The sequence below is a fragment of the Mustela erminea genome, chromosome 14, assembly GCF_009829155.1.
Source record: "Mustela erminea isolate mMusErm1 chromosome 14, mMusErm1.Pri, whole genome shotgun sequence".
NCBI lineage: Eukaryota > Metazoa > Chordata > Mammalia > Carnivora > Mustelidae > Mustela > Mustela erminea.
The window spans coordinates 62,356,905-63,510,337 of record NC_045627.1 but is presented as its reverse complement, the minus strand read 5'-3'; the positions used below and the strand labels follow the sequence as shown (position 1 = coordinate 63,510,337).

At 40.6% G+C, this 1,153,433-nt stretch overlaps 7 protein-coding genes, 3 long non-coding RNA genes, 1 other non-coding gene and 2 pseudogenes across 31 annotated transcripts; 7 read left to right on the top strand and 6 right to left on the bottom strand.

Annotated features, from left to right (window-relative positions):
- Positions 1-8,913: 8,913 nt before the first annotated feature.
- On the bottom strand, positions 8,914-18,110 carry LOC116573159. The gene is made up of 3 exons (XR_004278624.1): positions 18,032-18,110; positions 14,862-14,956; positions 8,914-9,824 (listed from the first exon to the last, which is right to left on the bottom strand). It is a non-coding gene; the product is annotated as an uncharacterized LOC116573159 (long non-coding RNA).
- Positions 18,111-27,473: 9,363 nt separating this feature from the next.
- Positions 27,474-57,808, top strand: GOT1 (glutamic-oxaloacetic transaminase 1). Its single transcript, XM_032312969.1, has 9 exons — positions 27,474-27,720; positions 36,639-36,820; positions 44,601-44,724; positions 45,174-45,286; positions 45,519-45,623; positions 47,335-47,485; positions 47,566-47,731; positions 48,399-48,541; positions 57,232-57,808. Exons 1-9 carry the CDS (start codon positions 27,603-27,605, stop codon positions 57,369-57,371), a joined length of 1,242 nt encoding a protein of 413 aa, XP_032168860.1. The 5' UTR covers positions 27,474-27,602; the 3' UTR covers positions 57,372-57,808.
- A 1,758-nt stretch (positions 57,809-59,566) lies between these two features.
- Positions 59,567-118,819, bottom strand: CNNM1 (cyclin and CBS domain divalent metal cation transport mediator 1). Of its 3 annotated transcripts, XM_032313276.1 has the most exons (13): positions 117,996-118,814; positions 116,903-117,317; positions 94,141-94,284; positions 91,099-91,239; positions 87,991-88,160; positions 86,236-86,335; positions 85,797-85,844; positions 82,606-82,668; positions 73,403-73,566; positions 64,902-65,085; positions 64,608-64,757; positions 62,941-63,042; positions 59,567-61,955 (listed from the first exon to the last, which is right to left on the bottom strand). In XM_032313276.1, exons 1-13 carry the CDS (start codon positions 118,467-118,469, stop codon positions 61,876-61,878), a joined length of 2,235 nt encoding a protein of 744 aa, XP_032169167.1. In that variant the 5' UTR covers positions 118,470-118,814; the 3' UTR covers positions 59,567-61,875. The 3 variants fall into 3 exon arrangements, with proteins under 3 accessions (XP_032169167.1, XP_032169165.1, XP_032169166.1); XM_032313274.1 differs by having other exon boundaries at positions 116,903-118,819; XM_032313275.1 differs by lacking the exon at positions 82,606-82,668 and having other exon boundaries at positions 116,903-118,818.
- Positions 118,820-208,740: 89,921 nt separating this feature from the next.
- Positions 208,741-868,873, top strand: HPSE2 (heparanase 2 (inactive)). Its single transcript, XM_032313019.1, has 12 exons — positions 208,741-209,160; positions 212,122-212,279; positions 262,225-262,386; positions 612,653-612,826; positions 631,362-631,533; positions 649,965-650,012; positions 705,625-705,718; positions 721,476-721,582; positions 726,742-726,856; positions 838,516-838,661; positions 845,956-846,102; positions 866,367-868,873. The coding sequence occupies exons 1-12, from the start codon at positions 208,871-208,873 to the stop codon at positions 866,530-866,532; spliced, it is 1,779 nt and encodes a 592-aa protein (XP_032168910.1). The 5' UTR covers positions 208,741-208,870; the 3' UTR covers positions 866,533-868,873.
- On the top strand, positions 316,285-316,976 carry LOC116573570 (annotated as a pseudogene).
- On the top strand, positions 592,832-593,390 carry LOC116573164 (annotated as a pseudogene).
- Positions 670,972-696,607, bottom strand: LOC116573166. Its single transcript, XR_004278630.1, has 3 exons — positions 696,308-696,607; positions 690,616-690,723; positions 670,972-671,071 (listed from the first exon to the last, which is right to left on the bottom strand). It is a non-coding gene; the product is annotated as an uncharacterized LOC116573166 (long non-coding RNA).
- Positions 709,487-709,590, bottom strand: LOC116573853. The gene has a single exon (XR_004279040.1). It is a non-coding gene; the product is annotated as a U6 spliceosomal RNA (small nuclear RNA).
- LOC116573165 lies at positions 729,131-753,717 on the bottom strand. The gene is made up of 4 exons (XR_004278629.1): positions 753,518-753,717; positions 745,687-745,790; positions 729,421-729,656; positions 729,131-729,311 (listed from the first exon to the last, which is right to left on the bottom strand). It is a non-coding gene; the product is annotated as an uncharacterized LOC116573165 (long non-coding RNA).
- Positions 868,874-878,391: 9,518 nt separating the features above from the next.
- Positions 878,392-902,926, top strand: HPS1 (HPS1 biogenesis of lysosomal organelles complex 3 subunit 1). Of its 8 annotated transcripts, none has more exons than XM_032312562.1 (20): positions 878,392-878,476; positions 879,983-880,094; positions 881,466-881,573; positions 886,469-886,606; positions 886,816-886,958; positions 887,231-887,339; positions 889,482-889,642; positions 890,104-890,206; positions 890,785-890,883; positions 890,991-891,060; positions 892,898-892,953; positions 894,209-894,376; positions 894,472-894,651; positions 895,662-895,723; positions 896,179-896,313; positions 896,392-896,457; positions 897,537-897,681; positions 899,755-899,868; positions 901,638-901,720; positions 902,219-902,926. In XM_032312562.1, the coding sequence occupies exons 3-20, from the start codon at positions 881,466-881,468 to the stop codon at positions 902,379-902,381; spliced, it is 2,103 nt and encodes a 700-aa protein (XP_032168453.1). In that variant the 5' UTR covers positions 878,392-878,476; positions 879,983-880,094; the 3' UTR covers positions 902,382-902,926. The 8 variants fall into 8 exon arrangements, with proteins under 8 accessions (XP_032168453.1, XP_032168456.1, XP_032168457.1 ...); XM_032312565.1 differs by having other exon boundaries at positions 878,408-878,476; positions 879,992-880,094; XM_032312566.1 differs by lacking the exon at positions 878,392-878,476 and adding an exon at positions 878,483-878,716 and having other exon boundaries at positions 879,992-880,094.
- Positions 902,927-903,028: 102 nt separating this feature from the next.
- PYROXD2 (pyridine nucleotide-disulphide oxidoreductase domain 2) lies at positions 903,029-934,985 on the top strand. 2 transcript variants are annotated; one of them, XM_032312572.1, is made up of 16 exons: positions 903,029-904,910; positions 909,155-909,174; positions 911,463-911,556; positions 911,640-911,713; positions 917,048-917,203; positions 919,421-919,574; positions 921,330-921,391; positions 921,488-921,585; positions 923,604-923,745; positions 924,156-924,290; positions 925,591-925,663; positions 925,917-926,073; positions 928,174-928,328; positions 929,015-929,121; positions 930,871-930,991; positions 931,650-934,985. In XM_032312572.1, exons 1-16 carry the CDS (start codon positions 904,784-904,786, stop codon positions 931,718-931,720), a joined length of 1,746 nt encoding a protein of 581 aa, XP_032168463.1. In that variant the 5' UTR covers positions 903,029-904,783; the 3' UTR covers positions 931,721-934,985. The 2 variants fall into 2 exon arrangements, with proteins under 2 accessions (XP_032168463.1, XP_032168462.1); XM_032312571.1 differs by lacking the exon at positions 903,029-904,910 and adding an exon at positions 904,945-906,383.
- Positions 934,986-1,033,702: 98,717 nt separating this feature from the next.
- LOXL4 (lysyl oxidase like 4) lies at positions 1,033,703-1,053,101 on the top strand. Of its 4 annotated transcripts, none has more exons than XM_032312077.1 (15): positions 1,033,742-1,033,899; positions 1,037,665-1,037,968; positions 1,038,517-1,038,695; positions 1,039,593-1,039,798; positions 1,041,170-1,041,208; positions 1,041,354-1,041,540; positions 1,042,399-1,042,585; positions 1,042,767-1,042,921; positions 1,043,596-1,043,763; positions 1,045,017-1,045,179; positions 1,047,236-1,047,479; positions 1,048,570-1,048,685; positions 1,049,359-1,049,495; positions 1,049,795-1,049,906; positions 1,052,056-1,053,101. In XM_032312077.1, exons 2-15 carry the CDS (start codon positions 1,037,695-1,037,697, stop codon positions 1,052,121-1,052,123), a joined length of 2,235 nt encoding a protein of 744 aa, XP_032167968.1. In that variant the 5' UTR covers positions 1,033,742-1,033,899; positions 1,037,665-1,037,694; the 3' UTR covers positions 1,052,124-1,053,101. The 4 variants fall into 4 exon arrangements, with proteins under 4 accessions (XP_032167971.1, XP_032167968.1, XP_032167969.1 ...); XM_032312078.1 differs by having other exon boundaries at positions 1,033,742-1,033,928; XM_032312079.1 differs by having other exon boundaries at positions 1,033,743-1,033,899; positions 1,042,402-1,042,585.
- Positions 1,053,102-1,055,854: 2,753 nt separating this feature from the next.
- Positions 1,055,855-1,148,604, bottom strand: R3HCC1L (R3H domain and coiled-coil containing 1 like). 8 transcript variants are annotated; one of them, XM_032312068.1, is made up of 8 exons: positions 1,148,506-1,148,604; positions 1,130,794-1,130,902; positions 1,089,447-1,091,254; positions 1,075,996-1,076,171; positions 1,071,088-1,071,158; positions 1,070,115-1,070,210; positions 1,069,484-1,069,624; positions 1,055,855-1,056,636 (listed from the first exon to the last, which is right to left on the bottom strand). In XM_032312068.1, the coding sequence occupies exons 3-8, from the start codon at positions 1,091,238-1,091,240 to the stop codon at positions 1,056,569-1,056,571; spliced, it is 2,346 nt and encodes a 781-aa protein (XP_032167959.1). In that variant the 5' UTR covers positions 1,091,241-1,091,254; positions 1,130,794-1,130,902; positions 1,148,506-1,148,604; the 3' UTR covers positions 1,055,855-1,056,568. The 8 variants fall into 8 exon arrangements, with proteins under 8 accessions (XP_032167959.1, XP_032167960.1, XP_032167964.1 ...); XM_032312069.1 differs by lacking the exon at positions 1,148,506-1,148,604 and adding an exon at positions 1,148,179-1,148,498; XM_032312073.1 differs by lacking the exons at positions 1,130,794-1,130,902; positions 1,148,506-1,148,604 and adding an exon at positions 1,148,179-1,148,498.
- Between the last annotated feature and the right edge of the window lie 4,829 nt (positions 1,148,605-1,153,433).

The following is a 1,153,433-nucleotide window of genomic DNA, read 5'->3' as shown; positions in this document are numbered from 1 at the left end:
TTCAGCAAAAGCCAAATTGTACCACTTATTGGGCTGTAGCATGAATGATGTATTTCCCCCTAGGTGCTTGCTCAAGGGGCACCTCCCCTGCCAGGCCCTTTATGAACATAATTGCACCGGGTTGCCCAACCTCCCTGAAAGGTGGGGGGATCGTCTCCGTTATACACAGGGGCCCAGAGAGCTTAGGTAACTGAATCAAATCTCACACGTGGTGTCTTTGGCTCCAAAGCTTTGGAATGTCTTTCTTTCTCTACTGCCTGCACCCTGTCTTTTCCTTCTACTCCAAGGCATTAGCTATCTTATTTCCGACCCCCTGGAGCACTGACTACCTTCTGTGGGGACTGGGAAGCCTGCCCATGAGAGCTGGCAGTGGGATCCCCTGCAGTAAGAGAGGAATCATCACAGTTTTCTGACTCACCTCCCCTGGATCCCCTCTCTCGCTGCCCAGTTCCCGGCACCCTTCCCTCCCCGTGCCCAGCTCTCCAGCAGCCACCACCACATCTAACCCAAAGGACACTTCCGTCCTCACCTTGAGACAGCCTGGGTAGAGACAGATCCCCTTCCTCCCTCTTTTGAGGAGAAACAAGAACATTTGTCAAAAGTAAAGTAAAACACAAAAGTTTACTGTGAATTTAAGATGAAACCAAACCAAATTGCAATCAGGACAGACAAAACCATCAAAGTAGATGTCCTGACTGTAGGGGGACCTTTTTCATGATGTGATGGAGTTCTTCCAGAGTGGCTCAGGGTTGATCCGGCTGTAGTTCTATGCCCGATATGCACTCCCAGATCTCCTCAAGGGGAAGGTAGCCAAATTCGGACTCATTCATCCTTCCTGGGCCAACAGTAGGTCCAGGGGCCAAATGGACCATTGCTCCTAGAGCCAGAACCTTCACATCTCTCCAGCATTCAAGTGACATGATACTTGGAACCTATTGTCCTCTTTGGGTGGGGTGGGGGGGTGATGGTAAAGGAAACTAAAATACTGAGCGCTGGGGCGCCTGGGTGGCTCAGTGGTTAAATCCTCTGCCTTCGGCTCGGGTCATGATCTCAGGGTCCTGGGATCGAGCCCCGCATTGGGCTCTCTGCTCAGCGGGGAACCTGCTTCCTCCCCTCTCTCTGCCTGCATCTCTGCCTTCTTGTGATCTCTGCCTGTCAAATAAATAAATAAAATAAAATCTTTTTAAATAAATAAATAAATAAATAAAACAAAATAAAATACTGAGCGCTGGTGTGAGAGCAGCACAGCGTGAGGGCATGCCTGCAGACAGGGTGTTGTAAGGAAGAATTAAGAGCGTGTTCAGGTTCCAGCAGCATCCACCACTGGCGGTAAGATGTCATGCTGGGCAAATCATTCCACCGCTCCACATCCCATTTCCCTCTTATATTGGGTAGCAGGGAGGACTGACGAGGTAAATACACACAGCACTCAGTAACATCCCCAAACGGTCACTGTTATCCATGACCTTGTGCTCTAGGTGTCAGGGCCCCTATTACACCGATGAGGCAGCCTTTAAACGCAGGTCTGGGTGGTCAGGGGCCCCCTTCTTTCCATTTCCTCATCACAGTGGCCGTCATATATGTATTTGTTCTCATCTTGTCTTGCACTGTGACAAAGCGGCACATTCGTGGAGGCCATGATAGCCCTAAATAAACAAGTGTTTGAACTGAATGCATGAATGCCCGCGTTAGTGAAAGGAGAGGAAATGATTTGAATTTGAGAGACAGGAAAAGCATTTATACCAGCAGCTAATAGATTAATTCATTTAGACAGCAGTTGGTTAATATTTACTGAGTATTTATAGGATACCAGGCCCTGTGATTATAGGTTGTACCATTTTGGATGCCTGGAGGAAGTGGGGAAGGCAGGGTGGGGGGGGGGGTTGGAGGAATGGGAAAGTTGATCTTACAAAATGAAAGTCTAAACTATAATATTTAATATTACATTCTTGTTTTCAGACCATTGTAATCCTCAAACTGGGCTAAGAAAGTATTATTAGAGGACATAAAACTAATAATGTGACTTGTAATCACTGTATTAATAGTTGTTATTCCCCAAATCCTGGTTATATGAATGCTTTGTGGGTGATCTCTCAACGCTAGTGATTTCAAATTTGAAATGAGCAGAGAGCCCAGGTGAAGGTTTTTTTTTTTTTTAATTTACTTTTTTAAAATTAATTTTAAAATTTTTTAATAAACATGTAATGTATTTTTATCCCCAGGGGTACAGGTCTGTGAATTGCCAGGTTTACACACTTCACAGCACTCACCATAGCACATACCCTCCCCAATGTCCATAACCCCACCACCCTCTCCCGACCCCCCTCCCCCCAGCAACCCTCAGCCTGTTTTGTGAGATTGAGTCTTTTATGGTTGGTGAAGGTTTTTATTGGACTTTGCTATGGGCAGAAAGTACTTGTTTCTTTCTTTGTCTTTTTTTTTTTTTAAAGACATTTTATTTATTTATGTATTTGACAGAGAGAGAGATCACAAGTAGGCAGAGAGACAGGCAGAGAGAGAGGAGGAAGCAGGCTCCCACTGAGCAGAGAGACTGATGCAGGACTCAATTCCAGGACCCTGCGATCATGACCTGAGCCAAAGGCAGAGGTTTAACCCACTAAGCCACCCAGGTGTCCCCAGAAAGTACTTGTAAAGAAGACACCATGCCTTGGATTGGAGGACAACATTCTCAAGAACAGGCCTTCATGTCTTGAAGGAGGTTTGTGTTCCTTGAGTCATTAATTTAATTTATGAAGAGGACAGGCAACCAGTAGGAGCCCCAAAGGTCAGAGGTACGTGCAGTTAGTTGAGGGTAATATCACCTTTGCCGGGAAGGCTTGATGTAGTTGGGGTTGTGGATGGATTGGTGGGGGGGGTGGCGAGAGGGAGGAACCTGGACCAAGGATCCCTCAGTGTGGGCATCTGCGGGTTCAGACAGGTAAAAACACAGACAGGTTAAAGCAGGTTGGATCACAGGTGAACAGTGAGAAAGGGCTCATGGGAGTGGCTCTCAAGCGTGAATCCTCGAAATGAGTGTTGAAATAGGAGTGAGATACATCTGGGGACCTCACTCCTCTTGCAGTCAATCTTGAGTCACTCAAAGGATCTTGGTGGATGCAGAAAGGGGACTCTTGAAGGCGGTCTAGTAAAGTGCCTCCAAGCACAGTTCGAATCCCAGTCTGTCACAGGTTGTCACAGGTGAATCATTTAATCTTCAGGCTTCCACTTCCTCATGCATAAAGTGGGGATGACAACAGCACCTGCCTCACTGGGTTGTCCTGAAAATGAAATACCGTGATGACTGTCGCCAGCTCAGCACCACACCCAGCACCTTGGTGCTCCAGACCGGGCAGTGATGAGCACTATGGAACTATGGAACTGTCTATGGAGCACTATGGAACTGTCAAGACTTAGGGCTACCACTTCTGGCTTGGGAGCCCCTCGAGGGCAGGTTCTATGGTTTTATTGTTAAGTACTCGTTAAGTTACTTAATTCTACATTGTTATTGTTGTTAATAAAATAAATTACCTGTTTGGAAACATGGCTTCCGCTTCTAGGGGTGTCTAATAACTGATAACAAGCAATCTTTCTGGAATCCACTCTTTCAGCTTTTTTCTCCCAGAAGAAAAGTGATAGCTGAGCAATAGCTGTACAGTTCAGCGGTCATGTGAGTTGTCCCTGCCCCCAGGCTTCTCCTCACTTATTCCCTGAACCCCGGAGCCCGACAAAGGCAACAGCATCAATAGAAAGAAGAAAGAAATATGAAAGCAAAAAATGGAGAATTTTTGACTCAGAGGGTTGGAAGGCATTAAAGGTTCTCCTGACCAACCCCGCTACCCCTGAGTCAGTGAGGATGGTAACTGATGTCAAGAAGGGAACAGGAGGGCGCCTGGGTGGCTCGGTGGGTTAAAGCTCTACCTTCAGCTCAGGTCATGATCCCAGGGTCCTGGGATCGAGCCCCGCATCGGGCTCTCTGCTCACTGGAGAGCCTGCTTCCCCATCTCTCTCTCTGCCTGCCTCTCTGCCTGCTTGTGATCTTCGTCTGTCAAACAAATAAATAATGAAATCTTAAAAAAAAAAAAAAAAAAAAAGAAGGGAGCAGGAGAGAGGTGAAAGGAGGGAGGAAGGGAGCCTTCCAGAGACAGGCAGGGTTAAGGCTCTTAGGTGGCTCCTCAGAAGCTTTGCCTTCTTACCGTGCTGACAGCGGACCAGTGTTGTGTTGCACAGGCTGAGATCCTTGGCAGCAGACAGGCCATCTCTTCTCCCGATCCTGAGGTTCCTGGTTAAGAATTTCTTTCGCACAGACAGTGAGTGTCTCCTCTGTATACTCTCACTAGATAAACTTGGTTAAATTATAATAGACTTCTTTATTTCTTTTTACCCCAATCACTCTATTCTGCTTAGATTTCTTAGTACCTGACGCATCTTACCATCTTTCTTTGCAACCCTCTTCCTTATGAAATGTCTCTCTACAACTCTTTTTTTCCGAGCACAGACTTTTTGTTTTTTTTAATGTCCCTTCACTTCCTTATTTTCTCTCCCTTTGCCTCTTCAACTCTCTATCTCCTGCCCTTTTGCCCTTCTGTTCTGGTTATTTATTTACTTTTCTGTCTTACCCGCTATTCATCTTGCTCTAACGCCACAGACGAGTTTCCACTCAACTTCAGCCCCAAGACAAGGCCATCTCTTCATAGAGAGAAAGAGCTAGGAAAAATCCAGAGCTCTGGGTTTGTCCCTTCTCTTACTGTGTGGCTCTGTTATTCCCTTAGTGCTTTCAATTTTCAGTTTCAGCATTGACAAGAGAGAATGAACTACAGTTTTGCTTGGTACCGTGTTCCATGAATCATGCCAGGCCGGTGCTATGCCATTGATATTATCCTCATATGGGACGAGGTATTCTGGTTGAAACCCAATCTCAGCTACTTTATAGCCCACAAGCATTGGGAAACTTTGTAATTCTTGGTTGACTTTGCTTTGGAATTATAGAGGCTTTGGCAGAGAGCTTCTTCAAAGTCAGTGTAGTTCACTGCATCACCTGATTTCTGCATCCCTGAATCCAGGGAAGGGGACACCCACTAGTTTCCAAGGCAGCCTGGGTCGCTTTGAGGGCCAAGTAAGAAAGCTGAATTTTCAAAGAAAACATGCTCATGTTTGGTCATGGTGGTGGTTTGCTTAGCAAACTATCCCTCCATGACTGACAATTAGTCTTCATTCTCAGTAGCCACAGGTCACTCCCCTCCAATCAGTTCTTTGCAAGAGAAAGGGCTTTAAAGTTATCAGAGTACAGGGCTGTTTGCCTTTTTGAAATTTACAGATGGGGGAGATAAAAATGTGTTTGTAGCACTTGGATTCATTCTCATCGGCCACATCATCAGGCATAGTAGTAACAGCTAACACTTCTATACACTTGCTACGTGCCTGGCATTATTCTAAGCATTTTGTATACATGAAATCAAAAAAATTTGATTTCTCTAAATAACTTCTCCTCTTTGCTTTCCTAAAAGGGTCTAGAATGTAATGGCACATCAATGAGAGAAGGCATCTCAATGTCATCTGCTCCAAGCCCCAACTTTACAGGTACATCCCAGAGAGGGTAAGTGTTTTACTGAAGGTCACACAGCTATTAGTGGCAGAAAGGGATCTTAAAGGTCTTAATAACAACAAGCTCACCATTCAGATCCAGGATCAAGTAAGGTATTTTATGAACCTGAGATTCTTTTGTTAAAACACTGCCTCATTTTGCTTTCCATATGGTGAGGACTCTGCCATAAGGTGCTCAAATCACCTATTTTTCCTGCCTTCTTATCGTTTACAATATACCCCTCTTTGAATTCCTTTTCAGCCCTTGTAGCATCTCTCCTTTCATTTCCCAGTCTACTTTAGAAGTTTTCTAACGTAGCCAAGTGAGTTTCTCCCCAAGTAAGAGTGAGATTTCTGGCTGGGAAACCAAACAATCATTTTGACCTCACTGCCATTGGCTTCTACCAGAACAACTGACAAACACAGCTCACTTGAACTATTCACGATCTGCTGGATCTTTTTCCTCGGATGGCTTAAGGTGAAGGATACAAGCAGCAGTGAAGAGGAGAGGAGACCTTTGGGTAGAAAAGGAGATGGATAAGTGTCTTAGCTGGCTGCATGTCGAACGGACACCTCTCTGGCAGGAGAAAAGTAAGCTGGATCCCTGGCTATCTGTTTCCATGGAAATCCATCTAAATTTTGCTTCTGGGATAGCCCAGGAGCACAATATGGAAACTCCTGTCCGGTTCTGGTTGTGAACATTTCTTCCCAAAAGCCTCTGCCCATGTCCCATCCACATTTGGAATGAGGTCTGGCAGCATTCATAGACAGGAAAGATTTTGTGCTCTCAGGACACGGGAATATTCTATGCTAGCAGCTGCTCGCTCTTTCTTTCTCTTTTTAAAATGAGTTTGGTGCATCAGCGTGTGGACACATAGAACAATTTAAAATTATAGTTGCCTTCAAATAATGACCGCTTTATAAACGGTATGGACAGGGACAGATGAACCAAATTCAACTTATCACTAATGCTAAGGCTATTCCCAAACTATTTGATTGTACAGAATTATTGCTCAAAATGTTTATTGGGTTTGAGTTTCATTTATTTTTTAATATAGATATAATTATAGTTGTATTTGTTGGGAAAAAGTACTGAAGACAGATTGGTTGATTTTTAATTAGGTTTTGGGCAAAAGTGTGTTTTCCTAAATTGTCTGCACTTTTCTCCCCTTCCTAACTAGAAAGATGGGGTTTGTATGGATTTTAGGGTCACACTCATCAGGGCCTGAATCTTCATCATCCCCCTTGTAACTGTGGAAGCTCATGCATGTGACTTAACACTCCTTCCATGTAACAGCACTTCTCTCACACACCAATGTGAGGTTCAAACAAGATATTTGGAAAGCACGTAGCGTAAGTTTGCATAGTGCTGAGTATATAGACGCTCAGTAAATGTTAGTTTCCTTCTATCCCTCTGTGTGTGTGTGTGTGTCTGTGTGTGTGTGTGTGTGTGTGTACTTGGAATGAAGAGGAGGAACTAAGTTGATGAACATAAATTGGAAGACCACTCTAGGAATAAGTGATTCGTAAACAATCAAACTATCAAAATAAATCAAACACAAAGCAGAAAGGAACAGAGGTGAGAAGTGGAAAGAACATTTAGAAAAATGCCATCAACGGGAATGGACTAAGCACTTGTTACTGATGCGTTTAGATCCTCAACCAGGTGACCAACATGCAGGGTTCTTGTCCTCAAAGAGCATTCACTACTTTTGGGGAGATTTATTCGTTTGTAAAAGATAATAAAAATGCAAAAGAGTTGTTCCTCTTGGTGTTGAGAGGAGAGAGCAATCTGTCTACGGAGACCAGAGAGTTCAGTGGTGCTGAATGAGATGAGATGCAGATGAGAAAGCCTTAACATGACCAGCCATTTGAGTCTGATGACAAAGGCTTGGGAATGGCTTAACCAGTGAGACTGTTGAGTTGTTGTCTTTTTTTTTTTTTTTAAATAGCGGTGGTGAAAAATGATCTTGATATTCTTCAGAACAACAGAGAATCCCAAAACAAACCTAAATGGGGCCCGGTAGTCTCATTGTATTTATGCTAGGGGGAATGGGGTGGGTGGACAAGCTGAAGCCATCCCTCGCATACTCCTGGTTTCCTTATTCCGCCTGAGAGACACCCATACCCTTTGTTGAGTTACTTATCCGGATCCTCCTTAAGCTCCCTTTCTTTCTTTTCCCAGCAGATCCCGGGAGAGATGGCCTTTCAACCCCGCGCGTCTCTGCTAAATGCCTTTTGGATCCCAGCGGTGGAGCCCACTGGATGGTTGGACTAACAGAGACTTCCTGAGGCCTCTTAGGGCTGGCAAAAAAGAATTCTAGCCAAATCGTTCAGGTTAGAAGAAAAATGACTGCTGCCCCCCAAAGGGATTCCCATGACCGAGCACAGCAACCAACCCAAAAGGGTTAATGCTCCCCCCCTTCTCCGCCCCCGCCCCCCGACCCCCAACTTGCTGCCAGAGATCAGCTAATCTGATAATTACAGCAACAAACACAGTTTAGACAAACAAGACCTGACCCTGAGGGTTTGGAATGAAAACATTTACTCTCTCCCTCCCCAGAGAGACGGTGCCTGGAGCAGACACACAGAGACACTAGGAAAATACCCGTGTACAGCCGCGGCAGGGTGAAAACATCTGTGCTCCTGAGCTGCTGGAGGCGATAGCATTCGTGGGGAGGGGGTGGGGCGGGGGAGGCAGGGGAGCGGGCAGCGGTGCGGCGGGTGGGGCGGGGGAGGCAGGGGAGCGGGCAGCGGTGCGGCGGGAGGGGTGCGGCGGGAGGGTGTGCGAGCCGGGAGCAGATGGAACGTGTACCCTTAACTGGAGAGGGAAGCCAGTAGGAACTGATTTTTACAGCAGAGGCGGAGTGCCGGAGAGGCGCGTAGGAGACTCGGGGATGCAGAGTTCCAGCGAAAAACCTGCAGGGTGACTAAGTGGGGAGAAGCATCCTACACACAAAGCGGGATCTCTTGGCCAGAGCGGGAGCGGAAGGATAGTCAAAGCAGCCCGCCCAGCAGGGAGGGAGGAGCTCATCCTTTTCTCACACCCCGCCCCCCAGTTTGGCTTCCAAAGGGACCAAAATGCCCCTTCCCCTCCCTGCCTGCTTCAAAACAGGTCAAGCTACTCCCCCCACCAACTTTTACTTCTAAAATGCTTCTTCCTAGAAGAAACCCTTTGTGGGTTGCGTCCACTGGAGAGTCTGACACGGTTTGCTTTAACCTGGAGGGAGGTCTAGCAGTTATTCCCTCCCAGGCCCACACTCGCCCCCCGCCCCACCGTTTTGTGTCCCGTATCTGCAGTCATAGGGCCGCACATCTTTCTTTCTTACACTTGGCTGGTGGTGTGTCCTCTGGTAGACACCCCCCGCCCCTTAGAGCTCTTGAAATTACCTCCAGGCATCCCAGACCTTGGGGGATTGCAGATCACACATATGAATTACACCCAGCTAAGAGGAATACTGATTGATGATAGGATCAAGGTTTAAAATGAATTCCATAAGGTGAAAGATAGTCTAAAATCAATAAGATAGGATGTACCACGAATGTGAGGCACTGCATTTAGGTCCAATAATCAATGGTGCGAGTATGAGACAGAAAAGATCTATAGAACAACAGCTATGGGTGAACGACAATAGCAAGATACTTTTTAGTAGATAACTGGTTCAATATGAGGCGATGAACCTATCTGCTTAAAGGTGAAGGTGATCGTTGAAGGTAGTCATAAAAGTCTTGTGATCCCATTAACATTTTACTGTGTTCTTAACAAGAACTGAACAGATCTTTTTTTCTTTTTTAAGCATAGCTGTTGGCTGACCAAGCACAGTGCAGAACAATTTTGTTTAGTTTGTGCTTTAGTTTAATTTCAGATTCAAGTCCCATGTTGCACTCTATACAGAGTCGTCCTTGGCAGTTGTCAGTGGTGCCTATACCCTGTTCAGCTAGGTTCACCTGCCCCGTGGTTTGAATCCCATGCAGGCCTACTTAGGTGCCCCATCTGCTGGTCTGTTGGAGAGTCCCCCACTCCTCAAGGACACACACTTCTTCCCAGACAGGGCGATCTTCCCACAGTTCCTCGCACACCCCAGGGTCATGTGCTCATTCATTCGTCAGTTCTTGTACCCATGGGCCTTCCGCCATGTGTCAGGCACTGCTGCAGGAACCAGGGATCCAGGAGTGAGCAAGGCATGGTCCTTGCCCTCGTCAAGCTAAGGTTCTCACGTGGGTCGGCAAATCCTAAACAAAAACTAAAAAAAGGGTCAGATTAAAAAAAAAAAGTATGAACTGTTACCAGGTACTTGAAAAGCCTTCCACCTTCTGCCTAGACTTCTCTGAATGTCATCTCCTGCCTCCTATCCCAGCTCGAGAGCTTTCCCCTTGAAGGCAGAGAACTCTGCCAGCTCTGTCTTCCCTGAACTCTGTCACCCAGGCACTCCTAACACATAATCACATAATTAACACTCAGCTGCACTCTAATTGTTTCCTCGGTTAATTTTGCTTCCCAACACACTGTAGAAGACGTAAATCTCTTGGAAGTTGTAGGCTATGCCTTCACTTTAAATACAGTCAGTCCAACTCTGTCTGGGGTGCTCTTTGAAAGGAAATGAAAAGCGCAGTTCAAACCTAAGGAGATTTTGAAGCTGATTCCCAGATAACAAGTGAACTCTTTCCCGTGTCTTCAAACTCCTCTACAATAAGAATGTAAAGTTAGGACAATAGTTTGTTTATTTGCTGAACCTACCTCCTCCAGTGTCCTAGACTCTGTAAGGAGATCTTTAAAGCAGCAAACATAACTTACACTGAGTAGGAGTCTGATTAGAAGGAACAGCAGGAGAGAAGCATCCACCAAGCTCAAAAAGGGAGGAAATGTAAGGACAAACAATGGCAAATTCAGAAAAATGATCGGTCCAAAGTTGAGGCCAAACAACATTCTTTTAGGGGCCCTCATGCTCTGTAGAGTAAGAGCAGGCCAAAAAATCCCCAGAAAGAATACAAATAGCCATCAGTGGAGAACTGGTTAAAAAAAGAACGGCACCTTCACGTGTGGGGGGGTCTACGGAGAGATAATGTGATCCTTTCCATTTAAGAACTCTGTATATGTGTAGAAGAATGCACATAGAGATACATATTGAATTGTTAACAGTGGTATTTCTGGGAATGGGGTTATAGGCAATGGAGTGGAAGAGACAGGCAGGCAGGAGAATGTGAGAATTTATTTTCACTCTATAACTTCTGAACTGTTGTATATTCTGCACTTAATTTTATATATATACACATATATATATGTATTGCTTTAATAAAATAATAAATAGTTAACTAAAGCAGCCAGAGTTTTCGTTAATCTGCCTTTTGGAGAAGACACACATGTGGTCAGGAACAAGATTATTACTAATGTTTGGTTTGTGCCTTGGAGAATTCCAGATGCCTGAATGTTTCCTGGATTTGTACAAGTGCGTTGGTGCCACACAGGCAGACCTCTGAAGAGAAATCCTAAGCCTTTGCCCATGGGCTATACATGGCTATGCCCTAGGAGACATTCTTCGGTAGAACGAAGGGATATCCAAGCCAAAGATATGGTGGGGCACACCAGGAAAGAGACGAGGAGGCAGTGAGAAGCCTGTTTCATGAGTTTGCTTCCTTAACTCAATTCAAGGATCCAGGAAACCAATTTCTTTTTTTTTTTTTTTTTTTAAAGATTTTATTTATTTATTTGACAGAGAGAGAGATCACAAGTAGGCAGAGAGGCAGGCAGAGAGAGAGGAGGAAGCAGGCTCCCTGCAGAGCAGAGAGCCCGATGTGGGACTCGATCCCAGGACCTGAGATCATGACCTGAGCCGAAGGCAGCGGCTTAACCCACTGAGCCACCCAGGCGCCCAGGAAACCAATTTCTTGACAAGTTTTTGTTTATTTGTTTATTTGTTTTTAGCTTTGTTTGGTAGAAATGAGCTACTGGAAAAATATGTATAAATAAAAATTTTTTATATCAACCATAATTTTAGGTAGAAAAGGAAAACAATATTTAAGAGATATAACGGTCAAGACCACGGCTTTGGAAAGATAGAGACATTTTGAATTCTGAGTTTGCTACTTCCTAGCTTTGTGGTCTTGGGGAAATTGAGTCACATCTCATTGTTTTCCTCTTGCACAACCTGAATCTCTTCTGGGGGCTCCTCCTCTTTCCAGCCCAGAAGGCTGGTGATCCCAAGGTCTCTGGCTTCTCCCTTCCCTGGGTGTTATGATCTCCCTGTGATTCACAAGTCAACGGTTGAGGCCAAATCACTCCCCTCAGCTCCATGCTCCTACGGACACGTTTAAACGGATCCCTATTTTCCCCCACGCTGACATCCTTTAACACTTCAAAATCTGGTTCAGATTGGTCTCTCCAATTTCACTGTTCACAGATGCCCTCGTCCCTCCCTACTCCCATCGTATCAATCACTTTCATATCCTTGACGCACTGCATCATGGACTCAACACCAGGCCTGTCGCAGCCGCTCTCTTCAGCCCTGACTCTCCCTTCACCTTCTCTTTTCTTGGCCAGTTCATCATACTCATCCTCTAGATGTTCAGTCATGCCTCGCTTTTCGTGAGAAACCTTCCTTACTCCTTCCTCCTCCAGGACTAGGCTGTGTGTCTTATCCCCTGACCCGTGATTTCCTGGTACTGCGCTCCTCCCACTGCAATGAATAACTTGTTTACCCATTTGGATCGTTCAGCAGATCATGGACACTGTGAAAGCAAGCGCCGTATTCGTCTTGTTTGTCACTGTGTACTTAGAACATAACCCCCAATACTGGCACTTACTAGCCTTATGATGGATATGTTGACTAAAACACTATTATGATTAACATGAGCAAGGTGATAAAATGGTTAAGAATTGGTCTCTGGATTCAAATACAGCCTTACTGCTTCACAGCTGTGCAATGTCTGACAAGTAAATTAACTTGCTTGTGCCTCAGTGTCCTTTTCTGTTACTCTATCTAATATGCTTAAGTGAAATGATAGACAAATGAAATAATCTTTTTCATTGCAAGGCAAATGGTCAATAAATGCTAGTTGTTTTAACATTTCAGCTTTTATTTACTCATTTACGTAATCTCTACACCCAGTGTGGGGCTGGAACTCATGACTTTGAGATCAAGACTCCCATGCTCTTCTGAGGCCGCCAGGTGCCCCATTATTTTAACATTCAAAAAATGCTTAGAGGAGTACCTGGCACATAGTAAGAAATGAATAAATATTAGTTTTTATCACTATATTTTTGTCATGATAAAAATCTTTTGGATTTTTTGAGTTTGGATTTTTGAGTATAGATTTTCTTAAACCACAGCATATTGGTACTTAGCAAGTCATATAGTCTAGTAGCTATTTTCCTCTAGGAAAGTATTTGAATACTTGGGTGGAAAATTATTAGGGACATTAAAAGAGCAAAGAAGGAGAACCAATTGTTTTCAGTGTTAATGATGTTTTAGATTTCCGGGCACAAGAGTGGAGTTTAGTTGGTTGAGTGGCCAATTCTTGGTCTTGGCTCAGGTCACCATTTCAGGATCCTGGGACAGAGCCCTGAATTTTCTGGGCTCTGCACTTAGCAGGGAGTCTGCTTTGGGATTCTCTCTCTCCTTCTGCCCCTTCACCCTCTGCCTAAAATAAGTAAATAGGTATGCCTGGATGGCTCAATTGTTAAGCATCTGCTCGGGTCATGGTCCCAAGGTCCTGGGATCAAGCCTCGCATTGAGCCCCACATCGGGCTCCCTGCTGGGCGGAAAGCCTACATCTCCCTCTCTCACTCTCCTCGCTTGTGTTCCCTCTCTTGTTATTTCTCTGTCAAATAAATAAATAAAATATTTTTTAAAATAATAAATCTTTTTAAAAATTAATGTTTTAGATTTCAATTTTTGCAGTGCCATGGCTGGAATTTTATGATGCTTTTCTTAGAGATGAAAAGAAAGCTCTGGAGTAAATCTACATCACTTGGTAGCTTGTTAAACTACCACTTCATCCAGCTCCATCCTGAGGGTGGTTCTGAGATGGGGCCCGGGTCTGTGGACTTTAACCAAGCTGCCCTGTGTCATTCCGATGCACAGTGGTGTTCAAAAAACCCATGATCTAATAAAAATCAGTTGGTTCAAATCAGCTACTAGGACCATGTGGCAGTGGGGGGTTCAGCAGCTCTTTGTTGAGTGTTGCCTTCTACTGGAGGCTCTGAATGATGGGTCTTGGAGATGCCTCTCTGCTGGGAGTGGCCTCTGGGGACTCTTGGTACCTGCAGGAGAAGCCTAGAGACAGTTGGCTCCACTTCCAATGGAAAGAGCTGCTGACACTTGTTGGCCAAGAGGTGTGCCATTATGAGCCCTGGCTGGAGGTGCTGGCACAGTAGCAGCAGTGTTTCTCAAAGTGGGGTCCCGGGATCACCTTCATCCAGACTCCCCTAGAGAGTTTGTAAAATGCAGATTCCTTGGACCCACCCCCCCACCTTTTGAGTCAGAATCTGCATTTTAAACGAACTTCAGAGCCCTTTCTGAGGTGAATTTACTGTCGGAGAGCCCGCAGCATGTTTTCTCACCACAGTCTGAAGCACAGCGGCATTTGGTTTCTTCACACCCACCCCCTGGTAATTTGGCAAGGTTAGAGTTCCAGACACTCTGCTCAGAATTGCAGACTGACTTCTCAGATCTCAGACGGTCCCCAGCTCTCAAAGACCACGTGGAGGGTATAACCCGGGAAAAGACTTTCGTAAATCAAAGCGTAGCTGCCTTGGAGCCCTGAGATGTTACGCACTTTTCTGGGGACTAGAAGGGGCATTTGGATTCCAGGAACTGTCTGGTTACAATAATTTTCTTTCCAGAGAAGTCTAAGTCGGGGTAGGTGGGTCTTGCTGGGATCCTTCCCCCAGGGCTCGTTAGGGCACACTCAGCTCAGATGAGGGAGAAGTTTTGTAGGTGACATTGACTCTCCCAGTCTGTCAGACACAGAGTAATCGGTGGGGACTTGGTTGCCGCAGGGGATGTTCTTGCCTTGTTTTCCCCATCAAACTCTGTCAGATTCTGGGACTTGAAGTAATGAAAGGGGGCTCGGGAGAGAGACAGTTTCTAAGGAGCTGTCAGCAGGGCCCCACTCAGGGCTGGAAGCTTGCTCTTTGTCAGGCGGCCTCCACGCCGACTTTATCCCAATGCTATTAGTGTAAAATCCTCCTGTTTCTCTGAGAGAGCGAGAAGTGGCTTGGGGCCGAGAGGGACAGATTCGTAAGCAATTTCTCTCATTACACACTTCCAGGGCTTACTCACCATTTCAAAGAGGAAGAGCTGTCCCAGCCGGCTTGGAGACTCTTCCCGAGACAGGACGCACAGCCCTCCTACTACCGCCCGCTCTTCCCGATGACCTAAAATGGAGGAGGCCTGGCTCCTAGCAAGGCTGAGCTGTAGGCGGCCTTCTGTCCTTCATGATTTCTAGGGCCGGACAAGGGAGAAGTTACAGAATGTTAATATAGAGATCCTTCTAGAAGTGGGATCCGCTTGCCTGGAGGGGTTCTTAACTCAAGGAACTAGAGCGGTCCTCAGAGTCAGTGTCAAGTAGAACATCGGATGGGATGAGATCTTGAGGGGTCTGAACGACATAATTCCAGTCATCTCAGAGTTGAGAAGTGACAGGTCAAATACCAGAAATGCTCTATGTCCCAGCCGTGTTTGTGTTGTGTGGGTATTATAGATCTGTTTTCTTTTTGTCAGCCACTGTACTATTTATTGTACAATTATATTCAAGATTATAATATTAAAATAATAATTAGTTTAAATAGTCGATTATCCAGGATTACAGATGGTATGACAGCCAGCAGCCCTGGAATGTATTTTGAGTACTTACACAAGGAGCACATGAATACATTCTTGTAAAATATTTAGAAGTTTACAGAGTGGTAAGTCCCCTAACCACCCATTCTTATTCCGAGAGGTAACCACTGTCGGCAGATGGGTAAGTATCCTTCAGTGATCTTTCTAAACAGTGACATATCCATGTATGTATATATATGCACACTTGTTTTTTCCCATGAATGAGATCATTTATCACACATTGTTAGGTAACTTTTAAAAATTTTCATAATATGTATCTTGGAGATATTCTCATGGCAGGAGGTATGTCTTCCTCATTCACTTTAACATTAGCACGGTATTGTATTATTGTATTATACGGATGCGTCCTGCTTACGTGATCATTTGCTAATTGATGGACATTAAAATCATTTCCCATACGTTTGTTCTTACAAATAATGCTGCAGGGGTGCCTGGGTGGCTCAGTGGGTTAAAGCCTCTGCCTTCGGTTCAGGTCATAATCCCAGGGTCCTGGGATCAAGCCTCGAATCGGGCTCTCTGCTCAGCAGAGAACCTGCTTCCTCCCTCTCTCTCTGTCTGCCTCTCTGCCTACTTGTGATCTCTGTCTGTCAAATAAATAAATGAAATCTTTAAAAAAAAAAAAGAATAATGCTGCAACAAGGCTCTGTGCACATACATCTTTGCACACATATTCTTGTAGAATGAATTCCTAAAAACCATTGCAGTTGCTACTTCTATGTTTATTACATAGGTCTAACTCTCTTCATCTCTTATTATTTCTGTCAAGGATTCTGAACCCTAGCAGTACCTTGGATTTACCTGGGGAACCTTTAAAAAGTGTATTTGTCCAAGCTGTACCACAGACCCACTGAATCAGATTATCTTTGAGAGTAGGGCTCAGGCTTTGGATTTTCAGGAAAAAACATCTGAAAATTCTCATGTGCAGCAAGGATCATTGATCTATACATTACACAAAACAGAACAGAACGCTGGGGTATTTTAAGATACTGCAACAAATTTTTATAGGAACAGAGTCCATCTAATGATCAGGAGTAATCTTTGTTTCCTCTTAAAACAGGTTTAATAAATCAGCTTGTCTAGGTGAAAATAAATAGTGTTAAATTTGATGTTTAATAGTTACATAGCATTTTTATCTCTTGAAAGTGTCTTTTGTTTTGCTTTTTGAAATCTCAGAGCCTCTTTAATTCAAAGCTGTGAACAAGGTGGGCTGGGCAGGAATGACCTTGTCCCTTTTACATTCTTGGAAGCTAATAGGGATCAAATGATGCTTCTCAATTTTAATGTGCTTAGAAAAAAATCTGGGGATCTTTTCTATATGCAGATCCTGCCTTAGTAGGTCTGGGGTGGGGACAGAGATTTTGCGTTTCTAACAAGCACCTACATGACACCGAAGCCGCCAGTCCACACACTTGTCCAAGGACCACACTCTCTGATTAATAAACATGTAGGTAAATGGTAATGAGCTAAATACAATGAGGAACCAATCCAGCAGCAAACATGGGGTGTCATCAGACTGACAAGCGAAGGGAGAGGGAATACAGGTGGGGAAGGATGGAGGGCAAAGAAACCTGTCTTTTGCATCAGCTAAGCCAGGAAGCCCTCATCCTAGAATTCCATGCCCTAAACAGGGGCATGTTCATGTATCATTTAATGAAACCAATTCATTCTTCAAATTAAAAAATACATCTTACTAATGGAAATTAGGTTTTTAAAAAGTGACCTTTTTTGTTTTTGTCTTTTGGAACAAAAGAGCCAGAAGCAATAATGACGTAATAAAGGTATTATTTTTAATGGGTCATTTTCTCTTCAATATATTAGCTGTCAAATGGATTCTATAAATTGAAGATTAATATGTGCGAGCTGCAGGATCTAAGAGGTGCTGCTGAGATGGGAAGTAGAAGAGGAATGGTATCTATGCTGGAGGAAACATTCTGAGAGGGAAAGAACTGACCTCAACTAGATTCATTTCCCATTTCATATACTCTCATGTGCCTTTTCCACAAAGGTATGTCGCCCTTCTCATGGCTGTGATGTTCATAATTTCATGTATGCAGTGTTCTTGTTATCTGTTTTGCCCATCAGATTAGAGAAGCCATGAGGACGAGGATTGTTTTTGTTCACGTTATCCTTAACACCCAGTGCTATGCCTGGCAAATAGTAGATGATCAATAAATATTAATTAAATGAATTGAATATATGAATGAGTAAATCATGAAAAACAGTGGTATGATGTTATGAGATGAAGTTAAATTAGATTAAAACTAAAACAAACAAAAATCTCTCCAGAAGTGTACAAAGCCTAGGGGCGCCTGGGTGACTCAGTTGTTTAAGCCTCTGCCTTCAGCACAGGTTATGATCTCAAGGTCCTGGAATCGAGCCCCGCATCAGGCTCTCTGCTCATTGGGGAGCCTGCTTCTCCCTCTCTCTCACCTGCCTCTCTGCCTACTTGTGATTTCTCTCTCTGTCAAATAAATGAATAAAATCTTAAAAAAAAAATAAAGTCTGCAAAGCCTAGTACAGAAGTATTCCTAATTGGAAAGAAGAGATCCAATTGGAAAGGAGAGCCAATGCGTTAGTCACGTGGAAGATTGCAGCTCACACCTCCTTACCCCTTTCAATAATTTGATCTTGTTATATAATTGTTCTCTGTAAGCCTTTATGCCTCTTCCATTTCTACAGCAAGGTGTCTATGCTCAGAACTTTAAACTGTTGTATGGAAATTCTGTGACATCAGAAAGCAAATATAGTGACTTCATCACCAGGAACAAGGCCCGCCCATGGTCTTTTCAAACACAATTCATGAACTCGTAATACGTTTTATAATTTTATTTTATTTTATTTTATTTATTTGATAGAGATCACAAGTAGGCAGAGAGGCAGGCAGAGAGAGAGGGAGAAGTAGGCTCCCCGCTCAGCAGAGAGCCCGATGTGGCACTCGATCTCAGGACTCTGAGATCATGACCTGAGCCGAAGGCAGAGGTTTTAACCCACTGAGCCACCCAGGCGCCCCAAACTCATAATACGTTTTAAATGTTTTTAAAATATGCTCTCCTTCAAAGGGAAGTTGCAAGATTAACTTTCAGGTATGATTTGATATAAAATATTCTGAGCTCCCTAGATGAAAAACACAATATAATTTCTAAAAGCAGTGACATTCATTTTTTCATTGGATAAATTTTTCTCACATGACCAGTAAATATGGCACAGTGGGGCAGGGACCTGAAGCTAGACTTTCTGTGTTCATATTCCCACCGTTGTCCAGCGGTGCCATCTTGGGGGAATCGCTCAATTGCTTTTTGCTTCAATTGCCTCATCTTTTAAGTGGGATGATAAGACCAGCTACTTCAGCTTCTTGTCATTTGAATGAGTTAGTGTTTGTAAAGCACTTGAAACAGTACCTGGCATATGGGAAGCACTATATACATAGTTTTAAATAAACAAACTCTTATAATGTGCCAGGCAATTATTAAGCACCAACAGGCCTCCAGGAAGGCAGTGAACTCTTATCTCCCAAACACTTGTTATATATCAACACTAATCCTTAGGCAGTTTTGCATCAAGTCTTAGGACAACCCTAATGGAAGTGTCATTGTCATTCATTCATTCATTCATTCAGCCAGTATTTATTGTCTACTAGGTGCCGGGAACTGTTTTCTTTAGGTCCTGGGATACAGAGTCTGGGATTTATATTTTTAAAAATCACTATTTTATTAATATGTGATTTTTGATAGTTCTCTCGATTTCCAGATTAACTCTAAACTATAGCACACAACATTGCTCTTTAGTGAAAGTAGTTCCTCATAACTTCTGAAGTTTTAAATGGTAATATCTGTAGTGCTTTGGACAATGATTTTTCTTCCTGTTCTAATTATCATTGTTAGAGACTATCTTAATTTTGTATCCTTGTGAAATCTCTTTCAAATCTGTTATGTTTTGATTAAGAACTTGATTTTTTTTTACACTATAAAATGACACATTTGTTGGAAATTCTGTCATTTAGTATTTTTTTTTTAAATATTTATTTATTGGACAGAGAGAGAGAGCAGGAGAGGGAACAGAAGCAGGGGAAGTGGGAGAGGGAGAAGCAGGCTTCCTGCCAAGCAGGGAGCCAGATGCGGGGCTTGATCCCAGGTCCCTGGGATGGTGATCTGAGCTGAAGGCAGATGCTTAATGACGGAACCAGCCAGGCACCCCTAGTATTTTTCTATTAAAGCAATGCTGCAATGCACAGCTGTTTACCTCTGTACCTGTCTATCTTGTCAAACATGTATAAACTTCATTCAGATAGATTCCTAGAGGAGAACTTGCTTGGTAAAATGATATGTCCATTTTAATTTTGAGTGATATTGTCAAAATGCAGTGTAAGAAAGCATTTCATCTGTCAACACCCTCACCAATAGCACACAAGAGTGCCTTTTCTCCTGCATTCTCAATGACATCATTTACCAATATTTTTAGTTTTTATCAGTCTAATGAACAAAAATGGATGAATTGGTGGGGTTTCAATTTAGTAATAAGGATGATTTTTTGGTATGTTTATTGGCCATTTGTATTTATTCTGTCTTGATTGATTCTTTATATCCTTAATTCATTTTTCTATCAATACAAGGAAGCACTGAGCATATAACAGGTGTGATACGCATGGTAAACATATTCCAGACAATTTTTCCAAGTCATCATATTTCTATTTATGGTATCTATTGCCATACAAAGGCAATTTTTATCTTTATGGCTTCTGAAATTATGTCATGATGGAGAAAGTGTCTTCTACCCTAATATCATTTTTAAAAACCTCCTTTATTTTCCATAGTTTGTTCATAGCTTAAAATGTTTATACCTTCAATTCACCTAAAGTTTATTTTTGTTTTCACTTGGTGGAAAAGAGAAAACCAAACTTTTTACCACAAATGAATTTGACATGATAATCAGTAGTAACTTTAGATGAAACTCTGTGCTGAGAAGATGCAGTTTCTAAAACCACATACTGAGAGTTCAATATTGTCGCACTGTCCTGGGAGAGCCCTAACAGCACATAGACCGATAGCCAAAGCAGAGTCTTTTTGGAGGACCTTTTCCCAGTCCTCCCCATACCAGCTAAATTAAAGTGTTACTATGATACCATTAATGATTTAAAATAGCACTTTATTTTCAGTCATTACCAAAAGTCACATATTCTGAAAAACCAAATAGTTGGCAAGTGTTGCTATTGTAATGTAATAGTTTCTTTTATACAAATGCTTAATTACATGTTAGATGTGAATGACTTGTGAACACATTTTTACAGGAGCATTTTACAGAGGCACTCCCTTTCTGGCGTATGATCCCAAATTTGTAGAAAATGACTTATCTGTGGATTAGAGAGAGACTAAGGCAGAATCTCAATGAGGGCAGGAAGGATTTAAAAGAGTGGGAGTCTTGATAAGCTTGTTCCGTACATCTCTAGCCACAGAGGGACAGTCCTGTAATTTTTTTCCCTTTTTTTTGCCCAATCAATAGAGAAGCACTTGGGACATCATGAGATGTGGAAGACAGTTATTAAGAATAACTAAATTGAAATAGAAATAACTATGATGAGAAAGTTCTAGAGATCTGTTGCTCCACAATACGCATATAGTTAACACTACTGTATACACACTTTAAGATGGTCAAGATGGTAAATTTTACATTATGTGTGTATGTGTGTTTACTACGATTCAATACAAAGTTAATTCTGCATTGTTGTGGTTTTTGCTTTTAATCAAGCAGCACATATTTGAGTACTTATTAGGTACCAAATATATTCTCATAGAGGATACCAGGAAGTACCGTTGATGCTTTCAGTTCTCAAGGAACTCACAAGCAGTCTAGTTGGAGGAAAAACTTAAGTACCCGTGAAAACGAACCAACTCAGGTAATATAATGTCACCACAGGCGGGGGAAAAGACACACCATCTTATTTATAGAAAAGGCAGGAATCTCTTTGGGCTACAGTGACAGAAATATTCATTAGCTACTTCAATGGCGTTCAAAGCATTTTAATGGTTCCTAAATTGACCCTTTTGCTAGATCTCAGAGGCATTATCTCTGTTTAACAGATGAGGAAACAGAGACTCAGAGGTTATAATTTTTCCAAGTTCACACAGAGAGCTGGGAACTAGACTCTGTCTTCCAGCTCTTTCTCCTGGTAGAACTGATTTGAATAAGCACTGAAGATTTGCTGCCAAGGAAGTTTTGAGGGTTAGAGCAGAACCCAAATGTGCTAGGGATACTATGGTTATGTATTTGCTAAAGTTAAGATTATTCTCTTCTCTCTGTCATTTTGCCAAGGAGCATCAAGTAACTTTTAGTACAAAATAACAGATTAATTTTTTCTTGTTACTACTGGGCAGAGAAATTCCCATCACAGTGCAATAAAATGAGGACTAGTACATGAGCCTTCGGTTTTACTGCTATATACACACAGTCCTTTAGCCAACTATGGTCCCATGAAAGACATTCCTTACCATCATGTCTGACATCATTCTTTAAGATCATAATACAAGTGGTATAGTTGAGATAGGTCTGATCTGACCCAGGTCTGATAGAGAGGAAATCTAACACAGACAGCCAAATAAAATCTGCGAATCCTGATTTAAAATTAGTTATCTTGGCTAAGACCATAGGAATTACACACATTTTAAAAACCACATCCTGCTAGTTCAGTAGATTGACTTCTACCCAGAAAGTGCAGGAGAATTAGGTCCGTTCATACAATAATCCTATCTGATTGCCCAGGGTCAAGCTACTGTTTATCTTTGCTAGACAGAACCCATATCCTGAGCATATTCTGTGTTTTTCACCATTTACTTCAAGGCAATACAGGCTCTGACGTTCTTTCTACCTAATCACCTAAACAATAAGAAAAAGACTCTAATAGTTTCTTTTTCTAAAGCATTAGGTAAAAGTAAACACAGACACCGTGGTCAAGAGTGTCTTTTATTTTTCTTAGGAGCGCTCATTTTGCAAAAGAAGGGCAGTGCTGCCCTCTACTGCTGGATGTTGAAATTTAGCGATACACTCCTTTATCCTCAAGAGCTATGTGGAATGGATTAGGATAATACCCCACTGAGTTAGACTATCCTTTTAGGAGTTGTTTGGCAAACCCATTGGATGTGTTCCCTTCATTATCTCTTCACCTACCTTCATCTTGCATCAAAGCATAGGACGTTAGGACATACCCAACAAAAAAGGGATATCTCATCTTGGGGTGGGAGGCACAGAGGAAAGCTTAACACCTTGCTCTAGAAGTAAGAGGCTGCATTTGTGATGCATTTAGGGAGAAACAGGGCAAGGAGAGGAACTTTTCTTATGACTTAAGGTCTGCAGACTTCCTATTCTTCTGTTACTTGAAGTTTGTTTTTTGCTAAAGTTATCCATTTCCTTTGTGTTTTCTGACAGGAGGCAACAGTCACCTTGAAATGTTGAGAGTAGTGGAATAGCATTTCTAAAACACCTTGCACTCGTCAGAAAGAGATAATATAGAAATACAAGAACTTATTATTAAGATTTTTTATATTTTAATTAAGTATTAATTGTGTTGTTACCTTTAAATCGCTTTGAAATTTTACAGATCTCTACAAAGACTTTTTGGAGGACTCTAAATATTTAAGAACTTGTGTTCTCTGCTTTCTTTTTCATCTTTAAAAAATTCCAGAGTATATGCTTGCAAGAGGCCAGGACAGAGAGATTTTGGAGTTCGCCTAACTAATACCTTATAGCTATCCAGGGACCAAAGTGTAATCTCTATAGTAATCATCATCATCAACAACATCATCAAAATAAAATAATAGCAATAGTTTCTACAACTGTGTTAAAAGTATATGTGTCAACACTAGGCAAAAATCTTTTTGTCCCAATTTTAGAAGCTTATTCCAAGTTTTAAGACTAGTAAGAGGACTAGTTGACTAGTAATCAAACTAGAATTTGATTGTATGTGCAAAGCAGATGCATTGTTTTACTAGGCAGCTGTCTTTCAATGAACAAACGAAACAAATCTCAAAGGCAAGTGCTTGTAAACAACATCTGTGATGATGATAATGATGATGATGGTGACTGAGAACATATTGAGTACTTAGTAAGTGTCCTGTAAAATTCAAAGTGTTTTCCATTAAATCACTTAATTCTGAGGCACTTGGGTGTGAGTGTCTGACTCTTTTTTTTTTTTTTTAAGCTTTTACTTATTTATTTGACAGAGAGACACAGTGAGAGAGGGAACACAAGCAGGAGGAGTGGGAAAGGGAGAAGCAGGCTTCCTGCTAAGCAAGGAGTGTGATGCGGAACTTGATCCCAGGACACTGGGATCATGAACTGAGCCGAAGGCAGATGCTTAACCAACTGAGTCACACAGGCACCTGTGGTGTCCGATTCTTGATTTTGGCTTGGGTCATGATGTCAGAGTTGTGAGATAGAGCCCCGCATCAGACTCCACACTCAGTGGGGAGTCTGCTTCTCTCCCTCTCTCTCTGCACCTCACCCTGATCACGCTTGCTCTCTCTCTCAAGTAAATAAATAAGTCTTTAAAGTACATCATTTTATCCTCACAGCAACCCCATGAAGTAGAATTGTTATTATCCCCACATTATAGATGAGGGGAGGAAACTGAGGCATGCAGAGGAAACTAGTTCTAGAGGCCATGCTTTTAAACACAAGAAGCTGTACTGCTTCTTAAGTACCAACACTCTACAGCACAATTTCTTTTAAAGATTTTATTTTTTTAAGCAGGCTCCATGCGTGGAGTCCAACATGGGGCTTGAGATCAAGACCCTGAGATCAAGACCTGAGCTGAGGTCAAGAGTCAGATGCTTAACCAACCGAGCCACCCAGGTGCCCCTTTAAAGATTTTATTCTTAAGGAATCTCTGTATCCACTATGGGCTTGAACTCAAAAACCCTGAGATCAAGAGTTACATGTTCCACTGACTGAGCTAGCCAGGTGCACCAGCACAGGAGTTTCTAAATGGTGCCCTGGAACTGAATTATGGCCAGCAAGTAGATAAAACCATCAACAGTTGTCATCCAATTGATATCTTTGTTGTACAAAGGTCTCAGCAGCTTTAAAAAAAAGTTCTGCCCATGTGGGTGCCCGGTTCAGGAACTAAGATTAGCTGCTGTGTACTTCAGGCTTCATTGCACATACCCTTCTATGGGTTAGGAAGGACCAACAGACCCTCACTTGGTCCCATCCACGTGTGCAGGTGGGGAGAAGAGTCCTACATACAGCAGGAAGGAGCAAAGTGAGAGAAGAGAAGCGAAAGGAGATGATAGATCCACTAAGGCATGCCCAGGAAACAAGCCAGTTAATTTGAAGGATGAGGTTGATAAGCGATCACCTTCCTCAGCAAGAGTAAATGCCACACAGCGGAGAACACCACCGCCTTAGGGGCTCTATGCTTATCTTATTGGCCACTACTCAGCCTTACAGTGATTCTGAACAGACTGCAGGTTTGGCTTCTAAAGAAATACTTATTCAGCACACAAGTCAGCTTTTGAATAATATCCTACCCTTAGTGACAGCATACACCTAAATAACTATTCTGAGGCACTTTGCCCTTCAGGGCATCAGGGGCAAAACTGAATACAATAAGCAGGTTTGGGTTTGGTTAGAGGTCTGTGCAGTGTCCATGGCCCATCTGGCTTGGACTGCCTCTTATGCTTGGGGCAGCGCTGCTCAGCTCCGAACACTTCTGATTTCCCGGCAAGTATATTCTACAAGAATTCATTCCAGATGAAGCTGTTGCTGTGTGGGTTTCCAGTTCCTCCCTCCCAATTCTTTTGAAGAAAAAGGGAAAGAAAAAAAGCCAGGAGGGGGTTGGTAGGGAGGATGCTATGACGGTCATAGCAAATCATGAGGCAAGGAGAATACTAGTCTTCCTTTCCTTTGACTCTACTGCTCTCTTCCTGGACACTCACTTTGCCTGGTTGCCTACTACTTGTCTGGGCAATGTTTGCCTCTGAAGAGTCTTTTGCTTGTTCTATCCATTCAGCAGGGAGGCAGCATTGCTCAATTCCAAGCCAAAGTGTTAAAATTAGCAATGGCCTGGAAAGCATTTTGTTTATTTCAAGATTGGCATTTTGTGTAGAGGGATGGGGTGCAGGACTCAAGAGAGAGGGAACTGAATGTAATCTCCAAGAACCTAATATTACCAGGGAAAATGTTTGAGACTTGGATTCCCACATGGTATGTACTTGCCCTCCCCGCTACACCCAGTTAACTGTTTGCCCCTTTCTAAAATTTAGAACAGATATTATGAAGACATGAAGAAAAACTACAGATGTCACTTTCTTTGCCCCTATCTCCTTGACTTGGTTATGGAGCTGCTTAGATTGTCAATAAATATTTATTTGGACTTAGCTAAGTTCATCATGTTTAGGTAACCACGGATTGTTTTTCCTGCAGGAATGACGTAAGAAATGACCATGATATTGTTGGCCAACGCTGTGAAGATCATCCTTCTCAAACTCTGGGAAGGCTGGGCTGTAGAACGCCCCTCTCAGCAGTTGCCCTTTGCCTCTGCTTTTAGAACTACTAACAGTTCATTGTCATTTCACCTTCAGTGTTGAACTTGCAATCTTAGAGGAAAGCAGTATTAATGAAACACCCTGAGCAGTTAGCTTTGAAAGCAGAGGCAAAGCTCCTGGAAAAAAGCAGGTGATAACAAAGGTTGGCAGGTGCTGTCCAAAGTCTTTTTGGCTTGTATTGGTTACTATGAATGGAAAATTCATTTTGAGATTTGTTGTATTATCAATACCCCAGAGGCTGGGGTATTGTTTTCTCCTGAAACACCAAGAGAATGGATTTGTCCTTCCACCATTTATTGCTTACTAAGTGCAAAACACTAGGGAATACTTACATAGGGTAGGATCTCTAGCCAAAAGAAGGTTACCATCTACAAGGGGTGTGGCAGATGGGCAATGACACAACAGCTAACTTACATTTAGGGGGTGCTTACTATATGCAACTAAACACTCTGTTTGTATCAACTCATATAATCCCCACAACAGCCCTAAGGAAAATACTAGTATCTCCCCTTTACAGAGCAGGAACAGAGAGGTTAAGTCACTTCCCTACACCTGCCTGTCAGTAAATGACAGAGCCAGAATCTAAAGCTAGGTGTTCTGGGTGCAGAGCTAGGTTCTTAACTAGGGCATTTTCTGAAATGGTAATATTGCCAACAAGGTACAGAAGCACAGGAAAAGAGAGGCGTATTTTGACCAGAGCAGGGGTTAAGGAGAGTCTTTATGAAGGAAGCATTTATTTACTCGGGATCTTGAAGGTCGCCCGGTGGAGAGAGGAGCTGGGGAGGAAGGAACAGCCAGACCTAAAAGAAGAGGCAGTTTGGGTACCAGCCAGATGATGACAGCAAGATCTGGTTGAGTGCATGCGGGGGAGCAAAGCTGGAGAGGGACACCTTGCCCAAATCCTGAAGGTCCTTGAGGACCAGGACCCTCTTTGTAAAGAAAGGTCACTCCCCCACTTTTAGTAGGATGTCCCCTGCCTCAAACCCAGGCAGGCGGCCCACCCATATTTCTTTCGGGGAGCGGGCAAGGATGGTCAAGGTCGCCGCGCGCGCTCCGGAGCTGCACGTTCAGGCCAAGGACTTTTCGTCCCCAGCGCGCAGACGCCGGGGATCTGGCTGCCAGCCGGGGTCAGGAAGGCGCTCACTGCCCGGCCCGGCCCCGAGAACGCCTGCTCCTAGGTGCCGGAAGGCCGATCCTCCAGAATTCCGTCCAGCCACTTTCCTCCTCGCTGGGCCCTCGAAGGTCAGGGAAGCCACCTCCCGCTCCCCGTACCGCTCGGCTCCTCCCGCCAGCCCCGGAGGCCCGGGAAGAACGCCCTCAGCCATAGGAGTCCGCTCTGCCAATCAACCCTAGTCCGGGTCCCCCTCTCGCCCAGTGCATTGGTTGCATCATGACTGGCCTCCGATAAGATTCTCTGCTTGGATTGGCTAAGAGCGTCCCCTCCCTCCTGCCCTTTCTGCGTCAGAAGCTCCCGATTGGTTAGCTGCGTTGCCAAGTTCCAGACGCAGCTAGACAATTGGAGGCCGCGGGCCCGCCCCTGCCGGCTAGGTGAAGGTGAGAGTCTCCTCCAGTCACCGGGTCTAGACCGGACCGAGTGGCTCCAGACTACGGGTGAAAGCTCTCGCCTGTCTCAAGCTCTCCTGCCATGGCGCCTCCGTCCGTGTTCGCCGAGGTTCCGCAGGCCCAGCCGGTCCTGGTCTTTAAGCTCACTGCGGACTTCCGGGAGGATCCGGATCCCCGCAAGGTCAACCTGGGAGTGGGAGGTAAAGATGCAGCGAGTAGGAGCAACTTGGGCAGTGGAGCGGACCTAACCTGGGTGGTGGGTGCGGTGGGAAAGGCCGAGGCCTGGCTTGATGCTGGCTGGAGAGGTGGCAAGAATCACAGGGCTGTTTTTCAACCTGCCCATTTTACAGAGGGGCATGTGGAGTCCTTGGAAAAAGGAAATGTGTCCAAGGTCCACAGTACAGGTCTAACAGCCAGGACACAAGCCCAGTGTTACTGATTCCCCGTTCTGTGTTCTTTATATTACTATATCCGTTCAGCTGTTAATAAATGGGGAGGCCCAAGATAAGGGGAGAGAGGAAGCTAGGAATTCTGATAGGCTTAATGTCCTGGTTGCTGGAGAACGAATGAAGGAGAACTCTGAGCCTTAGGAGACTCTGGTCTGGGTTAGTAAATATTGGAGTGACTACCAGGTAGGTCACAATCAGCACTTTACCCAAGCCTTGCAGGGAGAAAGCCTGAGGCGTGCTTTTGGTGCAAGGATATCAACATCAAGGTGTGATACAATAGAAATCTAAAGTGCTTCTGAGACAGGTTAATGCAGTCTGGGAGGACCTGGGAGTCTCATTCTGGTCCTCGCAGATGTGGTAGGAATGGTTAGAGATGGTAGGAAGGAGTGAAAAGAGTGGAAAGGAAGTAGAAGCTCGCTTTCGCCCATTTTTGTCTTCAGTTCTTGCTTGGACAGTTGAGAGCGTGGGCCACAGTTTCCCCTTCTGCAAGAGAAGGGTTTAGATTGGAGTACCTCAGAATAACTCTAACCTTCGGTGAATTTGTCATTTCTTATCACTCTCATTTAAATGTTTGAAGCTCCAAACACACTTGATTACACACAAAGATCAGCCAGATGGAAGAAAATATGATGTTCATGCTAAGGAACAGATTGAGAGTAAAAGGACCAGAAATTTTGGAAAGAGAAAATCGAACTATTTTGTAGTGGATGGTGGTGAGAAGGAGCTTCAGAATCAGGCTTCCTGCAGTGACTGTACATAGGACCTGTTAAAAACAAGTCTTCACTAAGGAGTATGGGAAAGAGGTGAGAAAAAAGCCATTAAAAAGTATGGTTTGTTTAGGCTAGGTAATGGGTACATTGGCACCCACTATATTATTCTTGTGACTTTTGTGTATGTTTGAAATTTTCTACAATAAAGCATTTTTTAAAAAGAAATACCATATAGTTTCAGCCACGGAGAGTAAGTGATGTTTTTACTGAGTAGGAGAAGTATTGAAAGTTTGCCTTGAGTTGAACTGCAGTCGGGTACCATTCAAGCTCTTAATTTAAATCCGATTTATAACCTCCAAGTACTTAATTAGGGCCAGGTATATAATATGATGTTGACTTAAATACATCTTCTAAAAATGTTCAGTTTTGGGGGGGAGGGGGTCTCAGTTATTCAGTTACTCAGTTAAATGATCTTACAGGGTTTTTGTGAGACTCAAATAATGTCTGGCAAATAAGTACGGGTTATGTAAGAGTTGTTTTGGCATTTCTTTGGGTAGGTTGCACAGAAGATGTTGAAAAAAAATTTTCAGCTTAAGAACTGGAAAATGAAATCATTTCTGACATTGGTTCAGAAATAAACTGCTGGGTGCAGAGAAGTAGCGCCTGGTCAGCCCAGGTCAGAAATGATTGGCCCAGAAGTAGAGTTTGCAGTTCAGGTGGTCATCTTACCTGTGACGGTGCCTTTGTCCTATTTCCCAGGAACCCAGGAACGGCCTCTCCTTACCAGGAACAAATAATGTGTGCCTTTAATCTTATTTAATGCGTACAGGGTCTTTGGAGGGTTTTTGCAGCCAAAAGGAAGCTGAAGCCCAGTTGGATGAAGCAGTTTGCCCCAGGTCAAACTGGGCTGTTGGTGGTGAAACTGCCCTCTCCTCTATTTGGGGTCCTTCAGGTGGTCCAGAGGCTGCCAGTGCACTGTAGTGGGAAGAGTCGGGAGATCTCAGTATAGGCCATCCCTGCAGTCCAGAAGCGTGACCTTGGGAGGGCTGTATAACGTCCTGGAACTCTGTTAAATGAGGAGCAGAGATGGAATGCCTCTATCTCTAAAATTCTACTTAAAGATTCACTAGCACATTACATGTAGGATAATGATGTTGGCCTCATTAGTTGGCTGAGGATTAAATGAGTAATTATGTGTGAAATGTGATACATAAGTGAAAAATGATAAAAATACTATTTTTCTTTTTATGATCTCTCTTTTGGTGGATGGCAGGTGCTCAGATAAGGAAGGGTCTAATTAGAGTAGAATGAGAGGTCTCCTTCCAGCGTTTGTATGTTCTAGCTCTCGTTAATACAAATCTCCAAGTATATCCTTTGTGAAGGAAATGTAATTAATTAATCACTGACTTTGGAGAAGATACTCCCCACCCCATCCCCTTAAGATAAAACCCAGGGGAGATTATCCAGCTCTTGTTCTAGTGCTGTTGGATGTGTTTAAAATAAGCTGCAACGATAATTTCACTACCTAGTTTCTACTTGCTGAGTTTCTCCGGAGATACTCTTGCTGGCACTGGTTCCCTAATTTCCTTCCAGGTAAAGCAGAGCGTCACATTTAAGTACAATGTGCCCTGAGCTGGCCATTTTGGTGCTTCTCAGGGTTTGAGACCCGTGGCTTCAAGGGCAGGGGGAACATGGGTACAGCCTGATGCTGCCTGAACCAAGACATTGCTTCATAGACTCCAGCCTGTTTATTACGGGAATTGAGCTTCCTTTAGTTCCAAATAACCTGCTCTTATTTTAATATTTGTTGTATTTTTAAATGGGGATTTCTAGCATCTTCACATAAAATTGTCGGATATAAGTGCTATATCAGGTGTTTCTGAATACTCCCCGGCCCTTGTCCCAGGACTCTAGTTGGAAAAAAGGGCCTTAAGAGGCATATATATGTGCAGGGACTCTTGGGGAGGGGGGTGAGGGAAGTGGAGATGTTCAGAGGAGAGGAGGGGGATGGTTTGATCATTTAATTCTCTGCATTCCTCCTTTCTTCTGGAAAGCAGCACTCCTGAACTCTCCTGAAACCTGTGTGATAAAGAGTCCTCTGTCACACAGGCCTCTGGGGTCTGCTTGCTTCAGGCTTTCTCTTGCTCTTAGAAAAAACCACATGGATCCATGAACTTAAAAATAATATGACAGCCTAGCTCTTATAATCCACTTGATCTTCGGCAAATTATTCAACTCTTCTGACCTCAGTTTCCAGATCATAGTATCTATATTGTGAGTCATTACAAGAATTAACCGGGGGTTAGAAGAAAAAGTAAAGTGCTTATTAGCACAGTGCCTCGTAGGTACTAAGTATTCAGTAAGTCCTTGTTATTACGATGGCTCAGGTACTGTTGACGTCTGTAATTAGGGAATCTTTCTTTCCATCCTGCACTGCTTTCCTGAATGCCAGACCCGTACTCGGTACAGTTTGCTAAACACATCCTATAAATGCAGCGTGTTCAGAAAACTCATTTCCACCTTCCCCTCAGTCTTTTCTTTTTCTGCTTACGTGTTATATCTAGTGGGACCCGGTCTCCATCCACCGCCACCCCGCCCCCACATCACCACCAGCCTTTATCCAGACTAGACAGACTTTTGAGTCATTTGTCATCTTTTCCCTGTTCCCACATCAGTTTATTTTGGTCATTAGGTTCTGTATTTTCTAACTCATAAATCTATTTTGAGTGTCTCGTCTTTTCTTTATCCTTGTTGCCACTACCTGAATCAGAGACTTCATTACTGTCTCTGAATGCCTGCAGTACCCGCCTGACTTCAGGATCCATCCCTGTTCCCCTTTGCAGTTTATTTTCTGTCGTGTCACTCAGATGATCCTGTTAAAATGGACCACTATCCACATTGCTCTCTTGAGTGCTTTCAGTGCTTTCCCCATTGAAACTACGTTCCTTAGATGAGGATGTCCTCCAAGACTCTGACCCATATTCCTCCATGGGTCCTATGTCTGAGCCGTGAAGATGCAGATCCTCAGAAGCCTCCTGTCTCCAAGCCTCTTGGACCTTCAGACAGGCGTTCCCTCAGTCTGGTGAAGGGAAGCAAAACGTAACACCACCCCCCAAATAGGCTCTAAGCTGGTTATTTATTTATTTAAGATTTTATTTGTTTATTTGATAGGCGGAGCTACAGGCAGAGGGGGAGGGAGAAGCAAGCTCAGTGCTAAGCTGGAAGCCCAACTTGGGGCTCTATGATCCTGACCTGAGCTGAAGGCAGCTGCTTAACTGAGCCCCCAGGCACTTCCTAAGCTGTTTTTTTTAAGCTGGTTATTTTTAAGAAACTGTAAATACAGGAGAAGTTCTGAAAACCAAGTAGAAGTTGCCCTTTTTATAAGAAACATTTACATTTATAAGGGAAATATCCATTTGTAAGAATGTCTTTCTCAGGTGACTCTAAATCTGGAGGAACTATCAGTGGAGAGGCTGGGGCCTAAATCTGCATCTTGACCTTTCTCTTGTTTCCTGTGCCTCTCAGGTCATCTTGCAGAGCTGACTCCCCACCCCCAACATCTGTTGTCTTTAGCTGAAGATGGTGTTTAAGGTAATGGCTTTGGCCACTGTGCGGAGTTAGTTCAGTTGTCCTGTGTCTCTCCCGTGTATACAGGTGGCAGAGGTTATTAAACTTTTGTTTTTCTCCTGTTAATCTGTTATGGCAGTCTAATTATTAGACCAGCCAAAGAAACTAGAAGGGCAGAAGGGAAAACTCCGCTTCCATGCTGGAATGCTCCTCGACTACTTTTTAAACTCCTACTCACTCCTCACCCTTCATTCTCTGTAAAGTCTTCCCTGACTCAGTTACAAGAGAATTAAGGGCTGTGTATGCTGTGTTTCCTCCAGGGCAGACAGTATCTTATTCTGCCTTGCCCATTTCTGCGTAGCTACTTGTAGCCAATGTCTCCTTCTTGGTAGATTCAGTAAGTCCTTGTTGAATGAATGAGTGAATGAAAACATGAATGAGAAACTCCCGGGTCTGACAGACAGGAATGAAAATCCACTGGGAGAGGAGGAATCATAGTTGTTAATAATGCTTGACCTCATTGCTCTAGTCACCAAGAGCCTTCTGCTGTTTGCTTCATCAGGGCAGTTAGGCAACTGCCTTACTGTAAATACTGAACCTGGAACTGAACCCGGGAGAAACTGGACAGTGGAGGAGGCAGGGGAGGTATAAGTTGGCCAAGTTCTCCTTTGTCACAATATATACAAAATGACTCCTTGCATCTAGCCTTAGGGCAAGATTTTTTAGAGTAGTACAGAGTAGACAGTATGGGTAAGAATGGTGGTTCTGGGACTTTGTCTTTCCTATTTATAATACATGGTTTACAAATGACTTATCATAAATACAATACATATGGCATAATTATGCAATACACATAATCTCCAAACACAGATGTGAAGTGTGACAGAACTGGTTTTTCTATGAACACCCACATTGTACATGTAAATAGTATCCCCTCTGTGTGGTTTAGTTAAAGATACGTTTGCCCTTGCTGCAAGTTGCATTTCCAGAAATCAGATTCACTTTCAAAGGACAAAGATTTGGCACTATTGAGGATATTCAAAATAATGAGACATCATGTCTAAAAATAATTCCAAAAGAAGAATTCCAAGAATATTATGAACAATGGTAGCATTGTGATCACAGAGAAATCTTCAGGGACAACTCTTACTTGGAAGTGGTTATTTTGGCATCACTTTAAAAGACCACACCAGGGGCGCCTGTGTGGCTCAGTCGGTTGAACGGCAGCTTTTGACTCAGATTATGATCTTCAGCTCAGGTCATCATCCCAGGGTCCTGGGATCGTGCCCTGCATTAGCAGGGAGCCTGCTTCCCACCCACCCCCCTCCCTCTGCCGCTACCCCCTGCTCTTGCACACATGTGTTCTTTCTCGCTCTCAATCAAGTAAATAAACAAAATCTTAAAAAAAAAAAAAAAAGACTAAATCCCACCTGATACAATAGGCTTATGACTTGTTTGGAAGGAATTTGGTAGTTGGTAGGCCAGGGTGTAGCTGTGTGAGTGTTGCGGCAGTGTTGTGAGTCACAGCCTCCTACCTAGAGACCGTTGATTGGTTAGTGGCTGTGTCCTCTGCTCCTCGATCTACATTCTTATTACTAGTTTGAGGTGCTTATCAGATTCATAGATGACACATCCCTAGAGGGTAGAGTTCACTGATAGAAAAAAGACCTGAGGGCACGTGGGTGGCTCAGTTGGTTAAGCCGCTGCCTTCCGCATCGAGCTCCCAGCTCCATGAGGAATCTGCTTCTCCCTCTGACCTTCTCCCCTCTCATGCTTTCTCTCTCTCTCTCTCTCTCAAATAAATAAATAAAATCTTTAAAGAAAGACCCCAAGTCAAAATGATCTTATAAAGTCTTTATTTGTTGTATGACTTTTGACTGTAATTTTACATCTAGAAACTTTATTTTAAGGGAACATACATGAATATATGTGAAGATACAAGAACATTTTTCACAGTGTTTATAATATCAAATAATCAGAAGCAATGCAAATAGTTAATAAATTTTGCATGAAAAGGAATGTTGTCTAGCCACTAAAACTGTGTTGTAAATGGATCATAAATATGAACAATGGGGGTGCCTGAGTGGCTCAGTGGGTTAAGCCTCCAACTCCTGATCTCAGCTCATGTCTTGATCTCAGGCTCATGAGTTCAGGTCCTGTGTTGGGGTCAGGGCTGAGCATGGAGCCTACTTAAATAAATATGTATGAGAACAAATAAGTAAATAAGACAGATGACCAGCTGAATTCATGATAAGAGAAATGTCAATTAAAACTACCCTGAGTTACCATTTGCATCCTCATACTGGCAAAAATTTACTCTGGATGATGGTAGGAGTGTTAACTGATAAAATCCCTGTGGAGGCCAATTTGGATATATGTCAGAACTACAAATTTTTACACATACTTCTTAGCCTACAGTTCCATTTTCAACCCTGCATTTTATGGATATATTTACATGAAGATGACATATGTATGAGGTTGTTCACTGAAGCATTGTTATGTAATAGCCAGAGATTGGAAACAGCTCACATGTCCATCAACAAGAGACTGGCAAAACAAATTATGGTACATTCATCAGTTACGCAGCTGTAGAAAAAGAATGAAAGAGGGCACCTGGGTGGCTCAGTTGGTTAAGCATGTGACTCTTGATCTCAGTTCAGGTCATGAGCTCAGGGTAGTAAGCTCAAGCCCGAAGGGGGTTCTGCTCAGCCTGGCATCTGCTTGAGATTCTCTCTTCCTCTGTATCCTCCCCCTGCTCCCTTGCGCTCACTTGTGCTCTCTTTCTCTTTCTCAAAATAAATACATCTTCAAAAAAAAAGAATCAAGGGCACTCTGTACACAGATAGAAAAAGATGTTTAGAGAAAGAAAGGGATAGAACAGTGTATAGTATATGTTACCTTTTATGTAAGAAAGGGGGACATAACAGGCTGTATTTGCTTATGTATGCTTAAGGAAATTCTGGAAAGATGCAAAAAAGAAATGAAGAACATTTATTGGAGGGGAGGATTTGGAACGAGATAGATGGAGGCTTAGGATGGAGTGGGGATGTGAATATATCTGTTAAAAGAATAGTTAACGACAATGAAAAATAACTTGTATTTAGTAAGTGGAAAAAAGCGTGTTGAAAATTTTATATATAGTATGATGCAGATTTTATAAAAGAATATGCTCCTGTAAAAGCTCAGAAGGTTGTACACTAAGATGTTCATACTCTGTCTCCCAGTGCTGAGATTACATATTAATCATAATGTTTATCATTTGCTCTCTGGGCTTTTTAAAATTTCCTACAGTCAGCATACGTTGTTCTGTAAACAATCTCAACCACCCTAAAAAGTGGTTTTTAAAAAGAAGTCAGGGGTTCGTATTGGGCAGAAATCAACAAGATAAAATAATCAGAATTACTCCAAATTTTTCGGTTTCAAAATCACTTGAAAAAGTGTGGGTCTCTTGGAGAACTAAACATTCCAGCAGAGTCAGGTGACCCCTGTGAGGAATCGGCTCAGATCATTGGCTTGGGTGCAAGCCACAGCCGCTGCCCTCTAAAGCTGTAATCTTGAGATAATCATACGGTACAAGAGGGGAAAAAAAAATCAGTGATAAGATAACAGGACTAGAAATACTTTGAGATAACAGGACTAGAAATACTTTCAGTGTTGAGGTGCTTAGAAATTTGCTATAGGCAGGATTAAATGTTATGAAATAGATACATTTAGATCAGTAAAAGTGTGGAATATGAAGTAAGAGGAATAGTCAAATGGTCAGGCATGGCAGAGAGAGGACAAAGATGTGTGCAGACATCACATAGGTTGTCCGGGGATTGTGTAACCATCTGCTGGAATCTTCAGCCCTGGGGCCTCTGCTCACGATTTGTTCCACTATTCTAGGACAAGAGGAGGAGGTAGGCCTTCTGCCACCTCCTTTCCACATTTTATGTTTGAAGTTGCAGCAGTCATACGAAGTAGCACCTAGCACTTTCCCAGAATTCTCTTGGGAGATTTCTTGGGAGAAGGAAGAAGATTCTGGACTCATGGCTTTACAGATCTCAATGTACTACTAGGACAATCAACAGAGCAACTGTTAGGTGGTCGTGAGTGTGCAGAGTGCTGTCTCGTGCACTCTCCGTCCATCAGGCTCTGTGATGTCCCAGTGATACTTCAGCATTCTGTCTTTTTGAGGTCATGTATTTAAGAGCTTGAGTATCTGTAAGGGTGGCACCATGGCTGTCTTGCCTGCCCTAGCGCCTCACCCAGTGCTTGGCCCAAAGCAGATGGACAGTCAGGAAATGAACTTGATTTTCATTTCGCTCTCTGTTGTTTGATGGTCCCAGCGCCTGCTTTTCCTTGAATGAAGCCTGCCTCCTCCCTCTTAAGCGACTCTTCGCTGTGTTCCAGCTTACCGCACAGATGACTGCCAGCCCTGGGTTTTGCCAGTCGTGAGGAAGGTGGAGCAGAAGCTCGCTAATGACAGCAGTCTGAACCATGAGTACCTGCCCATCCTCGGCCTCACTGAGTTCCGGACCTGTGCTTCCCGCCTGGCCCTCGGGGATAACAGCCCAGCTATCCAGGAGAAGCGGGTGAGTTTTGGGAAAAGATGGACAGTTGGCCCTTGAACAGTGTGGGGGTTGGGGTGCCGACTCTGTCGAAAATCCTTAAATCACTATTGACTCTCCCAAAACTGACCTGCCGATAGGCTACTGGCCGCCTATGGATAACCAGAACACACAACACGTGTTTCGTATGTGTTCTTAAAATAAAGTGAGAGAAGAGAAAATGTTATTAAGAAAACCGTAAGGAGGGCGCCTGGGTGGCTCAGTGGGTTAAGCCGCTGCCTTCGGCTCAGGTCGTGATCTCAGGGTCCTGGGATCGAGTCCCGCATTGGGCTCTCTGCTCAGCGGGGAGCCTGCTTCCTCCTCTCTCTCTCTCTCTCTGCCTGCCTCTCTGCCTACTTGTGATCTCTCTCTGTCAAATAAATAAATTAAAAAAAAAAAAAGAAAAGAAAACCGTAAGGAAGGGAAAATATATTTTCAATACTGTACTGGGTTCGTTGGGGGGGGAAAGTCCAGGTGTATGTGGACCTGCACAATTTAAGCCTGTGTCATTCAGGGCCAACTATATTTTCTTTAGAAACTGCAAAGGTGAGACAAGAGTTTGGTTTAAAGTCTGTTGAAGTGTCCGTGAACAGGGGTTTAAGTAGTGTGAACTGGGTAGCGCATGTGGTAGGGCCGGATGGCAAACCCAGTGCAGAGCCTGATCTGGGGCTTGATCTTCTGACTCTTGAGATCATGACCTGAGCTGAATTCAGGAGTCCGATGCTTAACTGACTGAGGCACCCAGGTGCCCCCACACCCTGACATTTTATGCAGAATTCTGTGTGTATGTGTTTTTCTGGGGAGAAGGGGATTCAGAAGCCAGGGATAGTGGTAGGGATAGAATTGGGATGTGGACTGAACTTTGGGTAATGAGGCCAGGACTCTGGTTCCCAATTCTGGGAATTAGTGTAGAATAGTATCCCCTGGGGAATTTTACATACACATGTACGGATGGGTACATGTGCCCTTTCACTCGCTGTTCTACTTGTTCGTTTTTTGTTTTTGTTCTTGTTTTTAAGATTTTATTTATTTGACAGAAAGAGTGCAGGCAGAAGCAAGGAAAGCAGTGGGCAGAGGGAGAGGAAGAAGCAGGCTCCCTGCTGAGCAGAGTCTGATGTGGGGCTTGATCCCAGAACCCTGGGATCATGACCTGAGCCAAAGGCAGATGCTTAACCCACTGAGCCACCCGGGCACCCCGCTCCCTGCCCTTTCCCTCCCTGCCCTTGGAGATCCAGTTCCCCCTTCCTCCCCCCAGTTCCCTTCCCTGCAAGGGTGTAGTTTTAAAAGCTCCCCATGTGACTCCAAAGTGCAGCCAGGGTTGGGAACCACAAACACAGAGGGAGGAAAAGAAGAGGTATTTTTTTGGAGTAGAGGGAATTTGGGGTCAGGAGGTAAGTGGGTCTAGGCAGAAGAGAGACCTACCTGATTGGAGCTAGGAGCATGTCCAGGCCGATATTGGCACGTTGGACAGGGGAAACCACCTGAAGGTTTGAGCAGAGGAGTTAACCAGTCAAAATGTTCAAAGAAGATAAAGCTGGCAGCCGGGTCGGCAGGGGATGGGCTTGGGATGTTACCATAGCCCAGGTGGTATTGTGCAGTTTAAGGCAGCTGCCCTTACTGCTCCTCTGGGCCAGTGTCGTAGCGAAGCCTTTGTGATGGAAGGGACCACATCTTGGAATCATCTGATTTATTCTCCACATGCTGTTACCCAGATACCTTGTTTAAGCAGGGGAGAAATGCAGGGCACACAGGCCCAGGGTTCTGTCAGGAGGCCGGGAGGTTCTGAGTGAAAGTTCTGGAACTGGGGTTGTGATTAGATAATTAATGAGTTTCGCTGAAGGAGGGGTTATGATTAGACAAGTGATACGAGTTTCACTGAAGGAGAGTCCTGATGAAGTTTGAGAGTGGAGGACTTAGGCAGCTAGGGTTATCTTGAGAGACACTGAGGATAGATTCGGTGGAATTCATTGTTGATGAAGAAAGAAAGTTTCTGTGTTGGGGACCTTCCTCTAAAACTGTATGTTTCTTACACACTTAGTAACCTTATGACACTTCTTAGAACACTAAACGTCTTGGACAGGTGCTTATTCCTCTGCCCTGTGCTCCCATTCTGGTCATTTACATGGCCTTCCCTCTTAGTCGGCTTCCTCCTATGCTGTGTATTTAATCAGAAAACAAATTTAGATGGCAGTCTGTAAATACTTGAAGGCTTTTTTGGGGGAGGGGTGTGGGGGGATAGTTTAGGATGTTGTCTTGGCATCTGCATCACCCTAGGTCCTGGCTGGTTCTGAGCTCTTGAGTTCTTCCTTTTCGCCTCAGACATCCTCACCATTCCCAAGCTGCTGTCCTGGTTCAGCCCACCATCCTCTAGTTAGGATTCTTGTGATAGCCTCTTGCCTCTAGTCTCCTCCCCATTCTATTAGATTCTGCACAGTGCAGGGGCACCTGGGTGGCTCAGTCAGTTAGGTGTCTGTCTCAGGTCATGATTCCAGGGTCCTGGGATGGAGTTGCATCAGGATCCCTGCTCAGCGGGACATCTGCTTCTCCCCCTTTCTCTCAAATAAAAAAAAAAATCTTAAAAGATTCTGCACAGTGCAACTAGGAAGATCTTTCATAGCAAAGAAAGCTGATAATCATGTCACCTGCACCTGATCCCACATATGCACACATGGTAGCACCTCCACTATCTACAGAGCAAATCTAGACTTTGAGCTGGGTGTGTGTTACAATTTGTAGCCAGCTTTCATCCTGTCCTGCAGTGACTCTCAATCCCCAATGTCCCGCCCCGCCCCCCCCCCCCAGGTTCCTGACATTCCAGGAGACTATGTTGTACGGGACCTGGCCAAGGGTCACTTCCATGCTGAATCCTTAGCTCTCTCTGGTGAAGCCGAGTTATCACAGGACTTTGTTCACAGCTTAGGAATAACTGTACTTACTGTGCTCATTACCATGATGTATAATTTTATGTCTGTCTCCCACAAGATCATGACTTCCCTCAGGGCAGGGATGATGGCTTACCTAATTATCTCCTGTATCTTCAGCACTTAGCTCCTAGCCTGGCATATCAGAGATTCTCAGATGTTTGAATTCAGTCAGTCAGTCAATCAGCAGGTGAGTGCTTACCACTAAAGGTAGGCTAGGCACTGTTCTAGAAGCTGGAGCACAGCAGTGACCAAAAGACCCAGAATCTTCTGCCCTTGCTTACAGTTTTGTGAGGAGAAGCCAACTGTAAATGTAATAGATAAGGTCATGGTAGAGTAGATTAAAAGAATATAAATGCTGTGAAAATAGAGTAGAAGAGGCGTATCAGTAGAAGAGGCTGAGTGTGGGAATTGGGGTAGATAGGGTTTTTACTAGGGTGGTCATGATGGAAATAGAAAAGACGTTTCAGCTAAAACTTTTTTTAAAAGATTGATTTATTTGGGGGAGAGAACAAGTACAGAGGGGAGGGGCAGAGGGAAAAGGAGGTAGAGAGAGTCTTTTTTTTAAAAAAAAAATTATTTATTTATTTATTTAATTGATTTATTTGACAGAGATCACAAGTAGGCAGAGCGGCAGGTGGGGGTGGGGGGGAAGCAGGCTCCCTGATGAGCAGAGAGCCCGTGGGGGCCGGATCCCAGGACCCTGAGGTCATGACCTGAGCCAAAGGCAGAGGCTTAACCCACTGAGTGACCCAAGTGCCCCAGAGGCAGAGAGAGTCTTAAGCAGACTCTGTGCTGAGCGTGGAGCCCAATGTGGGGCTTGGCTCATGACCCTGAGATCATGATTGGACGCTTACCGACTGTGCCACCCCGGTGTCCCTCAGCCAAAACTTGAAGGAGGTGCAGCGTAGATGAATGAACAGACCAGAAAACAATCTATAATCATGTTTTCCCTTAGATTTGTCTTCTCTAGATTTAACTTTACCAGGTTCATGAACCATTTTGAAAGAGACCTGGCTCTTACTCCTTTCTATTTTCAGACCTTAGGATCCAGACCATATGTCATTTTTCACGTCGTGCGTTGTAGTATTTCAGCTTCGGAAATTCCTGAGTCGCCATTCGCAGGAGGGCTTGTGGGCTATGTGATGCCATCCCAGGTCCTCACTTTGACTGTCACCTCTGGGAGGCTTAGGGCTTTTGTTGTGGCTCATCCTTTCAATGCTTTGCCCATGTTAGCACCCTGTGCCAGAGACTGTGTGAACTCCTAGCCGTACCCAGGTTCATGCGCCATGGTCTTGGCCATAAGCAGCTTCTGGTCTGCTCTCCTGCTTCTCACAGTGAAGTTCTCACATTGGCAAACTGTGGTCTTGGACAATTGTTAATCGGGTCCAGCAGGAATTTCTTCCTGGCCATGTAGCTAAAGTGGGAGTGTAGACTACCTCTGGCATCACGCACACTGTGTTACTGGATTTTTCTGGTTCTGGACACTTACCCAGGGCTAATTGCCTGGCTCCTTTGGAACTTCGCACTTGATTCCTTCATCCCAAATGCAGGCCTTACTTGGGCTATAGAACAGTTTGCCAAAATTCAGGTCACAGAATGACCAGATTGATACATTATTGGTTCACCCCAAATATTTCTCTTTTCATTGCTGATACAATTTGTGTTTCACTGAAGCCATGCTGTCTGTGTTCAGCATATTTTTAGGGAATGATAATTTCTTGAGAATTTGATGTCCAGGGACATACACGTCATAAATGTTAAGGATTAGGTCAGTGTTCCTGAAGTGGGTTTATTTCTTCTAAACATGTTCTCAGTCTAGTCCGTTGACCTTCTGACTTCTTCTGGTCAATGACTTTGCATTTTGAAGTGGGAGAGAAAGGAAATAAAAGATTATACCTGGGAATGTTTGCACTAATGTCTGCATACACCTGTCACGTATCCATGATAACTGAAAACCAGGTTCAAGGGGAGCCTTGCTCATTTGTATAAAAATATCAACATTCCAGAATTGCTTAGGTGTCTGAAATGTGAAATCATGAATAAAGTTGACATTCAACTTAGATGGTGACAAATCCATGAAAAATAAATGCGCATAAGGCTTAACATCACCTTGGTGTAGTGATTTGTATGAAGAATCCAGATAGATGACATGTGGAGGCAAGACCTGGAAAGTAGGGGTGCTTGGATGGCTCAGCTGAGCATCTGCCTTCAGCTCAGGTCATGATCTCGGGGTCCTGGGATCAAGCTCCATGTGGGGCTCCTGGCTCCGCGGGGAGTCTGCTTCTCCCTCTTCCTCTGCATATGCACGCTCTCTCTCTAATAAATAAATAAAATCTTTTTAAAAAAATCTGGAAAGTAATGGGAGAGCCAGAAGGAGAGGCACGCTGGTGTGCCTAGCCTGCCGGGCACTGGCCATTCGCAGCCAGTCCGCTGTCTTGGCTCACCTACAGCGTGCGACCCTGCACAGCTCCTCCTTCCCCTGAGTACCCACTTGGCTTCTGTTTCATGCTGCAGCAGTGTTCTTCACAGACATCAGACCTCTGAATACAAATAGAACGGGGGAGGAGTAACAAATGGTGGTAATTGGTAGCACTGCCTCATTCCTGGCTTAAAGAGGATTTCTGCCAAGGATTCACTGTTCATCATGAAGCTGACTTACTCATCACAGCTGAATGAATTCCTCCTGTTATTTTCAGGAAGTTCCATTATCTCCTGTTTGACTAAGCATCAAAATCAGGAATAGCTACGCTTTTAATCTGTTACGAAGATCATTTGGGTTTTCTCTACCTGGCGGCCTGACACTTTTTTTTCCCAAGTAGGCTTTATGCTCAGTGTGGCGCACAGGTCAGGACTTGAACTCAACCACCCTGAAATCAAAATCTGAGCTGAGATCAAGAGTCACTTGCGTAACTGACTGAGCTGCCCAGATGCCCAGCATGATACATTTTATACTATATTTCTTAATAATGGACTCATGGGCTGACTGACACTTGAGGAAGGGGGTATTTTTTAGTGTACTGTTGGATTCGTGCTGTTCATTAATGTTTGGAAATTGAGTATCAGTATTCCTGAATGAGCTCAGTCTCCCCTTTTTCCACTTTTTCCCCCTTTGTTATCTTTTAGCATCACTGTTTTGTTTTTTAAAAATTTTAGAAGTTTTTCTTCTTGGTCTAGGAAGGTTTTTTTAAGACCATTCTTATTGTAGAAAATTTCTAATATTTACAAAAGTAGGTAGTGAAGTGTGATGAACAAACTGGTTGAATCCGTCACCCAGCTTCAACAGTGACCACCCCCACTGCCCAACCTGTGCCAAAGGCAAATTACTTTATAGCAAATCCCAGACAGCTAAATACATTTTAGAATTTATTTTAAAATTTGGTAAATACTGCATGAATATATTTTCCTTAATTTAAAAAACAACTTCTAGAGTAGGCCAGAGTCCCCTCACCCTCCACCCCCTTGTAGGACCCTCCCTGAAGGTTGCCACTGTTGCTGGGTTGGTGTGCCCTTCCTTTTATTTAGATAGACTTTCTCAGATGATCCTTTTCTTTTTGTCCTTAGTCCTTTAGATGTATTGAGCAGTGTAGGCCATTTCTCTGCCGAAAGAGGCCAAAGCCTGCTGAGAATTGCGAGAGGGCAGGCTGGGAGGCGTGTAGGCGGAGCAGCGTAACCAGGGCGGGTGACTGGGACTGAAGCAAGATGGCCGCCTGCATTCATTTCCAGCTCTGCGGCTCCCGGGTTTTCTGCCACTCCTAGCCTTTTGCAGACCACTTCTCTGAATTGATTTTCTTGTGTGTGAGTTGGGGGATTAGGACTTACTTTGGAAAGTTGTATAAGAGTCAAATGTGTGAAGGTCTTCGGTAAATGGGAATTCCTAGGATCCTATCATTGCCCATGTGAGGTCATTTTGAGATGCTTGGAAGTTAAGGAAGGAAATCCTCACAGGTCACCTTTGTTAGGACATATTTCTCTGGGCTTTGTAGCAGTGAGTATTAAAGATTGAGGTCACTGGCAAACCAAAGACAGTATTTCACAGGCTCCTGCTGGAGGCATAAATTCTGATCTTGGGTTAGGTGCTGCTGAAGGGATGGGTTTGCCTTCCAGATGGACAAACTCGAATGTGGCCTGGGTGTGTCCTCAACCTGTGTTCAGTTGGGAAGCTCTCCCCAGAGTTAGATTCCCAGACTTCCCGGATTAAAGAACTCGACTTAGTGCTCAGGGGATGCTTACTGAGCAAAGTGTTCACTTCTCATCAGCTCAGTGTCCTTGTTTGTATGCATGGGCAAATCATAGCATCTCTGTGTGTAGTTGTGAGCTTTTCCATAAGAGAATGTTTAAAGGGCTTAGCTTGGGGGCACCTGGGTGGCTTAGTAGGTTAAGCCTCTGCCTTCAGCTCAGGTCATGATCACAGGGTCCTGGGATCAAGCCCTGCATCTCCCTCTCTCTCTGCTTGCTTGTGATCTCTGTCAAGTAAATAAATAAAATCTTTTAAAAATAAATAAATAAGGGTGCCTGGGTGGCTCAGTGGGTTAAGCCTCTGCCTTCGGCTCAGGTCATGATCTCAGGGTCCTGGGATTGAGCCCCGCATCGGACTCTATGCTCAGCCGGGAGCCTGCTTCCTCCTCCTCTCTCTGCCTGCCTCTCTGCCTACTTGTGACCTCTCTCTGTCGAATAAATAAATAAAATCTTTTCTAAAAAAGAAAGAAAGAAAGAAAAAATAAATAAATAAAGGGCTTAGCACAGAGCGGGCACAGAGTCAGTGCTCATTACCACAGTTCTCCTGATAAACATCTGACTTGGCCACTAACCAGCCAGTGACCCTGCTGCTGCTTCTCTTTCAGGTTGGAGGTGTGCAGTCTCTAGGGGGGACAGGGGCACTCCGAATTGGAGCCGAGTTCTTAGCCCGATGGTACAATGGAACCAACAACAAGGACACGCCTGTCTATGTGTCCTCACCAACCTGGGGTGAGTCCTTGAGCTACAGAGAGAGGAGAGACAGAGGAGTGGGGGGAATGACCCTCGTGACTCTCACTGTTGATGCAGAAATGTAACCCAGCCCCTGAATCCGCTGACATTTGGGAACGTCTGGAGCAGTGGATTATGGCAATATGCTCCGGGCCAGGTTAGGAATCCTTGTTCTCAAGACTCATGTTTTAGCCCGTGTTGAAACTTCCCTGAGAAGGCAGAAAGTGTGGAAATAGGATGTCCCACCATGGTAGGATGGAAGTTTAGCATGACTGACTGGTTGAACTTGTTCTTGGTGGTTACAGTCATTCTTTTAAGTCTTTGTTGCTCACCTCGTTTTAACCCAGTGAATGCTGAGCCTATGAGGGCCCCAGCAGCTGATGTGTGTCCCTTCCAGTTAGGGCTCTGTGTGTGTCAGGTCGTTTAACGTTTCACTCTTTTGCTTACAGAGAATCATAACGGTGTGTTTTCTGCTGCTGGATTTAAAGACATTCGGTCCTATCACTATTGGGATGCAGCGAAGAGAGGACTCGATCTCCAAGGTTTCCTGAATGATCTGGAGGTGGGCAATTAAGATGAAAAGTAAACAGAACCCCATGGTGTCAGGAGGAGCAGGGAAAGGTCTTTGGATTAGTCCGTAAGGGAAAGTCTGAAACGGCCCTACTCAAAACAAAATGGTGGTTTCTGAGTTAGCACATGAGGAAGAAATATGCTGCCCCTTGCCCTGTGTGTCACTGACGCTGACCCTGGGTGTTCTGCTAGCGTCGGAGCTGACGTAGCTTCCTTCCCCTCAGAGCGCCCCCGAGTTCTCCATCTTTGTCCTCCATGCCTGTGCTCACAACCCAACTGGGACTGACCCAACTCCGGAGCAGTGGAAGCAGATCGCATCCGTCATGAAGGTAACTGCACTTTCCGAGCATCTCTTGAGAAATTGTATTATTTTTTTTAATGTATTCAAAAGCAATACCTGTGTACAGAAGAGTTTGGAAAATGGAGAAAAGCCCATAGAAGAAAAGGATTAACTGAAAGCTACTATTTTGGTGTATAGAATATTGTTTTTTTGTTTTCTTTTTAAATAGTTACACATGTAAATACATTTCTTCCACAAAGATGGCATCATTTTATCTGTTTGTAACATACTTTGTCTTTCATTGGCATTCCTTCACATGTCATTTTAAGTTCTGTAGCACAGTTCCCCTGCATGGCTGTGTCATATTAATGATTGATTAAATCAGTCGATGGACATTGAGATCTCAGCTTTCTTGTTCTTCTGAACAATTATATATAGGACTCCCTTTTATAATTTCTTTGGGATAACTTTCTAGGTTGGGATTTCTAGCTCAGAGTGCGTGTATTCTTCTTTAACATGTTTAAAGAATACTCACTGAGAAACTGTTACGTGCCAGGAACCAAGTAGGGTACAAGAGTGAGAAGAGTGGAGATGGTCCCTGCCCTCAGAGAGCATCCAGCCTGTCTGAGGAGACAGCCAAGTACTGTGGCTGTGTTGAAGGGGTCACGTGGAGGAACGTAGCACAGACTTCAGGAGTGGGTGCGTGTGTGCACGTGTGTGCACGTGTGTGCAGTAGTGGCAGAAGCTGTCACGTTGAAACTTTAAGGATGAGGACAGGTGGGGGTTGGCAGGAATGGAGTGTTCCCTGCAGAGAGAGGAGTGTGATCAGTGCCCAAGGCAGAAGTCACGGCCCATTTAAGGAATTGGAAGTAATTCTCAGTATAGCCTCGAGTTCTACGGTGAGTGAGTGAGAGGTAAATGGGAGCCAGATCCTGTGCTGAGGCATTGGACTTCATTTGGAGGGCATGGGGAGCCACTGAAAAACTTTGATGCCATCAGAACTTTGTGGTCTTCAGGCTACGTAGCAGGGAGTGGATCAGAGGGAGGCAAGATTAGACAGGCCCAGAGAGCAGTGAGGAGGCTGGTGCCACGATCCGCATGGGAGCTGACTGGGAGCTGAGTGTGGGCGGTGGCAGGGGTAGACCTGAAAGGAGTCTCGGGCTCTGGGGAAATGGGTTGATAGGAACTGGGATGTGGTTGGCTGTAGCCGGATGCGAAGGCTACCAGAGGAGGAGTGAAGGACACACCCTGGCCCCTGGCTTGGACAGTTGGGGGTGTAGAAGTGGTGTCCACTCAGAGCACGAGCCCAGTATGAGGGCAAGCTCAATTGTGGGGAGTCCCATGAGGAGGTCGGAGGGGATGAGAGTAGGGACTCTGAGGTCTCCTTTGTCTTGAGTGCCTGCTAGACTAGCCCCGAATCGTTGGGGAGTTCTGGGGAGACCCAGCTGACCGAGCTTACCACACCAGGAATTCAGAGGGAAGACCCGGCCAACACAGGACACTACCTCCATGTCTCACTAATAAGTCCAGTTGGCAGAGCGGCATTGTGATGCCCTAGGACAACGATAATTGTTAGATTTGTTGGTGTTAAGCTGAACAGAGAAACAGATGTAAAGTGGTGGCTGAATGCAAAAAGGGAGAGTGAGAAGAAATGGGTAGTGTTAGGGATTCTGTGCGGGCACCAGCTGGGGAAGGAAGGCTGGTGTCTGAGGTTGGTTCCAGAAGGATCTCCTGCCCTGACTCGCTTTCCTTCCTCGCAGCGCCGGTTTCTTTTCCCCTTCTTTGACTCAGCCTATCAGGGCTTTGCATCTGGAGACCTAGAGAAAGATGCCTGGGCCGTTCGCTATTTCGTGTCTGAAGGATTTGAGCTCTTCTGCGCTCAGTCCTTCTCCAAGAACTTCGGGCTCTACAGTGAGTGCTCTCCTGAGTTTCAGCCTTGCCCCACCCCACCTGCCTTGGTGCCCCGAGCTGACTCTCCTCCCTCCCTTTAGATGAGCGAGTGGGCAATCTGACCGTGGTTGCAAAAGATCCTGATAGCATCCTGCGGGTCCTTTCCCAGATGGAGAAGATTGTGCGAATTACTTGGTCCAACCCCCCTGCTCAGGGCGCACGGATTGTGGCCTGTACCCTCTCTAATCCTGAGCTCTTTAAGGAATGGTAAGGGGCGCAGAGCCTGATGGGTGAGGTTTGGGAATGGAGAACAGAACATTTAACTCTCCCTTTGATTTTGGCAGAGGCAGGACAATTATTGAGTTTTAGGTACTTCTGTAAAATGAAGCTGGCACCTACTCCCACAGCTGAGCCCCAGAGGAGGAAGCATTGAGGAATGGGGCGTTTCCCCCGCCCTCCCAGTACTATGCTTCCTCCCCTGACTGTTGGGAAACAAACGAAGGAATTCCTGATAGAACAGGTGACCTAGCTGCAAATCAGTGGGACAGTCTGGGGACTCTTCATCCTTATTTGATTTGCATATATTTTGCCTCATTTTGAAACAGTAACTTTTATATAGTAACTAAATCTACAGTCTGCTTCATTATCCCCGTCTGGGTCAGTGCTTAGGTGAATTCTGGGTTAAAACATGAGTGGTATTGCCAGTAGACCCAAGACGAGCACTAAATTCCATCAGAAGCTCACTTCTTCCTTCTGCCTGGTAAGTGTCTCTCTGGCCTGCTTGTCCACCCATCCGGGCACCTACATACTACCATGGGCAGGTTGTGATCTCATTTTCAGTGTATAGATTACATTACATTTCTTAAATCTATATGCTTCCGTGAGCCATCTGTCTGCCCTATCTGGATTGATACTTATATTGCTGTCCCCTCAGGACAGGTAATGTGAAGACAATGGCTGACCGGATTCTGACCATGAGATCTGAACTCAGGGCACGCTTAGAAGCCCTCAAGACGCCTGGAACCTGGAACCACATCACTGAACAAATTGGAATGTTCAGCTTCACTGGCTTGAACCGTAAGTGTCCCCCAACCACCTCAAATGCTCGCTCTTGGACACAGCCCTTCTCTCTGTGCTCTTGGGTTTGACTCCTTTAGCTGTCACCTCTTTGGTCGGCCATAAACTTGGGCCAGAACAAGTTTGGTTTTCTTTTTTTTTACTTTCTTTCCTTTTTTTTTTTTTTTTTCAAGTTCAGTTTTGTTTGTTTGTTTGTTTGTTAGTTAGTTTGTTTTTTATTTTTTAGGCAGAGTGAGCACAGGCAGGCAGAGTGGCAGGCAGAGGCAGAGGCAGAGGCAGAAGCAGGCTTTCCGCTGAGCAAGGAGCCCGATGTGGGACTCGATTCCAGGACGCTGGGATCATGACCTGAGCTGAAGGCAGCCGCTCAACCAACTGAGCCACCCAGGCGTCCCTCAAGTTCAGTTTTCTTAGTGAAAACCTGCTGACCCATAATGAGGATATTTTCGTTTTTGTGGGCTGGGAAGTAACAGGATTTGTAGCCAGGAGCCTTGCTTCATGAAAGGTCTCTCATAAATAAATGCTCGGGTGCCTTTTGGCTTTTCCTTAATCCTAAGTATAATTATTATAGCTGCTTATTCAGGGACCTAATTTCTTAACAGGTCTTTCCTAGTCTCTAAGCATTGCCATGAAAGAAGAGGTTACAGAGTATCTATTTCATAAATAAGAACTTAGATTGGTAGTTGGAATTGAGAACCCTTTGAAAGTCTATGTGTGATCTTGGTCAGCCATCAGTGGGGCATATTAGCAATCAGATGTCCTTCTGATGACAGGATTCATTCACTTAATAAGTAATTCCTGAGCACCTACTGGCCAAGCCACAGGTCACCTGGTGCTGATGTGGCCATTCTCCTGGGTGTGGAGCTTGTGTCCATGTGGTTCTAGGGACAGTTTGTGCCTGGCATGGGTAAGTCAGTGGAACATGAGAGGTGCTGGGTAGCACAGGCAACCCTGGTTTACTGGAAGGAAGGAAATACAAGAAAGGTGGCGGCAACTGCGTATAACTAGACCCCTAGGAAGACTTTGGGGTAAAATGAGGCTTCCCGAAAAGTAAAGGGATGGCTCAGTTAGCCATAGGTGTACTTGGGATTCTGGAATAGGGCATTAGTTCACTTAAGTAAAATCATCCTTTATCATTTTTAAGACTATTAAGTATAATGGAAATGGTATTTAGGAGTAATACTCTCAAAGCTCACAAGGTGGGGATGTCTCCCTATAAAATACCCATATTATCCACTCTCAGAGTAGGAAGTTAGTTTTATTATGAATTAAAAAATGGTGAGAACAGACCTGTGCCTATAACACATAAGTGACATTTTTAGCACCTGGCGCTATTTATCCTTTTTAAAAACGTGTGTTTTGTTTTGTTTGGTTTTTCCCTCCCAACATTTTATGAGGAAGAATTTTAAAATAGAACAGTTGCAGGGATTGTACCTACCATCTTGGTTGTACCGTGCTCCTACTGTGGTGCTCCCTGATGGCACTCTGTCCTTCAGAACGGGTTGGCAGCATGTCGTCTGTGTTCTGCTCTGGCAGATCTGTGAAGCCCCTAAAATGATATTTGAAAAATTACGTATGTGTGTATTGGCCTTTTTCTAGGGAGAGAGTCTATAAATTTAGCTTCTGAACTGTGATGCTCCGTCCCCTGATCAAAGGAGAGAAGTTTCATTTTCATTAAAAAAAAAGACAGGGCTGGGAATCCTGGCTGGCTCAGTGGTGGAGCATGTAACTCTGGGTCTCGAGGTTGTGAGTTTGAACCCTACACTGGGTGTAGAGATTACTTAACAATAAAAAAAAATTTTTTTTAAAGATTTTATTTATTTACTTGACAGACACCGCCAGAGCGGGAACACAAGCAGGTGGAAGGGGAGAAGGAGAAGCAGGCTTCCTGCCGAGCAGGAGCCGGATGTGATAAGGGGCTCGATCCCAGGACCCTGGGATCATGACCTGAGCCGAAGGCAGATGCCTAAGGACTGAGCCATCCAGTGCCCCTTAGCAATAAAATCTTAAAAACAAAGACACAAAAAACAAGGTTGGAGCTCTGGATCCACTTCTGCCAGTGGGCGTCCGGCTTTACAAATAGTGGTGGCTCTGATGGTGTGTGAGGTTGGGCCTTGTGTCCTTGCCTGACTGTAGTTCACACACCTCCGTGCTGTCCAGGGTGACTTCTGAAGATGACCTTGCTTTGGTAGCACTGGGTACAGGGTCCAGATTTTACGTTTTCCATACAAAGGCAGCTTAGCCTCATGGCTAAGAGCTCAGACTTAGGAGTTAACACTGCCTGCCTTGAAAGCCGAGACTTGCTGACTAGCTGTCTGACATTGAGAAGCTCTTCTAACTTCCCTCTGCATAACTGAATTAATATGAAGTGTAGAATACTGCCTGGCACATAGTGTTTACTTCTGATTATTTTTTTTATTAAATTATTTAAAAATAAATTAGTTGCCCAACATACAATACACCATTAGTTTCATATTTGGTGTTCAGTAGTTCATCAGTTGCGTATAACCCAGTGCTTATCACATCATGTGCCCTCCTTAGTGCCCATCACCCAGTTACCCTGTTCTCCTCAACCTCCCCTCCAGCAACCCTCAGTTTGTTTCCCATAGTTAAGAGACTCTTCATGGTTTGTCTCCCTCTGATGACTTCCCATTCAGTTTTCCCTTCCTTCCCCTATGATTCTCTGTACTGTTCCTTACATTCCACAAAGGAATGAAACGATACAATTGTCTTTCTCTGATTGACTTATTCACTCAACATACCCTCCATTTCCATCCATGTCAAGGTAAATGGTAAGTATTCATCCCTTCTGATGGCTGATTAGTACTCCATTGTATCTATAAACCAAATCTTCTTTAGCTATTCGTCTGTCCATGGACATCTTGGCTCTTTTTGTAGTTTGGCTATTGTGGACATTGCTGCCATCAACATTGGGGTGTGGGTGCCCCTTCAGATCACTACATTTGTATTTTGGGTTAAATACCTAGTAGTGCAATTGCTGGGTGGGTAGCTCTGTTTTTAACTTCTTGGCAAGCCTCTGTCTGTTTTCCAGAAGGACTGTACCAGCATTCCCACTAACCGTGTAGAAGGTTCCTTTCTTGTTTCCTGTCTTGTTAATTTTAGCCATTCCAACTGGTCTGGGGTGGTATCTCACTGTGGTTTTGATGTGTAATTCCCTGATGCTGAGTGATGTTGATCATTTTTTCATGTGTTTGTTGGCCATTTGAATGTTTTCTTTGGAGAAATGTATGTTCCTGTCTTCTGCCCATTTCTTGATTGGATTATTTGTTCTTTGGGTGTTGAGTTTGATAAGTTCTTTGTAGATTTTGGATACTAGCTCTTTATCTGATATGTCATTTGCAAATAGCTTCCCCCATTCTTTGGGTTATCTTTTGGTTGTTTCCTTTGTTGTGCAAAAGCTTTTTACCTTGATGAAGTCCCAGTAGTACATTTTTGCTTTGTTTCCCTTGCTTTTGGAGACCTGACTAGCAAGAAGTTGCTGTGGCCGAGGTTGAAGAGATTGCTGCCTGTGTTTTCCCCTAGGATTTTGATGGATTCCTTTCTCACATACAGGTCTTTCATCCATTTTGATTCTATTTTTGTGTGTGGTATAAGGAAATGGCTCCATTTTATTCTTCTGCATGGGGCTGTCCAATTTTCCCAACACCATTTGTTGAAGAGGCTGTATTTTCCACAGGACAGTCTTTCCTGCTTTGTTGAAAATTAGTTGACCATAGAGTTGGGGGTCCATTTCTGGGCTCTTTGTTCTGTTCCATTGATCTATGTGTCTGTTTTGTGCCAGTACCATACTGTCTTGATGATGACAGCTTTGTAATAGAGCTTGAAGTCTGGCATTTTGATGCCACTAGCTTTGGGTTTTTTTTTTTTTTTCCCAACATTCCTTTGGCTATTTGGGGTCTTTTCTGGTTTCATACAAATTTTAGGATTATTTGTTCCAGCTCTGTGAAGAATGTCGATGGTATTTGGTAGGGATTGCACTGAACATGCAGATTGGGTAGCATAGACATTTTAACAATATTTATTCTTCTAATCTGTGATCATGGAATATTTTTCCATTTCTTTGTGTCTTCCTTGGTTTCTTTCATAAGTGTTCTGCAGTTTTTAGAATACAGATCTTTTACCTCTTTGGTTAGGTTTATTCCGAGGTCTCTGATGGTTTTTGGTGCAGTTGTTAATGGGATCGATTCCTTAATTTCTCTTTTTTCTGTCTCACTGGTAGTGTATAGCAATGCAACTGACTTTTGTACATTGATTTTATATCCTGCCACTTCACCGAACGCCTGTATGAGTTCTAGCAATTTTGGGGTGGAGTCTTTTGGGTTTTCCACATAAAGTATGTCATCTGCAAAGAGTGAGAGTTTGATTTATTCTTTGCCATTTTGAATGCCTTTTATTTCTTTTTGTTGTCTGATTGCTGAGGCTAGGACTTCTAGTACTATGTTGAAAAACAGTGGTAAGAGTGGGCATCCCTGTAGTGTTCCTGACTTCAGGGGAAAAGCTATCAGTTTTTCCCCCTTGAGAATGATACTCACCCTGGGCTTTTGGTCTATCACTTTTATGATACTGAGGTATGTTCCCTCTATACCTACACTGTGGAGAGTTTTAATCAAGAAAGGATACTGTATTTTGTCAAAGGCATTTTCTCCATCAATTGAGAGAGTCTCATGGTTCTTGTCCTTTCTTTCATTAATATGATACACCATATTGATTGATTTGCAAATGTTGAACCATCCTTGCAGCCCAGGAATAAATGTTACTTGCTTGTGGTGAGTAATCCTTTTAATGTACAGTTGGAGCCTACTGGCAAGTATCTTGGTGAGAGTTTTGGCATCCATATTCATCAGGGATATTGGTCTGTAATTCTCCTTTTTGTTGGGCATCTTTGTTTGGTTTCAAGGTAATGCTGGGCTCAGAGAATGATTTGGAAGTTTGCCTTCCCTTTCCATTTTCTGAAACAGCTCCAGAAGAATAGGTATTAGTTCTTTAAATGTTTGGAAGGGAGGGGTGCCTGGGTGGCTCAATTGTTAAGCATGTGCTTTTGGCTCAGGTCATGGTCCCAGGGTCCTGGGATCAAGCCCCACATTGGGCTCCCTGCTCTTTTTTTTTTTTTTTTTTTTTTTAAGACAGAGAGCGCGAGTGAGCACAGGCAGACAGAGCGGCAGGCAGAGGCAGAGGGAGAAGCAGTCTCCTGCCAAGCTAGGAGCCCAATGTGGGACTTGATCCCAGGACACTGGGATCATGACCTGAGCCGAAGGCAGCTGCTTAACCAACTGAGCCACCCAGGCGTCCCTGGGCTCCCTGCTCTCCCTCCCCCACTCCTCCTACTTGTGCTCTCTCTCTCTTGCTGTGTCTCTCTGTTAAATAAATAAATAAAATCTTGAATGAATGAATGAATGAATGTTTGATAGAATTACCTGGGGAAGCTGTGTGAACCTGGACTCATTTGTTGGGAGATTTTTGATTACTGCTTCAACTGCCTTGCTGGTTATGGGTCTGTTCAGGTTTTCTGTTTTTTCAGTTTTGGTAGTTTATATGTTTCCAGGAAAGCATCTATTTCTTCCATATTGCCTAATTTGTTGGCAGACAGTTGCTCCTAATATGTTGTTAACATTGTTGGTATTTCCTTCATGTTGGTCGTGATCTCTCCTCTTTCAGTCATGATTTTATTAGTTTGGGTTCTCTCTCTCTCTCTCCTTTTTTGATACTCTGGATAGGGGTTTATTAGTCTTACTAATTCTTTCAGAGAACCAACTCCTAGATTTATTGATCTGTTCTGCTCTTCTTTTGGTTTCTGTTTCATTGATTTCTGCTGTAATCTGTATTATTTAAGCTTTATTTGCTGTCCTTTCTCCAGCTCCTTTAGGTGTATGGTTAGCTTGTGTATTTGAGATTTTTTTTTTTTGGAGAAAGGCTTATATGGCTATATACTCCTTCTTAGAACCGCCTTTGCTATATCTCAAAGGTTTTGAAAGGTTGTGTTTCATTTTCATTTGTTTCCATAAGTTTTTAAAATTCCAATTTCCTAGTTAACCCCTTCATTCTTTAGTCAGATACTCTTCAATCCCAAATGTTTGAATTCCTTCCAATTTGCCTCTTGTGACGGATTTCAAGTTTTAAAGCACTGTGGTCTGAAAATATGCAGGGAACAATCCCAGTTTGTAAGTACTGGTTGAGACCTGATTTGTGACCCAGTATGTGAACTATCCTGGAGAATGTTCCATATGTACTCAGGAAGAATATGTATTCTTTTGCTTTAAGATGGAATGCTCTTATGTGTGAAGTCCATCTGGTCCAGTGGGTCACTCAAAGCCATTGTTTCCTTAATGATCTGTTCAGATGAACTGTCCATTGCTGTGAGTGAAGTGTAGAAGTCCCCTACTGTTACTGTATTATTAGCAGTGTGTTTCTTTAATTTAGTTATTAATTGGTTTATATAATTGGCTGTTCCCAAGTTAGGATCATAAATATTTATGATTGTTAGATCTTCTTGTTGGATAGACTTTTTAAGTGATATAATGTCCCTCTTTATCCCTTACTACAGTCTTGGGTTTAAAACCTAATTTAGGTCCAGTATGAAAATTGCTACCAGCTTTCTTTTGCTGTCCATTGGCATAATAAATGGTTCTCCGCCCCCTCACTTTCAATCTGGTTTCCCAAGCACTGGAATGGCTCAGGCACCCCTTCTTTCTTTGACCCCCAGGGATCCTGAGACTACACTGTCTCACCTAGGATTCTGCCCCTCTTGGTTACCTGAGCATCTTTCAGGCAGGGATGTCTCTCACTGGAGCAGATTTCTAAAAGTTCTGATTTTGGGCTCTGGGGCTCTATCACTCCCAGTAGCTGGCTTTTGGAGGCTCCCTCCCTTGCTGTTTATCTTCCCATAAATGCCTTCTGATTGACTTTACACCTCCCACCTTTGCAAAAAGTGGTCACCTTTCTATTTGTAGAATTCCAGCAATTCTCTTCTTACATCTCAGGTTGAATTCATAGGTGTTCAGAATGATCTAGCTAAATTCAAGGGACCAGATGAAACAAGGACTGGTACTCTTTGACCATCTTGCTTCTCTCTGCTCCTCTGATTACTAGGATTTTATTACCATATGAGTTTGGGCAGCTGTAACAAAATACTATGGGCTGGGTGGCTTCAACAACAGACATTTCTTTCTCTTTTTTTTTTTTTTAATTTAAATTTTTTAAAGATACTATCTATTTATTTGACACAGAGAGAGAGATCACAAGTAGGCAGTGAGGCATGCAGAGGGGGAGAAGGAAGCAGGCCCTCTGCTGAGCAGAGAGCTCGATGCACGGCTTGATCCCAGGACCCTGGGATCATGACCTGAGCCAAAGGCAGAGGCTTAACCCACTGAGCCACCCAGGTGCCCCAACAACAGGCCTTTCTTTCTCAGGGTTCTAGAGGCCGGGCAGTCTGAGATGGGAGTCCGGCATGGTCAGTTCTGGTGGGGGCTCTCTTCTGGTTTCCAGCTGGCTGCCTTCTTGCTGTGTCCTCCCATGCTGGGGGTAAGGGAAAGGGAGAGAGAGCACATGCACAACACACACCAGCTCTCTAGTCTCTTATGAGGGCCCTCCTGCCAACACAGGGACTCTCCTCTCCAGGCATCACCTGGATCTCATTACCTGCCAGAGGCCCCAGCTCCTGATGGCATCGCATTAGAGGTCAGGGTTTCAATCCAGAGTTTTGAAGGGACACAAACCTCCAGTCCATGACAGTGGCCCATTCCTTCAAATCAGTGGTGCTAATTGTGTTAATTATTTAGGCAAAAATCAGATAAAATTTGTCTCACAGCTTTGCAGTAAAACAAAAATCTCTAGAGATTGTGGCATAAGAGAAGAATAGGCAGCCCCTTCCTGTTTCCTGCATGAGCATTTCTGCAGACACGTGGGATAGCTCTTCTGTGTGTGAGTGAGGGACCTGAGAAGTGTCAGGTCACAGGGGCCTTGGCAGTGTCTCAGCCTGCAGGTTCATGGCACCTAGCGCTTACCCATTACCTCTAGCGTGGGGCCTTAGACAATGTACTGTGACACGCAGACGTCGAAGAGAGTTTGCTGCTCTGTTTTGGGGAAGAAGCAAGCCTCCTTCCTTCCAGGGATTAAGGAAGAACTGAAGGAAGCCCTTCAAACCAGTTTTTCGTATCAGTGGAATGTTCTTAAGTCTGAGGGTTGTTTCAGAAGATGTCTCGGTGAAGGTAACATGCAACCTTCCATTGGGAGGTAGTCCCAGATTAAAGTTTCCCATCAGGAGGAGCCATATTAAACTTTCTGGGGATTAGAAGTATGAATCAATTGAGCATGCTTCCCTATGTTTTGGGGTTGGATAAAAATAGTTCCTTTTGGGGCACCTGGGTGGCTCAGTGGGTTAAAGCCTCTGCCTTTGGCTCAGGTCATGATCTCAGGGTCCTGGGATCGAGGCCTGCATTGGGCTCTCTGCTCAGTGCGGAGCCTGCTCTCTATGCCTGCCTCTGTGCCTACTTGTGATCTCTCTCTCTGTCAAATAAATAAATAAAATCCTTTTTTTTTTTTTTTTAAATTCCTTTTATTTTGCTTCTTTGTGTTGGGGGAAAGGAGGAAAAAGGCGAATGTCACGGAATCTCCGAACCTCTATTGCTGAGAGGATGCCTCCTACTCTAAATCATATTTCTTTTGGTTTTCAACAGCCAAGCAGGTTGAATATCTGGTCAACGAAAAGCACATCTACCTGCTGCCAAGTGGTCGGATCAACATGTGTGGCTTAACCACGAAAAATCTAGATTATGTGGCTACCTCCATCCATGAAGCGGTCACCAAAATCCACTGAAGAAGCAGCACCCGAACCAGCACCACCAAAGCGGCCCTCTGTCCCGTGTGTTCCCTGCCTGCGCCAGCCTCGCTCTGTGTGTTGTGGATAAGAGACTCTGGAGGACTGGAACCGGCTCTGGTGAGGTGGCCTCTGGTTAAGGCGGCCCCGCACAGGGCAACATCCCTTGTCAAGGAATGGGGGCCTGGGATCAGAGCCTCTTGGGAGGCCAGAGTAAATCAGGTTTTTATTTAAGAAGAATAAAAAGGTACTTTGATCATGAGAGGTAGTTATCTTGTTCCCTCACTAGAAGCCAGAATGTTACCTCTGTCGCTCCTGTGCTTCTGTGTATTGCTTGACTCTGCACAAAATCCTGCCCCAAAGATCAAGTTGTCTGAAGAGCCAACTGTGATTGTGAGTGTTGGCTGTGTCATTAAAACTTGTCATCTCCACCCAGAGTGTCTGTCTCCTGCTCTTCCTCTGTGGCTGTGTTGTCCTTAGCCTTAAGCTTTAGCTCTCTGGGGCGAGCAAGGTAAGAGGTAGCTTTACATCTCTCTATCTCTCACAGACACACACACACACACACACACTGAAACAGAAGTTTTACACAACAGTATTTACCCTAGCTGTGAGCAGTGTGTCCTGATAGTTTCTGTCCTATTGGGTTCTGTTTCACTGAAGAAATGAAAGTTGAATTGAGACCCATGGAATTGATTTTGTGATCCACTCATGGGTTGCAAGCCATAGTCTAAAGAGAATGCTCTAGAGGAGTTTGCTAGTTGCTTAAGAAAAAACTAGGAGGGGACAGTACCTTCAAAGGGGCAAAAGAAGTCTGAGACTGTAAAGCGGGTGTAGCCCTCCCCAGCGCAGACCTACCCCACAAAGTCTTGGTTCTTAGTATTTCATTTCTCTTGTTAGGGAGAATTTAATTTTTTCTCTTGGAGGAAGACTTCGATGAAAAAAAAAAATGGTTAAAAGCACTTCTTTAAACCAAAATGTCCCTACCAAAGTGCTAAAATACTTAAAAAAAAAAGCCCCAATCAAGGGTAATTGGGTCCTCCTTCTATCCAGACACATAGGCTGGTGTTCCCCCTTAGTGTTCTAGTCCCCTCCGTGCTCACGTGAAAAAAGCGTTTTGCGTTGGGTTTGCAGAGAGCTGGGCTTCGGGAGTTGTCCGGATTTCTTCACCACGGTCGGTGTTCAGGGGGCCTCATACAGGTGCGCACCGCGCACTCCGGGAGGCAAGACTGTTCCTTCCGTGATTCGTCTCCTCAGATGGAGGGGTGCTCCCGCCACCAGACTCTGCTACTTGCCGTGTAACCTTAATCACTTAGAGCCTGTTTCACTTAATCACTCAGAGCCTGTTTCAGAATCTAAACTTTGCAGGGTGGTTTTGAGACAGAAACAAGCAAATGTGTACCTAGCACAGTACTCAGGCACAGAAAGCCCTCACCAAAACAACTGCTGCTGGGTAGCAAACTCAGGAGGCTCCTGGGAGGAATCAGTAGTTGTCCATAGGCCACCCATTGACCTTGATCTTGGTAGGGGTTTGAGAAACCCCTGATAGGTATCAAATTCCAGCCTGCCTTCCACAAAGATACTACTAGATGCCCAAACACACCTCACCTGCCTAGTTCTCGCCTCCCGCTGGTATTGGTTGGCTTAACATTGACCCATATGCCTGACCCACTCCCTGTGACTTTTCCAGCCTTTGGCTGGAAATTAAAGGAGTTGTGGAACTTTGGTTCCTCTCCAGTGGGTCTGGGGAAGCGAGGCAGTGTGCCCAGCACGTTGCTTTAGGGGCTGGCCCCCGAGACCTTGAACTTGGAAGGTGCCCAGTCCAGTTCCTTTCCCATCACGTGGATTCAACAAATGCCAGCCCTTCTCGTTACTTTTTGTCCTCATTCACACTCTGGCTGCTCATTTGAGTTTTTCTTTTTAGTGCTGGCATTTGCTGCAGTAAAACGTTACCCATCTGGGGCCCAGAGTAGAATGCAAGGACTTTCCTGTAACTTGAACCGCAGCTTCACACCTGTCCTTGAGAACCGCACCTCCTCAGCAGGTGGGCCTCAGCTGAGATGATATCCCTGTGCTCCACTGGACCTTCATCAAATGTGAAACCACATCAGAACTGAGCTCTTCCAAGGGCGAGAAAAACATTCCAGGAAAAGCATTTTCATTTTATTTAAAAATTATTTACAATTTATTAAGCCTTCATAAATGCTTTATTTTAAAATCCTCTTTTTTTTTTTTAAACTTTTTTTTAACCTGAAGAAAATCTTGGGGAATGGAGCAGGGAATGGGGGGGAGGAGTGGTGACAGGCTCCTTTGGGAATTTGCAAAGGATGGATGTAATGCAGCAGCAGTGGCCTGAGCCCCGTGGCCTGAGGGGTCATGAAGATTAGCCAGGCAGGCCCTGTCCGGCCAGTGGCCAGCCGGGCCAGAAGACTGCATGATGACAGTTCTTGTTGGAAACTCACTGTTGGCCAGTTTGGGTCTCAGGTGCCCAGCATGGAGGGGCTGACGCTTGGCCTATTCCTATTAGGTAGGAGCAGGTGTTGGGGATGGGTGGCAGCTATGGGGTTCTCTAGGGGTCATGCACTGCTGAGCCTCAGGGAGAGTCGGGCACGGGGGGGAGAAGTCAATCATCCATTGCAGGAAAGGGCATCTCCAGCTGGAAAGTCCTTCCACGTGCTGTGGCCCTCCCATCTGCAGCACCTGCTCTGGTTGGTGGGGAAGAGGGGACAAAATTACATGGGGGCATGGTGACGGTACCCTGGGGTGTGCCAAGGCTTTCCAAAGACCTTCACTTCTTGGCAGGTGCTAACTTTCCCCATTGGTTCGATAAACACTGGAGAAGACGGCTTGTCTCTCAAAGTCTGTCTCGGACTAGCCCCTATTCACTTCACTCTGCATTGCAGAAACTTTGGCCTGAAAGTTTCACTAGTTAAAAGAGTGGTTTTTAACCCTTTGTGGGTCTCAGACCTTTGAGAATCTCCTGACAGCTTTAGCCCTCTGGACAAAACAGGTAAGAACACATAACACTAAACTCTGACAGTTAAATTAGGGGTTTCACAGACCCTCTGAAGTCCAATAATGGACCCACCTGGGGTGACCCCCAAATTAAGAACCCCTGAGTTAAAGGTGCCTTTGGGTTAGCATTTTCTTTTGAGATGCAAATAACCCAGAGGAATTATCAGTCTCCCCCCCCCACCCTTGTGATTACTGATTGAATGGGTATGGGGGTGTGACATTAAAGGTTTTGGGGGAAGGCAAGGTAAGCCTGGGAAAGATTTGAGAATGGTTTGGAGATTGAGCAGGCAGAATGGGATCACTGGATCCCTGATAGAGGGAACTCAAGAGATGGGAGACAGGTGTCCCAAAGACAACCTTCACTTACTCCCACATAACTCCTGAAGGTTTGTCGGGGGTGTGGTTAGTGAGCTGAATTTTAGTATTGAAGTAGGTATGGCGTCATTCTGCCATCTGGTGGTCATACTTGGAATTGCATCTGCTCTGACATCCGGGTGAAAAAGATCTACTAAGTTCTTAGAATAAAGTACCCTTAGCTGACCTGCTGGGGTGGAGGAGTAAGGGGTGGGGTGGAGTGGAGGGAGCGGATGAAACAGAAGAGCAATTCTCCAGTGTTCCCATGCAATGCACACTGAAGTCCCATGAGAGTTTGCATCCTTCTTGGCTGACCTGGGCACTCTTTGGTTTGTCATGGCTAAACTTGCTTCAACAGCTTAGAATTTTTCTACGTAAGTTTCTGTTTGTTTGTTTGCTTTGATTTCAACTTAAAACCTGAAGTTCCATCTCTGGCTCCCAGTCCGGTCTCTGTTCTCTGCTCCTCCTCTTCCAGAGCAGATTTATGACTGGATGGAGAACTGCTAATTGGGAGCCAAAAAGATAACGTCCCTGGGAAAAAACAGTGACTTGAGGTTCCATCTCGCGGTCTTTCCATTCCAGCCGAGACACACTTCCCTGGCTGCTAGAACCCTTATCTAACAGGAAACTGGTCACCGACAGTTTTCTGTTCTGTACCATCCCATGCCAACATAGCTGGGTCCCACTGCATTAAAGTCCTGGAGGAAATCTCGGGGCATCTCCTGCACTGACTTTCACACCTGCTTCTCCACTGTCTCCGTGCCCGTCCACCGGTGGCACCTTCTGAGCTGAGCGAAGCATGAAATATGGCATCAGGGGATCCCAAAGAACAAAAAAGGAGTCAGGGGTCCCAGAGTGGAATTGTCAGCTTGGGGTCATTTCTCCTCCAGTCCCGGAAAAGACCATTTCTAGTATGTTCCACCGGAGGCCATCTCCATCCGTCATGGCCACAGCAAGGTTTTGAGTCAAAGTGGAGGCAACAAGGGGGAATCTGCCAAGCTGACAGCGAGGGGTGAGGAGGTGGTAAGGAAAGCTGAATGCTCTGTCACCTGTGGGAGGCCTCGGGAGACGCAGAAGATGGGAGGGTGGGTTCTCCCTCAATGCTGAATCTCACATTCCCAGCAAACACTCGGCACCGTCATGTGATCAGAGGCATTAAATTGGAGTTCTCCTCAGAGGCTCGCTCTCCATCGGGTGACCTCTTTCGTTTTCGACCACCTGGAAAACAATTTGCAAGGGTCACCTTCTGGCCGGGAAGAGGCAGAAATGCAGACAAAGCCCTTGACAGTTTGGCAGGAAGTAATCTGCATGGAATCCCGGTGCAGGTATCAGCATAGGTACATCTGGAAGAATTAAGGCAACACTTTTCTCCCTAGATAACACCTCCAAAAAGCCAGGCTAGTATCAGTGGAATGGAGATTCTCCCCCAGAGGTTTGAGTGAAGCCCATGTAATGCCTCAGGATCATCTCTCCATCCCCTGAAGGCCCTGGCCCAACTCACAGTCAGACACCTGAGAGAGGATTGGTCTTCCAGCCTGTGATGTTCCAGGAGCCAGGGTTTTAGTGGGTGTAGCTGGGAGCCATGCCCATGCATCTACATTCTGTAGCTTGGAAACAACCCTCCTGCAATGGGGCAGGTGGGATGATCCCATAATTGTCCTCAGGATGGAGGAGAAGTCCGTTGCCAGCTCTGTTGTTTTTAGGAAGGAGTATTTTTTACCTTGTTCTATCTGCTATCGACTTCCTTCCATGAGGGATATTGCTTTCCTTGCTACTAAGCCTCCTGGACACAAATTCTTTCTTTAAAGGATCAGACAGTACATCTTAGACGTTCTGCAGGCCACCTAGCCCCTGCTGCAACCGCTCAATGCCGCCATTATGACCATAGATAACAAATGGGTCTAGCATCCAATAAGTCTTGATTTATAGGACTCTCTGATTCACAGGCAGGAGAGGGAGGTCAGGATTTGGCCATGACCATGGCTTGCAGACCCCAGTCCTAGATGACCACCAGCTAAATGGGACACATCCCCAAACTCTCAAGGGCACAGTACTGGTCCAAGCCCAGTTATGGATTTTCATGGGTGTACTCATTAGGTTCTTGCAAGGAGTCAACGGTTCCTCCTCCAGGAGTGATGTCCTAACATGCTTTTTCTAGTGACCAGGTGGTGGGAGTCCTTCATCCGGACAAAGAGCTACTCACTCAAGGTTCTCAGCAGCTTCTTGCCCACGGTTTCCTCATAGTCACTACTGCAGGGGCTTGTCTCTGTGTCCAGGTTGATATTACAGCATTCACTGTCTGAAGCTGAGAGAAAGGAGAGAAGAAAGAACTCAGGTCTTGCCAACACCCAGGGAGCTAGGAAGGGTGACTCTGGCTAATGCTTCTTAGCAGGTAGCAGTTCAAAACCAGAGGCAAGGCCGTGGTGGCCGTGACAGGGAGGGATGCCCAGGGAGCCGTGGGCTTTTGTCAGCCAGCAAGGGGTACTTTAGGGCCACAAAAGGAACAAAGATTTCAGGAGTGAGAATCCAACTCCTGAAGGAGTTGGGGAGAGGGGAGACAAGGACAAGATGTTCTCTGTTCAGTATCTTTGCCAGACCCAAAGCATATTTGAGGACTCTGGAGGTGGGGTATCACCTTCTAATACTTGCTCACACCCGGGAGATCATGGGACTCAATAATAATTAAGCACATATCTCTAACACCTCCCACCGAACCCAGTGGGGGTTCAGGGGCACAGAATCTCAAAGCTAGGAAGAGGCCCAGGCCCTTAATGCCCATGAGGTAAGGACCTGACCTGGGAGGCAGAGTGGGGTGGTGGACACTTCTGGGGGTGCTTGCTTCAGTGCAGTGTTATAGACCAGACAAGTCCCTTCTCTGGGCCTCAGGGTCCTCACACGAGGTCCCTGTATCACACAAGGCGATGGACTAGACAAACGCCAAAGACTATCTTCTCCATTCTTTTGTCTTTGGTATAATTTCTTGCTACATGCTTTAGCCACTAAATTCAGTGTGCAAGGGAGAAAAAGAACATCCGTTCTGTATTCAGGTCTTGGAATGGTGACTCTGTATGTCCCAGATACTCTGAATTAGCCACAAGTTCAAATAGATTGGCTTACTGACCACAAAAATGGAGAGCACTTGTTGGATCACTGCCCTGGACTTGAGGGATCTCAGACTATGGACTGGAGCAGGTCTAGGAGGCCAGGTGGGGTAACTGCTGCCCTGCGGGGACGGGTTGGGGGGAGCACAGGCAGGCTGCAGGCTTGGAGAAGTAGATCTCGGCAAGGCAGGTACAAGAGGATCTCAGGACTGGTGGGTCGCTGGGAGCTCGGAGCAACACCACCGCCAAGATGGAAGTGTTCAAAGACTCAGAGGGAGGGGATAGGATCTCAGCGCTCAGGACAAGTCCTACAGATCACCTCCGGCCCAAAGCAAGGGAAGAGCCCTGTCAGTAGGAGGAACAGCTGACTTCAGTCTCCTCATGTGTAAGGCAGGTCTAATGAGAACTTCCTACTATGCCCAGAGCCTGGTACCAAGCACTGTGAGATGCCCTCTGTATTTGCTATCTCATTTATGCCCAAAGCTGCTTGATGATCTGGCCACCGTGATTTATATCTCTTAACATAAGGAAGAAACTTACCTATTAAGATCAGATCTTCCTGGGAGAATGGAGGGAGGGGCCTGAGCAGGGGCTGGAGCTCGGGGCGTGTGTGTGTGTGTGTGTGTGTGTGTGTGTGTGTGTGTTTCCCTTCCCCTGCTCCCTGTGAGAGGAGGTGGGTAATATCACATGGGGGCTGGTGTCCCTCGCCCGGCTCTCCCCGGGGCCATCCCAGAACCCGACAGTGAGGACCCTGATTTCCCTCCCTGACCTGCTGTCGTAGGAATGGCTGCAGAAGACAGTGAGAGCTGCTGTGTGCTCTGCTCCTCGAGGTCTGTCATTTCCTCCTGGGTGAAGGCCATCTCCTCCATCCTCAGATACACAACCTCGCCGGGGCTTCTCAGCACATCTGAGCGGCTGCCTGGGGAGGACAGCAAGTGTGTGACCAGTCTGCTTCGGAGAAGATCCGAGACTCCAGCTGGCCTCGGATGGCAGCTCTGGGCAGGGGTGAGGGAGGAAGGGGGGTGCTGCGCTCAGCCCGGGCCAGCCCACCCACCCGACTTACACGGTAGGCTGTTCCTGTTGCTCAGGAGGGTGATGGCAGGGTCATCCTTGGGGGTCTGGGGCGTACCCCGGGTCGTAGGGGCTTTGGTGGAGTCTCCGTCAGTGAAGGCCTCCATGTCAGGGGACTGGGGTGAGCTGTCCATGTGGCAGGCAGTGAGTGCATTCTGGTACTGCTGCCGTGTGATCTGGAGGAAAGAAGCAGAGTGGGAGGAAGCTCAAAAGGACGGGGCAGAGTCCTCTCTGGATGCGGTCAGCTTCTCCCAGCTCGGAAGCAGCTCTGCTAGGGTGCGTTGGAACCCCTGGCCTCTGTGGTCTAGTATCCATGAACTGGGTCCTTTCTCAAGCCATACCAGCCTAGAAGTTGAGGGACAATGTGTCCCCGCTCTCTTTTTTATTGGCTCTGGGCTCCTCAGTGCACCTGGAAGAACTAAACCTTCTTCTCCTGAGACTCGGGAGAGGATGGAGGGTACCCTCAATTAGCAGGGGAGCTACCCACAGACAAGTTTTAAATGCATACAATTGCCAAGGGCCCCCATCCTGAGGATCAGTTGGGGACTATGGGAAGGACATTCTGTCGCTCTGGGTCCTCCCGTCAGGAAGCTGGAGGCTGAGGCCCCAGAGCACACGGGCATTTCTGATTTGGACTTGGGCCACGGCCGGATGTGGGCTCCTGCTCCTGTGTGGGAAAAGTGCACAGCAGAGGTCTCTCAGTTGCCTCCTCAGATCACAGGAATCTTACTCGTGATGTTCCTGATGTATCGAGCCTCACCTACAAGCAGAAGCATCTAGACAGTCAGGCTTAGCCAGAGCAGAAGGGAGCTTCCAGAACTCCAGGCAGGAAAAGTATGGATCAAATGTCTTTTCTGGAATACGGAAAGGTTTATCGGTCATTCCTGTTCTCTGGGTGTATGTCTGCCTGATATCCTGGTTTCTGGTTAAAAAAAGGGGGGGGGCGCTGCTTTCTGCACCACCCAATATGGAAACGTGATGCCATTATTCAGTGAAAGGTCCCGGGTGAAAAGTGAAAATGGCCCATAGCGGTACATCCTTCCCATGTACCACAGCCCCTTCAGTGTTTTCCTTCTGTCTTCACTGCATTTAGCTAGACAACTGGCAAAACTACAAACTGTTCATAGTCCTCCTCTTTCCTTTAGGGGGCAGGATTGGGATTACATGTGGGAACAGGAAGGGTGTGGAGAGGGAATGGTTAAGATTTCCACTTGGAACAGAGGTCGCTAGAAGCTGGCAAGAGCTCTTCCGACATCGGCCCCTCGCCAACTGCTTACTCCTCAGCACCTGCTCCCAGGTCCCCCTTTCCCCACTAGCTGGAATGCGCCCCGTGTCTGGCCACCCTGGGGCCTGTGGGTGATGGTCAAACCCAAGGCCAAGAGTCAAGCCTAGACCGCTCTGTCCTCACTCGCTCTGGGTTGACTCTTCCTCACCTGGGGCTCATCTCACTTCTGCCTTCCTCCTTTCTTTGCTGCACGGGCGGGTGCTCTGATCATTTTTATTGAATAGGTGAGTTAATTTGTCCTGCTTTATTATCCTCTGATGTTCTTCCTACACTTTCTAGATCCTATGGTCTTCCAGTTCCTCCGGGATGTTTTAAAATTTAGTGCCCATCCCGAATGTTTGACAACCATCTTCACCGAAATACCTCCACGACCGTTTAGGCAATGAGCCTTTCCTCTTCATAAAGAGAAATGTTCTATTTTCCCTCAAGTTGGGAACGCACTACTCTGTTGGACATTATCCATCTTTTCTTCTCTAACAGACTTCGGGATATCTTGCATGCAGATCAAGCAAATTCCAAGAACAACTAATCGAACTGCAAAACACCTATTAAGAATGTGTGTCTTTCTGCGATTCTTATGGGACACACACATGCAGAGATCCTAAGCTTCTAGCCACACTATTGTCCATTTAGAGGGGACAGAGTTCTCTTGATGGTTTAAAACCATGACTCTCAAACTTCAGCATCAAGATCACCTGGAGGGCTTGTTAAGGCAAGATTGCTAGGCCCCACTGCCCACGTTTCTAATGCACTTGGTCTGGGGCGGTGCCCAGGGTGGGCACTTCGAACAAGTTCCCAGGTGATGCTGACGCGGCTGCTTTAGAGACCACACTCTGAGAACCAATGACTTAAGACCTGGTTAAAATCAGACACAGTCCTTCTCAGGTTTTTGCTTTTCTCCCTTTAAAGGAGTCAAACGGATAAAGTGGCAAAGCGTTAACGGGCACTGATATTTTTCAGGTCAAAAGGATATGTTCTGTGTATTAAGGCATGTAACAACTGGGGTCTCCATTTAGCATCTAAAGTCTTCAGTAGATTCAATGGGATTGCCGACTTTTGCAGGCCCCTCTGTTAGGAAGTGAGAAGAGAAGTCAGGCTCTGAAATTTCCCCAGGAGATGTCCACTCTGAGCCTACCCTCAGTCTTAAACCTTATCTTGAGTCAATCACATAGACCATCAGGCATGTGTTAGAGATTTCACCACCAACGGCCTGTCATGCAGCCCATGCTGATGGTTCAGAGACTTGCAATGCTGCAGAGAAAGGATCAAAGTGACATGCTAATTATTCATGCCTCCTGGGACAGTGCTTCTCAACCTTGGCAGCACATTAGAACCACTTGGGAAGCTTTAAAATATCCTGAAACTCTGGCAACACCCTTAAGCAATTATATCCAAATCTCTGAGAGTGGGACGCAGACATCAGGATCACTTCAAGCTCCCCAGGTGATCCCAGTGCACACCATGGGTGAGAATCACAGCTCTGGACTCTTGGAAATGCCCCCTGTAATCAATTATTATCTTGGCTCCCCTTGATAATTGCCTTCACTGATGTTCAACTTTCCTACTGGACCCCCAGCTTGCACAGAGGCCTGAAATAAGAAACCTCCATATGAAGAACAGAAACTCTGGCAAAACTACAGATGAAGCCAATATGTATTACTTTCTGATGCCTTCCATAGTTCTATAGAAATCTGTCGGATAAGCCCTTCAAGAAATTACTGCCAGGAAAAAGCTCCTTTCTATTAAAAAAAAACAAAACACAAAACAACCCTCCTTTCTATAGATAAATGATGTACTTCCTTACATCACACGAGAATCCAAATATTCCACTAGGTTTGCCCTCTTTGCTTTTATGACGAGGAAGCTCACAGATAAACTTATTATTTACTGAGAGTAACAAATTCACACCTGCTAGCTTTTTCATCAAATTGCTTTGCAATTTTTTCTCATTTTCTTATTTAAAGCATCACTAGGTTAATTTTGGGGGGGGAAATCATATACATTGCTGGAAGTTCTATAAATATCCTACAGAATAGGACTGATACTAGGTGTTCAGATGTTGGTGGAAACCCTAGCGCTATGTTACCCATAAGAGCTTACTTTTGCAGGGAGAGGTCGGGATATGAGGACGGAACCTTCCATCCATAGAGTGTATTATGGCCTACAGAGCACTGGGATTTGTGTTATCTCCTTTGCTGTCATAGTGTGTGAGAGCGCTTGTGATCCTCAGTGTACAGATCAGAAAATGAGGTCCCGAAATGTCAAGGGATTGTCTAAAGTTGGACAGTTAGCAAACTTTCAGAATCCCAGCCAGTGCACTGTCTCCTAGGCTGTGCACTGTGCTGGTCACTCTTTGGAGCCAGGGAGATGGAAGGGGAAGTGAGACGGGGGAATTCCAGAGGGGGAAACCCCGGAATCTCATAATGGTACCCCTGCAACCTAGATACCGGGATTTAAAGGACTTTGTTCTTGCTCCCCAGGGACAACCATCTCAGCCTGGGCTCTGGTCACTGTGTGGCTGTCCCTGGCTGCACGAGGCTTCTTTCACAGTCCTTTCGGGCAGGTGTTCCAGTAACTGCTTTGGAGGCTTGGGGTCTACAGGCATCTGACGACTGAAAGGAAGATGGGTTGCCATCAAACCCAATTCTCTAACGTGCCCAGAGCCTTCCCCTAGGTGAAACTTTCTTTGGGATCTTGTAGCTTCTCCTGGCTTAAAGGACAGAACATTTTCCTAAATGAACCCTGCTAAGCTCAACAAAAGACTTGATGTTACTCTTTTTGGGTCAACAGTTCGTTTAGATTTGTCTTCTAGTTTCGTCCCAGGTTCGCCACTTTCAAGCTGGGCAACCTTGGCCAAATCATTAACCTCTCTGAGCCCAGAACAGAGGCCCAGAGATTATGAGATAACATCAGTGAACCTGTCATCCAGCTGTTAGAAATGACTGTTTTCAACACATCCACATACATCTCTCACAGGTTAACTTTATCATGGGCATACACCTCAAAGAAAGGGGTCAAACCTACCCTCTCATTATGTCTAAATGGTGGACAGCACATCATGAAGTAGGTGGGGGCCAGGGCCATGATCCCTCTGCCCCTGGAGAAGGAGTGAGTGGAGGGGCTGCCAAAGCAGGACAAGGTCTTAGGAAAGTAAATCCTTAACTAAGAAAATAAAGCAAAAGACGAAGTAGAGGAAGGAAGGAGATTCCAAGTGGGAACAATGAAAAGAGGAAGATAGAGAGAGGACGTATAGTGAGTGAGGAAAGACAGGAGGGAGGGAAAAGAAGGGGGTGTGCTCTGGTTTGACTGAGATGGATTTGGGGGTTCAGGGCTCCGATCAGCTGCTGCATTTGCTGTGGTCCCCAAGCCAGAAGCCTCTTGGGAGTGTTGCAAAGTGCTGTATTTTGTTTATTTTTGGAAAGGTTCTGTCCAGGCTGCATGTGCAGTGAGCCATACCCTTCTCTCTTGTTCTTTAGGAAAAGGGAATGTCATCCTCCGGTCAGCTGGAATCGAGGATCCAGGAACTCTAACCCTCTTTAAGCATTGTTCTGGAGTAAGACAAGGAGCTGGGCATAAAGTATTGTTTCTGCATCCCTTTCTTACAAGGTACTGAGTTCCCTGACATGGAGGTATTCACAAAGACATTAGATAACCACTAGTTGATGGTGTTAGGGGAAGATTCAGACGACCCCAGCTAGGACCCAATATCAGTGGGCAGAAGCATGGCTCTGGGGGTGAGGGTGGGGGTGGGCGGTTGCCCAGTTCAGGGGCAGGGGCAGAGATTGGGAGAGGACCCACACTGTCGGTGGATGGTTGTGTTAAAGGAAAGGCACCATACCATGGGTTACCTTCTCTCTCTGTCTCACAACTGTGTTTTCACAATGCTTCCTCTTTTTAAACTAAAAAAAAAAAAAAAAAGGTCATAAACTACTGCCCTGTCAACATGTCACCTTCAAAGAAATTGTTGACAAGGCACCACTCTAGAAAATGCGTTCAGGAAACAATCTCTCCGCAGCTGCATTTTTAGATTCAAGCGTTCTCCCGCCCAACCCCTTCAGTTCTTCTTCTTCTTCTTCTTTTTTAAAGTTTTAATTTTGCTTCAAGCATGACTTTTTGTCACTTTGGTTCTCCTGTTCAAACGTCTGAGAATGTCTTCCTCTCTGGCACGGTACTATCCAACAGAAATAGAATGGAGTCATACGGGTAGTTGACAATTTTCTTGTAGTCACATTAAAAGTAATAAAAACTAATAGGTGAAATTAATGTTAATAATGTTGCATTTAACCCAACATATTAAAAAAATTCACTTCAACATGGAATCAGCATAAAATTATGAATGGGGAACCACACATTCTTTTTTGTGTGTAAAGTCCTTGGAATCCAGCAGTATTTTATACCTACGGCTCATGGGTTTGGGCGAGCCACGTTTCATGTGCTCGGCAGCCGCCTGTGGCTGCTGGCTCCCAGGTGGGACAGCAAAGGTCCAGCAGATCAACCTGAACCTCTCTGCCCAGTTTTGAGAACATGGACTTGCGTGGCCAGTGGTGCTCCCATGGCCTGCACACAACCACGGGACTAGCTCAGCTGCTTCTTCACTGTCCCTTGAATGCACCTGCCTACTTGCCTTCCACATGCCTGTTCATCAGTGTCCCTCCTCCTATTCCTTCCTCACTCTTAAACGCCTGGTACGTTCTCCAGCAACATAGTGCTTAAAAGTAAGAGCCATACGAATTCATAATCACCTGGGTCACTACAGCTTAACCTACATTTCTTCTCCCTAGCTAGATTTTAATCTCCTCTTAAAGCAGAGGATAGGTTTATATTTCCTTAGAGTAGCCTGTAGTATCTAGAACCATTAATAATGCTAATAAATACGTATCGACTCGTTCACTGAGGAAATCAAACCACTGCTCAAAAGGCAGTGTGTTTTTATTCTCTCTTTATCACTGTAGCTACAAGCATTTCTGAGCAATTGCTTGAGTTCAAATAGTCTTCTCTTACATGTGGCCAGTTAAGAACTCATGCAGCCACTAAATTACAAAGGAAATGGAGATCTGTTTATCTTGGGAATAACCAGAAGCAAGTGTGCCCTTCTGGACACTTTGACTTTGCAGCCAACGTGTTCAGAAGTTAACCTTCAACCAGGGTGCTGTCTCTCCTATGATTTTATGACGTTCATTCTCCAAAATACCATCCTGCAATTTAGGGATTCTGCCACCAGATGGTGATGGGGCATCTTGGTCACAGTTACACAATCAAGACCGTAAGACAGCTGCCAAATAGTCTAATAATGATATTTACAAAACACAATTTTTAAAAATTCATAAGGATGCTTTGGTGCCTCCATTCATAATTCATTAACTATGATTAATCACGGCTTCAATAGCTCTCCCAGATAATCATGAGACACCCCTTTCTATCTAAGTTGGTAACTAATCTGGAAGTCAAATTATTCCTGGACTTGATAATTGTTCTGGAACTTCAGTCTGTTGGACATGAAAAACCCTTGCAAAATCTTCCTGCAGCCCCTCACAGGGGCTTGGGCTGTGAGATCACCCCCCTCGCACAGTTCTTTATGCTGTGGTTACTTGTTTATCCTCTCTGCTCCCCCTCCCCCCAGCATGGAGGCTCTAGAAAGGCAAGAACTTAAGGTCTTGTTCACCACAGTCTCCTGTCAATGCCGAGACAAGCACAGGGCAGGCCTGCGGTCAGTACTGTTGAGCACTTACTCACACTGTGACTTTCAAGTTCTTTCCCCACAAACCAAGTGACAAGGACTACAAACCAATGAGAGCTGACATAGTAAAGCTTCTCCACTCCCATTTTTTCCTACCTCCACTGCTGAGGAAGGCCTGCAATGAGAGGGCCTCCGGGGAACCACAGGCTTCAGTTTTCTTTACCTTCCTTGTCATACAGGATTTGTTAAGTGTCTCCAGTCATTATAGACCCATGGGTATTGCTGGGTTAGTTCCCAAAGTCACTTCTCCTTGGGGCTCCTTCCGCTCTGATTTCCCACAACTCTCCCTAAAGCCTAGGGATTTGAGGGCTTGGACTCTGGAGACAGAGACCCAACTCTGAAGCTTGGCTCTGCCACTCACCAGCCCTGGGGCCTCAGACTCCTCAAGCTCCAATGTCTTCATCTCTAAAATGGGAATGACAGTAGGACCTACCTCACAGGGCGGTGGTAACACTAAGTGGATCAATCAGACAAAGGAACCACAGAGCACATGCACAGAGTACCCCACAAACAGTTATCCCACCCCGCCCTCCAGGCTCAGCTCCAGCCTCTGTTAACTTTCCATCCTTAGTTTTAGCTCAGGGTGTCTGCAAGGTTCTGGAACACAGAAAACCAGCCAGCGCACACTGCTATCAAATGATCAGAGCTTGTGTTCTGAACAGAAGAAGAGGACCTCCTCCCACCTTTGTGAATGATACATCTCTCGTAATCCAGCCTGCAATTTACCAAGTGAACTCATTGGGTGTTTTGTTGGACTTGGAGAAATGGGGCTCACTCCTGATCTCCCCCGCCCAAGCATGTAATGGTTTGCAGAATGCTAGCAAACAAAACAAATCAAACAAAACCTATCAAAGCAAGCAAAGGAAGAAACTCTAGAACGTTTCTGTGCAATCCCAATCCCAATGAGAAGTATGAAGAAAGAGCTCCCTTCCTCTTTAACTACAAGGTGTAAGCATCGCTGCTTCTCTCTCCGACCTGTGCCAAGTGATGCTCTACCAGCCCCGTGACGGCTAAGGGGAGGACAGTTACACAAACGGTTAGTGGTTAACCCACATGCCAAATTGCACTGGAGCAGTAAGATGTAGAAATACACCATTGTACGTCAAACCATAGCACAATTTCTTCTAGACACTTGGTTTATTAATCACCCGCAAATTTATCTTGAAAAAACAAAGCAATCTGGTGCCAATGGCAGGGGATCCAAAGGAAACAGTTCCGCTGGCAACTTGTCTCAGGCAAGCTAACGCCTTTTTGTTCTGTGCCTCAGTTTCCCCACCCACGAAATGGGGACCAGGATATCATAAACAAATGACAAATAATGAATAGTCATGAAGCTAACTGAAAACAGGGCCCTTATAAAGCCCGGGAACGATGAGCAGCCAGCGTTCTCGGGGAGCAGGGGGCACGGGGAGGCGCATTCCAACCCGCTGGCTGGCTGGCTGGCATGGGGACGGTCCCCCGGGGGAGTTACCTTCACAAACTGCACGTCGCTCAGGATGTGCACTGAGTAGTCAGGAGTGTACAGGTTGTTGTTGCTGCCGTACAGCTGGGTGTTGCTGCCCCCAAAGTCACTGCGCTCGCGGTTTGGAGACTCGGAGCGGTTCAAGCCGCTGCAGCGAGAAGGGGACCGGTTTACTGCAGATGGTGGGGGAGAGGCCGGGGGACAAAAGGCAAGGACAGGTGGGCAGGGAGGCAAGAGAGGGGGATGGAAAGACAGAGACGAGGGGAGAGAGAGAGAGGTGTTTACTGAGGGCCGGAGGGACTTCTGGGCAACACTAACCCCAGGTGCTAGACCCAGGCCCACACTGTTCACAGCGGAGGCTCAGGGCTCGGCTCTGCTCAGGCCCCTCCAGCTCCCCATACCCTGCACCTGGGAGGAGCTGGGCAGAGGCGGTCCGCAGCCTCTCTCAGTTCGGGTCTTTGGACTAATGTCAGAGATGAGGACCATGCTGTGGGTGTGGGTATAGCTCCGCCTGAGCGAGAGACCTCTGCCAGGATCTCAACTCTGCTCACAAGCCTCGTTGTTCAGAAAGGCGAACGCCTTAGGTCTGAAGTCACAGACGACTGATCCTTGTGGTGATGAGCATGTTAGCAGGGATCACTCAGGTCTGCCCTAACACTGGCAGGACCCTGGACATGCAGAGGCCCACAAACTATATGGGTACCGATTTGAGTCACATGAAGAAACTGTTAAAATTCGCTCCATCCTTGTCCTTGACAATTATGCTGGCATAACTTGGAAGGCAAGGTCCAACTCCTTAGGATTTCTGTTAAAGCGGAAAACATGATACAGGGCTGTATGGGGACAAACAGCCCCTGACCTAGGGGCTTCCCAGTCCCCTTCCCCCGGGGTGGCTTAGAGGAGGAATTCCGGGGTTCCTCCATCTGAATTGTGGTTCAAGAGGCAGAACACAGGCTCCGGCCCCGTGAGTTCCTCACCCCACAGAAAGGGCTAGGACTGAGGAGGGCCAAAGTGGGGTCCTCTAAAGTGTGGGTCTAAGGCAGGACTCCATCTAGGCTTACACGAGAGCAGGGGATACTGGAATAATCCACAGGCATCCTAAATGTTCCGAGTCAGGGTTGGTTGGTTTGTTTTCCCATTTTCAAGAACCTTCTAGGGAAACTTCAATTAAGACCACGGCCCTTGGTTTCTAAAAGGATTATGTGAACTACCCTCCCTGGATCAATAGAAGAGAGGTTCTTCAGGTGACCCGAGCCTGATCTCAAGCACAGAATCAACGTGAGGGAGAGTGCCATCCCATGATTCCTTCCCCAGAGGGGGAGGGGCGTGCTGTGAGCTTCTCGGAACACAGACTGAGTTCAGGGGCTCCAGTGCGGAGTCTGGCTCCTCAGAAATTCCGCTCCTGTGCTTTCAGGGGAGAACCGTGGGAATTCAATCCTGTCTCAGTAGATAACGGTGCCACCAGTCAAGATAATTGATTAGCATCTATTTGGAGCGAGTCCTTGAGGGTTGATGGTGTGTTTAGCTGCAAGCTGTTACCGTTGTCTGGCAAACTACATAGTGGAAAGGGTAAAATAACAACAGGCAGCATCATTTTTCTCTTTAGAACCATAACAATCGCTACCTTGATAGGATTATAGAATTAAGGATTCTAATTCCAGTGTCCTCCTCTCCCGAAGTGCCCCTCACGTATACTCCATTACTTACGCCGGAAACCTGGGGGGGTGCCCCCAGACCCTTGCTGCTCCCCCAGCCCCATACCAGGCCTTCTCACCTCCACTGTGGACATAGGCCTGTTGGTCTCTATCTCTTTCCCCCCACCACGTCCCAATTCCCTGGACCCCTAAACTCCTTGCTTTGTCCCCAAAAGTCCCTCATGACCTGACTCCTGCTTTCCTGTCTGGTCTCATCTTGAGGACTCTCTTTCCCTCCCCTGCTTGCTCTGCTGCCCTCAATCATGCAAGTGTTCCCCCACTTCTTCAGAAGATGCCATTTCTCCTGCCCACCTCCCTCTACCTCCCCAGCTAAGACCTTGGTCATCAGGTCTCAGCCGAAGCTGAAAGCTACCCTCTCTGAAGACTTCGGCTGTCCTAAGATTTCCCTGTTTTCTTCTATCACTGTCCCTTGTTCATTCCTTCAATGTACTTTTCACAAGTTTTAATTCATTATGTGTTTGTACTTGTGACATCTACTCAATTCAATGCTAAATTCCACGAGGACAGAGGTCTTGTGTTTTCTGGTCATTGTGGTCCACTCAGTATCTAGCACTATGCCTGGCCTAGAGTAGGTGCTCAATAAAAATGTAGAGAATGAATGAATCAAAACTTAAGCATCCCTTAAAGAGTTTTAATGTAGAACCTAAATTTTGTTTAAAAAAAGATTTCAGAGCTCTCAAAGCATCCTGGATGGGAAAGCCTTGCCTTTCCAACTTAAAATCATCCTGGGGAAGCTGACTTCTCCAAGAAACTAAGGGCAAAGAGAAGGACACTCCAACATTGTGGCTGGACAGAGTCAGAGAGTGTGCAGTGAGACTCAAGGGCACCAAGAGGCCTCGGGCTTTGGTACAGTAACTTGAGGAGAAGCCACAGGGAAAACCAGGACTTTGTTTACCTAAAGCACGTGAAACTGGGGATCCTGGCCTCAGGTCTCTAGGGCCCTACTTCTCCACTGGGAGATGGAGGGCCAGACCCTCTTCCACAGTGACCAAGGACTGAAGCCAGTGACGGTGCCATGGAGAACAGAGTGAAGCACCCAGGCGACTGTAAATGGCAGCAGTACTGGGCAGAAGAACATGCGTTTCACTTCTAGTTCTGGTCCCTTGAAAACAAGCTGGTGCGTTCTTGGCTTGGCTAGACCCTTTGTGGTCTTCTGAGGTGGTGGCTGCCAAGTAAATCAATGGCACTTCCTCAGGGTAACAGCTGTGGAAAAGGGGGGCAGGCAGTTCTGCTGGAGGGTGACTTCTTTGTCATGTGAGTAGAATCTGGACCACCATAACCTGACCTGGTGGGTCTTGTCCTCAGCGCAGTTTGGAACCATCGAAGGGAGTATAAGTAGGGCCTGGGAAATAACCATCTCTCCCTGACAACCCTCCAGGGTTTTGCCTGGTGGGACATGTGCTACATATACCCCATGTGTCCTGTTCCACCTTGTCATCCCTTATATCACAATCCCAGGCATATGCCAGGAGGATGGCAGGGAGACAAGGCTCTCTTATCTACTAGACCACTTTCAGCCATAGAAGGCTCTGCCTGAATCACTTCCACACTCTGTTGGAAACAGAGGCCACAAACGCCTCCCCATCCCACCCAGAGCTTTGGTCCCCACCGGCATGCCACTCTGCTGTCATTCCCAGGACCACACGTCAAATGCAAGTGACATCACTGTCGTGCTAGGAGGAGAAGTATTGTGTTCTGTTTTTTTCAAGTAAGAACAAAGCTATTGAAGGTTTATTCAGAATCCCAAAGGATTCCCAATACGAAAAGATACAACTGTCTTATAAAGGTCGGGCCTATAAAAGCAATTTTTCAAAGGAAAAAAAAAAAAAAAAAAGCCTCACTTCACAACAAAGGAAGTCCCAGCTCGTGTGAGTGTTGTGCAACATCAATGTTTTCATGTCCCGGAGCCTGACATTCCTCAATAGGTAGGATGCTGATGACTCGGCATTTTGGTAATTGTGCACATACACTCAGAGGTTTTTGAGCAAGGGAAATGGAAATGCTTTTAATAAAAAAGGAGAAGAAATCAGTAACAGACGAGTGTCCCAGCAGCATGGCAAACGAGTTCAAGTTGTATAATTCCCCTTGGCATTTCCTAAGAGCAGAGGCCCAGGCCGGGGGGAGTGAAGTGAAGAGGAAAATGTGAAACTACAGTCAAAGAGGTCTAAGAGGGGACAGATCCAACAGTGATCAAACTGACCACAGAATTCCTCACCAGGAGGTAGGCCACGCCGCGGACATATCCCTTTGTCCCCTCTTCCTCACATCGCACCCTTAAGCTAGCCCTGGAGACTGGGTGGTGGGAAGCCGGGTTTTCTTCTCTAGACTCCGAGGTGCTGTGGAGAAGCGTGATAGACCCCTTTCCTTCAGCCTCTGCGTAGTCAGGCTGCAAGGGATATCTGTCCTAGACGGCAAGTTGGAGATACTGAGGTTGGGCGGAGAAGATCCTGGGGTACAATTGGGTGTGGGGCGGGAGAGGGGGTGGAAGAGGATTTGACACTCTAACTGGGGCTGAATGGAATCTCCTGTGCACTGATAGGCACGAGGTTCCCTGAACCTACACACAGCTCTGTGATGCTTGCCTCACTCATGACACCTGTACCTAGAGCAGAACCCATGATACAGGAGAATGCCCCACTTCCTATTTCAGTCTGGGGATTTGAAGGGAAAGTAGGGTTCAGCGGCTGCCTGCTTCTATCTTTTGGAGCATCAGTGAGGGACAAGAGGGAACAGCCCTCTCTCATCATAGTCACTGTGTCATGGGCCACCTGTGTTCTCCAAACTGGATGGGGGACCTTAATTACATAGGCCTATAAGAGTACAAACTAGGATTATTAAAATTCATCATTCTGGGGTAATATTCAACATCAGACAACCAAATGCCAAAAGCTCTCTGTCAAAGCTACAATGTGAACTCTGCAAATCAGCCCAAGTTAGGAGCCCAGATGAACTCGCTCACATTACACGGAGCTTTAATGGTTCCCAAATGTTTACGACACACAAGCCAACCCAAAGGAGTATTGCCACTTACCACATTTCACAAAGTAAAAGGATTATTTTTAGAGACTCCCTCTATATTCTGGGAGGAAACGGTCCCCATTGATCTCAAAGCACATTACAGATGTCATTTGAACACTGAAAAAGAATCACTGCTCCTGACCTCTTTCCTGCCTCTGTGCTTTTGTGGATTTGGAAGGACTGTCATGGGGAACTTGAAATCATCTCCACTGGGAAAAAAAAGGAATGAGTCTGGGGAGAGGGGATGATAACTGCAGTGGAGCTGTGAACTCTCAGTGGGTTGATCAGAAGGCTACTTTTTAAATGAAAGCACCTGCAAAGCTGGCTAATTACATCATACCCTGGAAGCAATGCAATGCACAAAACCACTCCTCTCTCCTTATTTCAAACTAAAGCTCAAATAGAAGGAAACTGCCTATGTATGGATAATGGTGGCAATCTTTGGTTCAGGGACTGATGGCCTCAATCCACAGAGACCACCATAATTCATTATCATGACTGCTTTCAAAATGCTAGTAAGTCACAGTCCTCTAGGGGGCACAAAATGCCCATGTTCAGAGGGGTAGCCAAGTCCAGGACAATAGAAGCAGGACCTAAGAAACTCAGATTCCATACATCACCCATCAAGACAAGGGCACTCCTTAATCCACATCACCTATTTTATCCGTCTCCCCATCCCTTCTCCTCTGGGAACCATCAGTTTGAGTCTGTTTCTTGGTTTGTCTCTCTTTCTTTTTTTCTTTGCTCATTTGTTCTGTTTCTAAAATGCCACGCGTCACTATATTGTATACCTGAAACTAAAAGAACGTTGTATGTTAACTATACTGGAATTTAAAACAACAAAAGAATTTTGCAATGTATACAATATATATTTATCAAATTATCACATACATCTTAAATTTACAGTTTTATATGTCAATTATGTCTCTATAAAACTGGAAACTTTGTTTTGTTTTGAGTATAGTTGACATACAGTGTTACATTGGTTTTCAGTTGTACCATTTAGTGATTTGACAAGCTACCCTCTATCCTATTACATCGCTATCAGTGTCACTGACTATTCCTTTTGCGTTGCTTTTTATTCCTGTGACTTATTCATTTCAAGTGAAAACTTTTTGTTAAAAATCAAAAAAGAATTGGAGAAATTAGAAAAAAAAATATAACAGTAAGGAAGAGAGAGATTTGGATTCCAGTCTTCATCCTTCACCTTCTCACTACACAGGTGATACTGCTGGATGGCTCAATGTTTTCAGAGGCTGTTTCCCTACTTATTGTTTTGCAATGTTAATTCCTTCCCATCTCCTGAGGTTGTTGTGGGGATCAAATGAAATGACTGGGTTCTTTTTAAACGTAAAGGCCCTATTAATTTCCAGGATTTCTCTCTCCTCTGTGTAAGATGGGGGCAAGATGTAATATAAGCAAATAATTGTATTTGGATCATAAATCAAGTATGGGGCCAGACAAAAGGAGTCCGAGTGAAAGGAGGTGGGGAGGAGAGAGTCAAAGGAGAAGGCAGGCATCCCCGTCCTTTCTTTCTTTTTTTTTTTAAATCCAAATTGGCAATGAAGAAGTCAAACTCTCTCTCTTCGCAGATGACATGATTCTTTATACGGAAAACCCAAAAGACTTCTCCCCCAAACTACTAGAACTCATACAGCAGTTGGCAGTGGCAGGATACAAAGTCAATGTACAGAAATCAGTGGCTTTCTTATACACTAACAATGAAAATATAGAAAGGGAAATTAGAGAATCGATTCCATTTACTGTAGCACCAAGAATCATAAGATACCAGGTGCCTGGGGGGCTCAGTGGGTTAAGCCGCTGCCTTTGGCTCGGGTCGTGGTCTCAGGGTCCTGGGATCAAGTCCCGAATTGGGCTCTCTGCTCAGCGGGGAGCCTGCTCCCCCCCCCCCTCTCTGCCTGCCTCTCTACTTGTGATCTCTCTCTGTAAAATAAATAAATAAAATCTTTAAAAAAAAATTCTTTAAAAAAAAAAAAAAGAAGAATCATAAGATACCTGGGAATAAACCTAACCAAAGAGGTAAAGGATCTGTACTTGAGGAACTACAGAACACTCATGAAAGAAATTGAAGAAGACACAAAAAGATGGAAGACCATTCCATGCTCTTGGATCAGAAGAATAAATGTTAAAATGTCTATACTGCCTAGAGCAATCTATACTTTTAATGCCATTCCAATCAAGATTTCACCAGTATTTTTCAAAGAGCTGGAGCAAATAATCCTAAAATTTGTATGGAATCAGAAGAGACCCCGAATTGCTAAGGAAATGTTGAAAACAAAAATAAAACTGGCGGCATCACGTTACCTGATTTCAAGCTTTACTACAAAGCTATGATCACCAAGACAGCATGGTACTAGCATAAAAACAGACACATAGACCAGTGGAACAGAGTAGAGAGCCCAGATATGGACCCTCAACTCTATGGTCAAATAATCTTTGACAAAGCAGAAAAAAATATACAGTGGAAAAAAGACAGTCTCTTCAATAAATGGTGCTGGGAAAATTGGACAGCTACACAAAGATAAACTCAAAATGGATAAAGGACCTCAACATGAGACAGGAATCAATCAGAATCCTAGAGGAGAACATAGGCAGTAACCTCTTCGATATCAGCCACAGCAACTTCTTTCAAGATATGTCTCCAAAGGCAAAGGAAACAAAAGCAAAAATGAACTTTTGGGACTTCATCAAGATCAAAAGCTCCCGCCCTTTCTTTTTTCCTGCTTTGTTCGTCACTGCTCCACTCTGCAAAGATAAAACAAGGGTGGGAAGAAGTTGGCCTGCTCTCTCAGCTTTGTGGCTCACTTATTTCTTGTTGGGTTGAAGACCCAGGCAATGGAAAATGAGGGGAAGATGGAAAGAGTTCTCTGGAGCAGCTGCCACCCACCAGGCTTGGATCAGAAGTTACAGCACCTCCTGGTGGGGGTGGGGCTGGGGGTGTCACACTGCAGGAACAAGTCACCTTCACCTTGGTCTGATGCTGGCTTACCATCAAGTTTTTCATAATAAATATCAATGAACTAGAATTAACCTTCCCTTAACTGGAGTTACAAAATTACAGAGAACTGGCTTGTCTGGTTCACTGAGGGTAATTTAAAAGGTAATGACATCCCTGCTTTGATCCTTCTGACTGAGTATCTTTTAAAAATGTAAGCCTTGCCTTTCGGCTGAAGCTTCATAGCTACTTTTCCTTCATGAAGATTCCCTGCATGTGAAGGATCTTGAAGGTCCATGATGTGGTCACTTCTCATTTTGCTGACAGGCAGGAGTAGACCAGTTAGCTGGTAGAAGGCACCAGCTTGGCACCCCACATGGACCGTGCTGGTCAGTAGTCATCATGAAAGCATGAGCTCTCACAAAGCAAGAAAGATTTTATTTCTTGGTGGAAAATCATTAAATGAGAGAGAAAACCTTGATGATATTTGAGAAAGTGATTAACTTGTCTTGTACAGATAAACATGGGAACCAGATGGTTTTTGATGGGAAAAATGTGATTTGGAAGAAACAGGAGTCAACATAAATTCTTCTGAAGCTGCAAACTTGGGGGTTTGAGGTCTCAGGACACAGCCTTTTTGAAAGTTGAGGGTCTACTGTACAGATAGCAAAACACAACTGAATTCTTGCTGGCTGAGGTCATGATGGGGTCTCAGAATCCTATTGTGGCACTAGGATAGGGAGACAGATGTGGGGTGGGGGTACAGGGAACTGGACGTGTTTTTACATTCTAACTTCAGGGAGGTTTAAGACAGAGATTCTTGGTTTGCTCATTACTTGTTTCATGAGCCTGAGAGAGCATCCTCTAGACATGGAAACAATACAAACACTTCATCAATTATTTAGACTGATTACATTCTCCTCAACCCTTGGGTTACTCTGTAGTTCTATGAGGAGCTGCCTGACCCAGTTAAAAAGAAATCCAGCAACTTTCATACAATTAACAACAGAGGATAAACCTAATGAAAAGTTGTTTTGAAATTCTTACACATATTCTTTGTATGAGTAAGGCCAGAGAGAATATGGTCACCAGAGAGCAACATTACAGGGGAAGATGAGGCTGGGTTAGTTAGTGGTCAGCTAAAGGCAGAGGCCACAGAGAATGAATGGTGGAGGGAAAATAGGTAGCAGTAAGGGGTGGTACTCTGTTGGTTCTTTCTAGTCCTCTCCTGCTGCACTCCTCATCCCTCCATTCTGCAGCGAGACAAATGATGAGGAAGAATTCACACCAGCTCTCACTCTACCATCTCTCCCCGCAGGAGCTAAATTCACAAGTGACACCACTGACTCAGCAACGCCTGGGCCTTGTGTGCCAGGGAGTGTTATCTGTGCGATGGGCTACGCCTTAGTCCTGGCAGTGCCTGTGGGAGACACTAGTTCCCTCGCAGGACAGCGACAGAGACCAATGGCCTCTTGCACACCCCACTGACTCTACGGAGACCCGACACACCCACGCATGTTTACCTGGGGAGCCCGCCAGAGAGTCCCCTCTGCTGAAGGCGAAGGTACGGGACACAGAGACGGGCACTAAAGAGTCAAGGGCCAAGGATTTGTGAGTTGCAAAAGGGAAGATAAACAGAAAAGGAGAAAGACAAAAGAGCAAAGTGTGTGAGTCAGTCTGTTCTTGAGTTTTCACAACGTCACATTTCTCTGCAAAAAGGAATCTTGCCTCTGAGAACAGGGAAATTGCAAATCCTCTCAAAGTCACCCTCCAGAAACCCAAACGTAAAACGGCCTTGGCTGAAAGTCTTTCCGGAAAGATGCGCAGTAATCTTGGAGGGGATTCGACCTTCCGATGACAAGAGCAAGAAGGGTCCCTTGCGGGGTGCGGACGTGTGTCTACAGCATTCTCCGTGAGCCCACAAATAGGCTGGGGGTCCCGCACCGCCTCGCCCCCGGCTCTCCCCCACTGCCCGCGGGCTCTGCGCGCCTGCGCCGCGGCTCCAAGCAGAGCGCATGCTCCAGCCAGCGGCGGCCGGAAGAAGCCTGCCTCAGCCTCCCAGCAGCTCTTCGGTGCTCCCAGTGCCGGGCGCCAACTGTGCATTGCCGGATCAAGCGGTGTTTCTGTCTGGGAAATCTGTCTTCCTCCCTCTTATCCAGTTGTTCAGAGTGTCCCTTCCCTGGGGACTAAATGAAGTCAGTCTGTAGAGGACAGCGCACCGAAACCGGCAACTTCTGTGGTCTTACCTGCCGTGCCAGGTGACTGTACTGAGTTTACGCGCGCCAGGTAGCGGGGGAGATTTATACCTACCTGACTGATAATCATTCGGTCTGACACCAGATGTCAAAGAATATTGGAATGGGCTCCCACTGTGAGACGTACCGGGATAAGAAACCCCACAGTCTCAAGAAGCATCCTAGAGTTTCTTGGGGTGCAAATGAAATGTATACCCCACCAAACAGGGAGGAGACAGCCTCTCCCTGCTTGCATTGCCCCGTGGGCTTGAAGAAACTCAAGCCTGGTTTCTTCAGAGTTCCCAGGCTCACTGTGATCCTCCTAGAGTCCCTGGCAATCAGATCCAAGAGAGACGAGACAGTGCTGGCTGTGTTCCCTTTACCCTGCACAGGAAAACCAGGTGACTTACTCATAATCTCAAATTCGACTTTGAGGCTAGGTCCCAGGGCTAGTGTTCTGACGAACCCCTCATCCCATTTCTCTCTCTCAAAGGCTAATAAAACTATAGGCTGGCTTCCAGGACAAGGGTAGTTGGCCAGACCCAGACCCTAAAAGAATTCACTCCCTTATGCTCTCCTTTGACTGCAGGCTGAGGTTCGCTGCTGTTGAGTGATGCTGGGCAGCTAGACCCTGGGGTGGGGGTGCACCCAGGCATAACTGTGGGATGTGGCAGCCTTGGCCCATATTTCACACTGTACTTTGCTAAGTGGGGAGCGCTTGTGGGGGATGATGGAAAATGTGTGCACACCCCTACTGGTTAATTCGATTTCTTTCTCCTTCTGAAGATTATAAAGATGTTCAGAAGTGAGGGGAGGGAAAAGTTTAATGCTCCTTTTTAGTTAACCAGTTTTGAAGGAGAGATCAGTATTACAAGTTTATGCCTGTCTCACTGATAAAATGGAAGGAGATATGGATAGAAAGAACTAGAGACAGGAAAGAAGGAAGGAAGGGAGGAAACCAGGTAACAACTTCCCAAGATTTTTAAAATAATTTTCTTTTCAAAGAAAAAAGATCATCCATATTACGTGGGCTGGGGAGTCTCATGTAGCTCTTTGTCCCCCTATCTTTTGGTCTTCTGAAAGAGCCAGAACAGGGCCAAATGTCTGGGTAACATTTAGAATCCTAGGAATTAACCCACCCTAAGCAAGCCCTTATGTGATGGATGGAAATCTCCTTTAGAGAAACAAGATTTTCCTAGTCCTATAGCTCACCCCTCTCCCATTCAGAGTTCTTATTCTAAGATGATGATGCTTCCTTCCTCAACCTTGCTTGAGATCTGTTGGCTTATATAAGTGTCATATGTACCAGGGCTTTACTTTTATTGACCTTCTGTTCATGTTGGGCCATGCCTTGGGTATGGACAGATACTTCAACTTCATTTCAGCCTTCTGCTCGGCTAAGGTATAAATTACACTGTAAACCATTCCACTGTTTCTACATGGAAATTACATTCTGGAACGTGATGGGTCTCAAATCAATTTCTTTGTGCTTTGTGAACTAGCCAGGACATGGGAATGCATCTGGGTAGTCATCCACTTGCTGGGTAATTTGGAGCAAGTCAATTCTTTAATTTCTTTGTGTTAAAATGGTATCTACCTTTCCTGTGCCAGCGATTGTGAGATCAAGCTTTAGGATCTTCTGGTAAATCCCAATAGAAAGCCCTCCGTAAAAATCTTTTTTATGATGAGAGAAAACACCCCATTTGGCATGAAAATGGCCACCGCAGTAAACATGAACAGCTGAAAGCAACGCAAAATTCAGACCCGTGAACCAAAAAGAAATCTAGAGAAATAATTTGTTCTGGATCACGCTTACATCCCAATAAACACCATCCCTTCTAAGCGCAAGTACAATATCCCCACACAGGAAACAGCAAGAAGGTAGAGCACAGAAGGGGCAGAACAAACCAGCCATGAGCCCTGTGGCAACCGCCAGCACTAGCATGCACAGCCAACTGGCAGCCAGCTCTCCACCAGCTGAGACGTGTAACGAGGAAAGAGAAGCAGGTAAGCAACATACCATGGCAGCCTGGGACCCACATCCTAAGACCTTGTGGGCATTTCCTACGGTACGGTAATGTAATACAGTAATGACAGACCTATGTCAGGTAAAGTAAAGGCCAGTGGGTGATGCAGAGAAGTAAAGGCTGAACCTGCATCAGAGCACCCAATCACCAGCCTGCATTTCCCAGCAGGTGACAATAAATGGGGTCCCCTCCCCTCACCACTTCCCTCCCTGCCATTTGTCCCTTGCACACAAGCAGAGAAGCAGCAGGAAACATTCCAAACACAGAAACGAGGCACCTGTGGTCTGTAGGTACCTGGCAGGAGGCAGTGTTCCTGGCAGAACATTACAAAGAGGTTGCCAACATTTGGGTTAGCCCCAGCCCAGCCTCAAAGTGCTCGGTCCAGGTCCCCAGAGTGGGCTGAGACAAGACTACGATGGGGACAGGTGGGAGAGAGGTTTGAGAGATACATACGAAAGACTGAGGATCCAGCCAGGCTTCCAACCTTCCGCACATCGTTATCTAAGGACAGAAGGATGCAGTTGAGAACGCACACCTCCTTAAGGGAATGCCCCCTCCTCCACCACACCCGCAGCACCAATGAACTCTGCAAAAACCAGGCAATCAAATGGAAGTGTAAAAAGCAAAATAAACTTGTCTTTTCATACAGAAAAATACCACTATCCACTCCTGACACTTGATAACACTGCAGTTTACCACGGACTTCCATGAAGAGACTCTCCGATTAAGAAAGGACTCTGACACCCATTTTACGGAGGAGGAAACTAAAGTCTAGGGAGTTAAATGGCTTGTATAGAGAGTCCCTAAGAGGAGTCAGGACTTGAACCCAGATGTTCTCTTCCACCATATCCCACTGCTTCCCCAAGAAGCTCTGGCTTAGGGACTGGAATACCTGAGCAAGCAGTGGTCATGATGGCTGGGACTCCATAGTAGGTGAAAGCTCCGTTCTCGAAGCGAAGGCCTTCCTTGCCAACCTCCACTTCCACTTTACCCTGGGGAAAGAAGGAAGTGTGCAAGGGCGTGTGTGAGCACTTCCAGTGCTATTATTGACTACAACTCCAAGCACTTTTGTATGGTAACAAACAGGTGGACTTAAGTTCTTATCATAGGGAAATGTGAAGTCTGTCTAGATCCATTTCAAAAATAGAACCTTTGACTTCAGCAGTATGTTAGTTGCTTCGTTCATAGAGGAGTGTCCTGTCCTGGCTAACCAACTCTCTTTGCATGCTCTGATGGCCCTTCCGTGATGAATGTCCTGGCCCCAGCTAGCCCCTGGCCCCATAAACTGTCCCACTGGTTGAGAGAAAATCTGATTCTGTGCAGAGCTTGTGTATTTCATTACCGGGAATAATGATTGCTAATGGCTAGCATGTAGCGTGTATCTGCGGGCCTGGTACTGTGTTCTGTGCACTGCAAGGATTCTCACTCACTCAGTCCTACCACCCTATGGGGCCCATACTGCTTTTTTCCCCAGCTTCTAGGTGAATCAATTTGAGGCTCAGAGGGTCACATACCTTGGTAAAGGTTAGTTAGAACGCGGCAACACTGGCATTTTAAAGCCAGATCTTTCCCATTGCTGAACCTACACTCTTGCCACTACCTTTCAGTCCCTCCGACTTTTATTTGAAAATGGCTACATTTACATGAAGCATAAGCATATAACTCATAAGGTTATATGAGTTCATGACGTTATATAAACAATGGAATAGGACTCTTGTTGATTTTCAGCAGTGAAGACTGTGACTCCATTTTGGAGAAAGGAAAGGAGAAAGGAGGCTCTGTGTTAGGATGGGTGTGAGGCATTACAGGGTCAGAGCAGACAGGCTGTAGGTGGACAGTAAGCACAAAGAGGCCACTTCTAAGGTCACTGAGCTTAATTAAGATTTTAAGGCAATCACTGTATTTAGGGTTTGTAAAATTCTGTTGAGAAGTGATGGGTAATAGTGACAGAGCTAATGGTAGAGCCGGGCCAGGGAGCCAGCAGCATCACAAGCTAGAACCACATGTCACGTGTATTTACAACAGTTCTATCCAGGCATCCAGGGTGGAAGGCACTGGGACTTATGTGAGCACCGGGAAGATGCTACACCTCTTTCATTCAGTCATCTGTTCCCTCCCTGGTCTCTTAAGGAGGAGAAGATTCGAGTGACTGCAAAGGCTGAATTGTGGCAGTGAGAGTAGATGTGTTCCACGCACTCCCAGAGCAAGGAGCGGGTGGGAGTCACCAGATATGGTGAGACGCCAGCATGACAGACACGAGACAGGCCTGCAGGTTGTGAGGCATGGACCGTCGCATTCCTGGGCAAGTCTGAGCAGATAAGGGGGCTTTGGGATTCTGCAGGATGACAGTTTTGGAAGTGTAGTCTCAGAACCCCTCTGTTGGAAAAGTCCCCCACCCCACCATAAACACTGCTGACCGGTCAGACTAACTGCCATCAAGATCCCAAGATCCCACCACTCTCGGGACAGTGGCCAGTCACACCTGGCCCTTCTGCGGGTCAAGGACAAATGCCCACCCCACCTAGCCCTGCCCCGAGGTAGCACGCTGAGGCTTCCAACCTGGCTGAGAAGGCCCAGCCCTTCCTCTCTGTCCAGCCTGGAGATGCCCTCGTCCCACCCTTGGAGGATCTCTAACTCTCCCACTCACCTGCAGAAGCAGCACGAAGTAGTCCACGGGGCGGTTGCGCTGGTAGAGGTAGTGTTCTGGGGCTTTCTTGTTTTTCTCATCAAACTTCAGCTCCTGGATCACATTGGGGTGTTTGAGGAGCCGGAGCAGGATCTTCTCCGAAAGGTACAGAGATTTAAAGGGCTCCACTTCTAGGGGAGATAGGGAGGCACGACGGATTAGCAGCCATGGGAGTCGGATGGGCAAACCAGGCACGTGTCTATAGCCCCCTCCATTCATGCTCTGGGGCACCGAGCCAGCAGGGCTCTAATGAGTCTCAGGTGGAGTGGGGGGTTGTGCACCTCAGCTTCTCCCCATGCCCTCTGGGGATATGTGTCCCTGTGCTGGCACCCTGGAGAAGACAGGTCACCATTTTGGAAATGTCACTTTTGCTATTAATTTTCTTCTTGATGTTATTTAAAGTTGAGTGTGGCCTAAAAAAGAAGGCAGTTTTGCCACGTGCAACAACATGGATGAACCTGGAGAGCATTATGCTAAATGAAGTGAGCCAGACACGTAAGGACAAATATGTATGATACCACCTCTATGATGAGTCTAAAATAGTCACGCTGTGGGCGCCTCAGTGGCTCAGACGGTGGGTATCTGACTCTTTATTTTGGCTCAGGTCATGATCTCAGGGTTGTGAGACTGAACTCCTCATTGGGCTCTACAATGGGCCTGGAGCCTCCTTAAGATTCTTTCCCTCTCCTTCTGCCCCTCCCCACCTTGTGCGCACTCTCTCTCAAAAAAAATTTTTTTTTTTTAAGATTTATCTATTTATTTATTTATTTGACACAGAGAGAAAGAGCACAAGCAGGGCATCACCAGGCAGAGGGAGAAGCAGGATCCCCGCTGAGCAGGGAGCCCAATGCGGGACTCAATCCCAGGACCCCGGGATCATGACCTGAGACGTTCAACCAACTGAGCCACCCAGGCGTCCCTCTCTCAAAAAAAAAAATTTAAAAGTATGAAACAAGTCAGTCAAACTCAGAGAGGCAGAGAGTAGCACCCCAGTTAGGCAGGGCTAGTGGGAGGGGGACATGGGCGAGGTACTGGTCAAAGGGGGCAAAATTTCAGTTATGCAGGATGAGTGAGTCCTGGAGATCTCCTGCATAGCTTAGTGCCTGTAATTAGCAACAGTGTACTGTATATGCAAAATTTTGCTAAGATGGTAGATCTTCTGTTAACAGAGGAAAAACAGTAATAAAGAAAGAGGGTGGGAGGAAACTTAGAGGTGATGGATATGCTTATGGCAGCTTAGCTCCAAACTCCTCAAGTCATATATGATAAATACGTACCGCTTTTCATATGTCAATCTTACCTCAATGAAATGGCTCATGAAGAAAAAAAGCAATGGTAAGAGGAGCACGGATAAGCAAGGCATGTGAACAACAAAGGCTTTATTGCTATCATCAAATGAAACACAGAGAATTTAATCTTATTGGTATGACATGTATCTGTTAAATAAAATGAAATTCCAAGTTAATACAGAGTTAATTACTTAAGTGATACATTCCCCAAAATGTGAAGCCTTGTGGTATCACATTTTCATATTAACAGATATTATTATGTTATATTATTATGTTATGTCATGTTATGAACAGACACAGCTGTTTTGCTGTGACAGGCAGCCAGTAGTTAAATCTGTAATTAGGACTAGAAAACATGTTGAAAACTATTTTCAAGAAGCTCCAATTTAGGGGTGCCTAGGTGGCTCAGTGGGTTAAAGCCTCGGCCTTCGGCTCAGGTCATGATCTCAGGGTCCTGGGATTGAGCCCCGCATCGGGATCTCTGCTCAGCGGGAAGCCTGCTTCCCCCTCTCTTTGCCTGCCTCTCTGCCTACTTGTGATCTCTGTCTGTCAAATAAATAAATAAAATCTTAGAAAAAAAAAGAAACTCCAATTTAAAATTTTCTACTTCTTAGCACCTTGAATAGTCCTAGCACTCCTAACACACTCAATAAATAGATGTTGGACTAACTGACAATTGAACTTAGTCATGGGTGTTACTGTTCCAAGTCAGCACCTTAATTGGGCCTGGGTGAGAAGACGAGAAGGTTCAAAGACAAATAGTACCTTCTTTATAAGAAGGGGAAGTTTGTATTTGGATCTTCATTTTTTTTTCCCCCCCTAAAGATTCCAAGATTCACAATTGACTTCTGTATTTTAAGAACGTGTATAGCTGGGGTGCCTGGGTGGCTCAGTGGGTAAGCCTCTGCCTTTGGCTCAGGTCATGATCTCAGGGTCCTGGCACTGAGCCCCACATCAGGCTCTCTGCTCTGCAGGGAGCCTGCTTCCCCTTCTCTCTCTGCCTGCCTCTCTGCCTACTTGTGATCTCTCTCTCTGTCAAATAAATAACTGAAAAATCTTAAATAAGAAAAGAAAAGTCACTTTTTGGGGCACCTGGGTGGCTCAGTGGGTAAAAGCCTCTGCCTTCGGCTCAGGTCATGATCCCAGGGTTCTGGGATCGAGCCCCACATTGGCCTTTGCTCATTGGGGAGCCTGTTTCCCCCTCTCTTTGCCTGCCTTTCTGCCTACTTATGATCTGTCTCTCTCTGTCAAGTAAATAAATAAAATCTTAAAAAAAGAACAAAAACAAAAAACAACTTGTATAGCTCACAAGCCTATCTGGTCCAGGGAGGGTACCAACCCCAGGCCTCCTTGCTGGGTAGGACAAGGCCTTTCCTTCCTCAGTAAATCCTTGGGGGATTATGTTATGTCATGTTATGAACAGCTCTAACAAGATGGAGCTCGGCCTCAGGCTCCTGCCAGAAGGCAAGGGGAGGACGGGAAGAGAGCAGCAGTGGTTTCTTTAGCTCTTTCCTTGAGTAGAAGAGAGGAAAGCAGAGCTGAGTTGTACTCACTTCAGTCCTAGAAGATCAGGCCTGGGGCTGAATAGGACAGTATGTGGCCTCCTGGGGCCCAATCTACAGCATCCCCTCTCCCTGGAGCAGTGGTTCTCCATCTCTGCTGTGCACTGGAATTAGGTTGCGAGGTACTAATGTGATTGGTGTGTGGGTTTCACCTTCCAGATTCTGCTTTCCTTGTCTGGGGAGGAGACGCAGACAGGGGATGGGGGGCAGAGTCATACCTGTGGCCATGAAGCGGTGTGTGGCCAGCAGAAGCTGGGGAGAGATCTTCACCCTCATCTCCGAGTCAGAAAGCTTGAATAGGGAGAAGTCGTGCCGCTTCCTCTCCCTGTGTGGAACCCTCTGCTTTTTCCGGTTGTCAGCTACAGGGTCACAAATTGGAGATACCAGAATCAGTCTTCCCACAGTCATATGGGAGATAGATTCTTTGGGATCCCATGGATTTCTGCGACATGTCGTGAGGTGACCTCACGACTTCTCTTTCCCAGGGAGCAGAAGGATGCTACTAAGGGGTAGAAGGTGGGAGATGCTGCCAGGTCTCAGGGCTATTTACACTGAGGTGGTGTGGAATGGAAGAGGGGAAAGGCTAGCCTGGTGCCCCTGAGGGCAGGTTTCTGGTGGTGGCTCCCCTCCTTACCAGCTGTGAGACCTCTCTGGGCATCAGAGTGTGTGCTCATTTTCATCTACACAATGAGGTTCATAAGTAGCGATAAATGCTTGTCCCCTGTGGTTATTCTGAGACTCCGAGCAGAACCACCTGTGAAGGGCCTACAAAATGGCATTCGTGCATGAGGGACTAGCTTTCTCAGCATCAGGGGAGCTGGCGGAGCCCAGGAGGTTTCCGCCTCTTGCCCTTCTCCTGTCCCCAGAGCTGGGTTCACCAGGTCTCTTCCTGCTGATTTAAACCACACCCTGGGCAGTATCTGAGGCATGTCACCCAAGGAACCTGGGTGGTCACCTCCTCTTCCACTCACAATTCTCCTGCTTCAACCCTAGCCTTGCCCCAGGCAGAGGACTGGGGAAAAAATCTAGGGAAGAAGAAAGGAATGGGCACAGCCTGTAACTTACAAAGTCGGGTTCTCTAGGCGGGGGCCCTCAGGCAGAACCTAGGGGAACTTTAGATGGCCTGAGATACTGATGAAGAAAATCTGCCCTTTCCAATTTAACTTTTTCTCCCTTCTTTTTTTAAAGCTTGTTCTAAAAAAAATACTTTCTTATGGGTAGAGGGAATGTTTTCCTTGGTCGGGTGTCTTTTGCTTTCCCTTAGTTTTGAATAAGATTTTGAAACATCTTGCCTACTTCACAGTGATAAGGGGAGCAGAGAAAGGATTTGGGTTTTCTCCAGACTTGGCCTGGAGACAAACAGGGCTGGGGGGAATTTCAGTGCAGACTGAGTGGACACAGTGGACACTGAGGGGAATGAATCCTAGGAACAAGGAACTGGGCCCCTAGAATCTGGCTCCCTGGTAGTCTCCTTCTCGTTTTGGAGCTTACCTCAGCCCCACTGTTTGGGTTTCCCTCTAGAAGACAGAAGGTGCCCTTCTATGGTACTGAGGTCTTATGGGTCTGTCTTGGACTCTGAGCTGCTGCTTTAACACCCCTTTTGCTCAGGTAGCAACAGTGGCAAGAGGCAGACCCAGCTGTCCTGTGGGTCAGGGTCAAGTGAGAAGAAACACCGTATTCCTGGCTCCTTGGCCTTCTCACAGCTCTTACGGAATCGGAATCATACCAGCAGCTTATTTATAAGGGCAGGAAAGCCCTAATCCTCTCCTTCAGAAAGAGGATTGCTCAGCAAGAGAGCAGCAGATACTTGTGTGGGATCAATTCTTTTGCTCTCACTGGTGAGCAGCCCTCTGCTTTATAGGACATGTTTGCCTAAATATCCCCTCTCCCTCCTCTACCAGAATGCCACTTAACATTTAATCATTGGAGAACCATTCCTCATTTCCCTCTTCATTCCTATTATTTTAATGGGAATTAAGGTGGTTAAATGCTGGAGGGGGAGCACATTTATTTATTTATTTATTTATTTTAAATTTTTTCAGTATTCCAAGATTCATTGAGAGCATGCTTATTTAGACTACCATCACGACTATCAGCCATGACCAGTGTGGTAGTGTGACTGCCTTCCCCAACAGACCTACTGAGATAGATGGGAATTCTAAATCAGAGCGTGGGCAGAGTTGGGGTGAAGGAAGTGGGGGTGGGGTGTAGAGGTTAACCCCTGTTTGAAGAAATTGGGCCTGGCCAGGATATCAGAGCAATACCAGATACTGTGACACTCTTACTGTATTTTGTCAGGGCCTGATCCATCTTTGGGGTTTGATCTCTTCTAAAGAGATGGCAGTCTTTCTGCATCACTCACTGCCTTCCAGCATTCAAGTTCTTTGTACTGGGAACTGGCTTCTGAATGGCTGCTTCTAGCAAACTAAGGACAGGGGTCTTGATGGAATGAGTTATCTGAGGTAGGGAAAAGGGACTGCTGTCTCAAGAAGTGAAATTCAGAGGAGGAAACACTTCCTGGCCTAGGGACTCCCATAGATTTAGATAACACTCTCCTCCCACAGACAAAGCAAGCCTTTGTAATGTTTGCAAGCAAAGCTTTGATAAGGCTCAGTAACTGAAAGCAGTCCCTGTCTGCGTAGAGTCCATATTGTTCTTGAGAGGGGGTGTGGCAGGAGGGCAGGGGTAGGAAGGGAGAATGAGAAACCCAGCTAGAGGGCTGGAAAAGTGTGAGGGAGAAGAGTAGCGTCAAAGAAGGAGGTATTTAAGGCTTTGGCTTAGGTTGTGTGTGGGCAGTCTCACGTCGGTCCCTGCGGCGCTGGTGCTGTGGTGTGGGCCGACTGTGAGGGCAACCCCAGGGACAGCTGGGGTCTGCGTTTAGATGGATGAAGAGACAAAACCAAAACAAACCAACACGGGTTGGGGGGAGCGAGGGAAACAAGGGCAGAGTGGCCACCTGAGGCACATTTACTCTCTTTTACTTCCTTTTCCATCCTAAGGCCAGGAGGTCTCCTTTTCACTCTTTGGCTTGGTTCCCACAGGTTCCCTCCTGACAAACATTTAGCTAGCAGGTTCTCAGTGACTCAGAGTGACTCAAGCCAGGGTATCTCGCCGTGCCAGCACCTAACATTTGGGGGCTGACTCAGTAATGCATCGGCTTGTCCCAACATCCTTTCACACAGTATGTCAAACTAAGCCAGCTCTGAGAATCTCAGAAGAAATGGGATGACCTTGGACAGGAGCCAAGGCCATGGACTTACTGTAGAGGTCAGTTTCATCCAGGATCTCCGACTTAATGATCTCCTCTATGATGTCCTCCAGGGTGACAATTCCCATCACCTCATAGAAGGGGTCTCCTTCTCCCTCATTGTTCACCCGCTGGACAATGGCCAGGTGAGATTTTCCTAGAGAACAAACCAAGTTCCAGTCAAGGATCTGGAATATTTTTAGAAATCTTTCCTTATGAGAAAATTATACAAAGTTGCTCTGTGGCTAATCTTGGGACTGAATTCATCTGAGGACCTACTTAATATATGAAGTTTGTGTATAAGCTCCTACAAATGCAAATCTTATGCTTTTTTAAAAATATATTTTATTTACTTATTTGAGAGCAAGAGAGAACATGAGCAATCAGAATGAGGGGCAGAGGGAGAAGGAGAAGCAGACTCCCTGTTGAGCAGGGAGCTGGGCATGGGGCTCTATCCCAGGACCCTGGGATCATGACTTGAGCCAAAGGCAGATGCTTAACCAACTGAGCCACCCAGGCACATCCAAACCTTATACTTTTATATTTCTTTCTTTTCTAGAGAGATTAATTACCTAATAAACACAAAGCCAGTTAACTTTTTTCTTTTAGCTTTTACATATTAACAAGTACATCTAAGCTGAAGGAGGATGAATAATTTTTTTTTTAATTTGACAGAGAGGTCACAAGTAGGCAGAGAGGCAGGCAGAGGGGAAGGGGGAAGTAGGCTCCCTGCTGAGCAGAGAGCCCAATGTGGGGCTCAATCCCAGGACCCTGAGATCATGACCTGAACCGAAGGCAGAGGCTTAACCCACTGAGCCACCCAGGTGCCCCAAGGATGAATAATTTAATTGAAAGAATGAGAATTTGGAATCAAAAGAAGTAGGTTAGCAGTCTTTTTTCCTCCTCCAAATTTCCCCCTAACTATCCCAGTTACTCTCTGTGCAAATGACCCTAGGCAAATCGTTTAACCTCTATTGAGTCTCTGTTTTCTCATCTAGAATTAGGGAATAATACCAGTATGGTGATCTTATAATTGGCCCCCAATTCTTTGATACACCTCCTACCGAAAGGTGTGGTTTATATCTCCTTCCCTTGAGTCTGGGCGGACCTGTGACTGCTTTAACCAACAGAGGCCAGGGATGCGTCTGCATGGATGCTTCTGAGGCTAGGTCACAAAAGGCATGCGGCTTCTGCTAGAGAAATGCTCCAAGAAGTCTGAGGCCACCGTGATGGAGAGGCACATGCAAGTCTAAGTGCTTAGGTGACAGTTCCAGCCAAGCCTGGCCTTCCAGTCATCCCACCACACTGCCAGACAGGTGAGTGGGAGAAGCTGTGTTGGCAGCAGATCTGCAACCTCAGCTGATCCAGCCCCACCCACTGGAGGCCTCCCCAGCTGCTTCAGCCTTCTCCGGCTGCAGGCACAGATGCTGCCAAGCAGAGATAAGCAAGTCCTGCTGGACCTCATCCAAATTCCTGACTCAAAGAATCCGTGAGCATCATAGAATGGTTGTCGCTTTATGCTTGTAAGTTTTAGGGTGGTTTGTGAGCAGTAATGGCAACTAGGATAACCAATAGCCATAGTCACTGTGGGGCTCAGATGACCTAGAGAGTGCATGAATGTGCTTTGTAAACTACCATGGTCACAGGCAGGCGGGAATCTTTATTGTTCAACAACTGAATAATAACAGTTAATGTGTACTGAACTCTCATTGTGAGTCAGGCACTGTTTGGAGGGCTTTGTGTGTACCAACTCATCTAATCCTTCTAACAACCTGAGACAAGTACTATTATTATCCCCATTTTATAGATGAAAGGACTGAGGCACAAATGAGTTAGGTAACATGCCTAAAGTTACATAGGCTGGAAGTGGCACAGCTGGATTGCAAACCCAGATTACTGGACTCAGTCCTAAAGTGGGGACTGAGTCTTACTGAACAGTCCTGCATTCCTGCTTCACCTTCATTTGTTTCTATCTGCTGATGAACACATTTCCTGTTCCTATTTCTAAAATGCAAATATGGGTTGTTCTTTTCCTTGGGTGAGAGACATTAAAGGGGAAAAATCTAGGGTACTGACTTAGAAGTTATTCTTGCCTGAAAAAAAAGGGTGGGGGGGAAGGAAGTTCATGCTTTATCAGTGTTACCCATTATAAGCTTGGCCATTGCTAAAAAATATCAGAGTAAAAAGGAGTAGTCAGCTTGCTGGAGGTATAATTAACCATTAAAATTATACACGTGAACCTCTGTATCAGATACTTCAAATCAGAGGATAGGTACCTATCAGGAATTTTAATTGGAAAGATGGGATTTGTCTCATTCAAGAATGGTCTCTCATTTCTTTTCCACCTTCATTCTGTCCTTTGACTATCTCCTGACTGGTCTGATCATTCCACTGGCCTGCTCAAAAACCCTCAAAGTGTCCATAGTATGCATTGAATCAAATCAAGACTCGTGGATTTGGTATTATCAAGACAGCAAAATGCCCCGCTCCATCCCCTACTCATTCAATACGCCAGGTGCGCCATGTTACCTTCACCTCCCCGACCTTGTCCATGTGTACTTTCTAAGGTTTTGTGCCCTCCAGTCCCTCCCACTCCATCTCCACTCCAAGTTCCAGCTCAGGGGCCAGATCCTCAAGAAAGTCCTACCAGATTTGCCTCATTCTGAATCTGAACCAATTTCTCCTTGCCTGTGTTTCAAAACCCACGGTAACTCCATTAGAGCATTTGTCCCAATCTGCTGCTTCTCTAACTAGCAGTGTGTGTGTCATCTACTGGACAATGTTTCTTCCTTAGGCCATAAGCTCCTTCAGGATATACACTAAGATAGGGTACCCTCCATATAACAGGAGGCCAAATACGTGCCTGATGAACTGAACTAAAATGAACAAACATTCATAGTTGATACAATAGATGATATTAAAACCAGACATTAAAACCTTCATTTTTTGATAAAATACAATGTATTTAAGTTAGAATTTAAACTCTACATCAGTGGTTCTAAAATTATCCTTCTTTGGAACAACTGCAACTGTATTTTGTAGCTTAAATTAGATTATGTTAATTGTTAGAATGTGTTCAATTTAAAGGGTTTTTCCTCAACACATTGTTCTAAAACTTATGGCACCTGTTCTCACTTTCCTGCTAACATGTGCTAACAGATGACAAAAGACTAGTATAGCAGAACTCTTGGAAAAGTGATTTCTTAAAATTATTTTCTGTAATTGGATAATTTCTATAGTGTGCAGCTCGGAATATATATAATAGAGCCATATTTCTGCCACTAAGAGATTAGTTCATGTAATGGGATTAAATAAATGAACATTTTATGATGCTTCACAGAGGGCCTTTACCCTCTGTGTGAAAATCAACCATTGGTCTATACTTCATAAGGTCAGTTTGAGGATGTCCACTCTGTGAGCACAAGGGAATAGAGATGTTAAGTCCTAATTGTATAATATTCAAGACAATACACTTACATAATCTATTAGAAATATTTTATAATTCACAATCAGCCTTTCTGATCTCCTCAAATGCCTACAGAGATCTATCAGACAAATGAAGGAATTTGTTCTTTATTGGGTACAGACTGAAATAGGAATCGGAAATCGCATAACACCAGAAACCAGCTGTGCCCATGACACACAGACCTGAGGTCCATCTTCTCTCAAAAAGGTTGCCCTTTAAGAGACCCATCTCCCTGTACCCCTCTAGGCCTCCGAAGGGTTGGGGTTGGCTCCCAGTGAAGCCAGTCTTGAGACATGGACAATATAGTCACTCCTTCCCATCACAACACTTTGTACAGATCTCTCTTTGTCATTTATAACAACAATAATAGCCATTATTATTATTATTATTATTATTATTATTATTATCAGCAGCAGCAGCATCACAGCTACAATTTGCTATATCTTCTCCAGGAGCCAGACATAATTTCACCACACTATTGTGATTTCCCCTTCTATAATGGCAAGCTCTCTGAGAGGCAATAGCTATGTTCTACTTAACCTCCGTTTCCCCAGAATCTAAGCATAGCACATGGCCCAGAGTAAGAGCTCCATATCTAGTGGGTGACAAATGGATATCCATATGCAAAGGAATGAAGCTGGATGCCTACCTTGCACTGTACACAAAAGTTAACTCAAAATGGATCAAATGCCTAAATATATGAGTGAAAACTATAAAACTCTTAGAAGAAAATCTTAGGAGTAAATCTTTATGACCTTGGAGTAGAAATTTTTTTTATATTTTCTATATTTATATTTTTTATATTTTATATATTATATTTATAAGACACCACAAGCACAAGCAACCAAGAAAAAAATAGATCAACTGGACTTTAGAATTAACGTATTTAACGGACTACCAGCAAATCCTATATCTGATAGGGAGCTTGTATCAAGAATATATAGGGACGCCTGGGTGGCTCAGTTGGTTGGACGACTGCCTTCGGCTCAGGTCATGATCCCGGAGTCCCGGGATCGAGTCCCGCATCAGGCTCCCAGCTCCATGGGGAGTCTGCTTCGCTCTCTGACCTTCTCCTCGCTCATGCTCTCTCTCACTGTTTCTCTCTCAAATAAATAAATAAAATCTTTAAAAAAAAAAAAGAATATATAAAGAAAATTTACAACTCATAAAAACACAACTAAATTAAAAAGTGGGCAAAAAATGGAACTAGACAGTTATTGAGGAAGATATACAAGTGGCCAATAAGCACACGAAGAGATGCTTAGCATCTTCATCATTAGGGAAATGCAAATCAGAACCCTAAGGAGATATCATGTCACACCCACCAGAATAGCAATAATAAAAAAGTTAGTAACAAACGTTGATAGGGATGTGGATAAACTGGAACCCTTAGACATTGTTGGTGGGATTATAAAATGAGTTACCTGCTTTGGAAAAGTTTGGTGGTTTCTCAAAATATTAAACGTAATTTATCATATGATTCAGCAATTCTACCGAATCCATATATGGGTGTGTACCCATACTTCGGTAAACACCCATGCAAACTGAAAGCATATGTCCTCCCTAAAATGTGTACAGAAAGGTTCATATTAGTTTTTTTTTTTAGGTTCATATTATTCTTAATAGCTAAACCGTCAAAACAATCCAAAAGGGCATCAACTGATGAAAGGATGAATAATATGTGGCATATTATCTGGATAGATAATATGGATACTTATCCATATTATCTGTCATATCTGGATAGACAATGCAATATTATCTGCCTATAAAAAGGGAACGAAGTAGGGGTACATGCTACAACATAGACAAACTTTGAAAACATTATACTGAATGAAAGAAGCTAGACCCAAGAAGATACACCTTGTATGATTCCATTTACATGAAATGTCCAGAATAGGCTCATCTATACAGAAAGAAAGTAGATTAGTGATTGCCAGGAGCTAGGGAAAGAAGGGGATGGGGGAAAACTGTGGGGTTTCTTTTGGAGTGATGAAATGTTCTAGAATTGGATAGTGATGGTTGCCCAATTGATGGCCCACTGAATTGTATACCTTAAAAGGGTGAATTTTATGGTATTTGAATTTTATCTCAATAAAGTTGTTATTAAAGCCAATTGGGGGGAAAAAAAAAAAGAACCGGTGCTTGAATGAACAGGAAGTCAGTGGGTGAGTAAAAATAGGACTGGTTTCATAAAAAGAGAATAGGTTGAAATACAAGAGCAACACCAGTTTGGACACAGGTGGTGATGCCGATCAAATGCTAGTTTAGAGCACTTGTCATTTTGTGCTCTAGGATGTGGCAGAGACCAAAGCAGACAGAGGCGAGGCCATCAGGAGAATAGGAACAGGCGAGAGGGCACCATCTTGTCAATTTCTGTGGTGGTGGAGAAGGCAAGCAGGGATGAGGGTTTGTCACAGCTGGGTTGAAAGAATCTAAGAACAAAGATCTCTTTAAGACATAATGAGGCAAGAGGTAATGTTTTACATAGAAAACTTGTGAATGCTACTGCTTTATGAGGTACTATATCCCTGGACCACACTACTGTGGCACTGAACACCAACAGATGGGAAATTTGGGAGCTGAGCTGAACGATCCAGACACAGGGGATTTTATGGCAATGTACTTTCTAAAAGTTAAGGCTACACTTGTCTCTGTTGTAAAGAGTATATTTTATTCTGGGTTTACTGGTGTTCTACTTTTGAACTGGTAACTATAGACACTCCGTCCTCTGACTTGAATCCCTGCCATGTTCCTGGTGTCCAGTCTCAGCAGAAGCCCCAACTCTATCCTGATGGTTTGACTTGCCAATATGCCTTTTCTGGCATCTAGCAACTGTGAGCTCCTTAAGCCTTGGTTTGCTTCCCTCCAGCCTCGACTAATTTCTCTCAGCCTCTGATTTAGTCTCTAACTTTAATGCTGTCCACACCCTACTGAGACACAAAGTAGAGAAGACATTCCTATGGCCAGAGTCCTGCTTGGACCACAGCATTAGGATGATTTTTATTGGAACTCAGTCCTCAATGGGGTCAGTCACATCTATCTGGGATTAAGTCATATTATAGCCCTCCATTAAACATAAGACCCTCCAAGTCCAATCCCTTGGAATGCATTTCACTAGTTCAATGGTTGACAACACTGGAGGTATGGTAGGATCATCTGAGAAGCTTTGATGTTCTAAAGACGGTATCCCAGTGCGCCTGGGTGGCTCAGTGGGTTAAAGCCTCTGCCTTCGGCTCGGGTCATGGTCTCAGGGTCCTGGGATCGAGCCCCGCATTGGCTCTCTGCTTGGTGGGGAGCCTGCTTCCTCCTCTCTCTCTGCCTGCCTCTCTGACTACTTGTGATCTCTATCAAATAAATAAATAAAATCTTAAAAAAAAAATAAAGACTGGATCCCACACCCAGAGATCCTGATGTCAGCCATTTGGGGTGGGGCCATGGCCTCAATAGTTTAGAACATACCCCAGGGGATGCTAATACTCAGCCTAGGCTGAGAACTACTACTTGGTTTATAGTCATGGTTCTCAAAGTGTGCTCCCTGGACCAGCAGCATCAGCAGCACTAGAGAACTTAGTTAGAAATGCTAATTCTCAGGGCCCACCCCACCCCTAGTAAATCAGAATCTCAGGGGTTGTGCCCAGTGATCTGTGATTTTAAGAAGCTTAACAGCTAGTTTAGATGCAGGCTAAAGTGTGAAAACCACTGGTTTATGGGTAGTCTCTGGCACTCTGGTTGTCGGATGACTTACTAATGAGGAAGAAAAACAAGCACTGAGATGTCTAGTTAAAATCCTGGTTTAAGTTGCCAGATGCTAAATACTTAAGACAGAAAAGAACCTCCTGGAACAAAGGGTAGCTGCAGTAGCAAGCTGATGTGTGTGCTCTCTCATATGTGGTGGTGGTTATGGCATTTGGTTTGACACTAGGCAGAGAGTGAGTGTTGACTGTTTAACGCTGTGCTTGAAAAGGGGTTTCTTACAGCTTTTGTACCAATCACCTCTGAGACAAGCTTGAGGTACTGCACTATCGGTTAGATTCTTGGTATGTCTCACTCAGAGCAATAAAAATTCCCCACTACTGAAAATCAAACCAGTCACTTCTCTTGTCCCCAAAATCCAAAGGATGGCTCTAGTACTAGTTTCTGGAAGTAGCCTATCTCATCACCACAGGCATCAACACACCCAAACTGCACGGCACATTTCTTAGAAGGACAACTAGGTTTTCAAGCATTGCTTTTAAAGCAATGGTTCTCAACTGGGTTGATTCACTACCCCCCCACCCCCCAGGGGACATTTGACAATGCCTGGAGACAAATTTGGGTTTTCACACTTGGGGTGGGGAATGCTACTGCAATCTAATGGGATACATTAGAGCATCAGTAAGTAAGTCAGTAAGAGGTGGCAATACCACAACTATATTTTAGTGTTGGAAGAAGTGGAAATATTCCCTAAGGGTTTTTAATAAATATAGCATCTAGATGGTTTAGGCATATCACAGAGAAGACCTCCTAAGGCCTCTGTTAGCATATGCCTTGAAAAAAAAAAGAGAGCAAATAATTGATTTGCTTCCTTTCTCTTTCAAAAATAGCTACAGCACTTTGCTAAGGTAACTGTTCCCAAGATAAAATTTAGAAGCCAAGACAAAAGCATAATTGCTTGGAAACAGAGAACTAAGGAAAGCAGAAATCATTTTATGGTTTTATGGGTTTTGCCTCTCTTATGACCTTCATCTTGTAAAATACATTGACATTTGCTATCTTTTTATTCTCCCTGGTGTCCCTGCAACATCTCTTATTCATTTAGTAGGCAGCACTGAGTGCCTCTTCTTTCTTACTTTGGTCTTGGGAACCCTCTACCCCAGAGTGTCTGAACTCCTGTGTGTTTCTGGGAGCAGCAGCACTGAACCTCACCTGGGCACTTGTTCAAAATGCCGGTTCTCAGGTACCACCTCTGACACACAGAATCAGGACTTGGTGGGGAGGTGCGGCCCACACAGCTGTTTCAGTGATATCCCAGGTGACTCTTACGCACACTGAAGTTTGAGAAGCACTACTTCTGACACCTGCTACTCCCCGTGGAGCCCACGGACGAAGACTTGGCATTACTGGGAGGCTCGTGAGAGCCGTGGCAGCTCAGCCCCATCCCTGCCATCTGAGTCAGAATCTGCCTGTCCTCAGGATTTCTTATGCACATCTGGGTCTGAGAAGAACTGGTCAGGACCCTGGCTTTCTTCCCACCCTTATGACTGACATGTTTCTGTTTCCACTGTGGATTCCTTCAACCTCACCTAAAGGTAAATACATCTCAAAGACTCTAGCTCAGATTCTCAACCCTGGCTGCAAGTGGGAGTCACCTGGGGGAGCTTTAAAACCTGTTGATTACCTGTATGCCACTTGCAGAAGTTCTGATCTAACTGGCCTGGGGTACAGTCCAGGCACTGGGATGTTTAAAGCTTCCTCAGGTGACTCTACTGCACAGTTAAGAGCCTCTCCTCCAGTCCTTAATCCTCTGCTCCCCTTTTCTTGATTACAGATCCCAGCAGAGCCCATCATTTTAAATATCACCCCTACCTTGCCCCTGAGGACTAAATTTATATGCCAGCATCAGTGTCTAGTTTGACCTCCCATCCTGTTGTTGTTGTTGTTGTTTTAATAGATTTTATTTATTTATTTGAAAGACAGAGAGGCAGCAAGGAGGGGATACAAGTAGGAGGAGTGGGAAAGGAGAAGCAGGCTCCCTGTTGAGCAGGGAGCCTGATGTGGTGCTCAAGCCAGATCATGACCTGAGCCGAAGACAGACGCTTAACGACGGAGCCACCCAGGCACTCGTCTCCCATCCTGTTTTAAACTTTTTGCCTGAGTAGTCTCCTTGCCTTGTCAAAATCACTTATCACAATAGGATCACATGATTTTCAAGGGCCACTATTCTTGTTCTTCTTGCCTCTTCACTATAGTAAGTGGCACTATCAACCTTCTAGTTACCCAGGGTCATCACTCAGGAATTAACTTTTTACTTTCTTTTCCTTTGTTCCTACTAGGAAACAAAATCCCCACATGCTTGCAATTCCTCCTTTCTTCCTTCATTTCACCAACAAGTATTTATTAAGTGCCTACTATGTACCAAGCACTGTTCTAGAAATTCAGCAATAAACACAACAGACAAAATCATTTTCCTTCTGTAGCTTACATTCTAGTAACTTGGGGTGAGAGATAATAAGCCAGATAAATATGTAAAATCTGCATCATAGTTCTAAGAGGAAAAGGCAATGAGGAAGTGTGTGAGTGTTACAATTTTAGGTAAGGGAAGGCAGGAGTGAACACCCCGAGAAGGTAGGTTTTGAGTAAAGATCTGAAGGCAGTGGGGTGGGGAGCCCTGTGGGTATCTCAGGGACAACTTTTGCAATAGAACAAGAAGCAAAGGTCCTTAGTATTATTGGTGTGCTTAAAGAATAGCAAGGATGCCAGAAGGGTGGCTGCTGGGTGTGGGAGAGGATAGTAGTAAGAGTCCAGATCAGGGAAGTAAGAGGTGGTTGGTGCATGTGTGAAAAAGCCTGGAAGGCCTTTATTAGGTAGGACTTGGTTCTTTGAGCGAGATGAAGCCATTGTACAGTTTCTTGTGTGCATGTCCGTGTGTGTGTATGTTTGGTTTTTTGACAGAAAAGTGATGTGATCTGACTTATGTTTTAAAAGACTCTTTCTGGCTGTTGTCTTAAGAATGGATACAAAGTGGGCAGAGGTGGAAGGAAGCACAGAGACCTCATATGAAGCTCTGGCAGTCATTTAAGCGAGGATGGATGGTGGCTTGGGTGGGAGGTAGCCGGGGAAGTGGTGAGATGTAAGCAGGCTCTCTAGACCTGTTGAAAGCAGAGCCTACATGAGGGATTGGATGTGGAGCAAGAGCAAAAGAGAAGTTTGGGCCCAAGTAGCAACAAGAATGAAACTGCAATTTACAGAGTTTGGAAATACTACATGAGGAGTCAGTTTGGCACCCACAGCAGAAGGTCAGTTTTGGACAGTTGAAGTTTGGGATGCCTTTCAGACCTCCAAGTGGAATGTCAAGTACAAGCTGGGAATATAAGTCCAGAGTTGATTATAACTTTGGGAGAATGAATAAAATAATCATGGGGGCGAGACTAGACAAAGAGATCCATTTTCTGAGCCCTGGGGTGTTCCAAAATTTAGAGGTCATAGAACATTCATGCAACAAATACTTGAGCATCTGATATGGGTAGGCCCTGCTCCAAGTGCTTGAGGATGTATCAGTGAATATGATATAGGAGGAACCAGTAGAGGAGCCTGAGAAGGAATGTCTAGAAGGTAATGAAATCTCAGAGGTTTTCTCCATTCCAGTTGCAAGTGCACAGTCCTTAATTTCCATGTCCTCATCACATCTTGGGCAATTGCGCTAATATCCTAACCAGTCCTCCTTTTGGTCTCTCCAGCTCCAATCCATTCTATCCACCGAAACCAGACTGATTGTCCCCAAACAGCATTCATGAGCTTATTCCCCACTTCAGTAACATGTACCAGTTATCAGGAAGGATCATTTCTGAAGTCTTCTCACTATCATTAAAGACCTCCATGGTTTTTTTTTTTTCGGTATATACCTTGCCTTCTTTCCCACTACTCTACCAAAATGGATTGTGCTTATTCTCCAAACAATAATTGGCCCAAGGATACTCAATTAATAAATGGTAGAGCCCATATTTGAACTCAGGGAACTGAATAGGACCCACCCACCTGGGGTTTGGGGTAAGCTTCAAGACAACTAAATGAGACTGGATCCTTGAGCTTCAGGCTTCTCAGACTCAGAGCTGGTCTTAGAGGCAGCCCAGGCTAGTTTGTCTAGTTTGTCTCTCTTTAGGTTCAGGCTAAACATAACCACGATCCTCAGCTTAAAAAAATCACTGTGATGACCCAGAGTGATCTGGCTAAGCTTTGACTGATGGTGATTTTTGCAGGCCATGAACCAACCTCAGACACGAGGAAAGACACTGAAAGGCAAATAGGCCTTGCCTAAGTTGTCTAAAGATCATACGGTTCTGGGCCAGTCCAGAGGCTCTGGCCAAGCTAGGCTAGTCCCAGGGAGGAGAGAGATGTGGCACTCAGGGGCTCTACTTAAGTAAGCCAGACTCTGGAGGTGACCTTAAAACCCATCCTTTTGACAGTTCTCATTCTGGTAAAGACAGCCGACAGCTACTCCAGCATTCTCCCCATTTCTGATCTGAACCAAGCTGACTGTGAGCCCAGGTCAACATTCACCCCATTTTCCAGTTTTTGTCCTAGGAGTAACTGCCATATCTATTGGTGCACACATTAACCTCTAGTATTCATCATTTCTCTGCCAAATGGGGATTGTTACTACTCAGAAATGAATGAGAAAATGGAGACTCAGAAATAGTCACTGTCCAAAGTAAATAGCTCTCACTTCTGTTCATTATGTCCAGTCACATTTACATGGGGTAGATCCGAGAATGCATCTGTTATACTAAATGATTAACTAGATACAATAGGTGTCATTAGATCAGTAAGGTAGGAGGCAAATGGTGGAGTGTCCTGAATGTGGTATAGTATACAGGCATTGTTAGCCTTTGTAGTAAACTTAAAATATAGTATCATTATTCCCACTTGGGGAAGGGAGATGAGCCTCAGTCAGAGTGGTAGAATCACCCACCCTACTACACAATGAGTAAACAAAGAAGCTGGGATCTGAGTCCACGTGTCCAGGACTTGGTCTGTGACTCCATGGCCTGAGGCAGCAAGTCATAGATGTGGCTCCTGATTCTGCCTCAGTCACTAACATTGAGCAGGACATTCAGGTCTCCAGATTGCAGGTGCCTCATATATGATAAGGGAAAAAATACTACCGACTTCACATGCATGGTGGTACAAAATGGGTTAACTGTTTGGGGAAGTTCTTTGCAAATGTAAAGATTAACTATAAGGGATTATCATTGCTATTTTTATTATTTGTCTTTTCTGGGCCTCAGTTTCCTCCACCTTAAAATTAAAAGATGGGACCAGGCGACCTCCAAGGAGCCTTTTCTGGCAAAATTCTCTACTTTGGGAGTGTGGGGGGGTGCAGAGGGAGAGAGAGAGAATCTTAAGCAGGCTCCACACCTGAGATCACGACCTGAGCAGAAGTCAAGAGTCAGACACTTAACAAACTGAGCCACCCAGGCACCCCTAAAATTCTCTACTTTTAGAGGTCTAAACACTTCTGGGCTACATTAAAACAGTTTGGTTTTATAGGATGATTCTTGGTAATGATACACCAGAATTTTAACAGGGCTAACAGTTATAGCCTCTTGTGCTTACGAAGGGTTGTGAACTCCTAATGTTTATTTCTTAGTATTGAAGAATTCTGTTGGAATAAGATGAGAAAAAGATGCCACGACACATGCTAGATTTATTTTTTATATATACAATCAAATCAAATTACTTTGTATCAAATGAGGAAGAGAAACACAAAAATGTTACCCTACTTACCAGTCCTGTAGCCACCACCTTGATTTGGGAAGACAAAACAGTCGTTTTCTCTATTAAAAAAAAGGCTCGGGGTGCCTGGGTGGCTCAGTGGGTTAAAGCTTCTGCCTTCGGCTCAGGTCATGATCCCAAGGTCCTGAGATGGAGCCCCGCATCGGGCGTCACTGCTCAGCGGGGAGCCTGCTTCCCTCTCTCTCTCTCTGCCTGCCTCTCTGCCTACTTGTAATCTCTCTCTGTCAAATAAATAAAATCTTTTTAAAAAAGGCTCTACTTTGTAGTATAATTACCTTGTTCTACTTCACCCCAAAAAAGAATAATCAATACACTCCTCATAAAAAAATTTCTTGAGCCACTAAAAGGCAGTTATTGAAAAGCCAACTGTGTCACCCAGAACACCATGGTAACCAGTTATCACCAGGGCATGAAAAAATAGTTGTTAATCACTAGGAACTGAGCTGGTTGGCAATTTGGCTTGCTAAGCAACACTGCAAAAATAGCAGAGTAACGACCCATTATCTGGAGATCTGAATTTGCACAGCTCTAAATCTGGTCCCAGAAGGAACTACCCCAGGTCCGTACACCCAGCCCATGCCCTAGGCTCCCCGTCAAATTCTAATTAATCATTTATTCACCAAATATTTATTGAAGCTTATTGTGTACCAGACACACAATTTCCAACATGCATATTTACTTGATTTCTCAGTTCAGCAGAGGCTGTGAAAGACACACAGAAAAGAGTGGTTTTGTGATGAGTGAGGTGGGGGGAGAGGCTTGCTTGAGGCCAACTCAGAACTAGCAACTGATAGCCAGAGGACAGAAAAAGATAAAGTAGACAACAAATGGCTTGATAACACAGCATAAAATAACTACATTCTCATGACCACCCTCCTGCGTCATCAAGAAAAAGATTAAGTTATATTTAGGATCCTTTCCTAAGGAAGGCAGGAATGGGCATAAAACGTTTTAGAAATATCACCACCAAAAATGGTTAAAATATATAGCTTTGGCCTTTGGAGAGAACAGAAATTATGTTTGACAAATATCTTATTCTGCCTAGTTCCCTATTTTGCTGGAAGAAAAGCAGCATGAAGATCTTTGCCTTGCCAGCATTCAAGTGTGGCTGGCGTCGGCTTCCTTTCTGCCTTTATTCTTCTCATTCAGTTTCCTTTCATAATTCCTTGTCAGAATCCTTCTCCTCTCACTTCCTCCGAGAAGTTTTCCCAGATCCTTCTAGGGAATTTCTCCCTTGGGCCTTCCCCACAGATGTCTGGATGCACTTGCCTGTCTACCAGGCTGCTCAGAGCCCTTTCCATCAAGGCCCTAACTGCTTTCATGCTCCCGGAGGGCAGGCTCTTTTCCATATTTGTATCTGCATCCATCTCCTAGAGCCCTAGTAGCTACGAAAGTTCCTGAACTCAGCTGCCCACACAATCACTAGGCATAGAGGGAAGGTCAGCTGTCCTAGATGGCACTTTCCCTACTGGATGTAAAATGGCCCAGGAACCCACATGACACCCACACTGGCCCCCTTTCCTAAAAGCTTTGCATGTCTGCTCCCTTCCCCTGGAAAGCTCTTCTTCTGGGAAACTCCTTCTTGCTACCCTTTAAGATTCAGCTCAAATATCACTTGGGGAGGAGGAGGAATCTATCCTTACCCACAAGACCAAGTCAGGGCCCCTCTTATATGCTCTCATGGCTCCCTCTACCTTTTCTTCAAATCACTTGTTACCATTTATAATTATTTATTGGTCAGTTAACGAACTGAGCCACACAGGCACCCCTGGCAAGCACCAGGGTGGCAAGAGGCCTGACACAGAATAATGTCATTTAGAAGGAAGGGACGAAGGGAAGGAAGGAGGAAGAGAGGGAGGGAGGGAAGGATGGATGGAGAGGGGAGAGGGAGGAGGGAGAAAGAAAGGAAAGAAGAATGAATTGAGAAGAATCCCAGTTTGGAAAGGAACAGACAGCAGAAAATAAAGAGAACTGGAAGAGATGTTATGGAAGGTCTAGGGACCCCTAAACTGGGCCTAGATGTTAACCAGTTTAAGAAAGTATTAGGATCAAAAAAAAAAAAAAAAAAGAAAGAAAGAAAGTATTAGGATCATCCACAGATACCACCCCCTGCCTTGATACCCAAATGCTTCAAGGGGTCCAGAAACACAACCAAATGTATCTGATTGTTAAAAAATGTAATTGAGGTGAGCTACCATATTCTTCAAATAAGAGAGGACTCACCAAGGATGATAAAACGAGGCAATGCAATTTAACTGCAGCCTGTGGGATTTAGATTAGATAAAAAGTCTGACAATGAAGGCTGTTATGTCCTGAAAAGATAACCAAATCTAAAAATGAAAGCGTGAATTAGATTCTGTCAGGTTTTTCAGTTCCCCTTCCAGCTCAGATTCTATCGTTACCTCGTATTTCTTTTGCTAGACTGAGAAAAAGAAAATTATTTCAGAACAGTATTACAACAATCATAATAGATATGTCTAAAGAAAGAAATATAAATTGGCAATTTAATCCCTTGTATATTTAATAATTTCTACTTTTTCATGTTCATTATTATTCTGCCTCCCTGTACAGGATGGGCTATGCTTTGTTTACTGTTTAATCTAAATACTATTTAGAAGATAAAACATTCTAACGTGGACTAATTATTAGGCAGCCATATTTAACGTTTTTAAACACATCACATCTAATTAAATCAGTGAAATAGAACTTTGAGTGGAAATAATTTTTCATTTTCTTTTATGAAAGATAAAAAATGTAGCACTAATGTTTCAGCAGCTTTTTATAGAATTAAGCAACGGGATGATTATTCTTCCTGCTAAAATATCACACCAGAATTTGGAGTGATAAAGCAAAACCCTGACTTTTCAACCAGATTATTCCTCAGTGAAAATGTTACATTATGTGTCTGTGCCAGGAGCACTTATTGGCAAGCTGGATGGCTTTTAAGCTACAGATCACATGAAGTAGAACCAAAGATTGAAGAAGATACCTTTTCAGCTCCACTCTGTCTGTCTTGTTCACCACTGTATTCCCAAGGCCTAGTACAGTGCCTGGTCTAAAGCATGAGTCCAATATTTACTGAATAAACAAAGGAATCAATGAATGAACAAAGACTGAGTAGGAAAACTGCAATAAGCTATCTTATAGCCATGCTGGTCTATAGACAGAATAACCCAACATTATGTGCATGATGAGGTCTTTTGTTTAGGAAGATGGTGTTACTAACCTGGCAAAGCCAATTTATTTAACTGTTAAATATTGGAGCAATAGCACCCAGAGGCCATTGGCTTCAGACCTAAGCTTTATTCCTTCTCCCTGTTCTCTGCATAGGGTTGGTTTTTTCCTAAAAATAATCCAATAAACGGAGTAAACTGTAGAAATTAAGTTCAACAAATCTTTAGGGCTCCATTTGATAAATTAGTCTTCCCAAATTATGGGACTCACTCCCAAGGAGACTACAGTGAAAATAATTATCATCATATTAACAAAAAATCACTCTTGGGATTATAATGGGATATTTTATTAATGAAAGAAGGCAAGACCAGGGCTTTTTCTGTTTATTTTCTTTTTAAGAATTTGATTAAGGTTGTTACTATGGGTGCTATATTTTTTAATATGACAGCATATTAGGAGTTATTACTTCAGGATAGTGGGATGATTACCTTCATGTGATTTCCATTCTTTGTCTACTGTTCTATATTTTTCAGTTTTCTGTAATGAAAACTTACAATTTTTTTTAAGTTGTAATGTAGTATAGAAATGTACAAACTTCGTAAAAATTTTATAAAAGCCAAAAAACCTCAGCATAGTCACTCTCTTCTCCATGTTCTCATTGCATTTTTATATTTCTATTTATCACTCTTGTTTTAATGATTTATATACAGGTCTGTCTTATCCACATGCTCCATGCTAGAACATGACTTGTAAACTATAATGTTATTGAATTGGGGGGTAGGGGTGGAGAAAGGTGAGTCCAGCCTGTCTCCTAGCTTTTCAAAGGGGAACATTCTTCTATCAGGCTGTAGGCTTTTTGGGAGCAGAGACTGTATTTCATACATCCAACTCTTAGCACATTCCTTTCAACATGACAAGGGATAAATAATTGTTACAATAAATAGATATACCTAAAAAAGAAGAGAAACCATATATGCAACACTTTTCTTCTAACACTTAAAATTTGCCTTTGTCCTGCATGGTCCACAATGATTGGCTGAGATCATTAATGATGCATTTACTACAAATCTGTTCAGATCCTTTCTGTTAAAGTTTAACTCCTTCAGTTATTGATTTAGTCATTCAGCAACTGAAAACTTAGCAAGTTACTGAAAACTTAGCGAGGGCTCTATCCATTGTTAGGTGCTACAGCTACAAAGACAGATAAGGTAGTCTTGGCTCATGATATGGGTGAGTAGCACTAATAAGCAAAAACCAATCATGCAGCCTGTTGATTCAATAAGAGAGATATGGGACAATTACATTGGCTCAACCTGGGATTTACAGGAATAGCTTCCCAGAGGAGGTGGCCCCAGTGCTGAGTGTTAGAGGAGGAGCTGGAGTCCGGACTAATCAGGCAATGCATATTCCTGACAAAGAGTATGGCCTGAGGAAAGGGACAAAGAATAGCAATAGCAGTAGGGCCATGAAATTCAATGTTGCCCCAACTGTGGTCGGAAGTGGTGAGGGATAAGCCTGGAGGGGAGGGCAGGGAGCAGGTCAGGATGGCACAGCTTAGACTTGATCCTGCAGGCAGTCCGGGGAGTGCAGAAGGGTTTTAAGCAGGGGATGATGTCACCAGAGATTATTTTAGTGGCAAGGGAGAGGACAGATTTGAGGGACACAAAAACTGGATGAAGCGGAATTTCTTAGGAGGCATTTGCACAAGAGTAATAGGTTTGTGTTTATATTTAAGAATCTTAGCGAACATTTATTTAGCATTTATAATGATACTTACTAAATAAGCAGTATAAGACAATAGTATCTTATTATTTCAACCAACCCTATGAGTAAATACCATTATTATCCTCATTTTACAAGTAACAAAACAGACAGTTAAGTAACTGTCCCAAGGCCAGCATGTAGTTTGGACAGTCTGGCAGCAAAGCTTCTGTTCTTAATCACTATCTCATCTGTTTAATTTTAGTCTCTGCCACTGGAATGAAAGCTCTGTGCAGGCAGGGAGGACTGTTGTATGTTCTCTGCCATGCCTAAACAACAGGTACACAGTAACTATTTCTTGAATAAACTCCATGACTCACCTAAGTGAAAGAATTAGTGGACTCTATCATATATAGATTCAAGAAATATTTTAGATGCAATTTTGGCAAATTTGGGGCAGACTTTGGTGACTGTTATGGACTGAATGTCTCTCTCCCCCGTCCCAAATTCATATGTTGAAGCACTAACCCCCCCTCCCCAGTGGGGTGTCTATGGAAGTAATTTAAGTTAGATAAGATCATAAAGGTGGGGCCCTAAACCAACAGGATTGCTGTCTTTGTAAGAGGAAGAGAGACCAGAACTTGCACTCTCTATAGACATGTACTGAGAGAAACACCATATGAAGATGTAGTGAGAAGACACAAAGAGTGCTCTCATGGGAAAGCGAATCAGGTGGAACCTTGATCTTGGACTTCTGGCCTCCAGAATTGTGAGAAAATAAATGTCTGTTTACGCTGGCTAGTCCATGGTATTTTGTTATGTCAGCCCGAGCAGACTAAGGCAGTGATTAGTAGGATGAGGGTGAGGGGTGAAGGGGGGCTTTCTCACCTGGGAGACTGGAGGGGCAGTGGTACCACTGACTGGGGTAGAGAATCTGGGAAAAGGAGAGGTTGGTTATGGTCAATGGAACAACACTAATTATCCTATACTTTGGGTTCACCTTACTCAAACAAAAAATACAGTAGAAATTAGCTATTTAAAACCCTTCATTCAATAAATATTCTATTCACCCCCCTTGCATTGATGGCCACTGTGCTTGTCCTGAGAATACAAAATAATTAAGATTCATTGTCTGCCTTTAGGAGCTCACAGTCCAGTGCTCGCTTCGGCAGCACATATACTAAAATAGGAGCTCACAGTCCAGTGGGGATAAATACTCTTCCTTTTAGTAAAGCTAGCATGCTAGCTAGAAAGACCTTTTTCCTTTTCCCCATTTCTAAAGACCTGGAGCTCATAAGAAGTATAGTGGTAAAATCCCATATGGATAAGACCTTTGGAGTCACATGACCTGGATTTGAATCTGGGCCTTGAAATACTACCTAGGTGATGGTCTTAGATAGGCCAAGCAACCTTTCTGGGTCTTGGGGTCCTCATGTAACTGCAGAGTTGTTTTATGGATCAGATAAGAGAAGATAAGTAGAAATGTTTTGTAAAATACAATATACATATTAGCAATCACTGTAATTATAAAAGCTCCATTTCTAATCTATGAAAAATAGAGGTAAATCAGCCAGAGGCAGCAAGCCAGAGGTGAAAGGCTGCCTTTGAAGCCTATGGGGTGGAGGATGGAATGTGACTGGTGTAGTGGGAAAAAGAATAGGTTCTGGGGTCCTGCTGACCTAGGTCAAATCACAATTCAGTTACCAACTGTGTTGACTAAGTCAAGTAATGGAACTAAGCTTTAGTTTCTTCTTTTAGTATAAAATGGAGTTGATAATACCCACTCAGGAAGGTCATTCGGAGTACATAAAGGGCCTGGCAGGGTGCCTATCAGAGCTGTGGGCTCAATTAATGGTAATTGTTGTTCTGATTTGTCATTTTCCTCCGCCTACCTCCTAAGGGGTTTGCTTAGTTAAGTTACTTGAGATGCAAAAGAAGTGAGGGGAACAGAAGGGCTTTTATGACTTACTTTAAGGGTAAAGAAAAGTAGCTCAGCACAGCTTTCCTTTTCTAATCTATGGCGCAAACACGTGTTAAGCAAATGACCGTGTTATATGGCATGAAGCCAGAGAACACTCAACTTGATACTTATTCCTTGTATTTATTCTAAGTAAATCTACCAATCACTATTAATAAGGGTTCTCTGGAGGCAGTGCTTCTCAGACTTTAATGTACACATGAGTCACCTGGGGGCTTATTAAAGTGCAGATTTTCATTCAGTGGATTTAAAATGAGGTAGGAAATTCTTCATGTCTACCAAGGTCCGAGGTGAAGCCCATGCTGCTGGTTTTAGTAGCTCACTGTGAGTAAGGAGCAAGGCTCTGAAGAGATGTGGAAATCTCTTCGTTGGCATGGTGTGCACTGTAATTCCCAGCTTCTCTTTAGCAATCTAAGTACAAACTAACTGCTGATAGAACACTGACAAGCCTTTTTCAGACAAGATTTAGACATTCTGCCGCACAGCTCATTTCAGATCAGTACTGACTTTTTTGGGCAGCCTACTATGTGCAAGGTGCTAGGGATAAAAAGGTTACTGAGACACAATTCCTGCTTGAAGACTGTCCTTTTTCTGACATGGTACATCCTTGTAAACTGTTAACTTTCTAAGGGCACTGTTATTGCCTTGCCTATTGCCTACTCCATAGATAATAAATGGTAAATGAATGAATGAATGAATGAATGAATGAATGAATGAGTTTACAGGAGTTTCATGAAAAATGTCCTTCAGTAGCACATGACAATGATATACTATCTTAAGTGCACGCTGTCTTAACTATCATGTTTAAGGGATAGTTATGTCAAAATCAGGCTGATAAGGTGGGCCCCAATCCAACCTGACTGATGTCTTTATAAAGTAAGAAATGCTTAGAACCACGGAGATTCCAGGAATGAGCTTACACACACTGAAGGATGACCGTGGATGGATGCAGAGAGAAGGCAGCCATCTGCAAGCCAAAAAGAGAGTCCTCAGAAGAAACCAAACCTGCCCACACCTTGATCTTGGACTTCCAGATTCTAGAACTATGAGGAAATAAACTTACATTGTTTAAGCCACTCAGTTTACGGGATTTGTTATGGTAGTTTTTGCAAATTAATATATAGATTTGCACAGTTTTTATGCCCAGATCCAAGACTCCTTTCTGTAGGAGTCTTACAACATGTAAGAATAATTCTAAGAGTAGATGAATGAACCTAAGGGTACAGTGAGAATGAGTCATGCAAGGACTTGGGGGAGACAGATGAAGAGGGTGAAATAGTAGCCCAGATTGGGCTAAAACAGCTGTAATATGTACACATTTCCCTCGCCTTCTCATGATACCAACAGGAAGTCTACAGCTTTGACTGAAAATAGGTTTTCAACACCCTCTCCCTCTTCAGGCTACACTTTGATACTTAACACAATATTATCTGTCTAAAAAAATTGTGGCAGGAGGAAGACCCAAGTTTTCTCATTGTATGAAAGTCCTAAAGAGCACCTGTGATGATAAAGTAATGAGACTAAATTTTTGATAAACAAAAAGATATGTCAAGATATGCCAAATGTGCCTGGGTGGCTCAGTGGTTAAGGCCTCTGCCTTCGGCTTGGGTCGTGGTCCCAGGGTCCTGGGATCAAGCCCTGCATCGTGCTCTCTGTTCAGCAGGGAGCCTGCTTCCTCCTCTCTCTCTGCCTGCCTCTCCACCTACTTGTGATCCCTGTCTGTCAAAAAAAAAAAATCTTTAAAAAGATATGCCAAATGTGATTCCTGCTAACCACAGGGAATCTACATTTGAAGCTTGATTCTAAAATCAGGGGATTGATTTTTTTTGTTTTTTTACTAAACATGTTAACTCATATGTACAGATGAATGCCTCCTTCAAAGTGGTCATTCTAGAAGGTTCTACACGTACTCTAACCATGTCACTGTTCTCAACTCATTCCTGGAATTGTTTTCAGTGTCTGTAAGATAAGTCTTCTGCACTCAGTGACTCTTGAAGGTAGGTTTGATTTTCAAAAACGATCAAGTGTCCTTCTGGGTAACTAGGAGAACCAGTCAAACTGTGTAATCCCAAGAAGATCGATCCTAAAAAATACAGGCTGATTTTTCTTGAGTAAATTGTACTCAGCTCCAGAAGACAGTTTCTAAAGGCAAACCCCAGACAGTAGTAAACATTCTAGAGACCTGACAGAGGTGGAGTGGTGACTACTCTGAAAGAAACCCCATTCATTTGTATATGCAAATTTTCTAGCGGTTCCCTTTACCAGACTATTTGTTCTCATCCAGATCAACCCTCCCTTGTGGGACCCAGGTTCCCAGAAGTACAAGGACCTCGCTGCCTTAATCAGTTTTTTAAGCTGGGTCAATTTTTAATACAACCTGAGAATGTTAAATAAGGGAAAAGAACCACTAGAGGAGTCTGGGGCTTATCACTCTTTGTGATTCAAAGGACAGAAAGACGACCCAGAGAGAAGTTCCTGAGACATAACTTTCCGCTTCATGTAACAAAGACATTATCAGCAGCTGGAGCTGTCCAACAAGGGAGTTCGTTTGCCTGGGAGATTGTGTTTCCAGCCCTGGGAAGAGTTTAAAAGGAAGACTGCTTATTACAGGACGGTGTAGAGGATCCTCGTGTATTGGGTGGGGAGCTACCCAATGACCTCCAAGGACTATCCACAGAGTCCACCCTGCACAGTACCTGGCAATTGTTAGATCCTGAAAAATCCTGAAAGGGAATGAATGAGGAATATAGAGCGTCTTTTGAGCCAAGTGAAAGGTTAGAGGCTGGGGCTCAGTCAGCTGCAGGGAAGGTAAGGAAAAGTTAAATGAAAATAGCCACCAAGAGGTGGGGCCTTCCTTGAGTTTTTGCTATCATAAGAAATTGCTTTGCACACCTGAAACGTTACATGTTTATGAATATTTCTGAGGGGGTAAGGAGCTGAGAGAGGAGATAGACCACAGCTCACCCTTCTTAAACTCCTCCAGCACGGTGTCCAGCCGGGTATCATTGAAGACGCAGTGCAGGGGCCGGTTGTAGAAGCGAGTGACGGTGAGTAGCGGCGTGCAGTCGTCAGGGTCCACGAAGGCCAAGTCCTTGACGAACAGAATGTCTACAATGTTGTGCCGCTGATCGCCCTCGTACACGGGGATACGAGTGTAGCCGCTGCGCAGAATCTCTGAGACTGTGGCGAAGTCGAGCACCGCGTCGGAGCGCAGCATGAAGCAGTCCCCGAGGGGGGTCAGCACCTCCTCCACCACCTTGGTGCGCAGCTCCAAGGCGCCCTGGATGATGTTGAGCTCCTCCTTCACCAGGTCGCTGTAGGGGTCTGCGGCCCGTAGCGTCTCCAGCAGCTTCTCCCGCGTGTAGAATGTGCTGATCTCCTGACGCAGCGCCCAGTCCAGCAGGCGACCCAGGGGGTAGCACACGGGGAAGGCGGCAGCCATCAGGAGTCGGGTCAGGCACACGCTGTGCGAAGCGATGGCCAGCCCGTGCCGAGAACACACTGAGTAGGGGCAGATCTCGGCGCCCAGAAACACGGCGCCGGTGCAGACGAGCGCCGGCAGCCACGGGAAGTGAATCCCTGCCTCGCTGTAATAATCTTCTCCGGTGCCCCCGACACCCGGCGGCAGCGAGGCGTACAGCCAGCCGGCCAGGGCCGCGTTGGCTCCGGCTTGGCCCAGGAGCAGGGTGCAGAGCAGATGGGTCCCCCTGCTGCGCACGGCCTGCACGCGGCGCGCCTGCTCCTGCTCTGCGGCCGAGCCGCTGTTCCGCAGCACCCGTAACTCCACCGGGTCCAGCGAGAGCAGGCTCAGGCGCAGGCCGCTGAAAAGGGCAGACAGGGCGAGCAGCAGGAGCGCCCCGAGCGCCCGGAGCCACGCTGGGGGCAATAGGTCCCCCCCAGGACCGTACAACCGCGGGCGGACGCGCAGCAGGAAGCCGCCGGCGGCGCCGTGGTGGTGCCAAGCGCGTCCGTCCCAGGCGCACAGCGAGAAGAGCTTCCCGCCACCGCCCGCGCCGCCCCGCTCTGCCTCGCCCTTGCGCAGCTCCCGCACCCTCACCTGGACTAAAGCCGAACCCGCCACGCCTCCGGGGCGCAATGGCCCCAGGACTTCCACGTCCGACGCCCAGTCGCTCTGCTCCCGACAGCGCTGCGGCCCCGGGGGGCGCGTGGGGACAGCACTGGGCGCCACGCCGCTACCCCCCGGGGGCTCCTCGATGAACACGAGCCGGGGAGCCCAGTCGCCGGTGCCGTTTTCTCCCGAGGAAAGGGTGGGTGCGGGCACCGGTGCCGCGGGCGCCGAGGGCCCGGGCTGGAAATAGACGCGCAGGAGGAAGCTGGTGCCTTCCGCCGCGCGCAGGGTGCCCCCCTCCAGGGACACGCGGCCTCCAGCGGTGTCCTCGGGCCGCAGGCCCAGCAGCCAAGCGGCGGCGGCTGGGGGCTGAGGAGACAGGGAGAAGAAGAGCAGGAGCACAGCGCCTCGGCTGCAGCAGTCCCGGAGCCTGACACCCACCGCTGATGCCGCAGCCGCCATCCTGCACCCGGCGCGGATGCACGTGATACTGCAGAGAACAGAGGGAGATCTGGAGGGAGGAGGAGCCGGAGCCGGCAACCCGGCCTGGGGCAGGTCACCACGTGTGCACCCCCTGCAAGCGTGGGCTGTAGACGATGGGGATTCAGACCCAGCCCCCGCCTGGAGTCCCCGCAGGAGGCCGGAGGTGGCCACGCATCACTGCACCACGCATAACCCCCGAAACACGGGTGAATCTGAGCGGCAGCCTAAGAAAAGCTTGATTTGGAGCTCGGCCTCCTGCTCCAGCGGTAGGGAGGCACTCTGCGAACTCCTACCCGGCAGTAAATTCCCTGTCACCACGGCTTCCCCATTGGCCAGGGATATTTCCCAGCGTTTTGCCTCTCCTCCTGTCTCTTGCCTTCCCCCTTCTGGTCAAAAAATATTCCAGAGGCAGCCTCGAATCTGTAAAAACTTTGCATTTGGTCTCAACTCTGGTTGACCTTTAATGCTTTAAAATTTTAGGCATTACTTAAGTTCAACTCCTTGTTGAGATCCAAATGTCCATCAATAAGAAACTGTTAAAACAAATTGTAACACTACTATGTGATGGAATACTATGCAGCAGGAAAAAAGTGACGTGGCTCCATGTGTTTGTGATATGGAAATATCTCCAAAGTAACAGTGGGAAAATAGGGAGGGGTGCTTGGGTGGCTCAGTCAGAGCATGGGACTCAAGAGCATGGGAGTCTTGAGTTCCACTGAAGTTATGATCTCAAGGTCCTGAGATGGGGGACCGTGCTCAGCAGGGAGTCTGCTTGAGATTCTTTCCATCTCCCTCTGTCCCTAACCCCACTCGTGTTTGCCTGTCCTCTCTCTCTCTCAAATAAATGAATCTTAGGGACTGGAGGAGATTATCCTGAGTGAAATAAGTCAGGCAGAGAGAGTCAATTATATGGTTTCACTTACTTGTAGAGCATAAAGAATAATATGGAGGACATGAGAAGGAAAGGAAAAGTGAATTGGGGTAAATCGGAGGGGGAGAGGAAGCATGAGAGACTGTGGACTCAGAAAAAAAAACTGAGGGTTTGAGAGGGGACAGGGTGGAGGGATGGGTGAGCCTGGTGGTGGGTATTAAGGAGGGCACCTATTGCATGGGGCACCAGATGTGGTGCATAAACAATGAATCTTGGAACACCGAAAAAAATAAAATTAAATTAAGATGTAAAAAAATAAAATAAATGAATCTTAAAAAAAGAAAGATAGTGAAATGCAGGACAATGTGTAATATGCTAGTTTGTATTAAAATTTAAGTGTAGATGTGCATATATACACATATAAAGGATTACTATGCAGAAGATACACAAGAAATTCTAAGTGTTCACTTCTGGAGAGCAGGACTAGATTGAAAGTTTGGTTGAGAGTATATATATGCAGGAGATTGCAAAGAAAATCCAGAGATCCTCCAACTCCTCACCCCGCTTTCCCCGGGGGTTACATCTTAACTATGGTATAATACCAAAAGCAAGAAATTGGCATGGGTGTAAAGTGTGGTTATAGTTCTACCTCATTTTATCACATTGGGTAGATTTACATAACGATCACTGCAATCAAAATGCAGAATTTTTCTATCACCATAAAGCTCTGGGAGGGAGACCTTTTTTTACTGAATTCCTTGTATTGTTTGAATTTACCGTGGGCCTGTTACTTTATTTTTACTTTTATAAATTTATTTCTTAAATTTACATAGTAAAATTCACTTTTTGATGTGCTGTTCTATGAGTTTTGATGAATGCATATTCTTGTATCGCCATTAAGAATAGTGCCATTGGGGGCACTTGAGTAGCTCAGTGGGTTGAAGCCTCTGCCTTCTGCTCGGGTCATGATCCCCAGGTCCTGGGATCGAGCCCCAAGTAGGGGCTCCGCGGGGTGCCTGCTTCCTCCTCTCTCTGCCCACTTGTGATCTCTCTCTCTCTGTCAAATGAATAAATAAAATCTTAAAAAAAAAAAAAAAGAATAGTGCCATCGAGGCACCTGGGGGCTCAGTGGGTTAAAGCCTCTGCCTTTGGCTCAGGTCATGATCCTGGGGTCCTGGGATCAAGCCCTGCATGGGGCTCTCTGCTCAGCAGGGGCCTGCTCCCCTCCCCCCCACTCTGCCTGCCTCTCTACCTACTTGTGATCTCTGTCAAATAAATAAATAAAATCTTTAAAAAAAAATAGTGCCATCGCCCTTCAATATTCACTCTGAGTCTCTCTTTGCAGAACCCCTCCCCCAATCCCATCCTCTGACAACCACTGATTTGTTTTCCCCCATAGTTTCCTTTTCTAGAGTGTCATACAAGTGCAATAATACAATTAAAACCTTTTGGATCTGGCTTCCCTTACTTAGTATAACACATTTAAGAGTCAACCATGTTGTTGTGTTTAATCAGTAGTTCATTCCTTTTTGGAATTAACTGGGTAGTATTCTATTATGGCTGTATTCTATGGTAGTATTCTATTATGGGTAGTATTCTATAATGGCAGGGTAGTATTCTATTATGTGGATGCACCAAAGTTTGTTTATCCATTTACCAGTTTAAGAATATTTGAGAGATACCTTCGTTAGATTACTCCTTTCTGCTCATGACGCTGACGAGTGAGCATCCTTAGTCTCCCTCCCACCACCGTCATGCCTAAGTCAGAGTCTTCCAAAGAGTCTGGAACGCTGTGGAGGCTCTTCTTCGGAGGACTGAGCTTTGAAACAACCGATGAGAGTCTGAGGAGCCATCCTGAGCCATGGGGAATGCTTACAGGCTGTGTGGTAATGAGAGATCCAAACACCAAGGGCTTTAGAGACTTTGGGTTTGTCATGGAAGCCAATGTGGAAGAAATGGATGCAGCCATGAACTCGAAGCCACATAAGGTGGATGGAAGAGTTGTGGAACCAAACTGTCTCAAGAGAAGATTCTCAAAGGCCTGGTGCCCACTTAAGTGTGATGCTGAATAAATGTGTCTTTTTTTTTTTTTTTTTAAGAACATTGAGTTATTGCCAGTTTTTGGCAATTATGAATAAAGCAGCTATTAATGTTTGTGTGCAGATTTTTTTGTGAATATATGTTTTCATTTTTCTTGGGTAAGTTGACTATAGGTCTGTATTACTTTTTTTTAAATGTAAAAGTAACAATAACTTGACAGGCTACCTTTGGCTCCTTTGACTAACTTAAGAAATCATTGCTGTGTGTGAAATCTTATTTTCCATAGAATTAGTAAGACCCCAAAGATGTTGATTGAGAACACCTTTTGAAGGATATGGCTCAGTACAAATGGTTCTAGCTAAAAGTTACCTTGTTTTCATTACACTCTCTTATCATCCAGAGTGGAAGAAAACGCCTCCCAGTCTGGGACTAGATAGGCCTTAATAGACCACTGGTCACATTCCTACATAAGCTTCCTTTCACAGGGAGTGTGAAATAGAATAGATTGTGAAACAAAACTACCATTGCGTTAACATGCACTAGAGCCTGTCTATTATAAGCTGCCTTTTGTGAGGGCAGCTTGAGATATAGAAGGAAGATTGGATCACAAGAGGGAACATTGAAGCATGTAGGGGAAGTATGGGGGAAGGGGAGAAAAGGGGTCAAGCATGTGATCATTTCTCTTAAGCATTGGCAAAAACCACTCTCGTTTTTCTCCCTGAATTCTCTCCCAATCCTCTCCTGAATCCTCTCTCCTGTCTCCTCTCCCAACCTAACTTCCTCAACACAAAGCTACCTGCTATCCTAAGGGTTCTCCCACCTCTTTAGGGCCACAGGACTTTATTATTGTTATAACACCACTTAACAACATTATCAAGCTTTAGTATTACAAAGGAATGTCAAATTTAGTATTACACACACACATACACACTAGCGCTGTGTAGTAGATGTGATTCTACCCATTTTACAGACCATGTTAAATGACTGGGTAAAACTTCTTTGGACCCTAGATTGATGCCCCCTCACCTTGCAGTGTTGACCAGTACCAAAATAAAACCCTTCAAAAATATTAGATCAGGAATTTAAAAACTTAAATTTCTGATTATAAAATACTATATGCTCATTGCGAATAAAATTTTAAAGCAGAAAAGCATTAATAAAAATAAACTATAACCCCACCATCCAGAGATAAACAGTGTTAATATTTTGGCACATTTCCTTTTTTATTTTCTATATACAAAGATAACTGAGCAATACATAGACACATACACACACACACACATAAGCCCTCATATATTTATCTATTTTATAATTGGAATACATATTATACATACAATTCTACTCTGCTTCTGTCACTTAATATATCAAGAGCATTTTCTTTTTTTTTTAAATGAGAATAGGAATCTTTATTAGTTAACTCATTATTTAGATAACTTGCAAAAATATTTTAAGAACAAAAATGTAAACTTTTCTCAGCTTCTTGGGAGGAAGGCCATATTTAAATTTAGGCTAATATATTTAATATATGTTATTCAGGAACTATTTATTACTCTTTCCCTTTGATTAGCTTGATTCCAAGGTCATTCGGCCATTGTTCAACTACTTCTTCTTTTTTTAATTTCTTTTCAGCATAACAGAATTCATTGTTTTTGCACCACACCCAGAGTTCCATGCAATACATGCCCTCCTTAATACCCACCACCTGGCTCCTCCAACCTCCCACCCCCCGCCCCTTCAAAACCCTCAGATTGTTTTTCAGAGTCCATAGTCTCTCATGGTTCACCTCCCCTTCCAATTTCCCTCAACTCCCTTCTCTTCTCCATCTTCCTATATCCTCCATGTTATTTGTTATGCTCCACAAATAACTGAAACCATATGATACTTGACTCTCTCCGCTTGACTTATTTCACTCAGCATGATCTCTTCCAGTCCTGTCCATGTTGCTGCAAAAGTTATTCATCCTATCAGAAAGGATGAATTCGGGGCATCTGGGTGGCTCAGTGGGTTAAGTCTCTGCCTTCAGCTCAGGTCATGATCTCAGGATCCTGGGATAGAGCCCCACATCAGGCTTTTTGCTCAGCAGGGAGCCTGCTTCCCTCTCTCTCTCTGCCTGCGTCTCTGCTTACTTGTGATCTCTCTCTGTAAAATAAATAAATAAAATCTTTAAAAAAAAAAAAAAAGAAAGGATGAATACTTTCTGATGGAGGCATAATACTCCATAGTATATATGGACCACATCTTCCTTATCCATTCATCCATTGAAGGGCATCTTGGTTCTTTCCACAGTTTGGCAACCGTGGCCATTGCTGCTATAAACATTGGGGTACAGATGGCCCTTCTTTTCACTACATTTGTATCTTTGGGGTAAATACCCAGTAGTGCAATTGCAGGTTCATAGGGAAGCTCTATTTTTAATTTCTTAAGGAATCTTTACACTGTTTTCCAGAGTGGCTGCACCAACTTGCATTCCCACCAACAGTGTAAGAGGGTTCCCCTTTCTCCACATCCTCTCCAACACACGTTGCTTCCTGTCTTGCTAATTTTGGCCATTCTAATTGGTGTAAGGTGGTATCTCTATGTGGTTTTAATTTGAATCTCTCTGATGGCTAGTGATGATGAACATTTTTTCATGTGTCTGATAGCCATTTGTATGTCTTCATTGGAGAAGTGTCTGTTCATATCTTCTGCCCATTTTTTAATATGATTATCTGTTTTGTGTTTGTTGAGTTTGAGAAGTTCTTTATAGATCCTGAATATCAACCTTTTGTCTGTACTATCATTTGAAAATATCTTCTCCCATTCCGTGGGTTGCCTTCAAGAGCATTTTCTTAAATATAAAAAAATATTTTGTAAATGTAATTTTTAAAATATGGAACTATTACTATATATCTATTATATTGTGAGAAAGGGGGAACTGTAAGAAGGAAATGATTTCCAGCTGCATCAACTCTATTTTTTGCAAGTGTTAGGCTTAGAAAAGTCAATCCATTTTTCTGGGCCCATTTCCTCATCTGTGAAATGAAAGACAGTTTTAAGGTCCCTAACCTCTCATGAGTCAGTGAGTAAGGGCTAATGTACACTGGGTGAAGATAATCTAGAGAGATATACTTTTCCTTTACTGAACAGGAGGCTCTGGAAAAGTACTGTTTCCGGAGCTCTACTATAACTAAAAGGATATCTAGGGACAGGTGTAGGCAGTGTGATTCTAGAAAGGAAGAACTGCAAAAAAAATCTTCTTGGAATCTGAATTTTGATGAGATCATCAGATTTCTTATAAAATGGGCACTTCTAGTTTACAAAATGGGCAATTTCTCACTTCCTAGAGAGATAGAGAAAATGATAGTTACCTTTAATTTCAAGACCATGCTACTTCAGAATGTACATGTTAAAATGCTTTTTATTTCATTACTTGTTCATTCATTCAGTGAATTCTTGCCTGTGAACAAAGTGCCAGACAGTGCTAGATATTCTGCATGGACAGATACCATGGTTGCTGTCATGGAGCTTAGATTCTAGATGACAGACATCTAGATGACAGACATTAATTAATCACTCCTATGAAGATGATGGTCAAAGTGTCACACAAGTATATAATCTGGGCACCCATCTAGAGGGGAAAGTTTAGAAAGACTATACCCAAAAATGGAATTCAATGAAAATGGAAGAATTTATACATTGGAAGAATCTGAAAAATATATTTCATGCCTTCTATCCCTTTTTGTACATAAAAAATGATGACAATGTATTAATAATATTCTTAATAATAAACTCATTAACATTTATTGAGAGCTTACTATGTGCCAAGTATATTCTCCTTTTTAATCTTCATAATAAATAAAAACTGGGACTCAGATTGTGTAACTTTGTGAATTGTCATCAATGTGTTGAGGAGCCCAACTGGATACACAGTCTGAGTCTGGAGTTTACAGTTTACAAAGCTGGGAAAATAGTAGTAATACCAGGTAACCCTTACATAAGGCTTATGTATCAGGCATCAACTAACTCACTTAGTTCTTTTTTTTTTTAATTTTTTATTTTTTATAAACATATATTTTTATCCCCAGGGGTACAGGTCTGTGAATCACCAGGTTTACACACTTCACAGCACTCACCAAAACACATACCCTCCCCAGTGTCCATAATCCCACCCCCTTCTCCCAAACCCCCTCCCCCCACCAACCCTCAGTTTGTTTTGTGAGATTAAGAGTCACTTATGGTTTGTCTCCCTCCCAATCCCATCTTGCTTCATTTATTCTTCTCCTACCCACTTAAGATCTCCCTGATATGAGGAAGTGGTGATGTAACTCACTTAGTTCTCATAAGAACCTTTGGAAGTAGGTATTTTTATTATCATTTCCACTTTACATGAGGAAGCCAAGCTACAGACATATTAAGTACCTTGATAGACAAGATTATACAACTAGTGGCATAGGTACTGTTACTAGACTACACTATTTTACTCTACACACACTATAGCTATCTGTCCCATTCCTTTGACATTCATACATACAAATATTTGCTTGCGTTGTTTTAAATAGTTGTACTTATGTTCCTATAATTAAAATATTCTGTTTCTTTTCATTCATCATTATAGCATACTTTTCCTCAGTAAAACTGTTTATAAGCATGTTTTTCCTTTTTTCTTCCCTCCTCTCATCCTCTGTCATAATGGTGATGGTGGTTATTGTTATTTGTTGATTTTATCATTGGCCCAGAGGATTGAGTTAATCATCTTCCTCAGTTCAGGGGCTGTGAAGAATCCTCCTTCACCTCATCCTAATTCCCAATCCCATCCTCTCTCTCTTTAGGTAGCCACTCCAATATTTTGATGTATCATTAAACACATATGTATCCTTGTAAAATTGGTTTTTTTGTGTGTGTTTTATTGAGATATGATTAACATACCATAAAATTCACCCTTTTAAACCAAACAATTCAGTAGTTTTTCATATATTTACAAAGTTCTACAATCATTGTCACTACCCAATTCCAGAGTATTTTCATAACCTCTAAAAGAGATCCCATACCCATTAGCAATCACCTTCCTTCTCTTGCCCTATGTCCTACCATCTGCTGATCTCTATTTGTCTACGTAGGTGCTTTTCATTTTCATTATATGTGCTCTAGAACTTGTTGTTTTTCTTACATTGTCACTCAACACTGTGTTTGTAAAATCAGTCCATGTTGCTGAATGTGTGCCTGGTTTAATGTTCCTAAATGCTGGATGGTCTTCCACAGTGGAGAGCCACATATTTTCACCTATCCTTTGGGGGTGGACACTTAGATTACCATCAACTTTCCACTATCACACACAAAGCCACACTGAAATACTTGGCCATTCCCTACTGGACTTATGGAGGACTCCTCTTTGATGTGCCTGCTGTGGGACTGTCGGGTCACAGTGTATACATACTTACATACATATGTATGTATACCTACATACACTTAATTTCACTCAGTATGATCAGCTTATCTCCACCAGCACTGTCTATAATTTCCTGTTTTCCTATGTCTTAGCTAAAATTTAGTATTATTCACTCTCCAAATTTGGCCAGGCTAATGGGGTATGAAGTGTTATCTCGTTTTTAAAATACGAATGTCTTTGATTCTCTCCCTCTCTCTCTCTTTTTTTTTTTTTTTTTTTTTTTGGTGGGCAGCAAAGCAAGGTTTATTGAGTGATAACAAAGTGATAGTACAAAGCTCCCAAGGAGGGAGGAGTTGCCTGCTTTTGATTATTCTCAATAACTTTGAGCATCTCTTCATATATATTTGTTAGTCTTTCAGGTGTGAAATTGAGTGGAATGGGGCTAAAGTTTTGGGCTGACATTTAAAGTACACCTGCTCTTTCTTTTATAGGACGTATTTTCAACAGTGGTTTATATCTGAAAACACTAACCCATGCTTTACTCTGCTTGAAGCCCTGGACCCTACTGAGACAGAAACATGAGATGGAACTTCCCAGTAAAGCAGGGGTAAGGCAGTCTGGACTTGTTAATGTCTACAATAAACAGTTAATTGTGTGCACAGCGTTTCTGAGATACAGGCTTTTTTTTTTTGGTAGAGCAGGACCTTGTAGGACTTAGTGTATTTCTTTTTTTTTTTAATTTTTATTTATTTTTAAAAATTCTTTTCGATGTTCCAGAATTCATTGTTTATGCACCACACCCAGTGCTCCATGCAATACACGCCCTCCACAATACCCACCACCAAGCTCACCCAACCTCCCACCTCCCGTCCCTCCAAAACCCTCAGATTGTTTTTCAGAGTCCACAGTCTCTCATGGTTCGTCTCCCCCTCCAATTTCCCCCAACTCCTTTCTCCTCTCCATCTCCCCATGTCCTCTGTGTTATTTCTTATGCTCCACAAATAAGCAAAACCATATGATAATTAACTCTCTCTGCCTGACTTATTTCACTCAGCATAATCTCTTCCAGTCCCATCCATGTTGATACAAAAGTTGACTATTCATCCTTTCTGATGGAGCCGTAATACTCCCTAGTATATATGGACCACATCTTCCTTATCCATTCATCCATTGAAGGGCATCTTGGTTCTTTCCACAGTTTGGCAACCGTGGCCATTGCTGCTATAAACATTGGGGTACAGATGGCCTTTCTTTTCACTACATCCGTATTTTGGGGGTAAATACCCAGTAGTGCAATTGCAGGTTCATAGGGAAGCTCTATTTTTAATTTCTTAAGGAATCTCTACACTGTTTTCCAGAGTGGCTGCACCAACTTGCATTCCCACCAACAGTGTAAGAGGGTTCCCCTTTCTCCACATCCTCTTCAATACACAGTTTGTTTACTGTCTTGTTAATAATCGGTGTAAGGTGGTATCTCTATGTGGTTTTAATTTGAATCTCCCTGATGGCTAGTGATGATGAACATTTTTTCCTGTGTCTGTTAGCCATTTGATACAGGCATTTCTATAGTTAATAAGAAAAGCTCTTGCCTAGAGCAGGGAGGGTTTTTGGTTTTTTTCCCCTTTTTCTTTCAAAAAAGGTCAAGAGTTTTTTTTTTTTAAATGATTAATCCCAGCATCTTGGCAGTCAGTAAATCAACCCCACTTGATCACCTGACTGAAATCAGGCAACCCAATGTGGGCTACCAGACTGGGTGACAGTGAGCTGGAAGCAGAGGTAACCTCTAGGCATACAGAAAAAAATATTGAAGATGTTTTCTTTACTGAGAAGAAATGGGGAAAATGATACAGATGTGATCAGCTTGGGTACTGTTTTTCAGGATAATATGTTCTCAGAATGTAAGGGAAAAATCAATGTGATTAAGACAGTCTCTAATGTAGCAAAACATTATTTTTTTCCTTCATACAGCAATGCTTCTCTAATTTCATTATGCCTAATAATCATAAAAATCACCTGGGAAAGTTTGTTTTTGTTGAAACAGATTCTAGAAGAATACAGAAACTGGTAAACTGGTAACAGTGGTTGCCTCTCTGAAGAGAAATCGGTAGCTGGGAAATAGGAGAGAAACTTTTTCCTTTTGATATTTTAAATTTTGTACAATTAACATCGATTTCCTATTCAACATTTCAACATTACATTTCATTAACAAATGCACATTCCTATTTCCATTTTGATTCTGTGAATCAAGAATCTGCGTTTTAACAAGCATCTCTTGTGATTCCAATAGAGCTGACTGGTTGGCTCATTTTTGGAGAAACAATGATACAGAGGAGAGGTTTTTTTTTTTTTTAATTAATTAATTAATTAATTAATTTTACAGAGAGAGAGATCACAAATAGACAGAGAGGCAGGCAGAGAGAGAGAGGGAAGCAGGCTCCCTGCTGAGCAGAGAGCCCAATGTGGGACTCGATCCCAGGACGCTGAGATCATGACCTGAGCCGAAGGCAGCAGCTTAACCCACTGAGCCACCCAGGCACCCCAGAGGAGAAGTTTTTAATCTTTTTTAGATTTATGCATTCCTGTGAATTTTTAATGAAAGCTATGGGCTTTGTTCCTAGAATATTGCACATGTATACAAGGACACAATAATGTGAATATCTTGGGAGTACAGTTGTAGGGCATTCATGGGAGACTCAGTAGCCGTGTGTCCATGAGCCTCATGTTAGGGACCCCAATACGGAGGTTTTGTTTTTCTTCATGGCAAAAAGTTTTTTTTAAAAGGAGAGGTCTAGAGACTTGAGAACACTTTTAACTGTGTGTGTGTGTGTGTGTGTGTGTGTGTGTGTGTGTGTGTATGTCTGTATGTACCCGTGAGCCTCTGTATATAAGAACAAAAGGAATTTCTACTTTTGATGAAGGGTTCCTTCTCCATTTCTAGAAGTAGTTCCTAACTAATAAACGGAAGATGGATCCCTCAACAATTCCCTTCCAGCTACATCCTGTCCACAAACATGTTAATGAAATTTGCAGATGACCCCCAAAGAGGATATGCTGCAAACACCAGGAAAGCTGAAGAAATTATGTAAAACATTAGCAATATGGCAAAGAGAATGACAGTCGACTTGGAAAAATTTCAAGTAGAGGCATCTGGGGAGAAGTCATTGGAAAGAAAATTTTTCATAGGAAGGGCAACACCTGGAAAGTAGTGATGGCTATAATAGGCCCAAGGGTGATGCTAAATGGCAAATTAGATACATGTCTGTTGTATAATATTGTGAGAAAAATATGACACCGACCTCTGGTTACAAAGCAGGGAGATAATGGTTCTTTCTGTTTGGCCCTAGTGAGATAGCACCTGGTATGCTGTTTTTAGTTTTGGACACTTCATTAGTGGAAAATTGTTGGTTAACATTTGGGAATTGTTGGGAAGCAAGAAACAGGAACAATTAAAAACATTTATTTGACACGACTCAACCATTCAAAACCAATGTCACAGAGGGAAAAAGGAATAATGAAACTCTATACTTAGATTGTGTTGCTGAGAAATCAAAGAAATCAAAGATCTTTTCACTATAATTTCAGCATGGACCCACTGATTGTTAAAGCAGGGAGAGATTTTGGAGGTGAATTCCGATGATGTTTAAATTCCTGGGCTGTGCTAAAATTCTATTCTGTTAGCTGGGCAGGTTGCTCTTGGGCTTTGCATTTCATAGAGCTCTAGAAAGAGTCCTCTTAAAACATAGATCTGAGGGGCACCTGGGTGGGTCAGTAGGTTGAGCATCTGCTTTTGGCTCAGGTCATAGTCCTAGGGTTGTGGGATCCAGTCCTGCATCAGGTTCCTTGATCAGCGGGGAGCCTGCTTCCCCCTCTCCATCTGCCCCTCCCCCTGCTTGTGCTCTTTCTGTCTTTCTCTCTCTCAAATAAATAAGTAAAATCTTAAAAAAAAAAAAACCAACCCAAAACATACATCTGACACTCTCCTGATTAAAACCTTCCATTAGAATAAACCTAACATTTTAACAGGGCCCACACTACATTGTTCTGCTGAATCTGGCCTTTGCCTAAATCTTGACTTTTACCACTGTCCCCTGAGCTCCCCAGTCTTCAGCCACACTGGTCTCCTTGCTGTTTGTAGAACTCTCCAAGATCATTACAGCCTCATGGTCTTTGCATTTGTTGTTCACTCCTCCAGCTTCTTGCATTACTGATTCCTTCTCATCTTTCTTCCTTTCATAAACATGTCTTCTAAAGTCTCCATCCCCAGAGTGCCTGGGTGGCTCAGTCTGTTAAGTGTCTGCCTTCAACTCAGGTCATGATCCAGGGTTCTGGGATGGATCCCCACATGCAGCTCCCTGCTGGGAGTCTGCTTCTCCCTTCCCCAGTCGCCGTACTTGTTCTTTCTTCCTCTCTCATTGAAATAAATAAATAAAATCTTAAAAAAAAAATCAATTCTCCATCACCATAACACCATTCTGTTTATAGCACTACCACAACTTACTTACTTATTTACTTACTTACTCATTTATTATCTTTTCCCCCTATTAGGACTACCTAGTAAATACTAAGGAGAGCAATTTCTGGGTCATATGGTAAGAGTATGGTTAGCTTTTTAAGAAAACACCAAAACTGTCTTCTGAAGTGGCTATACCACTTTGCATTACCACCAGCAATGGATGAAATTTCCTGTTGCTCCACATCCTGGGTGGCTCAGTGGGTTAAGCCTCTGCTTTCGGCTCAGGTCATGATCTCAGGGTTCTGGGGTCGAGTCCTGCATCGGGCTCTCTGCTAGGCAGGGAGCCTGCTTCCTGTTCTCTCTCTGTCTGCCTCTCTGCCTACTTGTCATCTCTCTCTGTCAAATAAATAAAAATCTTTAAAAAAAAAAAAAAAAGCTCCCTTCAGCATTTCTTGTAAGGAAGGTCTAGTGGTGACAAATTCAGCTTTTGTTTGGGAAGAGATCAGTATTTATAAAACAGATATCTGGTTATATCAATCCCCTGCCTCCAATGGCTATCTATTGATCTTAGGATAAAGTAAAAATCCTTTAACATGGATTATTAAAGTCCTTTGTGAGCAGTCTTCTCTCTGCTTCATCATTTTACTTCTCAATGGTGCTAAATGGCAGAACTGAAATTTAAACCTAGATAACTGACTTCCCAGTAATAATATTCTTTTTTTTTAAGATTTTATTTATTTACCTGACAGACAGAGATCACAAGTAGGCAGAGAGGCAGGCAGAGAGAGAGGGCGAAGCAGGCTTCCTGCTGAGCAGAGCCCGATGTGGGGCTCGATCCCAGGACCCTGAGATCATGACCTGAGCTGAAGGCAGAGGCTTAACTCACTGAGCCACCCAGGTGCCCCCACGTAATAATATTCTTTTTTTTTTTTTTTTTTATTTCCAGCATAACAGTATTCATTATTTTTGCACCACACCCCGTGCTCCATGCAATCCGTGCCCTCTATAATACCCACCACCTGGTACCCCAACCTTTCACCCCCCCCTCCCTTCAAAACCCTCAGATTGTTTTTCAGAGTCCATAGTCTCTCATGGTTCACCTCCCCTTCCAATTTCCCCCAACTCCCTTCTCCACTCTAAGTCCCCATGTCCTCCATGCTATTTGTTATGCTCCACAAATAAGTGAAACCATATGATAATTGACTCTCTCTGCTTGACTTATTTCACTCAGCATAATCTCTTCCACGTAATAATATTCTTAATTGCTTACCCACATTGTGCCAGCAGCCAGCCATAATCTCTTTCATTGTCTTCTATGAACTATGCTTTTTCTTTCTTTCTTTTTTTTTTTTTAAGATTTCATTTATTTATTTGACAGAGAGAAATCACAAGTAGATGGAGAGGCAGGCAGAGAGAGAGAGGGAAGCAGGCTCTCCGCTGAGCAGAGAGCCCGATGCGGGACTCGATCCCAGGACTCTGAGATCATGACCTGAGCCGAAGGCAGCGGCTTAACCCACTGAGCCACCCAGGCGCCCCTGAACTATGCTTTTTCTTATCTTTAGGTTTTACTACATGCTCTTGCTTCTGCTTGGAATTTTCTCTGTTCACTCTCCTGACTTGGAAAACTCCTCCCTTATTTATCCTTCACATCTTAGCTTACAAGTTTCTGTATCTTACATACAGCTTTACATAATTTCCCAAGTCTGGGTCAGGAGATCCTGCTCTATATTCCTTTAAATCCCCTTTCTTCCCTTGCCATATAACTTATTTATTATATTATAGTGGCTAATTTATTTAGTTTCTTGATAGGAATTTAGGTTCTGTGATTTCAGAGACTGTGATGATCTCATGGATCATTACATCTCCAAGACCTACCCCACAGTGGGCACTGGAAACATTTTTTTGTTATATAAATGAATGTATGATTTACAATTCCTTAATAAGGTATTCTCCTATTCTGATACTTAATCGTGGGGGGTCGAAAAGGTAACTAGAGTTATTTTCCTGTTTGAATCTCTTGTGGGAGCGATTCAAAGCACATCCTAGAAAGAAATCAAAGGCAGCAGAGATGCTCAGGAGAAACACAAAGAGCTGGAGCAGGTGGACGCTGTACCTCTTCGCTCTTAGTGCTTTCTCCTCGTGGTCCTTTGTGGGTCTAACAGTATTTTGGCTGCGAGGGGTCACACCACTCCACCAGCCCACTGTGAGCCCAGAGACCGCGTATCCTTCTCAGCCAAGACCCTCCTCACTGTCGGAAATATCGCGATACCTCCTCACCAATCAGGACCTCGCGATACGATACCACAGCCGAAGCCCAGCGTGTTCACATTTGACTGGTTCCCCGGGGGTTATGGAAAGTTCAGGAATCTTCTTAGGTCTTCGAATGGTTAACGACCTTCCAACACGTGTTCTGCCTCTGGGCTTGTCTTTTGGGCCTGGAACACCGGGCTGGACCGACAGAGCTTGCGGGAGAATGGTGGCCGCCTGACTGGAGTCCCTGAGAGGAAAAATGCCCGCAAGGGGAGAATGGCCGTTGTCTCTGGGGAATCGTCGTGTGCCCTGTGGGGGCGGAGGACTGGCGATAAGCGGAAAAACTCAGACTGGCAAACGCGGGAAAGCTCTGTTTCCAGAAAAAAAGAGGGAACCAGGAGGAGATTATTTTTTTGCAGCCAGCAGGGCTGCCCACAGCCCTAGGGTTGGTGGCTAGAGGAGCCCACCGGGCCTGACGCCCCACCGGAGCCTGAGGGACCCTGGGCGGAGATTGGGGAGCAACAGGTGGTGGCCAGGAGACAGGTGAGCACTGCCTGCTTTTGAGAACTCTTAGAGGGACGAATGGAGGAAGGGGTGTCCGGAGAAAATACGGACTCCCTGTTAACTGGAGGTGAGGGGGGATGGGGACTGAGGGCGCGAGATTTGGGTTATGGCCGTAACGGGATGAGATTTATACTCACTGTTCTGGAAGACCGCGGGAAATACTGGTTGTATTTGGACTCTTAAGTTGCTGCAGTTGGGTGACTATGGAACTGAGGAGATTAGTGGGTAGGACTCCACTGAACAACCTAGTTATAAAATGTTGATATATAACATCTCTTTAGACATAACGATAACAATGGGAGTGAATATCCAAGCTTACTTGCTTAGTCTGAGTGTAGAGATTTAGATACTTAGGTTTCTTGCTTGCTCTTCTCCCTTTCCTCCTGCCTGCCCTCCTCTCTTTTTCCCCTCTTCACTTGTCACTCCTTCTCTTTCTTCCTATCCTCATCACTCCCTCTTTTCGTCCATTAAACCAGGCGTTCTTAACCCTAGAATTTTGGTGATTCGTGAACTGGGATGGAAGGAAAATCACATGTTTATTTTGCTTAACATGTAAACCAACTTTTGCATTTTCATCAACTATGAAATTGTAAACCACAGAAGTAATTAGCAGTACCTGCGACAATGTCATCAGTGGAAATCATGTAGTATTAACAGTACCTGTACCTTTGACCACAGAAATCTTAGGTGTTGACGGTCACATTGTGGATATTTAGAAATACTCCTGCTCACTACTGTGAAACTTTGAGTTATGTGATTTGCCTCCTGATCTTTTATTCAGTGTTAACATTGAAACATTTAATAGTATGTCAGTAATTTAAAACGTGTTTTGATAAGTATAGTTCAATATAATTGGTTTCCTTTTCGTATTTCTCATCCATTCCTAATCTTACTATGGTGCCTAGAAGGAAAATTAGTGCAATCTTAAGAACGTGAATGACTCAAATCATTGTACTACAAATACTTAAACAATTTAGGTGGTTTCCACTTCTTTCTACAAAACTGAAGGAGTGCCTACTGTAGTTGTTAATTGATAGATAAAAGTAATTTTTAATAAGAGATCACTGAGATTTGGCATATAACTCTAGAGGAAAGCAAAGAGTTATGTGATGTTGCTATAATAAAATGGTTATTATTTCTATTTACTTATTTATGTAAACAAACTTTCTCAGAGTTTATGTATTTTTTAAAATTATCATATAATGTATTATTTGTTTCAGGGGTACAGGTCTGTGATTCATCAGTCTTACATAATTCACAGCACTCACCATAGCACATACCTCCCCGAATGTCCATCACCTAGCCCTCCTACCCTCCTTCCCTCCAGCAGCCCTCAGTTTGTTTCCTGAGATTAAGAGTCTCCCTCTCTGGTTTCATCTCCTTTCAATTTTCCCTCCCTTCTCCTATGATCCTCTGTCTTGTTTCTCAAATTCTTCATATCAGTGAGATCATATGATAATTGTCTTTCTCTGACTGACTTTTTTCACTCAGAGCTTATATTTAAAAATAAAATTTAAAAAGGGAAGTGATTGATTTTGTACATTGACTAATACTATCAATAGATTTATAAAGTAAAAACCACATTTCATCTCAGTAAGATTTATGATGTCAAAAAATTTTCTTATGCTTAATATCTATATAAATTATGTTTATGCTATTTTGCTCATTTGGGTACTAATTGTAATGACAGTATCATTCAAAAGAAATTTTTTTTAATACTTTGATTCTTATGGTTGTGGTAAATGACACCTTGATTTTGGACTTCTGAGCCCCAGAACTTTGAGAGGATTAATTTCTGTTTTAAGCTAACCATCAAGGTTATTTTTAACCTTGTAATTTGTGACAGCAGCTACAGGAAACTAATACATAAACTTTATAGAGTATGCAAATGTTTAGTTTTAGTAGATAATGCGGAGTAGTTTTCCAGAGTGATTGTACTGATTTACACTCCCAGTAGCAATGTATGAGAGTTCTGGTTGCTCTGCATCAAGGGCTGGGTGCCAGATATGAAAGAGTCAGATAGTATATATATTAGTGTATATATTAGGCTTTATAGGACATAAGGACTTGGGGAAAATACTCAGCTCTGTCATTGTAGCACAGAAGAAGCCATAGACATCACATAAATGAAAGAGTATGGACCCTTTCCAATAGAACTTTATTTCAAAAATAGGTGGTGGGTCCTAGTTTGCTGACTCTTACTCTGTATCCTCACCAACATTTGGTATTTTCTGTTCTTTTCATTTTAGTCATTCTAGTCAATGTGTACTGATATTTCATTATGGTTTTATTTTTTTTAAGATTTTATTTATTTATTTGACAGAGATCACAAGTAGGCAGAGAAGCAGGCAGAGAGAGAGGAAGGGAAGCAGGCCCCTGCTGAGCAGAGAGCCCGATGTGGGACTCGATCCCAGGACCCTGAGATCATGACCTGAGCCGAAGGCAGCAGCTTAACTCACTGAGCCAGGTGCCCTCATTATGGTTTTAAATCACATATCCTTGATGACTGATAAAGTTGAGCATCTTTTCAGGTGTTGTCCATTTAGATGTACTCTTTTGTGAGGTGTCTTTTCAAATGTTTTGTTCATTTTTTAGTAAGATTTTATTTATTTACCTGAGAGAGAGACAGCGAGTGAGAGAGAGAGCATGAGAGGGGAGTGGGTCAGAGGGAGAAGAAGACTCACTGCTGAGCAGGAAGCCCTATGCAGGACTGGATCCCAGGACTCCAGAATCATGACCTGAGCCAAAGGTAGTTGCTTAACCAACTGAGCCACCCAGGCATCCCTCAAGTATTTTGTTCATTTTTAAAATAGCAGTTTGAGATATAATTCACATGCCATAAAACTCAACCTGTTAAAATAACAATTCAGTGGTCATTAGTATATTCACAGAATTGTGTAATAATCATCAGTACCTAATTTCACTACCTTTCATTACCCCCACACCAAAAAAACCAACCTATATCCATTAACAATTATGGTCTCCATTCCTTCTGCTCCTAGCCCCTGGCAAACACTAATCTACTTTCTGTCTCTGTGGATTTGTGTTTTCTGAACATTTCATATAGGTGGAATCATAATATGGGATCTTTTGTGTCTGGCTTCTTTTACTTACCATAATATTTTCAAAGTTCATCCAAGTTGTGACATGTATCATTACTTCATTCCTCTTTATGGCCAGATAATATTCCATTGTATTGGATAAAACACATTTTGTTTATTTGTCAGTGGTTGGGCATTTGGATTGATTTCAGTTTGTCTAGTATGAATAATGATGCTATGAACATTCATGTGCAAGTTTTTGTATGGATGTATGTTTTTAATTCTCTTGGGTATATACCTATGAATAGAATTGTTGGGTCATATGGTAACTTTATGTTTAATATTTTGAGGACTGCCAAACTGTTTCCCAAAACAGGTGAATCATTTTACAATCCTACCAAGAACATCTAAGTGTTCCAGTTTCTTCATATCCTCACCATAATTTGTTATTGTCTGTCTTTTTTCATTATAGCTGTCTTGTGGGTGTGAAGTGGTATTTCATTGGGTTTTGATTTACATTTTCTTATTGACTAATGATGTTGTGCATCTTTTCATGCTTTATTGGCCAGTTGTATGTATTCTTTGGAGAAATGTCTATTTAAATTCTCTGGCCAATTTTTAATTGAGTTGTCTATCTTTTTATTTTTGTCCAGTTTCTTTATACATTCTGGATACAAGTCCCTTATATGATACACTATTTGTAATATTTTCTCCCATTCTCTGGGTTGTCTTTCAGTTTCTTGATGGTATCCTTGAAGCACAGAGTATTTTATTTTGATGAAAACTGATTTATCTAATTTTTCTTTTGTCAGTTGGGCTTTTAGTGTCCTATCTAAGAAACCATTGCCTAATTCAAAGTTACAATGATTTCCACTCATGTTTACTGATAAGAATTTTATAGTTTCAAAACTGCTCTTACATTTAGGCATTTGACCCTTTTTGAGATGATTTTTGTTTATGGCATCAGGTAAGGGCCCAGCTTTGTTCTTTTGCATATGGATATCCAGTTGTCCCAACATTTGTTGAAAAGACTTTGACCCATTATTGAAAATCAGTAGACTATATATGTAAAGGTTTATTTTTGGACTCTTGGTTCTGTTTTGTGCCAGTATTACACTTTCTTGATTATTGTAGGTTTGCATTAAATTTTGATGTCTAGAAGCATCAGTCCTCCAACTTTATTCTTTTTCTAGGTTGTTTTGGCCACTCCAGGTGGTCACCATTGCTTGTCAAGTACTAAAAAAAAAGACAGCTGGGATTTTGATATGGGTTGTGTTGAATCTGTAGATCAGTTTTGAGAGTATTACCAACTTAATAGTATGAAGTTTTTCAATCCATGAACATTGGAATTCAATTTATTTAGGATTTCTACAGTTTCCTTCAACAGTGTTTTGTAGTTTCCAATGTACAGGTTTTATACTTCTTTTGTTAAATTTATTCCTAGGTATTTTGTTCATGTTAATGCTACTGTAGATGGAATTGTTTTCTTTATTTCATTTTTAGGGGCTCATTGTAAGTGTATAGAATTACAATTTTTTTTGCATAGATCTTTTGTCCTGCAACATTTTGGGCTTGTTTATTAATTCTAATTGTTTTTTTGGTGGATTTCTTAGTATTTTATATGTATAAGATATATTTACATATATATGTTAATGTCGTCATGAATAGAGATCATTTTACTTCTTCTATTCTGACCTGGATGCTTTTAAATTCCTTTTTTTGCTTAATTGCTCTGTTTAGGTTAAAACCTCCAGGAAAATGTTGAATAGAAAGGATAAGAGAAGCTATCTTTGTCTTGTTTCTGATTTTAGGGAGAAAGCTTTCCGACTCACCATTAACTATTATGTTAGTGGTGGGTTTCATGTATATGCCCTTTATTGTGTTGAGTGAGTCCCCTGCTATTACTAGTTTGTTGAGTGCTTTTATTATGAAAGAGTGTTGGAATTTGTCATGTTTTCTCTGTATTTACTGAGGTGGTCATGTGGTTACTGTTCTTTATTCTGTATGTGTGGTTTATTACATTGATTTTCATATGTTTTTTTTATTTATTTATTATTATTTTTTTAAAAGATTCTATTTATTTATTTATTTATTTATTTATTATTTTATTTTATTTTATTTTATTTTTAATTTCCAGCATAACAGTATTCATTATTTTTGCACCACACCCCGTGCTCCATGCAATCCGTGCCCTCTATAATACCCACCACCTGGTACCCCAACCTCCCACCCCCCGTCCCTTCAAAACCCTCAGATTGTTTTTCAGAGTCCATAGTCTCTCATGGTTCACCTCCCCTTCCAATTTCCCCCAACTCCCTTCTCCACTCTAAGTCCCCATGTCCTCCATGCTATTTGTTATGCTCCACAAATAAGTGAAACTATATGATAATTGACTCTCTCTGCTTGACTTATTTCACTCAGCATAATCTCTTCCAGTCCCGTCCATGTTGCTACAAAAGTTGGGTATTCATTTATTTGACAGAGAGAGATTACAAGTAGTCAGAGAGGCAGGCAGAGAGAGAGAGGAGGAAGCAGGCTTCCCGCTGAGCAGAGAGCCCGATGCGGGACTCGATCCCAGGACCCTGAGATCATGACCTGAGCCGAAGGCAGCGGCTTAACCCACTGAGCCACCCAGGCGCCCCAATTTTCATATGTTTTTTAAAATGTTTCTTGTTCATTTTAAAATTGGGTTTTGTTTTTTATTTGTAAGAGTACTTTCTTTTCTTGGTGTCCTTGCAATATTAATGATGTCTATTAATCAGCAAATGGTCTCACTCCTAATATAGTCTAGTTTACCATTTCTTCTTTTTGGTTAACAGTTCTGTCTTATTTAAAAATCTCTGTCTACTCCAAGATTGTGAAGATGTTTTTCCTGTGTTCTTTTTCCTGAAAGCTTTATTGTTTTACTTTTCACAATTAGGTCTGTATTCCATAAAATCAATCTGGAATTGATTTTGGGTGTTAGAAGTCAAGGTTACTTTTATTTCTATATGGATATCCAATTCACTTTTCCTGGGTGGACTATCATCTTTTTTTCTTGAATTAGGTGGCCACATATATGGGTTGTGTTTCTGGGCTCTCTATTCCGTTTTAATAGTGTTGAAACATTAAAAAAAATTTTTTTATGCATGCTGCTCAACTTTTTGATTTCATGGCTAGCTACTCTTTCTAGTTGAAAACCATTTTTCATAATTTTTAAATTACTTTTTTAAAGAGAGAGGTGTGCATACGTGTGCAAGAATGTGTACACGTGAGTACACACACGTGTGGGTTGGGGGAGGGGACAGAGGGAGAGGGAGAAAGACAATCTTAAGCGGGCTCTGCTCGATCTCACCACCCTGGGATCATGACCAGAGCCAAAATCAAGAGTTGGATGCTTAAACTACTGTGTCATCCAGGTGCCCAATTTATCATAGTTTTTTTTTTTTTAAGATTTTATTTATTTATTTGACAGACAGAGATCACAGTTAGACAGAGAGGCAGGCAGAGAGAGAGGAGGCAGGCTCCCTGCGGAGCTGAGAGCCCGATGCGGGGCTGGATCCCAGGACCCTGGGATCATGACCTGAGCTGAAGGCTGAGGCTTAACCCACTGAGCCACCCAGGCGCCCCTCTCATAGTTTTTAAAGTTAAGAAGCCATTCACATAATATAAAATCAGCCAATTTAAAGTCAACAATGTGCAACCATCATCCCTGTCTTGTTCCAAAGCATTTTTGTCACTCCCTGTACCCATGAAGCAGATATTTCCCATATTCCTTTCCCCAGCTCCTGATAATCACCACTATGCTTTCTGTCCCTATGGATTTACTCTATGGGTGCAGTCTAGATATTTTATATAAATTCAATTATAGGCCATGTTACCTTTTTGTGCCTGACTTCTTTCACATAGCATAATGTTTTCTGCTTTTATCCACATTGTAGCATGTATTGTTACATTAGTTTTTGTTTATCCTTTCATCAATGTGTTAATTCCTAGGATTTTATATTAGGCCTTCTTACTTCGTAATTCAGTCACTTTCTTTTCTTTTCCTGATTGCCTTTTCAAGATTGGATGTTCCTCAAAAAGTTAAAAATAGAACTATCTTATGACCTAGCAATTGCACTACCAGGTATTTATCCAAGGGGTACAAAAATATAGTTCAAAGGGGCACATGGACCCCAATGTTTAAGTTGCAATGTCCACAATAACTAAAATATGGAAAGATGTCCATAGACAGTTGAATGGATAAAGAAGATGTGGTATATGTACACAATGGAATATTATTCAGCTGTCAAAAAGAATGAAATCTTGTCATTTGCAGTAGTGTGGATGGAACTAGTGGGTATTATGCTAAATGAAATAAGTCAGTCAGAGAAAGACAAATACCATATGATTTCACTCATATGTGTAATTTGAGAGACAAAACATATGAACATAGGAGAAAGGAAGGAAAAATTAAATAAGATAAAAAAGGGGGGGGCACCTTTTGGGTGGCTCAGTCACTGGACGCCTGCCTTCTGCTCAAGTCATGATCCCAGGATCCTGGGATTGAGCCCTACATAGGGCTCCCTGCTCATGGAAAGCCTGCTTCTCCCTCTTCTACTACCCCTGCTTATGTTCCCTCTCCGCCGTGTCTCTCTCTGTCAAATAAGTAAATAAAACCTAAAACAAAAACAAAAACAAAAACAAAAAAAAACAGAGAGGGAGGCAAACCATAAGAGACTCTTGACTATAGGGAACAAACAGGGTTGCTGGTGGGGAGGTGGGTGGAGGGTTGGGATAACTGGGTGACAAGCATTAAGGAGGGCAATTGATGTAATGAGCGCTGGGTGTTGTATGCAACTGATGAATCACTTAATTCTACCCTTGATACTAATAATATACTATATGTTAACTACATTGAATTTATTTATATTTAAAGATTTTTATTTACTTATTTTAGAGAGCACGTAAGCAAGGGCAGGAGCAGAAGGAGAAGGGTAAGCAGGGGCAAAGAATCTCAAGCAGGCTCCACACTGAATGCATAGCCCAATGCAGGGCTTGATCATGAGCTGAAACCCAGAGTTGGACGCTTAACCAAGTGAACCATCCAGGTGCCCCACTAAATTGAATTTAAATAAAAAATTAAAAAATGATTGCCTTGGCTGTTCTTGGTTCTTTGCAATTTGTTACACATTTTAGAATCAGTTTTTCTATTACATATTTTTAAAAACTGGCTAGGATTTTATTTGGGATGTGTATGAGCCTTTTCAGGAGAGTAGAGCTAGGTTTGTAATAGGTCCAAAAATGACTTGCAAGAACCAGAAGAGGTAACTGGCTTTGGCTATTACTGTCATTAGGGATTGGGCCACAGTGAGGATTTTTATATGTTGGCTAGGGCTTGTACATTTTAAATTTCCATTTGTACCAAAGGAGGGAGTTCATGAACATGATTATCAGCTTTCTCAGATAAGGGGTTTGAAAGCTGTCAGTAGTCAGACATAAAAAATGGGAGTCAAGGGGTGCCTGGGTGGCTCAGTGGGTTAAGCCTTTGCCTTTGGCTGAGGTCATGATCCCAGGGTCCTGGGATCGAGCCCCGCATTGGGCTCTCTGCTCAGCATGGAGCCTGCTTCCCCCTCTCTCTCTGCCTGCCTCTCTGCATACTTGTGATCTCTGTCTGTTAAATAAATAAATAAAATCTTTAAAAAAATGGGAGTCAAACCTTTTTATTATAATTCAACTCTGATATTTGACAACTGAGATGTTCCATGTTTTATTGAATTGAATTTGAACTTGTCTAAGCCATGTGGCATTTTCGAGGCCTGCAGCCTGAAGCTGCTAAGGGAGTTACAGTTCAATTGAATGCCTTGTTCAAGAGACCAGTATTATGTATTTTGATAATTGAAATGTGTGTCCTGGTCACTATAAATAATGTTTGGAACACCAAAGGCAATAAGAAATGTCTTATTTCTTGTAGTGTAGCATTAGGATGTGAAGAGATATGGGTGATCTTAATGTATATTTTGGACATCAGTAAGGCATGACATTCTGAGAGTTTTTTGCCTCAAATGGGGCAACCTTGGATAAGAAATTGTTGGAGTCTATAAAAATGTGTAAAGGGGGCAGATTGTGAATAGGGCATCCAGGGCTAAGAAGACTGCCTGAAGTTTGGCCAGTTTTGCTGACCTTTGAGTTCTGTCCTTTTTCTTAGAGATGTGCCTAATGAAAAGCAGTAGTTGACCATTAAACTCCATCATGTGTGATGGTGGTACTGCTGTCTATAAAGTATATGAGTGCCCTTTGCTGTTCACTCAGATGATCCAAAGGGGCTCCCCAGGCATCTGAGAGATAAGTGGACTTCTCTGGCAATGTTGCATTTGTCAAGGGACTGATAATAAGAGAGACTACCCCCTTTGGCAAATGAGGAATGCCAGAGGGTCCAGGTTTGGTTCTAACTTAAAGGTACTGTTTCCGTTTTAGTAAGGGCGCCTCAGTGGCCATGCTGAATTTGTGGGGGCTGCTTCCATGACCCAATGCATAATGAGCAGCTGAGTGTGTAGAATAACTGGGTCAGTCTATGAGACCCTCTGTTTCCAGGAGATCCCAGTAATGAGCCAATAATTGCCTCTCTCTATTAGCATGTAGTGTGGGGTTGAGGAGAGCAGTTTCTTACATTGAAAACCCACAGACAATTCGTGGTCATCAGGGGTGATCCTGAGGTCTAAGATATATGAGAGGAGGTTGCTAAAGCATTTCTGTGGTAGGCAGAATTATGGCTCCAAAGATGTCCATGTCATGATCTCTGGAATAATTTACATGGCAAAAGGGACTTTGCATATATAATTCAGGTAAAGACTTATGATGTAGGGATATTGTCTTGGATTATCTGGTGGTGTCTAGTCTAATTATAGGAGTCCTTAAACACAGAGGACCTTTCTTGGCTGTAATGAGGAAGAGATTTAATTGTGGAAGAAGGTCAAAAAGATGCAGAATTGCTGGTTTTGAAGATATGGAATGGCTCTTCATCTCTTTAAAAAAATTATGCTATGTTAATCACCATACAATACATCATTAGTTTTTGATGTAGTGTTCCATGATTCATTGTTTATGTGTGACACCCAGTGCTCCATGCAGTATGTGCCCTCCTTAATACCCATCACTGGGCTAACTCATCCTCCACCCCCTTTCCTCTAAAACACCCAGTTTGTTTCACAGAGTCTGTAGCCTCTCAGGGTTTGTCTCCCCTTCTGATTCCACCCCTTCATTTTCCCCTTCCTTCTCCTAATGTCCTCCGTGCTATTCCTTATGGTCCACGAATAAGTGAAACCATATGATAATTGACTTTCTCTTCTTACTTCACTTAGCATAATATCCTCCAGTTCTGTCCATGTTGATGCAAAAGTTGGATATTCATCCTTTCTAATGGCTGAGGAATATTCCATCGTATATATGGACAACATCATCTTTATTCATTTGTCTGCTGAAGGGCATCTCAGCTCTTTCCACAGTTTGGCTATCGTGGACATTGCTGCTATGAACATTGGGGTGCATATGGCCCTTCTTCTCACTACATCTGTATCTTCAGGGTAAATACCCGGTAGTGCAACTGCTGGGTCATAGGGTAGCTCTACTTTTAACATTTTGTGGAACCTCCGCACTGTTTTCCAAAGTGGCTGTACCACCTTGCATTCCCACCAACAGTGTAAGAGGATTCCCCTTTCTCCACAGCTTTTCTGATATTTGTTGTGTCTTGCCTTGTCGATTTTTGTTATTCTGATTGGTGTGAGGTGGTATCTCAGTGTGGTTTTGATTTGAATTTCCCTGATGGCTAATGATGAATACTTTTTCAAGTGTCTGTTGGCCATTTGTATGTCTTCTTTGGAGAAGTGTCTTCTCATGTCTTCCGCCCATTTTTTGGACTTGATTATTTGTTTTTTGGTTGTTGAGTTTGAGAAGTTCTTTATAGACTTTAGATATCAGCCCTTTGTCTACAGTGTCATTTGCAAATATCTTCTCCCATCCCGTGGGTTGGCTCTTTGTTTTGTTGACTGTTTCCTTTGCTGTGCAGAAGCTTTTTATCTTGATGAAGTCCCAAAAGGTCATTTTCGCTGTTTTCCCTTGCCTTTGGAGATGTGTCTTGAAAGAAGTTGCTGTGACCGATGTCGAAGAGTTTACTGCCCATGTTCTCCTGCAGGACTTTGATGGATCCCTGTCTCACACTGAGGTCTTTCATCCATTCATAGTTTATCTTTGTGTATGGTGTAAATGAATGGTCGCGTTTCATTCTTCTGTATATAGCTGTCCAATTTTCCCAGCACCCTTTATTGAAGAGACTGTCTTTTCTCCATTGGATATTTTCCCCTGCTTTGTCAAAGATTAGTTGACCATAGAGCTGAGGGTCCATATTTGGGCTCTCTGTTTGTTCCATTGATCTGTTTTTGTGCCAAAACCATGCTGTGTTGGTGATCACAGCTTTGTAGTATAGCTTGGAATCAGGCATCACGATGCCCCCAGCTTTGTTTTTCTTTCTCAACATTTCCTTGGCGATTCAGAGTCTTTTCTGGTTCCATGCATTTGTTCCAGCATTTTGAAAAATGCCATTGGTATTTTGATTGGGATGGTGTTGAAATGGTGTTTAACAATGTTTATTCCTACGATCCATGAGCATGGAATGTTTTTCCACCTTTTTGTGCCTTCTTCAATTTATTTCATAAGTGTTTTGTAGTTTCTAGAGTATAGATCCTTCACCTCTTTTGGTAGGTTTATTCCAAGGTATCTTATGGGTTTTGGTGCTATTGTAAATGGAATCAATTCCCTAATTTTTCTTCCTATAGTTAATTGTTAGTGATTAGGAATGCAGCTGGTATCTGTGCTTTGATTTTGTATCCTGCCACATTAGTGAATTGCTGTATGAGTTCAAGTAATTTGGGGATGAAGACTTTTGGCTTTTCCACATAGAGTATTCATGTCATCTACGAAGAGAGAGAGTTTGATGACTTCTTTGCCAATTTGAATACTTTTTATTTCTTTTTGTTGTCTGATTACTGTTGCTGGGACTTCTAGTACTATGTTGAACAATAGTGGTGAGAGTTGGGCATCCTTGTCGTGTTCCTGATCTTAAGGGAAAGGCTCTCAGCTTTTTCCCATTGAGAATGATATTTGCTGTGGGGTTTTTATGGATGGTTTTTATGAAATTGAGGAATGTTCCCTCTATCCCTACACCATGGAGAATTTTAATTAGGAAAGGATGCTGCATTTTGTCAAAATGCTTTTTCTGCATCAGCTGAGAAGACCATGTGGTTCTTCTCTCTCCTCTTATTAATGTGTTCTATCACATTGATTGATTTGTGAATATTGAACCATCCACCTGGTCGTGATGGATAATCCTTTCAATGTACTATTGAATGCTGTTAGTTAGGATCTTGAGAATTTTGGCATCTGCATTTATCAGAAATAGTGGTCTGAAATTCTCCTTTTTGATGGGATCTTTGCCTGGTTTGGGGATCAAGGTAATGCTGGCCTCATAGAATGAGTCTGGAAGTTTTCTTTCTGCTTCTATTTTTTGAAATATTTTCAGGAGAATACGTATTATTTTTTTCTTTGAATGTTTGGCAGAATTGCCCAGGGAACCCATCAGGTCCTGGACTCTTGTTTTTTGGGAGGTTTTTGATCACTGCTTCAGTCTTGTTACTGGTTATAGGTCTATTCAGGTTGTCAGTTTCTTCCTTTTTCAGTCTTGGTAGTTTATAGGTTTCCAGGAAGGCATCCATTTCTTCCAGGTTGCTTAATTTATTGACATATAGTTGTTGATAATAATTTCTGATAATTGTTTCTATTTCCTTTGCGTTGTGATCTCTCTCTCCTTTCATAATTTTATTAATTTGAGTCTTTTTTCTTTAGGATAAGTCTGGCCAGTGATTTATCAATCTTATTAATTCTTTCAAAGAACCAGCTTCTAGATTGATCGCTCTGCTCTACTGTGTTTTGGGTTTCTACTTCCTCGATCTCTGCTCCAATCTTAATTATTTCCCTTCTCGTGTGTGGCTTCAGCTTCATTTGTTTGTTTGTTTGTTTTTCTCAAGTTCTTTAAGGTGTAAAGTTAGTTGGTGGATGCGGGATTTTTCTCTTTTTTTTGAGTGAGACTTGGATGGCTATGTATTTTCCCCATAGGATGCCTTTGCAGTATCCCATAGATTTTGAACTGATGTGTTTTCATTCTCATTGGTTTCCATGAATTGTTTAAGTTCTTCTCTGATTTCCTGATTAACACAAACATTCTTGAGCAGGATGGTCTTTAGCTTCCAGGTGTTTGGATTTTTCCCAATTTTTTCTTGTGATTGAGTTAGTTAGTTTCTTTCTTTCTTTCTTTTAAGTGTTTTTTTTTTTTTTTAAACATATAATGTATTATTTGTTTCAGGGGTACAGGTCTGTGATTCATCAGTCTTACAAATTTCACAGCACTCACCGTAGCACATACCCTCCCCAACTGAGTTCCAGTTTCAAAGCTTTGTGATCTGAGAATATGCAGGGAATAATCTCGATCTTTTGGTATCAGTTGACACCTGGTTTGTGATGTGTGCTCGAGAAGAATGAGTATTCTGTTGTTTTAGGGTGGGATGTTCTGTATATATCCATGAGGTCCATCTGGTCCAGAGTGTCTTTCAAAGCTCTTGTTTCTTTGTTGATTTTCTGCTTAGATGATCTGTCTATTCCTGAGAGTGGAGTGTTGAGGTCTCCTACTATTATCATAGTATTATCAATATGATACTTTATTTTGGTAAATGGTTGGCTTATATGGTTGGCTACTCCCATGTTGGGGGCATAGATATTTAGAATTGTTAGATCCGCTTGCTGGGTAGACACTTTAAGAATGATATAGTGTCCTTCTGTATCTCTAACTACAGTCTTTAGCTTAAAATCTAATTTGTCTGATATGAGAATTGCTACCCTGGCTTTCGTTTGCTGTCCGTTGGCATGAAAAATGGCCCTCCATCTCTTCACTTTCAGTCTGGATGTATCTTTAGGTTCAAAATGAGTCTCTTGTAGAGAGCGTATGGATGGGTCCTGTCTTTTTATCCAATCTGCAACCCTGTGCCGTTTCTTGGGAGCATTTAGGCCCTTCACCTTGAGAGCGATTATTGACAGATAAGATTTTATTGTCCTCCTGTTGCCTGTGAATCCTTGTTTCTATAGATTGGCCATGTGTATCCCTGTTCTATAATCACTCTTGGGTTCTTTCTCCTTTTATAGAACCTCCCCCCAGCCTTAATATTTCTTGCAGGGCCGGCTTAGTGGTCACATAATCTTTTAGTTTCTGCTGTTCTAGAAGTTCTTACCTCTCCACCTATTCTGAATGGCAGCCTTGCTGGATAAAGTCTTCTTGCCTGCATGTTCTTCTCATTTAGTCCCCTTAATATGTCTTGCTAGCCCTTTCTGGCTTGCCAGGTCTGTGGATAGGTCCGACATTATTCCGATGTTCCTCCCTCTGTATTTAAGGAATCTCTTCTCCCTAACTGCCCATAAAATGGTTTCCTTGGTTCTATGATTTGTGAGTTTTACTGTTACATGCCTGAGCATTGGTCTGCCCTCATTGATCTTGGGGGGTGTCCTCTCTGCCTCTAGGACACGAATGCTTCTTTAATTTCCCCAGATTAAGGAAATTCTCAGCTACGATTTGGTCAAATATATCTTCTAGTCCTCTCTCTGTCTCCACCCCCTCAGGGATCCCAATAATTCTGACATTGGAACCTTTCATGGCCTCGTTTATTTCTCTAATACTGTTTCCATGGATTTTAAGATGTTGTTCCAGACATCCTCCTGTTCCTTCCTTTCTATCAGTTTGATTTCTAGATCACTAATTCATTCTTCTGTGTCATTTACCCTACCTGTTAGAGTATGTATCTTATGTTGAATCTCATTTATAAGATTTTTCAGTTTGGTCTGCTTGTTCTCATTTCTAATATTAGACAGTCTGTGTTGCTATTAATAGTTTTCTCCAGCCTAACTATTGTCTTCATGACTGTTACCCCAATGTCTATTTCTGACATCTTGCTTATATCCATATCCATTAGGTCTGTGGGAGAGGTCATTGTCTCTGGTTCTTTCTTTGGAGTTCTCCCTCCTAGTCATTCTGTTGAGGGGTGATTGAGGGAATGTACAAAGTTGAAATTATCATCCACAATCCAGGCACGGTGCACCCTGGGAAAGTTAGGAGCAATTGGAAGCCACCACCAAGAAAACCCAGCCAAAGTGAAACCCAAGAATAATATTTATAAAGTTAATAAAATATGTAAAAATAAAAAATAAAATGGAAAAGAGGGGTCCTAAGGGTAGGGGGTGTATAATCTCTTAATGTGGTCGAGGTAGGGTGTTTCCATTCTTCCTTGGTGTATTTTGTTCTCTTTGTTACAGAACACTACTTCCCAGAGTTAAAGGGATATCAAAAGTGGTATATATATATTGTATAATATATATAACATATATAATAGTATATAATATATTATTATTGATCAGAGAAAAAAGGACTACATTGAAGGTTATATCTGTATATATATCTATATCTATATCTTTTTATATATAAAAGGAAATGAGAAAAAAAGTGTATGTGTGAAACAGTAGAAGTTAAAAAGTTACTATGGAATATGTTATAGTAAGCCTCTAGTTGAAATGCTAAGTAGGTAAAAAGAAAAAAACAGAGAAGGAACATGAGAAAGATTAAGTTGTATCTACGAAATACACAGGTCATGAGGCAACACCAGGAGTTTAATATACTATTTTCCCCCTGGTGTTGGGGTTTAGTTTTATTTTTTTTGGGGGGGGGTTTAGTTTTATGGGGACCCTCGGGTTGTCATCTTCTTGTTCTTCCAGCTTGTCTTCTGGGGGAGGGGACTGCTTCATTGTATTTCAGGAACACTGCTTAGGTGGAGTTGCCCTGTCCCCTATGAAAGGGCTGGCTCCTTTGAAACTTGTTTTTTGGGGGCTTTTGTTCTCTGGTGGCTTTTGTTCTCTGGTAGCTTTTTGTGCCTTTTCAGAGGGTCAAGGCAAAGGAAAATGTCTGCATCCAGACCTCCATCCCAGAGGAGAGAAGCCACAGTTTGCTCCTCTCTGAACCCACCAGAACACATAGTCTCCCCCTCTGTAAGTGCCACTGAAAAGCATAGCGTCCAATAGGCAGTGCATGCCCCCAGCGTTCTTCTCAGTAGCCGATTATGTCCCCACTTGTCTCTGCCACCTGTGTCTCCAAAATCGCGAGTGATCCCAGTCTGGGTTGCTGCCCCTGACGGATTTGGCCAGCCCCCCAGGTCCACAAGCACAGGTCTGGCCACCCAGATCCTGGTATTTGCCCCTTAAGCTCCTGGATTCTGTTTAGCGCTGTTATTGGGCACTTCCCTTCCCACCACCTCCACTTTGCAAGTTATGCCTGGTCCCCACGTACAGGATGCTTTTGCATTGGGATATTATTTTACTTTCAAGTGGATAGCTTCTGGTGGCTCCCCCCTCCTTCTGTTTATCCTCTGGTATCTGTGCAATCACAACTCCATCCTTTGTACCTTTTGACTGAAGATCCTCTGTACATGTGGGGATCCAGATGTATAATCTTACATTTCAGGCTGATTTTGTGGGTGTTCAGTCTGGCTTGGTAGATATCCAGCTAAAATCAGGGGACTGGTTAAAACAGGGTTCCCCACTCCTCCACAATCTTCTCTCTCTCGACAGTGAAAGGTTCTATGAACTAAGGAAGGTAGGAAGCTTCCAGAAGCTGCAAAAGACAAGTACGTTAATACTTCCCAGAGCCTCCAGAAAGGAATTGTAGCTATACCGACAGCTTGATTTTAGACTAGTGAGCATTGTGTTGGGCTTCTACTTATGGAATTGTAAGATAATAAATTTGTGTTATTTTAAGCTGTGAAGTTTATGGTAATTTGTTAGAGCAGCAGCAGAAAACTAATACACTTCTACAGTGAGCTGGCTCTGTCGTATTGGAATTTGGACAGATTCTAGAACTTTTTGTTATATGGAGCTCTTTTCAAAGTGAGCCAATTTGTGATCAATAGTGTAAGTGGGCTGAAGTAAAATTAGTTAGTGAGAAGTGTGTTGCTTCTAGAACCCCCCAAAGGCCTGAAAATACTGGGGTTGTTTAATGTTGTATTTGCTGAGAGCATAAATAGCTATTGGCAATATCAGGGAGGGAAGCATACCTGATTGTCCCTTTGTCATCTTCTATTTTATTTTTCATAAGTCCTCTAGGAGTGTATTTATTTTATTTATTTATTTATTTTTAAAAGATTTCGTTTATTTGAGAGAGAGCAAGAGAGAGCGAGCACAAGCAGGGGGTGTGGCAGAAGGAGAGGGAGAAGCAAACTCCCCATTGAGCAGGGAGTCTGATGTGGGGCTCTATCCCAGGACTGTGAGATGGTGACCTGAGCCAAAGGCAGACCCTTAACTAACTGAGCCACACAGGCACCCCTATTTCCACAGATATTAATGTTAATTCAGAACCTGTATTGTAGAAGCACAAAAGCCAGTTGGGACTCCTTTTTCTTTTTGTTGTATAATTTCTTTTTGTAAATTTTAGATTTCCATTTGGATTAAATTGTAAACTTCTGTTCTGGATTTTTGTTTCTGCCCTCTGTAACCATGTATGTTTGTGTTTCCTCAATATATTGCTGGTGTAGGGGTTCTCTCTACTATGCTTGTATTTGTAACTGTCTTTTTCAAGGGATTCTTTCTTTGTTTTTTTTTTTTTGTTGTTTGTTTGTTTGTTTTGTTTCAGAGTGTGTGCATGCGACAGAATGAGAGAGTCTTCAAGCAGACTCCCCACTGAGTGCAGAGCCTGATTGCTCCCACGACCCATGAGATCCTGACCTGAGTTGAAACCAAGAGTCAGACACTTAACTGACTGAACCACCCAGGCAGCTCATTTTTCAGGAGATTCTTAAATCTGTAATCATCAGGATTAGGGGCCTGTCCCATGGCAATGGTAGTTTGATTGGGTGTAAGGATATTGGGTGTAGGGGTGCCTGAGTGGCTCAGTGGGTTAAAGCCTTCACCTTCAGCTCAGGTCATGATCCCAGGGTCCTGGGATCCAGCCCCACATAAGGCTCTCTGCTCAGCAGGGAGCCTGTTTCCTCCCCTCTCTCTCTGCCTGCCTCTCTGCCTACTTGTGATCTCTGTCTGTCAAATAAATAAATAAAATCTTAAAAAAAAAGAAAAAAAAAAGGATATTGGTTGTAGCTCAGGTATAAATTAATTCTTTGGCTGCCCACAGGGGTCCTATGAGTGTTTTTCTCTATAAATCTGAGGACCAGGATCTTTTTTTTGAAAACAGAGGCCTAGCTGGCAGCAGCAGAAGCAGAAGTGTTAAAGACAGAGGGTGCTAATGAGCCATATGCTCTTAGAAGAGTGGACCTTAGCATGTTACCTGGTGATTACATCTTCTCATCACAAGTGATGATATTGGCTGTGTGCTACACAGGGTATCAGTTTTTTCTCTGACTGTTCTATAGAATAGTGACCAACACGTGTTTGAGATACACAACTGTTGGTTACAGGGTAAGAGTCATTTTCCTAAATCTAGTCTTAATCATGGCTTATGCTGGAATTCAGACACACAGTTCAGTGTGAGACACAGTGATAGGTCCTGGTCAAGACACATGACACAGGGGTACTTTCAGGAGGGACCCACTCCCATACTCCTGTCTCTAGATGTCAATAACTGAAACTTCCAACTTAGGTCAGTTATATCTCTAACAGAAAGTTAGTAGGTTTTGGAAAATGTAGTACAAAACAGCACAACAGAACTCTAAGTGCAGGTTCTCCAGCAGGCAGCAGCTTAAAGTGCATGCTCACTAGGGATCAGCAGAGCCAGTTAGCAAGCTAAAACAAGAGAAGAAAGACCCCTCCCCCCAATGCCAGCAGTCGGCTTAACATCTTGCTCACAGCACTAATTTTGTTATGATTGCCCTGTAGGGGGCAAGATCAATCCCAACCACCAAAAATTTCATTCTGATGTTGAGACTGATTTTATGTGCATGAACAATAAGGGTAGAAAAAGAATATTATTTACATAATGAGGCTTTCTGGAGGACAGCAGGACAGACAGGCTCCCAGGCAGGTCCAAAGTCTCAAAATCCCAGGCCGGAGAGAGCAAGGAAGAGACACTGGCTTTAGCTCTTTTAGTGGAAAGAGGGCAAGGATGGGGTGAGAGTGGTTACACATGAGTCAGGACTAGCGTGGTTTGGACATCTTGCTCGTGTCAAAGAAGGATTCCTACTACTTGCCCATAAATGGGTCAAGAAGGTAAAAGGGAGGGATAGGGCTTGAAAACTGCCCCAAACAGAGTCAAATGTTTTATTCCAGTGGATCTTTGGATCAGTTTTAGAAAATCCTTCATCATTATCTCCTCAGATATTGCTTCCTTTTTTCTCTTCCCTTTTTTGGAACTCTGCATGTGTGTTAGATCTTTTGACTGCCCCACATGTCTCTGTGCTGTATGTTTGTTCTCTTTCTCTTCACATTCTGTCTCTCTCCTCTACCATCCACCAGCAGTCTTTTTGTCTGTATTTTACATTATTTTTTAAAAATATATCAATCATTTAAAGTTCTTGTCTGCTAACTTCCAAATCTGGATCACTTATGGGTATGGGTTTTTTTTTTTTTTTTGTAAGATTTACTTATTTTAGAGATAGTATGAGCAGGGGGTGGGACAGAGAGAGAGGGAGACAAGCAGACTCCCCGCTGAGCTGAGAGGCCAATGTGGGGCTCAATCCCAGGACCCTGAGATCATGACCTGAGTTGAAACTGAGAGTTCACTGCTTAAGTGACTAAGCCACCCAGGTGCCCCACCTATGGGTCTGCTTTTATTGGTTGTTAGTCAAGTGGTTCTCTCTTTTTACGCTTAGTAATTTTTGTTTAAATGTCAAATGTTTTATATTAAAAGCATACACATACACGTGTTGCACACTCACACACGTACACACAGCCCATCAACTTTAGAGTCTTCAGAGAATAGTATCATTCACCAGAGAGGTGAAATTCAAAAGATGGAATGGAGGTCTTATCAACTTCATCCAGATACAAACTTATTTCGGTCAAGACTGGTTTGAAGTTTTAGTCAGATTTATTCTACCTTTGTTTTCTTTGTTGCTAGGGCATGGTCCTTCATTGCTTTTCATTGAGCGTATGGGTGGTCTAAGAACTTACACTCTGCTTTTTAGAAGTTTTGGCTGAGTTCAGAATTCAGCAAAATACCTTGAGGAAGAAATTGGCCTTGCGTTTGAGTTTTCTCAAATCTTCACTTTTATCACTTGTATTTGACTCTAAAACAAATGAGTAAATACAGTTTATCTGTAAGCTTTAAAGTGGACCATATTTGAGCTCTGTGTGTGTGTGTGTGTGTGTGTGTATATGTGTGTAAGTATCTTCATCTTTTATCTAAGTCAGCCTGGGTGCAGGGAAGGGTAGGGGAGTTCTGGTCCTCTCAACACTTGTTGCTGTGGGTTAGGGTTAAAAAGGAAGAAGCAGTGATAGTGTTGAATACCCAGATACAGCCTCAACTTGGCTAATGTATGGATCACTTTGCAGTTTTGGTATGGTGGAGATTATCTGAATATGTGAGAGATGTCTCTTGGGCCCTGTGGCCACTGGGCTAGAGAAATAACAGGCTCACATATGGGAAAAAAAGAAAAGAGAGGACAACTTACCTGGAGAGGAGGAAGGGTGTACCTTGATCAAGGCTAGGCAACAATACCAAATTTATTTCCAGTTTATTTTTACTTGAATAAATTTATTTCATCATCACAGTAATCATAGGACTGGTTTATATTTCCATTCTACAGATGAGTCTATGTGCCTTAAAGCAGCTGTGGTCAATTGGGTTTTTCAGCCTTTCACTTTCAAAGCCATCGTCTTTATATGCTCTATTTTGCTGCTTTATTGGTGATATCTTTTATAAATATGGCTTTGAAAACAAAGTGTATCATTGTGATTTGCTCTCTCAGAAGTATGGCTATACTTTCCAGTTGCTTCTTATTTTAAGTAGTAATTTAAATATAGTATTATAAAGAATTTGGAAAATACAGAAAGAAGGGAAAAAAATCTTTTTCCCACTATTTTTTAAAAAAATTCAACTAACAAATAGTTTCAGATTTAGAGTTCAGTGATTTATCAGTCTTATGTAACACCTAGTGGTCATTACATCCTGTGCCCTCCTTAATGTCCATTACCCAGTTACCCCATCCCTACACCCCTACTCCCTCTAACAACCCTTAGTTTGTTTCCTATGATTTAGAGTCCATTATGGTTTGTCTCCCTCTCTGATTTCATCTTGTTTTATTTTCCCCTCCCTTTTCCTATGCTCCTCTGGTTTGTTTCTTAAATTCCACATATGAGTGAAATCATATGATAATTGTCTTTCTGTGATTGGCTTATTTCGCTTAGTATAATACTTTCTAGTTCCATCCATGTCGGGGTGTGGGCCTATTCTTATTGATTTTGAGGGGCGTTCTCTGAACCTCCTGAATTTTGATGCTCGTTCCCTTTGCCATATTGGGGAAATTCTCCCCAATAATTCTCTCCAGTATACCTTCTGCTCCCCTCTCTCTTTCTTCTTCTTCTGGAATCCCAATTCTAATGTTGTTTCGTCTTATGTCATTGCAAATGACAAGATTTCATTTTCTCAATTGCTGAGTAATATTCCATATATAAACCATATCTTCTTTTTTCATTCATCTGTCAGTGGGCATCTGGGCTCTTTCCATAGTTCGGCTATTGTGGACATTGTTGCTATGTGCAGGTGCCCCTTCCTATCTTTACATTTTTATCTTTGGAATAAATGCATAGTAGTGCAGTTCCTGGGTCATAGGGTAGCTATTTTTTGAAATTTTTGAGGAAGCTTCATACTGTTTTCCAGAGTAGCTGCACCAGCGTGCATTCCCACCAACAGTGTAAGAGGGTTCCCCTTTCTCTGCATCCTCAACAACATCTATTGTTTCCTGAGTTGTTAATTTTAGCCATTTTGACTGGTGTGTGGTGGTGTCTCATTTTGTATTTCTCTGATGCTGTGTGATATTGAGTGTTTTTTCAGGTGTCTATTGACCATTTGTAGGTCTTCTTTGGAGAAATGTCTATTCAGGTCTTTTGCCCATTTCTTGATTGAATTATTCACTCTTTGGGTGTTGAGTTTGTTGAGTTCTTTCTAGATTTTGGGTACTAGCCCTTTATCTGATAAAACATTTACAAATATATTCTCTTATTCTGTTGGTTGTCTTTTGGTTTTGCCAACCATTTCCTTTGCTGTACAAAAGCCTTTTATTTTGATAAAGTCTCAATTGTTAATTTTTGCCTTTGTTCCCCTTGCCTTTGGAGACATGTCCAGCAAGAAGAAGTTTGTACAGCTGAGGTCAAAGAGGGTGCTATCTGTGTTCTCCTCTAGGATTTTGATGGTATGCTGTTTCACATGTAAGTCTTTCATCCATTTCATGACTATTTTTGTGTATTGTGTAAGGAAATGGTGCAGTTTCATTATTCTGTATGTGGCTGTCCAGTTTTCCCAATACATTTTGTTGAAGAGGCTGTCTTTTTTCCACTGGATATTCTTTCCTGCTTTGTTGAAGATTGGTTGACCATAGAGTTGAGGGTCCATTTCTGGGTTCTCTGTTATGTTCCATTGATCTATGTCTGGTGTTTTTGTTTGTTTGTTTGTTTTCTGCTTTCATACTTTCTTGATTATAGCTTTGTAATGCATCTTGAAATCTGGAATTGTGATGCCACTGGCTTTGGTTTTCTTTTTCAACATTGCTTTGGTGGGATCTTTTCTGGTTCCCTGCAAATTTTAGGATTATTTGTTCTAGCTCTGTGAAAAATGCTATGAAAAATGCTATTGGTATTTTGATAGGGATTGCTTTGGATGTATGTATTTCTCAGGTAGAATAGACATTTTAACAATATTTGATCTGATTCATAAGCATGAAATTTGTGTCTTCCTCAATTCCTTATATGAGTGTTCTATAGTTTTCAGTTTATAGTTTCCTTTGCCTTTTTGGCTAGGTTATTCCTAGGAATTTTATGGTTTTTGGTGCACTTGTAAATGGGATTGATTCCTTAATTTCTCTTTCTTCTGTCTCATTGTTAGTGTATAGAAATGCAGCTGGTATCTGTGCATTGATTTTATATCCTGCCATGTTGCTGAATTCCTATATGAGTTATAGCAATTTTGAGTTAGAGTCTTTTGGATTTTCCATGTAGAGCATCATGTCATCCATGAGTGGAAGTTTGTCTTCTTTGCTGATTCAGATGCCCTTTATTTCTTTTTGTTGTCTGATTACTGAGGCTAGGACTTCCAGAACTTGTTGAATAACAGTGGTGGTGAAAGTGGGCATCCCTATCATGTTCCTGACTTGAGGGGAAAAGCTCTCAGTTTTTCCCCATTGAGAATGGTATTCACTGTGGGCTTTTCATATATGGCTTTTATGATATTGAGGTATGTTCCCTCTATCCCTACACTGTGAAGAGTTTTAATCAAGAAAGGATGCTATACTTTGTCAACTGCCCTTTCTGCATTTATTTACAGGACGAGATAGCTCTTGTCTTTTCTTTTATTAATGTAGTATATCACATTGGTTTGCAGATGTTGTATCACCCTTGCATCCTAGGAATAAATCCCATTTGGTCATGGTGAATAATCCTTTAATGTACTGTTGGATCCTATTGGCTAATATCTTGGTGAGGCTTTTAGCATCCATGTTCTTCAGGGACCTTGGTCTGTAATTCTCTTTGGTGAGGTCTTTGTCTGGTTGGGAATCAAGGTAATGCTAGCCTCATAGAGTCTGGACGTTTTCCTTTCCTTTCTGTTTTTTGAAATAGCTTCTGAAGAGTAGGTATTACTCTGGAAAGCCATCTGGGCCTGGACTCTTGTTTGTTTGGGAGATTTTTATTGCTGCTTCAGTTTTCTTGCTGGTTATGGGTCTTCTATTTCTATGGGTTTTCTATTTCTTCTTGTTACAGTTTTGGTAGTTTATACATTTCTAAGAATGCATCCATTTCTTCCAGATGAACTAATTTGTTGGCATATAGTTGCTAATAATATATTCATATAAATGTTTATATTTCCTTTGCTATTGGTTGTGATCTCTCCTCTTTCCTTCGTGATTTTAGTTATTTGGGTCGTTTCTTTATTCTTTTTGATAACTCTGGCTGGAGGTTTATTGATCTTATTCTTTCAAAGAACCAGGTGCTAGTTTCATTGATCTGTTTTAATGTTCTTTTGGTTTCTATTCCATTGATTTCTGCTCTGATCTTTATTAATTTTCTTCTCCTGCTTCATTTGCTGTTTTTTCTCCAGCTGCCTTAGATTTAAGGTTAGCTTGTGTACTTGAGGCCTTTCTTGTTTCTTGAGAAAGGTTTGTATTGCTGTATACTTCCCTCTGCCTTTGCTGCATTCCAGAATATTTTGAACAGTTGTGTTTTCAATTTCATTTGTTTCTGTGAATTTTTAAAATTCTTCTTTTATTTCCTGGTTGACCTGTTCATTTTTCAGTAGGATGCTCTTTAGCCTCCATGTATTTGAGTTCCTTCCAAATTTCCTCTTGTGATTGAACTCAAGTTTCAAAGCATTGTAGTCTAAAAATATGCAAGGAACAATCCCAATATTTTTGTACCAGTTGAGGTGTGATTTGTGACCCAGTAGGTGATCTATCCTGGAGAATGTGTCACGTGCTCTTGAGAAGAATGTGTATTCTGTTGTTTTAGGATGGAATACTCTGAATGTATCCATGAAGTCCAGCTGGTCCACTGTGCCATTCATAGCTCTTGTTAACTTGTTGATTTTCTGCTTAGATATCTATTACTGTGAGTGGGGTGTTGAAATCCCCTACTATTATTGTATTATTATCAATATGTTTCTTTAATTGGTTTATTAATTGGTTTATATAATTAGCTGCTCTCATATTAGGGGCCATAGATATTTACAACTGTTACATCTTCTCATTGGATAGGCCCTTTAATTATGATATAGTGTTCTTTCTCATCTCTTATTATAGTCTTTGGTTTAAAAATCTAATTTGTCTGATATGAAGATTGTGACTCCAGCTTTCTTTTGATGTCCATTAGCATAATAAATTGTTCTCCATCCCCTCACTTTCAATCTGGAGGTGACTTTGGGTCTGAAATGAGTCTCTTATAGACAGTATATGGATGGATATTGCTTTTTAAAAAAATATTTTATTTATTTATTTGGTAGACAGAGATCACAATTAGGCAGAGAGGCAGGTGGGGGGGGTAGTAGCAGGCTTCCCACTGAGCAGAGAGCCTGATGCGGGTCTTGATTCCAGGACCCTGGGATCATGACCTGAGCCAAAGGCAGAGGCTTTAACCCACTGAGCCACCCACATGCCCTGGATCTTGCTTTTTTTTTTTTTTTTTTTTTGGGATAACCCTTTTTTTTTTTAATTTTTTTTATTTCCAGCATAACAGTATTCATTATTTTTGCACCACACCCCGTGCTCCATGCAATCCGTGCCCTCTATAATACCCACCACCTGGTACCCCAACCTCCCACCCCCCGTCCCTTCAAAACCCTCAGATTGTTTTTCAGAGTCCATAGTCTCTCATGGTTCACCTCCCCTTCCATTTTCCCCCAACTCCCTTCTCCACTCTAAGTCCCCATGTCCTCCATGCTATTTGTTATGCTCCACAAATAAGTGAAACCATATGATAATTGACTCTCTCTGCTTGACTTATTTCACTCAGCATATTCTCTTCCAGTCCCGTCCATGTTGCTACAAAAGTTGGGTATTCATCCTTTCTGATGGAGGCATAATACTCTATCCCCAGGGGTACAGGTCTGTGAATCACCAGGTTTACACACTTCACAGCACTCACCAAAGCACATACCCTCCCCAATGTCCATAATCCCACCCCCTTCTCCCAAACCCCCTCCCCCCAGCAACCCTCAGTTTGTTTTGTGAGATTAAAAGTCACTTATGGTTTGTCTCCCTCCCAATCCCATCTTGTTTCATTTATTCTTCTCCTACCCACTTAAGCCCCCATGTTGCATCACCACTTCCTCATATCAAAATACAATCTGATACGCTGTATCTTTTGATTGGAGCATTTAGCCTATTTACATTGAGGGTAACTTTTGAGAGATATGAATTTAGTGCCATGGTATTACCTATAAAGTCACTGTTTCTGTATATTGTCTCTTTTCCTTTCTAGTCTATATTACTTTTGGCTATGTCTTCACAAAGGATCCCCTTTAATAATTCTTGCAGGCCTGCTTTAGTGATCACGATTTCTTTTAGTTAATGTTTCTCCTGGAAGCTCTTTATCTCTCCTATTCTGAATGATAGCTGTGCCTGATAAAAGTATTATTGACTGCATATTTTTCTCATTTAGCACCCTGAATATATCGTGCCAGGCCTTTCTGGCCTTCTAGGTCTCTATGGATAGGTCTGCTTCCAGTCTAATGTTTCTACCATTGTAGGTTAAGGAGCTCCTTTCCTCAGTTGTCTTTCAGGATTTTCTGTTTATCTCTCAAATTTCCAAGCCTCACTATTATATATTGAGGTGTTGATGTGTTTTTATTGATTTTGAGGGGCATTTTCTCTATCTCTTGGACTTGAATGGCTGTTTCCTTTCTCAGATTGGGGAAGTTCTTAGCTATAATTTGGTCAAATATACCTTCTGTCCTCCCCTCCTCCTCTTCTTCTGGGACTCCAACTATTCTAATATTGCTTTGCTTTATGATATCACTTATCTCTCGAATTTTCCTGTCTTGATTCAATAGTTGTTTATATCTTTTTTCTCAGTTTCTTTATTCTTCATCCTTTGGTCTTCTGTATCACTAATTCTTTCTTGTACCTCATTTTTCCTAGAGCTTCCATTTTTTATTGTACCTCTTACACCACTTCACCCATTTTGCCCATCCCCCGTTGCCCCCCCTCCATTCTGGAAAACATCAGTTTGCATTATTTATATGCTTATTTCTGCTTTTTAAAATTTATACATTTGTTTTGTTTTTTAGATTTCAGGTATAAGTGAAATCATATGACATTAGTCTTTCTATGAATTATTTTACTTAGTATGATATCCTCTAGGTTCATCCATGTTGTTGCAAATGGTAAGATCTCATTGTTTTTTATGACTAATATTCCATTATATATGTCTGTATCTCTGTATATCTATATCACAAATTTTACCCATTCATTTATTGAGGGACACTTGGCTATTGTAACTAATGTAGTAAAAATAAAGGATCATGTAGCTTTTAGAATTAATGTTTTCATTTTTTTTGGTAAATACCGGGTAATGGAATTAACTGGTTCATGTGGTATCTTTACCTTTAGTTTTTTGAAGAACCATGATACTGTTTTTGACAGCGGTTGTACCAATTTACATTCACACCAACAGTGTATGAGGGTTCCTTTTTTCCCTCTCTACATCTTCACCAAAGCTTGTTATTTTTGTCTTTTTGATTCTAGCCATTCTGATAGGTATAAAGTGATATCTCATTGTGGTTTTGATTTGCATTTCCCTTATCATTAGTGATGTTGAACATCTTTTCATGTTGTCCATCTGTATGTCCATGTTGGAAAAATGTCTATTCAGATGCTCTGCCCTTTTTAAAAACTGGATTATTATTAATGGTATGGAGTTATTTAAGTTCTTTATGTATTTTGGATATTCACCCCTTACTGAATATATCATTTGCAAATATCTTCTTCCATTCAGTACATTGTCCACTCAATACATTGTCAATACATTGTTGATGGTTTCTTTTGTTGTGCAAACCCTTTTTATTTTGTTGTAGTCCTAATAATTTAATTTTGCTTTTGTTTCCCTTACTTGAGCATGCATGTGTAGAAAATTGTTGTGAAGGCAGATGTCCAAGAAACTATTGCCTGTGTTTTCTTCTAGGATTTTTATGGTTTCATGGCTCACATTTAGATCTTTAATCCATTTTGAGCTTATTTTTGTGTGTCATGTAAGAAAGTGGTCCAGTTTTTTCTTTTGCATGTAGCTGTCCAGTTTTTCCAGCATCATTTGTTAAAGAGACTGTCCTTTCCCCATTTATATTTTTGCCTCTTCATCATAGATTAATTGACTTTATAAGTGTGGGTTTATTTCTGGGCTCTCTATTCTGTTCAGTTGAGCTATGTGTCTGTTTTTGTGCCTGTTGACTTCCAGGTCATGATACCTCCAGCTTTATTGTTCTTTCGCAAGATTGCTTGGGCAATTCATTGTCTTTGGTGATTTTATACAAATTTTTAGCATTATTTGTTCTCACTCTGTGAAAAATGCTGTTAGTATTTTGATAGGGATTGCATTGAATCTGTAAATTGCGTTGGGTAGTATGGACATTTTAACAATATTAATTCTTCCAATCCATGAACATGGAACATTTTTACATTTGTTTGTGTCATTTTAAATCTCTTTCATTAGTGTTTTATAGTTTTCAGAGTACTGTATAGTTTTCTGCTTCTTGGGTAGGTTTATTACTATGTATTTTTCTTTTTTTTGGTGCAATTGTAAATGGAGTATTTGTGTTTTAATCCTATTTCCACCACCTTTTTGCTGTCTGACCTTGTACAACTTATTTAGGTATTTCAGTTTCTCCATTTTTAAGTTAAGAATGTAGTACCCACCTGTTGAAAGGATTAAATAAGTCAACACATGGAAAACCCTTCAGATATTGCCTACTATAGAGTAAATGTTGTTTAAGTAAAGGATACTATTACTGTTAATTTTCCACTGATAAATATTTAGTTTATTTCATTTTCTCATCTGATAAATAATGCTATCTCAGTTCATATAGATTTTGTAGGACTTTGATTACTTGCTTAAAATAGATTTCCAGGATGGAATTGCTGAGTCAAATATATTTTTTAAAGCTCTTGAAACAGTTCACCAAATTGCTTTCCAAGTGTGTTGCTAATTTATAATTTACCTTCCTCCTTGCAGTGAATTAGAATGATTATAGTTTTATTTTGTGAGTGCTCTTGGCAAAATGTTATAAATGTATGACAGCTTTTTCTTGACATTTTTTATATTACAAGATTTATCTTCAATTAGAAATATAACTACTTTGGGAATTATATATATAAATGTAAATGAAAACCCGTTTTCTTGTACATGGACTTAAGTGGAAAGCCTTGTTTTCTTTTCTTTCTTTCTTTCTTTTTTTTTTTTTTAGATTTTATTTATTTGAGAGAGTGAGAGAAACAGAGAGCACAAGAGGGGGAAGGAGCAGAGGGAGAGGGAGAAGCAGACTCCCCACTGAGCAGGGAACCCAATGCTGGATTTGATTCCAGGACCCCAGGAACATGACCCAAGCCAAAGGAAGATGCTTAACTGACTGAGCCCCCCAGTTATCCAAGCCTTGTTTTCTGAGTATAGACACAGAACAGAGAGAGTTGGTGGACATACCAAATATTTTATACCACTAGGCTCAGATTGCCTGCTAGGTCTGTCTCCATGATGGAGGTTATCATGTCAATGGGAAAATAATGGTAATAATATCAAATTGAGCACTTACTAGGTTCAAGCTGTATAGTAAGGAATTTACACCTATTGTGTCATTTAGGGCATAAAAAGCATATGCGGAAATAGTATTAGCACTGTTTACACATGAAAACTAGAGCTCTGAGGGGCTAAGTAACTTGCCCAAAGTCATCAGAATGGGGATTCAAACTATGGCAGTGTAATGCCCAGGGCCATACTCTTTTACCACTACCCCATTTTGAGTATTGAAAGAGGTTAAGGTATATTCATACTGGGTACAATTTTAAAAACATAATCCATTGATCAGACTGTACTGTTACATTGACCTGAGAGAACTATCACTAGAAAAGGCTATTCATGCCCTAAGTACATTTGCTAGGATGTGAAGACTAAGGAGGAAACCTGGAACCTCATTTGGAATTAAAAGTGTTAGTTAACTTTGTCCATCAATGGTGGACCATTCTTACTGGCATGCATTTTGGCTGATAGACTAGGAAAATCACAGGGATAGCCAGGGTTTGGACTGAGTGAGAGAGTAAGGCATTTTTACCTTTATCTGCTCATATTTTCCTCTGCTTTCTATCTCCTGGAATTGGCTATAATCTGAGCCTGAAGTTTAAAAAAATAATAATTTCTATATTATTGATTAAAATCTAATGTTCTCTTTTCTTGATCAGTTTTTATATTAGCCTTCTGTGACTGTATACTGTTTTGAAGTATTTAAAGATTAAAAAAAACTTTATCAGTGTGTATGTTTTATTTTAAAACTGGCAGCTGTAAGAAACAAAAATTGTTTTTCCCTTGAGCATGATCCTTAATTGACTCCTCCTTATCTCCACCCCTATTTTTAATAGGAAGAATAAAATGTTCCCATCCCTGTCCCTAAAACTTATTCTAGGACTGAGTAAACAGTCTCTTTAAAAATTTTTAATGCATTTTAAGTCATGGCTTACCCAAGTTTTCAAATTTTATTTTCAATGTGCATCATTCATCTGAAAAAGCACAGTTCAAGTCCCATTCCTTCAATAAAGCCTTACCTGGCTGCTCTTGCCTTGCCAGTGTTTCTCACTCCTGACTTAACATTTGCTATATAATTATGCACTGGTTTGTGAAATAGCTTATCTAGTTTGCCTTTTTTTTTCCTATTTACTTCCTATAACAGCACTATTTTATATTTGTGCACTCTCTAAATTTAATGGTGATTCTCAAATAGGTATGGTGTGTGTGTCTGAGGGGTGATGAGTTTGGAGACAGGTAGCTGCCTATCAGACTTTACAGATAAAGAGGGTCACATGCACCTTGGAAAAGCATGGAACGTCTAGCCACCTCTCCTAGCCAGTAAACTAGAGCCTACCAAGTGAACAAAGATAGAAAGGGAGAGATAAGCATGGAGAAGGAGTTCCTCCTTGACCAAGGGTTGGGGTGAGGTGGATACAGACAATACAGATGAGAAACTTCAGAGGTGTGTGAGATATTTAGGTTTAGTAAAAGAAGTTTGAGAAGTATTGCTCTAGAAGTGTACACTCCAGTAAGGTAGCATGTGTACACTTCTTGGACACTTGTGGCTTTTGAGTACTTGAAATATGGCTTGATTGAATTGAGATGTTCTGTTAACTATGGAAACATTGGATTTCAGACTTTTTATAAAAATTATGTCAAATGTAAAATATCTCACTAATTTTATGTAAATTACATGTTGAAGTGATAATAGTTAGATATATTGAGCTAGATAAAATATTATTAATTTTATCTGTTTCTTTTTGCCTTTTTTGTGTAACTGCTGGAGAATTTAAAATTACGTAAGTAGCTCATATTTGTGGTCCTCATTATAGTTCTGTTGGGCAGTACCACTCTAGGATGCAGATTATGAGTGTGCAGGAACTGCTTTTTTCATCTTTGTAATACCTAACATCTAGCACTGTGCCAGGCACCTGGTAAGTACTCCCTGAATGCTTGTTTAATCATGTCTTCCCTTCCAACTAGATTAAAACCTTCTGACAACCCACCACTGCATTTTAATGTTTTGAGTGCCTCCCCATAGGCTTAGTAGAGTGTTACACACATAGTAGGCATTTGGAACATGTTTATTAGATGAATGAATAAAATAATGTTTTCTGATGGAAATTTCCCAGATGTTTACTTCATTTCTTACTAGCCAGTTTCCAGCTGGTTTTCAGACATTTTCAGTGTGATATGTCTGGCTGCTTGCCCCTTTCCTTTTCTGTCTTTTCTCATTTCCCCTTTCCCTGTTCATCTAAGTTCTTTTTCCTGGGCATCTTTAAACCAGCATGGCATGTGGTTCTGACCGTCTTTTATTTATTCCTTCAAAAGCCATTTAGTTGGTTTCCTCTTGTTTCTAGCTTTTTGTTTGTCCTTGCAAATTTCAGTTAAAGTTCACTGAGGGAAATGGAGCTTGCCAAAGGCTGAGAGAGAAGGATCTAGCTTTTCTCTCTCTGCTCAGACACCTGCACAGGCCTTTCTCAGTGGGGCTCACTACAGTGTGATTCACTTGGCAGATTGGAACCCTCTGCAGTCTATTATATTTTACAACTAAATATCTGAATGGGAGTGAGAACAAGAGAGAAAAAAGAGAATGTGAGCCAAGTAAGAAAAAGTATACAGAGCCACAGACAGTCTGAAGATTTGGATGATGGTGCCATCCCTAGTCCTTATCATGAGTATAATTTGGGGGAAATCTCTTCTTGGAATCTCAGATCTTCATTGGAAAAAACAGGGACACAGGATGATTTCTAGGCTTCTTTCTGGAAATAACACTCAGTGATTCTCTAACCATTAACTGGAGAGAGCAGGAATGAGAATTGATGATCAGACCATTGTGAATTCAGAATGGGAACTTTGTTGGTTGACCCACCCTTTGTGACCTTGTGTGCTCTGTAATTCTAATATCAACGTTGTAAATTCTCTTGCTCTTTAATCCTACTTGTTATTTTTTCTTCTGGAAACAGAATACCCATAAGAGAGGGGTTCTGGAAGGATTTACTTTGGCCCTAATTGCTTTTGGTTTTTCACCAGTTGCTTTTCCTTTGTATTTTTTTTATTGTGTTAAAATACATATAACATAAAATTTACCATCTTAACTATTAAGTGTACTCTACAGTGGTATTAAATAAATTCACACTGTTGTGTAGCCATTACTGCCATCCTTCCCCATAACTCTTTTCATCTTGTCAATCTGAAACTCTCTACTTATTAAACGATAACACCTCATTCTCCCCTCTCCGTGCACCTGGAAATCAACATTATACCATATAGAATTTTTTCCTTTATAAGGCTCAGTAACACTCCATTGTATATCTAGACCACATTTGCTTATCCATTCATCTGTCGGTGGACACTTGGATTGCTCCCATATTTTAGCCATTGTTAATAATGCTGCTATGAATATGGGTGTACAAATATGTTTTTGAGATCCTATTTTCAGTTATTTTGGATATATACCCAGAAGTGGAATTGCTGGGTCATATGAGAATTCTGTTTTTTAGTTTTTTGATACTATTATCCATAGCTGTACCATTTGAAATTCTTACCAACATTCACAAGGGCTCAAGTTTCTCTACATGTTCACAAGCACTTGTTTGCTGTTTTTTAATATTAGTCATCCTAAAAGGTATGAGGTAGTATCTGTCTCATTGTATTTTTTATTTGTATTTCCTTTTCATATGCTTATTATCCATTTGTATATCTTCTTTGGAGAAATGACTGTTCAAGTCCTTTGTCCATTTTTGAATTGGGTTTTTTGTTGCTGCTGAGTTTCAGATATTCTCTATATATCCCGGTTATTAATCCCTTATCAGACACAGATGATTCCTCAGTTATGATAGTTTGACTTACAACTTTCAGACTTTATGACAGTGTGAAAATGATACATATTCAGGAGAAACCATACTTCAAGTTTTGAATTCTGATCTTTTTCCAGGCAGTAGTAGTGATATATGGTATGATACTCTCTCATGGTGCTGGGCATTGACAGTGAGCTGTAGCTGTCAGTTATCCATGCAATTACAAGTGTAAAAACATAACCATTCTGTACCCATATGACCATTTTGTTTTTTGCTTTCAGTATAGAATTCAATAAATTACATTAAATAGTCAACACTTAATTATAAGATAGGCTTTATGTTAGATGATTTTTCCTAACCATGGGCTAATGTAAGTGTTTTAAGCACATTTAAGGGAGGGTAGACCAAACTGTGATGTGTGGCAGGTGAGGTGTATTAAATGTATTTTTGACTCACAACATTTTTAGTTTATGATAGGCTTGCTTATCAGGACATAACCCCATTGTAAGTCAAGGAAAGTCTGTATGTGATTTGCAGTTACTTTTTCCCACTCAGTGGGTTGTCTTCTTACACTGTGGATAGTGTCTCTTGATGTACAAATTTTAAAAATTTTCACAAAGACCAATTTGTGTCTTTTTCTTTGGTTGGTTATACCTTTGGTGTCATATACAAGAAATTATTGACAAATCCAGTGTTGGGAAGCTTTCATCCTCTGTTTTCTTCTATGAGTTTTATTGTTTAAGGTCTTGCATTTATGTCCTTGATCCATTTTGAGTAAATTTTTGTATACGGTATTAGGTAAGGGTTCAGCTTCATTCTTTTGCATTTTGATGTTCAGTTTTCCCAGAACCATTCGATAAAAAGACTGTCCCTTCACTATTGAATGGTCTTGGCATTATTGTCAAAAATCATTTGACATGAGAAGGTTTATATTTGGGCTTTCTATTCTATCCTCTTAGTTTATATATCTTTCTATGCCAACACCATACTCTTATGATTACTATAGTTTTATAATAGGTTTTGAAATCAATAAATGTGACTCTTTAGGTTTGTGCTTCTTTTTCAATGTTGTTTGGTTATTTGGGGTCCTTTGAGATTCCATAAAAATTTTAGAATGAGATTGTCTAGTTTTACAAAAAAGTCATTGGTATTTTGAGAAGAATTGCATTGATTCTGTTGATCACTTTGGGTGATACTGACATTTTAACAATACTAAGTATCCCAATTCATGAACATGGGATGTGTTTCTATTTATTTATGTCTTCTTTAATTTCTCTTAGCAGTGTTTTGTAGTTTTCATTGTATAAGTATTTTATCTCTTTGTTTGGGTTAATTCCTAAGTATTTTATTCTTTTTGATGCTATTATAAATGTAATTGTTTTTATAATTTCCTTTTCAGCTTGCTCATTTATGTGTATGGAGACGCAACTAATTTTTGTGTTGACTTTGTATCATGCTAGCTTGCTAAATTCATTAATTAGTTCTAACAATTTTTTTGTGGAGTCTTTAGGATTTTCTACATATAAGATCATATCATCTGCAAGCAGATAATTTTACTTCTTCCTTTCCAATATGGATGCCTTTTCCCCCCTTGCCTAATAGTTTTGGCTAGAACTTTCAGTACTGTGTTGAATAGAAGTGGTGATGATGGGTTTCTGTGACTTGTTCCTGATCCTAGAGGAAAGCTTACAGTCTTTCAACATTGAGTATTGAATTTGCTATGGATTTTTCATATGTGGCTTTTATTATGTGGAGGCAGTTTCCTTCTGTTCTTATTTTGTTGAATGTTTATCATGAAAAGGTATTGAATTTTGTCACATGCTTCATCTGTTTCAATTGGGATAATTTCGAGGCTTTTCTCCCTTCATTTTGATCATATTATATTGATTTTCATATATTAAACCATTCTTGCATGCCAGGAATAAATCCCCACTTGGTTATAGTATGTAATCATTTTAATATGCTACCGAGTTCTGTTTGTTAGTATTTTGTTGATTTTAATATCAATATTCATAATGGGTATTGGTCTGTAGTTTTCTTGTAATGTCTGTCTGGCTTTGGTATCAGGGTTGTGCTAGCCTCAAATGAGTTAGAATGTGTTCCATCCTCTTTAATTTCTTGGAAAAGTTTGAGAATGATTGGTATTAGTTCTTTTTTTTAAATGTTTGGTAGAGTCCAGTGAAACCATCAGGTCCAGGGCTTTTTTTATTGGTACATTTTTGATTATTAATTCAGTCTCCTTATTATAGAACTATTAAGATTGTCTCTTTCTTAGTAATTTAGTCTTTGTAGGTTTTGTGTTTCTAGGAATTTGACCATTTCATCTAGGTTATCTAATTTCTTTGGCATACAGTTGTTCATAATACTCACTTATAATCCTCTTTTTTTCTGTAGAATTGTTGGGAATGTCCCCCCTTTAATTCTGATCTTCTTTTTTTCTAATCAACTTTTTGTTCCATTCATACTCTCTATTGTTTTTCTATTCTGTTTGATTTATATTGTTCCAACCTTTATAATTTCTTTCTTTCTGTTAGTTTTAGGTTTAGTTTGTTCTTCTTTTCCTACTTCCTTAAGCTGTAAAGTTAGATTGTTGATTTGAAATCTGTCTTGTTTTTTATATCTTTTTTTTAAGATTTTAATTTCAGTATAGTTAACATACAGTGTTATATTAGTTTCAGATATATAATCTGGTGGTTCAGCAATTCTGTATGTTACTCAGTGCTCATGGTAGCTTTACTCTAAATTCCCTTTACCTGTTTCATCCATTCTTCCACCTACCTCCCCTCTGGTAACAATCAGTTTGTTTGTTCTCTATATTTAAGAATCTGTTTTTTATTTTTTGATTTTTTGTTTTGTCTTGTTTTTCTTTGTTTGTTTTGTTTCTTATGTCCCACATGAGTGAAATCATAGGGTGTTTGTCTTTCTCTCACTGACTTATTTCACTTAGCATTATACTCTCCAGAGTCATCCATGCTGTTGCAGATGGCAGGATTTCATTCTTTTTTATGGCTGAGTAATATTTGTGTGTGTGTATGTGTATGCCACATTTTCTTTATCCATTTATCTATTGATGGACATTTGGGCTGCTTGCAAAATTTGGCTAATGTAAATGCTGCAATAAACATAGGTGTGCATGTTTCTTTTCAAATTAGTGTTTTCTATTCTTTGAGTAAACATCCAGTGGTGGAATTATTATCATATGGTGATTCTGTTTTTGGTTTTTTTGAGGATTCCCTATACTTTTTCCCACAGTGGCTGCACTAGTTTGCATTTCCACTGACAGTGTACAAGAGTTCCTTTTTTCCTGCATCCTTGCCAACATGTATTATTTTTTTTGTGTTTCTCATTCTAGCCATTCTGACAGGTGTGAGGTGATATGCCATAGTAGGTCTGATTTGCATTCTCCTGGTGAGTACTGATTTTGCACATATTTTCATGTGTCCTTTGGCCATCTGTATATCTTTTTTGGAGAAATATCTGTTTATGTCTTCTGTCCATTTTTAATTGGATTATTTGTTTTTTTTTGGTGTTGAGTTGTTTAAATTCCTCATACATTCTGAATATTAACCCTTTATCAGATAGTCATTTGCAAATATCTTCTCTCATTCAGTAGGTGGTCTTTTAGTTTTGTTTTTATTGTTTCCTTTGATATGCAGATGCTTTTTATTTTGATGTAGTCCCAATACTTTGTTTTTGCTTTTGTTTCCCTTACCTCAGGAGATAAATCTAAAAAAATGTTGCTGCAGCTGATGTCAGAGAAATTACTGCCTGTTCTCTCTCTCTTCGAGGATTTTTATGGTTTCAGGTTTCATATTTAGATCTCACATTCAGGTCTTACTTTAATCCATTTTGAGTTTATTTTTGTGTATGGTGTAAGTGGTCCAGTTTCATTCTTTTGCATGTAGCTGTTCAGTTTTCCCAGTATCATTTGTTGAAGAGACTTTTTCCTATTGCATATTCTTTCTTCCTTTGTTGAAGATTAATTGACCATATGTGTGGGTTTATTTCTGGGCTCTCTATTCTGTTCTGTTGATCGATGTATATATTTTTTGTGCCAGGGCTATCTTTTTTGTTTTATAGTGTAAGAATTTGTAGCTGTACATTTCTCTCATAGCACTGCTTTTACTGTATTTCCTAAGTTTGGGTATATTGTGTTTTCATTTTCATTAATTTCTAAGTATTTTCTGATTTCCCTTGTGATTTCTTCTTTGTCCCATCAGTTGTTTAATATGTATTAATGTCCAACATTTAGTGAATTTTCCATTTTTCTCTATGTTAATAGTTTCTGATATCATCTTTTTGTGGTCAGAGAAGAAACTTTGTATAACATTTATATTTTTAAACCTATTGAAACATAATTTGTGACCTAACAGGCTATCCTAGAAAATGTTCCATGTCCATGTGCATTTGGAAGAATGTGTATACTGTTGTTGGATAAAGTGTTCTGTATATATCTGTTGTTGGTTTTATACAATTTAAGTCCTCTATTTCTTTACTTCTGTCTGTTCTACCCATTATTGTGAGTGAGGTATTAAAGTCTCCAACTATCACTATAGAAATGTTTATTTCTCTCTTCAGTTCTAGTTTTTCATTGTATATTTTGATGATCTGTCATTAGATACATAGAAGCTTATAATTGTTTTATTGAACCTTTTATTAATATATAATGTATTTTTTTGTCTTTTGGAATATCTTTTGATTTAAAGTATGTTTTTTCCTAATAGTAATAGAGCTACTTCTGTTACCATTTCATTACTATTTGCATGGACTACAGTTTTCCATCCTTTTACTTTCAACCTTTTGTGTTTTTGTGTAAAAATGAGTCTGTAGGGCACCTGGCTGGCTCAGTGGGTTAAGCCGCTGCCTTCAGCTCGGGTCATGATCTCGGGGTCCTGGAATCGAGTCCTGTGTCGGGCTCTCTGCTCGGCAGGGAGCCTGCTTCCTCCTCTCTCTCTGCCTGCCTCTATGCCTACTTGTGATCTCTCTCTGTCAAATAAATAAATAAAATCTTAAAAAAAAATGAGTCTGTAATAATACCTAAGTGGATCATGTTTCTTGATCCATTTTGCCAATATCTGACTTTTAATGGAAAAGTTTAATCCATTTATATTTAAATTACCAAAAACAAAGGGCTACTTCTGCCATTTAGCTATTTTTTTTTTGCTGTGTGTCATGTATGTCTCTCATTTCTTAGTTCCTCCACAGGCCTCAAATTGTAGAGGAAATGAAATCATTTATTTAAGTGTACTTTTTGAATGCATACATGTTATATGATTCAGTTCCAAGATGAGAGAGCTAAGTTATTAAATATTTAGTAGTCTTCATTGGAAGTAGACCATTCTTTAAAAAAGGTAAAGTTATTTAAGGGTTTTTTTTTTTTAAAGATTTTATTTATTTATTTGACAGAGATCACAAGTAGGCAGAGAGGCAGGCAGAGAGATGAGGGGGAAGCAGGCTCCCCGCTGAGCAGAGAGCTCGATGTGGGGCTCCATCCCAGGACCCTGAGATCATGACCTGAGCCAAAGGCAGAGGCTTTAACCAACTGAGCCACCCAGGCACCCCTAAGGGTTCATTTTTCAACAATTTATTAGGTACTTAATATTTAAAGGTACAATGCTTGGCTCTGTAGAGAAATAAAATAAAATAATAATAATAATGGCAGCCACCATTTGTTGAACACAATGTTAAGCTATTTAAAATGGGAGTTTAATCTTTACAACAACCCTATGAGATAAAGTAGTGTTATTCTCTTATTTCCTCACTCCATCAACCAGTATTCTTGGCTCTACTTTCAAAATACATCCCATTTCAGTTTACTTCTTGGCATTTTTACTGTTATTACTTTAGTCCAGGCCCAGTAATTTATCATGTGTTCTGACCATCTATTTGCTTGCACTCTTGTCTTCCTGCAGCTGTCTCTTCACACAGCAGCCATCATGAGTTTCTTAAAAATGTATATAAGATTATGTCATTCTTCTATTAAAAACCTTTCAATGATTTTCTTTTACGTGTAGAATAAAGTCCAAATTCTTTACCATGATCTACAGGATCTTACATAGTCTCTTCTTGTTTATCAAGGAATTAAAAAGGACTTTGAAGCACTTCTGATCTAGAAAGCTGAGAAGATTTGTTCAGGGTCACACAACAATTAACGACAGAACTAGTCATGAACCCAGTTCTCTAGGACTTGTTGTGATAGGCTCTGTGGACAGCCCGTTTGCCTCCTTTTGGGTTGCTAAAAGGAGTCTCTAAAGTATATGCTGCTAAGAGGACCTCTGGGTCTTCTCTGACATCAATTTAAAAATATGTGCCAGTGTGAATTTTCATATACAGAGTATGGGATTTTTCAAGAAAGTCACGTCTGTTTTATTTACTCAGGGTAGTCCTGACAGCAATATGCAAATATAGGATTTATTTAGTCTGCCTCCTCTGGTGACTTGCTAGTCTCTGAGGTAGGAGGAAGACATTTTATGTTTCCCATGGGTTTTGTTTGTCATAGCTTGATTTCCCATAATGAAAAGAGTCCTGGGTAGCTCCATATGGGACAAAGCTGGAGGTTATTAAATGTTCCTGTCTTAGTACATTGGGCATTCATATTTACTTATGAAGTTCCTCCATGCATTGAATTTAGAACCTGTGAAAATCCATCACTCAATAATTGGTTTATTGGGTATTCTGATGAACTTTAGTATTTGAAAAAGGAAAGTTAGTCTTTTGGTTACAGGGTAGGAAATTCAAACCTAGGTTTTATTCACAATTTAAGAATCTCTTCTAGCTAAGTGCCCCCCCGCCCCCCCGCTTAGGTAAAGAATAAAAGCCTTGATTTTTTTTTTAACACTGTAATTCTTTCATCTCCGTTTTTCCAGTGCTAACAGTTTTTTTTTTTTTTTTTAGAGTGGAGGTTCTTGGCCTAAAAATCCAGCATCATTCTGACTTTCTGTATGTAATTTGCTTGTAGCATTTTTCCGAGATAACTCACTTATGTGCCATCACTTTCTGTGTTGTCAGTAAAGAATAGTGCAACCTTTTCATGAAAAAAAAAAAAGTCATTTCTTCCTTCTTCCTAATTAGTTCTGTCTTCTATTAAAAAGAACAACAGTTGCAACTCTGTTGTTCTGAAATGAGACTTCCTTTTTTCTGATGATAAATGAATATTTGGGGAATTTATATGAGTTCAGTGATTAGGAGAGAAATAATGTTTTATGCAAATTGTGATTTTGATAATGTAATCAGTTATCTCTGGCATTTTGAAATCTAAAGTGGTATTTTTCAAAGGGGAAATTCATGCCTAGAACATAGTTTCTTTTAAACATTTCACTATGAATCTTGTTCTCCATTACAGAATACCCACAAAGGTACTTTCAGGAAAGGAATAATATGAACCTTTCATTTACTTAACACCACTGGGTAATAACCACTTTTACTGACATACTTTAACTCATTTAATCCCCTAGACAACTTTATGAAGTGGTTATTTTTTTAAAAAGATTTTATTTATTTATTTGACAGAGATCACACGTAGGCAGAGAGGCAGGCAGAGAGAGAGGAAGGGAAGCAATCTCCCTGCTGAGCAGAGAGCCTGATGCGGGGCTTGATCCCAGGACGTTGGGATCATGACCTGAGCTGAAGGCAGAGGCTTTAACCCACTGAGCCACCCATGTGCCCCTGAAGTGGTTATTTTTTTAAATGATTTTATTTATTCATTTGATGGAGAGAGAGAGAGAGAGAGCACAAGCTGGTGGAGAAGCAGAGGGAGAAGCAGATTGCCCCACTGAGCAGGGAGCCTGATGCAGGGCTGAAGCCCAGGATGCTGGGATCATTACCTGAACTGAAGGCAGACGCTTAACCGACTGAGCCACCCAGGCTCCTCATCAAGTGGTTATTTTTATACTGATGTTTATTGATGAAGATATAGAAGGCAGAAAGTGCAAGAAATTTGCCCAAGATCATAGGGTTAGTACTGTAGAGCTGGGATTTAAATTTAGATTTTTTTTTGCATTCTCTGGTGGTGAATGCCAGTTGTATACTCAGTATTCATCCTTTCCTCTTTAATATAAGCAGAATCCCAATTTTATTTTGAAGCAGCAAAAGACTATTTCTCAGACTCCTTTTCAGCTTGGAGTGGCTAGGTGGAAACTGTTAAATAAAACTTCCAAACATGAGTCGGCTGGGCTCCTCTTCTCATCTTCTTGCTCCTGTCTAGACATTAGTTTATCACGTGAATTTCAGCAGTTGTTCTGTGAATATGAAGGAACAGTGAGAATGGAAATGGAAGCTACATGCCAATGCTAAGTATAGTGGAGTAGAGAAGTGGGAGTCTGAGACCCTAATGACCATAACAGCCCTGGACTGCCTACCTTCAGATGTTAACTTAATGAGAGAGGTTGAGAGCAAGAGAGAAGACACACATCTCAGAAGCAGATGAACGTAGTTCCTATTTACAATAGTCTTGAGAACCATTCTGCATTTACTGTACTAGGCCAGTACTGCTGGTCTGCCTGCTAATTTTTGAATAACCGAGTGACGAGCTTTTTAAGTTCCATATAATCCAGTATCTTACTATTTAAAGCGTAGTGGGTGGACTAGCGGCATCAGCATCACTGGTAGTGTGTAAAACTCATCTTAGACACTTCATAGACCTATCAATCAGAATCTGTATTTTAACAAGATCCCCAGGTGATTTGTATGTCTATTCAAGTTTAAAAATCACTGGTTAACTTATATTCAGTCACAAGAGGTTCTTAACTGAAAATGAATTCTACAAAGTATACATAAAGTATACTTGATTTATGCAACAGATGCATTTATGGGAAATAGTAGGCCAAAGTTTCATAAATTAAATTATATTAAATATACTGGGACAGAGGGGCAATTCCTTTTTAAATTTTTTTCTGGCTGACATCTACTATGTGCCAGTCATTGTGTTAATAAGCATTTTTCTTAAAACAGTCCTATGACTATGAACAGTCCTATGACTATTTGTAATCTTCCTTTACTTCTTCCTTCTTCTCCATCATTGCCATTTACAAGTGAGGAAACTAGAGATCAGAGAGTTCAAGTAATTAGCACACTCTCAAACATCTAGTTTATAGCAAAATGGGGATTTGAATTTAAATTTGTCAGATTCCAGAAACTGCATTCTTAAGCATTTAAAGTAATCTCATGATATAATCATTGGTAATCTCTCTCTTTTTAAATAAAATTCCCTCTAATCTTCTTCCTTACAGATTTTGATATACTAAAACAAGTTGTGTAATAAATATAAGAATATAATAATGCTCAGCTATTTATTAAACATCACTTATTATTGGCATCAACAATGTTATTTCTGCCAGACTTTTTATTTGAACTTACACCAAGTAATAATGATACTGGTAACAGAATAAAATCTGCATTTTGGAGGTTTCTAAATTTACCCGTCTTTGACTGTGTAGTTTAAAATTTTATTTCTTAAGCTACTATTTTTTTCCCTAATTACACAATAATATGTGTTCATTACAGAATGTTTTGGAAGTATAGAAAAGCATAAAGAATAATGTACAAATCACTTGTAAACCAAGATATTGCCATGTATACCTTTTAAACTTTTTTCCAGACATACATACTACTTTATACATATTCATCATCAAAGTATTATGAGGAATTTTACTGTTCCTAATTTATTAAGTTTTAGAGTTTTACATAACAGTTTTTCATAAGGTGAGGTGCATACATATTAAATTGCATTATATGATAGAAATCTTGAAGTTTCTCACAGACCTGTACCCCTGGGGCAAATAATACATTGTATGTTAATAAAAATACATACATACATACATACAAGGGAAAAAAGAAATCTTGAAGTTTCCATCTTCTTCTTAGGAATTTGAGAATTTAATATTTTATTATATTGTACAAATGGCATTTGTACTATCAAGAGTCAGCTATTTATTCCAAAAAGTACCAAGATGCACAAATGCTAAGGATTTCTGTTATTAAATGCCTTTTAACATGGAGGGCGAGGTGGTGTCTAGAGCACTCTCAGAGGTAGAAGGGCTTATAGAGATCTCACTTAATGAAGAACCAGCCCCTTTCCATTATCCTGTCTTTTCATGGTTTTATCCAGTTAGACTGAGCTTATTACCCCATAAAGCATATACTACATTTTTGTTGAACAGCTGTCCTTTGTAGATTTTTCTTACTAACTAAACTAACTAAACTAACTAAACTAAACTAACTAACTAACTAACTAACTAAACTGAGCCCAAATTTTATTTTCCTTTGCTTTCTATCTGTTGGTCTTAGCTCCACTCTCCATAGCAAAACAGAACAAAGTACTTTACCTTCTTTTTAATTTTTCTCCAAGAGGGGTACAGGTGTCCCAGGAGAATGAGATCTACACTTTTGACTTATATTTTTGTGTATTTTAATGTATATTAATTGGTATAGTGGTAAATATATGTAATTCATAAATTAATAATATATATTTGATCTCTTAAAATATGTTCAGAAAGTTTGGAGACCACTTTTCTGTCCTTTCAATAGCCTTTCAATCACTGAAGCCTCTCTTTCATAGTCCTTTTCCAGCTAAGAGGTCTCTTGGGGCCTTTCTTTCACTGACCTTCATAAAATGTTGTATATAGACTTCTACCACCTGATTTCTCTTCCCATAAGCTTTCTAGCTTATCCTTGTCCCTTCAGATATGGCCTGCCTGGGCAGAGGACTTTGTGAAGATAGACTCTAATAATACATTGCACCCTCAGTCGTTTAACTATCCTTTTATTGTTAGACATTTATTTATTTTTCTTCTTAGGTGTAGAGTTAGGGTTAGGGCCAGGGTGAGGGTTATGTGCCTGGTATCCTGCAGTTCAGAGATATGTAATACATTTAGGTTCTTCCCAACTTATAAATAATGCTTTGTGCCAATATTTGTACGTGAATTCTTAAGTACCATTCTAATTATTTTCTTGGGATGACTTCTTAATTGGAAATATTCTGTTAAAAAATAATAGTATTTTTAAAGCATTTGACATATATTGCCAAATTGCTTCCTAGAAAGATTATACCATCTTACTATTCCACTAGAAATAGATCAAAGAATTCCACTATAGCTTTGGCAAAAATTAGTTATATTCCTGGGCATTAATATTTTATTTTTCTCTGTTTAATTAGATGGACAAAATGAAATTAATTGTTTTATTTCTAATTTCTTTGATTCTTAGTGTCCTAATTGTTGTCTGTAATTATATTGCACTGAATGTTGTCTCTTCTGCACATTATTTGTTCTTAATGTTATGTATGATTTGTTAAATATACTTTTCCATTAATTTTTGGGCTAACAACAAATAAATGGAAAAGTATTTATTAAGTCATCCCATAAAAGGTAGGTTTTGTCTCTGTAGGAATAAAGAAAAAAAAATCCCAATATTTGCACGTTTGGATTGGTGCACCCATGATTTTAAAAGGCAGACCAGCAGATTATCTGAAGAGAAGTACAGAAATGTTTTACTGGTGTAAAGTCAGGATTTACTTTCTTCCAGGATCCTAGTAAAATTGTTTTTCTTTTGGTCACAGTACATGCTTCTTATTTATTTTTTTTAGAAGATTTTATTTATTTGTTTGACAGAGAGAGATCACAAGCAGGCAGAGAGGCAGGCAGAAAGAGAGAGAAGGAATCAGGCTCCCAGCTGAGCAGAGAGTCCGATGCGGGGCTCGATCCCAGGACCCTGGGATCATGACCTGGGCTGAAGGCAGCGGCTTAACCCGCTGAGCCACCCAGGCTCCCCTGCTTCTTATTTTTTAATTCAAGTTGCTCTCTAAGTCATAAGTGCATATGTGTGTGTGTCTGTGTGTGTGTGTACTAATGTGTGCCAACATGGTAGAAATGATTATTTTTATGCTATTTTTCTTCACACTCCCTGGGAAATATCTTGGTTTGAATGGAGGATAAATTTACTCCCAGCAGCTTTCCAACATGATTGCTTTAAACATGTTCCATCTAATTAGATAAAAACCTACCAGATGACAGTTACTATCCATTCTCTCCTCTTTGTCTCATGCTTTCAGAATTGACCTAATAACTTAAAGGTTATGACTTTGGCTAATATAGGACCATGACTTAATATTTCTATTCCTACAACATTATCTTAAAATAAACAATTCAGATGGTTGCTGTTATCATTTTTTGCCTTATTTTAAAGTTATAAGTACTTCCTAGTATTATAATAGGATAATATTTTTGTATTTCAGTTTTCTTTCTAGTACCCAAGTCATTTCCTGGCATCTGACTTGTTGTACTAGGATACTTCTGTTGAACTAAATGGTATCCCTGTGGCTTGAAAAGAGTGAAGTTGCCTCTCTGTGTACATGTGTGACTGTCACTGATTTAATAACCCCTGCAGAGAATAAAGCTCAATATTGTTTCTTGTCTGCTGTTACTAGTAGCAGTTATACTACTTGCCAGTTATGGGATTTTCAAGACTCTGAGCACAGATTAAAAAGAAATGGATTTTTTAAAAAAAGATTTTATTTATTTATTTGAGGGAGAGAGAGAGTGTGAGAGAGAGCATGAGAGGGGAGAAGGTCAGAGGGAGAAGCAGACTCCCCATGGAGCTGGGAGCCTGATATGGGACTTGATCCCCAGACTCCGGGATCATGACCTGAGCTGAAGGCAGTTGCTTAACCAGCTGAGCCACCCAGGTGCTCAGAAATGGATTTTTTAAAAAAAGAACTCTATAATACACAAAATAATATTATAGATATAATTTGAATGAGGCTGTGAATGTTCAGGTGAGAGCACAGGAGAAGGGAAGAAGCTAATACATTCTTTGAAAATTATACATATTAAAGGGATTACTGTGTAGTGGAAAAACCACTACACTTGTAGTGGTACATTACACTGTAAAGCTGGAAACAAAATTCTTTTTTAAAGTTACGACTAGATAATCATGCTAAGCAAGTACCCAGCTATGAGATTTTAACACTTTTTTGGTAGGTTTTTTTTATGCTAATGAAATACATTTAGTGATACACAGACTAGTTCTTGGATCATAGAACAAATAGACATTCGTAGAGAAAATATATCTGAAGCACAGCATAGTGTCTGGCTCTTTGTAGGTGCTAGTAAAGAAGCTATTATGATTATTGTTACAAGTAGTAGTAATGTTGTATATATGTGATAAGATAGTTCAAACTTAGTTTTATTCATTTTGCTTTTTTTAAATTGTGTTATGTTAGTCACCATAAGCACTTTATTAGTTTTTGATGTAATGTCCCATAATTCATTGTTTGCATGTAAGACCCAGTGCTCCATGCAATCTTTGCCCTTCTTAATACCCATCACCAGGCTCACCCATCTGCTCACCCTCCTCCCTTCTAAAATCCTCGGTTTGTTTCCTGGAGTCCATAGCCTCTCATGGTTTCTCTCCCACTTTGAAATCTTCCCCTTCCTTTTCCCCTTCCTTCTCCTGATGTCCTCCATGCTGTTCCTTATGGTCCACGAATAAGTGAAACCATATGATAATTGGCTTTCTCTTCTTACTTCACTTAGCATAATATCCTCCAGTTCTGTCCATATTGATGCAAAAGTTGGATATTCATCCTTTCTAATGGCTGAGGAATATTCCATCGTATATATGGACAACATCTTCTTTATTCATTTGTCTGCTGAAGGGCATCTCAGCTCTTTCCACAGTTTGGCTATCGTGGACATTGCTGCTATGAACATTGGGGTGCATATGGCCCTTCTTCTCACTACATCTGTATCTTCAGGGTAAATACCCGGTAGTGCAACTGCTGGGTCATAGGGTAGCTCTACTTTTAACATTTTGTGGAACCTCCGCACTGTTTTCCAAAGTGGCTGTACCACCTTGCATTCCCACCAACAGTGTAAGAGGATTCCCCTTTCTCCACAGCTTTTCTGATATTTGTTGTGTCTTGCCTTGTCGATTTTTGTTATTCTGATTGGTGTGAGGTGGTATCTCAGTGTGGTTTTGATTTGAATTTCCCTGATGGCTAATGATGAATACTTTTTCAAGTGTCTGTTGGCCATTTGTATGTCTTCTTTGGAGAAGTGTCTTCTCATGTCTTCCGCCCATTTTTTGGACTTGATTATTTGTTTTTTGGTTGTTGAGTTTGAGAAGTTCTTTATAGACTTTAGATATCAGCCCTTTGTCTACAGTGTCATTTGCAAATATCTTCTCCCATCCCGTGGGTTGGCTCTTTGTTTTGTTGACTGTTTCCTTTGCTGTGCAGAAGCTTTTTATCTTGATGAAGTCCCAAAAGGTCATTTTCGCTGTTTTCCCTTGCCTTTGGAGATGTGTCTTGAAAGAAGTTGCTGTGACCGATGTCGAAGAGTTTACTGCCCATGTTCTCCTGCAGGACTTTGATGGATCCCTGTCTCACACTGAGGTCTTTCATCCATTCATAGTTTATCTTTGTGTATGGTGTAAATGAATGGTCGCGTTTCATTCTTCTGTATATAGCTGTCCAATTTTCCCAGCACCCTTTATTGAAGAGACTGTCTTTTCTCCATTGGATATTTTCCCCTGCTTTGTCAAAGATTAGTTGACCATAGAGCTGAGGGTCCATATTTGGGCTCTCTGTTTGTTACATTGATCTGTTTTTGTGCCAAAACCATGCTGTGTTGGTGATCACAGCTTTGTAGTATAGCTTGGAATCAGGCATCACGATGCCCCCAGCTTTGTTTTTCTTTCTCAACATTTCCTTGGCGATTCAGAGTCTTTTCTGGTTCCATGCATTTGTTCCAGCATTTTGAAAAATGCCATTGGTATTTTGATTGGGATGGTGTTGAAATGGTGTTTAACAATGTTTATTCCTACGATCCATGAGCATGGAATGTTTTTCCACCTTTTTGTGCCTTCTTCAATTTATTTCATAAGTGTTTTGTAGTTTCTAGAGTATAGATCCTTCACCTCTTTTGGTAGGTTTATTCCAAGGTATCTTATGGGTTTTGGTGCTATTGTAAATGGAATCAATTCCCTAATTTTTCTTCCTATAGTTAATTGTTAGTGATTAGGAATGCAGCTGGTATCTGTGCTTTGATTTTGTATCCTGCCACATTAGTGAATTGCTGTATGAGTTCAAGTAATTTGGGGATGAAGACTTTTGGCTTTTCCACATAGAGTATTCATGTCATCTACGAAGAGAGAGAGTTTGATGACTTCTTTGCCAATTTGAATACTTTTTATTTCTTTTTGTTGTCTGATTACTGTTGCTGGGACTTCTAGTACTATGTTGAACAATAGTGGTGAGAGTTGGGCATCCTTGTCGTGTTCCTGATCTTAAGGGAAAGGCTCTCAGCTTTTTCCCATTGAGAATGATATTTGCTGTGGGGTTTTTATGGATGGTTTTTATGAAATTGAGGAATGTTCCCTCTATCCCTACACCATGGAGAATTTTAATTAGGAAAGGATGCTGCATTTTGTCAAAATGCTTTTTCTGCATCAGCTGAGAAGACCATGTGGTTCTTCTCTCTCCTCTTATTAATGTGTTCTATCACATTGATTGATTTGTGAATATTGAACCATCCACCTGGTCGTGATGGATAATCCTTTCAATGTACTATTGAATGCTGTTAGTTAGGATCTTGAGAATTTTGGCATCTGCATTTATCAGAAATAGTGGTCTGAAATTCTCCTTTTTGATAGGATCTTTGCCTGGTTTGGGGATCAAGGTAATGCTGGCCTCATAGAATGAGTCTGGAAGTTTTCTTTCTGCTTCTATTTTTTGAAATATTTTCAGGAGAATACGTATTATTTTTTTCTTTGAATGTTTGGCAGAATTGCCCAGGGAACCCATCAGGTCCTGGACTCTTGTTTTTTGGGAGGTTTTTGATCACTGCTTCAGTCTTGTTACTGGTTATAGGTCTATTCAGGTTGTCAGTTTCTTCCTTTTTCAGTCTTGGTAGTTTATAGGTTTCCAGGAAGGCATCCATTTCTTCCAGGTTGCTTAATTTATTGACATATAGTTGTTGATAATAATTTCTGATAATTGTTTCTATTTCCTTTGCGTTGTGATCTCTCTCTCCTTTCATAATTTTATTAATTTGAGTCTTTTTTCTTTAGGATAAGTCTGGCCAGTGATTTATCAATCTTATTAATTCTTTCAAAGAACCAGCTTCTAGATTGATCGCTCTGCTCTACTGTGTTTTGGGTTTCTACTTCCTCGATCTCTGCTCCAATCTTAATTATTTCCCTTCTCGTGTGTGGCTTCAGCTTCATTTGTTTGTTTGTTTGTTTTTCTCAAGTTCTTTAAGGTGTAAAGTTAGTTGGTGGATGCGGGATTTTTCTCTTTTTTTTGAGTGAGACTTGGATGGCTATGTATTTTCCCCATAGGATGCCTTTGCAGTATCCCATAGATTTTGAACTGATGTGTTTTCATTCTCATTGGTTTCCATGAATTGTTTAAGTTCTTCTCTGATTTCCTGATTAACACAAACATTCTTGAGCAGGATGGTCTTTAGCTTCCAGGTGTTTGGATTTTTCCCAATTTTTTCTTGTGATTGAGTTAGTTAGTTTCTTTCTTTCTTTCTTTTAAGTGTTTTTTTTTTTTTTTAAACATATAATGTATTATTTGTTTCAGGGGTACAGGTCTGTGATTCATCAGTCTTACAAATTTCACAGCACTCACCGTAGCACATACCCTCCCCAACTGAGTTCCAGTTTCAAAGCTTTGTGATCTGAGAATATGCAGGGAATAATCTCGATCTTTTGGTATCAGTTGACACCTGGTTTGTGATGTGTGCTCGAGAAGAATGAGTATTCTGTTGTTTTAGGGTGGGATGTTCTGTATATATCCATGAGGTCCATCTGGTCCAGAGTGTCTTTCAAAGCTCTTGTTTCTTTGTTGATTTTCTGCTTAGATGATCTGTCTATTCCTGAGAGTGGAGTGTTGAGGTCTCCTACTATTATCATAGTATTATCAATATGATACTTTATTTTGGTAAATGGTTGGCTTATATGGTTGGCTACTCCCATGTTGGGGGCATAGATATTTACAATTGTTAGATCCGCTTGCTGGGTAGACACTTTAAGAATGATATAGTGTCCTTCTGTATCTCTAACTACAGTCTTTAGCTTAAAATCTAATTTGTCTGATATGAGAATTGCTACCCTGGCTTTCGTTTGCTGTCCGTTGGCATGAAAAATGGCCCTCCATCTCTTCACTTTCAGTCTGGATGTATCTTTAGGTTCAAAATGAGTCTCTTGTAGAGAGCGTATGGATGGGTCCTGTCTTTTTATCCAATCTGCAACCCTCTGCCGTTTCTTGGGAGCATTTAGGCCCTTCACCTTGAGAGCGATTATTGACAGATAAGATTTTATTGTCCTCCTGTTGCCTGTGAATCCTTGTTTCTATAGATTGGCCATGTGTATCCCTGTTCTATAATCACTCTTGGGTTCTTTCTCCTTTTATAGAACCTCCCCCCAGCCTTAATATTTCTTGCAGGGCCGGCTTAGTGGTCACATAATCTTTTAGTTTCTGCTGTTCTAGAAGTTCTTACCTCTCCACCTATTCTGAATGGCAGCCTTGCTGGATAAAGTCTTCTTGCCTGCATGTTCTTCTCATTTAGTCCCCTTAATATGTCTTGCTAGCCCTTTCTGGCTTGCCAGGTCTGTGGATAGGTCCGACATTATTCCGATGTTCCTCCCTCTGTATTTAAGGAATCTCTTCTCCCTAACTGCCCATAAAATGGTTTCCTTGGTTCTATGATTTGTGAGTTTTACTGTTACATGCCTGAGCATTGGTCTGCCCTCATTGATCTTGGGGGGTGTCCTCTCTGCCTCTAGGACACGAATGCTTCTTTAATTTCCCCAGATTAAGGAAATTCTCAGCTACGATTTGGTCAAATATATCTTCTAGTCCTCTCTCTGTCTCCACCCCCTCAGGGATCCCAATAATTCTGACATTGGAACCTTTCATGGCCTCGTTTATTTCTCTATACTGTTTCCATGGATTTTAAGATGTTTGTTCCAGGCCTCCTCCTGATCCATCTTTTGTGTCAGTTTGTCTTCGAGATCTCTAATTTGATTTCCTGCTTCTTTTACCCTAACTATTAGAGTATCTAGATTAGATTGTATCTCATTGATAGCATTTTTACAGTTCTGCCAGATCTGCTCTAACTTCTGCCCCTAACGAATCTATGTTGTCATTAATAGTTTTCTCCAGCCTTTTGTCTTTATAACCGCTAGCCTGAAGTCTATTTCTGACATCTTCCCTAGATCCATATTGTTAGTTATGCTGGAGAGGCCTTGTCTCTGGATCTTTTCTTTGTTGGGAGTTCCTCCTTTTTGTCATTCTGTTGAGTTGTAGTTGAGGGGATGTACAGCCGAAAATATCAATGACAATCCAGGCAAGATGAACCTTGGGAAGGTTCAGAGCAATTAGAAGTCACCACAAAAAAGAAGAAGAAGAAAAAAAAAACAGCCATAATGAGCCCCAAGAGTAATTTATAAAGTCCAAAAACAAAAACAAAGAAAAAGACAAAAAACAAAAAAACCCCACCAAAGAATAAAAAGGGAGAGGTGATAGGAACGTGATTATAATCCCTTGATGTGGGCAAGAAGGGTATTTCAGTTCTTCTGGTGTGTATCTAATTATTTTTTTTAGAGAACTCAACTTTACAGAGATGCAGGAAATTAAAACAGATATTTATAAAGGTAGTATTGAATAGGATTAAAGGACTACATTGAAGCTCATATTTATATCTATAGCTATATCTATCTATATAAAGAAAAAAGTATATGAAAAAGTTTAAGTTAAAAATTTACTATGGAATATGTTGTATTAAACATCTAATTGAAATGATAAGTAGGTTTAAAAAAAAGAATAAGAATCATGAGAAAGAATTAAAAAAAGAGAAAAGTTATATCTAAGAAATATACAGGCTGTGAGGCAATACCAGGAGCTTAATATACTGTTTTCCCATGGTGTTGAGGTTATAGTTTTATGGGGACCCTGTGGTTATTGTCTTCTTGTTCTTTCAGTTTGTCTTCTGAGGAAGGGGTCTGCCGAGTTGTTTTTCTGTTAGTCCTACTTGGGCTGTGTTGTCCTGCCCCTATCATGGGGCTGGGATACCTGTTAACCAGTTTTTCTGCTTTTGTTTCTTGGAGGCTTTTGTTCTCTGGCAGCTTTTCCCACCTTTTCCAAGGGTCAGAGCAAAGTTAAGTTTCTGCTCCTAGACTTCTGCTTCAGAAAGAAGCCACAGTCTGTTGGTCACTGGAACGTCCAGAGCACACAGCCCCCCTTCCCCATAAGCCCATTTGAATCCTGCAGCCTCCCATAGGCAGTGCGCACCCCCAGTGATCCTGTCAGTGGTCCACTGAGGCCCCTGCTTGTCTCTATACCCCTGTTGCCACCAAAACTATGAGCAACCCCAGTCTGGGCGATCCTGAACCACTGTGGCTGCCGTTTCCGGGACCGTGGGCTCTAGTCCAGCCAGGTCCTCTCAGCCGAGGCAGTGGAGGCGGAGGTAGAGGCGGTGGCAGTAGCTGCCAGTCCCAGAGACTGCTGACTCAAGTCTGGGCCAGGTCTTCTCAGGAGCAGGTGGGCAGTGGCTGTGGTCGGTCCCAGGACCAACCCGCACCTGTGGCCTCCCAGTTCCAGTGATTGTTCCTTAAGCCCCTTTGTTCTGTTTGAGCACTGTGTAACAGTCCCTTCCCATCTTGCAGCCACCTGTCTCCAAGGTATGGCTGGTCCCCAAGAGCAGGGCACTTCTGCAGTGGTGTATTACTTTCCAATGGCTGGTTTCTGGTGGCTCCCGCCCCCTTCTGTTTATCCTCTGATATCTTTTTTTTTTTTTAAGATTTTATTTATTTGCCAGAGAGAGAGAGGGAGCGAGAGCGAGCACAGGCAGACAGAGAGGCAGGCAGAGATAGAGGGAGAAGCAGGCTCCCTGCCGAGCAAGGAGCCCGATGCGGGACTCGATCCCAGGACGCTGGGATCATGACCTGAGCCGAAGGCAGCTGCTTAACCAACTGAGCCACCCAGGCGTCCCTCCTCTGATATCTTTTCTGTGTAATCCCAACTCTGACTTTTATACCTCTCAACTCATGATCCTCTGCCCCCATAGAGATCCAGAAGTGTATAATCTTATATCTCAGGCTGATTTCCTGGGTGCATGTTCAGAGTGGCATGGTAGATTTCTAGCTCTATTCAGGGGACTGGTGGAAATGGAGTCTCCCACCCTTCCACCATCTTGATGGAACTTCCCTTCATTTTCCAACATTCATTTGGTACTTACTATCGACAAAGTACTATGTATGGTAAGATGAATTAGATACTATTATTTTAGATACAAACTATCATCACAAAAATTACTAATAAAACCAAATTTTTAGTATCTCGGTTTTGCTTTTTCATGTGTATGTTCATGATGCCATGTACTTTTAGTCATCATTAAGATTACCAGCATTTTATATCACAAACATACACATACATGCCCTCCTAAAATAGTGTTTTCCCTTCATTCCCAGTAGAAATGTTCTCTTATAGTCCCATGTCCTAATTATTCTGGGCTAATGAACCTGGTCAGGGCTAGAGGGGAGATGTCTTGTTCATGGGGAGAGGGGATTAAGGAGACCAGGGAGGATGCTACAGCGGGTAAAAAGGATGATTCAAAGTAAAGGGATTTATATATATCCCTGGGATGGACCCTAGGAGTGGGGGTAGTGAATGAAGATAGGGAGGGGGAAATAGTCAGTAAAATGGGTCAGGATTAAATTCAAAAGGAAGGAAAGGAGAGCACGGTCTCTGGGATCCTTTTTGGCCTAGATAGCTAAAGCAGGTAATACTTTAGTGGGGCGAAAATTATATGTTCCACTTTGTCCAGAAGAGTCCAGTTTATACCTTGGTCCTTGTGTACTTATTAGTAATAACCCCTTTGCTCTCAGAAGTGTCCCAGGTTGGATGATAAATTATGTGGTCATCCTGCCTTTAGAGGTACTAAGGTGTAGGTTTCCAAAAAGTTCTCCTTGGCTCATGGTATCTATATGACCACCTATACAGAGTACAGGATGCACTGAGGGGAAATGATAACAAAAAAAGTTCACTGGAAGTAGTAAGATAAATTTTAAAACTTTCACCTCAGCTTGTCTTGATTTTGAGGAGAAAAATTAGAAGTTGAATGCAAAAACACTCCAGTTCTTGAAGAGCCATAACACTGGCTTTTAGAAAAACTGGATTTTAGATCTAACTCTGTCACTGATTTGCTATGACTTTTCGCCTTTGGCCCTGCAAAAGCCTGTCTCTACATCTTTAAAAATGAAGGACCAAATTAAATTATTTCTAAGGTCCCTTGAAGTTCTCATATTAAATGATTTTTCAAAAAATGAGAAGTGGATTAGAAATGAGTACCCTTAAAAAAAAAAGAAAAAATTAAGAATTGAGTACCCTTGCAGAATTTTGTTCTCGTTTAAAAAGTTGTATCCATGTAAGTGCTGTTGGTGAAGTATATTTCCCAGCTGAGAGTTGTATGGTTTCACATTATGTTGCATAAAGACTTGCTCCAGTTTGCTCTGTGGATATTGAGAAAATATTATTTTTCAGACAGCTGCGGTACCATTCCTGTTAGAGGATTTCATTATCTGCATTTAGCCTCCTGAGAAGTGATCTCTGACAGAATGGGAAGCTCTGAAAACATGGAGTTTCCCCAGAGATGTTATCTCTTGCTGAGGCAGTTCTGATGTAGGAGCTGAAAGGTCCCTTTTTTCTCTGTGTCCATTGATTGATAGATTACAGTTTAGGAGCTCCAAGCTTAGTTCTTAGTTTCTGTTTCCTTGGACTTCTTGCCTCACACTATTAACAGGCATTTAGCTATTTTTTATTTATACAAATGGTATCAGAGAAGTTGTATATAATGCCCCAGATTGGTTAGTGATCTATTTGCCTTTATTTTGTACATGGGCTTGCTTCAGATGGGATCTTAGAAGTCATGTCCCTGGCATCAAAGATCATGCACCTGCACATACACTTACTGGCCAGAGGGTCATGTTAATTTTAGCCATCCTGATTGGTGTGAGGTGGAATCTCATTTTGTATTTTCCTGATGTTGAGTATTTTTTCATGTGTCTTTTGGCCTTTTGTATGCCTTTGGAGAAATGTCTGTTCATGTCTTCTACACATTTCTTGATTGGATTATTCGATTTTGGGGTATAGAGTTTGATAAGTTCTTTATAGATTTTAGATATTAGCCCTTTACCTATTAAGACATGTGCAAAGATCTTCTCCCATTCTGTCAGTTGTCTTTTAGTTTTGTCAGCTATTTCCTTTGCTGTGCAAAAGCATTTTGTCTTGATGAAGTCTAATAGTTCATTTTTGCTTTTGCTTCCCATGCCTTTGGAGACATGTCCAGCAAGAAGTTGGTGCAGCTGAGGTCAAAGAGTTTGCTGCCTGTGTTGTAGGATTTTGATGGATTCTTGTTTTGCATTTGGATCTTTCATCCAAATGGTCCAGTTTCATTCTTCTGCATGTGGCCATCCAATTTTCCCAACACCACTTGTTGAAGAGACTGTATTTTTTTCCATTGGATATTTTTTCCTGCTCTGTCGGAGATTGGTTGACCATAAACTTGAGGGTCCAGTTCTGGGTTCTCTGTTATGTTCCATTGATCTATGTGTCTTTTTTTGTGCTGGTGCCATACTATCTTGATGATTATAGCTTTCTAATACAGGTTGAAGTCTGGACTTGTGATGCCACCAACTTTGGTTTTCTTTTTCAATATTCCTTTGGTGGGATCTTTTCTGGTTCCATGCAAATTTTAGGATTACTTGTTCCAGCTCTGTGAGAAATGTTGATGGTTTTTTGATAGGGATTGCATTAAATGTGAAGATTGCTTTGGATACATAGATGTTTTAAGAATATTTGTACTTCTAATCCATGAGCATAGAATGCTTTTCCATTTCTTTGTGTTTTTCTCACTTTCTTTCATAAGGATTCCATAGTTTTTAAAGTACAGATCATTTGCCTCTTTGGTTAGGTTTATTCCTAGGTCTCTTATGGTTTTAGGTACAGCCGTAAATGGGATCGATTCCTTAATTTCTCTTTCTTCTGTCTCATCATTAGTGTATAGAAATGAACCTGACTTCTGTGCATTGATTTTATATCCTTTCATGTTGCTGAATTCCTGTATGAGTTCTAGCAATTTTTGGGTGGAGTTTTTTGGGAATTCAACATAGAGCACAAGTCATCGGTGAAGAGTGACAGTTTGATTTCTTTGCTGATTTGGATACCTTTTATTTCTGTCATCTGATTGTGGAGGCTAGGACTTCCAGTATGATGATAAACAACAGTGGTAAGAGTAGGTAGACATCCTTGTCATTCTTCTGCCATTTTCTTTAATTCTCTTTACTGTGTTTTGAAATATTAGGTTATAGTTTTTATGGGTGTGTCTTCTGCATAATTTTATTCTTTCTTTCTTTTTTTTTTTTTTTTTGCTTTTCACTCAGCAATGTTTATTTAAGAGGTTTTAGTGAGGCCTGATAACTTATTCCTTTTTAAAAAAAAACTTAAACTTTTTATTAACATATATTATTAGCCCCAGGGGTACAGGTCTGTGAATCGCCAGGTTTACACACTTCACAGCACTCACCATAGCACATACCCTCCCCAATGTCCATAACCCCACCACCCTCTGCCTACCCCTTTCCCCCTGGCAACGCTCAGTTTGTTTTGTGAGATTAAGAGTCTCTTACGGTTTGTCTCCCTCCCGATCCCATCTTGTTTCATTTATTCTTTTCCTACTCACCAAACCCCCCACGTTGCATCTCTACTTCCTCATATCAGGGAGATAATATGATAGTTGTCTTTCTCTGCTTGACTTATTTCACCAAGCATAATACCCTCTAGTTCATCCACATCATTGCAAATGGCAAGATTTCATTTATTTTGATGGCTGCATAGTATTCCATTATATATATACACCATATCTTCTTTATCCATTCATCTGTTGATGGACATCTAGGTTCTTTCCCTAGTTTGGCTATTGTGGACATTGCTACTATAAACATTCGGGTGCATGTGCCACTTCGGATCACCACATTTGTTTCCTTAGAGTAAATACCCAATTGTGAAATTGCTGGGTCATAGGGTAGCTCTATTTTTAACTTTTTGGAGAACCTCCATGCTGTTTTCCAGAGTGGTTGCACCAGCTTGCATTCCCACCAACAGTGTAGGAGGGTTCCCCTTTCTCCACATCCTCGCCAGCATCTGTCATTTCCTGACTTGTTAATTTTAGCCATTCTGGCTGGTGTGAGGTGGTATCTCATTGTGGTTTTGATTTGTGTTTCCATGATGCCGAGTGATATGGAGCACTTTTTCATGTGTCCGTTGGCCATCTGGATGTCTTCCTTAAAGAAATGTCTGATCATGTCCTCTGCCCATTTCTTGATTGGATTATTTGTTCTTTGGGTGTTGAGTTTGATAATTTCTTTATATATTTTGGATACTAGCCCTTTATCTGATATGTGGTTTGCAAATATCTTCTCCCACTCTGTCGGTTGTCTTTTGGTTTTGCTGACTGTTTCCTTTGCTGAGCAAAAGCTTTTGATCTTGATGAAGTCCCAATAGTTCATTTTTGCCCTTGTTTTCCTTACCTTTGGTGATGTTCCTAGGAAGAAATTGCTGCCGCTGAGGTTGAAGAGTTTGCTGCCTGTGTTCTTCTCAAGGATTTTGATGGATTCCTTTCTCACATGGAGGTCCTTCATCCATTTTGAGTCTATTTTTGTGTGTGGTGTAAGGAAATGGTTCAGTTTCATTTTTCTGCATGTGGTTGTCCAATTTTCCCAACACCATTTGTTGAAGAGACGGTCTTTATTCCATTGGACATTCTTTCCTGCTTTGTCGAAGATTAGTTGACCATAGAGTTGAGGGTCTGTTTCTGGGCTCTCTATTCCATTCCATTGATCTATGTGTCTGTTTTTGTGCCAGTACCATATTGTCTTGATGATGAGTTTTGTAATAGAGCTTGAAGTCTGGAATTGTGATGCCACCAACTTTGGCTTTCTTTTTAAATATTCCTCTGGCTATTCAAGGTCTTTCCTGGTTCCATATAAATTTTAGGATTGTTTTATTTCTTTGAAAAAAATGGATGGTATTTTGATAGGGATTGCATTAAATGTGTAGATTGCTTTAGGTAGCATAGACATTTTCACAATATTTGTTCTTCTAATCCAGGAGCATGGAACATTTTCCCATTTCTCTGTGTCTTCCTCAGTTTCTTTCATGAGTACTTTATAGTTTTCTGAGTATAGATTCTTTGCCTCTTTGGTTAGGTTTATTCCTAAGTATCTCATGGTTTTGGGTGCAATTGTAAATGGGATTGATTCCTTAATTTCTCTTTCTTCTGTCTTGTTGTTGGTGTAAAGAAATGCAACTGATTTTACCTCCTGATGCTTTACTGAATTCCTTTATTTGGGTTTTCCACATAAAGTATCATATCATCTGTAAAGAGTGGTAGTTTTACTTATTCTTTGACAATTTGGATGCTTTTAATTTCTTTTTGTTGTCTGATTGCTGTGGCTAGGACTTCTAGTACTATGTTGAAGAGCGGTGGTGATAATGGACATCCCTGCTGTGTTCCTGACCTTAGCGGAAAAGCTCTCAGTTTTTCTCCATTGAGAATGATATTCGCGGTGGGTTTTTCATAGATGGCTTTGATGATATTGAGGCATGTACTCTTTATCCCTACACTTTGAAGAGTTTTGATCAAGAAAGGATGCTGTACTTTGTCAAATGCTTTTTCAGCATCTATTGAGGGTATCATATGGTTCTTATTCTTTCTTTTATTAATGTATTATATCACATTGATTGATTTGCAGATGTTGCCAACCTTGTAGGCCTGGAATAAATCCCACTTGGTCTTGGTGAATAATCCTTTTAATGTACTGTTGGATCCTAGTGGCTAGTATTTTGGTGAGAGTTTTTTCACACCTCTGTTCATCAAGGATATTGGTTTGTAATTCTCTTTTTTGCTGGGGGGAGGGGGGTTGGGAGAAGGGGGGTGGGGTTATGGACATTGGGGAGGGTATGTGCTTTGGTGAGTGCTGTGAAGTGTTTTAACCTGGCGATTCACAGACCTGTACCCCTGGGGATAAAAATACATGTTTATTAAATAAATAAATAAATAAATAAATAAATAAATAAATAAAATGAGGACTCTAGTAATATTAAAAAAAAACCTATTAGTAATAATATATTCTTCTTTTTTTTTTTTTAAGTTTTCAAGGATCTTTTTTTAATTCTAAATATCCTCAGCATTTATGTTCAAAGATGGGTCTAAAACTACACTGAATTTGCTTGCATATCTTAGCATTGATCTCTGGTTGATTTATTTACTCTCTATAACCATATGTACATAGGAAGCTCATTTTAGCATTGCCCACTGTATTCAGAAAGGCACTGATGCAAAATAAAACCTCAATCAATATTTGAAGCCTTAAAAAAAAAAAAAAAAAGTCTGTGCCAATCTAGTATTTTTACCATTGTATGTTACAGACTTCTTGTCCTGAGCTGCTTTCAGGATTTTCTCTTTGTCTCTAAGACTTGTAAATTTTACAATTAGATGACAGGGTGTGGACTTACTCTTATTAATTTTGAGGGGGGTTCTCTGTGCCTCCTGAATTTTGATGTTTGTTCCCTTTGCCATATTAGGGAAATTCTCTACAATAATTCTCTCCACTATACCTTCTGCTCCCCTCTCTGTTTCCTCTTCTTCTGGAATCCTAGTTATTCTAATGTTGTTTTGTCTTAAGGTATGACTTATCTCTCGAATTATCCCCTTCTGGTCCAGTAGTTGTTTTTCTCTCTTTTGCTCAGCTTCTTTATCCTCTGTCATTTGGTCTTCTCTATCAGTAATTCTCTCTTCTGCTTCATTTATCCTAGCAGTAAGAGCCTCCATTTCTGATTGCACCTCATTAATAGCTTTTTTGATTTCAGCTTGGTTAGATTTTAGTCCTCTTTTTTTTCCAGAAAGGGCTTTTATTTCTGCAGACAGGTTTCTCTAATATCTTCCATGCCTTTTTCGAGCCCAGCTAGCATCTTGAGAATCGTCATTCTGAACTCTAGATCTGACATATTACCAATGTTCGTATCGATTAGGTCCCTGGCCTTTGGTACTGCCTCTTGTTCTTTTTTTTTGTGGTGAGTTTTTCTGCCTTGTCATTTTATCCAGATAAGAATATATGAAGGAGCAAATAAAATACTAAAAGGGTGGCAAAGACCCCAGGAAAATGTGCTTTAACCAAATCAGAAGAGACCCCAAATCGTGGGGGAAAGAAAGGGGGTAAAAATAAGTTCAGAAAAAAAAATTTAGAAAAGTGAAAAAAAAGGGAAAAAATAGAAAAAAGAAAAAAATACATATATTAGACTGGTGCATAGAACAGGGTTACCCACTTAATTTTGGGAGTATTTTGATCTCTTAGAAGAAACTACCTCCCCAAATTTTAAAGAATGAATAACATATATAAGGGTAAATATGATGAAGGGATGGATATGAGTTAAAGATGAAACAAAAATTTTTTAAAAAAATTTCTATAAAAGGAGTTGTTAAGTTGGTTGGGAGAATAAAGAAAAAGAAAGTGGAGAGAATTTGCTCAGGCTGGAGAGTAGAACAAAACCCGTGCTAGATTTAGGGTATATTCTGATCTATTAGAAGAAGTTGTATCCCACATTTTTTTAGAAGAAAAAATCCTATGTGTATATAAAAAATAAAGTCAGATACAATGAAGGATAAAATATGAGTATAATAATGAAGTTTCAAAAAAATTTTTTTTGAAAGGTATTGTTAAGATAAACTAGTTAATGTTAAAAGAAGAATGGGTAAAAGTTAAAAAATTTAGCAGAAGAAAAAAATTAAAAAATTAATTAACTTTGCAAGACTAAAGAATCATGGGGAGAAAGCCATGAATTCCAAGTTTTGCTTTCTCCTACTTTGGAATTCCACTGTTCTCCTTGGTAAGTGAACTTGGTTGGGGCTGGATTTCTTGCTGATCTTCTTGGGGAGGGGCCTTTTGAGGTGATTCTCAAGTTTCTTTGCCTGAGGCGGAATTGAATCTTCCTTACCAGGGGCCAGGCTAAGTAATCCACTTGGGTTCACTTTTGGGAGCTTTTATTCCCTGAATGCTTTCCATAGAGTTCCAGAGGATGGGAATGAAAATGGCGGCCTCCCAGTCTCTTGCCTGGAGGACCCAAGAGCTCAGGGCCCCACTCCTCAGTGCGCCCTGGAGGAAAAGCACACAATCACTCCTGTTTCCCTGGCCTCTGGCTGCACTCCGAGCTCATCCAGCCTGTGACCAAGCATCTCTGTCTCTGGCACACAGCCCCATTTCTAGTCTCCAAACCTCACAGATCCCTGCACTCTTACAGGGGGGTCATCCCGGATTTTGTGGGGTCCCCTCTCACAGAGCAGTGGTCTGAGCCATGGATCACAATTTAAGGTAACCCCAAGTTGAGAGCTCACTTCTCGGCTCCGTCTCTGTAGCTGGCTTCCCCGCTCTAATACCTGTGAGCTCTGCCACCCTCAGACACCCCTGATCCTTCTCTGATCCCACGGGACCTGAGACCACGCTGTCCCTACGTGGGATTCACCCCGGTTTAGCCTCTGGAGCGATGTCCCTCAGTGGAGTAGACTTTTAAAAGTTATGATTTTGTGGTCCATTGCTCCACTGCTTGCTGGGAGCCCCCCCCCCCCAATCTTCCTGTCGCTTTGGATTCACTTCTCTACCAGTCCTACCTTTCAGAAAGTGGTCAAATTTCTGTTTCTAGAATTGCTGCTTTTCCTCTCTTCGCTCTCTTGTCGGATTTGTAAGTGTTCAGAATGGTTTGATAAGCTATCTAGCTATTCTCCTGTTATCTGATGTCAGCTCAGCCTGCTACTTCTCTGCCATCTTGACTCCTCCAGCTTTATTATTTCTAAAGAGATTATTCAACCTCTGCTCTCTTTTTTCTTTTCTTTTTTTTTTTTTTAAAGATTTTATTTATTTATCAGAGAGAGAGAGAGGGGGAGAGAGCGAGCACAAGCAGACAGAATGGCAGGCAGAAGCAGAAGCAGGCTCCCTGCTGAGCAAGGAGCCCGATGTGGGACTCGATCCCAGGGCGCTGGGATCATGACCTGAGCCAAAGGCAGCTGCTCAACCAACTGAGCCACCCAGGCGTCCCTGTTCTCTTTTTTCTTACAATATTTTTGCATGGGGTTGATTGTGATTCTTTCTTGTTGCTCATTTTTTTTTTCAAAGATTTTATTTATTTATTTGACAGACAGAGATCACAAGTAGGCAGAGAGGCAGGCAGAGAGAGAGAGGAGGAAGCAGGCTCCCCGCTGAGCAGAGAGCCCGATGTGGGGCTCGATTCGAGGACCCTGGGATCTTGACCTGAGCCGAAGGCAGAGGCTTTAACCCACTGAGCCACCTAGGAACAACTTTGTTGATCATTTTTATGCAAAATTAGTTTTAGTGAACTTTTAGGAAGGAGAAGTAGATTAGGAGAGCTTTTCTAGCTTCACACCTGTAGGGCTCCCATATATATAATTTATATTTATATTTATATTTGTATGTAGCATTAAAAATTATACTGCTCTCTGAGATATGCTGGTTTTGCTCACTTTCTCTAATTTTATCTGAGTTTTCTGTTTCCTTTACATCAATTATCTATATTCTATACCATGTGGGTTCTTTTCTCAAATGTTTCTCCTTATTATAGGGTTTTGTTTGTGGAAGAGAATTTTGGCTGGTTGGTTTTGTGAGTTCACAGGATTTATAGTGCTTCAGGTCCTTCAGACTTCCTACAGTTGAACCCACCCACTAGTTGGATTATATAAAATCTTCCTGGTTGTTTGCTAGTGTTTTCAAATATGCCTGTTATTCTTGCCTGTAAGTATTTGTGTGTGTGTGTTAGAGAGAGAGAGGCAGAGAAAAATGAACATAAACGAAAAGTGTACATTTGAATTAGGGAATTTCTGAGGCTTCAGGAGCCATATTTTCTATGCCTACTCTCTAACCACAGTATACTAAGTAAAAGTACACATAGATTTATTTTTTACACATTAGTATACATTGTTTATCAAATTCAAAATCTATAGAGAAAATCAAGTGATCAATATTGTTGAAAGGAAAATAAAATTTGTTTTTTTCAGACTATATCCTCCATTATACAGAAGGGGGTGCCATTTAGATTGAGGAGAGAAAGCTGAGAAAAAAGTTGAAAGATAAGCTACATTGATTAAAATGTTTATTAACTCTAAATATATGGCCCTACTTATATGTTACATAGACTGATTCAGAATATCTGAGTGATTGAGAGGTTAGCCTCTGGAATGACAGACCTAGATTTGATTCCCCAAGCTGTGTCTTACTAGTTATTTCCAGAAATTTAAACTCTCTAAACCTCAATTTTCCTTCTTCAAATAAGGCTATGAGAACCTGCCTGTTAGTTTTATTGTAAAGATTAAATGAAGTAATGCATTAAAATGCTTTACACAGTTCCTAGTACTTAATAAACACTCAAAAAAGTTATTTATTATTGTTTGTCTACATGAGTAGGTAGATAGATTTCATACTTGAGATAATAAAGGACTTAAAATGACATTAGCTATATTTCCATATTGCGTCTTTATCTGACAGAAACAGTTTTTGCCTGTTTGCCTGCCTGCATGGTATTATGTGCCTGTTCTTTCTCTTTAATAGTTTTATGACTTTGTTTTGATTCCATCATGGCTTGCATAGAGTGGATATTAAACAAATATTTCATAATGGTTTTGTCTTCACAGGACAGAGTAACACATTACTTGCTTTTAGGATATCTGGTTAAAAGCTTGGGTGGGCCATGCCCAATTTTATCTTCATGAAGTTTATGCCTTTTTATCACCTGGACTTTCAGATTTCCCAGCAACTGTGGATTGTTTCTCTGACTCGTTCTGGGTGCTAGGTTTGAGATTGCTGCTTCATCTGTCATTACTCTCATAAAGATGCATAGGCAGGGGTGCCTGGGTGGTTCAGTGGGTTAAGCCTCTGCCTTTGGCTCAGGTCATGATTTCAGGGTCTTGGGATCAAGCCCCACATCGGGCTCTCTGCTCAGCAGGGAGCCTGCTTCCCCCACCCCCAACTGCCTCTCTGTCTACTTGTGATCTCCCTCTCTGTCAAATAAATAAATAAAATCTTAAAAAAAAAAAAAGATGCGTGGGCAGATGTATCTGTGGGCATTAATTTGGATGATGTTTCTGACTGATTAATTCCATATTTTACAATTGCTTATTCACCAGAAACTCTGGTGTAACAGAAACTCTGCAAATCCATATTCCTTATAGTGTTTACCCAAGTCAATTTCTGTCGTTTTTGGCTTTGGCGCATCATTTTAATTAATGCCATAGTAGTATTGCATTTTCCTTTCTCCCTTCTTTCCATGAGCTGTATGTTAAGTGCTGTGTGTTTTGCCAAAATTAGTTTTACCAAAATTTTAAAGAACTGAAAACGTTTCAGTACTTAATTGCTAAAACATAGATAAATTTATTTTTTTTTATTATTTTTTTAAAGATTTTATTTATTTATTTGACAGAGAGAAATTACAAGTACACTGAGAGGCAGGCAGAGAGAGAGAGAGAGAAGGAAGCAGGCTCCCTGCTGAGCAGAGAGCCCGATGCGGGACTCGATCCCAGGACCCTGAGATCATGACCTGAGCCGAAGGCAGCGGCTTAACCCACTGAGCCACCCAGGCGCCCAAAACATAGATAAATTTAACCAAGAGGAGTAAAGCAGCTAGTTCTGGAACCCTCTTCTGAAATAATGGAGCTCAGGTTCTATTTGCTGTCCCCCAAAGTAATGCTTCTCAGATTTTAAATCAAAATTTTAAACCCTTGGGGAACTTGTTAAAATGTAGATTCTAATTTGTTAAGTTAGAATGGAGTCTGAGATTGTGCATTTCAAACTGCTCCCACATTGTGCTGATGCTGCTGGATCTGTGGACCACACTTTGAAAAGCAAGATCTTAGAGCAGAAGTATGATCTGACCAGATGTATTGTTAAAACACATTTTGCCTTCCATTTATGTTTTTATGGAATTAATTGTATGAAATTTCTTAAAGCTGCCAAATTATTTATATTAAATATAAGTATCGAATATAAATGAGAGGAAGATCTGACATCATTGAGGATGGATTAGAAAGCATATTTAAATTAGTATTAGGGGTTTAGTTTAGTCATTAAATATTTTTGTGACATGGCTAGGCATTTTAGTTTTCATATTCCCCCACAAATTACTACAATAACTCTGTAAATTAGGTTACTATTCCCTTTTTAGATATAAAGAAATTGAGATTCAGGGAAGTTAACAACTTCTTTAAGGCTTCTTAATAAATAGTAAAGCTGAGATGGACTGAAGTCTGATCGTGAAGCTCATTCCTTTGACACTACAGTAAGCTGCCTTCCTAATAAGATTGTTTTCCTGGGAAGTGAGCTTATAGAAATGTTTAAACGTATTTGTGGACCCCTGTAAAGGAGTTTATATGTATATCTAAGATAATTTAGTTAGTTTAGCTTTGTGAGTATTTACCATAGAGTTCTGTGAAGCTTACAGTGGTGATGGGAGAGACCTGTGCGTTTGTGAGCGCATGTGTGTACATTTCCCTTAAATTAGCTGCACTCTTGTAAGGAGATATTTTACCCCTAAAACCAGGCTCCTGATCGCTAAGATTCCTTCAAGCCCAGATATCCTATAATACATGTGATAGTTTTGTTTTTGAAAATGGATTTTGAGGAAGATTGGGAATTTAAAACTTTCTACCAGCAGATGGCACTCCAGCATTTCTGCAACTGGCAACCCCTTAGCCATTACCAAAATGGAAAGACATGAGAAAATCTGGAGACAGGTTAAAAAAGAGAAAAGGAAAAAAAAAAGCCCAACTCATTAAAGTATGGTATGTTTGTCATCATTTTGATGGGAAGTTACATATGTATCGAGTAACAGACTCCCATGTATTTGTGTGTGTGTGTGTGTATACACACACACACACACACACACACACACACACACACATATGAATTAGTATTACATCATAATCCCTTACAGTGCTCCATAGCAGTTTTCACTAAACTCTAATATAGCACTTATCAAATGGATTTTTGTTAACCTGTTCGTTTTCCCAAGTATACTGTAAGGCTTCCAAGGACAAGAATATTGTTTGGATTCCAAGGATGGGGGAAGACACACTACCTAGCCTACAGTCAGCACTCAATATTTCTCCCTTTTGTTCCCTAGAAAATTGGTTAACTATTACCTTGAATGCAGGAGAATGTTTTAACATTGATCCATGTAAAGCCTTTTATTTTTTTCCTTTGAATGATTACCTTATGGGTATCAAATCTAATGTGACTGGTGTGTGTCCTTTGATATTTTTCTATCCTTGTAAAATATATTGGTTTGTTTGTGTTTATTTTGTACTAATGTTATTATTCTATACTATTCTGGGTTTTTTGTTCCTCACATATCATTCTTTTTAAAGACCATCCATGTTCTTGTATTTACATTCAGTTCATTGCTTCTATCTGCTGTCCTCCTCATTTTACCTGTCTATTCCCCTTGTAATGGACATCTAAGTTTCTCTAATTCCCATGTATTAAAATCAGTGCTTTACTGACTGTCCTCATTCAAGTCTTTTTGTGAGTCTTTTTGGAGTCACTTGGGTAATTTATGCCCATGGTGGGATTACTGGATCTAAGGGAATATATGTATGTAATTTCATTAAATATTACCAGATTCCTCTTCAGAATGTCCTCACCCATTTATACTCCCATCAGTATGCAAGAAGGTTGCATTCTCCCCACATCCACAATTAGTGTTATCCAGTATTTACATTTTGCCAATCACATGGTATAAAGGAAAAATGTTTCTTGAATGAAGGAATAATCAGTTGAAAATCTATTAAAGCTAAGAGAATATATGGTATTTACTTGCATAATTTTTCCTTCTTTGAGGATGGCCTCTCACTATCTGAACTTTCATTGTCTAAACTTAGGAACAGAATAGATTCTGATAATATTTTTGAGATATCTTTTAGTGTTTGAACTCTTGCTCCTAATTACCTGAAACCTAGGAATCAAATAGATGGAAGTAACATGGTTTCCCTTGCCATCTAAATTAGCTGTAACTAGAACCAAATAGAATCGTATAGCAATGGATCCAAGATATGCTGAGGTCCCACATCAAAATCAGTTCTCAGAATATATGTAGGTGGGGTGAGGCATAATTTTTTTTAAGAGTTTATTAATTTATTTGAGAGAGAGAGTGAGAGCTCGAAGAGGGGTAGGTGCAGAGAGACAAGCAGACTCCCTACTGAATGTGGAGTTCATCCGGGGCTCTGCCCCAGGACCCTGAGAGATCATGACCTGAGCCAAAATCAAGAGTTGCCCTCTTAATCTGACTGAGCCACCCCAGTGCCGTGAGGCATAATTATTTTTAAAAAGCTCCTAGCTGATTTTAATGTGCAACCAGGGCTGAATGTCAGTGACTCTTGATTCTCAAATTATTCTTATTTCTTCCTGAAAGGGAAAAGCATTTAAAAGTATTTAAACACAGTATCATGCTGCCTAGGCTTCAGAAAATCAAAAGAGAAATGTAATATTTAAACTTTTTTTTTTTAAGATTTTATTTATTCATTTGACAGACGGAGATCACAGGTAGGCAGAGAAGCGGGCAGAGAGAGAGGAGAAAGCAGGCTCCCCGCTGAGCAGAGAGCCCAATGTGGGGCTCGATCCCAGGACCCCCGGGATCATGACCTGAGCTGAAGGCAGAGGCTTAACCACTGAGCCACCCAGGTGCCCCAGAAATGTAATATTTAAATGTCCAGTGGAAATGAAACATACTTTCTGAAAGTCACACCACATATTGTCCTAGTGACCCAAGGGACTAGAAGAATTGAAAAATCTGGTGAGAGTTAAGGTTAATAAGGTTTAGCATAATTGATTTTGAATCAGGGAAGGACTTGGGTATGCTTATATGGCAACTCCAAAGAGCTAGGGATCTAGATGTTAGTATGGGCAGAGGTAAAATATTCCATGGTATGTACAAGTAGTCTATAGTTGATTTTGATTATTGAGAACTGAACCCATGGTGGGCTTTCTGTTTTCAATGTTTGTTTAACTCTCATTATTATGAACTAAACACATTAGGATATTTAAAAAGTGTCCAAGTCCAACTAAATACATTTGGATATTTAAAAAGGTCCCTGTTAGTCTACGAAGCAAAAGAAAGACAATCATAGTCAGTCACTCTTTGGGGGTCAACAAATAACAACTGTGTTCAAGCAAATGTTTTAGTAGGGGTTCCATATTTCAAAGTAGATACTAAAATAGATATACTGAGATAAATAAATTAAGATTTATAAAGGGGCACCTGGGTAGCTCAGTCTGTTGTGTGTCTGACTCTTGGTTTTGACTGGGTTTTGGGGTCAGGATTGTGGGGTTGTGGATCAAGGCCAAGCTGGGCTCTGCACTCAGCATGGAGTTTGCTTGTCCCTCTCCCTCTGTTCCTCCCCTAACAATCTTTTAAAAAAAAGATTTTTATATTCACCTTCTTAGAGATTATTTTTAGCATTAATTAAATACTTAGAATCATCTGACTAGGAAAGTAGTCTAGTTGTTTGAAGGTATGTATAAACAACTTATAGTTAATGAATTTATAGAATATGTGAAAGGCAATCTGAATTTATGTCCTGGGACATTATATGTAAAAAGTTCTCAGGTATTTTCATTAACAAACATATCAAGAGTAGAGTCTGATTATCAGTCAGTAGAACTGGCTTTAGCCTCAGATTCTTTAAGAAACAGCATTTTGAACCTTTCTTTTTTTAGTGGGGGGAGGGGCGGAGAGAAAGATAATCTTAAGCAAGCTTCATACCCAGCATGGAGCCCAATGCTGGGCTGGATTGCATGACTCTGAGATCACTACCTAAGCTGAAATCAGGAGTTGGACACTTAACCGACTGAGCCACCTAGGCACCCCAACATTTTGAATTTTTTGACTCTGTATTTCCTTACCTGAGTAATAAGGATAAAGCTTGTCCTGTCTATGCTATAAGGATAAAATAGAATGTATACCTGTAAGTTATTACTATACTATTTCAAAATCTTAGGTTTCAGGTTTATAAATTTCTTCCCACCTGATCTATGCAAATTATGATTATTTCTACCATGAAATCCAAGCAGTGAAAATGATAGTTGCATAGTAACTATGTGCCAAGAACTAAAGACATTACTTCATTTAATTCTGACATAATTCTCACAGTACACGTGAAGGGAAGTATAGAAGTATACTTAAACCTATTTTGTAGATGAGGAAATTGTGGCCCAGCAAGAATAAATGACTTGTTCAACAAAGGTTACATGAGCAGATAGTAAATTCTGATCTAGGTTTAATCAAAGTCTGTTGAACTCCAAAGCCCATGCAATTTGCAATAGAACATGATGCTTTTCAGGACTAATCTGAATGTACAAAAGGCAAAATGGGCCAAGATAGTAAAATGACTCTTCAATGAATGCAACTGATGACATGAATAAATATAATCTGTTTTTCTGTTACTTGGTTTTCCACCTATAGCAGTTTTGCAAATAACTATCATCCCTACCTCAAACATACTAATCAATTTTGAACTGAACTTATTAGAGTTAACTGAATTTATTATGGTTATGATCTTCCCCACATAAGTTTACTGCTCAGTGGGAACAATGGGAACAAAACCCATCCAGCTCAAGTTTTCTTATATAATGAGGTAGAACAATCATAGTTATAAATTCCTTTCCCCTTCAGCTTTCCATATGGAGAAAGTGTTGCCCTTCCTTGTTCCTCTGAGCATGACAGAGACACAGTCTTTGTTATTCCCCAGCACTATTCTTCCTTCTTCTGTCTTAGTGGAAAACTGAAGGAGGCATGCAAAACTTAACTTCCTTCCTTTTTCAGATGCTATTCACAGGCAGAAGAGCCTGCATGGCTTAACTATGTGGTGCATACTTGCTTTATTATTGCATTTATTGATCTTATATTATAGTTGAACTTTTGTTTCAACTTTATCATTGAATTCTTTATTTATAACTTAATTCTTGCCCCAGTCTTCGTTAAGGGGATGTACTTGTAGTCAGTATGGGAGAGAGAGAACAAGACATAACAAGAAACCAGTAGCACAATTGTATACTATTTTGGAATTCATAAAGCATTTTTCCCAGACATAACCTTATTTGCTTCTTAATCAAGGATATTATGTCAGTTTTACAGAATAGGCAGCTGAGACAACAGTTATAAAGTTTACCCAAGGTCATTAAGCTAGGATCTGGGAAAGTCATGACTTAAGCCCAGGTATTCTAACTCCTAGTCCAAGGTTTTTTCAACTGTACAATGACAAATTGTTAAAAGGTATGCAATATTTTAGCACTTACAGTAGAGTGTGTTGGTTAAGAACACAGACATAGGCTTTGGAGTCAGATAGCCCTAGGTTTCAATCCTTGCTGCTAGTTATTAGCAGTGTATCATGAAAAAGTGCTTAATTTCTCTGAGTCAATTTTCTTATATGTAAACTAGGTATACTAATGAATTATATCTACCTCTCAGAGTTATTTGATAAGATTAATAAGATAGCATATGTATAATTCTGAATACCATTATGGGACCACAGGATCTTAATAAATAGTAGTCATTGTGGACAAGTCCACACGCAGTAATGAGATAGCAGGTTGGCTGCTATAGCTTCATCCTTCTCAGTTCCAGTTATTGTGGCATGAATTTGTTTTCTTGCTATTTGATATCTAGATATAATTCTTCCAGAAGGGAAATAAGTATAAAAATAACTATAGCTCTCAATGTTTAATAGAAAGAGAGGTAGCATATAGAATCAGTGAATTTGTGACAGGCTATAAGTGTGAAAATGCATAGGAAAAATGGACAGAAATTACTATAGTCAAGAAGACAAGCATTAAAAAGCATGCACATCTTGCAGCATTCCTATATACTACAAAGTAGAATTTGGCCATAGAAATAGGATGTAGCATTAGTCCCAGTCATTAGTACTGGTACCTATATTGGTCACTGGCATATCTCAGTTGGTCTGAGATGAAATGATGAAAATACTATAGTGATTTTTCATGAAGCTAAATTTATTCAGTTTAAACACTTGCTTTTTGTTTTTGACATACTGTGTCAGCTTTTTTTTTTGGGGGGGGTTACTAAATTTTTTTTTTCTTTTGGGAAATAATAGTGACAAGTTGATAGTTTTTTTAAGGTGCTTGCTAGACAAAATAAGTTGTCAAATATATGTCAGCTCTTCTCTACTAATATTTATTTTGAAATCCCATAGTCTAGAAAAATAATGAGTTAATCTTCAAGATTTCTTACAGGTGTGGGAAACTAGACTCCTAGATATCAAAGGAGTTTATCTATGAAGATCATTCAGTAACATCAAGAAGAGCATTTCCAAAGAGATGCGTCTAGTACCCAATTCATATTTTATACAAAGGTCCCACTTCTTATCTTCTAGGAAATTACAATTTAAGACAGAACAGAGGTCCAGGTCATTGCCACTCAGCACATAGAAACCAGAGTAGAAACTAATCTAATATAGAGATTAATAATGAGCTACTTACAGCATATAATTTAGGATTAGATAGGAAGCAAGACAAAAGCCATGATATGGGGAGGTGAAGCTATTTGGGAAGAGTAGCCCTGCAAAGATCTTTATCCTAACTAGAAGGAAGGACCAAACAATCAGGTCATCTTGGAGTCAGCTATCTGGAACTCCTTAAATGTTACTGAATTGTTTTCTTTGCCTCGATGTCCTGAGGCTGTACATGACTACAGAATTTCAATTGCTTCACTAAAGAAGACGGTTTTCATCAGGAATTAAAAAGAAAGGTTTTGATTTTGTACTATATACTGGTTCTGTTTAAGAGAACATTAAATACTGGTTAAAGTAAGTAGGACACCAAACAATTATAGAATAGTTGGGTAAGTAAGCAAAAATCGTGGATAAAATTAATCCACAATTAATGGCAGATTCTCATTATATCCAAGTTCATCCTTAGTCCCAAGGGTAGGCATTTTTGAAAGGTACGTTAATTATAGACATCTAGGGGGCGAGTGATTTATTTCATTTATGTGTTTGTCTTCTGGTCCCATATAATGTGGCTTCTAAAAGTACATTCACTTGTAAGCCAGGGGATTTTTAGGCCCTTGGAAAATCTGACTCCTTGTTAAACATATATAATCAGTTTTAATTCTGAATACAGCAACTGAACTAATGGCTTCAGAATTTGTAAGGTAAGTATTTCCTGAAGGAGGTGACCAGGAAAATGCTAATAGCTGGGTAAACAAATGACTGAACTGAAACCTAAAGTTCACTGTGACAATAAGTCATTTTTTTTTTCACATTCTTCTTGAATGCACCAAATGATTTTATTGTATTGAGCATGATTTGATTTACGATTGATTTATTTCATAGACATTTATTGAGTGCCTGCTAAGTGCCTGGGTCTAGAGATACAAGAATAAAAAAAAAAAAAATCTTTGCTCACCAGGCTGTTACCATCTATTTCAAGGAGGTGCTCAGCACACATTTTAAAATTAAAATAATTTCTATGGGAACTTAAACCATACCACACACCCACTCACAGAAACACACATATTTTAAAGGATTTAGGTGTATGTCAGAAATGTTCAGGAACCAAAAAAAGCAGGCAGGTCTTAAGGGCCAAAACTCACATCTAATATTTCAGTATATAACATCCTGGTCTTTAAAATCATCTTAGATAATATGCCTTGGATTTTCCTTCTCTTTTGGCCTCATTTTATGCAGTCTTACTTCTAAAAGTTCTTAATGGCACCTTCCAGTCTAACCCAACCTAACCTCTGTATTTCTTGGTTGCTTAGTTTGATAGAAGCTCCTCAGAGAACTTCAGTTGGAGGTCATGCACTCCAGCCCTTTTCGGATTCCTTCATCCTGTCTGGGGGGAGAGAGGGGAGACAGGTTGCCATTTCAGTGTTTATGGCTCTGAGACTGCCATTTGCACATCCACCTTTGGGGAAAACCTTTGCTCTGCATTTTGCCTGTTTGATATCTGGAGGCTCTGGGATGCTCATGCATACCCACAGTACATAAAATAGTTATCTTCATCTGCCAAGTAGAAGCCCCATTTTGTTCCAGAAAGAAGCTGAAAGTGGGGCCACAACTTTGCTGTGGGTATAGCAAACTGGTCCGACTTCTTTTCCGGGCTTGGGTTTGGAACCCATGGCTTGGAACCCACAGCTTCGGCTGAGAGGTGGGGTGGGTCTGGCTTGGTGAGCTAGGGAGGGTGGTGCACTACACTGCTCCTAGCTGTTCCTGTGCATCTAGGGAATGTGTGCCCTCGGGCCCTGTCAGTGACTCCTGGCCAAGTTTGAAAACCCAACTGTGTTACTCTATTCCTTTCCAGCACTGTAAAGGCGCACTTCCCCGCGGGAGGGATAACCATGGTCGACCTCTAGGAAAGGCTGGAAGGGCAAGTCCGCTTCCGCAATGGAGTAGCCAAGCCATGGCTCTGGTGGGCGCAGCGTGGCCCAGACTGTCCCAGCACATACCAGATTGCTTTGACTTGGCCTAAGTTGGGGTATATTGAAGTCTCCCCAAGACACTTTTTTCTTGGCTGTAGGTAGACCGGAGCCATGTGCAGCCCGGGCCCTTTTGCTCCTACGGGTGGATAAGCCCTTTGACCAGGTCACATTGTATTCCTTCCGGCTACTGTTTCCCGTATTGAGGCTAGAGGATGCTTCTGTGTGACTGCGCAGCTAGTAGCAGAGGTCCATACTTGTGTCCATTAAGTCTCCATCCGCACTCTAATGCTTTAGCAGGAATCACAGTCTCCACCGCAGGACCCCCTCTGCAAGTTAACCACTCTTGGTTTTACTCATTCAGCGCAAAGGGAAGGGCCCAGAGCGGAAGAAATGCCTGCCACTGTCAGGAGAAACAGTCTCCCGCGGGTGCGCACTCTTTTACTCCCGCGCGTCCAGGGCTGGCGCTGAGGCTTTCCAGTCGGGATTGAAGCTAGAACCGCCCTCCCCAGAGCCTCGCTGGGAGGGAAGTAAAAAAAAAAAAAGATGTCCCGCCCCTACCCAAAACATGACAACCATACAGTTTCGATCCCTCTCTCTGCTTCCTGATCCTAGAGGGTTAAATCAGGAGGGTACAACGCCACCCCTTCCTCCTACTTCCCGCCTTCCCCCCCCCAACCCCCTCACCTTTAAAAAGTTAAAAAAATGTCTGCAGTCGAAATCTCTTAAAGGGGCGGTGCTGGTGAACGAGTACTCTTGGCACGAGTTGCTGAGAAGGCTGGCTAGGGGCGTGAGTTTGCTCCACCAGCACCAAAACACTGAAAAAAAAAAAAAAAAAGGAGAGAGAGAGAGAGAGAGAGAGAGGGAGAGGGGAAAAGGAAAGAAAAAAAAGTGTGTGTGTGGGGGGGAGGCAGACAGACACACACTTTAGATAAGGACAATTAGTCACCAGTGAGACCCTGTAGGAAGAGAGGTTTAAATCAGAGGGATTTAATGGGGGTGCTCTGTGCCTTCCCTGAAGCCATGCCCTCCAGCAACTCCCGCCCCCCTGCGTGCCTAGCCCCGGTGGCTCTCTTCTTGGCTCTGTTGGTCCATCTCTCCCTTTCCTCCCAAGTTGGAGACAGGAGACCCTTGCCTGTAGAAAGAGCTCCAGGTTTGAAGGAAAAGACTCTGATTCTACTTGATGTGAGCACCAAGAACCCAGTCAGAACAGTCAATGAAAACTTCCTCTCTCTGCAGCTGGATCCGTCCATCATTCATGATGGCTGGCTCGATTTCTTAAGGTAAGGCAGGGGCTTCCATGATCATTTTTTTTTTTAAAGTAACAACCCCCACCCCTTCCTATCCCCCATTCCAAAGGGGGAAGAAGAAGAAGAAAAAAAGCCAAGCGATCTCACAAAGAGAAGAAAAGAGGTTTTTCCTCCTCCTGGAATATTTGCTGTGAGGCTTTAGCTGGTGATTGAGAAAAGCAGTGTTTTCTATTAAGATGCACATGTTTGCAATGCAGAAGGCATTTCAGAAACTTATCAGTTATGACTGAAAAAAATGTTGTGCTTACATATATCCACAATTAGCCTCCCCGTCTCCTTCTGAAAGAGAAACAAGAGGTTCAGGGCAGTTACAAAAGCGAAGAAAAGATCTTAAGCAACAAAGACCCGAGAGGAATTGGTGTGTATATGTGTGTATGTGTGTGTGTGTGTGTGAGAGAGAGAGAGAGAGAGAGAGAGAGTGTGCGCCTATGTGTATATGTGAGTTTTCAATCGGGGATCTCACGGAAGTGGAATTTTCCACGGAAAGATCGATTTGTCAGTTCTCTCCCACTCCAAGACAGAAAACGAATTTAAGCAGAGACTTGAGTGGTGGGCAAGTTGGATTGGATTTTTGGTTTTCTTTTATATCCTCCGCTGTCCTTTCCAGACTTCAGGACTTTGTAAGACGTTTTTAATAGACTGAATGGCCCCCCAGTCCCTCCTCCTTAAATCTCCTGCGGTAACTGCATAGTTTTTCTTTAAAGAAAAAAAAATTCTCGAGAACGGAAAGGGTCCTAGAAATACTACGGGGATGTTTCGGAGGTCTGAACTTGGCACCAGCGGACCACTAAACCGGTGGTTTGTCATCATGGACTCCCCCCTTACTCAACAGCTTGATCTAATTGTGCTCACTTTCTGAGTTGTTACTGTTTAGCAGTTAGGCAACTAAGACCCCTACCCATCAGGGACAGAGTTGTAGTGTTAAAAAAAAAATAAAAAATAAATAAATAAATCGTCTGCAATGTCGAATCCAGTGTTGAGTTATTAAAAATTCTATCCAAATTGGAGCATCAGCTGTGGGCTCTTCCGAAGAGCCCTGAGCGCTCTCTCATTCCCACTTTTCCATCCAGAGGCCGCGTGTGCCCTGCGTCTTTCGTGAGTATCTTACACTCCTTGGGAAATCCATTTTGCTGCTGGCGTGCTCCCTCCCCTCAGCGCTGCGGGTCTGCCCGGGGCCTCAGCCGGATCGGCGGACGCGGCAGGTAGCAGGAGGCGCCACGTGGAGCGCTCCTTCCACGTGGAGCGAGCGTTGCGGGAGGACTGAGCGGTTGGTGGTGGTGCTGCCGCCGCAGAGGCCGTTTCGGTTCCTGGCGGTGCCTCCGCGGGAAGGCGGGAAGAGCTACGCGCGGCGGGGCTCCCTCCTCGGAAGTTCTGTCGTGCAGCAGAGCGGGTCTCTGAGCTCGTCCGCTGGTTGTGAGTGACTGGAGTTTTCCGAAATACACGCCCCACTTGCATAGCACTACTCCAGCTGCGCGGACTCCTTCGGGCTTCTTTTTCCTTCCTTCCTTTTTAAACCGTCTCGTTAAATGCATGCTGCGGAAAAGATTCTGGAAAGCGGCTTTTCGAAGAAGAGCCGTGGCGGGGCGCATTTGCATTGGTTGTACAGGCTTCCCGATGGACAGTTGTTGGAAATGCCTTATCTGTCGGCTGGTACTGGCACGGATGTCTCCTCTGTCTGCCGTGGGGCCACGCGATGCCATGACTGCGCCTGAGAACGCCGTCCTGGAGTCCTCGGGCAAACGACATTCCCGGCCACTTCTTGGGGCGGCTACCACTTTTGTCAGCAACTCTCTGAAACTGGAGTCCTCGGCTTTTTAATTTCATATCCCCCTCCTTTATAATCCTGTGTTTTCTACATTTGGATTTGGATTTTCAGAGCCTGAACCAGCAAAGTGTTAAAAATAACAGATCCAGAATTCAACAGTTGATCGTCTTAGTACTAAGAGCATCTGCACTGCCCCTTCTTTACCCCACCCTGAAGTAGTTTTTGGCTTTTAAGACAGCTTATTTATGGAAATCCTAACCTAAATAAATGTAAATGCTGCTCTGTAGCTCCTCGAATCTCCTCCAAGGAGTGGGTTCAACGTATCGGCAAACTTTACTTTTCCCAGAGCTTGTTTCCAAAGGGTCCCACGTAGGAAGGAAAAAGATGAAGTTGAACTCAGAGTAGAGAGGATGTTACCTTTCTTGAGATCACGCTGAATTACTTAAGGGACCAAAGAGACACCGCTTTTACCGTGCCAGGCAAGGAATGGGCAAGAGTTCTCAAAAAAGCAAGGATTTACCCCGGGAATCTCTTGTCCAGGGTTTGGGAGATGGATGCTGTTGTTAAAAGATAGTGTTGAAAGAAAATCAACTTTAGCATTAAGAAATAAAACAAAACACAAAACCTTCCATCTCAGGTACCTGGTCTGAGAGAAAGGAGGCAGGTTTCACCTTATCCACAGCGGTTGCAGTGCCTCTGGGGCGGAGGAAACAGATCTCGGCTTTCAGCCTAGAAGTTTGGCAAAAGTCGGAGCCCGGCAGTCCGCGCGCTGCGCGTCTCCGCCAGGAGCGCTTTTCAGGCAGCGGCAGAAGCTGGGCAACTGCGCCTTGGCCCCGTGTTCTCAGCAGAAGTGCCCCCCACCCCGCACCGCTACCCCCCGACATGCACTGTGTTAGCAAACAGACTAACCGTTTGGAAAGAAGTACCTTTGGCGAGCCGCGTAGGGTTGTCTGAGGGAGGGGGCCGCGGCCGGCTGGGCGCAGGAGGCAAAGCCCTGGGAGCCAGGCGCACGCGAGATGCCGGGGCCCACGCGGGTGGCGGGCTGGAGGGGTGGGACACAGCCCGTAGCCTCTGCCAGGTCGCTCGCGGAGAGTGGGAAGAGGGCCTCGGTCGGTATCCCGCGCCCTCTCGCCTTCCCCCAGGATCCTTTCCTCTCTTCACCTCTGCAGCTCGAAGCGTCTGGTGACCCTGGCTCGGGGACTTTCGCCCGCCTTTCTGCGCTTTGGAGGCAAAAGGACGGACTTCCTGCAGTTCCAGAATCTGAGGAACCCGGCGAAAAGCCGCGGGGGCCCCGGTCCGGATTACTATCTCAAAAACTATGAGGATGGTGAGAAACTTGCTTCCAGTCTAGCGGGGTGAGGGAAGTTTGAGGAATAGGAGCGGGCACTTGATGTGTGGGGTGAGGTGGGGGTGTTAGCAGATTTGGAGGAGAGCCTGGTGGAAGCTCCTCTGAAAAGCTAGTAGCTTTGGGCTAGGGGATGCGGGAGTTTGGGAATCCTGGCGTGATTGCGGGGGAGGGTGGTTGGTGGTCACCAGGTTGCCGGCCTTTCGCTGGGCATCTGAGCTCAGAGGCCGAGAATTGGTAGCCAGAACAATTGGCAGGCCAGTTCTGTGGGGTAGAAGATGTAGAGTGTTTCTTGAGAAAATTCAGATAGGTTCTTGGGCTACTAATAGGTCAGGGTCACGTTTCATTCCTAAAATTCTAGAAAAAAGTGTCTTTCTGTTTTTCTTATTTCTTGCTTTCCTGAGTTGAGGATAGGGGTGATACAGCTTCTTCTGAATCCCACTCTGAAGTTTTCTGGATAATCCTTTTATATTGGACCTCCTTGTTGGGAAAGCTTTGAATTTCTCCACAGTGGGTTCTCCTTCAGACTGCCTAATCTTAGAGTCGCATTTTTTTTTTTCCTGTTTTAAAATGGGTTTATAAATGCCAGCCTTCTTTCTTGCCAGGTTCAAATGAATTAAGTGTTGGAAGGGCTGTGAAAACTCCAAATCATATTCAAGTTCGAGAAGTCAATCTTTTTAGGTTCGAATAGTCTTGTTTTTACTAGGAAAAAATGAAAATGGTATTTAAAAGTTTTGTTTAGAGGGTATAATGTTAATATATATGAATTTTCTTTGTGGGTAGGGGACATATTTCTTTCAAATAGTCAAGATGGGAATTGGTGGGTCCCCAGCTACTGAGGCTGTGTAGGTTGTATAAAAGAGGCATTGGTGTCCATTCTTGGAGAGTTATCTCTGCCCTACTGTCCCTTTTCTCCTAAGTGAGCCTCAGAGCTTACAGAGCTCAAAGACAGGTTCTTAGAGCTCCCTGGATTTTGTTATATCTTGTCCTTGTAAATCAGCAAAATGAGGAAATTGTATGTATGTGTTGTATGTATGTATATTCTGGGATTTCACTGAATGGGATTTTGGAGAGATGCTGGGATTTATCCCAAGGGTGACTGGGGAAAAAAATTTTTTTTTAAGTGCTAGAGTGGAGAAAGAGAGCGAGGCTGAGTCTTCTTGAGTTTAAAGTGTGAATGGACTTACAACATTTGCCGAAGTGTATAGGAGTATAAGGCTAGGTCTTTTTAGAGGTAAATGTCATTGCAGTAAAAATGTGGGTTGCAATAGATTTTGCTGTCACTCAGCATAAAATGCAGAAAGGTTAAAGATGATCCCGAACAGCAGTTCTGATGGTAATTTGACCTAGGGCCTTAGAGCTCCCAGGGTCACTGTCAGCTCTGTGATCAGACATGCAAAGGGAGAATATTAATGGTTTTCCTAATGAAACAGCTCTTCTTCGAATCCATGTCGACTACTACTTCTTTGGCTTGTGAAAAAATGTTTAAGAGCCCCAAGAACCGCTGGGGGGAGAAGGGGAGAAAGGACCATTATAAATGACAGGAACTGGTCTTTTTCTCCCAAACTTGTACCTAGGATTATATTACCAGTTCACTGAGAACATGAGATCCACTTAAAATGAAAGATACAATTTGTTTCTCTTTGTGAAGGGAGAAAGTGGGCATCATGGGGAGATAGGAAATTGGTAGAAGGCTGTGCCCCATAAAATTTCATGGAATTAAAAAAAATTCAGAAATGGAAAAGATCTAAGAGGTCATCTTCGATCTTTCCACTACTTCAGGGGCCAGTACAGGATCATTCCATATGGAATCCTTTTCTTGTTTTGTCCAACCTGGTTTTAAATATCTCTAGGAATGTAGTTTTTACCACACTTGTGGGACAGAGTTCTGTCCCATAGGTTTTTGCCAGCATATTCTTATCTTGAATTCTCCTTTTATAAATATTCTCCAAATAGTTACAATTATTTCTTTTTTTTTTTTTTTGCATTTTTTAAATATCTATCTCAAAATAATTTGTCTTTGGTGTGAGTGACAGCTTCAAAAAAAAATAAAAGTTTTTTCATAGCTGTTTTTTATCTAGACTACCTGGATTTAATTCTTTTAAAACTTTCTTTAAAGTCTGTACTTCCAGACACTAATCTGCTTTATTGCTTTTAGCTGAACTCCTTTTGATTTATGTTTCCCTGGTAATAAGATGCTCTGAACTATATCAGTATTTAAGGCCTTAGCAGAGTTAAAGAGAGTAGGAATGCCCTGTTTTTGCCCTTTGATGCTCACATATCCTTAAATCACCCATATTGTCTTTGTTCTTGATGTTGCATTACAGAATTTAAGGCAAAAATATTTTTGGTATAGTCTGAGCAATTTTGCAAACATTATACTTCAGTTGTCACTTTTCATCCAGTGATAATTATCATCATCATCATGAACATCTTAAACATAATTAGGTCTTCTTAGTAAATGGCCCTGTAATAGGCACTTGGGCACAAGCACCTTATTAAAAACAAGATGTATTGACTTAAACATAATACAGAGTAATAGCATACATTTTGAGTAATAAGATACACTTATTGGCACATTATGAAATTGAATGCTATAGTGAAGGGAATATGGAATTTGGACTTAGAAAGCCTGTATTGTAGGCCTTGCTCCATCACTTAGGATTATGTGGTCCTGGGCTTGCTGCTTCTCTATAGCATATAGATGATGATAATACCTGCTGTGCATTGCTTCTGTGAGGCTTTTAGGAAGTAATGTGTATAAAATATTTTGTCAGTTACAAAGCACTATGTAAAGGCTAAGGATCTTACATTTATTAAGAGCAATTTCAGAAAATTTGTAACATCTTATATTTTGAAGGGATTAAGAAGTGAATAAAATTCAATGAGACAAGTTTAAACAGAAGAAAGGAGATAGAATTAGGGAATTGTCTGAGAGGTTTAAGGGAATGTAGGGAGAATTGTCTTTAAGGAATGGAGATGCAAAACATAGGGTGGCTTACTTTTTTTGTGGTAATGAGAGAAGAGACATATCTTTAGTTTTCTTATATGCTAACAATGAAATGAACCAACAGTTCTAGCTTAGGTAAAACACAATATGGTTAATTCATATTGCTACTTTGATGTGATATGTTGTTGTTCCCCCCTGAATGAATAGTGCAATTAAGAAGGCATGTGGCTTCTATTTTCCACATACTTTTTAAGCTTTAGTGCAAACTGCATTTTCTCTTAACTTTCTAAAACCACACTTTCTGTATCACTTTAGGAGAGTCTCTGGTTACTCTTTTAATACAGTTATCTATTCCACTCTACGCATTTCTATTCATATTCTACTCTAGGCAGGCATCTTGAATTTCATACAAACATGGTGATGGTGGAAGAAATAAAAATAGAATTGTTTTTCAAACCTTGGAATCTTACTGTTTGCCTTACCTTTTGTACACCATTTATTATGCACATCAAAAGCTAACTTGATATTTCTAAAATATCATATTCATCATATCACTCTTTTGCCCAGAAATTTCGATTATTTTTGGATTGCTTACAGAAAATGTCCAAGCTCCTCAACTTGGCATTCAAAGCCTTTCACATTTCAATCTTGGCTTACAATTTTGTATCCTGTGTTTTCATATACTTTTTATTACAGTCCTACTTGATTTTCACTCTTTGTAAAGCACTGTCATTATCTCAACCCCTTACCTTTGTTCAGCCACATATCTCTGCTTTGAATGCCTTTCTTCTGGCTCTGTTCAAGTCTCACCCACTACCTAATTCCTGAAGGCCCATTGCAAATGCCCCTTATTTTCTCAAGGCCTTTCTTTCCTGAGCCTATGATTCATGGTGATCTCTTCTTTCTCTGGATTGTTGTAGCTTTTACTCTTTAGGTTGTTTCCATCTGCCTTATTTTGTTTTTTAACTTTTAACACGTATGTGAAAAGTTTTCCTTTCTGTTAAATGTTTTACTTTTTAGAAAGCATATTTTCCGTAGGAAGGGACCATATCTAATTAGTGTTTATTCCAAAATGTCTAGCATTCTATAGAGCTTCAGTAAATATTTTTGGATATTTATTGGCTTAACACTGTTAAATCTCTGGGAAAATGGAGGTGACTAATGAAGAAATGAATGAATTTGTATGTGAAGATTCTATTCATTTTTTACCTTCAATGCATAGTCTTAAAGTTCATTCTTAATGCTCATTTTAATGACAGTTTTCATTATTTTAACCATGTACTCTTTATCTTATGTAATCTAAGTCATCTTGGTTTCATGCTATACGTTTAAATTTATCACCTGGTTTAAAGCCTTGCACTGGACCTATTATTAATTTTATATTGTATCTCTTTCTTCTTTGCCTTTATTTTTGCTTTTCCCTGTTAGCCTTACTTAGTTTCTATGCCTAGTTTTCTAATTCCTGATTTAATAGTGCTTTTTCACAAACTTCAGAAATTTTTTTAAATCTCTCTTATCTTGAAGATTTTCTCTTCAGAGAGCTTCTGAAATACTAAAGGATGAATGCAAGTATACTTATAAACTCTAAGGCACTCTGCAACTATTATTACTGTTCACCTTTCTTCAGGAAGTTTTCCAGTTTTAGTAGAGGTGAGGTAGTTAATTTTTCTTTCTTTCTATTTACATACCATCAGTCAAGACATAAGACATAAAAACAGCACAACCACCAAAAAACATATTTGCCTTGAACTTACTTGCATTTTGTTATCTCATTTTATTTAAAATAAAAGGTTTTATAAAGATTCTTGAAATTTTGGGGCGCCTGGGTAGCTCAGTGGGTTAAAGCCTCTGCCTTCTGCTCAGGTCATGATCCCAGGGTCTTGGGATGGAGCCCGCATCGGGACTCTTTTCAGCAGGGAACCTGCTTCCCCCCAACCCGCCTGCCTCTCTGCCTACTTGTGATCTCTGTCTGTCAAATAAATTAAAAAAAAATCGTTAATAAAAAAATAGGTTCTTGAAATTTAGTTACATTTGTAAGTATTTATTGATTACCTACCCTGTTTAGTTTCATGCTAGACAAAGAATGGCAGAATATCAAATAAATAAATGGTAGTGCTCCAAATCACCATTAGAACACAGTAATAATTGCTATAGGCAAGATCTAATCAGTGTTAAAATAAATAGGTGAGGAGTGCCTGGCTGGCTCAGTTGGTTGGGCATCCAATTCTTGGTTTCAGCTCCTGTTGTGAACTTGGGGTCCTGGGATCAAGCCCCACATGGGGCTCGGTGCTCACAGGGGAGTCTGCTTGAGGATTCTCTCTCTCCCCCATTGCTCACATTCTCTCTCTCTCTCTGAAATAAATAAATCTTAAAAAAAAATAGCTAAGACCTTAATGTAAAACGGATATTTGCATAGCCTCAAAGCATCTCTCTCATAATATTAATGAATTGTGGTGGTGGTTTCGGCTTTTGTCCACAAATTCTTTGATACTTCTCTTTCTAGGAGATAGAACTTGACTTTTGTCCTTTTAAGTGTAGGCTGCATTTAATGATTTGTTTCTAAAGAAGAGAATCTGTACAGGGGATAACACTAACCTTATAGTGGAGAAACTGACAGAACTGCCATTACAGCAAAGTGATCAAGCTTAACATGAGCAGATAAATCATGTGGATAATCATGTATTCCCTGATGTGATGTGATGAGAAGGCACATCACCTTTTTGATATTTTTTGGAAGAATCCCTGACTCTGTAATTATGAGAAAACACTAGCCAAACCAAACCGAAAGACATTCTACAGAATAACTGACCTGTGCCCTTCAAAAGACACTGTTTCTGCTGTCAATGAACCAATAGCTTAATTAGTGAGATAACATTTATACTGATAAAACTTAAGAGTAACTCAGAGACAATATAGCAGGAAGTGCTAAGCGAAACAGTTTGCCAGGTGTAACAGGAAAAGTAGGGATGGATATGGGCCAGATTTAGGTAGGAGTTAGGTTGGGCCTTGTTAAAGAGGTCGACTTTGGAAAGGTAGTGACAAGAAGAGAGGACATTTAACTCAAGGGAAAGAGCATGAGGACAAAGCCTAAATATGTGTTTAGGTAGTAAGAAAACCATCCTGGTCACATAGAAGACACATGTTAAGAATTATCTTAGTTCATGTTGGCAGAGCTATGTTTTATTTTTTAGAGGCCTATTTGTACATCTTTTTGTTAATTCAGAAATGTTTATAATTTAAAAACATAAAAAATAAAGTACGTGTTACAAATAATTATTTAGAGAGAAGTAAGGGAGGGGCAGTGGATGAGGGAGAGAGAATCCCAAGCAGACTTCTTGTGCTCAATCTCATGACCCTGAGATCATGACTTGAGCAAAAATAAAAAATCAGACACTCAACTGACTGAACCATCCAGGCATCCCATTAGAAATGATTTTAAGAAAAGCTCATGGTGCTAAAATTATGTCTAAATTGAGTTGTAAGAAGTTCTAATATGTTTTTGTTAGTTCCAAAATATGTAATTGAAGAAGGAAGTACATGTCTGAAGGAAAAAGTTATTTGGGTAAATCTAGATTACATTATAAGAATCTTGAATTTTAGCCATAGTAAATTGGTATTGTTCTGTAGGAAACTAGAGGCTGTTGTAAGTTCTCTTACTCTGTTGGAGAAGGGTAGGACATATTTTCAATATAGGCAGTGCCCCTTGCCCTCTCCCATTCTTCTTTTCAAAATTACTGCACACATTCACATAGTCTAGCTAAAGTACTTGATGAGGTTTGAGTTATGAAACATGATTGAAAGAGAATTCAAAATTTAATAATTAATTTGGTTCTTACATTATAGAGTATATAAAAGAAAGAAAAGGTTTTAGAACTTGTTTGATAAGTTTTGTTACCCTTCAGACAGAATAAAAACAGTCAGTATTTTATAATGTACATTCACTCATGAATTTACTCATTGGGCAGACATCTAGTTCCTGTTTGACACTGAGGCTGAGAATATGAATGAGGTCGAGGTATTAATGTCAAATTTCATACTACTGACTTCTTACCACTTCAGCCAAAAGCAGTTTCTGGAGATTTTCAGGCCAAGGATGAACTTTCAGTTTCATCATTTGGTATTTATCGATTTGTCTGCCTGCAACTTCAGAAGGATTTGATTTAATTTAATATTAAAGTGTGTCAGGAATCACCTAAAGTTTTATGTATGTCTTATTCTGCCTTTTGAAAACAAAAGGATGCATTTTCTGTAATGTTTAAAACTTGGTATAAGACTTGATGTTAGCTGCAGCTCATTGTATCTTGTGAATTTGAATAGGGTATCTCAAAAAGATATAGCTGTTCTGTCATTTAGTCATTGTGGCCATCTATAGAGTCCTGAAAGTGGTAAAGATCAGGAAACTCTGGGATCTGTTATGAGTAGAGGTGGCTTAATTAATTTCAGTGAATCAGAAAATCCAGCAAATAAACCTTATAATAAGGACTACATTTGTATAAATTTATCACCTGGTTCTTGGGGCCACAGACAGTTGTGTATTCCTATACAACACAATTGTTCTACTATCGCCAATACCAAATATCATTATTTCCCTTGCCAAATGAGTTTAAATTCTCTCACTTGTTCTACCAAGCCCTCCTGGTGGGATGGGTACCTCACAGAAGAAAAGAAACTTCTTTTGTGATTCCCTGGGCCTTATCAGGCCACCAGTCACATGGTCTGGGCTCCTAGAGTCAGGAGCCTCTTCTGAGAATCCTTCATCAGAATGGATTAGATGGGGGCGCCTAGGTGGCTCAGTGGGTTAAAGCCTCTGTCTTCAGCTCAGGTCATGATCCCAGGGTCCTGGAATCGAGCCCTGCATAGGGCTCTCTGCTCAGCAGAGAAGCTCTGCTTCCTCCTCTCTCTCTCTCTGCCTGCCTCTCTGCCTACTCGTGATCTCTGTCAAATAAATAAATAAAATCTTTTAAAAAAATGGATTATATGTTAAGAATCTTAGCTTCAGTGCTTCTTAGTGCCTTAATCAAGCTTTCAGTTGTCTCAGTCTGTGAGACAGTTAGATTGGGAACACTGAGGTAGGGGTGTGTATGTGTATGTGTGTGTGTGTGTGTGTGTGTGTGTGTGTGTGTGTGTGTGTGTATAAGAGAGAATATATGAGCACGAGAGAATTTGGTGTGTTTTACTTTTTGCATTTGTTTGTGGATGGTGATGTAATCAGAGTAAATACATATTTCTAGATTTGTGCCTAGTATTGTGCAAGGTATAGTTACCTTGTTGATCTCTGCTGTCCTTTGGTTTCATGATTTGATGGAGTGAAATTCAGTTCTGTCAGTTTTCTTCACTTTAGTGTAGAAAAAACAGTGTAATTTTGCACAATTTAATAACAGACTTTTTTTTAATAATAAACTTTTGATTATCAACTATATGCCAAGCTTAGTGTTAACTGTTGGGGCACCAAGAGGCATAAAGCATAAACTGCAGTCTCAAACTACTCTGGTCTTTATATTTGTAGAATTTCACAATGATCTCCAGTATTATCTTTCTACTTCAGTCAGATTAATCTTTGTTTAGTCCTTCCATTTTTTTTATATCATCCACCTTGAACATTCATCCTCCCTCTTGAATTCAAAATTTTACTTGTCCTTCAAAGCTCTGCCTGTCTCCTCTCCTACTAAACCTTCTGCTAAGCCAATCCTCATCCACCCCTCCTCATTCTCTAAATTTTTCTGAGATTCTTCTCTGAATACTCGATCTAATTTAGTCCAAGTGCCCCAGAATTTATGCTTGATTGACTTAAGTGGACATAATTTTTGTCTCTAGGAATTTACAATCAAAACAGACTGGCATTGACACACATAAAAATCCATACAGAGATCACACTGCATGGAACAGACACTTTAAATCAAGCAAAATATTTATGTTATTTAGAAACCTTAATACATGTGTTTTGCTTTTTATATGGCAAAGAATAAAGAGTAAAAAAAAATATAAGCTGCATATAGAAAAGATGGGGTATATGTCTGTATCTTTATGTTTGTATTGAGGATGTTGTATTGTTAGGGGTAAACCACTACCTTATTTTCACTTGCTCTGGAAAGGCAAAAATTCCTTGAAGGAAGGTGAGACTAGAAAGCTGGGAAAAGATAAATTGCTTAGATTTGGGGCATAATTTCTGAAATAAGAATGGATGTTTTTCTGTAGCTTAATATTAGTCATAATGTAATAATAATATTATTTAACATTATAGAGTTATAGAGCCAAATACTATTTTAAGCAATTTACATGCACTGGTACATTTAATTCTTTTATCAATTCCATGAGAAAAGTTCTGTTTTCTCCACTTGACAAATGGGGGAAAAGACACAGAGTGGTTAAGTAACCTGTCCAAGACCACCTAGCTAATGAGTTGTAGAGCAGACACTCAATGACATCAGTCATTAAGCCTGCAGACTTAAATATCTTTTCAGACACAGAAGACATGCAAAAAATAATAAGAACAAGAGAGAGTATAATCAAATGTTAAACCATGTAGAACAAGCTGTAAGGGCTATTGGAGCTGAGAGAAGGAGATTAAATGAGAGTTTGAGTAGTCAGTGTATGTGCCTAGGAGGAGGGCTCCTGACCTGGCCTTAAGAGTATATAATAATAATGCTAGTAATAGCTACTGTTTGTTGACTTCTTACTGTCTTTCCATATGTTATCTCATTTAATTCTTTTTTTAAAAAAGATTTTATTTATTTATTTGACAGAGAACACAAGTAGGCAGAGAGGCAGGCAGAGAGAGAGAGAGAGAAGCAGGCTCTGCACTGAGCAGAGAGCCTGATGCGGGGCTTGATCCCAGGACCCTGGGATCATGACCTGGGCCGAAGGCAGAGGCTTTAACCCGCTGAGCCACCCAGGCGCCCCTCTCATTTAATTCTTAATCTGATGAGAAATAATTGTGTGTGTGTGTGTGTGTGTGAAGAACCAAGACTCAGAAAAGACAGGTAACTTGCTCAAGGCCATAAAGATGGGCAGTTGGTAGAACCAGGATTAGAACTCAGTCCTGTTTTTTCTTTTTTTTTTCTTTTTTTTTTTAAAGATTTTATTTATTTATTTGACAGACAGAGATCACAAGTAGGCAGAGAGGCAGGCAGAGAGAGAGAGAGAAGGAAGCAGGCTCTCCGCGGAGCAGATAGCCCGATGCGGGGCTCGATCCCAGGACCCTGGGATCATGACCTGAGCCGAAGGCAGAGGCTTTAACCCACTGAGCCACCCAGGCGCCCCAGTCCTGTTTTTTCTTTACCGTGCTTAGGTAGAAGGATCCCATCTTTGATTTATTCATTATTTTATTTATTCATCAATTCATCTTTCTGGCACTCAAAAGCCTTATATTAAACCTGTGGAACATTAAAATGATCTGTGCCATGAGTTCAGTTCCTATGAGTTTAATGAAAGTCTTGTGGGACACTAAATAGTTGCTAAGTAAAACAACACAAGAATAATCACAGGGAGACACATGAACAACTCAAAGAGATGGTTGTCACATATGACACATTGAAGGAATAGAACAACAACTCATTTAATATGGAATAGAATTTACTAGTTTCTCTGGGAAGGAGTTATATTTGGAAGTGGATACATTGAAGAGAAAAATAGAAATGTATCAACAGTATTACTGATACAGAGGAAATGGCAGAATATAAAGCAGAAAATTAAGTATATTTCAAAAGTTGTTGGAAATTTATAAACAAATTCTTGGACAGTTTCAGAATTATCTATTTTTTATTTATAAACACAACCATGCTCAGCCTTGAGTTGTAAGCCCAGTGGAACCCTGTGAAGAGTAAAAGTAACAGATAAGGGTGAGGTTTCAAGAGTACCCTTCCTTTCTAACCTCCTTCCCTGTCTTTCTCTTTGAATTGAGATTTTTAAATTCAAGTGAAGAACACTTTTACAGCCACTTAAAATGAAGAAACCAAGGAACGTAGAGATTTATATATTCTGCACAAAGTCTCAGGGGTGATTTAAGAAACTCTGTTGTTGGGCGCCTGGGTGGCTCAGTTGGTTAAGCAACTGCCTTCGGCTCAGGTCATGGTCCCGGAGTCCTGGGATCGAGTCCCGCATCAGGCTCCCAACTCCATGGGGAGTCTGTTTCTCTCTCTGACGTTCTCGCCTCTCATGCTCTCTCTCACTGTCTCTCTCTCAAATAAATAAATAAATTCTTTAAAAAAAAAAAAAAAGAAACTATGTTGTTAAGTGGCAGAGCTATGATTGGATCCAGGACACTCTCACTCTAAAGTTGGTTATTGTCACTGTCCCTATAGCATAACAGTACTACCTGTGTTCCTTATTCTTCTACTGAGATAGCTTCAGAGGCCTTTCCACTAGGGGTTTCTATTAGTTTGAGTCTGATTTGGAAGTTTGAAAATGGGGCTATGTGAAAAGTATTACTATTTCCTTTGTGGCTGTTTCCATCTAGTTTGGTCACTTATCTCTTCATTCTGCCACCTCTCAGGGCTCTGGGTTCCATGTCTCCGTCCTCTCTCTGCCTGCTCCCTGACTAATCTTTCTGTCTACTATATGTCCAGGTAGAAACCTTCAGAGACCTCTCTTGTCTGCCTATTCAAGTTCTCACTCTCCTCTAGTTTTTCAAGGCCCTTGAGAGTCAGCTTCTCTCTTTGCCATCATTTCTAACCCTTGGGTACCCCATTCTATCATCTGTTTGCCCACTTTCTACCCATTTCTGAATTCTTCCTATGTTGCAAAGCCCTGATTACATTTTTCCTCCTTCTCTATGAATTCTTCACTATCTCAGCTCAAAGTGATTTAACTAATTCATTCCCTCATGAATTCATCCAGCCTGAATTTCTCAGGCATTTATTATCTAAAAATCACTCTTTTGCTCTTTTCATAGTCTGCCTTATCTTCTCATGTATCTTTTTGTATGTGTTCATGTAAACTTGGCTCTACCCTTAGATTATAGGTCACTGTGAGAGTAGTGTTTATATCAATTCTGTAGTTTCTACAACATCTAGTAAAATGTCTTTTGCATAGTAGCTCTTCAGCAAATACTTGTTGACTAATATTTGCCATTTATTTGGTAGCTTAATATACTAAAGGGAATAAACTTTTTTCCATTCATTGTTTCTGCCTTTTTCTTTTTTTAAAAAGATTTTATTTATTTATTTCACAGACAGAGATAGGCAGAGAGGCAGGCAGAGAGAGAAGGAAGCAGGCTCCCCGCTGAGCAGAGAGCCCGACGCTGGGCTCCATCCCAGGACCCTGGGATCATGACCCGAGCCGAAGGCAGAGGCTTTAACCCACTGAGCCACCCAGGTGCCCCTGTTTCTGCCTTTTTAAAGAAACATATAGGATATTTCTGGTGAATGCTTAACTTCTTTGTTCATATTTTTACTTTTAAAGATTTATGCTTTTATTTATCTTATTAATTACCAATATAATGCATTCTCACAAGTATAAATTCAATAATATCAAATGATCCTCATTTCCACTCTGTAATCACTCTTAATAGTCTAGCATGTATCTTTTCAGACCTTTTTATTTGTATACAGATGTATATAAACTTTTAAATATATAGCTGGAATCATATTGCTTATCTAAGTAATCTTTTAGTCAATAACTACAGTCTGTTTTTTAGTGAGTAAATAATCCATATATGGATGAGCTATAATTTAACCATTCTCTTTAATTCTTTCATCGGTACTTTTTCCCAACAACTTATGTTTACTATTTGTCCATAGTTTCTAACAAAGCAGTGCTGTGGTATTGTATTTCCTTCTCCATACTGGAACTTGATCTAAATTATTCATTTTCCCCTAATGTCTTTTTAAACACCCTTATCCATTTTAATCCTTTTAGCTATAATATATTCTTTGAGTAAATGTCAGGAAAAAAAGTCACAGTAAAACTAATTCTGTGCATCAAAGTATGGCTTCCTTTAGTGAAATAAGTCGCTTTGTGAAGTTTTGAATACAGATGGAAAGTGACACTCAAAATATTTTGAGTTTTTGTTCAAATATTATATGACTGTGTGATTTAAAAGAAACCTTAGTTGAGGATTTCCTGATTTTCTTTGAATGTCACTCATCTCATTAAAGCTGCTCTGTGAATTTGAATATTAGTCAGCCAAAGAACTGAGATTTATGAAGACCTTGCATAATGTCTTGTTGGAAACAGGTAGCCATTTTTGAAGAGCTCCCTAATCATTCGTTTGCAGGAGAAAAGTCATTATATTTTTACATTCATAATGTAAATGTAAATCATAATCATAAGGATGATAAAAACACCTCTGATCCTTACAGGGACTGTGTGTAGAATAAGTTTAAGTTTTGTCATTTCCACTTTATAAGTAAGAAAACAGACTCAGGGAAGTTGTTCAAAGTAACATGGCTTTTAAGTGACAGAGCTGGTATTAGAATTCAGCACCTCTCCCTTCACGCCTGACACTCTTAAATAAGTTATCACAGCTAAAGATAGTACTGTCACTCCACTTAGTGAGCCACATGGGTACTTGTATTCTGCCGTGGTTGGGCCACTCTGAAGCAAATTCTCTGGGGAACTAGAATGGGTCTATGGCTTTTGTGAGGAGGTGTGTTTGCGTGAAGGTATGTGGGGTTCCAGTTTAGTCCTGGATTCTTCTATCTTTTTGAACTGTTCTTCACTGACAAACTCTTGGACAGGCTATAGAATATCATTTTTGGAGATATAGCACCTGAATTCTAGACTCCCTTGAGACCAGGTCCAAATCCAGGGTAAGTTTAGAACTAGCCCAGACAATGGGACTAGGGGACTTTGAGAGCACTCTGTAGAATGTCAATATCTCCGAGGAGACTTCCAACAAAGATTTTAAAAGCCTTTTAAAGGTAGACATTCATTAGCTATCGCAGTGCACTCAATGAAAGGGAGGAAGAGTCTGTTTCATTTACCCTGAAGTGCCCCATAGTGAGTAGGCAGAAGAGCTAGAAATAGAACATGAGTTTTTTGGTGATAATAGTCACTGAGCCATGCACAATGAAAAAAAAAACTTTGTAATCACCATTGAAATAAATCTTTACATATCTCTCAGTACCTTAGTAGGTATGCTGTTTTCATCTGGGTGTTTATTTCCTTGCAATTGTTAAAAAGCAAGATTGTGAATTATTTGCCTGGCCATTGTGAATCCCTATGGAAGAGTAGACTCAGGTTAAATCCAGTGAGATATAGATTCAAAAGGAACTACAGGCTAGGCTTAGCCAAGTTAAAATCCATAGGTGAAACTAAACACGTAACCTAAAACCATTACACAAATAAATGCTGTTGTTTCATAGACCATTTGTAGAAGCAAACGAATGGCACCCCAGTCCAAAGGTCAGGATTTTCAACAACTTGCAGCAGAAAACTTACACTTATTAAATGTCTTCACTAGGGGTTTTTGTGTTACTAGATGACTGAGGTCTTTTGTTTCTTCTGTTTTCCTCATGGCAATAAAGTTGAAATTTAGCAAGCTTTCAAAATGAAATTTCTCGTAGAAGTTATAACCACAGGTTTTAAGTTTTCATCACCTAAATATGGAACAGGATGATTGAAACCTGGGGTGGGGGAGGGGAAAAGAGAGTTGAGGACACATGTGGTGTGTATCAAGAATCAGTATAAATCAGGAAGGTGTGGTAAGGGGGATTTCCTGTGTTACAGAACTGTTGAAATAGTGCTCCCCACCCTCCAACGATACATTCCAAGTGAAGGTGCTGACATTTTCTGACACCTTGCAGAGATGGTTTGCCCGTTACCTGACACACTGTAGTTTCCTTGAAGCCTCAATCAACAGTCTGCTGCTAGGAAGAACTCATCCTGGAGATAATGCATTCTTTGGTTATGTCCTTTCTTTGGTGCCTCATGAGGTTTGCCAGGTACCTGCCTGTAGGGCGGGGCCAGACTCGAACATTTGAGCCTGTTCTTTTTGAATCCTTTCTCCAGGACAATTCATTTTTCAGGTTTCCAGGTATGATGATAGTATCTACCAATTTTTGAGTATTGACACATTCTAAGCACTGGGCCAAAAGCTTTTCAAAGATGATCAGATTTTTTTCCTCACAGCCCCATGAAGCAGGTACTCTTATCTGTCCCATTTGATAGAAGCCTAGAGATGTTATTCAGTGGTTCTGAATTCTGGCTGCAGATTAGAATTAGCTAGAGGAGCTTTAAAAAATACTGGCCTCTAGACTGATTAAATCAATCCCTGGGGTGGGACTGAGGCATTGATTTTTAAAAATCTCCTCAGACGCTTGTAAAGTGCACACCATGGTAAGAACCTCTGGGTGAAGTGACTTGCCTAAGGTACCCCGCCTGGTCTGCTGTGGAGTTCAAATCTAGATAGTCTGACACTAGAGTCCGGACATAGCCAGCTCTACTGTAGTGATGCCCCAATCCTAACATGCATGCAAGTCATCTGGGGATCTACTTACAAATGAGATTCTACATTTCTAACCAACTCCTAGGTCTTGCCCATGCTGCTGGTTTGGGGACCATCCTTGGAGTAGCAAGGCTTTGCTGCTAGTTACTAATATTAGTGCCTATGGGAGCCAGAAGGGAAAGATACTCACTGAAAGGCAGCAGCAGAATGAGGAGCTGGGAAGGGCTTCTCATCCATTTTACTTTAGTGATAATGGCAGAGATCATGGGCTGATTATATAAACTTTTCAGTGTTTTCCTAGGGCTAACTAAACTGTTTCAGAATATTTCCCTGTTCTCGAGAGCCCGTGGATCTTCAAGTCTGTGACAAAACTGGTTGTTGAGGCATTTTAATCTGTTAGTAGGAATATGGGGGTGTAATTGCAAAGTTGGTCAGTTTTTAAAACTCCTTTCTCCTCTTTAAGCAGACTGAAACAGGAGTTTAGATAGATGAGAAGTTACAAGAAATCCTTGAATTATCAGTAAAATGTTCATTCAATAAACATTTACTAAGTACCTGTTATATACCAATATTGCAATATGCTCTCCCAAAGGATACAAAAATGAATGGGATATAGTTCTTCCCCTGATAGAACTTGTACTTAGTAGGAAAAATTGATGATGATGTGTAGAAATATTGATAACAGATAATGATATGTAGAAAGATAAAAGACAAATTACAGAGGAAGAAGCAGTAAACTTTACCTGAAGTACCTGGGGACAAGTTCATAGGTGTCACTAGACAAATTACTGTTGTTATTTCTGATTGTTGTAAATATTTATTAGAGTTTAGGTTATTAGACCATTGCTGAGGTTTCTTAAGTTTCTGTATTATAGAATGGTTTTATAATTTTGAGGTAAAGGATCCAGGTAATTCTCATCAATAGAATGCACAAAAATTGAGATTAAAATAATTTTTTTTCCTGGAAACAGTATCAGTAACATCATCAACCTACACTACATATTGAATTCTTCCAAGGTACTATAAGCATTGTCTCATCTAATCTTTTTATTTTCATTTAATCTTTTTAAAAATCCACTTTCATCGAGATATAATTGACATTCAATATGATTCACATAACATTTGGCTTTTAGTATATTCACAGGGTTGTGCAACCATCACCACAATCAATTTTATTTTTATTGTTATTATTTTTTTTTTACCACAATCAATTTTAAAGAACATTTTTATCACTCCAAAAGGAAACCTTGCGCTGCTTAGTTATCTCCCCCAGTTACCTCCCTTGTCCATTTGAGGCAGTCAGTAATATACTTTCTGTCTCTATGGGTTTGTCTATTCTGGATATTTCATATGAATGGAATTATACAATATGCCTTTCTTTGGGACTGATTTCTTTAACTTAGCATAGTGTTTTCAAGGTTTTTCTTTATTGTAGCTATGTTAGTACTTCGTATCTTGATATCACTGAATAATGTCCCACTGTACGGATATATCACATTTTGTTTATTCCTAAAAGAATGTTTCTTTTAGGTTTTGAGTAGAATGAAGCCTTTTTGATGGAATGCCAACTGTCTTTTTTTTTTTATATATATTTCTCACTTTCCCTTTGGTCTTACTGTTGTAGACCTTCTTCTAAAATGGTAACCTCTTAATTAGTGTCAGTGCCCTAATTTGTTTGAAAGGAAGAGAATGAACAGTTGTTGATCACCTGCATTCTGCAAGGAACTTTATGATATATCTCATTTAACCCTCACAACAACCTTACTAGGCAGATTTTTCAGATAATCATCATTTAAAGATGAGGAAACTGAGTTCAGAGAGATTAAATATCTTGTCCAAGTTTACACCTAGGTCTTGATAGAGTGAGAAATGATGATTCTGAAATCTATGTTTTTTCAACAGTATATTGGCTCGTCCCAATTCATTTTAGAATCTGGTAATATCTAGTTGATGGTCAAAATAGTAGATAGTAGTGATAGTAGATGGTCAAAAATGTGTTGAATTGCTTGTGTTGGATTCTTGTTTTTAACATACTCTTAAAATATTTAAAAGCCATAGAGGGACTAATGATCTTCTTACTATAAACTAATGATGCCTAAGGACTAACTCCACACTTCATCCTAGAGTAAACCTCTGTCCCTTGTATCTCTGCCTTTGAATGTATGGTTGTGTTTTAAAAATCGCTGTATTTTAGTGGACCTGACCATAGTATGTGCTCAATAATATTTGTTGAAAGAATAATGAATTGGTTTGGTTGTGGTGGTCTGGAATCCATTAAAATGGAAAACAAGTCTTTACTTCATGTAACTTGAGGGTAGTTGTCTTTCTAAGGGTTGTTTCTAGATCTGAATTTGCAATCAGCATTAACCAAGAGAGCCCTGGAGTCTATAGAGAATATAGAAGTCTAATGTATTTAAATATTCACAAGCAGAAGATAGAGGTCTGGAGGAGCTGCAGCTTGCATGTGAAGAAGGAGCTCTTACATCTTGAGAGTCTTGCTGTCTTAGAGCTAGCTTGTTTATTCAAAAGGAAAAAAATATGGGAAAAAACTAAAAACAGACAAAAGCTAAATAGACAACTTTTAGTAATTGGATATGAGGAGAGAATAGAATTCCTGGATTCTTTTCCCAGCCTGGCAGCTGATTTTCTCCACTACTTACAGCCCCTGGCTTTGTCCCACAGTGATCTCATTTGCTGTACTAGTTTAGAATAGGGCTGTAGTGAGGGCCTGGAAATGAGCATTGTGAAACCTTGATGACACTGGTAGGCCAGTGCGTTACCACCATGGAGACCAGTGTCATGCTCATCTAATGACAGCCTTTGTTTATTGGAAGTTGGATGACTCTGGAAATAACTGTGAGCATAGACTGAGAAGTAAATTATTTTTCCATTTAATTGATTTTTTTTTCAGTGATCCATAATTCATTGTTTATGCACCACACGCAGTTCTCCATGCAATACCTGCCCTTCCCTAATACCCACCACCGGGCCCACCCAACCTCCCAACCCCCTCCCCTCCAAAACCCCAGAAACTCTTGTTTCTGAGTCCACAGTCTCTCATGGTTTATCTTCCCCTCTGATTTTCCCCAGCTCACTTCTCCTCTCCATCTCCCAGTGTCCCCCATGTTATTCCTTATGCTCCACAAGTAAGTGAAATCATATGATAATTGACTCTGCTTGACTTATTTCACTTAGTATAATCTCTTCCAGTCCTATCCATGTTGATAAAAAGTTGGGTATTCATCCTTTTTGATGGAGGCATAATACTCCATAATGTATACAGACCACATCTTCCTTATCCATTCATCTGTTGAAGGGCATCTTTGTTCTTTCTAGTTTGGTGACTATGGCCATTGCTGCTATTAACATTGGGGTACAGATGGCCCTTCTTTTCACTACATCAGTATCTTTGAGGTAAATACCTAGTAGTGCAATAGCAGTGTCACAGGATAGCTCTATTTTTAATTTTTTAAGGAAACTCTACACTGTTTTCCAAAGTGGCTGCACCAACTTGCATTCCTACCAACAGTGTAAGAGGGTTCCTCTTTCTCCACATCCTCTTCAACACATGTTATTTACTGTCTTGTTTATTTTGGCCATTCTAACTGGTGTAAGGTGGTATCTCAATGTGGTTTTGATTTTAATCTCTGTGATGGCCAATGATGATCAACATTTTTTTCATGTGTCTGTTAGCCATTTGTATGTCTTCTTTGGAGAAGTGTCTGTTCACATCTTCTGTGCATTTTGTGATGTGATTATCTGTTTTGTGTGTGTTCAGTTTGAGGAGTTCTTTATAGATCTTGTGTATCAGCCCTTTGTCTGTAGTGTCATTTGCAAATATCTTCTCCCATTCCATGGGTTGCTTCTTTGTTTTGTTGACTGTTTCCTTTGGTGTGCAGAAACTTTTGATCTTGATGAAGTCCCCAAAATTAATTTTTGCTTTTGTTTCCTTTGCCTTTGGAGACATGTTTTGAAAGAAGTTGCTATGGCCAGTGTCAAAGAGTTTACTGCCTATGTTCTCCTGTAGGATTTTGGTAGATTCCTGCCTCATGTTGAGGTCTTTTCTCCATTTTGAGTTAATCTTTGCTTATAGTGTAAGAGAATGGTTGAGTTTCATTGTTGTATATATAGCTGTCCAATTTTCCCAGCACCACTTATTGAAGAGACTATTTTCCACTGTGTATTTTTTCCTGCTTTGTCAAATATTGTTTGACCATAGAGTTGAAGGTGTATATCTGGGCACTCTACTCTGTTCCACTGGTCCATGTGTCTGCTGTCAATGAGATCCAGTCTAATCTAAATACTCTAAAAGCTAGAGTAACTGAGGCAGAAGATAGAATTAGTGATCTAGAGGACAAACTGATAGAGAAAAAGGATCAGGAGGAGGCATGGAAGAAACAAATTAGAAGCCATGAAAACAGAATTAGGGAAATAAGTGACACCATGAGACATTCCAACGTCAGAATTACTGGGATCCATGAGGGGGTGGAGACAGAGAGAAGACTAGAAGATATAGTTGAACAGATTCTGGATGAAAATGTTCCCAATCTGGGAAATGGAACCAGTGTTTGTGTCCTAGAGGTAGAAAGAACACACCCCTGGGGCACCTGGGTGGCTCAGTGGGTTAAGCCTCTGCCTTCAGCTTGGATCATGATCTCGGGATCCTGGGATCAAGCCCCACAACGGGCTTTCTGCTCAGCGGGGAGCCTGCTTTCCCCTCTCTGTCTGCCTGCCTCTCTGCCTACTTGTGTTCTCTCTGTCAGATAAATAAATAAAATTAAAGAAAAAAAGAGACCCCCCCCAGATCAACGAATCTAGAAAGACCTCGAGGCACTTGATTGTGCAACTGACGAATCACAATTTTAGACAAGAGCTTCTGAAGACAGCTAGGGGGAAGAGATTCCTTACGTACAGAGGAAGGCCCATCATAATAACGTCAGACCTGTCCACAGAAACCTGGCAAGCTAGAAAGGGATGGCAAGACATATTCAGGTCACTAAATGAGAAGAGCGTGCAGCCAAGAATACTTTATCTAGCAAAGTTACATTCAAAATGGATGGAGAGATAAAGAGCTTCCAAGACTGGCACGGTTTAAAAGAGTGTGTGGCCACCAAGCCGGCACTAAAAGAAATATTAAGGGGGGTCTATAAAAGAAGAAAGAACCCAAGAGTGACATAGAGCAGAAATTCACAGAGACAATCTATAGAAACAAGGACTTCACAGGCAACACAATGTCAATAAAAACGTATCTTTCAGGGTACCTGGGTGGCTCAGTCATTAGGTATCTGCCTTGGGCTCAGGTCATGATCCCAGGGTCCTGGGATCAAGCCCCATAACGGGCTCCCTGCTCAGCAGGGAACCTGCTTCTCTCTCTCCCTCTGCCTGCTGTTCTCGCTGCTTGTGCTTGCTCTATCTCTGACAAATTAAATAAATAAGATTTAAAAAAATATCTTTCAATAATCACTCTTAACATGAATGGCCTAAATGCTCCCATAAAATGGCACAGGGTTTGGCTCCTGGGTGGCTCAGTGGGTTAAGCCTCTGCCTTGGGCTCAGGTCATGATCTCAGGGTCTTGGTATCGAAGCCTGCATTGGGTTCTCTGCTCAGCAGGGAGCCTGCTTCCCCCTCCTCTCTCTGCCTGCCTCTCTACTTGTGTTCTGTCTCTGTGTCAAATAAATAAATAAATAAATAAATCTTAACCCCCCTCCCCCAAAAGTCTATTAAAATACAAACAAACAAATAAAGTGGCACAGGGTTGCAGATTGGATAAAACAACAGGACCCATCCATATGTTGTCTACAAGAGACCCATTTGGAGCCTAAGGATACATCCAGACTGAAAGTGAAGAGATGGAGAAGCATCTTCCATGCCAATGGGCCTCAAACGATGGTGTAGCGATTCTCATATCAGATAAATTAGATTTTAAACTAAAGAGTGTAGTCAGAGATAAGAAGGACAGTACATCATTCTTAAAGGGTCTGTTCACCAAGAAGATATAACAATTGTAAATAATTAATCCCCCAGTACGGGAGCAGCCAAATATATAAGACAACTGTTAATGGAGATGAAGAGTCACACTGATATGAATACATTAATATAAGGGGATCTTAACATGCCACTCTCAGTAATAGATCATCCAAGCAGAAAATCAATAAAGAAACAAGAACATGAATAACACATTAGACCAGACGGACCTCATAGATATATGAGAAGTAAAATTTTTTTGGGAATGAAGAAACATAGGCTGGGTTTTGTTTTATGCATATATTGACCTTTGATTCCTTTTCTAGGGTGTTTAGTCTTAGGAGTATTTGGAAATGAAAGTATACTCTTCATCTTTTGTTTATTTGTTTCAAAAACTACTTAATGTTTGATCATTGATAAACTAAAGATAATGATCATGTGTCATTGGGCAAGTCCCATTTCCAATATACAAAAGCCATTTGGGAACAGGTTGTAAAAGGATTTCCTTGAGAGGTGAAGTTGAATTGGAGTTTAGGATCAGATTGTGGAAGACATTTCCAATATACAAAAGCCATTTGGGAACAGGTTGTAAAATGATTTCCTTGAGAGGTGAAGTTGAATTGGAGTTTAGGATCAGATTGTGGAAGACTATCTGATAGCAAACTTGAGAGTCAAGTAAAGGGTTTGGATTTTATCCTTTAGACAACAGAGAATCAAGGAAGGATTGTAACTAGGAAAATTATGTGTGATATTTTAGGGAGATTTATCTCATTGTTCCTCACAGGACAGAACAGAAGCGGTGGTAGATGCCTAGCTGCAGAGGCAGCGGTGAGAGGCTAGTGAAGATAACCAGGAATGAGATGAGAAAAGATTACATTAATGAAGCAGCAGTGGGAAAGAAAAAAATAGGGAGTCATTACAGAGGAAAAATGGACAGGACGTGGTAATTGATTTGATATGGGTAGTATCCTTTGCAATTAATTTGTGTTCCAGTTCAAACATGAAAGGGAGAGGTTTTTCTTTTTTTTTCTTTCTTTCTTTCTTGTTCTTGTTCTTGTTTTTTTTTTTTTTTTTGAGATTCACTGGGATCAAAGAATGCTATAAACTGAGGGATTACTAGTATTGGCATGAGTCAAACTTAATTTTTCATTTTTTAAAGATTTTATGTAATTGACAGAGAAATAGCAAGAGAGGGGACACAAGCAGGAGGAGTGGGAGAGGGAGAAGCAGGCTTCCCGCTGAGCAGGGAGCTGGATGGGGGACTAGATGCCTGTACCTTGGGATCATGACCTGAGCTGAAGGCAAAGGCTTAACCCACTGAGCCACCCAGGTGCCTCAATTTTTTAAAAATTAGTGAGTGCCAGGTTTTTGGCTCTGTGAGTTCAACTGGAAATAATCCCTCATTTATTTATTTATTTATTTATTTATTCATTTATTCATTTATTCATTCATTCATTCAGCCTGATTCCTCTCCCCAAAGGCAAATAAAGCCAAATTGAATAGTTGAGGATTGAGTTAAAAAAATGTTTTCCAAATAGTAGTACATGGACAAAAAACACTTACATTTCTGCCTTTCTCAGATATTTGTGAAATATCTGTGTGACAGATAAGTATGAAGCTAGTTAACATATAGGGGAATTTTTTTCCTGTAGCTAATCTGCACTGTTAAACCTGCCCTGTTGCGCTATAGTTACATGTTTTTGCTTATAAATAGGTAGCAGGTGCGTGAGTGGGTGGCCTAGTTCTTTTCCTCCTCATCCTACTGCTACTTCTCCTCCTCCTCCTCCTTCTTCTATGGCTGTTTATTACTAATGACTTTTATTAAACCCTTAATGAATCAGACATGATATCTACATCATACCTACTATTTTACTTAATTTTCATAACCATCTTATGAGGTATAGGTAACATTTTTATTATGGCATACTGAGGAAACTCAGGCTTAGAGATGTTTTACTTCACAAGATTTTACAGCTAGTAAGTGGCAGAACTAGGACAGGGATTCAGATCACTTTGACCCCAAAGCTCTATCATATCTAGTAAAATATTTCCAAGTACAGATCCAGCAGATACGTGGGGAGCATCAGTATCAAATCTAAAAATGACAATAGCAGTATTTTTGTAACTCTTAAAGAAAAATCTGATTACAGGGGCAAGGAATTATTTGTAAAATTTTTGACACCAGTTTTAGGTGCCTATTACTTAGCTACATACTGAACATGTATTAATTAAGTCAGTGATTAATAGTAATGAGTCAGTATTTGCTCAGGTAGGATTTTTTTTTAATTACGGCAAAAAACACATAACATAAAATTGACCACTTTACAACTAAAAATGCATTCAGTTAATTTGCAGGATACAAAATCAACAAAGCAGTTGTATTTCTATATACTAACAACAAACTGTCCAAAAGGAAATTAAAAAAAACCATTTATAGTAGCATTAAAGAGAATAAAATACTTAGGAATAAAGTTGACTAAAAAAGGGAAAGACTGAAAAATATAAAACATTGGTGAAAGAAATTGAAGAAGACACAAATAAGTGGGAAGACATCCTGTGTTCATGGACTGGAAGACTTACTACCCAAAGTGATCTAGAGATTGAATGTAATCCCTATCAAATCCCAATGGTACTTTGACATTTATTTCTATACTGAAATAGATAAAACAGTCCTAAACTTCATTTGGAACCACAAGAGACCCCAAATAGCCAAAATCATCTTGAGAAAGAAAAACAAAACTGGAAGCATCACACGTCCTGACTTCAAAATATATTATATTTCCTTTAGGTAGTTTAATTTGTTGACATACAGTTTTTCATTATATTCTCTCACATTTATTTGTATTTCTATGGTGCTAGTTGCTATTTTTCCCCTTTTATTTGTAATTTTGTTTATTTGAGCCCTTTATCTTTTTTCTTTTTCTTTCTCTCTCTCTCTTTTTTTTTTGATGAGTCCAGCTAGAGGTTTATCACTTTTGTTGACCTTTCCAAAGAACTAGCTTCTCATTTCATTGACTGGTTCTATTGTTTTTTTAGTTTCCATATCACTTACTTCTGCTCTAATTTTTATTATTTCCTTCCTTTTGCTGGTTTTGGGTTTTGTTTGTTGTTCTTTTTTTTTTTTTTTTAAGCTCCTTTAGGTATAAGGTTAGCTTGTTTGAGATTTTTTTTTTGCTTCTTGAGTTATACCTGTATTGCTATATGATTTCCCTCTAGAACTGCTTTTGCTGCATCCCAAAGGTTTTCTACTATTGTGTTTTCATTTTTGTTTCCCTGCACTTTTTGAGTTTTTTGACTTCTTAGTGGACTAAATAATGAGTGGTCATCATTTAGTAGCATGTTATTTCACCTCCCTGTATTTGTGGTCTTTTCAGATATTTTTCTTGTGGCTGATTTCTAGTTTTTTAATGTCGTGGTCAAAAAAGGTGCATGGAATGACTTCAGAGGAGATGGGTGCAAGGATATGTGAAATAGGTGATTGGGATTAAAGAGGGAACTTGTGATGAGCATGGGGCGATATGTGGAATTTTTGAATCACACTGTGTTGGACACCTGAAACTAATATAACACTGTATGTTAACTATACTGGAAATAAAATAAAATATACATCACAAAGCTACAGTAATTAAAACAGTATGGTACTGGCATAAAGACGGGCACCTAGACCAGTGGAACAGAGCAGAGTTCGCAGGAAAGGCCAGTCTCTTTAGCAAGTGGTACTGGGAAAACTGGGTATCCACTGGATATCCATATGCAAAAGAAAAAAATTGGATCCTTATCTTACATTATGCACAAATCAACTCAAAATGGGTTAGAGACTTAAATATATGACCTGAAACTGTGAAACTCCTAGAAGAAAACAAGGAGGATGCTTCATTACATTGGTATTGACAATGATTTCTTGGAAATGACACCAAAAGCCTAGGCAACAAAAACAAAAAAAAGACAAGAGGGACTAAATGAAACTACAAGTTTCTGCAGAGCAAAGGAGACAACAGAGTAAAGCGGCATCTTATGGAATGGGAGGAAATAAACCAATTTACAGATACTGTAAACCAAATATCTGCTAAGGGGTTAATATCCCAAATGTGTAAGAAACTACCTCAACTCAAGAGCATAAACAAACAAAAACCAAAATAAAACAAAATAACCAGATTAAAACTGGGCCAAAGACTTGAATAGATATTTTTCTACAGAAGACATACAAATGGCCAGAAGATATACAGAGGGCTGTAATTGGGTATATGAAAAGATTTTTGATGTTACTAATAATCAGGGAAATGCAAATCATAAAACCATAATGAGATATCACCTGGTACCCTTTAGAATGGCTATTATCAAAGAAACAAAAGATAACATGTTAGTGAGGCGGAAGAAAATTTAGAACTCTTGCACATGGTTGGTGGCAATGTAAAATGCTCTAGCTATTATGGAAAACAATAAGAGGTTCCTCAAAAAGTAAAAACAAATACCATATGATCCGGCAATACTACTTCTGGGTATATATATATAAAAAAATTGAAATCAGGTCTCAAAGTTACTTGCATTCCTGTGTTCATTGTGGCATCATTCACAGTAGCAAAGATAAAAAAAAAAAAAAGAAAATCCTGCTATATGTGATAACATATATGAATCTTGAGGACATTATGCTGAGTGAAACAAACCAGTGACAGAATGACGAACAGGTTTATGATCCCACTTATTTATATGAGGTATCTAAAATAGTCAAACACATAGAGCAGAATGGTGATTGCCAGGGACTAAGGGGAAGGGCACTTAGGAAGTTGCTGTTCAGTGGGTATAAAGTTTGAGTTATGCAAGATGATTAGGTTCTAGAGACCTACTGTGCAACATTGTATAACATCTGCTATAACAATACTGTATTGTACACTTAAAATTTTAAGAGGGTTGATCTCATATTGTGTTTTACCACAATAAAAAGATTTCTTATCATAACAATAGTATAAAACCTTAAAGTTATTTTATGAATATAGTAGGATTTTAAAGGGCTCTCTGTGACTATTTTTGGCATTCTAACTTAATTGTAAACTCTTTGAAAATGGAGTCCATGTCTTTTATTTCTTCCATACCTCATACTTTTAAAATAGTGAAAAACCACACAGTGTATAGTTAACACTTGATTAATGGATAGGTTTACTAATTATGAGGAGAGTAAGGATTTCAAACTGATGGAAAATGATTTTTTATATGATTATCTTTTTAAAAAGATTTTATTTTATTTATTTTAGAGAGAGCACGTGTGTGTGTGTGTGTGTGTGTGTGTGTGCGCGCGCGCTCCCGAGTGGGGAGAAGCAGAAGGGGAGGGAGAGGAGAGGGAAAGAATTCTAAGCAGACTCCATGCTGAGCATGAAGCCCCTGGGGCTTAATCTCATGACCCTGAGATCCTGACCTGAGCTGAAACCAAGAGTCGGATGCTTAACCAACTGAGCTACCCAGGCACTCCTATAGGATTATCTTGTTAAGTTATATTTAAATAATCTCTATACCCAATGTGGAGCTTGAACTCATGACCCTGAGATCAAGAGTCCCATGCTCTTCTGACTGAGCCAGCCAGGTGCTCTGGAACCTAATTTTTTTAAACATTAACTCTGTGCCCGACACTGTGCTAAATGTTTATTATAGTTTGTTTTTATCTTTTTTATTTATCAAACCCTGAGAGAAAGTTATCACTACTCCCCTTTTAATGATGAGGCATTTGAGATTCAAAAACAGTGAATTGTGTGAGGTGGTATAGTTAGTAAAATTTGAAACCAGGTCTTTATTACTGTTTTTGATTTTTTTTCTTACTCCAGCAAACTGTCTCTTCAGGTAGTAAAAATTATTGTGACCTTGGAAAAATATTACCATGTTAACCACTTCTCAATGTACAGTTCAGTAGTGTTCTGCCCAGGTAGTTCTGAGTTTATGAAAAGGATTCATCCTCTCTATCTACTTCACCTTAGGCAGATTCACATTTTACATTAGTAATTCTATATTACATTTACCTGGTATATTATTGTTTAGTAAGCACGTGGCATATAGATATCATTTAATCTTCAGACAACCATATCAGGGGGCACTCTTACTCTTTTTTAGGAAAGAAAAAATAAGACTTAGAAATTACTTGACTTGCTCAAGTTCACACAGCTATTAGGTGGGTTAGAGCTGGAACTTGAACTTGGTGCTTTGAACTCCATGTTTGGTATTCTTCCTGCTGTAACCTATTAAAGTTAGTAAGACATTCACCCAAGAGTTGGAGCAAAGGTAGTTTGCTAGTGCTGGTGAGTCAGAGATGAATAATATCATGCTTTCTTTTAAGGGGCTCTTGTATGAAAGTTGAGCACGTAATGCGTATGAAATAGAATGTTACTGTTAATCAGGAGTGTTGTGTGAATTCTGGTGTTACCAAGGAAATGTGAAAAACAAAGTCATCCTTAGCCAGAATATAAATTTTCATCTTTTCTTATATATTTATAGGATAGTATTTCTTTAACTGGAATCCAAAGGCTTTTGGAGGATTGCATGTATGTCAGTGTCTTCTCAGGTGTCCAGGAATTCTTTACTAGAATTTAAAAATGTTATGTCTCATCCTTTTTTTTTTATTATGTTCAGTTAGCCACCATATAGTATATCATTAGTTTTTGATGCAGTGTTCAATGATTCATTGTGTGTGCTTAACCAACTGAGCCACCCAGGCACTCCTATAAGATTATCTTGTTAAGTTATATTTAAGTAATCTCTATACCCAATGTGGAGCTTGAACTCATGACCCTGAGATCAAGAGTCCCATGCTCTTCTGACTGAGCCAGCCAGGTGCTCTGGAACCTAATTTTTTAAAACATTAACCCTGTGCCCGACACTGTGCTAAATGTTTATTATAGTTTGTTTTTATCTTTTATATTGTTATTGTTTATATTGTTATCTTTTTTATACGTTATAGTTGCGTATAACACCAAGTGCTCATTACAACACGTGCCCCCCTTAATCTTAATGATAGTCCAATAGATATGTAGATATGAATACATTCTAATTCATCTGGATGAATACTTCTGCCATAGGATTTTAGTATCTGTGTTCATTGGTCTTTAGGATTGTGTTGGTGTCAAGACATACTGTTTTTAATTGTCTCAGATTTGGGGGGAAAGAGGATGGGTAAACAATACATGAATAATGCAAAGAGCTCAAAATCATGTCAGGGAGGGCTCTAGGAACAAAAATTGAGTAATAGTTCCTGTAAGGAAAAGTCATGGGGGAAATGATCCATAGGAATCAAGATGATGATAATGATGATGACAATGACAAGGATGACAATACTGATTATGGTAACAGTTAATATTTTTGGGGTACTTATTATGTACCAGGTATCATATACTTTTCAGGTGTTAGCTTATTAACTTATCATAACTCTGTGAGCCAAGCATTTTTATTTCTGTATTTTTGGTATGAGGAAACTGAGGCATATCTTGTGCCATTAATCTTAGCTATAATCAGGTCATGAATGCTGATTTGGTATTTCAATAAAATGACACCATCCATCATGTTAAATTGATGGTGATAATTTAAATTTTATGAATTTTTTGGGTTTGTTTCTGTTTAATTAATAAATTTGTTTTTGGTAGTTGCTTAAGAACTATAGGTAAAAGCTAATTTTTATGTTACTAAATATTTATATAACATGATGATGAAATAACTTATTTTAATTTTGGGGTGGTCTGTGAGAATTTCTTTTTCCCCTCCTGTCTTTAAAAGGAGAGCTATACTTGAGAGACACTGCCAGGGAACATTGTAGATGTTCTACTTTTTGTTGCTTTCTGTCACAGCAGCATGTCATTCTCTGGGTGTAGAGATTGAAATACTGGACTCCCAATTTTTTGACAGTGTACTTCTTTTAATAAAAACTTTTGAGCACACCCACAAATTTTGTTTGTGAGTGTATTTATTTATAAATTATTTATACTATTAATTATAATACTAATATTGTATATCCATAAAATAGAAATTATAACAGATTAAAATGTTACATAAATGTTACCTTATTTTCTCCTCATTTCTCTGGTGTAAACATAACCATTTTGGAGATCACTGGTGTGGAAGACAGTGTTAGATTCAGAAGACTAGGTTCTGTTCCTGGCTCTGTTGCCCTGACAATTTATCATCTCTGGGTCTCTCTTCTTAGAAGTTGAACTTTATATGTTGTGTTTTCCTGTAAAAAAGTCATAATTTAGGGGCATCTGGGTGGCTCAGTGGGTTAAGCCGCTGCCTTCGGCTCAGGTCATGATCTCAGGGTCCTGGGATCGAGTCCCGCATCAGGCTCTCTGCTCAGCAGGGAGCCTGCTTCCTCCTCTCTCTCTCTCTGCCTGCCTCTCTGCCTGCTTGTGATTTCTCTCTGTCAAATAAATAAATAAAATCTTTAAAAAAAAAAAGTCATAATTTGGGACACCTGGGTGGCTCAGTCAGTTAAGTGTCTACCTTTGGCTCAGGTCATGATCCCAGGATCCTGGGATCAAGCCCCACATCTGGCTCCCTCTCCCTCTGCCAGCCACTCCTCTGGCGTTTGTTCTGTCTCTCTGTCTCTGTCAAATAAATAAATAAATAAAATCTTAAAAAAAAAAGTTGTAATTTTACTCTTTCTTATAATACAGTTAGTATACACTTGTAGGTAATAACTGGTGTACATGCTAATTGTAGAAATCAGGACATTTGAAATAGTTCTTGCCAACATTACCCACACTTTATTTGTGATGGGTTAGCTCCTTAGGTTTTTAGCAAAGGATGTCCCAGCGATCCTGAATGTCTGTGAAATATAACTTGTCAAATATATTTGTGAAACATTAGGTTAAAGCAAATTAATTTTTAAGAGCTTTTAATATACTAACATGCAGTGTGAATCTCTAAAAGATGGATAAAGTATTTCATGAGATCAGTGTTCCACAGAACATGCTTTGAGAAACTGTGGGTCTGAGTTTTTTTGTTTCTTTGTTCTTTTCTTGTCTTTCTTCTTCTTCTTCTTTTTTTTAATGAGGTAAGGTTTTTTTTTTTAAGATTTTATTTATTTATTTGACAGAGAGAGATCACAAGTAGGCAGAGAGGCAGGCAGAGAGAGAGAGAGAGAGAGGGGAGGAAGCAGGCTCCCTGCTGAGCAGAGGGCCTGATGTGGGGCTCAAGCCCAGGACCCTGGGATCATGACCTGCGCCGAAGGCAGAGGCTTAACCCACTGAGCCAGCCAGGCGCCCCTTCTTCTTTTTTTTTAATCAATGTGGTAGAGCAGTAGGGACATTGGTTTTAGAGTCAGGCAGGCCTACATATGAACTCGAGCTGTATGATCTTGGACAAGTCATTTGGTCTTGCTAGGTCTTAGTTTTTTTTATCTGTTTAACAACAGAAATAATAAAGAGCTAATTTTTTTTGATTAATTCGTTTAATCTTCACAGAAATTCTGTGAAATAGATGCTCTCATTCTCTCTACAGATGAGGCAGCCAAGGAATGAAGATGTTACACAATTTCTCCAAGGTTATTCAGCTTAGGGGTGGTGAAGTAAAAAAATCTAACTCAGGTGGTTTGATTCTAGAACCTGTAGTTTTTTATTTATTTTTTTTATTTTTTTTATTTTTTTTTTATTAGTTTTTTATTTTTTTAAAGATTTTATTTATTTATTTGATAGACAGAGATCACAAGTAGGCAGAGAAGCAGGCAGAGAGAGAGAAGAGGAAGCAGGCTCCCTGCTGAGCAGAGAGCCCGATGTGGGGCTCAATCCCAGGACCCTGGGATCATGACCTGAGCCGAAGGCAGAAGCTTTAACCCACTGAGCCACCCAGGCACCCCTAGAACCTGTAGTTTTTAATTATTACTCCATACTGCCATGTTGTGTTATTGTGGAATGAAAGGTTATATATATATGTGTCATGACATGGTGGGTTAAATGACACGATACGTAAAGTGTTAACACAGTGCCAACACTTAGTAGATACTTAACAAATGATACTTACTCTCTTCATTTAGAGGAGTCATTACGTGATTGCCTTGTGAAGTTAATCTGTGGCAGGAAAAACTCTCAACCAAATGAAGTTAGAAAAACTACACAGGGAGGTAGGCAGTAAGGGAGATTCATGTACTAGCCTAAGGCTAGTTAGGCTAGTTCTCAAAAGGTTGAAATGCTCTGCTTCCTAAGCTGGACAGAATATCTCTTGGGTCTCCTGTGACTAAGAGAAAAAAAAGAACTTCCCTTCAGGCAGTGTGGTGGATGAATTCAGAGGAGAGCAAGAGCACTCTAGGATATTTCAGGGGTCTCCTATCTCAAAAAGAACCCCTATGAGATGCACTATTCCCTTCAGAGCCACAGTCAGAGTTTATTGAGAAGATAGGGTAAACATAAACAAACAGGCAAACAAAACAACAGAGAAAAACTGTGCTGGACGTGGAATTATACTGTGCAAGTACTTCCTAACTTAAGAGTTAAGCTGCAGTCTTCATGGGGTCTGATGTCATTTTGTGTGTAGCCTCTACTATGCGAACATCAGACTTTGCAGCAGAGATCACTTTATTAGAATTTCTGCCCAATGACAAAACCACTTAAGTGAGTTCATGCTGTTAAATGAGGCCGTCTGCTCTCCTGCCATTCATGGGGTCCTTTTCTCCCCCCTTTTCTCTACTCTGACATGCAGAAAAGGAAAGATAGGTGTCTCTGCCTTTTGGGAAAATGTGGGATCTTCCATTTAAACTTGCTCTCATGTGTGTTTTGCTTTTTTGGCCTGTTTATATAAATACAAGAAGCCAGAAGCCAGTGAAAATAAAAATCATGAAGCTGTCCATGAGACATGGCAGAGGTAGCCTTGTTGAATGATAAACAAGCTCAGCTGCAGGAAGATCTGTGGTCTGATAGTCATTACTGAAAAACTCCAATTGGATGGACAGTTTGTCCAGATGACTTAATTAATTTTAAGAGCTGTCTGTCCTCTTAGAAATATACCACTCCAGATTGGCTGAAAACATGTTTACTCTGAACATTCATCAGTTTCTGGGTCAGCCACCCCACAGCTTATTTTTTTGCTTTGGTGCCAGCTGCATGTGGCAGAAAAGTTAATTAAATGTCTCTTGTTGTGTTAAAAGGGGGAAAAGTCATATGGGAGAACAGGACTCTTGCAGAGGGAACAAAGTGTTGAATTTCCAATTTTCTTCAGGATTGGGAAGCAGTGAACACAGACCAGTCCATATAAATCCATAAGGAATTTAGGGTCTTTTTCCAAGAACAGCTTCTCATCTCTATAAATGAATTTTCCATTTTGATATTCTAGGACTGTTTAAACAAACTATTTCACTAGTCTCTTTTTTTCTCTATCCTGGATTTATCCTCCCTTTCAAGTTCCGTTTGTGTGCTATCTTCCCTTACTCCCAGTCTTTCTTTTATTGCAGTGACTTTATTAAACCTTCTCTTATCTGAAGTTCTAAAGCACTAGGGAGGTAATAATTATGCTCTTTTCCAATATATTGTATAATTTGCTAGTATTTTAAGTGTGTTAGTAGTTCTCTCAATTAAGTTTAGGTAAGGAATTACCTTGTGAGTAGATAGAACAAATGACAGCCTTTGCAAATGGTTTTGTACTGAAGTTTCCTCTTCAAAAAGAAGAAGAAGAAGAAGAAGAAGAAGAAGAAGAAGTAGTTGTTGTTGTTGTTTCCTCTCCTTCCACCTCCTCCCTCGTACCTCCCTTTTTGATCTGTATTATTTAGGTAAAATTTTTCCAATTTTTAAGTGCATAATTTGATGATAAGTTTTGACAAATGTATTAATTTAACTACTTCCACAATGTCTTATACATTTCTATATCTTGATGTAGAACATGTCTGAACAAGTTTCTCCTTGCTCCTTTAGAGTCAACACCCCATTCTTCTAGGAACCACTGATCTGCTTTTTGTCACTAGAGTTTTATACTTAGACTTTTATTTAAATGAAATCATGCAGGGACGCCTTGGTTGCTCGGTGTCTGACTCTTGGTTTTGGCTCAGGTCATGATCTCAGGGTTGTGAAATGTATTGGGTGTGGATTCTCTCTCTCTCCTCCTCTACCCCTCCCTCACTCACTTACATGCTCTGTCTCTAAAATAATTAAAAAATAAATAAGTGATACCATGCAATAGATAGTCTATATTGGGCTTCTTTCACTTACTGTAACACTTTGGAGATTCATCAGTGTTGTTGCATGTGTCAGTAGTTTGTTTCTTTGTATTGGTAAGTAGTTTCCATTGAACAAATATACTATAATTTCCTTATCCATTTTACCACCTGATGGAAATTGGGTTCTTTCTAGTTTTTGGCTATTATGAATAAAACTGCTTTGAAAATTCCTATCTTTACATGAACATATGTTTTTATTTCTTTGAGATAAATGCCTGAGAATGGAATTGCTGGATTGCACGTTAAGTGTATGCTTAACCTCTTAAGAAATTGATAGTAACAGGGACGCCTGGGTGGCTCAGTTGGTTAAGCAGCTGCCTTCGGCTCAGGTCATGATCCCAGCGTCCTGGGATCGAGTCCCACATTGGGCTCCTTGCCCCGCAGGGAGCCTGCCTCTCCCTCTGACTCTGCCTGCCACTCTGCCTGTGCTCTCTCTCTCTCTGACAAATAAATAAATAAAAAAAACCAAAAAAAAAAAAAAAAGAAATTGATAGTAACATATTGAGTACTTACTACATGACAGGCAGTATGCTGTGCCTTAAAGAAAGTTTTTAATTTTGACGAAGTCCAACTCATCATGTTAAAAAACATTTTATGCTTTTGTGTTCTAGGGTTTTCAAAATACATTTTTAATTGAGCAGAACCTCCTTAATTCCCATGACCCATTAAGAGGGCAGTTGTTGTGATGAGCACTGGGTAATATATGTAAGTGATGAATCTCTAGATTCTATTCTTGAAAAACAAATGTTACACTATATGTTAATTAATTGAAGTTTAAATAAAAACTTGAAACAAACAAAAAAATAAGTGATCAGAATCTACTTTTAATTAATATTACACAGTTTTAGCCATAGTGTCAGTACCATACTTCTCCTTCCCATTCCTCATGCCATTGATATCATTTAATTTTAACATATGCTATACACAAAATTCATTACTCCTGTACTTGCTTGAATCATTCAGTTATCTCTTAGAGTAAATAAAAATAAGTAAAATATTTTGTTTTATCTTCATTTATTCCTTTTCTGACACTGTTCATTATGTTTTTACATCCAGGTTTCTGACCTATATTATATTCCTTATGCCTAAAGACTTTAACATTTCTTAAGGAAAATGTATACCAACAATCAATTTGTTTGATTGAGAAAGTATTTCTCCTTTAGTTTTCATAGTGTAGAATTTTGGGTTGCCATTTTTTTTCTTTTAACACTTTAAAGGTGTCACTAGTTCCATGCTTTCTAATGAGAAGTTTGCTGTAATTCTTATCCTTGTTCCTTTGTAGGCAGTGTGTCATTTTTCTCTGATTCCTTTCAAGATTTTATCTTTGGTTTTTAGCATTTGACTTTCATATGCCTAGGTGTGTGTCGTGTGGATGTGTGTGTGTGTGTGTGTGTATGTATGTGTGCATGCGCATGTGCATTTGTGTTTGGTTGTTGTTGGTATTTATCTTATAATTTATCTGAGTTTATTGCATCTGGCATGGTTTTGGAAAATTCTCAGCCATTATTAATTTAGCCCTATTGTCCCTTTCTTCACCTTCCAGAATTCCAGTTATGCATATATCATTTGATATTTCTCCTCTGCTCTTGGGTTCTCTAGTCTGTTTTTTGTTCTTTTTTTACTCTTTCTTTTTCCCTTTTTTGTTTTCTTTAGGTGATCCCTATTTGGTCAGGTCTCTCTTGCTTGCTTGTGTTGTTTCTCTTTTTTGAAAAAATTTTATTAACATATAATGTATTATTTGACCCAGGGATACAGGTCTGTGGATCGTCAGGCTTACATACTTCACAGCACTCACCATATCACATACCTTCCCCAATGTCCATAACCCAACTACCCTCTCCATAACCCCCTTCCCTGAGCAACCCTCAGTTTGTTTTGTGCGATTAGGAGTCTCTTATGGTATGTCTCCCTCTCGATCCCATCTTGTTTCATTTTTTTCCTTCCCTCACCCCAGACTCCCCACTCTGCATCTCACATTCCTCATATCAGGGAGATCATATGATAATTGTTTTTCTCTGACTGACTGATTTCGCTCAGCATAATATCCCCTAGTTCCAGCCACTTTGTGCAAATGGCAAGATTTCATTTCTTCTGATGTCTGCATAGTTTTCCACTGTGTATATATATATACCACATCTTCTTTATCCATTCATCTCTTGGTGGACATCTAGATTTTTTCCATAGTTTGGCTATAGTGGACATTGCTGCTGTAAACATTCAGGTGCACGTGCTCCTTCAGATCACTACATTTGTTTCTTTAGGGTAAATACCTAGTAGTGTAATTGCTGGGTCATAGGGTAGCTCTATTTTCAACTTTTTGAGGAACTTCCATGCTCTTTTCAGAGTGTCTGCACCAGCTTGCATTCCCACCAACAGTATAGGAGGGTTCCCCTTTCTCCGCATCCTCTCCAACATCTGTTGTTTCCTGACTTGTTAATTTTAGACATTCTGACTGGTGTGAGGTGGTATCTCATTGTGGTTTTGGTTTGTATTTCCGTGATGCTGAGTGATGTGGAGTACTTTTTCATGTGTCTCTTGGCATCTGGATGTCTTCTTTGCAGAAATGTCTGTTCATGTCCTCTGCCCATTTCTTGATTGGATTATTTGTTCTTTGGGTGTTGATTTTGATAAGTTATTTAAAAAAAAAGAACTTAAGATTTTTTTAAATTTATTTGATAGAGATAACGAGTAGGCAGAGAGGCAGGCAGAGTGAGAGGGTGGGGGAAGCAGGCTCCCCACTGAGGAGAGAGCCCAATGTGGGGATCAATCCCAGGACTCTGAGATCATGATCTGAGCTGAAGGTAGAGCCTCAACCCACTGAGCCACCCAGGTGCCCCTTGATAAGTTCTTTATAGATTTTGGATACTAGCCCTTTATATGATATGTCGTTTGCGATTATCTTCTCTCATTCTGTCAGTTTTCTTTTGGTTTTGCTGTTTCCTTTGCTATGCAAAAGCCTTTTATCTTGATGAAATACCAATAGTTCATTTTTACCCTTGCTTTTCTTGCCTTTGGTGATGTGTCTAGGAAGAAGTTTCTGTGGCTGAGGTCAAAAGATTGTTGCCTGTGTTCTCCTCAAGGATTTTGATGGATTCCTGTCTCACATTTATATCCTTCATCCATTTTGATTCTATTTTTCTGTGTGGTGTAAGGAAGTGGTCCAGTTTCATTCTTCTGCATGTGGCTGTCCAATTTTCCCAACACCATTTGTTGAAGAGACCGTCTTTTTTCCATCTGACATTGTTTCCTTTGTCACAGATTAGTTGACCATAGAGTTGAGTGTCTGTTTCTGGGCTCTCTATTCTGTTCCATTGATCTATGTGTCTGTTTTTGTGTCAGTACCATACAGTCTTGATGATGACATCTTTGTAATAGAGCATGAGGTCTGGAATTGTGATGCCACCAACTTCGGCTTTGTTTTTCAACATTCCTCTTGCTATTTGGGGTCTTTTCAGGTTCCATACAAATTTAAGGATTATTTGTTTTATTTCTTTGAAAAAAATGGATGGTATTTTGATAGGGATTGCATTAAATGTGTACCTAAAGCATTAGGTAGCATAGACATTTTCACAATATATGTTCTTCCAATCCATAAGCATAGAACTCTTTTTCATTTCTTTGTGTCTTCCTCAATTTCTTTCATGAGTACTTTATAGTTTTCTGAGTACAGATTCTTTGCCTCTTTGGTTAGGTTTATTCCTAGGTATCTTATGGTTTTGGGTGCAATTGTAAATGGGATTGACCCCTTAATTTCTCTTTCTTCTATCTTGTTGTTGGTGTATAGAAATGCAACTGATTTCTGTGCATTGATTTTATATCATGACACTTTATTGAATTCCTGTATTAGTTCTAGCAGTTTTAGAGTGGAGTCTTTTGGGTTTTCCACATAAAGTGTCATATCATATGCAAAGAGTGATAGTTTGACTTCTTTGGCAATTTAGATGCTTTTTATTTCTTTTTGTTGTCTGATTGCTGAGACTAGGACTTCTAGTACTATGTTGAAGAACGGTGGTGATAATGGACATCCCTGCCATGTTCGTGAACTTAGCGGAAAAGCTCTCAGTTTTTCTTCATAGAGAATGATATTCGCGGTGGGTTTTTCATAGATGGCTTTGATGATACTGAGGTATGTACTCTCTACCCCTACACTTTGCAGAATTTTGATCAGGAAAGGCAGCTGTACTTTGTCAAATGCCTTTTCAGCATCTATTGAGAGTATCATATGGTTCTTGTTCTTTCTTTTATTAATGTCTTGTATCACATTGATTGGTTTGCGGATGTTGAACCAACCCTGCAGGCCTGGAATAAATCCCACTTGGTCTTGGTGAATAATCCTTTTAATGTACTGTTGGATCCTATTGGCTAGTATTCTGGTGAGAATTTTCACATCTGTGTTCATCAAAGATATTGGTCTGTAATTCTCTTTATTGATGGGGTCTTTGTCTGGTTTTGGGATCAAGGTAATGCTGGCCTCATAAAGTGAGTTTGGAAGTTTTCCTTCCATTTCTATTTTTTGGAACAGTTTCAGGAGAATAGGAATGAATTCTTCTTTAAATGTTTTGTAGAATTCCCCTGAAAAGCCATCTGGCCCTGGGCTCTTGTTTGTTGGGAGATTTTTGATGACTGCTTCAATCTCCTTACTGGTTATGGGTCTGTTCAGGTTTTCTATTTCTTCCTGGTTCAGTTGTGGTAGTTTATACATCTCTAAGAATGCATCCATTTCTTCCAGATTGTCAAATCTGTTGGCGTATAATGGACATGAATGACAAGATATGAATTTAGTGCCATTGTATTGTTCATAATATGTTCTTATAATTGCTTGTATTTCTTTGGTGTTGGTTGTGATCTCTCCTCTTTCATTCATGATTTTATTTATTTGGGTCCTTTCTCTTTTATTTTTGATAAGTCTGGCCAGGGGTTTATCAGTCTTATTAATTCTTTCAAAGAACAAGCTCCTAGTTTCGTTGATTTGTTCTGTTGTTTTTTTTTGTTTGTTTGTTTGTTTCTATTTCATTGATTTCTGCTCTGATTTTTATGATTTCTCTTCTCCTGCTGGGTTTAGGCTTTCTTTCTTGTTCTTTCTCCAGCTCCTTTAGGTGTAGGGTTAGGTCGTGTATTTGAGACCTTTCTTGTTTCTTGAGAAAGGCTTGTACTGCTCTATATTTTTCCTCTCAGGACCACCTTTGCTGTGTCCCACAGATTTTGAAGAGTTGTGTTTTCATTATCATTTGTTTCCATGAATTTTTTCATTTCTTCTTGAATTTCCTGGTTGACCCATTCATTCCTGAGTAGGATGCTCTTTAGCCTCCAGGTATTTGGGTTCTTTCCAACTTTCCTCTTGTAATTGAGTTCTAGCTTCAGAGCATTGTGGTCTGAAAATATGCAGGGAATGAACCCAGTCTTCTGGTACTGGTTGAGACATGATTTGTGAGCCAGGATGTAATCTATTCTGGAGAATGTTCGTGTGTGCACTAGAGAAGATTGTGTATTCTGTTGCTTTGGGATGGAATGTTCTGGATATATCTGTGAAGTCCATCTGGTCCAGTGTGTCATTTAAGGCCTTTATTTCATTGTTGATCTTTTGCTTGGGTGATTTGTTCATTTCAGTGAGGGGCGTGTTAAGGTCCCCTACTATTATTGTATTATTGTTGATGTGTTTCTTTGATTTTGTTATTAATTGGTTTATATGGTTGGCTCCTCTCATGTTAGGGGCATAGATATTTAAAATGTTTAGATCTTCTTATTGGACAGACCCTTTGAGTATGATATAGTGTCCTTTCTCATCTCTTACTATAGTCCTTGGCTTAAACTCTAATTGATCTGATATAAGGATTGCCACCCCAGCTTTTTTTTTATGTCCATTAGCATGGTAAATTCTTTTCCACCTCCTCACTTTAAATCTGGAGATGTCTTTGGGTCTAAAATGAGTTTCTTGTAGACAGCATATGGGTGGGTCTTTTTTTCTTTTTATCCATTCTGATAACTTGTGTTTTTTAATTGGGGCATTTAGCCCCTTTACATTCAGGGTAACTATTGAGAGATATGAATTTAGTGCCATTGTATTGCCTGTAAGGTGACCATTATTGTATATTGTCTCTGTTACTTTCTGGTCTACTTGTTTTAGGCTCTCTCTTTGTTTAAAGGACCCCTTTCAATATTTCCTGTAGGGCTGGTTTGGTGTTTCCAAATTCTTTTAGTTTTTGTTTGTCCTGGAAGCTTTTTATCTCTCCTTCTATTTTCAGTGATAGCCTAGCTGGGTATAGTATTCTTGGCTGCACGTTTTTCTCATTTAGTGCTTTGAATATATCATGCCAGTTCTTTCTGGCCTGCCAGGTCTCTGTGAATGAGTCTGCTACCAGTCTAATATTTTACCATTGTGTGTTACAGACTTCTTGTCCCGGGCTGCTCTTTCAGGATTTTTTCTTTGTTGCTAAGACTTGTAAGTTTTACTATTAGATGACAGTGTGTGGACCTATTTTTATTGAATTTGAGAGGGTGTTCTCTGCAGCTCCTGGATTTTGATGATTGTTCCGTTTGCCATATTAGGGAAATTCTCTACAATAATTTGCTCCAATATACTTTCTGCCCCCCTTTCTCTTTCTTCTTCAGGAATCCCAATTATTTTAATATTGTTTCATCTTATGGTATCGCTTATCTCTCGAATTATCCCCTTCTGGTCCAGTAGTTGTTTGTCTCTCTTTTGCTCAGCTTCTTTATCCTCTGTCATTTGGTCTTCTATATCACTTATTCTCTCTTCTGACTCATTTATTCTAGCAGTAAGAGCCTCCATTTTTGATTGCACCTCATTAATAGCTTTTTTGATTTCATCTTGGTTAGATTTTAGTTCTTTTTTTTCTCCAGACAGGGTTTCTCTAATATCTTCCATACCTTTTTTGAGCCTGACTAGCACCTTGAGCATCGTCATTCTGAACCTGGATCTGACATATTACCGATGTCTGTATTGATTAGGTCTGTAGCCTTTGGTACTGACTCTTGTTCTTTTTTTTTTGTGGTGACTTTTTCTGCCTTGTCATTTTATCCAAATAAGAATTTATGAATGAGAGAATAAAATACTATAAGGGTGGCAAAGACCCCAGAAAAATATACACTAACCAAATCAGAAGAGACCCCCAACTGGGAGGAGAAGAATGGTGGTAAAAAGAAATTAAAAAAATATATATATGTGTATTAGACTGGTGAATAGAACAGAGCCTCCGACTTGATTTTGGGTCTTAGAAGAATCTACCTTCCAAAATTTTAAAGAAAGAAAAACTTCTATATATACAAAAATAAGAGTAAATACAATGGAGGGATGGAATATGATTGTAAAGTTAAAAATTATAAAAAAAATTCTTAAAAAGGAATTGATAAGTTTGTTGGAAAAAAAAGAGAAGAAAAAAAACGAGAGAGTGTGTTCAGGCTCGAGACTAGAACAATGTCCTGTGCTAGATTTAGGGCATATTTTGATCTATTAGAAGAAATTGTATCCCAAATTTTTTTAGGAAAAAAAAAACCTTATTTGTATACAAAAATAAGCTTAAATACGTTGAAGGGTAAAATATGACTATAATAATGAAGGTTTAAAAAGATTTTTTTTTAAGAAAGGTATTAGGAAGATAAACTAGTTAAAAAATGTTTAAAGAGGAAAGATGAAAAATTTAAAAAATTAGAATAAGAAAAAATAAAATTAATAAAATTTAATTTAACTTTTCAAGACTATAAAGGATTACAGGAAGAAAGCCATGAATTCCATGCATTGCTTTCCCCTAGCTCTGGAGTTCTGCTGTTCTCCTTGTTTGGTGAGCTTGGTCTTGGCTGGATGTTCTCTCTGATCTTCTGGTCGAGTGGCCTGTTGTAGTGATTCTCAAATGTCTTTACCTGAGGTGGATTTGCACCGCCCTTGCCAGGGGCCAGGAAATCTTCTCGGGTTCACTTGGGAGTTTTTGTCCCTAAAACGTTTTCTGTAGAGATTGGAGGACAGGAATGAAAAACATGGCCTTCCAATCTCTGGCCTGGAGGAGCTGAGAGCTCAGGGCCTCACTCCTCAGTGAGCTCTCAGAGATAAACAATCAATCACTCCTGTCTCCCTGGTCTCCGGCCCTACTCTGGCTCACCTGAGCATTTCTGTCTCTGGTGCCCCATTTGGAGTCTCCAAACCTAGCAGATTCTTGCCGTGCTGCTCTTCTAGAGGAAGAAGTTGAGTCTCCCTGGATCTGCTACTTATGGGGTCCCTGCTCAAAGAGCCCTGGCCCTACTGTGCCTTGGATCACAGTTTAAGGTAACCTCAAGCTGAGAGCTCACTCCTCCGCTCTGTCTGTGTAATCGGCTTCCCTGCTCCGGTACCTGGGAGCTCTGCCACACTCAGACATCCCCAATCTTTCTGTGACTCTGTGGAACCTGAGACCACACTGTCCCCATGAGGGCTCCACCCCCACTTAGCCACTGGAGTGATGTCCCTCAGTGGAGTAGATTTCTAAAAGTTCTGATTTTGTGCTCCACTGCTCCAGTGCTTGCAGGGAGCTGGCCCCTCCCCCCAGCAGTCTCTCTTCCTGTCACTTCAGATTCACTTCTCTGTTCGTCCTACCTTTCACAAAGTGGTCGATTTTCTGTTCCTAGAATTGCTGCTCTTCTCCTGTTTGATTTCCTGTTGAGTTTGTAGGTGTTTGGAATGGTTTCATAACAATCTAGCTGAACTCCTGCGATCTGATGTCATTTCAGTCCACTATTCCTCCATCATCTTGCCTCTTTCTTGCTTGTGTTGTTTCTGACAAAAAGTTTGCTGTCATTATATATCTATACATAATTTCATGTTGCCCCCCCATACCAAAGCATCTTTTGTTTTGTGTACTATTAAGATTTTCTCTTCAGTGTGGAAAAAGGGGAACCCTCTTACACTGTTGGTGAAAATGCAAGCTGGAATAGCCACTCTGGAAAACACTATGGAGGTTCCTCAAAAAGTTAAAAATAGAACTACCCTATGACCCAGCAGTTGCACTACTAGGAATTTATCTAAGGAATGCAAAAATACTGATTCAAATGGGCACATGCACCCCAATGTTTATAGCAGCAATGTCCGCAATAGCCAAAATATGGAAAGAGCCCAGATGTCCATCTACAGATGAATGGATAAAGAAAATGTGACATATGTACACAGTGGAATATTGTTCAGCTGGCAAAAAGAATGAAATCTTGCCATTTGTAACAGTGCGGATGGGACTAGAGGGTATTATGCTAATCGAAATAAAGCAGTCAGAGAAAGACAAATACCATATGATTTCACTTATATGTGGAATTTAGGAAAGAAAACACATGAACATAGGAGAAGAAAAGGAAAAACAAGATAAAAACAGAGAAGGAGACAATAAGAGACACTTAACAATAAGTGAAAAAACAGGGTTGCTGGAGGGATGGAGGGATGGGTAACTGAGTGATGGGCATTAAGGAGGGCAATTGATGTAATGAACACTGGGTGTTGTATGCAACTGATGTATCACTAAATTGTACCCTGGATACTAATACTACACTATATGTTAACTAACTTAACTTTAAATAAAGTCTCGGGTGAGAAAATAAAGCAAATGTAAGCAAGGATGTGGGGCAACTGAAATACTTATATGTAGACTATGGCAAGGTAAATTGGAACAATAAATTACAGAAAAGTTTGGCAGTGTCTTACAAAATTGAATATGTACCTATTGTCTGATCTAAATAATTCCACTCCTAAGTATTTATCCAAGAGAAATGAAAATACGTCTTTGCAGAAAGTTTTATCTGGGGTGCCTGGTGGCTCAGTTGTTAAGCGTCTGCTTTGGGATCAGGTTCTGATGGGATCAAGCCCTACATGGGGCTCCTTGCCTAGTGGGAAACCTTCTTCTCCCTCTCCCACTCCCCTTGCTTGTGTTCCTCTCTTGCTGTGTTTTTCTGTGTCAAATCAAATCAGTCAGTCCATCAGTCAACCTAAAAAATAAATTTTGCCCAAAAATAGTTGTATAAGATTTGTTCAAAATAGCCAAAAAATGGAAATAATTCAGATGCCCACCAACAGGAAACTATATAAACAGATTGTGGTATATTCAAGACAGAAATTCAGAAAAATAACTTGGCACCAGAAGAGAACAGCTAGAAAGGAGCCTGAGAAATATGTTCTAAACTTGATAGGGGTGGGGATTACATGAATGTCTGCTTTTGGGAAAATGAATTGAATGCTTAAGATAAGTACTAAAATGTAATATACATAGGATGACTAAAGCTAACACTGCTGTACAATATATAGGAAAGTTTTTAAGAGAGTAAGCCCTAAGAGTTCTCATCACAAAGAGAAAAATCCCCCCCCCCTTTTTTCTTTCTTTTCTTATTGTATCCATATGAGAAGGTGGAATTTAGCTGAATCTGTTGTGGTCATCATTTTATAATATATGTACATCAAACCATAATTCTGTTGCCTTTAACTTATACAGTGGTGTATGTCAACTTTTTCTTGATAAAACTTGAGAAAGGGTTTTTGTATTCCACAAAGAGAGAACAGTAAAAAAATATAAATTCCTTTTTGTAGTAATATGAGTTAGCAACTGTGAAACTATTTTCTGTGTGTTCTAGGCTTGATCAAATGAAAAAACATTGATAATGAAAAAAGATTTTCTCTTTATCTCTGGCTTATAGCAGTTTGAATATCATGTGCTTTGGTGTAGTGCTTTTCCTATTTCCTCTTCTAGAGTCTTTCTAGGTTTTAGTTTCATCTAATTTGGAAGTTTTGAACATTATTTTTTCAAGAATTTTTTCCTGTTCTATTCCCACCCTTTTTTGGCAAAAATTATTCATGTGTTACACTGCTGAGTATTGTCTGGTGGCTCAGTGATGCTCTGTTTTTTTTAGTCCTTTTTCCTTGCTGAATCTGTTTTTTTTTTTTTTTTTAAATAGTTCCTACTGCTATGTCTTCAATTCTATTAATCCTTTTTTTGCAGTGTATAAGTGGCATTAATTTAATCAAGTTTAATTTTGTTTCATTTATTACATTTTTTGTTTTCAGAAACTCAGTTTTTTTTCTCATTTTCACTCTTGAGCTTTCTCTTCTTGAACATAGAGAATATATTTTTAATAGTTTTTAATGAAATCTTTGGTTACTACTTCCATCATCTTTGTCATTTCTCTGTATGTTTATTGATTTTTCTCTGATTTATAGGTATGCCCAGGAATTTTTAATTGGAAGCCCGACATTTTCAATTTTGCATTTTTGGATGCTGGATATTCTGATACTCCTTTAAATTTTTTTTTTTTGTCTTTTTGTGTGGGAAATTTAAGTTCTATGGATCAGTTTGATTTTTTTCAAGGCTTTCTTTTAAGTTCAAAAAGAATCTTTAGTCTTTGGCTAATTTAGCTTCTCTCTTGAGGCAGAATCTTTCTTGAAGCAATACTTTATACATCCATACCCTTCTTACTTTATACCTTGTGTGTTATGAGGTCTTTTTAGTCTTGCTGGCCTGAACATGAACTGTTCTGGTCTTGTGTGAACTGTGGTGATTGTTTCACTTACTGCTTCCTTGTGGTTCTTTTCCTGGCCTTGGTAGTTTTCTCACATACTACAGGTCATCAGCCAGCAGTGTCAAGCAATCCACTGTAGTCTCTGAGCTCTTTGTGTAACTCTTTCTTCTCCTGTCCTTTGTGCTATAAACTCTAGCTGCCTGGGTCTCTCCTAACTCTGAACTTTGTCTCTTCGAGTCAGCAAGACTCTGAGTTCTGTTTGGGTTCCTCTTGCTTGTACTACAGCCTGAAAGCTCTCTTTAGGTAGTAAGGTGGTATAGCATCATACAGCTCACTTTTTTTTCCCCCTTACTCAGGGATCACTGTCCTGTATTTTCTGTTTTCCATTGTTTTGCATATCTTGGTCTTTTTAAAAAGTTATTTAAGGTAGGAGGGTTAACCCAGTTCCTATTTTTCCTTCATGACTAGATGCTGAAATTTGTGATACCATTTTAAGTTTCCCAGAATTCTGTCCCCAGATGTCTTCCTTACTGCCTTTCAGGGAGCTTATAATTTTATCACTAAATAATCACTAATTTGTATCTTTTGGTTTTTAAGTGTCCTTTTAAGATGCAAAAGTGCCCCATAACACACAGCTCACTATTACTTATGGGGTATCTGAAAGCATAGAAATGTATATGGATTTAGTCTGACATCTACCACAAGCTACATATGAACCCCTGGTTAAGTTATATAACTTGTCTGGGCCCTGTTTTATCATTTGTAAAATATAAGGGGGATGGAATGAGTGATTAGTTAGAATAGGTGATTAATTGGCCTCTGGCTGAGAGCAGAAGTAGGCCGATGTCTCACTTCTTAAGGGACTTAGATATTGTTGGAGAAACACAACAAAATTTAATATAGTAGAATATTATCTATAAATGCTATGAAAGTCCATAGGTGTTAGCCTAATTAATATATAAGGTCCTAAAGAATAAGATAAGAGTTTATGGCCAAGATGAAACTCAAGGTATATTATTGGAGGATGGGTATTTTTGGATAAGCCAAAGAGGACAAAAGTTAGAGGAATAAGATGTTCACCTTTGTTAAAATTTTTTTGTTGTCTAATAAGAGGTTAGCCTTCTGAGATTGGATCAATCAACTTCAGGATGTTATTGATGAAAGTGGAAGTGATTGTTTCTTTTCATATACCACTAGTAGATAACAACATTTAATATTTTAATAGTGGTTATAACTCTTGTGGTTGTTCTGAGATTGTTATAATATAATTTGTTAGACTTATGAGTTTTATAGGTACTTTCTAGTGTTTCTTAAACAAATCCCAGATACAATTTGTTCGCCAAATAAAATTTACTTAAGTTCCCTGTTACTGCTCATTCTCTTGACCTCTGTGTTCCCTACCTTGATTAATGGCATCACTGTCTACCTTTTCTCTTGAGGAAAACTCAAGATTTTGATTCTTTTCTGAGCCTAATCTCTTATATTCACATGGCTGTTAAAGATAGTTGTTCTTCACTCTAGAATTTTTTTCTTGCTACTGCTGTGCTACTATCATTTCATATCTTTCTCCTGAACTGTGAAGACAGATTAATAGGTCTCTCTGCTCCCCAGCTCTCATAATAGAAATATCATACTGCTATCAGAGTTATTTTCTGAATAATCTTCAGTAGTCACCTGAGTTAGACACTCTGACATCTCTTCAGAGCCTGGAAGATAAAGTTCAAATCATAAAGGCACTGATAAGTTTGCTTCCACCCTGTTTTTTCAACTTTCTTCCCACCTTACTGTACTCTAGTCTTAGTATTCTAAGTATAATATGTGGAAAAGGGAATATTTCAGACAGGAAGCAAAATTAGCGAAGGCATGGAAATATATAATCTACTTGGATTCTCCATCAGTTGACTTATCCTTTAATAAGGACTTGGCTAAGAAGTTAGCCTTCTTTAGTACTCACTCCTGACTTCATCCCCCCTCCCTGTTCATGCACATTGTAAGTGCTCACTGTATCATTTCAGAGTTATTTCTTTTCTTACTTGTTTGTATAATAGGTTGTGAGCTCCATGAGGGTAAGGACCAACATTTATTCATCTTTGCATTGCTAGTTTCCAATATAGTGTATTGAACACATTGTGGGAGTTGATGAGTTTGTTTGAATTGATGAGCAGCATACCAACTAACTTTCTCTTGAAAGCCTGGTCCTTTCCGTAACTATTCATTCAGTAGGTCCCCTGAGGCTGCCACTAGGAGGCTCCAAAGCCATCCACATGAGGAAATTTGGTTTGCTTCCAAGTTAGGCAAGGAACTGATGATGCTTGACAAATTCTTAACAAAATTTTGGACGTCTAAATCTTTGTTGTAATTTCTTTAGAATTCTGTTTAGTTTGTTTGACTTTGACATTTGTCAACCTTGTATTAAACATTGCTCTTTGAAGAACTTATAATACATCTAAATGATGATAAGCCAAGGATATAAATGTTCTAATCTGATCCAGTCTACCCATACCATGGGAAGAAGTCAACTCTCCAAGAACCTAAACTAGTTTTTTCAGGCACAGAATGAAGGTAATTGCTACTGAACTCTAATCCAGTGTGTAAATATTTCTTCTCTTCTTCATTAAAAAGCATGTATTAAATATAATTGTTGCCTCCTGTCCTTGCCTGCTTCAAAAGATTTGAGTAGATCAGATTCCAACTGAAATTGCTGTTTAGGATTATTGCTACTCAGTGGCCAAATATACGGGGCCATTGGCTCTAATTGGCATTCATGACTGCTGCTTTTGGTGCAGTAAATTCTAAACCATTCTTTAGAAGGTTGTCTCTTTAGGGGTTTCTTGAGCTTCTGAGTGGTTTTTACTGTTTCAGTGTGAGGAGGAAGAGAGTAACCCATTGGTGCAAATCTACACTGATCTCTTCATGCACTTCTGTCTTCTCTTTCCACGTCTAAATTCTGTCTATTCTTCATGGCTGAGTACTTCTATGAGAGTTTCACCAGGATGAAATATTCATTTTTTTTTCTTTTGAGTACAGGTTAACTAAATGTTAGAGTTGAAAGTACTTCAGTTCATGTAGTCCAGTCTCCTATCCAATGTGTTAATCCCACCAAGTGTGGATGAAAATGGCCCCGGGTATACTGAATAAACTAGCAAAAGTTTTGGTTTTGGCCAAGGCTGGTTGTGTAGCTATCCTTCTTCTTCTTCTGTGCTTTACTTCAAGTTGTGTGTATCACTGCTAACTGGTTGAAGGAAAAATATCCTGGTTTTCTCTTAGTGTGGTTTTGTCACTAAGGTTAAGTAGACCCTAAGGATGTCTGTCTGTAGCTCATTGGCCTGAACCATGTTACATGGTCAGCCCTTGCTTCAGGGAAAGCTGGGAAATTGTTTGTTTTCATGTTTTCATCTCTGTAGCAGAGGAAAGCAAAGGAGAAGAGATTGTGTGTAGGGTTTGGATCAGCTAGTCAACAATATCTGCCACATTCATAGGATTATTGGAAGGATTCAGTTATATAGTGTAATAAGTTTTCCTCATGTTTTCTTCTGATGGTCTTAAAAACTAGAGTGTATCCTGAATTAATTTATTCTACCTTTGTATTTGAGCCTCAGAACATCTATGAGAGTAGTTACTTGAATGTTAAATGAGTTCACTTTCTTGCCTGCAGTCTAGAAATTGGCATTAATAGGTTTAGGAATAAATACTCCATTGTTTCCAACCAGCTCCTCTGTTTTCAACCAAGATTAAGTAAGAACTATTCCCACATCTGACTAATCTTTATGTGACACACATCCTCACATCCTAACCCTCATTGTCCTGGGTTTGTATTTATAGCTGGGCTTCTCTATTAGGGCTATGTTGATGGGTTTGAAGAGTACAACAGTGTCCCATCTTTTATATCATATATCCTATTTTCTCTTTGAGCATTGCTGAAAGAACCAAATCTTTCTTATTGGTACAATCAACATGGGTATTACTTTATCCCTTCCAAAGCCATTGGTTTAATAATAATAATAATAATAATAATAATAATAATAATAATTTTTTAGCATTTTCTCTTAAAGTCCTTCAATTTGCTACATAAAACTTGAAAGTTTCTAGACTGTCATCCAGATTGCTGTTGATAAACATCAATTGTTTCAATGATAGTCAACTGAATTATATTTTAATTTATAAAAGTAAACAACTTTAGGGCATTAAAGCTCCCTGTTAATTGGAAAATATTTTAGGACAATGTTTGTTTTTGCAGGGACTGTTTTCTGGATGATACTTCTGCTTTGAGTGAAAATCATACTGAAGTATAAAAAGCAGCTTGTTACTAATGGGAAAATAATTGGAAAGGAGGTAGAACTGTAAAGTGACTCACCCTATTGCTTTCTTCAGTGCCTACAAATACTTACAGATTTTAGAGTTATTTATGAGTCAGAATGCAGCCAGAGGCACATGAAAGATAGCAGGAGAAATCCTGAGCATCTAGCTCACAGGATAACAGCCCTAATTTGGACTGAATGGGCTAGCTGGGAGGTAAATTTGAAAACAGACCACATATCCTGAATATCCACGCAGGAGCTACCACCTGTCCTACAGCAAGAGATAGATGAAATATCATAATCACTGGTGTTCAGACAAAATTGTATTATTTTTTTTCCGTGGACAATGGTAAAAGTTCAGAAAAGGCCCTAGGAAGTGCCTAAGTCCTAGAGGTGAGTTGAGAGTAGAACGGAAGAGTGAGAATCTTAAATGATTACAGTGAGGTAATAAAATGGAAACTGCCAAAGAATTTGGAAATGGTCAGAGAAACTTGCAGAATGTATCATGAAGTTGGAGGCTCTTCAGGTTTCTTTACTTACAAATCTTTTCATTCTGATGAGAGACTGATAGGTTATAAATTCTTTCATTTTGGGTGAAACAAGACTTTGATTTGTATATAGTTTTCCAGTTTTTTTGTTTTGTTTTTGCTGGCTGCATTTATTTATTTATTTATTTTTGTAGACATTGTTCGAAGTGATGTTGCCCTGGATAAACAGAAAGGCTGCAAGATTGCTCAGCACCCTGATGTTATGCTGGAGCTCCAACGGGAGAAGGCAGCTCAGATGCACCTTGTTCTTCTAAAGGAGCAATTCTCTAATACTTACAGTAATCTAATATTAACAGGTAAGGCTATTGGAGTCGTCTGGAATCTTAGAGCATTATAGATTGTTGGCTTCAATTAGTTAACAACTTGATGCCTGGGAGATATTAAAGTGGGCTGTGGATGAGCCCACATCTGTCTGTCTCCACCCACTATATCCCTTTTTAAATTGTGATGACTTTTGTCTTCCTATAAAAAATACTTCTTGTAGTTTACAGATGTATTTGGCTTAAGGTTATAGGCAACTCAGCATGTGTGTTCTCCAAAGACAGAACCAATGAAAACCTAATGAAGCCTTGTAAAAATACAACTTTTTAAATGTGTGCCAATAGATTTGAAAGAATTACTAAATTTGGTGTCAAGAAGCAGCTATTTTCCTCTTTCTGTGTATGCCCTTTCCATGAACCCAGGGAACATTAAGATGAAATGTAAAAGAGATAATGATCCACAGGCTGAGCTGAGAATGTTCTATTCCTGGTGGAGTTTGAAAATATCTGGAGAATTTATTTTCTTTTTAAGAACAAAGAGGCTATGAGACAGCCTTACTCCCTTACATCCTTGGTTCAAGGAGGGAAGTGTATTTGTGTGAGAGCTCAGAGGAGAAGCAACTTTTTGCAGGGCTGCCTGCAAACTTGGCTGGTAAAGAGCATGTGAGTTGCATGCTTTTGTCAAGTTTTGGAAAAGATTTTAACAGCGACTCTGAAGTAAAAATCATGGAGGACTCAAGATGGATTAAGAAGAGCTGTCTAAGTTACCTCCGTTTTCTTGAGGGCATGTAAGACATACCTGCGTATATTGATCTAAATAAAGTTTAACAAATCAAAAGTGTCTCTTTCCCCTTGTTTATGAATTTTTAAAAAATAAAGAGATGGAATGTCTGATAGCCTACGAACATCTCACACTTACTTTTGTAAACTCCAAGTTAGGAAAATTTTTAATTTTTTTTATAGGCTTCCTGGCATTTCACCAGGAATTGCTGAGTGGCAACCAAATTGTTGTGCTTTAGAAAAAGCTCAAGTCTCTTCCAGCTTTTCATCTTGTACCTGGTGGAAAATCCAACAGCATGAGATGAAAGCCAGATTAAATGTGGCTTTGGTGAGCAGAGAAGAGGATTATGGATTTCATAAGTATAGGCCTTGTTATTTTTGCTGTTTGATAGGTCATTAAGAGGGAAAACTCAAAAGTGATTTCTGGCCAATGCATTATTTCCCTAAGTTGGTTAGTGTTAACTGTTTAAGTTTAGATGCTTGGGAAGAACATAGATTTTTTAAATCCAAATTTCTTTATTCTATCTCAGATGTACAAATGTACATGTATTTAGTATTTTCTAATTCAGTTATTAGAAATGAAATATTTTTATCCTGTTCTTATTTTAATTTTAGGTCCTTTCTAAAGAGGTCAGACCCCATGTTCTTTAATGTGGCATAGAAAGGGCTTAAGGTAATTCTAACCTTAAACTGTGGCTCCAGAGTGTGGCTTGAAGGCGTATTATCTTTGAAAACACAAGTGTTCTATTGCGTTCAATGGAATCTTTTCTAATTCTCAGTAACATAATCCCTTTGGATGTTTATTCGCAGTTCAAACTGTTGGAATCAACATTGTCAACTTTTACCCTGACAACTTGCTTACTTTCCACTAAATAAACTTACCCCAGAGAAGAGCCTCTTTCCTGCTCTCACTTCTCCTAAGCTGCTTCAAAGAGTTCTCAGGCATTTTCCACATTTTTCACCCAAATGCGTGTACAGAGGTGGTACCTGGCTACAGACAGAGCATTTGGTATGCCCCAATTTGTTTACATGAAAGTTCAGAAGGTTTTGGTTCCAGGTGTTGGGAAGAGATGCACTCACTTCAATTTAGCACCAATGGCAAAACTATTTTAATGTCCTTTAACTAAGTCTTTGATTTTACACAGTGTGGTTTCCTAATTGTTATGAAGTTTAATCCTTGATTTCTTGTATAAATTTTGAGAACATGGTCTCCAGACAGCTAAACATAATATTTAAACATAACTAAACTAACTTTTGTAAATATTTCCCTTTTCAGTGATGAATGTATATTGGTAAGGGGGGTGAGGTTGAAGGGGCAGAGACCTCTCAAATGAAGTGACTTTCTTTACCAACATGTTCAGAACACCTACTCTAGGATTTCTGCTTGGTGATGTTCCACTTATTTTGTGTAGCTCTGGCATAATATTTGAAATGTCTGTAGTGCAAGTATTTATGTGGGACAAGATGAAGAAATTGAGCCTCCCAAAGTCTCAGAAAGAGCTCATTTTCTTCACGCTTCTGCCCTCCTCTCAACCCTTCTCTCCAATTATTTATAGAATTTCATGTATATGGGTAGCAGGGTATCATTGTTTCCTGGTCAGTTGCGGTATATTCATTATTTTAAAATTGGATAACTAAGATCATAGTATGGGAAAAAACAAAGTCAGCACAGCAGAAAATTGATAAAGTGAAATGTCAGAGAGTTAAAAGCATATTAAAAATGATGGTTGATGCCCTCCACCTCACCAGCAAGCTCTTGTTCTTAGATATTCCATCTTTGGCTGATGTTACCATCAGTGTTGAGGTGAGAGGCATGCCTTCATACTCTGCATTCCAGCCCATGAGCTCTCTTAAACAGCTACCCCTCAGACACAAACAAATGTTATTCTAGTTTTGAAGGTCTTCTGACTATTCAGTAAAGGTGAGTAACTCTGCAGTCCTTGTGACAGCCCAGTTAACAGAAACTAATAACAATTCTTTAATATGAATGTCTTATTCAAGTATTCCTCCTTATATCATAGTTTTGGAAAAGTGGATTGTATTTTTGCCTGGTATTAAGCACAATATTTTCATGTGAATGATTTACGTAGCAATGGAAATAATATTAGCCTTACCTATCTAGAGGGTTTTGAAATAAACTCCAAGGTTTTGGGAAGGTGATGGAGTAATACCAATAGAACATCAGTGATTGCATTATTTTAAAAGGTGACAAGTAACATGCTGCACTTTTTACACTGACTTAAAAAGCATGGATGTATGCTTGTCCTGTAGCTTCCGGTTTGTCCCGGAGCTTTTAAGAAAGAACAGGGATTGTTCTTCCATTTCTTTGTGTTCTCATGATTCTTAATGTAATAATGTTCTGTATATTTGTTGGGAATGTTCTGCTGTATATATGATGAATGAATTCACTTGGGATAACTTGACAGCTAGCTAATAACTTTTATAGGTTCAGATTCAGTTACTCATTTCCCCTTATCCTTGCCCCAATCCCATACTTCTTCAGGTGTAAATTCAGCTTTTGCGGTAGATTCCTATAATCAAATGAAAAAGTCAGCTTTAAAGGGCAATGTATTTTCTAGGATTTTGTTTAGAACATAAGCTTCTGGAGGGCAAGGAATGCCATATTTGTACATTATTCTTCATAGTATAGGGAGCATAGTGAATGATCTTGAAATGAGGTCAAATTTAAACAAAATTTATTTAGGCTGTCAAGTCATAGTCAGCTCTCTATAAGAGGCAGCCTCAAAGGAAACCATTATAAATGGATGATATTACATAAGATGCTTTCCAGTGAGGACTCTTCTCGTGTTAATGGTGCCACTTTTTGTTTTGTACCTCCTTTTTCAGTCTTATGTTCCAAAGTGGATTGGGATCCTGATGGTCAGCTTTACTGTGTTACTGTGCAAATGAATTGAACAAAAGAAGCTCATTCTTCCCTGTAGTGGCCCATTCTTCTAATTTTAGTTGGGCAAAGGGTTCAAATAAATGGAACAAGAACTGTTCTTTCATTTCCCATAAATCATAATGCTCAGAGGACTATTCCCAGGTCTTTTAAATTATTTGGATTACATTCTATGGATTAAATATAATATAACTTTAACTATTTCCCTATCAATGTACAATAATTAAATACATGTTGGCACACTTCTGTAGAGTAGATTTCTCAAAGTGGGATGTCTGGGTCAAAAACTTTGTATTTTTAAATTTAATAAAATCAGGTTTTTTGTGGTATAATTATAAGAAAAAATAAATTTTGACAAATGTTATATATCATAGAGTCAAATAGCCACCACCACCATCAAGATACAGATTTCCCTCATCCTAGAAGTTCTCTCATCTCCCTTCAAAATCTCCTTTCCCTCCCTCTAGTCCTTAATTGTATATGATCTGATACTTGTTTTTAAATGTCATATAAATGGAATGATGAAGTGATTGGATGTCTCATTTCTTTCACTTAGCATAATTCTTTTTGAGATTCATTCACTTGTTGCATATATTAATATTTCATTCCTTTTTATTGTTGAGTAATATTTCATGTTGTGAACATGCTACAATTTATCCATTCCTCTGTTGGTTTGTTTCTAGTTTTTGGTGATGATGAATAAAGCCACTCACTATAAACATTTGCTCTCAGCTCTTTGTGTTGACATATTTTTCCTTTTTTTTGGGTAGTATGGTACCTAGGAGTGGGGATGCTTGATTTCATGTTGTCTATTTGACTTAAATTAAGCTGTCAGATTGTTTTCCAAAGTGGCTGATACTATCTTGTATTCGAACAGTATGTGAGAGTTCTACTTCATCCACATTTTTGCCAACAGTTAGTATTGTCTGTCATTTAAATTAGCCAGTGAATATATAGTAGTATCTTATGGGTTTAATTTGCAACTTACCTTATGATTAATAGTTTTCACCATCTTTCATGTGGTTGTTTGCCATCTATATATCTTCTTTGGTAAAGTGTCTGTTTAAGTCTTTTCCCTATTAAAAAAATAATGAGTTTGTTTTCTTACTGTTGAGTTTTGAGAGTTTTGTATATATTATATATATATACATATATATAAAAATATATTTTATATATATTTTGGGCTACATGTCCTTTTTCAGATACGTGATTTGCAAATTTTTTTTTCTTTTTTTTTTTCTTTTAGAGAGGGGGAGGGACAAAGGGAGAGGGAGAAAGGGAATTTTTTGTCGGGGGAGTGGATAAGAGGGGAGGAGAGGGGAGGAAAGGAGGGAGAGAGAGAATCTTAAGCAGGCTCCATGCAGAGCCCAGTGTCAGAGCCCAGTGTCAGACTCAATCTCACAACCTTGAGATCATGACCTGGGCCAAAGTCAGAAGTTGGATGCTTAACCAACTGAGCCACCCAGACACTCCTGTCTTTTTTTTTTTCTTTTTAAAGATTTTATTTATTTATTTGAGAGAGAGGGAGACACAGATAGCAAGAGAGAGCATGATCAGGGAGGACAGGGAGAAGAAGGCTCCCCATAGATCAGGGAGCCTGTTATGAGACTCCATCCCAGGACCCAGGGATCATGACCTGAGTTGAAGGCAGATGCTTAACTGACTGAACCACCCAGTCACCCTTCCTTTTATTTTCTTAACAGTTTCTTTCAGAGAGCAGAGTCTTAATTTTGATGAAGTACAACTTTTGATTTTTTTTTTTTTTTTTGGTTTGCATTTAAAATGGTAATGCACCTTGCCAGATAATTTTCAGAAAAAATTTTGGCAATTCCTATTCCCACTAGAAGTGTATTGAGAGTAGTTATTTCCTAGCATTCTCATTAGCAATGGGTATCAGTGTTCTTTTTAATCTTTCTCAGCCAAAAAGGTGAGAAATATCTCATTGTTGGAATTTTCTGGTGATAGCCAGAGAAAGTATATTTTCAGGTACTTATTGTTGATTTGCATTTTGTTTTGTGAGTTACCTATACATATTCCCCTTTTTTTTTTTTAGATTGATGTTTATCAGTTTGTAATTCTTTGTGAATTAGGAATGTTAATCCTTTATCATATGTATTGCAAACCTTTTTTTTTTTGGCTATCATTAGTCTTTTTACTCTTTTTAATTTAGAGCTTTAATCTCTTATTATAACTGGAGTATAAGTTTATATTACTGTGATGGAAGTATATGACATTATTTTCTTCCAAGCTATGAATGCACTGTTTTTATTTTTTAAAGATTATTTATTTATTTTTCAGAGAGAGAGAGTGAGAGAGAGAGAGAGAGAGAGAGATAGATCACAAGTAGGCCAAGAAGCAGTCAGAGGCAGAGGGAGAGACAGGTTCCCTGACGAGCAAGGAGCCCGATGTGGGACTCGATCCCAGGGCGCTGGGATCATGACCTGAGCCGAAGGCAGCCGCTTAACCAACTGAGCCACCCAGGCGTCCCTGAATGCACTGTTTTTAAAATAAAACATTCTTTTAGCACTAAATTGAAGCATCATATATGTTATATATTATACTCCCACATACACATGTACCTCTTTCTGAACTGTATATTCTGTCATTTTTCTATTCTTTATTTCTGTGCCAATGCTATACTGTTTTGATATCTGGTAAAGTTTATTAACCACTCTCTCATTTTTTTCTTCAAGGTTTTCATAGCTATTCTCTTATAATTACTTTTTAAAATGAATTTTTAAATTCTTCCAGTTCAAGAATACTGATCAATGGATTCTGATTGGAATTATATTCAATTTATATCCTGATTTGGAGGGGATTAATATTTTTCTGATATTAAGTCTTCCACTTAAGAATTTGGTTACATCTCTTTACTTGTTCAGTTCTTTTTTTATGTCATTTGAAAATATTTCATAAATTTTTTTTCTGTAACTTTTTTGTTTAACTTATTCTTTATTATTTTTACCTTTGCTAATGTTGAGAGTGAATGTCTTTCTCTTCATTACTTATTTCCAGGGTAAGAAAGAAGCTGTTGATCAAAGACAAAGGTAGATTTTGGCCTCTTTTCTAAATTTTTATCAAGTATTCTCCATTTAATTTCTTAAAACCTCATGAACAATATTGAAAAATAGTGGTAATAGTTGCTTTTTACTTTGGTTAAATGACTATATTATTTCATATGCATAAACATCCGAATATTTATCCACTAAAACTAATACTTTAAAGTAAAAATACATTGTTTTCAAAATGAGAGCAACTTTTAATAAAACTAATGATTATAGTAGAGAAAAATATTTTTATTAATATCCTTTTAGACATCTCTATCCATACACACATATACATAAGTTATAAACCTATAAGAAACACATACCAGTTTATACAAACCATGTAATATAATACATGCCTGCTATTTTGTAACATTTGTTCTCTTAATATTTTGTGAACATCTTTCTATATCAAAGGATATAGACTTATATTCTTCTTAATGGCTACATTAGAAGTATGTTTTATGGATATATTGTAATTATTTAACTGATCTTTTATTGATAGACATCATGGTTGTCTTTAATTTTTCATGATTTCAGACAGTGCTATGATGAACGTCATTGCATATGTATCTTTGTACACTTCCTAGAAGTGTGAGTGTTATATCAAAGGAATGAACTTTTAAATTTTTGATACATTTGGAAGTGGACTTTTTTAAAAAAAATTGTAAATGGATTTTAGGAAGTTGATGTCAAGTTATACTTATACCAACAATGCATAAGAGAAAACAAATTTATTTTGTTTTTTTGCTAATGCCAATTATTTTCTATCTTTTAATATGTGTTAGTGTAATAGATTATAATTGATATGGCATTGTTTCTAATTGTAGTTCATTGATTGCTAATGAGGTTACCATCATTTTAATTTCTTCTATGACTTGTCCATTTCTTTAGCCAGCTTTATTGGGTTATTGGTAACTTTATTATTGAATTACAAGATCCTTTTTACATATCAGTAATGGTAATTCTTTGTCATGTATATTACAAAAAATGTATTCTTGGGCTTTTAAAATTTGTTTTTGTTGAGTACATAGTTTAGTAGTCTTTAAATTTTATTTTTCTTTTCTGTATCTTCATTCCTCTGTGCTCTCCCCTGGCAGGCTAGCAGTTTGGCTATCGTCTTATTACCCTTGGTGTTCCTAGCTCAGAGCCAGGTTTTATCATGGTTTGTAGTTCTGCTCTGTGGTGGTATTTGGGGTCTTGTACATCCAGCCTCTGGGCCACAGGGCCTGCCTGAATTCTAGGTGTTTTGCAGCCCCTCTTACTGTTTCTCCCTGACCACTCCCCATCAACTCTTGTCTTTGGGTAGCAGGTTACAGTGTTTTTTCTGTTTAGTTTTGTTTTTCCACTTAGTGAGTCGGGCTCTGGTCTTCATCTCTCCCAGGGCACTTTTTATCTGCATTGTCTCTAAGCAGTCAAACTACTATGACATCACTGTGACAGTGATAAGGTTGGCAGTTTTGGAACAGAGACAACTTTAGATATGGCAGTCAGGGAAGGCCTTTCTTAGCTGAGACTTTCCCACTGTATAATCACTCATTAGTGTGTTCTAAGCATCAGTGTCCCCATTGTTAATAGTTTAGTAGTAATATATGCATTGCTTTTCTTTTTGGAGTTACTTTTGGGAATCATCATCTCGAAGTGTGTTAAAACTAGAGAAATAGTGTTCTGATTTGTGTTTGAATAATAAGATAATGAGTGTGAAAATTCTTTATTATAAATGAATCTGCTTTATGTCTTTATTAATTAAGGAATCACAATGGTCTCTTTGTGCAGAAGTACACAAGTGGTTGGGCAGTTTTTAAATCTACCTTGTTATGTTCGTTCAACATGTGAGCCTTTGGAATCGGTCTGAATTTGACTCTAGAACAGCTGCTTACCAACTTTCTTTTAATTTAAATTTTTTATTTTTTAAATTTCTTTTCAGTGTACCAGAATTCATTGTTTATGCACCACACCCAGTGCTCCATGCAATACGTGCCCTCCATAATACCCACCATCAGGCTCACCCAGCTTCCCACCCCCCGCCCCTTCAAAACCCTTGGGTTGTTTTTCAGAGTTCATAGGCTCTCATGGTTCATCTCCCCCTCCAATTTCCCTCAACTCCCTTCTCCTCTCCATCTCCCCATGTCCTCCGTGTTTTTTCTTATGCTCCACAAATAAGTGAAACCATATGATAATTGACTCTCTCTGCTTGACTTATTTCACTCAGCATAATCTCTTCTAGTCCCGTCCATGTTGATACAGAAGTTGGGTATTCATCCTTTCTGATGGAGGCATAATACTCCATAGTATATATGGACCACATCTTCCTTATCCATTCATCCACTGAAGGGCATCTTGGTTCTTTCCACAGTTTGGTTGTTAGGGTCCGTGATCAAAGGAACAAGACTGACACAAAGCGAAAATCAAACAAAGCTTTATTTCGTGCCAAGCATCGAAAATCAAACTGACTGGTAGGGGCCATCTCTTATGAAGAGATGACGATGATGACCCCGACAAGGTCACTCCCAAGAAGGCTGCTCCGGATGAGGCCGCTCTGGATAAGGCCGCTCTAGACGAGGCCATTCCGCAGTCGAGGCCACTCTGGACAAGGCCGCTCCCAGGATGAGGCTGCTCCCTGGTCGGAGCCGCTCCCAAGAAGAGGCCACTCTGGAGAAGGCCACTCCCGACGAGGTCGCTCCCCAGACAGGGTTGCTCCCCAGACCGGGGCTGCTCCTGTGAGGCCGCTCCCTGGACAGGGCCGCTCCCAAGAAGAGGCCACTCTGGACGAAGCCGCTCCCAGGACATGGCCGCTGCTGACGAGGTCGCTCCCCGGACGGGGCCGCTCCCCAGAATGATGCCGCTCCGGCGAGGCCGCTTGCGGCAGGGCTGGGGCTCGCTGGTGGCGAGGCCTCTTGCTGTGGTGAGGCTGCTGGTGGTGAGGACGTTCGCCCTGGTGCCACTGCCTACGACTACGATGACCAGGATGACCACGACACTCTGACTCTCCTGAGGACTTCCCTAACGGCTATCCCAATGGCTATTCTAATGGCTATCCTAACAGCTATTCTAACTCCTCCTACTACTCCAACGGCTATTCTGACTCCTCCTACTACTGCCCCCACCCCAGCTTCACAGACTAACATTTATAGAGGTGGTTGAGCCCGGCCCACACACAGGTGGCCAATGGGATTTCAACTCACCACAGTAAATATATGTGTGCCCCACTGATTGGATGTCTCCATCCGGCCTGGCCCACCCTTATATCCGGGATTTGCAACTAAGTTCCTCTGGCTAACCAGGCCCTTACAGGTGACTGTGGCCATTGCCACTATAAACATTGGGATACAGATGGCCCTTCTTTTCACTACATCTGTATGTTAGGGGTAAATACCCAGTAGTGCAATTGCAGGGTCATAGGGAATCTCTATTTTTGATTTCTTAAGGAATCTACACAATGTTTTCCAAAGTGGCTGCACCAACTTGCATTCCCACCAACAGTGTAAGAGGGTTCCCCTTTCTCCACATCCTCTCCAACACATGTTGTTTACTATCTTGTTAAATTTTAAACTCAGTGACGAACAAAGCAGGAAAAAAGAAAGGGTAGGAGCTTTTGATCTTCATGAAGTCCCAAAAGTTCATTTTCGCTTTTGTTTCCTTTGCCTTTGGAGACATATCTTGAAAGAAGTTGCTGTGGCTGATATTGAAGAGGTTACTGCCTATGTTCTCCTCTAGGATTCTGATGGATTCCTGTCTCACGTTGAGGTCTTTTATCCATTTCGAGTTTATCTTTGTGTACAGTGTAAGAGAATGGTCGAGTTTCATTCTTCTACTTATAGCTGCCCAGTTTTCCCAGCACCATTTATTGAAGAGACTGTCTTTTTTCCACTGTATATTCTTTTCTGCTTTGTTCAAGATTATTTGACCATAGAGTTGAGGGTCCATATCTGGCTCTCTACTCTGTTCCACTGGTCTATGTGTCTGTTTTTATGCCAGTACCATGCTGTCTTGGTGATCACAGCTTTGTAGTAAAGCTTGAAGTCAGACAACATGATACTGCCAGTTTTGATATTCTTTTTCAGCATTTCCTTAGCAATTCGGGGTCTTTTCTGATTCCATACAAATTCTAGGATTGTTTGCTCCAGCTCTTTGAAAAATACCGGTGGAATTTTGATCGGAATGGCATTGAAAGTATAGATTGCTCTAGGAAGTATAGACATTTTAACAATATTTATTCCAATCCAAGAGCATGGAATGGTCTTCCATCTTTTTTTTTTTTTTTGACTTTTAATTGTTTTGCACACCAAGATATTTGGATTTTTTTTCCTTTTTTTAAATTTTTTAATTTTTTATAAACATATATTTTTATCCCCAGGGGTACAGGTCTGTGAATCGCCAGGTTTACACACTTCACAGCACTCACCATCTTCCATCTTTTTGTGTCTTCTTCGATTTCTTTCATGAGTGTTCTGTAGTTCCTCCAGTACAGATCCTTTACCTCTTTGGTTAGGTTTATTCCCAGGTATCTTACGGTTCTTGGTGCTATAGTAAATGGAATCGATTCTCTAATTTCTCTTTTTGTATTTTCATTGTTAGTGTATAAGAGAGCCACTGATTTCTATACATTGACTTTGTATCTTGCCACATGACTGAATTGCTGTATGAGTTCTAGTAGTTTGGGGGTGGAGTCTTTTGGGTTTTCCGTATAAAGTATCATGTCATCTGCGAAGAGAGAGAGTTTGACTACTTCATTGCCAATTTGAATACCTTTTATTTCTCTTTGCTGTCTGATTGCTGTTGCTAGGACTTCTAATGTTGAACAAGAGTGGTGAGAGTGGACATCCTTGTCGTGTTCCTGATCTCAACAGGAAGGCTGTGAGCTTTTTCCCATTGAGGATGATATTTGCTGTGGGTTTTTCATAGATAGATTTTATGAAGTTGAGGAATGTTCCCTCTATCCCTATACTTTGAAACTTTTTAATCAGGAACGGATGCTGGATTTTGTCAGATGCTTTTTTCTGCATCAGTTGAGAGGACCATGTGGTTCTACTCTCTTCTCTTATTGATTTGTTCTATCACATTGATTGATTTGCCAACTTTCTTATCTTGGGCAATTTTTTTTTTAAAGATTTTATTTATTTGCCAGAGAGAGAGAGAGAGAGAGAGGGAGAGAGAGAGCGCATGCAAGCGAGCACAGGCAGACAGAGTGGCAGCAGAGGCAGAGGGAGAAGCAGGCTCCCAGCCGAGCAAGGAGCCCGATGTGGGACTCGATCCCAGGATGCTGGGATCATGACCTGAGCCGAAGGCAGCTGCTTAACCAACTGAGCCACCCAGGCATCCCTTGGGCAAATTTTTATCCTCTCTTTAGCTTTGACTTCCTCAGGCATAAAATGATGTTTGTATCTTCCATATCTCAGGAATTATTTGAGGATTAAATGAGTTTGTGTGCATAATGCTTTAGTACAGTGCCTCATGTACAGAAAGTTTCCCGTATTTATTTTTATTATTGTGATTAATTTTCCTATACTTTCAAATGCGAATATTACTCTTGGGTAGCTCAGTTTCTTTTCTGGTACTGAAATCTGTCTGTTGGAAACTATTTTGAGCTCCGCTGTTAACTTGTGGTAACTTCATGGTAAGTCTCCCTATCACTCTGAACCTTGGATTTTTCAGTTATCTAGGATGTGTATAAGCATAGATAAAATAAAGCACAAAGAGTCACTCAGTCTCCTAGAAAAGAAAGGTCTGAAAATATGTCATATGGGAAGCATTGTTCATAATTTTTTTGTCAAGCATTTTGAATTCCTTAAAGACATGGCACTAACTAGATAAATATTACTTGGTATTAGACTTTTCCTGATTATCCTAACATGAAGCTCTGATACTGTGCAGGACAGAAATTACATGGTATTCTACATACTAGAATGAGTCTATTGCTGTTATCAACATAATGAGATGTCTCCATAAAAGTCAGTGACCATATATAAGCCCACACCCATGAAGTACAGGACTAGTTCCCCTTTCCTTTATTATTCCCTTATTATTATTATCATCATCATTATTATTATTATTATTAGATTTTATTTATTTATTTGACAGAGAGTGCACAAGCAAGGGGAGTGGTAGACAGAGGGAGAGGGAAAAGCAGGTCCTCCCACCATGCAGCAGGGAGCCTGATGTGGGGCTCAATCCCAGGACCCCAGGATTGTGAACTGAGCTGAAGGCAGATGCTTAAACAAGCATCTGAGCAACCTTAAACAACCTGAGACACCCAGGCACCCTGTTTTATGGTTTTAAGTACAAAGATACACTCACTTGCTGGTGGGTCCTTTTATGAACCTTCACATAAATGAAAAAAATGTTTTTTGCAAACTCAGTTTCTTATTATTGGATTTAACAGACATAAAATTACAGTTTAGTAAATATAAGAAAATATACAACATAAAAAGGATGTAATTATACAAACTGTACATTTTGTTGTATTGACAATTAGTATTTAAAAGGTATTCATTAAAAAGTGTCTTTAAAAGGATGTCTTTAAAAAGTGTTCATGTTCTGCTTCTCTCAAAATTAGATTTAGGAGCGTCAATTGATTTTCTCTCTCACGCTGATGCAAACTTTGTATGAATCACAGGAGGAATTTCCTTGTTTGCTGGACTATTTGTGTTAAGAGATGTGCAGAAATGATTATTTCTTGCTTTTCAGCCGTAGTCTATAAAAGATGATGTAGGGAGGAGTACTTTGAATTCATTTTAACTTTAGTTCTCTTGTTCTCTAACTATGAAAACAGTTTCTCCTACATTCCTTCAGTTAGGCTGATGGTATCACATCAAACGTAATTGAATAAAAGCAGTTTTTTGGACAATGAATTAAATGCTGACAGTTCTAGGCAGGTCTGGTTGAACTCAGTGGCATATTTTAGAGTATTTAGGTCAGTGATATCCAAGGACAAGGCAGTTGTGGGAGAGGGTGTATAAGCGCTCCAGAAGATGTGTGGATAAAACCCCATTGAGTAGAAGAGTTTGCTAATAAATTACTGTCAGATAATTATTAGTTTTATACATTTTTATTTATTCTGGAAATGGAGTGAGAATTTTCATAATTGGGAGGAACTGATAATGTATATCATCTGTTAGTTTATTTTCAGTGTATTTCAACATGTTGCAGTTCACATGTGCCCAGTTAAGTAGATTTAAAGAGATTTTTAAAAAACAAATTGGATTAAATATGGTTCTAGTAATGCCAGCACAAAGGAACAAAAAGAAAATTGCAAAGCTGATGGTCTGTCTTTTTCTTAAAGTTTTTATTTATATTCCACTTAGTTAACATACTGTATAATATTAGTGTCAGGTGTACAGTTTAGTGATTCAACACTTACATACAATCTCTGTCAGCCACATAATTTGGTGAAAATAATCTGACAAGAAGTTATCCAAAAAATTTCTGAATTATTGAGACTAATAGGAAATTGTAATTAATTGAATTTATATATTATTTTCAATAATGTGTCTTATTAAACATTTAATAATGCCGATATTATTAATACTATTTTTAAAATAGGAGGAAAAAAGGTTTTTGAATGATTATCAAAATAAAACAACTTTAATGTATTGCTTATTTAATTTTTAGCTGATTAACTAAAAGTTTCTATTTTGACCTATTTTTTGTAATGTGACTAAAATATAACTGCAGTCAGTGCACGTGTAATATATATGCATTGCATATATTATAATTATATATTTCATATATATTAATACTTGTGTATGAATGATTTATTATAAAAATGTTTTACTCATACATATTCAAAAAATTTTAGAGACTACCAGCCTAAGAAGTTCTTTGTTCCTCAAAGCAGTATATAAGAAGGTAGATGTGAGCAGAAACTTTAGGGTTAAACTGACCAGGTTTTGATCTTGTGCTGACCATGTACTAGTTGTATGGAGCTTGGGCAAACTACTTCATCTCATTCCCATTAGTGAAATAGGGAAAGTAATAATTCATATGGTTTCTGAGGTTTAGATAACTAATATTATGAAGTGGTTAATACAAAGCCGTACACTCAGTGAGAACTATGTTTTGTTATTACAATTATTATGTTGTTATTAATAAAGAGATTATCCTTCAGGGAATCTTCCATAAATAAACTCATGTCTCAGGTACTACCACAATGCAAAGTGAAAAAGAGCTAAACAGGTTTAAAAAGGGCAAGTCCTTAAGTTTCATGATTGTTGTCAGGACTAAAGTTTTTCACGCCTCTGGCGTGCGCGCGTGCGTGCACGTGTGTGTGTGTGTGTGTGTGTGTGTGTGTGTAAGGGCTGAGGCGGCTTTGAGGGAGTAGAATATTTATAGAGATCACAGGAGCATGGGCACATGAACATGCTTTGTCACCCTTTTCCCCTAGAGCAGCTCTAGTCTCTGTACAGGAGAAATGCAACCATCCTACAATTTCTTTAGTTTTTGACCTATTTCCTTTGAATATATAGCTTCAGCTGCTACAGTTTTCTTGTTCCTTTCCTTAGTATGGAGAAAACTTACAGGTCTGTAGATAAATCTTCACACATAATCTGGGTGAATGAAAGTATGGTGAGAGTAGGAAGTGATAAATTGTACTATGCAGCAGGGAAAAATAACATTTTGTTCATTTGGAATAGCCACCTGATCCTCAGGCGATTATGTTTTAAGATATATTATTGTTACAGTGATTGATGGTTAATATATTAGGGAGATACTTTTAGAGCTGAGAGACCTGGATTTTAGCTTCACCATTTGCTTCCCATGTACCCTGGGGCAAGCCTCAGCTTCCTCATTTATAAATTTGGAATCATAGTGTCTGCCTTTTGTCAATATTCATTCAACCCATATCAAAGCACCTATCATGTGTTAGTACTGTCCACTGGGGATATGTAGATAAGACTTGATTTGATACCTGCTCTCCCTGAAAGTATAGTACTTCTAATAAGGAAATAAATGCAAATAACTGTAGCTCGCTGTGATTAGGGCTGTATTAGAGGAATAAGTCTGGATTGACCTAGGGGAATCAGAGAGGTCTCCATGAAGGAAATGATGCTAATGATCTTTGAGTTTTTGCTCTTACATACAAATTCTTGTTAGCACTTATTTCAGAAGTTAAGGACTGTTTGGTAAACTGAAACGGAAAAACACAGGAGCATTTTTCTTCAAATTTGTCGGCGGCCTCTGGTGTGTTCAAATAAAAGAAAATTAGTTTACAAGTAAGTACCATATCTTTTTTTTTCTTGTACACTAGAATTAGAGATATATGTATGTACCTTCAGATGAGATTTGGAATTAGATTTGGAATTGTTGAGCAACTTGAAGGATCTCAATCTTTCTTTCTTCTTTCGGTTCTTTTTCATCTCTCTTTTGCTTAGGTGAGGTTATACATTAGGGCCTCACCTTCTGTTTTCTTCCTCCAGGTTTTAATCTACACCATGGCTTGAATTGTCACATATAGGTAGGTTCTGGTTTTATGAGATCTGCAGTTTATAGAATTTTATTTGCCCTCTTTAAGACAAAGAATACAAAATTATGAACTGAAAAGAACACACCAGTGGAAAGGCAAAAGACCTAGAATATCCAACACAGTGCTGAGGAGGAACAAAGTCAGAGGATCGACACTACCCAACTTTAAGACTTGCTGTAAAGTTGCGGTAATCAAGATAACGTGGAGCATAACAAATAGCATGGAGGACATGGGGACTTAGAGTGGAGAAGGGAGTTGGGGGAAATTGGAAGGGGAGGTGAACCATGAGAGACTATGGACTCTGAAAAACAATCTGAGGGTTTTGAAGGGACGGGGGGTGGGAGGTTGGGGTACCAGGTGGTGGGTATTATAGAGGGCACGGATTGCATGGAGCACGGGGTGTGGTGCAAAAATAATGAATACTTTTATGCTGGAAATAAAAAAAAAAAAAAGATAACGTGGTATTGGTGAATGAATAGAGAAATAGATCATGGGATGGAATAGAGAGCTTAGGAGTAGACCCACACAAATATCTGATCAGGTCTTTTTTTTTTTAAGATTTTATTTATTTGACAGAGAGAGATATAGCAATAGAGGGAACACAAGCAGCGGCATTGAGAGAGGGAGAGAAGCAGGCTTCCCACTGAGCATGAGCCCAATGCAGGGCTCCATCCTAGGACCCTGGGATCATGACCTGAGCCAAAGGCAGAGGCTTAATTGACTGGGACACCCAGGTGCCCCTAATCTAGTCTTTGACAAACTGATCTTTGACAAGAGGAAAGGTAATTCAGTGGAGTAAGGTTAGTCTTTTCAACATATTCTGATGAAACAACTAGACATCCATGTTAAAAATCTAGACAGACCCTTTATGTTTCACAGAAATTAACTTAGAATGAGTCATAGATCCAAGAGAAACATTAAACTATAAAACTTCTAGAAGATAAAATAGAAGAAAATCTAGGTGACTTTGTAGTCAGTAGCATGAGTTATGAAATGAAAAGTTAAGCTTCCTTAACATGAAGAACTTTTACTCTTCAGGAGACACTGTAAGAGAATGATCAAGTAGATCCAGAAATCCTCTGCATTCTTAAAATTTAGTTTGGGATAATAAAAAAATATTTTATGTTTGATTCATCAAAAAATTATTTTCCTTCTCTCTATACATACATTGTGGTATTTATTTCATAAGTGAATTTGTTAATCCTCTACAAACTTGTTAGAAATTTCTGTTTTATAAAAGGAAAAATGATCAATAGGGAAGATGTGAATGATGCTTTTAGGAATCTTTTTGGGTAATTTCAATAGAATTTTTGGGTTTCCTAATCCATTGATAAAAGACAGATGGATTATGCTGAGTGAAATAAGTCAAGCAGAGAGAGTCAATTATCATATGGTTTCACTTATTTGTGGAGCATAACAAATAGCATGGAGGACATGGGGAGATAGGAGAAGGGAGTTTGGGGATATTGGAAGGGGAGGTGAACCATGAGAGACTATGGACTCTGAAAAACAATCTGAGAGTTTTGAAGGGGCGGAGGGTGGGAGATCGGGGTACCAGGTGGTGGGTATTATAGAGGGCACGGATTGCATGGAGCACTGGGTGTGGTGCAAAAATAATGAATACTGTTATGCTGAAAATAAATAAAAAATAAATTAAAAAAACCCTTGAAAACATAAACAAAAAACTTACAAACAAAAAAAGACAGATGGACTAAAGATATTTTTCTTCCATCATCAGGATTTAAATAAAATGTTTATTTAATCCAGTAAAAAGGCTTTTCAATTGCCAACTTCCATATTTCCTGAAAATATTTGTGAAAATGGTACTCTATCATCATATAGATGAGTCTTCTTGATAAGTCTTATTCTTTCCAGTGCACAGAAGTCATACTTCACTTTAGAATAGGGGCGAATGCTTATTATCCTATGTTCCTAAGGCACAGAGATATACCTGTCATGGTATACCTGTCAAGGGTGGAGCTTCTGCATACACCTTGAGGAGCAGTTCCTACATTTGTTCTGTGGCTGCTTTCTTTTCTCTTTAGAGTAAACTTCGGATTGAAGAGCCAACCAAGAACTGAAAACCAATCTCCTTTTCAAGTGGGCCTATTCAAAAGAAGAGTATATGCTAAGCAGGAAACAATACAGGAAACTAATGCTAAGGAGCATGCCTTTTTCTACTAAAGCAGCTTCACAATAATAGTTTCTTAGGAGAGAAACCCCCAAATTAATGTTCTTGTGTTTTTGAATTAGATAATTCTATTTATGGTGTTTAAGAGATGTTGGTTATGACACAAACTTATTAACTAATATGGTTTTTGGAGAATAAATTGGCCTGTCTCCTTAAATATTATTTATGCTCCTGTCTCCATCACATCATTTTCTCCCAGGCCTGTATTTCTTGATTCTCCATATGAGTAGATTTGCAGAATCTGATTTTCATGGGACCTCACAAAATCAGTCTCATATTCAACAATAATGTTTACTACTTTTCTTTATTTTTCTTTTCCTTAAGATTTATTTATTTGAGAGAGAGCAAGGGAAAGCATGAGCAGGAGGGGGAAAGGGAGAAGGAGATAGAATCTCAAGCCAACTCTAAGCTGAGGGCAGAGCTCAACATGGGGCCCAGTCTCATGACCCTGAGATCATGACCTGAGCAGAAACCAAGATTTGGAGGCTTAACTGACAGAGCCCCTAGTTTTATTTCTTCCAATTTAGTTGTACCTGTGATGAGTCCTTTTTTTTTTTTTTTCCCTCCATGTGCTGGCAGTATTCAGTCCAGTTTATGGAAATTTTTTCTTCATGTCATTTTCAACTCTTTGTAGAAGAGGCTAATGGAAGAGAAGAACAGGGCCCACATTTGTTATGCAGCCAAAATACCTTCTACAATGTTTGGGGGACATTCAGTGCTACCACTATGTTCCATTTTTTTTTTTCCCCTCATAAGAAGAGACAGTAAAGAGCTAGCCCCATATAACACAAGAGCTTCCCGCTTAGCATCACCATTCCATTCTTGGAATGACACATCATGGAAATGGAACCCCATTTTTGGCTGGGAAATTATCCATTCCACCCTGTTCCAGTTGGGCACAACTCTTGTTTCCCTGGCTGAAGTCATTTCAGCATTTAATACTCTAGGCAAGAATTCCAAGAAACTCATAAAACCTAACCAGATAAAACAATTTTCTAAATTGAATATTAGTTTATAGCTGAGAGTGTTATTAAAATCAAGTCCAACCCTGCCAAATTACAGGTAAATAAACTGAGGCTACTTGTTCAAGGACACATAGTTGCCTAGAAGGGACTAAAATCTAGGCTTTGGACTCTTGAGTTCCTTGATCCTACTACCCTGCAAAATGCTATCTCTTCTGGAAATGAAATATCTTCTGTCCAAAGGAAAAAGAATTATACAGTTAAAGGTTTAATTTATGTAGTCCAAAAATTTTATTGAGGAGCCATTCTGTCTAATGCAGAGGTAGGCCTTAACAACAATGTGGAGGTGAACATATCATTATTGTAGCCCCAGATAAGTTACCTGTCTGTGGATGTGACTGACAGGCAGATCTACAACAATGCAAGGAGAGAAGTACTCTATTCTCAGATGTCAGGACCTGGAGTAACTTGGTTTGGGGAATAGGGAAGTACCTGAGTCTTGAAGGAAGAATATGAATTATAAAATGAATGAGAAGCTAGTTTAATTTTATTGAAAATGTGATACATTATTTAACCCTTTAAGGTGTACTGAGAGTTCTAAGTTTCTTAGGTGTCAGTTATGGGAGTATCCAGTGTAAGAAATCACTTCATGTTAAGAGGATTAAGCCTACAGGACAAATATAAGAGGGATTTAAAATTCTCTTTAGGTCTTGTATCTTAATTTTTGGTGGCTGGATGGTAGTTTCTAATATGGTTTCTCTTTAGGGTAATGATTAGATTTTAGGCATAGACAATGGAGAAAAACAATATTCCTTTGCCATATGCTTATATTTTTTTTTCTTATATTTTTAATAGAATTATAATTGTTTACCTAGGCAATAATATAAATTAGTCATGAAATGGTATGTAGAGAGAAATTAGAAGAAACATTTCTGAATAGAACGGGTATGCTGTGTTACTAAAGTAAACTGATCTTTTTTTTCTCTAAACAGTGTCTCCTCTTTCTCTTCTTTGGGGTTGCTGCAGATCATTTTCAGTATGACCTCTTTTTAGTTTATGCTGGTTAGTCTGAAGTTATGAAATACCTGCTTAGTACTTTCCTCCTAATCTTTCTGAACACTAAAAGCTTTTATCAGCTTCTTAGGTCCTCTTACCCCAAGGCTGTTCTCCAACCGCCTAGTTTTGTATTTCTGTATTTCTTTGTTCTTAGTTGTTTCCTGTCTTGTAGTTCATAATGACAGTATTTTCTTTTAATTCTTCAGGAGCTCTGAAGCATCTTTCAGAGAAGAAGCATGCAATGTCATCTGATTTGTTATTTATAATTTCTTCATTTAGGGAGGAATGTTATTTTATGGGAGTTAGACAAAAATTTTTATGCCCTCTTTGAGAAAGCAAAACAGATTAAGCTACTAAGAAGGTTTCCTTACAATTAGTACTGTCTTGCTTCTTTGTAGAATATTAATGTTTGCAAAAGGCTAGTGAGATACCCTCTTAAAAAGATGAGTCCAGGAGATACTTAGTGTTCATGCACCCCAGTGTTTGTAGCAGCAATGTCCACAATAGCCAAACTGGAAAGAGCAGAGATCCCCTTCCACAGACCAATGGATATAGAAGATGTGGTCTGTATATACAATGGAATATTACTCAGCCATCAGAAAGGATGAATACCCAGCTTTTACATCAACATGGATGGGACTGGAGGAGAATAAGCTGAGTGAAATAAGTCAAGTAGAGAAAGTCAATTAGCATGTGGTTTCACTTACTTGTGGAACAAAAGGAATAACATGGAAGACATTAGGAGAAAGAAAGGAAAAGTGGATTGGGAAAATTGGAGCAGGAGATGAAGCATGAGAGGCTGTGGACTCTGAAAAAAAAACTGAGGGTTTTGGAAGGGAGGGGGGTGTGGGAATGGGTGAGCCTGGTGGTGGGTATTAAGAAGGGCACGTATTGTATGGAGCACTGGGTGTGGTGCATAACCAACAAATCTTGGAACACTGAAAAAAAAATTAAGGTGTTAAAAAAAACTGATCAAACATAAAAAAAATGAGTGTGTATATGTATTTATGTTCAGTTAGCCAGTATACAATACATCATTAGTTTTTGATGTAGTGTTCAATGATTCATTAGTTGCCTATAACACCCAGTGCTCATCAGAATACTGGCCCTCCTTAATACCCATCACCAGGCTACCCCATCCCCCCACTCCCCTCCCTATGTAACCCTCAGTTGTGTTGCCCAGAGTCCAGAATCTTTTGTGATCTGGGGCAGGATGACAGAGAAGTAGGGGACCCAGTTTCAACTGGTCCCCTGAATTTAGCTGGATATCTACCAAATCATTTTGAACACCTAGGAAATCAGCTTGAGGTATACTTTTTTTAAATTTAAAGTTTATTAGTTAACATAAACAGTGCAATATTGGTTTTTGGAGTAGAATTCAGTGATTCATCACTTACATTCAACACCCAGTGTTCATCAAAAGTGCCCTCTTTAATACCTGTCGCCCACCTAGCCCATCCCCCATGCACCACCCTCCATCAACCCTCAGTTCTCTATCATTTATAGTCACTTAGAGCTTGAGGTATGTATTTTTCACTCACTTATATCTTGCACTAGAATTTAATGAGGAAGCGATAAGAGTATCAGATTTGAAAATGGAAAAGATGGAAGAAAGGCCTAGGGGGAGGAATAAGCCACCAACAATAAGTTAGAGCCAAAGATGCTTTCCACCCCTACTTCAGAGATCTGGAAATTTCATGAGGAGACAGGGACTTTTTCTATCTGCATTTTGAAAAGCAGGAGACCTGACTTTAATTTCTAGTTCCTCTACTTACTTGTGTTTTGATTTAGGACATGCCATGAACCCATTTTCTTATCTGTAAAATGGGGATAATTATTTATCCCCAGTTGCAAATACTTCACTGATCAACTCAAATCAGGATAAACTAAGAAGTGTTTAAAACCTAGACTATACAGAAGGATGAATTAGTAAGATAGAGGGGAGCATATATTAACGACATTCTTAGTTTCAGTGGGAAGGTTACTTAACAACTCTAGACCTCATTTTCTCATCTCTAAAATTGGCAACAAATTATCATCTACCCAACAGGAATTGTTGTGAGAACTAAATAAGTAAAGCACTTAGAAAAGTGCCTGACACTAAAATTAACAAGCCAGGAAACAACAGATGTTGGAGAGGATGCGGAGAAAATGTAACCCTTCTACACTGTTGGTGGGAATGCAAGCTGGTGCAGCCACTCTGGAAGAGAGCATGGAGGTTCCTCAAAAATTTGAGAATAGAGCTACCCTATAACCCAGCAATTGCACTACTGGGTATGTACCCTAAATATACAAATGTAGTGATCGGAAGAGGCACATGCACCCAAATGTTTATAGCAGCAATGTCCACAATAGCCAAACAATGGAAAGAACCTAGATACCCACCAACAGATGAATGGATAAAGAAGATGTGGTATACACATTACACCAGTTAGAATGGCCAAAATTGGAAGACAGGAAACAACATGTGTTGGAGGGGATGTGGAGAAAGGGGAACCCTCTTACACTGTTAGTGGGAATGCAGGTTGGTGCAGCCACTTTGGAGAACAGAATTTCTTGATTCCTCAAGAAATTAAAAATAGAGCTTCCCTATGAACCTGCAATTGCACTACTGGGTATTTACCCCAAAGATACAGATGTAGTGAAAAGAAGGGCCATCTGTACCCCAATGTTTATAGCAGCAATGGCCACAGTTGCCAAACTGTGGAAAGAACCAAGATGCCCTTCAGCGGACGAATGGATAAGGAAGATGTGGTCCATATACACTGTGGAGTATTATGCCTCTATCAGAAAGGATGAATACCCAACTTTTGTATCAACATGGGTAGGACTGGAAGAGATTATGCTGAGTGAAATAAGTCAAGCAGAGAGAGTCAAGTATCATATGGTTTCACTTATTTGTGGAGCATAACAAATAGCATGGAGGACAAGGGGAGATGGAGAGGAGAAGGGAGTTAGGGGAAATTGGAAGGGGAAGTGAACCATGAGAGACTATGGACGCTAAAAAACAATCTGAGGGGTTTGAAGCGGCGGGGGATGGGAGGTTGGGGGAACCAGGTAGTGGGTATTAGAGAGGGCACAGATTGCATGGAGCACTGGGTGTGGTGCAAAAAACAATGAATACTGTTACGCTGAAAAGAAATAAAAAAAAAAAAAGATGTGGGACACACACACACACACACACCCCATGGAATACTGTGCAGCCATCAAAAGAAATGAAATCTTTTCATTTGCAACGACGTGTTTGGAACTAGAGGGTATTATGTTGAGTGAAATAAGTCAGTCAGAGAAAGACAATCATCATATGATTTCCCTGATAATGAGGAATTTGAGAGGCAGAGTTGGGAGTTCAGGGGGTAGGGAAGGAAAAAAATGAAACAAGACGGGATCAGGAGGGAGACAAAACATAAAAGAATCTTAATCTTACAAAACAAATAGAGGGTTGCTGGGGGCAGAGGGGTTATAGAGAGGGTGGTTGGGCTATGGGCATTGGGGAGGGTATGTGATACGGTGAGATTTGTGAAGTGTGTAAACTTGGTGATTCACAGACTTGTACCCCTGGGGCAAATAATACATTATATATTAATTAAAATAATTAAAAGAAAAGTTCCTGACATACATTAAGATTCAATAAATTTTGGTTATAGAATAATTGTAGACAAAATAGAATGCTGGATAAAGGAACAGTTTTTTTTAAAGATTTTATTTATTTATTTGACAGAGAGAGATCACAAGTAGGCAGAGAGGCAGGCAGAGACAGAGAGAGAGGAGGAAGCAGGCTCCCTGCCGAGCAGAGAGCCCGATGCGGGGCTCAAGCCCAGGACCCTGAGATCATGACCTGAACCGAAGGCAGAGGCTTAACCCACTGAGCCACCCAGGTGCCCCTAAAGGAACAAATTTTTAAATTATATACTGTTGTATGTTCAGTGGAATGTTATGCAGCTATTAAATTGGATATTTTTATGAAAAGGAAAACTATTTATGGCATGATATTAAAAAAAAACCATCATATTACAAAACCAACTGCTCAGTGATTTCAGTTTTGTTTCGAAAAGGGATAGAGTTTTATGAAGATCTGAAGAAAATATGTAAAAAATACGGTTTATATCTGAGTGGTACATTGTGGGTGATTTTAATTTTCTTCTTTATGTTTTTTGTATGGCTCTTACTCATCTAGAAAAAAAAAATCTTCAGATTGCACCATTAAGGCAAAACCATACTGTGTTGTATACGAGAAAAGTACTTTGAAATGTGATTCAGAAAGACTGAAGATAAAAGCATGTGAAAAGAGTATTAGGATGTCCACACAACAAAAACTAGTACACAAATATTCATAACAGCATTAGTTATAATAGCCAAAAAGTAGAAACAACCCAAATATTAAAAAATGATGAGTGAATAAAGTTAGGACCGTGCTATAACATGGATCAATCTTGAAAATATTATGCTAAGCTAGTCACAATTGCCACATTATTGTGTGATTCCATTTATTTGAAAAGTCTAGAATAGTCAAATCAATAGAGACAGAAAGTAGATTAGTGGTCTTTTAGGGCTGGAGGCTTGGGAGGAAATGGGGAATGACTGATGATGAGTACAGAGTTTCTGTTTGAGGCGATGACAGTGTTCTAGAATGTGGTGATGGTTGCACAATTCTGTGTATATTCTATAAACCACTGAATTGTACAGCTTACGTGGATGAATGGTATGGTATGTGGATTAAAACTTTAAAAAAGTATAGTAGGCAAATATCAAAAAGAGTAGGAGTCAAATAGAAATATCAGTGACTATTAGGCTAAAAAGCATTAAGTAAGGCAAAGCAAACTTTACCATGCTAATAAATACAAAGTGCAACAACAACTGTAAATATCTATGTGCCAAATAACTCCAAACAATTTTCCTAAAGCAGAAATTTAATACAAGAGATTAAAGGACAAGAGATTCAAGAGAGAAAAGGAAAATAATTAGAAACACAAGTATTCACTATTTCACCTTTCAGTTCAACATAGATCAAGTAGACACCAAAAATATGTGTAAATACAGAAATGTATATGTATATAAATATACACATATACTTTTGCTTTGAAATAAGGAATATGCCATTTTTTTGAGTGCTTCATGGAACATTCTCTGCACTTGGTTGTAAAAAGAAAATCTCAATATATTCCCTGAAGAATAAGTATGTAATTATGTAGTATGTAATGCAATAAAACTATAAATTATTACAAAAACAACTGCCATGGAACCCTGCCCCAACCTGAAAAGTGAAAAAACAAAAAACAAAAAACAAAACAACCCAAGAAATAAAAACTCAAAAAAGCTCTCTTAATTCCTGAGTCAAACAGAAAATACAATCTATAAGTAAATCATTTTTTAGAGAACAATAGTAATGAAAATACAAGATGTCAGAATCTATGGGATAAGCAGTGCTCATAGGAAAATTTGGAGCCTTAAATAATTATCTCAGGAAAGAACGAAAGTCAAAGTACTAAGCACTTAACTCAGAAAATTAAAAAAAAATGAAAAAATACATCGATACACTTTGATAATAGGATGTATTTGCATAAAGAAATTCAAAAGGGAAACATAAAAGTGATGATCTAGGAATGGATGCAGGCAGGGACCTGGGATGACTAAACAGTCGAGAGGGAGACTTTATATGCCTACTTAGGATGTTTTGCTTCTTAAACTATTAGATATTCAAAAGTTTATTCAAAGTGTATTCAAAAGTTATTCAAGTATACTCAAAAGTTTAAAAAATTTTTAAAAGTCGTTACTCATTTTTTCAGGAAAATATGCAGAAACCTTAACAATTATGATAGATAGCTGAGAGAGGAATTCTTGGGAGGAGAAATGGGCTATACTTTTCAAGAAATGTCCATTTTGGAGAATGAAGTGTGTTCACATGGCCATATCTATATTATATAATTTAAGCTTCTCAGAAGTCAACAAGTCTGACTGGAACTACAAACATAATGAATCTATCTTTTTAATGCCTGCTATATCCTGGGTGTTATTCTTACAACATACATTTAGAATTAGAACACAATTAGAACATTAGGTGTTCTAATTCTTACAACAACTTAGCAAAAAGTCACGGTGATATCCACAGTTCACATCTTAAGAAACCATGGTATAGGAAAGCTAAAGGACTAGGTTGGTTTTGAATGTTTGACTCTCAAAATCCATTGGTCTCCTTTCCTCACCCGATACTGTCCCCAGACTATCACTGATCATGCTTTAAGATATTTTGAAGTTGTAGCATTTTAGAACTGTTGATGCTCAGGTTCCTCAGAATTTTCCTCTTTGAATTTTTCATTGAAAATAGTGAACTGACATTATTTCCAAGGGTCAGTGGAGGTGCTTTGGACTGAACACATTTGACCACAGCTTGCCATCTTTAGAGTAATGGATTAGCTGAGTCATGACATTTATTGACCTGCTTATTAATAATTACAATAAGAGCTACCACTTATTGAGAACTTATATAGTAGGCATTAGGTACACTTTTTGGATTTTCTAATGTTTACCATATAGTAAGTTCTGTGGGATGTTATTAGGTGTTGGGGGTTGTGGAGAAAGGTTGCATGGTTAAGCTGGTTTGGAACATACTGAGTAAAACCATTATTTCACTGAAGAATTTATCAGAGCTTTTAATATTCTGATATACATATGAATTTAAATGAGGTCGATATAGAATGTGGTTTTATTTGACCACTAACACTTTATCTCTCCTCTTCCTCCCCACTTCATATGTCTTGAGACTGGGATGATCTGAAGAATATACTTTCAAAACACTGTCTAAAAGGGTTTGTTTGGAAACCTCAGTATTCTTAGCATTTGAGCTCATGCATGTAACAAAGATGAAAGCAACTTTTGAGTTAACCTTCAAAAGGAAAGCTCAGAGAATTAAAAACTCATAGTGAATTTTGTTTTAAGTTAATGAACAAAGTAACATGTCCTTTATTGAAAGAGAATATGGTAAAGAAACCAGAAAAAAATGATATGGCAGAACAGCAACATCAAGACATTTGAATTAGGGACATAATAATGACATTCATGCCCCCATAAAAGGGTGAATTAAAAGCAGCTGGGACAGATGAATATGTTGGCAAAGCTATCAAGAAACATCACCATAGAGAATGGAGCACAAAATACCAAAAGGAACGTGTATGTGACTTTGTGTTCTTTAAAAAAAAAAAAAAGAAAAAAGAAAAGAGCAGCAAAGGAAAGAGCAACTTAGGCCAGAACACAGGAAGTAGTGGCTCTAGCTTTAAAGAACTCATTTGTAGATTGATGAAGCTGTGAGTATTCTAGAAATAATTGTGGACCAAGAGTCTGGAGTTTCTTATTCAGTTTTTGTTCTGCAGATACCAGTTAAGTGGCTCTGGACAAATAACAATGTTATTTACCCTTATTTCATAACATTCAGGTTAAATGAGGTAGTGAATGTGATTTCCTATGCTGCATAGTAGGAACTTAATAAGTTGTAGCTCTGTGTCTCTTGGAGTATATAAAAGAAGGTTGGGATACTTTAGAACTTCTATTTCATTTTCTGATTTTATGGGATTCTATTACAAGAGGCTGCCAAGAACTAATAATATAAAAAGAATATTTTTATCACTGATAGCAATGTTGCTCTGTAAATAATGTCTCTCAAGGCTTTTTACTATCACAAGGAGAAAATATAGGTTTGTTTTTTTTTTTTAAATCCCTAGTTAAGGTAAAATCCACGTGTTTGAATTGAAAGATTATCTGGACTCAGGGAGATTCCCGTGGGAGAGAGGCTACAGTGGGTTTTGCAGACTGAGGGACTAAAGCAATAGTTCTCAAATGTAAGTAACCATAAGGGTCTCCTGGGAAACTTGTTAGAAAAATGCAGATTTATAGGCCACAGCCCTAGAAGGGGAGGCAGGAAATTCCATTTTTACCAATAAGCACCTCAGATGTTTTCGATCTTTGATCACACTTTGAAAATATGGAGCTACAACCTATATAAAACCATCATCATACTAATAGAATAAAGTACAATAATGATGTACAGATGAAAGAATGGGTTTTAGAAAATATATTAATATTTTCGCATTTTTGATCACCACATAAAATTATTTGAAATATTTTTTCTTATTCTGGTCATTTGTTTATTGGTTTATGTATTTCTCATTTAAGAATGTATACTGAATCTTTAGTTAGTGTTTATAGATACTTAAATTTATGTGGAAGAAGAATATTCTGATAATGATTTACTGCTTTGAGGAAGTCTTGTTGCAGTAGAGCTTCCCCAAATGCTCGAGATTCTTCCTGAGTGAGTTCTCTCATTCATCCAAAACATACTTTCTGGGATTCAGTATGTATCAGGCACTGTTTTAATTACTACAGAATATCACATTGACCATTTTAGGAAAGAAGAAAAAAACTAAATAAATAAAACATATACTTTGTTAGGTGGTGATAACATGGTGTGGGGTAAAAGCAGAAATGGGATGGAGGTGTGCTGGGGTAGGTGTTCATTTTAAGGAAGACTTTTGAGAGATGGACTCATTGGGAAAGTGACATTTGAGGAAGGTTTAAAGTTGTTGCGGAACAAGTCATACAGGTGATAGGGGAAGAGTGTTGCAGGCTGATGGAGTATCATGGGCAAAGACACTGAGCCATGAGCTTGGCTGCTGTGTGGCCAGAGAGGTGTGAGCAAGGGGAGTGTAGTAGGGAGATCTGATTCTCTGAACAAATCTGAGAATTAATGAGAAGGGAGGTCTGGGAAGGAAGGGGTAGGAGGGGACAGACAATTAAGGTCTTGTGAATTTTTCAAGTTAGAATAACCATTCTATGAATGAAACAAGATGAGTTCGGGAGGGAGACAAACTGTAAGAGACTCTTAATCTCACAAAACAAACTGAGAGTTGCTGGGGGGAGAGGGTTAAGAAGAGGGTGGTTGGGTTATGGACATTGGGGAGGGTATGTGCTATGGTGAGTGCTGTGAAGTGTGTAAACCTGGCGATTCACAGACCTGTACTCCTGGGGCTAATACATTATATGTTAATAATAAAAACAAAAGAATAACCATTCTAAAATAATCAGAAGGCATTATAGCATTCTGAGATTGGTTTTAATAATCTGCTTAAGAATTGTCACAATAAGGGGCACCTGGGTGGCTCAATTGTTAAGTATCTGCTTTCTGCTCAGGTCTTGATCCCAGGGTCCTGCATCTGGCTCCTGCTTTGCGGGAAGCCTGCTTTTCTCCCTCTCCCACTCTCCCTGCTTGTGTTCCCTCTCTTTCTGTGTGTCTGGCTGTCAAATAAATAAATAAAATCTTAAGAAAAAAAAAAAGAATTGCCATAGAAGACCATGACTGTGATAAAATTATTTTGGAGATCAGGGAAATTATCATATTCCTCTTTCAAAATCTGTGCCTACAAAGTAAGCATTTAATAAATATTTTGTTGAGCTGCATTTTTGAAATGAATTGTCAGAAATGGGGTTTGGGATTGAAATCTCCACATGAAGAATTTTTAGAAGAAATTATTTGCAAGTTGATTTTGGTGATAAATGACAAAGTTCTGTCAAATTTTGTTAATTAGTTCTTGATGCGAACTCCTGGTTCTTGGATATCTGAGTTAATTCAAGACCTACACAATCACAGAAAACATTCCTTTGAGATAAAGGATTTCTATGGGGAAAAAAAAAAGTTATGTTTTTCCCTTAGTAACTTCTAAAACAAATACGGTGTGTATATTTTCAGTTTTTAAATTGTGCATTGCACCCATTCTACAAAATAATGTTTGTTATCACTGAGGATTTTAAGCAAATTGTAAAGAATTCAGAGCTTAATTCTGAGTTTCTAAATCTTATTGAACTTGATGGATGGGTTGGTAGAGGCATCTAGATAACTACTAAATTTGCAGTTTGGGCAGAGTTCAGATAATGGACTGCAGGTATTGCCTGAAGCTAATGGAAAGCCATTGGATTATATTAATGAGAGCTTCATTCTTAGATTAGGGGTTTAAAAGGATTATTCTGCCGCCTGTGTGAAAAATGGATTGTGTTCAAGATAGGGGAATGGGAGACTGTTGTTACTGGGGGAAAAAATGAACAGGGCTAAAGATAGCGGCGCTGAAGAAGGGGGAGATTTAAGAGTTACTAAGGAGATAGAATTGAAAGGTCTTGGTGACTAACTGTGTATGTGTGGTTTTGTGTGTGTATGGACTAGGTAGGGTGGAGATCAGGCAAGGGAGAGTGACAAATATGGGATGAGTCTCAGGTTTCCATGTGGTTCCAGATTGCCACTTTACCAGTTTGTCCTTATTTGTATGCAATTTCGTAAATGTCCTGGAATTATTAGGTTTATAGTTTTTCACACAACAAATAAAAAATACCAAATAGCAAATAAAACAAATAAAAACAAATAAATAAAAACAATAAAAATTATTTAATTACTAAAGACAGATTGTTTTGGAATTGAATGCAGCTTTCATTCTAATATTCTTTTTTTTTTTTTATATTTTTTTTTATTTATTTGACACACAGAGAGAAATCACAAGTAGGCAGAGAGGCAGGCAGAGAGAGGGGAGAAAGCAGGTTCCCTGCGGAGCAGAGAGCCTGACGTGGGGCTCGATCCCAGGACCCTGGGATCATGACCTGAGCTGAAGGCAGAGGCTTTAACCCACTGAGCCACCCAGGTGCCCCCATTCTAATATTCTTAATAGTGGTTTTAAAAATGATTAGCCTTGGGGTGCCTGGGTGGCTCGGAGGGTTAAGCCTCTGCCTTCAGTTCAGGTCATGGTCTCAGGGTCCTGGGATCAAGCCCTGCATGAGGCTTTCTGCTCAGTAGCGAGTCTGCTTCCCCTGCCTCTCTCTGCCTACTTGTGATCTCTCTGTGTCAAATAAATAAAGATAATCTTAAAAAAAAAATAAAAATGATTAGTTTTAATTGGAATCTCAGTTTTATTTTCTCTTTAAATAGGAAATGGATCTGGAAATGAAAAACCTTGCTCTGGGCTGGTCATCAGGGCAATAACAGACCATGGAACAAAGAGGACTTAACAGCTAGTTCTTTCCTTAGGTCAGAAGGTCACAATTGATCCATCCTGGCTGTGAAGTTCTTCTTTTGTTCACAGCGTTCATGCACTTCTTCTGGTATTGTGTGCACATTTAAGAGAATGGGAGCCAAAATCAAACCAATCTTAACAAAGAGAAATTTCAGCAGTCACATTTGGCATATGTAGAGGACCATGGTCCGCCCTCAAATGCACACCCAGAATTTCCATTGACATCAATACTACTGCTCACTTGTATCCAAGGGCAGGATCTGGCCCTTAGAAATTAAATTAAATATATCCCTGTGTGGGATACCAGAAAGTATCACAGATCTGCTGAGAGGGACAAAGTACTAACCAAGAAAGTGAAGTTTTTCTTTGGTAATGTCAACACTAATGGATGAAGATGGCCCAGGGATAAAAATATGGGCTCTGCCCATTACTGTTTAAATTTACCAACATTTATGATGGGCAAATGTGTTTTCAAGAGTACACATGATTTTTCAAACAAGACATGGCTCTTGTTTTCATCCTTTGCTTGTTAATATGCTTTTAAATGCAGTGAAAATAAAATACTAAGCCCTAATATTCCAAAATCATTCTCATTCTATAATTTTAGACTTGCAATAATACAGAGAAAACCAGACATTCTCCAAACTAGTAGTACATTTCATCCATAGGTGGATACATTTTTCTCAATGAAGATATCTAGAGTTTGAGAATTGCTAGGAGTCTTTTGGACTCAACAAATGGGAAAATGATTATCTGCTTGATCTTATCTGGGGATTGGATGGAGTTGAACTCTTATCAATCCTGAGAAGGAGAGAAATGGTTCTTTTTTTGCATAGCAGTAAATAGAAATGAGTCTTCATTTTGAGACTTTGTCACATTTGTTCTTTGAATGAAAGATGAGATTAAGATAATTTGTTTCCATAAGAAATCCAATTCATATATATATTATATATATATGTCATCAATTAAAACACTTCAGATGAAAGTATTATTTCTTATGTATTATTGTATGTGGATTGTTTAATGCTGATTAGTAATGCTTCCTTTTTTTTAAACCTTCAATTTAGTTAAAGAAACATTGATTGTGTAGCTTCTTTAGGCTAGTCTGAGGGCTGACACTCTGGGCTGAAAACTCAGTCTCAGCTATCCAGGTGTACTTAGCATCTATTGATAGGAACAGTCATACCACACTGCGCACAGAAGACCAAGAGTGTGTGAGTTCTTTTTTTTTTTTTTTTTTTTTTTAAGAGTTTGTAAGTTCTTGAAACAAACATAGAACCAAGATTCTGGGAGAGAAGAAACTGGGAGGGGTAAAGTTCAACTTGCCTGATGTTTTGGAAGGGCCTCAAGTTGCTCTGATCATTTCTGGTGTACTTTGAAAATGATGGTGGTTTTGCCTGGTGACAGAGGTGTGGAAGGGATAACGAGAACAGTATTCCAGATGGAGGGATAAACCTGAAAAAGGAATTAGATGAGTGCTTGATAAGATACTGAGGACGAGTGAGATGTCTGGTGTGGTTAGAACATAGAATGCCTGAATAGTAGTGGAGATAAAAAAAGTTGGGACCAAACTTTGGCCTTTGAATGCCAAACTAAGAAATTTGGATTTTGCTCTGAAAGCACTTCACATTTTATACTGTTCTTGTCCAATCTCAGCTCATATCAGGATAAAATTCCACTCATTTCTCTTTATAAAAATAGTTTCACAGATATTATCTCTAAGCCTCTTAGATGCACATTGTTTTTATGTTTTCACTTTCTTTCAATGCTTTTAATAAATATAATTTTCTATCTTTCTTATGCAGGAAAGTTTTAATATTGAACAAATAGATTTATGAACCAGGATGATGGATATCCTAGAAGGGATTCAAAGTGGAAAATGGTAATATGAAAATCTTTGGGTAGGAAAAAGACACACAGGAAGAAAAAACAATTTTAAGCTTTTATCTTTTCACTGTAGTTTTCTGTTGCTTGGAGATGAGGTAGGTTACTATGTGCAGGCATGCAACTAGCCCTAGCCTATCCTGCTGTTCTGCTGGCAAGCTATCTGGGGTCTCTGTGTTAGCCCTAGAGCACAGACTTGGACAAATTCCCTCATATCACTGGGCTTCGTGTTCCTTCTTTTGAAAATAGGAGTTGATCTAAATAAACTCTAGGTTCCTTCCTCTTCTGTAATGCAATATTGGTCCTTTGTGGCTGAACCTAGCAAGAGAAACCTCCTGTTGGATTTTTCTTTGCGGCTGCTGGGCAGTGCTGAGGTGCACTAGCATATATTCTGGATACACTCACAGATTCTTGTAACTGGCTGGCTCTGCACACCAAGTGAAGGGTAGTGGAGGGGATGAGAATAAAAGGTGCTAGAGGTAGAACAGTTGGTGTTCAAGGTATACTTCCAGCTGGAAGTGTGAAGGATATAGACCAGGAGACGGACAATTACAAAATAAGAAAAACTGATCTTTTTCACTGCTGAGGCTCTTACTTTCTATATACCTTCTGTGTGTTAGGCAGTATTGACTGAGGGGCCAGTTGATTCACTGACTTGTTTTTGCAGGTTCTACTCTGTTAACTTCTTCAGGTACAATCACACTGTCTTGCTGGCAACTAAAGGCTGCATTTATAAGAGGTGCTATCTCTGCTTTTTCCAGGTTTTCTTACGTTTGTTTTTGTTTCTGCTTTTTAGAATATTATCCATTAAGGGATACAATTCAAATCATTGGCTTTCTTCAAATCAGTTTCAAACCAGTGGAGCCAACCTGCCTAGCAAAATGGTTCCCCAGGGAGGCTCAGTGCTGGCTTGTTTGCAGAAATATCTAACTTTAAAAATAACTCTCTGAACTCTTAATCTCACAAAACAAACTGAGGGTTGCTGGGGGGAGGGGCTTTGGGAGAAGGGGGTGGGATTATGGACATTGGGGAGGGTATGTGCTTTGGTGAGTGCTGTGAAGTGTGTAAACCTGGTGATTCACAGACCTGTACCCCTGGGGATAAAAATATATGTTTATAAAAAATAAAAAATTAAAAAAAAAATAACTCTCTGAGTATAAGGGGAAACCCATGCCCTGAGAACATTTGGATCCTTCTGTGAGGACTTTTGACTTACCTGGAAGCTAATGTGTACCAAATGGTTTCTTAGTGAAATGGACCAATATATATTTGCTAGAAAAAAGGCCATTTTACATCTTAATTTCTTCAAGCATTTTCTTTAGGGGGAAAAAAGCCTGAAATTGTCATTGCCCTTAGTTCTCTGGAATTAAAAATATGGACTTCAGTGCCCTTAAATGCACTGGTTACCAAGAAAAGCAAATGTTTCTCTGTGGCATTCTGTTGACATTCTGGGAACATTATTCTGCCTAGCATTTATTTCAGGATGGGGAGGAATGGAGTTTTATGGTCCTCTCTGTAAAGGGCACAAGCCAAACAAATCTCAGACTTTCTGACCTGGCTGTGAACAGCAGACTTTTTCCAATAGCTATGCCTCCTGTTTCTGATCGAAAATGGGGTAACTAACTAGGCCTGAAATGACTCTTGGGAGAAAATCTTGAGCAGTTGCTTAAAAAAAGGCTTTGTGCATTCCCATAGTTTGATAGGCCTTTAGTTCAGACTTGCAAAAGAACAGCGCCTTCTCATTCATAGGCATTTTGAGCCTTTTGCAAAATTATCATGTCTTTGCCATTTGCTCTTTTTCATTCAGGACATTTTCTTTTCCATTATTGACACCAAAAGCTCATTTGTTGGAGGGAAGAAGTCCCTCTCAACAAACACCTGTTTCTAAGAAAAAATAAGTGACAAGATAGTTGAGAAGGGCTGGAGGAGTTTTCACTGTTCTCTGGTGCACCAAGAAATAGTGATGTGTGGACTAAAGAAGAAAAGACATTTGTTAGTGTTCTTTGTAACCTGGGTCTGTCTTTGCAGTCTTCTCCCTTTGTCTTATACTGGATGAAACTACATTGTCCATCCTATATGAGTCCTTTGTAAGTTTCTCTTCTAGGTTTATTTAAAACCAAGACTTCTGATCTGTTCTCCTTGGTTCCTTTATCCTTCAAGCTTAAACAGGCAATCTGGGGTATCATGTATCATAATAGAATCATCTATCATAACAGAAATAAATAGGTGAAAAACCCAAAGCCCACTGTAAATTGTGAAATGCTATTTAAATGTAACATCTTATAAAAAATGAAATGGAGGGTTAAAATTTTTTTCTAGACCTTTTATGTGATTTACTTTAGGTACTTGGAAATGCCCTATATGTCACAGTTGATTCTGATTGAAAAATCTGTAGAATAGTGGCCTTGAAGTTTTCTAGTTCACACTTTACTTTGGGCAGAAATCCACTTAAATGATCTTAGAAAGATGAATACTCTTTTCATCAATCTGTAGAGTTGAAGAATTGATATCTCTTTTGGCAGACTTTGTCAGTGTTTCACATCCCTTGAGATGAATTTTGATTTGCAATTATTATAGCAGGATCTCCTGCTATAATTAAAGGCTGTTCCTTTTGTTCCATTACAATGGAAACAGAACAGCCATTCACCATTATTAATGTAATATTCCTTTAAATTCTTTAAATTCTTTTTTTTTTTTTTTTTAAAGATTTTATTTATTTATTTGACAGAGAGATCACAAGTCGGCGGAGAGTCAGGCAGAGAGAGAAAGAGAGAAGCAGGCTCCCGCTGAGCAAAGAGCCCGACGCGGGGCTCGATCCCAGGACACTGAGATCATGACCTGAGCCGAAGGCAGCGGCTTAATCCACTGAGCCACCCAGGCGCCCCTAAATTCTTTAAATTCTTGAGGGCTCAGTTTCCCTGGATGAAATTTATCTGGTTTCTTTAGATTTTTCTATATATTGATTATTTTAAAAAACTTTATTTTTCCAAACATCTTCTCAATTTTTTAACTTTTGTTTTAGTTGTAGAGCCCCAAAGTAGAGACCTCTAATTAAAGGCATGTTTATTGCTGAAAGATGACTTTGTTGTTGTCTTCTTTTTATGTGTTTCTGTAGGTAGCACTCACATATTAGTTTTTTTTTCTACCAAATGTTATAGCATAGTTTTTGACATTCAGATATTTTTGTATTTTGCTTGTTAAGGCCTTTGCTTAGAACCTGGGTAAATATGAACTTTGAGGTTCCTAGGAAATAGGGTGGAAGTAATGGCATACCAGTCATGTTTATTCTCCCTGTGAATTTGTTTTTTCATTCATTCAACAAATGATACGTATCTAGCATGAGCCCAGTACTAGAAATTCAGCTGTAAACAAATAAGACAAAGTCCCTGCCCTTATGGCACCAACATTCTGGTCGAGAATTTCTCACCCACCCTAACTTTTTCATTTGAAGTGTATACATGGCCTGAAAATGTAGCCGAGACTGGATATGTAAGGTGGGTGATAGCAACTTACGTGCTTAGATATAGCACAGAGTATAGCACCGAATAGCTATGAATTCCTGAGGAAGCAATATGAGCTGACTGCAATATTCAGGAGCTTACCTGAAATGTTCAGCCTTAGCAAAGACATTGAACAGGCTGTGTAGAAACTCATTTAAGTTTGCAAGTGATAGGGCCTGTCATTGTCTCTAGTCATCTGAAGGGCTGTGGAAGAAGGATTGAGCATGGCTTGTAAGGTCCAGAGTTTCATGAAATACGACTGGTATAGTTTGAAAAGAGAAACATGTTTTAATTCACTGTATGGAAGGGCTCTGCAATAAAGCTGTCTCAAAATTCATTGGTAGCTTTAGAAAGTTGTGTCATTATCATCACCATCATTATTTTTCCTAGTAGAGTAGTAATTTAGTAGCTACTTATTGAATAACTAGTATGTCCAGATAGTGTACTTTGAAGGCTATAAAAGCATTGTTTTTAACCTTCAAACCATCCTGTGAAGTCTCATTATTCCTGTTCCACAGATAAGGAACCTGATACTTAAGAGACTTTGTGGGTTCTCCATTTTGACAGATGGTGGTGTATAGAGATTAAAGCAGCACATGGGAGGAGGTGGACCATTATTCATCTTTCTATTGCATAATGTGAGTTTTAAATGGGAATATAAGAGCATTTAACTTGTATGCAAGAACCACAGAAATTACATGGTTTGTATTTTGTAACTCACATATGCATATGTATTTTAATCTTAGCATAACAGTGGAAATGCTGTGCAGTCCATCTCAACAGTTTTTACTTCCCTCTTTGATAATGTACACATTCTATCGACATTCCGTACTTTTGCCTTACTGATCAATAAGGAAGAATCAAAAGGAAAAGAACTATGGGTTGTTTTGTCTTTTCCCTTAACTTTTCATGTAATCATTTGCATTGTAGGTAGTTGGTTAATACAAGGAAAGAACATGAGTAAGAGGATATGATAGACTTCCGTGGTTGTTCTAGTTTCTTAGAATGCCCACAGCTTTTTTTTTTTTTTTAATTCAAAGCAAGTTCTAGTTTAAATGAAAAGTGTGATTTCTGCAGGCTATTAGTGCCTCTGCTTACTCAAGCATAGGTGTAAAATATACTTATCCTGGACTCAATTTAAGTCTCCCTGAACTTACACATAGTGTAGATCTGTGAAAAGTCTGTGCTTGTAGAGCATGATGGAGAATATATGTGAAAGGGTTGGTGGGGTGGGGAGGGATGTGATGGGGACATACATTTTGTGTCTATCACCTTTAATTATGCATGTATGCTGCATTGTTCCATGGACTTGACTTACAAAATATAAGGTCAAAGATACAATCATTCTGAATTTAAGAGGGTGACTTTTAAACTAAGCTCAGGGCTTTTATCAGCACAGGACTTTCGGTATAAGATAAGTATTCTATAGAGGCTGTGTAGTGAGCATCACAAAAGCTATATGCTAATGGGACAGCGAGGAACTGTGGCAGACATGCATATTGTGTGCATCTCTTCTGCTCACACTCATGTTGCATTGGACTTCACTTATAAAACACAAATTCAAAGATAAAATTATTAAGAATTTTAAGATGGCAACAACAGAGATCCAACCAAGGCTAAGGCCCTTCTGAGTGTGGTCCCTGTGTGACTGTATAGGTTGTATGCCTGTGGAGTTGGTCCTGGCTTCTTCCCTCACAGTTTTGATGCCTGGGATGGGATGACTCAAAAGTTGGGCTAAACTGGGTCTCTTGACTAGAGCACCTACATGTGGCCTCTTTATATGAATTGGGTTTCTGCCAGTGTGGTGGTTGGGTACCAAGCTGTGGAGTCCTTAGAGGGACCTTCCAGAGAACAAATATTCCAAAAGAACCAGGTGGAAATGGTTTGACTTTTAATGACTTAATCTTGGATATCACATAGTATCACTTCTACTATACTCTGTTGGTAGAAGCAGTCAAAAGACTACTCTGATTTAAGGGGAGGGAACATAGACCCCACTTGCTGATGGAAAGAGTATCAAAAAATTTGAGACCATGTTTTAAGAACACTTTACTTTATTTTTATTTATTTTTATTTTTTATTTAAATTCAATTTAGTTACATATAGTATGTTATTAGTTTCAGGGGAGGATTTAGTGATTTATCGGTTGCATATAACACCCAGTACTCATTACATCAAGTGCCCTCCTTAATGCCTACCACCCAGTTACCCTATCCCCTCACCTAGCTCCCCTCCAGCAAAACAAGCTACTTTGGTGATAAAGGTGCTCACCTGTTTTCATACTCTTCTTTTTCTCTCCTCTCCATTCTCCCATCTAGTACTTTCTCTCTCATCTTTTTTTTTTTTCCTTTCCTTTCCTCATCCTCTTCCTTCTCCTTTTAAAATTCTCATTGCACCACACTTTTTCTCATTGTTGAGTAGGAAAAAAAATTTAGAGTGTTGGAGAAACATGAAAGTGAGTGAGAAACTAAGAGAAAGGGAGAGAGAATGTCTGATTAGCCTGTCTTTCTATTTAACTGTGTGAATTTATGGAAATGCTTCAAAATTCCAGACACCTAGATTATCTCTATTCACTCCATCTCAGCTCTACCTTAATTTCAAGAAAGATCTGTGATTATACACATTCCCATTTCTTTCTATTTATTTCTCATCTATTTGTCTTTGAATATGAGCACTTCTGCTGGTCCTGGTCTCATAGTCTCTGTGCTTTGTTTACCTGTCAATTCTGCTGCATTTCTTGACTCCTAGAATTCAAGCAACATAGTTTCAAATATTCCATAATCAGCATTATATAAAAGAGATAGAAACTTATTCCAAGTAAACTGAAGCAAGATGTGGCTGCAAGAGGAATTTTGGCCTATAAATGTGAAAAAAAACTCATTGTATATTCTAAGAGAATGCATTTGGCAAGAGCATAGACTTCAGTGGAAACTGATAGAGCTGGTTTGTATAAAGCATCTTTAACCCATCTGCCACTTGAATGATGGCTTCTGACTCAGTCTCCTTATTTCAAAGGATACCAGTTGAGTATTGCCTTAAATCTCAAACAGCACTCATAAAACAACACTTTGATTTGCTAAGTGGAACTAAATCAGAAACATGTAGACTTGGAATCACTCAGATTTACAAAATGATTGAGCAGTGTCAGGATAATGCCAAGTAAAACAATGTCATGAATTCTGAACAATATTTTCACATATATCTAAAAGTGCTTGGTTCCAGGCTTTCCATAGTCAATCTCAAAGATACCCTGACCCTGATGGAATCCATGGTTTTAAGAAGGATTTGTCCTGAAAGCCATTACTTCCCAAATGCCATAGACCTCGTTATATTGTTTACTAGAAAAGTAAAACGCAACAAAACATTTTATAAATATTTTATAAGTATTGTTTTTTTTGGCCAAGATAGTACAAACTAGTGTATTTTAAAACCGTATCCCACAAAGAACAATAGGCTAACAACTTAAAACCCCAATGAAATCATTTTATGGTAAGAAATTATCTTCCTTTTCCTTTATTTAGATAATTACAGTGTTGTGTCCATATCATTTTGTATTCCACTTTTCCCCTGGATTATAACAGTGTGAAGAACATGGGCTTTGTAGCCAGTCAGATCTGGCTTTGAATCTAGGCTTTATCATGTATAGTCTCAATGGGCTTGGTCAAGCTGTTTTTCTACTTTGGTGTTCAATTTGTTTATTCATGAAATGAGAATGACAACTGACACACTGATATAACTTGGGTTCCACATGACTAGTCTCTTTGTAGTATCTTTTTTTAAAAAATTATTTTTATTAACATGTAATGTATTGTTTGCCCCAGAGGTACAAGGTCTGTGAATCATCAGCCTTACACATTTCACAACACTCACCATAGCCCATACCCTCCCTAATGTCCATAACCCAACCACCCTATCCCTACCTCCCACTTTGTAGTATCTTAATTCAGAGCAATAGCATTTAGCAGAAAAATGTAACTGAACATAATTAAGATATATAATCTTTATGAGAAATTTATAAAACAAAAAATTTAATGGTTTTGTTTAATTGGCATACAATAAACTGCACATATTTAAAGCATAAAATGTAATCAGTTTGAAATCATCACCACAATCAAAATAATGAACACATCTATATACCCCAAAAGTTTCCTCATGCCCTTTTATAATACTCAGGCTTTCTGTTTCACTCAGGCTTCCCCATCCCTAGGCTACCATTGACCTGTTTTCTGTTATTATACATCAGATTGCACTTTAAAAGTTTTTTATATAAATAGAATCATACAGTATGTGCTGTTTTTTGTTGACTTCTTTCAGCATAATATTTTTGAGATTCATCCATGTTACTGCACTTATCAATAATTCATTCTATTTTATTGTTGAATAATTTTTGTATCAATATGCCACAATTTGGTTATCCATTTTCTGTTGATGGACATCTTTTTTTTCTTTCAGTTTTTAACTATCATAAATGTAACCACTAATTATATTCTTGTGCAAGTCTTTCTATATGGATATATGCATTTATTTCTCTGGAAAAGGTGTGTTTAACTTTTTAAGAAATACCAAACCATTTTTTAAAAAAGATTTTATTTATTTATTTGACACAGAAAGAGAGAGATCACAAGTAGGTAGAGAGGCAGGCAGAGAGGGGGGCGGGAAGCAGACTCCCTGCTGAGCACAGAGCCTGATGCAGGGCTCTATCCCAGGGCTCTGAGATCATGACCTGAGCCGAAGGCAAAGGCTTAACCCACTGAGCCACCCAGGCGCCCCCCCAAACCATTTTTTAATAACGCTTGTAATCATTTTACTTTCCAGTACTATTGAATGGAAGTTTTAGTAGCTTCACATCCTTGGTATGATCAGTCTTTGTATTTTAGCCATTCTGATCAAAAGACAGCAGTATCTAATTGTGGTTTTAGTTTTATTTCCCTAATGAAAAATGATGTTAGCATCATGTCCTGTGGTTATTTGTCATCAATATATCGTCTTTGGAGAAGTGTATTTTAAAAAAATTTACCCATTTAAAAAATTGCATTTTTTATTTGTAATTGAGCTTTGAGAGTTCTTCATATATTCCCAATAAAAGTCCTTTATTAGATACATGATTTACAGATCTTTTCTTCTGGTTCTGTGGCTTGTCTTTTCATTCCCTGTATTTGTGCTATATAGATAAAACTGTGGTGTGCATACAATTTGGTACATAAGAAGAAAGAAGAGAGGGAAGAAAAAGTTTTTGTTTTTTTTTTTAAACTGGAAATCACTTTTTTTCCATAGATGTAGTAACTTCAAATATGAGATAACACCTAAACCAATAAGGTTGTCTAAAAACTATAAAGTGATTTGAGAACTGAGAGGCCTGACCTTAATGACTTGATCCTATAAGCCAAAATATACCAGTTACTAACTTCTTCCGGCAGAAATGGGGGAGGGGAGACGTTCTTTTATAGGTTTTTTTTTCTTTTTTTTTAAGGTAGCTATTCTCAATTTCTTCATGAGATCGTCTTACATTTTAAAGGACTTTTGAGATCCAGGTTGGTTCTAGAGCTTTCTTAACATGTTCTTGGATAACATTTCCAGCTTCCTCGCTCACCTTAAGAATCCATCTGGAACCCAAAGGTGTCGGAATTAACTGAGTTCTGTGATCCTGGGTTTTGTTCAGACCCAGTTTAGAAAACACTCTCAGGAGAATACTGACCTCATATTATGAGTTGGAAAGTATTCCTTCTCCATTTTCTGGAGGAGTCTATGAAGGATTGGTATTATTTCTTCCTAAATGCTTAATAGAGTTCACCATTAAAGCCATCTGGATCTGTCTTTTCTTTGAGCAGAGATTTTAAATTATAAATTTAGTGTCTTTACTCATTATGGGTTTATTCAAATTTTCTATTTCTTCCATAGTCAATTTTGGTTATTTGTGCCTTTCTAGGAGTTTGTTCATCTAAGATATCTGATACATTGACATAAAACTGTTCATAATACTACCTTACAATATTTTATGTGTTCTTATACATTCCTAATTTTCGTGATTTGTCTTCTTTTTTTTTTGGTAGTGGGTCTTGCTAAAATTTGAAAAACTTTGTTTTTATTTTTCATTTTCTGAGAAGCATATTTTTGGTTTCATTTATTTTTTACTTTTGCCTTTTTAACTTCTACTTAATTGATTTACAACCTACTATTTATTATTTCCTTTCCTTTCTTTGCTGTGGGTTGAATTTACTCTTCATTTTCTACGTTCTTAAGGTGGAAGTTCGGGTTATTGATTTGAGATATTTTTCTAGCAGAGGCATTTAAAGTTGTAAATTCCCCTCTAAATATTGCTTAGCTGAAAATGGATAAATTTATTGCTGGCTATTTTTTATTTCAGAAGTTTTTAATCTTGATTTGGCAGAGACTATCCAGATATTTGTTCTGTTTGGACATTGGGGTTGAATATTTACTGCCCTGCCAAAACTATAGTCTTTAGGAGCATATACACTGTTCCTGGGAATTTTGTTTTGTTCTAAACATTTGTCCTTTAGAGAAAGTCTTACAAAACCATTTCCCCAGCTGTCTGCCTGTATCTGTTCACTTTGTACTCTGCATTTCTGGTTTTCTGTGACTTATTTCCTTAGTTTTGTTGTTTTCCATACCCATATGAAGCTGAAGAGAGGTGAGGATGCCAGGGATCTAGTGTTCCAAATGATGAAAAGAACTGGAAGTTAGAATGTTTGAATTTTGTTCCCCCTTCACTACTCATCAGATTCAGACATATATTTTGGATAAATGGGGTGATGTGATTTCAGGAAGGCATTCTTCATGCCTTCATTCTTCCCACACACCTTTGTTTAGTTGATGCTCATTTACTCTTCACTCCTTGGCTTGCTTATTTCTTCTAGAATTCTCTGCTCCTTTGCACTTGGTTAGACCTTCCCTCTCAAAACATTGTGTCTCATAGTAAACCATACTTTAGTATAACTACTTGTTTATCTGTTATCTGTGTTTTCTGAGGATAGGGCCCATCAATCTGGCTCACATTATATACAGTAACTGGAAGTATTGGGTACTCATGTGGAATTTAAAAAATCAATTTCTTAAATTTAGCAGTTATAGCTTTATTCCTTTGTATGTTATTTAAAAGTAACATATAATTACTATTATTATTTGTTTCAGGGGTTGCAGGTCTGTGATTGATCAGTCTTACACAATTCTCAGCACTCACCATAGCACATATCTGCCCCAATGTCTATCACATGGCCACCCCATCCTTCCCACCTCCCTCCACTCCAGGAACCCTCAGTTTGTTTCCTGAGATTGGGAGTCTCTTATGGCTTGTCTCCCTTTGTGTGTTTTTTACTCATCAATTTGCTTTTCAGATCCTTTTCTGAAATCAGGCATTGTTAGGAGGGTCCTTGGGATAACCTGAGGCAGTACTGAAGGAGAATTGGACAGAAGGGGCACATTAAAGCTCCACTTGCCTCTGAGCTTAACACGGTTTACTGGAATTCTTGTTTTTTTTTTGATGAACTTGTAATATTTTTATGTTATCTTGCATGATGAAATGGAAAGCATGTGTGTTTAATTTGCTTATATCTCACAAAATTAAGCTTGTCATTTTGTTGTACCTGGGAGAAATATGTTCAGATTTAAAATGATTTAATAAACTGAGAAAAAGGAAAGATATAAAAAGAAGGAAATTTTAGTTTGCAGTGATTACTTTAGAAAACAACTAGATCAGATATGGTGTCATGTTCTAAGAATAATGTAATGTCTGTACTATGCTTTAAGTGTGAGAATAGTAAAGAAGGGTAAGACTTGCTAAAGTTTACAAGGAACTTTTCTCTAATCATACTCTGTTTTTTGAAGATTTTATTTATTTATTTATTTGAAAGAAAGAGAGAGAGAGCACCTGAGCAGGGGGAGGGGTAGACAGAGAGGGAGAAACAGACCCTCCACTCAGCAGGGATCCTGATCCCAGGACTTGATCTAGCAGGACTTGATCCCAGGACTTGATCCTAGAATTCGATCCCAGGACCCTGGGATCATGACCTGAGGTGAGATGCTTAAACAACTTAGCCACTCAGGTGTCCCTCTAATCATACTTTTTCTAAAGAGAGCTATAATTCTATATTTTAAACCTAAAATTACTACATTTTATGTATATGGAAGGCTTGACACAACTTTTTTTCTTGACTTAAAATAATTTTAAGTAAGAAATTCTGGTAATAAATAATAACACTTTACATTTGTATGTCACCTTAAGTTTCTTTTGGTTGATAAGGTATAATTTAAGAAAAATAGTACCTGTACTTGCTTTATGATCTGCAGAACATTTTCTTTAAAAATTATGAAAAGTTCATTCAATTGGAGGAAATTATACAACATACTGTGTATATATTTAGTATGTCATAAATATAAAATATAAGGTCCCTTCTTCCCATGTTTTCCAATTCCGCTTCCCTGGAATTAATACCATTAATAATTGCATAAACTTCCAGACTTTTTTTTCTGTTCACATATAAATATATATGTATGTATATATATAACATTTATAGCAGCAGTATGTTAAAAAACAAAATTCAGCTGAGTAAATTTGAAGATCTAATTGGTTTTTATTAAATGATTCAAAAATTGGGCAGCATCCCATCCAGCAGGTAGAGGGGATGCACAAAATGAAAGATTTTTATAGGAAGGAGGGTGGGGCAAAGAAATTATTAGCAAATGAAAAGGATTGTTTCAGGCAAGGTCACTTTCCCTTAGTAGAGGAAGCAGGAGGTCAGATAACCTTAGCACAGAAAATTTTGACTGACTAGTTCAGACTTAAATTTCTGGAGGATGTCAAAACTGCAGTTAGATTAGTTATTAACCCCTGGTTTGATGACTTGGCCTAAGTGATGTCATTTTGAGCACGTGATTTTCTTTTCTTTTTTTTTTTTTTTTTAAATTTTTAATTTTTTATAAACATATATTTTTATCCCCAGGGGTACACGTGATTTTCTTTTTAAAAGTATAGATACAGATATAAAATATCTATATATAGGCACACACTTATATACAACTTAGGTATTTTAATGTATAACTTATGCATGTATTTTTATGAATTTATGATGGTATTTCTGATTGATAGTTTATTAGCAATAGAATAACTAGAGTGAAAGTTAGTCATATTTTAAATGTTAGAGGCAAACTGCCTATCTAAAAGTTTTCTATCTCCAACTGTATGTATGAATATCCTGTTTCCCAAATACTTGCCAGCATGGGTATTATCAATCTCTCCAATTCTTGCCAAGCTGAAAAGTGGTACCTCCCTCTGTAGTTTGCAGTTTTTTGATCCCCAGTGTGGTTGAGCATCTTGTATTGTATATGTGTGTGTGTGTGTGTGTGTGTGTGTGTGAATTGCCTATTTAGGCCTTGCCATCCCCCCCCCCACTTTGTGTTATTTGTATTTTTATACTGATTTGTAGAAGTTTTTGAATTATTAGGGATATTGACATTTTAAGTATTTGTTATAAATATATTTCCTCAGTTTAACATTTCTCTTTTAACTTTGTTAAGAGTGTGTCTTACAAAAAAATTCATTTGTATTTTGTCAAACCTTTAAGATTTTCACATGTATCCTCATACAATCTTTAAACCAAATCAATGAAGGTAAGAATTATTATTATCATTGTACAGATGAGCTAGCATAGAGCTTAAATTACTGGCCCAAGAAGGAAGGGATTCATATCTAAGCCTACATTGCTAGAAATAGCGCACCAGGATAAGGGAAACTAGAAAACAGGAGAACTGGCTAAGGAGCCACCCAACAAAGGATGTTCCTTTCCAAACTGACTTTTCCTTATGGCTCAGCCATTGGTCAGTAGTCTTTAAGGAGACTGTGCCTAAAGCAACAGTAATAGTTTGCAATGGCCTCTAGGTGGTTCTGGTAATATGAGGTGTTTGTAACTCCTTTGGCTTAGCTTTGACACCCATTTCCCTTCCCGCCTCTCCTTGCCAACTTTGTTTTATGGCTCTCTTGGCTTAGGTCTTGGTTATTAATTTTATTTACTTCATGACTTCTGGCTCTGACCACTGGCTGTGCCTATGGACAGATTACTGGCTGCAATCTCAGTAGATCTCCCAGTTCCAAATTTAGAATTTTAGCCCTGGTTGAAGGTCATGGTGATGATACTGGGCTCCTAGGCCTTTGTATCAGTGAACAATAGAGAGATAGAAAGTTAGCAAAAATGCAACAGAAAAAAATATCTAAAAATGCCCTAAAAATAAAATGCCCTCAAAATTTTAATTAGAAACTTCAGCTACTAAATAGTAAATATCTGTTAGGAATTAGGGGTAGATTGGAAGAATGGTAACATTTCATTCTTCTTTCTGACTGGAAAGAACTAGTTACAGGCAGTTTAGTTATACACAGAAGACTTACTGATAGGGATTTTGGTGGCTTATAGATAGAAATCTTGGAGAAGTTTCTGCCCATTTCCCCCTACCCCTCCCACTACCACCAGCAGCTTACTATAAGCATGTACAATCACCATCTCATACCCAACCATGGGGAATAGCCACATTTTCCTCTCATACTTCTTAGCAGAAGGAAATTTCTGTAAGTTATTCTTTTTATTAACAAATGCTTCTATTTTTGGAAAAAAATTTTATTTATTTGAAAGAGAGAGAGAGAGTGAGAGAGAGCATGCACTTGAGTAGGGGAGGGGGAAAGGAGGGCAGAGGGAGAGGGAGAAACAGACTCCCTGCTGCCTTCTCTGAGTTCCTGGATTATTTGTCATCTGTTCTTATCACCAGATGCTTAGGTACCTTTAGTTCTTTCTTGTTACCCATGTTTGGATTATTTTTATCTATCTATCTATCTATTACTTTCAGAAATGTCTTTATTGTGTTTTTTTAGACACTTATCTGCATGTATTTCAATATATTTTGTATATCTTTTTATTTTATTTTATTATTTTTTTCGTGATAAGTGTACTCTCTAATTCCTATCACCTATTGCACCCATTACCCCTTCCCCCCACGCACCTCCCCTTTGGTAACCATCAGTTTGTTCTCTGTAGCTAAGAGTCTGTTTCTTGGTTTGTCTCTCTCTCTCTCTTTTTTTCCCCTTTGCTCATTTTTGTTTCCTAAATTCCACATATGAGTGAAATCATGTGGTATTTGTCTTTCTCTGACTGACTTATTTCACTTAGCATTAATACTGTCTAGCTCCATCCTCATCATTGAAAATGGCAAGATTTCATTTATTTTGATGGCTGAGTAATATCCCATTATTATATACCATACCCCATCTTCTTTATCCGTTCCTCTGTTGTTGAACACTTGGGCTGCTTCCATAATTTGGCTATTATAAATAATACTGCTCTAAACATAGGTGTGCGTGTATTCGTTTGGATTAGTGTTTTTGTATTTTTTTGGGTAAATATGCAGTAGTGCAATTATTGGATCATATGGTGGTTCTATTTTTAACTTTTTGAGGAATCTGTATACTGTTTTTCCACAGTGGCTGCACCAGTTTGCATTCCCCAAATGTTTGCATTTTCTGTAGAGTTTTAAACACACTAGCTCAAACTTTTAAATTCACTGTTGACTTTAAACCTAAAAAATATAACTCCCAATATATGTCACAAGGACATTTATTTATGTCCATATATCATTTTATTATATCTTTTATGCTTTATTTCTTATATTTTACTATATTTGCAATTGTCTTTCTTTTGGGATGATCCTTCCTTTTAATCCATAGGTTTTTTGGGAGAGTAGGTAGGGGACTTATACTTTATTATTGACTTTTTGGGTATTTTTCTAATTTTGTTTTTGTTAGGCAAAACTATTTTTTCAATATATTTTTGACTTGGAATTCTTTTCATACAATTTCTCTAAGCTTTCATTTTTAGAACATCTGTGTGGAATTCTATCCTGTTGTATATTTTAATATATATTGAAATCTGTGAAGTGTTCATGGTTCATTATATTACTCTTCTTTTTACCTCTTATGTATGTCTCCACAAGTAGACTAAGTTTTTTGAGGACAGGACCATATCTGTAGCACCAGCTCCTGGCTTAGTGCCTTTGGCTAAGAATGGTCCCTTTAGTGAAAAGTCTTGTGAAAAGTGCTGTGCCCAAACTTAAAAGTTACAAACTACTCTTGCTTATCTTTTTGTATCTAGTTTCTTTTCCCCGTTCTTAAAATCGTAACTTATAATTGTAAGTTCAGATACTGAAGAATGACACAGGAGATTTTTGTTCCCAGAAAATAGCTTGCCTACATAGAGATGCTAATTTGTTTGAGTGGACATGTTAGTGTTTTCATGTAAACAAAAGTGGGGTTGTGGGGGGGAAGAAAGAGAAAAAAAATGTACCACTCTCTGTATTAATCTTTATCATCATCATAGTAAAGCACTGGTAGATACTTGAAAATGTTTATGATCATCAAGACACTGTCCTTTCTTGATGCCAGCAACAATGAAGAAGATCCATAAAAAGAATAGGTAAAGGAGAAGATTTTAAGTTTAAAAGCAGCGAAGGAGTTATTTTTTTTTATTTTTATTTTTTTAAAGATTTTATTTATTTATTGGACACAGAGAGAGATCACAAGTAGGCAGAGAGGCAGGCAGAGAGAGAGGAGGAAGCAGGCTCTCCGCAGAGCAGAGAGCCCAATGTGGGGCTTGATCCCAGCACCCTGGGATCATGACCTGAGCCGAATGCAGAGGCTTAACCCACTGAGCCACCCAGGTGCCTCAGGAGTTTATTTTAGATACAAATTTCTTTATACCTTTTAGGCATCTGTGATCATGAGAATGACGAGTTTATCACAGTTCCTCATGGTATAATGGAAGGCTTCAATTTTGAAAAGCTACTCTGAGTAAGGAATCATGTGAGACTCTTGCTGCAGCCATTGTTTAGTTTTGCAGTTGAACCTTGAATAATGGCATTTATTAATAATAAACAGGGATTGGCAACCTGTGGCCCATGGGCCAAATTCAACCTGCTGACAGGTTTTTTTTTTTTTGCTTGATTTGAGGGCAAAGAATGGCTTTTACATTTTTAAGTGGTTTTAAAAATCACAATATTATTTCATGACATGTGAGAAGTATTTGAAATCCAAATTTCATTATGCATAAGTTGGCACAAAGCCATGTTCATTCATTGCATATTGTCTCTGTTTGTCTTTATGCTACAGTGGCAAAGTTTAGTACTTGTGGCATAACCCTCATGGCCCACAATGCCTAAAATAGCTGCTAAGTTGCTATCTTGCCCTTTATAGAAAAAGTTGCTTTATACTTCTGGTATAAAACAAGATAGGAGACAAAAAAAAAAGTCGACTAGGGGAACATATGAGGATAGATGATAGAGGCAGAATTCCTTTCCTGCTACTTTTTATTCCTTCTCTCACCTTCTTATTCCCCAGTAAGCTTTATCTCTTCTTTATTTGCATGTACCCCTACTGCATTCCACCTTCATATTCACAGACACATATATATTGAGAAAAAAGAAAAACAAAGTCTTTCATTTTTATGAGAGTTTGGTTTATAATTGCTCTTAATTATTAAAATTGTATTTTCCCTTATTGTTTTAAATCTGGAGTTTGGACCATCTGGGAACAAAAACTGGGGACCTCAGTATGTAGGTTCTCCATTTGGCAACAGCTAAAAGTAGTGCGAAGACCAGTCAAGAAGAGTGAGACTGAAAATGAAGCTTTGTTGGCCTGTCTTGGGAAATTCGAACCAGATCTGACAGTTGGAGCACCATTTTTGACCATTGTGCTGGGAATCATGTTTTGTTCCACTGTATCGAAAACATTTAGGGGTTAAACTCCTACCATTTGATTTTTTTAGTGGGGGAACAACACCACAAAACTAGGGGCTCAGTTTGGAGGAAAAGCTGAAACTGATTCAAACAAGATTTCATTAACTAATTTGGGGAACATTTGGAGCTGTTCTGAGCTATACAATTACTTCTTTTCTCATCTCCACTGGCACTCTGAGAATCAGATCACCTGGGGAAAGCAGATTTAAAAAATTCCAGATGGTGTGTGCGATGCTCCAGCTGTGGAGAATCTCTCCCAGTCAGGCAATCTGCCTTTCTGCCGGAACCCTCTAAAACTGTGCTGCCCATTTGTCATGCTTCTCCAATTGCAGCCTTCTGGATAGCTTCTCTTTGCCTTGTCTGACTCTTCCTTTCCAGTTTTTATCATCCCCCTCCATGAGCTAATGTAGTAACCTCTCTTCATTGGCTATAAATCCATAGAAGAACCTGATATAAAATATGGTTTTGTGAAGGATAATTGGAAAACATCTGTTTTTTTACCCATAAGTTTCAGTGTTCACTTGTCTCATATGACGACGTGACTGTTTGTGCATGTGTGAAAAAGAAAAGAAACAGGAAGAGGGGAGGGAAAGGCTAGCATGAGGGTGAGCAAAAAAGAATTCGTGCATGTGCTTTTGTAGCCAGCTGGACAAAATAAGTTCATCTCCATGTCAGCTGGATTAGAATCCCAGGTTAATGTTGAGAAAAGTCAGTCTCACTGACTTGAATGACCTTAATGTGACTACCAAAGAAGTGATTGCTTTTGGGTTGGTCCTGGTTATTGTTTTGAGGATAAGTTTTGTCTGCAGTTATTCCTAGCTTATGGTGACAAGGGTTGAAAGCTTATGGACAGCTTTTGGTCTTCAGAGTGTTCAGATGGGGTTTCATTGGAAGTTGAACACTGTGGGGAGGTTAAGAGAAGAAGTAGATAACAGAAGACACTTCTTACTTGTTCTTGTTGGGTCTTTTCATAGAGGATATGCCTTTCTTATCTGTAGAATATTAAGTGAGTAAATTTTGGAACCTTTCATTTTAGCTGTTATAGTCTATAATTGGATTCATGTAAGGTGTATGAGTCATTGAGTTTTATTTTACTTGGTATTTGGTACCTTTTGAAATCCAGATGGAAAATTACATAATTCATCAGGAATTAAATTTTTTTAATATTGTCACTTGAAAAATTGAATAAAATTTATTTATTATAAAATGCAAAAATCTGAAGTGTACAATTTGATTGCTTTTGGTAAAAGTATGCACCTATGTAATCATCACCTTAAATAGAATCTAGAACATTTCTATCATCCAGAAAGTCCCCTACTGTCCCTTTCCAGTCCATCCACGTCTCATAAGGCAAATACATATTGATTTTATAGATTATTTTACTTTTTCTTGAACTTTGTGTATACTATTTAGTGTCTAGATTTTTTTTATTGTGTTATGTTAGTCACTATACAGTACATCATTAGTTTTTCATGTATTGTTCCAAGATTCATTGTTTACATATAATACCCAGTGCTCCATGCAATACATGCCCTCCTTACTACCCATCACCAGGCTCGCCCATTCCCCCACCTCCTTCCCCTCTAAAATCCTCAGTTTGTTTCTCAGAGTCCACAGTCTCTCATGGTTTGTCTCCCCATCCGATTTCCTCCCCTTCACTTTTCCTTTCCTTCTTCTAATGTCCTCCCTGTTATTCCTTATGTTCCACATATAGATGAAACCATATGATAATTAACTTGCTCTGCTTGACTTATATCACTGAGCATATCCTCCTCCATTTCTGTCCATGTTGATGCAAAAGTTGGGTATTCATCCTTTTTGATGGCTGAGTAATATTCCATTGTATATATGGACCATATCTACTTTATCCATTGTCTGTTGAAGGACATCTCGGCTCTTTCCACAGTTTTGCTATTGTGGACATTGCTGCTATGAACATTGGGGTACATATGGCCCTTCTTTCTACTACATCTGTATCTTTGGGATAAAGACCCAGTAGTACAATTGCAGGGTCATAGGGTAGCTCTATTTTTAATTTTTTAAGGAATCTCCACACTGTTTTCCAAAGTGGCTGCACCAACTTGAGTTCCCACCAACAATGTAAGAGGGTTCACCTTTCTCCACATCCTTTCCAACACATATTGTTTCCAACACATATTGTTTCTTTCCTTGTTAATTTTTGCCATCCTAACTGGTGTAAAGTGGTATCTCAATGTGGTTTTGATTTGAAATTCCCTGTTGGCTAGTGATGGTGAACATTTTTTCATGTGTCTGCTAGCCATTTGAATGTCTTCTTTGGAGAAGTGTCTGTTCATGTCTTCTGCCCATCTGTTTTTTGGGTGTTGAGTTTGAGGAGTTCTTCATAGATCTTGGATATCAGCCTTTTTTTTTTTTTTAAAGATTTTATTTATTTATTTATTTATTTGACAGACAGAGATCACAAGTAGGCAGAGAGGCAGGCGGAGAGAGAGAGAGAGGAAGGGAAGCAGGCTCCCTGCTGATCAGAGAGCCCGATGTGGGGCTTGATCTCAGGACCCTGGGATCATGACCTGAGCTGAAGGCAGAGGCTTTAACCCACTGAGCCACCCAGGTGCCCCAGGATATCAGCCTTTTGTCTGTAGTATCATTTGTGAATATCTTCTTCCATTCCATGGTTTGCCACTTTGTTTTGTTGACTGTTTCCTTTGCTGTGCAGAAGTTTTTTTTATCTTGATGAAGTTCCTTTTGGAGACATGTCTTGAAAGAAGTTGCTGCGGCCAATGTCAAAGAGTTTACTGCCTATGTTCTCCTCTAGGATTTTGATGGATTCCTGTTTCACATTGAGGCCTTTCATCCATTTTGAGTATCTAAATTTTAAAGCTTAGTGTAATGTTTCCAATACTCATCTTTTTTTTTCTTTTTAAGATTGATTTTATTTATTTATTTATTTATTTATTTATTTATTTATTTATAGCATGGAGAGGGGTAGAGAGACAGAGAATCACAAACAGACTCCACACTGAGTGCAGAGCCCCACTCGGGGCTCAATCCTATGAACCTGAGATCACGACTTGAGCTGAAACCTTACTGAGCTACCTAGGTGCCCCCCCAAATAGTTATCTTTGTTAAATGTATCAGTAGTTCATTAAAAATTTTTTGGCTCACAAGATAGTTGGCAGATGAAAGCTGAGCAGCCAGATAGCAAGGAGAAGAAACCTGAAGCCAAGAAGGCTGATGCTGGAGGCAAGGTTAAGAAGGGTAATCTCAAGGCTGAAATGCTGAAGAAGGACCCTGCAACTAACAGTCTGACCTAGTCAGAAGAATTGATAGATATTCCCAATCAGCTATGTAATACAAAAAGACCATGTACAAGAGGAAGCATTCAGCAGCAAAATCCAGGGTTGAAAGGAAAAAGAAGGTTCTTGATACTGTCATAAAACCCAGTTGATGGTGACAGGAATGGTGATATCTGAGTGGTTAAGCTTCACAAATTGCCTAGGTATTATCTATGGAAGATGTGGCTTGAAAGCTGTTGAGGTATGGCAAAACTTTTCAGTCAGCATGTGAGAAAACTGCAAGCTAGCGCCACTCCTGAGACCATTTCGATTATCTTCACTGGACACCAGGGAAGCAAGAGGGTGGTTTTCCTGAAGCAACTGAATAGTGGCTTACTACTTCTGACTGGATCGCTACCCCTCAGTCGAGTTCCTCTGCATAGACTACACCCGAAATTTGTTATTGCCAGTCCATCAAAATTGAGATCAGTGCAAAAATTCCAAAACATCTCAATTATGCTTACTTCAGGAGAAGCTGCATAAACCCAGAAACGAGGAAGGTGAGATTTTCAACATAGAGAAGGAGAAATATGAGATTACAGAACAGTGCAAGGTTGATCAGAAAGCTGTGGACTCACAAATTCTGCTAAAAATCAAAGCTGTTCCTCAGCGTTAGAGCTATTTCTGCTCTGTGTTTTCTCTCACAAATGGAGTTTATCTTTACAAATTGGTGTTCCAAATTTCTTTCAAAGAACCTAATTAGATAACTGATCCATTTCAAATAATAAATAAGTAAAATAAGTTCTGAGTTGTTTTCCACTGTATGAGCATCCCACAATCTGTTTATGCTTTCTCCAGTTAGTGAACTAACTTATTATTCAGTTTTATAAAACTCAATTCTGCTCTGTAGAGCAGAAAGTTTTAATTATGGTAAGTCCAGTTTATCATAATTTTCTTTTATACTTAATGTTCTTGGTGTTATATCTAAGAAATCCTTGTCAACTCACAAGCTCATAAAAATTTTCTTTCATTTTTTGTTCTAGACATTTTATAGTTTTGCTTTTACACTGAGGCTTTCACATCAGTTAATTGTGTCAGGGAGAGATTAATATTCATTTTTTTCATATGTTTATTCATTTATCTTAACAGCATTTGTTGAAAATACCATCTTTTCCCATTAATACAGTTGAGGATTTGGGCTATTTGTCTGTAAGTTTCTGTTTTTGTAATGTCTTTTTCAGATTTTGGTATCACGGTTAAGCTGACTTAAAAAGCAAAAACTTTCTTTTCTCTTTTATTTTCCAGAAGTGTTTATGTAACATTGATATTAAGTCTCCTTAAAGATTGATAGAACTTTCCAGTGAACTCAAGTGGGCGTGGTGTTTTTATTTGTGTGAAATTTTTATTATAGTTTCTTTCACACATATAGGGCCTATTCAGATTTTGTATTTCTTCATAAGTTTTTGTCTTATTTATGTAATTAATTAATTTGACAGAGAGAGAGAGACAGCAAGAGAGGAAACACAAATGGTGGGGGGGGGGTAGGAGAGGGAGAAGTAGGCCTCCTGCAGAGCAGGAAGTCCAACACAGGGCTGGGGATCCATCTTAGGACCTTGGCTCATGACTTGAGCCAAAAGCAGACACTTAACCACTGAGCCACCCAGGTGCCCCAATTTTTGTCTTTTTTAAAAAAGAGTTGCCCATTTTTTTTAAGTTGAATTTATTGCCATAGAGTTGTTCATAATATTACATTATTATCTTTTTTTTTTTAAAGATTTTTTTATTTATTTGTCAGAGAGAGAGAGCGCGCATGAACACAGGCAGACAGAATGGCAGGCAGAGGCAGAGGGAGAAGCAGACTCCCCGCCGAGCGAGGAGCCCGATGTGGGACTCGATCCCTGGATGCTGGGATCATGACCTGAGCCGAAGGCAGCTGCTTAACCAACTGAGCCACCCAGGCGTCCCTACATTATTATCTTTTTAATGTCTGTGGGATCTGTAGTGATGCCTCTCTGTAATTCCTGATATTGTTTATTTGCGATTTTCTTGTTTTTTTTTTTTTCTTAATTTTTTTGCTAGGTGTTTGTTAATTTAATTAATACTTTAAAAGAAAAATTGTTGGCTTTGTCGATTTTCTGTTTGCTGATTTCTACTCTGATCTTTTTTTTTTTTTTAAAGAATTTTTTTTTTTTAAGATTTTATTTTTATTTATTTGTCAGAGAGAGAGCGAGCGAGAGGGAGCACAGGCAGACAGAGTGGAAGGCAGAGTCAGAGGGAGAAGCAGGCTCCCTACAGAGCAAGGAGCCCGATGCGGGACTCGATCCCAGGACACTGGGATCATGACCTGAGTCGAAGGCAGCTGCTTAACCAACTGAGCCACCCAGGCGTCCCTCTACTCTGATCTTTATTGTTCCTTTCTTATGACTTACTTTGGATTTAATTTGTTCTTTATCTAGTTTCTTAAGTTGGAAATTTAGGTAATTGATATTACATCTTGCTATTTTCTCTAATGTGTGAATTTAAAACTAAATTCCTCCTTTAAACATTGTTTCGTCTGTGTTCCATGAATTTTGGTAAGTTACTAGTTTTTTAGTTTGAAGTATTTTCTAATTTCTCTTGTGATTTTTCCTTGACCACAGGCTATTTAGAAAAGATTAAAGTTCCAGATACTAGGTGATTTTCTAATTATCTCATTATTTTTGACTTGTAATTTAATTTAATTTCCACAGATCTGTGGAAAGTTCAGGATGTTTCTCAAGCTCGACTAACTTGTCAGGACTTAAATTTCAAACTCCATTTCTCTTCTGGATCTTATTAAAACTTGGTTTCATACTTTGTTAGGATGCATCTAGAGTAGGTCTTACACTAAGTCTTGGTTGTTACTCCTATGGTGTGGCTTTCTACTGTTTCAACTGAATGCCAATAATGATGTTATCAAAGTATTAGCAGGATCTCTCCACTCTGAAGGGACCAGGAATTTGCTAGCAGTGCTTGTTTTTTTAATATCTCTATTTCCCTCTCAACCCTACATTAACTGCTATCTGGTAAACTCTCATGTTCACTCTGAACATGTATAGCCTTGTCCTCAGGGATTTATATAGGACCTCCCACAGGACTCCTGGGGCCTTCTCTGCACAGCCACCTTTTTCTGTTACCTTGTGTCATAGATTACAGCTAATTCAACCAACCCAAACTCTGATTTCTGCCTCCTCATATCACCTCAATCAGCTCAGGCTCTAGCTTCTCTGTATTACAGTTGGAAAATTATATCCAGTTAGAGAGTTAGGTGATCCTGGGCTCACTCACCTCATGAGTTTCTTTCTCTCAAGGGTTGCAGTTATGTGCTATCTATTGTTCTCTGATAAATTTTCTTAATAAATTTGTCTTAAATGGTTTGTTCAGATTTATAGTTTATTTCAGGAGGGCTGATTTAATACCAGTTACTTAAACATAGTTGAAAGTAGAATTTTAAGTCTACCATTTTCCTCTGTGCTTTCTGTTTCTCTTACCTTTCCTTCCTCCTATTTTTCTCCTTTCCTATCTACTTTTGAGTTAATCAAATTTTTAATGTTTTGTTTTAGTTATTTTAATGACTTTTTAGATTAACTTCTGTATTATTTTTAAGTAGTTGTATTAAAGATTACAGTATTGACCTTTAACTTATCATATTCTGCTTAGAATTAATGTAGTACTGGGACACCTGGGTGGCTCAGTCATTTCAGTGTCTGCCTTTAGTTCAGGTCATGATTCCAGGGTCCTGAGATCGAATCTTGCATCAGGCTCCTTGCTCAGCAGGGAGACTTCTTCTCCCTCTGCCTGCTTCTCTCCCTGCTTGTGTTCTTGCTTGTTCTCTCCCTCTCTGACAAATAAGTAAATCTTAAAAAAAGAATTAATATAATACTAACTGCAGTAAAGCTTGCATAACACTGTAATTCCACTTAGACACCCCATCCTTTGTGATATTGTTTTATATATTTTATATCTATGAGTATTGTATATATATTTATATCTATGAGTATTGTAATCCCCACAATGCAATATTCTGCTTTTTTCATTAAATAGTAAGTTTTTTATTGTGGTAAAAAAAACATACAAAATTTATCATAATTATTTTTAAGTGTATAGTTCAGTAGTATTAAGTATACACAGTTGTTTTTTCAAGAAATGAATAGAGATTGAAAAATATAATCTGTTGGGGTGCCTGGGTGGCTCAGTCATTAAGCATCTGCCTTTGGCTCAGGTCATGGTCCCAGGCTCCTGGGATCGAGCCCTGCGTCAGGCTCCCTGCTTGGCGGGAAGCCTGCTTCTCCCTCTCCATCTCCTTCTGCTTGTGTTCCCTTTCTCGCAGTCTCTCTCTCTGCAAATAAATAAATAAATAAAATCTTTAAAAAATATATCATCTGTTAAGATTATCTACATATTTACCATATCCAATCTCCACCCCCCTACTTTTTTAAAGAGGGAGGGAATGATGGGAGGGGGCAGAGGGAAACAGAGAGAGAGAGAGAACCTTAAGCAGAGTACCCACTCAATGCATAGCCTGACATGAGGCTCCATCTCATAACCCTGAGATCATGACCTGAGCCAAAATCAAGAGTCAGATACTTAATTGAGCCATCCATGTGCCCCTCCAGTCTGCTCTTTTTCTCCTTATATGTGTTGAGTCCCATCTGATGTCATTTCTCTTCAGCCAAAGAACTTTTCAAGTTTGTGACTTTTGGGGGGATGGTTCCAATCTTTTGTTAAGCCCATCTATTGAATTTTTTATTTCAGATATTGCAGATTTCATTTCTAGGGTTTTCATTTGGTTCTTGTGCAAAGTTTCTATTTTTCTGCTTAAATATCCTATCTTCACATCCATTATGATCATCTTTTCTTTTAGACCTCCATTATATTTATAATAGCAACGTTAAGATACTTGTCTGCAAACAGTATGGAGGCTCTTCAAAAATTAAAACTAGAATTACCGTATTATCCAGTAATTCCACTACTGGGTACTTACCCAAAGAAGATGAAAACACTTATTTGAAGAGATATATGCACCCCTGTTAGCCCATCTAAAGCAAGATCCATGTTTTGCTTGCCATTGTACCCTCTGTACCATGCACAGACCTGGAAAAATGTAAATGAATGTTTAATAGAATGAATGGACGTTGGTAGAATCATGCAGCGATTGTGACTTTGGCTTTCCAAAATTAGATTCTTCTTTCTTAACCTGATACCATCTCTCTATGAAATATGAGTCAGAAGTTGGCAAAGCTATTCATGAAATGGACCTCATCAATATATTGTTGGGGCATGACTAAGAGATATGAAAATTCCAGAGAAAGTGTGTTTGAGACTAGACCCTTACTTCCCCAGAGCAGTGTAATTTTTATCTTTGAAACAGGAGTATTCACATGTTTCCTTCAAGGCTTTGTTCCCCAGTTCTTTCACTAGAAATACCTATTTCAAGTGTATCAGTTCTCTGTCTTGAATTTGGAGAAGTACCATTAGCATCATTGAAGTAATATTTGTGAATTAGGAGGCTTGGAAGATGTCACAGACTGGCTAGAGGGAGAAGGATTTAGGAAGTGGGAATAATGGCACCTGGTTAAGATGTATCTGTTACTTTTACAACCATCTCCATTTTCCTGTTCTTTCTGCTATTCTCAGGTACTCTGTGATATCAGAGTTATAGCTCTCTTGGTAGGGATTTTCAGACAAATACCATTACTCTACTATAGGTTAGATAAGAATAGCTTTTTGGAAAATCTGGTAATTTAATTACTGTACATATCATTGTTTCATTATGAAATTGTTATTAACTTCAAAACATTCAGCCTGTGTATGGATATTTATAAAACAACTGTTTATAAGTTGGAGTGGTTCAGCATCAACAAATTTAGACCCAACAAATGGGTAAGTGCCTAAAGTAGCCACTATGTTAGGGGCTTTCAGATATGTTTTCTGGCATAATCCTAAAATCCTGTGTGCATGTGGGAGTTATTATTCATCCTTATTTTATAGAGAGGAATTTCATCAACAATTAGAATTAAAAATAAACATTGTGACTTCTGGTCTGGCACATAAGGAGCTTGGACAGCTCACTCCATTGTAACAAGAAATAAAAAGCTGAAGAAATGGAAAAATAAGCTCTACTTATTATTATTTTTCATCAGAAAAGTGAAGTCACAAGGCAAACCATTGCCCTTATGCTTTATTCCTTATGGATCACCTAATTTGGAATACACACAAGTCTAACTTAAAGAAATCTGACATCCAAAAAATTAGTAATAGTGTGAAAACTGCTCCACCAAAAGACACTTAAAGCAAACCTTTTAACAAGTACCAAAACACTAAATAGCCTAATTAGCTTATTTACCATCAAAATTTCAATGATTCTAGGAAAATATACCTCAAAATCCATTAATGTTCTTGTCCCTGAGTAAGACTTAGAGCACTCTCTCTTAGAAACAGCTCTTCCCAATTTTCACTTAGCATGCTGCTGCACATATTTGCTTAATTCCTCACAGAAACGTGTCATCAAATAAGAAATTATAAAATTACCATTTAAAAATAAATAGGCAGTTTGCATTTTCAGGAGAATCATTTCCATGAAATTCCAGATTTCATGCAATGCTAAGCATTTTCAAACTAGTTGTTTCAAGGATTTGAAGAAAATTTATTACTATTAATTCTTGGCCAGATGACCAGTGATAGAAGGTTAAATGTTTTGAAATTTTTGTTTGGATCACCAGAGATTAAATACAATGGAATATGCTTTGGAAAATGAGAAGTAGAGCTAGGCCAAAGAATTCTCAAAGAGTTTGGTGTTCTGGAGGGCTCTTGTCAGAAATGATAAGGAGAATATAGAATGTTACCAACAAGGATATGGGGGCACATAACCTCCAAATGCCAACTGTAGATTTTACCTCATTTCTGACTATTTTGATTACCAAATTATCTCTGGTCAACCAGCCTTTTGAGAATGAATGAAGATATTTAAAGGGAGAATCAAATATTCCGGGAATTAGAGTTCTCAGACTCTTCCTTATAGTTGCTTCAGAGTCTGATGGCTGAGGAGAGGCCCTGGCCTGTGTACTCTTGGAATTATGTGGAGATTGAGTTACACATTTTACATTGCAATGTATGGGATTGGAATTAGAGCAACATGTTAAATTAGAAGTTTCTACTAAGGCATCAATATACAATAGGTGTTAGTTACATACTAAAGCTGAGTACCAGTCCATGGTGCAGAAGGTTATACCTAGAAACTGGCCACACAGTCTTAAAGACTCCTCATCTAAAAGGAGGGTATTAAATTATATCTTGTTAGATATTTGAGGAATTTTTAAAAAAAGATTTTTATTTATTTGAGAGAGAAAATCTCAAGCAGGCTCCTGCTGAATGAAGAGCCCAACACAGGGCCCAGTCTCCTGACTCACAAGATCATGACCTGAATTAAAATCATGAGTTAGATGCTTAACCGGCTGGGCCACCCAAGTGCCCCTTGAGGAGGATTTTTAAAGGAATAGTAGGTCAGATATGGGATCATACCTACAAGGGCAGTATGGGGGATGTCTTATTCAGTTCAGTAGAAGTTCACAGACAGGCAAACAGGCCTCAACAAGGTGGACCTTACTCTTTCCTGGGAGCCCAAGGAAAGAGCTGCCAGGGTAGAGTGCAGTCTCCCAAGTTGAGGGAAATGAATGTGACAGACTGCCAGCATTGAGTGTGTGTATGATGCTTTGAAATATCTGTAAAGGCACTCTCACCTTCAGAGAGCATGAAGCCAAATTATAGCAGTACTAATTAAATAAGAATTTTATTGCTTTCCTTTCTTTTTCTTTACCCTTCTGTGACCCTTTTAGCAGGGAGTAGATATAGTTTGAATGAAGTATAAAGGTCTGATAACCTGAGATTAGACATTTGCTATCTGAGAGTGAGAATTAAAAACCATGGAACTGCCCAAGTTTCCATTCAGGGTCATAAGAAAAGTCCCCCACAAATGTTTCCCCACAAAATATTTTTTAAAGGGATGTTGGTTGTTCAGTGTGTTGGTTTTATAAAGTATTTTTCCAAAGTTTGTAAATCAAGGCACAAAGTCAGTTTCGAAGAGAAAAGAATGATGGTTAAGAACATGAGTCTAGAATCAGACTAGTCTCAAATCTTGGCTCTGCCATTTTTTAGTTATGTGACTTTGGATAACTTACTTCACTTCTCTAGAATCCGTTCCCTTATGTGTAAAATAAGGATAATAGTAGTAACTACTGCAAAATGGTGTTACGATAAACGGGATAATCCAAGTAGGATGTATACTTTGATGCCTAACTCAAAATGTTAGCTATATAAAAAATTCAGACTATGAAGAAGTAAAATGGTAGGAACTTGTGCTAGATATGTCTCCTGGGGCAAGGGAAACAAAAGTAAAAACAAATTATTGTGACTTCATCAAAATAAAAAGCTCTTCACAGACCTGTACCCCTGGGGATAAAAATATATGTTTATAAAAAATAAAAAATTAAAAAAAAAGAAACAAATCAACAAAACTAAAAGGCAAACTACAGAATAGGAGAAGATACTTGCAAATGACATATCAATAAAACTCAACACCCCAAAACCAAATAATCCAATTAAAAATGGGGAAAAGACATGAATAGACAGTTCCCCAAAGAATAAATACAGATGGCTAACAAACACATGAAAGGATGCTCAACATCCTTCATCATCAGGGAAGTGCAAATCAAGCTACAATGAGATATCACTTCACACCAGTCAGAATGACTAAAATTAACAGCACAGGAAATAGCAGGTGTTAGTGAGCATTTGGAAAAAGGGGAACCCTCTTACACTGTTGGTGGGAATGCAAACTGGTTCAACCACTCTGGAAAATGGTATGGAGGTTCCTCAAAAAGTTAAAAAAAGAACTACTGTATGATCTAGGAATCACACAACTAGGTGTTTACCCAAAGAATACAAATATACTAATTCAAAGGGATACATGCACCCTGATAGCAGCGTTATCAATAATAGCCAAATTACGGAACGAGCCCAAATTTCCATTAACTGGTGAATGGCTAAAGATGTGGTATGTATGTGTGTGTGTGTGTGTATACACACACACACACGCACACACACACACACACACACACACACACAATGGAGTGTTATTCAGCCATCAAGAGAATGAAACCTTGCCATTTGCAATGATGGGGATGGAGTTAGAGAGTATTATACTAAAGAAGTAAGTCAGTCAGAGAAATACAAATACCATTTAATTTCATTCATATGTGGAATTTAAGAAACAAAAGAAATGATCAAAGGGGGAGAAAAAGAGAGAGGCAAACCAAGAAACAGACTCTTAACTATAGAGTATAGAGAACAAACTGGTGGTTACCAAAGGGGAGGTGGGTGCAGGAATGGGTTAAATAGGTGATGGGGATTACGATCATCACTTGTTGTGATGAGCACTGGGTGTTATATGCAAGTGTTGAATCACTAAATTGTACACCTGAAACTAATATTACACTGTATGTTAACTAACTGGAATTTAAGTAAAACCTTTAAAGAAAGAACAAATAGAACTGCAAAAAAAAAAAAATAGAATAGCAAAAAAGATTTTCTTTTGCAGTAAGGGTATTTATAATAGATTTTAAAGTAATAGCCAATTGTGAGCTAGATTGGTTTTTAATGTTTTTGCTGCTGAAAATACTGTCAAAATATTTTTGATAAAATTATCAATAATTATTATTTGTATTGTTTAAAAAGTTGCCACTACAAACCATGCTAGAATGAAGAAGCATGTATATTCTCATTTACTGAGAGTAGATTTATTTCTGTGGAATAAATTTCTCAAAGTGGGATGTCTAGGTCAAAAGTACATGTATTTTAAAATTTCATAAAGTCAAGTGTATTAAGATATAATTTACATGCAGTAAAAATGATTTTAACAAATGATTATAAATTATAGTCATGGAGCCACCACTGCCATCAAGATAGAGATTTCTGTCATCCAGAAAAGTTCTCTTATGCTCCTTTTCAGTCTCCCTATCCCAGTCTTTAGTTGTCTCTCATGTGATATCTGTTCTTTAAGTTTTCCCTTTCCAGAATATCATATGAATGGAAATGGGTTCTTTCTTTCTTTCTTTTTTTTTTTTAAAGATTTTATTTATTTATTTGTCAGAGAGAGAGAGCGAGAGCCAGCGCGAGCACAGGCAGACAGAGTGGAAGGCAGAGTCAGAGGGAGAAGCAGGCTCCCTGCGGAGCAAGGAGCCTGATATAGGACTTGATCCCAGGACGCTGGGATCATGACCTGAGCCGAAGGCAGCTGCTTAACCAACTGAGCCACCCAGGCGTCCCGGAAATGGGTTCTTTCACTTAGCATAATACTTTTTGAGATTCATCCATTCCTTGAATATATCACATTTCATTCCTTTTTATTGCTGAATAGTATTCTGTTACAATTTATCCATTCATCTATGGAGGCACATTTGGTTTGTTTCTAGTTTTCTGTAGTTATGAGTAAAGTTACTATAAAAAAAGTTACTATAAATATTTGTTGTATAGGCATATGCTTTCATTTCTGTTGTGTGGATACTTAGGAGGAGTAGAACTGTTTGAGCATTTTAGTATATGTTTGACTTTTTAAGAAATTACTGAATTTTTCCAAAGTGACTACCATTTCACCTTTTTACCAGCAATGTCTGAGAGTTACAGTTTCTCCATATCTTTGCCAACAGTTGGTACTGTCAGTCTAATTATTGACATTTTAGTGGGTATAGAGTAATACACCCCCCCCACACACACACCCCACATCTTTATCTAGCGATGGACACTTGGGTTCTTCTATATCTAGGCTATTGTAAATAATGATAAAATAAACATAGGGCTACATATGTCTTTTTGAATTAGTGTTTCTGTTTTCTTGGGGTAAATACCCAGTAGTGAAATTACTAGATCATATGGTATTTCTATTTTTAATTTTTTGAGGAGCCTCTATACTGTTTTTCAGTGACCACACCAGTTGGCATTCCTACCAGCAGTTCGTGATTTTCTCCACATTCTTGCCGAGAGTTGTTGTTTCTTGTGTTTTTGATTTTAGCCATTCTGACAGGTATAAGGTCTTACTGTGTTTTGATTAGCATTTCCCTGATGATTAGAGATGTTGAACATCTTTTCATGTGTCAGTAGTTCGTCTATTGTCTTCTTTGGACACATGTCTATTCAGGTCCTCTTCCCATTTTTAATTGGATGGTTTGGGGTTTTTTTATGTTTTGAATTGTCTAAGTTCTTTATGTATTTAGGGTATTAACACCTTATTGGATATATCATTTGCAAGTATCTTCTCCCATTTGGTAGGCTGTCTTTTTGTTTTTCTAATAGCTTCCTTTGCTGTGCAAAATCTTTTTATTTTGATGTAGTTACAATAATTTAAGTTTTCTTTTGTCTCCCTTACCTAAGGAAGCATGTCTAGAAAAATGTTGGGAAGGCCAGTGTCAAAGAAATTACCGCCTAGGAGTTTTATGGTTTAAGGTCTCACAAATATGTATTTAAAACTTTTTGAGTTTGTTTTTGTGTATGAATGTATAAGAAAGTGGTTTTGTTTCATTCTTTGCATGTAGGTGCCCAGTTTTCTCAACCATTTGTTGAAGAGACTGTTTTTTTCCACATTGTATATTCTTGACTCCTTTATCACAGATTAATTGATCATATAAGTGTGCATTTATTTTTGGGCTTCCTATTCTGTTCTGTTGATCTATGTAGCTGTTTTTGTGCCAGTACCATATTGTTTTGATTACTATAAAAGCTGGACATTTTATTTTTTAATTTTAATTTTTTTTAAAGATTTTATTGATTTATTTATTTGACAGAGAGAGAGAGATCACAAGTAGGCAGAGAGGCAGACAGAGAGAGGGGGAAGCAGGCTCCCTGCTGAGCAGAGAGCCTGAATGCAGGGCTTGACCCCAGTACCCTGGGATCATGACCTGAGCCGAAGGCAGAGGCTTAACCCACTGAGCCACCCAGGCACCCCTAAAAGCTGGACATTTTAGATAATATATTGTAGCAACTCTGACTGAATTTTTTCCCCATTAACAGTTTGTGTGTTTTATTTTTTTGCTTTATTTTTGTTAGTTTTTAGTAATTTGCTTGTACTTATACAGAGGAATGTGTCTTCTCTATGGTGTTCAGCTATTGATATTTCTGTTTAGTTTTTTATTCTTATTTTTATTTTTAAAATTTTAGTTTCTAATGGGTTGCCTTGTACCTGTATAAGTTAGAGGTCATTAGTAGATTCAGAGATATTGTGCCTAAGTTCCCTCAACCCTAAGGTTTTCACCTTCTATTGATGAATTTGTATGCAGAAGAGTGTATTCAAAGTTCAGACAGTTCACACGTCTGGCTTCACGTTCTGCCTGGCTCTTTCTGGTATCTTCTGTGCATGCCTGTTGCCAGGGATTTGTGAAGAGCTCATGTAGTTCTTTGCTTTGTTCGTTTCCAGGGTTGCTTTTTTCAGTTACTGCATAGTTTCTTCTGGATAGTTCAGTTTCTTTTCAGTTCTGCATTGTTACTTACACCTGCTAAAACTGATTTATGAGGAGAATATTTGCTGATGTCTTTACCAACTATTGCTGAAAGCCTTCATTTGTCTTCATATTTTAAGATTCTTTTCACGATTCTTTATCCATATTATGAATTTGTATCATTCTTCTGTCAGTCTGTAGGTATATGTCTGTAGGGCATTTCTGAGGGTGGATAATGGAGTGAATTATTGTATGAGCCCACGAATATCTGAGAATATTTTTCTGTTTTCTTCACTCATAAATGGTAACTTGGCTTATAAAAAGTTGTGGCCACAATCATTTCCCCTTAATTAATTCTGTAATACATAGTTGTTTTGCATTTGGTATAGAATAGAAATATGACTTTTGTTCCTTCACATAAAACTTTTTTTTTACTTGAATGATTTTAAAGATTTATCCTTATTGTTTCAATTTCAAACTAGACTATATCTAGGTATAAGCATTAAAAATAGCTTGGTCTAAATTAAAATAAATTTAAGTAAGAAGACATAAAATCTAAATGTGAAAATTGGTAAAATTTATCAAGTTCATAAAACTTGATCTGAATAAATAGAGATGCATGCCGTATTCCTGGCGAGAAATAAATGTTATTTCTTCCCAAATGCTGTGTTATCTTTCATAATACCAGGTGACACATAATATACGTTTGTCACACCATTAGTAATACAATTATAATCTGAATCCAAAAAGGTTTGGAGGGAATGAAATTTGGCAAGTTGAGATTTTAAAGTTCATTATAATAGTAAATATGTGAGAGTACACAAGAAGTTTTGGGAAATGAATATATTATACTGCTAATGTTTTTAAAACATTGGGATAGGTGAAAAAGATCAGTGGCATAGAAGGATGAGTCTTTAAGTAAATATATATGGAAATTATTTATAAAAAAGTTGTGACATTTCAGATCATTAAGGAATGCAGATTTAATAAATTGTGCTGAATAGTTGACTTTACAACTTTAATTTAGATTTTTTTCCTACTTTATGCCACATACAAAAATTAATTCTAAATGAATTAAAAGTTTAAATATAACTTCTTTCCCAACTATAGAAATGTTAAGGAAATGTGGAAGAATATTTTTCTAAGTTTGGGTATAAACAGACTATTTAAAACTTAATAAAATAAATAAATGGCAGATTTGAGTGCATCATTATATTTGTCTGTTTTACAAAATACTGTCGAAAGTAAAAGATTAACAATAGACTGAAGAAAATGGATGTGAAATATAGAAGACAAAATATTGGTGAAATGTGTGAAAGTGGACATTACTGGTGGGAATATAGACTGCAAAAAATTAAGAGGCCCATTCCTAACAATTTTACATCTGGCACCATATCTTATAGAAATAATTCTATGAATATCTTAATATATATTTTCTTTGTAGCATAGTTAAAAAAGCAAAATGCTAGAAATAAGTATATCTGCATTAGTAGAGAAATGATTAAATAATTTTGGTGTATCTATTCAGTTGACATGCGTATAGCTATTAAATGTGATGCAGTAGCACTACGTGAGCTGATACAGAAATATGCCTGTAATATATTTTTAAATGAAAACATAAATTTGAAGAACATCTGTATAGCATGATCTAATTTTTACAAAAAAGTGTATGTGAAGGTATATATGTGCATATATGCTTGTATATAATCTATAATCTTCCTATATAACCATAGAAAAAATTGTGGAAAGATACATATTTTACACTTAAGAGCAGTTAGATCTAGTTTATGGATTTTAACAGATGGAGGTATACATTTACACTTAATAATCATTTTTGTAGAATAATTAAGGATATGTGAATACACACAAGGTATAATTAAAGCATAACAAGTATAGCACTAACTCAATTTTACTTTGTCTAGGTCAGAAATAAGATTACTGGATCAAAGAGTCATCCTCCTTCCTTTCCTTTTCTTCCTGCCACTCTTAGCATTAACTCTCTTCTGTTGTTTAATTCTAAGACTCTCAGAGCTCATTCCACTGAGCTTGCTCTTTTCTCTAGCTTGGGCCTTCCATAGCCTATGGCAATGTGATGATTTTGTTAAAACTGTATTTAGAAAGACCAAACAGAGTATCACCGTTCAGAGTACCTACTGCTTCAGAGGGGAAATGGCAAATATATGTATATTTAATGGTGTCTTACTAGAGACAGGCAAGAAAGGAAGTAAAACATAGATCTAGATATTTATACTGTTAGAACAAGAGCATAATCAAATCAAAGTGAAATGATTCCAAGGGAGGGTGGGTGTAGAGTACCAGTAGTAATCAGAAGCCTATGGCTTTGAACATTTGATATTGCCACTTTAGACCTCTGCTTCATGCTATTTTGAAAGTTTAGTCAGAGTGGCAAACTCACATGCCTTTAAGGATTAGACAGGAATTTATCTATTTATGTACCTATTTATTTATCTTAAAGATTTTATTTATTCATTTGAGAGAGAGAGACCACAATCAGCGGAGAGGCAGAAGGAGAAGGGGAAGCAGATTCCGTGTGAGCTGGAAGCCCGATGTGACCTCGATCCCAGGACCTGGAAATCATGACCTGAGCCAAAGACAGACACTTTTAACCATCTGAGCCATCCAGGTGCCCCTAGACAGGAGTTTAAATGAATGGAGCACAGAGTATAAGATTATAAAGGAGTGGAAACTGATCAACTAGAGCTCATAGTCTCCCTCCAAGGACTTTGAAATTAAAAAAAAAAAAATGATGCTGTTAACACCAATTAAAGCAAGTCTGTTGTCCATATCCAGTGCATGGACTTCCAGTTTGTAACTTCTGGATTAGTTGATTTCTTTTCAAGTCTAACATCATTTTATGCTTTTTGTAACGTAGAAAAGTAATTGAATGAACGAGGGAGGCAGTTGGTAGGGGATTTTGAATTTATAATATGATTTGACTTTTAAAAATTTTTTTAAAATTTTTTTTATAAACATATATTTTTATCCCCAGGGGTACAGGTCTGTGAATCACCAGGTTTACACACTTCACAGCACTCACCAAAGCACATACCCTCCCCAATGTCCATAATCCCACCCCCTTCTCCCAACCCCCCTCCCCCCAGCAACCCTCAGTTTGTTTTGTGAGATGTAAGAGTCACTTATGGTTTGTCTCCCTCCCAACTGAGAACATTTGAGTGATTAATGGGATACAGGTAGTAACAAAGATTAGTACAGGGATGTCCTGGATATCCTTCATCTAGTTTCCCACGTTAACATATCTTGCATAACCGTAGTACAACATCAAAGCCAGGAAATGAAGTGTGTATAGACTTCAGTGTCATTTTGTCACATGGGTAGATTTATGTAACTGTCTCCACAAGCAAGTTACATAACTATTTCATCACCACAAAGATCTTCTTGTGTTACCCCTTTATAGTCCTACCCCCATCATTTTGTACCACAGTTTGCTTAATTATTCATCTATTACAGCACATTCTGGTCATTTCCAGTTTGGGGCTATTACAATTTGTGTAATAATAATTATGTACAGATTTTTATGTGGATAGTTTTCATTCTGGGATAAATGCCCACAAATGTGATTGCTGAATGGTATGGTGAGTGTATATTTGATTTTTTTAAGACCTTCCAAACAACTTTTCAGAGTGATTATTCCATTTTATATTCTTACTAGTATTGTTTCTTTGCATTCTTGCCAGCATACAGTATTGTCACTATTTTCATTTTAGTTGTTCTGATAGGTATGTAGTGATATCATCATGGTCTTAATTTCCATTTTTTTAATGGCAAGTTAGGTGCTTATTTGATATCCATATATCTTTTATGTACTTTGTTCATTGTCTATTTGGATTGCTTGTATATTTTACTGCTGAGTTCCCTTGAACTGTGAATATGTCACCATATATGGCAAAGGGGAATTTAGGTTGTAGATGGAATAAAAGTTGCTAATCAGGTAATTATTCTGAATTACCCGGATGGAGCCTATGTAATTACAGGGACCTTTAAGAATGGAAGACCAGAGCAGAAGACTAAGCTAGAGAGCTTAGATGTGATATGAGAAGGACTCAATCTGTTGTTTGTTTTAAAGGTGGAGGAGAAGGGGATCATGAGCCAAGGAATGTGAGAAGTCTCTAGAAACTGGAAAAGGCAAGGAAATTATTCTCTTCTAGAGCCTTCAGACAGGATTGCAGCACTGTCAACACCTTAATTTTAGCTCAGTAAGACCCATTGCATACCTCTTAGTTCCAATAATACAATAAATTTGTACTGTTTAAGCCACTTAATTTGTGGTGATTTGTTACAGTAGCACTAGAAAAATTAAATTACATAATACAATTCTACATCAAAAAGTATTTATCCACTATAGGACCTTTAAAATCTTTGAAAAGGTAGAGGAATAAAATAAATATTAAAATAGATAAACATGAATTTTAAAGAGATGGGTGTGTGTGTGTGTGTTATCCTGAAGTACTTAAATAGAGTCCTTAAGATTCCATGATACTCACTTTGAATATTATTTATTTTCTTATTGAAGCGTAGTTTACAAACCATATTATGTTAGTTTTAGGTATACAACATAGCAATTCAACATTTATATATATGAAATGAATATCATAAATCTAGCTACCAACTGTCATCATACAAAGTTGTTACATATTATTAACTATATTCCTGGTGCTGTATATTATATTCCCACATCTTATTTATTTTATAACTGGTAAGTTTCTATCTTTTAATACCTTTTAAATAGATTGTTGATTTTTAATGATTGAATAGTGGTGTATATTTCTGCTTTTGTAGACCCACAGTTTCTTATGTGCTGATTTTTTTTCACTCTGCCTCTTTTCTCAAGCTGTGGGTGAACAGAAGGGAGACCTCATGATCTCAAAAGAGAACAGGTTGAAGACATTTTCTAAACATTGCCCTATGTGCAAATATGTGTCTGTTGAATCTAGATACAACAGCTGTTTCTCACTTTCTTATGATGTGCTTCAAACATTCAGCAGTATCTATAAAAAACACCTTTAAAATGTCTTATTTATGAAGTGGCAAGTGGAGATTAAGATTATTGTGCTTATACTTGAGCCAGATATATGTGGTGTGATTGATGCAGACATTCAAACTAAGGCTAAAAGCCTAGGTTGATTCGTGCATATTTTGCGAATGTTGTGATTGCTCTCATACTTAATAAGGTAGTGCAAATCCTGGGAACAAAAATCACAGACTAATAGCTTGCCATATTTGAACTTCTGGCATTCTCCATAAGCCTAAAAAGTGCTGCGCCTATTTCCTTTTCATTGCTAATATGTCACATTTACCTTAGAGATGGACCTACTAACTTAATTATAAATTGTTCATCTTTGTATTTGTGGACTTTCACAATCTTCCCTGTTTTGCCCCCCAGGAGCACTCTATAAAAAAATCGAAGTATTATAAAAAATGTCTTGTTTCTTGATTCCTACAACTAATTGTATCTTTTCCTTTCTATACCTCACTCTACTTAGAATTCTCCCTCATTCTTCCTTCATTCTGGCCTACAGAAGTTTTAGGCATTTTTTAAAATCCCAGCTGTGTATCTCCTTCCATGAAGTCTCCTCTTACTTCCACTGAATTAGAAGGAATTTGTCTGTCAGAGAGAGGGTAATTCTCTTTGCTGTGTAGTATAGATTTTTGAGTATTTATAAACTCCTTGAGATAGAGACTTTCTGAATGATTTTTTTCATTTCTTTAGGACATAGTGTAGAAATTTAGATTCTCAGGAGGTATTACATAAAGTTATACGAAATAACTATTGGAGTAGAAAAACCGGAACAATTGACATGGGTCCACCCACACAGAAAATTCTTCACATTTAAAAATCACTTGGTATTAATGTTCATATGTGTGCCTTTTATTATATATTAATCTACTTTTATTCCTAACACAATGGTTTCATGTATTTGATATGGAAATTTCAAAGAACTAGACTACTTAGGAGTAAATAGTATATTAGTCTCCTTGGTAATGTGACTTTAGAACAAAAAAAGGGGAAAATTTGACTGTGCTATTTCTGAGCTCATCTCATAATTCAGGAACACTCAAGAAATTAAGCCTTGGGAGGCTAAGAAGGGTAAAGGACGAAGTCTTCTAAGGCTTTTTGTTTTATTACAGGCAAATTCCTTCTTGTTAAACACAATCTTATTTCTCCTTTCAGCTGCTCACATTAAACAAAAACTAGCTTTCAAGTGAAACCAAGTAGGTCTTTTGCACATAACTCTCATTCCTCCATTTTCATTTATTCAAGAAGAGAGAATGAAAGGTCAGACTCAACTGTATTAATTCAGCAAATGCTTATTCAATATAAATGTATGTCTTTATAGATACTTAGAAGGGTGGCTAGCTCGTACAATAGTGACTAGGACAAAGTCCCTGCCCTCACAGGGCAATCATTTTAGTGAGGATGTTTTCCAGGTCATTAATCCACATTTTCTCATTGAAAGTCCATGCTTTCTTATCTTCTATTTTTTCCCAAATCTTTGCTGATCTCAGCTACCATAACGGACTTAACTCTATCTTCCTTTGTGACTTCACCTTATTTTTGCTGTTATATAGTACTTGAAACCCATGTTACCTCGATGCCCAAAACTCTGGCTTTAATTCACTGTTATTTTTAATCTTCATCTACAAATCACTGTTTTGCAAGGTCAGACCTGGAGCTTGCTCTCAAAAGAGACTAGGGACCTCTGCTTCTGACTGAGAAGGAGGAATAGGGACTACATTTAATTTCCCACCTGAAACATCTTCAGTACTGGGCAAAATTAAATCTTTGAAGAGCACATCAGGCAACTTAGGACAGTGATCTCTCAGAAAGGGAAACAAATGAGATAAGTTCTGCAGTTATGCCATTTTACTATTTGCAGAGTTTTCAGACTTCAGTGGAAGGAGCGGAAACCAAAGCTAAGTCCACTGGTTTTCCTGAGATGAGGTTGAACTAGGATTCCAGGAAGGCAGAGGTGGTTAGAGTTCATATCTGTGCACAAAGAAAGCTTCAGAGATATTCAGAGGGTCCCTAGTGAGTTTTCAGTTGACTACTGACCAGCATATGTATGAATTGAAATTGTCAAAGGCCAGGGAGTGTCTACCAAAAAGAATCAGAAGGAGCAATCTCTGGGGTTACACAGGTCTGGTAATAGTTCATATTCTCACCAGCCATAGTGAAAAACCTCATAATTAATGAGACATTGGATAAGTTACTCAGAAGGGTATTACTTCATTAATGAGGTAAGATCAGTATTAGGTTAAAGGTTGTTTTGGTCCTGCTTAACAACACTAAAAAAAAAGACATCAAAAGAATCAAAATGGTTCCAAAAGGGAGGAACTCAGAGGAGTGACTGAATTATTTATGGTGTATCAAGGCTTGTCCCTGAGCTGGGCATGCATGAGTCTGATCCTACACACCGTATTAAAAACTTTGAGAACTGAACTAAGAGCTAGACCATGAATCCAGTTTGATACTGGTCACTGTGGGGCACAAATGCAGAATATATTGAAATAGCACTGTAAAGACTTTGAAATTAGAACTTTTATTGAAATCTTAACCCAAGGAGGACTGATTTGAACTTAAGGCCTTGAACTCATTGACTTGATTGCCTACTAAAACAAAAATACCAACATTCTCCATAGGACTGAATAAGACCCAGAGTCTTATATCATACAATTCAAAATGCCCAGGATATATCCAAAATTACATGGCATACAAATAACCAGGAAAATCTCAGCTTGCATTGGAAAAAATAACAGATGCAGATGATAAGATGATATGGATGTTGGAATTACCTAACAAAGACTATTAGGTAGTATTAATAATGCTACCACAAGCAAAGGTGGACACAACAAATGGAAATAGAGACTGTCACAGTAAAGAAATAGAAAATATAAAGCAGAAGCAAATGGAAATTTTAGAACTGAAAGTATAATCAGTGAAATAAAAAATGCATTGCAGAGGCTTAATAGCAGGGTGAAGATGACAGATGAAAGTGTCAGTGAATGTTAGATCAAGAGATCAATATAGATCAAGAGAAACTAATGTGAACAAAAGAGAGACAAAGAATTGAAAAAATAATTAAAGAGATCTTCAGGAATCTGAGAGTCAATACCAAAATTCTAGGGTGCCTAGGTGGCTCAGCTGGTTAGTGTCTGCCTTCGGCTCAAGTCATGAGCCCAGGGTCCTGGGATCAGCGCCCCTACCTCCAGCTCCCTGCTCAGCAGGGAGTCTGCTTCTCCTTATACTCTCCACTCGTGCTCTTTATCGCTTTCTCTCTCTCTGTAAAATAAATAAATAAAATCTTAAAAAAACAAAGAAACAACTAAATGTCTAATATTTGCTTCATCTGAGTCTCAGAGGGAAAGGAAGAGAAATGGAGTACAGAAAAATATTTAAAGAAATAGTGTCTGAAATGTGTCAAAATTGTTGAAAGACCTAATCCTGCAGATTCAAGAAGCTTAGGAATTCTAAATAGTATAAACTCAAGGAATGTACACTGGATGCATAATCTACTAAAAACTAAAAGCAGAGAAAAAAATATTCAAAGCAGTCAGAGAAAAATGATGTATTCTTTATAGGAAATCAACAATTTAAATGATTGCAGATTTCTTACCGGAAACCATGGTGGCCAGAAAGAAGTTGAACAGCACTTTTCTTTTCTTTCTTTTTTTTTTTTTTTTAAGATTTTATTCATTTATTTGACAGAGAGATTACAAGTCCAAGATTATAAGAGAGTCAGGCAGAGAGAGAGGGTGAAGCAGGCTCCCTGCCAAGCAGAGTGTCCGATGAGGGGCTCGATCTCAGCAGATCGTGATCTGAGCCGAAGGCAGAGGCTTAACCCACTGAGCCATCCAGGCATCCCAAGAACAGCACTTTTTTATAAAGATTTTATTTTTAAGTAATCTCTGTAGCGAATATGGGGCTCAAGCTCACAACCTCGAGATTAAGAGTCTCGTGCTTTTCCAGCTGAGCCAGCCAGGTGCCTTGGAACAACATTTTTTAAGTGTTGAAAGAAAAGAACTGCCAACTGCAAATTTTGTATCAGCTAATAATATCCTTCAGAACTAAGGTGAAATAAAGATGTTCTCAGACAAACTAAAATAATTCATTTCTAAGAAACCTCTTCTAAAGGAATTTCTAAAATCAGTTCATCAGAAAAAAGGAAATTTGAAAGATCAGAAATGAATAATAATAGAAATGATAAATTTTATGTTATGTGTATTTTATTTACCACAAAAAAATTAAAAGGGTAGAGATATTTATATTGTGAAAATACTAATAAAAAGAAGGTGGAGAAGTTACATTAGTGTTAGACAACACAGACTTCAGAGAAAAAAAAATTACCAAGGGTAAACAAAGATACCACATAATGATAAAAAGGATCAGTTCATCCTGAAAACATTACAATCCTAGATTTGTATGCACCTAATAACAGAGCTTCAAAATACATGGAACAAAGCTCATTAGATAAATTAATTATTTAGATAAGTTAAATATAAAATTTTTGTATTTTGTAAAATTGTGCAAAAGGTAAATTAATTTATAACAACAGAAATCAGGTGAATGGATGCCTGGATACAAGAAGGTAGGATCATCAAGGGGCACAAGGAAACTTTCTGGAGTGGTGGATATGCTCATTATCTTGATTGTTTTGATAGTTCCCTGTTTTTAAAATTTATCAAATTGTGTACTTCATTTTTTTTCAAGATTTTATTTATTTATTTGAGAGAGAGTGAGCGAGAGAGAGAGCATGAGAGGGGGGAAGGTCAGAGGGAGAAGCAGACTCCCCGTGGAGGTGGGAGCCTGCTGTGGGACTCAATCCTGGAACTCTGGGATCATGACCTGAGCCGAAGGCAGTTGCCCAACCAACTCACCCACCCAGGTGCCCCTAAATTGTTACTTTAATTTTGTTGTTTATTGTATATTAAGCTTTAATAAAGTTATATAGAAACTTAAAAGAGATAGATTATAACAGATTTAATCTTCCACAGTCTTCTAGGCTCCAAATTTCTCCCTATTCCTACTCTTCTTCCCTACCAAGTCTGCCGTTTACCTTTTTGGATTTCTGGCATCTTGCCAACTTTCTTTGCTTTTTGGATAGCCCCTTTCTGGTCATGCTTGAGGGAAAGTCAAGATCCTAAGGGAAGTTCTCAACTACCTGACCTTCCCATTCCAGCTGAGAAATGACAAATCTAAAGGGAGAGAGTGCGAGGACAGATATTTAAAAAATTTGTTTAAGATCTTGAATCTTGAAGTCACAAAACTACCAGTAATTTATAAGCTTGGTCTACAGGAAGTTAAGTGCTCTCCTCCGCCAAACAAACACATGAACAGATGCTCAGTGTCATTAGTCATTAGAAAATGCAAATTAAAAAACCCAAAGAAATGCAACTTCATACTCAATAGGAGATCCATAATAATGATTTTCAAATGGAAAATAGCAAGTGTTGGCAGGGTTGTGAAGATGCTGGAATCACACAATATTGAAAAATTGTGTGCTTATGGTCTGAAGGTGATATCTTTGGGATGTGATCTGTGGGTTGTTTTGTTTGATGTCATGTGTGCTTGTATTTCTGTTCATTAAATGATTGTAGAAAGGTTTTTTAATATGTGTTACCTCTAAAACGCTGTAAATTTGTGAATACTGTAAAACAGAGAGCCCAGGCAAGTGTTTGGACTCTAGAAGAATCCTAGAAGGGAAAAAGTCTTAAGAAGATGATATAGTTGACTCTCGTACAACAAGGATTTGAATTGTGCAGGTCCACTTACACATGGATTTTTCTTGGTAAATACAGTATTGTACTGTTAATGTTTTTTTCTCTTCCTTTTGATTTTAATAGTATTTTCTTAAGCTTTATTTTAAGAATACAGCCTATAATATATGTAAAATACAAAATATGTGTTAATTGTGTATATTATTGGTAAGTCTTTTGGGTCAACAACAAGTGATTGACAGTTAAGTTTTGGGGGAGTTAGAAGTTATGCACATATTTTTGACTGTGCAAGGGTGAGAGGAAGGGTTGGTTCTCTTAACCACCCACATGGTTCACAGGTCAACTTAATTAATTGGAAGAGTAACTTGTGTATTCTTGGAATATTAGTAACACTTTATGAATATTCTGAATTTTGAAGAAGATTTTACTATATGCAGTCTCATTGGTTTTTACAATATTTCAGTGATGTAAATGTCATTATCTTTTTTTCATGAGGGAGAAAAAACTACTTACATTTCAGTGCACTTAATGCTAGGCTTCTGAATTTTTTTGCTTGGTTAGAGATCACTTAATGTTACCAACATCAGCAAGAGATGATCCTTTTTCAACTGAATTTACTCCATTCTTGCTTGAAGGAAAAGGGTCCTCATAAGTCTCACAGAGCTTTTGCAGTTCAAAGCAAACACTTGACTCTACCCCTAAAATGCTTCTGGGATTACAAAGCATTGGAAAGTCAATGTTAATTTGAAGACTGCTACTATTGCAGGAGAAAACAATACCGAAGCAGACACCTTGGGGCTCAGGGAGTGAGCCTTTCAGGATAGGATGTATAGAAGTTATGGGCAATCCATTGTGTGTCCTATAGAATGTGTACTATGTCAGGTATAGTGATTTAGAAAAAGGCTGCTGGGAAATGTGAACTTACAGAAACGGGTGATTTGATAGTGATCTTTACTCTATGTAAGCCTTGGATATGTATTCTAAGTTGATGTTTTCTCATCTATAAAAGAGATAATAATAGTGTCTTTCTCAAGATTCTCTTAAGGATGAAAAAAATCATGCATTACAAACCACTTAATATCATATGTGATGTGGAGTAAACAGCTGATACATATTAGCTATTAAACCATCATGATGAAGACAAAGATTACATATCCTATTAGTAGCAACTCTGTTAGAGAACACTTGGAAGTAGGGGGAAGACAGTCACAGAGAAAACTTTTAGGTAGACAGAAAAGACTTGGAGGACAAAAAGGTTCCCACAGGAAAATGTCCATGAGTGGACATTAGGACCACCAACTGTGCAGCCTGATCTGAACTAAGGGATAGGTCTTGAAGAATAAGAGAGGAAAGATCTCTACTTCTTTTTTTTTTTTTTTTTTTTTTAAAGATTTTATTTATTTATTTGACAGAGAGAAATCACAAGTAGATGGAGAGGCAGGCAGAGAGAGAGAGAGGGAAGCAGCCTCCCTGCTGAGCAGAGAGCCCGATGCGGGACTCAATCCCAGGACCCCGAGATCATGACCTGAGCCGAAGGCAGCGGCTTAACCCACTGAGCCACCCAGGTGCCCCGAAAGATCTCTACTTCTAAGTAATCATGAAAGCAATGAAATATTTCCTGGACTTAGGGGTGGGAGTGGAAGGAAAGCAAGGGTAGAGTTAGGAAAGGAGCGACAGCCTATAAAAGTCTTATCAGTGCACTCATCTTTATCAGTCTGTTTTAGATAGTGAGATTTTGGATTTGCAAATCATTTATTCTAGATCATCAGACATTGTAATTAAATAGAATCAGAATTTAGTTAAATAGGTATTTATCGATGTCTTATGTAAGACATGGCCATACAGCAATGTCTTACGTAACTTTGTTAAACTTGGTATATTCATATAAGACAAAGCCCATATTCTTCAGGAGCTTGCTTAAATGAGCAAATGGATATGCAGTGCAGATAGCCAGGTTTGGATAAAAGGTACTAAAGGAATTGATAAGGAAAAAATACATTCTCCTAGAATCATGGCCTAAAGAGGAAAAACACTGGAAATCATTCCTGAGTGTTGTTCGTAGTAGAAAGCGATTTGGGGGATGCCTAAGTGGTTCAGTTGGTTGGGCATCTGCCTTTGGCTCAGGTCATGATCCCAGTGTCCTCCTTAATGGGGAGTCTGCTTCTTCCTCTGTCCCTCCCCCCACTTGTCCACACACTTGCTCACCTCCTGCTCTTTCTCGCTAAAACAAATAATTTTTTAAAAAACTGACTAGGATGAAATGTTAGGGGACCCTATTTTGGGAGACTTCCCAATTTGTTTATTCACATGTTTTCTCTGCTGGAGATGGTTACACTTTGAACACTGTATTGGTTTGCTATTGTTATGTATCAAATGACTCCAAAGTTCAGTGGCATTAAACAGCAAATATTGCTTATAAGTCTGAGGGTCAGCTTCCTGGAGTTTAGCCAATCTAGACTACAGTTGGCCTAGATGTCTCTGCTCTTTGGTCTAGTGAACCAAGCTGAGTCTTAACCTGATGGTAGAATACAAGAAAGCAGGTGGAAACATGAAAGACCTTGTAAAGTGTATGTTCAGAGATGGGTCATTGTCATTTCAGCCTCATTCAGTTGGCCTTAGAAAGTTACATGGCCAACCAAAACTATGGCCAAGAGGCAGGGAAGTAGACTTGACTTACAGAGGTGAAGGAGAGTGAGTGAAAAATTTTGAACACTTATCTATTAACCACAGGCTCTGAGAACACTGACCAAGTTTTGTCAAAAAGCCAGATAGTCTGGGGCCCATGATATTGATTTCCACCATGTAAGTCATGCCCCTGGCTAAAACTGGAACTTAGAGCAGACCTTTCTATTTACATAGCAAATTCAAATTCACAAAAAACTTCCATATATGTTATTTCAGAACTGTTTATTTATATAAGAAGAGATTATTATTTCTAAATTAAAGGTCGAGACATGATATGGCAATTCCAGATTAACATTCTCTAGGAATGAATAGACAGGAATGGTTACCACTTGATTTAATACAGAAGAAATTCTGAAACATAATATTCAGGAGTCATCTTGGGCTCTCGATGCATCATGTATTTCTTTGTCTTTTAGTCAAGGCCGGGGAGATTGGAAGAATGGCTTCTACATCCTTCTCTTTTTCTAAAGTCTGACTCTACACTAGGAAAGAAATCATAGTTTTCCTTCTTTGACATAAAATGGATGGAAAACTGATTATTTTGGTTGCTTCTATAATTTTCTCTCATTCCAAAAGCCTAGAAGATTGGAATTGATTACCACTTTTCCTTCATACATAACTAGATTTGAAAGCATTTGTCAACTAGTATTTGGCAGTGGTTAGAAGATGCTTCAGTTGGTACAGCTTCTAGTTTCACTTATGATTTGATTTGGGAATGTGGCAGTTACCATTAGTTTTCTACCTAGCAGCCATTCCTGCCCTTCTTACTTTCTAAAAGGACATCACTTTTGTTCAGGGACAGGTAGCTATATGCCTCAGGGGACGCTGATTCCTTCCCAACCACAAGTGTAGGTGGATTTTAATTACTTTAAGTAAATCATGTTAATTCTAATCTCTTTACCAGTGATTGGCTTGGCAATGGCCAAGGAAGTAAAAAGAGAAGTCTACTGGAGGTCTCTGAGAAAGGTTTGTTCACTTTTAAAAGAAATGCGCTGAGAAAAATGGTCTGTTTTCTCTCTTTAGATACAATTGTGTGAAGAGGCGATGCTGGCAGCTGCTGCAGCCATTTTGCTACCATTAAAGGACAGGCATGAGCACAAAAGCCAATCCTCTTAAGGTTAGCAGAGCAGAAATTGGAAAGGATTTGCATCAGTAAAGATATCACTGAGCCACTGAATTAATCAAGCCTAAAAACACCTTATTTCAAGACTTCTTTTCTTGTGTGAGTTAATACATTTGTGTAGTGTTCCACTACTTTTTTTCCTTTTGTTTGCTGCCGAAAGTACCCTAATTAATTGAAAGTAGGACCCTGTAGTGAGATGCCCTACATCTTGCCCTGCCTTGACCCTCAAGGTGGCAGTAAATATGGTGATCAGGAGCATGGGCTTTGAAGTGTGCCAGACATATGCTTAAATCTTAGCTCTTGCCTTTTATTAGCTGAGTAACCTTGGATAAGCTATTTAATCTCTTAAAGCTGCCTTTTTTCCCCTTCATCTATGAAATGGGAATAATAATATTAGCTCTCTTATAGGAATATTAGAATTAAGTGATATAGATGCATTCCCAGCTTTAACACAGTATCTATTACAAACTTAAATACTCAATAAGTTCTTATTATTTATTAATATTCGAAAATCCCCTGTACACCATTTGTGCATTCAGCAAATATTGATTAGACACAGTTTGTAAATTGAGTGTTGGGGACAGCTTGCTTTTCTTGTGGAGACAGAAATCTAAGCTGTGAGAGGAGTTATATTTATGGGAGAAAGTTTTACAGTTTACAAGAAATTGTAAAGCTCTTAATGGAGGGATCAGATAGCTGAGAGTTCTTTATTCTGTGTCCTTTTTTCCTCTGCTAGTGGAGGAGGAGTTGGGACTACTCAATCCAGCTACCTGACTTTTGGGATAATGCTTCAGAGGGCCCTGAGTACACTCTCCTAGCCAAGCAGCACACTCCTGTGCCATAGCTGGTTGTTCTGATTTGCCAAGTCATGTCCATGCTGTGTTCCTTGGCCTTTTAAGCTAAACTGAGTCATCATTTTCACCCAGTATTTAAGACAGAAGTTGGTGGTTACTCTAGAAAATCATGTAGAATGCCACCCTTCACCTACCTCTTTTTCTTTGGGGCCAGCTTATTCCCAAAGTAAAGCCATGTGGGCACTGCCATCTTCTCCTTTTTACTAGAGTACTCATGTGTTCTTCACAAAAGCTTAAGACACCTTCACGATGGAGGTGTCCTTCAGCCATGCTTCCTAAAGCACAAACATACACTCACCCTGTGCTTCCCTCTGGGTATGCCTCAGCAAACATGAAACATTCTATAGTTGTGGTACGAGATAAAAAGTTTAGAAAATCCTGCTCTAGAGAAGCTTCTGTGAGATTGCCTTGGATATGGAATGTCAGATCATCTTTCAATCCACGGGAAGCATCCTGTGAAATACATTGGGATGCAGAGTGAAACAGAACTGGACTGGGAACCAGGAGACTGGTATTTTAGGAAAGACTCACATCAGGCCCTTAGGAAATTGCTTTACCTTTCCATATCTATTTATTCCTCCCCAGTTAATAATTACATATTAACTGAATAATAATTTATTTAATCATTAATACTTAATTTATAAGTTATAAATTTATTTGGATAATTATTTAATGTTCTATTATATAATTAAGTGCTTCCAAGAGATCAGGGACTATGTCTGGTTCTATTAGTTATTGTAACTTTAGTACAATTTCTGAATTACAGTTTGTGCTCAAAAACTAATTGTGACTGAAGAAATGAATCTATAATATGAGTAGGCTCTGAGAGAGGATCTCTAAAGTGACTTCCTGTCCTATAAATATAAGAAAATCCTATTTCCTCATGCTCTCCTTAAGGTAAAACTAAAGAGTGGTTTCTTGAGGAATAGAAATGCCATTATATTTCAGTTCCTGAAGCATCAAGATACTGGAGGAACTAGAAAGAACTTTTGAGGAAAATGTGGCTATTTTAACTTGAGAAGAGTGAATTTGGCAAAATTTGAAAGTATATGCATGTGTGCATTTAAAGATCAAGGTAGAATCGTATAAGATCATTATTTTGGAGTATTTGGTCTCAATCAGGAATAAGAGAAAGTCCAATTCTTCATGTGTTGAAATAAATTTGGGAGTTTCCATAGAAGTAATTGGGAAACTGAAGAATTCTGTAGGAGAAATTGACTTCTACCTATATGTGAGATGCCTCTGATGCAGGGACATCTTGAAGTAATATGCAACTCTTGATGACACCTCTTCAACACTTAGTAAATCTGACCTTTCCTTTCATCTGTCATTATGCTGAATCACATGGCCCAGCAAGCTGCTAACACATTGCAACCAAACTTCACAATTGCCGGCTGGGAACATGTGCTCTCTCAACTTGATTAGTGATATTACCAGTGTTTAAACCCATTTCCTGTCACCTTGGAGGATGGAGGTTACTTGACAGGAAGTCATTCTGCTGTCATCCAGCAGGGCTGCCAAGGCAACTCTTTAAACTTATTGGTGAGTAGAGGCAGCCAGCTTTCCTCTGGGCTAAAGCTTTTGCACGTGTGGAGTAATGCAGGCATTTAGCATGTCGTGGAAGTACCTAGTTTTGATACTAATGGAATGTGTATTTCCTTGAGCTTTCTAAGTTCTCAAAGGTTTTGGCAAATGCTGACATGAAAACTGTTTTAGTTAAAAGTGAGCTTATTTTGTGCTTAAAGGGTCATTTTGCATTAGCTGTGTCTTCAAGTCGATTTTGAAAAATCACCTCTTTGGGAGTGGGCAAAAAAGAAGTCCCAAGAGGGACCACATTTCCTCTAATAAATTCAAGCAACTTTTTCTTTGTATTGAAGATATTATTTGTCATACATTTTACTTGTCATACTGAGCATTCCCAGACCATCATTTAAAACAGATTGGTAATTTGGCCCTTAATTTTGGCACCTGTACATCTTAACTGTGTTTGGAGACTTAACTACTCTGTAAGTTAATACCCTTTTAGGGCCTAAACACCACCATTAACAACAAATTGGCCTCTCAGGATGCTGGATAGAACCATTTTTTATATTTATTTGTTTAATCTTTATTAGCCAGAGGTTGTCCAACAGCTCTAAGGGAGTGAATTGCCCATGAGGTTTGGAGGCATGTTAAATCTTCCCCTATAACTTCAGGTTTAGGACCACTGTAAGTACTTTGGGCTGCTTATGATTGCAACCTCTGTTTCTAGGCAGCCTGAAAAACCCAGCCCTCTATTTTCTGGCCTGTTGGTCTTGTAAGTCCTAAGTTTTTATACCTGGAGAACACCACAGAGATCATCTGGTCAAAACCACTTATTTCACAGGTAGGGAAACTGAAGTCCAAAGGAGGGAAGTGATTATGTAGGTGCCTATTCCATCTACTTTTCCTCCTCACTAGGAATGACTCATCCTTTGCTAGGGAGGAAGATTTTTAAAAATTAAAGAGGCTTCATTCCACATAATATCGGGTATGCTTATTTTAGGACAACACCTAAGCACAGTGCCTGGCATGAAGCAGATACTTAGAAATGTGTATGAAAACATGTATCAAAATGGCTTTAAAGTAACATTGTATTGAAGAAAGAGCATTTTACATTAAGAGTCCAGATTCCCAATCCTAATAGTAGCTCATCCAGGCATGACTGATGATTGTTGAGTTGTCAGTATTCTGAAATTGTGCAATTAGCATTCATCCTCATGAAGGTTTTATGTTTATTTTGAAATATTTGACCAATTTTTTGCTCCTTCTTCAATGGTAGGGGTTGGGATGATTAAAGAATCCTAGGTTCTTAGAGTTGGATAGCTTCTTAGAGGTCATCTATGCCAATCTCCTGTCCAAGCCTTGCTTGATTTTCCCTTTGCAATGACCTTGCCAAATCGTTAACCAGGTTTTGCTCAATGTACTTATAAGATAGGGCATACCATGAGGTGGTCCAGTCATCCTTGAACAGACTTAGAAAGCTATGCCTTTTTAAAAAAAGTTCTCACCTTTAGCAATATCTGCATCTCTTAAAATTTCTGCCCATTGGTGGTAGTTCCGCTCTCTAGAATAAGAGGAGTCAAATCTAATTCCTCTTCCATAAGACTGCAATTCATAGGTTGGCTTTTTCCCAAGCTTGGTAGGTATATTGTTAACAGTATTCCTGTTTCCAAGGGAAGATGAAGATTCCTAAACAGATTGATTCCATAGTTATTTTTCTTCAAGAGTATGCTCTATGCACTTTTTCTAGTATTTTGTGCTTACAGATTTTGAAGGTAATAGCTAATAAACATATTTATTTTCCTTCCCAGTCTTCTGACTTTCCAAAATGATTGTTACTTTACATTTTTGTTTGTTACTTTCAGTATTGACAAGTATCTTTTGATGTCCTCTTTAAACAGAGTAAAGTATCTCATTCCCCCAAAAATCTCACTGAGTTTTGGATTTTTTTTCTCCAAGCTTCTATTCATTTCTCTATTTCATGCTGATTTACGAAGAGGTCTCTTTTTTAACTTTCTGTAAGCATGTATTCAGGGATCATGAAATGTTTGTTCAGCAAATGAGATAATCTTCTATCAGTGCAAAAGCAACATACTTAGAATTTAGACTTCTGGGTTCTAGTCTAAGCTCTGCCATCAGTTCATTCGATTTCTTTGAGCAAGTTTCTTCATCTCTCAGAAAGTCAGTGTTCTAATAAATAAAGTAAAAGTGTTGGGCTAGCTGGTTGTTTTCCAAACAATGGTCTATAGATGAATGCCAGTCTTTGACAAAATTTTTTGCGATTTAGGATGAAATGACAGTATAAGAAAAATGTGGGGAGTTTTAATGAGGCTATTGTTTATTTAATTTTTAAGTTCCAAGTTTATGCACTCCCCACATTTTTGTCATTTAAATGTGTATAACATTAGGAAATGTTGCTGATAATTGATATTTTATTTTATTTCATTTTAAAGGTTTTATTTATTCATTTGCGAGATAGAGCACAAATGGGGGGAGGGGCAGAGAGAGATGGAGAAGCAGACTCCCTGCTGAGCAAAGGAGCCAAAAGTGGGGCTTAATCTCAGGACCCCAAGCTATGACCTGAGCTAAAGGCAGATGCTTAACCAACTGAACTACCCAGTCGCCCTGGTAGTTGCTATTTTAAATGTCTTTATTTTGCTAAAGCAAACGACTATAAGATAATGAGCAACCCTGTTTTGGTGTCCTCAATAATTATTTTTTTGAAAGGTTACTGGTCTATGAAATCCATATACATGTGAATCTCTGGCTTAGAAGTTCTATTGATCTCCTTCCAGAGTCAACATTCTATAGTCTGTGAATTGTAGTTGGATCAGGTTTGGACACAAAACCCCTGTGGAGAAACCAGGTGTTACAGGAACTGAAGTTTGGAATTCTGCAGGAGACTGACTGCGTTGTCCCTGTGGTCCACTGTATAGTCAGTACTTCAGGATGGTAGCAAGGATATGTGGTGCCAGTAACCATGCTCTGGGAGGATGTTGAAAGCTGGCCTTGGTGCCTGTAACTATTTTAAGATCCTTCAGATTATCTCTAAAAGCATTTACACTGAAAAACTACATCATTGAACCAAAATGCAGATTTTCACAATTCCCCCCAACCCTCAAGAAGTTTTTGGTTCACATTTGACAGGGCAACAGAACTTTCAGGTATAAGCTAAGGAAGTGGTATCAGCAGCAATTCTTCTAAAATGATGCATGTTTTCAGATACAGGACTGAATTCTATGAGAGTAATAAAGGGACCAATTTAAGAAAAGCTTATCAAACTGTCCTCAGGATTGCTTCATTGTATTTCCATTCCAGTCTCCAAGCACTCAGCCTGGCTGTTTTAGTGTTCAGATAGACTGACTCGGGAGGCTTTCTGTATCTAATTTTACAGTAGCATATCTCTCTACTATTAACACATTAAAGACAATATACTTCTAGCATAGAAATCTGATACTAATTGGCTTTGGGATATTTTATTTAAAAAACATTTTCCAAATGGGGCTGTGAATTGTTAAGTTTCTTTATTCAGGACTAAAGAAAACACTGATTCTGCCAGGAAAATTTGGTCTAGCAGGGCAGAAATATTAGAGTCTTGTGGTTTACCTGTCAATCTTGTATTTTCATGTCCTTTGCCTAGAAACAAGCCTACAAGCTAATTGACTTCTGCTCCTTTCCTCTTGGCCTCTCGTTTTTCTGAACATGGAGACTCAAATTAAAACAAAGATAAAATTCCAGGGGAAGCTGGCATTGATCAAGGTTTGGATTAAATTAAATTAAGTGCTTTTTATTGAACTCAGCAGTATTAGTTATTAAAACCAGAAGGCTTTACCCTGGGTAGTGTAAAAAAAAGAAAACAATGACTCATACTGCGGCACAGACTTTATTGGGAAATTAAAGCACTCGTTTTCTCTGATTCCATTAAAACTATTGCAGACAAACACATGTAAACAAGGTCAGGAGATGGAAAGCAGTGAGGAGTCAGTCTTTCTGGGTCCTGGTGCTTCTTGGACTCTAGCTTTCAGTTGCAGGAATTTAGGGAAAAAAATATTACCTGGGAAGAAAACCGAAAGCACAGTAGGATTTTCTTCTTTGGAGGACACAAGTCAGATGAATTGCCCAAGTGTTCCTTTGTTTCTGTAGTGACTTCCCTATGTATGTATATAGGGGAGGGGCAGAGGGCAGCAGCATAGTATACCTTAAAGAGCATTACCTATGAAATTAGACCCCCAAATCCTAGCTTCATTTGCATTGCATTACAGGCTGGTCAGCTCTGGGTAAGACACTTCACCTCTCTGCTCCTGTTTTCTCAGCTGTAAAAGAGGGGGCTAGATTGGGGAGTATCTAAAGGCCCTGCTGTCATTGTCATCTATTTCTATGTTTTGATTTGTGGTGTGGGAGACCATCATGATCTATAGTGAATTCAACAGTTAACCCAGGTTAATCAGGGCCAAATCTGGTCTGCCAGTTCTTCTTATTATTATTTTAAATTAACTAAAAAAGTGCATACTTTATTCACATTTCTTTATTTTTTGCATGGGTTCTTTTTCTGTTCAAGATAACATCCAGGATACCATATTACATTTAGTCATCAAGCCTTTTTTAGGTTCTTCTTTTTCAGAGTTCCCTTTGTTTTTTCATAACCTTAACAGTTTAGAGTAGTGCTAGTCAGGTATTTTTTTAGACTGTCTTTTTTTGGGGGGTTGCCTGATATTTTTCTCATGATTAGACAAGTTTTGGGAAGAAAACCACAGCAGTAAAGTGCCATTCTCATTGTATCATATCAACTGTATGTATTACCAACATGACTTACTATTGATGTCAACTTGATCACCTGGCTGAGGTAGTGTTTGTCAGATTTCTCCACCATGATGTTACCCTTTTCTCCTCTTTCAATACTATACTTTGTGGAAGAAAGTCTTATGCACACACAGTCCACAGTTAAGGAATTGGGCATTTATGAGAACATAGTATTCTTCTGCATGAGAGATTTGCCTCTTCTCTTCCATTTATTTATTTACTTATCATTTATTAATATCAGTATCAATATATGAATATTTATTTTATTATTTTGGTATAATCCAGTACTACTTTATCTGTTTCAGTGTTCAAATCATTCTGGCTTTGGCCATTAGGAGCTCTTCCAGTTGGTTTCCATATCCCTCTGACATACTCCATCATTGAGTTTTTGTTGTTGTCATCATCAAGCAGTTCCTTTTGCTACCTTTTTTTTTTTTTTAAGATTTTATTTATTTATTTGACAGACAGAGATCACAAGTAGGCAGAGAGGGGGCAGGGAAGCAGGCTCTCAGCAGAGAGCCTGATGCGAGGCTCAATTCCAAGACCCTGAGATCATGACCTGAGCTGAAGGCAGAGGCTTTAACCCACTGAGCCACCCAGGCACCCCAACTACCTGTTTTTTTAAATAAAGTTTTATTGAGACATAGCCACACTCCTTGTTCTACATTTTCCCTATGGGTAATTTGAACTACAAAGGCAGAATTAAGTCATTGCTACAAAGACCATATGGCCGCAAAGCCTAAAATATTTACTGAATCTTTATAGAAAAATATTTGCTAATTCTTGGTTTTGATCATTCTCTATGTTTTCTGGTAATGAATTATAGCTATAACTTGATGGAATATAATATCCAGGATTTTTAGATTTAACTTTATGTCATTTTTTTCATTATCTAGACCCTAGATCATAATCTAGAACATGACTGAAGTATATAAACTACCAGTAGTACTATCAACAGGTCTTTAGTAAATACTCAGAGGATTGGATGGTTATGTTCCTTTGGCTACAGTTGTTTCCTTGCCTGGGCACTTGACAAGTTGCAAAGTGCCTTTTCTTTTAGTAGTTTTTTCAATGAGAGGGAAAATGTAAAGATCCAGTCTATTGCGTCTTTATTCCTTTTACTAACGTGGACTAAAAGAATTCATATACTCAAGGTCTGGGTTTTAAGTGGCTATGTATTGATAAACCCTTGTTGATAGCACTTGGTTTTCCCCTTGGAAGCAGATAGGCAAAGAACTTGATGTGAAATGAAGAATATTGACTAGAGTTTTGTATACAGCCATCAAGCTTATTTCATTGGTAAACTTGCTCAGTTTAGAACCAGAGGTTCCAGTAGTGAAATATGAGTACATTAGCCCACTTCTCTTAAGTGTTCTCTAAGCCATATGCTCTGACCTATAGTGAGAGAAAATAAATCATCAGTCTCCATAGTGGTTTAATATGTCTAAACATCTGGATTTAAACATAAATCTTACTTCAGTATGTTTTTCACAGTCCAACATGATCATCTCACGAAATTAGTGAAGTTGTCAATAGAGGGTGATTAGAGAAATGGGGTGATTTATTTCAAATAGTAAGTATATTAAAGTCCCAATGAAGCAACATTAGTGTTATAAATTCAAATTACAGTTCAACCTTGTAATAACATAGATAGGAGTGGAATGGACAAGGATAATACGCATATGCTTTCTCTGGTGTATTGAGACTGATATCCTACATAACGCCATGCACACAGGGGACACGATTTGACCCATGGTATGGCCTGATTCAGATTATAGTATAGTGGTGCTTTATAATAGAATTTTACCATAAAAATAAAAATTTAAAAAAATGAACTGAGAAAGTTAAAGTTCTCTCAGGTACATTAAGCTTAGCACATAATATGAAGTTCTGTTTTTTTTTTCTTTCACTTCCAGTCATTTCAAATATGTTGTCTGTCCCACAGCCTTCACTTTTCTTTTATTCTTTTTAAGATTTTATTTATTTACTTGGCAGACAGAGATCACAAATAGGCAGAGAGGCAGGCAGAGAGAGAGAGGGGGGGAAGCAGGCTCCCTGCTAAGCAGAGAGCCCAATGCCGATGCTCAGGTCAATCTCAGGACCCTGAGATCATGACCTGAGCTGAAGGCAGAGGCTTTAACCCACTGAGCCACCCAGGCGCCCCAGCCTTTACTTTTCAATCCGCACTCTGATTAGTTCTCTGAAATCTCCCTTTTTCTCTGATAATTTGCCTGAACCTGAACTGTTGAAGATCACCATGTGACGCCCCCCCAATTGCAAATAATCCAATTATCTTTTCCCAGCCTTAGTTTGCTTGATTTGCATGCAGTGTTTGATACTGTTTTGCACCTGTGGGAGGGGTGTGTGTGTGTGTGTGTGTGTGTGTTCGCATGCACGTGCACATGCGTGTTTAAGTCTACTTCTTAGTCCTCAGCTTTTGTCACAGTGAAATTTTCTTTGGTGACTTTGTTTCCTGCTTTAACTCCACCTCTATGGAGATGATGGTCAAATCTAAATCTGAAGCCTGATCTCTCTCCTGGGTAAACATTTTCCCATGGTGTCTTAAAGTCTCAGATTTGGTATATATAATCTGTCATTTTTCTTTCTTAAATTAGGTTCATTTCTCCTAAATTATCTATTTCTACTAATAATATTTCTACTAGAAATAGAATAACTTCTATTTCTGCTAAAATTTCTAATTTCTACTGCTACTAATAGTACTACGATTCTCAAGGTCATCTGGGCCTTACCTTAGAGTGACATTTGATATACCTTTTTTCTTATTTTCAGTAGTAGTGAGTTAACAAGTTCTCATGACTTTCTCCTGCACTGCTTTTGTCCCCCCTGCTCTGTCTTTCTATAAATATTTACTGAGTACTGTCCACCATGTGCCAGAAGTTGTTTTCATATTTCTCTTTCTTTCCCTTCTTAGTTTACCTCTCCTCATCTGCAATATTACAATGACTATCTCAGATTGACTTCTCTGCTTTATTCTTTCTCCACTAATCTATCATACCCTATGCCAGATTACATTTCTTTAAAGTGGATTCCATAATGTCATTCAGAGAACTATAGTGGCTTCCCACTATAAAGAGAATAAGGTAAAACTCTTTAAGATTAATGGTAGAATTCTTCCATGATTTGGCCAAGGCTTGTCTTTGGAGAGTCAGTCCCCTTCTTTTCTTTTTTTTTTTTTATGGCATTTTTTAAAAAAGATTTTATTTATTTATTTGACAGAGATCACAAGTAGGCAGAGAGGCAGGTAGAGAGAGAGGGGGAAGCAGGCTCCCCACTGGGCAGAGAGCCCAAGCGAGTCCCCTTCTTTTCTATGTAATCCTCTTTTTTTAAAGCAAGTTTCCTCTTAACCCATTAAACTCACCTTTTGTTTAGGCTTTTCATGGCAGTCAGAGTCTGCTTACCTAAAATGCCTTCTCTCTTCCATTCCTCAGTGAAATTTTCACATCTTTAAAATCCTGGCTTATGTTTCATATCCAATAAGATTACATTAGTACAGAGTGGCAGCAGGAAAAGACAGCATAATATACAGATGGAGAACTAAGAGATTTGAACATAGAGGATTTACCTTGGTAGTAACAATCTGGGTGACTTTGGACAAATCACTTTAAAATGGACTAAATCTCTTTAGGCTCCATTTCTTACTTTTTTTTTTTTCCTTTTAAGAATTTTATTTATTTGACAGGGAGAGAGAGATCACAGGTGGGCAGAGAGGCAGGCAGCAGGGGCGGGGGGAAGCAGGCTCCCCATCGAACAGAGAGCCCAATGCGGGGTTCGATCCCAGGACCCTGAGATCATGACCTGAGCCGAAGGCAGAGGCTTAACCCACTGAACCACCCAGGTGCCCCAACAAATCACTTTATATGCCCAACCTTCCTTCCTTATCTGTAAAAGTTAGAGTATACTCTTACCTTTACAAGGATGTTGAGAGGTTTGAAGAAAGACATATGCTGACTCTCCAGGCATGGTATCTGGCATCTAATCATTGCCCACAGATGTTTGTTGCATCTGAGTCTCCAAAGCCAAATCGCAATAGCATTGTTGCACAAGTCATTTTCCCTTCTGTGTATTTACTGCCCACTGTGGTGAGTTATCTCTTTGTAATTGACCGCTCCCCACTCCCAACCCCCCGTCATCTACAACCTAGCAAAGTTCTTTGGGCTTGAGAGCAGTGATTATTGACTTATATATTATTTCACCTGATGGCACAGAATTTAACTGGAACCATCTCTCTCCTTTGCCATCAACCTCAGCAATCCCCAAACACTGTCCCCACCCCACCCCAGCATATACCCATAATGCTCAGATCCAAGCAGTAATAGATAAATCTAATTCCAGCCTCAGTTAGAATTCTATCTTTGATCTGCTTTGCCCTTTGGTTAGAGTGGAAGAAGGAAAGAAGTTGTCCTTTGATAATGATGAATGAATTTACAAGGTTGGAGTCTCTTGTATCCCTTGGTATCCAGGAGGTGTCACTATGCTTTATATGCATTGTGAAAGGGTAGAATGCACCTTTTGTGGGAGTGGAACTCTGGGCACTGGGTTATCTTCAACTGGCCTTTCAAATAATGAGTGTGTGATTATCAAGGGGGAAGCATTGAATTCAAGGCACAAATCCTTATGCAAGGGGAGAAATGATGGGGAGTTGCTGGAAGGATGAGTGATTTGGTTTAGTTTTTGTATATGGAAAAAAATGATTTGAGGTCTAGTATCCAGAACAATTTGGAGTTAAATGAAGGAGGATCTGTGTTTCCAGGGAGCTGGGGCCAAGATGTGATGATTATTTATGGGCACGTTCATACCTTTCTTACAAGAAGGTTTCATGGGCACAAAATGGCCGAAAGCACATGAAGAGGTCTGTGATCCTTTATCTCTTCTGCATCTAGAATTCTTCTCCAGGTTCAACAAAAACTAAACTGAGCTTCCCATCAGGTAGATACTTGAAGGCTATCACAGGGGGAAGAAAAACACTCAAAATTTTCTTCTTTAATTTGGCAAAACAAAAGTTTTCAAAAAACTCTAGAAGGAGAGTGAGTCTTTGGATGGCAATGTGTTTGTCTGTACTCCCATCACCCACATCACTGTTTTCTCTGTTCTCTTTGCTTGTGATGAAATATATCAAACTAAGTGTTGGTTTGACCTTATGACATCAGGATAAAGACTTTTTGTAAAATTTCTGCACAGCTAAGCTCATGTGCAGTATTGTACCTGGAAAGGGGACCTCAGCATGGAATGGTTGGGGCATGGCTAGAGGGAACTTTTTTTCCTGTTGTATTAGAAATAAACCAGTGCTCTTGATGGAAGGAAAAGGTACCGTGCTGTGGGACGTGCCCTCTGCGAGATGAAGCTCTGACCACTAATGACACTTGTGCTTTTCATTACGATGGAGGTGTTAACCACATCGTGCTGGCAGTGCTCCAGCCCAAGCCATTGCAGCCTCCTGCTTTTGCAGCCTTCCTCGTCTTCGCCTCAGTTGGCTGTAGAATTCTTTGCTTCCTGTCCTAAACTTTTGTGAGGTGTCATGGCTGTTAAACAGCTGCCATGTTGCAGGCCAGATGTCGCTGCACTTTAGTCTGCATGAAATGTTCCTCCTGTAAAATATTAGATAGTTTAAAAATCTGTTTTGAAGGTTTGTAAAACACTTAGAATTCCTTCAGATAAGAGAGCTATTTGTATATTCTTAAGTTGTGTGTGAAAAATGTGCCTAAGTATAAAATATAAAGGGTGGAAATACTGTAGTTCCCCACTCTTCTGATCATGAAGATAAGTTGCCAGCTATTCTGAGGGGGAACAAGTGGATATGATCCAATTAGATTTTCATAAATCTATAACAGGATTTGTAATTAAAGGCCTTTAAACTGTAGTTGTTGCATTGATTTTGGAGTGGGAAGAATCTGTTTGACTGAAGTGGGGACTTTATTTAGGAACAAGGAACAAAAAGAAGGAATAATACATACTTATGTTATTTTTAAAAATTGTTTTATGAGGCATAACTTACATACAATGAAGTACAGAGATTTTATGTGTACAGTTTTACCAGTTCTCATGAATGCATACCCATGTATAGCCCCATCCCTATCAGCACCCGGTATATTTCTATCACCCCCAAAAAGCTTCCTTATGCTTTTCCAGTCTGTGCTTATCCTGCCCCACCTTCAAGTAACCAGGGTCTGATTTCTATCACCCAAATTGAATTTGACTACTCTAGGGTTTCATAACAATAGAATTATGCAGCATGTACTTTTTTGCGTCTGGCTTCTTTCACTCTGTGCAATGTTTTTAAGTTTTACCCATGTTGTTTTTTGTATTGCTCATTTTTTGTTGCTGAGTACTATTCCATTATATGATGGTACCACAGCTTATTTATTCATTATCCTGTTGATGGACATCTGGATTATTTCCAGTCTTTGGCTATTATGAATAAAATTAATATAAACATCCTTGTGCAAGGTTTTTTTTAGACATACATTTTTGTTTTTCTCATAAAAATTTCTAGGAGTGGAATCGCTGATTCATAGGGTAGATAGATGTACGTTTAATGTTCTCAGACTGCCACACTATTTTTCAAAGTGGTTCTACCACTTTATACTACAACCAGCAATATATAAAACGTTGTCTTACATCCTTTCCAACATTAATTCTTTTTCATTTTACCATTTCTAGTGGGTATGGAGCCATATGTCATTTTTTTCAACTTTTTATTTTCAAATAATTTTGGATTTACAAAAATTTTGAAATGTATATAAGTTTGGATTTGAAGTTTCTTATACACTCTTCACCTAGCTTCCCTTAATGTTAACATCTTACACACTCTGATACATTGATCAAAATAAGAGGATAGCATCATAGCAATACTATTAACTAATTTACAGTTTTTATTTGGATTTCCTTAGTTTTCCAGTAATGTCCTTTTTTTTTCTTCCAGGAGCCAATCTAGGATATAGCATTGCAATTAATCTTTTTTTTTTTTAAAGATTTTTATTTATTTATTTGACAGAGAGAAAGATTACAAGTAGGCAGAGGGGGTGGGGAAGAAGGCTCCCCACTGAGCAGAGAGCCGATGCAGGACTCGATCCTAGGACCCTGAGACCATGGCCTGAGCCGAAGGCAGAGGCCCAACCCACTGAGCCACCCAGGCACCCCTGCAATTAGTCTTATTACAACTTTAAAAAAATTTTTTTAAGATTTTATTTATTTGACAGAGATCATAAGTAGGCAGAGAGGCAGGCAGAGGGGCAGAGGGGAAGCAGGCTCCCCACTGAGCGGAGGGCCTGATGAGGGGCTCGATCCTAGGACCCTGAGATCATAACCCGAGCCAAAGGGAGAGGCTTAACCCACTGAGCCATCCAGGCGCCCGAATCTTATTACAGTTTTAATATGTACTTTTCTGGTGACCAGGGAGGATTTCATTAGTCAGTTGTGGGTTTTATTTTATAAATTGCTAAAGTGTCTTCCCTGTTTTTTGGGGGAGGGGGATTATTTGTTTTTTTATCTCTAATTTTTAAGAACTTTTTATTTGCTCTGGATATGGGTCCATCGTTAGATACATGTGTTGCGAATTTTTTTTCACAAAAAATGGCTTCTCTATTTTCTTTATGATGTCTTTTGATGAGTAGAACTGAATACTTACCTTAAACGGAAGTATAATATTATAGAGTTTCCGTGGATTAGAAAGAGGACCCAGATTTAATCATTTTAAAATTAATCTGAAAAGAAGACTATACAATGATTTCTTCAAAGAGGTAGGTTGAACTAAGTTTGTCCAGGCATTGAAATACAAACCTGAAGGAGGATATATCAGAAATGGGCCTAATAATAATAAGCAATGGTAATTGCTAATACTTGCCTGGGTGCATACCATGTAGCAGATCCTTTGTTTATTACTTTGTAGGCACTATTTTATTATATTCTCAGAACAGTATTAAGAGGTAGGATTATTAATCTCCACATTTAACAGTGGGGAACCCAAGGTTTAAAGAAGGTAAATAATTTGTTCATATTACAAATAGAAAATGATGAATTCCGGATTTTAATCCAAATAATCTGACTCCAGAGCCTGCAGACTTAATTTCTGTAGCATTCTGACAGAAAGAAAATCAGTTAATATCAGTGTATGTGGATATAATCATGGAAATTCAGAACTATGGAATATTGTTTCCTGATGTCATTGCTGTGACAAAAGGTGCATATCAATAATTTTCTCGAAAACACTATTTTTTCCTTGGGTAAAACAGGTGCCCTTCTACCTACAACACCGTTTGTTCACCATGAACAAATGATGGAATCAACTAAAATAATAGAGTAAGAGGAGGAAGTGGTGATGATCAGTATATTCAGGGACAAATATACAGGGTGTATCTTTGGAAAGTGAATAAACCTTTCCCAGAATCCCCACAGTAGAATCCATTTTTATTTCAATGGCTATTCCCAAACCAATCACTAGTGAAAAAATTGGAATTACTATGATTAACTTAAAGTAATCAAGATCCACTTTACCTAATGTTGGGAAAAAGTCAGTTTTTCCTCCTTGCCTATTCCTGAACAAACCTAAAACACTTTCATAAAGGAAGAACTGATACATGAAGCTGGGAGAGAACATGATGAAAATTTCAAAGTACCCAGAGTATGGACAAAAGGAGCATTCTCAGTTCTTAGTCACTGGATCCCAGGACTGTAGCATTAGAAGACCATCATTAAAACTTCTTTTGTTCAACATGAGCATAATAAAAGGAAGAACTCTTTTATATAACTTATAGAACTTATTAACTGAAGAGGTAGTGAAGAATAAAAATAGAAATACATTCAGAGGAAAGGTTGAAAGGTTTAATGAATGGCAGTTCTAAGAGTTATTTAGGGAAGCTGGCCTGTGACAGGGAGGGGACGGAGACATTCCTAAGCTTTGAAGTTGATGTCCGAGAGGACAATTATGTTCAATTTTAACAAATCTCGCTGTAAAACTTTAGGACATTGCATATGTCCAAACGACTGGTCTTTTCCAGAATATGACATTGTATTTTTATGTTATTATATATGCAGCTATCTCTGACTCTTCATCCATTAAGGCTCAGCTCAAAATGTACATATTCTGTGAAGCCTTACCCAGCATTTCCAGGCAGTTGGTCTCTGTTCTGTGTACCTTGTAATTTCTTCTATTTTTCTATTTTAGCACACAATTTCAGTGTTTAGTTTTATAGCCTAAATTTTCACTGGTGAATAACTGTATGGCAAATCTTGAGTTCAGAGAGATTAAAGAGGGGACAAGAATGTACAGACCTCCTGTGTACCCAGACATAGAAAACTGGATATTGGTTAACTATAGTGATACTAACTGTAACTATTATTCCTGTTGTGAACTAAAGTTCAGAGAAGTTAAGTAATTTACGTGAAGGTCAAACAGCTGTAAAGAAGTATAGCCAGGATTTTAACAAGTACCATATGAAGACATTTTGACTCCTCTATCACACTTTAATTTACTTCACACTTGACTATAGTAAGAAAGAGGGATGTTACTCTCCTTTAGTACTTTGGCCCTCATTTACAGGAATCATTCTACTCTTCTTTGTATATTATCTTGCATAGTAGATTTCTCAACTGCAAGGCTTTTCTTTTCCTTTTTAAAATATTTTATTTATTTATTTGACAGAGATCACAAGTAGGCAGAGAGGCAGTTAGAGAGAGAGGGGGAAGCAAACTCTCTGTTGAGCAGAGAGCCTGATGCGGGGCTGGATCCCAAGACCCTGAGACCATGACCCGAGCCAAGGGCAGAGGCTTCACCCACTGAGCCATCCAGGTGCCCCTGCAAGGCTTTTCTTATTCTTCATTATTTCCACTACAATCTGACACACTGTTTTGCCATATAAGGTGCTCACTGAAAATTGAATTAATTGAATTCTATCTTATTGTCTTCAGTGATTCAGCACAGAGCTGGGCTGTGGCCTGGAAATAAAACCTTCATTGCCTCAGCTTCCCCTTAGATCTCCCCAGTAAATGATTGGCAGCAACATAATCTCATGCCTGGGTTCTGGAATACATTAACATTTTCTATTTTAAAATATCTTATTTTGGCCCTTCTAGAGAGTTATTACTTAAGAAGTTGTATTTTTAAAAAAGAAACCTGTTACTATGAAAAAACAACTACTTAAATTACAGAATTGTTCTAAAGAAGACAGAAAACAAAAGGGGAAAGGGACTATTCTAGTTCTCCAAAGCCCAAGAGAACAATTAAATATTTTACATAGTAAAATATATTTTTATCATCTTTCACATTTATTTTTAAGAAGGAACCTTGCTTTGCATATGAGTTTATCCTGTATTTAGGAATATTCACTAACATATTGTCCCTGTTTCAAGGAAGTTAAAATCTGGTTGGAGAGATAAGATAAAGTTAAAAGAAGCAGTTGATAAAAGATGCAATTGGTTTATCTATACATGAGTGGAAAGGAGTCAGTGCTATATGTCTTTAGGAAATATTTGTGGAACTGATGAAATAAAGATGTGGCTGAAACCTGGAGTGGTCAGGGAGAGTTTTGGAGAGAATGGATTTGTCTGGGTACAATGTGCTTCAGGACTGTTCTGAAGCAGTTTTATGTGGCTAGAGAAAAACATACCATCTCACTAACTAAACATTTAATTTCTCACTAACTAAACTTTAATTTCATGACTTTCAATGACTTGAAATAGGTCTTGGTGATTTTCAGTAATCTTACTGTTTTTCTTGTCTAGTCGCTCTCCTTACTTTCTCGTCTCTCCTCAAAACCTACAACACTTCAGCCCTCCCCTGACCCATCTTTTACTTTCTTTGGCATACAAACATGGGTCCTTTAAGCCTAAGTCAGACCATTCAACTCTTCTGCTCAAAAATTCCCATTGGCTTCCTATGTCTATCAGATTAAAGCCATAGTTCTTACAGTGGCCTACAAGGTTCTGTGGTCTGCCATCCACCTTCCACTGCAACTCCCACTGGTTGCTCCCTCTCTGACCTTTCTCCTGCTCTCCCATTTGTAACCTTCACTGGCCTCCTTGCTCTTCCTTGAAATGTAGAGAATGTTCTTATGTAAAGGCTTTTGCATTAGTCTTTTTGTCATATATATATATATATATATATTTGAGTTATGTTAGTCACCATAAAATACATCATTAGTTTTTGATGCAGTGTTCCAAGATTCATTGTTTATGTACAGCACTCAGTCGTCCATGCAATACCTGCCCTCCTTAATTCCACCACCAGGTTCACCGATCCCCCCCAACCCCCTCCACTATAAAACCCTCAGATTGTTTCTCAGAGTCTACAGTCTCTCATGGTTCATCTTCTGCTCTGATTTCCCCCAATTCACTTTTCCTTTCCTTCTCCTAATATCCTCTGTGTTATTCCTTATGTTCCACAAGTAAGTGAAACCATATGCTAATTGATTTTCTCTGCTTGACTTATTTCACTCAGCATATTCTCCTCCAGTCCCATCCATGTTGATGCAAAAATTGGGTATTCATCCTTTTTGATGGCTGAGTAATATTCCATTGTATATATGGACCATATCTTCTTTATCTATTCATCTATTTTTTTCTTTTATGCCAATATTTATTTATTTATTTAATTTTCAGCATAACAGTATTCCTTGTTTTTGCACCACACCCAGTGCTCCCTGCAATCCGTGCCCACTCTAATACCCACCACCTGGTTCCCCCAACCTCCTACCCTCCGCTACTTCAAACACCTCAGATTGTTTTTCAGAGTTTATAGTCTCTCATGGTTCACCTCCCCTTCCAATTTCCCCCAACTCCCTTCTCCTCTCTAACTCCCCTTGTCCTCCATGCTATTTGTTATGCTCCACAAATAAGTGAAGCCATATGATAATTGACTCTTTCTGCTTGACTTATTTCACTCAGCATAATCTCTTCCTGTCCCATCCATGTTGCTACAGAAGTTGGGTATTCGTCTTTTCTGATGGAGGCATAATACTCCATAGTGTATATGGACCACATCTTCTTTATCCATTCATCCGTTGAAGGGCATCTTGGTTCTTTCCACAGTTTGGCGACCGTGGCCATTGCTGCTATAAACATTGGGGTACAGATGGCCCTTCCTTTCACTACATTTGTATCTTTGGGGTAAATACCCAGTAGAGCAATTGTAGGGTCATAGGGAAGCTCTATTTTTAATTTCTTGAGGAATCTCCACAGTGTTCTCCAAAGTGGCTGCACCAACTTGCATTCCCACCAACAGTGGAAGAGGGTTCCCCTTTCTCCACATCCTCTCCAACACATGTTGTTTCCTGTCTTGCTAATTTTGGCCATTCTAACTGGTGTAAGGTGTTATCTCAAGGTGGTTTTAATTTGAATCTCCCTGATGGCTAGTGAAGAGGAACATTTTTTCATGTGTCTGATAGCCATTTGTATGTCTTCATTGGAGAAGTGTCTGTTCATATCTTCTGCCCATTTTTTGATATGATTATCTGTTTTGTGTGTATTGAGTTTGAGGAGTTCTTTATAGATCCTGGATATCAACCTTTTGTCTGTACTGTCATTTGCAAATATCTTCTCCCATTCCTTGGGTTTCCTCTTTGTTTTCTTGACTGTTTCCTTTGCTGTGCAGAAGCTTTTGATTTTGATGAAGTCCCAAAAGTTTATTTTGGCTTTTGTTTCCTTTGCCTTTGGAGACATATCTTTTTTTTTTTTTTAAAGATTTTATTTATTTATTTGACAGACAGAAATCACAAGTAGGCAGAGAGACAGAGAGAAGCAGGCTCCCTGCTGAGCAAAGAGCCTGATATGGGGCTGGATCCTAGAACTCTGGGAGTCATGACCTGAGCCGAAGGCAGTGGCTTTAACCCACTGAGCCACCCAGGTGCCCCTTGGGGACATATCTTGAAAGAAGTTGCTGTGGCTGATATGGAAGAGATTACTGCCTATGTTCTCCTCTAGGATTCTGATGGATTCCTGTCTCATGTTGAGATCTTTTATCCATTTTGAGTTTATCTTTGTGTATGGTGTAAGAGAATGGTCGAGTTTCATTCTTCTACATATAGTTGTCCAGTTTTCCCAGCACCATTTATTGAAGAGACTGTCTTTTTTCCACTGTATATTTTTTCCTGTTTTGTCGAAGATTATTTGACCATAGAGTTGAGGGTCCATATCTGGACTCTCTACTCTGTTCCACTGGTCTATGTGTCTGTTTTTATGCCAGTACCATGCTGTCTTGGTGATCACAGCTTTGTAGTAAAGCTTGAAATCAGGTAACGTGAGGCCCCCAGTTTTATTTTTGTTTTTCAACATTTCCTTAGTGATTCGGGGTCTCTTCTGATTCCATACAAATTTCAGCATTATTTGCTCCAGCTCTTTGAAAAATACAGTGGAATTTTGATCGGAATGGCATTAAAAGTATTTATTGCTCTAGGCAGTATAGACATTTTAACAATGTTTATTCTTTTGATCCAAGAGCATGGAATGGTCTTCCATCTTTTTGCGTCTTCTTCAATTTCTTTCATGAGTGTTCTGTAGTTCCTCGAGTACAGATCCTTTACTTAGGTTTATTCCCAGGTATCTTATGGTTCTTGGTGCTATAGTAAATGGAATTGATTCTCTAATTTCCCTTTCTGTATTTTCATTGTTAGTGTATAAGAAAGCTACTGATTTCTGTACATTGACTTTGTATCCTCAATGGAAGAAAGTTTGCAGCCTTCCTGTTGAGATCAGGAACACGACAAGGATGCACCCTCTCACCACTCTTGTTCAACATAGTATTAGAAGTCCTAGCGACAGCAATCAGACAACAAAGAGAAATAAAAGGTATCCAAATTGGCAATGAAGTAGTCAAACTCTCTCTCTTCGCAGATGACATGATTCTTTTTTTTTTTTTGACTTTTTAAAAAATTTTTTTCAATTTATTTATTTTCAGAAAAACAGTATTCATTATTTTTTCACCACACCCAGTGCTCCATGCAATCCGTGCCCTCTATAATACCCATCATCTGGTACCCCAACCTCCCACACCCCCGCCACTTCAAACCCCTCAGATTGTTTTTCAGAGTCCATAGTCTCTCATGATTCACCTCCCCTTCCAATTTACCCCAACTCCCTTTTCTCTAACACCCCTTGTCCTCCATGAACACGATTCTTTATATAGAAAACCCAAAAGACTCCACCCCCAAACTGCTAGAACTCATACAGCAATTCAGTAACATGGCAGGATATAAAATCAATGTACAGAAATCAGTGGCTTTCTTATCCATTCATCTATTGAAGGGCATCTCTGCTCTTTCCAGTTTGGCTATTGTGGACATTGCTGCTACGAACATTGGGGTGCATGTGGCCCTTCTTTTTACTACATCTGTATCTTTGTACTGAGTACTGTATACTCAGTACAATTGCCGGGTCATAGCGTAACAGTGTGGAGATTCTTCAGAAAATTAAAAAGAAAGCATTAGCTCTTTTTCTGCTTGCAGACTTATTTCTGCAGATAACTATGGGCTTGACTTTCACTTTCTTTCAGTCTTTGTTCAAATGTCAGAAAGACTTTTCCTAGCTATCTATGTAGAATACAAACCCCCACTCTGACCTCAACACTCTTTAGCTTCTTTCCTTTGCCTTATTTCTCTCTACATTTTGTATTTCTTCGTTTATGCGCTTAGTGCCTGCCATTTGTACTTGAATGTAAGGGACTATTTTGCTCTGTGTTGTATTCTCAGAGCCTCCGTGGTATAGACACTAATTTTGAATGAATAAATGAGTGAACTAGATGTTTGAAAAATGGGTACAGATTTGATAAATAATGTCTAGGAAGGTCATTCCATGTTAGGGAAATGGTATAAGGAAAAAAGTTGAGATGGAAATACAAATGATCAGTAGAGATTCTAGAGATAGTTGTAGACCAGTATGACTGGGGCATTGGGTTTGAGTTGGGAAAGGGTAGGACAAAACGTAGAAAGTTATGTGGGGGTATATTGTGAAAAGTTCTGAAGAACAAGTTCAGGTGTTCTATTTGTATGTGTAGATAATGTGAAGTGATTGCGGGTTTTAGAAGAATGGAATATCTTTCCTGCCACCAGGGCAGAATCCATTAGGCACATCCCATGGAAGCTTATGATCTCTCCAGTGTTCCTATTGCTAGACCCCCAGAAGCTTGCTTTATATTAGAATATAGATGAACAGATTTTACTTACGTTTTGAGGTAAAAGACACATTTGATATGTTGTCTAAACTACTTAACTACCATGATGCTATAAGTGCTTTCATGGCAAGAACCATTGTTTAGCACATTATCTGGCATCTGTAGGAGCCAGTAAATATTGGTTGTAAGAATACCATTTGAGTGGAAACAAGTCTTAAAGAATTTGAGTGATTTACCTCAAGGGCAACCACAAAGTGGTTCCCAACAATTTGGCAACTGTCCTTCATGGTTTCTTTCTTTCTTTCTTTCTTTTTTTTTTTTTAAGATTTTATTTATTTGACAGAGATCATAAGTAGGCAGAGAGGCAGGCAGAGAGAGAGAGGAAGGGAAGCAGGCTCCCTGCTGAGCAGAGAGCCCAATGAGGGGCTTGATCCCAGGATCCTGAGATCATGACCTGAGATGAAGGCAGAGGCTTTAACCCACTGAGCCAATCAGGCGCCCCTATCCTTCATGGTTTCTTTACAAGCAAGTAATTCAAGTGATCAGCCACATGATCCAGACTCTAGATTAGATTTTCCTCCCTTAAATGATTAACTATTAAAATATAACAGTATTTGGTGTATTAGAGGTAAATAACTAAGTGAAATATATTTTGGATTAAAATGGAATAGAATAGAACTGTAACTTCAAGTTACCTATTCCTAATTGATTTTTTATTAGGACTAGAATCTTATCTGGAATGCATAGTGAACTTTCTTTACCATAACATTATCATGGCCTTTGCTTGGTTGGTTTTTTGCAACTCTGACTTTAGAAAGCCATATCTCTTTTTAGGTGCTTAAAAGCTCTTCCCCCCAATTCTTGACTTTCTTTTGTATCAGAGGTGACTTTTTATCTCTTTAATCTCTTACAACAGATGACCTTTTAGCTGTGAATTTCTGATGGGGGCTGAACATATTTCCTCTAAAAATATTTTGAAACATATCGACCAAGATGAAACAAAACCTAATTTTTGAGGGGAAAGAAAGGACAGAAGAGGCATTTTCTAACAGTTTTAATTTGGAAGCAGTGATTTAAGATTAGTACGGAGTTAATGAGGCCAGTAAGAAGGGTGTTGTTTAATCTGGGAGTCAGGTATTAGTTAAGGAGATATTAGGGAAAATGTTAAAGAATGTATGAATTCAAGGATAGGATTGACTTTTTTTTTTAAAGAACAGTAAGGGAGAAATAATAATAGCTACAGATATAAAGCATTCAGGAGGGCAAACTGGTTTTAGATGTATTGGCGGAGGGGGAGAAGGGTGTAGAGGAAAGAGAGAGTCATCAAGCAGGTGACAATATTGGACAAGAAGTAGGTGTCAGTATTGGAAATGGGGTTTTAAACTTTCAGTAGTCTGGAGTTCTTTTATCCAAACTGTTTGGATCGCCTCATGGAACCAGAGTGAGAGGAAACAGGAAGAACGAACACTTCTTTTACCCATCAGTGAATTGAATTGAATGCTATAACAACTTTTCATAAATGTTATTCAAAAACTCTTAACACTAACCCTGTGAAGGTATAAGCCTCATTTTTCAGATGAGGATATTAAGGGACTTGTTAGCATCTGGTTAAGCCAGAGTTAAGCTGAGTATTTTATTTTCCAAGTTCATGTTCTTCCCATTTATGTCACACTGATTCAGACATCAGGGAGGAGGAAAACTGGAAAGGAACTTTGGGGACAGGGATTAAGAACTATCTAAGGAAAATAATTTGGGGATGAAAGAGCAGATTGGCAAGCATGAAGAAGTTAAGTTGCCGAAGAAAACAGGGAGTAACTTAGACAGTGTGAGAATCTGATTATTTGACTAGTAGTATTTTATCTAAACCAGGTTATATAAATGTGGATTTGATTCTACATGAGATGTCTGGTGCCTGGTATGCTTGACTTTTTCTCTCAGTTTTTCATATACTCAATATGTTGGAATGTTGCCACCTAAAATAAACATATTGTCTTCTTTGGTTAATGATTTCTCAAGGGATAGCTACTGAAATTACCAGAACTGGGAAAGGTTCTAACTATAAATATCCCATCATACTCCAAAATTAGCAGTCAAACCACAGCAGAGATTGAGCCATAGAGGGAAAACATTTTGACTTGTCAGCCAGAATATGTAGTTACTAGACAAAAATATTGTCTTCACTGTTTATTTGATACTAAACATTGGGCTGTACAATATTAGGTTCAGCCATATGAAATTTCCATATTCCATCATTTTGACAGTAGGAATAAAAAATAATAAAAGCAATAATTTATTGACATCATTCTCTATGATGTGCTGAATGCTTACCATCAATTATCTCAATTCTTCAAGCAAACTGTGTGATACTATTTCCTCTTTTTAGAGATGAAGCTAAGAAATGTTGAGTTGTTCATAGGCATCTAGGTTGGAAGGTAGCAGGTATTCGTATGGAAGATCTCTCTGACTATAAATGTCCTGCTTTTCAGTATGGTGGGTTGATTTCTTATGGAGAAGCAGCAAAGTGAAGACACTTGTAATAATAATTACACAGAAGGTAACACATTCCATTTTAATTAAGCCATGAAAAATAGATATCTTGGCTCTTCAAGTTTGGAGTGACTTTCTTTATTCTGAGGTCAATCCAGTGTGGTTTCCCTTTTTTTTTTTTTTTTTTTTTGCCTTATAAACTCCTTCTGTAGACATTTCTCCTTTGCTTGCTTAAACATTTTTTCAGAAAATAGAGAGGGTGTTTGAAAGAGTATATCAATTAGAAAGGATTTCATTCTTTTCTACTTGTTGTTTCCTTTTTAATGAACTACCATAGTAGTTATGTTATTCTAGTTGAGAAGAGTGTAATGTCTTTCTGACCCAGGTAATGTGATTGCAAATTTCTTTGGCTTTCAGCTCACAACAGTGCTGTCTTCTTTTTAATTTGGTCATCATATCATGAGTTCACAGAAGTAGCTGCTTTTCTATCTTTTCCATAGCTTTGCCACACACAGATGTTATTTTACCTTTATTTGGAGTGTCCCCCCTTTTCTGGAGGTACTCCGTTACTGATTCATTGTCACTGAATTCAAGGCCAATAGCACTAGAACTCACACCTGAAGGAATATCATCTATTATCACTTATTTACCCTGAAAAGCACATCAAGCATTCCTGTGCTTGGGAATCCTAGAGAGCACATCAGCACTATGCTTGGGGGTTATTTTAAATGATAAATCACCAACAAAAGGCACAAAAATATGAAAAATGTAGCATTTTTCACATTTAGATAGGCTAGGAAAAGCATACTTGTTTTATGGTTTAAAAACCAAAGCAAGAAGATATCGCCTTGTTTGGCCTCACTTGGGAACATGTGAGTTGGAGATCAGTTTTATTATTTTTTTTATTTTGTCCTTTTACACATGTCTATGAATGACCAAGGGAGTAGCTCCATGAGTATCAACTTGAAGGTTACAAATACATTTTTAAGCAAGTGAGCGAATTTGCACATACAGAATCAGCAAAAAAGGGACCAGTTGTAATTGGATTTATTAAAAACCAGTTTTTTATGCATTGCAATTTTCGGGACTTCTAAAATTCCGTGAATAAATTAGGAAGAACAAGGTAACATCTTAAAAGTTACCATGTACTTGATTACTGTGTATTTCTCAGAGTAGCCTTATAAAGGAAAACTTTGAATTTATTATTGGTTTCCGTTAGACAAACAGAAGCTGAAGTAAATAAAGTGATTATTTTCAAATCACAGAACAAGCCACTGGTGAGTCAAATGCAGCTGTGCTAAAACAGCACCAGATTGCCAGGTTATTTTTGCCACTTTTGTTGGTACAACAGAACACCTCTTTTTTGTTTGTTTTTTGAGGGCCTGCTGATGGAAGGTGACATCTTTGAGACTGTATAGCTTCTCCTTTATCTTTTATGCTGTTCGAAGATACATGTTTGTTTAGCAAATATTTATTGAAGGCTTTATCTAACAATATTTTCAATTTTTAACATTCAGCTAATAGGTATGATGTAGTGGTTAAAACCTCAGGCTTTGGAATTAAGCCTGGTTAAATACTGGCCCTGTCTTTTACTAGCTGTATAGATTAGAACATGATGTTTATTGTCCCTAAATCTGTTTCTCTGTTTGTAAAACTGGTGAAGTAATAGTATATTACTTCTTATATCCTATAAATATATGAAATATATGTTTATAAATATGAAATTTAAGAAATATGTATTTCACATATAAATAATCAATATATAATTTATACAGATAAGTAATTTGTATGTTGTGAGAATTAAATGAGGTAATTTATATAAAATCATAGCATAACAGCATGAGGAATATGGTCAATAGTACTGTGGTAGTGATGTAGGGGGACAGATGTTAGCTACACTTCTGATGAACATAGCATTATGTATAAACTTATCGATTCACTATGTTGTACACATGAAATTAATGTAACATTGTATGTCAGCTATACTCAAAAATAAATTTTTTTAAATGCTTAGTTTAATGCTGGGTACATATAAGCATTTTATAGAACATATATAATATCATTACAGAGAACCCATTTTTTTATAAAGATTTTATTTATTTATTTGACAGAGAGAGATCACAAGTAGACAGAGAGGCAGGCAGAGAGAGAGAGGGAAGCAGGCTCTCCGCCAAGCAGAGAGCCCGATGTGAGACTCGATTCCAGGACCCTGAGACCATGACCCAAGCCGAAGGCAGCGGCCCAACCCACTGAGTCACCCAGGCACCCCACAAAGAACCTATTTTTAATGAAAACACAACAGTTCTCTAAGGCAGACAGTATTTATCTTACCTCTGCTATTTATGTTCTGTAATGAAATCTCAGAGAGGTTAAGTGACTTACTTCCCAGACTCTAACACCTTTAAGTTAACTGTCTGTCCTATGAATTTACAATGAATCCTGTTCTTACACTCTTGAAGTATTAATTACAAGATAATACAGTAAATCATTCAGAATGACATGTGGGCAGAGATCACATTTGTTGCCTACATAGTTGACTTCTGATTGCCTAGCTCACTGCCTAGCAAATTGTAAGTCTCCAGTGTATGATTATTGAATGAATGGATTAAGTGCCAAGATCACAGTTTTTATGTAGTAAAGCATTCCTCCTGTTACCCATTTCAATTCTTTTAAAAAAATTAACATATAATGTATTATTAGCCCCAGAGGTACAGGTCTGTGAATTGCCAGGCTTACACACTTCACAGCACTCACCATAGCACATACCCTCCCCAATGTCCATAACCCAACCACCCTATTCCTAACCCCCTTACCCCAGTAACCCTCAGTTTGTTTCATGAGATTAAGAGTCTCTTACAGTTTGTCTCCCTCCCGATCCCATCTTGTTTCATTTATTCCTTCCCTAATTCCCAAACCCCTGACATTGCCTCTCAGATTCCGCGTATCAGGGAGATCATATGATAATTGTCTTTCTCTGATTGACTTATTCCTCTCAGCATAATACCCTCTAATTCCATCCACGTCATTGCAAATGGCAAGATTTCATTTCTTTTGATGGCTGCATAGTATTCCATTGTATATATATACCACATCTTCTTTATCCATTCATCTGTTGATGGACATCTAGGTTCTTTCCCTAGTTTGGCTATTGTGGACATTGCTGCTATAAACATTCAGGTGCACGTGCCCCTTCAGATCACTATGTCTGTATCGTTAGGGTAAATAACCAGTAGTGTAATTGCTGGATCATAGGGTAGCTCTATTTTCAACTTTTTGAGGAACGTCCATCCTCATTTCCAGAATGGCTTCACCAGCTTGCATTCCTACCAACAGCATAGGAGGGCTCCCCTTTCTCCACATCCTCGCCAACATCTGTCGTTTCCTGACTTGTTAATTTTAGCCATTCTGACTGGCTTGAGGTGGTATCTCATTGTGGTTTTGATTTGTATTTCCCTGATGCCGAATGATGTGGAGCACTTTTTCATGGGTCTGTTGACCATCTGGAAGTCTTCTTTGCAGAAATGTCTGTTCATGTCCTGTGCCCATTTCTTGATTGGATTATTTGTTCTTTGGGTGTTGAGTTTGATAAGTTCTTTATAGATTTGTATACTGGCCTTTTATCTGGTATGTGCTTTGCGAATATCTTCTCCCATTCTTTCAGTTGTCTTTTGGTTTTGCTGACTGTTTCCTTTGCTGAGCAAAACCTTTTGATCTTGATGAAGTCCCAGTAGTTCACTTTTGCCCTTGCTTCCCTTGCCTTTGGCAGTGTTTCTAGGAAGAAGTTGCTGCCTGTGTTCTCCTCAAGGATTTTGATGGATTCCTTTCTCACACTGAGGTCTGTCATCCATTTGGAGCCCATTTTTGTGTGTGGTGTAAGAAAATGGTCCAGTTTCATTTTTCTGCATTGGCTGTCTAATTTTCCCAACACCATTTGTTGAAGAGACTGTCTTTTTTCCATTGGACATTCTTTCCTGCTTTGTCGAAGATGAGCTGCCCATAGAGTTGAGGGTCTATTTCTGGGCTCTCTATTCTGTTCCATTGATCTATGTGTCTGTTTTTGTGCCAGTACCATACTGTCTTGATGGTGACAGCTTTGTAATAGAGCTTGAAGTCTGGAATTGTGATGCCACCAACTTTGGCTTTCTTTTTCAACATTCATCTGACTATTTGAGGTCTTTTCTGGTTCCATATAAATTTTAGGATTATTTGTTCCATTTCTTTGAAAAAAAAATAGATGGTATTTTGATAGGGATTGCATTAAACGTGTAGATTGCTTTAGGTAGCATAGACATTTTCATAATATTTGTTCTTCCAATCCATGAGCATGGAACATTTTTCCATTTCTTTGTGTCTTCCTCAATTTCTTTCATGAGTACCTTATAGTTTTCTGAGTACAGATTCTTTGCCTCTTTGGTTAGGTTTATTCCTAGGTATCTCTTGGTTTTGGGTGCAATTGTAAATGGGATGGACTCCTTAATTTCTCTTTCTTCTGTCTTGTTGTTGGTGTATAGAAATACAACTGATTTCTGTGTGTTGATTTTATATCCTGACACTTTACTGAATTCCTGTACACATTCTAGCAGATCGGAGTGGAGTCTTTAGGGTTTTCCACATAAAGCATCATATCATCTGCAAAGAGTGATGGTTTGACTTCTTTGCCGATTTGGATGCCTTTAATTTCTTTTTGTTGTCTGATTGCTGAGGCTAAGACTTCTAGTACTATGTTGAAGAGCAGTGGTGATAATGGACATCCCTGCCGTGTTCCTGACCTTAGTGGAAAAGCTCTCCGTTTTTCTCCAGGGAGAATGATATTCGTGGTGGGTTTTGCATAGATGGCTTTGATGATACTGAGGTATGTGCCCTTTATCCCTACACTTTGAAGAGTTTTGATCAAGAATAGTTGCTGTACTTTGTCATATGCTTTTTCAGCATCTATTGAGAGTATCATATGGCTCTTGTTCTTTCTTTTATTAATGTATTGTATCACATTGATTGATTTGTGGGTGTTGAACCAACCTTGCAGGCCTGGAATAAATCCCACTTGGTCGTGGTGAATAATCCTTTTAATGTACTGTTGGAGACTATTGGCTAGTATTTTGGTGAGAATTTTCACATCTGTGTTCATCAAAGATACTGGTCTGTAATTCTCTTTATTGATGGGGTCTTTGTCTGGTTTTGGAATCAAGGTAATGCTGGCCTCATAAAATAAGTTTGGAAGTTTTTCTTCCATTTCTAGTTTTTGGAACAATTTCAAGAGAATAGGTGTTAATTCTTCTTTAAATATTTGATAGAATTCTCCTGGGAAGCTGTCTGGCCCTGAGCTCTTGTTGTTGGGAGATTTTTGAGGACTACTTCAGTCTCCTTACTGGTTATGTGTGTGTTCAGGTTTTCTATTTCTTCCTGGTTCAGTTGTGATAGTTTATACATCCCTAAGAATGAAGTGGCAGTGGGGTGGGAGGTCTGGGTACCAGGTGGTGGGTATTACAGAGGGCACAGATTGCATGGAGCACTGGATGTGGTGAAAAAATAATGATAATGTTATGCTGAAAATAAATAAATGAAAAAAAAAAAGAATGCATCCATTTCTTCCAGATTATCAAATTTGCTGGCGTATAGTTGTTCATAATATGTTCTTATAATTGCTTGTATTTCTTTGGTGTTGGTTGTGATCTCTCCTCTTTCATTCATGATTTTATTTATTTGGGTCCTTTCTCTTTTCTTTTTGATAAGTCTGGCCAGGGGTTTATCAATCTTATTGATTCTTTCAAAGAACCAGCTCCTAGTTTCCTTGATTTGTTCTATTGTTTATTTGGTTTCTATTTTATTGATTTCTGCTCTGATCTTTATGATTTCTCTTCTCCTGCTGGGTTTAGGCTTTCTTTCTTATTCTTTCTCCAGCTCCTTAAGGTGTAGGCGTAGGTCGTGTATTTGAGACCTTTCTTGTTTCTTGAGAAAGGCTTGTACTGCTCTATATTTTTCCTCTCAGGACCACCTTTGCTGTGTCCCACAGATTTTGAAGAGTTGTGTTTTCATTATCATTTGTTTCCATGAATTTTTTCATTTCTTCTTGAATTTCCTGGTTGACCCATTCATTCCTTAGTAGGATGTTCTTTAGCCTCCATGTATTTGAGTTCTTTCCAACTTCTCTTGTAATTGAGTTCTAGTTTCAGAGCATTGTGGTCTGAAAATATGCAGGGAATGAACTCAGTCTTTTGGTACTGGTTGAGACATGATTTGTGAGCCAGGATGTAATCTATTCTGGAGAATGTTCCATGTGCACTAGAGAAGAATGTGTATTCTGTTGCTTTGGGATGGAATGTTCTGGATATATCTATGAAGTCCATCTGGTACAGTGTGTCATTTAAGGCCTTTGTTTCCTGTTGATCTTTTGCTTGGATGATCTGTCCATTTCTGTGAGGGAGGTGTTAAAGTCCCCTACTATTATTGTATTATTGTTGATGTGTTTCTTTGATTTTGTTATTAATTGGTTTATGTAGTTCCTGTTAGGGGCCTAGGTATTTAAAATTGTTAGATCTTCTTGTTGGACAGACCCTTTGAGTATGATATATTGTCCTTCCTCATCTCTTATTACAGTCTTTGGCTTAAAATCTAATTGATCTGATATAAGGATCATCAGCTTTTTTTTGGATGTCCATTAGCGTGGACAAAATGGAAATCAAAAATTGTTTTCCACCCCCTCACTTTAAATCTGGGGGTGTCTTTGGGTCTAAAATGAGTTTCTTATAGACAGCATATTGATGTGTTTTGTTTTTTATCCCTTCTGATACTCTGTGTCTTTTGATTGGGGCATTTAGCCCTTTTACATTCAGGGTAACTATTGAAAGGTATGAATTTAGTGCCATTGTATTGCCTGTAAGGTGACTGTTACTGTATATTGTCTCTGTTTCTTTCTGATCTACTATTTTTAGCCTCTCTCTTTGTTTAGAGGACCCCTTTCAATACTTCCTGTAGAGCTGGTTTGGTGTTTAGAAATTCTTCTAGTTTTTGTTTGTCCTGGAAGCTTTTTATCTCTCCTTCTATTTTCAATGATAGCCTAGCTGGATATCCTATTTTTGGCTGCATGTTTTTCTTATTTAGTGTTCTGAATACATCATGCCAGTTCTTTCTGGGCTGTCAGGTCTCTGTGAATAAGTCTGCTGCCAATCTAATGTTTTTACCATTGTATGTTACAGACTTCTTGTCCTGGGCTGCTTTCAGGATTTTCTCTTTGTCACAAAGACTTGTAAGTTTTACTATTAGATGATGGGGTGTGGACCTATTTTAATTGATTTTGAGGGGGTTCTCTGCTCCTCCTGGATTTTGATCCCTGTTCCCTTTGCTATGTTAGGGAAATTCTCTACAGTAATTCCCTCCAATATACTTTCTCCCCCACCCTTTTCTTCTTCTTGTGGAATCCCAATTAGTCTAATGTTGTATTAACTATCACTTATCTCTCGAATTCTCCCCTTGTGGTTCAGTGTTGTTTGTCTCTCTTTTGCTCAGCTTCTGTATTCTCCATCATGTCATCTTCTATATCACTAATTCTCTGTTCTGTCTCATATATCCTATCAGTAAGAGCCTCCATTTTTTAAAAAAGATTTCATTTATTTATTTGATAGATATCATAATTAGGCAGAGAGGCATGCAGTGAGGCAGGCAGAGAAGGGAAGCACGCTCCCTGCTGAGCAGAGAGCCTGATGTGGGGCTCGATCCCAGGACCCTGAGATCATGACCTGAGCTGAAGGCTGAGGCTTTAACCCGCTCAGCCATCCAGGTGCTCTGAACCTCCATTTTTTATTGTACCTCATTAATAGTTTTTTTTTTTTTAATTTCAGCTTAGTTAGATTTTAGTTCTTTTATTTCTCCAGGAAAGGTTTTTATTTCTGCAGACAGGGTTTCTGTAATATCTTCCATGCCTTTTTCGAGCCCAGCTAGCACCTTAAGAATTGTCATTCTGAACTCTGGATCTGACATATTACCAATGTCTGTATTGATTAAGTCCCTAGCCTTTGGTACTGCCTCTTGTTCTTTTTTTTTTTTTTTTTTTTGTGGTGAGTTTTTCTGCCTTGTCATTTTATCCTGAAAAGAATAGATGAATGAGAGAATAAAATACTAAAAGGGTGGCAAAGACCCCAGAAAAATCTGTGTTAACCAACTCAGAAGAGACCTGAAATCATGGTGAGAAGAAAGGGCATAAAAAGAAGTTCAAAAAAAATTTTTTTAAAAAATTTAAAAATATATATGTATTTATATTAGACCAGTCAATAGAACAGAGCCACTTACCTGATTTAGGGGGTATTTTGGTCTCTTAGAAAAAACTACCTCCCAAAATTTTAAGGAAAGAAAAACTTGCATATGTATATATAAAAAAAGGGTAAACATGATGAAGGGATGGAATATGACTGTAAAAAGGAAAATTAAAAAAAAATTCTAAAGAAGGATTTGATAGGATAAGTTGGTTGGGAAAAGAGAGAAAAAGAAAATGGAGAGAATTTGCTCTGGCTGGAGACGAGAACAAAGCCCTGTGCTAGATTTAGGGTATATTTTGATCTGTTGGAAGAAGTTGTATCCCAAAATTTTTTGGAAGTAAAAACCATGTATGTATACAAAACGTAAAGTTAGATACAATGACGGAGAAAATATGACTATAATAATAAAGGTTCAAAAAATATTTTTTGGAAAGGTACTGTTAAGATAAACTACTTAAAAATGTTAAAAGAGGAAAGAGGAAAAGGTAAAAAATTAGAATAGGAAAAAAATAAAATTAAAAAAAAAAGAATTACCTTTGCAAGAGTAATGAATCATGGGGAGAAAGCCATGAATTCCATGCTTTGCTTTCCTCTCCTTTGGAATTCCACTGTTCTCCTTGATCAGTAAGTTTGGTCTTCGCTGGATGTTCTTGCCGATCTTCTGGGGGAGAGGCCTGTTGTACTGATTCTCAAGTGTCTTTGCCCAAGGTGGAATTGCACCCTCCTTGCCAGGGGCCAGGCTAAGTAATCTGCTCGGGTTTGCTCTTGGGAGCTTTTGTTTCCTGAATGCTTTCTGTAGAGCTCTGGAGGACCGGAATGAAAATGACGGCCTCCCAATGTCTGGCTTGGAGGAGTTGAGAGCTCAGGGCCCCACTCCTCAGTGCACCCTCGGAGAAAAGTGCTCATTCACTCCTGTCTCCCTGGTCTCTGGCTGCGCTCTTAGTTTACCTGGCCTGTGACCAAGCGTTTCTATCTCTTTCACACAGCCCCATTTGGAGTCTCCAAACCCAGCAGATTGCTGCTGCTCTGATCTTCCGGGCAGAGGGGGGGTCTCCCCAGATCTGCCACTTGTGGGGTCCGTGCTTAAAGAGCAGTGGTCTGACTGTGCCACAGATCCCAGTTTAAGGTAACCCCAATCCGAGACCTCACTCCTTGCCTCCGTCTCTGTAGCTGGCTTCCCTGCTCTAATACCTGCAAGCTCTGCTACCCTCAGACACCCCTGATCCTTCTCTGACCCTGTGGGATCTCAGACCATGCTATCCCCATGAGCAACCCCCCCCCCCGCCCCCCCCCCGCTGAACCTCTGGAGAGATGTCCCTCAGTGAAGCAGACTTTTAAAAGTTCTATTTTTGTGTTCCGTTGCTCTGCTGCTTGCTGGGAGCTCCCCCCCACCCCCACCCCGCGGCATATCTTCCTGTTGCTTTGGATTCACTTCTCCGCGGGTCCTACATTTCAGAAAGTGGTTGATTTTCTGTTTCTAGAATTGCTGCTCTTCTCTTCAATCTCCTCTTGGATTTGTAAGTGTTCAGAATGGTTTGATAACTATCTAGCTGAACTCCTGAAACCTGATGTCATTTCAGCCTGCTACTCCTTCACAATCCTGACTGTGTTTTTGTTCCATTTCAATTCTTATTTTCAAATATTATTGCCATTATACTCATGCTTCTTAGGTACTACACTAAATTGAAAGAGTGAAGGCTCTAGAGATAAAAAATACTCTTCCTATTCCAGTCATGTGTGTAGTTTATTACAGATAGCAGATGGATGATGTAGTATTATCCTGTGGCTCCAAAAACAAACTATCACAAACATGATAGCATAAGGAAATAGAAATTTATTCTCTCATAGTTCTAGAGGCCAGAAGTTCAAAATCAAGGTGTTTTCAAGAGTCTCTTTCATTTGAAACCTCATCAGGAGGCTCTCTTCCTTGCCTCTTCAAACTTTTGGTGGTTCCAGGCATCCCTTGTCTTATGGGTCCATCACTCCAATCCCTGCCTCTAGTCTCTCCCTTGACTTATGGGTCCATCACTCCAATCACATTACCTCCTCCTTTTTCATCTGTTCCTTATGTGTCTGTTCCTTATAAGGAAATAGGACCCACACAGATCTCCAAGTTGATCTCATCTCTAGTCTTTAAGTTAATTCATACTGTAAAGACACCTTTTTAAAAAATAAGGTGACATTCATTAGTCCCATGGATTTGACAAGAGTATTTTGAGGGGGCCATTTTTAGCCTACCATAGAGAGCAACCACGATTAAGTCCATTTTTATGAGGGTAAAAAAAGTTCCTTACTTCAGGTGTAAGGAATGATTATGTTGCCAACCATAAATAGAGAGATGGCAGCATGTATAAAACACAGCTCAGCCATGCTTAAGGACTATCTTTTTAACATATGTTAAGTTCTGAATATCTTTCCAGCCACCCATACTAAGTTCTTATTGAGAAATTTGATATTCATTCAACCCTCCTTCCCCTAGCCCCCATCAAGAAAGATAGAGGAATGGGCGCCTGGGTGGCTCAGAGGGTTAAGCCTCTGCCTTCGGCTCAGGTCATGATCTCAGGGTCCTGGGATCGAGTCCCACGTCGGGCTCTCTGCTCAGCGGGGAACCTGCTTCCTCCTCTCTCTCTCTCTGCCTGCCTCTCTACCTGCTTGTGATCTCTGTCTGTCAAATAAATAAATAAAATCTTTAAAAAAAAAAAAAGAAAGATAGAGGAATACAGGCTCTATATTTTAAATCACTTGGCTACAAATCCCTCATTCTACCCCATCATTTCTAGTCATGTGGCCCTGGGTAAGTCTTGTCTATAAAATAGGAATTATAATAGTACTTACCTCATTGGGTTATTGTAAGGATTAAATGAATTAATACATGTAAAGCTTTTAGAACAGTGCCTGTTGAGTAGTATTTAATTAGTTAATGTATATTAATTAGCTATTATTGTACTTGCCTTTGTTGGGGATACAGGAGAAATATAAGACGTGGTCTCTTTCCTTGAGGGGAGGAAATACAGAACTTGCATTTAGGGACAATCTGGAAAATAAAGGACTAACATAGTTGAGTTCTGGTTGAGGGATCAGAGACCAAAATCAAGAGATTTGTCTTGAGGTTGTTACGGTAAATCACAAGTGAGATAAGAGGACCTGAACTGGAGCTGTAGGACAGAGTAGAAGTGTTGGGTAAGTAAAGGTTTTTAAAGAACCATGGACCAGCATTTGGAAACTTTATTCTACCGTGTTATGGAGGAAAAACATTTTTTTCTTAGTTTCACTCTATTTCTAAAACTGGCATTGCTTAGACTTTTTCTCTAAGGTGAATTAAGATAAGATTCCTTCCAGGGCTAAGATGTTCTGAATCTGAACTCTTCTGAGTTTTTTTTGTTTTTTTTTTTTTTAAAGATTTTATTTATTTATCTGACAAAGAGAGATCACAAGTAGGCAGAGAAGCAGGCCAAAGGCAGAGGCTTAACCCACTGAGCCACCCAGGCACCCCCTCTTCTGAGTTTTTAAGAAATTCCAGAGGTCCAACAGTTTGTTCGGTGAATTGAATGTTGGAAGCCTAACCTAGTTCCAGCCTCTACTGTTGCCTGAATTATTCTCTGCTGAATAATCTATCCTTATTCTTACTCACTCCTACTCTTACAATTCTTGAAACACATGGGCTGGGTGCCTCTATATGAGAGAAGACTTCCTGAATAAATTACATATGCTTATATTTTCCTTTAAATACGTATACTCCTTCCAGTCCCTTCCTCTGATAGAAATACAGAGAAAGAGCCAGGAAGAAAAGAGCAAAAGTCCTGTGAAAAGAGGTGACTGTTGTTTTTTTTCTTTGAACAGTTAGTATAATCTCACTGGAGATTTTTACTTTTTAATTATGCAGCTGAATACAACTGAGTCAGCCAGATAATAGCAACTTTATAATCTCAGCAACTGTTGCAGTTTCTCTATCAAATCTAATAAAATTTCATGATAAGCAGTCACCCAAACACATGTGATAAAGGAATCTACTTAGGAAATAAAGTTGAAGATAAAATTAAAACCAAATTAGAAGAACATTCTTACTTTATTTTCATAATTCAGCATTCATGTAGTAGTTATTCATTCAAAGAAGATAAATCTAACATTCCGTCTGCTCTGGGGAACACCAGAATAACAGAAATAATTACATTAAGTTTTCCCACTACTAAAGGTTTGATGTAATCTTTCTTTAGCATCAGTTCTCTGCTTCCAAAATAGTATATCTGCATGGGGTGCCTGGGGTGGCTCAGTGGGTTAAGCCTCTGCCTTCGGCTCGGGTCATGATCCAGAGTCCTGGGATTGAGCCCTGCGTTGGACTCTCTGCTCGGGGGGAGCCTGCTTCCTCCTCCCTCTCTGCCTGCCTCTCTGCCTACTTGTGATCTCTCTCTCTCTCTGCCAAATAAATAAATAAAATCTTTTAAAAAAATAGTATATCTGCAGACATCTTCAGTTAGTGGTGGTAGCTGGAGAGAGTAAAAACTAACTAGGCAATAAGATTTTCTTTTACTTTATAATGAATGTGTTTTTATAAACCAAAAGAAATCCAAATGGGATTTTCCCCTTACTTGCCATTTTGACTTACAAAACCTTCATGGGAACACCGTACTTTCAGCTAACGGGGGAAACCTGTATTTTACTTGGCATTACAAATTATTCTCTTTGCTCACTCAAGTTCCCCTGTATTTTGAACTTCTCTTTTGTCATTGTGTATGTGTGTGGTGGTGTTGGTAGTGGGGATATGGTGCATGATGAGTGTGAGTATAGTTTTTTAATTAAAGGGTTTTACTTTTGTCCATTTTATTCATCATGGACAATTTGCAAAATATAGACAAGTAGAAAAAAGCAATTTGCAAAATATAGACAAGTTAGAAATATTACCCAAACATACTTTTGGAAAATTCCAAAGACAAACATGAGCATATTAGCCAAGTGAAAAAATATATATATTCTTGTTCTTATAAGTTGTTCACATTTAGTAAAGAAAATTTGGGATTTACCCTTTGTTATAATTAAGATGTGAACATCAAGACCATCTAGTTTACATAGCAGATGCTGTTTTAAGTTTTGTGGGCCTGGATATTTTATTTCAGGGACAGCATCTTCATTATATGTGAGAAGTTACCTTCAGAGACAAAGGTGTTTGTGGGCAGGACATTCTTTGAACATTCTTAAATAGAGATATAGTGGAGGAATACCCTGGTATCAGTGAATCAGCTTGGCACTTTTACTTTGGTAGCAGCTTTTTCTGAAAGATGTTTCTTTTTTTGTGGCGAAGTTGTGACTTGTAGTTAATCAGACAGAAGATTGCTTTTTTTATTTTAAGATTTTTATTTATTTATTTGACAGAAAGAGAGAAATCAGAAGTACGCAGAGAGACAGGCAGAGAGAGAGGCGAAGCAGGCTCCCTGCTGAGCAGAGTGTCTAATGTGGGACTCAATCCCAGGACCCTAAGATCTTGACCTGAGCCAAAGACAGAGGCTTAACCCACTGAGCCACTCAGGCGTCCCAAGATTGCTTATTTTTTAGGTAATTTTGACATACTGGTAATCATGTTTATATAGCTCAAAGAGAAAATGCAAACACTGTCATTTTTGTGTTACAAATTTGTTGAGGGCTTTCTTGGTTAGGGTTACTACAACCTCTGATTGATGGAAGGTACAATTAACTTTAAATTTATTAGTTCATTAGTGTAATTTATTATCGTTGATTTATACAAATCATTGCAAAATTGTTTTGTATAGTGGAAGCCACTGCAGCCCTCATAAGAAAAATGTATTCATAGACTTCTTTTTTTGGTTGCTTAGTAAAATCTAGAAAAATAAACACACAGTTCAGCATGATGATGGTATTATTGCATGACTCAGGCAGGAATCAATATATACAATTTGTTATCTTTAAAAAAAAGGATCATCTGTAGTGGTGCCTGGGTGGCTTAGGAAAGAATCTGCCTTAGGCTTAGGTCATGATCTGTGGTTTCTGGGATCAAGCCGGGCATCAGGCTGCCTGCTCAGGAGAGAGTCTGCTTTGCCCTCTCCCTCTGCCCCTTCCCCTGATTGTGCTCTCTCTCTCAAATAAATAAAATCTTTAAAAAAATAAAAATTAAAAAATTAGAAAAGATCATCTGTATCAAAATGTTTTCAATGTCTAAACAAGGAACATGCCCATATATAGTAGTCCCCCAAAATATGTATCTTATAAATACATTGAGAGTTAACTGCATCAAATGAGATGACATTTCTAAGAACTAAAATGATTTCTGCTTTACTGATTCCCTAGTCAGCAAGATAGGACTCGATATAAAAAGAAAATAACAACACTAGGATGATTGTCTTTCTTCTGCGGCCGTCTTCATCTTTTTTGGGGATGGGAGTTGATATGGTGCTTTGAGCTAAGGAAGAGAGGAGAGGCAGAAGGAAAGGCAGTAGCAAAGTTGTCCTATTTATTATATAAATGATGATGTGATATCAATTTTAGTATATGTGTTGCTGAAGTGAGCACAGATGATGTGATGTCAAATCAACAGCCCAGTGGAGCAGAATAGAGATCTCAAAGAACAATCCATATGTGTATGTTATTTATGTATGATAAAAACAATCAGTGGACCTCTATGTGAAAGAGAAGTTCATAAATTTATTTTTTTTAAGTTTTTAAAAATTTTTATTATTTTTTTTTAATTTGACACAGAGAGAGAGAGATCACAAGTAGGCAGAGAGGGAGGTAGAGAGAGAGAGAGAGGGAAGCAGATTACCTGCTGAGCAGAGAGCCTGATGCGGGGCTTGATCCCAGGACCCTGAGATCATGACCCGAGCTGAAGGCAGAGGCTTAAGCTGCTGAGCATCCCAGGCACCCCAAGTCCATAAATTTAATAGAAGAAAATAATGAATACATGTGTTATCCAAAGGCTCAATAAATGACTTCTTGATAAAATTTTAAGGCATAAATTGAAAAATTTTTTTTTTAAATGAAGGATTTTTTTTGCATTGAAGCCTCCAGGACCAAAGTTAAAGACAGATGACAGAAAAGGAGAATATATAGGCAATGTGTATAACCAACAAGAGAGTAATATCTTGGGTATATATGGAACTCCTGGAATCAACAAGAAAAGAAAAATAGGTGAAAGATAGGAATAGACAATTTACTTAGGAGAAAACCTTAAATGCTAGCAAGCATGTGCTCAAAACCATTAATAATTTTGAAGACACACACATAAAAGCAATAGGATACTACCTTCTACCTGTTAGACTGGCAAAGTTAGAAAGTTTGATAAAGCCAAGTGTTGACAAACATGAGGGATATGGAAACCCTCACATATTGCTGGTGGGATTGTAGACTGGTGCAGCCATTCTGCAGAGCAAATAAAGAGTATCCTTACTGTCTGACTTTGAAATTCCACTCCTGTTTTTTTACTTCCATGGAAATTTTCATGTGGACTTATAAAGGGACATGTACAAGGTATTCGTTGACCTTGTGCTGAGAGAGAGAGAGCAATTTGGGTGTTTATTACTGGTGAATGCATAGTTAAAATGTGGCGATTACACAACAAGTATGCAATAATTAAAAGCAACCAATTTCTTGTTAGGTAGCAACATGGATGGATCATAAAAGCATTGCAAAAGAGACAGCACTATTTAGTACAATACAATTTATATGAATTAAAAATACAAATGCTCACAAAATTACACACATTTATAAAAGCATACACAAAGAAAAATATATTACACACATTTAAGTGGTTGTCTGTCTTAAGGATGGGGGACTTGACTGTAGGTATGGGTATAAAGAGAAATAATAAATGCAACAAGAGCAGGACTTTGTGAAGATTGATCATGATGATGTGTCATGAACTGAGTATAATTAATTCTACCCTCTGCACTTGATATCACATGTAAAACAACACAAAATAATGTTATAATAATTAACATAAATCATATAACAGAAATTAAAAATAAAAATTATAGGGGTGCCTGGGTGGCTCAGTGGGTTAAAACCTCTGTCTTCGGCTCCGGTCATGATCCCAGGGTCCTGGAATTGAGCCCCGCATCCCGCTCTCTGCTCAGCAGGGAGCCTGCTTCCCTTCCTCTCTCTCTGCCTGCCTCTCTGCCTACCTGTGATCTCTGTCTGTCAGATAAATAAATAAAATCTTTTAAAAAATAAAAATAAAAATTATAATTCCTCTACAGATTCATATTGTTTGAGAGAATGCACGTTGTTGTTGTTGTTACTGGTGCCTGACTTGTAGATAAGTGCCAAGTAAATTTATATTAATTAAATGAGTAAAATAAATGAAGGAAAGAATAAAATTAATTATTTCCGAGTAACACAGCATTCCTTACAGTTGTTATCTCCATTTTAAACTGCTCTGAATCAGGGAAATAAATATAGCCTCCATTTTGATGGCTCTGCCTACCATATCACAAAGTGCTTTAATTAAATTAGAGACATCGGTATGAAATACAAATTTGATTACTTCCATGGTCAAATCCTTTTTTGACTCCCTTTAAGCTTTTTTTGGGGAAAAACGACTTTTAAAAATGTAACATGCACATGATTTGGCTTCCGACTATATCTCTTTGCTTCATCTTTTTCTTTAAGCACCCTGAGCTCCTTGTCATAGGGAACCTCTTTTATTTCACAAATGTGTACGTTGTTTGATCCCCATTTGTCTATACAAATTCTGATCCTGGGATAATGCTCTTTCACTCAAGAAATTTACAAGGTGGTTTCAGATACTTGGGACAGTCAAAAAAAGTATCTTTTAGGGCAGTGTTAAGCACTGTCCTGGTTCAAGGGATGCAAAGAAGAGAAAAGGATACATCGCTTAAGTTAATGTGCTTTTTAGTATCAACTCGCTTGATTGAACAGGGTTGCCAAATTATTAACTTTCCACTAATTTAATTTTATTCTTGCCTTCGTGGAGCTAGAGAAGTTTCTGTAATTATAAAATGTCAGAGTTGCAAGGGGCCTCTAAGGTCAGACTAGTGCAAATTCTTGGGTCACTATTTGGGAACTGAAGACAGTAGAGAATGGCTTAATGCCACAACAAGGAAACTTTCTAGAAACCTCATCATGCTGCTTTTTAGTTAACCTCAAATATGAGACTTGAACATGAACACTTGAACACTTACCTAGAAAGATAAAACCAGAAACATAAGAAGAGAAGGTTAAAGTACAGTCTTGTCCATTTGCCACTTTAAGGCTTGTGGCATTTTCCCTTTCCTGTAGAATAGGGGAAGTCTGGGCAAAAACAGTTGGCATTGGGCTTCAGATCAGTGCAACTATTACCTTTCTGAAGTAGGAATGAACAGTGAACATTTCCTTTCTACTGCTGAAGAGCAGATGGAAAAAGGAAAGGTTCATGTAAAAAGCCTTGGTTTGCTAAGACTTGACTTATGTAAACTTGGCTTTACTTAGTTTTCCATCAGCCAAGATAAATTTTTCCTGGTGCATAAACATATATGTTATGCTCAGCCTTGAGTAGTTTGTTGTGTGAGGAATGAGAAGCCCCAACAGGAGTCTCATTGAGAAGTCATATTACCTCCCTTTTTATTAGAGATAGCCACTAAATTATCTAGTAAAGTAAAATGACTTTGATTTACGTAACCAAGTACTTTTATAAGCATTTCTAAGTAGATGTTCCCTGACTTAAGATGGTTTTACTTATAATTTTTTTTAACTTTACTGTGTTGTGAGAGTGATATATATTCAACTGAAACTATACTGTGAGTTTTAAATTTTGATGTCTTCGTAGGCTAGCAATATGTGATATGATACTCTTTCCTGATGCTGGGCAGAGGTAGCAATAAGCCACAACTCCTGGTCAGAGGCACGGGATCATGGAATGGGATGGGGGCAGGGAGGCAGTAAACAGCCCACACACTTACAACCATTCTGCACCCATACAACCATGCTGTTTTTTACTTTTTTACTTTGAGTACATATTCAATAAGTTATTCAATAAGATATTCAATAAGATATATAAAGTTTACTATAAAATAACTTTCATGTTAGATGATTTTGCCCAACTATAGGCTAGCTTAAGTGTTCTGAACACATTAAGATTGGCTAGGCTAAGCTAGGATATTTGGCAGGTTAAGTGTATTATTTAACTAAATCAGTAAGTTCAAGTCAAAATTTTTGACTGGATATTTTCAACTTACGATGGGTTTACTTAAGTCAAGGAAGATCTGCAGTAACTTTTATAAGTCAGGGAAGTTAAGGATAAGAAACCTGAACAACATAGCTATGGGGGTCCAGACAGTGCTGATAACCCAGAAGACAAACTAAGCATATGCCTAGGGTGCTAGCAAAAAAAAAGTCAATGAGAAAAATTTTTAATATCTTTTTTGTGAAAAGACAAAAAGTGGCCATCATGGAGAAAATAAGAAATTTGTTGGGCTTCCTTATACTTTGTTTCCCTTTACAGGTTAATAATTGTTTTTATTTTATTATTTTTAAAAAGGTTTTACTTATTCATTTGAGAGAGAAAGACAGAGAGATAGAATGAGAGAGAGCATGAGCAGAGGAGAAGGGGAAGCAGAGGGAGAAGCATATTCCCTGCTGAGTAGGGAGCTCCATGTGGAGCTTGATCCCAGGACCCTGGGATATGATCCGAGCCAAAGGCAGACGCTTAACTGACTGAGCCACCCAGGCGCCCCAATTGTTTTTATTTTGAATTACATGGTGAGAAATACGTAGGACTAAGTTTTCAGTCCTATAAAGGTTTTAGCCAGTCCGTGATCTAAAATATTCATTATGTAAGCCAGGAGTAAATGAGTCATGTGTGCAATAGACTTGTTTCTGGTATTCCCTAAGGCCTGAGCATTTCAGTCTTGAGTGGGTCAGCTTCTCCCTCTGCTCTTGATTCTAGCCCCTGGTCAGTTTGGGAGGACACCCACCATAATTGGGTCATTTCTGAACTCTCCCAAGTTAAAATCTTACGAGGCATCTATTCATAACAAGTGGCAGTTTGGGGTCACTAGTGGTTACTCAACTGAATCATCATCTAAATATTTTATTTTATTTGCTTTACCAGTTCATTATATAAATTTTTTTTTCCCCAAACTTAGCTTAGAGTCTGTCTGAGACTTGACCACATGTGAAGTTTGACATTTTAAAGGTCAGCTGGTTTGAGTTATTTGTATGTAAGTCAACAGATTTGTTTTTTCTTTTAAACAGGGAAATGTCTATTGTTTTTTCCACTTGAAAGACTAAATAAAACATGCAAATATCTCATGAGCTTTCCTCAGATTTTCCCAGAAAGAGTCTGTATTTGTGCTGAGACAAAACAGAGGGAAGTTTCAAATTCAGATGGTTTGGAGACAGTTCACATTGCAGTTGCTCAAGGGTTAGATAAGGGGAAACCCGTGAAAGGAAGACTTCCACTGGCTTAAATGAAGAGAAAATATGCCTTCTTCATGTCTGTCATAGCACTCTACAGTATCATAAGCTCCACTGCAGAGCCATATTTGAGACATGACTGGGATGGGACTAATATACTGGGATTGTGCTAAGCTATTTCTGGGATACTCTGTTGCTTCTTAGCTTAAACCAGCTCTGGTGTTCCTATCATCTTTTGAGCTTCAGCTTTCATGGAAACTAAAGGTAAAAGCTTTCTGGAGTATACCACCTTCTCCTATCTGTTCTCTCCTCTAAAGCATGGTTCATATGGCAGGGAATGATCTTAGAATGCAAACCAGATCATACACTCCCTTTCATAAAACCCTAACTTTTTTCATAGCCTGAAAGATTCATGATCTGCATGATCTGAACTCCGGCCTAGAAGGAGGTCTACACAGCACTCCAATAGAAAGTTTAAGGTAGAAGATGATTTCAATTTGTAAAATGTTGATGGATAACAAAAGGATGTCTAGGGGTGCCTGAGCGGCTCAGTCAGTTAAGTGTCTGCCGTCTGCTCAGGTCATGATCCCAAGGTCCTGGGATTGAGCCCCTTATAGGACTCATCAGAGAGCCTCTTTCTTTCTCTCCTTCTGCTGCTGCTCTTCCTGCTTGCATGCTCTCTCTCTCTGTCCAATAAAAAAAAAAGATCTGTAAAAAAATTGTCAAGATTAGATTTACTGACTGTTCATAAAGTAGGCACTGTCAGAAAGTAAAATATACCAATGAGACCAATGAGATAGAGGCAGGGGTGCCTGGCTGGCTTGGTTGAACATCCAACTCGATTTCAGCTCAGGTCTTGATCTCCTGAGTTCAAACCCTTGTGTTGGGCTCCACACTGGGCATGGAGCCTACTCTAAAAAAACAAAAACAAAAACAAAAAAACTGTCACTTGTCTGCATGCAAACAAAACCTGCCTCCCTGCTCTTCTAAGATTAGCCCCGCATCAATAGCATGAAGATTAAAACATGCTTTACTTAAAGTGATTAAAATCAAATCTGTATCATCAAGTTAAAAAAAAAAAAAGGTCATCTGAATTGAGGGGGAGTACTAGGGAGAGAATAGATGAGGGACTTTGGCCATTGGTCAGTAGAAAAGCTATAATTTAAAAAAGCACCACCATTTAATAGCCTTTTTCTTTTCTCTTTTTTCTTTTTTTTTAACCACCCTGGCAGTTTTCATATTGCTACCTCCAAAGTCTTTTCATTATGGTATTAACAATTATAATTAACAACTATAATTCAGTGTATTACTGGTACCTTTAAAAAAATGTGGCGCTTTGGTAGAATATGCTCAGGGGAAGGAAATACTTCCTTTTCTCGCCCACCTTATTTTAGTCTATTTTGTTTCTCTACCTCATCTAATTTTTTTCAGGTACTTTAATTTACCAAGCTGTTACCAGAAACCAAGCTGTTTCTGGCCCCAAGACCTTTACAGTAGCTATTCTTTTCACCTGGAAGGTATTCCTCCCTCTATCTGGCTGACCAACTTTTATTAATACTTTAGAACTCAGTGTAATTCAGTGCTCATCAACAAGGACTTCCCATGAGTGATTGAATGAATGAAACATACAAAGAAGAACAATGCAGAATGGTAGCCCTCAAAGAACATGTAATACTGTGAGGGTGATATGTTCTGAATACATGAAAACTTTGTGGTACAAGACAGCCAGTAAGTTAAGAGAGTTGAGTGCTTAGAAGAGGTAGTGACTGTTTTTAAATAAGGTTTTATTACAGATGGTACAAAGTAAGACAAGTTTTGAAGAGAACTTGAAGGATGATAATATTTGTGTAGGTGTGGAGGAGGGGCACAAAAAATGGAAGAGTTTTTGTGTTTGGGAGAAGTGACTATAGGAGTTGGACTGGAGTAGAAAGACTGATTGGGGAAGGACAGCCTTCAATTTTAGAGGCAGAAGAGACCTTATATTCAGATTCAGCTGACTTCAAGTGAATGTCTACCATGCATCAAGCATGTTAATTATGCTTTTACTGAATTTATATTGATGCCAACTATATGAAAACCTTATTACTTATCATTATATGATAGAAAAGGAAACAGATGCATAGAGGTTAAGTAACTTGCCCAACATCACATAATTAACAAGCAGCAGGAACTGGTATTTTATCACTTTACGCAGAGTCCAATATTCTTTCTACTTTCCTGTGCCATTTCTTACAATCCCAAAATAAGAATCTTTGGTGGAAATAGATTGTAGAGGACCTGAATGTGAAATCTGAACTTTGTTTTTTAGTCCATAGTACCTATTAAAGATAGTTTGATAGAAGGAATTACATGATGAAAATAGTGTTTTCAGAAGATTATTCCGGGGGTCAGGTGCAGAATAGGGGAGAAGTGGTTGACAGACTAGTAAGAGAGATATTGCAGTAGTCAAGGCATGAGATCACCCTGTCTGAAATGAAAACATGGAAAGAAAGTTATGAATATTAGGAGGAAGATCAAGGAAGAAAGAATTAACAGAACTTGGTGAGGATTAAATGTAATGGGCAGGAAAGATAAACCAAGAGTAATTCCCGGGTTTTGAGTCATCTAGGAAAATGGTTTACCTCTATTAAGAAAAAAAGGGAAACTAGGAATTAATAGTTGATTTTGAGGCAAGTGTAGAGAAAGTGGGTTATTCATATGATACTAGCAGTACTATAATTGGAGATGTTCTGCAGGTATCTTAAGAAGATGTGACTGGAACTTGAGAGAGAAGTCAAGGCTTGAAAGGTTTGATTAACAATAGACTAATAAATGGGATAACAAATGTCATGTAGGCGGACACAATCTCTAGGAGTAGAGGGTTTTAATAGAGACAAGAACAGAGGCCTAGAGACAGATCCTTGGGGAATACCAACATCTAGAGGGTAGGGAGGGTGACGTGGTACCAAAATTAGACAATATAGTGATTAGAGGGTGGGAGAACCAGACTAGAAGAATACTGAGGAGGGGAAGGAAGGTGCTTTAAGAAAGTAAGTGTAATTAGTAATATGGCAGTGTCAGATGCTTGATACTTGGAGATAATATGGTGTTCATGTTATTATTTAAATAATCAAATTATTAGTTGAGAAAAGGGCCAAAATGAAACTAATGCCAAAGAATACTAATCTAATTACAATTTCAATAAACTCAGTCATGTATAATATGTAGCAGCTATTTTCCCCCCAAAGAGCTTACATCTCTGTACAGAAAACTTTAAATAGGAATTGCTTATAACACATTCATGGGAAGGAAAATAGAAAATAAAACACACAATTGGACGGGGTAGGTAGTTCAGAGAAGAGTAAAATAAAAATTCAGGAAGGTGATGGTGACAAGTCTCTGGACGGACACTGGGGTGGGGAAAAGCTTTCATATTTTGTGGATTTATTGGGCCATGTCAGTGTTCCTCATTTAGTAATAGATACGCTCTTATTAGCTTGTGTGAATATTCACCTGTGTTTCCCATTGACTTACATTAGAATGTGAAATATTTTATTTCCATCTGGTGTTGTATCTAGATAATAAAGCCTGCTGTTACTAATGAGTGTTCTTTACTAGGTCGTTAACTATCTTGACCTTTGGTTCCTAGTCTGTAAAGGCATTTCTGAAACCTTTTTCCAGCCTGCAGTCTATGGTTCTGTGACTGATCCTTAACTGAAAACTGCCATCATTACTATTCTCCATCTAAAGAAACATGTTAACACATCTTTTTAAAAACTCCTTATGTTTCCTTTTAAGTCATGGAATGCCTCTACTGGGCAAAAAGTCTACCAGGGTCATTTATATCCATACTTCTGTATTTCTTGATGTTTCTACATTTCTAGTCATTCATGTTCCTGGTACATAGAAACCGAGTACAAAACAGGGTGGCCCAAGAGTGAATGTGAAGATGAGTAAGATGAAAGACAGGGACACCGTTTGAAACACAAATGCATTCTCAGTGCTGAAAACAAACCAGCAAAGTAAACACTCTACAATGTTAATAGTAGTTTTCTGCAGATGTGGAAATTGTGGGTTTTTTTCTATTTTTTTTGGACCTCTTTGCCTTTGCCTTTTGTATCATCTAAATTGTCTACAATTAGCTTATTTAACTTTTATAATCATCAAAAATTATAGAAGTGTCTTGGTAGTTTTTTATGCATATCCCGAAGTATTTTAGCATGATGGAAGTTTAGTAAGTCTCTCTTGATTGTTTATTGATTGATCTTTAATGAAAATAACGAAAGTCATTTGCTGTAGAGAAATCTTAGGCTTTGTTGGTCCTGAGGATACTTAAAGTGACTACCAGTATTCTACAGCTGGAACTCATGTGAATTAGGTTCTCAATTCAGTAAACATTCACACAGAATTACCCTCTGTATAATATAGAGGGGATCTATAAAAATGGGTGGGATTTCCTAGGAGCAAACTCCATTTAGGGAAAATGAGAAATTTATATAGCTAACTAGAATCCAAAGAAGATGGATTCATGCTTTTTTTTTTTTTTAATTCATGCTTTATTACGGTACAAACAGCGCTGTATGACTGCATATTGGGGGAGTAGAGGATATATTTTTAAACATCCTCTTTTGCAATTACATGGTAACTAGTATCTCCCAAATTTAATCATTTTCAATCCACCTTCATAATTTCCCCCTTATCAGCCTATCAGTTTTATAGTTGATTCATCTTTTTAACTTAAATAATTCAAATAATTGAATTAAGAAAGTAAATTTTATCTTACTACTATAAATGGAAAACTAGTTCCCTTGCCATAAAAAGAGTAACTAAAAATAGAGATAGTATAAACAAAATAATGTTATTAAATTCTGTGTAGGTACTGTTGCGTGTTCCTTGGCGCTGAGACTGAGTCCTTATAAAAAGAAAGCACGTGTTGGAGACATGCTAATGACATTATAGCAGGGCTCTGGGACTTGCTTCTTAATAAATTAGAAAATCAGAAAAAGAATTGAAAATGGAGTGACTTTCTCACCATGTGATCCAATGCTATTTAATGACTTCTCTTACCACTCATGGTGTTGGTCTCACTTCTTTGGAAGTACTTTGGTGAATCAAGTCCAGATTTTAAGTCTGACGGATATGATCTTAGCAGAAAAGAAGCCGATTTCATGGAGGAAGTGGTGTCTGAGACTTCTGATTGGTAGAATCTGAGGGCAGGGTATACCTATGGAAAAATAGTACACAGAAGCATACTGGTTTCTAATGGTGGCAGTAGAAAGAGGAGGAACACTGGCTTCTACTTTATAGCCCTATTCTTCTGTCCCCAGAACTCTTTTAGGATTTAGAAGTAAGGATGAGCTGAATGGCAGTTTTCCCATGTTTCTAAGGTCTACTTAGTTGTCTCCATCTACGTGAAGGCCTCCACCTCCCAATCCTCTGTGAGTTGGCTTTAGAGTATAATGCCTCTGCAGATGTGATTAATAGATGCTTTTTTTGAATGCAGATGGCATTTATATACTGAAAATGGACTACCCTATAAGGTTTGCTTGAGTTTACCAGCTTCGGGAATACAACCTTTCAAATGTAGATCATCGAACACATTAGAATCATTTCACAAACATCTTGGGCACCAGCAGTATTTTGATGCTTTGAAATCCAAGATAAATGCTGTCAGTCAAGCCAGAAAGAGATAATTCTTTATGGGCTAAACCTTTGAAGAGATTCGGGTATTGGACTTGGCAGCACATCAGCAGCCACTGGGACTCCTTTCTCACTGGCTGTTTTTTTCAGAGATAATTTTGACAAGAGATTGGAGAGAATCCCTCTCAGTTCTCTGGGGAATGTGAAATTACTAGATTTATAAGATTTATCTTGTTTGTCTTAGAAGAGCCCAACTTTAAGCCTGGTATGAATTGTAATTTGTAGTGGAATGCAAAGCAATAATGAAAGGACTCCCTTGGAAAGTGTGAATTCACATCTTGGGCTAATATTCAAAAAGCATGATCAATATCCTAGTTATCTTTCTCCCAGGATAATAATGTTAATAAATGTATTGGCTGCCATATTTTTAGTGCCTTTTCTTCTTGCTATATGCTAGACATTGTGATTTTCACTTCACACACATTATCTTCAGTCTTCACATCAAAAGTAAACATTTGTCTCACTTTCCCATGGAGAAATTGAGGTTCTTGTGGAGCTAGCCAAGGTCCTATAGCCAGGAGTGGTGGGAGCCAGTATCTCCTAACTCTGCAAGTCTGTGTCTTTAAATTTCGTTCTTAAATATGACATTATACTCCAGGTGAGCTGTGATAAGAATATAATCCATAGAAATATTGTAAACTTGCAATACTAATGTAGCTTAATTTTATATTTTTCCTCCCTCCTCTTTCCTAAGTCTTGTGGTGTATGAGCATCACAAAAGCGTAAGAAGATGGTAGAGCATGGGTTTAGAGTCAGAGAGATCTGGTTTGAATCCGGCCTCATCACATACGAGTTCTCAGACTTGGCAAAATATTTAATCTCTCTGTGCTCTTTCTTTAACTATAAATAGGTGTAATAAGAGCACCTGTCTCTTGAAATTATTATTTTAAATGAAATAAGGTAATTTAAGTGTTTAGCACATTGCCTAGAATGTAGTAAATGCTCAATAGTAGAGAGCACAAATAATAATTGTAATTTTTCATGGATTTATTTATTTATTTGATAATTTTTTTCAGTGTTCCAGGATTCATTGTTACATGCATTTAATTGAAGTTTAACTTTTCCTATTGCATTGGTTTCTCTCTCTCTCTCTCTTTTTTTTTTTTAAGATTTTATTTATTTATTTGACAGACAGAGATCACAGGCAGGCAGAGAGGCAGGCAGAGAGAGAGGAGAAAGCAGGCTCCCTTGGAGCAGAGAGCCCGATGTGGGGCTCGATCCCAGGACCCTGAGATCATGACCAGAGCCGAAGGCAGAGGCTTAAACCACCGAGCCACCCAGGCGTCCCATCATCAGCTTCTCTTTTGTTCTACAGGTTTTTGTGACCTCATTTTTATTGTATTTTTATTGTTGTTGTTAACTCTATTACTGGTTTGACTAATCCTTGACTTTAACTTGTTCTCTACATTTCCAGCTAGGTTCTACAAATGAATTAAAAAATATGTCACATATAAATTAATTAGCCTGGTTTAGTTTTTGTATATATGTGTGCGTGTGTGTTTGTGTGGTATGAGTATGTGTGTGTGTGAGTGACATTTATGGAGACAATGAAAAACCTCTAAGATACTAGCCTTATAGGGTATTATTTTATTAACAGCCCTACTGATCTCCTCTTGGGAATCTAGATCCATCTTTAAACAGCTAAACTTTCTGGGAGATCTGTGACTCAGACTGTCAAAGCTTACAGAGAGCAAATGCTGGAAGATGAGACAACCTCTCCAGCTGCTCCCTTTCTTCTCTCTGCAGATGTGAACACTTCCCACAAACCCCTATATGAAATGTGGGAGAAACAGAAGGGGAACTGTTGAGCTGTTTATTTTATTGCAAACAAAGGTTAAGAGAGTCTTTTCTGAATATTTTTCTTGGATGCTGAGAATGAAATCTTGTATTACTTGGCCAATTGTTTATTTTGAGGGAATTTAAGATTTAACTACCTTGAGTTGTATTTCTGCTCAGGACATGCCTCCGCGATCTTCTTAAAACCCAAGCACTCCAATGCAACCATTGAGAAAAGTTGCTAAGGAAGTTAGGGGAAGGAGGAGACTCAAAAATCAGAAGCCACTTTATTGATGGAGCTTGTAGAATAAGACTGCTGAGTGGGTATGTACCATAAGGTACTTAGATAACCACCACAAGGAACTTAGATAAATCAGATGTTTGATGGTCTCCAGCTAAGATGACCTTATGCATCCTTATCACACTGAGGACAGTCCTTCTAAGAGGACTGAAAATGTTCACAATCTAAATTCATCACTGTGACCTATCATAAGGTCTAACATGCCAATCTCCTGATTTCATGCTGTAGCACACTTTCCCTCATTTAATTTTTTCAGTGCTTTAGCTTTCTTTTGATTCTGGAGATATGTAGAGTTCATTCCCACTTTGGGGATTTTTCTCTCATCCTTTACTCTGATTGAAATGTTCTATGTCCACTTCTTTTCATGGCTGTGTCCTTCTCATCATCACCAAGGCTTTAGGCCATATGAGGCCTTTCTAGAACACCTTCAGCAAGAATACTATATGCTTCCCAATATCTTTTCTCCCTTTCTTCCCTTGTTAGGTGCCACACAGCCATATTACCCAGCCTCTCTTTACAGCTGGATATTGTCCTATAACTGACCAAGGAAATATAAAACAAAGTGCAGTGTGGTGCTTTGAAAACAGTACCTGAAAGGAGAAAGATATGTCCTTCTCTTTCCCTCTTTCCATCTTGTTCCTCAGAATATCAGATGTGGTGACTGGACTCCAGTAGCCATCTTGGATCATGGGGGAAAGGGCATTTACTAGGGATTGTGGAGCAGCGATCTGGAAAACCCGAGTTTCTGATGAATTTGAGAGTCCGTCAAGTAGCCCAGGATTGTTTATTTCTAGGCTTCTTTTATTTATTTATTTATTTATTTATTTATTTATTTAAAGATTTTTTATTTATTTGAGAGAGAGCATGAGCAAGGAGAAGGTCAGAGAGAGAAGCAGACTCCCCGTGGAGCTGGGAGCCCGAGGCAGGACTCGGTCCGGGATCATGACCTGAGCCGAAGGCAGTCGTCCAACCACCTGAGCCACCAAGGCATCCCTCTAGGCTTCTTTTAAATGACAGAAAAATAAACTTTATCCCACTTAAGTCACTGCCTTTAAAAAATTCTTTTGTATATTCATCCAAACCTGTACAAACTAATCTTAAAAAAAGATTTTATTTAATTGTTTGACAAAGAGAGCACACAAGCAGGTGGAGCAGCAGCGATAAAGGGAGAAACAGACTCACTGCTAAGCAGGGAGCCTGACACAGGGCTCAATCCCAAAACCCCGGGATCATGACCTGAGCCAAAGGCAGATGCTTAACCGACTGAGCCACCCAGGTGCCCCCACCAACCAATATAAATATTCCTTCCCTGCCTACACACACTATGCTTTATCATACCATTATTACTCTGGTTTGTCTTCTTCGTGGAACTTTCTAACAATTAGAATGTCTCATTTCTTTCTTTCTTTCTTTCTTGTTTATTCCTTCCATCTAGAATGTAAGGTCTTTGGGAGCAGGACCTTATCTTCATTGTTCACTATGGTATCCTAGGATCCAAAACAATGTTTAGTAAAAATACTGATATTGTTGAAATCTGTAGGGTAAAATTCCTCCTACTCACATCAGTATTTTTCTCTGTGATTCTACTCCTGTCGTTAACTAGTCTTCTGATTATACTTCCTTTCTTTGGATATGATAATGTATTTAAATAGGTCTTGCTAGCCTTAGAGTTTTATACATCATTAATACTTTGATCCACTGAAATTTAATACTCAATTTAACCTTCATTTCTAATTTTGTTTTGAGAGGGACATACATTATCATCTCTAAGTACTTAAAACAATCAAATTTGAGTTATTTTCAGTTTTACTGCAATGTAGCCTAAAGTATACATACATTAGAAAGACATAAGGTAGAAAATGCTTTTATTTATGTAGTACTTGCCTCATACTTACACTGTTGCCTCAAATAGAATGAAAGGTATTAATTTCATATATTTCTCACTAATGTGCTAAATGGGGCAAGGTTAGTGCTTTGTAGAGCTGTGCTCCCAGGATTCCAGTGGCTACATTTTGCTAACTGATGTTCAACTTGTCATCTCTTTGGACTCCATGCAGAAAAACATATGAGATTCCCCTAAGAGTGATTCAAAGGCAAACACTGGTGGTATGAGAAAATATTTAGATTACTTTGCAAGTAGTGGAAAACCAAGGAATATTTGTTAACTCTGAAATATTTCTAATATTTTAAGGGGGGAAAATGAGGAGCGATCCAGAACCAAATGGTATTAATGCTTATAGGGAATCTGTGAGAAGGGCAAGAAAATATGCTGTCTTGTGCTCATATACATAAGAATGAGACCTCTGGATCCATAAGAGTCAGGGTAGATTGCGAGGGACAAGAGGTTTCAGGGTTTTTTTGGAAAGAAGAATGGAGGAGGATTATGAGAATAGAAGGAAATGTAGAGGGAATGCACGAGGATATTATGCCAGTGCAGACTTGGAGAGTACAGTTATCCCCAAAAGGACTCCTTTAATACAGTGTCCTTAGTTTTCACACAGGGCTGGCACTTAGGGAGGCTCAGCAAATGGTAAATTGAGTAGAAGTATAGCCTGTCAACTCAGTGGGTACCATCAACGCTATACCTTAGCTCCTATTTCAAAATGAAGGAAGCACTCTCTTTCATTATATTCCTTCGGAGGTATCAGTAGGCTTTCTACACCAAAGTTACAAAAGGCATAGAAAAATATCTATTCTGAAATCAATCTGAAGATTTACTTTCTATTATAGAAAAATGAAAGCATAGGGAATAAAGAACATTTGGGAATGTCAGAAAGTAATTTCAATCAGTTGGTGACTTTAAAAACTTGAAGCTCTCTGTTCTACCTAATGCTGTTAGTGTTGTCATTTTTTTTTTTTAAAGAATATTTATTTATTTGACAGAAAGAGAGTACACAAGCAGGCTGACGGCAGGCGGAGGGTGAGGGAGAAGCAGGCTTCTCACTGGTTAGAGAGCCTGATGCAGGGCTTGATCCCAGGATCCTGGGATAATGACCTGAACCAAAGCAGACGCTTAATTGACTGAACCACCCAGGTGGCCTGATGCTGTCATTTTTGAGGAAACTTTGGTATCTTGTAATCATGAGCATTTATTTATTTTTTAAAAAGATTTTATTTGCTTGTTTATTTATTTGAGAGAGAAAGCACACAGAGAGAAAGAGAGACCATAAGCCATGGGAGTGGCAGAGGTAATGGCCAGATCCCTGCTGAGCAGGGAGCCCTATGTGGGGCTTGATCCCAGGACCCTGGGATCATGACTTGAACTGAAGGTAGATGCGTATCTGACTGAGCCACCCGGGTGCCCCTGCTAAGAGTTTTAGTGATATATTTTGTGCCGTTAGGGCTCCCAGTGAAGATTCTTAAGCTTTCCCATTTTCCTGCACATATCCCTCCTCAAACTCTTCGTGCTGTTTTACTCCATCTTCATGATTATTCTTAATAATACTGACTATTGCTTGTGGAGTGCTTATTATAGATTTGACATTATAGTCAGAAGTTTGCTAGTATTACATTTTTAATCCTGGAAAAAACTGTGTGAGTAAGTGTCATCCAAGTAAGTCTTACCTATCTCCCCCAATTCCTCAAGCTTCAAAATAGTCTATCCTTTCCACTCCATCAGTGTGGAGTTGTGTTCTTTTGCTCTTAACCAAGTGGTCCCACAAGTTTTAAGTAGAGCTGGGTGGGTAATATAGAATATCATAGTGCACAGACTGGGTTGGGGGACAGAAGGAACCAGGCTCAGGCAGTGTGAACACAGTTTGGTGCAGTATGATGGCTGAGTTTGCCCAGATCCCTGCTGCGGATAGAAGCGTGGTGAGTTAAACTGACATTAATAAGGCCAAAGGGTTGTGATCACAATGGCAGAACTAGATTACACATACCCATGTGGCCATAAGGCCAAGTTGGCAAGGTTCCAGTCACGTGGAAAGACAGCTATTCCAAGACCCCAATACCAAGGAGAGCATCAATGAATTCTAATTCCCACTGGTATCTTACAAGTGAAGAATTTTTTTGAGTGTCTCAGAACTGCCAACTCAATCCTGCTACATGCTATCAGTTCTCTTCTGTTAAGAGCAACCCCCCTGCACACCAGGCATCTTTTTGGCAAGTTAGTAACAATACCTTTTTGGGCATCTTTTTTCAACTGTGTAGCAATCCTTGACTTATTTGGAGCTCTGGCAGAAGTGGGGAGAAGAGAAAGTGTGCGTTGGGTGTTGTAAGTCCATCTTCTTTCTCAGAACTTAGTACCACTACTGCTAGGGACAGAATATTGTCTCCCCCAAATTGGTACTGAAGCTCTAACTCCCAATATGGTTGTATTTGGAGATAGGACTTTTAGGACGTAATTAAGGTTAAATGAGATTATAAGGATGGGGTCCTAATCCCATAGAATTTGTGACCTTATATGAAGATGAAGAGTCAAGAGATCTTGCTTTCCACATACAAGCACAGAGGAAAGGCCATGTGAGGATACAGCAAAAAGAAGACTATCTGCAGGCCAAGAAGAGAACTCTCACCAGATCCTTGCTGGCACCCTGGTCTTGGACTTCCAGCCTCCAGCACTGTGAGAAAACAAATTTCTGTTGTGTAAGGCACCCAGACTATGGTATTTTGTTATAGCTGTCTGAGTTGATGAATACAACTACTTTATCATCAGAGCCCTTGTCCTCAGGTGCATGTCATTTTCTTTGGCCAGAGCAGCAGGAATTCTTTCAGTCCTAAAACAAACTGATCAGAGTAATGCAGAGTTGTGAATGAGTGATAAATTTAACCTGAGGGAGGAAGGCTTTACTATTTAAAGTGAGGTTTGTTGCAACCCATTTCTCTCTCCTTGCCCACTACTCCACCCCCAGTCTTGTTCCATTTTCCCAAACTAAACACACACACACACACACACACACACACACACACACACACACACACACACACACACTAATCCTTTTAGGCAAGGATTACTTCTCAGTGGCCCTCTGTTTTCTTAATCACCTTCATCCGTACCTGTGGTGGGTGGTGGGAATGGGAACAAGAAGTGATCTCCTTAGTAACTTTTTTGTAAAAGGAAGCCCACCTCTGTCAGAAAATTATTCTTTTTTGTCTGTGACATGTGAGAAACAAAATCTTATAAAATAGAATCCAGAAGTCACCCATCATTCCCCTCTATAACTAAGAACAGCAATTCAGGTTTGCAGATATCCAGTGTAGGTAAGAGTTTAGGTTAAGGCTTTGAAATCAGCTACCTGGGCTTGAATCTTGGCTCCACAGATTATAGCTTTATGAACCTAGTAAAGCCACTTTACCTCTCCAAGCCTTTGTTGCCTCACCTATAACATGGGGTTATGATAATAGCTATTGAAAGTGGTGTGGAGATTTAGTTGGGTAATCTGTGTTAAACTTGTAACAGAGAATCTGGTTATCTAAGTAGTCAATAAATGTTAGCTTTATTATTATTTATTTACCAATCACCTCCTGTATAGGATTCCATACTTGGATATACACAGAAAAATAATGTTCTGTTCCTGCCCTTGGGGAACCTACAGGTATGAAAAACAGCATGCAACATTCCTATGAAATTATGAGACCCACTTAGACATCAAGTCTTTTAAAATATCTTCAAAATTCCTGTTCTCTAGTAAAGCTACTGTCATGTTTTTCTGCACACTCAGTTTATCTGTCTTTTTAAGCCTTTTGAAATCAGCTACACTAGGCTTTTATTGCATCTTTCCTTCTAGCCCTATACACAATATGGCCAAATATTATACCTCATGTATTATTTTTTTTGTCACTTCCCTGGTGCTTCTCCAAAGCAGAACCTTTTCTTGCATGCAAAGGAAGGAGACTTTCTTGGAAGAACATCTAGTCCAGAGACTCCATGTATCACACATGCTGACTTTGTCATTTCTTTACAAAGACAGTATATTTTCTTGGGGGGAAAAAAAAACAGCTCTGTAAGAATGATAAGCATATTTTAGTGGTACCAGTTTAGATTAAAACACTCTGCTTCTTTGCTCTGTTAGACTCAGGGCTGCAGTGGTTCTGTAGTAACACTCTTGTCCAGTTAGAGTTCTTGGCAGAAGTCAGTGCATGTGTAAACACTGATGCCAATAGTTAGAACAAGTAAAGAGGAAAAAAGTCTTACCACTTCTTAATGAGGTAAAAATTGCCATGGTACTATGTGGCTTTAGGATATTATTAGCTCTTTTAAAGATTTTTATTTATTTATTTGGCAGGCAGAGAGGCAGGCAGAGTGAGAAGGAGGGGAAGCAGGCTCCCTGCTGAGCAGAGAGCCGGGTGTGGGCTTAGATCCTAGGACCCAGGGATCATGACCAGAGCTGAAGGCAGAGGCTTCAACCCACTGAGACACCCAGGTGGCCCTATTATTAGCTCTTGATGTATCTTTTGAATTGCTAATCTTCTTGAATGAGTTCTTTGAGATGGAAATGTTGATTTGTTTATTGAGTGAGCACAGGTCAGTATTGCACTGAAGAAAAACAAATAGTGCTGGTTATTCTGCCATTATATGACATCATAATGAAACACCAGGCTGATTATATTGTTTCTGTGATTTGTGCTTTTAGAATATCAATTTTTGGGAAGTTTGTTTAATCACAGAGATGGTCAGAAACATTTGGAAATATTGAGAACATAGGAAAATTATAACTGATTCTGTGAAAAAGGACAGTAACATTTTATCTTTTTCGTTCATTTTAATCATTCAACAAGTATTTACTGAGTACCTCCTACTATATTTCAGTGAACCTAAGACTTCATCCATTGTAAGAACCGTCATCATTTGAGGTAACAATAGAATGGCAGGCAGGTTCTGATATGGCTTACCACCTCCTAATAATCATGCCCTTGGGTAATCACTGACTGTGGGCAGGACCTAGTGACCTTTCAAGAACAGAATATGGGAAAACATGGTATGTCCCTTATAGCTAGGTTACAAAAGACCATGACTTTAATCTTGCTAAAACTCTCTCTTTCTGGCACTCTCCTTTGTTTTTCTTGCTTGCTTGTTCTGAAGCAAGCTGCTATATTTGATATCCTCTATGGAGAGGCCCATGTGAGAGACCCTGAGCCAGCAAGATGCTTTAAGTTTCTCCGGGATCAAGGAAGCACTAAGATGGAATCACTTGTTCTCAAAAGTTTATTTCCTAACTTCATACAGAAATACTGGGTCTTTCCCAGTTTCAGCCAGACATAAATGATGTTAGGTATACATATTTTTAAATTTTTAAATATATGTTTATAATTATTTTTATTATTTTTACTGATATTTTTACAACATTTTTTTCCATTTGCTATACTTCTGCTTATGTTTTATTTTTTCCCCTTTTTATGCCTTTTACTAATTTAGCTGCCTTTTTTTTCTTTCCTGCGATGCAACTTGTTTTTACAGAAAAGATTTGTGCTTCAAGGCCAAAGCTTACTGACTTTGTAATCTTACTTAATTTTTCTGAAACTTAGGTTTCCTATGTATAAATTGGGAATAATGACATCTGCTGTATTAGACATGAGCTTTTTTATTTCAAGTGACAGGAGGCTAACTCTAACTTAGGCAACCTATAAAAGTAGAAATTCCTCAATTCAGTGAACTTCAGAAATGAGTGCAGTTGAAGTTTAGGGATTACTGACGCCAGAGTCTGTAATGTCAAGAGAACTGTCCCTTTCCATCTGTAAAATTCTCTTACATTCTTCTAGGCAGCTTCATTTTCTTAGACTGGCTGGTTTGACATGGCTGGAAACTTGCTTACCACCAGCTCCTATTTCTTAAATCTCTGAGACACATTTGCCACCAGAAAAGGACTGGAGTTCTTTCTCAAGCTCCAATTTAATAAATGCTGAGGAAAGACCGATTAGCCCATCTTGGTTTACGTTGGTTGTGGGAAAAAACCTGTATTTGGCAACCCTCAAGAAAATTTCCTGGTTAGAATGTATATGGGAGTATTACATAGTTTTTGAAGGATGATCATGAGAGTTAGAAACAAAAATCCTTCTAAAATACTTGGTTTATGTTATTGTTCTTGTAATTTTTCTGTGAGTGTGAAAAGCATAGTCTCATCTGTGTTTTTGTAAAATAGAGACTGTAGTCTGTGCTCCAGCTTCAGTATCAACCAATTTGTAGGACTGGGCAAAATGAAATATTACAATATAGACTGTAAGTATAAAACAAGAGATTATTATCTAATTGTCTCTCATTAGATACTGTTAAATTTCCTCTAAAAAAGGTCTGACGTTAAAAAAAATATCTATATAAGATTAAAGAGAAACTTTGAAGAGGGAAAATAATTACCCACAATCTTACTCACTTAACACATTTTTATATATTCTCTTCCTGGCCTCTTCCACTTCCCCCAAACATCTATGGGATTATAATTGTATTTACCTATGCTTTCTGTCTTGCTCTTAAATAAATATTCTCCATCTTTCTAGGTAGCATTCAGAATGATAACGTAATGGCTCTATACTATTCCATTATGTTGATGGATCATAATTTATGCTGTACTTCATATTTATAAGTTAGATTTCATAGTTTAATATAACACATTTAATATAAGTTAGATTTCATAGTTTAATATAACACAGATTTTGACATTGTAGATTCTTAGTGGGGTAGTGGATGAAAGATAGGTCGTACTAATAAAATTGTTCACAAATAGGCAACTGCAATACTGTTTGGTAAGTGTTCTATAAATACCTACTGCATGGGTGCATGTGTCCAAGAATGGGTTTCATGGAATAAATACACTTTAATGTGGAAAGAGCATTTGGCTGAGGATAAAATGAGAAGGCAAAGATGTGCACTTGAAAATTATGAGAGGTCTTGTTTTGCAATGGAAGATGCCCTTGGTGTCAAGAACTTTGACTTTTCTATCTGCCCAGCTCTGTGACATTGAATAAAACCCTTTACTTTCCTGAGTCTCAGTTTCTGAAGGGTTCCTAAAATTTTCAAATAAAAATTATTTGGTTGTCTGATGACTATCTACAGATGTTGGATTGAAGAGAGGATATGGATAATAATTTCCTAATACAGTTTACAAAGCTGAATAGAGCAAATCATAGTAATTGTGAGAACTTACCTATATTTATTTATTTGTTTATTTATTTATTTATTTATTTAGCGCTTAACTATCTTGATGGCTGCTGGAAGCTAGTGTCTGCCAAAGGCAGTAAAGAACTTATTCAACAGTTTTAGAGGGTAGAGAGGGTAAAGAAAGAGTGTAAAGAAAGAAAGCAGTGAGAGGATCTTTTTGTGTCATCTACAAATGTAATAAGTAGGAACAACTATGAGAAGATCAAAGGTGAGCAAAAGGTCATTTTTTTTCTTAAAGAGAAAAGTAGTGAATTCTGGAAACAATTGAGTGATTTATATGTTCCCATATCTGTGAAAACAATGTAGAGAATTATTAAGCTTGTGCTTTGTAAACATTCAGAAGAAAGAGTGATTAGTAAGAGCCACTAAGAAGAAACCCTGCCAAAATAAATTTGCTTCCTTTTTGGGTGGGGTTAGTGCACTTCATGTATGGGAGAATTCCGTACACAAAGAGTATATTGATTTCAGCAAGTCAATTTGCAAAGGCTTCCATGTCATACATCTTGTAGCTAAAACGATGAATTTGCACCTAAGTGAATTTGCAGTTGATTGAGCAACCATTGTGGTGTGACAGCAAAACAATCTAAGCAATCTTAGGCTCCATTAATAGATGTGTAATGTCCATAAAAAGGGAAATAGTGGTCTCCCTGGTTATTAAAATTAATAGTGCACAGGAAGGTCCTTGGCTTTCCAGGTGCCCTTTTCTTTCCAAAGTCAGCACTGTGGAGAAGACAAAAGAATAGATATGTGAGCTTAAAAAGGTCAGAGATGAAGAAATTTGAAGCTAACTAGAGATTTCAGGGATAGATGAAGGAAAGAGGAAACTTTCTATTTATGCCCAAATGCAGATACTGTGATAATGTCAGACCAGGCAGAATGAGTGTATTGTGGGTTTCCTGAGGAATGGTATTATGTTTCATTGAACTTTTTAATCCATTCTAACCCTTAAAGCCTAGTGCATTATGCCTGGAACAGAGAAAATACTCAGTAAACAATTACTGAATAAGTGATAAATACAAATGCATGAATGGGTTGCCTTCCAAGTGGAGAAGTTGCCCTGCCAGTAATTCTGTCCCTCAAGACCGCTGAAACAGAATAGATTTATACTTCACCCAGGGCAGTGCTACTTACCTCTGGCATTGTGCAAATAGAATATTCCAATGATAGAGTTTATAAACATACTATCCAAATCTTTTTTTTTTTTTTTTTTTATCAGATAAGGAAACTGAATCCCCAGAGAGACCAAGAGGCTTGTCTAGGATTCTGTAGTTAATTAGAAACACAATCGGTTTAGGAAATACTGGTTGCTTGGATCCTAGTCCAGCAAAACTTTCTCCCTGCCTTTTTTCTCCTCTTCTCTCTGCTTCAGCTCTTTCATAGGCAGTGCCTTAATATGTTTCCCACCTGTGTGCTTAATATAAATGGACTTGTGTCAGTCACTCCTGAGCTCATTACCTGCCTCCACGCTTTACCTTCCATACTGATCTACACACTTGTTTTTGTACCTGTTTGGCCTCAGCATCTTAGTATCCCTTACTTCTTCCAATCTGGTATTTCGGTCCTCAACACTAACCTAGTTGTTTCTTTCTCTCTTAAAAAGTCAAAGGTAAGGGATGCCTGGGTGGCTCAGCTGGTTAAGCATCTGTTTTCAGCTTAGGTCATGATCCCAGAGTCCTGGAGTCAAGTCCCATATTGGGCTCCTTGTTCAGTGGGGAAGCCTGCTTCTCCTTCTCCCTCTCCCCCTGCTTGTGCTCTCTCTCTCTCACTTGCTCACTCTCTGTCAAATAAATAGAATCTTAAAAAAAAAAAAAAGTCAAAGATAATGGTTTTATAAGTTAGCTATTGCTGTGTAACAGATTACCCCAAAACTAAGTGCCTTAAACTACAAACATTTATCATCTCAGTTTATATGGGTAGAGAATTTGGGAGTTTCTGAGCTGGGTGGTTCTGATTTGAGGTCTCTCATTAGGTTTCAGTCAAGATACTTTCTGAGACTGCAGTTTCATCTGAAGTCTCAACATGGGGAGGATCCATTTACAAACTCATTCACATGGTTATTAGGAGGTTTCAGTTCTTCACTGGCTCTTGGTCAGAGACATCAATTCCTTACCACAATGGACCTTTCCACAAGTTGCCTGAGTGTCCTCATGACATAGCTGCTAATTTCACCTAGAGCTAGTGAGCCAAGAGACAGGGAGAGGAAGAAAGATAAAGAGGGAGAAGGAGAGAAAAGTCATTGCCTTTTATAACCCAGTTTTGGAAATGATGTACCATCTACCACATGTTATTTGTCACACAGATCTTCTTGGCACAATAGGGAAGGGACTATACAAGGGTGTGAATACCAAGAAGTCAGGATTACTAGGGTTCATCTTGGAGGCTGGCTGTACAAGAGTGTGGAGTGCTTTTTGGCAAGGAGATCCAGAAACAGTTAAAATTTATTTAAAAGCTATTTTAATAAGTCTAAAAATAAAGTATAAAAAGATATTTCTCTCATCTTTCCTTCTTCATAGGTAGCCATTTTAAAAAGTTTCTTGTATATTAATTTAGAGCAGAGGTCAGAAAAACAATTTTTTAATAAAAGCTCATATATAAATATTTTAGGCTTTATAGTTCACAGTCTTAGTTGCAACTACTCAACTCTGTTATAGCATGAAAGTGCTCATAGACAATAGTAAACAAGAGAGAATGGCCTTATGTCAATAAAACTTCATGGACACTGAAATTTGAATTAAAAAATTGTGTAATGAAATATTATTCTTTTGATTTTCTTTCAGCCATTAAAAAAATGTAAAAAGCATTCTTACTTAGCTTGTGGGTTATATTAAAATAGGCTGATTTTGCTTAGTGGCAGTCTCTTGCCACAACCTGTTCTAGACATTCTTTATGCAAAAACAGGCAAATACGAATATATAGTCTTATTTTTTTCCCATTAGGAACGTTAAACAATTCTGGGTCACTTCAGAGCAGGCCTCTTATATGTAGTCTATCACCTTTTGGTTTTTGGAATTTCTGCTGGCTACTCTACATCTTCAGGAGCCATTTAACATCATACTTCTTCACAAAGCTGAGATTTTCCTCCCTTTTTCCAGAAAGAGGAAACTTTTAGTATGTAGTATCTTGATCAATATTGCCAAAGGAAGGGTGCCTGGGTGACTCAGTGGGTTAAAGCCTCTGCATTCAGCTCAGGTCATGATCTCAGGGTCCTGGGATCGAGCCCCACATGGGGCTCTCTGCTCAGCAGGGAGCCTACTTCCCCCCCACCCCCTCTTTGTGCCTGCCTCTCTGCCTACTTGTGATCTCTCTCTGTCAAATAAGTAAATTAAAAAAAAAAAAAAGTAAATCATATGGCCAAAGGAGATTTGGGTATCATTTTGTTAACTTCCTTACTCCTTTTTCCATTTTTATAGACAAGAAACCCAGAAGTCTAGAATTTTTTAAATTTTATGTTAGCAAGGCTAGAGCTAGTACTGCAACCCTGGTCAAAGGATAGCCTTATTTTGCTCTAGATCATAAATAGCAGGAAAATGGAACATTATAGGATCTGCAGTGTCCACTGTCACTGAAGCTTCCAAATTCTCTGTTCCTTGATCTGGAATGATGTCAGTGGTGTATGTTTCTGGAACTTTGAGTCTTGTATTTATTTTCAAGGGTACATTCACTGTACCAAGGGTATTAATAGGAATGTGTCAGGATGTTGATGGGTGCTAGGGAGCATTAGGGTTCAGAGAGACCTAAAAAAAGAGGGTGGGTTTGTGGCAGAAATGTAGGATTTAGTGGTACCTGGATAAATAACAGTTTATTTGTCTGGTTGGCTTTTGGTTTGTTTTGTTTTGTGGTTTGTTTTGTTTTTTGTTTGTTTTTGTTTTTAGAATTTGGGGGCAGGGTTTTGTTGTCCTGGAAAGAATAAGGATGAGTAAGGAAGACGTTGTATTGTAACTTTCATTTAATGTGTCTTAATAACTGCTTTTTAAAAAATTTTTTTCCTTCACCTTGTGGGCTTGGTGGAAAAAGCATGTCTCAGATTTAGCAGTGCCCTAAAGACATGTGAATGTTTTGTTGTCATAACCATTGTTGTCGATGCTGGAAAGAGGATGATTAGGAAGGCAGGCATTAAGATTAGAACAATTTAGGGAAATAGGTTGACAATAATTTAACTACTTAAAAAGCTGGTATGAAGCGTGCCTCCTTTTTCTTATGCTTGATGCAGTGTGTGCTGATCATAGGGTACACTAAATTAGAAGCTATCTCCATAAGTGGGTAATCTTAGCTGTATTACACCATATTTTCCCCTCAGTTCAGATATATGTACTCTCTTTCATTACTTTTTGGTCATATTTTAATTTTTTTTTCTACTTATTTAGACTTTTCTTCATTCTCCCTGTTCACCTTCAAAATTCCTCCCACTGGCACAGAACTAATCTTAAAAATCAGAGTTCTTTTATTATTTTTTTTCTGAGAGCACTCATTTTGTGACTTCATGAATTCACTCAGCAAGTACCACTGTCAGGTAAGACCCTGATGTTTTGAGGCTTGCTTTCTAGCAGAGGAAGACACACAACAAAGCATAAACATTATCCTTGAATAAATGTAGTATTTTAAAAGTTAATGTAGCCTAAATCCACCTTCAGAAAGATAGAGTAAATGTACTTTTCCCTGTCTTTCTTGCTAAATACTATTAAAACCCTTTATATATCCATAACCCATCTATATATCCATATACCCACATATATATCAAATATAATAAGAAAGCTGGGAGAAGAAGGTAGACCAGGACTCAAGGAATGACACAGTGATGGGTTTCTGAGGTTTTCATTTGCTTCATACGTCCCAGACTTGAACTGAAGAAGCCAGCAACCTAAAAATGCTAAAAGATGCAGACCAAAAAAAAAAAAAAAAAGCCCAAACAAAACCATTTCTTTCTAGCCAAAGGACCAGTAAAGGAGCAACCTAGTAAGACAGAAGACTTTGAGATAATAACTGCTCTACTAAGCCAAACAGCACCAAAAAAAATGTGCCTCTTCCTACCATGTTAACAAAGGCTAAGTGGGAATTCTATACTTTGTCTCCTGTGAAGTGCTATTGCTATTCCCCAGTACCCTTGCCAAAGTGATGTCAGATAAGTTCAAGTAGGGATCCTGTACTTTCATTCCTTGTGACTGGTGATGAAGTGCCTCTTTTCTCTTCCACTGTGATGTCAGTGGAGACTGGAGAACTGGAACTCATACCCTCACCCAAGAGTGACAAAGAGCTCCCTGTAGGTGCCAATGGAAGCTGAGTGGGTAACCTGGACTTTTACTACCACCTGGTAGTAATAAGTCAGTACCCTCACTTCTACCAGAACGGTATACAAAAAAAGCCAGTTAAACAGAAGGTTTAAAGAAGACTCAGAGTCTCATAGCATAATATGAAAATGTCCAAGTTTCATTTGAAAATTACTTGTTTTAACAAGAGCCATATCTCAAATTAAATGAAAAAAGATAATGGGTGCTATCTTAGTTAATTTTTTATAAGGTCACTAATCCCATTCATGAGGTCTCTGCCCTCATAACCCAATTATCTTCTAAAATCCTTACCTCCTAATACCATCATACTGTGGGTTAGGATTTCGTCATATGAATTTTGGGAGACAGAAACATTCAGTCCTTTGTGGATGCCAACACTGAGATAAAGGAGATGTTAGAATTATCTGACAAAGGTTTTAAAGTAACCATGAGAGAGACTTCAATGACGAATTAAGAATATAGTTGAAACAAATGGAAAATAGAAAATCTCTGCAAAGAAGTAGAACTTATAAAGAATAATCAGATGGGAATTTTAGAACTGAAAAGTATAATAACCAGAATAAAAGAGCTCATTAGGTAGGGCATAATGGAAAGAGCATAGGAAAGAATCAGTGAGATGGAAAATAGAACAATAGAAAATATTCAATCTGGGAAAAAGGGAAAAAAATAAACTTAAAAAAAAAAAAGAGCAGAGCCTTAGTGATCTGTGGGATTATAACAGATGAGCTAAATCATTCTGTCATTAGAGTCGTGGAAGGCAAGGAAAGGGACTGATAAAGTACTCGAAGATAAAATGGCTGAAAACTTGGCAAGAGATGTAAACCTACAGATTCAAGAATCTAAGTGAACCCTACATAGAACTAGCCCAAAGAAATCCTCACCAAGACACAACATAATTAACTTCTGAAAACAAATTTTGAAAGCAACCAGAGAAAAGAGACCCCTAACCCTTAGAGAAAAGCATTTCTAATGATAGCAAATTTCTCATTAGAAAACATGGTGACCAGAAAAAAGGGGCACAATATTTTTTAAGTACTGAAAGAAAATAACCGTCAACCCAGAATCCTGTATCCTGTGAAAATATACTTCAGGATTGAGGGAGAAAACAAGGCATTCACAGATTAAGGAAAATAAAGAGAATTTGTTGCCAGCAGACCTATTTGAAAAGAATGGCTAGAGAAACTTCTTTAAATAGAAAGGAAACAACAAACGAAGGAACTTGATTAGGAAATAAGAATACCATAAACAAAAAGACATATAAATACAATAGGCTTTTCTTCTCTTGAGTTTTGAAATTATCAAATAATCACGTGCACCTGAAATTTTTATTTGTCAATTATACCTCAGTAAAGCTGAAAAAAATCAGATAAAGTAGATTTGTAAGAAAGAAAATTACCAGAAGCAGAAAAGATACTACATAGTGACTAAAGAGTCAGTACACCAGGAAAAGAACAATCTTCAATGTGTATGGACCAGATAATATAGTTGCAAATATATGAAGCAAAAAAATGGTGAAACTGAAAAGAGAAATAGGTAAATACACAGTTACAGTTGGAGACTTCAACATCTTTCTCTCAACAAATGATATAATGACTATACAAGAAATTAGCAGGATATGGAAGAAATCAAAAGTACCATCAACCAAGAGGACCTAATCAGCATTGATAGAACATTCCACCCAACAACAGCAGAATACACATAATTTTCAAGTGCCCACAGAACATATGCCAAAAGAGACCATATCCTGGGCTTTAAAACAAACTTAACAAATGTAGAAGAATCAACACACTACAGAGGTTTATCCAACCACAAAAGAAACAAGATAGAAATCAGTAACAGAAAGACAACAGGAAAATTTCTAAGCACTTGAAAATTAAACAATAAACCAAACACTAAACAATTCATGGACCAAAGAGGAAGTCTCAAGAGAAATTTTAAAAATGCATTGAACTGAATGAAAATGAAAATAGAACATATCAAAATGTGTGGGGCACAGTTAAAGGAGTGCTGAGAGGGAAACCTATAGCAATAAATGCATACATTAGAAAAGAAGGAAAGTCTTCAATCAATAATCTAAGCTCTCATTTTAAGAAGATAAAAGATAAGCAAAATAAACCAAAAGCAGGGAGAAGAAAGTAAATAATAAAAAGCAGAAATAAATAATATTGAAAACAGAAAGACAATAGAAAAATTAATGAAACAAAAAGCTGATTCTCTGAAAAGAGCAATAAAATTGATAAACTAGCAAAACTGAAAAGGAGAGAGAAACAAGTCATCAATATTAGGGGTGAAATAGACCATTACTAGAGCCCGTACAGACATCAAAGGTATAATAATACCTTTAATAATACACATTAATTTGGCAGCTTAAACTAAATTGACCATTTCCTCAAAAAACACAAGATACCACAACTTACCCAATATGAAATAGCTAATTTGAATAGCTGTGTACTTTGATAATTGAATTTTTAATTTTAGAACTCCCAAGAAAGAAATTTCCAGGCTCAGATGGTTTCGTTGTAGAATTCTAGTGAATTAACAACAATTCTTTGTAATTCCTTCATAAAATAAGAGACCATTTCCCAATTCATTTTATGAAGCCAGTATTGCCCTGATTTTGAAACTAAGAAAAGCAGGGCACCTGGGTGGCTCAGTGGATTGAAGCCTCTGCTTTGGCTCAGGTCCTGATCCCGGGGTCCTAGGATTGAGCCCCAAGTCAGGCTCTCTGCTCAGTGGGGAGCCTGCTTCCCCCTCTCTCTGCCTGCCTCTTTGCCTGCTTGTGATCTCTGCCTGTCAAATAAATAAATAAAATCTTTAAAAAAGAAAAGAATCTAGGAAAACAGTACATATAAAGGGAACTGTGGAACAGCATTTCTCCTTAATGTAAATGCAAAATTCCTTAACAAAATGACAAATTTAGCAAATAGAATTCAGCAATATTTAAGAAGAAATACACACCATGACCAAGTGGGGCTTATTCCAGGGATATAAGACTGGTTCAATATGCAAAAAGCAAGCGATGTAATTCACCATATTAACAGACTAAAGAAGAAATATGATATATATCAACTGATGTAGAAAAAACATTTGACAAAATTCAACATCCATTTATGATAAAAACTCGGACTAATAGAAATAGAGGGGAACTTCCTGAAATTGAGAAACCACATAGAAATTAAAATTTTTCTTTGTGAAAGGCCCTGTTAAGAAGATAAAGAGACAGGGCACCTGGGTGGCTCAGTCAGTTAAGCGTCTACCTTCAGCTCAGGTCATGATCCCTGGGTCCTGGGATCGAGCCCCCATCGGGCTTCCTGCTCAGTGGGGAGCCTACTTCTCCCTCTCTCTCTGCCTGCCATTCCCCCTGCTTGGGCGCTTGCTCTCTCTCTTTCTCTCTCTGTCAAATAAATAAATAGAATCTTTAAAGAAGAAAAAAAGATAAAAAGACAAGCTACAGACTGGGGAAAATATTTGCAAATTACATATCTTACTAAGGACTAGTATCTAGATATATGAAGAACTATCAATTCTCAACAATTAAAAACCAAATGGTCCAGTTAGAAAACTAACAAAAGACATGAATGGATGCTTCATTGAAGAAGGTATATAGATGGCAAATAAGCACATGAAAAACTGTTCAATACCATTAGTTAGTAAGGAAATGCAAATTAAAACCATGAGATGTCACTATAGGTCTCTCAGATTGGCTAAAAATAAAAATAGTTACAGCCCTGGTGGCAAAGCTGGTGGGGATGCAAAGAAACATACATTACTGATGAGAGTGTAAAATGGCACAGTCATTTTGGAAAACACTCTGGCAGTTTCTTTAAAAAACTAAGCATGCTACCACTATTTGACCCAGCAGTTGTACTACTGGTATTATTCCAGGAAAATGAAAACATGTTCACACAAAAACCTGTACATGATGGTTCATAGTAGCTTATTTGTAATAGCCCCAAACTTGAAGCAACCTAGATGTCCTTCAGTGAATTGAGCAAACAGTGGTATATCCAAACCAAAGAATACTCCTCAGCAATGGAAATGAACAGACTATTAATATAAACATATTGGATGAATATCCAGGGAATTATTTTGAATGAAAAAAAAAGTAATGCCTCTCAAGATATATATAAATTTTATTTATGTGACCTCTTGAAGTTACAGAAGTTAATCTGTTCTGAGAACAGATTAGTGCTTGCCAGGTGTTGAGAAATGGGAGTTTGGCAGAGAAAGGAAGTGGGTGTGGCTGTAAAAGGAGTAAATGGGGGATCCTTGTGATAGTGGAAAAGGTCTGTGTCTTGATTATATCAGTGGCAATATTCTAGTAGTGATTATGTACTATAGTTTTGAAAGATGTTACTATCGGAGGAAATGGGGTATAGGGTACATGGGATCTCTATATTATTTCTTACAACTGTGTGTGAATCAACAATTAGCTCAATAAAAAGCTTAATTAAAATTAATTAATGCTATAGGAAAACAAAGTAGAACAGGTTAAGGGGAAATGGGATTTCTAGATTTGTGTGGAGGGCATATGATTTTAGAGTGGTCAGAGTATGTCTAATTGACATTTGAACAGGTTTGGAAGTTAACTGCATGCCTGTCTAGGAGAAAAACCATTCAGCTAGAAGGACCAGCCACTGTAATCAGTAGCTTGATTTAAGGATTTATAATTAACTGCTTGTGTGTTGTCTGCCCCTAGGATCTAAGACTCTTGAAGGCTAAGTTTATGTCTTACTTGCATCTACATATCTAGTAGTTAGCTGGACACATAAATATGGAGTAAATTCCTTAATTCTGTTCTAAAACACAACCTTGTGTTTTATTATTTAGATCAAACTCTTCCAATTTTCTTCTTAGAATTTTATTTATAATATAACAAGTAGGATTACCTGTATAACTTTGTTGTGGTTCAGGCATATTCCATCATAGAAACAAATATTTTTGCTCTTGGTCAATCATAGATATATGTACTAAGAGCAAAGGGGGCAAAGCACTTCTGTTCCCTTTATTTTTCCTTTAATTTCACAGAATATGATTTAGATAGATGCTGAGAAATATTTTATTTGTTCTCTCTCCTTTCCTTTTTTTCCCCCTTGTCCCCTTCTCATAGTGTGCCAGTTTCATACTGCTGCCATGTTTGTACCCAAATATTGTGAGAATCTTCTCCCTTTCATGCTGTTTATCCCATATTTCAGAGTGGAACACCTCCAAGGGAAAGGCAAACACACCTCTTTTAAAAATTCATTTATTTTTATTAACATATAGTGTATTATTTGTTTCAGAGGTACTGGTCTGTGATTCATCAGTCTTACATATTTCACAGCGCTCACCATAGCACATACCCTCCCCAGTGTCTATACTCCAGCTACCCATCCCTCCCATTTCCCTCCACTCCAGCAAACCTCAATTTGTTTCCTAAGATTATGAGTCTCTTATGGTTTGTCTTCTTCTCCGCTTTCTTTTTGTTTCATTTTTTCCCTCTCCCTATGATCCCTATGCCCTTTTCTCAAATTCCACATATCAGTAAGATCATATGATAACTGTCTTTCTCTGATTGACTTATTTCACTTAGCATAACACCCTCTAGTTGCATCCGTGTTGTTGCAGATGGCAAGATTTCATTTTTTGATGGCTGTGTAATATTCCATTGTATATAGGCACACCACATCTTCTTTATCAATTCATCTGCCGATGGACATAAGGTTCTTTCCATAGTTTGGCTATTGTGGACATTGCTGCTATTAACATTGGGACGCACATGCCCCTTTGGACTACTACATTTGCATCTTTGGGGTAAATACCCAGTAGTGGAATTGCTGGGTCAAAGGGTAGCTCTATTTTCAACTTTTTGAGGAACCTCCATACTGTTTTTCAGAGTGCCTACACCAGCTTGCATTCCCATCAACATCCCTTCTCCACATCCTTTCCAACATCTTTCATTTCCTGACTTGTTAATTTTAGTTATTCTGACTGGTGTGAGTTGGTATCTCATTGTGTTCAACATCACATCGGCATACAAACACACCTCTTTTCTTTAAACTGATGGCCATTTGTGGTCTAATTTCAATATGTTAGGCTTTTAGATACCCTACCCTTCACTAAGGAGTGAGGATGGGTTACAAAGGAGTAGAATACCTGATCTTGTCATTCTTGATAATCATAATAGTTGAGCACTTTATGTCAGCATGTACTATGTACCAACTGCTGTGATAAGAACATGACATACATCATCTCTGTTAATCCTCAAGTACCCTTATGAAGAAGAATACTTTTATTGTTCTTACATATACAAATGAGGAAATGGAGATCCAGAGAGGCTGGGTGGCTTATTCAGAGTAATGGGGCCAGTAAATGGCAGAACTTGGACTTGAAAATCTGTATAATATAATAATCTGGATAGGATATTATCTAGACTACTTTATCAGTTTAGATTCCTGCATGAAAGCATAAAACCCACTCTAGCTAGTTTAAGCATAACAGGAATTTATGAAAGGATATTAGGTAACTCATAGAATCTCTGAGCGTTCCAGAGAGGTCCTAGATTTAGCTCTTTCCTTACAGCTGATCACTTGCATCCAGCACACAAGTCTTTCCCCCTAACTTATCACCTACTAATTAGTAGTTACCAACCCTTTCAAAGAAGAGCATGAGGATAGGTAAGAGAACATCATGGAAAATATTGCCTTAATAAGGTTCTCCTGCACAGATGGGACGTCTGTGACTATACTCATTTCATGAAATTTCCTCACAGGACACTGGCTCCAACTGCTGGGGAATGGACTTTGAAAAGTGAAAGTCTGTGCTGATAAGTGATGTCACAGTTGGGCAAAGGAGTATGTGCAAACAAACCATGCAAAGCCCCAGTCACTAAAGTTGGGGTTTTACAGATGTGTTTTTATGGATCCTTATTTACCATGAATGTTTATATGGTAATTGGAGCACAAATTGTCTGTTAAAATAGTTATTTCAGCTTTCCCTTGACCATCATAATCTTCTGGTAATCCCTGTTTTGGCTCTCTCCAGCTGTCTGCCCCTATTCAGAGAAAGGCCAGCTTCCCCTTTGCTGCTGTAAGTGAGGGCTGAGACTTAATGTGTGGCCACTTACATAGCTTCTCAGCTTTCTAGTCAAAAAAGAGGCCAGATCACTTTATATGGTCACTGACTTCTCCATTGTGGAGATCAAGTCTGTCCACTCCCAGAGCAGATGTTCCCAGTAACAATGACATAAATAATAGTAATTTCCAGATACTGAGTACTTGGTATGTGCTAGGAACTGTACTAAATGCTTTATCTGCCTTGGTCCATTTTCTCCTCACAGGAAGTATATAACATATAGGTGCTATTATTATGATCAGCTTACAAATGAGGGATTAGAAGAGGGGAAAAAAATTTGCCTAAGGTCACCTAGTTTGAGCACCTAGTGGTGCCAGGATTTAGACTCAAGTGTGTAGGAGTACAGAGCCTGTGCACTATCATGCCAGACTGCCTCCCTTGACCAGAATTCTTGTGTGTTGACTTTGAGGCAATGTCATCCAAATATTCTCCCGGCAGCTGGATGTAGCTGCTTGCAGTGGGAAAGGCAAATTCTTCTGAGAAGTGGATGAACATTGTACTCCAGAGAAGACTCTTGTCTGCCTGAATTGCTTGTGCCCCTGAGGCTCAAAGAAGAGGCTATAATTATTTAGGTTGAGAATTCACTTGGTTCAAAACAAAATTTTTATAGATAGAGTTTTCACTATTTTTAGTTCAATCTGGTTTTTATGGGAAGTTTAATCTAATTTAATTCAATTATATGAAATGTTAGTAAAAGATGTTCTGGAAGTTAGAATGGAACATGTAACCCAAGGGAGGTGGGTATGTCATTAGGAATAAAATGTCTGACTATGAGAGCTGCTAAACACTGGGCCATTATGTAATTTCTGGAAAATCCTGAGGACCAGCTATATTTCTGTCTCCCAGAGGTGGTTAAGGTGTGAGATTCTCTGAGGAGAGCTTCACATTTCCCTGTATCTCTTATTTTTAATAAATTTATAGTATTGTGTCAATCAAGGCCCCGTGAGATGCAGACAACAAGAGAGGACTTAGGCTTGCACGACTTTTATCTAATCCCATGAAGAGTAAAGGGGAAAGGAACAGGAGTGGGCAGGGAGAGCTTGCAGATGGAGACGCAGAGCTGACACTTGGGAAGGTTGCAGGAGAGAAGAAAATTGGGCAGGAAGAGCTTCAGACTACAGGGCAGTTCTGAGAACATCTTGGCCAGGCTGATGGGGAGCATTCATGCAAAAGATCCCCATTAGAGAAATCCTGTGTTGGGGGAATGGCCTAGCTCTGCTGCACCTTCTGTGCTCAGTCATTGCCTGGGAGCAGCACAGGAGTCAGAGGATGGGGGTGGGGTGCGTAGCATGGCCTCAGAATGAATGCTGCGGTGGATCTAAAGGTATGGCAGCTGGAGGCTGTCAGACATCTATGTTTCTAACAGTGGGTTCTCTTGAAGGGAGAGCTGAACAGGGTATCTTTGTGTCTGCCACAGTTACATACTGCCTTGCCAAACTGGAGTACTTTCCTAAAATTTACTGCTACTGTCAAGTGAACCAAGAAGACTTTCCATTTCAGTGGTATTTTCTCCTAAAAGTAAATGCCCTGGCAGCAAACTGCATTGTCTATAAAAATCTCTTCATCCCTTCTTTTCTGGAAACCATATCCAGCTATTCTGGCCTTTTATTTTTATTTTTTTCTGGAATCTCTTAAAGATTTGCCATTTTGGTATCTAATAATTTCTCTAAATGGCTTAAATATCTATTCTGATGTGAATAGAAAGAACACTTCTGTATATATATTCTTCACTTTCATTTTCCATAAATATTGATTAACCTAAAAGATTAATAATTTTTTCTCTTGAATATATTTAAAATTTGTTTGCTGTTGTTAATTCAGTTCACTCATTCTCACTTCCTCAGATTATTTTCTTAGCTTTCCATCTGTTCTCTCTGCCTCTGTCTTGTCAACATTCAAGTCACCTTCTATACAGGTACAAAAATATATTTAACCTTTTTAGAAAGCTTTAATGACTTACTAGCACTTAGAGAGGAAAAGAAAATCCAAGCTCCGTACCATGGCAAGTGAAGCAATTCATAACTTACTTCTGCCTATCTTGCTAGCCCATCTCCTTTTGTTCTCCTCCCCCATGTGCTTTTTTTTCAAGTGCTATGGAACCAATTATAGTTCTGCACACTGCCTGCTCCTTTGTCTAGACTGTACTCTTTTGTGTCTACTTGACACACTGGTACCTAAAAATCTGGTCAGGTATCACATTCTCTTTGAAGGTTTTCCTGATTTCTGTTCAGAATTGATCACTTCATCTTTTGTATTTCTGTTGAGTCTCCTACCAGTCTGTAACTGCAAACTCCATGTTTTGTGTTGTAATTATTTGTACCTTTCCCTCAAGTGTCCAGATTGTGTCTTATTTTTCTTTATATCCCCTGCACCTAGCACAGGGCTTGGCCCATGAAAGGTGCTCAATAAATGTTGGTGAATTGAACCAAAATTGAGGTACATTCTTTGTATTGGCCACAGTGTTTTCCACAGAGTCTCCCTGAACAAATATTTATGAAATGGGATGTAAATGAATAAAATGAAAATGCATTTAGGGAATGGGAAACATCAGTTTCAGTATTCATTGAGTGGACTTGATGATGTTGCATCTTACCATTTTATCATTTTGTTAGTTGACAGCCTTACATGCCTCACTGTGGGGTCAGCACCATTCATATGTGTATCACCTATGTGTACATAACTGTGATAATGCATTAGGGTAAGAACTGAGGGTCTGAATTATCTGACAAGTATGGCCCTGTTATGATATCATGTTATTTTCATATAATCTGTACCTGAACAATGGGCATTGCCTTCAGAAAGACTAACAAAGAAGGAAATGAAACTTCCTTGCTAGGTGCCTACCAGAGTCCCTCCTTTACAAGTATTGCTAGATATTTATGTTCCTTCATTTTTTCCTTTCTTCATTCATTCACTCACTCATCTTTCAGCTTACAGTGATATGTAAAAATAATTCCAGAGACAAGAAGTTGTATATGCCAGTTACTGATGCTAATTTAGACACCAAACTAGGTGACTAATCCTCAAAACAGCTCTATGAGGTAGAAACTATTATTTTCATTTTAATGATGAAGAATTGGATGCTCAGAGAAGTTAAGTGGAGGTAGGATCTGGAAGCAGGATATAGTGCTTTGCAATAGCCTATTCCAGGATTGATTGCAGAATCATCTGTTTCATTATCATACCCACCTAATCACCTGAAGATTGCTCATGTAATATTCAGTGCTGAGTTTTTTTCCCCACTGAATCCAGGAATACGATGATACCAACTTCTAAATTAGATGGTGATACATAAAATAAAATTCTGAATCACCATCGTATTTATTGAACAGCTCATGTATATAATTAGAGCATTTGCAGTTTAGTCCTTATTTTGCCTACAAGAATTGTTTCTTTTCTTTTTTTAAAAAATATTTTATTTATTTATTTGACAGACAGAGATCACAAGTAGGCAAAGAGGCAGGCAAAGAGAGGAGAAAGCAGGCTCCCTGCTGGGCAGAGAACCTGATGTGGGGCTCAATCCCTGGACCCTGGGATCATGACCTGAGCTGAAGGCAGAGGCTTAACCTACTGAGCCATCCAGGCACCCCTCTTTTCTTTTTTTTACAAGAATTTTTTTTTTTACAAGTTTTATTAGAAATGCTGTTGATTCTTCAGATTCCTTCAGTTTTCAACCAGCTAATGGTGAATTGGTTGTGGGGAGGGTGTCTGCTTTTAAACTGACAATGATAAAATAGTCTTGGGTGGATCTGTATGTAACATTTATAAATGGCTTCCTCCTTCCCTACAACCCCCCACCAAAAAAGCAAGAATTGAAAAACCTGGCACAGTCTGGAATGGTTGCCAAGTCCCTATGTGAGCCTTTTATTTTGCTTTTAGTAAAGACAGACCACAATATAGCCCAAGGGGAACTCCAGTCAGACCTATAGCAGCCTCATTTCCTCTCAGTAGGAGGCATGACGAGGAACCTTTCTGAGGACAGATGCTCTAGAGCTCCTCCTAGCAGTGCTGATGTGGAAAGAGCTGACTAAGGAGAGGACCAGGGCTGAGCTTTGTGTAGAGGCAGAGCCCAGGCCTATGTGTTAAGGCTAATCAGAATAGATGATCTGATTATCTCCTAGAATGTAAACATCCCAAAACTTAATGGTTCTATTTATGTTGAAAGATATCAAGAAACAAACTTTGTTATGTTATTTGGAATAAATCTGTGCAGATGATAAGCAGAACCAGAAACTGTTTGAAGTTCCATGACAAGCCAGGGGCATACATGAATATGATAACTTTTCCTTTTTTGAAAACATTCGATTTTATCAGCTTGTTTTCCTATCTGTCACAATAGAGCATAAAACCAAGAAATGCTTGCATAGACTGATATCTGAGAAATGTGTTCCTAGTAGCTGAGATGCAACAAGAGAGTAATATATCAGTTTTCTACTCTTTGTAAATGCAGTAATAAACTAGTTCTTCAAAAATCACCTAACTGGTTATCAAATAGAGTGTGACAGTGGGCAGATTTATAGCAAGGGGTAGACATTGTCTGTGTAACAAATTATGGTCTTGCACAGTATTTCATGCCCTGTGCAGATATATCAAAAGCAATTTGTCACATTCGTAAAAATTCCCTCCTATTAAGTTGTTAAACAAAGCAAATAATTGTGGTACAGAGTTTTCTTTCTTTAATCCTCAACCAAAGGACACCATTTAGGCCTCTGACAAACCTGGGTGGTTATCACAGCCAGAGCAGAACTGGTTAAATCTTATTCTGCCTTCCAACAGGGAGCTAAAAGTAATTGCAAAATATTTCATCCCCCTTGGCTCTGTGTGTAGATTTAAAATTAAATTGGTTCTGGTTAGCAAGCTAGAACAGGGCAACTAAATTGAATTTTCTGAGGAATGTTGTGAATCCTATGTGGAAAAAAAAAACAAAACAAAACCACACATACAAAGTTTGTATGTTTCCCTCTATCCTTTCTTTTGTGCTCTGCTCTCTCTTGTCCATTGTCATCTTTCCATACTCTTCTCCCCAGTGGTAAGGCCAGCTTCTGTGGTATCTCATTTGGGGCTTTAAATGGGTTTGGACCCATGCATGTTTATCTGAAAGTTTCAGTCACTCCTCATCATCCTTTCCAAATACTCTTCCTCCCAAGTGCAAATTGCTCCCTTTTTCTCTCTTCTCACACCCTTTTCATGGAACGAGATTATTGGCAGCATTTTGTCGAGTTTGCACAGAGGAAAAGCAAACACAGAAGCACCAGAGCTGGGCATGTGAAGTCTTAGGCTGTTAATTATGTTTTGAAAGCACAATTACAGACTTTTGATTATGCTAACTTCCAGAGTAGATGATGACATTCTAAAGAAGAATGTAGAATTATCTTAGAACTTTCTGTCTCCCTCTCATTTTTCTTTTTTTATCTTAACATCTATTTTCTTACTATAAAACTAGTGCTTCCTCATTATTGAAGATATGGAAAACTTAGGAAAGTATATAGAAAATATAAAAATTATATGAAAGTTTATGAAGGTAAATAGAAATATATGAAAAAAAATGGTCTTACCATTAAAGACAAAAACAAGGAATAATTTAAATGTTTTATGTGCATATTACTTTGTATATTATTGAGATGATACAGTGTATGTATATATACACTTTTGGATATTGTATATTTTATATATATATACACACACATACACTGTATATATATATGTATATATATATACACACAGTGTGTGTATATATATATACATATATATATATACATACACACTTTTGCATCTTGCTTTCCCCTTGGAAAATTTTGCTTTTTTTCTTAAATTGATCTTGGTGTAGGGGCCTGGCCTTGGTGTAAAGTCTACCTCATACCTCCTTTCCAATGTTCAGCTAGTAGGGTATCTGGAATGTGGTAAAATCAGCTTCAGTTTGGCAACAGATGGATGTCCATCTATCTTCTCAGCACTTCTCCCTTCATTCTTAAGCGTAGAGGGCAGGTATCTTAGTGCTGCCACATTCCAGATTTCTTGGCTTCCATCGGGGTGCTTTTTCTTTCATGCGACCTGAGCTACTTATTAAACATTATTCAGTATGTAAGGAGATACTATGTCAAAAACACATCTAATATTGCAGCACGTTACCAAGTGTGGCTGCCCTGGATTAAAAGTGTTTGCTATTTGGCCTTTAGACAACATATTGGAGCAACCTTGACTTTTATTTTATAGTTCCTTACAGGAAAATAAATGCTCCAACTGATACTAAGTTGTTTGGATTTGAGAAATTCATAGTGTTTTTGTTTTGTTTTGCATCTTTTTTCTTTTTTAAAGATGTATTTGTTTATTTAAGTGAGAGAGCTTGCATGCGAGTTGGATGAGAAGCAGAGGGAGAGGGAAAGAAGCAGATTCCCTGCTGAGACTGGAGCCTGACCACTACCCTGAGATCACGATCTGAGCCAAAACCAAGAGTTGGACACTCAACCAACTGGGCTACCCAAGTGCCGCTTTTTTGCGTCTTATTTTTGTTGTAGCAATAGCAGTAGATAACACAATGCTTAAATCCTCCATTTTCAGCAACTAAAATTTCATTACCCTCATTGATCTTATGAGAAGGAGAAAAAAATGATCTGTTTGTTTTATTCCCCCCTATTATTTATGGATTGGATGTTCTGCATGTCATTCAGTAAGGTACTTACTTGCTTTTATTAAGGAACCATCCTATTCTTTCTAAATTCTTAAATACTTCTTTTTCAAGAAATCTGTTAACATTTTTTCAAAATCCATCTCAGATGCTTCCAGTGAGAGCTTTAATTGCACTTTAGTTGCTGTGATCCAGGTATTTCCAAGCCATGGTGAGTGGGCCACATCCCTGGGCACTTTCAGTGGTGTTTGGCTTTCTAATTTGGGAAAATTTTAGATCAGTTTTTCTCATCTTTAGGGTGGTCATCTTTAGGGTGGTGTTTTCTAATATTTCAGAAGAAAACCAAAACCCAGCATATTTCAGTCTTGTCTGAGGCCACTTCTTTTCCCAAGAATTGTTGGTTCCTGCTTTACCTCCACACTGTACAAACTAAAGATGCCAGAAGAGGTTATAGAGATTTATGTGTAGTTTACTTCATTACATGAAGATAGATTACAAATGATTTTTTCCTGAAGTCCATCTCAACAGTTCTCCCATTAAAGCAGATAAATAATTTAAGATGGTGATTCATTTCCCGTATTTATCCAGTTGCCAGGATAGGGACTTTGGTCCTTTCGGTTTGGTTGTAGGACTTCTCAAGATTTCACTATACAGAGATAGGGTCCTTTTAGCATTTTACAGCTGTTGTTGTTGCTAATTAGATTATAACTCTGCCTTGGATATGTATTACTTAATACAATTCTCTAATATATTTCTTTCAAATTCCTCAAATCTTTGAATAGATAATATTAACCAATGAAGTAGAGGGCAATATAAGAAAGAAGAGATGCCTAAACGCACACTGGTGGCATTGCTAGAGGATTCTGTTGTACTAGACATGGTGTCTAGCTGAAGCAGATGTTAGCAGTTCCGTGGATTGGTATTAGACATGTTTATTACAGAGAACAAAATAGTTGCTAAATATAGTACTTTTCTCTCTCCTTGCATCTTCCTTACTCCACAGCCAAGCAGTGCCCTAATCCTGTTGGTGGTGATCTGTCTCCATAACCTCAATACCACTGTACTATCAGTGTATTTGTCACTGTCATTTACTACCTTATATGTATCTCGATTAATTTTCGCAATAACAATTCTGCAAAGGTAGGTATTATCTGTATTTTACAGAAGAGGAAACAGAGCATTGGAGAGATTATGTCATTTCTCCTGGTTAAACAACTTGTACATGATAAAGCCGGTTTTAAGCCCATATCTATCTGGCTTCAAAACTGCTTTATCCATTACCTTCTCTATTTACAACAGCCTCTTAATTTTCCTGCCTCTACCTCCATTTCGTTTTCAGCTCCCACCAGTCCTTTTTTGCAGTACTGCAATATTAATATTAAAGTATAGAAACATCATTGTGCTCCCAACTGCCTAAACAATGAAATCTAATCCTCTTGGCCAAACCTCTTCAAACCTCTGATCCCTGGATCCCTACTTCATCTCTGGCTATTCTTCTACTCACTCCCTGTCTGCCTACTTCCCAGTTCCTTACGTTTCAGCTGCTTATGCTTCATGCTAGTTGGCATTATCTGAGTGTTCCCTACTTTTTAAAAAAGATTTTATTTATTTATTTGAGAGAGAGACAGTGAAAGAGAGCATGAGAGGGGAGAAGGTCAGAGGGAGAATCAGACTCCCTGTGGCGCTGGAAACCCGATGCAGGACTCGATCCTGGGACTCCAGGATCATGACTGGAGCCAAAGGCAGTCGCCCAACCAGCTGAGCCACCCAGAAGCCCTGAATATTCCCTACTTTTTAACATTTCTGTGTTATTTCAGTTGTCTAGAACACACTCTGCCTCCTCCCTCTTAGTCTGTGAATTTCTGTTCATCTTCTTAGACTGGACCCCAGTGTTACTTCCTTTGTGAGTTCTCTCCCAACTTTTTCAGGCAGAATTAGTTACTCTGACCTCTGTACTTCTGCTATACATTTAAAGAATCTTAATTGTTTATGTGCCTTTTTCTCCCTCCCAAGCCTGTGAACTCCTTAAGAGCAGAAGCCAAGTCTTATTCTTTGTACTGTCTCCTGTAGCTCCTAGCAAACAGTCTGACGATGGGCACTAATTAACATGCTGCTCCTAGACAACTAGGAACTACGTCATGTCTTAGTCAAAGAGACACAATTCAAAGACTAGGGGCACCTGGGTGGCTCAGTGGGTTAAGCCGCTGCCTTCGGCTCAGGTCATGATTCCAGGGTCCTGGGATCGAGTCCCACATCGGGCTCTCTGCTCAGCAGGGGGCCTGCTTCCCTTCCTCTCTCTCTGCCTGCCTCTCTGCCTACTTGTGATTTCTCTCTGTCAAATAAATAAATAAAATCTTAAAAAAAAAAAAAAAACAAAAAACAAAAAACAAAGACTAAAGCAACAGTTGTCAAAGTCCTCTTTCCCCTCCAAACCACTTCTGTTATCAACAGAATTTGTTTTAGTGGAAAAACCACTGGGTGTGATCAGCGGATCTGGGTTCAAGGTCTCTGTTGTGTTCATCCTGATTCTTAAACGTTGTATGCTATGTAGAAACACTTTGCAAGCTCCAAAGCAGTACACTGGCATTGAGTGATGAATTGTTCCTTGGGCCTGTTCTTAGGTTTACATTAACATTGTCCCTTCCTGCCTCTGAAGTCTTCTGTCTCTAGGAAGATATTGCTGCTGGATTTTTTTTTTAAATTTTAAAGATTTTTATTTATTTATTTGACAGAGATCACAAGTAGGCAGAGAGGCAGGCAGAGAGAGAGGGGTAAGCAGGCTCTCAGCTGAGCAGAGAGCCCGATGCGGGGCTCGATCCCAGGACCCTGAGATCAGGGCCTGAGCCGAAGGCAGAGACCTAAACCACTGAGCCACCCAGGCACCCCTGCTGCTGGATTTTTTAACAAAATATATTTTGTTGTTAAATATATCATACAAACTAAAAAGTGATGAAAACATATATGTACAGTTTAAAAATAATTATACATAAAACATCATTTAGCTAACAGAAGCAGAACATTGCTGGCACTCCCTGAAGTCCTTCCCATGCCATCTTCCACATGTTATTTTGTTGATTTTTCACACTTTTAGCACTGGTCTCTTTATTCCTTTTAGTTGAAACTTCTTTTTTCTCGTATCTAAATACTTTTTTTTTTTTTTCTCATGACTAAGAACCCTTCTTGGATCTGATGCTGTACTAAAGACACTGTATCTGGCGATGGAAATCTTTATCTAATAAAGCAGCCCCATCTCATTGCCTCAGCTCGTCTTTGGTTACCATGACTGCTAGCTAGTTCCCTCCCACACCTGTCAGCCTCTTTCCTTGATCCCTGAGAAGGTGATGGTCTCTAAATGCCCTTTCTTGTAGCTGCATTACATCAATATAGATGTTTGCCCATGTTATTAAAATTCTTCATCAAGGGGATCCTGGGTGGCTCAGTGGGTTAAAGCCTCTACCTTCAGCTCAGGTCATGATTCCAGGGTCCTGGGATCAAGCCTCACATCGGGCTCTCTGCTCAGCGGGCAGCCTGCTTCCTCCTCTCTCTCTCTCTCTCTGCCTGCCTCTCTGCCTAATTGTGATCTCTGTCTGTCAAATAAATAGATAAATCTTTAAAAAAAAATTCTTCATCAAAATCATCTTAATGGATGCCTAATATTCTGTCACATGGATATAATTTGCTAGATGATTCCTTTATGAATGGCATTTGTTTTTTGTTGTTTTAAAATTTTATAAGCAGTATAAATCAGTAAACATCTTTGTATGTAAGTTTTTGTCTGTATTTCAATTCATTGTCTATATTTCATTTAGACTTAGACTAAATTCCCCCAGATGAAATTATTGAATTAAAAGACATGCATTTCAAAATACAACTTTTTTTTCTGATTATGGAGGTATAATATACTCCTTACTGATATTTTTAAAATATAGAAAGGAATAAAGAATATTACAAAAGTTACCTGTATCAGTTACTGATTAACACATTAACTGCAAAATGTGAATTGTTTAACACATTACTAGTTAATTTCAGTCTCAGAGAAGAATGAATTAGGCCTCTCTTATATGACTCTCCTCCAAGCATCAGAGACCCTGAAAAGTTCTTTGTGGCTCCATCATTTTGTCAGTCAGCTGACTCCAGTCAGCTTGGAGTCATAGCTGATCGACAAGATGGAAAGGTAAGTATGTAAGATCACACATTAATTTAGGGCTGGAATAGACACATATCTCTCCAGCCTACATTCCATTGCCTGAACTCAGTTACATGGCCAAGAGAGCCACATGAGTACAAGGAAGAGGGTCTTCAGGGCAGAGAATTTGTCTTTTTGTGCCATGAGGAAAATGAAATGGCTTAGAGGATATACAGCTTGGATGATATATGTTTATATATGGGAGATATATATTTCCCATGGTCCTCTATCTTCCAGGAGTAACCCCTGGTAATGTGTGATATGGTCTGTATATGTCCTCCCCCAAATTAATACGTTGAAAACCTAATGCCCCAATGGTAGGATTAGGAAATAGGGCCGTTGGGAAGTGATTGGGTCATGAAAGCTTTGCCCTAGATTATTGCTCTTATAAAAGAGACCCTGGAGGAATCCCTTGCCTTTTCTACCATGTGAGGATACAAAGAGAAGTTGGTAGTCTGCTATATGGAAGAGAGGGCTTCATAGAACTTGACCATGCTGACACTGTGATCTTGGGGTTCCACCTTCCAGAACTATAAATTACTATTGTTTATAAGCCATCCAGTTTACAGGGTTTTTTTTTTTTTTTGTCATAGTAGCAGCATAAATGGACAAAGATTGTAGGCTTAGATATATTTTCTTTTAATCTCTTTATAGAAATATACTGAATATTAAATAAAGTAGCAATTGTTTTGCATATCTTATATCTGTTTCCTAACAACTTACAAGCATTTAAATATTGTAGCTTTGGATATTTTTGAAGCTCTTGATATATGATGACACACTGTTTTTACAAAATGTGGCACCAGCATGGTTTAAGAGTGAACTGCATGGTTCTTTATTGACTCATATCTTGCTCAATCTTTTTGGGCCTTGTTTCCTCATTTACCTACCTTATGTGGTTGTTGTGAATGTTTAACAGCTTAGTGCAGATAAAGATCTTAAAAATAGTGCCTAGCACAGAATAACATTTCAGTAGATATTATCTATAATTATTATTGTCTGCAGAGATTTGAACTCCCCAAGTCAACTATCAATCTTATGCTTTAACCTTGGTATCTTGGATATGTTTTTCTTTCCTTGTATTGGGATTTCTAAGCACTTCAAAAAAAAAAAGATTTATGTATTTGAGAGAGAGAGTGAGTGTGTGAGTTGGGGGGGAGGAGTAGAAGGGGAAGGAGAGGGAGAGAATCTCAGGCAGGCTCACGGCTGAATGTGGCGCTGATGTGGGGCTCGATTTCACCACCCTGAGATCATGACCTCAGCTGAAACCAAGAGTCACACACTTAACCAACTGAGCCACCCAGGCACCCCATATTTTTAGGCACTTTTTAAGTAATTTTTTTATTTACAAAATAGGGTGGTCTCTGTCAAATAAGCTTAACTACAGTGGTGAGATTTTCAGTAAATACTGAATGGCTGTTAAGCATATAGGAAGGGAAAGGAAATTATTGTTTGTTGAACACCTACCGTATATCAGACATGATTTTTTACTTTTATACTGGGTTTCATGTAATTCTCCCAGCAACCCTTTAAAGCATGTATTATAATCTAGGTTGATTAGATAAGGAAGGGGACATTCATACAACTAATCCAAGATCACAAATTCTAGTGTAGTAGGGTCAGAATTTAAACCTAGGTCTGTCTCCCACCAAAGTCTCTACTATTCTGTGGTGCCTTCTATTTATACTGTTATCCTTGTTGCACTTGTGGTATGTTAACATGGAATAATGTACAGTCATTAGGTCAAGCGGTATCAGAGCAATTACAGTGATGATTTTTAAGCACCCCGAAAAGAAATCTGAAGCACATTTGAGAATCCTTTAAGGTTGAGAACTTGTTTCTTTACTCTTCCATCCTTTTTTTCTTTTTCCTTTTACATTTTTCAATTAAGAATCAGAAGAACTTGGGGGCACCTGGGTGGCTCAGTGGGTTAAGCCTCTGCCTTCGGCCCAGGTCATGATCCCAGGGTACTGGGATTGAGTCCTGCATCGGGCTCTCCGCTCAGGGAGGAGCCTGCTTCCTCCTATTTCTCTCTGCCTGCCTCTGTGCCTACTTGTGATCTGTCTGTCAAATAAATAAATAAATAATCAAAAAAAAAAAAAAGAATCAGAAGAACTCTTCACCTTAGTTTATAAACATTCAAATAATATGCCAGCATTAAAAACAAGGGAGAACATTATACCTTCTTATTCTGAGTATATTGGCTACATTGCCCTGAGACATCAGCTGTGAATGTATATCAAAACACAAATCCAACTACCCATCAAAATTTCATATATTAATGACGTGCCTTGCTGGCCATTTAAAACTCAGTCTGGACTGATGGAGAAACTTGGGAAAGTTTGAACACAATTGAACATATTTAACTCCTTTTTCACTGTCAATGTCATCGGCTGTGCTCTCAGTTTTACTCCTGCCACCCTGGTTGGGGTCTCTATAAGCTGACTGGTGACTGTAATGATAGCTGTCTGATAGGTTTCCTTGCCTTTGATCTTTTTTCCTTTTATTCCAGCTTCCCAAGTTTGTGGACAAAATCTGGCCTCTGGCCTGTTTCATTGTCCTGAGAGTTAAGAATAGTTTTTACGGGGGTGCCTGGGTGGCTCAGTTGGTTAAGCCTCTGCCTTCGGCTCAGGTCATGATCTCAGGGATCTCAGGGTTCTGGGATTGAGCCCCACATTGGGCTCTCTGCTCGGCGGAGAGCCTGCTTCTCCCGCTCCCCTCTGCCTGCCTCTCTGCCTACTTATGACCTCTGTCAAATAAATAAATAAAATCTTAAAAGAAATAATAGTTTTTACATTTTTAAAGGATTGGGGAGAATAATAATAAGATGATGATGGTGATGTGACAATCCTGATGGTCAAAATATTGACTACCTGGCCTTTCACAGAAAGAAAATTTGTTGACACTTAATCTAGATTGTTACTGGCAGGTGAATCCAAGGGAAAATCCCTCACAGAGACAGCAGGGTATATGACACAATGTGATGAAAACTAACTCTTGATTGTGGAGTCTTGGGTTCTAGTCCCAGACCAAACTTCCTCTATTTGCATCCTCACTTAGAACGGGAAGTGAAATGGTATGATCTTTAAATTCTTGTTTTGACATTCTAACTTTTGGTTTAAAAATTTTTTAATTATATAAGTAATTCATGTATATGAGAAATATATTAAGCACTATAGAATATATGTGTCCATGTGCATGTATCTTAAGGTCTGGGGAAACTTTTCAAGCCTTTTATACACACACGTATACATATACATATAAATATGTATCTACAGTTTTTTTCTGACTCAACAGTACGTTGCGGATATCCTTACTTGTCAGTGCATAAAATATTTCATTTTTAAAAATAGCAATGCTGGGGTGCCTGGGTGGCTCAGTGGGTTAAAGCCTCTGCCTTTGGCTCAGGTCATGATCTCAGGGTCCTGGGATCGAGCCCCGCGTCGGGCTCTCTGCTCAGCAGGAAGCCTGCTCCCCCCCCCCAACTTCTTCTCTACCTACTTGTGCTCTCTCTCTGTCAAATAAAGAAATAAAATCTTAAAAATAGCAATGCTGTGGTCTGTTAACCTTCCAGGTGTGTGCCATGGCAAAGGGAAAATCTGCACTTGTGCCTTGAAATGAAAAACTTTGCAGAGCACTGATCGGGGTTATTCCCCAGCCTTCATAAAAAGATGGTGTTAAGTTACTCCATATGTATGAAAGTTATTCTTTCATTTTCAAAGACTTATCTTTCTCAGATATGACATGCTTATTTTTGATCTTAATAATCTTTTTCTGTCTTGCTTGAATGACCTGCCTGCCATATTACCTCACATCTATCCTGATTCTACCAGCTTTTCAGTGCTCATCTTTATCTCCAGGTCTCTTTCTTCCTGGGAACTTTCATATCCCTTTGCCTAAGCCTAATTTACTCTGTTTTCAGAATTCCTACTCTGTTGATCTCTATTTTCTAGGAGTATGACTTGGCTTTTAACAGGACTACATGTAAGAACATTATTTCTGTCCTCAGTTTTTCCAAATCACTTACTCAGAGCAGCTCTTAGAAGTGAATAATACTTTTTAGTTTCTCAAAAGCCATTAACATTCTGAAAAATTTTTATTCTGTTCAGCAAAAGTACAAAATCCTAGATTTTATTGATAAGAGTGTCCTCAGACAATCATTTGTTTTTCTGAATGCCTCTAGCCAAAAAAGAAATCATTATGTCTGTTTGGCACGGATAGCTACAGAGGTCTCAAAGATTTTTTGATTTGTCAAAGTTGACATCAAATAGTCATTTTTCCTTTCAGATTAGTGAAAATTAAGCATCTTCACAGATTCTAACACAGAACACAGTTATATACACAAAGAGGCAGTAATTTGGAGCGTGAGTTTTAGAGTCAGAAAGACCTGGATTTGAGTCCCTCCTTCATCCTTCTTAGCTATATAACTCTAGACAAGTTACTTTTTATTTTTCCTAATTTTTTCTTTGTTAACATATAATGTATTATTAGCCCCAGGGGACCAGGTATGTGAATCGTCAGGCTTACACATTTCACAACACTCACCATATCACATACTCTCCCGAATGTCCATAACTCAACCTCTCCATACCTCCATCCCCCTGGCAACCCGCAGTTTGTTTTGTGAGATTAAGAGTCCCAGGGGCGCCTGGGTGGCTCAGTGGGTTAAGCCGCTGCCTTCAGCTCAGGTCATGATCTCAGGGTCCTGGGATCGAGTCCCGCATCGGGCTCTCTGCTCAGCAGGGGGCCTGCTTCCCTCTCTCTCTCTCATTCTCTCTCTCTCTCTCTGCCTGCCTCTCCGTCTACTTGTGAGCTCTCTCTGTCAAATAAATAAATAAAATCTTCAAAAAAAAAAAAAAAAGAGTCCCTTATACTTTTTCTCCCTCCCTATCCCATCTTGCTTCATTGTTCCCTTCATTCCCCTCTAAAATCCCTACATTGCTTCTCAAATTCCTCATATCAGGGAGATAATATGATAATTGTTTTTCTCTGATTGACTTATTTCGCCCAGCATAATACCCTCTAGTTCAAGCCACGTCATTGCAAATGGCAAGATTTCATTTTTTGATGGCTGCATAGTATTCCATTGTATATATATACTACATCTTCTTTATCCATTCATCTGTTGATGGACATCTAGGTTCTTTCCCTAGTTTGGCTATTGTGGACATTGCTGCTATAAACATTCAGGTGCACGTGCCCCTTCAAATCACTATGTTTGTATCGTTAGGGTAAATATCCAGTAGTGCAATTGCTGGATCACAGGATAGCTCTATTTTCAACTTTTTTTTTTTTTTTTAAAGATTTTATTTATTTATTTGACAGAGAGAGAAATCACAAGTAGGTGGAGAGTCAGGCAGAGAGAGAGAGAGAAGCAGGCTCCCGCTGAGCAAAGAGCCCGATGCGGGGCTCGATCCCAGGACACTGAGATCATGACCTGAGCCGAAGGCAGCGGCTTAATCCACTGAGCCACCCAGGCGCCCCTATTTTCAACTTTTTGAGGAACTTCCATGCTCATTTCCATAATGGCTTCACCAGCTTGCATTCCTACCAACAGTATAGGAGGGTTCCCCTTTCTCTGCATCCTTGCCAACATCTGTCGTTTCCTGACTTGTTAATTTTAGCCATTCTGACTGGCTTGAGGTGGTATCTCATTGTGGTTTTGATTTGTATTTCCCTAATGCCGAATGATGTGGAGCACTTTTTCATGGGTCTGTTGACCATCTGGAAGTCTTTTTTGCAGAAATGTCTGTTCCCTGTGCCCATTTCTTGATTGGATTATTTGTTCTTTGGGTGTTGAGTTTGATAAGTTCTTTATAGATTTGTATACTAGCCCTTTATCTGGTATGTCCTTTGCAAATATCTTCTCCCATTCTTTCAGTTGCCTTTTGGTTTTGCTGACTGTTTCCTTTGCTGAGCAAAACCTTTTGATCTTGATGAAGTCCCAGTAGTTCACTTTTGCCCTTGCTTCCCTTGCCTTTGGCAGTGTTTCTAGGAAGAAGTTGCTGCCTGTGTTCTCCTCAAGGATTTTGATGGATTCCTTTCTCACACTGAGGTCTGTCATCCATTTGGAGCCCATTTTTGTGTGTGGTGTAAGAAAATGGTCCAGTTTCATTTTTCTGCATTGGCTGTCTAATTTTCCCAACACCATTTGTTGAAGAGACTGTCTTTTTTCCATTGGACATTCTTTCCTGCTTTGTCGAAGATGAGCTGCCCATAGAGTTGAGGGTCTATTTCTGGGCTCTCTATTCTGTTCCATTGATCTATGTGTCTGTTTTTGTGCCAGTACCATACTGTCTTGATGGTGACAGCTTTGTAATAGAGCTTGAAGTCTGGAATTGTGATGCCACCAACTTTGGCTTTCTTTTTCAACATTCCTCTGACTATTTGAGGTCTTTTCTGGTTCCATATAAATTTTAGGATTATTTGTTCCATTTCTTTGAAAAAAAAATAGATGGTATTTTGATAGGGATTGCATTAAACGTGTAGATTGCTTTAGGTAGCATAGACATTTTCATAATATTTGTTCTTCCAATCCATGAGCATGGAACATTTTTCCATTTCTTTGTGTCTTCCTCAATTTCTTTCATGAGTACCATATAGTTTTCTGAGTACAGATTCTTTGCCTCTTTGGTTAGGTTTATTCCTAGGTATCTCCTGGTTTTGGGTGCAATTGTAAATGGGATGGACTCCTTAATTTCTCTTTCTTCTGTCTTGTTGTTGGTGTATAGAAATGCAACTGATTTCTGTGCGATGATTTTATATCCTGACACTTTACTGAATTCCTGTACACATTCTAGCAGATTCGGAGTGGAGTCTTTAGGGTTTTCCACATAAAGCATCATATCATCTGCAAAGAGTGATAATTTGACTTCTTCTTTGCCGATTTGGATGCCTTTAATTTCTTTTTGTTGTCTGATTGCTGAGGCTAAGACTTCTATTACTATGTTGAAGAGCAGTGGTGATAATGGACATCCCTGCTGTGTTCCTGACCTTAGTGGAAAAGCTCTCCGTTTTTCTCCAGGGAGATTCACGGTGGGTTTTGCATAGATGGCTTTGATGATACTGAGGTATGTGCCCTTTATCCCTACACTTTGAAGAGTTTTGATCAAGAATGGTTGCTGTACTTTGTCATATGCTTTTTCAGTATCTATTGAGAGTATCATATGGTTCTTGTTCTTTCTTTTATTAATGTATTATATCACATTGATTGATTTGTGGGTGTTGAACCAACCTTGCAGGCCTGGAATAAATCCCACTTGGTCGTGGTGAATAATCCTTTTAATAGGCTCCTGTTGGAGCCTATTGGCTAGTATTTTGGTGAGAATTTTCACATCTGTGTTCATCAAAGATACTAGTCTGTAATTCTCTTTATTGATGGGGTCTTTGTCTGGTTTTAGAATCAAGGTAATGCTGGCCTCATAAAATAAGTTTGGAAGTTTTCCTTCCATTTCTATTTTTTGGAACAGTTTCAAGAGAATAGGTATTAATTCCTCTTTAAATGTTTGATAGAATTCTCCTGGGAAGCCGTCTGGCCTGAGCTCTTGTTTGTTGGGAGATTTTTGAGGACTGCTTCAATCTCCTTACTGGTTATGTGGGTGTTCAGGTTTTCTATTTCTTCCTGGTTCAGTTGTGGTAGTTTATAAATCTCTAAGAATGCATCCATTTCTTCCAGATTGTCAAATTTTCTGGCGTATAGTTGTTCATAATATGTTCTTATAATTGCTTGTATTTCTTTGGTGTTGGTTGTGATCTCTCCTGTTTCATTCATGATTTTATTTATTTGGGTCCTTTCTCTTTTCTTTTTGATAAGTCTGGCCAGGGGTTTATCAATCTTATTAATTCTTTCAAAGAACCGGCTCCTAGTTTCATTGATTTGTTCTATTGTTTTTTTTTTTTTAAGATTTTTTCTTTATTTATCTGACAGAGATCACAAGTAGGCAGAGAGGCAGGCAGAGGGAGAGGGGGAAGCAGGCTCCCCGCAGAGCAGAGGGCCCGATGTGGGGCTTGATCCCAGGACCCCGGGATCATGACCCGAGCCAAAGGCAGAGGCCCAACCCACTGAGCCACCCAGGTGCCCCTGTTCTATTTTTTTTTTTTTTTTTTGGTTTCTATTTCATTGATTTCTGCTCTGATCTTTATGATTTCTCTTCTCCTGCTGGGTTTAGGCTTTCTTTCTTGTTCTTTCTCCAGCTCCTTTAGGTGTAGGCTTAGGTTGTGTATTTGAGACCTTTCTTGTTTCTTGAGAAAGACTTGTACTGCTCTATATTTTTCCTCTCAGGACCACATTTGCTGTGTCCCACAGATTTTGAAGAGTTGTGTTTTCATTATCATTTGTTTCCATGAATTTTTTCATTTCTTCTTGAATTTCCTGGTTGACCCATTCATTCCTTAGTAGGATGCTTTTTAGCCTCCATGTATTTAGGTTCTTTCCAACTTTCCTCTTGTGGTTGAGTTCTAGTTTCAGAGCATTGTGGTCTGAAGATATGCAGGGAATGAACCCAGTCTTTTGGTACTGGTTGAGACATGATTTGTGAGCCAGGATGTAATCTATTCTGGAGAATGTTCCATGTGCACTAGAGATGAATGTGTATTCTGTTGCTTTGGGATGGAATGTTCTGGATATATCTGTGAAGTCCATCTGGTGCAGTGTGTTATTTAAGACCTTTATTTCCTTGTTGATCTTTTTCTTGGATGATCTGTCCATTTCAGTGAGGGAGGTGTCAAATCCCCTATAATTATTGTATTATTGTTGATGTGTTTCTTTGATTTTGTTATTAATTGGTTTATATGGTTGGCTCCTCCCATGTTAGGGGCATAGATATTTAAAATGGTTAGATCTTCTTATTGGACAGACCCTTTGAGTATGATATAGTGTCTTTCCTCTTCTCTTAATTATAGTCTTGGGCTTAAAATCTAATTGATCTGATATAAGTATTGCCACCCCAGCTTTTTTTTTTAAATGTCCATTAGCATGGTAAATAAGTTTTAGGGTCTTTGGGTCTAAAATAAGTTTTAGGGTCTTTGGGTTTAAAATAAGTTTCTTGTAGACAGCATATTGATATGTTTTGTTTTTTATCCATTCTGATACCATGTGTCTTTTGATTGGGGCATTTAGCCCTTTTACATTCAGGGTAACTATTGAAAGGTATGAATTTAGTGCCATTGTATTGCCTGTAAGGTGACTGTTACTGTATATTGTCTCTGTTCCTTTCTGGTCAGTCTACTATTTTTTGCTTCTCTCTTTGTTTAGAGGACCCCTTTCAATATTTCCTGTAGAGCTGGTTTGGTGTTTAGAAATTCTTTTAGTTTTTGCTTGTCCTGGAAGCTTTTTATCTCTCCTATTTTCAATGATAGCCTAGCTAGATATAGTATTATTGCCTGCATGTTTTTCTCATTTAGTGCTCTGAATATATCATGCCAATTCTTTCTGGGCTGTCAGGTCTCTGTGGATAAGTCTACTGCCAATCTAATTTTAAAGAAAGAAAAACATATATATACAAAAATACGGGTAAACACAATGAAGGGATGGAATATGACTGTAAAGGTAAAAATTTAAAATATTTTTAAAGAAGGAGTTGATAAGTTCATTGGAAAAAGAAAGAAAAGAAAGTGGAGAGAATTTGCTCTGGCTGGAGACTAAAACAAAGCCCTGTGCTATATTTCGGGTATATTTTGATTTATTAGAAGAAACTGCAGCCCAAAAATTCTTTGGAAGAAAAAACCATATTTGTATACAAAAAACAAAGGTAGATACAATGAAGGATAAAATATGATTATAATAATGTAGGTTTAAAAATATTTTTTATAGTGGTATTAAGATAAACTGATTAAAAAACGTTAAAGGAGGAAAGAGGAAAAGGTAAAAGAAATTAGAATAAGAAAAAAAAATTTTTTTAAATTCAACTTTGCAAGACTAAGGAATCATTGGGAGAAAAACTTGAATTCTATGCTTTGCTTTCCCCTCCTCTGGAATTCTGCTGTTCTCCTTGATCAGTGAGTTGGTCATGGCTTGACATTCTTGCTGATCTCCTTGGGGAGGGGCCTGTTGTAGTGTTTGTCAAATGCCTTTGCCCAAGGCAGAATTGTGCCACCCTTGCCAGGGGCTGGGCTAAGTAATCTGCTTGGGTTCACTCTTTGGAGCTTTTGTTCCCTAAAGGCTTTCCATAGAGCTCTGGAGAACAGGAATGAAAATGGCGGCCTTCCAGTTTCCGGTGGGGAGGAGGTGAGAGCTCAGAGCCCCACTCCTCAGTGCGCCCTTGGAGAAAAGCGCTCATTCACTCCCGTCTCCCTGGTCTCCGGCCACCCTTGAGCTCACCTGGCCTGTGACTGAGCATTCTTGTCTCTGGCACATGCCCCGTTTGGAGTCTCCAAACCCAGCAGATTGCTGCTGCTCTGTTCTTCAGGGGATGAAGGTGGGTCTCCCTGGATCTGCCATTTGTGGGGTCTTTGGTTGAAGAGCAGTGGTCTGACTGTGCCAGGGATCACAGTTTAAGGTAACCCTGATTTGAGAGCTTCCTCCTTGGCTCCATGTCTGATACTTGCGAGGTCTGCTACACTCAGACACCCCTGATCCTTCTCTGACCCCGCACGACCTGAGACTACACTGCCCCTGTGAGGGCTTCACCCTCGCTTAGCTTCTGGAGTGATGTCCCTCAGTGGAGCAGACCTTTAAAAATTCAAATTTTGTGCTCCATTCCTCCACCACTTGACAGGAGCCTGCCCCTCCCTGAGGTCTATCTTCCCATGGCTTTAGATTCACTTCTCTGCCGGTCCTACCTTTCAGAAAGTGGTCCATTTTCTGTTTCTAGAATTACTGCTCTTCTTCTCTTCAATCTCCTGTTTATAGGTGTTTGGAATGGTTTGATAATATCTAACTGAACTCCTGTGACCTGATTTCATCTCACTCTGCTACTCTTCCGCCATCTTGACGCAAGTTACTTTATTTTTAATAAGCCTTGATTTCTTTATATCTAAGAAGGGCTTAATAGTAGTCCTTCCTTATACCATTGTTGTGAGAATTAAATACTTAAATATCTTATATGACATACTGTATAGCTCCTAACTCAAATTATTATAAATGATATTAAGTGAATAAATTACCTCCATTAGCAAGTTGTTCTAATAGTCTAACACTTTTGATTATTGACAAATATCTTTATATCTAACCTATATCCTTTATACTCCAAGTTTACTTTAATTTCTGATACTATTGGCTTTCTGTCTTTCCCCTGTCTCTGAAAGAAATAATTTCAAAGGAAGGCCACTAAATGCAATGGGTAGTAGTTGCTACCTTCGTGCATATAGACTGCTGGATAGGAGTCATTGGGGCCTGAATGTTTAAATGTTTCTCTAGGTTATTTAAATAAAATGATTCCTTTTCCTAAGTTTTAGTCTAGTGTTTTTTTTTTTTTTCTTTCTTACCCCTCAGTTACTGGGATCCAATCAGAAGTACTTGTGGTAACCATGATAATAGTATATTTTATGTTATTAGTGATCTCTGTTTTCTTCCTGTCTCTTACATGTTCAGAGAAGTAAGAATTGGCAATACTGTATTAAATGTTAAAAAAATTTTGAAAATATTTTATATTTATATATGATTAAAATTGAAATATAAGCACTTAAGAGTTGGGACATTGAAATATTAAATGTCAAATAATACTATTAACTCTTTTAAGTTACAGAGTACTCTTTGAGGTTATAATTTAAATCATTTGCCTAATATAGATAATTTGGAGAGCCAGCTTACTCTTACATTTTAAAGATTTCTTTACTTTATATAGATTTGTTGGTTAACTTCTTCTTTAGCTTAGGGAGGAATAGAAAATGTGCAGAGACTCCACCGTTTTTCCCAGAAGCCACCATTGTAAAGATAGGCAAATACTAAATCATGCAGAAAACACATTGTTCTTATGTCTGTGCGTGTAGCTGCTTTGGTCTTCACTTGTAGGAGATTTGAACTGCATTAGAACTTCATGTTTAAATTATCCTAAGGGCGCCTGGGTGGCTCAGTGGGTTAAAGCCTCTGCCTTTGGCTCAGGACATGATCCCAGGGTCCTAGGATGGAGCCCCACATCAGGGTCTCTGCTCAGCGGGAAGCCTGCTTCCCCCCCACCCCCCGCCTGCCTCTCTGCCTACTTGTGATCTCTGTCTGTCAAATAAATAAATAAAATCTTTTAAATTATCCTAAGAGAGGGTATTGTGCTCACTGAGGCAACTTCATTTTCACTTTTCATAAGAAAATGCATGTTATTAATAATATTGTGTATGCTCATAGCTCTCACTAGAATTCCTCTTTACTTTCAAAGCCCTGCCTTCAAGGCTGTGTTTTCTATTACACACCTATGCTTTGTTCAAGCTTACTATTCAGTTGGTTTTTGTCTTTTCCAACCATGCTCTAACACTTCTTCCATGTTATTCTCCATCTCCTCAGTCAGTCTTGAAATCATTATGTTTCAAGCTATTTCCTTTCTTCCAAAAACTATTAAAATTCCATCTGTTCTTCTCAGTTTATAGGGAAATATTGTATTTATTATTTTTTTCTCAGACCCTAGAGCACATTACTAACTTTATCCTCACTAATTTACAAAGAAAGTTAGATAAAGCAATAATTATTTCTAAAATATTGACATGACATGGTATACCATAATATATAGTTTAAAAAATACTTTCATATCATGTTTGCATTTAATTATCATGATAACCCTGTGAGGTGGGTGGTATTTTCTTCATTTTTACAATTAAAAAACTGGGACACAGGATAATTATATGTCTTACTTAAGATCGCAAAGCTATTAAACCTACTTCACTTAACTGAAGGTGTCTGACTCTAAGTTTATGGCAAAGTCTGTTCTCCCTGAACACTTTTACGTGCTTCAAATTATGGTACATGTTGATTTATATCCTAATTATATGTTTACATATCTGTCTCCTTTAGTGGACTGTAAACTTTTTGAGGGCAGGAACCACATCTTTTTTTTTAACTGTTTATCTTGGGTACTTAACAGAATGTCTGACAAAATGGAACTACTCTGTAAATTTGTCAAGTGAGTGAGTGAAATCAGGAAAGCCTCAGAAAATTATTGTAGTTCAAGAACAAAGGTGAAATAAAACCCCAAAAGAAAATCTGAGGAGTCTCCCAGAAATACATAAGAAAATTTTAAGTGCCTCTAACACAAGAAACAAGAGTCAGTGAGACCACTTCTGATCACAGTTCTAAAGGGACGCAGGGTAGAGGACTAGATAAATTCTTTGACTTGATTTTCATTTTTTTAATAACTTTATGAGGTATAATTCCCAAGCCATATAATTCACCCATTTATACTATTCAGTGACTTCTGGTATATTTACAAAGGTGTGCATCTATCACCACAATCAATTTTAGAACATTGTCACTACTCCAAAAAGAAAACCTGCATTCACTAGCTGTCATCTCCCAAACCCTCATCTTCCCCAGCCCTCGGGAACCACTAGCCTTCTTTCTGTCTCTTATAGATTTACCTATTCTGGACATTTCATATAAATGGAATCATATAATATATAGTCTTTTGTGACTGTTTTTCTTCACTTAGCATAATGTATTCAAGTTTTATCCATATTGTAGCATGTATCAAAACTTCATTCCTTATGATGGCTGAATAATATTTTGTTATATGGATTTACCACATCTGTTTATCCGTTCATCAGCTGATGAATATTTAGGTTGTTTCCACCTTTTACTATTATGAATAATGCTATTATGCATGTTGCATTCAAGTTTTTTAGGGCATATGTTTTTATTTCTCTTGAGTATATATCTAGAACTGTCAGACATGTGGTTACTCTGTATTTAAACATTTGAGGAACTATGAGATTGTTTTCCAAAGAGGCTTCACTGTTTTACATTTCCACCAGCAGTGTGTAAGAGTTTCAATTTCTTCATATCCTTGCCAACATGCGTTATTATTATCTTTTATTAGCCTTGTTTTCTGTACAAGGGACTAAGAAACTATGTGGAAAAGATTAAGGAAGAGAATCTTGCCATGTGTGAGGAGTTTATAGGGTATAAACATGTAAGAAGAATCAAGACTATGGAGTATTTTTTTCTGATATTTAAACAATTACTTAACTTGTTTATTTTCAACATTTTTAAAGGAAAATTTTATATGTAGAGCCAGGTTGACAGGATTTTACTGTGAACACACATATACTCACCATGTAGATTCTGTCATTAACATTTTTGTATATTTGCTTTATTCTCTCTCTCTCCTCCTGTCCCTCTTTCCCTTCCTTCATTCATCTTTTTTTTTTTTTTAAGATTTTATTTATTTGACAGACAGAGATCACAAGCAGGCAGAGAGGCAGGTAGAGAGAGAGGAAGGGAAGCAGGCTCCCTGCTGAGCAGAGAGCCAGACCCGGGGCTTGATCCCAGGACCCTGGGATCACGACCTGGGCCGAAGGCAGAGGCTCAACCTACTGAGACACCCAGGTGCCCCCCATTCATCTTTTTTTGGTGCATTTAACACAAGTTGCGAAGAAATCTGTATACCTCATCCTTAAATGTTTTAGCATGCATATCATTAAAGCTTATTATTTGTATAGAGGATTTTTTTCATTTCACACAAAATTTGCATACAATGAAATGTACAAATAGTAAGTATATTTTCATTGAGTTTTAACAAATGCATACACATGTGTAATCCAAGTTAGAGGTTTTAAGTTAGAAAGGACCTTGGGGGTCATTAGACTACCCCCTTCCAGCTTACAGAGAGGAAAACTGACGTCTAGAGAGCAGATGTAAGTTGTTCAAAATGTAAGGAGGAGTAGAACATCAGCTTAGCATGCTTTGATTCACACTGTTATCCAGACCTTAGGTATTGAGGTTGCTATGATCTCCAGGCAGCTCCCTAACATGGCAGTAGTCTTAGGTTGCAACGCCATGCCTGTTGTATGTAGGTTTAAATGAGGCAGGACTTCCCATGTGAAGTAATAAAGTTCTTTTTTAGAGCACTTCATCAAACAAAATAAATTAAGACCCTGGAAAGTCTAGCCAAGATCACAAGTTAATTTCTCACTTCAGTCAACACACTTTTATTCATATACTCTCTAGTTTGCAAAATCATATTCAAGTCCTGCTTCACCCCAAATCTCTTTCTTTTCTAATCCTCTCACCCTATTGTTTGTCTCTCATAATTAATACCTCTTCAGCAGCATTTTGTGATGGTGGTTCAGATTCTGAGGCATCTTTAATGCTGAAAGAAATAACTAATGACTGCTTGGGTTGTGCTTACATTAACAAATCAGAGCATTTTCAGGCAACCTAGATGTGGAATGTCCTGAAATTAGTCTTAGAGATTGAGGTACGTAGTGTTGATTAGCCTGGGTAAGAAAGATAAGGAAAACCGGTAATAAGTGAGGATGTACCACACCGCCAGGTATTTTATGAAGTGCTTTCCATGCATTATCTCCTTAATCCCCATAATCCGAATTGTGCTGCTACTATGCATATTTAACGGCTGAGGAAACTTGAGGCCTGGAGAGGTTAAGTAACTTGCTCAAGATCACTGGTATATAATATACATGACCAGATTTAAATTCCAGGCGTATTGGATCCCAGAGCCCATGTTACAACAATTCTACTGTACTGTCTCCAAGTAGGTATTTTTGAATATTCAAGGGCTGTCAAAAAAGATTATATTAAGGCAACTACAGAGGGCAGAATTTGGACCAAATATGGTCATTAGAGGGAAATATATATAGACTCAGCATGGGAAGTTTTTTTCTGACAAAGCTGTCAAGAAGTGGACAAGGCAGCCTTATGTAACTCTTTAACTTCAGACATGGGAAATACTCAGGAGTAGGTGATTGTTGTAGAGAAGATATTTGCATACAGTGAACATGAGCTTTGCTCAGAAAGTTCCCCAATACTGGAGTCACTTGGAGGAAATTTTTTTTTCCCCACCAAATTAACTGTATTGAGGTAAAATTAACATACAGTCAAATTTTCTCATTTTAATTGTACATTTTGACAAATTTATACAACCATGTAACCACCACCAAAATGAAGATATAAAACATTTCAATAAGCCTCCAAAGTGCCCTTGTGCTCTTCCCCAGTGTACCCTCTATTTCCCCATCTTCAAGCAAATGCTAATATGATTATCTCACCATAGATTAGGTTGGTCTTCTTTAGAGTTTCATATAAATAGAATCATACTGTAGGTTGGGTTTGATATTTTCTACTCAGCATGGTGCTTCTTAGAGTCATTCATATTGTTGCATGTATCAGTAACTCATTCCTTTGATTGCTAAGTAGTATTGCACTATATGAATATAGTACAGTTTATTTATTCACTAGTTGATGGACTTTATGGTTGTTTCACATTTTTGGATATTATGAATAAAACTGTGAATATTTATGTATACCCTTTTGCATGGACTTTATTATTTAGTTTTTTGTTGAGGCATAATTGACACATAACTTTTTTGACTATGTTTTTCTTTCTCTTCAGTAAATACCTCAGAGTGGAATACATGGGTTGTATGGTAAATATAAGAAACGGCTAAACTTTTCAGCATTTTACATTCCCATAAGCAGTGTATGAGAGTTCCGGTTGTTCTGCATCTTCACCAGCATTTAGTATTGTAAATTTTACCCATTTTGATGAATATTTAGTAGCAACTCATTTTATGTGTTTTTTATAATAGCTTTGTTGGGGGTAAATTGACATACAATAACTGTACCTATTTAAAATATTCAACTTGGCAAGTTTGGATATGCTTTGATGCCTTTGAAACCGTAACTACAACCAAAATAAAGAACATGTATATTTACTATCCCAAAAATTTTTCTTGTGCCTTTTCACAACTTTTCCTTCTTTCCCTCCTGCCCTATGCTCTCTGTGCAGGTAACATTGATTTGCTTTTAATTACTCTAGATTAGTTTGCATTTTCTAGAATTGCATATAAATGGAATATTATAGTTTGTACTCTGTTTTTATTTGGCATCTTTCATTTAGCATAATTATTTTCATATGCATTCATGCGGTAGTATACATTTTTACTGCTAGTGGTGTTCCATTGTCTCACTATCTCACACTTTGCTTATCCATTCATCTGTTGATGGACTTTTTTTTTCTAGTTTTTTACAATTATAAGTAAAACTACTATGGACATTTTTATACAAGTCTTTGTTCATATGCTTTATGAATAAATATATTTCTTTTATTTCTTTTGGATAAATATATAGGCTGAATCACATGGTTAATATATGCTAAAATTTTTAAGAAATTGCTAAATATTTTCTAAATGATTGTACTATTTTACATTCCCACCAGCTGTATATGAGAGTTCCCCATTCCTTTACATCTTCACCAAAACCTGTTAAAGGCAGTCTTTTATTTTTAGCCATTATATTGGTATGTAGTGGTACTTCTTATGGTTTTAACTTTATTTACCTGATGACTGATGATGTTGAACACTTTTTCCTGTGCTTATTTTCCATCCTATGTTATCTTCTTTGGTAAAGTGTTTATTCAAATGTTTTAAAGTTTGAAGTTTAAAGTTTGGTTGGTTGTTTTCTTATTACTGAATCTTGAAAATCCTTTATGTATTGTAGATACAAGTCCTCTATTAGTTAAATGGTTTGCAAATATTTTTCTCCCTGTATGTCACTTGTCTTTTATTATCTTGATGATGTCTTTCAATAAGCAAAATTTTAAAATTTTGACAAAGTCTAACTTCTCAATTTGCTTTTTTATAGACGTGCTTTTTGGTGTTCTCTCTAGGGCTCATGGGCCAAATCTGGGCTGTTGCCTGCTCCTGGCTTTAACGTTTTTTTTGGAGCACCACTATGACTACTTGTTTATATATTAGCTATGACTGATTTGAGCTACAACAGCAGGGTTGAATAATTAGAACAAAAACCACATGGACCACAAAGTTTGTTTAACCCAAGACACAGAGGTTTTTCTCCATGCTTTCTTGTACAAATTTTATGGTTTTAGATTTTACATTTAGGTGTATGATCCATGTGGAGTTGATGTCTTTTTAGTGGTAGAAAATATAGATTATGGATCAAAACTTGTTTTACAGATGGACCTATATTTCAGCAAAATTTTTTGAGAAGATTATCTTTTCTCCACTGAATTGCCTTTATAATTTTCCTTTCTTTTTTTTTTCCCCCAAAGATTTTATTTATTTATTTGACAGGGAGATCATAAGTAGGCAGAGAGGCAGGCAGAAAGAGAGGGGGAAACAAGCTCCCTGATGAGCAGAGAGCCCAATGTGGGGCTTGATCCCAGGACCTTGAGATCATGACCTGAGCTGAAGGCAGAGGCTTAACCCACTGAGCCACCCAGGCACCCCTACACTTTTCTTGAAATCAGCTTTCCTTATATGTTTTATTTCTGGGCTCTCTATTGTGTTTCATTTATCCATTTTTTAATCTTTATATCAATGCCATACAGTCTTGATTACATTTAGCTTTAAAGTAAGTCTTAAAATCAGGAGATATTAAACCTCCACTTTGTTCTTTTCTTTTTTTCTCTTTGTAAAATTTATTTTAATTTTAATTCCTGTACAGTTAACATACAGCATTGTATTAGTTTTGGGTGTATAATATAGTGATTCAGCAATTCCATATAGCATCCAGAGCTCATCATGAGAAGTGTACTCCTTAATCCTCATCACCTAGTTCACCCATCCTCCCCTCTGATAACCATCTGTATGTTATTTTAAAAATTATTTAAGTATTCTGAGTCCTTTGTATTTCCTCATTTCTATTTTTTTTTCCTCAATTCTATTTTAAAAAGAGAAGCCTATTGGTATTTTGATTGGAATTGCACTGAATTTATTGATAAATTTTTGAGAAATTGTATCAGAACAATATTAAGTCTTCCAACCTATAAACATGGTATATTCTCCAGTTATTTAGGTCTTTAATAATTCATGGTAATGTTTTATAATTTTCAGTTTATCAAAGCATGATATTAGCAGGAGATTACTTATCAATGATTTTTATCAAACTGAAAATTTTCCTTCTATTCTTACTTTCCTGAGAGTGTTTATCATAAATGGGGGTTGAGTTTTGCCAATTTTTTTTGCATATATTGAGATGATTTTATAGTTTTTCTTCTTGATCTATTGATATGATTAATTACATTGATTGTTTCTTCAAATGTTCAAATAACCTTGTACCTGGAATAAACCTCATGGGATCATGATGTATGAAATACGCAAGTAAAACATACATCTGATGTATGTTTTATATGCTGCTGGAATTTTCCTTATGGGAAATTTTTAAGTTACAAATTAGTCTTTAATAGATTTAGAGCTATGCAGATTTTCAGTTTCTTTTTTTTTCTTTTTTTAAAAATTTTTTATTTTTTATAAACATATAATGTATTTTTATCCCCAGGGGTACAGGTCTGTGAATCGCCAGGTTTACACACTTCACAGCACTCACCAAAGCATATACCCTCCCCAATGTCCATAACCCCACCCCCCTTCTCCCAACCCCCCTCCCCCCAGCAACCCTCAGTTTGTTTTGTGAGATTAAGAGTCACTTACGGTTTGTCTCCCTCCCAATCCCATCTTGTTTCATTTATTCTTCTCCTACCCCCTTAACCCCCCATGTTGCATCACCACTTCCTCATATCAGGGAGACCATATGATAGTTGTCTTTCTCCACTTGACTTATTTCGCTAAGCATGATACGCTCTAGTTCCATCCACATTGTTGCAAATGGCAAGATTTCATTTCTTTTGATGGCTGCATAGTATTCCATTGTGTATATATACCACATCTTCTTTAGCCATTCATCTGTTGATGGACATCTAGGTTCTTTCCATAGTTTGGCTATTGTGGACATTGCTGCTATAAACATTCGGGTGCACGTGCCCCTTCGGATGACTACTTTGTATCTTTAGGATAAATACCCAGTAGTGCAATTGCTGGGTCATAGGGCAGTTCTATTTTCAACATTTTGAGGAACCTCCATGCTGTTTTCCAGAGTGGTTGCACAAGCTTGCATTCCCACCAACAGTGTAAGGGGGTTTCCTTTTCTCGGCATCCTTGCCAGCATCTGTCATTTCCTGACTTGTTAATTTTAGCCATTCTGACTGGTGTGAGGTGATAACTCATTGTGGTTTTGATTTGTATTTCCCTGATGCCGAGTTTGCTAAGTTCTTTATAGATTCTGGACACTCTTCCTTTATCTGATCTGTCATTTGCAAATATCTTCTCCCATTCTGTAAGTTGTCCTTTGGTTTTGTTAACTGTTTCCTTTGCTGTGCAAAAGCTTTTGATCTTGATGAAGTCCCAATAGTTCATTTTTGCCCTTGCTTCCCTTGCCTTTGGCGATGTTCCTAGGAAGATGTTGCTGTGGCTGAGGTCGAAGAGGTTGCTGCCTGTGTTCTCCTCAAGGATTTTGATGGATTCCTTTCTCACATTGAGGTCCTTCATCCATGTTGAGTCTATTTTTGTGTGTGGTGTAAGGAAATGGTCCAATTTCATTTTTCTGCTGTGGCTGTCCAATTTTCCCAACACCATTTATTGAAGAGGCTGTCTTTTTTCCATTGGACATTCTTTCCTGCTTTGTCGAAGATTAGTTGACCATAGAGTTGAGGGTCTATTTCTGGGCTTTCTATTCTGTTACATTGATTAATGTGTCTGTTTTCGTGCCAGGACCATGCTGTCTTGATGATGACAGCTTTGTAATAGAGCTTGAAGTCTGGAATTGTGATGCCACCAACTTTGGCTTTCTTTTTCAATATTCCTTTGCCTATTCGAGGTCTTTTCTGGTTCCATATATGTTTTAGGAATATTTGTTCCATTTCTTTGAAAAAGATGGATGGTACTTTGATAGGAATTGCATTAAATGTGTAGATTGCTTTAGGTAGCATAAACATTTTCACAATATTTATTCTTCCAATCCAGGAGCATGGAACATTTTTCCATTTCTTTGTGTCTTCCTCAATTTCTTTCATGAGTACTTTATAGTTTTCTGAGTATAGATTCTGTGCCTCTTTGGTTAGGTTTATTCCTAGGTATCTTATGGTTTTGGGTGCAATTGTAAATGGGATGGACTCTTTAATTTCTCTTTCTTCTGTCTTGTTGTTGGTGTAGAGAAATGCAACTGATTTCTGTGCATTGGTTTTATATCCTGATACTTTACTGAATTCCTGTACAAGTTCTAGCAGTTTTGGAGTGGAGTCTTTTGGGTTTTCCACATATAGTATCATATCATCTGCGAAGAGTGATAGTTTGACGTCTTCTTTGCCGATTTGGATGCCTTTAATTTTTTTTGTTGTCTGATTGCTGAGGCTAGGACTTCTAGTACTATGTTGAATAGCAGTGGTGATAATGGACATCCCTGCTTTGTTCCTGACCTTAGCGGAAAAGCTTTCAGTTTTTCTTCATTGAGAATGATATTTGCGGTGGGTTATTCATAAATGGCTTTGATAATATTGAGGTATGTGCCCTCTATCCCTACACTTTGGAGAGTTTTGATCAGGAAGGGATGCTGTACTTTGTCAAATGCTTTTCCAGCATCTATTGAGAGTATCATATGGTTCTTGTTCTTTCTTTTATTGATGAGTTGTATCACATTGATTGATTTGCAGATGTTGAACCAACCTTGCAGCCCTGGAATAAATCCCACTTGGTCGTGGTGAATAATCCTTTTAATGTACTGTTGAATCCTATTGGCTAGTATTTTGGTGAGAATTTTCGCATCCCTGTTCATCAAGGATATTGGCCTATAGCTTTCTTTTTTGATGGGATCCTTGTCTGGTTTTGGGATCAAGGTGATGCTGGCCTCATAAAATGAGTTTGGAAGTTTTCCTTCCATTTCTATTTTTTGGAACAGTTTCAGGAGAATAGGAATTATTTCTTCTTTAAATGTTTGGTAGAATTCCCCCGGGAAGCCATCTAGCCCTGGGCTTTTGTTTGTTTGGAGATTTTTAATGACTGTTTCAATCTCCTTACTGGTTATGGGTCTGTTCAGGCTTTCTATTTCTTCCTGGTTCAGTTGTGGTAGTTTATATGTTTCTAGGAATGCATCCATTTCTTCCAGATTGTCAAATTTGTTGGCGTAGAGTTGCTCATAGTATGTTCTTATAATTGTTTGTATTTCTTTGGTGTTAGTTGTGATCTCTCCTCTTTAATTCATGATTTTATTTATTCGGGTCCTTTCTCTTTTCTTTTTGATAAGTCTGGCCAGGGGGTTATCAATTTTATTAATTCTTTCAAAGAACCAACTCCTAGTTTCGTTGATTTGTTCTATTGTTTTTTTGGTTTCTATTTCATTGATTTCTGCTCTGATCTTTATGATTTTTCTTCTCCTGCTGGGTTTAGGCTTTCTTTCTTGTTCTTTCTCCAGCTCCTTTAGGTGTAGGGTTAGATCGTGTACTTGAGACCTTTCTTGTTTCTTGAGAAAGACTTGTACCACTATATATTTTCCTCTCAGGACTGCCTTTGTTGTGTCCCACAGATTTTGAAGAGTTGTGTTTTCATTATCATTTGTTTCCATGATTTTTTTCAATTCTTCTTTAATTTCCTGGTTGACCCATTCATTCTTTAGAAGGATGCTGTTTAGTTTCCATGTATTTGGGTTCTTTCCAAACTTCCTCTTGTGGTTGAGTTCTAGCTTCAGAGCATTGTGGTCTGAAAATATGCAGGGAATGATGCCAATCTTTTGATACCGGTTGAGTCCTGATTTAGGACCGAGGATGTGATCTAGTCTGGATAATGTTCCATGTGCATTAGAGATGAATGTGTATTCTGTTGCTTTGGGATGAAATATTCTGAATATATCTGTGATGTCCATCTGGTCCAGTGTGTCATTTAAGGCCTTTATTTCCTTATCTTTTGCTTGGATGATCTATCCATTTCAGTGAGGGGAGTGTTAAAGTCTCCTACTATTATTGTATTATTGTTGATGTGTTTCTTTGATTTTGTTATTAATTGGTTTATATAGTTGGCTGCTCCCACGTTGGGGGCATAGATATTTAAAATTGTTAGATCTTCTTGTTGGACAGACCCTTTGGGTATGATACAGTGTCCTTCCTCATCTCTTATTATAGTCTTTGGCTTAAAATCTAATTGATCTGATATAAAGATTGACACTCCTGCTTTCTTCTTATGTCCATTATCATGGTAAATTGTTTTCCACCCCCTCACTTTAAATCTGGAGGTGTCTTCGGTCTTAAAATGAGTTTCTTGTAGGCAACATATAGATGGGTTTTGTTTTTTTTATCCATTCTGATACCCTGTGTCTTTTGATTGGGGCATTTAGCCCATTAACATTCAGGGTAAGTATTGAGATTTACGAATTTAGTGCCATTGTATTGCCTGTAAGGTGACTGTTATTGTATATTGTCTCTGTTCCTTTCTGATCTACCACTTGTAGGTTCTCTCTTTGCTTAGAGGACCCCTTTCAATATTTCCTGTAGAGATGGTTTGGTGTTTGCAAATTCTTTCAGTTTTTGTTTGTCCTGGAAGCTTTTAATCTCTCCTTCTATTTTCAGTGATAGCCTAGCTGGATATAGTATTCTTGGCTGCATGTTTTTCTTGTTTAGTGCTCTGAATATATCATGCCAGCTCTTTCTGGCCTGCCAGGTCTCTGTGCATAAGTCTGCTGCCAATATAATATTTTACCATTGTATGTTACAGACTTCTTTTCCCAGGCTGCTTTCTGGATTTTCTCTTTGTCACTAAGACTTGTAAATTTTACTATTAGGTGATGGGGTGTGGGCCTATTCTTATAAATTTTGAGGGGCATTCTCTGCACCTCCTGAATTTTGATGCTTGTTCCCTTTGCCATATTGGGGAAATTCTCCTCAATAATTCTCTCCAGTATACCTTCTGCTCCCCTCTCTCTTTCTTCTTCTTCTGGAATCCCAATTATTCTAATGTTGTTTCGTCTTATGGTGTCACTTCTCTCTCGAATTCTCCCCTCGTGGTCCAATAGCTGTTTGTCCCTCTTTTGCTTAGCTTTTTTATTCTCTGTCATTTGGTCTTCTTTGCTAAGTCTTTCTTCTGCCTCATTTATCCTAGCAGTGAGAGCCTCCATTTTTTATTGCACCTCATTAATAGCTTTTTTGATTTCAACTTGGTTAGATTTTAGTTCTTTTATTTCTCCAGAAAGAGCTTTTATATCTACCAAGAGGGTTTCTCTAATATCTTCCATGCCTTTTTCGAGCCCGGCTAGAACCTTGAGAATTGTCATTTTGAACTCTAGATCTGACATATTACCAACGTCTGTATTGATTAGGTCCCTAGCCTTCAGTACTGCCTCTTGTTCTTTTTTTTGTGGTGAATTTTTCCACCTTGTCATTTTGTCCAGATAAGAGTATATGAAGGAGCAAGTAAAATACTAAAAGGGTGGCAACAGCCCCAGGAAAATATGCTTTAACCAAATCAGAAGAGATCCCAAATCATGAGGGGGGAGAAAGGGGATAAAAAGAGGTTCAGAAAGAAAGAAAGAAAAAGAAAAATAAAAGAAAAGAATTAAAGAAAACAAATAAAGAAAAGTATAAAAAAGAAAATATATATATATATATATATTAGATAAGCTAGTTAAAAAACGTTAAAAACGAAAAGGGTAAAAGTTAAAAAAAATTTTAGCAGAAGAAGAGAAAAAAATGAAAAAAAAAATTAAATTAACTGCAAGACTAAAGAATCATAGGGAGAAAGCCATGAGTTCCGTGCTTTGCTTTCTCTTCCTCTGGAATTCTGCTGCTCTCCTTGGTATTGAAACTGTACTCCTTGGTAGGTGAACTTGGTCTTGGATGGATTTCTTGTTGGTCTTCTGGGGAGGGGCCTGTTGTAGTGATTCTCTAGTGTCTTTGCTCCAGGCGGAATTGCGCAGCCCTTACCAGGGGCCTGGCTGAGTCATCCGCTCAGGTTTGCTTTCAGGAGCTTTTGTTCCCTGAGCGCTTTCCGTAGAGTTCCAGAGGACAGGAATACAAATGACGGCCTCCTGGTCTCTGGCCTGGAGGAGCTGAACGTCTGGGGTCCCACTCCTTCTCAGTGCGCCCTCAGAGAACAGCGCCCAGTAACTCCCGTCTGCCTGACCTCCAGCTGTGCTCCGAGCTCACCGAGTCTGCAACTGGTTCAAGGTAACCCCGAGCTGTGAGCTCACTGTCAACTCTGTCTGTGTAGCCGGCTTCCCCGTTCTAATACCTGTAAGCTTTGCGACACTCAGAAACCCCCGATCCTTCTGTGACCCTGCGGGACCTGAGGCCATGCTGACCCCGCGTGGACTTCACCCCGGTTTAGCCTCTGGAGTGATGTCCCTCAGCGGAACAGACTTTTAAAAAGTCCTGATTTTGTGCTCCATTGCTCTTCTGCTTGCGGGGAGCCGGCCCCTCCCCTCGGGGGTCTATCTTCCCATTGCTTTGGATTCACTTCTCTGACAGTCCTATCTTTCAGAAAGTGGTTGTTTTTCTGTTTCTAGAATTGCTGTTCTTCTTCTCTTCGATTTGCCGATGGATTTGTAGGTGTTTGCAATCTTTAGATAAGCTATCTAGCTGATCTCCTGCTAGCTGAAGTAGTCTCAGCCTGCTACTTCTCCGCCATCTTGACTCCTCCTCCTCAGTTTCTTTTTGAGTCAGTTTTTACAGTTTGTGCTTTTCAAGGAATCTTTCATTTAATCTAAATTGTCAAATCATCAAATTAATTGGCATGTAGTTGTTCATAATATTCCCTTATTATCTTTTTAATATATATCTAAGGTCTCTAGTGATGACTCTTTTTTGTTCCTGATGTTGGTAACATGTGTTTTCATTCTTTTTCATGATCAGTCTAATTTAAAGTTTATTTATTTATATTTTCAATGAATCAGATTTTTTTTAAGGTTTTATTTATTTATTTGACAGGCAGAGATCACAAGTAGGCAGGGAGAGAGAGAGAGAGAGAGAGAGAAGGAAGCAGGCTCCCACTGAGCAGAGAGCCCGATGCGGGGCTCGATCCCAGAACCCTGGGATCATGACCGGAGCCGAAGGCAGAGGCTTTAACCCGCTGAGCCACCCAGGCGCCCCCTTTTTTTTTTTTTTTTAAAGGTTTTATTTATTTATTCGACAGACAGAGATCACAAGTAGGCAGAGAGAGAGAGAGAGAGGATCAATGAACCAGATTTTGGTTTATTTAATGTTTTCTATTTAAAAAAATTTTTTTTTAATTTTTTTTTTTTAAAGATTTTTATTTATTTTTCAGAGACAGAGGGAGAGAGCGCGAGTGAGCACAGGCAGACAGAGAGGCAGGCAGAGGCAGAGAGAGAAGCAGGCTCCCTGCCGAGCAAGGAGCCCGATGTGCGACTCGATCCCAGGACCCTGGGATCATGACCTGAGCCGAAGGCAGCTGCTTAACCAACTGAGCCACCCAGGCGTCCCTAATGTTTTCTATTTTAAAAATCTTTTTAAAAAATTTCATTTATTTCTGTTCTTATTTTGATTTATATCTTCCTATCTACTTATAGTTTAATTTACATTTTCTTTTTATCACCTTAGGATAGAACTTGTATCATTGAAATCTTTCTTCTTTTTTCTGATAGAAACATTTAAAGCTATAAATTTTCCCTTTAAGAATTGCTTTATGTGCATTCCACAGATTTTGATATGTTTTGTTTTCTTTTTTATTCAGTAAAAAAGTGTTTTGTAATTTTCCTTGTCTTTTTTTCTTTTACCCATGGATTATTTAGAAGCATGTTGTTTAATTTTCATATATTTTTGGGAACTTCTCATTTATTATATTATTGCTTATATAAAAGTTTAATATAAATTACTATCAAAATCTCAGCAAGATTTTTTGTAGATATAGACAAGATTATTTTCCAAAATTTCCACGGAAAGGCAAAAGATCTAGAATTGTTTAAACTGTTCTGCAAAGAAGAATAAAATTAGGGGAACAGTTTACATAATTTCAGGGTTTATTATATCACTATTAGTCCTCAAGAATGTGTATTATTGACAAAAGGATAGAAACATAGATCAATGTGATATAATAATTAGTCCAGAAATAGACTCACATAAATATACCCAATTGATTTTCTTTTCTTTTTATTTTGGACAAAGTTTAGACTTACAAATAAAGCTGCAAAAATAATACAGAGAATTTTGAATAGCCCTCACCTTACCAGCAACTTACCCTAATGTTAACATCTTATATTAGCATGGTACAATTATCAAAACCAGGAAACAAACATTTGTACGACTTAAATTTCACCAATATTTCCATTAACTTTATTTTTCTGTTCCATGATCTTATTCTGGACCCAATATTACATGTAATTATTAATTTATCTTCATGTCCCCTACTATGTAAAATCTAAATCTGACTTTCATGGCCTGAATGTTTAAAATTTTCTTAAAACTTTCCTAACAGTTTTAGAATTACAGAAAAATTGACAGTTCCCATATTAACAGTTCCCATATCCACCTACTTTCCCCTAGTAGTATGATGATCATTATCATCATTCACATGGATCATTCTAGCCTTCTGGCCTTGTTTATTCCTTGCATTAATATGGTACCTTTGTTACAATTAATGAACCAATACTAATAAACTACTTTAATATAAAGTCCATGTGTTATTCATATTTCCTTTTAGTGTTTTTGTTTGTTTGTTTGTTTGTTTTGGCAGAGAGAGATTACAAGTAGGCAGAGAGGCAGGCAGAGAGAGAGGGAAGCAGGCTCCCTGCTGAGCAGAGAGCTGGATGTGAGGCTGCATCCCAGGACCCTTCGATCATGACCTGAGCTGAAGGCAGAGGCCTTAACTCACTGAGCCACCCAGGTAGCCTCAGATTTCCTTAGTTTTTACCTAATGTCCTGTTTCTGTTCCAGAATCTTATCCAGGATACCATATTACATTTGGTCGTCATGTTTGCTATAGCTCTTGACTATAAGTTTCTCAGATTTACCTTGTTTTGATAACCTCAACAGTGGTCAGGTATTTTGTAAAATGTCCCTCATTTGTATCTGTTTGATTTTGTTTTCATGATTTGATTGGGGTTATATGTGTTTTTGGACCACAGAAGTAAAGTGCCAATTTCTTCACAGAATATCAAAGGTATATGTTATTAACATGACCTCTCACTGTTGTTGACCTTGATCACCTGGCCAAAGTGGTATTTGTCCAGTTTCTCCACTGCAGACTTACTACATCCCATGGCGCCCTCCCCTTTCTTCCTATGAAAGGAAGTCATTATTCACAACCCATGTTTAAGGAATAAGAAGTTATGCTCTACCTCCTGGAGGGTGGAATATCTATATAAATTATTGGAATTCTGAATGAGAGATCAGTCTCTTTTCCCCATTTATTTATTTAATCATTTATATTAGTATGAGATGTTGGATATTTATTTTATACTTTGAGTTATAATCCACTACTACTCTATTTCATTGCTGAAATTTATCAGCTTTGGCCAGTGGGAGCTCTTTCAGTTGGCTTTTGTATCCTTTGACATAGCATTGTCGGGTGTGTGTGTGTGTGTGTGTGTGTGTGTGTGTGTGTTTGGCACTTCCTTGCATTCTGGCACTATGAGTTACTCCAGGCTTATCTTGTGTATTTCCTGCTCCAGCCTAGAATCAGTCATTTCTCCAAGAAGCTGTCATTCCTTTTATTGGAGAATGGTATTAGAAACCAAGATCTGGGTGCCTGGTGCACTTCTTGCTACTGGGGTGTTTTGCTTCTAGGACTTACCAACAACAGAATAAGGAAATATACATGTATATATGCATATACACATACCTATAGATATGTTCATATAATACACTTTATTTATATTAAGATAAACATAATAAAGATATCCCGAATCTAATCCATTACCACATGTTTTGTTGTAGCCTTCTCTCCTGGTTTATCTGTAACCTTTCCTTCTGACAGAAATCTGCCTCACACCATCATCCATCCATTTAGTTAATGTTCATTTCTGGTGTTTATCTATCATGATGTCATAATTATTAGCCCATGTCCCCATGAGAACAACTTTATCAACTATGTTACAGTGTGTATGTATGGTTTCTCTTACCTTCAGTCTTACAGATTCCACTCATTATTGAAGTTATGTAAAAGAGCACCCTTTCTCCTACTCCCTTCAGTGAGGTTGTTTCAGACATTTGTAATACAGTTAAATTATAGTCTCACATTCTGCATTCCATTCCTGGATTTTCTGACCTCCTCAATAGTTTCCTAATTATACATGAAATTTTCTAACATTTGTGCTAAGTTCTATGGGTTTTGTTAAATGGATAGACCTGTACCCACCATTACAGTATCATACAGAGTTTCATCACCTTAAAAGAGTCACCTTCATATTCAACCCACCCTCTCTTTCCCTGAGCAACCACTGATTTTTTTACAATCTTGATAGCTTTGCCTTTTTCAGAATGTCATATATTTGGAATCATATAGTACACAGCCTTTTCAGACTGACTTCTTTCACTTAGCAATATACATCTAAGCTGCATCCATGTTTTTTGTGGCTTGATAACTTAATTCTTTTTATAAATGAATAATATCCCCCACTGTATGGATGTACCATATTTGTTTGTACATTCATTTCTTGAACGACATCTTGGTTGCTTCCAAATTTTGGCAGTTATGCCAATTAATTAATTAAGCTGCTATAAACATTCATATATTTTAGCATGTTGACCTGGTGGATTACATTGATTTTCAAGTGTTAAACTAGCCCACTTACTTGGGATAAATCTTACTTGGGATGGTGTATATTTCTTTTTATGCAGTGCTGCATCCATTTGCTAATATGTTTTTGAGAAGTATTACATCTATATTTATGAGAGATATTGGTCTGTAGTTTTTCTTTTTGGTAATGTCTTTATCTGGTTTAGATATTAAAGTACTGTAGCCACACAGAATGAGTTAGGAAGACTTTTCTGCTGTTTTCTGGGAGAGATTGGAGAATTGGTATCATTTCTTTCTAGATGTTTGGTAAAATTACCAGTGAAACCATGTGAGTCTGATGCTTTCTTTTTTTAAAAGGTCATTAATACTCAGTTCCATTTATTTAACATATACTGGCCTACTCAGATTATCTATCTTTCTTTGTGTAGGTTTTAGCAGTTTGTGTCCTCCAAGTAATTGGACTATTTCATTTACATTATCAAATTTGTGTGTATAGAGTTTTACCTGGTGTTATTTTTCTATTACCTTTTTGATGTTCATTGGATTACTAGTGATTCCCCCTCTTTTCATTTTGCTATTAGTATTTTATATCTTATCTTTTTTTCTTAGTTAACTTGGCTAAAATTTTATTAATTTATTGATCTTTTCAAAGAACATGCCTTTAGTTTCATTGTTTTCCCCTTTGTTTTCTGAATTTCAACTTCATTGATATTTTTGTTCTGATTTTTTATTAATTATTTTCTTATGCCTGCTTTGGGCTTAAATTCTTCTTCCTATAATTTTTTTTTTAAGATTTTATTTATTAGAGAGAGAGAACAAGAGAGAGCACAAGTTGGGGAAGGGGTTAAGGAGAGGAGCAGGCTCCTCACTGAGCTGGAGCCCAAGACAGGGTCAGTCTCAGGGTCCTAGAGTCATGAAATTGAGCTGAAGGCAGACACTTAACCAACTGAGTCCATCAGGTGTCCTTCCTCTAATTTCTTAAGGTAGAAGCTTAGGTTATTGATTTTAGCTAACCCTAACCTTTTTCTCTCTCCCCATCCTTTTTTTTTTTTTTTTTTTAAAGAATTTTACCCATTCAAGAGAGGGGTGGGGAGTGGGAAGAACAGAGGTAGAGGAACAAGCAGATTCTCAACTGACTGAGCCACCCATGCTCCCCTTTTTTCTCTTTTCTAATACAGACAATTTAATGCTATAAATTTAATCCAAACAGCGCCTTTATTCTATCATCATTTTCCCAGGTTTTAGACAGCCAACCAAATTTATGATTAGAACTAGTCTCAGCTGCACAGTCTATTGCATTGAATATAGAATTTCTGATAAATTCACCTATAGCCACAGATTATCTATTTTTAAAAGTATAATTCTTTCTCCCTGATCTAGCACCCTCAGAATATTTCCCTTCTATGTAATTTTCACACATATATAATTAGCAATTATTTTTGGTGTGCAAAACCTTCTTTTCCTTTGTTTGATGTTGCAGTTTGCTACCTGGAAATATGCTGGGATCTATTGTGGGCAATGAGAGATATTTAGATGGAACATGAGAAAAAGGAAATTACTTTGAAGAGACACAATATGTGAGTCTAAGCAGGTTAGGACTGGCCTTCTCTAACATAGAGGTGGAGCTTTTGTTGATTGTATAGGCAGAGTGGGGTTTAGGATATTTGGTTGCTTAGAATTATCTGAATTTTCCTGAACTTTTTCAGTCAATGTGCTAAACTTTACACAGAGAGGTAAGTTACCCATGAGGTAAGTTAATTAAAAGCACACAGGATTAGATTCTGAATCCAATTTTCAACTATGTGGACTCTTTGGCTACAAGAGAGTTTCTTACAGTGTGATCATAGAAAATAGTTAATAATGATCTCAGGAAATACATTTAAAACATTGTGCCTGTTTTGATAAGCAGTATTTTTAAAATTATTGTTCAATTCCCTTTATTTACCTGTTCATCTTTATTGAAGTATAATTGACAAAATTTTAACATTTTTTAAAGTGTGCATTATGGTGGATTTGATATACATACACATTGTGAAAGTATCCCCCTATCTAGTTAATTGCCACCACATCCATCACCTCACCTATTTATCTAATTTTCTGTATCTTCTTTATGTTATTATAATTTCTTACTTGACTCTGAGCTATTAGAAGTCTGTTTTTTAATTTCTGTATGTGGTGCTTTTCTAATTAATTTTTAAAAAATTTTTTTGTTCTTAATATCAGTGTTTTACTGTCAGAGACTATGCCTGTCTATGGATGGTAAACTCTTAATTCTTTATTACCTCTAGATGTCTTTATTTCATCCTCATTTTTGAAGAAAAAGGGCTTTGTTTTATAGATAATTCTGGATTGATAGTTAGTTGTTTTTTCATTACTTTAAGGTGTTATTTCACTATCTTTTGGCTTCAGTTGTTGTTTCAAGAAGTCAGACATCAATTTAATTATTGTTCCTATTATACAATCTTTATTTTCTTTCTAGCTGCTTTTAAGATAATTTCTTTGTCTTTGATGTTTTGTAGTTTTATTAGGATGTGTCTTAGTGTAGATTTTTTTGTTTATGTTATTTGGTACTGTTTCTATACCTCAATCTGCAAATTCAAGTTTTCATCAATTCTGAGAATTTTCCAGTTTTTAAAATATTGCTTCTTATTCTTTATGTCCATTATTTCCTCTGGAGTTTTTTAATACTTATTTTAGCCTTCTAATTCAAAGCTCATTTTCACTCTCTCTCTCTCTCTTTTTTTTCTTTTTCAAGATTTTACTTATTTATTGGACACAGAGAGAGAAGTCACAAGTAGGCAGAGCAGCAGGCAGAGAGAGAGGAGGAAGCAGGTTCCCCACTGAGCAGAGAGTCTGATGCGGGGCTTGATCCCAGGACCCTGAGATCATGACCTGAGCCAAAGGCAGAGGCTTAACCCACTGAGCCACCCAGGCATCCCAAAGCTGATTGTCTCTTAAATTCTCTTTTATATATTTTTTATCCCTTTGACTTCCTGTGCATCTTTCTGGGTGATTTCTTCAGTTTCGTCTTTTATTTCATTATTTTTTTGCCTTATTATTCTGTGTAAGTTTTCTATTAAGTTTTAATTTAAATGGGGTTATGGACATTGGGGAGGGTATGTGCTTTGGTGAGTGCTGTGAAGTGTGTAAACCTGGTGATTCACAGACCTGTACCCCTGGGGATAAAAATACATGTTTATATAAAAAAATAATTAAAAATAAATAAATTAATTAATTAAAAAAAAGGTAACATTTTTCACAGCACTCACCAAAGCACATACCCTCCCCAATGTCCATAATCCCACCCCCTTCTCCCAAACCCCCTCCCCCCAGCAACCCTCAGTTTGTTTTGTGAGATTAAAAGTCACTTATGGTTTGTCTCCCTCCCAATCCCATCTTGTTTCATTTATTCTTCTCCTACCCACTTAAGCCCCCATGTGTAAACCTGGTGATTCACAGACCTGTACCCCTGGGGATAGAGTATTATGCCTCCATCAGAAAGGATGAATACCCAACTTTTGTAGCAACATGGACGGGACTGGAAGAGATTATGCTGAGTGAAATAAGTCAAGCAGAGAGAGTCAATTATCATATGGTTTCACTTATTTGTGGAGCATAACAAATAGCATGGAGGACATGGGGACTTAGAGTGGAGAAGGGAGTTGGGGGAAATTGGAAGGGGAGGTGAACCATGAGAGACTATGGACTCTGAAAAACAATCTGAAGGTTTTGAAGGGACGGGGGGTGGGAGGTTGGGGTACCAGGTGGTGGGTATTATAGAGGGCACGGATTGCATGGAGCACGGGGTGTGGTGCAAAAATAATGAATACTGTTATGCTGGAAAAAAAAAAAAAGGTAACATTTTTAATTTCTTGAAGTTCTTCTTGGTTCTTTTTCAGATTTGCCTCATTTTTTCAGTTTTAAAAATATCCTGTGTTACATCTTTAAAAATAGAAAATATGGTTTTGTCGTATTCCGTACCTGATCATTATAATGTCTGAAATCTTTTTTAGTCTGATTCTAATATCTGTTGTTCTTGCTTCTTTTTGCTCATGGTGCCTTGTTTTCTGTTGTTACTTATTAGGAGAGATTCAGTCCTGAATTGAAGGAAAAGTCTTCAATTCAGAAATGTGGTTTTACCAGGTAACTTTGGGTACCAGCAACCATGACCACTTTAAAATAAATTGTAAGACTGAGGGGTTCCTTTTCTCAGCCATACCACTAATGTGAATTTAGGTTATATACTTACATAAAAGTCAATTTGTGGCATATGTTTTCAGAAAATATTGTTTTCCCTTTATCTGTGTCTCTTGCCAATATTAAGAAATGCAGTTTTCTCTGCTGCTTTTAAGATAATTTCTTTGTCTTTGATGTTTTGTAGTTTTATTAGGATGTGTCTTAGTGTAGATTTTTTTGTTTATGTTATTTGTCAACTTTTATGAGAAAATTTTTTGATGTTTTGTTTGATGTTTTAATTTTTTTTTTCTAGTTTATTATTTTATGGTGGTGGAGGCCTTAGAGATCTCTAGCTTTATGTTGGAATCTTTTGTCTGACTCCCTGCACTGAGGAACTCTGAACTTTTTCTTTTGTCCTTCTACTCAGCAGTATCATAAAACCAGTGCTCAAAGTTTCTAGGCATTGATGGATTTTCCTAGGACTTCTGGCTTCAGTGCTCATTTTTCTCTCTGGATTCTCTATTTCCCCCCTTTGATTTCTCTTATTTTCTTACCAATTCACAGCATTTTTCAAATGTTTTTATATTTTGTTCAGAATTTAATTTTTTTATGCAGGCCAAGTAATATTTAGGGTATCTAATTTGTTATCTGAACCAGAAATGGAGTTCAGGCACTTGATGTCTTAGCTCATGTCTTTTATTTTGACTTTTATCAATGCACATGTTTACATGGAATGCATACTCTTTCATCTTTAGGAGAAAGGACTATCTTTACTAGCTTTATGACTATGTATCAGTCACTTATGCTTTTAAACCTCATTCTAAAAATGATGCTGATAATGATACCTACTTCATAATATTGTTTGCAAGAGTTAAATGAGATAATGTACATGTACATAAAGCACTCAGACTATGGTATGGCATCTGGTAAGTACCCAAGTTAGTGATCCCCTTCCTCCCTGTTGCAAGAAAGAGAACAGCTCTACAAAGGTTTAACACCAAAAACAAGAGTTAATGACTTTTTCAACAATGTACTTCTCACTTCTGTCACAGAAGTTAGTCACAATTCTTGGCTACAGGGATAATTAAAATCATTCAGGGGAAACAGATTTGTCATAAGGCAATTTATTTTAGTTGTCAGACAGAGTTAACTGGTTGATGAATGAGTTTGTGGTTTTTGGAAGTTGGGACTGAAACTCAACTCAGCAGAAAAGGCAGTGGCCCAGTTGTGAATATCTTATTTGTTCCAAAAGAGATCTATGAAGGATAGTAGAAGGTTCTTCTGCTCAAGAAATGTCTGAGAGTTCATAAATTGGGAGCTCAGGAGAGAAAGGCTCATATTTGTTCATTTCTGGTTGACTTCCTATAACTGTTTTCATGCTTTGCACATTATAAGCACTTAATAAATGTTTGCTGAATTAAAAAGAAGGACTTGGTTGTGTCAGGATAATATTAAAGAATTTTTATTCCAAATTTATTCCAAACCCCAGTTAGAATCTTTGGGATTGTGATGGGGCCTTGTTTTTTATAACTAGGTCTCAGCCTTTGACAGGTGAAGATTTGGATAATGCAACAGATATATTGCACCTAATCCTATGGCCTCTCTTATTTTCTGATAACATTTATTTTACTTAAGTTTTTCTTTTCCTTTCACTTAATTTTGACAAGAGTATTTTTAAATTTTTTGCTCATCATTTTTCTTTATGTTCCCCATATCTAGTTTTGTGTTTGGAAGATTCATGACCACATGTTAGAAGTATAAATAATTCCTTCACGCTTTTTTTTTTTTTAAAGATTTTATTAATTTATTTGACAGACAGAGATCACAAGTAGGCAAAGAGGCAGGCAGAGAGAGAGGAAGGGAAGCAGGCTCCCTGCTGAGCAGAGAGCCTGATGCGGGGCTCGATCTCAGGACCCTGTGATCATGATCTGAGCTGAAGGCAGAGGCCTTAACCCTCTGAGCCACCCAGGCGCCCCCCTTCACGCTTTTTTTTTTTTTTTTAAGACTTTTTCATTTATTTATTTGAGAGAGAGAGAAAGCAGGAACGAGGGTGGGAAGGGGCAGAGGAAGAAGCAGACTCTCTGCTGAGCTGGGAGGCCCTCCTGGAGCTCAATCTCAGGACCCTGAGATCATGCCTTGAGGTCATGACCTTAGCCAAAGGCAGATGCTTAATTAATTGACTGAGCCTCTCAGGTGCCCGCTTTCACACTCTTGATTTAAGAATATAACAACTGTTAATTCCATTACTTACATTTCATGAGTCCATTAGAAATAAATGTTTCACATCTATGGACTTTCAGCTGCGCTGTTTCTGTGTGGTTTGAATTATTGATCTACTTAGTTTTTTCTTAATCCTTCTATTCTTATGAGATCATTTTGAAATGGTGGTGACCTACTATTCAAATGGTTTTTGTTGACTATGGCTCTTAATTTGGATATTTGTGTTGTTGTTTTCTGAATTCAACTGATATTTGCAGTAAATATTTTGATGGAGTTACCAGAAGAATTTAAAATTTAATGCAGCAAGTAAAATAAATAGCCATGTCAAAAGCATACCCTCTAATCACCCTGTGCACACAGCTTGGAGATGTGTAAGATTCTACCTAACTATTAGGATACCCTGGGCTTAGTACTCTTTTTAATATCCCAATAAACCAGAAGTGTCATTTATTAATGCTATTCTTTACTTGGAAGGTTTTTCTTTACTTTTGTTTTATGTGTTTGTTTTTGTCTACAAGTTAATTTTAGAAATGCATTTTATAACAATACCCCACTAATGTTGAAAAAAGTTTTTAATCAATAATAGCCAAACTGTGGAAAAAGCCCAAATGTCCATCAACTAATGAATGGATAAAGAAGAGTGGTATGTGTATACATACATACACACATATATATGTGTGTATATGTATATATATGATATGTGTATATGTGTATATATATGTGTATATATATATGGTACATGTATACACGTATATATATGGTATATATGGTATGTGTATATATATACATACCACTCTTCTTTATCTATTCCATTATATATACATATAATGGAATATTACTCAGCCATCAAAAAGAATGAAATCTTGCCATTTGCAACAACATGGGTGGAGCTAGAGTATATTATGCTAAGTGAAATAAGTCAGAGAAAGACAAATACCATATGATCTCACTCATTTGTGAAATTTAAGAAACGAAACAGATGCACATATGGGAAGAAAAAAAAAGAGAGAGGGGAGCAAACTGTAAGAGACTCTTAACGATAGAGAGCAAATGAAGGGTTGATAGAAAGAGGTGGATGGGGGATGGGCTAAATGAGTGATGGGTATGGGTATTAAGGAGGACACTTGTTATGATGAGCACTGAGTGTTATATGAAAGTGATGAAGCACTAAATTCTACTCCTGAAACCAATATTACATTGTATGTTAGCTGACTAGAATTTAAATAAAAATTTAAAATAAAATAAAAATATAGTTTATTTAAGGAAAATCTTTATAATGTCTAAAAGAAACTATGGACTGTCACATGATTACCTAAAAAATCCATTCTTGAATGCAATAGAATGGTAATTTTTGCAAAGTTTACATTATTATTTTTTTATACATGTTACAACTTTGCTGACTTCAGTTTTAATACTATTGGATTGTGGTGAAAGAATAAGAAGATGAAAGTCCATTAGAAGTATAATTCACCAGCATTTGAAAAGCAGTAATAAGTTACATTATTTATTTTCTGAAAGTCAATAATTTAAACTATCCATACCAAAAGGAAGAATAAAGGAAGAATAACATGATAACTCAATTTATTGAGATATACCAACTCATTTCACTTTTCTCTATTCTTTTCTAGTTTCTATATACACATACACATTTTTATGTAGTTGAAATCATAACATATAAGCAATTTGAATCATGCTTTCTTAATACCATGCCATACATAATTTTCCCATAATATTACTACCCTTACAGTAATAATTTCAACAGCTTCTTATTCTGTTTTTTACTACTTTTAAGTACTTTTTCCACTTTTCAATTGTTGAACATTCAGATTTTTTTTGCAGTTTTTTCCCCTGCTGTTTTCAGTGATATCACAAATTATCACATCAAATGCCTTGTTTCTTCTTTACAATTATTTAAGGATAAATACCCAGGAATGAGTTTATTGAGTCAAAACATAACAAAAAATAATAGCTCATATGCCTTTGGTACTTGCCATATGCCAGATTGTCAGGGGGGCAGGCCTATAACCTGAATTCAATTTAATCTTCACAATAACTCCTTCCATAATTACATTAGCGTCTTTATTTTACAGACACAATAACTGTAGTAAAACAACTAAACTAAATGGGCATTAGAACCATGCCACTCTGAAAACTAGGAACTGCAACTTGGAACCACTGTGTGAGTTTCACATTCTGGAGTGTCACATTCTGGATGTATTTTACTAAATTGTTTTTCTAAAGAGTTACATTAATTTGTAGTAGTTCTCCACCCTGTCTTGTCCATACAAGCTATTAATTAGAGTACAGAATCTTAGGTTATGCACTCCCCTCTCCCCTGCACCACCCTCTGCTCAGCTTTGTTAATTTAATAAAAGCAAAAGGTTACCCCATGGTTAGAACAGAAGGGAACTCCTGGAATGTCATCTTATTGATTAATAAACTGAGGTTCAGAGGAGTGAGGTAACGTCCAAGACCAACCTGGGATCACTTGATTCCCTGGGCTAGTGCTTTTGTAGTGTACTTTGCTGCCATCCAGCTGTTTGTGTCTTTCTTCTCTTTCTTGTTCTCACTTGGTCCTTACTCTCAGATACCAAATATAAATTTTGCAGAGTAAGCCCCAGAATAAAAGTTTAAAACTAAAATAAATCCAGTCTATAAGACTGAACCAACTTTATTTCCAGTTAATTTTTATTGTGAAAAGGGCAAGAGAAACAAAATCTAAAACAAAAATCCATGTTGTTTTAGCAGGGAAAGTGATTGATCTGACACTGGTATCACTGGTGAGATTACTAATTCTGAGAATAGGCTCCAAATTACTAGTTTTTACGTATTTTTTAAGCAATTCCAGATTGAGAGAAGTATCAAATTTAACTGGTTTCCCACAATTCCTTGTGTTTTGGTTTTTTTTTTTTTTTGAGAAATGCCTTGTTCACTGTTAACAAGAGATTTACTAAGGCCATGGACTGTAGATAAGTATTTTTTATGTACATAAGTGAATTTTATGTGTCTTAGTGTTTATGCCAGCCAGTATGAGGAGGAGGAGAAAAGGAAAGGGTAATTGAGCACTTAATGTGTGCCAGATTTGTGTTTAACATACCTCTTCTTCCCCAAACCAAGGGTATTATCAGTCCCATTTTATAGACGAGAAAATTGAAGCTCAGAGAAGTTAACTGACTTACTGAAGTTCACAATAGATAATTATGAGGTGAGATAGTATCTATGTGATTCCACCATGGTTTGTTTCTCATTGAAGCTCATTGGTATTTTTCCTTAATTTCCCGGTACCAAAATTGGGATAGTCAATTAAAAGTATCATTTTCAATAGGTAGAAAAAAATATTTACTTTTCTGGCTTTAGAAAAGGTGATTTCTGAATAATGACTGAGTTATTCTGAGACAATTTCTTTAATTATGAGGTTGTAAGTGATCAGACTCCATCAACAGATTTCAATGGAAAATAAAAGTAGAGATAACAGAAAGAGGACTCTATTTACTAAATTTTCTTCAGCCTTGATTACAGTATACTGTTGGGCTTTCTTTAGAACTGATCCTGATGATGTGTGTGTGCGTGTGTACGTGGGTGCACGTTCGCACACACTTATGTGTGTGTATGATTAAAGGTTTGTCTCTATTTATTTATTAATTTTTGCTTCTGGTCTTCTTGTGTGTTTTCATTTCAAAATTGCCTCAGTTAGATTTTCTTGTGTCATGTTGCTTTCACCAAGGTTTATGTTTCCTGTTTTCCAAAGGATTCTTTTGCACCAAACTTGGCAAATACTTCGTCTCTCCTCCATACAGCTTCTCTTACCTTTCTCTTTATAGGTTTTGCCTTTATGTCTTCAAGACAGCATAATTTCTGCCCCTCCTCTCTTTATGCTCTTTCTGTTAGTTTCTGGTCTGCCGAATTATTTTTCTTCAAAGCTCATCCTCATGAATATTTCTTGGATTAATCGTATTTTACTTTTCTTTTTTTAAAAGATTTTATTTATTTATATAACAGACAGAGATCACAAGTAGGCACAGAGGCAGGCGGGGGTGGGGTGGGGGAAGCAGGCTCCCCACTGAGCGGAGAGCCCTATGCAGGGCTCAATCCCAGGACCCTGGGATCATGACCTGAGCTGAAGGCAGAGGCTTTAACCCAGTGAGCCACCCAGGCGCCCCTGTATTTTACTTTTTAAACTCCTTCTGCACCTTGGATGTTTTCTTTCCCGACCCCTTGGCTTTCATAATGCTTCTCTGTCTATTCGTCTTGCATTTCATTTACTAGATTTGTGGATCCTGTTGTTGTCCACATGGTTCACGTTTTTCAAACCGGAAACATCTGCATGGGGAGATGCTAATAATAAATAATTAAACTTAGCCTCTTTAGACCTCTTTACCAATGTCTTAGACCTCTTTACCAATGTTATTTAGTTATGTCACACAGTAACAGAGCTAGTAGGTAGTATCAATTTTTTTCCCCACTGAAGAAACAAAGGAGGCTAATGACTTGAAGAAATTAATGTCAATTGAGATCCAACCCTGGAACTTATGCAGTAATTAGCTGATATGATTCCCAGCTTTGACCTGAAGAAATTAACTTTTACTGTATGCTTATATTCTATAGGACATTAATCAGAGGTGATTATGTAGATGTAGGTTTTGTGATACAGGAAAATTGATTGATATCTTAATCACTTCAAATTTGTGACTGTTTTGACTGTCAGCACTGAAGCATTCCTTTGTATCTGTATAAATTTACAGAGGAACCAAAACCATAAGCCTTTGCCTTGTCTTCTTCAGAAAGCAAAAGACTGAAAAGGATCTGACCATATTGTCTTTATATGGATATGAGTAATTGCAAATGCAACCCATGATTTAAAACTGTTTTTAAGCAGTTGGTTTTACTATTGTATCTTCCAAATTCATGATTCATCCTGTTACTCCCCTGCTTAAAAATAACAACTTTTGGCTTATTCCCATTCCCTGCAGAATTAAGGAAGTACTCCAGGAACCATACCTGGCTGCTTCTGCATCAAGTATTAAACCCCTTTCTCCCCCCTTATCTCCCTTTCTTATCCACTGAGAAGTTTACTCTTCACACCATTTCAGATTCTAGCACTAAGCCTGTAACGGGTTAGGAACTCAGGTTTTTAGCTCCATTGAATAGATTAACCGTGCTTTCCCTTCTAGTCTCCTTTGAATCTTCCTAGTTCTGCAGGAGCTTTCCTGCAGTGCAATTTTCTTAGTAGGCTTTGTATTAGAGTCATTAGCATGCATCTCTTCTGTATACCTTTAACTCCTTCTGCCAAAAATTATGTGTTGCCATAGTGTTAAGGCATTATACATAATAAATGTTCTGTAAATTTATGTGGGGTTTGGCATATGCAAAAATAATAAATCTTTATTTAAATATATTCTACTAGATTAGATTGGCATGACTTTTATTTAACCCAAGCAAATGTGGTTTTACCTTATGTGTTTTGGCTGTATCTATGTATTATAATTATATAGCCTTTATATAGAATAAATGAATATTTACAATATCTCTTCTCCAGCCTTATTTTTGAAAAACCATGTGGCAGAAGACTTATGAATGGAAAATATAGGAACTCATGCAAAAATCATCTCCAGAGGATTAAGAACTCTTTTATAAACATCTTTATAAAATTCTTTACTTTGTATATCTTGATATTGATGCCTGCCTCACAAGACACTTTTCAAATTCTTTTCATCCTAAAGTTTTAACAAGATACTCATAAGCTGGTTATGCTTTATTTATTTATTTATTTGCAAATAATATGGGTATGAAGAGGATGTTTATTTTTCTATAGCTAGTCTTTCATCTAAACTTTCAACACCTTTCAGGTTGTATGCTCTGTCTCCAGGTTTCACCATGGTTCCAGAGGTTAAAATAATTTGGATACTTTGAATGGAAACACAAAAACAATAGTTAAAAAAATTACAGATAGACTTAATTTAATATACACTGCAGAAATGAGCAGACATTTTCCAATTCTCCTGGTCTTAGTTCTGTCCATGCCAAAGCATATTTTTTCAGCCCCTGTCCTACATATTTTAGCTTAATTTTTCCTAACAAATTAAGCATACAGTTCTAAATACTGGTTTTCCTTTTATAGTTTCCTTTATGTACTTCAACACAGCATGGCAAACATTTCTACTCCTGCTCTGCAAACATTTTTACTTTTTTAAACTTCCCAACAATGTCTTCTGCCCCCCTCCAATACCCCCAAATCAGCTATTCATCATTCAGTCTCTTTGAAGTTATAGATGTATGCACCTATTAGAACTTCCTCATCACCTCCTCTAAATTCACAGGCTCTAAAGCACCAGCAAACAATGTAGATTTTGATGACGATTTCCTGAAGGAGCAGAAGAGACGGTTTATATCACTTGTCCCACAGCCAGTACCTTCAGAATCTCTGTTAGGTTATCTCTTTTCTTTAAAATTCTCCTTAGGCTTGCTACTATCAAAGATTTTCTTTTTGAATTTTTTATCCATATACCTCAGCTTCCTTGGCTCCTTTCTTTACCAGATTTTCCATGAGACTCCTTAGTTCCTCACTTTATTATGCAAAGATATTGAGGTCAGTTCTCTCTCCTATCTGCAAATTTATACGTCTACATCTATTACAGAGCTCAAAAAAAAAAAAAAAAAAATAGAAAGAAAAAGAAAAAGACCCTTAATAGTAGAGTCAGTATTGCTTAGGAGGCATGATTTTCTTTTATTATTTAAGCATTTTCACTCCAAACTTTAAACATATAAAATATTTATTTCAGTTAAGTTCTATGCTTTTCCTGGAAGAAGTAGTCTTATCATTAGATTAAGGAATGAACATCAATATTTTTTTATATGTCTGTATTTTTGTTACATCTGATTCTCTAGTAGAAGTGGCTTAAAATTAACACATTTTGGAATAAATTCATTGGAAGAGAAAGGATACACAGAAATATGTTATGCCAGAATTTTGTCCAAGTACTAGCTGCTGTGGAGGAATTCCTGTTGGAAGTAAAATAAGGTAACATATATTAAGTGCAGTGTCTGATTATTCTTATTCTTATTTTTGTTCCTTGTTCTATTGTAAATTTTGCAAGAATATGCAAGAATCTTTGAAAAACAAACGTATTAGAACTCTAATGTCCAAATGAGTTTTAATCCTTTTAAAGTATGTATTAGAGGTCAGACCTATACTACAGCAATGTTGTTATCAAGCTAAACATTTTTGTCTAGGGAAACTAGCTTTCAGGCAGTTATTTTAAGGTCTCATCAAAAGAAAATCAACTTCACTGAAATGTAATTAAGATTGGTTTTTCTATTCCAAATGTAATTAGATAGGTTAGTCACAAGCTTTTTTTACTAACTTGGTTTGAGATTGGTTTAGATTTACCACCAGTGAGTGTTTGTTCACAGGCTCAGAAGGCAATGCCCAAGGAGAACCAATGATGGAAAGTTTGAAATAAAGGTGCCATTTCCTCAATACTTGTGTGATCTTGGGCAAGTCATTTCCTCTGGGCCTGTTTCCTTCCTCAGTATATTGAAGAGGTAGCGTCCAACTCTTATCATTCAGTGATCACACTAGAAAATCAGTAGCATATAAAAGCAACAAACAACCTGAGGCAACCCGAGGTGGAGCTTCAAGACAGGGAGAAGAGAGAATGAGTATTTTTCAGAAGTGTGATTTTTTTAATGCTGTAATTTAAATTTAACTTTCCAGATTTGGAAAAAATAGTTCTTACAATTGACATGTTATTAGGAAGAACACAACTAAAGTGTAGAGTAAGAATAGTTATTTTATTATCTAGGAGACTATCAGAAAGGAGTAAATTATATGGTGAATAAACAGTTAATTGTGAATTTGAATGAAAATGAAGTAGAACCCAGGAATCCAATGTTATCTCTTTTTGTTATATTGCCTTTTACTGATCAGAACCCAAAGTTGGATGTATAATTTAATTGGCAACCAGAGCAGCTGAGATACCCTCATAGTCAGAAGGATGTATAGCCATGAAGATTAGGAGCTGGCTTTAAGCTGGCTTTATGCAGCAGCCAGAGCCAAAGCCACAGTGCCCCAGAGAAACCCTCTCAGAAGGGTAAAGCAGTGGAAAAAATAAAAGGCTTCCTATGTATACATCTTAGCCCTGCTACTTACAGTTTAGTGACCCTAGGAAAGTAATCTCACTTCTTTCAACCTCAGCTTCCATATTCATATTATGGGAATAATTCTACCTACTTTGCAGTGTAAAACTTTTTTTGTCATGAGAAAGTGTAGGCAGAGCATAGATGTTCATTTAGTAGGATTTTGATTATATACCTTTGATTATATATTTCTGTATCATTTATTCTGGTCTAGTCTTTGAGACTCATGGAAATATATTTCTAATTTGTATGCCCCCACTCGTGGTCAAGGGCAGGCAAAACATAATCCTTTTGGCTGCATCCCAGCATAGTTACATGAAAGAAGTTAGGAAGTACACCCAAATAGGTTTTTACCACCCCCCATCAGGGGGCTATATAGAACCAGATTCTTTTTCCCCCTACATTCACAGAATTGTTGGTATTACTAGGTCTTGGTCTTAAGGGAAAAAAAATCTTAGCCATGCAGGCACTCTCTCTTCAATTTTTTTGAATATTTTAAGAAGAATAAGCATTAACTTTTCTTTAAACATTTGTTGGACTACACCTGTGAGCCATTTGATCCTGTACTTTCGTTTATTAGGAGTTTTTAAATTATTGATTCAATTTCCTTGCTGGTAATGGCTCTTTTCAAATTTTCTATTTCTTCCTGTTTCAGTTTTGGGAGGTTATATGTTTCTAGAAATTTATCCATTTCTTCTAGGTTGTCCAATTTGTTGGCATAATTTTTCATAGTATTCTCTTCAATTGTTTGTATTTCTGTGATGCTTGTTGTTATTTCTCCTCTCTCATTTGTGATTTTATTTGCTTGGGTCCTTTCTCTTTTTTTCTTAATAAGTCTAGCTAGGAGTGTATCGATTTCATTGATTTTTTTTTTCAAAGAAACATCTCTTGTTTCATTGATGTGTTCCATTGGTTTTTTTGTTTCTGTATCATTTATTTCTGCTTTAATTTTTATTATTTCCTTCCTGCTGCTGGATTTAGGCTTTGTTTATTTTTCTTTTACTAGCTTCTTTAGGTAAAGGCTGGCTTGCTTATTTGATATTTTTCTTCCTTCTTGAGTTAGACCTCTATTGCTCTAAACTTCCTTCTTAGAACCACTTTTGCTGCAGCCCAAAGCTTTTGGACCATTGTGTTTTCATTTTCATTTTTTTCCATGTACTTTTTAATTCTTCTTTTATTTCCTGCTTCACCCATTAACCCATCTAACCTTCATGTATTTGTGTTTTTCTTTTTTCCAGGTTCTTTCTTATAGTTGCCTTCTAATATTGTTGTCAGAAAAGATGCATGGTCTGACTTCAGTCTTGAATTTGTTGAGGCCTCTTTTGTGGGCTAATATGTGATCTGTCCTGGAGAATGCTCTGTGTGTGTTTGAGAAGAATATGCATTCTGCTGTTTTAGGGTAGAACATTCTGAATGTATCTGCTAAATCCATCTGTCATTACAGTCACTGTTTCCTTGTCGATTTTATGTTAGTATGATCTATCTATTGATGTAAGTGGGGTTTAAAAGTGCTCTACTATTACTGTATTATCATTGATTACTTATTTTATGTTTGTTATTAACTGTTTTATGTATTTGGGTCCTCCCTATCCATTTTGGATGCAGAAATATTTATAATAATTATATCTTCTTGTTGGATTGTCCCCTTAATGATCATAAAGTGTCCTTTTTGTCTCTTATTAGAGTCTTTGTTTTACAGTCTAGTTTGTCCGATACAAATATTGCTGGTCTGGCTTTCTTTTGACATCCATTTGCATGATAAATGATCTCTATCCCCTCACTTTCAATGTGCAGGTGTCTTTGGCTTTAAAGTAGTCTTTTGTAGTCAACATCTATGAATCTTATTTTTTTAATCCATTCTGACATCCTATGTCTTTTGATTGGAGCATTTAGTCCATTTTACATGCCAAGCAATTATTGATAGTTATGTATTCATTGGTACTGTATTACTTGTTTTGTGGCTGTTTCTGGAGATTTTCTCAGATTGTTGTCTCTTTCATGGTTTGCTGGTTTTCTTCAGTGACATATTTGGATTTCTTTTTCTTTATTCCTTGCATGTTTATTAGTGGGTTTTGATTTGTGGTTACCATTAGGTTTGTTTAATACATCTTCTGGATATAGCAGTCTATATTAAGTTGATGGCTAATTAAGTTTGGAACCATTCTTTTCTCTTCTCCTCCTTATGTTTATGTATATGTTATTATATTTTATATCCTTTATGTGTGAGTTCCTTGACTGATTTTTTATAGAAATATTCATTTTTACTGCTTTTGTGTTTCCTGCCTTTGTATCATTACTTTTAGTCTCTCCTTTCCACTCAAAGAGCCCCCTTCAATATTTCTTGCAGAGTTGGCTTAGGAGTCAAAAACTCCTTTCATTTTTGTTTCTCTGGGAGACTCTATCTTTCTTTCTGTTCTGAATGATAGCCTTGCTCAATCAAGTATTCTTGGCTGCAGATTTATCCCTTTCAGCACTTTTGAAAATATCATGCCACTCCTTTCTGTCCTGCAAAGTTCCTGTTGAAAGATATTTTGCCAGCCTTATGGATTTTCCTTTGTAAGTTAGTGATTTTCTTTTTTTAATTATGTTCAATTAGCCAACATACAGTACATCATTAGTTTTTGATGTGTTCAGTGATTCATTAGTTATGTATAACACTCAGTGCTCATCACAGCACGTGACCTCCTTAATGTTCATTGCCTGGTTATCCCATCCCCCCACCCCCTCTCTTCTATGAAATTTAGTTTATTTCCCATAGTTAAGAGTTTTTCATGGTTTGTCTCCCTCTCTGATTTCTTCCCATTCAGTTTTCCCTCCCTTCCCCTATGGTCCTCTGCACTATTCCTTATGTTCCACATATGAATGTAACTATATGATAATTGTCTTTCTCTGATTGACTTATTTCACTTAGCATAATCCCCTCCAGTTCCATCCATGTTGATGCAAATAGTATATATTCATCCTTTCTGGTGGCTGTGTAATATTCTATTGTATATATGAACCACATCTTCTTAATCCATTTATCTGTTGATGGACATCTAGACTCTTTCCATTGTTTGGCTTTTGTGGACTTCACTGCTATGAACATTGGGGTACACATGCCCTTTCTTTTCGCTCCATCTGTATCTTTGGGGGTAAATACCTAGTAATCCAATTGCTGGGTCGTAGGGTAGTTCTATTTTTTAACATTGTGAGGAACCTCCATACTGTTTTCCAGTGTGGCTGCACCAGCTTGCATTCCCACCAACAGTGTAAGAGGATTCCCCTTTCTCCACATCTTTGCCAACATTTGTTGTTTCCTGACTTGTTAATTTTTAATCATTCTAACCGGTGAAAGGTGGTATCTCATTGGGGTTTTGATTTTTATTTCATTGACTTCTTTTGTCTTACTGCTATTAACAAATTTTTCTTTATGACTATATCTTGCAAATTTAATTACACTATGTCTTGGTGTGGGCTTGCTTTTGTTGATTTTGATGGGAGTTCTCTGTGTCTTCCTCATCTAGATGTCTGTTTCCTACTCCAGATTAGCAATGTTTTCAGCTATTATTTCTTCAAATAAATTTTCTGCCTGCTTTTCTCTCTCCTCTTCTGGGACTCCTATAATATGAATGTTATTACGTTTGATGGAGTCACTGAGTTCCCTAAGTCTATTCTAATTTTGCATAATTCTTCTTTCTCTCTTTTGGTCAGCTTCATTGCTTTCCATTACTTCGTCTTTTAGATCATTAATTCCTTCCTCTGCTTCTTCCAGTCTGCTGTTCATTGCATCAAGTTTCTTTCTGATCTTGTTTGTTGCACTCACCTCTGATTGATTCCTTTTTTAACTCTTTTGTCTCTCTGGTAAGGGTCTCACTGATATCTTTCATGCTTTTCTCAAGACCAGGGAGTATCCTTATGACTGTTTTTTAAATTGTCTATCAGACATATTACTTATTTTTGTGTTTTTGTTTTGTTTTGTTTTACTTTTACTTAGATCTCTGACTATGGCCTTATCTTCTTTCATTTGGGATAAATTCCTCTGTCTTCTCATTCTGTCTAAGTCTCTGCCTGCTTCTCTGTGTTAGAAAAGTGAGTTATGTCTGATACTCTTGAAAGTAAAGGTCTTATGATGAGGAGGTCAGTGCCCAGGGCCTTGCACTTACGGGAGTGCCTTTGGTGTGTGCAGTGTGCATTCTGGTGGTGTGTTCTGGAGTCTATCCTTCAGGTCAGTCATCTGCAGAAGCTCTCTTTGCCTGCTTTGAACAGTGTTTGGTCCCTGGCCTGATTATGGTGAGTTTTAACTAGATGAGTCCTGGTCTACTTCTGAAATGAGACCTATTACTACCTGCATCAGAACTGAGGCCCTGTAAAACTCTGTGTTTGGGAGACATGGTGTGCGTAGGAATTTGTGCTTGCTTTCTGGTGGAAGGGCCTGCTATCCTGGGAGTGAAGTAGGCATGACTGTAAAGGGCCATTCTAGCAGAGTGCAGGGGATGGGGTTTAGTGTAAACAAGTTAGGTAGCCAGTTTCTGTCCTGTGCTGCTTCCTGCTTGTATTTATGCTGAGGAGTATGGGAGCAAGTGGTGCCATCCAGCTCCTTTGTTCCTGGAGATGTCTGTCCCTAAATGCTGACTCTCAGGGGCATGCACTGGGAAGAACAGATTATCTCCCCACTTTGTGCCTTAGGGGCTCTTCAGATCACTCTTACATCACTGAATGTCCCACAGACTGTTTTCCTGCCTTGTCTCCAAAGAGCAGCACAGTGCCCTCTAGACTCTAACCCAGCCAAGCTTCCTGACCTTTAAAACTCCAGGCTATAAGCCATGCTGATTGCAAGGATTCATAAAATTCACCTTTGTTCATTTCCCAAGCCAGTGGCTATGGGTAAATTTCTTGTGTGTCCCCTTGTGCTTGTCTCTCTCTTACCTTTCTTCATGACCATGACTCCCTCCCCTCCTCAGCAGCCAGGATCAGGTTCTCCCCTCAACCACATCTCTGCACTCTCTTCCTTCTTTAATGTGGTCTCTTCTCTCCCTTCATTGTGGAGTTCTATCAGTCTTCAGATTGATTTCTGGGGTATTTAGAATGATTCAATAGTTATCTAGTTGTGTTTGTGGGATAAGACAAGCCTACAGTCCTCCTACTCAACTGCTATTCCTGTCTCTGTTACTTTTTTCTTCAAACAAAATTTTCGCCCCATTTTCTCTCTTCTTGTGGGATTCCTATAATGTGAATGTTATAATATGTAAATATCATTGATTGAGTTGCTGAGTTCACTAACTCTATTCTCAATTTGCATATTTTTTTTCTATTACCTGCTCATCTTAATTACTTTCCATTACTCTGTCCTCCATACCACCAGTTTGTTTTTTTGCTTCCTCTAGTTTACCATTTATTCAATCTGGTATAGTTTTAGTTTTGTTTATTGTATTCTTCCTCTCAGATTGGTTCTTTTTTATCTCTTTGTTAAGGGTCTCATTCATGTCTTCATCTCTTTTCTCAAGTTCAATGAATATCTTTATGAATCATTATTTGTATTGTCTATCAGGCAATATTACTTATTGGTCTCTTGCTGTGATTTTGTCCTGTTCTTTCATTTGTGACATATTCCGGTTTCCTCATTTTGTCTGTCTCTCTGTTTCTCTGTGTTAGGAGAGTCAGCTGTGTCTCTTGCCGTTGAAAATAGTGACCTTATGAAAAGCAGTTCTGCCCGGCATTTGTAATGTCCCCTGTTTGCTGGAAACTGGCACTTCAGGGATGTCTTATATGTGTATTGCATGCAAACTGTTGTTGTGGCTAAACCACTTTTGCCTTCAGTCTAGTCATCTACTGTGGCTATCTTTCCTGTTTGTTGGCAGTGTTTGGTCCTTTTGTGGTTAGTGGTCCAGTTAGTGGACCAGTCTGGGGCTGGTCCTTTTGTGTTTAATGGTCCAGCTAATGGACCAGTCTGGGCTGCCTTGGGCTTTAGATGAGTCAGAGCAGGTGTTGTCCAGAAGTGCAGTAGCACCAAACTGCCAGCTGCTTTCTGTGTTTTCTCCTGAGTAGCTTTTATTGATAGGGTAGGCCTGCAATTAGACCAGCTGTCTGCCCCCAACCCACTCCAGGGCTGCATTCTGACTGATGGATGTGGTTATCTTTCCCTCTTCCCAGGGAAGGACTCACTTTGGTGAGGTGCTGGCTCCTGTTGGGGCTGCTTGCACACTATCAGGCTTATGGCCCAGGTTTGAATGAGCTCTAACCAAGAGAGTATTGGAGGGAGCAGATCTGGAATGTGCATAGGGTAGGTGAGGTGGTGTGTGGTATTACCAAGGTTTGTGTGCCTCAGGTCCTCTGCGGAAGGGGTCCTGTAGCACCAGAACTGAGGCAGGCCTGTCTGGAAGGGGCAGATCCACAGAAGCCAGCATGAGGGGATAGCAGTGGGGTAGGCTGTGAGGGGGTAGGGCACAGTGTAAGCGAGCTAGGTAGTGAATGTTGGTACTACACTGTTTCCTGCAGATGGCCCTGTGTTTATGTTGGTGGAGGGGGAGGGAAATTTTGTCCACGAGCTCCTTTTTTCCTAGAGGAGTCTCCCAATGACCCCTGTCCTTCTGGGATATAGTCTTTGATTTGTAAATAACTTTCTTTCCATATGCCCCAAGCATTTTTCCAACTGCTTCTTTTATATTGTATCTCCACAGGCTGTTCATTGTGCTGTCTCTTTAAGGGTAGGGACTCTTACCCTCCCATCTTTCCTAGGGTCAAACCTGTTGAGTTTTAAAATTCTAGGCTTTCAGTCCTGTTGGTTTTAAGAAATCACAAAATTTCATCCCCCTGGTTTTCAAAGCCAAATGTTATGGGGATTTTCCTTCCCCATGTGGGCTTCTCAGTATGATAATCTGTTTCTCTCCCTTCTCTCCACTGGTGGGTCCTTCCTTCCCCCAGACAGTCCATGTTCCATTTAGCTCCTCACTGCATCTTTGCCCTTTCTACACATTTTTTTTTTTTTTTTTTGGTGGCCTTCTCCTACATATAGTTGTAGAGTTTGTTTTGAGAGTCTTTGGGTCATTTTCTGGGGTATTTAGGATGATTTGATAGTTATCTAACATGATATGTTATATCATGGGATGGGGTGAGCTTGGGGACCTCCTACTCTGCCATCTTCCCAGGAATCACATAATTAGATTTTAATAGCATTGTTTTGTTTTCTGTTTGTAAATGTGTTTACAGAGCAGTATATTATAGTGGTTAGGCAGACAAGCTTTGTAGTTACTTAGCTTGGATTAAAAATACCAGTTCTGCTACCTACTGGCTATGAGGTCTTGGGTAGGCTACTTAACTTCTCTGTGTCCCTTTGCTCTCAAATTAAATGGATCTAATGAATGTGCTTTCTTAAAATAATAGAAAGCACTAACAAGTACCCAATAAATGTTAGCTATTATACTTATTTTTGGCAAGTGATAATACTTTCCCATTGCAGTAGGAAATTAATTTTATGTTAAAATTTAAGAATTAAAAACGTGGTCAATATAGAGAAAATATTAAGTAAATACTAACATAAGTAGTTGGAGATTATAACTAAAATCTTGATGGTGAATGAATCAACTTGGAAAGTAGTGTGCTAGAGTATTAGTTATAAGTGAGTTAACCAGTTCTGGTTGAGCCACCAAGAGGCAGTGACTCCCAAATCAAATGTTCTGTGAAACTTCCAAAGTTTTGACCAATGGACTTAATATATAGCCTGGCACTTAATAAGAACTCTATAAATATTTATTGAGTAATGAATGATTGCAGATAACTGGTACATAGACTAATAGAATTTTCTTGGCTGAAATTCAACTTTTCTATTTTACTTTCTGAAGGAAATGTTGAGCCTATTTTCAGCCACCTTGTAGCCCATCTCTAAGCAGACTAAGGGTAGATTTTTGGGGTTTTTTTTTGTTTGTTTGTTTTTTGTTTTTAATAATAAAATGGCAAACTTTCCAGCTGTACATTAATATTTAAAGCATATGGATTTTCTTGCAAACAATAGCCATAGAATATCTTTACTGTAGGCTCTCACTAGAGAGCTTTGTCCTGAAATTGCTGGCATAATTTTAGCTGAAATCATTAAGATTTGAAGAAGATGGGCCAAAGGACATGCTTTCTGCCTTTCTATGAATTCCAGGTTCTAGTCTCAGACCAGATAAAACCAACAGATGAATATTTATCTGAATCTCATTCCTTATTATCCTGAATATATGTTTCATTGAGGTTTTGTTGTTGTTGTTGTTATACCTCTGGAGTTAATTGGACATGGTTTTATTATAGGGAATGCTATTGAATATTTTATAAAACCATTCCCCAAAACACCATTTCACTGTGAAATATCTATTACATAAGAATTTATTATATAAATTCCATTTAGAAGATAAATTACTATCCTTCCTTTTATTATAAAATAAAATTCATTTGGAGACTCATTGAGGTTTTTTTTTTTACTTTTTAAGCGATGGGAATCTTGGAACTAAAATTAATATTCTTTTACAGAAACATAGATTAGATTTTTAAGGAACTACATGCTTCCTATCACTATGGCTTCTACTTAAAAATTTTATTTTAGGGACGCCTGGGTGGCTCAGTTGGTTAAGCAGCTGCCTTCGGCTCAGGTCATGATCCCAGCGTCCTGGGATCGAGTCCCACATCGGGCTCCTTGCTCCACAGGGAGCCTGCTTCTCCCTCTGACTCTGCCTGCCACTCTGTCTGCCTGTGTTCGCTCTCGCTCGCTCTCTCTCTGACAAATAAATAAATAAAATCTTTAAAAAAAAATAAAAATTTTATTTTAATAAAATATTTCATAGGTGTCTTATTATAAGCCATCTGTATTCCTATTTGGAAGCAGAAAGTACAAGGAGGCAGTTTAGGTGGTGATAAAAAGTATACATGGTCAAGTTGTCCGTGTTCAGATGGTGGCTCCTTTGTGTTCTAGCTGTGTTATTTTATCAGTCACTTAATCTTTCTGTGCCTCATTTTCTCATCAGTTGAGTGGGAATAATAACAGATAACATCTCATAAGTTTGTTGAGATGATTAAATGAATTAGTATAGTGCCTGGCAAATCATAACTGAAAACAAATGCTAGCTGTTTTTCATAAGCAGGAAGCGTGATAAATTAAATGAACAGTATTTAATCATTATGAAAAGTAAACTGATAAAGAATTGAAATAGTCAAAAATTAAATGTGCAATTTTTTTTCACTTCCAAAACCAGAGTAGCAATTATTTGTAGGATTGTAATTTGCCAAAGCAGATATGCAGTAAGTGAGGGTATTTGGGGAATAATTTTCACTCAACTTTTAATTTATTCAATGTTTCAAAATGTTCATATTTCAAATGTTTCTCTGGGCCCTGGTGATTCAGAAATAGAGTCCTAACCCAATGGAAATTAACATCTAGGTTTAAGAAGGTATTAAGGGAAGAAGGCCAATTTCAAGGGTAAAATAGAATCTGTACCACAGAAGATAACATGTAATAATTACAAAGGAAAGTATTTGAGTTCTAATTTTTAAAATTAGAACATCTGGGGCTCCTGGATGGCTCAGTTGGTTAAGCAACTGCCTTTGGCTCAGGTCATGATCCTTGAGTCCCAGGATCGAGTTCTGCATCAGACTCCCTGCTTAGCAGGGAGACTGCTTCTCCCTCTGACCCTCCCCCTTCTCATGCTCTCTCTCTCTCCCATTTTCTTTCTCTCAAATAAATAAATAAAATCTTAAAAGAAAATAATTTGAAATTAGAACATCCACTTTCAGCCAAGAGAAATAATTAAGAACCAGAATTATGCTCTTGACTTTAACAACTAAAAATCTGGACAAAATATAGATAGGTTTATGATCTTAAACAACAGGCAGCAGAGGACTGTGATCACTGAGACAAGGGAAACAAATATCTTCAACTTATTGCCTGTAAGTAGTTTTGAGGTCACAGCCCATGTATAGGATACTATAGGAGTGTATAGTAAAGGGATCTATTTTTTTCCCCTGGGAATAATAAAAGGTCTTCTTGAGGAAGTGATATTTATTCCAAGACCTAAGAGATTAATTTATTCATTCAACAAATATTTACTAAGCATCTATCATGTGCATAGTTCTGGGTGTTAGGTGGCAGGCTGAACAAAACACAAGGTAGGCAGCTTGTTCTCATGAAATTTTTTCCTGGTGGATAAATAAGAAATAAGTAGGTCAGGTTGGTTAAGGGTGATGAAATGTTCCAAACTGAAGAAGGAGAAGGTTCAATGATCCAGAAGTGAGAAAGATCCTAGTATGTCTCAGCAAATAAGCATTTAGTTTGATTATAATGGAAAAAGAGGTAGTTGACAGGTGAGAAGCTAGGATGACACTAGAGAGTGATGCAGGGATCAGAGAATGCAGAGGATTGTGGGTCATGTTAAGAATGATGCTTTATCCCAGCAATAATGGAAACCACTGCTGGTTTTTCTAAGCAAAGAAGAGATTGACTCAATTTTGTATTATTAAAAGATCATCCTGCTCTAAGTCAAGAATGAATTGGAATGGGTAAGTGGCAGGGAGATCAATTAGGAGATTAAAGCAGATGCCCCATGGATAAATGGAGTCTCATTACAGTATGAGAGTGGGAGGGAAAGAAGTAGATGAGTGAGATGGATGTCTGGAGAGCTGGGAAAGGAGAGAGCGAGAAAGAGATGATTTCCCTATTTCTGTCTTCAGCAACTGGAAGAATGCTTTAGTCCTTTACTGAAGAGACAGTTCTGAAGAAGAAATATATTTGAGGGATGGCAAGATAAGTTCAACTTTTGACATTGCATTTGAGATGCCAATGGAATATCCACGTGGAGTTGTTAAGGTAATGAATACACATTTCTGGAGCGAGCTCAGGTGCTAGCAAGATATGGGAGGTTACTGCATGTAAATAGTAATGGGAGTTATGGTTGTTGGTAAAAGCCCTTTCTCCCACAATGTGCCTGAGCATTTTCTGTTTACTTTTGTTCTTGTTTACTTCTCTCTGTGTTTAGTAGTTGTTTTAAGGTGTTCTACACACATCTGTTTCCTTAGTCCTTGATTTCCTCTAGAGTACTTCTTCCTTGCTTCTGATATAAACTTTTATAAATAATGCATGTACTGTGAACATTTTAAATAGACACATCAGGAAGAATTATTCCTGTTCCAATCGATGACTGTTAAGGACCCACATTTCTTTCTAACAGGTATATCATTCCGCATTTGAGGCAGTAGATTTCGTAGGAATTACAGAAATTTTGAAGGGTTTTTTCCTTCTACCATGATGTGTATCCTGGCAAAATAAATACACATTCCCTTATTGATTCAGGCAGCCAGGAATGTAGAGCTCTGGGAAATCCCTGAAGTAATGAGCTCTGTGGTGTAAAGACCCATGTGAATCATTTTCAGGCACAAGTTGATTGAGCTTGTCCCCAAATTGGCAATGGCTTTATGGAGCAAACATCTGTGGCCTGGTGGACCTCAATAAAATAGATGTACAGCTGACGATTGTTGAGTTAATAGTGAAGAACAATAGTAGCTCCGTATGTGTGCATGCCTGTGTGTGTGCACACGCAGGCACACGTATGTGTATGTGTGTGTAAGATGCATTTCTGCAGAATTCTATTATTCTATTCCAACAGGGAACATGAGTTTTACATTATGGTTGTTTGCCTTCCTGTACACGATTTTGCCTTCAGTCTTTCTCTTGCTGAAGCTGTAGTGCTGGGCTACTCTGATGTTTCTTCAGTGCAGCTGGAGGCATGTCTTTTGGCAAGGTTCTGTGTTTATTATAATCTCTGTGATGTGCAAAAGTAAATTTCTTCTTTAACTTTCTCTTTAAATACTTAGAATTATGAATGTGGTTTTAATTAAGGATTTCAAATAGAAACATTTCCTTTTTCTTAGGATGGTTTTCAGTTAGAATATTTTAGGGGTTTGAGAAATACCAGATCCCCAATTCACAAAGTGAAGAAAAAAAAAAAGAAAGAAAAGAAAAGAAAAAGAAAAAAAAAACCCATACCAAAAAAAAAAAAAAAAAAAAAAATCAGTTGCTTTAAGCTGCTATGGTGTGACTAAGGTTATAAGGCATGGATTTGGGTCACAGTCACAACTAAGTAACGTTTTTGCCCCTGTAAATGTCTACAACCTATTGACAGATTTGGGAAATCTTCCCTGCATAAATATGGTGACTGTTTTTCCTTTATATAAACTCATGTTTGTTAGGACTAAGTCTTACACCAGGCCTGACTTTTCAGATCAGGTATTGTGTTTTCTTCTTACAGGCTCATAATCTTGGCAAGTCATTTAGCCTTTGTGAACCTTAGGAGCTTCATATGTATGAATCACATGTTCTGCTCTTACCAGATACAAAATGAATATTCAAAATTAAATAACTCTATATGCTGTGCTTCCTTTTGATTATTAAATCTATCTATCTATCTATCTATCTATCTACCTATATATCTATAAACATGCATGTAATTCCATGGAAATAATATACGGAGCTATTATAGAACCTGAATAACAATTGTTACCTCTAGGGATTGGGTAGAGGTAAGAGGGAGACTTTATCTTTTCACTATATATCCTTTGTACCATTGATTTTTCCCCCCTTGTTCAAGTATCACTTTTTATAAAAACAGCAAGGCAAAATCAGTATGAATACAAGCTCCTGTCCTGTGAATTGTGAGAAAAATGTTCTGTTCTTAGAGTTTGCCTTTTCAGATATTCCTAAGTTTGCCTTTCCAGTCCTAAGTGGTCAATCCTCTTTACTGTCATCAGAAAGTCTACCTACCATGCTACGTAAGGATTTGTACCCTGCTATTGTTGCTACTCTCATTATCCCATAGTTTTCTCCTTTATTCAAGGTAGCTTATAGGACCCACTGTTCTTGCCCAGAAACATAACTTTGTTTGCTTCCAGATTTGGGCCTCCTCCCTTTTCTCCCCACAGTCTCATGGCTTCAGCACAGGCTGTGAGCAGCTGCTCAGGAAGAACACAGAAAGAATGATGAAGTCATAGAATTGCTAGTATTTTCAGGAGGTCTACTCATGCAGGAAGCTGTCAGCTCTGTTTTTATGGGTAGGGATTCCACAGCTTCCCTGGGTAGATCCAGTCCAGTTGGGTCCTTCTTTCTTATGTTCTCAGTATAAAATTTCCCTCGATGACTTGGATGAAGATAGAGAGTGTATGTGTACCATGAAGGTGATAAAATCAGGATCTAAAAATATCTGAATAGTCTGCAACTAAATATAGCAAGATGGACTTAAGTATACATATAGCGAAATTATTTATCACTTAATGGGAAGAGATGTTTGAGAGTCAGTCTATATGAAAAATAGGATTTTAGGTGAAAGTGATGGGGTACCAAAAATGCTAATGCCTAGGCTGGCTTAAAGTAAGAAAAGTACCTAGGATGAGAACTGTGACAATCTCTTCTATCAGATCAGATGCTTTCTGCATCAGCATCTTACTATTGAGAGGAACAGTAACAAATTGCATTTGTAGCAGAGTGACAAAAATGTAGAAGAACCTGAATCATTGATAATGCTTAATTGTAACTAGCATTTGTTTACCAGTTTCTATGTATCCAAAATTCTGTTAAGAACTTACAGGAGCTTTTGCTGCTTTAACTGTAGTAGATTAGATTGTTGTTTCATAAATACTCATTCCTCCCTCTCCCAAATCCATTAGGAGGATAAATTTGCTTCCCTTCTTCTTGACTTTGGATTTGGGCACATGATTTTCTTTGACCAATGGTCAGCTAGTACGTGTGACAGGCAAAAGCCCAGGTTTTTGCATGTATTTTCTTAGTTGGGTTTGCCCTCTTAGACTCCTGCTTGTTACTGTGTAATGAAGATGCCTTGGGTAGTTGCTGGTCTAAGGAGGATAGGACTTATTTGGAGCAGGCTCATACCCAATATGCAGTTTTTGGAACAAATCACAGCCAACACCAGTATAGACCAGCTGAACTCCAGTCAACCTATAGACAAGAGAGCTAGAAATTAATGCTTATTGTTGTATGCTATTAAGTTTTGATGTGGTTTGTTATGCAGCATTATTGTGGCAATAGGTGATCAGCACTATAACAGACAAGCTCAAAGTCTCAATGGCTTACACCAAAAAAATTTTTTTCCCTGGTCAAAGGCTATGAAACAGTTGTGGTTCTACTAGACTTAGCTGAGATAGGTGAGGCTTGGCTTCTGACTGCAGGTTGGGTTCAAGTTTGTTGTGTGTGTTTTCTTAGTTTTCTTGGATAAGTGACTCCCTGGGGGGCATATTCTTCATATAGAAGATCATCAGAGCACAATAAAGCAAGCAGACCATGCAAGCATGTTTAAAGTTCTGATGATGTCACTTCTGCTAACATTACATTGGCTAAAGCAAATCATTTGGCTAAACCCATTATCAATGGGACAAGGAAGTATGCTCCACTATAATGGTAGTCCCTGCACACACGGAAAAGAGCATGAATATACTTTGAACACAGGGACAGAGTGTATGAAATTTGGGAACAATGATTGTCCAATCTACCCTAGTGCTTGATACATAATTTATTTCAATCTTTATGACAGTATGGTGGAATCAGTGCTATTCCCATTTATCTTTCACAAATGGGGAAATTGAGATACAGAAATGGTATTAAGTATTCAAATATCACACAGTCAGTAGGTTGTGGTTATCGGATTTGAACCTTTGGAGTATGATGCCAAAGACTGTATTCTTTACTACTATAATTTACCTCTTCCCAAACATGTCATATAAGCAACATCTAAAAAAATTAGAGCTGCTTTACTTGGAGAGGAGAAGCCATGTGTTCACCATCTTCCTAACTCTGAAGGGTTATCATATGGAAGGGGGAGATAAGAAACATTTTATGTTTTGTTAAAATATAGTACTCTTGGTAGGGATAGTGGATAGAGAGATCAAAAGGACATAAAGTTTGATCCAAAGACCTGTGTGCGTATGCTTGTGAAAGAGGTACTGTCCCTATTTTAAAGATGGGAATACTGAGGTTCATTAGGGGTGAGTGATTGCCTAAGTTGGCAGCCCTTAACTTTTGATTCTAAAGCAGGCATAGCTCAGCCTTCCTCTAACTTTGTGTTCCAATCTACTTAAACATGAGTTAACTGAATGAAGGCAATTAAAAAAATAGACTATAAAAATAAAATAATACCAAAAGTTAAAAAAAAATAAAGTTTGACACAATTAAAGAAATCCTTTTTAACAGTCAAAAGTTCTCAAAGAGGGAATGTATCCAAGTGAATACCTAGGTTACCACAAGGCAAGGATGTTATACAGAAGATTCCAGTATGATATGGAGAATCAGTTTAGCTTGAGAGAGGATTAAAAGTTTAAGGGTACTTTCAGCCAAAATATTCTATAATCCTATAAAATATAAATTGTCCTAAAAATAGACACTCATTCTCAGTTAGTAAAAATGTAACCAGTAGTAATAAAGCAGAGATTTCTTTTTTTTAATTTATTTTTTATTTATTTTCAGCATAACAGTTTTCTGATGTTTAAAATGAATAGACATTTTTTAGATAGCTAATAATTAAGAATTTTATGTCATGCTCTGAGTCAGCTTTTCCCCATTCTATAATATTCCAGATGTGGGCAAGAGAGAAGTTAGACATGTGTTATTTATGACCATGAGGTGTAAAGATAATCATTAAACTTCATTTTATCAAAGTCACTAACTTACCTCCTTCTCCCACCCTGGAGCTAAGTTTCTTCTTACACTATGTCAAATGGGTGATGTTAGATTACATATACTCTAAAAATTTTCAACTGGTCTCTGATAGTTAGTAATTCTACATATTAAGTATAAAGAATTTAAGGATTATTATTTGCTTATTTTATTTATTTTTAATTTTTAATTTGCTTATTTTAAAAATAAAAGTAATCTGGTGGATACAAAATTTATACTGTTGTTCTTTTTTTTTTTCTTTTCTTTTTTTTTAAAGAATAACCCTGTTTATACCCAGGCATCTAGGAGAACATAAAGTATGCAAACAAAATGTGATTCTTTGTCTTTCTAGGTGATACACAGCAATCTATCTTTTCTCCTTTTCTTCTCTTTTCTGCTCATCTCTCTTCTCATTGGATTTTGTGACAAACTTTTAATTTTAAAGTTGATGATTAAAATTTAAAACTCACAATAAAGATAGCTTTTAAAGTTTCCACTATTGGGGCACCTGGGTGGCTCAGGGGGATAAGCCTCTGCCTTCGGCTCAGGTCATGATCCCAGGGTCCTGGAATTGAGCCCCACATCAGGTGCTCTGCTCAGCAGGGAGCCTGCTTCCTCCTCTCTCTCTGCCTGCCTCTCTGCCTACTTGTGATCTCTGTCTGACAAATAAATAAATAAAATTTTTAAAAAATAAGTAAAAAATAAATAAAAAAAGTTTCCACTATCTGCTTCAACTTTAAAAGAATATTTTTTAACAATAAAATATGATAAAATGTGTCTGATAGAAAGTCACAAATTCTTATGGAATTCTTTCCCAGAAGAATGTTCTGTAATTTGATGAACTATAATTTGTTGACCAGGTTGCATGCTTATGTCCTCCTGGGTTGATGCCATATGAACTTTTCCACTATTGCAGTCTCTTACATATGCATGTAACAGAGGTTGTCAGCTGAAAGTCAAAGACAAAGAAAACCCCAAAATAAAAATACTTGGTGGCAACAAAAGCACCACCTCATATTTTATATGTTCCAGGATAGAGGGCAAGGGACCAGCCAGCAAGATGACATTTGAACTTTCTGTTTTGCTGAATGTGTTGGTTAGAATAGAAATATCCATCTCCTTCCTCAAGAAATTAAAAGTAGAACTTCCCTATGACCCTGCCATTGCACTCCTGGGTATTTACCCCAAAGATACAGATGTAGTGAAAAGAAGGGCCATCTGTACCCCCAATGTTTATAGCAGCAATGGCCATGGTCGCCAAGCTATGGAAAGAACCAAGATGCCCTTTAATGGACGAATGGATAAGGAAAATGTGGTCCATATACACTATGGAGTATTATGCCTCCATCAAAAAGGATGAATACCCAACTTTTGTAACAACATGGATGGGACTGGAAGAGATTATGCTGAGTGAAATAAGTCAAGCAGGGGCGCCTGGGTGGCTCAGTGGGTTAAAGCCTCTGCCTTCGGCTCAGGTCATGATCCCAGGGTCCTGGGATCGAGCCCCGCATCGGGCTCTCTGCTCCGTGGTAGAGCCTGCTTCCTCCTCTCTCTCTCTCTCTGCCTGCCTCTCTGCCTACTTGTGATCTCTGTCTGTCAAATAAATAAAAAAATAAAATCTTAAAAAAAAAAAAAGAAAAAAGAAATAAGTCAAGCAGAGAGAGTCAATTATCATATGGTTTCACTTATTTGTGGAGCATAACAAATAGCATGAAGGACATGGGGAGTTAGAGAGGAGAAGGGAGTTGGGGGAAATTGGAAGGGGAGGTGAATCATGAGAGACTGTGGACTCTGAAAAACAATCTGAGGGGTTTGAAGTGGCGGGGGAGTGGGAGGTTGGGGTACCAGGTGGTGGGTATTATAGAGGGCACGGATTGCATGGAACACTGGGTGTGGTGAAAAAGTAATGAATACTGTTATGCTGAAAAGAAATAAATTTAATTAAAAAAAAAAGAAATATCCATTACTTTCAGTAGATGTGGTGAGCTTAGCTGCCTTCCAAGCATAAATACTGTATACTTTAGTGTCTATAATTCTATACACATTGTCTGGAATTCAGTCAAATTTTATGAGATACACACATAAGCAAGGACCAAACAATTTTCTGTCAAGAAACAAAAGAGTTAGCAGAACAAGATTCGGAGATGACCCAGATATTTGAACCATGAGGCAGGGGATTTCAAGTAACTAAAATTAAAATGTTTAAGACTTGACTGGAAATTGTAAGCAGTATTAAACAGGGGAATTTCAGCAGAGATAGAAACTAAAAAGTTAAATGGAAATACTAGAAATTTAAAAAGAAAAACATGGTAACAAAGATGAAAAATGCCTTTGATGGATTTTTCTCACAGGAAATAAAAGAACTAGTGAATTTGAAGATATATCATTAGTAATTACCCAAACTGAAACATAAAGAGAGTTGTTTTTTAAATGAAAATAAAGCAGAGCAGGGGCAACTGGGTATCTCAGTTGGTTAAACATCTAAATCTTGATTTCAGCTCAGGTCATGATCTCAGGGTCATAGGATCAAGCACTGTGTTGGGATCCACACTGCGTATGGAACTGGCTTGGGATTCTTTCTTTCCCTCTCTCTTCAGCCTCTCCCTGCCTCATGCACACACACTCTCTAAAAAAAATTAAAGCACAACAGGAAGGTGGCAGAGTAGGAGGACACTAAGCTTACTTCAAACCATGAATACAACTAGATAACAGTCACATTAGTGTAAATAATCCAGAAAATACCTAAGGACTGGTAGAAAAACTCTCTACAGCTAAACATAAAGAAGAGGCCACATCAAAGAAGGTAGGAAGTGTAGAGACAGGGTCAAGAGTTAAATGGATTTGTGTACTGTTCACGGGAAGAAAGGATGCCATGGGCATGGAGAGGGGAGAGAAACAGAAAGTAGAGACTTTCACACTAGGGAGCCTGCATGGGGAAGATAAATCCCTATAACATTTGGCTCTGAAAACCAGAGGGACCTAGTTCACGAGTTCTTACAATGAGCAGTACGTAAGGCCTGGAACTTTAAAAATCAGCAAACTAATGGGAGAGGCTGACAGGAAACAGAGTCCCCTTCTTTAAAGAGACAGCACAGCCAACAGTCATATGGAGATACAGCATAGAAAGCAGCAGTTTGAAAAATGCTAGGGTTATACAGGAGAGATTTGTTTACTATTCTGAGAACATGTACTGGAGGGACAGGGATCATTGGGGGACTTCTCTGGGAACAAAGGACATGGTGGGCACCATTTCCTTCCCCCACACCAAAGCATAAACACAGAGATACTTGAGGGAATCAGTGCTATTCCAACACTTGACACCGAAGATGCAAACAGTGCATCTCACCCATTTGTTCTCCTGCAGACACTCCAGCAGGCCACAGCTCCAAGTCCCTTCCCACAGCAGACCCATGCAAACCTTGCTAATACCACACCATATTTCTGCCAATCAGCCCCCTTCAACCCAACAACAGCAAATCCTCTCCTGATGGCACTACAAACTTGGCTCCTCTGTTCTCCCACAGTTCATTGCTGCTGCATTTCTGGCAACACCTCATCTGACTCAAGTTTGAAACAGCCCCAGACTGACTGCTAACAACACAGGAACCTAACCCTGCCCACAGACAAAGAGAGCCATTGCAAATGACTTTACTGAAGGCAAAAGTGGCTCAGCCACAATAGCAGGGCACATGAAGTACACATAGAAGACACCACTGAAGCACCAAGTTCCAGTGAATAGGGGACACTGCACTGCAGGGCATTACAGGACCTCTTCTTCATAAAGCAATTACTTTCAAGAGAAGGAGATGTAGCTGACTTTTTTGACACATAGAGATGCAGAGAGTTAGACAAAAATGAGGAGACAGGAATATGTCCCAAATAAAAGAAAAAGGCAAATATCATAGTAAGAAACCTAAACAAAATGGAGATGACAATATGCATGGTAGAGAATTTAAAGGTCATAAACATACTCAATGGACTTTTCTCAAGAGTGGAGGACCTCAGTGAGACCCTTAGCAAAGAGATGGAAAACAGAAAAAAAGAACAAACCAGTGATGGAGAACTCAATAAATGAAATTAAAAATATACTAGGTGGAATTAGTAGTAGGCCAGAGGAATCAGTAAATGGATGAGGGATTTGGAGGACAGAGTGATGGAATGTAATCAAGGTGAATAGGAGAAAGAAAAATGAAAATGTACTTAGGAAAGTGAGCAACACAATCAAGCATAATAAGATTCTCACATTATAGAAATCCCAGAAGGAGGAGAGAAAGGGGAGCAGAGAATTCATGTGAAGAAATAATAGCTAAAAACATCTCAAATCTGGAGAAGGAAACAGGAATCTAGGTCCAGGAGACACAGAGAGCCCCCAACAAAGTCAACCCTAGGAGGTTCATGAACACTAAGACACATGGTAATTAAAATGGCAAAAAGTAGTGATAAAAAGAATTTTTAAAGCAGCAAGAAGAAAGAAAACGGTTACAAGGGAAACCACATAAGGGTATCAGATGATTTTTTAGCAGAAACTTTGAAGGCCAGAAAGGAGTAGCTTGATACATTCAAAGCACTGGCAGTAAAAAAAACCTTGCCACCAACAATGCTGTATCCAGCAAGGCTATCATTCAGAAAAGAAGGAAAAAGTGACCAGTTTCCCAGACAAACAAAAGTTAAAGGAATTCATGACACTAAACCAGCCTTGCACAAAATGTTAAAGGGGTCTTTGAGTGGAAAGAAAAGATGATATGTAGGAGTAAGAAAGGAAACACAAGAACGGTAAAAATAAGTATATCTATAAAAACATCTTCTCAAGTCAAAATAAAAGGATATAAAGTATGACACCATATACCTAAAATATGGGTGGAGAGAAATAAAGAATGGGTTCAAACTTAAGCAACCATCAACTTAATATAGACTGCTATATGCATAAGGTGTTATATACAAACCTAACGGTAACCACATATCAAAACCCTGTAATAGATATGCAAAAGTAAAAGAAAATGGAATCCAAGGTTACCATTAAAGAAAGCCAACTTATCCTGAGAGAAGAGAGCAAGGGAAATATGGAACAGAGCAGAACTACAAAAACAACCATAAAACAAGTAACAAAGTAGCAATAAATACATATCAATAATTACTTTGAATGTAAATGGAATAATGTTCCAATTAAAAGATAAAGGATGATGGAGTGGATAAAAAAAATAAGGCCTATCTATATGCTGCATACAAGAGACTCAGTTAAGAGATTCACACAAAGCCAAATGCAGATTGAAAGTGGGGAGATGTTGTATGGAAGTGTTGAATCTATACCTGAAACTAATATTATACTGTATGTTAACTAACTGGAATATAATAAGACCTAAACAAAGAAAAAAGAGATAGTAAAGGGATGGAGAAACATTTACCATGCAGATGAAAGTGAAAGGCAAACTGAGGTAGCAATACTTAACATTAGACAAAACAGACTTTAAAACAGTAATTGCCAGCATACACTATATAATCATTAAGGGGATCCAACAAGAAGATAAAACCATTGTAAATATTTATGCACCCAATATGGGAGCACACAATACATAAAATAGTTAATAACAAACATAAAGGGGATAACCTACAATAATAGTAGAGGACTTTAACATCTCACTTACATCAATGGTTAGATCATAGAACCAGAATTCAATAAGGAAACAGTAGCTTTGAATGACTCATAGGCCCAGATGGATTTAACAGATATATTCAGAACACTCCCTCCTAAAACAGTAGAATATACATTTTTCTCACTCATTCAACATTCTCCAGAATAGGTCACATATTAGGCCACAAAACAAGTTAACAAATTCCGGAAGATCAAAGTCATACCATACATCTTTTTTAGCTACAGTACTATGAAACTAGAAATTGACCACAAGAATAAATCTGGAAAAAACACAAATACATGAGATTAAATAAAATGCTACTGACAATCAGTGAGCGAACCTGGAAGTCAAAGAGGAAGTAAAAAAAAATACATGGAGACAAATGAAACTGAAAACACAATGGTCTAAAACTTTTGGGATGCAGCTAAAGTGGTTCTAAGAGGAAAGTTTATAGAGGTAGATACAGATCTACCTCAAGAAGGAAGATAGATCTCAAGTAAGCAATCTAACCTTACACCTAAGGGAGCTAGAGAAAGAACAACAAAGAAAGCCTAAAGCCAATGGAAGGAAGGAAATAATAAAGATTAAAGCAGAAAAAAATAAATGATTTAGAAACAAACAAACAAACAAAAAACCCCAATAGAACTGATCTATAAAGCCGGTAGCCAGTTCTTTGAAAATATCAACAAAATTGAGAAATCTATAGTCAGACTCATCAAACAAAATGAAAGAGAGAGGCCTCACATAAAATCAGAAGTGAAAAAAGAGGAAGAACAACTGACACTACAGAAATACAAATAATTGTAAGAGAATATTATGAAAAATTGTATGTGAACACACTGGGCAACATAGAAGAAATAGATAAATTCTGAGAAACATAAAACCTTGCAAAACTAAAGTAGGAAGAAAGAGAAAATTTGAACAGACCAATCACCAGCAAGGAAACTAAATCAATAATAAAAAATTTCCCAAGAAACAAAAGTTCAGAACTAGATGGCTCACAGGTAAATTCTAACAAACATTTAAAGAAGAGTTAACGTGTTCTTCTCAAACTATCCCAAAAACTAGAAGAGGGAAAACAAGACAAAAAACCCAAAACTTCCAAGTTCATTCTATGAGGCCAGCATTACTCTGGTACAAAAACCAGGTAAAGAGACTATAAAAAAGAACTACAGACCAGTATGTCTGATGAACATAGGTACAAAAATCCTCAAAAAAATTTAGCAAACCAGATCCAACAATACATTAAGAAAACCATTCACCATGATCAAATTGGATTTATTCCTAGGGTGCAGGGGTGGTTCAGTGTTTGCAAATCAATAAATGTGATATATCACATCAGTAAGAGGAAGTATAAAAACCATGCGATCGTACCAATAGATGCAGAAAAAAACATTTGACAAAGTACAGCATACGTTCGTGATAAAATCCCTCAACAAGAAGGTTTAGAGGGAGCATACCTCAACATAATGAAAGCCGTATATAAAAAACCCACAACTAACACCATATTCAGTGTGGAAAAACTGAGAGCTTTTCCCCTAACGTCAAGAGCAAGACAAGGATGTTCACTCTTACCACTTTATTTCAACATAGTGTTGGAAGCCCTAGCCATGGCAATCAGACATAAATAAATAAATAAATGGCATCCAAATTGAAAAGGAAGAACTAAAACTTCCACTATTTGCAGAAGAGATGCTACTATATATAGAAACCCTAAGGTCTCCACCAAAAAAAAAAAAATGCTAGAAATAACACATGAATTCAGTAAGGTCGCAGGATGCAAAAGTACTGTACAGATATCCCTTGCATTTCTATACACTAATAAGTAGTAGAAAGAAATTAGGAAACAATCCCATGTACAAATGCACTAAAAAGAATAAGACAGAAACAAATTTAATCATGGAGGTGAAAGAACTGCATTCTCAAAAATTATGAAACATTGATAAAATAAATTGAAGATGACATAAAGAAATGGAAGATATTTTATGTTCACAGAAGAACAAATATTATTAAAATGGCCATGCGATCCCAAGCAACTTATAGATGTAATGCAATCCCTATAAAAATACCAAAAGTATTTTTCACAGAACTAGAACAAATGATGTTAAAGGTTTCATGGAACCACAAAAGACCCTGAACAGCTAAAGCAATCTTGAAAAACAGAACTGCACATATCACAATACCAGATCTCAAGACACAGTATAAAGTTATAGTAATCAAAACAGTATGGTACTGGCACAAAAATAGACACATAGATCAATGGAACAGAATAGAGAGCTCAAAAATAAATCCATGATTGTATGGTCAGTTAGTCTTCAACAAAGGAGGCAAGAATTTGCAATGGGAAAAAAAAGTCTCTTCAACAAATGGTGTTGAGAAAACTGGACATCTACTTGCAAAAGAATGAAATTGGACCAGTTTCTTACACCATACACAAAAATAAACTCAAAATGTATGAGATACCTAAAATTGAGTCACGAAACCATAAAAATCGTAGAAGAAAGCAGGCAGTAACATCTCTGACATTGGCCTAAAAACATATGTTTTAGATATGTCCTAGATATGTCCTGAGGCAAAGGAAATAAAAACAAAAATAAACTACGAGGAATATATCAAAATAAAAGCTTCTACACAGCAAAGGAAACCATCAACAAAAATAAAAGACAACCTATTGAATGAAATAAGATATTTGCCTATCGCATATCTGATAAAAGGATAGAATCCAGAATGTACAAAAGAACTTGCACAACTCAACACCAAAAAACCAAATCAATTAAAAAATGGGCAGAAGATACGAACAGACATTTTCCCAAAGAAGACATACAGATGGTCAAGAGACACCTGAAAAGATGCTGAACATCACTAATCATCTGGGAAATGCAAGTCAAAACCACAATGAGATATCACCTCACACCTGTCAGAATGGCTAAAATTAGGAACACAATAAACAGGAAATGTTGGAGAGGATATGGATAAAAAGGAACCCTCATGCAATGTTAGTGGGAATGTAAGCTGGTGCAGTCATTGTACAAAATAGTATGGAGGTTCCTCAAAAAATTAAATATAGAACTACCATATGATCCAGAAATTTCACTACCGAGTATTTACCCAAAAAAGTACAAAAACACTAATTTGAAAAGATACATGCACCTTTATGTTTATTGCAACATTATTCACAGTAACTAAGACATGGTAGCAGCCCAAGTGTCCATTGATTGATGAATGGGTAAAGAAGAAGTAGTATAGATATACAATGGAATATTGCTGAGCCATTAAAAAAAATATAATCTTGACATTTACAGCAAAATGGATAGATCTAAAAAGTATAATACTAAGTGAAATAAATCAGCCAGAGAAATACAAATACCATATGGTGTCGCTCATATATGGAATTTAAGAAACAAAATAAACAAATGAAGTAAAAAAGAAACAAACCAAAAACTAGACTTTCAACTATATAGAACAAACCGATGGTTACCAGAGGGGAGGTGAGTGGAAGGGTGGGTTTAATAGGTAAAGGGGATTTAGAGTTTTGTTACCACCATGAGCACTGAGAAATGTAGAATTGAATTAGCGTATTCTACTCCTGAAACGAATATAACACGGTATGTTAACTATATTGGGATTAAAATAAAAAAAAAAAAAAGAAAAACCCAAAAGTAAAAAAAATATAAAGAAGAACATCTGAGAGCTGTGATGTATACTAAACAATCTAGTATACCTATAATTAGAATTTGGACTGAGAAAAGAGGGAAAACAGGGTAGAAGAAATATTTGTAATGGTGGAGAATTTTCTGTACTTTCAAAGGAAACAAATTCCATTTCAAGGAGAACATTGCATTGAGAGATAAGGGGCACTAGAACTATCAATTGCTGTGGCTGTCTCACCGTCCTCTCTTTTTGGGTATTTGTAGGGGATGTTTGCTAGAATATCTGTAGCTATGCAGGGGTGATAAAGAGAAATAGATTGTGGAGAGGAGTTATTGCTTTGTCTAAGATGATTGCTGTAGTTTAGGTTCCAAGCAGTTTTTCAGTTGTCCTGTTACATATTAATTTACATCTTGGAGTTAGGGCACTTTTAAAAATTCAGATATTAAAAAAATGGAATTATTTAACTCAATAACTAAAGAAAATGGAGCCCCTCTTGTATACATTGGACTATACTATGACTGAAGGTGATTAAAAAAATGAATGAACCCCACTTATACCCATAAGGCATGTGTAGTCTATTAGAAGGGAAAAAATATACTAGTTTTTTTAATCTCTTTTCTCTCTGAGTGCTATAAGAGAAACAATAATTTACAGAATGCACAGTATATACCAGGACTCGGAGAAGCTCTTATGTTAGATTATCTTTTTCAATTGTTAACAAAATTCCTTGAGGCAGATATTCCCATTTTACAGAGGAGAAAGTAACAAAGAGAAGTTTAGGTGATTTGTCCAGGTTATACAGCTAGTGTAGAGCCCAGATTTGTATCTAGACAATTGAATTTCAGAGCTTCATCTTTCACTCATGTCATACTTCCCATCTTGCATAAGATGTTATGCAGGATTTGAGGAAGATGCCATATGACTAGTAGATGTGCAAAAATCGCACAAGGGACATAATATTTGAGATGGAATCATTTTAGAATGTGATATTTAGGATGGTCTTTTGTAAGTATGCCTTAAGATTAGGACAGGTGGGGGATTGGTTTGGAGGGAACCCCATGAACAAAAGATGACAGTGGGAAAGTACAGATCTTGTTCAGTTATCAGATGGTTGGAAAGGACTTGGCAATATCTTTTCCTAAAGGAAAATACCATTTAGAACATATTACAATTATTGGGGCCCATATTGTGGTCAATTCATCCTGTCATTTCCTAGATGAGGAAGCTGATATCCAAAAAGAAGAAATTAGGGTGCCTGGGTGGCTCAGTTGGTTAAGCGACTGCTTTCAGCTCAGGTCATGATCCTGGAGTCCCGGGATCGAGTCCCATATCGGGCTCCCAGCTCCATGGGGAGTCTGCTTCTCTCTCTGACCTTCTCCTTGCTCATATTGTCTCTCACTGTCTCTCTCTCAAATAAATAAATAAAATATTTTAAAAAAAGAAGAAGAAATTATTGGTTTGATATCTTCCACACATAAATCTGATTCATTCAAAAAATATTTTCTTCATTAATTGTGCTTAAGGTCTTTTTAAAATTTAATTTAATTTTTTGTATGTGTGTTCCAGAATTCATTGTTTATGCACCACACCCAGTGCTCCATACAATGCATGTCCTCCTTAATACCCACCACCAGGTGTGCTTAAGGTTTTAATTAAATTTGGGTGTTCTCCAAATAATCCAATCAAGAAATGGGCAGAGGACATGAACAGACATTTCTGCAAAGAAGACATCCAGATGGCCAACAGACACATGAAAAAGTGCTCCATATCACTCGGCATCAGGGAAATACAAATCAAAACCACAATGAGATATCACCTCACACCAGTCAGAATGGCTAAAATAAGTCAGGAAATGACAGATGCTGGCGAGGATGCGGAGAAAGGGGAACCCTCCTACACTGTTGGTGGGAATGCAAGCTGGTGCAGCCACTCTGGAAAACAGCATGGAGGTTCCTCAAAATGTTGAAAATAGAACTGCCCTATGACCCAGCAATTGCACTATTGGGTATTTACCCTAAAGATACAAACGTAGTGATCCAAAGGGGCACGTGCACCCGAATGTGTATAGCAGCAATGTCCACAATAGCCAAACTATGGAAAGAACCTAAATGTCCATGAACAGATGAATGGATCAAGAAGATGTGGTATATATACACAATGGAATACTATGCAGCCATCTAAAGAAATGAAATCTTGCCATTTGCGACAACATGGATGGAACTAGAGCATATCATGCTTAGCGAAATAAGTCAAGCAGAGAAAGACAACTATCATATGATCTCCCTGATATGAGGACGTGGTGATGCAACATGGGGGCTTAAGGGGGTAAGAGAAGAATAAATGCAACAAGATGGGATTGGGAGGGAGACAAACCATAAGTGACTCTTAATCTCACAAAACAAACTGAGGGTTGCTGGGGGGAGGGGGTTTGGGAGAAGGGGTGGGATTATGGACATTGGGAGGGTATGTGCTTTGGTGAGTGCTGTGAAGTGTGTAAACCTGGTGATTCACAGACCTGTACCCCTGGGGATAAAAATATATGTTTATAAAAAATAAAAAATTATAATAAAAAAAAATTTGGGTGTTCTCTTCTTAGAGCATTTAGAGGATGTAATTGTACATGCAGTTGATCACCCACCATAGAACACGATTAACAATACAACCTTGCCTTTTCCCCTCAAGCAATTTTGCGAACCCCCCTTTTCTCTTCAGCTTCTTTAAATATTCCATATTAAGAAATCTTAAGGCAACCTATAGAAAAAAAAAAGAAAAGCCACAAAAGCTTATCCCTCTTTCAGTAAATAAAATAACAGCAGCAAACAGAAATAATGAAATAAAAAAATAAATAAAGTATTGCCTTGTGCAGCATTTAAAAAATGAAAATTAAATGTGAGTGGGGCACCTGGGTGGCTCAGTTAGTTAAGTATCTGCCTTCGGTTCGGTTCATGATCCCTGGGTCTGGGATTGAGCCCTGTATCTGCTTCTTCTTCTTCCTCTGCCACTCCCCTCCCGCCACACCCCATGCTTGTTCTCTTTTGCTCTCTCTCTCTGTCTCTCAAATCAATAAAATCTTTTTTAAAAAATGTAAGCAAAAAAAAAAAAAAAGATTTTCTGAATACCTTTTATATACTGGGGAAATAGACATGGGCAAAATAGATAAAGTACCTTCCCTCACAGAACTTAAACTCAGATGGAATTTAGCTGAAGTAATGTTTGTAAAGCACCCATCAACTTTTTTGAGTTCCTGACACATAGATATTGACTTATTATGTAACTCTTATATATTTTTGTATGTATCACCTTATTTTTTCATCTTCCTTCTCTAACCCCAGAAAGGCAAACATTTTTATTGATCTTAGAGGATGTAGCAGAATTTCGAACTTACTCAATCCTAATTTCTCTTAATAAATAAATAAGTTCACTTGTTATGACATTTTACTTTTAATATCATGTACTAAGAACAATATAACATAAAGAACTTCCTATCAGTTCTGTGCTATTTTTCAGAGTATGTCTGAGTTTACCTACAAAGTATTTTTCATCTTATCTATAACTTGTTGATAGCTCTTTTACATTTTTAAGTATTTTTCTTTCCCATGCTTCCATATTTCTCTTTCTTAGAATAGTATACAGAAGGACTAAGTATTAAAACAGTGACTCAATCCTCTCACATATAATATTCTTCTCATAGTCAATGTCTACTTTATATCCACTCTTGTGTTAATCGTACCAGCCTGACATATTGTAATCGTTGCTCATCAACCCTTAATATTCATCACGTCTTCCTAGATTTAATCCATTTCCTTTGTCAAGTGCATTCATTCGGTACCTGTTTTCTCTTACTAGTTGTTGATTTTATTCATATACTTCTTTAATCTTTTTTCTAGGGACACTGTAGACTTTCACAGAAATAAAGTAATTTAGGTGTTATCAGCTGTGAGTTCTTAAATTTGCAAAGAGTTTTTCACTTTGCAAAGCTTTCTTCTCCTACATCGCCTCATTCAAGTTTCTCAGAACTCTTGTGAAGTGAATAGTACAGACTTTATTTTTCCCAGTAGGCAGATGAGAAAACAGAGGTTCATCTGGGTTTCCAGGAATGCAGCTAGTTAAAACCTCAAATTCAGGTTTTCTGCTTTCAAATCTAATGTTCTTTTCACTATATTTTCCAGCTATATTCTATGCAAAGAAATGAGCTTCCCTGATTTTTGTTTTACCATCCTGTTTCTGCTGATGTAAAAAATTAGTATCTTTTACTTTCAATTTAGTGACAAATTTAAATATGCAAATTAGTTCAGTAAACTTTCCCATCTCTGAACCTGGCCTTTAAGTCCTAAGTCCTAGGACTAAGCTTATTTTACAGGAGTGAGAGCTTTGGAGATAACACTTAATAGAAGACTATACCCTCTGAGAGATTTTCCAGTTTTCCAGAAAAATGGTCGACTTGTAGTGACCCATGGCTCCAGGTTTACCAGAGGCGGTTAGGTGGATGGTAGGTTCCCTGTCTGGGATAGTAAAATCACAGGAAATTATAGCTGTAGGTGACTTTACTAACTTACCCTTCCATCTTATAGATGTACAAATTTGGGCCCAAAGAGATGACTTGTCCATAAGTATGTATTGATTAGTAGTAGGATCAAGACTAGCATTCAAAATTTACTTATCATTAAATCATCCTCATTAGTAAGTATGGACTCCTGGAGATTTTAAGGTAACATATTGAAGACAGAGACCAGTATGGTTTACAGGATCTTAGAAACACTATTTGAATTGAGATCTTAGGAGTATTGAAGGTGATATCTCAAGCCTAGATTATTAAAGGAATTAGATTATTAAAGTAATTGTATAATTCCTTTAATATAAAATATAAAACCTTCACAAAGGTTTATATAAATTTAAGAATTATATAAAATTAAAAATACCCTTTTAGTTAAAAAATACTCATTTAATAATACCTCCCAAGATCAGCCCTATTCTACCATCATATCAAACCACACCCTGTAAGTGGTAACAGCATTATTAGAAGAAATGGGAGGAGAAAGCTATCATTATCTACCCTATCAGTATAAAATTCTTTGACTTTGTAGAAGCTACCTAGTTAATTTTATCTTCTTGTTGTGAGGTCTTAGGACCTTATAATATGTAGACACACTTATAAGAATCTAATTAGGTCTGACATTTTTTTGTCATAGAGGATGTCACATATATAAACAAAAAATATAGCAAAATTACATAAATCCTACATATCACTTAAGTCACAGTCTCCAAAAATGTGTGCAGTGGAACAGTAACCTTATGAGATTCTCCACAAAAAGGGGTTCATTGGCTAACTAAACTTGAAACTGGCTGCAAATTATATTCTCCTTTTGGAAGTTTTCTGTGCTTAGTAAAGACTCTGGAAAGTCCTGTAGCAAGAAACTAACATTTTCTTTGCTATGCTTCTTTCAATATCTATTGACTAACACAATACCTTTAACACAATACCTTTAACGTTCTGCAGAACCAGTATGTTGAGAAATACATTTTGGGAACCAGGCAACTGAGAAAAAGGTAAGGCAAAGCATTCTGAAATACAAAGGAAATGTATGTAATAACCACGTGGTCCTATATCCACTGATGTGTTAGTTGGTTAATGACCACTAAAGATATCCACATCCTATTCCCCAGAACCTGATAATTTATATGGTAAAAGGGAGTTTGCCGATGTGATTAAAATCTTGAAATGGGGAGAGTATCCTCGATTATTCAGGTAGGTCCTAAATGTAATCACAGGTGTCCTTAAAAAGAGAGAGAAAGTGAGGAGATTTAACACAGAAGAGGAAGTAGGAGATGTGACCATGGAAGCAAGAGGTTGGACTGCAAATGAAGGGGTCACGAACAAAGGAAGGCCAGCAAACTCCACAAGCTAGAAGAGGCAAGAGAACAGATTTTCCTCAGAGCCTCCAGAAGGAACCAATTCTGCTGACACCTTGACTATAGCCCAGTAAAACTGACCTCTAGAACTATAGAAGAATACTTTTATATTGGGTTAAGCTACTACATTTGTGATGATTTTTTTTTACAACACTAGGAAACAAATACAACTATTAGGAAAAGCTGGATATTAGAGAGCTAGAACTAGTCCTAGCCTAGAGAAGGACAGGCAGGAAAACATTGACCAAGCTTTGAGTCCAAATGTAATGGTTTTAAATGGTTTCTGGTTATACCTCAACCCAATTCCATTTTAATTCACCCTTTTATAGATGCTCTCATAAAAAAACACCTTACTTTTAGACTAGTGATCTTTCCTTCACATTGGATGGTAAATGGAAAGCATTTTGCACAATTATCAATATTAATGTAAGCAAAACAAATAATTTTTTAAGAATGTTTATAGATTCACCTGAGAGAGACCTTAGTCAGGAATCTTTAAATCTGTACGGCCATTGAGTATTGTCTATGCATTAATTTCATCTATATATATAAATAATAGGAACAAATTATTGATCATGGAGCCTAGTTTACAGCAAATCCTCAAACATGTCAACTGTTACTAACCACATAGATAATTCTTAATAAACATCCACTGGTACCGTTGGCTCTGTTAGCTTTCAACTTATAGTACTGGTTTCCTATTAGGGACATATTAAAAAAACCTATTAGAAACCATGGACCTTTACAGTGACCCTGTGGCTGTTAACTAAGAATGGTCTGCTGTGTCAATTTAGCGGCCTAGAAAGGCAAATTTATCCTTTATGTAATTATTTTTATAAAACTTTGACCTTGTATTTTTTAACAAAAATTACACTGTGGCATAAATAACAAATATAATGAACAATGTGTTCCATATTTATGCCTCTTGTGTTTTTCAAATTAAAATTCCAGTTGGTTAAGCTTTAGTATATAAAATTCAGTTTATAGAATTCCAATTAAAACAGGGTGAAGTCTGCCAGATTCTTTAGCCTTCTGAAAAACATCCTAGAAATGACTCATTTGGGGGTCCCTCTTCTAGAATAGAGGCCAATTAAAAAAATAAAAGCAAGCAAACAAAAACTTTCTTGTTAATGACAGTTCATTAAGTGAAATTGAATTTTTTAGACAAAAGTTATTCTGAAGTATCAGTGGTCTTCAATATCAATAAATTTATAGAACAGAAATCTATTGGATGCCACACTTTTTGTTCTAAAGATTTAAGTCAATTTCCCACTTAAACATTATTAAACTGTTTTCTTTTTCATTTCTTGAATTTCCTGTGATTGCTTTCATTAGAAAAACAAATAATATAATATAAAACAAATAATTGCTAATTAACAAATGTCTATTAATATTTGCAAACTGAACAAGCCTTTGTAAATACTAAACTATATTACCACTCCTATTAGCAAATGGCTTATCTGTTTCTAAATTACTTATGTATTCTCCTTACCCAGATTAAGTTCTTATTCACATTTTTCTTTTTTAAAAATAGATTTATTGAGATATAATTGACATAAACTGTATATGTTTAAAGTGTTTGATTTGATAACTTTTGACATATACATACACCCATAAAACTATCACCACAATCAGGATAGTGAATATATCTATCACCCCCCAAAACTTTATTGTGCCCCTTGGTAATCCCATTTGTTAAACAGACCATTCATTTTCCACTAGTTGGCCAGTACTCTTTTGTCAAAAATCAGTTTTTCATAGACATGTAGGTTTATTTCTTGATTCCATTGTGTTCCATTTATATGTTTGTCTTTATGTCAATACCGCACTGTCCTGATTACTGTAGCTTCAAAATAATTCTTGAAATCAGATGGTGTTAGCCTTCCAACTTTGTTCTTCTCTTTCAGAGATGTTTGGCTAATTTAGGACCTTCACATTTCCATTAATTTTAAATTCAGCTTAAGTCTTTCTGCAAGTAAATAAATAAAATTAAAAAAAAAATAAAGTCTATAAGCAGAAAAAGAGAAATTACAAAGTATTTTCAGCTGAATGAAATAAAAACAGAACATCAGAAATTATGGGATGACACAAAAGCAGTGTTAGGAGAAAATGTATAGAATTAAATGCCTAGGGCGCCTGGGTGGCTCAGTGGGTTAAGCCGCTGCCTTCGGCTCAGGTCATGATCTCAGGGTCCTGGGATCGAGTCCCGCATCGGGCTCTCTGCTCAGCAGGGAGCCTGCTTCCCTCTCTCTCTCTCTCTCTGCCTGCCTCTCCGACTACTTGTGATTTCTCTCTGTCAAAAAAAAAAAAAAAAAAAAAAAAAATCTTTAAAAAAAAAAAAAAAAAAAGAATTAAATGCCTATATTAGATCTCATCTTCTACCTTAAGAAAGTAGAAAAAGCAGAGAAAATTGAAGAAAAAGTAACTAGAAGAAAGATAATAAAATCAAAGCAGAATCAATAAAACAAAAAAATCAATAAAGCAAATTTTGAGATCAATAAAACTGATAAACTTCAGGCCACTAATTGGACAAAAAAGAGAGATGACACAATATATTTAATATTTCTTGCATTTTAGGTCTGCTGATAATGAGCTATTTGACCATTTACATATCTGAAAATGTCTTTATTTCACTTTCATTTTTTAAAGCTGTTTTTGCCAGTTACAAAATTCTGTATTCACAGGGTTGTTGGTTTTTAATACTTATTTTTAAAATACTTTGAAGATACTACTCCCATCTTCTCATTTGCATTGTTTCCAATGAGAAATCTCAAATCTTACTTATCTTTGCTCCTCTGTATGTAACATGTTTTTTTTTTTTTTTCTTCTGGCTGCTTTTAACATTTTATCTTAAAAAATTTTTTTAAGGGCACCTGGGTGGCTCAGAGGGTTAAAGACTCTGCCTTCGGCTCAGGTCATGATTCCTGGATCCTGGGATTAAGTCCCGTGTCAGGCTCTCTGCTCATCAGGGAGCCTGCTTCTCCATCTCTCTCTGCCTGCCTCTCTGCCTGCTTGTGATCTCTGTCAAATAAATAAATAAAATCTTTAAAATAAATTTTTTTTAAGTTCTTACTTAAATTCCAGGTAGCTGGGGTGCCTTGTTGGCTCAGTCAGTAGAACATGTGACTCTTGATCTCAGATTGTGAGTTCAGGCCCCATGCTGGGTTTAGAGATTACTTAAAAATAAAATCTTTTTGGGGCACCTGGGTGGCTCAGTGGGTTAAAGCCTCTGCCTTCGGCTCAGGTCATGATCCCTGGGTCCTGGGATTGAGCCCCACATGGGGCTCTCTGCTCAGCAGGGAGCCTGCTTCCTCCTCTCGCTGCCTACTTGTGATCTCTGTCAAATAAATACATAAAATCTTTTAAAAAAATCTTTTTAAAAATTTTAAAAATAAGCAATAAACCCAGTTAGTTAACATACAGTATTATATTAGTTTCAGATGTACAATACAGTGATTTAACACTCCCATACATAACCAGACACTCCTCACAAGTGTACTCCTTAATCCCCATCATCTATTTAACCTGCTTCCTACCAACTTCCTCTCTGGTAACATCAGTTTATTTGCTGTAGTTAAGAGTCTGCTTCTTGGTTTGACCTCCCCCGCTTTTTAAACTTTGCTCTTTTGCTTTGTTTCTTAAATTCCATATATGAATGAAATCATATTTGTGTTACCGTTAGTTTTGAGCAATTTGATTATGATGTGCTTTGATGTAATTTTCTTTATGTTTCTTATGCTTGGGGTTCTTTGAGATTCTTGGATCTGTGCTACTACAGTTTTCATCAAATTTAGAAAGTTCCCATCCATAATTTTCTTAAATAATTTTATACCCTCTCTTTGGAGATTTGAATTATCTGTATATTAGGTTTCTTTAAATTGTGCTGCGTCTCACTGATTACCTTTCATTTTTTGGATCCTCCTTTTCTCCATGTGTTTTATTTTGGATAGTTTTCAGTACTCCTACAAGTTCATTAATATTTTTTCCTGAATTGTCTAATTAACTGTTAATCCCATCCAGTATACTTAACCTCATGCTTGTAGGTTTTATTTCTAGAACTTGATTTGTTCGTCTGTATTTTGTATCTTCCATGTCCCCATTAGCTTTCTAAATATATAGAATTACAGTAATTGTTTTAAATTTCTTTTCGCCAATTCTAATATACCTGTCAGATTTTGTTTGGTTTTGATTAACTGATTATTTTCCTTGTATTGGTCATGATTTCTTGCCTCTGTGCACATAAGGTAATCTTTTTTTTATTGTTAAAATATAATGTATTAATTTGCTTCAGGAGTACAGGTCTTTGAATCATCAGTCTTACACAATTCACAGCACATACCCTCCCCAGTGTCCATCACCAGCCACCCTACCCCTCCCAACCCACCTCCCAGTAACCCTCAGTTTGTTTCCAGAGATTAAGAGTCTTTTGTGATTTGTCTCCCTCTCTAGTACCATCTTGTTTATTTTTTTCCCTTCCTATCCCCCATGAACCTCCATCCTGCCTTTCAAATTCCTCATATCAGAGAGATCATATTATAATTGTTTTTCTCTGATTGACTTATTTCGCTCAGCATAATACCCTCTAGTTCCATCCATGCCACTGCAAATGGTAAGATTTTAGGTTTTTGATGGCTTCATTGTCTATCTATTTTATATCACTTATTCTTTATCCATTCATCTGTTGATGGACATCTAGGTTCTTTCCATAGTTTGGCTATTATGGACATTGCTGATATAAACATTCGGATGCATGTTCCCCTTCGGATCACTACATTTGTATCTTTAGGGTAAATACCCAGTACTGAAATTTCTGGGTCATAGGGGAGCTCTATTTTCAACTTTTTGGGGAACCTCTGTGCTGTTTTCCAGAGTGGCTGTGCCAACTTGCATTCTCACCAACAGCATAGTATGTTCCCCTTTCTCCACATCCTCGCCAACATCTGTCGTTTCCTGACTTTTTAATTTTAGCCATTCTGACTGCTGTGAGATAGTATCTCACTGTGGTTTTGATTTTTATTTCCCTGATGCTGAATGATGTTGAGCACTTTTTCATGAGTCTGTTGGCCATTTGCATGTATTCTTTGCAGATATGTCTGTTCATGTCCTCTGCCCATTTCTTGATTGGATTATTTGTTCTTTGGGTGTTGAGTTTGCTAAGTTCTTTATAGATTTTGGAGACTAGCCCCTTACCTGAATACATCATTTGCAAATATCTTCTCCCATTCTGTCATGTCTCTTGGTTTTGCTGACTATTTCCTTTGCTGTGCAAAAGTCTTTTATCTTGATGAAGTCCCTATAGTTCATTTTTGCCCTTGCTTTCCTTGCCTTTGGTGATGTGTCTAGGAAGAAGTTGCTGTGGCTGAGGTCAAAAGGTGTTCTGCCTGTGTTCTCCTCAAGGATTTTGATGGATTCCTGTCTCACATTTAGATCCTTCATCCGTTTTGATTCTATTTTTGTGTGTGGTGTAAGGAAGTGGTCCAGTTTCATTCTTCTGCATGTGGCTGTCCAATTTTCCCAATACCATTTGTTGAAGAGACGGTCTTTTTTTCATCCAACATTGTTTCCTTTGTCACAGATTAGTTGGCCATAGAGTTGAGGGCCCATTTCTGGGCTCTCTGTTCCTGTTCCGTTGATCTGTGTGTCTGTTTTTGTGCCACTTACCATACTGTCTTGATGATTACAGCTCTGTAATATACCTTGAAATCCAGAATTGTGCTGCCACCAGCTTTTCTTTTCTTTTTCAACATTCCTCTGGCTATTTGGGGTCTTTTTTGGTTCCATACAAATTTTAGGATAATTTTTTTCCATTTCTGTGAGAAAAGTTGATGGTATTTTGATAGGGACTGCAGTAAATGTGTAGGTTGCTCAACCTAGCATAGACATTTTCTCAGTATTTGTTCTTCCAGTTCATCAGCATGGAACATTTTCCCATTTCTTTGTGTCTTCCTCAACTTCTTTCATGAGTATTTTATAGTTTTCTGAGTACAGATTCTTTGGCCCTTTGGTTAGATTTCTTCCTAGGTGTCTTATGGTTTTGGGTGCAATAGTAAGTGGAACTGACTCCTTAATTTCTCCTTCTTCTGTCTTGTTTTTGATATATAGAAATACAGTTGATTTCTGAGCACTGATTTTATATTTTGCCAATTTACTGAATTCCTGTATGAGTTCTAGAAGTTTTGGGGTGGAGTTTATTTGGTTTCCCACATGAAGTATCTTATCATCTGCAAAGAATGAGAGTTTGATGACTTCTTTGCCAATTCAGATGCATTTTATTTTTCTTGTTGTCTGATTGCTGAGGCTAGGACTTCTAATACTATGTTGAATAACAATGGTGATAATGGACATCCCTGCCATGTTCCTAACCTTAGGGGAAAAGCTCTCAGTTTTTCCCCAATGAGAATGATATTCTCTGTGGGTTTTTCAAGATGGCTTTGATGATATTGAGGTATGTACCCACTATCCCTACACCGTGAAAAGTTTTAATCAAGAAAGGTGGTTTTACTTTGTCAAATGATTTTTCAGCATCTATTGAGAGTATCATATGGTTTTTGTCCTTTCTTTTATTAATGTAGTATATCACATTGATTGATTTGTGGATGCTGAATCAATCTTGCAGCCCAGGAATGAATCCCACTTGGTCATGGTAAATAATCCTTAATTACTGTTAGATCCTATTAGATGGTATTTTGGTGAGAATTTTTGCATCCATGTTCATCGTGGATATTGGCCTGCAATTCTTTTTGATGGGGTTTTTGTCTAGTTTTGGGATCAAGGTAATACTGGCCTCATAAAATGAGTTTGGAAGTTTTCCTTCCATTTCTAATTCTTGGAACAGTTTCCGGAGAATAGGTATTAATTCTTCTTTAAATGTTTGGTAGAATTCCCCAGGGAAGCCGTCTGTCCCTGGGCTGTTGTTTATTGGGAAATTTTTGATGACTTCTTCAATCTCCTTACGGGTTATGGGTCTGTTCAGGTTTTCTGTTTCTTCCTGGTTTGGTTTTGGTAGTTTTGTATGTCTCTAGGAATGCATCCAGTTCTTCCAGATTGTCAAATTTGTTGGTATATAGTTGCTCATAATATGTTCTTATAATTGTTTGTATTTCTTTGGTGGTGGTTGTGATCTCTCCTCTTTCATCCATGATTTTATTTATTTGGGTCCTTTTCCTTTTCTTTTTGATAAGTCTGGCCAGGGATTTATCAATCTTATTAATTCTTTCAAAGAACCAGCTCCCAGTTTTATTGATTTGCTCTACTGTTTTTTTTGTTTCTATTTCATTGATTTCTTTTTTTTTCTTTCTTTCTTTCTTTTTTCTTTCTTTCTTTCTTTCTTTTTTCTTTTCAGTGTTCTAAGATTCATTGTTTATGTACCACACCCAGTCCCCATGCAATAACACAGAATGGGAGAAGATATTCGTAAATGACATTACAGACAAAGGGCTTATATCCAAGATCTATAAAGAACTCCTCAAACTCAACACCCAAAAAACGGATAATCGTGTAGAAAATGGATAGAAGAAACGATCAGACACTTCTCGAATGAAGATATACCAATGGCTAGCAGACACATGAAAAAATGTACATCATTAGCCATCAGGGAAATTTAAATCAAAACCACACTGAGATACCACCTTACACCAGTTAGAATGGCAAAGATTAACAAGACAGGAAACAACAAATACTTCATTGATTTCTGCTCTGATCTTTGTTATTTCTCTTCTCCTGCTGGGTTTAGGCTTTCTTTGCTGTTCTTTCTCCAGCTCCTTTAGGTGTAGGGTTAGGTTGTATACTTGAGACCTTTCTTGTTTCTTGAGAAAAGCTTGTATCACTATATACTTTCCTCTCAAGCCCACCTTTGCTGTGTCCACAGATTTTGAAGAGTTGTGTTTTCATTATCATTTGTTTCCAGGAATTATTTAAATTCTTAATTTCCTGGTTGACCCATTCATTCTATAGTAGGATGCTCTTTAGCCTCCATGTATTTGGGTTCTTTCCAACTTTCCTCTTGTGATTGAGTTCTAGCTTCAGAGCATTGTGGTCTGAATATATGTAAGGAATGATCCCAATCTTTTGTTACTGGTTGAGATGTGATTTGTGAGCCAGGATATAATCTGTTCTGGAGAATGTTCCATGTGCACTAGAGAAGAATGTGTATTCTGTTGCTTTGGGATGGAATGTTCTGAATATATCTGTGAAGTCCATTTGGTCCAGTGTGTCATTTAAGGTCTTTATTTCCTTGTTGATCTTTTGCTCATTTGATCTGTCCCTTTCAGTGAGGTGGATGTTAAAATCCTCTATGATTATTTTATTATTGTCAATATGTTTCTTTGATTTTGTTATCAATTGGTTTATATAATTTTCTGCTCCTATGTTACGGGCCTAGATATTTAAAATTATTAGATCTTCTTGTTGGACAGACCCTTTGAAGATGATATAGTGTCCCTCCTCATCTCTTATTATAGTCTTTGTCTTAAAATCTACTTTATCTGATATAAAGATTACCACCCCAGCTTTCTTTTTATGTCCATTGGCATGGTAACCCCCTCACTTTAAATCTGGAGAAAAAAAGATCAAAAAATGAGTTTCTTTTAGACAGCATACTGATGGTCTTGTTTTTTTTCTCCATTCTGAAACCCTGTGTCTTTTGATTGGGGCATTTAGCCCATTTACATTCAGGCTAACTATTGAAAGGTATGAATTTGGTGTCATTGTATTGCTTGTAAGGTGACTGTTAACTGTATATTGTCTCTGTTCCTTTCTGGTTTGTTACTTTTAGGCTCTCTCTTTATTTAGAGGACCCCTTTCAATATTTCCTGTACGGCTCTTTGGTGTTTGCAAATTCTTTCTGTTTTTGTTTGTCTTGGAAGCTTTTTATCTTTCCTTCTATTTTCAATGATAGCCTAGTTGGATATAGTATTCTTGGCTGCATATTTTTCCCGTTTAGTGCTCTGAATATATCATGCCAGTTCTTTCTGGCATGCCAGGTCTCTGTGGATAAGTCTGCTGGCAGTCTTATATTTCTAATATAAGACTAAGTCTAATATTTCTACTATTGTATGTAACAGACCTCTTGTCCTGAGCTGCTTTTAGGATTTACTCTTACTTTCTGAGACTGGTAAGTTTTACTATTAGATGATGGGGTGTGGACCTATTTTTATTGATTTTGAGGGGGGTTTCTCTGTGCCTCCTGGATTTTGGTGCTTGTGCCCTTCACCAAATTAGGGAAATTTCCTGCTATAATTTGCTCCAGTATACCTTTTGCCCCCCTCTCTCTTTTTTCTTCTTCTGGGATCCTTATTATTCTAATATTGTTTTGTCTTATGGTATCACTTATCTCTCGAACCTTGTGGTTCAGTAGTTGTTTGTCTCTCTTTTGCTCAGCTTCTTTATTCTCCATCATCTGGTCTTCTGTATCACTGTTTTTCTGTTCTGCCTCATTTATCCTAGCTGTAAGAGCCTCCATTTTTTTACTGTACCTCATTAATAGCTTTTTTGATTTCAGCTTGGTTAGATTTTAGTTCCTTTATTTCTCCAGGAAGGGATTTTATTGCTCCAGAAGGGGATTCTCTGGTATCTTTAGTGCTTTTTCAAACCCAGATAGCACCTTGATAATTGTTATTCTGAATTCTAGTCCATATTGATTAGGTTCCTAGCTGTCAGTACTGCCTTTTGTTCTTTTTTTTTTTTAAGTGAGTTTTTATGCCTTGTCATTTTATCCAGATAAGAATAGATGAATAAGAGAACTAAATACTAAAAAAGTAGCAACGACCCCAGAAAATTATACACTAACCAAATCAAAAGAGACTCTAAAACCAGAGGGAGAAGAAAGGAGGAAAGAAGTACATATACATATACATATACATAACTTATAAATAAATATATATTTATATGTATAAATATATATAGTATATAATTTATAATGTTTCATATATATTAGACTGGTGAATAGAACAGAGCCACACACTTGATTGTGGGTGTATTTTGGCCTGTTAGAAGAAACTGCCTCCCCAAATTTTAAATTTTAAAATTTTAAAGAAAGAAAAACTTATATATAAACAAAAATAAGGGTAAACACAATGAAGGGATGCAATATGAGTGTAAAGATGAAAGTTTAAAAAGATTTTTTAAAAGATAAGAAGCTGTTAGAGAAAAAAATTTAAAAAAGAGGAAAGAATGTGATCAGGCTGGAGACTAGAACAAAGCCATGTGCTAGATTTATGGTATAATTTTGATCTATTAGAAGAAACTATATCCCAAAATTATAAAGAAAGGGAAGTCTATATGTCTACAAAAAATAAGGTTAAATACAATGAAAGGATAGAATTGATTATAACAATGAAAATTTTAAAAGATTTTTAAAAAGGTATTGATAAGATAAAATAGTTTAAAAATGTTAAAATAGGAAAGAGGAAAAAATAGAACAAGAAAAACTAAAATTTAACAAATTTAATTTTGAAAGACTAAGCAATCATGGGAAAAAAAAAAGCTATGAATTCTATGTGCTATATTCCTGTAGCTCTGAAGTTTTGGTTTTGATCTTGGCTGGATGTTCTGGATGTGCTGATCTTCTGGAGGAGGGGCCTATTTCTGTGATTCTCAAATGTCTTTGCCCGAGGTGGAATTGCACTGCCCTTGCCAGGGGCCAGGCTAAGTTTTCTGCTCAGTTTTGGTCTCAGTAGCTTTTGTTACTTGAGTGCTTTCTGTACAGCTTTGGAGGATGGGAAGGAAAATGGTGGCCTCCCAATCTCCTGCCGCAGAGGAGCTGAGAGCTCAGGGCCCCACTCCTCAATGCACCATCAACAAAAAGCAGTCAATCCCTTTCGCCTCCCTGGTCTCTGGCCACACTCTGAGCTCACCCAGCCTGTGATGAAGCATTTCTATCTCTGTCACATGGCCCTGTTTGGGAAACCCAGCAGATTCTTGCAGCACATCCCACACTGGTCCTCCTGGAGGAGGAAGAAGGGGGTCTCTCCAGATCTGCCACTTGTGGGGTCCCTGCTGTAAGGGCAGTGGTCCAACTGTGCTTTGTATCATGGTTTAAGGTAACCCAGAGCTGAGAGTCCATTCCTCAGCTCTGTCTCTATAGCTGGCTTCCACACTCTGATACCTGGGAGCTCTGCCACACTCAGCACCCCTGGTCTTTCTGTGACCCCATGGGTCCTGAGACCACATTGTTCCCATGAGGGCTCTACCCCCTACTTAGCCTCTGGAGCAACGTCCCTCAATGGAGTAGACTTCTAAAGTTCCGATTTTGTGCTCCACTGGTCTACCGCTTCCTGGGTGCCAGCCCTTCTCTCATGGTCTCTCTTTCTGTATATCACCTTGGATTCACTTCTTTGCATGTCCTACCTTCTAAAAAGTGGTCAATTTTCTCTTCCTAGAATTGCTTCTTTTCTTCTGTTTGATTGCCTATTGAGTTTGTAGATGTTCAGAATGGTTTGATAACTATCTAGCTGAACACTTGGGACACAATGATATTTAGGTCTCCTATTCCTCCACCATCTTGCTGCCATAAATCTCTATATCAGATAATCTTTAATTGAATGCCATATGCTGTGAATCTTACTTTGTCAGGATTTATATATTTTTACATTCTTATACATTGTTTTGAGCTTTGTTTAGGGATAGCATTAAATTACATGGAAACTGTTTGACTATTTCATGTCTTGTTTTTATGATTTGGTAGGAGCGCTGTTCAGTCTAGGATTAATGGTCTGCATAACTGAGGCACTTCAGACTCGTCTGTATACTCTATCTAATGTGCTGTGAATTATTAATCTTTCCAGTCTGGCTAGTGGAAATTAGCAATATTCTCAGTCTTGGTGTTCACCAGGCACTGTTTCCTATAATTTTTTGTATGGTTCTTTCTATAGACTTGGGTAATTTCTTCATACATATATATGCTGATCTATACTCTGCTGAATGCTTGAGGAGGACTTTCCCTGGATACTCAGACTTAGGTCTCTCTGCATCGCTCTATTCTCTGTTCCTCTGAACCAGAGTGTCAGGTGCCTTGGTTTCCCCAGATTCTCATCTTCATATCTTCAAATCAAGAAGTTTTCCTTTCTGTGTCATAGCCTGTAAACCCTCTTAAGGCAGAAAGATGAGAAATTATAATGCTCAGCTTGTTTTTTATCTCTCAAGTTTCATTATTCTTTGTTGTCTTATATCCAGTGTCTCAAAAGTGATTTCATGTGTTGTCTGGTTTTTATATTTCATGTTGGCTGGAAGAAAAAGTCTTTCACATTTTTCTTTACACTACATTTATGACTTACTAATTTGGAAATATTTTAGAAATCAGTCAACATAATTTCTGTTTTTTAAATCTTTAATTTTATTTTCTTTTTGTGGCCACCTCAGTTAAATTAGTTATTCCAGTTGAGAAGAGAAAGTTCTCAATTATAATTGAAAATAGGAGAGATTAAAAGCTTCCAGGACAAACAAAAACTGAAAGAATTTGCAAACACCAAACCAGCTCTACAGGAAATATTGAAAGGGGTCCTCTAAGCAAAGGGAGAGCCTACAAGTGGTAGACCAGAAAGGAATAGAGACCTTATACAGTAACAGTCACCTTACAGGCAATACAATGGCACTAAATTCATATCTCTCAATAGTTACCCTGAATGTTAATGGGCTAAATACCCCTGTCAAAAGACACAGGGTATCAGAATGGATAAAAAAAACAAAACCCATCTGTATGTTGCCTCCAAGAAACTCATTTTAAGCCCGAAGACACCTCCAGATTTAAAGTGAGGGGGTGGAAAAGAATTTACCATGCTAATGGACATCAGAAGAAAGCAGGAGTGGCAATCCTTATATCAGATCAATTAGATTTTAAGCCAAAGAATATAATAATTCAAGTCTTAATTCTCCTAACTAAGGGTACAATTGTTGGGCTTTGGTTGAGATTATCCTCTATGAATCTTTTTAACACCAACATTTTATACATCTGTTCTCCTATAATAATAGTCACAAACTGTTTTGGTAACAGTTTGTGAAGATAATAGTAAAAAAATTAATTTGACCTAGTTAAATATCTTTAATGCTTGCTAAAATTACCTAATGGTAAAACTTGCTCTCACATATCCTCTAAGTCGTTGAAGAAAGAAATTGTCTGAGAACCATAATTTTTAAAACTTCTTGGATTATTAGGGAATGAAAATTTCAAAACATTTGTAAGTATTTTTAAATAATGTACATTTGATCAGTAGTGTTCTAAAATTACTCTAATATCAAGACAGCTTTTTCTAGGCTTAGTCAAATAATGAATGTCAGAGAAAGAAAACCTGGCTATTTCTCTAACAGCTTTTCTTTTCTTTTTTTTCTTTTTTTTTTTTTAAAGATTTTATTTATTTGTTAGAGAGAGAGATACAGAGCGCAAGCACAGGCAGACAGAGTGGCAGGCTAGAGGCAGAGGGAGAAGCAGGCTCCCTGCCGAGCAAGGAGCCCGATGTGGGACTCGATCCCAGAACGCTGGGATCATGACCTGAGCCGAAGGCAGCTGCTTAACCAACTGAGCCACCCAGGCGTCCCTCTAACAGCTTTTCTTGATGCAGAATGCATGGCTTTGACAATATCATTCTTTTTTTTTTTAAGACTTTATTTATTTACTTGACAGACAGAGATCACAAGGAGGCAGAGAAGCAGGCAGAGAGAGAGAGGGGGGAAGCAGGCTCCCTGCTGAGCAGGGAGCCCGATGCGGGGCTCGATCCCAGGACCCTGGGACCATGACCTGAGCCGAAGGCAGAGGCTTTAACCCACTGAACCACCCAGGCGCCCCGACAATATCATTCTTTAGGAATAACTTGTATTTGTGGGTATCTTGTTGGCTGGCTTGGGGAACATACCATATATAGTGTTTTCACACAGTCCTCATGTAGGCTTAGTGAGTCTGACAAACTGGGTAAGTTTATTTAGCATTTCATAGGCTCACTGTCTTTAACTATAAAAATGGGAATAATAATAATAATACCCATCTTCATGTAAGGATTAAATAAGACAATTCCTTAGTCCATGCATTTGCAATAGAGGCAACATAGCCCCAAAGAAAAATTGGTTTTTAGGGGAATATGTGTGAAAACCTTTAGATAGTACAACAGTTTGTCCCCCTTCAAAGGGGTATAGCAATAAAACAGATATACAGTATATGTATGGTATTAAAATTTCATGGAGGAGGGAGGCTGATTTAAAAAAAAAAAAAAATGTCCGAAAGCGCTCTTAGGGGAAATGATAAGGAAGAGAAAGTTGAAAATTACTGCCTCAGTCTAATGTTTAACCATTATCATTAGTTGGGCATGATTGATGGATTAGAACCCAGAATGCATTTTCTGAGTGAGATTAGTGTTATAAATGGCTCCTAACATGGACTACAGAATTAGAAGTTTTTTAATCCATTTACATACTAATTATTACCTGTAGGCTAAATAAATGTTATGTTTTGCATAGTGTATATAAATTCTCAGTTATATATATATATATGTATTTACCATATATATATATTAAATATATATTATGGTGATAAATAAAAACTGAAATTCATTTAGAAGTTTTGAGTTCATAGCATCTTTATTATGTATTTTCTCAACTAACAGATTCTTAAAAATCTAATTACCATTACTTGAGAGCTCAGAAGATGTTTCTTATTAGAAAAAGTTCCTTATAAGGTTAGTAAGCACATAAAGGAGATTTAAGGTTTTTAGGCCAGCACTGAAGATCTATTTAACCTATAACGTTGCTGAGCTATCTTACTGAGTGTAGGCTTGAGTACCTCTAAGATTTGTCCCTTCTAAACTTGAAGCAGGAGGGTATTGAAGAAGTGGACACTGGCTGTAAGTTTCCTCTACTGACGATCCTTTAGTGGCAATGGGCAGGGTGAGTAAAAGGAGAGAAACAGCAGCAACTATATATATGTGGTTGACAGGACAAATGCTCCTAAATTGGGAAATAAATTTAAAAATTATATACACATATATATACACACACACACGCTTATAGATCATACATATAAACACACATAGGGGTGTGTGTGTGTATGTGTGTGTGTATGTGTGTGTGTGTGTGTGTGTATCTTTAACCAGACTTATTCCTGTTTCCTAGCCATTGAAATTACTGACAAGATCTCCCAGAAGTAATGTCAGTGATTTGGGCATTGGAATTTCCTAGATTCTAACTGCCTTGTTATTTCCTTTCCCATATTTTTTTCCCAAGGTTTGGGTCTCATTGCCTGTGATTTTGTGGGAACCAGTAGTCAAAAAAGATTCTCTTTTCCTTCTCTTCAACTGCTGTCACATGTTTCATTCCTGGGGGAATCAAGGATTTTCCTTTCCACTTACAAACAACATTGTTTCTACCTCTTGTCTCAAGAAGCCTAGTGAGGTCTCCTTGATAGTTGTCTCTTGCTTGCTGTACTCTTTTGGGACTTTGTGCAAGTATTTGTTTCAAAATTTTCTCTAGGGATTCTGTTCTTTTTTGTAAACACTAGTGTATCTTTCTACAGTCATTCTCCCATAGGCATAAGCAAGTAAAACTGTAGATTTTAAACTGATGATCTGATAATAGCATTAAGTAGCATTAAGTTGAATATTTTGCAATTTTTCATCCACATTTTAATACTAGGTTAAGCAACACAAGGAAGTGGAACAAATATTATTAGCCCCACTGGACAGATCAGAGAGGTTAAATAACAAGCCATAGGTCTAGTAAGTGGAAGTAACAGGACTTCAAAGCAGACTTTGTGAATCTCAAACTGGAGATTTTTTTTTAAAAATTTCTGAGAATTGACATTTGGAATTATGAGACCTTCAGATCTTACCAATTTGAAGATCACCAGTAAAGCCCCTTAAATCCCTTCATCTCTATTTTTTTTTTTCCTCTTTGGAGACCAGCTTGCTGCTTCTTTTCTTGGGCTCTCATGGTATCAGCCTGATCTCCAGTACCCTTGGGACTCTGGTTGCACAGTGCTAAAGATGTCACATTGCTCCACACAGTGTTGTAGGTATTTGAGACTTGGGTCCAACCCAGCCAGTACCCTGTTAAGGATTCAATGGAATACTTTCTTGATATGTCTGCCAACCAATATTTAATTAGGGGTAATTCATTTTTAATTAATTTTAATTAATTTTTTTCAGTTTAAGCATGGGTTTCCACTTTGATATCATTCTGGACAACTCATTATCCCTGTGAACACTAGAGAGCTTATCTTTCAAAGATTTACCCCTTCTGGGTGACGTTTAAGTCATGAGACATCTTGCAGTGATAAGTGAAAGTAACCACATTCTTTACCAGTAGTGGCTCTAGGGTCAACCTGCAGTGTTGAGATGTGGCCCTTTGAGTCTTTTTTCCACATCCCCCTCTTGATAGTGCCAGGGTAATAATCTTTGGTTATCCAGTGATTCTCTGATATGATTGCCCTTTTGTGTCTGTCCTCTCCTGGATTCCACCAGATTTTTTCTTGACCTTGTATTTATCAAAATTTATCTTCACATTATGTCAACAGGCAGATATTGAATGCTGATTGCTTCCAAGGCCTATTTTGTTCTAGGTATAATTGATGAGTTAGTAAGTAATACAGTACAGTGAATTAAAATGCATGGATGAGTTAACATCTATTTCAATATGGTTTCCCAAACCAAGTTGTGCTCTGTGTCCTAAATGTTTTGGTGTGGTGCTTCAGGAGTCCCTTGAAGATGGAAGAATCCTAGATCCTTCTGTTCCTCACCTCTCCGACTGCCATGACTTCTATCACAAGTTTTGGTTTTGTCTGTTTTATAATTGGGATCTCTATGTAGGATTTAATTAAATAAAATATTGAGTAGATAAAAAAGATTGAAAAAGCACTGTCTTAATCCCACAGGGAGATGAATACTGGGGCTTCTGTTTTTCTGGCTAGATCTTATATGATGAAAAGAGCTTCTTCAAGCTCCCTCACACCATCCCCCCATGCTGCATTTGGCTATATTTAAGGCTTGCTTGAGATGGTTATGTAGGTCAGAAAATTTCTTAATTATGACTCACTTTGAACAGCAAATGAAACCAAGCTTCCTACCTTTCATAATGAGAATATTTTAGTGTCTTTACCAGCTGAGAAATTTTCTTCATTACAATTTCTTATTTAATATCAGAAACTAGCTTCTTCTACTGTAATACACTCAGTCAAAATGCATTTATAAAGCAACTACTATGTATGATACAGTGAACTGTAGTTCCCTGCCCTCAGTGAGCCTAAAATCCACATTTTGTCTGTGTTTTTGCCTATGGGGGGTGAGGAGTGGTGATGTATAAATTAGAATCCAGAGTAAAGAATACTTTCATAGATGTGCAGAGGGCTGATAAAACAACTAATGTAGTTATTTTGAACTTGTAGGCATAGGGAAGAAAGGCTTCATGAAGAAACTGGCATATTTAAGTAAGTCTAAAATGTTGAGAGACTTTCAAAAGTTGAAAAAGGTGTATAGTCTGTGGGTTGTGGGTAATAGCATAATATTCAAGATTTTCAATCTAGATATTCTAGATTGCCAGAGTTTGTATCCTGACTCTAACATTTACTAGAAGTAATGCTTCTTGTGGTCTCAATTTCCCCATTTGTAAATGGGCGTATTAATAGCAACTATTTCACTGAGTTGTTGTGAAGAATAAATAAAGCATTGCATGTGCAATACTTTACTAGAAAGGCTCAATTTGTTAACTCATAAATGCTAGCTATTTTTATTTATTTATTTTGTTGGGGAAAGAATATTCAGAGTTGCCTGAACAGCATTAACAAAAGTAGGAAAGTTGACTTTGAAAAGATTGCTCTGATATCCAATGCCTACACAGCTGGAATGCTACCAGGCATAGACTTAGGAATGTTATTAACACCATAGCACAATCACATTTTAAATATCACTTTTTGCCAGCCAAATTGGGAATGTAATATTCATTTATAATGAGGACCAGCAAATTTTTCTGTAAAGGGTCAGATAACGTGTGAGTGTGTGTGCTTTAGGTTTTGTGAGAGATAGGGTGTCTGTTGTAACTCTGCTCTTATATATGAAAGCAGCCTTAGACAATACATAAACACATGACCGGGGCTATAGTCCAATAAAACTTTTATCTATGGGCACTGAAATTTGAGTTACATATAATTTTTATGTGTCATGAGATATTAGTCATCTTTTGATTTTTTTCAACCATAATAAGAGTGTGAAAGCCATTTTCAGCTTGTAGGCCGTACATAACCAGGTTGTGAGCTATATTTGACTTGCAGGCTATAGTGCTGATTCCAGATTTAGAATATTGTTTCCTTGGTGAAATTAATTCTGCATTCTTCAACAATTAAGTTTGAAACGAACTTTTGTAATACAGCCTGTTGGTAAGGTAGGGACTATGTAACTTCTATATTCTTTTGGCAGCCCCTTCTGCTGGTTTATTTTATTCACAGCAACATTCTGGACATATTTCTCAGGAATTCATTTTCCTTACAAATAATTTGTAATACCAACTCATATATACTAGTAATATTGAGTTTGACATCCTTCCACAATTCCGAAGAACTTTCCATCTCTAGCTTTCAGTCTCTGATATGGACCACTATTTCTTCTCCAAACTTACTCTTTCTAACTTCCTAATGATGTATTAATGAATCCTGTGGCTTTAATACCATCAAGTACAGAAATGAAATTCCTATACTAAAATTTGGTTTTCTATTAGGTGGCCTATAAATATCACAGATATTCAAAGTTGCCAAGAAATCAAAACTTAATAATCATGACTCAAGAGTTTTGTTCTTGTTGTTTTATAGGCTGCTAATTGCCAGCATGTAACCCTATTCTAGACAATTAAGGTCAAGAGTGGCAGAATTTATAATTTCGGGGTCAGTTCTTGTCTTGATATATGAAAAACCAGATTTCAGTCTCCAGAGATACTGGTGCTCAGGATTAAGACAAATTCATTCATGTAGGCATTCAGCAACCTTTGTTTTAGTGTTGGGCAAACTATGTAAACTTTCTGAACCTCAACTTGTCTGTAAATAGGAGTAATAGCTATTTTGAACAATTATTAAGGATTGGACGAGAAGATGTATGATACCTGATAACTATTGATATTTATGATTATTATCTGATAGTTACTATTATTTGCCTCCAAGACTCATGTTTTTCCTTTATAAAACTATCTAAAAAGTTCAGTCTCCACATTTTTTGGTTTCATAATATTTTTGTGAGATCAAATTAGATTTTCTTTGACATCTTACAATCTAGAAAATATTCTGTACCCTGCATATGTAAGGTTTTCACTCTGCACCCACTATTTGAGATAATGCTTAAAACTGTGTTAGGCTGGATCTTGCAGTACTTTCATTATTAATAACTCTTTATTAGGATGTAAAGAATGACATCCTACACATAAAAGATGTCAGGGGGAGTAAAAATTTAAGACCTTTAGAATTGGTTCAAATTAAGTGACCATCAACTTAATATACACTGTTGTATGCATAGGATGTTATATGTAAAACTAATGGTAACCACAAATCAAAAACTTGTAACAGATATGCAAAAAATAAAAAGAAAGAAATACAAGCATATCAGTAAAGAAAGCCATGAAACCACAAGGGAACAGAGTAAGAAAGAAGGGAACAAAGAAGAATTATAAAAATAACCATAAAGAAGTGACAAGATGGCAATAAGTACATACCTTATCAATAAACACTTTGACTGTAAATGAACAAAATACTCCAATCAAAAGACATAGGATGACCGAATGGATAAAAAAGCAAGACCCATCTATATGCTGTCTATAAGCGACTCACTTCTGGTCTAAAGATACATACAGATAGAAAGTGAAGTGATGGAAAAACATTTATCATGCAAATGGAAGTAAAAAAGAAAACTGGGGGAGCAATACTTAATCAGACAAAATAGACTTTAAAACAAAGATAGCAAGAGACAAAGAAGAATACTACAAATGATAAAGGGAATAATCCAACAAGAAGATATTACAATTATAAGTATTTATGCATCCAGCATGGGACACTGAAATATATAAAGCAACTGTTAATAGACCTAAAGGAAGATATTGATACTAGTACAATAATAGGAGGGAACTAATCTGCAACAAAGGAGGCAACCCCAAAAGACAATCTCTTCAACAAATGGTATTGGGAAAACTGGATGACTACATGCAAAAGAGTGAAAATGAACCACTTTTTTATACCATACACAAAAATAGACTCAAAATGGATGGAAGACCTAAATGTGAAACCTGAAACCATAAGATTCCTAGAAGAAAACATAGACAGTAATCTCCCTTGACATCAGCAGTAGAAATGTTTTTCTAGATATGTCTCCGGAGTCAAGGGAAGCAAATGTGAATAAAACTATCAGGACTACACCAAAATAAAAAAACTTTTGCACAGTGAAAGAAACCATGAGCAAATAAAAAGACAAAAAGAATGGAAGAAGATATTTGCAAATGATGTATCCAATAAGGAGATGATATTGAAAATATATAAAGCACTTCTATAACTCAACAGCAAAAAATACATAATTTAAAAATGGGCAGATGACATAAACAGACATTTTTCCAAAGAAGACATCAATGGCCAATAGACACAAGAAGGTACTCAACTGTTACTAATCATCAGGGAAATGCAAATCAACACAACAATGAGATTTCACCAAACAACTGTCCAAAAGGCTAAAATAAAAAACACAAGGTGAGAATGTGGCAGTAAAGGAACACTTATACACTGTTGGTAGGGGTGCAAGTTGATGCAATGACTGTGGAAAACAGTTTGGAGGTTCCTTAAAAATTTAAAAATAGAAGTACCATATGACTCACTAATTCCACTACTGAGTATTTACCCAAAGAAAACATAAACACTAATCCTAAAAGACATGAGCACTTCAATGTTTATTGGAGCATTATTTACAATAGGTGAGATATGGCAGCAACCCAAATGAACAGATAAAGAAGATGTAGCATATATGTATATTTACATATTATATATATTTAAATTTTAAATATTTTATAAATTTTATAATATGTACAATGGAATATTACTTAACCATAAGAATGAACAAAATCTGGCCATTTGCAACAACATGGCTGGATCTAGAGAGTATAATGCTAAGTGAAACAAGTCAGTCAGAGAAAGACAAATACCATATGATTTCATTCATATATAGAATTTTCTTTTCTTTTTTTTCTTTTTTTTAATTTAATTTCATTTTTTTCAGTGACCCAAAATTCATTGTTTATGCACCACACTCAGTGCTCCATGCAGTGCATGCCCTCCTTAATACCCACCACCAGGCTCACCCATACCCCCTCCTCCCCCTTCCAAAACCCTCAGTTTGTTTCTCAGAGTCCATAGTCTCTCATGGTTTGTCTCACCCTCCAATTTCCCCCATCTCGCTTCTCTGTATCTCCCAATGTGGAACTTAAGAAACAAATGAACAAAGAAAAAAAGAGACAAATTAAAAAAAAAATACTCCTAAATATAGAGAACAAACTGGTGTTTGCCAGAAGAGAGGTAGGTAGGTGAAATAGATGAAGGAGATTAAGAGAACACTTACCATGATGAGCACTGGGTCGTGTATAAAACTACTGAATTATGATATTGTAAAACAAACTAATATAATGCTGTATGTTAATTATACTTGACATAAAAAATGATTTTTAAATAAAATTCATATACATTTAACTCCTCATATTTGCTTCTGATTATTAATCTAATTCTCTGGTGAAAGACACACCTCCATTAAGGTTGACTGCTATAGGTTTTTTCACATCTTTGGAACTTGATTTGGGGATGTGTTTGTGTGTGTGTTTCCTATTCTGTATTTCAAAACTTCATTTTTATGTTGTAAATGTGTATGTATATTAACATACTTTGTGGAATGATTTAAAAATTTATGGTGTTTAGTGTTTCAACCAATAAAGAGATATTTTTTGCTCCAAAAAGATAATACTGTGCCTATTCCAGCTAGCATTTGAAGGGCTGAATTGCCTTCACATGGTACTGAGCTATTGTCTAACTTATACAGATATATAAATGTGTTTTATTTCTTCTATTATGAATTTTCTGGCTACACAGTATACATATGAAGTCTTTTCTATGCAAGTACTCAAAGGGGACTCTAAGTGAAATAGGCAATTTTGGGATAAATAAGAAGGCCTGACCAACATATTTAGATGAATAGAAGGTCCAAAAGGAAGAGGATGAATTAATTCTAAGTCCCAGAAAGGGAGCTGACTCTACATATTTGGTTTGATATCTCCTGAGAGATGATAGCTCTGAGTGACTCTACTAATTATAATATTTTATGATCAAGACTTGATGGACATGGGTCTGGAGGTAAGAGTCAACTGAGGAGAAGATGAGTGTGAGGAAGTGATGGAAGGGGAGGAGATATCTATATTATGGAAAAGCTAGACCAACCACTGGGTCACTAAGTCTTGGTTAGACTGCAGCTGATCACAGGCTTCCCTGAGTAGGGAGAGTTCTCTTTGGGAATAACACTAAAATAGTACCTATTACAATGTTTCTGATTCATTTGAAGACAATGGATATGTACATGTGAGGTAACTATGTGCTTGCTTGCTTAGTTGGGAAAGGCAAAATGCAGGAAAGTTATTCTGTGTTGTTCTGGTTCAGCATTTGTCTTAGTCATTGTGTACCTGGATCTTAGAAGTTGGGCTTGCTTATAAGAGATTCTGCCTCACTCAGGGTGATAGACAGTCTCTAATGGTCTGGGCCCAGGATTGTTTCCTGCCCTACTCACAGTTGTAGTGGGTTTTTTCCATTTCTGTTTCTCTCCCTCAATTACAATGTGTTTTCAACAGTGCCCTGATAATGATAGAGTGTGCTTCCAGTTTCCTAGCAGCTTAGAGCTTTTGTACCTTAGAGAAGACAGGAAAAGAACCTGGATTCTGGAATGACTATTATTTTCCTCTCTTACCCTTACCCCATCTCTTCCAGGCTTGATCCACCAAATACAGCTCTCCCTCTCCCTCATCCCTGCCCTCCTGCCTGCCCCACCCCAATCATTTTAATGTATACCCAATGAGATTCAGAGAGAAGAAGCTGCAAATGGATGCAAAACTCCCTTTTTTTTTTGTTTTGTCTTCTTTCTTATTACATTAGTCACCATACAGTACATCTTTAGTTCTTGATGTAGTGTTCCATGATTCATTATTTGCGTATAACACCTGGTGCTCATTACAACATGTGCCTTGCTTAACACCTGTCACCAGACTAACCCATCCCTCCACACCCCTCCCCTCTGAAACCCTCCCTCATGCAAAACTCCCTTTGTATCTCAGACTCCCAGGGGTTCTGTAGTCCACATTCTGCCTTTTTCAAGCTGTTGAACTTTTTAGTTTGGTTCTTATAAGCTTGTATGATGTCTGGCATCTCCTACTTCCATGCTGTGCCCAGGGTAAACAAGTACAGGTATCCCATCTCTGCTTGGAGGTGCATGTCTTTGAGATTAGTTTGTTGTTCTCAGATTTCTGATGAGCTTGAGAAGAAAGTTGGTTGAGTACCTGGCTTTTTCTTGTCACAAGGATGGGAGTGAAGCTTTCTGTATTCTAAGAAGACATCAACAGTCCATTGGGTTGACACTAGAACTTTTAAAGATGTTGAATAGATAAATTTCTTTTTTAAGTTTTATTGGTTAATGTAAGTGAATATTATATATAAGAACCTCAGTGATTTTGAATAACTTCCTATAAAACAAATATAAAAAGCTTGTTTGTCTTTCTCTTCATTAGTAGTGAATGGTCCCTCCTTCTTTAGTGCCCATGGATTCTGGTTTTCATGTTTCTCGGTATACTCGATATATGTTGTATGTCATTCTCTTTTCTGTCTTCTAGAATTTTACTTCCTTGAAGGCAGCAGTTATATCTATAATTCATTTTTGTCCTTACTTACTTCCCCCCATCATACTGCCTGTGTGTAGCAGTAGGTTCATAAATGTTTGCTAAATTCCAGTTAAAGAAATTTACCCTCAATTATAGATCACTAGGATACTAGGTCTTTGGAGTCATTTTGTTCCATGAATGAAGTAGAAATGTCATAAGTTGGCCTTGACAAGCAAAGAAATGTTGACATTTATGATTAATAATACATTTTAAAAATCAAAAAAACAAAAAAAAATCAGATTTCAATCTTCTCTATGTAAGTAGTACATTTAGCAATTCATAATTGCATTTCTTATAAGTGAACCTTGAGACAATTCTCTCTGCTTGATTACACAGTAAACCATTTCTCATAAAAGAATCATTAACTCATAAAATAGTCATTATGATGTAAAGTGTGCATGAAATGTGCAATATAAGGAAAGCAGTCAAGAGAAAATTAAGAGAAAGAACAGAGGACATTCAGGAAAACTTTACTTTTAAATTCTCATTCTTGTTGTTATGATCTTTAATTCTCAAGGTAAAGGAAAGGGGGAAACATTTTCTTGTTATGTTACTCCAAATTGCTTTTCTTAATATACTTTTAAAAATTTATTAAGATACATAAGTCATGATTATTGTCTAGCTTTTTCTGATTAACCCACTTAGAATCAGAGAAAAGACCGGAAGGAAAATGAAGAAGATAAAACTATCGCCTTTCACTTGTCTAGCACTCCACAATTTACAGAACAATTGCACATATCTCATATGTGAGACAGTTAGGATCTTTAGTCCCATTTTACAGATCAAGTAATTGAAGCTCAGAGCAAATACATGAGTGGCTCAAAGTCATGCAGTTAGAAGTAGAGTTAGACCATCTCTTCTGGCATACGATCATAAACTGCCTCTTTCTAACTGCTCTGGATTCTGCTCTGGATTTTGTTTGAGCTCTCTTATATATACTTTCAAGTTCCAAATGTATGGAATAGTTTGTGCTGAGGAAGATATTATTATGGGTACAGTGGGCTCATAAGGGAGACAGCAATTTAACTGCTTCTTGGCCATTGTACTCTAAACCATGTCATCTCACTATGCCAAAACATTTTTCCTAATGATATATGTGGAAAGGAGAGGATATGAAAGGAAAGAAGAGGTAATAGGGAGAGTTGACCCAAAAAAAAAAAAAAAGAGAAAGAAAAAGATAAAGATGGGAAGCTCTATTTTTGTCTACTGTCAACACCAAGTGCAGTAACACTGACTGGGAGAACTTGAGTTAGAACTCAGATCTCAGGGAGTTTTGTTTATTGAAGCACCTTGCTTCTCTGGAGAGGAATGGAACAACTTGCTTCAATGACTTACTTGGCTTTATCACAGGCAGCATGGAAAGCATCTCCCCTTTGTCTTTGTTTTCTTTAGAAGCCCAACTGCTGAGAACTTTTAGGGAATTTTTGCTGTTCCTTCTCATTTAGCTGTGAGAATAAAATGGCTCAGTCTTCCATAGTCTATTGCATAAGACTTTTTCAGAGAAGATTAATGACAAAGATATTTATGAAAATGTCTCTGTGACTTTCATTTGTAATTATTCAGATATGTGGATTTTGCCATTTGTATTTAATTTACATTTTAAACCTTCTTATTCTTTTTTTTTTTTTTTTTTTTTTAGTTCAGCCAGACAACATATAGCCCAGCAGAGGGCTTTGAAGCTGTTAAGTAAATAAGTGATCCAATGAATGTTATATGCATATAAAAAACTCAGCTTTTGTTCAAGGAAGTTAGCAGCTCTCTAGTGGCAGGTAGAAACCTCATCTTACTTTTCTCAATTTATTTCTTTGGTTTCTTCCTTCAGTTTGTAGGTTATTAGAAAAGATGCAAGGTTATAAGGTTTACGAAGTCTTCATTTAAAGAGGATTAGTTCTTCCAGTGTAAATGAAAATGGGGGCTACTATAGCGGACATCAGTCTTGTTGACATGGATGATTCATCATAAACTCTAAATTTAGAGCTATTTGTCATCTCTATTTCCTGGTTTACCTCCTAATCACAGCATCTATTTCTCACAGTTCTCTTAGAAAACAATGTAGGAGAAACCTTACCAAAATGGCTTTGACTAGGTCATTCTGATTACTTAGGATTTGGTGGTGTAGAGGTGAGGACTCCAGAAATAATTGGTCTGATCCCCTATAGAAACTCTCTTGGAAGTGGAACTAAGTACAATTAAAATAAAAACTAATTTAGTCTTTGTCTAAATGACCTCAAGGAGCCAGCGTTCTAGCTAGGCTTTAAAGGTGATGAATGTAGGATTACAGAACTTTTTAAAGAAAGAATCCTTCAAAATGTGAAGAAATCTAGGAACAAAGACCAAAGTGGTGAAAAGCCAGGGAGAAACTACAGAGAAAGTGTTGTTTCGAGTGAGAGATACTTGCTTTTTTCAGAAAGGAGAAGAATGGAAGGATCTGGGAGGATGCTACAAGAGAGGCTTGAGTTGGTTATGGGACATATTTTTCTTGAGGAACAACACTTTTCTGGCTTTGTGTTGAAAGAAAAAAAGTAAAAACCTTTCCGCTTTGTAGATATCTATGCAGCAGGAGTTTAAGGACAAGTAGAAAATGACATTTAGGCATTCCAGAGAGAAACAGCAGCAACAATAGCATCACTAAAATTCAAGACTTCCTCTTTTCAGTGAAGCTAAGTCTCAGGTAAGTCTCTGCCTCTGTCATCAAGACCTTTTCAGGTTTCATATCCTAAGATTATATAAGGTCTGGATCACATGGATATCTCTCCTGAGGTACCTTTTCCCTTCCAAATTTACCTCAACTCAACATATATGGTTGACTGTTGAAGTCTTGTTATCATTATGTAAGTCAATCTCAAAACACAGACTATATGAGCTTCAGATATTTAGTTTTAGTTACATTGCCACCTCAGTTTGATATGTATTTATAAACCCTAAATTTTAGAGTCATTTCTAGTCTACCTTTCTGGTTCACCTGCTGAATCACTATCTATTTCTTTCAGATCTCCAGGAAGACAAGACAAGGGAAAAGCAAAATCTATATGGTTTTACCTAGGAAAGTTATTCAACTTCTCTGAGATTTCTTCCTAATAAAATGACAGTGATAATAGCCATTTTACAGGCTTATTGGGAGAATTAAAATAATAATTCTAACTCATTTGGCATAATACCTACCTCCTAGTAAGCAATGTAGTCTACCAATTTGTTACAGATAATTGCTTCTTCTAAAATTGCCAGAACTCCTTTTACTAATTCTGTCCTCATCACTTCTAAGCTATATTCGTCACTTACATAAGGGCTTGGAATGTGCAATCCACTCCATATGGGATGATTTGTGTAGTACAGAGAGGCCTTTTCTATCAGGAAACTTCTCTATCATCAACTTCTATCAAACTAGCCCTTCTTAGAAAAGGGATGTCATGGTATATTTGAATTCATTGGTTCATACATCAAAGAAGAACACATATTTTTGAATTCAGTTTTCTTATTATTTTTTATTTTTCAACTAATAGTGAATTATCAAATAATTACATTTATCCATATATTGAGAAAGAAGAATAAGTTTGCCCACTTTCTAGTTCTCATTTTTTTTCCACTTTAGAAGATCCTATGGTTGTATTAAAGTCTTGAGTTTCATTTCCAAAGCCTTTGGTGAATCTGTTCCTTAACTTCCTGGTTTTCCAAAGCCTTTGGTGAATCTGTTCCTTAACTTCCTGATTTTCCAAGGTAGGAAAATCCAGTATTTTCCTACCTTGGAAGACTTCATTCATTCATTCATTCATTCATTCATTATTTTTAGAACTCATCAGCCCAGCTAGGTTTCCCAAACCTGGAAATGTATTATTTTTTGGAAGCAGAAGAATGGTTGCTAGATATTTCAGATCTTAGCTTACTCTTTTGCTTTTTATTTACTCTGATTCTGTGTAATAGTGGTGCCAATTTATACTTGCTTATTAGTCTTTTGCAGGGTGCAGAGTACTTTCAAATATACCAAGGGTTATCATTTACATACATGTTTTTATATGTGTGTATGTGTGTTTGTGTACACTTATATCAAAGTATATGCATACTAATTATGTAGCCTGTGGTGGAATTTACTTATCTGGGAGGGAAAGAGAGTATCCTTCACTTTTTTTTCATTCATTTGTTCCTTTTCTACCTCTTGTTTATTACCCATATTCTATAATAAAAGTGTTGATATTGGAAAATTCACTTAACCTCTTTGGACTTCACTTGTTTCATTTGAAAAGGAAGATAGTAATTCCCTGCCCTGTCTAAGAAAGTGTTTTGTAAAGTGCTGTAAAATTATACTAGGTTATTTTTCTTCTCCCCCATGGACTGTGAGCCTTGGAATGGCAGAGAGTGAATCTGATTCATTTGTGTAAACCCAAGGTTCTTGGAACATACTAAGTTCTCAACAACGTCTTGTAAGAGGAAAGAAAGAGCAAAGAGGGGAAGGAAAGGCAGCAAAGGGAAGGACAGAAAGGAACACAGAGTGAAGAGGAAGAGAAGAGGGTACAGGAAAAATCTTCAGTGCACTTAGTACTTTCTCATCTTAGTAGAGTTTAGCAGGTAAGACTGTGTTGCTCCTAAAGGCATGTGTTGGAAAAAAAGGAATGCTAAGGACCTGAGTTTCCTGCCCAGGTCTCAGGACTTGGGCACTCTCAGTCATTTCCATGGCCTGTGAAGTGTATGTTCTATTCCTTGTATCTGCAAGATCCATCTGTTGTGGTACAGTGATAAAAATTGCCAGAATATAAGTGGTGAGTAAATAATCCTTTCTTTAGAGTAAAATACGACTTTTATGAGTTTCCAACTTTGATTGGGTTCTCTTTCTTTAACCTTACTGCCCTTTTTACCCTTTCTTAGTTTTTAATCCGTTTGCTTACTTCGACTCAGTCTATTTTCATTTTTAGTTTCAAATCTTGAATTAATTCCTTCACTGTGGACAAATCAGCTTCATCTTAGTCTTAATCTTTTTCTATTTTTCACTGTAATCATTTTATAAATGATATGCATAGAAAACATCTAGCTAGTGCATAAAGGCTTATTAACATTTATAAAATTACTATGCTGATTTCTCTTGTTCTGCTACCTCAGTTGAGCTATCACATTTTTATAGAGAAATCAAGGCTGGTCCTTGTTTCCCTTAAATACAGTAATCATACAGGTTGGCTGTCCTAATAAAGTACTCATTAAGGAAATTCTGTTAAGTTGACAAACCAAGTATTCTGATAATCATTTGGCAAAATGTGGTCATGTAGACATGACATAAGCTGGTATACAGAGTAGATCACATACCATATGTAGAGAGAGTAATATTTCATAGAGGAAGCATTAGCTGGGTAGCATTGGCACATACCTGATGTGTATTTCACTGCTACCACTTATCACCCCTTACAGCACACATGAATCAATCATCACAATTCTTTTTCTAGTTGAGGTCACACTTTGCCTAAGAATACAAGAATGTATTCCCAGTCCAATTCCCAGTACCATTTTCTGTGCCAACAAAATGGCACAGAAAGTGAAATCCAGTAGCAGTATCTGGAGTAGTAGTTAAAATCACAGGCTTTAGTGTTTAGGCAAATTGGGTTTAACCTCAGCTCAGCCATTTATTAGCATTTCTTAGCTTTAATTCCCTTCACTATAAAATGGGGATAATAATAAATACATCCTACATTGTTGTAAGTATTGTATGAGATAATATGAAGTACTTAGCAAGTGCCTGACATATAGCAGGTATACCATAAATAGGCTGTTATTTGTGACTAGAAGTAAAGGAGTTATCTAGTGCATTTTGGGAGGCAGTATGATCCATGTCTGACTGAAAGGCAAGGGGTCATAGATTCCATTCTTAATTCCACATTCACATACCTCTAGGAACCTCTTAACAATCTGGAGTTTGTATTTCTTATCAAATGTTGTTATTGAATCCAAAGGTGGATGGTGAATTGAAGAGGCAACTGTGCCAGACTGTTAAGGATATGCTTGCACTAACTTCAGCCATATTCCTCCTCTGTATTTTATGCTTGCTTGAAACTTCTCTAGGTTGTTTTGCATCTGCAGATACACACTCTCTGACTTGTACAGGACATTACAGATTTCATCTCTTGCACTCATTGGTATGAACCCTGTCATTTAAAACAATGTGTCATTACAGCAGTTTGTTAGCTACCTTCGGGAAGCTCATTTTTATTTGTTTTTAAAAATCTGATTGTTGGCTTGAGTTTCAGTAACTTTTGATTTTTCAGGTTTTACTGGAAGTTTTTTCCTTAATGATGGAGATGTTTGAATTGTAGATTGGTTATTCCAGTGATACCTCTAACAGTTGCTACCCCATTCCTGGGTTTTCTAGACAAAGCAACAAAATATGTGCAGGAGATCTACATAGCAAGGGAGATGTCCATGCTGAGCATACTTACATACAGCCTTATGCTGGGTTTCCAGGTTCTTTTTCATCTGAACTTCAAAATCCAGGCTGTGTTGAAAAAGAAATATATAACCAAGTGCAGAAAGTAGCGTAGCAGAACTAAAAGATCTAGTAATCTTGAATCCTAATCCCAGATCTAGTACATACTAGTTGTTTGACCTTTCTTGTTTAAATCACATAGTCATCCTGGGCCCTAAAAATTTTGTCTCCTATATTCATCCAGAGTACTTATTCTTGGTGACTTGGGGAAGCCTCTGAGACACTTTAGAATGCATTGGTAGAATGTCATATGAGTAGTCTGAAAAGGTACATTCAATATTTTAATGTTATATTTGAAAAGCAAAAAACATTATTTCCATAAGTAAAATAACAGAAACTAAAACTCAAAAACTCTTCTTGGCTGGCAGAACATGTATTCAAAAAGATTAAGAAATAAAACTTTATAGGTATTTCAGACTTCTTCTACATTGATTTACCATGTAAGGAATGTAGGAGTCTGTTAGAATTGGCATGTTCAAATGTGGGTATAACACAATTTCTGGCCTGTAGGAGCTGGTTAATTAGACAGTAATACCCTTGTACCTTTACTTTCCAGTCTCTGTTCCTTGAACTCATAAAGTTAAAAATTATTTCTTGTTAATTTTAAGCCATCAGTTCCGGGTAATATAACAACTGCTATATCACCTGCTTTATGTTTTCTGTTCCAAAAATCCAAAACATGAAATCTGAAAATAAAATAGCTATCATGCTTTTTGAAGTTCTAACTAATGCTAAAGAGTGTTCTATTTGAAAGAGGTGGAAGTTTTAATTGAATATATATCTCTCTCTCTTCTTTAAAGATTTATTCATTTATTTTGAGGGAGAAAGTGCACTTGTCCGAGTGGAGAGAGGGGCAGAGAGAGAGGAAGAAGTAGAGAAGCAAACTTCCCACTGAGATCCCATGAGATCATGACCTAAGCTGAAATCCAACTGACTGAGCCACCCAGGCACCCCTCAATATTTCTTAATGTAATTATCAAAAGAGAACTTAAAATAATTCATATATGAACATGGTCAGTAAAGTCATTAGGTTTAATTTTCTTCCTAGTCAAGAAATAATATGTTAGATCTAAACAGAACATTTTGCTTATCAAAGCATTTTTTAGATAAATACATCTCTATAGTGATCCCAGGAAGTAGGCAAGCAAGGTATTACATAGCTATCAAAAATTTCAACTTTGATTTGTTCTTTTTTTAAATTCTCAAATGTTGGTACCAGCTTTTTATCCAGGTATTTTCTTCTTAAGCTCTATATAGACAAAATAAACATTTTCTATCAGTAAGTTTATAATAATATATTTCTCTGTAGAATCAGCCATGACAAAAACACATCTGATGGTGAATAAGTTCTAGCCTGAAGAGAATATGTAAAGTTATCTTGCTTGATAGGAAACAGAAATCTCACACCACATGCCAGGCCTAAGGCCCCTTTTTCTGCATCTGTTCAAGGGGGAAATACACGGAATGGAAAAGAATTCCTCTTGGTTGGGAAACACAACTACTGGTAATTACAAGCTCTGATTCCTTTACTGAGCAGTCCCAAGACAATCAATAGGAGCCTGTGCTCTAAAGATTCCAGCTGCCTTCAGCCTGCAAATGACCCAGTTCCCAAACGTATGTTAGTCTATGACACACCGTGCACTGGCCAAGACACACTGGAGAGTAGACGGGAAGTCCCTTGTTCAGCCTACTCACAGCCACATCAGAGACACACACCAGGTGTGACTGGAATATAATGAGGCTCACTCAGAAAGAAAACAAGACAACTGGACCAAGAACAGGATTTATGCATCCAAGTGAGGATTGTTCCTCAAAGTGGTCACCATGGAAAACATAAAATGCTGCCATTGCTTATAACACTTTTAGAATGTCTCCTTGAGAGTGGCCTCTAGAGATTATTATCTTCTCAAGAAAATCTGCCCATTTCTCTATCCTCACATGTTGGTCTTTTAACCCAAAACTTTGTGATTTGCTAAATAAATGTGGTGGTGCTCTGAGTAGAGAGATTTACACAGGAGATAGATACCATCAAAGATGGCATCATTGCTACCACCTAATTATTAGAAACAGTAAAAGGAGATGAGAAACTGATGTTGAAAGTCATCTTAAGGCTATTCACCCAGTCTCTAGCACTGCAGCATTGACTTGAGTGGGCTGAGAGGAGTAAAAGTAATGAGCTCTCCTGCCTTGACCCCGTGCTCCTGGCTTCGTTTGGCAAATTGTTTTCTGTTTCTTTTTCTCCATGTGTTCCTCATCCCCACCTAGTTCTGAGGCTGCTCCCTGGTTTCTAGCCATCCCTTACTACCTATCCCTTCCCAGGTGCAACTTTAAAAGTTACCTCCATTTCATTTCTGTCACACTTGGCAATGTCTTCAGAAGTTAGAATCTTACTGGCATTAACATTTGCCTTATCTTGCATATAATAGAAATAAATATTCTTGATTTGATGTAATTTGCTAATGGAGAAGTGCACTGGAAGGAAGTTGGGGTTTTCAGTCAAAAGGCTAGAAAAAGAATCTTGGGGTTCTCAGGTAATGTCAGCAATCTAAGTTTCAGATTTCTCATCTGTACCATGGGAATAGTAATACCTACTTTCAGGACTTGTGGTAAAGATTAAATATTAGAAGTATATATGTAATGTAAACCTATCTAATGCCCAGTACATAGTGTATATTTAATATGAGGTAGCTATTATTGGAAGTGAAATGCTGGGGTTCCTGGGTGGCTCAGTCGGTTAAGCATCTGACTCTTGATTTTGGCTCATGTCCTGACCTCAAGGTTGTGAGATCGAGCCTTGTGTCTGGCTCCACACCCAGTGTGGAGTCAGCTTGAGATTCTCTCTCTCCCTCCTCTACCTTCCCTGCATGAGCTGGGTGGGGGGAAGGGAGGGAGAGGGAGAAGAAGATTCCCCCGCTGAGCAGGGTGCCCAATGTGGGCCTCAGTCCCAGGACCCTGATATCACAGCCTAAGCCAAAGACAGATGCTTAACTGACTGAGATACTCAGGTGCCCCCCAAAATAAATCATTTTAAAAAAGACAGTAAATGCTGAAGTTCTCAGAGGCTAAGTAATCTTCCCAAGATCACTTGGCTAATTGATACTCTGGTATGAACTGGGTTCAAGTGCATTGAATCTGTGATTACTGCTATTCCATGGTGCTGACTTTTTCATTTCATCAATATTTTTCTCTGTCTCTGAAATTTTCTGCATACACATCAAAACTTGATAAATTCTTAAACTTAAAAAATTCTTCAATCGCTTTATCTAGGCCTAAGGAAATTATGTTGGATGTACTACTATAATTTAAATAATTATCAAAACCAGTTAAGAAAATGAATAGCTTAATATCATAAATTCAAGCATAGCCCAAAACCCTAAAACATAAACAGTTCTTTTTTTTAAAAGATTTTATTTATTTATTTCACAGAGATAGGCAGAGAGGCAGGCAGAGAGAGAGAGGGAAGCAGGCTCCCTGCTGAGCAAAGAGCCAGATTCGGAGCTCGATCCCAGGACCTGGGATCATGACCTGAGTCAAGGCAGAGGCTTTAACCCACTGAGCCACCCAAGCACCCCAACATAAACAATTCTAAATGAAGATTCTTGCAATCTAGAGACAACTACTCCATAATCCTCAGTTGTTTTTAAGGAAGGCTTTAATTCTGCAGAAGACTTCTGAGGAAGCTTCTCTCCCCTTCTTTTATACTTATGAATCCAGAGAATATCAGAGTTGGAAAACATCTCAGAAATCATATAGTCTACTTTCAGTTTACAGATGAAGAACCTTAGGCCCAGAGAGGTAAAGTGACTTGCCTAAGGTCACATAACTTGGAAATAGAATCAGGTCAATTAATGCCTTATTTAAATAAGCCCCTGCTATTGGTTACTCCTTACAAGAACCAAGGAATTTCTGTTTTCCAATGTAACTGCCATCCTAAGAATGAAAGAGCATTCATCTTTAGCTAGAATTAGAATTGAGGTAATAACATTTTATAAAAATAGAAAAAATGTATGTATCTAAAATTGAGTCAGAAGACTCAATATTTAATATTTAATTTACCTTTCCTCACCAGGCAGTAAAATCATCATGAGGAGGCTTTAGAACCAAGACATATGAATTCCCTTTCCCTAGATTGGGAACCGTTCAAACATAAGTGCCCAAATCCTAAAGCCAAATGCCTATAACTTTTGAATTAGCTGTATCATTGTTTCACTTCAGTTTGGTCATAACTAAGAATTTATTGTGTTCTGTATCATATTCTCCTTCCAGTTATCAACCATTTCCTTTACATTCTAATATAAAATTTTATGTTAGAAGAGATAGTAAATCTCAATGACTCCAACTTCATGTCATTGATAGGACTATAAAATAATGAAGCAAATAGTTTGGCAGACTCAACCAGAACCAGCTCATCCAACAGGATACTGTCCCTTATAAGAGAAAACTTGTGGAGGCAGAGACCATAGCCATGGTGAACTTGGAGTATGCACTGTGTTGTGGCTCCTACGTAAGTGCATAAAAATCTTCTGATGACCTACTCTATCCTGTATCACTGATGTTTTCTGTGTACTAGTTCCCATTGCTTCAGTGTACATGAGTAAATATTTCTTGAGTATCTATTATAAGCCAAGCAAGGAAATTCTACAGTGAATAAGGAAGACTAAGCCCTGCCAAAAATCATGAATTTTCATTCTATTGGAGAAGACAATGTAATTTTTTCATCTCCTTAACAACTCTCACATTAGCCTAGTACATGAGAATTACTGAAAAAGGAATCCTTATGGAGGATGTGCTCAGGAGGAGCAATTGTGGTCCCTTTTTTACTCACAGATGCAATTCTGGGGGAAAGACAGTATGATTTCACAGGTACATTGTAGCTACACAGAAGTAAGGATCAACCTTAGCAATACTATTGAGTGAAAAAAGTGAGTTCCAGAAGATTATTGAAGCATGAGTATAAAAAGTCATGATATATTTTATATGAAGCTAAATATAGCTTAAACTAAGAAATATACTTTTTAGAATATATGTCTGATCAAGCCTGGTGCTGGGTATTATGGAGGGCACGTATTGCATGGAGCACTGGGTTTGGTTCATAAATGATGATTTAGGAATACTGAAAAAAAATAAAATTACATAATTAAAAAAAAAGAAAAGCTAAGGGAATCATAAACAAAAAACCTTAGAATAACTACTATCAGAGAGGTATAGAGAAGGATAGAGAAGGAGCATATAGGCAAATGTATGTCATTACCAGTATTATTTCTTGTGTTGGGTTTGAGTTATAAGTGTTAATTAGTTAACTAAATAATAATTACAGTATGACATGAATTAATAATTATGATGAATACAGTGCTATATACTGTACGTTATAAAAATTTTTCCTCTAAACATGACAGACCTTCAAGTAAACATGGCTATCAAGACTTCCTTTCATTTTGTTAGTTCTGGGCCAAACATGCTAATGTCTTTAACCATTCTCACGTATGGCCTCAGTGTGACTAAACATTGACTTGAACATTTGGAGTCATCTGTAAATGTTACTTTTTCTTTTTTCTTCTCCCAAATCCAGTTGGTTTTCAAACCCTGCAGAGTCTCTGTCCCCCTCTTCTTTGTTTCCACTGTCATCACCCTAGCCCAAGCCCTAATTATCTCTCTCCTATGTATTGAAATAGCTCCCAACTTCTGTCCCTGCTTCTAGCCTATCACCTCTCCCATCCATTTTCACTGTGTGCTGTCATGTTTATTCTCCCTTCCTATTTTCATAACTCATGGCACACTATGTTCAGAACTTTTTAACATCTCAGGATATAGTCCAGGCACAATACCTTGTTCTTCTAGACCTACCATCTGCCCCTGCCTATTTTCAACCATATTTTCTTCCCTTCTCCTTTACTTACTAGATAATCCATCTTAGCTGACCTATTAATTCACTTTTCCTTGTAAATGACTTCTTACTCTATCCTGATAGGAGGTTTTCTTAATCAGAGATCATTTGTTTACTGGAGTGAACAGTGGACGTGAAATAAAACAACTTGACTTTAAGTTCACCAGCTGTAGGATCTTGAACAAGCCACTGAATATTTCAAGCTCCAATAACTTTATTTGCAAAAAAAATGAAATGGAAGTGAAGATTGTCCTTAATTTTAAAAGACAGTCTCTTCAACAAATAGTTTTGGGAAACATGGACAGCAACATGCAGAAGAATGAAACTGAACCACTTTCTTACACTGTACACAAAAATGAATTCAAAGTGGATGAAAAACCTAAATGTAAGACAGGAATCCATCAAAATCTTAGAGGAGAACACAGGAAGAAACTTGTTTGACTTCAGCTGTAGTAACTTCTTATTAGACACGTTGCAGGAGGCAAGGAAAACAAAAGCAAAAATGAACTGTTGGGGCTTCATCAAGATAAAAAGTTTCTGGACAGCAAAGGAAACAATCAACAAGACTAAAAGGCAGCCTATGGAATGTGAGAAGATATTTACAAACAACATATCCAATATTGAAGGGTTAGTATCCAAAATCAATAAAGAAGTTACCAAACAAAATCTCCCAAAAAACAATCTGGTTAAGAAATGGACAGAAGACATGAAGAGACATTTTTCCAAAGAAGACAGCCAGATGGCTAACAGACACATGAAAAGATACTCAACATCACTCATCATCAGGGAAATACAAATCAAAACCGCAATGAAATACCACCTCATATCTGTCAGAATAGCTAAAATTAATAACACAAGAAGTAACAGGTGTTGGCGAGGATGTGGAGCAAAGGGAACCCTCTTGCATTTTTGGTGGAAATGCAAACTGGTGCAATCACTCTGGAGAATAGTTTGGAGGTTCCTCAAAACATTAAAAATAGAACTGCCCTATGATCCAGCACTTACACTAGTAGGTATTTACCCAAAGGATACAAAAATACAAATTTGAAGGGGTATGTGCACGCTGATGTTTATAGCAGAATTATCAACAACAGCCAAAGTATGAAGAGAACCTGCATGTCCATTGACTGATGAATGGATAAAGAAGATGTGGTGTATATGTACACATTGGAATATTACTCAGCTATCAAAAGAATGAAATCTTGCCATTTTAATGGCATGGATGGAGCTAGAGTGTATTATGCTAAGTGAAATAAGTCAGAGAAGGACAAATACCTTGGGACCTCACTCATATGTGGAATTTAAGAAGAAAACAGATGAACATATGGGAAGGGTGAAAGGAAAAAAAAGAGATGGAAACAAGCCATAAGTGACTCTTAATGATAGAGAACAAACTGAGGGTTGATGGTGGGAGGTGGATAGGGGATGGGCTAGATAGGTGATGGACATTAAAAGGGCACTTGTGATCAGTATTGAGTGTTGTATGTTAAGTGACGAATTACTAAATTCTACTCCAGAAACCAATATTGCACTGTATGTTAACTAACAAAATTCAAATTAAAAGAATAAAGGCAAAAAAAAAAAGAATGTACATCTTTAAATGCAGATGTATATTTTTTCAGTGATCACTTTTTTATTAAAGGATAATTGATATACATCATATTAATTTCAGGTGCACAACATATTGATTTACAATTCTATACATTACACGGTGTTGGCCATGATAAGTGTAGTCACCATCTGTCACCATACAATGCATTACAGTATTATTGACCATATTCTGTATTTTGTACTTTTCATCTCCATGGTTTATTTATTTGATAAGTGCAAGTATGTGCATTCTTATAACAGCACTATTTACAATAGCTAAGATATGGAAGCAACCCAAGTGTCCATTGATAGATGAATGGATAAAGATGATGTGGAGTTAGTGTATGTGTGTAATGGAATACTACTTAGCCATAAAAAGAATGAGATTTTGCCATTTGCAACAACATGAATGGACCTAGAGGGTATAAGCTAAGTTAAATTAGTCAGAGAAAGACAAATACCATATGATTTCATTATATGTGGAATCTAAAAAACAAAACATATGAACAAAGAAATAAGGAGACAAACCACGGTAAGACTCTCAAATAGATCAGACTGGTGGTTGTCAGAGGGAAGGTGGGTGGAGGGATAGATTGAATAGATAAAAGGGTATTAAGAGGCTTTGTAAAATATTTTTAAATGTAATTAGTTACTTTATTTCCTGATTTTGGAAGATGATCTTAAGTGTCATTCTTGAAATTTTTAATTTATTATCACCTCTTCCTCCGGTAGAAAGTAAATTCCCCCTTTTTAAAGCCCAGATGACACTTTGTTTATACTTTGCATGGGTCACTTATTTGTGTGTATGTCCTAGCTCTCTTACTTAATTGTAAGAATCTGATGGATTGGGTTCCAGATCACTTTATCTTTGAATTTATCCTAGAAATTAAGATGGTGTCTTAAATATCATAGATATTCTATTACACTCAAGAGATGAATGATGAATTTGATTACAAAAGTTTTACCTTTTTATAATTCATTTTTTTAAATATCCATTTTATCTTTTAAGAACAGACTACTGGTGCAGTTTTGTGAAGGGTTTGAATCTGTAAGAGTTTAGAGCTTCAAAACTAATATTAAATGCAATAGCCGAGCTATGTGAGTTGAGTTATTAGACATCAGTAACATGAGAAAATTACCTCTCCTAACTTCTGCATTCAAATTTTCAGTCTTAATGTTGCATGGCTTTGGTTTTGGCCTTTAATTTATAAAGTTTCTGTATTTTAATTATGTCTAGATGAATGAAGTGGATGTTCTTTATATGGCTCATTACCTACATTAGTAAAGACATACTGTAGTAAAATATGAATCACATATTTTTCATTGGCCTATTTCTAGAACTGATGTATTATGGTTTTATATTAACTCTCTAGATGGTTTATGAATTTTAAATATAAAGGAAATCATAAATTTCCAAAGTCCTCTAGCCAGGTGAAGACTATATAGGGGATCCACAGATGTGCCTCTATGTGAGTTGTCAGGAGAGCTCTGCTCATAGATTAGCTGAGGGTTTTGGAAGCCAGTAGCATGGGTAAATAGGGAAATGGGTATCTTCCCACATTCTTTTATAATCATTTGAACATGTAGCACTGTGCTAGGTGCTGTGAGGAGTATAAAGATGAATCAGGCCTGGATCCTTCTCTAAAAGGATAAAAATGTAAAAAGATAATTATGTCACAAGGTAGGCAGAAACAATACAATGCATGCTGCTCTTCTGTGTCACACTATATGTACATTATTGTTGAATTTTAATGTAGTTAATCTATATAATGAAAAGGTGAGATAAACACTATTATCTCTACAGATTAGGAAAGTGAAGCTCAAAGGAATAAAGTAATTTGTCTATGGTCATTGAATTAGTAACTTATGGAGCTGGGATTTAAATCCAGGTATGACTTGAAAGTCAATTACAGTAGGATTTGAAATGTGAGTGAGAGATACAAACTGTTATGGGAGATTAAAGAGAAAAAATACTTCAACTTGCAGTTTTAGGGACAGTTTCAACTATTTTTGAGAGGAAATTGTCTGAAATATGTAATATATTTTCCTGATGCCTTTTAATATATTATTAAATAGTTTAAGCATACAGAATAATGTAGAGAATAATACAATTAATATCCATGTGTCTAGTACCCAGATTTGTCAAATATTAGTATTTTTTTCAAATATGTTTCAGATCTTTTTTTTTTTTTTTTAACAAAACTTTACTTATACTTTAAGCTTTCTTTGTACCCCTCCCAGATTCAATTTCTTCTCTCTCATGAGGTAATGACTATCCTGATTTTGGTGTTTTCTCTGAATTTTATCTTTTTATTGTTATGGATAGAAAAAAGGAATTAATAGTAGTGCCAAGGAAATAGCAATAGTGTCAAGTAGGTAACACTGAATAGCAGCCTTAGGACCTCCCACTGTTTTCTGGTACTTGTCCCATTCATTGAAATAAATAGACAGTTGTTATTTCTCAACCTTATGTACAGTGCAAATTCTGTTGAAGCTTCCATTATAACAAGCTTACTGCCTCCAAGCCTCTCCAACACAAAAATTCCTGAGTCACCACTGACTGAAAATAATGCATACATTTCTTAATGTTGCTGAGTCAACCTATGGGTATTAATGATAATGCTGTCTTATACTGTGAAGGCATTTTGGTGTATTTGGCAAAGCTAAAGTCCCCAGCTATTCAAACTAATGCTATGTAGGTGCTGCTTTAAGGTTATTTTATTGATGTGATTGAAGTTTGTGATCAGTTGACTTTATTTAAGGGAAATCATCCTAATCTGGGTAGGGGTTTGATGCAATCAGTTGAAAAGCCTTATAAAGTAGGTTTGGGACTTCTGAGGGAAGAAGAAATTCTGCTAATGGACAGCAACTTGTCTGTGCCCTTACTGATTGATTGCCTGTCTTATGCATTTCAGACTTGTTGGTCAGATCCCATAATTGCATAAACCTTGTAATAAACCTAGCTTCTACTGGTCTACTTCTTCTGGTTGAACTCTGACTGATGCATATACTATATTGAAAAAAAATTTGGTAGAGTGTCTGTTTTTTGTTTTTTTGCCCTTCCCTTCATCACCCCCTCCCTCCCTCCCTCCCTCCCTTCCTTCCTTCCTTCCTTTCATTACTCCCTCCCTTCTTCCTGTTCTCCTTCCCTCCCTCCCTCTATAAATATTAGGTATGTTTTTATTATTATCTAATATTAAAAAATTATGATTTGAGTTATCTCTTATCTCATGTATTTTTATCTTCCATTATTTAACTGTGTATTGCACATAATATACAATATACACTTGCTGAATTGACAGTCTATCTTCATCCCTCTCCATTTCTAATTTGTCAATTCTAACATTCTATAAGCATATAAATCTGACAAGCAAGTATTTAAGAAAAGTGTATGAAATAAGAATAGGTAGGCTCTAAGTAAGTGTTGGAGGAACAGAATAAATGACATGGATTTCTATGCATCTGGCTCAGAAATCTGTGACTTTTTATTAGAAACCACTTGAAAGTTTGTCAGATCATTATGTAAGTGGTTTCCTGAGAGTCTGCCCTGTGCTAATTTACTGCAAGGAGAAGGGTAGATTTTAAGTGACTAAAGACAGCAAGGAACTCCAGGTTCTGTGCTAGAGATCTGCATGGAATCTTGAAGAGTCTGAAGGAGGCAGGAGATTACTTTATAACTCAGGCAGTTGACTAAATACGTGAAGCATTACTTAATTTTTAAAGGTGGTTTTATATTCCAAAGAAAAGGTGTGAGAACCTATGATTAGAGTTACAGACATAAGAACTTGAGAGGCATGTGGTTAGTATCTCATCTTCTTTTAAATATAGAGTTCAAAGGTGGTGTTTTCCAGTTGCAACTCATCCATCAGTGTAGCATAATTGTTAAGCAGACAGGCTCTGCACTCATTCCTGTCCTGGAAAGGATTGAATGGCTCAGGAGCTTTCCCTACCTTATTGATTCTAAGATGAACTCTTCAGGGCTTGATGAGTTATCATAAATTGGACACCTTTATAACAATACTAACGTCAAGAAGTAAAACGTTTTTAGTCACCCCGAATTCCTTCAGTATGCCCCACCCTATTGACTCCCTCCCTCCCTCTCTCCCCAGTAATTGCTCCAGCAATCACTTCCTTATACTTCTTTATACTTTTATCATCAAGTCTATATCCTTAAACATTATAGTCTTGCCCATAAAAAAAAATAATGTTTTGAAGTCTCTTTTAGTAAGTTCTCCCTGTATCCTTTTCTGTTCCTTATAGTTTGTCTGTGGAAGAATCCAGGGCATTTGACCTGTAGAGTTTCCCACAGCCTGACTTGTGCTGATTGCATACTGTGTTGCAGTTCAACATGTTTCTCTGTCCTCTGTATTTTCTGAAAATTGACAGTTGGATCTAGAGGCTTATCAGACTCAGGTTTGATATCTAGCAAAATCAACAGTTCTCAAGCATTTTAATTTCAGGATTCTTTCATTAAAATTTTTTGAAGGCCTCTCTAAAAACTTGTTGACTTAAGTCATATTTGTCAATATTTTCCATATTCAGAATTAAAACTGAGAAATTTAAATATGTATATAATAATTCAAATAATAATAATAAACCCATTTCAAGTTAACATAAAGAACATTTTAAAATCATAAATAACTGTATTTTATAGAATGAAAAAATGGTGAGAAGAATGACATTGTTTTACTTTTTTTGCAAATCTCTTTACTATCTGGCTTAATAGAAGACAGCTGGATTATCATATCTGCTTTTGCATACAATCTGTTGCAGTATATTATTTTATTTGAAGTATGTGAAGAAAACCTGGTCTCACACAGATATGTATTTGGAAATGTAAGGACCTCACAAATCCCTTGAAATGGTTCCAATGTCTTTAGACTACACTCTGGACAAGTCTATAGATGGTTTTTAGTTTTCATTAAGAAGGCATGGTGTCTGGTTGCCCCTCTTCTTTGTGATGATAGCAGCTATTGATGCTCAGTGTCCAAATGAATTAAATCATTGGAGGTTGCAAAAATGGTGATATTCTGTCATTTATTTTTAATTTATCAATTGGAATGTTTTTATAAAAATTTGTTTCCCACATCTACTGGTTAATCAGTGGTAAGTGGGATAAGTAGGATTTCCATGCAGGAAAGATGGGATGGGATAAGTGATTCTTTTCCCTTATTTACCATTTTTCAAGATAATTAATTGGTCTCTATCATCCTCGAAAGGTGACAATGCGGTTTTCTATTTTTAAAAATTTTTAAAAGATTTTGGTTTTTTTTAAGAGAGAGAAAGCACACCAGAATGAGCAGGGGAAGGGGAGGGAAAGGGAGAAAGAGACTGCCCACTGAGCAGGGAGCCCAGCTATTCCAGGACACTGAGATCATGACCTCACCTAAAGGCAGACACTTAACTGACTGAGCCAACCAGGAACCCTAACCAGTTGGTTTTTATGTATAGACTAATAGACTTAATATATTTTTATTAAATAAATTATATATTTATATATTATATTATATATATTTATATAAATTATATATGTTTATATTAATATATATTAATGGATTTAAATATATTTTGTGAGTTCCTATCAGTTGCAATTAATATCCTTTTTGAAGCTTATATTGCTCCCTCTTTAAGTGGTTAGAACCTCTTGAAATTGCTGCCTGAGTCCCCATTGTGAAGAAGCTAAGTCCTGTCCTTTTTTCCACAATCAACATCTGTGAAATAAGGGGGAAGGGGGAAGTGTGTGTCTTATAATTTGACAACATTGTTTATTTTTTGACATTTTTTTAAACATAGTGGTACTAAAAGAATCAGTAAAATCTTAAATTTGTGGAAATACTTCCACACAATTGAAACTTGTTTCTTGCTTAAAGTCTGATTGAAACATGTTAACAATCCTTGTTCATCTTATTATGTCATCTGAACCACTGACATCTAAGCTTACTGTGACAAGGTTATAAAAAATCTGGTGATTGCACCAGATGTTTTAAAAGTCTACGCCCAAAAGTGGTATGTATCACTTTTACTCACATTTCTCATTGGCTGAATTTAATCATGTGATTACAACTGAATTGCAAGGGGTGCTGGGAAATGTAGCCTTAAGCAGTAATATTAGGAAACTTTCTTAACATCTGTGTCTTAGTTTCCTTATCTATAAAATGAAGATAATAACAGGACCTCCTTTATAGGGTCATGTTAAGTATTAAATAACCTAGTAGATATAATATCCTAGTAGATTAAATAACCTAGTAGATATTTCATACAGTACCTAACATATAATAAGTGCTAAATAAATCTTATCTATTAATAACAATATTATTTCAATAAGTGTCTTAAAACAAATGCCTAGTATGTTCCAGAATCCTGAAGCATGGTTATTCCATAAAAAATATTCTTCAGAACATGCTCAGATTTAAGAAGTATGGAAGGTTTTGGCAGATATATCCATGCTTTAAACCAGTTCCCTAATGAAGCCATCTTTTTAAAAATCACCTTGAATTGTCAGGTCAAAGAAAAAATATCTGCAGGAAGAAAACTAGTTGGTTATCATGACTTGATTTTTGCTTCTTCTCTAAGGGATCATTTCCATTTTTGTCTCTCAAAGAGCCTCATGGATTGTTAGAGGTGTTTGGAGAGCTGCCTGCCTCTTGACTATTTGAATATGCTTTTAAAAGTTTCCAGGAACTGCTGTTTGTTGATAAATCAGAACAATCAGAAAGAAAAGTATTAGTGAAACTGTAAAAGTAGGAACAAGATTTTATGCAGTGGTGCCAGCTGTCATCCTACTTAGGAACACACATCGTAGATTTCAGTGCTTTTCAGACATCTGCTCTTGTAGCCATATAAAACAGTCGTTCTGTCAGCAAAAGTCATGGCAAAAGAGTTCCATTATTTCAAGAATCACATTCCCAGCCCTGGTGCCTATATCTCCATAGTTATGGATATGGAGAAGTCCCATAGTATTCTTTTGCAAAATTAGTCCATGACATAGTACTTGTATACATATTTTCTTACTCCATGGCTGGAATTCAAGCTTCTTGTTTCATTAGCTAAATGTGTACCCCTGGATCAATGGTATCTGGGCACCCTATCTCATAATTTGAAAATAGAAGCCACTGTCTAAATCCTTTCCCACATGGATCATGAACACAAGTTGCCTCTAATCATCTGGTGCAGATTCTTAGCTACCTCACCTAGACTTTAGAATCTTCCAAACTGAACTCATTCCTCATGACAATTATCTAAACCCTTAGCATTTTGAGATTGAACCCAGATCTTGCAGTTTATTTCAGGCTGTTTGTCAGCTTTCACTTGAACCTAGAAACCATTGTTGTCATTTGAACTCTTTACCATCTGACGATTGAAACCAGACCCCAAGCGGGTCTTCCAAGCTTTTTAATGACAAGAGATTGAACCCAGACCTCATTCCTGACATCCAAAACTCTTACTATTTGAGGATTAAATTCATTCCCAAATATTGTCCAAGATCCATGCCATTTGGGGACCAAACTTTAGGTCTTAGAACTTTTATCTAAGTACTTTACAGTTTCTGGATTTAACCCGTGCTGCTCATACGTTATCAAAGCATTATATCAATTGGAGATTGACTGCACACTATAAGGCGGACAGCCAAGGTCTTTAGCAGCTAGATATTGAACCCAGGCCTCACTGAGGATTGTCTTCCAAGTTTTGTGCCAGCTGGATTTCCACCCCAGTCTGTGGCAGCCGTCCAATCCCCTTATTGGTGGGAGAGAAACAGAGGTCCCCAAACCACTTTAAGCATTCTATCCCGAGGGATCAAACCTATCTCTGGTCATTATCCAGCCCCTTTACCAGCTGTGGATTGGACTCAGCTGTCAAAAACCAACTGAAAAGATTGGTTGAAAGCCTATTTAACTTTTTCAGCTGCTAAAGATCTTGAATGATGATATTAGTAGCTCTGAGAAACAGTATTTCTCAAAATGTGGTTTCCCACCACCTGCCTCAGAATCACCTGAGGCTGCTCATTAAAAAGGCAGATCTCTGGGTTATATCCAAGTTCTTCTGGCTCAGAATTCTTAGGCTTGTGACCATGGAATCTGCATTTTTAGCAAGCACTCTAGTGATTTCCATACACACTAAAATTTGAGAACCACTTCCCTTGAGCAAGGTCTCCCTTATCTGTTGAAGAACAATCCCAGATCTCAGCTGCCATCCAGCTGCTCACCAGCTGGGTCTAAAATGCAGGTTCTTATTAATATATTCTATCAGTACACTACTTTATTAGCTTGGATGTATAAGCCAAGCTTTTCCTGTTACTCAGTTGTGCTGGTTTATAGGAGGGGATTCATTCCCCTAGTTCCTCTCCTTTAAAAGGAGAGGAATAAGTTGAGTTAAGTACAGCAAAGCCAACTCTGCCACAGGGATTTTATTTCCCATTCAAAGAGGACCACCAATATGGAACTTGCCTTAGGGGAAGCACACCAGCAGCCCTGAATGCATGTTCCTTAGGACCACACCATCTTGCAAATATAGACCAGTATGACTTCTGTGGAGGTAAAACTCGTCCTTCTGCAGCTTCTCTCCAGCAGACAAAACTGGCCAAATTGGCATAGCACTGAGATCTTAAACTTCCTGCCCACCCGACTTCTTCCTGATTTCTTACATGCACACACACACACACACACACACACAAACAAACACACACCATATAAAAAATCAGAACAGTTAAAAATGTACTGTTTTATAAGGAAATGCAGAGGGGTGGAAAATGAAAAACAAACAATCTAGATGTTAACATCTGGAACAGACCAAATTAAGACATAAGAACTCATTACTGCCGCAATTACTTACCAAGTCTGGGAAACTTAAACCTAAATCTGGGTTGAAATTTTTCAAGCATGCCTTAATATAAAAATAACTTGGGAAAAATCTGCATGGACTATTGTGAATCAAATTGAATTTCATGTCCACTATTGAAAATGCATGGCCCTGCTTTCCCATTGATTCTGAGGGGAGAATCATGCTCTCTGGGGCTGAAATGTGTGTTTGCTTTTAACCAAGGGATGTTAAGTTAAAGAATGTTTTAAACCATCAAATCTTTTCCCCACATATACGATGGCTGTTTATTTTTTTAACTTCTTGGTTAAAGTGAAGCAAAAATTCTCATTATGTTAGAAATTTTGTTAATAAAGTTTGCTTGTGTTCACATGAGCATTTTTACCCTAAGATCAGATTCAGGAAGTGGCAAGCAATAATTCATTTAAATTCTCCTTGCCAGGAGGTGTAACTACCCCTGAAGCTCAGTTTCTGCCATTGTACAGAGTATTTTCATACTGAAGCCTTTTGTTTCTGAATCGCAGGTGTCTTTTACCCATTAAGTAAAAAAGGCATGATACTGAATAAGAAGGAGGGAATTCCTATCCTTAAGAAGTATACAGACTATTAAAGAAGATAGAGAAATAAACAAACAATTTCAATGCATACTGCTAAGAGCTATAGTAGAAGTAAGGTATTAAAAGGGTTTTAAGAATGAAAACATCAACAACTAATGCTGCCTGAAGGGTTTTCTTAAAAACAAAGCCCACTCAAGAAGTGGTTTTGATGTTCAAGACAGGTTCCATCACTTAATTTAGTCTTCAGATGACCTAACTGAATAGCTTAAGGGAATAAAATAATAGTATGAGAATCAGAATGTAACTAAATCTTTCTCCCAGTTTATTGACTAATATAATATTAGAAGTCAGTGGACATCTGAAGTCATCTAAAGATTAATTACTTCATTTTAAAGATAAGGTAAATGAAGTGACACTGCTAACCTAGTTAGTTCTCTGATGATAAAAGATGTTAATACACACACTAAATCTTCCAAGTACCACATGAAGGAAAAATGAAGGAATATATTCAGAGTTATTATTAACAAAATTTTATTGCATAAGAACATACATGCAGAAAAGTACATATGGCATTAGTGAATAGCAAGATGCATTTTTATAGTGAGCAAAACTGTGTAACAACCATCCAGTTCAGGAAGTAGATTATTACTAGGTTTTTTTTTTTTTTCTTTTAAGATTTTATTTATTTTTATTTGAGAGAGAGAGTGGAAGGAGGAGCAGACGGGGAGGGACAGGGAGAATCTCAAGCAGACTCCATGCTGAGTGCTGAGCCTGACTTGGGGCTCCATCTCATGACTGCGAGATCATGAGCTAAAATAAAGAGTTGGACATTCAACTGACAGACCCACGCAGGCACCCCAGATCATTACCAGTTTTGACAAGGTCTGGGCACAACCACACTCTTTCACCAACCTTTATCTCCTTTTAAAGATAACCAGTTGTTCTGACTTCAAATACTATAAATTAATCTTGTCTTGTTTTGAACTTAATACAGGTGGAAAGAGAGGATTTTTTTATGTTTGTCTTCTTTCATTCAATATTTTTGTGAGATTTGTGTTGCATATAGCTATAGTTTGTTCATTATTGTTGCTATATTGTATTCTAATATTTGAATATATCAGATTTATTTAATGTCTATTGTTGATGAACATTTGGCTTTTCCCAGTTTGGGGCTATTAATAAAAGTACTTCTACACAGTTTTAGATGTTGGTGAACATTTCCATTGGGGGACATGTGCCTAGGAGTGAAATTGGTAGGTCCAAGATTTTGGGCTTTATATATTGTGCAACAGTTTTCCAAAGTGGTTATTCACTTTACAAACCCCATTAGCTATTCCAGTTTTTCTGTGTTTTCACCAACACTTGACATCAATAGTCTTTTTCATTTTAGCCATTCTGGTGAGTACACAGTGTTATCTCATTGCATTCTCCTTGTGATTTATTAAATTAGGCACCTTTTCAAATGTTTAACCATTGGGTATCATCCATGAAGTGCCTTTTGAAATCTACTTGTTTTCTGTTACCTGTCTTTTTCTTATCAAATAGGTATGTGGTCTTCATATATTCTGAATGTAATCGTTCTGTTGATTATGTGTATTACAAATATCTTTATCCACCCTGTATTCTGTTCACTGGTTTAGTGTTGTCTTTTGATGAAAAGAAGTTCTTAACTGTATTGTAGTTCAATTTATCAATATTTTGCATTTTAATTAGTGATTTTTTATTCAGGAAATTATTGTCTACCCCATGTAATGAATATATTCTTCTGTATTATTTTGTCTTATTGTTTTACCCTTTACATTTAGACCTAAAATACCCATTGAACTGATTATTTTGTATATGAAGTAGTAAGGCAGGGTCCGTTAATTTTTTTCTGTTTGCATATCTGGCTGACCAACCACTTACTTACTTTCTTTCTTTTTTAAAATTAACATTATATTATTTGTCTCAGGGGTACAGGTCTGTGATTCATCAGTCTCACACAATTCACAGCACTCACCATAGCACATACCTTCCCCAATGTTCATCACCCAGCCACCCCATCCCTTCCACCCCCCTACCCTCTAACAACCCTCAGTTTGTTTCCTGAGATTAAGAGTCTCTTATGGTTTGTCTCCCTTTCTAGCTTCGTCTTGTTTCATTTTCCTCCTCCCTTCCCCTATGATCCTATGTCTTGTTTCTCAAATTCCTTATATCAATGAGATCATATGATAACTGTCTTTCTCTAATTGATTTATTTCACTTAGCATAATAGCCTCTAGTTCCATCCATGTCGTTGCAAATGACAAGATCTCGGTCTTTTGATGGCTGTATAATATTCCATTGTATATATATTACCCCTTGTTCTTTATCCATTCATCTGTTGATGGACATCTAGGCTCTTTCCATAGTTTGGCTATTATATACATTGGTGCTATAAGCATCAGAGTGCAGGTGCCCCTTCAGATCACTACATTTGTATCTTTTGTGTAAATACCCAATAGTGCAATTGCTGGGTCATAGAGTAGCTCTATTTTCAACTTTTTGAGGAAACTCTGTACTGTTTTCTAGAGTGACTGCACAAGCTTGCATTCTCATAAACAGTGTAGGAGGGTTCCCCTTTCTCCACATCCTCACCAATGTCTGTCATTTCTTGACTTGTTAGTTTTAGCCATTCTGACTGGTGTGAGATGGTATCTCACTGCCAAACCCCATTTTTTAAAAAAGATCATTCTTTCCCTGCTTGTCCACAGTGTAGACTTTATCATAAAGCAAGTACCCAGATAAACTTAGGCATGCTTCTGGACTTCGTTTTGCCCATGTTTATACCAATATCATCCACTCTTTTTTAAAAAGATTTGTTTATTCATGAGAGAGAGAGAGGCAGAGGCAGTGGGAGAAGCAGAACCCTGGGATCACGACCTGAGCCGAAGGCAGACATTTAACCAACTGAGCCACCCAAGCACCCAATATCTTAATTATTATAGATATATGAACCTTAATGTCTAATAGCATAGATTCTCTAACTTTGTTCTTTTTCATGGTTGGCTTGGCAATTCTTGACTTACACATTACCATATGAACTTTAGCATTATTTAATCAATTTCTACAAAAAGCCTGTTCATGATTTGATTAGGAAACCATCAATCTATAAATCAGTTGGGGAGAATTAAGTTGTCCAGCCAATGAACATGACATATCCGTTCATTAATTTATCTTTTATTTTTAGCAATATTTTATAGTTTTCTCTGTAGATGTCTTATATATCCTTAAATTTATTCAAAGCAATCTGGTTTCATATGCTTATATAATTCAAAATAGTCTCATGTTTTCCTAATTTTATTTTCTCATTATTTGTTGATGGAATGTAGAAATATAATTGTTTTTTTTAGCTTGACATTTATCCAGTGACCCTGCTTAATACACTTACTCATTCTAAAATTTTATCTGCAGATTTTTTGGATTTTTTAAATGTACACAATCAAAGCATCTGTGAATAATGGAAGTTTCATTACTTAAAGGGAGAAATTTAGTAACTATGTATTTAAAAAGTATTCAAAGAAAAAAAGGAGAAAAAATTTGAGGTGACTATTGTCATCAAAAATGTTCAGAAACATTGCTTTAAATCTGTACTGTTTTTATCCACCAGCCACACGTGACTACTGAGTGTTTGAAATGTGGCCAGTACCATATGTCAAAATGATATTTGGATATATTGGGCTAAATAAAATGTATAGTTAAAATTAATTTCACATGTTTTTTCTTTTTTACTTCTTAAAAAAGATTTTATTTATTTGAAAGAGAGAGAAAAAGCACGTGAGAAGAGGAGGGGTGGTGAAGCAGAAGGAGAAGACAAGGGAGAAGCAGACAAAGGCGAGAGAGAAGCCTCTCTTTTTTATTTTTTCTAAAGGGTCTACCAAAAACTCAAAATTACATGTGTGGGTTGTATGACATTTGTTTTTCTGGACCATTCTGCTTTAAAGAGCACCGAATAGGTTAGTATTTGTTAAGTATGGTTCATGGAATACCTGCATCAGATTCATCTGGGGTGGCTTGCTAAAATGGCAGATTCCTGGGAATCTGGGTGGCTCAGTCTGTTAAGCATCTGCTTTTGGCTGAGGTCATGTCTCAGGATTCTGAGACTGAGCTTGTTGGGCTCCTTGCTCAATGGGGAGTCTTCTTCTCCCTCTGCTCCTCCACCCCATGCTCTGTCTCTGTCTCTCAAGTAAATAAATAAGATCTTTTAAAAAATTTAAAAATTAAAAAAATAAAATGGCAGATTACTTAGTACTAGCACTGGAATTTCTGAGGGTGAGCCTCAAAATTTATATATTTTTTTAACTTTTAAAAAAAATGTTTTTAAGGTTTTATTTGTTTATTTGACAGAGAGAGAGATCGCAAGTAGACAGAGAGGCCAGCAGAAAGAGAGGGGGAAGTAGGCTCCCTGCTAAGCGGAGAGCCTGATGCGGGGCTTGATCCCTGAGATCATGACCTGAGCTGAAGACAGAGGCTTAACCCACTGAGCCACCCAGGCACCCCTTTAAAAAATTTTTTAAGTAATCTTTACATCCAACATGGGGGCTTGAACTCACAACCCAAATATCAAGAATCATATGGCTCTACTGAATAAGCCAGCCATGCAACCCAGAAATCTGTATTTTTAACAGGTATTCACACGTGACTCCTGTGCATAGTAAAGTTTGAGAATTTGTGGAGAAGTCTTTCATTCCTGTCTTTCCCATTTCCAAATCAATAGGAGTCAGGACACTTGAGGTCAAGTTAGAATTGCTACCAAAAAGTCTCCTATTAATAACTCTTGATCCATTCATAATTCTCTCTGAACAATATTCCTTATGAATTGAAGATGGAGTAAGACTTACCCATAAGAAGATTGTCCTGTGATTGAAACCTATCTTGTATTAATGTAACATTTTCCTTGGCTACTGCTGCATAGGTATGAAAAAGAACCACACTAATTGAATGAAAGCTAGAGTGGCTTTATTAAAATGAGACAAAGTATTGCTATAGGTAAAGAGGAAAACTGCATAATAATAAAGGGGTTGGTTCACCAAAAAGACATAACAATCCCAAATGTGTATGCAAAACAGAAATTTAAAATATGTGAAGCAAAACCAGATATAATTCAAAAGAGAAATAGACAAATTGACATTTCTACTTGGAGTCAATATTCCTCTCACAATGATTGATAGGATAAGTAGAAAATCATAAGGGTAAGGACCTGAAAGCACTGTCACCCAACTTTACTTGATTAACATTTATAGAACATTCAATTCAACAAAATACACACTCTTTACAAGTGCACAGAAACATTCACCAAGATAGACCATATTCTGGCCATAAATTCAGGCCAAATTTTAATAAAATTAAAAGGGCTAAAATCAAACAAAGTATATCCTCTAACCAGAATGGAATTAAACCAGAAACCAATAACAGAAAGATATCTGGAAGATTCCTCAAATATTTTGAATTTCCTCAAAAATTTGTAAGTTAAACCACACATATCTAAATAACCTATGGGTCAAAGAAGAAGTCACAAAGGAAGCTTAAAAAATATTTTAAATAGAATAAATATGATAATACACTATATTAAAATTTGTGGATGCAGCTATAGCACTGTTTTGAGGGAAATTTCTGGCATTAAATGATCTAAGTGTCAAGATCATTGTACTATAAAAAGAAGAAAATTTTAAAACCAAAGCAAGCAAAATGAAGGAAATAGTTAAGAACGGACATCAGTGAAATTTAAAACAGAATAACAATAGAGAAAATTAAACTAAACCAGGTTCTTTGAAATCAATAAAATTGGCAAATCTCTAGCAGGAATGATCAAAAAAAAAAAAAAAAAAGAGAGAGAGAGATAAGACACAAATTATATGCCCCAAATATCAAGAACTTAGATGAAATAGACCAAGTTCTTAAAAGACCCGAGCTACCAATATTCAGTCAAGGAGAAATAACTTGAATAGTATTGCATTTATTAAGGAAATAAATTGAATTTTTAAAAACCTTTCAACAAAGAAAACTCTGGGCTCATATTGCTTCACTGATAAACCTTGCTAAACATGTAAGGAAGAAATAATACCAATTATATACCAACTCTTTAATAAAATAAAAGAGGAGGAAGTGCTTCCCAACTCATTTTATAAAGTTAGTATTACTATGATAGAAAAACCAGACACAGCCATTACAAACTACAGAGCAACATCTCTTGTAAACACAGAATCAGAAATCCTTAACAAAATATTAGCTGATCGAAGCTAACAATATGTAAAAAAGTAGCATTTATGCTGAGAATACAAAGTTGGTTCTACATTCAAATATCAGTGTTCTACAGACTAAATAAGAAAGACCAAAGGGGTATTCTGGGGAATATGGCACAATAGGAGGATGTTAAGCTCACTTGTCCTTTGCATATGACTAGCTAGCAGTCACTTTAGTGTGTATAACCCAGGAAACCACCTGAAGACTGGCACAACAAACTCTACAGGTAAATACAGACAAGAGAACACATCGAAGAGGATGGGAAGAGCAGAGACATGGTCAAGAGCTAAATGGATCTGTGGGACAGTGTGAAGGAGAGGGATGCCATGAGCTTGGAGAAGGGAAAGAAACAGATTTTCACACCAGTGAGCTTGCATGAGGAAGACAAATCCCTATAACATTTGGCTCTGAAAACCAGAGGGACCTAATTCATGAGTTCTTACAATCAGCAATACTTAAAGCCTGGAACTTTAAAAATCAGCAGGATCATGGGAGAACTGAGAAGCTGAGAAGAAACTAAGTCTCCACCCTTCAAGAGAATAGCACAGCAAATAGTTCTGTGGAGATACAACATAGAAAGCAGCAGTTTGAAAAATGCTAGGTGTATATGAAAGGGAGATTTGTTTACTATTCTCAGAACATGTACTGGAGGGCAGGGATTATTGGGAGACTTCTCTGGGAACAAAAGACATGGTGGACATTATGTCCCTCCCCACACCAAAGCATAAACACAGATACCTGAGGGAATCCGTGCTTTTCCAACACCTGACACCAAATATGCAAAAAATGCATCTCACCCATTTGTTCTCCTGCAGACACTCCAGCAGGCCACAGCTCCAAGTCCCTTCTCACAGCAGACCCATGCAAACCTTGCTAATGCCACAACATATTTCTGTCAATCTGCCCCCTTCAACCCAGCAACAGCAAATCCTCTCCTGACCGCACTACAAAGTTCACGTGCTGCTGCATCTCTGGAAGCACCTCATCTGACTCGGCTTAAACTCAAAACAGCCCCAGACTGATCCACTAACAACAAAGGAACCAAACCCTGCCTACAATAGGCAAAGAGAACCATTGTAGATGATTGAACTGAAAGCAAAATTGGCTCAGACACAATAGCAGGGCACATGAAGTATATATAGAAGACACCACTGAAGCACCAATTTCCAGTGAACAGGGGACACTGCACTACGGGGCACTACAGGACCTCTTCTTCAAAAGGCCACTACTTTCAAGAGCAGGATATGTAGCTGACTCTCCCAACACATAGAAAGAGATACAGAGAGTTAGAAAAAATGAGGAGACAGAGGAATATGTTCCAAGTAAAAGAAAAAGGCAAAAATCACAGTAAGAGACCTAAATGAAACAGAGATGATAATATGCCCGGTAGAGAATTTAAAGTAAAGGTCATAAACATACTCAGTGGACTTTTCTCAAGAGTGGAGAACCTCAGTGAGACCCTTAGCAAAGAGATGGAAAACAGAAAAAAAGAACAAACCATTGATGGAGAACTCACTAAATGAAATTAAAAAATACAAATCAAAAGCTTCTGCACAGCAAAGGAAACAGTCAAGAAAACAAAGAGGCAACCCACGAAATGGGAGAAGATATTTGCAAATGACAGTACAGACAAAAGGTTGATATGCAGGATGTATAAAGAACTCCTTAAACTCAACACACACAAAACAGATAATCATATCAAAAAATGGGCAGAAGATATGAACAGACACTTCTCCAATGAAGACATACAAATGGCTATCAGACACATGAAAAAATGTTCATCATCACTAGCCATCAGGGAGATTCAAATTAAAACCACATTGAGATACCACCTTACACCAGTTAGAATGGCCAAAATTAGCAAGAAAGGAAACAACATGTGTTGGAGGGAATGTGGAGAAAGGGGAGCCCTCTTACATTGTTGGTGGGAAAGCAAGTTGGTGCAGCCTCTTTGGAGAACAGTGTGGAGATTCCTCAAGAAATTAAAAATAGAGCTTTCCTATGACCCTGCAATTGCACTACTGGGTATTTACCCCAAAGATACAGATATAGTGAAAAGAAGGGCCATCTGTACCCCAATGTTTATAGCAGCAATGGCCGCGGCCACCAAACTGTGGAAAGAACCAAGATGCCCTTCAAGGGACGAATGGATAAGGAAGATGTGGTCCATATACACGATGGAGTATTATGCCTCCATCAGAAAGGATGAATACCCAACTTTTGTAGCAACATGGACGGGACTGGAAGAGATTATGCTGAATGAAATCAGTCAAGCAGAGAGAGTCAATTATCATATGGTTTCACTTATTTGTGGAGCATAACAAATAGCATGGAGGACATGGGGAGTTAGAGAGGAGAAGGGAGTTGAGGGAAACTGGAAGGGGAGGTGAACCATGAGACACTAAGGACTCTGAAAAACAACCTGAGGGTTTTTAAGGAACAGGGGTTGGGAGGTTGGGGGAACCAGGTGGTGGGTATTAGAGAGGGCACGGATTGCATGGAGCACTGGGTGTGGTGCAAAAATAATGAATACTGTTATACTGAAAATAAAAAGTAAATTTAAAAAAATAAAATAAAAATACATTAGGTGGAATTAGTAGTAGACCAGAGGAAGCAGTAAATGGATAAGGGACTTGGAGGACAGAGTGATGGAAAGTAATCAAGGTGAATAGGAGAAAGAAAAATGAAAATATACTTGGGAAAGTGAACAAAACAATCAAGCATAATAAGATTCTCACATTATAGAGTTTCACTTATCATTATAGAGTTTCACTCCTCCCAGAAGGAGGAGAGAAAAGGGGGCAGAGAATTCATGTGAAGAAATAATAGCTGAAAACGTCCCAAATCTGGAGAAGGAAACAGGAATCTAGGTCCAGGAGACACAGAGAGCCCCCAACAAAGTCAACCCTAGGAGGTTCACACCTCCTAGACAAATGGTAATTAAATGGTAATTAAACAAATGGTAATTAAAATGGCAAAAACTAGTGATAAAGAGTATTTTTTTTTTTTCTAAATATTCATTTATTTATTTGAGAGAGAGAGCACAGGGGGAGGATAAAGAGTATTTTTAAAGCAGCAAGGGGAAAAAAAATAGTTACAAGGGAAACCTCATAAGGCTATCAGGTGATTTTCAGCAGAAACTTTGCAGACCAGAGGAGAGTGGATGATAAATTTAAAGTGCTGGCAATAAAAAAAAACCCCTACCACCAAGAATACTCTATCCAGCAAGGCTATCATTCAGAAAAGAAGGAAAAAGTGACAAATTTCCCAGACAAACAAAAGTTAAAGGAATTCAGGACCACTAAATGAGCTTTACAAAAAATGTTAAAGGGGTGTCCCTGAGTGGAAAGAAAAGACTATAAATAGGATTAAGAAAGGTAGGAAACACAAAAGCAGTAAAAATCTGCTTTTCTGTACTAAAAATCTGCTATCTATAAAAATCACTCAACTGACTCACAAAATAAAAGGATGTAAAGTATTACACCACACACTTAAAACATGGATGGAGAGGAGTAAAGAGTGTTTTCAAATTTAAGCAACCATCACTTAATACAGACTGCTATATGCATAACATATTATATTATGGTTAATTGGTAACCATGAATCAAAAATTAGTAATAGATATGCAAATATAAAGACAAAGGAATTCAAGTATATCACCAAGGAAAGCCAATTTATCATGAGAGAAAAGAGCAAGGGAAGAATGACACAGAGCAGAATTACAAAAACAATTATAAAACATGTAACAAAGTGGCAATATATACAAACCTATCAATAATTACTTTGACTGTAAGTGGACTAAATGCTGCAATTAAAAGACATAGAGTGATGGAATGGATTTAAAAAACAAAACAAAACAAGACCCATCTATATGCTGCTTACAAGAGATTCACTTGAGATCTAAAGATACATGCAGGTTGAAAGAGAGAGATGGAAAGACATTTACTATGCAAGAAAGGAAAGCGATACTTACATTAGACAAAACAGACTTTAAAACAATGACTGTAACATGAGACAAAGAACACTATATAATCAAGAAGATAACAATTGTCAATGTGCATCCAACATGGGAGCACCCAAACACATAAACAGTTAATAACAGACATAGAGGAAGTAATTGATAGTAATACAATAATAGTAAAGCACTTTAACACCCCACTTGGATCAGTGGTTAGATCATACAGACTGAAAATCAAGAGGGAAATTGGCTTTGAATGACACATTGGGCCAGATGGATTTAACATATATATTCAGAACATTCCATCCTAAACAGCAGAGTACACTTCTTCTCAAGTGTATGTAGAACAGTCTCCAGAACAGTTCACATATTAGGCCACAAAATAAGTCTCAACAAATTCAAAAAGATAAAAGTCATACCATGTATCTTTTCTGATCACAATGCTGTAAAACTAGAAATTGATCACAAGAAAAACACTAGAAAAAACACAAATATATGGAGGTTAAATAAATCAATCAACGTGGTACGTGGTCACATCAATAAGAGGATAAAAATCATATGATCATTCAATAGAAGCAGAAAAAGCATTTGACAAAGGACAACATCCATTCATGATAAAAACACTCAACAGAGTAAGTATGGAGGTAGCACACTTCAAAATAATGAAGTCTATATATGATAAGCCCACAGCTAACATCATACTCAAAAGCAAAAACTGAGAGCTTTCCCCCTAAAATCAGGAACAAGAAAAAGATGTCCACTCTTACCACTTTTAATTAAATGGTGCTGGAATCCCTAGACATAGCAGTTATACAAGAAGAAGGATCCAAATTGATAATGAAGACATCAACTTTCACTATTAGTACATGCCATGTACTGTATAGAGAAAGTCATGAAGACTCTGCCAAAAAACTACTACAACTGATAGATGAATTCAGTAAAGTCTCAGGGTACATAGTCAGTGTACAGAAATTTGTTTTATTTCTATATACTACTCATGAAGTAGCAGCTGGAGAAATTAATTAAACAATCCCATTTACAATTGTACCAAAAAATAAAATACCTAGAAATAGACTTAATCAAGGAAGTGAAAGACCTGTGCTCTGAGAACTATAAAACACTGATGGAAGAAATTAAAGACAGCACAAACAAATGGAAAGATTTTCCTTGCTAATGAATTGGAACAAAAAATATTGTTAAGTGGCCATACTAGTCAAAGCAACCTACAGATTTAATGCAATTCCTATTAAAATACCAGCATCATTTTCTCACAGAACTAGAACCAACAATCCTAAAATTTGTATGGCACCACAGAGGACCCCAACTAGTCAAAGCAATCTTAAAAAAGAACAAAACTTGGATGTATCACAATCCTGGATTTCAATATATAATACAAAGCCATAACAATCAAAACAGTGTGGAATTGGCTGAAAGACATATAGATCAATGGAAGAGAATAGAGAGCCCAGAAATAAACTCACAATTACTTGATCAATTAGTTTTCAATAAGGGAGTCAAGAATATACAATTGGAAAAAGACAGTCTCTTCAATAAATGGCTGTTGTGAAAACTGGACAGCTATATGCAAAAAGAATGAAACTGAACCACTTTCTTACACCATATGCAAAAATATACTCAAAATTGATTAAGAACCTAAATATGAAACCTGAAGCCATAAAAATCCTGAAAGAGAGCTCAGACCATAACTTCTTTTACATCAGCTATAGCAACATTTTTCTAGATAAGTCTCCTGAGGCAAGGGAAACAAAGGCACAAGTAAACTATTAAGACTACATCAAATTAAAAAGCTTCTGCACTGCAAAGGAAACCATTCACAATCAAAAGGCAACCTACCTTTGGGATGGAAGATGATATTTGCAAATGACATATTTGATAAAGGCTTAGTATCCAAAATATATCAAAAAAATTATTCAACTCAACACCAAAACCCCCAAATAATCTAATTTAAAAATGTCAGAAGATGTGAACAGACATTTCTACAAAGCAAACCTACGGATGGCAAACAGATACATGAAAAGATTCTCAACACCACTAACCATCAGGGAAATGCAAATCAGAACCACAATGAGATATCACCTCACATCTGTCATAAGGGCTAAAATAAAAAACATGACAAAAAACAAGTGTTGGCAAGGATGCAGAGGAAAAAGCATCATTTGCACTGTTGGTGAGAATGCAAGCTAGTACAGCCACTGTGAAATACAGTTCCTTAAAAAATTAAAAATATAACTACCATATGATTCAATAGTTCCACTACTGGGTATTTAACCCTCCCAAAATGAAAACACTAATTCAAAAAGATATATACACCCTTACGTTTATTGCAGTATTATTTACAATAGCCAAATTATGGAAGCAGCCAAGGTATCCATCAACGGATGAGTAGATAAAGAAGATGTGATATATATACACAAAGAATATTAGTCCGCTGCAGAAAGAATGAAACCTTGTCATTTGCAACAACATGGATAGATCTAGAGAGTCTAATGCTAAGTGAAATATGTCAGCCAGAGAAAGACAAATACCATATGATTTCGTTCATATGTGGAATTTAAGGAAAAAAGAAGACACAAACTAAAAAACAGACTTTTAACTATAGAGAACAGTTGATTACTAGAGGCGAGGTTGATGGAGGGATGGTTGAAATAGGTGATAAAGATTAAGAGTACACTTATCAAGATGAACACTAAATAATGTTTAGAATTGTTGAACCACGATATTGTACTCCTGAAACCATTATAATACTGTTTGTTAGCTATACTAGAATTAAAGTTTAAAAAGAAAAGGATTATGTGATTATCTCAATAGATACTGAAAAAGCATTCAACAAAATTCAGCATCATTAATGATGAAAACTTCCAACAAACTAGGAATACAAGAGAGTTTCCTCAACCTGATAAAGAAAATGTGCAAAAAACACTAATGATTAGTGGCGAAAGACTAAATGTTTGCCCTTGAATAAGGAACAAAGCAAGATATTCATTTTAACCACTTCTATTCAACAGAGCAATAAGCAAGGAAAAGAAATAAAAGGCATCTAGACTGAAAAAAAAAATTGTCTGTATTCACAGAGAACATGATTGTATAGAAAATTCCAAAGAATCCACAAAAATATCCCTAAAACTGATAAGTGTGTTTAACAAGATTACAGAATACAAGGTTAATTTTACAAACTCTTTCTGGGGGCGCCTGGGTGGCTCAGTGGTTAAGCTGCTGCCTTCGGCTCAGGTCATGATCTCAGGGTCCTGGGATCGAGTCCCGCATAGGGCTCTCTGCTCAGCAGGGAGCCTGCTTCCTCCTCTCTCTCTCTCTGCCTGCCTCTCTGCCTACTTGTGATTTCTCTCTGTCAAATAAATAAATAAATAAATCTTTAAAAAAATAATAAAAAATAAAAACTCTTTCTGTACCCCAACAATGAACAATTGACAATTGAAATTTTTAAAAATAGTATTGTTTACAGTAGCACCATAACTATGTACAAGTAGCTATAACTCTAACATAATATGTGTAAGATCTGCATGTGGAAAACTATAAAACAGAGATAAAATAGATCAAAGAATACCTGAATAAATTGAGATTCTTGCTGTATTCATGGTTTATAGTACTCATTGTTGTTAAATTGTTAGAGTCTGATCTCTAGAATGATCTGTCAAGTGAATGCAATTCAAATCAAAATCCAGCGGGATTTTTATGGAAATTAACAAGCTGATTCTAATATCTACTTTCTTTTAAGGTTGTTCTGAAGATCAGATGAGAAAACTACATTTAAAGACTCTACTGCAAAACCTAGCATAGAGCAAGCAATAAAATATTAGCTATTACACAATTTTCATTGTTCCCTGTGGTGAGTGGATATCTGAACTTAGACACTGTATTTCCTTCAATATACTGTATCCTCTTCTACACTCATTCTCATTCATTTCTTCGTCAATTCTACATATATTTTTGAGCACCTACTCTATACACAGCATTGTGTTAAACTGGGGTAAAATAAATAAAAAATACTGTGACCCCTATCTTCATAAAGTTTGTGTTCCAGTAGCAAAATAGATATTGAACTCCTTTTTACACAACTCTGTAATTACAATTGTGAAAAATGTTTTGAAAAAGCAGAGAATACCATGAGTGAGATAACTGGGAGATTTAGCCCAGGCTGAAAGTCTTCATTAACAAAGTAGTATTTGGAGTGAGGTAGAGGGTAAGATGAGGGGTCTACACAGAAGGAACTGCATATGGGCAGGTTTTGAGACAAGGAGAGAAAGCTAGTGTAGCTAGGTATATAAGAAGAAAGGAGCTGGAGAGGAAAGCAAGGGCTAGATTATGCAGTAGTCTTTTTTTTTTTTTTTAAAGATTTTATTTATTTATTTATTTGTTAGAGAGCAAGCGAGCACAGGCAGACAGAGTGGCAGGCAGAGGCAGAGAGAGAAGCAGGCTCCCCACCAAGCAAGGAGCCCGATGTGGGACTCGATCCCAGGACCCTGGGATCATGACCCGAGCCGAAGGCAGCCACTTAACCTACTGAGCCACCCAGGTGTCCCTATGCAGTAGTCTTTTATCAAGAGTAATAAGAGGTCACTGAAGGGTTTCTATCTGGGATTTGGTAAAAAGAGGATATATCCATCAGTGCTTGCTCTCATGTAACACAAATATATTTTGAAGACTGATTATGTATAAGTCATTAGGCTGATTCAGAATTGCTGAGAATTTAGTAATGAAGAAGCGAGACATAGGTTTATGGTGAACTTAATGAAGCTTAAACTTTGGGATGCAACACTTGCACAGGCCCTTGTGAGTGCTTGTACTGTGACAGTAAAGCCAATCAGGATGTGTTTCTATGTAAGCTTTGCTAGTAAACTGTCTAAGGAAGTTTCAGAAAAGAGAAATCTTAATCTCTAAAGCTTCAGTCATCTGTTTTGATTTCTTTTTTCATTTAAAATAAGTTATGTTTTACATAATTTTGTATCTATAATTTATATTCTTTTTTTTAATAACCTATATTCTTAAAGAAAGCTCCCTTTCTTACAGTACTGTCAGATCCCACAAAGCCTGGATCCACTCCTACTTGCAGCCATCTTACAGTCTTACAGGGGAGACAGATCAGTAAACAATTTTAGTATAATATGATAAGTGCTATGATAGAGGAAGGCATAGGACCCAGACATGGGTGGGGAGGTAATGGTAGGCAGGGAAAATAGTACCTGAAGGTTACAAGAATTAGTAGGTACAAAATCAGGGAGAGGGTACAGATCCCTTAGTAAAAATATGGAAGTAGTAGGAGTATTGGGGGGCCAAACTGAAAGTTAGTAGCTACTGGGTGCCATGGAAACATAAATTTACTTTGATCAGTATTCTGAAGAAAATTATGAATTTGGACCCAACTAAAGGGCAAGAAAATCTTTTAGGGTTTTCCTCCATCTGTTCTGCCTATAACAAACAGAGATTAAAGAATTAAGTAAGACCTTGCCAGGAAGTAACAGAAGGCAATTCCAGATAAGGTTAGTAGGAAAAGCACTTAATTAAAGCCAATGCCTTGAGAGAATAGGTCGGATAAATGGATTTTCCTTTCAGTATGTAGCATGCTTTGAAGTATAGTCATATACCTTTAGTATTTCTTAGTATTCAGTACTCCCAAGAATGTCTGCAAGTCCCTGTAGCATTAAAGATTCCAGATGTTAATATTATTATTATTATTATTATTATTATTATTTTCTTTATTTTTTTTATTCGCAGATGCTGGTAAAAATTCAAACCTTATTACAATATGTAGAGTAGATGTGATCATCCACTTCTATCCCACCTAATTCCCAGGGTTAGCTGTCAGTATAGTGGGTCTCTAGCCAGACTTTTTTCTGTGGATATGCAAATACATTTACCCATAAATGCACAGAGAGCTTTCAGAACCTCAATATGGAGCCATACTGTACTTACTGTTTATTAACTTGCTCTTTTTCACTTAGCACATATCATAGCCCTATTTCTATGAGTACAGATTATCAATGTTAGTTTTTTCTAGTGTTACATCATATTTATAGCAGATATATAACTTAATTTCTTTAATTTATGGAAAAAATTTTAAACATTTGCCAAAAAAAAAATAAAAGGGGGATTGTATAATGAACCCTTCATTCAGTTTTAGCAGTTAACAACTCATGGCAGTTTTGTTTTATCTATACACTCACCCACTCTCCTACTTACTTATGAATAGACATTAAGGTTATGTCTAAGACTTTACTAAACAAATGTAACCATAGTAGATATATTTGTAAATGTATCTGTGCATGCATATTTTCAAAAGTTTGAGCCCCAGAACACTGGAGTGAGTGAGTGTTAATTGGGGTTTTCTTTGATAGAAGAGTCATGTGAGAAGGTAGTTATCTGTATTATACTAGAATGCAAAAGGAAAAAAAGGAAGCAGAAAACTAAAATCTGAAAGTTAGCTGTTTTGTATAGGTGGGGGCTTAGAATGGAAACCAGTTATTAGAGGTTAAATGTTCTCAGTTAAAATAATCTCTAGCTTGCATGTTTTTTTTAATTAATTTTTTATTTTTTATAAACATATATATTTATCCCCAGGGGTACAGGTCTGTGAATCACCAGGTTTACACACTTCACAGCACTCACCAAAGCACATACCCTCCCCAATGTCCATAATCCCACCCCCTTCTCCCAAACCCCCTCCCCCCAGCAACCCTCAGTTTGTTTTGTGAGATTAAAAGTCACTTATGGTTTGTCTCCCCCCCAATCCCATCTTGTTTCATTGATTCTTCTCCTACCCACTTAAGCCCCCATGTTGCATCACCACTTCCTCATATCAGGGAGATCATATGATAGTTGTCTTTCTCTGCTTGACTTATTTCGCTAAGCATGATACGCTCTAGTTCCATCCATGTTGTCGCAAATGGCAAGATTTCATTTCTTTTGATGGCTGCATAGTATTCCATTGTGTATATATACCACATCTTCTTGATCCATTCATCTGTTGATGGACATCTAGGTTCTTTCCATAGTTTGGCTATTGTGGACATTGCTGCTATAAACATTCGGGCGCATGTGCCCCTTTGGATCACTACGTTTGTATCCTTAGGGTAAATACCCAATAGTGCAATTGCTGGGTCATAGGGCAGTTCTATTTTCAACATTTTGAGGAACCTCCATGCTGTTTTCCAGAGTGGCTGCACCAGCTTGCATTCCCACCAACAGTGTAGGAGGGTTCCCCTTTCTCCGCATCCTCGCCAGCATCTGTCATTTCCTGACTTGTTGATTTTAGCCATTCTGACTGGTGTGAGGTGATATCTCATTGTGGTTTTGATTTGTATTTCCCTGATGCCGAGTGATATGGAGCACTTTTTCATGTGTCTGTTGGCCATCTGGATGTCTTCTTTGCAGAAATGTCTGTTCATGTCCTCTGCCCATTTCTTGATTGGATTATTTGTTCTTTGGGTGTTGAGTTTGCTAAGTTCTTTATAGATTCTGGACACTAGTCCTTTATCTGATATGTCGTTTGCAAATATGTTCTCCCATTCTGTCAGTTGTCTTTTGATTTTGTTAACTGTTTCCTTTGCTGTGCAAAAGCTTTTGATCTTGATGAAATCCCAATAGTTCATTTTTGCCCTTGCTTCCCTTGCCTTTGGCGTTGTTCCTAGGAAGATGTTGCTGTGGCTGAGGTCGAAGAGGTTGCTGCCTGTGTTCTCCTCAAGGATTTTGATGGATTCCTCTCGCACATTGAGGTCCTTCATCCATTTTGAGTCTATTTTTGTGTGTGGTGTAAGGAAATGGTCCAATTTCATTTTTCTGCATGTGGCTGTCCAATTTTCCCAGCACCATTTATTGAAGAGGCTGTCTTTTTTCCATTGGACATTCTTTCCTGCTTTGTCGAAGATTAGTTGACCATAGAGTTGAGGGTCTATTTCTGGGCTCTCTATTCTGTTCCATTGATCTATGTGTCTGTTTTTGTGCCAGTACCATGCTGTCTTGATGACAGCTTTGTAATAGAGCTTGAAGTCCGGAATTGTGATGCCACCAACGTTGGCTTTCTTTTTCAATATTCCTTTGGCTATTCGAGGTCTTTTCTGGTTCCATATAAATTTTAGCATTATTTGTTCCATTTCTTTGAAAAAGATGGATGGTACTTTGATAGGAATTGCATTAAATGTGTAGATTGCTTTAGGTAGCATAGACATTTTCACAATATTTATTCTTCCAATCCAGGAGCATGGAACATTTTTCCATTTCTTTGTGTCTTCCTCAATTTCTTTCATGAGTACTTTATAGTTTTCTGAGTATAGATTCTGTGTCTCTTTGGTTAAGTTTATTCCTAGGTATCTTATGGTTTTGGGTGCAATTGTAAATGGGATTGACTCCTTAATTTCTCTTTCTTCTGTCTTGCTGTTGGTGTAGAGAAATGCAACTGATTTCTGTGCATTGATTTTATATCCTGACACTTTACTGAATTCCTGTATAAGTTCTAGCAGTTTTGGAGTGGAGTCTTTTGGGTTTTCCACATATAGTATCATATCATCTGCGAAGAGTGATAATTTGACTTCTTCTTTGCCAATTTGGATGCCTTTAATTTCCTTTTGTTGTCTGATTGCTGAGGCTAGGACCTCTAGTACTATGTTGAATAGCAGTGGTGATAATGGACATCCCTGCCGTGTTCCTGACCTTAGCGGAAAAGCTTTCAGTTTTTCTCCATTGAGAATGATATTTGCAGTGGGTTTTTCATAGATGGCTTTGATGAATTTGAGGTATGTGCCCTCTATCCCTACACTTTGAAGAGTTTTGATCAGGTCTAGCTTGCATGTTAAGTTAGTAAACTGGAACTTGAGAGCCATGTAGCTAGGACACTAATTGGAGATTATCAAGACTGGAACTTTATGGCACCTTTGAAGGGTTCTCTAAATGTAATAATGGGAATATAAGTTTTTATATAGAGACTGTAAAATTAGGGAAATGTGAGCTGTATTTGAGAAGGCCCAGATAGCACTCAGATTTTGTTGGTGTGATTTCTCTAAAGATTATCAGATGTTTGCATTATTCAGATCTAGTTATAAAATAACATGCTTTACCAATAAAGAAAAGCTTTTTTTTCCTGGCTAAAAAAAAAAAAAAAGGATTTATGTGTTTTTAACCTTCCCCAAGTGTTAGTTGAAGGGCTGGTTGACTCTCATTTAATTTCTAGAAGAGTTCAGAATTCTGATTTCTTGATTAAACATTATTTGCTAGAAATTGTATTTGACCACATGAGCTGTTAATTAGGTTGTAATGTGCGCAATTAGTGGAGTTGGGAAAAGTGTGTAACAAATCAAAGAGATACTTCTAAGGAAGAATCACTCTTCATTGGAGTTGAATTGGGTATAGGGGATACAGGATTTAAAAAGTTAAGGATGAGGCTCTAGTTTTAGACAGGATGACCAAGAAAATGATGGTCCCATCAGTAGAAACAGAGGATTTTGGGGAGGGAAAAATAGTTTGGGAGGATGTTGATGAGTTCATAAGATTCTTAGGTCAGAGAACTGCTAGCTAAAGATGTTGATTTTGTAATAGCTCATAGATGTAGACTGAAACCACATGAATGAATTATCTATTGGAGCTTGTAAAAGAACTCAAGACTGAGGAATAGGTCTTAGAATATCTCCCCCTTTAGTACACAGAAAGAAAAAGTGAAGCTATGAAGAATCTATCAGAGAGTCTAGTCAGACGAGTGACCCAGAAAAAGGGGAATCAGCACTTTCCTATGCTCTCCATAGTAATTCTTCCATAAAGCGAAGTCAAGGATGTTTTTGATTTGCCCACCAATGCTTTAGAATAAGGGGATGCAATAAATTGAGAAATTCCTCACTTAGGCTACTAGAGTTTGTTTTATTAGTGTTATAATTAAATATGATCACTAAGTGTAAAGAACCTCATTACTTTACTACAAAGACCTTATATTGGAAACTTAATTAGGTTTATAGGTCCCAACTAGATAAGGTACAAAAAGAACAACGAAGAAATGTCAAGAAAATACAAATAAAATTGAGAGTCATCACATCAGTGAAAGGGAATCCATTGGGTTATCAGCACAGCTTCTTTGGGAACAGTCTTACTGTGTGAATGGGTGGGTGAATGAACTAAGTGCCTGTTACGTGAAATTACAGTGCATTCTTTGAAAGAGAGGTATTATAACACTCATGTAGAGGGAACTGAGGATTAGAGCAAAAATTCACATGTGAATTTGGATGAAAAGTTAGATATCTGATTTTAAAAAGTGAGATTCTCAGAATCATGGAGGGATAGTTAGGGAATGGGTGGAGATTTAGCTGATGTGAGAATGGCAGACACAGCATGTGAATGTACTGAAGGCCACTGACCTGTACACCTAAATATGGGTAAAATGGTAATTTTTATGTCATGTGTATTTTGCTACAATAAAGAAAAAGAATGGCAGAATTTTGAAAATTATTAAAGCTAGGTTATAGGTGCATGGGGGATTCATTAGTTTCTCTTTACTTTATAAACATTTGGAATTTTCCATAATCAAAAGCTTTCTAAAAATCAAGGTTCTTTAAAGGCAAAATATATGTATGCAACATCTTATCTGAAGCATGAGAATTAGGGATACAAACTATATGTCATACAACAGCCACACGACAATCTACTTATTTGAAAAATAAATGGTGTTGTATTGATACTGATGTTTTAATGACTCTTTTACCAGCATTTTGGAGCTCCAGGCCTGAACTGTCTGCTCTCTAGTAGTGTCACTGTTGGGTAACTTTTGGCAAGTCACTTAACTTTAATCAATTAATTTTTCTCATTTGAAAATGAAATAAATGATAGTCTTGGTTCTTCTTCATCTCTGAAATTCTACAGATTAGGTTTCATGGTAACTTAGCACTAATAGAGGTATAGAAATAAAAAGAGAAGCAGCAGTCCTGTTTTATGTGCTAAGTCATATAGAGAATTTGATTTCTGGATACCCTATTTTAAGACAGACATTGATAAAAAAAAAAAAAAAAAAACTAAACCCAGAGAACAACCATATTCCATGCCCCCAAGACCTTTATGATCCAGTGGTCTAGTTAAATTCAGATTATGGATCTTCTTGCCAATCTGTACCCACTCTTTTATTTTCTATATAGGCTTTGGATTTGCTGTTCTTTCCTTTCTCCATTATTCCTTATGACAACATTTCAAACCACGCATTTCTTGTTTGTTTGCTTTTCACTAGTATTTATTGTAAATAAAATACACTACACAACACTACACTATACTATGATCGAAGGGAGGCTACATAGAGTGAAAACCCTTGTGATTGCCACTGAGTGTGCACTTATTTCAGTTTCATAAATGCTCAACAACTTCTTTTTGCATTGCCTGTATAAAAGCAATTTATTTATGTACCTAAATATTTAGTTTATTTTATTTAAACTGTATAGATTTATATTCAAAAATCACAGTTATTTTTATATGTTAAAAGTTTGCTAACATACCTTTGCCCTTATTAATAACTCACATTCTGTTTTCCATCTCTTTCTTCTTTAACGTTTTAGAGACTCCTGAAGTTTTCCTAAAGCCCTATATTCAGGGTTTGAGGAAGTGAGAAAAGCCTTCTTGCATTTGCATTTAATTCAGAATTTGTCTACATTATTCTTCTACTTTTAGAATTGATATTGTATTTTTGCTACCATCTAAAGCATAAACATACACTGATCTCTCCTTCGCTAAAATGCCTTTTTACCATCTTATCCCCTTTGCATATTAGTAAGGGAACAAATGATGTTGTGTACCTCCTTATAGATCACAGTAAAAAGGATAAACTTAATAATCTGCATAATCTGAATCTAATCTTAAGGAAACACCAAACAAGCCTAAATTTAAGGTCATACTGTGAAATAAATGGCTGGTACTTTAAAAAAATATCAGTGTCATGAAAGAGAAGGAATGAAGAACATTTCCAGATTAAAGGAGACTAAAGAAGCATGAAAATTAAATGAAATGTGTGATCCTGGGTCAGATGAAAACAAATTCTATAAAGAATGTTTTGGGGGACCATTAGCAAAAATTAAGTAAGGTCTCTAAATTAGATAATAATATTATGTCAATGTTACTTTCTGATTTTGATAATTATTGGATATGTTAGTGAAATTTTCTTGATTTTGATAATTGTACTTTCACAGTTGTTCTTAATCTTAGGAAAAACACACTAAAATATTTAGGAGTCTTTTTAAAAACAGCACCTCATAGATTTTGAGATCTCCCATGTATAATTTCACGATTTAGCAGTCCCAGTACGTCTCTTGGATCTCTCAGAACTCATGTGCATTTCCTACTACCTTTCATTAGCATTTAACAACCTTGGCACTCTTTTGTTTTCAAACATTTCAAGGTCGTTCTGTCTCAAAACTTCCGGTACTTGCAGTTTCCTCTTCCTGCAACAGTCTCCTCCCAGATCTGTGTATGGTTAGCCATGGCTGTCTCCTCAGGGCAGAGTTTCTGACTCCTCAAAGGAAAGTCATTCTCCACCTAGTCTCAATAATTACAGTAACCTTATTTCTTGTCTTCATAGGATTTCCCACTATCAGATTTTACCTGGTTTTTAAAAAATTTTTATTTATTTTTAAAATTTCTTTTCAGTGTTCCAGAATTCATTGTTTATGCACCACACCCAGTGCTCCATGCAATATGTGCCCTCCACAATACCCAGCACCAGGCTCACCCAACCTCCTACCACCCTTCCCTCCAAAACCCTCGGTTAGTTCCTCAAAGTCCACAGTCTCTCATGGTTCATCTCCCCTTCTAATTTCCCCCAACTCCCTTCTCCTTTCCATCTCCCCATGTCCTCTGTGTTATTCCTAATGCTCCTGGAAGTAAGTGTAACCATATGATAATTGACTCTCTCTGCTTGACTGTTTCACTCAGCATAATCTCTTCCAGTCCTATCCATGTTGATATAAAAGTTGGGTATTCATCCTTTCTGATGGAGGCATAATACTCCATAGTGTATTTGGACCATATGTTCTTTTTTTTTTTTTTTTTTTTTTTGACAGAGAGACATCACAAGTAGGCAGAGAGGCAGGCAGAGAGAGAGAGAGAGCAGGAAGCAGGCTCCCCGCTGAGCAGAGAGCCCGATGCGGGACTTGATCCCAGGACCCCGAGATCATGACCTGAGCCGAAGGCAGCGGCTTAACCCACTGAGCCACCCAGGCGCCCCTGGACCATATCTTCTTTATCCATGTGTTCGTTGAAGGGCATCTTGGTTCTTTGCACAGTTTGGCAACTGTGGCCATTGCTGTTATGAACATTGGGGTACAGATGGCCCTTCTTTTTACTACATCAGTATCTTTGGGGTAAATACCCAGTAGTGTACTTGCTGGGTCATAGGGTAGTTCTATTTTTAATTTCTTAAGGAATCTCCACACTGCTTTCCAAAGTGACTGCACCAACTTGCATTTCCACCAACAATATAAGAGGTTTCTCCTTTATCCACATCCTCTCCAACACATGTTGTTTACTGTCTTGTTAATTTTGGCCATTCAAACTGGTATAAGGTGGTATCTCAATGTGGTTTTGATTTGAATCTCCCTGATGGCTAGTGATGATGAAAATTTTTTCATGTGTCTGTTAGCCATTTGTATGTCTTTATTGGAGAAGTGTCTGTTCATTTTACCTAATTTTTTATTACCTGTCATCTCCCTCACTCCCACTTTCCCTTTCTTACCTATTTAGAATATAGGTCTTTGAAAACAGGGACTTAGGCTGTCTTACACTGTTATAAACACATTGTCTAGCACAATACCTGGCATATAGCAGGTGCTCAATAATATTTGTCAAATGGATGAATGCATTTATATGTAAAAAGACTAGAGATGAATAGCAGCAGAAAAAGAAATCAATTGTAGGGAGTGATGTTATGTATAACTACAAAACTTATTCAACACCACTAGATTTTATTGATTTTTATACTAGATTGTGTCCATGACTCCAAAAAAGTTAACACATAAGGTGCTGTCTGCTATAGTGGTAGCTATACTTTTTACTTTTTACCTATAGGAAAGCCCCAAGGAACTAGGATATGATAAAAGGATTAGGGAGAATAGTTTCCAAATGTAACTGGTATGACAGGGGAGAATGTCTGAAATCCAAAGTATCCTGGAGTGTTCCTGAAACACTGTCCCTGAGAGAGCAGGGGACTCCAGTCTAGTAGAAATAGGACATTCCCACACTTTGAGAACAGTCCTTTGGCTTTAGGGCCCATCCTAATGAAAAACTTCACATTCCAAGTCTTTTTTTTCTTTTTTGTCTGTGAAGTGGGCATGTCATTTGCCACATTTTGAGACGTGCTGGAGAAGAGCTAAGGCAAGCATTTGTTTAATAAAGGCACTAAGTAACAACATTCCTCATTTCATCTTCTTCAGACCTTTTCAAAGCCCTTCTTCAAAGCTGTTCTCTTTGAGGCTGTATTTACTCCATATTAAATGTCTCTCTGAGTAAATTCTTTGGGTAAGGGCCAGTCTTCATGATTTTCTTGCTAATGCAAGACTGTGGAGCTATCTATAAATGACAGGTTTCCTTTGTACAATTGGTTGGAGCAATAACCACCACTCTGACCCCTGGGTGGCAGGAACCATGTCCCATTCTTCATTTTCTTGTCGGAATTTGTAAGGAGCTGAGCTTCATTAGACTCTTTTAAATACATAAAAATGCCAACCTCACTTTACAGACATGATGTTTTCAGACACTTGTAAGTTCAAAAATACGCTTTATTCTTTCCAACTCAGTAAGAAAGCTGTTCCCCCATGGAGGCCTAGCCACAAAATAAGTTTGAAGTTTTCTTTTGTTTGACTTATATGGAGTTTTTGGTAAATTAGCTATAGAAGCCCCTCTACTCTTTTTTCCATTTGGGGTGGAGGAGGTGAATAGGAGAAACAAAGCTAAATTGTCTTCATTTCACTCTTCTTTACATTTAAAGGGATCAAAACAGATTTTTACATAAATATATACACCAGTAATGTTTTTACCTTGATGATTAAAAAAAGATAAAAAGAAATGGTTAATGATTAGATTTATTGGTTGAAAAGAAAACTGTTCTGGATTGTGTGGTAGAAATTTATTTTAGCAGAAGTCCCTATATACCCAAAACAACAGACATAGGGTTTTACCTCTTCAGTGGTACATTAATTTATAAGTTCTTTTATGTTTAGCTCAGGATTATACTCAGTTTTGTAAAAAGCAGAAATGATAATGAGCATATTTTTTTCCATACTATGCTGGAAAAAGGTAAATTTTAACTACTACATGCCTGAGATAGCATGGAAGCTAGTCAAGACAGGGTAATTTCAAAGAATCAATCTCATTGTATGCATGCCAGAAAAAATAAAAATTAGGTAAGTGGAAAACTTGAACTAGAAATCAAGTGACAAAAAGAATAATTCAGTAGAAGGGGTATGGAATTAGGCATCAGAAAACTGTTCCATGGCTCCATTTTTCTTTAGCTGTGCAGTGTGAGGCAAATTCTGGGGTCTCTTTAGGTATCTATTCAAATATTCATTCTATGAGCAATGTAATATGAGAAATAGATACGAAATTATTGTGAAAAGATGTAAGTGCTGTAATATTGGGGGACTAATGGAGTTAGTCAAGTAGAAGTATCAGTGCAACACAAATGCACTGGTACTGCAGAGATATTATGGTGTGAGGCCAACTGCCATTTAACAGGTATTTTTATGAAATATTTGAGGCTTATGAATATGGCAAACACACCCATTTTGTTCCTTAAAAAAAGTCGCCCTGGCTACCCTCCTATCTTTCACAGCAGATGTGCTAAACACATTTTCACAGCACACTGTCAGTCCTCAATACCAGACAGTCTGGTTTCCATTTCTAACAATACTAGTTTTCTTGAAGCTCGATCATTATCTGATAACCAAATCCAGCAACTTTCTGTTAAAGCTTTGTACTGAATACCTGCAATAACATTACTTTTGCTCCCTCTTTCAGGTACTAATGCCTGCCCCCCCCCCCATACCCCTTGCCAGTCAATTCCAATATTCACTATGTCTTCATAGTCTAAAGGGAAAACGATGACAAGCCGTGGGAAAATGATAGAATATGAAACATAACCTATGTGTAAAGTTGTGAAACTTAAGATATTCTCTTTGTTCTACAACAGTAAAAAATTTGCAGAATGTTTATTGATAGAAACTCTGAAAAAGAGGAACTATGAGTGCCATCTTGTGGCAACGCATGCCCTACCACCTCTAATTTGGCATAGCTCATGGTCTGCTGTACCTCCATGCCCCAAAGAGTTTTTAGCTGTGTTCTGCTTTTCCGTGTCATTTGACACTGGAATCCATTCCTGTTTGGAGCTTTATTATTCCTGGTCTCTATCACTGAAGTAATTTTCAGTCTATACCTTCCTTTATCTCTCTTCTCTACTTTTCAAGGTTCTCTATTCTATCATCATCTTATTATTTAAAAAAAATCACCCCCTTCCTTAGATCTCATTACTATTACTTCATTTTGGTTCTTGGATCATTCTGTGACTTCCTCATATCTCTTCATGACAGTTCCACTTACTTCTTTCCTGATAACTCTGTCTTTACTGTAAGAGTCAGTTCTCAGCTGAATTGCCAAATAAAATACAGGACACCCAGCTAAATTTGAACTTCAGATAAACAGCAAATGATTTTTAGCCTAAGTATGTCCCAAATACTACATAGGACAGGTTTGTGTTAATGAAATAGCATTATTATTATTGTATTCGTATTTGTTAAATCTGGCAACCGTAATCAATAACCTTTTCTTCTTTTTTCATTTGTGATAGATATGGTGATATATTGCTCAGATTTTCCTTCAAAGAAGTATTTACCACCTGGCTTTGGGGAGTAAGGCCAGCTCTCGACCCATTTAGGGTTCTCCTCACTCAAGGTCAGCCCTTCTCAGGGCAGCTGACATTAATGACTGAATGAAGTGGGAGTCTAAGACCCAAACATTTTGGTCTGATGCAGGACAACTCTGTCAGTGTTTGCCTCAGAGCTCCGCATCAGGTTGGCTGAGGTATTTTTCAGCTTGCACTGCAGTTTTAACTTCTTCCTCTGTCCAATCCACTAACTTTCCCTTTCTTTGAAAGGTATTGATCCTTAGTAAACACCCAGACCTTGTCTCAGCTTTTGCTCTTGAAAACGTAATTTGCAACACTCATCTCTGAAGGAACTCATTCCTATGACTTCAAGTATGAACCCTCCAACCATATTGATGTATTCCAAGTATGTGTCTATGGATGGGTCTCTCATATTTGAATTCACAAATGCATCTTAATACCTATTTATTTAAAATTTCACTGTTTTCCTGACAGGACTGAACTTATCTTTCTGTTCATTCATCCAATAAATATCTCTTGAGCGGCTTCCAAGCACTGTATCAGTGTGGTTATAACAATGAAGAAAACACACATAAACACATCCATGCCTCATGGAAGGCATTCTACTAGGAAAGAGAGATAATAAATAAGATAAATACATAAAATGCATTATAAATTATAGAGTGACAAGTGCTAAAAGAGCAAGGAAGACAGATGGGAATTGTGTATGCGTGTGTTTGGGTTTTTGTGTGGGGAGGGGGGCAGAGGAAATTTTAGATAGGGTGGCCAGAGAAGGTGTATTAATCAAAATAGGCTATGCTTTGCTGTAGTAATAAATCTAAATATCAATGGCTTAGCCCAACAAAAGTTTAGTTTCTGCTCAGAGGAAGTCTGACATAGGTGATTCATTATTCCACCCAGCAATTCAGGATTCCAAGCTTCCTTCATATTTTGATGCTTCCTCCATATTTTGATGCTTCCTCCATATTTTAAAGCTACCACGATGACATATAGTTTCTAGTTTCTAGAAACATATAGTTTCTGTCTAGTTTCTAGACAGATAGAGGTAGCACCAGAGGTTGGTGCTTTGGCCTGGAAGTGACACATCACTCCTACTCATGTTCTCATTTGCAGAATTAAGTCATGTGTTCCCACCCTTAAGTGCAATACAAGGGAAGCTAGAAAAGGTCTTCTTGTCTGCCCAGAGAAAGGAAATGGTGTGGTGATCATGGCATTTTTTCGCTTTCTGCCACAGAAGACTTCACTCAGAGATAGTAAAATTTGAATAAAGACCTGAAGGTATTTTCCCAGAATTTTTTCTGTATTTTAACATTTGTCAAATGTATTTTTACTCACAACTTCTTTCCTGTTGAAAACATATATTTATCTTATATTTTTCTTTCATCTTCTCTATCTAAACAATCAATCTAACTCTTGTCTATAGAATTGTAATAATCTCCTATACTCTATTTCTATCCCTATCCCTAACCCACTCTCCAGTCCCCAGTCCATCTTCTATGTGATAGTTGGGGTGTAAGTTGTAAAGCAAAACTCCTGTTGATGTATGCTTTACTTAAAAGTATTTTTTTATTTATGTAAGAAATACAATTGTAACCATGCGTCTGTGATTTTCCCTCCAATTCTTATTATTTACACATCTCAAAAGTTATAACAAGGAGCAAGACTGAAAAAGTCACGAATATTTTTGTACAAATGAAATATCTTCTTAATAAAAATTTAGCTATTTGTTAATCATTGCCAGCACTAATTGATAAACAATTTTTTTCTCAGAATTAGAGATTTTCTATGCTTTGTGCTTAACTATGGTTTCATTTCCTATGCTAGCTCTTTGCACACTTCCCTCAGCTCTTAAGTTTTCTGCCTTTAATTTATGAGAAAGGAGGTATTTCCTGTTTTCTGAATACTTTGTAAACAATTCTCAGAACCTCTTTTCTAAATCTGCCTTCTTGCATATACTGTTTCTCCCTCTTTCCCTCTTCCTTTTCCTTACTTTGTTCTTACAAAGGAAACAATTTTAATTTATGTAATCAAAAAGAAAAAGCTTGCTCAGAGAGTTCCAGCATAAAGGAAAAAAAAGTATTATGGGAGATCCCCCATGCTTGCAACCAATGTTTGTTTATCCAGTCAGTATTTTCCAAACCAAGCAATTCCTTACCCTTAGATATCAGCTTTTTGGTAAAAACTTTCTAAGTTAACTCCAATAGTTTGGACTTCAAGATATATGTTTTTCTAGTATTACTATTAGAAGTACTACTACTAGTATTGCTAGTTGACTGAAGTCTTCCCCACAAAAATATAATGGCACTCAGTAAGGAAAACAGTACCCTTCCCTCATTGGTGTATCCACTGTCCCTGTTGAGTGAGTTAAATAATATGGAAGTGCTTCTTCCTCCATCTTCATTACAAGTTATTCCCCCCCACCCAAGTGTCAGTTTCAGTATGTGGAAGGAGCTCTGTCTTTTGGAAGAGAGAGAGAGGGAGATATTGAATAATTGCAAGGCATTCCACTGTTAGTGGATTTCAGACATTGATATTCCTCAGAGCTTTCAATGATTTATCTCTGCATCTATCAGATGATGGAAAATGAGACACTAAGAAATGAATTTTTTCCTTCATGGGCTATATTCATATTTGTGCATTTCCTCACTGCTCCCTGAATCCATTTTCTGCCCAGTAACCAAAATTGAGTTAAATTTCATACCACAACTTAAAATTAATCTCTCACTTAACTTCTGTTTCACCATACTATTTAGATTTTCATATGTAATTTGATATAAATCTCAAAGATGACACATTTGGATTTCTTTTATATCATATCAATTAAGTCCATCAAACTTAACTGTGGCTTGGAACTTTATCCTTTATTTGACTTTCATAACTTCTTTGAGGTGATTTTTTGTTAAGAGGAAAACCTCTTGGGGCACGTGGGTGGCTAAGTCGCGAAGTGTCTGCCTTTGGCTCAGGTCATGATCCCAGGGTCCTGGGAGTGAGCCTCGAATCAGGCTCCCTGCTGAGCCAGAAGCCTGCTTCTCCCTCTCCCACTCCCCCTGCTTGTTCCCTCTCTCACTGTGTCTTTCTCTGTCAAATAAATAAAATCTTTTTTTTTTTTTTTTTTAAAAGAGGAAAACCTCTTTAGTACCAGCATGTATCACACAAGTTCTCTTGTGATTTCTTTAGGCCACTTCTTAGATTTGACGGTGAGGACAGAGAGCAGATGGACATTGGATATCATCTGATTTAACCACTGCCTTTTATAAATGAACAAACTGAGGCTCAGTGAGGATGAGGGACTTGCCATAGTAGTCATCCTGGAAGCAGAATCCTGGCGACCTGACTGCCTGTATGCATAGGTTTGGTCTTGAGTGTTTTTGTGTCTAATATGTTTGTATTAGGCATACCTGTGGCATGAAGGGGTACCTCACTTTTCTCTTGATTTAAACACCCAGCAAGAAATGCTAGTGGCATGAGAGGACCTATGCCTCCAGGAAATACAAGTGGTTAAATGTAACTATAACATAATGATTTAAAAGGGAATGTAATAAGGGAAAAGAAAAGTTAAGGAGATGGGGACTCCTTCATAAGCAACCTTCCGGTTGTTATCCTAAATTCAATAAGGATTTTATTCGGGCTTGATAGAGAGTTTTAAAAAATTGTTTTATTTTGTTGTGAGGCAGAAGAAAATCATAATACAGAGGACAAACAACAAATTAATAATGTTTATGAAAACAAAGCTTCAATTATCCTGTTTGTAAAAGGTTAACGTGTTTACTCTTTGCAAACTTCTAGTATCACATAATAATGCAAAGCTATGAAAACTCTAGGACATAATTCAGTTAGGCTTTCCCTTATTTATTTCCCTTTTTTTCTCATTGCTAAAATGAATTTAATATCTCATTTGGTTATTATGAGGATTTGATGAAAATCTGCTTATAATTGTTTTCATATTCTTTTGTGTGAAAGAAAATGCCTGGCTTAGATTCAATTTGTCTGTTGAACTAACTACCTAGCCACTTCTTATATAGCTTTTAAGTCTTGCTTTAACTTGTGATATGGTGCTTACTTGGGAATTAAACCTGCCCAAGGTACTGAGGATGAAAATACATGGTTTTGGTAATTCAACCTTAATGACCTCTCCCCACCATTTTTTTTTAATCTCAAAAAAATTCAAGTTGTTTTTATAATGTGGAAAATGTCTATTGGAGGAACAATTTAGCAGTGGTGATTGTCTCTTCTCTCTCTCTCTTTTTCCCCCAACTTTTATTTTGAAAAATTTAAAACCAGAAGGAAAGTTGAAAGTTTAGATCCATCAGTTGTTTACATTTTGCCACATTTGCTTTCTTTCTATCACCTAGCCATCTACCTATGTAATTTTTTGCTGAATCATTTGAGAGTAAATTGCAGACATCATATTTCATCCTTAAATAACTTAGCATGAATCTCCTAGGAATAAGAACTTTCTCCTGCATAAGCACAATACCATTACAACACCTATGAAACTTGACCTTTTTTGATTCAATATCATCTAGGACCAAGTTCATATGGTAGTTTTCCTTGATTATCCTAATAATGTGCACAGTAGCTATTCCCACTCCATCAATCCTGGAGGCAAAGAAGAATCATGTTTACATTTAGTTTTCTTCTTTAGTCTTCCTTAATCTAGAACAGTTCTCTCAATTATATTTTTGTCTTTTGTGATGTTGGTATTTTTGAAGAGCCTGAGCCAGTTTAAAAAAAAAAATTAATAAACATATAATGTATTATTAGCCCCAGGGGTACAGGTCTGTGAATCGCCAGGTTTATATACTTCACAGCACTCACCATAGCACTTACCCTCCCCAATGTCTGTAACCCCACCCCACCACTCTCTCCTGAGCCCCCTCCCCCTAGCAACCCTCGGTTTGTTTTGTGAGATTAAGAGTCTCTTAATCTCATCTTGCTTCATTTATTCTTTTCCTACCCCCCTAACCCCCCACATTGCATCTCCACTTCCTCATATCAGGGAGATCATATGATAGTTGTCTTTCTCTGATTGACTAATTTCGCTCAACATAATACCCTCTAGTTCCATCCATGTCATTGCAAATGGCAAGATTTCATTTCTTTTGATGGCTGCATAGTATTCCATTGTATATATACACCATATCTTCTTTATCCATTTATCTGTTGATGGACATCTAGGTTCTTTCCATAGTTTGGCTGTTGTGGACATTGCTGCTATAAACATTCGGGTGCACGTGCCCCTTCGGATCACTACGTTTGTATCTTTAGGGTAAATACCTAGTAGTGCAATTGCTGGGTCATAGGGTAGCTCTATTTTCAACTTTTTGAGGAACCTCCATGCTGTTTTCAAGAGTGGTTGCACCAGCTTGCATTCCCACCAACAGTAGAGGAGGGTTTCCCTTTCTCCTCATCCTCTCCAGCATCTGTCATTTCCTGACTTGTTAATTTTAGCCATTCTGACTGGTGTGAGGTGATTTCTCATTGTGGTTTTGATTTGTATTTCTCTGATGCCAAGTGATGTGGAGCATTTTTTCATGTGTCTTTTGGCAACTGGATGTCTTCTTTGCAGAAATGTCTGTTCATGACCTCTGCCCATTTCTTGATTGGATTATTTGTTCTTTGGGTGTTGAGTTTGATAAGCTCTTTATAGATTTTGGATACTAGCCCTTCATCGGATATGTCATTTGCAAATATCCTCTCCCATTCTGTCAGTTGTCTTTTGGTTTTGTTAACTGTTTCCTTTGCTGTGCAAAAGCTTTTGATCTTGATGAAATCCCAATAGTTCATTTTTGCCCTTGCTTTCCTTGCCTTTGGCGATGTTCCTAACAAGAAGTTGCTGCAGCTGAGGTCAAAGAGGTTGCTGCCTATGTTCTCCTCAAGGATTTTCATGGATTACTTTCTCACATGGAGGTTCTTCATCCATTTTGAGTCTATTTTCATGTGTGGTATAAGGAAATGGTCCAGTTTCATTTTTCTGCATGTGGCTGTCCAATTTTCCCAACACCATTTGTTGAAGAGGCTGTCTTTTTTCCATTGGACATTCTTTCCTGCTTTGTTGAAGATGAGTTGACCATAAAGTTGAGGGCCTATTTCTGGGCTCTCTATAATGTTCCATTGCTCTATGTGTCTGTTTTTGTGCCAGTATCATACTGTCTTGATGATGACAGTTTTGTAATAGAGCTTGAAGTTTGGAATTGTGATGCCACCAACTTTGGCTTTCTTTTTCAATATTCTTTTCTGAGCCAGTTTTCTTATAGAATGCACCTAAAACTGGATTTGTCTGATTGTTTCCTTATGGTTAGATTCTGTTTAAATATGTTTGGCAAGACTGCTACACAGATGATGTATTGATCTCCTTTTTAGAAAGCTCTCTGGGTTGTAGTATGGAGACAGGATTGAAGGGTGGTAAATGGGAAGGCTGTGTTCTCAGTTTTTTGGGTGAATGATATGGTGGCCTGGGTTATGGTAGAAGTGGTAGGGACTGTGGAAGGGAAAATCTGGGAAAGGTTTAGAATGACCAGCTTTGGTTGTGATGGGTGATAGGGAAGAGCCTGGGATAATTCCCACAGTTATTGGTAAGTGACTATATCATTTATCAATTCAGAGAATATTTAAAAACTTATTGGGATGGCTGATGAGTTTATTTTTTCACATGTATTATTTGAAATGCCTATGGATCATTCTAACAGAGATGATTGATATGTCCTGTATAGATGGAGTTTAGGAGATGAACCCTGGACTAGAGATTTAAATTTGGGACTGAAATTTTAGCTGTAGGGGCACCTGGGTGTCTCAGTGGTTTACGCCTCTGCCTTCAGCTCAGGTCATGATCTCAGGGTCCTGGGATCGAGCCCTGCATTTGGCTCTCTGCTCAGTGGGGAGCCAGCTCCCCGTCTCTCTGCCTGCCTCTCTGCCTACTTGTGATCTCTCTCTCTCTCTCTGTCAAATTAAAAAAAAAATCTTTAAAATATTAGCTATACATAGATAGGCTTAAAGCCATAGGGATGGATCAGATTGCCTAGAGAGAGTATTAGGGTGAAGAGTGATGGGGTGATGATGCATTCTTAGTTAAGATTTGGCCAGAGCCCCAGTGGTCTTTCCTTAGTTTCTTTCATTATTTTAAGTTCTGAGGTTGTTGTTTCACTGATTTGGTCCTTAGTCATCAGCTAAACTCAGAATTGTTGGGTCTCATCACAGACTTCATTTGCCTCAACTGGACTAGAGAATCACTGGCACTGACCCCATACTCATAGTAATCCATATTTCATCCAGGTACCCTTGAGTAAGTGTGAGGCTGTATCCTCCAAAGGAGCCACATCCTACTTAAGATGGGACTACCAGACCTTCCCCACTGTTACTTAGTTCAATCTTAAAATGTGCTGTGGCACATTATGCAAATCAACCAAACTTAATAAAATAAAAATGATCATACATCAGCTGTGTATGCGCACATGTGTGTTTCTGCAATCTGGATTGCAATTCTTAATAGAATGGTCCCAGACTGACCAACAGAAGAAAAAAGAAAAGAAACCTAAAGAACGTTCTCTCAACTCCATTTAATGCCTTGACTTGATCAAACTTGTGTGCTGTGTTTCTGCCTGTAGCTCTCAGTTTTCTCTCTCTATGGAGAAAAGATTCAGGACCCAATCATTCTTTCCCACTCTGCCAAGAAACCTTTTATACTTCCTCCACAGGTAAGACTCTAGGTCACCAATAACGCTAGAGAGTGTTTTATTGACACTTGTGGTATTTTATCATCAAAACCTTCTCATTCCCAACACACTTAGAATCATGTCTGATGAATATCTACAAAGTGGAAATTCTTATTTAATGAGCTCTAAAGAGGAGCTGAAGGAGACTGAGGCAATATAAGAGGAAAAGGGTAAGCTTCTTGCAAGGGAAGGGAATGCTGAGCCTGGTGGGGAAGACTGACTGTTCAGCTGCCAATACCAGTTACTTAGGAACTTACATTTTCCAGATCTCACTTCAGGGAAGGCAACACCTGATTTCACTTAAAACTGCAGCATCTGCGCTGCTGCTTTCCCCTGTCCAGGCCCACACCTCACCAGCCACAGCCATAACGACTAAAAGAAGGGAGGATTCAATTAACTGGTGAATGGAGATTGGGATGAGTGGGAACCTCTTGAGAGTTCTGATCTGATTGTGTGACTGAATTAGGAGGTTTCTCCCACACACTAACACACATTAATAATATAGTCAAGCGCCAAGAAGCATTAGGGAGACCTGACACAATCATTTAAACATAATGCTGCATTTTGTTTGGGTGGTTGTTGGTGATACTGGTTTCATAGCTATAGCTCTCTAGCTTCTGTTTTCTTGAATCATTAGCTTTGGGGAGCAGATAGGAATATGTGGAGCAGATAGGAATTATTCTCTTAAATATTACATCATCTCTTAAATATCTCACCAAGGAGAACTGTAAAGTTGGTCAGGAAAATAGTATTCTTTTATATTATTTTCTATTCTGGTTTTTAATGTCTTCTCTATTTTTGGGTGTGTGTACACATATGCACATATGTACATACACACACATACAGTGAAGTGAAAGCAGAGAAGAAATTAAGGACCAAAATAGGTGCATGTATGGATGGATGGATGATTGGGTGGATGGATGGATATACAGATATAAAAAAAATTAAGATATATGTGCACATATATATGTATATATATGTTTACCCAAAAGATGATTAAAATTTCCTGATGTTAGTTTTAATCTAAAAGATTTTCATTAAGGCTGGAATAAGACAGAAGGCTCAGAACTGCAGCCAAGGCAGAAAACTTTAAAAGCACATAAATATTTATTTAGTGACTTTTTTTAAACAAAAGTATTATATTTATTGTTTTGCAATATTTTTTTCATCTAACAATATTAATATTTTCCTATGTCAAAAAACATTTTTCTGTAGTGCATTTATTAAATCTGTTGTATGGATTTATTTAATCATTTCTCCTATTCTTGGAAATTGAGCCAGTCTTTCACTCTCCCATTTTATCTCTCTCTCTCTCTACCATTAAACACAGTTGTGATGAACATTCTTTTTTTTTTTTAAGATTTTATTTATTTGACAGACAGAGATCACAAGTAGGCAGAGAGGCAGGCAGAGAGAGAGGAAGGGAAGCAGGCTCCTAGCTGAGCAGAGAGCCTGACGTGGGGCTCGATCCCAGAACCCTGGGATCATGAGCTGAGCCAAAAGAAGAGGCTTTAACCCACTGAGCCACCCAGGCACCCCTGTGATGAACATTCTTACGCATTTGGAATTCAGTTCTCTAAATTCTTCAGAGAAAATATATGGAAGTGGAGTTTTTTAGTCAAAGGGTATATGCATTTTTAAAGCTTTTGATACATATTGCCAAAAATATCTTTTTCCAGAGGAGGTGTGAAAGTCTTATGAAGACTATCTGATTTGAAATTTCCATAAACAAATTGGAATTTAGAGCAGGAGATTACAGATTGCAAGGGATGTCATTACTATATATCCTAAAAGTGCCAGAACCAGAATATTTGGGATAGTTGTCCTTGAACATTGTGCAAGAGTAAGTCCTCTCTACTCCTGTGGATTGGTTCATAGAAAGAGAGCTAATCTAAGAACTGGGTCTCTTATTGTCTATTAATGGAGTATTGATGGATGCAAAAGTAGTTCTGGTATCTAAATGAACCCACAGGTTCTGAGTTGCAGAATACTAAAAGCCTATTTAAAAAAAAATCCAAGAAAATAATAAGGAAGCAATATTATAGTAGAAAAAGAATAAAACTGTAAAGGAATAGATTCTTGCTGTGTCTGCTGATTTTAATACTTCTCACATACAGAACAGCCTTTACTCTGGGTGAAGGTTTGTATACCTCTGGCTAGGATCTCAGGAACAGGCCACCAAAAGTAAGCTTTTAAATAGAGAGCAGCAAAGTAGAAGGGCCCTCACAAGAAGAGGGAATAGATTTTCCTTAATCAGTTATAATTCTTTGCTGTTCTCATTAACTTACTGCAGGCTAATGGAAGGACTGTCCTTGCAGCTTTCATTTTTCTTAGAAACCTCTAGTGTCTGATAAATTTCTCTTCAGAGTTCCAACCTCCCTGCAGTTAATTCTCATTCTCAATGCTTTTTGCAAGTGATATTTTTGCCTCAAGAATTTATACATGGAAGGTTACTTTCTGTAGCCATGTCCAAAGTATGGAAACTTTCTCCATATTTTCCATACTCATTCTTGATTTACTAATCAAATCAAATCAATCAGTAATAGACATCCAATTCACATTAGGCACAATTCTAGGACTCCATTCATTACCTGACCTTCATAATGTTCTTTCTATTATGAGGGCCATACTGACACTTTGATTCTCCAGGTATCACTGTCCACTCAGACCCTGTACTAAATATTCCTCAAAATGTCTGGGTGTTTTCTTTTCTTCCATGTATGGTCATCTGAATGACTATAGGTACTTTTGTGGGGGAAGGAGAATCATTATATGGTGCTGTAGTGTTACCCCTAAAGATCTGAACATGTTTTTAGTCAACAGGTTCTGGATTGACTCAGGACCAAGAGCTAGTAAAGGATTAGGAACTTTTCATTGGTGCAATCATCCTCAACTTCCTGTTCATCCATTTTTGTCTTTTTGTAGTTATACATATTAAGTAACTACTAAAATTGACTCAGAACCAAGAACTAGTAAGGTATTAGGAAATTTTCATGGAGCAGTCATCCTCAACTTCCTACTCATCCGTTTTTGTCTTTTTGTGTTTGTAGATATTAAGTAACACTCCTGTTGGCTACCCATCTTTTTGCCCTTAGGGATGTCATGCTTTATTAACCATCTTCACAATTCCCTGCTGGTTTGACCCTCTTGGCTGCCCCTCTTACCTTGCTTCCTGTTATCATAATTGTAACCTTTTGGCTTCATATAGTTAAGTACCACTATCTGGGCTCTATTGTTTTGGTCCCCATCATCCTATCCTTATGGTTATCGAGAAGCCCAAATCTGACCTGTGGCTAAGAGCCACCACTGAACTTATTGGAGATGCTGTGCCCCTCTCATCAGCACATTTCTTTTTTCTTTTCTTTTTTTTTTTTTACTAACACATTACTTATGGCCTTGGTGCAATGGTGTCCTTTGACTTCTCTGATGGGCCCTAATCCTCTGGTGGGTCTTCTGGCCTTATTAATATATCCATTCTAGCCTGGGAACTTCCCTCAGTCTCTTTTATTCCTTCCTCTACTATCTGCTAGGGAAACTTGGGCATTTCTACTCTAAATGTCATCCTAGCAGTGAGTTTACCCAGTCGCCTGGCATCCTTGCCAGGGTGTTAAATCCCATGTCCTAAGAAAACACCAAGTCAAAGATTCTTTGATTATCCATCTGATATCCTGGCCCTCTTGGTTGGACATCTTCAAAATTTAATCCCAGGAGTATATCCCTAGCTCCTGTTTATACACACTAGCTGACTGTCTCAAGTCATTAACTGCATATTCTCTTCATTTCCTTAACCAGTAATGCTTGGCTTTAGTTCTAGTAATGAGGCTGGAAGCAAGAAGAGAAGATGAGGCAGGTTCTGAGGAGGAAAATTTCTGTCTTGCAGAAAGAGGCTTCTGCAGTGTTTTGCAATACAGGGCAAGTGCAACCTCTTACTTGGGAAGAGTGGGCCACCTTATAAGCTCTGGGCCTCGGGGACATCTTCAGTTCCAACATCTGCGGCATCAGTCCAGATGTCCCTAACCCGTACTTCAGGGTACTGGGTTTTTCCACCCAGAGACCTGATGTTATGATAACAGACCTGTCTTGATTAAGCTCCAAATGTCTCTGAAGCCCTGTAACTATCAGATCTTCAGTTTTCTACTTAGCTGGGTCTTCTTTTCCACCACAGAATATAAGGGTGCCTTTATAAACAACCAGTAAAATCCTTTTTAGCGATTAGTTATTTGTTAAGGGCCCTCAATTTCTCATTATTTTTCTTCAGAGCCTGAATGCTGTTTTGCAGTAATCTGCAACTCTGCTATCCTTGTAGATGTCTTCCCTAGACCCATTTCTTTTGCAGCTGCATCTCTGTACCTGGCTCCTGTCTTATGTCACTACCAGTGAAATCTTTATCATCCACATCCCACTCTCAAGATGGTATTTTTTTCCCACAAGATGGTGAGTGAGCCAGTCCCAAATCCCCATCTTACTTGGGCCACTTTCATTCTCATTTGCAGGAGTTTGAGTATGTCAAGAAGGAGACACAAAGATAGGACTATCTATGCCAGAAATTGTGGGCAGGGGAGTTGTCAAAGGAAAGAAAGACTTCAGATTAGTCCAACATCTATAGAGAGAGGAAAGGAAAAATATGATAGGAGGAATCTTAGACTACAGCATGGTTCCAAAAAAGGTTCTAGGAAGGGTGATGGGAAGTCCTCAAACCAAATTTGCAACTTGCAAAAAAAAAAAAAAAAGTCCTGCAACTTGCCAGAATGGGCATGCCTCAGTACTCTGCCCATCATTTTTAGTCATTGGGAAAAATAGCTCATGGAAAATAGAAACTCAGCATGAACATATCAATGAATGTGGAAGGGCAGCAGCTAGAACAGATAATCAGTTACACTTCCTGTGGCAGGATTTCAGAGTGGCATATTTCATGGCACACATATACACACTCACAGAGTCATTGATTAAGATCAATGTATCTTCATGTTTAGTATTAGCAGATGAGGGGCTATATCCAGAGAAAGGGGATCCTGGCATTTCAAATTCGAAAGACACACATGTAGTACACATAGGAATTGGACACTACCATACCATTAGTAGTATAATTTTTTTATTTAAAGTGGGTTTGTACAACCTTTTATGGGCCAGTCTAACATAGGACCCCCATTTGTGGTTTTGTTTTCTATGTGAAAATATGTGCCAAATTTCCCACAGCTGACTGATAAGTGAGTCTTTGGAACACAACAAAATTACAAACTGAAAACTTTGGGCTTCTGGGCACTTGAAATATAAACCACCAGGTGTGTGCACTATCATTATTTCAGTGGCTTCAGCAAAGGGACTTGTCTATCCATGCTGTTTCTGAACAAAGACTCTTCACACTTAGCGACAGCATTTGACCTTCATGTCCAAAAGAAAAATAATACAATATAATACAATATAAAAGTGTGGCTTTTGTATGTGAACATGACTAGTTCATATGTTTCTGCCTCATTATTTTGTTCCATGTTGATAATCTGCTTGTTGTATCCAAGTCACTATATAACAGCCTATAAATTCCTTGAAGGCAAGGACCATATCTCATCATTGATTACACTCAATACCCAAGTGACTAAATCAGTGCCAACAAGTGACCTTTTTCCTTAACCTCCTCCCTCCTTCCCTGGACCAGTTCTTTATTGTTCCCCATTAGAATCACAGGCTTTGGAGGGATGCCCCATATGTCTGCATAGTCATTTCACTTCCCTGAATTATTTAGCATCCCCACCCCTCCCTCATGGGAGAGCCCTAGAGCCAACATTGTTTTAAGTCAAGTAAGAAGTGTTGTACTTCTTACAGTCATATAGTAAGATTTATCACTGGCTCAATGGGACCTTTACCAAAAAACTGGCTAGTATGTCATCATGGCATCTTAAGAAATTTCTTCCTAAAAAAATATTTTTCATGACCAAAGAAGCCAATTTTCATAATGTTCCTAACCAGATATCACAACTGCTACCTCCACTTCTACTCCACCAGACAACAAGACATATTTAGAGGCTCCAAGATACATATATGGAAGTAAGATTTTTTTTATGGTTACTGACATGTTCTGGAATAGAGGTTGGACTATGGATGTTAATGTGATGGTATGATCTCTTGAGAATTCTTCGCAATCTTTCAGTGATCTCCTACATTTCTTCAATTCAAATATGCTTTATATTTTTCAAGAAAATTGAAACCCATTTTCTTGTTTGACATTTAATATAGCCTTGGGAAGTAGGCAATACCGGTATTATTATTGATACCTGAAAAATAAGGAATTTGAATCACCATAGAGTTAAATGCTGTGTCTAAGTAGTAAATTTGTGACCAGTGATTAGAAAACAGAGATCAAGGTGGACCATAATCTTTAGGAAATGAAATACAACAAACAATAAATATGTATTTACAGCTAGATTCAAGAACACAAGTAAGATTGAGGCATCAAAGATTTTAGAAACTGGGAAGTAGTCCTCAATCTTTTCCAGTATAAAACCATTTTCATTGAAACAAATAAAAATCTTTTTATTATAGTTGTAAGTCAACAAGGTTATAAATCAAATAGTGCAGAGTTGGTTATGATAAGAAGCAATAGTCTCCTTCTCCTTACCTTTCTGCCACTACCTACCTTAGCCCCTCTCTAGAGGCAAACATTTTCATGAAAACAAGTATGTTAAAACTTTTTTATTTTTAGTATTTTTATTTGGAGAAAAACAAACTACACAAAAAGTGTATAGAGAATAATGAAATAAGTACCATCTACCCACCAATGAATAACTTTATTAAGACTGAGAAGTCTTTGCATATGGACATATTTGTTTCAGATCTTTTCTCTATTTTTATTTTTTTTAAGATTTTATTTATTTATTTGACAGAGAGAGAGACAGAGAGACAGAGACAGAGACAGCACAAGCAGGGGGAGTGGCAAGCAGAGGCAGAGGGAGAGGGAGAAGCAGACTTCCCGTGAACAAGGAGCCTGATGCGGGGCTTAATCCCAGGACTCCCAAGATCATGACCTGAGATGAAGGTAGACACTTAACCAACCATGTGTCCCATCTTTCTTTTTTTTTCTTTTTTCCAAAGAAAACATCTCAGATATAGTTAAAACCACCTGAGTGTTCCTCTCCAGTCCTACTGCCCTTCATCCCAACACATAGGTAATCACAAAGCACTAATTTTTTACTTACATTTGTCCTCATTTTTATTTTATTTATACTATATACATAATACACATAGACATATATACACAGAATATTGTCTACACGTACTGTGTATTTCTATTATGAATATGTGATATTATTTGTTTATTTTGACAATATATCATTCTGCAACATTTTTAATTCTGTTTTTCAGATTTATCTCTTCTAATACATGTAGATCTAGTTAATTATCTTTTAATTATCAATTCTCATTGATGGACATGTAAGATGTCTCTAATTTATTGTTACTGTAAACAACACAGCAGTCAGTCTTTCACCATTAAGTATGACATTTGTAGGGGATTTTATGAAGCCATTCTATGGAGGTATGAATGACATACAAAAAGCTGTAGATACTTAATGTGTTCAACTTATGTGCTTCAAGATAAGTATATACCCATGAAACCATCATCACTATCAGTGCCATAATCTTATTTATTATCTCAAAAGGTTTTTCCATCCCCTTGGTTTTTGGGGGTTTTTTGTTTGTTTGTCTTTCAGTGGTAAGAACACTTAACATAAGATCTCCCCTCTTAACAAAATTTTAAGTATACGATATTGTTAGTAAACGTCCCTTGTCATACAGTAGATCTCCAGAACTCATTTATTTTGCATAACTGAAACTTTGTGCTCTTTGACCAACTTTCTGTATTTATCTGCTATTATAATCCCTGGCAGATATCATTATACTCTCTGTCTCTGTTTGACTATTTTAGATTGCATGTAAGTGAGATAGTGTAGTAATTGTCTTTCTGTATCTGGTCTATTTCATTTAGCACAATGTCATCCAGGTTCATCTATTCTAGCAACCTAAATATCTATCAATGGTTGAATGTGTAAAGAAAATGTAGTATATGGACCTAGAGCCACCCAGAGAAGATGGCCACCCCAGCAGTTTCTGGGTTCTCCCAACAGGTGTGTTGCTTTAGTACATCTGTGGTCAGGTTGTTTGCCAAGCACATGAGGCCACACGTTCAGGTATATGGTATCAAAGGTTGCTATGCCGCTGCTCTTTATTCTGCTGCATCTAAACAGATGGAACAAGTAGAAAAAGAACTGATAGTAGCACAAATATTGAAAGAACCCAAAATGCCTACTTCCATTATGAATCCTTGTGTAAAGCATACAGTGAAAATGAAAAGACTAAATGACATGACAACAAAAGAGATGTTCTCTCCCCTCATGTCCAGCCTGATCAGTTTGCTTGCTGAAAATGGTTGCTTGAACAATATCCCTGGAGTCATTTTTGCCTTTTCAACCATGCTGAGCATCCAGTGTGGAGAAGCACCTAAGTAAAGGCCAAGTATCGAAATTGGAAATTAAGATTGATCCATCAAGCATGGGTGCAATGATTGTCCATATTGGAGAGAAATATGCTGATAGGTCTGTGAAAACCAAGATTCAGAAGCTGAGCAGGGCTATGGGAGAGATTTTCTGAAGGTGTTGATTTTCTGTCAGTGAAAATTCCTAAAACTTGGAGGTATAATAAATGTTTCCTGAACAACAACAAAAAAAGAAAATGTGGTGTATACATACAAGGGCATATTATTCAGCCTTACAATGGCAGAATTTCCTTCCTTTTAAAGGATTAATAATATTCTATTGTATCTATATGCTACATTTACTTTGTCCATTTAACTGCTGATGGATATTTAGGTTTGTTTCCAGGTCTAGGCTATTGTCCATAATGCTACAGTGAAGGTAGGAGTGTAGATAATCTCTTTAAGATGCAGATTTCAATTCCTTTGGCTATATATCCAAAAGAGATTGCTAGATCAATGATAATTATATTTTTAATTTTTTTAAGATTTTATTTATTTATGACAGAGAGATGGAGAGCACAAGTAGGCAGAGCAGCAGGCAGAGGGAGAAGCAGGCTCCCCGCTGAGCAGGGAGCTCAACACGGGATTTAATTCCAGGACCTGAGGATAATGACCTGAGCTGAAGATGGATGCTTAACCGACTGAGCCACCCTGGCATCCCTCTATTTTTAATTTTTAAAGGAACCTCCATATTGTTTTCCATAGTGGCTGCACCAGTTTATATTCCCATCAACAGACACAAGGGTTTCCTTTTCTCCACATCTTCACCAACACTTTTCCTTTGTTTGTTTGTTTTGTTTTTATTTTTTTATAATAGTTATCCTAACAGGTATGAGGTGATAACTCATTGTGGCTTTGATTTGCATTTCCCTGATGACTAGTGATGTTGCACACATTTTCATATACTTTTTGGCCATTTGTATGTCTTCTTCAGAGCAATGTATATTCAGGTCCTTTTCCCCTTTTTAAATTGAATTACTTGTGGGTTTTGTTTTTGCTATTGAGTTGTAAGAGTGCCTTATATATTTTGGATATTAACCACTTTTAAGATATATGATCTAAAAATATTTTTTCCCTTTGTAGGTTGTCTTTCATTTTGTTAATTGTTTCCTTTCTGTGTAGAATCTTTTTAGTTTGATATAATCTCACTTGTCTAGTTTTGCTTTGTTGCCTGGGCTTTTGATGCCATATCCAAGAGATCATTGCCCAGTCCAGTATCTAGAAACATTTCTCCTGTGCTTTTTTCTAAAAGTTTTATGGTTTCAGGTTTTACATCTAAACCTTTAATTCATTTTGAGTGAATTTTTGTATATAATATGAGGCAAAGGTCCAGTTTCATTCTTTTGCATATGGATATCCAATTTTCACAACACAATTTATTGAATAGACAATCTTTTCCCCATTATGAATTCTTGGCACCCTTGTATGTTGTTGTTGTTCTTTTTTTAAGATTTTATTTATCTGAGAGAGAAAGAGAGAAGGAGAGCACATATACTGGCCAGAGGAAGAGGGAGAAGCAGGCTCCCTGCTAATCAGGGAGCCCAACACTGGGCTCAATCCCAGGACCATGAAATCATGACCTGAGCTGAATGAAGATAGACATTTAACCGATTGAGACACTCAGGCACCCCTCTTGGCACCCTTGTTAAAGATCGGTTCACCATATATTTATGGCCCTATTTCTGGGCTGTCTACTCTGTTTATGATATATCTTTCTGCTTTTATGCCAGTACACAGTATTTTGATTACTGTAACTTTGTAATGTGTTTTGAAATCAGAAAGTGTAATACCTTTGTTTTGTTCGTTCTCAAACGTGCTTTGATTGTTTGAAGTCTTTTGAGGTTTCGAATGAATTTTAGGATTGTTTTTGTATTTCTGTAAAAAGTTCTGTTGGGATGTGGATAGAGATTGCTTTGAATCTATAGATCATTTGGGGAATATATGAACATTTTACAATACTAATTCTGGTCCAAGAACAGAAAATGTCCTTCCATTTATTTGTATCTTTTAACATTTATTTCATCACTGTTTTGCAGTTTTCAGTATACAAGTCTTTCACCTGGTTAAATTTATTCCTAAGCATCTTATTTTTTGATGCTAATGTAAATGGAATTGTTTTCCTAATTTTTTTTGGAGTCGGTTGTTGTTAATGTATAGAGATGCAAATAAATTTTGTTCGTTGATTTTGTATTCTCAGACTTTCCTGTATTGCTTATTAGTTGTAATTTTTTGTGTGTGTTGTCTTTAGGATTGCTATATTCAAGATTGTGCCATCTGTAAACACAGACAATTTTACTTCTTCCTTTCTAGTTTAAATGGTTTTTTTTTTCTTGCCTAATTACTCTCACTAGGAAAAAGCTGATAGCTAATATCATATTCAGCAGTGAAAAGCTAGATATTAAAAAGTTCCAACTCCCTTTAAGAGTTGGAAAATTTTGTAGATGCCCTTTATCAAGTTAAGGTAGAACTCTTCTTTCATAGTTCTCTATGAAGGTAGTTTGAATTTATTAAAATATTTACCTGTATCTATTGAAATGAATGTAATTTTTCTTTAGACTGTTGATTTGGTGAATTACATTGAATTTTGAATCAGGCTTCCATTACTGGGATAAACTCTGTTTGATCATTTTATTCTTTTATATATTTATATTTTGGGATTTAATTTCTTAAAATTTTCTTGGGAATTAAAAAATTTTCATAAGAGACATAAGCATTTTAAAAAATTTCTTGTAATTTTTTTTGTTTCATTTTGGCATCAGGTAGTGTCAGTCTGCTAAAATGAGTTGAGAACTGTTCTCTTCTATTTTCTCATAGAACTGTGTTGAGTTGGTATTATTTTTTCCTTAAGTTTTCACTGATATAGAATTGCTTTCAACAGTGAGACCAACTAGATGTTTTCTTTTTTGGAAATTCTTGAATTATAAAATCAATTTCTTTAAATGTATGACTAAAGGTATGACTATCCTATAAAATACTTTATCTGAGTGAATGTTTGTAGTTTCTGTCTTTCATAGCATAGTTCCATTTTATGTAAATTCTTTAAAGTCATTCATAATATTTTATTTTCCTTTTAATGTTAATATGGTTTATATTAATTCCTCTTTTTCACTCTTAGTATTGGTAATTTGTGCCTTTCCCAATATTTTCTTGGTCAGTTTATGAGAGTTTTGTCAATTTTATTGATTTTTTCAAAGAATTAGCTTTTGGTTTTATTTTATCCATTTTTTCAATTTTATTCATTTCTATTCTTTATTATTTTTCTTTTCCTGTTAGCTTTGGATTTTGCTTTTCTTTTTGTCTTCATTTTATATGGAAGAATCAAAGATAACAGTTTCTCTCTAAGCACTGTTTTGGTTGTACCCCACAAATTTTGATAAAATCTATTTTCATTTTTACACTGCACAATGTGTTTATTAATTTCCTTTGATATCTTGTTTTACCTAAAAGTTACTTGCAGTGTGGTATACGTTCCACATATTTAGGGAAATTTGCCAAGTATCTTTCTATTATTAATTTTCAGGTTTTACTCCCCCATATTTTCATGCAGTGCTGTGAGATTGGGGTCACCTGAGAGGCAAACTGGTGAGAAGGAAAAAGGTGAAAAAAACACTAGGGAATTCCTCCTCATTATTTGGGCAGTAGGAGCCCATTTCAAAATATCTCCATCCAGAAAGATGAATCTTTTCTCAGGGTTTTAGGTGCCTATGTCATCATTGTCACACAGCCATAAAATTTCCTAACTGGCCAGCTCATCTGGTAGGGCTGAGGGAGAAAAGAGAAAGAAGGAAAAGACTAAAAGAAGTGGGCATTACTCTACTGCTGTCTGGAATGCAGGAGCCTCTTTTCCTGATTTCATTGCTAGAGGTAATGTTTTGTTTCTGAGAATTTTTGCTTTAGCACCCATGGCGCAGTTCTGCCACTTGGACCTTCCATCAGTCAAAGCTTGGAAATAAAGAAGGCAAATAAGACCATGAATCTTGCCCTCATTACAGATCATTTTCCAGATTTTGAGTTCAATTTACAGTCTGCTTGCTAATATTTACTTTTCAGAGAAGTTAGGTGGTTGTCTTTCTCTGCCCAAAGATTTTAATTATCATTGGTGTGAGAGATAGGCTGTAGTGGCTTACTTCATCTTGTTTGACATGTATGGAGTCTTAGAAGTCTTATTTTCATTTTTGGAGTGTATTTTCTTCTAACTAAATCATTGCACGCTGAAAAGCTTGCACTCTGAGAAGTTTCATTGTCCATTGACTTGCATAGTTTATATTGAAAAGTGGGCTGTCAGTCTTATTGTTGCTATGGTGAAAGTAATATGCCTTTCCTTCTCTGTGATTGCTCTGTGATTGTGATATTTGTTCTCTTGGCTTTGAATTTTCACAATATGACCATGATATTTCTATATTTCTTTTATATTTTTCCTATTCAGGATTTACTGAGCTTCTTAAATCTTTGAATTGATTTCTTTTGTCAAGTTTGGAAAATTCCTGGCTATTATTTCTTCAAATGTTGCTTGCCTCCTAATTCTCTTTTCTCCATTCATCTAAGACTCGGTTACACATATGTTAGAACTTTTATTCTTCACCCTAGTCCAGAATTGGCAAATGTCAACATAGAATAAAATGGGTAGTAATCATTACCTAAAATCAAGGTGGCTCCCCATTCTCTGAAGTTCTTTGCTCTTTATTTGTCAATATTAATTTTAAGATCACTTTGTCAAGTTCTTTGATAATCTCTGGTGGAATTTTTGTTGGAATTACATTATAATCATATATTAATACAGGGAGAATTGGCATTTTAAAAAATATCAACAATTCTTACCCCCAAATAAAACATAATTTTCTATTTATTAAAACCTTCTTTTATCAATAAGGTTTTATAATTTTCTCCATAAGGGTAATATATATTTGGGGGGCATATACCCTGTTATTTTATAGATATTTATATTTATATATTATAATGCATCCATAATATGTTGTCATGAATGGTAATTTTTTGATGTTTTATATTTTTCTAGTTAGTTATTGCTGACATGTAAGATTGTCCATCTCAACTTTAGTGACATAATATTATTTATATGTATCACTATCATTTAAAAATACTTTAACAATGGTTATATTTCCTTTTTCTTTTCTAAAATTATTGTTCTATACCTTTTCTTCATTTTTTCTTTCTCTTCCCTCTCATCAGACTTGCTAGGGATTTTAACATTTTTTATTAGTCTTCCAAAGAATTAGCTTATGATACCATGGGATTTTCTACTACTTTTTAAAAACACTTTATTTTATTTATTTGACAGACAGAGATTACAAGTAGGTAGAGAGGCAGGCAGAGAGAGAGGAAGGGAAGCAGGCTCCTAGCTGAGCAGAGAGCCCAATGTGGGGCTCGATCCCAGGACCCCAGGATCATGACTTGAGCCAAAGGCAGAGGCTTTAACCGACTAAGCCACCCAGGTGCCCCTCTACTATTTTTAAATCTTTCAATATTTATCTCTTTGTGATCAAATAATATGCTCATCCCTCCTTTTATTTAATGAATTACTTTAGTTCTACAGATAGTTAGACTATAGAACTATAGAACATAGTTAACTATGTTCTCTCACTTCCTCTTTTCTTCCCAATATTTGATAGCTTTGGGATAGAAATATATTTGATAAAAAGATATGTATTATATCAATTATATAAATCTATAATATATTAATGAGTATATTTAAATATATAAATATTTTAGAATATTGATTATCACTGTTACTTTAAAAACATTTTAACTTCTACTTTTTGTTCTGTCAACTTTTGTGTTTTTTGATACTCTGTTCTGTAAGATAAAATATTAATACTGCTACCCTTTTATTTCCTTTATCTTTCAGGACTGTGCCATTTTTACCTTATCATTGATGTTATTTTCATTTTGTTCTGCAATCCTAACCAAATTCTCTATGCTTTGCTCTAGAAAGCTTCCAAATATTGAAAAGCAATAAAGAGGATCTACAGAATTATGACATAAAAGTCCTTTATTGTTGGGACAAGTTCTAGTTCGATTGACATTTTCTACTTTGATAGTCTAATGTCACAATTACTGAGCCACTCAAAGAATTTTCCCACCATCAAGGTCAAACAATCTTTCTTTCCTTTATACTCTTTTAACTGCTTAAGACCGTAACACATTTTAGATTATTTCATATTTGGACTTAAGTTTCTTATTCAACTTTTTTGTTCCCAAGTTTTTAAATTGCTTTTTTTCCCCTTACAAAATATGTCTTTATCACATTTACAGTTCTATTCCTTTCAGTAAGTATAAGCTCATTTCTTTCTTGGTCGTCTCTATAAGTCTCATTCATGGACTTTCCATTATTACTCTCTGAATTTGATCTGCCCTGTCTGGATCTCATGGCTTCTTCTCTTGTTTGACTGAATTTCAACCTAAAGTAATTCTTTTAAGGAAGTATATGGAAGTTACATTTCCTGAGTCCTTGTGTGAGGCATCCTTTTTAATATTAAGACATCTATTGAACCCCCCGTAGAAGATCAGTTACAATTTTGGTATTCACTGATTAAGAAAATTAATAAGGATAGGAAGTTTATATGAATTCAGTAATGCTTCTTAAAATAATTTGTTTTATGTTAATCCTAGGTGTACCTATAGCTGCTCAGGAAATATCATTACATATATGTATGACGTACATTATTTACTCAGCTTAGATGTGGAATAATGTCTGGAATCCTGCAGTAAGTTGTCCATGTCCCTTAGGTTGGGAACCCAGTATGAACTAAGAATGGTTTTCATATTTTTAAATTGCTATTTAGAAAAAGCAAAAGAATATGTGACAGAGATGATATGTAGCCCACAAAGCAAAATATTTACTATGTGGTCCTTCACAGAAAAAGTGATGTTATTCTTAGCTAAACTTTCATAATACCTAAGAATAATCTACATGCTTTTTGCTTCACTACAACAAAATGCTAGGTTGTATTGTCTACTAGAAGTGAGTGGGAAAACTTTTAATTCCAGAACTAATGTGAACCAGACTCAGAATACTGGAGATTATATGCAAAAGAATATAGTTTATGTAGAAGATTTAAGCAATGGTGCTGAAGACTTAATGACTTTTTTTCCCACAAAGCAAACCCTTAAATTATATGATAAATATTACAATTAAATATTTTCAAATTTTCTTTTATTCCTTTATTTTAATATAGGGAGGTATAGAAAAGAAACCAAGAAAAGGACTAAAAAAAGATAGTCCTTTTTTTGTGTAGAAATGCAGACTTGTTGAAACAAAAATAAAACTCTCACTTGCTTCTCTTACCTTCACTTTCCCTCATCCCCAATTATGAGTTTTAATGGTTTTGTTTCCTTACAAAAATTGTTATTTATATACCCAATATGTATATACATATATGATTGTATATATATTTGTGTATATGAGTACATGAATATATCACTTAGAAGAGATCATATTACACCATTCTGGTCATTGCTTTTTTCTTTTTCATTTTTTTTAAAGCAGTAATACATCCTGATATTTTTTTCATGTAAATGTATACAGATCTACTTTGTTCTTTTTCTCACATTTTACATTGAATTATTTTTAGCCTTATGAAAAAATTCATCAGATTTTATGAAATCACAATTCATCTGTAGTATATAGAGTTCTCATATACTCTTTATCTAGTTTCCCCTAATGTTAACATTTGACATAACTATAGTACAATTATAGAAATAAGGAAATTTAACATTGATACAATACTGTAAACTAACCTATAGGCCTTTTTCAAATTTAACCAATTTTCCCACTATTGTCCTTTTTTTATTCATTCTAGAATTCCATTTAGGACATTACATTGCATTTAGTTGTCATGTCCCTTTCAATCTGTGATCATTCTTTAGTCTTTTGTTTTCTTTTACTTTTGAAGAGTCCAGGACGTATATTTGTAGAATGTCCCTTAAATTGGTTTTGTCTGATATTTTCTAATGATTAAACTCAGGTTTTGTATTTTTAATCAAAATACAACTAAAATGATGCTCTACCTGTCTCAAGGCTTTATATCAGCGTACCTTATGTCAATATGTCCACTAAGATTAATCTTGATCACAAGGTTAAGATGGTGTCTTTCAGGTTTTTCCTCTGTACCTCTGTAAAGTTACTTTTTTTTTTATCTTTTATCTTAAAGAGGTTACTTCAAAACAATCCAAATCTTTTTTGTCATCATAATCTAACATACTAATTTTAGCATCCATCAGTGGTCCTTGACTGTGGCAATTACTACTGAGGTGTTGCCTGATGGCAGTTTTCTGTGTCCATTCTCCTATATTTATTTATAGGTATTCTGTGAGGAAGAGCTATTTCTCCTCTCTGTTTTATATATTTAGTCATTTATTTATACCAGATGACTTTGGGGTCTTTATTTTTATTCGGGGGTTATAATCCAGTGCTATCATTATTTGTTTTGTTCAAATTCTCTCAGCTTTAGCCATTGGAGGCTCATTCAGGTTAGCTCCTATGTCACTTTTACATACCTTCATTACTTTTTGAGCACTCCCTTAACTTATGGTACCACAAAATATTCTAAGCTTATTTTGTATCTTCTCTTACCTTGCTCTGGCATCAGCCATTTCTTTAAGGAGCCTTGATTCTTTTTATGAGAGAATGGTATTTAGAAACCAAGATCTGGGTCCTAAGTGTGCTCATTGATACTGGAATGTTGTTGCTTCCAGGCTTGCTCAGTGGACAGGAAATTATAGATAGATAGATAGATGTAGATACAGATATAGATATGGATATCTCACCCATGTACACATCTATATTTCTGCATCTATCCATGTGTATGTATGTGTGTGTATGTGTGCATACACACACACACACACACACACACACATATTAAAAACCATGAGTTACACTGATACCTCCAATTCTAATTCAACTCCACAGTTTATTCTAGCCTTCTTTTCCTTATTTAGAATCTCTTTCTATAACATAGATTCTTTATCTTTTGTTGAACAGTCTCGATTTCATAGGCATTTGGGTTGTTTTCAGTTACTTGCTATTAAAAGGAGAGGTGGAAGAATGATCTTTTTTATATCTTGGGGGATCTATGAAAGTATATGTATATATAGGAAAAATGTCTAGTGGTGGACTTGCTTGGTCTAAGGGAATGCACATGTAAATTTTGACAGATACTTCTAACCCTCTTCTACAAATATTTGCATCTTTTAAAATAATTTACTTTTCTTAAAAACAATCCAAAAGCAACTTCTAAAAAACAATCCTAGCCTCTTTAATAATGCCAGTATCTTTTTTATTCTTTTCCTCTCATGATTTAGATGGACTTCTGATGGGACCCAGAGGTCCCATTATGCTCACTGGCATTTAATTTTCCCTTTAAATCTAGTTAAATTGATTAATACAATAATTAGTTTCTGCCTTACAGTCTTTGAGAGTGTTGTGATTTTTAGTCACAGAAATTTCCCAAATCTCATTCTCCTTCAACAGCTTCAGTCACTATAGACATTTAGTCTGATTTCTTTATAACCTAGTTAAGGTTTCATTGCCCTGACTAAACTTGAGATATTTCTCTTCATATTAAAATTAGCTCTTAGCTTAAAAAGCTATCTTCAGTCTTTGTGAAATGGCTGTGTTTTCCTCCCAGGCAATTTTCAAACTGTTCTCTCTTAATAGTTACAATTAAAATGCTCCCCTTTTTATTGTTTGTACTCACTAATTCAAATGGTTCCCCATCAAATGATGGTTTCTCTCTGAATTACAAGAGACAGAGTTGGTAAAGAGTTCACCTCACTCTGCTTTTACTCTCACATCTCTTTCTGGCTTCCATTAGAAATTCCTTTGTTTTTCCAGCAACTGGTGAATAGTCTTTTATACCTCTCCCATATTATTCAGTCTAAATGGAACACTTAGCAATAACTACATTATGTGAGTGGATTTAACAACATGGAGTAAGAGACATAATCAAGAGTGATCTTGCTATAGTGAATAATGATTACTGAGATTGGGTATTTATGGTACAGAGTATAAGTGACATTGAATGGACCTAAATAATACCTGCATGAGTTAGAGATTTATTAAGGCTTATCATGTATCAGACATTGAAATGGATGCTAAAAAGGCAGACATGATACCTTCTCTTTGGCAAACGATCCAGTATGCTTTTAGAGGGTGGGAGCAGACTTGAACAGTGAAGGCATAGTTGGCTCTTGCTATAATGGGAGCTGACTAACTTTTGTCTTCCCCTCTTCTTCTCCTAATCTTCCACACTTCCTTCTTCAATGTCAAGTTTATTTGCTGGTTGCTCCAGCCAAAAACCTTAGAGTTTTCCTTTACCTCTTTTTTTTCCCCTGCATATTCCACATCTAATCCTTCAGCAAATATTATCAGCTCTACCTTTAAAATATCCCAGAAACCCAGCCACTTTAATCACACTGCTGCTACCACCCTAGTCCAAGACAGTTATAATTTGCCTGAATTATTACCATAGACTCTTACCTACTTTATTTGCTTTCACCTTTTCCCTCTCCTCCTCTTCTAGTCTCTTTTTAGCTCAACAGCCAGACTAATGCTTTTAAAATGTGAATTGGGTCATTTTCAAAACCAGCCAGTGCTTTCCTGTCATTCGGGGTTAAAAAAGAAAGAAAGAAAGAAAGAAAGTCCTACTGCTCTGACCTTATCTCCTACTGTTTTCCCTGTCATTCATTCTGAATGCAGCCACGCTGGGCTCTTTGTTGTTCTTCACATTCATCAGTCGCATACCTGTCTTGGACCTTTGCCTTTAAGACCATTTGATTCACTCTCATACTACCATAGGGTCTTTGCTTAAATGTTACCTTATCAGTGAGACTTTTTTAGAATAGCGTGCCTCTTCCATTGATTCTACAATTCCCTCCCCCTGCTTTATTTCTGCCTTTGTACCTCATGACAACTACACTAAACATAAACTTCACAAGGGTAGGACCTGTTTTCTGTTTGGTTCATTGCTATAACCTTCAAGTGTATGATATACTTGGTGTTTAGTCAATCTTTATCAAATAAAGGAATCCTACTAGCAATTTCAGCCACCAGTTGCTTAGATTTTAATAAGAATCTTATTTTTGTGTGTTTGTTGGCTTGCAGTTTATCAACTTTGTTTTTATTTACTTTGCTTTTAAAGTACTAAGTTTTGAGGAAACTAAGGAAAATGGACATCATGCTTATCTTAGTGTGAATTGATTGATCTTATGTGTTTATAATATAAAGCTGAGGTTACCCTTATTGAAGAAATGGCTTTTTGACAAAGCAAGGTCTTGATGTTGATTTTTTTTTTTCTTAAAAATATTGTTGGTACTTCTTTAGTAACGTTTGTGGGTTTTTTTTTTCTTCCTGTTACTGCCACAGAACTTCAACAAATAAGGTGAAGGTCCAGAGTCTATTCCTTGTTCTGTATCACTCATTCTTTAAGTCTATACCCCAACCTAAATTTTGTTTCTAACCTCACTGTTTGATTAACTGTGATGACTTTTTTTCTCAGTCCATTTGCTTCTCAATTTCTCACTAACATGTAATGTTATTGACTAGCACATCCTTGAAACTATCTTCTTTGGGGTTCCTTCAGATGACATTTCTGTGTCCTTCTTCTCTGCCTTTTTTTCTGACCTTCTTATGTATACATTTAAGATTTCATCCTCAATCATTTTGTTCTTCAGAAACCTCAAGAGCTTTCATAGCTCTTGAGAGCTGTCAGCACTATATAGGTGACTCCCAAACCTATTCTCCTTTTCATCTTAAGCCCCAGCTCATTGTCAGCTGCCTTTGTGACAAGGCTGCTTAGAGATCTATTCATATGAGATGCCAGGGAACATGTCCAGAGGACATAGAGGCATTGGCACCCTCTGGTGGAGAGAGTACAAAGTCATATTTAAGTATCTGCTTGGATGGACCCGACTAGGAAGATTACATTTGTTGAGTATCTACTAAGTGCTCTATATTCAAATGTATATCATATTTTTTATATATATAATCTTCTAATAAACTTTAGAGTACATATGTGAGCTAGCAATAATAATTACTACACAAATCTTTCTTTGGGTCCTTTCAATTTCTTACTAGACCACTTATGTGCAACAAAAAAGATTTGGGTTGTGAGAATACTTTAGCATTTAAGGCAGGAAATTGTTCTCAGATACTATGAAGCATTACAGAACATTACATTATAATGAATTACAGAACAATCCTTAAGGAATTTAGCAGGTTAACAGAAAACAAGCCATTCACTCTGGAAAAGTGACTAAATCAAGAGGTAAATCCCAAAATAAGATAATGCCATAGATGCCACAAGACACCCACATGCTACATATGTTATAGAACCTGTGTTTAGAGAAAGTCGTGGTCACTGTAGGGAGACTGATGTGTTCAGGAATGGCTTCATAAGGAGGCGGGACTCAAACTTATCCTTAAGGGGGTATTTCCCAAACTTTGAGTGCTCTAGTTCTCAATTTTTGTCATGTTAACAAACCATCTATATTTTTATTTCCCCATACTTTTTTCTGTATTAACATCTTTTGGGGGTATAAATCCCTTTGCCTTGTCTTAAACCATAAGCTCCATGAAATCATTGGTTTGATATGCTTTTGTGTTTGATATATATGTATATATTATCTGTTTTTCTTTTTTCTGTGTGTGTGTGTGTGTTTGTTTTTCTAATATACATGAAAACTACACAGGAAATTCTCATCATATAAAGGTAATTAATTGTAGATAAAGGCCACTTAAGGGAATCAGTCTACCTAAAAAGAATATTAGTCATTCATATTCAATTTTGTTGCAAAAGTATGATTTCTAAATGACACTAAAATTATGAAAATAAGTGTAACAAATTATAAACTCTTATTGCAACTATGAACAATCTCAATGAATAGAACATTATTTAATTGAATATTGAGTATTTTTCTGAGAAAATAATTTAACTTTTGTGGCATGAGCATAAATATTAAAGGACTTCAAAATAGACCTCTCTTTATCTTTTAATATTCAAAATTATTTTTGAGCAATCTGTCTTTATCCCTGTGAGTTTTCTCTTGTTCAGCTAGCTGATCTAATTTTTCTAGATCCTTATTTATTAGTGGATTTGTATGTGATTTGAGCAGTTATCAGGTGCTATTTTTATTGATTTCATGAAATCCTGGCTCTTTAGCTCAGACTTGTAGCTTGGCTTTCCAATAGATTCATAATGGGTTTGCATTATATTGGAGAAATTAAAAACATAATTGACTTGTTTAGTGAGGATTTTGCCAAGTGAAAAGAATATTTAAGTCAATTCTCAGTTCAAGAGTGAATATTTTGGTGTTCAGGTGATTTGTTTTCCTATGCATTCTTTAATTCTAGGAGTGCTTTCTCTTAAACTTTTTATACCAGAGGAACACTTGAAATAACTCTCAAGTTTCAGGGAACCTCTGGATTAAATATCTAAATCTCATAATATGTTAAAGAGATCATTTAGTTGTAGATATTGTTATCCAATAATAATTGCCAATGTCATTTAAACAGGCAGTGATAGTTTCCTCAGAATCTGTTTAGCCAACTTCTTAGCCTATTCTTTTGTATGTTCCCCTTTCCCACAAAGGATACCAACTCCAATGTATGTCAGTGGTATAGATAGAAGATACTTTCGTTTTTCCTTTTTAAGATTTAATACTTGATTTTTTTTATACCTTACCCAAGTAGGGCTAAAAGTCTTACCACAAATTTCTATCATACTATTGAGTATGCAGTGCTACTGAGTATGATATGTGATATGTGGTAAGTACAAAGATAGTGTTGTTTTTTTTTCCCTCTCTATTTAAAACTAAAACTGAGGCCTTTTCCTTAAGGTCAGGAACATAGCAGCCATGTCCACTATCACCACTGCTGTTCAACATTGTGCTAGAAGTCCTAGCCTCAGCCATCAGACAACAAAAATAAGTTAAAAAGCATATGAATCTGCAAAGAAGTCAAACTCTCACTCTTTGCAGATGACATGATACTTTATGGGGAAAACCCAAAAGAAATTCAGTAAAGTCAAGATATAAAAATCAATGCGCAGAAATCAGATGCATTTCTATACTTTAACAATGAGATAGAAGAAAGGGAAATTAAAGAGTCAATCCCACTTACAATTGCATCCAAAACCATAAGATACCTAGGAATAAACCTAACCAAAGAGGCAGGGGATCTGTACCCAGGAAACTATAGAACACTCATGAAAGAAATCCAGACAAAAAGAAATGGAAAATGTTTCATGCTCATGGTTTGGAAGAACAAATACTGTTGCAATGTCTATGCTACCTATAGTAATCTATACATTTAAAGCAATCGCTATCAAAATACCATCAATTTTTTTCACAGATCTGGAACAAATAATCCTAAAATTTGTATGGAACCGGAAAAGACCCCAAATAGCCAAAGTCATGTTGAAAATGAAAACCAGAGCTGGTGGCAGCACAATTCTGGATTTCAAGCTCTATTACAAAGCTGTTATCATCAAGACAGTATGGTTTTGGCACAAAAACAGACACATAGATCAATGGGACAGAATAGAGAACTCAGAAATGGACAACTCTATGGTCAACTAATCTTTGACAAAGCAGGAAAAAATATCCAGTGGAAAAAAGAGAGTTTCTTCAACAAATGGTGTTGGGAAAATTGGACAGCTACATGCAGAAGAATGAAACTGGACCATTTCCTTACACCATACACAAAAATAGACTCAAAATGGTTGAAAGATCTAAATGTGAGACAGGAATCCATCAAAATCCTAGAGAAGAACACAGGCCGCAACCTCTTTAGCTTTGGCTGCAGCAACTTTGTGCTAGACCTGTCTCCAATGGCAAGGGAAACAAAAGCAAAAAATGAACTATTGGGATTTCACCAAGATAAAAATGTTTTTCACAGCAAAGGAAATAGTCAACAAAACTAAGAGGCAGCTCACAGAATGGGAGAAGATATTTGCAAATGACATTACAGATAAAGGGCTGATATTCAAGATCTATAAAGAACTTCTCAAACTCAACACTCAAATAACAAATAATCCAATCAAAAAATGGGCAGAAAACATAAATAGACATTTCTGCAAAGAAGACATCCAAATGCCCAACAGACACATGAAAAAGTGCTCAACATCACCAGCCATCAGGGAAATACAAATCAAAACCACAGTGAGATACCATCTCACACCAGTCAAAATGGCTAAAATTAACAAGTCAGAAATGACAGATGTTGGCAAGGTTGTGCAGAAAGGGGAACCCTCCTACACTGTTGGTGGGAATGCAAGCTGATGCAGCCACTCTGGAAAACAGCATGGAGGTTCCTCAGAAAGTTGAAAATAGAGCTATCCTATGACCCAGCAATCACAGTACTGGGTATTTACCCTAAAGATACAAATGTAGTAGTTCAAAGGGGCACAGGCACCTGAATGTTTACAGCAGCAATGTCCACAATAGCCCAATTATGGAAGGAACCTAGATGTCCATCAATAGATGAATGGATAAAGAAGAAGTGGTATATATATACAATGGAATATTATGAAGCCATCAAAAAACCTGAAATCTTACCATTTGCAATTACGTGGGTGGAACAAGAAGTTATTATGCTGAGCGAAATAAGTCAATCAGAGAAAGACAATTATCATATGATCTCCCTAATATAAGGAATTTGAGAGGCAGAGTGGCAAGTCATGAAGGCTAGGGAGGGAGAAAATGAAACAAGATGGGATCGGGAGGGAGACAAACCATAAGAGACTCTTAATCTCAGGAAACAAACTGAGGATTGCTGGAGGGAGGGGAGGTAGGGATAGGGTGCTACGTTATGGGCATTGGGGAGGGTATGTGCTGTGAAATGTGTAAGCCTGATGATTCACAGACCTGTACCCCTGGGGCAAATAATACATTATATGTTAATTTTTTTTAAAGTTACAAAGAAAGATTAAAAAAAATGGGCCAAAGACATGAACAGACATTTCTGCAAAGAAACACAAATAGCCAACAGACACATTAAAAAAAGCTCTACATCACTCGGCATCAAGGAAATACAAATCAAAATCACAGTGAGCTACCACCTCACACCAGTCAGAATGGCTACAATTAACAAGTCAGGAAATGACAGATGTTGGCAAGGATGCAGAGAAAGGGGAACCCTCTTATGCTCTTGTTGGGAGTGCAAGCTGGTGCAGCCACTCTGGAAAATAGTATGGAGGTGTCTCAAAAAGTTGAAAATAGAGCTACCCTATGACCCAGCAATTGCACTACTGGGTATTTACCCCAAAGAATTCTTACTCCATTTACCTACATATGTAGTGATTTGAAGGGGTACCGGCATCCCAATGTTTAAAGCAGCCATGCCCACAATAGCCAAACTATGGAATGAGCTGAGATGTCCATTGACAGATGAATCAATAAAGAATATGTGGTATATATGTACAATGGAATAGTGGCCATAAAAAAGAATGAAATCTTACAATTTACAATGATGTGGTTGGAACTAGAGGGTATTATGCTAAGCAAAATAAGTCAGCTAGAGAAAGACAATTACCATATGATCTCACTCATTTGGGAACTTAAGAAACAAAACAGAAGATCATAGAGGAAGAGATTAAACGATAAAACAAGATGAAATCAGAGAGGCAGACAAACCATAAAAGATTCTTAATCATAGAAACAAACAGAGTTGCTGGAGGGGTGGAGGTGGGGGGATGGAGTAACTGGGTGATGGACATTAAGGAGGGGAAAAAAAGAGTGAATTTTACTCTATGTAAATTTTACCCCAATAAAGCTGACCTTAAAAAAATAAAATCAGATCCAGATTTAAGACAAAATTAACAATAACTTCTTAGACAACCTTTCTTAAAAGGAAAAAGAAAAAACAAGTCATTAACTTTCTTTATTGAAATTAGTCCCTTTCTTTCCTTTTCATGAATTTGAAAACTTACAGGCAAACATAATATGTTTTTATTAAATAACTGGTTTAAGCCAAAATGGGATATAATTTTTCTAAAGGCAGACTTGTTAGACTTGCTAAAAGTTTATGAATATAATTAATGTTGTTCTCAATGTGAAAATAAATTAACAATGTTGAGTAGTAGAGTTAATAAAACTTTATGTCAAAGCAATATGAATAAATTTATAGCCTGAGACACAATTTTATATAAGACTTTGAAAGAAGCTATTTTCTTAATGAGTGTCTTGGTCAAGCTCATGCAAGATAATTGTAAAATTAATATACACATGTATTGGTTTCATGATCTCTTTAATAGGCTTTTTAAAAACATTTTTATTTATTTTTTAAATTTCTTTTCAGTGTTCCAGAATTCATTGTTTATGCACCACACCCAGTGCTCCATGCAATACGTGTCCTCCACAATACCCACCACCAGGCTCACCCAACCTCCCACTACCCTGACCTCCAAAACCCTCAGTTAGTTCCTCAGAATCCACAGTCTTTCATGGTTCTTCTCCCCCTCCAATTTCCCACTTTAATAGGCTTATAAACACATTTTAATTTTAATTTCTACTTTGGAGCTAAAAATAAGTTTATTTCTTTAATGTGAAACCTATGCCTTTTGCTATTGCACAGTTACTAGACTCTGGGTTGAATATGAGATAAGTTCCCATGGATTTTTATTTTCAGCTGAAATGAGAGAACTTCTGTCCTTGTTCTTGGTGCTTCTTTTTTTTTTTTTTTTAAAGATGCAGAGAGCCCGATGCAGGGCTCGATCCCAGGACCCTGGGATCATGACCTGAGCCGAAGGCAGAGGCTTTAACTCACTGAGCCACCCAGGTGCCCCTTTGGTGCTTCTTTTTTTTTTTTTTTTTTTTTTTTAAAGATTTTATTTATTTATTTGTTAGAGAGAGAGAGAGCAGGAGCACAGGCAGACAGAGTGGTAGGCAAAGGCAGAGGGAGAAGCAGGCTCCCTGCCGAGCAAGGAGCCCGATATGGGACTCGATCCCAGGACGCTAGGATCATGACCTAAGCCGAAGGCAGCCGCTTAACCAACTGAGCCACCCAGACGTCCCCCCTTTGGTGCTTCTTAAAAAATATTTTCTCATATATGTAAGAAGAAAAAAATGGCAGCCTCCCTTTACCCCACATCAAAAACTGATAATGGAAAAAAAAAAAAAAAACTGATAATGGACTCAACCAAGTGATCGTGCTTCTGCTTTCCAAGACTGAAACACTTACAACAATTGTTAATAAGGCATCTTGATCACTCTATCATTTTTTGTAGAACCCCCTAGTGTTCCACAGAACCCCATTTGAGGAACCCTGCTCTAAGGACTTGGATAATGAATACTACGGTAATGCGAACCCCTATACATAATTATTAGCCTAAACTGTTTTTTCAGTCTACATAGCACTTAAAATTGTATCATTCATACCTTGTAAAACACTGTCTAAAAGGACAAGTAAGATCTGGATATGTTTAAAAGAGGGAAAGGGCATGCCAAATGAGGAGAATAATTAGAGCAAACGCTAGTGGAGCAAGGGATTCTGTAATAGAACTGGGTGATACCGACAGAGAACTCATAGACAACAATAGAGAGGCTTGAAGTTGGGGGAAAATTATGATTGAGTTGTAGAGTCCTTGAACTAAGGAAGGAAAGTCTTAAAAATCCACTAAGGTTTTCACAGGTGAGTGAAACTGATGAAAGAGATTGGAAGGAAGATGAATCTAGACAGGCAAGCACAGATATTGTTGCGATAATTCATGCAAGTGGAAATGAGAGCCAGAACCAGAATGGCGACAATAGATATGAAGGAATGGGAAGGGTATGGGACACATGGTGAGTAGAGTTGATGGTATTAGGGATCAAAAAGACAATGAATATATTTACACTAATGGTGTTTCCATTCTCAAAAATATTAGAAATGTGGAATTGAGTAAACTTTTTTTGAAGTGCAGCTAGGCTGAGCTATATTCAAGACTTACCTGTGAGTCATTTCCCTTGGCCTTGCCTCCCAACACTATTCCTATCATTTCACAAAGGAATACAGACCCAGCAGTTTCAGATTGTCTTATTTTTCAAGAGAAGCTAGAAATCGAGCTACTTTGTGATACCTTCCATTTTTAAATGTTAACAATTCCATTTTGTTATTGTTGTTGTTAACAAATAAAACATACTATGGACTAGACTTGGTTGCTAATTTGCAACCTGTTTCTAGAATTCTGTGTGCTGCTTTCTAAAATCGCTTCAAAATATACCCTGAACCAAGAGGTAACATAATCCTTTTGAAGCCTCTCTGCATAATTCTTATCAGGAATTAATTAGCAAAAAGCTCATAGAAAGGGTTTTTATAGTAGCTAATATTTTCCTTTTGTTGGAATGTTGATTTTAAAGTTACAACTCTTTTCCTGCTTCTTCCCAGCCAGGTCTCTAGACAAACTTTACAACTTTGCTGATTGCTCTGGACTCCACCTGATATTCGCTCTAAATGCACTGCGTCGTAATCCTAATAACTCCTGGAACAGTTCTAGTGCCCTGAGTCTGTTGAAGTACAGCGCCAGCAAAAAGTACAACATTTCTTGGGAACTGGGAAATGGTGAGTAAGGATGTTATTTCCTCTGAATTGACAAGATAAAAAATAAGTTGTTCTGGAGTATAGCTTTAGTTAGACTATCTACAGAGTACTAGCCCAGAAAACACTCCAAATATTTGGCCACTGAATTGACCTTCTAAATAGAAAAAGACCAAATAGTGAAGTACAGTAGATTTAGTGAATCTACACCTACTTGGAGCTGTGGTATCATTTGCTGTGTCGTTTCACTTCATATTAAGGACAATGCAAGAAACAGTTGAAAGAATATTATTGGCCAAAAGATCTGAATAGACATTTCTCCAAAGAAAAATATAAAAGGCCAAAAAAACACATGAAAAGATGTTCAACATCTTTAGCCATCAGGGAAAAGCAAATCAAAACCACAATAAGATAGTATTTCACATCCACTAGGATGCCCATGATAAAAAGGGATAACAACTGTTGGCAGGGATGTGGTGAAATCAGAACCCCCATACACTGCCAGTGGGAATGTAAAACAGTGTAGCCACTTCGGAATACAGTCAGGCAGTTCCTCAAAAGTTAAATATAGAGTTCCAAATGACCTAGTAATTCTACTCCTAGGTGTATATATATATATATTTTTTTAAAGATTTTATTTATTTATTTGACAGACAGAGATCACAAGTAGGCAGAGAGGCAGGCAGAGAGAGAGAGAGAGAGAGGGAAGCAGACTTCCTGCGGAGCAGGGAGCCCGATGCAGGGCTCGATCCCAGGACCCTGAGATCATGACCCGAGCCGAAGCAGCAGCCCAAACCACTGAGCCACCCAGGCGCCCCAACCTAGGTGTATATTTAAGAGAAATGAAAACATATGTTCAGAGAAAAACTTATATGTGGTAGCATTATTCATATGATCCAGAAAGTGGAAACAACCCAAATGTCCATCAACTGATAAATGGATAAATAAAATGTGGTATAGCCATATGATGGAATATTATTTGACCACAAAAAAGGAATGAAGCACTGATACACACTACAACATGGATGAACCTTGAAAAGATTATGCTAAATGAAAAAACCCAGTCACGTATTTATATAAAAGGTCCAAAATAGGTTAATCTAAAGAGACCGTAGACTAGTGGTTGCCTATAGATAGGGGTGGCCGAGATGAGAGGTAACTGCTAAAGGGTCTGAGGTTTCTTTGGGGGTGAAAAAAAATGTTCTAAAATTTATTGTGGTGATGATTGCACAACTGTGTAAATATACTTAAAACCATTGAATTAAATACCTTAATTTGGTGAATTATATGGATATAAATTTTATCTCAGTACTGCTGTTACCAAAAAAAGAGAAAAATACTGTGTTTGTCTTTTCTATTTTAAAGGGCATACCATGCATATTTTCTGCCACCAGTACCAGTTGGTGACAAAAACCTTTGAGTTACCTCCTTAGGAGTTTATTTGTAATTGTTAACAATTTTTTCATCCTATTTTTACATAGTATTTAGTTTACATAGCAAGTCCAAATACTCTTCTATTTGGATCTTAAAGTGCTAAATGAAGAGCCCTTTAAGTATTTCCTCACTTCCTAGGTGAGGAAATACATTGAAAAAGGTAAAGAGAATTGGTAAAGACAGCAGTAAATGCTAGATCTATGTCAGGAACTTGGAGCATTTAAGAAAATTTTTTTATTATAAAAAACTAAAAAAATTTTTTTATTATGTTCACTTAACCACTGTATAGTACATCATTAGTTTTTTTTTTAAGATTTTATTTATTTATTTGACAGACAGAGATCACAAGTAGGCAGAGAGGCAGGCAGAGAGAAGGAGGAGGAAGCAGGTTCCCCACAGAGCAGAGAGCCCAATGTGGGGCTTGATCCCAGGTCCCTGGGATCATGACCCAAGCTGAAGGCAGAGGCTTTAACCCACTCAGCCACCCAGGTGCCCCCATCATTAGTTTTTGATACAGTGTACAATGATTCATTGTTAAGTATAACATCCAGTGCTCATCATAGCATATGCCCTCCTCAATACCCATCACCCTGTTACCCTCTCCCCCAACCCTCCTTCCTTCTGAAACCCCCAGATTGTTTCTCAGGATCCATAGTCTCTCATGGTTCAATCTCTAATTTCTACCCCTTTGGATTTCTCTCCCTTCCCCTGTGGTCCTTCATGCTATTGCTTATGTTCCACATGAGTGAAACCATATGATAATTGTCTTTCTCTGCTTGACTTACTTCACTTAACATAATCACCTCCAGTTCCATCCATGTCGATGCAAATGGTGGCTATTCATTGTTTCTGATGGCTAAATAATATTCCATTGTGTATATGTATCACATCTTCTTTACCCATCCATCTGCTGAAGGGCATCTCAGCTCCTTCCACATTTTGGCTATTGTGGACATTGCTGCTATGAACATTGGGGTGCACATGCCCCTTCTTTCCACTATATCTGTATCTCTGGGGTATATATCCAGTAGTGCAATTGTTGGGTCGTAGAATAGGTTTATTCTTAACATCTTGAGGAACCTCTATACTGTTTTCCAGAGTGGCTGTACCAACTTGCATTCCCACCGACAGTTTAAGAGGGTTCCCTTTCCTCCACATCCTCGCCAACATTTGTTTTTTCCAGTTTTGTTAATTTTTGCCATTCTAACTGGTGTCAGGTGGTATCGCATTGCGATTTTGATTTGTATTTCCCTGATTGCTGGTGATGTTGAGCATTTTCTCGTGTGTCTGTTAACCATTTGTATGTCTTTTATGAAGAAGTGTACATGTCTTCTGCCCATTTTGGGACTGGGTTATTAGTTTTTTGAGTGTTGAGTTTGAGAAGTTCTTTATAGATCTTGGATATCTGTATCCAAGCCCTTCATCTGTAATGGGATTTGCAAATATTTTCTCCCATTCTGTGAGCTGCCTCTTAGATTTGTTGACTGTTTCCTTTGCTGTGCAGAAACTTTTTATCTTGATGAAGTTCCAAAAGTTCATTTTTTTTTTTCCCACTTGCCTTTGGAGACATGTCTTGAAAGAAGTTACTGTGGCCAATGTTGAAGAGGTAACTCCCTATCTTCTCCTCTAGGATTTTGATGGATTCCTATCTCACATTGAGGTCTTTCAACTATTTTGAGTTTATCTTTGTGTATGGTGTAAGGGAGTGGTCCAGTTTCATCCTTCTATATGTAGCGGTCCAATTTTCCCAGCACCACTTATTGAAGAGACTGTCTTTTATCCATTGGATATTTTTTCCTGATTTGTCAAAGATTAATTGACTATAGAGTTGAGGGTCCATTTCTGTAGTCTCTATTTTGTTCCATTGTTCTATGTGTCTGTTTTTGTGTCAATACCATGCTGTCTTGGTGATAACAGCTTTGTAATATAGCTTGAAATCAGGCAATGTGATGCATTTGGGACTTCTAACAGAAAAGGAGCTAATCTATTTTATTACCCTATGAAGGTTTTTTAATGGTACTAAAACTTCTTAGTTTTCTTCACTTCCTTCAACTTTCATTCAACAAATACTTATTGACTTCCTAGTATTGTACCAAAGGTACAATATTTTGTAGAGATATAAAATATTTTTATATTTTGAGAGATATCTGAGTAAATAACAGATAAATAACCCTGCCTACATTCTAGTAGAGAAGATAGGTAATAAATAAGATTTGAAAACGGTTCATCATTATGTTCTCTCATACATTTTTGCCCTTTAGTAATTCAAATTGAAGTATTCAACTTGACCCTATTCTTATTGTGACAATGAATTAATGTACCCCTGCCTTCAGTCCCTCCTATCCTGCTCTCTCACTTTCTCCTTTTCCCCTCTCTCACCTTCTTTCTCTCCCTTTCTTCCTCTTCATTTCACAATTCAGTTGTCAAATTTATATATTTAAACAAACATCTTGGAAGTCCAATTTTAGAACATTTCCATCACTCCGAAAAGTTCCCTCATACGCATTTGCCGTCAATCCCTGTAACCATGCCCAGTCTCAGGAAATCTTAATCTGTTTCCCATCTATAGGTTTGTCTTTTATGGACACTTTCTTTAATTGGATTATATAATAGTCTCTTGCATCTGACTTCTTTCACCTAGCATGTTTTTGAAGTTTATCCATGTTGTAGCATATAAAAGTAGCTCATTCCTTTTTATTGCTGAATAGTATTCCAGCGTATGGCTATATATCCCATTTTGCTTTTCCATTTACCAGATGATGGACATCTGGATTGTTTCTACTTTTGGGCTTTGATAAATAATACTGCTGTAAACATTCACATATAAGTCTTTGTGTGGATATTTGCTTTTTTTTTTCCTCCTAGGAAGATACCTAGGAGGGGAGTAGAGTTGCTAATTCATATGGTAAGTTTGTTTATTTTTTAACAACTGCCAACTATTTTCCTAGGTAGCTCTACCATTTTACATTTTCACTAGAAATGTGTAAGGATTCTAGTTTTTCTACATCTCTGGAAACACTTTAATGTCTGCTGATTATAACCATTATAGTGAGTTTGAAGTAGCATCTTAATATGGCTTTAATTAGCACTTCTTTAATGACAAATGATGTTGTGTGTCTTTTCATGTGCTTATCAGCCATTCTTATATCTTCTTTGGTGAAATGTCCACTCAAATCTTCTGCCCTTTTAAGTGAGTTACCTTATTGAGTTATAAAAGTTTTAAATATATTCTGGATACTAGTCCTTTGTCAAATATATGATTTGCAAAGATTTTCTCCAGTCTATAACTTCTCTTTGCACTTTCTTTATGGCATCTTTTGAAGTACAGAAGTTTTAAATTTTGATAAAGTTCAATTTATCAGTTTTTCATTTTATGGATTATCATTTCCTTGCTTAATTCTAAACCACAAACAATTATTTTCTATATTTTCCTGTTAAAGTTTTATAGTTTTTGCTTTCACATTTGGGTATAAGATCCATTACAAGTTAATTTTGAATATGTTATGAAGTTTGAGTTTAAATTCATCTCTTAGCATGTGGATACCAGGTTGTCTCAGCACTATTTAAAAGACTATACAATATTAAAAAAGACTATACAATATCCCTATTGTATTCTCTTAACACTTTTGTCAAAGTAAACCAAAACTGGATTTATCTCTGGACTCCTAATTCTGTGCCACTGATCAGTACGTCTGTCCTTAGACTAGCACTACCTTGTCTTACATATAATGGCTTTGTAATGAGTTTTGAAATTGGGAAATATAAATCCTCCAACTTTGTTCTTTTTTAAAATTGTTTTGGCTATCCTAGGTGTTTGCATTTCCACACAGCATTTAATTTCCTCAACAAAACCTGCTGGAATTTTAATAGAGATAACATTGAATCTATAGATCATTTGGGGGAGAATTGCCATCTTAAGAATATTAAGTCTTCCTGTCTACGAACATAGATTATCTCCCCATTTATTCAACTTTTAATTTCAACAATGTTTTGTAGTTTAGTGAACAAGTTTTGCACTTTTTTGATGAAATTTAATCTTAAGTAATTTTTCTTTTTCATGCAATTATGAACGGAATTATTTTATTAATTTCATTTACGTATTGTGCATTGCTGGTATTTAGAAATACAGTTAATTTTATATATTGATCTTTTATCCTTCAGACTAGCTGAATGTGTTTTTTAGATCTTGTGTTTTTTCATCCCATGTGTGTGAGTTGTTTAAGGTTTTCTATATACAGGATATATTGTCTGAGAATAAAGACTGTTTTACTTCTTTCTATCCAATTTAGATATTTTTTATTTATTTCGTGTCTGACTACACTGGCTAGAATCTCTAACATAAATGTTGAAGATAAGTGCAAGAGTACACATTCCTGCTTGTTCATAGTCTTGGGGAGAAAACATTAAATATTTCACTACAACGTATGATGTTTTACCATTAAGCATTCAGTATTTCATCATTAAATATGTGGGTTTTTCTAGGCTACTATTTATCAGATTGAAAAATTTCAAATATTGTTGAGAATATTTATCAGGAATGAGTGTTGGATTTTGTCAAATGCCTCTTTTTTTGCACCTGTTGAGGTGATACTGTGTTTTAGGTCAGACATTAATATGATATTTTACATTAGTTGGGTTTTTTATATTAAATCAGTCTTGTGTATTCCCCTTGGCCATTGTATTGTAATACTTCTTATATATTGCTGAATTCAATCTGTAACTATTTTGCTGGGAATTTTTGAATTTATATTTATGAGAAACATTCATCCTTAATTTTCTTTTCTTATAATATCTTTGTCTGACTTTGGTATCAGGGGAATATTGGCCTCATAAAATGAATTCAGAAGTGTTTCCTTTTCCTCCATTTTCTGGAAGAGTTTATGAAGGATTGGTATTATTTCTTCCTCAAATATTTGATAGAATTCACCAATTAATCCATCGAGATCAGGGCTTTCTTCATGAAAATATTATTAATGATTAACTCAAAGTCTTCTGTTGTTATAAGCCTATACAGATTTTCTGTTTCTTTTTGGGTTGGTTTTAATAATTTGTATCTTTCTTGAAAATTTTTCATTTTATGTAAGTTGTCTAAATTAATGGCATAAAATTGTTCATAGTAGTCCCTTATCTTTTTAATTACTGTGAGGTCCTTGGTGTCGTTTCTTCTTCCATTCCTAATTTTGGTAGTCTGTGACTTCTCTCTTTTGTTTCTTGGTCAGTCTAGATAGTATGTCAGTTGTGTTGATCTTTTCAAAGAACCAACTTTTGCTCTTACTGATTTTCTCTTATCTTTTTAATATCATTAATTTCTACTCTAACTTTTATTGTCTTGTTCCTTCTTGGTTTGGGTTTAGTTTTCTCTTTTTTTTCTGCTTTCTTAAGATAGAAGCTTAGGTTATTAATTTGAGATCATTCTTTTTTTCTAATATGGGAGTCTTTTTTTCTCCTAAACAACAAAAATTTATTTTCTCACTGTTCTGGAAGCCCATAGTCCAGGATCAGCAAGTATAAGCAGATCTGGTTTCTTCTGAGGCTTCTCTTCTTGGTTTTCAGAGGGCCAAATTTTCACTCTTTGTTTCTCTAATTTTTTAAAACACTTTTTAGGAACAGTTTTAGGTTTACAGAAAATTTGAAAGAAAGGTAGACATTTTTTTAATTCGTGAACCTACAATAATGCATCATAATCACCCTAAGTCTGTAGTTTATATTATGGTTCACTTTAGTGTGAATATACTGTGGATTTGGACAAATATACAATGATATATATCCCCACTATGGTGTTATAAAAGTGTTTTTACTGTCCTAAAAATCCTCTGTGATCCATCTGTTTATCCCTCCTTCCTGTCCCTAAACTTTGCCAACCATTACTCTTTCACTCTGTTCCTAATTTTGTTTTTCCTGGAATGTCAAATAGTTGGAATTATACAGTATGTAGCCTTTACAGATTAGCTTCTTTCACTTACTGGTAAACATTTAAGGTTCTTCCATACCTTTTCATGGCTTGTTACCTCATTTCTTTTTAGTGCTGAATAATAATCCTTTGTGTAGATGTACCACAGTTCATTTATCCGCTCATCTACTGAAGGACATTTTCATTCTTCCAAGTTGTGACAATTATGAATATAGCTGCCTGTAAATTCATGTGTAGTCAAAAGTGAGGACATAAGATTTCAGCTCCTTTGCATAAATAACAGGGAGTACAATTGCAGCATCATATAGTAAGAATATGTTTTGTTTTGTAAGAAATCACCAAATTCTTCCAAAGTGACCATATTATTTTTCATTCCTGCCAGCAATGAATGAACATTCCTCTTGCCCCACATTCTACCTAGCTTTTGGTGCTACCAGTGTTAACAAATTTTGGCCATTCAAATAGGTATGTAGTGGTGCTTAATTGTTGTGTTTTTTTTTGTTGTTGCTATTTTTTAAAGATTTTTTAAAAATTTATTTACTTGAGAGAGAGAGAGAGAGAGTAAGTGAGAAAGAGCATGAGCAGAGGGGGATGCATAGAGGGAGAAACAGACTCTACTGAGATGAGAGCCCGATGTGGTACTTGATCCCAAGACCCAGGGATCATGATCTGAGCTGAAGGCAGATGCCGAAACAGCCACCCAGGCATCCTTTTTTTTTTTTTTTAATTTTAAATTTTTTTATTTTTTATAAACATATATTTTTATCCCCAGGGGTACCAGTCTGTGAATCACCAGGTTTACACACTTCACAGCACTCACCAAAGCACATACCCTCCCCAATGTCCATAATCCCACCCCCTTCTCCCAAACCCCCTTCCCCCAGCAACCCTCAGTTTGTTTCGTGAGATTAAGAGTCACTTATGGTTTGTCTCCCTCCCAATCCCATCTTGTTTCATTTATTCTTCTCCTACCCACTTAAGCCCCCATGTTGCATCACCACGTCCTCATATCAGGGAGATCATATGATAGTTGTCTTTCTCTGCTTGACTTATTTTGCTAAGCATGATACGCTCTAGTTCCATCCATGTTTTCGCAAATGGCAAGATTTCATTTCTTTTGATGGCTGCATAGTATTCCATTGTGTATATATACCACATCTTCTTGATCCATTCATCTGTTGATGGACATCTAGGTTCTTTCCATAGCTTGGCTATTGTGGACATTGCTGCTATAAACATTCGGGTGCACGTGCCCCTTTGGATCACTACGTTTATATCTTTCGGGTAAATACCCAATAGTGCAATTGCTGGGTCATAGGGCAGTTCTATTTTCAACATTTTGAGGAACCTCCATGCTGTTTTCAAGAGTGGCTGCACCAGCTTGCATTCCCACCAACAGTGTAGGAGGGTTCCCCTTTCTCCGCATCCTCGCCAGCATCTGTCATTTCCTGACTTGTTGATTTTAGCCATTCTGACTGGTGTGAGGTGATATCTCATTGTGGTTTTGATTTGTATTTCCCTGATGCTGAGTAATATGGAGCACTTTTTCATGTGTCTGTTGGCCATCTGGATGTCTTCTTTGCAGAAATGTCTGTTCATGTCCTCTGCCCATTTCTTGATTGGATTATTTGTTCTTTGGGTGTTGAGTTTGCTAAGTTCTTTATAGATTCTGGACACTAGTCCTTTATCTGATATGTCATTTGCAAATATCTTCTCCCATTCTGTCAGTTGTCTTTTGATTTTGTTAACTGTTTCCTTTGCTGTGCAAAAGCTTTTGATCTTGATGAAATCCCAATAGTTCATTTTTGCCCTTGCTTCCCTTGCCTTTGGCGTTGTTCCTAGGAAGATGTTGCTGCGGCTGAGGTCGAAGAGGTTGCTGCCTGTGTTCTCCTCAAGGATTTTGATGGATTCCTTTCTCACATTGAGGTCCTTCATCCATTTTGAGTTTATTTTGGTGTGTGGTGTAAGGAAATGGTCCAATTTCATTTTTCTGCATGTGGCTGTCCAATTTTCCCAACACCATTTATTGAAGAGGCTGTCTTTTTTCCATTGGACATTCTTTCCTGCTTTGTCGAAGATTAGTTGACTGTAGAGTTGAGGGTCTATTTCTGGGCTCTCTATTCTGTTCCATTGATCTATGAGTCTGTTTTTGTGCCAGTACCATGCTGTCTTGATGGTGACAGCTTTGTAATAGAGCTTGAAGTTTGGAATTGTGATGCCACCAACGTTGGCTTTCTTTTTTAATATCCCTTTGGCTATTCGAGGTCTTTTCTGGTTCCATATAAATTTTAGAATTATTTGTTCCATTTCTTTGAAAAAGATGGATGGTACTTTGGTAGGAATTGCATTAAATGTGTAGATTGCTTTAGGTAACATAGACATTTTCACAATATTTATTCTTCCAATCCAGGAGCATGGAACATTTTTCCATTTCTTTGTGTCTTCCTCAATTTCTTTCATGAGTACTTTATAGTTTTCTGAGTATAGATTCTGTGCCTCTTTGGTTAGGTTTATTCCTAGGTATCTTATGGTTTTGGGTGCAATTGTAAATGGGATGGACTCCTTAATTTCTCTTTCTTCTGTCTTGCTGTTGGTGTAGAGAAATGCAACTGATTTCTGTGCATTGATTTTATATACTGACACTTTACTGAATTCCTGTATAAGTTCTAGCAGTTTTGGAGTGGAGTCTTTTGGGTTTTCCACATATAGTATCATATCATCTGCGAAGAGTGATAATTTGACTTCTTCTTTGCCGATTTGGATGCCTTTAATTTCCTTTTGTTGTCTGATTGCTGAGGCTAGGACCTCTAGTACTATGTTGAATAGCAGTGGTGATAATGGACATCCCTGCCGTGTTCCTGACATTAGCGGAAAAGCTTTCAGTTTTTCTCCATTGAGATGGAGATTTCATAGATGGCTTTGATGATATTGAGGTATGTGCCCTCTATCCCTACACTTTGAAGAGTTTTGATCAGGAAGGGATGCTGTACTTTGTCAAATGCTTTTTCAGCATCTATTGAGAGTATCATATGGTTCTTGTTCTTTCTTTTATTGATGTGTTGTATCACATTGACTGATTTGCAGATGTTGAACCAACCTTGCAGCCCTGGAATAAATCCCACTTGGTCGTGGTGAATAATCCTTTTAATGTACTGTTGAATCCTATTGGCTAGTATTTTGTTGAGTATTTTCGCATCTGTGTTCATCAAGGATATTGGTCTATAGCTTTCTTTTTTGATGGGATCCTTGTCTGGTTTTGGGATCAAGGTGATGCTGGCCTCATAAAAAGAGTTTGGAAGTTTTCCTTCCATTTCTATTTTTTGGAACAGTTTCAGGAGAATAGGAATTATTTCTTCTTTAAATGTTTGGTAGAATTCCCCCGGGAAGCCATCTGGCCCTGGGCTTTTATTTGTTTGGAGATTTTTAATGACTGTTTCAATCTCCTTACTGGTTATGGGTCTGTTCAGGCTTTCTATTTCTTCCTGGTTCAGTTGTGGTAGTTTATATATTTCTAGGAATGCATCCATTTCTTCCAGATTGTCAAATTTATTGGCGTAGAGTTGCTCATAGTATGTTCTTATAATAGTTTGTATTTCTTTGGTGTTAGTTGTGATTTCTCCTGTTTCATTCATGATTTTATTTATTTGGGTCCTTTCTCTTTTCTTTTTGATAAGTCTGGCCAGGGGTTTATCAATTTTATTAATTCTTTCAAAGAACCAGCTCCTAGTTTCGTTGATTTGTTCTATTGTTTTTTTGGTTTCTATTTCATTGATTTCTGCTCTGATCTTTATGATTTCTCTTCTCCTGCTGGGCTTAGGGTTTCTTTCTTGTTCTTTCTCCAGCTCCTTTAGGTGTAGGGTTAGGTTGTGTACCTGAGACCTTTCTTGTTTCTTGAGAAAGGCTTGAACCGCTATATATTTTCCTCTCAGGACTGCCTTTGTTGTGTCCCACAGATTTTGAACCATTGTATTTTCATTATCATTTGTTTCCATGATTTTTTTCAATTCTTCTTTAATTTCCCGGTTGACCCATTCATTCTTTAGAAGGATGCTGTTTAGTCTCCATGTATTTGGGTTCTTTTCAAACTTCCTTTTGTGGTTGAGTTCTAGCTTTAGAGCAAGGTGGTCTGAAAATATGCAGGGAATGATCCCAATCTTTTGATACCGGTTGATTCCTGATTTAGGACCGAGGATGTGATCTATTCTGGAGAATGTTCCATGTGCACTAGAGAAGAATGTGTATTCTGTTGCTTTGGGATGAAATGTTCTGAATATATCTGTGATGTCCATCTGGTCCAGTGTGTCGTTTAAGGCCTTTATTTCCTTGCTGATCTTTTGCTTGGATGATCTGTCCATTTCAGTGAGGGGAGTGTTAAAGTCCCCTACTATTATTGTATTATTGTTGATGTGTTTCTTTGATTTTGTTATTAATTGGTTTATGTAGTTCCTGTTAGGGGCCTAGATATTTAAAATTGTTAGATCTTCTTGTTGGACAGACCCTTTGAGTATGATATAGTGTCCTTCCTCATCTCTTATTATAGTCTTTGGCTTAAAATCTAATTGATCTGATATAAGGATTGCCACTCCTGCTTTCTTCTGATGTCCATTAGCATGGTAAATTCTTTTCCACCCCCTCACTTTAAATCTGAAGGTGTCTTCGGGCTTAAAGTGAGTTTCTTGGAGGCAACATATAGATGGGTTTTGTTTTTTTATCCATTCTGATAGCCTGTGTCTTTTGACAGGGGCATTTAGCCCATTAACATTCAGGGTAAGTATTGAGAGATATGAATTTAGTGCCATTGTATTGCTTGTAAGGTGACTGTTACTGTATATGGTCTCTGTTCCTTTCTGATCTACCACTTGTAGGCTCTCTCTTTGCTTAGAGGACCCCTTTCAATATTTCCTGTAGAGCTGGTTTGATGTTTGCAAATTCTTTCAGTTTTTGTTTGTCCTGGAAGCTTTTAATCTCTCCTTCTATTTTCAATGATAGCCTAGCTGGATATAGTATTCTTGGCTGCATGTTTTTCTCGTTTAGTGCTCTGAAAATATCATGCCAGCTCTTTCTGGCCTGCCAGGTCTCTGTGGATAAGTCAGCTGCCAATCTAATATTTTTACCATTGTATGTTACAGACTTATTTTCCCAGGCTGCTTTCAGGATTTTCTCTTTGTCACTGAGACTTGTAAATTTTACTATTAGGTGACGGGGTGTGGGCCTATTCTTACTGATTTTGAGGGGCGTTCTCTGAACCTCCTGAATTTTGATGCTCGTTCCCTTTGCCATATTGGGGAAATTCTCCCCAATAATTCTCTCCAGTATACCTTCTGCTCCCCTCTCTCTTTCTTCTTCTTCTGGAATCCCAATTATTCTAATGTTGTTTCGTCTTATGGTGTCACTTATCTCTCGAATTCTCCCCTCGTGGTCCAGTAGCTGTTTGTCCCTCTTTTGCTCAGCTTCTTTATTCTCTGTCATTTGGTCTTCTATATCACTAATTCTTTCTTCTGCCTCATTTATCCTAGCAGTGAGAGCCTCCATTTTTGATTGCACCTCAGTAATAGCTTTTTTGATTTCAACTTGGTTAGATTTTAGTTCTTTTATTTCTCCAGAAAGGGCTTTTATATCTCTCGAGAGGGTTTCTCTAATATCTTCCATGCCTTTTTCGAGCCCGGCTAGAACCTTAAGAATTGTCATTCTGAACTCTAGATCTGACATATTACCAATGTCTGTATTGATTAGGTCCCTAGCCTTTGGTACTGCCTCTTATTCTTTATTTTGTGTTGAATTTTTCCTTCTTGTCATTTTGTCCAGATAAGAGTATATGAAGGAGCAAGTAAAATACTAAAAGGGTGGCAACAACCCCAGGAAAATATGCTTTAACCAAATTAGAAGAGATCCCAAATCGTGAGGGGGGAGAAAGGGGATAAAAAGAGGTTCAAAAAGGAAAAAAGAAAAAAAAAAAAGAAAAAAATTAAAAAAAAAACAAATAAGAAAAATATAAAAAAGAAAAAATATATATATTAGATAAACTGGTTAAAAAACGTTAAAAAAGAAAAAGCTAAAAGTTAAAAAATTTTACCAGAAGGCGAGAAAAAAAATCAAAAAATGAAAAAGAAAAAAATTAAATTAACTGCAAGACTAAAAAAAATCACAGGGAAAAAGTCATGAGTTCTGTGCTTTGCTTTCTCCTCCTCTGGAATTCTGCTGCTCTCCTTGGTATTGAAACCGCACTCCTTGGTAGGTGAACTTGGTCTCGGCTGGATTTCTTGTTGATCTTCTGGGGGAGGGGCCTGTTGTAGTGATTCTCAAGTGTCTTTGCCCCAGGCGGAATTGCACCGCCCTTAGCAGGGGCCAGGGTGAGTAATCCGCTCGGGTTTGCTTTCAGGAGCTTTTGTTCCCTGAGCGCTCTCCGTAGAGTTCCGGAGGACAGGAATACAAATGGCGGCCTCCTGGTCTCCAGCCCGGAGGAGCCGAGAGCCCAGGGCCCCACTCCTCAGTGCGCCCTCAGAGAACAGCGCCCAGTTACTCCCGTCTGCTTGACCTCCGGCCGTGCTCCGAGCTCACCGAGCCTGCGACCGGTTCAAGGTAACACGGAGCCGCGAGCTTACTGTCGGCTCTGTCTCTGTAGCCGGCTTTCCTGTTCCAATACCCGCAAGCTCTGCGACATTCAGACATCCCCGATCCTTCTGTGACCCTGCGGGACCTGAGGCCACTTTGACCCCGCATGGGCTTCGCCCCGGTTTAACCTCTGGAGCGATGTCCCTCAGCGGAACAGACTTTTAAAAGTCCTGATTTTGTTCGCCGTTGCTCTGCCGCTTCCCGGGAGCCGGCCCCTCCCACTGGGGTCTATCTTCCCGTCGCTTTGGATTCACTTCTCCGCCGGTCCTACCTTTCAGAAAGTGGTTGTTTTTCTGTTTCCAGAATTGCTGTTCTTCTCTTCGATCTGCCGATGGATTTTCAGGTGTTTGGAATCTTTAGATAAGCTATCTAGCTGATCTCCGGCTAGCCGAAGTAGTCTCAGCCTGCTACTTCTCCACCATCTTGACTCCTCCACCACCCAGGCATCCTTAATTGTTGTTTTAATTTGCATTTCCCTGATAACATATGTGGAACATCTTCTCATTTTTTTAATCTTTTCATATTTTTATTTGCCATCTGTGTATCTCCTTTAGTGAGGTATCTACTGAAATCTTTGTCCCATTTTTAAATCAGGTTGCTTATTTCTAAATTTTAAGAGTTCTCTGTGTATTTTGGGTAACAGTTGTTTATCAGATATATCTTTTGCAAGTATTTTCTCCCAGTTTGTGACTTGTCTTCTCATTCTCATAACATTGTCTTTTGCAGAGCAAGTGTTTTTAATTTTAATGAAGTCCAGTTCATCAATTATTTCTTTCATGGATTGTGCCTTTGGTGTCATCCCATATGTTTTTACACATTATACTTTCATTTTAATTTTATTAAAAATATTTTCTAATTCCCCTTGTGATTCTTTTTTGACTCATGGATTATTTGTTTAACTTCCAAATATTTATAGATTCTCAAATTTCTTTCTGTTGAATTCTCTTTTAATTCTGTTGTAGTCAGGGCACATACATTATATAATTTAATCCTTTTAAATAGATGAGACTTGTTTTATGTCTTACCGTATGGTGTGTCCTGAAGGACATTCTATATGCACTAAAAAAAAGTAATGAATATTCTACTGTTGTTGGGTGGAGTGTTGTATAGATATCAATCAGGTCAAGTTGGCTGATAGTGTTTTTCATGTTTTCTATATCAATGCTAATTTTCTGTCTAGTTGCTCTATTAGTTACTGAGAATGTCTCAAATTATTGCTGGATTTTCTATTTTTCTCTTCAATTATGCTTTAGGTATTCTGTTGTTGGTATGTCTATGTTTATAGTTGTTATATCTTCCTAAAAATTGTCCCTTTATCATTTAAAAATGCCCTGCATTATCCTAGTAACATTGTTGTCTTAAACATTGTTGCCTTAAAAAGTCTATTTTATCTGGTATTAGTCATTCCAACTCTCTTATGGTTACATGTTTCAATAGCATATCTTCTTCATCCTTTACTTTCAACCTATTTGTGTTTTCACAAAGAATGAATTTTTTTTATTTGTGTTTTATTTTAAAGCCTGTCTCTTTAGTTGGATCTTAGATTTTTATTCAACCTGAAAACTTCTGCTTTTAATTGGAGTGTTCAATCCATTTACATTTAATGTAATTGTTGATATGGTTGAATTTATATTTACCATCTTGGTGTTTTCCATTTATTTCATTTTTTATTCCTGTTTCTCCTGTACTACCTTTTTATTCAGAGAAGATATTGTCTAAAATATTACTTTAATTTCTTTGTTTTTATTTTGTTTTTTATTTTCATAGTAGTTTCTTATTGTAACACATCAGAACTCATTACAATCTACTTTAGAATAATACTAACTTAATTCCAGGTAACTACAGAAACTTTGCTCTGATAGAATCCAATTTCCCCCTCCTTTGCATCTTTATTATTCTAAATATTACATCTTCATGTATCATAAGCCCAATAACACAGTTTTATAATTTCTGTTTAATGTAACTGTTATTTAAATTAGTTAAGAAAAGAGTAATGGATATTTTCAACTGTCTTTTATATTTACTTATGTAGTTGCCATTACTGGTGTTCTCTATTCCTTTGTGTCATTTTGAGTCACCATCTGGTATCATTTCCTTTCAACCTGAAAGTGTCCATTTTTCATTTCTTGTAAGGCAGATTTTCTCACATCAAATTCTGTCCTTTGTTTTTCTGGCTAAGGTTTAAATTGCGCTTTCAGTTTTGAAGGATAGATTGCTACATATAGAATTCTTGGCTGACTTTTTTTTTTTTTATTTAGCATTTTGAGTATGTCATCCTACAGTCTTCTGGCCTCCATTATTTCTGGTAAAAATTCAGCTGATAATTTCCTTGTGTTCTTCTATATGTGAAAAGTCATTTTAGTTCCAAGATTTCCACTTGAAAACTTTTTTTATAAACTCTGTCTCTTCAATCATACTTTCCTTTAATTTTATATTATTCCTGTTAGTTCTTTGAACATCTTTATAATAGTAGTTTTTAATTCCTTGCCCATGAAGTCTAACATTTGGGTCCCTTAGGAGATAGTTTCTATTGACTGCTTTTTTACTTGTTTATGGATCACACTATCTTATTTCTTTTCATGCTGTGATTTTTGTTCTTGTTGAAAACTATACATTCTAACTAATATGTTGGAACAACTCTGGATTCTGAATCCTCCATCCCAGAAGTTGTTTTGTTGTTTCTTTTTTGTTTGTTTAACAATTTACATGGAATAACTCTGTAAAGTCTGTCTCTCTTGCATTGTGTAGCTGCTGATGTATCTTAAGTTTTTCTATTTTTTAAAATCATTTCTTAAGACCAGCTTCCTAAATGTTGTCCCTGAGTCAGCATAGCTTAATGGTGAGACAATGTTTGATTAGAGGTTGTGCTTACCTTGCACCAGTAAGGCTTCCATATTTTGCAAATGGATCTGTGTGTGATTTGGAGAACATATTCTAAATTCAAACAGTTTCTAATTCTCACAGCCTTCTCCTTTCCGGCATGCCTTCTCATGTCTCCTTTATAAATGTGCTATTTCACAATCATCTGCAAGTACATGGATAGTTAGTGCCCTCTCCAGTCTCTCCAGAGCATACACAGTCTTCCAGACTACAAGGGGTATGCATTTAAATTACAGATCTGCAATAGTGAGGCTGTCCATCTGAGACTGCAGTAACTGAGTTACTTATATTTAATTAGTGGGTCTGGTCACATGCAGAGATGTGTTCCTGCAGGTGTTGGACATTTTACATTGAGGAAACCATGTAGAATATGGTGAAGGGAGTAACATTAACTCCAGATAAACTATTTTTAAGTCAGGAGACACAGTGGTAAAAGCGATATCATATGTGTGAGCTTATCAAGGCCCACTGAGACTGACTTATTCCCTAAATCTCCCTGTTAAATTTCTTGAAAGTCTGCTGCACTACCAGTATCAAAATCTTAAGGTATCCAGGTATTGGCCTTACCTAGAGCACATGCTTAATTCCAAATCAAGTTAGCTCCCTCCAGCAGTGGAGTTGCTGGTTTTTAGGACTTTCTTTGTTCTTTTAGAACTACCAAGTTAATAGAAACTGAGAGAGTGTGTTGTGCTCTAAATTATTTCACCCGGCCACTTTGTTATTGAACATGAAGACTTTTTTCTTTTTGATACAATGACCATCTTTATAAAGCTGTCCTTTGTTACCATTTGTATCAGTTTCCTAAGCCTGTTCATAAAAAATTACTGTAAGCTCAGTGGTATAAAACAACAGAAATGTATTCTCTCACAGTTCAGGGAACCAGAAGCCAGAAATCATAGCATTGCTAGTGTTGATTCCTTCTGGAGACTCTAAGGGAGAATCTATTCTGTCTCTTTCTTAGCTTTTAGTAGCTGCTGCCAGCAATCCTTGGCATAGCAGCAACCCTCCAATCTTTGCCTCTTTCAACACATGGCCCTCTTCCCAGTGTGTCTGTGTACCTGAATTTCCCTCTCCATTCATTCTTTTTCTTTTTTTTTTTTAGATTTTATTTATTTATTTATTTGACACAGAGAGAGAGAGAGAGAGAGAGAGAGAGAGACAGGTAGGCAGAGAAGCAGGCAGAGGGAGAGCAGAGAGCCTGACACGGGGCTCCATCCCAGGACCCTGAAATCATGACCTGAGCCAAAGGCAGAGGCTTAACCCACTGAGCCACCCAAGCGCCCCCCGCCATTCATTCTTTTATAAAGACACCAGTCACTGGATTTAGGGCATGCCCTAATCCCATATGACCTCATCTTAACTATATCTTCAAAGACTCTATTTCCAAATAAGGTCACATTCTGAAGTTACAGGTAGATGTGAACTTTGGGGGACACTATTCAGTCCAGTAGACCATTCTTATAAAGTATCACCCAAAAATCAGCACAATCCCTGTGTTGTGGATTAGGTGATCTTATATGAAAATTGTTTGAAAATGATTAGAATGCTAAAGTGGCATTTAACTTTTTGTTATGATAGTTCTTCAAGTTAAACTAGCTTACACTCTCTTTTTGGTTATTTTATTCACATTGTTAAGAGAAAAGAAGAAAGTCTGTGGACAGGAAAGGGTTGGCAGAGTCTTACCCTTCTCAACTCTGACTTGCATGTCTGCTTTTAATCTAGAGCCAAATAACTATCGAACCATGCATGGCCGGGCGGTAAATGGCAGCCAGTTGGGAAAGGATTACATCCAGCTGAAGAGCCTGTTGCAACCCATCCGGATTTACTCCAGAGCCAGTTTATATGGCCCTAATATTGGGCGGCCCAGGAAGAACGTCATTGCCCTCCTAGATGGGTAGGTCATATTTTTTAGCAGTTCTTGTAAGACTGTTCATAAATATAATGAATTAATGTATTTGTTACTTTTCCGAGTTATTTGTGGTCTTAAGAAGGATGGAGAGTCTTTTTTCATAGTAACTTCCCCAGCTCTAAATCAGTGATTCTCCATCAAACAGCAGAAGAATTTTGCATCTCTCCAGGCTTTCTTTCCATAGTCAGCAGAAGGTAATGGGACTGGGGAAGGATGTCACAATCTCCTGGGCAGGCAGGAGGGGATTACATTGTCTTAAAAAGCGCATGTAATATTATAGCATTTCATCACATTTTTATTTTTAAAAAGTCAAAATATTATTACTTTTTTCTTATGACCACTTATAGAAAATAAAGCTTGACAAAACCCTGGCCAATATAGCTGGATTAAAAAGTTTGGAAAAACTAATGCTACTTGTAGATGAAAGCATTACTTAACTGATAGATTCATTAGAAGATATCCTAGGGAATTGTTACCATGTTTAATTGATTTTGACTGAATCTAATAATCATCTTTAAGCACTGGTTATGGATGAGTCACTATGTTAAATGTTCTATGCCCAGTCCTATTGCTGGGCCAACCCAGATCGAATCTAAGCAAGTTAGATTCAGTTATACAGGGTGGGAGGGAACATCTGAGGGAATGGTGGGAGGTAGGCTGAAATTGAATGTTGAATCCAGGACCTAAAGTGGAGATGTGACTGGGGCAGAAAGGGTCAGAACTATGATGTTGGGAGAGTCAGAAGTTCCCCTGGAGTATAGAGTATGCACCAAGGTGCACCTGTTATGTGCAATCCTATCATACTCTTAGATAGCTATAGTTATTCCTGAAAAATTGAAGATGAGTACCACTGAAGTGCACATTCCAAATGAGATTAGATAAATGTTATACAAGTACAAACAGAAATTATCAGAGGAGAGAAACCTTGGCCAACCTCTAAGATGGCCCTTGTGACTTGATGTCTCTTTAACTCTATCCTCCCTTTTGTGGTGGCTTAGTCTTAATCTAAGGCAATGAACATAGCAAACTTCACTGAAGGTTTGGGAAGGCACATGGATTAACACTGTAACAACATTAACAATCCAAAATTTAATTTTAGGCATTTTCCTTTTTACAAAGTATCCCTAAGCCCTTAGTTCAGCTCCTGTCCTTTCCCCCCACCTTTTTCATTTCTTCCCTTCTCTCTCAGGAGCAACTTCCCCTTTTTTTACACAGCAATTTCATGACCTTGGTCTTATCCACAAATGCAGCTCTTAGTTTTCTTTTGCATACTTTCACTGAACTTTGAAATTACTGTGTGTGTGTGTGTGTGTGTGTGTGTGTGTGTGTGTGATGGAGAAGGAGAGACTGATTTCATTTTATGTGTTACAATTAAGGGATAAGAACCACATGCGTAGAACTTTATTGATACATAGTTCATAATACGTAATAAAGCAGGGCCAGTAACTATCTTTTTAACCCATGTAGTTATTCTTTTGGATTGTCCTTTTTCTTTAATGATTTGATCAGTGTATTGTCATGGAAGTGACAATGCCCTCTCAGTAACATGACCTACAGGGTTAATCATTTATTCATCCTACAAATGTTTCTTGAGTTAACTGCAATGTTCTTGTATTACATTAGGAACTAGGATTGTAATAATAAACAAAAACAGATACTTTCTCTGCCCTCATGGAGCATGCAAAATGATGAGACATAGACATTAATTAACTGATCTTAAAACTAGAACAATACCAAGGAAAGTTACATGGTTCTATGAATGACTATAAGGGGTGGCATTTGATTAAGTTAGGAGGTCATGGAGTATGTGTGGGTTCCACTTCCTCATACATCCAAAAACCAATAGGACTCAAGAGACTAGAGAAAATCACTTAGGGAAAGGGATCGTACTGATGAGCACTTTTTAAAATTTTATGTGTTAGAAAAAATGGAGATTTATCTTTCTTAATGTGATTTTACTAAATTTATAGTGAATTCTAACTTGAAACACATAAATATTCCCAGCAACTCAACCAACAGTAACAAAAATGTCAGCACTCTAAATTACCAGCTCTGTAGTATTTTCCAGTACTCCTGGTTATACAGACATAATTTTACATAGTTATGATCATTCTATAGGCATAATTTTGAGTTCTGCATTTTTAACTCATTGCTTTATATTTCCCTTTTTTATTTCTACATAGTTCTCATATTTGTCATTCTTAATAGCAATAAGATATCCCATTGCATTAATGTACCGAAGTCTGCTTAAACGTTCCTTCACTGTTGGGCATTTGGGCTGTTTCCAGTTTTTGTCTGTAATATATAGTACAGCTATAAACATCTTTATACAAATAGGTTTTTTATTTCTTTTGAATTATATCCTTGGGCTATGTTCCAAAAAGTTTCTGGGTCAAAGAACATGGTAATTTTTATGGCTTTTTTATTTGTTGCCAAATTTCTTTTCAGAACAACTTCACCAGGTTGTAGGGCAGCAATGTATTAGTACATCTTATCCCCCAATACCCCACAGCAGTGATTATAGCCATTTTTTAAAATTTACTCTATTTTAATTAATGCAAGACTGTGTCTCATGACTATTTAAATTTGAATTCTGTTAACTATGAGAGGAATTGAACATCTTCCAAAACCTTATGTTGTCTCCTTTCCCCCATCCCAGGTTTGGTTAATAACACTATAACCATTTTGCCTGAGGTGCAGACCAGGAGGCCATTTTACATTCATTCCTCTCCTTTTTCACATAGTCCATTAGTTAATTATTAACTTCTGTTATTTCTGACTTCTTAGTATCACTCACATCCCATCTTCTTTTCAATTTTATTTTAAACCTTATCCTTCTTCTTCCTGAATGGTTTCTCTATATCTAGTGTCAGACTCTAATAATTTCTCCATATAGATTTTCTGAGTAGTTTTTTAAAAAAAATACAACATGTGGTCAGATCTCTCTTGCTTGAAGTCTGGATGCTTTCACAAGCACCCCGGCCTATAGGGTCCAGTGACTGCCTCACTTTGCAGCTAGTAATCAGCTATACCTCTCTGCACAGCCTGCCTTTAGCTACATCAAAGTACATGTAAATTTTGGGAGAGGTTATACACATTTTACCTTTGCCCCTTTTTATTTTGTGTCATTTTCTTTGGAATGTCACTCTCCTCTCATTTTTCCTCCTTCCAATAAGTGTTCTCTGACATTCTCAGGCAGGACTTTTTAATCACCTCCTCTGTCCTTATAATAGCATTTTGTTTTTTGTATTCTTTTTGTTAGCACTTATCAAATTATTGATAAATTATTTATTTACATATCTGCCTTCCCTGGTAGACTGTGCACTAGGACCAGGACCTAGTCTGTTTATTCATTTAGCCTCAGAACCTATGAATATAGTAGGTGTGTTATAAATGCTTGTTGAATGAATACTGTCTTATTCAACAGATGGTTCTAAATTCCTTGATTTGAATGTGATCAGTATGCACAAATGTGATTGTGAAGCATTGAAAATCATTATATAGTGATTTAAGTAATTTGTGGTAATTTATGTAAATCATTATATTTAGCTTCAGTTTTAGAGAACTAAGCTTTTTTACTTAGGTAGTTATAGGACTAAACAGAATTACCTTCCCAATTAGGATATAACTCCAGTTTGACAGAGATGGAATCTTCACGTTTATTTCTTCAGGACTAGCATATTGGAAGTACCTAATAAAATGCTTGTTTTATTATTTTCATTTCCTCATTTGTGAACTGGCCATTTTAGACAGTGATTTTTTTTTTAAGATTTTATTTATTTATTTGTCAGAGAGAGAGTGTGTGTGTGCAAGCAGGAAGGCAGCAGGCAGAGGGAGAAGCAGGCTCCCTGATGAGCAAGGAGCCCAACGTAGGACTCCATCCCAGGATGCTGGGATCATGACCTGAGCTGAAGGCAGATGCTTAATGACCTGAGCCATGCCTGGCTCAGTAGTCAGTGAGGTTTTTTTAATCTAAAAGGGTAAGAATTGGTAAATAATTGGTTTTTAGTGTTACATCAGTTTTCTGTTTTTCTTTTGTAATCTTGTACACATCATGTATATAATGACAATTTTATCTTAATCTGTTGCTTTTCTTATTACTTTGAAACATGTTTTTATTGTTTCAGAAGTTCATTTTTATTAAAATTGTTCTTGTCTGCACTCTTATTGATAGTCTTTTCAGTTTCTTCCCTTACACATTTCTTTTCCATCTAGGCTTCCTAAAGTTTAAATTTTCGGTATTAGGCTCTTTTAAGTTATTTGGAGTTTGTTGCTGTATCTGCTATAGAGTGAGGAGCTAATCTATTTTTGCCGATATGGCATGTCAAGAAAAACAGCAATTCATGGAAAGTGTGTTTATTGGGCCTTTTTTCAGGCCTTTACATCCTAGTGAGATGACTACTAAATTTCCTCTCAATAAATATTTATTGAACACCTACTTTGTATTTGAGTAGAGAGAAGAAAATTGTAGAGATTCTAGGTAGGTAGAGATTCTAGGTCATGTTTGTCAATGTCCTGAATCAGAACTAAGGGTAAAGCATTTGAGGAATAGAAGGATGGGGAGTACAGTGAGCAAAAAGAGAATGGTAGAAGGTGAGAACACAGAGATGGGCTAGGACAGGATCATTACTGGACTATGTATACCATGGTAAAGAAGTTGTGTATTTATTTTATAAGCAATGGAAAGCCACTACAGAGTTTTTGTAAGAGCAGTGACATATACTAAAGTCTGCTCTATTCCCTGTGCCAAATAGGTTTCAGAGTGCAAAAGTAAGGGATCAAAAGAGCTCAGTAAGAATTCCATTTCATTACAAGATGATGGTAGACTGGGTTAAAGTAATGGCAGAGAAGATAGAGAGAAATTAGGGTAGATATGATTTATTGATGGATATCTCAGTAAAGTGGGGGTGAGTTAATAAAGGATGACTTCCTCCTTTTGGACAGTTAATCTCTCTCTTTCAAGGGCCATAACATGCAGAAAAGGGAGCTTTTCAAAAGGAAGTGACGCCAAGATGAACATACTTTCATATTCAGGGAATACTATCCCTGGAGCAACAAAAGATGGCTTTAAAAAATATTGGGTGTGTTTCAACTTCAGGAGGCATACCTGAGCACAGGATACCTGAGCACAAGCTCCATTTCCTCTTGGAACTACCATCCCAACTCCTATTAAAAATTGATAAAGAATAAATCCATATTAACAAACTCACAACAGAGGGATCATAAGCAGATGAGAGATTTTTGACAAATTTCTCTAAGAGAGTAAGCAGATGGAAGGCCTTTGACAGCTTAAGCAGAGTGAGGAAGTAGCAACCCAGAGAACATAGGCTCTGGGAAAAGATAGCTAGTCCATCTAGAAGATAGCCTCAGAGTCAGGAGGAGCTGGGGTGAGAAAGGGGGACCAAGCCAAGGGGTTTATATAAAAGTCTGTCTGAAGTGGAACTCCTCTTATAGCTCAGCTTTCCCCTCCATCATTTTAAGTCCTCTACACTGCCCATACAGAGTAAAGATAGCTCAATCTCTCCAACCCAAGATTTAGAAGTTCACCAAAGAAAGTGAAGGGATTGCCTAGGGATAAGCTAGTTCCGCTAAAATGGAGTTGATCCTGCATAGTAAATCACTGAGATAAAGCATATGACCTAGCCCAAAGGCTGTCTGTCCCCCACGTTACTCCCTCTCTAAAGTGAAGTGTGTTGGTGAACAAGCTCTGCCCACAAAATAGAGATCCCAGTGAAAGGAAAGACTTATCTAAAAAGCCTAAATATTCAACAGCTGAGAAAAATCTGTACCTGCTACCTAGAAGAATCTACTTAGTCTTCACTTGTTAAATATGGATAGCCAAAGATCACAAGACATAAGAAGGAAACCAGTAGCATGAGAAAGAAAACCTAAGATAAATAAATAAAAAAACTGACCCAGAAGAACTATAATTCAAGATCAGAATTTTAAAAATAAAAATGTGAAGTTAGTATTATTATAAAGGTATGGGAAGATATTGTACTTACCAGATAAAAATACATTTCTATGGAAAAAAAGGTACAAAGAGAATAAAAAGATATTTTTTAAAACTAAAATTACTGAAATTAAGTCCAGTGAAGTTTAGACAGTGATTTCTTAGGTACATCACTAAAAATATAAGGAAAAAAAGAAAGCATTGATTAATTGGACCTCATCAAAATTAAGAAGTTTTATGTATCGAATGATACTATAAAGAATGTGAACATACAGAATGGGAGAAAATATTTGCAAGTCATATATCTGATAAGTGACTTGTAGCCAAGATATACAGTAAGAACTCTTACAAATTAACAATAAAAAGACACATACCCCATTTTAAAAATGAGCAAAAGGGACTTGAACAGACATTTCTCCAGTGAAGCTATGCAAATGTCCAGTAAACACAAGAATGTATGCTTAGTATCATTAGTCATTAGGGAAATGCAAATCAAAATCACAATGAGATACCACTTCATATCCTTTGGAATGGTCAAAATAAAAAAATATAAGCAAGAATAAATATTGGAGAAAAGAAAAAGAATACATATTGGAGAAAACTTGGAGAAATTGGAAATTTCATTCACTGCTGGTGGGACTGTAATATGGTGCAGCTGCTTTAGAAAACAGTCTGGTAGTTACTCAGAAAGTTGAACACGGAGTTACCATTATGATTAGCAATTTGACTCCTAGGTATATACCCAAGAGAAATGAAAATGTATGTTCATAAAAACATGTATAAATATTCATCGTGCATTACTCATAATAGCCAAAAAGTAGGAACAACCCAAATATCCTTAACTGATGAATGGATAAATAAAAAGTGGCATATCCATACATTGGACTATTATTTGACAATAAAAAGAAATGAAATACCAATACAGGTTACAATATGGATGAAGCTTGAAAACGTTACGCTAGCAGAAAGAAGGCAATTGCAAAAGGACCAACATTGTATGATTTCCTTTATATGAAATGAACAGAATAGGCAATAGATAGAGACAAAAGTAGATTAGTGGTGGGTCAGGGCTGGTGGAGATTGTGGAGAAATGGGAAGTGACTCTTCATAGATACAGGGTTTCTTTCTGAAATTAAATATTCTAGAATTAGATTGTATTAGTGCTTCCACAACCCTGTAAATAACTATTGAGTTGTACACTTCAAGTGTATATTTAAATAAATTTGTATCAAATCATATCTCCAAAAAGCTCTTAAAAGAGTCCAATAAAATAATTGGAAGAGAAAATCTCCTATACACAGAGCTTTAGACAGGCATAGAAAATTTGAGATAAAATGTTACTAATATAGAGGATCATTTCAAGATACTCAACAGCTATCTCACAGAAGATCCAGATCCAGAAATAAAGAAAATTATGGTTACTGAAAGGAAGGAAAACTTTATCAACCTTTACAATGTAAAACTAAAGAGACAAGTGACAGAAAATAGATGGTAGAAATGGAGAGAAGAAATCATATAATGTATGTGGAGTCAGACAATATTGTCTAAACCATTGAAATAATTGATAGGGAAGTGGAGAAATGGGGTCTCAGTTAAGCAAGAACAATGAGTTAACTCTTGGTTAGAAAGACTGATGGTACCGTTTCCTTAAATGTGCTCTGGAGAATATCAGTTTTGCAGAATATTAACATTATGTTGGGGGAGGAGAGATAAAACGTTCCATGGTCCAATAATTCGGAGAAATACTGGGATACACAAATGTTCTGAAACACTTCCTGACACCTTTACTACATTAGTTTACATTCTGAATCTCCAAGAAGGAGAGTTAGCATGCAGAATTTCTTACATTTATTTGACCAGAGTCTTATTTTCAGAACATCTTGAGAGACTAGTGTTCCACGAGTATGTCTGGACAACTTGGAATGTGAACCCTGCTTTGGGGGAGGGATGGTGATAGAGCAGACAATAACAAAAGAATTATCATTTGGAGAGTTTGGAATCTGGGTTGCATTAACAGTCTTGTTATCAGTGCACTTGCTTCCATTCTTGCCTTCTCTAATCTATTCACTACTCAGGTACCAGAAAATCTTCTGCAAACATATAATTCACACAACCTAAGTCTCTTGCTAAAGACTCTTAATGACTTTTTATTACTTTTAGAATAAAATTCAATCTCCCTACCATGTCTACAAGGCTCTGCCGTGAATAATCTGACTGCTACCCAGCTCTTCACTCTTACCTTCTTCAGTTTTTTCTTTTTCTCACTTCATTCATGCCTCATTGGCTTAGTATGTGCTAGGCTTCTCTTTACTTGGGGGCCTTCACATATGTTCTTCTTTCTAGAGTGTTCTCCCTGCTTGCCACATGGCCAGTTTCTCCTCATCTATCAGAGACTTTCCTTGAGTAACTGATCTAAGTAATTCTTTATCAACACACTCTGTTGGTTCTCTTTTTAGCATTTATCACAGTATAAAACTACATATTTATTGTATGTTTATTTGTTGGTTAAAGACTACAAACTCCGTGAGGGTGGAAAGTATGTCTGTTGTATTTACCAGTGTATAAGCAGTGCCAGCAATAAGTCTAATGCATAGCAGGTACTCAAATGTGTTGAATGAAGGAAAAATGGAAGTTATTCTAACATTCTACAGAGGTGCTAGTGGAATATTCTAACCTGAACCTGTGTTAGAACAGAAAGCTAGACAGGGCCTTTAGCTCCCATGGCAGTCCAAAGAGCTGTGGAAAGTATTCTAATCTGGGCAATGAGGATATAAGCAGAAGACAATTAGGCAGCAAAAAATGGCCTCCTCCATCACAGCAGACCACATGATTTATGTTATATGCTCAATGGTCTACCAACCAGAAACAGAAAATTTTCCTTTTTATATCAAGAATTTCTTTTTTTTACAAGCAAATTTATTTTATTATTATCAATATCATTATTTAAAACAAGAGAATGTGTGTGTGGGAGCTGGGGGTGGGGGGTTGGGGAGGAGGGGCAAAAAGGGAGAGAGAATCTGAGCAGGCTTCACGCCCAGTGTGAAGCCTGACATAGGGCTCATTCTCAAAGCCCTGAGATCATGACCTGAACTAAAATCAAGAGTCGGACGCTTAACCAAATGAGCCACCCAGGTGCCCCAAGCAAATTTATTTATTTATTTATCTTTCCAGTTTTTTAAATTTTAAATTCAATTAATTAACATATAATGTATTATTTGTTTCAGGGGTACAGGTCTGTGAGATTCATCATTCTTATATCCAGAATTTCTGTCTTTAGTTGTGTCTAATTCCTCTTCTAAGTGGAAGACTGATTTTTAGGCTACATTTGTACTTAAAGCATAGATAGAATGAAGGCTGTATGGGTGGATAAGGATGAAAGCTTCTCTATGCTCCTATTACTGGGCTCCCATTATGACTTTTATGGGCCGTAAGTATTTTTTACTTCATGAGTCCCCTCCTCCATAAAGACATTAAAACAACAACCTGTTTTCTACTACAGGGAGTAGGATTGGGGGGAAAAATAGTGGGATGGTGAAGAGCATGCACTTTGCAATTAGATGAGATCCAGGACAGTGACTCACTAGGTCATCTTGAGGAATTGTTTAATGCCTGTAAAATCTGTCTTTTCATCTGTCAAGTGGGACGTATTAAATTACCTATTTCTTAGGTTTATTTTAGACTTAAATGAAATAAAGTGCTCAGCACATTTCCCGGCACGATTGACACATAAAAGAATATCAACCACTATTGTTAAGAAGAACAAGTATATTTCAAAGTTAAAAAGGCAGGTTTTTCCCTTTTTTTGTTTGTTTTTGCACATAACTTTATGTAGCTTTGCAAGAAGTTTAGAGAATTGAGTGCATATAGGAACTAGAGATTAGCTATAATAACATGCCAGGATAATGAGCAGAATCACAGCTCTACCTCCTGGTAGAAACCACCACATTCTCATTTGGAGTGGGAAAAATGCACAGCTGGGGACAATTTGGTGTACAGAGTAATTATTACAATGTTATTCCTAATAATTGTTCTGTTTTATTTCAACTGTGAAAGAGTTATATGACTTGACCAAAGTATAGGAGGAGAGAACAATTTATTTCTCTTAGTTCATAAGAAAAGAGTTTTCATCTCTGCCTCTAGAGAGGAAAGGCCCCCAGCAGCTGTTTAGTACTCATTAACAAGGAAGCATTGGCTACTTCAAGAGTCTGCTCCCTAGCTAAGCACTGTGTTAGTGACTACAGCTTTTAAACTTGCTTTCTTCCCGCCCCCCCCCCCCCCCCGCCCCAGGAAAGAACTTCTTTCCTGATTAGAGAAACAACCTAATTCTTTCCCCAAATCCAAGGTCATCAATTATTCCCATTATGATGAAGATGTTTCTCTCTTCTTCCAATGTCAGAGAAGTCAGATGGGGTTAGAAAGAATATTGGAGGAGACTGGAGTCCTGCGATATAGACTTAGATTTGACACAGATATTCTTCCTCACTTTCTTATTTTTCCATTTATTTTCTCATTATTTTTTCTTCTACTTTCTCTTAGAAACCTACTCTCTCTCCTCCAAGAATGGCCTAGGCACTACTAAATCAAAATCTGTTGAAGGTGTGGCCCATGGCCCTCCTCCTGCATTAGAAGAACCTGGAGAGTTTCTTAAAAATGCAGCATGATTCCTAAGCTCCAGCCTAGACCTACCAAACCAGAATATGGTGAGATGAGACCTAGATTTTGGATTTTGAACAGCAACTCCAAGGAGTTCTTTGTACACCAAAGCATAAGAACCACTGCCCTGTAATATAGGCAGAGCGGGTTTTATTTTTATTTTACAGATCAAGGAATGGAGATGCACAGACATTAAATTTTTCCAAACTCACATTTTTTCAGTGCCAACAGTATGCCAGGCAGTAGCCTTACTTCTTCATGCATGTTATCTTGTTAATCTTCACAAGGCCTTGAGAAGTAGGTGCTGTTCCCTCCATTTGAAATGGTTTAGAGAGATTAAACAAGGTACCCAAGGCCACATAGCTAGTAAGCTTTGGAGCCAAGTCCTAAATCAGGTATTTTTCTGACTCCTAGGCCTGTGGTCTTTCTACTGTGTGGTGCTATTTTCTTGAATCTTTGTATTTTAACAAAGCCATATGGTCTGGCATACTAGAAAAAATATATATAATCCTTTCCTACCTTAGTTCCACTGTGTTCACGCTCCTAGACTCAGATTCATACCAAGGCTTGAGCTTTTGGAAAGTTTAGTTTTACATGTGAAATTTATCATGACATCTTGATGCATTTTTCCTCCTTCCCATCAGGCTCCACAGCCAGGGCAAATCATATCAGGTCAGTAATACCCTTCTTTGCTTGAATCCAACTCTTTAGGACTTCCTTAGCAGCATTTTAGACTGTCAAGACATGTCTATGATAATACTCCCCTAACCAGCACCTTCCAGCTCCAGCCATAGCCTTCCAGATCTGTTTCAACATCGTCTCTCATCATCCCCCACCCCCTGCCATTTGCCTTCATTTTAATCAAACAAACTTGTTTTGTCCTTTATGTATTATTACCTCCCATCTGCCTCCATTTTGTTCCAAACATTTTGTTATAGTCTCCTTCCTTTTAATTCCCCATTAGCAGTAAATGGGCTTCATCCTGGGGGCCAGTTCCAGGTAATAGTGTCTGGTACCCTGATTTGTAGGTCAATTCTAAGGTTAATGAGACAATATTGAGATCTATTACCAATATCTACCATGGGCTTCAAAAAGGGGGACAGCACTACACACATCACTAATTTGCTATCTCTGCATAGTTAAAACAAGGGCTTTAGACCAGAAGTGGGTTAGAATTTCAGCTCTGCAACTTATAACCTGGGTGATCTTGAGCACAGTTTCTTTATCTATAAAATGAAAGTGATAATACAACCTTACAGTGTTCTACATTATATAAACCACTTACCAAATGCCTGTCAATTAGTATCCGGTAGCTAACTTATTTTTTTCTTTCTTCATTCAAGATTGCCCTTAAATTAAATCTCATGGATATAAATTTTATTGGCAAAAAAGATTGGTTGAAGAATCTCATCCATCTCAAATTCCATTATATTAAAAACTCTATAAATCTATCAAATTGGAGGAATAATAAGGTAGAAGGAAAGCCTAAATAGAGAGCTGCACTAGCAATAAAGTCAATGAACATACAGCCATGCTATTTATCAGCTTACTGCCAATGTAATATTATATATAAATAGGGGTAGGGAGGAAAAAGGGAAGGAAGGGAGTGAAAGGGAGAGGAAGGGAATGAGGGAAAAAGAAAGAGAGAAAGAGAGAGAGAGATTAATATATCATTTGTTCTATGCAGTACCTAGTATGTATAGCTCAATATAGAACTAGCCATGGAAGAGCAAGAGGCTTTGGACCAAATGGATGATGCCTGGCTTGCCATAACTCAAGATGAGTAATTTCCTCACAGGTTTTTCCTAGGCTTTGTGTAGAATGGCTGTCACATCTTATTCATGCTAGTTACATAACCAAAGTTCTCTTTGTGGACAAGGGAAAAAAGATCAACTACCACTCTCTTACTGAAGGTTTTACTCATTTAGAAATCTGGTTCCTTGTGAAGGATTTATCCTCCTTCCTGGGAGCAAAATTCAGACTCCAGATTTTAGGGTTGCATTCTGTGGTCCAGAAGTAGAAATCAAACCCCAAAGACCATGAATAAAGATGTGCCTTATTATAAGAGAGAGCCGTGATATGCCCTGGGAGAGAAGGTTCAACAATATTTCAGATACGTCATATGTGCAGGTGGATAACAAAGGAAAGAAATTCTCCCAGATTTGGGATCTCTTGGGGGAGGAAAAGGAACTTACAATGAAAGGGGATATTTTGTTCTTTTCCATAGCAGCAGATTGTCTCCAATGGGAAAGATTCCCCAATACTGAGAGGTCTGCCTGGCACTCGCGAATTTCCTTTGATACAAGTCTCTGCCCTTTCACTCTCTTACCCTTCTTTGCATGACTGGATGTCAGCATCAGGGCAGACATCTTCTGTTCTCTGGGATAATCATCTGGGATTTCTGTCTTCATAATTCAGGTATGGAGACATCCAGCCTTGGAAAACCAAGATCTTGCCCTTTTTGTTATTCACATCCTGGGTCATCTTTTACTTGCACATTCATAGACCTAAATCTAGGGATTAGAATGGAAGTGGATGGCTGAAAATCCTTGGATAATACAAGACACTAAACGGAATTTCACTTTCCCAGAGGTATTTCACTCCTGACAGCGCTAGTCTGTGTGCGTGTTATTCCACCTTTAAAATTACTGTTGTGGAGCATTCTGCAGCTGTGTTGAAGTTACTCATTTATGTGGTTTGGGCCAGTTTCTGAGAAACAGACAGAATGAGAGAGCAGAAGAATCCATCAATGTTAGATTTGAACAAAGAAAATTATGATATTTTTGGACTTGTTGTCTTCCACGTTGCCAATATAGATATAAAATAAAGGATAGAAATGATACAGATTACAGGGTAGTTATAGAGAGTCCTAATTTTCAGGGAAGGGGCATGAGAATGGGGAGAATTCCCCAAACTCATTGACTTAAAATGTCTCTTCCTTGGGGTGTTGTCTAATTGTTTTCCTTTATGTGTTATTTCTGTGGTTGTTTTCTCTTTCTCTGTATTAGAAAAAATCATGTCAAAGACTTCTGAAAACAGAACATTTCTTCATTTGAGATGAGTTCTTTACACTTCTCAAAAAACAAGGGTATCTTTGGTCATCTTGGTAGAATTTGGAAATGCATATTTTGTTTGACATTATTTGTGAATTAGATTTTTCCTCCTCAGAATAAGTGTAGAAATGCTTCCATATGTTTGAAGTTGGTTTCCTCATTTTACTAAGAAGGAAAAAAGAAGAATGTAGCTTATAGTGATTTTCATGTGAATACATATTTAATAATGCTGTTTCCTCAAAGCTAAAGCAGCTTTTCTCCTGCTTCAATATGCTACCAAAGTTAAGAAGATAACATCATTTGTTTCAAAGTATTAAATTGTAATTGAGATATTTTTAATATAATGAAACTAAACTATATTTTAGTATTTGATTTCTTATATGAAATAGAATTCTATTTCTTATATGAAATAGAATTTAATTTTTTCCCCAAATAGCCACAAATCACATATCATCATTAAAGAAATGTTTCAGTTTTTCAAATACTAAATTCTTTTCCATGTAATAAATTCTTCTATATAACTTTTTAAAAAGTCTATTCCATAGATCTCCTTACCAATTCCTAATCTCTTTAGTAGTTCCTAAGATCTCCTTTCTAATTCCTAGGAATGTTTTAATAATTGTGGGTTTTATGGTATATTTTAATATACGGTAGATCAAACAAATGTCCCTTCATTATTCCAATTTTAAAGAATATTCTTGGCTTCTTCTATGTGAATGTTAGAATGATTTTGTGAAGTTTCAAAAATATCTACTGGGATTTTTAAAATTAGAATTTCATTAAACCCATAAATTAGTTTAGGGAGAATAATTGATTTTCCTATCCAGGATCACAGTAAGTCTTTTCCTTTATTCAATATTAAAGTATTTCTCTGTAAACTATAATATTCTATATAAAGGTCCAGTCTATTTTATATTTAATTACAGATTTTATGTATTTCTTTTTTTTGAGGGATGTGGGATAGGTTAAGGCGGAGAAAACATTAGACTTACTCTAAATTTTCCTAACTCAGTTTTCCCATTCTTTTTATAATGCTACTTTTAATAATGGAAAGTTAGTTACGAAGTTAATCATCAACTTATAGCAGAACAAACTATCCAATACATATGAGGATCTCCATATTATAATACCACAAAGAACCAATTTCCAACTTTTAAGACACCAAATTAGATGTGTTCTTAATTGCCTATCCAGAGCCTTTTGGCCAAGCAGGGCGTTGATGATATTTTTTCCTCCTTATTTTCTTGTACAAGCATAGCTGTTATCATCAGTGACTATTTACTTCAAGTTCTTTAAGGCATATTCAAGAGGATTGGAATACATTCAGTGATATCAGCATCAAAAATCTGTTCCTGGGTTGCCCATCTTGGGCAATGGCATTACTACAATTAAAACTTTGGGCTCCTCTCTTTTGTTTCCTGCCCAACTAGGCTCACCCATCCAGTCCTCTTGAGTGCTCCACCAGTGTTACTCAATGGCTCTCTTTTCATTCTCATATTTTCAAGCATCCCCTCTTTCTGAAGTCATCTCCTATCAGTTTGTCCACACAAGTACGTTTCACATTTACCCAGTCAGAGTCATCTTACTGACACTCAAATCTAATTCCCTCATTTGTTTAAACACAGGATAAATAAAAAAAATATACATGAAAAGAGCCAGCTGTATTTTGCAATGTTATGTTGGGTACTAGTTATACAAAGACAAATAGGAGCTGGACTTATACCTAGTTATTAAGGGATAAAGGCCAGACTTGGTAGTATCACAGCCTAGCCGCTAGTGACCGGAACAGACTGAGTTCCTGCCATTCCCTTACCTGTCTCTTGACATCAGCCAAGAGGGACTCCTGAGAATACATTCACCTTGACTCTACCTTGTTTTGCCCATTCTTCATGGCAAAAATCGTACCCTTCTTTCCATGCCAAATTCAGTGTCATCTGCAATGTGAAGCTTTTCTCAATGATTCTCTCACTTCTAACACCATACGGGTAGAGCTAACTGCTTCCTTGACAGCTGTCCCTCAGCAGTTTGTACTCTGATAGAAACTGATAGCTGATTGTCTCCAGTTCTGTCTTCTGGCTTTATGGTTTTTGTCTTGTAGCAGAAGCCCTGGGTCAGTCTCCTTTGATACCCTTCCTATTCTCTTACAAGTAGGCACTATAATGCTCAAGTCTGCAAGGAAGCCAATAAGCAAAGAAGGTGCTCAGGTTTTTGTTATTTGTTTTGTTTTTTCTTTTTTTGGATAAATTGGTAATATTTTCTCAAGGCAAAAGTTCAACTTACTTTTTGCACTTCTGAGTCTCTTTTGAGTGTACTTCTGAGTCTCAGTGAAAGCAGCTTGGAGGCAGCATAGAATCCTGGAAGGAGGGTTGGGTTTGGAGTCAGAGAACCTGGGCTTAGTCCAAACTAGCTCTATGAATTTGAGAAAGTCATAGAACATCTAGAAAGCAAAGCTGCCTCCAGTATAAATTCGGAATATTTACTACCTACCAGGTTGTTTTGAGGACTATGTGAAATTATACATATAAGAAGCTGAAAAGCATTTTATAATGATAAAGCACTATAAATGTCAGTGTTATTTTTATTATGGTTGTTTTATATGTAAATGAAGACAGTGTTACATAAAATATTTCCGTTTTGGAAATACTCCAGCTGGTATTTATTGCTTTGCCTGGTCTTGCCCTGCTTCTCCAGGAATGCTACTAGGAGGGGTGACCTGACTCTATAAAAATGGCTGTTTGGGATGTCTAGAGCCACTACTTCTCTAGCCAGTAGGGAAGTTAGTAATCTGCATAATGGAATCAATAATATCCATCTTACTAAGCAAAATAGCTTTGAGAATTATAAGAAATAACACATGAATGACTGGTACTCAGTAGGTACTCAACATATGTTATATTCCTTCCAATCTCCATTTATGTTTTAGTCTTGCCCATCAAACCAGTGCCGTTCCTGATCACCCTTTTATATTCCATTTCCCATATTCTTGCTCCTGGACTGCTGAATGGTACTGGAGAAAAGAACGCAAGACCATATGGACAAGAACCAACCTGCCTCTTCCTCCTCATCTCCTTCGTCTCCTATCTTCCATATCCTTCTTTTCTTCCTTGTTCTCTTCTCCTGTTCTCTCTTCTGTCCCACCCCCATTTCCCTCCTCTTGTTCCTCTTCATCTTCATTTATAAAATTCACTCCAATGTTAAGCAGCAGTCCTAGCACCCTCTCTCACTTCCAGTCCTGCAAAAACTAGGTATTCTTCCACATCATGGCAAAACAGAGCCTCTGTTTGAGCAACACATAGCAACCCCTTTGCCATGTGTCTGCCTGCAAGATTATGCTGGGATGGGGTAGGATAGACCTTCTTGACAAAACACTGTCTCCCTTCCTAATGGAAGAGTTCTTTGGTTATGAAATACTGATGGAAGATTCTTTCTGTCTGTAGAAAAGTTCTCTTCCAGGGTCTCAGGGTTGGAAGGAAAATCTTAATGAACAGAAATACTCCTTTTGATTTCCTGTGTCTGGATGGTAACTCTTTCAAATAGTAACAATAGCCATGACAGCACGTGGCCTCAGAACTTGTGGATGGGGAAAATGGAGGTTAGTAGATAATTGAGTTATTCACAGACTTGAAATTTATGATACTTGGCAGCATCTGTGGGCCCTTAGATCCTTCCTCCCAGCTTTTTGGTTCTGGTAGAACCTCCAGGAGCACAGGAGGCTGGGAAATTAGTAGCAAGGCTTTGCTGTGTGTTTTGAAAGGAAATAGGTCTGGTTTCTTCTTTTGAGCTGAACAAACGTTAGGCAACACTCCATAGCTGCTTCAGAAATAGATTTCTCTATGTTATATGTAAGTGATGAATCACTAAATTCTATTCCTGAAACTAATATTACACTATATGTTAACTAAATAGAATTTAAATAAAACTCAAAACTTAAAAAAAAAAAAAAGATTTCTCTGTGTGGTGTTCAGGTTTCTACACTCAGGTATGGCAGCCCATCACTGGAGTATATTTGAAAGTGCTTTATGCTTATATAACAAACTTGGGTTTTCCTGGTCTCTTTTTGTTGGGGACTGCCTCCGGCCGGGGAAGTCCCCGCCATTACAAGGAGGTGCTTGGCTCACTGCTAGCAAAGTACGCTGCAAGTATACAATGAACTTTCTGGTGAAGCCCGCCTAAAGGAGGACATAGTTATTGGCTGTATCAAATTTAATCAGCATAGTAACAGGACTCTCATTGGCTCTCCCCATTGCTTGACCCCTTATTGGTCACCCTGCTGTATATAAGCTAAGGAAGTTGATTAAATAAACGGAAATGAAGCATTAACACCATACCAGGCTCATTGTCGTCCTTGCGGGCCGAGGGCGACATCTTTTCAGAAGGAAAGGCCTGACATTTTCAAAGGCTCTATTGAGTTGCCATCCTTGGGAAATGTTATAGTTTTATTTGTTTCCTAGCAGATTTCAGAGTCCTTAGAGAATAAAAAATGAGAGAGAGAGAAGTTTTGAGCATGGGGAAAGTGATGTGGGAACCATCAGGCATGGGATTGGGAAGACAGAGAGAGACAGCATGCTTATTGGGACCTTGATTTCCAGATGGTAAAGGATGTGTGAAGAACTGAAAGTATCCTTACTTTAACCTTCTGTATAGTTTAACTTCCACTAGCTCTGGATAGACCTTAATCATGGCTGTGGACTCTTAGCCCAAGGATTGGCCTAATCTATGCCTCAGCATATTTTATTTGTTCTTTCTGTTCTGTACAGATTCATGAAGGTGGCAGGAAGCACGGTGGATGCAGTTACCTGGCAACAGTAGGTATTCACCCTTTTTTGCTCTTACTTATTATAGCTTTGGTGAAATGAAAGATAATTAGCTTTTATGAACTATATAGCTGACATCTAATAAGCTACCCTTTATCCTCCAAGAGAAAAAGTCAAAACTAATTCCAAAACTGTTCTTGTGATGCATACTATCTCACGGTATGAGATATCATACTATCTCATAGTAATATGATTTTGTTTTGTTGTTTAAAAAAACCCAAAAACAAAAACAAAAAAGCCCCAAAACACAAAAACAATGAAAACTCAGCTATTATATATACTTTCAATAATCTGTCATTGGTGAACAGGTAATGGGAATGTGAGCATGCCATTATTTACCCATAAGCTTTTCCTTGGGAATAAATTTCCTTAAGAGAGGAAATAGTTTTAATTACTCAATATATCACGTTGAAATAACAAAACTTTATTATAGCAATGGCAGTGGTCCTAATTAATGCCAAGAGTGTAACTAATATGAAAAAATTTAAAAAAAAAGAATATGAAGGCAACGAAGCAGCCTCAAGAGAAGACAAACCTCAGTATTCCAAGAAGCTTATAGTGGAAAAGGCTTTTTACCCTCTGGTAGATTGATTTGTAAACATCATTATCTGACATATAAATTGATTTTCTTTAAGTTTCCTTATGATATTGGTGCTGGAATGTCAGCATCTCTCAATGTCTCACCAATTTTTTACCAGAATCCTGCCCTTTCTTCTTTTTTTTTTTAATTATATTCAGTTACCCATTGTATAATACATCATTAGTTTTTGATGTAGTGTTCAATGATTCAGTAGTTATGTATAATACCCAGTGCTCATCACAACACGTGCCCTCCTCAATACCCATCACCCTGTTACCCCCTCTCCACCCCTGAAACCCTCAGTTTGTTTCCTGTGGTCTATAGTCTCTCATGGTTCTTCTCCCTCTCTGATTTCTCTCCCTTCAGATTTCCCTCCCTTCCATATGGTCCTCCATGCTATGGCTTATGTTCCACATATGAGTGAAGAAATCTATCCCATAGCATCTTCTAAGTCATCTTTCATCTAATGTGGCTTTCAGAGTTCAGACATGTGCTTCTATTCTGGGCCCTTGTAACTGTCAACTATGACCACCTCACTTAGTAAATCTAACCCTGCCTTCCCAGCACAGTTACTTCTCTTCTCCATCCTCCATTTTAAGTGGGTCACAGAATCCCCTAGGATTCGTAACAGTTGAGAAGGAAGCAAGAGCAGTGAATGAAATCTTTATTAACTATCCTAAAAGGATTTTTGATTGTTGGCAATCAATAACCTCAGTCATAATGGAAAATATTTTATTATGCATTTAGACTTATTTTCTCTAAGCATCATTTTAAATGTTTCCAGGAATTCTTATCCTTCCTCCTTCAGTTTGTTTTGTGAGTCATAGAGGAGTAGATCTAAAGATCTTGTCATTCCCATTCTTAAAACCCCCCAGCACCTTCCCTTTGTACTTAAACTATACTCTGGCCTATAAGGAAGGTACTTTGTGTTGCCTCTGCTACTGTATGATTATTTCTAGTGCTACTCTGACCTTATTCATTCTGTCCCAATACACTAGTGGTCTTTCACTGTTTAGAAGGTTCACATGCATGTCTGCCTCAGGATCTTTGTAAGTGCTGTTGTCTCTGCCTAGAATGCTATTATCCTCATTTTGTGTGTGGCTAGTTCCTTCTCATCTCTAAAGGCTCAACTTTCATGTTATCTCCTTTGAGAGGGCTTCCCTGATGATCCTATCTAACACAGACCCCCTTTAATTCTCTTTCTTAGCTCTTTTCTTTCCATGTTACCTTACATAACTTATAATTACTTTACCAAACCTATAATTATTTTTTTCTCCTAACTTGTCTTTGTAATTTGTGTGTTTTTCTCTTCCACCAGAATGACACTTAGTTCAACAAGTACTTATTTAGGCAATTGTTTACAGAGCCTTTACTATGGGGGAAAATGACAACAATGATGAAAACTGTTTGCAGGAAATGTTGCAAACCTTTTATGCCTTACTGTGTCTGATTCTCACAACAACCAGATGAGTTTGGAACTAGTTTTATCTCTTGCATAACTTAAAGGAAGTTGTAGAAACTCCAAACATTGCACAGTAAGTGGTAGATTTGGGACTTATAGTTGAGTGTGTCTCACTCCAAGAGCTATTCTCTTAACTGTTACTACTTTAATAATAAGACAATGATTTTTTGCTAAAAATATTACATTCTACTAGAGCAATTCAAATCCTCTTCAGTGTCTTTCATCAAAGACTATCTGGATAATGTAGCATAAAGGCTGAAGCTTGAAGAATTCATACTGTTTGTAAGGAGAAATAAAGAGATCAGTGTATAAAAATTATTGGGTAAGAATGTAAGACATGCTCAGTTATTGTGACTGACAAGGAGGGATCAGAAAAAGTTTTTCCTCCATATTCAAACTCTCTCTGTAACACAAATGGAATGAAATGAGCCCAGTCTTTTTTCATAATGGAGAAATAAGACTTTTATAAATATATTTTATTAGTTATTTTTAAAATATTGGCCACCTCTCAAGATAAATGTCATGTGTTTACAACTACTATAAAAATACTCCTTAAAGCAGGCAAGGGATTGTGTTTCTTTTGGCTCCAGGACCAGCACACATTTGGGGACAACCAGTAGCACCTGGAATCTACCATTTATCCCTTCCACCCACAGTTTTCAATCAAGACTTGGAATAGTCATGGAACAATTCCAGGAAATCCTGGCCAGGAGGCCAAGAGGATTTCGTGAATATTAAAGCCAAATACCATGTTTCCCTAACCCTGAGAAATGCTGAGGTGAACTACTTAATGTAAAGAAATCAAGAGTCAAAGTCAGAATAAAAAAAAATGAACACTGAATTTGTCAGTAAATATCTATATATAGGTAGCCAAAAGAATCAATTCAGTACCGCAGTACTGAACTTGGAACTTGAACAAGAACTCTGAGTCTGAAATAAAAAATAAAGATGTCTATATAGTTGGACTATTTTGATTTGAAATTCATGCTCTTGGGTTTTGAGGACCAAGATACATGACTTAATGATTGGTCCTTCCCAATCCATGCAGAAAAGCCAGCATGGAGGTTCTTCAAAAAGTTGAAAAATAGAGCTACCCTATGACCCAACAACTGCACTGCTGGGTATTTACCCTAAAGATAAAAATGTAGTGATCCAAAGGGACACATGTGCCCAAATTTTTATGGCAGCAATGTCCACAATAGCCAAACTATGGAAAGAACCTAGATGTCCATCAACAGATGAATGGATAAAGAAGATGTGGTGTAGATATAGACAATGGAATACTATGCAGCCATCAAAAGGAATGAAATCTTGCCATTTGCAATGATGTGGATGGAACTGGAGGGTATTGTGCTGAGCAAAAAAGTCAATTAATTTTCATATGAACTCCCTGATATGAGGAATTTGAGAGGCAGGGTGGGAGGTTTGGTGAGTAGGGAAGGAAAAAAATGAAACAAGATGGAATCGGGAAGGAGACAAACAATTAGAGACTCTTAATCTCACAAAAAAACCTGAGGGTTGCTGGGGGAGGGGGGTATAGAGAGGGTGGTTGGGTTATGGACATTGGGGAGGGTATGTGATAATGGTGAGTGCTGTGAAATGTGTAAGCCTGATGATTCACAGATCTGTACCCCTGGGGCAAATAATACATTATATGTTAACAAAACTAATAAAAAGAAAAGTTAGTGAGATGAAGTTCCAATTACATGAGTAAGTAGTACACTAGTTTGTATCAGTTATCAATGATAAATCTAGAACAAAAAAATAATACACACACACACACACACCCAATACACACAGAGGAGAATGACCAAAAGGTGCCAAAAGCTAGAGAAAGTTATTCAATCCTTGAAAGAATTGAATGATGCTATTAAGATCTGTGTTCACTTAAGAATCTATGCAGTATTATGTGGTTAGAACTCAAACAAAATACATGGTTGTATATTGTTGTAAAGTCTTAGAAGGATTCAGAAGGTAGAAATCTCAGAAAGAAGGAGCTATGGGCAAAACACAAAACATGCTCATAAACTTCCTTCAAATCCTTGCCTGATCCCTGCAATGTGCATATTCAAGGGAGACTCCAAAGAGCCTGGTAGAAAATAACAGCTGGAAATCTGAAAAAGTTGAACAGCAATTTCAGCTGCTGTCACATGAGGGACAGAGATTAGAACTTGAATTTCACAAATTTAGAGGGACTTCATAAGTACCTTGTGCTTTCTAGTGAAAACTAAGAGTTATGCCTCAGAAGTAAAGTCTTGTCCTGGGTCTGTTTGCCCTGAATCCAATGTATAAATAAAACAGATTCATCTTAACAAAGTGTAAACTGAAGATGCCGTAAGAACAAGATTATCAGTAATTCATCCAATTTCCTGATATATCCAAACCAACACTCTTCTGTCTCTATAAAATATCACCCACACTTTGAAGTACACAATTAAAAAATTATTAGATATGCAGAGAAATGGGAAATTGTGAGTCTTGGCCAAAAGAATGAGCAATAAATAGAAACCAAGAGATGACCTAGGTATTGAGGGAGACAAACCATAAGAGACTCTTAATCTCAGGAAACAGAGGGTTGTTGGCAGAGTGGAGGGATAGGGTTGAGTGATGGACACTGAGGAGGGTATGTGCTATGGAGAGTGCTGTGAATTTTGTAAAACTGATGATTCACAGACCTGTACCTCTGAAACAAATAATACATCATATGTTAATTAAAAAAATTTTTTAAAGTATCCATTGACAAGGATTTTAAACAACTATTGTAAATATATTCAAATAATTAGGGAAAATGTTTGCATTGAGTGGAAACATAGGGAAAGATCAGCAATGAAATGGAAACAATATATATATAAAAGAACCAAATGAAATTTTTAAAGAAAAGAAGAAACTGAAATGAAAAACTCACTGGGTGTACTTAAGAAGAAATTGATAACTACAGAAAAAAAGGGTTAGTGAACTTGCAAATAGATCATTAGAAATTATACAATTAAAGAACAGAGCAAAACTACTGGGAAGAAAATGTTCAAAGTTTCAACAATCTCATCGCCAATATTAAGTTGTCTAACATTTGGAGGCACCTGGGTGGCTCAGTGGGTTAAAGCCTCTACCTTAACGCTCAGGTCATGATCCCAGGGTCCTGGGATGGAGCCCCACATCGGGCTCTTTGCTCACTGGGGAGCCTGCTTCCTCCTCTCTCTCTGCCCGCCTCTCTGCCTACTCTCTGTCAAATAAATAAATAAAATCTTAAAAAAAAAAAAGATGTATAATTTGTATAATTACAGACCAGAAGGCAAGAAACAGATAATAAAGCAGAAAACTTTATTGAAGAAACTAAAGCAGAACTCCTCTCAAATTTGGCAAAAAACATTAACTTATAGAACCAAGAACCTACGAAAACCCTAAGAAGGATAGGGGCTCCTGGGTGCAGCCGTCAGTTAAGCATCCGACTCTTAGTTTCATCTCCGTTCGCAATGTCAGGATCCTGAGATCAAGCCCTGTGTTGGGCCCTGCACTCAGCACAGAGTTAGCTTGAGATTAGCTTGCTCGCTCGCTCTCTCTCTCTCTGCCCCCCTCTCACAAAATCAATCGATCTCTCCCCCTCTAACAAAATCAATCAATCTATCTATCTTAAGAAAGGAAGGGAGGAAGGAAGTAAGAAAGGCAAAAGAAAACCCTAAGAAGGATAAATACAAGGTAAATCTTGCCTGGGATATCATAGTCAAACTGCTGAGAGCAAGGGGTAAGGAAAAAAATTTTCAAAATATTCAGATAAAATTGTACTTTATATATAGTGAACAAAGACACAAATTTTGGCTACCTGGACATCAGAAGCAATGGAGAATAGAATACAATGGAACAACATCTTTAAAGTGTTAAAGGAAAAAAAAGCCAGGATTCTGTATCTAGCAAAAATATTCTTTAAAAATGAAAGTGAAATAAAGATGTTTTTTATAAATGAAAACCAGTAGGCCTGTGCTACAAGAAATACTAAAACAATTTTTTTCAGATAGAAAAGCAGTAGTAACACCTGAAGGAAAACCTGGATTTCAAAAAATAATGAAACACATTGGAAATGGTAAATTTGTAGATAAATATAAAAGACTATTTTTTCTCTTTGCTTCTTAAAGAATATACTGGGTAATACAAAAATACAACATTATATTATGGGGTTTATAACATATAGAAATGTAAAACATATGACAATCTTACCACAAAGGAGGAAGAAGGGAGGAGGACCAAATAGAATAACACTATTGTGAAGTTCTTTTATGTGAGGTAATACAGCATTAACTCTAAGAAGACTGCAATTCCTAGAATTAAGGTTTCACATGGGACTAAGGCTGCTGATCTAAAATAAAGTAAATCCACGTTTTCCTGGATTATCCAGATGAACCCAATGTAAGGGAGGAAGACTTAACTACGGAAGAGAAAGTTATGTTAATGTGACATGAGAAGGACTTGATCCACCATTGCTGGATTGAAGAAGGGGGCCATTAACCAAGGGTAGCCTTTAGAAGCTGGAAAAACCAAGTAAATGGATTCTTCCCTAGCACTTCTGGAAGGAAGACAGCCCTCCCAATATTTGATTTTAACCCAGTGAGACCTATGATAATGTCTAAACTATAAAACTGTAAGATAATAAATTTGGATTGTTTTAAGCCACTACCCATTAATTTGTTTAGAGCAGCAGCAGAAAACTAACGCAGTACCTAATAACAGAGATCCAAATACACGAAGGAAAAACTAAAAGAACCACAGGGGTAAAAAATAGACAAATGCACTGTCATAACCAAAGATTTAAAAACATTTCTTTCAGTAATTAATAGGCACAGTTAGATTAAAGGAAGGATATCAAAGATTTGAATAACACTATGAATCAGCTTGACTTAATTGACATTTGTAGATTACAACTGAATATACATTCCTTTCAAATTCACATGGAACACTGATCAAGATAAACCATGTGCTCAGCTATAAAACAAGTTTCAATAAATTTGAAAGTATTGAGATGATACAGAATGTTTTTGATGACAAAGAAATTAAGTTAGATATTAGTAACAAAAATATCTGTCAAACCCATAAATATTTGGAAATTAAGTTATACATTTTAAAATAATCTATGGATCAAAGAAGAAATCATGAGAGAAAGTAAGAAATATTTTGAAATGAATATAAAGATGTTTATCAGAATTTCTGGGATTCAGCAAAAGCAGAGCTTGGAGGGAAATTTATTATTTAACATGTGTAATTAGAAAAGAAGAAACACTTAAAAATAATCACCTTCGTTTCTATATTAAGATAGAAAAAGCACAACCTAAATCCAAAAGAAGTAAAATGAAGAAAGTAATAAAGAAAAAAGCAGAAAGCAATAAAACATAAAACAAACAGGAGAGAAAACTCACAAGACCAAAAGTATTTCTTTGAGTAGGTCAGTATCAGGAAAGAAGGGGTTCTTACTGTAGGTCCCATAGACATTAAAAGTATAATAAGGGAGTATTTTGAACAACTTTATGCCAACAAATTTGACAATTGAACAAGTTTCTTGAAAATACAATTTACCAAAAATGACACAGATTAAAAATTCTTAATGTCCTTATATAATGTCTCATTTTGGAGAATCTGGCAATTTCTTATATGACTAAATACATAACCTGTCCTGTGACAAAGCAATTCCATTGCTAGGTATTTACCCAAAGGAAATGAAAATGTCACAGAAAAACTTTTACAAGAATATTTATAGCAGGCAAAGACTAAAAGCAGCCCAGGTGTCCATTGGCATGAGAATAAATGAAACAAAGTGCTGTTTACAAATACAAAGGAATGATACTCAGCAAGATAAAAAAAAAAAAAAAACTAATGATACACTCCATAACACGGATGTTGTCTCAAAATCATTATGCTAAGTGGAAAAAGGCTTATATAAAAAATTGCATATGTTGCAATTATATGAAGTTTTAAAAATTAGAACATTGCCTTTGTGGTTATAAGGGCAAGGATATGGATAGAGGGGCAAAGACACATGAGAGAATTTTCTGGGGTGATTGTAATGTTCTGCATCTTGATAGAGGATTTGGGTTACAAAGGAGGATGCATTTGTTAAAATTCATCAAATGATATACTTAAAATTTGTGCATATCATTATATATGTAAAATTTACTTAAGAAAAAGAGCCATAAACAGCTGTTGAACTCTAGTTGTGCCTAAAGTTTAGGATGAAGTGTAAAGTCTGCAATTTACTTTGAAATGTTTCAAAACATAAAATGGATCAATGGATGGATAGAGCGATAGATTGAAAAAAGGGAGATAGAGCAAGTATAGTAAAATGTTAATTGCAGAACCTAGGTGGTAGCTTTATGGTTTTCACTATACAGTTTTTTTCCACTTGTCTCTGTTTGAACTTTTTTATGGTAAAATATTCAGGAAAAGCCTAAATTGTTACAGCTAAATAATGTTAACTATTATATAATAAAACAAATTGGTATAAAAATATTTATGAAATAGGGCACCTGGGTGGCTCAGTGGGTTAAGCCGCTGCCTTCAGCTCAGGTCATGATCTCAGGGTCCTGCGATCGAGTCCCGCATCGGGCTCTCTGCTCGGCAGGGAGCCTGCTTCCCTCTCTCTCTCTCTGCCTGCTTCTCCGTCTACTTGTGATTTCTCTCTGTCAAATAAGTAAATAAAATTTAAAAAAATATATTTATGAAATATAATAAATGGAAAATGCTTTTGTTAAGATAAATATAAAGTATAAAGTAAAAATACAAATATAAAGTATAAAGTAAAATATAAACTACTTTATATTACTAATACAAAGGAATGATACTCAGCAAGATAAAAAATTGCATATGTTGCAATTATATGAAGTTTTAAAAATTAGAACATGTATTAGTAAATATAAAGTAAAATATAAATCATACTTCAGTAATATAAAAAATGTACATAAACCCAAAAGACACTAATATGTCAAAGTGTTAATCTTTAGATAAAGGGAGTAATGAGACTCTTTCATTCTCATTTTCACTTTTCTATAGTTTCCCATTTTTCTGTAATAAGCATGTATTGCATTTTTGTTCATAATACAAACCATCAGTACCCAGCTCTACCCTTCTCACCCCCATATCCACCTCTCCACAAGGAATCATCACAATTCAAGCCACTTCTATTTGTTTCCATATTTCTAAATAGTATGAAGCTGCTGCTTCTTGATATTTTCCCAATTCAAATATTATCTATTACTTTCCTACCATAAAAATAAGAATTTAGCTCTCATACTTCTCTAACTCTTCACATACTGAAACATATTTACCTTTCCCCATACTCCAATATTTTATATATAAGTATTGGCTAGATCAGAATTCAGTATTCACATTTTTATTACTATGTAAATATGACTCACAGCAAGAATGTGGTGTACTATGCATACATTTTCTTTCCTTCACAACTTTCTGTTTTCCCTGGAGTTAATAATGTCTCTTTTTTCATTTGCCTAGTTTCCTATTAACCTATCCCCAATTCATCCCTCAACTCTGTACCAGAGGGGTAAATATCCTCTTTTTCTATGCAAACACCCTAGGTAGCCATTAGTTTCATCTTGTCCTTGTCCTGCTTTCCTGAAGCCGTCCCTCCTCTGGTCCCATCTGGACTGGTTGATCTCCGTGCTTCCTGCACAGCTGTTGTCCTGGGATCTCCCTTCACCATCATCTTAGGGATTCCTTTTTACTCTCTTATTTATTGGATCCATGCCTTTTTTTGAGGTTTACTCCCTTATTTTGATGGAACATATTTTTCCTAAGAACTTCCTGAGAGAAGATAAATGAGAGGTAAACATGTTGAGACCTTGTATTAGAGTTTGATTTATATTTTGGATACATGTAAATTTCCCTCAGATTTTGATGCTTTGGTTCCATTTTATTCTAGCTTTCCTGTAACTATTGAGAAATTCAATGCCTTTTTAAACTCCAGTCCTTTTATTTGCCCTATTTTTACTCTCTTGGTATATTTAAGATCTTTTCCTTGTCCCCAGTTATCCTTTATGTGACTTTCTTCTGTTCTATTCACAAGGTATACAGTAGACCATCTCAATCTGAAATTCATACTCTTCAGTTTGGGAAATTTTCTTGGAACTTTTTTTTCTTTGATAATTTCCTTATATTTATTTATTTATTTATTTAGTGCTTTCTGTTTCTGGAACTTCTACTGGTCAGATGTCAGGACTCTTCAAATAGTGCTCTCATTGTTGTATATTTTCTCTCCCTTACTTTTTCTTCTGTTTTCTGATAAATGTCCTTAACCATCTAAATTTTCATTTCTGGGGGGCACCTGGGTGGTTCAGTGGGTTAAGCCTCTGCCTTGAGCTCAGGTCATGATCTCAGGGTCCAGGCATCAAGCCCTGTGTCGGGCTCTCTGCTCAGTGGGAAGCCTACTTCCCCCTCTCTCTCTCTGCCTGCCCCTCCCTACTTGTGATCTTTGTCTGTCAAATAAATTTAAAAAATATTTTAAAAAATAATAAATAAATTTTCATTTCTGTTATCATATTTCTAATTTCCAGAAGTTCTTTTTGTTCCTCAAACCTTTCTTTTAATGACTTCTTATAGCTCCTTTACTTGTTTTGGGATGCAATATCTTCTGTTTTCTCTCTGAGGATATCAACTTTTCTTGTTTTTTGTTCCTTTTCTTCTTTTCTGTTCTCTTCTTCCCTCCCTCCCTTCCCTCTTTCCTTTCTTTCTCCAATAATTTTTATGTCATTTTCATTACATTTTTTTCCTCCATGTTTTTCCCTCCTTCTGCCATTTTTAAATTTTGTTTCTTTCACATTATAGATTTTCCTCAAATGTCAGATGATACTTGGAACTCTACTCTTACTTAAGATAGAGGCATGAAAAGCGGCTCAGACATTCTTTGTTCATGGATATTTTTCCTTAACTAGGAGAGGTCTGTGTCAGGTGGTCTGGCTGGGTTATCACATTAGGTGACTCCTCAATGTCCATATCTGTTGGTCTTTTCTGTTGTAATTTAGTTTTTCCAGAAAAGAATTCTATCTCTTCTCATCTTAGAAGTATAAATCAGCAGGCATTCTCACATTTGAGGAAAGGGGCTAGGTATCTTATTGTTTATTATGTAGCCTTTCATTTAATCCTCTTGTTTGCAATATGGTTGAGTGCACCTCAACTATGCATAGTGGCTCTGACACTGGCTCACCTCTAGTGTTCTACTTTATCAGAAATGGAGCAGTTTCTTAACTGTGCATGGCAATGGTCCTCCAACTTTTTGTTTTAGGACTACTTTCACTCTCGAAGACTACTGAATGCCCCAAATAATTTTTATGCAGATCATATTTATGAATACTTACCATTTTAGAATTAAAGTAGAATTTTTTAAAATGCTTATTTTAAAATAGTAGACCCATTACATTTTCCCATAAACAATGTATTTTATAAAATAACTATATTTTCTCAAAAACGAAAAATTAAATGAGGAGAGTGGCATTATTTTATGTTCACACAGATCTCTTTAATACCTAGCTTAATTGAAGATAAAACTCATATTTTCTTATTTGTTCTATGATAATATTTTGTTTTAGTTTAAGAATATGAAGAAAATTTGCCCTCCTAAAGATATGTATCTAAAAAAGGTAAGAGTATTTGAATAGCCTTTTTCGATTATTATGGCTATTTTTTTTTAGATTCTACACTAAAAACCAATAAGCAGTAGTTTTCTAAAGGTTAGTTGAAGTGTGAAATATGAAGCCATATCAGTGAACTTTTCATACTCTGATGTATAAAAATCTATTGGTCTTATGTTTTGAATATATCTTTTACCCATGCATGATTGTGCAACATCATGCATCTATTATTTGGAAAATATTATTTTATTGGGTTGTTAGTTATGCATATCTCCCAAATGTCAACACATTTTGTTATGAAACATCAAAAAAAGCATATTTATTAATATCACAACTGACCTAATCAGAAAAGTCTTTAAATTTGGGGAAACTGATAAGCTCATGATACCATGAGCTTTTTAAAATTCTAAAATTCTAGTTTTCACCAACAGTTCAAAATTTATAATCAGCAACAAGTTCTGATTGTTTTCCTTGAAATGACAGGCTTACTTTATGCATTTTTTTAAAAAAATGTCTTCCAAACACTGAATATCTATAATTTGTTCATATTTCTTTTAAGTAAAAATATTATCATATGGGAAAAAAATGAGCAATTCAGTTTGCAACTCAATCATACCTGTGTTTATCTTTGAGACAAACATCATGTTTTACTGTAGAGATAGTCTTTTATGTATATTTCTCATTTAGTCATATAGAATATTTTTTAAAATGTGTAGTCAGGGATTACATTAATAAAATTAATAATTTTATCAATGAAATTATTAAGTGAAACTGTCATTTTTGTTTCATTGCAAGCATGTGACAGTAATCACCAGCAGTTTGATGCTCCTGACTTGATTTATATGAAGCTGCCAGTAGTTTTATCCACTGTTGCTTTTGTACCATCAGTTCAAATGTCAATATAGTTTTTCTAGAACAAATGAGAATTAAATAATTATCTAAAACTTTATCTCATCTATTTGTATTTCGGGCTAATACACTAAGTACATTTTAGTGTCATTCACATAAAAGATCTTATCAGTGATTAGTTGGTGTTGGCATTAGATGGATACAAGAAAAAAAAGTTTTATCTGTAGACTTATCCAGATATTAATATTCTGATATATTAACTTTGTCTTCATGTTTGTTATTAAATCTTTAACAAGTTACTGTATTGTTGAGAAACAACACTGGGCACTGGGGTGATTTGTTTTGCTAACTTACTGACTTTTCATTCAGCAGGCATTTAATGATAACATTTGTACAAGCTCTATCAGTCCCATCTTTCTAGATGCACAATGTAGTATGATAACCTGCTCTTTAAGATGCTTTTCCAAATTTAAAATTTAGAGAAGGGTTCAGAATGATTTTAAAATATTATTGCAAACCAAGACAACCAAGTATTTTTATTTCCATATTGGCATAAGTAGAACATTAGAATTTCTAAATAACTTACTGAATGATCATGGGGTTACACCAATTAGGGCAGGTATGATGGGAAATAGATTGTAAAAACACGGTAGAAGTCTTGAGAACCAACTAAGTTAACTTAAAAACATACATACTTAATACCCCAAAACCGTGCCTTAGAAAAGTCTGGAAAACAAGAAAATAGGAGGTATACGTTTCATTGATTTTCAGAACAATAACATTGTCATGTCAAACGGACTGTGGAAAACCCCACTACAAACTTGTGAAAGAATGAGAGTGGAAATGGCAAGTAATTGTCTTAGTATAATTATGAAAGCAGTTTTGATTTTATGGACCCCCGAAAGTGTCTTGGGGTTCCCCAGGAGTCCCTAGACCACATTCAATTAACCATTGATATATCAGAGGGTAGGGATCTGAACATCTAGTTGTTTCTCAGTTGCCCTGTTTCGCTGGATCTATCCCTCCTATTCTCAGTGGTACCTGGTGCTTCCAGTTCCTGCGACTGATGTGGAATCCAGTGTCTTCTGGTCAGCTAAGATAACACTCTTCCTTCTTCTTGCTAATAACATCTTTATTGTGGTGTTTTTCTGTCCTATTCTCTGAGACCATGTAGGTGAACCCCCCCCCTTTTTTTGGTCCCATTGCTGCTGTTTTAGGAGAGAGCTTAGTAAATGCCAATTTCTGCTGTCTGCTGTCTGCTTTTTTTGTTTCTCTCAGATTTTTTTTTTTCTAAGTGAACTTTTTATTGGCCGTCATGAAGAGTGTGCTGAGCCATGAAGGGAAAACATTACTAAACAATGTCTTATGCCTATAATGGTCCACACTGTGTCAGGGTATTGTATATATTTTACTTTGTTTCATTCTCATAGTCATCTTGGGGAAAAAGATAACATTCCCATTTTACAAGTAAGTAACCTCTCAGATTATTTTAATGAGATAAAATTTTAAAATTAATTTCAAAAAAGATATAAAATCATTTTTTTTCTTTCCTTAGTATTTGTCAAGTTGGACAATCCCAGGTGTTCTCAATGTCTGAGCCCTACCAGAGACCAACAAGATACAATTCTATGGCTATGTTGCCCAGACATCAGTACTTTTAAGAAGTTGGTTAGTTGACTCTGACATTTAATGAGGATTGAGAACTACAACCCTGGAGCCTTCTGACTGAGCATCAGTCACCACTGGGCATTTAAACAGCAGTGAATACACTCAGTGTGTGGCCTAGACCCCAGCAGCAGCAGCACTTGGGACCTTATTAGAAATGCAGATTCTCAAGCCCCCAGATCCACTGAACCAAAACCCAACAATCAGTGCTGTGACACACCCTCTGGGTGATGCTGGTCACACTCTAAAATTGGAGACCACTGCCATAGAAGATGACTGTCTGGATCTGATTTCTAAGGATACATTTATCACCAGAGTTTTTGGCATAAAGCTTTCTCCTTCTTTTCTGACATGTGGATAGGAGAAATGGTATAAGAAAAATTGTCTGGGAATTGGCCTTTAGAAAATTTCCTGCCCCTGTAGGCAGAGTCAGAACTTCGAGTCATCTAATTTTCAGAAAGTTTTTCTGTTATACAAAAGTCAGCATTTTTCTCTCTTTGGTCTTAGTCTGCACTTATATATATCACTCCTCTCTTCTGCTGTTGCAGAAAAACGAAATATGGTGAGTTTACTACAGCTGTAGGCTTAAAGAGATCAATTTTAATGGATCAATTCTATAATTTAGATTTTTAGTTACATTTAAAAGCATAAAAATGAACATTTAAAAAAGAAGTCATTGCAAGTGCAACTATGGATTTGTCTACTATATAAGTAAATGTGAGGAAAATGACTCTGAGAATAGCAGCTATTGGAAATTCATGGGCATTTCCAGGGGTAATGGGACATTAGAATGACTTGTTAAGCAAAGATTCTGCTTAAAAGGAAAAGCTGAGAGAATCCATCACATCAACACTCAATTTTAGAGAAAAGAGTGCTATTGAAATGTGGACCCTACTTAGAAAAAAAATGAAGCAAGATTTAACAATGTAAGTGAATTATAAGAGTGTTAAAACTTATTTAAGACACTACTTTGGAAGCAAAGAGCTTCTGGAGCTGTACATTATGCTCTGTTAGAAAGAACGAGGGCTTTGAAGTCAAACAGGCCTGGACAGAATCCCTCTGACCCTTAGTTAGACTTGAAGCCTTGAGGAAGAAGTAAATCCTTCAGAAGGATCCTTTAGTTTTCCCATCTATTAAGTAGAGTTAACGCCCACCTCACAAGACTATTGAGAAGGCTAAGTGAGGTGAGAAATGTAAGCTCTTTGCACAGCACACACAGTATGTTGAGCTCTCACAAAATGGGACTACTCTTCTTCCTTGCCCTTCTGTCTTTCTGTGATCCCTCTCCATCTCCTTGTGTTTATGAAAGTGTCTCACTATTGAGTATACAGATGCTTAGCACATATGCTATTACTGAGCATTTTTATAGCACTCTGCCAATGCTTCAAGACTTTTCCCTTTGGTCTTTCTAGCCAAAGGAGGACACTGGGTGGTTTGTGGGGGTAACCCTGTTGTGTTTTATTGGTTAATCCATTCAAAAGATGTTTATTAAATACCTGCTAGGTCCAGGTACTGTTCTAGATGTTCTAGACTAGAGAGAAGAAAAAGAGACAAGATCCTACCCCCTGGGATTCTAGTTAGCAAAGAGTTTGTCCTTCTTGTGATACTTTTGGAAACCATGCTCTTCTCCTTCTTCCAGAAGAGGAGGTAGGAAAGGAGAGGTGCTCCTGACGGAGGAAGTAAGGATGAAAGGGAGAAAAGGAAAAGGGATAAAGAGAACTTTCTAAAAGTAAATTGAGGAATCAAAGAGCTCTTTGTGTTAAGAAAAACTTTATACATAAACCTTTTTGTGTGTGTGTGGTTGTGTGGTTGTGTGTGTGTGTGTGTGTGTGTGTGTACTTATTTAATTTTAATTGAGCATTTTCTGGGGTCAAGCTTTGTGCTGATCCAGAGCATGGATTTTGCTGTCTAGAGGACTGAATTCAAATCCTTAGCGCCTACTGTCTGTGTGAACTTAGGCAAGTTGGTCAGCACCTCAATGAACATCAATGCCTTCTTTTGTAAATCAGGCGTAATACCTATAACGCAGGTAGTAGGCTCCCTACCATCAGCCAAAGGGATGCTTGTAGCTTTTCTCTCAACCTAATTCTGGAAGTCGGTGTAGTCTCCATTAGTGGCTCCTTTTACCTCAGTCCCTCCTAGAGAAGATGCCTCAAGTGGCTACTATTGATTTGGGCTATTCCTGTCTCATCAGAGTATATGCACATACACAAAACCTCAAAGAAGTTTGCTATGGCATTATCTTCAGGTTCCCACGGGTATCTCCTTTGCCTGAGGATGAAAAGTTGGGGAAACACTCGTCCAGGCCCCCGTGCATAGCTAATAACATCTGCCATTCATTAAAGCTGCCCTAGCACATTATATGCATTACATCAAGGGCATCTGCTGAATGTATGTGTATTAAATAGGCTGCTTTTAGAGACTTGCTGGGCTTGAAATCCCAAGATCACCCCCTTTATTCTTTGTGCCACATCCTAATCATCCTTGTCTCAGTCACCCTGGAGCCCACCCTGGGGAAGTGCTAGTCAGCAACTTCATGGGAAATGGACGGGTATGGATGATGCCAGCTTAGACTTAGGAATTCCTGACCCTCGCTATCTTTACTCCTCTGTTAAACAAGTTTTGGACTAGCATGGAGTCAGAATCTCTGGTTTTAAATTCAGCCTCTAGCATTATTTATCATGTGACTACACTGAGTCTTAAGTAGATTTAAAGGAACAAAGGAAGTGCTGGAGGGAGGAGGACTGGCCACAGTATTCAGTAGGGTGATCTTTGAGAAAGTGACAGAGCAAAGATGTGAGAGAAGTGAGGGAGCCAGCTAAGCAGATACCCTGAGAAAGTATGTTCCAGGTAGAGGGAACAGCTAGATCAGTGTCTCCAAGATGGGGGTGGGTCTGAGATGTCATAGATGTCATGTAGTTTTCCCTACCATGTAGGATTGCTGTGAAGATAGATGCGATGCTGCATGTAAAGCATTTAGTGTTAATACTTACAATCACGGGTGTTTAGAAAGTTTGGATCGTGATTATTACTTATTACTTTTATAGAATTAACATTTCTAAATGTTTAGTATGTTGTAGAATCTGTCAAGATGATTCATCCGCATAGCACATGAGTGGAACGGAGACTTTTTGAAATTGCTATTTCCCTCCATACATATTCTTGACTTTAATGCATACTACTTGAGATGAAAATATATATATATGTATATATATCCACAATCTCCAAAGAACTTCCTTCCTTGGCAAGAGACATGAAAAAGCTTTAAATTGTGTTATATTACAAATGTTCTGAAGCTAAATGGGAGATGTGATTGCCATTCCCACATTTTCCTGTGTTTCCTCATCTTCTCAGTGTCTGTTGTCAGAAAGGCTGCTATGACCCAAAGTACAGCCACCATCTGGTCAGGACTTTCCAAGACTCACAACCAACCTGACCATTTTTCCTTTCCATGTGTCTTTTCATTTTAGAAGAAATGAATGAAAGATTTTATGTTATTAGAATTCTGTTTTGGCTGTCTCAAACTGCAAATCCTCAGAGAAACTAAAGCTCTCTATATAGTGATTTATGTGATATATTGTGTGGGGTGAGGATGATGAAAATGAAAAGGAAGAACACTAACTGAAAGTCTTCCATCTGCCAAACATTGTTTTAGCTGCTTTATATAAAATTAAATCCCAAAAGACCTGACTACCTTGCTATTCAAAGTGTGGTCCAGATCAGCAGCATTAGCATCTACAGGGAGTTGTTAGAAATTTAGACTCTTCAGCCTCAACACAGGCCTGTTACTGAATGGGAATCTGCATTCTAATAAGGTCCCAGGTGTTTCATATGCACATTGAAGTCTGGGTATTGCTCTGACAAGACAACGAGAGAGCAGGTAACTTGTCTAAGTACTCACAGCTAATAAATGGTGATCCAGGATTTAACAAGGGTCTGTTCACAGAGAAGAGTTCTAACTCTATCACTATACTGTTTCCCTCACTAGTTTTTTTCATAGGTGTATTTCATAATCTATTTTATAGAGAAAAAAAAATAAATCATCTTCCCCTTGAAGGTACTATGAAAGCATTTGCCCAGACAGGATGAGTGTAAACACCTGGTTCAAAGACATGGGCCTAGAAAAGGAGAACTGAGTTTGTGTGAGGCTGTGGATGGATGAGTCGCATGCCTCCCTGCCCTTCTGAGGTCACCTGACTTTCTATCAAATTAGGGAACCCAAGAGTAATTGTTGGCAGGATTCTTCCCAAATCCTGAACTGATGAACAGAAGAATGGGGAAAGGCAGACCATGGCCTGAGGAGATGAACAATCTGGCGTGAAAGTCAGAGAATGTCTTTTTTTATGAGCAAGGAGGTATTTTTATGGTTTGCCTTGAGTGAATAGTCTCTGATGTTGGGAAAACAGACTGGGAACAGCTGGACCACACTTTGGATCAGTTGCCACAACAACTTGATACATTTGTCTCTGGTGTCATTTGATCTCTTTGAGAGCTGTATTACCTCAATGTGAATGTTTGACTTTCAGGCTTACTTTGTTCAGTAATCACATCTGTTTGATTGTATTCCTCAGATTACATGGAGTGTTGGTTATATTCCCTTGAGAATTTGGATTCTAGGATTACAGAACATGGCAACCTCACAGGTGACTGGATCCTAGAATATCATAGAACCATCATTATGGTTACCACCATCAGATCTCTGATTTCCAGGGGCAAAACCTACCTTAATAGCATCTGGGAAAATCATGGAGATAGTCTACATCATCTCTAATTTTCAATTTCTGGTAATCTATTCTATGTTCTCATCTCAGATGATCTTTGTGAGCCACACTTTTGAAACAATGTCAGTGCAAAAGTTATTGTTATTATCATTATTTAGTATTTATCTTTTTCTTGGAAAAAATCGAACAGGGGACACTCACCGTTTGTAGGTTTGCAAAGTAGAATTGAATGCACTTTTGTGATTCCAAGAGCAGCTTAAACCCTTTCTTTTAAGAAGTTTAGAAATGACTGGTTGCTTGATGACACATTAACAATGAGGCCAGTTACTGTCACACAGGAAATGTTGATTGTTCTGCAGGAATCATTCACCCTAAGGACATTTGTTCTCTTTAAGAAAAGCAGCTGCTTTCTCCTCTCTTTGATAAGGAATGGTCAGGCACATTTATCCCAGCTCCCAATTAATGGTATTGAAACTAGAGGTCCTGATAAACTTATATTACCACATCTGTGCCCCCCATTATCACCATCCCCACCTTCTCTGAAAGCCGAAGTTGGGCTCTTTTCTAAAACAAAATCTCCTCAGAGAATTCAAGAAAGCAAAGAACATCAACAAAAAAATTTATGTCATTGGAAACTATGGAGGATGGTTTTGAGCATGTGCAGGATATAATTTCATTATTGTCTAGAGTTACATGGCTGTTTCTGGGATCAGGGAGTTTCTTAAACAGAATATATTGTTAGATGGCGGCATAACTGTGGTTTTCTGCTGGTATTTTGGTGCAGAGGTGGATGGCTGTTTCCTGTCATTTTTCCTCCCCCCCCCCCCCATTCCCACTTCATTTCATATAAATAAAAGGAAACAAAGAGTAACAAAAGCACTGCCACCAACAAACACTTCTGTTAGAGTTCCAAACTTGGCCTATAGAAGTCAAGGAATTCACATATTCTATAATTCTTAAAAATTCCTTTACACTGTAATTAGTATACTTGTTTTAGTGCTTGCTCAGCTTTTACATAAGATGCTTTAATGCGAATCACATGAAAAATGTAGCCAAACATTATGAGCACTTTAACATTTGCATTTCCTCTTCTGGGTGGGTAATTCTGTAAACTTGGTCTTAGCCTAACAGGCTAGGAGGGGAGTGAAAAGGAAGATGGCCATCTGAGTTTGGAAAATGCCCTTCTGGATATTTGACATGCCCTGAGTGAAGAGATGGTGATTTCCCAGTGGCATGGGGGAACTTTTATTTCATCAAGAGTCGAGGCTTGCCATAAAGAGAGCATAAAGCCTCTGTTCCAGGCAGGGCAAAATTGGTAGCATCACCAGCAGCAGCAACCTTTCTTCACTTAAGAAAACCAAGCTAGTGAGTAGGCAGTCTATGGGCTCATGGAACTCAAAATCCCAGGAACAACCTCCAGATTTTAAGAGCTTTTGCAGATCCTTATCCACTTAATCAGAGGCACCAAATCTCTAGTGCTATTTCTTTGGGTTTAAGTTTCCTTTTAAAGTAATCAATCCTTTTACAATTCTGATGAAAACCATTGATTTTCTTAGAAAAAAATGGATGTGTATATGCAGGAAACACACACAATTTTACATAGGATTTCAAGGTTTTTTTTATGGATCCCTTGAAGCCCATCCATGGATCTCATATAGAATCCAAAGACCCTTATGTTAAGAACTAGGCTTGAGCATGGCTTCCTCCTGCCCTCATACCACACTACTGACTCTCATGCCCCCAAGTCCTCATTTAAAAGCTTTGAAGTAGAACATGTAAAGGTCCAACAATCATAATGTAAATTAACTTATTCTTGTGTAACAAGAGACAGAAAAGAGTATGGGTACTAGGAGAGAGAAGTCTTTCTTAGTCTCTCCTCCATTATTTCATATAATTTTTTTTATGTGATTAACGTTTGTTAAATCACTGTAGAGAAATGGAGAAGACAGAAAAGACACACATGGCTGTCTGAAGACATTTTGTTTTATCTTATTTCATTTTTCCTGGACTGTTATTTGGGTGTGAGAGAAAAAAAAAAGGCAGTGAAATATTTGTAAAAGATCATGATCCATACAGTTTTATGAATTTCTCCCTCATAGATTCATGGGATATTTCTGACTGGCACATTCTCCTTCTAAGACTTCTGGGAGCATCTGTGAGGACAAAGCATTTTTACTACAATTGTACTAAAAATTTTAATTAACAGAAAATGCATAACCCATATATCAGACGTTTAGTGGACAAATTACAAAAAGCTGCTGATTAATGTGACACAACCTCAGAATCTATTCAATTAATAATTGCTTTCTGCTTAGTTCTTCTGTGTTCAACTTCAGCTTTCCAAGAGCTATAACTGTGAGTGAGTTTAACAGATAGGAAAATCCTCTTGACTCTAGCCCATTCTCATTATGTCCCCTTCTCTCCCCTTGGTACTATCTCTACCTCCATTTAGTCAAATTGTAGTCACTTACCGCCTCCTGGAACAAGTCACATGGTAGCTGTTGCTTGCCTACTGTGCTCTCTGCCCAAGGCACACACACTATTGAAGCTACAATTTTATTGTCTCCAAGAGGAAGGGAATTGATACATTTTTGTAAATAATTGTTATTTTACTTCACTTCTCTACTTCTCAACTTCTTTGAAGACTTTTAGAGCTTCTCAGCCCACTCAGTCTTCCCAATGGCCTACCTTTTATTACATTGCTGAATCACTGTCTTTTAAATGTATGTATTGTTTTGTAGTATGGAAGAAATAGCATCCTACTTGACCTCCAGAGACACTAGGCTTCTATGATCTGCTGTTGACAAGTTTTAGAGCCTTAGGAAAATCACTTTAATTTTTCTGAGGCTTCATTTCTTCACCTGTAAAATGAGGGTAACATCATCTACCTTGTAGGATAATTGTCAGAGAAAAAGGAGATAACATGTAAAAGTATTAGGCTGAGCCATATGAAATTGTCAACATTCGACTGTTCTTTACCCACCAGAAAGACAATTTTGTGTGGTACAACCTAATACCAAACACAGACCATTGTAAATGGAAGACATTTGGTAAATTTTGAACGTGAATCTGTCTCCACTAGGGGAAAAGTGGTACAATGATAATACAGGGCTGCTTTTCAGAGACCTTCCCTGATTACACCATAAAATACATGCTTTATTCTTGAAGCACACCCTTATAGAGGACTGTGGGGAGACAGTTCAGGTCTGTTCTATATCACAACTCGCCCCTGAGGGTAAAATATGCCATTCCAAGGCCACAGTATTAGATAACAAGATGGTTTTCAGGTTCTCTGGAAAAAAATAACCTTAAATACAATACTTTTAAACTTTTCAACAGTCTGGCCAAAGTTAAAATTGTTATATAATTAATAAGAATTATGTTATAGCACATATATTGAGCATTATTCCCGGAACTATGCTTGTGGTCAAAGAAGTATTATTTTATTTTGTAGATGATGAAAAAAGAGTTTGTAAAAAGTTAAGTCATTTAATCAGCTTATCTTTACTTTTACTACAGTCAATTTATTTTTATCTTTCTTATAATTCTTTTTGTATCTTTATTATAATTTATTATAATATATCTCTATTATTTTTACTATGATTCATATTTATTATTAATTACAATAATTAATCAGGTAGTATATTTAGTTAATAGTGGAGGCTTTATAAGAACCTAGATTTCTAGAATTTCATGTCTTCCTGCATTTTTTTACTCAAGTTGGACAACATACTTATTGAGTGCCTGCTAGTTGACAGCTCTGTGCTCTTTCTGTTTAGTCCCATGGTACAGTTTACTGGTTTACACTGTGAGTCCTGCTCTCCACCACTGCATGGGTTTACCCCGGACAGGTTATCTCTCTGAGGTTGTAATTAACCTGCAAAATTAAGTGCTTAAGCAGAGTCATCTCTAGACTCCATTTTAGTTCTAGATACAATTCTAAATAGAAACAAGATAAGTAATTGTCAAATGTCAATATAATAATGATGCTGCTTTTTTGTATTCCACCCAAAGGGTAAAATAGGCATCTGTAAGTGGATTGGAAATAAGATTGGTCCACTGTCTAATCGGTTCTGTGGTGACACAATGAGGTACTTTGTAATCAGGTATTACGTTTACACTGGATTGACGTAAATAAGGAGGTGACGTAGAAGAGAAGGGAGCAGAACAAGAACAGGACAAAAATAGGAAAATGGAAACAATAGGGAAGTAACAATGTCCAAGGGTGCTTGCTGTCTGCATCTTTTGTCTCTAGTAGATTTAAATCTTATTTTTTTTAAGAGTTTATTTGTTTATTTGATGGACAGAGATCACAAGTAGGCAAAAAGGCAGGCAGAGAGAGAGGAGGAAGCAGGCTCCCTGCTGAGCAGAGAGCCCGATGGGGGACTCGATCCCAGGACCCTGAGATCATGACCTGAGCCGAAGACAGAGGCTTTAACTCACTGAGCCACTCAGGTGTCCCTAGTAGATTTAAATCTTAAAACTATTTATGATGTGTTTTCTAAAAGGGCTTTTCTTTTTGTTAGCATTCACTAGGAGGACAGTGACAGGGAGATGAAAAGTGAGAATGCTAAAAACAAATTTACCCCTTAAAATGTGACCAGTTTTCTTTCCCAAGTCTAAGCCTGCCTTTAATATGCACATTAGGAGATGTTGGATTTGGGGAGAAATTCCACCTCCCTCACCTTAGCTAGAAATGCACCCACCTCAGGTAGTCCAGAATGAAAGTTTTAGATGTTCTAGGATAGTTTTTTAAAAATCCAATCAGTGGCTTACTTTCTGACCTCAAGTGGTAACTTAATTAACTAGCATGTGAAAAATCAAGGAGGCAGGAAATTATTATATTTCATGCAGTTTTCAAAAGCAATTAGTGCCAACTCTTCTAATGTCAGTTAGCCACCAACCAGCATCTCAGGGCCAGCTGGCATTGTGGTCAGCTCCTTAATGCCATGTACCTCAAGACCCCAGAACCTTCACAGTCAATTGACACACTTTTTGAATACTCATTGCCAAGAATCCCATGCTTGTGCTTTTAGAGCCTTAGATGTAATCTTTACCACTGGAATGCCGGCATGGTTTATTCTTTACAGGGGTGACTTCATTGCTTTGTGACCTATGCAGTTACTCAGGGCTCAGGGCTCAGAGGGCCTTGCTTTTGGTTTAATGCTCTGTCTCACTGTTGAAATCCTTGATGATTTTTAAACAATGGGTCTTTCATTTTCATTTTGCACTAGACTCCACAAATCCTGTAGGCAGTCCTAATTCCTTACAACCACATTTTTACTCTGCTTTACAATTTTCATTAAAATGCTTGACTTTGTTGGAAAGATCATCAAATACCTTTCCAACCTGGTGCAAGAAGGGGCATTAAGGAATAAGATGTGAATAGCATGATTTAGTGTGACTCTCTTCAGCTTCCAAAATTTCAAACACTAAAATTCCCCTATTACTTCAGGTTAACCTTTCCTAAGTTTGTTTGTTGTTTGTGCATGAGAGTAGAGAGAATCTTAAACAGGATCCATGCCCAGCTCAGAGCCTGATGTGGAGTTCGATCTCACAACCCTGAGATCATGACCTGACTGGAAATCAAGAGTCAGATGCCTAATTGACTAAGCTACCCAGGTGCCCCTAAGTTGTTTTTACTTATAGAACTAGCCCTTTGCCTTCCTCCTGATGGAATTAATAGCTGCATTTTCACATACTTTATTATATGCCTTGTCCTCATGTTTATCATCTCATTTAGTCCTCATAACCACCAAGGAGGGTTGGTACTCTTATCCCCTTTTTACTAATGAGATAGGCAAGGCTTAGGATTTAAAGCTAGATCTGTTTGTTTGCTTGTTTGCATCCTCAGCATCCTCAAGTACTTGGATCTCATAAAGAACCATGTAAACTAGCCATCACTGCAAGAAAGGAATAACTATTTTGTGTACATCATAGAGATTATTATTCTCCAAAGTAAACTAATAATTTACAGCAGTTTTCATATCATAATCATTGCATATTTTGATCACTCAGTCAACAAAGCAGATTAGATAATGTAGAATTAATGGCTTTTCTACATTAAATTTATAAATATTTGTTGAATACCCCAGCATACTAGTATTTTTGAGGAAAATGTAGTTGTTATTAGCATTCAATTATTTAAATTCTATTCAGCAAAATTCCTTAATTAAGAACAGTGTGTACCTGTCCTATTGAGTCAAATCTAAACTGTCAGTAATCTACTAACTGGTCTCCCTGCCTCTTCTCTGTTTTACTTCCCAAACCCTTCTCATCACCATCATCAGTTACTTTTCTAAAACACAGTCTGATCATATCATTCTTACATTTAAAAACAGTGATTCACTTAGTAGCTATTTATTGAACCCTTACTATGTGCCAGACATGTGATAGACACTAGGAATACAATAGAAAGCAGACAGACAGAAGGACTTGCTGTCATGGTGATTACATTCTAAAGATAACTTCTCATTTTCTCCTTGGTAATGTCAACATTTTGTTTTATTTTATTTTTCCTTTTTAGTATATTTTTACTTATTTCTTTTTCTTTTTTTTAAATTTAAATTCAGTTAACCAACATATAGAATATCGTTAGTCTTTGGTATAGTATTCAATGATTCATTAGTTGCATGATGTCAACAATTTAGAATGACATGCAGAATTTATCATAGTCTGGATGCCACTTAACTTTCCAGATTCACCCCTCTCCATTCCTCTCCAGGGAATGCCACACTCCAGTTAGGGCAATGGTTCTTTTTCCAGAGCCTGGACGTTCCTGTGGTGCTATTCTTCTCCTTGGGATGTCTTTCTTTCCCTTTTCTATCTTACAAAATCTTACCCTCCTTAAAGTTAATTTCCCTGGGCACCTGGGTGGCTCAATTGGTTAAGCATCTGTCTTCAGCTCAAGTCATGATCCCAGGACCCTAGGATCCAGCCCTACATTGGGCTTCCTGCTCAATAGGGAGTCTGCTTTTCTCTCTCCCTTTCCCTCTGCTCCTGCCCCCTCCCCCTCCCCCTGCTCATGCTCTCTCTCTCTTTCTCATAAATATTTTAAAAAAATAAATAAAGTTGATGTCACGAGCATGTTATGAGGGCACACACACAACTCGTGTCTGCTCTATTCAATCATAAAACAAAGTTAAATATCAATTAAAAAGTAGGTTCAGGATTCCAATCTCGATGACAGGTCATCATGTGATTAAATTTGGCTTCTAACACAGCACACAAAGCAGGACAGAAGACAAGCCACACAACAAACAAGGTAACAGAAGTGTGCAGGAAGAGAGTGAACCAAACGCAAAGTTAGTCAGTGGGTGCTCAGTTGAGATAAGGCCTGGGTCTGGTCTGGGTCAGCTCTCAGCCCTTACTGCTTCTTATGTTCAAGCAGTGAAAGATCTTGGTCTGGTCAGAGATCAGTTGGGCAGAACCTTCAGTGGCAGTTGCCTTTTTTAAATGGTCAGACATACAGGGGTCATGTCTGAAGTTTGCTGCCAAAATCCTTCCCTTTTAAAGGGATTTAATCGGTTTTGTGTCCTTGCAGACCTCTTCTGGTTCTGCTCATTATCAGTTCTGGGATGTCAGCTGACGTTGGTCCCAGCAGTATCTCCTAGCTGTAGTACCTTAACTGCTTGCATCATACTTGACACAGCCGCTGCTTGACAGTCTCCTGCTTGACATGAGAGACTCCATTTTGCTCTCTGTAGTTGAGTTCCCATGTCAAACTTTCAACTGCTTTAAGCCTTTCTTCACTAATCTATCTACCTCAACATGTAACTACTGATTTGGAACTTCCTTGTTCCCTTCCCTTCCTTGCTTTTTGAAACTGGAGTTTTTTCTTAAGCACTAAATTTAAAGTTCATGGGAAAATAAAAAAGAGTAGTGGGCAGCACTATATTTATTATTTGTGGATTGTTTATTCTCAATCAGTTGATAAACATTGGATGATATATAAGGGTATTAGACAAGGACCCAGCAAACAAGAAATTTACAATGTAGTAGGAAAGATACAGTTCTTTACATGAAATTATAATGAGCAATACTAAAGAGTAAATAAAGGAGTGTTAATTTTGACTAAACTAAGTTAAACTAAATTTATAGATCTTACAACTGAAGATATTTCATGAGACCATTTGAATTGGCCCCCTAACTCCAAGCAAGAAATTAATTACCGCATTTTACAAGTGGGGAAAATAAGACCCAAAGAGGTTATGTGGGCTGCTCAAAGTCACAGGACCAAATAGTAGCAAGAGAGACCAGAACCCAGGATTTTTCCCTCCTTGTGCAGAACATTTCATGCTACACTACCATCAGGCAATCTATCAGCCAATCTTCTTAGTTCTACTTTTAAAATATATCTAGAGTCCAAACGCTTCTAACCATTTCCACTACTACCATCAAATTTCAAAATAATTTTTATTTTTTCTCCAGACTATTGCGAGATCTCCTCATTCTGCCTAAAGCCTATTTTTCAATAAGCAGCTAGAGGGATCCCATCATCACCATGCTCAAAATCCTTCAGTGTCTTCATGTAACTTAGAATAAGAACTAAAACCCTTAAGTTGGCCTATAAGGCCAAAGTTAACTGGCTCCCTGAATTCATCTCCTACAGCTAACCTCCTATCCCCTGCCCAGCCCTACTTCCATTTGCTCTCTGTTGCCTGAAAATGGCAGTCATGCTTTCATTTGCTTTTCCCTTTGCCCAGATTGCTTTTCCTCCAGAAATCTGCATGGCTCTCATTTCTTTTAGAACTTGGCTCCAAAATCACTTAACTAAAGAGGCCTTCCCTAGCTACCATTTGTAAAAGAGCCATTTCCCCCAGCCCAATATTCCTTCATAATCCCTTTATCCTGCTTTATTTTTTTCTTCATAACATTAATCCCCACTCTGACACATTTTTTGGTGTTTTTTTTTTTTTCTGTCCCCTAGAATGTAAGTCCCATGAAAGCAGAGGCATTATTCATCTTACTCCCTGCTGTATCCCCAGTTCCTAGAATGGTCCCTGGTACATAATAGATGCTCAGTAATAAATTAAATGATATAACTAATGGATTATTGGGGAAGACTGGTGGCCTGCTCAAACTTGTTTCCATTATGCCCAGAGCATGCCTTGTGTTTTCTTGAGTCTTGGAAATGTCTAACTTTCAGACCTCTGCTATTGAGTTTGCTCATCCTTTGTCACCCATATTAATTCTCACTTCCTTTATAATGACCTTCATCTATCTCTAAATGCTGGTAGTTAGTGTGGGGAAATTTATTTCATAACTCATCATATCTCCATCGCTTCAGTTTTTTTCTTTAGAGTTCCTTGAATGTTTTAAAATTTATTTTACAAGTTTGTATTTCTTCCTAGACAGATTACTATTTAAAGCAAGTAAACATTTATTGAGCTATACTGTTTAAGCATATGTTAGATGCTGGATATACAAAACCTTGATCCATTCTGATTTCATAGCTATAAAATAAGAGGAAGCCCAACCAGACTCTCTTTTCTCAAAGTGTATTCTAAGGAACAGTAATTCCACAGCATGTTAACAGTTGGCCCCTGTATCAATCAGCATTCTTCAGAGAAACCAAACCAATAAGATGTGTATATATTCAGAAAGAGATTTATATAAGGAATTGCTTCGTGTAATTTTGGAGACTGTCAAATTTACAGTGTGGTCCAGCAGGCTCAAGACCCAGGAGAGTTGATGATGCCAATGAAGTCCAAAGACATCTTCTGGAGTGCCTCTTGTTCTTTCTAACTTGGGAAGGCCAGTCATTCTGTTCTACTCAGGCCTTCAACTGTGGAAGACAATCTGCTTACTCAAAGTTCACTGATTTAAATGTTAATCTCATCCAAAAATACTCCACAAATTAATGCATAAAATTAACCATCAGTTTCTGAAAAAAAATACCCATTATTAAATAAATTTGTGAAACCCTGGATTAATTAATTTTTATTCATGGTGTTCTTCTCAGAATCTAGTTTGTATTATCAATTTCCAGGGTGTGCACCCTTTGGGACTAGTGTTTCATGAACATGGTTTGGGAAAATACTAGACCAAATGGTCATTAAGATTCTTTCCGTTTTTAAAAGGTCAGAATACTAACTGATTGCTCAAGGCCACTTGACTGCATAGTATAAGAGCTTAGACCAAAACTCAGTTCTCTTAGACATCCATTGCACAGTTATTTATTGCAGCTTTGTTTGTAATAACAAAAGATTAAAAATAATTTAATGGTTTATTAGGAAAAATAGGTTAAATGAAAATCATGGTCTATGCATGGTATAACACTATATACCTAAAAAAGTAAGAGGAAGTTCTTTGTATACTAATATGATACAATTCCCCAAATATATTATTTAGGTGAGAAAAAGAAAGTCAACAACAATCTAGAATACTACCTTTTGTATAAAAATGTGTGTGGGCAGGGGAGGTAAACATATGCTTTGTTTAATATTATTCATAATGTTTTTTGCTTCCCAGGGAGAGAGTAGCGTTAGGAGGACTTAGAGGTAGGAGAGAGTCTTTTCATCACATACCCTTTGTTCCTTTTGATTTCTGAACCCTGGGAATCTAGTACCTATTTAAAAACAAAACCAAATAAATAGAAAGTAATTTCAGGTGATTATAAAGAAGCAGGATTGTGGAAACCACTGATTGTGGAAACTACATTTTTCTTCTGGACCAGAATCCCATGAGACTTCATTAGTTCAAGTTTTATCATGCTACCTCTACTGGCTTTCCTTAAGCATCCTTTAAAAAAGATTATACTCCCTTCACTTCTCCTGCCTCTCCTTTCTCACACAGCCTCATGATTCCCAGGGAAGCCAGTGCTGGTTATTCTGTATCTCTCAGACTTGATACAACATGGGAGGAAGGCTGTATCAGGGCAAGGAGGACCCAGGGAATGGCTAGCAACCAGAATTCAAAGTGGGCATCCCAAGGTGATCCCTGGTCTCTGGTGTCAATTCAGTATACTCTTTTTTGCATGTCAGCTTGCCTTTCTGGAAAATTGGGATAATAGGGCCTGACTTACTTGTATCAGGAAAATGCTGAGGCTCAAATGAGATTACAGATGAAAATGTGCTTGGCAGACACAGTGGGTTCTATGTATAAGGGAGAGAGGTTTGTTACGGAGAGTAAACTGCTCCAGTATATCTACTAACATGACAATAAAGCAGCATTGTTCCTGGGGGCTCCACCATTGTCCTTCATAAAGGAAAAAGGAAGTAGCCATGTCTTCTTCAGGCTCTGGAACCTGAGTGTATAAGGGACATATGGGGAAGCTGAAGTAAGTCCAGAGACACAGCTGATGCCAGGAATTACCTCCCCTGTTCAAATGAGCTCACTTGCCACCCCATTGCCAAGGTCTTTCTTGTGGCCAAGAGAGGCTATGGTGTGTCAAGGGTGCCTTTTAAAAGCTGCCTTTTTAATAGGGGTGGAATAATTTTAGAAGTAGAACATGGAATTATTTTCAGAGACTTTGGAAGGAGGCCTAGTAATGAGTTGTATGACCTTGGACCAATGATTTACCCTCTCTGGGTCTCAGTTTCCAAGTCTGTAAATAAGAAGATCCTTAGGACCATGCAGCCCTTCCAATTCTAAAGTGAGAAAACTACCCAGCACAACTGGAAAAGGAAAACAGAAACCCTAGGTATTTGTGCAATTCTGCACTCAGACTGTCATCAAATTTAGAAAATAAATTTGCAGTGAGAAGATTGTGCTGAGAACCTCTGCAGGACTAGCTCTCTCTTGTTCATTAGCACATGACCATTCTTTTCTCTTGTGTATTTCAATTTCATCTACTCTGCCAGCAGCACTTTCTCTCTTCACTGAGACAAACAAATAAGTAACCATCCTAGTGGCCAAGAATGAAATTAGTAGCAGGCAAAACAGCTTAATTTTAATGATGCTGCAACCAAATTCTAATTGAACTCATGACTTTCCTGTTCTTAGCCCATAATGCCTTGCAAGCACTCAGTGAAATTGGCCACCCCTAGCTCCCAGGGAAGAAAATGCTAACACTGGGCATCAACTGTCAGTCCTCCTTTCTACCTTTAGAAAAGGACCCATTTCCTGCAATGTTTCTATTTCAATTTGGCCTGGGTTTTGTTTGCTTGTTTTCTTTATCTTTAAAATTTTTGTGTAGAAGTTTGATTAAAGGAGACTCTCTACTGATTCTTTTTCTGAGGTGAGAAGGTGGTTGGTTACATTTAATGGGTCATCCATAGGGTTATCCTCCTGTCTTGTTTTATAAGTAACCAGAAATGGGGGCGCCTGGAGTGCTCAGTGGGTTGGGGCCTCTGCCTTCGGCTCGGCTAATGGTCTTGGGGTTCTGGGATCGAGCCCCGTGTCCAGCTCTCTGCTTGGCGCAGAGCCCGCTTCCTTGTCTCTCTCTGCCTGCCTCTCTGCCTACTTGTGATCTCTCTCTGTGCCAAATGAATAAATAAAAATCTTAAAAAAAAAAAACCAGAAATGGCAGCAGAAATAATTATAAGAAAACATTAGTGTATCTATGTTCATAATTAATAAGTATTAATATATTTTGAGATTTGCTTATGATGTTTTTATATAAAACAAAACATCACAGATATGAAATTAAAGTCTACATGTTCTCTTTGATTCAAGAGATAACCACTTACTTAACTTTAGATTGCATGCTGCTGTTCTACATTTATTTTTATATTTTTACTAAAGCCAGGAGAGTCTGTAAACTATCTTTTGTATTGTTTTGTATTGTTCACGTAAGTTACATAATTGAAAATTATATAAAATTACATAAATATAGGAGCACCTGGGTGGCACAGTCAGTTAAGCATTCTAACTCTTTAATATTATTCATAATGTTTTTTAAATTAAAATATTATTCATAATGTTGGGTCAGGTTGTGATCTCAAGCTCATGAGATCTAGCCCCTTTTAGGCTCTCCAGCATGGAGTTTGCTTAAGACTCTCTCTCTCTCTCCTCCCTCTCCCACACCCTCCTGTACTCTCTCTCTCTCTCAAATAAGTAAATAAAATCTTTTTAAAAATTACATAAATATAAAGTGAAAAGAATGCTTATTCTGCATATTACTTTCTTTCCTCAACGTGTTTTTAAGATCTATGTATAGTGTTACATATGAATCAATTTCATTTGTCTTCTCAGCAATATAATGAAAAACATTTCTTATTATAAGGGCAAAATAATTGATTTTTTTCTTAGATTTTTAAAGTTTTTTTTTAATACTTAGGTCTAATTCTACTTGAATATATTATTATTTATGAATCTGAATTAGAAATCTGATTTCATAAATTTCTTCATATATTTCCTGTACATTTGGGTAGATTTATTCCCAAGGATCTTATAGTTTTGCTACTATTGTGAAAGTCATATTTTTAATACATTTTCTAATTAGGTATTTTTAGTATTTGAGAACACTATAGATATCTTATGTTCATCTTTTAAGTAGCCACCATGATCAATTTTTTCACTAGGTTCCAAATTTTTCTTATGATTTTTTTTTAGATTCTCTATTGTAAATAACAATATATTTGTGTCTTTCTTTCCAATAATTATGTACCTTTCTTTTTAATTTTGACTCTTTGAACTAGTTAGGACCTTCAGTACAGTATTAAATGTTATTAGAGATAGAAGGCATCCTTGTCCGTTCTTGACTTGAATGGGAACGGCTTCATTTTACCATAAATTGTGTTTTTTTCTGGATTTTAGTAGATGGTCTTTATCAGGCTAAGAAGATAATGCCTTTCCAGTCAATTAAAGAGTGGTTTTATTTTATTTTTTTTAAGTAATGAAAATTATCAGATTTAATCCAACTTATTTACTGTATCTATCAAGACGATCCTGTGGGTTTTATTCTTTAATATGTTAAAATAGTGTATTATATGGACAGTTTTTGATACTGAATGATCCTTCTATTTATGGGATAAACCCTATCTAGACTGAAGTATTTTTTAATACATTGTTGAATTCTGTTTGCTAATATTTCACTTTAAAATTTTTGTTTCCATATTCATAACCTAGATTCTACAATATTGTTTTCTTGTACTATATTTTACTGCTTTTAGAATCAGAGTTCTGGGCGCCTGGGGTGGCTCAGTGGGTTAAGCCGCTGCCTTTGGTTCAGGTCATGATCTCGGGGTTCTGGGATCGAGCCCCGCGTCGGGCTCTCTGCTCAGCGGGAAGCCTGCTTCCTCCTCTCTCTCTCTCTGCCTCTCTGCCTACTTGTGATCTCTCTCTGTCAAACAAATAAATAAAAAAATCTTTAAAAAAAAAAAAAAAGAATCAGAGTTCTAGAGTCACCTGGGTGGCTCAGTGGGTTAAGTGGCTGTCTTCAGGTCAGGTCATGATCCTAGGGTCCTGGAATCATGCCCCATGTCAGGTTCTTTGCTCAGCGGGAACCTGGGTCTCCCCCTCCCTGCTCACCCCGTGCTTGTACTCTCTCTCTGTCAAATAAATAAATAAAATCTAAAAAAAAAAAAAAAATTAGAGTTCTATTATAAAATGGTTTGAACAGTTTTCCTTCTTTTTCTATTCTTTGCTACAATATAGTTAATATAGGGATATATAATTGTTCTCTTAATATTTGGTAACTTTTTTGTTGAGAAATTCTAATCTGGTCATGATAGAGTAGTTTATATTGAACCGACCCTCCTACCAAAACCAACTCTAAAAATTTAACCTTTTGAAGGCACTACAGTATAACAACAAAGGGAGACTTGAGGGGCTAATATCCTTAAAAGACGGGAAATTCATGAAGTGAACACCATATCTTCATCATCCCTAGATATTTCCCTAAGGACATTTTCCAGATTACAGCCTAGGAAAATAGAGTTTACGCATAAGTATTATTCTTGTTGGGCTGGGGATTCAGAGTCAGAATTTGGGACCATCAGAGTGGCTGGGCATTAAAGGGTGAAATTCCAGAGAAAAGCAAAACACAGAGAAGGAGCCCAAAAATATGAATGCAAGTTTTCCACAAGTCATGGGCCACCTCTTCAGCTCTATGTACAAATGATGAGACCTGCCTAGAACCCAAGCAAAAACTAGGAGCTGAGAGTCTAAAGTGCTGAACAAAGATTTCAGCATCCACAGGGTGATAGAGACAGATTGGAGCTCATGTCCTGCCAGTGTGTAGGGGCTTTAATAAAGCTGCCTGGTTTTTAGTTGTGACTCTACAAGGCTTATATCCTGAGAGTAATGATTATGTCTTAGAAGTAAAGACAGTATCATAGAAGTAAGGGCAAATATGAAAGACCAAAACTACAAAAGCCTTAAACAGAATCAAGGTGGTCTTCTGCTATTCTGTATTCTTTCCAGAAGAAAACATAACTGTCTTTGGAGAATGACAACTCATCCATATCCTATAAAATTTTTCATTCACAACCTCCAAGATCCACTGGAAAATTATGAAGCATGCTAAAAAATAGAACTAAATTGCATGCACATACCTGGCATTGAAGCTATCAGACAAGGAAATTTAAATAAGTCTGAGCAATATGTTCAAGAAAACAGAGGAAAATATAAATAAAAGATGAAAAGCAGAGAAAAGTAGAGAATTTTAACAGAGAATTTAAATCCATTTTACAGGCATGCCTGGGTAGCTCGGTTGGCTAAGTATCTGATTTTGGCTCAGGTTATGATCTCAGGGTTGTGAGATTGGACTCCACACCAGATGATGAGCCTGCTTAAGATTCTCTCTCTCCCTCTCCCTCTGCTCCTCCCCACCCCTCTAGTTTTCTTCCTCTTTGAAAAAAAAAAGAAGAAGAAGAAGAAGAAAAATCTGTTTTACAAAAATCAAATGGACAGTCTGGAAGTGCAAACATATCTGAAATTAAGAACCCACTGGATGCGTTTAACCGCAGACAACTTATAGCAAAACAAAACAAAAAACAGGATTAATTAACTTGTGGCCAGATTAATACAAAATATCCAAAACAAAGCATAAGGAATAAAAAATACGGTGAAGAAGGAATACAAGGACATATGAGATACAGTCAACTTTTATTATACCTAAAATTGGAATATCTGAAAAAGAGGAGAGAATATAACAAGCAATTTTTGAAGACAATTATAAAGGAAATCCCACAAATTCAAGAATCTCATATCCTCAAAAAGTTAAACATAAAATTACTATATGACTCAGCAATTCCACTCCTAATTATATACCCCAACAGACTAAAAACAGGTATTCTTCAAATTGTAAACAGGTGTTCTTAAAAACAAATGCTTGTATAGAAATGTTCATAGCAACACTATTGACTATTGACAATAGTCATAAGATGGAAGCAGTCCAAATGTACATGAAAGGATGAATTGTGTAAATAAAGGATGAATTGTGTAAATAAAATGTATAAATTAATAAATAATAATATAAATAAATAAATAAATAAATAAATAAATAAAAAGAAATGTATTTCTCTATGCTGGAATAAGTAGCCATATATGATACAACATGGATGAACTTTGAAAACATTATGACAAGTAAAAGAAGTCAATCACAATGGATCACATATTATGTGGTTCCATTTATATGGAATGCCCAGAATAGGTAAATCCACAGGGACAGGAAGATTAGTGGTTTCTAGGGCCTGGGGAGAGGGAGGAATGGAGAATGACTACTAAATGGATATGGGGTTTCCTTCTAGGTGAAAATGTACTGGAACTAGATAGTGATGATGGTTGCACAACATTGTGAATGTATTAAATGCCACTGAATTGTAAATTTTAAAATAGCTAGTTTTATGTTATGCAATTTTGGCTCAATTGAAAAAATAATTAGAAAAGAAGCTCATTAAATTACAATAAGGATTCATTCATACGAAGAAAATCATATCTCAATAAATAACAATCATACTGCTAGAAAACAAAGTTAAGTCGAAAAATGTCATTTCATTATCTTCTAATTTTCGTAGGTTGCACAGATAAGTCAAATAAGTAATATGGTCACTGTTTTGAAGATAAAGTATTTTTTAATTTGGCTGCTTTTAATATTTTTGTTTGAACCACACTTCAACAATATGAACAAAAATGTTAATTCAAGAGAAATCACGGGCCAAAATGTGTAAGGTAAAACAAAAATGCTTCAGAAGTAAACAGCAGATGCTTATGATTTGAAGTAGGAAAAGATGTTGTAAATAGAACATAAAAATCATTAACCCTGAAAAAAAAGATTGATCAATTGGACTTCATGTCAATCAACAAGTTCATTAAATTAACAAAAAAAAAAAAAGATGCCATACAAGAGTGGAAAGGCAAGTCACAAACTGAGAGAAGATATTGGAGATACATATATATATCCTAATATCATATATATATATATATATGTGTGTGTGTATATATACACACACACACACACATATATATATATGCAATCTAAACAAAAAGGTTTGCATGCAGATTATATAAAATATTTCTGCTAGTCAGTAAGAAAAAAAAGAGAATATGATCTTAAAATAGGCAAAAGACATGAATAAGTGCTTCAAAAATTTCCTGTTTTAGGTATGGAGCAGCCTCTGGGATTTCTAGTACAAGATAAGATGTAGCCCCCAGTTCCCACCCTTTAGACCAGTGCCTTATCCAGTTTCTCTTGATTCCATTAAATTATCATTCCAATTTTAAATCCTATTTATTGCTACTATTCAGGGATTTCCTTTCATTTCAAGATTAGCTAATATTCCTTGTTTTATTTGTACAACATTTTTACAAGTTTAAGATTGGAGCGGGGATTCCTAGCATCCACTCAGTCATATGCATTTACTTAGAATTCCAAATGACATTTTTATGAAGTCAGTTTCTATTACAGTGAGCTATATGGACCAGAATTGTTTCTGGATTCAAGACTTTATATTACTATAAATTACAGTAGACACAGTAGGTTAGAAGAGTTCACAGAAAAGAAAGCTACTATATTAGAGTAGGAAGAGTAAAACAGAGAAATCTGGGGCTTTATATAGCAATTAGAAACCAGTGTTGGAAGGCCAGGTATATTTTTAGCACCTTCTTTTCTGCTTGACCTTACTTTGAGCACTTGCTGTTTATCACTAGGGACCAAGGGCAGCTTTTTTTTTTTTTTGTTAAGAGTTATTAATTTATTTGAGAGGGGGAGAGAGAATCCTCAGGCAGATTCCCTGCTGAATGCAGAACCCCATGCTGGGCTGGATCTCAGGACCCCAATATCATGACCTGAGCCAAAATCAAGAGTTGACTGCTTAATCAGCTGAGGACCCATGCATCCCTGTTTGTATGTTTTATATAAGTAAAGTATCTAATAATTTATAGTGATCCAATGATTCATGAAGTTTGGATCTATTCACAGATCATATTATCTGGGTTGATTAAAATGGTGAACATGGCATGTTCTCATTCAGAAAGATCCTTTAAGGGGAGACACACCATGAGAGACTATGGACTCTGAGGAACTAACTGAGGGTTTTGGAGGGGAGGGGGGTGGAAGGTTGGGTGAGCCTGGTGGTGGGTATTGTGGAGGGCACATATTGCATGGAGCACCGGATGTGGTGCATAAACAATGAATTCTGGAAGACTGAAAAGAAATTTAAAAAAATAAATAAAAATTTTTAAAAAGAAAAGGTCTTTGCACACCTAAACAAAAGCAAAAAAAAGATCCTTTAAGTTTCCTGTGAATTCTGTGATCTTGGGGAAAAAGTATTCTGGAAGTACCTGATTATATTAATATAATCCTTACCAACTCTCAGGGCCACTTATGACAGCCAATTCTAGCCCCAGGAAAACATAAAAATGTCAAAAAATTTCTAAGAAGGGGAAATCCATTTACAACAAACTTAAGGTTAATGGATTCATGATTCAACCTCAAACTATATTATATCAAATAAAACATTTGACCTGACAAAGAAAAGAGCGTTTTTAAACTTGGTAAGAGAGTAGGACTTCCTAAAGCTTTTCCAAATACTTGATAAAATAAAAGATGGATTTTGTTATAAAGATAGAAAGTAGGAATTAAGACAAAGGGTCTTTGCTTTGTGTATATAGAGGACTAAATACATAGTTTGTGAATTACTGACTGTCTCTTCTTTTTTCACTCCTCTTCTTCTGGTCACTTTTCTGTCCAATAGGAAAATGATAAAAATAAATAAATGAGGAAATAATAGTAAATGGAAAATAGGGTTAGAAGAATAATAAATCAGCAGGAAAGATTAGCACTCTAAAATGTGTATCAGCTGGTCTTATTCTCCTGTTAGTGATGGACTACAAATCTGATTCTATGCTTCCACATAGCTATCCAAAGCAAAGTAGAATACAAAATTTAGTGGCTATAAATCAAAAACTAAACTAATTTTGCATGAGAAACATGCTTTTCCTATTATTAAGCCTTGAGATAAATTTTTCTGATAGGTCCTCATAGTAAGTCAACCATGTTGACTTGGACATGGATGCTGTTTTATACACACACATAATATAGACACTTTTTGTCTATCTATTCTTTCAAAGGCATGGATGCAAAATCCACATTAAGGAAAAGTCATAGCATGGGCCTGAGGTGGTGCAAAACAATGGTAATTTCTCAATCTCATACATAAATGAGGGTGTGGAAAATCGAATTCAATTAGGAAGCTTACATGGGACCTTTGGGCAAGTTATTTTGTTTCAGTTCACTCATATATTGGATATATCCCTGTACACCTCTGTTATACAACATCATACACAAATGCAGTACCATTAATATTAGCAAATAGGATTCTCGTATGTATTGAGGGGACACCAGTGTTATTCCACTCTTTGCCTTGATCCTTAAATCTAGAAAGGGCCTTAGAAATCATTTTGGTCAAAAATGGCAAATATGTGGCATACATGGTTTCATTCCTTACTCTCATTACCATGGCAGACATCACTAATGGATCACATTAGCGCACGAATTAACAGTACAAAGTGCAGAGAGGTCTATTTCTCAACATCATCCTTGATGCTAATACTGCCAAAAAAATCAGTGCTGGCCTATAAAATAAGAATGTTTGTAGTAGACTTCTAGTTTTAGCCCCAGCATAGAAAGAGCTTAGAAGTTTTAACTTGCATTCATTCAGCAAGAAAGAGATGAACAGTTCGAAAGTGAATGACTTTCTTGGGCCCATCAGAGAATTAAGATTGTAGGGCAAACTACACTATCCTGAAATCTGGAAATCCAGGTGAATTCAGGGAGTCACCAAAATATGCTTACTTGGATCAGAAAATACTAGCACATAAACCTATAGGAACACTTTAGGTTAATTTTGATGAATTGCTAGAGACTTAGTTTGGACTGGCCTAAGAGTGGAGGCTGCAGTATCAACCCTTCATCCCTCCCACCAATACCTTCCCTCACCCCCACATACTTTTGTGGAATCCAGAATTTTCTAGTACTTCTCATAGGGAGAGGGTAAGAGTAATCATTGTTGAATATGACCAGAGCATTCTTTCTGTAACAAAAGCCAGCTCTCAAGGAGTAGGATGTAACCAGAGCCTTGTCCCATCTGGGGAAGGGATTTTTGTTATAATCTCCTCTAGCCTTTCTGTCTCACCTATGGGTGAAGAAGCTATACCACTAGGAAAAAAATCATGAAGTTTATTACCCAGAGATATAGACCCACTAAAAGATTAAGATATACTCATAAAGTTAGGGAATACTCCTTTCCTCTGTACCCAGCCACCTCATCAACGGGGTTCCAGTATAAAAACAGTGAGTTATAGCTGAAAGAACTGCAAGACACAGAGTCTCTCTGAGGGGGAGTAATTAGGGAAGCCTGAAGTCAAGAAAGGATGCATAAACAAGAACATTAGAAGGAATTTGAAGCCTCTGGTATCTACAAATACAGCAAAAATGAATCAGTCCAACTTCTAACACAAATCCTCACACTAAGGGTCTGTTTATCTCTGATCCCATGACCATTTCAATCTGTTAAATTTTAACAAAAAATTACAAAGTTTATTAAAGGACAAGGAAAAAACATAACCTGAACAAACAAATCAAACATCATAACTAGACTCAGATATGTGTTGTAATTATTAGACAGGAATTTTAAAATAACTATGATTAATATGTTAAGGCTCTAATGGAAAAAGTATACAGCATGCAAAATAGATGGTTAATGTCAGCAGAGAAATGGAAACTCTACAAAAGTATCAAAAGAAAATACTGGAAATCAAAAACATTGTAACAGAAATGAATGACTTTGATGTGCTCATAAGTAGACTGGATGTGTCTAAAGAATCAGTGAGTTTAAAATTAAGTCAACAGAAATTTCCCAAACTAAATGAAGAATTGGGAGGGAAAAAAAGAACACATTGAAACTGTGTAACATACATATTCTTATAATACCTGAAGAAGAAGAAAGATGTAACGGAAGAATAATAAAATAATAATGGCTGAAGTAATTCAAATATTGAAGTAATAACGGCTGAAAACTTGCCAAAATTAATGACAAACACAAAACCACAGATCCAGGAAGCTCAAAAAATATCAAGTACGATAAATACTAAGAAAGCTACATCTAAGAATATCATATTCAAACTGTAGGAAGCCCAAAGAAAAAGAGAAAACCTTGAAAGAAGCCAGGGGAAAACTACATTTTACCATACAGGACAAGGATATGAAGTACAGTTATATGAAGCAAGATGAATGAAGATAGGAAGTCTCAGCCAGAAACCATGCAAGCATGAAGAGAATTTAGTGATATTAGTTGAAGGAAAAACTCACCAACATGGAGTTCTATGTCCAGCAAAATTATCCTTGAAATGTGAAGGGGAAATAAAGGTTTTCTCAGATAAACAAAAACTGAGGGAATTCATCACCAGCAGATTTGCCCTGCAAGTAACATTGAAAGAAGTATTTTAGGGAGAAGAAACGTAATATAGCTCAGGAATTCATGTAAAGGAAAAGTGTCAAGGAATGAATAAATGAAGGTAAATAAAATCTTTTATTTTTCTTTTTAATTGATTTAAGATATCTGTTTAAAGTAACAATAGCAACAATGTATTAGGTAATTTAAGCATATGGATAAGTGAAATGAATGACAGCAGTATGACATGAGACAGAAAAGAAAGTTGAGTATAATGTTATATGGTATTTATACTACATGTAAAAGATATATTCTTAAGTGCTTACTCATAAAAAGTGAAACAAACAAATAAAGCCAAAATTTATTAAAAAAAAAAAAAGATATATTCTTATTTGAAGGTATGTTTAGATTAGTTTAAAATATGTATTGGAAACTCTAGAAAGACGTTCATTGCATGCTAAGAGAGGAGATAAAATGTAATGATATACATGTTAAATTAAAGCCAGAAAAAGAGGGGACCAAAAAAACAAAAACAAAAGAAAAAATGCAAGGAATAGAAAATACTTACATAGTAAATATTAATCCCAACTAGAGCAATGATCATTTCAACTATGAAATAAAATACACCAGTTAAAAGACAGATATCTGGAAGGGTGTTTGTGTGGTTAGTTGTTGAGTGGTGAGGCTTGGTGGGCTGTGCAGAGGTAAAGCACCGTGGCCAGGAGGGTGATTTGAGTTGGGGCAAAAGATCCCTGAAAGCGAAATAACCTCTTTCCCCCTATTTTCCTGTTCTTTTCTTGATATACTTCTTTCTACTGCAATTGCCCAAAGCATGTAACCAGAATATATTAAAAGACATTTTACTATTCTTAATTTAGAAATCAAGCTATCATTATGTTTCTCAAGGAGAAAAGAAACAGAATGTATTTTCTTTTTATTTCTGTCTTAATTAACTTTTGATTGATTAACACAGAATTATTTCAAAGGGGGCTGTTCTTCTACCTAAAAATCTTTGTAGTTAGCTTGCTTTTTCTTCCTGTTTGAACAAAAGCTCCTTTAGTCACAGAGAAGACAGCATGCTAATGCTTTCCCTGATTCCCAGTCCCTTTTTTGGTTTAATAAACAAAGTAAATTTGTAGGAGATTTGAAAGGACAAAATAGGACATTTTAAGGTATGATAAAAATTTCAATTTTTTTGAAAAATTTTTAAAGGGAAGGATGGTAAGGAATCATCTATTTGTAGAAAGATATGTGACATTTTACCTTGGTATTATGACTTTAAAAATTCCTATTTGCTCAATAAATCTAAACAAATCATCTATCAGTTACAAATCACATAATTATATATTCTGAATATTTTATTTCATGGTATTGATGTGATTTATCATACTTAGGTAGAAATCAAGTATCTGTTGTGATTAAACATGATACAGATCTGACTTCAAATATTGGCCTGTGCCATTTATTAGCAAGGTATTCAACTTTTCTGAGATTCAGTCTCTCCATATGTAAAACATGAGCACTAATAGATTCTATCAAGAATCCAGAACATAGCTAACATATAGTATAAGTTCTGTAAGTGTGTATTGAACAAATAATCTCATAATATTTTGTGAGTGTTATAAATGCATATAATGCAGGATGCATACTAAGCATAACTGTTAGTTTTACACTGTCATCAGCATCCTTATCATTTCCCTATTTGATTTAAAGGACATTCAGCTAAAATGGAAGAGGGTGATTTATTGTGTTTGGGAAAGTAATGTCTAAGCATTTCTCCTAAATAATCAGAACTAACTGTCTTCTGGTTATAACTTTTAATGTAGTCAGAGATACCTAAAACTGACAATTTGATATTTGAGGGATCTCATTTATTTTGAAAGACTCATATTAGCCAACTATATATGCCCTACTTATCTTTCACATGTAAAGGCAGTATGAATGAAATTTTCAAGCATACAGAAGCTTAGGAAAAAATTAATTATACATAAGAATTTGTTGAAAAATTAACTTGAAGATGAAGCAGACAAACAAAAATGGAATCATAATGGAGAAATGGTGGTAAAAGGGATTAGTTATAAATGTATAAAATAAATTTACCTATTTTTATATTTTAGGATTAAGATTAAAATTAAAATTGCTGGGATTACAATTTAAAAAGATATAGAAATTTTACTTCCAGACAGATGGAGTATACATACTTTTACCTATTCCTCTATTTAGGTAGAGCTAATAGCTCTAGCTATTATTCATATAAGAAATGTGGAAAAATTCTGAAAGGTGGAGAGAATAAGAGACTGGGAGTCAGGGAACAACACAGTGGTGAATTCCCTGGTTTGTGGTGTGTGTGTGTGTGTGTGTGTGTGTGTGTGTGTGTGTTCTGCATAGATCCCAGACTTGGTTCTAGAGAAGTTGACAACCCAGAAGTACCAAAAAATACAAACAAAAAATGCTCCAAGACCGGCTCTCCCTATGCAAGAGGCCAGGAAAGGAAGAGTCTAGCAAAACAGAAAAGTCTTAGACAACAACCACCATACTCTAGTCAAGCACCACAGAAAAAGCTGTGTACCATCCCCACTCCAACCCCTGCCAACAAAGGTCAAATGGGCACCTGAGACTTTCACCGTGCCCAGGCTATAAAAAAGCATCTCAATGCCCCTACTGGGGTACAATCAGTAAAGGCCTAATGGGGAGTGCTGGGACTTGCACTTATGCTAGTTTATAATGAAGACTCTCTCTACCATCCCCACTCAGTGTTAGTGGAAACAAAATGGGGGGCGTTGGACTCCCACCTCCAGTCCTCAGGAAGGACACATCTTTTCTTTCTGGGGGAAGAGCCAGGATTTTCACCACCACTCAGCAGTAGTGATACTACTCTCCTACTCATGTCAGTGGAGGCCATGTGAGGAGCAGTAAGGAAGCACTCCTACCCCTTGAACTTAGGGTAGATATAAGTGTGTGCCTAGTGGGGAATGGGAACTCCTACACCCAACTACCAATAATGAGTTCCCCTATTCCCTGAGTGTCCATGGAGATCAAGTGGGGAACACGAACCTCCACCCATATGTGGCAGTGATGAGGTAGTGTTCCCTCCTTACCCTGCCAGAGAGGTATCTGAGGAGGCCAACCAAAACAAGATTTAAATAAGATGCAAAGTCTTATAAAACAAGACCACAAATAACCAAATTTCGGGTAAAAAAAAATCACTTGTCCATCAAGAACCAGAAAATATCAATTTGAATGAGAAAAGATAAGCAATAGATAACAGAGATAACAGAGATGTTCAAATTATCTGAGGATTTTAAATCAGCTGTCATAAAAATATTTCAATGAGCAATTATAAATTTCTTGAAACAAATGAAAAAATAGACTCAGCAAAGAAGTAGGAAATCCTAACAAAGAAATAAAAGATATGAAGAATAACCAAATAGAAATGAAAATACAAAAAATGAAATTAAAGCTCAGTGGGTGTGGTGTGTTCAACAGCAGAATGAAGGAGAGAGATTTTTAAAAATCAGTGAACTTGAAGATAGAATAATAGAAATTACCCAGTGTGAACAATAGAGGGAAAATAGACTGGAAAAAATAAAATAATGAACAGAGCCTCAGGGATCTGCAGGACCATTTTTCTACCCAGCATTCTATATCCAGGAAAAAGTTCCTTCAGTAGTATAAAGGAAATCAAGACATTTTGAGAGGAAGGAAAACAAGAAACTTTGTTGGCAGAAGATCTACCTAAAAGAATGGCTAAAGTAAGTTTTCTAAAAAGAAAAGAACTAATAAAATATGAAAACCTGGGACATCGAGTTGGAAGAAAGAAAAACAGAAAGGTAAAAGAGGAATACCTGCAATAGAATTTACCTCTCTTCTTGGGTTTCCTAAATTATGTTTGATGGTTGAAGCAAAAATTGCTACACTAGCTGATGTGGTTGTCAAAGTTGTAGAGCCATAGGAGTAATACCCTTCTCTTTTTAAGTTTTTCATAAAAACATTTTAAGGTATGTAATATTTTAATTAGGTAATTATTTTAAAGTATGTAATATTCATAATTGCTTATTTTACTTTAACTTCTTACATTTATTTTAACTTCTATTACATTCAAATACCATGAAATTTTGCCTATTTTGTTAATAAAACAGAATAAATAACATAACATTGTTCTAAAATTAATATCAGTATTTTTGTTATACATGTGTACACACATACTGACCTGTCTGCAATGATTTTCTCTGAATGTTGATAAAAGAGATGTATTGGGATTTGGTTTGATTATTAAACTTATTTTTACTTTTTGTTATCTTGTTAAAGTTTTGAAGTGACTATGCATTTTTATTACAGAGTTGTTATGTTTAAGAATTATGAATCAAAAGAATATAGCAATTGAAAATAAAATGTTTAAGGGAAAATTACAATTTTATTTTTGAATATTACTGATACTCAAAATATACAATTATGCAAATATTTAAATTTAAAATATCCTACCGGAAATGGTTTCCTTGGGGTCTCAATTCACATTCCATGAAAAACAAAAACTAATTTTATTTTGCCACATTCCTGAAATTTAACTAATATATGGGTATCTCTCTCCCTCTTGACCTCTTTGTCTCTCTCTCTTAATACATATATATACATATGCATGTGTGTACAATGACATATATTCATGGTAAATAGTCTCTTTGAAGACTTTATATGGTGAGAGCCAGCCTTTCATTTTAAATACGGAAGTGGCAATGGTCATGAAAAAAAATTGTATTGCTATAAGATTTTCTCTAGGTATAATATTCTACACAGTGAGTAATTTCAAGGAGGATAGCTTTATGACACTGAATTTGCTGAGAATAAAAGACGCAGGTACTAAAATATATAAGAGATTGGTGGGTATAGCTAGAGAAGCAGTGTGGTGTGTGTGTGTGCGTGCACGCACACGCATTTATGAACACTGGGTGTCTGGAAATAAGCAACTTCATGCAAAGTAGAGCTGAACCTCTGGCTTCCCTGCATATGCGATACAAGTGAGGACATGTGATTTTGTTCACAGTTTGAATGCCTAAATACAGCCACATCAAGCTAGTTGTCCCTCTGAATGAAAACTCGGATTTTCCCCCCAGAAGCCTAAGGGAAAATACTGAATGTAAAGTTAAAAGGCTGCCACCTACTGATATGTGACCTTTAGTAATTGACCTTCCTTCCAAGGCCCTAGATTCCATGTTCTCAGTCATTTGTAATTGCCCTGGTCATTGTTTTCACCCTGGGCTCAGTTCTCCTAGATTCAGAAGAATAACTGTACTCGCATAGTTAGAATTCGGCCCCTTACTGACAGTCACCCAGTCAATTCAGACTAAAATTAGCCAGGATTCTTTAGGTAATTCTTTTATTTTCATACGAGGGACCATTTTCTTTGAAAGGACCCCTCTTTATTATGAACTGCTGATGAAAAAGATTGATTTTGTTGTAACTAATACCTTTGCATTAGTTAAATATAGTTAACATATAAATTTGCATTAAATATAGTTAATATATAAATATAGTTAAATATAACTCTAATTGCTTTAGTAAATAACCCCCCCGCCAAGATCTCGGTGGTGTAAACATTAGAAGTCTGTTTCTCACTAATGTCATGTCCAATGCTGATATACTTGATAGATGGGTCATTTCAGGACCCAGGCTATTTCCATCTTATGACTTTTCCTTGGAGACTTTCCATTCATCTGGCAATAGGAAAAGAGATTATATGCGAGACATGGCTTCTTAATTTCTTCCCAGAAGTGATACACATCTCCATCAACTTCAACCCTGAAGTGATGTATTACTTCTGCTCACATTGTTTTGGCCCTATTAGTCTTTTAGGCCCCTCTCCTCTGACAGTGGCAGAGAAATAAAAGGTTCTGGCTGGGCAGCTGCTTCTTGACAAATAGCTCTGCACTGTAGAAGGAGAAAACAAAATTTTGGTGGTCAGTAAACTGTCTCTACCCTACCCAGGGGTGCAAACCCAGGTGAGTGTGGGGCTCACCTCATGTGCCCCCCTTCTCTCAAAGATTCACAGCCTGAGTTGGTTGCATCTAATTCCTTCAAACAGTTATTTTATATATTTTGTTTCGGATTTTGAGTTGTCTGTGACAGAAGGTTACTTCTTATACCACCAATTCCATGATGGCAGGAATTAGAACTTGGTTTTAACCCAGCACCTCTTAAACCTATTTGACCATGGAGCCACTTTTCTTCATCTAACAGTAAGACTCTGAAAAACATTTTTGCAAAGTGAAGCTATACCACCTCCATTCCTTTACTTATCACCCAAGGTTTTGCTTTTGTTATTGTTTTTTGTTTTGCTTTTATTTTGTTTTAATGTTTTGTTTTCTAGAGAAATTTGAGTTTAGCTCAGTATTGTTTAATTGGTCACAATGGTTGAGGGAGGCAAGACTAAAGATGGCTGGAAAGTGATTATACTGGATTACAGGATAGATGAAGAAACTGGTAGAGCAGAGAGGGAAGAGCGTTTGGTATCTATTACTTAGTTCATGTAAGATCTCAGGTTTCCTACTCTATCTCTGTGAGCCAGAGTTTGTAACCTATAAAACAGGGAGTATTCTTGAAGGTTAAATGAGATAACCATATGTAAAATATCTAGCAAATAAGGAACTTAATACATACAAGGTTCCTTCCTTCTTCTTTCCTCTTTCCTCTTTCTATGGTCTCCTAGTTAATAATGTACTAACTTAATTATGGTTAAGTTGGTTGTGCTATTCTGCTACAAACAATGACAATTATATGAAAAGAGGCCAGGGAAGGATGAGGTAACTATGTAGGATGCTCCCAATTTACAAACATAGAGTTAAAAAAGTACTGCACATAGATGGTTAGGTTCTGGTAACTTAGATCCTGCCATTCTTACTACTGATGGCCCACAGTTAATTGGCCATGAAGCTAATGACTGAAGCTTTGAGCCCCTCACTTGCCTTGGCTCCTGTGAGTGCTGGGAGATGGTGAGAGTTTTAGGATGTTCTAGGTAGAAAGGGGTAGGGAAGGTTCCTATCAGGAAGCATTGCTTTCTAAGCATTTCTGATAAATCCTGAAAGAGCTCTCAGAAAAAAAAAAAAAAAAAGTGAATCTCTTACTTTCTGGGGGTTTGTTGTGATTTATTTGGTCACTCTAAATGAATATTTACTTTTGCCCCTTATTCTGTACTTTTGACTTCTTTTTCTCAAAGATGGCCCCACAAATTGTTTAAGAACTCAAACACATGAATCTGCTCCTGCCCACACTCCTGCCATTACCTGCTACTATTCTGAAAAGTCCCAGAGGTGCTCTCCTCAGAGCCTCCTCTGGGGGCTGGAGCTGCAGATGGTTTTCCTACACCTCTCCTTTCCTGCTTCCCATAGAGCTCACCTCAAAGCTGCTAGAATCAAGGGCCAGCTGTTTGAGCCTCTGCCAAAACATTGTGTCTCCACATATACTGGATTCATGGGGGAGAGTGACCTGGGCTCCAGGCTCAGAACCCAACATGTGCAAGGAATTAGGAAAGAAAAGGTCAAATAAATGGGGCCCTTAGTGATGAAGTCCCAGAACCTAAGTCAGGTTCGGTGGGGTGAGGTTCGGAGCTGACGACTAAAGAAAGAATTCTTAAGACATCTTTGGTGCAAAATGGTGGTTTATTAAAACACGGGGACAGGACCCGTGGGCAGGAAGAGCTGCTGCCCCGGGTTGTGAGGGTAGGAATGTTATATACCTCGCGGTTGGGGGGAGGTGGTGAAGGGATGGGAGATTTCAACAGAGTTTTCACAGGAGGGCCTACAAGGTGCCGGGGGAGGGGAGGCCTTGCCCTTATGGTTTGATCAATGTCGTCTTTAGGTCAGGCATTAACATCAAGATAGTTGGGAGATTCTTGGTGGGGTATTATGATCCGGCTATCATTTACATTCCCTTCTACTTCAGTGTCCTCCAGTTTATGGTGGGAGGGAGACATTAGGGCTTCAGGAACCGATAGTTATTTGCCTTTGGAAATTTGTGCTATTGATAAGGTAACCTCCCTGTTTAGGTCTCTAGGACATCTGTAGAGCAAGGGAGATTCCTGTTCTGCAGGATTGCGATCCCTGCAAGTTAACTATTTATCGTTTTATGGCGGTCAGGGGTGCCTGAGGAATGCTACACATATGGAGGGGAGTGGGTGAAGAGGGGGTGCAAGGCGCCAGCTTTTGCTCTGTCCTCAGCCAGTCTCCTGCTCCCTCATCATTAGGACAGCAGTTGCGCCCCAGGACCACCCTTTGGCTCATTGTGTGTTAGCTTATGCAGGCACACACACTTTTATTAAATATATTTTTTGAGTACCCATTATATATCTGTGGGATTGCCTTCAACCTTGACCTTCACTTGTACTATTTTTCAATGATAACATTTTTCCAGAGTACAAAACTTTATAATTCCTGAGCCCTTTAGTTAGCTGGGTGACTCCTGTATGGATTTATAGGAACTGGTTTAAGAAAGCTAAAGAAACATCTATATTCTGTAGGATCTTTTTTAAAAGTTTGTAACAGTGTCCATTTCATCTAAGCTTTACCTGCCCAAAGTTGTTCAGAACAGGAGATAAGAAGGTTGACCCATTGCAGAGAAGATCAAGAAAAAGGAAGCCTCAGAAAGAAAACCTAAAGGCAAGTGTGAAGAACAATGTGCTCTGCAGGAGCCACCGTGAGGGCCTTTGGAGGAGGGGCAAATGCAAGGTATAAAGCTTTGGAGAGACTCAGGTCTGCCTCTCCAGAGATTGTGGCTTCAGGGTGTCAGAATAGGTTTTACAGGTCAACAGGGTTGTTCGAATGGTTATCCAAGTTTCTCCCCCTTCAGGGGGGAAGGCCCCAGTTTTATGGAATTACCTGCCCAGCCAGGAGGCTGGGTGTTAGAATTCTGAGCAAACTGCCCCTCCTCCCTGAAAGCAGCAGGCAGCAAAATAGGTCCGGAAATTCCCGAGCATTGGGAAGCCAGCACTAACCCAATTACCTGAAATAAAAGAAGGGGTCAGATAATAAGGGGCAAAGGTTTTTCCTTTTAAAGTAAAGAGCCAGGTAAACAAAACCAGCTGTCGCTGGAGCCAACAAATTCTCCTCATTAAATGTTTTAAGAGGCTAATGGGCCCAAGTAGCTAATTGTAGTACAATCCTGAAGACTGAAGCTCAGGCTCTGCAGAAGGGGGAGTAGGAAGACCAGGGTTAAAACCTGGCAGGCAGAGACAGAAAGGAGATGAGACCTGCCCCTGGCAGAGGATCCCAGATGGTCAAAATGGACTTAAAATAAGAGTAAGATGATTTGACCTGGAGTCTCTAATGTCTCTTGTCAGTATCCTAGTGGGATGGACTTGGGAATCTTAGCTGGTACAGTTTTAAGTTTATATACTAGTGGAATAGGATCTAGAGTGAGTTTTTTAAAAAAATAACTAATTATGGGAAATTTTATGTGCATTTACTACGAAAATCTCTGAGCAGATACACAGCAAAATGTTAACAGTGGGTTTCTCTACGTGTTGAGTTTATTGGTGATTTTTCATTTTCATATTTTAATTTTGTTTACATGCATTTTCTAATTTGTCTGTAAAGAGCACTTATTTCTTTTATAATAAACAAAGGGCACAATTTTAAATTACACTAGCAATAAACATTAAGGAGGGCAAGAGAGTTGGTGAAGGAATTGGTAAAAGGTTTTAGTTACTTTGTATACTCTGCCATGTTTGCCACCTCCCCAGATGTGTGCTTGATATGACCTGCCAATCTGGAGACCAGCAGAGGCAGGAATAATGGTTGCTGGTATTGAGCCAGACAGGCTATTTGTCCACACACAAAGGTTTCAACCCTCATTGCATTTGTAATAGTTCCCAGAAATGTTATTTCTACACAGCCTCTCTTGGCTTTAGCTTTTAGTTGAACAACTTAGCCACTTGTGGTCTGATCCTCACAGATGCTAAAATTTCAAGAGAGTTTGGAGGAAGATTTTGATTTACCTGAAAGTGTCAGTCTAAATGTTCTGCCAGGGTTTATGTGGAAGATGCCAAAGCACCTCCAATTGATGAATTTGCCTTCTCTCTCTCTTCTTTTTTTTTTTTCCCCTCTCAATCCTTACCCTCTTCTCTCATTTATTTGGTCTTCCAACACTTTGTAGCCATTACTAAAGTAATTAACTCTCCAGAGGGATTGATTAATGTCTACAAATCATCTTTATCTTCCTAATGACAAAGACAAAAGAGAGTTGCCCCAAGATTACTGGACAGTCAGCTGCATTCCAGTCCTATTTCCTTTTACCCAATCTTAGTTAAAAATCAGTATCTTCATCATTTTTAATGATTTATTCTTTCTAAATGGTTATGGCAGACTACCCCACCTCCTTCATGTCCAAATCTAAATGATATAATGGGCCCCTTACCACAGGCAGTCACTATCAGAGAACTAAATCTCTGTAGCAGGCAGGAATTTTTCAAATAATGACAGATTACGAACCCTGAATGTTTTCTTTGAAGTGTCACATTTATGAAGGGTAAGTGTAGTAAGCTAATTATCCAAGGGTACACAAGAAAAAGGCTTAGGTATTATCAGATTCACATCTATGGTTAAATTGGCCCCTCTCTTAAAAGTGATACTAAATTCTGGGGGACCAAGGTTCATATTTCCATTGTATGATATTTATGTGGATTCAAGATTGCACATGAAGTTGCTGATATGGGGTATGATATGGGGATTCCTTTGATGTCCAAATGTCAACTTGGCTCAGACTGAGGTTATTAAAAAGAGTGAGGAAAGAAAGGACTCTTAGCTGAGTCAAATGTAGAGGCAATGTCCAGGGCCATATTTGACAAGCATTTTAGAAGGTCTTTGACATCTCTGTTAAGTTCTCTTATCTTCTCGGAGAGGTTGTCTATAGTCATTGCATCATTCATTACTAATAAGCTGAAGACCCATCTCTTTTCCTGTCTCAACTTTTATCTGTACCTCCCTCTCATATCTCCAACTACCTGTTGTATACTTTCTCATTGGTGTTCTCTGTGCCCTTGGTATCTCAAATAGAATCATTCATTTCCTTTGACAAATCTAAAACCTAGTCTGAGTAGCCTACATGTTCTGGGTATCAATGTTCTCCAAGATATCCTTTCTCACAAGCTCTTGGTCATCAGAGATTCCCTTCCTCTTTCTCTTACTCTCTATAGAAGCCTTATTTTATTAGTTTTTCTGTCACAGGCTCTCACTTTTACTTCTTTTCATGACCCAGATCCCTTTTTGCCTGCACTATTGAGGTAAGATAACCTTGTCACACTGGTTTCCTGCCTGAAGCTCTGGAGCTCTCCCCTCCTCCAAACTAATTCATAGTCCACAGAAATAGCCTGAGACCAACTGAGAATGATTGAATCCAGCCTGTTAGGTTAAAAGTGGGGCCAAAAATAGGCTCTAAAAAACTTAAGTCAAAGTTTTTATTGAAATTCCTCCCCCACGTGTCACATGAAGGAGGAATTAGATTATTTCTTGGTCCAAGAAAACAGCCACTGAGCGGACAGTAAGAGGGAGTAAATTTTAGACTCGTTAGAAGAGGTTTCCATGGATTCAAGCTGTAGTACGTGGAATAGTACAAATTCTATATGAGAATGGGTTCTCTGTCCTAGATAATCACTTCTTAGTCATACTGTAGTAAGCTCACATGCTTTAGATCATAATATGGGGCAAAGGTTTTTTGCCATATGGCCATTAAGGTCTTTTCAAATTCTAGAGTTTTGCAATAGGAACACAACTCTTCCCATTTCTCCCTCTGCTTCCCACCTACTGGGAATCCAGTCTATTCTTGCTGCCCCATACTTCCCTCATTCCAAATCTACAGTGAATGAACATGCTTTCCTTCAGACAGATGTTCCTCTGCTCACCTGATCCAATGGCTTTTCAGCCTAGGTTGCTGTCACCATGGGCACTTTAAATAATCTGGATGGTAAATTTGCTTATTAAATATCTTTTACATGCCAGGATCTTTCCCCAGAATTTTTCCTGATTTGACTAGTACATAATACTCTGAATACTATGGGTTTGAGGTTCTTCTTTTAACCAACTTCAAAGAAAGGGAAACCTAGTATCTTATTGGTGGTAGGTGGCAAAACTGAAACTATACCAGGCTTTTCTAACTTCAAGTTCTGAGTACTCGAGAAAAGAGACAAAAGGGAGTGAAGGAACAAAAGGTCTCTCAACTAAGCAGTGTAGGATAGGGGATATTCAGGGGGAATCCTACATATTGAAAAAGTACACCTGACTTTTTATCTCAGTAAGTATTAAACTATATGTGTTGCCAGCAAAATTCATAAATTCTGATGTTTAAAATAGCTACTGGGAGCTAACAAAAAGGAAAGAGGGAACTATAATATATTTGATTAAAACATAAAAGAACACTAATTAGGGTGTATTTGTATCATGTGCCTAGTAGTCATGTAACATAGTAACAAGTATGTTTATCCTTCAGTGTATATTAGATTAGCATTGCATGAATTATTAATTTTAACATTACCATGTTTAGATATACCTATTTCCATGTAGCAAGCTATTTTATCATAATTTTTCAAAAAAAAAATTCAGAAATGCTAATAGTGAAGTACTAAGAGAAAGAGGTTGGAGAGGTGAGTAATGGACATGGACATGGACATGCTCAGCCCTGTGTGTTGCACATACTAAATGTTTATTGGATCTGTATCAGGAATGAAGTAAAAGGTCATGTCATTATTTTGTTTTATTCCCTAATATAAGTAACCACCAAAATTTTCAAAATCATGTACCCTTTGATATATTAATTCTACTTTTAGGATTCTATATTAACACATAATTTAATCAATCAGTACCCTATTGTTTATGAACCCATCTTTATGAGCTGAAAATGCAATTAGAAGACAACAGAGTTGTTGAATGCCTACTATGTGCCCAACACTTAGGTTTATCTGCTTTATTGTCAAGTAATCCTAAGAAGTAGATCTGTTACCTCTTATAAGAATAAAAAAACAGGGGTGCCTGGGTGGCACGGTCGGTTGAGTGTCCAACTCTTGATTTCTGTTCAGGTCATGATCTCAGGCCTGTGAGAAAGAGCCCTGTGTCCGGCTCCATGCTCAACAGACTCTGCTGGAGATTCTCTCTCTTCCTCTCCCTCTGTTGCTGCCCTCCCACCCCGGTCTCTGACTCGCTCTCAAATAAATAAATTAAAAAAAAAAAAGGAGAGAGGCACCTGGCTCAGTTGGTTAAGTGGCCAACTCTTGATTTCAGCTCAAGTTATGATCTCAGAGTTGTGTGATCAAACCCTAAGCTGGCTCCATGCTGGCCTTGGAGCCTGTTTGAGATTCTCTCTCTGCCCCTCCCCATCCTGCTCACCTGCACTCTCTCTTTAAAAATAACAAAATTAAAAAGAATAAGAAAACTGAGGCCCAAAGAGGCCACGTATCTTGTCTAAAGTCGTATAGGTAGTAAATAACTGATCTGGAATTTGAACTCAGGTATCTCTGGGTCCCAAATCTATGTTGTTTCCAATATACCAATAATTTAAACATTTGTTTCTGTGGAAATGTCTGAGGTGGTGAAGGAGGCTAAGGGGAAGGCAGAGTGGGTGGAGCTCATGTCCCACACTCACTACAGCTAAAACTTTTTTAGGGACTCCTGGGTGGCCCAGTCAGTTGGGCTTCTGACTTGATTTCTGTTCAGGTCATTATCTCAGGGTTCTGAGATTAAGCTCTATATGGGGCCCCACACTCAGCTCAGAGTCTCCTTGAGATTCTCTCCCTCTCCCTCTGCCCCTCATGCTACTGCTTTCTCTCTCTCCCTCAACTAAATAAATAAATAAATGAAATTTTAAAGGCTTTTTTTAACCATTCTATTACATCATGTATTGGTATGGGGATTTAACATTAAAAAGAATTTTCACATGGTTCTATCATACATACTGATAGATTGGTAGCTTATTAAAAATGAAATAATCTATCATTATCTATTCCATCAGCTGGGGATAACTGAGTGGACTGGAAAAGGCACTCAGGAGTCATAGGCATTTATTTTAATTCAGTTGATTTAATTCAGAATTTTATAAAGATGGGAGTGGGGAAGTTTGAGATAATAAAGTTCACCTAAACCTGGGCCCGTCTCAGCTTAGTCTTCAGAATAAAGATTCACAAAGAGGGCCTCACAAAACTGGATGGACCTGTTTTGGTCAAAGGTTCACAACATTTTCAGCACAACTTGATGTTACATTACACCTAAGCAACCTAATAAAACCCACACCACCATACCCAGTGAATGCAAAACTTGTTATTTTAAGAGAGTGCGCCTAGATTTAATCTATCTGATTTATTTATTTGTTCATTCATTCATTCATTCATTCATCCATTTCTTTACTCTGGAGGTGGTCAGAGAAGGTTGACTACTAGGTGAGCTAGAGATGAAACCTTTGAGACCCACTCACTACACTACACTAAAAGATTTTTGTGGTTGGGATTTGTTTCCTTATTGAAAGGTGTGGAAACCCATAAAAAGTGTTTGAATATTCTTTCTAAACCTCTCACATACCTTTGTTAGTTTAAGGTGGGGGTAGGGTGGTATGGTATGGGTGTTAAATTACTCTTCCTAGGGGGAAAAGAAGGTAACATTTTCCCCATTACTTAATTTGTATTAGAGATTCCTGTCAGCTCCTACAGAGCAAACAATGCAGTTTTATGTGACAAAGATTGAAAAAAATCACCATATATGCCACAAATGGAGGTAAAAATGAAGAAGATAAAAACTGTATTACTTGTTTGAAAAGCACCCAGGGTCAAAACTTTTTAGGATGTAAAAGTTCAGGTGAACTCTGGGCTGCTTCCTTAGGCGACAGAGACCTCTGGCTAGAGAAGTGTATTTATAGTCTCCTGCTCGAGATTTTACCTGATTCTTACTTTATTTTTATTCCAGTTGCTACATTGATGGCCGGGTGGTCAAGGTGATGGACTTCCTGAAAACTCGCCTGTTAGACACACTCTCTGACCAGATTAGGAAAATTCAGAAAGTGAGTAAATGTCCTCTGGGAAGGAGTGAGTTTGGGGGTAAGGCAGTGTAAAGGTCTCAGGGTCCCAGCTGGACGTCAGCACTGTGGGAACCAGGGTAGAAAATAGTATAGTCCAGAGCTCCCTTTCACAGCTGATGATTGTTGTTTATTGTTTTTTCAAATGGAGAACTGTTTGAATGTGCCATTTCTGGGTTTAAAAGCTTTTCTATTTTAATAACAACTATTTTGTAAGCGTTTGCTTCTAAATTATGAGTTTCTTAAGGGAAGGATAGATTTACTTTATTTTCTTTTTGCAAGGGTTTATATGGGGCTAGTTTATGGAGGGAATGATTATATTTATTCAACAAAATTCTCGTCTGAGGCATCGGCCATGTTTACACTATTCTAAATTGTGTTAAATATCTGAGCCATATATATGCTATTCCTAGATGTTTTAGAATCAGTCAAGTATCATCTTACTTTTGTAGAGATGGGGGGGAATCTATATTATATTAAGCAGTTGCATGTATGTCCCATTAGCAAGACATCTTCGGTCAACAGTTCTCAAACTTGAGTATAATCAAAATCACCAGAGGTTGCTCATAAAGTCTGCCATCTCACCCTGATGTTCTGAGTTAGTATGTCTGGAGTGCTGGATCCCAGACATCTCTATTTTTAATAGTAATCTGTCAAGTGATCCTACCCAATGCAGATACATTTTGAAATATACTGGATTAGTTCATTCTGAATTTTGAAGATCTTATGTCTGTAATTTCCATCTACCTCTACAAAATTATATTACATCTTTTGTTGCCCAGTCAGGTCAGTTTTCCAGGGAATGGGGACCTTTTGCACACTCACCTATCTCTTGAGCAGATTAAACAAATCTTTGTCTACGGCCATAGCACCCTGAACACGCCCGATCTCGTCAGATTAAACAAATCTTTGCAGAAAAATAAGAACAGTTAAATGACCCCCATTAATATGGGATGAATGAATAAATGAATGAACAAATGAATAAATGGATCATGTATCAAATTATCTGTGAAAGAAAATCACATTTGGAGTATAATCATAAAAAAGTACTCTTAACTGATAAAGTGGTGCATTTTTTGGTATCCACACCAGTGTTCTGCTCAGATTACAAAATCCTTTTGAGTCCGCATGTTCTCAAAGGGTTTTAGCAGCTGGGAAGCCTCAGGACTCCTGGACTTCTGCATCCCAGTGTGATCCCTCTGGGAATCAGGTGCATTGCCTAGCATCTTTATCTGCCATTGCCTCCTACCATGTAAAGCCTAGGCAAGCTAAATAATTTGAAACATCTCTGCCAGTCTCCATTTGACATTCATTTAGTTTTTAATATTTAAATATTTAATATTTACTGAGCACTTAACAAGTACTAGGCAAAGTGCCAGGTGCTAGGGATACGGGGATACGGAATATGACATAGTCTCTGCCTTCAAGAAACTCACAGTTTTAAAGTTTAACAGTTGCTTTAAAAAGGTTGAAAAATATTACTTAAGGCAGTTGAATATCATTCTATTGAACACTGCAAATTTCTAAGCACTTTATACTAATCTGAGAGTAGGTATCATTCTCTAATCTCTATAAGGAGGGAGGAAATTTCTTTCATTTGTTTATTCTTATATCCAACAGATATTTATTGAGCACGTACCAAGTTCCAGGCAATATGCTCGGTCTTTGTGTTACAGTAGTGTATGAGATAGACAAATCCCTGTATTTTGGGATTTTATGATACCAAATCTAATGACCTGCTTAAAGGGCTATCATTGGAAGTAAAATGATTCTTGGTATCATGGCATTGAGAGTGAAGTTTCTAACTGTGCTCATGTAATTATTTAAGAAGAACACATAACTACGTCAGAACTAAGACAAAGGTGTTGGGAGTTAGGTTCTTCCCTTTCTCTGCACTGCCTGTCTTCCTCCAAGGCTGGATACTTCTTAATCACCACAGAATGTTCGAAGACTGAAATAAGTGGCTAAGCTCATGTTCTCATTTGTCCAGGCAGGGCCAAAGAACCTTAAAGAAAATGGCTCAAATCCTGTGCATAATTGAGATTCAGATTCAGACATTTTAAAGTCTAACGAACTTGGATGGGAGGGCCACATACAGCTGCAGGGAGGAACAGTGGCACCCTTAAGAAAAATGACCTTTATGAAGAAGGCATCTGGCTGGGGATGGCTATAATTAGTAGTAAGACCTGATCTCAACCTTTGGCTGTTGCAGACAGAACACGCCCGAGATCCTCTCAGACCTAGGTCCCTGTTCTGGTTATGACTTGCTGTGCAACAAATTATCCCAAAACTTAGTGACATTAAACAACTATTTACTGTGCTCTTTGATTCTATGGGTCAGGAATCCCCACAGTGCCCTGTGGGGATGGTTCCATCTATGCTCCATGATGTCTGGAGCTTCAGCTGGAAGACTTGAAGCCTGGGGTCATTCAAAGGCTTGCAGCTGGAATCACAAGACTTGTTCACTCACAGGTCTGGCAGTTGATGCCAGCTGTCAGCTAGCACCTTTGTTGGGCTGATAACTGGAATTAGCGACTTCTGAACTTTCTACGTAACCAGGGTTTCCTTCCAAGGTTCAAAAGTCATGCCCAGAAGTGAGAGTCAGGTGGAAGTCATACCACCTTTTCTAACCTACCCTCAAAAGTCATAGGACTTTACTTCAATCATAGTCCATTCATTGAGACAGTCAGCAAGACCAATGGAGATTCAAGGAGAGAGGAAATAAATTCCTTTGGGTGGGAGAGTAGCAAGATTCTGGAAGAGCGTTTAGTACTAGAATGATTTTTGCAGTCATCTTTGGAAAATCTGTCTGCCACAGTTTCAGCCTCCCTCTATCATTAAGGAGCCCTTCATTTCCCTGTCTAATTTTCTTTCCCCAGTTCTCTTTCACAAAGCTCTTGCCAGATATTGCCTTAAATGTGTATCTACTGGAGGTGTTGCTGGATCACAGATTCCCTGAGATTTGATTTATGGGGTAGACTTTCCATTGGCTATACAGCCTGGACCCAGTTGCTGCGACCTCCAGGATGAGAATCTCTCTCACCACAGCCCAGGAGGTGCTAAGCACTGGTCTGCTCTGGGGAGATGGGGACTGGGAGACCAGAGAAGAGTCACCATGTTTTGCCAGTTAAAAAGTTGCTTTGGCTGTTCCTGAGGTCCTGTGTGGGTGGGTGGAGGGTCTGGAAATCAGAGTCCAAGGTGCGCACTGGGACACACTGGCCAAGCTTCTTTCCTGGAGTTTCCAAAACCGATTTAGAGAAGGGCCAAGTAAGATTTTAATATGTATATACCTAGAACGCTCATTTAAAAGCTAAAAGTAGAACCTTTGTTTCTACTCTATTTTGAGAAGCTCACAGAAAGTCTAATGATTCCCCTTAGGCCTACAGTGATGGAAAAAGGGCAGATTTTGTACCAAAATCAGTTCATGAAGTAATGGTTAGATAAATCAGTGATGAGACTGTGTTTGAAAAAGAGATAGAATATGGAATTTGAATTCAGATGGCTTGGGTTGGAGCTCAGGCTTAGCTGTGTAACCTTGGGTTATTCACTTAACCTCTCTAATTTTGTTTCTTCATCTGTAAAATGAGGGTGCTAAGAATACTATGATCTTTCCCTTTTAGGGAGATTAGGAAAGTCACATGAGGCCCTGTTTTGTTAACTGCTATTGGATGCTAGTTCTTATGGCTAATATTATTGTTAATTCAGTTTAGGTTTTTTTTTATTTTTTCTTTTCTTTTTATTTTTATTCCAGTAAAATATATGGAACACTTCACAAGTTTTTGTGTCATCCTTTTGCAGGGCCCATGCTAATCTTTGTATCATTCCAATTTTAATGTATGAACTGCTGAAGTGAGCACTATTATAGTTATTTTTAATAATAATTTGTATGACTAGAGAAGCTTCTGGCTACCTTTATCCTCAACTGGTTCTTTGCTTTTTTCCCTCTTTCCTCTTTCTTTGAACCTTGGGGAATATGGTAGGTGATATTTTTGGCATCTGAAAGGCAGTGACTCAATTGCTAAAAACAGCTGTGGTTTTCAAATTTGGACTGCCACTTACAGAAGAATTCTGAGTTTTCTGGGCCGTGGGCAAATTCTGGTATATGAAAATCTATATTATGTATTTGAAAGCCAAAAAGAGACAATGTTTGGACAAGCCACCCTTTTGGATGATCTACACATTTTCTCCCTTCCATTAGTATAGGGATAATAATCTGTACTTTGGGAGATGAATCAGCGGAGAGTTGAGAATCTCACAATGTAAGCAAGAGTCAGATGGGAAAGTAAGAGATGTTGAGGATACAGTGCAGATGGTATAGTGTGGATACCTGGTCTGACTCCAAAACAATGACATAAGAACCAAGAAGAACCATTCTGGCTTAAGTCACTTGGACTCTATGATTTGTGTCTGCATCTCCTAGAGGAATCAGAGGAGGAAATAACACTTTTTGATATTATTTTCAGCAATTCAATAAGCACAGGAAGGAGTTGGTGAAATCCCAGTCATAAGGGAAGTAGTTCCAAAAGTACTGTCTATATGATTGCACTTTGAATACTAAATAAACCAAACAATTGGCTTTCCTAATATTTGAAAAACTCCTTCCTTCCTTCTTTCTTCCTTTCTTTCCTTTACTTATCAACTGTTTATAACATTCTTAGTTTTTTTCCAGACCCCTGAGGACAAAATGGTGAGCAAGATTCGCATGGTGGTTGTCCTCCTAGACCTGTGGTCTAGTGGAAAAACACTTAATGAAGCAAGCAATGATAATAAGATATGATGACTCTTGTAACAGGGATGTCTAGGGTGCCCCATGAGTGCTCACATCCATTCCATGCAAGCCCATGGTGGAAAATATCTACCTCAGTGTGTGAAAGAAGGGAAAACCAAGAAATCTTTCCAGTGGAAGTGAGTGACATTTCGGTGTCTGTCGGAAGAACAGACTCCTTGTAATTTATTCAGTTCTGAGCATGCGAACAGAGGACTAGCAGTGTTAAATATATATGGTAGAGAGAATGATTTGTCTGGTTCATGTTATGACCATGATTGTTCTTTTGTTAAAATCATTGCTTATGGTTGACTATAATATTTATTAAGATGAACTCTTTTGAGGCCATTTTTCCAGAATGTATTAGTTACAGGATCAAGGAAGATATGAGGCAAAAGAATATTTAATCTTTTTGAAGTAACTAGTAGATCAAAAAAGAAGCTTTTCTGGTTTGCCCACTTATTTGAGCTTCTTAGGACATGAAAGGGGAAGGGAATAAAAATATCAGTGATTCTTGAGGATCACAGAATAACTAAAAGCACAACTAAAGGAAAAATGAAGAAAATAATAATGTTAACCTTCTCTTTTTTTTAAAAAAAAGATTTAATTTATTAATTTGACAAACAGAGATGACAAGTAGGCAGAGAGGCAGGCAGAGAGAGGAGGGAGCAGGCTCCCCGCTAAGCAGAGAACCTGACATGGCGCTCGATCCCAGGACCATGGGATCATGACCTGAGCCGAAGGCAGAGGCTTTAACCCACTGAGCCACCCAGGTGCCCCTGTTAACCTTCTCTTAATGAAGAAATAAGAAAATGAAAATGGTACTACTAGGCTAGGAACAGCAATACCACCACAAAAATCAGTTTTTGATTCTTCCATTCACTGAGCAATGCTAAAGGCTCATTTCAGTGTGCCAGTGCCTATTTATCATAATGCCTATCATTTGGCAGGTACTTAATGAATGTTAGCTAATGGGAAATAAGCAGGATGGAGAAAGTAAATGAGCAGAGTAAAATGGTAGAAGTATAAGAAAAGTAAAGTAGTGTCTTCCTCTCATTCACATTTGGATCTGCTATCTCAGCTGTTCTCATGCAGGAGAAACTAATCTACTGCTAACTGTGTAGTGTAGTGTTGAATAGATAGAAGTATATCTGATCACAGGAACCCAGTTCTAGGGCGCTGCCTGGGACACCAGCAGAGGCCTAGGAGAGTAGGAAGCTGGAAGTTTGAGCTTCCCGAGCTTCCCAGTAAATTAGTTTCTTTGACACCACTTGGCTGTGTATCTGCAAATGAGCAGTATGACCCAAGGGATCTTCGACTCTTCTCTTTCATAGAGAAGACACTGATAATAAATACGGGCTTCTAGCTGGAAAGGCATGTTTACCACAAAAGCGCTCTAAAGTTTTAATTGTTGTCATCTTATGAACTGTATCTCCTTAATTCTTTTTTTAAAAGATGTTATTTATTTATTTGACAGACAGAAATCACAAATAGGCAGAGAGGCAGGCAGATAGAGAGAGGGGGAAGCAGGCTCCCCGCTGAGCAGAGAGCCCTATGCGGGGCTCGATTCCAGGACCATGGGATCATGACCTGAGCCGAAGGCAGAGGCTGTAACCCACTGAGCCACCCAGGCACTCCTGTATCTCCTTAATTCATAAACAGAAATAATTATAAAATGTACCATAAACTTATTAACAGCTTGTAGGGGGAGCAGATAGGAGATAGGGTAAACAGCTGGCAAGTTTCTTTTAATATTATGAAAAACATTCTGATTTCAAAACCATTAAAATGTGGAAAATGCATCATTAATTTGCAGAAATATAGTAATATAGGTTACAGTGCCATTTATTGACTGCATCATGTATTTCTAGCTCATTGAAGAAACCAGTCATTCGTTCAAGGCCACTGGTAGTAAAATCAGAATTCAAGGCCAGGGCCACCTAAGTCCAGAGCTCACACTCTTACCCAATACACTCTTCTGCATCTGCCATACATGTTAGCCATTTATTTTACAGCCCATGTAATACTTATATTCCTAATGTCCCAGGATTAGGAAGGCTTTTAAAGAATACTGAATGTTCTTGGTGAAAGAAGATCAATTTGACCCCATGATCAGTTCATATAATCTGGAGTGGGTGTCCTAGAACTAAAAATTAAATGAAAGCTATATATTAAGTAATGTCTAATATATTACTCCAATATTAGTGAAAGAGGACAGGGCTTTTCAGGGAGTGATTTGCATTCATTCACTGGACTTCATTCTTATGTCTCATACACACAGGCTTTTGGTCAATGCAGTGAGGTCCCGTTATGTGCAAAGCAGTGACAATGTGGGGGTATGTGCTGCCCATGGACACTCGGAGGAATGGCCCTGGGAACAAATCGTGGTTTAGAGCAAAAAAACCTCTTCAGGTGGAAGAGGCTACTTGTGGTGACCTTCCAATTTTCCACACGGAAGTGGGAGGATTATAGGATTTGTCTATGACTTGTCAGTAAAGAGACTGTCCAGTAAGCCTGGGGGTTGATTCCTCATGGGAAAGAACTGGGAAGAGAAGAAGAGTCATTCTAATGCAAGCAGCTGCTGTCTAGTCTCTCCCTCTGCTAGCACTTATCCTTGAACATAGTCTTTACTTCAGGACTCTGTGAAATCTACCTTATTTTTTGGCATATGCTAATACTTTCCTTGCCTTCCCTGGAACTTTATCTTTTTTGTGTATGCTCTTATTTTAATTTTACGTTTTGTTGCAATTACATACAGTGGCTTTTCTGTGGTTGGAGATAACAAGAACAGAATGCAATTTTAAATTCTAAAAATGCCATAGAAACAGAAACCACAAATTAAAAATTGATCTGATACCAAAAGAAAATGGGTAAATGTGGCACTCCGGAAAAGGGAGATGATAAAAATAAGTTATACAGAAAAAAATTAATGAAACTGACAGGAAGTACATCAGACAGAAGAAATAAATCAGGAAGAATGTTATGAGATATTGGAATAGCTGAGCTCAGAATAGCCCAGTGTGTCTAACCTAAGAAGGACATACTAAATATGAGGCAGGTTAGTCATTTCTGGGTCTCCTTAAATGAGAAAATTCAAATAGAAAGTAGACAGACCCCTGAACTGTAATTGTGATGGTTTGGTGTTTGCTTTTAAGGTTTTGAGGTTTTTAGTTATCTTCACTGAAACTTAGCCTTTTCATCAGTAAAATATTATATCTCCCACTTATTAACAAATAAATTATTTCATTATCATATTATTTAACAGGTATTTAATAAGCAAAGTAACTGTCAAGCAACATGCCAGGTACTTAGCTATTTCTATAAGGTATCTATAAAGGAAAGAAAAAGTGTGACTTTCTCAAGCTGTTTATATTATAGTAGGGAAGACAGATAGACAAAGAGAAAATTACAGTTCAGTTTAATAAGGTCAAGGTCAGAGATAGTTTTGAAGAACTTTGGAGTCCAGAGGAGAAATGAGTTAATTTTCTAAAGGTTTGAGGAAAGTTTTACAGAGGAGGTAACATTTGAAATAAGCCAGAAAAAAAAAAAATCAGGTAATATGGATGAATATGGATGAGATGTGGGTAGGGGAGGAGGCAATCAGTAAAAACCTAAAAGAAGGTCATGTAGTTGGAAAATGGTAAGTCCACTCTGTGTGGTGAACCATAGGTCTTGTGGGAAGGGAGGGAAGAAGAGGCAGCTAAGCGGTCATTGTGAAGGGTCTATGATACCAAGTTAAATGAAGCAGCTGGTATGTATCCCGAGGCCTGGTGGTTCTCATCATCATTCTGTGGTGTCTAACATACTCCCAGGGACAAATCAATAAAACAGACTAGGGCTTGTGTGTACTTACTGGCTCCTTAGCTTTTTTTCCCAGTTAGGGAAACATTTCATAATTTCAGTGAATGAAAAGAATGTTATTGTGACATCTTAGAATCCATTCTTTTTATTTTTATTTTATTTTTTTTTAATATTTTCTTTATTTATTCATAAGAGACAGAGAGAGAGGGAGGCAGAGGCAGAGGGAGAAGCAGGCTCCCTATGGAGCAGGGAGCCTAATATGGGACTCCATCTCAGGACCCCGGGATCTTGAACTGAGCCAAAGGCAGACACTTAACTGACTGAGCCACCCCGGTGCCCCTATTCTTTTTATTTTTAAGTAAACCATTCCTTAGAAAGCTGTGTTCAGTATTAACATAGCATATATCCCAACTAACAACACAGACTTCTGTGAGCACATGATTGAGTGCTTCTGCCAATAATGGAGAGCCAGTGAAAGTTCTGAAGCTGGGGAGGGACCTTACAAGTTAACAAATGGCAGCATGGGGGATGAACTTGTGGTTGAAGAGATTAGAGGTGGCAGACCAAGGGAGAAATGATAAGATCCAGGACTTAGCAAGGGACAGTGAGGAAGGAGGGGTCAAAATGGAATGATCCCTTCCTCTTCTAAGATAGTAGGTATGTTAGAGTAAAAAATATGCAAGAGGAATGGACAGAAAAAACATTATTGAACTCTCACTTGGACCTCTAGTCAATACAATAAGAAACAAAGAGGCAGGGGTACCACCGAGAAGAGGGCTATGGATAAGTGAGGTTTAAGAAGCTTCCTGAGCTATTTGCCTTCTAACCCGTGATTAGGGGACCAGTTCTGGTTACTCAGAGAGCTACTGCTCTTCCCAAGGTCCTGGGGAAGGTTGATTTCCAAGTAGATGAGATGCTGGAATTAATGGGCTCCAGGTTCTTTTGGAGGTTGGGCCTCCTGCCAGGGCTGATTAGCCCAGCTGGCCTGTCCACTATTCCTGTTTTATTGCTTCCTTTCTCATTAAGGAAGGTGTTGGGTTTGGATAACCATAAACAACATGTCTGCTGTTACAGGGCTACCATCTCTTGCACAGCCAATGGCTGAAAACAGGCTCTTGGGTGTCTTTGTTAAAGACTTAGGTCACAATTTTGGAGAAACAGGAAAAGGAAGCCCAGGTTTGAAAATGTGCCACATAAATGGTTATTATCGTATGTTTTCTCTTTTACCTTTCCAAAAAAAAAAAAAAAAAAAAGTGGCAGGGGAAATATAACTACAAAGAAAATATATACATATATATATATCTCAGTATGGTTTTTCCTCATTCTTCTCTCTCACCCCTGCTCTCTCAACACAACCACATGGAACAGTTCTGATGTCCTCAACCCCTCAGATGGGAGGGAAGGGAGTTGGAGGCTTCCCTTCACATCAGTCTGCCCCCAGCAGGCCCAAGGAGTTGGAGCAGCCACTGGCCACTTGCTGAGCTGTTCTGTGGGTGCCTCACAGTTCCCTTGTCCACTTGAGCCCAAGGGCAGAAGTCTTATAGGACAATAGAACCCTTGAAGGGGAGCCCGCCACCCAGCCCCTCTCTACCCTCATTCCAGTAATCTTAACTCTTGTACTTCTTCCCTGTCCCCAGGCAATGTGTTCCTTAAAATGACCTTCTTTAGCACATCATTTCTCACCAGGAACTGTACCCTTGTTCTTTCCAGTCCTCCAATTTTCTCTCTTCCAGCACAGGGAGAATCATATTTACTCAGAAAACCACAGTGTTGAACTATAGCCCTCGCTTTCTTAGAGTTTCACTTTCTAAGGGAATTTTGCAGCTGGTTCCAAGTACTTTTCTGGATTTTTTTCCTCTCCTCTTCTGCCCATGTTGATTTCTTCCCCAGTCCTAACCAGCCCCCAGCCTCAGTACCTCCCCTACCTTTCACCATGATGGTCATCTCTGCTTATCGTAGACAATTCATCAAACCTCTCACTATGTCCCCAATAGCAAATGCTCAGAAAATCCTTGTTGATTTTGTACCAACTAGTCCCAGAGCCTTTAGTTTTAAAACTTTCTAGAAATCTCTCCCCTGCAGAACATCTCATAAAAGCTGGTTTAAGTTGTACATAAAAATCCTACCTCACTGTGTGTTTTGTTCACATGGCTTCTCTAGCAAAGGACGGGAATTACTCCTGTGCTGAGTGTCAGTAAATGAACTACTCGGTAAATGAACTACTCTGAATGCTAATTATGTTAATGTGAATTATCCATGTGCCTTTTAAATTTTAAGTAGACCTTTCCCTGCTAGTTAGCACATCTGGGTTATTATCTACCTCTACAAACACGTCCAAAAGACAAGCAGCCAACTCTTATGTTAGATTGACCCGAACCCAACTCTTTATTTTTTTTTTTAATTTATTTGACAGAGATCACAAGTAGGCAGAGAGACAGGCAGAGGGAGAGGGGGATGAAGGCTCCCTGCTGAGCAGAGAACCCCCCAGAATCCTGGGATCATGACCTGAGCTAAAGGCAGAGGCTTTAAACCCACTGAGCCACCCAGGCTCCCTGAACCCAACTCTTGTGCTTTAGACAAGGCAAGTGGTCTAGGTTAACATTCGGTTGACTTTAAGAACTTACCAATAAGCCAGATACCTTTCCAAGTGCTTTATAAAAATCCGGTCATTTAAATATCATAACATGCACAGAGATGGATATTATTACTATTCTCACTTTATAACTAAGGAAAGTAAAGCTCAGAGAAGTCACACAGTGAGTAAACCATAGAATCAGGATTCAGACACAGGTAATCTGAGTGCAAAGTCCATGCCCCAAACCACTCCTCAATGCTACCTCACCAATACAGCAGTTTATAATTGTTTACTTATGAAGCCCCCTGCAAATCAGAAGAGCATTCAGATGAACTTCTCTTTATACAGTGTCTCTGACCCTCCAGAATCTTATGTACATGGTATTTTACAAATCCAACCATTTCCCAGAACCAATTCCTCATTTAAAAGAGCTAGACTGGGCCCCTAGGTGGCTCAGTTGTTAAGTGTCTGCCTTTGGCCCACATCATAATCCCAGGGTGCTGGAATCAAGCCCTGGGTTGGGCTCCCTGCTCAGCAGGAAGACTGCTTTTATTTTAATTTAATTTAATTTAATTTAATTTTACTTTATTTTATTTTATTTTATTTTTCTGTTTTCATCATGATAAGTGTAGTCTTTAATCCCATCCCCAATTCCCCCTATCCCCCCCTCACCTCCTCTCTGGTAACCATTGGTTTGTTCTCTATAGTTAAGAGTCTGTTTCTTAGTTTGTCTCTCTCTCTTTCGCTCCCCTTTCCTCATTCGTTTTGTTTCTTAAATGCCACATATTCCACATTCCCTTACTCACTGTACTCCAGACGGTCTTCTCTTGGTTCTACAAAAACAGTCCTGCTTCCATATCTTGTCCTTTTCCTGAGCTCCTCCTACAGATCCATCAGGGGCGGGTTCCACCTTCAGTCAGGTCTAGGCTTCAGGGGAGTGACCTGAGCACTATCTGAAGTATCTAGTCCTGCCCCTCCTGCCGAGTCACTTTCTCTCAGATTATTCTGTTCCATTTTCTTCCTAGCTCTTTTTATTTCTAAATTTCTTTGTTTACTATTTATTGTTAGTCTTTTCCAGTGAACTAATAGTAAGCCAAAGAGAGCAGAGCTTTGTTCTGTTTCACTCATTGCTGTATTTCTGCCCCTAGAGTCTGTTTGGCATACAGCAGGCACCCAATAAGTATTGGTTGAGTGAATGAATAAATGCATTTGATAATGCCTTAATGTGTGGGGATGGAAACCCTTAACCATCTAGTCTCATTTTTAGGTATTCTCCTTAAGTAATTTCATCTAATTCAATGGCTTTTTCTACCACTCTCACTATTTACCTTCATCTGGACTCTTTTTTTTTTCTGTTTCTTGTTTTTTTATGAAATTTTAACTTACATAGTCAAAGAAACTCTTGACTGTTGAGGAATAGGAGGTAAGGGGATCAGCTTAACATTTTGTATTTAGAAGGAACTTAAGTTTCCTCTACTCCCAGTGCATGGTTTCACATGTTGATAAAGAAAGTTCAGAAAATAACAAGCCCCAAATCTCACAACTACTGTGTGGCAAAACCTAGAACTTCAGGGTACATTACTGATTCTACAGTAGTATCTGCTTATTAGACTCTACCTCTCCTTTTGCTGATGACACCACAGACACACACAGACACACACACAGACACACACCCACACACACACACACAGTCAAATTTTATTAAGATAAAATTCACATACCATGAAATTGTGCATGCCCTTTAAAAGTGTGCAGCCTTGTAGTTTTTAAGGTATGAACAGAATTATGAAACCCTCTAATTTTAGAACATGTTCATTACCCTCCAAAGAAACCCCATATCTATTTGTAGTCATTCCCCACTGCTTTCATTTCCCCTCCCCTTCTCTGGCCCTAGGAAACTACTAATCTAGTTTCTGTCTTTACAGACTTGCCTATTCTGGACATTTCATGTAACAGAACAGAATCATACAACATGGGGCCTTTTGTGTCTGGCTTCTTTCACTTGGCTTAATGACTTCAAGCTTCATCATGCTATAATTTTACCTTTTGGTTTTGCTTAACCCCTTTACTCTAACTGCCTTATTTTAATATCTGTCTTTGAGCAAAAATTAAACTCTGGATATCCTGGAAGCCAAAGGCAAAAAAGAAAAACACAAATGTGTCACTCCACGCAAGTTACAAGCAGTTTCTCACAAGCAGAGAGTTTTGGTAAGCCTACATTTTGAGGGAAACCCTCAGTGCAATTCAGTTTCAGCATATGGCTTTGTCTCTTGATCATTTAAGGTGTTTTCCTTATTTTCTTATTAATACCATCTCCAGTTCCTGTTGGGTTGGGCACTGTGAGCAGTGAGAAGGGAGAGAGAACAACCTTGTGGTATCCTCAATGACTGTTCTCTTTTTGGGGCCAGGGGGAATTTGTACTTCATTTTTAATAACATTCTAATTTGACCTCCACTTTCAGTTTTCAGGCTCTTTCTTCCATTCTTGATCACAATCCTTACTTCCATCTCAAATTTGTGAAATATTTTCACCGCTTTCTCCTGAAAGGGTTGAGCACTTTGCCAACCCTGATTCTAAAATAGGTCTCAGATAATGCAAATATTCAAGTAGATGCAGGGATATCTAGGGAGAGATGAAAAGAGGAGCATGATTGTTTGCTGATATCTGCCTCCATGTTTGGGAAAAGGAAAGTTCTGGCATTTATGCTACATCTCACATTATTATTTTTTTTCTTTTTGGGGTTCTGAAGTGCAGAGAATTAAATTAAAATCACACTTCTCAACTACAGCAGACTCTCAGCAGTTCATTCAAAGCCTTTTGTTTTAATTTTTGTTTTTGTTTTAATTTTCACCTGGATCTCTAATCTCTGCTCACATTCACCTTCCTCTTAAGCTTGCTTTCCTTCGGTGTTTGGTACATGTCCTTTAGAGACATGTATCTTACACGTATCTTTAGAAACTATTTAGTGTTAGTGGAGGTGAATGAGTAATTACCTAAGTAATATTGTGACATAAATCTCATTCTGTTGCTATTTTTTTTAACTCACCACTAAATCTTTAAAGCTAATTCATGTTGCTGCATTTACATTGATTCTATTGCTCCCAGCTGCTGCATAATGTTTTATGGTATGCATCCACCACCTTTTCCTTTTCCATTCCTCTAGCAACGCAAACTTGTATGGAACAATGACATGGTGAACATCCTCATGCTTGTCTCCTTAGAAACCTGAGGAAGAATTCTTTTGGTTTGTATGCCTAAGAGAAAAATTGTTGGGCCATAGGATCTAAATACGCTGTTGTCTTTATCCAGCTCCCCTTGTGCATAACTAACATCCTCTCAGTTTTCTACGTCCTGTACTAACTATTGCTGCAGGGACCAGAGCTTGGCAGGTGCACTTGGCACCCATGGGATGCAGTACAACCTCACTTCTTATTTCCTGCTCTGGGACTTCTCGAAGGCAGAGATGCAGAACTCAGGGAACCTACTCAACACTCATGCCTACATAGTTTAGTGGGGTAATGGAAAGGAGCCGAGGCTAACAGTCCCAAGACTACTCTTGACCCTTTGGATTTTAAGAGCCAAGGGATAAGTATGCTTCTCTTTGAATTCCCCTGGAAGAAAGTTCCAAGACATAGCTCATAAGACTCTTACCAAGTTCATTATGGGGTTGAGTTTAAGTTGCCAACAGTGGTTGCCAAATTGAAAACACATCCTGGTACTGGTTTTACCTTTTCTCTTATTTAGTCCTCCAGTTCCTCATTCCCGCTCCCTGTTATTATTTCCCAAATTGACTATCTATAGATAAGTTTTTGTCTCAGGCTCTGCTTCCAGGGGCTTCCCAGAGTACAGCATTACCCCTAAGTACTGCCAGACTGCTGTCTGAGGCATCTGGTTCTTAATCTGGATAGTCTGGCCAGCCTCCAACTTGGGGACCAGAGACTGGGCCATTTCAAAACTTCAGAGGCTCACCTCTTAACAAGAGGCTTTGCCTCTGCTTGGAAAGTTGCTGAGGTGGAATCTCTCACCTGTGGATCAGTGATCTTTTTAAATACTTAGTGCAGTTACTTTCAAAATGTGGTTGTAATATATATACATGCCCTGGTGATTATAAAATATTTCTCCCAAACACTGACCTCTGCCCTCATGATTTATGATATCTGAGGTATGGACAGGAGACTCATCCTGGGATCTGCCATAACAGTATTAAGAAAATTTTCTTCTCGATACTTGTCAATACGGAAACATCACATGATTTATACTCTCCAGTGAAGGGTGTCAGCTTACGTCCTGGAAAATGCAGTTGTTTTAACAGTCATATTTTCACTTGGGTTTACTTAGGGAAAAATAATCATTTCTGAGTGGACATATGTCAGTGTTAATGCTTGCGTGTGTGTTGGGTGTGTGCGTTGGGTGTGCGCGCGCACATGCTCATACGCATACCAGCTCACCGTATGCGGTGAATCATCATGGAAAAAACACAGATCATGACCACCTGGGAGCGGGCTATCGGCAGAACTCCCTCAAGGGAATGTGTCTTCCTTCTCACTTGCAAACAACTTTTAAAAATCTCCTCTCCCCTTCTGCTTTTGTTGTGTGAACAGGTGGTTAACACATACACCCCAGGAAAGAAGATTTGGCTTGAAGGTGTGGTGACCACCTCGGCTGGAGGCGCAAACAACCTATCAGATTCCTATGCTGCGGGATTCTTGTGAGTAACATGTGCAGTTTCACTCCCAGGGCCTTTGAGGAGAGAAGGGCGGTGAAGTGGTACCGCTCACTCTTCTGTCCACTGGAGGGGGGAGGTTCTTTTTCCACTGAAAGTTCTTTATCTGCTCCTTTTTGAATTGGTGTAACCCATTCCACAAACACTGATGAGTCACTTCTCTAGACACCAAGATGTCAGGTACAGGCATCAGAGCAAAGATAGTAGTAGTAATAGTAGTAGGAGTGACCATATAGGCATAAGACATTTATTTAATGTCTATAGTTCAAAGACAATGTAGACAACATACAATTTCTCCTCTAATTTTCACCATATTCTTAGGAGATAGGTAGGAGTAAGATTGGAGGAACAGAGACAGGAGATAAGAAAAGATGTAGGAGATCAGTGCTGTATTAATAATAATTTTAACTCTATGTGTCACATGCTTTCTGAAGTGCTCTCTCTAATAACTGACAACCAGTGTAGTACTATTTTACAGATAGTACTATTTTACAACTACCCAATAGATAGATATGAGAGCTTGGGCTTAAGCCCAGAGAGTCTGCTTCAGAGTCTAGCCTCTTTGCCACTACCTTAGACCATCTTTCTTTCTGCCTCGCATGGTCTGTCCACAAAAGGAAGTGGTAGACAGGCAAAGGAATCAGGAATTTCTCTTGACGGGGAAGATCAGGAAGGATTTCATGGACGAAGTAGCATTTGAGGGGGACATAGAAAGATTATTCTAATTTCTATGTGTGGAGAATGGTGATGATGATGGAGGGGAGAATTCGAGGCAGAAGGAACATTATGGGCAATGGCACAGGGGGTAGAAAACGAGTCATGTGATGAAAGCCTCAGGAGCTACAGGAATGTAGTGAGGACTGCAACGAGGGGCAGCAGGGTGGTTCTCCACCAATTGTGGAAGGCTGTTGAATGCCAGGCAGAGGAAGTAAGGCCTTATTCTACACTCAGTGGCAAGCCACTGAAGACTTTGGAGGAAGAGAGAGACAGCATCTGACCTGTGTTCCTATGTTGGTTTGGGGAATAATATGCACAAGGGTTTGGAGAGGCAGACTCTAGGACAATGGACTTGAAGTCTTCTGCAATTATCTGGACAACTTAACACCGGAAGCATAAGGGGCTCTGACTGGCTTGCCACCATCATGTGGCAGGGACAGATCCTTCAGGACCATGGATTCACCAAGTGACCTGTCTTGTGCCACTCTAGTCCCATGGCCCTGGTTTTTTGTCTGCGGCAAGGTCCGCCTAAGAGCTGAGCTCTGTCCTCAGCTTTGTGTTTCTTTTCTAACAGCTGTTCCTAATTAAACACATGTAGTTTCCCTCCATTAAGGCAGTTTCTTAAATACATTTGTAAAGAACAAATCAGGGCAGTCAGGCAGATTGTCTTTGCAGATGGAATCCTGATACATGCTGATGAAGATAATGGGTTAAAAGAATATATGATGATACTCTGGGTCTTCCGTGCCTGTGTTCTCGGTACCTAGCACTGAGGGCACCGAGCGGTTGTGCGGTAAGCATGGTTCCAGTGAATGAAATGGATGAATCAGCATTTGATACACTGTTTCTGAGAGTCTTCTTTCAAAAATACACTCCCTGCTAGGTTTCACTGTGAGCCATAGAGTTTGGCAAGAATCCAGTGGCAGTTAGGACCATAGGGACCTCTTAGAACCAGCAGAGGAATGGCTTTTGCTCAGCCGTCATAGACAGAACCTGCTGCTGGGCCAGCAAGCAGCCCAGCTGGCCTCAGTGTTTTCATGAACATTCTTCCCTTCAGGGAATGAAGTGAAATGGGAAATAATATAGCCCTTCATGGAGGGAGCTGGAGAGAGACCTGCCTTTTCATGAGCACCAGCCAGATCTCCATAGTTCTCTGAGGTCACTTTGCAAACCCAGATTAACACAGTTGTTCAGGATTAGGTTGTAGTTCAAGTAACCAATGTGTGGTGGACACAGATCAGCTAAAAACTAGCTTACTTGGCTCCTGGTCTTCTATCTTATCTCTTTATCACCCATTTGCTCTCCCCTCTGCTGGCAGCACCCAGCAAAGTGTCCTTTGAGTCTAGTTCTCCCAGGAGCATAAATAGCTTCCTGGGTGGTGGGGGTGGGGGGAATAAAGCATTCTAAGAAGCTCCCAAAAGGCTAGCAATATTCCTTGGGAAGAAGGCATCTTTCAGGTGTTTTTCAATATATGGCATAATGATGAGCTTACAAGGACACTTGCACATTTATGCAAAGATCAGAACTATTTGATTCTAGCCAGGGCTTTGAGACCTTGTGATGTACTACAGACCTAACCTTGGCATACTGCTGTGTCTCCAGCACCCGGTAGTATCTGCCACCCAGTCAATAGTCAATCTGTTTTTGTGGAATGGAAACTGCTGGCTACAGTAGCATCCTTGGTGGGATGTACCAGGCATCTTGCCACTTTTCACTACTTTTCACTGAAAGAGAGACTTGGAACACCATTTATCTTCCCTCTCCGAGGGCTTATTATTCACAAGAGGAAGAGGATGATAATTTTCTCTAACCATTCCATTCTGAAAAGCACAGGGAAACAGGGGTTCTGGTCATAGTCATTTTGAATGCTTCAGACCCTGGATATGTATATAGGATGTGAGTTTGGAAGGGAGGTTGCATAGTCTTCCCTCTCACATTAGAATTCCTTCAAAACCTCACTGTACTAGCAAAAACACCACCCCCCAGATTTACCAGTTAGCATTTGTTTGTTGAATATATTCTTTGCAGATCACTGTTACAAGGTCTATCAAGGTCACAAGTAGGAATTTGGTACCATTCCTATAAATGAGTGCAAGTATTTACATACCCAGTGCTTTATAAATGACTCACATAGTCACACAAACATTTTTGTGTCTATCCTCAATGCTGAGAACAAGGCCTGGCATTTACAGCTGATTAATTCATGTTGAATGAGTAATGAATGACTGAGCAAATGGGATATTTTAAATACCAAAATACAGTCCTGTATGGATATCCAGCTGCTGCTCGATGTGATTATATATTTACTCATCATTTTGTTTCTTTGTTCAGCAAGCATAGGGATAGAAGGGTGAATGAGACATACTCGTTTTTATGAGTTAGTACTTGTTAGATATAGACCCTGTTGTATCTGTGCTGCATTGCTGGAGAGAGCACTGATTTAGTGCATTAGCCCAGAATTTACTTTGTAATTCTACCCCAGGATATTTAATATTGTGTCTCAGTATTAGTATATATTAATTAGTTAGTTATATAATTAATTAGTTATATATTTAGTATAACTAAATCTGTTATCCTGATATCACAGGGTTAGTAAATTAATAAAAATAATAAAGACAAGTAGCTTAGGTATGTGATATTCTAAAAGTAATTTTATATCCTAGTCTGAACAACAACAACAACAAAAGTTCTGTTGTATTATTGTCAGATTTTCTTTTTGACTTAAAACTTCTGTTTTTGCATTTTGCTTTATTTTATTTTGTTTTTATAATTCTAATTATCAGTAAATGTTAGTTTTTATGAGAAAAAAATAAAATTGTCAATGGGAAAAAGATTTTAAAATGTTAATGTCCATTCACAGTATAAAAATTAGCAATGTTCTTTATTCAAATAAAGAAAAAGTTTAACTCTACAAGTCACTGATTTGGAGTTCCATATGGTTTCAAATTTGGGATACCATAGTTATGCATAATTTGTCCCTAGTGTGCTAAATGGTGATTCTCAGTGTTCCTTGAATCTAATTTTATCCACATCAATTTCAACTTAACAAAGAGTATGAAGAACCTACAGTGTACTAGGAACTGAGATAGATATTTTGGGTACAAAGCTAAAACATGTCTGTTCTCAGTGAGCTCCTAAGCAACTGGGGGACAACAGAGATGTAAGGAAGTAATTATCATGGGCTGACAGAAGGTATAAACAAGAGTTCTGTCAGGTACAGAGGAGGAAAGTACTACTGGTTGCCGGGACAGCAGAGTTTGGAAGGAAATGACACTTCACTTGGAGATGAACAGATAGGAAGAAATTTGCCAGATGAGGTGAACCGGTTAGAGGAGGAGAGAAAGAGAATTCTAAGCAGAAGTTAAGATACGTGAGAAGACTCAGGTCAGTATGTGAAAGCATGGTGAGTTTGGGCAGCCTAGAGTAGTTATATGCGGCTAAGAACCAGGGAATGGAGTTGAGGGTGAGAGAAGAGGGAGAAAGAGACACAAAGGAAGGCTCACATGTGTGCTCAGGAAAGATGGTGAAACACCTTATCTTTTATACCATAAGACTGAAGCTCTCAGTCACATTTATTATATATATATTACTACAATTAGAAATTTCCCCAAGTTTCAGAAGTAGGAATACAAAGAGAAAATTAAAGAGATGAGTAAATGAATGAATGAATTGAATGCATAAATAATAAAGGCAGAGTTAGTGTTGGGTGTTAGAAGAACCAAGAGGGCAATATTTTTGAAGGATAGCACACTCCAGACAGTGGTTTTGGGCATAGTGGGATGTGTGATAACATGTGAGCAATGCAGGTCCTCCATTATGTGTGTGATGGTAGCATAGTTGAAGCTCTGCATGGTTAATTACTGTAGCAAGGAAAATTATTATTGCATTGACTGCTGTCAGAGATATATGAAGATGCTAATGGCTGGGCCCTTCTTGCCTGGGTTACAGGAGTATGTGAGGTAGAGTCACATGAAAGGTACTCATACAGTGTAAGGTGCAGGCAGGGGAGTTTGGGTACTGGAGAGTAGAGAGTGTATGTCCTGTGATTGTGTGTCCTATGGCCAGCGGGTGAGGAATGATAAATAGGCTTACAAGTGGCTACAAGGGTATTCATTTTCTTTGTTAGTATTACAGGAGTAAAATAAGTCATTAGCCACAAGGTATTTTATGACCAAGGGCAATTCATTTTATTCCCCTGAACCTCTATTTCTTTTCCTATAAAATGAAGAGGTTAGATTTGATAATCCCTAAAATGTCTTCCAGCTGTGTACTCAGTGCTTACAATAATCTTCTCCTGTAAAGTACTAGGTAAATTTCATAGTGGGGGTTGGTGTATGTGTGTATGTGTGTTAGCCAATCCCTACAGAGCTTGTTACATGCAACTTTTAAGATGTATTGATGCAACATTTTTTTTCATGCTTTTTTAGATGGTTGAACACTTTAGGAATGCTGGCCAATCAGGGCATTGATGTTGTGATACGACACTCATTTTTTGACCATGGATATAATCACCTGGTGGACCAGAATTTCAACCCATTACCAGTAAGTGTGAGATAAAGATCCCCAACTCCTCTTCCATGTCTTTCAGGTATTTTGACCGTACCTTGTTCCATACTGGGAGAATTTTTCTCCTCTCTCTGTAACCAGGTAATTTCATAAATTGGACAGAAACAATCATGTCTTTGCTCTCTTGACCCATTTCACAGACTTACGGCTTCACTACACTCACTCACATGCACATATATATATATACACAATCATATATACAAATGCATGTTTGCATATACATATATACATGTATGTATTTATTTATTACTATTATTTTAACAAACCTTGTACAGTCGAGATTCCACATCTACTTGTGGCCTGTTTGAACTCTGCTTGAGAGTGAATTTTTCCAGATTGTTTTCTTTTAATGCTAATAGAAGACATTAGTTAACGTCAGACGCAACATGTTGAAAGCAGATGGGAGCATCTTGGCCGAGATCAGATGCAGTAGGAACCCATCTCTTAGGGAGTGGCTGAATTGCACTTGCAGTTAGGTGCTGATCCCTATGTGACAATGAGGGGATTTTCCCAGGACACCAACTTCCCTAGGAAAGAGAAGGAAAGGGAAGGCTGAAGAAGACTGGCAAGAGCAGAGATCTTGGTTTGTTGGGTGACTCTACTGGCCAATCAGAGAGATCCCACTAAGTTCCGAGAAGATGCGCTCGTCAGAAATATTACACGGGTTACCTTTTTCACAGACATCATGGTCACAGAGAAAAGTCACACTCCTCTCATTAGCTCATAGACTGTCAGAGCTGGGATTCCCCTTTGAGGAGATCCAGTTGCACCTCCTATAACAGAGGAACTGATAGTCTGAGTAGAGGGGAGAGGAAGATACTGAACCCGCTCTAGAACCCGCTTCCCTGTGCCCTAGTCCAGTACTCTTCCACAGTAAGCAAACTCAACTGAGGCCAGTGAGTGTTCCTGCTGTTTGCTTCCCTCTGCCTATTTTGGCCCTGCATTCCCCTCATTTTCACCCCTGCCTGAGACAAGAGGCTTCCAAGCCCAGAACAGAGAACAGTTTCGCGCCCAGTGGTAGCATTTCTATGTTTCAAAAGAATCACTATAGATTAGAGGATGAAGTAATTATTGTATCACTGGTCATATGTGACTCCAGGTAAGTCACAAATATTAGAACTGACTGGCACAGTTGCTTTTAGTCACAGGGCCCGGCTACCTCAAGTGTGTGTGTTGGGGAGCGGGGTGGAGGGGCTCTGTGGTGGCTAATGTACGGTTGGGAGGGAACTTTCAGGTTGTAACCATATGGTTTTTTGTTTGTTGATCTGAGCTTATAAACCCGTGGAGATAAAACAAAATAATAATTAGTAAAGTCTCGTGCCTAGCAGAGTTGCGCAGTGGAAGCGTGCTGGGCCCATAATTAGTAAAGTCTCTATGAAGAGTCAGCATTAAACAAATATACTGCTACACAAAAATAAATGTTCACTGACCATTGGGCACTGAGGAGGAGACTAGTAATAAAAAAATGAATAAACAGATAGTAGAGTCCTATAAAAAGGAGTCAGTGAGGGCTGCTTTGGAGTGAGTGTATAGGACAAATTCTCTGAGAAGGTAACATTTAAGCCACGAGCCCAGTGACAAGAAGGAACCAGCCATGCAGAATTTTCAGGCAGGGGAAGTGGCTAACACAAAGTTCCAAAGCAAGAATGGACTTTTCATGTTTGAGGAGATGCAAGGATGCCAAGTGATGGGGGCCTGGCAGAGAAGGGGGAGACTGGTTGGACATGAGGCCACAAGGGGTCAGATCCCATAAGGTTTTGTAAGCTAACAGGAGTTTGACTTTATTGTATGTAGTATGAAAAGCCACTGGAGGGTTTTAAGCAGGGAAATAATATGATCTAGCTTTTATTTTTAAAATATCACCCTGGTACAATTCATGCATCAAATATTAGTTATCATTATTTTAATAATGTGGGTGATACTTAATAATTTTCAGACCACTTTAATACATGGTACCTCAATAAAGCTCCATCCATTCTGTCCTTCCTTTTCTCTGTCCTTCCTTCTTGCCTCATTCCCTCCCTCACTCAAATCTCATTCGCTCCTCTTGATCTTATACAACTTGCTGATCATTATTCCTAGCAGTGGGCCTCTTCGATGAACCAAAAAGACAAGATCCCTGAACTCTTGGAGCTTATAAGCTAGAAGCACAGTGAGCAATGGAAAATAAATAAACATATAAACAAGATAATTGCGCTTTGTTATAATTGCTATGAAGAGAGGCTGGTGGGAGAAACTATTTATACTTACTTTGCTGAAGAGAAACTAGGGTTCTATGAAGATATTAAGTGGCTTATCCAAGGTCCTACAAGTATTGGGAACTGGGACTCTCAGAGTTTTGCAGTTCTAAATTTCATTTTCATTTCTCTTCCTTGTTGTACTCTTTGCTGTCTGTTCTGTGTTCTGAGGCCAGTATTTGCCTTAGTTGGTTCTGGAGATGGAAACAGGCATGTTTAGGAATGGGAGAGAAGAAAGTCCTAGGCTAGAAAAAGATGGTCTTTGGGTGACCAGACAAGCTGGATTTCCAGAGATGGACAAACCTGGGTTCCATGTCAACTCTGTGTGCCTTTGCTGGCCATGTGTTGGTTAAAAATGCAAGTCCTCATGGCTTTGTTCTCCTCAAATGAGAGCTGCTGTGGGTAACTTCCTTTCAAAGCATGGCACAAGAGACTTCAGTTATAGGTGGTGGCTGCAGAGCTCACTCAGGTCCATGCAAAGCTAAAACAAGTCCCACTGATTCAGCACAAAGGCTCCAGTAAGCTGGGCAGCTGTATTTCTGGAAACACCAAATTGTAGTAAAGAAGCTGAACATAAAAGCACATAAGGTAGCAGACTTTCTTTTTATCTTTCTTTGCACTAATAAATTCTGCACCTTATAAGTAGAGCACTTGACAGCTGGGAGAGTGTGTCCCAAGTCTCCCCCAGAAAGAATGTAGGAGGCTAGGCCAGGGCACCGGCTGAACAGACTTTGCCAACAGGACCTTGGAATGAGTAATGGAGGCAGACCTGGGAGTTGTACTGGCACCACCTCAGAGGGTTGTGCAGTTCATAATCAAACGTTGCCAATAAAAACCTGTGGATTTTACATGGTGATGAAATCTCCAAGAGAGTTTGTTAAGAGCTTAGGGGATCGGTAAGTTGTGCTTTGATTGTCTCCCAGAAAAATCAGTAATTTCTATTTCAGTTTCTTTAAACTCAGCTCAGTATTTAAGGAATGGATCTTATTAGCAAACACTGTTTTGTTTTTGTTTTTGTCACTTCTCTTCGATAAACTTAGAAAAAGTGAGGATATGGCCTAATGGCTCCCCAGTGCTTATCCCAGAGGACCCCGTCACCTGCCAGTCGACTTTGATCCCAGCTTGTGGGATTCTAGCAGCTCTGGCAAAGTAATTCCAATAGCACCCTTTTAGTCTAAGATAAGAGGGAAGATGAGGGTGGCCTTTAAAAAAGAAACTTGTCTTCAGAAAAGATCATTTCCAACTACATCCCAGGTTCTTTATGGTTGTTCTTCTAGAAAAGTGCCAACACTCCTACTGTTGGAGAGTTTCCCTCTCCTGGGAAGAGGAGAACATTTAGTTCAGCAGTGCTTCATCATCGACTCCCATCCCTTGCCCCTGACCCTCCTGCCACTGGGAAAGAGGGAATGTGTGAGTCTCCACAGCCAGTCAGCCAGTCAGGGGCTCCCTCGGGAGTAAGTGATGTTTGTGCAGAAGAGATCTGCACATTTGGTGGACATAGTCCAGACCCCACCAGCCGTGGGCATTTCTCCTAAGAGAGGGTTTTGGAATTTAGCTTTCTGCTTTTTTTAAAAGCTTGATTTACAGTGCTTGCAGGGAAAGGAATGGTGAATTACTAGTCAACATCTTTTTAACTCCCACGCCAGCCAAGCAAATATAATTCAATTCAAAAGACATTGACACTTCAAATGTGTCTGGCTCTGTGCTAGGTATTCTGGGGACACACAGATAAATAAGCTGTGGTTCCCTCATCTGCAGAGCTAACAGTCTAGCATGTGTTTCTGTTTGGGGAATTACAGTTTAGTTCTCTATTTAGAATAAAACAGAAGGCTAGTTCACACTGGACTGCATTTTCTATACTGGGTATCGTGGTGGCGAGATTTATATTTGATGTCACCTTCGTTTTTGCCAACTGTCACTGCTGAATAATAATAAACATTCAGTTCAGCCAAATGCACATTTATTGAGCACTTACTATTTACACTGTTGTGGAGTACAGGCAGTGGTCATGGACTGGTGTACTACCCGATAGTTTATGGTGGGATCAAAACAATGGCTGTGGTTCCCACAGCAACATGCTCTCGCCAAGCCATCACTGTTCAGATGTCATGTGACTACTGGAAGGAAACTGAATCTTAATGGTGCCTGCCTAACTCTGCTGGTAGCCTTTCCCAGGAATGAGCTCCCAAGTGCTTAGAAATGTTAGACATCACTCTTATGCACCACACAGCTGCAATGCAGACAGAGGATCAGCTTAAATCTGTCCCTTTCTTGAGGAAGAATGTCCAGTTACAAACCCTTGTTCCATTGATGTTTGGTTAATGCACAATTTCTTTTTGTAAGAACAATACCGCTTATGCAGGAGGCCTCATGGGGAGCAGCAGGAGCCTGGGACTAGAACAAGATTCAGGGCTGCTATTCCTGACTCTGCCATTAATATGTGTCTTTGATACAAGATAGGTATTTTTGCTTTCCTTTTTCTCATCACTTAAATGCAATAAAAACATCTTTTCTATCTGCCTCCAAAAGATACTGTTACAATCCTTAAGAAAATTAGGGAGGACAATAGGATTCCAATTTCATATATATTCATACACAAAGAAAATTACTGGAATCTCTTCATACATCTAAATGATAAAGGTGGTTTTCTTTGGGCAGTGGAATTACAGTTTTAATTTTCTTCTTTGTGGATTTTTTTTTTTATATATATAAAGTTTCTGCAGTCAGCATTACTGCTTTTTTATCTGAAAAAAAAAGTTGTTTTTAAAAGAAAAATAGACTGTTTTGAAAAAATCAAGTGCTTTAAATAGTTAAGCAAATATTATCCCAGCCTACTTCATTTATCATTCATGATTCATTCATTCAGAAACACTTCTTATACTTATTCTGTATGCTAGATACTGTGCTGCGCCCTAGGGACACAGTCCCTGCCCTGAAGGGGCTTACAATGTTGATGGGAGACAGAGGAATCAGCAGGGACTGAGGCAGAAGTGCCTTAGCAGGACAGAGGAGGAACAGAAGCCAGCCTGTGTGGAGGGCAGGTATGCGACATTGAGGAAGGCTTTTTGGAGGAGACAGTGCCTGAGCTGGATCTTGAAGAAGGACAAGTTAGTCATAGGAAGAAGAACTTGGGGTCTGGGGAGGATCTTCTAAACAAAGGCAATAGTACACGCAAAGGGACAGGGGCATTCATTTTCCAGAGAGTCACAGTGGATGGATCATGAAAAATTTCTTAGGAAAGCTTTCCCCATTGCTGTCCGGTGGCCACACAGGGTGTGTGAAAATTAAAGAATTCAAAGCTGTTTATCTGGAGGTGGTGAGGCGGGGGAGGTACAAAACCTAGCCAAACCAGCCTGTGACCTGTTTCTTGGTGTAGCTTCCTTTCTTTTTCTTTTCATTCCCGTGGGAGCCATCAGGAAGATGAAAGAAGCAGAGCGTACCTGTTTCGGGGTAGCTGTGATGTGAAACCCAATCCTCTCATTAGAGGCCCTGACAAAGACTTCTCCATGAGCAGCCTTTCTTTGTGGGGCCCTGTGGCTGCTGAGGGAAGGCCATCCACGCTGCACGATCAATCACTAGGACCCAGGCTGGCTCATGTCAGTGGCCCTAGCTCCTGGGCTGCGTGCCCAGTGGACATGACTTGCTTCTTTCCTCTTCTGTGCCTCTAAACCCTGGCCTCCCAGCTCAGAGCTTGTGCCTGCACCAGCAGACCAGGCAGGCAGCTCTTTTGTCTCTAATGCTTTAAATAGAAGTCCCTTTGATTTTTAACTATCGGTCCTCATCCTTTGCTTATTTATCAACCTGAGTGGTGCTCATGCGGTATCAGTAGCATACCTCAGCCCTTATAAGGGCTCACCCCGTTGGGGGCTGCCTAGGGGAGGGGAAGGAACTCTGCCGCTCAAGTGGGAAGAAGCAGGGACTGAGTGCAGCCCTGCAGTGCTCCTGTTGCTGGAGTCTTCATTTCCTGCTTGGAAAAGGGGGTTGCTGACTATGCTGGGGTTCAGGGTGGGGAGTGCTTAAAGGGAGTGCTTAAAACTATTGGCTTTGGAATCACACTGACCTGCATTTCAAACCCAGCTCTCCCGTTTGCTGGCTTTCTAAACCTCAGTAAATATCAAATTCCCCTCATAAAATGAAGGCAGCAATAGTGTCTAGCTCACAGTGTTGTTGGAAAGGATTGAACAAGCCAATGCCTGTGTATCTTTTACCACATAGTAAATGCTCAATAAATATTAGCTGCCATTACACTTTGTAAGTGTAAAATGTGGTAAGTCTCAGTAATAATTATCATTAATAATGCGAACTTAACTGTGGGGAAAAATACATTTGAATATTTGTATAGATAATCTGGAAATCAACTCAGATAGTGGTAACTAAAGTGTAAAGGGTAGATATTTTTTGCAAAAATGAAATTACTAGAAAATTAGAAGAAAAACAAAGGAAGGAAAAAGGAAAGCTGTGATTCTTGCCCTTGAGAGGAACTGACTGCAAATGGTTAAAGCCAAACTAAAAATTACAATTTATTTTCCTCCTGAGAAGATGCTGCCACCTTTCCCAGTGAAGGCAATTAAGGCAATAACCACACGGCAATACCAGCTCTAACACCTTCATCTGGTATTTATAAATGGCCCAATAAGCCCTGGAAACCACTATATGTCACATGGAAGTGCTAATGACAGCACATTATGTGAATCACTGAGAAGCAACAATTGAAAATCTCTCTCCGCCATCAACCATTTATATTGTTCCCAGATTGCAGTACTGAGGGATTGCAGTGACAGCAAGGCGTGCAGCAACCTAAATAAATTAGGGAGAAGAAGCAATTACAGCCCCATAGCCTTTGAGCTCAGGAGCAGGGTGCCATCCTCGAAGCAACCTTCACATGATGGAGGAGCAAGGCAAGCTCTGGAAATGAGAAAAGCTGCACCTCACCTAACCCCATCAGTTCGCCTAAAACATTAGAAAGAACATTATCTAAAAATAATCTGACAAGGAAAGAGAGGAAGGGAGGGAGAGAGGAAGAGAAAAGAGGAGAGAAGAAACAGAATGCGCTTTGGTGGGTTGGAAAGATCTCTGGTGAGTGCCATATATGACAAATTTAAAGTTATTTCTTAAGCATCTATTCCAAGCACAATGTGCTCTGACTATGACATTTAGGAACCAATGAGTAGGACTCTGATAGAAGCGACCTGAGAGCCAAAGATAATACATGATGTTCTCTCAAACTCAGTTATATTTTGTTGTTGCTTGCGTAAATAAAAACAGAAGTCTTTTAAAATAGAAATAGGACATATGCACATAAATATTGTTTTTAACTCTTTTTTTTTAAAGATTTAAAAAATGTTTTTGATAGAAGACACAGTGAGAAAGGGAACACAAGCGGTGGGAGAGGGAGAAAGAGAAGCAGGCTTCCCACTGAGCAGGGAGCACAATGTGGGGTTCGATCCCAGGACCCTGGGATCATGACCCTAGCCAAAGGCAAACACTTAACGAATAAGCCATCCAGGCACCCCAATTTTGTTTTTAATTCTTACTTAAATACACTACACTATTTATAAATTTTTAAAAACTATCCATCATTAGGTAGCTTACTTTCAACTAATATCCATCTCTGTTTATTTCATCTCTGATTTGGTGGGGTTTTTAAAAAGATTTTTCACTTGGGCGCCTGGGTGGCTCAGTGGGTTAAACCTCTGCCTTCAGCTCAGGTCATGATCTCAGGGTCCTGGGATCGAGCCTCGCATCGGGCTCTCTGCTCGGCAGGGAGCCTGCTTCCCCCTCTCTCTCTGCCTGCCTCTCTGCCTACTTGTGATCTCTCTCTGTCAAATAAATAAATAAAAATTTAAAAAAAAAAAGATTTTTCACTTATTTATTTTAGAGAGAGAGGGTACACATGAGCAGCAGGAAGGGCAGAGGAAGAGGGAGAGAATCTCAAGCAGACTCTGTGCTCTGTGCAGAACCTGATGCAGGGCTTGAGCCCATGAACCCAAGATCATGACCTGAGCTGAAACCAAGAGTCTGACACTCAACTGACTGACCCACCCAGGCACTCCTCTGGTTTGTTTTTAAGCATTGAAAGGATTGACTAGAACACATCATTTTGACTCACTCTAAATCGAACTTGAGCAGACCTGTCTTCTACTCCAGAACTCACTGCTCTCATCTTAATGTCAAAATCCTTATAGCCTTTCTTCATTAGAACAGTGATTCTCAAGCCTTATGCACATTACAGTCACCTAGGGGGCTTTTAAAAAATGCCAGTGCGTAAGTACCACCTCTGGAAATTCTGAGTCAGCTGGTCTATAGAGAATGCCAAGTGTTGGTACTTTTTAAAGTTCCCCAGGTAATTTCAACATGCAGCCAGATTTGAGCACCACTGGGCTAGAAGTTTCCATTTACCCTGCTTAAATCAGAAATTACCCTTCCCCTTTTCTCTATTCTTTTGTGCTCAACCTTTGCGTCACCAATCAAGATAGTAACAAAATTTTAATATGGTCTATCATTAATTCATTTGACAAATATTTATTGACTGTTATTTACCAGATACTGTTCCAGTTTGTGAGGAAATAGAGGTGAAGGAGAAAGGCAAGACCCCTTCCTCATTGGAGGTTACAGCCTAGTAGTGAAAACTAAAAATAAACAAGTAAACAAATAATTAATTACAAAATTCAGACTGGTGTGTAGGAAGCAAGCAGCCTGCTAAATTGAAAAATAATAAAGAAAGGATAGTGCTTTAGAAAGTGTTGTCAAGGCAGTCTTTGAGGAAGAGGCAGCCACCAGAGGAGCTGGTGGGAGAGCACCGCATTCTCTCAGAGGGAGGAGTAGTGTCTGCAAAAGCTGCTATAGGGAGAGGCCCAGCTGCACATCAGAGGTCCTGCAGTGCCTCTAAGACCACCCTGAGGCCTGGTCTACCCACAGCCTGCCACAGCCAGCCAGTGAACTGCCTGATTCAGCTTATCTCGGGCTCTCCCTGCACCTACCTGGTCCCTACTCTACACTTGGCAAACCGTTTTGCCTTCTGTGAGACTAATGGTAGTATATCCCACCGCCTGCCCCTCTGTCTAGAATCCTCAGCTGAGATTAATGCCTACTGTGTCTCCCTGCCACTGAGCTGGCCATCTCCATGGGCACCTTTGGTCACCTCTTCAGGCTTTGGACAAGAATGGCAGAATGATGTCACTTGTGGAAGCTTGCAGTGAACATATGGGAATCTGTCGTACTATTCTATTTTTGTGTATGTTTAAAAATGCCAGTGATAATTTTTTAATGTTCCCATATTAGGGTGCTGTGACATATATGAAAGCAACGCACCATTTTAGTTGTTCTGAGACATGAAGAATAAAGTTGTGTTCTCTCTCTGTGTTTACAATCTGGAGTGACAACACATAAAGCCTTGGAGACTCTAGCCAGTAGGTAGTGATGTGAAGGTCTGTCTTGTTCCCTCAGTATGTATCTCCAGAGAGAGATCTCTGAGTAGAGAGATTCCTACTGGCTGGAGGGAAGGAGCTGGAAGGGAGAATTGGGGAAGACCTGTGCAACATGTCCCGAGTGGACATTTGTGATAATAATTACCCAAAGAATACATGCTCCTGAGAAAGCTCCTTGCCCTGTGGTCCTGAGACCATAGAAAGGAAGGAGAGGAAGGAGTGCCTTAGGATAGAAGGAAGAGCAGGATTTCTAGATCTGATATCAGGTTCTGCCACCAACTCATTCACCCTGGGGTACTGGGTGCTCTAGGTCAAATTAGGGTGTTGAATGTGATCATCAAGATCCCCTTTAGCTCTGAGGTTTTCTGATTCATCTTTAAGACTTCCATAACAGTATCTTCAGACAGACCTCCCAGCCGAACTTATATTAATAAAACCTTAAAATAAGAATAAAGGGGTGCCTGGGTGGTGCAGTCAGTTAAGTGTCTGACTCTTGGTTTCAGCTCAGGTCATGATCTTGCGTGGTAGGATCTAGTCCAGCACGTTGGGGTCTGTGCTCAATGTGGAGTCTGCTTGAGACTCTCTCTCCCTCTGCTCACCCATCTCTGTACTCTCTTTCTCTTGCTCATTAATTAATTAATTACTCTTAAAAATATTAAGTTAAATTAAATTAAATAGCAAAAAAAAAAAACCAAAAATCTTTAAATAAGAGTATTTCACTTTTAAATCATTCAGGGAGGAATCCCTCTTTTCTTAAGATTCTTGTAGCCCTGTTATAGCAGCTTACACTTTCTTTTGTTATCAGAGTTGTTTGGGTGCATCTAACCTCCTCTCTCTGACTGTAAGCTCTTTGAAAACAGAAACCACCCTTCCTATATTTTTATCACCTGTAGCCCTTCTCCCAGGCAATCCTTCCCTGCACTCTAAAGATGCTCAGTGACTGGGATTCTAGGGGTTGCAGTGCACTGCTCAGTAATGGCAATAGGGAAGGTAAGTTTTTACCATCAGGTGTTGTGTGCACACTGGGAGGGAGTAGAGCTTGGTGCTTAAGAGACTGAGCTCTGGAGTCAGATTAGATGTGGGTGTGAATTCCAATCTCCTGCCTACTTGCTGTATCACATTTGGCAGATTCCTCATCTTCCATCATCTGTATGATAGTGATGCTAATAATCTATGCCTCACGGACTTAAGACAGTGCCTGACATTTAATAAGTACATAATAATGTGACCACTGTTATCTATTCTAAATACACAAAAATTATTCCTTGGAATTGGATGAAATTCTAATATCTTGGGAAAGATGGGAACATGTGGGAAACAGCCATCCTCAAAAGTAGGTACTACTTAAAAATTATAAGTAACAGAAAATATTTCAGTTACGATAATATTAGTTGGCACATAGAGACTGTTTTAGAATCCAAAATCCTTCAAATATCATTTCCTACTCCATATAGCTATCCAATAATAGTTTTCTTCTTTGGCTTCTTTGACTTTATTCTTTATGTCCTGCTATAAGTTTCCATAGCTTATGTCCATCCCTTAAATCATCTGGCCTTTCCAATTTCTTGATAAGATAGGTAGGACAGATATACCAAACCTGTTTGGCAGAGAAGAAAACTGAGGTCGAGAGAGGCCCAGGAGCTTGCTCAAGGGAACATAGCAAGGTAGAGCCAGTGGTTCTGAGTTCTGGATTCTTCATTACTACTTGTTTCTTTCTTGTGGTTCTGCCACAGCTTTGTCAAGTCAAGAATTCAGGTTGTGGCCATGAGGAAACAGAAAAGCTGGCTTCAAGGTAAAATAAAATGATCCAGGAGATAAAACCTGGTAGTTAACAGTGGCTGACTCTTACAGATTTACATTTTTACTGAACAATGAATAAAAAGAAAAGAACAAGTTTTCAATTTCATGCAGCAGTAGGTTAGTTTCACTGCCTATATTGAATGTATTAAAAGAGCAATATAGAGGGTCTACTGCTCTTAAGGTAGTTTTCACTTTGCCCCATTATTATATGTGCATACATCTACCTCCTTGATAGTGGGACCACTAAAACCTTTAAAACCCTGGGACCATGAGCAGTGCAGGAACTGGACCATCCTGTGATGATTAGCCCTCTGATGATGGATAATTGCAGATCGAGAAGTCAAATAAATTGTTTGGGAGAGCCACACCAGGGCATTTGCTTCCTTAAGGAAGGTCCTAGGACAGCTCTGAAAGACAAAAGATCAGTAATGTCCCTTCATTAATCTTCCTGGAAAGTACTGCAAACAAGGCTTTGCCATGAATACAACCTGATACAGACCCTTGGCCTTGAGGCCAAATGGAATAGGAAAGAAGGTGGTGGCAGTGTCCAAGAGAGTGTGCCAAATGCCCTCAGTCTGTGCAGCAGATTCAGTTATGGTTACAATGGCTGGAACAGCGGGGGCTATAGAAGTAACATCCGAATTCAGTTGGTAATAATCTAACATAAGTCTCCAATTCCCATTCCCCTGGACACACAGGGCTGTAGTATTGAGATATTGCATCTCTTACTATCTACGCTGCCTTTTAGACCTTAATCAAGGTTGTGATTTCCTTTCTCCTCCTGGGACCACTCAAGATGGAATTGGGAGGTAGGTTGGGGAGTGATTTACGTGGCCTATTCCATGTGAATATTCCTATTACATGTCCCACTACTTCTCTACATGTGACTCTCCTCAATCAGAACAATCCCCTCTGGACATTATGAGCATTCACAGCACAAGCATGTAAAGCATCAATGCCAATATACATTTAGTAGAGAATGTATGTTGGAAGCCACAACAACAGGACATTGAATTGGTCCCATGGGTCTCACCCACAAGGTCACTTTAGATTTATTTTCCCTACTGGGAACCTTGCCCAAACCTTATTAGCTGAATTCAAGAGCTCTCCTCCCCAACGAAATGGATAGGATAGTGACTTGGGAACTTGAATCTAACAGAGCCATGAGAGTTGAGTTCCTTCCTCCCTGAAGTTTCTCACATACTTGAATGTATGCATATGGATTTTGGTCCCCATGGAGACAGGGAGACCTCAGTCCCACCTCTAGTCATTTTTCTTCTTAAAACAGCTAAAGCTAGGATAGAGGGGCATGAAGGATGGGGGCCTTGAGGGAGAGAGCAACTCCCTACCAGTAAGCAAGGCTTTGCATTTACATTAATTTAGGGTTTTAAAAAATAACAGCTTTATTGAGATAAACTCACCTACCATTAAATACTCTTTAAAAGTGTACAGTTTGATTGTTTTCAGTATATTCATGGAGCTGTACAACCATTATCACAATCTGTTTTTGAATATCACCCAAAAAGGAGACCCCGATGCCTATTAGTAGTTACTCCTCATTCTCCTTTCCCCCCAGCCCCTCGCAACCATCAAGCTACTTTCTATCTTCCTCGATTTGCCTGTTCTAGATATTTCATGTAAATGGAATCACCCAATAGATGGCCTTTTGTGACTGGCTTCTTCCACTTACCATTATATTGTCAAGGTTCATCCTTGTTGTAGCATGTGTCACTACTTCATTCCCTTCTGTTGCTGAATAGTATTTGCACTGTGTAGATACATCACAATGTATTGCTCTATTTATCAGTTGATAGTAGAACTGTTCCTGCTTTCTGACTGTGATGAAAAATGCCACTAGAAAACATTAGTGCATATGTGGCATATGTTTGCATTCCCCTTGGGTGTACACCATGGAATGGATCTTCTGAGTCATGCATTTAACTATTTGAGGAGTTGCCAAACTCTTTTCCAAAGTGATTTCACCATTTTGTATTCCCACCAGCAATGTATGATGGCTCTAGGTTCTCCATCTCCTCACCAGGACTTACTATTGTCTGTCTTTTGATTAGAGAATGGTGACTTAGAAAAATCCTAGTGAATATGAAGTGGTTTTGATTTTGCATTTCCTTAATGACTAATAATGCTGAGCATCTTTTCATTTGCCTCTTGACCATTTATGAATCTTCTTGGAAGAAGTGTCTGTTCAAAGTCTTTGCCATTTTTAGGGGAAGGGGCTTTTCATCTGTGGCCACTTTGACCCACTTCATCACCTGTGTGAGGAGCTACATAAGATGCTCTTTATCAGAAGATAGATAAGCCTTGCTGTATAACACCCTCACCAAGAACATGCAGCAAAAATTGGGGCTGGTGGCCAACTGCCTCTCCCAATAATCCATCCACTTGGCTTAATGTTCTTGGTTGAACTCATATTTACACTTGAGTGTGCCACTCTGTCAACCACTCTCATTAATCTGACTGACAGAGGCTGGGACCAAATTTCTTCCATTGTTTCACAGAGTGTGACGATTAATATTATATATCAAGTTGGCTAGCCCATATTTGGTCAAACATTATTATAGATATTTCAGTAAAGATACTTTTTGGATGAGATAACATTTATATCAGTAGGCTTGGAATGAAACAGATTATCTTCCATAATGTGGGCGGACCTTGTGCAAACAGTTGAAGGCTTTAATAGAAACAAAACTGACTTCCTCTGAGCAAGAAATAATTCTGCCAGCAGACTGACTTTAGACTCTAATTGCAATATAACTCTTCCGTGGGTCTTCAGCCCACTGGCCTACCCTATAGACTTTGGGCTTGCCAGTTTCCATGGTCATGTGACCCAATTACTTAAAAATCAAACTCTTAGATAGACAGACACACATAGACACTCTATTGATTATTGGTTCTGTTTCTCTAGAAGACCCCAATATATATAGCATTTGATTAAAGTTTCCATCAGCAGGACCTTTATAAAATAATGATCATATTGTATTATAAATTCACCTGTTCATCTCTTTTTCTTCTCCTCTCCCATGAAGGAGAGAAACATTTGAGTTGAAAGAGACTGTGAAATGTTGGGTACACAAACTTTAGTAATCCCTGTCTTCCTCAAATGTAGTAGACACTCAATAAAGTTTTGTTGAATAAAAGTGGGACTGCGTGTGTGAGTGCATGATTGGTGTTCTTCTGTAGCCCATAGTTGCCTTCCTCAATATCTCTATCCAGCAAAAAGCCCAGCTATTGTTCAAGGTCTGTCTCACAGATCAAACCCCTTTTGGCGCTTTTCTTTAACTCTTCTAAGTGAATGTTTTTTCTCCTGCTCTTAAATCTCATTAACATTTTATCTATATCCCATTATACATTTAGTAGGCATGCTGTTATCTATTAATACTTAGTCTTTTGCAAACTTGTCATATTTCCCTTTCTAAAATATAAGTTCTTTGAAAGTAGGAACTTGATACACTGATCTTCTACCTCCTCTAGCAACCAATCCACTGTCAGTACCTAATAGACACTCAGAAATTTTCTGCTGAATTGGGTTGTCTCAAACCAGGATAGGGAATCACTAGCCTAATGTGCTAATTACCCACAGATGGTCTTAAAGGTGTTTCTGATTATTACTTAGCAGTTCAGCTTCCCTTTAGGAAACAGCCTTTTTGCTAATGATTGCTTTAACTACCACACATCTCAGTAATGACTGGTTACCTTTAAAATGAGCCAATAACTAGATGTTTATAGAGAGCATATATGTGAAAGACCTCTGAATAGAACCATAAAAGGTTCATAGACCCAGTAGCATGGGTGTTGAATTGTTCAAGAAATCCTAGTTCATAACCTCATTATTATTTTCATCTTCTGAGCTACCATGAAGCAAGAGCCTGCTATATGCTCAGAAATAGATCATTTCATACCATGTTTTTTAACCCTTAAAACAAATGGGAAGACTATCTTTCTACTGTTGAGGAAACAAGGGTCCAAAGAGTTTTGGTAATTTACCAGGAGATCACTGACAGCCCACCTAATTTTGATATTTTGTTCATCTCTAAGCCCTTTGGAATCTGTCTCAGCAGTGTGTCTCAAAGCTAAGCCATCCGCTGTCATTGGTCTCTTATCATTTGAAACCTCTATAGCTCAACTGGATCATCACAGTAGCCTCCTCATGTTTCTCTTGCTTGTAGTTTCTCCCACTTCTATTATGTCTTCCACAGTATCAGTAGAATCATGGTCATATCATCTCCCTTCTCCAAAAACCTTTGTTGAATCCTTATTGTTTACATACTGCCCTGAATTCCTAAGCATGGCATTCAAGGCTTCCCATAATTTGGACTTGCCCTATTTTTCTCATCCTGTTTCTAACCAGGTACTCCTGGTACTCCTGGCATATCTTCTACTGGAATCACCCCTACTCATTATTACCATCAACACACCCAAGACTTTGCTTCAAAGTCCATGTTCATTGCCACCTTCTCCAATGTCTCCAGTAAGAGTCTCTTACTCTCATTCTCTTGTAGCACTTTGATTATATGTTATCCTTGGTCCTCACTATACAATGCTGTCCATCATAGTTATAAATATACAGGTCAGTCCATCCTTTTAGACAATGAGAAAACTGAAGGCAAGGAATATTATGACTTATTGTGCCTGGCACATAATCAGTACCTAAGGAAAGATTATTAAATTTGCTGAATTACATTGAAATGAGCTTGATTTGGGGTGAATAAGCAATTAGAAGCATGTCCCACTGAGGCACAATTACAACCCCTGACTAAGGAGACACTGATTATAAATTCCTTAATCATTCTCTATACTGTAAGTCACCAACCATTCAGGCAGCCGTGTAGCAACTACAAAGAGTAGTTCTGTTCCTACAGAATGGCATCTCAGATATATTCAGGGTTTTTCTAGCTCTGAGAAGCATCTGGTTGTGGTGGTTCCATACCAACTCAAATAAGACTTGAGAGGGGATTTGAAGGGTGAAAGAGAGCTTGCCAAATGAAATGTCTTAGAAACACCAATTTAATGACTTACATATAAATTAATCATAAACATGTGGATTAGATTTCCCCAGAAAAGGCATGTTTTGGCTCTCTGTGGACCACAAATGATTGAAAAATGATTGGAGATATTTCCTGAGCCCAAAGACAAAAAAGGAACAAGTCTATACTTCTTTAACTGCAAATATTAGTGCAATAGATAAATTGTCCAGGGGGGTCTGGGGAAGTTAGAAATATGGACAGGAAATAAGAAAATGAGATTCAGCTTGAAATTATGCTCCAGGTACATCTGGGGCAAAATAATCAGAAACAGAGAGATTTTTGTTTGAGTGAGAACCCAATAAAGTTATGAAGACTATAAGACTTTCAGGGTGATTTCTAGTTGGCATGGCTCATGTGATATAAAGCAGGTCATTCTTATTCTTGAGGATGCAATAGTCCTTAACTATGGAATATGAGATGTTACTCATTGCCCAGACAGCATAAACAAAACCTTTGCTTTTGATTATATCAAGATTTACTGGTGGAAAAAATGTTTGGCTAAAAGTCATTTTAGAATGACTTTTGCAGATAATTCAAGGAAATAAATGACAAAGGTCAAGACTGTGGTCTTTGAGCAGAGTCCGGAGGCAAGATGGAGTCTGAGATCCAAAGCAAAATATATTGAAGCTCAAGTTCCTTCCCTAGGAAAGGACACAGTCTTTGAAGCCACAGGAGACCTTCCTAGAAGTGTTTTATTCTCCCTTGCCATTTTAACATACTTCTTGAAGAGCTCAGACATTTGAATAGACGAAACTAAAGTAGACATTATAGGCAACTTCTGACCTTGGCAGTTGGGCCATGCAGTGTTTTACAAATACATTGAAGTAAATACCAAATGCTCTAATACCAAGGAAATGCAAAGAAGTTTCCTTTGAGTCTAGAAAAGAGAGTTGAAGAAAGTAATCTATTGCTTTCTAGGTGGCAGGATATCTTACAGAAGTCTCTGGATGTATAATGAAATGTGAGAAAAATGATAACAATTAATAATGATAACAGTCTTTTGCATTTGTACAATGCTTTGCTGTTCATATGCTGCTCCTTATAAATTGTCCTATAAACTTCTCAGTCACTACCAGGTAATGTTACTATCTCACGTTTACAGATGAAGAAACAGAAGCACTGAAATGACAAATAAAATTTGCTATCCAGGGGCAGTGTCAGGGACTCAAGTCTGGTTCTTCTGACTCTTAATGCAGTATTCTTCCTGTATCTAAATAATTTACTAGCTTATTGGTATAACTTTAAAGGAAACAAGATGACTATCGCTTGTTGAAAATCTGTCTACATAATTCAAGGTCCTTGATGATTTGATTGAGTAGATGGTCTAAGCACTTTAGTAACTCATTTAATGCTCACAATAGGACTATGAGGTGACTTTATTATTACCCCCATTTTGAAGATAGATACAGTTGCACAGGGATTAAGTGACTTGCCCACTGGTTATAAGTGGAGGAGCTGGAATTCAAATGCAGGCATTCGGGTTCCAAGACACTCTCTAACCAGTGCCCTGAACTGATTTTAGAAACTTCTTTATCATAAATACCATGTCCCATGGTCAAGGAAAAGCTATATCAGAATGAAATTGGCATCTAATTCTGGGAATATCTAATCCTGGGGTACAGATTTCAATTAATTGCAAAGAGAATTCCAAGAGTGAAAAAAAAAAAGTGGGGGAGTGATATTTAAATTGTGTACTACTTAAATGTTGTGACACCTGGAAGTATAATGAGAGAGTCCCATTAGCAGCATGGTGGCTTCTTCCTTCTTATCAGGGAATGAAGAGAATGGAAAGTCATCTTTTTTGATTAGGAGAAAGGGGAAAGGATGTAGGGTTTTGTGTTGGGACATGCAGACCCTGGCCTTCCTCTCCTATTTTTCTACCCTTGCTTTATAGAGAAGGATTGACCAGGGCACTTGGACCCCACAGCTGACCTCTTAATTCAGTTCATCTCTTTGTTTAAATTTACCAACTTAACGGAGACAAGGGAAAATGGTGAGCATCTGGGTAGTTGAGTCACAACTGCCAAAACTCTTTCTCTTGACAGGCCAACTAAATTCTGCAGTCATTCTATAAGGGGTTTGAGTCAAAGATGAGGATTTCAAGGGAATGAAAAGAACCATTCCGATCAAAACTGAGGATGAAAGAGAAGTCATGTGAAGCAGTGATGTGCACCAGTGTGGAATGAGTGTGGTGCAAAGGGAAAACACTTCAGCGGAGAGCCGTGCAAGGGACTGTGAATCAGATGATATGAGCATGGGGGGAGGTTCTGGGAGAGTAGGAGAAAGAATAGCAGACTCACAGGTGATGTGAGGTTGTCTTCTGATGTCTGAGAGGCAGTCACATTAAGAGAGTGTAGATTCTTCCATAAATCATAGATTTCTTGTAAGGCACAGAGCTGCACCCCTGGGTGAAAACCAAAAAGAAAAGGATTTCAACTCCTGCTAAAAGTGATCCAGGATTTGAAGCCCAAACCTGACCCCAGATCACTTGTCTTAACCACTATGCTATTTTAACTGGAGGGCTTGAATGTATACTCTACAACTCAGATAGTTTAAAAAAAACAAAACAAAAAACAAAATTTATTTCACTAACCTATTCCCCTGACCCCTAACCATGTTTGGGAGTAACAGAACAACAACAGAAATCAACTTGCTGGTTAAAGGTAGCTCAGTCTTCTTTTCTTGCTAATTTCACAGACTTTTCAGAGTTTTGATCTCATTCTCCTTCTTTTCTTCCTCCTAGATGCCATCTGGGTACAATGGGGTGCTGACATTATATGCTAGTAATGAGGAGGGGCTGCATGGGTCCTGTGCTGTCATTGGGATACTCAGTGACCTTCACTCAGTCATCACCCCTTAATTACTCGACACACTCCTGGTATTTACTGAGGTGTAGTGGCCACTGCCAGGTCTTCTTGGCTTCATATTGGCAGCAACTGTTGAGCATTGGCATTACCATTGCTCCATGCTAAGCCTCCCATACTCTGGGATGTACTATCACCAAGATTATTCCAGAACACCAGTCCCCTCAGCAGTTCTGTGTGGTGTTACAGAACCCTTGGAAATTCATGGATCTTCTATAGCCAAGTGGAGGCCATGGCAGATGGGTGACATTGACTCAGGCTCTCCCTTTGCAGAATCACACCAAGCCACCATTTCTGTGTCATGGTACTGCCATCTGTATTGGTATGTGAGGTTCCCCCCACCCCGGAGTTCCATATGGAAGTGGAACACATGTATGCTCTTCTTTCAGTCCCCCCTTCTTCCCGGCCTGAGAACTAGAGGGATGAACGGGGTCTCTTTTCTGTGATCCAGGCAAATTCCTAACCCTGGTCTCATTCCCTCAGAACCTTCTCTGTCATATCCTCAATCTTCTCTACAGTAAGGCCTCTAGTGGAACTTTATGTTCACCTCGCTGAGCTTTGCTAGATAAGAAAAGTTTTAAGAATTTGAAGGAGTGGAGTGGACTACTGAACAAAATCTGTTTTCTAAGACTTTGCCTCACTAATGTTTTTTAGGCTATTGAAACTCAAAACTGAGCACTGACCCTTCTAGTCTAAGTGGTTTCTGACTTTCTAAAGAAGCTTGAATGTTCTTGATTCAATATAAAAGGAGCTGAAGGGCAACAAGATTTACAGAGAATGAAAGCTAAAATTGGTTACAGAGAATAAAAACTAAATTGGTTATTTCATGTATTCTTTTGTTTCAGTGAAATATTTTATAATAAAAAAATTTAAATACATTGGTTTAAGATTTTAAAATAATCATTCTCATTATACTCTACTGCCTTCTGTAGTGAAGAAAATCAACCAAAGCCTGTTAGCATAAGGCTTTATTCAAAAATACCAGACAAGAAAATGTTCTGAAGGAGTGTTCTAACTTAGGGGAAGCAGGACAGAAGATTTTAATAGGGCTTTTAGCAGAAGGGGTTAGCTGAAGTTCAACTGGTTTCGGGAATAGCTGGATCAAGACAGTTCTCAGAAGAGGGAGGAATTGTACATGTGAGTTAGCAGCCGTTGTTTGGGCAATTTGATTTTATTAAGAGTAGAGAAGAACAGCTGTGGGAGACAAGGACATACTAAGGCCATAGTGGAAAATTCTCTGGCCTTAAATGTCTCTTAATTTACAAAGTGGAAAAATATACCTGGTACTCTATTTAGCATGTGAAAGGCTGTTTTCTGAGCAACTATTCTAATGATATGGCCATAACCCATCTTGAGGATTCTGTCTCTCAATAACCAAATTTGCAAATTTGTTCTAAAAAAATGATATGGTTCAAGAGACTTTGAATATAGCAGGCTTTTAATCCATGTCAGCTTGGCTGGTTTGAGAAGAGGCTCTGCCTTTGAAGAACTCACCAAGCAACAAATGAGACGGATACAAAACAAATTATCCTAGGAGTATGTTCAGAGTTTTGAAATTTCAAGGAAGAAAGTGGCATTTCTGCAGAGGAAATGACATTTGGTTTATACCTGGGAGGATGATAATGATGATAAAAATAACATTAATATAAGCTATGGTTCACATAGCCCTATCATGTGCTAGCCACTCTCTATATACAGTATTTCAAATCTTCAAAGTCTCCTACCATCTTCATCCTTCAGGTACTAGAACAAAAGTACCATAGACTGGCTAGCTTATAAACAACATTCATTAATTTCTCACACTTCTGGAGGCTAAAAGGCCCAGTTTAAGATACTAGCAGGTTTGGTATCAGATTTGGTGAGACCTACTTCCTGGTTCATAGATGGCTGCCTTTTCTTTGTGTCTTCCCATAGAGGAAGGTGTGAGGGATCTCTCTGAGGTCTCTTTTCCAAGGGCACTAATCCCATTCAGAAGGGCTCCATGTTTATGACCAAATCATTTCCCAAAGGCCCACCTCCAAATACTATCCCCTTTGGGGTTGAGGATTCAACACATGAATTTTGAGGAGGGATGGAAACATTCAGTCTATAATATCCACTGAGATAGATCTTTTCTTAAGAAGGAGTAGAAAGTGCAGCTTACAGAGATCAAATGACTTGTCCAAAGCCAAACTTATAAATAGCACAGCTCTGATTTGAGCCCAGCATAGTCTGGCTCCAAAGCCTACCACTGTTCTGTACCAGTATATCCCAAAGTGTGGGGCAGGCAGCAGGTAAGGGGGTCCTCTCCCTAGAACACCTCTAGGTGTTCTGTGAAGATGATTAGGAATAAAAGCATGGTATGAGATTACATAACACTGAATCCCACAGTGGGGGAATTATTCTCATGTCACTGTTCTGTTAAAGTCTAAGAGAAAATTTCAGTTTGATGGAATAAGTCCACACCCTTCTTAAATCTTGCCGATCTCCTATTTTACAAAGAGCCTCAGGCTCAGTGCTTTTGGTAGCATTCTAGCTAGAATTTAATAATGTATTTTTTCATAGTAATTATCTTTATGGTTACTTCCTCACTCTAGAAAATGATGCTTTTTAAAAAATTTACATAGTTTGATACAAAGTTTCCAATGTATATAATTATTTAAGTTAAAAAGGAAGTAGTCTTTTTTAAATACTGGGAACATACTGGTAGATATGTATGATGAATATGTGACAGTAGAATTCCCAAGTGACATTGGGACTCCAGAACCACACCTTACTGATGAGGTTTACACTAGACATGTGTGACCATGAGACAGAGCTGCTGATGGTGAAGAGAAAGGAACACTCTAAAGAGAGGACATGACTCCTAAGATGAGAAGCATATCCAAATATGATGCATTTGGAAACAGTGACCAGTGTGGGCAGCTAAGGTGTGCATGATGGATATTGAGGCATGGAGCTGGCAATGTTATTATACACGAATCCTCTACCTCACTATTCCATAACAGAGATGTGACTGATAATAAACAGAATCCAATTGCCTTTTTTGTTATCTATGGTGAATTCTCTTCTTTTGAAGGAAGCTGCCATAAACTTGATTAAAAATTAGAAAAGCTTTTTCTATGTAAGTAGGTAAGAAATGAGGATTAAGGGAATCAGAATATGCTATCCCAAAATATGCCACTTGTTTGGAGCTGAAGGCAGTTAAGAGGCAGTAAACCACAGAAAGAACTGTCTGCCTCCCTCATTGGCCTAAAAGCAGGACATAATTTCTCTTTTTGAAGGATTCCATAAATCCCAAATCATCCATACCAGGAGGATGAAAAACTATGATCATCACTGGAGACAGAAAGTCAGCACCAAGACAGGTTGGCACAAACAAACCTTACTTAAATAACCCTTACCTTCTATTAGATATAATAGTTTACCCTACAGATTTACCTCCCCACAGTTTACTACTCCTAGAAGCCCAATATCCTTTTCCTCAGTCTTGCCACTTCACAAATCTATCAATCACCCTTTGTTAAAATGGTAAGTAACCTCTGAATCTCACTGCTTCTTTGGGTCTTTTCTTCTTTTCTATGAATATCTCTATGCATGTAAAAATTAAAATATTAACAGCAAATAAAATTTGTATGCCACTTCTCCTGGTAATCTGTCTCTCATCAGCCTAATTTCACAGACTTCAGAAACAGAACCTAAGAGGATAGAGGGAAAGTTCTTTTCTTCTTCTACAGAGGTCTTTTAAGCAATTGAGCCCCATCACAAGTTTCTCAGAAGGCAAGTGAGAAAAGAATGAGGCTGTTTTTAGTTTGAAAAATACACCCCTATATTGAGATGTGCCTGTCTCCTTTGAGAAATGTATTTTTAGGATTGCCTGGGTGGCTCAGTTGGTTAAGTGTCTGCCTTCAGCTCAGGTCATGATCTCAGGATTCTGGGATGGATCCCCAGGTCTGGCTCTCTGCTCCATGGGGAGTCTGCATCTCCCTCTTCCTCTGCCCCTCCCCCACCCCCACACCTACTCTTTCAAATAAATAAATAAAATATTTTTTTAAAAAAGAAAGAAATGTATTTTTTGGAAAATTTCTGACTTTTCCCAATCCTTTATCTCCAGTTATTTCAAGTAAAAAATAGTAGGAAAAATAAGTGAGAACTTATAAATGAAATTATACTCATTCCCAAGTCTATAAATTAAATCATTTCTGTGAAAGACAAAAAAAAAAAAAAAAAAGTTGTGGTGACAGTCAAACATTCTTCTGCAGAAAGCAAAGCCTAAGGAAGAGATTCTTAGGTTCCCGGGAACACACTGCTCTCTTTTGCTTTTGATTTGTACAGAAAAGAGGGAGAATCTTTGAGACTGGGGAGGTGGAAAAGAGAATTAAGTCCCTCAAACACCTTGGGTTAATAATGATACTACTACATGCTATGTCACTGAGCTGGCCTTAGGGTGAAGGGAGAGGAGGGGAAATAAAGCCAAAGGCAAAGGTATGTCCTTTTCCCAGGGTGGAGTCTGCCTATGCCCTCCTCATTTAATCATTAACAAATTGTCACTTACCAAAAATATACCTATAATATAAAACATTCTACATCAAATAAACATCAGGCAATCATTCTCTTTCAAAGAAACTACTTTAGAACAACTTTTTAAAACAAAGAAGTGCTTGTGGTATAATTTGGCACCTTTCTTGCTGATGATAACTTTCCATGGAGCAACCCAAGATTCAGAGCAAACCATGTGACTTAAGGCATTCTGGTCAAGGCTTTGTCACACTACCACCATCTGGTAGCAACAGAACAAACTGCAATGGTTTTCTTAAGTGATTGGGTCATTAAATTATTAGAAACCTCTAAAAGAATTTGTATTCTTATAGAATATTTAAATTCTGTTTTCTGTCTTTGTCTTTCTCACTTTACAACCACAATATTTTGTGACTTTCTTTTTTATACTCTCCTTTGTAACACAGGAACCTTCTATTACTCATCCCTGTGCAGGTCTGGCCTTTTAGGTAGGAAGGCAAGACACCTGTCTAGATATGTGCTTGGGGCTGCTGGCTTCCTTTCACAAATATCCACTAAATATCTTGAACACTAACTTTCCAGGATATCCCCAAAGCAACTGATGGTTGATAAGGCAAACATGTTTATTTTTTCTGGTAAAGAAACAGTACTGTATACAGCATGTGAATTTGGTTAGAATTTGGTAGGAATCATGATAAAATAGGTTAATATTGCTGGACAGCCAGGTGGGGATTTTGAGGTGAGGGGTTCAAAGGAGCCTTGGGGTATAAACTGTTCTTTGCTATTATCCATCAAAGGGTTGGTGGGCCTCCCAGCAAGTTCCTGGAATGCATAATTAAATTATTTCCATATCTATCATAGTTGGGCAAGAATTTTGTGAAGTAGTAAAGTTATATTGAAGAAGACAGTAGGATAGTAAAGTCAGGTTACCGTGGACAGTGAACTGTGTAAGTATAGATGGTTTGGGTTCATACCACCCAACCACCAATTCCTTATTTCTGTCCTTACATGGCTGAAGATTCATTCCAGTAAAGGCTTTTTGGTCTTCAGGGTAGCACAGTGAAAACTGCCCAGGCTTTGGAACTAGTTGATTTTGCCTAGCCTGCTGCTTGGTAAGCATTCTCTCTCTCTCTCCACACTCCCTTTCCTCTCTGCTTTCAAAGGCTTCTGTTAAAATGTGGAGAAATTGGAACCCTCATACATTGCTGGTGGGAATGTAAAATGGTGCAGCCACTTTAGAAAGCTGTTTTGGAAAATGTTAAACATGGAGTTACCATATGCCCCTGCATTTCCACTCCTAGATATACACCCAAGAGAATTAAAAACATATGTCCACACAAAAGCTTGTACATGGATGTTCATAGCAGTATTACTCACACTAGCTAAAAAGTGGAAACAACCGAAATGTCCATCAACCGATGAATGGATAAATAAAATGTGATATGTCTGTGCAATGGAATATTGTTTGGCAACAACGGAAACAAATTATTGTACGTACTACAACATAGGTGACGCTGGAGAACATGAAGCTAAGTGAAAGAAGCCAGTCACAAAAGACCACATATCATATGATTGCATTTATATGAAATGTCCAGAATAGACAACCAGATAGACACAAAAAGTAGAAAAGTGACTGCCTGAGGCTGGCTGGTGGGAGGGAGGGGTAAGTGAGGGGAATGAGGAATAACTACTAACAGTCATAGGGGTTCCTTTTGGGGGGGTGTTGAAAATGTTCTAAAATTGATTGTGGTGATGGTAGCACAGCTCTGTGAATATACTAAAAACCACTGGATGGTACACTTTAAATGGGCAAGTTGTGTGATATGTAAACTAGGTCTCCATAAAGCTGTTTTTTTTAAAATGTTCCCATAAAGTCACAGTAAGAGTCATAGTATTAAAGAATACATTGATGATAAAAGAACTGATCGTTGAGAGCAAAATTCCAGGAAAGGCATTTGTGGCTGGTGAAGAACACATTGGGGACTGGGAAGGAACAAGACTGGAGAGCGGAAACGCCCCTGTTGTGATGCTCTAGCGGCGTGGACCTGGCCTGCTTCAGACCCTGCCTGGCTTTGCCCTAACAGAAGCCAAGTCACGCAGGGGTAGCCTCAGTGCATTTGGCACTCAGAAGGAGATCAGTTTTTAACATTCCCTTTCCTCAAAGTGATAGCTTTTTGTAGTGATAATCAGTAATAGCATTATTTTCTTGACTCCTTTTTTAGTATTAAAACAGTTGACAATTTAAGAGTGAATACATTTCTATTTTCAAGATGTTTCTATTCAAAGAGAGTGTTCAAATTCAGTAACAGTTTTTAGTATGAGCTAGAATTTGCATTTGTCAAACAAGAATAGTGTACCTCATAAGTGGTATTCTGTTTTAATGTTTCAATTTCAAACACAAAATCTCCAAGTGGTCACATAAAATGGCAGAATTGAAAATAACCCTAGTTCTGTTGTATCATCCTTAAGGTCACCAAGCAATCACTATTTATATAGAGCTGGTGGTTTAAATGTAGGTATATTCAGTACCACTGGGTGTGAGATGGGAAGCACAGGCTGGAAAGAGAGCTCCCACAGTGGAGAGCAGCTTGAATTGTTACAAAGTTATTCTAGAAAGGAACATGTGTAGCCAACTCCATGTGTGTAGGGGACCCACTGAGTAACTGGGAGTTCTCAGAATTAAGGTCCATGTAGAATACAGTTTTTAATGAACAGATATGTTCTGAAAATGTGCTAATTTGAAGCTTACACATATATTATTAAAACTTACCAGTAACCACTGTAGTTGTTTGGAAGTTAGACCAACAAAAAACTTTTTCAAGGAGGAGTATTTTATCACTGGCAATGTTTAGAATTGTTGGCACATGGTGATAATAAGAAGCAGACTGACTTTTAGTCAGTTTTATTATTGTTTTTTAAATCTCTGCACGTAATGCACCCCCTCGATGCCTGTATCCAAGACAGACTGCCCCCCCACCCTGCACATGGAACTCCACTGAAGTTATGTCACAAATTCTGTGTAGATTAGCTGCATCCATGGTAACTGATTGTCTATATGTTCTAACAACTATCGTTACTCTGAATAAAATAGGTAAACTTAAGAGTAAAAAAATTCTATCATTTAAATCTAAATTTGCTGAAAGTTTTTAATATAATCCTAGAACTAGAATTGAAAGGTTAATTTATATTACACCTCTGAGCTCATGGAGGCTCTAAAGCCCACACTAATTTGCAATTAAGTTAAAGTAGATTTCTCAAGGTAAAAATTGATTTTATTTTTTGAGAAGAAAAAACTAAATTTTACAAACTACTTACAGCCAGATGGTGAGCTCATGGAGCATCCAAAACACATTTTGTTTTTAAGTGTTGAAAATCTTTTAATATAAAAAATGGGACACAAAAAGATGAATAATAACAAGCAAATAATTATAACAGTATTCTATGAAAGCATTTGAAACTGTAACTGATAATGGCATATTGTCTGAGTTCACCTCTGTTTCAACAAAGAGGTGGTATGAGATATAAGAGGAATATGAGGCACCTGGGTGGCTCAGTGGGTTAAAGCCTCTGCCTTTGGCTGGGGTCATGATCCCAGGGTCCTGGGATCCAGCCCCACATCGGGCTCTCTGGGATAAAGCCCCACATCAGGCTCTGCTCGGCAGGGAGCCTGCTTCCCTTCCTCTCTCTCTGCCTGCCTTTCTGCCTGCTTGGGATCTCTGTCTGTCAAGTAAATAAATTAAAAAAGAAATATAAGAGAAAGATATACATATATACATATATATAAATATATACATATATACATATAAGAGAAATATACACATATATGTGTATATATATATACATATAAGAGAAATATACACATATATACATTTATATATATATATATAAAACAAGACCAGTTGACCCTATAATCTGAATCATTAGGAATTCTAAAGACATTTTATATAATTTCCTCATATGTTAGGAATCTGACATTTATTTGAAAAACTGAAATATCCCATCAAACTATCCATTTATTGTCTTTCCTTCCTGCCCGCCTGCCTTTCTGACTTTCTTGCCCCATTTTTTCTTGTTCTCCACTCAGTTTTTCTTATATTCCAGGCACTGTGCTAAGTAGTGGATTACAAAGTTGGATAAATTCTCGTTTCTGCCCTCAAAGATCTCTCAGTCTTGTGGCAAAGGCAGACACTTAAGCAACTTATTGTAATTAGTGTGGTTAGTACCATCATATAAGAATGTGCAGAGAGCTTCAGGAGCACCAGGAAGAGGCAAATCACTCTGTATGGATGGGGAGGAACTCTCTGCAGGAGGTGACATCAAACTGAGTTTGAAGGGCTTCAGGACTTCCCCAGGCAGTGATTCACATAGACGTGTGGGAGGCAGGGTGGAGCAGAGGGAAGACATTCTACAGGGAGAGCCCAACACTTGATTTACTTTGTTGTTCTTGTGTTCCTCAGCTTTAAATTAAGGTGCTTTAAAACTCATTCATTCTCAGTATTTTATTCAGCCCTTCATATGTATAACATTCAATTAATGGGAAATTCCAGGATTATTGACTGCTTACAAATCATGAATTGCTTTTTTGAACTGGTTGTCAAGTACACTTAAGTCCGATCTGCACACATTTGAATTCTAACCCTAAAATCTCCTTTTCTTTCTGCTTAGCTCTACATAAGAGTAAGCTGTGGACAAGCAGTACTTTATAACTTTTCCTCAGTTCCATTTTTCAGGTTTGAGAGGTCCTGTTAATTCTAATAGTCCATAACTTAGTTTACAAAACCTGCTTACCCTGGTTGATTCCCTTGAGAGCCAGTAGCCCTCCAGGACATGCTTTTTCCTCAGAAAGCTGTCTCAGGCTGAGAGGCATGTTCAGCCTCATTGAAAGAAACACCATCAGGCCCATCCAAGGGCTACCTAAGTTACCTTGGTAGCCTAAGGGCTACCAAGGGCGCCCGAAGTTCCCAACCATAGCAAAATTAGACATTTAAGAAAAGGAGAGCTGCTTCTCAAAAACAGAGCTGTTCTCACACAGTCTTTGAGCAACAAAAATTCACTCAACACAAAACCTGGAAGCATGCTTGCACCTTATTGTTTTCCCATCTACCACAGCAATGACTCTCATCCTATGTGTTCTTCTTACTTTGTGACTTTGACATTCCCCCCTTAGAGGGAAAGGCTCTATGTTCCCTCTCCTTGAATCTGGGCATGCCATTGTGACAGCCTTTACAAATAGAGCTCAGGAGGACATGCTATGTGATTTCTAAGACTGGTCTTTAAAAAAGAAGCACTCTGCCATGTTCTCTCAAGACACTTGGTCTTACATCCCAGCCTCCATGCTATGAGGAAGCCCAAACTGGCCTGCAAGGAATGGTGTGCAGAGAAGTCCCATGTAAGTGTTCTAACCAATAGCCTATCTGAGGTCCCAATGAATAGCCAATATCAGCCACCAGATATATGAGTAAAAATGCATCCCCATGATTCTAGTCCCCATCCTTTGAGTCCCTGTAATTGTTTTATCAACATTTTATTTTCTTGATTAGTCTGATACTTTTAACCTATAAATCTCTTTGAACTAGGATGCTAAAATAGCCTAGGACATGGATCTATCATGACAGATATTTTACTTCTAGGCTTGTACTGGGTTAATTTAAGTAGGACACATGGTAATGGAAAATGTCACCTAAATTCTTTTCTTTTATGCCTTCCTATTTATATCTAATGGGAAAAAAAGAAGTTGGTCTAGCTATTCTGCCCCCTCCTGAGATTATAACACTTTCATCATGGCTGGGAGTCTGAGAGCTATAGATGGAATCCAATGTGAATGATTAAAGTAACCCTGCCTGTCAGACCATCAGTCAGGATTTGACTTGTACACTCTTCTCTTCCTCCTGCTTCCCGACTCTACTCAGCAGGAGACAGCATTTCATTTTCCACCTGGCTTCAACATAACCTCTGTGTTTCCTTTTGGTCATCCGAGGAGAGCGGGCCCAATACATAGAAGTTTCAGGAGCTTTGGAGAGAAAGAATTGGCATTTCTACAGTTCTGGCACTAATAACAACCTACCTCCAATGCTGTATATTGCCGATGACGATGCAGAGAAACTGGATCACACATTGTTGTGAAATGGTGCAGCCACTCTGGAAAAACATTTGGTAGTTTCTTAAAAACTAAATACACGCCTACCATATAACCCAGCAACCGTACTCCTAGGCATTTATTCCAGAAAAATGAAAACTTACGTTCACATACAAACACATATGCTATTGTTCATAGCAGCTTTATTAGTAATAGTTAAAAGTATATTAACAAACAAAATGTCTCTTAATAGGTGAATGGCTAAACTGTGTTACATCCATGCCATGGAATACTACTTAGCTATAGAAAGTGAACTGTGGACACACCCAACAACTAGAATGGATTTCAAAAGCAGTATGCTAGGTGAAAAAGCCAATATCAAAAAGTCAAGTAACATATAATTCATTTGTATAACATTCTTGAAACAACAAAATTATAGAGATGAAGAACAGATTTGTTGCCAGAGGTTAGAGAATGGGGGAAGGAGGGTGAGGATGACTATAAGGGGGTAGCATAATGGAGACTTCTGTGGTGGAACAGCTTTATATCTTGATCGTGGTGGTGGTACACAGAGGTACACATGGGATAAAATGGCATATAGTGACACACATAATCATACCTATGTCAGATTCCTTGTTTTGATATTGTACTATATTACACTAAAATGTAATCACTAAAGGAAGCTGGCTAAGGATACAGGAGACCTCTGTACTATCTTTGCAACTTCCTAAGAATCTCTAATAATTTGAAAATTAAAATGTTTTAAATAAGTTTTTTTCTCACTCTCAAAAATCCTTTCAGATATGTAAGCATTTGATATTTATCCTCTGATTTCAGATGAAGAAACTAATCTTCAGAAAGGTTTTGACTTGTCTAATGTTGCATGGCTACAATGATTTTGGAACTGGTTCTTCTGACTTTAGTTTCAGTTCTCTTTCATCCAGTTTGTAGCAAAACCACCTTAGTTCTAGAAGTCAGAAACTTAATGCTTCTGTTCTAGTTAATACTTCATTGGGTTAGTTTCACATGGTTTATTCAATTGGTTTTTTTTAACCACTTCGACTTAATAGATAGTGTATCATTTTATGGCATAGTATTTATAGTTCTATAAAATTTGTATGGTGGAAATGTTATATAACCAAGATAACATGAAGTACTTGAGTACTAAGGTTGAATTCAAGATCTTTTTAAAAGCCATATAGTTAATATTTTGGGAACTTTAGGGGTTAAAAAATTTGAAGTCCCAAAATATTTTGGAGTTTCCTTTTGCAAAACAGCAGGTCATAAGGTTTGCCACTCATCTTGTAGTCTCAGTATTTATATAACTGAAAAAAGAATACAAAAGTTGCTAGTCCAAAATGTACATAAGTCCTTTTCTCAAGTATCTTTAATATCTGGCTCTGCTTTAAAAAAAGGAAATTGGAAAAAGTCAAACGGACTTTTCAAAAGTGTGGGACTAGAGTCCTTATACAATTTTATGATATTTTCCCCTGTTTTTGTCCACACCTAAATTGGGAGCAGTTTTCTTCTTGGTGGGCCTCTCCTATACCAAGTCTTTCCAAAACATTCAACTTTGTTTTCATGGAAATAACAACTCTCTTCATATTTTATTAGTTTACATCATAAATTATATACATATGAAAATCAACCACCAATGGCATTACTAAATTTGGGGGGAAAACTGGAACTCTTCTTGATTGGTTTTCAATTCAGCTGATGGAAGTAAGAATGTGGGCATACCTGTGAGTGGCCCAATAGCCATGAGCAAGCCATGAATTACTGTGCTTCTCAGAGGGACTGGAAAGAACCCATTCATCCAGTAAGTTCCTTGATGGAAGTCAGCTAAGAGGACCTCTAGTGTTTAATATTCAAAAATTGGAACAGCACACTATCTTATATACTAAAAAGGAAAACAATGAAGAAATAAAGACACCTTGGAAATGAAAAATATGATTTCCAAAATAATAATAATAATAACAATAACAACAACAGCAATAATAAAAAATGAAGTAGAAGAGTCTCCATATATGGAGCAGAAAGTAAAAGAGACAGAAAAAATGAGATAAGACTTATGAAGTGGAGAGGACTAGAAGGCCCCAATTTCATGAGTAGGGTTCCAGTAAGACAGAACAAAGCAAATGGAAGAGAGGAAGTGGTCAAGGAAATAATGTAAGAAAATATCCTAAGCAAAGGAAACAGTCAACAAAACAAAGAGGCAGCCCACGGAATGGGAGAAGATATTTGCAAATGACAGTACAGACAAAAGGCTAATATCCAGGATCTATAAAGATCTCCACAAACTCAACACACACAAAACAGATAATCATGTCAAAAAATGGGCAGAAGACATGAACAGACACTTCTCCAATGAAGACATACAAATGGCTATCAGACACATGAAAAAATGTTTATCATCACTAGTCATCAGGGAGATTCAAATCAAAACCATATTGAGATACCACCTTACACCAGTTAGAGTAGCCAAAATTAACAAGACAGTAAAAATCATGTGTTGGAGAGGATGTGGAGAAAGGGGAACCCTCTTACACTGTTGGTGGGAATGCAAGTTGGTGCAGCCACTTTGGAAAACAGCGTGGAGATTCCTTAAGAAATTAAAAATAGAGCTTCCCTATGACCCTGTAATTGCACTACTGGGTATTTACCCCAAAGATACAGATGTAGTGAAAAGAAGGGCCATCCGTACCCCAGTGTTCATAGCAGCAATGGCCACAGTCACCAGACTGTGGAAAGAACCAAGATGCCCTTCAACGGACGAATGGATAAGGAAGATGTGGTCCATATACACTATGGAGTATTATGCCTCCATCAGAAAGGATGAATACCCAACTTTTGTATCAACATGGACAGGACTAGAAGAGATTATGTTGAGTGAAATAAGTCAAGCAGAGAGATTCAATTATCATATGGTTTCACTTATTTGTGGAGCATAAGGAGTAACATGGACGACATGGGGAGATGGAGAGGAGGAGGGAGTTGAGGGAAATTGGAGGGGGAGATGAACCATGAGAGACTATGGACTCTGAAAAACGATCTGAGGATTTTGAAGGGGCAGGGGGCGGGAAGTTGGGTGAGCCTGGTGGTGGGTATTATGGAGGGCACGTATTGCATGGAGCACTGGGTATGGTGCATAAACAATGAATTCTGGTACACTGAAATTAAAAAAATTTTGTAAAAATTAAATTTTTAAAAATTAAAAGAAAGAAAGAAAGAAAGAAAATATCCTAGAAGTGAGTATGCCCCGACATGGAAGAGAAGTAAAAGTTGACATTTTAAAAGTCTAGAAAATTCTGAGCAGAATGAAAGAAAAATTATCCACATCTATACACATCACTTAAAATTTTCACAAACCAAGAATAAGAAGAAAATACTAAAAGCTTCCAGAGGAAAAAGGGAACAAGGCTTAGATGGCATCAAATTTCTCATCAACAACACAGGAGGCCAAAATTCAATAAAGCAATTCCTTCAAAGTTCTAAGAAAAGATAGTGTTTAACTCAGAAATCTGTACCTCATCTCACTTTGAATCAAATGTGAGGACAAAATAGAGGAATTTTCAGACCTGAAAGTCCACAAAGCGCCAGCTGGGTAGCAAATCTACAGAGCCAAAGGTCTAGATTGAGGCAGGAAGATGCAGGACTCCCAGAGGAGGGTTTCTGGGGAGAAAATGGCAATTTGATGAAGCAGGCAGTATGTTGGAGATTTTAGGGAAAAAAATTGAAATATGATAAAGCAACAGAGTTCAAGAATAACAGAAAGGCTTTTCAGACACTCTGAGGTGGAGAGGAAGAGTAGGGAGAGAGGAGAGAATTAAACAAGAAAGTAGAGATTCAAATATGAGCAAACTAAAAGCTGATATGAATTTCAGTGGTGGTTTTCAATATTTAGAGTACACCTTATACAAATAATGGAAAATAACCGTGGTCATAGAATAGCCCATAAATATTATCAAAGCCTTGGAAAATTAAAAGTAAATGTACAGCTGATAAAAGTTGGGAGGTGGAAGGTTAGAGGAGAGGTGGAAGGAAAGACAGGAAATTAATGACCTTATTTTACAAAGTGAAATAATATTCTGTTAATATGGCAGAAAAAAAATCAGAAAATTAATCTATTGATATGGCAAAACTGAGTATATTGTCTGCCACAGTAATGGAGACCATTACTGTAGCAAGTTTTATTCTATTTTTGTTCTAAGATTCTTTGAAAATATGCACTGAGCTATGAATGGTCTGGCAATAGGACTCATTCCCATTTCAGATTTTGCTTGCATATTAAATCTGCTTAAAAGCCATTCACAAAAGTGAGAATAGAGCAACAGTCACCTCTGCTTCAGGATCTACCCTGAATGTTGTCTGAAAGGGTTAAAAAGCTTATCCTTGAAGTCTTAGATGGACTCATCCTTTCTTTACTTACAAGTCTGAACTGAAGCTACCAATGTGATTCTGGTTCTTTTAAGTCATCCTTGGGGTCTTCCCATTCTGCTTTCTCCACCCAGATTTTTGCTTCTGACATTCCCACTAACGTGAAGAAATGGGTGTACATCTGGGAACTCTGAATTATATACAACTAAACTATTCTAAATTTTTCTGCAAATTTGAATCTTTTGTAAAGTCTTTTCTCAATGACTTCTTTCAACTCAGATCAAGACCAGGAATCAAAAGCCAGAGGATTTTCCTGTTCTGAAAGGGGTTTAACTTTAAGGGGTAATTGAGTTTTGAGGATGTCTGGCCTGTTGGGAGAGAAGGGGAGATGGTGAAGAAGAAGAGAGAAGCAGAGGGGCATGGAAGAGCATAGGATGGGGAAAGAGGAAAAATAAGATGAGGGCTATTTGTTTCAAGTCATGAGTTGTGAGGGTATCTAAAAGAAAGTTTTAAGGGTTTCACATGTTTCCTTTTCCTTGGCTGAAGACTCTCTTAATGAAATGATTTTGGAATTTAAATTTCTTTTGGATGCTTCTTCATGCCAATCAAAAAAATGGAGACCATTCGGTATTTATAAGCTTTTGCTCTAAGTTACTTCTCAAATGAGCATTTTGTTTCTATGTGAGAAATTCCATAATTCTAAATTATTCTTGGTGAAATTATGTCATTTAGAAAGTAGGCACATGAATTTGGACTTTGTATGAGTAATATAAGAAGGGAGTGTGGCCTGGAAGTTTGAATCATTAGACTCTGGCTGGGTCACACCCATCAGAGGCTGTGGAAATGGCTAAACATGTGACTGTGCACCTACTGACTTCGGTCCCATCCTGATGGCTGGCTGTTTCCATTAGAAATTTTCCAGTTCCTGGGAGCCTGCTTCCCTCTCTCTCTCTGCCTGCCTCTCTGTCTACTTGTGATCTTTCTCTCTGTCAAATAAATAAATAAAATATTTTTAAAAAAAGAAAAAAAAAAAGAAAGAAATTTTCCAGTTCCCATGGGACAGAAGGTTTGGAGAGGAGATCTCTCCCAGAATCATAGTCTCACACACAAAGCAGCAAGAGTAATTAATGTTCTCAGAAGGCCAAAGACAAAGTCAGGGTATATATGAGGCTTTTCTTGAGATGTGGCTTAAAGTAGGTCTTTCAGTGTATGGGCTTGATTAGGATTGATTAAGTATCATGACAATATGGTTTAGGATTGGTGGACACAGCAAAGGAAGGATTTTGAGGTGTGGGTTTCAAGGATTTAGAGAGTAAACAGTCACTGGATACTATCTATTGAAAACTTGAGAAGTCAGATGTTCATTTTAGAAAGTTCCTGAAACAAACAATAAACTTATTTTCAAGTTGCATCTTCCTGTACAAGAGCTGCCCAGAATAGTAAAGTCATGTTGATGAAGACAGTAAAATAATAAAGACAAGAAGCTGGTTTCCTTCCTCAGTAGAGTATCAATAGGTAATGTGTGTGGTTGCTAACAAAAGAATCAGAGGCTTAAACATGTTGTTTGAAATTGCAGAGGTGGACAATAGAGGAAGTAAAAATATAATTTAGTCCTGTTGTGGGAGAATGAAAGAGGAAATAGAAAGTGGGGGCTTTTAAAGAGCTAAATCCCCATCTTCCATATCAGAAAATCAGAGATATTTTCTAAACTTGATAATTAAGAAATAGTGTATTTGTTGGGAGAGGTAATACTCTTCATTATAAGACTTTGGTAGTTTAACCATGTGAATATATATTTCTTTGGTAATTTTTATTTATTTATTTTTTTCTTTGGTAATTTTTAAAAAAGAAGAAGGAAAGGCTGATGAGCAACTGAAAGTTCCAGACAAAGGCCATAAAGAACAAGGGCTGAGTGAGAGAAGGGGTCATTGATAATCTTCTCCAAGTTTCCTCAGAGTGGTGCGGAGGGGGGAGGCAGAGAAGGCATGGGGGAGGGGCAAAAAGGGGGAGCAAAGGGAGTGCCTGGGAAGTTTAGGCAGCAAGGAAACAAAGAAATAGGATAGTCCTGAGGAGGGAATTCTGTGAGAGGGGCAGCCCCATGGAGACAGATGCAGAGGTGGCTGGGACCCTGCTGAGCCATCCTCCACTCTCTCCCCTGCACTCCCTCCCTCTCTGCTTCTCCTTTTCCTGTTACACTGGCTGTAACATGGGTCTGGAGTAGGTTTTATTATAATTTTTGGTGTATTTATTGACTGTAGTTTTATGTTTCCTGTTCATAATTGAAAAAGCAGATGAGTTAAATATTTCATGTTCCTCACACACAAAAAAATGTTAAACCAAATTGAGTTGCTTTTTATGTCTCTGTGGTCTTCAGTTGACTTGTTCTGTGGGTGAGTGGTCTTCAATGACATGTACCTCCCCCCTCTCTCCAGCCTACACTATTACCTTTGGTTAATATAATCCACCTGCTCAGATGCCAGAATTCTTATTGTTTCTGTGGTGATCTGTCCTCTTCTAAGACACCTTTGATTATTTTAACCTACTTTTATTATCTCTGATCATGAGGTGGTCACTTTGTAGCTTAATGTATAATATTCAAATTATTTCTAAACTCATTTTTGACCTTTACATATATTTCTTCCAGTAAATAGTAAAGGAGAGCTTTCACTCCATTTAGAAACTCAGTAGTCAATTTCAATTTTTGAACGTGACCATAAACTCTTAGGTTATAAATGTTACCATGTCAGTTGGAGGTTCACACAGGATGAATAAAATCCTGCCAGATGATTATTTACTGAAATAACCTCTTGTTTTTATCAGATGAGTTTAGCTCAAATATACAATTAAAAATGACAAGAAAGGATTAAGAAGCCTATCTTCAATTTGGAAACTATAAGGAATTAAAGATTTCTGGGGTTGGAGGAGGCCTAGGGCAAGAAAGTCAAGAAAACGCATCATGGTTATATCAGACTAGAATCAGAAAACATGAGGTGTCTTTCTAGTCTCTTACTAGCTGTATGACATTAAGCAAATTAGTTAATCTCTCTGAAATACTATTTCTTTATCTGTAAAATGGGGATAATGGTAACATCTGCATCAAAAAGCTGTTGTGAGGATTTAGAAATAATGAATATGAAATGCTTAGCATAGTGCTTGACACATAAATAAGCACTTAATAAATATTAACTCTTTTATCATCAATGTTTCTATGACTCTTGCCACTACAAATTCACCACCGGGTTTCATGCAAGTGACTATCTATTTGGGCGTCTGTTAGAATAGATGAGTTCTTTCTCATCTGTGTTTTTGTGACTCCCCAGTTCGGCTCTCTTCCACCTAAGATCTGTCATGGACTTCCACAGCTATTGGGTGACCTAGCTTCTATCCTTAGATAGGTAGATGGCAAACATCCCTTCTAAGGTTATAATTATATATACAAATTTAGTTATGCTTAGATCTTAAGTAACAACACAGTCTGTTGAAAACAAACCAAAATTCTTCTCATAATCCATAATTAGCTCTTTAAACTCAAGACCCTATCTGATGCCTTTTCCTTCCGGATCATCCCCTATGATTACAGGCTGTTGATTTCGTTTGCCCAGCTTCTCTTCCCTGCTATCTCAGAAAATAGTTAAAAAAAAAAAAAAAAAAAAAGAAAGGAAAAGAAAGAAATTTCCCTTTTCCTTTGTTTCAGGAGCTATTTCACTATTCTGTGTGTAGACACTAATGTCTATGGAGACTACTGAAGTTAGGGTAGTTCCCAGGTTTCTAGAAGGTGAATCTTACTCTTGTGTAACCATCCTAGATAATGTAGTTCCTGTCTCTCTTCTAAATCCTGGATCCTGACAGTCTTTCTCGGTGATCACTATCCCCAGTCTTCCACTTCCCTTTGAATTAATAGGAAACTGAGCACAAAATTGGGATTATCCTATGGTTGAAGTAAACCCTGTCTGTGACTCTGTGACTCAAAGGGCCTCATTCTTCCCTGGGCTTTGCTTTGTACCTAAATTTTATCCAAGGAATTGTTTGCACATCCAGTCAACTGGAGGGGTCTGTAATGCCTGAATGGTCCCACATGCTTTGGAAGCTCTCAGGGCACCTGGGACTTCCTGTCCAGCTTCCTTCTGGGGGCTTTCCAAGGAAAGCCTGCTTCCCTCTATCTCATTTCTGATGTTCTCTTTTTCAGTCTTTGTTCTCTTTGGTTCCTGGTTTTTGAGGATTCTGTGAGGTGACCCAATCAGGTGGAGGCTGGCTAAGAATTCACCTGAGACAACAAAGGGGATAGAAGTTTGTTGAATATAGGGGGCGCCTGGGTGGCTCAGTGGATTAAGCCGCTGCCTTCGGCTCAGGTCATGATCTCAGTGTCCTGGGATCGAGCCCCGCATCGGGCTCTTTGCTCAGCGGGAGCCTGCTTCTCTCTCTCTCTCTCTGCCTGACTCTCCGCCAACTTGTGATCTCTCTGTCAAATAAATAAATAAAATCTTTAAAAAAAAAAAAAAAAAAAAAGAAGTTTGTTGAATATATGGCAAGGTACCAGTGGACAGGACAGCAAAGGAGAGGCTAGGCTGTCTGCCAAAAGACAGTGATTTGGGGGTGGGGGGCGCTGTAGTTAAGGGGGGAATGAGGAGGTATGGAACAAAAGGAATTTTCCTTTTTTGGTACCGTGTCTGGTTGTAAGTAGCCCATTGGTCAGCTAGGGTTTATGGATGTTTTGAGGTGGGTCACCTAATGGGCCTGTGTGTGTTGTGAACTGCCATGTGTGGTTCTGATGCTTCCTTTGCCTCTTCAAATGGTGCTTATTTTACTTTAAGTAAGTCTTGTAATTTTTTCTTGCTAGCTGGACATGACATGCTGGGCAAAAAAGAACTGCTATAAATAGTACTTTAGTAAGGTGGTGGTGAAGTGTGGGGGAGGGGAATCATTCTGTAGTGCTGTTTGGGTCTCAGTGAGCCTGTGCCTCTGGACTACAAATCTCTCAAATGTTTCTCTCCTTTATTTATTTTTTAAAAGATTTTATTTATTTATTTGACAGAGAGAGATCACAAGAAGGCCGAGAGGCAGGCAGAGAGAGGGGGAAGCAGGCTCCCTGCTGAACAGAGAGCCTGATGCAGGGCTTGATCCCAGGATCCTGAAATCACAACCTGAGCTGAAGGCAGAGGCTTAACCCACTGATCCACCCAGGCGCCCCTCTCCTTTAAAAAAAAAAAAAAGATTTCATTTATTTATTTTTGCGTGCATGAGAAAGAGCCCAAGCACAAGCAGGGGGCATGGCAGAGAGAGAGGGAGAAGCAGGCTCCCCGCAGAGCAAGGATGCAGGATTGGATCCCATGGTGCTGAGATCATGACCTGAGCCAAAGGCAGAGGCTTAAGGACTGAGCAACCCAGGTGCCCATCTCCTTTTCTTTTCTTTTCTTTTTCTTTCTTTTTTCCTTTATCCACTTTAAGTGAGACATGATAGCTACAGTGGGCTGGAGTTGGATATTTTCCTTCCCCAACTCAATCAGGCTCTGATAAAACCCTAGCAGTTTAGACTCTGGTTAACTAGTTTTCTCTGAGGGCAGGACTTAAGAAGAACAGTGTTCTGTTGTATTTTAAAATGGTTCCTTCTCCCCTTCCCCTGCCAAAAGCCCAAGGAGATTTTTCTCTGATATTTACAGTGGGAACTTGATCGAGCTTCAGGAGGTAACTCTCACAGTATTGTGGGGCCCCTCTATGACTGGGTCCCCCTTGGAGTTTTTAACTCTCAGAGTCAATTACAGTTCAGGTTTCCCTAGAGGACACTTGTGCCCACAACAGAGTCTGCTCCCAGGTCTCTGCTCCTGTTAGGGTCATATTCCCCTGTCTCCAGTCTTGAGAGCAGTGGTTTGCACTGTGTCCTCCCCTCACTTACAAAGAGGTGTGGAACAGGGTGGCTACTTCTAAGCACCTTACTGCTGGAACCAGAAACGTGAAGAATTTGTTCTCTTTTTAACTAATTTTTAATTTTAAAGTAATAAATGAATAAATTATCCTTGAAAAAAAATTAGTGAATTTCAAATAAGGAGAGTCTTCTTTGTATTCCATCCACAGCCTTATTCTTCTCTCCCCCTCCATGAGGTCTGTACTTTTATCATTTTATTGTTCATTCTTCTAGACTTTATATTTATATACATATATTGGAGACCTTTATTAACATATGTAGATTTACCTAATTATTTTAAAGATTTTATTTGTTTATTTGAGATAGAGAGAGTGGGAGAGAGCAAGCACAAGCTGGTGGGGGGCAGAGGGAGAGGAAGAAGCAGACTCCCCGCTAAGCAAAGAGCCCCAGGACCCTGAGCTCATAACCTGAGCAGATGTTTAACTGACTGAGCCAGCCATGCACCCCAATTTACCTAATTTTTTTTTAAAGTGCTGCAGTAATCCCCAGTATGGCTGCTCTTGGCTCTATTTAGCAACTCCCCTTTTGACAAATATTAAGGATACCTCTGTCTTCAGGAAATATAGTCGTGCTAAATGAAAGAAGCAGGGCCACAAAGGACCACATATTATATGATTCCATTTATATGAAATATCCCTAAATAAGCCAATCTATAGAGACAGAAAGTAGATTAGTGGTTTCCTGGGCTGGGACAGGGGTGGGGGGAGACAGTGTTGAGGAGTGATGGCTGAGGGGCCCGGGGCTTCTTTTTTTAAAATATTCTAAAATTGATTGTGGTGATGGATGCACAACCCTGTGAATATACTAAAAGCCATTGAATTGTACATATTAATCAATTTTATGGTACATGAACTATATCTCAATAAAGCTGTATAAAAGAGGAAGAAATATAGTAGTCATCTCATTAGGTAAGCTTCATCAGGACTAATTAAATTAGAAGCAGCCTCCAGGGACTACCTAATAGTGCTGGTGGTTTTTAACCTCAGCTCATCTACACAGATGGTATACTCTGTGACAAGCCTATTCTCTTTAGCAATTAAAGTTTTGCTAGGTTTCAGCCATGACCTTAAACTTAAGTAACTGTCCCAAGGTCATGCAGATCTTCTGCCCTAAAGTCAATGTCCTTTCTACTACATCATGCCATCTTCTATGTGTTTTAGCCTTGAGGACTCTCAGAAGACCTGAGGGCTCTTTGCAGTCAGGGGCCTTAGTCACTTAATCTCTGTTGTGTTGGCCCCCCAACAGGGGGTGCTTAGCAGGGTGCTTAGCACACAGTTTGTTCCTCGTGCATGCTGGTAGAAACGCATTCTTAGAATTCTGTACTTTATCTGTTCAGGTCATGTCTGACCATGGCCCTGTACCACCTTAAGGCATCTGAGTTCCTGCGGGGCTGGGGGGAGAGGGGGGCAGGAACCCTTTGTCTAACTCCAAGAGGGGGATTTTCTTTTTAAAGAGGTTGTTAGGAAGAGTCTACAGGGAAATGCTAGGAAATTAAAATCTGTAGAATCAGCATGAAGGCTGCTTATGGATTACATTAGTCATGGAAGGTGAATTCATTCTTGAGAAAGCAGAAAAGTGGAGAGATGGGGAGGATGCAGTTGGCAGGAAGAAATGACAGGTACAATAGTTAACAAAGTAACTTCAGAAGGAAGAAGCCCAGCCTCAGTCATCCCTAATGCACATAAGCATGTGTGGATCAGAGAAAATTTAGAGTAGTGGCCAAAGCAGAAAGAGGCACATTGAGATATGGCTATATGTTCATAGAAACAAATAAAGCTGACCTCTGGAACACACAGATGCTATCCCTAGACAAAAAATAAATCAACTACAGCATCTTCTCTCAGTGGAAGGGAGATACTATATCTGCAAAGCAGTTTGTTTTGAAATTAGAAGTAAGACCAGGTAAGAACAGAAAAGGAATAAAAGAATTCCCTTCTTCTGGATTAGAACTCTAGAACTACTAGTCCAGAATAGATGGACAAAGTCCTTGTGAGACAGGCAACTCCACAAATAAGCCTGGCCTAAGTGCCAGCGCCTGAAGTGACTCAGGTGCCTCTAAAGAGCCTCCAGTGCCTAGCAGTCACCTTGTGGGGATTTTATGGAACTTTGTTTTGGAGGCATCTTTGCAAGTCCTCAATTCTCTCTCTCTCTCTTTTTTTTTTTTTAAGATTCCATCTATTTATTTGAGAGAGAGACAGAGATAGCAACAAAAATAGCAAGGAAGAGCAAGAAAGAGCAGAAGAGGGAAGGAGAGGGAGAAGCAGGCTTCCTGCTGAGCATGGAGCGAGATGCGGGGCTCCATCTCAGGATCAGGGGATTGTGACTTGAGCTGAAGGTGGATGCTTAACCGACTGAGCCACGCAGGTGTCCCACAGTTTTTTTTTTTTTTTAAGATTTATTTATTTATTTGAGAGAGAGTGAGAGAGTACATGAGGGAGGCAGGAGGGGCTGAGGGAGAGACAGAGAAAGAAAGAGAGAGAGAGTGTCTCAAGCAGACTCTAAGCTAAGCATGCAGCCTGACATGGGGCTTGATCTCAAGACCCTGAGATCACCACCTGAGCTGAAACCAAGAGTTGGACACTCAACCGGCTGAACCACCCAGGCGCTCCTGAATGTCCTCAATTCTGCTTGTCATTTCTTCATCTCATGAGATAAATCAGTAGTCCATGCATCTCATAACTTAAAAATTGGAGTCTAATTTCTGAAGTAAGTAAATCTTGAATTCATTCATAGGTGTACTGTGGACATGTTAGGGAACACAAGTCAGTTACCAGTTTTTCTCTTCCTCCATTTCTCCCTTTGTAACAGAGATAATGTAGTTTTCTTAGTTATCTCAGGATAAATGCTTGCAAAAATGTGAAATTATTTTACTCCTTTGAGACCTATTTGACAATCATTCATTAAATATTGGTCTCCTTTGTGCAAGGTACGGGGCTTGAGTCTGTGCAACATGATCCCCATGCTTAATCCACAGGATTATTGTACCAGGCAGCAAATGAACCAAGCACTGACATGCGTTAGGTCTTTTCTACTTTCTTTTCTAGAAATATCTCTCCTGGAATCAGACTCTGGAATTTCCTGACTTTTCCAAGTTTAGATAATAAATCTTCCATTGCACTAGTATAACTTAATGCCTTTATTTGCCTGAATTATATTTTAAAGAGAAAGTTATACAGTCCCACTGCCCTCAGTGAGGCCACAACATATTCAAGCATATTTCATTAGATTTATACCCTTGAGGTTTTACACTGTACAGTACTAAGAACTTTAAACATACAATAATTAACGCTAAACAGTTGAAAACAGAATCTGGGAAGGAAGAATACTTTCTAAATTGGACAGGATTTATTTCAAGCCTTAAATTTAGTGTCAGAAGATGCAAGGTGCAGTTTGAAAGAAGGGGCTCCAGTTGACCTCTCATGGTTTGTGGTCTACCCAGACCCTCAACCCCATCTGTGGCCATAAAGTCACAATGCACAAAAGGCTGCTTCTGTGGTAACCATCTGATGGCTCTGCATTACATGAAAAGCAAGAGAATCAGTAGATGAGGGCTGAGCACACAAAACAATGATTCCAACTACCAGGTCACCACTAACTGCTGTTTTCCCTATTCTAATGGCCAGGTCTTGTGAGCAGGGAGGAAGAGAGGTTCCCCAGTACCTATTGCAAAGACAATTAAGAGTTAATTAATTACTTTATTAACAGTTTATTATTATAACCAAAACAGTGGTGCCTGGGTGGCTTAGTTGGTTGAGCATCCTACTCTTGATTTCAGCTCAGGTCATGATCTGAGGGTTGAGAGCTGGAGACCTGTGTCAGGCTCCGCACTTAGCACAGCATCTGCTTGTCCCTCTTCTTCTGGACCTCCCCTCATTCCCTCTCTCAAATAAATAAATAAATAAGAAGAAGCAGAAGAAGGAAAAGAAGAAGAAGAAGAAAGTTCACATTAGCAGACATTCACTTGAGTACCTACTGGGTACAGTGTAACAAACTATGTGATGTGGCCATAAAAGCAACAGAAGCCATGCCATGTAGATAGTACCAGTAAGGGCCAAATCATGGACCATGAGCTGAACAAAGAAAGATCAGGTAAATGTGGAATAAGGCTATTTAGAGGAAGAATTCCTTCAAGGATAAGGAATATTTGGATCTCGGGGTGCCTGGGTGACTCAGTGGGTTAAAGCCTCTGCCTTCGGCTCAGGTCATGACCCAAGGGTCCTGGGATTGAGCCCCGAATCGGGCTCTCTGCTTGGCAGGGAGCCTGCTTCCCTTCCTCTCTCTCTGCCTGTCTCTCTACCTACTTGTGATCTCTGTCTGTCAAATAAATAAATAAAATCTTCCCCCCCACAAAAAAAAAGGAATGTTTGGATCTGGCTCTGGGAGGTGGTGAGGGACAAGGAAAGAGTAGATTTGGGAGAGGATTCCATCTGCCAGGAAGAACCCTTGCAGAGAGAGCAAGGGGGCATGTAGAGAATGGCGGGAGATGACAGTGAGATGTAAAACAGCTGGTCCAGAGAAGACCACTTAGCACTTAGGTGGACTCAATAAGCAATTGGGATCATGTTGGGTCCTTAATTAGGAGAGGAGAATACACAGAAGTGGTGTATCAGGAAGTTTCTTTTGCAGAAGCTCTTTGGGGATCAGTGCAGCAGGAGGATCCAGGAGGCAGGAAGGTCTCTGGGCATCAGCCCTGGTCTGAGTCAGAGACTGGGAAGCTACCCTGGAAGAGATGAATGGGGAAGATTCCTAGGTAGATGAGACACTGTGTAGTCCTGTTAGTACCCTCCTTTACCACCCCTCATCTTCACACCCTGAAGCCTGGTTGCATGCAGAACAGACACATATAGCAAAGTACAGGCTTGATAAGTAATTAGAAAGAGGACACTTGCTGGTGGAGACCAGGAAAGACTTCATGGGATAAATCTGGAAAGAGTATTGAATTTTGATGGGCACAATGGTACTTGGGAAGAGGAGAGAGAATGAGATGGAATGTAGATCTGTAAGAAGAGGGGTAGTGTTTCATCTTGGTTCAAAATGCTATGTGATATGTTATGGCTCTTTATAGTTTAATTAAATTTATACTTTATAATTTAACTGTGTAATTTAAATTTATAATTAAATTATAATTTATATTTCAGTTAAAGCTAGAGAAGGACAGAAGAGTGGAAAGCTAGCTAGATAGTCTGACTTACTTTATTTATAACAGCTTTTTTGAGATATAAATCATGTAACCATAAAATGCACCCTTTGAAAGGATACAATTCACTGGTTTTTAATGGATTCACCGAGTTGTGCAAACACCACCACTCTAATTTTAGAACATTTTCATCACCCCAAGAAGAAACCACATCTATACCCATTGCCAATAGTTTGACCTATTTTTAATTTAAAACTCATAAACTCATGAGAATGGAGGCTCTGCCTGTCAGGAACTCTTGTCTTTCCTGGCTGGGTAGGAACCTTGAATAACTCTTATTAATCTTTGAGTCCCATGTCCCTGCTGCTCCACAGAAAAACATCCTGATGTGGCTAGGCTGTGAGGATGTCCTCAAGGGATGGAAGGGGAGCAGTTGGGCCCAAGGGAAGGAGAACACAACCAGCGTCAGTGTGTAGAGCAGATAACAAGGCAGCTCTTCTCCCAGTAGCTCTGGGAATGTGAGAACTTCACAGGACAATCAGGCCTTCTGGGGCTTCTGGGGCTTGACTGAGCAAGAAGTAATTCCCCCTTATCTGCCTTTCCTCCGTGGAGCAGTGGAGTATGCTCTTCTCCCCCTCTCGGCCTTGCAGCTGCTCAGTGCCAGATCCCGAGCTAGGGACTTTCTCTGCAGTGCCTCCCAGAGATCCTTTCATCCTCACACCAGCCCTAATGAGGTAGAAACAGCTATCCCTCTTCCTTTGGAGATCAACAAATGTAACTTCATAGAGTTAAAGTAGCTTGCTCGGGATCATTTGCCTGGTAACTGCTAAATTTGATTCCAAACCCAGGACTCCAACCAGGACTCATTTAGCATCTAGATCTTTACTGCTTCAGTGGGTTCAGCATCCTTCTGAATCCCTCCTGACACCCCAAGACAAAGAAGCAGGTTCGAAGAAATTCTATTGCTCAAGTCTGATAAAAGCACTATGACTAAGGTTATAAAAATTTTTGAACCCTTCACTAATGTTTTTGAAAGTGATGTGGTCTTCCCAGCAGTGTCTTTTCTGTGTTAGCCCTTTGCACATCTGGCATGCTAGATCCCAGATGTGTGATTTTCATCCCATGCGGTGGCGGCCACAGTTCTGGGGATCCTGCCGGTTCAGCTGTTCTCGGGAAAGCCTGTTTCTTTGACGGGGCCTGCAGGAGGTGGCTAGTGGTGGTTTTGTAGCCCCTCATTTATTATTGTCTCTGGCCAGAGACAAGTGCTACGTAATTGATACACACACACACACACACACATGCACATGCACACACACATAGACGTACCCCATCTATTTGGAGAGGAGCACGAAGAAGGAAACATTCACAAGGCATCACCATTGATTTCTCTTTTCTCCCAGATCAACTGGTCTGACTTCTCCCTGTTGCCTCCTTTGCCTGTGGTCTGTCAGCTGGAGGTGATGACAAGGAATATTTCAGACTCTTTCCCCATCTGCTCCAAACACCAGGAAGCTGCAGGCCTGCTTCCCTCCAGGCCAGCTTAGAAATCCTGGTGTCAGGATAGAACAGGCTTCCAAAAGCCAACCACAGAACATTTAATACCTGTGCAAACTCCACGTAGAATTCACATGCCATAGGGTCATGGCTTTCTGAGTGTTTCCATGACATGGTATTATTACACCCCAGATCTCTCACCTCATATGTCACTCAAGCATTCTCTGTCAGGAAACGAAGGATAAACATCCAAAAAGAAGATTAATATTAGAGAGACTAAGAGAGTAAAGTTCACCCAAACCATATGGTTCAGCTCAGAAGGGATGTGTGTCGGCCCTTTTCTCTATGCCTTCACCCCGCCTTCCACCTCATCTCGCCTCACACTCCAAACAGGAATCCCTGTACAGCAATGGTCGGGGCTACCTGCATCAGAGGCAGGAAACTTGTTAAAAAGGCAGGTTCCTGGGAATCATCATTTTTTGGACATGACCTGAGAAGCTCCGTTTCACAAGCCCCCAAGAGATGTTTGTAAATGGCAGGTCCCCACGTGACCTCTCCAAGAAGCAAACCACCTACCCCTGTTTGAGTACATTTTGTCATGTGGAACTCCCTACTTCCTTGGGCAGCTGAGTCTAGTGTAAGGTGATTGTAACGAGGAGAAAGTTCTCATTTATTGGGCTGAATTTGACCTTCTGTTACCTCCCTTTCACGGAAGAGCCTTAGCTCAGACCTTTCTGTGTCCCAACTCAGGAAGCAGAAATCTGAATCCACCCACTGGACTGGCATAGGCAGTCAAGGCTGGGCACTGAACAACAACAAGGTTTTGACCAGCCATGGTCTTGCAGAAGGCCTGGTTTAAAAACCCAGCCTCTGGACCCCTGTCAGGGGCAAATCCTGGCTGTATACCTGTGGGCAAGATGTTCCATCTCTCTGTGACTTACTTCCTCATCTGCAGAGCAAGGACAGTGAGCTGAGATTTGTGAAGATGAAATAAAATAATACACATAAAGCATAAGAGTGCCTGTTATGTATTAAGTGCTCTCTAAGTATCATCATCATCATCATCACGTGACACTCAGTGAGAAAAGGACAAGGAAAGAAATCCTTCAAGTTTTGTGTACTTCTTTTTTTTTTTCCATTCTAAACATCAACAAAAAAGTTAAAAGATATAAGGTTGTTACGTTGACCATGAGAACCAGTCGCTCTCTGCTGAGTACTAAGTAAAATAATGTGGCCAGCATTCAAAACAGCACTCATAACTAATTGCTATTCGTGGGGTGACTACGCATGCCAGCACTTTGCCCAGCATTGCCCCGCTTTGTTTCTGTGGTAATTATTAATACTCTCAAAGATCTCTGTTTGGACAACAAACTGTTGAGTTGCCCCAGACGTAAGATATTCAGAAGACTTTCAATATAGATTGGAAGCATTAAGCCAGGTTACTAAGAGAGTTTGTGAAATCTCTTCCTTGGAAATACTTAAAACATGCCCATCTGGCTGGGATGATTTAGAACAACTGCAAGTAAGTACTCATTTATAAACCCCCAAAATGCTTTGTTTGGTTTGGTTTAGCTAAACTGCCTTGCCCTGCCCCCAGGAGGCACGTAGGTAATAAAATTAATGGAAACAACATTCTTAACTACTCAAGTCGCCAAAGAAAAATTGCTTTGTGCTGTGGGCTAGTGGATGAGCAACCATTATGAGCTTAGAGCCAGTAACACTATGCCTTAGACTGTAGAAAAGAGATATGGGCGTGCAAGTTAACGAATGCTTGGGCAGCTAGAAGTTTGAAGTATGAATGTAGTCTACTACTTGGGTAAGAATATTGTAAGAATAGTTAACAGTGTACTGGGTACTGCATAGATAGTAACACATTTGAACTTACTGCTGTCAATAGACACATTTACAGATGAGAAAATGGAGTCACAGAGAGTTAGGGAACTTGCTCGAGTGGGTGGCAGCATCACAGTTTGTCCCTGGCAGTTTGCATCCTGAGCCTGTGTTCGCCACTACTGTGCTACTCTGCTGCGCGCTCCCCAGGAAGAGAGAACACTTTAGTGTCAATGAGGTGGAGGCAGTCGCTCTGGTTAGTTTGATCTGAGCTAGCTACTGGTGAGGGCAGACTGCCTTGCAACTGAGGAAAACAAACTGGTCCTCACTGAGGAATGATTGAAGAAAAATAGTATTCTAGAACTTTACATTGAATCCTCATGATGTCCATGGAAGTTAGGTATCACCATTTTCATTTCACTGCTCAGGAAAATGAGGGCTTAGAGAGGTTAAGGAGTTTGCCAGGGACTCACTGTAAGTCAGAGGCAGAAGCAAGAATCTAACTCAGGAGTCCCACCTGACTGGGAAACTCTGCTCTTAGAATCTGTGGGAAATGGCTGCCATCACCACTACGCCAAGTACACAGGTTACAAACCTGAATATAGAAAATGACCCTAGGAGTGTGTGTGTGTGTGTGTGTGTGTGTGCGCACGTGCGCACAGAAAAAGGAGAAGGAGAAAATACAGCAGAAATGTCAACAGTGGTTAGCTAAGGGTAGTAGAATTATAGGTAATTTGTTTCTTCTGTATGTATTTTCTAAGTTTTGCTTAATGAATATGTATCTTTTTTAACAGCTTTATTGAGATATAATTTACACGCCAAATACTTTATCCAGTTAACACACACAATCCAGTGGTTTTTAGTAGCTCCACAGAATTATGCAACCATCACTACAATCACTTTTAAACATTTTCATCACCCTAAAACAATTCCCACATCATTTGCAGTCACTCCCTGTTTGCCCCAGCCCCTCCAGCCCTGAGGAACCACTAATCTGCTTTCTGTCTCAATAGAAGTACCTACTCTGGGCATTTCATATAAATCAAATCATGTAACATATGATATTTTGTTAATTGCTTCTTTTACTTAGTAATGTTTTCAAGACTCATCCAGGTTGTCACATGTATCAGTACTTTATTTCTATTATTGCCAAAGAATGTTCTATATGTGAATATACCACATTGTGTTCATCCATTCATCAACTGATAAGCATTTGAGTTGTATCCATTTTTTGGCTATTAAGAATAATAGTTTTGTGTGCATATATGTTTACATACATAAATGTATGTACCTATGAGTGGAATTGCTGGGTCATGTAGTAACTCTGTGTAACCTTTTGAGGAACATATGTATCTCTTTAAAAGTAATTTGTTTTAAAGCCAGCGCCCCAGGAAACATGATAGTTGGAGCAGGAAAAACTATCTTAAAATTAGATGTTCCATGTCAGGCCTCTTATAAAGTCAAATCGTCCAAATAACAAAAAGAAAAATAGAATTAAAAATAAGAAGCTTAGTCCTCAAGAGAGATTGATATGTGTATTGAGTCATTCGTCTATTTATTCTACAAATATTTTTTGAGTATCTATTATATATAAGAAAGGACTTGAAGTCAGATCTAATCACTGTCTTTTCAGGCTCTCTCTCAAAGGGTGTATGTGAGGCATAGAACCACGTGTTTTGTACACTGTAAATGTCTATTCAGCTGTGAAGGAGTTGCAATAAGAAGGATCAGGGAGGCAAAATCCTCCTGAGATAGATCAAGAAAACGCATTCAGTGGAGAAGAAAATGCCCAAGAGGCAGAGAGGAAGGCGGTACCTTCTTACTTAGGTACTGGACCAGGCTTTGGTCTCAGGCTGCTCAGGTTTTATCAGGAGACTCTAAAGGGCCCACAACCATCTGTGAGGTACATGTCAGGGCAAAGACAAGCCCTGTGTGGCTTTGGTCCTTTTGTGGCTTTGCTCCTTTGTCCAGCTGCTCTTTATCCTGATCAGATCTGGTTGGGAGAAAAAGGCAGTATATTCAATCACACTTGAAGGAGAACTACAGGCTCACCAGCAAAGGAACAGAGAGAAAGAAGTAGGTTGTGACATCAGGCTTACTACCTACACAGCTGTCGTGGTTGAGTGAGATTTTCAAGGAGATTTGGGGATGTGACTGACAGTAATGGTAAGCATAACGGGGCAGGGGAGGTCAGGGGATTTAGACAGAGTGGGTGAGGGAAGCATGGATGAAATGGGATTGTTTCCAGCTCTGTACTCCCATTTTTCAAAACCTTTCAATAGTCTGTACTACTGTAAAGCGAAGCCCTTAGTGAGGTATCCGAGACCTCCATGGTCTGACCTCAGCTTAATTCTCCATCCTCATTTACCCCTGTTCCCCTTCAGTACATCCAACCACGCCGAATTATTTACCCTCTCACAAATGCAACCAGAATTCAGGCTTTGTCTGGAATTACCTCCTTTACTCTCTGTATATCCAAAGTACTGCCAGTTCTTCAAAGTCCAGCTTCCAAACCATGTTTTCCACAAGGACTACCCAGAACCCGCACATCCCCCTCCCAGACAGAATTAGTCTCAGGAAGTGCCTAGGTGACTCAGTAGGTTAAAATACCTAGATCTCAGCTCAGGTGTTGATATCAGGGTCATGAGTTCAAGCCCCACACTGGAGTCCACACTGGGCATAAAGCCTACTTAAAAAAAAAAAAAAATTAGTCTCAGTCTTCATAGGATACATATAATGTTTAACCCATACAAGGCCACTCACATGTTGTCTTTACTTCTCATTAGAGGATAGGCCTCTCAAATTTACCTGCCCCTGATATAAAGTCTGGCTCATAATACATATTCAATAAATATTTGTTGGATCATTGAGTGCATGAATTAATGGAACAGAGGTGTGAACAAGGGAAGAGAAGGGTGGACTTGAGGGCTGTGAGGATAGACTCAGGTTAGTGCCAGTGCAGGAGAGAAGGCTTCATGGAGAGATGACTGCAGCTGTGCTGCGTGAAGTACAGTTGGATGGGAGTGGAGATGGGTGATGGGGTGTAAGAGCAGGCAAAAGGGAAGGGAATATACAGGGCAAAAAGTAAGCTCTACCTTAGGGGCTCAGACTTGAGCTAAAGAACAAATAGACAGAACTGGTTTATTCCCCGAAATGAACTCAGGTGCCTACAGGGGCTAGCCATGGGGCACCAATGAGTAGGGAATAATGCATGTCCTATCTGATGGTACAGCCTCAGCTCAGCTCCAGTGGATTCTTGGAGGTGGGGCACCATGGACAGGTCTTGAAATGTTTTCAGGAGAAGCCAGAAATATGTGTTTTTTGGTAAGATTTCCCCTCTGTGAAATAGTACAAGCTACTTTGGGCTTTAAAAACTTTACTGAAACGTAATATATATGGAGAAATGTATAGATATCCTAAGTGAATTTTCAATAAATTTTCACAATGTTCATGTAACCAATACTCTGACCGAGTATCAGAATGTCACCAGCAGTTAAGAAGCACCTCCCTGCACCCACAGGCTCCCCTCCAGTCTTTACTGTCTCCGCAGTAACCACTCTCGACTTCCTATATCAGAATAATTTTGCCACTTTTATACTCTATACAATGCAATCATGTAGTGCTTAATTTTTTATATGTCTAGGTTTTTTTCACTCAACATTATGTTTGTGAGAAACAGCCATATTGTTGGATGTAGTTATGGGATTGTTCATTCTCATTGCTGCATAGTATCCCACTGTATCAATATACACATTCTGTACGTTCATTCTACTGTTGGAGGACATTTAGTATTTACATTTTTACTATAACACACAGTGATGCTAGGAACATCTAATAGGTATCTTTTGGTGAACATATATGCCCATTTTTACTGAGGATACCTAGGAATAAAGTTGCAGAATCATAAAATATGTATATGTCGGTTTGGTAGATACTGCCAAAGTGTTTGTACAGATTTGCGTTCCCACCAGCAGTATATGAAAGTTCTGGTTTCCCTACAATATTGTCTACACTGATTTTTTTTTTCATTTAAGGCATTCTTTTTTTTTTTTAAGATTTTATTTATTTATTTGACAGAGAGAGATCACAAGTAGGCAGAGAGGCAGGCAGAGTTGCGGGGAAGCAGGCTCCCCACCCAGCAGAGAGCCCGACGCAGGGCTCGACCGCAGGACCCTGAGATCATGACCTGAGCCAAAGGCAGAGGCTCAACCCACTGAGCCACCCAGGCGCCCCCATTTTAAGGCATTCTTGTGGATGTGTAGTAGTACTATATGTTGTTTTGATTTATATTGACCTGGTGAATAATGAAGCTGAACATCTTTCCTTTTGTTCATTGGCCATTTAGATAATCTCTTTTTTATATTAAAACTTTATCTTATTTTTTCAGTGTTCCAAGATTCATTGTTTATGCACCACACCCAGTTCTCCATGAAATACATGCCCTCCATAATACCCACCGCCAGGCTCATCAAACCCCACACCCTCTCAGATAATCTCTTTCATGAGGTTCATGCTATTTGCTCATTTTTCTATTGACTTGTCCATCCTTTCCTTAATATATTCTGGATATGAATCTTTTGACAGATACATGTACTATGACTATCTTCTATTCAGTCATCTGCCTTTTCATTCTATTAATGGTGCCTTTTGATAAACATAAGTTCTTAATTGTCCAATTGTCAATTTTTTTCTTTATAACCAGCATTCTTTGTGTTTTATTTGTATACTCCACTGTCATAAAGGTGTTCTCTTATGTGTTCTCTAGAAGCTTTATTGTTTTATCTTTCATATTTAGCTCTGCAATCCATCTGGAGTTGCTTTATCGTATAATATAAGGTATGGTCAATAAACATTTTTCCATATGGATATCCAATTGTCTCAACACTATTTATTGAAAAAGATCATCCTTTTCCCAGTGCTCCGCAATGTTGCCTTTGTCATAAAACAGCTTCTCAGAGATGTGAGGGTATGTTTCTGGATTCTGTATTGCATTTCATTTGTTAGTTTGTCTATTCTTGCATGAAACCCTTAGTGTCTTAATTATTATATCTTTAAAATAAATCATCATACCTAGTGGTATCCACCTCTTCCAGCTTTGGTTTCTTCTTCAAAATTACATTGGATATTTTTGGCCTTTTGCACTTCCACATGAATTTTAGGACTAGCTTTTTAATTTCTGCAAAAGAATCCCCTGAAATTTTTATAGAAATTGCATTAAATCTATACTTTAATTCAGAAAGAACTTACATCTTTACAACTGTGTGTCTTCCATTCCATGAATATGCTAAATCTCTTCATTTATTTAGATTTCTCAGTTCCTCTCAATAATGTTTTGTGGTTTTCAGGATAGAGGTTAGGTCTTACCTACTTTTTATTAGATATATTTTATATTGTTGAAGTTATATATTTCTTTAAAGTTGTTTTTCTTTGTAGTTGTTGTTGGTATATAGCAATCAAATGGATTTTGTATGTTGACCTTATAATTTGTGATCTTGCTAATTTCACTTAATTCTAATAGTTTGTAGATACTTGTGGATTTTCTACATATACAATAATATTGTCAGCAAATAATTGTAATTTTATTTCTCTATTCTGATTATTACCTATCTTTGATTAGGGCCACCTATTTGCTCAAGAAGTATGTTTATAGAAGTGATCTACTATTTCCGTTAGAATTCTTTGTTCATACCTCCTTCTACCACATTTATATTCCTTTTGCTCTGGAATTATATATACTTCTTCCTCTGTTCTCTACATTCTAAGGGTCAGTGTAGCTCACAGTAAATTTCTTTAGACCCTCTGTTAAACTCACTTTTGGCAAACTCACTTTCCTTTTATCAATACCACTCTGTTTTCACTAGAAGTGTATGTGATAAACAATAAAAGTGAGAAGTCAATATGATTTCTTGTTCAGCTCGGTCTTTTCTGTGGTATGGAGCTAAGTCTCTTCTAGGGACACTTTCCAATTCTCTGGTGGCCTACCTATGCTCTTATATTTCTTAGTGCCAACAAGAGTATGCTTTTAAGACTGACTTTATTTTACCTAAAACAAACAAGCCTAACATTTGGAAAGGATGCTAATTGTGGTGTATGGCACTCATTATTGTATATTGTGGTTGTTTCCATGATAATGGACCTTCTTAATGCTGTTTCCATTCTTTTTGTTTTTGTCATTGGGTTTTGAAGGAGGAGAATAAAGTTAAAATGCGTTTATTACATCATCTGCAACCAGATGTCCCCTTTCACTTTTCCCTCTTCACATTTTAAAAAACTAAAATTTATAGTTCTTTATTATAAACATTATACATGGTCATTGTAGAAAGTATAGAAAACAAATGGAAATACACAGAAGAATCGTTAAGAATAGAACAGTATGGACTTATTTGCTTGAGGCAAGAGCAGCAGAGACTTTGGTATAACTGCGAGACAAGAGGTGTTAATGGACAAAAGAATCCCTGAGAGAGCCAGACTGTGCCAAAATATACAGCCCTCAAAGGGGAATTTAGTTAGACAAATCCACAGGACAAGCCGAGTGTGCAAACATAAACAGCCCTCAGAGGGGAGATCTGGTCAGGCAAACTCAGACAAGGCCCTGCAGGAAAGCCAAGGCTACAGAAAAGGCAGAATGTGCAAACAGCACCACTCAGAGGGGAGGCATAAAGAGGGTGGAATCCCAGGCATTAGAGGTGCTGGACGACTTATTAAGTTACATTCGTTCCCTGGGGCTAATGTTGAATCATTCCCAGTTAAAGATTCATTGAATGCATTTTGCTAAATGGCTCAGAGGGGGCATGGCTTCCCCAGAGAAGACAGAGCTATTATTGTTGGAAGGGCTCTCAGGGAGAGTCTAGGCCAATATCTCCCAAAGCATGGCCTATGGGCCACAACTGGCATAGGAAGTTATTTTAATGGTACAGAGATTTTCTTTTTACTTTAATAGTTATATTTATTTTAATTTATGTTAGAAAAAAATTATAACTGATACAGTGAAACCACAATTGCCCAGATATCCTTATTTAGGTTGAGGCTAAATTTGGTGGTAATGTAAGACCCGGACTAATTTAAAGAAAACTATTAGGCAAATAAAGTACAAGGTTGAGCAGGTATTGCAAAAATCAGGGTTTGGGAATTCTGTTCTAGGGCAACCCTCTCACCTCAACTCAAGAGAAGAGACATGATCCACCCACGGAGAACCAAGACAAAAGCAAGTCTCTTAATTCCTAGAGCAGTGTGCCTTCTTGGACAACTAACGAGGCTTCCTAGTTAATTTGACAGATTTCAAAGTTGGAAAAGTTTCTAGGTATTCAGCTTACCTTTCGTGTTTAATTGAAAATAAACTCTGTCTCTATGTAGTCATTCATTTAATAAACATTACAAAGAATTGTGAGGAGTGATGTAAGGAATACTGAGATAAGGTGGTGGGGTCCCAGACCACAATGAACTTATAATTCTATGAGGAATTAGATGTTAAAGTACAAATAATTATTTAAGACACAATAAAGTGTTGATACAGTAATAAAAGAAAAGAATTGTAGAAGAACAGAGGAAGAAGCAATTTCCAGGTAGAGTATGAGTGATTTCATGAAGTAGGTGCTACTTGAGTTAGGTTTAGTTGAATGAATAGGATTTCAGTGTGCGAAATAAAGGAGAGGGTCTCAAAGAGATACACCTATATGTACACCTATGTTTAGGCATAATTCATAATAGCTAAAATGTGGAGGCAACCCAAGTGTGCATTGACAAATGAATAGATAAACAAAATGTGATATGTGTATACTACGAGCTATTACTCAGCCTTAAAAAAGAAGGAAATTGGGACACATGCAACAACATGAATTTTGAGAACATCATGCTAATTGAAATAAGCCAGTCCTAAAAAGACAAAAACTGTGTGAATCCATTCATATGAAGTATTTCCAAGAATACAAAATCACAGAGACAAAAAGTAGCTGCCAGGGGCTAGGGGGAAGAGTAAATGGGGAGTTATTGTAGAGCTTCCATTTTGCAAAGTAAAAAGAGTGCTACAGATGGATGGGGTGATGATAGCACATCAGTTTAAATGTACTTGGTACCTCTGAACTGTACATTTAAAAATGGTTAAGAGAGGGATGCCTGGGTGGCTCAGTCATTAAGCATCTGCCTTCACATTGGGTCATAATCCCAGAGTCTTGGGATCAAGCCCCGCATCAGGCTTCCAGCTCAGCGGGAAGCCTGCTTCCCCCTCTCTCATTTGCCCTGCTTGTGTTTCCTCTCTGGCTGTGTCTCTGTCAAATAAATAAACAAAATATTTTTTTTAAATGGTTAAGAGAATAAGTTTTATGTTTATATATTTTACCACAATTTTTAAAATGGAGAAAAAAAGGAAGAAAGAAAGAAAATTCTAGGCTCAAGTAAAAAGCAGGAACAAGATTGAGAGGTGCCTGAGTATGTGGTGAGTTTGGATAATGGTGATTAGTCTCATCTGATTGGAGACCTAGGTAGGGGAAGCAGGGTGTAGGATGTTCTGAGAGGTAAAACTTTAAGAACAGATGAGTCTGAATCTTGGCATCTCTTTATAGGCAGATTACACATGTTATAAGGAAAGCTCATCTAGGATATCTTGGTGGATCAAAGAAGTAGTTTACACTTCTCATATCATTAAGTCTAAGATGTTGTCAATTGAATGACACACCATTATTTTACCCATCACAAAGGAAAAAAGAACTCTGAGTATCAACTATGATATGTCATTGATTGTAAGAAGCATCCGTTTTCCAGAGATGTTAAAAACATTAAAAAAGTCATCTTAGAATTGATGAAATGTGGTAATTGAAGAATTTTGACAGGTTGAAATAAGAGAAAAGCCTACCACACAGGGGTCCTTCTGCTTTTTATATACTATGTACTTTCTTTGATCATTCACATGACTTCAATCTCTGCCTCTAGGATAACTCATAAATCTTCATCTCCTGGCAGAATTTCTCCTCTTAAAAGAAGACCTTTATGTCCAGTTTTATTTCACTAGTTTATTTTACACTTATGCCATAACTGTCATGTGCCTGGCAGTATTCTGTTTTATATAAAGTGTCATAAAAACCCTGTGAATAAGTATTATTGTTATTATTCCTATTTTGCATAGAGATTAAGTGACTTGCCCAAGTCACAGAACTAGTAAGTGACAGAACTAGGAAAGATGTGCATGAGAGACATTGCAAATCACAGGATTTGAATCTATAGTACCTGTCAACTGAAAGGGGATGGAAGCTGAGAAAGAAGTAAGGTTTTAAAAGGGAAATGATAGGGGCGCCTGGGTGGCTCAGTGGGTTAAGCCTCTGCCTTCGGCTCAGGTCATGATCTCAGGGTCCTGGGACGGAGCCCCACATCTGACTCTCTGTTCAGCAGGGAGCCTGCTTCCTCCTCTCTCTCTGCCTACTTGTGATCTCTTTCTCCCTCTGTCAAATAAATAAATAAAATCTTAATAAATAAATAAAAGGGAAATGATAGGAAGAATCACTGCCTTAGCTTAGGCTGTTATAACAAAATATCACAGGCTAAATACCACTGGCTTAAACAACAGAAATTTATTTCTCACAGAAGAAGTCCAAGTGCCAGTAACTTCAGTTCCTGGTGAGAGGCCCTCTTCCTGGCTTGTAGATGACCACTGTGTTTTCACATGGTGGAGAGGGAATGAGCTCTGCTTTCTCCTCTTCTTCTTCTTCTTTTAAGATTTTATTTATTTATTTGACAGAAAAATCACAAGTAGGCAGAGAGGCAGGCAGAGAGAGAGGAGGAAGCAGGCTCCCTGCTGAGCAGAGAGCCCAATGCAGGGCTCGATCCCAGAATCCTGGGATGATGACCCGAGCCAAAGGCAGAGGCTTTAACCCACTGAGCCACCCAGGCACCCCTTCTCTTCTTCTTCTTCTTCTTCTTTTTTTTTTTTTTTAAGATTTTATTTATTTGTCAGAGAGAGAGGGAGAGAGAACGAGCACAGGCAGACAGAATGGCAGGCAGAGGCAGAGGGAGAAGCAGGCTCCCTGCCGAGCAAGGAGCCCGATGTGGGACTCGATCCCAGTAGGCTGGGATCATGACCTGAGCCGAAGGCAGCTGCTTAACCAACTGAGCCACCCAGGCATCCCCCCCTTCTCTTCTTCTTATAAGGACACTTATCCCCTCAGGGGACCCCACCCTCATGACCCCATCTAAACCCAACCACCTCCTATCTCCAAATACCATCACATTAGGGGTTAGGGTTTCAACACATGAATTTGAGTGAGACACAAACAGTCTATAACAATCACCAGTAGGGATAAGGGTGTCAAATAAGAACATTTCTTTTGGAAGGAAAATATTTAAACTTGGACAAGTTGAGTTTTTTAAATGCTTCAAGATAAGCAGGCCCAGATATCCTCTACTCGGTTGGAAACACTAGTGTTTAGATTTGGGCAGATACCAGGCCAGAGATACTGATTTGGTAGTCAGGTGAAGAGATGAACTGTGATAGTGGATGATATTCTGAGGAAGAGATCTAGTAGAAGCAAGCTAAGGACAATTGAAGAATAACCCGTGTCTAAGAGAGAAAGAAGAGAAGGCTCAGTCTGAGGTAGGAAGAGTTCAAAGCCTGGAGGGTCATCGAAGGTGAAGAAGAGAGTTTCAAGAAGGTGGAAGTTGTTGTTCAATGTTAAATTGCTACTGTTAAATGCAGAGGTGGAGTAGAGTGACTTACCTGAAGCCCTCACATTCCGTAAGGAGAAGCTCCCTGGAGATGGGAAAGCACACTTGCATCTGATTGACCACATGGAAACTAGTGGGTAGGTGACTTTGACAGAAGGCAGAATTGCAGGTAGTGTTTTCAAAAGTTCATCTGTGCTGTGAGGGAGAGCTACAGTCCTGTAGGAATGAGGAAAACAGGTTTTTAAAATGGAATTTTGAAGTAGTGAGGGAATGAACTTAGTGGAAAGAAGTCAGGATGTAAGAGGCAGATAATCAGAGAGTCAACTTTTGAAGGAAGCCAAAGAAAGAGGAGTCCTTAACAAGTAGGGCACTTCATTCTTTGCATTGAAGGTATAATAATAATAACAATATCATTATTTTGGACTTTTGCTAAGTGTCAGGAACTATTCTAAGTAGTTTATAAGTAATTGATCTTATCAAAAATTCTGTAAAGTAAAACTATTGTTCTCCTCGTTTTATAAGATTAAAAAAATGAGGCTCAGTGTTTTAAACAACTTATCTGATGTCTCAATGTCAGTAAGTGGTATAGGCGATATTTAATCCCAAGAATTAAATTACTGATTCTAGAATCTCCAGTTTAAACCAGTACACTGTAAAATAATAAAGATGTTGAGAGTGCTAAAATGGAAGCTTAGGATCCTTGTGTCAGATGGCCTAAAACTTTGTAGTAAAATAGAATTTGAGGTTGTCTGCTGTAGGTGAGCAAAAGAAGATAAGGTTGGGGATCTCTATGGGGACACAGATGATTCGAGACTCTACTGTAAAGAAATTCAGTATGGAACTAGTAAGAGATGAATCAAAAGATCCATATCCTCCTTACCCGCCACAGTGAGAGAAATATGAATATTATGGTAAGATTACTGTGCTTTTTTTTATTGACCCTTTCAAAATGTATCCAGATGCTGAAGTACTTGATTATTAATCAATTAAAGTACTTGATTATAGAATTAAAGCTTAATGTCTCAGCTTCTCAGTGGGCTGAATGGGATTCCTATAATGGTATGGCTATGGCACTGTTGAAAGGAGCTCTTATTAAAAATTTTAAGTATACATCTCTGAATCTCTGAAATTATACAGGAAGATACTTGAGAAGGGGATTTGTCCACTCATTGTGGACATTATCTTTTTTTGTTGACATTCATTCACTAACCCAGAGAATCAAGATTATAGTCAAAGTTTTATAAGAGCTATTAGATGTGAGTAATACATACATTCTTTTTCTCTGTGACCTTAATGTTTATCTTCTTATGAAATCTATAACTTTCATTAGATCATAGTTTTTTGTGGGCATTTTTTTGTCTTCCTGTGAGTCTATCAGCTTTGGAATACAAGGACTATGTGTTGTCCTTATCTATTTTTCTAGTGTCTGGATTCCCCTCAGTGTGTAAATATGTCCTTACATTGAATTATTGTAGGGGAGAAAGAGCTCTTTTCCAACTTTTTGGAAATTATGTCTAGTTCAAATAATTCTGAATTTAAATGCATTCTTGGACATAAACAAGTCATTTTCAATATCTTCACATTAGTTTTTATTTAAGTGATTTGTGAAGACAATTGCAGTGTTTCAATAAATATAATGCTTCTGTGCAGTTTGGAATTTGACATATGCAGCACATTTCAGGGGAGTAGACTTCAACTTTGAAAAATTAAATTTTAATAATTAAACCCTGATGTAGTGGTATAAAGATACCCTAATATTCAAGACTTTTTAACTATAATTTAAAAGTAAAAAACTAATTTTTCTGAGTACAGTGGCTCTGAACACTTGTTCCATACTAAATCATAACATTAAAACCCTGTTTTTAAAATTATGTGATGGGAACTAATGAAACATTCTCTACTGAGTCATCCGAATCCTAAATAAGAATTATTTCTAGGAGAACAGCTATTCCTCTTCTTCACATTGTCCTTTCTTTTCCCTTATAATTTGATACAGTTTCTATTATAGTCCTCAAGTCTAGATAGCCTTAAATTTAATTATCTTGATATTTCCTTTTTACATCTAGAATCCAATTATATCATGGTGGATGCATTTAAAATGGCTGTGCATTTCAAACTTGCTGTTTCCTAACTGGATTATAAGTCTTAATGTGCTATGGTTTAGTTGCTTTTGTTTACTTAATTTTCTTGCTGTTTAACTTTCCTTCTATCTTGCAAACTGTATTTTCAGAGAGCAAACATTATCTATTTAAGTTATTTATGTGCTTTTGAAGGAGTTTATGTTTTATATTTTTGGCTTACTGCTCCAAGATCCTTTGGACTCTGTTTTTTATTCATGTAGTCTATTTTCTTAATGCTTCTTTTGCTGTCTTCATATGCTCTTGATTTGCTCAAAAATGTGCTTAAGACACACTTGTAAATGATTTTAGAGAATGGTCAAGCCAACCATAATTGCATTTGGCCCACTACATCTTCATGGTCCAGTAATTGTCAAGGTCACAAGCCCTTTACCACATGGGCCAGTTTGTGTCACACTGCTTTACAGATCACAGACCTTGCTCGTGACCTTATTCAAAATTCACACAAATGTATATTTTTAAGCACAAGAGAAACTAGAATAAAACATATGCATAAATCCAGATCCAACCCCACTACTAAAAGAATGGTTTAATGTATGTGCCCTGTCATTGATGGCTTCTTCAACTAACACATGTTTTCATTACTCAATAAAAAATTACTGACTTTTTCTTATGTTCAATGTGCATTTTTAGTTCTCAGAGACACGCAGCAAACAAAAGAGACTATTCCAGCCCTCATGGAATTTTGATTATTTTAGACCCCCACCCCAAACATAGATAATTAACATAATAACTAAAAGATATGTAATATGTTGTCTAGAGAAAATGCCCAGGATTTTTAAAAAATCAATAGGAGGTATCTGAGAGAAGGTAAAATTTTACATAGAGTGGCATCTCTGCAAATATCTGTTGGGTGCCTGCTCTGTTCCATGTATATGGTAAAAAGCCAAACACAGTTCTTGCCTTCAGGGAGCTCATACTCCTATAGGTAGGACAGATATTGTATAAGCAATTACCAGTCTGATGAGTGATCTTAAAAGGTGAGAGTAGAGTACAACAAGGTATTTTAAGATGTCAATCTGAGAGTCAAGGAAAATCCCCTTGAATTTAGCTAGGTGACAGTGAGGAAGCTGAGTCAAAGTATAGTTTTAGTTATAGATTTCAGGGGGTCCTTAGACATAACTCTTCCCAAATTTGCCATTTCAGATATAGGAAAATTAAGTCCAAAAAATATAAAATTATTTGCCCAAGTTACTCAATGAGTTAGGGATAGGGTTAGGACTAGAAACCAGAACACTGAGGATGAAAGAAGCATCACAGGAAAGGGATTTTCATTTTTCTTCATTACCGTATTCTTAGTGCCTAGAACACTAAACATTGTTGAATCAAAGAATGAATAAATTGCCTGATTGGCTTGTCAGTGTTTTTTTCCTCCCACTCCATAACAAACCTCATACATAATACTGTATGAGGCCAAAAGGACTGAGTGTGATATGTGAAGTAAAAGAGATACATTCCCTATCCTTCAATAGTTTGTCACATTAGACCAGAAGGTCTCCAACTCTTTGGTCTCACATACCCTCTACACTCTTAAAAAGTATTGAAGAACACAAAGATGTGTGGGTTATATATATCAATATTTACCTAATAGAGAAAAATAAATAAATATATATTAATACATTCAAAAATAACAATAAATCCCATTATATGTTAACATAAATAACAATTCTTATGAAAATAGTTAAATTTTCTAAAACAAAAAATAGTTAATGAGAAGAATGGCATTAACTTTTTTTATTTTTGCAAATCTCTTTGTGTCTGGTTTCAAAGAAGTCAGCCAAATTTTCATCTACTTCTGCATTCAGTTTGTTGCAATCTGTTGTGTTGGTACTATATGAAAAAAAATCTGGGGAAAATAGAAGGGTATTCAATAGCCTTTTCAGATAATTCAGATATTCCTATTTGATACTACACCAAAAGTCAGTTGGTAGTAGTGATTTTTCAAAGGTTAATTGCAATGCAGAATCCAAAACTCTACAATAAACTTTTCATAGTGTTATATTAAAATCCAGGGTCTGCCTTATAATTTGAATGGATCTTTTTATTCATGATTATTTTGTAGCGTCATTCATTGGTCATCTGGAAAATACTGGCTCGCTAAGCTATATAAATCTTCCAAATGTTATATTATTTCATTATATAATGATTTAAAAATCACCTTGTTGTTATCACTAGCAATCTCATGAGAAAAATCATTTATTACTGAGAAGCTGTCAGTCTCACAGGGGTGGATTCAAGTTCCAAAATTCAAATTTTTCACTTGAAAGTTTAATTTTTTATTATTGGCAGCAAATCCTGTCATTTCCCTTGAAGTGACTGACTCTGTTCATTTTGGAGGATATCTGCCAAAGTATCCAAGTCCGAATAATCATGGTTTGTCTGTTAGTCATTCACTCAAGCAGAAGTTATGCTCTAAGAAGAGAGCAGTAAATTTAGCTCATAACTCAATCACATAAATGCTTTTTCTTGAGATAATGATTGTACTTCAAGTGTGTGGTAGTGCTGAGAAACTGAAGGAGGCAGAGGGGTGAGAGACAGAGAAGGAAAGAGAAGGAAGTGGAGGGCAAGAGTGAAGGTGGGAGGTATGGGGGCAGAGAGAGCCAGGAGCAAAGAAAAGAGATACAGAGGTGACAAGGAAGAGGGGGGTAGAAAAGTTGCAGAAGTAAAATGCCATCTACACTCTTCTAATAACATGAGTAAAATGTTAAAAAATAGGATCATAGAAGCAGCTTTCTTTATTTTTATTTTTATTTATTTTTTAAATTTATTTTCAGTGTTCCAGAATTCATTGTTTATGAAAATAGCTTTCTTAGCATGCTTTTTAAGGAAGGGTAGGCATCATGCCTTCACCTACCAGACTGTTAAATATTATGGAATTGATTTGTTGATAAGATGGTTTGACAAGAGACGACCAGAAACATTTCAATCTCTCCACCACTTTCTTGAGCCTAATATTAAGCAATTGCCTATTTCTTTCCCCATGTACTGAGTCAGTAGTGCTAGATAATGGTATCCTGGTTCTCTGTTTGGTGCAGCTGCCACAGAGCCAGTCTATGTCTGGCCATATTAGACATAGACAATTTAGATAAGATATTTCAAAGCGCAGTACTTGGCAGTACATAAGAAATCACCTGCTGTGGCCCCACCAATGTCTTCTCTATCCCCACAAATAGGCATGCTCACTCCATTCACTTGCATTCCTCCAGAGCCTGCTCAAGCTTTTCACTTTTTTCGTTAAGTTAAACCAAGCAATTCTCTAGAGATAAATATATGTCCTTTATTAGGAAACACTAAGGCAAGATCAGAAGTCATCTTAATTAAGGTCAATTGTTCTCAATCTTGGCTACACATTTAAGATCACCTGGGGAGCTTTTAAAAATTCCAACTCCCAGACAACATTCTAGACCAATTAAACCAGAGTTTTGGAGGGTAGGACCCATTTATCAGTATATTTTAAAGCTCCCCAGATGATTCCGGTGTTTAGCCAAAGTTCAGAACCATTGACCTGAGCCTTCTTAATGAGATATACTGGGGGACATTACAGAGACCCAGAGAATTAATAATCTGCCTTGTTCACTCTCAGCTGCCTCAAGAAATTAATGTACAATGGTAATAAATATATTTCAAAACCTACTGGTAATATTAGGTAAACCAAGCTTTAGAAAAGTTCATGACTTTCAGGACCCATAGAAAGATGAAGAAAGCCCAGTGGAGAAGAAGGCTAATAGATGCTTGACTTTGAGACAGCATTTCTCTTGGCTTCCCACCTACTCCCCCAGCTATACTTCATTTTTCTTTGCAAGCTCTTCTTCCTCTACCCATCCCCTAAATATGATATTCTTTAGGGTTCTTCCATAGGCTTACCTCTTTTCTTATTCTGAATATAGCCTATGTAATCTTCATCCTCCACATAGCTCCAATTACCATCTGTTCATCATTCATGTAGATATGTCTAGCCAATTTCTCTATCCTTTGAGCTTCCTACTAAATATGTCTGATTGGATGCTTCACAGGATGTCCAAATATAAACTCAACCCCTCAGTTTCCCTACCCCTCTATTTCTGTGCCATAAATTTGGAAGTCCTTTTCTGCCATATTTAAATGAATGGCACTACCATTGCCTGAGCTAGAAATCTTGACTTATCCCTTCATCTCACTCCCTAAGTCTCCCTAATTTGTCTTGGCTCTTTTGCTATGCTTCTCTTCAATGCATTTTCTATACTGCAGCCAAAGAGTTTTTCTAAAACCCAATGCCTATTAACACCTACTAAAATAAACAAAGAAACAAACAAAAAACACCTTTAACCCATTGCCTCTGGAATGAAATTCAGATTCGTTAAAATGATGCACAGAGTTCCACATGATTTGATCTCCACCCACATCTCCAGCCCTATCTCCTGCCAAATTGAATTTTTTTAGTTCCTTAAATGCGGTTTATTTCTTTTTCATCTCTGGGTAAACTCTACCGTGTTCATTGCTGCAATCCCAGTGCCTTCCACAGTACCTGTACAGAGTAAGCACCCAAGGAGCAGTTGTGTGTGTGTGTGTGTGTGTGTGTGTGTGTGTGTGTGTGTTTGCTCACGTGTGCTTGAGAGACCAAATATGTTTCAGGCACTTAAAGCCTTAGATGTTTTTCTTTCTTATAATGGACTAATTCACCAGCACTAATTTATTGATTAGTTATTAGTTGTTATTTATTTATTTATTTTTATTTTATTTATTTGTCAGAGAGAGAGCAAGAGTAGAAGGCAGAGGGAGAAGCAGGCCATCTGCTTGATGTAGGACTCGCTCCCAAGACCCTGGGATCATAACCTGAGCCAAAGGCAGACGCTTAACTGACTGAGCCACACAGGCACCCCTGAAATAATTTTCTAATGACAAATTGAAACTATCCATTCAAGTTTCCTTTGGGTTGGATTCTCATTGAGTCTTTGTTTTTGTAACAAATGGAGCTTTTCTGTTGTCCATTTCAGCTAAGACCCCAAAGCTAAGGTCAATGAGTATAAAGAGCCACACATCTTAAAGAAAGGTTAGAGCTAGATATTCATTCAGGATCTCCTACAGGGTGGTCTCAAACCGGTTCTGGACCCAAACCAGATGGGACCCGTTGCCCACTTCCTGTCTGCATGTAAGAGAGGCTAGAAGGCTGATGAAAGAGATTTATGTCTGGGTCTGAAGAAAGATTTGTCAGCCTAGGAATAGGGACAGGAAGAAGCTTCTTTCTACCCCAAGCCAAGTGAGAGGGCTCCTCAGCCCTAGAAGTGTTCTAGGAAGAATATAAGAGAGTTCTTAGGAAGATTTGACATGTGTCCCCTGTAGCTTGGCAGATACAGGGTCCAGAGCCTGGTCCTCACCTGGAAAAGTCTAATGAAGAGGCTGGCTGGAGCTGTGCCTAACAACTGAATGAGATGAAAGAGCTGGCCTAGTGTAGATACCACAGGAGGTAACCAAGTTTGAGCTGTCTTAAAAGATTCATATCCCAGCAGAAAAAGACTATGAGAGATATATCAACAGGGTAGAAGGTTAAAGGAATTCTAAGTAGTGATCCATAAAGCCTATTGTCTATAAAAGAGAACAGTAGAACACGGAGGGTCCCAGCAGGAAAGTACTAGAAGAAGCCATAAAAAATGTCCCAGAAGGGTCCATGATTTGGGCATCTCCCTCAGAGGGTACACCAAAGCCACAATGCAATGACATCGGTCAATAAGACATTTTTGCCCCCATCTTCCTTTCTTCTTCCCCTCCAAGTAAACAAACAAAATGTGTATCCCCTCCCTCCACTGCAGTTTTCTGATTTTATGTCAAACCTAAACTGGTCGAGATATGAATCAAACTGGATGAAAATGAAAGTTTTGATATAAGATTGGGCTGGACTTTTAAATACCTGAAAATGAAATTATTGATTAATATTCAAAAGCTAAGAAATAAGCTTAGATATTTGAGATAATATTCAGGAAAAGGAAAGTGGCTTTGAAAGGCAGTGATTTTAAGAAGTAGTATAAAGTTGCTTTCTCTGGGTACCCCCACCATGGTGAGCCCTTTCAATAAATCACCGTGCTTTTAATCCTGACGTCTAATGGGCGCAAGATGGAATGAAGTACCTCATAAGAAGTAAGCTCAGGGAATCGCTTGCTAACTTTTTATCAAGCATGCCAGAGCTAATATATCCAAACGAAAGTTCTCCTCAAAAAGAGCCTCGGGGCACCTGGGTGGCTCAGTGGGTTAAGCCTCTACTTTTGGCTCAGGTCATGATTTTGGGGTCCTGGTATCAAGCTCTGCATCAGGCTCCCTGTTCAGTGGGGAGCCTGCTTCCCCTTCTCTCTCTGCCTGGCTCTCTGCCTACTTGTGATCTCTGTCTGTCAAATAAATTTAAAAAATCTTAAAAAAAAAAAAAAAAAAGAGCCTCTTCAGGAAGTTCTACATTTCTTCTACTGATAGTGCCTTTGCTGAAAATATCTGTGAAACGTTTCTTTAGGAGTTGCTTCCTGACTTTATGGCACATTCCTTCGTGTCTTATCCATTGTTAATCTTTATCCTGTAGTGGTAGATTGGATTTTTTGAAGGAGCTAAATGTTATTTGGAGCCAGGATGAATGAATAGAGTGGATAATTTAACTGAGACATTTCACTTGGGGTGAAAAAAAATCCCAGATTATGACTATGGAGTCGATTTCTACCATGACTTTTACTGGCTCAAAGGCAATTCCAATTTAGATATCCAAATGGTTGAGTCATGGCAGTGTTATTTGAAGCACCAAGCAACTGAATTGGTGTCCAGCTTTAAGAATCAGCTTGTCCTCGGGGTGGGGAGGGGGGCGCCTGGGTGGCTCAGTGGGTTGAAGCCTCTGCCCCCCCCCCCCCGCCTATTTGTGTTCTCTGTCAAATAAATTAAAAAAAAAAAAGGACTTTAAGAATCAAATTGTACTCAATCTCTCAGTAGGACAAAACAGGTGTACTTGTCAGATGTTCAGGGCATTTGCCACTCATATCCCACAGTGTCATGGCGGTTCTTCTAATTGTGATGTCTTATGTCTAACCGATATCTCTGTTACTTTTTAAATTATAAATTTCTTCTTGTCCTGTAAAGCTAAATCATCCCTCTTGCCTCCTTTTCTTCAGACAAAACAACAAGAACAGTTGTTGGACACCAACAAAGAGTCTGGTTAATTGCTCTCTGAGGACCAAGTGAAACTGTTTCACATCATTAGAAAAAAATGAAAATGGTCATTTTGAAATTCAGGATGACTATTAATGACCAACAAAATCAGTATGTTCTCCATCTGCATTTAAAGTTCCCCACAAAAGGGTTCTGTTGGCTTTCGTTGTTCTGTCCAATTTTGAAATTTCCAGACCTTACCAAAGTCTGCCGGACAGCTTCCTAACTCCCTCCATTCCTCAGAGTGAACAATATTCACTGAGCTATCCCAGGCCTTCATGCTTTGCTTCAGGAGGTACCTTTCTAATTCCTCTGCTGACCCTGTTGCTAGAGTGATCTAAGGATTTCTCCCCATCTTGAATACCAATCAGAACCATCTCTGAAAAATCAGAACCTAACTCTTTCATCAAAGAGTTAACTGGTGTTTGGAACCATACAGGTCTATTCAATATAAAAAACATATGTTTAAAATTGACATTTGGACCAGTTTTTGCATCCATTAGATCCCAGATTTAGAAGAATTGCATGTGATTAACATTACGAAACATAAACACTGTGTTCCAGTGACTCAAAAGAAAGCCAGGAAATTTTGTATTAAGGCATTATTATATCTTTAGAATGTCCAATTGTGAGTCCTCTAAATACCTCCCCAAACCTACCTTCTTCTATAAAATTCTACTTTAGGCTACTTAAGCCACGAATCACTATGATACTGCTTGACATTACAGCTGCTTCATTTGCAGTCTAGCCCACTGGCTGCAATCTTTGCTGCCCACACTGCCCCTGAATGCATCCAGCTTTGTAACAGTCCTAGCCAAACACCCACGGGAAAGGGGTACCAGTTGAGATCTACAGACTCACAGAACATTGAAATTAGAAGGGACTTTAGAGATCATCCGGTTTCTGTAACGAGAATCTTGGGCTCCAAGAAGGGGCATATATGGTCCTACACCTTCAGTGAGTTTGCAGATACCAAAGAAGTATCTGCAGAAATAGAAATGGACACAGACCCTTGAAAGAAAAAAAGTCAGAGCAGCCCTGCTCCCAGAGAATCGGTAATGCCAACAGCAATAATACTCAAAAGAGACAAAAGGCAGCTTTTCCAGGGTCTGCAGTCTTTTCTCTGAATCCCAGAGAATGAGAAGTCTACAGTTCCACACTCTGAAAGGTAAGATGATAGGCTAAAGTCAGCTGATTAGACTTGGGAAGAATCTTTAAGATCATCTTCTCCTGATCCTTCATTCTATTAAAAAAGGGAACTAAGGCCTCATGAGGTTGTCTAATATCATAAAGATTATAATTGGCACAGCTGAACTAGAAATCTGCTATTTCAACTTCCAATCTGATCTTCTTTCCATTATGCTATAAGACTTAATATTACTGAGTACTTCTTAAGTGCCAGGCACTATACTAACAATGTTTTACCCAAAATATATTATTTGATCCTCTGGACAAGCTCTTGAGATATGTACTTTTATCATCTCTATTTTTTTTTCAGATAAGGAAAATGAGGCAAAGAGCAGTTAAGGTACATGCCCAGGATCACAAAGCAGAGGCAGGATCCAGACCCATGTGACTCAAGAGTCTGTGGACTTAACTATGACACATTCCCTTTAGAGGAAGGGGTGGTTCAGGACTTCTATGTTGGTCATTTGTACTGTAAACTGTCCCCAAGGATAAGATGTGCCTTCCCTATTCCTTGTAACTTTGCAACTCATAAACAATTTCAGGGAAGTATTGAAGATGTGCTAGAGACTCCCAAGATCTAGGAAAGAGAGTTTTCTTCCCACAAGCTCTCAAATATCTGAACTGTTCAGCCGTAGGATTCATTATGGGTCTTCCATGCTGAAGGGGCAAATACTGCACATGGCCCTTATGAAAGCCAGAATTAAAGATGTGATAAAAGTGGAAATATGAGGGCCTTTGGGGCCTATTCACCTAAAAATACATTGGCTTGGCTAAGTGTCAATAGAAAAAAATAGCTAGTAGTTTGAGGGCTTACAGGTAATAACTCATTTCATTCCCATAACAATCCTATGAGAGAAGGTATTATGATTCCCATTTATGCGTGAGGAAAACTGAGACACAGAGAGATACAGTAACTTGCTAAGTTTTGCATAATTAGGAGTTAGAAAGTGGAATAGAAGTTCAAAGTCAGTAGAAGGCTCTCTATGTTGTATTGTCAATAAGACACCCAGAAAAATCACTGCTCCCTTTCCTATGTCACAGGCTATAGGTAAAGAAGGGCCAACTTTCTGAAACGTTGATACATATTTGAAAATAGATGTGTAAGACTGAGTTTGTTGTCTTACATTTGAAAAACTGAACTTCTTTCACTTAAAGGGCCCTCTTTGGGGTTTTAAGCTAAAAATATTAGTAATCAGTAATTAAATCAGTAATTTTGTCTACATCTGAACTGAATTTTTTAGGCCCAGAGTAAAACAGATCATGGCAGCAGCTGGAAACTCAGGAAACTGACAAATACCCCTGGAGGGCAGAGCTGGAGAGGGAGATACCCCATGTTCTTGATGGCACTAAGGAAAAGCTTCAAAATACACTGCTTCCTCATCTCCTCCTCCCCAACTCCCGCAGCACAAAAATGCACTCTGCTGTGGAGAGGTTCTAGTCGCTCTTCTATTCCCCAAAGCACAGACTTCCTGTTCTTCCAGTTCTCCTCCTATGGCCTGAGGGAATGGCATCCCCTTTTCAGAGTCTCTAATTTCTTCAGTCAGAAGTAACTGTTCCTATTTCTGTGCTCTCTGTACTTCCACATACTTGGATTATAGCATTAAATGCTTTTGATCTTCTATGGTAACCACTAAGATGTCTCTCTGCTCCACTGGCATCTAAGTCATTCAAGAATGGCAGCCAGGTTTTCTGCATTTGTTGTCTCTGAAGTCCACAGTACAGTGCCCAGCACAAAGCACATATTCAGTTAATGTTGAGGCAGAAAGGAAAGAAGAACATGTGTGTTGGGTCGGTTAGGAACAAGAAAACAGAGAGACGAAATGAGCAGCTAACATATCAGGTCCTTCTCCCCAGGACCCAGAGTCCTTCCTGCAACAACTCCCTGAAAAGTCTGTCTGCTGACTCTCCATTCTGCAACAGGAGGCCATCTTCCCTGGAAAGATGAGAGGCAGCACAATGTTGGGTGGGGTGGGGAGGGCGAGGGGGTTTAGAACACAGGGATGCATCCTCTTCTGCACCTGACTCTCCAAAGTCCTGTTAGAGGTTACATATGTGCTGTGTACACACTGTGGGGTGGCAGTCTAGACCCCTGAACCCAGGCAGAGTAAAGGCATTCCAAAGGGCTATGTGCTGCCTGTCTATCTAAAGCTAGACATTACTGGAAGCTGGTCAGACAGCAAAGTTAAGGCTTTGGACTGAGCACTAGCAAAAGGATGGGTGCTCTCCTGAATGACCTCATGGCGCTTGTCTCAGAATCCCTATGCATGGGGAAAGGAGAGTCTGGGTTACTCCACTAAAGCAGTGATTCTCAAAATAGGGTCCCCAGACCACGTGCATTACCTGGGAATTTGTTAGAAATGCTAATTCTGAGGTCTACCCAAGTCTTATTGAATCAGAATCTCCAGGGGCAAGGCACAGGAATCTAAGTTTTAACAAGCCCTTCAGGTGATTCTTTATGCACTCTAGGATTTGAGAACCACTAGAAGATTGAAGGGCCTCTAAGTGAGGGATGGAACCCTCACTTCCCTGACTTAGAGGGAACAAAGTCAGTCTGGTTGGACTTAGTACCTTTGAGTGGGAGAGACCACCTATGCCCCCTTATACCATCTGTACACATACACACCCTCCATTATGTCTGTCCATGAATACAAATATGGTGGCCAGAGGGAAACCTAAAGGAGCCAGTGGGCTCCAATGTGATCTGTGGGTTCTTTACCTCAGACATAGCCCTGGAATTTGGTGAGGATCAAGGGGGTCTGTGCCAGAGGCTTCAGGGATGTTTCTAATCCTCTAGTGATCCTAAGTAAAGGCAATTCTGTCTTGTTACTGTTTGCAGAGGAACAGTGGGGATGTTAACTGATATGTGATTTTTTTAAAAAGAAATGTTATAAAGAGGTCAAATTTACTCTAGAAGATCAGTCTTCCTAGCTGCCCAGATTGAACTTTTTAAAGCACAAAGTCTTTATGAGTCTTTTAGTTCCTGTTCAGTTACAGGCAGACTACTCTTTCCCCATACAGGATCCTTCATGATGTGGTTACAAATCTACATTTTTAATTGTCACATTCAACACAGTTGTTTATAACCACCTCAAGTTAATTTTTTGGAAAAAGGCACCATTAATTAATGAAAACGGTTATTTACACACCTGTTCTTTACCCCAATAGCTTCAAGTAAACAGGGCCTAATAAACCTTGGAGCAGAAATGCAACACATAGCTAAGTTTTTGTTAATTAATATATATTTGTATTATAATTTTCAGAAGATTTTAAATTATAAAAGTAACCCATGCAGCACCTGGGTGGCTCAGTTGGTTGGGTGACTGCCTTCGGCTCAGGTCATGATCCTGGAGTCCCAGGATCAAGTCCTGCATCGGGCTCCCTGCTTGGCAGGGAGTCTGCTTCTCTGGCTGACCTCTCTCCTCTAATGCTCTCTCTCTCTCTCAAATAAATAAATAAATAAATAAATCTTAAAAAAAAAAAAGGTAACCCATAATTATGGTAAGAAAGTCAAGCTGTATGTGGGGACAAAAAGGATTCCCTCTAAACAGAAGTATCAGTCGTTCACATTTTTCATATTAGTTTCAAGAACTTTCCTTGCATATGCAATAATATATTTAGGTGGGGCATAAGCCTTTTTAAAAACCACACTGTGCAGCTTGCTTTTTTTATTATTATTATTTCATATATCTTGGATAGTTTTCTGTCTCTGTGCAAATTGTTCTACCTCTTAGTATTCTAAGGATACGCCATCATTTATATAACCTTTCACTTATTAGTAGACATTAACATTGTTTATATTTTTGCTATTGTAACAATGCTATAGCTAACATTCTTATATTCATTTACTTGTTTACTCAAATATTCATCAGTATTTATTGATCTCTATGTGTGACATACTGTGGGAAGGTCTAATAATATCTGATAATATCTAAATAATATTCCCTGCCTTGTGGTACTTACAATCTAGTAGCCAAATTTTATAGAATAAATGAGGAGGTAAATAGATAATCACAAATTGTGATGAGCGCTATGAGGAACATGAAGTACGTTAATATAAAGTTACCTGGGAACACTTACCTGGGAGACTTTTTGATTAACTGATATTTAAATTGGATCCCAAAGGTGGCAGAGAATTCCAGGCATATGGAAAAGCATTTGGAAAACCCTAGATAGAAACTTAGCCTTTTTATGGAATTAAAAAGAAACTGTGTCTAAAAGGTGATTGGTAAGGGAGAGTAGCATGAAATAAGATTGCAGAGGTAGACAGAGACCCGTCACAAAATATCTTGTAAGCCATGGTAAATAGTTTGGTTTTATCTGAAATGTTATGGGAAACCACTGGAAAATTTTATTCAGAGTAGTAATGTGATTAGATACAGATATAAATATAGATATATATATATATAGAGAGAGAGATACCAATATAGAAATAGATCTAGATATAAAAGACCACTCACATACTCTGAAGAATAAGTTGTAATGAGACAGAGTCAAGCCAGGAAGGAAACTCAGTAGTATAAGCAAGATGCTGATGGTTGGTTTGGGCCAGACTAGTGGCTATCAAGATAGACATATTCCACACCATCTCTTTAAACAGTAGAACTGACATGAATAATAGGAGTGGGTGTGGGAATCAAAGAAGAGAGACCTGGACAACTAATGTGTGGTGCAACCATTCCCTGTGTAAGGACGAGTAGGGGAAGAATAAGTTTGTAGGGAAGGATGAATCAAGAGTCCTCTTTGAACTTGTTAAATCTGAGACACCTAGGAGTCATCCACATTCAGGTATCAAGTATCAATCTATCAAGTATGTAGATTAATCTTAAGTCTGGAACTCAAAAATGTTTGGACTGAAGATACAAATTTGTCAGGATATTTAAAGCCAGGTGAAAGTATGAGGATTGACAATGCAAGAGAGAAGGTGGTTTTGAGATGATAGAGAGAGGCTAACCTTCTTTAATAGAGACAGCCCTTCTGACTTGTACAGGAAGAATGTAGGGTATAGAGGCAACCATGCACATATTGCACAATGGCGAGAAAAAGAAACTCCCAGATCATGGTTCCTTACATTGTTTGAAACATAATACAGGATGATTGTCTGAGAGGAAGGCAAGTAAGTGGAGAAGAGGATTTGAGCAGAAAAGAAATGCACAAAATAGTCATCTCAGAGAGTAGAAAGGCAAGCTTGATGAAGAAACTACAGAAAAGTCTTTGGATTACTGGTAGCGCTGAGAGTGCAAGTGAGATGTGGGATTATATTCGAAGTAAAACCTGTCTGCCTGAGTGTGTGCTTTTCTACAGTTACATTCAGCTCCATAAGAAAACAGAGAAGATGAATGCCTAAGGATGTCTCTGTGCAGTGTAGTAAGTCTCTAGTAAGAATATCTAGAGGGGCACCTGGGTGGCTCAGTGGGTTAAGCCTCTGCCTTCGGCTCAGGTCATGATCTCGGGATCCTGGGGTCGAGCCCCACATCAGACTCCCTGCTCAGTGTGGAGCCTGTTTCCCCCTTTCTCTCTGCCTGCCTCTCTGCCTACTTGTGATCTCTGTCTGTCAAATAAGTAAATAAAATCTTTTTTAAAAATCTAGAATTAAAATTTCTAAGTCAAAGGGTATATGCATTTCAGTGTTGATAAGTATCACTACCAATCAGTATATTTGCAGATTTACCTGGGAAAAAATTTAAAAACCACTCTTTTCATCCTTTGTACTCTATTTCAACACAACAAAAACAAAAGCTCTAACTGGATAATAGTATTATTAAGACCAATAAGTTAGAAATTTCAAAAGAGAGAAGAATAGTGCAATTTAAGGAGAAAAGCAAAAAATTTACTTGTATAATTAATCTTGTATTATGAGGCTGTTTACTACAAATGTGTTGGTGAGTAAGTGTTTGGGAATGTGTGTGTGTGTGTGTGTGTGTGTGTGTGTCTGAAAATGGAAGGTGACAGACCTTGTCCTGAATGGACCCAAAGACCTCATGATTGAGCCCAGAGGGTACCATACATGGTTTGCTGTTGTTACCACTGATTTTTCATAATGTCTTCCTACTGTGCAAGTCTCCGTCAGATAACAGAGTGGTTTGGCTAGAGATAGTTGGGATTTGCTGTGAGTGGGTTGGAACTGTCAGATTTATGTTCTTTTTTCTTCTAAAAATATATATGGCCTTCTTTTCTCATTCACATTAACTGTGAAGCTCATTTGGGACTGTCATATCCCAACTGCTTGGCTCCCCAAATTCTGAAGAATGCATAGCACATCACTAAGGGGGACTGCACTTCCGGCTGATGTGTCAGATGGGAAATTCCCAGTAGTTTGGTCCCCAAATTCTTTCTGTGTGTCCACATTTCCATAGTTCTCTCCTTTCACTTACCAGTCAAAGGTTATTGTAACTAACTGGGTGTCTGTCCTCTACTGACTCTCACAGGTTGATCAGCACACACTTAGCTCCACTGATGGAATCTCCATGTGGCTTGGGGAAAGAGTGACGATCAGTGTACCGGCCATCCTCTTGCTCTCTTAACCCTATCTTTCTTTTCTTTTCTTTTCTTTTCTTTTCTTTTCTTTTCTTTTCTTTTCTTTTCTTTTCTTTTCTTTTCTTTTCTTTTCTTTTCTTTTCTTTTTAATTCCAGTTCTGCCTCTGGAAATGTCCTCTAAAACTAGCATCATATGTTTTTTGCTTTTTTTTTTTTTTTGTAAAATGACATGACTCAGAGAATGCGTCTAGAATTATATCTCATAAAGCTCAGCTTTCAAAACTTAAGTGTGTTGAACCAAAGCCAGCCAAACGAACTAAAAGCTGGCTGGGGGAAGACAAACACAGGAGGGTGATGAGTGACTCTGGGCTGCACAGAGGGATGCCTGCTGGGAGGCTGTCAGGAAGGAGGAGCTGCTTCACTGTTGTCCTTATCCCTCACCACCATTCCCCATTGAGAAGGCAGATGTTAAGGCTACCTTAATGAGAATGTAGGTGATGCTAAATTTAGAGGCATTCTCTGAGGCATAGAAATGTAGGTGGAAAGTCCACAAAAGAAAAAATGTTCTTGCCAAAGCTGCTACTGCTGTGATAGAGGGCTCGCAGATCACCTGACCTTGTTCTCTACCCACCTGCCCTGTCCCCGAAGGGCCTCCCCTAAGCAACAGCAGAACCTAAAGATATGCTTTGTATCATACCAAAAGTTACGTGTATCACCTCTGTAGCTGCAGACAACTTCCCCAGAAATGACCATAGGATTCAGAGATCCAGTTTTAAAATATGCTAGCCACTGAAGTTGGACTTGTGAGAGGAGATGGGTTTAGTTATTCACCCATTCTTACTGAGTGCCGGCTTTGCACTAACCCTCTGCTAGGTACTGGCAGTATAGCTCTGATGGGAACAGACATGGCTTCTTGTTCTCAAGAAGTTCAGAGTCTATCCTGGGAAGAAACAAATAATAAATAAGTAACCAGATAAGTAAGATCATTACTAAGCATTGTGACAAGTGCAATAAAGGTTTGGAGAAACATGGTGAAAAGGCTATCTTAGATGAAGTGACAAAGACAGGTCCCCAAGGTGGAACTTAAGCAGAGACCTGCAGGATGGAATGAGGTGGCTTCAAGCAGAGCTGTGGGCAGCACCTTTGTGCAGGGGCCTTAGATGGGAGTGAGTCCAGAAGATTTAGAGTGGGGAGAAGAAAGCCGAGCAAGGCAGTGAGGTAGAAGAGGGATGTAAAGGGAGCTGGAGAGCTAAGCAGGAGCCAGATCGTGCAGAGTGTGAGGACCACCATGAGGAGCTCGGAAGAGCTTGGATTTTAGTCTAAGAGCAATGAGCAGCCACTGAGGGGAACTGCTATAATCTGACCTACGTATCGGGAGGGGGACTTGAACTGCTCTGTGGAGAACAGATAGCAGAGAGCCCAGAGCTGGGGCAGAGAGCATGGAGAGACACTGTCGTGGACCCGATGGGAAACTGTGTTGGCTCACAGGAGGGCATTGGCAGTGGCAATGAAGAGGACAGAAGGGGACTGATGAGAGATACAGTAGGAGGCCATGTGGATGGATTGCATGGGAAGGAGGAGTAAGGACAAGAGAGGAACCTTTTTTTTTCCCTTTTACTCCTTTTATATAACCCCCAGGATAACACTATCCTAAATCATCACATCAACACTGTACAAACCCCAGAATGGGTTTGAACTCTCCTGAAAACATGTTTTCACCCCTTCCCAAGTGAGGGTGGACTGACAGAACATCTTTGCAAGGGACTCGAATTAATATTAGCACAGTTGGATGCTGGGCCCTCTTCCAGAGTGCTAGGCCCCAGAAATTTATACCACCTTCATCTTCCCGAAGCCCAGTGTGCCCCTATCCTAATCTAGACATGACCACACGAAGGCAGTCCCCCACCATCATTCACTTTTATGGTTAAGATTTTCTCTCCGGGCCTCTACCCTGCATTTATTCCTATTTGGAATTCCCAGCCCGCCCTTCTTCCCATTAGTGTCATCTGTAAACTTAATGATGACCATGTTCTGTATTTTAGCCCCCAGGTCCTTTAGAAACAATGTTCTCTGTATTTATTTTTGAAGTCTTGAGCAGATGGCCATGCTGCATGAACACAGGCACTGAAATTTGAACCAAGGAAATGTGATTTTGGAATGAGACTGGTTCCCCATGACTAGTGCTAAACTTTATGCTATAGAGTTTAATTTAATATTGGAGTTAGTGTTGTAATCAAAATAAAATTTACAGCAGAGTTGATCTGATACATCTAATAATGTGAATGCTATTATGCCGAGAGAAATGACATTTGTATAAATGACTTACACACATTACTATTTCACAGCCCCACCAAAGCCGTAGTTTTTGTATAAGAATTGTCAAAATTTTCCTTGTCACCCCTATGAATACAGGCTCACAATGAAAGACAAAGATTCTATCTAGACCTTACTTCTTTTTTTTTTAAGTTTTCACAGTTCCAAGATTCACTGTTTATGCACCACACCCAGTGCTCCATGCAATACGTGCCCTCCTTAATACCCACCACCAGGCTAACCCATCTCCCCACCCCTCCTCCCTTCCAAAACCATCACTTTGTTTCTCTGGGCCCGTAGTCTCTCATGCTTCATCTCCGTCTCTGGTTTACCCCCATTCACTTTTCCTTTCCTTCTCCTAATACCCTCCATGTTATTCCTTATGCTCCACAAGTAAGTGAAACCATATGATAATTGACTTTCTCTGCTTGACTTATTTCACTCAGCATAATCTCCTCCAGTGCAGCCACTTTGGAAAACAGTATGGAGATTCCTTAAGAAATTAAAAATAGAGTTACCCTATGACGCTGCAATTGCACTACTGGGTATTTACCCCAAAGATACAGATGTAGTGAAAAGAAGGGCCATATGTATCCCAATGTTCATAGGCCACAATCGCCAAATTGTGGAAAGAGCCAAGATGCCCTTCAGTAGACAAATGGATAAAGAAGATATGGTCCATATATACAATGGAATATTACACCTCTGTCAGAAAGGATAGACCTTACTTCTAGTCATTGTACTCACAGGGCTGAGATTGCCCTTTCTCCATGGAATTCTCTTCTACATCCCCCCCTACACCCAAGTCCTTAAGTAGAACACATTCTTGTTCCCACAACTAACTGTACTTGAAGGATAAAAATAGGGAAAAATCTAGCAGCTGAGGCTATGGTCTTTTTATCCAAGGTATGATGGCAATCAACACATCCCTGTTCTATGGGGCGACTGAGGGGTGTGTGATATTAGAAAGTACGTCATAGACAAGGCATTTTTAGACAACTCTGCATGAGATTTCACCTCACACTCATGGAAACATCCAACCTACAGAAGAGTTATACCAAAAATTTTAAGTTGAAACATTATTTGTGGTCAGTGTTGAAAGATGCCAAACACCACCTCCCTTGTGCTGCCAAATTTGGAAATTCTTTCATAGACGTAGAATATCAGTCTCATCCTTCTGCGTTTACATGCTCCTCACCCTAACCCGCCTCCGTGTCTCACTTCCTATCCTGCCAACGTCCAGAGGCCATGGCGGTACACGCAGCTCACTGCTGCAGCGCACAGGCCCGCTTTACTTTCTCTGAAGCGTCTGGGTCTCACCCATCAAATTCGATTTTCACCAGAGGAAAGTCCGCCTAGTTCCCTTAGTTAGCAACTTCCATCTCTTCTATGACTTTTCCTTTTATGGCCAACAACCACTTTGGGGCCTCCCTTAGGCCTATCTTCCCATCAGTCTCTCTCAGGTTTTTGGACTTGCACCCTGTTTTCTGGTATATGCCTATGAAATATACAGGACGGGGATACTGCAGAGCTGCAGAATTGTTAGGAAAAGCGAGGACAGATCCTGCCACCTTACATAATTTGCGGGAGCCTGTGCAGAATGAAAATGTGGAATCTCAGCTTTGTAAAGCACCATTAAGCATATACCAAAATGTAAAGCTTTTTTTTTTTCCTTTCTGCCAGTCTCTCTTCTGATTTACGGTGTTTTTTTATTTGCTATTTAAGCTTTTTTAAGTAAGGAACAATTAAAATTTTATAGAATTAATATGGGTTTTGCCATTCACCTTTCTATTATGTATGTGAGACTTCAGTGCTAATATAAGAGCATTTAAATTGCACACAAATTACCAAAATTATACAGTTTGTATTTCATAGTTTGTATAAGCATATGTATTTTTGTTCTTTTGGAACAATGGAAACATTGCTTTAAACACTCACCTGGCACTCACTTTGCCTCATTGAACACTCATGCATCATGAATCCACCAGAATTCTGTGTTCATTGGACATCGTAAACACTATGTCACTTGGGTAGCAAAGAACTACAAATGTGCATATTGTGCATATCTCCTCTCCTCAGCTGCACGCTCCATTGTCTCATTAGATTTCGCTTACAAAATATAAATTCAAAGACAAAACTAAGAATTTCAAGACAGTAGCAGCAGAACATGAAGTCTTACACAGGGCTCTTTTGAGCTCAGGGCCCTTCTGAGCATGGGGTCCTGTGCAGTTGCTTAGGTTACATGCCCATGAAGCTGACCCGGGACTGAGGAGGGGTTATAGGACTGGGTAGTTAGGAGAAAGCAGATGGAACTGAGTCTTGAAACTGCCAAAAGAAATCCATTGTTATGTTATGAAAGTCCCCTAGCCTATTGGATTTCTGGTTCAGTTTTTGTCAATAACAGCTGAAATTTTTATTTATATCTTTGGCTGTGGGGTTAGAGAAGATAGGAGGGAGTTCTGCCAAGTTTTTCATTACAGTTGACATAGAAACTTCACTGAGGTAGAAGGAAGAGATTGGAGAGTGAACTTATATGACATAGTCTTTAATTCCTAATCATACGGGAAACTTGCAAATGCATTTTCAGTGTCCCACTTACACTTCTAAAACAACTGCTGTCACTTAAAACTGAAGAATAGTAATCAGAGCAAAATAGAATAAAATTTTCCATCAAGTTTATTTTGTGTAGAGAATTCGTGCAATTCAAGACTTAAGTCAGTGTGCTTTTGCAAATGTCAGAATTATCAAATTATGTAATGAGATTTATAATAATGTTTTCATTCAGGGTTCAATAAGCTGTTTTCCAGCTGGCCATTTTCTGGAATTGGACTTTCCTTTGAACTGTGAAAATTTTGCACATTTCAGAGAGTCCATATTCTATTTCTTACTGGATTTCTGTGCCAAGGTTGCTATTCTTTCCAGCTTCTCCATCAACTAATCCTTCTTTATGCAAAGTCCATAAAACCACATAAATGAAGCTCTTCAGGTTTATAATGATTGATTTCCAATATGTGGGAGTTGTGTATGAAAACATCAGATAGTTACTGAGTTGGTACTGTGGCTTCCCATTTGCACTTATTAAAATAGTAATACATAGCAGCCGAGTTCCTGGTGAAGTGTTCCTGCCCCACCCCTCAATTGCTCCCTGAATAGTATGGATGAGGTAATGGCTGAGGATAAGAACTTCTTCTAGTCATTCTGTGCTATGCCCACCCAAGAGAACTGCTTGTTGTCCCTGGTCATAGGGAAGTCTCCAGATAGGAAGCATTGAGCCAGAATGAGTATGGATGACCACTTTGGCGGATTTTGTTTCTAGTGTATTTTCTGCTGAGAATCATCCAGTTTGGCAACATAGGTTTTCCAGTTAATTATCAGTCCTCTGTGGTTACCGTAATGAGAACTATACTCAAGGCATGGGATAGATGCAGATCTCCTACCTTTTCTGTCTATTGCCTGTGTCCCCCCTCTCTAGATTCCGATGGCAGTGGGCTTTATGCCACAAGATCTATTTTCTCACATCCTGAAACTGCCCCACACACCTCATACACTGCCTTTCATAAATAGCAAAGTACCTACCAGCTTCCAGTATCAGGTATGGAGTACAACAAAGACTGTCCCTCCCCAGCTTGACTCTTTATCTTGTTCATATTTCCACATAGGCCCTGACTTTAGGGTACAGTAAATACACTTTGGTGACTGCAAAGTTAACTATTCTTTTAAAATCACATCAAGCCTGATATCTTTTGATAGCCACTCTGACAGGCTCTGGAGATGCGGAACACAAAAGTGAAGGTGGTCTGCACCCAGACAGCGCCAGGAAACACTGTGGAGGAACACTGCATTGTCCACAAGCTCTTCTGCAGCTGCTTTAGTTAAAGAATTAAACTATATCTGAGTAGCAGCAACATCCATGAGCGCCAAACTGGATTTCTCCTTGGAAAACAAGCTACAGACCACATCTTCATTGTGCAGACACTCATTAACAAATATGTTAAAAAAAAAAAAAAAACAGTCAGAGAAAGATGTTTTCCTGCTTTGGAGACTTTTTAAAAAGCATTTAATTCAATCTGGCACGCATGGCTGAACCTGAAATGGCTACAATGTGTAACTGGTGGGAAAGCATGACCGAAGCCGTTGTGTCTATCAACCCATGCTCCACAGGACAAATACACCCCCCACTCAGCCAGCAGGACAAGAAGGGGCTAGCTCTGCTTACTTTTTCGGAGCATGGAAGAAGGGTTTTCTAGGCTTGAGGCACTTCTAAGTTCAGGACCTTCATCTCTCCCCTTGCTCCTGAGCAAAGTTAAATTTCTAGATGGGCCACAGGTTTTAGACCCTCAGGCCACGTACAGAGAAATTTAAGAACAGATTTTCGGGATAGAGTCCCAAATGACCTCATGTTTTACTTTTTTAAGTGTAGAATATGCTCTCTTTGCTTTTATGGGGTCCTCAGGGGTCTGAACTTCAGACCCTGCTCTAAAAGGCCCATACTTATTGGATCCAAATCTCCCAACAAAGGGAGCTTCAAGGTTCAGGATAGGAGCTGTCCTTTAAGAAGAAACTGTATATCTAATGCCTGATAGATTAAGAGTCTCTTACAATCTGTCTCCCTCTCTGGTTTCATCCCATTTCATTTTTTCCTCTCTTCCCGCATGATCCTCTGCCTTGATTCTTAAATTCCTCATATCAGCAAGATCATATGGTAATTGTCTTTCTCTGACTGACTTAATTTACATAGCATAATACCCTCTAGTTCCATCCACATCATTGCAAATTGCAAGATTTCATTTTTTATGGCCGACTAATATTCCATTTTTTTATATATACCACATCTTCTTTATCCATTCATCTGTCAGTGGATATCTAGGGTCTTTCCATAGTTTGACTATTGTGGGCATTGCTGCTATAAACATTGGGGTGCACGTGCCCCTTCAGATCATGACATTTGTATCTTTGGAGTAAATACCCAGTAGAGCAATTGCTAGGTTGTAGGGTAGCTCTATTTTCAACTTTTTGAGGAACCTCCATACTATTTTCCAGAGTGGCTGTGCCAGCTTGCATTCCCACCAACGTTGGCATTCCCTTTCTTCACATCCTCGCCAACATTTGTCATTTGCTGAGTTGTTAATTTTAACCATTCTGAGGGGTGTGAGGTGGTATCTCATTGCAGTTTTGATTTCTATTTCCCTGATGCCAAGTGATGTTGAGTACTTTTTCATGTGTCTGTTGGCCATTTGGATATCTTCTTTGCAGAAATATCTGTTCAGGTCTTCTGCCCAGGTCTTGATTGGATGATTTGTTTTTTGGGTGTTGAGTTTGATAAGTTCTTTATAGATTTTGGATACTAGCCCTTTACCTGATACATTATTTGCAAATATCTTACCCTACTCTGTCAGTTGTCTTTTGGTTTTGTTGACTGTTTCCTTTGCTGTGCAAAAGGCTTTATCTTGAAGAAGTCCCAGTAGTTCATTTTTGCCCTTGCTTTCCTTGCCTTTGGTGATGTGTCTAGGAAGAAGTTGCTGCAGCTGAGGTTGAAGAGGTTGCTGCCTGTGTTCTTCTCAAGGATTTTTGACAGATTCACATATAGGTTCTTCATCCACTGAGTCTATTTTTGTGTGTGGTATAAGGAAGTTGTCCAGTTTCATTCTTCTGCCTGTGGCTGGCCAACACCATTTGTTGAAGGATTGTCTTTTTTCCATTGGACATTATTTCTTGCTTTGTCACAGATTAGTTGACCATAGAGTTGAGGGTCCATTTCTGAGCTCTCTATTCTGTTCCACTGATCTATGTGTCTGTTTTTGTGCCACTACCACACTGTCCTGATGATTGCAGCTTTGCAATAGAGTTTGAAGTCCGGAATCGTGATGCTACCAGCTTTGCTTTTCTTTTTCAACATTCTTCTGGCTATTTGCAGTCTTTTTTGGTTGAATATAAATTTTAGAATTATTTGTTCCATTTCTGTAAGAAAAGTTGATGGTATTACGATAGGAATTGCAGGAAATGTGTAGATTGCTCTGGGTAGCATAGATTTTCATAGTATATGTTCTTCCAAACCATGAGCATGGAAAGTTTTTCCATTTCTTTGTGTCTTCCTCAACTTCTTTCATGAGTATTCTATAGTTTTCTGAGTATAGATTCTTTGCCCCTTTGGTTAGGTTTATTCCTAGGTATCTTATGGTTTGGGGTGCAATTGTAAATAGGATCAAATCCTTAATTTCTCTTTCTTCTGTCTTGTTGTTGGTGTATAGAAATGCAACTGATTTCTGAACATTGATTTTATATCCTTCAACTTTACTGAATTCCTGTATGAGTTCTAGCAGTTTTGGAGTAGAGTTTTTGGTTTTCCACATAAAGTGTCTTATCATCTGCAAAGAATGAGAATTTGACTTTTTCTTTGCTGATTCAGATGCCTTTTATTCTTTTTGTTGTCTGATTGCTGAGGCTAGGACTTCTAATACTGTGTTGAATAGCAGTGGTGATAGTGGGCATCCCTGCTATGTTCCTGCCCTTAGGGGGGAAGCTCTCAGCTTTTCCCCATTGAGAATGATATTTGATGAGGGTTTTTTATAGATGACTTTTATGATATTGAGGTAGGTACTCTCTATCCCTACACCATGAGGAGTTTTAATCAAGGAAGTTTGTTGTACTTTGTCAAGTGCTTTTTCTGCATCTATTGAGAGTATCAGTGATTCTTGTCCTTTCTTTTATTAATGTAGTATATATCACATTGATTGCTTTGCAGATGTTGAACCATCCTGCAGCCTAGGAATGAACCCCACTTGGTCATGGTGAATAATCCTTTTACTGGACTGTTGGATGCTATTATGTAGTATTTTGGTGAGAATTTTTGCATCCATGTTAATCGTGGACATTGGCCTGCAATTCTTTTTGATGGGGTCTTTGTCTGGCTTTGGGATCAAGATAATGTTGGCCTCAAAATGAGTTTGGAAATTTCCCTTCCATTTCTATTTTTTGGAAGAATTTCCGGAGAATAGGTATTAATTCTTCTTTAAATGTTTGTTAGAATTCCCCTGAGAAGCCGTTGGGCCCTGGACTCTTGTTTTTTGGGAGATATTTGATTACTGTTTCAATTTCCTTGCTGGCTATGGGTCTGTTCAGGTTTTCTGATTCTTCTTGGTTCAGTTTTGGTAGTTTATATGTCTCTAGGAATGCATCTATTTCTTCCAGATTGTTTGATTTGTTGGCATGTAGTTGCTCAGAATATGTTCTTAAAATTGTTTGTATTTCTTTGGTGTTGGTTGTGATCTCTCCTCTTTCATTCATGATTTTATTTATTTGGGTCCTTTCTCTTTTCTTTTTGATAAGTCTGGCCAGGGATTTATCAATTTTATTAATTCTTTCAAAGAACCAGCTCCTAGTTTTGTTGATCTGTTCTTTTGGTTTCCATTTCATTGATTTCCACTCTGATCTTTATTATTTCTCTTTTCCTGCTGGGCTTAGGCTTTATTTGCTGTTCTTTCTCCAGCTCCTCTAGGTGTAAGTAGGTTGTATATTTGTCATGTTTCTTGTTTCTTGAGAAAGGCTAGTATTGGGGGGCCTGGGTGGCTCAGTGGATTAACCCTCTGCCTTCAGCTCAGGTCATGATCTCAGGGTCCTGGGATCGAGCCCCACATCGGGCTCTCTGCTCAGCAGGGAGCCTGCTTCCCCCTCTATCTCTGCCTCTCTGCCTACTTGTGGTCTCTGTCTGTCAAATAAATAAATAAAATCTTTAAAAAAAAAAAAAAGAAAGGCTAGTATTGTTATATACTCTCCTCTTAGGACCTCCTTTGCTGCATCCCAAAGATTATGAATAGTTGTGTTTTCATTTTCATTTGTTTCCATGAATTTTTTTAATTCTTCTTTAATTTCCTGGTTGACCCATTCATTCCTTAGTAGGATGTTCTTTAGCCTCCATGTATTTGAGTTCTTTCCAACTTTCCTCTTGTGACTGGGTTTCAGTTTCAAAGCATTGTGGTCTGAAAATATGCAGGAAATGATCCCAGTCTTGGTACTGGTTGAAACCTGATTTGTGAGCCAGGATGTGATCTATTCTGGAGAATGTTCCATGTGCACTAGAGAAGAATGTGTATTCTGTTGCTTTTGGGATGGAATGTTCTGGATATATCTGTGAAGTCCATCTGGTCCAGTGTGTCATTTAAAGCCCTTTTCCTTGTTGATCATTTGTTTGGATGATCTGTCCATTTCAGTGAGGGGGTGTTAATACAATACTATTATTGTATTATTGTAGATGTGCTTCTTTGATTTTGTTATTAGTTGGTTTATATAGTTGGCTGCTCCCATGTTAGGGGCATAAATATTTACAAGTGTTAGATCTTTTTGTTGTATAGACCCTTTAATTATGATACAGTGTCCTTCCTCATCTCTTCTTATAGTCTTTAGTTTAAAATCTAATTTGTCTGATATGAGGATTGCCACCCCAGCTTTCTTTTGATGTCAATGGTTTTCCATCATTCATCCTTTCTAGAGTACATTCAATATAAGAGATACAAGCACAGGTATTTACAGAAGAAGATTATTCATAGTAATATCAGCTAATATTTTTCATTGTCTACAACTGACTAGGCACTGAGCCAATCCCATTACATACATTAGTTTTATTAATCCTCACAACATCCTTAATACGTAGGTGCAAGTATCATCCTATTTTATAGATTATGATCCTAAGGCTTAGAGAACAAGTAACTTGTCCAAGATGGTGGTATCACCTAGGAAGTAGTAAAGTTAAACTAGAACCCAAGTCTGACTTCAGTTGCTGCCACCCCCATTATAGCTTGCAAAATGCCATTGAAGAAGCCTCCTGAGTGAAACACAACTTCTGTAGCCACAACCCTCTCACCCTGTGAGGACACCCTCCCTGATAAAGCCCTACCTGCTCAAGCCCAGTCTCCACTTACTGTCTCCCAAGCTGCTTCTGACCAGTCCAGGTCAGAGCTCTAAGTTAACTCAGGAGTCTTCCCTAATTATCCCAGCATGGCTTTGCCACCTGCCAGCACTGTGCTTTGAGAAGAGCTGAAGGAATATTCTGGGGCACTAAACCTGAGGTGGAAGCTTTTTCTTACTCTTATTCCCTGCACAGTAATCCAAGACCAAGGGAATGAGTAGAAACTGGTTCTGCCTGCTGGTACTGGGTCAGGAACTGTCCTAGCCCTCATCTCATCTTGAATGTTCACAATGATCAAGCAAGGAAGGTTCTTGCAGCTTAGACCAGTTGAGTGACATACAATGAAAACAGATAAATGAGTTCTAACTGGAATTCCAGTCCAGGGTGCCTAACTCCAAAGCATAAGCTTTTCTGCCCCTGCTAGAAGCATACACAAATGTCCAGAAATCCAGAGTGGTGCAGGGAGGCAGCTCTGTGATGGAGGCAAAGATTGTAGGCCATGGTTTCCATGCTTGGAAACCATTTGAGTGGGGTGAATGGAAGGAAAGTTTTGTGTTTTTTTTTAAGATTTTATTTATTTATTTGACAGAGAGAGAGAGTGAGAGAGAGAGAGAATACAAGCAGGGGGAGTGGGAGAGGGTGAAGCAAGCTGCCTGCCAAGCAGGGAGCCCGATGCAAGGCTTGATCCTAGGACCTGGGGATCATGACCTAAGCCAAAGTCAGACACTTAACAACTGAGCCACCCAGGCACCCCTGAAAGGAAAGTTCTTCTTTTTTTTTTTTTTAATTAACATATAATCTATTATTAGCCCCAGGGGTACAGGTCTATGAATCGCCAGGTTTACACACTTCATAGCACTCACTATAGCACATACCTTCCCCAATGTCCATAATCCCACCACCTTCACCCTATCCCCCTCCCCACCCCCCAGCAACCCTCATTTTGCTTTATGAGAATAAGAGTCTCTTATGGTTTCTCTTCTTCCCGATCCCATCTTGTTTCATTTATTCTTTTCCTGCCCCCCAAGCCCCCCACATTGCATCTCCACTTCCTCATATCAGGGAGATCATATGATAGTTGTCTTTCTCCAACTGACTTATTTCACTAAGCATACTACTCACTAGTTCCATCCATGTTTTCGCAAATGGCAAGATTTCATTTCTTTTGATGGCTGCATACTATTCCATTGTGTGTGTGTGTGTGTGTGTGTGTGTGTGTGTGTGTGTGTGTATATATATATATATATACCACATCTTCTTTATCCATTCATCTGTTCATGGACATCTAGGTTCTTTCCATAGTTTGGCTATTGTGGACATTGCTGCTATGAACATTTGGGTACACATGCCCCTTCAGATTACTACATTTGTATCTTTAGAGTAAATACCTAGTAGTGCAATTTCTGGGTCATAGGGTAGTTCTATTTTCAACTTTTTGAGGAACCTCCATACTGTTTTCTAGAGTGGTTGCACCAGCTTGCATTCCCACCAAAAGTGTAGGAGGGTTCCCCTTTCTCCGCATCCTCATCAGCATCTGTCATTTCCTGACTTGTTAATTTTAGCCATTTTGACTGGTGTGAGGTGGTATCTCATTGTGGTTTTGATTTGTATTTGCCTGATGCCAAGTGATGTGGAGCACTTTTTAGTGGGTCTGTTGGCCATCTGATGTCTTCTTTGCAGAAATGTCTGTTCATGTCCTCTACCCATTTCTTGATTGGATTATTTGTTCTTTGGGTGTTCAATTTGATAAGTTCTTTATAGAAATTGGATACTAGCCCTTTATCTGATATGTCATTTGCAAATATATTCTCCCATTCTGTCAGTTGTTTTTTGGTTTTGTTAACTGTTTCCTTTGTTGTGCAAAAGCTTTTGATCTTGATGAAGTCCCAATAGTTCATTTTTGCCCTTGCTTCCCTTGCCTTTGGTGATGTTCCTAGGAAAAAGTTGCTGCGGCTGAGGTCAAAGAGATTGCTGCCTGTGTTCTTCTCAAGGACTTTGATGGATTCCTGTTTCACATTTGGGTCCTTCATCCATTTGGAGTCTATTTTTGTGTGTGGTGTAAGGAAATGGTCCAGTTTTTCTGCATGTGGCTGTCCAATTTTCCCAACACCATTTGTTGAAGAGACTGTCTTTTTTCCATTGGACATTCTTTCCTGCTTTGTCGAAGATGAGTTGACCATAGAGTTGAGGGTCTATTTCTGGGCTCTCTACTCTGTTCCATTGATCTATGTGTCTGTTTTTGTGCCAACTATACTGTCTTGATGATGACAGCTTTGTAATAGAGCTTGAAGTCTGGAATTGTGATGCCACCAACTTTGGCTTTCTTTTTCAATATTCCTTGGGCTGGTTCCATATAAATTTTAGGATTATTTGTTCCATTTCTTTGAAAAAAATGGATGGGATTTTGATGGGGATTCCATTAAATGTGTAGACTTCTTTAGGTAGCAAAGACATTTTCACAATATTTGTTCTTCCAATCCATGAGCATGGAAATTTTTTCCATTTCTTTCATGAGTACTTTATAGTTTCCTGAGTATAGATTCTTTGCCTCTTTGGTTAGGTTTACTCCTGGGTATCTTGTGGTTTTGGGTACAATTATAAATGGGATTGACTCTTTAATTTCTCTTTCTTCTGTCTTGCTGGTGTAAAGAAATGCAACTTATTTCTGTGCATTGATTTTATATCCTGACACTTTACTGAATTCCTGTACAAGTTCTAACAGATTTGGAGTGGAGCCTTTTGGGTTTTCCACATAATGTATCATATCATCTGCAAAGAGTGATAGTTTGACTTCTTCTTTGCCAATTTGGATACCTTTAATTTTTTTTGTTGTCTGATTGCTGAGGCTAGGACTTCTAGTACTATGTTGAAGAGCAGTGGTGATAATGGACATCCCTGCCGTGTTCCTGACCTTAGCGGAAAAGCTCTCAGTTTTTCTCCATTGAGATGGTATACGCAGTGGGTTTTTCATAGATGGCTTTGATGATATTGAGGTATGTACACTCTATTCCTACACTTTGGAGAGTTTTGATCAGGAAAGGCAGCTGTACTTTGTCAAATGCTTTTTCAGCATCTATTGAGAGTATCATATGGTTCTTGTTCTTTCTTTTATTGTGTATTGTATCATATTGAATGATTTGCAGCTATTGAACCAGCCTTGCAGCCCTGGAATAAATCCCACTTGGTCGTGGTGAATAATCCTTTTAATGTACTCTTGGATCCTATTGGCTATTATTTTGGTGAGAATTTTCGCATCTGTGTTCATCAAGGATATTGGTCTGTAATTCTCTTTTTTGATGGGATCCTTGTCTGGTTTTGGGATCAAGGTAAGGCTGGCCTCATAAATGAGTTTGGAAGTTTTCCTTCCATTTCTATTTTTTGGAAGAGTTTCAGAAGAATAGGAATTAATTCTTCTTTAAATGTTTGGTAGAATTCCCTGGGATGCTGTCTGGCCCTGAGCTCTTGTTTGTTGGGAGATTTTTGATGACTGCTTCAATCTTCTTACTGGCTATGGGTTGTTCAGGCTTTCTGTTTCTTCCTGGTTCAGTTGTGATAGTTGATCTGTCTCTAGGAATGCATCCATTTCTTCCAGATTGTTAAATTTGCTGGCGTATATTTGCTCATAATATGTTCTTATAATTGTTTGTATTTCTTTGGTGTTGGTTGTGATCTCTCCTCTTTCATTCATGATTTTATTTATTTGGGTCCTTTCTCTTTTCTTTTTGATAAGTCTGGCCAGGGGTTTATCAATATTATTAATTCCTTCAAAGAACCAGCTCTATTGTTCTTTTGGGTTTTTTGTTTGTTTGTTTGTTTTCTATTTCATTGATTTCTGCTCTGATCTCTTTTCCTGCTGGGTTTAGGCTTTCTCTGCTGTTCTTTCTCCAGCTCCTTTAGGTGTAGGGTTAGGTTGTGTATTTGAGACCTTTCTTGTTTCTTGAGAAAGGCTTGTATCACTATATATTTTCCTCTCAGGACTGCTTTTGCTGTGTCCCACAGATTTTGAACAGTTGTGTTTTCATTATTATTTGTTTCCATGATTTTTTTTCAATTCTTCTTTAATTTCCTGGTTGACCCATTCATTTTTTAGAAGGATGCTGTTTAGTCTCCATGTATTTGGGTTCTTTCCAAATTTCCTCTTGTGATTGAGTTCTAGCTTCAGAGCATTGTGGTCTGAACATATGCAGGGAATGATCTCAATCTTTTGATACTGGTTGAGACCTGATTTATGACCCAAGATGTGGTCTATTCTGGAGAATGTTCCATGTACACTAGAGAAGAATGTGTATTCTGTTATATTGGGATGGAATGTCCTGAATATATCTGTGATGTCCATCTGGTCCAGTGTGTCATTTAAGGCCTTTATTTTCTTGTTGACCTTTTGCTTAGATGATCTGTCCATTTTAGTGAGGGGAGTGTTAAAGTCCCCTACTATTATTGTATTATTCTTGATGTATTTCTTTGATTTTGTTATTAATTGGTTTATATAGTTGGCTGCTCCCATGTTAGGGGCATAGATATTTAAAATTATTAGGTCTTCTTGTTGGACAGACCCTTTGAGTATGATATCATATCCTTCCTCATCTCTTATTATAGTCTTTGGCTTAAAATCTAATTGATCTGATATGAGGATTGCCACCCCAGCTTTCTTTTGATGTCCATTAGCATGGTAAATTGTTTTCCACCCCCTCACTTTAAATCTGGAGGTGTCTTTGGGTCTAAAATGAGTTTTTTGTAGACAGCATATTGATGGGTTTTGTTTTTTATCCATTCTTATACACTTTTGATTGGGGCATTTAGCCCATTTACATTCAGGGTAACTACTGAGAGATATGAATTTAGTGCCATTGTATTGCCTGTAAGGTGACTATTACAGTGTATTATCTCTGTTGCTTTCTGATCTACTACTTTTAGTGCCTCTCTTTGCTTAGATGACCCCTTTCAATATTTCCTGTAGAGCTGGTTTAGTGTTTACAAATTCTTTTAGTTTTTGTTTTTCATGGAAGCTTTTTATCTCTCCTATTTTCAGTTACAGCCTAGCTGGATATAGTATTCTTGGCTGCATGTTTTTCTCGCTTAGTGCTCTGAATATATCATGCCAGTTCTTTCTGGCCTGCCAGGTCTCTGTGGATAAATCTCCTGCCAATCTAATATTTTTACCATTGTATGTTACAGACTTCTTGTCCCGGGTTGCTTTCAGGATTTTCTCTTTGTTACTAAGACGTATAAATTTTACTATTAGATAATGGGTTGTGAATCTATTCTTATTGAAATTGAAGGAGGTTCTCTGTGTCTCCTGGATATTGATGCTGGTTCCCTTTGCCTTATTAGGGAAATTCTCTCCAGTATACCTTCTGCTCCCCTCTCTCTTTCTTCTTCTTCCGGAATCCCAATTATTCTAATGTTGTTTTGTCTTATGGTATCACTTATCTCTCAAATTCTCCCTTTGTGGTCCAGTAATTGTTTGTCTCTCTTTTGCTCAGCTCCTTTGTTCTCTGTCATTTGGTCTTCTATATCACTAATTCTTTCTTCTGCCTCATGTATCCTAGCAGTAAGAGCCTCCATTTTTTAAAAAAAATTTTTAATTTATTTTCAGCATAACAGTATTCATTGTTTTTGCACCACACCCAGTGCTCCATGCAATCCGTGCCCTCTCCAATACCCACCACCTGGTTCCCCCAACCTCCCACCCCTTACCACTTCAAAACCCTCAGATTGTTTTTCATAGTCCATAGTCTCTCATGGTTCACCTCCCTTTCCAATTTCCCTCAAATCCCTTCTTCTCTCCATTTCCCCTTGTCCTCCATGCTATTTGTTATGCTCCACAAATAAGTGAAACCATATGATAATTGACTCTCTCTGCTTGACTTTTTTCACTCAGCATAATCTCTTCCAGTCCTGTCCATGTTGCTACAAAAGTTGGGTATTCATCCTTTCTGATGGAGGCATAATACTCCATAATGTATATGGACCACATCTTCCTTATCCATTCGTCCACTGAAGGGCATCTTGGTTCTTTCCACAGTTTGGCAACTGTGGCCATTGCTGCTATAAACATTGGGGTACAGATGGCCCTTCTTTTCACATCTGTATCTTTGGGGTAAATAAGACCCTCCATTTTTTATTGCACCTCATTAATAGCTTTTTTTATTTCAAGTTGGTTAGATTTTAGTTCTTTTATTTCTCCAGAAAGGGCTTTTATTTCTCCAGAGAGGGTTTCTCTAATATCTTCCATGCTTTTTCAAGCCCGTCTAGCACCTTGAGAATCATCATTCTGAACTCTAAATCTGACATATTACCAATATCCATATTGATTAGGTCCCTAGCCTTCAGTACTGCCTCTTGTTCTTTTCTTTTCTTTTCTTTTTTTTTTTTTTTTGTGGTGAGTTTTTCTGCCTTGTCATTTTATCCGGATAAGAATATTTGAAGGAGTGAATAAAACACTAAAGGGGTGGCAAAGACCCCAGGAAAATGTGCTTTAACCAAATCAGAAGAGATTCCAAATCGTGGGAGGAAGAAAGGAGATAAAAAGAAGTTCAGTAATAAAAATTAGAAAAAGAAAAAATATAAAAAAGAAAATATATATATTAGGCTGGTGAATTGAACAGGGTCACTGACTTAATTTGATCTCTTAGAAGAAACTACCTCCCAAAATTTTAAAAAATGAAAAAATATATAAGGGTAAACATGATGAAGGGATGGAATATGACTATAAAAATGAAAAATTTTTTTTAAAAATTTATATAAAAGGAGTTGATAAGATAAGTTGGTTGGGAGAATAAAGAAAAAGAAAGTGGAGAGAATTTGCCCAGGCTGGAGACTAGAACAAAGCCCTGTGCTAGATTTAGGGTATATTTTGATCTATTAGAAGAAATTGTAACTCAAATTTTTTAGACGAAAAAATCCTATGTGTATAAAAAAAAAATAAAGTTAGACAACTTCATAAAATATGACTATAATAATGAAGGTTCAAAAAAGATTTTTTTATGAAAGGTATTGTTAAGATAAACTAGTTTAAAAATGTTAAAAAAGGAAAGAGTAAAAGTTAAAAAAAGTTTAGCATAAGAAAAAAAAATTTAAAAAAAAACTAATTAACTTTGCATGACTAAAGAATCATGGGGAGAAAGCCATGAATTACATGCTTTGCTTTCTCCTCCTCTGGAATTCCGCTGTTCTCCTTGGTAAGTGAACTTGGTCTTGGCTGGATGTTCTTGCTGATCTTCTGGGGGAGGGGCCTGTTGTAGTGATTCTCAAGTGTCTTTGCCTGAGGTGGAATTGCACTGCCCTTACCAGGAGCCAGGCTAAGTAATCCGCTCAATTTCTTTTTGGGGAGCTTTTGTTCCCTGAACGCTTTCTGTAGAGTTTCAGAGGACAGGAATGAAAACGGCAGTCTCCCAATCTCCAGCCTGGAGGACCGGAGAACTTGGGGCCCCACTCTTCAGTGCACCCTCGGAGAAAAGTGCTCAATCACTCCCATCTCCATGGCCTCCAGTTGCACTCTGAGCTCACCCAACTTATAACCAAGTGTCTCTGTCTCTGGCACACAGCCCTGCCTGGAGTCTCCAAACCCTGCAGAGTCCTGCACTCTTTGAAGGGGTGTCTCCCTGGATCTTGTGGGGTCCCTGCTCACAGAGCAGTAGTCTGTGCCATGGATCACAATTTAAGGTAACCCCAAGTTGAGAGCTCACTCCTCGGTTCTGTCTCTGTAGCCGGCTTCCCCACTCTAATACCTGCGAGCTCTGTGACACTCAGACACTCCTGATCCTTCTGTGACCCCATGGGACCTGAGACCACGCTGTCCCCACATGGGCTTCAACCCAGCTTAGCCTCTGGAGCTATGTCCCTCAGTAGAGCAGACTTTCAAAAGTTCTGATTTTGTGCTCCGTTGCTCCATGACTTGCCAGGAGCTGGCACCTCCCCCCGTGGTCTATCTTCCTGTCGCTTTGGATTCACTTCTCCGCCGGTCCTACCTTTCAGAAAGTCGTCGATTTTCTGTTTCTAGAGTTGCTGATCTTCTTCTGTTCAATCTCCTGTTGGATTTGTAAGTGTTCAGAATGGTTTGATAAGCTATCTAGCTGATCTCATGCTACCTGATGTCATCTCAGCCTGCTACTTCTCTGCCATCTTGAATCCTCTCCTGGAAGGAAAGTTCTTAAATGATCCTTAACAAGCTACTAGACATCCTTACATACCAGCATCATTCATAAAATGTAAGGTTAATGAGATGCTACATACTTTCACACCACACACATAAAAAAGAAGGATGAGTGTGTCCACAATATATTTATGAGATAGCCTATGAAGTTTAGGGATACACCAATGTTTTCCACTTGCTACAATCTAGGTCCGTGCTTTGCCAAATGGGGGAAGGTGATTTGAACCCTGTGGGGAGATTTGGCAATATCTGGAGGCATATTTGTTTGTCACAACTGGAGGAAGGGGGTGCTGCTGGCATCCAGTAGTTCCAGGCTTGGGATGCTGCTAAATCTCCTACACAATGCAGGGCAGCCTGTCCCAAGAGAATGACCAGGCCCACGCTACCACTAGTGCAAAGGCTGGATGACCATGCTCTCAGGTTTAGGGTCAGGGGAAATGGTATAATTCCTGCCAGGTCTCTAGAAACTTGCAGCATGGATTATTCCTAATACATTCCCTGCATCTTGGATAAAAAGTAACTGACTAGAACTAGCTCAGACTCTGTTTTTTTTTTTCCTTTACTTGCACATTCTGCCACACTCATAATACTTCTAACCCCAGACAGGTGTGGGTTGTTTTTTTTCCCCCCTCATACCGATCAGTTGTTCGACATCATCTCAGTGTCCTACAGTTCAGTTTAGTTCTGAAACTGTCTACCTGGAGTAGCATCGGGTCCCACCAGGGCTCAGTCCCACAAGACTGCCCCCACCTTGGACACCAGTCACAAATCCCAGGCTGTCCCTTGTACTTCCCTTGTACCAACAACCTGCTATATATAAGTCAGGGTTTCCATGATTCCCCCTTCAGGTCTGCTAATTGGCTAGAACAGCTCACAGAACTCAGGAAATACTTACTTAGGTTCACTCATTTATTATGTAATAAAGAATATGATAAAGGATACAGATGAACAGCCAGATGAAAAGATATGTAGGGTGAAGTTCAGAAGCTTCCTGAGCATAGGAATGGTGTCCCTGGAGTATACTATCTTCCTGGCACATGGCTATGTTCACCAACCCAGAAGCAATCCAAACCCTGTGCTTTGGGGATATTTATGGAGTCGACATTGTGTAGGTATGAGCAATTATTAACCCAATTACCAGCCCTCCTCTCCTTTCTAGAGAACGGGTGAGGGGATGCTGAAAGTTTTAAGCTCCTAATCATGCTTTATCTTTCTGGGGACCAGACCCCATCCAGGGCCCCAACAAGAGTAGCTTCATTAGAACAAATAGATGCTCCTATCACCCAGGAAATTACAAGGGACTTAGGAGCTCTGTGTCAGGAAATGTGGTCAAAGACCAATATTAGCAGGAAACAAGGGTAGAGATAAATACATGTATATGTATTTTTTTCATAGAATCTCTCAGAGAATCAGGGAGAACCCAGTGAATTGAGGAAACTTAACAATCCCACTGAAAATCAGGAGAGTTCTTATCACTTACTTTTCTATTTGCTGGATCCCAACTTAAAATTGACATTTTGGCAGCCTGCAACTTTCCTCTTCAGTGCAACACTCTATTGATTATCACATTTGCCCCGGGTTAGTTCTTTATACTCCTGGAATATTTTTCACATCTATGTTCAAGCCCTGTGCAAGCTCTTCTAGTGCAGGGAGAGGAGTACTGGCATTGGTGGCCACTCCAGGTAAGGAGGAGTGTGTTTTCCTCTTGCCTTGCCCAGTACCTAATTTAGCCAGTGAAATGTGGCTGCTAGTTTTCTAATTCTCACAGAAGCACTCAGAGGAGGAGAAAAGATGGGATTGATTTTTATCTCTACTCTGACTCTGAATTTTAAAGGGAGCTTCACAGTGAAATCACTAATCAGTAAGGTAAGATGTTTTCCCCCTTTGGCTGTATACTGATATCTTACCCATTTAATCAGGCTGGCACTTTATTTTTTTTTTAATATTTTATTTATTTATTTGAGAGAGAGAGAGTACATGAGCGGAGGGGAGAGTCAGAAGGAGAGGGATAAGCAAGGCTTGATCCCAGGACCCTGAGATCATGACTTGAGCCAAAGACAGACGCTTAACTGACTAAGCCACCCCAGCACCCCTGGGGCTGACATTTTAAATTCTAATAACACTTTTTAATTATATATTCAGAGAGCTGCAATAGTGAGATTTTCTACATAATTTTTGTGCATTCATTCATTAATTCAACAAGTATTTATCAAGCACTTACTATATACCTAGATACTATGCTAGGGGTTATAGCTATAGTTCCATTGCTTAGGTACATTGCTTTATATCTGTAAGCTCAATATCCTCACCTATAAAAAGGAAAAATAATAGTGCTTCGTCATAGGATTCATTGACAAATTCAAGAATACATATGAAACATATATTAAACACTCAAGAAATGTTCATTGGCCTTGTTATGAAAAACATGGACCCTGATCTCACCAAAGGGTCTAGTATACAACACATACAGATCAGTAGGCAATTAGTGTCCATTGTGAAAACTGCTATCAGGGGAACTGCAGGATTCTCAGGATCACATACAAGAGAAAACCTAAGCTGGACTCAGGGCTTCAGAGAGGTTTCCAAGAGGAAATTTCATTTAGATAGAGACCCGAAGAATGTGAAGTGTTAGCCAGGCAGGGGCATGGGAGGAAGAAGTACTTCAGATGATGAACAGTGTTTCTAAAGGCCCAGAGGTGTGAAAGAATGAGTTTTTCAAGGAACTGGATGAAGAAAAGTAGTACTACTCAGAGATAGGTACTGTTTCCATTTAGGTGTATGTACTTCAAGTTTAACTCCACAGAGATACTTAATTCCCCTCAAAAATAGGATGACCCTATTGTAGAGCCTGCTGGGGTTTTTTTCCAACTTTTTATTTAAATTCCAGTTAGTGAAAATACAGTGTAATATTAGTTTCAGATGTAGAATTTAGTGATTCAACACTTACGTATGTGCAAATGGCCAAGAGATTCATGAAAAGATGCTCAATATCACTCATCATCAAGGAAATGCAAATCAAAACTACATTGAGATAAATCACCTCATGCTGCTCAAGAGGGCTAAAATCAGTACAGGAAACAATAGGAGAAAGGGGAACCCTCCTGCAATGTTGGTGGGAATGCAGTCTGATGCAGCCACTCAGGAAAACAGTATGAAGGTTCCTCAAAAGTTAAAAACAGAGCTACCCGGAGCGCCTGGGTGGCTCAGTTGGTTAAGCAACTGCCTTCAGCTCAGGTCATGATCCCAGAGTCCTGGGATCAAGCCCTGTGTCGGGCTCCTTGCTCGGCAGGGAGCTTGCTTCTCCTTCTCCCTTTGTCTGCTACTCTCCCTGCTTGTACTCTCTCTCTGTCAAATAAATAAATAAAAATTTAAAAAATAGAACTACCCTGTGACTCAGTAATTATACTACTAGGTATTTACCCAAATGATACAAACATACTAATCCAAAAGGTTACATGCGCCTGATGTTTACAGCAGCATTATTTACAATAACCACATTATGGAAAGAGCCCAAATGTCCATCAACTGATGGATGGATAAAGAAGATATGGTATATAAATATGCACAATGAAATATTGTTGTGCCATAAAAAGAATGAAATCTTGCCATTTGCAATGGTGTGGTTGGAACCAGAGGGTATTATGCTAAACCAAGAAAGTCACTCAGAGAAAGACAAATACCATATGATTTCACTCATATGTGGAATTAAGAAACAAAGCAAACAAACATGGGGGAAAAAAGAGAGGAAAACCAAGAAACAGACTCTTAACTAAGAGAACAAACTGATGGTTACCAGAGGGCGGTGGGTGGGGGTGGGTGAAATAGGTAATGGGGATTAACTAGGGCACTTATGATGAGCACCAGGTGTTTTGAATGGAAGTGTTGAGCCTCCTCTTTTTCTAGACAGTATAATGAACATCTTTTAACATCATTAATTATTCTTCTAAAACATAATTTTTAGGGACTGCAAAATATCCAGTTAGATCTACTATAATTTGTTTATCCAATACTTTATTTTTTAACTTTTCATTGTTTTCAGGTTTTTTTCCCCATTAAAAATAATGCTGTGATGACCATTGAACCAATTAAGATTCTTTAGTCATAGGAAAAAGAGGGAGGGAAGACATCTAGGGATCTTAAGCAGAGAAGAAATGGGGTAGTTGAAAAGCTAAAGCGCACAGCTTAGAAAGGATAGAATCCAGGGCAGCATGGAACCCAGGGGACAGCACCATGACAGTCAGCTCAAAGTGCCACTCCATAAAATAAATCTATTCCAGCCACTCTTCTTGCACTTGTCCATACCATTCAGTTTCCAGATTTCCATGGAGAGAAACCCCAACTAGTCTAATAAGATCACTTAGTCTACTGAAGGGAGATCAGGGAACCTTGATAAATAGTATACAATTATGGCTGAATCATTTCCTAGTAGAAATCCAGATGCTATAATCAGGAGGAGGAATTTAGGGCACAAAACCAATAATAACCACAGCAAACATCTTAGAGATGAATCTTTGCACATCTATGATTATTTCTTTGGGATAAATTATGAGAAGTGGAATTGTTGGGTCCAAGAGTAGGCAGGAATTTAAGACTTAAATGCATATTACCAAGTTATTCTCAAGAAAGAAAGTTTATTTCTGGCAATTTCTTTTTTCTTTTTTTTTAATTCAGGTAAAATACATAGAACATAAAATTTGCTAATTTAACTATTTTTAAGTATACAATTCAGTGACATTAAGTACATTCACAATATTGTGCAACCATCTCTGCTAGTTCCAAAATTTTTCATTGCTCGGAATAGAAACCTGTACCCATTAAGCAGTAATTCTCTATTCTCTCCTCCCCCACCCTCTCATAACCTCTATTCTACTTTCTGTATCTGAATTTACTTACTCTACATGTTTCATGTAAGTGAAATCATACAATATTTGTCCTTTGTGTCTGGCTTCTTTCACTTATATAGTGTTTTCAGAGTTCATCCATATTGTAGCATATGTCAGAACTTCGTTCCTTTGTTGACTGAGTAAGATTCCACTGTATGGATAGACCACATTTAATTTATCTGGTGATGGACGCTTAGGCTGTTTTCACCTTTTGGCTATTGTGAACAATGCTATAATGAACATTCACGTACAAGTGTCTGTTTGAGTCCCTGATTTCAGTTCCTTGGGGTATATTCCTAGGAGTGAAATTGCTGTGTTGGGGGTAATTCTATGTTTAACTTTTTGAGGAACTGCCAAACTGTTTTCCACAGTGGCTATATCATTTGGCAATTCATTCTTAATATTCAGCACTAGGAAATGTTTCAATGACACGCTAGATCTTCATGATCTGAATATCAAAGTTGTTGAAATAAGAACAGATAATGCATATTTGCCAAAAATAACTCTCACTGAAAGCATATAACTTGGCTTCATTTTACAGCAAACCTCTCAGTTCTGCCCCCAGCATTTTGGAGCCAGACAACATCACCTACCTTGTCTCAGTGAACAGTTTAAAGGCAGGTCTTTGTAATTCTTTGTGCAAGCCTGTGATTGCTTTCACTTACAGTATTCCTGGAATTCTCGGTCATACCACAGTACTTCTGGTGCCCCTTGAGCAATCACCGTCTGGGCTGCATTTCCAGGTTGCAAGTTTTCCTGGGTCTTAATTCCACTCAGTTCTCTGGTTTGGGCATCATCCCCATTGTCCTGAGCTAGAAGTTCCTCGCTGTTCCCTCTGACTGCATCACAGAGCCCCAGCTGAGCTAGTGCTTCCTCCCACCCTTACTTAGGGCTGGGATTGATGGAGCTGAGTACAGAAAAACTTTGTAATTTGTTTCAAAGTAGATAGCCCAAAATCCAGTTGTTGTTAAGACTGAGTAAGAGGAGCAAGGGCAGGAGGCCAGATTAAGGGGAAAATGAGTACCTTTAGGCCCTGCTAGTACTGCCTCTTTATCAAGCACCTTTATGTTCTAGGTGCTGTGTCAGACTCAGGCACACAGCTCTGAGAAAACAGTCCCACCATGATAGAAGTCATAGCGTAGAAGAGAAGAGAACTGTGAACCAGAAATCCTACCCATAAATGTGTAAATACAAACCAAATCAGGCTTCCTACGAGAAACTATTTCTGCTGTTCTATGAGAACATGTAACACAGAAAAGTGACTTAGCCTAGGCAGGGAATGGGGGTGGTCCAGGAAGGCTTCCTTGGGAAAATTACCCTAAAGCTAACATCTGGGCTAAGAGTTAAAAAAGCATATGTGTGTGCCCTAGTGATCCTACATACTGGGGGAGGGGTGTGTAGGATGGGGTTGGGGGTTAATTAGAGAAACTGGAAGGCCCTAACTGAGGTTGAGAGAGAGAGAGAGAGAAAATAAAAAAATCAATGTCCCTGAGCATAAAAGGCCAGGTTGGAAAGGCAGGGTGGTAAGGGGCCAATTCATGTTAAAAACCACTAGTTTTAGCCCCTGGTCTCTAGCCTACAAGCAACAGGAAACCATTTGATAGTTGTGAGTAAGGTGGTAAAAAAAAAAATTGATAGGCAGGGATTTCATCCCCTCTAGGGAAGGCAGCAGGGAAAATTGTAGATTTTAATATTTCCAAAGATACTTTAGTCACATGGAAATTGTGTGGATCTTCCCTGCAGCTCCCTTTCCGTGGAGGAAGTTGGAGCCACGGGGTTCTTGTCCTCACATGTGAGCTCTGGCATACCGCCACGTCTAGTGCAAAACTCCACGGCGATGTTCCACTTCATTTCTTCTTGGCTCTCTGAGGTCAGATATCTAGATGAAGGTGGCTGTTGGTGTAGCATTTGTGACCATAGAATGTAACTAAGTTTTTGTGACTTTGGAAGCCAGACAAGAGGCTCTGTGAAGGAAAAATATTTGTCATTTTGCTGTCCATTCCAGTGCATTTATACATCTCACAAGAGGGAAACATTGAGATTAGACAAGATTAGGCAGCTGCAACAAGGCCTGTCAGTCCTTAGGAAAACTATAACCTTTGAATCTTGCAAAGTTATTGTTTCACTTCCATTCAGCCCTAGATGCCCTCCCATCATCTTCAGGAGGGGAATCTTCATTTGATCATTCATTCAATCAAACATTTATTGAGTGCCAATATCTATGTTCACAGGCACTGGGGCTGCAAAAGTAAGTCTTGATCTCAAGGAGGTTCCTTCCAACCATCCTTAATCTCCCAACACAGGCACACATGTATACATACACACACACACACACACACCCATGCGCACGCGCGCGCACACACACACACACACACACACACATGCACACCCCACCCCCACACACACACATACCAGTTATGTTTATGTTTTCAGGGAAACTTGCAACAGAGCTATGTACATACTGGAATGTAACTATTTTCAGGAGGCTAAAAAAGTATTTCAAGGAATAAAGAGAAGAATAAACAACATGTATTAAATATTTTATTAACCAGGCATCATGACAGATGTTTCCAGATATATTATCTCATTAAACCCTGACAAGGAGACTGAAGTTTAGAGAGAATAAATCACTGTCCAGCATTTGAATGTGTATCTTTCAACTCTAAGCAAATTATTTCTCCACTTTCGTTTCTCTGTGAAGCTTTCCCTGAATCTCCTCGTCATAAATAATCATTTCCTCTTCTGAATTCCCAAAGTACTACAAGTGGTTTCTGTTCATGTGGAGTTTACTTTAGTCAGCCTTGTTTTACAGAGAATTGTTTACATGTATCTTGACCACTAAGTTCCTAGAGGATGGGAAGATGTCTTGTTCATCTTTGTATCACCCAGACTCAACAGGATACTTTGCAGGCCACTGATATGTGCTCAGGAAATGCTTGTAGAAGGAAAGAATGTATTCATAGCTCCCTCACCAAGCACCTAAGACCATAGGTCAGCACCCCTCCCACCCTGAGTATATAATCAAGAGTGTCATGGCCATGCAGTGTAGATAACCCAGTCTCTAAACCCTGTTCATACCTCCATAATCAGCTGCCCCCTGACGCCATTTCAGCCTAGTAGTGCACACCTCTGAACTACTGTCCACTCTTAGGAAACTGGATTCCAGGTTGAGGTCTATGTTATGAAGTCCTGAAGTCCCGACAATAAGCTAGGGAATTCTGGGGCCATGGAGACTCAGAACATGGTCTAAAAAAAAGGATGGGCCTTTGGTTCTGTGGACTTCTTACCCCATGGAGAGGGGTGCTGCTGAAGGAAAACCAGAGCTTAGCTTTCTAACACGCAAGGGTCCCCTTGCCCAGCTCTAGAGTAATGGAATAATAAATGTGAGAAGTAGTGAGTGAAGTAAGTGAGTAAAGACAAACATTTCAAAACTATGCATTGGATTTGTATGTACCAAAAATAAAAAGAAACTTCAGAACTAAATTTCAGGGACACATTAGGAAATATCTATGCAGTGTACATTTGTTAGGTATCACTATCGTTCTGTGATTGTTTTCTCTCAGGTATGTTCTGTGCTTGTTCCTGGAAGAACTTGATCTTAGTAAGTTTTTGCAGGCTGGAGTTGGGTTAGGAGGAAGTGTGGCTGAGAATTTAAGGGACACACTGCTCTTGTCTTGCCATAGCCATCCCATCCTCTGGAATTAAAGATGTGAGCATTGAAAAAGCTCCAAATCCGGGTTTCATGCTCATTCTCTGTATCCAATCAATCACCATGTCCAATCAATTTTATCTCCTAAATATTTCTCAAATCCCTCTTCTTCTCTCTAATTTAACTTCCTCACCTTAATCAAATGACCATCATTTTTCTTCTAAACTAACTTCATAAATGGTTTTCTCCAATCCATTTTCTGCACAGCTGTGAAAGTCAACTTGCTAAATGTAAATTGAATAATGTCAGTTATTCTGTTAAAATTCTACAGTGGCTTCCCATTTATTTTAAGACAAATTCTACAATCCTGTGGTCTACAAGAACTGGCCCTGCCATCCTCATCTTGTCTTTGCGCTGAGCTGGTCTGCTTTCAGACTCTCAAGCATTCCAGACTCCTCCTCATCTCAGAGACTTTGCATAAGTCTCTTGATCAAAACACTTTCTATCCCCTCCCCTCCTTTCCTCAAATCTTAAATGAAGTCTCTCACTGCATGAAAGATTTCTTTCCTCACCTACCCTCCCTCTGCCCCTACCTAGATGGGGTCATAAGTTCTATTAGATAACAGTCTCATAGATTTCTCCATTACCATTACATGATTGAAATTAATTAATTGCTTAACTCCTTGGCTTAAGGACTGTTCTTCTTGATAAATATAAGCCTCAAAATAGCAAGAACTGTGTGTGTCTTATTCACCACTCTATCCCTAATGCCTAGCATGAAACCTTAGACATAGCACACATTCCATAATTTAATTCTAACCACACCAGAAAGCCAGGAGCTCTACTAGGCATGGACTATGGCAATGGGTAAGTTGTCTTTGACCTCGAGGAGCACACAGTTCTGTGATTAGCCCAGTAAATTTTGCAAAATTGTGTCAGTTTCTTTCTCTTTTCCCATTTATTTTGGTTCAACTTACTCCATATACTGCATTGTCTAGCTTTCAGACAACAATTGACTTTTTGATAAATAGTAAGGAGAAAGAAAAGATTTAAAACCTCTGTCTTTTTAGTGTCATCTGTTATTAGTTTTCCCTCTCCAGCTAATAAATGGACACTATTTTTCTTCCACCTCCTCTTATGTCTGATACACTTAAAAAATTTCTGTTTGTGTCTCCCTTTGTCCCTTAAAAATTGCAGTGTGTTCCTTGATTTAGATTTTTTTTATTATTGACATAAAAAGCCATTATATTAGCCTTCCTTCTTGTTGACCCTTACTGTCTGAAAACATCTATTTATATTCCATCCTTCTTTCATATAATGTCCTGTTGTTAGGTATGTATGAGCATTCTTTATTTTTTCCTATCTGTTCTATGCATAGAGGTCATCTTTTCTACATTTTCATGTCATTTCCTTAAGAGATAATTAAGGGATCATTTCATTTGCTTAATTTTATTTATGATTATACAAATGGAACATATTCATAGGAAAATAAAGAGGAGAAAGGAGGGAGAAATGATCAGGGGGAGGCAGGTGGGGAATATAATTTGATTCTGCTGAGAGCTGGTATAAATAAATGAAGGAGAGATAAGGACAGAGAGGCAGGGATGGTGGAATTTTTAAAAAGAGGTAAGGTAAATAAGGGAACTGAGAAGAACAAGAGTAAGAGAGGAGTCTGAAAACGGTACATGGAACTAAGTAAAGGTGAAATTTTCACATTCACCTTGACTTTTAACCTACCATCAACTGGCACCAACTCAAATCCTCCATTCCCCTGAGAGAAGAGATGATGAACTAACAGCTTATCACTGTAAACCCATCTCTCTTTGGGCAAAACATTTCAAAGAAATGCCAGCCTATGTGTGGATTGACAATGTCATCTTCAGCAGGGAAACTCTGGTAAACAAATGCATACATAATTTTCCTTTATTATCTTCTTAATATTTTATTTGACATGTTCAAAAAATTATCAAGGCCTACATGTTACTTTGAAAGCAAAACAGTAACAATCAGCACCTGTGACTCCTCTACCACACAACCCCAAATCTAAGATAGTACCATCAGCCTCTACATTCTCCTATTATGCCATTCCCCTGATTCCTCCTGCCCCACTCAAGGTGACCATTATCCTAAGTTTCATGTTTATCAACCTATTGTGTATACAATTGCATATATACACAATGTTATCACAAATGTATGTGCACTTAAACAATATGTCTATGAGCTGTCAACATTTTTTTCTTAAAAGCAAACATTTGCCTACAGCATCTGAGAAACACACAACTATTGCCTAGATCACATGCTTTACCTGAGCACTCTATCCGTGAATTCAGGGAGGTGGGGTGGGATGTGATGGGGTGGGAGGTGAGAAAATGAAGGCTTTTGTAGATCCATGGACACTTTTGGAACTAGAATTAACGAGATCATCACAAATAGTTTGCACAGAATACCAAAAGGAAAAGCAGAGAAAAAAAGGGAGAGAAGAAGTATAGAAGCATTTTGAAAGTGCTTACTCTAGAAATGGAAAAATCAGTGAATGTGCCAACAAAGCAAGTTTGGGATTTAACACTAGATTCTCCTTATTGCTTATGCTTACTACTAAATGGTTAACTAAAACTCCTAAAAATAAAATACTTCCTGATTTCAGTCTCTGAACAGAAAACATTTCCATGTTTTCTCTTCCTTTCAAGATTTGTTTTCATTGTGAAAGATCTAGGATACTTTCTTAATAGAAAAAAAATTAGATTGTGAACTTTGAAAGAAACAAACAAATAAACAAGAAACAAAGAAAGAGAAAAGATTCCTTGACTGGAAGAAGTTTACTTTTCACTGCCTTCTGTATTTATGAGAGAAGACTCAATATTATAAAAATGTAAACTTTTCTCATTTGAGCTATAAATTCATTGAAATTCCCAAGTCCCAGCAGATTTTGTTTAGATATTTAAGAATCTGATTCTGAAATGTCTGTGCCTGAGTAAAGGCCCAAGATTAGCAAAACCATTCCTGAAGAATAAGATAGGAGATGTTGCTCTACCAGATTTCAAGACATATGTAAAACAATGGTAATTAAAACAGTGCAGCAGTGATACAGGACAGCACAGTGGGACAGAATAGAGAGCCCTGAAACAAACCCATGAACATATGGAAGTTTGACAGATGACACAGAGGACACTGCACACTGCTACAGAAAGAAGAGACTAGTTAGTAAATGATGCTGGTATAACTAACTATGCACATGGAAAAATAGGAAGTTAGATACCTACCTCACACACCACACCAGCAGATTAATTCCAGATTGATTAAAGATTTAATGATTAGAGGGGGATAAAACCGTCAAAATTATTAAAGAATATAAAATATCTATGAATTGGACCTGAGGAAGGACTTCTTATACAACACACAAAAAGAGCTAGACATTTTATGCCCACTGGCTTGGCAAGAATTCAGTCAGAAAATAACAGGTGTTGGTTAGGAGAGGGAACTCATGCAGATGCTGCTGGAGGAACTGTAAGATGGAATAATTGAAATCACTTTGGAAAAGAGTTTGGCCTTATCCTGAAGTTGAGTCTTTGTCTACTTGGGTATGACACAGCAATTCCACCCTTAGGTATGTACTCTGGTAGAACAGTGCTTCTTTAACTTTCATGAGCATCAGAATTACCTAAAGAGCCACACAATTTGGGGTCCCCACCCCTTGGAGATTCTGATTCAGTAGGTCTGGGATAAAGTGGGATAAAGTCTATGAATGTGTATTTCTGAGAAACACCCTGCTGCTGAGGCTGCACCTGGTTTCCAATCACAGTTGGAGCAATGCTTCTCCAGATTTCTTCACTTGTGTCTTGGGAAATAGGAATAAGAATATTCAAAGTCATATTGTTCAAAACAGAAAAGATGTGGACACAACCCAAATATCTATCAGCAGAAGAATGGATAAACAAATTGTAGCATGTTCACACACAGTATCATACAGTATTGAAAATGAATGAACAATAAGTACAGATAACAACCTGGCTGAATCTTAGAAGCACAATGTTAAGTGAAAAAAGTAACTCACAGAAAATGACATCCAGCATGATACCACTTTTATAAAGCTAACAGATTTAATAACGTATTCCTTAAGAGCAAATGTATGGATAAAACTAAAATATGAACTAAAATGTGAATAGAAAACACAAAAATGGGGAAAGGGAAGAATCACCTAAGAAGATGCCACTGCCTGGGTGTTAAGGTAGCTTTTCAGGTGGGTGGCAGGTTCTCATATGCTTCAGAACTCTCATGTAAGTTATATGTACATGAAAATTTTTTTATAAATATTTGTCATATATTACGGAAAACATATACACAGTACACATAAAATGAAAAAATTTTTAAATCAGTGCCAGACAATCAGGTAAGCTAAATGAGATAAAATTACAAGGAAAGGAAAATTGTCATAACAATTAAAATACTCATTAGACTTGGTAAATGACAGAAATGATCCTGGACTAAATGTAGAGGACAAACTTGAGATGTCCTGTTGCAGAGGGAAAACAAAAAGATTAAAAAGTGATGAGAAAGGTGATAATAGATGTGCAGGCCCAGGATGGAGGGCTCACAACAATGGTTTTAGGAGTCTTCCTAAAACCATGAGTGGAGCAAACAGAGAGAAATAAAGTCAAAGCTATATTTAAAGAAAATCCTCATAGGTTAAAAAAAAAAAAAAAAAAAAAGCCTTAGTCTTTCTTTCTTTCTTTTTTTTTTTGAAATTTGATGTTTTGTCTCTTTTATTTTATTTTAAAGATTTTATTTATTTATTTATTTGACAGAGAGAAATCACAAGTAGACAGAGAGGAGGAAGCATGCTCCCCGCGGAGCAGAGAGCCCGACATGGGGCTCGATCTCAGGACCTGGGATCATGACCTGAGCCGAAGGCAGAGGCTTTAACCCACTGAGCCACCCAGGTGCCCCAGACCTTAGTCTTTCTGATCAAAAGTACTCTCCAAATATCAGCAAATTAATGCAGAAAACCACATTGACACATTTCAAATATCAAGGATAAAACATGACTTCTATAAGCATTCTGGCAGAATACAAAAGATAGAAAATAAATGAGCTAACCAAACAGAATAAAATTCACCCTAGCCTCAAATTTCTGTGCAACAAACAAGACAAAAAGATTTCAAAGTTCATTTGGAAAAATAAATGGATATGACTAATTAAAGAAAGTTTGAACAAAGAAAAATTATAAATGAAATGAACTTGAAACTCTAGATATTAAGATGTTAACTGTAATAATGAAAATGATATAAAACTGATGTTATATTGCATATTATAATGTTATAATATATATTATAGATATATTTATGTTTTTACATATATATAAAACTTGGTACGTGATCAAGATGTGTTCAAGTATAGGTTATCAACTGTATGATTCTACAGCTAGTTGTTGTAAATAGTTTAGAAAATTATTAGTACCATACAGCTAATAGTTTTCAATGAATTAAGAGGCTACACTTTTTTATATAAATTTTTTAATTTTTTTAATTGCCTTTCAGTGTACTAGAATTCCTTGTTTATGCACCACACCCAGTGCTCCATGCAATACATGCCCTCCACAATACCCACTACCAGGCTGGCCCAACTTCCCACCCCACAAGACGTTACACTTCTAAATGATTATATAAAAAGAACTATAAGAAATATCAGTGAAGATTGATCTGATCTTTGTGTGAGAAAGGACTTTGTAAGAATGAAAGAAGTGAAATAAATCAAAAGAAATAAATGGATATATTTATCTAAAATTTTCTTGAAAAATTTTCTATGTCAAAAAAATCATAAACATTGATAAAAAGTAAGCTACAAACTTGGATGGAATATATTTGTTCAATATACATTCTAAAGACTCTTTTTTTTTTTTCATTCTAAAGGCTCTTACCAATAATATTAAAAGATGTATTGCAAATCAATTAGAAAAAGGTGGATATCCCATTGAAAACAGGGATGATTGTGATAATCACTTCACAAAGTTTACTGCAAATTAAAAATACGGAAATTGCCATCAAATAAGAGCAAATAGAACCAATGAGTTTTTTTCATTTATATGATTGATGGTGATAAAATATTTGGCATTTTAAATATTAGGAGACCATATTTAGCAGCCATTCTGAGGACACTTAGAGTTAACTAAGGTAGGTGGTTAAGCAAGTCTTATAGCTCACTACTCAGAGCAGACATAGAGCTATTCTGCCAGCAAAGGGACTTTGAGACTTTGTTCTGATTTATGCAATTCAACAGACATTTTTAAGCAGCTGATATAATAGAAGACCACACAAGGGGGAAAAAAAAAGAAGAAGAAGAAGAAGATCATTAAAAGATTTCTGCCTGGAAAGATGAAGACTGAGAAAACATGCATGATGTCTTTAAGACCTTGAATAGCATGTCCACACTGAATGGCATGGTTCTGGAAATCCAGAATTATGGGGAGGGAGGAAGCCCCCAAACAAATTAGGGAGCCCTTTTTTACATGGGGAGTTTTAAACACTGAAGTCATTACCCCATAATTGGATATAAGAGCAAATCCAATTACAAAATATAAAATATATCTTGTATCAAGTATACAAAATATATCCTGTATCAAGTATAAAAACAAATACAAAATATATCTTGTATCAAGTATAAAAACAAAATGTGATAATAGCAAATACCATAGAAATTAAGGTGGCAGTGAAGAGGCTTTGTAAGTTCAAATACATGTGTGGATCACAGATTGAATATTTATTAGTCAGTTACAAATGGATGTCAGAATGGTCAAAAACATCACATTCTGTTAGTTTAGAATTATTCTTTTTATTTCAGAATTATTGAGGATGACCAAGAAGTAGCACCATGGTTTGTAAACATTCTTCTGTTTGCATTTCTGACTCTGGAATCCAGGACCCTGGTGTCTTGCCTGGAGGACTTTCATCCCCCTCCCACCACACTAATAGTGTTTAGTAACAATATTGGGAGGATGACATTTGGATTCTTATACTGATGACAATCCTAAAGATTGGAAATCTTCTACTCTACAGTTAATCATAAGTCATAAACCAGTGCAAAAGTCAAGTCATAGGAAAAGAAAGTTGAAAATGTAAGGCCCCAAAAGGTTATTATTTCGTATGTGAAAAACTTTGATTCATTTGTTTTGCATGCCTGTCTGGGTCCACCCCACTTAAATTTCCCCAAATTCATTTAGTCAGTTGAAAAGGTCACTTTAGACAGTGCCCATTTCATGATCAACCCAAGGTGAGCACTTAATTGAGTTGACATGCTTAGAGGATTAGGGTATCTTTAGTCATGATTCACTGTACCCCTGGTAAGAAGTGGTTTCTGGCCTATGTATTGATATGTTTACTCATGACAGTCAACATGCTTCTTTCTCTAACCCTCCACCTCTCTATTCTCCTCAGGACTACTGGCTCTCTCTCCTTTACAAGCGCCTGATCGGCCCCAAAGTCTTGGCTGTGCATGTGGCTGGGCTCCAACGGAAGCCACGGCCAGGCCGAGTGATCCGGGACAAACTAAGGATATATGCTCACTGCACAAACCATCACAAGTAAGTCTTCAGAGACATGTCACAGAAAGCCACTCCCGAGGGGCTTCAGGCTTCAGGCTGCTCTTAGAATTCCATACCATTTGGGACCCCTAAAAGACTAACTGTAAACTGCTTCTGGAGTCATTATACCTGCTCTTTGCAGGTTTCAAAGGACCTCTGATAAATAGCTTTTTCCCCAGGTAAAACCATTTTCTCACTCTCAAAGGATTGATACACAAAAAGTTCATAAAAACACATGCCATTTGTTCATTTACTTTTTCATCCAACAAATTTTTATTGAACATTTTCTCTCTTCCAGTTGATAAGGCCCACGAGGCTTTTTGTGTGTATCTACACCTGAACCAAAGCTAGAGACACAAAATATGTTCCTATGATCCAGCAGCAGAGCTTGAGGAAATAAGTCTACATTTCTAAGGTGCACGCTGGAAAGCTCTCCCATTAGAAATCTAGCCCTAGACCTGTGTGTCCCAAGCTGGAAAGCCCAAAGGAAGTTATGCCAGCTTTAGAACCATTTTCAGAATTTCAGAAATCTTTCCAACTATTTTAAATCATAGGAGGTTAAATAAAGGTTAGACTTTCTTTTTTTTTACTGGGCTGGACTTAGAACAATCAGTGTGGTACAGTGTGTCTATCCTTCTCTTTTTGATCAGAAGCACTGGTTGTCATTGAAGTTGTCTGTAAATAAACAGGAAAAATAATTATCAGTAAATAAATAAAGTAAGGCAGATAGAATTTTAAAACATGAGGATCGGAATGTAAAAACTGAAAACAGATCCTAAAGCCAAACCCATCTGACCATATTTGGCTCTTCTACATCACTTCCTATTTAAGGAGCAGAGTAGGCAACTCTGAAAAAGAACTCTTTCTCTTAATGCCAGTGGAGGATGGGAGGAGGAAGCCAGTGCCTCCAGCCAGAACTTTATTCCGGTGGGCCTATCAGGGGCTGATCATGGGCAGTGGATAGCACAAAGAGCTCCAGTGGTCAGGTTACAATAGACGTTCCTTCTCCTTCCTTGATGAGAGAGGAGCCAAGTCAATTAATTTATCATGATAAGATTTTTCAAAGAATCACTCTGAACATAGTGGGGCCAGGGGCCAGTTGTCTTGTCTGTAGATACAAGTGCCTATTGTGGATGAGAGGAGGCTGGTTTGGGCCGAGGCCAGAGGCTTTCAACGTGCCTTTTGCTCAACAGGAAGCTCAATCCAATACCTGACAGGGAGTGACTGCTTTATGGCTCTGGCTGGAGTTATCTGATCACCACACAAGGATACATTGTACTCCTTGTCTCCACCCTGGCCCTGAGGTAACCACTCAAAAGGAGGACCCCCAGCTTCAAGAGAGAAATATTACCCTTGGCACCTTTTGTCTCCTTTGGGAAACACATCAGTTGTGCCCTTTATACTATTGGTCTGAGGAACCAGGGCGGAAATGTCAGTGGTCGTGGGCTTAGCAGGATTTCCATGTCCTCAGAGAGGGCTCCTCACATAGTCTCATCCCAGTGCTCATCCTCACATTCTTTAACATGCTTGTAGGGAGTTGTCACTAATATTCTAAATATACCATGAACTCAGGGCCAGTGTCTCATTCATTTTTGTATTCTTGGTGTCTAATATGGTAAACTGGCATGAAGACCTCAGGAAATGTTTGATGAATGAATGAATGCATGCATGCAGAATCAGGGCATCAAGACATCATGGATGATTTACATCTTCCCCTTTGATATCAGCATATCATCCAGAACGCGGTGGTGTATTAGAATGGCTAAGAATTCTACCATTCACTAGCAGGAGACCTCAAACCAGTCACTAAAATCATCTGGATTTAATATTCTCTCTAATCACCAGCTCTCCTCTGCTTTCTGTGGGAATCCACTTCAGAACCTCTCTGGGGAAACAGTGCCACTGTGCTTCTGTCAGTACCGCCCCTCTTCCCCATTAAAAAAGGAAGATGAGGCTTGAGTGATCTCTTGCACATATGGCTGCAATGAGAATAACAGGGTGGAAGGTCTTTTTGTTCCTATTAGAAAGTAAGCCCACGATGGATGCACAAGATGGCTGGGTTTGTAGATATCCTCCATGTCTGTGGGTGTCAGGTACCCCAGAAAGGTAAGCACAAAGGTAGGACAAGTGTGTCTGCTCCTTCTCCCTGGGAAGCCATGTACCATGCCTGCGCCCCTCATATTCCACGACAGTCATGAGGAAGCACTACTGATTCACTTGGTTTATTCATGGTCAACAACTCAAGGTCACAGAAATGTCCCAGAGTGGGCATGTTCACACTAGTCACTCCTGACCAATACTCTGAAAATATATATCCTTGGTCAAAACAGGGATTGGGTGAGAAAGTATAAACTTAGCAGTAGAACAATCCAGAGAGACATTGAAACAACTCCTGCACTCCAGTGTAGACTGGGCACTTGCTGTGTGCCAAGCATCTTGCCAGATATCTGCACTTATATTATCAGACTGAATTCCAGAAGTCTTATGGTATCACCCCTCTATGCAAATAATAATACCATTAATAATGCAAAGAATTTTACACTTGGGAAGAACCCTCAGAGATCTTTAGGCCCAATGTCCTGTACAGCAGAATTTCCTTTTGCAACCTCCTTGGCAGTTTTGCAACCTCTATTTGAATACCTCACTGCCTTTCATGGCACTCTCTTACATTGTGGTTTGTTTCTGACCTAGGAGAGTGGTGTGTTTTATGATCAGTTGAGAACCAAAAGTTCCATATGCACACCAATACCAGCAGGTGCTCTGCTGCCTTCTGTTCTAGAGTCAATAGATCAGGAGCCCCGCAGTATAGCAGTTCTCACCTTAGATCTTCTTGTTCAGAGAACAAATACATTTTGACTGGGAAACGTTGTTTTTTTATAAACCATTCGGCTGAAACAATGTATGTTTCTGGGGAGGAGTTGAGGTCTTAAGCCAAGTTCAGAACCAATTGGAACCTGGTGGATATTGAAGCAAAATTGAGCCTTTTGGGGTTCAAGTTTGTTTATTATTGGCAAAACATGACTTCCTGTTTTTTAGAAGAAACTTTTTTAAAGGCTCATAAAAAAGGTTCCTGAGGCTTCTTGGACATCAAATGACTCTTACAAAACAATATTTTGATGAGTTAAGTGTAAATGAATCAGAAACATGTGGATTAAATTTCCCTTAAAATACACAGGGGCTTTGAAATTAGGGGAAAAAAATGTTTGGCAAAACATGGCCTGACTTTTACCGAACCCAAAAACTTTGAGTTAGATTTGGAGTCAATGGACCAACCCGGTTCTCAAACACATGGACTTTCACTGGAAATAACCATGGAGTCCAAAGCACCATCTTCTCTTTCCTTTTCTTGCCTCCCAGCTTCACTGGAGACATTTCTAGAACAGTGACTATTTTTTATCTGGAAGTCAAAATGCACCTCTCCCTATGATGTCCCCCACCTCTTACATTGAGGATACCCCACTTTGAGCCTCCCTTCCCTGATTCACTTCCTCTTACCCCCATGGCATCACAGAGAAGATGTCAAGCAGCAAAGGAACAGCCAGAAATATGAACTCCAGATGCATGGATTCCCTGCTGAGGAAGAAGTCTCACCATGAGAGAGACATGGGGTAAAGTAGATGTTCTACCAAGCAGAAAAGGACATTCACTAAGAGAACCAAAAGCCACCAGTCAGACCCTATCTTCATGGGCAATAGATACTCCTCCAGATTATTTTTCTGTGGGCAGAGAATATATATTCTTTAGGACTCTGGATTCTCAACACAGTACTTTCAGGTTGGTGCTACACTCCCCAGCCAAGAATGTATTTTCACAGCCAAATCCCTGCTTAAATCCCTGCCCCTCAGCCAAGCAGAAGGGATGGCTGAGGCAGTCTTCAATGCTAGTTCCTACCTGAGGACGTTCCATGGATTCTGTGAAAGCCTCTGCTCAGGGGTCTCTGGGCTGGCTTTTGGTACTGCTTTGTTTCCCCCAGGGGAACTATGTAAATGGAAATCAGACCATTGCCAAGCAGCTTGAAAAGACAGCTTTCCCTGCAGCAATGCTGTGATTTCAGGTCTCCCTCCCACCCACCACTTCCCAGCATCCCACCCTTCTCTTCAGTCTCCAAGGGCTCATCCTGCCCCAGCTCTGCAGAGGAAAAACTCATAAATGCAAGCATGAGGCTCTCCCTCCTCCACTGACGGCCTTTGAGGTTATCTGATGGTAGTTAGCAGAAGAGTTTACCGCAGTCTGGCAAAACTGGTGCCCAGGCATGCCTACTTTTGCTCACACTGAGGCCCAGAGTACCTGTAGTTAATGGTGTTTCATTCAATTTCTTCAGCAAAGCTAAGCTTAAAGCCCACCAATGGAATATAGTTGGTGTTCTTTTAATGACAGCAAATGCAGGACGCCAGCTAGCAGCATCTTCTGAGCTCCAGTGACACAAGTCTGCACAGTAAATGGGCATTCTTTTCTGACCTAACTCAGCTGGCTCCAAAAACTACTTCACATGCTTCAGAAGATTAAGAAGCACCAGAGAAGGAACCAGGGAGAAAAGTCATATAATAATTTATCAGAGTATCAGTGCAGGCGTTCAGAAAGCCTTCGAACATAGTAATGTGCCCTCCTACAGATGTAAGGAAAATTATCTGACACAAAGTCAATGGAATATACTTTGGGAATTCTTCTTCTAACCTTAATGGATTGTTCTAGGCAAATGGTTCCCAAACTCAAGTTATCTGCCAAATATCCTAGAAAGACTTATACACACACACAACACACACACACACATTCTTAGCTTCCATCACAAACAGATGGAATCAAAGTCTTCAGGATGAGCCCTAGCAACTGTTTTATTAAAAAACAGAAACAACCCAAGTTATCACGTTGACCTGTCCTTAGTCACTCTACTCTTAATTAGCACCTTTAGAAGCAGAGGTGAGTGACCCAGAGGCTAAGGGATGCTGTTTCTGCAAAGAATGATATTTTCCTCTGGGCAAAGTTGACTTAGAGTTTCTCTAAACTCCTCCTTTGAAGGCAGGACTGGGTCATTTCTTCTGTTTCCTCTCATTAACCCATCCAGATGGGGCCCTAGGGGACCCCTTAGAAACAAAGTCTTTTTTCCTACAAGAAAGAAGGAAATCATTATAGTTTTGTTGATACATGCTGAAAGGCTCTTGCATGTAGGCATATAGTTCTTCCAGGCTTCTGAACATCCTGTGCTGGTTTAAAAGGATTCCAAAATGTGAATAGTTTTATAATTTTGGTGTAGGTAAAACAGCAAAAGCTGAAATCAAAAAGATCAATAAATTTGGCTACCTAAGAGTTTTAAAGTTTCATACATCAAAATACAATGTCAACAAACTGAAGTGATCAAAGAAACCTGGGGGAAATTTTGCAACATACATGCAGACAAAGGATCACTATCTTTAATAAATAGTTTTTATAAATCAATAAGAAAATGGGCAAAGGACATGAATAGCCAGTTCACAAAAGAAGAGATAAAATGGCAAACAGGCAAATGAAAACAATGCTGCCCCTCAGCGTGAATTTTTTAAAAAATGCAAATTAGTACAACACAAAATCCTACTATCACCTCTTAGATTGATAAGAGTATTTTAAAAGGTTAATATCCTTTACTCTTTTTTTAAACTTAATTTAATTTATCTTTTTCTCAGTGTTCCAAAATTCACTGTTTATGTACCACACCCAGTGCTCCATGCAATACGTGCCCTACTTAATACCCACCACCGGACTTACCCAATCCCCCCACTTGCCTTCCCTCCAAAACCCTCAGTTTGTTTCTCAGAATCCACAGTCTCTCATGGTTTGTCTTCCCCTCCAATTTCCCCAAACTCACTTCTCCTCTCCATCTCCCAATGTCCGCTGTGTTATTCCTTATGCTCCACAAGTAAGTGTAGCCATATGATAATTGACTCTCTCTGCTTGACTATTTCACTCAGCATAATCTCTTCCAGTCCTATCCATCCTATCCTGTCCAAGAAGTCACTTCTTTCAAGACATGTTCCCAAAGGCAAAGGAAATATCCATTATTCTTAAGGGTATGAGGAAATGGGTGCTCTTGTAGGTAGTTGAACAGAGCAAATTGGTACAGGCTTTCTAGGCAGTTAACATCAGTGTTAGCAAAATGTGTGTATCAGTCAGGATAGGTGAGGTTATGCCATGATAATGGAGGACCAACAAATCTCCATGGCTTTCAATAAAAAAGTGTATTTCTCATGCATACTACCTGTCTGTCATGGCTCAACTGTGGCTCTGCTCTACATCATCTTCATTCTGGGTTGCAGGTCAATAGAGTAGCCTCTCTTGAGAACATCGTTGGTCTTCTGGCACAGGGAAAAGAGACATGGCAAAACACAGGCTGCCTTATAAAACTTCTGCACAGAAATTTGAACACATCCCCCACATTTCATTGGCCAAAACCAATCGTGTGAACCCTAGGGTTCAACACAGTAGGGACAGAAAATCTTCCCACAAGGAGAGGCTTCACTGGGAATGAACCAGAAGATTTGGTTAGGAATCATGCCATGTGCCTTCCCCTAGTCTTAATGTGTCCAGCTTCCAGGACTTTATTTGAAATAATGGTGACATGCAAAATATTTATATACTAGCATATGTAATTTTGTTATGGCAAATTTTGAAAAAATGTAAGTCCCCAAAGGTAGGGGGTTAACTAAATAAATTATGGTACATTTATATAAGTGAAGAATTTAGCATTCTTCTGTAAGTAGAAGAAAATACACTAACATAATAAGATGGGAATATGTTTAAGATGTTCATGAACTGAAAAAACAATGTGGTCTCAATTAGATGAAAACTGGGAAATATATATATATATATATATATATGTCAAAGTACTCAGTAAATACGTGAATTAATGTTGAATTAATAAACAAAAAATACTGGAAGGATGTTTACCAAAATTTTATCGTATCTCAAGATACTTGGATTATAGGAGAATTCTTTTTCTTTGTATTTCTCTGTATTTTTCCCTTTTTCCCCATGCAGTCAGCATGTTTTATTTTCATTCTCAGAAAAAGGTATTTTGTTTTCTAAAGTCATTGTAATATATTTAAACAAAAACGAAAGGAGTGTGGTGGGAACCGGGTATCTTCTCTGCAAGAAACCACAAACAATAACAAGGCCTTCTATCTTTGATGGTCATGGGTGGTCAAAAATCATAAAATAAGTGTCCTTTCCTGGGGCAGTCCTGTTTGGTGCAGTCTATAAATTATTTAGCAGCATCTGAATGACCACCTTATTTCCATCTTACCCTTCTCCTTCTCCATCTCAGCCACAACTATGTTCGAGGGTCTATTACACTTTTTATCATCAACCTGCACCGATCAAGAAAGAAAATCAAACTGGCTGGGACTCTCAGGGACAAGCTCGTGCACCAGTATCTGCTGCAGCCCTATGGACAGGAGGGGCTCAAGTCCAAGTAAGTGCAGACCTAGAAATAGCTTAAGAGCAAGTGCAGCAGGAATTGGAAAGGGAAGGATCTAGCACTGTCATTTTCCTGCTGCTATTTCACTCAGGGTCTCAGTGGGATGGAGTCAGGGGACTGCTGACTCCCTCTGGGACCCTTGTCAAGCCTGTTCCTGTCTCTAGGCTTAGATTCCTCAACTGTAAAGTCAAATGGTAGACAAAATATTTCTCAACAAGGGCATTTTTTGTTATCTGGGCAAGACAATTTGTTATGAAGGATGATCTCATTTCAAGTTACTTATTCACATCCTGGGCCCCTGCCTACTAAATGCCAATAGCACCCCCTAGTCACGTGACAAGTAAAACCCCTGGGGCTTGAGAGCCATGCCCCTTTCAGCTGTAATGAATAGGTAATGCTAGAACTCCCTTGTTGTGGGCATCTATGAACCTCATGAGGACAAAGGGTCAAAATTTCAGAGATCAAGAGTTTGTTCTGCCCCTAAACTTATAACTTTGGACACATCACCTCTTGGATCTCAAGTTTCCTTATCAGAATGTTAGGAGAGACATTATATTCTGGGGCTCTGTGATTCCCTCAAACTCTAAAAATATATGATTCTGTGATACTCCCTACCTCCCTTCGACTCTACCAGAGACTGTTGCCAACCCTGACCTCCACCAAAAGAAAGCAGCTCTAGGCCACAGGGAGAAGAGCCTCGTCGAAGACAAGGCCACCTCAGCTCCCTGAGTAAGGCCTCCCAGGAAGAGTATGGGATGCTGTACAGACTGGGAGCATTCCTATTACATTTTTAATGTTTACCAAGTTTAACAAAGCTGTAAACTTGGAGCAGGTGGCTTGCACTCCCACAGCTGCCCACAACTATTTGTGCTATAATTGTTCGCTGTTTCACTGCAACCTTGGTGGCTTGCATTTGGCTTCCAACTGTATGTGCAATGGGAACAAAACACAATCTGGGAAGTCACTTACTGAGTCTCTTTAGCCCACCCTAGATCTGTATTTTCAATTTTGGTTCATATACAGGCTCTTTTCTCCAGCTACATGTACATTGCTTCTACTTTTCTTTCCTCGCAATCCTACCTGTATTAGGAGACACTCAAGTATTTTATCCCTTCTCTTTCTATTTCCCAGTCATTCATGACTAGTATGCTGAATTCCTGGTCTTTATCCTAGGCAGGAAAATGAGGTTTTGTCCCAGAGTCACTAAATCGTTTGACCTTGGCCGATCAGTTAATCCTAATTCTTTGGCCTCAGTGTTCTCATCTGCAAAATTCAAGAGTTGCTGTATGTTTGGTAAGGTCTCTTCCAGCTCTAAAGTTCTCATCCTGGGGCTGATTTTCTGAGGATCATGAGTGTGTTCAAGTTTCCACTGCCATTCACTAGTGACCTGCAAAGTCGCTTCTTGCAGAAGAGCTGACACCTCAAGCAGTGATTGTGATTGTGATTGTTCCTGGTCCTCTGGAGCCAGAGATTAGGAGCTGAGCCTGCCCCAAACTGGGAAAACCATGTGTACTGCGTGGAAGGAACTAGCCAAATGCCTAAGTCTAACAGGCCATTTGCTGACTGTGTCCTTAAGCAAGTTATGTAATTTCTATAATATGGTCTCGGTTTCTTCATCTCATGGGGAGAGGAGTAAACACAGGAGTCTGTGTAAAGTTCCTGCCACATAGGAGGTGTGTGGGAAATACCCATTGCCTTCTTTTTCCTCAGCTCAGGACTCTAGCTGGCTGGGACGAAGGAAACAATTGCTCTCTTTCTAACGTCTCTAAAATATTCTTCCAAAGCAGAGTCTTCTCGGATTTTTAAGATAATGTGTTGCTAAGATGCTTGTTAAGATTATAATAAAGATGGTATAAATGCAAAACCATGGAACAAGAGGAAATGTAGTCAGAGCATAGCATCATTTTATGAGTTTGTTTCCCCCACCAACCAAGGATATGGGCCTCCAACCCTGTTTACTCCAGGATTATTCCCGATGCTTGAACCTGGCCACACCTCGGACCCTCCTGCCTATACCTGTCCTGCAGAATGACTGAGGTGACTCCCATTTGCTACTGATGTGCTCTGTGCTCCTGTTATGCTTTCTTGTACCTCACCTCGTCACCATCTCAATTTGTGTTAGGGGTTTTGTTGAGAATGTTAGAGGGGGACAGGGTAAAAGAGAATTTCATTCCATGGGGGTCCTGAAGAGGGATTCGGTAATGGACACTGAGATCAAATTAACAAATTAACAAATCAACAAATTAACGCAGTCAGAAGAGGAGGGAGCTAGAATCAGAAGGCCGGGCTATGAATCCAGTTGCTACCATTTACTCTTGTTGGCAAACCTCGGCTCCCATACCTGTCAGATGGGGTGATTGTGAGAACCAGGTTAGAGCATGTGGGGGAGCTAGAGCATGTGAGCTCTCTACAAATGAAAATTTCGCACACCCATGCATACACATGTTTATAGAAGTATAGAAATACAGTCAGGCACATATGATTTTACGTATATCATTTTAAAGAGAGTTTTGGATTGGAAGTCAGGAGAACTGGATTCCAGCCCTAATCCTGCCATTACTTCACTGTGGAGCTTTGAGCCCTTCACTTAATTCTCTAAGCCTATTTCTCTCCTGTAAACTACTGCTAATTTGACACCTCTCCCATTCTTGACCTCAGTAACTCTGACCCTGTGCCCGCCATCTTGGACTGTTAGCTGCCGGCAGGGGCTGTCATGTATATGTTCAGTGCCCCCAGGGCTCTGCTCAATAACTACTAATGCATGCAGGAGCCCTCGGTGGTTCTGAGATGGGGGTCTCACAGGAAGGGTGTGGTTTTGGTGAAGCAGACTCTGCAGGAAAGGATGAAAGGAAATGCAAGGAAGTGATTTCAGCCTTTGGTGTCTCCTTCTCTGTTTTATAAGCCTCTGGGGCCAGATTCTGTGTTCTGTGTCTGCTAATTCCTTGCTGCAGCCTGGAGCCATATTAATTCAGAAAAAAATGGAAAGCTCTGGGAGCTGAGGAACCTGTAATTGCTCTTGTCTGGAGGAACCAGAAAGAGGATACAGAGCAAGTCAGTGTGCCATTCAAGCCACCAGTTAGACACTGTAGCCTGGCGTTTCAGGAGTAGAGAGATGCCAGCAAACATTTATGACTGGTTGAGAACAAGGAGGTAATTCTCATTCTCTTGGAGTGGTCAGCAGGGCTGGGTATATTTGAAATTTCTGGAAAGGGATCTCCATGAGATCCTGGGCTCAAGAATGTCAGGCTTTGCACATGAAGCCTCCCTAAGGGGCTAATCAGGCACAGTCTGGGAATCCGAGTCCACAAATGAAGGTTCCTCTTTGTCATTTCAGTGAGTGAGCCCATCATAAGACCCACCCGTCAAGTCTCAACTCTCTATGTGAGAAATAGTTCTCATTCTTGGAATCAGACAAAAGGTGGGTGCCCTATACCCTATAGGATAGGAGAATGGAAGTTTCAAAAACTATAGTGTATACAAGAGGAGGGGGTTCTGTGTCTAGAATACATATTCTGTAAGGATGGCTGAAGGAAATAGGGAGATTTCATTCCGAGAGGAAAAATAACACAAATCATAAGGACTTTCTTTAGATACTCAGGGACTGTGAAGTGAAAGAAAACAGATTTAGCCCAGAATCCTCTAAAGTGATGGCAAACCAGGGAGTATAATTTAAAAGAGAAAGATTTCACCACAAAAAGAGCTCATTTTCCAAAGACTCATCTGGTGTGACTGAGGACAGGGTTGTTAGGAGGTAGCCTATTATTCAGAGAGTGAGCGGCCATTGCCAACCCAGAGGGGCTCCAAGATTCTCACTCAGTGGGAGGGTGAGCTAAAAGAGTTCTGCTTCCCATTGAACTGTAAAATTCGATTTTTCTCTTCTATTCTCCATCCCCCACTCCCACTTCACTTTTGGAGCCGATGGTCACCAGCCAAGTAGCTTCTTCAGGCCATTAAAAGGCCACACAAAGAGGCTGTGCTGTAAGAGGACGTGGCAGTAATATTGGGCTAGTTTTTCTCCAGAAAATCTCCAAGCTGCAGGTCTATTCTCTGTTCCCTGGTTTCTCACCTGTCTGGGAGGAAGACTGACCATTTATATCCAAGACAATAATAGTTCCCATTCTGGAGAAGTCAAAGAGAACATTGGGGGCATCTCTGTATCCACAAAGGAAAGAATCTTCCCAATGCCTGATGCGATCACAAATCAGTGAGCATTGTCCTCTAGGGAATCGATTCCATCCAAGACATAAATATCTCCAGTGTCTTTCAACAAACAGGGAAACAACAGGAAGCTGGGCCAAAGAAGTCAACTTACATAAAAAAACAGGACTCACGTTTTTAGGGAAAAGTCAAACCAAGAGCAGGTGTTTGCTCACATCCCAGTGTCCTGCCCTATATGTCTAATTCGATTCCATTTGAAGGGAAAGCTATCCAAAAATTAGAAAAGAAGGAAACAACCTTCATCACACTGACCATTCTATTCTGACACAGTAACTCGAGGGAATGAGCAGCTACTAAGAATCCCAGGGAGAATGACATTTTGAAGTGATCTGCTTCATTCTCCCTACCCTTAGATAGTCTACGGCAAAGCCATCTGGACTAGACGATGCTCTAGGTTTAAAGACCTCTGGGGAATGAGTGCCCACAATTTCAATCTTGTCCAAACACTCAATTTTATAAGAACACTGTGACCCACTGTGGCTGGGACTTTATAGATAATAAAGGACTTTAAGAGCCATTATCTCATTTGACCCTCTGAATAGCACCAAGAACAAAGTAGAACAATCCCTGCCTCCCTCACACTTTAGAGTTGGAGAAACGAAATCTTAGAGCATTAAGTGACTTCCTCAAGAGTCACACAACTATTAAGTGATAGAGTTAGAAAGTATCTAGCACCCAATTTTCCTGGCCCCAAATCCAGTGCACTCTCCTCAGCACTGTGCTACCCCAGTAGTCCAGCAATATAAAATTATAGTGACATATTGACAAACATACAGTACAGATCACTGAATGCTATCATGATACTGTCTGCTTTCATTTCATCATAAACTTTTCACAGAATAAATGTGAAGAGTATCAGGGTACTCAGCAATGTTCTGTCCTCTATGCCAACTCACCTCTGTTCCATTAACTTTTCTTCAGAAGTCCTAATTCCAGATCCTTCTTAAAAAGTCTTGTGAACTGCTTCTAAGATTCTTTTTCCCAGTCATATAGAATGTTAATAAAAGGTTTTTTTCTTTGCAAAATTGGTGTTTTCCCTTCTGTTTCTTCTATGCTCTTCTCAGACAAAAGGATTATTAAATGCCAGCACTTACTATAAATTGGTTTAATTTGAAACCTATAAAAATCAATTTTGACATAGGACATTCTGACCTTATACACATAAGCACTGCTAGCTAACTCTCCTTCCCCTACTGGAGCTCAAGCCCAGAGTTACATCTCTGAGGGAAAGATGCTGGCACATGAGCCGTCTCATATTTCTTCATCCATTCATCACCTTTTATTGAGATTCTACTTTGTGCCAGACATGACTTGTTCCCCTTCAGCAGTCTATTGTGCAGTGGCCAGTAACGCAGCTGAAATTTTCAATGAACTATAGTCCAGTAACCACAAAGAGCTCAGGAATCCCAAGTAGATAAACTAGGGGAAAATGTCTGAACATGAAGTTCAATGTGAATGCTTCATCTCAGAATGTCTCTTGATCTTCCTCATGCCAACCCACGCCATCAGTAGCCTTCAAAAGCTATTCAGTATAGAGTATTTAGGGGAAAGGGGGAACGGGATTCTGAGGTCCCTGTCCTCGAGGAGTTCATCTGCTATTAGAAACAAACAGCTAACAGGAAGTGGCTTGTGGATGGTACATGAGAGAGGTGTGGAGAATTTCTGCTTCAGGGCTAATAGGTTCCATATTAAATGTTTGTATTTCATATCTGTATGATGCATATTCATATTCATATCTGTATCTTCATATTTATATCTGCATAGCTGTCGTGATGTTAGCTGAAAGAAACTTAAGGTTCCTATGAATCTAGAATCTTATTGCCTGTTCTGTGAAGAAATGAACATATTTTTTCTTTTCTGAATACTGCTTATTTTTTCCATCTCTCTGGGATATGACTTTTGCTTTGATTTCATATTCATTAAATCCTATATCAAAGAAAAACAGTGGCATCTAACTGCATGCCTTTAGAAGGGTGTCATTTGATGTTAGCCAAACAGAATAGTTCTGAAAATACACAAGTTAACACCCAGGTGCTAAGAGTTTAAAAATATCTTCATGACCCTGTTGGAATAGACCACATTATGATACTTCATCTCCAGATTCAGAGTTCGGAGAGTGTGAGGGCAGAACTGGCCACCACCTGACCTACCACAGCCTCTAAAGATGACTAGAAGCGCCACATTTATTTTGGGGCATGGACAGATCTGGGAAAAGGAGCTTGGGGAAAAGTCTTAACCCTCAGAATTCTATACCGAGACATCTCACTCACACACTTAGAAACAACTTACCTCAGCAGACTCCAGACACGTAAGTGTGTAAGTTCTACACTGCTGATACTAGCTTCTGATGATGATGGTGGGATTTCTGAATTCTGTGTGACCAGACCCACTCTGTGCAGGTTTCCATTCTCTCACTTGTCTGGGATCATTTAAATTAGTTTCTTCTTAAAATAAACCATGTTATAAAAGTTCTGCAGTTATTAAAAGATGACTTTATAGAGGAGAAATAAGTTTGAGAGTACTCTTAGCAATCAAGAAGTTTCCTCTAGGGGCGCCTGGGTGGGCCAGTGGGTTAAGCCTCTCTGCCTTCAGCTTGGGTCATGCTCCCAGGGTCCTGGGATCGAGCCCCATGTCGGGCTCTCTGCTCAGTGGGGAGCCTGCTTCCTCCTCTCTCTCTGCCTGCCTCTCTGCCTACTTGTGATCTCTGTCTGTCAAATAAATAAATAAATAAAATATTAAAAAAAAAAAAAAAAAGAAGAAGAAGAAGTTTCCTCTAGAGCATCCCTGATAGAAAGCCTGTCAGCTTCTGTTTGATGAGACTGCTTCTGTCCTGAGTCAGCCCACTCTGGGACTTGACAGCTCTGATGGTAGGAAAGAGCCTCCTTGTATGTAGCCAAAGGGTGTTTTCTTCCATTTCTCCCCTTGCTTTAGGAAAATTAAGCAGAGTAAATCTATACCTTCTTCATAATAATTTTTCAGTGTCTCCCTGTAGAGTTGTACTCTCCAAGCTAAACACTTAACTCCTTCAGCCATTCCTCAAATGGTCTGGTTTCCAGATTGCTCACTATTCTGTTCACCTTGGAATCCACTGAGCTATAGAACCTTATCTCCTATGATTAACTGCTCAATTTTCTCACCTCAGACAAGCTCAGTGGTGGAGGTCTGAGAAGGAGTAGGAAGTGTGAACATTTTCTTATTTCAGTTTGCCTCATCACACAGAAACGTAACATTTTTAAATCTCTGCCAACTTCATAATGAAAAATAATGCTGTCATCTTAATTTGTATTCTTTGAGTATTAGTGAGGTTGAAAATTTTTTTATGTCTCTTAGTATTGCTTTTAGGCATTTTCTATGTCTTTTGCTTATTTTTCAATTGGGTTGTTATCTGTTTTCTTAATGATTTGTAAGTTTTTTCTAACATGAGGCAATTTCTGCTTTGCTACCTATCAGATGTGTTAAAATATTTTCCCCAGTATTTTATTTGCTGTTTTTCCAACTGTTTCATTTTTAGGATATTATCTTGACATTCAGAAGTATTCCCTTTTTATATAAGATATAAAATAAGGTGTGTGTGTTTATATATATATATACATATATATATATATGATAAATAAGATATAGTTAAGTCTATATATCTTTTTTTTAAATTTTTTTTAAAGATTTTATTTGACAGAGCGGGAGAAATCACAAGTAGGCAGAGAGGCAGAGAGGAGGAAGCATGCTCCCCGCGGAGCAGAGAGCCCGACGTGGGGCTCGATCGAAGTGGGGCTCGATCCCAGGACTCTGGGATCATGACCTGAGCCAAAGGCAGAGGCTTTAACCCACTGAGCCACCCAGGCGCCCCAAGTCTATATATCTTTTGCTTTGTGGTTTCTTCCATCCCACTCATATGTCTATGTATTTATAGTCCTGAAATCAGATAAATATGTATCTTTATTTTCTTCTAGTTTCTTTTTTGTTTCATTTTTTATGTTTATTTCTTCAGTGCCTCTGGAATGCGTTTTGATATTCTGTAAGAGGTAAGGGCTGTCCATAGTACTATTGGAGCTGAAAGTGGGTGCAGAAGTTGTCCATCCATACAGGGCATCAGGTGCTGGTCCTAAAAAGTCAGGAAAAAGAGGATCCTTTTTTTTTTTTAAGATTTTATTTATTTATTTGACAGAGATCATAGGTAGGCAGGGAGGCAGGCAGAATGAGAGGAGGAAGCAGGTTCCCCGCTGAGCAGAGAGCCCGATGCAGGGATGCAGGAATGCAGGGCTCCATCCCAAGACCCCAGGATCATGACCCAAGCCGAAGGCAGAGAGGCTTTAACCCACTGAGCCACCCAGGAACCCCAAGAGGATCCCTTTTTTTAAAAGCAGACATTAGAATGGAGACCTCTTTTACCTGGAGGTAAAGGCCCTGCTGTGCCGATGCCACCACCTCATTGGCAGCCCTGTTAGGGCACTTGAGAGCCCTCCAGGAGGAAAGACGAGCCAGAGGCCCGGTGGCAAGTGAGCGGGACGGTCATACTTAGGCTCACAGCAGCGTTCAAGCTAGAGTTCCTGGTGAGAAAGTCTGAAACGGACACTGTGAAAGTAGAAATGTAAATATATATGAGTATGCATATTTATAAAAATACTTGCACAAGGCTCTGAGTCAATCTGTAGAAAAACTACAAAGAAGTAACTACACAGAGATGAGCCTTACACATCTCTGGTTAATGTAAGCTTAACTACTCATTGAGACATAGAGAATTTGGACTCTTTTCACACTTGTGCTCATTTCAGGGTGTTCTGTGGTTCTGTGGTTCGAAAAGAGACAGTAGCCAGAACCAACGTATACAGGGTGATCTGAGTAAATAATTATAGACCTATCTGGAAAATGCCGTGAAAGTACTGAATGACATATTTAATCCTCTTGGGTGTCTCCTGCTTGGAAAGAGCTTGAACCACCTTTGGTTTGTAGGGAACTCTGTGCCACAGCCTGTGACCTGAGAGAAACTGAAATGTCTTTGAGAACTTGCTCTTCAAAAAAAGCACTGAGTTTTCCTTTTTAATGTTAAAGAAATGCAGAGTCTGTTATCTATGCAAATACTTCATCCAGATTTAAGATTCAAGTCTTAATTCCTCCTGGGATGTGCTACACACATGCTTGCCTGTAGGGACTGAGGAGAATGCTTATCTCCCTGGTGGACGAACGGGAGGGGAGGCATGAAGGGAAGCAGTGCTCTTGAAAGAGCAAAAATGCTCACTTCAGACTAGCCAAAAAAACTTGCCTTTGGAAAGTTCACATCTTACTTACTTTTTTTTAGATTAAAAAAAAAAGTGGCCTCTTGACATGGTACTCCAAAACAGAGAGAAAGGCTCTTTTTATTCAAAATGACTTCAGAATGTGATGGTTAGAAAGCTGTTTGCATCTCCTCTTACCCAACTGCGAACACCTTCCCACTCCCTCTCCTAACCCTGGGGCTCAACCATGGCTTCGAGATGAATCACCTGGGACCTTTAAAAAGCCCCGTGCCCAAGCCACACCCCAGACCAATTAAACCAAAATTCTCCAGGCTGGGACCCAGGCACCAGTACTTTTAAAGTTCCCCAGGTGATTCAAATATGTGGCCAAGGTTGCGAACAACTGTGGCTCCAGAAAATGCTGGAACAATATCCCAGCGGATTTTCTGATTTTCATCTTCTGTTTCACCCGGATCCTAACCTTCATTTAGGCACTAAGCCATTTTGCCAAAGGTGCGAACATGCCATGAGCCCTGGGCCTTCTCTATGACTAAGTGGAAGGATGTGTACATGTCCTCAAAGGGTTTATTGTTGTTTTGTTTTAACTCCCAGATTAGTAATGTACAGATCGCTGTGCAGATTAGAGGATTATAAAATGCTTTTATACTTTACAGAGACTTGACATCTTAAACCAAGATGTTTAGGAATTCAGGGCTTTCACTCTGCACTCGGGGTTGTTCTCTGAGAGTTTTTCATTTGCTCTCGGCTTTGGAATACATTTCCTTGCAGCTCGCTCCAGCAGCTGGAATCTCTCTGCACAGCTGTCCATCAAGGCTGTGGTCTCCCCTCCCTCCCTTCACTCACTTGGGGACTCTCGCTGCAGGCAGAGATTTCCATTCTGTTCCAGATCGCCCTTATGAAACACTGGTAAATGGGCACCTAAGGCTAAAGCTCACGGGCTTCGCAGCAGTTACTCTAAACTGAGGGGCAAGGACGCAGAATACGCGGCTCTGCAGGACTGGGAAGAAATGGCCCTTGTCTTCTTCCTCCTCCACACCCTCCCGAGGCTGTTGACATCCATAGACCCTGGAAGAGAGCCTGTGCCACCTGGGATGTCTTACTTTTCACTTTTGAAGGTGCACCAGTGCACCTGGTATCACAGGGAGCACTTTCTCAAAATCCTGTAAAACCGAGATGTTTATCCCTTTGATTTAACATATTTGAATAGGTGTCCAAGGAGCCATGACTTTAAAATGAAAGAGCTCATTTTGGGTGTGGTTTCTGGACTTTATCTCATACTTTTACATACGGAAAACCCATCTGCACACCTGTCCACGTGCGTGCGTGCACACACTCCTACCCTTGTGCCAGACTCTCTTCATCCCACCTGCAGACTGCCCGTTAAAAAAATGTTTCTTTTTAAAAAAAATTTTTTTAAAGTTTTTATTTATTTATTTGACAGAGAAAGAGACAGCAAGAGAGGGAACACAAGCTGGGGGAGTAGGAGAGGGAGAAGCAGGCATCCTGCCAAGCAGGGAGCCCGATGTTGGGCTGGATATCAAGACCTGAGCCGAAGGAAGATGCTTAACAACTGAGCTACCCAGGCGCCCCCGGGAGATGCTTCTCAACCCACACTGCATCTTCCAGCCCCGCACAGTTAGGGCTGGGGACCTGATCTCTCATCACGGAGGATACCTGAAGACAAGACAAGACAGACCACAGAGGGTATATATGGGAGAAGGGAGTGTAAGGAGGGAAGAGATGAATTCTAACCTGGGAGTCTGGGAGGTCCGGGCTGAGGGCCATTGAGCAGGAGCTGGAAGCATGAGAGATACACCTAGGAAACGCTAGACCAAAGGAGATTCCAGGCAGTGGGATGAGCTTACTGAGTGTTCAGAAGCACAAAAGTTCAAGGAGGGAGTGAGTAGTGGCAAATCATTTTACATGATTGGAATATAAGATGCTTTGTAGGGTGAGGGGGAAAGGCCACAAAAATATACTAGAGCCAGAACAGAAGACCTCAAAATTCAGGCTGAGAGGTGTGATTTTCCTTTTGTCTCTCTCTTTGTGTAATTTTAATTATACTGTGTCTGACCACACATTTGCGTGTTTCTGGGTTTCTGTCTACATGGGTAAGGACTGCTACAACTGAGTTTGTACAACACAAAGAATAGGAGGAATATGAGTAATGCCCCTTCCACACCACTCATGAGTGTTGGAGAGCATGGCACCAAGTCTTTACAATGGGAAGGGAGCAGAGTTAACCACATGTTAAAGTCTCTCCATGGTTTTTATAGCTGGTTCCTATTGTGTCCTGTGGTTTGAGTGTGATATGCCTATGACATGGAGCTTTGAGATGGTCACAGAATCAAATTTTCTTCCCAAACTGCCCCCAGATGATTTCCTCATCTGTTGGGAATTAACAATATCAGTATAAATCCAGGTTCCGTAGCTGGGCTCTCATCTTGTCTGCCAAATGTGCTAAGTTACTTTAAGCCATTAGAGACACATGATAGAATCCCATTATGGCTTGGACCATTATTACACCACTTGGCTAGAACACAGATCAAATCATGACCCCAAACCTAACTGCAAACAGGAAAAGTCTATATCTCTAACAACTTGCCTATAAAATCCCCCCAGCTCTGTTGGATGAAGGAATCCTAGGGTTTGCTCCGAGATACAGAAGATAGATCAAAACTCCTCATTGTTTCAATATGCCCCTCAAAGAATAGGATGAAGGGCATATGATCTTATCAGCCTCAAAGGGTCTCCATGGCCAGGAACCTCACACATGATGTGGGCTCCCGGAGGAGAGAGGGGAACAGGAAGCCTTCATCTCCGTTTGCCCTCTCTTGCACAGTCTCTTCTCTTTAACAACAGAGGAAGGGGTCAGAGTATCCAATCAGGAGAAGTCCTAGCGAGGATGACCAACATTAATTAGAATTAGTCTCGAAAGAAAGAAGGGACCGAACCGCATGCTCTTGAAAATTAAGAAATGCAAACAGTTTGGTCTAGCAGGCAAAATGACTCCAGTGCACAGATAAAATAAAGCTGAGCAGGGCCGGTGCTAACTAAAGGGGGAGCTGCAGCTAATATGCCTGCCTTCCAGCTGGGGCTATCCGATAAGACCCTGTGAAGGAGGCCACAGGGGCCTGGAAGGAAGGGGAGACTTTTTGACAGAATCTACCAGATTCCAGGAAAGCTTCAGGGCACACCTGGAAGTCATCCTCCCCACAACCCCAGAGGCAGGAGTACCCCTGAGAGGGTAATGAGCATCCTTAAGCCTCTGGTCTAGCTAGGCTAGTGAGAAGGGCGACACTAACCCGAGGCCACTCCAGAGGGGCCCTGGTCAGCGGGATGGCGATCACTCCTGGCCATTTCAAAGGAATTTCCTTTCTAAGCTACCCCAGATGCACAGCCTCTCCCGGAGCAGGCGAGAGGAGGAATGCCCCTCTGTCCTCAAACCCTCCAGGCTCTAACCTGCCCCTGACCTGGCGAAGGGCAGGGCAGCTGCAGAGACCGGCTTCCTAACTCAGCGAGGGGGCCACACGGGGCAGCGGGGCCTGGAGGGCCTGTAAAGCGTACACAGGTGCGCGGCCGGCGCGGAGGACTGGGAGGCCGGGTCGCGCGGGCGCCGCCAGCCCCGCACCTGCGCCGACCCCCTCCCTGCACGCGGGCCGAGAAGCCCGCACCCCGGCGGGAATCGAAGCCGGGCTGCGCTCCTTTCCTTAATATTGGCCACATTTGGGGCGGGGGGGAGGCGGGCGGGGGTGCTGCCAAGTGTACCGCAAGGCCGTTTTGCTGGGCTCTGAATGACCCTTAGGTCTGTTCCTCCGAGAGGCCGAGCGCAGTGCAGTGTGGCGGGGTCCGAGTGCGGGTGTGGGGGCGGCGCACGCGCTCTGGCTTCCTGGGAGCCCGCGCCGGAGGGGTCGCGGGGGGGGGCGGGGGGGTGGAAAATGCTGTCCCGTGCTGTTGTGTAGAACAAGAGTGCCCTCTAGTGGCGCACGGGACAGCACTCTGGAATGAGAGAGCTGGATGTGTGGGATTACAAGGAGCAAAGGGAGCTGACGCCCCTTCCCCAACACACACACTCAGATTCTTAGACATTCTCCTCCCTCCCTCCGCTGCCTCCCTTCTTCTCTCCCTCTCATGGTTTAACCATACACAAACAGACACTAGAACAGACGGGTGTCATGTCCAGGCCAGCACATTTCATGTTGGGAGTCTGGACTAAAACTCAAGTCTCTGGACTTCCAGTCCAGTGTCTTTTCCTTCTGGATTCATCTCCCTGCATATTTATAACCAGTCCTCCTCTTATTGCTCACCTGCTATGTGAGCTGGTGGAGGGAGAGTGCAAGAATGAACAAGACAGACACATGGTCTTCCTGCCTAGTGAAGACACAGACAGTAGGTCAGCAATGCCAGTACCCGGTGATGAGTGCAGAGATCTCAGAAGTGTGGGGTAATATGGAAACACTTTGGAGGGGCATCTGACCTAAAGGACAGATCGGAGTTAGCCAGGGAAAGGAAGCTGGAAGGGGGAGGGAATGTGGAGAAGGTCCCAAGCAGCAGGAACAGGTACAAAAACTCTGGGGTCAGAGATTGCACTTGGCGACACTGTAGCATGGAATGGGAGGAGGTGGTGAGTAGTGGGGAGCAGGAATGGACAGGAACGAGGGTGAGCCTCTAGAGGGCTGGAGACATAGGTAAGAAGGCTTTGCCTATTGGGTCTTGTAAAGGCTTTGGACAGTGTTCTAAGATCAGCAGGGAGCGACTGAACATTAGGTAGGTGAATATTGTGATCAGATTCCTGTTTGTGCAGGATGACTCTTGAGTTTGGCATTAAATGCTTCAAGTTAGTTGTTAGACTTTGGACAACCCACTTAAAAAATGTTCAGGACGGAAGGACTCTGAGGTTTCATCTAGCCTGTTTTACACATAGAGAAACCCAAGTTCAGAGAACACAAATCACTTCCTCAAAGTAGCTGAGGCGGAGTGATTATCTCTAAGTCCCTTTACCTCCCACTCAAGGTCCCAAATATGCCAGCCTGAAGCAGACAGAGCTCCAAGGAATTCTCCCAATAATACAGTCTTCCCCAGCCTCTGCCCCACAAAAATCCACCCAGGGCCAGACCAGAGTCCAGCAAATTATCTTCAAGATTGGCAAAGAGCATGCACACTACACTTGCTTCTCTGAGCCCTCAGGATAGTCGAAAGCTTGCTTCAGGATCCACGGCTAGCAAGAACCAGGGTAAACCATGAGGACCAGAGACTGTAGACAGGTGGTGGGGGAAGGAGGGTGACCTAGGCAAGGGGCTCCCATAGAGACCAGAACAGAAGGCTTGACTCCACACTGACACATTGAATCTCATTTCAGATAGCATGCAAAATAAAGAAAACAAGTTTAGGAATTGAAAAATTAACTCAGACTTTGTAAAAACAGATGGTGATAAAATGCAGTTGTCCTAATATTTGGACAATTTAAATGCTCCCAGCAGCTAGGGATTTAAAAGAAATAGTTCAACATAGGCTGGATCATTTAGCATTTGGTGTGAAAAGTCACAGTAAGTAAGGAGGTCCCAAAATATGATGGAAATATGATTAGGAAGGGTTTTAAAATAAAGAAACACGATCCTGGTGAGTGCCATCTGGAATTGGAGAATAACGTAAATAGTAGAAAGAGGTGTCAGAAAGGACTGAATTCAAGACCCAGCTAAGCCATCTATTAGCTGTGTGACCTTGCCCAGACCACTTAACCTCTCTGACCTCATCTCAGTAGTAAAGTTACAAAAATAATAATAGTAATCACCTCATTCACCTCACAGGCCTCTTTAGCGATCATAAGGGAGGCCAGACAGGACCATGGTGAAGGGCAGTGTTGCAAATCTCACCTATATCACTTACTGGCTGTGTGACTTAGGTGAGACCCCTCTAAACTTTGATTTCCTCATCCGTAATATAGGGTTGCTAAGCCCTGCCTCAGCTGGTTGTTGGAAGGACTAAATGCGATAGTCAAATGAAATCATTACAAAATGCCTTTGTGTACAAAATAGTCATCGCCATTACTAATCAATGATTTTTATCATCAGTGTGACTGACTATGTTTTCAAACTTACAAATTGTTCATAAAAATGAAAGACTATTGTAATATTTAGCATGATATGACTTTACTGGGTAACAGGATGAATATTAAAATAAAAATGTAAGCAGAAAAATAGAATGGAGGTGGTGAAGTATGTGGCCTGTCTATAATGGAGGGAATTTATAGATGAGGATGTGTGGAGACTCAGGGTCTCCCTGAATTAACTCATGTTGGCTTAGTTAAGAGATGATCAAATGGATCTTTTTTTTAGGAAGAAAAATACTATCCGTAATCAATGGCCTCGTGTCAGGTTGGGATAAGGTATCTGGTAAGTGACTGAGAATCAGCAATAATTCAGGTCTTATCTCATATCTCCAGAGCCACTGAGAGCAAGAGAGTAATTGGTAGGTTAATGAAATCCGTAAAGACACTCAGCGAACCTCCAGGGAGCCTCTCCGAAGCTGGAGAAACTCCACCTCAAAGATAAGAAGTAGTGCAAAAGAACCTCAAAGCTCATTCACTTGTTCAAAGATATTTCATCCCTCCTCCAGGCCGAGCACCTTGTTAGGCACCGAGGAGTTAGGGATGAAAGACATGATCCCTTTCCTGATCAAGCTCACAGCCCAGTGAGGGATAGTGAGTAAGTCTCTACAATTCAGTGAGGTAGTCATAGATAAGTTTGGGATACAAGAGAATCCAGAGTTGGAGCTCCTAGCCCAGCCCAGAGGTCAGAGAAGTTTCCCCAGAGAGGACAACACCTGAGCAGATTCTGCAACGACACAGTGTGGTTAGTCTGACAGGGGAGGAGGGTGAGTTGTGAAGTGGAACTGCACGTTATTTACTTTGGTCCTGCAGGGCAAGGGGGCCAGGCCTGTAAAAGGACCAGGGTTCCTTAGTGATGTCAGCTTATGTCACCATCCTCCCACATTACAGTAATTGTCCTTTTAAAATCTCTTGCTTGAGGGCGCCTGGGTGGCTCAGTTGGTTAGGAGACTGCCTTCGGCTCAGGTCGTGATCCCAGCGTTCTGGGATTGAGTCCCGCTCAGGCTTCCAACACCATGGGGAGTCTGCTTCTCCCTCTGACCTTCTGCCGTCTCATGCTCTCTCTCTCTTTCTCTCTCAATTAAATAAATAAAATCTTAAAAAAAAAAAAAAAAACTCTTGCTTGAGGGGCACTTGGGTGGCTCAGTCGGTTAAGTGTCTGACTCTTGGTTTCAGCTCAGGGCATGATTTCAGGGTCCTGAGGTTGAGCACCCGGCCCCGTGTCAAGCTCTGCTCCTCCCACCTCTACTCGCTCTCTCGATCTCTCTCTATCTCTCTCAAATAAATAAGTAAAATCTTTAAAATCTCTTGCTTGAAAAAAGCATGTGATGCCCCTCTCCTCCCAAAAAAGCTATTAGGAATTTTATAACAGTTTTAAATGAACGTGTGTCTTATTAATCCCAACAGTGTCTACTGGTACTTGAAAAATATTTACTGTACTTTTAAATGAACTTTCATACTTCATTTCCAACAATATCTACTTACGTTGTCATTTGAGAAATATTTATTTCATTTATGAGCAAGATTTAACTAGCTTTTCATTGTGAAATAATCTTTGTTTGTGCATATGTTGGTGATGACCTGAAAAGAACAGCCAATCAGCCCAAGCTCACCCCCAGAGGCCAGGGAGCCGTAGTTAGCATTGGGGTCGGGGGTACTGGCAGGACCCAAGACTGGAGAGCTAGCCAGAATGGGGCTTCATTGTCCATGTGAAAGTGGAAGCACGGGGAAATGCTGAAGAGTTTAAAGCAGTGACAGAAATTGATTGCTCTGTCAGCAATGTGGCAAGCAGCAGGAGGAAGGCAAGGCAGGGGGCAAAGAGATCGGTTACATGGCAAGTTCTGAACTAAGGTAGTAGCAGTAGTAGAGAGAAAGAAGCAGATATGAAAAATATTAAAAGGTAGAATTGACTTTGTGACACCCGACGGCATTGAGGGGTGGCCAGCTTTCTGGCTTAGGTCATTGGGTAGATGGTGGTCCCAACACAGAAAAGGCTAAGAAAAGGACAGGGTTTGAGGAGACCATTTTTACTTTGGACATAGTGGCTTTGTAGTTCCTGTGGGACAGCCAAGTGGAGATGACATTAGTTAGAAGAAGGATCTAGGCTATGTTTGGGGAGAATTGACATGGATAACAAAGTTCTGGGTGTGGGTGACAGCACTCAGTGAGAGTATGGAGTGGGAGAAGAGGTCCAAGGACAAGGCACCAAGAACCCCAATATATGAGACAGGTAGAAGCAAACAGTCCCTCTTAACAGGCAACCACTTGCAGAAATGAAGGAGGAGGAGAATGGGGGTGAGAGAGAGACAGAGACACCACGGGAACCAAGGGAAGAGAGGACTGAAACTTGTCAGTCCCGAGAGCAGTCAAGTACAAGGACCAGTAAGTTTACCCGCAGCTATGGTGAAAAGAATTAATAACAAAACCCCATCTCCTACTTACGGGACTGGTTATGCTGTCAGAGCGTCCCATGCTTTGTACTTCACGTCCCTGGTCCTGGAGCCTACAGCAAATGCACAGACAGGAAAGCTCTGGAAGGGAGGTGACTGTCTAAGGGAGTGAGTGACTGGAATTAGAGATCTGTCCCCAGAATCTCAACCATGCTCCTTGGCTCAACCCACACTTGGGTTAGCTTTTTACAAATAACCAACAAGGAAAGCAGAATGGGTCCTATTAGAGAATAACAATATAGACATTCAAAGGCTTGCTTATCACACTTCCCAGAACCCAGACATAGAGCAATGCTCTGGGATGGTGTGATGCTAAAAGGACATTACCTCATTCCTTATGGGGAGGGCTTGCTCGCAGTTCCGTATGCAAGAGGGATCATTGAAGGTCTTCAAGTAGAGCAGTGATATTAACTGAGGATGAATTGGAAAGATTAATTAGTATTATTGAACTTGTATTTGATGGTGCATGTATATGTCTGGTTGTTGGATATTCACACCACCTGAAACAAAATAATGAAAGTACGCCTTGAAGACCTGTTCTGGCTTTTTTTTTTTTTTTTTTTTTTTTTTTTTGTCTTTTGCAATTGGACCCCTTCTCCTACCCTACCTCCTACTCCAGTGAATAGGCTCTCTTCACCAGAGGTAGTCACTTAAATTTGGAGCAAAAGCTCCTTCCAGGTTTGATAAGGTCAATACTTACCAGATCTCAATTCTCCTACTTCTGTACTTTTCCAGAGGCAGGTCTGGCTCTCCACACAGGCGTCCCCTGCTCACTCTGTCATTCCTTAGTCGCACCAATAAGAGGAAGGTGGCTGTCCCTCTGGCCTGTTGGATCTGGATCAGACCCAAACTTATCCATGTGGGACCAGGCCTGAACCTGCCTCCCTGCCTTGCCCTCTGTTGGGAGCAACTCACAGCTCACTTATCTCTGGGAATTCTCCGGTCTGCTGTGCTGACCACCTCTCTCCAAACCTGGTTACCACTCACAGAACAGCAGGAACACGGAACAAAGACCTTTATATCAGTGTGTAACATTTCATTCTCTTTACAGCTCAGATAATATCACTGCATTGTCATCACATTGGAGGTCGGGCAGGACCCCAAAATAGTCATCACTATGCAACATTGATTTTCTGAGGGTGACTCACGGCCTTGTTTCTAGGGTGGTCTGGCTCTGGCCTTTTCTTCTGACCCAGAAAACTGAGCTTCAATCTGGATACATGGCTGTACAAGTCATTCCAGGAACAGCTGGGAAGTTTTTTGGATTCTGTACCACAGGCCAAGGATGGGTGATGAGCTACTTCCCTTTCTCCTCAGTGTACTCTGTATGTGGCCCTCTTCTCAGGATTGAAGACGGCTGGTACACAGGAAGAAGAAAAGCAAGCAGGATGGGTGAGCAGGAGTTAGAAAACCCCTACTTTATCACCTACTCCACCATGTTGCTGGAACAGAAACATCCTTAAAATACGAGATATAAAGGACACCTAAGTGGCTTAGTCAGTAGAGAGTCCAACTCTTAATCATGATCTCAGGGTCATGAGATCGAGCCCCGAGTTGGTCTCCACACTGGTTATGGAGCCTGCTTAAGATTCTCTTTCCCCCTCTCCCTCCGACCCTCCACCCCCGCTGGCACTCTCTCTCTCCTTAAAAAAAAAAAAAAAAAAAAAAAAAAAAAGATTTGAAAACTCATTCTCAGAAAAAGGAGAATCATTAAGTGTCTCTCTCCTCCTTCAGAACAAACCTAGACAAGTTACATGATGTTCATTCTCAAATCTCTCAAATAAATTAAAGAGATCTTTTAAAAAGGAGACTTCTGAAATCATCTTAAGCCTGTGCATCACTCCACAGGGAAAAATTCTTCAGGTATACAATCAAACAGAACTGCTATTATGATTTTAAAAAGTAGGTGTAATACACTTCTCAGCTTCTGCATCATACTTTTCACTTGTCTAAATGATGTGTCTCTGGAACTAGACAGCCTGTGTTCAAATCCTGACTCCCAGACCCACAAGCTGGACCTTGGACCGGTCACTTAGCCACTCTAGGTAAAATGGAATCATGGCAATTTCTTTCTTGGAGCATGGCTGGAGCTTTTTAATGAGTTTTTCAAAAGTAAAACACAGAGCTGAGAGTTTGGGCATAGGAAGTGTCAGTAAGGGCCAGTCCCAGACAGACTGGCAGGCAGTCCAGGGCTGCCCAGGCTTGGCTGTGATGAGGCACTGACAAGTCCCACGCTATTTGTCTTCGCTGTAGGTCAGTGCAGCTGAACGGCCAACCCTTAGTGATGGTGGACGATGGGACCCTCCCCGAACTGAAGCCCCGCCCCCTGCGGGCCGGCCGGACATTGGTCATCCCTCCAGTCACCATGGGCTTCTATGTGGTCAAGAATGTCAACGCCTTGGCCTGCCGCTACCGATAAACCACCCTCACGCCCACAAGCCACCCGCAGGCCTGCTGGACTGCTTTCCACTCTCCTGCCCTAATCGTATCCTGATCTTTCAGACATCTTCTTAGCAACAAACCAGTCTGCTGCCCCATCCTGCTGGAATCAGCACAGACTTGCTCTCTAAAGAGACAAATGCCATAGCACGAGCTTTGCCTAGGGAGGCCACATGCACCCCAAAGGAAAGTGTACCCATCACCTGTGCCTATATAAGGATGAAGGTATGTGTGTGGAGCCGTATGTACCCATGTGCACACAACAGGAAGAGAAGCCGGCGGTGCGCTCGCAGGACCATGAAACAGCTCTCCATCATCTGGGTCACACAGCAGTGTCACTATAGACCTTAGCCTGGGACTGCTTCCCGCAGTACGAGATGAGGAAGGAAACCACCAAGTGGGCCTTCAGGAGCCCAGTCCTCTTCAAACTCCTCTCCTTGTCTGTTCCCTGCTGTTGCCCCGGGTTTCCTGTCACCTCTCTTCTCACCGGGGAGCAAGTGGGTGGGTCAGCACCGGCCTGCTGGGTGAGCTGTTTATGTCGTTTCCTGGCTGATGTATGAGTGTGTGCATCTGGGTTTCTGGCAGTGGCATCGATCACTGGCTATTCCTCCAGGAGACGGGTGCTTCAGAAGTAAAATTGTAATCGTACTCCAGATTTGTAAGAGGGTTCTATTCCTCTGTGAATCCGGATTCCCCTTGGGTTGGAATGGGAGTCAGGTAACAATATTCATGGAGTGGAGAACAGTGTATTAGGCACCACAAAAAGCAATCATCATCCGTCATGTGGCTGGGAGGGAGAGAGTTTCAGCACAAAGAGAAAGCACACTGAACCACCGAAGGAACGCAGACACACACACACACACACACACCAACTGAACAAGCAAATAATCAGACTTGCATCAAATCTGAAGGAATCTTAAGGGCTTGTCAGTCAGGCCCCTAATGGCTTGTTTGACCAAAGTTATTAAAAAAAAAAAAAAAAGTGCAAATCGAAAGTCATCCCTGTAAGACACAACCGAATCTAGCAATCCTTCCTGTTCCCCAAGGAGCTGTGTGCTTCTCCAGGCGTTTACTAGGCAGAAATCTAATGTGGTAGTGAAAGCTGACCAGGTCCGCGCTTTCCCAGACCAGCCAGTGTGAGCCCAGAACAAAGCCTTCCATGTACTGCCTGGGGGATGGGGAGTCTGGAAACTGAGGTCTGATGGAGAACTGTGGGGTGGTGGGTGGGAAGTCCCTGAATCGGGCAGGGCGGAGTGGACTGATTTAAAGATTACGATAAACCTGTATGATTCAAGGGGTAAGAGACAAGCTACCGCTGAAAAGACTCTCCCGTGGGGTTGATTTTCTTTCTCAGGATAAAGGACATGAAGGACAGGGCCTAAGGACAGGGCCAGGTGTGATGTGAGACACAGGAGGAAGATGACGTAAGGGAGGAAGTTCCCGACTCTGCGGAGAACAGGGAATCAGGGAGAGGGAAGCCAGCAGCTCCGCTCTGTGCTTGAGGAAGAGAGCGGACTCGGTTTTGCTGTGTGGGTCAGCGGGTCCGGAGGTGTGTGCTATGGTCAGCAAAAGGCGGGGGCAAGGACTGGGCTGGACCTGGTCAGTGGGCATGCCCAGCCTGGAGGTTTATGGAGAGAGGGGCGCAGACCCCCAGCACCACCACGCCCCAGGCTACCCAGGCGGCCTCCTCGGGAAGCTGGGAAGCCCGGAGCTCCTGCTGAAGCCTCAGCTCTGCGAGGCAAGGAGTAAAGCCTCAGCTCTGCGAGGCGAGGAGTAAGAAGTGCCCAGACTGGGGTAGAAAGCAGGGAGAGAAGTGGCAGAGGACAGCCCACGTGAGGAAGAGAGAGGAAAAGAGAGACAATGAAGTAGTCTCCCCAGACGTCGAAAAAGACGTGCAGATAGCAAAATCTCCTCTCTACAGAGGTGCAGGCAGAGCTGCAGGCCCCCGATGAGAACACAAGTAGGCAGTGGTCCCGCTGACCTGACCCAGGCCAATTTGCTTCCCCATGAAGGAGTCGCTGGTTCTACCCCCGCCTTCCTGAGAGGCGGGGAGAGGGTTCGGAGCTCGCCCAGGGTCACCCAGGGCAGTGGGCGCCTGAGCGTGGAATAATCCAGTGCCTGTTCATTTAACCACCAAGCCCAGGGTTGCCCACTTCCCAGCCTCACCCCCTCCCCTGCTGCTTGAGTGCGACCCAGCCTTCAGAGCTCCGCGCAAGCACGCTTCTTGTACATAAGTGCTGGTTCTTCCCTAAGCTTCCCAGCCCGCAGAAGATAGGCCGTTTCTGCTTCTTTGATCTTTCTTTCTGTATTAAATGCTCCCAAGAGGTTTAAGGTTTTTCTTTGTTTGTTTGTTTGTTTGTTTTTAATTTTTTATTTTTTGTTAGTTAATAAAAAGGGAGGAGAGGGAATCATTGAAATTTATATCTGGGGTCCTGCAGTTCTAACTTTGCAACTGTCTCATGAAAGAAATAGTTGCATTATTCAAAGGATACTGAGAAACTCATGATAATATCACATTCTTTAGGGATTTAGGGGCCAGGTATCTGTCCTGGCTTTTTCATTTTGGGGTGGGGGTAATTACTGAATCAGTAGGGATCACTTCCTGTGAGGGATTCCCCTATCGCACTCCCCACCCAAGACAGCCGGTGGCAAAACAGCCTCACAGTGCACACCAGGGGAGCAGATTGCCAGGCTGGGCCCTGGGACAAAAGAGTTCATCCACCAGCTTCCCACGAGACTTTTCCTCCCAAGACAAGACATGGCTGAGATCATCTAAGACTTTCGAGCCACTTTACTTTAAACTGAAGAATGGACTTGCAAAAATGCTTATTTGAAAGCATAATAAGGTATAATGAGAAGTCTGTGCCTTTTGTTGAGACAATTTTCTGTTCTTCCTGCCTCTAGGAATGATTTTCTTTCTCCTTTCTTATCACAAAGGCTCAGAACAAATTCTCATTGTTATTTGAAGAAAAAGTCTCAATTCTTCTTGTGCCCTGAAAAAGCTGCCACTGTGGGATATTAGCTTATCTCTTGATGGAGAAAAGCGTGAAAATTCCAGAACTGAGCTACAATGAGACTAAGGCCTGAGACCCCCAGAACCGCAGTTGCTTATGGCCCATCACCCTGGTAGCCCCATCCCCTCCCCAGCAGTTGGGCCCAAGCCCTGCACCATCTAAAATGGCAGAGCTTGTTGGTGGATTCCACATGGCCCTGAGCACCAGGAGGTGCTGAGGCCTCCTTGAGGCAGCCCGGGGAAGGACCCAGCGGGGCTATGAACTGATGAGGGGCTAGAATGGTCCTGGCCACGCCCCACACCTGCAGGTGTGCTCCTCAAGTGCACTGCAGGCCCATGTTTGGGAGGGATGCTGCTGCTGGATTTACCTTGGAAATCCACTGAGAGTGGCTTTATTTCTGAAAACAAAAGGGCAGTGTCTAAACTCTACAGAAGCCGAGATGAACCAGTCTGCAGTAAAGTGAACTAGCTGTTCTGATGAGTTGTGAATAGGGTTGTGACCAACCAACTTTGGCTGTAACATTTGGAATCCAGCCTCCCCTGGGCCCACCAGTGACCCTCCTGGCCATTCGTTCTGTGTTCTTCTGTAGAATAATTTAAAGGACCCCTCCCACCACCCACCACAGGTGATGAGTCTTGACATTTCCAAGTTCTGGAGAGCCAGGCAGCACCCAGGCATGCATTGGCTCTGAGGGCACTGCTCCTCCTGTCCCCACCACTAACAGATCTGGAAGTTTCTCTTTGTCTTCCAGACTAAATAATAAATCCATTAACTATTGCCAGAGAGGCAGTATTTTGCAAAGATCACTCTAAAACAGAAAAGCTAAAATATAAGAAATTATATTTCTTTTATACCTCTTTGGCACCTACTTCCTTCCAAACACCAGAGCAGCCCCCCAGCACTCAGGAGGAGCAGAACAAGTTCCTAATGATGGCTCACAAATAAATCCCACTGTCCTATGCACCCAGCAGAGAAAAGGGGGGGGGGGGTCCCTCTTTATAGCCCACAGCATGAACTACTCTTCTAATTATTATTCAAGACAATATCCTAGGATCCTTTTTCAAGTTGTAAATGTTATATAATAAATTGTATTTTGGGAAGAAGCAAAAAGAAACCCAAGATTTATTCATCTGAAGTTGGCAAAATGAGTACAGGAACACCTCCCAGGGAAAGTCTCTTCTCTGCAGAGGATTTGAACAGGTGTTAATATTTGCTTCCAAAATCAGATCATATTAAGGTTTATATGAGCTTGGCAATTGCAGAGAGTTAGAGCCCATGAGGTAGTTTATATTTTGAGGTAACATTCTGTAAGTAATAAAATGTGAATATTCTAACTTTCTGTTCTCAGGGTGTTCTGTGGAGGATGGGGGCCACCGTTGTCCACACTACACTTTGACCCGATGAACTAATACATGGCGGGGATCGTTGATTTCATGATGTGCTGCCCTCTCCCTCTTTCCTCTTGCCCACAAGCTTTGCCTCCAGCACTCTAATCAGAAATTAAATGTTATTGTTCAAGTTAGAGGTCATTGACTATGTTAAAGTAACTGTTAACTGCAATAACAGATAAACCCCAGAATCTCAATGGCCTAACATAATCAATATTTATTTCTTGCTAACAGATCATGCAAAGTTTAGTTCATGGTCCATGGAGAAGTGGTCCCATTCTCCATAGCCCTTCGGGGACCCAGACTGGTAGGTGTTCTGCCATTTCAGCACTTGGCCTCCAAGGTTGCTATGGGCTGGCAGACAAGGACAGAGAGTGTGCAGAACCGTATGTGGTAGTGTAGGGGCCCACCTAGAACTGGCATGAATTCCTTTCACTCAATTCCACCAGCCATAAGTCAGTCACGTGGTGCCATCTAGATGGAGGGGTTTCAGAAATGAAGTACATGGTGGGACGATCACTTCTCAACAATTACATTTCATTGCTCTAAATGGAATGTCTTTTGATTCCCCGACCCCCACCCCGGCCCCGCACCAGATTCATACCTTGAAACCTAACACTATGTGATGGATTCCCAGTGTGACAGTATTTGGAGGTGGGGCCTTTGACAGTGATGAGATCATGAGGGAGAAGCATGATCCCTTCATGGATGGGATTATAAAAGAGACTGTAAGGGCTCCTTGGCCCCTTCCACCCTGTGAGGACACAACTGAAAGGTTCTTATGAGCAAGAAAGTGGGCTCTCATCAGACACTGAAGCTGCCTGAACCTCAATCTTGGGACTTCTCAGCTTCTAGAACTGTGAGGAATAAATTTCTTTTGTTTGTAAGGTATTCTGGCTATGATATTTTTATATAGTAGCCTGAACAAACTAAGACATTCATGAAAAAGGAACACAAAACATTGATGGACAGCTAGGAGACTAGAAAATGTATCAATGATATTGGGTCTCTCTTTAATTTGACAAGTGAGTGTTAGAAACAGATCGTGTGTGGTGATATCTAAATTCAAAGCATTGTTTTTACATACTTCAGCATGACCTCAAGGAGCTTTATTCTGCCCCTTTCCCTTCCCTTAAGTCCTGCCATTCCTGGTACTTAACTGAATTTTAGCAAAAAACAATCTTTGTGTTGTTCCACTGCTGTCCAGTTAGGAAGCATGTAGTACTGGACACTCACTGTACCCTCTACCAGACACATCTGAAATCTAATTGATAACATCAAATAACAAAGTGGTTTAACAGATTGCTAGAGAATCCTAGAGCCAATGGCTACAGACCAAATGGGTACCCATGCCTGGAGATAACATGATTTCACTGGTTGACTGCACCTGGGGGGATGGGCAGGAGACTATACTTTTAGGCAGTTGAAGGAGGCTGCTCTGTCCAGAGACCTTGATTCTAGTCCTGACTCTCCATCCACTGTGTGATGTTATACCAGTCATTGAGTCTCCCTGGAGCTCAGAGCCCTTATCTCTACAATGAGAGCTTTGGATTAAGTGAGCTCTAGCATCACCTGAGACTCTCCACTGTCTGAGCCTGTATCAGATGGTCCATAAACACACACACACACACACACACACACACACACACACACACACACACTTAGATACACCTTTTAGATAAGTTTCAAAGTTAGCCTCAAATTTTTTGTCACTGTTTCTACATAAATGCAATGTGCCTTTCAGGATGCATGCACACAAAAATTAACACAGACAACACAATTTGGCCATTTTTGTTTCTGGAGGTGATGTCATGGTTTTCTTTGAGTTAATGACTTGACTATTCCCATCCAAATGTCTTCCAAGCAGCAATTTAGAGCAAATTTAATGTAAATGAAGCATGCCTTGAAGTATATTCACCTTGTTATTAGGTTTTTGAAAGAAAAAAAAAACCTCACTTTTGAGAAATTAAATTGAACTTTAAGACATGTACATGGCATTGCTACAGCAGCATCTGAAATGTAACACAGCAGAATTTTATCATGCGTACACCCGATATCCTAGAAATCCACTATTTATAGGTGGGGTGGGCCATGGAGAGGTGAAGAAATTGAAGGGGCAATGAAAGACAGAGGGTGGACAATAAAAAGAATGAATAATCAAAATAATGCTAAGGGAATTGCAGGAAAGAAGAGCAACATAAATGGTAAATATATGGGCAAATTAAATAAATATAAAACAATAATAATGTCTCACAATTAGAAATGCATTACAATAGTATACATTTTAAAAGCAGACAAATGGAAAGTATTCTAATATCCTTCCATTTTCAAGGAAGAGGCAAAAGTACCAATTTATATTAAACTTTGATAAGTCAAGGATGAATGTCTTAATCTCTAGGGTAACCGCTAAAAGAATATTAAAAGTGTATTATTTCTAAGTGAGTGGGGGCAGGGGAGTGAGTGGAATCAAAATAGAAAATAATTGATCTAAAAGAAAGCTAGAAAGAAAAGAAAGATAACAAAGAATGTGTAGGACGAATAGAAAGAGAAGTGTAAGATGATAGATTTGAACACAAATTTATTTGTAAGGTTATAAAATGTAAACATAATTTTCCAATTAAAATACAAAGATTGTCAGATGAGATAAAAAGAACCAAAGCCCAACTGAATGCCATTTAAAAAGAAACATCTAAAATATTAAACGGTAAAAGGATTAAAAAAAGATATGCCATGCAACAAAAGGTAATGTTAATAAGAGATAATAAATACTTTTGTAGAACAAAAAGCACTGTGAATAATGGAGAGGGAATTTCATAAAGAATTTTTAACAGTAAAACTTCTAAATTTCCATGCACCTAATGAAAAACCCAATCTGTAAAGTAAAGCCTCACAGAAATAAAAGGGGAAAGGAGAAATTCACAATTGTAATAGGAGATTCTAAATACATTTCTTTCAGAAAATGACAGAAAAGGCAGCCCAAATCAGAAAGAAGAGAAAATTTCAGGAGACTAGAAAATCAACAAATTTCACCTAAATGAAATTTGATAGATACATTTTAAAATGACATTTTAATCATATATATATATATACACATATATGAAGCAGGAAACTGTGACCTACAGTCAGTAATAATGTTATGCCAAGCTATACTGGAGCCTGAGGCCAAAAGAAAAATCAGAAATACTGACATGTTTATTATTGAAAACTTTGATATTTTGTTCATTACAGATTTTTTGCATTAGTTTTGACTTTTAAAAACACTAATTAAAATAGTGTTGATTACCAAGTTTTTTGACATCCCTTTAAACTCTACACTCAAGATGAGTATCTCATCCACCCCCACCCCAGTCCTGGTCCTGAAGCCATAAAGAAGATAAAAAGGAATCAAAAAAGTACCCAATAAATGTTTTTAGAGGCATAAAAAGAGAAATAAAGGGACAAAGAAAAGATAGGACAAATGCAAAACAAATAGAAAGATAATGACTGATAGACTTTAAACCATAATAATCAGCACATTACACCTGAGTTGTTCACACACGATCTGACAATTCCATCTGGCACAGATTGTCAGTCTGGATAAAAAATCAGACCCAACTGTATGCTGCCTACAAAAAAAAAAAAAAAGTGTTTTACATATGAAGACTCAAGTGGGTTAAGAGAAAGGATGAAAGATTAAATATGCAGGGGAAGTAATATGTCTCTTCGACCCTCTCGGGCTTTCCAGCTAAGGCTGATACAAAACAGAGTCACTGGAGAAAAGCACAGGAGATTTTATTTAGTAATTTTTAACAAGTCCAGGGGAACCCTCACAAGAATGAAGATCCAAAGAACTGGCCAGGCCTAAGTACTTATATACTAGGTTAAAGAAAGAGTGGCGATTGTGGAAAAGCAACTGAACCATATGGGGAGACTACAAAAAGAGAAGTTATTTTAACCCAGTCTATTTGTACAGATTTCGCTCTGCCTAGACTCCTCTTCTCTGGAGAAGAAAGTTCCTTTCCTCTTGGAAAAGGGAGGGCATTTTTTCCCATGGGAGTTTCATCTCCAGCTTGCAGAAAGAAAAGGGAAGGTCAGCAGGCCCTTCTTGCGCCCGCTGTGTTTCAGGTGCCTTGGCTCACAATAATCAATACGCCAAAGTGGCATATTTTGGGGTTACATGTCCTGAACTCTTCCACATGCCATGTTAACTAATCAAAATAAAGCTGTAGTGGTGACACTGTTCTCAAAGTAGAGTCAATGCAATGAATAGGGTCAAAGATTAAAAGGTAATTTTATAATGACATAGGTGCTAATTCATTAAGAGAATATAACAGTCATAATGTTTATGCAGCAAATAACAGAGCTTCAAAATTTATGAAGCAAAACCTGGCAGAACCATGAAGAGAACTAGTCAAATTCAAAATTACAGTTAGGGAATTCAATATCACTATCTCAATATTTGATAGGATAGTACACAGAAATTCATGAAGAAGAGAAGACTAAAATGTGGCTATCAATCAACTTGGCCTCACTGACATTTATAGATCACTCAACCCACCAAAAGAAAAATATATATTATTTTCAAGTACCCCTGGAACATTCACCAAGATTGACCATATCCTAGACCATCAATAAATGTAAAAGGACTCAAGCCACACAAAGCATATTCTCTGGCCAATAGGCAGTGAAATAGAAACAAATTACAGGAAGATACCTGGAAAACCATCAAATAGTTGGAAATTAATACCATATTTCTAAATAATCCATAGGTCAAGAAATGATCAAAGGAAAAATTAGAAAGCATTTTGAACTCACTGAAAATGAAAATACAACATATCAAAAGTTGTGGGTCCTGAAAAACCAGTACCTTGCGGGAATTTATAGCAGCAAATCCCGTTAGGAAAAAAAAAAAAAAAAAAAAAAAAAAGGCAAAAGGTCTCAAATCAATGGGTCAGTTTCTACCTTAAGAAACCAAAAACAAACAAACAAACAAAAAAGAGCAAATTAAATCCAAAGTAAACAGAAGGAAATAGTAAATAGTGCAGAAACTGGTGAAGTAAAAAAACAGAAAAACCAGTGAAAATTATCGAAACCAAAAGCTGTTTGAGAAAATCAATAAAATCCTTACTGTGACCTGAATCCTTCTGAATTTGTTGAACAGAATGGAGAATACAGAAATAGATCCACTTACTTATAGTCAATTTATTCGAGACAAATGTGTCAAAGAAATTCAATGAAGGAAGGATATTTTTTTCAACAAATGGTGCTAGAAAAATTAGATATCTATATGCAAAAAAAGAAACATTTCTCTCACACTTTCTACAAAAATCAAATGAAATGGATTATAGACTTAAAGTGTAAAACAAACTATAAAACTTTTGGAGGGAAACAGGAGGAAATCCTCGTGACCCTGAGTTTAGGCAAAGATGATTTAGGTAATGGCACAAAAAGCACAAAAATTTCTGTTCTTCAAAAGTCATTGTAAAGAAAATGAAAAGACAAAGCCACAGGCTGGCCAAAAAAAAAAAAACAAAGGAAAAAGATACCTGTTAAAGAAACCATATAAGTGATAATAACTAAAAAATCCAATTTTAAAATGGGTAAATGATTTGAACACTTTACACATGGTATATAACAACATGAAAAGAAGTTCAATGTCATTAGTTATTAGGAAAATGAACATTCAAACCCCAGGAGGATACTACAACAGACGTACTAGAATGTCTAAAATTATAAAAGGACGTCAAGTGCTAAGGAGGCTATGGGGCAGCAAAAATTCTCAGTGCTGGGGAGGTGGGGGGATAGGTGCAGGCACTTTACCCTACAGCTCATACCATAGAGCTACCTCTCATACAGCCCCACTCTCCTACTCCTAAATATTTACCCAAGGAAAATAAAAACTTATGTTGATACAAAAGCCTGGATAGAATTATAAATGGGTATATTGGGTTAAATTATAATTGAAAACAATTGTGCCAGAAGTGATACCATTTAGAGAGCAAAAAACCAAACCACATAATGGAAGAAAAAATTTGTAAACCATAGATCTACTAAGGGACTTGTATCCAGAGTATATAAAGAACTCTTACAATTTGATAATAAAAAGACAATTAATTTAAAATGGGAAAATGAATTGAATGGCTGTTTCTTGAAAGAAGATATACAAATGGCCAAAAAGCACATGAACAGATGCTGAACACCATAGGTGCTTAGGAAAACACAAATCGAAATCAGGAGCTATCACTTCACACCCACTAGGATGGCTAAATAGAAACAGACAATAACAAGTGTTGGCGCAGATGTGGAGCCTTGGGACCCTCCTACTATGATGGTGGGAACTGGCAACTACCAGCAGTCAGAGGGAAGAATGGCGGCATACCCATCTGATGGAATTTATTCAACCACTGAAAACTCGTGCTTATGAAGAGTCCGACAGAGGAAGCAAGGTGAATGAAAACATCAGGATGAAGAGCGGACAGACAGACCAATCACAAGTGTGAGCTGCAGAGAGCGATATCTACAGCAGGCCTGTGGAGCAGATGGGTCCTTGGAAGGTGAGCCCTAAGGGAGGGAGGGACCAGTTGGAGGGGGGAAGGGAAGGGTTGCTTGTTTTGTCTGCAGGTAGTGGGGGCATGAATTCTGGGACCCCGTCTTTCCCCAGGGGGTGTGCAATCTGCCGGGTCCCACCAGTCCCCACAACTCATCCCCTGCTGAGCCTCGCCCAAAGCCCCCAGGCAGCACCAAGACACTAAGGGGGTGACCTGGGAGGGAATTTTCTCCCTCCCATGTCCTTCATCAGCAACCCCACACTTCAGCCACTCTAAATAACACAATTTAAAGAAAATCTTTAAAGCACAGGTTCTAAACAAAAGCCCTAATGTGCAGCCCGCCTCCCAGATGGATTGAGAATCTTTATAGAGAATTCCAGCGTTGGCACTGTGGGGCCAAGCCGGCCCTTCTGCGGGCTGTCTTCTCCCCAGGCCACAGAAATCAAGTAATCTTGGGGCAGCTCTCGAAGGGGAACTGCGGTTCAGCGGGTAAAGCCAAAGGGTGGGAAAGAGCCGCGCGGGAGCCAGGAGTCCTGGGCTCTGATCCCGGCTCGGGCCCTCTGCAAATTATTTCTTCTTCCTGGGCCTTGCTTTCCCCCTGTGTGAAGCGCGGTGAAAACCGACATGTCCCTAGTGCCTCGGTGGGGAATCGCTGGCGTCGTGGCTGAGGGGAGGTGGGGGTGGAGCCCAGGCAGGTGTCCCTGACCGCTGCGGGTAGCAGCCCCCTACTCCACAGGCTTCCGCGAGCTCCTGGACGACCGGAAGAATGCGGCCGAGGAACTGCAGGAGCCCCTGCTCACAGGGCCGGGAGGTCGAGCGGAGCTAAGGGCCCCCGCGGGAACGCGCGACGCCGGGCAGAGGCTGGGCTCGAACCCGCGGACCGCGCACCCGCTTCCAGCCCCTCCCCGGGCGGGGCGGTGACGCCAGAGGTCACGTGGTAGCACCCGGAAGCGGTCCCGGGGCACAAGCTGCTGGGGGGTGTGCTGCTGCCGCCGGTACGTGGTCCTCGCCCTCTTTCCGAGCGCGGCTCCCCGCGGCCCCTCCGTGGGCGGCGGGACTTCTTGAGCACCCCCCCGGCCCGCGCGGCCCTCCGGAAAGTGGAGGCCGACCACACCCCGGCCGCACGGACCCGCCCTTCTGGCCTGGGTCCCGCCGCCTCACCTCTCGGAGCCTAAGTTTCTGCAGCCACGGAGTGGGGCGTGCACCCCCAGCCGGGCCCGCTTCCCAGGGCAGCTGTGAGCTTTGCGGGGGCTTGCGGGGGGCTGCAGACACTGTGGAGTGCGGGACGCACGGAAGGCTGCCGTTGCGCCGGCGCCCCCGGAGTCTCTCCCGGGTCCTCCAGCCCAGCAGGGGCCACGCGGGTCCCGGTCGGAGGGGAGCACCCCGGGACAGAGCTGCTGGGAGACCGGCGCGGCGGCCCGAGGGCGGTTTGCTGGGGAAGGCGGTGAAAATGGGGCCGGGGCTCTTCCCCACATTGGGCCCGCGCCATCTGGAGCTCCAGTGAGGCCTGTGTTACCACTTCGGAGCAGCATAGAAAGGGGAACAGGGAAAGCACGAAATGACACCGGCGAGGTTCGCTTTCCAACACTCATTTGGAATAAAACAGTAGAACCTAATGTCCGCTGAAAAGCATTTCCACTTTTCTGTGAATATGTCATTAAGGCCAGTTATGCCGGTGATGTAGCAAGTCTCAGTTACGCTCCAGAAGAAGCTGAGCTCCCGCTTTCCTTTCTTGCCTCTTACTTGCTTACAGTGTTCAGTTTCCTAGTTAGTTTACAGCTTTATGCTGTTCTGCCTTTCATCATCCCAATGTGAATAATTCTGGAGCCAGTTTAGTTCACCCTGTTATTTGACAAAGGGAAGCTGGGGAACAAGGGAAAGGAAGCCCACTTCATGTAAGAAAGCAGAGTTTGCTAAGGGCTTCCAGCCTAGTTATTCTGTCTTCCCTTACAACCTTGTAGGGAGGTAGAGCAGGGGTTTGAGACACAGGCGTTTAAGTGCCTCGGCCAACTCAAAACTAGAACCAGGTCTCTGGTGCCTTCTGTTTTGGTTTACTTCGTCATCCCAGGATGTCCCCTCCCTTCTCCTGGGACCGCTTCCCTGTGGGGCTGGATGTGCTGTGCGGCCTCCAGTCGCTCCTGGCAAGCCCCTTGGGGCTGCTCAGAGCGGGTTTGCAGACCACACCAGAGGTCTGAGTGACCCGTGGTAAAACGAGGGTGCCTGGAAGGAAACAGTAGGCAGGAATTAATGGTTGTGGGTCCCTGCGATGCCCAGAGGACTGTGCTGGCCGGGTTTGTGTTCTCAGTGGCGAGAGGATGGGGGTGGATGGGATACAGGGCACCCCGCACCTCCTGGCTGTGGAGTGTATGTTCTGAGGAGACTCCCTAGGGGCCAGAGAGAGACATTTGACCTCTGAGCCCTTCACCAGCTTGTCCTCCCAGAAATGGGCAGCAGGCAGATGAGAGGCTCTGCTGGCCCTCATGACTTCTGTGTGTTATAAGCATTTGCAGGACCCGAGATGCTGCGCTGCTCTGCGTGAGCTGGTCATCGAGTCTGCTGCGGCCCTTTCAGAACCTCTGGCTGGCTGGGAGCTTTGCGGTGCTCCTTGCCAAGGTAAGTGATCCTGCCTGACCTGAGGGCAGAACAGAGGCAGACAGTACCCCGTCCGGGGCTGCTTGGGCGCAGCGGGCAGTACCCACCAGAGCAGGCAGCGGACCGCTTCACACTCCGCTGCTCTCCCCCTTCTCCGCCTGGGGTTTAGCAGTTCCACGGGAACAGGCTGCATTCTTTGTTCACTGTGGAGGAACCACCTTGAGGCCAGGGGCTCGGAGTAGAGTTGATAAACCCACAGGAAACTGGGGAGGAATTCAGTAAGTGCCACCACGCTGGGAGCTAGGGGATTCTGAAGAGTGTCACTGAGTCCAAGACCTCAAGATGCTATGATCCTGCTTGAAACTGGACATCCACTCATGGGGCAGTTGATGCAGAGTTTTCTGGTCACGGTCACATCTTGGCACACATACAACGTGATCTTGTCCACGTGGCACACCAAGGGGCATGCGAAGATGAGAAGCCCCTGCCTGCCCTTTATTCGGCTACAAGCAGATGGCTGGAGAGCTCTGGCCTCCCCTGCCTTGGTCAGGCTTCCCCAGGGTTGAGAGGATGGATGTCCTGCCGGCCCCCGAAATGAAAAGCACAGTGTGGGACACACTCTGGCTCAAGAAGCTCCCCACTGAGGAATAATGAAACACATTTTGTATAATCAGGCATTAATATGTGTGACACAGAACGTGTGGGTGGTGGGACAGGCAGTTTTGGGGGGCCAAAGGCACTGGTGGGTGTGGCTGAGGAAGCAGAAGCTACGGGAGTGTGAGAATGAGCTGTGGACGAGGTTAGGCAGCCTGTTTCCCCCCAGAGCAGAAGGAGCTCACGAAGGAAGTTATGTCATGCTGAACCCATTCCTGGGGGCTTTGAAGCTTGTCTTCTGGGGCTGTTTTTGTCTCGAGGAGAAACACATTTCTGAACTGCCCGAAGGGAGGTGCGCTAGCCTCCCTCCATCTAGACCAGGTACCGACGGCCACGAGCCACCACACTGCCTGTCCTCCTGGGCGGTTGATCCTCCGTCCCGATCAGGAGTGGGTCTGTAGGTTTGGTGCAGGTAGGCCCATATGTGTCTGACGCTCTGGCGAGAGGTGTGGGAAAACACAGAAGCAAGAGCCCCAGCCTTAGGCCTGGTTTTCGATCCCAGGGCCTCTGAGCCGTGCTGAGTCCTGCTCTAGAAAGTGGAAGTAACTAAAGATTCCTACATCCTTAGGTGGTTCTGAGGGTGTGAAAAAATAACAGCAGGAAGGCCCCTGCTGTGGGACCTGGTGCCCTGCGAGGGCTCAGTGGGTACTGGCTGGGGTTCTCATCTCTTCGTTACTCAGGCTGAGCTTCTGGATAAAGAGGCTGGGAGGTGACCTTGCCTTTGCTTCTCCCTGGCAGATGAAGTGTGTCTTGGTTGCCACAGAAGGTGCAGAGGTCCTCTTCTACTGGACAGATGAGGGGTTTGCAGACAGTCTGCGGCAGAAGTTTGGGTTTGAGGGCGAGGAGGTGAGTGCCGGGCCAGCAAGGCATGGTAGGGAACAACAGCCCAGAAGTACCAGGTGGCGGGAGAACCTGCCCCTCCCCCGGGGCTGTACGTGAGGTCCGGGCTCCTGCACATCCAGCTGCTCATCGTCAGCAGTTGGCCTCTTGGTCCTCTTGAGTTGGTGACCTCACCCCTACTCTACCAGGGCTCCTCGGGCTAAACGAGAGCCGGAGGAGGGGATAAGAGTTTTAATCACCCAACAGAGAAATTTGGTGTCCTCATTTCTTCTCCCTAAAAAGTGTAGCATAAACTTAACCCATCAGTTTTTTAAAGTGTACATTAAGGTATAATGGACTTACTGTACACCTAATGCTCTTAAAGGGCAGTTGGAGATAAGTGCGTGCACATGCGCTTGCGGACACACACACACACACCTGTGATTCTGTCACAATCAATAAAGTATACATATTGGTCATCACAGAAGTTTGTGACCACACCCTCGCCTCCCCCAGCCTGGGCCATCACCAGTGTGCTTTCTGTCCCAATGGAGGAGTTTGTGTTCTGTAGGTTTTTATGTAAATGAAGTCATGTAGTATTTACTCCAAGTGGTTTTGGGGTAGCTTCTTTCTGTCAGCATAATTTTGAGATTTACCCATGTTGTAGCGTGTGTCGGTAGTGTGGTCCTTCTGACTGTTGAGCAGGGGGTCGTTGGGTATCGACAAGCCATGGCTTGTGTATCTGGATACCTGTTGATGGTAACTGTGTCCCACTTTTGACTTTTCCCGATAAAGCAGGTGTGAACATTCATGTGCAGTCTCTCTGTGGACTTCACCTTTCACTTTTCTTAGGGAAATACCTAGCACAGTAGGACTAGATCATGGAGGTGCATGTGAAACTTTGTAAGAAACTGCCAGATTTTGCCAGAGGGGTCACAGCACATCAGAGCCCACTACTCAGTACGAGAGTCCTACTTCCATATCCTTGCTAACACTTGGCTGTGGTCTTTATAATTTTAGCCATTTTAATAGGCATCTCCTGGGTCTCGTCATAATTTTCATGTCCTGTTGGCTGATGATTTTGACATCATTTCATGTACTTACTTTCCCTCTATGTCTTCTTGAGTTGAAGTTGGTTCACATTTTGCCCGTCTTTTTATTGGGTACGTTATTTCTTACTATTCTTAATGAGTTTTGAGAGTGTTACGTAGTTTGGGTGCAAGTCCTTTATTCAGTAAGTGTTTTACAAATATTTTTTTTCCAGTCTGTGTGTTGTCTTCACATCCATTAACCAGTATTTTATAAAGAGCAGATGTTTTTCATTCTGATAATCTTTATCCAACCCGAGATCCGAGAGTTTTCTCTGTATTTTCTTCTAGAAGTTACATACATATATATACATATATATATATATATATATATATATATATATACTTTTTTTAAGCTTTCTTTTTTATATTAGGTCTCTTTTTTTTAGCTTTTATATTAGGTCTAATGATCCGCTTTGAATTTTTGTATATGATGTCAAGTGTGGATTAAGGTTTATCTTCTGCATGGAGACATCCAGGGTAATCCTGAAATATTACAGCATGGAGATAGTTGTCATTTTCACTCATAATTTCTACTCTACATTTGAAAGGAGTGATTTATTTTGAAAACTTTTTCCAGATGAATATGGGGTTAAACATATTTGCAGGGAAAGCAGTAGAGAGCATCCCAGCACTTCTGCAGCAGCCCCGACAGGTGGCTTGCCTGGCCCCTTCTCGCTCTGCTGGGCGTAATCACCGCTCAGCCAGTTCCACTTCAGCAGCTTAATCCGCCCAACATCCCCACTATTCTTGTCCCCGTCTTTAGGAATAAAGATATCAGAGATCATGACGTTTTAGTAGTTTCCTTTAAGCTAAAAAACTGGTCTATTAGGCTCTTTTATTTTTAGCAGTCAATATGTACAGTATTTTTCTTTTTTGAAGAGAGAGAGAATGCAGGTCGGGAGGAGACAGAGGGAGAGGAAGATGGAGAGAATCTCAGGCAGAGCCTGACATGGGGCTCGATCTCGGGACCCTGAGATCATGATCTGAGCCGAAATCAAGAGTTAAACGCTTAACCAACTGAGCCACCCAGGTGCCCCAATGCATATAGTTTTTTAAAGAATTTTTAAATATTTTTGTTCTTAACCTACTATTTCAGTCAGGTTAGCTGAAGAAGCCAGCTGTCAATAGGCCTCTGTATCCCCAGAACCTGCCGTAACATGAACAGAAAGGCACTCGGTATATCAGTGAATGAATGAATAAAACAAAAGAAGCAAGTTATCTGATTGTGTTTATCTTCCTCTTTATTAAAAACCTCGTAAGGGAACAAAATTCTAATTTTTTTTCACTTCCTAAGTGATTACTGTAAAGAAAAAAATGCCTTTAAAGTTTCATTTTTATGTACACAACGCTATTTTTTTCCTGATTCTATAAATAACATGAATTAATTGTAGGAAATTTGGAAATACAGAGAAATCGTTTTTAAATGACCCATAATTCTAGTACCAGAGCCATTAGCTCTTCTATATATTTCCTTTGGGTCTTTATCTTTTATATGTAGTTGGGATCATACCACATTTACAGTTTTATTTTCTGTTTTTCCACTTTCCATTACATCAAAAGCATTATTCTTTTTTGTTAAATATTCTCAAAAGCACAAATCTTAGTGGAAGCATTATATCCCAGTGTATAAATAAATGTATCATTTATGCGACCATTTTTCCTATACTGGGCACGTATATTGCTTCTAGTTGGCTAAAACTGTTGCTGCAGGGAACACTTATGCTTGAATTTGATCCCACATCTCATTATTTCCTTCAGATAATTTCCTATAAATAGAAACGTTGATTCAAAAGCCATTCAAAGATAATAATGCACCACTTTATAATTCCAAGTAATAGTAATTCCTTTGCACTCTGCCTACACCAAGTATTTTTGTCTTCCCCAACCTTTAAAAAAAAAAAAAATCTCACAACACCTGCAGGAAAAGCCACTCCTTTAAAAACGAGTTGCTGTACACAATCCAGATTTTTAAGCAACTTGCTCTTACCATAATCTGTTCGTGGCAGTTCAAGAAAATTGTGGCACATGAGTAATTCAACAAACGTTTGGCTCTGTGGAGGGATATTCATTCAACGAATATTAATTGAGAACCTACTATGCGCCAGCCTCTTGGGGTGAAGCAGTGAACACAGCGACAGGATCCTGCTCTCGTGGAAGTTAGGGCTACAGAGGGAGGACAAAGAGTGAACGAGGTGCAAAGAAACACATGAGTTCAGGGAATGTTAAATGCACCAAAGAAGTTAGACCATGTGGGTTGGGAAGTGATAGGGGCAGGGTGGCCAAGATGGTCAGAAAAGGGGCCATCTGAGCTGGGGCCCAGGAACCACCACTAGCGGGACCCACCTCTGCTCCCTAGAGTTGGAAGGAAATCCGACCTGCAGCGCTGCCTCCCGCTCCTGTTTGTAAATGCTACTCATTGCCCGTGGTTAGGTGCCTGTTTCTCTTTTCAAAGCAAGGTCTTACTTCCTCTCCTTTCTTTCTTTTTTTTTTTTTTTAATTTTTTTTTATTTTCTTATAAACATATAGTGTATTATTAGCCCCAGGGGTGCAGGTCTGTGAATCAGCAGGTTTACACTTCACAGCCCTCACCATAGCACATACCCTCCCCAATGTCCATCACCCAACCACCCTCTCCACATCCCCCTCCCCCTGGCCACCCTCAGTTTGTTCTGTGAGATGAAGAGTCTCTTATGGTTTGTCTCCGTCCCGATCCCATCTTGTTTCCTTTATTCTTTTCCTGCACCCCCAAGCTCCCCACGTTGCATCTCCACTTCCTCATGTCAGACTCTTCTCCTTTCAGATTTCACAAGCTCAAAGTCAGGATTTGGCGCTCTCCATGTTTCGGTCAAGTCTGCGCAGATCAGCGTGGGGAAGGGCAGCTGTTCTTTCTTCCCCTTCTAGTGAGGAGGGTTTGGGGGTGCCCATTCTGCTGGCTTTATGCCAGTTTTATCTGCAGATTTTCAGCAGCTTTGTCCAGTTTCTCTTTGGCTCTCTTTGTTTTGCTCCTGATTTTGGAGGGCAGAGAAAATGGCTGGAGGAAGAGCTTGTAAAAGTGAAGGCTGGCTTGTTTTGGAATACGGGACGGTACAGAAGCATAAAAAATGGGGGAGGGGGGTCTCTCCTACTCTCTCGGCCAGAAGGAATACCTTTAACAGCGTTACACTGACTTTTTAAATATTTTTTCAATACTTTGTTTTTTCTTTGTATTTTAAAATACTGTTCTCAGCGATTTTTTTTTAAGGTAACATCAGAGGAATTTTCCATGTCCTTGAAACTTCCAGTATTTTAGGTGGCTTCACATTCTTCCTTCATTTAGCTGAGCTGTTACTTATTTAACTGTTTCCCTGGCACTGGGCATTTCCGGTTCTTACAGTCACTTGCTGCTGTAAATTATGCTGTAGTGAGCATCTTCGTGCGCTTGCCTTTGCCCTATCCCTGATTGTTGTCCTTAGGATATGTTCCCCCGAGGTCGACCAAGTGTAACAAAAAGTACAAACTCAGGGACACATAGGGAACTTCCTCAGAGTTGGTCAGTTCTCCATTAAATGCCCCCCGCATTGCACTGTGGAGATGGCCTGAGTCCTTAATGTTTCCTTCTGGATTCAGAGCCAGAAGGGCACAGGTACCTGGCTGACCCTTCCCAGCCTCTTCTAACTAGCACCAGGGTGCTGGGGGCTGTCTCCTCTTGCCCCGCTTCCCTGTCAGGATGGTGGTACCTTCCAGCAGGTCTAAAACAAGGGACACCCTTGCTAGCGAGGCCTGGGTCTTGTCCATTCCTTTTGTCGCCAGGGTCTGGCACTCTAAGAGGTGTTACTTTCTGCCCTCTTGCAGCTTCCCGCCCTGGAGGACCAGCTCAGCACCCTCCTGGCCCCAATCATCATCTCCTCCATGACCATGCTGGAGAAGCTCTCAGATACATACACCTGCTTTTCCACGGAAAATGGCAACTATCTGTACGTCCTTCACCTGGTGAGTGTGTAGCCCCGGGGCCCATGTTCCTTTTCCCTCAGTGCCACGGGCCATCCATGAGCCTTTCCCTTGAACTTCAGATTCTCTTAGAAAGCAGAAACCACCCTGTCAGATTCCCCGGGGATCTAGGCCTCCCCTCGCTCTCCTCCGGGATCAGGCCAGGTGAGGGGTCTCCAGAGCTGGCTGACCCCAGCCCCCTTGGCCCGCAGTTTGGAGAATGCCTTTTCATTGCCATCAACGGAGACCACACGGAGGGCGAGGGCGACCTGCGGCAGAAGCTGTGTGTGCTCAAGTACCTGTTCGAGGTGCACTTCGGGCTGGTCACCGTGGACGGCCAGCTCATCCGAAAGGAGTGAGTCCACTCTGGCTGACTTTGTGTCCTGTGTCCATGTGTGAGGGAAACTGAGACGTGCAGTGGTTTACTCGGGCACCTGCCTCCCGGTTCTGTGCCCGTCCCACTCCAGGGCCACGGCGCTGCCTGGACCAGCCCTTCCATGCTCGGAGGGCTCTCCCACTTGTCGTCTCGAGTGGCAGGTGCCTGCCCAGCCCTGGCGGTAACTCTGCTTCTTTGGTGGATGGTGGGCACGGGCAGCTTTCTCAGGGTCTCTCCTGCTCTGCCCCCAGGCTGCGGCCCCCTGACCTTGAGCAGCGAGTCCGGGTGTGGGAGCACTTCCAGAGTCTGCTGTGGACGTACGGGCGCCTGCGGGAGCAGGAGCAGTGCTTCGCCGTGGAGGTGACTACTGGGCGCAGGAGGCCTCAGGCCCCAGGGGTGCCGGGTCAGAGGGCAGAGGAGACACACCACCGCCCCATCATGAGTGAGGTCATGACAGACCCTCAGACTCTTACCTTTAGAAGGTTGCTGTCTGGGCCGCATGGTGGGTTAGGTGCTCCGGTGGGGTTCTCTACAATAAAACAGACATTTTAACACAATTTGGGGTCACAGTAAATTATGGAAATTCTGAAGCTAGCTCCCTTCATTCTGACTGCCCCCTTCTCCCCAAGAAATTATATTGAATCGAAACTAGCGTGGAAAGTAGTGAAAAATAAACAGCCCTACAGGGAAGATGGCCCAAGTGCAGATGGTGGTAACACCGCCACCAGAACACTGACTTAGGCCCTCAGCAGCTGCGGAGCTGAGCCGGAGACTCCCAGGTCAAGCTCCCACGGAGGAGCTCAAGGGGTCCCTGCAGTACCGCTTCTGGCTCCCTGTGGAGATAAACACAGATTTCCTCCCTCGGGGCGGTTCTCACCCTCAGGGTATATCCGAATCATCTGGGGAGCTTGTGAGAGAAGGGTTTCAGGGCCTCACTTTTCCCATGGTGGGGTGGTGTGGAGATTCTAGAATTTGCATTTCTGATGAGTTCACTGTTGAGCTGATGATGCTGGTCCTGGAACTGCACTTTGAAAGCTCCTGCCTTAGAGGACAGGTTCGGAGCAGCGAACAGCAGCTCACAGCTGACAGATGCACCAGGACACAAGCCAGCAGGAGTGAGAGGAAAACCAATCACCAATAGATTTAGACCCCCAGGAGCTTGATATACTGGGATTATCGGTCCAGAATGTAAAATAACTCTGAAATATTTAAAGATTTTAAAGCTAGTTGAGAACCCATATAGGTATTTTAGAAATAAAAACAATTATTAAAATAAAAACCTCAAGGGATGGGTTAAATCGTGAATGAGACATCACTTCAAAGAGAATTAGTGAACAGGAAGATAAATCTGAAGGATTCGTGTGCACGCCCTGCTCACTTACTCCTCTGAGAAATGTGTAGTTCCTACTACATGCGAAGAGTGTGCCAGGCCCCGGGAACAGAGAGTAAAGACACTGTCGCTGCCTTTGAGAGGAAGTCAGCTGTACACATACGCCTGAAAATAAAACCAAGCATCCTGGGTGCTGCGATATTGGTTTTCCATCCAAATCCATGGTGGTGCAGGCTCTCTTTGAGACATCAGGAAAGTCTTGTAGGAGGTGGCCTGTGCAGTTAAGATAAAATCCACACTTCTTCCAGAACCGACCAGGCCCTGGATGACCTGCCGCTGTGGGACTCACCCCCACCTCGTCTCGTGCCCTTCTGCCCTTTCTCACTGTGGCCTGGCCCCCCGGGACTTCTTTTTCTTTCAGGTGCACTGGACATTTAATTCTGTGCAGTTCGGTAGTCTACAATAATAGCTACATTTGGCTATTGAGCATTTGAAGTCTAGTTTGCCCAAATTGAGTTATGCTACACATGTAGAATACATTCTGAATTTTGGTGACTTTTAGTATAAAAACAGAGTGTCAAACATGCCATTAATAATGCTTCTATATTGTATGTTGAAATGATAAGATTTTAAGTATATTAGGTAAAATAAATCATTAAAACTAATTTCACCTATTTCTTTCTACTTTTTAAATGTAGCTACTAGCAAATTTTAAATTATTCCTAGGGCTGTCCTTCTATATTAGTTGGTCAGCACTGCTCCAGACTCTTCCCACCTCAGGGCCTTTGCATATGCTCTTTTCTCGGCTTACAGGATTCTCCCCCTCCACTCTGTCTGTTAGGATTTCTAGTTCTTTAGAGATCAGTTTAGAGGTCACTTCCACAAGGACACTTTCCGAGGACACCCTACCCAAGTAGGTACCAGGTGTTTCCTACATAGCACTTAACTAGAGTTGACGTTTCTCTTGTCTCTTTCCTTGCATATTGTCTGTCTCACCCCCTAGAGTCTAGTGACCGGACCATATGCCCAGGAAGGCTGACCCGAGTCACCCTATTCCCTAGTGTCTGGCATGTAGTGTGCGTTCAGCATGGACGGAGTGAGGAGACCCACCAGCCTGGGCCTGGAGCAGGGGTGGATGGTCAGTGACATGGCTTTCTTTCCCTGCCCTCTAGGCTGTGGAACGGCTGATTCATCCTCAGCTCTGTGAGCTGTGCATAGAGGCCCTGGAGCGGCATGTCATCCAGGCTGTCAACTCCAGCCCCGAGAGGGCCGGCGAGGAGGCCCTGCACGCCTTTCTGCTCGTGCACTCCAAGCTGCTGGCCTTCTACTCCAGGTGAGCCCTGGTCCCGGCAGCAGAGGCCCAGAACCCCCAGCTGAAAAATCACCACCTCCCCAGCCAAGAAGACCTTCAAGATGTGTCTCTTCCCTGAAGCCTCCTTAACTCTTTCGTTCTTAGCCCTCTCAGCTCATTCCCTTCTCTGAGTTAGGTCTTCCTGGAACACCGTCTCCGAATCTGAATTCTAGAACTTCCCCATGGGCTGTAACTGGTCCCCGGTGGTTTCTCATGGAGTTTTTTTTTTTTTCTTTAACACAAGTTTTATTTAAAAAATAATGAACTGATTAATTTTATTTGTACCTTGCCTTTCTTCAAGAAGGATGAAGCCAGCTGACACGTTCATAAATTCCTTGAAAGCAGGGACCCTGCTCCAAACTCCCTTAACCTGCCTGCCCCGCGCCCACTATTACCTGCAGGGGGCGCCAGTGTGCGCTGACAGCCGTCTGCTCTCTCTGTAGCCACAGTGCCAGCTCCCTGCGCCCGGCTGACCTTCTTGCCCTCATCCTCCTGGTCCAGGATCTCTACCCCAGCGAGAGCACAGCGGAGGATGACGACCCTCAGGTCTCGGCTCACCGGGAAAGCTCCCAAACCCAGTCTGGAGTGTGCTGGGCAGGCCACCTGGGGAGACTATGTTTCTGCATCACAGTTCTGGGCCAGCGGGGGTGCTATAGGCCTTGACTCCCTGCTGTTTTCAGGTGTAACAGGAATTCTAGAATGATGTGGTTTAGTCAGTGAAAAGAACAGACTTTTGGAGTCCTTGCCGCTCTAGGCCTGAATTCCCTTCTCTGTGCACTGGGACAAGGGTTGTTTGGAGGAGTAAAGGGGACAGCTTACCTAGAGCCCAGCCGTGCCTGGGGTGCTTGGTGGGTGCTAGCCACTGTCCTCACCCATGCTGACCCCACTGTCAGTGGCAGTTTGGTTACCACTGTGTTGGAAGTTCAGACATTTCAGTGGTTCTGGAGAAAGACTAGGCCACCTGGAACTGAAACCTCGGTGGGAAGTGAGGACACCCACCCAAGGCCACGTGGTGGCGGGAGGCACCAGGGTGGGAGGGCTGCGGGTGGAAGAGCTGGGCTCCGTCGGGGGAGGGGAGGAGCAGATCAGAGGAACTCTAACTAGGTTTCCCTTGCCCATGGCAGCCTTCTCCCCGGAAGCCCAGGAGCAGCCAGAGCATCCCCATGCAGCAGGCCGGGAGCCCTGCCTCCACAGCCCAGGCCAGGAGGAGCTCCGCGGCAACTGTGTGTGCTGTGCGCCTGCTGCGTGGAGGGGTGGGGGGCCCAGGGTCGAGCCCCTCACGAGAGGCTCTCCCAGCCCTCAGCCCAAGATGCCCTCTTCTCCCTTCCAGGAGACTGACAGCTTCTCCCTCCCTGAGGAGTACTTCACGCCAGCGCCTTCTCCCGGAGAGCAGAGCTCAGGTGAGACCTGGGGAGGAGCAGGAAGGCGGCAGGGGTAGGTGGGAGGAGCCCAGACACAGACACCGGGATTCCCAGAGCACAGGGTGCTGCCCTGCACCACCCCCAGCTCCAGCCTGGATGAAAGCGCGCGGCCACGGAAATGATTCTGTGTGACAAGCAGATTTCATTTAAAATTTCATCTCCCATAAGTATAATTTCTGCCCCTTTTTTGGTAATTAATTAATAGTAACTAAAATTAATAATCATTTCCTTTCAAGTATAATGATTTAAAATGTACGTATTCAATTTCTATACCTTACTTGTTTTTCCGGAAGATGTGAGTGGGTAAACAGTAAAAAGAAATGGAAAATATTCAAAATCTTGCTAATGAATAGACAACATTGCCAAGAACAAAGATAAGCCAGAATCTGTACTGTTGACGTCCCTCTGGGTGAGCATCACGTTGACCTCTGGAGTTCTTAGGGAGAAGGAAGGATCGTGTGGTTCCCATCACCTAACAGAGGAAGGCCAAGATTTTAGAAGACACTTCTCGGGGACTGAGTTTTGAAAGGAGTTTACTGTGTGGCATCCTTAAGCCAGTTCTTAACCCTGGCTACACGTGGGAGCCCACCAGGTGGCTTCAGCCAGAACGGTGAAGCTACAGTCTGCAGGCTGGGACCCAGGTGTGAATGCTTCTAGAAACTGGCCCCGTGAGGCCGGCGAGCATCAGAGTGGGAACCGACCCTGTGCACAGATTCAGGTTAGCACAGTGGTTCGAAGCCCTGTTACACTGTGGGCTTACTTTGGGATCTTTAAAAACTACTGAAACCAGGCCTGCCAGTGCCAGGGATTTGGACTTAATTGATCTGGAATGTGGCCTGGGCAGCGTGATTTTCAAAAGGTCTCATGTGCCGCCACAGCTCGAAACCAGTGGGTTAGATGTTCTTAACTGTAATTCCGTGGATGGGCTTCAAGCAGCCCGGGATCCCCGAGAGCCCACACCAGCTCCTGTAGCCTTGCACATTCCTCTGGGCCCAGGGTCCATAGCTACCGTCTGGTCTCTAAATTCCCCGTGAGCCCAGAACACATCAGGAGACACCGCTTTGGGGTCGTCACCAAAGTTCCTTTTTCTTGTAACTACTCGCTCTCCTCATCCATCACAATCTTCCTCCTGGCCTCTTTCTCAGTGGTTAGTTTCTATGCCTCCGAGCTGTAAATAATGCCATTTCACAGTGCCTGGAACTCCCCACTTACAAATGGCTTGAGTCGGACTCGTTCATTTGTAAATCGGGTGTTCAAAACATGGAAACGGGCTTCCCTACAGAAACATGATTACAAATGATAGCTATCTGCAATGAAATATAAGGGAGCACTGTATTATTACAAACAGGTAATATTTCAGATCCGTAGTGAGCTCAGGTTTTCTGGGAAAGGGAGGCTGCTGCGTTCCCTGCGCATAGTGGGTGCTCAGTAGAAGTTTGCTGATGGAGTAAGTGTGCTGCCTCCTGGGGAAGAGGCACTGTGGTAGACGGGAAGAAACGGAAGGCGTGCGAGGGTATTCAGGGGGGCCAAGAAGGGCCGTGCCCCCCCCCCGCCCCTGCTGGGTACATGGTCAGGAGCCCACACCCAGCAGCTGGCCTTGGGGGGAGTATCTCTTCCACAGGCTGCTCGGGGACTGCAGAGCACACCCTGCACTTCCAGCCTGGGGTCCGATGAGCAGGGCAGTGCGGCTCCAGCCTCGGCTACATGCCCTCGCCCCCGCCACGTTCTCTGCCGCACCCTCCCCTTCTGACCCGCTGCTGAGCCATTGTTCAGGCGTTCATGGTATTTATGTTCTCTTATGGCCTGTGTCCTGTAGGTAGCACTGTCTGGCTGGATGAGGGCACCCCACCCACGGATGCTCTCCAGGTCCAGGTGAGCTTCTCCTGCGAGAGGGAGGGTCCATAGGCACCGGCTGACTTGAGACGCTGCGGTGGGCCCTGGGGACTCCGAGGTGTCTCCTGCCTGTAACTCCACACGGGGCCAGCCCTCCTGCTCCCACCTCGGGGCTGGTCAGTGCGGGGACAGAGCTCATCCCAGAGGCTGGGGCCGGGTGGTAGGCGGCCCCGGAGGGGCAGGTGGTGGGCGAAGGGTGACCTCAACTCCGGAGGACTCCCACCCTCCTCACTGCTGTTGGGACTGAAAGTCCAGCTTAATTGGTGATGACTTTTTCAATTAGAAAGTAAGTATATTCGTTGTAGAAAAATTGGGAAATATGAAAGTATGAAAAGCAATGAAAATAACTCAATCAGTCTTAATCCTTCATTCAGATGTTAATTTCTATTAATATTTTGGGATGTTTCCTTCTGTCTTCCCCCTGACTTTATGTTCACTTATGGACATATACAGGTGTGTATGTATATTTACACACTACATGGTTGGTTTTTTTTCTTTTACCAAGTTTGAATCCTAATGTCCTTCATTACACTGTTTTCCTTAAGTGTTTTCCCGTTTACTCCATGCTGGTCTTTAAGGGTTAAGAGTCCGTCACGTGCCTCTATTAATTATTTTAGCGGATTCCCAAACAACTAGTACATTGTTGCTAGGTTTGGGGCTATTCTAGAACAGTAAGACTGCAGTGCCAAGTTCTCGTGGCATCTCTGGTGATTTCCTCGGTTCTCTACTTTTTCCCACTAAAGCCTTTCTTACTTATTTAGTAAGGCTGGATTCTTGCTCAGTTAGTCCTCTCACGCCTCAGTCTCCCCCCGAGACCAGCAGTCCAGATACTCTGAGGATGGTTAGAATGACGGCGTTATTGACAGGCCTTCGCCCCAGTGAAGGCCTGGGAGGGAGCTCCCCCCACCCCCAATCATTCCGGCCCTTTTAGTCTCTTTTCTACCTCCGACCCCAGGTCCTGTTCCCCACGGCCCCTGCTTGCCATCCAGTCCTGACTCTGGGTTGAATGGCTCCGAGGACACAGGGAGACCAGCAGGGGCGGTCCTGGAGCTGCTGGGGCCGTGGTAACAGAGCACAGGGGTTGAAGAGATGGGTCTCTTGGAGTGAAAGTGTCTACCCCCATGATTCACAGGGAAGACAGCAAATGGGCAGCTATGGTGAGTGCATGAGGCAGAGGCTGAGTGGCCCCCCCGACTGGAGCCCTCCCACAGACAGCTCTTCTTCTTCTGCACAGATAGCTGAAGACACCCTCCAGGTGCTGGACTCACCCTCCCCAGTCGCTTCCGGTCCCAGAAGGATCTTCCTGGATGCCAGCATCAAGGAGAGCCACTGCCCCATGGTGCCCCACACTGCATACTGTCTGCCCCTGTGGCCAGGCATCAACATGGTGCTCCTGACCAAGGTGGGAGTGACCCCCACCTCCCTCAGCAGTGCCGCAGCCGGGACACCTCACCGCAGGCTTCCACTGTTCATCCCGCTCTGTGCTGCTTCCCGTAGGGCCCCAGCACCCCCCTGGCTCTTGTCCTATACCAGCTGCTGGAGGGGTTTTCCCTGCTGGAGAAGAAGCTCAAGGAGGCGCAGGAGGCCGGGAGCACCCTGCGGTCCCACCCCCTCATGGGGGACCTGCGTCAGAGGATGGACAAGTTTGTCAAGAATCGTGGGGGACAGGAGATTCAGGTGAGACCTGGGTCCCAGGTATGGTGGCCTCTGGGAGAGGAGGCAGGGCCGGGGTGGCAGGGTCTGTTCTGCTCACACTGGGGAAGGGAGCCCCACCATGGGCACGTGATCCTTGTTTTCCCCATCAGGAACTGATAACAGAAACGTGACAGTATTTTCAGAGCATTTTGATGTGAGTTTGGTAGAACACGAGTTGGATTTTCTGTGTTTTATGTGAGGAAACCAGAGCTGAGGTTACTGGCAGGCAGATGGCAGGACCAGAGCCTGACTCTAGGCCACCGTGAAGGCCAGCGGCCTGTCCCCGGCGTCCCTCCTGTGTGGCAGCTCATGCCGGCGTGCGGGACGCCCACCCCCACCTCAGGTGGGAGATGAGACCGGGAGAGACCTAGACGGTAGAAACGCCCAGTCTCTGCCGGGAGCCTAGCAGGAGTTCAGGAGGGGTGGGTCACCCGGGAAGCAGCTGGTGGTGCTTGGGTCCGTCTGAGGACCCGAAATTCACTGTGGCTGCCGTACATGGGCGTCTAAAAATGAGAAGAAGGGTTGGAGGAGACGGAGGAAGTGAGTGAAGCTCAGACCCAGATGGACCCAGACTGTGCAGTGAACGTGGGGGTGGGGCGCACGGTCCCCCTTTACGGGGCTCGCTGGGGCCTCACCTTCACTCGCCAGTGCCTGCCCCACATCCGCTCCTGTTCAGGGCGCTCGCCTGTCCCCTGACAGCTTTAGTTCACACGTCTGTGCCACTAGGCAGTGAGCCCCTGCTTGCCGCACAGAAACTGCTCTTTAAAGAAATGCCCACTGGTCTGTATGGTGGGGTGTATGGTGGGGCGCAGAGAGCTGAGGGACTTGCCGGAGAGCCAGCTCGGACTGCGTGAGGGCAGCTGCATGCTCAGATTAAATACTGAAGCAGATGAGAGGTGTGGGTCCTTCCCAGAGCCCGGCATCACAGGCTTCTCCCCGAGACCTCACTGTGGGGCCGTCAGCGCGAAGCCAACATGTCCCATGTCCTACAGAGCACCTGGCTGGAGTTCAAGAGCAAAGCTTTCTCCAGGAGCGAACCCGGATCGTCCCGGGAGTGAGTGGTGGGCTCTGAGGATGGTGGGGTGGGGGAGTCATTTGGACAGAGGGGCAGGTTCCTCCAGGCCAAGAGGGAAAGGATGCTCAGGAAGGTGCTCAGGAGGGCCAGGGGCTTCCCAGAGAGCAGAGTCCCGCCTGCAGACACGAGAGGGGCTGGGAGGCAGGGGGGCTGCAGGTGGAGGAGCGGGCCTTGAGGACTTAACGTGGGATAGGGGCTTAAGTTCCCACCCAGCCTCAGCCCTGAAGGGTGCACTTTCCCTCATTTCCCTATAAAATAAACCGTTGGTGGGGAGGGGCAAGGGTGTGCTTCAGCAGCTGTGTCTGTCACCAGTCAGGTGACCCTGACCCAGAGGATGAAGTCCGGTGGGTTGTAGGGGTGTGTCTTCAGCACACATGCAGACAGCCCCCCTCCAGGGCCCTTCCCACTGTCATGCTCTCTTCTCCTGGCACCAGGCTGCTCCAGGCCTGCGGCAAGGTGAAGCGACAGCTCTGTGCCATCTACCGTCTCAGCTTCCTGAGCACGGCTCCAGGCCGGGGGGGCCCCCATCTGCCCCAGCAACTACAGGACCAGGTCCAGACCATCATGCAGTAAGCGTGGGCACCCCCCCCCGCCCCCGTAGCTGGACCAGGAGCCACACCACACCCACCTCCCTGCTTCCCTGACAGAGAGAAGCTGATGGACTGGAAGGACTTCTTGTTGGTGAAGAGTAGGAGGAACGTCACCATGGTGTCATATCCTCCTGCCTGAGCCCCTCGTGTCCGTCTGTCCCCCGCACCTGCCTTCTCTGTCAGAGTGCGGGCTTTCAGGAAGTAACAGATATGTTCCACCCGCTCAGCATCTTTTCTCTGAAGAATAGGAGATACTGTCATGGGTGTCTTGTCCGTAGGAATGCTCCAGGACTGAAAGTTCCCAAATCCCTGCTGTCCCACAGGGACTTCCTAAAGGCTTTGGGGATTGTTTATGTTGACATTGTCTGGCGAGCAAAGTGGTAACAGGAGGGGCAGGGGTCCTGGGACATTCCAGGAGGGGCAGGGGTCCTGGGATCAGGAGAGGCAGGGTTCCTGGGGTCAGGTGGGTTAGAGAGGCCATGTCCTCCTTAGGAGTCACAGAACACAGTGGGACGTGAAGGCTCTGAGAAGGCCTGCACCAAAAATGTTTATCTATTTAAAAACCGCTGTCCAAGACCTGTCTGACCATTTACTGTGTAATACTAGTTCTATTGAATACTCATTTTCCCTGCAGCTTTTTATAAAGCAGCTTTTCCTGTGTGGAGAGCTCAGTATGCAGGTGAAAGGGTAATAGAGGCCCTCTTTAGCCGCCACCCTGCCCTGTTGGCTGCTCCTTCTCCAGTGGGAACCTTCCAGGTTCATGAGGTGAAGTGTGGAGAGATGAGCAAAACCACGCCCAGGGGTGTGGGCTGGGCGGTCAGCTAGGCTCATTTATCAGAGGGGTAGCTCTGCTGCCTCACCAGCCTCACCTTTTATGTGATGTAAACTCATCCCTCGTGAAAATGATAAAATAGGAACACTCACTATGCCTGTTGGGTCTAGAAACCCCTAGGTTAGATGTGCTAGTGTCAAGGGATCCATTGTACTTGCTTCATAGAATTTCACAGTGTTGGGGGTTCAGAGTAAAGAGGTCTGGGAAAACAGGGACCCTAGGGGGTTGGCTGGCATGGCAGCTGTGGGGACAGGTGGGCACAGCAGGCCTGGCCTCCGGACTCCACTGCTTAGCCTTGCCGGAAGCCTAGGTGGAGGACAGAGTTACCCCTGCCCCGGTCCCTGGCTTTCACCTTAACCCTGACCTTCACCTACCTAGAAGACTTCCCAGGCTTGGTACATTTCATCTACGTGGACCGCACGACTGGCCAGATGGTGGCCCCTTCCCTCAGCAGCAGTAAGAGGATTTCGTCAGAGCTGGGCAGGGGGCCATTGGCCACGTTCATCAGAACCAAGGTAACTATTGCCTGGCCCGGGTAACTCTTTACCCCTGTCAGACAAGATGTGCTGGCCTGACCCCTATCCAGAAGAGACTGATGCCCCCCCAGGGGCTCCCCTGAGGCCTTGGGCCCACCCCACCTTAACCCTTACTGTACTCTTCTGTCGGTGTCTGCACCCAGCTGGTCTGCAGGCTCCTGCCTTGGCACCCAGGGCCACATGGGCCTCAGTCGGTGTGGGGGCACCTTCCTGGGTGTCTTCTAATGTGCCTGAAGGAGCGTGTCTGGGTAGTAAGGTCAGTTGGGGCAGCAGCCAGCCCCTGACATTGTGCTTGGCATAAATAAATCCCAATAAGTATTTGTTGAATGAATTCAAATGGAAAGAAGAAATGCAAGGTCGTTCAGTTTGGATACAGGATTTAACACTCGGTGGTTCGCACTAAAGAAACATTCTCTGGGGGTTCTTGTATTCTCTTTAACAGACTCTTTCGTGGCAAACTAGTGTATTTCTATGTAGTAGGTAGCATGGTATAAACATAAATTAGATAGATTCATCTCCATAAAGCATATGCTAATAGGTAAAGTCAGGAGGAAGACAGAAGGTGGGTTGGGCTCTGCCGTTCCCTGCACGTGTGGCCCGGGGCAGTATGTGGTCTGAGTGTCTGTGTGCTCATCTGTGAGGGAGGCTACTGACATTGTTGACGTCCACGCGTGGCAATGATTACAGACGTGCGAGATGCTGCGGATTAAATACTCAGCTCGGTACGTGGCACAGAAGAGAGACAGAACTCAGGGAACAGTTGCTGGTACCCGCCTCCCAGCCGTCTGTCGGGAGATCCTTGTGGTTCTCTGGCTGCATTTCTTTGCATTGTTTTTCTGTGCGGTTTTTTGCCATCGGTCATAGTCATGGATCATTCCGTAGGTGCAATTGTGTTTACCCACGTTTTTGCTTTCTATCTGATGCATTTCCTCATGTCATTAATTCTTTATCAACATGATTTTTAACAAGTCCACAATAGTCCATCATGTGGCTGTAACATAATTTCCGTAGCCATTTCCCCAATGTTGGACAGTTAGAGGGTTTCCAGGCTCTCGCAGTCATAAATAATTCTGCAGCACATACCTTCGTGCATCCATCTTTGTCCTCGTCTGATTATTTTCTCAATATGGATTCCCAGAAATGGAATTACTAAGTCAAATGGGAGGAATGTTTCCAAGGTTATTGATACACATTGTCAGATTGCTTCCCTGAAAATACAGCAAATCCGCAAGCGTGTTTGCAGATGTCATTAGACATGACGCTGTGGTCAGGTTGGCTGCGAATCATGCATGCCTTCCACAAAGCTCTTTGGTGCGGGAGCTCATCAGACCTTTTCCAGTCTGGGAAATGGAGGAGTCAGGCTGTCCCCGCTGTCCTTCCTTGGGCAGGTCACAGGTAGCACCAGGAAGTCCTTGATTAGGCAAGAGAATGTCACCCAGGGGATCCAACGCACATGGTCCCTCGGTCACTGTGTTTCTGTCGGATCTCTTGGTGAGCCCTGGTTGGGACTTTACCCTGGAGCAGAGGACATGCCTGGCTTAGGCTCCTCTGTGTTCACATGCCCCGCAGCACCTTCCTGGCATAGAAGCCTGGCCCTGGAGGGGACCAGGTGGGCAGGTGGTCCTGGACAGCAGGAAGGGTTTCCAGGTGGCCACACCCTCGTCTCCTGTTAACTAACCACATGCTTGGCTGTTTTCTGGGCTGAATGATCAGCTTACTAGTTTGTGGCTTCTGTGCATGGTAAAGTTAAGTGAAGTATTTTTACGTATATTTTATTGTCGTAGTAACGGTGGCGGGGGGGGAGTGGGTAGTCCACCCACCCACCCGATAATGATTTGTTTTTGAGCTCGCACTCTGATCTAGGCCGTGCCCCTGCACTAAGAAAACAGGCGAGCCGGAGCAGCCGCTGGTCTTCCAGAAGCTCCTCCTCTGAGTGCTTTTCTTCCCGCGGCAGGAACCTGAGCCCCGGGCCCACTGTGAAGAGAGAGCCAACCCCGCAGGCCCGGGGAGGCTGTCAGGGCTGCCACAAGCGCATTGTTCCACTGTCCCCAGGTCTGGGCTCTGATCCGGCTGGCACGCAGATACCTGCAGAAAGGCTACACCACGCTGCTCTTCCGGGAGGGCGACTTCTGCTTCTCCTACTTCCTGTGGTTCGAGAACGAGATGGTGGGTGCAGCCAGGTCCTGGGGCAGGACTGTCCCGAAATGCTTTCATCTGTTCACTCCAGGATCCCTTTCTTCTGCACTGTGTTCAGTCTGTCTCTTCATCTCTTCTCGTCCCTAGTGGAGCTGACAGGGAGCCACAGCCGTTGGGACCCAGACCTCAGAGGTCCCGTGTTCAGGGGCGCTGTGTGACCCTCCAGCAGCTGTCTGAATGACTCATGCTGTCACTCAAGGCAGCGTCCAGGTCGCACATGAACACATGGACGCGTGCCCAGTGAGAATGGCTGCTCACGCGTGCTTCTGTGTGGCCGGCCACCCTTGCGGAGCATGGCATGCTGTCGTTCCCGGTGGAGAGGCCAATAAACCGGGGTTCAGAGCAGTTAAGCAACCTGCCCAAGGTGAAGAGGACAGTCCGGCCTCCTGGCCCAGTACTTCCCTCCCTAGCCCTCACAGTTACCCCAGTGTAAGCACAGGACTATTTCTCTCTCTCTCTCTCTCCTCTTTCTTTCCTGTTTCTCTTTGATGTCTCCTTGCTGGTCACTCGGAGTCAGTGTTCCGGCTCTCCCCGTTCCTTCTGCCCCTCACGCCCCTCCACCCCCACTGGACCCTGCCCTCTCCCACTCCTGGCACCAGCCCTTCTTCACTCTGCCATGACAGTGACAGCCAGCACCTTCGAGAGTGCAGGCTGCTTCCTGGGTCTTTCACAACCTCCCGTCCCCCCAGCCCGTGCTGTGGTTGGGTTATTAGCCCCATTTTACAGAGAGAGACACCGATGCGTGGAGGTCAAACTCCATGGCCAGGGCCACCAAGGCCATAGATGAAACAGCCAGAATCCAAGCTCAGCTCTCCTGGCCGACAGGCTCCCATCTGTGCTCCAAGCCTGGGATGTGTGTACAACCTTTACCTTAGCTTCTGTGTGTGTGGCTGGCCCGACGGAGGGACAGACTGAAGTAGGGCTATGGGGGGCAGAGCCAGCTGTGGAGGCTGCCTGCACCTGTGCCATCCTGGGCAGCCACCAGGTGCTCTGAGCACACCTTCTCACCTGCAGGACGGGCCCCGCGGTGCCCACGTGAGCGTGGAGACGATTCCATGACTGTGCCCAACACACAGTGGCTGCCCAGTGCATCTTAATTCCCTTCTCCTCCTCATCCTTTTTTTAAGATTATATTTATTTATTTGAGAGAGAGTAGAGTGAGAGAGAGCAGAGCAAGAGAGCATAAATGGGGGTGGGGTGCAGAGGGAGAAGCAGAGTCCCCACTGAGCAGGGAGCCCGACGTGGGGCTTAATTCCAGGACCCTGGGATCATGATCTGAGCTGAAGGCAGGCGCTTAATGACTGAGCCCCCCAGGTGCTCCCTTCTCCTCCTCATCCTGCCCTGGAGACTATGGTCACTTTCACAGCACAGACTTGGGCCTTTTGACAATGCCTAGCCCTTCAAAACCCTGCAAGGCCACCTCCCAGGGTCACGCTCCCAGTAGCCATCCCGAGCTCATGCAGGTCCCTGACTTAGGTCCGCGCACTGAGGGGAGTGAGAGCCTCCCCACGTGCACCGGCCAGGACACTCAGAACTTGACATACGTCATCTCCAGTATCCGCCAGGAGGTTACTCTTAGTCCCACTTCACAGATGAGAAAACGAGGTAGGAAGAGGCCCAAGGAGCAAGCAGCCACTACGCGGGCTGAGCCAGGCTTTGAACTTCGTGTCCGACTCAGGCACGTGATCTTTGCAGCACACTACCACTGCCCCGTGTAAGAGCTTCCTCCTCTCCCGCAGGGGTACAAACTGCAGCTGATAGAGGTGCCCGTCCTCTCGGATGACTCGGCGTCCTTCGGCGTGCTGGGAGGAGACTACTACAGGTGACCGCGGTTCACAAGGCTGCGGGGAACAGGGGGCGCCCCGACGAGTGCCCCTCCCCTACTGGGGAGCAGCTCATCCTTCAGGAAAGCCCCCCAGGAAGCCCTAGGTGGGAGCTCTTTGCTGCCCAGCCCTGTGTTCAGCGAGAGTGGGTGCGTGGGCGGGCGCACACGCTGTTTCTACCTGTCTCTGGCCGCCACACTGTTGGCAGCACCCGCCGGCGTCCGTGCTGGGCCTTCAGCCTTCCCCACCACCTCTGTGGCTTCCCGTGGCTCAGACATGGCCGTCGGCAGACCCTGCGCAGGACTGGGAACCCAGAGGGGTGGAGTGTGCAGCCCCGGGGCCATGCCTCGTGCAGTTGGGTGGGAAGGCTTCCCTGGCCAGGTGCTGGGGCCTCGCCAGGTGACAGTGCCCATGCTGGGCCAGAGGGTGTGGGAGACGCCTGTGTCCAGGAAGGCTGCTGTGGCCTCGTTCCTGAGTCCTGTTCCCCCTTTCTCCAGGAAGCTCCTGCGCTACTATAGCAAGGGACACCCCGCTGAGGCCGTCAAGTGCCACGAGCTGCTGGCCCTCCACCTGTCGGTCATCCCCACGGACGTGCTGGTGCAGCAGGCTGGCGAGCTGGCCCGGCGCCTGTGGGAGACCTCCCGCCTCCCTGTGCTGTAGGCCGGTGCAGCCCGGGTGTGCACCCCTGGTCCCCACGCAGAACAGCCACCAGGGGTGGGACAGCCCCCTGGGTCTCTTAAAGAAACCACCTAGACTAAGGCTCCCCTCCAGGTACCAAACCCCCAAATTCTCTTTGGAGGAGGTGGGAGGTGGGAAGGGTCCCTTGTTCTCCTTAAAACAACAGTGGCTGTGAAGGTAGACCTGGGGCACCTGCTTTCAGAGCTGCCTCTCCCTGTATCCCCAGGAGACGGGGAGTCCCCGGTGCCTGCAGGTGTCCGAAGATCCCTCCTTTAGGCTCCTTGGAATGGAGAAAGAGCTTCCTCAGGAAGCCGGTTCCCTCCCCAAATGCAGGGTGCTGCCTTGGCTGGATGGGAGCTCCCGCTGGGCCCCTTCCTCTCTGCAGTTCGGGGCGGGTCTCCTACACCTGCACCCCATTCCCCGCCTTCGGAGGGGTAGCACCGACCTCTCAGCATGGCTGGGTGGGCGGCCCGGGCCGCGGTGTGAGCTCAATAAACGCCCCCCGTGGTCGTTGCTGTTCAGCCGAACATGCCTGGTCTCCTGGGCTCTTCCTGGTGCGCAGAAGTCCTGGCCCCTTCACACCCCGCTCTGTCCGGCCTCCGGCCTTAGCCCCACCTCAGAGAGTCGTGTCCCTCGTGTCACTCGGTCCTCTGCATCCCAGGCAGAGGTTTATAAACCTTGTATCCCAGCCGATCCCTGTGTGCCCTGGGTTGAGAACTGCTGCCGAGGAGGGCGGCCCCTCTCCTGTCACCTGGAAGCTCCCACCCCAGGACAGGAGAGCACCTGAGCCCTGGGAGTGGGGCACGTCACCGCGGAGAGGAGAGAAGCGCCCCATCAGGGAGAGGTCCCTGGGCAGCGTTCCTGACCTGCTGACCGCAGCCGGGCCTTCCATGTCTTCAGTCTTGAGCCAAAATTCAAGCAAAGACTCTTCTTTCCTGTTAAGGAAACAGCTGGTGGAGGCGAAAGGGGGGCAGAACCACACCTCACACGAATGTCCTCAGAGGTGGCAGTGAGGGGGAGTCACCTGAGGTGACGGGGACTGCATTCCCCCTTAATATCTTGACTTGATGAATGGAAATTTAACCTCAATTGGGAAAAACACAGGAGAGCACAAAGGAGGAGGAGAAGCCCACTGCCGCTTCTGTCACCTAGTACTCTAGTATTCTGTCACCTAGGATTGCCACTTCTGTCACTTAGTATTGTCCCTTAATTTTTAGTAGCTGCATAATGTTGACATGTCTAGGTGAGCCAGCCCCCCAGTTCTTCAGTGCTGTGACACCGGGGCAAACACCCTGCCTCAGACTCTAGCACAGATTCACACGGTGCAACCCTGGCGAGCGCGGGGTGTCTCGGTCCCCAGGAGGAGGATCCGCGGAAGGCTCTCCCGCTCGGACACGGATACTCTCTGCATACTCTCCCAGTGTTAAGGTGCATTTCTAATGGCGGGTTCCTAGAACATGGACCCGTGTCATGGCACCACAGAAACTCAACTCTTGGGTGCTTTTTTCCTCCAACAAGAGGAATGGCCTGCTAGCTAATGGGTAGAGAACAAAAGGGCTGCTAACTCAAGACAGGCTGGAGGATGGCAAGAAAGTGTGGTAGCTGAAGATGTGACTGGCAGATGTGATCTTTAATCCTTGAGCATTCTGAGGAAATGGGAAAGGCGCCAAAGTCAGAAGAGGGATGTCTAGGGCTTCAAAAGAAGGCAGCGAACCCCAAGTTCCCCAGCCCTTGCAGTCTCCCACGGCCTCTTGAGTGCAAGGTGCTTCAGGGTCTGGGGGAGCATGAGCAGCTTTCCAGGGGCCACAGCGATAGATGTGTCTTCCCCCACCACGTAGTTTTGCAGAGGCCCCAGTCATGGCAACCCTGTGGGGTATAGAGCCGCTCACCGTTCTGCTGGTGGAAGGATGGGGAGCTAGTACAGGGTCTGACCAGTTTGTCCTCAGGATTTGCTCCCTGCACAGCCCCCGCAGTAAAGTCCCTGATAAGAGGCAGGACAGAGCTGGGGAAGGGGGCCCCACCAGCATGCTCACAGGCTGCCTGACCTCCCCGCTCCCTTCTCTGAGCCTCAGTGACCCTCATCCTTGAAATGGGAGTTCTGGGCCCCCGTGAGCATAGTGCCTCGCATGTGGGAGCCCTAGAGTGACCAGCACAGTGGCTGTCCTCTGCGGCCTGGAGGGGACCCGACTTACGCCTCGTGAACTGGCAGCCTCCTGAGACTCTGTTCCGTGTGGACTCTGCGAGCTGCCTGTCATCATGGCCCAAAGCCAAGTACAGCAGCTGGGTTGCTGCTCCTCCTCTCTTCCGGTTTGCTCTGCCCCTCCCCCTGCCTGGGCAGCACAAAGCTGACTAGAAGCAAATTCCTGGCCTGGTGCTGGGCAGGAATGGCTGCAAGGGGCCCAGGTCTCAGCAGGGCCTTGGGTGCTTCTCCCTGCCTGGCTTGGAGGCGAGCTCACTGGGGAGCCAAGGGACGCCTGAAGCCTGAGTACGATGCCGTGGTGATAGGAGCAGGTAACAGGGCTGTGCCTGAGCTGAGGGGCGGGGAGGGCAGCCCTGCTCTGAGTCCCGGGGACAGGGGGGAGGGGTATTCCCATGCCCCACACTTCCCTCTGCTCTGGGCACAAGCTGGTCTGGATTTGGGCCAGAGCAGGGGTGGTGGTGGAAAGTCTGCTTAGTCTGTGAGCAGGCACTAAGGTTGTGGGGCTGGCTCTGCCATCAACTTGCTCCGTGGTCTGGGGCAGTTTCTTGCCCTCTCCAGGCTTGGATCTTCCCTTCTAGAATGACCAGGGAGGAATAGGTGAGCTCAAGAGTTCCCACGTATCTCTTGCAAAATTAGCTAGTTGCCACCACATTCTTGGAAAGCAGAAGGTACACAAGGGTTGGGAACAAAGAGCCTTAGCATAAAAGACCCATGAAATCCAGCCACCCCGAGTGCCCTGAGATCTGGTTACCACCACTTCCCCACTAGGACCACCCATTCCCTGAGGAAACTGGGAGATTCCTTAAAGAGGAGTTAGGAAAAAATAGAAATGAGTTGCAGAGTTACTAGCACATGTCTGGGGAGGGTGACAACCCCTGTTGTCTTGGATATCGGGCACGTAGGGTCCTGTTGGCCTTTGCTCACCCCCAGGCTGCGGGTGTCCAATTCTGCCCCGTGACTGTGGGAGGCCAAAGGGCCTGGACCAGGTTGTCTTTGCTCAGAGTCTTTCACTCACACTCCTGGAGGGCCCCAAATGTCACCTTCTGGCATTCTCTCCCATTGGGCTTAGACAGACAATGGCAGGATCGAAAGAAGATGCTCATCACTGTTATAAAGCTGCGTCCTATCCTGCCAGATCTTCATATGTGCTCTGAGAGCAGTCACGGCCAGAGAACATTCCAGTGGCCCCTCCAGGGAAAAATGTCTGTGAACATACATAGGGAAGCTCATGATAAATACTGAAATAAAAGACGTAGAGCAGACACATTTACAAATAAGATACACAGTACTCTAAGTTCCAGGTAGCCAACTGGCTCTCACCAAATTTCTGTGCTTTTTGCTAAACATAGCAGCAAACCTGTGGTTACCCTCCACCAATCCGGCCAGCTTGGAAAGGAACAAGGCTTGCCATTTGCACTGAATTTAAAAGAGTAGAACCGACGGGAAGCAACAGTCCTTTCTGAACTTCACTCGTCCAGTAATGGGAGGGGCTTAGCTCCATCAGATGACCTTTCTCCTGCACTGGGAGAACATTATTTCGAGGTCTGTGCTGTTCGCCGTAGAGCAGTGGCAGCCACAGCCGGGTTTCATCCGCACTGTTAGTGTTTTCTCCGTCACTTTCTCGCGTGGATCCGCCAACAGAGTCACACCACCCAGCCCCGAGGTGGACGGTCGTCTGGCTTCCCTGGTGCAAGGGTTCCCACCATGGCCTTTTGCAAGTTGCCACCGTGAGGGGCTGTGTGTGCCCCTGGGAAGGAGGCACGGCAGCTCACGGCTGCTCAGAGGTAAAGAACCACTAGAACGAAGGTAATTGTAAACTGTAGCGAAACGATGAGGAAGTGACAAGTTTTGAGTATCGATTACCTTTGTTTTCAATATAATGTATTTCACTGTAAGTTTATAATAATCTCAGTTTTAACAACGGTGGCCTTTGATGACCATCACAAACATCCCAGCTGGGGAAAGCCAGCTCCAGACTTCAGTGACTGGACTGGGCTCCGTACCTGGAAGGTGTTCCCCCCCACCCCCTGCTTTCCTGCCCTTGGTGACAACACAACCCCGATGTCTCCTGGCAGGGAGGGTTGACTCCGGGTCACCAGAGGCCTTAGTAACTGGCCCACACATCTGTGAGCCTCAGGTGTGAGTTCTTCCTTGACATTGTTTCTGCCATTGCTAAGCATTCAGGGCAGCCTGGTTTAATTAAGGGAATTTGGGGATCAAGTGAGGAACAGAGTGGCATCTTCGGAGAGAAGGGTTAGCTCTGCTCCCTGAGGTCACACCAGTATCCAGGGGCCTTAAAGATGAGCCCTGATTAGTCCCTTGACTAAATATGCCCAAGAATGACCCAAGGAGCTTATTAAAATGCAGTTCCTGGACCCTGTCCCTCGTGATTAGGATTCAGGGAAAGTCAGCACATCCAGCCAGAATTTGGAGCAGGTTGGGTGCAGGGGGCTGCAGGCCACACTTGAGGACCCACGTGCCTGGCTGTCCGTGGATCCCTGGAGTCAGGCTGGAGATAGTCAGAGCCTGCAGCTTCAGACCCCCTCAGGAGGAAAGGACAGATCACCAGAAGCCCAAGGAGGGCTCAGGCAGGACTAGGGATGGGGTGGTGGAGGGCCAAGGGTCCTGGGCTGCTGGAATCTTGACCTTTGTCATTTAAGGTCTGTTTGTGCCTTTGTGGGCTCATGTGGGATGATGGAACTAGACCCAGTTGCCTGGAAGCCTTCATTTCCCAAGATTTATGATCAGCATATTTAAGAGACGAATAGCTACCATTTATCGCGGGGCTGCTGAGGGTCAGGTGCTCTGCATATATTACTGGTTATTCTTGCCCCAACACTGCAAGAAGCCTGAAGCTCGTGGCCCATTAGAAAGACTCTGAGGGCCACGTCTTATAAATAGGAACCAGCTTGAGCCCGGGATGGTCGGCCTTTAATTTGATATATGTATTTGAGAGCAGGGCTTTCCAAACCCACGAGTCCATCCAGCAAAGCTTCTAAACCAGAGCCCTGGGTGTGGTGCATAAACAATGAGTCTTGGAGCACTGAAAAAATAAAAATCAAATTTAAAAAAAGAAAAAAACACTTTTCAAAAATACATAAAAATAGCATATTAACCATTCCCTTTTAAAGGAAATATAATCAAATAGATCATCACCTGCTTATCACGTGGTGAGTTAATATGAGTTCGTGAAACTTTTGTTTCTGTGGATACATGTGTATGTGGGGTGGGGGCCAGGTCGCGGAGTAAGACACGCTCTCCCTGTGGTTTGTGCTCAAAGAGGATTGAACGACTAATTCGGAGATTCCTTCAATGGAAGAGAAGTTGGCTCAATGACCTCTAAAATTCTGGGTGTCTCCATGTGGAAAATGTAAAACAAAGTCAGCTCAGCCGTGAAGAAATCCATCATGTGGGTCATCGCTGCCTCCTATTTATGGATGTTTGTCAAATTAATGGCTGAAAGTTTGATTTGAGTGAGCGCCGGGTTCAGGCTGGTGCTCCGAGAACATAGTCTTCTGCTGACATCTTTGAAGACTCAGAGTGACCTTCTGTCACCAAGGAGAAACGCGTGCCGCGTGTTGCAGATGAGACCCATCCCCATTACCTGAAAACAACCCAGGCCTGCTGTCCGCCCCTCAAGGGCTTTCCCATAAGCAGCTACATTTATCCTGAGAGTGAGGCAAGAGACACTCCCAGCCCCTGGCCGTGCTAGACCACCTGCATCAGAATGACCCCTCGGGCTTGTGAGAAATCCATCCCCTGTCCCTGCCCAGCAGACTCTGGGGAAGGGTTTTGAATTCTCGTTCCCACAAGTTCTCGGATGTCCTGAAGCTTCTCAGAGCAGGAGAGGCACTAGTGTGCAACCTGAACCCTCAAGTCAAGTTCAGGGGTCCCAACCCAGGGGCAGCCCTCCTAAGATTTTGGAAAAGAAACACATAGAAGACATATAAATTTGCCTAGTCAGCCGGCACTCCTTTAGCACATGCTGAAGCCGTATGTGTTTAATGACTTCCTTTGAACTGTTCTTATTCGGGGAACATTGGTGACTGACAAAGACAAAGCCATGTGCCTGAAGCCCTCTGGGGCACTAGAGCGGAGCACACTTGGGCAGAAGCAGCTGTGTTTGCTGGCAGCCGTCCGCACACCCAGCATGGCCCCTAGACGGGGAATCTGTCCCAGCGAGGGGGTCCAGCCCCAGCGTAGCAGCCAAGGAAACTGTGACGCACTCTCCACCCATCACCTGCTTGTTCCCAAGTGACGGAAGTCCAGCAATGCGAGGCTTCATGAGATAGCTTTTGTCCGATGACTGTCCCTCACTCCAGCCTAGAGCCACAGGCCAGGCCAGCTTTTTTTCAAGCTAGGGCAAGAGCCACAGACCAGGTGACTTATGGCATCAAACAAGATGCCGTTAACACATCCAGGTACAGGAGGTAGAACTCCCTGCTACCTCCGCAGAATCGTCACAAGCATGGGGACAGGGGTGGGTGACCCCAAGGAGCGTGTCTATCTGCCCACTGACCACTGTTGCTTCCTCCTCCCCCTTGTCTCATTGCAGGACACAACGGGCTTGTGGCTGTGAGTACCCACCCCCCGCGCCCGGCTTCCCTAGCCCCTGCACACGTGGCTGCTAGCCAGACGCAAGGAAGCTGGCACCGAGAAAGCCTGCAGGGTGCTGGCCGGGGAGAGGAGCCCAGCCAGCTTGTCTCCTCTCCCTGGCCCCCACAAGTGGCTTTCAAATGGGTATCCACAGTAGTTAAGGAGGCTAGCAGGGGCTCCCTTTCCTTTTCTTAATGTATGTGCATTTCCCCCATGACTTTGGGAGAGTCAGGGGGCTTTCAGAAACAAGACGATGACAGGGTGGGAAAGTATATAACTGGCAGAACCAGGGAGACAGGTTAGAGCCCTGGATGCTGGGGCCAGGTGGGGCTCTCTGACTACAGATTATGGGCAGCCCCCGTGCTCCCCAGCTGGGTCAAGGCTGAAGTGCCCAGCAGCTACATGGCCCCAAGTGCATCCCAGAGAAAGCAAGGAAGCCAGCCTAGCAGAGGAGGCAGGGCCCTGCTCCCAACACCAATGGCTCCTCCAACCAAAGCTGAGCCAGGCCAGGCAGGGGTAGCCTAAGGCTGTGCTTCTCAAATTCTGGTCCCAGCACCCCTCTGAGGCCGCTGTGTGTGCCAGAGGATATTCACAAGACAAACTTGGAGCATCTCCCTGAAGCAACGGCTGCTCCAGGATATCGATACAGGGGAACTCAGCATGTTGGGGAGGGCGGGCTACGAGATCGGTGATCAATCTGAACACTTCCCCTGACATACTAGTTTTACGTGAACGTTTTACAGGGAGCATTATGTAACTCAACCGATCAGTAATTTAAAAACATGGATTCTATGCTAATAGAAACACAGGTTCGTCCTCCAGCTCTGCCACTTTCTATCTGTGAAGGTCAAGGCAAGTCGTTCAGGCTCTCTGAGCCACGGTAGGATGGGGAAAAAAAAAAAAAAAAAAAAAAAAAAACCAGCCTATCTCAGAGTTGCTGTGAAGCGATCAGAGGACATGCTTCAAGGACCTGCTATCCAAGGTCTCCCAGATGGGGACTCAGCCCAGGGGAGGCTGGTATCTGTGCCTCCAGCCCAAGACCCAGGGCCCCCCAAGCACAGCCCTGCAGTTCATGGAGTCAGGGGGTGACTGGCTGTGGGGGCTTGGAGGTAGGGGGGGCGTGGGGCAGCTCAGGAAGAAGGGGTTGGATGAACCTGTTCTAGGATTTGACCTCTGGTTGGATGACTAGGGGGACAGTGTGAGGATGCAGGGTCTGCTCTAGATTGGAAAGTGGAAACACCCCCGTGACTGGGCATCTCGATGAATCTTACCTATCAGGGAGGGGGGCCTATAGGAGGAGAGGGTGCCTGGTAAGGAAGTAGCAGCCACTGATTCTGGCTGAAAGAGGTGTAAGGTATTTTGTGGGTGACTAAGAGCCCTTGTGTGTACTCAGATAGAATCATGAAGTGGTCTTGCTCTGCCTGATCTTCAGTGGTCTCAGAACCTGCTTGTCCGAGGTGCCATCATTCTGGGAGGCTGTTCGTGGCTAATGTGAGAACAACATGGCCTACCTTTGAGGGCCAGGCTATGTCCCAATACCAGGGCGGCTCTGCTTTCTTCCTCACTGGGATGGGTCAGGAGTATAGGTCCTCGGTCCAGACCCTCTGGGTTCAATTCCCAACACCTCTCCTCAGGAGCTCCATGAGCCTGAGGCAAGCTGTTAACCTCTTGGGCCTCCATTTCTTTATCTGTGAGATGGGGAGAACCATAGTGCCCACCTCTAGGGTTGTGAGCTGGATTAAACAGTGTCTGGCAGTGAACTTTTATTAATTCACTTTTTAAAGATTTTGTTTATTTGACAGAGAGAATGAGCACCAGCAGGGGGAGCAGGAGGCAGAGGGAGAGGGAGAAGCAGGCGCCCAGTGTGGGCCTGGATCCCAGGCCCCTGTGGTCATGACTGAAGGCAGATGCTTAACCAACTGAGCCACCCAGGCACTCCTGCCTCTCCGTGCTTGTGAGGAGGCATGAGGCTTGCCCCAACCTGGGGGAGCTGGGCAGCCTGGGCAGGGCTGGGCATGGTGCAGTAGGACTTCACAGAACCAGGCCATGCAGGAGGGAAGGTCACCGCTGGGACATGGAGGGGCAGGAATAGTCACGTCATGTCTCCCAAGACATCTGGGCAAGTGGGAATTCATGGAGGAAGCAAGGGAATGGCATTCCCAGAGGCAGGAACATGAGCCTAGGGCCAGCAGGCCAGCCTTATAGCGGGACCCCTGAGCCAGCAAGTTGGTCCCCGGGATGAAAGGAGGGCCCTGTGTGCCCTTCAGGCGGCGTACCTGCAGAGACTGGGGGTAGACACAGCGGTCTTCGAGAGACGTCCTGTGATCGGGGGTGCAGCTGTCACAGAGGAGATCATCCCAGGTGAGCCCTGAAAGGTGATGTGGGGGTGGCAGACGGAACCGCTGGTGACCGCTGGTGACTGTCTTCACTGGATTCTGTTTCAGGGTTTAAATTCTCTCGAGCATCCTACCTTCTCAGCCTGCTGAGGCCGCAGATTTACACTGACCTGGAGCTGAAGGTACAGCCCCCCAGGGCCCAAAGATGGGGGGGGCAGCTCCAGCTTCCCAACCTGGGTGAAGCCTCCCTATTTTGTGCCCACATGGTTCCCTGTACCTGGGGTGTCTCTTCCATCGGAGGGTCTGTCTGCCCCACATGCTCTCCTCAGTGCGGGCCCACAGATGGGCTTTGTCTAGCCCACCCAGGGTCTTACAAATGGGAAATTTCACAGGAAAAAATGGATGTCTTTTGAAGAACGAGACTTTGTGTCTTGCATGGGACTGGGGTTCCAGCTCTGCCGGGCCCCATCACTGCCTGGCGTCTCACCTGGCCCTCGCGGATGACCTGCCTGAACCCTTGGGCCTCCGACAAAAGCGCGATCTCTGCCCTCGTTAAACTTTATGTCCTGTTACCACCGTGGGCAGCTTGAGCCCAAAGCTGGCCCCCAGGGACTTTCACCTCCTCTGACTCCCGGGCTGCTCTGAGGGAGTCCTGAGAATGCTCAGTGCCCCTTGCTGACTTCTAGTCAGCTTAACCTCGGTCCACAGGCTGGCCCAGCTCGGCCCTGTCCTTTCAGATTCCTGCCACCCCTGCTGCCTCTTTCGGAAGCTGGGCGACCACATCCCTGGGGCCCTCTTAGCCTCTCTCCGCTGGGTGTCTCTGTCACCTCCACTCGGGAAAAAGGGTCCTGTGTGTCATCCGTGTGAGAAGCTGTGAGCATGTGAGCACCAACTTTGCTCTAAACTGAAAGTTTGAAGTTAATAAGACATTCAGCCACCGTTGCCTCCTGGGAGAGAGATTGAGAGAGAGCGCGTGAGCGAGCCGCTCGCCAGGCAGGACAGGACGAAGTCCAGCCAAGGCCCGGGACAGGGTCTCGGTCTTCAGCCCATGTCAGACCACAGCTGAAGACAGCTTGCAAACACACCAGTTAGACACAGTGGCAGACGTGGCTGCGGGTGGGGACTGTGGGTACACCCTCTTTTTTGAAAAATCTAACTTACAAAAACTCAGGATCACAGAATAGAAATTTTTACGTGCATATTCTCTTTATAAAAATAAGTTACTCACTTGAGGGGCGCCTGGGTGGCTCAGTTGGTTAAGCGTCTGCCTTCAGCTTAGGTCATGATCCCAGGGTCCTGGGATCGAGCCCCGTGTCGGGCTCTCTGCTCAGTGGGGAGTCTGCTTCTTCCTCTTCCTCTGCCCCTGCACGTGTGTTCTCTCTCTCTCTCTCGCTCACTGTCTCTCTCCCTCAAATACATAAACAAAATCTTAAAAAAAAAAAAAAGTTACTCCTTTGAAAATGGCTTCTTCCATAGGGTTTCTTTAACTAGGAACCCCCCTACCACCACCAAAATGAGTATATGCTTTGACCTGCTGCCTTGGGCGGCATTAATAGGAGCATGGTGCTCAAATCAAGGGAGAAAACAGTCCTACTTCATAGTACACAGAACTAACTCCATGTGGAGTACAGAGCACCTTCTCTAATAGGACACTGGCAGGCTGGACAGCATTTCTAGGAGGGCAGCTAAACTCTGGGAATGTTCTGTTTCCAAACAACAGTAAAGAACAGTTATTTCAGCAGTGTACAACTCAGGCTACAAGCTCTAAGGCTCTAGCTACTGGTCTTCACCTATGAGGCAGGAATGTTAGTGTCCCATTCTATGACAAGGGAACTAAGGTTCTGGGATGTTAGGTTCACACGCTAGGAAACGACAGAGAACTTGAACCAGGGCTGGCTGCCTCCCGCTGCCTGTTCTTGGGCTCCCACGTTCCAGCACAGGCAGCCTAGAGCCATCCTGCTCAGCCCCACGCCTTCCAGCACATTGCAGTTTGCAGGGGACAAGGTCACAGACGGGAGCTTCCCGTGCAGCCCAGCCTGAGCTCACAGACTCTGAGACCTAATTGACCGACTTGAATCCCTCCCTGATGGTTTTATTAGCTGCCACATGGTGCCTCGTCTTCCTCGTCAGCAAGATGAGGATGGTAAGGCTATTGTGGCGGTTAATAGGTTTGTCTGGGGCATGCTGTGTACCCCAAAATTGCCAGCTAGCATTATGACTCCCGTGTCACATTTGAGAGCCTGAGGTTCCAGAAAGACAAGACAGCATCCCTGGGGCCTCTCCCCAGTTAGACCAAGTCCTCACCTGAAGTGTGAGTCTTGGCTTTGGTGCCAATGCCTCTCTTGCCACCCTTGAGCCAGAGGATGGTTTCCCCTACCCACATGGGGCCTCCATGGGGCCTGTCTTCTGGGTCTCGGTTTCCATTGCTGTCACCGAGAGCATCAGATTCGATCACCTCCTGGTTCTGTCCACTAGATAACGGGTTTGCTTTAAAAATGGCCCCACATTAAGTAGTGGACTCCAGGCTGGGAGGGTGGACTTCTGCCCTGGTGGGGTCTTTCCTCGCATGTCAGCAAGCAGCCACCTTGTCCAGTTCTTCCTGGGCCAGCCTGGACCTCATTTAAGTGGCAACCCCTTGTCCTCCCTTCCCTTCGCTAATAATCTTCTGGGTCTCAGCCAGGTTGCTGTGCTCCTGCTTTACTCCCAGAAACCTAAGTCAGGGCTCTCCAACTTTCAGGTCTATCAGTACAGCCTGGGAAATTGATGGGACCCTGACCCGAGAGCTAATTCTGCAGGACTGTGGAGGGGCTGGAGACCACAGCTTTGGGATCTCTCTGGTCCCTCGTATATACCTTGCCCCTTCCTAGCAATTTCCACCCAGCTGAGAACGCTCCTGGGGGAATCAGAAGAAGGGTTCTGTTGTTATAAGAGGAAAACTATATGATCTAAGCAAATCTAATGGGGATTTAACATCTCTCTTCTTATTCTGACATCACATAGCTAAAACCATCAAGAATGACAAAGGTCAGGGTACATGGGTGGCTCAGTCGGTTAAAGCCTTTGCCTTTGGCTCAGGTCATGATCCCAGGACCCTGGGATTGAGCCCCACATCGGGCTCTCTGCTCAGCAGGGAGCCTGCTTCCCTTCCTCTCTCTCTGCCTACTTGTGATCTCTCTCTGTCAAATAAATAAATAAAATCTTAAAAAAAATAATGACAAAGGTCCAATTTATGAGAAAGTCCTGGAATCAGATGAAAAAATTACTCCTATTCAATTAGTTATACTGGAAGCCAATCTTGGGTCCCTTATTTGGGGTGGGCTATTGATTCGTTCATTCAGTAAATGCTTCTGAGGCTCTGCCTTGCGTCCCTCGCTGGGAGAAGCCCTTGGGGATACCATGGTGAGGGAGGGAGCAAGGCTTCTGCCCTTAGTAAGAGGACTTCGGGTAGAGCAAGTAGTACCCGAAGAAAGGAAAACAAGACAATATCATAGTGAGGGACCAGAGGTCCAGCCTGGATTGCCTGACCAAGACAGATTTCCTGAGGAGGTGACATTTAAGCTGACACGCAAACGCTAAGGAGTTACCGGCCTTGTGGTCACCTGAGCAGAGGGTGTTCCAGTCAGAGGGAGGTAGAGATGGACAGGCCCATGGTGGAAGAAAGCAGACAAGGGACGGGGCGGCAGATGGTGTGAGAGAGGGGCCGGGACCAGCTGAGATAGGGCTCTGTAGGCTGCGAGGGAGGGACTGCAATTTATCCTGAGCGCCACGGACAGAGGAAAAAGAGAGATGGGATTTGTAATGTTGCGAAAGGTCAGTCCACCTGTTGGGTGCTGTGGAATGTGGTGGAAGCAGCTGTGGTCTCAAGGAGACCGGCAAGGCAGCAGCTGCAGGGGTCTACAGGATGGTGGCTTGGGCTGAGGGGCGGTGGAGGCGGAGAGAAGCACGCGACTTCCGGAGAGACTGGGCCAGTGAGACATGGTGATGGATGGTCTGAAGAGGAAGGAAACGGAGACACTAAGGATGCTTCCTGGGTGAGAAGGAGTTTGCTGAGTCGAGAGAGCGAAACCAAGCTGGAACTTCCTCCAGCTTAGATCAGAGACATTTCCCCAAAGTGGAGTGAGGACCCTGGAGAACCCTGGAGGTCTCCCAGCCCAAACCCCTACCAACGTTTGGATTCACCTCCACAGTGTGCTCCATCTGTGGCGATCCCGCCATCTGGAATATCTCTGGCTTGGGTAAACGTCAGTTGTAATTGTTGTAGAGGGCTTTTGGTTTCTTTGTATTTTCTAGAATTTCTCCTCACAGCTCTTGTTTCTGCTTCTGGACAGGTCCCCTGTCTGAAACATGGCATTCATTTATTCAATCAACAGAATACATGTTCATTGCAGTACCTCAGGGGCTGGGGATAGGGCCCTGAGCAAAGGGACTATGCCCCTGAGCCCACAGAGCTTACAGTCTACAGGGGGCAGGGGCGGGGTGGGGGAGACATGGGGAAACTAAGTATGCGGTTAGCCAGGTAGCAGTGAGTGTTTCGGAGACAAAGCAGGCTGAAGGGACCGGAAGTGAGGGGTGTGAAAGGGAGGTGTTGCCTGTCGGGTGATAGCAGTCCCTGGGAGAGGGAGCTGGCCACATGTCTGGGAAAGAAGTCTCTAGATGCCAGATTCACCAGGTTAAACATGTTCAAGACGTACAGCTTTCAGTATGCTGATCATCCCTCAATAGAGTGGTTTCAGAAAAAAGGTGTCTCTGGTGGGAAGAGTAAGTCTTATTTGTGGGGATAGCACAGGTCCCTTTTGTATTATCTATACTCCATCAAAAAAGTAGCTGTGCTCTTGGAAAGTTCTGTTTGCCAGTCAAATATTTGTAAATCAAATCATATTTTAAATACTTCGAGGGAACTTCCCTTTAAAGTGACCCTGGAGTAAATGAGTCTGCAAAGTAAATAAAATTTTTGGATGTGAATAATTTATCTACCTTATAAGTATGGATTTTCACATAACCATTACTTTCTTGTGTCTTTCTACATTTTAATTATTTATTTCTGAAGTGGGGGTAGTTATAGACCAGTGCTGAGAGACAAAGCTTTGGAGTCACAGAGATGTGGTTGTGAAATCCAGACCCACCTCCCAAGGTGACCTTGGCCAACTTCCTCCTCTGCTCTGAGCCTCTGTTGTTGTATTTGTGCAATGAGGACCATTAACTTCATTGTCATTGTGAGGTGATCGTTGTAAACCCCAGGACAGTCACTGGCACAGGGTAGCATGGTGTGCTACGATGTGGCATGGCGGGGTTCGGTGTGGCGTGGTATGGTGTGGTGTGGTGGGGTATGATGTGGCCTGCCAAAGGATGCTTGGGCGAGAGCGCTTTTGTATACTTGCATTAAAAAATAAGAAGCAGCAACACCTGCCTTGGGGAACCGTACTCAGGTACCCAAAAGGCTGCAAACAATCAGCGAAGGGTCAAGGGCAGAGGACACAGACCCCTTCAACTGTTGCTATGCTGTGTGTGTTCTGCAGAAACACGGGCTGAAGGTTCATCTTCGAGACCCCTACTCCTTCACCCCAGTGCTGGAAGAGGGCTTGGGGAACAAGGTGCCCAGGTCCCTTCTTTTGGGCATGGACATGGCGGAAAACCAGAAGCAGATTGCCCAGTTCTCACGAAAAGATGCCCAGGTAGGGAAAGGGACCAGCGACGGATCTCCTCCTCCCTCGCCAGCCTGTAGGTGGCTCTTGAAAGGAATTGGGCCTGGTTGGAGTCATCCTAGAGCATGTTGTCCAAAGACCATGAGGGCTTGGCAGGCCATCTCTCCTGCCCTCGGAGGGCTCCAGTCTGTGGCAGCCTCCGATCTCAGATTTTTCAAAGAGGAGGGGATGGAGAACACGGATTACGACCAGTGGGCACTGGGGACACCTGGGTGGCTCAGTGGGTTAACGATCTTCCTTCATCTCAGGTCATGATCCCAGGGTCCTGAGCAGGGAGCCTGCTTCTCCCTCTACCCCGCCCCCACATCCACTCATGCTCACTTTCTATCAATTAAATAAAATCTTTAAAAAAGAAAAAAAAAGACCAGTGGACACTGGACAACCTCAAACCTGTGTGTGTTCAGTATGAGGCCACTGTTCAGGTGGTCTCTGCCAGCTGAATTTCAAAAGGGAATCCGCTGGTATGTACTTATACTGCATGTGCTTTCCATCTCGCTTGCCTTTGGAAGGAACTGCAGGTGCTTATCAGTGTTAAAGCCCATGAAAGCCAAAAAGAAGGATGAAGGGAGGATAGGAGACAATTAAGGATGGAATGAACTGGATCAGGTATTTAGGACAAGAGAGTTATAATAAATATTCATTGGATTTGGCATCACTGCCCTGGCAGCCCAAGGCAAGAAATTGTCCAGGATGGCACGCAGGTCTGCTGGAAGGCAGACATACGTCTGAAGGAGAATGCACACTTTCTTCCTGGGAGTGCATCATAAGGAACTTGTTGGGTAGCTTCACGTATGCGAACCATGGAATAATGTTATGGGCCTGGTGTGCCTGGTTTTGCATTTGGATTCTTTGAAGGAACAGATATTAGTACCAAGCCTAGGTATGACCTGACGGCATAGCATGAATTCCTGTCTCACTGAGGACTTTTCCAGAAGAAGACCTAGATTAACACAATCCACCCGTGTTGCTTTTTGTACTCTGGTATTGGGTAAAACCAAGAGAACCACTGATACTCAGTATTTCTCCTAAGCCCGTGATGATCCAAATCACCTGGGGGGGCCTGCTTTCTTAAAGTGCTTCTTTTCTGTGCAGTGGGTCAGGGACCAGAGCCTCCAGCTCCTCCTCCAAACCCTGACCATCTCAGCTGCCCTAGAGAGGAGCACAGGACGAGGCTATGTCGCTGGGCCTAGAGGACAGTGGCTGTGGCCTGGCATGCTAGTGACCACAGGAGGAGGAGGCAGGGGCCACCTCCCATTGTGGAAAGTAAGGAAATATTTCTGGCTTTGTCTTCTCGCATTGTCTCATTGAAGGCGTGCTGTAGAGAAGGCTATTTAAGATCATTTGTACCAACACTTCTCAAACGTACTTCAGTGCAGAGCTTTTCTTTCTGCAACCTAATTAAAATTCCATGGATGTATTCATGAGTGTAGAGGAATGAAAAATTGAAAGCTGGGGTCTGAGGATCAAGGTAGGGCCCCCAGGGCACAGGCATCCATCCCTGCTCCTGTCGCCCACCCAATGAAGGAACGGGGTGTGTCCTAACCACACTATTGAAATGGATTCGGAAGGAAGGAAGAAAGGAGCAAGGAAGGAAGAAGGGAGGGAGAGAAGGAGAAAAAGAAGGAACAAAGAAGGAAGGAAGGAGGAGAAAAGAAATGGATTCTGTTATTGGGGTTTGTGGGTGAAGCGGTGTAGGCTTCTATTTCTGCATATGTCAAGAGAACAGAGGAGATTTGCAGACCAGGAAAGAACAGCATCGTGCTGCTATACAGGGGGAGAGATCTTACTCTCACCAGCAATATAAGGAAAGACAGGACAGAGAGAAGAAACCCTGCAGCGGTTTTCTGGTTTATCATGGAGCCCACAGGCTAGGACACTCGCCAGTTTTCTGTGGCTGACAGCTGGTCTCAGCCAGCACAACCCCTTGTCCCTCCCAGCACCCTGGTGGCTCGTGTGCTCGGGATGTCTCTGGCCTCCCCCAGTGCTGACATCAGCTCGCAGGCCTGGAACTGGGAGTAATTTACCACGGCCCAACTGAGCCCAGGCTGGGCATGAGGCCTGAGGAGCCACGGAGGCTCAGCTAGGAGCCGCAGGCCACGTGGGGGTGGGATGGAGGCCGGAGCGTGGGGGCAGTGTCCCTGTGGGATGCTAAGCGAGGGGGCCTTGACTCAGAGCTCTCTGTTCCAGGCCTTTCCCAAATATGAGGCGTTCATGAATCGCATGGCATTAGCCATTGAACCTCTGCTGGACGCAGCCCCCGTGGACACGGAGGCCTTCCACAGGGGTTCCCTGCTGCAAAGGCTCCAGGCGCTCTCCGCGCTCAAGCCCCTGCTGCAGGCAGGTAAGTCCAAGGTGCAGGCATCAGCTCTAATGAGTGACCTTTGGGGAGTTGGGCCCATTTTCTGGATGATTGGACATGAGCTTGAACCTTTAGGCGCCTGCCCACTACCAGCAGTGGATAGGGGCTGCCCGGAGCACTGTGCCAAGCGGGTACTAGCCTCGCTGCCCGAGATAGAAAGCCTGAGACGGAGGCTGGTGTGCACATAGTTCATCTGGAAGGGGACCCCAAGGGGAAGGGCGGGTGCGGAAGGAGGAAGAGTCCATCACGGGGGGTGCTGCTGTTGCTGTGGTCACCACCGCAGGCGACGGGTGCTAGCTCTTAGGGAGACCACCCACGTAGCCTCACGAGGGGCACCTCAAGACCATTCCCAAGAGAAAAGGGGACACATTGGTCCAACAGGTTCACGCCCCCACTGGTCCCAGATTGCTCCACGGGGCTTAACTCCCACCTGGAGCATTAACTTCTGCCAAGTGGGTTCTCCTGTGTGTCCAGTCATGATGCCAGAGACCCCCCCTCGGGACGAGATGAAGAGACGCATCCTATAGATCTGAGGTGAGATGCTGTCGGGTTTGACGGTGTGAGGCTGACTTAAAGCCTGCATGGAGCTTGTAACCACAGTCTTGGCTAGAATGAGAGACAGGGGCCAAGGGAGTTTGAAGGGATGTCCCCATACACGAAGGATGCTAGATTTGGTCTCAGCAAGAAGAAATTCTGTGATGAACTAGTGATGTCTGCCACAGGTATGAGAAGGGACGTTTCACTAAACATGCTGCTATTTTCTACCATTCCTCCACCATATGAAGGCCAGGTTAGCTCCTGCATTCTGGAAAAGCCCTGAATGAGTTAGCTCATACAAAATTGCTATGTAGCAGTTACAAAACTCAAGTAGCACATAAAAATAAACATCTATTTCTCACGTGTCCATGCAGTCTGGTCTGGACTGGTCTCACATGTGGGTTTATGACTGGGGCACATCAGTCAACCTACCTGTACTCCAGGGGCTTCCCACCCTCTTCCTGGAAACAGTCAGTTGGGCCAGGCCTGGCTGTCTGACATCAATGGCAGAAGCATAGAGGTCAAGGGTGCAGGAGCAGGCCAGTTTCAAGCATCTGTTTGCATCCGGTTTGCAAACATCCCATTGGCCCAAGTAAATCACGTGGGTGAGCCCAGAGTCAAGGAGCAGGGCAGATCAGCCCAGCTGCAGTTGGAGGCGCTGTGGAGCTGCAAGAAAAAGTGTGTGGATATGGGAAGGATCCGAGCCAGTAGAATCTATCACGAAATATAAAAGTCGACATTGCCTTTCAGAAGACCTGTCCAAAGAGCCTTATGTGGTGAAATTTATTAAGCAAGTTCTAGTGCCAGACACTAAGCCAGGCACTGGGGCTGAAATTGCTAGAGATCACAATCTGTGCCCTGGGGGCCTTACTGTCCAGTTAGTCCCTGAGCTGGTGTGAATCAGCTTCTGAGCAGTGGACGCGCCAAGCTGGCAACCTCCCTGGGGCGGGCCTTAAAGAGTTCAAAGTAAGAGACTAAGGTACAAGTTAACACTTTGCAAAAATAATTCCAAGCACTAAAATGTATTCATGCCCGTGAACTTGCAAACACTGTACATATGTCATTTACTCCTTACAGTAGCCCTTGGGGATATGAAATATCACTCCCATTTTGCAGAGAAAGAAATAGGAACAGAGATATTGTAGATGGGAAGGACTCCTTGCCTGTCTCGATTTCTGTTTTACGGGTCTTCTCTTTTAGGTCGCGTGCTGGGAGCCCAGCTGCCCCAGTATTACCAGGTCCTCACAGCTCCAATTACAAAGGTAAGGGGCTCCCCAGCCTCGGGCTGGACCTCACAGGGAGGGAGACGCTCCCCCTGAGGCCCCTCTGCCCTTCTCCTTGACATTTTGCTGTCCCAGGTGCTGGATCAGTGGTTTGAGTCCGAGCCCCTAAAAGCCACTCTGGCCACAGATGCTGTGATCGGAGCCATGACAAGTCCCCACACTCCGGGGAGCGGGTGAGTGCGGGACGGGGGCCATGGGCTGCAGCGGGCGCAAAGCGACTCTCCCAACAAGGGTGCTAACAGCTGTTGCTCCACCAGCGAACCAGGCACGAAACCAAGTGCTCATCGAACCCTCAAAGCAACACCTGGGAGCCATGGTTCAGGGAAGGGACAGGTCTTGCCCCAGGTCACACAGCTGGTGGTGGCAGAGCTGATTTGCAGCTGGCCCTCCAGAATCTTCCTTCGTAGCCACTTCTCTCTCCTGCTGCAGCGGGAAAAGCCTCTCTCCCACTGTGGGAGCCCAACATGAACAGCTCTTTCCCCCCCTCCTCTTCCTCCTTCTTTTTCTCTCTCCCTTCTACCCCGTCTCCTCTCTCTCTCTCTCCTCTTTCTATCCCTTCTCCTCCCACAAAGTTCCACTGCCCTTCTGTCCCCCACAGATCCTTTCCCTGGGTTCCAGAACACGCACACCAGACACCTTCATCAGGGTGGGGTGCTGCCCTTCCCTTTTTTGTGGGGGGGGGTGTTGAGCCAAGAGGGGGCAGCAAGACCCAGTGAAGCCTGTACCTATGGTGTGACTTAAGGAGCCCCTCTCAGGAGCAGGAGAGGAGGGAGTGTGCGCAAGCGTGTGTTAGGATAGAGGATGCTGCCAAGTGTTGGGCCATTTCCAGGACATCAGAAGATGCAGCTAGAAGCTGTCAACGTGGCTTTTCTCTCAAAGGACAAGAACCACCCTTGGAAGTGGTTTTTCAGCACACACTAAGCCAGGTCCAAATTCCCCAGGGCCATGGAAAAGGGGGTTGGCAACGGCGGCCCCACCTTGGCCAACTCTATGATCCACCCGCCAATTTGGATCTTCTACTGGGGCCTCCTGGCCTCTTTTCTGTGGCTCTCCTGGAGGCAAAGCTACTGCCCAGTGTGTGAAATGTGTTTTTAAGTAATTTGTTTCCTCATTAACCCCTCCAGTGAATACTGATGGAGCCCTTACCTGTGCCAGGCGCAGGGCCAGGGCGTGGAGGGCACTGAGATCCTCATAGGAGGGGTAGACACAGGGTGAGTGACGAGAGTGGAGTTCTGTGAGGGCTGGGCAGGGGGTGGAGCAGGGAAGCCATGCTGTCCAGGGTCAGGGAAGGCTTCCGTGAGGAAGAGATATTTAATCTGAGACTCTCAGGACAGACACGAGGGAGGAAGGGGCTTCAAGGTGGCCAGATCAGTCCGTGCAAGCGCTGGGGGCTGAGCCGGGACCATGTGGCTGTTTGCTTTGGCAGAACTGCAGACTGCAAGGGACAGGTATGGGGAGGGAGGAAGCTGGAGCCAGAGACTGGCCATGCCACCGAGGGCAACGCCGAGTCGGCGAAGGCATCCCCGGAGAGAAGTGACAGGACTCGGCTGGGTTTTGTGATGGGGCTCCAGGTCAGCAGGGAGGAAAGAGTGGGAGAATGTGGTCCAACCAGGAGGACATCACTGTGGGAGCTGAAGGAAGGGAGGAGAGACCTGGGCCAGGGAGGAGGCCTCAGGGGGCGGGAACAGGAACATTCTCTGGGAGGCAGATTGATGGTGCCTGACTGCATGGAGGGAGTGAGGCACAGGTGCAAGTCACGACTGGCGCCCAGCTTCCTGTGGGAAACGGAAGCTGCCATCACAGGATGGGGAGAATGAAGGAAAAACAGGTTGGGGAATGGGGAAAGAGATGGGTTGCGGCTGCCTGTGGGGGAAAAAAAAAAAAAAAAACCCACTCCGGGGAGATATCTGGGGTAGCCGGCGCTCAGGAGGGAGTTAGGGCTGCGGGTGTGGGATCACCGCCGTGTGGCTGGGGCTATGGCTCTGCCTGTAGACGCATTTGCCTGGGGAGAGGATGTAGGGCGTGAGGCAACAGGCCTTACAGGAGCCAAGAGCCCATTTTAGGCTGATGAGAAAGGCAGCATGGCGGGAGGGAGAGGCTAAAGGTACCAGAAGGAAAGGACTGTTTGCACCGAGAGCTCTGGAGAGTTAAACTGCACCTCCAACCACTGACCCCAGTGGTCTGTCCTCAGGTATGTGCTGTTACATCACGTGATGGGGGGCCTGGAGGGCGTGCAGGGGGCCTGGGGCTATGTCCAGGGTGGCATGGGTGCCCTCTCGGAAGCCATCATGAGCTCAGCCACGGCACACGGAGCAAGCGTCTTCACTGAAAAGGTGAATCCCCGCCCACCCCTTATCCTGATGATCTATAGGGATCCCAGCATAGAACAAAATCCTAAATTCGGAAGGTTGCTCATTTTACCCATGCACAAAGTGGGGCTTTGGAATCAAGGGGCTGAGTTTATGCAGCCTGTTCTTGGCTGAGCAGCTGTCAATCAGGTCCCAGTTCTTCTGACCACCTCCCTTTGAATGCCCCGGAACCCCTAACGCCCATTAGAGCTGAGCCTCTGCGTTGGTGTGGGTGGACTGAGGTTTCCGCGCTTTGCCGCAGAGCCCCGCAGGGTGGGTTCAGGTGGGGAAGCTGGGAGCATCCGGAGCAGCACGGACAATGGAAATCCCCCCAAGATCCAACCTGTATCTTCCTTCCTGGGGGGATTCTGGGGCCTCGCTCTGGTGGGTTCTAGACAGTGGCGAAAGTGCTGGTAAGCAATGAAGGGCGCGCCCAAGGAGTCGTGCTGCAGGATGGCTCGGAGGTGAGGAGCCGAGTGGTGCTGTCCAACGCTTCCCCGCAGGCCACCTTCCTGAAGCTGACACCGCAGGTGAGCCCTGGGGGCTGGAGGCAAGACGACTGCGTGGGGTGTTGGTCAAGGGCTCCAGGACCTCATGAGGCTGGGATTGCAAGCACCAGGTGTCTCTGCGCTGGGGGAAGCCAGTCCTTCTCCCCCTGACCCAACAGTCAGGTAGCAAACAGGGAAGAAGCCTCAGATGTGGGGAGAAAGGTCCAGGCGGAGGAGATGACCTAGGCATGCAGCTAGCAATTAGCAGAACCAGATTTAGAACCCAGGTCTGACTTTTAATCCGGAGTTATCCTACTCCCCTGACTTACCGCTCTCACGAACTCTGATTCCTTCTGTGTCGGTTGTCTGGGCCTATCAGTGCTGCATGAAACCATAGCACAGCTTCTGGATGTTTAGTAAGAAGTCCTGCCTTGGCACGCAGAATGCAAGAATTCAGTTGAACTTGGCTGAGTTCGGCTGATCTGGGCTTGCTCTTGCAAATTCCATCAGCTGTGGGTCAGCTGGTAGGGCCTGCTCGTCTTGGCTGGCCTCACTCCTGTGCTCAGGTTGGCTGCCTGGCACTAGCCCAAGACAATTTCTGCTGGAATAACCAGGTTGACCAGCTCTGCTCTACATGTCTTTCACTGTCCAGGATGATAAGTCCAGGCAGGTTCTCGGGGTCTGGCAGAAGCCAAAAGTGAGCAAATTCACTCATGCAGGTGGTTTTCAGGATTCTGTTTGCCTTTTACTGGCTAAGCCTTTTACTTGTCCCAAGCCCAGAGTCACAGTGGGAAGATGTTACAAAGGTGTGTGGATACAGCGAGGGGTGAGGACTGGGGACAATTTTTGCAACCGATCGCACCTTCCCTGTCCCCAAAACATATAATAATATGTCTGTGAGTATGGAGCTCCCAACCATTCTTGGGACTATCTGAGGGCACAAGACATCAGGTTTTCTGAGTAATTCCACTAGGAAAATTCAACAAACATCAGTTCAAAAGCATCTTGTCAAGATAATTCTGAGATAATCAAGACATCCAAGAGCTTACAGACCAGAGGAGAAAGGTGGCCTTCGGCCATTTGGCCATGTCCAAAGTAGGAGTTGGTGTGCGCCATTTGCATTTGCTGTGGGAAGTCAAAGGAAGAAGTGATCAGTGATAAGCTGGAGGGGGGCGGGGGGGCGGTGCAGGGGAGCTTCACAGAGGAGGGGTTTTGGCTGAGCTCTGAACGATGGAAGGAATTTCTGGCAGTGGAGGTTGAGGGACCACCCTCACCGAAGGAAGGCGGCACCCCCCTGGGGGTCTCAGCCATCCCCAGGCCTTTCCATGGAACCTTCTTCCAGGAATGGCTTCCTAAGGAGTTTGTGGAGAGGATCTCCCAGCTGGACACCAAGTCACCTGTTACCAAGATCAATGGTAAGAGGCACACAGATTGCAGAGCTGTCTTTTTTTGACATTATCTGAGTGAGAAATCTCCAAGTTTGGGAAAAACTGACTTACATCATCATCTCTATCCCCTGACCAGCCCCCTTCCCTCCACCCCCATACTTTTTTTTTTTTTTTTTTTCAATCCACTACTTGGGCGAGCAGGGTGATGGGTAGAGAAGGAAGATCCAGGAGGCCAAGGACATAGGCCTTTGGGCTCTCACCCTCCTCTTTGGTCCCTCAGTGGCTGTCGACAGGCTGCCTGACTTCCTGGCGGCCCCCAATGCTCCCGGAGGCCAGCCACGGCCCCATCACCAGTGCTCCATCCACCTGAACTGTGAAGACACACTCCTCCTCCACCAGGCCTTCCAAGATGCCGTGGATGGCCTGCCTTCCCACAGGTGGGTGTGCTGTGGGCTTTGTGTCCCCTGTGACCCTCCTACACACATGGGCTGAGGAAGGGAGAGTGACTATCTAGACCCAAGTGAGGTTGCCTCTTCTTCGTGGGTCTTAACGGTCAGTGTCTTAGATCTACCTAAATCCATACTTAAGTTCTACGGATAGGAAGTTCATCCCAGGCGATGAATCCATGGGGCAGGGCAGGTGGGGAGTAAAGAGAAGGACACGGGGAGGCCAAGTGTCACAGATCAGGAGAAGGGGCAAAGGATGGCAGAGAGAAGAGCACTGGCATTTGGGGAGAACTGGAGAAAATGCTTACTGGGAGAGAAGGGGTCTCTCTGACTCGGCAGCCCATCAGAGGGCACACACTCCTCCGATCCCCCTGCTCTGTATTTTCTTGTCACTGATAAGCTGCCTTCATGCAAAACTTTTAAGAGCATTTCCTACCTCCCACCCCAGTTGTATCTCCATCCTGGGAACAGGCAGGGATATTATAGGAGCAAGTACCTTTCCATACTATCAATTGTCTGCCAAAGCTTGTTGAAAACTTGTTCTCTGTGGGACTCCATATTGAGTGTGGGTTAGGGGAGTCAGGGGTCAGGCAGGGGCAGGAAGGCACAAAACTTACCTTAGGGCAGGCACGCAAATATTTATAGCATGACATAAAGAGGATTGAGCCCTGTTCATTCATAAATATTCCAAGCCTCTACTCTGCCAGGCTTAGTCCAGGGACCTGAGCACAGAGCAGCAAGCAAAGTCCACATGGCCTCTGCCCTCAGTTCACTGACTTCAGGTCAGAGGAGCAATGGTTCGTTAGTCTTCATAAGGAGGTCAGGAAAGAAAGGCATCTCTGACAGCATGGCATTTGAGCTGAGAACCAAAGTAATGAGCACAAAGGTCTTATACATTATATCTGAGGAAAAACATTCAGACAGAGGGCAAGTCATGTGCAAATGCCCTGGGGCAGGCGTGGACTACTGTGTTGGAGGCCCAGGAATGTAGCCAGAGAGGCTGGAGAAAGAAAGGAAGGAAGCAAGGAAAGGAAGGAAGGGTCCCAGAGCAGCAGCCGGGCCCTTATCAGCCTCTCCTGGCTTTTACTCTTGGAAAGTTTGTGCCAAGCCTGACTTCCATTTTGGAAAGATCACTCTGGCCACTGCTGGGAGGGGGGAAAAAAAAAAAAAAAGGCATCTGTTGCAATTGATTACTGTTGCAGAATCCAAAGGACAGAAGACGATGGCCTGGACCAGGGTGGGGACAGTGGAAGTGACGAGAAGTGGCCAGATACTGGGTATTTGAAGGTGAAGGTGAAGCTGGCAGCATGTGCTGTTGGATGGGAAGTGGGGTTGAGCTAAAGAGGTGTCACTGGAGGATGGTGTTCGTCTTTATAAATAGGGGGAACCTGTTGTGTAGGGGAAGGAGCAGGCTTTAGGCATTCGGGTTTGGACAAGTTGCTTTGGAGATGCCTAGGGGACATCCAGGTTCATAGGATACATTGCAAGTGAGAGAGGCAGGGAGGAAGGGCATTTCACATGGCCTCGAAGGTGCTCGTATTTGGAGATGAGAGGGGAAGTGTGCTCCAAGTAGACGCAGCATTGTAAGCAGAGGAGCGGCAGGACAGGTCGGGGTTCTGTTGGGGGGCTTCAGCCCCAGCAGCTCTGGTTTGTTCAGGCTGCTCAGGGAAAGGTGGGCAGACAGTGCTAACCTGGGTTGAAATCTGGCCACCTGGGCACCTGCTGCCCTGGGCCTGGCCCCTGTCCTCAAGGGCGCTGTCTGCTGGGCCCTGGAGAGGTTTGAGACCATCAGAGTGGAGGCTGCGGTGGAGGCTGGTGGGGACAGGCACACAGGTGGAGGCTAGGAGGGACCTGATTGCTGGGAGCAGTGGTGGTGTAGGGGTTCATCAGGGGCTGGGAGCTGCCCCGGCTGGTCTGGACCGTCCCAGGGGGTACGGACCCCACATAGGCAAGCAGCCACCACAGCCTCGCAGAAGCCCATCATCTCACCCTAGGCCTTCCTTCCTTTTGTCCCTGTCACCACTCCCAGCCCCTTCCCTCAGGGCGGCTGCCGCTCTTCACGCCTGACCGTCTCTCTTCCTCCTGCGGCAGGCCTATGATTGAACTCTGCATCCCTTCCGCGCTGGATCCCACCCTGGCTCCCCCCGGCTGCCATGTCATCTCCCTCTTCACTCAGTACACTCCCTACACACTGGCCGGAGGCAAGGTGTGGGATGAGCAGGAGAGAAGCGCCTATGCAGACAAAGGTAAAGAGGACAGACCGTCCTGTCTCCTGACAGCTGGGACCCCTCCCCTCCTGACTGCCCCGTTCAGGGTTAACACCTGTTCAGTCCCTTCCCAGCGGGAGAGAAGTACCCAACAGAAGCTGAGTCAACACAGTGAGTGCCTGCCAGGAACAGGCACTGGGCCAAGAAAGCCTAAAAGACGCAGTTCCTGTCCTTAGGTTGCTCACAACCCAGACGGGGTTTGGGGGAACCAATCTTACAAGACAACGTACTGTGTGAACCAAGGGAGGAAGCTATTCACCAGACAAGGAGCGCTTTCCAAAGGAAGGGACATTTGAGCTGGGTTTTAAAGGATGAATAGGAGTTGGCCAGGCACTGGTGGGCATTCCAAGCAAAGAAACAACTTGAACAAACCAAGGAGGTGAAGAAAGCTCTGCACATTTGTGGGAGACGAGTAATTTTGCAGTTAGGTTTGGGGTGAGCAGGTGGGAAAGTGGGGTAGACCCATAGGACTTTGTAATGATTATTTATTTGCCCTGGACTGTTTTTATTTTTTGCTTATTGAGATATGATTTGTATGTGGTAAAATAAGTTCATTTTAAGTGTGTAGTTTAATGAATTTTCATAAATTTGCCAAGCTGTAGAATCCTAGCGCCTCCTCTTCTTCCTCCTCACGCTGTCTCATTTCTCTGCTCTTTGGTGCCCAGTGTTTGATTGCATCGAGGCCTACGCCCCTGGCTTCAAGAGCTCAGTGGTAGGCAGGGACATCCTCACACCACCTGATTTGGAGAGAGTCTTCGGGCTTCCTGGAGGGGTGAGTCTAAGACTGGGGGTCTCAGGGCCGCCTGGGTGGCTCAGTCGGTTAAGTCGCTGCCTTTGGCTCAGGTCATGATCCCAGGGGCCTGGGATCGAGTCCTGCATCAGGCTCCTTGCTCAGTGGGGAGCCTGCTTCTCTCTGCCTCTCCCTGCCACTCTGCCTGCTTGTGTGCTCGCTCTCTCTCTCTCTCTCTGATAAATAAATAAATAAAATCTTCAAAAAAAAAAAAGACGAGGGGTCTCTCTCACCTTCTTCTCCCCACGCCCCCCCCCCTTGGCATGCCCGCTCAGCTTTCTCTTGTCCCTCCACACCCGCCCTGAATTGGGAAGGGAGGATGGTGCGGTGACCGCAGTGGAAGGGGACAGGGAAGTGGTCCAACCTGGGGATTTGGGGAGGAGTAAGGAGATCAGACAGGAGAGACAGTGCCCGCTGAGCAGGTCCCCAAGACTGTGGCCCCCTTCTGTCTGGACACCCGTGGCCACCGCTCCCATCTGGCTTTCTTCAGAGGGAACTCCCCTCTTAAGGCAATATGTCCTTGGACTTGCCTCTCTGATTGCAAAACCTCGCTGACACTGGGGTTAGAGGGAGCAGCTAGGAGGTCAGTCCACAAGGCAGCCACCAGCTTCGTGTTCCTCTTGGTGGCTTCCGTGGGGTGAGACCAAACAGAGCCAGGCTACACAGGCAACCCGCCCAGCACCTCACAGAGACTTAGGATGAAAGAAAATGAAACACATCTCATTAATAATTATTATATTGATCACATGTTGAAATGATAATGTTTTGGATCTATTAGATTAAATAAAATATATTATTGACATTCGTTTCACTGGTTTCTTTTTAAATCTTAATGTGGATCCTAGAAAATAAAAATTACATATGTGGCTCATGTTATGTTTTTATTGGACGGCACTGGTCTGGAAATAGAGCACAGGAGACTAGGCACTGGGGGGTGAGGGGGCAGAGCAGAGGGATGGGGGAGGCATCAGGCAGGCAGGCAGAGGTCAGGGCAGAGGTGAGGGGAAGGGTCGCCTGGAGGCCCAGGCAGGGCAGGTGATGCCGCCCACCAAGGCGGGGAAGGTGCGAGAAAGCAGACTGGGCAGAGGAGGACAAGAGCTCAGCTCGGGACATGCTGAGAGCGTTAGCTGGAAGGACATCCTCGTGGTGATGTCCACCACGCGTCAGTCTTCTTGTCCAGACCTGTCCTGAAAGTCTGACCTCCCCCTACCCCATCCTGGCACTTGCTCCCCACTTCCTGGCAGCTCTGACACAGGCTAGGGGAGCAGAACCAAGCTGGAGTCCCCTGCCCCTTGCCTGCCATCAACAGTGACTTCTGGGATATGAACCCCCCCCTCCCCAGGGCCCAGGCTCAAGTGGGTGTCTGGGCCAAGGGAAGGTGAGCCAGCTGCCAAAATAAGTCAGACCCCCCATTCTTCAAACACAGTGAGGAGGATTTATAGTTCTCAGCAAAACCCTTAAAATCTCCCTCTTCTTTTCCCTTTCAGTTCCTTTCTGCTCTGAAGATGCTCACCTTTCTTTCCTCCTGAAAATTGCTTCTGGAAAACTCCATCCCCAGAGCAAGGATATGCACCTGTTCTCGCTCTTCCCCTCCCCTTTCTGCTTCATAAGAATCCAAGAGAACATGCTGGAAGGAGAAGAACCTTCCTAAGCCGGGGGTGGGGGGGCATCAAAAAGGCGGTAAAGCCCCTAACACTCCTACGTTAACCACTGTGGCCCCGCCTCCCGCAGAATATCTTCCACTGCGCCATGACCCTGGACCAGCTCTACTTCGCCCGCCCTGCGCCCCTGCACTCCAGCTACCGCTGTCCCCTCCGGGGCCTGTATCTCTGTGGAAGCGGCGCCCACCCGGGTGAGTGCCCCGGGGCCTCTTTCCTGTGCCACTAGGATCAGCGGTAGAGGGATGCAGGGGAGAGGCCTGCGAGCAGGGACCGCCTACAAGAACAAGCCATCCCCCATACTCAGGCTTCTTGGAGCGCAGGAACCGAGGGTGGGGGGCTCTGCCAGCTGGCCGCACCCTCCCCCTCCGGGGTAGCTCACACCTCCTCCTTGTGAGGTCTGAGAATAGGTCGCAGAGGCGGCATCCAAATGCCGACTTTGGGCTGAGAGAGACCCGTGTCCCTGAATCCCCCCTCCAGGGTTTAGACCCGTACAGGTTGGTAAGGTGTTTCTCAATTTAAAAACTCTTCCCAGCCTCTCTGCCAAGCCCAGATGACCTCACCAAGGCTGCCCTTCCTCATGGACACGTCCGGGAGAGGTCTGTGCCCCCACCCTTCCCCCTTGAACCCTGAGTCGGTTTCACCCGCTTCCAGACTGAAGGGCGCACTTGCTTGGACCACACGCTGGGCCCCCTGCCCAGAGGCCAGCCTGGAATCTGTCTTAGTAGTCATCCGGGGGCTTCTGATGCCCACAGTCCAGGCGGCGCTCAGCTTCTCTGTGAGCCCTGGCCCAGCAGGCTCTTTGGGGAGGGCTGTGAGCGCAACTTAGCTTCTCCGGTGGTTGTCTTCCAGGAGGAGGCGTCATGGGAGCCGCTGGACGCAATGCAGCCCAAGTTGTCTTCAGAGACCTCAAGAGCATGTGACCCTGAACCAACTTTGACCTTGAGATTTTAAGTCCCTGTGGGGTTAGCATCCAGGATACAGCTGGAGACCAACAAGCCCTCGTGCTCAAGCCACATACAGGTTACGTTTGACACTTGTTAATCTTGCACCCCTGACTTCCTAGATGGACTGGTGGTGTTTTATTAAAAACAGGGTCTTATATAGATAGTTTGTGGATTTTCTTCTATATATTTTCTATGTACTGGTAGATATTTGCATTTTTTCTACATCTTAGCTTTTTCTATGTGTTAGTCAGTGCACATGACTATGTAGTAATGGGTGGGATAAGCTTGTCTGGGGTACTCAGCCTTTGCACATCGGCTCTAAGCAGTCCAAAGCTCAAGGCTTCAATGCAAGCATCTCTCCTCACCCCTGGGTCCCACTACCAGCTGGACCTGGGGACAGCCCTGGGGAGGTCTCATCTGCTGCTGTCCCACTCCTGGAAAACTGAAAGAAATGACCCAGTTCCCTGACGGGACACAAAGCCATATAGGGGCCAGGGGTCCGAGTGAAATTTGGCATCTCAAGCCATCAAAAACACCGTCAGGCAGCAGCAGTCAAGGGTAAGGATGAAGTGCGTGCAGGTGAGGGCCACGTGGGAGCTCACGTTCCTGGTTCAAGAGGAATCACACCCATGAGCTACACCTGATGCATCAGTAAACCCCTCAGTTGGAAACCTGTGTTATTCTCAAGTGAGCTGGGTCGTCACTCTTGACCAGAAAGATCCACACAGATGCCCCATATGCCACGCAGCTCTCCACCCTGCTTCTCAATTCCAGCAGCCAGGGCTGCTGCGGTCCAGGGGGGCCCTGTCGGGGGCAGGGAGGCAGAAGGTTCCCTGGGCGTCTCCTCCCTCCCCTACCCAGGAAGACTTGCACAGATCAGGATATAACCATCTCATTACTTAATCGTGCTCAACTCAGATTTTTCATCTGCACAGGAGATGCCTCAAAGATCAAACAAGACAACAGGTCATGCCTTGGTCCCAGATCAGGTGCACGATCGGCATTCAGTGCAGGCGGCAGCCCGGCTGCTAAGCCTGTTGGTGAAGGCGTTGCTGTTGGGTTTGCATTCTGCAGAAGGCGGGCTCTTCCACGCTCTTTTTCTAACCTGGCACCCAGAACTGAAACCAGCCGGCTAGTGGTAGCATGACTATGGCAGAACAGAGTGATCTTAAGAGATCGCGGAGCTTTTTCCAGAAGAATGGCTGCCAGGCTACGGTCCCTGTTTAGTTCCAGCACAAGTGACCTTATTGGAAATCTGGTTCTGGTCTGGGTTCTGAGATACACTTTTCTCACTTGCCCTCAACCCCTCACAGGTTTCTTCCAGGGCCCCCCAGGGCAGTGCAGGGGTTGGGAGGACAGGGAAGTGTTTGGAAGACAGGGAGGAAGAAGCATGTGGGGTTGAGGGCAAGTGCTGGCTGAAATCCGTAGTCAGACGGGCCCTCATTCTCTGCAAAGTCAGTTGCCTTGTGGATGTCTCCCCTGGTCTCAGCACACCCCGTTCCCAACACAGGCCTGCCGAGAGCAGAGCTGAAGAACAAATAGGACCCAGCCTAATCCCCGCAGGCCTGGGGCCCATCACATCTGATCTGGTGTTTCAGAGTGTCAGTGCTTGGGTGGGGGAGGGGGCAGAATAAAAGTCAAAAAGCTTATAGGATGTAGGAAAACTTTTAAATGTAATAAGAACATAAAATGCAAACATAATCCTGCCTGCAGAGAAAATCACCATTACTGTTTACACATTACTGTTTACACTACTTCCAGATAGTCTTTTAGATAATTTGGATGAAGATCTGTATTCTGAATGTGGGCTTTACATCTTCATTTAGTTTTAATTCATGTTGTGAGCATTTTTCAGTCATAAAAATTCATTAAAAACATTTTTAATATCTGTCTAATATTCTCTTATAAGGACAATGATGGGACATTGAGTTTATCCTTGGCCTTGATTGCTAACTAGCACCAGCCAAAGGCTAGAAAGAGTAGCTTTCTGCATCTGCTTCCACTTGAGTGATTCACAGCTGCTGCCCAGGCAAACACCCCTTCATGGGGGCAGAACTCAGAGGACACATGGAAAGAAGGGAAAGAGAATTCGTTTCCCACTGTTTGGTGATTTCCCGTCTCTGGGAAGATAACATTTGGTCCAGACCAAGAGATACAATCGATGGACCGGATTCCGCACTATGGGGTGCCTTCGCTCCTACGAGCCCCCAGCAGCACCCCTCCCCCAGCCCTGGCTGAGCAAGGGGGACTGAACTTTCCCTAAGTGCTGACTGCAAATTGGCCGTGGATCGGGCAATGGGTCCCTTGTTGAGTTCAGAATGTGAAACTCTTACAAGGATAAATAAGTCAGTCCCGTATTGTTACCTGATTTACTGTTGCCCATTTCCCCAGAGCGGTGGGGGACACTTCCTCTGAGGCACAACTGTGTAAAAACCCAAAGCGTGTGTGAACCTCACCTGTTTAAGTCATTAGGTCACATGGCCAGCCCCTCCTACTCGGAAGGCCCCTGGGTGATGGTGTCCACAGTCCGTGTGAGAAGTGAGGTTTATAGCCCTGGGGGGAGTTCGGGGGTCCTCGCTGGAGGAATGACAGATGTGGCTGGCCGAGCCACCTGCGGGCCTTGGGAATGTGCGATTTTCTGTCACATGTTCTGTTTGCAAGCATTTAGGAATGCAGAGTTTTCTATGGGACATTGATACTACATCGGTGGCAAAAGCAGAGATGAGACTTGCCTGCAGCATTCTGTGGGGGAGTGCAAAAACATCAAATAAAAAGGAACGTGAAATGCAAACGAGGAGAAACTCAGGGAGAGCGAATCTGAAAAAAAATTTAACCTCACCAGGAATCAGTGCAATGCAATTATAACTAAACTATCATTTTTTGCCTATAAAGCTGAGAAAAGTTATTATAATAGAAAATCGCCAGTGTGAGCAGAGAGGATACTCACGTATTGTTGGCAGCGGCATAAATTTGTATTTGATGAGAAACAAAAACCAACATCCAAAAGGCAACCTATTTGGTGGGTGACTCAACATCTTGGCCTGTAGCCTAAGGAAAATGTCAGAGATGCCCCCAAAGATTTAGGCACAAGCATATGCATGAAGTGTTACTGCCAATGGCAAAATACTGAAAGCAGCTTAAATGTCCCCAAATAGAGAATTAGTTAAAAGAATCATAATAGGGGCACCTGGGTGGCTCAGTCATTAAGCGTCTGCCTTTTGGCTCAGGTCTTGATCCCAGGGTCCTGGATCGAGCCCCACATCAGGCTCCCTGCTCAGTGGGAAGCCTTCTTCTCCCTCTCTCACTCCCCCTGCTTGTGTTCCCTCTCTCGCTGTGTCTCTCTCTGTCAAATAAATGAAATCTTAAAAAAAAAAAAAAAGAATCATAGTAATTGCATGTGATGGGATGTGATGGGTATGCCTAATATGTGTGTGTATGTATGCATATATATGGAGACATATTAGAGCTATATGTATGACATAATGACATACATGTCATGCAGAGACACAGAAAGACACAGTGGAAGAATAGACAGAGACAAATGAGAAAGAACCAAGCACACCCAAATGTTAGCAGTAGCCGGAAGTCTTTCTGGCCACTTGGTGGCGGTTTGGAAGATGCTCCTTACTACCTTCCGACAGCCTATCTCAACTGAAGAACAAGCCCAGCGTAAATGGATGGGGCTCTGAAACATTGTTTAAAGTGATGATCCAGGCCTGGTCTAAAAGACATGAATTACTTGTGTGTTGATATCTACTTATGGATCACAAATCCAAGGATTTCAGACATGGTGTGGGTCTTAGATTTTCTTAGTGGGAGAGTGAAGATCAGTCTCGCTTACAGTTCCCTAAATATCACAAAGGGGAAGGGCAGCGTATCACCAGGGGTTCAACAGCCCCACAGAAACCCTGTGTTCCTGAAAGGAGATGTCAAAGGTGAACCCAAACCTGGACTTTCTTTGGTTTTATCTGAAATTACAACAGTTCTGTTAGGCAGGATGTCAGATCAGGAGCTCTGTAGCTGCTCTGTGACTAATAAGAGAATTGGGAGATGACTTAAATGATACGGGGCCAACAGAATTTGCTTAGTAGCTTGGCATGCAGAAATCTTCCAAAAACAATGGGTCTCTTAAAAAAAACTCATAACAAGTTGTCAATACTGAGAAAACACCAGATCCAAGACCTACACTTTCTCCCTTGTGCCAGTTGGCCTTTCCTCTGGTCCCATCCTCCAGGACCTCTTCAGGAAACGTGGGTCTGGCTCAAATACTGCTGTGCATAAAGGGGCTGAAGATGCCTTCCTCACAGTGGGGACGTGAGGATTATATATATGAACATAGCTCACCAAAATATGTGTACCTTGCAGCCCACCAACTCAGCCCGAGGTATATATCCAGCAGACGTGATTATGCGTTCACAAAAGACACATACTAAACCCCCATGAATGAGGGCCTCCAAACTGGAAACCACCCACGTGCCCATCAACAGTAGAACAAACAAGTCAATTGTGCTAGGTCCACTCAAATGGAATCCTATTTAGCAATTAGAAAAGTACACCCAGACCAACATGACCCAAGACCATGTTGAGTCAAGAAAACCAGACACAGAAGACTACGGGCTGCGGATTTCCATTTATAAAATGTACAAAAACATGTAAAAAGTAATCTCTGCTGTTAGCGATCCACCCTTGAGGGTGTTAGGGACTGGAAGGGAGATGGGGGAGGGCCCTGGGCTGCTGGTAATATTCTTGTGTTTGATCTGTGTGATGGTTACAGGCATGTGATCAGTGTCCAAAAAAAATCACGGAGCTCTACACACAGGATGTTGCCGTTTTCTGCATGTGTGTTATACTTGAATAGAAAGGTGAAATGAAAACTAGCTTGGTGCCTGGCACAAAATCATATTTCTTATTAACATTATTACTGTAAAGCTCTTACTTACTGGCAAAGCCCTAGCTCTGAGTCTAGACTAGGATGGGAAGTGAGGAGGAGGGTGCAAAGGGAAAAAAGAAGGAAAAGGACAAGAGGGATGTGGTGGACAGGCCCTCAAGATGCCCCCACCCATAAGCCCTGCTTCCTGCTGTTCATGCCCTTGTGTGACTCCTCCCTTTAAGTGTGGGCAGGACCTGGGACCTGCTTCTAACCAACAGATGATGACAAAGGTCATGGGATGTATGTGTCATGAAAGGTCATAGGTAATACCTGTGTCACGAAAGGTAATAGTGCCCATCTTTCAGGAAGCTTGGTCTCCCTGGCTGGCTGTGAAAGAGCAGGGGCCCCACTGGGAAGGTCAACATGGCAAGTCACTGACATGGCCTCTATGTACTGAGAGCAGCCCCCACCCAACAGCCAACAAGAAGCCTGAAGCCCTCAGTCCTACAGTCCAAAGGAACTGAATGCTGCTCGGAAATGGCTCCTTCCCCAGTCGAGTCTCCAGAGGACGGTGCAGCCCTGGGCAACACCTGACTGCAGCCCCACGAGACCACAAGCAGAGGGTTCAGCTAAACCCACCTGAAGTCCTGACCTATAAAAACTGTGGGTATTGTTTTAAGTTTGGGATAATTTGTTACACAGCAACAGAGGATCCAAGAGAGGCCAAACAGCCAGATCTGGGTACAAAATGTATCTGATGATACACATTTAATTTGTGGCCCTAGATTTCAGAATATTCCCATTTTAAATGACCCTGTGGTAATGAAATCTCTTGCTGGGCTAAGCCTGGAGTCAGCCATTGCTGAGGTCAACAGTCAGACCCACCCAGGTTTGGATCTTGGCTCTACGGACATATGACCTTGGCTAAGGTTCTTTGCATGTCTGAGTCTCAGTTTCTCCTGAGTAATGGGGATCATGATATTTTGCACAACATGAGGCACACAACAAAGGCTAGGTTTCTTTCTTCCTTACAGAATGACATGTTGCCATGCTCAGAAGCATAATGTTCAGACAGGGCAAGAGGCAGTCTGGAACATTCTGGGCCCACCTGAAGCAAAGGGATGAAATTAAAGCTGCTATATGAAGAACTGGAGCAAGATCTCCTTTGATCTCAGGTTTGGAGATCCCTCAGAAAGAGGACCCCCAAGTGAAGGGCTGCCATTCTGGGACAGCAGCACGCACACACACACACACACACACACACACACACCCCTCTACAATAAAATACACCAACTCACACACACAGATCAATATGTCAGGGCGAGAGAGAGAGAAGCAGGCAGGGCAGTTTGCCAAAGACAGAATCGGTGTGTGGGCTGTTGAGCTGTATTTCTGGTCTGATAAATCAATCCGCCTTGAATGAGTTCCTCCGACTCCATGACTGTAATTGGAGCTACCTTCCTCAGGGGCTGTTTGTTACGTTCAAGGTCAGGTGACAAGTACGGTTTTCAGAGTCAGGCCCAGTCAATCTTCACTGGCCTCCGGGAAGAGCTCTGCACTATCTGGGATATCAGCTAAAAACTAGTCCACCTGCGAAACCCTGAAAACTTGGTAGGAATAGACTTGAGTTAACTTCTCCTTTCTGTCCTTGTTAGGTTTCCAAACTCACTTCAACATTCTCTCTAGGAGCCTCCTCTAAAACCGTGTCTGTTAATTTGCAATTTGTCGAGTCTTGCTGTAGCAGAAGTATCTGGGCACCAGCCCCCGCCCCCGAAAAAAAAAAAACGGAAAATACTAACTGCTGCTGTTTATGGGGTCCCGTGCCTGTGTCAGGCACTGCACTGACCATGCATTTCACATACGTTAGTTCCCTTAAAGCTGCAACAAGCCCAGGAGTCAATTACACTAGTTGTCTGTGCTCATAACCGAGGAAACGAGCCAATGACATTAAATAGCTTACCTAAGGTCACAAAGCTGTGAGTGGACACAGGATTTGAGTTGAAGTCTTTCTCACACCCAAGGTCATGGTCTAAGCAAGCTACTCTCTGGACCCAATTAGTAGAAGCTACTCTCTGGACCCAATTAGTAGATATGGTTATATCATAATCAAGTCTACTAATTGTTGACCGATTTAGGTATAGAGCTGTCGGTGAATGTGAAACCATGATCTCTAGTCTCAAAGCATCTAAACTCTAGTGGGGGGGGAGACAAGGGACATGCATATAAAGTATCACTAATGTCTCCAGGCCCGTGTGATTCTGCACAGAGCACACCAGTGAAAAGTAATGGAGAGACGGCTGCTTGTGAGCCGGCGGGTTCAGGGAGAATTTCCTCCAGCAGAGGGACCTGAGCTACAGTGAGAGTGCCCTAGACGTCATGGGTGAAAAGATTTGTTGACTGAAAAGGATAAAGAGCGCATCCTGCTTCCTCCATGCAGGGGCAAAGGCAGAGGGGTGAGAAGGAGCAGAGAATGCGGGCTGGGATCCACTGCGTCAGTGAGCTCAGGAACACACGGTTGGCTGGGAAGAGGATTTGTGAAAAGCAGTGATGGGAAATAGGAGGGAACAAAGGCTCAAACTACTGGGAAATTTCATGTCTGGCTGAAGGTGGACTTTGTTCTACAAGCAACGTGGAGTTCATTTGAGAAGATATTGGGGATTTTACACTAGTTAGAGGATGGCCAGTCCCTTCACTTGTCTAAGTGGCCACATTCAGAGTGTTAGCAGAGACCATCCAAGGCAAGCTTTTGGGCTGCCTGCATCCCCTCTCTTGGCTCTCTGCTGAAACCCTCTAATGAGATGAGAGTGAGCTAGGAATGGAATCTTCTCTCCAAGCCGCTAGAATCGGTTTTTCAGACCATCACGCCCAGCTGTGTTCCCTGGCCAGGAGCTCAGTTTGGGGGTGTCAGCAGGAAGCCTGTGAGGCTTCTGGTCTCTGTAGAAAGTCCTGTCACCAGCAGCATCAATGCCAAAGGCTCCTTGTTCACCCTTGCCACAGGAGAGACCCTGGCCATGGGACCTGGATTTGGGGAGCATAGTTAGCATCTCCTGCTCTTTTATTAGAGATTTGTAAAACCTTGTGAAAGTAGCGACCCCTAGATCCTCCCATTTCAAGAGCTGTCCAGACACCTCTGCTGGAAGCACCTGCTCTGGGTTTGTGCAGCTGACCTATATTTCATCAAGGATCGAGGCAGGTGACAACCCAGGGGCTGGGTTTCCCCCAGAGAAGGCAGAAACTCATCCACACACTGTATACACTGGAGCGGCCCATATTTGGTTTGGGAAGAAGGTTAATAATAGTAAACAAACTTCCTTGAAGGGATGGCCTAAAGGGGAACTGATTATTAAGAGGAAAAAAAATAAAACCAACACCACTGCTTTTGCAGTTACTCTCCGCAGTCTATAATGAGAAAGCCTCTCTTCTGTATAAACGACCTCCTAACGGGAGTCACCCCAAGACCCAGCTCCCAACCCTTAGTCCCGGAAGCAGGAGCATAATAGGGCAGTCAGGTGTAAATTATAGGGGCCCTCTGGGGCAGGAAGCAGGGGGAGTTATAGTAGTCAAGTAAATTAATTTCACATAAGTGGGATTAGCAGTTAAATAAATAGCAGCCCCACCACTAACCCCGACTGGAATGCTGGGAGTCTGTCCCCTGCCAGAAAAGTCTTATGGCTGAACAGGAATTAGGTCACGACACGGTCGCCTACCCACTTTTAAGGACAACTCCTCTAGAAATGTAAGGCAGAAAAAATGTTTGTGTTAGGAAAGATATTCCAAGTCAAAAACATAAAGAAATAAAAGAGGAGCTGTGAGCTGCTTCTGCTGATGGTTCAGCCTCCGTTCCTGTGGCCACGATGCCCCATGAGTCAACAGAGCCCTCAATACAGCCGGGGGGGAGGGGTCACCCAGGACTTGGGGCAAATTGGGGGCAATGAGTTCTGCAGGCGGGTCCATCAGGAGCTTCCGTTCCAAGCTGAGAACGTGTCGGTCTTATTTTTAAATTGTCAACCTCTTGGGGCGCCTGGGTGGCTCAGTGGGTTAAGCCTCTGCCTTCAGCTCAGGTCATGATCTCAGGATCCTGGGATTGAACCCTGCCTCGGGCTCTCTACTCAGCAAGGGCCCTGCTTCCCCCCCTTCTCTGCCTACTTGTGATATCTCTCTGTGTCTAATAAATAAATAAAATCTTTTTAAAAAATTGTCAACCTCTCAATGGGTTGTTTGGGCTTTTTAAGTCTTCTGCCTTTTCACGATTTGACAGTGACCTCTGTCCAGGTGAGTGGCATGCTGGGGTTTAGGGGACCTCAGAGGCTGTGGGAAGCGGTGAGGAGACCAGGGTTTGAGCTGAGCCAGGAGGGGGCATGCTGGGCTGGAATTTCAATGTAGGCTCCTGATATACGGAGTAGGGTCAGTCATGCTTCTTGCGGTTGTTGGGAGGGTCTAAATTACATCAAGTCAAAAGCAAAGTCCCTCGTCCTCCTTCTGACATGTTAAGATGAACATGGAAAGAAATGGCCGCTCCCTCTCCTCCCCCTCCCCCTTCGCTTGAAACAGTGGAGCCAAATAAGAGGATCGGTATTGGACATCATCTAAAGGAGATCATACCAACGTCAAAGTCTTCCTAAGGTGGGGAGAGCTAACTACCCTTTAGATGATTCTCAGTAAGGACCTCCAGGGATGCTTCCTGAAGCTGTGATTCTTTCTCTGCGTTTGCTAGAAACTTGGACCAAGTCAGAGCAGACTTGTAGCCTTGGTTGCGTGAGGAGAGGGCATTATCATGAACCTTCTGCAGGGCTTTCCAGACTTTGCTGGCTATACCTACTTGAATGGGGGCCAAAGATGCCCAACACCCCACCTACTCCATGTCTCTTCTGGATAAATTAGAGGGGTTGGGTTTAAGGGAAGGAGAAGAGAATACAGAAGAACCAGATGAATCCATGATGTTGAACTTGAACATGCAACATCCGTGACTCACTTCCTGCCTGTCTTAAAAAGAGAAGAACCTGACGTTATCCACTTGATTATAAGTGAATGCCTTCTGGTCTCAAAAATAACCCTACTAATTTTATTCTACTACCCTCGAGTGTAAGATGAAAGCTATTTGAATAGCACAGGCAAGTGAGCCACCAACGAAGAATCTGTAAATAACAGGGTGACCAATCATGCCAGCTTGCCCAGATTTTCCTGGTTTTGGCACTGACACTTCTGCATCCCAGCAAAACCCTCTCTCCTGGGCAAACTGGCCTGGCTGGTCACTCTACTGTACAAGCAAACAGTCAGGGATTATGTCTATCTCTCCCTTAGCAACAGGGATAGATGAGCCATTGCTTAACTGACCTGCAATTCATTTCTATGTAATGTCCGGGCAGTGGACGATTACACAGGCCGGAAATACCCACTCAGGACAAACAAAAACCTGTCATCGGCCCAAAATGGATAATGAGAGCACAGACCCAGTGGTAATTTATAAATAAAAAGTAAGAATACCAGCCACTGAAAGCCACATCACCACTGCTGAAAAATCAAGTAAAAAGACTCCTTCCAAAAATCGGAGAAATTCCACCTAGGTAAAGTAGAGGAGGAAAAACAAATTTGAGTCCTTAGCAAACTATGTGAACACTAATTTTAGCTTATGAATACCAAATTTTTGCACGTTACTGGCAAAGAGCCTTGAATTGTAGGCGAGGAGGAACGTCCCTGGAATGTGTCTGGGCGTCACGGGCAGGAACCACAGAACCGATCCGCATTTTGCGGGGGCGGTTCAGGGTTGTCCCAAAGACACTTCATTCCTACCAGAATCTCACAGCCACAACACCTTGAGAAGTCTCTGCTTGAGCTCACCTAATAAATGAGAAAACCAAGGCCCAGACAAGTTAAATGACTTTTCCAAAGCTCTAATCGTCATGGAAATACTAAGACGATCTCCTGCATCTTACGGAGTGAGTAAGGCAGAATGGCAGGATTTTTAGATAGCAAGTCTGTCCTGTTTCATCGTCCCTCCAGATACAGGGAGATAGCTATAGATAGATATAGAGAATTAATTCCGTTGGCTTCCACAAAGACATGTTGAAGTTCTAACCCCCGCCCCTGAACCGTAACTGTGACTTCACAGGGATAGAGGGTCTTTGCAGATGCGTCAAGCTCAGATGAAGTCATTAGAGTGGGTCCTAATCCAGTAGGACAGGCGTCCTCATAAGAAGGACACACAAACACACACTCTAACTTCGCACCACATGCCCAGAAACTCCTGGGGCTACCAGACTCGCCAAGAAACCCGGGCAGGATCCTCCCCTGGAGGCTTCTGAGGGCGCAGGGCCCTGCTGCCACTTGGATTTGGGACTCTGAGCCTCCAGACTGTGAAAAACAAATCTCTGTTGTTGTAAGCTGCCTAGCTTGGGGGACTTTGTGACAGCAGCCTGGGAAATTACTACAGGACCCCAAAGTGGCTCCCGCCCCCAGGGATGGGGTCTCTTCCCTCTCACGCCTCTCCTGGCAGCTGGTTGGGAACAAAAGAAAAGAGGCGGTTCCTCATCAGCCTCCTTACTGTGCCTCACCTGTCTACCGTGGCAGCATTAGAGAGCTCTGGGGCCTTGCCCCACTGGGTGGGCACACATCTCCAACACGGAGAGGGTGGGTGGCGTCAGGGCCCGTATCTGGGTCGCAGGAAGGTGGGGGAACCCTGGCTGGCACGCCCCCTCCTCCAGGAGGGCACTGTTCTGGGCCACATCCTTCTAGTATGATCACTTGACATTTTCCTGTCCACACACCATTTGGCAGGGGTGAGAGATTCGATGAGCCAGCCTGCCCTTTGCCATTTTTTCTAGGACAAAAGTAAAGAGCTCATCAGATGGGGGTGGGGGAGGGCGCCACTTCAGAAACTGAGAAGTTTGCCCATTATCTTGCTTTTACGTCTCATGTCTTCTTCTAGATGCAACACAGAGACTTGGTTGGATTACACACTCCTTTGCCCATAATAGTCCATGGGGTGTGAAGCCCGTCAACTTCCCCAGGGCTAGGATGGCACCATCCCCTGGGAGGCGGATAGCTTTATAAATATTCACCAGCTGCAGAGAATGGCCCCAAATTTACAAACTTTATAAATTTATAAGGGTACTTACGTGTCTGTTTGTATATCAAAATATCTGGAAAGAAAACACCCAAATGTTTTCTATCCGGGGTAGAATTATGAATGTTTTTATTTTATGTAACTCTTCTTTCTTTTCTAATATTGCTGCATTAAACAGGAAGGAATTATCTAAGAAAACTAACCAAAGAAAATTGCACCCACAAGCACAGCCCTTCAACACAAATTCTGCTAGTGTTTTGACGCCTGATAGATGAAAACACCAAGAGCTATAACAACATAACGACGCATTAATACATCACATTAACCATTTCTTACTCCAGCAAGGGCTAAAGAGGGCTTTTTCCAGTGAAGCACTTTTTTTTTTTCCTAATTGAGATCATCCTGGGTTTACAAAACTGGTTTCACTTAAAGTCATAACAAGCATTTTCCCGTGTGGTTCTAAACCCTTCCATTCATAATAATCATCCTATCTAATAGGTGCATAATAGTTGCCTCAGATACTTAAACTTTCATTCACCTGCGTTTTTCATGAACCTTCATCCAGTGTGACTTGCCTTCACAGAGCGTCAACTTCCCTTCTGCTAAAGTCGCAACAGAGTTTGCAGTAATCTGTTGAGAGTCAAGATTCTTCTACACATGGGGCCCGTGTTGGCTGCACCTGTCCGAGGGAGGCGGGGCTGGCAGTCTGTCGCCTCCGGCGTCCCGCCCACGCGCGGCTGAGTTGCCCCTCTGTGGCCAACGTTTGAAGTTAGGCTTCTTCTTCCCCGGCCTGCCAGCTCGTGACCAGCCACCCGTGCTGCTGTTTTTCACTTTGCTACTGGCCTTGTGGGACTGAAAGTGATTGTGAATATCCATTGATGTTGAGTAAATGAGCACCATTTTGGCCCCCAGGTCTCCATTTTCCTAAAACGCCAGGGATATCTTCAGCTCGAACCCTGTCCTCCCTTCACTCAGCCACATCCCTGTCTTTCCCCAAGGAGGCAAGTACGCGGCATATGTCACGTCAGCCCTCATTCCTTCCTTGTGGCCAAATCACCAAATGGTTACGGCGTGCTTTCCGGCAATGCCTGGCCTCAGCGCGCTGGGTGTGGCACCGGAGATAGAACCTGTGTCATGCCAGGACCCCATAATGGTTAGGGCCCCTTCTAGTGCTGGCATGCGGTGAACCCCACCCAAATTGCTCCACGTTTACCTTTTTAATTTTCAATCTGAACTGTGTAGGGTCGTAAGCAGAACTAAGGGGTCTGCACAGATCTCGACGTGAGGAATCCTGACGGAAGGAAGGGAGTCTCCCAGGACCGACCAGTGTGGGGCAGGAACTGCCTAGAAGCTTGAGTACAAGAGATGATAAACCCCAACCAGGTGAAAACGGAAACACTTCCTTAACCACGCTTGGCTGAGGATTTTCACCAGTCCCGGGTGAGGAGTGATTGGAAATTAATAGCAGAAGCCCACTGTGTGTCTGTCGTTCATGGTATATAATTAGACTTAAGTTGACTTTACAGTAAACAGTCTATAATTCTCATTCTGTGGTGTAGCTACAGACAGTCTCAAACAATTCTTTGTTGCCTTTAGAAATTCTACAGTAAAAACCTTACGGGATACCTTTATAATTATAAATCTGTCCTGGAGGGTTCCCCCAAGGGACTCTGGCAAACAAGATTCCAGTTCCTGGAGTGAGGCTAACAGAACCTTTCCAGAATGCGGCTTTACTAAGGCCTAGTTCTGACTGCGGGACAGCGGCCTTGGGGGAACTCACCTCACCAGCCCGTACTGAGCACTTGTGCTAGGGGCTGGCCACACAGCACAAAATCGAGTCCATAATCACAAAAAGCCTCCTGGAAGTAAAGAAGCAATAAAGAGACGAGTGGGAATAATGTCTTAAGAGAAGAAGGTCTGGAAGGATCACTAAGGGCCAAGGAGGAGGAAGCCCACGAGAAATTAGGAAAAGGGCTCACATAGGCCCCTGTCCCCAGAACCCCTACGGAACATTCAGTTAGAATAGAGAGATGAGAGGGCTTTCTTTCTGTTTCATGCTCTGGGGGCATAAATAGCGTCAAAAGTGTGGTTCCGGAGGCTTTGGATGGTTGTGAACATCAAGATGGCAGGTGGCGCGCTCCCTGGAGGGCATGCAGATGGCTTGAAGTGGGCACGGGAGCCGAGAGAGGAATTCACGTCCTCCCGGGGCACAGAGGTGGGGCTCTTCGCAGTGACGATTGAAGTGCCTGCGGTGGAACACAGCTGCAGGAAGGACAGCCAACGCGACACAGGCAGGCGATAAAAGCGGCAGCGTTTCATCAGGTCCCATCCTTGCACAGTGCCAACCTGCGAAGGGAAAGATGCCAACCCAGGAAGGCAAAGACGGGATGTTTGGAGGGACGCCCCCACCCCCACCCCTTGTTAGTGCTCAGCTTCAGGAGCCTAATTACCAGGAAGAGTTTAGCAGTAGGGCTCTTTGGAAAGGAGATGGAGTTTAAATCAGAGCTGTAAAAATGGGAGTGAAATTTATCATCCCCTCCCCACCTCCCACCCCAGCCCCTGCTCAGGTCCTTTGGCCTTGGGATGTGTGCAATGCTTCGGCTATTTGCAATGCTTGAAGTGGAGAGCAATCTTAAAGTCCAAACGATTATACCCTCCAGACCCTCCATCTGCCACCCTCAAGCCTCCACTTGGGTACTGGGTTCGCAGCTGCTGTTCCAGGCGCCAGCCACTTATCCTGAGCAGCCTGGCCTCACTCGATCATAATGAAAAGTAGAACAATGCTTTCCTGTAGCTGTCTATAGCTCCCAGCGTGCAGACTTCTGATAATTCTTGGTTCATTTGATGGAACAACAGTGGAGACTGAGGACACATTATTATATCCCCATCTTAGAGTAGAACAAGCTGAGGCTCAGAGAAGAGGTGGGCATTTTCCCAGCATCTCCTATCTGGCGAATCGTGCTAAATCTTCCAGTTCAAGTCGCTTGACTATAAAGCCCACTCCAGTATGTTGTCTGCATAGCCAATTATAACCTGTTGACTGGTCTTCATCCTTACCATTGAATCTTTTAAGTTTTTTGGAGAGAATTTGATCTGCTCCCTCCCGGCAGCCAGGCTTGGAGGATGTGAAGGCCCAGCCCATCTCTGCTAGAGAGAAGGAGATGGTGGCCATCCCAAGGGCATAAGACTCAACCTCCAGGGCCCTGCCCTAGGCCTAACTCAGTTTGGAGTGGCCATAGTCTTAGCTCCCAACACCCAGAATGTTCTAGAGTAGCTGTCATCTGCTGTTTGGACTCAGAGCATCCATTTCTTCTTCATTTGCTAATAGCGTCTTGAGTTAGATGTCTCTCCCTCATGTGCACCATCTCAGGGCTCTTGTCTCGCTGGCCTACTGGTACCCACAAGGTCCCAGGACAATCCACCAGGCTCTCTCCTGGGCCTTCGACAATTGCAGAGTGAAAGGGAAATCATTAACACAAATTTATTCCAGGGAGAGGACCCCAAGAAGGCTATTAATGAGTTTCTCTTGCCCAGGCAGTAGATCACTCTGGTTCTTGTCCTTTTCAAAGCCTGGCTTTCCTACCTCCCACTGGAATCTGGGCCATCCAGTGGCCCTCCAGGAAAAAGGTTTCCCACTGAAAGTAGCTAGAACCAGTCCCTGTGACTTGCCACCAGAGCAGAGGGGATGACTTGCATCTCCTTCTACTCCTCATGCCCTTGCTCTCCTCTGTCTCCCTCTTGGGGAGGACACAGAATAGTATAAAGAGAAGAGCCCTGGAATCCAAGTCAAGAATTGAGTTTGAGTCTAGTCTCCGCCAAGACCTTGACCTACCAGCCGGTTAACGGTGGGTTACAGGCTCATGGGATACGTTCAGAGGCGCTTTTGTGGATGGATCATGAGACTTCAGGGGCATTAAAAACAGCTTCTAAGATAAGTAAGAATAAGGAAGGAATTCATAAGGGCTGAGGGTAAAGCTGTTTATCCTGGGGGAGGAAGACGAAACTCGAATAGGACCCACAATCCTGCCTTGATCTGTAAGGGGAGCTTTGTCCTGGATACTTTTAAAGAAAAAGAGGACAGGCCCAGAAATATTCTCTCTGGAGAAGAGTAAACAGGCTGGCATGCTGGGCACCAAGCAAGACAACCACCGCTTTTCACTGGGGCATAAAGAGGGCACTGAGTGTGGGAACGTGCTGGGGTGGGTTCAGGTGAAGGTCAGGCTGGGCCTGAGTCAGGTGCTGTTTTGGGGGCCGGACATCCTTTTCCTGTTGTCTCACACTGTGTGTGGAAAGAGGGATCCCTGGGGCTGTGTCCGGGCCTCTGTGCATCACCCAGAAGGACGCGTTGGTCCCTGTGCAGTAATTAGCCGTCAGAAAGTCAGCAGGCAGTGAAAGGTCAGGGCCTGACCCAGGTTTTGAATCGTCGAGGCAAAGCCCCAGATTGCACTGGGCTTGGCCTTGGCTGCACTGTCGTGCTCCGTGCTCTTTCCACATGCTCTGAGGTCCTTTCCACTGAACTTGAAAGCAGCATTTAAAAAAAAAATTTTTTTGGTCTTAGAAAACAAAGAAGTATTGACTCAACCCCACGCAACTTCCAATAGCCTACCAGGCCAGAGGCTCTTAGGCTGGAAGGGCAGAATTCCACTGGCATGGCCCGACCTATGCCTCCTTTGTCCTCTGACCTGTCACTGGTAGGATGCACATGCCTAAGTGAGCACTCCCATTGGGGCCACAGTAATAAGGTTTCTGAGATTTTGTATCAGATGAGAACTATCTGAATTTGGCCATGTGTGTGGCCCAGCTCGAGTCATGTCTTTACTCTAGCACTGTCAAAACTGTGAAAAGTTTGTGTGTGAAGGCTCAGGTGACCCGTGAACCCTCAGAAAGCAAAGCCTGATATTGAGCAGGGCAAGAAAGAAGAGGGGTTCTTCAGATGCTCCCCGTGCTGAAGCCTCGGCTCTGATACACTGGTCCCCAAGGAACAATGTGTTTCCCTTCTCCCTCCTTTTTCTTCTCATCTCCAGTCATGAGGGAAAGAGGACCACAGGCACCAGTGGGTGTCATTGCTAGTTACTCTTATCTGCCCAGAGACACATGGCACCCTCCCTCCTAGGTCAGGAGAAAGATGTACTAGGGAGCTCCCCAGAGAGGTTCGGTTCAGGTAGATTCTGTGTTGTCTCCCGAGGGTTCTCACTGTGATTACTTTATGTTTCTCTCTGAGGGACAGGTTCCAGCCAGCTCCCCAGCTCCCCAGGTTTGAATCTCTGCTCCGACATTTGCTAACCATGTGAGCACGTGACTCAGTGTCTCCGAGTGATGCTTCCTCCTCCCTCAGTGAGGATGCGATGCTTCAGAGAGCTGTGATGGTTACGTGGAATAAGGAGTAAAGCGTCTGGCACACTCTGTGGTATTTAGTAGGTGCTTAATAAATTAACATTGATTAACATCGACCACAGTTTTAGCAATAGTGACAACCATAGTTGGTTCCCTGAGTCCACTCTCGGTGGAGGTGTCTGTCCTCCTGCTCTCGTTCTGGGCTTGGCCATTTGACACTCTTTGACCAGTCAGACAGTAGCAACTGTGACCCAGAGATCTGAAAAGTGCTTGCATAGTGGGGCTTGCCCTCTGCTGCTCCTGGAACCCTGACGCTCTACGGCCGAGCCTGTTCGAGCCCCGTGGAGAAGAGACCGTGGCAAGGGGACTGAGGTGGCCCAGCTACCAGCTGGCAGCTTCCGCTGGCACAGACAAAAATCTTTAAACTATTTATTTCAAAAGGTCATTCCCAAACGTGCAATATTTTAGGGTTGGTCTCTTGTTGATCCCACAGCTTGATCTCTTGTCAGTATTCTTTGACACAACAAGATGATTCACTTAATATTTGGATTTTTATTTAGCTGTCCCGCATCCTGGAAATTTGCTTCTTAATCCATCTAAATTCAAAAACCATGGCAAAAAATTAGAGGTTTGAGACAAAACTTTCTGGAAATTAAGTTAAATTCACTTTCTAAACAAATAAATGGACCACAGAAAGGGAAGTGCCCTGATGTCCAGTTTGCCAGGCAAACTTGGGAGGGGCCCAACCCAGGAGAGTTAAGCTGGGCCAAGCGAGGCAGCTGCCCAGGGCAGACAGGGCAGCCGTGGCCGGAGGCAAGTTCAGCGCATGCATCCCCGTCATGGTGGCTGCGCCAGTGCTGATGGGGCAAGACAGGCCAGAAGCTGGCAGGTCACAGTCTGGGAGACTTAGGTATACGTGGGAAGTAAAGATCCAAGTAGATCATGGTAAATGGTTTTAAGGACAAGATCTAGGGATATTGTGAGTGAATTAGAGTCTCCCCCAATCGCATCGTCTTGGAGAAGCTGACCTTTGGCTTTCAAATGGTCAGAGACCCACTCAAGGCTTGGCCAAACATGAACTCAGCAGATCCATCGATGAGTGGGTGCTAATGAAGCACCAACTGTATATCCACGGTTGCCTAGGCACCCAGAGGAATATAAGAACAGGCAAAGGCCCCTGCCTTCCAGTGGCTTACAAGTACCCCATGGGAGCCATGCCAACCAGACCCAGAAAAGTATGTTCAGAGCAATATGTGCAGAAGTAAGTGGGAGTTGAATTGTTCTGTACAGACTTTTGGAGGAGAAGGCTTGAGTTAGACTATGAGGAATGGCTGTAATTTAACAACAAATAAACTGTTTGGCTTTGGAGCCAGACAGGACAGTGAGAGAATGCCATGATTGATTAGTGATGTCTGCATGAGCCCATGTCTATTTACCACCTCTGGCCTAGATGATATTTAAAATCCCTTTGACCTTTGATAGCCCATGACTAATGGTCTAAACCAATCTGTTTTAAGATAGAGCCAGGGCACCCAGAATCCCTGATCCTTAGGGTGGCCATGGGAGTGCAAAGACAGCTATTTTACTCCTCTTGTCTGGATTTCTCACTCAGAAACCTGAGAAATTGTTTAGTCCGGTCTAGAATCTTCCCTGCTGCAAACATGCTGGTCATTAAAAGCAATCAAACAGCTAGAAACCTCAGAGAACAATGGACGGAAAGAAAAGGAAGGGAATGAGTAACATAAAACTCAGAACTACTGTTGACAGGAGAGAGGGGAATTCCACTGGGGAAAGCATATGAAACTAACGTTCTGGGTAATATTTTGTTTTTAAAACTTGGGAATATTTTTATTTAATATTTAAGTACTTGGATGAATGGTAAGTGAATATTTTTTATACATTCACAATGCTATGCGACCATTCCCACAATCTTCATTACCTCATGACCCCATAACCGTGAGCAGTCCCTCTCCATTTCTCCCTAAATCCCCCCAGCTCTAGACAACCAGTAATCTACTTTTTGGCACAATGGGTTTGCCTATTCTGGACACTTCAAAGAAGTGCAGTTATGCAATACACGTTCTTCTGTGATTGGCTTCTTTGACTTAGCGTAACATTTTCGAAGGTCTCCCTGGTGGTAGGATAACAATACTTCGTTCCTTGTTATTGCTGAAGAACATTCCATTGTATGGATATACCACATCTCATTTATCCATTTATCAATCCACAGACGTTGGGGTTGTTTCCACTTCCTGGCTATAATGACAAACGTTGTCATGAACATTCAGGTACAATGTTTTTATGTCAACATATGTTTATATCTCTCTTGGGTATATGTCACAAGTGGAATTGCTTGGTCATGCGGTAACTCTCCATTTAACATTTTGAGAAACTACTCAGAGTAGCTGCATCACCTTAACATTCCCACCAGGGAGGGATAAGAGTTCCAATGTCTTTACATTCATGCCAACACTTGTGACTGTCTATTTTGTCGATTGCAGTCATCCTAATGGGCGTGAAGTGGTAGCTCATTTTGATTTACATTTCCCTCATAGCTAGTGACGGCGAGCATCTTTTCATGAGCTTATTGGCCATATGTGTGTTTTCTTTGGAGAAATATCTATTCAGATCTTTTGTTCATTTTTTAGTTGAGTTGTTTGACTTTTTAATATTGAGCTGTTAAGAACTCTTAATACAATCCAGGTACAAGAGCCCCTTCAAATACAATGTACAAAAATTTTCTTCCATTCCGTGGGTTTTCTGTTCACTTTCTTGATCTCAGCAGATCAGACTTTGATCTCACAGCACAAAAGGTTTTCATTTTGATGGTGTCCAGTTTATCTATTTTTTCTTTTGTTCTTTGTGCTTTGGTGTCATATTTTAAAAACCACGGCCTCATCTGAGATTGGAAAGATTTTCCACATGTTTTAAAAGTTTTATAGGTCTAGCTCTTACGTCCGGGTCTTTGATTCATTTTGAGTGAATTTTTGCACATGTGTAAGGTAAGGATCCAACTTTGTTCATTTGCATGCGGACACAATGTATTTTATGACCTAATCTCAGAAGTGACTTAGAATTTTTTTTCTGCCATTTTCTGTTTGCCATAAAGGCCAATTCTGGCTATGATGTGGCAAGAGACTACACTTCCTCCTCTGGTCATGAAAACAGTGAGAATCACTGGGCACCATCTTGGAAGCTGGTTACAACACCACAGACTTTCATATTCATAAATCAGAGAAATCCCTTATGTTACCTTTAATGAATAACAAAATAAGATTACAAAAGATTCCCTCAGCTACAAGCGATAGCTATTCATTCCTCTATTATTGATTTACCTTCTCTACGTCCTGGTAAAAATAAAATTTATCATTTCTCAAGCAAACTACTTGGTTCCTTGCACACAGCCAATTTTCCTGGCCATTATTTCTAGTCCCCACTTATTGCTGGGTATAGAATCAGGAGATTTTTATACATATTTATTGATTTAAAAGAAAAAAAAAAAAGAAGAGGTTAAGTGACATGTCCAAGATCACCCAACCAGGAAGTGGTAGTCAAGTTCATCAGATTTTGGAGTCTTTCCTTTCCAAACCACGGTCCAAAAACACTTGGGTGGGCACATTGGGGCTGGGCCTTGCCTACTTCTCTGCTCTCTCCACGCACAACATGGTCATTCCACAACAACCTGGTCATTCTTAAAATCAGCTTCCTTGCAACGCTCAGGAATGGGCACTGAGGAGCCATCAGTCAGCATTAGCTCGAGCTGCAGGATTTGGGGAGTGGGTGCCACGGCGGGTGCCAGACCCTGTGGAGTCTGCTCTGGTTAGCTGCCATTCTTGTTGTGAAAGCAGAACTCTAAAGTGTGGGGCCAAAATTCAAAATATAATTGAAGTACATTTTTATTTGCATTTTCTAGTTTATTCTGAATAGCTGAACTCCTTAATAGTTATCCGAAGTGTATTTCCCTTTAAAAGCACACTTGAAAATGTTTCACAGCATCCAATATGATTTTATTACATCTTGGAATCAAAATGTTTTCTAAAATTAATGTCTGGTTTTATGACTCAAGACTATCAGAAAATAAGGCTAGTTACATTAAAAAATTACATTACTGAAATCTTTTATGTGTTCCCATTCCAAAAGGAGGTGTAACATGCTTCTCTCCCTCCCCCACCCCTTGCTCTCCTGCTTTTCAAAGAGAGTCAGAGACTGATGGGCATAGAGACAACAGAATATTTTGGGCCCCCATAGAAATTTAAAACCACTTTTAAACATTAAGTCCCTTGTACCTTTTTGGAAAGATGAGATATTGCAATCTGGGGCTTTCTCACTGTGGAAGAAGCATTTGCCATTAAATAACCAGCTGCTGTTTTACTCCTTTAAAACACACATACCAAACCGCACAGGCGGGGGTTCTATCTGCGATCCAGTCACTTCCATCCTACCTCCTAACCCCCGGGGACTTTATGTTTCCCGGGAGGGGCAGCACACTGGAAATCTAATTCACCTAGCAAACTTCAGGCAGACACAGAGAAAGCAAACAGAGCCATAAATGGCTCATTTATTTTACCATATTTAGTTGCTTCGAGGCCCTCAGGGGGCTCACAAGTCCCTCCAGGTCACAAAAACAAGCCAGCAGCTCTAGCGGGACCTTCTAAATGCAAACACAAAGGCCCCCTTGTTTGCAGGAGATCATCTGTGAGGCTGGAAGGGCAGGAACTGGTTTAGAAGGTTCTGAACGGGGCCTCAGTTGCCTCCAGGTTCTGTCCCTCTGCCCAGGCTGCACTCCTTCCGAGACCTTTCAGAAATGTCTAGCACTTCTCCTCCCGGCTTAAAACCTCTCTGATGGCAGGAAGGGAGACAGCCAGACATTCTGAACCTCCTGATGTAGTCCAAAAGGGTGGGGGGGAAGTAGTCAAACCTGCATCTGATACCGTGTCCAGCTCTAACCTGCAATTTATAGGAAACACACAGATAAAGTACATGCTTCATGACACCATAGGTTCGCAGCCCACAAAATCCAGGTTGTAGAAGACTCTACGGGACCCATGGCCAGGTTTCTTCAACAAAAAATTGCAAGGGGGAGAAAAGAGATGTAAGGGGAGCCTATGAATTCAAGGGACTTCAGAAAGCAATTTACAAATTTCATATAAATTAAGTAAACTGTTAAGAAAAAGCAGGGGTGAGGGGGTGGGCGGGGAATGACACCTGACTGCATACCTGGTGATATTAAGGAAACATTGTTAAACATTTTCCATGACATAAGGGTATGGTGGTCATGGTTTTTTGGTTTTTTTGTTTGTTTGTTTGTTTGTTTGTTTTTTAAGAGTCTTACCCTTTTAGAGACATATCCTAAATATTTACAATCAAAACCACATGATGTCTGGGACTCAGCGGTGAATTACCCCAGGAGGGTGGGAAGAAGTGGAGGTCCAGCAGACACTAGACTGGCCACGAGCTAGACAGGGTCCCTTGTATTGTTCCCTCTACTTTGGGGATGTTTGGAAAACTGCTAAAATAAAATTTTTACATGGAAACAGTGTTCTGATGGCTCCCCGGGAACCCAGGGCCTCTAGCAGCAGTGACGGATTTCACCGAGACTCCAGATGAAATTTATTGTCTCCACTCGAAAAAATACACACACACACACACACACTCAGATACTGCCATACAATTTGGGAGATCACAGACCTTCAAGATGCCCCCTTACACTCTGGCCCTCAAGTTCAAGTATATTAACCAATGCCCTTTGTGATCCGGCCCCAACGACCTCTGCAGCTTCTCTCCACCACCTGCTGCAGACGGGGCCCACACTCTGTCCTCCGGCCTCTCCTCATGAGGCCTCTACTCATGAGGTCCCCTCTTTCTGAAGACACTTTGCTAAGAAGGCCCACATCACGTCTCCCCTGCCCCGAGTTCTTGCTGAACAACAACACGCCCACTGCCTGGCCCCCGCCCCCTCCTGCTGGCTGCAGACGCACCAGCCCGGTGGCCTGCCCAGTACTGGAAGCGTGGGCTTATAGCTTTGGTCCTGTTACACCGTGGGCTCCCCCGGGGCCAAGTCACCATTTTCTTTTCTACGCTGAGCCCAGAGCTTTGCACAGCCAATAAATGTTGGTCAAAATGAATTCAATGGAAAATTTAAAGCCCCGGGGTCAGGGGAGAGCTAATGGGATCTCACAGCTCTAATACTGTGTGTCAGAGCAGGGGAATAAAACGCTGAGCTCACGGCTAGCTAGTGGGTCCTGGTCATATTTGTTAGGTGAGGAGTCTGTGCCCCAGGGTGGCGGGGGTGGAAGAGGACTTGGCCCAGTCCAGTGGCCGGCACAGCCACAGACCAAGGGCACTTTGGCCCATATGATTCCTGTGTCTAGTGCTTCACTGTCTCCCCGAAGAACCTGTCTGCTGGGGGAGGAGGCCGTCCTCCTGGACTAGGGGCCATCCTGCTGCTCTTGAAGGTGTGGGTCAGTTTGCACATCTGGTGTCTGCCTGTCCGTCCTTGCACATCTGGTGTCTGCCTGTCTGTCCTTGCCTGCCACCCTCCCTCTCTCACACCTTCTCTTCTCTCCTGCGGGCCCCAAGTGCTCTCCCGAGTTACGCTTTAGTCACCCCTCCGTGTAGATTAGCGCCATCTATCAGCCAAGGGAAGGCAGAGAACTGCACATTCGATACTCACCTGAGACCCGAAGCTTCTGGAACTGCAAAAGCAGGATGCTACAGAACAAAGGGCCCAACCAGAAGACGTGGGCAAATATAAAGTCTAGGGCAGAGCGGCCAAAACCAGGGAAGAAGCCAGCAGGCCCCGCAGGAATGAACATGGGGCTCAGTCAGGAGCAGATGGGGCCAAGGCCAAAGCCAGAAGGTGGACCCCAGGGGCTAAGCCCCCACTGCCCACGATGGCATTAGCCTGGCACTTGGTATTTCTTTTAAGGGGTTTAGCCTTTCCCGTTTTCTAGAAGGCACTTCAGGGCTTGGGAAGGTGGGAGAGGCCCAAAGGAGACTAGCATGACTTCTCTGAGCCTGCACTGATGTCCACGTGTCTGGGCAGCTACAAACTAATACCCTATTTGACCTTCCAGGCACCTTGGTTTCCCTTCCTGCTGCAGGAAGGAAGGGCTGTCCCGAGTGCCGTACTGTGGTATAACCATGGGCACAGTACCTGTCATCTCTGGTGATTTTCCCGGTCATCCTCTGCAGCAGGTGCTGTATTCCCACTTGAGAGTTGGGGAAATGGAGACATGGCGAGGTAGTCCAGTCCCTTTGCAAGGATATGTGGTTAGCAGAGAGTGGCACTGGGACAAGAACCCAGATCGGGGCCTCTTGAGGTTAGGGGAGAAGGAGGCTCCCGCATTCTTTGGGGAGCACGCTTGTGCATCAGTCTCCCCCGTCCGCTGTGGCCACTGACAGCAGTGCGGCTCAAACCCCAGCCTGGAACTGATGTGCAGGGCTGTGCAAACATGAGGTGGTGTGGAGTGACCTCCAGGCTGTCCAGGGAGCAGGCAGGGGTGCCGGCCCCAGCAGGTAGGGGTGGACTTGACCAGCCTTTGCTCTCTCTCCAGCTCCCCTCCCCGCTGGACGCTGAGGCAGCAGCTGCCAGGAGAAAGTTCCAGAGAGGGTCCTTCCTCTCCAGGGCTCCTGCTTCCCAGGGCAAGATTTCTGACGCTTAAATCCCCTGCTTCCTTTTCTGTCGGTAGCATCTTACGGGGGACCTCCAAGTTGTGTTCCAGCTTTGTCCCGCCTACATTCTCTGAAAGATCTGGAAATTGCTTTTATCACCCTGTCATTATCTCATTAGCTACGAGGTGGCCGGGACTTGCCCCGTTTTGTTCTTCAAAGCTCCCAGGCTCGCTCACCTCCTCCCTGCACCTGATGAAGGAAGCGCCCTCAGGGAGAGCAGAGGCTTTCCCTCCCCCGCCCTTTCTTGTGTGCAGAGCATTAATTCCCACTATTTGTTCCTTGGGTTGGTCCTGCTTTAATCACAGACCTCCGCTGCCGCCGTTTTTTTCCCCCGCCTTTGAAGACTTTTGCGGGCACTTCCTGAGTCTCCTGAAGCTGCTCTGTCCCACTCGTGTCCTGGATGTGGTGCAGTTCTTCCCTTCCTTGCGATGATAACCTCTGCCCCAAGGCCAAGTATCTGCAGCCCCGCTCTGCCCTTCTCCCCAGGAAGATGCCCCCCAGACCACAAGCCTCCGCTTCTTCATCTGTCCTCATAGCAATACGAACTAGCGTGGGAGGTGTCCCCTGTTTTCCAAGCCCATTCCTTGCCCCAGGTAACCCTCCCAGTGACCCCAAGCTTATTTCGCTGCTGGGGAAACTGAGGTTCAGAGACTCTCTGAGGCCGCTCTGCCGTGCAAGCCGTCCTGGCGCCTGCCTTGTGAAAGTGTGTTTGCTCCTTTTACCTCATTACTTGGGACCAGCAACAGCCCAGGGATGTTCGATACATTCTTTCTCTGGGAGGACCGCGCTGTGGGTCACGTGCGTGTTTGTGTCTGCCCAAGCTCAGCAACCAGGAAAAGGGAGAATTTGGGCCACCACTCTTTGACTTCTGCAAGGGCTGAGCGGTATCTGCTCCTCTTTGTCCCATGTTTCTAGGCTCCAGGTCTCTTCTGCTCTGTGGGGACAATGAGAGCCCCTCCATAGGCTTATCTGCCACTCCCCTCTCCAGTCTGGCCTCAGGGCCACGTCTGGAAGCTCTCCCACATCTCTGCCCCCTCTCAACATCTAGAGCCTTCTTTGCAGAATGCATCAGTCCCTGCATTTTATAGGTTGTCACAGTAGAGTTTATCTGTTCCTTTCCAAACATTCTAAAACACTTTGGAAGTTACACGGGAACGTCTTCGATAACCTTGCCGCTGCCCGTCTCCCTACCCACCCACCCCACTCTTGAACTTATACAGTTCTCCTGATTGCGTGCAATTTCTGGACGTTAACACCTGTGGAACTTATGAACCTTTTAAATTCTTCATAACTGATGCTTTCCTTCTTGATTGGAAGAGACACGGGACGCTTTCTCATCTTGGCTGGAACAGACTCCATGGCCTAAGCGACCACATCCTTCAGAAACAGGACTTCCTCTGGGCTTGTGCTCACGAGCTTGGACCATCCCCACGATCCAAAGCCTGTGGCCACCACCATGAGCACCTGTCTCAGTCTACTCGGACTGCTGTAACAGATTACCACAGAGCAGGGGGCTGAAATAACACACTTTGATCTCTCACAATTCTGGAGTCCAGGAAGTCCAAGATCAAGATTTCGTGGCAGGTGAGGGCCCGCTTCTTGGTTCATAAAAGATGATCCTTTTCACTGTCTCATCACATGATGGAAGGAAAGAGGGAGCTCTCTGGGGGTCTCTTTTATGAGGGCACTAATTCCATTCATGGAAGTGCCTCATGACCAAACCACCTCCCCCAAGCCTACAGATCCAAACACCATCACGCTGGGGATTAGGTCTCAACCTGTGAATCTGGGGGTCACACAAACTTTTAGTCCTCAGCAGTACCTCCTGTCTATACAGCCTGCCTTCTGTGGGACTGGGGAGAGTCTTGTTCGCACAGTGAGATAGTTCTTCCTGGCATGGGATTCTTCTTCTTCTTCTTCTTCTTTTTTTTTTTTAAAGATTTTATTTATTTATTTGACAGACAGAGATCACAAGTAGGCAGAAAGGCAGGCAGAGAGAGAGGAGGAAGCAGGCTCTCCGCTGAATAGGGAGCCAGACGCGGGGCTCGATCGAAGGACCCCGGGATCATGACCTGAGCTGAAGGCAGAGGCTTTAACCCACTGAACCACCCAGGTGCCCCCCTGGCATGGGATTCTCCCTGTATAGCTTTTCCTCCAGTCGCGGGAGCCTTCCCGAGAAGTCACAGCTCAAGGAGTGTGTGTCTTGTGGGCGTAGGACAGGGGTGGGGGAGCTGTCCGTGGGAGTGTTGGTCTGATGAAAGCAAAACTCTCTGAGAGACAGCTGTATGCCCTAAACCAAGGCTCATGGTAATGACCGGCACAGGAGAAAGGAGAGCCGGGTCAGCAAAGAGAGCAATGGAATCCTAGCGTAGGGCAGTTCAGGAAATTAAATCTCAGAATCTGATTCTCACTGGGAAAAAAAAAGAAAGAAAGAAAGGAAACTATGTGAGGTGATGAAAGTGCTAATTAAATTGATCGGGAGATCCTTTCATAATGCGTATGTATATCAGATCACCAGGGCTACACTTCAATTATCTTACAATTGTATTTGCCAATGATACATCAGTAAAACTGGGAAAAAATAAAACAAGCACAAATAAATAACAAAACCCCATTCCTAGCTATTCCCACCCCCACCTCTTTTTACCTTTTCCAGTTTGGTATTTTTTTATCTTGAAGTAATTTAGATTCCCAAGGAAGTTGCAAAACAGTACAAAGATAGGCAAAACTTCATTTTGCTGATCTTGGTTTTAAAAGAGAGCACAAAACTTTACCTCATTTCCCCAAATTCTTATGTAATTATAGCTTAATCTCAAAACAAGGAAATCGACCCTGGGGCAACATGTGACCTTGGTTCTATGCCATTTCTCCCATGTAGGTTTACATGTGTAAACACCAGCACAGCCAAAATACAGGACTATCTTATCTGTATGAAAAATATAGCTTCCCTTTCATAGGGTCCTAAAAAGGTTCTCGGTGCTCTGCTAAGCAGAATCTCCTTTACTTTCTGTAACACCCTGTATAGCCAGAGTCTATGATTGTCTCCTGAATTACTAATTATAATCATTAGGACCGAAGTACAACATGGACACGCGTCTTCCCGAGGGTCTCACAGCTAGTAAGTGGCAGAGAGCAAGGACTGAAGCTGGGGTCTTCGGCTCTCCGTCATATAGCCAACCATGCTGTGTCGCCTCAGGGCCCGGGTCAGGAGCCCCTTTTAGCCTGTACCTGTGGAGGATCAGGCTGGGCTGGACCATCTGAACCCAGAGACTGAGGAGAATATCATCCTTACATCTGCCTTGTCTGATTTCGTCCCCAGAACCTGACACTCTCCGGGTTCAGGTTAGCAAATGTTTAGTGTGGAAAGTGGCTTGTGGCAGAAAATAGAAAAACAACATCATTTAAGGAGAAGTCAACCTTACCCAAGAGAATGGATTTGTAAGAGAATGAAATTGAGCAAGAAGAAGGTTTTCTCCAGCTTCGCAGGGAAGGGCAAGCCAAGACAGAGGTGTGAGCCGGAGGCTTGAGAACCGTGTCAGATCGGGTTGGAAACGCGTTGCCGAAGATCGCTGGAGGGGGGGTAAGTGGCAGGGGGGGAAGGAGGCACCTAGAAGGTGCTACAGATACACAGAGGCCTGCAAATCTCCACTTTTTCCTCCCCACACAGCAGTGATGCTGTTCAGAGCAGACTCCGGGATGCCTGCCTCCATTCCCGCCTTATTCCTACTCCATTCTCTAAAAGAAATTCCCACTGGCAGCCTCATTTGCTACGGGGATATCAAAACTGGAGGTTGTGTGTCTTTCCTACTGCTTCTAACCAGGCAGAACCAAAAGAGGACCATGAACTGTGAGCAATTCCCAGTGTGTTGTGCCCAAAGAAAGACTCTCCTGAACCGTGAAAAGTGATTTTGTTTTATCTCATCACGCATAGAGCAGTGGATTCACTGGGTATTGGCTGGTGTGGGCTCACGGATCATCACCTATGGCCTTGTGGATCCAGAGTATGGAATCATCACATACGGACTTCCAGATTTACTCCACTCTGTCCAGGCTCTACAGTTCATTCTTTTATTAGCATAGCAACAATGAAACTCCCTTTTCTAGAACATAAACTCCCCAGACCGCTTTCCGTCCTGGAGCACCTCAATGGATCTCTCCTCTTGTGTGAGTCCCATCACAAAGCAAGCCTTTCGTGGGTCACCTGTGGTCTCTGGTTCTCCTTGAACAAGTTCTTTCCCTCTCGCTCAGGCAATCCCTTCGAACTACAAAGGGGGATGATGATGTGTATTACAAAGAAATCTCGAATGGGTTTCCTCTCTTTCTTCTTCCCAGTATGATGTCTTTACCTCTGAAAGAAACAAGTTGTAACATATCCCGCCTGATCAGGACACGGTGGTTGACAGCAAATCAACCCCCATCATTTTTTCCTGCAAGATGCAGCCTATGTTTTCAAACCTAACGCAAGTTGACGGTAGTGGGTCTTTGTGTAGTCAGTTAGTGTGGCTGCTGGAAGAATGTCACTAATTTTGAAATGCCTTAAAGTGGTTTCCCCTTGGCAAGCGAGATCGCTGCTTTTTAGTGAGATGGTGTTTTTGGAAGTGACTTGATGTGGCCATTCACACAGCCATTACTCACATGTAGCCTCTTTCCCTTTTTTTTTTTTTTGTAATGGCTGCAACATTTTATAGTTACATGTTAATCCCATTTTCTACTTCCTTCGCAGCTAAGCTCAGACCAGGCTGTGATATGTTTAAAGCCTCCTCTCAGCACGAAGCAAGGATGCCTGAATTCTTAGTTGACAGCCGCTTGCAGACTTGGAAGATTTCCCTCCGTTATCCTGGAGACTGTGGGCTTGTTTGAGGTCAGGATGCGGGAAGTATCTGTGTTGGCCAGACCCGCTGGGTCCCCGGGGAGCTATATTCCAACAGCAAGAAAAATGTATAGTTCTTGCTTAGCTGTGAGTCCAGATGTGCACACTCAGAAGAGACAGCACGCTGAGAAGCGTTCAAGGTGAACACTCAGGGCAGCTGCTCTTCAGAAGCAAGGCCTGTAATTTGGCACCAAGTACCCTTTCCTGCCGTTTGTCTGGAATTGACATTGCCGGTCAGGGGGTTTGGAGATCGGCTATAAATCTCTCCCGCCTCTGATTGGATCTAGCAAGCTGCCAGCCCTCATGGGACACACAGGTAGGTTGGCTCTCAGTGGTCTACCTCCAGCTGTCCTTTGCGGGGAGGTGGCCTCAGGGAATGAATTATGGCTCCCGGGCCATGATCATTACTTGGAAATTCTGCACATGGAATTGTTACCTAGGTCTGCAGGTCCCAGGAGGGCAGAACTTAAATGTTCCAGCAGATTGGTTGATTCACTTAGCTGTGATCTAGAAATTCTATGGAGAAGAACATGCGAAGGAGTTGTTGGATGGAAGTGTCAGAGGCCCGGGAGAGGCCAGTGTTGATGGATGGGGAACAGTCCCAGTCTGATCCAGGAGGCGACTGATGAACCAGTGGGAACATTGGGTTCAATGTCCACAGGCGGCAGACCTACTGGGGACAGGTGGGTTTTTGTTGTCATTTTCGTCCTTCCAAGGGATCCCAACAAGAGATATTCCTAAGAGAAGAGTGTCTTCGTTGAAACCTAACATTTTCTAAGATAAAGTTTTGCTGTGTCCCAGATACTCTGCATGAGACTTCCCAGTCCTTCCAGTAGCCTTTTGCCACCGGTGCTGGGATCCATCTTTTACTGATGACGACAATGAGGCTCAGAGAGCACCAAAGGATGTGCCCTCAGCTTGCAAGTGGCAGAACAGAGGTTCAATTCATCCCTCCTTCTTGAAGTTCCTTTATTGCTAAGCAGATGTACTAATCTGCTTGGTCTGTTCTCACAGAATATCCCACACTGGATGGCTTAAACAATAGCAGTGCTGGAAATAGTGCTGGAAAGTGGGAAGTGAAATATCAAGGTGCTAGTCCATTCCGATTTTCGGGGGTTGCCCTCGCCCTGGCCTGTTGATCACTACCTTCCTGCTGTGTCCTCATACCACAGAGACAGAGAGAGAGGAAGAGGAAGAGCGAGAGACAGGGAGAGAGAACAGGAACAGGGAGAAAGGAAGAGACAAAGAGAGAGAGACAGACAGACAGGCATTCTGGTGTCCCTTCTTAGAAGAACACTTGCCCTATGGGTTCAAGACCCCATTCCATGACCTCATTTAACCTCAACCATTTCCTTAGAGGCTCCGTCTCCAAATACAGCCACACTGGGGGTTAGGGCTTTGCATTACGAATTGGGGGTGGGGGCACAATTTCACAACGGAGGGCTACTGATTTGACATGAGTACACACACACAAAAAACCCCTATATCCAGCTCAGCAAGCAAACATTTGTCTTGCTTACACCTGCTCTCCTTCAAGGAGAGCTGCACCTGGGCGTGTCTGATGAGAGCGGTGGCAGAGAACTGGGGTTACTGGGGTTGAGGGCTAGACCTAGGTCATGCATCCCAGTGAGATGCATAGGTCTGGCTGGAGAAGGGGTGTGTGAGCCACAGGTTACTCTGAGAGGGGTGGCGTTTGAGGCTTCCCAAAGGGGATCTGGGATTTGTGGATGGAAGGGTTCTCAAAGAAGCAAAATAACAGAGGTCCCCCCTTCCCCCCCTTTCCCTTTTTCCTATTATTTTATATTATTTATTGATTCTGGTCTTTGCCTCCAGAGCCCTACGGGCAGAATTCAGTGGAACCATGGAGGCCACAGTCTGTCTATTCTCATATCATAGTAACTCAGGCACTTGAAAGTAATGCCACTATCTCCCACCTCCAAAGCCAGCCCATTTTCAAGTATCTTTGAATGACCCAAGCTCGCACTCCCTGCAGCTGCTGGCTCTACCTCCCGGAGCAGCACAAGCGGAGGCAGCCTTTAGAAGACAAGAACAAATCTTTTCTCTCTGCTTGAAATTTACGGTTCCCTCACCTCACTTCAAGCCCGGCATTTCCGCCCGTATCTCCATCTCTAAGACGAACCGGCCAGTTTCTAAAATACACTTTATTTCTACACCGGCAGCAAATTCTAGTTAAATCCGTATGCATTCACCAGAATTAAGCCCATTTTGACTATCCCCTCCATTGCTTCCTTCTGAGCCAGGAAGCTGCCATCCATCCCCTCAAAGACTCCTTAATGAGCATCATCTATGCGCCAAGACCACCAAGGCATAAGGACGACAGCTGAGGAAGAGCGTCAGAATTCCCACTCTCCTAGGGCTTTGAGTCTAATGGAGGAGACAGGCAAACAAACAAGAATGTCAGGTAGGAAATGCCACAAAATAATAACATTTTCGTTCACAGTCGGACTATAGTTCTCAAATCTAGTGAGCGCTTATTTTGAGCAAGGCACTTCGCTGTTGGGAAAAAAACCATCTTGGGTAGAAGTATAGGGTTTGTTTATTTGTATGGGCTTCATAGAACTTTGTGCTTTTTGATCCTCGCAAGAACCTGGTAAAATAAACAGGATGGGCATTATTTTGTTTTAAGGTTTTATTTATTTATTTGAGAAAGAAAGTGAGAGCTGGGGGGTGGGGGGACAGGGGCAGAGGGAGAGGGACAAGCAGACTCCCTACTGAGCAGGGTGCCCCAGACAGGCATCTAGGACTGGGGTTCAACGTGGGGCTCGATCCCAGGACCCTGGGATCATGGCTTGAGCCAAAGGCAGACACTTAACAGCCTGAACCACCCAAGTGCCTCCCAGAATAGGCATTATTTTGATCCTGAAGCTCATTTTGCAAATGAGAAAACTGAGACTCATTTTAGCAGCAACTCACAGCCAGGGAGGGCTCCCCAAGCCCGCTCTCATCCGGGCATTAGCAGTATCGCATGCCGGATTTTGACAAATGTATGGGTTCATATATTTATTGGGTGCCTTCGGTGTGTCTTGGATTTCCCCATCATCATCAGGTTTTGTAGGGAGGACCCTGATGTGGGGAGCCAGGAGGAGACTGGCCGGGAGGAAGGGACATCATCACCGAGCAGGGAGGCAGCTTTCTGAGTCAGGAAGTGCGGGGTGAGACATCTGGGGAGGTCACGCGGCCACTCCGTTCAATAGCCAGGACCGAGGGGCAGGCCAGGAGCCCCTGGCGGATCACTGCGCACAGCTGCAGGGAAACAACTGCGCTGTGGGGGCTGCGGGACGGAGGAGCAGAAGGAAATGTCTCCTAACAACTGAGGAGGCGGCTGCATTTGGCAGTCTGCTAAATGAGGTGACAAAAAATGCTCCTGGCTCCCTGGCCGAGTCTCCGCCTTCGCAAGGACTCTCCACCCTTCCCTCCTCCATCCACTAAGAAGAGACAACTCAGAGCACCAAGCACCATCCTTCTCCAGATTGCTCACTGTTCGACTTCCAGTCTTAAAAAACAAAACAAAAACAAAAACAAAACCCACAAAACCTGCACAGGACACATTTTATTCACTCTCTGATCAGTTCTTTAAGCATTCTGTTCGGTAACCTCACGCGTCCACACGCACGTGTGGACACGTATCAGTCCGTCATGTTTGCAGGCGCCGTTGGGGCAGAAGCTGGCGGCGGGGGGGGGGGGGGGGGGGGGGGGGGGACTGGCCATTGAGATGGTGCCGGACTCTGTCAGGGACATCTGAGAAAACAGGTGGCCGGAAGCGGTCTCCGCATGAGACACCAGACAGAATGGGAGGAAACCCTGACTTGGGTATGAGGAGGTGTGATGATGCTGGACACGGGAGCGCAGAGGCTTTCCATCTGTTTCCCTCCTGCCTCGGCAGTGGAATCCTGACTCCTTTCTGAAAGGGACTACCCATCGCCACAGAGAGTCCAAGAAGACGACAGGGCCTGGGCTCCGATGAGTGAGCTGCACTCTGCCATACTTGGCGGTCAGACCTCGGTTTTCCATGGTGAGACGCTAAGCGCCATGAGTCCCTTAGAAGGACATGCAGAATGAAAGTAAAATGTAAACTAGGGGCGTAAAGAACAAAGCAAAAATTGAAATCAGGAAGTCCAATTCGGACATTTGATGGGTTGGATGGCCTTTGATTTACCATCAGACCGAGTAGGCACGTGTGACAGAATTTCTCCAAGCCCACGTGCTTGTCTAGAACATAGCAGAAATGGGCCAAGGGAGCCCCGAGGTCCTCCCTCAACCCACACGCAGACACACTGGGTTCCCCCTGGCAAAACTGCAGGAGGGATGAGAGGCAGAGGAATGCTTGCAAAGAATTCTTCAAAGACACTCGAGGTTTTCAGGTCTTGCTATTCTCCTGCTCTCAGCAGCCCATTTCCCAGTTTCCAGTGTTTTCACTTATGTGAGCTCCCTCATGAAGTTCTCACGGGGACTGCCTGCCCCTCATTTCACTGCTGGGGTTACGACCCCGTGGGGGCCATGAGCTGCGCTGTCCAAGGTGAGGTGCATCCCAGGACCTGCACGGAAACCAGGCTGTGTGACCGGGCTCCTCTCGGTGTTCCTTGTCTGGTCTCGAACCTGCCACATCATCCTGCCTCATCCTCCACTCCTTCATCTGTTCCTCATCTCCTACACTCTCGACTTCCGACCTTGACCCCAGCCTGTGGCCCATATTCATCTCTGTCCACGCGGGACGGGACATGTTCTTTCTCTACCATTTCTGGGCTCCCCTCCCCACCACGATCCACATTCAGCCTTGGGTTGCCTTTGTGTTTGTTGATCTAAACCATGCTCGGTTCAGACCTCAAGACACACCCCCGGTGCGAGGCGGTGTGACCAGCATCTGCAAGAAAGGAATTCGAAGATACCGCACCAGAGAATTATGCCCATAAAGCAAGAGGGTCTTTCTGCCACATCTCTGAACAGGAAAATCAATTCCACAAATATTTATTGAACACTTATTCTGTGCAAGGCATGGTCTGTATATTAAGAAGAAAAATGGTACGGCCTTGAGGTGGTGGAAAAAATAAAAACATGGTTCAACCAATTTGTAAATGTCTGAGAGACTCCAGGGAACAAGGTAGGCTCCATAAAGCCCTTGTCCAATCAGACTAATATCTCTATTTATTCCAAAATAAGAATAATGACATTTCAAAGGCTATGTCATCCCTTTGGACAGTGATATGACTTCTGTTCCAGGAACCAAACAATGAGCTACATCAAGAAGTGGCACCTTGCCTGAGGGAATGAGCCAGGCGATCAGAAGGGGGCCCGGTGGGGACAGCCGCGGGCAGCCACACGCCGCAGGACCAACAGCAGCTCCCAGGAAAGTAGTTTCCAGGCTTGAAAGCAAAGCTTAGCTGGGAAAACCCATGCTGCTAACTTCTCCTTGGCCCCATTTCCAGGAGTTCTTTCCCCTTTCCACATTAAGAAACCCATGTGGCTCCATGTTTTCTTTTTTCTTATGGAAGGACCATTGTTCACCCCTTCTTGGCACATGGATCTCAGAGACTAACGCAAAGCTTCTAGGGCTGTATTTGTCTGATTGAAATTAGAGGTAGAGGGACACCTTGGTGGCTCAGTGGGTTAAAGTCTCTGTCTTCGGCTCAGGTCATGATCCCAGCATCCTGGGATGAAGCCCCACATGGGGCTCTCTGCTCAGCGGGGAGCCTGCTTCCCCCGCTCTCTGCCTGCCTCTCTGGTTGCTTGTGATCTCTTGGCTGTCAAATATAAATAAATAAATAAATAAATAAATAAATAAATAAATAAGAAATTAGAGGTAGACACGAAAGAAAGCAGACCATGACTAGACCCCTGGGAGAATCCCCCCTCAGCAGTCAGGCTACAAAAATGTGCCTTCTGGGGCATCACATAGATTCATGGAACTGTGACGCTGAAGTCCATGGCACCAGTTCCAGAAGAGGGCACCCAGCCTCAGCTCCAAACTCAGCACTGGTCATGGCTACCCTTGCTGGCTAACCAGCAGGTGGTTGGGCCACCATGATTCTCAGCGCGCTCTCTTTCTGTTCATTTCCAAAATGACTTCCACTCCATGATCATGGCTTCTCCCTCTCCGGGGCCATCATAAAAAAGCATAATTCCTCAAATTTTCAGTGTCTGGGAATTGAACGCAAGATTAAGAGCTCCTCGAGTGTAGGGACCAAATGAAACATTTGAGACCCTTTCACAATTATGAAAGAAATTCAGCTCCCAGTGTGAAATTCAAACCACCTAGGGAAGACTTTCTGGTCTCCCTTCACCTCTTCCCCTAGGATACCTGCTATGAATAGGTTGTCCGGTATGCATCCAGACCTTTTATTATGCATTTCCATTCATCAAGGGTATGATTTCCACTTTTAAAGAGCTCTGTCTGGCTGCAGGGTGGAGAATGGAGTCCAGGAGGAGCCAGGAGCAAAAACAGGAAGTCCACGAAGGCGAGGTGAAAAATAATGGCCACCTGGGCAAATATGGCAGCAAGGAGATGGAATCAAGTGGGCAGATGCAATGTATTTTGGGGAGACAGCACCAGTAAATAATTGTTCAGTGACTCACTGAGCCAATGTTTGAGGTGACCTTCCTTTTGCGGTGCTCCACTTCTGGCCACCTTCTCCAACAGTCAGAAAACCAGAGAGCTTTAAAAATACATCCAAGCTTCCGCTCACCTGCCATCATCTAAACACTGTCCCTGGACAGCAAAGCAGACGATAGGCTGGGGAACTGCCTTGGCTAGAGGCAAAGGAAACTTTTCCTTTCAAATCCCTATTTTTAAACACTGAGCACTTACTAGAGAGTGACCCTCCAATGTGCACGTATATTTAGCTCCTGACGGTTTCCAACCTTGGGCGGAATTTGAAGAGGCCGGATATTTGGGAAAATAACCAACTCACACTACCTTTTGAATTGCCCCCAGATTTATCCCTGGGGTGTGAGCCTATTTGCAGATTTCTTTTCCCTTCCCACTTGTTTTTAAGCTGCTGAGTCGTCCCTATACATAGCCAGGCAAGAAGCTGGCTTTGCCACGAAAATAGCGCCTTAGAGAAACAGAGCAATTTGGAAAAAGCCAAAATAGCTCTTTGCGGTAAACTTGAGTGTCTCAATTTTGATACTGATTTCAGTACCCTCTCGAGTGTGGTTTTCTGGAATCGCAGGTGGAGGCAGGTCCTGGTACCACCCTTGTTTACTTCCTAGTGCACACAACACACAGTGGCCCTCTGGCCACTTCTGTTGACAATGTGGATGTAAACCAGAGAGCAGACTTATTTTCACGTGTGGTCACAAAACCTGTAGGTGCCATGTTCACGATGGCCCATGGATGTCTTACAATGAATTTCAGACACCACAGAACATCCCATTTTTTTCTACAAAACGTGATTCCTTCCACTAAGTGCTCCTTGAATTCCTTTCCTTTCGCTTTAGTGTTCGCTGCCTGGGTGACTTTTGGAAATTAGTGGCATTACTTCAGATCAGTGGTTTTCCACCCCTCCGCAACTCCGACCTATGAGCACCTGCAGATGGGGTCTGGGCATGTGCAATGTGAAAAGGTTGCCTGGTTTGAGCTCTTTCAGTCCCCCTGTTTTGGAACCATCTGCACCTAGTGCATTCTACTAGGACACAGGGAACATCTGAGTAATCAAAATGCAGGTGGTAGAAAGGCCAGGCCACTGCAAGTCTATGCCTTGAAACCCCAGCTGAGATCTTGAAGAAGCTGTCTTTGTCCACCACGTGCAAGAGAAAAGGACACCTCCCCTCCAAAACAAATCAATAACAGATAGAATATATGAATCTCAAAATAATTATGCTGGGTAAAAGAAGCCAGACAAAAAAATAAGTGCATATGGAAGGATTCCACTCATAAAAATTCTACAAAATGCAAACTAATCTATAGTGATAGAAAGCATATCTTCATTTGCTAGGAGCAATAAGGGAGGAGGGTAGGGATTATGATAGGGCCTTAAGGAAACATCTTGGGATCATGGACATGTTCGTTATCTTGACTGTGGCAATGATTTCGTGAGCAGATACATATGTCAGAGTTCATCAGATTATACCCTTGAAGTATGTACAGTTTGTTGTACATTGGTTATACTTCAAAAAAGATGGGAAAACTAAAACTACTCCAAAAGAATAAGATAGGCAGTGCTGTTCATTACTCTTGAGCCATAGGAGGAATATCAGACCACAGTAACAGCTCATCTTCAGCACCGTGCATAACCCGTGTCAACCACGATGAGAATTATCTCATTAAATCCTCATAACAACCTTAGGAGGAAAGGCAGGTGTAGAAATAATGAGTAGTTTGCTCAAATTCCTTCAGTATGTAAGGGGTAGAGCTGGAATTGGGCCCATATCAAAATGGCTCCACAGCCTAATCTCCTAAATCCAAAGAAGTATTTAGTCCTGGCTTTGCCACTAAACAGCCAAGTGACTGAGTTGAGAGGGTCCCCATGCAAATATGCTTCCAAGGGCCTGAACACCTCTCAAGCAATGTCTCTTTATAATAAGACTTTCCCCCTTTTGGGTGGACGGGGGGTGGGGCAGGTTCACCAGTTTATTTCCAAAATTAGTCAAAGCCTGTAAGTCTTAAATAAAAAGCTGGCTGATGCCATTTAACTATAATGTGGCAATTTGAATGTAGGAGTCACTATGTTTGAAACATAAAAGTGCATTTGACTTTCCACTGCATACTTTTAATGAGGTTTTTTTACGATTTATTCATTTATTTATTTATTTGAGAGAGAGCACAAGAGCACAAGCAGGGGGAGGGGCAGAAGCAGACTCCCTGCTGAGCAGGGAGCGTGATGCAGAGCTCAATCCCAGGACCCTGGGATCATGACCTGAGCCAAAGGTAGATGCTTAACCAACTGAGTCACCCACGTGCCCCAGCTACTCCATACTTTTAAAAAATGGGTGGGTCACTGAGAGTCCCTCATGGCCACTCCTCTGGGAAGCTGAGGTAGCAGGCTATCCACATGGACAGGACTGCTGATGCCGAATGTCTGAGTCCCACAAGGGGAAGTCCTACTCCCCTCCCTACCAGAGAAGAAAGTTATCAGAATCTTAGAGCTCTTAGCTCTTCTCCATATCCCAGTGCTCCATCCTGCCTGGAAGAGGGATAAGAAGCTTTTCTTTTCTCTCTTTTTGGGTCTTGAGATTGTTGTACCCACACCTCATAAGCCTGCAAGTGTTCAAGTCTCAATTTTCCCCAGTTAGCAGGAAAAGAACCTGTGGCTGACTCCCCTCCGAAACTAATAAAGTATCCCTTCCTCGGACTAATGCCATGACCTTGAGCAAGTCACGTCAGCCTTCCTTGCACTAGTTCCCTCAGATACAATAAACGTAACAAGTTATTAGTTAAATGGCATTAGGCAAATCGTCTAATGTCTCTGTGCCTCATTTTTCTCATCTGTGAAATGGGACTAAAAACAGTTGTTTTGTGTCATATGGGTAGTCATATGATTTACATAAGCATTAAATGAATTGATGCAACTGTTAGCTGTGGCTGATCATTCCTGTGCCCCTTACAAAGAGCTTTAGGTGTTTGTTTTATATGCATGCTACAGAGGAGGATCCCAAGCTCTAAGAAAGTTAAGTAACTTGCTTAGTTAGTGAATACAAGCTAAAACTTGAGCCCCGAATTGACTATATGATGGAAAGGTCCCTCCCACTCTAGCAGGAGGTGATTTTTTTTTTCTTTTTTTGACACCAGCAATGTTAACTCCAGAGCTTCCTTCCTACAAGGTCTCCCAAATCCCACTTACAACTCTTGGACTGTCAGGGAGATAAAGAGAGCAGGCAAAGTCCCCGATCCAGAACATTGCCCCTTGTTGGCAAGGAAATGGAGGTGGGAGTGACTGGAGGGACCCCCTCCTCCCCGCCCCCCCCCAGAGGGCACTGTCTCATGTTGGTGAGTTCTGGAAACCTTAATAGCTTCCTCAATTAGCAGGTCACTTCTCCTCACCTGGGGTCCACTGACCCATGCAAAACAGGTTAATTTCCCACTTCCAAAAGTATCTCTTGCTAGTGAGTCAGAGAACTTGTTTCTGATTTGAACTCTGAAGTTATCTGGAAATGGATGGAAAGCCTCCCCAGTGATCTTGAATCAATAGCAATTCTGAAGGACACCCAGACACTTGATTTAGAAGCATCTTTGTGAACCAGACTAAAAATCTGGGATAGCAATGCCGAAACTATAACTTCTGAATCTTCTTTATTTACTGCTGCCAAATCCCAAACCTTATCTGTCAATTCAGCGGTCTAGTTAAGAGGGACATTTCTCAGGGACGAAAATGTTGAACTGAGTTTGCCTTCAAAATTGAAAGAAGAGAAAACAGCTTGTGTTTGCTCTCTGTCCGTGCCTTAATACTCCATGTTCTGGCTTCTTGGTGCAAGAAACAGAAAGCCACTTGGGCTAATTTAAATAAAACAGTTATGAAAAGAGTGAAGGGCATCTGAAGTTCACAGGGTTACACACTCATATCCTCATTCTTCTTCTTAAAGAATATATTCTTAAAGCTGCCTAAGCTTCGGCCCCCACCCAAGCTGGACTATTCCTGTGCTCCATGCTTTGGTTCTCTGCAGATTGGCCTCCTCTTCTGGCCTACCGACCTGTGGGCAGTGTTTAAAGTTTCAGCCTGAAGCCAATCTCTACATACCATTCAGCACAGGGCCTAGGTACATCGCCGGAAGTCGCTGCTGCTTTCGGCTCAGATCCTGGCTAGAAAGGATCTCACCAGTTATTGGCCAACAATGCCTGACTCTCACCTCATCCAATCACTTGGAAGAGTGTAGCAGAGGGGAATCCATTGGTATGAAAATGCAGCTGTCCTTTCAACATAGCCTTTGAGTGAGGGGGATCCCCACAGAAGGTAGCCCCAGACTGTGTTAACCGCAGTGAGAGGCAACCTACAGGGAAAGACGCTGAGGAAAATGACCGAGTCCCCCAATTGCTCTTCCTCCTCTTCCTTCTCTTTATTTCCCTTTCCTTCCCTTGGAGGTGACAGTAGGGCCAGGGGCTAAGGGACAGCTGGGCCAAGGCGGTGGTGCCTGGCCCATGGCTCAGGAGGCTTCTATGGGCTAAGATGGTGGATGCCAGGCTGGAAATTCAGAGGCTTTTGGCCTAGTCAGGAGATGGGAGACATAAGGGGGAGTGAGTGGAGGAGTAAATACTTTGGGGCTGGATGGAGCTAAGTTTCTCTCTGCTAGAGAAGGGATTTACAAGGAGGGAACAGAGAACCATAGTATCCTGAGGTGATGGGCTGTTGTTGGAAGTGTTGGTGTAAACCTGTGGCCCAACAGAGACAGAGACAGTGAGATGACAGAGATAAGTAGGCAGGCAAGTGAAAAGGAAGAAGTAGCTCTTCTTTATCTTAAGATGTCAACAAACAAGTGGGGAAAGAATGATGGCAACCAATTATCCCTGTTGGGCAGCCATTGCAGGGGCTGTTGATAAAGGCAGAAACAAATGCTAAGGCGGAGATGTCTCCCCAACCGTATTCTGTGGTTAAAAAATACTTGTCAGCCACAGAGGGGTAAGTGGTGAGTTGACGGTAGACACGACCTTGACCTGACAGGTGACTGAGGACCCATCACGGTGGTACAAAGAGTTGACCGGGAGCCTCCTGATGAAATGCACCATAGCCTCATTTTTGTGCTTTCCCTGTTAAAATGCATGGCCTGAGTCTAGGCATGAAGAACATGCCTAGATTCTCACTGGAAAACCCTAGTGAGAGATCTAGGTCAAGGTCAAGAAAGAGAGGGAAAGACTGAGGACCTGTCCCACACTGAAAGGAACTCAGTGTGATAACCAGAGGCGATCTTGGACTGATCTTGAACCAGGCAAGAAGAGGAAACATTGTTGGAAGAGTGGGCAAATTCTGGATGAGCTCTGTGAACAAGATGGCCCTGTCACAGCAGTATTTCCTATTTCGGAGGATTTGTGGCTGTTACCGAGGAGAGTGTCCTTGATTTAGGGAAGTACGTACTGCAGTATTTAGGGGCATGAAGGATCATGTCTGCAACTCATCTTCAAAGAGTTCAGGAAAAGAATATTGATAATGGGTTGAAACACAGAGATAGAGACGGTAATGGAACAAAGGGGGTATCGTGTTAACAAATGGGGAATCTGGGTAAAGGTATAATAATGGAAGTAGATACACCCAAGGACATTAAGTATAAATAGAAGGTATCTTAAGGAAGTTCTTGGAACTCTTCTTACAAGTTCCCATAAGTCCAAAAGGACTTCAAAGTATAAAAATTTGTTTAAAAAGTGAACAAGTTTTTAAATTTCTATGCATTTTCAATTTCTATCCATTCCATCTAGCCCTTGAACTCTGGATGTAACTGGAAAGAAGAGCCTCTTCACTCTGCCGAGCAGAGCCTCTGAAAAATTCCAGCCATTATGACCTCAGTGAAGCGAGGATGTCCCCCTCTTCTACTGACCACCGCAAAAACACCCCCAAAAACAAGAAACAAAAACAACAGAACAAAACAAAATAAAAACTAAAAAAAAAAGGCAAAATAAAATAAAATTTTAAAATCTCTCACGAGAGTAAACAAGGAACTGGTCCTGCTTTGGTAAGATAGTATGAGGTAAACCCCTTGTTTCTCAAAAGCAAACTACCAATTCAGGCCGGAAGTCAAAATTCTGAATGTTAAAAGTAAGTGCCTCTTGCAACGGCTGGATCCGATTGTGCTGAGGCAAAAATCACTGTCCATAATGTTTTCATTTACTTCAGACCTGTTACAAATCTCGACATTGAAGAAGACAGCCGAGCCTGAGGAGCCCATGCCTGGGAGTCTGACATGGCTGGATTCGAACTCGGACTCCTCCACTTTCCAGCTGTGTGTCTTCAGGCGGGGCCCGCAACCCTTCTGTACCTTGGCTGTCGGGCCTGGAGGGTGGGTATCAGAGCAGCTCCTTCCTACAGTTGTGGTGAGGGTTGAGGAGGTATTAGATGTCAAGCATCCTGCGTTTGAAAGACCTTCAATAAATACCTGTCACCTCGCTTTCTGTGAAGTACGGAAAAACGTCAAGGCCCACCCGGATCCCTGGGCCATGCTTTGGGAGCCATCTCAGCAGACCCCGAGGCACTTTGCCAGGTTCACGGGCATCTCTCCGAGCCCAGGACTCCAGCCAGCTGTGATTTCTTGCCTTCCCCCGAATGCCATTCCTTCTGCCGGTCTTTATTTCAACCAGACATCCCTTCATCTCGCAGCACCGAGCCCCGGTGATGCTTCTGACGCTCTCAAATTTATTCTTTTCCCTTGAAGACACTTCCTTTCACTCCTCATGGCTTATAAGCTGGGGAGACCCAGAGGAAAAATGTTTGTCTGTCGCAGCCTGTCTGCAAAGAGGAACAACACGGTAAGAAATTTGACTGAGATGAATTTTCGAAGGACTGAACTTAATAGCAAAAAGCCAAATAAATCTGAAGGAGTGTATACATGAGACCCAGGGGCAGGGCTTTGGGTCCTTGTCTCTGAGAGGCTGGTTTATCTGGAGAAGAATGTGTCATCTTTTCAAAGCCAGCCTGATGTCAGGACGAGCGATTGTTCTTGGGCTCTTCTCCCATCGTTTGTCACGCACAGTAGGGAGTGGCCAGGGAGCCGCCGTGGCGGGACAGGCCTCACGATCCTCTCCTAGTCTATCCATCACCGTCATGTCAGCTGGGACTCGAGAGGGAGAAGAGGAGGATGGACCCTCTGGGCTTTCAGGCTCTCACACGAATTGCTTCCAACCGAGGGGGGACAGAGAAGAAAGGACAGTACAGACAAATGGCCCTAAAGATGCTCTGATTCTATTCAGAGCCAACTTACTCTCCCGAAGCTGGCAAGCTGCCTCCAAACATGCTTCCCGAAGGGCACCCCGACACGCGGCTTCCTCTCTTTTCCCCACAACACAGAACTATAAAATAGTACTGCGTTTTGTTTTGTTTTGTTTTGTTGGGGTTTTTTTTGTTTTTTAAAGATTTTTATTTATTTATTTGACAGAGAGAGATTACAAGTAGGCAGAGAGGCAGGCAGAGAGAGAGAGGAGGAAGCAGGCTCCCTGCTGAGCAGAGATCCCGATGCGGGACTCAATCCCAGGACCCTGAGATCATGACCCGAGCCGAAGGCAGCGGGTTAACCCACTGAGCCAACCAGGCGCCCCAATAGTACTGCGTTTTAAAAGTGCTTCCTCCCCACTTTTTCTCATTGCCGAAGACATACACAGTATTTTAGTAAATACAGATAAGCTCAAAATGAGGGTGAGGGAAAGAAAACAAAATAGCCTACAGTCCTACTGATAAATACATATTTTCCTTTTTCCAAAAATAGAATGGTCCTATGCCTGATCTTTTGCAACCTCCATTTTTCACTGAACAGGGAACATGAAGCATCGTCCCTCATCATTAAGAATCCTTCCAAGCTATGCTTTGTGTTGATTGTACTATGTTCCCGCGGAACACCAGGTATTTGACTTAATATCTGATGGTACTACTTCGGTTGCTTCCACACTTGATAGACGATGTTGCAAGGAATACTGTTTAGAGCTCAGTCCTCACACGCAACTGTGACTATTTCCTTAGAATAAGTTCCCACAGACAAAATTAGTGTAGCCATAGTATGCGTACTTTATTTTTTTAAGATTTTATTCATCTATATGACAGAGAGAGAGAGTGTGCACAAGCAGGGGGAGCAGCAGGCAGAGGGAGAAGCAGACTCCTCACCGAGCAAGGAGCCGGATGTGGGACTCGATCCCAGGACCCATCATGATCTGAGCATAATGCAGACACTTAACTCACTGAACCACCCAGGTGTCTCAGGATGCACATTTTAAAAGCTTTTATAATATACTGCCTGGTTTTCTGCCCAAGAAGTTGTATCAATGAAGCACACGTTCTGCCTGGCAGGAGATGGCAGCTGCCGGTGTCTTCCAGCATCTTCTTTACCCTATTGCGAAATTAATGCATGTGATTTCTTTACCCAATTTGGAAAAGTGGGATCAGGTTTAGCAACCATGAGAGAAGGAGAAACAGGAATGAACAGCTGTTCAAGCAGACCTCCAGAATCAGGATTTACAAAAGCCAGCCTTCTCTCTCTTGCTTTTCTACTTAGAGAAGGCACAGGAGCTCCCTCCAGAAGGTCTGGGAGGTGCCGCACGTTGGGAACAAAAGAACCCTCTGAATTTCCACCACCCAGAGGTTCGCGCCATGATTCCAGCAGCTTTCCTTTTGGTCATTCATGTTGGCAGATGTGTCTTGTTCATGTAAAGGAAATAATACTGGCGCCATTCCATGTTGTGTTCATGTTTTGTCCTTTACCAATGGCTTTCCCTCCTTCCCCCACTTAGGACACTGCCTTGCTTGCTTCTCTTGCTTTCAGGGGGACCAGGGCAAGGCGGCTTCGGGGGGTGCTGGTGCTGTACTTTCTCGGCCTGGCTCCTGGGGGGATGTCACACATCTCCCCCAAGCCCTTGACCTCTGGCTTTAACCCAGGCCTCTAAACACGCCTAACCAGGCCTGCCTCTACAACCACCCATAAGCCATTAGCTGTGGCTGCATAAAGTCTAGAAGGTTCATCCCTAAGACCTCAGCTTCTCTCCAGGCCCTGTGTAATGAACGACCGCCTGAAGAACATTTCTGTATTTCCTGCAGAGGTCTTTGGAGAGAGCGTGTATGATGTGCCTCTATGTCCTTAATATTGAGAGCCTCGTGAGAAATTTGTGCTCAAACTGAGTGCCGGGGAAGAGCTTGCCTCTCCCGACAAATGGCCCTACTTCCTTTCATCCAATAACTCATCATATCTCCCTTTTCGCTTTAGCTCAATTTAATGTGCAATTGCAGTAACTATCTTCTGCTAGGTTTCCGCTTTAATCATTTCCTCCCTTCATCCATGTGGCTTTGGATATTTCATCTCTAACCTCACTGTCCTGGGGCCTGTATTTTTTGATTGTCAGTCATCGCAAATTTGTTTGGAAGTTGGTAGGAACACCCGTCATAAATAAATAAACAATCATCTTGACCCACAGGTCCCCTCTTTAAGGTCATATCTGACTTAGTAATTAATAATTCCCTTCATTAACTCCAAGTGCCTTCCTGGTATTTCCAGACAACTGCACTTGGAGCTATTATAAGATGCACTTGGGTACATTAGACCTGAATGAGAAGAGTTGGATTTTTTAGGAATAAATTATAATATATCAGTGCCGCTTAGTCATTTTCCTGTATAACCACAGTCCTTGTGTTCTCTCAGAACAAATATACTTCTCACGGGGCACCTGGGTGGCTCAGTGGGTGGTCTGCCTTCAGCTCAGGTCATGATCTCAGGGTCCCAAGATAGAGCCTCACATCCGGCTTCTCCCTCTCTCCACTCATGCTCTCTCTCTTTCTCAAATAAATAAATAAAGTCTTTTTAAAAAATACACTTCTTACTGTTGTGACAGTAGGTTGTTTCCCTGCAAGGATGGTAGCCAAGCCACTTCCATGCCAGCCCACTTGGTGACTGATAAAATAAAATGCAGAGGGGCTTCTAGGCAGTGCCCTGGGACCTGTGGGAGGGGACACTATTTTTCCTGACCCAGTTCTGTCACTGAACATTTCCTTCCCCCTAAAGCCCCACTGCCACAGATCCCCCTAAAGCCCCGCAATGTCACACATTTCCCTTGCGCAGAGAACCCAGACTTCTCTGGTGTGTGTCTCTCACTTTGGTGTTTGTCACCTTGATGATCTCTCGATCTTGTAAACGCTCTTCCCCCTCTCAGGGCCGACTCTTTGCGTGGTAGATTAGAGTAGAGACCACAATTGTTCACCCGTTCCCTGCAAATACACACTTCCTCTGGCCTCAACATGGGCACATGCAGATCCCCACTTCCTGACTTCACGCTGGTCCCTGGCGGTTGCCTCGGCCAATAGCAGAGGGACCAAAGTCACAGTGTACAGTTGCCAGCCAAGGTCTCCAGAGGCCTGGCAGGCTTCCTCTTGTACCCTGTGAGCTTTGAGGACACTGATGCCCCTTCAGGCTGGGCTCCATAGGAAACAGAGCTTTCCTGGATAACTTGTACATCTGTGAGCAAACCAAGTGCCTATTGTCTTATGGCACAGAGATGCTATCTTTGTTTGTTATACAGCAAAATTGACTGGTACACCCTGTGACAGATACTTCTGGGAAGATCTGGTTCTTTTCTCTGTCCTTATCCTTTGGCCTGGATTCTGCAGACCATTTGGTGCATTCCCAGGTCCCTGGAAATCCAACTTCACTTCCCTGTATGGTCCCAGCCTGTCCCAAATAGCCCAGCTGAGGTCAGAGTCCTGAGCCTCCTGTTTGTCCCGTGGCTAGAATCTCTAATTAGGTCACTGTGGAATGTATGCATCTGTCCCTGGAATTTGGGTCCTTGGCACTAAGCATAATGCCCTGTTCCCAGGGTGCAGTAACAACACACTGGGCCTGTGCTTAGTGCCTCCACGTGTTAGTTCCGATGCTCCGTAGATTTACGAGGTAAGTATTATCCTCATGTTCGCTGTACACGAGACAGAGGCCCTCAAAGGAAAGTAACTCGCTCAGATCTCCTGGCTGCAGGAAAGGGGAACTCAAACCTGCCTATGTGCTAGTCCAGAGTCACCCTTTTAGCTGCCTAAATTGTGTGAATTGGGGATGCCTGGGTGGCTTGGTCGGTTAAGCAGCTGCTTTCAGCTCTTGTCATGATCTCAGGGTCCTGAGATCGAGTCCCGCATTGAACTCCCCGCTCAGAGGGAAGATGGCTTCTCCCTCTCCTCCCTGCTCACACTCTTTCTCGCAATCTCTATCTTTCTCTCTCAAATAAATAATTTTTTTAAAAATTTTAATTGTGTGAGTGTCAACCAGGTTGGCAGACAAAGCAGTCTCAGTCATGCTGGGCTCACCTCATCTCTGTGCTTGGGGCAGAAGGCTGAATGAGGGGCCATGTGCTGGGCTGGGTAGCTGCCACCTCACCATTGCTCCCTCCCCACACTCCTAATACTCCTGCAAGTGGCCTCCTAGATGGGGATCGTGACAGGAGCCTGTGTAGGTCCCATGTAAGACCCCCTTGCTAATGTCCTGCTGAGCAGGAGTGAGGCCTTGTGGGGGAGGAGGCCAGAGAATTCAGAAGCAAGGGAATGATGGATCCTCAAGAAGGCTTTCCAGAACTTCAGTGGGGAGCTCCAGGTGGCTTGTGCAAAGGATCACTTGCTTCTCCAGGTGGATGCCTAAGGGCCCACAACTGTCCCAAACCATACAGTCACAGCAAGGCAGAGCTGGATAGGACCCTGGAGAACTTTGGTTCCAGAGGGGGAAACTGTGGCCTGTTTCTTTACACTGCAGGATCCCACTCCTCACTTCCCAGCAGCAGCAGCAAGAAGTATAGGGCCAGAGCAGCATGACGGTCCTCTTAGCAAAGCTTATTATAAGCCTATGTCTTCAACTTAGCTCAAGATCATATCCCTTAATCCTAATTCTGCATCTGGAGCATTACTCCTCGTGTGCGAACTCATTCAGCTGAGGCTTAAATGCGCCAGACTCTCCCAAGGCAGACACTCTCTGGGCCCCACAGGAATGGAAGGTGCACCTTTTCCTCTAGACACCTCCAGATCTTTTGTTTAGGTGCATAGATTAATATCATGAAAACCTGTCCCTTCCCCACTCCACAGCCCCCAGGGGTGGTAGAATTTGCTCCCCCCAGAAGTCTCTAGGGATGGGAATATGTTTCAGAGCAGACGTGTGCCAATGGCATCCTGGAGAGAAGGGGTCCCCCTACTTCCATTTATTTTGCACCTCCTAGCACGTCTGCTTCCCACCCTGCAATGAGTGTCTCACCTGAGAGATGAGGTTTACTTCCCAAGAGACAAATTCCTTGGAGTGGTGACCCAAGGTGGGTTCTGTTTGTGTCTGAGAAGGTTTTATCTATCCTGTATCGATTCTCCGGGAGCAAAGAAAAAAGAGGGTTACTCCCTCCCCATCTTTACCCCCATGCCTGGTCCACAGTGCTCTTACAGACCCGGATTCCTCACAGAGAGGGAGGCTGAGATCCACTCAGAAATGTCCCCAGAGGACAGCGGGGAATGCATGTCCCCACTGCCCTTCAACAGGTCTGCCAGAGGTGACAGCCTGGCGGTCCCCTGGCTTTCGCAGCCGCCTGGCGCCTCCCTCACCCCTCCCCTGACAGGTGTAAATTGGCTCACAAATCCTGCCATTCCTTTCGCCCGCGCTCCACTGCGTTTCCTCGGCGATTTTCTGGTTTATTGCCCGTTGCCTGGTTGCTAAGACTCCTTGTAAATTGCATTGCCCTCTGCTTTGCTCTGCCATTTGTCCAGGCTCAACATGGAAGCTGTTGTCCCGGCATTTGCCACGTGCCGGCTGTGAATCGCTCCAGAGTCAGAGCACTGCTGCAGGCGGGCCGCCGCCAGAATGGCAAGGAGGCTGCACGGTGAGACGGACCCCCAAGGGCACAGAGCTAATTTATGCCACTAGGCAGAACTCATCTTTCTCGCCTGTCTCATTCCAGAGGAGGAATCAATATATTGAGGTGGTGGGCTCGCTCAGCGCTCTCTCAAAATGTTCCTTGATGCCATCACCCTCTAGGGACTGCAAAGACAGACAGATGGCCCTCCACTAGCCCTACAGAGACAGACAGACAAGATGTGACCACAAAGAGGCAGAAAATGCAGGCTCCGGTCAGATGATCAAATCAGGTTCAAATGCAAACTCTCTCACTTCCTGGCTGTGTGACCTTGAATAAGTTACCTCAGCTCTCTGTGCTTGCATTGCTCCTCTGTAAAACAGAAGTACCAAGAGCACTTACTGCGTTGGATTGTTGTGAGGTTTAAATAAGATGATATTTAGAACTCCTATTCCCTGGCATATATACTAAGTGTTCAGTAAATGTTAACGATTACTGCTATTATCATCAACGACATTGTTGTCCCAAAGCAGCAAGCCGGAAGCCGGTGAACACCGCACCCTGCCCATCCATTCGCCCTGCCGACTGGTCCCACACTGCAGCACCGTTATTCCGACCACTCCTTTGGCTCCGTGTGTCTCGTTCGTTCCCTCCCTTGTGTGCCTTCCTCTCCAGCTCCTCTCCAGCTGACACAGTGGCTTCACATTTTCTTACACCCTTTAATCAGGAGAGGCGAGGCCCTCGTCAAAATGAAAAGAGGGGTCTGGGCTTTTGCTCCCACTGCTTCAGAGCAGAATGGTCAATGATGCATCACATTTCTATAGATACCATATAGTTATATAAATTACAGGCAATGTTTTTATAACGTGTACATATGAACCTTTATATAGATAACTTCTCTATGTGGGTTCCTCTAAGAAGGTGAATGTGCATTCTCTTGGCACAGACCATTTCTCAAACGTTCTCAGCAGCCACCAGAGTCCAACGTGCTGATGGAGGCCTTCCACGTTAGCCTGCCTCTCAGCTGCCTTTATCGGAGAATGTTGCAGATCCCCGGGGGCTTAGAGGTCACTCTAAGGAACTCAGAGGTGGAAGGAAGCTCAGGAGTTACTGAACCCAAACTCTGGCCATGTCTACGAGCCCCGTTTCCAGCCACCACTAGTCAATGGATACTGGTCTCCATGGAGAGAGACTTTTCAGTGATGGGCAGCTCAAGACAGCAGAAAGGGTCTTCCTAAAAGTGGAACTGAAATTTCTCCTTTTACAATTCCTTGCCAGGCACACTCTTGGACAACATTGAAGAAAACCGGACCTTTTCCAACATAACAGGCTTTTCAACTATTTGACTCTCCACCCCCACCCCATCCTTCCTTCATCCTCTCTTCTTCAGGCTAAAAAAAGCCCAAATTCCTTCGAGTATTCCAGGCCCAGTTTCTGGACCCTTCTCCATCTCAGTCACTCCCTTACCCAGACCCTGGGACTGTGACAACCAGCATTAATGCATTCCTTACAATGCAGAGCCTGGAACAGATCTGTCTAGATGTGGCCCGACCGGCCCAGGGGCTCTCACGACCTTCACTGTGATCCCACGTGAAATTCAGATGTGTTCTCTGATCTAAAATCTGAAGGGCTCTTCGGGTGTAGCTTTGACAGCTGAAACCTCCTCAGGTCTTGTTCTCTAGAACTGGTACTCAGCCGTGACTCCCCTTTCCTGCATTTGCCGCACTGATTCCTTCACCTAAAAGTGGAACTTTATACATTGTTCCTTGTGGTCCTGGGCTCTGCATCTCCGTTTCCTCGACCAAGCACGGGTGGGTGCATCCAGGGAGCCACCTTAACAGAGAAGCAGGCATCTTTACCATGACCCTCTATGTCTCCTTCCCCAACCTCCGCTGCGGTGCTGTGTATGCAGTAGTCACTCAGTATGCAGTAGGCACTCACTACCAGCTAATTCTGTAGCTAACCTGCTGTGTTGCCCCCAAATCCTAAGCTCCACCATGTGATAGATATGAAAGCCCTCTGACTATTGCCAGGTGCTGTAAAGATAGCACTTATTACTAATGTCGTAATGGCGACCAGATGCCGATGGAAGGCAGGAGCCCTTGGTGGTTTTCTCTACCCCCACGGTGGCTGGAAGGATGCCTTTCACACAGCAGGTGCTCCGTGATGGTAATCGGTTGAACTGAACCGCAGCAGCTTGCTCTGCAGCTCAGACACAGACTTAGACGAAGAAAGTCCAGCATGGGGTGGAACGTTCTGGCCAGGTTGTGACAGGAGATGAGGGCACAGGACTAAGCAGGGAAGTAAGAAGAGAAGTGAGGACAATTCTGAACCCAACGGGGCTCATCTCCCAGGTGTCTGCCCCCAAGCAGCTCTCCACACAACTGGCCAGGTCGTGGCTAAATGGCTTCGACATGACAAGCATTTACGATTGCTCACGAGGCTATGGATCTGCAGGGCAGGTCCCAGTCAGGCTTGGCTGGCCTCGACTGAGCTCCATTTTGCATCTGCAGTCAGCTGGCAGGTCAGCTGGGGTCCCCTCACACGGAGGTCTGGCGGCTGGCTGCCGGCAGGCTGGGGTGCTGGGGTGCTGGGCTGTGAGTCTCCTATCACCCAGCAAGTTAGCTCCTGCTTATTCACTCGGCCACTTAGCTGGGTTCAAAAGACAAAGCGGAGGCGCCCAAGACGTCTTGAGGTCTTGACATGGACTAGCCACTGTTGCTTCTACTGTATTCCACGGGCCGGAGCAAGTCACAAAGCCAGCCCCTATTTAAGGGGTGAGCATAGGGGGACCTCTACCACTTCATGGGAGGAGTTAGAATTACCTTGGAAAAGGTACACTTATAGGGAGATATGAAGAATTGAGGACATTTTAATCAATTTACCCCTTCCTTGCTTCTGTCCTTCAATCCATCCTTGCATCCATCCATCCATCTGTCCATCCATCCACCCATCAATCCATCCATCCTTCAATACACCCCTCCTTCCGCCATCCACCCCTGCTTCCATCCCTCCATCAATCCTTTCACACTGCTTGGGTACCGACCATAGGACAGAACCACGCCACGTGCTAGAGGCATGGCTGGAGAACGTGCATGGTGGCCACATGAGCCCCAGACTCCAGAAGCAGGTTCCAGTCTGAAGAAAGCCACCATGGAGGCAGATCCGAAGGGGGGCGCTGCTGATAGCCACAGTTGCTTGCAGGAACAGAGTCGCCTTTGTCTTGCTGTGGCCACAGGAAGACGGTCCCCGTGCAGATGCTCCGTCCACAGTCATTGGCCCCCGTGACCAGGCTGCACCCCGACGCCCGCCCGCGTTCCCACCACTGCTGCCAGCATCATGAACAATTTATGAATTCAGTCAGTCACTGTGCACGTTGCCACATCGCATGTCAGTCTCGCCCTGGCAAGGACATAAACAACCTGATGGGCCCCTTGAGGACTCAAGGAACCTGGCAACGAAGTTGGCTGTAGAGCTCCGGCGGGGTGACTGGGGACAAGGCGAGGACCGCCAGGCCGGGCGCAGCCTAGGATAGAAAGCCCTGTGTGGAGCTCTTGGCAGGGCACTGTTATAGCTCAGTTTTATGAGCTCTTAAATCTCAACATTTACTAAAATGAGGGAGCCCGGCAGGAAGATTAAGCACTGTTGGTCCCTTTAAATCATCAGCACCAGCCATCCTGGGGGCTAGATTTGTTTTAGACCCTGGCATGATCTCTGTGTCAAAGACCCAGGGAAATGAGTGGTAGTTAATAGCTCGGTTCCTTGCCAAGTTCTGCCACGTACTAGCTGTATGACCTTGAGCAGGTGACAGAACAGCTCTGTGCCTCAGTTTCCTCTTCTGTAGGCGGGGCTGTAAGCACCTGAAAGAGAATGCCTAGGAAGTTCAAGGGTAGTGTTATAGGATACGGTGACTCTGGGTGCTCTTGGTAGCTCCCAGCCCCAGGAAGAACCCCTCTCCTCCCTCTACCCTCCACCATGACCTGGAACACCAGAGGCCCACGATTCATGTTGCTGTAGAAGCCGTCAACTCTTAATCAACCAGAGTCAGAAAGATATGCTCTGACCCAGCCTTAAATGGCTCAGACCCTGGACTACTCTGAAATCACTCAGAGTTGCCCTGGGGCCCAGGGTAGAGCAGAGGCATGCTGCTTTACGCTGTGAATCTGCTGAGTGACTCCAGAAAAGTCATCTAACCTCTCTGAGTCTCGTAATGCTCCCAGGGACTTTGGAAGAATACTCACGGCATCAGGATGAAAGTCCTTCAGAAATTGTAAATCTCTGCATAATTCACTCATTTGTTCAACAAACATTCACTGAACGCCGCGAGCCAAGCCCTCTGCCAAGCGCTGGAGATGGACAGAAGAGCGAGCCTCCATCCTCGCCAGCCACTCTCGGCTGTGCGGACAAGCAGGCAGTCAGGAAGCTCCTATCCTCAGGACAGGGTCTGGGGGAGGCCAGGGAGAGTGGCAGGTGTGCCCCGTGTCAGGGAGGCTTCCTGGAGGAGGCAAGAACTGTTAAAACGTGACAACCAGAAGGGCTTAGGCAGACCGAAGGCTGAGAGAGAGCAGGAGAGGAAGGACAAGGAGGATGAGAGGACCGACTGGGGCCTCGGGCTCATATCCGCAGCAGGAGATCAGGAGCGGGAAGAGAAGGCAAGCTCATGCAGGAGCCCGTAGGCCACCCCGAGGGAGCTGGAGCTAACCTGAGATCCCAGGGTGGCGGTCAGCCGCAGCAGCTTGGACTCAGAGGAGCTAACTTGTGCCCACACGTGTCCTGAGCACTGACTGCCTGCCGAGCGCCGCACACAGGTCTTCCCAGAGAAGTCACCGTAAAGGAAGGCAGTCAGCACCTGCATGTCACAGGGGAAGCAACCTCGTTCCCCACCTGAGGCCCCTGGGAGAATCAGAAGCCAAGTTAGCTCCGGTCCCCAGGCAGCGATGCCTTACCCTCTCTCTGGGGCCCTGGTGAAGTGCAGCCTCCCCCACTCTCCGCAGGACCTTCAGAAGGAGGCTGTCCTCAGACCCCACCCCGCACCGGCTGGTTCACCCACACCTGCTGCGCTTCTCACTACTCCTTGCCCCCCTCCAGTTGCTGAGAACAGGAATCACCTGATTCGAATTTAACCTCCCCCAGGACCTAGCGTGGAACCTGCCAGTAAACTCTGTTCCCCAGAGAGGGCACTTGGAAATCCTCTTCATTAGACTCCTAATGTGGGAAATTAAAACTATGAGCTCGAAGCTTTTTAGGGCAGCAAATAGTATTTACGGTAATACTGTTTTAGAAGATTAAATATTTATAACAGGGGAGACTCCATCATGCGGCCCGATGTCTGAGTTTCTGGGGCCAGTGGCAGCTGCATTACAGACGCGCCCAGTCATTAAAACACTTTCAAAACCATTTATGCTCCTGATAGCTCCTCTCCAGGGGGCAGGAGCTTTCCGGGGCTCAGTGCCAGTGACTGCAACAATGTCTCCTCTGTCCCCTCGCTCTCGGGCTAGGGGGATGTCCCCGCTTTGTTCAGGTGCTGGTGTTCCCACGGGGTCCTTTCCTGTCATCCATCATTACAGCTGATCCTGGAATTACCACCCTTCTTTCTGGATTCCCACCTAAGAGTTCATTCCTTAAAGGGCAGACAGTGTCTGCCTTCTGCCTGCTGTCTCCTCGGAGCCTAGGCCAGAGCCTGACACATGGTAAGGGCTGAGTACATTATAATGGAAGGAACACCATGCCCCAAACCCATCATTTTCGTTAAGAGCCTATTGTGGATTCATCAAAGAGGGATCTCCCTAAATCTTTTTTTTCCTCCAGCTCTGCTGCGTATGCTTTTTTTTAAGAGACTCCATTTTACAAGAGAGTATTTTTTTTTTGTCTGATTTAAAGTCATTTCTTCCAGGTCCAGAGTGTATCCTTTGCTTACGTGCTCCCTCTTAACTATTTTTTTCTCTTTCATCCTTGTCTCATATTATTATTAAAAGAATTTTATTATTATTTGTATAGTCTAATTATTCTATTTATTTCTGTTTTCTCACCCCAAACCTTCGCCCTGTTGGTGTTCTGGAAACTTCTCTGAACCATCTCTGACCTGGGGGGGATCAGTGATCAAGAAGCATGCCACACACCCCTGTGGCTAGTTCATGCTGAGTTCAGAGGCAGGCAATGTTTTCTAGGAGGAGGGCTAATCAGTGTCAGACATCTGGGCATCCGGGTCTTTGCAGCAGGTCCTCCTGTAAATTCCTGCAGGGGCTCTGCAGGGATACCAGGTGCTTTTACTGGGTTTTATTGGAGATCTCAGTAAGATGCAGTTTAGGTCAGGGGGACAGTGGCCTTGATCCCAGGATAGGCCGTTCCCCAGACTGATTGAGAAGTGGGGTGTATGGACTCTAGAGCCCAGGGTCAACATCTGTGATGTGGCCTCGACCCACACAACATCCCTCTGCATGGGCAGGTGGAGAAAGACAAGTCAAAATGTGGCCAGGAAGCAATGAGGCTATGCTTGGCTAATGAAACGAAGCTGCTTTTCTGGTTTCATCCCAAAGGCCAAAAGATGTCTTCAAGAGAGTTTCCTATCAATTCTATTAGACATGAAGTCTAATGAGATACTTCTGCAAAATCTTCAATGCCTTACATTTATCAGTTTGCCCATACCTGTATACGGTTTCCACCTCCCCAAATACTGATGAATTAGTGACAAACGGCTTCTCTCAAACATCCTGCTTACTTACGTGTTCAATGATTTTGCCCTTCGTTATAGATCAGTGGTTCTCAAACTTGTCCGTGCGGCTGAGCACCTGGAAGTTAAGGGCTTTTTGCGGAACACCATGAAATACTGATACATTTAATCCCATTATGTGGGCCAGGAACAATTTTACTAGCAGAAAATATGACTCTATGAATGTGTGCCATCTAATAGCATGACCACAAACACACGTGTCCTGCAAGGGGGGGAAATAAAGCTATTGGGCTGAGATCGGCTCTGTGCACAGTTTCTAGTTGGTATCTGTTGGTTGCTTGTTCATTCATGCTGTTTCCTTCTGGGGTTGCCCAGCGGGCAAGGAGCCGTAGACACCAAAGCCTTAAGAAAGAACTCAGGGATGGAGGTAAGCAGACAGAGCAGGCATGAGCAGCAATCCAGTCCTCGAGGGTCAGAAAGCCCCTTCCAGCTGCCCAGACAAGGGGCTCTGGTGTCTGCGGTGCCCCAGGAACTCTGGCAGCCCTCCCGCACTGTCCCCAGGCCCTGCAACTGCTAAGACCTGGGGCTAAAGCCCTTGATTCCTCGTCTGATCCCTACAATCTCACATTCTCATACAACCTTACATCACCTGGGCCAGTCTCTCCCTCGTGACCGTGACAAACGAGGTGGCTGTAACTAGAAGGATGGAGGAGCAAAAAGCTGCCACCAGACAATGGATGTCACCCAGGAGAGACCCCACCCAGATAATCCAGGATGATCTCACCCCTGACCGGAGCAGGTGCGACCCAAGAAGAGGTTGTTTTATTCCCTCCTCTCCCACCACAGCCCCACCCTCTGCTCTTTCTGCCATCCGCGGTCATTCATCCGCGGTCTTTGTGGACTCCTGTCTTCCACCGATGTTTTCCTTCACTTAGCTCTGTACCCCTCGCACCCACTTCCTAGGGCTGCCATAACAAATGACCTCAAACTTCGGGTCTTAGAACAATAGAAATTTATATTCTCATAGTTCTGGAGGCCTGAAGTCCAAAATCAATATCACTAGGTCAAAATCAAGCAGGGCTGCACCCCCTCCAAGGCTGTAGGAGAGATCCCATGCCTCTCCCAGATGTGGCTGGTTCCAAATGTTCTTTAGGCTTGTGGTTGCTTGACTCCAAGCCCTCCTTCTCTCACTGTATCTGGTCTTCTTCTTTTCTGTCTCTTATAAGGGTTTAGGGTCCACTCAGATAACCCAGAATGATCTCACCTCAAGATCCTTAATGTGATCTCAACCACAAAGACCCTTTTGCTAAATAAGGTGACATTCATAATTCCTGGGGATTAAGGCAATGGACATATCTTGGGGGAAAGCAACTGGGGGACCTGCGGGCGGGGGCCACTGCTCAACCTACTACACCCAAGATAGGATCACTCTAGTGAAAAATCTCATCACCAGGGATGATGTTAGCTTGCCTATACATCCCTCCTCTGTGGGCTCCCTATGCCCTAGTCTGCTTCCCCATCTCACTCTTGCCCACAGTCTTGGCTTAGATTATTGCAAGATCTAGATCATGACTGGACCCTACAGAAGCAACCTCAGGGAATGAACAGCCCCCCCAACAGGTGAACCTAAGAATTGCACTTAGCTTCACTCCCATATCCTAAGACCAGCACACCTGACCTTCTTTTTTTTTTTTTTTTTTTTTTTTTTTTTAAAGATTTTATTTATTTATTTGACAGAGAGAAATCACAAGTAGATGGAGAGGCAGGCAGAGAGAGAGAGAGAGGGAAGCAGGCTCCCTGCTGAGCAGAGAGCCCGATGCGGGCCTCGATCCCAGGACCCTGAGATCATGACCTGAGCCGAAGGCAGCGGCTTAACCCACTGAGCCACCCAGGCGCCCAGCACACCTGACCTTCTTGAAGGAAGTAGATTTTCCATACAAACAGGCTTACTCCAAAATGATAAATGATAAATTATTTTTTTAATTTTATCTTTTTAAAGCTAGCTTCTGGAGATGGTCTTTTGACAATAGTAAAGAAAACAATTTCAATTGTTTATTTTCTACCATTAGGACCAGAAAGTAGGATTATCACAGTATGATTAAAGCTGAGACTTTCTGAGGCCACTGGAAAGCCTCATCTCCTCTGCCTCTGGGGAAATATTGTCCTAAAGATGGTGAATATAATACAGCAGGTGATGCTTGAGAACAGAGCTTCACCTCTGGCTGGTTCTTCCAGGTGCGGCAAAATGGAAAGATCAAGTCGCTGCGAAGTCTAGACAGAGCCCCAACCCCAGAGGAATTCCATGGGGCCGGTGAGTGAGGGTCCCCAACTTTACCCCCACGAATCCCTTCGTGCTTTGGTGCTTCTGAAATGCTTACCATCTGCCAGAGGATAATCATTTCTCGTGCTGCTTGTCATCAGGCTGTTAAAATTCTTCCTCTTATATATTCATTTGAGCCGTTTGGATTTTCCATCTCATTGTCTCTTATACGCAGTGCAGAATGGTGAAGGAGCCTGGACGGCTCTGTCCAATGCCAACACCGTTTTTCTCTCCTTGCAGAAGGTGACACTGAACGGAAGCAAGGCGGTGAGGGGGAACCCCCCCGCCCCGCCCCGGTCCGGACCCTTCCCAGCCTACAGGGCTGATCGCCGGCATGGACAGACCCACCTCCAGCGGCAAGCACGGACCATGACCTCAGTGCATCTCAGATAGAGCAGCAAGCAGGAAATTCTGGCTGAGGGGTACCTCAGCATCACTTCCTGGCCGAGTAGTTAGAAAATAGTCTGGGTTCTTTTTTTTTTTTTTTTTAATGTCTTGTGTCTCACCAGACTGTGAACTCCCAAGGACAGAGATGATCATAGCACTAATAGCCACCATTTATCCAGCGCTTACTGTGGGCCCCGCGCTGTTCTAAGCATTTATTTCATATACACGACCTCAGCGAAACCTCATTATCGCTCGGCGAGCTGGGTGCTGCTGCTGGCTTCGTTTTGAGGATGACGGTGCTGATACACTGGTGGGTGACGTGGCCCAAGGATGGGGCTGGAGTCTGAATCCGACCCCGCCGACGCCAAAGCTTCTCTTCTTACCCCCAGTGCCAAACACAGTGCCTGTCACCCAGGAGGCATTTCATAAAATGCAGTGAAAAGAACAAGTGGAAAAATGAATACCTTGTCCCTATGGCCTTGCTTTGCCCACGCTCAGCAGGCCCTACCCCCTTAAGCTCTTCCCAGCACTGAGACTGCAGCCTGACCAGTCCGGCCAGGCCTCCCACTGAAGGACCCCGGCCGGCTGACTTCATGGGTGCTGCAGTGTGCCTGGGGTGGGGGAGGGGGGTAGCTGATCATAGTTCTACAGAGTGAAAGTCCAGAGGAGAGGAGAGAAGAGGAGAGAGAGAAACCAAACTTGTCTGCCGGGGCTCCCGTGGGTGTGGCCACCACAGGGGAAGACAAGTGGTTTGTCCTGTCCACGCATTTCCTGTTTCGTGACTCCCCTCCCTCTCCTTCTGTAGACCACCTGTGCCTGGTGTCGGCTGCTGAGTAAAGAGGCATAAAGTAGATGCGAGGAGAGGCCTGGTCCCCGGGGTGCCCACCGAGAAAGACAGAGTGAACCTGGATCTTCTCCAGGAATCAGAGTCTCAGAGAGCAGAGGGCTCCTGAGGGCGACCAAGACGTAGAGGGACAGGACTCTGGAGAGGACAGACTGAGTGGGTGCTCCGGCCCAGCTGGGTGGCTCGGGGGAGCCTCCGCCCTCAAAAGCTGCATTTCTTCACCTATAAACACAGGATGGTCAGCCCTCTTAATTATGAGGATGAATAAGATACAAATACGTAAAGGGCCTACCCAGGTCTCTCCTGATCTGGCCTAGGGACCGGCCTGAGTCTTTCTGGGTCTGAAACACAGCCTCACACAGGACGGCAGTAAAATGCATTAGAACCACATGTCCCGGCTCAGAGCCTCCGCTCCACAGCTTCCTGGCTGCACGACTTCGCGGTTTTCCTCTATGCCTCAGTTTCTCCGGCTCTAAGACACGGCGTGCACTCGTCCCTCTTCCGCAGTTGTGAGGATGAAGGAAGGGAAAGGCTGGAGGACTGTCCCTCTGACTAGTAACCTCACAGCAGCAGCAGGGACAGCCTGTTCGTGACGACTCCTCCTCATCCCCAGAGACGGGGAAGCTCTGTCACCAGCAAGGACTCGCGGAGAAGGCCCCCTCAGTCCCTATGCCGTGCACTGGAGCACCCGACATCATAGGCCCCAGGAAAGGATCTGGAACCCTTAGGACCCTGTGCCCTCCTACACAGAACCCCCCACATCCTCCGTAGAACACTTCTCCCCTAGCAAAGATTCAGGAATTCAGGTCTGGGGCTCGGTAGAGAGAGACCGGGGGGGGGAACCCCAGGTCTGCTACATGTCCCCATACGTTAGGTACTTAGCCTCTCCGGGTCTCAGTTTCCTCATCTGTAAAGTGGGGGAAATCATGGTGCCCAATGCCCTAGGGCTAAGCCTTAAATGAGATAATGCATGTAACTCATTTAGAACAGACACTGGCAAATCATGAGCCCTCGGTAGAGTTTGGCTATAACCCTATCGGTAGCATACTTTACAGTTTATTTTTACATATTGTCTCTCCTTTTGACCGTCCAATCAGAGTGGCAGACCCCAGGGGGCCTCCCAGTTCATCAGGTGCTGGCCATTCCAAAGTGGGAATTAGCCCCGTTTGCCAAAAGAACTCAAGGATCAGAAAGGACAAGTGACAGACCCAAGGCCGGGCCAAGCCTTATGACATGGAAGAGTATCCCCTTCATCACGGTGCCAGGCTATTTCCCAACCAAGGAAAAAATGTCACCACACCCATGGAGATGTTTAATTTTTTACAGCCCTGGGGATCTAAGTTACTTCTTGGCTCCGGCTCTGTGGGCAAACAGCTTTGCTACATGTCACCTCTGAGAAGGGGCCACTGTTACAAGGCCAAACCTTGGATGTTGACATGCTAGAAACAGTTGCTCACCTCTTTTCATCCTGTAAATAAACACCTGGCGTCTGGCCAGGGGCAGGGTGACCTCAGCAGAGATGAAAGCAGAGCCCTGTTGACAACCCCACTCCCCAAGCTGGAGGCAAATGGCCCCTCCTCTGTTGTTTTCCAGTATTTTCTCCCCATTAAAATGCAGCCTATGTCAATGCCCTCTTGGAAATTGTGCTTTTTGCATATGTTGTGGACACTGTGACAGTACTCATGTTCCCCAAACACTCATTTGCTGACCCAAGGGATCCTTATGGCTAGGAGTCTCGGAGGCCTGAGTAATCCCCCGATTTCAAAAGACACCCTTTAAGAGAGCAGCCAAAGCTAAATCCAAGCATCAGCAGATACTTCTTCTGTGGAAGAGAGCAAAGATGGATGAATACCAGCAGCCCCAAACAGAGAACCTTCTAGTTTATTCTAAAAGAAGAAAATGTGTTCATTACTCCCCTAGCCCCACTTTGGGGCTTCCCCAGGGCCCCGGGTCCCAACATATGCTCCATGGAACATTCCAGCAATGTGAATAAATAATTCACCAGGTGCTAGAAGGCATTGGAAGAGGGGGTGCCATTACCCAATAAGTTTGAGAAAGTCTGGACTAAAGAACGTTAAACTAGTGTCCTTCCTTCTCAAGCCTTTGAAAATGTTAACAGAGAGGAGCTACAAGAGAAGGATCCAGAACAAGATGCTTCCCATCAACGTCTCTCACCCCCCGGGGAACAGGCCCTCGAAATGCGGCCATTCTGGAAATGTCCCCATCCTGAGAACTCCACAAAAGCCAAGCCCGCCTTCTTCATCGTTGCTTCCCTAAAGCCCCTGGCACAGCACCTGTCCTACAGTAGACAGCAATAAAAGTTTGTTGACTTTAACTGAATTCTAAACCCCTTTTCATTCTAAAGCTGTTCGTCAGCAGCTTTGCAAGGTGTTTGTCCTTGGAATTCTAGCAACAGATTTTAATGCTCCCAAGTGTCCCTGAAGACTTGAAGCAGTTTCTACTTTGGCCTCAATTAGATGTAGCTTAAATTCCTGCCCAGGATGTTACTGGCTTCTGAGAACTCTTTCCTAGGATACCTAGCTCTTCCCCTTGAAGGCAAGAGAAAAGCAATCGGCTACAAGCCAGCTCCTCCCTTCTCTGGTGTGTGGCCTTGAGCAGGGCACAGACTCCATTTCTCATGGGAAACGTGAGAGCGATTCCTTCCTAGGCTCACCCTGAGGATTTAATGAGAGAATGGAAGTGACATACCCAGCACACCGTGGGCCCTTTCCCAATATTAGCTCCTTCCTTCATCACACTTCCCAAAGTCTGAGTAAGTCCCAGAGACAGGTTCACCTGCTGACAGGTGCTGCCGAGGAGCTTGGGCGAGACCTTTGCAGAGGGAAACGCAAACCTCTAACTGACCCAACGAAAGGCTCACAAACGGCAATGTTGTACCTCCCCAGAGGCCCAAAAGTGAGGTCCTGGCTGAGCTGTTCCAGCTTACAGAGGTCCTCTGCCGGACGGAAGCCATCTACACTTACTCAGAACCACAGAATGCCTGGTACTCAGCCTGAGGTTTTAGCAAATAGTTCATAACCCGCATCACCAAACTCGACTTCCCTCTCGGGGCACTGAAGCTGACGCTGGGCAGTGGCAGCTCGGAGCCAGCAGAGAGGGACAGACACATGTGCCCCGGTGTCCTGGCTTGGCCATTTAGTAGCAGTGTGATTCGGAGCATGCTAATGTCTTTGAGCCTCATTTTCCTTGCCTATAAAATGGGAATCATGATGCCTATCTCCTCAGAATGTTATTACAAAGAGGAAATGAGCAAAATGGAAAGATTTTATAAACTGTGGAGTGTCCCCCCATTCAAAGAGAAGCTGTTTTGATGTTCTTTCTTGGGACAAGCCCCGTGATGTGCCGGGGCTTCCGAGGTGTGGTATGGGCTGCCCAGGGCAAGGAGGCTCTTCTCTCTGGATCCTGCAATGGAGGCAGTGTCATACCCTTCGGGGACAGCTTGCTGTGACCGCCTCCCTGGAGACTCAGCTGACTTTCAGCCTAGCACTCCAACAACCTGCATAGGTTCCCTTCCTTTAAATAAAAGTGACCTTCACTGAGCTCATACTAAGAGCCAACCATGGCACCAGGGGTGCTGGGTTGTACATCAGTGAGCACACATGTAGCCCCGTGGTTTGGGCAAGACTAGCTTCACTTCACATTTAGGGAGACGAAGACCTGGGGACCCAAGCTGGGGAGAGGAAAGAGGCAAAAAAAAGAGAGAGAGAGAGAGATGATCTGTTTTCAAGGGAGGTGTCTGTTACCGCCTGGTCAGTGAATGGAAATGATGAATCATTAGCCACTAAATTACTATTATAAGCATTAGGGAGAGACAGAAGAAAATGAGTGGAGAACGATGAAAATCCGAGAGCAAAATGCCGGGTGCACCACGGCTGCAGGCGAGGGGGCGACACCCCCAGATGTGAGCAGTGGGCTTTTCGGTGGATTCTCACGTGAGTTAATTGTATTTTGTAAGTGGGGGAGAGAGGGCACAGGTGCCCACGCTACGGGAGCAGAAGGAAGGTAAGACTTCCCCGGTGGGGCTGGAGGTGCTGGGGGCCGGGACCAGCATTTACAGGTAAAGGGACTGGCTGTGCAGGGAGCTGGGGTTAGCCAAGTCCGGAGGTTTAGTGGAGCCCAGAGCCCGAGGAGGGTATTGGGAGGATTGGGACTGGGAAACCAGAGCATAGAAGTGCTTCGGCATCGCAGCGTGGGCTGTTTTCTTTGGTTTCCAGGCAGCAGAGAGCCCTGTTTCCGCACAGGGTGTGATAACGTGTTGCTGTCTCTGTTCCCTGGTGTAAAGAAGGTCCAAGGATTGCCCCATAGGGTGGGGTCCCTTGCAGAAGGAACTCTCGAGCCTCTCTCTCTGAGGGTAGATTTGAGCCCTCTGTGTCTCTCTAGGAGCCAGGACCGAGACACCTTGCCCTGCGGAGCCTGCCTAAGCCCCAGCTTTCCCCGGGGTTGGACTCCAAGGCCCCGGAGGCCCCAGGGAGCCTTGTAGCAGAAGCTGGTTCAGGGATGGCCATAAGAGGGCAGGAGAGCTCTGGTAATAGGCACTGCAGCAGCCTCTGCTTCTGCAGAGCAGCAGGGGCCTGACCCGCAGCGGGAGGCCCTGGAAGCACTGCCGGGTGTCCGGGTGTCCGGATGGGATGGGGTGGGATGCAGTGGGGTGTGGGAAAGAGAAGGAGAGGGAGGGGAGCAAGGCTAACACCGTCCCTTGTCACAAATACCACGATGAACACTGGACTATGTCAGACAGACCTGGGTTGGATTCCCAGATGAATCACTTCCCGGCTGTGTGAGATTGGGCGAGTTAATGGACCTCTCTGTGCGTCATTTCCTCTAAGGGAAATTAGGGAATGTTAACAGCAAAGTTATTGAGGTGTTCACACCAAAGAAGGGGGGCAGTCCTGCAATGATCCTAAAGCTCTGGCTAATGCCTGTCTTACACAGAGGTGCACAGACAGCGGTTTGAATGTGGTCAGGGATGGGGGCTTCTCTCACCTTTATTTGGAAGAAAGTCCACTGGGGTCACTCACCTGCAGTCTCCCCAGGGCCCCTCTCACCCTCGTCCCTCACTCCATCCTTATCACTTTCCCAGGCAACACCAGGAAGCTTGCCCACCCAGCACCTGACTGCAAGGTGTGGCCAGGATGTGCCTCTAAGTGTGAGGGTCCCCTCGAGGAATTCCTTCCACCTATGCCCTAAGAAGCCTGCAAGGGCCACTTCTCCAGAGCAGAGTGAGTCTGAAGTCCATGAGACACATGCACACACAGAGTCTCAGAGTACAGACCGCAGGGAAAGTCTTCCCCGGGGAGTTGCCTGGGTAAATCGGGGCTCTTAATTCCATTCCTCTTCTGCCTCCTGCACATCCCCACTTTTGTCCCCTTAGGATCTACAGGTTAAGGGAGAAGGGTGCTAGATCCCCTTCACTGATGGCCCCTAGGGATGCTCAGAGAGGTGGTGGGGAACAGAGGTGAGGACCACACCTGTATTACTATTTTGGGGGTTCCCAGCCCCCAACAGGGGGTCTCTCAGTTCACCCAATACATATGTGTGGTCATCACATTGTGTTCCAATTACCTGGTAACTACTGGGGACCACAAGCCCCCCTGCCCTCACCCTAGACCATGCAAATATAAGCGGCTGGCCCTGGGTCACCACCTTAGTAATCTCTAGGTCCTTACAATTAGGGAGTCATGGACCCCTTTGAGAATCACATAAAAGCAATCAAAACTTTTCCCCAGAGAAAGCCACCGTCACATTCTTTTCTGCATACATTTTTAGTGAATTTATGGATTCCCCAGCTAAGCACCACTCATGGGCCCTCCTGGACAAGATTCCCTGTACCAGCTCCTAGGAGAACTGCTCACCCTGAGAATCAGGAGATTAAGACTGGAACAGATTCTGAGGACTAGAACAGACTCTGCAACCTTAAGCAAACCAGTTTGCTTCTGTGGGCCTAGGTTTTCCCATCTGTAAAATGGAGGCAATGATAATAGCACTGCTCACCTTATCAAGGTTTAAGGACCAGATATGCCAGTGTGCAGATCCGAAGCACAGTGTCTGGTTCTTTCAAGGGCAACCTCCCTTCTGGGTCCTGACAGGGGTGCACAACCTCTACCCATGCAGAGCTCATGTTAGAGGTCCAGGCAACTCATCTAGAACATAAAAGGAAGGACTGTATCCTTGGTCCCAGCTCTCCTACCCCTCAAGCTCTCTGTTTCTAGGAATACCATGGGCCACCCAGGCTAGAAGCTTGGCCTTCCTCCTCACCCAACCCCCTGTGGCCACTCCATCACCTTTTAGACATCTCTCAGTTCTGTCCTGCCTTTGATCACTCTCTCATCTGGATGACTCCAACAGCACCCAGTCCACAGTCTTGTCCTTCTGATCCCTCCACAAAAAAGTATCACAGGATCTTCCTAATACACCTATATGATCATGTCACTCTCCTGCTTCACCTCCCCCAGGGCTTGCCATGGCCTCCAGGATAAAAATCACACAGCCCAACACGACCCACACGGTCCAGCGCATGCCTCTGCCCATCTCTCATACTCCCCAAAGGCTTGAGGCTCCCAGATGTGCGCTGCCCTTCCTAGAATGCTTGTCCCCAGGCTTCCCTTCTCTTCCCCAGCTCCTCCTTTCCCTTCTTCAGCTCCCACATGCCCAGGTGCTCTCCACCTAAAACTCACATGCTCTGCAAGGCCTTCCTGTCCCCTCCACCAAGGCCAGGTTAGGAGTCCCCTCTCGCTTGCCTCTCTACTCCCTCCATCCCCCCATCAAATCACCAACCACGCTGAGTTCTAATCACCTACCGCCCCACTCAGTCACAAGCTCCCCATGGACAGGGACAAAGCCTGAATCAGGGCAGCCCCAACCCTTAGCGGTATCTGGCCTGGGGTAGACAGATGCTCCAGATGTTGACTGGGCATGTGGATGGCTTATCCGGGCACAGAAGCCATGGCCTTTGAGGACTACGCCCACCCTACAGTGCTCAAAGACAGCATGGCTCTTCTGTGTTCCCTTCCCAGCTCCCCTCTGTGTGGCCCATCCCTTTTCCTGTAGAAAACCCTTATCCCAGCCATGAGCTGCAGAGAACCTTCTAACCCAATTAAGTGAGCAAATAAGAATGAGTAGAGCAAACATCTGAATGCCCCAGGTGCTCTGCTAAGCAGGGGACACTTGATTCAATCCTCAACAACAGGCCTATGAGGTTACTGTCCCATTTCACAGACTAGGAAGCCAAGGTATGGAGAAGTTCGGAGCTTTTCCCAAGCCCTTGCAGCTGGCTTCCACATCTGCGCTGTCAGATCCAAGAGAGACTTACCCTCTCGTACCCAATCACCGCTGGCTCATGCTGCAGATTTGTAGGGAGCCAGGATTGCAGCTCAGACCCCCATTCTGGGCCTGGGTCCTTGTCCTTGCCACCCTGCCTCCTCTGGGCAGCCCCAAGCTCAGAGGACGCCACTGTTGGCCTCTCCCCTAACACCTGCGGCCTGTACAGCCCAAGGGGCTTCCTGACAGCTGAGCTCCTTTTCCAAGCCTGCCAGACCCCACAGGCATGCGCACAAGGCCCCCGCTCCCACCAGCTCCTACCCCAGGGGCTGCAGCGAGGACAGGAGGGCGACTCACCACGACATGAACCCAGTTCCTGAGAGGCGGACTATCTCACAGCCCCCAACATCTCATCCCAGACCTTTCTCCACTCAGCTGCCCTGCTCCGAGCTGCATGCCATCGCCTCTGTTTTTATGTGCCCTCTCCCTCAGTGGGCGGGCTTCAGACCTTGGTTTCCCGGACCAAGCCCTAGGGGCCAGGAGAGGAGGGAGGTGGGGGGTAGCTGGAGAGGTGCCTCCAGGGTGGCAGGCAGAGAGGGGCTCTGGTCCTCCTTCCCCACTTCTACTCAAGAGGCCCCACTGTCAGTCTGTTTCATGCAACAGAATTCCATGCATATACTTCTCTTTGAACAAAGAGTTCTTTCTGAGTGTGAGGAGGCTTCAAGCCCCTAAGGTGGGCCACACCCTCAGCAGGTGCTGAGCTCCTCCTTGTCTTCACGTTAGTGCCCCGCCAGACAGATTCCACCCCCTCTCCTGTTGTCACCTTGCTCATATTTATAGCATCACCGTGACCACCAGAGAGCATAACGGGCTTTTTAGGCTAAATCAATTAAACTCTGCCCGTAAGTCATGTCTCCCCGATGGCTTCTACCACCCTCCTCTGAATTTGTTCTATCTTCATTATCTCAGCTCTTCATGGCCAGAGGAGGGCACTGCCCAGGAGTTCACACATGGGTTACTGCGGGAGGCCTGCCTCTCTTTCCAACCCCATCTCTGTCCTTCTGCCCAACAGCACTTCCCGATCCCTGGCTGCAGACCTGGGCCATGCTGTCCACCCTTTGTAAACTGGGAAGCAGAATCTCCTCAAGAAGGGGACGTTGGTCTTTCCCTCCTTTTTCTCTTTGCTCCGTCCAATCTGCAAATACCAAGCATCTATGCTGTGGGGTGTACACCTGGCCAGCACCTCCAGATGGCACCATGCAAAGATGATTGACTTCCAAGACAGGTCCCCCTGCCCTGCTGTCCAGTGGAAGCTGGTGTGAAGCATTTCCCAAGGGTTGACTGTGAGCCCAGGGATTCATGAAGGTAGAACAGGGGATCTAGGAGCTTAAGACAATGATACTGTGTTCTCATTTCTTGTCTAAATAAGAAATAAAATATTTGCTTTTTCAAATGGGATGGTGTGCGTGCTCTGAAGGCATGCCATGAAAACACACGCACCGACTCAGCTGAGATCAGGAAAACTTGCCAGTGACTCAGTCCCCAGCCCATTGGCTCATCACGTAGCAGACCCCTGAGAAGCACCCTGGTAGTTTTCGCCATCACACAGTATTAAATTCTTTTTATGTTTAGTCATACTCAGCTTAATTTACACCCAGTATGGACCATTGGTTTAAGACAAGAAGCATAAGGAACACTGAGATGGAAATATGATACTGAGTTAATGAGGAGCATAAAAAACAGAATAATTCTCAAAATTTTCCCGGTACTCCATAAGCCATTGCTAAAAAGGGCAAACACACAGTTTGCCCTTTTAATTTATTAAGAATATTAATTATAGCCAATTTGGCCTTTTTATTTATTAAGAATAAAGATGATCCACTGTAATGTGTTTTTGAAAAGTGTTTATAAATAGCAGTTTCAAGCTTTCTTCTTAGTCTCAATATACGGAATATATGGAAGAAAATCCTTTACATTAAAAAAAAAAAAAAAAAGGAGTGGGGAGACGCCTGGGTGGCTCAGTCAGTTAAGTTGCTGCCTTCAGCTCAGGTCATGATCCCAGGGTCCTGGGATCGAGTCCCACATTGGGCTCGTTGCTCAGCAGGGAGCCTGCTTCTCTCTCCACCTCTGCCTGCTTGTGTGTGCTCTCTCTCTCTCTCTCGCTGACAAATAAATAAATAAATAAATAAATATTTTTTTAAAGTTGATTTTTCAAAACACAAAAATTTCAGTAACCCCAAGAAATGTGTCCTAAAAAAAACAGCTTTTGATGCTGCAACTTATAATTAAAACCTGCATTTTAAAATATATTTGTTCTCCAAATTAAACATCAAATTATAATTTTGTCAACAAATCACCTTTCTGCATAATTAACTTAAAGCAAATTAAACATTATTTATCACTTATGCAGTGGGAGAAATGCTTAAATTCATCTTTAAGCATTACGGATATAATTAAAGAGTGATTAAAATAAACTTTATAACACAATCTTTAATAACACCCTGATCTAAAATTATATTATTACATTTAAAAATTACTCTCTTACATACCACAGAAAAATTACAAAATGATTTTTAAAAATTAATTAGTGTTGTTCTCTAAATTTTTGCAATTTTTCTTCTTTCTGGGTTCTGGGACAGATAGGCATTTGTGAGGCCCTGCTGTTAGATAAAGTTGTATGCCCACTTCTGGCCAATGAGTTGGAAAGTAGAAATTTCTAGACCTTCCAAATTTCCTTTTCCCTCTGGCACAGTGACTGGTGACATTTGGGACGGTGGCTGTTCCATCAGTCGGAGTCCCTAGACCACCACGGTGAGAACAGCACTCCTGTTATCCCATAATGGACATGCTGACCAAACAAGAAAGAAAACTGTTTTAACTCACTGAAGTTTGGAGACTGTTACTGTATCTTACCCAAACCTATCTTGATTGATATAATTCACATGTGGGAATGTGTAAGAATATCTACCACTTTATTCCCAGATAATCTCTACCTTTAGAAATAATAGTAGAGTGGGTCGAGCTTGGGTCTTGGGGAAGCACACCTGTGTCTGGATCCTGTAGCTTGGGCAAGTTATTTTACTTCTCTGAACTTAATTTCCTCATCTTTAATTGCCTGTATACTACTTACGTCGACTGGCTGGTAAAAGGATTAGAATAACATATAGAAAATGTCTTGCACCAAATCTAACATATAGACACTTTGGAAATAGAAGACATTATAGATATTTTAGTAAACGTCTTTCCTCTTCCCAACACCACTTGTCCATGTCCCTTTCCTGCGGCAAACTACTCCTCACCCTCCCTAATCATGTGATTCTAACGAGACTGCCAATCATGGTGGGCCATGCCCTGGCAGAAAGAATGGGTCTGTAACCAAGTCCTCACCTATCCCCCCCCCCATTCACAGTGATTGGTCAAAGGGCTAAGCATGTGACCCAAGCATGGTCAGTTGGGATACTTCCATAGGATTTGATGTAAGGACAATGAGAGAGGTTTCGTCCTCCATAGAGAGCAATGGATGATGTCATAAGCCTAGAGCTGACAGCCATATTATTCCTTACAGACAGATAAAACTCTACAATGAAAGAAGAGAGAAGAGCCAAGAGATGGAGTGATGTGGAGGAGAGAAGGAAAAGAAGGAAAGAGGGGAAGAGAGGGAGAGAAAAAGAGAGGAGAGATGAGCTCTCATCATAGTTACTCTGGATCCATCCAGCCTTTTCGGATGCCAGCAAATACCTCTTTATTCCTAGTTACATGAGTCAATAAATTCCTCATGGGTTAAGCTAGTTTGTGTTGAGTTTCTGTTGTTTGCAGTCAAAAGCATCTTGATGAGTTCGGACATGCACACACAGCCATAGCACAATCCAGGCAGGATGTGATAAGCATCGCAGGAGACATACCAAAGATAAGCAAAAACACAGGGGAGGGAGTAGTCAGGTCTGACTGGCTAAAGCAGGTGATGATCAGGAAGGGCTTCCTGAAGGAGGTGGCATTTCAAGCACAGCCTTCAAGAAGGGTAACCTATCCATGAGTTTTGTTGTATTTATTTATTTTACCTTTTTAAGCACTGAGAATATACATTCTCTCCCCGACCTCATCCCTTTCAGACCTGGACAATAAATAGGTGGTGATGTGAATTTTCCCTCCTTTCCTATGATTAAAAATTAAAATCGTGTTAAAGAAAACATTTAGAAAGTTTCCAGAGAGATCTTTCTTAAGCCCTGTAGTTTCCCCACATCTCCCACCACCCCCGGAAATACTAATCAGGTGTCAACAAAGCAACAGGTACCAGGGAAACACACATAAACAAGGCAGACACACCTTCCAACTTCATGGTCCACTGGGAGAGGGTGGGGGATGAGGCATCATGAATATTGATGAGAGCCCCGAGAGAAAGCAACAAGGAGCAAGATGGAAAATAACTGGGGGCTAGAGGGTGAGGCATCTGTCTCACACAGGATGTCCAAAGCCTTTCTAATGCTTCAGAAAAGGCTTATTTCCTTCAGAAAAGAAGGAGGCAGTCATAAATGAGAGGAAGCCCATCGGGGCAAAGGGACCAGTGTGTTCAGAGGCTCAGAGCTGGAAGGAGCAGAATGTTAGGGGACTTATACAACATGATAATGACAAGGAGACTGGAGGAGATGAACCTGACAGATAGCCAAGGGCTCAAGCACGCAGTCTGGACAGCCATGGAAGGAACTGGGGTTTATTTTATGGGTCTAGAAAATCCCTGTAAAGTTTCAAGCTGGGGAATGATAAGATCTCTCCTATCCCCATCACTATAAGCCCAAATCCTAACTTTTGCCCCACCAGTCCCACGTGGCAGGATCTAAGGACCTCACTCACCTAACTGTTTGCTCTAGCTTCCTCCCCAAGGACACTGGTCCTGGCTGCCGGCCCCCTCTGTTCTGGCTACCGGCCCCCACTGTCTTGACCACCAGCCCCCACCGTCCTGGCCGCTGGCCCCCTCTGTCCTGGCCGCCGGCCCCCACTATCCTGGCCGTCAGCCCCCTCTGTCCTGGCCGCCAGCCCCCACTGTCCTGGTGCTCAATCTCCAGCCTTGATTATTTGCCCTGCAGTCCATTTTCTCTGAGATTGGGGCCTCCCTGCTCTCCTCACTCTTCCCAGGCTAGAGTGTTTCAAAGTATCAAACCAGTGCATCCAAATCAGAACCACCCAAGGAGCTTGTGCAAAAACAACCCCTAAGAGTTTGTAGAAGCTTCTGAAGGCTTCCTTCTCGTATGAGGTGGGGTTTCTTTCTCCTGGCATCCCTCCCCAGGACTGACCCCCTGCTGCTAGTTCTGCTTTGCATTCCCGCTAGGCACCCAACACAGACCATCTGCCCAGGGTCCTCCCAACTTCCCAAACTCTGAATAGCCGAGGCCCATCTGCCAGGCCCATGTCCCCAACTGTTTCTTACAGGACATCCTCCTGAGTGGTGGCCGTCAGTTTGAACCACCAACACCTGTCCACCACCACCCCCCGGTCCTCCTCCCCAGAGCCCCAGGCTGGTCAGCTTCTCGCCCCTTTCAGCTGGGGATCCACAAGCCCTATGGGAAGATCTGCTTCCCCACCACCCCAGCACCGCCCCATGGCGAAACACGTGGGTGGGCTTTGTGGCTGAGTCTTTGTGGGCCTGAGTCTGAATCCTGGCGTTGCTACTACGGACCAGCTGGGTGGCCTCAGGCAAGTTACTCTCTTTGAGTTTCAGTCTCTTGTCTGGGAAATGAAGCGAATCGTGACTATCTTATCCTTTTGCCATGAAGATTAAGTGAAATAATACATTTGGTCATTGGCAGTACATAGCCAGCACTCAATAAATGTTAGTTACTGTTGCTATTATTACTGTTGCCATGATTACTATTATTATTCCTGGCCAGGTGTGATGAGCTTGACAACCAAGCTCCCGTTCTCTTAAGAGATGATAGAAGCCTTCCTCCTGACATAAGCTTCTTCTCTCTGCTATCCCTCCCTGAACGAGGACACTGGCCCAGGTGCTGTCCTATGGTATTTCAGGAGATAGAAAATGGCAAGAAGCGAGTCCCTCCAGGAAAAAATCGTCCCTTCCCCCAGGATAGAGCACATGGCCTGTGCTGATTTTTTAGGATGAAGAGGGTTTGAACCCCTGTCCCCTCCTCCCATTTCTGCTGCCCTGGCTAAAATCTATTTTTATCAGCTTTGTACTCCCCTGAGCTATTTGGCTTCAGGGAACAGCTTCTCCGGTGGGAGGGAAAAAAAAAAAAAAAACCCACATAACCTCTAAGCCTCTCTCTAAAATCAATTGCAAGAGTGGTTCTGCTGCTCTGGCACCTTTGTGAGCTCCAGCTGGGAGACCAGCTGTTGGGATGCTGGGCCGAGGAGCTGGGCTCTGGCATACACACCACCGCCCCCCACGCCTGATGGGAGAAGAACGCGTTTTCTCCCAGACCAACTGTCTGGGGGTGGCCTGAGAGCTCCAGGCTCTAGAGGCAGGGCCAAGGTGGACACAAACCCGAATGTGAGCCCTCCCCTTACCTGGCACCTACAAGCCATGTCAGGAAGTGGGCTGCCCCGAACCACACCTATTAGGGCTGGCGAGGCCACAGAAATCCTCTCCTGCAGCCTCTCTGGCAAACAGCTAGGGAGCTAAGGCCAAAGAGCAAGGCGCTCTCTGAGCCCTCACTGAGGCAAAGCCACAGCTCCTGGCCTCACCATGACCTCCCTGGGGGACTCATTGGCTGGGCTACTCAGCCAGGTCATCTGTTGTCCGGAGTAACGGCCACATCTGGCTGCACCAGCGCCCCTCTCCAGCCATCTGGTTGGCCCCTGGTCTCACTCTGTTTACTGCCAGCATCGCCTTCCTGTTTGTTTTCTTACAGGAAGAGCCAGAGGGGCCAGGCAGGGCCACAGCAATTGAATGGCCCTCTGAAGAGCGGACTGTTATTCCAGCAACTCTGGAATGTCTAGAAGGATGAAGTAGCTGTTTACAGGGACGGGGAGTGATCTGGGCCTGGTGCTAGCCCTGCGTGTGTTATGAGGTCAGAATTCTTAAATGGTACCGCATCCCCGATTTCAAAGCCTGTATGCATCATTTCCATGCCTGCCCATTCCCATGGCCCCTGAAAGGTTAAGACCAAGGGGCTTTGGAGCCACCATAGCCCAGAGATGATCAGCTGGGGATCAAGCAGTCAACCAAGCAGCCTGGCTGCTAGCTCCCGCTTTTCCCTCTAGATTCGGAGTTTTGGAAACCACTTTAGTTCCAGGTACCTGGGCCAGACACCATGGACAGAATGAGATTTACTATAAGTGAGATGCAGAAAGTACCTCAAAATATACGGGGCTTCCAAATAGAGGACCACAGCAGCACATACAGCCTCTTTGTACAAAACAGACAGAAATTCCCCTTCTGCAGGGGCACCTGGGTGGCTCAGACATTAAGAAATTCCCCTTCTACAGCTCATTTTGTTTCCAACTATTGAAAAGTTGTTGTGATGTATTGATTTTGTTAGCACAAGATACCTGATGGCCAGGAAACTATGGTACTTCGTTACAAACCTGCAACTTACACGACGTGAAGGGAACCGCTACAGTTACGCACAATGTCACTGACCCAGGGGTGTGTGGTGGCCTAAGGCACCGCCTCTTACCTCAGACCCTTCCAAAGTGGCCCTGTCCAGGCCTGTGACTCTCCGTTTCCATTCCCTGAACAACTGGCTCAGCCTGGGACAGACAGCTGGTGGTGACCCACAAACTCAGGGAGGAGATTGAGGGTGCCCCGGGCGAGGCCCTAAGTGCCTCCCCGGCCCTCCCCGGCACAGGGAAATGGCCAGAGGCTCTGCATAGAGATAGGAGCTCAGAGGCCACCATCTGCTTGGAACAGGAAGAGCAGAGCAGGAGAGCAGGGAGCGGCTATTAGCCGTGTAGATGGACGGTGTTGAAGGGGTGGTGGGTATTGAGGACCAGCCAGCACAGAGGAATGTAAGGAGAGCAATAAATGGGGCAGAGCGCTGAATGCTTCCAGAAAGCATTGAGACTCTACTCCCAGGGTCTTTTCTCTAAGCAGGGAAAGGATTATCCTAACTAATTTCTCAGGTGGAGAACAGATTGCTGGGTAAGATTCCCCACAGGCCGAGGACAGAACTACCAGACTCCTAGATCCTCCCCACCACAATCTCTCCAAATAGGGGAAGAAGACGGAAGTCAGACCCTGGGGGCTTAAAATCTATTTCCACCTTCCTTTAGGAGCCAATAAGTCTCCCACTTCTCTTCCCTTACCCCACTAACCCGCCTTCCATCCATCTGGGCCCTCACCCTTGTCACTGCCTCTGGGCTCATTATCTGCCCACTGATATTCAGAATGATTTCATTAACGTCATCACAAATGCAGTCATGAAGAACGTATTAAGGAAGTTTGAACCGGCCAGTGCTTCCCACAAAGAGCCAACTTAAATACCGAGCAAAGTATCCATTTACAGTGTCAAAGAAAACCCCCAATGCCTGGGGTCGAAGAAATATTGTTGCTCCTGGTCGATGCGGAGGGTGCTGCTGGAGAAGCTGTAGGAAAATTATTAATATCTATTTTGGGGAGACGTAGATTAAAAATAAACAGCCGTGGTTGAGGGCAGACATGTGACAATGGAGCAAATGCGAAAAGCAAGTGCAAGGATGTTCAGTCACAGATTTCGAGCCTGAATGATCAAGCTTTATTTGTTCTCTGTATGGCTCATAATTTTAACCTTTTATTATGCAAAGCAGCCAGTTTGGTTTTACATTGCCAAAGGAAGCTTGGATGATTAACAGATCACATTTGTCAATCACTTCATCTATGAAAAGGTGGGTTAGCCTGAAAGAGATTTTTTTTAAGTTGTTTTCAACTTCTTGGACACGGAGGCATGAGCACCCAAAGTCAGCATTTTCTCCCAAAAGCTGACGCAGATGAAAACATAAGGTGGGGAAGGAGGGTACAGAGGATGACCCAAGATAATCCCTGGGGTCCCAGGGAAGAAAGCCTCCCTGCATGCCAGTGAACAGCCTTCAGCTTCCAAAGGTGCAGGGAAGGGGCTGAGCGGCCAAGCAGAAGGGTTTGGTCTTCCTTACTCCTTGGGAGCTCTCCAGGGTCCTGGACAGCCTCTGCATGAAACTGACCTACTGGACCATCAGGCCATGGGCTGGCCAAGAGCTGGGCTGTAGTCTCTGCCTTCCTGGCTTTTACCCTCCAGATACCAGCTACACCTAATATGAACAGCTTGCCAGTATCTGTAGCCTCTGCAGACTCACACAGCATGCAAAATCAGGGTAGCTGAAAGAAGCTAGATTTTCATGTCCGATGTGGGTTTGGATCACAGTTCTACCACCCCCTAGGTGAGTTGAGAAAGTTACCTCTTCTCCTTGAGCTTCAACTCTCTTTTCTGTAAAATTAGATAATTAGATTACAACATGTGCCTTTTTGGGTTGGAAAATTTTTTAATGTTTTTGAATATTCAATACTTATCTTGTTTGTGTCTGACATAAAGCAGGTCTCACTAACAAATGCATGACATTATGACGTTTGTCAGCTTTCGTGCCATGCCTGGGCTGCTTTAGCAACCTGTCAATCCCTGGACTGGTGACCCTAATTCCCCATTCTTGAGTTAGGACTCAGTGGTCACCAGCAACAGAAAATGGGCATGGGCTTATGTTTTTTAAAAAATGGGGGGTGTCGCATTACAAGGACATGATGATGTCTAACAGAAGCCAAGAGCCTGAGTGTGCCACACCTCAGTAGGATGGTGACCTGGGAGTGGTGAGGTCACCAGCACACTTTGCCATCTCCCATCCCTGCTCCTCTCTGGTGTCTCCTTATTCCGTCTGTAGGCAATTGTCTCTGCTCTTCCATCCACCGGCAGAAAACGCACTCTGGTGCTCACGAGCATTCACTTTATAGGTCTAAATAGATACTGGGCTAGACTGGCTCTATTTTCTCAGTTCTGATTCTTTTTTTTTTTTTTTTTTTTTTGGAAGAGAAAATAAGATTGGACCTGTTGGGAATGTCCCCTGGTTAAAACAAGCCAGAGTGGGGAGCGGGTCACCCAGCGGGAACATGGCTACTGGCCCATCCCAGGAGAGACAGAGTGAACACACATCCAATATTGGTTTCCCAGTCTGTGTGCCAGAGACAATGGCACCGTGAAGAAGATACTCCTGACCAAGAAGAACTGCCATACATAGAGCCAAGCCTAGACCGTCTCCATACAACCTGTTCTAGAATAAATGTCCAGGCTCAAAGGGCTTACCTGCATAACCTCATTCTCCATGCTCTTGGGACACTTCTCCACATCCTTTTTCCTACCGGTGTGTCCTAACAGCCTCACCACAGCCTCTGTTACCTGCCTAGGTAGTGCTTTTCAATTTAGCCGACCATCAGAATCACGTAGAGAGTGTTTAAAGTGTGGGGATCCTTAGAGCATCCTCACCCTCCACCCCTTTCCCAGGGATTGTTTTAAAGCTGGGGGTGGGGTGGGGGGATGGGGAGGAACTTATTTTTAAACAGCTTCCCTGGGTGATTTGGATTTACATCAGACTTGAGAGCCCTGAACCAGAGTAAACAGTCTTTTAGCACAAACGTAAGTTAAGGCTCTATTATGCTAAGCCCGGGGGTAAAGGCTTTAGATATGATTTCTATAAACTGTTTCTGCTTCACTCCTCAGAGGGAAAAGATGGCTTTCTTGTCTGCTGCACTGGCAAGGTTGCCAGAGCACGATGCCTTGGGGATTGCCCCAGGGTGATTAACAGAATGATTGCTTCCGTACCATGAAGGGTTATGTCCCGTTTTCCCAAGAGCTCTCAGAAGAATGGTACCTACAAGCCTGCAATTGGAGAAGAACAATATTTCAATGAAAGACAGCTACGTGAATGCCCATGGGACAGTGGGGCAGGGACTGGCCTGTGATTACAGGGCCATATTCCTCCTTGAGCCACTGTTTACATAATCCAACAGCCAGGACTAATTGCTAAGAGTCACTGCTATTGAAAAACAAGAGCCCTCAGCCTGGCTAAGAGGGGCAGAAAGGCTCTGGCGCTGGGTGGGATAGGACAGTTAGGACCAGCAAAGAATCAGGGCAGCTGGACAACAAGCAGAGAATATAGAAGAGCTCGAGGGGACTGGGGAGCTCAGAGGAAACTCAGTTAGAGGGAACAAAGAACTAGACAGAAAACACCAACTTCTCAGGAAGTCCAGAGAAGGATACTGGGCAGAAACAAGCTGACCACAGCTGGCCTACAGAGGCTTATAGACTTGAGTAATTTCAGGGGAAATTTCAGAAGAGTTTTCAGACCTCTCCAGAAGCAGAGGATTTGGCCTTAGCCAAAAACTTGCCTCTAACAAGCTGTGTGACCTTGGACAAGCGACCAAGCCTCGCTGGGTCTCAGTTTTTCCATCAGTAAAATGGCGGAGCGGGAGTCAAGGCTCTTCAGGTTCTGTTCCAGCTCCACCAAGCAGGGGAGACTCAACCAGGGCTGCTGGACTCCCTCTCACCCCAGTCTGGGTCTGTGGGACCACCTCACCCCCATTCTGAGGGGACCACCCCTAATGACAGACTAGGAGGAGGGAGGAGTCTGGCAGCCTGCAAGGGGGCCATGGAGGTGGGGTATCACAGCCATCTAAGGAGCAGAGAGGTTGACAGCATAAGGAGACCTGACACCAGATCCATGTTCCCATCATGGGCTTCTCCCTACAACGCCCTCCCCAAGGACCTCAAGGAACCCTGCAAGGAGGGCTCACTACTCCCAGTGGCAGAAGGGAAACCCTATTTCTGCTCACAATCAAGTTACGCAGGCTGATCAGGGCATCAGGTTTTTTGCTCCAGGCTGGAATGGCCCCATTGCAATGTGGTAACTGGCTAAGTGGGCAGCCACCCACGCCTTTGATGGATGAAAAACAGATGCTGAATTACAGCTTCCTCGTGCTATCTGGTAGCTGTGGGGTCTGCATCAGTCAGTCTCTGGTGGGGGAAACAGAAACCACAGCAGTTCTTTTAGCAGAGAGAATTTAATCTAGAGAATTGGTTCAAGCCATGGATGGGAGCCGCTGGCCCCAGGGCAGGAGCAGAGGGACAACCATGGGCTCCAGAGTGAAGTTGCTTGTAAGCAGGGCTGCGGCGGGAGGAGTGAGCGGGGAGCTGGGCATCTGCTGCCCAGCTGGTGTATCTGAGCGGGGTGCAGGGAGGCTGATTCTAGAAGCCTGTCAGAACGAACTTCTGCTGCCAGGACGCAGGACCTTCGTTAGGGTGAGGCTGACAGGAACAAGAAGCAAATCTGGAAAGAGCAAGAAAGAGTTCTCTCCTCCTCTTGCCTTCTTGTCCTGTTCCGGTCTCTCCACTGGCCCAGCTGGGGCACCACAGAACTGAATGCAGAGAATGGGGTTGGCTGAGTCACTATTCGGTAGCCATGGGGCCTGGTGGTGGGGGAGAATTCAGGAGGTCGGGGGTGGGCGTCAGTGTGAAAACTCAGCTAAAGCTTGCTCTGATTTGATGCTTAGGGATTTGGAGTGAGACCCAAGCTCAGGATGGCAGCAGTGGGTGTCTCAGTAACTCAGGGCTGGACAAGTCCCCTCCAGAGACAGGAAAGTGGACAAAGGCTGGCCTGTGGCCTCATCCCTTTGGATGTCCACGCTTCTTCCCCTGGGGGGAGCCGGAACAGAAGTGGGGAAACCCATACCTCCTCCATGCAGGTATGGGTAAGAAGTGAGGAACCCCCCTCCTACCCCTGGGGGGCCCTGCTTCTGCCTCCACCAACCACTGTCCTTGCTGGGTCAAACCCGCTCACCACTGGAAGAAGGGTTAGAGCTCCTATTCTCATGCTAGAGATATTGGCAATGCACCAGAGCCATGTGTCAAATTTTGTGTTGGTCTCTTTGAACTGGTTCCTTCACCTTGGAGCGCTGAGTCTGGGAAGCAGTTGCTTGTGTAGACCTGTATAGAAACATGACCCAGTGGAGCAGCCACACTGTGTGCTATGGGCCCTCGGCCTTTACTATGTCATGGGGCAGCCAGATCTCCCACCACCGCCGCAGCCTGCGCCCCCTCTTCCCCCGCTCAGGACAAGCAGTGATTGAATTGGCAGCCCTCACCAATCCCTTGCTCCCAGGTGCGCTGATACTGAGGTGCCTGTCTACACCACCTTCAGCAGAATTGGATTCTCCTCTATCTTCAGAGACTCCCTTCCCCACCCCTACAGCCATATTGCCTGGGATCCCCTCCTGGGCCTCATCATCCTCATCTGGGGTCCAAGACTCCTAGGAAATGGTGAAAAGGAGAGGAGCCTCATATTCAGACCAAAGCTGGCCCTCCAAGAAGACCCAGACACGGATGACATATGGGCCTCTACCACTGCCGGCAGACCTGGAGGCCCCCATGGGAAGTGCCTGCAGCCGGGCTGCCCTTGGGAGTCTGGCTGGCCCACTCAGGCTTGAGGTTTCTCTGAGCGAGCCCTGCTGAGCCTGGGTTGGTATGTTTTCCCCGAAACTCTGTCACACCCATATCTACATGACACCCGGCCCTTTGAGCTCCAAGCATACTTTTGAAAAGGGAAAATCTAGGTCAGACAGTCACCATCCAAGCAAGGTTTCAAAGGACTTTCCATTCCCCAAACCCTTCGCTTTGAACCTGGCCAAAACTTTCCTCCTAGGCTGGTATTTCTTCTTGAGAATGATAGCCCAAAGGTGAAAAATGCAGGGCAGCGCTCGCCACAAGTGGGTGGGGTTGTTTTTGAGTCTGATGAGTAAGCGAGGAAAAGTACTGGCAGCCGAGGCTAGCAGCCCAGTCCCGCCGGGGATGGCCCGGCTCCGTGCCAAGGCCTGTGCCTGTCGCTCATGCCATGAGCTGCCACTCAGAGAACTTCCCTTGTGGAACCACAACTGGGTCAAGTCACCACGCTGGCCTTTCCTCCCCATGCCTCCTGGTGTGGCCCCGCGGGGCCCAGGCCATCCGCAGACTCCAGCTCCTCGAGGCACCGAAGCCACCTGGGGCTGGTGGGTAGTGCCAACATCCGTGTCACCGCCCCAGGTCTCTTCCCTGGGTCCTCGGGTCACTCGTGCCCATGTGCTCTGGGACCCTGGCTCGGTTGGCCAATTTTGGCTCATTCCTCTCTGGGGGGCTTTCCCCAGGAGCAAGTGGAGTGACTGTATGTTGTCCTCTCTGGGCATGTGTATGATTTGGGGGATGGGAGTGAGGGGTGGGCTTTCTTTCTCTGGGACCCTAGGAAGTAGAGCATAACTCAAAGGAATATCCACACAGACCTCACATGGCCCCCACAGCCATCCACTGCTCCCCAGCATCCAGAGGGAAAAGGGCTTTGGAGTCCCTCAGGCAGTCCCAAAAGATTCCAGAGAAAGCCCTGGAGCCTGCTGCCCCCACTAGCCCAACACCATGGGGTAAGGGGGGCAGACGGTTGGCAGTGTGGACACTCCTTCAAGAGCTGAGGCAAGGGGCCCCGGTGGATAGACCTGCTGTGGGACTGAAGTCCGGAGAGCTAAAGGCAGGGTCTGCGGGTTGGGCCCCAGAACCGCCCTCCTGCACATGTCGTCTGTCTTCCTGGGACTGTCAGAGCTAGACATGGCCCAGCAGAGGGAGATCCTTCACTTCTCCATTTTTATTTTATTTGGGGCGTACAGGAACACGTGTATAGGTTCACATACCCACCACAGAAGTCAGGGTATAGGACAGTTCCTTCACCCCCAAAATTCGCGCTGCTGCTTCGTAGACAACCCTCCTTCCATCACAACCCCTAGCAATGCTGACCTTCTGCCAACCAAGTAAAAACAAAGTCCAGGAATGCATTACATGGCGGGCAGCAGGGATAGTGAGCCATTTGGGGCTTCCCCCAAAACACCGTAACGTGCGTAAGGTTGAGAACCCCTCCAGCCGAGGCTTCAGGTGGACTCAGGGGAACATGATCATTGGTGGGGAGAGATGGGGATTTGTCACCAGAGAGCTGGGTCTTAGCCTGGCCTCAGCTGTGTGCCCATCGGCAGGCTTCTGGGCTTTTCTGAACCTCCATTTACTGGGACTGATGCTTGCAGGTTTGAGAAGGGTGTTTCCATTGGCGGGGGGCGGTCAGGCTTGGTGGTGAGTGAAGAAGGTCTGCACAAAGTCATAGGCCCCAAGTGTGGCTTATCTGGAAGCGGTGTTGAAATAGTGAGAACAAGTTACTTTGTAGCCATGCAAACTCCCTGCTAAGAAGTCTGTGGTGGTGGAACAGTTCCTGGACATGAGAGCCAGGGAGCAGATCTGACCCAGGGGAGAGAGCAAAAATGGCAAAAGTGGGGTGTAAATAAGAACTTTCTCTTGGGACCACCCCTATGCCTCTGCTCTTCCTCACCTTCCTGGGTTTGGACCCTGAGAATCGAAGCTTCCGCAGCAGGGAGGTTCCCCGAGCAGAGGGTCGGTCAGGAAACGAGACCTTGAACCAGGGAGACCTAGTTCAAGGCCTCGTTCAAGCCACTTTCTGGCTGGATGACCGTGGAAGAGTCCCTCAACTTTGCCAGCCTCACTTTCCTCGTCGGTAGATGGGGGTGATAACAGCCCCTCCATCACGGGGCTGTCCTGAGCATCAAATGAAGCAACACCTGGACCGCCCTCCCCGTGGGCCCGGCGCACACTGTGTTTCCGGAAAAGTCAGTTTGTTTGTTGCTCTGTTGTTGTGATCATTTTTTAAACTTCAAGGAAGGATGCCGGACCTCAGTTTCCGAAACTCTCTCCCAGCTCTAGTCTTGGTTAAAAGAGTGGGTCCTACTTCATCATTCTGGAAATCTATAGTCATCCAAAACTGATTTCCTGGAAACAAGGGCTACCCTGGGAAAAGAGCCAGTTCTGGCCTAGTTTTCACCCCTGGACCCAAAATGACATGACCATGTTGTTGTTGTTGTTGATTGCAGACCAGAAATTCTCAAGCTCCTCATCCCTGGTGGAAGGAGTCAGGTCAAGGGCTTCTGGAGGCTGAATGAGGACCCAGAGGAGCCTGGGGTCCTGGTCTGGCCTGCAGCCATCTGTCAACTCACGCCTCCTCCAGCCCACAGTCATACTCCAAACGCATGCTTTAAGTCATGGAGGTTTTTTCCTGGACTCAGCCACACACAGTGAGGGGACATTCAGCACCCGCCCCAACTCATAAATGTACAAGCAGACTCCATTTTGCCTCAACAGGTACCTGAAAACTGCATAATAAAATGAATTGTTGTAAAGCAGCCCACGTTGTCCCAGAGGCCCACGGTTGTAATTGGTGGTTACTGGTCTGATCAGTGGTGACTTAACAGCAAATTTATATCACCAACAACGTCATAAAAGCAAATACTGTATGTCTCCATAATCACTTACGATATTCCAGCTCTGCTCCAAGTCCTATAAAATGGGCATAAATATACTGAACACTTTACTACATGAAAGGAACCAATGGCCTATATGCAATATATGTGCAGCTATAAAAAATACAACTGTGTCATAAATCTGAACTAAAACCAATATTCCAGCCTTAATGGACATCAATTAAATATTTAATTAATGCCCGTTTTCCCTACTCACTTTGAATTCCAAATGAATTTGGGAAGGATGATTTGGGGGGCTCTGATCTCTTTTAAAAATGGCCCAGGGACGTCCGCATGGTTACCTTTGCCCCTCAGTATGTGTGGGTCCTGGAGGAGGCAGTGGCTTTAGGCTTCACGAGTGAGTGAGCGAGTGAGAGGCGGTTGTTAGGAATGGTGGGAATCCCATGGAAGAGCCAAAGGGCTGCCCCCCACTGCGTCCCTGCCCCTCCTTCCTCTGGAGGAGAAGCCGCCCTGCCCAGTCACCCTGCAAGGCCCGCGGCTGCCCCATCGCCTGGCTGCGGAGCTAAGGTGGGGAAAGCAGGTTGATGGAGTCACCACAGGAGGGACCACGGGTGTCAAGTGTCATGGGCAGCTCTTCACGTGCAGAAGCCTGGGCCTCCCACTGACATCCCAGGACATTGTGGTTGGGACAGGGCCGAGGAACCTGCCTGTCAGCCAGCTCCTGTCTGACCCTGGTGCACACTGGGGCTTGAGAATCCCTGCACGGGGATGAGTCTCCCCTCACCCACTCCTGGTCACGCCCGTGTGCCAGCACGCCCGCATGCGAGGGCCCTCCGCGAGCCACGCCGGAACGACCCTTCCCTCCCTGTGGGGCCACACTGTCACTCGTTCGTGGTGCCTCTTTCTAGACCTTCTTATTTTTTTTTCTTTTAGACCTTTTTAAAAATGTATTTGCAGACCCATATGTCATTTGAAGTTCCTCTCAGGTACACAGATGGCGTCATGCTACATGTGTTGATGGGGAACTTGCTTCTCTCCCTTTACAAAATGCCAGGCAACGCCGCCGTGTCCGTGCCTGCAGATCTGCCTCATTGTTTCTCTCTCCGTCTCCCCCTCTCTCTCATTCTCTCGCTGTCTCACATGGCATTGCATAACTAGGTTCTGCCGTGGTTTATTTCATCAGTCCCCCGCTGAGGAATGTGTAAACGGCCCCCCTCCTTTGTTCTGGTCACTAGCCACATTTCTTTGCACAAGCCTGGGGTTCATTCCCACTCTTACTATTTACGGGCGCTAGGCCTAGGCAAGGAAGGAGACAGAGAGCTCTGGGGACGGCTCCTGGCGAGGCAGGCAGCACTTTGGTGGACAGACTTCCAACAACAAGGAGGCCGTTAGCTCAAACATGAGCTTTTCTCACTTACCTGCCTACACCTTAATCCCTTGGGATGTGGAATAACCTCCCCGCTGTGTCTCCCTTTGATGCCACCACCTGGCGCTTCCTAACCCAGCATGAGATTGGGCTGTTCCCCTCCTCCACCCGCGGCTCCAGGCAGGGCCCGCCTCATTCCCCAGCCACAGCTCCATCCAGTCCACGCCTGTCCAGGGTCACCCCCCTTCGGGTCCCGCCACCGACCTGCTCCAACCCGCGGGGAATGCCCACTCTCTGACTGAGTGCCATGCGGGAGGCTGTGCGGGCAGCCTTCCCACCCAGGCTGTGTCCCTCTGGACAAACCACCTGCTCTTCAAACCCCGCACGGGGCTCACTCCTCCACGAGATCCCCTCAGATCACTCCCGCCGCAAGCCTTCCCGCCGGCCTTCAGACTCCCCAGACACATGTCCCCCTCCTGTTGGGATCTTCGCTCTAAGTTGGGCTGGGGGCAGCAGCCAGAGGCCCCATGCTGAGGGCAGGAGAGGCTCTACCCCGAGGGAGGACCGTGACGTTCGCAGGTAGTTGCCTCCTTCTTGCCTTCACGTGTTCCCTGCGTGACTTAAAGCTTGCTGCGTCTTCTTGGCACGCCAAATGGACCCTCTTAGCTGACTGCTAGCACCAGCGCACAGAGCCTCGTAATGTCTGAAATCCCAGTCCCAGCGAGTTCTGTGTTCTCTGATTCAGCAAGTGACGGCCCAGCCCTTCCTCCGGCCTGGCTGCGGGCCCGAAGCCCTCCACCTCCCAGCCTCTGCTGAGCCTCCCTCGGCTCCGGGCTCTGACGGCTCTCAAGCTGCGGGGCCAGCCTCACCGGGCGCTGGGCGAGCCCAGAACGCATCAATTACAGTCCTCACACCCTCTCTCCCTGATGGCAGCATTCTCACCTTGGGGTGCACGGGAGTCGAGGACTTTAGTTCAGACTCAGTGGAGGCCCCACCAGAGTTTCGGATTCAGAAGGTCTGGGTTGGAGCCTGATAATGGGCATTTCTAGTAAGCTCCCAGGGGATATTGAAGCTGCAGGTCTAGGGGACACACTTTGAGAACCACTGTCTTCCAGGGTTTGGAACTGGTTCCCGCTGCCCTAATTTTGGGTGAGATGAGCCTGAGGGAAATCCCTGGTTACTTTACATCCATCGCCAAATCTTGTTCTCTTTCTGCAGCTGGCTTTATGCAGCCGGCTGCGGTGGCCGGCCGCCCAGCTGTGAGCTAAGTGGGGAGGGCAGCTTTGCAGGGTGGTGACCAGATTGCTTCAAGGCACCGCTGGCATCAGAATCACCGTTGCTTGAATCCCCTTCCTCTTCCCTGGCGCAGGCCAGCTATCCCTTTATTTCAACGCTCTGTGGTCCCTTGGAGACCACTTTGCAAACCTGATGAAAGCCATGGATTCCTTTCCCTAGAAAAGCACATCTATTCTTAATATTGCATTCAGGGATGCCTGGGTGGCTCAGTCGGTTAAGCCACTGCCTTTGGCTTGGGTCATGATCTCAGGGTCCTGGGATCGAGGGGTCCTGGGATCGAGTCCCAAATTGGGCTCCTTGCTCGGTGGGGAGACTGCTTCTCTCTCTGCCTCTGCCTGCCACTTTACCTGCATTTGCTCTCTATCTCTGACAAATAATAAATAAAATCTCAAAAAAATATATTGCATGCAATTTGGCAGGACATCACAGATGCCCCCAAAGCCCACCACAGAACCCAGATCAAGGACCCTGCTTTACCTCGGCGATTCTTAAGCATTGGTGTGCAATAAGATGTCGCCTGGGCACTTAAAAAATACAGATGCCCAGAGACGCCCATAACCACCACCATGGAGGTTCTGACGCAATCTGTCTGGGGCGAGAAGGAGGCTTGAATCTTTTTTAATGTGCGGTCAAGTTGAAAACACTGCAATTTGCCTCCTTCCTTTAGACCAGTCCCTCCTCCCCTTTCCACACTGCTTCGACCCTTCTTAAGGCCCTTCTGCTTCGCGGGGCCCCAGGCCAGTCCTGAGCCCCTGTCGCTTGCCATGATGATTATGGGTGGATGGGATGGCTTGGTGTCTGTCCAGGGTCACCTCACTTCAATTATCATCCTCACAAAGGTTCACGGTCAATCTCTAGGCTGTAACAGTGTCTTCTCTGATAGGGCGTCTGGAGCAGTCAACCCCATCCTTCCCACCTGGGAACGGCCGCATGCCCCATTAATCGGGCAGCTCCTTCCCGCTTAGATTCAGATTAGCGATAGAAGGAGCTGCTGTTCTGTCCTGTCTTCAGAAACAATTAAGATGAAGAAGTATCCCAAGCAACCACATGGAAAGGTCGGCTTCAGCCCAGGGCATTCACGCGCCTGTGAGAATCACGGGGCCGGAGGACGTCCCGGGAAGGTACTTTAAGACTTCCAAGACGCGGGACTCCACAATCAATACTTGGAGACAGCATAGGCGATTGTAAATTGATTAAGTGAAGCGCTTAAATTAAACAATCCCAGTCTAATGATCGCTCATCGCTGACTCGAGGTACACTCTAAAGTTAGAAAAAAACATCTGTGGTTTCTCCCTACTCCTTCTGGGGAACTCAGGCAGGAAGAAGTAGAGATTGAGGGTGGGGACTTAGGGGGAGAAGAGGAACAGTGGGCCCACTCTTGTCCCTTGCCTAGGCAGCTGGGGTTTCTATCTGTCCGGCATCCTGTCCCCTTTGTGGCACCAGCACTTCACACTCCCGTTGAGGGACTCAAACCCCATTCCATGATGCCTTTGTACCACTGCCAAACTTCCCCATTCCACCCCCACCCCCTTGTCCCTATGCATCCTCTGCCCCACTCGGAGCTTCACTGGTTGAATTTCAACTTGACCGATATAACCTAAGACCGCTTTACTGGCAGCCACGTAAACCAACTGCCCTTTGGTTCTGGCTACTAACCAGGCTCTCTGCGCTGGGAGCCTGTTACCAGCTTGGATTATTCGGCTTTTCCTATATCCTTGCAATAAATTCCTTTTTTGTTTAAATTAGCTAAAGTTGGTGTCTATTGTTTCTAGGTAACACAGGCTGACTAATTGATCCATGTCACCCCAAAGGGCCCTCGTAGGAAAGATCCAAGGGGTGCCAGATAAGAAGCTGTATCTTGTGTTTTCTACCAGGACAGGGTGGGAGCATGCAAGCTGCTCTAGGACTAGCCTGAGTGTAGGCACCATGCAGGTCAAGGCCATATTGAGGAGGTACCAACACTGCAGGTGTGGCCAAGTTCAGCCTTATCAGGGTTGAGGTCCATGAAGACAACACACTGTGGAATAGCCACTTTCCAGCAACCAGAGGTGACACAGCAATGGGGCTGCTCCTTCTTTGCAGAGCTTGGTCCTCTCAAAGCAGAAGTGTCCATCTGTGCTAGAAGTATGGTTTCCTAGGGTTGCTGTAACAAATTACTACAAACTATCTGGCCTAAAACAACAGAAATTTATTCTCTCAAAATCTGGTGACCGGAGGTCTGAAATCAAGGTGTTGGCAGGGCCACGCTCCCTCTGAAGGCTCTAGGGGAGAGTCCTTCCTTGCTTCATCCAGCTTCATGGAAGTTCCAGAAGTTCTTGACTTCTGGCAGTACAACTCCAGTCTCTAATTTCATTTTTAGGTGGTCTTCTTTCCTGTGTTCATGTGTCTCAAATCTCTCTCTCCTTTCTTTCATGATGACATTAGTCATTGGATTTGAGAGGCCCCCTAAATCTTAGATGATTTTATTTTTGTGTCCCTAATTGCATCTACAAATACCTTTCTTCCAAATAAGGCCACCTTCTTAGATTCTGGGAGTTAGGACTTGGACATATTGCATTTGGGGCCACTATTCAACCTGCTACAGATGGTATCTGAGAATAGAATCCAGCCCTTCCTACCCCCACGACCCCCCATCAGAAAGCAGTCTGTATCTCATGGGAGTCAATGCTGGAGGAAGTTTGATTGACTAAAAGTATAGCAGAGTTTGAATCAGGTTAGGAGCAACTGAGGCATAATGGTCAGGGGTATGCCATAGGTCAAAATATGCTGCAGGGCAAAGATTATAGGACTAGTAGTCAGTGCACGTAGATTCCATGCTCACTGCATGGTAATATAGTAGATGCTTCTTATGCACCATTCCACATCCCCACAGGGTGGTTCACCCCTCAAAGGTAAACTTCACAATAGAGGACACAGTTGGAGAAACAGATGGTAAATAAATGCCCTAAACATAAGACTCTAAAAGGTAGAGAGAAGAAGGCAAACCATCTAGGGACCTTGGAAACCAAGGAATGACATGACATTGAGTTCCCTGAGTTTTCTTTTTGCCTCATATATTCCAGACTTGTTAGTGAAGAAGCCAGCTACCTGGCAACACCAATAGTTACAGACCACAAAAGCCCCAGCCAAAGACTACTCTCTCAGCCAAAGGCTCGGAAGTCTATCCAGACAGAAGACTTTTAGACAATGACTGCTCTACTTCTGCAAACACCATTGGGAAAACAAACAAACAAACAAACAAACATAACAACAACACTGTGCTACCATTCCCCCCACAACCTAAGGAACACACACTTATATACACAACAGCAAGAGCCTAGTAAAGAGTCTAGATTTCCACCATTATGAGGCTGTAACAAGACATCTAATCCCTACCCCAAAGCAGGGTGGTATAATAGTAGAAGGTTGAGTAGGGAGCTGAGACTTGCATCTCTACTGAGTGGAGGCATATTAAGAAATCTTCAGGGGAAAAAATAAAGAAGAAGAGGGAGGAGGAGGTGGAGGAGGAGAAAAAGAAGAAAAAGAAGGAAGGAGGAGGTGGGGAGGAGAACAAAAAGAAGAAGAAGAGGAAAAAGAAGAAGAAATAGAAGGGGAGAGGGGTAAGAAAAAGGAGAAGAAGAAGAAGGAGGAGGAGGAGGAGGAGGAGGAGGAGGAGGAAAAGAAGAAGGAGAAGGAGAAAGAAAATATTTTTAAAAACCAAAAGAAAACTTTAGAACAGAAAAATTCAATAACCAAATTTTAAAATCTCAGTGGGTAAACTTGAGAACAGAATGGAGAGAACAGAGGGAAGAATCTGTGGATTCAAGGATAGAGAAATAGAAATGACCTAATCTGAACAACGTAAAGAAAACAGAATTAAAGAAAGAAAGAAAGAAGAAGAATGAATGAAGCCTCAGGGAACTGCAGAACTATAACGAAAGATCTAATATTCATCATTCATGTCACTGGAGTCCCGGAGACAGCAGAAAATGAGGGCAGGACTGAAAAAATACTTGAAGAAGTAATGGCTGAAAATGTTCCAAATTTAGCAGAATGAATAAACCTATAAATTCAAGAAGATGAACAAACTCCAAACAGGATAAACCCAAACAAATTCATACCAAGACACATCATAGTCAGACTTCTGAAAACCAAAGGCAGAAAAATCTTGAAAGCAGAGAAAGAAAAATGACCTTACCTATAGGGGAAAAACAATTTGAATGACAGTAGATTTATCATCAGGAACTAAGGACCAGAAATAAATGGCACATTTTCAAGAAAGGAAAGAAATGAAAGAAAAGAAGTGTCAAGACAGAATTTTATATCCAACAAGAAAAATTCTTCATGCATGAAGGGGTAATCAAGCCCTTCTCAGATGAAAAAAAAAAAAAAAACAACTAAGAATTTGTTGTCAGGAGGTGTATCCTAAAAGAATGGCCAGCAGTTCTCTAAACAGAGGGAAATGGTAAAAAGAAAGCAGTTTGAAACATTAGAAAGAAAAACAGAAAAATAAAAAGATGAGTAAATACCTATTTTCTTCTGTTCTTGAGTTTTCTAAGTTATGTTTGACAGTTGAAGCAAAACTTATTAACACTATCTGGTATGGTTATAAATTATGTAAAGGAAATATTTAAGACAACTATATTATAAATGGAAGAAGATAAAGAGACAAAGGAAGATAAGGTTTCTATATTTCACTCTAATTGGGAAAATGGCAAAATCAGTAGACTTAAAAATTATATATGTTTAATGTATTACCTAAAGTGACCACTAAAAAATGCTACACAAAGAGACACTCTCAAAAACACTATAGATTAGGGGTGTCTGGATGGCTCAGTCAGGTAAGCCTCTGCCTTTGGCTAAGGTCATGAGCCCTGTGTCTGGCTCCCTGCTCAGCAGGCAAGATGTTTCTTCTCCCTCTGCCGCTCCCCCGCATGGTGTTCTCTTGCTCACTCTCAAATGAATAAATAAAATCTTTTTTTTTTAAATACTATAGATTAATCAAAATGTTGAAGTAACCCACAGGAAGGCAGGGAAAAGAAAGGGAGAAAAAAAACTAATAAAAAAATCCAGGCAAAACAGAAAAGAAAAAAAACCAAAATGACAGACGTAAGCACTGATATATAAGTAATTGCATTAAATGTAAATGGTCTAAATACACCAATTAAAAGGCAGAGTTGACAGAGTGGACTTAAAAACATGACCCAACTATATTCTGTCTACAAGCAACTCATTTCAAATATAATGACATATGTAGCTGGAAGGAAAGGATAGGGGAAAAATATCCACATCACTCAAGAATTCATCAAAAGAAGGCAAGTGGTGCTATATTAATCTCAGATAAAGTATAGCTGAGAGCAAAGATGACAACCAGAAAGAGAGAGGCATTATGTAATAATAAAAGGGACAATCCACCAAAAAGAGCAATTATTAAATATGTATGTATGAACTAAAGAGCTGCAGATATGTGAAGCAATAACTGAAAGAAAAAATATCAAATATCTATTGTTTTTATAATCTATAATTATAGTTGGTGATGTCAACATTCCTTTTTTGACAACTGATAGAACAACCAGATGGAAAATCAATAGGATACAGAATTCAACACCACCATCAGTCAACAGAATCTCATTGACATTTATGGAACACTCTGCCCAATAATAGCAGAATCCACATTCTTTTCAAATATCCCTGGAACATACACCAAGATAGACCATATCCTTGGTCACGAAACAGACCTCAACAAATTTAAAAAAATTTAAATCATACAGAATGTGTTATCTGACCATAATAGAATCAAAATCAATACGAGAAATAAAACTGGAGGGGCGCCTAGGTGGAGCAGTGGGTTAAAGCCTCTGCCTTCGGCTCAGGTCACGATCTCAGGGTCCTGGGATCGAGCCCTGCATAGGGCTCCCTGCACAGGGGGGAGCCTGCTTCACCCCCCTGCCTGCCTCTCTGTCTACTTGTGATCTCTGTCTGTCAAATAAATAAATAAAATCTTTAAAAAAAAAAAGAAAGAAAGAAAGAAAGAAAACTGGAAAATTGCCAAATACTTGAAAATTAAATGACACACTTGTAACTAATTCATAGGAAAATTGCCATATACTTGGAAATCAAACAATGCACTTCTTAATAATTCATAGATCACAGAAGAAGTCTCGAAATAAAAAAATTGACCTAAGTGAAAATGAAAATATAACATCATATACATATCTCTTTATAACATAAATAGATTTTTATTTATAATATATAAATATATTTATATATAATTTATAATATATTTATGTTATATAAATATGTTTATATATAACTAAATATTTATAGTATTTATTTATAAATAAATAACATCAAAACTTACAAGACAGAAATAAAGCAGTATTAAGAGGAAAACTTATAGCACTGATGCTCACATTAGAAAAGAGTAAAGTCTCAAATCAGTAATCTAATTTCCTACCTCAAGAACCTAGAAAAATAACAAAATAAACACAAATCAGAGGAAGGAAATAATATGGATAAGAGCAGAAATTGAAAACAGAAAAGCAACAGAGAAAATTAATGAAACAAAAAGTTGGTTCTTTCAAAAGACTAACAAAATTGATAATCTTCTAGCAAGAAAATGACAAAGAAAAAGAGAGAATATACAAATTACCAATATCAGGAATAAAGCAGGGACTATAACACCTGTAGACCATACTCCCTGTCAGACATCAAAAGGATAATAAAAGAATACTATGAACAGCTCTACACAAATAACTGACAACACAGGTAAATTGGACCTACAGGTAATGCCATATTTAATGTTGAAAAACTGAATGCTTTTCCCTTAAGATTGGAGACAATTCAAGACAAAAATACCCATGCTTATCCCTTCTCTTCATCTTTATGCTGGAGGTCCCACAAAATGAAATAGGACAAGAAAAGAAATAAAAGGCATCCAGACTGTAAAAGAGTGAAATAAAACTGTGTCTATTCACAGATAGCATAGCTTTCTATGAAGAAAATCCGAAGGACTATATAAGCTACTAGAAGTGAGTTTAGCAATTTTGGAGGACACAAAGTCAATGCTAAAAAATGATTGTACTTTTATTTACTAGCAATGATCAATTGAAAATTTAAGATGTCATAGTGTCAGGATGCCTGGGTGGCTCAATTGGGTAAGCATGTGCCTCCAGCTCAGGTCATGATCTCAGGGTCCTGGGATCGAGTGCTGCATCTGGCTCCTTGCTCACTGGGGAGTCCGCTACCTGCTCTATCTGCCATTCCCCCTGCTTGTGCTCTCTCTCTCCCTGATAAATAAATAAATAAATAAAATCTTTTAAAAAAATTTTTTTAAAGTGTTTAAGTGCCATTTATGATATCAGCAAAATGTGGAATACTTAGGCATAGATTCATCAACAATATGTCATATTTGAGATCTTCAGGCCAAAAACTACAAATCATTAATTAAAGAATTCAGTGAGAAACGGAGAACTAGAACACCTAGGTGGCTCAGTCAGTTAACCAGCTGCCTTTGGCTCAAGTCATGATCCCAGAGCCCTGGGATCGAGCCCTGAATCAGGCTCTCTGCTCAGTGGGGAGCCTGCTTCTCTCTCTGCCTCTGCCTGCCTGTGCTCTCTCTGACAAGTAAATAAAATCTTTAAAAAAAAAAAAATGGAAAACTATGTGGTGTTCATGTTTAGAAGGCACAATTTTCTTTAAAATTCCTCTCAAACTGATGTATAAATTCAGTGCAATTCCAATCAAAATTCTGGTGGGTTCTTTGGTAGAAACTGATAAGCTGATTCTAAAATGTATGTGGAAACACAAAGGAACTAGAACAAACCAAAACAATTTTGAAAAAAGAACAAAGTTGGAGGACTCATACTATCTAAAACTTATTATAAAGCTATTAGCAATCAACTCAGGGTGTTACTGGTGAAAAGGTAGGCTGTAGGCCAGTGAAACAGACCAGAGTACAGGTGACACAACACGGAACCGGGGGTGAGGAGGGGCAGGGAGGCATTCTCCTCACTTCTGTGGGAAGGTGGCACCGTTCTGTGCCTTGAGATGTGGCAGCTTCAGAAGCATCAAGAGCTAGTCCCTCTGGCTTGGATCTCAGCACTTTCCCCAGTGAGCACTAGCCATGAATACTTGTTTTTCAAGAAGCTTCTCAGATAATGGACATCAATGGTGGGAGAGGGGAGGATGCAAAGCTGGGGTAGAAGATTAAGGAAGACGCTGCAATCTAACTCTAGTTAATAGCCTGGTTTATGAGCACGTGTCCTAGATGTGAACTGGGTGAGAATTTGGTTGGGGGTGGGGGTGAGGCCAAGGGGTGTTGGAAGAGCTCCTTAAATAATAGAGACAAGAACCTAGAAAATGTAACCTTTTCCATTACCATGACTTCAGTAGCATGAAGAGCCTGGGAAACTTGGGTTATATTTACTTTTCTAGATTTCCCAAAGCACCTACATTAAATTATAGGTGCTCAATAAGCATCTGTGGAATGAACAAGTAAATAAAGGATCTTATCTGCACAGATTCCACTGGCTGACGTAATTGATGTAATTCATATAATGATGTAAATATAATTCACGACATATGTGACTTACATTGAGGATAGGAACTGGGTCTTTATCTCTCTGTATCTCCACCAAGCATAGCAAAGGATATGGATATGACAGATACCTGCCTGATATTAAATACAAGATAACATCCCCACTTGAATGAGACACATTCACCTATTAGCTCTGGTTTACAGATTCCTGCCCAAGGCACAAGGCAGTGCACCAAGTTCCCACCACACCACCTCATCACAGCGACAGTAATTCAGAATGCTGGTGGGCAGGAGCTTATGCTCATTAATTGCTAATGAGGAGAGGAAATTATTTCCCCTAAGAAGTTAAGTTTCTGCTGCTATCTTGGTGGAATTCCTTCTCTTCCACTTTGTTTACTAGCACTCAGTGCTAAAAGGAGACATGGTTTATCTGCATTTTTTTTTTTTCTGGGTAGTTCAGTCATACTTTAGAGGTCAAGCTGTCCTAAGAAAAGTGGTTTTCAGTTAATGGCTAGGAAATGAAGCTTTTCTTGTCCTTTCTGGGCAGTTTCCTTTGTGAACAAATTAACAATCTTGTAGCTTTTTAACTCTTCTTGAGCCACTGGTGTGTCCAGAATGGTCCAAGATGAAAAATTATCCCTGCAACTCATGATGTACTGTGAATTATGAAAGCCAGGACCAGCTCCAGGAGGAAGGAGAGGGCCTCCAGAATCAGCTCAGGGTCCCTTCAGCCTGCCTGGAGCTGGTGGGGATCCGTGGTACCTGTTGGCCCACTGGTCTCTCAGATCTCAGACTTCAGGCTGATGTTCACAATGGCATAGATTTTGTGGTATTGAATAGATGGTGAAATTCCTGTCGTGCAGAAAGATCCTCCTGGAATCTCGACGTTGGCCTGACCTCCTACCCCTGGCCCAGCAAGAGCAGGGCTCCTGAGGAGTGAGGAATCCCTCCACCACCACCCCAGTGATGCTCTCCTTAGGCACACAGAGGTCCTGGTAGAACTCTACATAGGACAGAAAATATGGCATGAAAGGATTGAAAATCCATTTGAGAATAACTGGGATGTAGAAGACTATGATCCCCCCAAAACTCGGCCCATCATACGTGAAGGAGGCTCCTCATAAAGCAAGAGGACCCCAAGAGGGCTGAGCCTACCAGGCATATCTGGGACTCTAAGGAAAAAAGCATCCATAGGACTCTAGATTCTATCGATGCAAACATTTTCCAACAGTATCATCTAGAGAAGAGATTCTCAAATGTTAGCAGGCATTAGAATGATCTGGAAGACGTGTTGAAACACAGGGCCTGCTAACTGGCATTTCTAACAGGATCCCAGGGGATACTGATGCTGCTGGTCTTCGGCCCAGGAAATGTTGGGCCGAAGTGTGACGTTGCCAGGCCCGTCTCTTCTTCTGTCTGCTGTTGTCTGAATAGGCCCATCCGTCAGCTCTGCCTTCTGGTGGGGGTTGTCTTTCTCCCCTGCACCTCACCTCCATCCTCACTCCTGGTGTGGCCTTTAAGGTTAATGGTTCCTCACCTCACCTCCAGGACTCTGGCCCTGGTCTTGGCTCAGCTCCTGCTTCATCCAGGGACTTCGCTTGACCTCTGTCCTGGCAGGTTCCCACCCTCACCCTCCCTGGCAAGCCAGGTCAGGGGAATTCTCCACCCAGACAGTTCCTTGCTGCCCCCTCCTGGTTCCTGGAAGTTGAACCTCGGTTACAAAATTAACCCTTTGGAGCCTGTAAGACTAATCTTAGATTCTAGCCAGTTGGAGAGAACCAATTTCTCACAAAGAACTGTGAAAATATTTGCAAAGTTCTAGATCAACAAAACCAATGTGAGAGAATACAAGACAATGTTTAGGGCACGTGTATCTCTCTTGAATCAATAGCTCTGTTCCTGAACTTGGATTTCCTACTCACTAACCCAATGAATCCCAGAGATGATTCACAAATGGTTGATCCGGGGCTAGGAGTGGCTCCTAACACTTAGGTCTTCAGTCTGGCTCTGCCCCCAGATTGGCCAACGATCTTCCCCAGGAGGCTAAGAAGAGGTGAGACCCCGGGCTAGGGGAGATGTTACACCGGCTTCAAGGTGCCCGGGCTGGCCCACTAAAGCCTAGTACTCTCCAGTGCCACAGGAAACTGGGAGAAACAGTGAAGTTACTATATTTGCTGCTTTTTAAGATCCAGGAAAGCAGCTTGGAATAAGAAATGTTTTTTAATTTAACTTGTCTCGTGTTGCCTGAGGACAAAGGGGTTCAATTACACGCATGTGAGAAGGTCAGCACAGACTTCTGGGAGCTTCTGAAGGGGCCTCAGAGGCTTCTGGGCTGGGCACTGAGTCTTCATCCTGTCTCATTTCCCCCAGAACTTATGACTTTAATTTACTTGAATAGACGTGCATCCCAGCACCGCCAGCATTAGCTGCTGGGACAGGGAAAGGGGGGGTTGCAGGTGGCACTAGAGGGGAAGAGAGAGAATGGGAGGAGAGAGATTCTCAAGGGAACTGAAGAAGGGCTGGGGCACGTAGCCGAGGGCGGGAGGTGGGGAGAGAACGAGAGGGGGTGAACAGGAGTGGGAGGGCCTGGAGGGGAGGGGGTAGGGAGGAGAGGAGGGGGAGAATGCTGGTTGATGACCCTCCTCAGGCGAGGACTTCAATATGAGAAGCAGCGTAATGAGGTGCAAGCCTGTACCTGGGGGGAATGAGGGCCGAAACAGGCTGGCGACAGAGGCATGTGCTAAGCTATCGGTATCAAATCAAACTGATCGCCCACACATCTGTGGGAACTCAGGCCCATTGAGCTGGGGCTCGCAGGGGAGGAGGTGGAAACAGGGGAGCCTAAGTCAGGTTCTCTGCCTTCCAGCAGCTTATGGGTTATTACGATCCTCCCTGTGCACCCCACCAGAGCATCCCTCCCCAGCCCCCTACCCCAGCCCCCCACCAGAGGTATGAGTCTGTGAAGAATTAAACATCAGCTCAAGACAGCACCAGCAAAGAGGAAAACACCCACAGTCAGGCTCCAATCAAACCCGCCATCACCCCCTGCCCCTCCTCAGAGAGCTTCAGTGCCCCCCACCTGCCAAGGTGAGGTGAGGCCCCACCTAGCTGTGGGGCTGCCTGGCCCACAGCTCTCTAAGCACAACACAAGTGACTAGACACCCCCTGTACCCCCAGGGCCCTCCTCTAAGCCACAGTCCCATCTCCATGTGGCACCTCCTGGCCCCCCACCCATACCCATAGCCATCCTCCGAACTGGGCAAACGCTCCCTGCTCTTGCCCTCCATGCATCGGAGGGCATCCCCGAGGCCGTTGTCTAGGTGCTCCCTCCCCACAGGGCACAGAGTTCCCAGGGCCAAGTGGATGTGCCCACGGGAGCCCCCATCCCACTTCCAAATCTGATCTCAGCAAGTTTCTTGACCAAAAAGCCAAGCCTGCTTCCAGGTCTTCCTCCTGAGTGCAAAGAACACCTCCAGGCTGTGTGCCCAGGCCCAGGGTGGCCAAAGGCCCCCTGCTGTGGGGGTCTGGACAGACCGTCCTGTGTGTGTAATCCTGTCACAGCAGAAGGTCCCTTGCTGTGTGGGATGGGGCAGAAGGTGGAGAGGAAGGAGGTGTGCCACAGTGGGGCTCAGGGATAGGGGTAGATGTTTCCCATAATACCATGTTTCACACAGAACTCTAAGGAGTAGAAAGTTCTGGGTTCAAATCCGACCTTCCAGGTCTTTCCAAAGGTGTTGTTTGTCAAGACAGGAAGATGGACTATGCTTTATTTAACAATGAGTTAGTTGGATTTTTAACTCTTAGACATATGCTATGAGGCCCCCTTTGACTCCTGCTCAGGCCCTACCCATGTTGAGGGGGCCCATCCAACCCCAAACGTTATCAAATAATGGCAATTTTCCCAAAGTTTTCAGAGAAACTGAGGGGAAGGTGACACTGTATATCACAAAGCAAAACTTTCTGAAATTTCTCTTCAACCAGCTCTGTCTTCCCCCAAATGAGCTCTCCCTCCTGCAGTCAGCTCATTCTCTCTCTCTCTCTCTCTCTCCCCAGAAACCATCTCCCAGGCCAGCCTCTCCCTTTGGCAGCGCCCCCCGCCCCCACCACCAATCCACCTCTTCACCCCTCACTGCCGGCCAGACTTCTCAAAATCCCCCCAGTTCCCACCCCTCCCCTTGGAACGAAAGTCTTGTGCCTGGTTAAATAGCTCTCGGCAAAGGGTCCCATGTCGAAATGGTCAGTTCCCCTCCCCGTGTCCTGCCCTCTGTCACCCCGGCCTACTGTCCATCACCGCCACATCTGTGAGTCAGCTCCCATCAGGTTGGCGTACAACTGAGGACAGAGACTGTCTGCTTCAGCTCTGTGACTCCTCTAGGACCTGATGCTTTGAGAGCATTCATGCAAGCTTTCAGGGGCGAATTCGTAGGGAGCTGGGATCAGACTGAGCCCTCAAGGACAGGTAGAATATAAGAAATGAAGTCAGAAGAGGAAAGAAGAGGAATGAAGTCAGAACAGGAGGAACAGCAGTGGATTCCCCATATCCTATGGGCAAGAGTGAGCCACTGAGGATTCTTGAGCTGAGGCAAGACAAAATCAATCAGTGAGAATTTACTGAAGTCAGGAACAGCCAAGATGTGGGAAGAAAGGAGAGGAGTTTGGCCCTTGGACGTCAGAGGGCATGGATGCAGGAAGCTCTACCCTGGGATGGACAGAAGGACTTGCCTGAGGCCACACAGTTCAGACAGTCAGAGCAAGAGCTCAGATTCCCCCAATCCCTAAACTGTACAGTTTCCTCCATAATGAGTCTCCAAGGAGGTGGGGCCAGACTGAGCCTTGAAGGCCGTGGAGGAGGAAATCTTGCCCAACAGCCAAGGCACTGGGTACTCTAGCCAGGTACAATACCTGGGGTACTGGCAACAACCCAGGACACAGTTTTCTGCAGGATACCTTGGCCTTCCCATTTGGAAGCATAGGCCCTGACTTGGGCAGGTTTGAGGAACACGCCATGGGGAAGAGACTCAGATACTTTTCAACCTCTCAGGTCCTCACCCTGGTGGGGAGGCAGAGAGTGATGCTTATACTCTGGGCTCTGGGAGGCTGGGGGAGGGGAGACGGGATAACTGCTGAACCTGCCCAGTGCTCCACGGCTCCATGACCTCCCCACTTTCCCGTCTCTCCGCTTAGTGAGAGTGGTGGGAAAGACAGAGCCCCCATCAGCCAAAAGATGAGGCATCGTCAGCATTATCGTAACAGGAGCAGGTCTAGCCATTAGCCATCCTTCCAGGCACTTCTTCCACGAAGCCTTCAATCCTCCGACTCCCCCTGCCCAACCCCCCGCAGCACCTGGAGCCCAGATCTAACCGGGCTTCTGCTGCAGTTCGCTGCTGGCTACTGTCCGCAGATAATGGGGTGCGATTCTGGCCAAATCACTTAACCTATCTGTGGCCCAGTTTCATCATCCGTCAAGAAGGGTGATAAAAGTGTCATCTGTGGGGATTTTCAGAGAATTAAATGAGATGATACACAGACCAACCACACCGCACCTGCTCACTGTTATGATGACGACGACGACGACAATTTCTCATCTCTTGGCTGATGATGAGTCTGTCTCCCCCACCACCCTGCAAAGTCCTTGAGGACAGGGATCACATCTGGCTTGTTTGTGTCTCCCAACACCACACAGCTCTAACTCAGGCATCAGCACGAAGCAGGCCCATTTATTCCAATCGCCAGCAAATACTGAGCATGTGTGATACCCCAAGCCTCGTGATGGACTCTGGGTTGAGAGATAAATGAGAAGTTCCAAGGGCCCCCAGAGTCGAGGCAAGCATAGACATGCGTATCAAGAGGTCCTTGGCTCTGGCTGAGGCTGTGAGCACAGTCAGGCACAAAGGAGGAAGCAGGCAGTCTCCATCAAGCCCAATCTTATTGAGATTAACTGAACTGTCCCATCTGACCCCCATAGCAATCAAATTTAAGGGTGAGGAGATGGCCATTCAGCTGAGAAAATCCCCCCAGTAGTAAGCCACAGGCCTGAGCCTGGGATCCAAGCCCCTCACTTCTCAATAACAGAGGCTCACAGTGACCCCCTCCCCCCTTCCCCAGGAGATAGCTTCTCAGCCTCAGCCTCTGCCCAGTGCTTTGTAGGTCAATGGACTTCCGGGCAACACATCCATTCATTCCCTGGCTCTAGCCAGGGCCAACCTCCAGAGTATTTTTAGTTCTGGGCAGTCGGGCCTGGGCGGGTGATCGGCAGCAGGTGGAGCCCTCCGTGTTGTTCCTGGCTCGGCATGAGAAGTGGCTGGGATTGGGGAGGGGGTTGAGGCATACCTGGCACCCTAGCCCACAGCTGCCTCATTGTCCCCACGGGTGGAGTTGGGCTGCTGCTGCTACCACTGACCCAAGGCTGGGAACATTCTTTCCTGTTGATTCACGCAGGGAATGCTCTGGGCCCTGTTGGGGTGGGGCAGGGGCATTGGAGGGACATCTGGGACATGAGCGGCCAGGGGTGGACAGTAGTCCTCCAGCAGCTGGGTCAGTGTGACCTGGCTGTCCCCCAGGAGTCAGAAAGGTCTACCTTGCCATCCTAGCCCTTATCACATTCAGCCTCATGCCTTGTGGTGGTGTTTCCTAACACGTCTGTCTCCGCCACCAGACTGGGAAGCCCCCCCTCCCTCCCCCGCAGTGTCTAGCACTCCAGCACCCTGTCTAGCAAAGAGGAGAAAATCAATAAAGATTTGCTGAATGAATGAGCCTTTGGAAGGACACTCAGGCGAGGTTAGGGAAAGAAGGGGAACCAGGCTGTACTTATCTGGACCTAGGGAGGAGACTGGGAGGCTGGAACTCTCTGCCCATTTAATAGACAGGGACACTGAGGCACCAGGAGGGAAGAGGACCATGGGAAAGAATTTGGAGGAAAGGGGCTGGGAATCCCATGCCTGGGAGTTCAGCTAAGTTGACTGGTCCTCCCCTCTTTCAGCCTTTTCTACTTTCGTTTTATTTCACAGTAACCCCTAACTCCAACCCACCCTCTGCACATACCCTCCCCCCACGGGCCTGTCAAGGGCCAGCAGGGCCTCATTCAACTGTGTAAGGAGTTGTAGAGAAGGACTTATGTTCTGCCATTTACTGTTTATTACTGGGGGAAGCAAGTCAGTCGTGTCTCTGGAGGCTCAGTATTCCCAGCTGTGCAATGGGCAGACCAGAGACCACGCGCTCCCGGAGTACTCAATACATCTGGAGGCACCAGGGCAATGGCGAGGGCCGCTTGTTACTCCAAAGAGAGCACACCTGCACCACGCCAGCCCAACCTTATTTGAACTGAGCCCCCCACTCCCCGCTCACCGCTCCAGCCAGCAAGAGGCTCTGGTGTCTTGTGACCACAAGGCACTTCCTTGTGAAGGAAAACTGTGCTTTGGGCACGGACACCTCCCTGTCCTCACTGGATCTGGGGATTCGGGATGGGGGGGCAGGTCACCCGGTTTCTCGGAGGACACTGCGCGGGGGACAGGGACTCCTGAGGCCACAGGCACCCCAGGCAAACGCAGCCGCTAGCGCCCTGCCGCAAGGCCTCTCCCGGGGACTCTGATCCTCCCACAGTCCATCCTGCTGCAGCGCGCCGTTTCCTCCGCGGGAAACAGCCCCTCCCGACCCCCCGCCGCCCCCTGCACCTGGCCACCCCAGGACTTCCCGGGCTGAGCCCCGTAGACGCCCGCTCCCGGCCGGCCCGGGGTACAGGGCAGAGGCGCCGAGCAGCGGGCCGGGCTGAGCGCCCGCCTTGACCGGGTCCGCCCGGGGGCGGGGCCTGCGGGGCCTCCTCCGCGGGCGGCGGCGGGGTGGGGGGGCGCCCGCGGGCCGCAGCGGGATAAAAGGGCCCCAGGGCGCCCCGGGAGGCCCGTCAGCGCTCTCATCCCGGCGTCCGGCCCCTGCCCGACCGTCCTCTGTGCTGCGGCTGGTGAGCCCCCGCCTGGCCCCTGGCCCCGGGTCTGTCTCGCGTTGTCCTGTCTGTCCCACTTGTCTCTCTGTGAGGCTGCCAGCCTCTGAAGGTTCCTGAAGGCTGGGGGCTGGGAGAGGTGGGGGTCCCATGAGCAGATGGCCTAGCCTCCTAGTCGCTCACCAACCTGCTTCCAAGGGAAGTGACCAAATTAGGGAGCTTGGCCCAAGGCCCGCCCAGGGTGGCTGGCCCTGGCCTGCCTGGGGTGCCTGCGTGTCTTGTTTGTGAACATGCTGTGCGGAACCATTTCTCTGCACTCATCGAGGAAGAAGCAAGGGAAGGGGTAAGGTGGATTCAGATGTCAAACTTGTGACTTGGGGGACAAAGAGGCAGGGTACATAAACCAGAGATGATTATGCTGAGGGGTAGGGAGACAGCAAGTGCAGGTGGGCAGAGGGCTTCAACCGCAGTATGTCCTGTGCCTGGCCAGGTAAAGCTCAGAGTCATTTGCTGGCACTGCTTCAGGTCACCATAATTCGGTGGTCCCAGGGAGGGACCCCATCCCCCAAAGAGCTAGAGAGAAAGGGCTTTGAGTGATCCCAAGGCTGGTGCACACGAGGGCAGCCCCCCTCCCCCAACCATGTTCTCTCCTGAATATCCTTGGGCATTTCCAGCCCTTTCCAGGGGGGCCAGGTCAGGCCAGGTGCCAGCATCCGCTGGGAACACCTGAGCAGGTGCCTGTCTGCATCAAGCTGGAGGGATCCTGGATGTCACTCAGTTGCACTCTGTTGGCACCACCCCCAGTGCCCTTACACTGCGGCTGGGTCATCAATCAGCCTGCAGCAGGTGGAATTTCATTCATCCCCTGCCTCCTTTCCTCTTTCCCCTCCTCCTGGATCCAGCGTCCGGGTCTCCCGAGGCTGAGAGCCTGGCTTCTGGAGCCGGGCTGCCTGGCTTTGAATCCTGGCTGGCAAGTTACTTAGCTTCTCTGGACCTCAGCTTCTCACCTATAAAGTAGAGATAAGTACTCCGTAAATAGTTTCAAATGTATTACAGTAATTAATTATTAACTATCCCCCAACCTTCCTTCCCCTACACTATCCCCTTCTTTGCTTGTGAAGAGAATGGCCACTTCTGAGGCTGTTGCCTTCTTGAAGGGAGACTTCTCAGCTGGGTGGTCTTCCCCGTGCTGGGCACTGGAGGAACAGTTTTGGGGAAATGCGGTGGAGGCTGGGTATGGAGACAGCGAGCAAACACTGAGTGCTGGGGCGGTGGGAGGTAGCTGGGAGGGCTTAATGGAGGAGGCAGCATCTAAGCTGGAACACCTGTAGGGATTTACCGATCTGACACAGAGGGAGAGGGTCCTCCAAGTAGAAGGAGCAGTGAGAGCAGAGGCCGGGATGTGGAAGCAGAGAATGGACAGAGGATGTTTGGGGAATGGTGAGAAGGCAAGTTTGGGGTGAGCAGAAGCTACAGAAGGTCCTGCGGTGGCAGGCAGGCTGGGAAGAGGGGTCCTCCCCACATCTGACCCTCGGTTCCTGCTGCCACCCGTTCCCCCTCCCTGGGCCACTCACATGGAAGGGAACTGTCCTCACCCAGATCCCAGCATCCTGCTGCAGAAGGCCACCCCAGCTCCAGGCAGGCCTGGGACTATGCTCCTCTAATGAGAGCTCCAGGGTGCTGTGGGACATCAGTCCACTCTGTGGCCCATCATCGCATGTCACGGGGAGCAGGAGCCCTAGTGCCACCCCATCATTTTATAGGTGTTGCACCTGAGTCTCAGAGAGAGGAAAGCCCCTGACTCAAGTCACATAAGGACTTGGTGCCAGAGCAAGGAGCATCCTGATTCCTGGGGGATGGGGCAAGGGTCAGACTCAAGGTGACCACTGGGCCCTAGCAGCTGGAGGGCTCTGAACCCAGTCCTTTTTCTCTTGTCATCTGGGGAAGGTCCTTACCCAGAGCGACTTCATTTTGGCTCAGTCCCTAGCTGTCCACCTCATCCTTAGTGGGGCACGTCCCAAGCAGCCAAGCACAAGCCGGTCATGGTGACAGCCCGTCAGGAGCCCCCGCCTGCTCCAGAGCAGAGAGTCACATAAAGAAAACAGTGTTTAAGTCTGGAAAGGAAGTGCAGGAGGGATCACGGTGGGAAGAGACTAACCACAGCACCCGGCCCCAGGGAGGGGAACCCGGAGAACCTGGGCTCAGAGGGAAAACAGGCAAATCTGGAGGATGTCGCAAAGAAGGGTCGTGGGGACTCGCTGCTGAGTTCAGATATGGCCTCTCTTCCTTCTTTATCTGAGACGGGCTGGGACCACCCCAGCCCAGGGCTCCCCAAGGGCCGTTCCTGCTGCTGTGTGATAGTTACTCGTCCAGGACAGCTGCTCTTGTCAGCATCCAGCGTGCATCCGTTCGTCTAAGCTTCACGAGAATCCTATGAGGTCCTTGCTGTTTGGTATCCCTGTTTCACAGAGGCAAAACTGGGGCATTGTGCTATGAAATCACCTGCCCAAGACTGCCCAGAAGTGGAATGAGAACCCAGACAACCTGACTCCCAGTCTCTCCCATTAAGCATGGTGCAGTGCCACCTTGCAGCCATGCAACCATGGATATTTACTAGGACCACCTATGTACCGGCCTGGCACTCTTCTGAGCACTGGGAGCATGACACAGAGACGCTGTCCCTGTGGAGCATAAGTCCTGAGCCTATCTAGTGTACTTCCAGGAGCCCCCTCCGGCCAGCTCTGGGCTCACCAAAGCCAGAGGATTGGTGGCCGGAGGGGTTGGGGGCTGTGTGCAGGAAGGAATAGGACTGAGGCCCAGCCAACATAGCAGTCTGTGGGAAAGGGAGCAGCAGGGGGCCCTGGGAGGCTCCCCCTACCGAGACTGACCAGCTACACAGGACCCTCGGGACAGCAGTGGCCATGCAAGAGCGGGTGTCCCCAGAACGAGCTCTCTTATGACTCCAGTGCAGAACAGGGAGTCAAGGACACAATGTCCTCCATCATGTCCTAGACTGGCATCAACTCCTCACCGGCTGCAGAGCCTGGCAGGGGAAGACATCGAGCATTGGTGACTGCAGACCCTCTGGCAGCCCTCATCAGCCATGACCTCTCCCCCATGCCCCATGCCCCCCATCTCCTCCCCCTGCCCCCATGCCCAAGACCAAGGCTGCTCATGTGTGAGGGGGAGAAGACCCGCCCTTAACCTCACCCCCACCCCTCTAAGGACCCAGAGAGCAGCTGATTATAGGCTTCTGGAAACAGGAGCCTTCTCTCTGGCGTGTACTCACTGCCTACAATTTTTCTACGGCCCCTCACCTCCTATAGGATGAAGAGCAGACCATCCACAGGTGCACAAGGCCCCCAATTGTCTGGCCCCAGCCCATGCCTCCACCTTCACCCCCCCTCCCACCTACATACAGGACTATGTCAAGGTCAGCTATTTATTGAGAGCTATGTGGTAGGCTTGTACTAAGCACTTTAAATACAGTTTTTTATTTAACACTAACAACACTGAGACAAGGATTATTTTTCCCACTTTATAGACGAGGAAATCAAGACTCAGTAAGGCCAACTTAAACTTCCTCAAGGTCACGTGAACAGTGAATAGTGGGTTTCAACCCAGTTTACCAGCCTCCAAACCCAGACTCCATCAATACCACCGTAGACACGTGCCCATGGCACACACACCCTTGGAGGGGTCCTGCCATCTTTTGTCCCTGCCTGCAGAAGAAGCCGAGCTCAGGGGTGGAGGTGGTGATCACCGTCACGTTTGCTCCTTCCCCAGGTGCCTTGGCCTGCGCTCGAAGTCACCAGGATGTGGTCCCTACCGGCCGCGCTCTCCCTTCTCCTGCTGCTGCTGCTGCAAGCCCCCCCTTGCTGGCTGCAGGCGCTGAGCCCCGCGAAGCTGCGGCTGGTGGGCCCAGGGAGCAGGCCAGAGAGGGGCCGCCTGGAGGTGCTCCACCAGGGCCAGTGGGGTACCGTGTGTGATGATGACTTTGCTCTCCAGGAGGCCACCGTGGCCTGCCGCCAACTGGGCTTTGAAACAGCCCTGACCTGGGCCCACAGTGCCAACTATGGTCAAGGGGAGGGTGAGTGCCCGGTGCTACCCAGCAGGATGACGAGATGATGGTCGGTTGTGCTCCGAGGCTGGGCTCACTGAGGCTTCCGCACACTCCTGCCCACACTTTAATACCCAGCTCCGGTGGCCTCCCCTGGGAGGCATTCCCTGAGCACCCCAGCTGCCAGTGCTCCTGCTCTGACCTTCCCACAGTGAGGCCACCACCCTTCCCACCCCCCCACCCCCCTGCTACCACCCTAGTCCACTCTTACAGAGTGCCTGGCACAAGGGAGGTGCTCAGCAAATGTCGCTGAGTGGATGAATGGACGGAGGGATAGGTGGACAGGTAGATCTGATTGCTAGACCTACCTGGCATTTTCCAAAAACAGATTCTACCTCCTCTTGGCAGTGGGTAGGGTTATAGATACCAAGATCCCAGGAGAACCGACTCCCCTCCCCCACTCCTACTTTCTACACAGGCTCTGGAAGAAGACAGTTGATACCTGTGGGGTCCTAGGAAGGAGGCACAGTCCACAAGTGCCTCTCTGTCCCTAAGCACCCCCCTTCCCCTGCTCTCAGGACCCATCTGGCTGGACAATGTACGCTGTATGGGCACAGAGAGCTCCCTGGACCAGTGCAGGTCCAATGGCTGGGGTGTCAACGACTGTAGCCACTCAGAGGACGTCGGGGTGGTGTGCCACCCCCAGCGCCACCGCAGCTATCTCTCTGAGAGCGTCTCCAATGTCCTTGGGCCCCAGGTAAGGAGGCCGTTCAGGCCTTGGCCCGAGCTAAGGGTTGAGTCATGGGACATAGAGCCTCCGGGGTGATGAACTTGGAGGAAGAAGGAAGAAAAAGGGAGCAGCAGACCGGGCTGAGAAATGTCCCCGGGGACCCCACCTCCTGTTGATGGCCCGGAGCAGGTGCATGGACAGAGGCCCCGTCTGTAGCAGGCCAGGCTGGGGGCTCGGGGGGTCTAGGCTGGGGTTGCTGGGGATTGCTGAAGCTGCTCCCCATAAGGGAGGCAGGAGGGGGTGCGGGGCTGCCTTACCCACAAGGCCGGCCACAATTGCTGCCTCTTCCCAGCACAAACAACCTCGAACTAAAAACAGCCCAAGCCAAACAACAGAAGCGGGCAGGGCAGGTCCTGGCCCTTACCCTCCACTGCTGGGCAGCCCTAGCCTGAGGACAGCTGAACCTGGCCCACAGATGCAGCAGACCAGGGTGCGGTCGGTGGTCTTCATGGTCTAAGTCACCCCAGACCTGGGGTCCTCTGGGCCAAGGCTCCTGCTGGTAGTCTCAAGCAGCGGGTCTGTGTCCATCTTCCGCTCTCCCCAGGTGGCACAGAGAAGGTCCCTCTGCGTCCCGCGGAAGTCTCCCAAACTCCAAAGGCCCCAAGCCTGATCCCAAGGAGGGCACAGTCCTCTCTTGAGTTGAGGGGAGGAGTGCAGACAGACCAAGGTTCTGCCTCGTGCTCACTGTGTGGCCTTGGCAAATACTCGTATCTGGGCCTCTGTTTTCTGACCTGTCCAGGGAGGGCCAGGGTTGGGGGGTGATCTTTAAGTGTTCTGAGCCCTCGCTTGCCCACATGAAGGTCTGCAGCGGGCTCAGCAGGGGCAGGAGGCCTGGGGCCCTTGGTAACCTTATGCGCCCTGCAGGACCAGCGGCTGGAGGAGGTGCGGCTCAAACCCATCCTTGCCAGTGCCAAGCGGCACAGCCTGGTGACCGAGGGGGCGGTGGAGGTGAAGTACGAGGGCCACTGGCGGCAGGTGTGTGACCGGGACTGGACCGAGAACAACAGCAAGGTGGTGTGTGGCATGCTGGGCTTCCCCAGCGAGGCACCTGTCAAAAGCCACTACTACAGGTAAGGAGAACCAGTGGGCAGAGGGTCGTGGGGGGCGTGGGGTTGTGGAGAGGTGGCCGAGTGTGTGCATGCCTGTGCGAGCTATACACACGTGTTCCTGTGTGTGTGCGTGTGTATGCATGCGGCATGGCAACGGCCATGTAAGGCCGTTGTAAGGCAACGGCCTTACAGAGTCCAGGGAGATGTGTAGGGCGGTGTCTGCTGCAGGACACTCCCTGGGTGTGTGATGGGGAGGGAAACAGGCCCCATGGACTTTCCGAGTTGCGGGGCTCTCAGAATAATGAGGACTGAGGATGAACTTGGAGACCCTGGGAAATACCTAGAAAGGGTCAGAAAAGAAAAACAGCCCTTGCTAGTCATATGGAGAAGCTGAAAACAACTGAATGCAAACCCGCGTGCCTGGTTAAAGAAGTGGACTTGACTGAAGATGCTTCTGGCCGGACCCACCAGGACAGACCACCTGAGCCCCGGGTCTCAGCTCTGCCAGTAACACGTCATGGCCATCGGTAGGGCCTCCGGGCCTCGATCAGCCAGTCGGCAGGGAATTTCCTCTGCTCTGATCTGAGCCAGGCTTTGACTGCTGCGCATGTGAGCAAGGCGGGGGGGCGGGGCAGCACTTGGGAGACAAGACATAAAAACACTCTGTCCAAAACGTGACTGAACTGTCGCAAGATTGCATCAGCCTCTAAACGACACCAGTTCTGTGCCAGTGAAAACTCTCTGTGTTTCTCATCAAGGGAGACACCCCCACACACTTTGTCTGTGTGGCCTCCCCTTGCTTACCCCCAGTCAGTTGAGCGGCTCTTAGATGGGTCTGCTCCCTGGGACCAGCCACGTGGCTCCATCCCTGGGAACGACTGGGATGTGGGCCCCTGACTCCCCACTGCCTGGTAATTGCACCTCTGGGCCCGGCTGGCTCACCCACCACCCCCGAGGAGGCCAGCCCTGATTATAGCCTCTGGGTGGGCAGCCCCTACCAGAAAGCCTTCAACTTGCTCCTGCCCCCAGAGGACGTTTACGCTGGGTCGCGTTTCTCGGGACACTCCCTGTAGGCTCCCGTCCATCTGCATGGGGAGAGGGCGAGCTGGGGGGCTGCCCACTCAGGGGCAGTCCAGTGCCGAAGAGACCCCAGTTTGCAACTAGTTGAGAAGGTACCTTGCTGGGCCCCGCTGTTCTCTCTGGGACATGGAGATCACCGGCGTCTGTGACAAGACCACGCTAAGAGGGCTGCTGTGCGGCTTGGCATTAAAATAATGCGGGCGAGTTTCCAGACGGAATCCCCGTGCAAACTCAAGGACAGCCATGAGAAGCCAGGGCACACTGGGTATTCAGCACTCCCTCCATCCCCCCGACTTGTTTTCTCCCACCTAGGAGAGTCTGGAATTTGAAGATGGAGGACCCCAAATCTAGGTGAGGAGCCGCTTCCCGAGGGGAGGGTGCCGAGGGGTATGGCACGAAGGGGCAGGGCACATGCCTTTCTTCCCCGGTGCCTCAGCCTCCCTGATCCCCGAGCTCCCTCAACCCCTCCCCACCTTCAGGCTCCCTTGTCTTCCAGGTTGAAGAACCTGACACAGAAGAATTCCTTCTGGATCCACCGGGTCAACTGCCTGGGGACAGAGTCCCACCTGGCCAACTGCCAGGTGCAGGTGGCCCCAGCTCAGGGCAGGCTGCAGCCGGCCTGCCTAGGCGGCATGCACGCTGTGGTCAGCTGCGTGGCGGGGCACAAGAAGTCCCGGGCAGAGGTGGGTCCCACTGCGTGGCAGCAGGAGTGGGTGAGCGGGACAGGCAGGGAGGGACACTCCGGGACAGGCCGGAGTAGAAGGACCAATCGCCCCCATCGAGGAGGACTTGGTGCAGACTGGGAGGAGAGCGAAGCCTAGCATGGTAAAAACGTGGGATTTATTTAAAAGGAACCGTTTATAACCCGCCCATAAATGGAAAGCTGACATCACGGGCCAGGAATAGCAGGTAACCATAAAGACAGTAATTACATCGTAGCTACAGGGTTGAGGCCAAAGCTAGTGAACCTGAGCCCGGCCCTCTGTTAGAAAAAGCAACAAGCAAGTGCTGGTGAGGTGTTATGGACATGGCCTCCTGGCAGTGGGATAGCGTTCTCCGTGAAACAGAAGGACTGGAGAAGGTTTAACACGGAAGTCACTGCCCCACCGTATGAGTCAGCTTCATTCATACCACGTCCCTGTGCGGCTTGAAATCATCTCACGGATCCTGCTGGGAACACTGATCTAGTTTAACCCCAAGGATAAGGAAGGAGCCAGGGCCAGACGACAGGAAGGGGACACCCCCCACCCCCGCCCCGGAAGAGAGCAGGTAGAGGGTTGTGAAGGCCAATAACCCCAGCTCCTAAGGCTCCCTTGTTACCACTGTGGCCCCTGCGGTGGCTCTTTGTCATGAGGGAAGGGCGCTTATGAAGAATGGCTTACTGGTGAATTCGAGGCAGTAGCTCTGAACCACCAGAGGTAGGACTGGAACCCTGATCATCAGCTTACCTGCGGGAAGGGGCTTAGCCCAGGCTCCCCACAGCAGCTCCGCTGTGCCCGGTGCTGCCTCCTCTGCCTGACCTGAAGCTGGTTTTCTCCCAGCAGGAGCTGAAGGTGCGCCTCCGCTCGGGGGCCCAGATGGGAGAGGGCCGTGTCGAGGTGCTCATGAACCACCAGTGGGGGACGGTCTGTGACCACGGATGGAACCTCATCTCCGCCAGCATCGTGTGCCGTCAGCTTGGCTTTGGCTCAGCTCGGGAGGCCCTCTTTGGGGCCCAACTGGGGCAGGGTAAGCAAGGAGGCCTGGGGTGGAGGGTAGGAGGCTGTGGATGGGCCACTGTTCCGTCCCTTGGTGGCCCTGGTGCTGAGGCTCAGGACAGAAAGTTCTCCCCGACGATGGGGGGAGAAGCCAAAGGGGGTAGGGTTCTAGAGGCGGAGCTCTACCTGGCACCTCCCCATCTCCCCGCTAGGCTTGGGACCCATCCACCTGCGCGAGGTACACTGCAAGGGTTCTGAGCGGACCCTCAGTGACTGCCCCTCACTGGAGGGGCCCCAGAATGGCTGTAAGCACGAGAATGATGCTGCCGTCAGGTGCAACATCCCTGACATGGGCTTCAAGAATCAGGTGAGCTCAGCTTCCGGCATAGCCTCCATCGTGGGGGAGGGTTGGAAGGCATGGAGAGCACCCCAGGACACCACATGGAGCCCGTGGAGAGGGGGTTCTGAGAGCTAGTCTGGAAAGCCTCTCCTCTAAGCCTCCCCCGACTGGCCCATGTGTCCTCAAGGCCAGGGTCTGGCCTTCAGAGATGTCCATGGCAATGGGGGCCCTTCACGCAGATGTGCGTTTCCACGACAGGTGCCCTGTGAGGAAGGGGGCTAGGGCAGAGGACCCCAGTGCTGTCGGTGCTGGGGAGTGTCACTGCGAGGCTGCACGGAATTGCCAGAGTTCAGGTGTCATGTGTCATGCGGACAGTGGACAAGTCACTACTGTCTCTGAGCGTGGATCTGTCTTCTGTCAGTTGGGGTCAATTGTCTCCTGGGGTTATTATGAATGCAATAAGAGATACGAAATCCTTTTGCACCTGGCAAGTCATCGCGAATGGTAGGGGCAGGCACCTTGAGTCCGACTGCTCTAGAGGTCAGGGACAGCAGGGACTCTCTAGCTAAGTATCTCAAGTGACAGAGAGAGAGATAAAGCCAGAGAAGGGGAGAGCCAGCCGGGACCCAGCTCCAGGCTTGTAGTCCTGAGCCCTCTGCCCGGAGGCCACTGTGCTCCTCACACCCCTCTGACCGCTGCAGGTGCGCCTGGCCGGCGGGCGCAACCCCCAGGAGGGTGTGGTGGAAGTACAGGTGGAGGTGAACGGAGTCCGGCGCTGGGGGGCCGTGTGCAGTGACCACTGGGGGCTCACCGAAGCCATGGTGGCCTGCCGACAGCTCGGCCTGGGTTTTGCCAACCACGCGATCAAGGTAGGTCTCTGTCTTGCTTCCAAACTTCCTCTGTTAAAAGTGCGAACAACTCATTCATGCATTCATTGATTAGTTACTGAGTGAAACTGGGGGCCGATGCCATGCTGGGGGCTGGGGACAGTGTGGTGAACAAGACACAGCTCCTGTCTCAGGAACAGTCAGCGAAGTGGGGAAGGCGGTCATTAACAAAACATTCACGGGACGGCTGGGTGGCTCAGCTGGTCAAGCGGCTGCCTTTGGCTCAGGTCATGATCCCAGCGTCCTGGGATCGAGTCCCACATCGGGCTCCTTGCTCAGCAGGGAGCTTGCTTCTCCCTCTGTCTCTGCCTGCCACTCTGTCTGCTTGTGCTCACTCTCGCTCCTCTCTCTCTCTCTGACAAATAAATAAATAAAATCTTTTAAAAAATTAAAAAAAAAATAAAAACAAAAAAACATTCACGCAACAGGCCCATACTTCCGTCTCTAGGGAAGAGGACTTGAGGCTCAGCAGACCAGGTGGGGAGGGGATAAACAGCCCACGCGGGGGAAGCCTGACCCCACTGGGAAGATCAGGGACTGGGGCCGGAGCGGGGCTGTCAAGGGTGTGATGTGGGAGGGAGGGAGGAAGAGGCTGGCAAACGTTCAGAGTCCGCAATGCAGATGTCTCAAACATTTCTTCCGTGCTGTTCGGCACACTGCTGGAGCAGCAAGAACGCTGACACTCACTGCAGCAGCCCCGCTGAGAGACGATGCTGGCGTGGCCCAGACTAGTGGCAGTCCTGGGGGAGTTGCGGGTAGATTCGAGAGGGATCCGGGAAAGAAAACCACAAGGCCGTGGAGTGGCTTGGTTGGCACAACGTCCTCTGCTGGGCCCACACTGTCGGCTGGGGGATTGCCGGGCACCCTGCCCCTAGGAAATGGGACCTGTTCATGAGCACCGTCACCCCCCCACCACCCAGCTGTGGGAAGCAAAGCTGAGTGGACAGCAAGGGAACGGGACTGTCCTCTTCAACAGCTGAGGGCTGCCATGTGGGTGAGGGTGGGGCAAGGCCAGTGGCGGAAGAATCTCCCTGCCTAGATCCATGGGAGAAACTTCTGCTGCCGGAGGGGTGCAAAGCAGCGGGGACTATCGCCACGCTGGAGACTTTCAAGCTGGGGCCGGGCACAACCAGATGGTGGCGGTCCAACGGGGTTCCAGCATCAGACGGGCGTCGGAGGGGATGACTCCAAAGCATCCCTCCCCCCTGACCGGGCGCCGCCGGCTCTTTTCTCAGGACACCTGGTACTGGCAGGGGACGCCTGGGGCCACCAACGTGGTGATGAGCGGCGTGCGCTGCTCGGGCACAGAGCTGGCCCTGCAGCAGTGTCAGAGACATGGGCCGGTGCTCTGCTCCCACGGCTCAGGGAGCTCCTCGGCCGGGGTCTCCTGCACAGAGAGTGAGTAGCACCCACGGCGCCGCCGCTCCCCGCCGCCCCAGCCTGGCCAGCCCACACCGCCCATCCTCGGGGAGGGACTGGAAGGGTCGGGGGTGGAAGGAGGGCTGGACTTGGAGCAACGGCCCTGCCCTTTACCAGCTGTGGGTGCCCAAGTCACCCATCCCCTGGGGACACAGTCCTGCCCTGCCCAACTCACAGGGTTATGGTGAGGATTAAAGCAGAGGATAGGGAACACACGAGGACGCACAGTCATGTTTTTCACTTTCTGTGTTGTGAACAAAAGTCGAAAGAAAAAAAGAAACAGGCGAGAAAACAAGAGAATGAGTAAGACTTAGTAAGGGCAGTCTTTTCTGCTGGGAATTCTATACACACGCAGTAGGCCACAACCACGTGTCCTCGTCCTGAGCTGTGGGTCCCCCGGCAGGCTACAGGACAAGACGGTTCCAAGGCAGGGGTCCACCCCACGCATCCGGGTGCTCGGGGCAGCCACATCGGTCTGACACCTGCCGACCAGGTCGACGCCGAGATACTGTATCTGGTTCCGAGGCTGCGGCTGGCACCGCACCAAGCGGCCACTTGACCTTCTCCCCAGCCAGGCTTGCACGCCAAGACATCCTTGACCTTTGTCAGCGAGCCTGAGCGCTCTTCTCCGTCCCACACACCTTATAAAATACCGGGTCCTCACGACACACCCTCACAGCAGGGAGCTATGGCACCAGCCTGTGCCTTCCCAGCGCACTGGGGGTCTGCTCCCCAGCCTGGGACCCCTGTACCCCTCCCTCAGAGCAGCAGCTCTCAGCCTGAAGGCTTCTGACATTTTGCCATGGGCGAGCACGGACAGGCAAGCTGCCCACTGTGTGACCATCCCTATTTCTCCTCTGTGATCTTTCTCATTCCTTTTCTTCTTTGCCCTCTCTCCTTCTCCATCTCTCTGGAAGCTCTTCTCCTTCTTTCCCTCAGGAACTCAAGGGTTTGCCATGAGTAGAGCCTAGGAATAAGCGCAGGACCTTCGGGAACATTCGGTGATGGTCCAAGCCCCCTCTGGCCGCCCAGCCCAGCCCCCGCTACCACCCACAGTGCCCGCCTGCCGAAACTAACCAGAGTCCCATCTCACTGTCCTCAGCACATAGACTCTCACCCGGCTCTTGCAAGGCAAAGTCCTGAGAACGGGCAACTGTCATCCCGCTCTTGCAAGGCAAAGTCCTGAGAACGGGCAACTTTTCTCCCCTGATGTGACATGGTAACAGCAGCAGAGCTCCACTGGCATGGGGGCAAGGACACATGGGGTTCCAAGGTGGGTGAGAGCCCCAGTGGCAGGAAGGGAACAGGCATTTCCGGCACGATGGACGCTTATGCACAGAGAAGCACTGGGAATGTCATCAGGGAAGAATGCACAGGACAGGCCGGTGCGAGTACCCAGGAGAGCAGTCAGGTTAGAACAGGGACCCTGCGGGAGACACGGGCCTGAAACTGCAGCAGGGTGGACCGAATGGCAGAGCCCAGGAGCAGGCTCAGAGATGATCTCTTCCGACTCTTCCTGCCAGCCCTCTCCCCTCCACGCCCCTCCCTTGAAGGAACTGAGACCCAGAGAGAGTGACTGAGCTGGGGAAGCCAAGCTGGGCAGCAGGGCTCAGGAGGGGCTGTGTGAGCTAGACCACAAAGAGGCACTTGGAAGCTGAGGAGTATTTTACAAAGGAAATACCAGCTTACATGGAGGGCATGCTTACCCAACAGTGACCTGAGCATGTTATGGGTACTGGTGCTACTGGCATTATTACGATCCCCACCATAGGGATGAGGAAATTGAGGAAATTGAGAGCCAGAAGCTTAAGCAAGTCACAGAGCTAGTGAAAGGTGTGGCCAGAAACAAAGCAAGACTTGAACACTGGCAGCCGACTCCAAAGCCGTCATGCCTAACCAGGGCCCGGGAGTGCTTGAACCCACCTTCCCTGACTCCTGTCCTGGGGAGAGCCCTGCCCTGCTGGTAGCTCCCCCAGAGAGCCCCTCTGCCCAAGAGCAACACGGCTGCCTCCCTTCCTTTCCCCTGTGGCCGCAGGCGCTCCAGACCTGGTGATGAACGCCCAGCTCGTGCAGGAGACCGCCTACCTGGAGGACCGGCACCTCAGCCAGCTGTACTGCGCGCACGAAGAGAACTGCCTCTCCCAGTCCGCCGACCACATGGACTGGCCCTATGGCTACCGGCGCCTCCTGCGCTTCTCCTCCCAGATCTACAACCTGGGCCGAGCCGACTTCCGTCCCAAGACAGGACGCCACAACTGGATTTGGCACCAGTGCCACAGGTCAGTGCTCCCTCACGCCATGGCTCTCGAGGGACAAACAGCCAAGTCCAAGAATCAAACCAGTGTGGTCTTCCCCTGACCCTGGGCGCTCTCCTGGGAAGGGTGCGCACTCAGAGAGTCTTCCTTCCTCGACGCCTCATGGGCTTTGCCTCCAGGAGCCAGTAGGGAATTGCGGGGGCACTGGCCGGCCCTGCCCTGGATGTACAGCCCTTAACGGTGCTCATGGGGTGCCTCCCCCAGCAGCGGCTGGTGGAGCACTCATTGCCAGCAGAGCTGGTCTTTGTTAGAATGATATGGACAATTAATTTCTCTGTGGTGGAGCTTAGGCCTTGTCTTTAAAAGCCACATAAAGTGAAAACTCCTAGAAACCTGGAAACCCAAAATAGACATCGCAGCCAGGATGCTGGCTCTGCAGAAAAAGCTTGCTGGCTTCTGCAGCAGCAGAGCAAGGCCACCCAGAGGAAAGTGGGAACGCAGGGACTGAAAGGAGACAATGGGTTCTCTTTCCTATCAGGAGCCTCCAGCCCAGACAGGAGAGACAAGGCCTGTGACAAAGGCAGAATGGGAAAGTGGTGGTTTCTGCCTTCAGGATGCAGCATGGGTGGGGAAAGCGGAGTGGAGCGGGCAGCAGCGTTGGGACTTGGCCTTGCTGAGATAATAAGCACCTTCCCCTGTAGCAGGAACAGAGTTGTCATCAGGCCTGGATTGGAAACAATGGTAGCAATTTGGTCGCAGGCTCCCAGGGAGCAGAGTAAGCACCCCTCCTTGGCAGATCGGGCCCGAGGCTCGTTCCTGGAGGTGCCCCTCCCTTCTGCCTCCGATTGGGCCTTGGGGCCAGGCACCGGCCTCCTGGAGGCTCGCAGGGCTGTGCTGTCCCCTCCTCCCCTGGGTCCACACCGGGTGAGGGCAGCTGTGCCTGGCTGCCGGGCAGGGGGTGCCAGAAGGTAGACCATGGTCCCAGGGATCCTGGCTTGGTGAGGGAGAAGGGTGCTGCCCTGACGATACCGTTCCTCTCTGGATAGTGACGGGGCCCAGTGCCTCGGTCTGGCCTGCCGACTGCTCCAGGCTGACAGCGCTTCCCTTCCCGCAGGCACTACCACAGCATCGAGGTCTTCACACACTATGACCTCCTCACTCTCAACGGCTCCAAGGTGGCTGAGGGGCACAAAGCCAGCTTCTGCCTGGAGGACACACACTGCCCCCCAGGTAGGCGGATCCCCAGCCGTGCAGCCTCCTGGTATTCTCTTCCTCAGCCCTGTCCCAGTGAGGCTCCTTTCCGCTCTCAGCCAAGACCCCCTCAGGCACCTGGAAACTCTGCTCTGGCAACAGTCAGCACTCAAGGCACTCCAGAAAGATCGGTGTCTTACCTCCTGACATCTTAGGTGGAAGGTCCCTGCTGCTGCTGCATTCCCAGCATGCTTTGTACCACCTGTAAAGGCTTTATACTCTTGATTTTGGAGAAGAGTTGCAGGCCTGTTTCACTTTGGCTAAGTTCTCTGAGGACACGGGTTGTCTAATTCCTGTTTGCAGTCCCACAGTTTCTAGCCTTTCAGAATGGCATGGCAAACGCTCGCTTTTCAGAGGGTCAGAAGGATGTAGGGCTGGAACCTTCCACCCATAATTCCTAGGCCAACAGGAGTTCCCACTAGTGCATCCAGAGAAATCCTATCACATATGGGGTTTGCTACTGTGCTGGATTCATGGTTAGTAGGAATTCAGGTTCTGATTCCCAGGCAGGTTATCTAACAGAACCGCAGGTCCCTTGTCTGATTCCACCGAGGGAGATGACCAGTGTGAGGATTCCGTGTATAGGGCCTGGCTTGCAGGGTCCCGAGCCCCTCCCCCATGCCTCAGTAACCATTGGTGCCCTTCCATACAGGACTGCAGAAACGCTATGCGTGTGCCAACTTTGGGGAGCAGGGAGTGACTGTCGGCTGCTGGGACACCTACCGGCATGACATTGATTGCCAGTGGGTGGACATCACAGATGTGGCCCCTGGGAATTACATCTTCCAGGTAAGGGGTTCCTTGTCCCCATAGGAACTCCATTTCCTGCAGATATTCCAAGTCTCCCTGCAGTCTCATGAGGGAAGAGTTTCACAAATAGGGTCTCCAACAGGATCCCGAGGACCTGGGTTTGAGTCTTGAGTCAGTGGACAACGTTGCATAGGAACGTTAATGCCTGCCCTCTGGGTGCCTGGAAGGACTAGTGAAGCGGAGGGTGTAAACACCCTTTGCGAGACTGCGTGCAATGTAAATGATGATCACAGCCACTATCGTCACCTGCTTTCACTTGTCCCCTTGTCTCTCTGCAGGTGGTTGTGAACCCCCAGTTTGAGGTGGCGGAGTCTGATTTCTCGAACAACATGATGCGGTGCCACTGCAAGTATGATGGGCACCGGGTGTGGCTGCACAACTGCCACACAGGTAACCACGAGCCCTCGTAGGGCCAGCCACCTATGGGCTCGGGAAGCTGGGAGCCCCTGCCCGCACCCTCCATGGGGCTGGAAGGTTGATGTGGAAGGTTAGGGGTAGGACAGAGATGAACATCCCTTGACATCTTCATAGGTCCCTTTCTAGACCCAACTGGTGACACCAGCAGCCTCACCCAGTCACAATTGACTTCTACACCCGTCTTTGTCCTTAAGGCTGTTTGGATTATAAACTCAGTCTCCCATCTGTCCTGGAGTCTTTTCTGTTACTTCAAGCCAAGTCCGGATTTCTCTTCCCCAGTCCCGTTATTGTTCGCCCTCCCTTTTGTATGGTCTTTCTTAGTCGTGCCCGTCCTAACTTGACTGCCTCACAGGCAGAAGGGGAGGTCCGCCAGCTCTATGTTGCTGTCTCCAGCTGGGATCACGGAGCACAAGAAGGTGGCCACAGAGAACAGGGCTCAGGACGCTTATAGGATTGGTCGTATTGGACAATGGAAGAAGCAGATTCAGTAAGGGACAGAGTACGGAATTGGTTGCCCTACTTGTCTGTATAGGAAGGTAGCAGTCCCTCCTCTGGCTTCAAGTTACGAAATGCCTGAACTTGCTATGGGGTGTGCGTTCACACCCACACTTAGCACATAGGGCAGGACGGGACTGGTTTATTCAGTCAACAAACACCGAAGACCTACTTTTGTGTTGAATACTGTGCCAGGCACTAGGAAAATAAATAGGAGTAAAATGTGGAGCTCAGTGTCAAACAGGGTAAGCAGGCATGCCAAAGGATAACCCCAATACTCCTGATTATTCCAAACCTGTAAGAACTAATGCTAAGCAGGCACAGTGAGAAAGCAACAACTTGGGGGCTAGCAAGGTCTCCCGGAGGAAACGATGCTTGAACCTGGTTTCAAAGGAGAGGCCCAAGTCCAGGAAGAAGGGAAGACTAGAGAACAAGCACAGGATTTGGCCCCCGAAGGCTTCATTGGGTTCCAAATCCAAGTCCACCACCTTCTAGCTGTAAGATTGAGGAATATCTCAACCTCAAAGAAGTTTTCTTTTTTAAAATGGGGGAACTGTGTACTTCAAACCCACTGAAGTGCTTTGCAAGGGGGAGGTTATGATAGGTCTTGCTAAGAGAATGACTCTCCTGTGGGTCTGGGAACCACTGACCAATTTTAGTCAAAGGGGGTGCAAAAAGATCAGATTTATGTTTTCAGAAAGGTCACTGTAGCAATGGATGCAACACCGTAAGAGGAGAAAGAGGAAATAGTCCAAAGATTCAAAATTGTGTAACTGAGTAGGTTTTGCTGCCCCAAACTGAGACAAGAACATCAGAGTTACCTAAGGCTGCACAGTGGAGAGAGCCTCCCAGATGCTAGTGGTGGGCTGCAAGGGATCCAGGGCGGCGAGGGAGGAAAGAAAAACAGTGCACTTTTGAGCACCGTAGGGGTCCTTGCACAAAACAGAGGACATACCAGGTGAGAATGCAGTTATTTAATGAAAGGACTGGTGTGAAGAGGTGTGAATAGGACTAAGGAAATGAGGGTTGTGGAGGCATCTGAGGATAAGCCAGAGTGGGAAATCGTTCATGCCTTTCAGCTTGAAGGGGCATAGGGTGTCCTAGAGGCAGGTTAAAGTTCAAGCTTGGAGGGACCTCCTGACCCTAGCAGGAGGCAAGGGAGGCCACCACCACAGGAACAGGGAAGAAATACACCAATATCTCCAATGTCTCCCTTCTTCTATCCACTAATCTTCTGCTGTTGCTTCTCATTGACCTAAATCAACCAGAAACAGAGGCTGAGGAAGCCAGAGGGAAGCTATCTAGAGCACAGAGAAAACAAATAAGGGTAGAGAGTGAATCTGGGGATGGTGGGTAGGCAGAGTATCAGCACAACCCTTTCTACTCAATAGCCTGTTCTTCCTGATGTGCTTGAAGCTACACAGCACAGTCTGTTTCTACAAAATGTTTATGCCTATGACTGACCTGATGTAAAGGGTGAGTGGGGCAGAATGTAACTTGTGTGTGTGTGTATGTGTGTGTGTGTGTGTGTGTGAGAGAGAGAGAGAGAGATAAAGAGAGAAATTGTCAGGAAGGGGATAAGAGCATGGGCAGGCTGGCTTCTTACCCGTTCTCCTTTGGTCCACAGGGGATTCCTACCGAGCTAATTCAGAGCTCTCCCTGGAGCAGGAGCGTCTCAGGAACAACTTCATCTGAAGCCATGACTGCACACTTCTGGCTGCTGCCCACACACCAGATACCTCAGCTTATTGGAGCCATGCCCTTCACAGAGCCCTAACTCAGAGGGAAAGGGGTCAGTGCCAAGGGGCACCAAGAACTGCTCAGGAAGCCTTTTGATGGCAAGGCCATCAAACCAAAATGGTACTGTTCCCTCAGGAGGACTCTGGGCCTGTCCCCTAAAGGGTCTTTGGTCTATGGTCTATGGCCTCCAGGCTTTGTTGAGCTGAGCTCGTCTTCCACAAGGAGACCCAGTCCTTACTGGATCTTGCCCTAGAGTTCCTGATTCAGGAGCAATTAGAGATGGACTATGGCTCAGTCCCCCATCTGAATGGTGCTTTGCAAATGTCTTGGAGGAGTAGGGGACAAAAGGATAAAGATACATGGAAGATAGGATTAACTCTGCTAAAAGCTCAAAGTCACAACTGGCAGAGATGCTGATGAATCCAGGCCCTCATTTGGTCTGTGCTCCTTTAGAACTCACCTGTTATTCCTAAGAATCCACTCTAGTGCCTTTACCTTTATCCTACCACACATATGGGTGTTTCTATGCTTCTGGAAGCATAGGCCTCAGGCATCCCCTTATCTCCTGATGAGCCAACACCACCCGTTACTGAGTGCTTGAGAAGGGGCAGGATTTGCAGAGCTGGCCAGATGGGGCCTTCCTACAGAACAGCAAGAGAAGGCCAAGCAGAAAGATTGCTGCGGTGGTATGGACTCCAGCCCCTGCCAGGCCCTCTGCCATGGAAAAAAAAGATATATATATGCCATGCCCCTGGCAGGCAATCCAGTCTCCCTCAAAATCACTGTACGTCTCAGGACTGGCCTAAATTTCAGGTCTCAACCAAGCTTCTGGAGTGAACTTCGCATGGAATAAATTAGATACACATAAGAGATGATTTTTACAGGTTTGATGCTCTAATCCCAATAAAGGTTGCTCACTATGGACAGCTATAATGATGAGACTGGCTCTTTGTAGTTCCCAGCACACGAAGTCTAACTTCTTCCACTCTTGCTGAGCTGGGGACTAGGATGTGTGGGGGACGCACTACTCACAACAGTCCTACTACATTTCTCCGATATTAGCCTATCATCTGCTTCCCAATTCCCTCCCAGGCTCAGCGCTGAAATGTGGGTCAGAAAGGTCAAGGGACGAAAGGGAGGAGGCAAGAAGGAAAAGTCCAAGGACTGTAAACTTTTGTAACGGAGGCTGCAAAACCAAAGTGAGCGGTAGCAGACGGTAGCAGTACTCCCCTCCCCACACCATGAGCGCCGTCCCCGCCTCAGGGAGTAACAAGGGACACGATCTTCAGTTATCGTCTATGAATACACAGACGTACTTTCTTCCTTCTCTTCTACCTTCTCTCTCCTCCACGCCTTCATCTCCTTCATTAGGCAAAGGGAGCATTATATCTTGGCATGGCAGTTTAGGTAAACAAGGGAAGGACTGATTTCCTGTTGGACCCAGCAAACATCGCCCGAACAGTAACAACATTATACTCGCACATGCGGCTAATGGTCTGTGAAAGAATGCGCAGCCCGTGGGGGAGTGTGTGGCGACTGATGACTACATTCAGGCAGGGAGGTGACCCACCGCTTCTTCCTGGATCCAGTTTCCAAGAGAGCCAGGAAACGCAGGCCAGGCAGCCAGCCCCTGGCTTTGGTCTCAGTCTTGCTGCCCACATCACACGTTCGATAGATGCAGCCAGTTCCAATTCTTGGAAAAAGCTATACAAGGGCTGTGCTGTTATACCACCGAGTTGAAAGGGAAGGACATAGGAAGACTGCTGGCGGGCATGACTTGTAACTAGATGAGGAATGTTAACAGAATACCAACCACCAAATTCCAGACAGAACCAAAAATGTCAGAAGATTTTCACTTCAGCATTCTTTAGTCTCACAGAGGCTGAAGGGCTGGGAACCGCAGATTACTAATTAGAAGCCCAATTTATTTCTATTCCACCAAAACCTTCACTCTACGGGGAGCATATCAGAACTCAAGGGAAATATACCTTTTTACTACAAATTCCAGGTGACACTGGGATTTAGTCATTTTACACGAAGCAACAAAAACACCTTGCAGAATGCATTCACTGTCTTCTGGAACATCTAACAGAGGAGCCAGAGGCAGCTACGGGGTGTCTCTGGTCAGCTCTGCTTGTGAAGGCACGGGTTAGATGGGACCAGCGATCTGGTTCCCTTCTGGACAAGCTCAGTGTAGTCCTTGCTGGGCCAGGGAAGCTCCTCCTACCTCCACCCACTATACATCAATCCCAACGACTGGAAAAATAGAACTAAAAAGCACATTTTCTACTAATGGTGGAAGCACCAACACTCCATAGCTTTCAGTATTAGCTAAAAACAAATCCCTTTTCTGGGCCTAATTATAAGGATAAATCTGAAAGTTCGAGGTGGCTGGGAAAAAAGCATATTCTACTAGCCACATAGTACACAGAATCCGAATGAGAACAGTACCTTATGGAGTTATGAGTAATACAAGAAAACTGGGTAATGAACATGTGGCTCTACGTTACCATTAATGAGGCCCTTAAAAGCCAGAAAGCTATCAGTAAGGGGGAGCACCTCAAAGACAAGTGATAGGAACAATCGTCTTTTTTACTCCCCCAGGTCACTCTTAGCCTTGACGAATCAAAACAGAGCAAAGGTATACCTCAGAGAGAAACCATTCAATGTGGAGAATTTGCTGCCTTTCCAATGCAGCCATATCATTCAAACAGACCTGCCCGTCTTAGAGAAGGCTGCTGCGTGAAGACCGAGAGCACAAGTCCTGTAGCTGCCTGCCGGAGAGAGGTGCCTTGGTCTAGGCAGTACTAGGACGAGGGTCAAGAGGAGGATTTTTTTCAATGCCCCAAACGTGAAAAGGAAGCACTGAGTATGAACAAGGGACACTTTCGGAACTGACCAAGAATGAGAAAACAATGCTGAGGAAGAACTGCAAGAGGGCTCCAAGACCAGAGAGCAGCAGGGATTGCCGGGTCAGGGCTAAGAACCAAGGCCAGCGTCCTTTGAGGAACATTTGAACAGAGCCCCCACTCCACCATGTTCTAGGCAATGCTAATACTCCATCATTGTCATGGGCGTGAAATCATACACATATGAGGCTCTTGCCCTCAGTGAAAGCACGGATGGGATATTATTTCTTGCTACCTCAGCCTCTTTAAGGCCTAGCGCTGCCATTTCTTCAGCGAAGAACTTCTTTCAAAAAGCAATGAGAATGCAGGTAGAATATGAATAAAGCCTAAATTGGTGGCTCAGACTCGTCAGTGTCCTTTAGGAAATTTCTCACTGCCCAGAGGTGTTTGTTTTATTCTGGCAACTCTTCATTGTAACGGATGGTTTGGTGTCGCTTGCCAAGCGCCTCTGGCACAGGCTGGGAAGACGATACCAAGAACTTGCCGAGTGCCAGATGCCTTCTGCAGAATGTCAGGCGTGACAGAAACAGGAGGAAGCCAGAGGCCAGGGTGGGGGTGTACAGGGAGGGCAAGAAGGGGAGGGGGGCTATTGCACACCAATCCCAAGAGACGCATGTTTGCAGTATACTCTGGGGCAGACAGAGGAGCAGCGGACTACTCAGTGCGGCTCAATACAGCCAGCGGATCCACTGAACCCGTGCACAGCACCACAGGGATGGATACGAGGAGAGCTATTCTCCAAGTTTTTTGTGGAAATGACAACACTGACAAAGAGAGTGATGTGTGTCATCAAATGAGCTTTAATGTCTCCCTCTCACAGCATGATAGTATTGTTTCAACTGGAACTAGCACACGGCTTCCACAGCTGACTTCCTGTGAGGACGGAGGCTGGCAGGCCCCTGGCTGCTGGAGCAGCCCCAGGCCTCAGCTTGGTCCAAACACCCACATCTGCCGCAGCTCACCCGCTCTGGAGTTCTGGAAGTGACAGTGTCGATTCTGTGAGAACCAAGTACTTTAGACACTGTTCTACCTCGGTACTAACTGCTCCCTCCACCAGCCCTCAGCTCTGTGAGGTCCGAGGGAGCACACCGCCGTTGCAAGGCCAAAATCTATCATCGCAGGTTTGAATCCTCTGTTTTGTAACTTCTTCAGACATCTTAGATGCGTGAGCCAGGCTAACAATGGGACCTGCCCCACCCAGAGCGCTCTGGGAAGTCCTATCCAAGCCGGCACAAGTGAGCATCCTGCCCAGTGGCTCCCTTCTATGCCCAATACAGGAGGGTAGTTCCACAGAACTGCAGTTAGAAGTGAAGACGGACAGGAGCTCATCTGCTTTCTGTATCTAGTCAGTGCTTGTCTTGATGGCTTTCTCTCTTTCTTCCATTAACAAGCACTTCTGCACGTACACACAACTCTAGAAGGATCCTCCTAGCTGAAGACTATGGAAATATTTTCTGAATTCATAGAACTATCCCCTTTGTTGAGTGATGTTCAAACCACAGACTGGTCTCTGCCTTCCCAGATATCTTCCCGTTGCTTGGCTTCCAGTCGTTTTCTCTCTGGAAGTAAGGACAGTGTTAGAAGTGGGAGTACCCTTCATACCACCAGGTATTCCCTTTCATCCAAATTATAAGCAAACTTTAATCATGAGACAAGGATTTCCTGGTCTTCTTGTACCTGATTCCAACAGTTAATATTTTTAACTTTCCAAGTGTTTTTTAAGTGGAAATAATGTGACTAGTACTTTATAATAAAGAGAAAGATCTAGAGCTAATAGAAATAAAAAAAGTCTGTGGAGTGGGGCACCTGGGTGGTTCAGCAGGCTGTGTTCAACTCTTAATCTCAGGGTTGTGAGTTCAACCCACTTACTGGGTTCCACAATCCAGTCTTGCTGATAATGTATTTATTTTAATTCTACTTCTCAACTGTGTTAGTGGTTACACATAATTGCCTGTTATTCCCACTTCACTTATCTTTAAAAATATCCAATAGGGATAGAGAATATGTTTCAATATTCTTTTGCCTTCTTGCGCAAATGGAAATGGTAGCCATTTGGCTTTAGTTATATCTCCCTATTACAGTCTCACAGAAAAAATATTTCAGAGGCAAATCAAATTTCAGTATTTTCAGAGCACTTTCAGGAGTCAAAAATCTTCTGGTGGGGCGCCTGGGTGACTCAGTGGGTTGAAGCCTCTGCCTTCGGCTCAGATCATGATCCCAGAGTCCTGGGATCGAGCCCCGCATCAGGCTCTCTGCTCAGCAGGGAGCCTGTTTCCTCTCCTTCTCTCTCTGCCTGTTTGTGATCTCTGTCAAATAAATAAATAAAAATCTTAAAAAAAAAAATTTTCTGGAATGCACAATTCCCACCTGGAAAAATGACCACATATAATCAAGAGAAACAAAGAAATATTTCTAAAACCAAAACAAAAACACAAATCTAGGCAATCCATCTTGAATTTGTAACAGAGAAGCTTAGTTTCCATATAATACTTTTACCAAAACCTGAGACAATACAAACTACACATGATCTGGTGACGCAAGCACTCTGTGAAGTACCACCATACGAGCTCTAATTTCATGGCTAGTCATTCATCACCTTTACAATGAAATGTACATGATAAGCCTAAGTGCTTCCTGTCAAGGACTATTATTTCAGATAGTGCCTGTAAGATTTTAAAAGTCATGACCCAGGAGAATTATTAGAGAAATCAAGGGGAGTTTAGAGTTAACACTTGCTATGTTGACATACCTTTCCAAATCAGGATAATCCCTTACAAAATTCCTTTACTAAATATTTGACTGTACTTTAAGGGCAAAGAACTTGGTCAGGAAGTTGACTGGCACTTGGAAATGTGAGAAAGAGAAATTCACTGCTATTTGGGCACCACCTTGTGGCACTATCTGAATATAGCAGCAAAGTTCTAACTTAAGAGACAAACCGGGGGAGGTCTGGTGGGGGGGTGGTCGGCAATTCAAAACCGAAGGCTAATTAATTCAATGCCTTGTGACTTGGCTTTAAGACAGGTTTGAACTGGGATTGGGATTCTCCAGGGAGACAGCAGTAAGGAAAACTGGCTTCTCTAAAGGTAAAAGCAATGTTGGATGAGGGGTGCCTGGGTGGCTCAGTCAGTTAAGTGTCTGACTTCAGTTCAGGTCATGACCCCGGGGTCCTGGAATGTAGCCCCTAATCACAATCAGGATCCCTGCTCAGAGGGGAGTCTGCTACTCCCTCTCCTTTTGCTTGCGCTCTGTCTCTAGCTTTCTCTCTCTAATAAATAAAATCTTAAAAAAAAAAAAAAAAGCATCAGCAATGTCAGATGAAAGCCATCAAAAAGTGGTTCTGGATTCCTAGAAAAAGTGAAGAAACCAGGAAAGTGAAATACTAGAACTCAAATTTTTTAATAATAAGCTTAGAAATTTAAATCAGAAATGCTATCTGGGAAGTTCTAAGAAAAGAGATAGAGTAGAAGAATATAACTGCCCATAAACCACAAGTCCAAAATCAAAGCAGTTCTGAAAACAAAAAAATGTTTTTTAAGGTTTAGGGCCAAAGCTCACTTGGTGATAAAATACACTGGAAAAATAAGAGGCTGCTTATAGTCTTATACATGTCATTTTATGGAACAATCATACACTTTGTGGCAGAAATATTAATGTTAGTGTATTTGACTTTGGTGTTAGGTTATGTTGGATAACCATATTATCTTTCTAAAATTAGAAAAGTTTAGAATACTGAAACATTTTCTACCCTGATGCTTTCTAATAAAAGATTATAGATCTCTACTGCCAAATATATGTAAATATAAGGGACAACTCAGGTGGTCAGCCATACCAGAAACCAGTGAAGACTGGGGTATGAACTGAGGACAAGGAAATGGTACTAATGTGAGGCACACATGCCGAAATTCAGAACACGAGAAGATGAGGGATTTTTAAAGAAGAAATGTAGGTATGGAGAGGCTAAGTGACTTGCCTAAGGTTACATAACCAGTGAAAAACTAAAGCTGGAACATGGATCCTTAATTCTTCAACCAGCATACTTTCCAGTGTCCTGACATCTGAAAATATGTATAAAAGGGAAAAATGAAAAAAAAAAATGTAGTCAGAAAGATAAGGAAGCATGTCATCCCTTTATTAAAAAGAGAAAGGAAAGCAGATAATAGCTGACAGACTGCATGAAAAAAGCTCCTGTTAACTTTACCTCCAACAATTAAAAAAAGTAAACTAAGTAAAGAGAAAGCGCAACCGCAGCCATAAGGACAAGGAGCTAATGGAAGAAGAAAAGAATCTGTATGAAATGATTAACCTACAGCACACGGGGAGCGGGCCCTACAGACTGTCATTGCCCAGTATGAGAAACCAGCTGGCAGCAATGATTCTATTAAATGAGGCGACTGAATCACCACTTATCACTGAGGGAACAAAAAGGCCTGAAGATGAAAAAGAAGGGCCAATTTGGTGTCATTTCAAAAGAAAATAAAGAAAATGGATGTAAATTAACACTTTCAAAATCTACTTCTACACCTAAGAAAATAATGGAGAAAAAAATCATCACAAAATTCCCGGGCAGCTACCTATAGAGTAATAATCAACATGAAGACTGGAAGTACAAGTCTGGTCAAACTCATCTAATTGCCTTCTTTTATGGATTGACAGAGCTGATAGATTAAGGAGAAGTAATTTAAGTAACCTCTTAATTTTAGCAAGGTTTTAGATTTTAGGCTTACCAGGTATTTATATAATCATTAGTATCCTGGGAAATAAATAGTCTGGATCACAGAAGTGTTAAGGGGGCATTTAACAGTGGAGAGCGGAATGCTCACCAATGTATTATTAAGTGTCAACACAAAGAACTAGGTGCTACTTATTTAGCAATGTTGGTAAACTGGTCAGTTAATCCTAGGGTTAACATTTTCATCTCTGATTAGGTCAGGGATATAAGTTTACTAAATAGAAGGCAAAGGCAAAAATATGAGTAAGTACTGCATCTCAGAGTAGATGATCACATAAAGATGAAAAGAGAAACATGGTTAGAAATGAAGGGAATTTCACGTTAGGGAAGAAAAGACACAAAAATGCCACACAACCCAGATTATGAGTCAGCAATGCAACAGAGTCCTTGAAGGCAGATAATAGAATGCTTAACCAGGATTTCAAAAGGTAGCAGTTGTGATTAAATTTTTTTTATTACAGTTGACTAAGTATTCTATAGGGATGATTTTACTTTTATATTCTTAGTGATTTAATTAAGCATACTAGGGGATCAAATCATTGTTTACTTACTCTGCCTTTTAGGCCTGTGACCCAAAACATGCCTTTTAGAACCAGCCAATTAATCATTTAGCCTCAAGAGTAAAATGGAAATAAGTTATGAAATAAAATTTTGGCAGGCTCTGAAAATCAGAGAGTACCTTATTCTGAGAAGCAATGATATCTTCTATCTCCAATTATAGGCGGGAATCAAGTGTTTTAATAAATGAAACATGGGGAAATTTTACACATACTCCTGCATCTGGTCTTTAAAAGTCATTTTTATTGTTTTGTGTGAATCACTGGTTAAAAACATGATTAAGTCAAGTACAAAGGATCAAGGATGAACTATGCTTTGATTTCCTGCTCTCCATGCAGCTCTGATTATGCACTCTGCTAGACTAAAAATCACTTCTCCCATGTTCTAAGACTCACACACTAAAGTTTTTATCCTCCAAATATACACACTATGATTTGCTTAAAATGATTTGGGCACTTCTTTTTTCTCAACTTGTCCCAGGGTAATGTTACTTTCTCAATCTCCTTTAAAGAAAAGGAAAAAACAACAAAAAAACCCCTTTCTTACCTACTTTCTCTATTTATCTATTTACCTACCCACCTATTTATAAGTAGGTTCCATGCCCATTGTGGAGCCCAACACAGGACCTGAACTCACAACCCTGAGATCAAGACCTGTGCTGAGAGCAAGAGTCAGACACTTAACTGACTAAGCCACCCAGGCACCCCTGAATCCCCTTTTTAATTAAGGGCTAAAACATAGACTTCTTATCAAAAGAGTAAGAGGACCAAAGTAGGGTGAGGGAACTTACCAGGAAGTATTTAAACCTCAAAATCACAAATTCCAAATTCATTAATTAGAAGGTTTTCACATGAAGTATTCGACTCTGGGTTTTATAAAGAAAATTAAAGAGGACTTGAAAGAGTTCAGAGTAGAATCACGAATGAAATAAGATTTATGAAGAAAAAGTGACCAATGTCTGTTATGCATTCTTCCATCAAGAACATACACACTGAGTATCTTTTAATGAACCAGACACAATGCCAGACAGCAGAACTCTTCAAGTGGGGGTGGGCACAAAGCCTAGCTATTCTATAATACTATTTATAAAAGTACCTATATCAGGATGGCACACAGATTTCAATTTCCATGCTAATTCTGATCAAATGGCAGCGTTCAAGTCAAAACTCACAAAACACTGTCATGACTGATTAGCACTATTTGTCACAGATGGGGAAGCTGCAGTACATTACTTGTCTTCACTCTCATTATTAAAAATGAACACTAATTTTCTAAGAGTCACATAAACAGAAGTATCCTGAATTTGTAAAGCACCTTTCTAAATAAATGTTTTTACGTATTAACTAAGACTATGCTCAAAAAATTCTCCAGGGTAAGTCAGGCATTCATTTTGCTTTGTTGGAAACTAGAGCACAGAGAGTGTAAGAAACAAGCCCATGGCAACACAGCTGAAGTTAATGGCAAAACTCTATTATAGCCCAGGTTCCCTTATTCCTCAATAATCTGCTCTTGGCGTCTAAAGATTAGAACAGGATGGTGTCCACATGATCCCTATTTCCACAAAGGAAAAAAAGAAAAGGAAACTGGCTTAAACTATTATACAGATTTAAGTAAGACCCAGGGAAGAATTTTTTGACAGTGAAAGCTGCTTAAAAAAAAAAAAAAAAGCCTGCCATATTTAACTTTCTAAAGACCTTAAAAATTCTTTTATTTTTTTTTCCCCTGGGAAAAAATGTTAATTACTCCAAAGACCTTCAAGAGGGATTATAGCATTATAGAGAGAGCATGGGTTTTAATTAGAGAGGCCTTGGTTTAAATGCCTCCTATCAATTTACCAACTAGGTAACTTTGGGCCACATAGTTAACTTCCCTGGGCCAGCTCGAAACTGGAGATACTGTCTTACAACATTGCCTGGAGTTGTCTTCCCATCCTTTTAATCACAAAAACCCCATCATGTTTTTAATCCTAAAATCTTCAGAACTAAAAACAAATAATCCAATTAAAAATGGGCAAAAGACTTGAACAGATATTTCTCCAAAGACAAAATATAGATAGGCAAAGACATGAAAAGATGCTCAACATCACTCAACCTCAGGGAAATACAAATCAAAACCACAATAAGACCATCTCACACCTGCCAGAATAGCTAAAATCAAAAAGCATAAAAAACTACACGTATTATATCATACTCAAAGGGTCTGTCCAACAAGAAGACCTAACAATTTTAAATATCTATGCCCCTAACATGGGAGCAGGCAACTATATAAACCAATTAATAAAAAAATCAAAGAAATACATCAAGAATAATACAATAATAGTAGGGGACTTTAACATTCCCCTCACTGAAATGGACAGATCATCTAAGCAAAAGGTCAACAAGGAAATAAAGGCCTTAAATGACACACTGGACCAGATGGACGTCACAGATATATTCCAACCAAGACATTCCATCCCAAAATAACAGAATACACATTCTTCTCTAGCGCACATGGAACATTCTCCAGAATAGACCACATCCTGGGTCATAAATCAGGTCTCAACCAGTATCAAAATATTGGGATCATTCCTTGCATATTTTCAGACCACAATGCTCTGAAGCTAAAACTCAATCACAAGAGGACATTGGGAAAGAACCCACATACATGGGTCAACCAGGAAATTAAAGAAAAATTGAAAAAATTCATGGAAACAAATGACAATGAAAACACCATGGTTCAAAATCTGTGGGACACAACAAAGGCAGTCCTGAGAGGAAAATATATAGCAGTACAAGCCTTTCTCAAGAAACAAGAAAGGTCTCAAATATACAACCTAACCCTACACCTAAAGGAGCTGGAGAAAGAACAACAAAGAAAGCCTAAACCCAACAGGAGAAGAGAAATCATAAAAATGAGAGCAGAAATCAATGAAATAGAAACCAAAAAAGACAATAGAACATATCAACGAAACTAGGAGCTGGTTCTTTGAAAGAATTAAGAAGTTGACAAACCTCTGGCCAGACTTACCAAAAAGGAAAGAGAAAGAACCCAAATAAATAAAATCATGAATGAAAGAGGAGAGATCACAACAAACACCAAAGAAATACAAACAATTATAAGAACATACTATGAGCAACTCTACGCCAACAAATTTGACAATCTGGAAGAAATGGATACATTTCTAGAGACATATAAACCACCACAACAGAACCAGAAAGAAATAGAAAACCTGAAGGGACCCATAACCAGTTAGGAGATTGAAACAATCATCAAAAATCTCCAAACAAAAGTCCAGGGCCAGACGGCTTCCCAGTGGAATTCTACAAAACATTTAAAGAAGAATTAATTCCTATTCTCCTGAAACTGTTCCAAATAATAGAAATGGAAGGAAAACTTCAAAACTCATTTCAGCATCACCTTGATCCCAAAACCAGACAAGGAACCCATCAAAAAAGAGAATTACAGACCAATATCCTTGATGAACACAGATGTGAAAATTGTCACCAAAATACTGGCCAATAGGATCCAACAGTACATTAAAAGGATTATTCACCACGACCAAGTGGGATTTATTCCAGGGCTGCAAGGTTGGTTCAATCTGCCAATCAATCAAGGTGATACAATACATTAATAAAAGAAAGAACAAGAACCATATGATACTCTCAATTGATGCTGAAAAAGCATTTGACAAAGTGCAGCATCCCTTCCCAATTAAAACTCTTCAAAGTGTAGGGATAGAGGGCACATACCTCAATATTATCAAAGCCATCTATGAAAAACCCAGTGCAAATATCATGCTCAATGGAGAAAAACTGGAAGCTTTTCCGCTAAGGTCAGGAACATGGAAGGGATGTCCATTATCACCATTGCTATTCAACATAGTACTAGAAGTCCTAGCCCCAGCAATCAGACAACAAAAAGAAATAAAAGGCATCCAAATCGGCAAAGAAGTCAAACTATCACTCTTTGCAGATGATATGATACTATATGCGGAAAACCCAAAAAGACTCCACTCCAAAACTGCCAGAACTTGTACAGGAATTCAGTAAAGTGTCAGGATATAAAATCAATGCACAGAAATCAGTTGCATTTCTTTACACTAACAACAAGACAGAAGAAAGAGAAATTAAGGAGTCAATCCCATTTACAATTGCACCCAAAACTATAAGATACCTAGGAATAAAACTTAACCAAAGAGGCAAAGAATCTATACTCAGAAAACTATAAAGTACTCATGAAAGAAATTGAGGAAGACACAAAGAAATGGAAAAATGTTCCATGCTCCTGGATTGGAAGAATAAATATTGTGAAAATGTCTATTCTACCTAAAGCAATCTACACATTTAATGCAATCTCTATCAAAATACCACCCATTTTTTTTCAAAGAAATAGAACAAATAATCCTAAAATTTATATGGAACCAGAAAAGACCTCGAATAGCCAAAGGAATATTGAAAAAGAAAGCCAAAGTTGGTGGCATCACAATCCCAGACTCCAAGCTCTATTACAAAGCTGTCATCATCAAGACAGTATGGTACTGGCACAAAAACAGATACATAGATCAATGGAACAGAATAGAGAGCCCAGAAATAGACCCTCAACTCTACAGTCAACTAATCTTCGACAAAGCAGGAAGGAATGTCCAATGGAAAAAAGAAAACCTCTTCAACAAATGGTGCTGGGAAAACTGGACAGCCACATGCAGACAAATGAAATTGGACTATTTCCTTACACCACACATGAAAATAAACTCAAAATGGATGAAGGACCTCAATGTGACAAAGGAATCCATCAAAATCCTTGAGGAGAACACAGGCAGCAACCTCTTTGACCTCAACCACAGCAACTTCTTCCTAGGAATATTGCCAAAGGCAACAGAAGCAAGGGCAAAAATGAACTATTGGGATTTCATCAAGATCAAAAGCTTTTGCATAGCAAAGGAAACAGTTAACAAAACCAGAAGACAACTGACAGAACGGGAGAAGATATTTGCAAAGGACATATCAGATAAAGGGATTTTGGGTATCCAAAATCTATAAAGAGCTTATCAAACTCAACACCCAAAGAACAAATAATCCAATCAAGAAATGGGCAGAGGACATGAACAGACATTTCTGCAAGGAAGACATCCAGATGGCCAACAGACACATGAAAAAGTGTTCCACATCACTCTGCATCAGGGAAATACAAATCAAAACCACAAAGAGATACCACCTCACACCAGTCAGAATGTCTAAAATTAACAAGTCAGGAAATGACAGATGCTGGCGAGGATGCAGAGAGAGGGGAGCCCTCCTACACTGTTGGTGGAAATGCAAGCTGGTGCAACCACTCTGGAAAACAGTGTGGAGGCTCCTCAAAAACCTGAAAATAGAGCTACCCTATGACCCAGCGATTGCACTACTGGGTATATATCCTAAGGATACAAACGTGGTGCTCCGAAGGGGCACATGCACCCGAATGTTTATAGCAGCAATGTCCACAATAGCCAAACTATGGAAAGAACCTAGGTGTCCATCAACAGATGAATGGATAAAGAAGATGTGGTATACACACACACACACACACACACACACACACACACACAGGAATACTATGCAACCATCAAAAGAAATGAAATCTTGCCATTTGCAATGACATGGATGGAACTAGAGGGTATTATGCTTAGCGAAATAAGTCAATCGGAGAAAGACAACTATCATATGCTCTCCCTGATATGAGGAAGTGGAGATGCAATGTGGGGGGTTTGTGGGGTAGGAAAAGAAAAAATGAAAGAAGATGGGATTGGGGGGGTAGACAAACCATAAAAGACTCAATCTCAAAAAACAGACTGAGAGTTGCTGGGGGTAGGGGGGACAGACGAGGGTGGTGGGGATATGGACATTGGGGAGGGTATGTGCTATGATGAGTGCTGTGAAATGTGTAAACCTGGCGATTCACAGACCTGTACCCCTGGGGTTAAAAATATATTATATGTTTATTTAAAAATTTAAAAATAAAAAACTGCACGTGTTGGTAAGGATGTGGAGAAATAGGAACCCATGTGCACTGTTGGTGGGAATGCAAACTGGGGCAGCCATTATGGAAGACAGTGTGAAGATTCCTTGAAACATTAAAAATAGAACTACCATACGACCCAGTAATCATACAACTGGGTACTTACCCAAAGATTTTTAAAAAACACTAATTAGATAGGATACATGCACCCCTATGTTTACTGCAGCATTTACATTAGCCAAATTAAGAAGTAGCCCAAGCATCCATCAGTAGATGAATGGATAAAGAAGAGGTGGTATATATATATATACAATGGAGATTATTGAGCCATAAAAAAGGATGAAATCTTGCCATTTGCAACAACATGGACGGAGCTAGAGACTGTAACGCTCTAGCATTATTTCTGTAATGTAAAGCAGAAGAAAAGCATATGATTTTTCACTCATATGTGGAATTTAAGAAACAAACCAAAGAACTAAGGGAGACAAACCCTTGTCTCTTTTGAGACAAACCCAAAAAACAGATTATTAACTACAGAGAACAAACTGATAGTTAACAGAGGGGCGGGGCGTGGCGTGGCGGGGGTGGAGGGGTGGTGGTGGTGGGGAGGGATAGGTGAAACAGGTGATGGAGATTAAGAGTACATTTATCTTGATGAGGATTGAGTAATGTATAGAACTGTTGAATCACAGTATCAGACGCCTGAAACGAATTTAACACTGTACATTATATTGGAATTTAAAAAAATTCTTCAGAACGGAAGTGAGAAGAGAAACAACTGCTTAAAATCATATTTTCTTTCTTACTCAAGGCAGATATCCTCACCTGATTTTAAGTCTTAAGTCAAGAACAAAATTTTCCCATCTGTCTAATTCTCCCAAATAAGAGCACAATGCTAGAGGACAGGTGCCTAGTGAAATGCCAAATAGAGTATTACAGGAAATTTAAAATAAAAAAAGTACTGATAAAAAATACACACTGGAATCTGTGTTAGGCTCACCATATAAATAATATTTCCACTATTACTAAGAATAGCAGCAGCTAACATTCATCATATACTTATTACAGGCCAAGAGAAACAGGAGAGCATGCATTCTGATGGGTTCTGAAAATGACTAAGCATTCCTTGTGAATTATCTCACTTCATTTCCATTTTATGGATGAGGAAACAGAGGCCTCCAGAGAGTAAGTACTCTGTCCAAGGTCACACAGCCAGTAAATGGTAGAACTCAGAGTAGACGTAGACAGTCTGATTACAGAATCTAATGTTATCCACTATGCTGTATGGACCCCTCCCCCTCCAGTAGAAGAAGATCTGGACAAAAAGAACTGTTCTGTTTAATACGTAAATGGTACTTTTAATTTCCACAGGAAAAGATACTTTTTTCCCCTTTTTTTTTTTAAAGAAAAAACTCTTTAAGTGAGCAGTCTTGGGCTCCACGCAGGCAGGTACAAGAATATCTGCCTAATGCGTAAAAAAGTCAGAAAGAGATATATCAGGAATTTTTCATATGCGTTTTCTCAGATACGAAGAATGGGAGAGCTCTGAAGCATAATAAAGAATCTTCTATAATCTGTACAGCCTCAGCACCAATGGATAAGAGGAACTTATCACAGGGAGTCTCCATTCACAACTAAAGGCCTTCTTTAAAAAAGTAATTAACAGGATACTCACTGAGCGATTTTTACTTGCATCACTGAACTGCCCATTGGTTAAGTGAGCATTTAAAACAAATACTTCAAATGAAGCTGCATGCCACTGTGTTTACAGAAAAACAGAGAGCAGTCCTCTAGATGGTCCCTGTGCAGCATTCCTGCCGCAGTACACGGAGCATTCCGGTTAAGGTGACACACAGGGTAGGAAAGCATGAGACATTGCACAGTCGAATCTTCTCTCTCACTGAGCTTCTGAGATCATTGTGGTTATCACAGAGAAAGCACTTTCCTCAGAGATAACCAACTACTAAAGGGTCTTATGACACATTCACCTTTACTCTAGTTTTATTACTGCCATCTATACAAAAACAGTTTCTGTATAGTCTGTAAAGGGCCTCTGAGTGAACATGCATTGGAAAAATCAAAACTGCCTCATTCTAATCATTAAGGCTTCAAAAATTAGTTGGGTTCCACACTGAAACTCTAGCACCTGCCATGACACACTCTGTCACTGGTTATCTGGCCAGTGCAGCTGAGAGTCCCCAAGCCGCCTGCTATCACCACAGCAGAGTGGACAGGAAGTATTAATGGCCTTGTTAGACCGGCAATAAACAAGGAGTTTGAAACTTCAATTCGTTTAATGGAAAAATGAAGTTACTTTTTGGTAAGTGGAATTTTCAGAATAAATTGCCTTTACAGATTCCACAGATCGTGAGCTAAGGCAATGAGACTGTCTAAAGCCTGGAAGGTTGATAAAAAGTACTTAAGTGTAAAGCCAGAATCCCAGGCCCTTACATATAAGTCAACAGCCTAGAAAGAGGGAAGAGAGAGATTTTAACTTAACCTCAATTCCAAACTACAGGGAAAGAAAAACCCTGCTGTGGATCAATGGAAATATTTTCTAAGAACTCATAGGTACTGCAAAATAATCAGAAGATAGGTTTATCTAGATGTACTCTAATGAGCCACTCAAGACTGTCTTTAGAGAAAAAAAATACCTCCTATAATAACTACCATCCATGTCAGTCGCTGGCTTTTCCTTAATCTGTCTTCTACCTGCAATCTAAATCATCAGACAATATCATGGCAATCATGGCCCTGTAAAACCAGAGCAAATGTTTAATGCCTGGGAGACTCCTATGTCTTCACAGGAAAATTTTGCTCAGACTTTGGAGCAAGAACTACAGAAAAAGCCCTGGACGACGAGCTGAAAAGGCCGAACCTATCTCTGGGAAAACAACAGTTAAGAGCATGGATGAGGATGCCTGGTCTGTGGAACAGGAAGACAAATCCTGAAATGTCTTCCCCCTAAATATAAAGCATGAAAACAATTTCAATAAACTTGGGAGGCTTCTAGGAAATGGAAATGACAAAACGGAATGGGCTTCATTCATTTTTTTTAAACGCATGCCTTATATATAGTGAGCTCTATAGAACTAGAGAGGTCTAGAGAGCTAGAGAGGAATGCCATCACTTCAACTCACCTCGGGCTTCCTGCAGTTTCTTGAGCTCTGCTTCCCTTGCCGTTTTGCTCTGCTTACTTCGAACCCCAAGGGCACTGATGACTAACCTTCTGGCTAGGGCTGCTGAAGTTTCAGGACGCTCCTTTGCTGGCTGCAGGAACTCTGAACGGGAAAGGGCGGGGGGAGTAGGAGGGAGTAAGAAGAGAAAGCACTCTAGCGCCAAATGATTTAACTCTGTAATTAACATATAAAACAGACTAACAAGGGCTGCCTTAGCAGTAATTAATATAGGCCAATAGATGATGATCAGAGGAAACTAGCAAGGCAAAACACAAACAACCCTGGCTTCGTTTATCTATATTAACACAATTTCTACAGTGACCCTTGGAAACAGGTCAACACTGAGGTAAACCAGATAAGGATGTCATCAGAAAATGGTTGCTGCATTGATTGGCCATCTCTCTCTCTCTCTCTAAGTGGCTGCACAGATGCCTTATTTCCAACATAGCCTTTTGTCTTTTCTTTAAAAACATACTTCGTTTAACACTGAAAATAAAAGTGGTATGTCTTTAGAACTCCAGATGAGGTACAAGTGCTAGAAAAAACAGTAACACAACTATCAACAAGAAAAAGCCCGAGATTATAGGCTCACCAGCATAAGCTCTAGCTTTGGCCTTGGCTGCTCTTGTGGCCTGTGACAAGGGCCGGATTTTCACCATGGTATGTTTACTACCCAAAGCATCACGAGCTGCAAAGAGGAATAAATACAAGAAAATAGAAGATATGAGGAAGAGTGATAAAAGGAAAATTTAAGGCTAGCTCTCAGAAAATTTTTCCTAGGTGTCTAAATGTTCCACTTTATTAATTTTTTCATGGCAAACGAAAGAGATGGTCAGCTCCAGAAAAATCCATAAACAGCTTGGCAAATGATTATTTTAGATCAGGGATCAACAAACGATGGTTCTGTGACCAAATCTAGCCATCCACCTGTTCTTGTAACATTTTACTGAAATAGAGCCACTTCTATTCATTTGAATACTGTTCAGGGATGCTTTCTTGTTACAACAGCAGAATTAAGTAGTGACAGAGACTTTCCACCCTAAAATATTTACTACCTGGCCCGTTACAGTTTGCAGACCCCTGTTCTAGGTGGTTCAGACAGGAACCAACATCTCTAACATCTTCGAATGCCTCTGTATCACATCTTTCATGAGGCTAATGATGTAAGTGAAAAGGAAACAAGTATTATAATCTTTCAGGATCAAGGCCTACTTCAAATTCATTTGTCTGGGTGGAAAAAAAAAATCACAACATTTTTAAGATTCAGTCACACTGGCTTCTTAAATTTCTACCTATAATCTGTTTATGTATGATCGTAACTGACAGTTACACAGCACATAACCCTGGAAGGAGTTGGCTCTCTCTCCAAATTGCTATTGGATTAAGGTGAAAAGGGAGAGGGAAAGCACACTGGTACAAAGTACTATGCCTCAAAAACCTGCATCTGCCATTTACCTACACTGGCTGGATAATATGCCAGTTGCTAGAATAAAAGGGAAATCAGAACAAGTAGCAAGAGAAAACAGACAATAAGGAAAGACCACAGAAATCCACTAGGTGAATACCTGTAATCGGACTGGAGAATACTCCTAGGGCATGTGTGTCATCCACCCACTTAATATCAAAACCTTTCTTTCTGCAACAAAACAACACAATTTTATTTCTTAAAATAAAATTTACTTTTATGAAACATCTTTCAAATAGAGTCTCATAAAGCATTTCATGAGGAGATAAACACTCAACGAGCACACAGGTGGAATGGGGATAATGCCACAAAAAACAGTTTGGAGGACAGAAGAAGCCACTGAATTTTAAAAGCAATAATACCATCCTAAAGAACTACCTGGCAGTATTTTGCATTCCCAGCCAGTTACAGACATCAACTAATTAATCTCCACATGTCCCTTGGGGAGGCAAAGTGTTTATCACACTATTCACAAGAGATGCTCTTATGGGCACAGAACAAGAAGAGGTCAAAGGAGGACGCAGAGAAGTGGCAGAAGAATATTGGAAGAGGAGGGAGACAGGGAAGGTCACCTGGATTTAAGGCAAATGTAGCCTCACGGACAGAGACAGAGAGGGACACAGGTCATTCAAAGCAAGAAACAAACAAGAAAGAAACCCCCAAAAAACAAAACAAACAAACAAAAAAACCCAAGAAATTGAGAAAAAAGACAACTATAATCAGAGAGGCTGACCTATTATTTCGAGTCGTAGAAAGGAAGTAAAGGAAGAACAGGAAAGAACTGTGGCAAACTCCGAACAATTCAGGATAATTAAGATATCAAGATCAGAGAAACATCAGATGGGATTAGAATCAAAACAATGACCATTAAAAACACATTTATTTTGGAGCAGAGCTATTACATAGTGAACAGAATGACTATCAAAATGATGGCATTAGTTTTTCAGCAGGGAACTTAAAAACTGCTCATACATTCAACATAGTTCTGTAGAAAGGACATGGGGTTGAGGGTCGGATACAAAAGGACTCAGGGCTCTGCCACCTTGAGTTCTTGGGCAGATTTGACTTCTCTTGAAGCTAGGTCTGCTTATCCGTAGAAATGGGCATAGCACCTTCCAAACAGAGTTACTGTGAAAATGGAAATGAGATAATCTGTGACAAGGCAAAGAGCACAGTGCTGAGGACTTACAGGCCTTTAATAAATGAACAGTGCTCATTATTTTTTATGAGTAATAACAATATTCATTAGGAAGATTATTAATATTGATAAAAAATGGTGACTAAAATATAAAGTTGACTTGGGTATTTGACTCTCAGACATTATTGTAGGCTTCTGCACCGTGACCTTGACTTTATTTTTATAAAGCACTAAAGAAAGAAAAAGAGACAACAGCTAAAATATCTTCCTTCAGTCAAGAAAAAAATTCCTTTGAGGAAAAAAGGAATGAAGGAGGCTTTGAAGGTTAGAGAATTTCCTGAATGTAAGAGTAAGTTTGACCATGGCTTAAATGACCACAGGGGTTGGAGACTGAAAAAGTTCAATAGCAGAAGAGCCTGTATAATAAGAGTTTACAAAAAGCTTAGAAAAAGACCTTAGATGGGATCTGGAGAGTCTTTTAGACTTTGGAATTTCATAATCCTTTAAAATGTTTCTCTTCTTTTGGGAATGTTTTTGGGTTTGATAGAAAAATGGTCTTGCAGGTAAGATTAGGAAGAAATAAAGCAAAAGTTAATTAATAATTCATAAGAATTAACTAGCCTTTAGTAGGAAATTCTAGACATCAATAAAACTAATCCTTGGTTTTAAAAATCATCATTACTAATAACAATCTAAGGTAGTACTAATTTGAGATTTAAGCTCATTGACTGGTTTTTAAAATACATTAGGTACTTTATATGGAACAGGCCCTGATATAGGGTCTGAACATGTTAATGAATTTGACTGACTAACCAAACCTATGTATTTAGCGGAAAGTCTACGGAAAGATTAACTGTTCTCTGGGATCCAGTAACCCCCTTATTTCTTTTAGCTATAGAACTGATATCCTCCCCCATCCAAATTTAAAGTGAGGTACTTGGCTGCTAGCTAATTTTGCCTATTCTAAGAACTTCATAGAAAAACAGGGTGCTTTTTAAAAAGATTTTATTTATTTGCAAGAAAGAGAGAAAATGAGCAGTTGGGGGGACACAGAGGGAGAAAGAGAGAGAAGCAGACCCTACTGAGCAGGGACCCTGATGCAGGGCTCTCTCCCAGGACCCGGAGATCATGACCTGAACTGAAGGCAGTCACTTAACCGAATGATTCACTCAGGTGCCCCATGTTTTCATACATAAAATTTCACTGAATACAATCATGCTCATGCTGCTTTTATGCAATGATGGCAGAGTTGCCTAAAATATTTCCTATCTGGCTCTTTAAGAAAAAGTGGGAGGTTAAACCCTGATGCAGAATCTAACAAATTCAAGATCTATATGAACTGAATTTTAAATGTACATTTGTAGTATGAGACAAAAGACCTAGTTCATTTTTAGTATCAGGCTGAGAATGGTAAAGTATAGTCCTTCTTCGTATTGACTTCTTCCAGATCCTGAAGACCTTTTCTTTAATAACTTTCTTTCTGAAGCTTGCTTTTTATTGTTTCTTTATTCCTGAAGCTTGTTTTCTTCTTATAAGCTAAAGATACAAAGGTATACTTGATTCTTTATCTTGTCCTATATATGTATGAATTATATACATAACAAGAGTTAGTGGAATTGTTTTCAAATGGTTTATATCAGTTTTAATTTATATTTTCATTACATAATTTACTAAAATTAAAACAATGAAAAATGAGTGTGAAAAAGAAAAGATGCTGTTTCTATAAAAACTTAACTGAATGCTGTGGAACAGCAGAGAATGGTGAAGTCACTAAAAAATCCAAAAATGACTATCAATTATGTTTGGGCAAAACAGCTATAAAGGACAGAAAACATTTTAATCTATAAAGAGTAAGCACTCAGATGCCTCTAAAGGTACTTTAAAGTTCTCATTCCACTTTAGTTGATATGTTATGAGGAAAACATACAAGAACTCTTCTATCAATAGGCCAGTAACTTGAAAGAAAAAAAAAGGCCTTGGCACCACATCAAAGACTGGCAAGTGACTAGACATTTATATGTGTTGTTAAAATAAACTAGTTGAGACACAGAACAATCATTTTTTATCATTCTCCACTTGACTATTTCTATCTCAGTAGTCAAAATAACCTCAAATCAGTAATTTAATTTACAGTGCTGCTGAACTCTTCGGTCCCTTGGTGCCTGGCAGAAGAAAACACATATCCTCTCAGGAGAAATCCTCTTCTTCTACTGTAGAATTCAATTCCCATAAATAAAATTCCAAGGAAAACAGTTGGCTCACAATAAAAAATATTACTAAACCTGAGAATTTGCAGAAGCAGAACTAAAAAGACTTCAGGTAAAGGCATTACCAAACACAGACCATAGAAGGTCTATGTTTAATACATTTAAGAAATATTTTAAATCTTGAAAATATTTTAGAAAAAAACCAAGAAACTAAAAAATGACCACACAGATTTTAAAGAGAAATAGAGAACTTAGAAAAATGAAAAACAAAAAATGAAATTTAAATATTCAATGGACAGATTTAACAGCAAATTAAACACAGCTGAAGAAAGAAATCAGTGAACTGGAAATTAGAGCTAAGGAAACGATTCAGAATGTAACAGAGACAAACAGAAAATATAAAAGAGAGGTAACATTAGGATTAAGTGAGAAGGTCTAATATATATTTTCTTGACATCTTAGAGAACATAAAAGAGAAAGACTGACACAAAGGAACTACCTGAAGAGTGTTCTCCAAAACCGATGAAAAATACTTAGTGATTTAAGAAGCTCAAATACTCTCAAGAAGAATAAATTTTTAAAAACACAAAGCCACATCACACTAAAATGCACAATACAAGACAAAGAGAAACCCCTAAGAGCATCCAAAGAGAAAAGAGAGATTACATTCAGAAGCAACGGTTGTGAACTTTCAGCTGGCTTCTTATTTTCCACAGAGAAAGCCAGGAGACGGTAGACTAAATCTGCACATTTCTGAGAGAAAAATGACTGCCAACCTAGAATTCTATACCTAGCAAACATGTCTTTCAAAAACACAGTTGAAATAATGCCATTAAAAAAACAAAACCCAATTAAGTCTGTTGATGGCTGTTACTAAATTAAATAGTAAAAGAGTATGTTCCATGCAAAAAGAAAATGATTTCAGATGGAAGATATGAGCTGCAAGAGGTATAAATGAAGAACACAGAAACCGGATAAATCTGAATGCTGACTCTATAAAAGAGTAGCAGCAAATAATGGAGTTTAAAAAGAAAAGAATTTTTAAAAAAGTAGTCTCCATAGCATATAGTTGGGAATGGTGGAAAGGGAGGGAATGGAATTGGGAAATGGAGTTAAAAAGCCCTTATAGTGTTTGGAAAGAGTGTAAAAACATTAACTTTAGCCATTGGTAAGTTAAGCATGCATTTTGTAATTTCTAAAGTAACCACCAAAGAATAGAAACAGAGTATCATTTCCAAACAAAATAGAATGAGAAAAAAATACCTCATCAATCCAAAAGAAGGCAAGAAAGAAGAGAAATAGATGAAACAAGTAAACACAAAAAAAGATGGCAGGCATACATCCAAATACATCAATAATTATAATTATTATAATTATAAATGGATTAAACACACCATGAAGACATCCAGAAGTCATAATCGAATTCATTCTTCTTAAATGCCCAAAATGGGGTCTAGAAAGACTATTTGCTATTTTTAAAGAACTTAGAAGAAGACAGACTTGATACAGAAGATTTCTAATGGACTTGGAAAAGACAATAAACAAAACTGATGCTAAAGTAAACAATAGGGAATATGCAAACAAGAGATGGTTTTTCAGAAGACTTATTAAGAAAACTTCATCTCACCTTCCCAAACATGCCCAACTACTTGCAAATACTTACTGATAACTGCAGAAAACCCGCAGGAGGTCTTCAGTACGAAATTCTTGGGGGAAGTCATAAATTTCAATGACATGTGGAAATTCACAGTCACTGAGGTCAATATCAGAAACTTCATGGTTGTAATAATCAAATCTAGGTTCCTGGATGCTTTTTCTGTTCTTCATATTCCCTGATAACTAGAGAAGAAGAAGCATATAATTGACAGTTACATCAAGTCAGAACACTATAAAATATCCTACCATATATAAATGATCCTTCTTTGTCTCCATATTCCAATTCCTTAATCTTTAACAGTGTCTCTGTATTAATGCTATTCATAAATACAAATACACAAATACAATAATGACCAGGAGTCTATCATCCAGTTTATATTAACATGAAGAATACTTTAAAAAGGTATTGAAATTCCAACAAAGATAGGCAATGCATGAAACTTCACTTGCATCTATCAACCAGAGTGTGAGAAAATGTAGACTGATTAATGTGGTGAGTTACAAATGTACATCTTCGAAAATGAATTTCAGAAAATAGCTGAAGAGATGAATTAATAACATTTGTTTTATTTGGCCTTATTGATCAGGCTCATCTCATAGTTTCTTTTCTGGGAGTAAACAAAAACAAACAAGAAATTTTTAAAATGAAAACACTTTGTTAGCCTACCTTTTCTTACATGTAGCTTACAAAGGAATTTGTTAAGACAAATGTGAGTGGCAGAAGTAATTATATTTAAGGTCTCTAACATGACAGCTACCTACAGGAATTCCCACATCACAGATTAGTTTAAAAAAAAATTAGTTAAGGGACTCCTGGGTGGCTCAGTTGGTTAAGCAGCTGCCTTCGGCTCAGGTCATGCTGGGATCGAGTCCCACATCGGGCTCCTTGCTCGTCAGGGAGCCTGCTTCTCCCTCTGCCTCTGCCTGCCATTCTGTCTGCCTGTGCTCGCTCTCTCTCTCTCTGATAAATAAATAAAATCTTTAAAAAAAAAAAAAATAAAATAAAAAAAAATTAGTTAAAAAAAAAAGAAAAATACTCAAAATTCTACTATTCTAAAGAAAACTGAAGGCTATTAACTATTTCACACTTCTGGAAGCAGAAGGAAGGGGAAAAATGGAATATGGCATCAAAGCCAAGACAGACCTTGGTCATTCACCTGCTATAAAACCTAGGGGCTAGTACTAATCACCCAAAGCCTTCAGACCTGAAAGTATCTTCTCCCTGTTAATAAGAAGTCCAACTAGCAGTGGTGGGCGGAGGGGGAGAGTCCAACTAGGTCTCTTCCAGCTTTTCCCTCGTTTATACTATGCCTTACTGCCTATCAAATGAGGAAATGAGAATTTGCAATGCCAAGGATACATCTCCTTTCCTTGCAGAAGTAAAAAATGGATTCAAGAATTTATTTGGGAGGAAGAGGAGAGGGAAAGTGATATAGGTAGAATCAACAAAAATGTTTATTCATTGCTGTACCTCTAGTTCCTTTTCTCCATTAAGCTTTAGTTTACATTTAAAAAAACAGGAATAATAATAGCACCTATACCTCACAGATAGGTGTGTAGATTAAATGATATGTACGTGCTCAGCACACTAAGTATAACACTTATATAATACTAAGTATTCAATGAATTCAACCCACTTAATTAAATTTTAACTGAGTGCTGAATGTATTACAGGCCAAGTGCCATATTTCCACTCTGCTTAGGATGCAGAAAGCAGGAAGAGAATTATTCCTTCCACCATAACAATGAGAAAAAATTAGGTGATCCATAAAATAGTAGCTTTTCTTGAACTCACCAGACCACTGAGCATGCGAGACGATCAAAAAAACTGAAATCCCAAGAGTGGCAAAATCCCCCCAAACAGAAATAGAACACAGAAACTGTTTTGCCACTGACAGATCATGGTCAAAGAAGTGGGCACTACAAAAGCGGGCAAGAAGAAATCAGCTAAACTTAACAAATCCTTAAAAGCCTAAAGGGGGCTGGTCTATCAGTTTAAGAGAACTGTCCCAGAGACAAGGAAGGTCAGTCGTCATTTCCAACTCCATCCTTATGTCAGTGTCACACTACCTTGATTACTGTAGTTTTTTAATAGATTTTAAAATTGGAAAGTTTTATCTTCCTATTTTGTCCTGCTTTTTCAAAATCATTTTGGCTATTCTAGTCTCTTAGATTTCCATATAAATCTGAGGATCAGTTTGCCAGTTTCTGCCCCAAAAGGGGGGGGGGGTAGCTAGGATTTGCTGAATATGCACATCAATTTGAGAAGTATCTCAACAGTAAAAAGAAAAGATGAACATGGGATAGCTTTCCGTTTACTTAGGTCTTCTTTAATCTCTTCCAACAATGTTTGGTAGTTTCTGGAGCACAAGTTTCATATTCCTTTTGTTAAATTTATTCCTAAATAGTTTTTAAATGCAATTGTAAATGGAACTGTTTTCCTAATTTCATTTTTGGATTTCTGGCATTAACTTTTTGAGGTACTTTGTAAAAAACAAAATAAATTACTGCATGTCTGTGCATTTATAAACTGGGGCTAAATAATGCATTGTGAGACATAAACAATGCATGACTACAAATGCCTTGGAATTATAAACCCTAAGAACTGATTATAAAGAGGAAGGAAAGGGGCGCCTGGGTGGCTCAGTCAGTTAAGTGTCTGCCTTCGGCTCAGGTCACGATCTCAGGATGGGATCAGGCTCCAAGCCCAGTTATCAGGCTCCTTGCTCAGCAGGAAGACTACTTCTCCCCATTCCTGTCCCTCTGCCTGTAGCTCCCCCTGCTTGTGCTCTCTCCCTCTGTCAAATAAATAAAACCTTAATAAAAAAATAAATAAATAAAATAAAAAATGGTCTGCCAAGAACATCTGTTTATGGTCCTTTGCTCTAATCTGCTCAGCAAAACTGAACTTAACATACTTACATTCCATTTCTAAGGAAACTGCTGAGTGTTTTGGCTTCTGGGACTGGTTAAACACAAAGTGTTAATAATAACAAAACACAATTCTTATTCTACATTTCATAACAATAGATATAAAGCCTGTAAATTAGATACTCCTGACTAGTTTTTCCTATCAGACACCACTATTATCAGGGATTCCTAACTTTTCCAAGGAGGAGAAAGAACTTCATTTCATTTCCCCACGGCACTGATATTGGTGAGGTCAGTTTATGTTTCTACCAGTAACACATTTTTTTTGGTTATGGTATGGTGGTAGGTAGGAGGCCATACTTTTAATGCCACTTTCTCTCCTGAGAACCCCAGCCAAACATGACAGGGAGCCTTGACAGAGTAAAGGAGAGAAGAGTTTGTGACACTGAAGAGGGAAATGTCTAAGAGAACAATACGGAATGAAGTGAAGATCAGAGCAAGACTGTGAAGGGAAGCGAGGGGGCGGGGCCGCTGTCAGCGGATTAGACAGGGCAATACAGACAGCTTTAAGGAGAGGCTCTAAGCTTTCACACACCAATTACGTAGATACACCTGCAGCAGACCTGCACAGCCCAGCACGGTAGCTGCCAGCCACATGTGGCCACTGAGAACTTGAAAACTGTGGCTAATCTAAATTGAGATGTATTTTATACATAAAATACACATCAGGTTCCAAAGACAATACAAAAAATAAAATATCTCAATAATTTCTTATATTGATTACATGTTGAAATGATATTCTGGGTATATTATTAGATGACACTTCTCTTAATGTGCCCACTAGAAAATTTTTTATCATATACATGGTTCCTATTTTTAGCCTTCATCATATTTCTATTAGACAACTGAAACATTTACTCTAAGTCACATATAATAGAGCAAGTATCTGCTATACTGTCAATGTGAAACCTTCATATTTTAAGACCTACATATGTATTTTTCTTTCTGATGACTAAGAAATGTTTGATAGAGCAATAGAGGTTTTGAATTTGATTCATTCTAATCTCTCTATTAGACCAAGGGAATAAAATAACTCAGAGCAAATAATTTTGAGTTATGAATCACAAACATTTTAGGAATTTTTTTTTTTTTTTTTTTTGCCAGTGGTCTGTCTTGTTTATTTATAAAGTGTAAGTAAAATGTGAGTATTCCTTCATAGGCATAACCAGCTTCCATATTCAGCTAAATTAAAATCATCTTCCCCAAAGTGAGGGTTTTCAAGACTCTTAAAGCCTAATAGTCTGGTCTTAAAAACAAGTCTGTAAAATAGTACCTGACTTGCTATGACTTAATTGCCTTGATCCCTCTTTATAGAGGAAAAAAAAAGGGTGGGAAGAGTAGGTCAATCAGGCATGGATCCTTGAGCTTTTTATTTTTTGTTGTTTTTTGTTTGATCCTTGGTTCTTTAAGGATCAAAAAGATCTTTTCTTCAAAAAGAAAAAAAGTTACGAAGTTATGAAGCCAGTTACTCTCTACAGACAAAAAAACAAAAATATGCTACATTACTTTGGAATAAAGTCATATTTATATCTCTGTCAGATGAGCATGTCAGATGGCTGCTATTATTATCCTGATTACAAGGATGGAGGATTGCATCACCGAGAGACTAAAGGATATCCTTAAGATTACAAATCAAATTACTGACAGAGTTTGAATCATAACTCAGGTCTCCTGACTGCTAGTCTAGTATTCCTTCCGTAACATGATGAAAAGGTCTTTCAGTGAACACAATCAGAAACAGTGCCGTATTAATGTTCAGGACAACTAATTCTGATTACGGATTTATGGATATAAACTACTGTAGGAAGAAGGAAGGGAAGGGCAAAAGGAGAAAAGGAGGAAGGGAGAAAGGGACGATCAATGGCAAAACTAAAAAGATAGTTCAAGGTTGCTGATTTCTTTCTAGTTGTATATTCTAGATAGCATAAGGAGCATAAATTAAACTATCCAAAATACTGCCGTGACCATGTCATTCCTTTGATCAAAAATTTTCAGTGGCTGTACTTAAAGCTCTCATAATTTGGCCCCAACCAGAATAACAGCCTCTCAAAGACATCCATGTCCTAACTTCTCTTAACCTGTGGTTATGGTACATACAGCAAAGGAGAACTGAGGCAGCAGATGGAATTAAGATTGCTAATCAGCTGACTTTAAATCGGGGAGATTATCCTGCATTATCAGAGTGGACCCAATTATAACCACAAGGGTCCTTAAAAGCAGAAGAACTCAGAGGAAAACTCAGAGTCAGAGTGATGATATTAGCAAGACTCTGGGGCCCCGAGCCAAAGAATGTGGCAAACTCCAAGAAGTTGAAAAAGCAAGACAATAAGTTCTCCCCAAGAGCCTCTGGAAAGGAATACAGCCTTGCCAACACCTTAATTAATTATCCCAGTGAGACCCATTTTAGATGTCCAACCTCCAGAACTGTAAGTTAATAAATTTGTGTTGTTTTAAGACACTATTTTGTGGTAATTTATTACAGCAGCAATAGTATACTAATATACCTTCCTAGCTTTATCTCATGTCATCCCTTAAAATATGCTAAATTCCAACCAAAGATTAATATTCACTCTGCCTCAACACACCTTACTTCCTCGTCCCCATTGCTTTGATCTTATTACTTCACAAGTGCTAATGTCTGTCAGTCTGCCCATCTCAAAATATCACACCATTCTCCAAGGACATACTCAAATACCACCTCTTCTGTGATTCCTCCCCTAAACACCGCAAAGCATGGATAATCTAACTTGTCCTCTACCCTTTTTCAGTTTTACATCATCTACATTTACTTCATCCGTACTAATTTTGAAATACTCATTACACAAGACCTTATATTAGAGCTGGACCTGGCTCTTCCTTCCACCTCATCCTGATCACCTAACCACTCACCCAACACACATTTAATGTATGTTCAGCACACATTACAAAAAGAACTTGAATTTCAATATGTAATAAAGTTGTATGAAATATAATAAACCACTTTAAACTATAGGTATGTCTGTAACAAATTTACACATGGGGGCATAAGTTACAGGGAAAAGGACAACAAAGACTTGATCACAAGTTGGTGGTATAACATGATAACATGATTTACAGAATCAACCCATACAGTCAATTCTCAATTATATAGGCTAGGGTATCCAAGTTCTTTGTTTCTTTCTATTTTTCTCTCCCGCTTATATCTTATGGCTACACAACTGCTTATTAACTCACTTTCTGTTGAAGAAAATCAATTTAAAATGTCATTATTTACTATAAACCTTGATAAATGGAAAGATTTCATTGGAGAACAGGTTAAAGCTATAAACAAAAACATAAAAAAAGCTTTTTGAACTATCTGGATTTAATTCTATCTAAGGTATGCCAGTATCACAGAAAGTTGAGAGTAACAGCCAAGAATTTTTCATGTTGGTCTACAGTATTGTAAATAGACCAAAAGCTAGAATTAAAATGTTTTACCCATTTAACTTCTCCTCTTTGGCAGACAGGGAAATAACACTATTTATTTAAAAAAAAAAAAAAAAAAAGGTATTTCAAGTTTTTTTCAAATTTCTCATAACCCAAATTCAAAAACATCCAAAAGGAGTTCCCTAAAAAGATAATGCCATTAAAGTATTACAGCATAAATATTTATATGCTATGCAGCATAAGTGATAGCTTCTAGGCCTCTTCTGTACTATTCTGGACTTACATCCTTTTCAACAGAAGGATAAATTTAGACTTTTAAACTCTAACATTTTATATAGTAAGTGTAAGAGGAGAAAATGTCCCCAGTGGAATTCTCTACCCACAAATAAAATTATCTACTCTATCTAGGCTATGCCCCCACTGACCTTAACAGGAAACCACAGCTGGAAAGGCAAACTTTGGCTTCATAAAATTTGTAACAAGAATGTGTAGAATCCCCTGTAAGGTGTCATCTACAGATCTCTCTAGAATAGGTAGAAGCAATATCTCAATACCTCTGGTTATCCTCCGTGGGAGAAAGCCATGGCCACAGCTTTGGATTAAGGCATAATTAAAGAGAAGAAGCGGGGGTGGGGATAAACAAGGAAGCAGAAAAGGAAAAGGGCTAAAGGATCTAAAAGAAAAGCTACAACAGTGAGACATGTACGACAGCCCAGCAATTGGTTCAGATGATCATTTACTGACCCCAGTGTCAGAGGTTAACTTTGAAGAGCTCTAATTCTCTCCCATGGATGGTAATGTATGACACATGAATATATGGGCAAAGATCAAGTGAACATCCTGAACCGACATGGACCTGGCTCCTCTTCAGATCATACATAAGTTAACATGGCAGATTGGCGTTGGCATCCTTGACAAGATGCTAAACCGATCCACCAAACAGATTTAATTAATAGTCAAGAGAAGTGCTGAGGAGGCAGAGAGACGTCTCTACTTCCTCCTCTTCGCAGCATGACTAGAAAGATTAGATGGAGAGATGCCAATGACGATGCAGAAAGCTCAAAGACCAGACAACCCAAGAACAGAAGACTGCTAGAGGTCTGAATCTTCCCAAACTATCCCTGACAGCTTGACTCAGGTACTGTTATGATAATCAGGGACAATGGCTGCCCAAAAGTCCTAAGAAACACTGCAAAACAGATAAATGTAGCATTCACTGCCATTCCACTTCTTGATTTCTCTAGTTCCTGATTATGCTCCCTTCAACTACCTAAGATCCTACATCATATCTATGCCAGTTCTCCCAAATAAAAATTTCTTCTTTGTGTTTATTACTTTAGAGAGTATTAGCCCTTGCCTATTTGTCTCCATCAGGCAATACATAAGTGCTTCTGACCTTCAAACTGCAGACTCAGACCCACTGTTTTAAGAAATGAGTCAAGGCAGGCAATATAAGAGCATGACCCATCATCTGAAGGATCAGAAACACAGTCTCCGTGCATCAAGCCTAGGATCCAGCACGCCTGGGCATCCTCTTGGCTTTTCCTCAACAGTCTCAGTTTTGGGTCAATTCACACAAATGATCTGTACACGGCTGTTGACTAGCACTTAATTTCCTTCTGTCCTGCAGGCATTACTGCTAATTTATACCTCCTCACACCGCATCCCCAGATTCATAACACAAAACAGTCTGAATTTAAATATATTTTGACTGCTGGCTACCCACTTCAGGAGTCAAGCCTATAGCTGGGACCCTCTCTTCCTTTCTAGACCTCCCTCCCAAAGCCCAGCAACAGAGTATTGAACGTGCCATACAAGAAATTTCTGATACAAATGACTACATTAATTCAAATCAAAGTGTAGATGAGTTTAATTCTTATTAACCAAACTCTTTAACAGAAATGAACTAAAAAATTCATGAAAAGATTTAAACATTTTTAAAATGTTTAAAATCTTTGTGATAAGCTGTTAGTATGTTTTTCTCCTGACTAGGGTAGAGTGTACACTCTGGTTCTCTTTGCCAACCCTACCATTATCCCTCCCTGCTACTGTCACTGAACAGGGAATGAATTAAATGGAAGAAACATTACAAGTGATATCGCTACTCCTACCCCAGTTGCCCCAACTATATTCCACATATACATGTCATGGAGCTCACTAAAGTAAAAGCACTGCCAGGGACGGAGTACAGCACACCAGGAATCTCCCAAGCTGCAGACAAGAATGCCTCCTTGTACCGACAATAGAGGCCTAGAACTGTTTACCTCTCTTCAGTTCTGAAAAAGCATCAGAAATTAAATGCTGTTGGTGTAAACGCAGATTAAGAGGAAAAAAATTTACGTAACAAACCTAATGGAGCTCGGATGGGAGATTTTTTTCATTTTAGGAGATGTTTGGTTTAGAAATAAACTATGAGCAATGGTATCCCCTTAGTATTCCCTCTCTTTCTGTATCAACCAGAGATCCAGTCATCATCCACTAGTGGACTGAACAACAAATAGAGTACTTCATTCAACCAGATTCTTCACTGGATGTCCCAAGTAACTGCATTCAAATATACGGCATCTGGAATCCTCACTTAGGCAGCCAATGACCTATTAATTCAGACACTTTAATAAAAATATTAAATATAAGTCTGCTAAAATGAGTTGCAACTAATAATAAAAGGTACTGTGAAAATAAAAATTAAAATAGTAATAAAACAGTGAAGGAGTCATATGGGAACCCTAAACTTCTCACTCAATTTTTTTCTGTAAACCTAAAACCACTCAAAAAAAAAAAAAAAAAGAAAAGAAAATCTATCAATTTTAAGAAACAGAAAAAGAAAACAGAAATTGGGAACATAACAACAATCTAAGTAGGGCTTCAAATCTTATTTAATTCTACAGCCTCAATAATATGCAACAGTATCAACCAGTCTAGCCCTCAGGGATCTCATCCTCTGTTGACGCCACTCTCTAGATCACCCATCAGACAGACTTAGGACATCTCTCATAAAGTGGCTTTATATTAATTATCCTTCAGATTGTTATATGACTATCTAATCACATGGTTATATCCCGTTTCTCCAAATTAAAAAAACAAACAAACAAACACCTTAGATAAAGCTGAGAAAAAAGCTGGCATGTAACACAGTGCCTTTAAAATGGAAGTGATGGGGCGCCTGGGTGGCTCAGCCATTAAGCATCTGCCTTTGGCTCAGGTCATGATCCCAGAGTCCTGGGATTAAACCCCACATCGGGCTCCCTGCTCAGCAGGAAGCCTGCTTCTCCCTCTCCCACTCCCTCTGCTTCTGCTCTCTGACAAATAAATAAATAAGATCTTTTAAAAAATAAATAAATAAAATAAAATAAAACGAAAGTGATAATAACCATATATACCTAGCTATTTACAATTTACAGTTTCTCAAACTCTAAGTACTCGATCTTTCCATTTAACTACAAAGTGATGAAGTACCAACTATTAATGAAGACTCTAGGGGATGGGATATGAAGGACTTTCCTCCCTTCATTCTTCATATAATTTGCTTTTAGCGATGGAATTTTGAGGTTTTCCTTTTGCCTTTGGGCTTCCTACTTAAACTCAGAGAGCATTTTTCCCAAAGTCTGTGGGGACGGCTGGTGTTCCTTTACTCTTCTCTTTTCCATGATTGTAACATTGTTAGTAGCCTTCTGTAGCAAAAGGAGACTTCTACCTAAATCAAGACCAGAAATGACCAATTTCAAATGACCAGTGAAGGGACCAGATGCCACAGTCTGTCAACATCAGTGTTACGTTGCTGGTATCTTACTAACCCTCCTACCAATCAATAGATTTGCAGATCACTCTAGGAGGCAGAAGGAGCTATGGATGTTTTTTTGTTTTTGCTTTTGTTTTTAAAGATTTTATGTCTTTATTTATTTGACACAGAGAGATCACAAGCAGGCAGAGGCAGGCAGAGGGAGAGGGGGAAGCAGGTACCCCACTGAGCAAAGAGCCCAATGCAGAGCTTGATCCCAGGACCCCGAGACCACAACCCAAGCCGAAGGCAGAGGCTTAACCCACTGAACCACCCAGGCGCCCCAGCTATGGACATTTTATCTAGACAACAGTAATTCTTGTGTTCTCATACCAGATCTCAGAGGGTTAGGAGGAGAAGTCAGGCCAACATCCTTTCTCTTTATCAATTACCAACTTAAACTTCTGGGCATCCCAAACCATGGCTTAAGGAGAATAAGTGTGATCTTTAGAGGCTCATCAAGAATGGCAGTTCCAGGAATTCAGGAATGACCTATCTATGCTCTCTACCCACTCACGCAGTTTTAGAAGTTCAGATGTTGCAGGAAACTGCTTCACATGCCAATGGCTGCCACACCCTGCTCCACAGCATACCTCCCTGCCCATTAGAAGTATTACACACCTCCATCTGTAGCCACTGTCAACAAAGAAACAGGCCCGCTGGGAAAAGAGCCAAAAAATCATTGGCTGGAAAATTTTCAAGACCGGCAGACATTCTGGTTTAGCCTTTAATAAAGTATGTTTGGAGCAATATAAATAATAAATTAAGAGTAATAGTCACTAGAGGGCTATTAATGTTACTGGATCTGTGGCATCTTTTAATAACATTATTATTATATCTCCTAAAACTCAAAGCACAGGAGACCATAGTTTGTGGAGTTGGAGCTGCTACTTGCTTTTTTTTTTTTTTTTTCCGCTTTCTCAATCCATTTCCTTCCCTTGTGCTCTCATCACCCCTCATACCTCAACACAGACCCCACCCCCGGCAAGCACCAACCCAGTATGTGATATCCAAACACAACCCCCAAGAACTAGCTGTCTTTAGCTTAAAACATTACTCCATCTTCTAGCCATTCCCAGCTTTACGTCATGCAAGTGTCCTCTTTGGCTATATTACTATGCGCCTCGGAACACTGTGTGATTGCCTACATTCTTTTGCACCTGTTCTAAAAAGCATTAAGACCTGAAAAACAGTTGCACACATGAACCCTCCTCCCCTGTTAGAGAAGCCGTATCCCTAAGCTACCACCATAGAGAATCCAAATTCCAGCAGCAGTAAAGTTTTGACAGCCCCTGGAGTCCACCCTAAAAAATCAGAGCTCCAACTCTACCCTATCACCTACATCCACTCAATAAATACTGAGTCCCATCATGTGTAAAAGGCTCTGTGTGCCATGCCCTTCTTTCATAGGAAGCTACTCCTTCCCTGCTGTGCATAACTGTGCTCTCTACCCCTCAGGTAATCCCTTTGCCATCCCTGAGACCTTCTTCCAATGATGAGATCCTTAATAACTTCTCTATAGTCACCTACCTTCCCACATTAGTAGTATTTCTTAACCTAATTTGGGTCTAAAACCTCTGCTGAACAGTGTTCTTTCTAGTTACGGTTGGACAGCCATCTCTAGTTACCACACTCACGTTCTGATACCTATTTATGTTGGTCTATTACCTTTTGAGCAACTGTTCTCACCTTATGTGCATCAGAGTCACCTGGAAAACACATAAATATATAGACCGCTGGGCTAAAGAGTTTGCATTTCTAACAAGTTCCCAGGTGGCACTCTTGCTGCTTGTCCAGGGACCACACTTAGTGAAGCACTGCCTTTGAGAATCTGATGAAAGCTATGAAAAACTCCACATACACATAACATTTTGCATGCAATTTCAAGGGGTTTGTGGGTGCCCACTCACAAATACCTTCTGCTCTGTATTTCTTTCAAAGGATGTTGAGGACAACGACTTGCCCACAAGGAGTGCTAACCGTGAGACACGTGCGCACGCAGACACCTAAAAACGACGAGGAACTGCTTGGTACTGGAAAGTCAGTTCTGTCCAAAGGCCTGTCCCCTCTGTAGTCTCATGTGTTTCTTCACATCCGTATGATCGTTTTTTGGTACTTCTGGTTTAATTCTCAGAAACAAAAGCACTACTCACTTCATATTTAAAAGGCTCTTTGGAATCACTCAAAAGTATGTTATAGGTAAAGACGTGGTTTGGTAGAAAGAACATAAACACTGGATTGAGAGAACTAAATTGAAATTTTGATTATGCCTGGGGCGCCTGGGTGGTTCAGTGGGTTAAAGCCTCTGCCTTCGGCTCAGGTCATGATCCCAGGGTCCTGGGATTGAGCCCCACGTCGGGCTCTTTGCTCCGCAGGGAGCCTGCTTCCTCCCCCCTCTCTCTCTCTGCCTGCCTCTCTACCTACTTGTGATTTCTCTCTCTCTGTCAAATAAATAAAATCTTAAAAAAAAAATTTTTTTTGATTATGCCGTTCCTAAAAGTATGACCACTAAGCTTCAATTTCCTCATTTATAAAATTGGGGACTTCACAGGGAAATTATTTTTTCTCCTTCCAGACAAAGGTTATGTGAACCCACTATAAGGAATGAAGGGGGAAGTGGTTCTACTATTTAAAATCAATGATTGTTATTTGTAGTAAGGAATTTAAATATTGGATATAGAGTGAATGTCTAAATTAAGAAAATGAAAAGAATTAAATAATTTCTAAAATGTCTTCAAACCCAACATTTTGTATTTATGAACTCTAACCAGCATGGCATTATTCACTTATATTTTCTGTATGTACTCAACAATCATTTACACATTAATTTAACTCAGCATAAACTACATAAAAACAATCACACCTTCCCTTATTTTACCCTTCCTTTCTCTACTTCCTTCCCTCCACAGTGTCTAACAACATTGCAATGTTTCCCGGAAAAACGCAATAAATATAAATAATAATAAGTTATTCTCCTCCCTCAAATAGGCCTGTGTAAAATACAGCTTGTCAATGTAGAAGAGCCCTTCTGAAGAAGTTTCCCTCTGTATCCCCGCAACAGATAGTCAGAACCCATTAACTGCATCCCTAATCTACTCAGTAAGATCTCTCAGGACGTGGCTATTATAAGTACAGCTCAATTCGGTATATTTTACTTGGTAAGATCTACCAGGCATTCTCTTCTCAATCTACAATCCCATTTGTTTACCGCAGGAAGCCTCACTGGATGTAGTGAGTAAATATATGAGTGTGCACAAATGTCTATCAAAATTACCCCCAAAATATCAGGCTCTACGAATCTATAAATCATGTAAACACTGAGCAGCTTCTACTGAACAGACCTCTTGTAGAAGACGTGGATCCAGGCAGTCACCATCATCATTAAACAAAGACTCCCAGCTCTCCTCAGTAGCAGCATTTCCCTCCACACGAGCCATTTCCGTTGCTTTCGGTTCCATGGATGTTTCCATAGATACAGTTTCTATATCAGGAAAAGATACACCAAATTCCATATTCTCTGAGTCATCTTCCTCTTTTGTTTTGAACTCTTCAGCAGTTTTTAGTTCGTGCAATGCCTCTGTTGTATCACCAGTACAATCCAGATCATTGCCCGAGGCACTGTCTGAAAGTACTTTTGTCCCATTTAACGTACTGAGTTCAGAGTCCAAAAAAGTGTTACAATTACTACCAGCAATCTTCTTTATAGGTAAGGAGGAAGCACAATCTGACAAGCTCTCTATCAACTTTCCTGTTGACTCTGTGAAACCAGAGGAAATACTCTCAGGGTAAGTATCTGAGCAAGCAGTCAGGCTGCTGGAATTTTCCACATCATTCCCACATCTAGCTACATGAAGAGGGGCTGTATCTGCACTCATTTCTAAGTATTTTGAGAAATTACCTGTGTTACTGCAGACCTCATCAGCTGTTCTAACTGCAACTACACAAGGGCTGTCCATAGTTATTTGATCAGATGGGACATCTGTAATGTCCATCTTACATGCTTTATTAGTAATGTCACCTACACTCTTCGACTCATCTGTATCTGTTTCATGAGCAAGGAGAGCTGTATCAGAAGGTTCATACTTTATACATAAGTCATCAGCAGTGCTGTCATTCACCTCACATTCTCTAATCACTGCAGGATCAAAAATGCCATTTACGCTCTCTAATTTGCTGACTATAGTCGTTTTATGAGAGATGTTATCTAGAGTCTCAGGAATGGAATCTATACCACTCTGACCCAAGATGAAATCTGTATTGTTGGCCACCTCACTAACATTCTCAGCTTCAAAGTCTACACAAGTTTGGTCAGTGACACCATCTGGACTTCCAGGAACAGAAATAGCAGTAATGCCTCCACTACTGGGAGTAAACATTCCACATGATGTTTGCATGCTTTGTTGTGCAATTACAGAATCAGAATTCAGTTTTACAGGTACTATCATACTCTCAGATTTCAACACACAATTAAAAACTCTAGGAAACTGCGATAGTAGCTCCACGACTTTGGCATCAGTTTCAATTCTGCTTTCTAAACCTCTGCTTTCAAATGTTTCGCCACTTAATTCATGCCTACTGACATCACAGAATTCCACATTTCGGAATGGTTTGTTTAGAACCTGGGCCTCATTCACTTCTGAACAAGACCGAGATAGAAGCAACTTCCCAGGTCCCGTCACATCTGTGGCTTCAACCTCCAAACATTGCACCTCCTTTGGTTTAAAATGTCTTTGTAAAGGTATCCTGGGATTTGGGACACCCTCCTGACGTCCTTGGCATAATGTTTCTTTGGATCCTGTAGTCTGCCTCTTAACACAAATCCTATCTTTCTTTCTTTCTTGAAGGCACACGTCTTTTCTTAATTTTGTTGAAAATTTCTTTCCTTCTCTACGGTTGTGCTCCTTTTTTTCAGGATTAATGCTTAGTCTCTGAGTCTCAGATTTGTCTCTGAAGATCTCCTTTTGGAAGAAACAATCCTCTTTTTGTTCTTCTTTCACCACGGAGCTAAGTGGACCACAGCTTTTTTCCTCATCACCTGACTTGAGCAGCACTACACTTCTTCGAGCTTTAGGTACATAAAGTGCCATGTCAGGCCTTCTGACTCGAACTCTGCATCTCTCTGCTGCTTGCTGCATGGTACCACCTCAATCTGCAGGAAGAGAGAATAATTCAATTACCAAAAACTAATTACAATGTATTGAACCAAAAGATTTTTAAAGGCTAGGTAGAGGGCCTACTAATCCATCCTATAGAAACAGAAACCCTCAAGTTAAAAGAAAGCAAAACCTGCCATAAAGTAATTAATGCAACTAAGGAAAGTAAATTCCAAAATAACTCATGAGCCCATGAATTTTATTATCCATATATACTCCTTCTTCATATCCCAAAACCCTTTATCTCTATGTCCCAAGTCCTTTCTACCTTTTTAACAAGTAGCTTTATCTTGGTTAAATAAAACAATTATTCAAAAAGTGACTGCCAGCTATTAAGTACTCATAAAACACTATTACCTCCCTATTGCTAGAGACCAGAACTTACACTGAAAAGTATATGCAAAGAGGAGCCCTAAAAACTCATCAGTTCAACATAAATGTATACATATAAGTAAGAATTTTAAAAATAACTCAAATGTAGGTGAGAAAATGAGACATCGAATCCAGGACTGCTTTCTAGAAGAAGTTTACTATTTAATCAAATGACCTACTATAAATTTTTCTTCTAGAAGCAACAAAAAACAGCATCAGCAGGAAGAAAGAGAGTGGAGACCAAGCACTGGGATGAGAGGGGCACCTGGGTGGCTCAGTTGGTTAAGCGACTGCCTTGGACTCAGAGCATGATCCTGGAGTCCAGGGATTGAGTCCCACATCAGACTACCTGCTCGGCAGAGAGTCTCCTTCTCCCTCTGACCCTCCCCTTTCTCATGTTCTCTCTCTCTCTCAAATAAATAAATAAAATCTTAAAAAAAAAAAAAAAAGAAATGGGATAAGACCACTCACATTAGTAATTGCTTGACAACCTCCACCACGCCTGGTCAATGGAAATTAACAAAGGGAGAAAATTTTAACAAATGGTTAAATAAACCTAAATCTACTATAAGAAAAATACAAGAGAATGTGCCAGTCAACTTCATATTGAGTTCTTTTAATCTTCAAAATAAAACTATGAAGTATTAGTGTATCCACAACAAAGAGAATAAGGAGGTACACTCCACAGCAAAGAAATACCCTTATACACTCAGAAGTACTTATTGTTAAGAGTTCACCATACACATCAAAGGAAATAGATAACAAGAGAGAAACTATTTCCAGATCCCTAATTTCTCACCTGATCCAGAATACTTGCTCAGTGAAAATGCTGGGCTCTCACAGCACAGGCTTTTTTCTTTTCAGCCCAAGTATATACCATGACCCTGACCATCAAGTGTTCCCAGGAATTCTCCTATCCCTTTTCTCTTCTGGTATCTTCATTATTATCTAACCCACAATTCATGATGGATTTTCTATCTTTCCGATTGTGGGGAATAGAACTTTAACATTTAGACATGCCAGGATTTTGGAAAATGCCTACTTTTCAAAAACAGAAGTACTGAAGTGTATTTCATTGGCGGAGATCCCACAGACATCATGTGTCTTGATCTCAGCAAAGCATCTGACAATATACATCATGATGAACTTCTGCATATAAGACGGAAAATGTAGGCTACTTAATAGAACTAGTAGCACCCACAGCAAAAAATAATAGGTAAAAGAGAACTTAGGGTTATCTGAAGGTGACCTGTGTCCCCACAGTCCTTTGAAATTCAACATTTTAAACAATAATTTGAATATAAACAATAAACACTGCTTATCAAACCTGCAACTGACATAAAGTCAATATGATTAATAAACACCAAAAATGGTAAAATTACAATTTAATATTTCTATGATGTGGAATGCTGTGCTGAAAGCAATAGGAGTAAGTACAAAGATCCACTCTGATTTAAAAGAAACAACCCAACACTTGACTTGTGTATAATTTGCACAAAAAAAAAGATTTAAAGGCTTCACAATCTTAGATTACAGAGCTCAGAAAAAATACCACACAAAATACAGTTAATGGAACTAAATAGGGGCGCCTGGGTGGCTCAGTGGGTTAAAGCCTCTGCCTTCAGCTCAGGTCACGATTCTAGGGTTCTAGGATCCAGCCCTGCATCGGGCTCTCTGCTCAGCAGGGAGCCTGCTTCCCTTCCTCTCTCTCTGCCTACCTCTCTGCCTACTTGTGATCTTTGTCTGTCAAATAAATAAATAAAATCTTAAAAAAAAAAAAAAAAGGAACTAAATAAAGATATACTTCTTGCCCAAAGAGGTCTAAATGGAAACATCCAAACTACCTTTATACCTGAAGGGCTGGTTGTTCTACAGAGGAAATAAATGTTCTCTTCTGTGTTTCTCAGAAGTCAGCACCAGAACCAACTGGTAGAAATTAAAGGAAAACAGGTTAGCTCAATATACAGAACTCTAAGAGCTCTCCAACACTATTATCAGGTAATGAGCTCCATCTCTATAGTCTGGATGACTGACTGATACACTGGAGAAAAGAATTTCTATCTCTAAATGGGTCTGGATTTATTTTAAGCATTCTTTGAACTTGAAATTCTATGATTCTATTTCTGTTCTACAGTAGACATATAATCAAAGGCTTCAAACTTAAAATTATTTGTGCTATAGCTAATGACTTTTAAAACTCAACCTTTATTTTTTCTTAATTAATGCCCACATGTCATGATATGATTTCCTAAAGCTGAAAAAAAGCATAATAAATTTATACCACCCACTTCTTACCAACACACCGAACTCAATTATGCCATGACCAGCAATGTGCTGAAACATGTTTAGCAACCAGCTAAATACATATCCACATGGAATTCCAAGTACTGGTTGATATTTTCACTTACATCAATGATGTCAACAATGTAACATCGTTGCTGAAGTGGATAATCATTTTTGAACTGCAAAATATATTTTCAAATTTTTGAGCTATGTACAATGTAATAGCTAAAGACATGACACCTTTAAGTTTGCATTATTAGCATTTTCTCCATCACCTTACATCTAGACAAGCAATAAACAATAAATCAAGCCCTGATTTATGGCATTTGCCTAACTCTATGATGTAAATATTCCCACCATAGCTAATTTCAAGCTATCACTGTAACATCACTAAAAACAGAGCTGGGAAAAGACACACAGTAGCACACCATAATAACAGTATTTCAACCTAAAGATACAATATTAATAAATAGCTTCAAGAACATAAATCATAGTAAAATATAGTGAAATAATTAGGAAGTAATGAATTTTAAGTATCTACTACCTTTTTATACATGCCATTTATTTAACAAGCTATGTAATTTAATTTTTAATGATGGCTGTGTTTAACAATCAGTTTGCATAATTCCTAAAATTTTAATAGTCAGCTCTCAGGCCAGTAAGAGATTCTCCAATATACCACTGGCTAAAACAATTCTTTCATAATAACACAGACCTACAAAAAAAGAGGAGCATCCCCATCTTGTGGACTTTCAAGATAATGCCAATTCAGTTTAAAGCCTTGGTGTGTTTTTGTGAACTTTTGCAACTCTAGGCACGAAAGGCCTTTAACAAGAAGAGAAGAGGTGCCTATCATAAACAATTTTAAAAAAATAACTTAGATTAAAAATTTCCCACTAAAAATTTCCCCAGTATTTACTAACAGCACTTGATGTTTTATTTCTCTCTTTAACATGGTTTTAATTTTTTTACAATATTCCACATGCTTTTATTGGTCCAGTTTCCTTCTTAACTGAAGTAGAGAATCAGTTATTTGGGGTGTATTTTGCAGTCAACTTATCCTGGAATGGCCATCAGCATGCAATTCTGTTTAAAATTATATTATCTAAAAGAGATAAAGATTCATCTGTTAATGATGGGCAGCTAACTGCTAACATATACCTTTAAAATATTTTAGGTCAAACCATCTTTTTCTATACTATACTTCTGAACACTGGGATCATATGTGAGAACCTGTCCAATTACTTCTATGGTTTCAAATATTCCTTGAGAAAAAATAATCAGTAATTTCCTCAAGTACCTCTCCACCCCATCTTCATGAGTAAGTGAACTAGCACAAAACAAATCAGGCTCTTACATCTTTATAACAGAATTTTAATGCTATTTGTCCATGTTTGGCATATAAAACATATGGAACCCTCTTCAATCAACAATAGAGAATACTGGCACTTAGGGCATTCATTGGCTAATTCAACCATGAACTGATTTGATCCAGTACTTACCAATGGCTCACTTGGGAAATCTATTATTTGAGAGAAACTGCCTAATGGGCATGTAGACCATTCATTCTTCAAGAACAAATTAAGCACTATCACTTTGTTAGCTCATTAAAATGCATCATAACAACAGCATATATTTTGCCTTTTTACTTGGAAATAATTTCATATTATATAAGTTACAGAAGTAAAAATACTACAGAGAGCACCTGTACATCTTTTACCTGTATTTATCTACTGGTAACTTTACCCCATTTGCTTATCATTTGCAATCATGCATGTTCCCACTCTCTACACACACACACACACACACACACACATACACACACACACACACACACGAATTTTTTTCTAAACTTTCTGAGGGCAAAGTACAGACAACATGGCCCTTTATCTCCAAATACTTCAGAGTATATTTTCTATAAACAGGCATATTATACAGTTAACAATGTAGGGAAATTTAACACGGAAGCTCTATCAAATCAAATGCAGGTATTCCAATTTTTTTTTTAAAGATTTTATTTATTTATTTGACAGAGAACACAAGTAGGCAGAGAGGCAGGCAGAGAGAGAGGAGGAAGCAGGCTCCCTGCTGAGCAGAGAGCCCGATGCAGGACTCGATCCCAGGACCCTGAGATCATGACCTGAGCCAAAGGCAGCGGCTTAACCCACTGAGCCACCCAGGCGCCCCAGGTACTCGAATTTTGTTGGCTGATCCAGTAATGTCCTTTAGAGCATATTTCCCTCTCCAGTAATGGATCCAGTTTAGAATCAGGTAATGCATCTATTTACATCTCTTTAGCCTCCTACCTTCTAGAATGTTTCCAAAGCCTCTCACTGTATTTTATGACACTGACATTTTGGAAAACTGCTCCCCCTCCCACCCTTTTTTTAATAGAACATCCCTCATTTAAGGTTTGTCTGACATTTCTCATGATTAGATTGAGGTTGTACATTTTCACCCATATTAGGTTATATATGCTCAGAATAGTACACAGAGGGTCAAATGTCCTCAGGGCATCACATCTGGAGGCACATGATTCCCATCTGTCCTTCACTGGTGACTTTATTTTGATTACCTGTGGTCAAGGTATTGTCCAATTTCTCTACAGAGTAATTACTGTGTATTTTCTCCCTTTCAACTAAAAGCAGTCGTGGGGTAACCCTCCAAGAGCATGTGAATATCCTGTTCCTCATCAAAGGATTTAGCATCCCTAGATTTAGCATCCACTAATGCCAATTAGTGATCCAATCTTTATTATGATGGTTGCAAAATGATCTTTCAAACTCTGAAAGTCCCTTCGCATTTACTAGTCAATCCTTGGCTTTTTTCCTGAAAGCAGAAGTAAACCACGTATCTTCACTCACCACAAAAGCTAAGATTTCCTAAGTTAAAATTCAAAGTTAAAATCTGTTTTCACAGTTGGTTGATAGAAGAAATGTTGCAGATCAAAGGTGTTGTCATCTTACCCCACCTCACATGTATGAAAAAGGGGAAAAGACATGTCACTCAGATAAAGTTAACATAATCCCTCTAGTAGGTATAGCAAACATGTCCCTTTCTGCTCTTTTCCAGAAGATACCAAAATTAAGTTGGGTATACAAATACAATGACTAATCCATCCCAGATGTCTGGTAATATTTATTTCTCTGCTCCTTTTTAAAGTCATCTCAAATTCCTTTGGGAAGGAGGCAAGGCACAATCAATTCACGTATGTTAATAAACAGAAAAAGGATCTCAGTATCATTTCTGTATCATTAATTTCTGCTCTCAGCTCTCATCTTTATTATTTTCTTCCTTCAATTTTCTTTGGGACAATTCTGTTCTTCTTTGATTAACTTCCCAAGTTAGTGACTTAATTGGCTATATTCTAAAGTTTTTGTTGTTGCTGTTATTACTTATGTATTACAAAAATTTTCAAACATATATAAAGAGAAAACATTTATAATGACTATTAAATACCCATCCTTCAGCTTCAAGTCATGGCCAGTGTTTCATTTTATCTGTGCACATGTTCCCAAATATTTCATTTCACCCTTAAGTATCTCGGTATCTATCTTTAAAAGACTTATACTTTTTTTTTTTTAAACAAAATCATAATACCAATATATACCTTAAAATGGGGGGGGGGGGATAATTCCTTATATCATCACATTTCCAGTGCCCAAATTTTGCCAACAGCCTGCCTTTTTTGAACACTTGGTTTGTTCAAATCAGGATCCAAAAAGATCTATATGCTGTCTTTTAATTTATAGGTACCTGTCAATCTGTTTTTGTTTTCCTATCTTGCCATTCATTTGTTAAAGAAACTGGGCTATTTGTCCTATAGAATTTCCCATATTCTGGAGTTTGCTGATTACATTCTTGCAGTGTTGTTCAATAAATTCTTATATATAGTCTCTGTATTTCCTATAAAGTAGCGGTTGATCTAGAGGCTTGACAGGATTTGGGTTTAATTTTTTTATAGCAAAAATATGTCTTAAATGGTGCAATGAACTTCCTATCACATCACATCGGAAAGCTATAATATCTGATTGTCTCCTTCTTGTAATGTTAACATTGATCAATGGGTTCATGTACTGTCAGCCTGAACCATTCACCATAAAGCTTTGTATCAGACTGTCACCCAATGGTTTTAGCAACCCCTGATGAATAGTGCCAAGATACACTATTTCATCAGGGTTTACAAAATGATGACATTCTAGCTATTATTCTTTTTGTATTTATTAGCTGAAATTCTTTTATAATAAACTTTCATCAACTATTTTGTGACTCTGAGGTAGTTTATATGGGTAACACAGAATACTTTACCAGCTTCTGAATGAACTGGTTCCATGGCATCTTCCAAAGGTGACCAACATTTTGTTGATTTTAATTTAATGTGCTTCAATCCACTGCAATATTCTTCTTGAAGCTCAAACTATCTTGGCCAATGGCAGCCCCATCAGAGGGCCCTTTTTACATAATCTCAAATTGTCTCTTGACAAGAAGAGTTAGTCAAACTGTGAAAAGAAGTTTCTTCTTTTCCTTTTTTTATGACAAAATGTCCTACTATGGCCTACCTAGAGCTGGAATCAGCCACATTTTTCAAGAAGCCCTAGTTCATTTTAATAAAAAATAGTACTTTAAAACTACAATCTGGGCACTAACATGAGTTTATTGCTACTGGGTTGGTCATTGTGTCTAAGCCCTTTTAGATCTCACAAGCTTTTTGATAACCAGAAAGGGTAACAAAAATACCTATTTCTATGCTTTTTCTGTCTCCTAAGTTATTCAGAAGTATCTGCCAATATATCCATTTTAAGTTGATTTCCAACTTAATTACATTGTAGTCAAAATGAGATCAATTCTTCAAAATTTGTTGATTTTGTTTTATGGTTTAGTAAAAGGTCAATTTTGGTAAATGTCTCATCCGTGCCTAAAAATAATGTATCCCTACTAAACTTTGGGGGGCTGTGTAATCATTAATCAAATTTACTCAAGTATTATTCAAATGGTATCCTTACTTATTTTCTGTCCACTTAATTAATCATGGGTATTTTGTGTGTGTGTTTACTAAATCATATTTATTAAAGCATTGTTCAAATCATATCCTTACTTATTATGGGCTGGCTTAATCACTGAGATGTATATATAAAGTACCTGTTTGTAGATTTAATGGTTTCTCTGTTTTTGTATTTTTTTTATATTTTTATATAATTTTTGATGTTATCACTTATATTTAGAATTCTTCCTCTTTCCTGGTAAATTGTCACTTTTACCATTATGCAGCAAGCCCTACTAAAGAGGCTTTTGTCTGAAAGGAATATAACTATGTAACTTTCATTGGTATCATGAGGTATCTTGCCTTTTTAACCTTTTTTTTTTTTTTTTTGCTTTTTACTTTCAACTTGTCTCACCATGTTTTAGGTTCATCCTTTGCAAAACGAATACAACTTAACAGTACATTCTTTACCCACTCTGTCAATGTCAGTCTTTTAATTGAGAATTTAGTCCATTTGTATTTATTGCAATTATGGATACATCTGGAAGTATCTCTACCTTTTTATTTTGTGCTTCCTTTTCATTTATCCTACTTTTTATAATTTTCTTATTTTCTTTAAGGTTGAGCAAGTTCTTTTTTCTTACTGCTCAAAAGGCTCTAAAATCTTATTTCTAGTCCGTTAGTGTTTTAACATGAGTGCTTATCTAAGTATCTAAAGTTAATCATTATTTGTATTTGTCTCCTATACAACCATACAATGTTTTTTATTTCACAATGCCTTCCATGTGTACTCTTAGTTTTTGTCTGAAAATATCTTTACACTGTTCCCATCCTTTAATGGATTTTGACTTTCATTGTTACTGTTAAGAAATGTGTTGTCAGTCTGTCATAGGTTTGTAGGTAATCTGTTTACTCTCAAGATGTTCTTAAAATAGTCTCTTAGGTATTTGGTGTTCAAGTGTCTACTATGCGTTTAAGTATGTGTTTAGTATTATTTTTCTCCTAGGACAAAACTATGCTTCTTGAATTTGAGTATTTTAGCTCTGAGTCTTTTTACCAATTCTATTCATTCAAGTCAATACCTTCAGATCCACCTTCCCCATCACTAGTTTTCTCTCCAAATTTGCCTGTTCTGTATTTTATCTTAACCAGTTCTTAAATATGAATGACTAAGGTTTTGTCACAGAAGTCATATTTACCTCCTATCACCCCTCTAACCCCCCTGATCTTATGTCTTTTGAACAGCTGTATTGATGTTGCTCTGATATTTGTTTTCTTTTTATCTTTAATCATTTTTAAATGATTAAACATTTAATCATTTTTAAAAAGAAGTGAGACTTCTTTTATCTTTAACCATTTTTAATCATTTTTAAATTTAAATAAAATTTCCATTTTATTTTTAAATGTTTATTATATTCATGATAATTGTGGCATTTGCTTTTTCTTTTATTAATTTTTATTATAATACCAAGTATTTATTATTTAACAGTTCTACTTTCAAAATTCTTGAGGATTTAATTCTGCTGTGTTTTGTATCACTGAGTTTTGCTTAAGGAACGGTCTTTCGTCATCATCTTCTCTAACTTTGGGTCAGTGAGCTCAACACCAGTGGGGCTTTATCTATGGGAATTTAATAAGTGAGACTACAAGTGTTCCTCTACCGACTGGTTCTACATTAATGCCATTTATTTTAAATTTTTAAATTTTTTTTATTTTTTATATTAATGCCAATTTTAAGACTGAGGTTTGTTTTCTGGACCATTCAGTAAGTATAACTATGAAACACCAACAACAGCAGCTACAAAAAGTCTCAGGGACCTTTTCCACTTCACTCGGAACCCAGGTGAAAACAGAAAAGCTTCTTAATTTCTTTCTGTAACCCTGTTTTTTTTTTTCTAGTCTATCCTCTGAGTGGAGCACAACCTTTTGAGTATTAAGGCTTTAGGGGGTAAACTCAGTTTCTTTTTTTTTTTTTAATTAACATATAATGTATTTTTATCCCCAGGGGTACAGGTCTGTGAACTGTGAATCGCCAGGTTTACACACTTCACAGCACTCACCATTGCACATACCCTCCCCAATGTCCATAACCCCACCCCCCTTTCCCAAACCCCCTCCCCCCAGCAACCCTCAGTTTGTTTTGTGAGATTAAGAGTCACTTATAGGGGGCGCCTGGGTGGCTCAGTGGGTTAAGCCGCTGCCTTCGGCTCAGGTCATGATCTCAAGGTCCTGGGATCGAGTCCCACATCGGGCTCTCTGCTCGGCGGGGAGCCTGCTTCCTCTCTCTCTCTCTCCCTCTCTGCCAGCCTCTCTACTTACCTGTGATCTCTCTCTGTCAAATAAATAAATAAAATCTTTAAAAAAAAAAAAAGAGTCACTTATGGTTTGTCTCCCTCCCAATCCCATCTTGTTTCATTCATTCTTCTCCTACCCCCTTTACTCCCCATGCTGCATCTCCACTTCCTCATATCAGGGAGATGATATGATAGTTGTCTTTCTCTGATTGACTTATTTCGCTGTAAACTCAGTTTCTAACTCATCTGTCCTAAGCCCAGTGGCTCCACTCCTATTTCCCACATGGCTATTGCAATCTAAGCTTCTTAGCTCTCAAGTACAGCAGCAACAGCAATATAAACAATAAACAAAAACTGTAAACAATCTAAACAGGAGTAACTCCTTAAAAGTATGGTCCATTCATAAATGGACCTATATCCAAAACATAATATTAAGTTAAAAAAGAAAATTATAATCCAATCATTTTTTCTTTTTGGCACAAGTGTGTGTGCAGGTATGTGTGCACGTGTGCGCACACATACATAGTGAACAGTCAATACAGGCTTAGAATACTAGTTTAGAATCCCAGCCCCACACTTGATTAGCCCTTTCCTTGGACAACTAACTTTATTGGGGCAAAAGTTACCACTCTAATCCTTAGTTTACTCAGAGGAAAATAACAGACTTATTTCACAGGCACACAGAACAGATTAAATAAAATGATTCATGTATACAAATGTGCCAGTCATGGTAAAGTCTCGATGAAAGTTAGCTATTATTTAAATAGGTGTTGAGTTCCTTAAGTTACAAGTACGCAGAATCAAAACCCCTTATTACAATATTCAAAATGTGCCTTGATCACCTATAAAACCCATTTCTACCTAACACTAACACCTACTCCAACTATATATCCTGGTTTTGTCTACCACTATCTCACGAAAAGTCTCATGTTGTAAACATCCCATAATTCAAAGTAAACACAATCCAACTCAGTTGTAAAGTGAAAATACCAATCTTGAAAAAATGTAGGATTTCATGAAGTCTACGAAAATAATATTGAAGGAAGCGTTCATCTCACAGCAAAACCCTCGGGGAATGAAGATCTGGCTGAATCAAACCAGTAAAAACTGAAGAAGGGAAAATGCAACAAGGATGATGACAGAACAGGAAACAAGAAAGAAAATGTCAAGGGATTAAAAAAAATCCCTTGAGAAACTGCTAAAGCTCTCAACGGTTTTCCTAAACCAATGTGATAGGTCTACTCTGTAATGATAATAAGAAAATCAACCAAAGCAAAGGATGCTATTAGACTATCATACAATTTTAGTGGAAAAATTATACCAAAATATATCATTCTTTGTTAAAGGACAGCCATAATGAAAACCTAAATTTTATTAAATATGTGGTAAGATAAATGTTTTTATTTTAGAAAACTGTCACTACCAAATCTTTTTTTCATTACTTTAAGAGGTATTTTCAAAGTAGCAATTTTCTCACCTAGAACTTCTCATAAATGTGTATTTCTTTTTTCTTTTTTTAAGATTTTATTTATTTATTTGACAGAAAGAGAGAGAGCACAAGTAGTCAGAGAGGCAAGCAGAGAGAGGGGGAAGCAGGCTCCCTGCTGAGCAGAGAGCCCAATGCAGGGCTCCATCCCAGGACCCTGAGATTACAACCTGGGCCAAAGGCAGAGGCTTAACCCACTGAGCCACCCAGGTGCCCGTCATAAATGTATATTTCTAAGGGGAGAAAGAGTATCATCTAAACTGTTAACAGTGGTTACCCCTTGGAAAGCAGAAAATGACAGATGAAAAAGAATTAAGGATTAATTATCTTTTCATACACATACCTTAATAGTGTTTGAATTTGTTACAATAATTACACTTTTTTGTAATTAAAAACAAAATCCCTAAAATTTAAAGATGTGCTGTTGTTTTTGTGTAAGAGACCATTACCATGAATTGCTGTAGGAGAAAGCAAAGATAATGAAAATTGATAAACAGACTTGATTGGACAAAAGCACTCCAAGTAGGAAAATGATGAATGGAGAAAAAAGCGACTTCTTTAATATACTTGACAGTATAATAAAACAAGTGGCATATAAATTACTTGATGTTGGAAAGATACCCTCAAATGTTGCAGAATGGTGAGCCAACTTCTACTCTTTGGTCTAAGAATGATCTAGAACAACACTGTCCAATACATAATCACTAGCCACATGTAGATATTGAGCATTTGAAAAGTGGTCAGTCTAAATTGAGATGTGCTATGAATGTAAAATACCCCTTGGATTCCAAAGGCCTGGTACCCCCCCAAAAATAAAAAGAAAATATCTCACTAATATTTTTAAATTTATATACATTGAAGTGATACTATTTTGAATATAATGAGTTAAATAAAAGACATTAACATTAACTTCATCTGTTTATTTTTGTATTTTTAAATATGTCTACTACAGAATTTACGATTACAAATGAGGCTTATATTTGTGGGCTGTGCTATATATTTAATGCAACAGCACTGGTCTAAAATCTTGCCATAACCTTAAGACCACAGTAACAGTCTCTTTTTCCTCTCGTGTCTTACCTGTTACAGAATTTTCCACTTACAACAAAGTAATACACCAAACCAAGAAATCAGCTAAAACATAAATGTGTAGATAAGCTTATTATTTCTGCACATATGAAATACTTTAACGTTCTGTAAGTTCACAATGATCAGAAAAATAAAGCATCAAAAGAAGTAAAGGCTACTTATATTTCACAAATCAGAAAATAAGACTGATTAAACAACATTAACTATATGGTAAAAGTTATCCTCAACTCAAATTTCGGTGCATTTTTTCCATATATGTTTAAAACTGTTGAGGGCCCTAGATTTAGAATTATTTCTTTACATAATAATAAAGCTTCCTTTGTGTTGTTATTCTATCAAGAGCATTCTTATTCTCACTGGTCTACTTACAAACTGGCAAAACTAAGACATGCCAAAATCTTTCAGTTCAACATCATGTAATGTCCATTTGTAAGAAATAAAGATATCTTAAAAGTAAATTTAAGGGGCACCTGGGTGGCTCAGTGGGTTAAAGCCTCTGCCTTCAGCTCAGGTCATGATCCTAGAGTCCTGGGATCGAGCCCCGAATCGGGCTTTCTGCTCTGCGGGAGGCCTGCTTCCCCCTCTCTCTCTGCCTGCCTCTCTGCAAACTTGTGATCTCTGTCTGTCAAATAAATAAATAAAATCTTTAAAAAAAAAAAAAAGTAAATTTAATAATGTTTATAATAAAAGGTAATATGCAAGATATATTAAGTGACACAAGTAAACTAACAGATTTTTGAGCACTAAAATAATGATATACTTTTAAATTCTAGCTATCCCCTCAGAAAGATTCAGTGCTCTTCCATTCCCAATCTCAAAGCAGGGTGAACGGAATCACTGTCAACCCAGCTGTCACACCGCCAACCTGGAAGTCATTATCCCTGACATTTCAATCAGTTACCAAGCCCTGTTCATTCTACTTCTACACTGTTTCCAGTAATTTTCTAAAATAAAAATTAGATTTGGCCGTTTCCTTGTACAAAATTCTTCCGTGGTTCCTTACCACATACACACTGTCGAGTATCCTGCACAGCATATTTGCCCCTATGTGCTGTAACTTCACTTCAACCCCTAGAACTATGTATCTGCCTAGTTTCAACTCCAGCCACTCCTAATTTCAGACTTTATATACCATCAATTCCATACCCTCATATAACTAGAAACATGCCCAGCTGCCTTCTCCCATCTCTGTGGTTTAAGACTTACAACCTTCTCTGTTGGATGCTTGCCTAATGGTCTCCTGTCTCTCAACTCTCACCTTAAAGGTTACCTCCTCTGCAACTTCATTACTGACTCTCCCTGATATGCTCTGGTACTATCAGTAAGTTCCCACTATACACCTTTACCTATACCTTTACCAAAGCAATTATCATATTGCTTTCATAGTTAGGGTTTGCATATCTGGCTCTCTTCTAAAAATGAAGTTCCTTCAGTGTAGGGCTAATGTCTTTCTATCTTTGTGTCTACAATGTCAGAACAGTACATTTGACACTAAACGAATACCTATCCAATCATGGCAAATGAGACTTCTTGACAGATGATGTTTCCCTAACCTCCAGTTGAGATCTGGGGCCCCACAGATGTATGTATTCATTCCACAAACATTTATTGAAAACCTATTATGTGACAAATCCCGTCTTAGGCGCTGGGAACACAATGATAAACAAATCAAAGTCTCTGGCCTCATGGAGCTTACGCTGTAGTAGTGGAGATAAGAAATAAACGTTTAACCTAGATGTCCATCAACAGAGGAATGGATAAAGAAGAGGTGGTATATATATACACACACACACACACACATACATACACACAATGGAATACTATGCAGCCATCAAAAGAAATGAAATCTTGCCATTTGCGACGACACGTATGGAACTAGTGGGTATTATGCTTAGCGAAATAAGTCAATCAGAGAAAGACAACTATCATATGAACTCCCTAATATGAGAAAGTCGAGAAGCAACATGGGGGGTTTGGGGGGTAGGAAAAGAATAAATGAAACAAGATGAGATTGGGAGGGAGACAAACTATAAGAGACTCTTAATCTCACAAAACAAACTGAGGGTTGCCGAGGGGAGTGGGGAGGGAGAGGGTGGTTGGGTTATGGACATTGGGGAGGGTATGTGCTATGGTGAGTGCTGTGAAGTGTGCAAACTTGGAGATTCATGGACCTGTACCCCTGGGGCTAATAATACATTATATGTTGATAAAAAATAAAAATTAATTAATTAATTAAAAAAAGAAATAAATGTTTAAACATTTAACGCCTGATGCTGATAAATGCAATGAAGTAAAATGGCAGGGACACAGATATAGAGTGATGGGGTCTATGGCTATTTTAGAAGGCAAAACCATACAGTAAAGCAGAGAAGACCACTCTGAGGAGTTAATACCTGAGCTGATACTTAATTCGTGAGTCACACGAATTATCTAGGGAAAAGAGAAATCCTAGGAAAAAAGAAGAGCAAGTGCAAAAGCACTGAGACAAGACAAGCTTGAAACATTCAAGGTATAACAAGAAAATAGGTATAGTAACAATAAAGTAAGAAGACTCTAAGATAGCTAAAGGCCAAAACAAGTAGGGGCTCACAGGCCAAGGCAAGAGCTTTGGAAATTTATTTTGAACATGTTGAAAATCACTAAAAGGTTTCAGCAAGAGAATGACAGGATCTGACTCACCTTTGCTAAAGATCATTCTGGCAGAAATGTGAGGAACTGACTATAAAGGTAAGAGTAGAAGAAGGAAAATCTGTTAAAAAAAAAAAAAAAGTCTAATAACTAATAGGCATGCAGCATGTCTCCTTCAACAGAGGAGGTCACAAGAAGTAGCCAGAGTAATGATATATACTGAAGGCAAAGCTAACAAAGGCTTGGTGGAATGACCATATGGGATGTGAAGGGAAAAGAGGAGTCACCTGTAGAGTTTGGTCTGATCAACCTCGGTGAAGACAGTTACATTTACTAAGCTACAGAAGACTGGTGGAAGGAAATAGGAAAAGAGAAATCAAGAGTTGTGATCTGGACATTTTAAATCTGAATGCTTGCTGGTCATCCTATGTAGTTGCTAAGGAAGCAACTGGAAATAGAGTCTAAAGCTCAGGGGAGGTGCAAGAATTGGGAAATAAAAATTTGCGAGTCACTGTCATAAGGATTCAAGCCAAGGAACGAGGTTAAGACTACCACCTAGGGAGTGACAGAGAAAAAAGGCCACGGGGATTGAGTCATGGGGGAAAACTATGACCTTTAGATGTCAGAAGAGGAAATGTGGCCAGCAAGGACAATGAAGAAGAAAACAAGAGGAACAGAAGCATGTGGTATCCCAGAAGCCAAATGAAACGCAAGGGCTGTGTTAAGTAGAATATAATATTATGAAGAGCTCAATTATTCACCTCAGGACAGCTAAAGTACTGTGAGCCTCAGTATTTATACATAAATCAAGCTCACATATTCAACATCTTTCTTGAAAGTTATTTGCACCTTAGTAAAGTTCAGGATTACAAAATCAGTTCCTCAGTCGCTTGAATTCACTCACAAATACCTAAATTCTGCTTTTTCAACAATGGACATATATAACTTTGGAGTACTGGGTCATAATCTTGGGAATGCAGCAGTTAAAACCCATTTACATACTTGTATAGAGTACTCAGTGTTCTGATATCCAAGTTAGATTACAAAGTTCTTTTACTTGGTCACTATGGGCTACTACCTGAGGAACGAAGTCTCCAAATTAAAAAAAAGAAAAAAAAAATAGAGGTTTTTTTCAGACAGGTTACCTTTTTTATAAAGTTATAAATGGCTCAAAGAAAGGTCTGTGATAGAGGGAAAATCTCATTTTAAGAAAAAAATTAATAAAGTATAAAACTAACTAAAAAAGTAAAGTTTTTCTGGTATTTCCCTTAATGCAAAAGCATTACGCAATAAACCCCCAAATAAAAAAGCTGTATTCTCACCTTACAAAGATTAACTATTAACATATTGCTATATATTCTCCCAGGCCTTTCTGTATTTTTTAAAAAGCTTTGTGAGTAAGACTTATCAGAATAGATTCCTGTTAGGCTTTCTAAGCCAGTTTTTTCTAATTTTTTCTTACACTCCAGCTAAAGACATTTCACATCATGACACAGTAGATTCACACACATAGATGAGACTGAAACAAATTCCATAAAACACCCTTACTATTTGCACTGGTCTTATTTTCTAGTCTATTTTATTTTACTTTAATTTAAAAAACTGTAGTCTTATCATAATTTAAAATCAGTTTATTCACTAAGTTGTTTTACTTGACTGACTTTGAAAAATACTAAAAAGCATATTCTTGTCAGAAATTTTCACAGCAGGCATAGAAAACATTCTCTGTTTAAAATTATTTGAAATTTTTGTTGTAGAACAAAATAAAGGGCAAAGTAAAACATGAGTAAGACACCAGAAGGTTCTACCACCTTACCAGGAGTCTTTAGCAAAATAATAATATCAGGAATATATCTATACCTAATCTTCCCACACTTCTAAGGTCCTCTACCCACGGTTGAATACACTTCTGCAAATAAAGAAAACAAGAAATGTCCTTCCTCTGCAAAAGAGCTTCACTTTAAAATATACTTGACCTAAATATAACACAGAGGCACTTGTGTGTGATATAATAACATAAAAAATTATACTTGGACAGCAGAGAAATGGCTTCATATTTAAAAACTATAAAATCTGCTAATGAACCACAACTGATTCTGCTGTAGTTTTCTTAATGCATCCTTCCGTAAATGCACTTGCACTAGTTAATACAATGACCTATTTTATACTCGAAGACACAAAATAATTCCTACATTCATGTGAAGGCTTATTCTTATTTCTATCCAAACCAGGTTTACAAAATATATTTTATATTTCAAATTAACAGAATAAAGACAATAATTTGTGACATTAATATCTATAGTTGAAGAGATGACTCTAAGGCCTTCTTTTAACATACCCTGGACTGAAAAAGTAAGTTTTAGACACTCATTTAGAGGACCTTGTATAGATTTTACTGAAAGGTATGGAAGAAACAGATTCATTAATGGGAAGTATTATCCAAACTGCTAAACTGGCCATGTATAAAATAACACATCAGGGCCTTATTCACAGTGAAAGTCTGCTCTCAGCCCACATACAACACAACTATATTATGACCTCCGGATTACTATTTTTTTTTAGTAGAGTACCTGCTTTTCATTGTTTCTGCCTCTTCACCACCTGTCATGTCTTGCCACTCCAAGCATTTTCATTTCTCTCAATCTAGTGAGTGCTGCAAATTCCATTGTTCAAAGTATATATAAAATAAGAATAAAAAGCTCTTTTTTAAAGGTTTTATTTATTTACTTGAGAGAGAGAGAGCATGAGAGGGGAGAAGGTCAGAGGGAGAAGCAGACTCCCGTCAGAGCTGGGAGCCCAATACAGAACTCGACCCCAGGACTCCAGGATCATGACTTGAGCCAAAGGCAATGGCTTAACCCACTGAGCCACCCAGGCACCCCAAGAACAAAAGCCTTCGAAGTAAGGATCAGAGATGCCTCTTATTTGAGCAAATTGTATGAACTTTAATATCTGAACCTTATGATACCTATTTTGGCCCCCTTTCACATTATTTGCTTATTTGATAATATTCAAATAGTATCACCCTCATTCAAGCCTTCCCAAAACTCTACAAAGTGGTATTATTACCGATTCAATTTTATAGATGAGAAAACTGAGCAAAGACGTTAAATAATACGTCAAAGGCCAAAGAATTAGAATGTGGCTGATTCTAATCTAAATAATCTGACCCCAGTGTGTGTGCTCCTAACTCTACTTTTGGAGATATGCTTTGCTGCCTTATGACAATACGAACATCCCAGTGTGTTTAGTACCATCAGCTTTAGTATCTCTGACAATCCTTTGAGGGGGGAAAAATAGTTAGGAGTAACTGCATCAATGAGCTGATGCTTAGGAGATCAGAAGCCCTAACTACCACCTTTCACTTCTTCAAAAGCTGCTCCAAAAAACATAATTGAGCCATGAAAGAAAGAAAAGCCAGAGGTATACCAGTGGGTCAACAAAGCTGTTCAGGAAGTTTTCAGAGGTCTAGCCTTGTCTAAGATTACACTATGCCTGCTCTACAGTGAATCCAAATCCAAGATTCTCCATTACCATTTGAAGATCTACTTGCCAAGGATGATTTAGGACTGCCCCTTTTGAGATGCAGCCCCAGATGATCTCTCTGAATGCCTGTTGTATGCTGCAGATGTCAATAAATATTCCCTGAGTAAATGTGGGGTAGGTATTTTCTGTTCCCTGCTGCCATACCAAACTACTAGCTCACCTGACTCTCAATTCTACCTTAGCTCCTTGAAAGCAAGACATGCCTTATCACTATTATATACTCAGTGCCCAGCACCACTCCTGGCAATGGATGGCATTCAATAAATGGTTGGTAAATAAATGAGTATAAATACAAATGTTCCTAACACAAACCAGTATTAATCCAGATGTCTCTCCTTGAGACTCAATAAGTCAAAGTATTCTCAATGAAAGTTAAGAATTCTTTATTCATTTATTCATTGTACTATTTTTTTATACAATTCATTACCTAGTTTCCCACAAGTGGACCTTTCTTAACTTGTGTATGTAACACATGGTACATATCTCTTTACAGAAAGAGACCTTATGTATAAACTAACAGTGAGAGCAATATTAAACCAGAGCCAGGCTAAAGCCCTATCCCCCATATCTGGTTCATTCCAGAATACCATATTGTACTACCACCATCAAAGAAATGATGCTCTATATTTTTAAAGTATTACCCATTTTTACAGATAGTTAACATATACAGACATATTCCAATTACAAGATGCTGAAATGCACTAAGACTATAAATGTTTCCCAGATTATAAAAACTTTATAGTATCTTGAATTTAAAGAACTGTATATGGCAACATAATTTAAATTTGTACTGCATTGAAAAAGATGATGAATTAAGCACTATGCTAAGTGTTCATATATAATAATTCATTTAACCATCATAACAAGTCCTTAAGATATGTACAACTACTACCATTTTAAAGATAACACCACTAAGAATCAACGTCAAACAACTAGCTAGTAAGCATTGGAGCCAGAACTGAAACCCAGATTTAACTGATAGTTAAGTTCATAACTGCTCAAAACTCCACACCCTACAGGATACCCTCAACAAAACAATTCTTGAATTTTCTGAATCACACTAACAGTGTGATAACATACCATATTTGTTTTTTATTTCATCATTCTGAGAAGTAAAATTAAGGAAAATTGTTTACCTTCATGAGATCTACACATACTTTCCTAACTCAATCCCCTGAAATCTTGACTCATATGAGGCCATTTATCACTAATTTCCCCTTTTTTTGAAAATTAAGACTGTGCTCCTCCAAAACTCTGAAAACACTGTTAGCATCCACCACTGCATTCTGTATAAAACTTGCCACAGCTATTGGTGGCAGTGGTCACTACTTCGGTGACACTTGGTGGAGTCTTAGAAGACTTGTACTCTCTAATACTTTTCTGAAGGTTTTTATAATCACTACCACACGAAATGTTGAGTAAAAGCATCTGGGAAAAACAAGGAAATTAAGTGATTAAATATAGTAAATTTCTCTCTACATGCAACAGCTCTTTCAGAAGATCGATTGTATGCTATTTTTGCTCCAAAAAAGCAAGGAAACCAGTTTGCAGATTTTATTTGTTTATATGCCAACAAGCTAAACATCAACACTGAAGGAATCAAACGGTCTTATATTTTTTTTCAGTACTCAAACCCAATCAGTGAAAAGAGCTAACTTTATTCATCATGGCTTACATATTATTTAGATATATTTTCCTTGTCTCCTTTTCTGACTTACTTCCACCCAAAACCTCAGTGAATTTTGAATCATGGGCCATGAATGGTGGTATAATTAAGGTAAACCACTGGGGCACCTGGGTGGCTCAGTTTTTAAGCGTCTGCCTTTGGCTCAGGTCTTGATACTGGTGTCCTGGGATCGAGTCCTGTGTTGGGTTCCCTGCTTGGCAGGGAGCCTGCTTCTCCTTCTCCCACTCACCAAGCTTGTGTTCCCTCTCTCACTGTCTCTCCCTCTCTCTGTCATATAAACAAACAAATAAATAAGTAAACCAAATATATTTTATTTCTGCTTCCTTTCTTAGGGAACAAAGGAAATTAGGAAGTTCTGCAGAAACATCCTCAAATAAGCAGGACTTCTGGACACTGCTGATGATGTAGAAAGCTAGAATACCATTCCCACCCATAATACATTCAAAATAAATGGTGGAAAATGTGCACAATCACAAATTTTCTTGAACTCATCAGAGAAGCAAGGTCACAGGTCAAGCAACTAACCCCAGATCTAAAGAAAAGAAGAACGGTTTCCTCAAAGACTTTTACTCAATATACTTCAAGTCTTCTTCTCTCTCTCTTTCCATACTCAATCACTTGACAAGTTCCACTGATCTTATCCTGAGTATCTCTTCAAGCTGTCTAGTTTTCCCCATAACTACTCCAAGTTAAACCCATTCATACAAATGCCTAAATTACCTTAAAAATCCATCTAACTGGCCTCTCTGTGTTGCTTACTTTCTATTCATTCTTCACCTTGCATCAAGAATGACCCTTTTAAATCCATTACCTGCTCAGGCATCCCCCTCCCTAAAATCTTTCAATGACTTCCCATCATTCTTATGATAAACTCAACTTTTTTAAACATGGCTTACAAGACTCTTTTTAACCTGGCTCCAATTTCTCTTAGCTTTTGTCACTCCTGTCTTCATATGCCATACAGCCACATCAAACTTCTTTCAGATTCTTCAACTCTCCATGTTATTGGTTTTCTGTTTTTTTGTTTTTGTTTTTTTTCTTCTTAGGCTCTACACAATCTCTTTCCTCTACCTAGTCTACTCCCCAGCAGCCTCCTAACCAACTTCAATTAATTTCTACTTAACCTTTAGGACTCTATCATTATTCTTTAAGAGCTTTACCTAATCATTTTAGATTAGGTGAGGTGTCTTTGCCATATACCTCTGTTACAGCTCCTGTATTTGATAATAATTACTTCTTTAATTCTCTGGTCCTCACCACTGTACTGTATGTTCATTAAAGAAGGAATTATGTCTTCCTGCCCATCACTGTATCCCCCACACTTAATACAGTGCCTGGACATATAAGACAGAATCAAAATAAATTTTTTTTGTAGAATAAATGAATTAAGAACAAAAATAACAATTTGAGAGTAGAAACTGAAAAGGACAGATTTAAATGGTATTCTGATCAACAAAAATGCCATATCAAAATCCCATCCTCAAATAAGTAGGACTTCCAGACACTATTTATGATATAGAAAGCTGGAAAATGTCATTTCCACCTTTAACACAAATAAAATAAAATGTGGAAAATGTGTACAATCATAGATTTTCCTGAACTCATCAAAGAAGCAAGGCCACAGGACAAGCAACTCACCCAAAAGCTAAGGAAAGAAGACAGGGTCCTCAAAGGAGAGACAGAACATAAACACTTTCTTAATTACAGTGAACACAAGATGCCATAAAAGCCAGTATGAAGAACTCAGTTAAAATGTCTTAAAAGTTGCTAAAGGCCAAATATGGACTACCAGGAGAAGACAGAATGCTTGGCGCACACAAAAACAAGAGGAATTCTCACCATTCACAAAATCTTTTCCACAGACCTCAAAAAGGAGGCTCAAATCACTAAGGACTAGGCAAGAGACAAGAGAAGTCTAAGTCTAGCCTTGTAGTGCAGACTTGGGAGAAATAAGTTACCAGTCCATGTGGGAAAAGTACCAAGCCCCAGCTGGATCCTTCTTGCCTACCTCCCCTAGAGGGAAAAAAAAAAAAACAAAACCCTGAAGTAGCTGGGGAAAGGTAGCAAATCCTGTTTCCCTCAGGCAGCAGGTAAAGGTCCACGCAGCTAAGGAAAGTAAACAAAACAAAAACACTAACACCTCTACCCCTAAAAAAGGGGCAAGACTGCTGAAAAAGAACCACCCCTCTGAGACTCGTGGAAAGCATCTACCTAAAACTGAAACTGAACCATATCAACAAAAAATGCCATGCCTTCCTCCTCTCCCCTCAACAACAGGCTAATAAAACATTACAGCAATTGACTACTGTGAGAGGAACAAAAGCACAGAGACTTATCTGAGATACAAGTTCAAAGGGAAGATCTAAAGCCAAGGGGAGAGCAGACATTAAGAAAAACTCTTTGGCAAAACAAACCCCACCCTAAACACAAGGTAATACAAGGGAAAGTTGAAGCCTATGGTCAAACCAAAACTCAGCTCAAAATCCTGACCAGACAGGGCTGGCTCAAACCCCTCTCCCCTCAACACACATGCAAACATCTTCAGCAAAAGATAAAGCACACTCATTTCCAGGCATAAATACTATTTACTACTCTATACAAAATACACAGATTTTTAACCAAAAAAAAAAAAAAAAGAGCAAAACATAAAAATCAAAAATGAAACAAACTTAACTTGCATTGTTAAGAGACAAAGCAACCAAGAGAATCGGATTCAGATATGACCCTGATGTTGAAACTACCATACATGGAATTTTAAGTAATTATGATTATGTTAAAAGTTATAAAGGCAAATGTGGACAACATGTACAAGATGGGCAATTTAAGCAAAGAGGCAGAAACTAGAAGAATCAACCAAATGGAAATGCTAGAAAAACACACTAACATAAATAAAAACCTTCAGTGGCCTTATCAGTAGACTCAACACAGCCATGGCAAGAATAAGTAAAGATGGATCAGCAGAAATTACTCAAACTGAAACAAACAAAAAAGGAGAGCCTGAAAACAAAACAAAGCAGAAGACAGCACTCAAGTACTATGGGAAAATATCAAATAGTCCTAACACATGTGTATTTGAAATCCCAGGAAATAAAAAAGAACTGTGACAAGCAATGTTTAAAAAGATAATAGCCAAGAATTTTCTAAAATTAATAGAGTATGCCTAGCCACAGATCCAAAAAGCTCAGAGAACACCAAGCACTGAACACCATACATCAAACAAACAACAGAAACCAATACCTAGACACATCATATTTAAACTGCAGGAAAGAAGAATTAAAGATAAAGAAAATGCTTAAAAGCAGCCACAGTGAAAAAGACCTATTATATACAGAGGAACAGGATAAGAACTTTAGAAACTATGAAAGCCAGACATCATTAAAATGCTGACAGAAAAAAACTGTCAATCTAGAATTCTACACCCAGCAAGAATACCTTCAAAACTGAAGAATAAAAACTTTCTCAAACAAAATATAATTCACTATAGCAAAAGATCAAAGAAGATAAAATATGTAATCATCTCAACAGGTGCATGAAAAGTAGGACAAAATTCAATACTTGTCCATAACAAACTTTCAACAAGCTTGTTGATAAAGCTTATTATCTTCAAGCTTGATAAAGGATATCTACTAAAAACAAAACACAAAAATGAAACCAAACCGTGAAAAAAACATACAGCTTGCATCACACCTGGCGGTGAAAGATCAATTGCTTTCCTCCTAAAATCAAAAACAAGGTGTTAAAGAACCTGGACAGGGTCCTGACAGAAGAATCAGGCAGCACTCAAGAGACTTTGGAGGTTAGGAGGTTTATTTAACACTGGCAGGCTCTGAGGAGAGTGATCTCCAAAGGTCTGAGCCCCGAGCACAAGCCGGGAGAATAATTTATACTCTTCTACTTCCTCATAATTGGAACTTTAGGCACAGGAAATGGGGTAGGGAAGAAGAACTTGGAAGGGCTCTGAGACAGGGACTGGAGTTCCCTTGCTGGTTTGGTCGGCCATCTTAAGAGTACAGTTTTTCCCTTATCAAAGATAAGGATGATCATTCACACTACTTCTACTTGACAGTGAAATGAAGGTTATAGCCAATGCAATAAGGCAAGGGGAGAAAAAAAAAATAAAAGAACTCCAGGTTGGAAAGAAACGAAACTGTCTTTGCAGAATTACCTTCTACATTATAAAATCCCACAGAACTTAAAACAAAGCTAGCAGAACTAGTAAGTGAGTTTAGTAAGGTAACAGGATACAAGTAGCAGTTCTATGTGCTATCAATGAACAAATAAAAATAGAAAATGTAAAAAAAAAAAAAGAGTATCACAACATCACTCAAAAACATGAAATACTTGGGTATAAATCTAACAAAGTATATGTAGAAACTATGCTAAAAACTGTAAGACACTGATAAAAGAAATCAAAGAATGTCTAAATAAAGGTCATGAATGGGAAGATTCAATATCACAATGTCAATTCTCCCCAAACTGTCTCTGTGTTTCAATCAGAATACCAGAAGGAATTTTATAGAAATTAACAAGCTCATTCTGAAACAAATGTAGAGGAAAAGAAACTAGAAAAGCCAAAAACATTTTGAAAAAGGAGAACAAAGTTAAGACAACTTACTCTACCTTGCACTACCTTACCTGATTACTGTATAGTAATCAAACCGTGTGGTATTGGAGAAAGGATAGACAGATCAACAGAATGGGGGGGAAGAGTCTAGAAACAGACCCACACATATATGATCAGTTGACTTTCAACAAAGGTACAAAGCAAATTCAATGATAAAAGGATAGTCTTTCCAATAAATGGTGCTGAAACAATTAAAATTCATATTGATAACAAGAAGATCAATTTCTATCCATACCTCACACCATACACAAAAATTAACTCGAAATGAATCAGAGACCAAAATATAAAACCTAAAACTATACCGTTACTAGAAGAAAATATTGAAGGAAATCTTTTTTTACTTTGGGTTAAGCGAAGATTTATTAGATGCAACACCAAATGCAGATCCATAAAATTTTAAAAAATGTTTAAATCAATAAAACTGGACTTCAGGGGCACCTGGGTGGCCCAGTGGGTTAAGCCCCTGCCTTCAGCTCAGGTCATGATCCCAGGGTCCTGGGATCAAGCCCCACATTGGGCTCTCTGCTCAGCGGGAAGCCTGCTTCCCCCTCTCTCTCTGTCTGCTGCTCTGCCTACTTGTGATCTCTCTGTGTCAAATAAATAAAACCTTTAAAAAAATTTTTTTAAATAAGATAAAATAAACTGGACTTCAGCAAAATTAAGAACTTCTGTTTCTCAAAGACACTGTTAAGAAAATGAAAAGACAAATCACAGAACTGGAAAAAATATTTGCAAAATGCGTAACTGATAAAGAACTTTATCCAGAATACATAATGGCCTCTCAAAAGTCAATATCCAAAACCAAACAACAATTTGAACAATACTTAACCAAAAAAGATATAAATATGGCAAATAAGGGCACCTGGGTGGCTCAGTGGGTTAAACCTCTGCCTTTGACTCAGGTCATGATCCCAGAGTCCTGGGATTGAGTCCCACATAGGGCACTCTGCTCAGCAAGGGGCCTGCTTACCCCTCCCACTCTGCCTACTTCTCTGCCTACTTGTGATCTCTGTCAAACAGATATATAAAATCTTAAAAAAAAAAAAAAAGCAAATAAACATAACACAAAATGCTCAACATCATCTACCACTAGGGAAATACAATTCCATTAAAAGAAATTCTGGAAAAAGCAAAACTTAAGGGACAGAAAATGTATCAGTAGTTGCCAGAAACTCAAGTTCAGGTGAGGGGCTGATTACAAAGAGGCAGAGAATGGGGCGCCTGGCTGGCTCAGTGGGTTAAGCCTCTGCCTTCCGCTCAGGTCATGGTCTCAGGTCCTGGGACTGAGCCCCCTGCTTCCCTCCCTCTCTCTCTCTCTGCCTGCTTCTCTGTGATCTCTATCTGTCAAATAAATAAATAAAATCTTAAAAAAAAAAAAAAAAAAAAGAGGCAGGAAGAATTTTTTTGGATTGAGGGACTTGTCCTGTATCTTAGTTGTGTGGGACTGCAAGTTTTTGTCAAAACTGCAAGTTTTTGTCAAAACTGACACAATATACTCTAAGAAAAATAAATTTTACTGTATGTAAATTATATTATCAATTTTTTAATGAAAAAAATCACATCCTTTAGAAATTCCTATCAAAATATAGGTGACAGCACCGACTTCTTAATTTCTAATTCTTGGCTTTAAGAAGCCAGAGAATAATTAGTGCAACCTTAATGAAGTTACATTAGTAAGACTGAAGATCAATTTGTTTCTTAAATCTTGAGGCTATAGTCTTTCCTAATTTAATTCTTCAGTCATTACTTAAAACTTCCACTGACTTACTCAACTGAACATGAATAAAGATTATAAAACTTAGTCTGTAATCTATTCTATATATAACCAAATCACATAATCTTTGCATTGCACTCAGAGAGGTATATCAAACTGTATTTTTAATCCAGATAGTTTTGTTCTGAACAAACAACCTTAGAAAAGAGGACACTGAGAATATTCTAAGATACTCTGGTAATTCCAAATAACATTAGGCATATCGATATATAATACTTTTATCTAAAATATACCTAAATATACCTTCTTTTCATAATCCTGTGCTCAAAACCTTAGTGACTCACCAGGGTCTACAACATACTAATTAATCTTACCCAGGACTCAAGATTCTCCAAAATTTTGTGTAACTCTACTGTTCCAACCATATTTCTATTACTCTCTGACACAAATCCTCCATTCTGCATAGGATGGCCTCATAATCCATTCACTACAACTTCTGAAATGCTCTTCTTGAATTGTCTCAGTTTAAATGCTCCTCCTAGTCACTACTCCTTCAAAAGACTTCTCTCAAATCCAACTTTTTCATTTAACTGTTTGAAAACATGTTGATTTCACCCTTCTGTGAATTCCTGTGCATTCGTATCTTCGGTATTCATGTCATTATATACTAACTTATATTCTTCTTTAAATGTTTTACTGATGAATGTCACCTCATATTCTCTAACATAGTTTCTTGAGAGTAAATACTATTCCTCACATGCTTCTTGTATCTTCAGGAACATAACAAATACTCAATATCCCAACAAAAAAATTAATGGGAAGGTTAATATAAAAGTAAATTTAGGGGGCGCCTGGGTGGCTCAGTGGGTTAAAGCCTCTGCCTTCGGCTCAGGTCACGATCCCAGAGTCCTGGGATCGAGTCCCGCATCGGGCTCTCTGCTCAGCAGGGAGCCTGCTTCCCTTCCTCTCCCTCTGTCTATCTCTCTGCCTACTTGTGATCTCTGTCTTTCAAATAAATAAAATCTAAAAAAAAAAAAAAAAAAGTAAATTTAGGGGTGGCTGGGTGGCTCAGTCAGTTAAGCATCCAACTCTTAATGTTAGCTCAGGTCTTGATCTCAGGGTTTTGAGTTCAAGCCCTGCACTGGGGCTTCACACTAGGTGTGGAACCTACTTCACACTAGGTGTGGAACCTACTTAAAAAAAAAAATTTTTTTTTAAATCACTTTAAATTTTAAAGTAATTTTAAATTACTTTAAAATACTTAACTTGGGGGACGCCTGGGTGGCTCAGTTGGTTGGGCAGCTGCCTTCGGCTCAGGTCATGATCCCAGCGTCCTGGGATCGAGTCCCACATCGGGCTCCTTGCTCCGCAGGGAGACTGCTTCTCCCTCTGACTCTGCCTTCCACTCTGTCTGCCTGTGCTCGCTCTCGCTCACTCTCTCTGACAAATAAATAAAATCTTTAAAAAAAAAAAAAAAAATACTTAACTTGGGCACCTGGGTGGCTCAGTGGGTTAAAGCTTCTGCCTCGGCTCAGGTCATGATCCCAGGGTCCTGGACAGAGACCCTCTCTCTGCCTGCCTCTCTGCCTACTTGTGATCTCTGTCAAATAAATAAATAAAATCTTTTTAAAAAATAAAATAAAATAAAAATAAAATACTTAACTTCCTGGAAAAGCTGATTTTAAAGCTTGAGGAACTGAAGCCAAGGGCACCAAGCTTTCCTTCCCAAGGTCTGTGCTGTAATACTTTCATCTTCATAGTTCCAGGGTTGAACAGAGTGCCTAACATATGGAAAGTACTTAATATTCAAATATTTTACTAAATTTCATTTTCTAAGACCAAAGTAGGAACAAAAACCCTGGAGTTCTATCCCAATCCTCCCAAGAGTATATTAGTACCTTGAAATGTTCTCTAATTTCTCATATGTGTTCACAGATTCTCCGTGAATAGACATTAAAAAAAAAAAAATCACAAAAACAAAAACTATACTTTCTCCTCCTTTTAAAGCTCACAAAGCAACTACCATAGTGCTGAGCACAGGCAGAGCAGGTAGGCAATATTTCTATCAGATTTCTTAAAAGCAACATAAAGGCAGCTCATAAATACTTTTCTGCTCCATGTAAAAACATACTAGTTACTCTTCCTACTGGGAAGATTTATTTTTCATCATCTTTGGCAAAAATTCTAGAATGCTATCTGCCAGGTCCATTGCCCCAATAAATATGCATCCACAAGCAATTATAGAGAGAGATAGTTTATGAGGAGGGGGCACTCTCTGGTCAGGTCCCAATGCTGGCCTGTGGTTAGGGGGAAGGGAAAGTTGGGGGAGGGGTGTGGCCCCCATGATTAATCACTGCCCACTCTGCTTAGGGGTATTTATCACAGCCCGCTGTCAGGTAAATCACTGGAAAAACACCTCTTCAGTAATTAATGTGAAGTGACGGATGGACAGCCCCTGGGCCCATTAATCAGGAACATCAGCAGCCTACTGAGATTATGAATGTCAGGATGCATAAACTGCCGGTGGATCAATAGGCCCAGGAATTCATCCAAGGCTCTCATTTCCGAGGCATCTCCGGTACATTAGGCTCCCCTGACCCCTCCCCCAACCTGAAATGAAAAGCAAGGCTTCAGAACAAAGAGCAGGGGCTGAGGTCTGAAGTGACCACTGCAAGAACACAGTCAAGCTGGCCATGATAGGAAACGGAACAGGACAGGCAACATGAGCACAGAGCTGTACCTACAGTCCTTGCCTTACAATGACTTGATTTAATAATTTTACAACTTTACAACAGTGGGAACACATACGTATTAAGTAGAAACCATACTCTGAATTTCCACCTCTCCCTGGGCTAGCGGAATGCGGTACAATACTTCCTAGTGATGCTGGCCAATGGCAGCAAGCCACAGCTCCCCATCAGCCACAGCATCGCAAGGACAGACAAGAGATACACTTAAAATCACCCTGTACCCAAGTAACCATGCTGTTTTTCCCTTTAGTACAGTACTCAATATATTACATGAGATACTCAACACTTTATTATAAAACGGGCTGTGTGTTAGATGATTCTGCCCAACTACAGGCTAATGTAAAGGAGAGCATTTAGGTTAGGCCATGCTAAGCTATTATGTTCAGTAAGTTAGGTATATTAAACATACTTTCAACTTATATTTTCAACTTACAATGGGTTTATCAGGACGTAACCCCATCATTAGTCAAGAAAGATCTGTACTGACCAAGAGGCTCTTAGACAGCTCAGCGCCCTGGAAAAGCAGGGAAGCAGGAAGACGACAGTTAACACTCAAGCAGAGCCTGATTATTCATTTTAGGAGTAATCCAGCTTCTTGCTTCTAATCTTTTACCCATTTTTCTATACATATTTTCTTTTCTTTCCTTCATACTGACACCACTAATATAAAGTAGAGAGAAATATGAGAAATAAAATTCAATTTCTGCTACCTAACAACCTAGGTACAAATTTCAAATTAACAGGAAAAAGAATCTGTATAAAATAAAATCACTGAATTATCCTTGAATTTAATTTAGCCTTATCGCTCAATACTACAAAACTGGGAGTTGCCGAAAGTACCCAGTGTTTTCAACTGAGAAAAAGGTGGTCATCCTGCTTCATTAGCATTTACAAAGCATTCTGCCAACATAAGACAGGTTAAAGGCTACACTGTGGCAGGATTCCAGCAATATGAAATCAGGTCTTAATTCTTTTTTCTTCTCCAAGCCAAACTCACTCTCCATCAAAAAGATCTGTTCAACTTGTAATGTTGCCTGGTCACCCCAAGTTTATCAAACTGTATGGGAAGTAGGGTTGTGCTCTGGTCTCATACTGAACACACTCGAGGCTTGTGCTGACGGGAATGAGACTGCACTTGCTGCCACATCCCGCCAAACCCCAGTGCTGTGCTTTGTGGTCAGACTCAGGCCAGGGCTGCAATTGTTGGTCAGAAAGTGTCTCAGAGTTACGGCTGCCTGTTCCGCTAAATCTCATTTCATCCTACTGATGGATGGATGGACAGGTGGCTGCTTGGTGAAAGCAGCATTATCAGGCAGCTTCTATGGAGCCTCTGAATGATGGATAGCCCTCTTTCTACTTTCTCCAAACCACCATCGATCCAAGCCATATTTCAGCGGTCAGGAGCCCAGTAATATTAAGACACACAATCAGGTTAAGTTACTTGCAGTGTAAACCTCTAGAACAGAAATTCTAACACCTCTGCTTTGCTGTCATGAACTAGGCTGAAAATGTTACAGTTTCATTCTTTCTAAGCTGCTATCCCAATAAATTCCAACAGCTCAAAGCCCAAAGGGAACAGCTGGGCTCCATTCCTAGGAGCACTCAGAAAGCTAGCTTGCCTGCCAAATCTTTTACTAGCCAATTCTGTGAAATGAATTCTGCAGTATTAGTGCACAGATCTGTGAATATGTGTACCCACTGGAGTGTAAAGCCATCAGGACCATACAAACCATGTAGTGTTTGTCAGTGATAAATTCACTAGCCTCAAATGTGTGGAGCTTTGGGTATACCAAGCAGACCCTGCCTACCAACACCCAAGGATGATGCTTAATTAAAGCCAGGACAGGTTAAAATTTTGTCTTTTGCTCATAATCCTGAAATTCTGTTTCTATGCAGTCTCCCTGGCTGGCTTCTACTCTCTTGTGTACATATCACATTGTAAGTACTAATCCTTGCCTGTTTTCATAAACACACTTCTGCATCCATTCCCTCTGTCACCTTCTAGACACTCATCTCAGCTTGTCTACTTGGACTCCATATCCTCTCTGTTCCTTCCACGTTATCTAGTGCTCTCAGATGGCAACTCAGACTCATATAACTGGACCCTGTATCAAAGTTATTTTCACCTATGTAGCTGGAAGAAATGGGACTCTGACTCCAGCTTTTTGATACAGATTCCCTTTGTGATACAGATGTCCTCTTTTTTCAAGGTCTCTTATCCCCAAATGACTTTCCCTATGAACGCTTCATTATCAGCTATTTCCCAAGTTAGCTTGGCCTGGCTCCTACCACAGCGTGGCCCCTCTTGAATGACTTGTTGCATCCTGAGCCTATGGTCTAGAGAATTTGTTTGTGGGGTTAGAAAAATGTCTCAGTGGAGTGTTTTTCTTCCTGCTCTTATGTAGTTTACTTTAATACTTTAATGTTAATGCCTTAACAACACTTAAAGTCTTGTTCCTTGCCCAAAAAAGAAAGAAATTATGTACTATTTTTGTAAGATACTACTTAATTATAATGTTGTATCAAGAATATCACTGCCCTTGGGGCGCCTGGGTGGCTCAGTGGGTTAAGCCGCTGCCTTCGGCTCAGGTCATGATCTCAGGGTCCTGGGATCAAGTCCTGCATCAGGCTCTCTGCTCAGCAGGGAGCCTGCTTCCTCCTCTCTCTCTCTCTGCCTATTTGTGATCTCTCTCTGTCAAATAAATAATAAAATCTTTAAAAAAAAAAAAAGAATATCACTGCCCTTCACATAAATATTAAAGAATTTTTAAAGAACCTCAGAATTACATTACTGAAAGGGATTGCATAGGTCAGAATTCAACATCTTGATTTTCCAAATAAGAAAACTGAGGATCTGAGATTGTGATGCCCATGGTTAAACAGATATTAAGTGACAAAGAAAGGTTGGTACCTAGGTTTTAATTATAAGTACTGTGCTCATTCTATTATATTTCTCAGATATATCATTTTCATTCTGGGGATTTACAAAGACAGTGGAAGTAATTAGGGTTCGGTATCACTTTTGTGTGTGCCTGTGTATCTGGGGGTAAGAAGGCGACCACAAATAACTGAATTTGGTCACCCATACTATTGTGTCTCCCACCAAAGTTGCCCACGGGTCATCTGAGAGCCACTCACTATCCTGGAGAACAAAATTTGATGAATCCCTGGCAACTAGAAACCTCTACTCTTCTCCCTTCCTCCATATTTGTCACAGTCCTACCTAGAAGGCTAACAATAACAAAAGCAGAAATACATTTAATCCAAGTAGAATGAGAAGAGCGAGAAGCTCCATAACTTATTTAAACAAAATGGATATAAGAGCAACGTGACCTCCTCATTTCCAAGGATGCTACCTTCTTGTCAAAACATAGCACAAGCTGACTGACTGGACTTCACCCTCTGGTGGCCAAAATGTGTCACTGCTGCATTTCCCAACTGCCAAACTCCCTCTGTATCTATCTAAAAAGCTTCAAGCTAAAAAAGATCTTTGAAAACCAAGTGGTATCACCTCCTCATTTTAAAGATGAGGAAAGTGGTTGAGGAATTCACCCAGGACTTACAGCTATGTGAGTAGGAACGGAGATGAGAACCCAGGTCTCGTATCAACAAGAACTAGTAGTCTTATCCTCATCATATTGCCTTACCCAGTTTTTTCACCCCGTATGTGTTCCGGAAATACTAACTGAACGAAGTTTAATCAGGAAGCTAATCATGATGCAAAAATAATCACATAATGCAGAACAAAACCAAATATATTATCCACACTAGTGCTCATCTCCATTAGTATAAAAGATCAGGAAGACTTTTCCATCCCATTCCCACAAAAAAAGTGCTTCATACATGGGACAAGAACTCTACTATGACTATTCTTAACACCAGACAAAACACTTCCTCCTAAGAATTTTTTAAAAAGGCACTTCTTCAGAAAAAGCAGCTTGTATATGTGAGTAATGAGAAATGACAATACTTTGAACTCTTATTTCTATAAACTCAAGTTCAAGAAAGGCTGTTTTATTTCCATTAACCAAATACATTTTAAAATAATTTCTTATATTCATTTGCAAGGCTATCTTAAGCCAACATAACAATCCTTTCCTTTCATGAAAAAAGTCTTTTTACAGAGCTTCTATCTAGTTAAGATCTAGTAAGCAATGTCTAAGAGAACAATGACATTATTTTTCAAAATCTGCTGCTGTGAACCATATCTAATTATGTTTTCTGTTTCATTAAGGTTTAGGTCCTGTAAGGAAAACTGAAGAAGTGGTAAAGTAGTACCAAGAGTAGTAGCAGAGGAAGAAAAAGAGGAAAAAATAACCCCAACTACCATTTAATGAGTATTTACCATGTGACAGGGACTACGCTAAATGTTTATATATATATACACATATACATATATATGTATATATAATTATATATAATTTGTATTATATGTACATATATGTGTGTATATATATATGTAATTACCTTACATATATACATATACACACACATTCACATATATACATATATATATATATATGTAAGATCTCATTTGATTCCAACTATAATACTACGGGGTGGTTATTACTACCCCAGTTTTACAAATGAGAAACCTGAAGCTTAAGTAATTCAAGATCACACAGTTTTGAGTACCAGTTAGAATTTCAAAGTTCCTGCATTTAACTGTTAAAATACACTGCTTGATATTCAGCAGGATGGTCTCTTACAATAATGTATTAATTCATAAATATTCACAAATCTGCTTCTGTATAAATACAAAAGCAAGCAAACAGAGTTCAAAGACCACTGCAGTAAAACACGAAAACCAAAGAGGATAAGAATGAAAGAACTTTAATGCTTTCATGGCATGCCTATTTCCAATAACCTTCCAGCCTTAAAAGTGCTGACAATAATAATTCACTATTGTCTCTGAAACTTCCTCATTCACCTTGCCTCACCCTCAAAGCCATATGGTGAAGAATCTCACCAGGTGTCAGGAGAGGAACTCCCTCTCTTCTATTCCCCTTAAGAATAATCTCTATACTTCTTCCTACCAACTCCCCCAACCATTTGAAAACATTAGCCTTCTTTCCATACTTCCCTTTCTCCAGAGGCACATGTGAGCACGGGAACAGCAACCAATGAAAGTGCTAACACAAATCTTAGACTGGAGGAAGCTTCAGGGCAGAATGTAGAGTGCACTTTCAAATCAGTCTAAAAACAGAAGAAACTTGTACATCAAATACCTACTGAAGATGGTATTTTCAGATGTAATCTTCAACAGGATATAACAGCTACAGTATATTAGTATTAGTCTGTCTTAGAGATTTATAGCCTTTGCCTCTCTGCATGCAGTTGCACAAGAATACAGTTCGCATAACTGGAAGAAATATTTCATGAAAAATCTGATTATCAAGACAATGAAACTGTATATATGATTCCAATAGGATCGCAGGGGCACCAAAATACATAAACACACTATGGCATGAAAAGGTTTTCCTCAGAACGAAACACAATTCATGTCCTCAAGTTATTTTACACTCCAGTGGCGAGAGTCGCCATGCATCGGCACCAACTGATTTCATGCTTTATAGGCTGGGAAACAGTCCAAAGCTTAGTCTCTTTCACACTCCACTGACATGGTAACCCCATCGTTCACCAACTTAACTGTTGGAAGTTTAATGTTAGTGCATTAGCGCACCTATTAATGACCACCTCAAAATGCAGTCAGACCAAAACCTTACTATAACTGAACAGCAGCAATGTAACATGTAAGAGAAAATGGTGGAGAGAAAGCTCCGCTTCCTACTCCACATATGTATCAAGGGAAAAGAGAAAGGAAAAACTCCCTCCTAGACTTCTTTCCCTCAGTAGACATCTGGAGGTTGGTCTGTATTTCTAGACTTCTTAGAAATCAGTTCCTCTCCTGGGTCTATCCTGGGTCTTACTCCAATATCCTACAGATGACAAGCAAGAGAGTTGAAATGGACAAGACTTTAGGACTGTACCTCAAACTCGACATGCATTAAACTTGATCTTTCTCTCCTTTAGGGAGAGACTAAAGCTATTAAGACTAAAGCTAATAAGCCACCCAGTAAATTTTCAAAGTAGAAGCCACTAGGCTTAATCTGTGCTGTTATATATATTACCTCATTTGCTCCTGACTACATACGAAGATGTAGCTATGATTATTACCTCAATTTTACAGATGAGAAATCTGAAACTTAAGTTACTTAAAATCACATAGCTTCAAAGTGTTGGTTAGGACTCCAAAGTCCCTGCACTTAACTACTATGGTAGACTAGAATATATGCCTTCTAAAATTGGAGTAGGGGTGCCTGGGTGGCTAAGTCAGCTAAATGCGCAGTTTTGGCTCAAGTCATGATCTCAGGGTCCTGGGATTGAGCCTCATGTCAGGCTCCCCTACTCAAAAGGGAGTCTGTTTGTCTCCCTCTGTCCCTCCTCCTGCTCATGGGCACTCATTCTCTAAAATAAATAAATAAATTGGGGTGAAACAACAGATTGCAGAGAAGAGCTTTAAAAACGAAACAAGGGGCCCCTGGGTGGCTCAGTGGGTTAGAGCCTCTGCCTTCAGCTCAGGTCGTGATCCCAGGGTCCTGGGATCAAGCCCCGCATCGGGCTCTCTGCTCAGCAGGGAGCCTGCTTCCCCCTCTCTCTCTCTTCCTGCCTCTCTGCCTACTTGTGATCTCTGTCAAATAAATAAGTAAAATCTTAATAAAAAAAAAAGTGCAATAGCAATAGCAGAGTAAGTGCAAAGGTGGTGGAATCCCTGTGTTAGAGATACAGTCACAACTTGGCCCCTCTCTCTTCCCTCCTTGTGGCTATACTAGCAAGCGTGAAGGCCAAATGTGGCTGGTAAGAATCTGAAAAACCAAAAGAAGTTTCACTTCAAAGCAGGCAAAGAAAACATTAGAAAATTAACAAATGAGAGCTTTTCTTATATGCAGAATGAAGGTTTACTAATTAGAGATTCAAGAAAAACAAACATGTAATTACCTTAGAATACAGTAACTTCAGAGCAATGCTCCTTTAAAATCGGGAAGCCTGTAACAAACACTGCAGAAGGCTTTCCAAGAAGTAGTGTACCGAACAAACATGACTCAGGTACTTAAACTGCATTTTAATCTATTATTCTTATGATAAAAAAGAAAGATAAATGTTAAAGATTGGAAAAGCTAACAACAGGTAATGGCATTTTCTCGGAGTCAAACAAATATTTATTAAGTGCAGATACTGCACTGTACCGGGACAGTGGAGATTGTAAAGTAAGACTACAATAATGTAACATGGTCTGAACCACATGAATAATGTAACCCCCCTTTAAGTTGTCCCCACCTAATTGGGAAGGTAAAAAATTTTTTTCAAAAAATGTTAAGGTAATATATGATAGCCAAATAGAGACAAAAGCAGTAAATGATAAAAACCCTGAAAGAGAAATATCACTACGTGCCTGTAATGGTTGAAGATGTCATAAAGTAGGTGAAATTGGAGGTAGGCCTTTACAAGCTGGTTTACAGAAAGAGAATCAGAGGGAGATATTCCAAGAAGGAATAGCCTAACTAATATGAAGAGGCAGTAAGTCAAAGAATGTTACTGTGGAGACAGTTAAAGAAACTAGTCTACCTAGAGCCAAAGGCTGAACCATATTGAACCATAACTTGACCCATACTGAATTCTATTCCACAATCTAGAAATACTCAGAAACGTATGCCTTGTTCCAATGAAGACTGTTCTAGCTGGCCAAGTGTTTCTAAAACACCACCACTTGACAGTATGTGTATATAAAATCTAATATAGAGATTTATAGCCTTTGCCTCTCTGCATGCAGTTGCACAAGAACTAATATATGTGTATATAAAATCTAATATAAATAAATAACAGGATATACATTTGTCTCAGATAAAGGCCCAGTCATTCTGGATCTAGATATGAAAACCGACCTTACTACCATTACAATAATTCCTAGAAAAGATAAGTACTATCCATATCACCTGGACTTTTATAATCTCATTTCCTGGCATGAAGTGGTATTTCTAGTGGTATTTCTAGTGTCTTCAAATTTTTAAAATCTATCCAATCCATACTCTCATCAAAAGAACACAGCCTTACAGTTTTGATGACAGAATGAAACAATGACACCCTGAAAGGAAACGTGAAATACCCGATTTTCTTCTCCACCAAAGGCCCCCACACTCTGGCTGTTCACTTCACAGACATTTTAGCAGAGCTAACAACAGCTTCCATTCAAACTGCCCACAGAACCTGCGTTGCTCTGCTCTTCTCTCCTTTGTTCCCCTCCCCACAACTTATACACAACCACCTCACATTGCTGGCCGTCTTCCCCAACCGCTGCCCAACAATTCACAGGCCGTCACAGATTGTTAGCACTGCGTTTAGGGACTTGGGAAGTACTCTTGTGGGACAACGCAGTGTGTTAGTACAGCATTTTCCTGGACACAATGTCACTCTTTATAGCCAGTTGCAAATTAGTTTCTTCTTAAAAAAAATAATACTCCTAATAAGACAGGTACAAGGAGATTTTAAATAACCAAGATTAAAACTCACTTTGGTATGCTCTCAGATCAGGGCCGTTTCAGACTCATGCACAATGAAATCCCATGCCTTTATTCACACAAGCCATACACACACTACAAGAACATCAGAAGTCAGCTTTCTGATGCTAACAAAAGCAAAGAGACCACCAAAAAAGATATGAATGGAAAATCTTTCCTTTTTTTCTGTAGTTGTGGCTCCTCATCCTCAGATTTTATTTGAGATACTTTAAGCTCAGCTGTCAACGTCAATATTTACTTTTCATTATATATTGCTGTGTAAAACCATTTAATAGAAAATTCAGTAAGTCACCACTATCACTTCATTCGTTTCCAATTTTTTGCCACATGCTTCAGCAGCACCCAAGTATGATAATCTTCTGACATCTGCTATGACTGACCCTCTCAATACCACTAAAGCTTTCACCCTACATATCAGCTTTCCGGTAAACACTGGTGACACATAAGAATCAGAAGCTGGAGGGGCACCTGGGTGGCTCAGTGGGTTAAAGCCTCTGCCTTCAGCTCAGGTCATGATCCCAGGGTCCTGGGATCAAGCCCCACATCAGGTTCTCTGCTCAGTGCTTCCCCTTCTCTCTCTGCCTGTCTGCCTGCCTACTTGAGATCTCTGTCAAATAAATAAACAAAATATTTTTTTTAAAGGTTTTATTTATTTATTTATTCGTCAGAGAGAGAGAGAGAACACAAGCAGGCAGAGCAGCAGGTAGAGGCAGAGAGAGAAGCAGGCTCCCTGCTGAGCAAGGAGCCGGATGTGGGACTCAATCCCAGGACTAGGATCATGACTCGAGCCGAAGGCAGCAGCTCAACCTACTGAGCCACCCAGGCGTCCCTAAATAAATAAAATCTTAAAAAAAAAAGAATCAGAAGCTGGAACAGACTGAAAAGATCATTAAGAGAATGTGGGTAAGAAGAGCCTCTTATAAAACAGTGATCATATCAACTTACTATGTCTTCCTGGGGAAAAAAACTTATTTAAAAAAAAAAAAAACCTTTAGTGTAATAGTAAACAATTAAAATCAGTTTCACTATATTCCTCATTATTTTTCATTTCTAATTTCTTTGATAGCATTCTTCATTCTGCTTCATTATGCCATACTAAAGATATAACTGATTGTTCCCCATACAATATCAGGTTCTTTACTGCTGCCTGTATGAACCGGACGGAAGCTCTAGAGCTTGACAGGAAGGAGGTCAATTCTCGGTTCTTATGGTGGAGACACACTATAAAAGAGCAAAGCTAGTATTTCAGTTTTGAGAACTAATGCTAATATTTAACCAGCCCCCATTCTCTTTACAACAAACACCAAAATTAAGAGTGAAGAGAGGAAAATCTTTAAGAGACCCTTAGTCCTTCAGGAAATTGCCACTCTCAAACTTGTTTTACGTGAGAGTTACAAATAAAATGACACTAAAGAAAAAAATATATATAAGCAAGCAAACAAATATTTAGAGTAAATAAACAATACTTCTATAATATTTGCAGAAACCAGAGTTAATTGACTTACCAAATAAATGACATTTATTTTCTGAATAATAAAATTCTAGAACATGCAGATAGATTGTGTCTAAAGGCAAACCGCACAAAGCTTTCCTTCTGATAAACAGCAGTCTCACCTGGAAAATAATAATAATAAAAGTTATTTTTATAAAAATAACATAATTATGACTTCTCTGACACTAGTCTATGCAGTTAACTTTCATTATCTCATTTTGTGAATACTAAGAGCATAACACAGTCATTAATCTACCATAGAACTACCACAGAATGTGAAATGAAAATAAACACAAATGACAGAAATACTTCTTAGAAGCCCATCAACCAAAAAGAATAAAAAATGTCATATCTTCTCATTCTCAGTCCTCTGAGAACTAATCTGAGAGGGCAGAAGTGCCTATTAACTGCCATTAAAGAAAGATAAAGAGAGAGATAAAAAACAAAATAATACAAATGATGAAAAACACAAAAAGATGATCAAGCTCTAGTCATTATTACAGTTCTAACTTACAGGATGGCACATGGCAGCTACTCAGTAAGAATACACTGAATGGATGGTTGGATGGCTAAAAAATAAACTAGCAAAGAAAAAATAAAGCATATCAGTTAGCAGAGAAATGCAAAAATTTTTTTTTGTCCATCAAACTGACAAAGATTAAAAAATAGAGCAATAAGGTCCTGTTTTGGTAAATGGAGACTGAATAAAGTTTACACATTGCTGGTGGAGGTATATATTTTATTAATGTATAAAGCATTTTAACAAATTTCAGATAATGAACTTCTACCAGAATACTTATTCCAGAACTATTTATAATTGTGAAAAATTATAAACAACTTTACTGTGCACCCATAAGGGCAAGGTTAAATAAATTATGGTACATCTAAACTATAGAAAAATAGACAGTCATTAGAAAGAATAATGTAGCTCTATAAATATTGATATAAAGACCTCCAAACATATTGAGTTTTTTAAAAATGGAAAATTTAACAAGAAGGGTACAAAACCAATATAAAAATCTTGAAACATTCCTGAGACACAAAGTAGATTTAAACAAATGGATTCAACACAATTCAACATCATAAAGATGTCAGTTCTCCCTCAAGCAATTTATGAATTTAACATAATCCCAATAAAAATCTCATTTGAGCAAACTCTCTTATGGAGATAGACAGCTGATTCCTAAAGCTCAACAGAAAAATAAAGATGTAAGACCAGCCAATGAAGCATTAGAAACGTTAAAAGTTATCCCTCGATAGATTATCAAGCCTCTATAATTAAAAGAGTGATAGTGGTACAGAAATAGATAGTGCAAAAGAGTAGGAAGTCCAGAAATAAATTCAATGGAAATTTAATGTATGCTAAAGGGGGCATCTCAAAACACTGGGGCAAATTAGACTTTTTAAAGAAAAAATAGCCAGGGTAACTAGTTAGCATTTGGAAAAAAAATTATTAAATTTATATAATATTCATTTTAAAAACTAAATGGAGCAGGGATCTAAATGAAATAACTAAAATAGTACAAATACTTGAAGAAAGTAAGTAAATTCTTCTCTACCTGGGGGAAAGGGAAAGGTATTCCAACTATAACCCAAAATTCAGCTGCAACAGAAGACTGAAAAATTAAACGAGATAAAATAAAAGCCTAAACATACACACACGCACTGTGTCAAAAGACAACGGACAAACTGGGAGAAAATATGTATAATATATACAACTTAGAAAGAGGTAATATCCCTAAAATAAAGAACTCTTAAAAACTGAGGAAGAAAAAACCCTAATAGAGAAATTAATAAAAAGACACAAGACAATTCACATAAAAAAGGTATTTCAATGACCTTTATTCACATGAGAAGATGTTCAGCCTTACTACAAACAAAAACATTAAAACTATATGGAGATACTTCTTACCTATAAGGTCAGCAAAAATTAAGAAGTATTAACACACTCTGATGATAAGGTTGTGGAGAAATGAACACTCTCATACACCGCTGGTAAGAATTCAAATTTGTATAGCCCCCAAAGAAGTGTATTTAGTAGTATTTATGAAAATTATACAAGCTTCTAAACTTCTGACCCAACCGTCCCATCTTAGGAATCTACCCAAACATTTCTTTACAACATACAAAAATATGCATGACCAGGTTAGTCTCTGCAGCAGTTTGCAAATGCAAAATATTGGAAACAGCATAAAAGAATGGTTACCATCTTAACAATAGGGTAATACTATACAACTGTCAGAAGGAGAAAAAGACAGAGAGGGAATGTGAGTCTAAAGTTGATATGGAATGAATTCCAAAATATACTGTGTTAAATGAGGAAACCAAAGTATAAAAGAGTTATCTATAATATGCACCTTTTGTGTAAAAAAGAAGAGGAAATAACAAAATATACATGTATCATTCCTGGGGGAAAAACACATAGTAAGGATAATTCAGAGAATGATGAAGCTGGCTATCTATCAGAGGGTGGGTGCAAACAGGTGGTAAGGGAGAAAGAAGGGTGACACTGCTCTGAGTATGTATTTTTTGTACAATTCTGACTTCTGAAACCATGTTAATGTTTCACATACCCCAAAATAAGGAAGATCAATTAGGATGGGGAAAAAAACTTAGAATAAAAATAGAACTGAACTATATTTCAAATGACTAACATAACCATGTGAGGGAAGGAAGAATGCTGGAGAGAGAAAACTAATCCAAGTAACTTTTAAACATGGTTTTTAGATCAGCACTGTCCAAAGGAAACATAATGGGAGCCACACAGGCTTTAGTATGTTTAGTATTTTCCAGTAGCCACATTAAAATAAAATAGGTAGAATTAATTTTATTAATATATCTTATCTAAATATCTTAAAATATCTCAATATTTTAGGTATAATCAACATAAGATAATACTAAAACACTAATGATATATCTGACATTCCTTATTTCATGGTAAGTTTTTGAAATCCAGTGTATATTTTACACTTACAACACAGTTCATGGGTATTAGCTACCCTATTTGACAGTGGCTATATATATATATATAGAACTCTCCTTAGTAGGTATCTTCTTTTTTTTTTAAGATTTTATTTATTTATTTGACCGACAGAGATCACAAGTAGGCAGAGAGGCAGGCAGAGAGAGAGGAGGAAGCAGGCTCCCTGCTGAGCAGAGAGCCCAACACGGGGCTTGATCCCAGGACCCCGAGGTCACGACCTGAGCCGAAGGCAGAGGCTTAACCCACTGAGCCACCTAGACACCCCAGTAAGTATCTTTTAAATAGTGGCATAAGTAAGCGAATCTTAATCTATTTTCTGATATTCTAGGATTGAGCCAGTAAGTAAAAATACAAATAACAAGGCTAGGTTTCTCACTGTTGGAAGAGGGTACAGAATGAAGGAAGGACAGAATAAACCCTGCAGAGTTGCTAGTATCAGAGGTAGCAGCATAAACTCCGTGCTTTCAGTAGACAGATGAAGACGTACTGAGTGTGTGTGCACGTACACACATACACCACACACATCTGTGTCCTACATGCCTGCCAAGAGGGCCTGGAGCAATGTTACCCAGTACTAACAAGGGCATCAAGAATCCAGATCATGGCTTTTAAAACCATTCTCTACTAAAAGGTACCTTTCAGAGTTCCTTAAAGAAATAACTCATTCCAGGGCTCAAGATGGGAAAGTACAAGATGAGTCCAAACATTTTGTTGTGATTAAAAAGTAAGGCAGTACTCAAAGAATGAGAAGGGCAAGCCAAAAGGAGACAAATCAGTTTGAAGGCGCTCCCACTGGCCAAATCAGGGACAGCAACAAAACAAATAAATAAGAATAGAAAAAAAATGGCAGAACTAAACATCATTTAGGAACCTTCATGAAAATGACTCGGGCAGAAATCACTGATTGATACTAAAATTGGTGAATAAAAGTTTAAGAAGTAACAAGACATTCATAAAGTCTCAAACTATTTTTTCAAAGATACTTCAGAATTACAAATAAAATGTGGGGGTGCCTGGGTGGCTCAGTCAGCTGTGTGTCTGACTCTCGCATCATGAGATCAAGCCCTCCTCCACCCCGCATCTGGTTCTGCACTGGCATGAAGCCTGCTTGAGATTCTCTTTCTCCTTCTGCTCCTCACTCTCCCACTCCTGCTCACATGTGCACAAAAGTGAACATTCACTCTATAAAAAAAAAAAAAAAAAAAAAGTGAATGTACTTAATCCCACTATAGACATAAAAATAGATAAAATGGTCAATGTTGTTATGTATATTTTACCACCAAAAAAATTACAAAAGGAAGAATCTTTACACTGGAAAACCCGGCAGGCACTACCTTTCAAAAAACTTAGGGAGAAAAAAAAAAGTGTTTTTTTTTTTTTAACGTATGAAATAAGGATGGATTTTTAATGAAGTGATCCAAGATCACTTTACCAGTAATTCAACAACCTACACCTTCTGACAATGTTGCGCTGAGAAGCATAACATTACTTCTATGGTGCTCCTGCCAAAAATGCATAACCTAAATCCAAACATGAGAAAACATCAGATAAGCCCAAATTAGAGGCATTCTACAAAATAACTGGCCTGAATTCTTCAAAAATGTCAATGTCATAAAAAAAAAAAAAAACAGCAGACTGAAGAAATGTTCCCGATTAAAGGAAACTAAAGAGATATGACTATTGGAATGTACACCATGATCCAGAATTTTCTTTTGCTATAAAAGCACATCATTGGGACAAGGGCTGAAATTTGAACAAGTCTGTAGATTAGATAATAATATTAAATCAATGATAATTTCCTGATTTTAACAACTGCAATGTGGTTACATAAAAGAATATCCTTATTTTTAGAAAATGCACTTTGAAGTATAGGTATTCAGGGAAATAGGCCTGCAACTTACTCAAATAGTTCAAGAAATAGATATACAGAGTGTGTATATATAGAGGGAGAAAGGGGGAGGCAGAGAAATGAGAAGGGGGAAGAGGAGAAAGGGAGGGAGGCAGAGAAAAGGGAAATGTACAGAACTGTTAATGTTTGAGATATCTGGGTAAATTTTTTGTATTCTTATAACTCTCCTACAGTCTGAAATTACATCAACATAAATTAAACAGAAAAAAAAAGATGTTAGCACAGAACCTGGCACATAATCTGTAATCAAATAAATGGCAGCTATTAGATGTTGTTAATATTATCTCTAAATTCTGCACACAAAAAAAATCCTCTCTTAAGAGATATATACACTGAGGCACATGCATGGCTCAGTCGTTAAGCCTCTGCCTTCAGTTCAGGTCATGATCCCAGGGTCCTGGCATGAAACCCTGCATTGGACTCCCTGCTCAGTGGGAAGCCTGCTTCTCCCTCCCCGACTCCTCCTGCTTGTGTTCCCTCAACACAAGCAGCTGTGGCTCTCTCTGCCAAATAAATAAATGAAATCTTTAATTTAAAAAAAGAGAGAGAGACATTTATGGTGGGAAAAAAAGGAGAGGGGGAAGTAAAATAATACAAGTTTCGGGGCGCCTGGGTGGCTCAGTGGGTTAAACCTCTGCCTTTGGCTCAGGTCATGATCTCAGGGTCCTGGGATCGAGCCCCACATCAGGCTCTCTGCTTAGCAGAGAGAGCCTGCTTCCTCCTCTCTCCTCCTGCTTCCTCCTCTCTCTCTGCTTGCCTCTCTGCCTACTTGTGATCTCTCTCTCTCTGTCAAATAAATAAATAAAATATTTAAAAAAAAAAATACAAGTTTCATTTAAACATACTTGCACAAATACATTAGTAAATGCACAGAACAGACTAGAAAACACACAGTGGTTAGCACGGGGTAGAGGAATCAAAGTGATTCTTATTTTCTTCCTCATACTTTATCAGTATTTGATAGGTTTCTTATAATGAAGATGAATCATTTTTATGTTTTTTCCAAAAATTATTTGTAGAAATTAAAGGGACAGCCCGCAATCAAGGGAGGCATGACGTTTTTCCTTTTCTGTAACAGTACCCTCTCTGCAGACCCATATTTAGTTATTATTTTTGAGCACCATATGCTGTTACTTGCCTTTCATGTATTAAAATTATAATGATCATGTAGTATCATTTCACATAAAAATGTTATAGTTAGTCTTATCAAATCCTTCCAGCCCTGTGGGTTAAGAGAATGGAATGGACATACACATATAAATTTGCTTTACAAAATCCTACTAATATAAAAGTTTGGTTTTTAACATACAAATCAACAAGGATGGAAAGAAGAGAAAAGAGTAACACAACGTTGGAAGTTGGAACATATACAGGTATTTATATAGCAGGTCCCTGGGAAGCCAAATCCCAATCCAGAAGTGGAAAAAGCAGAGACCCAACCCAATTTACAGCCAGAAACTCACACAAGGGTCAGGAACTGCCAGCACCACCTCTGGAATTGGAAGTGAAATGGAGACTATCTGAGGAGCAGTTGAACCCTAGGTCCCTTTCTACCCCTTGAAAGAAAGCTTTAGGTTATCTCTGCAGAACTTAGAAGTAGAAGGGATGATCTATAGTTTATGGGCAGACTAAAAGTGCAGAGGTCTTTCAAACAGGGTGATGAAGCGAACACGTTAATAGCTAAGATCTACTGTTCCCTACTCCATCCCCATACACCAACTCCCCCAAAAATGCAAACTGTTGTAGATTACCAGGACCTCTGAGTACCTACAAATACCCAGCACTACATAAAAATAGACAAAGACCCCCCCCAACCAAGCCACATCACTATTACAGAATAAAAGCAGAAACTCAACCAGTTTCCAAGGAGTAGGTCCAAACAAAAGAAGAGGGTTCACATGTTTGCTGAGGACTTCTCAAGAGCAATAGAAGACAAGGAGAAAAAAACTATACCTTCAAAATTTGGAAGAAAAACATTTCCAATTTAGCATTTTACACTCATCCAAACTATATTCATCAAATGTGAGGAAAGGGGAAAAAAAAAAAGACACTTTGACATGAAAAGGCTCAAAAAATTACCTCCTATGTATACTTTCTTAGAAAATTACCACAGGACTGATAATTCAAAGTTCTAACAAATTCAAGAAAAGACGGATTCTTTGTAGCCATGGAAAACTGCCAGGAGTATCGGTTTTAAATCCATTCAATTGGTAAGGACAACTCAACCCAGTAGGCACTTTTACAAGCCAAACTGTCAGGGACAGAATCACATTCCCTACTGCCAACCAATGAACAACAGCACCACCCAAGTAACCATGCTTCTATAGATGATGTTAACCCCCACCTCCACCTCTTAAAATCCTCCAGTCCCTGAACTCCACTCTCCCCAAAACCACTATGTAAGATAAACAACTCCACCCCCCCCAAAAAAACCACTATGTAAGATTAACAATTCTTCTTTGTTCAAGGAGACTGTGACTGGGGAGATATTCTAGAGAGTGGGGTGATGAGACCATCAAATGAAGACCAACACCAAATGAAGAAATAAACCAAAGCAAAGAAAGGCATGTACGGAAAACAGGATATCTAACACAAGAGAGAAGTGAAGGAATGTGGGTGAATGGACATTCCAGGATTCCAGGATGCAAACTGCACCAAAAGTAGAAGGCAAACAATTCAGACTGAAGCTATGTGACAGTCAAGAAGGTTGAAGGCTGTCATCCCCATGCTCTCTGCCATAGTACCATCTTTTTCATCCAACACAACTATTAGAGGATGTGCTCTAAGTAAGAGGGTAAATGAAGAATAAGGAAGATAAGGGTTACAATACTGGGAATCAGACTGAAAAGGAGAGAAAAGTCTAAAGATAACAAAGAGAAATCTTCCCAGGAGAAGAGCTGTGAAGTAGGCCCAGACGGTAGGACAATGAAGGTCTCCAAAGAGAAGCTGCCAAAAGATTTTTTTAAAAGGAAAGAAAATTAGAACTGACAGATTATTATGACTGACCTTGTGGAAAAATGCACTGAGAGGCCACTATTTCAGACCTATCAGCAAGTAAAATTTGCACAGGCATAATAATGTAAACACAACATCAACTATCTCATTTAACCAAATATTATAACTAAATTGGAAAGCTAGAGGAGGAACAGTAGTAGTGATGGTGGTTTAAGAACAGTATAGCTTTCTCTACCATAATAGAGACTCAATATAAAATGAAAAAAGACAGCACTGCACATATATTATTTTGAAACATGGAGATACATAAATGCCAGAAGAAATAGCTTAAGGAGCTGAAAGTGGTTACCTTTAGTGAGGAAACCAGAGAGCATGGGGATTCATTGTATTTCGTTACAAATCCCTTTTTTAGTATTTGACTTTTAAAACTTGTCTACTTTAAACTATATGTCTGTTGATAAAATACAAAAAACAACAAGTGATGAATTTCTTATCTTAAATGTATTGTTCATCACTCAAAAAATACGTAATAAAATATTTTCAATTGAAAGGAATAAGAAAAATCTTACAGGAAAAAAGTTTTTCCCTTTTTTTAGGTAGACCTTCATATTCGTAATACTGAAAGAACATAAACATACAAAATATAGAAGCTTTAAAAATAAAAAAAATTTAAAGCAAATAATCACCATTTGAGTGGATAGCCAGAATTCAGTAATTGTAATACTAGAAAGACTGTAGGTCTGATCTTACTTACAAATTCATTAATGATCAGGAGAGTGCAAATAACACATTTAATTAAATTTGCTCATTTATCTATTTGGGGAAGTACGATTAACAGCATAACAGCAGTAAAAGAGAGTAGTAATATAAAAGGACAGAGATGGATTAAAACATTTCCCAAAACAACCAAACTGGAGAGTGGATGGAAAGCTAAGTAAAATTATGGGCTTAAAACTACAAAAAAGAAATACATAAAATTTATATAAATTTATATAAAATTATATATATAATTTTACTGCACATTATTGTCATATGAAGTAATTTAGGCCAATGACAAGTTAAATGAGGAAATACATAAAAACACACACGCTGGGCACCTGGGTGGCTCAGTTGGCTGAGCGACTGCCTTTGGTTTGGGTCACGATCCCAGAGTACGGGGATTGAGTCCCACCATCAGGCTCCATAGGGAGTCTGCTTCTCCCTCTGATCTTCCCCTCTCTCATGCTCTCAATTACCGTCTCTCTCTCAAATAAATAAATAAAGTCTTAAAAACACACATGCACACATTATGTATTTGTATATATATACACACATACATGTACAGACATACACGTAAGTTTTTTCCTTAGAAGAGACTGATAATCCTTATTAAAAGCTAGGACTCATGAAGGATTACTCTCTAAAAACAAAGTACTATTGACACAGTCTGACAAGAACGGTTTTATAATTGTTTACATTTATATATAAACTCTGTCAAAGATTACCAATAATGACCAACTGTCCTAGAGACAATTAACTCTTTTATCTACCCTATATTCTTCATCTAGCTATACCTGGATTATCCTCATTGTTCCTGTTCTTTGTGCCCAGGCACTGACCACTCAAAATAGTCTACATATCCCAACATCTCCAGCAGGAAGGTGTGGCTAAGTGACTAATTTTCACCAATGGAATATGGGCAGAAGTGGTACATGTAACTTTCAGTCAATATCCTTAAATGGAAGGAGATGTATTTTCTTACTCCTTCTTCCTGATGGTTGGAATGTGAATGAAACAGCTGGAGCTCCAGTAACTATCTTAGACCATAAAGTGACTTTGGAAGAGAACAGAATCCATGCACAAAACAGCACCATGACAAATCAACCATACCAGCCCTAGACTACTTTTGGACTTCCTGACATTAAAAGAAATATATTTCTAAGATGTTTAAGTCTCTTTTATTTAGTTGCAACCAAATCTAATCCCGATTGGTATAACCTCTATACTCAGACCCACTTCTTGTTTTCTTTCTTTATCTAAACAATCTTCACCTGCTCCTTTGCCAGCCCCTTTTCTGCCTCCCAAACCCTTACTATGAGTACTCACCAATATTCCACCCTTGGTCTTTTCCACTCTTCTCCTAGGCCATAAAACAAAACAAACCCCCCCCCCCCACACACACACACATCTCTAAGGTTCATGTCTTTTATTTGGACTCTAGTTTTATCTCCAGCTGTCTATCATTTCACTTGGATGAGACATAACTGAACAGGAACATAACTGATTTTTAAAACAAACAAAATAAATACCATAGTGATGGTAGCAATAGCAGTGGTTGTTATGACACTAACAAACAGCTAATATTTACTGAACTCTTAATATTTGCCAGGCAGTGTTCTAAGTATAAGAGCTAATCCTGACAACAATTCTATGAAGTAGGGAGTATTATCACCATACCCATTTTTAAAAAACGAGGAAAGAGACCCAGACAAATTAAACAACTTGCCCAAGACACATAACTAATGTATCAAAGAGATCATTCAAACCTGGGTTTTCCAGAACCTCCCCTCTTAACCAGAGTGCACTGGTACTTTATTCTAAGAATGCTGTCACAGCTTCAGACTTTTTAAGTTGTCCTTGGCAACCACACTATAATCATTTAAACATCCACTGTGGTAATAAATTTTATGCCTCTGCATTTTCAGAAACTGTCAAATATCACTTAGAAATCAGTAAATAAGATGAGTGATCAAGCTAGAAAATACTCTTTTGAAGACAAAGGATATATATGATCATCAAGTAATGAGACTGGTTTTCTTGTATGACTCTACTGGTTCTGAAATTCGTTTCAAAAGACAAATTCCAAAAAAAAATTATTTGCTAAAATAAATGCATAGCCTCAAAAACAAATTACTTTAAAAAGAAGAGCATTCGTTTTTAGGTTCTTTAGTTTTAAAGCACCAGATTTTAAGTACCACTCAAATTATCTAATACCTAAAACTTGTATTAGCACTTGAACTCATTATCTTTCTCCCTACACCTATCTGAGCTCCTTTCCCAATGTCACTATCAGTGACACCACAATATACTTGCAAGGTCAGGCTCAAAACTTTGAGGTTTTCTTGTTTCTTCCAGCTCTTTCATCCCCATGCTTACTGTTCTTCCTCCACAAGAGTACCATGTTTTCTTTCCACATTACCCCACCACTGTCCTACTGAAATACTCTCCAGCCATTCTCGACTACGGGCTATCCCACAAAGCTGCCAGAACAACCTTTCTCACTGTTTTCATCATATGACTTTCAACAGAAGTATCATCACCTACAGGACCAAATCTACATTCTTCAGCCCAGCCTTCAAAGCCTTCCATTAATTCTTCCTCATTATCACACACTTATAAACCTAACAAATCATATCTCTGTACTACTCATCATCAGTAAAAATCATACCTTTCATTTGTGCATACTGTTAACACTCCCTTTTTGACTCACTCAACTCACATATTGCACTCATTTTTGCTTCTAACTTCTCCTCGTTCCTCTCTGTGTGGAATTGTCTTCTGCCCTCTCCAGTCAGTCTGTTACTCTATCACTTCCTTCAAGATCCTCCTCTTTCTTGAAGTCCAAATAACCCTCACAGAGACTGCTCTATAATGTATTCCTCAACACAGGGACCATCCAATAGCAGAACTAGGAGAATCTCAAAGACTGACCAGACTAGGTCTTTGTCTATGTATGAGTGATTTTCTAAGGAGAAGATTAATTTTCATCAAACTGTTGTGTCAAATACCTTAGAAAGTTTGCTGGACGGCTGCCACAGTGAAAGCCCAGAGATATCCTACAACTTGCCCTGCTTTTCAGTTTGGCAATGGTAAAGCCAGAATTTAAGCCCATCCTCTCATTTCCCCACCCAAAATGAATATAAATTTAAAGACCACTACCCAGAATATAATTCCTGCTAGTTTTAGAAACTGTGCTAGACACTATTCATAAAAATGTTATTTTTTTTTTTACTCAGGATACAAAATTTACACACAATAACAAGCGATTCCAATTTAAGTGTGTTTGTGTTACATTAATACACATACACAGAAAACAGATAGGAAGGAAATAATCCAAGATGTTAACAGTTACTTCCAAATGGTGAAAATAAGATATATTTCCCAAATCCTCTGTAATGAGCACATATTGATTTTATAATAGTAATAAGAAATACTTACAGAATTAAAATTGTGTGGCATTATAAAGTCAAAGATAAATTCCCTAACTGTGAACTCGAGAGTCAGAAGCAAAGAAAAGTTTCAGGCTACCCAAAGAAACAAACAAGAAGCACAGCACAAAAAAGAAATGCTACGGCAAGAAGGGAAAGAAAAGCAATGTCACTAAATGTGACAACACTGGTGGCAGAAACCAAGAGCTACATGGCTTCTGGGGCTTGTCAACTCCAGTACTTAATAAATCACTGGTTCTCACACTAGAAGAGTCAAGAAGCCAAAAAAGTCACTGGAAATTCTTTGAAAGATGGTCACACTGAGTTTGAATCTGTTATCTGGGAGGGCTGCAGAGAATTACCAATCGCATAAATAAATCAAGGCTATTTATTTTCCTCTAGGTCTTTTCCTAAAATTAAAATGTGAATTGAAAGCACGAAAGTTCCAAAAAGATTCACAGAATAAAAAAGTTTAGAGCCATATATAGGCCAATAAATTCATCTTTTCCTAGCACTAGGTTTTAAATTCCAGTCCAAAATCCTTTATCCAAAAATCTTGGGAGCCAGAGGCGCTTCAGAAATCCAAATTCATGTATGTGTTTTTGTTCCTCTCTTGGACTCTGCCTTTCAGTGAGTTTCTTCCCTGCAGCTACCCACCCCATTTCCAAATCATTCTTGTTACCTTTTCCCTCTGATCTTTGTAAACAAGCAGGATTGCTATTATTATCCCTATTTAACAGAAAATAGAAACTATAAACTGGACTACTGGTATAAATTTGAGAGTTTAGGGTTTGAATCCAAGTGCTTCTCTTCTTTCTTAAGAACTCTTCTGTTATTCCATGGCAAAGAACTTGAAAGACCCCAATTACAAGCCGATATTAAAATTATGCATATTCTTTTCTAAGAAGCAAATCTCCTACTAAGGAGTATCACCTACCCTTTGCTCCTATTTTTGCCTCTGTGCCAAGTTAAATGGTCATGAGCTGTCACAAATAGATACCATCACATTTACACATTAATCTGTGTTATCTGGGAACCTCATGATACTAGACACCAGAACCTGCTGTTTCCAACAGTGCTTCTCTGCTTCTCTATTTTTATCCCTAGTCTGAAAACAGCCATGTTTGACATAAAAAGAAAAAAAAAAGATAGAAGAGGGAAAACAAATATTAATAACACTGAAGAGTGAATTTGAAGAATGGAAAGCTATATAGAAGACTAGCAGAAGACAGGAGAAAAATGCACGCCACAGACTGGGAGCAACTGGTCTGTTTTATTGTGAGAGGAGAAAACCCTCTTCAAATGCAGGCTTATAGCTTGCTGAGTAACACCCTATAACTTCTCTTCTATCTAAAGCTCTGACAACTGGAATTTCTCTGTAATTCAATAAACTCTTACGAGTTACACGGGCTTCATCCATCCTGCTGGGCTCATTAACGGGGAACTCTAAATGTTTTCTCCACTAGCTAAGAGCACATTTTCTGGTGGGTGGCATAGAAGGAGGGTTTTCTTTCAAGATATAAATAACCTAATTCCATTTCTTCTCACTTCTTCTATGAGTAGGAAGTCTGCAACAAATATAGTTCAACAACTAAAAGAAATGTCTAAAGTGTAACTGATAGTGGTCATCAAAGATCATCCTACAGGCCCCCAGTTTTATACAAAGTGTGGGAGCTACTCTTATATTTATACAGAGTTATAATTAAACATCTATACTTTTACTTCTGGCACTAATTCATGTAATTCCATTATGTCTAATGAGTGCTTGAGTGCCGAATCAACAACATACCAGTTTTATCATTCATTCTGGTGAGCTATTTTGTGAGTAGTTAGCTTATGGAGCTAATGAGGACAGGGTCACAGATTCAAACATGCTGGCCAATTAGCTTTGCTGTGTTTCAAGGTTCCATGGTCACAATCAACATCCTTAACCTTGGCTAACAACAACAACAAAAATACACTAATCATGTGAAGCATCAAGGGAATGAATATAGACGTATTACCAAAATCAATGACTATCAGAAAAATGTAATAAAAATTTTTAAAGAAATACTAGTAACATAATCTACCGTTTGCCAACCCTGGTTAGTATGTGCCTAGTCCAAATAATCTCTAATCTTTTCAGTCATGTGGGGCTGGTATTACTATTACTGTTTGAAAGATGATAAGAAAATGAACTCGGAATGACAGCAAACCAAAGTCATAAATTACTATTAAGTAGTAGACCCTAGATTCAAAACTTGATCTAACTCCAAAGCTTAGGCTACTTCTACAATACCATATAGTGTCTCTAGATTGTGTCTTAGGGACAGAGGACAACCAACAGAATGTTTTTATTCAGAACTATTCAGCGCAGTCATTACTAACTGAGCATACTACATACTAAATATCGTATTACATTACTAACTAGCATACTACACTACAAACAGATGCTACAGCTGAGAATGAGTCTACCTTCCAAAACTTCTCTAAGTAAAAAAAAGTCAATGAACAAAAGTGTTTAAAACAATGGGGACAATAACACATTACAGGACACAAAGTAAATTTTAAAGGAAGTGACTAGTGTCATAGCTTTATATAAAAGCCTACAGTGAAAAAATAGTTATCTTGCTGATTCATAACTAAAAGTAAGAATAAGAGGTGCCTGTGTGGCAGTTGGTTAAGCATCTTACTCTTGGTTTCAGCTTAGATCGTGATTTCAGGGCTGTGAGATGGAACCCCACGTCAGGCTCTGAGCTAAGCATGGTGGAGACTGCTTAAGATTCTCTCTCACACAAATAAATAAATAAATCTTTTAAAAAAATAAATAAGTATAAGAATGAAATTGGCAAGGCAGAGCCAGAGGATACCACATCAAATAGAGTAAAGAACACATTTCCTAAGTATCTGAGCCTGCGGATTTCTTATAGTCAACACCTATTTGTAGGAATTAAAAATAACATTTCAATTCTTAACCTTAAGATTTTGCTTTGACGAACAAATTAGTTTTCTCTATTAGATTTTTCTTCACTTTTCTTCTTGGTTTCTCTAAACTCTCACTTCCTTGCAAACCCACATACACCAACGTCACTAAGAGTTCTCACCTTCAAAAAATGAGGTCACTAAGCCTTCTGGAACCTACCCACTAAGCTAACTTTTAGAGTTGAATAGTCTGACTTTTAAAAAAATAAAAATTAAAAATATTTAAAAGGCAGGGATGAGGGGAAGGACAAAAAATGCTCTACAAAACTCTGTCCTAGTTGATAGTCAATATAAGTCATAAACATAGATAATTATTCTACTACAAGTTACAATGTGCGGACAGAAAACCCCATTCTCACTACAGGTTACAAATAAAGCACCAGTTCAAAGCACATCCCAAAAACAACCTTTTCTCAACAGCATCTGGAAACCTCTAAAAATAAAAAAATGGCATAATATAATCTTTATATAAAGTGCAAATAATTAAAAAAAAGAAAACCACCCTGCAATCTGAGTACTTCTACTTACAGTATTTTTGGGATACGGATAGCTACCTCATTTTATGGGGGGGGGAGAAAGAATCTCAAGAAATATGTTATCTAAAATTATCATTTTTGATCATCATTACAGTCAACAATTACAAGAGAAATAAGATATTGAGCAATTGCTCCAGGCACTACTAAGGTCCTTATATTCACATCTTAATGAATCCTTATAGACACCTTGTGAGGTAAATGTTATTATATCTAGTTTAGAGACTAGTAAACAGGCTTAGAGGTCAGCTAATTTGCCAAAAGTCGAGCAGAAGTCACAGCACCAGGATTTGAACTCAATTTGTTCAATTTTGTACATTCAACTAATGCACTGTACTGCCATCCTGGTTTTTGAACCGCATTCAAGTATTTTCCAGCTAATGATTTCAATGTAAATACAGGATTACCTAATTACTACACCTCCAAACCCAGAAAAAGTTGATTGTAAAATCCCCATTCTCTCTAAGGGAAAAATAAGACAAAAAGCCACCTGCTTAGAGTCTCAGATCTTAATTGCCAGAAGACTAGGATAGGGGCTATTTATATTCTGAATCCTAACCATGAGGAAACAAGAGTTCTAGCACATACACCTAGGATAGGTGAAGGTAACCCCAATATTTCAGCTAGTGTGCCCACAAGGTTAGTGGCATTGTGTTAGCATTAGAGCTAAATTTAGGACCAGAAGTATCTGAAAAGGGGGGGAAGAAAACACAAGACCAGCTGGAAACAGGCATTAGGTCAGCACCACAAATGAGGAACATTAAGTGCTTAGATATTTGTTACTTGTGTAATAAATGAAGGTTATGAGAGAGCAAAAGGGGTAGACAGTTGGGCGTGTTGAGGGAAGGGAAGTGTCCAAATTCTGGGGGACCTTAAAATCCAGATGAAGTTTAAAACTGACTCCACAGGGGCGCCTGGGTGGCTCAGTCCTTAAGCATCTGCCTTCAGCTCAGGTCATGATCCCAGAGTCCTGAGATGGAGCCCAGCACTGGCCTTCCTGACATCAAGTGTCCTGCTCCGCGGGGACCCTGCTTCTCCCTCTCCTACTTCCCCTTCTTGTGCTCCCTCTCTGGCTGTGTGTCTCTCTCTCTGTAATAAATAAACAAAATCTTAAGGAAAAAAAAAAATGACTCCACAGGTGCTAGGGCCTTAATGTCACCTCTTCAACAGGAACATGGCTTAAGAATGTTTGTATGGCTTGTATTCATTTCCAAACACACTTTCACCTATTAACTCATTTGATTTTCACAAAGAGTGTGATCATATTATAATCGAGTTCATAAAGACGTAAATATGGTTTTAAAATACAACTGCCCTACACTGAAGAAAGGATATCGAGGCTACATCTGATACATGCTTTCTCACATATATCACTTCTGTCGGACCCCCGAAACAGCGGGAAACAGGCAGGCCAAAGACTATCATCCCCTTTTTTCAGATACAGAAACCAAGGCTGCGCTAAATGGGCTACAAAAGATGACAAGCCCAGCAAGTGGCAGACCTGAGACTCCTAGAGGGCATTAGACTCCAAATCCTAACCTTCTTCCCTTTCTCAACTCTGACAGGCGTCTTTATTGATAAAGAAAACTTTTAATAATCGGACTTGGGATTTTCCAAGGGCCGCCCAAGACAACCAGGAAGTACATCCTCCCGTACAGACAGCTCACGCCCAACCTACAGCCCGTAGCCCGGGGCTCCCGGCCAGCCGAGTGGACTCACTGGAAAGGCTCGCAGCCCGGAAATCGCCGGCCGCCCCGGGCACTTCTCGGGACGGCCTCCGTGGCCTACAGCCCCATACTCCGGGGCTGGGGGGGTGAGGGGAGGGAGGAAAGGCGGGGAGAGGGGGGTTCGCCAAGGACCCGCTCAGTACCTGTTGAAACCCGGGGAAATGTCCTCTCTGCAGAGAGTACTTGGGAAGAGGGCTCAAAGCGGGCACGCACTCTTAGAACAGCAAAAAGGACTCGGAGGAACCCCGCAACCCAGGGCCCGCAGGGGTCGAAGGGCGGCAGCTTCCCAGTAACCTCCGCCCCGGGCGGGGACCCGCCCCTCGCATCACGTGAGGAGAAAAAAGTGCCGGTTAAAAAAACAAAAAGGGAAAGGAAGTCTAGTCCAAAGTGTATGGGGAGAAGTGGAAGCGACCAGCCCCGACTGGGGGTGCGAAAGCAGGGAGGAACAAGGACGCGGGATTGCTCGTTACCGGGGGCGCCGTGGCTCTCAGCTTCCGCCGCCTCCTCGAAGCTCATGCTCTTCCGCTGGCGCCGCTGGGGCGCGCGCCGGGCCTCGACTCCGCCCCCGCCTCGCGCCGCGGCGCCTTCTGGGGACTGTAGTCCTTCCAGGCCGGTGCTACGTATGCAGCTTCCAGGTCACGTGCGGGGAGGGCTGGCAAAAAAACGGCGAGGAAGGGAAGGCGTTTGCGCTCCTGTCTACCAACCCTCCCCGCTTCCTCTCGGCTATAAACGTGCTCTGGCCTCCTCACGTCCGGCTCAGTCACAACATCCCTCCTTTTCCTTTCACAGCCAAGTTTTTTTGAAAAAAGCAGTCTAACTCGTATCCGCTTCTTCCTGCGTGCCCTGCAGGTTCTGCCCCCAGAAAGTGCCCTAGTTGCCAATCAAATCCTCATTGCCAAACTAACGGGAGGAATTTTCAGGTCTTCCTGTTTAATCTTTAGGCACCATTTGAGGCTGTTGGACATTCTTTATCCCTTACTTTCTCTCTTACTTACGTGCATTTTCCTTCTCAGACCGTCCTTTTCAGTCTCCTTCAAGAGTTCTTTTTCTAACCCATCTCTTAACTATTAGCGTTCTCCAGAGTTCTTGGCAATGGAATGAACGTTGGGGGCACCGAGTGAGGGCTGAGTGCCACATTTGTATTCACATCTTCATAGTCCTGGGACGACTCCTCATCCATGTCGCACAGGCATCTCAAATGCAGCAATTTGACAAGGAACAACCCCTCCCCCATCCCATTCACTAATAGTCACTCCAGCCCCCAACCTAGATTCCTCCTTCTCTCCCGTAAGATTCCTCTCCCACCCATACTCAAATGGTCACTGAATCTTACAGAGTCTATCTCCCAAGCATCTCTTGAATCTGTTCTCTCTTCACATCCACTGCCAGTGATTTAACTCAGACCAGCATCATTTCTTGCATTGGCTTCTTTAGTGGTCTCAGCACCTCAGCACCTCTGTGTAGTCCTGCCTACTGCCATCTGGCCCATTTGTGTAAATGGCAAATTTAATCATGCCTCACTTTTGGTAATCTCCTTTAAAGGATTCACTCGATTGGATTTGGGAAGAGGTATGGAGGTGAATCCCTTATGTAGCTTTTACAAAACAAGAATGCTAGCCCCACTACTCCCCCACCATTGCTATCCCATATTGTGGTTGGGAGGTTCAGAGAAGGAAGATTTATAACAGATCTTAATTTAAGGTAGGTGGGCATAAGCAAATTTTAAAGGTTCCCCAGGTGATTGACTCACTTAACAAGAATGTTTTTTATTGTCTAATGCACACTAGGCATTGGGGTGGGTGCTGAGAAAATACTAGCGAGCAAGACAGTACCTGCCCTTCTGGAGTTTACACTCTCTTGAAAGAGACAGATAGAAATCGAATGATCACATACCAGAAAACAAAACCAATGATAATAAAAACCACAATTACCAAAACCCAGAATTACCAGCTGTGATAAGAATTATTCAGGAAAAGCAAACAGTCCCTTTCCCTTCCCCTCTGCCACCTGCTCCAGCCCAGGGTGGAAATTAGCATATGCTCCTGCTCTATCAAACAAAACCTGTCAGGAGCTAATATCCTCCCACTCCCTCCCACATACATCTAGATTTACTAGACTGCTGGATTGCACTTGCTCTCTCACCTTTGCAAAAGCTGTCCCTCTGTTTGGAAAACCCTTCCCTTTCTCCCTTTACTAATTTCTACCTTGTCTAATTCTCCTCTGTTGGACCAAAAACAAACCCAGCATAACACAAGCCACATGGAAGGATTTTCTGAGGATTGGTTTGAGTCAGCTGATCACTATCTGGCAAGCAGAAGGGAGTCAGGATGGTTGAATGTGGGCTACTGGGGGCAGGGCTACGTTAGCCAGTTTGGAAGCATAGGGCCTGAGCCAACATACCCATCCTTCACAACCCAGATCAGGTGTCACCTCCTCTAGGAAGCCTTTACTGAGCTCCCCCAAGATAAACCACTGCCTCTTTATTAGGTAATCATTTGCCCCCATCCCAGCCTCTTTTCCAGTGACATGCTAGACCCAGAGCACACCAGGTTTGAAGAGCCAACTGTTAAATACTAAGAAATTTTACAAGTCAGTTTCTAAGCCATTGGTAGCTTGAAATCCGCTGTGACTGGAGTATTTAAACCACCATGCAAATAAGCAAATGACAAATCATGGCCTTTGGGGGTTTTTTTTTGGAGAGTCGTTTTGCCAGCATATAACTGTCTTTATCATCTCATGCATCTCTACATTGTACCGTGGTGATGACTCCCCTATTAGATGAATTCCTTGTAACAACTTCATTTAGCATATATTTATTGTTATTTACTACAATACACAAGAGACTAGCAAGATGCTGAAGGGTATACAGTGGAGAACAAAAACGCATGGTCCTTACTGTGAAGGAGCTTACAGTCTAACAGATAAGACAGAAAAAAAGACCTCCATACCTACAAATTGAGCTGGTCTGCTTTGTGACAGAGCATTCTGGCAATGAGTGGTAGTGGACAGAGAACACAACACTGCTTTGACAAGGTGATCCGGGATGGCCTGCCTGAGGAGATGAACATTCCACTGAGCACCAGAGGGCTGAGAAGGAGATAGTCAAGGGGAAAAGTGTTCCAGCCGAAGGGATCAGGCTATACAAAATAAAGCTAGGCTGTTTGAAGGACAGAATCATCAGTTCTGTGGGGTTGATATGATGATTAATTGTGTCAACTTGACTGTGCCACAAGGTGCCTAGATTAAACATTATTTCTGGGTGTGTCATCAAGGATGTTTCTGGTAGAGATGAGCATTTGAATCAGTAGACTCAGTAAAGTAGATTATTCCCCTCTCCAGTATGGTTAGGCATCATCACATCTGCTGAATACCTGAATAAAACAAAAATCAGTGGAAGGGAGGATTCCTTCCCTTCTTGCCTATCTGTTGAGCTGAGACATTGGTCTATTGGTCTTCTCCTGCCCTTGGACACCACTGGATCTCCTGGTTCTCAGACCTTTGGACTCAGACTAGAATTATACCATTGGCTTTCCAGGGTCACCAGCTTGCAGAGAGCAAGAGACTGTGAGTCTTCTCAGCCTCTACAATCACACGAACCAAGTCCTCACGATATAAAAAGTGTATAAATCTCATAAACACACACACACACACACACATAAATAGGAGAAACATACAGAGATAGAGATAGATTGATAAATATCCTGTTGGTTCCTATTTCTCTGGAGGACCCTGACGACTTCAGGCAGAATGTTGGTTTAGTGATCCAGATGACAAGAAGAGATAATTAGGGGTGCTTGAGTGGCTCAGTGGGTTAAGCCTTTGCCTTCGGCTCAGGTCATGATCTCAGGGTTCTGGGATGGAGCCATGGGCTCTCTGCTGGGCAGAGAGACTGCTTCTCCCTCCCTCTCTGCCTGCCTCTCTGCCTACTTGTGATCTCTCTTTGTCAAATAAATAAAATCTTTTAAAGAAGAAGAAGAAGACAACGAAGAACAACAACTAACTAGAACTAGGTGTGCATAGCCCTGAGGCCACAGGAAGGACCTTGGATTAAATTATAGCCACCAAAAGGTTTAAATAAGGGAGTGATGTTATCAATATATATTTTGATCCGATCACTCTTGGTTTTGTTTGGAGGACCACAGTAGAAGTGGAGCACATTGTGGCTATAGTCTAGGTAAGAAATAACGAAACCAAGTGCTGGCCGTGAAACGAAGTGCGTGGGTTTGACAGGTATTTTGCAAACAGAGTCTATAGGACTTGCTGAAAGATCAAAGGTAGGCGACAACGGGTTGGTGAAGGCAAGAAAGGACCCAGGGACAGAGGTTGTTCATATTTATCTGCATATCCTCAACCCCTAGAATAGTGCCTGGTACATAGTAGGTGTTCAATAGCTGTGTGTTCAACAATTTCCTTCATTCTACATGCTAAGCCCTGCGCCCTGTCAAGGTCACATTGCTTCGTATAGGGCCTCCAATAGCCCACACAGTACCTTTGGGCAAATTTCAAAAAAAAAAAGAAAAGAAAAAGAAAGAAAGAAAAAGGTGCTCCGTCCTCTAGGTGGATACAGCAGGGTGCCCAGAATGATGAACGGAGCAGAGACTACATTTCAACCTCCAATTACTCCCTCGGGGGACACCCCTGTGCTGGGTACCATCTGCACAACCACATACGGCATCCCTGGCTTAACATCCCTGGGAGAGGATTTTAGGGCATTGTGCCCAGTATTCCTGGGGAGAATTTGGGGTCAAGAGAAAGGAAGCCGCCGGCCTGGGGTCTCCAGAGCTGCTGCTGTGACTGAGGGTCAAACCTTTGCCTTCTGAATCCCGGCAGGCTCTTTAGCCTTGGAGCCACATTGTCTCTCCCAAATCACTCAGCGCATCAATAAAAGGCTAACTTCACAATGGTGACTTTGCTTCCTTGAGTTTCTCATCTGTCTCGGTTACTATTGTTAGAGTATGTCACATTTACATAGTATCCAATATGTGCTCAGTGCCTTACAAAATACAATAAAGGAACATGAAACCAAAGGACCTTGATTTTTTTTTTTTTTTTTTTTTTTTTTTTTTTTTTTTTTTGGTGAACAGAATAAATAAGGAATGGTTGGTTTAAAGCGCCCTTAGTTCGTGGATTAAAATGAGCTGTGGTGTATTGGTTTAAGGTGATGCTGTAAACAGTACAGAAAAAAGGTATGCCCCTGGGCAAGCTATTTTATCTTTGCACCCCCTGACCAGAAAGGACACTGGAGCAGCGGGCTTCAGAAATGCAAACTAGGGACGCCTGGGTGGCTCAGTCGGTTAAGCCAGTGCCTTCAGCTCAGGTCATGATCCTAGGGTCCTGGGATCGAGTCCTGCATCAGACTCCTTGCTCAGTGGGGAGCCTGCTTCTCTCTCTACCTCTG

Coding starts and splice junctions, on each gene's coding strand:
- GOT1 (XM_032312969.1), top strand. CDS start 27,603: ATGGCGCCTCCGTCCGTGTTCGCCGAGGTTCCGCAGGCCCAGCCGGTC. Junction 27,721..36,638: donor GGTCAACCTGGGAGTGGGAG/GTAAAGATGCAG, acceptor GCTGTGTTCCAG/CTTACCGCACAGATGACTGC. Junction 47,486..47,565: donor CAAGAACTTCGGGCTCTACA/GTGAGTGCTCTC, acceptor CCCTCCCTTTAG/ATGAGCGAGTGGGCAATCTG.
- CNNM1 (XM_032313274.1), bottom strand. CDS start 118,469: ATGGCGGCTGCGGCATCAGCGGTGGGTGTCAGGCTCCGGGACTGCTGC. Junction 91,240..94,140: donor GGATGAAACTGACCTCTACA/GTAAGTCCATGG, acceptor GTGACCCTGTAG/CTGACAACCGGAAAAAGCAG. Junction 61,956..62,940: donor GAAGCTGCTGAGAACCTTGA/GTGAGTAGCTCT, acceptor ATTGTTTTCCAG/GTGGTCGAAAACGAAAGAGG.
- HPSE2 (XM_032313019.1), top strand. CDS start 208,871: ATGGGGGTGCTCTGTGCCTTCCCTGAAGCCATGCCCTCCAGCAACTCC. Junction 212,280..262,224: donor TCTCAAAAACTATGAGGATG/GTGAGAAACTTG, acceptor TTATTTTTGTAG/ACATTGTTCGAAGTGATGTT. Junction 721,583..726,741: donor TCCTATGCTGCGGGATTCTT/GTGAGTAACATG, acceptor ATGCTTTTTTAG/ATGGTTGAACACTTTAGGAA.
- HPS1 (XM_032312562.1), top strand. CDS start 881,466: ATGAAGTGTGTCTTGGTTGCCACAGAAGGTGCAGAGGTCCTCTTCTAC. Junction 899,869..901,637: donor TGTGGTTCGAGAACGAGATG/GTGGGTGCAGCC, acceptor CCTCTCCCGCAG/GGGTACAAACTGCAGCTGAT. Junction 901,721..902,218: donor CTGGGAGGAGACTACTACAG/GTGACCGCGGTT, acceptor CCCTTTCTCCAG/GAAGCTCCTGCGCTACTATA.
- PYROXD2 (XM_032312571.1), top strand. CDS start 906,104: ATGACCTTTCTCCTGCACTGGGAGAACATTATTTCGAGGTCTGTGCTG. Junction 924,291..925,590: donor TCCTGAAGCTGACACCGCAG/GTGAGCCCTGGG, acceptor ACCTTCTTCCAG/GAATGGCTTCCTAAGGAGTT. Junction 925,664..925,916: donor ACCTGTTACCAAGATCAATG/GTAAGAGGCACA, acceptor TTGGTCCCTCAG/TGGCTGTCGACAGGCTGCCT.
- LOXL4 (XM_032312077.1), top strand. CDS start 1,037,695: ATGTGGTCCCTACCGGCCGCGCTCTCCCTTCTCCTGCTGCTGCTGCTG. Junction 1,045,180..1,047,235: donor CGGGGTCTCCTGCACAGAGA/GTGAGTAGCACC, acceptor CTGTGGCCGCAG/GCGCTCCAGACCTGGTGATG. Junction 1,048,686..1,049,358: donor GGACACACACTGCCCCCCAG/GTAGGCGGATCC, acceptor CCTTCCATACAG/GACTGCAGAAACGCTATGCG.
- R3HCC1L (XM_032312068.1), bottom strand. CDS start 1,091,240: ATGCAGCAAGCAGCAGAGAGATGCAGAGTTCGAGTCAGAAGGCCTGAC. Junction 1,070,211..1,071,087: donor ATTCTCCAGTCCGATTACAG/GTATTCACCTAG, acceptor TCCTCTTTGCAG/CTCGTGATGCTTTGGGTAGT. Junction 1,069,625..1,070,114: donor CAAAGCTAGAGCTTATGCTG/GTGAGCCTATAA, acceptor TTTCCCGTTCAG/AGTTCCTGCAGCCAGCAAAG.